Below are 847,644 nucleotides of genomic sequence, written 5' to 3'. Positions count from 1 at the left end.
ACGGAGCAGAGGGAAAAAAATTGACAGTCTCCAAGGGGAAAAAGAATATGGTATATAGAGACTCTGCCAGAGACTATTACGATGCCTCCGGTGCTATCTGGCGAATTTTTTTTCCTACGCTAGCTTTGTTTTTTACTTTTTTTTGCTTTCCATTATCTCGAGTTGTCCAATTTTTCCATTCATTGAACCCGGAATGGCATCCCAGCGCCGATCATTTCGCGCTGAGATTTGGAGTATCGCGTCCGCCCAGGGCCAAAGAGCATGGTCGGGCTCTATATACTACTCATTTGTGTTGAGGTTAATCTTTCCGAACAACCGTGTCTTTGGGAAAGCCTTTTGCTGACAAAAAACTTGTACTCTTAGTAACTTTGGCATTGTCATTGGATTTCTCATTTTCTTTATGACAGCCTACATATTGGTGGCCGAATGCATTACCGCCGACCCTAGATTGGGTGAAATTCTTCTATTTCGATGCAAGCATCTGTCTACCACACGAAATAAACAGTCAAGAACGGACGACGAATCTTCAGCACAAAACTTTCCTCGTGCCCTCTCCCTGCGTAGAAACATTGAGCAAGGTAGTGCCGATGGAGATAAAACTGTTGGCATTCAAGAGCAAACAAACGTTCCACACAAGGGTGATGTTTGCTATAAAGCCAAAGTGGACTATTTACTGTAAGATCTTCCTTTGGCAATTCTTTTGAACTCCGAGTCTTTTTTATCATCTTTGTGTGTTTTTGACTCTCATGAAATGGAAGATGAGAAAATTCACAAAGCTTCACTATGAAATCCCCAGATGTACAGAAGTCTTCCAAAAACAAAAGAAGAACAGATGGCATTCTTCCACTATGCACAAGCCCATATCTAACTTAATCATCAGATCATCTTCTCAATATAAAATCAAAAACGAAACGAAATTCCAAATAGCTTGGCCGCCGTCGAAACCAAGTCAACGACTCCGGCTCGGTCCCAAACTGCTCCTTCAAATCCAACAACTACCTCCAAATCACCGGCCAGTTCCTGTGCTAGAAATCTGGCAGCCATCACTCCTCAAATCAAAATCAACAAGAGGTTTCCTGCAACCCCTAAAGCTCGGACCGAAAGACTTATACGCCACTCTACATCAGCCGTATATCACCAAGAATGAACCGCCACAGAAACAGGGGCATTCCCAAGAACGAGATGCACATCAAAATAGCGGCGGTCATGCCCAAAAAAAGGAGACCGTCGCCGCAATGTGCCATCCGCCAAGCAATGAAAACACCACATCAGAAATTCACTTCCGCGACGCACGATGCATCTGGCTGGCTAGTACTTGCTCAACTGAGAAAAGTACGCCCTGTTACAGATTTGCTATGCAGGATGAAGAAAGTATGACCGACTCCAAGCAGTGCCAGATGATCCTACAATGGGAGAAACGGACTCCCTCTATGAATGGAGATGGGGCACCGCGGTCTCGAGATACCGAAAATTTTGTTCTCGTGGCGATTGATCGCAAGACACACCGGAAGAATAAAATTGCGACCATGAACCGGAGTGGCTTTGAGATTACTATTCGGGAGAGATTGATCTTTGATCATCCTCGCACTTGTTTGGCATTCCCGGATCCTGTTTCTGCTGGCGCTGCGAGTCCGGATTCTTGTGCGGATTTAGAGACTTGGTTATATACTCATGTATTGACGTTTGGCATTTGGGTGGCTTCTCAAGAGAGATGGTTGGCTTAACTGCTTTCTCTCAAATCTTTGATATAATTAGCCATTTTCCTCACTCTCTTCACATTCTTCATTTTCCCATTCGTAGTCCACAGTAGCAGAATATCATTACCACTGCGATAGACTATAGACTACATCGTTGTGCATACCATACAGAAAGAGTTGCAACTACCGGTACATGACTTATAGATTGTAATCAATGTGTAATATCAAAGATGGATTATTGAGGGTGAGATCCTAAGGGGGGGGGGGGGGGGGGGGGGGGGGATATGCTGCCTAACTCACTTGGCTTCCGGAAGAACGAGCGAGGCGTTTACCAGCGCGCCCGGAGTGCGGGAATATGCTTACTGTGTACCAGTTGGATGTAGGAAATGGTAGTTTGGGCTAAGATACAGTTGACAATAAGAAAGAAAACGAGAATAATTAATAATCAAATTTCTTGACATACATAAACATCAGTGCAGGGGTACGAGAAACAAGAAATCTCTAGCTACCACTCAATCTATGAATACCCATTGGAATCGTACATATCTGTCTCTCACTGCGCTTTCTTCCATGACAGGTGCTTGGAAGCTTTTTGGACCCAAGAAACCACATGCGACAGGCCCGGGCTACCACGGACCCGTACGTACCAGTATAGGATCAATGTAGCAGCCACATTGAAAGCCACATACGCCCAAATCAAGCCAAAGTTCCTCCAGCGGTCGGTGTAGGAAGACGAAACCGATTCCAAAAACACATTGGAGTCGGCTATGGTGCAGAATTGACAATCAGATGTGGCATTAGGATTGTATATCGCACCTCCAGCAATCTGCAGGTATGCCCCCAGATAGCTTCCACAGGTCTCCCCGCTGGGTGGCTGAACTAGGGTAGTCTCTATGTCTGAACAGTGCACATCGATATTGGCGAGTCCAGTGGACATCATTCCGCTAATGATGTAGGTCAGGGGAGACACACGGTACATGAAGATCCAGAAGCCAGGTAAGCTAGCTGGGGTTGCCATGACTCCGCAGAAGATTAAGCAAAATACAAACAGAAGGAGTGCCAGAATTGCACCGATCTCTGCTGTGGCGGCACTTGCGACTACCATGGTGGTAAATGTACCGCAGTGCATGAGGAAGCCCCAGATGAGGAGGAACATCAAGCCGCCCCTCTCGGTAGTTTGATGAGTCGGTGCGGCATTATGGTTCATGCCAATCAGGTAGTAGAACGGAATGAAAGTAATCAATGCAGCCAGCGAGTTCCATGGTATCTCGACGATCACCTGGGCCAGTATGAAGGTTATCCAGGAGTAAGTCTTGGATGGACGCTCCCGGACTTCATAAAGATCACGCTGGAGGATGTAATTCGGCATCTGTTGATATGCCAGGAAGGGGAAGATAACAAGAAGCATGAAAACAGCGAACATTTGGTGCTGCAGTCCGAGCTCGGTAACTTTTGTCTGTAGGAAAGAAAGTCCAATGAACAAAGCCTGAACCAACGACAGCAGATTAGCATCCTGATTTTCATGGAGAGTGAAAACGCATTGGACATACAGTGACAAAACACATAGTCAATTTCGAATAGAGGTAAGAAGGAGTTCGCCAGTATTGCTCGAAAACCCGCTTTGTGCAGGCCCACAGCTGGACATGGAAGGGACTGGCAAACTGGAGGGAGGGATCGGCAGAAGAATTAGTCTCCACACCATCTTTGCGCTCTAGCGAGATCAGTTCCTCTTTCACATCGGCGTATTCCTGACTACCAAGCCAGGTGGCTGGCCAATCAATCTTTGTTGCGCTCCCTGGGGCGGCACCAATAACACGGAGCATCCATTCTGCTGGATTATCATTTTCGTCGCAATGATCTGCTCCGTGACGCTCGAAATACCCCGTCATAGTCTTTGAGTTCTCGCCGATATCGCCGAAATAAACCGTGCGACCACCGGCTGCAAGAAGGAGCAGTCGATCAAACTGTTGGAAGAGCATTGACGAGGGCTGATGGATCGTGCAGAGAATGGCTTGCCCATGGTCTGTGAGTTTCCGCAGAAGGAGTAAGATTGACCATGCAGTCTGACTGTCTAGTCCGGACGTTGGTTCGTCAAGGAAAAACAAAAGATCGGGCTTCGCTGCAAGCTCCACGCCAATAGTCAGTCGCTTCCTCTGCTCAACATTCAACCCTTCACCTGGAACGCCAACGACAGCGTCGGCATAAGATCTCATTTCAAGCAGATCCAGAATTTCCTCGACACTTTGAAGCTTCTCAGCCTTGCTGACATGTGCAGGCTGTCTCAAGAAAGCACTGAATTCCAATGCCTCTCTAATGGTGGCAGTCTCCAAATGCAGATCTTGCTGCTGAACATAACCAATTCGACGTTGAAAGGAGGCATCTCGTGGAAGGCCGTTGTTGTAAATTCCACCCGTCACAACTCCCATGGTCACTCGATTGGCTAGCACATCTAGTAGTGTGGTTTTGCCGGCTCCCGACGCACCCTGCACTTCATCAGCCTTCACTTCAATTGGGTTGTCATTCGAATATAATAGCCGCACTTACCATCAGAGCCGTGAGTTTGCCTGGCTTGACCCAGCCGTTGACATGATCGGTGATTCTTCTCGTTTTACCCTTGATTGACACCTCATAGCACAGATCTCGCCAATGGAAAATATTTTTTTGTGCCGTGATACCAGTCGATGCTTCTCCGTTTGTTTCATCTTGCCTGTATTTCTCGTGCAAACCTGAAGATCCAACCTCCTCATCTGCTTTTTGCGTCTTTTTAATAGCAGAGAAATGACTGCGTTGGAAAAGAAGAATTTCTCCTTTGCCTACGTCAGAGCTGATGTACTCGGCTGACAGTAGATAACCAATCATGAAGCATATTATGAAGGCAATAAGGATGCCGAAGTTCCTGTATAGCGCATGTCAGAGAAATTCTAACTCGAAAAAAGAAAAAAAAAACGTACCTCCACACATGTGAGTAATAATACCCATAGCTCATAGCAATATAGAGGTCTCCGCTAACCACAGATGATCCAGCCGAAGCACCAACCACTGAACATGTGCGGTCCGCAGCTGTTATGTTTTGATACATAGGTCCAGCTGGTATAAAACCGGCACATTCGAAGTTGCGACCATGGAATTCGTTCGCGACCAACGCCTCGTAGGAATAGGCAAGAGGGTTAATATAATGAAGCCATCGCAACCAACCTTGCATGTTGCGGATGGGTAAAATGAAGCCCGTGTATAGAACCATGGCAATGACCATCAGTGCCGCTGGCGTCAAGGCTTCCGCAATTGTTCGAGTTGATTGGCCGATCGTGCGAAAGATCATTGACATGACAAGGGTTGAGGAGAAAACAATTAACAAGTATGTGATAACGTGTCCCGATTCTGTTCGCAAATTTGCCATGTAATACAGTGGGATGTTAAATGCGATCGTAGAGAGTATTTTGGAGGGAATGTCACAGATCATAGATGCCACTGCTTCGGACAATGGATGGTAGAAAGCATAGGTGGCATGCTTTTCAACGATTGAGCGCTGTGCGTAAAGTGATAAAATCTGCCAAGCTCTGTCAGTTTGACTGTTTCAATTTTTAATTGAACCAAAATTGACGTACCTCCAAGGAACTGTTGAGGGCATTGAATAGCAGCGCAAAAAATAATAGAATGCAACGACTCTGGAAACTGGCACTTGTATCCTCTAGCATGTAGAAGACACTACCCAAAAGCAATGAAATTACCAAGTTTCCACCGATCGTGATGCTAAAGAAGGTCATATCGCCTTGAATTCGGCGGAATCCCCTGCGGATGCAGAGAAGTACTTGCAATGGGACTGAAATTGTATATGGCGAGTTTGGTGTCCTGAACCTGTCAGTTTCTTCGCGCGTATAGTTTTCACAAATCAAAAGAAAGAACTTACATCCAAGAAGCCTTTTCAGCTTGCCGGGATTTTTTGAAACTGTCAACTGCCGGGCCTCCCACTGGGTGTTCCTTTTCGAACTCCACAATATCCTGCATTAGCTCCTTGTGAAGTGAACTTTCTTCCCAAGCCTTCGCGAAGTCATCTGGAGATCGGGGCACTTTGGCTTCAAATCCAGATCTCGCTACTCGTTCAACCGGATTCGTGAGGGAAGTCAGGAAGTCAGGAGTTGTCTGTCGATCTGGGCAGTGATAGCCAAGATTCACGAAGTAATTTTTGGCCAATTCGACAGGCCCATAGTATATCTGTCGACCCTCGTATAGCACGGCAACTTTGTCAAAAGTCTGCCCATGTGAAATCAGTGTAAATTCGCTAGAACAATAGAGCAAGCCATGATAATTCATACCTCATAAGATTGTTGAGAAGCCTGGTATAAAGCTACAACTGTTGCCATGCTCGTGATGTCTGCGGACAGGCGTAGAGTCTGGACAAACTTCAATGCAGTGGCACTGTCCAATCCTCGCGTGCTATTATCCCAGCATTGGATTGGACTTTGTGCCAGGCAAACCTCAGCTATGCTGACTCTCTTGCGCTCACCACCACTAACACCACGGATAAAGTCGTTTCCAACCTTCGTGTTCATTGTGTGCGTCAGACCAAAGACTGCCATGGTGACATCTCGGATGTGTCTGGCATATTCGTCCCGAGATACACCTGAAAGTCGGTTTTGAGGAGTCTTCGCTAAAGCCGCATACAGAAGCGTCTGGCCGACAGTCAAATTAGGAAAATGAGTGTCAGTCTCAGCCTGGTAAATAACATCTCCACGAAATTCTCCTCGGATCTTTTTGCGGGGAATGCCTTTGATAACACGTAAGCATTGAATGCGACCGAAGAGGCAATGCACATACCTTGATAGTTGAATTCTGAGGCTTCGTCCAAATAAAGACCTTTAGTTTGCCCTGCGATTGTCTTGAGGAAGGTTGACACTCCACTATAACAAGTCTCCAGTCAGCAGGCTTTCTCATGGCCAAGAGTTAATCGAACCCCTAGGTCTTACCTGCCTGGCCGCCCCAGGACAAGAAGCATCTCGCCATTTCGGAGTAGACCATTGTGGTTCCGGAGGATTTGGATTTTCTGGTCTTTACTATTGATGAGACCAGTGACCATATCCGCCACCTGTAGGAAAATGTTTAGGAAGTCCTTCTGGTAGCTGACTGGGCTGCCAAATCCGTGAACACTGAGATTGCGGAAAGAAAACCCTGCCTTTCGGGGTAGATAGCGCTCGGGGTTTTGGGAATTCAGATGAAGGACGGTTTCCACCCATTTTTTAGGGTTAAATTCTTTGGAAAATGGGTCAAGTCTGGGATCGTTGGAGCCCTTGAAGGGATTGGACACTGCTCCTTGTACCCCCGTCTTGGTTGAGGCAGTTGTTAACTGCCTAGCAAGAATGCCAATCTGTGCCCTGTCCCTCTCCGAGATATCTGTAGAGTCCCCCTCCTTCTCGAAGACTGGGTCGAGTTGATTTGTTGTGCCTGACCATGGTCGTTCATCCGCAGAGTCTGTGGACCAAGCCTCAGTGCTGATCGTTTCAGCTTGAGGGGACATTTGAAGTGAAATTCACAACAAGAAAATGAAGCTGATGACAAAATTAAGAAAAATAGATTATTGCAATGAAGACGTTATTAGGAGGTTCTGGCACCAAAGGAGCACAGGCAGATATGACTACAAAACCTTACAATGACCTCCAGCAGACTTTATATTTAAATTTCTTCCTCCCATGTCAACAGGTATAAACTGATCTAGGTAGTTCCATAACTCCGCTCAATTCTGCTTCGGCGCCGAAGTGGGTCAACAACGAGGTTTTAATCCAACTTTCTCCACCACCTGAACGGCGCCGAAGTGGGTCAACTATTGGATAGCAGAGATGCGTGATTGGATCATTGGGTCTCTCCTTAGGCGCCCTGCTTCTTCAGTCTCCCTACCACGGCTTGATTAGTCGCCGGTCCCGATAATAACGGAGCTGCTAACCTCTTTGGTGAACAACCGTCTGAACCTAACATTTTGTTTTTCTAGGGTTTGCTCTATTATCCAACGACTGGGACAGTAGACCAATAAGAGATTGTCCTTCATACGATGCGAATTCCCTGAAGGACTCATTGCGAGTCCCTGCATATTAGCTCACGAACATCAGGGTTTAAGATAATGCACCAAGTTGTTGGCCTGGCTTCACAGTGCCGAATCTGGTCTCTTGCAGCTCTAGTGACCGACCGACCGAATCATATCTGAGCACATGTGTTACACGTTGCATTGACGCTAAGGAACCAAGTACTTATAGTTATCATAAGGGAGCTAGTTTTCGTGGTGCAATGAAACCTATTTTTAACGAATGTGAATAAAACAAAGAACTGATTTTAACGACTTGAAATTAGTGCTTCGTTTAATCCGCTACAGTCATAACGAATTTTGGCTGTTTCTACGAACCTCGTAAGTCTATCATTCCTCCCTTGTAAAATTCCTTGTGTGTTTTGTGCCGCCATTTTTAACGGATTTTAACGAATCAAGTGCTTGACAACCGACCACGTGACCTTCGACAATGCCTCACCGATCCTCACCTCCTAGAAAGGCGACGAGTTCAACCTACTTTCTACCTTTCTCTTCCTACCACCCCTATAGGGTCCAGATTCTCCACCAGAAAAATGATGGTAAAGCAGTGCCATCAGCGTGAACCCTGGAGATAAAAATCCGAACCTTCACTGGAATTCTTGCAATGAAAGAGGTCGTGCCGCAATTGTGGATTTTACAAACTCCCAAACTTGGGCGAGCCTGCCATACTGAGGGGAAGCTCCAGCCACCCAAATTTGAGAAAGAGCTGGGAAGGCCTTCGTCAAGTCGATTTGAGAAAGTCTAGATTAATCCATAAGATTATCCAGAATAAAAAGGGCCGTGGTGGGACTGCCATAATCGATTGACAGGCCCGAAGCAAGAAGTTGACTATTGACAAGCCAGATAGAGAGGAAATGCTACTTATGGATTTGTATTCTTCATGGGACGAAAAGAAGCCAGAACCGGAGCCGGAAAAGAGCTAAGATGCTGCAGCCCAAGATTCCTTGAGATCTCTGTCAGCATGAACTGGCTTCATGCAGCTATTCACAAGATGTCTTGATAAAAAAAAATTTCTCCTTCAGTGTCTGAACCCGCTTTTAACGCTGTAAAGTGATGGATTGAGAAGAATGTCAGGGGCATTCAGCGGTGAGACTTGACTAGGATACGCGCAGCAGCAGGGATATCTACTCGTTAAGATCTCTCGTAGGGCACATGACCATCCATGGCACTAGACTGCTGTTTACGTTCATCGCATCTGTTTTCTACATAGTTCAAGAACTTGTACAATCACGGTACGACCTAGCAAAATCCAGACCCACGGTCTATGCGATATCAATGCCAGATTCCAGACCGCAGGGCTTTCCCTTTCCACCTTATCTCTCATCCGTTGCCGCTTTTTTAATCACCAAGTAAAGCTGAGCATTGCCGAGTCATTCACCGGGCGCCGTGAGATCGACCGGTCCAGTCGGGAGATATTCTCTGAGAAATACCCGGATCACAAGCAAGGGCATCCCGTGAAGAAAGTAGGCCTAGTAGGGCACTGCCCGACCTCCATAGAAGCGGTGCGCTAGAATGGTACCATTGGGTCTAGGCGTTTTAATCCAGAGAGCCGATATCCAAGTTATCCTGTGCGTCCACACCTGCTACCAGGCCACATAGTCGACCCCGAGAGAGTTGGACCAAATCTTGTGCATTATTGCGCGAATCTATTCATACGGCAGTGTTAGCTTCGTGCTGAGCACATATCAGCGTCGGTGCTAGTGTGCTGCGTAGCAGCTCACGCCCAAGATAGATTTCATAGAAAAGCCGATTCTTGTAGTCAATTCTGCGTTTAACGCAAAATTGGCAGATCGCACCCGTTCAGCCCTGGGAAACATGCCAGGGTTCGGACAATGGCTAACTCAGCAGGGGTTGACGTGGAAGTAATAAAACGGATCGGTTCATGGTTCTCATTCTAGAGGCCGAGCTCATCTACCTCGGACGCAGGGAGCTACTTGCAGTCCGATAGCAGTTGTCAGGGCATCGTTGATTTCTCACTGTCGATGCTCGGGTATTTCTTAATCTCAACGGACGACATAGACTACTGATTAGCCTACCATAAGCCTACATGTTCACCTGGGCACTGACTGAGCACTATTTAAACAGCCCTGGGGCAATCCCAGGGGCGTGGGCGTCCACTGGGTAATCATTCTGTGCTGTGAATTACTCAGTGAACCCTGGAAGTCTAGGGCTAGGCAATTTAGGGAGCTCGGGGGCTCATTTTCATTTTGAGATCAAAAAGCTGCAAGAGGTGAGCGCTAAAAACGAACGAACTTGGGCATTCATCGTACTTATAGAGATGTTAACGACGCTAGGCCCGAAATAGATAAGAGCGCTTCCTTAAATCTTTAGAGGCAGGCGGTAGAGGGTGGCTTATCGTCGATAAGACATGCCGTTCAGCCAAGCCAGCTCTGGAGATCCGAAAGTTTGAACATCTTCTCCACCTGGAGATGGTATCGTGAACAAGGGTCACCGACAGCCACTGACAATGGTGCTTCAACAACGTTAGTGATGCTATCTCGAGGCTTCTGAATTGTTATGCTGACAATTATGCAGATGAGCCCGCGCCATTTGCGCCTCAATCCTCGTGCGCGCTCTACCCGTGAAGTGAACTATGGGATCTTGCTAACAATTTCTTAGCTTGTCCTTTACCCAAGGATTTCTTCTTGGTCAACTCTCAGTAGCACTCTTGATTGGCGCTTTCATCAAGTTTTTCATTTTTGGTGAAGCGCCACCCCCTCCGTCCCGGGGCATGTCAAACCGCACAACACACCGCCGTTACAGCTCGGTCTACAACCCGCCTCAAGATGGTCAAAAGTCATTACGAGAAAAACCGTCCACTTCAAATGTCCTTCGTCCTGTACCTTCCACTTCTACAAACACCCGCTCCATCCTCCGCAAAACCTACTACAGTGCCATTCCTACCAACCCGACTGGCAAACATGGCCGACACCGCATGCACCACTCGTCGCACCAGCCCGAGTCGCTGGACTGGTTCAATGTGCTCATTGCACAAACAATTGCGCAGTATAGAGAGACAGCATATTCCCTCAAAGACTCGCCCACTTCATCAATCTTAAGCTCCCTAACGGCGGCCATGAACAACCCAGAGAAGAAACCATCTTTCATTGACAATATAAATGTCACTGATATCTCACTGGGAGAAGAGTTTCCCATTTTCAGCAACTGCCGCATTATCGCCGTTGACGACCCCATGTCAGATGGTGGGCGGCTGCAGGCGCTACTGGATGTTGACCTCAGCGACGACAACCTTTCTATTGCCGTTGAGACATCTATGGTTCTGAACTACCCCAAACCACGCTCTGCCATCATTCCAGTAGCGTTATCAGTCTCGGTCGTGAGGTTTTCAGGAACACTCTGTATATCCTTGATTCCAGCATCGACCGAACCGCCAGAACCACTTCAAACGCCCGACGGATCACCAGCACCCCCCACATCAGACCCAAGGGACAACGCCGGGAATCAACCCTCTGGTCCCGGAGAACACAAAACCTCGCAAGACCACCTCCCACCGAAAAGCAGCCCGAAAAGCAACGTCGCATTTTCTTTCCTCCCAGATTACCGCCTAGACCTCTCTGTGCGCTCACTTATCGGATCTCGCAGCAGATTGCAGGATGTACCGAAAATAGCCCAGCTTATTGAAGCGCGAGTCCACTCGTGGTTCGAGGAGCGCGTTGTCGAGCCTCGAGTGCAAGTTGTCGGACTTCCAGACCTGTGGCCGCGCATGGGTAGAACAGGCGTCCGACCCGGTGAGGAGTCGGATGCTGGGTCAACAGCACCAACACGCAGCGCGGCTTCTACCGAAGCACCAGGGCTGCCCCGGTTCTCTGGCGATCACGGTAGGGAGCCGGAGGGGCTGCGGTTCCGTGGAGGCCTGGAGGCACGGTTAGGCTCGCGCGCGAATAGTTTCAATGTAGATATGGGTGGCTTGCGGAGTTCGAGTATGACAAGGCAACAAAGTGGTGGTGCTACGAGTGACCATTTTGATATGCCTGGTACCATGCCGGCGAGTACACCAGTGGGGACGCCTGGCATAGCAGATAATTGATGTACGTAGAAAGTTCCCTTCGACCATTACTACCCACCTAGGCATGGGTTCAGTTGGTTTACTGTGGGTTTGCTGTCTCCCTGTACATTGAAATGCTCTCTGCAACTGAAGTAATGTAAGACAATGTCAAAAATTTCCAATTTCCAATGTTCAGTTCAGTAATATGTATGCAAAGAATTCAGTCATAAGGCATTTCAACATCAAATCAACCCATGCTAAACAGTCGCAGTAGGACTGATAACAGTTTCCAGGTAATTCTTGCGGTGCGGGTTAACATCAACATCGGCACCACGGTTCAGCGGCGTCCACTTAGGCTCGTCTTGGAAAAGACGCATAGCCTTAACGTACTGCAAACAAAGTTAGTCTCATAATCCGCAACTACAAAAAAGTTCCGAAAAAAAAACAAACATTCTGCTCATTGGTAGTGAACCGATGATAAATTCCCGCAGGAAGTATAATCATATCTTCTTTAACAAGATCGATACGAATCCACTCGTCCTCTTGTCCACGCACATCAAAGTATCCCTCCCCATCGAGAATGTATCTAATCTCCTCATCCTCATGCAGATGCTCCGAGAAGAAAGACTTAACCTTCTCCTCGTAGATGTCGCCCATAGTCGCAGGCGAAACGCAGATCTCGTCACGGTTGCGGTATCCGCGCTCTGTGGCGATGGTGTCCACCGCCTCGATCGTCGGGCAGTGCTTGTATAGCACGCCTAGGGAGGCGAGCTTCTCTTTTGACACGGCACGACCGGAGTCGTGCGGCTCACGCTGGTCACCCTGTAAACAAATGACATCAGCGATTGTTCCGATGTAAGGTGGCTGTACCTGGAAATGTTTGGAAAGCTGGGGATAGCCAATTGGTATATGTTTACCTCAACGTTGTCGTACCAATATGCCTTCATTTTGTGAGTTTTTCTTGCCGATTTAGCTGGTAATTTTGAAAATGTAGAGAGGGGTCAGTCGTAGCAAAAATGTCCAGATCAGCTTACATCCGAACATCAGCAATTGGCCATGGATGGCGCAAGCGCTTATGTCATTTGTGTGACCGCCCTCGGGGTTAACGGCTATTAAATAGTCACGTGATAATACACAAAATTCCTTATCGATTTGATTTGATCTTCAAGTTTGTACCTGGTTGTTTTTGGGTAATATTTGCATTGCATCCCACTATGGCTTTTCGAGCACGGTCGGTGGCGCTGCTGCGTCAGGGCTACGGACTCCGCTCATCTCTGGGCAGGAGTCGTGGTTTCGCGACTGTGACGGATAATACACGGTTTGTGATTTCTTCCCTATTGTTATCTCGAAGATTCTTGCTAATTGATTTGATTTAAGACCATATGACGTTATTGTTATTGGTGGCGGTCATGCTGGATCTGAGGCATGTGCTGCTGCTGCTCGTTCTGGCGCGCGCACTGCGCTGGTCACGCCCTCGCTGGAGAACATCGGTGTTTGTTCGTGCAATCCCAGTTTCGGCGGCATTGGAAAGGGAACAATGATTCGTGAGGTGGATGCAATGGATGGTGTTGCGGGTCGAATAATTGATAAGGCCGGTGTCATGTTTCGAGTGTTGAACCGTTCCAAAGGGCCGGCTGTTTGGGGACCGCGTGCGCAGATCGATCGCGATCTCTACAAGCGGTACATGTCCGAGGAGCTGGCTGGTACGGAAAATCTCAGCATTTTGGAGGGCAAGGTGGCCGATATCGTGCTCTCCACCGAAGGCACTGAGAACACCCCCGGTGCTCAGGGCAAGATTGTTGGCGTGCGGTTGGAATCTGGGGAGGTCATTGCTACTGGTCGTGTGGTCATTACAACCGGCACTTTCCTCGGTGGTGAGATTCATATTGGAATGGATGTGTTTCCTTCGGGACGCATGGGTGAGGCCCCCACATACGGTCTCAGCAAATCCCTCCGAGAAGCTGGCTTCCAACTAGGACGCTTGAAGACGGGTACGCCACCTCGATTGGATAGGAAGACCATTGATTTTACCGCGCTTGAAGTGCAAAAGGGCGACTCGCCGCCTCACCCTTTCTCCTATCTTAACAAAACTGTCGAAGTGGGCGACGAAGGCCAGCTTACCTGCTGGATGACCCATACTAATGAAGCTGCCCATGAAATTATCCGCGCTAATCTGGACAAATCCATCCATATCCGTGAGACTGTGCGCGGGCCACGATATTGCCCCTCCCTGGAGTCGAAGATCATCCGATTCAAGGATAAGACACAGCACCAGATCTGGCTCGAGCCAGAAGGCTTCGCACCGAATGATGTCATCTACCCAAATGGCATCTCAATGACCGTTCCCGCAGATGCTCAATACGCTATGTTGCGAGTCATCCGCGGTCTTGAAAACGTAACCATGCTCCAGCCCGGCTACGGCGTCGAATACGACTACATTGACCCGCGCAACTTGCGACCAACCCTAGAGACAAAACTGATCAGCGGCCTCTACCTCGCCGGTCAAATCAACGGCACAACGGGTTACGAAGAAGCAACCGGACAAGGCATCATCGCAGGCACGAACGCCGGCCTGGAGTCGCAGAACCGATCACCACTCACCTTGTCCCGGTCAGACGGTTTCATCGGAATCATGATCGACGACCTCATCACTAAAGGGGTCTCAGAGCCCTACCGCATGTTCACGACGCGAAGCGAGTACCGTATCTCCACCCGCTCCGACAACGCCGACCTACGTCTGACTCGCATGGCCCGCGATGCCGGCGTTGTCTCCGACAAGCGTTGGACACACTTCCGCGACACCGAAGCTCAAATCCTGGAACTGCAAACCCTCCTTAGTAACACGAAGCTCTCGTCATCTGCTTGGTCTCGTAAGGGCTTCAAGGTGCGCTCCGATACCTCAATCCGCTCGGCACTTGACATCTTGTGTCTTGACGGTACCGATATCAACACCCTCATTCCTACCATCGAATCTCCTACGGGGACAGATTATACCCCGTCTTCGTTTGCACCCGAGATCCTCACCCGCGTCGCGATCGAAGGCCGCTATGCGCCGTACCTGAAGCGACAGGAGAAGATGGCTGAGCGGTTCCAACAGGATGAGAATTTGCTGCTGCCGGCAGATCTGGATTACACCCAGGTACACGGCATCAGCAATGAGGAGCGACAGGTCCTTCAGCGCGTGCGGCCTGTCAGCGTTGGCATGGCAAAGCGCATTGAGGGTGTGACGCCTGTTGGTGCATTGCGTTTGCTGATGCATGTGCGGAAGGGCAGTGGGTTTTCCAAGGAAATCGATGGGGAAGACCCTGCTGTTGCCGACGTGCTCCGTTCATCGCCTTAATGCTTACAATATCTAGGCACGACTGTATCTCTCTTTTCTTTGATTTGTTGGCATAGCGGGAACGACTCGGCGCTGGATGTGCTTTGACTGTACAATATCGACATGTATACTATTTTGATCTCTAATGTGCATCTTAGCATCTTTAGGCCCAAACATATGGAAAATTCACAATTCTTCAATTGATCAATTTCATCTACTGAACTCGAGTAACACTAAAGTACCAAAGTACCAATTGTTCAAATTGAGGCAAACGGTCTCAAAACAACCTCATAGCTAAAACCTAAACCCTAAGCCTAAAGCAACCAAATACATGCATCCAAACCCTATAAACCATCCCAACAACCATTATCCTTACAAAAGCAGACCTAGCCCAACGCAGGAACTAGTATACTGTACATCACCCCTCCCCCAGCCCAAAAACACGCGAGAAAAAAGCAAAAACAAAGGATGATCACAGCCACGCACCTTCGAGCCCCGAACCTGATCCAACCATATTTGGAGACCAAGCAAGGGGTACTTTGTAGACACCGAATAATTTCTTGCGACAGGGGGATGTTCAAAGACTGAGAATAAGATTACCCAAAGACCGAATAAGGACACGACAGCATACCTAGACCCAGAACTAGCGATCCTCCCTTATCCCATCCAAGGCGAATTAGAGCACTCAGAAAAAAAAGCCTCGGGTCCTTAGTTGCCCACTTCAACCCCACCGGCGCAGCGCACAAACCCCTTCACCATCTGGTGATCCCGATTGTAGCATACATCCGAGCATTCCAACCATTTCCAGCATCTGACGTGACGAACGACACCTACCGAATCGAGTCTTGTACATGACGGCCTCTGCAAGCCCATCAAATTCACAAGATCCTGGTAACTTTGCTTAATGGAAATGGAAAGGGTGGTGGCGTGCATAAGCCGTTGGCCACGATCTGATCTCAGCTCCTTTTTGTTCCTCTAAGAAAACGGCTGCGTGAATCGCTTACCGGGGCGCTTTTGATTGGTCTTCTGCTCCTCCGAGGGCTGCGATGTATGGACGGAGTACTTTGTATACGATATCATAAATCACCTCTCCGCTAATCGGGAAAGGGCGGGGCTTGTGATGTGGATAGCTGAATGGGTGGATGGTGGATCGGTGAGGGCGTTCGATCTATCGATTTGATGCATCTGGGCTCTTTTGTAACTGCTGTGCTCCGTCCTCCGTACATCGTTCTCTTTTTCTTTTTCTTTTTTGTTTCCCCTCGGAGTACCTCGGTCTTGGGGGAGTTGGTGTTTATCGGCTAAACGGTTAGAGAGGGTTTTGTAAGGGGCTACATCCTTGCTTCCTAGCGCGCTTCTTTGGTAGATCGTGTAAGCATGTGCAGGTTTGCGCCGTTACAGGGTTCGAACTAGTGCTCCGTTCATCGCATAGGGCAAGATGTTGCAGTGGGTGCTCTGTAAGTTGTCTGGATTCGTGTGGTCTGCATGAGAGAAAGGGCAAGTTTGGAGTTTGTGATGCGCCCATGGCATGCACCTGGACTCGAACACGATCTCTCCGGGACAGCTTGGCAGCCGAGTAGAAAAGGCGTCTTCTCCTGCACGGCGAAGAGTTCACATAGCAGGTTGGAAGATGAGATGTCAGAAGTGACCTTCTAGAATGTTGGGGTGTTATCTTGCGAACTGGGACGAACACGTTCCAGCTGAGCTGGAACACCTAGTGGCGAAGCTCCATTCATGTGCATAAGATCCCTATTTCTAGTCTCCACATGTCCGTCTGTAAACTGTGGTAGCAGTACAACATAGCGCGCGGCGCTAGAGCACCGATGTACGCTGTTATGCCTGGGTAGGCATCATGTCGAAGTCCAACATAACATGGAGTACGGAGTATTTTGTGGTGCATGTAATCTGCAATGTAGTTTGCCTTCCTGTTTTGTCAGATCGGTGAACAAAAAGTTGTTCAGTGGATCCTGATGTTGTGATCTACGAATTTACTCCATATGCTACCCTGCATGCACGCCTTCTTTGTTCCTTTGTGGGTTAAATGGTGATCTCCAAACTTTCTGGTTAGAATCAATCACAAACTCAGACAGAAGTCGCCGGCTAGTGGGATAGGGGTTCCTAGAGGCTTCGATGTATATCTTCTGGAGTACGGAGTAGTTCCTCTCTGATTCTGCCATAAAGTGATACTCAACAGCGTCGTTGAAGATCATGTAAATTTCACATTGGTGATTTTGTTCGACTAGTTGCATAGATTCAAACGATTTTTATGCCCTATGCACCTATATGCATAGCGACGATTCTCAGGGTTGCAGGCTCATCGGGGCACATTAAGCAGCAAGACAAATTGTATATGAGTAAAGTCTTACAATGCAGAGGGCCTAGCGTCTTTACAGTCCCTACCCCCAGTGTGTTCATAAATTGATGCCCGGCAATCCTTGGGCTATAATTTGAAACAGGCTATAGAAAAGTACAATTGTAGTGACTCTTGTTGTTCAAGGCTATCATCACACGACTCTTAAAGGGTGTCGTCGTCTTTTCTAAGGTTCTTCTGTTTGGAAGTCTCCAGCTTCTTTTCTATCCAGCTAAATTTAGTCGTCATCGTGATCTCTATCTAGCTTTAATAGTGGGTCATTCGGTATTTTGATGTATCTTGATCAAATCGTGAAGTCTGATCAGATCGTGAAGTTTGATCCCCATAACTACAGTAACCTACTACCTGATCTCTGGTAGTTAAAACCTTAACGTGAATAGCTTCTGGTAAGGTCGGCATTCTTCTACCACCATATGCCGGATGCGGGAGTCTCGCTTCTCTTATAGGGGGAAAAAGCGGAGAACGGGATGTTGAGAAAGTGAGGTCCATACAACATCATAACACAATAATCCACACAGTGACCTACAAGTTGGTCTTCTTAGAAAATGGGCTGGTGTTGTTTTGTTTATAGTGGCTGAAATTTAAGATCAAAGGCAAACCCTCTATACAGACGGAAGAATTGATGTCTTGTTTCATGTTCGACCCGAAAGAGTGGAAATAACAGAAACAAAGACGTCCAAAGAGTCAACCTGTATTATTTCATTATTTTTCTATCGGCCTTGTCGTGATGATGTATTGTATATGTTGTAGAGCCTTAAAGGCATGGGTAGAGTCTGCTGAGAGTGAGTCAGTTAATAGGGGAAGTTACGTATCTCATAATACCCACATTGTACGATGTACATCGTTCCATGTACAATTCTAGAATCCAATAGCCCCTGCAAAAAAATAAAAAGGAGTCGGGTTAGACAAGTAGAAACGAGCCGTAGTGCTGGGATTTTCAATTATCCTTGCTGAACAGTCCGTCTGACCACATGGGCATGGCCGATCCTTTGTGATACGCCAACATGAACGAAAACTGGGAAATAGCAGATTGGCCCTATTGGACTTGTTCATTTTTGGTCGGTTCCACCCGATCGGCTGGTTAGACATGAGGATCACGGGGTCTGTTGATATACGAGGTGGAGGCGATGCTTAGTACGGAGTACTCCATAGGAATTAACGATGCAAATGACGCGATATCAGTTCATCTACTCCGTACTCCCTACTCCGTATGGATGTCTTGGATTTATTCGCCTCTTGCCTCTAGTCTATTGTCTTTCCCCTCCGGTTGCCTCCGTCCGGTGTACTCCGCAAGTACGTACCTGACTGAAAACTAGTCCATTGTTCGACCACCGATAATTGTGATCAGATAGAGCGCACTAATTAACTTCCCACCAAAATGGAAGAAATAGACGATCACCTTCGTCCTGATCTCACCCTCTGGAGACTGACAACGGATTCAAACGATTTTTGTATTTACTCTCCACACGCGGTGGGCATGGCATCCAAAATTATTAAAACCAGCATAACTTAAGCATAATCGCCCTGACAGGGTTGTTGGGCTTGTCACTGCTGTCCTACAGAGACACACCCTGGTCTCAAAAAAATCTAACCAATGGCGCATTGACTTCCACCGATGGAATTCTTGTGGAGAACTGGGGAATCTGACAATAAAAGTAATCTATCAAGATAGCCAATAGGCAATCGGCAACCGGAATCAGGGGGCAAGGACCCGAGGACTCCGTACTTCGGTGGGAGGGAACCAGGTCCCCAAAACAGTCTTCGGGGTTGTGGACGAATTCGGGAGGTAGCACCATTGCTGTTGTCCGTTGTTCTCCCCATGATCTCTGTGCGAGGCTATATGTAGGGACTTGTGTATGTGGCACAGTGCAGAGTGATACTTGGGTGTCTATATTTGGTGCAGGTGTGGATGCACATGCACTGCACGTCTCGCTTGATTCTACTCCGTACGTCTTGATTGTATAGCAACTATGGAGTACTCCGTACAGGTGTTGGATGTAGATGATACTGTTTCACGCTACGGAGTACGCCGTCAGAATGCATAAGAATTAATATTAATAAATTTGGAGATGAAGACACTACAAAGTTTCTCCGAGCCTCCCTCCGAAGACAGAGCCACAATCCCCCGAAACCACTATGCAGTCGGTGATCTAAACTGGATCTTCATTGACGCCAAGCGCTCTAATGATGATCGCCCCTAGTGCTAGACCCTTGAGAGTTGCGGCATTTCTTAATTGTTCCTAAGGAAGCATATAGTGCGGACGCCACCGGGACTAGTAAGAGTTGGATGGATTATTTCGGAGTGAGATTTTTCTACTTCAAGATGCGTGCATTGGCCTATCATTACCTCCTGGCCTCCAGTGCCTTGTTTGAAGCGATCTTCGCACTGCTGCTAATTCTATCCAGATGGGTCTAGAGCTGATTTCTGAGGAGCATAGAATACTCCGTACTTGACGGAGAATAAGGTGGGTACCAAAAGTGAAAAAAAATAACGCCATCTTTTTCACTGTCAGTGAAACTCTCCCCGACAGACCTGCAATTGCTTATTACAATACCTACTTGGTATTCAACCCGTTTAAGCGGCTAGCCGGTCTGACCCCACTCAGGGTACTTCATTCTCTGTAAAACATAGTGTGATCTAAAGCGCCGAGTGTCTGGGTTCGGGTGCACTATCTTTGAATGTGGGTTTCTCCGAACAATTCACAGCGAAGAGATGAATGGAAAAGTCCACGGATGAGCTGCTCATTGAGAGAATGTCATCAACCGAGATGGCCCGTTGCTGAAATTACTGAAACGTCTGTGGTAAAGAGCCAAGCCATGGAGTATACGTCTCCCTCCTCAGAGGTTATGATGTGATTTGCTAAAAAAGCATTTGTGGGGTAATTAGATTGCAATGCCAAGCTACTCCGTACAGAGTTCTCTCGACATTGGGTACCTTTGTCAGCCTAACCGACCACGCTAACCTCTTTTCTCCCCGTAATCGGAGTCTCGTGAACTCCACGCGCTTATAGGAATCCTTGGCTTGTGATGGGCTGTGCAGAATATCGATGATCTCAGATTTCGGTCCAGATCTTTCTACTCCGTGCTCCGTATTTTATTTTCTTTATTTAAAAAAAAAAAAATTTCTGGCATTAATTCGAAGATGTTCGAATCAATCTCTTTGGATCTTGGCCCGGTGTGCTCCTTCCTGATTCTTCTGTCTAGACTTGGCTCTCTCGGATCTCGGCGATGATACTGTTCTTGATACGTCACATTCACATTCTTACGTATTCACGCCTATTATTTTGATAAGAGAAAATAACGTTATCTCCTTTATCGCGCCTGTCTTTAGTTTCTCTACGATGGCTACTTTTATTGAGATCCTGACATCTGTCATTCGCGTCAATTAGGTTTCCAGAAGCGTGGCCAACCACTCCTCTGGGACCTAGTTGTGACTCTAAAATCAACGGAACACAGTCCTCCGACCATTATCTACCGTGCTATGGAGCACGGAGTACCAATCTATCAAGTCCCCTTCTCAGCACTTTATGCAACCCGTAAAATGGGAAGTCCCATGTTCTCGTGATTCGCTCATCCTCCCTCTATCTCAAACCACAAAACTGCCGATCCTGAATCCTTAGCTCCATGGCTTGACCGGGGTGCATCGCCCGACCACGTGTCAATGGGTGGTGGCTGAGACCCAATGTGTCTGGTATGGGCCAGGCTGAGACTCAGCGTGGCAGTGTGCCCAGGTGGCCTGGATCTGCTGAGGATCTCCCGTGAAAGTTTTGGCCACCCAATCGAACCCCAGTCGTCTTTTCTTGATCTGACGGTATTAGCTGATAAGTTAGGTACGGGTCCCTCTTCCCCTCCTAAGTTTCGAGAACCTAGCCCTGGAGAGCCCGAGAAGGAAAAGAAGTTACCGAAAACTTTCTCTCAACCCGGAAGCCTAACCTTCTTTTTTGTTTTGTTTCTTATCTGAGTGCCATTCTGCACATCGATTTCTTCTCCATATTAGGATTCTGCGCACTGGCTGAGGTCTCTGCCCGTTTTTTGGTCTATTAATATAGAGGGCAAATATGTAGATTGTATACCAAATTAATCAGCCAAGGCGGAGATCTACCTTGAACTGGACACGCTCAGTCCGCTTTCAACTTCTTGGGAAACTCCATGCCGTCAAAAAGGAAGGCCAGTTATGGAGCAGCAAATCCCCAAGTCACCGATGCCCGGACCCGGAGGGGAAAAAAAAGGAAAGAAAAAAAGGAATATAATAATCATGACAAGAGAGTGGAATTGGACTCGCATTTGACTGGCTGCGCCAAACCGTGGAGGATCTTATCCTTGACTGCCGTTGGATGATCACGACCCATCCGGAATTCTAGGTGGAGTTCAAATTTTCAATAGCTTGGTATAGCGCGCACTGTCCATTCTCTAGGAGAGATTAGTGGCATTGCCCCATTGTGAGAAGACATGACGCCCTTCGGAGGATTAGGATCCTCTTGAGGTTCCTAAGGTTAAACCAGTTAAACCAGTTAAAACCACTGTCTGAGACAAAAGTCGATCATTTCTCTTATGGGGCGTGAGATGCGAAAAGTGGGGGAGTGGGGATGAGTAAACCAATGAAAGGCACTAGGTGACTTTCGAGGGCCACTGGTCGGCAGTCCTGTACTTTAGACAACTGCCCTCGAGAAAGACCGGCACATGCGACGATCGGCTTCTATTCTGTCTCCCTTTTTGATCTTCCCAAAAAGGCAGGTGTGTGCTGACTCAGAATGGACCTGCAAATGAAGTCGACTGTGGTAAATTGCGGTTTCTGTGTCAAAAAACACTACTCCGTACTTGGCGCTACCTTGGCTTTTGGCATACGATGTCACGGATCCGATCTCAATCCACGGCTCCACCTGGGTGATGACATCCATGGCACGGGAGGTGATTATATCTTGACTTGCTCATTTCTTCTCCTTTATGGACTCAATTCAGTATGAAATAACATGAGTGTATAGGTATCTCTTGTTGTCGAGGATTACCTCTTGATGATAGGATCTGGTGATGTAGTGATCTACTTGAGAGTAAACCCGTACCTGCTTTTCGCGGAGGGTTTGGTGAAATCATGACTCTTGATGTTTCATTCTCCGTATTTCTCCGCTCCCCCGAATTTCATCGTCTCCTTTTTTTTCCATTTTCTTCCATTTTTAATTTATTCCTTTCCCATTTTCCATTTCCTGGGTCAGCTAAACCAAATCCAGAAAATTTAAAAAAAAAAAAAAAGAAAGCCGAAAATTCAAAGGTAAAAAATGAAATATAAAATCACATTAAAAATAACGCTCCAAACATAATGTCGCATGTCATATCTGTCATTGATACTCCAGGCCTCAGTATTCTACCATCCCAAGTACTCTCCGGGTTCAACCCTCCGAGGTTTTATCATTAACATTAACATTAAGCCATTAGACTCCCGTCTATACCATCTTTTTCTACAGGGGCCGAACTCGGTATAAAATTGACAGACTATAACAACGGAAGAGCATCTCATATTGGATCATTCAATAATGTAAAATCCTCCAAATAATCTAAATAATCTTAATAATCTTAATAATCTAAATTATCGAATGACTATCACACTGTGCCATGATTTTTTCCTGTGGAGTTATCACCACTCAGACCTTCTCTTTTTCCCCCCTTCTTTTCTTACTTCCCCTCTCTTACACTTAATTAGCCAGGGTCCCCATTTAGGTACATAGTTATTCCCTTCCTTTTCCTCTCTCAGTGGAGCCAAATCAAAAAAGAAAGCTTGGGAATTGCCGCAACTCAAACCGTGGACCGGGTTTCTAGTAGATCCCCATCTTTTTTTTTTCTGATCGAATCGGTGCAACCTGTTGACTCGCTGACTTGAACTGGAAAGGCCCGTGCTTCTGGCCGATCACGATCCCTGGGAATTTCTCCAACTGAGGGGTCCCAACTCAAAAACCTCCTCTTCTTCTCCATACCCTGGTCGATCTCTTAGCTTAATTCTTTTTCCTTTCTTTTTTTTCCCTTTTAGCACCCTTTGGTCAATTTGATCGGGGAACATATCACTCGCAAAAGCCCGGGGATTGCTGGGATTGTATCTCTTTCACACTTTACATCATGGTAAACGGGACCGCCGCCGTGTTGGAGCCCACATTTACCGGGTATGTCGCAACCACTCAAGACGCCTTGATCCTCTTCGAGGCCTGCTTGACCGGCGTATTGCATCACGTCCCCCGCCGCCCTCATGACAGAGAACGGAGTCATCTCGTGCGCAGCGGCAGCGTCTTCATCTATGAGGAGAACGCATCCGGCATCAAACGCTGGACCGATGGAGTTACCTGGAGTCCGAGTCGCATCCTGGGGAATTTCCTCGTTTACCGTGAGCTGGACAAGCCTTTTCCTCCTGGGGAGAAGAAGCGCGCCATGAAGAAGGCCACACGACGGCCAGTGCCGGCTGGCCGGCCCGGCGAACCTTATCCACGACACGATAATAGCCAAAGCTATTCTCCCACGTCTCCCAGTTCGGCCCCCTTCGCAGATCGTTCGTCCCATCAATCGGAGCTCGAACGGGCATTGGTTGGGTCCCTGGTAGATTCATACGGCTTCAAGGACTCCGGGTTAGTCAAGAAGACTATGAGCGTGACGGTTTTGGGCGTGACCCACCATTTGGTCTCATACTACAGCGTAGAGGACGTGATGCGCGGCATCCTCAGCCCACCATCCATGGTGGATTCCCTACGCTTTATCCGACCCCGCACAGAACTCACCCAGAAACAAAGCTTCCGTTCCCCAATCGACGAACTAGAAGCCAATGCCGTAGAAAGCCAAGAGCCTCCCCACGCCGCTTTATATGGATATCGCCCGCAGATGATGGCCCCACCCACTTACGCCATGCCGAATCCCTCAAACGACTTCTACATGCACCCCAGCCCTTATGCCGCCACACATCCCCCGCAGCAAGGCCCGATCCAGGGATACTCGATGGGCGCACCGATGGCAGGCCAATCTGCGCCAAATCCGTACCTGCCAAACCCCGGCCATAATGCCATTCCCCCAAAACAGGAAGACTACCACTCCTTCCGCGCAGGCCCTTACGGCAGCAGCATGGACTCAATGAGCGCCCACAGCATGGCCTCCATCCCAGGCGGAATCAACGCAGGACTCCCCAGTTCGCTCAACGAACGCAGATCCACCTCGGAACACAGCCCTTCGGCCTACCGCAACTCCTCCATCTCTTCGCGCAGCCAAGCAACGGACGCCACTTCCCCCATGGATCCATCCACCCCGGCCACCTACTCCCGCGGCAGCTTCAGCATGTCCGGTCAACTGGAAACCCAACACCAAGCACTTGATCGCAATATGCCTGGTCTCGATCCTAATGTTCCTCGTCGCGAATCCAATCCCATCCATCCGTCTTACTACGCTACGGATCGCTCCCAGTACTACGTACCCGCGCCTTACGCTGCCACGCAACCCATATCAACCTGGACAACTACGGCGGCGACACAACCTCAAATGGCGCAACCTCAAATCTAATCTCTTGATACCTTTCCATGTCTTTGGTGTTACTCATGGCCATGGAGCGTGGGAGTCGGGGTGGAATTTTTGCTTGTTTTTTTTTTGTTTGTTCTTTTATATTTGCTTTGGCCTGGAGATAGACCTCACGCTTCTGTTCTGTTATGTTTGGGAGGAAAACGCCGTTTTATTGCTACAATATGTACCTGACAGCGGCTGTGCTCGTCTCTTGTCTATATGGTTATGGTCTGTTTGCTTGATGGTCTCTTACGGCGGTGGCTTTTTGTGCTTTTTCTATGCTTTAACTTTACCCCTTTTTGTTTTTCTTTCTTCCCTTCCGGTGGCTCTCTGATATTGATTCTGTTCTGGGAACCAGGGTGGGTGGCGTTCTTTTATTATTTACGATGTCATGCAACAACCCGATAACCTCAAAACGGTTCTACTTTTATTTTACTACTCCTTTACTTCTTACCTTGGGACTCTGACTCCTACATTTCACTTTCCTCCATGATCTCTATGCTCGATCTATGTTTATTCGCTACTAAGACTGCTCCCTGTATGTTTGTCTAGTGCGATCACAAACGATGTCACTGGTTTTTTTTTCCAACGTCTGGTCTGGGCGGATTCCAGTTCTTGATTCTTGATTCTTGATTCTTTGTTCTATCCAGTTCCACCGGGACAGGGTTTAGTGATTCCAATCTCACCCCATGCCCACTGGTCAAAAATTGCTTCTACATGTCCCTCTCTTCCTTTCTTGGTTCTGGGACTGGGACTTGTTCTGGCTATCATCAACATCTGCATGTACTTCAAACTCGATTCCCCGTATTCGATAGTATGGATTATAGGCTCTGTGCATTAATGGTGGTTGATATGTATCATTCCCTAATTAGCTGCTTCTACCTGGCTCTAAATCTTTCTAACTACTGTACTCTTTACTTTACCATCTCTCTCTATCCTCCCTGCTCTGTGTGCATGTATTAGCATGATAGATACGGTATGAGTTACAAGACCACGACAGATGTCGTCAAAGAATCGCTTGGGCATATTCCGCGGGTCCCTTTTTTATGCTTTTTTAAGGTTAATATTAGCTTGCATTAGATATATTCTCTTTGGAGCTTGTTTGCTGTGTTAAATAGTTAATCTTATTGCTTTACTGGCATTTGGCCCTGTTCTACGCCCCATTTGATTTTTACATCAAGGTGCAGCTTCACTTTTCTGCTGCGGCGCTCTTCGGCCACAATTAATAGTCCATTTGGAAAGCATAGTGCTTGAAATCAAGTAGAAATACCCGGTTATATCAGCTGTCCATGTACATTCCTCACTATGATTACAGCTTCCTACCATTTCTAACAAATGCATAGTCAAAGGTCTTTACATTATAACCAAGTGTTATTTATGCACCATAATCTCCTCAAATAGTAACAGAACTGACCTACCACGAATTCGTGTATCGACAATGTGTTTATCAAATAAACAGTTCCACAAATTGATATACTAGAACACAAACACGTATCCACATGGACTATGATCGACAGTAAGACCAAAGTACGAAGGACAATACACACCTTATACACACCTTATAAGCAAAAAAAAAAATTCAAAAAAATCAAGACTTGTCAAAGAAGAAGAATGATGAGCATCCGACACAGCACATCTCACCCGGACTAAAGACCAGACGAAAGAAAATGAAGGAAGGAAGAAAGAAAGAAAGAAAGAAAGAAAGGAAAAAACTTCCTACCTGCTATTCAGTTCGACAAAAGACCTTAACCGACTCCTTTCCCGCACCGCGCCTCGAAGTCCCAGATGTATGAATCGGCGTCCTCCACCGCCGCAGCATCTAATACTCCTCTTCATCACCCTCCCCCTCCACAAATTCCGAAAGAGTGCGGCCCCACCACTGCGAGTGCATGTCCGTATGCGGAATCATCGATTCTGTCAAGCTGGGCGAGGTGTTCATGAAGGTGGCGTTTGATGCTCCGCTCGCCGCGCGCGCGGGGAACTGCCGCACCTGTGTACGCCGTAGGCTTGATGTATGACGTGGGGGACGGGGGGAATGGCCTGGGCTTGTTCGCGCCAGGTTGGTGAGGTGGGTGGTTGTGGGATCGAGGTGGAGGTGGAGATTGAGGGGGATTGTTATGTTGGCAGTTTGGGGGAGGGTGGAGGGGGATTTTGGTGCTGGGTGAGAGTGAGGATGGGGGGAAGAGTGGCCTTGGCCTTGTTTTTGGTTCTGGAGAGATACCTGCTTGCGGGATTGAGGGGTTTCCTTCGGCTGGGTTGTCCAGAGGGTTTTTAGGGTTGTCTGTAGGAGGTTGTTCTGCCGGGAGAAATTGCTGTTTTGGAGAGCCAGGTTGTGGGTCTGCAGCTGTTGTTGGTACGGGATTGGGTTGGGAGGCCCGTACTGGCCTACGCAGGTGCCCTGAAAGTGATTGTCAGGGGTGCCGGTCTCGGCTGGAATTTGGATCTGAGAGAAGTGCCTCTTAGTTTCGACTCACGTTGTGCTCATTCGGTGATTCAGTTGTCTCTTGGTTGGAGAACATACCTGACGGCTGAACTTCCCTCCTGGCATGGCGATGTATTCATCGAACATGCCCCCGAGTTCTGCAAAGTTGAATCCGCGCACCGGATCCGCGGGCTCAAATCGCTGTCCGACTTCTTGTTGGAAATCGACGCCCCGACACGGCAAAGGTTGGTACTCGGGCAGTTTCAGCAGCAAGGATGGATAATTGCCAATCATAGCGTCGATGACGGGGTCGACATCGATGGACAGCGAAATGTTGCTGTTTGTCGTGAGTTTCTGAATCAACATGACAAAGGTGAACTCGCGCGGCAGACCAGATCGCTGAAAATTGTTCTCTTCCATGGACCAGACGATTTTGCCAGCTTCGACATCGAATTCGCGACCAGCTGGGCTCTTCAAAGTACGTGCGGAGCCTTGGATGCGCATCATCTCGTACCGCTTGTACCGTCCACTGAGGCTCCCCGAGGGAACAACGCTTGCGCTGACAGGTAGTTCCGAGATTCCGAGGGACCCAGCCAGGCTGAATTTCCACTCCATGGTCTCCGGGGAAACAATGCCGTAGAGCAGGTGCGGCGCGTGCATAAGGAAGCGTGGGTTACCGGGCGCATGACAAGGGCAAGACTTCGAACTTGTAAGATCACAGTTTCCCCGAACTGATACACTAATATTGGCGGACCTGATACGGTGCGTGATGGTGTGCGGCGAATGAAAGGTGAATGCAATGGCAAGAAAATCTACACATTCAGCGCCCTGGTCCGAGACGACGGCGCTGGAGTAATAGCCATGCTGAAGTCGTTGAACGTGTGCAGTAATATACGCATCGCCAGGCAGTCGGCGCTCATATATGAGAGCACGGTTGATAGTAAGGCGTGGATTCGCTATATTTGGATCTGATGGTTCCTTTTCTTTGACTGACGGTACACTGTGGATTGGAATCAACAAGCGTGAGTCTGAGACACACCCGTTTTGGACAGAAGTAAACGACATCGTGAAGATCGCAAAGCGACAAGACCGCAGTTTCGTTCTTGCAGGCTTGTCTTGTTCTCCATCTGACTCTAGGGCTCCTTCTAGACGCGGACACGGGTAATTTGTCTAGACCTGCGTAGCATATTGTCCTGTCTGATCTTTCGGCTAACAAAACTAGATATAAGGAAATATTTCCGATCGATGATGATTTTAATCACCTGGGGTTCTAGGTCACAGGGGTAGTATAGGCTATCAGGTGAGCATAGGCCTGGTCACCATGATCATCATGATCATCGTGGCACGACTGCTGAAAAGGAGAACCCAAAGGTGATGATGTCATTTTTCATAATATTCATTTCGTCAGATGCACAAACAATATCACTTTATTTCATATACAAAAATGAAAAAAATTATCGGAAGGATAGGTTGTTGAAGGTGGAGGATATAGAAACGGGCGGATAAAATATTTATCCGACCAGAAACTCATCGCGAGGTGCAATCTCCAATGTTCATCCAACCTCAGGCGACCGTGATCTAGAGCTTTTTGTTCTAGCTCATTGAAAGCCTGGTAGAAGTGACCTCTTTATTTCTGATTTACTTATATGTATGTCCCACTCAGTCAAGTTGCCCCGAATTCCGAACATCCAGCTAACAATCCCTAGATTGTGTTTGTACTATATAACAGTCTGTCCTTTTATTAACATTCTTTGCGCTATCGGCTTGTTTGGTTGTATTATATTGAGTTGGAGGTTCGAACTTGCCCGTTCAAGAGCAATTGTGCGACGCGACAGCTTCCGTTGGTCTATCCCCTGGCTTATCACTTCCAAGGTTAGACCGAATCACCATTCCATAAACCGACAACGTCCGGTTTTGCACATCTGAAGCTCGCAATTAAAAATTTGGGATCATCGGTGCCACTCGTCAATTTTGGCTTTCTCCCAACGCCTGCCGTTGTCACCATGATTGGCTCATTCGTGGCCCAGTTGTCCCTTCGGGCGAGCCGGCAGGGATTCCAAGTGCTATCCAAGAATGCACGTCTTTCTGGTCGGTCCAATGTGTTCAAGACTGAAGCTCTTCGGAGGGACGAATTCCGGTGTCTGTCTACATCAGGACAGTCGATGTTGAGCCGATTACAAACCGGGTATGGTCGTTTGTCGTGTCTTCATTTATTCAATTCTGACTGTCCACCAGAGGATTGAAACCTAGCTGCTTGCAGGCCAATCTGATTTCACCATCATTCTTCACCCAGCAAAGATGGTCCGGGTCAAAATCGCCAGAAAACAACACCCCTGAACAGTAAGTCTACAGCCTTCAAGCCGACATACCCAATATCCAAATGGGATAATGGTCATCCAAACTAGTGACTAACCCGGCGTAGACCTGAGGGATCCAAGAAAACCCCTATTCTATCACGGATTCCCCTGCCAACCTCTCACGAGAATATCTACACCGTGCCCAACATTCTCACGCTATCCCGGCTGCTCGCCGCCCCCGTGGTCGGGTATCTCCTAGTCCACAACTACCACACGGCAGCGTTATCCCTGTTTGCCTATGCCGGTATCACTGATCTCGTCGATGGGTACATCGCCCGGCGGTATAACCTCCAAACCGTGGTTGGAACCATCATCGATCCCATGGCCGACAAGCTATTGATGACCATTAGTGTCGCATGTCTGGCCGTGAATGGCTCCCTTCCGAGTAAGTATACTCCTGTTGATCACTTGGTGGTATGTGGACATGGACCTGGATTGACGCTCTGAGTAGTTTGGCTGGCTGTGATCATCCTCGGTCGCGATGTCGGTCTGAGTACCTCGGCTATCTACTACCGTTGGATTTCGCTGCCTGAGCCTAAGACTATGGCCCGGTACTGGGACTTTTCGCTTCCCTCAGCGGAGGTCAAACCTACTGGGATCTCAAAGATCAATACTGCCTTGCAGTTGGTGTTGGTGGGTAGTGCAATTGCACTGCCTGTGGTCCCTGAGGCGTTTGTCAGTGCCTGGCAGTTGAGCGAGGCGATGACTGGTTTCCAGTAAGTTTGATTTTTTCTTGTTTTATATATCCCCACTTTAATTCCTTTTTCACTTCTTTATTTTTCTTCAATCTGGAAGGCCGATCTCTGGTGCTCCACCCTAAGGCACCTTGGAGCTATGCCTACCACATACGACCACAGGGTGTGGAAAACAGGGCTTCCCGTCCGCTCAGCCGTACTTAAGCCACACGCCGGTGAGTTAGTAGTTGGGTGGGTGACCACCAGCGAATCCTCACTGTTGTATGTTTTTTTTTGATTTTTTTTTTCTGGTTTCTAAATTCTACTTTCCACTGATTGCTGTTTCGTTTCATTGGTTCTTTTTTGCTGACCAATGCTAGGTACCTCGTTGCCGGTACCACCCTTTGGTCTGGACTCAGCTACGTCTTCTCCAACAGCGCTGTAAAGATCCTCTCCAAGGAAGAAATCCAAAAGCGAATTGTTCGAGCAGCTGCTAAACGTAAGTAGTGATCACAATCACTAGGCCGAGTCCGTGTTTACTTGTATATTATTCCAATGTTGGCTTTTTCAACACGAGTCAGACCGTCTCTTTGCAATGAGAATTGCACATATGTAGTAATATCCGACATGCATGTGATTTCTATGGATTTCCATCGGATTTAAAACAAACCACATAGATGCCCAACGGTAGGTGAAGCATGCATGACATGTGATCTATCTTCCACGACAACGTGGACATGTATGGGTTTGATCAGGGCTTCAAATGTTACCCGGGAATCCTGGAAATCAGTTCTGGAAATCAGATATGTGTAAGGGTTGGCATTTAAAAATGGCAATTGTACAAGATGCCATGGAGTGCTGACATTGTACTATTTATTAAGTCTACGTGATATGGAGAATAATACAGAACCCAGACCGTGCAGTGCTGAGCTCTCGGCGTGAATTTAGGCCCTGGTTCCGATATATTTCCAAGCTTAACTAAAATGTAGATCCCAGCCCAATTACGGGGATCCCTCTAATGTACACTTTGGGCCGAGTGGATCAGTGAGATCCGGGAAAGTCGCCGAACTACAGAAGCTCAAGGCAAGCGTGCCGATGGAATTTTGCAACATAGGGAGTTCAATCTTCCACACTTATTGTATTCCCTACCGGGTTTGACCTTATTAGATTTGTGAGCAAGATTGTTAATTCGTATTCTACATTAGAACTCAGAAAAAAAACAAATCTACAAAACCGGACTATATTTCCCAGCCCCACGTGCTTGCATAAGCCTCACGGCTGATAGGAAAGGATATTCTGATGACGAGTGATGTCAAACCAATGAAGTATCAGTATCTCAGCTAGTTCCTGGTCGACTTTATCTCCGTAAAGGCCCAAACCTGATTCACTTTTGAGTCATGTACTCCACTGCTCCAATGTAGCTCATTACAACTTTGGCTCATGATACCGTTCATTCATTCATGTTTGATTCTTAGGGAATATCCTTTTTTTTAGCGACTGACAAATGCCACCTAGGGTGCAGTGAATGCTGAGAGTTTCCGAGATAAAAAGGTCGAAATATCTTCTTTGCTCTTCTCCTTGATGTTTCATTAATAGTCCTGTTTCTTCCATTTCAATTTCCTTTTTTTTTTCCATTCTCTTCAAATCCCATCCTCTGAGTAGGCTGGCTATAACATAATACATTGATCTGCTATTTGCCAGGGTTACCGGAAAATAGAACCCATCAGAATCCTAACATGGAGAAGCATTCTGAACAGTCACATCCCGTCTTGGGTTCCCAAGCCTATACTCAGTCTCTCAGGCAGCAATCCAGCTCAACTGGTGAGACCTATCACCATGATGCAAGCTTCGAACAACAAACCACGGAACAATTCCACAAGATTGCCGAAGCTCCCATCGACCCAACTTTAACCGACAGCTCGACTGTCAGCTCGACCATCAGTGAAGGTGATGGCCGCTGGGGAGAGAAGGAGGCTGGAAATGGCGTCTCTCGCAGTGGCGCCATGGAGGACATGGAAGAGATGCGCCGCGAACTCACCCGTCTCAGCTTGAACCGCACCCGTTCTGTCATCAAGAGCAATCGCCGTCGAAAATCGCCAGCCAACCACCGCGATGAAGAAAAGGTCACGGACGAAGAAGAGACCGAGGATGAAGCGGACGACAGCTTCAATCTGGGGGAGTTTTTGACTGGTGGTCATTTGGAGCGTCGCACGACCGCTGGCGAACCGGCCAAGAAGGTCGGCGTCGTCTTCAAGAACCTTACCGTGCAGGGGGTAGAGACTGGCGCCTCTTTCGTGCGCACTCTTCCCCAGGCTGTCATCGGTACTTTTGGCCCAGATTTGTATCATCTCGTCTGCACATTCGTGCCGCAGCTGCGGTTCGGCAAGCAACCGCCTGTTCGCGATCTGATCCATGATTTCAGCGGTGCTGTGCGCGAAGGTGAGATGATGCTAGTGCTAGGCCGTCCCGGTGCTGGTTGTACCACCTTCCTCAAGGCGATTGCGAACGACCGTGGTGCTTTTGTTGGTGTCCGTGGGGAGGTCAGCTATGGTGGTCTGTCATCTGAGGACCAGAATAAGCACTTCCGTGGAGAAGTCAACTATAACCCCGAAGATGACCAGCACTTCCCATCGCTCACCGTCTGGCAAACTCTCAAATTCTCCCTGATCAACAAAACTCGCAAGCAGGACCGGGAAAGCATCCCCATTATTGTTGACGCCCTGCTGAAAATGTTCGGTATCACTCACACCAGGAATACCCTCGTTGGTAACGAGTATGTCCGCGGTGTTTCTGGAGGTGAGCGCAAGCGTGTGAGTATCGCAGAGACCCTGGCCACCAAGTCTACAGTTGTCTGCTGGGATAACTCGACTCGCGGTCTAGATGCGAGCACTGCACTGGACTACGCCAAGTCCCTCCGCATCATGACCGATGTCAGCAAGCGCACTACCTTCGTCACCCTCTACCAAGCTGGAGAGAGCATCTACGAGCTCATGGACAAGGTGATGGTTATTGACGAGGGCCGTATGCTCTACCAAGGTCCAGCCCGGGAAGCACGACAATACTTCATCGATCTGGGCTTCTACTGCCCCGCGCAATCGACGACAGCCGACTTCCTCACTTCGCTCTGCGACCCCAACGCCCGCGAGTTCCAGCCTGGCCGTGAAGCATCCACTCCCAAAACCGCCGAGGTACTCGAAAACACCTTCAAGAATAGTCAGGCCCACAACCGTATCTTGAAGGATGTCTCCAGGTATGAGAAACTTCTCCAAGATACGCAGCAGGAGGACACGCGTCGCTTCCAATCCACGGTTGCACAGTCCAAGTCGAAGTCCGTTTCCAAGATGTCGCCATACACCGTCTCATTCGTCCGTCAGGTCATGGCCTGTGTACAGCGCGAGTTCTGGCTACTCCGGGGCGACAAAACCTCCCTGTGTACAAAGTACTTTATTGTCATTTCCAACGCCCTCATCGTTTCCTCCTTGTTCTATGGAGAGTCCCTCGATACCAGCGGCGCTTTCTCGCGGGGAGGTGCTCTGTTCTTCTCGATTTTGTTCCTTGGCTGGATGCAATTGACCGAGCTAATGCCGGCTGTCACTGGACGCGGCATCGTCGCCCGTCACAAGGATTACGCTTTCTACCGTCCCTCTGCGGTTTCTATTGCCCGCGTTATTGTCGACTTCCCTGCTATCCTCAGCATGGTCGTTCCATTCACGATTATCGTCTATTTCTTGAGTGGTCTCGATATCACAGCTTCCAAGTTCTTCATCTATTTCCTGTTCGTGTACATGACTACCTTCTGCCTCACCTCCCTCTACCGCATGTTCGCTGCGCTGTCACCGTCGATCGATGATGCGGTGCGTTTTGGTGGTATTGCTCTGAATCTGCTTGTGTTGTATGTCGGTTATGTCATTCCCAAGCAGACTCTTATCAAGGAGTCCATCTGGTTCGGTTGGCTGTTCTATGTCAACCCCATCGCGTACAGTTACGAGGCCGTCTTGACAAACGAGTTTTCCGATCGTGACATGGACTGCAATCCCTCCCAGCTTATCCCACAAGGTCCCGGCATGGATCCCCGATACCAGGGATGTGCTTTGACTGGGTCGTCATTGGGCGAAACATCTGTTACTGGAGTTCAGTACTTGACTGCCAACTTTGAGTTCACGCGCAGCCATCTATGGCGCAACTTTGGTGTTGTCATTGCCTTCACCGTGCTTTACATTCTGGTGACTGTCCTTGCTGCTGAGACTCTCTCATTCGTTGGTAGTGGGGGCGGTGCTCTAGTCTTCAGAAAGTCCAAGCGCACTAAGAAGGCCGCTGCACTGTCCACCAACGATGAAGAGAAGGTCGCCAACGCAAATGACAACGCCGCTCTTGCTCGTGGCCAGATCACTGCCAATGATGATGCTTCTTTCAATCGCCTGACCTCAAGTGAGCGTTGCTTCACCTGGCAGAATGTAGAATACACTGTCCCCTATGGCAACGGAACACGCAAGATCCTCAACGGTGTCAATGGTTATGCCAAACCCGGCGTCATGATCGCCCTGATGGGTGCCTCCGGTGCTGGAAAGACGACTCTACTCAATACCGTGGCCCAGCGCCAGAAGACAGGTGTGGTTACCGGCGATATGCTCGTCGATGGCCATGAGCTGGGTGCTGATTTCCAGCGTGGCACAGGTTTCTGTGAGCAAATGGATCTGCACGACAACACTTCTACTATCCGCGAAGCCTTCGAGTTCTCAGCTATCCTCCGCCAACCCCGCGATGTCTCACACAAGGAGAAAATTGACTACGTGGACCGCATTATCGACCTTCTCGAACTCGAGCATATCCAGGACGCCATCATCGGCTCTCTCAACGTCGAGCAGAAGAAGCGGGTCACCATTGGCGTCGAGCTCGCTGCAAAGCCCAATCTACTTCTTTTCCTGGATGAACCCACCTCTGGTCTCGACAGCCAAGCTGCATTCTCCATCGTCCGCTTCCTCAAGAAACTCTCTCAAGCCGGTCAAGCCATCGTCTGCACGATCCACCAGCCCTCCTCCATGATCATCCAGCAATTTGACATGATCCTCGCCCTCAATCCGGGAGGCAATACCCTCTACTTCGGCCCCGTCGGCAAAGATGGCACTTGCGTAGTCAAGTACTTCAGCGACCGTGGCTTCGACTGCCCACCCTCAAAGAACGTCGCCGAATTCATTCTCGAAACAGCTGCGAAAGCAACCCACCGCAACGGAAAACTCGTCGACTGGAATGCCGAATGGCGCAAATCAGACCAAAACCGCGAAATGCTCGCTGAAATCGAACGCATCCGCACAGAGCGAAGCCAACTTCCCATCGAGGAATCCGTCTCCGCCAATTACGAGTTCGCAGCCCCAACCTCAACCCAAACTCTCCAGCTAACAAAACGTCTCTTCAACAACTACTGGCGCGACCCATCCTACTACTACGGCAAACTCTTCGTCTCAGTCATCATCGGTATCTTCAACGGCTTCACTTTCTACATACTCTCAAACACAGTAGCCTCAATGCAAGACCGAATGTTCTCCGTTTTCCTAATCATCCTCATCCCGCCCATCGTCCTCAACTCCATTGTGCCCAAATTCTACGTAAACCGCGCCCTTTGGGAAGCACGAGAATACCCATCCCGCATCTACGGCTGGGTCGCCTTCTGCACAGCAAACGTCGTCTGCGAGATCCCTGCTGCTATTATTTCAGGCCTGATCTACTGGCTGCTGTGGTACTACCCAGTCGGATTCCCAACCGACTCTTCAAACGCAGGATACGTCTTCCTGATGACTGTCCTATTCTTCCTATTTCAGGCATCGTGGGGCCAGTGGATCTGCGCATTTGCGCCTTCTTACACTGTCATCTCGAACGTTCTCCCCTTCTTCTTCGTCATGGTCAATCTCTTCAACGGTATTGTCCGCCCTTACTCGGATTACCCCGTCTTCTGGAAATACTGGATGTACTACGTCAACCCGGTGACCTGGTGGTTGCGCGGTGTGCTCTCGGCTGTTTTGCCAGATGTCCAGGTTGAATGTTCATCGCTGGAAGCTACGCACTTCAACCCCCCGCCTGGAAAAACTTGCGATGCTTATGCTGCTGACTTCGTCAATTCTATTGCCAAGGCTGGGTACTTGGTTAACCCCCAGGCTACGGCGGATTGCCAGTACTGTCCCTACAAGGATGGCGAGCAGTATATGGCGAATTTAAATGTTCATGTTGGGGATAAGTGGCGCTGTTTTGGAATTTTCCTCGCTTTTGTGATGATTAACTGGGCTTTGGTTTATTTCTTTATCTACACCGTTCGTGTGAGAGGTTGGAGCTTTGGTATTGGGTCGCTGTTTGGTGTGGCTGGGTTGCTGAATGATCGTGTCAAGGGGTTGTTTAAGGGGGAGAAGAGTGAAGTCTAAGGCTTCAAAAATATGGTGATTCTCATATCTTGGGACCTTTTGCAGGACCAATTGCATTTACAAAAAGTGAGATATCATTTATAATAGAGCAGGCGATGCTTACGAGCACCAATTTAGGCGTCATAGCTGGATTTGTGTTTCATAAGTTCCAGTCAAATCACATTGCTTTTAGAATTTTTACTCTTTTTTCGACTGTATTGGTTTGACCATCACAGCATAATGCTATGGAGTTAATACATACAATGTTAATATCACTCCATTCATTCGTTTCCCATTGAACTAACCGAACCAAGCAACCCAGACAGCTCCTCCTACCCCGGATACCCATGACACGGATAGCGAAAATCTAGACTTTCACTGGACGTTGCAGACCTAGAGATATGTCTGACTTTGACGTAGAGGCCAAATAAAGCCAAGTACCAAGTTTCAAGGTCAAATCAAACCCCAAAGAAGAAGGGCCTCCGGCTCTCCGACAAGGGGACAGCGGGCACTCTCATCGGGACAGGAACGGTATCCCTAAATACCTCAACTGGTAGAGGAGCGGAAGGGATAGTTTCATTTGTTTCTGGTCCCTTGTCTTTCTTTTCAGCCTTCTTCTCATTGATGATAGGCACGACCACGCCGCATTCCCAGTTGCGACAGTTCATTTTCAGCTGTTTCGTCTTGGGGTCCTTAACGATCCGACCCCTATTTCAGGTTAGTTTCATCATTATGAAAATTGGGATCTAGGGATGTGCTCACCATGCACTCTCCGACAAATTCGCACTCCCCACATAAGCCCAACCCCGGCACTCCTTGTTATCAGGCATCTCGATCGGGGTGGAAGGATGAACGAAGGCAAGCTTTATGCCGAGAACATGTATTAGCATTGATGCAATCTAGCCATCCCATAATCGGAAATGCGTACCTTGTTGTGCATCAAGACTCCACGGTCACTGACACAATCTCTAAGCGTGTCTCGCGGGAAATTGGCACCCGACCACCAAACTGGATTGAAGCATATCGTGCCAATAACGCTTTTGGCATTCCTGTGCACTTCTCGTGCGGTCTTTTCTGATGGGAAGTAAACACGGAAGTGATCGAGACACTCCTGGTTATGCGCTTCCACTTCCGTGCAGGGTTCCTTTTTCTTGTTTGCGGTTCGGAGCTCATAGTCTAGTAGAGCGTTGTCACCTATGAGTTGGAGAGTTGATTAGGTTAACTGGTATTGGGGTTTGAATAATAGTGGCGTACCTTTACAAGCGAGGTAGATTGAGCGCAGGAATGGTGTATTGATATTTCCCAGCGACGAGGCCTGAGGGTGCTGTTAGTATGCCTAGTTTTGTGTTATATGCGGATGTATCGCAATTGAAGAAACTTACGACGTAGTTGACATTGATGGGTGCGTTTGTCTCTAGACCGAGGGCTTTGATAGCACGACCCAAGCCGCTGAATCCAGTGCGCTGCCATTTGTCTTCAGTGTTGGATCCGCCACTTTTATTGTCAGCTGGTGGCTAGTGTTTTGATAGGGGAATTGGCCAGGGAAAAAAATTACATACACTGTATGAACAAATGCATAGCGCTTCGTCTCGCTGAAGTCAAACTCATCTAGCTTTTTGATGATGTTGTGGTGGAGTTCGGACGCCTGGAGGAAGTAGACTAGTTCTTCATAGAACGGGGTCCTTCCGGCATCAGGAACATCGAGTTTGGGAAGATCGATAAGGAATACAGTCTGTAGAATATTAGAAAATCCAAGAATTTGAAGTCAAATGTGGTGACTTGCGTTTTCCATAAGCCCATCCTCTCCCCAGTCAGTGGGTGTGAGATTTGCAGAGGGGACTGCGATGCGAAGGTATCCAGGGTGGAACAGCAAAAGCAGTTTAGAATGCATGCAGATTACCTGGGGCTCCATGGGTGGGAAACACAAGCGAAAATTGGGCATGTTGCTAACGTCCTGACGATATTGCTTTCGCTGTAAACGCAGTCAAGTTAGTTCGTGTCATTCAAGGTCATAGTGTGTTGCTAACCGTTTCTTCGTCATTTGCTTGCATCACAAATAAGATACGTGTGGCTGAATTGTTAAACTTCGAATAAAGCCACGGCATGTCCCACATAAATGAGCTAAATACGCCCAGTTGCAAGTCATCTCGCTGGATGACTTCTTCAATAGTGATTTCATTCCCATTACGAGGGAAACCAGTGATGTGGGTTTTCTTGACAGCCCCAAGAGGCCATTGGGCCACCGAGCGGGAGGTCGGTTGGATGTTAATATTCGGGGCATTCGATGCAAGCTGTCGACAGACCTCGGTGCAAGATCTCACTCGAAGTGTGCTCATTTGAGGGGCAGATTGGAACGGATTAGGCAGAGCAATGGAGTGACGGACTGATGAAGGCTCGGTCCTCGGAAGCTTCCGGCTTGCTTGAGATGGTGGAGTAGACGAGCTGTCGTCAGCCTTGCGCTTGGCGAGACGTGCAAGACGCTCCACCTCCATCTGCTTTCGGTTCATGCCCATTATTGAACCAGCCGAAACTACAGACTCCTCATGCGGGCCAGTTGCATGGCTGATAGGCGGTACATGCTCCGGGATTTCGGTCTTGTCATTAGGCTCCATCGACATAGCAAGAGCACGTTGTAGCTGCTCATGCTCGTGGTCATCCTCAGTCTCGGAACTCACCACAGACTTTGACTTGGGAAACACCTCTTCAATGTCCGAGTCGTTGCCCGAATCATTGGTTAGATCCACAAAATTGGACGCCTGGGATGACACAAATCTGTTCTGCTGGCGATACATGTCTCGGCGAGAAGCCTCAACGGCAGCAGCTAACTCAGGATCCACTAGTGGCTCCATCATGCAGAATTCCACAAACCCCGAAATGCAGGTTTTCTTTTGGGAAAGGAAGGGAGATAAAGATGAAGGGATTTAGAAAGATGCGGATGGGAGATGCTAAAGTAATGTTTGATGTGTGGAGTATGTGACCGAAGGAAGATTTTAAAATGCGAGAATGCGAGAATTTACCTGCGGACTGGCACTGACTGGACTCGCATTGACTAACAAATTCATATGTTCAAAGGTTTAGAGGTTTGTGATTGTACCAACCCACAAATCTGACTCTGTTCACGTTCTTCCTACCGGTGTCGTCCCCGTATGGAACCCCTGTTTGTTCAATGTTCACCACGTGACTGGTCATGCCGCAATATCAAGAGTGAATCTCCACTTGCTACTCCGTCTGTGTCGTACTTTTTGTCCCATGTCTAAATGCTTGGTGGTATCTAGTTCCTCTGGTATCTTATATAATAATTGAAATGGTGCAAAGCTCCTTGAGGATTTAATACAATGACCAGGCTATGCTTGGCCAGTAGCTAAAAAAAAGATCGTCAAGGTCAAAGTATACCATGCACGGCCTGCTCAATTCCTTCATAGGGGAATCCTCACGATTTTGTATTCAACAAAATGTCGTCTTCCTTGTTTTAAGGTCGGTGCACGGTGGTTACTCCTGATATGTAGCCTTGAGTTGTTCCCATTCACACGAAAAAGACATACATTGCACACGAATGCCCACCATTGCCTACTAAAAACATTGAGATAGACCCAACTCCGAACCGATAAATTATCTCTGGAGGATTTTCAGACGAAAGAAGCCGTAGCATCTGTAAATACTGAAGACACAAGATTGTAGGAATATATGTGGATAAATCTGTTGGGGCAGCGCTGAGACGCCTGGCTCGGCGACGACAACATTGTCCCTCACGATCCTTAATCCCCTCAGGACCCTTCATCTCATCTCACACCTTCATCACGCATGACCATCACTTAATGGAGAGAATTAAGAAAACTGTTCTTCGCATCAAAGCGGGTGTTCCAGCCACGCGTGAGCGTATCCGAGGAAGAATTTTGACTATGCGCAAGCTTAATAAAGCGACAGCTTCCAAGGTCCTGGCTTCCGAAATCATGACCGAAGAGGTCCTGGTATCCGAAGTCTTGGTTGAAGATGTGATTGAAGAGACCCCTTATGCATCCAACCAAGTCGTAAATTCAACTTCGGAAGTACCAGCCTCGGAGGCCCCGGATTTGCCAGCTTCAGCTATCCCACGCGCGTCCGACCAGGTAGTGGATGCTGTCCGAACATCCAAGAAAACGTCGCACGCATAGTAAGTTATGAAACCATGGCCGCGATGCCACCACAAAGTCCATTTGATCTGACAAAGTGCCAGTTCCGATACTCCACTTTTCTACATTTGCAAACTTGCTGAGGATACCTTCAAAGACATGCTCTGGTTGCAGTTTGGCAAAAAATGGGAATCGTTCGAGATCAGATTCCTAGCAGACATAGCAAAATACCCCCCGGACGTGATGGTTGACAGAAACAGCCCATGCCCACTCGAGTGGCTGCCAGTGGAGGTTCGCGCGACAATTTGGAAGTACGTTTTTGACGACGGCAATGAGGCCATCTTCGTCAAGAAGGATGGGATGACCCCAAAGCTTCCAACTTCCATGCGATTTGTATCGTTCGACTGGGCTTCAGAGGCCTGGTTTGGATACATAACTTCGCTGAGAAATCGGACTCTGGTTGTAATGGATTTCCCCCAGCACGGCTACCTTGCCCCACATTTCCCAATCTTCCAAGAACTGTCCACGGTCCGAATTCGAGCGATTAAATTCGCACTGGGTGACAATGACCCTGAGAAGGCTAAGGAACGCACTCGCGATTTTATCAGGTTCATGTTAAAACACAAAAACTGTGGATTTCTCGCTCTTCACACTCTGATTGTCGAATTGAGAAGCAACTGGGAAACTGAGGACTTCACCGAGATGACTCTCGCCGAACTGTTGGTATGCGGCGCATTTGTTGAGATCGAAAGAATCCGGATCCATGGACATGTCACAGATGAGAAACTGAACCGGCTTCTGGAGCGAGCCCGAGAGATCGCGCAGGTCTCGTTCTGATGGCCACCTTACTCTCAGTCAGAGATCAGACTCTGATGATTTCATAGGCATTGCAAAGCCAGATCAACAATTGCAAAAAATGAATCTCTATCAGCAATTGACTTTCCAAGGCCAAGGCCAACAAGTAGTAATCTCTTTTCACTAGGTGTTTTCATTGCAATAGCCGTAGCAATCTGACGAGCAAGTAGTTGACCGGATGTATCTTGTCCTGGAGAGTAGCCACCTAGTAAGGTAGTGGTGGTTAGGCTTTTGAGGGGTAAGAGAGTGTCGTCGCCCTCAGCGAGGGTGTGCATGCCCTCAGTGCCTGGGTTCTGGTTCTCCATCGGCACATGCAACTATAAACCGTTAGTGAACTTTTTCTGAAGCAAAATTCAATATTACACACCCAATGTGCTAATCGTCCTGCCTGTGAGATTGTGACCATGATTTTATCGCTAAAGCTCATAATCACCACGTCTGTTTGTATGCCATTGACCAACCCCGCGATCTGCTTCGTGGTAGCAGGAAAAGGTAGGTTAAGGGAATTCTCCAGAGGGCTTGTGTCAAAGGATTCAGCCATGGTGATTTGAAGTAAGAGTCTTTGTTAGAATACTGAAAATAAAAAGAAGAACATGGGTTAGGTTAGCTACAAAGGTATATCGGAGTTCACATCCATCCGTAGGCGGCTAGTTTCACCGCCTCAAGCCAAGCCGGCAATATCCGACCGCCCTAATTTTTTTTTTGATGAAGAAACAGTTGGATTGCCGAGGATACATGCTCAGTCAAATATCTTATCTTCTCAGCTAGAAGGGGCTGCAGTAATCCAAGATGCCTCCCAAATTTACACCACGTCTGAGAAAACAAAGGCACCGGCAAAACCCAGACGGCGAGTCGACAGATACCAATGTCGCTCAGCTCCAGCCCGTCTCCAAGGACGAGAAAGAGGCCCGGCGACAGAAGCTGAGGGGAGAGCTACAAGAGCAGCATCCCCAGATGTCTTCAAAGAAGCAGAAGCGCTTGGACAAATACATTGTACGTGGATAGCCGCAGTAGAAAGATATGGCCCTAACATTCCCGCAGGAAAACAAACTCAAGAAGGAAGAAAATGTCGAATTGTTGAAAAAGCTAGCGCAGTCTTCTGTCGATACTTCATCTTTAAAGAGCTCCCGAGATCTTTCTAAGCGCAAGAGACAGGGTGACGACATATCTGCACCAACCATTTCCACGCCGAAACACAATGCTCCTGCAGACATCTCGGGATATGATACCGACGATTCGGATATCCACCTGAAAGTGTCCAATCCTGCAACAGATCCCGATGAACAAAAGTTACGAGAAGAGGCGGCTGCTGGAAGTGGACTTAAACGACCATTGGAATTAGGAGCTGATGGATTCCCTGTTCTAAAGAAGCGGAAGCGCGCACCGAAGAAGAAACCCGCACCTGCACCAGTAAAAGCAGAGGTTGCATGGGAGGGCTTTGATTCGGATGAGGAGGAGGGAGATGTAGAAGAAGAAGAAGAAGAAGATGATGATGATGAAGACGGTATGGACGAGGAGTCCGAAAGTGAAATTGAAGAGGACTCGGAAGAAGAAGATACTTCGTCCTCTGAAGACAATTCCCCAGATGAGGATGAGGAAGACTCAGAAGAATCAGAAGATGATGACGAAATGGACGAGGATAAGCCAACGCTCAAGACCCGCCAGTCGGCCTTCAAATCTTGGGCGGTACAACAGATCAACGAAGCCGCAGGGTTTAAACCCACCGAGGGAGCGGTGACCCAGGAAGAGCAGGTTTTCGATCCATCTAAGTTGCCAGCAACGCACAATACCACCCAAGAAGAACCTCTCCCCCGGGAGCTTCAGGTGACTCATGGCGATCCTAATCGCAAGGCCTACAGTGTTGCGGTTGACCGTACGGAGGAAATCCAAGCTGCTCGTCTTGGACTCCCTGTTGTTGGTGAGGAACAGAAAATCATGGAGGCAATCCACAACAACTCAGTTGTCGTTATTTGGGGTGCTACCGGAAGTGGAAAGACAACCCAGCTTCCCCAGTTCCTCTTCGAATCCGGCTTCGGCTCCCCAGGCAGCCCTAATCCGGGTCTTATTGGTGTCACTCAGCCTCGCCGAGTCGCGGCCGTGAGTATGGCGAACCGCGTTTCTCAAGAGTTGGGTCAACATGCCGAGAAGGTTTCTTATCAAATCCGATTTGAGTCTACGGCATCCAAGAAGACAGCCATCAAGTTCATGACTGATGGTATTCTTCTACGAGAGATCGCAGATGACTTTGCCCTTCGCAAATACTCTATCATTCTTATTGATGAGGCTCACGAGCGCAGCGTCAACACCGACATCCTGATTGGAATGGTCAGCCGTATTGTGGGCCTACGCAAGTCTTTGAGCGAGGAGGACCCGTCTGTCAAGCCTTTGAAGGTCGTCATCATGTCAGCCACTCTCCGTATTTCGGATTTCACCGAAAACCCAAGTCTTTTCCGTGATGGTGCTCCTCCCCTGGTTCAAGCTGAGGGTCGCCAATACCCTGTTGCAGTTCATTTCTCCCGCCGCACACAGCGTGACTATGTTGAAGATGCTTTCCGCAAGGTTTCACGTGGACACCGCAAACTACCCGCCGGTGGAATGCTTGTGTTCTTGACTGGCCAGAATGAGATCCGGCAGCTTTCTAAGCGTCTGAAGCAGGCATTCAAACCTACTCAGCGGGAAGACACGACACAGGCAAAGGTGCAGCTTTCAGCTACTGAGGCACCTCTGGAAGCAGAGGACCTGGAGTTGGGCGGCACCGAGATGGATAACCCAGGACATGATGATTACGACAGTGACATGGAGATCACCGGACTGGATGACGCAGAGGAAGATGAAGGCTTCGAACTTGCTGAAGGGGAAGAGGCCATGGACTCGTCAACTCGCGTTCACGTCTTGCCTCTATACTCCCAACTTCCTACGAAAGAACAGATGAAGGTTTTTGAGCCAGCCCCTGAAAACTCCCGACTGATCATCCTCGCAACCAACGTCGCCGAGACATCTCTCACCATCCCCGGTATCAAGTATGTCTTTGACTGCGGTCGCGCCAAGGAGAAGCAGTTCGATCTCTTCACGGGGGTCCAGAGCTTCCAGGTCGGCTGGATCAGCAAGGCAAGCGCAAACCAGAGAGCTGGCCGAGCTGGCCGAACAGGGCCTGGTCACTGTTACCGAATGTACTCATCTGCAGTCTATGAAAGCGAGTTCGCCGAATACACCGACCCAGAGATCCTCCGCACTCCCATCGAAGGTGTTGTCCTCCAGATGAAGAGCATGGGTCTTCACAACGTGATCAACTTCCCATTCCCCACACCCCCGAGCCGCCAGGGTCTTGCAAAGGCAGAGAAACTGCTCAAGAACCTCGGTGCCCTCACAGCCGACGGCCAGGTAACCCCCATCGGCCGTCGTCTCTCGACATACCCCCTCTCCCCCCGGTTCAGCAAAATGCTCCACATCGGCCATCAACACGGCTGCATGCCCTACGTGATTGCCCTAGTTGCGGCCCTAGCAGTCGGCGACCTCTTCGTCCCAGAGAACCAGCTCGACCCGAACCAACCCCTGCCCACCACAGCCAAGAAGCAAGTCGACGACGACAGCGACAGCGACAGCGACAGACGCAAGGTCTACACAAACGCAGACCGACTCAAAGACGACGAGCGTGCCCAACGCAACAAAGCATACGCCCGCGCCCAACGCCTCTTCAGCAAACACGACGACACCTCCGACGCTCTAAAGTCCCTCTCTGCAATTTGCGCCTACGGCTACGCCTCCGACGGTGACTCCTTCAGTGAGAAAATGTTCCTCCGCGCAAAGGCCTTCAAAGAAGCAACCCAGCTCCGTCGCCAACTAACCGACATCGTGCGCTCAAACAACCCAGGCCTAGTCCCCGCCTACGAAGCCCGTCTACCAGAGCCCTCTTCTAAGCAAATCAAGGCCCTCAAGCAGATCGTCACGGCAGGTTTCATCGACCACGTCGCTATCCGCGCTGATCAAGCACCCGTCCCGCCGGAGAACCCGCGCACCCCCCGTCGCGCCATTGACGTACCTTACCTGACGCTCTTCCGTTCCCGGGACGGCAAGGGTGAGGATCTACAGGAACGTGCTGTTTACGTGCATCCATCTTCGCTGCTTGCTAAGCTCTCGCCGAAGGAAATGCCAAAGTATATCACCTATTCGCATCTCCAGCAGTCTTCGGCTTCTCTGGTCTCGGACCAGGTGCCTAGGATTAGAATGTTCCCGCTTGTTGTACCTAGTGGGTTGCAGCTTTCGGCGATTGCGCACGATACACCGCTTATTGAGTATGGAAAGCCAATTGGTAAGGCTGATGCTATTGAGGGTGTACCGCCGCGCAGATCTTGCTGGGTTATTCCTTCTTTGGTTGGCGATGAAGGTGGTGTGGGTTGGCCGATGCCTGCTAAGAAGGTTGTGCAGAAGAAGGATGCGAAGCAGGGTTGGGTCATAGAAAAGTTTGTGGCATAGGTACTGGTTTTGGTGTATTATAGATGAGGTTATGATATCCAATTGTTCACTTCTTTGCATTGAAGAAGATTACACAACACAATATGGACAAATATGAAATGAAAGATACTTGTTCATGTCTCCCAATTTGCATGATAATCCCACAAACCCCCCAACACCGATCAACGCCATTACTTGAGAAGAAAGACGATTGGAGAAAAAAAAACAAGTCAAGACGTGATCTAATCCCTCCTCTTCTCCCGATAATCCCTTGAACTAGAAATCTCCCCCGTCTCCCGATCCTCCCTCAACCCAAAAGCCCTCCGTAACCTCTCCGTCTCCTCAATCTTCGCCTCAGCAAGCTCATGAACCTGATAAGACTTGAGATTGCGTCTATCCCTCCCTGCCGCAGCCCCAGCCCCAGCCCCAGATCCAGCGAACGGTTTCTTGAATCCCGACTCTGAGCGCTTCAAATCCTCCTCGAGCTTCACCAACAAGAGCTGTCGAAGAGCATCACACCGCTCATCAATCTCCTCTTCACTAAGCACCTTCTCCCCCTCATCCGCTTCGCCATCCTGCTCCTTCTTGCCCTCGCTCTTCCCTTTATTCTTCTTATCTGCCTCTTCTTCAATCCGCTCATTCTCCTCTTCCAGGCGCTCCCGCTCCTCCATCACCTTCACCTCGATCGCACGCTTGCGGTCGTGCTCGAGGATCTGCTTGTCCGGCACTCGCTGCTTGAACGGTCGGTCCATGGTGCCGCTGCCGTTCGCGCCGCTGATGGGTGGATAGGGAGCACCGTAGCCTGTGTTGCGGGGTTTGAGGAGAGCGGAGTTGCGCTGCACATAGCCTGATGTGCCGCTGCCGCGCGGGGTTGTGAGGCCGACGTTGGAGGACATTTGTGGTTATTGGTGTAGCGTCTTTCAATTTTTCTTTTTGGATGATTGTATGTGGGTTTTGTGGTAGTGATATTGCTGGACAGTCGTGGGGGTTGGTTTGGCGGGATTGAGAGAGAGCTCGGAGCTTGCCTGAATGCCGACTCTAGACGTAGAATCTTTCGAGCTCGGATTGGGAGTTCAGCGAAAACGGTTGTTTTTGTCAACACCGCGAGCCTTGGTCCGTTGACGCGTAGAGAAACAATGCTGCTCACAGAGTCGAAGTAGAAGTGGAAGTGTAGACGCCCTCTACTAAAATGCGCCATCTTATCGGACATCACGGGACTATAGTCACGTGTGATATGGTGTGAGGTCATGTGTCTGGATCCTTGGAGCGATATAATTCCGTAGTTAAATCAGGCCACTAGTTAACATTGATAATCTGGTACCGACCCTTCAATAACATGACTCCTAACGTATTTCACTACCGAGCTAGACACCCCCACTAAACCATATCAATTACTTTAAACCCTACTTCTTCAACCACCCACTATGCTAGACTTCGGCATAACCCACTCTAACCCGGACCTAACCCAACCTAACCTATCCTAAAATGGGGTTTAGGTCTACTGCTTCGACCTAACGATAGGTAACCTATTAGGGCCCTAACATAGTGTAAACTAGATAAATAGACTTTTAGCGTATAACTATATAGTTAACATATTTTTTACTTGTAATATTAAGTATTTTACTTATAGCTAGGCCTTGACAAGTCCCGCAGCACCAGTGCTACGGCAGCACTAGGCCTTTGGTTCGGTGCTGCAGCACCAAGGCTTGGCAGCACCAGACACTTAGTTCGGTGCTGCAGCACTGTAAACAGTGCAAACACGACTAACCTCGTGATATAGATAAGTTATGTAGAATGTCACGGTGTGAACCGTAATGCTTAGTAAAAGGAAGATCACGACACGTGATCTCCGACCTGTTTATCTTGAACTTCAGTTCTAGATCCTGTTGTAGCTCTTCGAGCTACGTCTTGTATATTAGCCTGCCCCTGCCTGTGCCTGTACCTGTCAATGAGAATCTGATCTGTTACGACCTGTCCCTGCCAGTCATCTCCTATCATACCGTCCTGCCAGCCCGCACCCTGACATAGAAAAGCCAGTAATTTTAAGGGTATTTTGTTTAGAGTAAACAGGGAATCTAGAAAATTTCATTATTATATTTATTTAATTATTTGCGCTTTATTTAGTCCTCTTAGTGTATTCAATATTATCACTCCTAGACTTCCGCAAAGCTCGAAAAGCTCCAAAAGCTCCAAAAGCCCGAAACCCGACCCGACTCGACCCTCAAAAGGTTCGGGTTTCGGGCTTTTGGAGCTTTCGAGCTTTTCGAGCTTTGCGGAAGTCTAGCTCTACGTAGATCTATAGAGAGGATCTATTTCTAAAGAGATTCCTCTTCAGTATCGGTCAATTTGTGAGAGTTAGCGTAAGAAATCGCGCGGTGTTATATACCATTTAGGCGGGTAGAAAGGGTGGATCTTGGGACGTTAAAACGGCGCGCTACGTCACGAATTGAAGAGATTTCTTGATTCTTAAAAGCCTGGATAGCTAGTAAGATCCTACCCTCCTACTCTATTGAATTTCGAGAGTATTGAGTACAAATTGGTGGCATGGTGGGTGATTGAACTAACTAAGATCTAATTCATGGACGCGTTTTGGTTGGGGTGGCCAGCTCGCTTGCCGAATACGTTAGTTACTCCTGATGGATTATTTAAGACCACTTAACCGCGAGGCCAAAAGATCAAAAGGATAAACAGAACAATTGTTTGTCTTTGCAGTGGCATATAAATTAGGCCCTAACACCCGTTAGGGACTATAGCGACTGCTTGGCCTGTGCGATGTCTTGATATCTCTTCAAGTGTGTTGAAATGTTTTTTTTGATGTTATCAACTGAAGCCCAAGTGGCCGAAATGCACTTCAATTCTGCCCATTGAGGCATTTTCTAAAGGGCGCTAAACATACTACGACATTCACAATGACACCGGAGCAATGTTAAGAGTCAAGTCATAATGCATTGATAATACAGCCACTAGCAAGGGGAAGAAAAGAGAAAGCACTAAATTATCAGCCGGCATAGCAACCCGAAAACAAGTACGAAGTCCACAAGAGGCTAGAAGCTGTGTCTAGCTCCTCAAAGCCAAGCGAAATCTCCATGCGGACTTCGAAGCACAGAAGCAGGAACACCTTTGATTAAAATACCTTGATGAGAGCGAAAATCCGCGGAGCTCAGGATCAGGAATGATAGCCATGGCTTGAAATATGTTGACTTGACCAGAGAGTGGCAAAAGACATGTGTGAAAGAGATAAGTGGAAGGTAGTTCTGAGTAGATCATGCAGATACCATGGCACAAGGTAACTGCTGTGCAAAGTGGTTGATTTGATTCTTTTCCTCGTATTTTCTGTTGAATCGAATGTGAATGTGGAGGGTCCGGCTCCATGCTATGGGCATTTGCGCTCGGAAAATCATGAAGAGCGAAAGATCAGATCCGTTCCCCCCTTTCCAAGCCGATTGCCAATTTTTTTTAACCCTCCTCCCCCCTCCCCCATCACATCCTAAACCCCATGACAAATAAAATGAAATGAAAGAACTGGTGAGAACAAAGACGCCGGAGCCACTTCGATTCTCGGACCTGGATCTCGTAGCGAGAAGCGTTGACAATGATTCACAGGCACAATCGTAAGAATAAATGAACATGTCAAGAGAAGAAGCAAGGACAAATAAGGTAAGACAGGAAATAAGTCGGCGGTCCGAGATCGGTATCGAAATCAACACAAGAAAGAAAAAGAAATAAAGGAATAAAAACATCCCAGGCCCTCAATGTTGCGCCGTCAAAGCCATGGTCAAATAGGGGAGAGTCACATAGACGTTGGTGGCATATATCCCGTCTGGTTCCCCTGTATGTATACGCCCCATAGTAGATAGAGAAGTAGAAGTCACTCGGCTCAGGTCAAATCAGGATTAGAAAGATTATGTTGGGCAATCAAGACAAAGTGTGCAACGAATTAGTGAGCACTGGTGACATCGACCGGGACGGTAACACCGGTGTTGCCTGTCTCGGGACTCGAAACCGAGGTCACAGTGCTCTTAGCGAGGGCTTTCGACTCGAGGGTGGTGTCGACGGTGGGCTGGGCATCCGTCGGGGGAGGTGTGGGTGGAGCGTTGCCGACAAAAGGGGCCCGGGGCTGTTCAGTGGGGATTGAGCGCTTGGCAGGTTGCGGGGAGGATTTGTGAGAGTGAGGGGGAGTAGTCGAAGTGGCGTGAGGCAGTGGACCGGTCGCAGAAGAAGTGGGGTCGAAGATGAGCTTCTCGATTGCGACAATCTGCTTGCCATAGCTGAACTTCTTCAGCTGGCCAAGAAGGGGCTTGATCTGATCGATGAGAGCTTCACGCTCGACATGTTTCAGTTGGCCAAGCACTTTCTCTGTTGATGGTAAGCATAATACACTCTGAATGGTAGGGTTAAACTTACGAATGACATAGTTGCCATATTGGTCACGCATGAGGCCAAGGAGAGGACTCTCACCGCGATCGTTCGCAGAGGTGAGGGTGCTGATGATGTGGATACGTTCATGTTCAGCACCGAACTCAATGCTCTTTTCAACCACGTTGCTAGCAAACTTGTGCTTGGAGTAAGCGAGGAGCTGTCCCATGACAATGTCGATCATGCGAGTGCGATCCTTCTCGTCGCCGTTCTCAATAACGTGCTGGATCACATAGTTGCCAAACTGGTCAGGAATCAGATTGGAAGTGCAGGCATGAAGCTCAGCCAGAATGGACTGGCGATCGACCTCCTCACAGTGCTCAAGCATTCTTTGGATGACGCGGCAGCCATAAGGATGGGCGGCGAGCCTGTTCACCTGGCCGCGGAAGGCGTTGATAATGAACTGCACGTGTTGCGAAGGAACACGCTCAATGGCCTTCTGGATGACATGGTTGCCATTCTGATCACGAACACACTTGAGGACATGGTTCTCCAGTTCTTTGACCATCGCAGCTTGCTGGTCAGTTAGGATGTGCTCCAGGGCCTTCTGGACCACTCGGCATCCATACATCTGAGTCGACAGGGCCAATACATGACCGCGCATCTGGTTGGCCAATATCTTCTTCTGGGTCTGGTTGCCGTGTTCAAACAACTTCTGGACGACGTAGTTGCCAAAAACATCAGTCATCAACTGAAGACAGTTGGGCTGGATCTCCCGGAACACCTGCTCCTTCTCGTCGCTATTTGCGGTCTCAAGCTTCTGTTGAATGAAGCGAGAGCCGTGCTGATCACCACTGAACTCCACCACATGATTGTATATGTCCTTCAACTCGTATCGCTTGTTCCCCTTGCTGTTGGCCCTGAACTCTTCGAGAAGGGGGCTGCGGACAACCTGGGTGGGATCATGCTCGCGCTGGGCGCGTGAAATCAGAGCAGCAGCACCAAGTCCACTCAGATTGCCTACTGGGTAAAATCCGGAGATAGCATTCAAACGAGAAGCCTGGTAGGCTTGGAAATCGTAAGAAGGTGGGTACTGCATCCGCGCTGCACCTTGGGCAAGCTCCTGCTCTTGGAAACTTCGCAGCCTGCGCTCAAAGGCAGCCACTTGGCTTTCACTCACACTCGCGTTGCGGTATTGAGCGGCGGCCGCGTCCACGCCGGCGTAGATAGGGCTATCCATGCGGACATAGTCCGAAGGTGAGATAGAGCCGGTGTTCGCAGCTCTGGACCGTGCGTGGTAGGCAAGCTGCAGCTCCTGTACGGCTTCTGCGGTGTATCCAAGTGCCTGGTAAGTGTCTTCATTGTTCTGATACTTTCCACGCTGGAAGGAGCCATCAAAAGATGCATGAGGAATGAACGAAGGTCGCGGAGTTACTTGGGAGGGGTAATTAGCTTCATTGAGCTGCAACTTGTTAAACCCTGCGCTGAGGTCCATCGAGCCACTGCTGTAGCGGCCATCAACGCTATGATTGTCGGAGTAGAAAGAAGGATGGGCAGAGTGAGCGGGACGTTGGGTAGTGTACGAGGCGGAGTTGTGAGAGGCGTGCGATAATGCGCTGCGACCCTGGGGCGGAGACACATGCTCGACGATTCCAGATCCCAATGAGCTCATCCCCATTGAAGCACCCATGCTATCTCCGCTCGTACCATCGAGAGGGCTGGCGAAACCAGGCTTCACGGGGAACGTGGCCCCCACAGGGCTGCCACCGAGACCTGCATTGTTCATCGGACGTCGACCAGCAAACCCACCAAAGGTGATGCCTTCTCCGGACGGGGACACACCTTCCGATCCAGCGTTGAGGTAGGGTCGGTGGCTTGCGGTGCCAACGGTGGTGTTAATGCCAGTGGTGCGGGGTAGTGCAAAGTAAGAGCTCTCACTGGTTTCATTGATAGCAGGAGCGCTGCGGTCATTCGCACGAGTCTGAGTGGGGGATGTCGCGAGGCCTCTATTCTGGAAGGAGGGGTTGGTGTTGACAGTGCTCCATGGCAGATTGGCACGTCCCGACCAGCCATCTGACTCCGATGTGGAGAGAAGGGAACCTGAACCTGACTTCCCTTCGAAGGCAGTCTCGCTCAGGTGTTGCTCTGCAAGCCGCGTCAGCATCGTCTCAGTGGCAATTCATGCAAGATCACTCACCATCACCGAATCCTCCAAGGTTGGAGTCGCCCCAGATGTTGTTCTTCCAGCTAGCCTTACTAGCACCGAAACCCTTGCCAACACCGTTGCCTTGTGATCCGCGGTTGCGGTCGTTCATCCCGGATGAAGTCATGTTGGAAGCCCGGTTAGATCGTGCCTAGATTCGGTGTTATTATTGGCATTTCCATTGCTCGACATGGATAGTGCCACTCACGTTGTGTACGCTCGTTGCATTTGCGGCCATGGTAGAAGCCATCCCAGGAAAATTTCCGATCGGCAGAACAGTTATTCGATATGTACTCGAACGGCGACGATGATTTGCAAGTGGTTCAGAGTTTTGTCTCGTGGTACTAAATCACAGAGCTGAGACGATCGGTCGATGCTGTGTCGACTTGTATTTGCAAACGGGCACCAGGCACCAGAGACGGCGTACACGAAGGAATATAAGACTGTGATGAGAAAAGGCACTTGTTAGCAGGGTTACGGCCACATTGGATCACGTTGCAACGGGATGCCAGGTTTGGAAAAAGGTACAAGGGCACCTAGGACATCCCAGTGTCTGAAAGGGACGGCTCACCAAAGGAGGGGATAGAGGGAATCACCAGAAAGAGCGAAATGAAGAAAACGAACGTTGTCCTCTGTATTCCTCAACGGTGAACCCAGGACATTTACAGATTATACAGGAGCCAGAGAGGAAGGGAGATGGAAGGGAGGGAGACCGACAAGCTCTGAATGAGGCAAGAAATGCTGACGGTGGCAGGAAGGTCGATCGAGCCTGACAGTGATAGAAGATGCAAGGTGACAAAGAATTGGAACGATAATTATCACCCTTTCGTTTGCTGCAGCTGTGGGGTTTCAAGTTTGTAGCCGGAGGGTTCAGAATTGAGGAGGCGCCGCGACTTTACTCTGCTCCGTGCATGCTCCAAGAATCTCCCAGTGTGCAGATCGTCCTCATGTGTCTTGTGGAGAGGCGATCACCGAGAATAACAATCAGAACGTTGGGGGACCCTAGATTGATTGGCGTAGGCAAGGGGTGGTTTGGGATGTCTGAGGGGGGGGGGGGGGAAGATTTTGGAGGAACTAAGAGAGGATAATGGAATGCGCTCGCGCAAGTAGGATGAGAATCTGGGATTCAGTAAATCGATGAAAGGGAATGTGGACAAGAGACAAGGCACGGCATTAATGTAGTCCAGCTGTCACACAGGCGCCAGCATGACAGCCTAAGGGTATTTTTTTTTGTGTGGCTGTTCTGGGGGGTGGGTTGGTTACTTGAGGCGGTGATGGAAGAGGAAAAAAAAAAGGAAAAGGTCAAAAAAAAAACGAGGAAACGGTTGAAATAAAAGGAAGACAATTCAAAAGAGTCACACGAAAAAAGAAGGAAAAGAAAAGAAAAAAAAGAACAGTACCGAGTCAATTGGATAGATAACAAGAAGAACCTGAATGATTTCTCAGGCAGATCAGCCGCTGTATTGCCGCGTAATACCATAACCATGTGAGTAGGTCCGGCCCAGGAGATAGTGGTACTTAGGTTTAGGTTATAGTTTAACGGTAAGCCCATGTATCTTTTCAGCCAGTCGTTTATGGCGCACGTATCTGACCGTCACCGCGATCTACCTCCCGGCGCTTCTTTTTTAGCCTGGCCCCATCTCTTTGTCTTGTTTTTACATCCGTGACTGAGAGTATGTACAGATCTACTTTGGTTATACATCTTTTTACTATTTATTCCATAATGTCTATTGTGATTCGATTCTTTTCTCTACACGTGGCCCGTCTCTCTACTATCCTATTAGGCAACTAGTCATCTAATCTCCCATGGTCCAGCTTGATACATCAACAAATGGTCCCCGAAACAGAGTCGAAGGGGTCATATCATAGGGATGAACGAGCAAACCTGAGGTCACTATTGGAAAAATGTAACATTTCGGTCAAAAGTTCCTATCCACTCCACTCAAGAACTGCCTGGCATCGGTGTTGACCATGGAACCCCTATCGAGACAGAAACACACTCCCGCATAAAGCCGGTACCCAACATAAACATCGGGGAGAAAGTTTGTCTCCCAAAAGAATTAGGGAGAAAGGAAGTCAGCGTCAACGCCGATACTCCACCTCATACGAAATGAAGCTTTACTGCAATTCTCGGCAACAGCTTATCTTCAAGATTGAAGGTTTTGGGAGGTCCGATCGGGCCCACTAAGCCCCTCCCACTTTACTCTTAACCACAAGTAAGGTACACTCTATATGTACCCATATCCTATCTTGGGAAACTATCTTCCAAGGCTAGATCTCAAATTCAATGCTCTCCAAACATCTTAAAAACATCTCATTTAACGTCTGGTTGGATCCGGAAACATTCTTCACAGAAAAGAGCCAAGGGCCGCCACCTTTCTAACTGTGGATTGCCTGCGGATTACCTGCCATTCCAGGATTGGCAGGGCGTCTCTTGTGGGCTTACTTTCTCTGCCTGGTCAAGAACTCAATAGGTTGACGGGGATTTGTTTCGCTCTTGTGTACTGCCTGTGTTCTCGATTTTTTTTTTTATTTTTTTTTTCTGTTTTTCTTCCGGCTTTTCTTCCGGCTTTTCTTTTCTGTTTTTCTTTTTTGTTCATGTGCTGTCTGTTTTTCACCCATGTGGTCGTGTACGGGTATTGGTATTGCCCTCCAATCCCTTGAGTCTAGCTCTCAATAGATCGTTGATCAAGTCAAATCCCAACTGTGAGTTGTGCATAGTCTCGCGCGCAGCCATCGATAGAACTACGCTTCGGGCCATGAGGGGTCCCAGATTCCGACAAATGATCCGCAGAACAAAACGGTCTTGACTGGGTAGACTTCTGTAGACTTGGCCAAGCCCCTTACTTCGGCGCATCGTCACACTGACCCTTGGATGGAGATGTGGGTAAAAGTGTGGGATGCAGCTTGTTAAATGACGAGACCAAAGTAACTGTCCGGGTTAGAAGCCCATAGAAACCTTGACAAGAAAAAAAATAAAGAACGGGTGTCATTCAGCAGGTGTTGAACAGTTGCCGTCAATGTTGCGGTGTCCAGTCATCGCGGTGTAATCCCTCCCAGTGAGATTGGAAAAAGGCCGAGACATTGACTGGCAAAGGGAGAGAGAGTCTGGGAGTCTGACAAGGATACTCGCCTTTGGATCCTTGCACAGGGGTTGCACAGCTCAAGTGTCAGGCCATCACTCGCAGAAACTTTCCCCAGATTTGATTCCTGAGGGACATTGCCTGCCTTGCGTTCAACTCCCGTAGGCCTAGGCACACTCAATGATCCCGAGCGCGACGGCCGGCTTACAGAGGCTATTAGGCGTTGGCCGTGTGACCTGTTTCCGGGTACTGGGTTGTTGATGATCGTCCTTTCTCCGAGTTTGTGAGGGATCAAATTGTGTGTTGGCGGCCCCTGACCGCATTGGAAAAGGTGCAGAGTCTGTCCACTACGATGTACGCCAAAATCGCGTAGGAAACTTCAGTCGGTGCAATGGACAAACTTTGATAGCGGCGTGGTGTTCGTTGTTTTCTTGATCTCGACTGTTGGGTCTTGACAGTGTCAATGGATGCGTCGGGTGAGCTTGATTGTAAAGCGTCAAATCAACACTAGAACATCCACATTGGCCCTGTGCCATTTAGAATTGATCAACTTCCGTCGGCTGGAGGAAGTGACTTCCAAGGTGAGCTTTAATGATATCCCCGAGGCCCGGATAAATGCTTCGATTCGTGCCTCTCGTGTCAGCACACTTGTGTACTTAAAGTCAATGCCACTAATCTAAGAGAAATTTTGCAACTCAGGATGCAAGATGTGCTACCAACAGACAGAAGCTATCAGCTGTCGCCCTAAGATTATACCCCGAGCCCAATTTATGTGAAGGAGTGGCTCTCTTGGCACTATCCTGCCGGCAATTAAGTAGAGAACTGAAAGAACTGAAATACCATATATACCAAGCACTCGTGTAAAGCCAAAGACATTATATGTGGCACTGTGACCGCGTATCTCCAATGTAGCAACAAAATCCGTGTAAGAAGGATGCATGCATTTCAAGCGATTGATATATCCATGGTGTGGCAAACGGTGACTAAAATTATCTTACACTTCAGATATCTGAAAACTTCTTCTGTTTTTTCCTTGCCAGCACGTAAATGGAGTTGGAGAGTTTCTTTAAACATAGCCTGTTCATTTGTGACATATATTTTTACTGTGCGATTGCTTTTTTGGACATGTCTACATCCGCAGCCATGCAAGCCCGACACGGTACTTCATTCTAAACCAATTCAATGGAAATTTGAAGTTGAGATTGATGATGGTGTTCATTTTAGATCCGAACAAATTAAAAGGCACAATAAATGGCGAAGTCATGGTTGATTTTTTAGTTTTTTTTCCATGTAGCTCAGTATATTCCAACTACTAAATCAACATCGCTTATATGATACCCGAAACTAACTGTCTCAAATTCCAACCTCTATTCCTTTTTTAATTTTACTTCTTTCCCAACGAAATATGGTTTCTTTTTACTCAGACTAACTGCGTTGGTTGACGTGTACTGGGGCTTTGTTTATATGTCTCGAAGATCAGGTGCATGAAATCTAATTTCCCTCCACAGATATGTGAAACACTCATTTCCTGACAACATAGTTCCGCACAAGCATCGGCCTCAAGAGAGCACAACTCGAGCCACTATGCAGACAACTAGCTTCGTTTTATTTTACCGTAAATTAAAAATTGAGTGATTCACGTTTGTGGTACTAGATTAAGCGCTCGCCATGATCTCTTAAATTTTTTTTTACAAAACATCACATTGACGATGCCGATGTAAATCTAAACTATAAAGGATGTGCATACTCCGGATTTCAGTAGATTGCAAGTTTATGAGCGTGGGCCTCAGGGGAACCAAAATAAACAGGAATAGTTCGGTGGAGCTGACTGGCGAATAAGAGGGTGCAAATTGTCCCCGAAGGATCCGTTCTCCAGGCACTAACAGACTGTGATTGGCTGTTCCCTGTGGCCAAGAGGCCCCGGCCAACCTTGGAACAACGAACAACGCTAAGCTCTGAATAGCTTAGCTCCACACCAACAATAGCAAAGAGTTCTAGGCTTACAACCCATTTCCTCTTCTTCCCCTTCCTCCCTTTTCCATTTTCCCTTCATTCTCATCCATCCCATTCTCATTCATCCCCTCCATTCTTTTCCTTCGCAGGTGCCAGCTTCACTCTTTCAGCGGTTTACCTTGCTGTCCATTCTTTTGTTTCAAACTCACCCACTCTCGTTTTCAATTGTTCGCCTTTTTTCGACACGATCCCGTGACCGATAATTTGCACGCACATTCCATTACACTTCACTGTTCACTTCCCCGGATTGATTCTGTGACCTTCCTGGGAATCTGAACTCGACGATCACAAGCATATCTGTCGATTTCCAATTACACACCTCTCAAACTCGGTATCGAAAAGCCAACCGTCGACTACCGACAATCAACAAGATGAACAACCTATTCCCCCGCCTCTTTGCTCGTGACGACAGCAACAGCGATGACAGCGACAGTGGACTTTCAGATGCTATGCTCGACCTACTCATCGCCCTCCTGGTTCTTGTTCTGCTCTCCCTCGTTCTGATCGGTGGTCTGCTCATCCTCCGCCGCAAGCGTCAGTTTAGGAACAAGAACTTGCTCCCAGTCTACAATGGGGAGTCTCCAAACAGACGCCACTTAACCATTTCCACCAACAAAAACAACTCTGTGCTTGTCTATGACGAGAAACGCCGCCTCATGGAGAACTCCTACAGTCCTCCACCCAGCCCTGTGCCTGAGATCCGTATCACCTTCCCAGAAGAGGAGGATGCTAGCGGCAAACGCACCTCCCGCATGGTCGTTGTCCGAATCAGTGACGCGGGCAGCATTGGCTTGGAGCCCTGCCATGAGGAGCTTCCGCCCTACCAGAGTACTGACACCGGTCGCTTCCAGTCCCTGGACATCGAGCGGATGGGTGGATTGAAGGAGAAAGCCGAGACGAAGACATATCATTAAAGGCGTGTGATCAAACTATCTCGCCCAATTGTCTGGCCGCGTATCCGGCCCGCATAGCGCTCAATTTCTCTTCAATCTTCGACGACTTCTCAAAACATGACGAGTACCCTGGCAAATCTTTTTTTTACAAATCTAACTCTTACATACCCTTCCTTCCCTCATTTGGCCTACATGGCTTGCACATATGCCGTTCAGTTTCCGTTTTGGTCTAGAGCATATCGTCGGAACACCCGGTTTCTGTACAGATCCATGGGTACTCCACACCGCTTGTATTCCAATCATCATCGAAGCTGAATCGTTAAAGCGAGGGCCTGCCGGTTTTTTTTTTTCTCTTTGCTTTCTGGCGATTTATTTCTTAGGCCTGGTTCCTCATGTCTCTTTCGTCCCTGTTACGTTCCTAGGGTCCGATATACATGTGACAGTATCCCTGCTTTCGATTTCTCTTCTTCTCTCCACTTTTATGGGGTCCTATCTTTAAGTTTTTAGGGGCCCCTCTATTTTACTTCCTTTCTCATGTGCCTTTGTTACCCGGTAATCGGCAGCTGGATATTGTATGTACTTAGTCCTCCTATTTTACGCTGTGTAGGCAAATCTGAAATCGATGCTTCTCTCAGATGTCTGTCTGCGTTTAGTGAGTGTACCTCTGCTTTTAGTGCTTCTTAGGTCTTGCTGTTTTTTGCCCATTCAGTGCAACTGACCATGTCCCCGAGCGCTTTTACTCGCTCGCTGTGTTTGAGTTGAACATGCGTTGAAGATAAGACGAGGTGACCGAAAGGGGAAAACCGAGCCTCATGTGGGCAATTTGGGCTTGATTACCAACTTTTCAACATGATCTCGGACAAGACCAATCGGCCGTATTTACGGCCTCTGCCCTTGCCGACCTAATGGTTAAAGAATAGATGACCTCGTCTCCCTTCTCCAACTATCTGGCGGCCTAGCACGTAGGTTCGCCTTCGCTAAGTAGTCCACATTTCCAAAAGTGGGGCCTATTGCGGAGAACAGTTAATCCGGGCCAAAATACACGGCGGAGAACTAGTTTTCCGGGGGAAGCTTTGGCTCCAGTCATCGTTTCAAAGGTTGTGACCACTTCAGTTTTCATGTTCAGGTCTTGTCAAAATTGCCCTGGGATAATATGACCGAGCATTCGTACCATGCGCAAGCATTCCAAAATCTCTCTCGGCGTCAGGCTCTCAACGTCTGTCTTGGTCCACTTCTTCCACGTTTTGCCAGCTGACAAGAGTTAGGCTTGTGATGTCTGTCGAAAGAGAAAAACAAAATGCAGCGAGGATAGACCAGCATGTAGTCGCTGCATACGGCTGAGACTGGACTGCAGTTATACTGAAACCGTTGCGGCAAAGTACATTATACCTTTGAAACCCGTTTTGGGGGATCTGTGGCTGACAAAAACAAGGAAGAACCTTTCAGTCATGGAGTTGGAAGCAACACTAAAGCGTATGGATGAGAAACTCGACAACTTGTCGTCAATCTTTCAAAAGAACGACCGATCATTTAGACAGTTTAGTGGTCAAGCCATCCATGACACTCAGGGGATAACGTCAAGCCCAAGTAACAGTCACCCGGTTGCTTTCAGCCCAACATTCGTCAGTGAAACAGAAAACCCATACGCAATTGCAACCCCGTATCTTGATACAGGTCGGATCATGGGAGAACTTTCCCTCTCTGAACGCCATTCAACGGCGCCGCAGCATCTCTTGTCCTGGCCTTGCTCTTCTCTGCAGATGAGCGAGCTCGAGTTGCAATATCCGGTGAATCTTGAGATTAATCGGTCAAAGCATTCAAGGTCGACAACACCTCTCCTGTTCCTTCAGTCGTCTTTGATGGGGGACACTTGGCCATCTCGCCTGTCACTATCTCAAATGAGTCTTCTCACGCAGTCTTACTTCCAACACTTCCACCCGTCTTGCCTGGTCCTAGATGAAGCCGTATTTTACCGTAACACTCTACGACAGGCAATGAAAACAAACTTTGCCAAGGACTTTGATACCTGTACTGTACTGTTGGTCTGCGCTCTTGGTTCTATTACCGCGTACCATTCCGGACAAACGGAGTGGTCTTCGGGCTTTGAGCAAGACGTCGGTATCGAGTTTTTCAATTTGGCAAATCAAATGTTTCGTGACCTGGAAGGTGCAAACTGGCACAGCGTTCAGTGTCTACTTCTAATGGGGTAAGCAGAATTCTCCCCGATATGACCATGACCCATCACGTTCTCTAACATGATCGCATTAGCATGTTCTATTCCGCAACGGTAAGAGTATATGATGCATGGCAAGTGATACACCGGGCTTGCTCCACCATCTCAATTTTGGTACCCTTGTAAGACAAACTCAGTCTTCCGATACACATCTCCTTGGCTGACCAAACATAGACAGGGGGCCTTACAGGCTCAAGAGTGCCAACTATTCTGGATTGCATATTTACATGAAAGGTACTCCAAGAATACTTCTTCAGCCGGAATCAATGTTGCTGACACCACCGTCAGCCAAATACTTGCCGAATTCGACTTTCCGGCCAGCGGGCTCGGGAAGCTTGCAAGCAGGATACCACTGCCGCTGGTTCCTGGAATTGGAGCTGATCCTTCTTACGCACAATATCAATTCTTCTTTCTAGCACTGATCTCAATGAGGAAGCTTTTGAACCGCATCATCTTTCACCTCTACAGTAGAGGTACGTCTCCCTATCAATGCCCTTTACGCAGTTACTTATGCGGCCATCAGATTACAGCGATGATAACCAAAGAGACGTCTTGCAATCAGCTGATAGTCCTAGAAGGCCCTTGTCAGCACCTCAATATATCATTGACGAACTAGATCGTCAACTAGAAGAATGGCGAACGTGTTTACCACATGGTTTGGAATTCTCAGGTTATTCTGAGACACAGGTAGAAATCCCGGAGCTGTATAAATGTCGGACAACTGACCAAAGGTTACGTGGCCATCTAATGGCTCGGTATTACTCCGCCAAATCGAGCATCCACCGCCCTTTCATTTACAGGACTCTTCACTGCGACAAAGTTGCCTTTCTTTCCGAGACAGACAAGAGCGGTTCCAAAACTGGCGTTGAGTGTGGATTCATGTCTGTCATTCACAGCGGAATCCTGAATGAGCCTCTGCCACTATTACTGCACCCAATTAATTCATGCAGAAGGTATGAACCCCCGTAGTTGACATGTAAAACAACTCACCTGATTCATCTCTAGTCTCTTCGCCGTGGAATTGCAAGTAGCTTTTTTGCTTCACATCGACACTTTGCACTTTGCACTGCCGAAAGAATGGAGGCTGTTAGAGGAGGCAAGGAACCAGGTCGCGACATCAATCGCTCAGACATCCCCTACTGTTGCGCGAGATGGCGAGATATTACGACTTTTAAACTAAAGCGGAAATTATCATGTCACGTTCTCTAGACCCCCCCAAAAAATGAATAGGAAAATTCTTATACACACATGTATAGTACTATTCTAGTTCGCCCATTGATACTCGCTTCCAGAACGGAACGTTGCCACAACACCGTCATCTCTCGAATGCTTGGCAGCCGCAACACAGAATTCTGCATTTCCCTCCATCACCCACTTGTTCACGCTGTCATCCCAGTATGACACGCTGATCTTGTCCAGAACTGCGCGAGCCGTGACAGTCTCACCAGGTTGCACAAGGACCTTGTCCCATCCCTTCAGCTCTTTAGGAGGTCGGCTTAACCTGGGGTTGACCTGACTGACATAAAACTGCACAACTTCTTTTCCTTCCCGTAGTCCAGTATTAGTAACGTCCACCTGGACTTCGATCTGTCCGTCTCCGGATATCTTGTCAGAGTTGAGGCGAATATTGCCATACTCAAAGGTCGTATACGACAGACCCAGGCCGAAGGGGAACAGAGGCTCGATCTTGCGGTGATCATAGAATCGATAGCCTGCGTAAATCCCTTCTCCATAGTGAACCACATCGTTGTCTCCAGGATAGTTATCAAACGAAGGCGAGTCTTCTATTCTTGTGGGGAAAGTGATGGGCAGTTTGCCGCTTGGGTTCACGGCTCCCAGAATTACATCCGCGAGACAATTTCCCTGTTCCTGTCCTTGGTACCATGCCTGCACAATGACGGGAACTTGCTCTATCCAGGGCATGGTAATTGGACTGCCAGTTTGATTGACAACAATGGTGTTGGGGTTCACTTTGGCGACGGCGGCAATGAAATCGTTCGATCGTCCGGGCAAGTCCATCGAGACCATATCGCTTGTTTCAGTCTCCCAATCCTGGTCCTTGCCAACCACGATAATCGCAATGTCGCTGTCGCGAGCTATTTCAACACCCTCCTGGAAAAATGCATCCAGGTTGCCGGGGTTCTCAAGGAACCCAATTCGCCCGCCATCTTGCACCTCTTCGCGCTCCAGCTCGGCGGACATGTAGTCCAGCTCGGATGGCTTGTGCTCGCGACTGATGGACTCCAGCAAGAGCTCGTACTCTTGACCTGCCTTCATGTGCACTCGGACGAGCTCTTCAGGGGATCCGTAGCTCATGAAGAGTGCAGACTTGGGAGACCACCAATGTCGCTCAATATCAACGAGGACTTTCCCGTCTAGGAAGAGTTTGCCTGGACCGCAAGAGGAAAGAGAAAAGACATGCTCGCCTGTTGTTTTCGGAATGATGGTTGTTCGAGCTCGGTAGGAATACCTCTCCCCAGTGGTCAACTCAGGGGGGAGTCCATCGTAGCAAACCAAGTTTGAACTTGGACGATTCTCAATTTGGAAAGGCTCGCCTTCGTGTGTCAAGTTCCTCCAGAGATACAATGCAACGCCACTTTTGCCAGTTTCTGGATTTTTCATGACGTCTGGATCGACAAGAGGAAGATAGCGATGTGTCATGATACCCGCATGCGTTTGGATCTTGGCAGTAGGGAACTTAGACGTGATTTCCGTCTTCAGAGAATCATATGGAGTTGTTCTATAATGAGGAGCAAGGTTTGAACTACCACCACCAGTGGCGATGGATCGATTAGCGTTGGGACCAAGCACTGCAATTTTCTTCCCATTCAATTCAGAAAGAGGGAGGATGTTGGCCGAGTTCTTGAGTAAAACGATTCCTGCGAAGATGTCAACCGGGTTAAACTTCTTCGATTCTGCCTTGGCGAGAAGAACGTACCATCGCCACCCGCCCGACGAAGAATCGCGCGGTGCTCAGGGAGGTCAACAGCCTTTTCTGGCCCTTCTTGCCAGTCAGGAATATCGCTTTTACCCGTCTTGTGTACCAGCTCCAACACCCGTAAGGCTGAGGTGTCGATGAACGACAAGTCCACGAGACCTTGCCGATGAGCGTTTATCAGGTGCTGACCTCTCCTCCTAATAGGACCTGGCATTTCGAGATCCATGCTATGTGTTATCAGTTGGATGTCCCATGTGCAGTACGTGTCGAGAACAACTCACCCAGCTTTGAGCGAAGGAACAACACTGTTTGTGCCGAACCAATCACTCATCACAAGACCATCCCATTTCCACTCATCTCGGAGGACCTTTTGCAATAGGAACTCATGGGCCGAGCAAAATGTTCCGTTCACTTTGTTATACGCCGTCATCAAGGTCCATGGGTCACTGTCCCGAATGGCAATCTGGAAAGGCTGGAGGGCGATTTCGCGAAGGGCTCGATCAGGGATCTTTTCATCAATGAAGAAGCGTCTTGTCTCTTGATCGTTGGCAACAAAGTGCTTAATGCATGCTCCGATGCCTGCGCCTTGAATCGAATTGATGAACTCTCCGGCGAGCTTGCCCGTTAGAAAGGGGTCTTCGCTATAGGCTTCGAAATTGCGACCACCGAGAGGAGTTCTGGGAATGCAAACTGAAAGCTGGATTAGATGAAGTGTCGTATCTCAAAGATAGGGCATTTTGATTTACCTGTAGGACCGAGAAGGACATCAGCTTCTTTACTCTTGGCTTCCGCGATCAACACCTGACAAACATCTCTCATGACGGTTTTATCCCAAGTAGCAGCCAAGGATACACTGCGATATGTCAGTAATCACACTTCGGAGTGGTCCCAGTTGACAGAAAGGTCACTCATCACTTACCCCGTTGGTAGTGAGGCTGCGCTCACTCCATCTGTGAAAATCCCGCCACGAACACCCACAGGTCCATCCGACGTCTTGATCCTGGAAACACCTAAACGAGGAATCGGGTTCGTTCTCCAGAGATCTTGTCCACAGAGTAACAGAACCTTTTCTTCCAAAGTCATCTGCGACAACTTGTCCTGTGCCCATTCTTTCGCACACATGGTGTCATCTTTGCCCGACATGTTGCAGGTTGAATCAGACTTCAGAAAAGTACCCATTTACGGAGTAATGTCGGTCTTTATAAAACCGGTCTTTATGAAAAAAACCCCCCTTCTGCCCAGATCATAAGTTGGCACGTTCTTCCCCCTCCCCCCCCCCCTCCCCCCCGCACCGGGGGAAAACGGACTTGACGCCGCTCGAAGTGAGACCTCCGTGATCCAACTCTCCCCGCATTGACATTGAATTGACTACAACTACTCCGTAGTTGAGTAGTCTATTAACAACTGCCGATGGAGAGGTGGTTGACTTTTACTAAAACGTGAGCGAATTCAACAAACCAGTCTGTTCCAAGAGTTCCAAGAGTTTCGTTATACATCTGGGATCCTAATGCCTATCTCTACAACGAAAATTGCGGTCCACAACTCCCTCTCTCGAGATGATGAAAGAGAACCTATTCTTAACAACACCAGATGTATCTCCGTATTTCTCAAACTAGACGTCCTTGACCCTACATTTTCAGTATCCGAGTTCCTTCGATCAAGTCAAATCGACGCTTCCTCAACCGAAGATCATGCGTCAATCGTCAAAAGCAAGTTCCAATTGCCATTCAACTGATCGCGGTCCTTTCTGGAGCATTTATGGCGTCGACGCTCGCTGCGTACTCAGCTGGTGCATATGCACTAGCCTCGGGCCCATTGAGACGCCAATGGCAGATCAGCGACACACAGTTTAATGCTGGTATCACTATCTTCACGGCCGGCTTCGGCTGTGCGCCTATGATTCTTGCCCCGATCTCTGAGATCCATGGTCGTTATTGGGTTTTTATCGGATCGGGGGTTGTATTCTTTCCCGGTACTCTGGGATGCGCCATCACGGAAAGTTACGCTGGTATCATGGTATCGAGATTCGTCACCGGGAGCGGTGCGGCTGTTTTTGCGACGCTTACGGGAGGCGTTGTCAGTGATTTATATCACAAAAAGGATCGCAATACACCAATGGCTTTGTATTCCCTCTCGATCATGGTCGGCACAGGTCTGGGACCACTGATCAGTGGAATCGTGGTTGATCGTCTAAGCGTGAAATGGATATTTTTTCTCCAGCTCATCACGATAGGAAGTACCACTGCGATGCTATCTCTCCTGTTTGACGAAACATCAGCACCGTGTCATTTGAGGAGAAAGTGCCACGCTTTGAACAAAATGCGGTTCCAGACTGCGTCTGGGGAAACAGTCATCTTCTCCTCATTGCTGGGAGAGACTCTGAAACTGGACATCAGCATCATCTGGGCGCAGCTTTGCTTTCCCTCTCAAGCTACTTGTGACTGAGTCTGTTGTGTTCTGGTTCTCAGTGTGGGTATCATTCGCATGGGCGATTCTATACATGCAGTTCAGCAGCATTAGCATTGTTTTCAGCATCGTGTATGGCTTCAATCGCACTCAGATCGGTGCCGTCTACACAGCCGTGATTGTTGGATCGATACTCAGCATTGTCCTTGCCATTTCCGAAGAAGCAATAGTTCGGAGATTCCTCTTGAACCGTTCCACATCGAGTACGCCAGAGCAGCGTCTCCTCTCTCCTTGCATTCAGTCTATTCTCTTGCCTATTGGTTTGTTCTGGTTTATGCTGAGTGCAAGGCACAAGGTTCCCTGGATCTCGCCTGCAATGGCAGTTGAATCCTGCACGATGGGCATTTTCAAGATTAGATCACGTAGTCCGCTTGCAAAAGAGATACAGTAGTCATAGTCTAGCTACATTGAGACCGCCGGAAACTTTCCTCACGATTCTTTGCTTTGCTCTACCTCGTCCTTTCAATGCATCATTCCAAAGTAATACTCACCTCCAAACAAGACGAAAATCTGCTCTAGCTATCTGCCTTTCATAATTTTACTACATGTACTCCGTACAACGACATTCTTTCCAACGTTACCCACTCCATAGGTATCCTTGGGACAGTATGTAATTCGAGGTTAAGTATGATAACTTGTACTATATTCTCTAATTTGACCTCTCTGCTTTTTTTTTCCAAAAAAATTGACCAAAAAATTAGATAAAAAATCAGTGTGCACATGACTCCTGAGCCACGAACTCTACCAGGTGACCTGGATGACCCATGAAAAGGCCTGCGGAGTCAGTCCGTCTCTCCCCTCGACCCTCCAAGGTTCCCCCTCCAGGGATCCTCCCAGAGCCGTTCAGGGTCACCTTTGCGGGACCCCAGTTTCGTGTAAAAATCTGGGGGCTTGTTGGAGTGAGCACTAGATCAACTGGGCGTACTTTTGGAGAAAGTAAATTCATCGTGATCACCATGACTGGAACCCTATTCTCATCTCTGAACTTGCACATCCGCGACACAGGGTCTTTTTCGGCTCTCTCTACAACACCAGCTTCTCCTGGTAATTTGCGTTGAGAGGAGTAGATAGCGTGAGCAATCCATGTTTCCGAAAAGTAGATTGTTCTTCTGGCACAGAGTTGCAGTTCACCATCCACAATGATGAGATTAAATGCAGTCTGTTCCTCAGAGGGATCAATACAATAGACTAATACGTACACACTTTTCCGTCCCGCACGTTACGTGGGGCAGAGACGTACTGGATGCACATACTTAGACCAACTGCCAGTCTCTGAGAGATCACACACCTAAAACTGACAAGCTTGTTGCTCACTCTTCCTCTTGAAATGCAGCTAGAGGTGCTATCCTACAGTTTGAACCGAGAGATCGACATCTGCAACGTCACGCCATGTATCAAATATAAATGGGAGATGCGGCATTTGACAAATGGCTGTTTTGCTACGGCCCCACCTAGGTCATTTCTTACGCTGAATCGAACGTCGCGATCGGGTATCTGATCGTGATATCTACCCAGAGAAAGACAACTAACCTAACTTGAGCGGCAAGGATTTAGGCCTCGTCCGGGTTGTGGTTGGGAAGGCTGGATTCACGAGCTCCAAAGGTGCTAAACATGCTTATGTAGCAACCTGCAGTTAAGATAGATTTGACGAAGATAAGAGGTCAGAATGGTCCAGAATGTTATTTCTAGAGAATTTCTAACAGAATTAGAGACTGAAGAGACTGAAGAGACTGAAATACCCGTTTAACTGCACCCAACAATTCCGGACAAGACGAGGTATTTGTGGGTTGGCGAGATTGAAGATACCAATTGGCATCTTTAAAAGTCCTTTTGAAGGCCGAGAGCTCAGAGATGAGCTCAGAGATGAGCACAAAGCAACGATATCTCTGATTCTACCGAAATACCGCGACTTTCCTTATCACATTATGGGACGTTCAATTCAACGAAACACGTATGTCAATTGAGGAAAACCGTAAGGATAGTGACCCTGGAGGAACTCCCGCAAATGTATCCGCAGCCGGCCAATGAGAAACGCCGAGTTCCCCAGCCCGTGGGTTCCGCGACTGTCACGAATTATTTTTCTCCTAAACAGATTTTTCCCTAATTGGGATTGGGATACAATACTTCTTCAAACCATGTCCATGCTATAGCTTCTTTATATATAGGGAAGCCATCAGACAGCGCATAGAAAGGGGTACAGACCTTCGCAATCTCCCCCGACCCCCCGCCTATACTTTCTAACCGACTTCGATGGATCTCGCTTGAACCGGTTAAATCGGCTCAAGTGTGAGTGCTCTCGGCTTCCCTACCCCTGAAATACACACCGTGTTCATCGTTCACGGTTCCTTCGGTGCCCCTCCGGCCTCCAGCAGCCAGATCTGCGACCTGGCGCGCCAGCTTGCCCCAATATCGACCTTCGACCATACATTAGACCTTGGAAATGGTAGTCACAGCACCTACAGGGACTACGGGGCCTAACCCCAATGGCCCTCACAACGATCTTCCAGCTGCCACAACTCGCAGCTCCGATGAATCGGCTAGCGGGCAGTCCAAGCGGAAGCAAGCAGCTCTATTGGATAAGAAGGCATTGGAGCTTGAGCATGAGTTCAAGTCTAAGCATTTTGGTGTGATGGGTGTTCTGGCGTGGATGTTGTGAGTGGTTCTTTTCTCAAGACAAGCAGAGCTTGAGGTTCAAGGCCCGTTCCGTTGCTGGATTGACGCGTTGAAATCCCCCCCCCCCCCCCCCCCCCCCCCCCCCCCCAAAACAATTTGAACTGACGTTGGATTTATAACAGACTCTTGCATGCCGCCGGAATTTATCTGTTCACAAAAGGGTTTCTTCTCACGCGTATGGTCCTTGAGAACAAGTCATCGTGCGACGTATTGCCGTTCGAGGACATCTTGGCCCAACCACACACAGTCCTGGGGAGCAAACAGCAAAACGGCTGCTGGCACGAGAAAACCTTTGACAAGGCCGTTGTTATTATAATCGACGCCCTCCGCTATGACTTCACGGTACCATTCGCTCCGAAGGGAGAGAGTGACGTGGTCCACCTCTTCCACAACAACATCCCTGTCCTCTACGAGACCGCGGTGCAAAACCCTGCCAATGCCTTCCTCCTGCCATTCATCGCGGATCCACCGACAACCACCCTGAACCGCCTGAAAGGCCTGACCACCGGAACCCTGCCCACCTTCCTGGAGGCAGGCTCCAACTTTGCTGGAACCGCCATCGATGAGGACAATCTTGTCGCACAGTTGCATAGCGCCGGGAAGAACCTGGTTCACCTCGGCGACGACACCTGGCAGGCGCTGTTCCCAGGCTACTTTGATACCAATCTCACGCATGCGTATGACTCGTTCAATGTTTGGGACTTGCACACCGTCGACAATGGCGTCAACGAGCATCTCTTCCCACTGCTCCGACCGGAGAACAGCAAGAAATGGGATGTCATCTTTGGCCACTATCTCGGCGTAGATCATGCAGGTCATAGATATGGTCCTAACCATGCTGCCATGGCATCCAAGCTTCAGGAAATGGACCGCGTCATCCGCGATATTATTGCTGCGCTCGATGATAAGACCCTTCTGGTCGTCATGGGAGATCATGGGATGGATATCAAGGGCGATCACGGTGGCGAGTCTGATGACGAAGTTGAGGCCGCATTGTGGATGTACTCTAAGCGTGGCATCTTCGGACGCACAAGCAAAGACACGCTCCTCCCGCCCCAATTCGCGCGCGACAGATCCGTGCCTCAGATCGACCTCGTTCCGACGCTGTCTTTGCTCCTTGGAATGCCCATCCCGTTCAATAATCTAGGCTCACCTATTGAAGAGGTTTTCTCCGGCCCACGTGGAAACAATTGGGCAAACCTGGCAGCTGTCAACCGTTTGACTGCAGCCCAGGTCAAGAGATATCAGCATGAATATGCGATTGCTAGAGGGACTGGTGATGACGAAGAGTCGGATTTGCTTTGGACTGCTGCAGAAGAGGAATGGAAGTCTGCTTCCAAGGGATTCTCATCCAAGTCGACCGCTGCTCGCGCTAGTAATGAACTCTACCGCAAGTACCAGCGTCACACTCTTGACATCTGCCGTGGATTGTGGGCGCGCTTCGATGTGCCAAGCATGATTCAAGGTGTTGTGATTCTCCTTGCTAGTATTGTCTTGTTGATTATCTATGCCCGAGGCTTGAAGACAGATCGAACCCAACTCACATCGCGTCTGCTTCAATTGGCAAGCGTGGGCGCTGGCGTTGGTGCCGTGGCCGGCTCAGGGTTCGGCTTGACTGGCCTGACAGAGATGTCTACAGTCGATGGAACCGTGCTGCTGGCTGCTGTTGGAAGCATCCTTGGCGCTACACCGGCTCTTGCCACGAAGCCTGCGAAGCTGACTCTGCCTCTTCCGAACGGCATTTGGGGATGGCTTGCGCTTTTCTTAACCGTTTCTCAGTCTATTGGATTTGCCTCAAACTCGTACACGATCTGGGAGGACGAAATTCTTCTGTTCTTCCTCACCACGTTCGGCGTGTGCGCAGGTGTCTCGTCCATGCGACAGAAGCAAGCTACGGACCGAATTTTGGGTGTGTACCATTCCATTCTGTTCGTGATCCTCGGTCGAATCGCGTCTTTTTCCCGCCTCTGCCGTGAAGAACAAATGCCCTTCTGCCGCTCCACGTATTATGCTTCATCGACTTCATCCACCTCTGCCCCTTGGCAGCTTGCCATTCCTTTTTTGGTCACACTCTGTCTGCCCAGCGTCGTACGGTCCTTCTACGCCGGCTCCAAATCCTACGAAGGCGCTGCATCCCTATGGATCGGCCTTGCCTTCCGCTTCGGTCTCTTCGTTACCTCCCTCTTCTGGATTCTCGAAGGTGCCGATGACGGCGAGTGGCTACCCGTAAGCAATGAAACTCTCAAGTTCGTCCGCGTCTTCCTAGCCCAGTTCGTCCTCGCCCTCGCGTTGGCAGCAGGTACTGCGGCATACTTCTACTCCAAGCCCTGCGTCAGTGTAAACGTGAGCAAGCCCACCGAAGACCCCAACAGTCCACCGACCCCTACCGTCGCCGGCCAACAACAAGGCCCACGAACAACGGTCACAATCCTCGGCTTCGGCAACGTCTACGGAACCCACTTCTGCTTCCTCCTCATCAACTTCGCCCTCGCCATCATCCTCATGCAAAAGCCAATGGGCCAAGGCGCCATCGCCCTCCTCCTCTGGCAAATCCTCTCTCTCCTCGAAATCCTCGACACAAACAACCTAACCATGTCAAACTCCCCCATCGGCCCCACCATCCTCGGTGTCCTCGGCTCGTTCTACTACTTCAAAACAGGCCACCAGGCCACTCTCTCCAGCATCCAGTGGGAAACGGCCTTCATCCCCCTCACAACAATCCAATACCCCTGGTCCCCACTACTCGTCATCCTCAATACCTTCGGCGCACAGATCCTCGCCGCCATCGCCGTCCCCCTCACCGTTCTCTGGAAACGTCCCCTTCAGACTCACGACCGTGTCCCAGCCTCCAACCCCAACAAGAACCCAGCTACACGCATCCTCTCCGATGTCGTACAAGCCGCTGGAACACATATCCTCTACTTTGCGACTATCAATCTCGCCACGACTATGTGGGCCGGCCATCTCCGTCGCCATCTCATGCTCTATCGCATCTTCAGCCCTCGCTTCATGATGGGATCGGTGGTCCTGGCTGTTGTTGATGTCGTCTTGATGGTTGTTGCTGTTGGCGGTGTGCGTTGGAGTACTCTCAGTGTTGGGGAGATCTTTGGTTGGTGATGGCGTCAGAATTTGCAGGCTTGGAGATGCGAAGTTTGGTCTTGTCTCCGGATCTCTCTTCCTCGCCTCCAATCTCCTTCTTTTTCCTACGGGTACAGGCTTGTATACACCAAAACCCTTGCATCTTTCCCTTTCTCTGCATTGCCTCGCTCTCACGTTTGTAAATGTGCTCTACATCACCTTTCCCTCCTTTTGCTTCCTCAAAATCTTTTTTTTTTTTTTTTTTTTTTTTTTTTGGTTCGCCTATCTATCTATGTTGATAGTTTGGATACTTAATAATAATCGTGACTACGGTCTATCAAACCAACCAATTATACATAATGCAATCTGGTATCCCATTTGATGATCTATATCTTCACGACGGGGGATGCCCCCCACCGGGCATGCTACACTGTGTACTGAGATATATGAATAGACACAGGGAGCTTTGGAAACTGGAAATCAAAATCATCACGGCCCCCAACGGACTATGGCTTGAAGGATGTAATAAAGCAGAGAAGAAAGTCAAGGTCCCCAAACACACAACCACACAACAAGTCCACACGACAAGAGCCGCAGGCACTCTATACATGAGCACACGAGCGGCAGGTTGTGACGGTCCACGTTCAGGAAAGGGGACGAATCCACCCCAAGCAGGGACTGGGTGTAGAGATTCGGGGAGATCTGCTTGTGGCTCAACAGGTACCATTGTGATTGAAACATTCAGGCAGACAGATCTGGAATGTCTCGGATAGACATGCGTGATTCCCTTCCCTTTGAGAGAACGATGATTTAAAAAAAAAAAACAAAGGCAGAGATAGAGCCCCTTGATGAATTAAAACGAGGAAAAGATGGAGATGACGGAGAAAAAGAGAAGTGGAGAAGTGGAGGCGGGCGATCGAAAGAAAGCACGGAGTTACGGGATGTGACTTCAAACACCCGTGGACCTTCCTAATGAGGAATGGTGGGATTTTCTAGATCTACAATTGTTTAGAGACGATTCCAATCAAGGAACCTTGAAAGAAGCAAAGATCATAACGGTAAAAAAAGTCCAAATCATAGACCATCTTTCAACTGTCAAGGGCAGTAGATATATAGATACAATCCAATATCAGGTAACTAATCTACACGAAAAGGAACCCAGAGAGGGCGGCCAAGAGAGACAAGATACTCAAGCTGCCAGCGCTCAAGTTTGAAGCCGCGTTAAAGGCCGGAGAGGCGGAGGGGGAAGTGGAGCTAGAAGAAGCCGAGCCAGAGCCGGCGCCGGCGCCGGCGCTGGAGCTGGGGCCGACGGCAGCGCTAGACGGCGTGGCAGTGCTGGCAGCAGCGATGTGACTTCTATAGGATCATGGCGGTTAGCTATCGTACCAGGAGAGAAAAAGAAAAAGAAAAACAAAACAAAAAAAAAAAAAAAAAAACATCACAACGAGCAGGAAGTCTCAACTTACCCCGAAGTAGCAGCGGAAGAGGTCTTCAAAGTGGCGGAGGCAGTCGAGACAATCGAGGCAGTCGAAGCAATCGAGGCAGTCTCAGAAGTGGATGAAGTGGACAAAGTCGACGCCGACGAAGTCGAGTTAATAGGACCCGTGAGCTTGATGCTCTCGTAAGAGCCGGTCTGGTCAGCCCAGGTGTAAGAGTCCGCCGGGTTGTAGTTGACGATAGTAACGTCCTTGATGTACATGGTGAAGGGACCTTTGCTGTAATCAGTCTTGCCGCCGGCCCATTCAATGGTGCCGGGCGCATTGGATGAGTCACCGCCGGCCCAGATCCCGATGCGAACGTTCATGGGGGTCTGGGGGAATCTGGTGCCGGATTTCGCGTCGTTGTAGGAGAGAGTGCGGAGGTTTTTCCCATCAACGGACCAGATAATGGATTCTTTGGTCCAGACAACTTTGTAGGTGTGGAAGGCATCCTGTGGGACCGAGACAGGATGCCAGATTGCGCGGTCATAGGTCGAGGTATCTCCCTTTCCAAAGTAGTTGGATTCGACTTGGGTGGTGTCGCCTCCAACGGCTTCCTGATATGGAAATTAGGGTTCCATGTTCGTAGTAGAGGGAGTAGGAGATGGACTTACCCAGTCAACCTCGTCGAGATCATCTGACTCAAGCACGATACTGCTGACAATGCCAGTACCAGGGGCCGCTTTCATGGTAACCGACACTTCACCGAAGAAGATGTAGAAGTCGGTCTGGATGGTGGGAGCATCGAATTCTTTGCTGACGGTGAACTCGGCTCCGTTTGGACCTGTCTTGACGGTGCCGGCAGTGGTTGTCCACTGATTCAATCCCGAGCTCTGGGTGAAGTCGAAGCTGTGGTGAGACTCGGTGGTACTAGCATCGGCCGGGCAAGTTTCTATCCAAGTATCAGAGGGGGGGGGGGGGGTCCTTTTTGTTTTTCCATTGGTGAAGGGGAGACATACTTTTCATTGGGTTGCAGTTGGTGTACGTTTGGCCTGAGACCAGAGTCGCAGCGGCCAAGCCTGCAGCGGCATACTTCAAGTAGCGCAGCATTTTGGAAAGATCGAATTAAAATACGAATGCAGATATGTAAATCTCCAACAAAAAAAAGAATGAAAAAGAAGGTCAGGGACAGAATGTAGAGACAGACAGTCAGAAAAGACAGTATGATAGAGATAGATGCCCAGGGGGGAAGAAAGTGTTTTATAATATCTCACGGCCATCTACCCCGTACTCCTGTAATATTGGCTGGGAAAGTTCTGCCTAGTAATTCATCTAACTAAATTATCCGGACGGAGTCTTTTGAGACATGCTCTTTGGCGGTTATTTATAGACTCCTATTTCCGATGAAATGGGGGGGGGGGATTCTGTCCCTAGGGAATCGGAATTGACTAGAGTCACTTTTCGACCAAAGATCCGAGTCTTGGAGGCGTAACTCGCGTTCGTCTTCGCTCCATTGCGTGGAATTTCACCGTGTGGGTGTAGCCCATGTCATCTAACTTGGAACCACTTTAAAGTGGGACCATCGCAATTTCACCTTTTATATTAGCGCGTTTTGCTCGAGCAAAACACAAGTACGACCATTGTATTTTAATCTGCCAATGGGGAAATGACATAGATTCAATGTAGAGAATCTGAGACTGGAGAACTCAGAAGCTTCATGTCTCCCGTCGGGGACATACTCGCTCAAAGGGTGAAAATGGGCTCCAAACTAAAGAAATTGGATCAGTCCCCGGGAGAAAGTAGACCAGACAAATCTGGGCAAATTCATGGGACTCGTCAAACCCTTCGACTGAATCGCCTGTCAGAGTCCAAGGGAAGGGCTGGGTTTAAGATGTGATCAGTTCAGTGTCGATTCTAGTGTTGATGGTGGCATGACACACACGCTGGTAAGCAGGTCATGGGGAGATCTGGTCCTGTGAAGGCGAGTCCCATCGACAGGAGTGGTTCTTCGAAGATGTACTCCATACCGAAATCCCGTAACCAAGAACCCAAACCTCACCTCCTTGCTGTCGAGTGAAATAGCATGCGAAGTCGCATGTCTCACTGAGAACCCAGGAAGAGACGAGGATACCTTCCAACCAGGGTAAGAGATCAAAAGGGGCTTAATTTGTTCTTCGGTGATAGGTCACGAACGGACACAGGATCCTCAAAGTTTGCCGAGAGGTGACCCACCAGCCGTTCGGGTGCAAATGAAGCGTGCACGCTGAGAAAAGTATCTTTGCAGGGGACACAGTCAACTACGGAGTAGATTGGTTATAGACGAGCCACTGTCTTTCATATCATATCGCTAGGATAGAGACACGCTGTTTCCACAATTCAGACCAAGTGGTAGGAGGCGGTAGCGATGTGCTTCCCTATTATCTGATACAAAACAAAGAAGCATCATCTGAAGTCCAGTATAAGATACTGATTTATTTCACCAAATAAGACCTTAATCCTCATCGCGACAGTCGCTCACAGGCACAATATTGTAAAGAAAAAAAAACTTTTGGGGCGGGAAGGGGGTATTTACAAATGCAACAAGTGTCTTGCATCACGAAAAAAAAAAAATCAACACAAGATTATGTACATGAAAGTCGTTTATAGGGGTCATTGGTCATTGAGAGGGGAAAAAAAAGAACTCGGCTATTTCTCGGCAGGAGAAGTGGTGTAAGATAAGGAGAGAATAAGATAGTAATGAAAGGAGAGGGTTTTTTGGTAGATACGGGCAGTAAAAAGAAGACGAGAGGCCATAGAAGTCGTCTCGTTCAAGATGGTCATCAGCAAGACTCTCGGAAAAAAAAAAGATCAGCGGGCCCAGCGGGAGAAATCCAAATTCTGGAGAATGTTCGTGTCGGCTGCTGCATTCCATTCTGCCGCGAAATCGGTCTGCACTTGAGGGACACGAGAGGGTAGTTCCTCGGAGAAGATGTTGGCTTTGGTGTTCCGCCGTAGACCTGGATAAGCCCCTTCGGTGGCCTCAGAGCCGTGGCTGTGGGCTGCAAGAGCCCGCTCGCGAACTTTCTTGATCTCCCGCAGGCGGGTGGCCCAGGATGAGGTGTGCTCGCCACCCTTGTTGTTCCAGACAAGCGAGAAGACGGATGCATTGAGGGCAAGAATGCGAACGAAGGCTGCCAGGTTCTTGCCGGAGATGACCTTTGGTGCCGCAGCAGGTGAGACTTCTGGGAATCCGGGCTTGCTCAGGACCTGCACGCTGTAGTGGAGCTTTTGCGGGTCTGTCTCACCATCAGCATTGCCACTTTCGTCGTAGGCAATCCGGGAGGACGGGGTGATGACAATATTAATAGAGTTGAACTCGGATGGAATGGTGTCAAAGTTGAAGGGCAAGTTGGACCGGTTGAACACGATGGTGACATGGTTATTGCCAAGATTTCGTTTCTTATTGACGCAGGCTGGGTCACGGTCAAAGTCCGTGGGCATCATCGTGGCAACATGATACACAATTTCAGTCACCCGATCCCGCCAAGCGTAAGTGTATTCTCCATCAGTATCGGCATACAATCCTTGTGGATTGAACTGGGGGTTCCGCAGCGATACCTTGGTTCCCAATCCTGACAGCAGATGTTCATAATCCACAGAGCCACCAGTGTTGGCTAATATATCAGCCTCCTTTGTCTGGCCATTGTCAATATAAACAATGCCGATCCGGTGACCGTCCACAATATCGGTGCGATCGAAGTTACTGATGGCACGTCGAGTGATGTCGTCTTCTGGGACCGGGATGGGTTGCATGACAGAAGGCGTAGGGAAGGCAGTGGTAGTCAGCTGAAGCATGATATGACTCGGAAGAATTGCCGTGCGCATGGAGTCGGAATGCAAATGAGCATCTGGAGTTGGAGGAGCTTGATGCGGCAAAACTGGGGCCGTCCGCTGTTGATAGACGGAGTAGGTGGTACCTGATGCCTGGCGCTTCGTTATCTGAGACAATCCAGACAATCCGGCGCTCTCGACAGTGACGATACTCATGCCGACAATCCAGGATTTCTTTGCAACCGGGCCATCCTCAGGCGAGGGAGGGAAGGTTTCGAAAGGGATGGTCTCTCCGAGATCCGAATAAGCAACTCGCTGCATCAAATCAATAAAAACTTGGCTTTGTTCTTCCACCACCTCTTTTCCATGTTCATCGTGATAGATGAGCCTGCTGGTAATCCAATTCACATGTTTGGATCGATCTTGGAGTTTCATAGACAAGAACCAGAAGACCATGACATGGTAGGTGAGATTCGAGATGTACTTCGACATTCCATCTTGCGAGGTCTCGACAGCCTCAGCTGCATGGGCGGCGATTTCCTTTGCCCCCGTAATCAGCTTAGACTGAGGGGATTGGGCCGACAAAGAGGCCCTAGCTGCCAACTCAGCGGCTTTGTACCGATGCTCTCGAGAGGTCTGCAAAAACCGAATGCAGATGCCGAACACAGTGCGGATCTCCTCCTCACGCAAGTTGACGTAAACATCGGGCAATCGGGCAAGCAGGGCTAGGAATTCTAAAATATGGACGGCAATGTTTGACATGGTGATCACCTTTGACATCCTATCAAGAATGCTATTCAAGGATTTCGTGACTGACATTGGGATTTCATGGCAACAGAGTGACAGTGCTTGAATGCACCCACGGGATGTGCCGCCCCATGATCCGATGATACCCTGCATGAAAGCTCGGACGAGATCATCCTCTTCACTCTTGGCAAAGTGTTCGTGATAGCTGACGAGCATGCAAAGCGCGTCGAAGATGCAGGCAGCAACATCGCTCTTTTTCAATCCGGTACTCTCAGGAGGCTCGTGGAAAGTTCCGTTCTTGACCTGATCGCACAGAATGCTGCGAAGGAGCGTGATCTGAGGGATGGCATCGCTAAAAAAGTCTTTGTTGCCAAGCTGAGGTCCGATATGAGTGAGGATATAGCTGTAAACGTCCCAGTCGGCTTCTCGCTGTAACAAGGTGATCACAACTTCGAGCCACATCTTGACCTTCAATAGCCCCGTGGTTCTTGTTTCTCTTGTTGGTGATTCAGCGGGGGTCGATTCCTCCAGGTGGGCGTAGGCAAACACCACAGGGCTAGATTCTCCAGGTGGCTGCTCTGGAAGCACCTGTGGTAGCGCATATGTCCACACTGGGGCCATCAATTTTGATCCACGGGCAGAGATTGAGCCGCGCCCTGGGGCCGACTTTGAAATAGGGGTTGAGGCAGAGTCTCTCGGTGGATTCTTTCCGGTTGGTGAGACTGGTGAATTCTCTTGCTGAGGAATCTCGCGGGCGGAGCTATCGCCGGGGGCTTGTAACATAGAGCCAGCGTCGAGATTGCGGCCCAGCACGTTCATCAAGAAGTCACTCTCCGATGTTGATATGACCGTGACTGAACCGGCCGAGTCACATCGCAGTCGGAATAGTAGCTTTAAGACCGTCAAACGAGAATCTATTGGTCGGCTTGGAGATTGAGCAATGTCTAGAAGTGCCTCGAAAATCATCACAGCTTTGGCCGAGGAGAAGTTCAAGGCACGCAGCATCATCTTTACGAGACTCACAGCACAGACGTTTGACAAGCTTAACTCCAAGACGCTCGTGGTGGACGTACGACGTTGAGACCCATGGCTTGGAGGATGCTCGCGCGGTTCGTCTCGATTGAGCTCCGTCTGCATCGGCGCTCCGATGGTGCTTATCAGCAAATTGAACGTATCATCATCACTATGTTGTATGGCAGGGTCGGTTAACAAAGACACCAGGGACTCTAAGAAAAGATAGTCATGCTCTGCCGAGAAATCCTTCAATAGAAACCCGAGAAGGCCATGCTCCTGGGAGAACAGCAAATCCTCATGGCCGGAAAGAGCTTCTTTCAACGTGTCCAAAGCTAGGATACGGATGTCCGAACTTTGTTTTCGTGGTTGAACGTAACACTCGATTAGCTCACGGCAATGCTGAGCCCAATTTGAGTTACTGGAAGGATCACAAAATTTGTCTTCTCTCATCGAGTGGAGAATGAGTTCAGCTTGTGGAGGCTCAATGTGCTGGTATATGTTTGTGAGGAACCGGACCGCATGTTGTTTTTGCTCTCTGTTGAGTTGTTCCCACTGTGATTCAAGCACAGAAGCAATGCGGATGAGATTTGCCAGGATGTAGGACTTGGTTTCGTCGTAAGTAGGTTTGAGCTGAGGGCTAGTCGCAGAAGTGGGGGACGGCACTGACTCGTCTACGAGCCTGCGAGAACAGAGTTTGAGAAGATTAGCAAATGCCATCCAATCCCGTTCTAATGCGACTCGAACATAGTCTCCTTCCAGAATGTTGAGACACAGATCCAAAAGGTCGGCATCCACTCTGCTATCGTCTTTTTGGGCAATCACATGCAATGACTCCATCAGTTGGTCAAATGGAAGCTCGGGAATGCCATCTTGTCCATAAGCACGAACAAAATCCGAGAACACATAAAGCGTGCCACGGAGGACATTCAAGTTCCGACTTTGCTCGATGGCGCACGAATCTCTCAGGAATTTATGAAGCGTGTTCACCATCTCAGCCTGTCTTCGTGATTTGGCCAGATTGCGCACTACTCGCGAGGTGGGCCCAGAGAGAGGTTTGACTGATGCATGGATGCTGCAAAGGACATCCAGGAGAGTTGGGAAGCTTATGTCAGGCACATCGGCATACATAATGACAGCGTCGAACACGGCCAAGGAGTTTTTAAGATCCGCTGCAACACTGGTTCTCTTGCAAACCGCAAAGATTTCTGCAAGAAGCATTTCGATCTCATCCTGGGTTGGCTGTTTTCTCTGCAAAGTGATCAGGTCAACTGCAAATTGGAAGAGATCTCCAAACACTGCTTCATCGTGACTGGGTCCATGTGGTTTAACCACTTTTCCCTTTTTCGCCTTTGATCGCGCAGATGCGATTGTCTCATAGAAGGGAACAATCCACAAGGAGATGATAAGGAGAATTGAGGAGCCCGCGAAATCCAATTTCCTGCCATGATCTGATAGAGAGATCAACGACTGTACGCGCGCAGAAATCACATCCGGCTCGGCTGGAGAAGTTATCGATTCAAAAACCAGCCGTCTAGCTGACGGAGACAGATCTTGACGGGCCGCGATCGTTTCTAATAATCTGGCACCACTTTGCCGAGCATCCAACGAGCTTTCATGATGAAAGAGGTACTCAGCAGCCTCCCACAGCAACACGGACTGCTCGGAGCCAAACCATGAAAGACCTTTTAGTAATATCTCCGCCTCCTCAATCGCTTGGGTTAAGTTTTGCCCTTGTGATAGATTGTGGAGTGACGTCTCGAAATCCAGGCCACTGGGAGTGTCCGAGGAACTCGACACAACGCTGCCACGATGCATTGATTCGGATCCGTATGCACGCCGATTCGTTCCGCGACTTTCCGTGTGGGACAATGAGTCACTGCTGCTTTCCTGTAATGAGACTGGGGAATGCGATTTGGGTCGACCGACACCTAGAGTTTTGAATACATCTGCAAAGCTTGTTGACGAGGGTTTGTGTTGCGAGAAGTGTGGAACATCATCGGAAGACATCCGCTCAGTGGCTGAAAGAGAGTGGAGTCAGGAGAAGCGCAGTTTGTGAACTAGTTGACATCCAAGTTAGTCCAGGAATTGCACCATCCATGATAGGCAACATCGAAGGGCAGATAGGGTATTTTTACTCTTTATAGGTAACAGACAAGAGCTCTTGACTACATAGGTAGCTTGTATGATAAGAAAATGCACATATAGGGACACATATGATGCCTAGCAATCTGCGACAGTGGGTATATGGTGATCAGTGTCGGTGCGCAAAACGACCCTGATCGGCAGCGGATAGTGACTTGGGCCAGGATCACAAGATCCGATGATGAATATCAATGGAACCAGTACCCCACTAGGTTGATGACACAACAAGCAAGTGATGTGATGTGGATTGAGGGGGTTAGCAATCGCGTACCGGAGATGAAGATATTCCAGCCCAATCACCTGATGTACTTGGCACTTGTGTTGCACACCGCCCATTTATGTGGCAGAAAGGGCGGTGGATAAGGTTAAGTTCAGATCTGTTACTTGTACTTTTGTTAGAGATGAGTGTGAAAGGCTTGAGGCTACACATAGAGGTAGGGGCAGGCTGTTTAAATGTTGTTTTCTCAAGAGATTCTCCTTCCACAGAGTACAAACTATCATAGCACATCGCCTCTCTCCGCAATTTTTTTCCCGTCCAAATCACATGACTCATACTTATCGGAGGGCAGAAAAGTCAATCAAGGTGGGGGGCGGTGACCTTGGAGAGGCGGTTTTTTTGCGGCTTCAAAAATTATTTCATTCTTTCTTCCCCCTTGGCAGAAGCCAGGAACGGCACCCTACATTTCTTTTTGAGGGTCTTTGGTTACACTGGTCATTCTTTGCTAAAACTCAATATCCAATTTGAAATTTTTTGTTTCAGTCGGGTTTTTCATCCTCATCGTCGCCAGGATGAAGTACGTCGTGGTTTCTGGAGGTATTTATTCCGGGTCGATCTATATTGTGAAAAACTAGCAACTGACTCTTGGATAACAGGTGTTATCAGTGGCATCGGGAAGGGTGTAATTGGTACACCTCTCTATAAATCAAGCTAGAAAAAGTCCGCTCGGTCTAACTTTCTCCAGCCTCGAGTACCGGATTGCTGCTGAAGACTCAGGGTGCCCGAGTCACCTCCATCAAGATCGACCCTTATATGAACGTCGATGCGGGAACAATGGCTCCTACCGAGTATGCGGTTAATCAATCCTTATTTTTGAGTGCTGTCTGTTACTAATGATAGTTTCATAGGCACGGAGAGGTTTTCGTGTTGAACGACGGTGGTGAAGCGGATCTTGATCTCGGAAACTATGAGCGGTACGTTCTTATCTCCCTGGGGTTTATTTGAAGTCAAAGTATCCGAGACTAATTGAAATCCTGCGGTTTAGCTACCTTGGAGTTACCCTTGGAAGGGATAACAACATCACAACCGGAAAGGTCTACAAGCATGTGATCGAGAAGGAGCGCCGCGGCGATTACCTTGGACGCACGGTGCAAATTGTGCCCCACTTGACAGACGCTATCCAGGAATGGATCGAGCGTGTGGCTAGAACCCCCGCCGACGACACCAACGAGGAGCCGGATGTTTGTGTTATCGAGCTTGGTGGCACACTTGGTGACATTGAAAGTGCTCCTTTCGTTGAGGCTCTGCGTCAGCTGCGTCGTCGGGCTGGCAAAAACAATTTCGTCCAGATCGTATGTTCAGCCAACAGACCATCTGATTTTAGACAATCCTGACCCGTTTCTAGCACGTTTCGCTGGTTCCCGTAATTCACGATGAATTAAAGACTAAGCCTACCCAGCAGGCTATCCGGGACGCTCGCTCAGCTGGATTGAGCCCGGATCTCATTGCCTGCCGTTGTGAGAGACCCCTTGACAAGGCCACCACTGATAAGATTGCCATGTTCTGCCAGGTTGAGACCGAGCAGGTGATTGGCGTGCATAATGTCAGCTCTACCTACCATGTCCCTCTACTTCTTGAGCAGCAAGGTTTCCTTGGTGTTCTTGGCGACCTTCTCAACATGAAGAATCTTGAGATCACTCAGACTCAGTTGCTTAAGGGTCAGTCCACTTGGAAACAGTGGAAGACTCTTACGACTGCGCAGGAGCACACATTTGAAACTGTCAACATTGCTCTGGTTGGCAAGTATGTCACTCTCCACGACTCTTACTTGTCTGTCATCAAGTCCCTGGAGCACGCAGCCATGGCTTCTCGCCGAAAGCTTAACATCATTTGGGTCGATGCCTCGCATCTTGAAACCGAGTGGGAGGAGGCCAATTCCAAGGAGTACCACAAGGCCTGGTACGATGTCCACACCGCCCATGGAATTTTGGTTCCAGGAGGCTTCGGCACCAGAGGCACCAACGGTATGATTCGTGCTGCCCACCACGCCCGTACCAAGAACAAGCCTTACCTTGGTATCTGCTTGGGCATGCAGATTGCCGTGATTGAATACGCTCGTAATGTATGTGGCCTCGAGGGTGCCAACTCGGTTGAACTTGATGAGCGTACTACCCATCCCATTGTGGTGTACATGCCTGAGATCGACCAAGTGAACCTTGGCGGTACTATGCGTCTTGGTTCCCGTCCTACTCTCTTCCAGGAGAATTCCGAATGGTCTAAGCTCCGTTCTCTCTACGGATTGGACCGCACTTCTATCGATGAGCGCCACCGCCACCGCTATGAAGTTAACCCCCAGTATATTGATCAGCTACAGGCTGCCGGTCTCCACTTCATTGGCAAGGATGACAAGGGTGAGCGCATGGAGATCGTCGAGCTGAAGGACCACCCCTGGTTCGTGGGTGTTCAGTTCCACCCCGAGTACATTTCTCGTGTGTTGGCACCTAGCAAACCATTCCTCGGATTCCTTTCTGCTGCAGCCGGCTGTTTCGATCAGGTTAAGGCTTTGTCTCAGGCCAAGGAGACAGATTTAGCTAACGGCGTTAGCAACATTGTTCTCTAAGCATTAATTGTTCCCAACGATGGTTCCACAGGAGTTTGTAATTGTCACGAAAAGCATATGAATATAGAGAATCAAACAACTATTTACAATATAACGCCACTTGTACCTTTTTAAAGTACGCAGAGAGCTCTCATTTAGAAGATCAAGCGTCATGCCTGAGGCATTGCGAGGCTCAAGCATGTGACATGCTAACCACGTTGGGCTTAGCGTACTTCCAGTGTTTATGTGGGTTGTTACAATTTATTGAGCGCTCGCTGTATTAACTTTGAGCCTTGGATCTTCTATCTTTTTCCTTCTGTGATTGTCAACACACCTACTTTCCCTTTGAGCCCCTAAATACTTAACTCCCATCTGTGCCCATCTGTTCTTTTCTCTTTCACTTTCTTCATCTATTCCCCTCGCTTGTGTTGATACCCCACGTAGCAAGATGGCGGAGGGTCTTGGAGCTCTGTTAGAGGCAAGCTTGGACCCCAGGCAAAACAAGGCTGGTAAGTTATAAAAGTTGAGCTTGAATCCTGAAAGTATTGTTGACGGGAGGTATTTTCCAGCCGAGATCACTCTTCGTCAGGAAGAACAGAAACCCGGTTTCTCGCTACAGCTTCTGCACATCACCGCATCAGAGACTACACCTTACAACACACGTCTTGCTAGTGCTCTGTGCTTCAAGAACTTCATCAAGCGCAACTGGACGGACGAAGATGGAAATTACAAGCTGCAACAGGATGAAGTCACAACTCTCAAGCGCGAGCTGATCTCCTTGATGATCTCGGTTCCATCAGGAATTCAAAGCCAGTTGGGTGAGGCCGTTAGCGTTATCGCCGACAGTGACTTCTGGGAGCGGTGGGATACACTAGTTGATGTAAGTCACAATTCAACAAGGCGTTGTTATGAGATCTCTGACGATGGGTTTTTCTTTTCAGGACCTCGTCTCAAAGCTGTCACCGGGCAACCCCACCGTCAACATTGGTGTGTTGCAAGTTGCGCACTCAATTTTCAAGAGATGGAGACCTTTGTTCCAGTCCGATGCGCTCTATACTGAGATCAACCACGTTCTCGGCAAGTTCGGCACTCCATTCCTGGCCCTGTTTGAGGTATCTTCAATTTTCTCAATTTTGCTTCGGTGGGTCGAATGCTAACCGATTCCAGGCACTGGACAGCTATCTTGAGCAAAACAAGACAAACAAAGAGAATTTGGCCCAAGGGTTCACTCAGCTCAACCTGATGGTGAAGCTGTTCTACGACCTCTCCTCCCACGATCTCCCTCCCATGTTCGAAGACAATATCTCCGGAATCACAACAATCTTTCTCAAATACTTGACCTATGATAACCAATTACTCCACACCGACGATGAGACGGAGGCTGGTCTGTTGGAATATGTTCGCGCCGGAATCTTTGAGGCTTTGACTCTCTACGTGCAGAAGTACATGGATGTGTTCCAGCCTCACGTTGGACAGTTCATTGGAAGCTCATGGAACTTCCTCACAACCATCGGCCAGGAGACCAAGTATGATATTTTGGTCAGCCGAGCACTCCACTTCTTGACATCCGTCGCGGGCATGCCCGAGCATGCCGCTTCTTTCCAAGCCGAAGAAACCTTGGGTCAGATTGTTGAAAAGGTCATTTTGCCGAATGTGAGCCTACGCGAGTCAGACGAAGAGCTCTTCGAGGATGAGCCAATTGAGTTCATTCGACGGGACCTGGAAGGGTCTGACAGCGAGACCAGACGCCGAGCTGCCACTGATTTCCTCCGCAAACTTGCAGAGAAATTCGAAGAGCCAGTAACCCAGGTTGTCCTCAAGTACACTCAGCACTATCTGGCTGAGTATTCCAAGGACTCGTCTAACTGGAAGGCCAAGGACACAGCGACGTACCTTTACTCCGCTATCGCCGCCAAGGGCACTGCAACCTCCTCGCACGGTGTTACTGCCACCAACCAGTTGATCAGCATCACGGACTACTTCCAGCAAAACCTCGCCGCGGATCTGATCAATGAGGATGGCGTTCACCCTATCCTGAAGGTCGACGCTATCAAGTATTTGTACACTTTCCGCAGCATCATCACCAAGGAGCAGTGGCAGCAGGTTCTCCCTGTGCTGGTGAAGCACTTGGCTTCGTCGAATTTTGTCGTCTACACCTACGCTGCCATTGCCTTGGAGCGAGTTCTTTTCCTCACCGACAGCCAAGGACAAGCGGTCATCCCATCAACTGAAATCACACCGCTTGCTAAGGATCTTCTCGAGCACATCTTCCAGCTGATCCAGAGTGACCCAGCACCTGAAAAGGTGCAAGAGAATGAGTTTTTGATGCGTTGCGTGATGCGTGTTTTGGTTGTTATCAAGGAGGGTGTGGTGCCTTTCACCGATGTCGTGCTCCAGCGCTTCATTAATATTACCAATATCATCAGCGCGAATCCAAGTAACCCCCGATTCTATTACTTCCACTTTGAAGCCCTGGGTGCCTTCATCCGGTACGTTCCTACACGTTTTGCTTTCGAGGTGCTAAAAGCTAACTTTGCAACAGATTTGCTGCACCCGCTAATCCCGACAAGCTCGAGCAGGCTCTTTATGCGCCCTTCGCAGCTATTCTCCAGAATGATGTGCAGGGTGAGTCAAACTAGCAAAGTAGACATCTTTATCAAAACCACTTTTTACTAACAAATTTCAGAATTCATGCCCTACGTTTTCCAGCTTTTCGCGGCGTTGCTCGAGGCCAACCCATCCGGCACCCTTCCCACCTACTACCAGGAGCTTATTGGCCCTATCTTGATGCCCGTTATGTGGGAATCGAAGGGAAACATTCCTGCCTTAGTTCGGCTGCTTTCCTCGATCATTCCTCGTGGTTCGCAGTTCATCATTGAACACAACCAGATCGAGCCCATCCTTGGTATCTTCCAGAAACTAGTTTCTACCAAGGCCAATGAGAGCTTTGGCTTTGATCTCCTGGAGACGGTTGTTGCCAACTTCCCACCGTATGTATCCAATTTCCCAGGCGCCAAATTGACGGTTACCTGACTTCACTTTCCTTAGAACTGCCCTTGAGAATTACTTTGTCATGATTATGCAGATCATTCTACAACGTCTGCAGAACTCCAAGACAGAGAATTTGACTCTTCGCTTTGTCCGCTTCTTCCATTTCATCTCGGCACAGGACAACAAGGGCTATAGCGCGGACTTTGTCATCCAGGTCACCGACAAGGTGCAGGAGGGGTGTGTATCCCCGCTTTGTTTAAACTACTCACATACTAATTAATGCCTAGACTTTTCACCCCTATCTATGTTAATGTCATCCTGCCTGAAACTCAGAAGCTTGCTCGGCCCTTGGATCGGAAGACAGCTATCGTCTCCTTTACCAAGACCCTTGCCAGCTCGGAGGCCTTTGCCACTCGTTACAGCCAGAAGGGATGGGGCTTCACCTGCACTGCCTTGCTGAAGCTCCTTGAGCTTCCCCCGCTGCCCGCAAGCAGGGATGATATCATTAATGATGCAGATATCGAAGACATGTCCTTTGGTGTTGGGTTTACCCCTCTGAACACCATCCGTGCCCAGCAGAAGGACCCGTGGCCCGAGACTGGTGCCGACCTCAAGGCTTGGGTGGGCTCATACCTGAAGGAAGCCGACAAGAAGCAGAATGGCCGTATTTCACAATTCGCCCAGGAGCGCCTTGACGACCAGTCGAAGACTGTGCTGGGAAGTTACATTTCTTAGTGGCTTTGCAATGACTCCTTTCCCTTCCAAGAAACTAAAAAGTTCAAAATCCGCGTTTTTGCTTTCTCCTTCAGAGCAATGCGATCCTTTTCCCGAACTCCCCCTACTACACCATATGCATGTTGCGATGAGACCCTAGATCCATGAAATAAATGTTTGTTTGATTTTCCGATAGATGAACGTCCATGAGAACTTTGATTTCTCACAAGTAAACGCTCAAACTCCAATGCAATAGATCTACTGTACATGACTCGTGACACCCAACAAGATAAAGCTCGCATCAAACACTCTTTCCGAACTCCCCAGGGGACCTGGACTCATCTCCAACCTCCGATGTAGCCTCCTTATTCTCTCCCTCCTTTACATCATCATCCCATATTATCTCAATCTCATCTTCTTCTTCCTTCTCCCCAACAATTTCTCCCTTCTTTGCCCCCTCTCCAAGCTCACGATACTTCCTCCTCGTCTTTTTCAACTTGCTAGCCTTCTTCTTCTTCGCCGCCGCAGCCTTAATCGCAATCCGACTATTATCCCCCTTCTCCCGCGCTTCGACTCTATCAGCAAGTAGCGAGCGCGCAATCTTCGCATTCTGCGATTGGGAGCGCGTTGCCTGGCATTTGATTACCACCCCGCTGGGCTTGTGAATGATTTGGACGGCTGAGTTGGTTTTATTCTAGATTGTATTAGTGTTTTTGTTTTGCTGGTGAAGATGGCATGGGGCTCAGGAAGAAAGAGGAGAGGGGGGGCGTGGACTAGGGATATGCTTGGGACTTGAGACGTACAATCTTTTGTCCGCCAGGCCCGGTGCCTTTTAGGTAAGATATTGATATGTCGGCATCATTGATCTTGAGGCGTGGGGGAAGGGGTTTTGCGGGGACGATGGGGGTTTGACTGAAGAGTCGAGCAGGGGCTGCTAGTGTTCGGGACGATGCCCGCCAGTTTAGGTGAGAGAACATTACTTTGGTCTTCGTGGTGTGGTTTGTTCAAGGTTGAGGTTATTGCCGCCGACGTTGGCGATAAGATAAGCTTGAAGTATGCGTTTTTTTTGACTTGACTTTTTGGCTCCTTTAGGTTGTGAGCTGGTTGACTTGAAAGTATAAGCTTGGTATTTAACATCAATGGGAGATTTAGGCCATTAGATGTGTTTGCGCTGGCTGTTTATAAGGACTGTATTCACTAGGGCAGACTTCTAAGCTATCTTCACTTCAACCAGATAGAATAAGAGGACTTGAAAGGTGGCCATAAATAGTAGAACACTTATCTAAGGACTCTGAGTCGGATACTGGGTCTCTTTTAGATGGGCTAATCAACTTGATTATCAAACAGACTTAAAACTGCTGGTAGTACATCTATGAATTTTGTTAGCCTTCAAACCGAGGTATGGACAAGTACAATTGAGACCAATGATGGAAATAAGTAGATCTACAGAGTACAGAGAAATGATAGATAAAGGATGCGCTATGAATATAGATGTTAATACTATATAAAGTCATGATATCTTATTTGTACAAATTTGCACAAACTCCGAAAGACAAAGTACCGAGTACCTGAGATTTCAGCGTGAAGTGGCGGCAAAGGGAGGTACTGGGTACAAACCCTTGCGGCAAACATGAATAGGGGAAGTTTGCAATTCCCCCAGCTTCGCGGCTCTTATCCGCATTCTCTTCCTTCCTCCTATCACCAATCCACCTCAACGTCTCCATGTCAATACGCTCTTCCTGATTGTAACGAACATCCCGCAACTGCCTACGTCCGCACGATATCCGACGACCTCACGTCAACACTTGCCCGAGCCGAGTTGATTTGAAACACCATCCCTCAATTTTCCATTTCGCAACACCACGCCCCGTCCGGGCAAATAGTGCCCGTGTCTGATACGACTGTCTTCAGCATCTGATTCCCACGTGTATTTTCGGTGATACTTGGTGGAAACGGAATAATCAAACGAACGGCACCGCAAGCCGCAAGACGTGACAAAAATCCAGAGCATCCTATAATCATTTGAATACCCCGCAGCAATGGACTTCATTGTCTGGGTCGTGTCTAGCATCCTCCGCTGGATGCGATTGAAGGTCTACCAGTATGAGGTGACCTTCTCCCTATATATGCTTACGCCGATTGAGAAGCTCATCTTCAGTATGTTGCGCTTGTCTTCCATCCATAATGCTCGTGGCACGTCATGCTGATAATCACTTCCTATTCAGACACGCTGCTCCTTGGTCTTGTCACCATGATCGCTATGGGCACTTACATTTACCTCCCCGACCACCTCCGCGCCATCTACGGCCGCCTCTACTACTACTGGGCCGGTGAGCGCTTGTTCAACTCGGTCTTTGGCGAAAATGGCGTTGCCACACAAATTGGGGACATGGTGTACGAGACGGCAAAGAATGCCGCTGCCACCACGACCAAGCGCATTGCTGAACTGTGAATAAAAGCCCGACACGAATAATTGTTGCACTTGCATTCTCCACTGCCAAAAGAGAGGACTTGCTTAATGCCCTTGGCTTGTTATATCCAACGCACCTCGTATCCACTCTTCCTGTCAGCCGGCGCTTGTTTGGAGTTATGTTCTGGGAACTTGCGGCATCCCTATGACTTGCATTGTCGCACTGCGGCGGATTACATTTTTATTAATTCCTGTCTTTTTTTTCTTAGGTCATCCACACCACACTGTGTATAAATGTGCCTCTTTCCCGACAGAGTCCTGTGGTCGATTGATACCTCTGTATGTGTTATCGTTGGAACGTGATCATGATTGAAGTTGATTTTTGCAAACTTTTCCAGAATGATGTACAGCTACATAGGTAGTAGATGGTAGAATAAAGCAATATGATGTTGAATAATGCAACACTTAAAATAGAAACCCCAGAACGCCCTCGATGCCCAGAGCAGAGTGTTGTACAAGTAAACCCACCATCAGCATGTGTAACTCACAAGCGCAATGCCAAGCTTGTCCTCAGTAACTATCAAGCCCCCAAACGAGAGGGAAGAAGAATATCAGCGGCTCCTTTCGGAACGCCCTTTTCCCCCCGGCGACTTATACATTGGGCGTGTGTCATATTTCAGACTACGCCACCAGCTCCCCTCAATCACACCCACTAGCTACAGCTTCATTGCTGACTCGGCGTGGCTTGGATCTGTGCCTGTGTCTCCGCCGCTTGTCTCTGCTCCCGCTTCATGGCATCCACCATGCGCATACGTGTCAATTCCTGGTCAATCTCCTCCTTATCCAACGGGATCTTGTGCGATTGCTCGGCAGTGGGCCAGAATCCCTTTGTGGAGAAGCGGTTGTCGAGGTTGGTACCGAAATAGTACATCCAGCCGATGGGGAAGAGGACGTACATGCCAAACTACATGGACTTCATTAGTCACAAGGACAAGCGATGGAAGACCGGAACTGGCGTTTCCTGCTCGAGAGAATCGATTGTGAACTACGCACCTTGAAGACCTCGAGGTTGCCTCCCTGCAACTTGCGCAAGATTTGCGACGACATTGTATGGGTTTGATATGTTGCCCTTTTTTTTTTCTCAGGGTGTTTTGGCTTCAGATACTGCTAAGAGTGTGGATTGAGGATCGATGATATTGTTGGTATGTGCTCAATTGATAATACCGCTTGGTTCCAGTAGACAGACAACAGCGATAATGTGCAGGTTGATCTTCAATCTTCAATCTTCAATCGCCGAGTGGTGCCATGGCCCGTGAACCAGTCACGGGCTTGACTACTCGGGTTTGAACAAACGAGACAAACACACTGGCTCATTCTGCCTCAGGCAAAGAATTGGGCTCACCGCGGGCCTCGGCTCCTCGGAAACTCAAGGTGTACCCAGATACCCTACATAGAGACTATTGATATACCATTGCAATCCGTGTTTGTTTTCAAATCCCATTGAACAATCTCTCTCTGCAATATCCAGTAACAATGACAAATGAGAATCTCATTACCCTTACCTACCAAGATCGCGTAGCGATCGTTACACTCAACCAGCCTGACAAGCTAAATGCTCTCAATGCCGACCTATACTATCTTCTAGCCGAGCGTTTACGTGAAATTAACTCGAGAGAGGACATATTCATCACAGTGTTGACTGGAACAGGTCGTTTCTTCTCTGCGTATGTCATCCAAGCTTGACAAAACCTACTGTTCATATCTAACACTGATATCATGTCTAGCGGAGCCGACATAACAAGCGTACGTCCTGGCAGCCACGATCTGGGCTCAAAAGTCCACCGCGAGCTCCTGAAAGGGTTTGTAGCTAATAATGTTTACGTTACACGCACCTTCTACAACCACTCCAAGATCCTTGTTGCCGCCTTGAACGGGCCCGCTGTCGGTCTTTCAGCAGCGCTGGTTGCCCACGCTGACTTCATCTATGCTGCCCCGCACACTTTCATCCTGGCTCCCTTCTCCTCGCTCGGCCTCGTCGCCGAAGGCGGCGCAAGCCGTGCCTTCGTCGAGCGTCTTGGCATCGCCAAAGCGAACGAGGCGCTCATCATGAGCAAGCGAATTACCTGTGACGAGCTCGTTTCGACTGGCTTTGTAAATAAGGTTATTACGCCAGAGTCCGGGAAGAAGGAGGACTCCGATGGGTTCTTGAAGAAGGTGCTTGAGGAGCTTCGTGATCATCTTGGTGAGCACTTGAACCAGACTAGTATGTTGAAGATCAAGGAGCTAGTAAGACGGCCTGAGAGGGAACTTCTAGATCGCCAGAATGGCATTGAGGCATTTGAGGGCCTTGAGCGCTTTTTAAAGGGAATTCCGCAAGAAGAGTTCCGGAAATTGGCATCTGGTGAGAAGCGACATAAACTTTGAATACTGAAGGGGATTTTTCTACTTAGCCGTCAGAAGTTGTGGCTGCCCGTTCTGTTTTCTCAACTCAGTACATACTTTTCGGGATTCTTTTTCGGTATCACCGTTCAACAGATTGACTGTCTCTTTATACACTAACTTGATCCCTTTCAGAAGGATGCAAAGAGGAACTTTATCAAACCTCCCTGTTTGCTGGGCGTGATAAACATTCAACCTTTGTTTTTACATACCCTGATAGAGGTCCATCTAGGTAGACGATTACAACTACTCGTGACCATCATCGACAACTGTAAATTGATATTTAATCATAGAGAATGCGTGGATTGATTTGTATTCCACGTTCCGACTTTGGAACTCCCAGATGTTCATCTCCCTGCTATAGTTAACGCCACGAGGCCAAGAATCCATGCTTTTATCTCGCTCAGTGTTCTGAGTCGAGGTTGTTTTATTCAGAGTCACTGCCAGCAGTCCGATCCTCTTGCTCCTGCTTCTTCAAGATGTCTTGCCACTGGCCCATGAATTCACTCATGCCGCCAGGCCCCTCAAGCGAAGCATCGACCAGCTCCCGTGGCACCTTGTGAGCCGAATACTGAGTGGAGCTGAATGCGTATGCTTCCGGATCATCCTTCTTGATGAGACGGAATTCTGGGAGGAAGGGAGCCTGTTCGTCATCTCCTTCGGCGCCTTGATGTTCTTCCTCCGAATCGGAAGAACCCGAATCATCTTCTTTTTCAAGGTCTTCCGCCGTGCCAGAAGTGACGATTTTACCATCTTGAAGTGAAATTCTTACAAACCCATCCGCCACATCATCTTCTTCCTCTTGCACACCAATCGGATCCTTCATCTGGAGAATCTCCAACCAACTGTACAGCAATGGGTCGGTCCGTTGCGCCCACGGGTTGATATCAATCAACCAGACACGCTGGTGTGGTGCGGGGATATAGACGTCGAATACAAAGTTGGATTCGGGGAAGGTGTTCTTGAGCTTCTCATCAAAAAATGACTGGATCCGAGATCGGAGCAAATCGCGCATAGGGAAGAGGAAGTCGAAGTGATTTTGATCGCGCTGGGTCAGGCATAGCAAGACGCGGTTGCGCACAAAGCAACGGAATTCGAGCGAAGGGTTGAAGTTGACGTATTTGCGGAGAACCAGAGAATATGGCACATCCGGCAGCGATGAGTCAACGGTGGATGGCGTGGGTTCGTCACTAGTTGCATCCGGTACACAGTCGTCGAAGGGATGATCTAGATCATGGGTGATGAAGTCGCTGCTTTTCAGGAGCAAGTAGATGTCATTCGGAGAACGACATTGGGTGTCGTTTGTGGCAGCCATGAATGTTGCATCTTTGGGAGCACTCCAGTTTAATTTCGGTGTGACAATGCCGCCGAGATCCGAGATGGTATTCTTGATTTGAGTATGGATCTCCTGCCACTCCGTAGATGGATCGGCCTCCTCTTCGCCCGAATCAGAGAATGTGTCCAGGTTATCGTCGTCGGTTGGGGCAACGGCCTCTGGTGGAAGCACAATGCCGTCGGCGCGGAGGTATTCAACGAAAGGAGCGGTCAATGGAATGACGCGCGACTTGGGAGCAAGTGTGCGGTACCTATAATTTCGTTATTATGTGTTGGGTATTGAGTCATACTTGGAAGCTTACCGCGGATGCCAGTCATGATAGGAGCAGTGCAAGATGTGTGAGTAGGTGGTTGGCGGAAATGGGAGACGATCTGGGATATTGTTGGATGGCATTTCTGCCGTAGTAGCGTCTGATTGAATCTTTGGCATATTGGATAATTGATAGTGTAAATTCTAAGACGATTTGATGACAATCGGCTTCCCCTCGGTGGCGGGGGACTTTTTCTGCCATCACGTGCTGATAATGATAAGGCCTAGTGCATAGGGGTCTCAGGCGCTCAGGCATCCATGTCGCATGGACTACTTGTTCTCTGTAAACCAACAGTCTCACCACGTATCCCATCAGCATGGCTCCTGAGGCCCCTGATCCTCAAAGCCTGAAGTCATGGAATGATGCATTCCAATACCCGATTCCCACGGTCCGCCGTGTGGAACAGGAGCTGCGCCGGGACATCGCGAGCAATAAGGAGAAACTCCGAGCTCTCGTGGGGTAGGTGAATGATTTGCCATAGTAGCTGTTCCTTCGCTAATCTTGATATATGCTTTGGTTATAGGGTGCGATATCGTGACTTAATTGGAACTGCTGAGACAATTGTGGCCATGAACCGAGACATTCAAGACGTGGAATCCATTCTGACCGATGTTGGACACCAGTGCAATCCTCGACTTATCGAAAGGAAGCACATTCACGTCCGGCAAATCAAGGCTGGCGATGCTGAGAAAGGTATGGAACTCACACTGGAAAAAATCAAATATCAGTAGCTGATAGTGTGAGCATAGACGCAAAGAAGCACGCATTCGGAGCACAGCTTTCTCTCCTTCACCGCTGTACATCCTCTATCAGCCGGCTTTTGCGACGTCGCAGTTCGTTCCTGTTGGTTGCGAAGATTCTAGTTGTTTCCAGGTCACTCCACAACACAATATCGAAACATGAATCACTCCCTCCATTCCTTGATGATCTCTGGAAGCAGGTAGCATCCCTCCGACAAACACTTCTCAAACGAATTAATAAACGCCTTGCCTCTGCAAGCGCTACAGAAGAAACTATCATTGAATCGTTGGCCGCCTATTGCCTCGTAGAAAGCCCTTCTTCCGATGATGCGATTCGTCATTTTTACCGAGTGCGCCTGGACCTCATTGTTAGCCAGCTAGATACATCTCGTGAGAATATTCCCAGAGCTCTTCAGCTGTTTGTTCGGACAATTCAGACCTCAAAGGTTTTGCGATCCCATCGATTCTCAGATGTGCTCTTGAAACTTAAAGCTCGACCCCTCCTCGCCGACCCAGAGATTCAGAGCATAGATGGACTGGAGGTGGAATTTCTTGGTCGCTGGGTGGCTCCAGATGTGAAAAATTTCACCCCCTGGATTAAGCTCAGCGAATTAAACAGAACCCAGGGTGTGGAATCGATCAAGGAATGGTCACTCGAGGCCTTTAAGAAATTCTCCGAAGGCTGCCAAAAGAGCCTGGCCCACAGCACCGATTTCTCCGAGCTCCTCTCTCTCCGTGCAGAGACTGTGGAATTGTGGCTATCATCATGGGGCTCAACCATCATGCACGGCTCAGTAAATGTCCTCGAAAATCTCCGAAATATCTTCAATGACCACCTTGCCAGAATCCTGAATCTGCAAGCACAAAGCCTAGGCGAAGTCGGCACTCAAGTTTTATCGATAATATCAGACTGGGAGAACACCAATCACAAACCCGTCGGATCTCTCTGGGATGCCGATCTCAGTACCGCAGAATACATGAATGGCGCGCAGGCATTCAAACAAACCGTCGCAGATAGATTATTGGGTCGTGACGAAGACGTCTCTACCGTTCTTGCAAATTATCAGGCATGGCTCGCATCAATCCAAAAATTCAACGAATCCATCGACTCTCTACGCCGCACAAGATGGTCCGACATTCTGGTCGGGGCTGAAGTCGATGATGAAGATGTGGACATCTCACCTCGACTCAACGAAGATGACCCCCGACATCTATCCGATTCTCTTCATTCTGCCGTTCGCGACGCATTTACCAGTCTCCAGACTTCATTCAGCAACGCTTTCAAGTCGCTCAACCCCTCGCATTCAAGCGAAAAAGCTACTTTCCTACTGAGACTTATACGACTCGTCCGGCGAGATATGCCCGCCGGCTTCATATCTGGAGAATTTGTCTTCTCGAGCGAAACAGTTCCTGATCTACAGAAGTTGCTTGCAAGAGAGGTAGTCGCCAAGGCTGGCTCGCTGAGCTTGATTCCGTCCCCGAAGAGCAACCCCCAGACAGGTAAGATCAAGATCGTACCCGGCCGATCGCTCTGGGAAGGCAAGCCTGCCATACCGGTTCAGCCTTCGGCTTCGAGCTTCAAGCTCCTCCGTCAGCTTACCTCCTCGATGGATACCTGCGGATTGGATCTGTGGGATCCGTCCACGGTGCATGCATTGAAGCAAGAATTGAAAACGAAGCTTGAGGCAGCTATCTCATCTGCTTTGGATGATCTCGACAGCGAAAATGTTCTCAGCAAGGCTGACAAGCCCACTACCAGCGGAGATAAGGAAAAGGAAGATAATTCCACGGAGAAATTGGAGACCCAAAGCCCGGATCCAGATCAAGCCGAGGGCCTGCGCGACTTGAAGGTTCAGCTCTTCTTCGACTCTCTGTACCTGTCTCAGATGCTCGGCGAGCAAAATAAGCTGGCTGGTGTTGTCGAGCGTGCTCAGAGGTGTTCCGGTGCCAGTGCAGAGACTGTTGGGGCTATCAAGAAGCTTGCAACTGAGTACTGGACTCGGACGGAGCTGCTGTTTGGTCTCTTGGCAAAATTCTGAGGAATTATCAGGAGAGTGCTGCATCTCGCCAAATGCTCATTCATGCCTCACAGTATCATTTTAAGAAGCAGGGGATACACACTGTACTTGAATTTATTTTTGAACAGGAGATACATTGCTTGCATAGCATGCGGACAAGAGTTCATTACAGAGCGTGTAGACAAGATAGCATACATTTCATTTCATACAATCTTATCTTGTCCAGCCATAAGATGATCATGTGCCAGATATTCACAAATTTCCCTCGTTCCACACAGATCACCAACTGTTTACTTTTTAGGTTGACAACTTTCAATTTCAAATGTTTTTGCGGTTTCTTTTGGTTGTCGAGCTTTCGCTTGTCAATCGGGGAAGGGATAATAGCCCTTCTCAGTTAGCAGCACTCTTGGCAATGATCTCAACCTGGCATCGAATGATTTCAATCTCGCGCTGAACAGCCCAGAGGGCGCGCTGGGCCTCACGTGCTGAGCTACCGAGGTCCTGAGCCGGAACGGTCATCATGCCCTCCTCGATGCCCTTGGGAGACCAGTGCTCAGTGATATACTCAAGCTGGCCATCGATCGGGAGAATGCGTCCCCGAATGACAGAAAGCTCCTCTAGCTTTGCGGTGGACCAATTGCTGTCGAATTGTTGTCTCCACCGCCCCTTCAGCTGTCGGAAGCTGTCTAAAACATTATCAAGAGCTATGGCGATCTTCACACCGTCGGTAAATATCACCCTGCGCATGTGTATTCTATCCCGAGTCGACCAAGAGGCTGCGGGTAGAATGCTCATGCGTCTTGTGCACACCTCGTGGAAGTGCTGGACAAGTTTACCCTCGCGGGTTTGTTCCCTACAGCGGTTATTTTCAAGGACCTTCATCACCTGTCTCCAGCGTCGCTGAAGATTTATGATCATGTCAAGCTCGTAGCCGGTATATTCGTCAATTTGCCAGTCTTCCTCTAGGCCCATGCATAGTGGATTCTCGGCGATGCGCGACACTTGCAGGATATCGCTTAACTGAGCAAATTTCGCGTTGCCTTGTGTGAAAGAACGCAGGAAGAGAGGGGCGGATTTTCTATCATCAAGCGTAATGACGCAAAGCTCATCTTTATGGTTGTAGGCTGCATACTCGCGGATGCAACTTTGCCGGAACCTATCACTATTGGAAAACTCCAGTGTCATTCCCGGTGGAATAAGGGTTGATCGAAGTGTCTAGTTTGTTTTAGTAAAACTAGTCAAGCTCATTCTGGGAAAGAGTGCTAGAAGCAAAGACACATACCTTGTTGACCACTTTCTCCATCTCCTTAAAGCCGATTGGCTGCTTGGGCCAATGGTTTAAGTTGAGATTCACGGTCGTTAGAAGCTCAGTGCAGCGTCGTTTCACAATAGGGATTGGAAGATTACTGCGTCCCAGTCCTTGGAACCTCAGAATGCCGTTAGTGAGGGCACTTTCGACCTGTTCCATAAGGCTGCAGAAGCTGGTGACAATTTTCATCAAATCGGTTGTTTGCACTCGGATTTCTCTGTCCTTGAAACCGTAGTCTTTGGCGGGAGATTGCATAATTGTCGAAAGATGCTGCAAGGCCCAGGACCAGGGAATTACGATGCCCCTTCCCGGATTGGCGATACAAAGCTGCACAGTATCAGTAACCTAGTGTATCATCGTCGATGTTTGAAAAAAGACAACATACAATGTATGTAGCTGCAAATTCGAGCACAGAAAGGACAGCATGGAGGGACCCAAGGGAGGATTTGGGTGTTTTCTCGAGACATTGAACAAAGGCGCTGACGCCGTTGTGCTATACAAAGGTTAGTATAGTTCGATGAACAATGTAGATTATGTCTCACAAAGTCTTGAGCATGGCGTCTTGCAACCGCGGACCGAATTCTCTCAGCAGCATTCAATGCTGTCAAAGGCAACGCCAGCGGATGGCCAGATCGCTTAGGGCGCGGTGGCATGCTGCGATCCATGTTCATAACGAGTGCTCGCTGAAATCGCGTGGCCGGGTGGGGACCTGCGAATTTAGATCAGCTATTAGAGCTAGTCTTTAGCCTTTCCAAAAAAAACAACCATCATACCGAGAATTTGAGCTTCTTGGACCTTCTCTAGAGAAGAACTCAGACTGCCCATCGAGCTCCATTCCTTGTTCATACGATAAAATAGTAAATCTTCGAGGCAGTATGCGGTTGCAGCAAACTCTGGATTGCTTTGCAAGTTGGAACGCAAATTTGCAATTGCAGTAGAGGACTGCTCCAATGAACTGACAATTACCAGCTCCTCTTGGATACTTTGGATCCAAGTTCTCCCTATACTATGTCAGATCTGAAACGCACGACAAAATTGGACCGACCACTTACTGCGACCCAGAAATGTTTTGCTGAAAGCCTCGCCCATTACTCTTTGATAGTAAATAGGCGTAAGTCGCGCAAAAACTTCAGCAACAGCTAGAAGGCACTGCGGCAGTCAACTGTTAGTTGATATGTTCTCCCTTCTCTGTGATTTACTAACATTCAACTTCGAAATAGCGAATTCTGCAGTAGGCTTATCATGACCCCAGAAGCATTCGGTGGCCTTGAGCTTTGAACAAAATCCTAATCGAAATGTTTAGAAATTTTTAAACGACAGTGTCAACGAATATAGCTTACCTTTGTAAAGCTGATGGAAACATGTTGGCGGAAAATCCTTCTTCACAAGACTGGATGCATTTTCATGGAATTGAGTAAGCACTGCCGCAAACTTGTCTTGAATGAAGTCTTTCGCAATGTCGAGCAAGTTCTCGGATGAAGATCCATCAATAGGCGTTGCTGTGTAAGTCCTCAATGGAGACCAGTGAAGCAGGATTGTCTGGTTCTCTTGCTTTGGGTTGGTAAAAATGCCACAACTCATGGCCAGGCAAGTAAGGGAATACTGGTTCCGGGCATAAAATTCCTGCAACAGCTCTCCAACTCGGATGACAATATCCATTGGAAGGTGCTCGATTTTCTGCCTGGTGAGTACTGTTGGCTCGAAAGCGATCACCTGAAAATGGTTAGCTCACCACCCACAAATGATGTCAAGATTGAAACCCTACAAATAGACAGAAAATGTCCTTTAAAAGTCCTTTATCCAGATGTTTAACTGAAGCTGGTAGATCGATATCGTCAAAATCATCGATCAACAGCAACAGCGTTTTCCACTGAGCGCCGAGTTTTTCGAGATAGGTTGATTTGACTGATTTGAGCAGCCCATCTCGCTCAGGCTTGCCCGGAATCAGATCTCTATGGGCATGCAGGATTTCGACCATGGAATAATTGAAGAGCTTTTCGACCACTGGCTTGTCGACCACTGGCATCAATTTGTGGACCAGCAATGTGCTCATCGCCACAGGGATGTCACCAACAGCCACTGATAGATCGTAATACTCAAACCATCTGGACTTTGATGAATAGAGCGCACGCAACTGGTCCCATATTTCAAACTCTTTGAAGAAAGCGATCTTGCACACATCCGACCCAAGCATGTTGATGGTTATCGCCCTCAGACGGGCAGAGACACGTCCCTGCTTAAGCAAGATATTGCATAGTCTCGAGTAACGAAGCAAGGTGGGCTCGCTGAGGTACTCACGGTTCCTATGCAAGGTCAAATTGTGTATTCAAAGCATAGAGAAATCGGTGTAAGAACCTGTTGGCATAGGTGACCAATTCATCGAACTGGTCTCCGCGGCGCAGGACCTCGATTGCCGCCTCGTGTTGACCACAATAATGATAACACTCCGAAGCTTCGGTGAACAAGTTGCCTTTCTCATAGAAACTTGCAGCTTTCTGATATTGTTCATGATCCTTCCAGATTTCTAGAAAAGAGGTAAGCATTACTCAGTCTCGAGGTGATTGAAAAAACAAACCTGCAACTTTGCCGAACTGCCCAAGTCCTTCGTAACACATTGCCGCTTCTGCAATGAGGCCGATTTCTAGGAAAAGAGCAATGGCTTTCTCGTAGCATGCGGTAAATTTTTCAGTATCGCCGGCCGCTCGGTGGGATCTTCCTTCTTGCTCATGCAAACACGCCTGCGAGTGTGTCATTCCTCGAGAATCATTGGCTTTCTTGTAGCAAAACATTGCCTGTTCAAATTTTATTAGCAAAACGCTCTTCTCCACCCGGTGGACAGTATATTACCTCCGCAAAGCTCTTCCGATGGAGTAGATGTGCTGCTCTCTTAAGCCACCTCTCTGGGTCCACCGAGCCACCGGCCCGCAGAACCATAACCTTTGACGCAACCTGAGAGAGATGAGACAAGGATAATAGTTATGTTGATCAGAAGGATACTTACATTAGGGTCTTTCTGCTTCACAAATTCAGCAAGCTCGAGGCTATTACTCTGGGAGAGCGTTTTAAGAATTGGATCGATGCTGTTCTCTTGGGGCTCCATGAACCACAGTTGCTTTCTGGCTCGAGTAACAGCGACATAAAGTGACTTGTCATCAATGTTAGCAAGATAGATCGGTAGCGAAGGAAGAGATGTACCTTGAGTTCTGAGCACAAAGCCTAGTTGAATATGTTAGCAACCACAGCAGGCTGGTTATCTCGTAGAGTACTCGCCGCATGTTTTTGAGAATCAAACTGCACTCGCGCTGCTTGAACAAGCATGTGAAGGCACCGGTAGTTGCTGCCAAGCCCACTGCTCCCGAAGAAGTCATACACCAAGACATCATCAAATTCCATGCCCTTGCTTTCTAGGATTGTCAAGACAAGGGCAATCTCGCCAATTTGAGTTTGTAATTTGTCCTTTGACATATTGTCTCGAACAAGGATGACTTGCTCGGCGCCAAAGTCGGCGACCTTGTCGTTAAGCTTGACAAGGCCAATCATTTTGGCAGAAAGAATCGAGGAGTCAAATCCAGCTATGTGACAATTCTTAGTGATTGAATGCTAATGAACCGGTGCGACATACCAAAGAGAATTGGCTTCGGCCCTCCAATATATCCAATCTCTGGGTCCAACTTGTCAATGGTTTCCGGGAATCCTATGCATGGAAGGTTAGATGGAGATAAGCCTGGCATTCACAATTCCCATACCGTGCCAGAGTAGCTGCATCACCCACGACGCAAAGCTTAGAATACCCTGATGCGAGCGATAATTCTTAGCCAGAGAGAATTGAACAGGCTTAGCAAGTGACGGCTGATTCAGTTCCTTGGCAATGACTTCGTAATACTCGTAGAACAAAGCCTTGATCTCAGGGAACCGGAACACCGAATCCTTTGAGATGCATTGGGCAGTGTCGCCAGCTAGATTATGTTATTCAATAAGGCTCGTGGATCAAATTTGGAGGATCTTACCAAGGTGAATCCCACGGGCGTCACTAAGGCAGCCCAAAAGCAAGACAATATCAAGACAACGCAAGTCTTGAATTTCTAAACACGCAGTTAGCACTTTACTCTCAGATATTTAAAGTGGGACCCACCATCAACGTAGATTTCCTCAAAACAGCGCTGTATCTGCGTTGCTAGGCCTCTGTTATCTCTCAGTGACTTCAGCATGGCACTAACACGGTCCAGCTCGTCGATCTCCTCGCGAAGCCTTTTTTGTTTTTCATAGCGCTCAAATGCTCCAAAAACTTTTTCACGCTCTACTTCAGATGTAAAGGCCGGAGAAGCTTTCGCATTCTTCTTCACATATTCCGCACGGCACAACGGCTTCAGGCTTTTTGCTGTGTTGCTAGAGCCCTTGATGACGCCCATGATCTCTGCGAAGAGGAGCTCTGGGGAGCATGATGGTGGAGCTAATCCACTTAATGAACCCCAATATTCTGTTTTAAAAATGCTGAAATCAATCACTCGTGGCATATCTCCCACTTGCGGGTCTAGAATCTTTGTCCTGCTGGGATTGATGTCTCTTAGGAAGTCTTTTCGATCAGCCATCCTACTTCAAGTTAGCAAGAAACATTGACAAGCTTGGAATTGGAGATATTCGAACCTGATTGTACTCTCCAGAAGCCCAAGAAATTCGTCGTAAGTGCAGACGACTGGAAAGTGCGAGTTCTTCAGGGCGAAGAACGAGATTGGTTTCAGATCTGAGTCTATATCCTCTTCGGTTGATGGAGACTTTGATTGAGCATCTATCAGACTTTTGGCATATGTTTGGAGCTTCGAGGCCAGATAGGAGGAACGAGTCAAGAGGAGCTGTTCATGTCAATTTTTCACCTGCCATAGTGAGAAGAAAGAGACATACCTGTCGAGCTTGCTGCCCATCCGAAGCTGATTGTCTTGCTTTATGCTTAGCGAGCATCTTGAACAACAGACAGGTGGTTTTTCCCGTGCCACTCCGTCCTAGAATAAGGCTTGAGGTGCTGAAATGTCTCACAATTTCTAGTTCTTCGGGGGAGAGATCAAATGGAAACTCCTCAGCGTCATTTTCATCAACGATGGACTTCAAAAACGGTTCAGTGAGATTGTAAAACTTGTCTTGAAAGTTATGGTTAGCTCCAATTCCCCAGGGGCTGGGATATGCTTTAATGGGATAAGCTCATACTTGACATCTCAACTAGAACTGGGCTTGCTTTGGAGGAAGCGATGGATCTCATTTGAGAAGACCCGGTCTCTCTCACGTTGTCGAATTGCCGTGGCGTCCAGGTTCCATCGTATTGCTGAACAGGACGTTCCAGACAGAGCTGAGCAAGCTCAACGGTGTAGGATTCCTGGATTAAAAGGATTTGTTCAATGGCAATTTCCAACTGTGAAACTAAATTAGCTAATTTCTCTCTTTGAGCAATTCCAAAACACACCTCCTCTTCCGATGTCACAATTTGCCAAACTGGCCAAGTTAGCATAGCTCCGCAAGTCTCGATAATATGGTATGAAGGTACCTACCTTTGACAATCTGCTGCTGCACCCATGGAAGCTCATCGTAAAAGCCGACATCGACCTGCCACAGGATTGACACAGTTGCAGAGGCACTCGCTTCCAAAATCGGAACCTGCATTCTTTTCTTCTGTTGCTTAGATCCCACACGATGAGAGAGATCTTTGCCTTTCCATTCGCCGCTTGCCAAATCTCTGAGCTTCTGTTCTACCTCGCCAAACTCGCCTATATACTGTTGGAAACAACCAAAATACATCGACTGGGGTGATTAGACTTACCTTCGCGGACTAGTTTCTTCAAATTCTTGAAAGCGATGTCAGATAGCAGGACTTTCCACAGACCGACTCGTTGTCCGAAAATGTCTAGGCCACCACCAGGTGCTATGGTTCGATCTGACGGTTGGTCTGTCGAGCTGGCCAGAGTGCCTGTAAGTCTTCCGGAAGTAAGTCTATCCAAACATATTCTGCATGGGAAACTCTCTAGGGCAGTGCGCATGAGTGCTGGTATTATCTCGGTTTTGAGATTCTCCGCTGCATGGGTGAGTCCTCGAGCAGACATAGGTGGTTGGATACTGAAGTGGCTCATCCGCTGAACGATGTCGCCAGAGACCTTGAATTCCTTTTTAGATTCTTTTTCGGGGTCTTGCTGAGATAGGGTTAATTTCTTCTCGTCCCGGTCCAGTACCCTCATTGATTCTAACGGAGGCAGATTCTCCACATGTGTTTGTTTCAATTCCTCTTCGTAAGACGTGTCAATGAGCGAGTTGATGGATTCCATCAGTTTTTGAGCAATATCCCAGCTCTCCTCAATGGCTTCCGTGCCATGATCAGCAGAACAGGCTTTGCACATGGTAATCAGCCTGTCTCCAACCTGCCTAGAGAGAACAAGGGGAAGATGGTTTCTTTTCGCCAATAGCCAATCCTTCAGAACCACTGTGTAATTTTCGTTGGCCACTAGGTGATCAAACAAGTCCTGTGATGAGAGGAGGGTTTTTGTGAGGTCCCGAAGAAATTGAGAAGGTTTTTTTGTGATGAGCGGTAGTGCAGATCCGATGAGTTGGGTCATTTGCGTTGGTGAAAAGACGTTCTCGTGAAGAAATGGAAGGACCATAGCCTTGAAGATCTCCTCAGCAACAGGACCGGGCAGCTGCTTGGCTCGCAAGATTTTAAAAGATGTCAGCAAGCGTGAGTGTGTCTGGTCCTGTTTGAGCACCAGCTGATCATGGATCGAGCCATCTTGCATGGCTTTCTCCAAGCGAGTGTAGTACTTTTCCACATTTGACAGAACATGATTGTATTCGTGCAGCCCGGGTTTCTCTTGAAGTAGGATTGAGGTCCACGGGGTCTTTGAAGACGCCATTTTCGTGTGACAAGACTCAATGCTTGCTTTTAACGGGTTGAGAAGCTGGTCGACACGGATGGAGATTGATAGGCGCGTTTGGCGCCTGACGAAAGACGTTTATTTTTGGAGTTTTTCTTGTTGGGTATTCTGGTAATCAGATCTAGGATGGGAAACAGTATGGTTGGACAAGATAGGCTAGGAGGAGACAGTGGGTTCGTTAATCGATAGTATGAAGTGACTGTGTGTCGATGTAGGAAGAGAGAGGTGGAAGAGAGAGGTGGAAGAGAGAGGTGGAAGAGGAGAGAGGACGGGCCACACAAATCCCAGACGTGTGCCTTCCAGAGATATCCCTCAGGCGTGAAGTCGCTCTTTCCCTAAATCGTTGTCCAAAACACAAACACAAACATCCACAGTCGAGAGATGCATGGCACGGCAAACAGATCTCATGTGACTTTGGCTGTTTGATATCTGAATGTGTTGACTTGAGATCCAAGGTTCTCGTAGACCTGTATAGGACTCTTTTGTGTGTCTATAAAAGCCGCCCAATTGGCCTGTATAGTAACCTACAGAATGGTTACCAAAAACTAACAAGCCAAGTGGCATGTGAAAGCACAATCCTTCTCAAGATATCAACCTTGGAAGCTGAGTTGAACTCAGAACGGGTATATCTCGAAATACAGATGCATCTTTATACCCATGCGATGTCTATGATTAACCAATCAGTATATCGCAGCTAGAGAAGCTCGGGGTGCATTGTCCAGATCAAGGATTTTTCTGTGCCGATAGGGTTTACTTGTTTATTACCGGCAGTGTATAGTCGGATAACTAGTTAAAGATATCAAGGGCATGTATGTTTAAAACATTCATACTCTATTATCCATGGCTAGCATCCACCATACAGGTCGATGATATTTCATGATCTTATTACTGCTTGGGTTATGTTATGACATCGCACGTCTTTTCTTACAGCCTTTCCCTCCTTTTTGCTCTCACACGGCTCACATCGACTCTGATCTTCGCAGCAAGCATGGGCTGCTGGCTTAGAAAGAGAATCTGGGTCATTGAGCCATTCTTGATACGCCAGGAGACTAAGCTAGAAGTGACCGCTTCGCAGTCCCGAGATTCAAGATTATGGGATGCTGCACAAGTTCTACGCAGCTCATAATCGTCATTTTGGAAGATTACATTTCCTCGCTGGCAAAAGTTTGGGCACACAAAATGATCGAGCGAGATATCCAAGTACGTGAGTCCATTTAACGAGAGACTTTCCTTTTAGATTCATCTTCCTAGCCTCTTTGTATGTCACCCAGTCTGGTTCATCACTTGGCGCCGAGTTGTCTACCGCAGAGGCTGCATTCGGTGGTGGTACCAAATCCTGGCATTTTACTCTGTGAATCCTATTAACGTAATTCCCAAGCGAGCTGGCCACCCAAGCGAGCTGGCCACCCAAGCGAGCTGGCCACCCCAACCAAAACACGTCCATGAATGAGATCTTAGTTAGTTCAACCACCCACCATGCCACCAATTCGTACTCAATCCTCTCAAAATTCAATAGAGCGGGACGGTAGGATCTTATTAGCTTTCCGGGCTTTTAAGAATCAAGAAGTCTCTTCAATTTGTGAAGTGGCGCGCCGTTTTAACGTCCCAAGATCCACCCTTTCTACCCGCCTGAATGGTATACAACACCGCGCGATTTCTCGCGCCAACTCTCATAAATTGACCGACACTGAAGAGGAATCTCTTCAGAAATGGATATTCTCTATGGACGCTCGTGGTTCAGCTCCACGACCTTCAATGGTGCAAGAAATGGCGAATGTTCTACTTTCGCATCGCGGAATCAACCCATCATCTACAGTCGGCAAGAATTGGGTCACTAATTACATTAAACGATATCCCAATCTATCCTCGAAATTCTCCAGACGTTACAATTACGAACGTGCTAAATTTGAAGATCCAAAAATCATTGGTGAATGGTTTACACTTGTTCAAAAAACGATTCTTCATACGGCACTGACAACGATGACATTTATAACTTCGATGAGACTGGTTTTGCAATGGGATTGACCGCAACTGCTAAAGTCATTACGAGATCTGAATACTACGGTCGGCGATCACTTTTACAACCTGGAAATCGCGAATGGGTGACTGCAATTGAATGTACAGATGCTTCAGGTTGGGCACTACCTCCATGCATTATTTTCAAAGGCAAAGTATTGATTGAATCTTGGTTCGACAATCTTCCAAATGATTGGCGCTTTGAAGTCAGTCCTAATGGATGGACCTCTGATGAAATTGGCCTTCGATGGCTTGAAAAACTATTCATTCCATCGACTTATTCACGGACAAAAGGTCAATATCGACTTTCTAGTCGAGGTAGTGAATGGGAGCCAAAAACACCAACAAATCACATTCAATTATTGAAACAAGCATCCTCAATCAAAGCATTACTTCGTCAAAGATCCCGAAGCCCGCCAAGTCCACTCAATTCAGCGATAAACCAGGTTTTGAAAGCTTGCCAAATGACGATGCAATCAGCAGCGATTCTTGAGAAAGAAGTTCACGATCTACGATCGGAAAATGAGAAAAAGAAGCAGAAAAAAACTCGATCTCGAAAGCAGATACCTGCTACAGAGGGCTTATCAGTTCAGGAAGCTACTGCTTTAATTGTGCAGCCAGAGGAAGTGATTGAACCTCCCCGCCCCCAGGTCCGCGCGCACAGGGAAGCACCTTTATTACCAAGAACAAGGGCATTACCGAAATGCGGTGCATGTGGAAATCAGGGCCATAGAAGAGATGCATGTCCAGATAGACCTAGAATTTAGCTGATTGAATTTAATGGAGTTTTGGTTGAAATAAATGCGTTTAAAATTAATAGGCTGGGTGGGGTGTATCTCGCTTGGGAATTACGTTAATTGTCTAGACTATTCAATGCCTTCAAGATCGATAAGATCAACCCCTTAAAAAAGGGGCCCTAAACATGACGCTATTCAAAACTATCTCAATCCTAGGAGCCACTTACTTCTAAGCGTTGAACCCTTCCCACTGCATAATTATTCCCTTCTCTTCTTCACCACTATCGCACGCTTGCTCTAGCTGCAGCTCGAAGCTTCCCTCGCGGTAAACCCCATATCCCTATATCTATGGCGGTGCACTCGGTCGGAAGAGACTTCAACGCCTGGAAACGAGTGAATACGGATATTTATGTGGTGGGAATAGCTTTAAATTATAGGAACTTCAGTTACGATCTAATTAGAGCGGTGTGCGGTATAAAATCAGGCATCTTTAGGCACCAATACTACATGAAACCGCATCCGACCCTGACACCTGCGTAGACGTTGATTATTCCCCGCGGGAAAAAAAAAAAATAGCTTCTACTCACTTGGTCACCACCATGTCCACACCGCGGCTGCCCTTCCTGTATCCGAATTTGATGCGCGCGGTGCGATCATGCGAACCGATAACATACCGCTCACTTAGAATCCCATATCGGCCCAGTCAACGCTTCCATACGAGTCAGCAACGGGAGCGCGATTCCTACCAGCGGCGATATGGTCCAGCTGTCGAACCGAATACCACTCCTTCATTGCGTCCAAAAAATGGCTCTCATGTTCAGGTCCAGGAGGTGCCAGGGGATCCATCGGTTGAACCTGAGGCTGTAAATGCATCCGAGCAGGAGGAAGCTTCCCCGGAAGGGGTACAGTCGGAACCGCCACCACAGGAAGCCGAACCGGACATCCCAGCTTTAGATCAACAAGCTGAAATTGAAACTGAAACGAAGGAAGACAACCCCTCGACGGACCGGGAACCGCACGAGGAGCAGGAAGAGGGTATAGACGGCGTTGAACAGGAGCAGGCTTCGGCTTCTTCCCCCCCTCCTTCCGAAGGCGCAGCGGAAGAAAGTACAGACACCTCTTCATTTACAAGCCAAACTCCGTTCGATGACGTTCTCCACATGCCCTCGCCGTCGGTTTACCTTACTCCAACCGGGGAACCTTTCTCGTCCGAGGACCGCCCGCCACATTTGTCCCCAGCACCGTATGTGCACCCGTTCGACACATACTCTCTGGTACAGGATCTGTCCAAAGGAGGATACAGCGAAGAGCAGTCCACCACCATCATGAAGGCCGTGCGGGCTATCCTGCAGAATAACCTCTCCCTGGCCAGGGAGAGCCTCACTTCCAAATCCGATGTCGAGAATGAAGAATACCTGTTCAAAGCAGCCTGTTCCGAGCTTCAGTCATCGCTTCAGACAGCTCGCAACTCGGAAATACAGCACCAGCGCTCATCGCGTACGCAATTGCAGCACGAAACGGATATCATCTCGCAACGTATCAGCCAGGAACTTGCAGGCATGAAAGATGACATCAAGGGCATGTTCAATGATCACAAGATGACTACGCGAGAGCAGCAGCGGAGCATCGATACCTCGGTTCAAGAATTAAACTACAAGATCACCGTGTCGCTGAACAGCGATGGAAAGAGTGAGATTGAGGGTCTTCGATGGATTCTGACCAGACGCGCTGCTTTGACCATTGCCATTTGTGCTTGTAAGTGCCCAATTCTCCCATGGTTTCCTTCTTGCTTCTAACTCCATTGCCAGTCATGATCATCGTGTTCTTGAAGTATGCTTCCACGCGCAAAGTGCCTGAGCCCAAGCAAACCAAGCAAGCGAAGAAGCCGACCGTCACCAAAGAAGCCGCCACTGAAACTCGACTGGTCCAAGATGGTGGCATTCAGATAGACGGTCCGTCTGTTGAAATGCATCTCGGCGAATCTCTCGGTTGAAATCTTGAACATAAATCCTCGCCTGATGCAACACCCTCTTTGGTTATGCACTTGGCACTTTCCACTCCTCGTTTTTTTTAGAGCCATCAGCCACGTACTCTTTTCTTTCATTTGTCTCAGGTGTTGTGTATTCATCCACCTGGCCTGGCTCCTTTACGCTTCTTGTGTCATCAAAAGCCGATGTATACTGTTTTAACGGAACATGGGAAACCCACCTACCCAGGTCGGTATGTACAGAATCAAATCACACCACATCTCTATTTTCACATATTCAAGTTAGCCCCTAGAATCTCTCGGCTATTCCCTGACCCAAGGCACCTCATCAGGGCGATACTTGTAAGCCCGACACCCACATCACCTTTGATGGATGCTCATAGATATACTTCAGCATGCTGCCTCGGCCACTCGTCGAAATGATACAGGCATAACGAGACGCAGCGGCAGATCGTCGACGATACCTTTATGGGCGTCTGCGTTCCGATTGTGTTTATTCAGAGCCCTGGTGCGGCGTTGTATGCAGGTACTATGACCAATGCGGCGTGGAGGGAGGCGCACACGGCTTCTTCGATTGGGGGGTTGCTGAGAATAGCAATGATGCCGGGTTGGAAAGATTTGGGATGGTTCTTGCGGGATTGATCTTGATTCCGGTGAGAGTTGACAAGTCCGCCAGTTGGTCCGAACTGGCCAGTTTGCGGGTACTCGGTTGATTTTCGAAGCAAAGTCTATAGAATGATCTAACAAATCTCACTAATGTCTGCAGAATATATCAGTTACTTGGCTGCACAACAGCCGACGGTGTGCGATGGATAATTTCCGTAGCTGAAAAAGATTTGGCGTTTAACTATATATCATAAAGTGTTTCATCTGATTTGATAGCGTAAAAATTTTCTAGAAATCCATGCGCAATGCTATACTCGGCACAGCCTGGGGGGCATTGTCTGCCACATCAGCAGCCTTCGAAGCAACAGCTCCGACTCCGACACTACGAAGTACTTCCTCTAGAAGGGACTTCTGGTCTGCGTTCATGGTAGCTACTAGCGTCCGGAAAGTAAGCTGATCGGCCTTGGCAAGCTCGAGGAGATGGCCCGCGGATTCCTGGTGCACAGACTCGCCTTCACGCTTGGCGCGCGCTAAGAGTGCCGAAATGATGAGGGATGTAGCGGCGGGCAGTTCAGAAGGGGAGAAAGTGGCATTGGAGATGCACGACACGAGCGTGCGAGCAACCACTGTGCGGGAGTTTTCGGGGTCGCTGGGGATTTCGCCGTTGTCCAGAGGGCAGGCAACCATGAAGGCGATCAGCCGAGGAGTCAGGTATCGGCCAATAACCTCATCTGTGACGGAACGAGAGCCCGGCTTCACGAGGATTGAACGGAGACAGCTGGCGGCCACGGTAGCAAGACCGACGTCTTGAAGACAGTCGAGGAACTCATCCAGAATCCGGATCAGGACTGGCTCCTGGGGCGGAATGACGTGTGCGCCGGCAGTCAGGAGGAAAGTGATCGCGAGGAGTGTGTTCTTGGCGCATGGGATGGAGATATCCGACTCTCGTCGCTGAGCGATGGTGAGAATGGTCAGGAAGCGGGTGAGACATCCTCGAAGCTGGAATGACACGATCTCAAGGTCTTCGAGTGATTCCGATGTGTGGGCAATGCCGTGAACGAACTGCCTGAAGATGGGAAGAGCTTGCGGAACCACGCCCGCTTGGCAGATCCCAGTCGCGAGGATAGTTGTGAAGATATGTAGGATACAAGCATGGAGGTCATTTCGAATGATGGATGGGAACACGGATGCAACATCGACGAGGGAATGAAGTGCTAAACGAATGAGAGTCAAAGACTCATCTGAAGTGACGTTGAACCGTGCAAGTTGGGTCGATTCACGGAGATTGGGAAGCATTCCAGCGAGAACGAGAATTATGCTTCTTGTGAGCTCGAACAGTTGCTCGATGTCATCAGAAAGATGATCGCTGCGTTCTAGATCGCCCTTTGCTGCGGGGTGATCTAGGGACAAGTTTTGGGCAATCTCGACAATGACAGTCTGGATAGGGGTAGCTTCTGTTAACACCAGACGGTCGAAACTGTCCATGGTCTCTGTGAAAATTGCATCTTGATAAATGGCATTTCCAGAGATGACTGGCTTGAGGATTCGCTTTAGAGCCTGAAGAATGTCCAATCGTTGCGACGCCGAAGTTCCTTGATCAACCAGAGATTCGAAAGCCAGTCCAAACAAGACAAAGAAGAATGCGACTGGCTCTTCGCGGTAATTAATATCATCTCCTTTCCCTTCATCTTTCTTGGGGGCTGTTTCTTGTTTCTCTTCGCTCTCAGCCCCGCTAGGCTCCTCGGGCACCTGCAACTTGCCATCCAAAGCATCGAAAACAAAGTCGATATCTTTCTCGACGAGCCCGGCAATTGCATCAACCAAGTATAACCACGTGTCTTGATAGAACTGCATATATTATGATTAGCGTCCGCCGGATACAATAAGCATGTCGCGGCCTACCTCTAACAGGGTCTCACGATTCAACGCAGCATACACCTCATCCAGGTCACTGCTCGAGGTTGTCCCCAAGCTACCGGAAATGTCTGGCTCAAAGCGCAATCGAGCATATTCTTGAAGAGAAGAAAGCCATAGAGGTGTAAGTCTAGCAATATAAGGTTGGACCACCTGGGTCAAGTACTCTTGGTCGATACTTGCGATCTGGAGCCGGGCCCAAGCCGAGAACAGTGCGAGTTTCACCATAACTCGAGCATTTGAGTTGAGACCCTTGAGATCACCGATTTCAGTAGTCTCCGGGTTCTTCGCAAAGTTCTCCAAGCCTAGCACCAAAAGCTTTAGAATTCGCCCCATGCGGTCGACATTGGTTACAATTCCTGTAGCGATAAAAGTCGCAGACACATTGATAGCCTCCGAGGCCAGCTCCGCGGAGGAATCAGCAGCAAAGGCAGGTGTAAGCGCTGACCCAATCTGAGCTTGATATTGCTCCAGGAGCGAGGCTTCGGCAAAGTCAGGATCCGGTGTCTTGCCGAACATGGTAAGAACCTGGTCGATGATCTTCAATCCCCATACGCGCAGTTCAATGACATTGGCGGTAGATGCTGAAAAGGCCATTCTAACAACATCTCCCACGTTTTTCTGGAGAGCCAACTCCGCTGGGATGGCAGAGTCTGGGAGGATAGCCTCTTGGACAGTAGCCAGAAGTTCGGAGAGACAGCTCATGGCAAAGTTGCGGGTCTGCCACTTCAACAATTCTTGGCCAGAGATACCTTCGTTCGCAGTGTCACCTTGCCCTTCCCCAGCTGCCGAGGCGAAACCGGCAACTTCGTCATCAGGGAGATCAGCAGCTGTAGTTTGAACAGCTGTGGTAGGCACAGGTTCCTGTTTGTGGCGTGTCTTGGTCATGATGTTCTGACAACGCTGAATCCAAATTTCAGTTTCTGTCAAAGCAGTCTGCTGGAGCCAGTCCTGGATCATTGACTTGAGCGACTTGTTATTCGGTGCTTCATCGAAGGCGAGCCAGATATCATCTTCCAAAGACTGACCCACCGTCTGCATCACAGACGATGCGTCTCGTTTCATCAGGTTGTTCAGTCCCCGAACTGCCACATCTCGCATCAGGAAATTGCTTGCTCGAAGCTCTTTCTGCAGTCGCTTCACGTATGCCGCAATGTCAACAAAACTGGAGGCATACATCGAGAAGTGATCCAAACATTTGGAACTCTCCGTCACTAGTGCTGGGTTTTCCTCCAACTGAAATTGGCGAAGTAGGGTCAAAATGAGGTTTCTGGTCTTCGTAATGTCTTGCAGATCCGGTCCGAGAACGTTGATAAGAGAGTCCACGCATCGACTGAGCACGACGGGTGTCGAGAATGACATTTCAAGATTGGAGGTCGCCAACGCGGCTGCCTCCTCGTTGTGGGTATCAGCGTTGTAGAGTTGGGCAAGCATCCCCAAAGAGCCGGAAACAAAAGGCGAGAATGTCAAACCAGCGGAGTTGGCAACTCTCTCCAGGCCTCCAAGAGCCCAGAAATGGACAACAGGGTGAGGGTCATTGCACAGGGACATTAAAACGCCAACAATTGTTTTGAGGTGCAAACCAGCTGCCATTCCGCCAATCTGAGCGTGGATACATCCTAGGGCGGCAGCACAGCCAGCTCTAGCGTTAGGCTCTCTGTTCTCGACAATGGTATCTACAAGCCAATTGACCTGTGTGTTGGTGCATGCGTTTCCAGCACTGTCGCAAAGTCGTCCAAGTGCTTCAACTCCGATTGTGCGAACAACTGGATCAGCATCTATGACGAATTTTTGGAGGAGCTCTTGCAAAATCTTATCAGTGGACGGATTTAGCTTGCCAGGCATGAAGTCTGTCTCCTTCACAGCAACTTTCAGAGCATGCAAAAGGGCGACCGAGATGTTGACAACTAACGCTGCTTTCCTGCCGGGGTTTCTTTGCAGGCCAGGAGAAGTGAGGAATGTAGCGATCTGCTCAACACTGCTTTCCTGGATTTTGGGCGAATGAAGAGCGAGAGCTACAGAGAACAAATCGATTGCCGAGTTGATAACTCCTGTCGTTGGGGGATCAACAGCAAGCATATCTCCATCTCGCAAACTGTATAAAAGAATCGCGTCATGCTCGCTGGCTTGACAAATAGGGAAAGCTAAGGTTTCGTCCACAAGTTGGTCCACGGAGTCAATCGCAGACCAGCCGGGACTCTTGTCATCTTCCTGAGTGCCGGACAGTGTAGCCCGAATATATTCTCGGGATAGTCCAGTGACACCAAATCCATAATTATCACATAGGTCCCATAGACCATCGAACTGTCCAGCAGAACCGGAAATAGAGCTTTCTAGCTGCTTGTACTGAGCATCTGGGTCTGCAAATGAGGAGATAGCCAGACTGAGAAGACTAGATTGAGAGATTATGTCCCCATGACTAGTTGGATGGACATGCACAAGCTTCGTGAAACACTGCAAGACACGTCGCCGCACCAAAGTTGAATAATCTTGCAATTGCATTGCTGGGTGCAGCCGCTGTGAAAGATCTTCCATAGCCTTCGGCTTAGGCAAGTTATCCAAGAATTCGACAGTATTTTGCAACATCGCAGCGATTCTCTTTGCACCATCTGATGTGATCAATTTGCTGTTGAACTCCATGAACACCAGCAGCGAGCCCAATGCACACTCCCGCACGTGGGTCAGGAAACTGGTCTCGACGGCACCTGGCTGGGCAGCATTCTCCTTGCCGAGGTGTTTGGGCAGTGCGTTTTTCCAGAGAAGCATCAGTTGGGACAAATGGGTCTTGACAAAGCTGGGGCCGAGAGGCATCAGACCTCCAATCAGAATCCACGCCACCTGGATCTGAATGCTCGCAACCCGAAGCTCGGAAGTGCTGCTTGTCTTGAGAAGATCGGTTGCCTGGGTAAAAGCGCGCGCAAACACATCCACTGATCCATACAGTGGTTGTAAACGAGAAGTGCTGAGCATGGCAGATAATCCATTGGCATAACCAATACACCGGCGAGGCGACTGGCGCGATGTGCCTAGCAGTCCTATCTCCCTATTCAGACTATTCATGCAGATTGTCACACACGACAGCAGCTGATGTGGAGAGGCTAGAACGAAGTTTCGTAGACAATGAGCAACGTGAACTTGAACAGTATAGCTAGGATGAGTAAGTACTTGAAGCAGAGCTTCTCGGCAGCTATCGGCTTGAACGCTGAAGGCGGAGCCCAGAGATGAAATCAACGAGGACAGAGCACTGACTGCACTCGTCAGTGTGTACTTGCTTGGTTCACGACGTTCCTGGATAACTTGGGGGTAGTCCTTGAGGATATCGTTGATGAGCCAGGTTGTAGCATTGAGTTGGCTGTTCTCGCGCAACAATTCCTGGCCAATAGTGTCTTCAAGGATACTCTTGACAAACCTCCTGGTCATAAGTAGGCGGAAGCGGTTGTATGTTACGGTCGGATGGTTCAACAATTCGACGAGCAAGTTGTTGGCGATCTGACTATAGCAATCTTCGACAATCTTGTCTCCCAGATTGCGCAAAACATATTTGTAGCATATACAGATCCCAGCGCGTGAGCGATTCGAAGTAGTGCTCTTCAGATATTGGGACGAAAGCTGTCTCAACAAGTCCGGGAGAAGGAAGTACAGGCGCGAGTCAGTTTTCTTAGGGACAGACGACTCTGACATCTCCGCCTCGTCCTCATCTCCCAGTCCCACGCCAGGTTTCTTCGACGTACGTTTCGATTTCTTCGATTTCGATTTCGGGGTGGTCGTGATGTGTGTATCCGTAGCATGTAGATTAATCAGTGCCCGACCGAGAAGTGCAGCTACGGCGTGCCGCACCGGCGCAGCGGGGCTGTCGATCACCTTCCATACAAGGGTTTTGAGGTGTTCGAAGTCATGTGTGTTATCAAAGAATGGTGTTGTGGCAACCAACTGCTCCAGGCAGCGGCAAGCATGGACTTGGACGAAAATGGACTTGTCGCCGATAGCAGCGTTTCGGGCCTGTTTCCAAATGTCACGGGCGGCTCCTTCATCAATCGGAACCCCAATTCCAGCAACAATCTTGCGCATCACTGCAAAGAGAACTCCCCTGAGACCAGTGTGATTGCTTGCTGATTTCAGCAGTTTAAGCGCGCTCGATGTGGCAACATTGGACTGCATAAACGCACTCTCGCCGGCTGTCGCAAAGACCTCCCCTAGACAATGCGCCGCAGCGAGTTTAGTCTTCAATTCGGCTTCACTTTTACCGGCATTCAGAATTGCCAGCAGGTCAGCGATTGTTTCGAAGAGGATCCCGCGATCCCCTTTGCTGAGTACTGCGCCGAAACATCGCCCTAGATTGTTGCGGAGGACTCGAGTGATAGTCGGTGAAGGGAGGTTTAATATCTTGAACAATTCCTTTTTCAGATCCTTTTGTTGAGATATGACTTCCGCCGCTTCCAATCCAGATATGTATTGTACGAGGCTGGAGGTGAACGTAAGCATGTACAGTTCTTGCTGCTCGGAGGGGAGGGCGTGTAGTTTAGGGATATCGAGCTCAGGAATCCCATTTTGTGAAGGGGACGATGCTGGGACTGTATCGGAGGCAGACATTAGATAGATTTAGGGCAAGCGTAGCTCCATAAGAAAGAGACAGAGAGAAAAAAAAAAAGGTGGAAATATCTAGTTCACAGTAGTTGCGTCAACCCCATGTTCGCTCCTTATCGTGTGGCCTCACTTTCCGCGGAGATCGGATAAACAGCCGCCCGAGGGAATCTTCATAGAGATCAGATCTTCGTCTCCAATATGCAATATGCAATTTGCAGAGTATGAAAAGCATGATGGCTCTCAGGCTTTGCAGACTACCGCAGCAGCCCCGGTTGGTTGATTCTGCCTGTCATGAGTGTCGCTATTTCAGCACATCATTGGCCATCCTCTCCGGTCACAACAAATGGTCCACAATTAAGCATGACAAGGCCAAAAACGACAAGGCCAAGAGCAGGGAGCGCCAAATAATGGGAAAGGAAATCGCAAATGCTACACAGAGTAAGTAGGGTCATTCAATCGTGCGTATCTCGGATCCTGATACTCTATTCTAGTGTGGGGACCCGACACGAAGTACAATCCTCGTCTAGCCCTGGCGCTGTCGAATGCGAAACGAGCCTCCGTTCCGAAAACCATTATCGAGGCAGCAATTGCTCGGGGACAAGGACTCAGTATGTCGGGTCAAGCACTAGAATCTGTGACAATTGAAGCCATGCTGCCTGGTTCGGTAGCTGCGGTTGTGGAGTGTCAAACGGATCAGAAGGCGCGTGTGCTACAGGACGTTCGCTACATGATTAAAGACAATGGAGGAATCGTCACCCCAACTACATTCCTCTTTGAGAGAAAGGGGAGAGTTGTTATGGAGAAGAAAGATGATGCGAATGTAGACGACTACTTGGACCAGGCGATCGAAGCAGGAGCGGCCGATATCACCACGGATGATAAGGGTCGCCTCGTCATCTTGACTGATCCGTCGGAGACGAAAACCGTGGGCGAGACGTTTGCGAAACTGTCAGGTCTCAGCGTAGAGGAATTGGAGATCTTCTGGGATCCCAACAAAGATAGCATGGTCGAGGTCAAGGACGAGGAACAGGTGAAAGATCTTGAGGACCTCTTGAGTGCTCTTCGAGAAGACCCCAGTGTTCAAGATATATATCTTAACTCGATAGAGAAGTACTGATCTCTTCAACGCTTTGCTGCGGTCTGTCTGAAACCAAGACTGTCTCCTATCGAGAGCCGGGCATGTACAAATATGTATTATACCGATATCAAGCATGTCAATGGCGTTTTGAGAACGTTTGTTTCTAGAACTAGTGTCCATCTCACCCGGTTATTATGGTTACTCTTTGCGCAAAGCCTTCATTGTGCTTCTCATCAGAATGCCAGTACCCCGGCACCCAATCGCATCCAACCAGTCCAGCATATGCACACGGTACTCCTGCCATGTAATCTTAGCACCACCATCTTTCTCCAGTGCCTGTAGCACTTTCTGGGTGACCGGCTTTCTCAATTTCGGGCAGTGGTCCGCAACATGCTGGTCCTCTTCCAGATCCGCAAAGCAAGCTGCAGACAGGTTGCAGAATGCAGCGTGATGACTGAGAGAGAATATGGACGCAAGATTAATATGGAATGCACTTTCGCGGTCATAATGTTTGGCCGCCTCAGACAAATCCTTGATATAGTTTGTCAGAGCAGTGGTAGTCGGTGTTGGGACGAGGCAGCCTAGCGCATTCGGGTCTTCGGTATTCAGTGCACGATTGCGCCATAGCACATTGCACATATCCATGACATACCCGTTGAAGCGACCAACAAGATCTGTTCCATAAGCCGGGGAGTTTTGTGCTTGGAGAACATGGGAATTCAGAGAGGCCTCGAATGCAGACTTGTAGACGGCCAAGATGGAATTAAGGGTTGAGATCGCAACGACACTGGGTGTGAAGGCGAGCGTGTATACTGTTTGCGCGTGCGGAAGTGTGAGGCGGAATCGGGCATCTTGAGGTGCGTGCGAGAAAAGTTCCGAAAGGCTTCTGTAGAAGCCGAGAACGGAGATTGTAGCTGGCTTGGACTTTTTATCCTCGTCCTCCACTGAGAACTCCAGAATTGAAGAAGCTAAAAGCTCGGCGTGAACGATAATTTGACTCAGGTGGATTGATTTTTCTTTTTCATCTGGCTGTGATCGAAGTTTGACCCCCCATTGGCCGATCAACGTCGAGTAGAACCCCAGCAATGCTGTTCTGGAACGAAGACTCTCGTCTAACACTGCTGATTCCAATGGTGACAAGAATTCACTCCGGAGCGACGCGAAAGGTTCGATTGAGATATACTTGAGAAGTCGGAAGACGCGGTCACGATTATCCTTGCCATTCCATGTTTGCAGATAAGACTTCAAAAAGGAACGGATCGAGGATGGGAGGTCCTACCGTTTTGTCAGTTTCTGAGTTGACGGTGATCTATTTGAAGAACTCACCTTGGTATAGGATACATATTCCACAACAAAATCCAACACGTAGGATAATGTTTCGGGCTCATCATTTTCATCACCACGAAGCATCTCCAACCTATCCTCAAGAAAATTTCTCAACCATGCATTTAGACGGTGATGTGCAAGTTCGGACTGGACCAGATGAAGATACTTCTGAGCCATTGCGTCGCCCAAAGTTGAGATAATCTGATTTGGTAACTCGATCTTGTCAAGGGTGTCGACAAAATGGCCAACGTCACGAAGCTCCTCCAAAGATGTGTGCTTGTGAGAGACTCGTGAAGTCTGTAGAGTCGGAATCACCACTTCAATCCTACTTCTTTTCACAGTTCCCCGATGAACAACTTGAAAACTCGACTCCTGGCCAGCCTGTACTCTTTCCATATTCTGATCTTGAAGCTCCTTTACATGGCTTGACCACTCGGGGTCTGGGTGTTTGAAGAAGAGGGAATTCCTTCTCGATCCTCCAAACTCCCCGAGAATAATCTCGGGGTAAAAATTCTTGAAAATCCTCAGAAGGCTGATAAGCTCTTTGTCTTCACCACCTGCAGTCTGGATCAATCCCATCAAGGCTTGAATCCGGAATGGCTTGACGTGCTTTCGTCTTGTGAGAAGCGAGAGAAGGTGACAAAGCGGTTTGCGCAAACTAATCATATCCAAATAGTTGAAAAGAACAGCATAGAGTTTGGCAAGATGCGTCCTATCTTCGAATAGATCATACGTAAGAATCAACCAGCGCAATAGCAGAGCCTGTGTAGCAGGGCTCGGTTTGTTCTTGCTGGGCCCAAGACAGCACACCACTTGAGTGACATTCTTAGACACGATTCTTTCCTGAGGGTATAGGTTTTTGATCAGCGTGGTAACTGTACCCTGATCCAAGTTATTTTTCGTGGTCAGAATCTTCAAGAGACGGGACAGCACGGGTTGCGGGATGCCGCTCTCGTACGCGTTTGAAGCTATTGTTTTGGCTAGTAAGCTGGCATCTGTGTATCTCTGCTTGGGCGGGACAAATGCAACTACCGCATCATTAGTAACATATTTCCGTCTTAAGAAGCTTTTTGGCCATACCAGCTTCCAAGTGCTCGATCGCATCAAGCAGGCCGCTTGGTTGGTTGCTACCTGAAGAATTGTTAGCATAGTTAAATTGAAGGGATGCAAACAAAACTTGCCTATATCACTATCCATCTACACAAGCTTAGTTGCAAAAGTTCCCACAATTGGGGTGTCGTCAATAATGATTAAATGTAGTTTGATTTGGGGTGGTGGTATGGGCGCGTAATTGCGCGATGCCGCGCTTCGTCTGAAATTGCACGTGTTGAAAAAGCAAGAATTTTCGTCAAGTGGAATTCTTTGTGGTTGGTTTTAAACTAATAGAGCCAAAGAAAGAATGGTTTTTGGTGTAAATCCACTGGCAGTTGCATAGAAGAACAAGTGGGCGCGAAGATGTGAAAATGGCCTTAAACCCAATCGGGTAACCATCAACAATGGCTGCTATCTTCATCCATTATGATTGGTTTGATCACGCGGTCATATAACTTGGTCTAATCTACTCTCATGACACTGGAAAAGCAAAGCTCAGAATTCTCAAGTGAGTATCTTGAGGGATCCATTATTAGAAGAACCGTAAGTAAACATGGCTTGCTGCAGTATCGTAATGATTATGATCCAATGCTCGCCAGCATCATGCCAAAAGTAGTAAAATCAAGTGATTTACTACGTGTGCAGAAGCGTTGATCCTAGGTTCATCGGCCCATCGGCGGGTAAGACCTGCCTCTAAACTGTCATTCACTTTCTCTTACGAGCGGGCGACTTGGAAGTAGCTTTGGAAGAGGATTGAGTAGCCACATCCTCCTTGTCGCCCTCAATAGCAGAAGTAGGCTCCTCTTCGTCGTCACTATCACCTCCCTGGCCGAACTCGTTCACGCGCTTGTAGTCCACCTTATACTTCCAGCCCTGGTAGAGCCATACGAAGAAGATGACATCGTCACGAAGAGTAGCCAGGCGGTGGAGCCAAGGCATCTTGACGGTAAAAGCGAAGAGATCGTCGATGAAGGTGTTCAGGAACTTGTAGGTCAACGCCTTTCCAGGCATGTGGGCAACAGACTTCAACCGATAGTTGATGTAGAGACTGGGGACCATCATGAGGAATCCGTAGGCGTAGACACTGCCCACTAGGGTCTGGATAACGTAGGAGTACCATGACTTGTGAGTGTTGTATACCAGGCTGTACGCGGCGTACGCGAGTAGAAGGGGAACAGCCAAAATGTACAAGTAGCGGAAGGCAATTTCATCATACTCCTTGGTCTTTTCCTCAGTCTCGCTAAGCTTGTGCTTGTCCTCGAAGACAATCACATAGGGCAAGAACGACAGCCGAGAGGTGGCTGGCGGCGGGCGCAAGCGAACGTCGACAGTCTTGGTGATCTTCCAGAATTCTAGAAGAATACCAAATCCTTGGCTACCCAGGATCATCCAAGAGGTATTCTCGCTGTTGTCCATGAGGTAGAGGAAAATGACAGCCTGCATGAAGACATTGGCCAGGATTGTCCGAACTGAGGTACCAACAACATCCTTCTTCTTACGCCAGTGGGCCTGGAAAGTCATAGTGTTAGCGATACTCGACACCACGACTTTTGATGGCGAAATTTCACTTACAATATCATTCTTGAAGGCCAAAGTCTCAAACAACATGTGGAAGACAGTGACCACACCCGTGGTGCAGAGGAGCCAAATGTTCGTATCCAAAAGAATCTCTTTCACCATCTCCCACTCATTTCCATCTCCACCACCGGGAGGAGGCTTACCATAGGCAGCCTGGCGAGAACTTTGCTTCGAGCCTTCATCAACACTACTGAGGATGTTGAACTTCCAGTTCGCCATGTTGTTGAGGGTAATATGCAATGGCACGGTCTCGACGGTAGAATTCAACTCGGTCATGTGGGTCTTCAGTTGCCAAAAAGTGTTAACGAAAGCGATCGGGTAGTACCACCCATTCTTTCCAGTGGCATCGCGGGCACCAGTCCGCTCCAGCTGCACATACTGGCGAACCGCGGGGTTCATCTGCACAAAATTCTGGATTCCGGAATCTGGGATCATAGACAAGGTAAAATTGGGGTGGTAGTATGACATAGTTGAGACATCCGGGGTGTTATCTTCCTCCTGGTCCTGTTCATCCTCGGGGCCCGACAGAAGATTCTTCAGCTTCTTGACCTTCTTCTTGGGAAGGTACTGGTTCAGAGGTCGGGGGAAGTGGAGTGCATCGGCCGTGTTGTAATCCTTAGCGGCGGGGTCTAACGGGTATCCGGTGCGAGCCAAAAAGAAGTGAGCCCAGAGAGTTCCATTCTGTTGGACCTGCTTTGGGACCTTGATGGTGGTGTCGATTTCGCGAGTGTCACTGTAGTTTCCAAGTGTGAAGTTCTTCTCGTCCAGCACAAGAATACTGTCTGATGACTTGAATTTCGGCACAATGATAGACGGGGTTACATAAACGCGGAGATCTACTGCGCTGTCGGAAGGCCAGATCGGAGCGATGACCTCGGGGAGAGCACTGCGTTCTGCAATTTCGCTGGGATCGGGACGATCGGCAAAAGCGGGGATGCCACCAGAATTCACGCTCGGAGTGTCTGTCTTGTCTTTATATCCCATGTACTGGTTGATGGCAAATTGGGCCAACAAGAAGATTCCAAGACCCTGAAGGGCCCCCTTGAAGCCCGACTAAAGGGGGTCAGCAAATTCAACGCAACATCCTCGAATAAGCGATACATACGTTGGACTCCTCCTGTCTGCGTGGCCTCTGTTCCGACATGATGGATGAGGAAAAGGAATGAGGAAGCCAAGAGGCCAGCTAACGTGGGCGATTAGCACGCGATTAGATCGAAGCCCGGCGCGGTCTTGGCATTTGTGTTCCGACCCTCCGGGCATCTTCCATTCTTATACTTGTTTTCTATTGAGCAGCTTTGAAATTGCGATAGCGTAATGGATAGCGCGCTCGGCTGTTGGCGCTGACCCTCATGGACAATAACCCCCCCTTTGATGCCCGCGTGCAATTCCCATCGCATAATGAGCCTCGAGTATGGCTGATCACCGCGGGGGATTCGCCTATAGGCCTCTCAGTCGCGCGGCAGGTTCTTGCACATGGAGATTATGCATTTCTTGGACTAGCACATTCAGCTTTGGAACGCGATGAATGTCGCCGTGATGAATTTGATGCTTTTCTCGCTGAGGTGGAGCACCATGGTGATGACTGGGCACAGCGCATGAAGACAGTTCCACTAGATATCCGGTGCGCGACATCAAGGCAGTCAATTTTATCATGGGGTTTGATCTTAATGACTGACGGTTTCTGATACAGAATGATGGGGCAGTGCCAGGCAGTCGTGGCAGATGCAGTCGCAACATTTGGAAGAGTGGACATACTTCTATGCTGTACAAGTCAAGGTATCCCTCCATGCTTCAAGGGATCCTTGTAAAGCTTACTGACCTGCTTCTAAGCCCTTATTGGAACAGTTGAGGAACTTTCTGCTTCAACCCAAACCATGAATCTCGTACGTGATCAATTCGAGGTGAACTATTTCGGCCCTCTCAACATCATCAAGGCCACGCTCCCCCATATGAGGAAAGAGCGAGCAGGGCATGTGATGATTATATCAGGGATCAGTAAGAAACACATCCCGCCCAGCGCTTGAATTTTAATCTGACGATGTACAGCGGCGCATATCGGTACACCCGGACTAGGAATGTACTGCGCGGCAGGTTGGGCCCTCGAAGGATTCTGTGATGTCAGTCTCTATATGCGTATTTGATAATTTGATACTGTTGCAGAAACTAACCGTCTTGATAGAGTCTGGCTTATGAAATTGCTCCATTCAACGTCAAACTCACCATCTTCCAATGCAGCATCGAAATTGGCATCCTCACCAACCTAGTAATCAGCGTCCCCCCAATCTTTCCGGCCTATTCGCCCGCCGACAATCAAGCACCTCTCTTCCGCGGGATCCTAAACCACCTTGTCCCCCAACTTCCCGATGCATCCTTTTCGTCTGACAGCCCAGTCACACCCAGTCGAGCAAACGATGAAAATGCCCGAGTCAGCTCCATAGAAAATGGCCCATTCTCCGCTCCAGAGGTTGTCTCCATGCACCCACCATTAAGCTCCGCACACCTTGAGGTGCTGGTCTCTGAAACAGTCTATGCCATAACATCAATTGCTGGCCATGAAAATCCTCCTTCACGACACATTGTTGGACAAGAAGGTGTTGCAAGTGTTAAGGAGAAGCTCAAGACTGTGAGTGAAGAACTCGAAGACTTTGTACAGGCCAGTTTTGCTGTTGACGTTGCTGCGGATTCGGATCATACGCCCGCTGTATCTGAAATGAACGACGGGCCTTAGTGGGAAGGAAGGGTCAGCCTGCTATCATATTTAGATCTCGATTAAAGACAAGCTCGAGTTTTTGGTAGGCCGTGTAATTTTCACTCTACCTCGCTGACAACAACTTCCATAACCCCAAAACTCAAGAGTTCTCTTTGTATAACCGCCCCCTGGTTAGAGAAGAAAGACGAGATGTGAATAGTTGCCAAGGAGCAAGACTAACAAATACTAATTCAAGATCGTGGAGGCACAAGGGGGAAAACCGCAAAAAAATCGTCAAGGTCATTTTGGGTATCGGATAGAACATATTCCATGGTATGTGATTGTGGTCAATCTCCTAGGATTCAGGTCAGACTAAAAGACTACTTCTTACATAACTATCCTCATTAGAATTCGAGTGCATGAGGTCGGTCTTATAGTTCCCGACTTCTTTACCTCAGTGATGTCACATTCTTAAATCCTCCTGCCATATACGCTTGGCAGACTGTCCTGGCCGTAGCCCTAGGCTACCAGCTGCCTTACATCCATACCAGATTCTACTTTTCACTTTTGATCTATACGAAATAGCTAGACCTTGGGTTCCATTTTCTACTAGAAAGCTAGCGACCTTGGTAAAACTAAAGACCAAACTCCATTCCGATCTTCACATGATATCAAGGGTAGTGTAGGTGAAAATTAAATGGTCTGGTGAGTCAATATTTCCATGCTAGAAGTGGAAGGCGGCTACTCAAGTCGTCCATGCTGGAGGAACCAAGCCTCTCGCACATCAAAGAGACTACCCATATCTTGGTTGTTTCGGTAGCACCGAATTTCCTTCCAGGCATTCGCTGTACGGCCGTTCGGCATGCGACCGTCGATTTGTAAAATCTTATGGACAAGTGCTTGTGGAGAGGGGAGATTGGGGACGATAATCTCATCAAACTCACTGGCAGTAGTTTGAGATGGAGCTGGGACTGGGTCTTTCTGTTGTTCAGTGCCTGGGGGGTTGTTGATTTCGTCCTGTTCAACCTTAGCGGGCGCCTTGACGGGTGCCTCGACGCTTTCCGCAGGTGTATCGAACTGAGCCGTGGACACTTCCAAGAATCCTACTTTGTCACCCTTGCCGTTGGTATTAGCAATAGACGACTCCTCTACCGACGTAGATGACTCTGGCGCAAGGAGCTCTGGGAGGGCAGGGGTTGAAGAAAACACCGAAAAAGGGGATTCTGGCTGCGAGGGCTTTGGGTGGGAGGCTTCTGCTGCACCTTTGTGGTTTTCTTGAATTTTGGCAGCCACGATGTCCATGAAGGAGAGAGTAGCGGTGGGACTTTGTTCATCGCCTTGGGACACTGCTATCTCCTGGGGCACCTCCGGCTCTCGAGGCGGCTCCGGTTTGGGTTGCTTTGATAGGTTTTTACGTGGTCGTCCTCGCTTTCGTTTCATTGGGGGCTGAGGTTCAGGCTCAGGAATTGTGCGCTTGGGTTTATTATTTTGCGTACCACTGGGGCTGAAAATAACAACGCTGAAAGGAGTTTCTTTTTGGCTCTCTTCCACAGTTGATGGTGAAATGACTGGCTTTGTGACGGTGACACTGTCGGTATCGATCTTCATCTCGTCAGTGGAAGATTTAGGGATCTCGTGTGGCGCTTGACCATTATGGAGCTTCATTTCCTCGCTGCTGGAAGAAGCATGGTTCTCCTGTGGCTCTTGGTCGATTTCGAGATTGATCTCGTCATTGGAAGGTGGAGAAACCTCCTGTAACACTTGATCGGTGCCGAGCTTCATCTCGTCGCCATTGGAAGTTGTATTGGTAACCTGTGACTCTGGGTCCTCGTGTTTCAACTGTTTATCACTCCAAGAGGATTTCACTGGATCTGGCTGTGTCTCGATATCGATTTTCACATCTTCATTCCCTTTTTGTGGCGTTGAAACTGGCTCTGCATTGTAAAAATTGCTGCGAAGAAAGACTCGTTCACCAGGTGGGATTGCAAAAGTCAATTTAACCCCATTGCGGTCAAGAACCTGTAACAGTCAGCAAATTGCGAGGCTGCATGCGGAGCAAATAGATCTTGACTTACCCTGACTTCCTTTTCAATAACAATCCTGCCAGGGCCTCTACCGTAAACGTAGTAGAATTTCCAGATGTCGCCCAGCTGAATAACGCCTTCATCGATAAGAGTTCCCATCTTCACGCGCGCACTTTCTCCGGCTGGTGCTCTCCAGGCCGCTTTTTGTTTTTGTCCCCAGAACTGCTCATATTCGCGCTCTTTGAAGTCATCAAAGTCGCCCTTTTCACGCTGCTCCCTGGCTTCCTGCGCCTGGCGTAGCCATTCGGGGTCGTAGCGGCCGTTTTGGAGGTCGAGCTGGAACTGTCGAACGCCGTCGCGCCAGTTGTTTGAATAGCGGATAAAAGAGTCTGGAATGGGTGGTATTTTTGCGTCTGGGTCATCTGATGTAGCCTGTGCCTCCGGGTGAACGTCTGGGGGGAGGAGAGCGAGTATTTCGCGCTTATCGCTTTCCTCGAGGAAATTCCATGCTTCAGGTCGTGCCAGAAGTTTCTAGGCGTTTTTAGGTTATCGTTAGCTTGGAAAACACGGTACACATTTTAAAATGATCGGATCATACCACTAGATCCAAGTCGATGAGGAGGGACTTGTCGCTCGTCAATAGCTGCTCCTCACTCCATTTCCCTCTAGCGGCAGGCCTTCTTGGGGTTCGAGCTCGTGAGCTCGTTTCGGATTTGGGGGTCGACATTGCGAGACCCAAATGTTCTGCTACATTGGCAGAACTAGCAGCAGCACGACTAGGGCATCTTTATGATTTTTTAGTTAAAAAAGGGAAGCAAAAGCAAATGCGAAGCTCACCCCGAACGTCGTGGTTCTGCCGCACGGGACCTCGCTACCGCCTTCGTGTCTCTCTTCCTCGGAGCCATTCTTACGGCAAAACAGAGAAAGCGCTGTCCTTCAGAATAAGGAAGCAACGTTTTCAGGATGGTCAGGTCAACACAGATTGCAAGGCTCGATGGTAAGGAACTCTCTAGGGGGTTGCGAGCGGGTGGAGTGCTGATTTCAAAGTGAAATAGGCCTCATGCTGGCCGCTTCAGTCGACGACGAGCAGGTACGTGACAATGATGATTTGAGCGGAGAGTGAGCTCACAATATCTGTAGGCTGAATCGGAGCTCTCTGAGATTAAGGGTCAGGCTAAAATGATATTTCGGCGCTTAAATCGCAATTCCGCACCCCAAGCCAGTATTGAATCTGGCCAATACAGCCTACAGTAAGTTGCACCCACCAGTCAACAAACGTTATCAATGGACAACTTCTCACATGGGTTGCAGCTACACAATCCAGGATAACGTCTGCTTCCTATGCATTTGCGACAAGTCCTACCCCCGCAAGCTCGCATTCACTTATCTCGCTGATCTGGCCTCCGAATTCACGACCACATACACGTCCTCACAATACCTCTCACCAACCCTCCGTCCATATGCTTTCGTCGAGTTTGATACCTTCATTCAGCGCACAAAAAAACTGTACCAAGACAGTCGTGCATCTCAGAACCTCGACAAGCTGAACGATGAGCTCCGTGATGTCACCAAGGTGATGACGAAGAATATTGAGGACCTCTTGTATCGAGGCGATAGCTTGGAGCGGATGGGTGAACTCTCAGGGCGGCTGCGTGAGGACAGCAAGAAGTACAGAAAGGCAGCTGTACGCATCAACTGGGAATTGTTGCTGAAGCAGGTAGGTCTAAACATTGCGACAGTATTCCCTGCACGATCGGCTAACCATCTCACAGTACGGACCTTTCGCTGGCGTCGGGCTTGTCATTTTCATTCTTCTTTTCTGGCGATTCTTCTGATTCCTTGCTCTCCATGTCCATGCTCAGGGGCCTGGCTGTAGGAATGTACGCATAGTTAATACCTCGGTGATTGCGGGTTACAATCCGCCGATTCTAGAATATGAAGAACTGCGTGTGAACATATATCGTATTTGATGATGTCTAAATTTCATCCTCTTCTTCGTCGAAATCATCTTCTTCTCCCATGTCGTAAAGAATCCGGCCTCCTTCGCCGGGGCCATCGTTGTGCTGTGCGTCGAAGTACGGCAACACAACGCCCTCTCTTTCGCGTCTCTGTCGGTCGGTGAGACCCAACTCGAATGTTGATGTCGGTTCCTCATCACCGGCGCCTAGATCTCGCTCTAAGGGAGGGTTGTACAAGATATTATCGTCAAGCAACGTCACAATCTCTTTCAGATGCTGTGGCGAATACCGCGACGCAGGCGGGAGAAGGTACCATTCCAGTACACCACGACCACTCTTCCGCCTGTGCTCCAGCTCAATGACAATTCCCTCTGCTTTGCCAGTACCGGCCAATCTGTCCAGTCGGCCGAGGAGAACACCTTCTTGCTCTTCCTCAAGCCCAAAGACTGGGGGAGCTAGACTGCGGTCGCGAGCGGCCTTCTGTGCTAGAATGTGCGAGAATGAATGGAGTGTGATGATACTCGTAGCGAGGTACATCAATGTAGAAATAGGTGGCGGTGAATAGGGACTTTGCTGTGGAAGTTCGGGAACATCTTGGTGATATGTTACCACAAGTGACGCTTCAACTTTGGCCGATGGCGACGTGGGAGCAATAAACGAGCCAAGGAAAGAGGGCAGGTGAAACCCAGGGTGAACTTTTTTTGAGTTTAGAAGAGGGTTGATTGAATCGATGAGGATAAGACGCCCTGCAAAGACAGTAAGCACGAATCCACCAGCGGGGTAAATGAACCATTCTTACTGCGTGAGGGGTTGGAAGCTGCAACAGACTGATAAACAGCGCTCACTTCTTTAACTATATCGCCAGGACTCTTGCGGCGTGTTGATACGAAAGCATCAACTCCATCGGGTTTCTTCAGGGTTTCAAAAGCGATGAGCGTAACATGGACTTTGGACAGCTGGCGAACTAGTCAGCATGGGAACCCACTCCCGTATATGGCAATGCAAGTTTCTGAACCCACGTACCTTTGCACGTCTGATATATTCTTTCAGGAGTGGCGTAGCCGGTTGCTCCAAGGAATCCAAAATAAGTGTGAGGGGCGACGCAGTGTCGCGCAAGCTCAAGAGTTTCGAAATCAAGAGCAAATTGTGCGTCCGCCTGTGTGAAAGGTGAATTGGCGCCATCCTTTTTCGTTTAATGATCTGTCTTGGTCCAGTTGCTTTCTGGGGACGCAGGTTGACAGGAAGCGGGGTTGTGCTGCGAAAATTTCGTGGTGAAATTTAAAGTTGGGGCTCGACGGGCCGGCCCGCGAGCTGCAGCACTTCAACTAGGCAGTGAGTGCCCTTCCTCTCTTTAGGGGCCTTTTTGTTTTCTTTTGTTTTCTTTTGGGGGGGGGAAGTCAATGTATACACAACAATTTTATAGACCAATTGTCGCATGTTTATTTTTGAAGAAACCATTCTTAAGGAGTCTTGGTTGTTCCAAATATCCCCGCATGGAAGCGGAAGTGGAGTAACAAGTAGTGTTGAAGTGGTATCTGTAAGCACCTCTACCAGACAAAATTTGGCCTAAAAAAATATACAACGGGTTGAGAAAAACTGATTTTTTGAAGTTGTGTTAATTGTACCTTTTGTATAGGCAAACTACAAACTATCCAAAAGGTACATAATTTCAAAAATTTTCGTTGACTGAGAATTATTGTCGACTGGGGCACACCACTATCCGAAGGTGTGTTGAGCTGAGCGCTTGGCACAATTAGTGGGGTTATCTACCTCTACATGTGGAATATAGAATGGTTTCAAGAAAGCAGTTCCTATCAAGCCGCTGCTCCGGCTCTGATGCTCTTTTTTTCAGCCTTTTTGTGGAAATTTGGAATATTGAAATCTCATTCCATAACTAAAATGTCACTTCCTACTTGATAGATTGGAAAGCGAACACTTGATTTCGCTGCATAGTAGTCCCTGGTGAATACCTATTCAAGAACGACCTTACAAAACGACCAATTCCAAGGAAGATGGAATAAGAACTGAGAGATGCTTTTTTTTGGGATCAAAGACTATGATGTAGATTGTGTCTAAGCTACCACCTGCAAGACTTCAATCCGACCCTTTCTCCATTTTTCCACTACCATCACACCTCACATTGCCCATTCGGACCACACAAGTCTAGCTCTAGCGCTGATGATACGCAAATTTCCTGCTGAATTTATTCCATTTCCTGTTGTTTTCCAGAAAAAAAATTCTTGGGAGGCCTCAGCTGCCGACATCGGTTTCCAGGCAGCTCCGCCTAAAACCGACTAGGCGTCTTCTCTGCCTAGAACTAGCCCGTTTCTGCCTGGACCCCATCAAAACCGCACAAGTACAAAAACCACGCATGGACGCGAATTATTAAAAAAACCACCATACTAGCTTTCTACATCAAGATGTCTGTAAATCCTAACCCACGGCTTCGAATGCCAGGCTTCAATGTTAAGCTAAACTGCCAGCCCGATGTGAGAACCCGGACCTTCCTTCTGCAAATGCCATATGCTAACAAACTAGCAAAATGTGATGCATACCTGGCATTGCGGCTTCCCTAATGCATTGGACAATGACAAGCTGCAAGAAGACTACTTGAAGTACGATTCCATGCTGCTGTTGGCAGGATCTCAAGTTGACCTTGCTCCCAGTGACTTAGTGACTCACCGAGAAGTTCTAATGATGCGGGTGGTTAACACCATTACCGATAAACCCCAATGGGATCAGAAGGTGTGTGCAGGTTTATTCGTTTGTCCTTTGGCCTTGGCAGTTGTTTCTAACCGCCTATAGGTCTTTGACAAGGACATCACGACGAAATGGCATGACGAGATCGCCCAAAGTGGTCAAGATGTGACCTCTAAGATGATGGAATGGATTCTCAAAGAACTCCAATGGAAAGCTAAAATTTTTAAAGAAACGGGCTATGTCCGTGTCTTTGATGTGGGCGTGATCAAGTCCGATACCGCTGTGTCAAAAGAGATACAACGGTCACTCAAAGTGGCTGTGAAACCTCTCGAGAATGTTGCGGAAAAGGATTTCCACCCCGGCTCGGATAGTAAAGTAGTTGATCTAGTGCATCCGTCACTGTTCCCCGTGATCTACGGCCAAACTCGCGTGCTTCCGGACAGAATTATTGGCCTTGATGACTGTTTAGGAAGCGTGGGACAAGGAGATCTTGTACCCGTTCCTTCGAGTCAAAATTGTGGCCCAGTTTTGAATGGCAGGCATCAATACCATCGCGAAGATCAAATGTTTGTCTTCAGTGATAAGTTTCAATGGCTCCCGTGCGACGTGGAAATCGTTGATGACGCTAGCTGTCGAATCTTGTCATACATCAACAACGCCCATCCTGTTCACCACAAGCCTCTCTATGATGTCATTGAGAAAATTATCGCTCGGACAATCCCGCTCTGGAATCGCAGTTTGTCCGTAATCTTTGATCCAAGAATTAAGTACACCGGGGTCGAATATGGTGAACATTCAGATCCTGAGCCTGTCCAGCCAGAGGGCGATGATTATGACGTAGATGAGTTTTGGGAACTTCATTATCAGTGGGAGAGTACCCGTCCTATCATTCCCCCTGAGCCAGCCAGCTTTGAACCGCGAAAAGAAATGGTTAGAGTTGATTTGCGAAAGCAATTTCCCGACACAAAGCTGCAGATTATCATAAAGCTGGCGAACATTGAATTGAGCCCAGACAAGCCGGAGTATGAAGGAGGTTCTTGGCACATTGAGGGACAGTTGGTGAGAGTTTCGCGCCCTTTTTAACGAAACATCCTAACCTTTGACAGAACGAGCGCATCTGTGCTACCGCAATCTACTACTATGACAGCGAAAACATAACTGATAACTCCTTGGCATTTCGTCAACGTGGCATGATGGACATGCAAGATATTGGATACGAACAAGGGCAGTTCGCATTCTTGCAGGCCGTCTTTGGCTTTGGTGAGGATGTCGACGGCAACGGGTATAATCGCGATATCACACAAGACCTTGGAGCTGTCGCTTGCAAAGAAGGTCGGCTACTTACTTTCCCGAACACTGTTCAGCACCGGGTTTCCCCATTCTCGCTCGTCGACCAATCTAAGCCCGGCCATCGTAAGATCCTCGCGCTATTCCTGGTTGATCCCCACCGTCGGATTATCTCCTCAGCCAATGTGCCCCCGCAGCAGGAGGATTGGGGTTTCGAGAGACAAAATGCTGTGAAACAGGCTTTAGCACGTCTACCAGTGGAGCTACAGAATATCGTTCAAGATGACTTGGACCCCGTTTTGACCTTGGAGAAGGCCAAAGAGTATCGGTTAGAACTCATGAAAGAGCGCGGATACAGATCAGGAAAAAACTATCAGCAGTTTGAGGCCGGTGACTTCTATCTGTGTGAGCATTAAATGGGAACTCTGATAACTACTCGGATTTAAGGCCATGTTTTTAACGGTCGATGGCATCAATCTTACATAGTTTCTCATTGTGAAATGAGGGTTATGTGATTTTCAGTTTTTTTCAAACTTGTCACGGTATGAGACGGAGGAAAGGAAGAAACTCGAAAAACAACTCTGTTGGAAGCATGTGAATATTTACATGCTACCACATGCTCCTAGTATTTAGTTTCCCATCTTGTAGATGGTTTCTCTCTCTCTTCACGCACAACAGAGATTTTCCAGTCACATCTACACTTCATAGTAGAAACTGTAATACATCTCTATCAGGTAATGAGCGCCGTTGCTTTCGAGGCTATTGTGTAACGCAACCCTCGAACCCCTGGTTAACCCTTTTTGGTGCCTGCGTCGCACCACGGTGGAGATTTTTGACCCCACAAATCTGAATTTTCACCAATCCAATTTGACGAGACTAACACCTTGTCTAACCCCCAGGATACCTGTTAGAGATACTAGAGATCTACGATGAATGTAGATGTAACTGGAAATCTCTTGATGCGTTGAGAGAGAGAGAGAAACTATCTACATGCTATGACTGAGACTAAGTACTGGGAGCAAACAGTGGTGGTCACGTGACCTTCCAACAATACCATCTATCGAACGGTGGGTCTTGTCAGGCCGAAACCTGACCCACCCTCAGCGAGTCAGTTTCCCCTCCAGAGATCCTTGCCAGATGCCTTCCAGATGGACCACTTTACTGATTTCCGACAGAAGGGAAGATCCAAAGGACTTGAAGCAAACTGAAGGGTGAAAGAGATAAACTGAACTCCTAGGATGGATTCTTCGCTTCCTCAACTAACAAAACATGAAGGGTAAGAACATATAATATAGTCCTGGCCCGACGGCAATACTGACCGCCTCCGGGAGGCGGTCATTAAACTCCGTCCTAATTGCTATTTCATACATGATGATGAGAAGGACTATTCCCCCTAAAAAAAATCTTTACTTCCAACAGGTCTAACCTCGTCGCCGACTAAACCTCACGTCGCCGATCTCTCCCTCGCTGTCGTCACGATGCCGATGGAACAAACCTACGAGATCGAGGACTTTATTCTCAGTCCAAACGAGATTGATATCTCGGCCTCTGTCCCAAAACTGAAGGGACAATCTAACTTCAGTGACTAGTAAACTGCTCTCTACCTTGCCCTCACTACCAACAACCGGTATTATTCGTATATGATTGCTTAGGGTATTCCACAGCCTAAAACACCGGATTTTTAAGATACCGATCCTGAAGTAGTTTGACAATTACTTATTGAAGAAGCGCAACAATTTTCTAGTGACGATACCACGATAATTCTTATTACACCTACTTAACTTCGTGCTCGAATCAAGGAGGTTGTCGAATCCAATAATTCACTCCGAAGAGCCTATAATATAAAGTGCACGAACTGGGAATCGTGCAATTCGAGGGCTATCATACTACTAAAGGGAACTCTCGGTCTAGAACCTTTTTCTCATATATCTCAGTACATAGATATCCGAGAAACATCCAAAAAGCTTTACTCGATGTACGCTATTATATCTTATTAACATTTATTTGCTCGCTAGACTAGGTGGATTAATCTCCGCTTTAAAAATGGTTCAGCAAGCGATTTTGTACGCAAATTTCAAGAAGCTCTCCGTGATCTTAGATCTTACTGCTATCACTGCTAAGATACACCCCACGATTGTCCTTCATCAATTCAAGAGAGCTATCAGTGAGAATGCTAAGTGTTATGCCTTCCTATAAAACCTCAAGGTTGACGAGAAAAATGTGAACCTTATGGACCAGGTCTATGTCGAATTCCTCGAGGTAGATATTCATAACCGGTTTATGAACCCCTCGCATACTTCTGCAAATGCAACCGTAGTTCAATCCTCGTCGTCGTCGTCGAACCAAGATAAGAAGAAAGACACAAGGAAAGGAAGCAATGACAAGCAAAACATTTCAAACAAAAACAAGGATAGATCCTCAAAAAAGAAGATTAACTTTGTTAGAGAGGATAACGTCATTTTCTGCTCCTATCACGGTGTACTAGGCAAACCACTTCACTAGCAAATGTCCTCTATTGAAAAACTCAATAAATACTACAATGCGTGCTCAGCCACAGCACCAACCTTAAATTCAATAAGTTACTATCCCTTAACCAGGCTATATCATTGGCTAGGTAGATAGTCAAGGTCGAGTCCATGCTCTACTATCTCAATAACCTCAATAGTAGCCCCGGCAGGGTGCTAATGCAATCTTTGCGCCAGCCTCCTATACTACTACACCGCAGCAAGGCCCTCCAACAGGTGATCCTCTTACTCGACACAATAACTTCCTTTAAATACTCTCTTCTAGGCAAATAAAGTCAATTCACACATTGTGTTATAGGAAGGACAGATAGCCAATAACAACAATGATACCACACGCTAGATAATCGATTTAGGTACCAGCACACATATAAATCCCTAAAGATCTATCTTTGCTAACTTTAGATAGTGTGTTTTGCCAGCATCAACTACCACTAGGGATGTTTTCTACACTGAAGGTTACGGCGATGTTATCCTATATCTACTAAACCATGACTCCATAGAGCAAATCGCTACACCTTTAATCCTTAATAAGGTGTGGTTAGCGCTAGATCTTCGTGCCAGTTTGATCTCTATATCTACCCTCGATAAGGTAGATATTGGCACATAGGCTAAAAATGGTATAATGATATTCAAATATCAGGATCGGTATATCCCTAAATCTACCATTGGCTTTGCTACCTAGGAAGGGGAGTATTACTGGTTAAACTGTGCCGGCATTAATAAGGTTGACTATATACTAGAATTTATCCTTGTTACTGGATCGCCAAACGCTGTTTTCGCTCTCTCTCCAATTTCAATTGATCTTACTCATTGTCGTGCGTGTCACGCCAGCGAGGATCGTGTGTGAAAGATGGAGACTTTTGCTAATAGCGTTAAGCTAAAGAAAGGCGCCGGTGTCACCTTTTCTTGTGTTCTATGCGTTAAGGGTAAGGGTTATGCACTATCTTTTGGTAAGGAGAGATCTATTAAATCGAAACCTAGTGAATTCATTTATCTAGACGTCTAGGGACCAATTTCTATTGCTTCTTATGGTGGTGAGCATTACTTCGTGACATTTACGGATGATGCCACTAGATTTATAGCTTTATCTCTTGAAATCGTGCTCTCAAGTCACTGAGGTTTGCATCCAGTTAGAAACTTATCTCAAGACATAGTTTGACTACACTGTCAAAAATCACGGCGATGATGCGATAGAGTATAAACCACTGGCTACTTACCTTGCTAGCAAGGGGACGGTGTGGGATCCAACACCACATTACACTAAGCAGCTTAATGGTGTCGCAGAGATCAAAAATCGTCATCTTGTTGAACCGCTGGTAGCGATCATAAGTGAATACCAACTGCCGAAATACCTTTGGGGCTTGCTTCTTGGCGGTATCAATTACACCATGAATCGGCTTTATGCTTCGAAAATTGGTGTGTCTCCATACGAAGCTCTCTTCGGGAAGAAGCCTGATCTTTCTAACCTTCGAGCTCTTGGCTGCCTCTTTTTGCTCATATTTAATTTTTGTTCTATCTCGCTGACCAAGGGCCTATAGGCTCTCAAAATATTGTTTCTAACTCCCGGCTCTATCTTTTGATCCTATTTTATAGGCATTGAAAGATAGCTGTCGCCGGTGAAAACCGAATTCGCCCCCTAAAACTGAGTTTTCAATAGACTTCCGCAAAGCTCGAAAAGCCCGAAACCCGACCCTTTTGAGGGTCGAGTCGGGTCGGGTTTCGGGCTTTTCGAGCTTTGCGGAAGTCTAGAGAGGAAGAGAGAGCATGTACTTACAAGAGAAGGGGATGTGAACGGTAAACACCTTAGTCCTATAGTCAAGTAGGTAGATCAAAAGGTATAAGCTATAATGTTATATGATTGGCTATATAGGCTCTTTTTAAATGGGTCTAACCCAAGAGAACCCAATAGGACCTACTTCTTAAGAAAGAAGCAAGCGAATTACGCGCTACTAACGAGAAGTAGAAGTAAAAGTGTACTAGATCCCGGAGTTAGATTCATACTAAAGAAGGCCTCTTAGTTCTTAAAGCTTCTTAATTAATTATTAAGCCGGTTAAATCGGTTAAAGCACCTCCCCCCCCCCCCCCCCCCCACTAGTAGAGAAGGCCTTCGCTACCTTTATAGCCCCGAACGAGAGTATTACTAATATATGGGTTATATAAAATTCAGGGTCATAAAAGAAATATATATCTAGAGAATAGATCATTTTAGTGTATTTAATTTAATGGAGTTTTGGTTAAGTTATATGTATTTGAAATTAGTAGGTTTGGTTGGGGTGGCCGGCTCGCTTGGGTGGCTGGCTCGCTTGTGAAATACGTTACAGCATGTAATTTATATAGACTGCGCTATTCTGGCGGTCTGACTTTATCCGGGGTTCCTACCCTATTTTCTACTATATCTTGTAAAATGGTGTTCGACATAAGGTTTAAAAATTGAACTAAAAAGTTGTACAAGTTCATGTTATTAATAGGTCGGTCATTTGCCAAGTTACAAAGTGCGCAACTGGTCTCTTCCTGTAGCCGGAATAAACTTCTCTTTGGTCCTGAGATGTTCAGCCCAACACCCATTGCGACATCTTGATACCCTCTGCATTTCTATCTCTATGAACATTCACTTTTCTAGTCCCTAATTCTATTCTAATCGCTCAAGCTTCTCAAATTTGAGCAACGCCATCCTCACCTCCCCAGCAGTAACAAACTCCCACGCCATACAGGGCGACGCCCATAACCGACCAGTCCTTTTTGTACAATGGCGGAGCCACCTGTAAAACGTGCTCGACGAGTTGACAGCTCGATCATGTGGGATTCGATCGATAAAAGGCCTCGAGCAGCAGAACAAGAGTCAGACCGCGACCGCAGACGTTCACCAGTTCCACGAGATGACCGACACGACGGCCGGTATCGCTCTCGCTCGCGAGAACGCAAGGATGGAAGGCGAGAACGGAGCTGGTCTCGAGATCGCCGCGACCGTGATCGACGAGATGGTGTCAGAGATGGCCGTGGGGCTCAGGATCGAAAGAGAAGCACCAGTCGTGAGCGCAACCAAGATAGACGAGGTTGGTGAAACGCCAAAACCGGATTTTGCCCTGCTAAAAAACTAATTCAGGATATCCACCCAAAAGCGTGAAGTTCCACGAACGTTCGCGCTCCCGATCTCCGCATCGCAATGGCACAATGGCCCGGTCGCCCCCTCAAGGCCCCAAGAGTGACCGAAAAGACCCTCGATCTCGAGATGATTGGCGGAAGGCAATTGGTGCTCACCCAGGACCGAATCGTCATGAGGATGAGATGGACGTAGACTTCAACGAAGATGCGGACGAAGACCAATTGGAAGCACAAATGCGAAAGACCATGGGTTTCAGCAGGTTCCGGACTACAAAGAACACCAAAATCCCCGGTAACAATATTTATGGTGTGCGGAAGGAGAAGAAGATCGAGTACCGACAGTACATGAACCGCCAAGGCGGTTTCAACCGGCCTCTCAGTCCCTCACGATAACTCGTCAAATCCTTACTACTCCTACGGTCTCACACCTCTTTTTTATTCAAATGCACTGGAAAATTTTCTGCCCTCTTTTGACACGACATGCATTTGTGGAGCATTGTTTTGTTGGATTGATATTTTACCTTGCCATTCAACGGCCCAAGCCTTTGTGCGCTACCATTAGTTCAAATATTAGTGAACCCAAAAATCTCTACATGATTCATAGTCAAATCCGTAGAAATCCCGGTCTTGGTGGACTTGGTTGCGGATGCGACATGTGACTGGACATTACTACCTAGGAAGATCTCTGGTGACGTAGAATCTCTGTACACAAGCTTACCTGCAGCCCAAACCTATCAGTTACAACTCCCTACACGGTAGCTTCGTTACAATCACTAGCGCCCAAAATACCACCGAAATTCAAGATGTCAGCGACTGGAGGCCGGCGTGAGATTGTCATTGTTGGTAAGAATAGATTGTTTGCGTACCCCGTGCGCTGTGTTCGGAACTTGCTGACCAAAATACTCACAGGTGGTGGCATCATTGGATGCTGCTCTGCATACTACCTCACTAGACACCCACTTTATGACCCTGCCCGCCACAAAATTACACTTGTTGAGGCCTCTGAAATCGCCGGCGGGGCATCAGGAAAAGCGGGTGGTATGCTAGCGCAATGGGCTTTTCCGAGCAACCTCGTCGGTCTCAGCTATAAGCTGCACGCTGAACTTGCAGAAGAGCACGATGGGATCAACCGATGGGGATACAGAGAGGTCAATTGTGGCCAACTCGTCGTGAGGGGTCGTGCTCTTGCTGAGAACACTGTAGGGAAAGCTGGGGGTAGAAATACTGAATCCCTCCAGAAACGCAGTGCAGCGGCTATGTCTAAGCTGAGGTCTGCCAATATTCCTAAAGATTTGGATTGGATAGAGCCAGAGCTTCTGAGGGCCTATGAAAGTATGAGTGGACCTGGCGAAACCGCCCAAGTGCACCCATACCTCTTTACGACGTCCATTGCAAAGCTCGCCCAGGAGAAGGGCGCAAGCATCATTCTTGGACAGGTTACAGGTATTACTCGGTCTAAGAGCTCTGTCGAATCAGTGACATACACTAATAAAACATCTGGGGAAACGCAAATCATCCCCGCGACCGATGTACTCGTTGCTGCTGGTCCCTGGACGAATTCCATCCTCCCAGAGGTCCCAATCTCAGCCATGCGGGCGCACAGCGTGGTGATCCAGCCAAAGAAACCAGTCAGTGCATACTGCTTGTTTACAAACATCGAAATTCCGGCAGATTTTAATCCCGAAAAGAAGTCGCGTCCAACCGTGGCTGCACCAGAGATCTACGCGCGTCCTGATGCAACTGTCTATGCATGTGGCGATGGAGATAGAACAGTTCCACTACCAAAGACTACTGCAGATGTCGAGGTTGACCACGAACGCTGCCAGGAAATCATTGACCATGTGGGCAGTATTTCTGACGAGCTGCGCGATGGAGAGGTTCTCACTCGTCAGGCTTGCTATCTTCCAAACTGTGATTCTGGTGCTGGGCCACTAGTTGGCCTGACTGACGTGAAGGGACTGTATATTGCAGCTGGACATACCTGCTGGGGTATCCAGAATGCGCCGGGTACTGGGAAGCTTATGAGTGAATTTGTATTTGATGGCAAGGCGAAGAGCGCGAACATTGGATCGTTAGATCCACGCGAGTTCATGTGATTACATACTTGATACCACGGTGTCTATAGCAAGAAATTTCCGAAATTTTTTTGGACGTTGAACACAATTTTTTGAGACATAGTATGCTCGTGTACAGTTACATTGTCCACGAGAAGAGCTGTAAGCTGAAAATGAAAGGCAAGTGACGTCCGTGGGCTTTGTTCGGTACGCATATGAGGCTAGACTTGATTAAGCAGGCGGTAAGTGGATGTACATACATACACCTATAGCTTAATGCTGTGGAGAGGACAGCAGTCAATTGTCTGAGGCTACATAATGCGTCACCTCAGAATTTGTGCGTTATTGACGTCGCTACTTTGCGCAACTGGGATTGTTGCAAGCGATGACCCCAATGATTTGTCCATCTTAATACGAGAGGCTGGACGTGCCAGTAACGAGTCCCTGCTGTGGGGTCCCTACAAGTCGAATCTCTACTTTGGAGTGCGTCCTCGCATTCCAAAGAGTCTCACAGCTGGATTGATCTGGGGAAAGGTTGACGACTACGCTGGCGCTCAGCAAAGTATGTGATTCTTGTTATCCCGGTTGCACTGGTGAACTATGAAGCTAACATCTACCGAAGACTTCAGACACACTTGCGAACAAAATGAAGGAATGGCTGGGTATGGATGGGACGAGTATGATATTCGGAAGGGTGGACGCGAAACCATTCATGATGCTGGGAATAGCTTGGACTTGACAATCGATTTCATAAAAGTTCCCGGTGGCCAGCACGGAGGTAGCTGGGGATTCCGAGTCAAAGGCACGCCCACAGAGGGCGCAGATCCTTACCAGCCGATCTCGATGATCTTTTATTCCACTCTCGAGGGATTCGGCCACCTGGGAACCGATTCTTCATCCTCTGATTCCACTGGCGTGGAAGGCAATGTCAAACTTGAGGGATACTCCACAGAACTTGGTGATTTTACTATCGATGTCACCACTGGACCGGAAACCAACTCGTACCCCCGTTACAACCATCCTAGCTCCACAGACAAGCCATTGGATCGCAGCATTGTGGCTAGCGTGGCCTTCCCAGAGGAGCAGCTTTGGCAAGCAAAGGGAATCTTCTTCGCCCAAATGAAGGCGGGGGTTGATCAAGCCCTTGAAGAGTATGGAAAAGAGAACGTCCCCCCCCCAGCCCAGCTTTTTACTATCAATCACAAACCTGGCCAGGGCAATGCTCATCTTGTGCAGAAAGTTTTCGCTGGTGCATTCGAATATGATGTCCTGTTCTCCTCTGGCTCTGCTCCAGAACCCTTGACTTCGGAAACCCTCACTAAGGAAATTGATGATGCTTCGGCTTCATTTTCGGAAACTTTTGAGCAGCTTCTCCCGCCACAGGCGCCATTTGACTCGCCGAAGTACTTGAGCTTCTCCAAGGCAATGTTGTCTAACCTTATTGGTGGCATCGGGTTCTTCCACGGTGATGACGTCGTGGATCGGTCCGCAAACCCTGCGTATGAAGAGGAGAATGAAGGCTTCTGGGAAGAGACCGCCGAGGCCAGGGCTGCCGTTCAGCCTGTTATGGAAGGCCCGAAGGAACTTTTCACTTGTGTTCCCTCCCGGCCGTTCTTTCCTAGAGGATTCCTTTGGGATGAAGGTTTCCATTTGATGCCCGTGATCGAATACGATACCGATCTTGCGTACGTTCACACCTACTTTCGTTCACTTGCTGGTTTTGGTTGATTGGAATACTGACTTTAAAAGGCTCGAAATTATCAAAAGTTGGTTCCACCTGATGGACGAGGATGGGTGGATTGCCCGTGAACAAATTCTCGGTCAAGAGGCACGCAGCAAGGTTCCCCCGGAGTTTACAATCCAATATCCCCATTACGCAAACCCGCCTACTCTATTCATGGCCCTGGAAGCATTCATGGATAAAGTCAAGACCAGCAGCAACAAGAGCACCGATTTCGCATCCCTGGACAGCCAAGATGCGACTGCGACCCTGCGCTCTGCCACTGTCCGACAGCCGGAACTGTCTGAAGCCTATCTTCGATCATTCTACCCGCTCTTGAAGAAGCACTACAACTGGTACAGAAACACCCAGCGCGGTGACATCACGTCGTATGACCGTGAAGCGTTCTCGACCAAGGAAGGTTACCGCTGGCGCGGACGTTCTGTGCAGCATATCCTCACTTCTGGCATCGATGACTACCCCAGAGCTCAGCCGCCGCACCCCGGTGAGCTGCACGTCGATCTGATCAGTTGGATGGGAATGATGACTCGCGCTATGCGTCGCATTGCCGAGAACCTCGGTGAGGACGAAGATGCCGAGCAATTCGCCTACTACGAGACCGCTATTACTCGTAATATTGATGATTTGCATTGGGACGAGAAGGAGCAAACCTTCTGCGATGCGACTATCGATGAATATGAAGAGAGTGTCCATGTCTGTCACAAGGGCTACATCTCCATTTTCCCATTCCTGACTGGTATGCTGGGTCCTGACAGCCCGCGCCTTAAAGCTGTGTTGGACTTGATTGGCAATCCCGAGGAGCTGTGGAGTGACTACGGTATCCGCAGTTTGAGCAAGAAGGATGAGTTCTACGAGACCGATGAGAACTATTGGAGAAGCCCTATCTGGATTAACATCAACTACTTGGTGTTGAAGAATCTCTATGTAAGTGCTTCCATCTTTTGATTAGATTGCGCAAGATTTAACGGAACCTTCACAGAACACTGCAATAGTTTCTGGACCTCACCAGGAACAGGCACGGGAGATGTACTCCGACTTGCGGAAGAATTTGGTCGATAATGTCTTCCGCGAGTGGAAGAAGACTGGGTTCGCTTGGGAACAGTACAACCCTGACTCAGGCAGTGGCCAGCGGACACAGCACTTTACCGGCTGGACCAGTATGGTGGTGAATATGATGTCCATGCCTGATTTGGCCGGATTAGAAAAAACCATTCATGACGAGTTGTAAGCTATTGAACCTCGATGTGAAAAAGTTCGTCACGTAGATTAGATAGTGGTCTTTCTGATAGTGGTGCGAAATCATTAATCCGAGATTTGAATCGATTCCTCCAACGCCAAGCTAATTTATCAATTCATATCTCTGGTTTGTAGCTCAGTGGCGGCGGTCATGGTCATCTCGGTCTCGTCTGCGTTCGGGGTGTCGCCGACGTTCAGCCGGCGAGTAGCTGCGCTCCATCCGGCGTCGTTTCTGGTGTTCCTCATCTTTGCGATTAGGTCTACTCCTAGAACGGGAGACTGAGCGTCGTCTGTAGTGATCTCGACCACGAGATCGTGAGCGGGATCTGTGACGATGGCTGCGGTGATGGCGCTCTCGGTCTTCATGGTGTCTGCGATGTCTCCGGTCCTTTTCACGTGTAGGATCGTCGCCTCGGTCATGTCGCCTTTCCCGCCGCGGGCTTCGGGTTCGCTCGCGTCTGTGTCGGTGACTTGAACGGTGGTCTTTTTCTCTTGTTCCAGCATCTGGCATCTCTTCTTCTTTTGGCACTAAGTTGGCACTACTGGGACCTCCTAAAGGAACCATATTGGCATTTTGAGATGCTTTTGGGGGTACTGGGAGGCCCAGAGCGACGGCCATTGCTTCCTCCTCGGCCTCCTTCACACGTTGAAGTTCCTCTCGCTCTTTGCGGGTTCGTTCTTCTTCATCTTCGTCACCCTTGGCATACCAGCTGAGATCACGATTCTGTTGCCATCTGCCAACTGGGGCCATCACGGAGTGGCCTAGGTAGTTCTCGCGATGGGCGGAACTTTGGACGTCGGACCACTTGAACTCATTGCGGCCGCCGCTGAGACAAAAATCAGCGAGCTTGGACATATATAGAACGATGATAACCAGTAATTCAACTTACCGGCTGCCTTCTTTGCGTACACCAGCAACCAAATCCATCATGCAATAGAAAAGCGTTCAGAAATCCTAAGTTGTAAGAAGAAGGAAGACTAAGCCCTCGAAGCTCTAGGTTCGCACTTAGTGGTGGTCCGTGCGTAGGCGGTCAGTCATTCCATCACCGGATGATTGCATCTCCCCGCAGCCATGGAAGTGTTCGCGACCAGCTTGACCATGATCTGTTTACAAAGTTCCCGCCCTTCTGTCTCTTGTGGCTTGGACTTTCCACCCTTTGAAATGACATATCAAGCTTCATCTATTACTATTCACAACTCTCTGCTCAGACCCAAGAAAGTCTTCTTTGCGCTTCGCCAGTGGAAACAAGCACCCTTGTCCTACGGCAATGTCTTCTCGTCCTCCTCTCGCTAAGGAGACTGGCCTGATGGATGCTGAGAGAGAGCCTTCACGATATCGACCTCAGGTACACAGCTTGAATGTTGAAACAGAAGAGGAGCGGGTATGTTTGTCTTCAGGTTACCTCACGTGAGAACTATAAACTGACTTGCGCTAGTTTCCTAGGTGGGTATTTGCGCTTGTACTACCCAATTCATTGACACTGACTATCTTTGGGCTATAGTGATGTTTCTAAACCAACTGCGTCTGCTTGGAGGTGTAACTTGGTGAGTACCTGCTGAACTAGTTGCCGTTTTGACCGGATAATTTTTCCTCGGTTCTGACCTTTATCTTGAAAGGCGGCCCTCTCACAGCGTCGAAATTTACTCTTTACAGCTCAAGTTGACAACATTTACGTATGGATTCCCAGTGGACCCCGCCAGCTCCTTGGCTCCCAACCTGAAATGATCATCCGCCCAGTGATGAAGGAACCCAATGCGCCTGGATACATCGATCGTTCTAGACCTCATACAATCAATCACATAATTGTGGATGATTTGGGGGTTGATGAGGTTTTGCTGTTAGCGACAGACTCTGGAAACGTCACTGGCTACAATGTTGAGGCCATTTTCTCAGCAATCAACAGGAGTGCTAAACATGGAGGCAATCGACCATTCGATGCGCATGAAGTAAAATCTTTCTTTGCTGAACATGTTCAATTAAGTGCCTGGGGCTTGGCCACTCACAAATTTGCTCGGATGATTGCTGTGAGCTCGAATACGGGCGTCATCACAGTCTTTGCTTTCGCGTTAGTGGATGTTGTGTCTGAGAGTGACGGTACCAGTCTCAGTTCCTCTAAGACCTCAAGCGTGGCAGGCTCTGATGTATTGGAAAACACGTGGGTATCAATAGACAGTGCGCCCTCGATGGAAGTGCTGAAGAAGGACATGCCCCATCATCGAACACGCAACCTGCGGCTCAGCTATAGGGGTCATTTCGACAACATCCCATGCGTGTCTTTTGCCAACTTTGAACTGGACCCTAACGGTCTATGGATGGTCAGCACGGATATCCTCAACCGAGTCTTTGTATGGAGAGTCTGGGACAGCCTGACTCCTGTCAACACCTCCAGTTACGATTGTCCAAGGAGTGGCCAAGAGCAAAGGGGATGGTTTGTCTTGCCTTTGAATCCTCGTCAAGTCCAGCAACACCGTTTCAAGTTTGATGCCTGTGGATGCGAACCAAAGCCAAGGATGATAAATGGTCGGATGATTTTTGACGTGTCACGTGCGGCTGATTATGTCGAGACCAGATCGATCGTCGCTTCTGAGGGAGTTGCTATTGAAGAACGCGCAACAAACTCGAGGCTATTTCTACCAGACGAGATTTTCCCCCTTGGCAATGGCGTTCATATTGAATCACGACCTCAATCATCAATCACACCACATAATCACACCATCTCAGAAGGCGCAGAAACTGCTTCTCCTATAACCATTCGTGACTGCTTTGTTATCAGCACCGATTCACCACAAGATCGTGAGGTAAATCATGAGGTGACTCCACATCGTCAATCAATCCGCGTGAGACGTGGTATTGCCAATTTGATCGAAGAAGAAAATGAACAGTGGGGCACGGATCGTGCTGTCGACGTGGATATCTTGAGGGGATTTGTACGCCATCGTAAGTGAGCGATGTGATTCGATATATTGGATTAGTACACTAACCTCAAGGTCAGCTTGTAACCCTCGGTTTTTCCCTATTCTTCACTTCTCCGGAGATAACATCACTTTAGATCCTTATCCATTGGACCATGGATTGCGGACGCTCTGTCGGTCTCCACTAGAATCAATGGTAGGAGATACCATGTTCTCTTCCTGTGATCGCTTAAATTTGGTCAAATACCTCCCCGAACTTGGGATGGTAATTGCCGCCTCCCAGGCCGGTGGAGTTGCCATCATCACTCTTACATGGCAGGAGGAAATTGGACATACCTTTCGCCTAGACTGGCTTCTTCCTTTCCCCAACCAGGATAGGGACGATGAATGCCCGACGCCACCGTTTATGGGTATTGCTGCAAGCCCCATGCCTGGATTTGAGATACCACCGGATGTCCCATGTATTCCTCGGGGTGTTAACCCCAAAGATCGGTTGAGATTCAACCACCGTCTGCTCAACCCAGATATAGATGAGCCTGCAGCAAACTCGCCCGAATTCGGAGCTTCCAGTCTGTCTGAACCAGATTTTAGCTCTGGCTCCGAAGACCCAAATCTCACAATTCCTGAAACCCACGCCTATGCGTCGGACATCTACCAACCTCATGAGACCTGGCATGGTTACCACCCTTCCCGGCATTACAGATTGATTTTACTATTCTGCGATCTCACGGTCATGAGCTATGAGTTCTGGCACGACTGGAGAGGTTGATCACAAATACCAAATACGGTCGCGCTTTTTGAATCATGGGTGCAAGAGGCATGTTCAAACGAACAGACCTACCCGTGCTAGTTAGTATCTAATTGTAAAAATGCGTCTCAAATCAACTTGATTAAGCAACACAAAACATCTATCCCATTACTACAAATTGAATTTAGTAGACTCAGTCGGTAAATATCATGATGGATTTAGTCATCGTCCAATGTGACTAATATGTACAGCAGTGACTTGAGGCTTTAACTGAGCACAGCAGATTTTGGAGTCTATCGCGCGAGCCCAAATACTTGCCTGCAGATAAGCTTTCACATACAGATCTAGCAAGATCATATCTAGAAGAAGTAAAACAATAAGTGTCACCAAAGATATAGGCTATATTCGAACATCTTAGCAAGGCTTAATTTATTCGTGCACTAGTAGTAAACCTGCCTTGAGGCACTGATTCAAACCTTCTCTTTAAAAGTCCTTTCAATGGTCAATTTTGACACTCTTCTCAACTCTTTATTGCTCTTTCTGGCACCGTTCTCATCATGTAAATTAAACAGAAGCAATGCGGCAAGAAGGGCAATAACTCAATTGTATGGGGTTGGCGCTAAAGCCTGCCGTGACCGCGGTGATCCTGATTGGTTATATGCAAAATAAGCTTAAATGCGACGTTTAGTCACCTGAGACCTTTTTTCTTCCAAGGTTTTTTCAGGGTCTGTATTTCGATATAAACCTTGAATGTTGGAAGATGATTTCCCTAAGCCTTCATGCACAGCCTTCGCCCCCCTGTTCTGTATCGTTTATCTCTTGCGAACTCGAAGCCACAGTCAAAATATCACTGAGCCCAGTGACAACTTCAGGCCGTCTGATAACAACCAGTAAAGATGGGCTTGAAATCGTAGAAGTCACCACTTGTCTACCAGCACAATGCATGAGTTCTATTAGATAAGGAGCCGACTCCTCTATCCTATGAAGTCTGTTCCCCATGTCCCAATACCGAATGACCTCGACAATGCACTTTACAAGTTACCTGAACCCTGTGGTCTGGACATAGGTTACGACTAGAACTAAGTCGTCTCATGTGAATGTTCGGTCGAACGAAAGTCGAGTTTCTCCAGCAATGCGTCTTCCGATCCAAATCCGAGGAATTTTTCACCTGCAGTCCCATACTACATGCCTCTATGTTTGGTGTGGGGTTTTCGGAGTGGAAAGTGAGGGATAAGCGGTCAGTCAAAATGGGTCACTCATTTACGATTCATCTATTATGATGTACGGAGTACTAGTTAGCTAAATGAGGTTATTGGCTTCCACTTATCGGCCACTGGCTCACCTTGGCACTGGCCTTGGCATTGACATCGGAAGACATTTGCATGATATTATAAACCTACGGCATGTATTTAGTTGAGCCCCTGCTTTTATTTAGACTGTTACGACCTTAACACCTTATGTCTCCGTTCTTGACGACATATCCGCAGCTTGGAAAATTCGAGGCTTCTTGCCTAAATGACAAATTTTCGGGCGAGGAATCATCACCGAAGAACTCTTAAAATCTTCATTGATGATGGAAAACCAAATGCCTTGCCAAACAGACAGGACGAAGATCAGATATTAGGGGAGTTGTAGGCGGTAATCCATGGTCAACTGATGCCTACTGCGTGGAAGACTACCTCGCAGAATGCCGGTGCTTGTCCTGTTATCCTGTAAGGTGACTCAATTCCTCATTTAAGAAAACGGCACTAACCAGGCTACCAACTGCAGAAAGATGGAATTCTTGTGTGCCAATGAGGTTGCTCAGATACCTGGGATCAGAGACTATGTCATTATGACTGACGTAGACTCCACCAACACACACGCATGCTGGAGGGAGAAGCCAATTTCCCTTGTGAATACTAATGAGTAGGGCTTTTTCAATATAGACCACTTCACACCACTACCCAGTGTAGATAGCAGCAACGTCTTTGGAGTTAAAAATGGGAAGGTATCCCCATTTATAAAGTTGTTGCAAGTGCAATGACCGAAATTGAGAACGCAGGCCACAAAAACGGCGGGTACGGATGAAATTGAACGATCAATGTGGGAAACGAACCCGTAATCCTGGCTTCTTTGATGTCACTGTGTATGAGGGCCTGAAGCAAGCTATTGTTTCAATCACTACGCAAAGTTTCCATCTCAGCCTTGCGACTCACCTGGGAACTTCAACAACGCAGGAACTAATGTCCAGTCTGTCTTTACCTTTCCAAATATGAGACCAGGTATCAATCCTGTGTAGCGTTTGAATAAGGAATGCACTACCGCTATTGGCGATACATCTGTTTGCGATACGTTCGGTAAGCGGTTGCACCAAAGTTGGATTTAAATGCAGGCTTACAGCATGATCACGGAGAGTAGGGAATAGCTTTATATCCAACTAGAGAGGGATTCCTCGGACTACCTAGGTAGTAAAGACAGTTTCTTCTTAAATTTGAGGTGGTATTCATAAGTAAAATGTCGTTTTATACTATGCGTGATGCAAAGCTGATTTACGCTGTTAAATCATTGTGAAATCACTAAGAAGGACAGTAAATCCATAGGCCATATTTTACATTCAAAAGCATATTAGAACAGTTGGCCGCTTATACTGCATTGCGTCTGTAAGGCATCTATTTGGGCTCAAATGATATACGGAGGTTATATGTAGGATTAAACCAAAATTTTAGGCTTGCACTTTTCAGATGCTTTTTTAAAGCTCATCTTGGTTGACAAAGCGGCAAAACGCAGTTTCCATGCAATAATTCTCTTTACATATTCAGGAAAGAAAATGGAATGACGAACCTTGATTTCATCATGAATCTATCAAATCAAAAAGGTGAATATCAAATAGAAGAGGCGCTAGCAACACACGCTATATGAATGGGTAAGTATGTATGAATATTGCCTACGCTTTGCCAGAGAAGAAAGACCCAGGAAACGAAAGTCAAAAGCAATTGGGAACAAAAGAAAAAAAAAAGCCGAAAACGCAGGAGGGAAACAAAACGTGGTGGGATAGAAGACAAGGGAGAAATTTATAAAAGACAAAAATCAGGAAATAAAGAAAGGCAAAAAAAGAAAACATGAATTCGTTGTATGCATCAATGTCGTTGAGACGCGTTTTGAATGGGAAGAAAATCTTGTGTGCGGTTGAGTGTTGAGTTGGACAAATAAAACCTCGATCTAGAAGTCGTCATCCATCTCATCACTATCCCATTCGTCTTCACGGTCGTTCTGTACTAGGCCCAAAAATCGCTGAAGACCAGGATGTGCCTGTGCTCTACCTGGTCGGATTGCAATAGCCTCCCATCGGATGGGGCCCTCTTCGTCTGCCAATGGTTCTTCGGGAATCTCCGCCCACTGAACAGGACGTCTGGGATCACCTGCTTGCGGGGGGAGACGTTGGGGAGGGGCTTCTGCCCATCGAACAGGGCGTCTAGCCTGTCGCCTCGCATTTCGGTTTCGTACCTCGGCCATGGCGCGAGCTTGGGCTTGACGTTCAGCGGCAGCTGCGCGGACAGCTGCGTGATCACGCTGGTCAGGTCTGCCACCACCACGGTTGACTTGAGGTGGAACAGGGGCGGGAGGAGGAGGGTGTCGGTGGAGGCCATCTTCATCAATATCAAAGTCAAATGCGGGACGGTCGTCATCACTTTCCTCGGTTTCTTCGTGAATGGCTATCAATGCCGGGTCATCGTCAAAGTCTAGAAGTGCGTCTGGGATGCGGTGGAGTGCTTCGGCTCCATCAGGGTTGATGCCATCACCACCTTCTAAATCCCAAAGACGATTGAAGCATTCGCCTTTCTCGTCGTTGAAATGCCTATATGGGTTGTCTGCACACAGCCAGGCCGAGCAAAGGTAGCAGAAGTGCGTGTCACACTGGAAACAGCGCATGTGATTGCATCCCATTTGCTTTTGGCAGGGCACGTTGCAAGTAGGGCAAGGGGTAGTGTACAGACGCAAGTACTCTTCGGTTGCCTTTTCCTCCTCCGTTGGCTCGCCTTCGCGGCGTGGAAAACAGCGTACCAACTCGCCATGCCAGCCTTTCTTGCAGACGCAGCAAAATGCATAGTTACAGTCTTCGCAGATAGAAACACGTTCCGCCATGGGAGGAAGCTCTCCATCGTGCACTTCGCTGCGGGACTCGGATCCATCTTCTTCATCCGAACTGTCCGAGCTATCCAAGTCATCCAACGTGAGATCTTCTAGCTTGGGGTGTCGCTTAGATCGTGCAGCTCCCTGGCACCATTGCCGTGGACAGTAGACTGTGGTCTTGTCGGCTTCAATCTTTTTCTTTCTCTTGAGAAATACATATCGTTGCACCATTTCAGTGGTCAGAGGAATTTGAAGTAACTCGCTTGGTCCCAGGGTGCGATCACGCTTCTTGCGGGGCGGGGTCTGGCTGTCGCGTGGTGTAGCTGCAGGTCGCTTATTGTGCTCGCAACCCGGCGCCATGCATTTCACATTGTCAACATCACCCTCAGTAATACAGGAGTTGTAGAAATCCTGCAAGCATTTGATGCAGAATACGTGGGAGCAGCGAAGTAATCGATAGCAAACGGTGCCCTTCTTGGGTTCAAGGCATACCCCACATTCAAAAGTCCCCTGTTCAAACTTTCCCCGCTCGGCCTTTTTGTTATAGTCCAGTAGTCTGATCTTCAAGTCCCGCGACAAACATACTTCTCCAGACGAATCTTGAATATTGAAAGTTGCTTCTGCAAGCTGCTGGAGGTGGTCGATGTAGGTAAAGACGACCAGATCCTTTCCACATTCTTCCCAGAGTCGGTGGCAATCGTTGGTTAATCGATCGATGACCAAGAGTGGTAACCATGAGGGGTTTGTTTTCAGATGAACGATAGGCGGTTTTTCGGTTGGATAGCCCTCTGGCAACTCAATCTCGAGATTAAGCGGAGGCAAGTGCGAGAGAAGATGGACATCTTTAATGGGCGGCTGTTCAAGTTCTCCCTTAGACTCGTCTACTGATGTTGGAGGCGTGATAGCAGCAGCAGCGACATCGAGCGGTTGCTGAAAATATATTGAGGTTGGGGCAGAAGGTGCGACTGGAAGATCGAGAACGGCTTTGAACGGAGATGAGGGATCGATTTGTATTTCCGGAAAGATCGCAGCAATCGATGAAAGCTCGACCGAGCGGTCATCCTCCGGGAAGTTGAGTTCGGTCATGGCGGGATGAATCCGAGTGCGATCACTTGTGAAGATTTCTCAGGTGGGGGTGGTTATATTTGCCTCCGATATGATTCCAGTGGATCGCAGTTTGGGGACGAGTTTGTCTCCTGCATAAAAATCCTAGCAACGCTAGCTCATGACTGTCGTAAAAAAACCCCCCTCGAAAGGTAATAATGATGACCGATCCCAAGTGAACTGTCACTAAGGACGATCGGGCACGAAAGGGGGGGTTCTATCCTGCAGGAAGATCACTTCGAATCAGCGTTGCGACTGAGCCCCGGGTAAAAGATTTAGACCAACCAAATATGAAGATGTTCCGAGTATTCCTTCTATGGGCCAATGTTCGGCTGAAAGTCGGGAGGGGTCCAAAAGATGATGCAATAGAGAGTCTGGAGTTTGGAGAGAAAACAGCGGCGTCATTGTTTGAAAGTGAGGTAGTATACGAGGAAGACAGAAGAAAGGAAAAAAAACGAAAGAGAGAAGCCAAATATCAAGATCCCGAAAAAAATGGCAAATCCCCTCGGGTGCCTAAAAATGGAGGAAACGACTTGAAAGTTGAGAGGTCCCCGCTGCCCAACATCCTTATCGCCGATAAGAGAAAGGTCTTGGCATTGGTCTTGGCCCGGATGTCCCTGAAAAAGGGAATCTCCAAGTTTAGAGGACATTTGGATCTTTTGACTTCCCTTGTTCACTCCCTTCATCCATTATGGGAGACACTCCGCTGGCGTCGTTGTCTCTGACTCATGTTCACTACGTCAGTCACATCATGATGTTGTTGTTGTACTTCCCACTAACTTGATTCCAGAACCCCGAGGACCAACTGTCCTTTGCCTCAGCATGGCTGGCCCTGATCCCACAGGCACTATGTGTTTCTTATGCAACCTTGGTCTGGTCAACAAGGGAGGTGGAAGTCATTTTGATGTTTGTAGGACAGCTGGGCTGTGAAGCAGTGAACTTTGTCCTCAAACGTTTGATCAAGGAAGAGCGACCGAAGGGTAAGTTATCGATGTCGATGGTCTCGTGGGTACTTTCCCAGACTGACACTTGTACACAGAAATGTTTGGCAAGGGATATGGAATGCCATCTTCACACGCCCAATTCATGACCTTTTTCTCCGTCTACCTTACCTTCTTCCTTCTCTTCCGTCACAGCCAAGCTTCCGCCAGCTCCTACCCCAATGTCGCCGTTCTTCTACGAGTCCTGGTCATGCTGGCTCTTTGCATTGGGGCTGCCTGTGTCGCCGCCAGCCGGGTCTACCTAAACTACCACACCTCGAGACAAGTCCTTGCTGGCTGTGCCGCTGGATTCGTATGTGCTTGTGGCTGGTTCGTGGTCACCAGCCTGCTCCGAAGCTCTGGCTTAATTGAATGGGCCATGGAGACTACTGTATCTCGCTTGGTCAGAATCCGTGATCTGGTCGTAAGTGAAGACTTGGCTGAGGCTGGCTGGCAACGTTGGGAGTCTCAGAGGTTGAAGCGTCGCAGTCTTCGTAAAAAGTCGAAGTAAGGGATGTTTCATTTCAATATATATCTACCATAGTAGCGAGCGAAAACCTGTTGATAAACTGCTTGACATCGATTCTACTCAATCTCTTCCCACTCAAATCATTGTCACAAATCTCGAAATCAGCACACGCTTGTAGTCTAGTCACGTGCCAGATGGCCTCCCGCATCAACACCGCAGCTACCAACAACCCCTTGTACACTGCGAATACTTACAAAATGCGTAGTGGTCCATTTGCTTGAGTCTCTATCCGAATTCTTGCTCCTTTATTTTAGCTTTTTTGCCTCATGTATGGAGCGTTGGTACTCTGGTGATCCACCGAACAACTTTCAGCCAGGAACACAACAATTCAACAAGTCCAAGTCCCCTGTGATGGACGTGCCTTCAGATTCACCCGAAGTCATTATGCAGGAGCATCATATTGTGAGGGCGGATGAGGTCGACCAAACAGGGACCGATATCTCGCCAGTTTCAGATGACCAACTCATGGAGGAGGTGGCTGAAGGGCTCCGCCAGGAACAGGCCGAACAGGCCGCGCCCACTCATGAGACGGCGCCCTCTGCGCCCGAAAAATTTATGAAACGACCGGAGCTTCGTCATGAAGGCTCTGCTCCACCTCCTCCGATGCAACCGCCCCCTGCAGCTCCCATCCAGGAGAATACGGATCGAGGTGCGAGCTCTCTGAGCTTGTCAGAGTTGCGGAAGCTTGTGGGTGAAATGCCCAAGATTGAGCAACCAGCCTATGCGTTTGAATATGCCGACGCCCAGTCTTTTCCCGATGAGCTCGATGAGTGGTTCCAATATAATGCCTTTGATCGTGTCATGTTGATGGGCACGAAAGCGACTTTCAACAAGAAGTGGCTCACTTTTTACCAGCGACGCCAGCGAGACATGCCCGGGGCATCGTGGCTTGACACGTCCAGGGATTTACGTCGCTCATTTGTTGCTCGAATACTTGAGGACCTGCAGCTTGCTGAAGCCCCCGCGCGATTGGAAGCCCTAGAAACTATTTGCTATGTTGTCACTGGCGTATGGGGTCTCAGCGGTGGGAGAGTGGCGCCCGACTATCCTTCCGATGGAAATTCTAAGTCAACAGCCGAAACATCACTGTTTAAGTCATTGCAGATTCAGTGCATCGAGGAGAATGTTTCCCTTCTTCAGGAATGTTCGGGCGTTACCGCCTTGATACAGTACATGTGCCGCCTTTTTGACAAGACCCGCTCAGCGTTCGGATCGGACTCCGGTGACATTGATTACGAGCGAATTAACCCTGGTGATATTGCGGCACCAGAGCGTGAGGCCAACCTGGTCCTTACAAGCTTGTACTTTGCCGTGGAAGTGGGTCGCAGGCAACAGGCGCGCGACCCTCAATGCAGCTCGGTCCGGGATGCACTGGCAAACTCAAATCCTAGTTTGTTGGTCTCCATTGTTGAAATCATCGCTCGACTACGCTGGGACGAATCTGCCAATATCCCGCTGACCCGGATCCTTCTGTTGTTATGGAAGTCGCTGCTTCTCGTCTTTGGCGGAACCGATGATTTAAAACGTGCAAAGGAGGTATTAGAGCCTTCTGTTTTCTCTGAAAAGGATGATTCCAAACGCAGGACACCATTTCTACACGCCTCCCCTCTGGACTACCATCTCTTCCGCCAGGAAATCACTTCCAAATACCCAGCTTACAACCCTCCGCCCCTCGTTGTTCCACTGGAATTGGAAAACAATTCCATTCTACCCCCTCTTCCACACAATACAGCTAAATTCAACTCATCCAGTGGTATCTTCTGTGGTGTTTCCCCCTCGATTTCCGGTGGAAACGGCTCTATCCTTCAACAGGCCGTTCATATTGCAACCCCGGCCCCTTCTCCCCCGCCATCCCCCGCCGGTCCAGGAGGGAAATCTGGGAAGAAACAGAACTATCAGACCAACCAAAATTTCCCTTTCATGTACCCTCCCCTAGATGATTCTAGCAACCGTATTGGCGGGAAGGGCACAACAGAACGCCAGGACGCCCTGGTTGGAAAGAAATGGGAAGGCAGTGATGTACCTGCGTCCATTATTGAAGCCGGAAAACTATTTTCAACCCATGTGAAAATGACTCGTGCGATGCGACAGCTTTGGCAGGAGCGTGAGCATTTTATGCAGTACGACCGTGGCTGGAACTCTGAGGACGCTGCTCACTTCCCTGATAACATCTCGGATGATTTACCGGATGATTTTGAACATCTAGATCTGTCGGGTGACGAGAAGGCCGAACCTAAGCCCAAAGTAGTGGAGAAAGAAACAGATGATCCTGATATCCAGCGGCGTCTGGATGCGGTTGACTCGTTTTATGTGAGTGCACGCTTTCGAGACCCAACTTCGACATTGGCTAACTGTTTACCAGACCAGCACTTTATCTCATCTTCAGTCCATCACTATCGTATTCTTAAAAATCATTCTGACAAATGTCAGCGCAGTGGTCAACCAGGCTACTAGCCAGACTACGCAGGGCATGAGGTGAGCCCAAACACTGGGGGAAAAAAAACAAGGAGTCCGTTCTAACACAGGTTTTAGTGACAATCTTTCCGATGCATCTATCGATGAGCTAGACAATGTTCGACTCCGCGAGATCACCGGGAAAGCCGTGTCTGGAACTCTGTTGCTTCTCCTGAAGTGGTTCAAACGATCTCGTAAGTCTGCATTACAATTCCTTTTTTCCGAATTGCGGTGTGCTAATCAATCAAGATATTTTGAAATTTGAATACATGACACAGCTGTTACTTGACTCCAACTACATCCCCTTGATCCTCAAAATGTTCGCTCACCAAGACATTGACCAAACGGTGGCACATAAGAATGACCGCGAAGACTTATCGTATGTTGCTCGACTTCGTTCTCTAAACTAGCTCACCACTAACACAATACATAGCTTCTTCCACTTCTGTCAAAGCAACACCGACTTCCCCCGGGAAACCGAAGAAGGCTCCTGCGGTGACACTGAAAGCGAAGATGAAGCCATGCCACGCCCAATTTCGCGCCACCGCTCAGATCCAACGGCAAACGGCAGTATGCCAGGTCTCTCCGAAGAGGAAGCGCTAACGGATCTCATCAACGGACCAGCACGCCCCGAAGTTGACGAACTAGGCTACCCAACCGCCCCCCTCCCCAAAGAACCAGTCAAAGTATTCTCCTTTCGCAACTTCTTCTCCGCCATCAACTATCTACACGTCATGCAAAAGATCACGCGCAACAAAGCCCACCGTTGCCTCCTACTAGTGCAGTACAAATCAAGCAACATCCTCCGCAAGGGCCTCAAGATACCAGACCCACACCTCCGCTTCTACACCCTCAAACTCTTCAAATCCCAAGTCCCCTACTGCGGCCGCAAATGGCGCCAAAGTAACATGCGCGTCATCACTGCTATCTACCTGTACTGCCGCCCCGAGCTGCGCGATGACTGGCTCGCTGGCTCTGACGTCGATGCCGAGGTCGAAGAGGCCTTGCCGTTGGAACAGGCGCTTCGTGGTCTTACGCATTGGTGGCATCTGCGCCAGTACAGGGATGTCATGGGCGGTGATGAGGGTGCGTCTCTGATGGAGGAAGAGCGTGATTTCTTTGTTCGAGAACTTGAGTCTATGGGCTGGGGTGCTGCTGAGGAGATACCCAGTGGGACTTGTGAGGAGGAAGTCAGTGCTCCTGTGTCGCAGGGAAATGAATGGGATGGTGTGCCGCCGCCTATGGAGGGGTGGTCGTAAGATCTCTCTCTTGTGAGGCAATGAGATCAATGAAGATACTTTCTATACCCGCTGTGGTTTTTCTGTTCGGTTTTGGTTATGTAGTCAATTTTATGCAGTTTTTTGGTTCATTTTCGGTTTTAATTTTTGAGTCTACTTTCTCTCTGTATAGTTTATCTTGTGGAATTCGGGCATCACTAATTCCTGGTGTTCCTGCTATCTTTGAGGCTCTTCTTGTCATTTTATCCGCCCTTCGAAGGTTTTCTGATGTAGATGTTTGAGCTCTAGGGGGGAACTGACATTTGGTCTACGTATAGTTAAGGCCTTTGATTCACGACAGGAGAAATGAAAGGAAACGTCAGTCTCGCCAAAGAGCCATATCTTCAAATCCCGAAATGACGAATAACTCGGCTGCGCAGCTAGTTAGGAGATACCTTTCGAGTGAAAAAGAAAGAAAGAAATTTGCCGATTAAGACATTCACCACTGTAACAACCAAGATGGAACTTCAGGTCCCCATTCAGCTAGAGAGATATCATCTGCCAGTCCATATTCGATGTCTGATTATTCACCAAATCCCCATCCGCATAATGCTCAATCCTATTTCCCCGTCTTGTCCCACCAGTAGTCGAAATTTGCGATCCGAGAATGTGTCGACCAATACCCCCACACAGACCTATACCCTTTCTTAGCAAGCCATTGGTGGCCGAGCTTCTAATGTCATATTCATGGACCTCGAGTGAGCAGTGGTGGACGTGACCTTATGGATTGGAACTCATGAAGAAGGTGTGATGGTTGACATGATTTTCATCACAATCTATGTGGGTATACAGAGACGATTTCTGCTTGATTTTTTTTTCTTTTGAGATGGAGTTTGATATAGAAGTAGTCCGTTGCGACTAAATAGAAGTTTTGGCAAAAGATTCGACAAGTGCTTCGAAATTTGTTGTACAAACATCATAGTGACTTGGCTTTGGGGGGTGATCATTTTGTTTGGAATGGCGAGTGTATGGGTGGGAGTTGTGTGTTTTTGGTCTGACTGTGTCGATTTGACAAAAATTCAACATCAAAAAAAAAGGGATGGGACGAGCCGGGATCGAACCAGCGACCTTGCGAACTTCAATCGCACGCTCTCCCAACTGAGCTATCGTCCCATTTGGGATGAATGAGACTTTCTTATTTAGTTTAATCTTCTTGAAAAACAGTTACGCAGCAGAGTCGCATTGTCATCAGGTTAGAATGGATGGTAAGAACTAGAGCTTAAGTTTAAGGAGAAGGGTTATAAATGGGCCTAAAATGATAACAACTCGGAGAACCGAGTTAGCAATGCTAAGAATGGACCTAAAAAGACATCAAAAGGCCGCGTACAACATAAGCGGCCAACTGGTCTTGTCTATAACTTATGTACTGTTTACTAGGGGAACGTTCGTATAATGAATGGGGTGAGCCAGGAATAAACCGGCGATCATGTAGAGGGGTGATTCAACTGATTCCAACTAATGTATCGCCTATGATGGTTTATGGCACTCAATACCTAAATGTCTTGTTTCCACTTTGATCCCAGCTTCATTGGACTATTCTTGAGCCCCCGCAACAATGTACCGTTAACCCACAAAAATGAAGGTTTTGCAATTCCGTGCAAATCAGTACACTAATTTCAGTATCATCTCTTTCGGGCTTGAGAACTACCGAAAAAGATGGTGATCCAAAAATTTGTTTTGTGTTCCAACAAAGCCTTCGTTTTCTTTCCTGCCTCGGGCTATCAGAACAGGGTGTGTCTGATTAAGGGTCTGTAACTTAATTTTTCTGCCAGGCCCGGGTAGGGTACCCAGGCATTAGACATACAACATAGGCAAGCATTCGGCACTAAGTGTGACGATCTGACCTTTTCTGCTGAATAGTTTCTACTATTAACTACCGCTTATAAGGATTTCTGCCGGATATCTATCTCTATCTTGGTGGAGTTTACATTATTTATTGTTAAGATAGGACCCTATAAAGGTCCTACTAAGCAGGTTTCCTTTCTTCTTCCTTTCTCTCCTGATACTTGATATTCTATTTAAAATGTACTCTTTCGTTTGAAGAACTGGCTGGTCATACTGAGCACTGTAGTTGGTTAACCCGTCGTTATCGTCCATCCCATTTGGTGATCTCCTTCCTTTATAGAAAGGAACAGGAAAAATTCAAAAAAGAATGGGACGAGCCGGGATCGAACCAGCGACCTTGCGAACTTCAATCGCACGCTCTCCCAACTGAGCTATCGTCCCACTTGGGGTGTAAGAATGTTCCAAGAGAAAAACTATATATAATTTTTGCAAATTGAAGTCCCACTATTAATAGATCTATTTTTACAGCTCCAACTTCCTCGCTTGTGGAAACCTTTTGCAGTTTGCTTTACCTAAGGCGTAATAGTTGACTGGTTTTCGCCCCGAGAGAAAGGCCTGGGGACTCTCGGAGAGCGACCTTCCGAGGGATGGACCGCTTCCACTTGGACAAAGTAGCGATCGATCGGCAAAATAGTTTTAACTAGTCGCCATATAACGAGTTTTGTATGGGAGGGACGGCAAATTAACGAGATTAGTATCCGGTGTTTTCAAGTCCCGCAATAGACCCTACATTTCCCAGCCACTTCAATTTCACGGTTTTTCTTCTTGAAAAGGGTCCCCTGCCAATAAATGCATAGGACAACGCGTGTATACATACCGCTGGAATGGTGAGAGGGTGGCTTAAGGAACATGAGATCGATATCGGGGATTAGCCTCTATTATTTATTGCCCGATACGAGCCCTATTGAGTGCTAACAATGTTTATTGAGAGTTAACCTTTTAAAGCCATACCCTAGGTCGGTTGGACTGAGTAGGAGTGAGGCGTATTCGGCCTGTTCAAGCGAGCGACATGCACTATTTAGGATACACTAGATCAAGATCTAATTGGCCACATCTATCTACCCCTGGGAGATTGCTTGCTACGCATAATTAAAAGACCCTATGCGAAATTATAAAATCATTGCACTGCGAACCCATCTATATCATATAATTGTTTACTGCAACATGTACCGGTGGTGTCGAAACCCACCATCGCAGGACCTAGCATCGCGGAGTATTGTCTGTGCTTAGGCAGTGGGAGAGGAACGTTGCTATGAAAGCCGGGTATCCATCGAATGCGGTCCGGTCATGATCTCTATATATTAGATTGGACAGGCAAAATGCAAAAAAAGAATGGGACGAGCCGGGATCGAACCAGCGACCTTGCGAACTTCAATCGCACGCTCTCCCAACTGAGCTATCGTCCCATTTGGGATGCAAAGTTTCATCAAGTGTAATAATTAAGGACGGACATTATCATTAAGTCGTTTTCCCCATATGCGGAGTTTAAAATGGCATCCACGAATGCAGGAGATAACCATGTAAGACCTTGAGGGCATAGATGACTTTAAGAGATGCAGCCCATAAATATTTACATTTGACGGCCTACTATGCCAACCATAGTTCAGGTGGTCTCTTTTGAGGCTGAGGGAACGTTGACTTCTTCCCGATTGTATCTGCAAATCGGAACTAATGAGGCGAGGTACTACGTCCTTGTATGGTATAGTTACTATAAGCCCTTGATAAAAAAAAATATGATAAAATTGGCGGAAAAGCTGCGCTATCACTTCATAGCTGAAATAAGCTGATGTAACTACCAAAAATGTGACTATGGACCTTGTGGTGCACTAACAACTGTGTGTTCTCTCTATTTCCCACCGTTTGCTTGGGACGCTATTGCCGCTTGTGTGGCCTATGGACACTATTGATCGGTAGATAAGTAATTGTTGCCGTGGGTTTTAATTCTCTACGTGTTTGTGTGTCCCCATGTGAACTGACAAGTCAACTATATATTTCGACATGTGAATTTGAGGACAAGCCCTAAGCATGGGTAAAACACAAGCAATCTCGTAACTATTCAATATTTCGCTTATACAGACACAAATAGTCAACACGCATAATATGATACGAATGAAAACAACACAGAATCTAGAATGGACTGTAAAAGATTCAATGCGTTGTACCCGGCAAGCTTGAAAACCGGAAGCGACAATATTTGCAATAAGAACGTAAAACACCTGGGTTCAAGTTCTCAGGAGAAGAACTATATAAGGCACCCATGGTGTTATTTTGTTCAATTGTTGGGTTTTCTTAAGACTCCAACCATCGTAAAAGCTCTAAATTATTCGTAGGCTTCGACTGCAAGGACAGATTCAGGGCTATATTCTTTCATAGTGAGTGTGACATCATCCCAAATGGGACGATAGCTCAGTTGGGAGAGCGTGCGATTGAAGTTCGCAAGGTCGCTGGTTCGATCCCGGCTCGTCCCATTCTTTTTGCATTTTCTTTTGCAACTCGGACTGTCACTGCACGGTGTTGGGGTAACACAAATCCCGATACAGTTGTGTACCCTTTTCTGTGTCAGACTAACCTATAATAGAAAGGGACGTACGGTGTCCACAATCAGTGCAATTCATATCTCTTAACTATAAGATCAAATACACCGGAGATAAGTAAAGACCGAGGATCCAAGCAACTCCAAAATTGAAAGAGGCCGATCGGTTCTATTAGAAGATCCTACATTGATGTATGTAGTAGATTAAAAAGCTGCACCTCTGAGGCCCTTCTCAACTATATCATATGCCATAAGAGGAGCCCGATAAAGAATGAAACTCTGATGTTATATCGTATTCTGCTGCCACATTCATCCCCATAAGGGTCAATGCAGAATCTAGGGATGTAGGATTTAGACTACATTGAAGGCGCAAACCCGATTCCGTAGCGGAAGACACTATTCTTAGCAAGCCAGAATGTATGGTAAGGTTAGGGTTAAAGTTATAGTTCATGAAAACTAACTGGGACCCTCAAACAGAAGCGGGAGAGAAGACGTCTAAAAGACAACTAAAGAGACACGACAAGGCCGACTATTCTTGTCATTTCTTAAGGTTGGTGCTGGGTATATAATTTCCTTTTTTTAGAAAATGCGATCATCGATACCTTTATAATTCCCCGATCAGTGCAATATGATAGTAAAAGGTACATACTGATCTGAAGGAATTTGTAGTAGACTAGAATTGCATGGACTGTGCGATCTAACTGATCATCTACATAGATTGTGCTGGTGTGAACGCAAGAAATAGAATTTAATTTATGTTGTCAATTTCTGGTTCGACCTGCATCCCAAATGGGACGATAGCTCAGTTGGGAGAGCGTGCGATTGAAGTTCGCAAGGTCGCCGGTTCGATCCCGGCTCGTCCCATTCCTTTTTTTGCATTTTTCGCTGCCTAATCCTTGCTTGGAACATCACCCATCAAGTGGGGGGGGGGGGACGGCTCAGTTGCGAAGTGCCCTGGCGATTGAAGTTCACCCCAATCACATCCTTGCCGGTTCGCCGAGGCGTGCCCCTTTGTCTTATTTTGTGCCTTTTCGTATCAGACAGACCGTCTTCCATCATACCTGGTGATAGTCACGGTTGGCGGAGACTGCGTTTCTTTATTTACCCCCAGTTTATATAGTAGTACAATTAGCTCTAGACGCAAGGTGCTGAATACATTTAGTCCCTAACTTTGCGGGCCGTAAAAAAAACCTTCTTTCTGTAGTGGTGAGAGACCGCTTTGAACGTCTTAAGCGCTTTGTACAAGAATAACTATCTGATCGGAGAGAAAACCCCGGACAGCTGTGTTTATGCCATTATAGTAGGAGTCGAAGAAGAGGGAGTAAAGAAGATAACATTAGTTCGGCAGGAAGTCTAGTATCCGGAATCTTAGCAAGACCGCATCCTCATAGCTATATGGATGCAACCCCGGAAGATGCCCTTGGAAGGAGCAACTCTACCAGGAGCATTTTCGAGCGAAGTTGCACAGAGCAAGTTTCGGGCAGTAGCTTCACTGATGGCTTCATCTACCGGTGTGTGCTCCGGGCCTATCTCCTGTGTTGTATGACCGGCTGATGACCCCCCCACGTGCGAATATCAATGTGTCTCTATCAACCTTCGTGCGATAGGTGGATTTAGTGAAACGAGGCCGTGTATCACTGAATGGCTCGATATGTGAATATAAGCTGTGGTTAGGAGTGAGCCAACTGGAAGTAATAATTAAAACCTCATGTTGAGAGCGCGCAGGTCGAGATAATGCATTCGCAGCAAACTAAGCTGATATTTAGGTATTCGAGTTCTCTAAGGCCTGTGATTGCTTCTGACTGAAATGAGGGGGGGGGGTAACCTAGTCTTGCGGGTGAGACTGAGGGCCTGCGAATAGAAGACAACCCACTTTGGCCAGTCCCCTCTTGAGATGTCCCTGGATCAACACTTCCATGTTGGAGCTGAAGGTGGCAGTGGATCGGAAGAAGAAAGGAGCTCTGATCCAACAATTGTTACACCTGGGCAGCAGACTTTAAATGACGCGAGTTGTGCTCGACATGCGGGTGGCTCGTGGCCTCAAACACCAAATTAATAACCGAATGATGGGACTTGTTTGTGAAGATCGTTCTTCTGATGTGACACATCACTCATTCAATTGCCTGAGGCAGATGGAATCCTGGATGAAAGATGAGATTTTGTACGCCTCAACAAAGAGCTGCTTATAATTTAGTCAGTGCTGCATTGGTTGATTTTCTGCGTGAAACCCTGTACTGGTGACTGGAAAACTTTATGCACAAGGTACATACGAATGGCTGTTCCTGGTACACGTTTTAGCAAAACTCATCAGGCGAATAAGGGGTCCCCAAACCCAGTGAACATTCGCAAATCAATTCGCATTTCAGAAGCCCAACCCGGCTTAGTTTGTGGTTTGGCAAGTAGGTGAGACTGGAGAGAAAATCTAATGATATCCGTGGCCCAGGGGGTTGGGGCTAATTTGTTTTGACTTCTTTTGGTTGATTAGGAGCTAATTTTACTCGGGGGCCCGATAGTTTTGGTCACAAGGCAATGGCAGATTATTCCAAGGTGACTATCGAATCCGATCGTCCATCCGTGGATGCAATTGGCCCCTTCGATCGTATATCATCCAGCCACAATGTACATATGCTGATTTTATGGTGATATCTAGTGCAGCGCTTAGTCAATGTGGAGAAACCAACACAGGATCGATTTGAGCGCTTTCTTGATTGGATTCCTTGAAAAAGCAAAATTTATCGAGTGTAACTGATCAGATTCTTGCTGACCGGCCATCCCCTCATTTTGCTCTTCGTGGCCTCCCTACTTTCTTAGAAACACTTTCACCACAGCTTTCCAAATATTTCATTTCGACATACTATACCACAGCCCCTCAATTAGCCGCTATGGCACCCCGTTTGTTGAACAAGATATGTCTCATCACCGGTACAGGCGGTAGCATGGGACGTGCAGCAGCCCTCAAGTTTGCTCAAGAAGGTGCTAAAATCGTCGGCTGTGATATAAATACCGTTACCGATGCAGCAACTATCGAAGCCGTACGGGGGCTAGGTGGTGAAATGATATCCATGTCTTCATGCGATCTTACAAAACGTGAAAACTGCGAGCAACTTGTCGATCTAGCCATAAGAACCTATGGACGCATCGATGTGCTGTACAATAATGCGGGAATAGTTCATATGAGCTGGCTCGACGACGGCAAGGATGATGACTGGTACAAAACAATTGACCAGGAGTTAAGCCTCGTCTACCTGTTGACTCGTGTTGCATGGCCGTACCTGAAGGAGTCCGGTGCCTCCATTATCAACGTTGGCTCTGCCAACGGTTGGATTGCGATTCGTTCAGTGCCTGGTATCGCCCACACAGCTGCGAAAGCTGGGGTTATTTCCATGACACGCCAATTGGCCATGGAAGGGCGTGCGCACGGTATCCGGGCCAATTCGATCTCACCAGGTCTTATCCAGACTCTGCAAACCACGTCTTTGCTTGAGAACCCTGAATGGGCCTCAGAAATGACACAGAAGATCATGGTTGGCCGCATCGGTCAGCCAGAAGAGATTGCGGCTGTTGCTAGCTTTCTTGCTTCAGATGAGAGCTCCTATATCACTGCTGCAGACATTCGGGTCGATGGTGGTATGACAGCCTGGTAGTGGAGTTATGCACACAGAACATAGGCACTTATAATTTGGTAACTGGCGATTGAGATCAATGCATATCATATCAAATGGTGTTCATCTTTGTGTTGGCCCCGATCTATACTTTCTTAGAGTTGACCCGGAAGGTTTCTCTATTGGCTACAACATCCCCACTGGGACAAGCGCTTGGAACACAGCTCATCTGTTCTTATGCTGTGTATGCCTATGTGTGCAGCTCTTTCCGATGTTCTTGAGCTTCGCGAGTTGTTCGAGTCTCCCGAGCGGGCCGCGATCTCACTCAGAAACCTCATCACCGGTGTGGGTTAGCGACTTCACCTGGCCCGGGGGTAACAGTGCCTCTGATTTGTAATCTGTCAAAAACCTCAAATACGGCCTCCCTAGGCCATAAACAGGAACCTTGGTTTTTGTTATGGTCTAGTGGAAAGTACGCTGTATTTCGTTCAACATAATCCAACCACAACTGGGCCGTACAACGTACTCAATTTGACCACCTCATCGTGCGCCTATGAAAGGTGTGCATATAGCCTTGCAGATTGATGCAAAGAATTCTCTTTTTCGCTGTTAAATATCTCCCAAGATGAATATATCCGGAAGATAGTTAAGCCGACATAGTTCCCTGCAATCTGGCAGCACAAGGTGCTCTTATGCTAGACAGTCGTTGTATAGAATGTCAGACCCCATCAAGTTCATGAGACTTGCAAGTCAGTAAAGCTCCTTTTTTGAATTACCTTAGTCGGGCTAACCAGAAGCCAGGTCCCAATGAACGCCGTACGATTAGTCGCGAAGATGTTGGCTATTACAACGCGCTCGTCATAGCAGCAGTCTATGAAATTGCGAGCGAACATGTAGACGTTAGCACCACCCAGTCATTTCTTGCACCTTTGAGACAATGCATCGGGAAGTACCCATACTTAAACGTGGTCGTCAAGGACAAGCATACCGAGAAGCCAGCATATGAAGCGGTTTCTAGCATTGATCTCCACGATCATGTGTTTATAATCCACGAAGACGAAGCCAGTAACAATGGCGAGACAGCAAAAATGGAGAAGATTCTGCCAGCCATACTCGACCGGCCATGGCCTGCTGATATCCCACCTTGGCGAATTGTGGTCCTCCCTTTGGTGTCACCACAAGACTCCACAGCGAAGCGATGCTTTGTCGCTTTCGCGTTTTCCCATGCTCTCGGCGACGGCATGGTGGGAGTTGCATTCCACCGCACCTTCCTAGATGCATGGCGCCAGACTACTAGCGTGGACAAGAATGCCTCTTTCTTAGTGACACCGCCAAGTCAAACGCTCCCGGAACCCTTTGACACACCTGAAAGGCTCCCCATATCCTGGAAATTCCTCCTTGAGCCACTGATAGCAGTTTACTTGCCAAAGTTTGTGGCCAAACTTTTTGGGCTCCGTGCATCTGCCAGCACCCTAGATGCCGGTACTTGGATTGGGTCACCCATGTTCTTCGATCCGGCAGCTGCCCTCCAGAGTAGAGTAAGGCTCCTTGAGATTGAGGCCCCGCTAGTCCAAAAGGCCCTGCAAACGTCAAGAAGCCATGGCTCCAAGCTCACGGCAACGGTGCATCAGATGGTCGTTCGCGCGCTAAGCAGAGCCATTCACAGCACCGACGTCACCAATTTTGTCTCGGGGACACCTGTTGATATGCGAGCGTCCATTGGGACGCCAGGTCTCACATGGGGTCTTTTCGTATCTGGCTATTACGACGTACATCCACGGGTACCGAATGCGAAAGAGCCTGGTTTGTCCGAGGAGAGGTGGACAGCCGCGAGTTTGATGACGCAAAAGCTCGCTGAATGTGGTGCGAGGCTGCAAGATCAAGCCATTGGCCTGCTGAGATATGTCCCCAGCATCCGGAATTGGACATTGAGTAAAATTGGACAGAAACGGGACTCTTCATACGAACTGAGCAACTTGCTTGCTTTCGACAACACGGGTGACGGTACAGATCAAAAGTGCAAGGTCAGCAAGATGGTGTTCTCGCAGCCTGGCAATGTTACTAGCGCACCACTGGTTTTCAATATCATCAGTGTCAAAGGGGGTAGCTTGATGTGCACAGTGAGTTGGCAAGCTGGAGCCTTAGGTGTGCCGGTAGAGGAGGAAATGTCCTTGGTTGATGATATATGCTCATCAATTCGTGCGGACTTTGAAGCCCTGACTGATTAATGTTCCACCCAGCCAACCCACGGCCCTTTGTTCATATTCTTAAACTTGTTCAATGTAAACAGTTGTTGATAATTCTGCCTCAGGCTGAAAGAATCTCCGCTTCTTCATGACTGATCTATGGTCCTTTTCTCTCACCAGCTTAGTCTGATCCAGAATCTTAATTGCCTCTCACCTGTTCTCGAGATCCTGAGCCATTTGGTCGTATCCACTCGATCTTCTGAGCACATTTGTGTTGAATAGCTAAGCAGGGGGAATAAGCTGCTGGGGCTCGTTACCATGGGGGGAAGATCTCGTCGTATCGCGAGCATCACTTTATGCAAAACTTCAACTTCAATGCGATACCACATGCAAACTTCGGCCAAGCATCTGACGAGCTTGCTGTCTTCCCCCACAATTTCGACCTCTCTCGTCGTTACACGAAGACTAATACACACACACTCGTGAACGGACACGCGTAGGTTTCCAGGCAGAATAGCGGTTAATAACAGCCCTATCACAGGAGTTATATTGTGACGCAGTTAGGACGAGACGCCAGCAACGTTTGGTGCGCGTCATTCCCTTGGCCACACACCGTGCATAGAAAGACCAATCGGTTACTTCTAGCACCACGCGCACAAGGGGCGAGGATGGACAACCAAAAAAAATTCAGAAAATCTATTACGTGCGACGTTTCCTTTCATCACCGGACTTTATGCGGGAGGGCTGAGAAGAATAACGCAAGGGCTAGTTCATTTGAGGTTGAACAGCTAACAAGACACATTCGGCATCACTATTCTTCGTACCGAGATGACGAAAGCTTTCTGAGACATCTGATAGATCAAAATCTTTTGAATAATGGCCGTAAGGCTACAATTTGACCCTGTCCTCTCACAGCCGGACCCTCCTGCTTTCCCTCGAACCCATCTTGTTTCAATAGACACAACCAAATCATTGGGAGATCTTGTGCGCAGTAAAACTTCTACATATGGTTGTGCTCCGGAAGGAAAGTTTATGGCCCTGTGCCATCTCGCACACTCAGTGATAGTTTACATTCAGGGAGGTCAGCCAATTTTTATGCTGAGGATGATGGATCCCAACCTTCCCAAGAGATGACCGCGCGACCACCCGATATGGCTAAATCATTCAGGAAGGAATGGTTGGCTCTGTTATTTGGGACCTCCATTCATGTAAATCCCTTCTAGCAGTTGTTTCCAAACTTTGGTCACGACATACGAATGCGTAGATGTCCTACAGCAAAGTCCCCTAATCGAACAAGTCGGTCATGATATCCTACACCTACTAGATTTCTAGGTTTTTCGTCCTAGTCATCTGCTAATTCAAGAGTCTGTGTAAGTGACCGACCATCCAGCTTTTGTACAGATAACCGACCCGCTATGAGTCTATAGAAACTCTTCCCAGGGGTTGATGTAAGGATCAAAGCATTCCGGAGTGCAAGGTGACGAAAAATTGAGCGGTGACGCATCGGTGAATCCACCAAACCAATTGAAGTCATGTCCCATGGACTAAGCTCCTAGCATACTTCCCTTCGTATGTCTGACGTATTAACAAGACGTGTGGTTTCAAAGCAGGCGAAGAGCGGAGTGACCGACATGAATGAGATCATCTCCCGCAGCTGTTGCAGGGTTATTGACTTGTTTATCTTTAGGTCTGGAACGGGCCGAGGCCCGAGGCCCAACGGCATGCCGTTGGCTTTTAAACATCTTCAGTAGGACTTTTACTTGCATGCAACGTAGAGTGCACCGTGTACCCGTAGATATGCAACGGGTGACGTTTTTCAAGTGAACCGCTACCCAATGGCAATGCTAATCCACAGTTGGGTAACGAGTCAGAATTGTGACACGTCGGATGGATCAATCCTATCTTATATCATACCGAAGAAAGAGTGTCAAGCGAATCACTTGTCTTCGCCAACTACACCGCTCCATGGGTAGCTACTGACCCAATGTGATACATCGAGATCCCCTCACTTCAGCACCTTTACGCATTGCATTGTTCACTGATGCGGGGCTACCATCAGTTGTGCAAGTTTGACGACCGTGGAGCTGCTCAATTGTCCAGTAATGTCAGAGGTCATGGGAATACCCACACATTTGTTTCGAAACTTCATCCGAGACAGTGAGATATTTAAGTCAAGTCTGAGCTGCTCCAGAGTCGTCAATCTCTGCTTTCACTGGAAAACAGACCAAAAGGAGAGACCCAAAAAACCTCTCCAACAAAGAACTTTTCCTTATCAAAAATTGTCATGTCTAATGAACTTCAAGAAGCATTTGACGAACTGGTCTTGGGGACCAGCGCTCTAGAGGCTTTCCCCTTTGATGACTTTGCGAACCGACTGCATAACAAAGTCCGAGCATGTATTGGAACAGAAAATAACAGCGATGCAGTACAGAAATATATCGAAAGGGCGCCAAATTATCCCCCCGAAGACTCTGATTCCGACAGTTCTCGTCTCGATGGATTCGAGGCATACGATCTTCTTTACCGACTGTCGTTGCCAGCGGCGAGTCACGGAATTGCCAGTGTTGATGGTAGTCTCGACTCCGACAACTTGAGGCGTTTTATTAGCGCAGTAAGCTTATCCTTCCTTTCCAAATTCTACCAGAGAAAGCGGCTAATGGGAGCAGGACAACTCAAAGCTTCGCTATCTCGAGTCTTTGACAAATCTGATGAGCTTCTGTCTTGGGGAACATGTCGACTTTCAGCTCAGGTCTCAGGGTAAACGTGACCTGAACGAACTCTATCATATAGATGGGTTCAAAGAGTATGTGCTGGAACAAATCGTAACCGACGAGTTTATCACCAATGAGATACGAAGAGATATTGCGAGGGGTAATCATCTTTTCAGCATTGTGTGGCTCCTGCTCGCGGATTACTTTGAAAATAGGGAATTTGCCTTTCGCAATTCCCCTGCCTCGGGACCTGACTTTGAAAACAAAGCGAGTCACAAAACTCTCAGTCGATGGTCTTATACTCTGTGGGCTACGGAGGGCAAAGGAAACCCTGACAGAATGGATGAGGTGGTGACGTTCTGTGGGAAAGTGGCCACGATCAGCATTTGTCCTCCAAACTCCACAACTGGCTTGCAGCGCCCGACATCTGTCACAACAGTAATGAAGTCGTTTTATAGCCAGGGTATGAAGGCCCCCAGAGATGATGCATATACAAAGGAATTGCAAAACAGCTTGGATCGACTCTCGGACAATGAAGAGATCATCAACGAGTGGAAGTCTTATTGTGACACCCTTGCAAGTAGCTGGGAGATTCAAGTTCGACACTACTGGAACAAAGCATTCTTCCACCTCTTCCAGGAGGGGCAGTCTCGTGAAGTCAAGTTTTGGATAGCTACCGGTAAGTTGCGCCTGAGCGCAGTGCTGCGTGTTGCGTTTGCGTTTGCGCCTGTGAGAGTGTAGACTTCTAACTGTCGATATAGCATCCGATGCCCAGTGGAATTTGTATTTGTGGGATAGTTATCTGCCTGTGCTGGGCAATCCATATGACAAGCGGAGTATTAGAACCCCGGGTTGTCATATTCTTCCGGGGACTCTAATTACGTTCTCCGATGGTGAATCGCGAATGGTGGAGGATGTCTCTCCCGCTCATCGAATCTTGACCCAAGTAAATCCGAACAAGTCTGCTACAGCCGTTGCTTATCCTGTTGATCAGCCAGTGAAGACAAAATTGATGAGACTCAGTGAGTTTTTTTCACCCAAAAGAGGAAACATGGAAAACTTTCACTGACTCAAATTTATCCAGACGGAGAGGGCTCCTTCTTTCCAAGCTCGCAGGTTTTTCATACGCCTACTGGGCTGCGGGCAGCAGATCCCGAGGCTGCGCAGATTTTGAATCCATTCCAACGAATCGGTCAACTGGATGTGGGACATATCGTCTTCCGTCTTCAAGGGGAGAAGTATGAAGCTGTGGAGGTCAAGGCAATTGAGCAAACAAAAGAAACCACCTTGGATCGTGTCTATACTCTCGCATTACCTGGAGACGAACAGACGCTTCATGTCCACGGCTATCTGGTCGAAACAAATGCTCCAGGCCACACTTTGAGGCAAACCATCAATGCGCTGCGCAAAGTGCCAGGTAGCAGAAGACTAGGAGTTTTGTCCCATTGCAAAGAGATGTGGCCGATGTTCAAGAAATTTGACAGTCAATGCATTAACCAACGGCTGAACTGGGAGTTATTTGGTCAGTACAAGTCACCAGATGGCAAGAGTCCCAAGGTGAAGAGGTCAGTCTCGTTTAGAGATCAACTCAAGACAGAGAAAGCGCTATCGCGGCCAACAGGTGTTGCCATTGACGGTATTGCGAGAGGGTTCGCTCTTACGGCCCACCATCCCAGCAACCTTCCAGCTGGGTATGAACTTCCAACTCTGAGCCTAGTCGATGGGTATCTCCTGGTCCAGGGCGAAGTGCAGCTACGGAGCACCTACGACTCCCAAGACCGGAGCTTCCACTGGACGCGGGAGCTGAAGCAGCAAAATCTGTTCGAACATGGGTCGGTCCAGATTGACTCTCGAGCAATTTCCGGGAACGGGGTTATTTATGTATCCTCGGAATCAGAGGCCCAAGCTATGCCTGACCGGCATCAGCTTCACCCATTTGTGGCGCATGCACAAAGCTTGGAGTCCCTGCACACCGCTCAGCAGGCATCGGATGAAACCTGGAAATATCTAAGCACCTACAATGTAACTCTTGATCAGAGTCCCTGGCCTGCAGACACCGAGCGAACTGAACCAGTGGACCCAGTCGACGGAGGTACCTTCGAAGATGGTTATCTGGTCAGTTCAGCAAACGTGAAAACACGTGCGTTGCGTCTGCCACTGGTTGAGCAGCTTCGGGAGCAAATCAACCAAAAGTTCAATCAGAAGCTGGGAACGTTCTACAAGGCCATTTCGCAGTTCAACACTGATGGATTGGAGACATTCAAGGTGGTATTCAGCCGTGCACCATTGGTTCCTTTTGTTTCTGACGCTGGGCTCGATCTGAAAAGGAAATTCAGCGTCGGGTTCGAGTCAGACCTGGATATTGATGTGACCCTCCCGACACTGTTTCAGCAGATGAATATCACGTTTGACGTCAGATACAAAACATTCACCGGATACTTCTTTGAATACGACCCGACCAAGCGTGGATACAAGGGTGACCGGTAAGCCTTTGTGACGTTATACGGCCAGTGATCAAGGAAGCTAAGTTGAAAATAGGCATCTTGTCACAGGGACTGCAAAACCCTCATCTGCGGCGGATACAATTAGATCCAGGGTCTCCCAAGCCTATGCATCCGTATACAAGCCGGGTGTGACTGCCTCATTGGATGAGACCTTTCAGCCTGCACCAGTCACCAAGAGCTTGCTGAAAGCCAAACAGACAACCATCGATGACTTGATGGAGCTGAGTGGCTACCAGGAAACTTCGGTAAGTTCTTGTATCACAGATTTGAAAAGAAGACAAGTATAACTAAGTGGGACAGTTACATAACGGCACGCAGCAATACATCCAACAGATGATGTACTACCACATGGACGATGAACAAAGGGAAAAGATCCTCCGGGAGCCAAAGCCCATTATCGGCCAAGACATCCCAGCCAGTCTAGCGGATAACTTACCATCCAAGTTGAAGACCTTCTTCAAAGAAAAATACGCCCCGGCCTTTATATGTCGCTACGTTGGTCGGACACAAAAGTACTCCGGATCTTTCACAGACCAAGAAATCAAGAATCTCTGGTACTGGTGGGAAGGTAATGGTCCCAACAGTCTCTCCCACAGCGAAGAGTATAATGATATCAACCGACTGAGCTCACGAGCGTCCATGTTGGAGAAATATGCTAGTCAACTTGAACCATACTTGAATGACAACCCCGAGAAGTGGGCTAAAGACCTACACACTGAGCTCATCGACAACAAGCATCTGATGGAAATCTGGATTGACAAGCCAATACAGAATGTGAGTATACCAATTCCTCATACCCCCAATTTTATACACCCATCTTCAAGGCTCTAAGCTAAACGACGCTGCCACTTCACCAGGGCAACAACGTGATCAACAAGCAATGTAACATTCTGGATGCGCTGGATCCGGGCCCAGACTGGGCAAATCAATTTTTCACCGAGTTTATGGCAGTGGCATTGGAAGAAGGCGGCGCAGCCGCAAATATCGATGATAGTGACCAGGACAGCCAGTATAAATGGGTCTATGATTCCATGAGCGATCTCATACAGGCCATTCTCAACGGCGACCAGTGGGTTTCCGAGGATGTTCGCGCAGCATTGCTGCAGGACATTAATGACTTCGAAGAGGCAAATGGCTTGAACCAGCAAGCCGACGCGGAGCAAAGAGCCGCTGCTATATTGGAGAAAAGCACGGTGTTCATGAGAGAACTGACGACTTGGATGTCATATATCGGCAAAGGATTGCAGGCTGCTTTTGGAGGATCTGCTTTGTTCAAATGGGCCGGGGAAGCTTTTGACAATGTCTCCTCCAAGTTTCTTTCCAAGCTTCCGGGAGTTGCTAAGCTGAAGGGGATTTCCAGCATTTGCATGGTTAGTCACACCCCACACCCTTGCGTTGCCAGATTTTCAAGCTGACGTACATATTTTCCTAGGCTGGGGTCAGTCTGGCCTCAGCCGCCGTGAGTCTATGGGGCTTAGTGGAGAATTGGGACTCCATGTCCGATGCTGCGAAGGCAACAGTGATTATCGAAGTCATTGGCATGGTGACTGATGCAGCTGGCAACGCAATCGATGCATTCAAGTCCTTCACTTCCAAGCCTGCTACGACGGCCACAGACCAGATAAACATGGAGGCTCTCAATGAAAGTCTCTCTAGCGAGATACGGGGCAGCAACGAGAAGCTAGGTAGTGTGGCCCAGGAGATCTCAGGACCAGAGGATTTCCGTACCGCAATAGGCGATGGCATTCACGGTGAGGGACTTCCCATGGAGGGTGGAACCAACGAAAGCTGGGACCAAGATGTTTCGAGCATCGCCGAAGATATCCCTCCGGGGTATGAAGACGCGGCTAAGAAGTTCAACATCTCGGGAAACCTACTACGAATTCTCAATATCATTCTTGGCATTGGACTGGTTGTAGCCATGTCATTCTCGCTGGCGAATGACTGGAATTCCATGTCCGATACGGGCAAGGTCCTTGGCGTGTTGAACGCCATTGTCCAGGGTCTGACTGTGCTGCTGGATATCATTGACTTCGCCGCCGAGGCCGGAGTTATTGCTGTTACTGGAACGATGAGTGTGGCTCTGCCAATTCTTGGAGCTGTTCTAGCGGTCATTGGAATAGTCCTCATGCTTGTTCAGCTCTTCATCAACCTCTTCGTTGCCAGGCAACCTCCCCCCGATCCAATTCAGGAGTTCATCGACAAAGTTGGGCATGCGCTGATCAAAACCTTTGATCAGGCGCCCGAGCCAAAGCTCACATATTCCATTTCCAGTACCAGTGTCAGCGCAGATAGTGTCAACACACTCACGATCGAGGGGGTCAATGAGACCAAGAGCGACGTTACCCTGTCGCGCACAACCATCACTCTTTACTCCGGGGATGACGACGTCTGTCTGTTCCGAAACGGCGCAGATTACATCCAGCTGGTGCCTGATGACGATCCTAACCGCGAAACGAGCGGCCATACCTACGTCGCGCCTCAAAAGATCACAGCTGGCCAGTTGCCCACGCCGGCTAAACTAGGAACTACTTCCAATTACTACCAGTATAATCTTCAGGCTGCTGGTCCCCCGAAGGAAAATTCTACCAATCTCACAAGCTTGATACTCAAACATGGGGAGAAACTCAAATCGGTATGGACAGCGGTGGCCAACAAAATAGGCGATGACAAGGAAAAGTCGACGAGCTGGATTGAAGTTATTGAGGCTGGGCTCAAGGACAAGACCCAGCATCAGTTCAAAATCACCCGTGTTTGATCATTTCGGATTTCTTTTAGGTAAATTGAGTCTGAGTTTGGCAAGGCGCATTCATGGCCAAGCGATTCCATCCAAACGGACTTCAAGTTTCATCATTGATCGAACTCATCAAGTTCAGATCTAGCTCATTGCGTTCCTTCCCTTTTAACACTTCTCTGTCTCCTTTTTCATCCCAGATCAACACTATTTATCCGAAGGCTTCTAGGAACTGCTGTGAATGATTTAATGATCTGCACTAAATAGCCTAAGCTGTCATGCACTAGTTCTGCTTAGCAATGGAGAAATTTCAGATTCGAATAAGCAACATAATTCATCAAGGGGGAGCTATGGTGTGATTTTGAGATGTCTGATCTTAGAACAGGTAGATGACAGACCTTGTGCGCATCATTTTGTGGCGTTTGGGGTATTTCAAACGTGAGAAAATCTACTTCCTTCCATGTGCGGCATTGCATCATGGTTCTGATAATCGGAGTGCGCAGTCTTCATACCCCTTTGCTACCTCTGTTTTGATCTTGAAATGTAGAAGCTATCGAGCTGCATTGTTCTCGATTGGGATATGAACCCCCATTCACTGTTTTACCAGCTATCGCCACTGTTTCGAGGCCGAGACCGGACTTGTGTGCACCTGTGCTAGTATTGGCAACAATCTTGCAGTCCTTCACGGGGACGACTCGTGCATTACATCTACTGACTGATGATATCAATGAGAGAGGTCGACGGCTATACACATCTTCCTATTCGTGTTGTAGGCCGTTTAATTCAAGCCGGTCAATGCCGTTGTGGCACTTTTTAGGTATTCAAATCTTTGTCGATACGTCCTCGGATTTTTCTTGGGGTCTCCGTTTGGCTCGAGGTCGAAGATTATCCCAGGGAGCTTAGGGTAATCGGCCAAGTCGCAGCGTGCGTCCAAAAAGCCCTGGTAGGTTTTCCGTAAGCTTGTCAAAGAAGCCATTTCAATTCTCTTGTCAACGGGCTCGAAGTAATGGTCTTTCTTCCCTTCATCGCAATCGCATTTGAGCCGAGGTTGAACGAGGCGAGCGGGGGAGTGAATCGTCCACTCTGGTGTGTTGTAGTCTCTTTCGCGCCCACATTCTCTTTTCTGGCTACCTTGACCATAACCTCTGCAGCGGACACGAACAGTCTCGGCACAGCCACCCCGATCCTTGCCCGTGCGGCACAGAGGTGCCTTCCAGTTTGACTTGCGGCGTTTAGTCTGGGCAATGGCCCTCGTTTCCATACGAGTATGATCCTGCACCATGTGGTTAGCCGGGACGAGACCTGGCTTGCCTTTGCAGCCATTCTGCCCACAGCCATTGCCACCATTTTGAGCACTTCGAACAACTTCGATCAGGTAACAACTTGGCAATTCCGCAACAAAGAAAGGGAACGCGTCGTCCAGAACTGGCCTTTGACAAGCCCTACATTTCCGATGAATCAATTTGCCTGGCTCCCCGGGAATCGCTTGAAATTTCTTGAATCCGGACTCAGTTCTGGTGATTTTGCGAATGTACATGATTCCGACCATATAGGCGAGATATTCAGTCGAGAATTGATTTGGGTGGGATCTGCGGCCCTTATCAAGAAGGGAAAATGCCACATCCAAAGTCTCTCGATTTGTTATTGGTACGCCATGAATTTTAAGTCCGTCTTGGGACCGGAGCCATAAGCCAAGTGGAGTCGGAATGTCCCCAAAGTCGAAAATCTCAGACTCGACGTAATCATCGCTCGTTTCATTTTGAAAAGGATCCATATCCTTGACAACTCTTTCAAATGATGCGATGACAGATTGCAATTCGTTGTTTCTCGCATTCAAGCGGAAAATCTACTGACTGATTAGACCAAAGCTTTGAAGCTCGGAGAACACTACTCACCTGTTCTTGCTCAGAAATGGGACCATTGGGATGGGTGTACATAGGCACAAGAGATCTAGAGGAGATATCTCCGAGTCCTCTTAATAGTTCCTCCTCTTCTCTTCTGCGAGATTGTTTGAGCTTGAACTCCTTGAACCTTTTCGGAAATGCCACCTGGAAGGCATTCAGAGCCTCTCGTAAATGCTCTTGCCTCTCCATGTTCTGCCTGGCACTTAACCGAGAATATTGGCCTCGGACAAACTGAAATTCAAAAAACCCGGGCTTAATCTGGATATGATGCTGTAGTCCAGCAAGCTGGGTAGCCATCAAAATCGCCAAATCCTGTGGTCTTCCATAGGTCGCAAAAAACTCAGAACTAGCCTTATTGAAACGTCCAGGCCGAGAGAAAACTTGAGGGTGATAGGCTTGAATGATGAACCTCTTCATAGAATTTGAATTCGGCTCACCGAGCTCGAGCCAAAGTCTTACAGACTGAAAGGTTCCCCCTAGAGGCAAACGAGCCAGACGAGCAGTTTTTTGTAGTTCTTTGAAAACTTCCTCTCCGAAACAGATTTCCACAACTGCGGCCATATTATTTCGGACCTTTCGAATGAAGTGTCGATGGGGGTGCCGTAGATCCTCCGTGTAGAAAAGAAGACAATCATCAGTCCGTTCTCGGCGACAAATTTCATCGAACATAAAGCAGTGGCCAGATGATAGACCACATTCATTTAATAAGCGAATTGTCGGGTTTGTGAGGTCATCAGTCACCATGCTTTGTGAATCTGCGACGAAAAAGGTTGGATTGAAAAGATGGATGGCAAGGGGTGAGCTGATGGAGCCGCTGGGATGAACGAAATGAGGGGATCGATCTACTCCCAAACCCTTCCAAACCATAGTATCTTGCTTAACTAGCTCCTCAAATGCAGTCCCCAAGTTCCACGGCTCTTTCACCCCTATATCTACGTCAGCTTTAATCTAAGAAGTGAGGGTTTCGAGGGAAAAAATAGCATACGAGTCTTGAGCGATGCATCAAAGGCTCTTAAGAGTGGTAGATGGTGTGATATCTTGTCGAGCTCTTCCGCGGTTGGGGTCTCGATTGAACAACTCCCAAATAAGAGAAACCCCAGTTGGGAGAAAAGATTGAAGAATCCACGGACAAGACACCGGGAAGATCATGGAGAAGTTGTAGAAGAGAATAGACAAATAGAGAACAAAGAGTTGGAGCACGAAGAACAGAGAATGAAAGCTGGAAGCCACAAGAAAGAAAAAAAAAAACACTTGAGGAGAGACAAGCAGAAGACATCAAGCCCTCTTGAAAGTAGCAAACTTGCGCTGCAGCTAGAATCCAAACTAGCCGGAAACAGCTTGAGGGAGCGAGCCTGTTCCCTTGCAACCTCCCAAGAGGTATCCAAACGTGCGATGGAATTATGTAAATTGATGGCGCGACCACATACAGCATTTCCATGTAGTGTAAGAGAAATTCTCCTGTATAAACTGCATCATAGCTGTTCAAACAAAAGCTCCCGTAAGATGAGAATAGAAAAGCATGACTCGGAAGATACAGAATGGGGTGGATAACGACATACAAAGATCAATTCATCACAAGGTCATACGACGACCGAGGTAGTCCTTTGCTGGAGAAAGAATAAGAGCACCGGCAATGGCTCCAAGCGGTATACCGGCGTTGACGAGACTGTTGTCTGCCGAGGACAGACCCGGGTCAATAGGGAGGTAGAGGTTTGCACCATTGATAAGTGACTGGTCAATTCCAGACAGTACACCTCCCATGGATGTGAAAGCAACAAGGACATAGGTAAACCTAATAGGATTGAACAGATTCATAACAAAGCGGGAATTTGCCAGACCGGACAACTGCTCTCCAAACTGCTGCAGTTCGACGTCCATGGTGGCTTCGCTCCTCTCATCTTGGGGCTTTTGGTCCACCACGTCGTCCATCTTGAAGGCGATGGCGCCCTTGTCTTCTTTGTGCTTGTTTGTAGGCGCCTCGACATATTTGAGGCTGGCCATGATGAATGAGGACCTTCTTTCAAGAGATGGTTCGTGTGGAGAGTCTACTAAAGTATGTAAAGTATGACAGTGGAGTGGAACTATCACTTCAGGCTCTGCTAGGGCAGGGAGAACAGTGTATATAGAGGATGAATAGTAATATATGGAAGAAGCGAGGACACCAGCTGGCAGAGCCAAGGAGGAAACGCAAGACTACTAAAGGCCGTCCATTTTGCAATCACGGCGATCCCGACGATCCCGACGATCCCGACGAAGGTTTGGTGGGCGTTCGAAAAAAAATGGGAGGCAAAAAAAAAAAAAACAGCTGGGAGATGCACTATGTCGCAGAGAATGGCCGAATCGTGACGAAGGCCCTGAAGTATATACACTTAGTACTTTCCCATGTGTGGAGAGACGTGGGGGACCAGGCCCGTCCAGGGAGATCAGGTTGAGGAGAAGATGAAAACCCAAGACGGGGTCTAATCGGGTAGCAAAAGTAGGACCAAACTGAGAATATGCAGCGTACAGCAGGTGTACAGCAGGGATTGGAATCTGGAGGAACATGGGGAATTCATTTCGGGACTCTCGACGAATCGTGGGCCATCCACGCCTATGTCGTCCGTTCTAGGGAACACAGCAGCCAACGCGTAGAATTTAAACCTCAGATCGACGGTCTGGTGTGGCATCGTCCACAAGTACTTCTGGAATCATCCCGGTCTGTCATTGTATCGGCATATATCACAGCCCGGGTTGTGTTGGGGAAAATCCTGCGTAAGAAGACAAGACACTCAATGCAGCAAAAGAGTGCCATGTCACATGTATGTCTCGGACATTATCCGGGACAGGACGCTAGCGGCATGCAACTAGGGTTGGGGTCCCCGTCGGAATTTTCCCCAGCATAAGCTGAGATGGTTATTCGCTAACTGTTTACTTGGCTTTGGTGGCTGCCGCTAAGCAATGCTCGGTTGTATCCACAAGGGGCTAAGGGATTCGGTCTGATATCCCTAAAGTGTGATGAAAAAGGTCAAATCTATGAATGGGTCCGCGTGAATTCTCGCTTATATCCGGCTATCACATCTTAGATACACAGCTAGGAATTAACTAACCATCATTAGATTAAATTTGTCCTATAGATATGTTGTCGATAAACATTGGAAATGAAACAACTCCCTACGCCATGCTCTCTGCCATGCAATGCAAGCCTCAATCTCACCGTCTTCCAGACAATCCAATAGGCTTCCGAGCACTGGGGTCAACATTGGGACTAGGGGATCTTCCTCCCTGTAATCTGGCTCGCAGTCGGTCCTGAGCTGAGCCACCACCCGATCCAACACGGTCGAGATTAGGACGACTCTGGGCAGACTGAGTCGACCCAACGCGCTGGCTGGGCAATGGCCGCGCTCCAGCTGGACTATGGGAGCCCGATCCAGCAGGCGAATGGGACTGAGAAAGTGGGAGGGCACCCGGAGGTGCGCTGTTGGCCGAGCCGAGCGGTGGTGCTGTGCCACCACGCCCGCGACGAAGACTAGCTGTCTGTGGGGCCGATCCTTGGGATGAGGGCGAATCTCCCCATAGATCACCTAGACCGCCGCTCCGGCTGGAGTTGGCGGAACCTTGGTTGTAGCCGCCGGAGGGTAGCTGTGAAGTCGCAATCTGGCGGGAGGGGGACGGAGCTGGACCCTTGGGGTCTTGGGGGAGCCATAATGGAAATTGGCGGCCGTTTTCGATGTAATAGGCGCGAAGGGCGTTGGAAATGTGGGAGCAATCTTCATTGTCGGGGTCGTCTCCCTCGTCGCCTAGGGTAATGGCACGGCGAAGGCTGGTGAGCCGCGAGCCCAGGCCAGAGATGGCCGAAGAGCTAGCCAGCGATGTGAAATATGAACTCATCTTGTGGCAGCCGAGTATCGTGGTTGAGTAAAGCGTGGTCTGCAGAATGGCAGCTTCGATGCGGGGTGCTTGGTGCGGAGCTGGAGGTTTACTCGCGATGGCCCAATGCAAGAGATTAGGGTCAAAAGGTTAGACAAGAGATGAAGATAATTGCATTGGATTATTAATTGGGGTATTAACAGAAGAACCGGCTCCTGGGGTGAGGTGAAGTCTTTCAAGTGGTTAAAGATGAATGAAAGGAAACAACAGCGGAGGGCATTCATCGGGCCACGTGATCACGTGTTTCACCTAAACAAAGCAGCGGTCAGGTCTTGTCTTAATTAAATTATATTCAGACATCTCAGGAGTAAAAGGGCCATCGAGCGGTACAGTCGAAGATAAGATAGACATTGGAAGATCTAGGATCGTGAGTTGTAGTGGATGCAATACAGCAGGGTATGATGCCCGACCACTAGCACAGAATAAGATATAGAACAAAAGAATTGACAGCCCAAACGCCCATGCAAGATCAGGTAAACTTTTCCCAAATCCCCTAACATCAACAAAATCATGCCATGATCTGGTCCTTGCCAGCACCCTCGGTCTCGTATTCGATCTCGATGCGAGGTCCCTTCTTGCGAGGCTTCGATTGGGGAGCAACGTGCTTCCTCTTAGCACTGGGCTTGGGCTTCTTCTCATCCTCGCTAGCCTCCTCATCGTCCTCGCTGTCATAATCATCACTCTCATCGTCATCGTAGTCGCTGGAGTCGGCTGAGTCGACACCCAGCCAGTCTTCCATATCCTCGAGGTCCTCCTCCTCATCGAGATCGCTGACGTACTCGACCTCACCAACACCCTCTTCCTCCTCCTCAAGCTCCTCACCATCATCCATATCCACATCACGCTCGCCGTCACCAGCCCGCTCAAGTCCACGGAGGACCTTCTTCCAGATACCCTCCTCGACATTGAGTGGCCGATCACCATAAGCGCCGCTGCGCAGACGCTCAATAAGCTCACGCTCAATGGCTCTCTCGACTTTAGCCGCAGACTCGGCCTTCCGCTCACGAGTCTCCTCACGACGGCGGACCTTTGGCGCCAGCTTGGGCACAACCTTCTCCCCAAGACGCTCGTCCTCCTTAGCAATGTTCTTCATGCGGATGCTGACCTGCGTGAGGCGGGTAAGACGCTGCTTGCACTTGTGGGTCAAGAACTTGGGCCAGTAGATAAGACGCTCATCGACTTGTTCAAGAGCCTTGGCATAGTTGGAAGATAGGCGCACTCGCTCCCACCATTTGCTGGGCATGTGGGCTCGTTCGACGGTCTTCATGTATAGGTACATAACGCCCGTTTCGGGATCGCTTCGCACCGTCGCATATCGCGAGTTGGCCAGTGGGCAGGACTGGCGATTGCACAGACCGCTGACGTTGTATTCATTGCGGCAGAAGTTTTGATCTTTGGTCGTCCTACAGACAAGGTTGAAATGGTTAGTGGAAGATTCTTGTTTTTCAGTCAATGTAGAATGGAGATGAAGATTCTGCGGACTAAATAGCTGGCAAGTGAAGACCAAGACTCACTTCAGTTTGTAGGAGCAGAATTGCTGGTTGATAACCTGCCAGACAATTTCGTCGGACATTATGAACGAGTTATTGGCAACCGAAAAAGTGGATGGTTCTAGAGTCTATGCAGCAGATGTTTGACCCCGAAGAAAAAAAAAAGATTCGATATGAATTGACCGCCTACCCGAGTAGGACGGTCATGTGACTGCTTATCGATTGTGCGAAACGTCATTGGATGGCCCGGGGATCCGCCTTCCAAGGTTAGCATCCACTACAATATAGAATAGCATATATCTTACTAGTACAACTTGAAAGACCTTCACCTAACAACTGATAGAGGAGAGATTTTCAAAATCTGACATCATGATAATAGTCCACACCCCTGTATTATGTGTAGAATTGGAAGTCCATTATAATACGTGCAGACATATATCATCACGGAAGGATTGATAGAGACGTTCTCAACACTACGTGAAATCGACACCAAGTAGTACCTAAATGGTCCTAAGAAGGAGCAGAAGTGAATGGCTATTTTAATAATATGGGAGTAGCCCGATGCTAGATACGCTCAACAAGACAACATGCTTAAGATTGATGTACAGAGAGCCACATGATACCAGATCGGTGGTAGTTGGGGCGATGAAAGAAGAGAGAGATGGAGAATCCAAGCGAGAGAGTGACCATGGTACACCGAAGCCATGAGTAGTACCAAATCTATCCACGGACCTTTCGGTAACTTGGCGGGTGCCACGACTGTTTGATCATTTTTCCAGCCCAGACCGGAACCAGAGACACAGCTAGTACAGCCAAAACTCGCCACAGCCAGTCAAGAGTGATCACGTAACCAAGGTCGAAGTAATCCCCCAGGAAGGGAACACTGCCTACGTATACAAGCAGTGTACCAATCAGACAGAAGATCATAACCGGGTGCCAGGTTGTGATTGAAGTGGCGACCATACCAAGCTCGTTGAGGACGAGGGCGGTAAATGAGAGACTAATGAGGCGCGGTCCTGAGATGGTATCCAACAATATCTGAGACAAACCCTGGATTACTGCACCCTGATAGATAGAAATGAGGACCCAACCGAAAAACGAGCGGTAGCTTAGACTCTTCCCTGTCTTGAGCTCTTTGTAAAGCTCTGGGTAGAGATTGGCGAGACGCTCGTCGACATCCCGATCAAGGGCAAGAGAGAAGACCGGTGCGTTGGTGTAGACAGTTGCATAGCCGACCATGAGCCAGTTGATGAACAAGCCCTTGGGATCGAAGTGGCTGGCGATGCTGTACATAGTCTGGCAAACACTGATGATCAACCCACGGTGCATGATGAACTGTGCCAGTTTAGCAGACCGCTTGTATGAGTTGCGGCCATGCCAGACTAGAAGCTTGGTGATGTGGTGGAACTGAGTAATACTGAAATCAGCGGCTAAAGATGCTTGGCGGCCTTCCTTGCCCACGATACCAATTCCAACATCGGCCGCTTGAATCATCGAGACATCGTTGCCGCCATCTCCAATGCAACAAACGCGTTTCTTTGTGCATTGGCGAATCAGGTCCGCAATCTCAGCTTTCTGAGTGGGGGAGCATCGGCATGCGACCACGGCGGGTAATAGCACTGCGACAGAGATGAAAGCTGTTCTGAATTGGCCGAGCATGAGGTTCAAGGACTCGCCATCAATCAGCAGGCAGCAATCAGTCTTGTTGCGCAAGAAGTCAAGAGCTTCTTGGGCAGTCGACCTGTCTGTGACTTTGGTGACTGTGTGAATGTATTGGCCCCGGGAGACTAATTTGGCCGAAATCGCGACACAACGCGCAGTCTCCACTTTGTCTCCCGTCAGCATCCAGATCTTAACACCAGCATTGCGTAACAGCTCGAGAGAGGATTTGACGTCGCGCTGCAGCCGATCTTCCACACCGGTCACACCGGAAAGCTCTAAATTTTGTTCGAGGTATTCGCTCACAACCTTGGCCATCCCTGCATCTCGCCCCTGAAAAGACAGTGACGCTTGTTTGTGTTTGGTAGAGAATTCCTGGTATTGCTGTGCGGAGATTCGTTTGCGTCCAACCACGAGAGTTCGCAACCCTTCCCGAGCCATGTTGTTAGTCTCCTCGTCAAGCCAGTCATTCGCTGCAACAATGGTTGTCATGACAGTGTCTGCACCCTTCTGATAGAACCAAATTTCACCATCATCTTTGCCGGATTCAAGTATGTTTTCATCGTGCTGGAATTGGACGATAATCCCCATTCGCTTGGAGTCGGATGTGAATGGGAAGATATCGAGAATTCGAGCTCGAACCACAACCTGCTTGGAGTCGGTGGATTCCAGGACAATATTTTGTCTGTCTCGATATGCTAGTTTTAATCCAACTTCTTCGGTATATCGGATAATGGCAATTTCATCAGGTGACGACGCTTGGTAGCTCGTCACCTTCCGGCCGTCTTCCTCCTCCGTAGTCGGTGTGACGTTATGGCAGAGAGCAAGCGCTAAAATGATATCCCGGACGCGGGAACCAATCTCTCTTCTTATCCGTGGCGCTGTGGCATGGCCAGCCTGAGTTCCAAAGACAGTTGAAGGGGTGATTAGGGTATTGCCCGAAAACGCAAAAGCTTGACGAATAAACGAGGCAACTTCGTCCATTGCCTCATTGGCGTATGATACCGTGCCAACGTGTATTTTTTTGAGCTCCATCTCATTTTGGGTCAACGTTCCCGTCTTATCTGAAAGTAAATATTCGATTCTTCCCAGATCTTCTGGAATTGTACTGGTGCGGACGACCGTTCCTGGAATGTCTTTGTCTCGTTCAATGAACCGTCCGTAAATCGACTTCGCCATGTCCAGATTGACTCGCAGACTCATGGGAATGATCGTGGAGAAGAGAATGAGATAGATCATGATCGCAACGTACCATTTCTTGTCATTGGTTGGTTGGAATCTTTCCAAGCCGACAAGGATGATCGAGAGAGTAACTGTGAGGACGCAGAGAATTTTGGTAAGGTTGTTGATCTCGAGTTCTAAAAGGCCGATCTTCGACCGGGAAGCAGACGTTGAAAGCGAAGCCCGGGTTTGAGATCCAGTATAGATGATGACGGCGTAGGTGATGGTATTAGACGCAAGAACAGTGTTGGCCCAGGCAGTATTGTCGATTGTCAAGGGAGCTGAATGGTTATCCACAGGCCCAGGCGTTCCTTCGTTGTTTGTGGGCCCGGACGATTTGTCGACATGAGCATCATATAATCTAGTGGGTGGTCCCAGCTTTATAGTCCCCACAAATTCGTTGACTCTCTTGTCAGGTGCGCTAGCAGTGATTTGCAGCCGACCTAAATCGCTCAGGGGGAGCGATTGAGACATCATCGAAGGAAGACGAAGCTTCCAGTCAGTCTCGCCATCCAGTTGATCAGTCCGGATGAAAGTATCACCGGCAGGTGAATTTTCAACAATTTGACCATTCTTTGACGTGGTGTCGGTTGTGGGTTCGGATGATCTCTGACGTGGTTCGAGCAAGTCGGAAGATGGCCCATGGGCAGGTTCTTCAGTTAATGAATGGCGAGGGGTACCGGAATCATTTGAAATGCTCTTCAGAATCACTACATCGGCAGGAAGGCGTTGGTTCTTGCGAACTTTGAGCACATCACCAACTTTCAAGTCCCGCGACTTTTTTGTGACCTCTCTTGCGTTAGATCTTCCTAATGCTATAGTGCAGTATTCTTCTGCATTGGCTTCGGAATCTCGTCGCCGACGACCAATATCATCAAGCGCTTCCTTTCCCAATGATATTGAAACCACAAAGGCCAAAGGCGCAATGTACGACGACATATAACCAATCCGTAGCACCGGGATGACCTGTGATAAGGCCACCAAAAGGAAGTATATGTTGAAAAAGAAGGAGAATTCGTTGTAGAGTGTTCTCGGTAGGAAACTCCAGGGTGTGTATTTTGCGTTTGAGACCACATTGGCCGGGTACTTGGCAGCTTGATACTGCCCGACAAGTACTTCACGGGGAGGTTGGTCCTCAGGGTCATTGCCATTTGAGTCAAATCGAATCGATGTAGCCTGTAGGAATGCTGGAGTCTTGAATACTGGGAGGCGCAAGCGGCTGCCTTTCTTGGGAGGCTCCTCGTTGAAATCGCGAGTCAAGGCTCTGCGATTAAGAAGAGGTGCATCATCATCTTCTAGGTTTCGGGAGCTTGCATGTGAGTCCCGCAAGGGCTGGTCATCTCCATTTTCTAAAAGCGCCTCGGTATCATCCTCCAAGTCTGCACGTCCAGACGCGCTGCGTCTCCATCGACTTGCCGCTCCGACGCGCAGGTTGCGCAGCGCGATACCCGGCCCATAGCTTCTTTTGCGACCAGTATAGTCCCGAGACTCACTAGGCTGCTGAGGAGATGTTGTGCTGGGATCTAACTCTTCTAGATCCAGGTCGTCGTCCGAGTCTGAGAAGGCGTCTGGCGCATCGGGGTGGTCTAGGGGGTGCAGGTATTCGGACGAGGAAGGCATTATGGGAAATATAGTAGGGTTCAAGTCAAGTCGACTGCTAGCTTCATGGAAGGTAGTGCTTTGAGGCCTTGCATCAAAGGGAGGTTCATCTCAAGTATATGTTGTCATGTGCGGTGCATGTGCAGCATAATGAAAGAGGGGAGAGATGCTGCCAGTGTCGAAAAAAAAAAAATCAAGTTTTTCGTTGGGTAAAGTGCGATCAGCGCCACGATCATATAGAACAGTGAAATGTATAAAATGGAGCACCGCTTTTGAATCTCATCAAAGGACGGTCGATGACTGCCTGTCGGAGCCACGCAGTCACATGAGTGCATAACTTGCAGTGATAGCTGGCTGACGTAATAATGCACTTTTAAGGTTGTGCATAAGGCAGCCGGACTATCAGTTGCTCCGAATCATGGGCTTGTGTTGTTCCTCTTCAGGACATTCTGATGACTCAGCGCGCTCATTTGGCCCTCGGGGGAATCATAGGCGGAGATCGCCCGTCGCTGTCGCAATATCCCAGTACACTCCGACTGCTTGTTTTTTTTTTTTTTGCCAACAGCTGATGCATTCATGATCGATTGATTTCGTTGAATTATTTTTGGTCGCTTTTATATCTACACCGTTTAATGGATTCTTAAGTTGACACCTTTGACCCACGTTTTCCTTCACGATTGTTGGTCTCCTGAGGCGTCATTGGAGACGTGTCAGGTTGGTCACCCCGGACTGCACCCCCCATCTCCAGTCACGTTGGAAATCGAGACCAACTTTGCACATATGGCGCACCAAGCGACCGACAATAATTCGGAGTCATGGAATCCAGCATTACGGCCTGAGAACAATAACTCTTCTGCTACGATGAGCTTGATCCAGGGTGGTTTGTCGGATCTGATTGCGGCGGACGAGCCAAAGGACGAGTCCTTAGAAGATATTGTGTCCCCGCAGAGTGAGGACTTCTCTGCCTGGGATATTTCAGATGAGGTAGACGCGATTCAGCCTCAACACACGAGCTTGGACGTGCTAGTGAACAATGCATCACCAGTGATAGACCAGGTTGTGTACCTAGACACTGATTCCATCGAGAAGAAGAGTCAAACCCCCGATCGGACTGTTGAAGCGATTCATACAAAAATAGCGCCATCTATCGAGAATGCAGATACCGTCTTAAGCCCGACCCCACCGGAAACGCAACCCGCGCAGCCTGTTCAGACCCAAGCACCTTCAGTCCAATCCGGTGCAGAGGCTAGTAATGGGGGTTTCACCACTGTTGAAGGGTCGGCCCCCGTGCAAACCGAAACCTTTGATATTTTCGTTCCCACTGTCGCACCTGAACAAGAATATTTGGAGCCGACATTTGTGCGAGATGCGACTCCTTCGGGGGAGGAGCGAACCATGGCACCTGAACCCATGTTGGACACTCTCAAACATGAATTTAGCCCTCAGTCCACTCCCAGTGAAAAAGCTTCTCTACAAACAGACGAGGGGAACACTGATTCCGAGGATCCGTCGGCCACTTTCGAGAAGGACCTTGGAAATGCACCGCCCCCCACCGAAGAGGCTACCCCTCATAGCAAAATTTCCCATAATTTCTCAGAGTTTGCCTCAACACCTAATCTAATCCAGGATAGGGAGGAGCCAAAGTTCGTCGAAGAAGCTGTGCGTCCATCACCCGAGGAAACAGCATTTACGGGTGCGACATTTGACGAGAAGAGTGCTGACATCTTCAACTACACTGAAAAGGTCATCGCTACGACCGAAATTGAGCAAGCTGATCTTTTGTCTCGCTCGATAAATGTTGAATCTGAGAATGCCGATTCATCAGTTCCTATGGAGGCCTTCGCATCCACCAACGAGGCCTACCCAGATCCGGCCGCAGCGGATGAGGATACAGCCCCTCAGGACCAACCTTTCTGGACAAACGAGGCGAGCGGTAAAGTCGACTCCGATGAGGACGACTTTTTCAATCAACTCAACAGCCAGACAAAGCCAATCTTTGCACCACCAGAAGCCGAGCCTGGGTCACCAGAAGCCGAGCCTATGTTCGAGGAAGGGGCCCCTTTGTTAGATAAGCCTACAACGGCTTCACCTCAACGCCGACTGGAAGAAGATAAATCTATTGACAGCGTGTTTACCAACGACGAGGATGATGCAGATAGGTTCTTTAGCTCGGCTCCAAAGTTAGAGGACAAGAACGGCGATGAGAATTTCTTGGGCTCTACCTCGAAGGAAGACGCCGAGGAGCAACCTGTCGATCATTTCGCCCGAAATAGCACATCTCAGGTCTTGGAATCGGCTGGATTTGTTCTGGATTCCCCTGTTAGTGACTCTTCGGCTGCGGCGCAGTTTGATGATGCTCTGAAGGTTGCGTTGCTGGAGCCCCAAACAACAGTTGATCCCTCAGAGGAAGAGCTAGCCGCACGGTGGGAAGCTGAGCTAGCAGATTCACCGGATGATGATCTGGCGGCTCGCTGGGAGGCGGCATTGGATGATGACGATATACTGCTGGAAGCTGAAGCCGCTCAGTCTGTCTCTGCACAGGAGCAAATTAATCAAACACCTATTCAGTCCACGCACAATGGTCTATCGGCTGGCTTGAACAGTCCGTTCCAGACCCCTCAGGCCTTTCCCCAGCCAAGACCTGTTCCCAACATATACACACCCCATCAACCATCCACTGGTGATCTATTGCAGGGTGTTCCTCTTGCAGGAACTCTGCCGCCAGCCACCGGAGCGATGTCATCATACTTCTCGCAGGCACCGCATAATCCTGTGGCAATAAGGGGAGAGAGCTTTGCTGAACGGTCAAAACAGGGTTATAAATCTCCTTATGACCTTCCAGATGAAATCTCCCGACCCCGAAAGCCGGTCACTACCCATAAGCCTGTTCCTCCAACAGTGACTAGTTTGCCCCCACCTCCTCCCCGAGGTCTTTCTGGCGTACCGATTCCTGCTGCTGCTGGCTTCCTCACTCCGGCAGCTCCCCCATCATCTGTGTCTGCTCCCCCTGCGCCAAAGAATTTCTACGAGGAACTTCCTTTGGGGCCACCAAGGTCTAGGCCTGCCAGCTCAGGTCGGTATACCCCTAATCCGCAGGCGGTGCCAACGATGACCGGGTCATCTCTTTCCCTCCCCCAGGTCCAGTATGCTGCTGCCGCACCACCAGTTCCACAGCACATGGCGCTCCCAATTCAATCCACATTCCAGCCCCCTGAGCAGCTGGATCCGTATGCTAGTCTAGCATCGAGTGCCCTGACTGGACCTTCTGCCGATGCAAGGTATTCTCCTCAGCCTCCTGGCTTGCAAGCACCCCCAAAGCCACCTTCGCTACCGAGATACTCCCCTGCTCCCCCTCCTACCTCTTCCACTCCCAATCGGTATGCCTCACAGCCACTCAATGTTCCTGGCCAAAATTTGCCTTTCCAGCCACGGACTTCAAGTCCGCTTGCACACCATGAAAAGGTTTCCTACCAGCCTGATCAATCACACAAGCTACCATCTCTCGACCCTGCGATCAATTTATCTCCGACGCGCGGGCAAGGAGCTGGCTTTGGACAAATCCCGCCTAGTGCTCCGCAATATCTTAATGGTCCCGACAGCCTACCACGAAGAGAAGGTGCAGGCTCACCTGTACAATCATCTCCGCCTCAAAGTCGCTATGCCCCCCAGGAATATCTTAATGAATTTGCCCAGCGTCTCGCACCGGCCCCGGAACACGCCCTCCCTGTTCCCGCGACGAATGTATACATGTCCCCGCCGCCGAACGATATCCAGATTGGTCCACTTCGCAGGTCCCAGACACAGTCACCTAGCCGGGACTTGACGAGCCCGCGTTCCTACGGACAGAACATCGATATCCTTCAACGGCCGGCTTCCGTGCAACTTTCAGGCTCGCCAACTAGAACTGTGAATCCATATGCTTCTGTGCAGGCTGTCTCTCAAACCCGCGCTCCAACGAAGCACCTGGAATTCATCGTTCCCAATGATGGACATCAGCATGATCCCCTGGAGCGATGGAAGGGTGCTCCTATCTTCAAATTCGGGTTCGGTGGATCCATAGCATCTTGTTTCCCTAGGTACATTCCTCGCTACTCCGCTGGCCAAGTGGCGCCAATGATCCAGCCTACTCTTGGTGAACCGAAAATTTCCCAGCTGAACGAATGGCTGCCCTCTGGTAATAACATTGTCCAGCACCCTGGGCCCCTAAAGGCAAAATCAAAGAAGAAGGACTTGATTGCTTGGCTTTCTAACAAGATTTCGGCATTCGAAGCTTCAGATCTTCCAAGCTACGAACAGGTTCAGTCCGATACGCGCAAACGCCAGGAGGAAAAAATTCTTCTGTGGAAGGTTGTCAAGCTGCTGGTGGAGAATGACGGCAATCTGGAGAGTTCCCCAGAAATTCAAAATTCTCTACGCCAGATCATCTTCCCTAACTTACCCAACCCCGACGCAGACGGATCATACACTAATAGCTTAGCCGCCTCGGGAGGATTTGCCCCTTCCGAAATGCCTTCGCAGCCTGATGCTGTTGATCCACAGTGGTTGGAGGAGCTCCGCTTACACTTGATCTATGGCGATCGGGAGAAGGCTGTCTGGAGTGCTGTCGATCGACGTCTTTGGGGACACGCGATGATCATCTCATCGACCATGGACAGGTCGATTTCGAAACAGGTCGCGCAGGAATTTGTCCGCCGGGAGGTCAGATCCAAATCCACAAACACCGAGTCACTTGCAGCCCTCTACGAGATCTTCGCTGGCAATATCGAAGAAAGTATCGATGAACTGGTTCCCCCGTCTGCCCGAGCAGGTCTGCAACTTATTAGCAAGGCTGATGGCCAGGGATCCACTAAGAATGCGCTCGAAGGGTTAGACAAGTGGAGGGATACCTTGGGACTGGTTTTGAGCAATCGGAGTTCCGAGGATCATCTGGCCCTATTTTCCCTTGGTCACCTCCTCAATTCTTATGGACGGACAGATGCGGCTCACGTTTGTTACATCTTCTCGCGTGCTGCAGTTTTCGGTGGCCCCGATGATCCGAAGGCCAACATCACTCTCCTTGGTGCTGACCATCAGCGTTGCCCTTCTTCCCTAATGGAAGGAGACGCTGTCTTGCTGACTGAGGCCTATGAATATGCTACGTCTGTTCTCAGCAACTCTCCAACAGCCCATCTGCCACATCTCTTGGCTTTCAAGATTCTGAATGCCAGGCGCCTTGTTGATCAGGGTCGCAATTTAGAGGCGCAAGGCTATTGCGACGCAGTGGCAGCAGCATTGAAGGCAACCACTCGTCCCTCGCCATACTATCACCAACACCTTTTTGCGGAAGTTGAAGAGCTGTCTGCACGTCTGCGTCAAACAACCAGTGACAGCGGCTCTTGGATCTCGAGGCCCAGCATGGAGAAGGTCTCGGGGTCTATGTGGGCTCGCTTCAATAGTTTTGTGGTAGGTGATGATAATGATGCTGCATCGACTGGGTCTGGTAAAGGTGGCGAGCATGCCGAAGTTGGTCCTTTTGCAAACGTGGCCGGCACCCCGACAATTAGCCGTTCACCTTCTGTATCTGACATCTACGGTTCTTATCCTGGAGCAACTGCAGGAGCGCAGCCTATTCCTACCAGCGGCGTGTCCAAGTATCACCCATCCGGCCAATATGCCCCCAATGCTTCGCCTGAGCAGTTCAAGGGCCGATCTTCGATGGATTCTCAGAGATCTGCTTCCTACTTCCCGCCTGTTGGACAGCGTCGAAGCTCACAAGAACTCTCGCCCTCGATTGATCAACAGATGTCCTATGGAGCTTCACTATACGGGTCACCAAACGCGGGTGGATATCAAGCAACACCGCCCCAGTCTTCTTACATTCCTCTTGCTCCGGTAGAAGAAGCCATGTCACCCTCAGAAGCTCTTACAGCTGCACAGCCCATGGTGAACGGTCTCTTTTACCAGCCCCCAGGACAGGCCGCTACATCTAGCGAATCTCCATATTACCAAGGCCCCCCTGGTATGCCAGCTGGTGTACCAGACTCAGACTCACCCTACGCGCCCCCAGTTGCCAGCTCTTCTTACGAACCAGTTTCTTACGAGCCTGTTTCGGCTGGTGTTGACACGGGCGATGTTGCCCAGGAGGATGATGTCCCACCTGTCGCAGAGCAATCGAAGAAGCAGGCAATAATGGATGATGACGACGACGACCTTGCTGCCCGGGCAGCGGCTATCCAAAGAGCGGAGAACGATCGCAAAGCAAATGAAGCGTTCGCGAAAGCCGCCGAGGAAGACGGTATGTATCAACAACGCTTGTCGCTTAAATCACCTGTTAATCTAACTTCTGCTGCAGCTAAGAAGGATGCCCAACAATCTGGCAAGAAGGGCTGGTTTGGTGGTTGGTTCGGCGGAGCCAAGAAAGAGGAAAACAACTCCGGTGGCGGTCCCATCAGAGCCAAACTTGGCGAAAAGAGCTCGTTTTACTACGACAAGGATCTAAAGAAATGGGTCAACAAGAAAGACCCCGGTAGTGGTGCGCCGGTCCATTCCACCCCACCCCCTCCTCGAGGATCCGCTCCACCCAGTCGAACTGCGAGCTCGGGCAGCATACCACCCAACGGAGCACCTCCGATGCCCCCAATGTCGGTCTCTGGCAGCCGGCCACAATCTTCCTTAACCGCCGCTCCACCTTCCTTGTCCTCTAGCCCAGGCTTCTCTGGTCTCGCGCCTCGGTCTGTTTCTACGGGAGCGGCCATGCCAACACCGCCGGGTATTTCCAGCGGCCCGCCGCCACGGCCTTCTTCGTCCTTGACTCATGCTAACTCAATCGACGATTTGATCGGTGCGCCCCAGGCGCGCAAGGGCAATACTGTTCGCGGCAAGAAGAAGGGCCGTTACGTTGACGTGATGGCCCAATGATCATCGTATTTTATGTAAATGGCCCATGGTATAGTGTTTAGCAGTCTCCCGACTAGCTAAGCGACATAATGTCCTTTTCTTTCTATAATGTTTGTTTCTTTGTTATGACTTTTATCTGTTATCACCTAATTTCTTTGATGAAGCGCATCCCCCTACCCTTCAATAGTAAAACCCCCTGTTGCTAGATTTTTCATTGCCCCAGCATCCTACATGTGTCTTGTTTCTTGCCGTGGCAGACACACCATCTCTCTGCATTCTCGCTTGTTGAATGTCATCCAATATCTTGCTTTTGCACATAACTTGATCTTTGCTGTTCTTGGCGCGACCTCATCCATGAAATCAAGGGCTCGTACTCCTGGCTTTTTGTATAAAACCCCGTCCCCTTGCTGTTCTATTCGGGTCTGGCATTTTGCCACTTGCCGGAACTTTTGGGAACTGGAAGTTTCTTCTTGCATGGCTTCTGACATGCACCTGTCTTAATAACGATATCTACTAATCATTCCCACCTTTGAGCACCTGAAAATTTGAAGGACAAATATTAGGCAAATTTTACCACATCACAATATGGTGAAAGAATTGATGTAATACTGAAACGCGAGTGTTAGAAGGCTTGGCTGCTAGAGGAATGCAATGTTGGGACATAGCCCACTCACCGTTAAACAAGATTCCTCTCCATCCCGATTGCTTGGCAGATAAACGTATAGAACCAAGGCCATCTCATTTACGAAGCCTAACCACGACGAATGAGAACTTGAGTCAGCACTTGCACCAGTGACCGGAAATTCCAAATACAACATCCACTAGAAACTTACAGGCAACAACCTTCGGACTGAGTCTCCCTATACTGAGCACTCGACTCCAATCCTTTCCATCAATCCGCACCTTGGCCCAACCAGAATCGAAACCCTCACTCGCCTCCCGTTTCCGATTAAGCTCACTGGGCAGCTGGCTCATCTGCTCCTGGCTCATCTGCGCGGGGTCCAACGGCGGGTTTATGAGACCAGACCAGACACTCGCAATGCGCAGCTCATCCGTAGCAATAGCCAACCGTAGTGAGCCATGCATATTAGCAGATAATTCAAGCTTGGGAGACGAGTTGGTGGATAGTGCTGTGGCGGTTGTGTTAGCGCCCGACCCACTGAAAGCAACAGCGTGCATCCCCGGCGCTTCGGGCGCCATCACGCCCGGTTGGCGGCTTTTGCTATCTGTGGATGCGAGTTTCGTGAAGCGATCGGAAATGCTCTTCAACTGCGCCAGATTGGGTAGAATGATGTGCACTTCGGGGTCTGGGCAGTGCGGCTCGTGTAGGCCTTCGATGGCTGACTCGTGGAGGATCTTGATGGGAATTTCTTGTGTAATCCATGTCTGGCGCTCGCGTGGTCCTCGATCACCTGTCGTGTCGGCTGGAGCTTCTGAGATTGAGTCGTCGCCAAAGCCATCTGCGTTATGGTTGGTGGCCAAGGCCATGTTTCCCTCTGTCCATTCTGATGCAAGGACTGTTAGTGCTAAGAGAGGAATTTTGTCTTTTTTAGTTAGGCGGAGCTGTGTATGTGTTGAGCCCCAGGCGGAGCGCAGCGCTCGGTTTAGGACGCCGATGTTGACTTCGATGTTTATGGCATCGGAATTAGATTCTAGCTCGTAGGTCGTGTCATCGAAGATCGTTCCCTGAAAATTTGTCAGCACACAGATTACATGAGTGATAAGATTCATGTTATAATGCATACGACTGGTATTGATGCCCATACTTGTGTGCCTTGGTCGGGTATGATGGTAAAGCGGATGACTTCGTACTCCAGGCGCATCCAACATACTTTGCCCAGCGAGGACAACGATGCGGTGAGCTCTGAGTCCGTTAGCTCAAATCCTTAATTCGAACGATTAGGCTTACTGGAAAAGGTCCTGCTGTCTCTTAATTGTGTTCGGAACCGCATTGTGTGAGTTGATCATGAAGGGAGGAGGATCCACACCAACTCATGTGCTTATCGGCTATCGTTTTTTTTTGTGGGCAGAGATGACGATTTTTACGTCTACAACTCTCCGCTCACAACTTCGGAATAGCTGGATGGTATTCAAAATTAGATATCCTCCGTGTTACAATCTTCTAGTTCACTCGGGTCAAGAGTCAAACTCGCAACCAAAGCTGCTCCTACTCCAGACCCATCCTCTGCCGAGTTCAGAGCAATCTTGTCCAACCTGTTTTCGCCCCAATCAAATATATCACGAAGACCCTGAGTTGCCCGTCCCTTCAACAAACTATATCTACTGAACACTGATCCGTCAACTCCAACGTGGCATTGACGGATCCCTTTCTTTTTGCAGATGGCCGCAATTCCACACGCGTAGAGACGCGCTGCACGCATCGCGATAAGGCCGATAAGAAGACGACACGCCTTCAGCTCCGCCAGCGAAAGTTCCAGATTGAGGCTCACTTTGAACTCCTCTTTCATGTCGGTCAGACTTTCTGACATGTCCATCTCGACATTAGACAGAAAGGACGTCTCCAATGAGTTCGCAGTCCGAAGACGTGAGACATCTTGCCCCTTGAAGAGTAAACCTCCCTTGTGCATTTCCAGCAATACCAGGCGCAGCATCTCTCCTATGTACAACCCAGCCACCATCTTCTCATAGATCTGCCTACCGGGATGGGCGGACTCGTCGTCGATCTGGCGGTCAAATGGAGTCAAGGGCAGTACTTTACGCTCGTTATCAAAGGAACCGTACTCGGTGTTGATGATTACAGTTGCATCTTCGGGCAGTCCTGAATCATGCAGCTTCGGGATCAATCGACATTCTTCCATGTACGCTGCATTACAGCCAGTACTGAAAATGCTACCAATCTTCACCTGCGGATCCCGGTAACGTGATGCGACAAGGGTCCCCGCTGTGTCGTTGACGAGGGCGACCAGTTTCACTGGGACGTTCTAGTTTGATCAGTCTTGACTCTCATGGTATTTAAAGTGAACGAAACCTTCTTTGCAAGTGCCTCTTCCAGCTGAGGTACCACATCGTGCCCTACCACTCCGGAAACGTTGAAGTTCTTGGTCCAGTGCTGCAGAATGCCGCTGCGGATAGACTTTTGGTCCACTGGGAATGAGAATGTGAACGCCATAGGTAGTGGGTTCGAAGCAGAAGCGCTGGTAGCAGCCTGACTTTCATGAAGAAACGATTCAATGCGGTCCGCAATAAACCCCCACAGAGCATCTTTCGTGGCTGTCTTGACTTCCTCTGGAAGCTTATATTTTCGTTGACGTTGCTCGAAGTCTCTCTTTCCCGCGGAGAGACAGACATCACACACACGGATATTGGTTCCTCCCAGGTCAACGGTGAGAATGCGTCCTTTCTCCTGGCCCGTCGGATAATTCATGATCCATGTCACGTTCATAGGCTTCATTTCACGCCAATATTCCAGTCAGCACCTGCTCAATATTCACACCTTCCTGGCCAATTTTTACTGACAATAGACCCACCCTCGACGGTAAGACCTTTCTCCAGCTCCTGAGCAAAGTGATCCGAGATCATCTTCAACCTGGGCGGATCGAGGCAAAACCAATTCTCATATTTCTTGAGCTCTTTGGTGAGCTCTTCGGGAAGACCTTCCACAAGTTCTGGGCGGTAGCGAAATCCTTGCATGATGATCGATGGCTTGGCAGAGGATCTTTCTGCAGCTCTGCAACCCTGCATCTCTGCAACTGTGAAGATTCTCGGGGATATTCCTTGGCCATCGGCTAGCAGGTGCGCCATCACTCCCGACAACGCCATCATGACCGCATAGTGATAGTAGATGTTGACCAAATTGGTAGTTTGTTTTGATTGTACTATATCAATATTCACTACAGAGACTAACGAGACTACAGAGTAAAGAGGAAATTATTGGACGCAAGTGTTCAAATTTTTTCCTCCTTGCGTCCCTGATTGAAGCTATTTTCAAATAGTCTTGTTTCCCCTTCCAGGAAATTTCGTTCTATCTTCATTCCTCACTGATTCAACATTGAAAATTGCGTTTGGTTTAACCCTCCGATATGCTGTACTGTTCCAAGTTGTAGATGAAATTGAAGCATTGTAGGAATTTCCCCCATAGTACGGCGGATCACCCGGCGATGGTTCCTTTCGGCAACTCCACTCAAGACCTTAGGGCCTTTCCCCTGATCAGATCTCCACTTCGAATGGTCCAAAATAAGTTCAACTTCAGAAAATCTTCCGAAAACTGTTATTTTGGTATCGTTGTGATCAGAAAGCCGGTCTTTCTCTCCTTGTCGCTCATTTGTGCCCACTTTGGCACCATCCACTCTCTCCGCAATCCCTCACTTCTCGTCTCTCACTTTTGTACTTTGACCTTCCGTGTCACCCTCCAATCGTTTTTCTATTTCTTTATCTTTCTGTTTCGAAGAGCTTATTGCTTGCTAAGTTCTGCACTTTCTTAAGACGCGCGTCTCAGCATGCGGGCTCGACAGTCCTCTTTCCCGCCCTCGTTCCGACGTCCGTCACTTACATGCCATCCTCGAGCCAGTCGAGGCTCCCTGTGACTTTACTCTCCCGACTTCGACCTAGCATCTATTCGGTATGGCGACCAATCGAATAAATCCGAATCGTCCTTCCATCCACCTCTCCCCATCCCACTCCCGAAGCAACTCGCGCTCAACCTCACATGACAAAGTCCCTGGCTCCATCTACCAACAACTCGACCCTCTCCTCAGCAATCTCTCCCCCGAATCAACTCTTCAAGCGCTCACATCAACCGATGCAGTCCCTTCGAACGAACAAGCCGCTCATGATATCCTCTCGCGAAGCATCTCCCAGGTGTCGCCATCCGAACGCGCCCTAGGGATACGCGCCGCGGTAGCCGCCCAAAACTTGAATCTGTGGCACAAAGAGGTCCAATCATGGGATTGGCCAAATCAGCGCGATGCGAAGGTTGGGATGGGTTTTATTCCTCCATCTGAGTCGCACCTTGGGGGGAATTTTATCCCTTCCGGGCTCTCGGCTTCCCCCAGCAATACTCAGGGACGCTACTACGGGAGCTTGTTAGCCTCCGTGGTCGAGGGATACGAGAGGAGAGCCGACGAAATCCGGGACGGAATGGAAGATCTGAACGTGGAAGAATTGAAGGAGCACGTTTTGAATGCCCACATTCCATCCAGGTCTCGTCCCTCGTCCGCCACAAGCTGCGCATCCGTGCCTCCGCCGCTCAGCTATGTTCAACTGAGTGACTTCACAGCTGTCATTACCGCGACCATCCTGCGAGCTCTCCCATACCTATCGCGACTGAACGCTCTACTTGCCACTTGGGAAGTTCGCATTTTTGTCTTGCGCCAAATTCCTGGTCTGCTGAGAGAGCTGAGCTTGACCCGCTCCGCCCTTGACTCCTCCCTCGAAGCCTTGCGAACCCCGCATTCTAGTGCCTCCAACCCGAGCGAATCCTCCGATGCATTCCTAGCTGCCGATCATGCTAAACTTGAGACTGCAGTCGTGGCTGTAGGGAGGCGGATGGACCGAGTTCTCGACGCGTTGGAGGGTCGTCCGGACTCTTTGCCCGAACAGTGGATTGATTACCTAGAAGCCATTGAGTCCGATTTTGCCATCTGGGTGGTAGAGGCTGGTAAATACAAGGTTCACAACGCGTGGCTGCGGTCAAAAGCCGAGGCTCAAATGGCCGAGATGCGCGCACCCGACCTCCAGCGCGCAGAGTCATCGAAGGAAACACGGCAGGACCCAACATCCGATACAGTAGTACCGGAACCTTCAGATGATCTCACTTTCAATCAGGAGCAAATCGTCGAAAATGCACCTGAACTTCAGTATGCTCTTGAACAATCAACGGTGCCTCTTGAAGAGACACCACTTCCTGCGGACTGTGTGGAAGGGGACACCTCGCCAAACCTACGACTCTCGACGTCTCTGTCAACATGTCAATTTGAAGAGAAGCAGGAAGACCTCACACCTGTGGTCGTGGCAGATGACCTAGACACACCAACACAGTCCCACTTTCCACCAGCTCCTGCCCATACGCCTGACGCAATTGATTGCACGTTGCAAAACAGTGAAGATTTTTCTCCGCCCGGCTTCCAGCAGCTCGACGGAGCAGTGCCATTTCTCAGCCATGCCTCGACAAGACCAATGCTATTGCCAGAGTGTAGTGCTCTGGCTGAGGAATCTTTCGCTCAAGTATCCACTGTGCCTGAAATCGAGGCCCCACTTACTGAGGTTGTCGTTTCTGCTGGTGTGTCTACCGCGGAAGAGCCGAATGACTCCGCTAGTCGCAAAGACTTGCCTTGTGAAACTGTAGCTGATCAAAAAGAAACAAACGTTGATGAGGATGAGAATCAACCTGCTCCACCCTCCAAATCTACCAAACTTAATCCTGAGCCTCAAACCGTCAGCTCTCCTGTTGCCCAAGATGCCGAATCCAGAATCGGGCCGAGGGAACAGAACCAGTGTGATACGCCGGTAGCAGCAACTATTTCTCCGGTTCTGACACCAAACAGGTCAGAAATACGAGTGCCGAAATCGAGGCTGTCTGGCCGAGTTTCTCAAATACCCATGCCTGTGGCGTCACCCAAGTCAGGCCCAAATCCTTTGCCTATGAAGTCTCACCACCCGCGGAACGAAGGAAAGCCAGAACCTTATCAGCGGGCTGATCGCAAGCCGTTACAGAGCCCTATTAAACTTTCCAAATACCGCCCAGGGATTCCTGATCTCGACAAAGATGGCACAGTGGCGCACAAATCTACGCATCGTCGTCGGACATCTACTGGGTCTGTGGGGTCTTTGCTTTCATACCACTCTTCCCTCATATCCAGCCCTGAAGTACCTGAGTCCCACACTGACTCCACTGACATAACGCCCCTTGGGACATCATCTCACCCCGGATCTATACACACTCCTTCGCATGGGGACCATACCCTGAGAGAGGATCGTTTGCGTCGCTTGGAAAATCAGAAGCCTGGTCGACGAATCTCTTTCCAGCAAAGTCGCGCTGTCAGCCTGCCCCTCGAGCGGTTTATCAACGAACGCTTGGGGTTGGACCTGGGAAGCGAGCCGGCGCCAGGTGTGACTGGCGTGAACACGTCTAGGACCAGGACATCCTCTGTAACATCTGCCGACTTCCCCAAACCACCAGAAGTATGTGAACGCATTATCCATTGACAATCTACTCATAACTAATTGATCATCATAGACACGAAACAAAATCACATTCCAGGATCCGTCTGCTGCATCCATTCCACCGACTCCACGTCTCCCTACTGGCCATCATCAACTGTCTCGAGGCAAGTCTGCAAGTGACTTGAGCTCTCAGAATGAGATGGCGAAAATTGCAGAACGAAATAAGAAGACTTTCGGGATGAATTCCGCCCGAAGAGCCATGGAGCACCTTCTTCAGCCCAAATCTGCCCGATGGCGACAGCGACTGACTGCTCATCCTAGTCTCGAAAGCCTGGGTGTGAAGAGACAAGAGTTGTCATATGTAGAAGAGCATGAATCTGAACTCACCGATTTCGGATTCCGTCCTCCCTCGCCAACCAAACACAGCAAGCAACCGCGAGACCAGCTCGATGAGAAAATCAACTCTATTCTCAACTCGCTGCCTGGCCATATCCATTTGGTGGATTCTAACAACGAAGCAGAGATATCCTCGTTATCGTCATCGTTGGACAGACGAATGCAGTATAGATCCGAATCCCCGACTGGCCCTACTCGCAGCAATACTCCCGCGCCTTCTCTGACTTTGATGCCCGCTTCTCGGAGACGGTACTCTCATGCCTACAAGACAGAGGACAGCTGTGTCAAACTTTATCACCTTCATCACGGGGGCCAGAACGCACCAACTAAACTTTTTGTTCGCACCGTTGGGGAAGAAGGGCAGCGAGTGATGGTTCGTGTTGGCGGTGGATGGGCTGACCTTGGCGAATACCTTCGCGAATATGTTATTCATCACGGCCGTCGTAAAGTGTCTGAAACCCCTCGTGTGGAGGTGCAGGGCATCAAACAACGTTCATCACCATCTTACGCTTCTCCTAGTTCTATGTTGACCCCGACTGCTTCGTATCTTGCCTCCGACCGGACTGCCCCCTCCCAGCTACCACCCGTGCTCAGTGCCCAGCCGCCTTCCTCCATTACCGTTCACAAGAAACGACGAGACTCAATCACGTCTGATGTAATGGGCACCAGGTCGGTATCAACAAGCCACCTATCCTCCTACACCTCATCTTCGCCGATCGTCGCCCCTCTCCCTTCCGCTACCGGCAGACGCCTTTCAGTGTCTTCGGGCTGTTCAGTTGGCGACACTAACTCCCCCAACAACAACAACAACAACAACAACAACAACAACAACAACAACAACAACAACAACAACAACAACAACAACAACAACAACAACAACACCACTACTACCTCCACGGCCACTGAAACCCGCTCAACTCCACTGGGATTAGCTGGTCCCAACCCACGTGCTCGGCACGAATCCATGAGCCCGGAGGGTGAAGCCTGGGTTGCAAATGTTCTCCAAAAGACCCGCCGCTCTAGTTCCAATAACCCACCTCAGTTCGCACTAAACGTGCCGCCCAGCCACGATGCCGATGACCGATTTGAGATTGTCGACGGCACTGTGAGTGGACACTCCTTGCCCAAAGTCCGCAGCATTGGCGATATCGGATTTAATGGCACAGGCAAGCGGGTCGCGCTGAAAGGTCTACGGTCTCGCAGGCCGTAATCTTTGACAAAAGTGATCCTTCGCACATTATTTCTCATCATCTTCTTCTTTTTCTTCCCACATTTTTCCCTGTTCTTACATATTTTCCAGCTGTGGTGGGTCTGCAGTTATTTTCCTTCGCGTTATCCTGGGCTTCTTCCAGGCTCTGGGCTTTTGGACATTTGGACATTTGGCTGTACATGTTTGGCACCGTCCTTTCACATCTCGGGGGTTTCTTTTCTCTTCTACTTGCATCAGCGTGGCGAATCTGTGCTCACTTGTTTTTGTGTTTGATTCGGGATTTGGTGTGGTGTTAGAGCTCAACAATACCCTACCGTTTTTTTTTTGGTGATCGTGGTTTTTTGAATTTACAGATAGTTCAGACTTTGGATTCGTTTTTTCTCCAAACTACGCCTAGTGGACTCTAAAATCACTTTCTCGACAACCTTTAGAAAGGGATTCCCAAATTGATTCAAGTCTAGCAGACAGGAAAGATCGACGGATACGCCTCAGAGACATCTCTTCATGTGAATGTCTCCCTGAAGACTAACTACCCTTTACTGTTGCCACCATGAAATCTCTCTCAACTCTCGCATTGGATCTCTCAGTTCTCGCTTCAGAAGATGGTGGTTAGTTCGATGTTATTGGTATACTTGAAAGAATCAAGATTCGAGATTACCCTTCCTCATGTGCCGCGGTTTCAGCTTCATCCCCTTCCCGTAGTAACGCGGCAGCTCTTTCAGCGCCCAGAGTGGCCGTAGCCTCTACTACAGCCAACGTGTTCCACTCTCCGTCCCTTTTCTTTCTGACCCCTCCTAAGGACCCGACTTCGGCTCCTCGTGGTCCGCTTCTACGCTTCGGGCTCTATCAGTCCAAGTTCCCGATTTGGGAGGCTCTCTCGTGCAATAAGACCACCACATCTCTAGTGGCCATGGTGTCTTCCAGCGCACTGTGACAACCTTTCCCGACTTGAGTTTGATAAAGGTGCGCCGGAAGGGCCGTGTGAGGGGGTCTGTAGACCGTCGCAGCACGCAGAATCACGCACTCGATGCCTGTCGAGTGTATGAAGCCCATGGCACTCGCATGAGCACATTTTTCACCCGCTATGACAACCTTCTTTTCCCTTTCTGTTCGGAGGCCTTGCATCGTTCCTTCTTATCTACGCTGCCTTGAAAAGCCTCACGGGGGGACTCGGTTCTCAGAGTGTCTTTGACGGTCTCCATTTTTGCACAGCTCGTCTGCTTCAGTGGCATGGCGTGGCACAGAGGATGAAACGATGTTCCGAGGTATCCTGCGCACATCTCCTGACTGTGGTCGATGGGTCTCCTCGGTTTGGGATCCTCGCATGGCGCGTAAATATCTAGTGGAAGCATCATCCCTTGCTCAAGCAGACGAACTAGCGATTTTATCCCCAGGTGTGAAAGCTCGCTACTCTCTCAATTTGCGGGGGAAACACAAATCTGCCGGTAGCATGGCACGAGCCAATCCAACGCCCAGAAACCCTTTTGATGCTGGATCTCGCTATCTCGTATCTGGTGTGTTTCTCGCGAGTTCGCGAGAAGTAGTCCCCTCCTGTTTGTGTCAATCTTAGGGCACTGGGTTTCATTCATGAAGACTCCGTGTTGGAAGGCATCTTGGTCCGGGCTGTTGACCATGTTGAAGACCTCAAATAAAAAACACCGAGGAAAAAAAGGACAAATTGAGGGGTGGATAAAGAAGCAAATAGAAAGGAAAGGAGAAGGAGAGATATGCCATTCAAGATAGTAAATGCGTAAATTTGTCATTTGCAAGTTATTCGTAGGGTTTTTTTAGGAAAATAAACCGGTCAACAATCAAAGTGCAGGTGCCAAATGGAGAAATGAGGATCAAGACCTAGAACAAATAGGTAAAGCCTTTCACTTGCATTATAGTCATGGCTAAGAGAACTTGAGATGTGATCGTTTCACTCTCAGAAAATAAGGATCAGGTCGTGGTTATTGTCTGAATTCTAATAGACTCTAATCTCAGCAGGAAGATAAATCAGATGCCATCAAAGTGCAGCTTTAAGCTGTTTAAATCTACAGAGCGTGTTGGATTCAGGATATGAGCGTGGAGGACCTGATGCATTCACTGTGCTGCAAGCTCATATCCCCCAAGAGCGAAAAGAAACCACGATCGAAGCGATGGACAGGCGAGGAATTCGCGCAGATGGTATTTGGTGAGCAAGTAGTGAGGGCACTGGAATGAAGCCGGCTTCTATAAGAGACTCCTTTTTTTTTCTCCAAAGAAACTATAGGCGTCTTGACCGTTTGGGCTGTACAAGGGTGTTTGTTAATCCATTCCTCGATGGCGCACACGAGCACCTCACAGTCATTAAAGGAGGTCTGCGAAGCAAGGGCTGGCCGAGCCGCTTGCTAGACTCTGCTGGGGGCTGTTCCATAGGAACGCAATTCTGCTCTCCTTTCGTATAGTTGGCCCATTTCTGGCGCTCTGCGGGTATCTGGCACCGTTTTTCAGCCAAAGACTGCATTGCTGGCAGGGTGGCCACCTGCACAGTGGAGGCAGGCGCCCAGCCGAAAGGTAGTGCCGTGGGCCGAGGGCACCAGCGCCCATCTCAATAAACCAGAACGAGAGCGAAGGCTCGCAAGGGCCTTCAATTTTAGGACAATACAGTTTAGCGATGTCAACCAGGGTTGATTGCCACTTTATAACTGACATCTCCCGCTCAATAGGAGTTGTGACGAGCCAGTTCGGTTGCGTAAAGCCTGGTGCATTTATGCAAGGCCCAAAAGAAGATCATAGGGGTTCGCATTGATGATGTAACATTGCACAAAAAAGCACGCACTTCTGCAATATTCACTAGCAGATGTACTTACCGTTTTAGAATAGTGGTATGATTGTCCGCTAGACTAATTCCCTTGCCGTTGTCGGTGTAGATATTCGAGACAATCAAACAGATCTCATCAGTGACTCTCGAGATCAATTCCACTAGCGATCCTCCGTCAAGCAGGGTTCGTGGGATCTTTTTCCAACACCACAGGCGGTATCTGTATCCCTTGCTTGTCAATCTTGGAATCGGAGACAAAGTGCGTGGACTCAAATAAGGCATATATGGATTGACTGATAGAAATGGTGGTGGGAACAGTGTGATGGTAATATTTCAGCATGACGTTGTTGGTTGATGGTTCACGTAACTGACAGTTTATGAATAAGACAAGATGAAGAAGAGGGAGAAAGAAGGAAAGAAAGCACACGGGGACAGCGATCATTAAATAGAGGACACGTGAGATTATTGGAGATTATGAGTCAGGTGTTTGCCGTATTGGGAAAGCCTGATATCTCTCAGTTGACCTTTCACTTCTTCCAGATCAAGACCGATTGACCATCCTTCACAATTTCCATTTGTATAAGAAAGCAATTTGACTCTCATGGACTTTAATTGTATCTTAAGAGAGCAAAGAAAGGGTTTACAATTGTCAGTAATCTAACAAATGAATGAGCTGAAACTGAAAGACTATGCAGAATACTACCTTCAGTCAGATCATATCAGATCATATCCACACATATGGGAGCAAAGAACTCCACTAGGTAGATGAATCTAGAGGGGTTCTTTGTTAAAGATCTAGTTCATCTCCGGAAGATCGGCTTGGGTCGAGTGGACACAAAAACAAATGACACTACGCTTGGAAGGGGGAAAAACACCTGGTTGAAAGACGTTTTTTTTTCCATTTTGAACCTTCTCGGTACATTGGATCTGTACTAGGTGTAGTTCTACTACATCCGACTATTGTAGACATCTACAGTTGCAACGAAAGCCCATGATGCAAAATCATCGATTGTATTCAAATGCTGGTAAGTAAAAACGTTGCATAATTCATTTCCAAGGAAAAAGTGCGATCTGAAAACACCCTGATCCAGTCAGTACCCTTCGTTACCACTCAAAGACCATTTCGTTAAAAAAAAAAAAAAAAGCAACGGAGAGTGTAGATGAGAAAATCGTAAATCATGAAAAGCCAGGATTTGAGAATATTGCAAGGAAAGCAATGACTCAGTCCGAGGGGCAGGAAACCCATATCAAAAGAGACATCCAATCACAACATCATAGCACCTGTTCCAATCATGGAGCCTGATGGCGTTTCCAGGGGATGTCTTTTCGAAGTAAGACACGTAGCTCTGGGGAAACCACTTTCGGCTTGCCAGCATCGATTGCCTTTTGAAGATTAGAGGGGCCAGCATTGACCCCGCTGCTTGATCCAACAACAGTTGGAGACGCCTTTCCGGTTGCGCCTGGACGACGCTGGTGGGCGATTGGAGCTGTGGGGAAGTTTTCTTTCTTGTCAATGGCTTGTACAGAACGCTCAAACCGGTGGAAGAGCGATTCTGCGCGGGTGAGAAGAGGTACAAGATCCATAGTGTTGGAGAGTTCGTTGACTGGAGATCGCAGCGTTAGTAATTTGGAATCAAGTTGACGTCCAGATGTCAACTTACTGTATTTCAGGACTTCATCAAAGTGCTTCAGATGATCCATGATTGCATCTCGGTGTTTCTCGAGAATGGCAAGCGCAATGAACAGGTGGAAGCTGCTAGAGAGATAGTCGGTCCACAGTGTCTCCCATAGACGCAGGACATCGCTCCAGTCAAACTCCCGTTTGTACCACACCAGCAGCATGCGGAAGAAAAAGAAGAAATTGGTACACTCGGCGGACTGCAGGTGCAAGTAAAGCTGTGGGTCCATGAGCTGGACGAGGTTATCCAGTGCTACTAGTTGGCCACGCATTCCAGACTGGTCACGGAGGAAATTATATTCCTATGCGGAGACATTAGTAAGACGTTTCTGCTTTTTTGGCATCGTCGAAACCATACCATTCGATCCATGAATCCGACAAATCCCCAGAAAGCTACGGCGTCATCTTGCATCACCGCATAGATTGGTGCCAGGAGATCACTCATTCCTTGGACGTATCCAAGATCAGGGTTGAATTCATTATATGTCAACAGCATATCCTTCAACTGCTCCAGGTGCACGTTGGTGCCCGTCTCGGCAAACGGAGAATCAGGGTCCGGATGAGGGATGTCTTCGCCCGCAAACAAAGGAACTGCACGGTCTGTGCGGTGAACGTCCTTCTCTGTATCCATGGGTTAGTGGCCACCATGTCAAAAGTCAATGTGTAGTCTCACCTATCCGATTCTTCTGCTCTTTCCAATGATCAAACTGCTCGATCGTTGAGTTCCCCTCGACCATTCGCTCCCACCAGCCTGCCTTCAGCCGGATATACTCATCGCGCCTGGAGTTCATCATCGCTTGGCGCTCTTCGCGGCTGCTATCCCACGAATACACACCGAGGAGGAAAAGCCACGCCTCCTTTCTGACGCCATCATTGGGATCCAAGCCACCATGGAAGATCCGCTCCTTCACTTCCTCCGTCGTGACTTGAAGTCGACCTGAGATTGGGTCGAAGAAGCCCTCCCATTCGTTCAGTTGGAGAACCCGGCGTCGCTCCTGGAGAGCCAGGTTCCCGGTCTCCAGCTCTAAGATCTCAAAGTCGCCAACCGAGCTATTCTCCATTTCCAGCATATCCTGCGCAGTCCATATGCGCTGGTTTCGCTCTTTCTCACTCTGCTCGGCAATAGTCATCGCCCACCGAGCCAGATAGACCCTAGCGCTGTCAAACTCGTTTTGCAACGTCTGGATCTCTGGATTCTTCATTAGGCGGCGCATCTGTGGCGGGATGCGAGGATTGTCTGCTATGTCATTGGCAGTCCGACGGGTAAAAGTGGTGATTTTGCTGAGCTGCTCCAGCACTTTCCACCGTGTTTCCTTGAGAGTCTTCATAAATGGATCCATGCTGGCATCTGGCGGTTCGGCTCGGGATCCGGCAGCGGCGGCTTCGGGCTGTGCCGTTGCTGATATTGCTTTCTCCTGACTCACCGGCCGGCCAAAAGACAGCTGATCCTCATCCGAAGGGTTGACGAGGTAGACGTTGCTGTCGACGGCAGAGCGCTGCACCTCCACATACCTCCGCAACCAGCGCAGCACTTCATCACCGCCCCAAAACAATCCGCCTTCTTTGCCAAATGGATCGAAGGTTTCTTTGACCCTCTTCCTCTTTTGCAGGATGGTTGACTCGCATTCGTCGTCATGGAAAAATAACGCGGGGAAGCCATCGCCCGCTCGGGTATTGAGCACCAAACTCCCATACCACCATCCTAGGCTTGGCGGTCGTACTAGTAGGGAGAATATCTCTGATAGCGGAACTGCAAAAGAATACAATCCGATGGGATCTTTGTAGGTGGTGGTGGTCGGAAGCGGCGGAACCAGGTACTTCTGGCGCGGCGGAGAGTCACCTTCAGAAAGGTCGACTTTCACATATGTGTCATATGCTTCTCCGAGGGAGGACTCTGGAACCCAGGCGAGGAGATATGAGGGTATGTCGGGTTTTTTGGTTTGGGATGCGGATGCATGTGATGCGGGGAGAGGTTTTTGCTGGATGAGGGCGATGAAGCCAGGGATATTATCTTTGGAGGAGGAAGTTGGATGGACATAGACCTTGATTACCCTGTTAGTCGGGTCTTTCTCTTTGATGGAAATTGTCTCACTTTGCTTTTTGAGAAGAGCAGCTTCACCCCTCTACTTGAGGCTGCCTGGGTGATGGTGTTGTATTCATCTTCGTCGTCGTCGCTCATATCGTAACAAGATGCTGGAGGTGACGGTGTAGGAGGAGGCGTGTATTTGATCGGGGCCATGATGGACACTTGGGAACTTGAGAATTTGCTTGGAAGGCCCAACCTTTCCAGTTGGAAGAAAGTTGGAAATTGGAGACGACGTAATTGCTCCCGATAAGATAGGGACCGTCTGATTTCCCTTCCAAGGGTATATACACCTTCAGGTGGTGTGAGATATGTGGGTGATTATTCTCTGTCTTTCTCTGGCAGATCTTGAGATGAGTTCTTTACAAGTCTTGAATCTTTCGTTCTTGTTCCTTTTGCTCTTTCGCCTCCGGTCGCCACTCTCGGATCCTCCAGGCAGCCAAATTCATCAACCCACAGAAGAAGAAACCGGAATCACTTGCTAGCTCTACGACAAGTGTGCGATGCAAATATCATTTCGTTCCTTGTGTGGAGGTGTTCAAGGTGTAATTCCGACCTCCATCTGTAGGTTACCCAGATCACACACTACGGAAGAATATAGTCGACCACTTATACGGCCGCTGTGAGAATCGGCTCCATGTCTTTGGGGCCAGATAATATTCTGAACAATATATCTAAGAACATCACAAAAGGAATCTCTGTACTTCTTCTCCAGCCCTTTCTACAATGTCGATGGCATTTGTAGATGGTCTTCAATGCATAAAATGGCTGCATAAACCCCGCAGTGGATTTATGTATCATCGGGGATTGAAAGCACAGGGCGTAATTAAAGGATTGAAGCAACTCGGGAAATCATATAGGAAACACTGGTTTGGGGACTTTGATCTTCATTGTCCAATGCTAACTTGAGCATGGACATACTAAGCCCCATTCATCTTAAGATACCGATCTATGCCTCACCCTTTCTTTCTGATCCGCCTCTGAATCGAAGAACGTTATGTTCGCTGATGATCTGTTCGTCTACGCCGTCAATAAACCAGACAGCAAGAAACGGTGGGAAGCACTTCAGAGCACGACAGGAACTTTGGATGCCGAGATTCAACTTGAAGATCCATATCTCTTGACCAAGCAAGGGTGAGTAATACATGATCTTTCAAGTCAAGACCGATTGCTGAACTATGTTGTAGATCTCCGAGCGAGTGGACTAACTCACATTTGATCCGGAAACATCAGGGTCGTTTTTAAGGGTCTAATTCCATTCAACAGATCAACGTCAAATCAGAGAGTCCAGCTTGGGAGTAGACAACGCTCGGGCGGATCGAAGGGGGGCAGTTCCTCCCAGCCACGCACAAGCCAGAAGGAAGTACTCGATTCCAGAGAGCAGATCAAGATTTTTGCCGACTCCCATCTCTGTTTTGGGTCAACCTGCTCATTTATCTATGAGCGTGGGGACCAGAGATAGATTAGCTGCGAGAAGACCGGTCGTACAATATACACTGCTCTGTTTGTTTCTCGAGCAATTTCAACACACAGAATCCGCAAAAGAACGATACCATTGTGGATGGGAAATTCGGCAATAAATGTGAAAACTAAGGACAAAATGACGACAATCCAACAGACACGAACAAATCCAAAAAGAGGTATATGCAGGAGGCCCACTCCCCGGCTTCACACAACACAGAAACGCCAGTCTCTCTACTAGCACCGGGCCGAGACAACCTCTCAGCTTCGGCGATTCGAGCCCCCCCTTCGCACAGCCTTCGTGATCAAATTGCTAGAATCCCGGACAGGACCAAGAATTTGTCTGCCTCCACTCCGGCCAGTAATACGACTTGGCCTATTCCTCCTCATAGCCTCTGCACGAGCCGCAGACGTCCCAGCACCATCTTCATGCATCCGCAGCACATCAAGCTCAGACAGTCTGCGTAACTGAGGGCTTTGGGGGTAGCGTCCACTACGGCGGGGGCGCGAGGTATCCCGCGAGCTGCTCCGAAGCCGCCGCGTCCCTGTTCCGATGCTGTGTCTGAGGACACTCAGATCGCTATCACGGATGAACGCTTCCAGCGCCAGATGCCATTCGCTTCCCGGCCAGAAACGAGAAAGGCGACGGACGAGCGCTTGCATCTTGCGCACGGCGAGAAGCTCCATCACATTCTGCGTAGGATCGGTGGCTCGGCCATCGGCGAGCATGCGTTTGTGCGATGCTAGCCCTTCGGCGATCTCGGTGCCGAAGATCTTGCCGCGTTCGTTATCAAAGAGCCTGTCCGGTAGATGGGAGAGGATGATGGAGAATATCTCGCCGCTGTGAAGGGATGAGCTTCGAGCTGCGCAGATCAAGGCATCCCCCTGTGGGCCTCCATCCAGTCTGGGCTGCGTGGGATCGCACTTCTGGCATAGCCAATCGATTGCGGCTGGTTCATCGAAGCATGCGGCGTACATCAGCGGGTTCATGTTTTCTGCGTTCCGGACCTCTGCGTTGAGCATGGAGAATTTATCAAGCCAGTCCATGAAGTCGGCTCCTGCCGGGTTGAAAGCTGCTGCGATGTGCCAGGAGGACTCTAGCTGTCCGCCGAGTTCGTGGTACTGGTGCTCGACATTGCCAATGTTAATTCCGTGTTGGTAGAGTGCTTCTGCCACGGGCACAGGTGCGACAGCGCAAAACTCGTGCATCGCGGCTTCGTGGAAGATCGTGCGAAGTTCCTCGATCGGCACAAGTCGTGCCTGGCGTAACCTGTTCAGGGCAATCACAAATTGCGGAAATGCGCCTACTCCAACAAGGGAAAGAAGAATGTGGTTCTCGCAGGGTTCTCTGATGTCTCTGGGTTTGACCAGATGTGGAGGATCCGCATTGCTGACAATGTAAGTGAGCAAATCCAGATTGGGACCATTCAATCCTGCCTCAAGCCAGCTTCTCCCAGATAAGTCATAGCCATTGGGGGTGACAATCCCGAACTTGACCAGGAACTCTAAGCAAGCAGAGCATTGCAGTGCGGCATTGTATGCAGGGTGAGTCTTGAATGGATGGTTATCGGTTTCTCTTGGGAACGTGGTGCAATCCGACAAATGGCCCATTGCATCCTCATAATTCGCGTAGGATCGAATCAACTCCTTCCATTTTTCAACGGTCCCAGCTCGTCTTAACCATTTTTCCACACTCGCTTTGAGAGGTCCATTGTGTCCCACAAGTCCATGTAACGCGTGGATCTTCTTTTCCTCCATATATCGAACTCCCACTGAAAACCCAACCATTCTGTCGAATATGATCTCGAGTGCCTTCTGAGGAAGCTGGGCAAGAGGCAACTTGGTGGCCCATCGAATTTGCTGTGCTGCGGTTTTGTTGTCGACTTTGCTTGGCCAGGCAACCTGAAGCACACCACCTTTGACGTTTCCACTTTGCAATCGGTCGAAGATGACTCCCCAAACCGCTGGACCCCAAGACTCCAACCATTTTTCGTTAAACCCGACCATAATGGATAAATTTGGGAGGGTGTGTTTTGAAAATTTGTGAAAAATCCTCCAAGCTGTTGACAGGTAGGGGATTTAAATCTTTTTCACCCCCCCCCAAGCCCTGGAACGTCGGGATATGACAAGGTTCTGCATGTTCCTTTCATAGAAGGATCTAAGGAGAATAAGAAGAGATTTGTCCGCCGTGATTGGACAAGAGGTAATTGAATTTTCTCCTAAAATGGCTTATAGGGACGGTTCTACGAGCACACATGAACAAAGAGTTGACGAACCACCCTCTTTTTCTGCAGCAATTTAGCCTACTAAGCTCGTATTCATCCGATTTAGATATTTAAAGTGGAAAATTGAGTCCAGTTTTAAAGGTCGAGTCTTTGGTGAGCCCTGTGTGCATTGATTCTAAAGGCCGAACAGAGAGTGGAGGTCGTCAAGTTCATATCTGTGGCCTCAAGTCCACATTTTCATGTTCAATCTGAATGCTTTAAAAGCATCATTCACGAGTAATACATAGTCATCAAAGAGAATTGAGGTCTCGAAGGTGGTGGGAAACGGGACTTCAATCGAGTTCTTTAAGAACAAAGAGGTCCTTTCACCACCGAAAAGTGACATCGCAATATTTCGCAATTTCTCGACCCAAATTGAAGTGAAATAGGAAATTCTACTCATTAGTCCAGCTAAACTCAAATCGCTAGGCTCAGTTTTGCTTGCTCGAGCCCTGCAATCTACATTACAAGTTCGCTAGTAGCGGATCTAGATACTCAATTGGAAACAGGAAGATGAAGATCAGTATCGACTTTGGAAGCGATTTGCCCAATGCTAGCTTCGACAAAGCAATGGGAATATGCAAGATGAACTAAGAAACCAGTTGGGGTGATACCCAGAATACTATCGACATAGACCTGTAGGTGAGATGCCTGACCCTTGGAAATATGACAAGAATTAGAATCGATCTATTTATAGTGTTATCCTCTACAGACTGGGTGGAGGCTCTGGACACAACTAGAAAGATTCCTTAAGATTTCTGCAAGACAACGAATCTTCGTCGCCACTTAAAAGCAACCTAGTGGTCTTTCCTTTGACTGCTCCCGTAGGTGAAGGCAAGTAGAGTCATCATTGACTCCCCATAAATCGAACACCCTTGTAAAGTGAGATACAGTGCTATTAAAACGTTGAAAGATGGCGTACAACAAATACATGTAGCAGATATGGTTATGAGATCTAGCTTACCAGCCGTGAAGATCTATATTTTCAGGTACATTTTGTCTAGCGTGCCCATACAAAAGGTACCAATACTTTAAAATTCACCCCGTTTGTTTTACTCGACCCGCACTATCATTTTAGGCATCCTTTTAGATATAACAGAGTTCTAATTAATTTCGTTTCTATATACATATAACAGTGGTAGATAAGCTATCATTAAAGTAGTATGTTATAGAATATTGAAGACGTATACTCCCTATGTGATCTGTTCAAATACCCACAGTAGACTCTGACCAAGCTCATGCAATTCTGCCCCCACCATTATTCAAACATTACCGGAAGGGATACAGGAACACTAATAGATCATCAAAATGTCTATACAACGAACGATACAGAGTACTAGGACTACCAGCCGGGTTTTAACATGGCGTGCTGACTGTGGTGTCTAGGGTGTACGTACGGAGCACAGACCAATTTATCACAAGTTTATCTTATTCACGGTTATAGTGAGGGGCTAGAATGCACCGGGCAATAGGGCAATCATAACGATCGCCTTACATCTATTTCATAGGATTACTATCGCATATCATTGGCCCAAGTTAGCTATTCGTATCCATCTTACTACTCACTTCCCCTGACAGTTCGTATCAAACACGAGACTTAGAATACCATTCACACCTATCAGAGCACAAGAGGACACAACGTTTGATACAATTGTGACTATCGAAATGGCCATTCAAGTAGAGATCAGAAAATCCCCCTTGGACATCAACACGATTACTCCGTATCTAACGACGTACTTAATTGGGAATTGGGGGGGGGGGGGGTTGGTCCCAGGGGATCGCTGTTTAGCTGCAGCACAATGACCCTATAATTGACAGAATTATAAGTGATGGTCAGATGTTTGGTTAGAAGATCATCTTGAGAAACGACATACTACAGACGGAATGTTGGAGGACCACCTGCTCACTTGGGGGGGCCGTTAAAGACGAGATCAACCGGACCGGGCCTATCCTACGCGGAGTTAGACCTACCTAAGATCCTTCCCACTCCGAGATTCTTTTCGGTTTCATCTTTGCCAACTTCCATACTTGCAAGAGAAAAACCGAATACAAAAAAAAAGTCGTTGGTGGGTTCCTTGGTCTTTACTCTATGCAGCCACAGCCAGAACGAACTATTTTCAACAAAGAAACCCTTAGACTTCGCCTCCACAAGTCGGCTTTCACTGAGACTCCAATCCATAGTATGTTCGAGGGTAGGGAAATGTGATTGGGGACTTTGGGCAACATCATGACATGCTAACAAAAAGCACGGACAGCCTAAACCGGTCAACAATGCCCCACGAAGAAGAAGACAGAACGAGAGATGAATTATTGGCTGCTGCTGTCGCCTTTTGGGCCTCGTGACTCTTCAAACAAGAAGACCAAGACTTCAAGTCAAAAGAAACTAGCTTTTCGTCGTCCGTCGCTGAAGTGTCTAAGGAAACCCTTCAGTCTGGAAACCAAAGTCACAGCTATCCGAGGCAGTGTTTCACGTCAATCGAGTCCCACAGTCAATAAAGACCTACAGACAATGCCGACATACGTGGACATCCATGGCCTGTCTGGGGCGGTCCCAGGGGCCCCTGCTGAACACATGGCAGCCGACAGTAAGAAGACTCCAGGCCAATCACATCACATGGGTCTCAAAGAAGACGATATCGCAGGCAGGGGCGCCGGGGACACTCGTTCGACCTCCCCGCAGAAATCTCTGTACACTAAGATTGACTTGGAATCACCTCGAGACTCTGAAGATGATTCCGAGATTTCTTCGTTGTCGGACTGTCCCCATCCACTGCCTTCAGCTTCCCGCTTGGTCCGCTTCTTTCCAGAGTTATCCTCGCACTTCGCCATTTTCTCCCCGGTCAGCGCTGATTCCAAAATGGACCACTCGACCGGGCCCTCTCTTTTCGAACGAGAACTAGAAGAACGCGTGCAGGCCTTATACCGAGGCTCTGCAGACGTCGCCCCCGATGCACATGAGTTCGCCAACCAAATACAGATCACCCTCTCGTCTTCTGTATCTGATGAGACTTTGGATTATGCTTCATCGTGCTACAGTCATCGGAGCTCGGTGACTAGTGTCGGCAGCACGTTCTGGGGAGACGATGGACAACACCCTTACAAAACGGCTGATGCATACTCGATATATTCCCCTGTCGCCGCCGGTGTCTTTGACGATGATCGCTCCATCTCTTCCTCACGGCCTTCCCCAATAGTGGCGCCCTGCCACCTCCATGTGTCTACCCTCACCCGTCCAATCCCCATCACCAAAAAGGTATCTACAAATGATCTCAAGAACAAGCCCTTACCACTGGAACCATCCTTCGGCCCCAGTTTAGCCCTAAGTCATCCATGTTACTCTCCCCTTTCCACAGTGTCGCCACGCGTTAAGCCACAGTGGTCAACACAATTCTCTAAGAGAGACTCGCTGCGCTCGCTGCAACACCCCGCGACGGTAAGCCACAGCAACTGGAAGCATTCCATGTTACACCAGTTTGAAGGCGAGCGAGAATCAAAATATCCGTGCCATACATGCGGACACAGTCAGCGCCAGGGCCGACAACGGTCAGAACTGGTGCGAGCTGGTCATCGAGCTCGCCATGTCCCAACGTTGTCGCAGGCCTCCGAAGAACTCGAGGATGCCCTCGTGAGCTTGGCTGATCAGGACTTGTCGCCCAATACCGATGGGCCGTTACAAATCAGCCGCCACAATGGGGACCTGATTGCTACTCGGCCCGCACCCCTCCCTCCTTCCATGAAGCCTCACTCGCAAGCTCCGAAAGTGAAGGCAATGCTTAAGAACAGTCGGGTCAGCACAATCAAATCAAGAGCCCCAAGTCCAGCCAACGAAACAAGCCACAAACTCAGCAAGAGGGAGGCGAAACACAAGCGATTGAGCAGGTATAAAGAGAAGGAGATGGTTGAAGAGACCGACGCCAGAAATCCTTCAACTTTCAAAGAAACTGCCAAAAAGGCAAAGTCAAAGAAATCTTTCCTAGCCTTTCGAAAGCAAAACTCAGTGTCGCGCGATGCAATGAGCGTCAGCTCCCAGTCGGAGGATTCTTTGTACACGACATTAGAAGCGCAATCTTCTGATCCCCTCGATCTGGCCCCCATGCGCAACAGCCTGTTACTTCGATTGCCTCGTCTACAAACTATTGATCCCCGAAATCCCTTGGATCACTTTGCGGAACAAGCAGCGTTGTCAGGTAACCTCGGCCAAGTCGCCATGGAGAACGTGAAACTCAAGGAGAAGCCCATCACCTCTAACATCCGTCAGAGCTGGGCTTTGGTCTCGACGGCTCAAGCAAGCAGCGTCCAACTCACTGAACAGATCTACGAACTTCCCGCTACTTCGCCTTCACCTTCACCTGCGCTTCCTTCTGAGGTCGAGCGCAGTTTCCCAGTCAACATCCCCCTCCCCGAAGATATGCCGGTGGATTTGATTCTATCAATCATGCAGAGCATCGATTCTCTAGATGACCTTTTCAACTTTGCCCTCATTAACAAAAAGATCTACAGCGCGTTCAAAGGTCGCGAGCTGTTCATGCTGAAAAATGCCCTGTTCAAAATGTCCCCGCCGGCTTGGGAAATGCGCGAGATGAGTCCGCCATGGGAAATGGAGTGGCAGCTACTTGTAGATCCCGACTCCCAGGTTCCGGAATACACGCCCACACTGTATCTGCAGAGGTACGCGCAGGATATCTACACCCTCGCCAAGCTAAAGGCGTTGGTCCTTGCGCGATGTGCCCCGTTCCTCCGTCGTGATACCATTCGTGGTCTGGCGGGTGTGGATAACATCCGCGCCGAGGAAGTAGACGATGCCTTTTGGCGACTCTGGACCTTCTGTCGAATTTTTGGATGTGGTAAGGGCCGGGAAAACGATCTCACTGGCCAAATGGACTGGTTAAAGGGGGGGATCCAGGCGAAGAATTATTTCACCTCTGCCTCGACAATGACACAGCCTTTTGGCATCAATAATGTTCTGTTTGAACCGCCCGAGGGATTCGGTCGTGGAAATCTTTCCGGTCTATCGCAGAAGCAGATGTACGATCTGACGGAGATCTGGACGTGTATGGGTGTTCTATTGCAGCCGTTGCATGGAAAGTGCATTGAAGCTCGCAAGATCGGCATTTTTAATGGCATGAACGTCCCAGAAGGTGACCTGGCTCGCGAAGAGACCGTTCTCGGTAAGTGAAGTCATCACATCTGTACATTGGATCACAGCTGACTCGAAAATGCAGAAGAGTGGACTTCCTACATTCTCACGCTCGGTCTAGGCGCAGTGTTAACACTCAGCGCAGTCTGCCCAGCCGATCCCACTGCCGCCACATTCACCAAAGCAAAGGAAATCGGTCTCGCCAAATGGGAATTAACCGAAACCGAAGCGAGTCGATCCGCATTCTTGAAAGAAGCAGTCTCACGCGCCTACGATCTTCAAGAACGCACCTTCGACAGCCCGACCGATCTCAGCCTGCGAAGAACGCGCCCGGCCGAAAATGACCGGGAGATCCGTGAACGCCAAGCTGGATTCGCTCACGAGCTTCGTCGTCGTCGCCGTAAACGCGGTCTCGATCCAGATCCCAAAGGTCGCCTTTCCTTCTCCGCCGAACGCCCTATGTCGGGATTCAGCACTATTGTTTATAATCTCAATGCTTCGCTTCAAGATCACCGGCCCATTCCATCTGTGCCTGCGCTGGTTCTTGACAGGTCCTCGACTTCGACTGCTGGAACGGCTCCTCAGACCCCGACTCGCCTGTCCGACCCTGTCGGTCTCTTTGCTTCGTCGTATGCTCCCCCACCGGTTATGATGCCTCTGCCTCTGTCTCAGAGGCCGCAGTTTCTGGACCCTGTTGACCGCGCCATCAACATGATGGTTAATGAGCTTGGTTTTAGCACGCAAGATGCTAAGTGGGCTCTGAAGATCACGGATACCGGTGAAGGAATTGACGCTGCCGCTGCTGTGCAGCTGCTTCAACGTCAGCGGGAAAAGAATGAGCGCAATCCCCTTGGTCAAGCTGATACCTTGCTGTCGGATAGTATCAAGCGTGAAAAGTCACGAGAGTCTGGCTGGCGCTGGGCTTGATTGTGCTTTGGTGACATCCTTTCTTTGTTTTTCTTGTCCTGTCTTCCTTTTCCCCTGGCGTCACTTGTCTATGATTCACTGCCACCACGGTCATGATGTGCTAGATACCCTTGCTATTTTTCTTTGAATTTCGAAATTTACATCATCTCACTCCAACCACTCTGGATTGTCGATATTAGGCCTCGTGATCCAGTCTCGAATTGTGCTTATTGCAGTGTGATTTAATTCTAATCTCGTCTTGTTAATTTCGGTATAAACCCTGTTTAGCGAAGAAATTGCATTCCTTGATGAACTACGATAGTAGAGGTGGCGAAGGCATTTAAAGCTGAAAGGGAGGTGAGAATTGGACATGGGTCTTCACTCGGCTGTTTTACATCCAAAAATTATATTGGCATCTCTAGAAATCCCAATAGTTGAAAAGTATTCTTTCTCAGGCCCATGGTAACAACTCCATAGAGAAGTCTATCAGGCTCAAGGTTGAATCAAACACCCAAATTTGCCTCAGCAGAGAAGGCAACAGCAATAATCTATCTTGGAGAAAAGGAGCTTGTGTATATATAAATACAAAAAAAAAAGGCTGGAGCAAAAGCATTAACTCGTCACATCGTCATGTCGGCACGGTTTATAGGGTGTTCTCTAATCAAACACCCGTCGGATCGTCGTCATCCGACTTGTCTCCGTCCTCACTGTCCTCGCCCCAGCCCTCTGCTTCGAGTGAACGACCGCGGATGCCGAAGCTCATGATGAATCCAATAAAGGAGACGGCACCAAAGACACCGAATGTCAGGGCCTCTCCCTTGGGCTGGATCTTGGCCGTGAGGGAGAAGAGTCCTCCGGAGAGGAATGGACCCACTGCACGTCCCGCTGCGGAGAGAGTCTGTGCAAGACCATTCAAAGCGCCGAGGACGGCATGGTTAGGTGCCGAATTTGTGACCTAGGAATGTTGTCAGTTTCAGGGGATTTCACGGAAAGACCATGTCGGAATGATGTACCAGAAGCAGAGCGCTGGTCAATCCACCCACGGAGGCAATGGTCTTGATCAGCAACACGAGGCAAAGTTCGATAGCCATGATGGCCGACTTGCCAGTCAGACCCTTGGTGGTCTTGCTCTTGTACCCAATGAAGGGCATCAATATAAATGAAACTACAAAGCCAAATAGGCCTGCGCGGTAAGACCAGCGATTGCCCATCTTGTCTCGCAGACGGTTGAAGATGCAGATCTGGAAAATGATCGTCACAATTCCAGCAAACCCTTGAGCGAGGCCGATCTCGGACGGGGTGAGCGACCGTCCGGCTGGGGGCTCAGCTTGCGCGAAAATTGGGAACAGCGAGTTGAAAGAAACGTTGCAAAACGCAAAGATTAGGTAGGTCAAAAGAAGAAGTAGTGTATCTCGAGTGAAGATCTCATCCCAAGAGAGTTCTTCGTGGTGGCCAGGGATGCTTGACACCTCAGACGCGGAGTCTAGATCACTGTCGTGATCCTCAGTCTCTAAATCGCGGCGGCTGTGAGGCACGGCTTGCGGGACTTCTAGATAGGTCGGATGGCGGGCGTTGCCGGTGAACTGCCACAGCCATGTGAAGAGGCTACGCACTTTTTTTCTGATCTTGGGAAGACTGTCTGCGTCTTCGAGGCTCTCTTCCAGGAACAGAGCTGTGAAAACGAAATCCATCAGAAGGACAACAGCGGACAGTATGTTTGGTGCGAGATAGGGGTACGGGTTTTGGTTTCCAGTAAAAGGGTTCGTATCAAAAACAAGGAGTCCTCCTAAGAGGGGTCCCGTTATACCTCCGATTCCGTATATTACTGGGAGGTAGGTAAAAGCCTGAGACTGGTTGCTTCGGTCGGTGATTTCTCCGAGGCAGGTGGACACCAAACCCTGGTTGCCATTCACCACACCCATCAACGCCTGCACAACTATAGCTTGCACAAGAGTCTTGCAAAATCCGAATGCAACGAAGCACAGCGCAGTCAGAAAGGTGCCAAGCAGGATCACCGGCTTGCGACCAACACGATCCGATAACCAGCCCCAAAAATAGTTGGTGCTGAATTGAGCCAGCGCGAAGGCCGATGCAATGCTGCCCACGTAAACACCCACCTGGGTCGGTTCTACTTCGGGGAATGTCGAAGCCATATCCGGGAGGTATGGACTGATTGAGTTCAACGCCGTTTGCTCCGCCAGTGCAATCATCGCAAGCACTGCCATTTGCCTTTTTGGCAGCGGCGATGACATCCCCGTGGTATCAACTATGTCATGGTGGGGATCGTGTGAGCCGTCAGCAGAGGACTCGGACTGGCCCGAGTTAGGTCGCCCGCGCGACTTGGGCGGTGGAGTATCGAAGGTCTGGTAATGCTGCGTGGAGGAGCGACGATTGAGCGAAGCCCGGTCTGGACCCGTCATTCTGGCGACACACCAACAAGATCAAGACTGAATGAAGCCTTGTCCCAACTAACCATACGATTGGGGTGGAGACGCAATGCGGTCGTTTGAGAGCTGGATGGCACGGTTGCAACCCGCGCTGGTTGAAGTTTTGCCCAGTCAATAGAAATAAGGTGTAAGTTCAAATCTAACTAGATGTTTCAGAAACAAAACGTGTCGAGAAGCTTAGGATGGTTGACGTTGACTGCAAAATACCGCCGGAACAGGGAACACAATGATGATGTAAGCGATGCCAACCTGTGCTGAGTCATTGTTCTAGCCGGACCTGGAGCCCTGGAGCCCTAAAAGCACTTGTGCAGTGGTGCATTTCTTTCTTGGGATTTATCTGTATGTTGCTAGTTCCTTATTTGGTCGAAGATTCATAGCCCTTGCATGTGTTGATCTTGTGTTAGCCTTCTTAGTGGCTGCGAGGCTTAACTGATCATTCCAAGCTAGGCAGACCATGGAGCTGGTAACTTGGTTTCCTTCAAAATCCGAAATCAAATCGCTATGATCTTAGGATCCTTGCGGCAAAAGGTGACAAAAAGTCTGGTATATGTCAAGACATTACGTTAAATGACTTTTCACTTGTTCACAGCTTAAGACTATGCAGGCATCATGCTGATATGTCTTGCAGGGTTGGTCGTAGGTCGTCAAAATACATAGCCAAGGGAGTTTACCACCTGGGTGCATAAATCCCGATGGCATACGTTCAGTGATCTTTGGCTTTTTGCACACTCAAGGGATTGAAGTATATCAACAGCCGAGTCATGCGACTGTAATCATATAGGCAAATCAGGCCGCTACTCCTAGTCGATTACATGAGAGCATTTAATCAGGCCCAAAAGATCGAAAAGACAACAAAAGCAATGCCGAGCCCTCTCAACGAAAATTTTGTTTCAGCATTTGAAGCAATTTACTGATAAGGATAATACTGTGCTAGTGTTTACAAGGAGGTTTGTGGGTCATATGTTAGAAGCAGAGACTCTCTCTGGTCATCATTTTTGCATTTTATTTAAGCCTCACGACAGCGGTGTCTGCACATTACAGGAGACATTTCCTAATGCAATGATCTCTAGACCGTAAGTGAAATCCTTGGTACATCGCCCTTTTTTCTCGGTTAACTAGCTACATGCAGCTTGCGGTATTGCCCGCACGGGTAAATTTAATAATATGTTCCTTACATGTCTACGGGCAAATGAACAGGTATTTCACCCTAGGATGTCTTAATGGGAATCGATCAATTTAAACACGGGATCAACCGCGGTAGGAGGCGAGCACTAGAAAGCAAGGGGAAAAGGTCTCAAGTGCCAGACAGTATCCTGTGCACTTGTGAATTAGTATTGCAGTCACACATATCGAGTCTGGAGTATATCGTGACACTTTCCAATCTTACAAATCGTTCATATTTGAAAATTGGCTCTCCTTGCCTTATCATGGATTATCACCCTGTACGAAGTACATAATACCACAACACCAATTAATGGTAGGCTGGGCGCCAAAAAGAGCCACCTTTGACGCCATTTCAAGCGTCCTACAGATAGATGTACGTGGGCACTTAATACCTACCATGAGGGTGGCCTTTTCGCCTGTACCCGAAACACTGTTAAGTCAGAGCTGTAGATCAAGACACGCGGCCAATTAAGCATTCATCGAGGATCGTGGTTTATGAACAAAAGTGCCTGGGTGGGCATCCTGCACAGAATGGCCTCCAGTTCACGGACGACTGGACAATACCCAAGAACGTGGAGCAAGCGGGCGAGTCCAACAACATCTCCTGCTGACCTATTTGGCTGCAGAATAATAGGGTATATACCTAGGTAGTATACACACAGCTGTTTTCCTCGGTCAATCCCTCTTTTTCCGTTTGACCCCAGAATTGGGCGGAAGGGAAGGTACCGAGAACGGCATCCCCTGCTCTTCTCCAGACCATGATATCGACATCCTCGGCATGATCCTTTAAACCCAGCTCCATCCGTTGTCCTTAGTTATGTATTGCCAAGTTTCGAATGCTGCCCGATCCTTGGCGGCGGCTATCAGCGTTCTGAGTTGATTCGGGTCTTCTTCAAAAGGCACACTTGTCTGAACACCTTTGCAATGTTCACACTACTCACCGACGTACCACGATGCCTACATGGCCATCTTGGTGTTTGGCCTTAAAGAATTACACAAATGATGGGAGATCTTTTGGAAAACAAATTACTGGATTTGAGAAAAACTGCCGAAATAAAGATTCATATAGCAATCACTTGTCAGAATAGGTGTTGATCCACTTTCCAATTCTATCATTCATCAACCAGCCAAGTGGCCGAGCAGCAACTCGACCATTACATCTTCCTTGGTCTAGTGGTGATGATTTCCGCTTGTCATTAACACCGATAAGCGCGGGAGACCGGGGTTCGATTCCCCGAGGGAGAGGTTTCTTTTTGCCTTTGTTTGGTCCGTCTTGCTATATGGGTCTCTTATTTTTTCGGCTCCTCACTTTTCGGTGGCTTAAGTTTCCTAAAAAAAAAAATCAAAAAGAGATCGTTCAAACTGATCTGACGTGGTGAGAATGGCATTTGAACATAGCAGGCAAATCACCATGCGAACATTTAAGTGGGGCAATGCCCTAAAAAATTCTGCAGCCTCATATATCAAAACCAGGTCGAAACTTTCCATGGCCGGCTGGCCCAATGGCAAGGCGCTTGACTACGAATCAAGAGATTGCAGGTTCGATCCCTGCGTCGGTCACGACTTTTTTGCTCCCTGGTATTCTTTTTGCTCAATTGGTGTATGTTGTAGATGTGGTCGGCCTGTCGGTTGGTAATGAGTAGGGTGGGTGATGTAGCGATTTTGGTTTTTGGGGGTGGTTGCTCACTTTGCGGCGAAAAACAAAATCTAATCATGGGATCTGAGATCATATTGTCCAAATATGTAGGATACACGCGCAAGATCATAGACATCGTCCAACATGATGATGCTGGGCTGGCACAGGGAACTGCTGGTAGATAGGGACAGTGCACCATTATGGAAGCATAATTAAGAAATCTCGCTACAACACCAGTATGAGACAGCTGTACCGATACATGCAAACCTGAGAGACTGGGAGTCCACCAGCTATACACGTCAGCGGCGGTGGTGGATGTTTTAGGCCAAATAGACACCTGGTTACGGCTGGATACCAAGTAAAGCACATGTCTGTCCATGAATGACCTCGACAAGGCTATGAGGGATTAGTTGTCTTGAATTAGTGCTCGCAATGGGATGTGTGGCAGATAAATGAAGTCCTCATTGTAAACAGGGAGTCCGTCATACGAGACTACGGCTCCTTAACTACAAGTGACAAAGTAGATAGCAAAATATTCATACCAAATGCACATGGCTAAGAAAGATTCAATTAAGACATCAAGTTGTCCCTACTTCATCAATAGACTAACTGCCCAGGGAACACTCAGCCCTCGCAGATCTCCGTAGTGTTGTCCAACGCCCAAAAACACAATGGGGATTCCCGTGGCATGGACCATGCTAACCAGGGTTCCCACCATGTCACCGACGGTGTCACACTTACTGATTATGAAGCCGTCCAAATTCCTGCCCGTGCCAAATGCCTGGTTGAAGTTGCGGGCCTGCATGACGCTGTCCGTGCCAACCAGAGCCTCACCGACCATGAAAATCTTGTCTGGATTAGCAAACTTGGCGAATTTCTCAAGCGAGGACATTAGCCGCTGGTCATTATGCCGACGGCCGGCAGTATCGATCAAAACAACATCAAATTTGTTGGCCGCAGCGTAGTCAACTGCATCCTTGGCAACGTTGGCTGCGTCCTTGCCGTAACCCTTTTGGTAGATCTCTACGTCGCCTGTATTCTCGCGGACGCTCAATTCCTTCAAGCGATCAGCGTGCACGCGGAGCTGCTCCACGGCACCGGAACGGAAGGTATCGCATGCTGCAATAAGAACGCGGTATTTGTTTTGAAGTAAGAAGTAACAGATCTTACTCAGGTTGGTCGACTTTCCAACGCCGTTGACACCAACGATAGACATGACGTATGGACGAGGCGCCTGCTGTTTGGTGGTGGGAGCAACCACGGCGTTGATCTCCCGCAGCAAATCCAAAGAAGAAGTCGGCGTCAGGATCTTCCGCAGAGAGGATTCCATGGCCACATGCAATGCGGCATCAGTACTCTGGAAGTTGCCAGTCTTTTTGCCAATCATCTCACGTTTGACACCCTCGCAGAGCCGAACAGCAGCTTCGCGGGCGACGTTCTTCTTCAAAAGGTGTTCTTCCATCGCCTTGAGAGGCTTCTCGAGATCAGATTCTGTCAGAACCTTTCCTCCAACAATGTTACGGAAGAAGCCACCAATTGCATTGAACCCGGAGCCAACGACACCCGACGAAACAGTGGCCTTGGACTTCTCCGCATCAGCTTGGTCCAAGATGGATTGAACTTCCTCGCCTAACTCCTTCAGCACGAATTGGCCCTTGCCAGTTCGACGTCCCCAATCATCCTCGGAGACAGCTTCCACTGCAGGAGCGGCAGCCTCTCCTTCTTCCGCAGGGGCAGAATAATCAAGGATCTCTCCATCATCTTCATCTGCCATCCCACTGGCATCCCATCTGCGCATCTTCTTCACAGGGGTCTTGGCAGGCTTTCCCTTCCGGACTTCATCGCCAGACGATGCGTTGGCGCTTGAGTTGGCAGCCTTGCGGGAACGCCGGGAACCGCGACCTCCAGGCCCGGCTTTCGCTGTAAGAAGATGACCCTGAGGGGTCGAAGATCTAGAAATTTCTGGTGTACCTGGTGGCGTACCCTCATCAGAGGTTGCCCCGGCTAGCGCAGCTCTAGGCTGCGCTTTGGAATGGTCAGCATGCGCTTGAGACCGAGAGTTGTCATTCCATACCTTTCACCAGGCCAGGTACCGGTGGCGGCGGTGGGCCTCCATTGTCCGACGAAACAAGCGGGTCTTTCTTGTCACCCATCTCTGGCACATGCTCCTCTACAAAGCCACCAGTGTTGTCTTCAAGCTCCCGAACTTGCTGTTCAAAGTATTGGTCGAAGCGATAGGTCTGGATTCTCACGCGGTTTCCCTTCACCTGGTCCTTGTAGAGATCGATAAAGATCGTCGAAATGTTCTCAAGAAGTTTGTCGATCCAGCCAAGGTGGAGTAGAGATTGGTAGACGGCCTGCATCAGATCAGGGTTAGTCGAAGCAGCGAGGCGCATGCGCATGCGACAGACTTACCACGAAGATCAAATCGAATTCCTTGACTCTCTTCCATTTCAGTGTGTATTTCTCCTTCTTGAATGCCGGCGAGATTCCATCAGCTGTCACATTCTGTGGCACAACCTTCTCCTCGATAAAGACATCGTTGATCAGGCTGTTAATGACATGTGCGCCGACTGGAGCGTACGCCTTAGACCAGAGCACCACGCCCGATGTCGTCAAAATTTCAAAAGTCTCCAACATTCTGAGTATCTCCGGCAATCGATCGTAAAGTGTGAGAAGCAGCTATTCAATGTGGGAGGGAAAAAAGGCCCGGTGTGACTTGTTGGTGGCGGAACGGGGCGAGTGAGCTCGGAAACGGATTGGCACTTCAGCCACGTTTAAACACTTTCCTCCGCTCTATCAACCTCGCTTCTTCCCCAAACCCCCGTCACACAATCCGGACGACACGTTCACCACCAAAGTTCCACGCTCCTTTTCCTTCTATCTTCGTTTTTCTATTTAGTGCATTATGTATCGGGGCTCTTTCGCTCCCCCGCCCGCGCAATCGCCGCCCCTTCACCACCCCGTCCCGCAACATGTCTCGACCGTCCCGATGATGCGTTCACCTCCACCACAAGCTCCCCAACAACACCCAAGTGCTGGATATGGCGGCAACCCTTACCAGCCGTCGCTATCCCAGGGTGGCAGTGGAAGCTATGCCCCGGGTGCTCCTGCATTCGGTGGGTTCATGAACGAACCCACGGCGCAGATGGGCTTCCAGGTTGGCAAAAGTGCAATGGCGGCTGGACAGGAGTATATGGAGAATAACGTATGCTCCATTGATAGATCTCCATTGACCACTTATAGCTAACCTAGAGTTAATTCACAGTTCAATCGCTATGTCTCTATACCCGCTCTCAAGCACTACTTTAACGTTTCCAACTCCTACGTCCTGAACAAGCTGATCCTTGTCCTCTTCCCCTGGCGACACAAACCCTGGTCCAGACAGCAAACTCGAATGGCTCCAACCACCGGTGCAAGTGGTCAAATCCTGCAGCAACAATATTCGTCAATTTTCCTGCCTCCTCGGGACGACCTGAACTCGCCGGACCTGTATATTCCTGTCATGGCCTTGGTCACATATATTCTGTTGTCGGTGTTGCTGGCTGGATTTCGGGGCGATTTCCACCCTGAGCTTCTGGGGTCGATCACCACCACGGCCATTGCAGTGATCGCCTTCGAGATTTTATGCTTAAAGCTGGCGACGTACATTTTGAGCATCAATAATGATTCGCAGCTGCTGGACTTGGTGGCGTACTCGGGCTACAAGTTCGTTGGAATCATCATCACCATGGTGGCGTCTCAGATCTTCAACCCCGGACAAGGGACAAGGGGCTGGGTCGGGTGGACGGTGTTTGCATACACGTTTTTGGCCAATGCGTTCTTCATGGTGAGTGACGAATTCTATTATCTCTCAAGTGCCTTCCGCGGTTGCTAATATTAAACTCTAGCTTCGCTCGCTGAAATATGTATTGCTTCCCGATTCGACTGACTCAGCCATGCATGCCGGTTCGATGCAGGCCGTGGCTCGTTCCCAGCGCAATCGACGCGGTCAGTTCTTGTTCGTATACTCCTACGCGGTTCAGTTCATCTTCATGTGGGTGCTCAGTCGCGGGAGACCGTCCTCCGCGGCATCTGCCGGCTCTGCATCGTCATAATCAAGTGCGCAAAGGGGCAAGGAATGGTTTGCTTTTTGCTATTTGGAAGAGATAGACTGGGTTTATATGAAAGCATAGCATGAAGGGACAAGTGGCTTGCTCTAGGTCTTTGGGCATTGCACGGCCGAGGTAACGATATAGCACGACTTTTGTAATCAAAACTATTTGCATGCGTATCGAGGTGTTGTGTAGATGTTTAACATGGGTGGGTCACGGAAAGTCAAGCTGAGCTTCGAAGACACACGAGTGCCACCATGTAATATAAGCTACTGAAGAGAAAAAAGTCTGCTGTAATACAAGTGGCATTTCATTGGCTATATAAGAGGGCGACTTGCCAATCTGACGCAGGAGATCCTTAAATCTTTTCGAAGGTTAGCGACTAGTCACAACCAACATAGCAAGCAACAATAATGGCAAGGTGATAAGGTTCTCAGAGATCTTGGTAGTTAGGTAATTTCATAGCGAGAAGCTCAATTACTATCTAGGCGTGATAAAAGTTTCTAATCATCGGACCTGGGAGGTATCGTGGTGGAGGATTGTGTAAACATACCCTGTGAAAAGGCAAGCTGCAATGTTGTCGATAGAGGTCTCGAAGTAATCACTGTATCCTAAAATCTTCAAAACCGTTAGCGCAAGGTCTCTCGGAAGCATTGACAGCTTGGTATTAGGGTTATAGTCCATATCAGAATATGTAAGAAAATTGAATATCATCCGACAGTGCTGTATAGAGTGCCCCGGCGAGGGCCTCACAGACACTGGGTCAATCGCAAATTACGGCATCATATGAGGAACAAGGGGAAAAAAGATCCGAAGTCTGGCGGTAAATTGAGGAAGATGGGCATACCTTAATAAACGCTACATTTGAGCAGTTGTCAAAATGAAAGCAAATGCAGACTCATCATTAAAGTCTTTAAGCTCATGAAGCTGAGAAGCTTGAAGGAATCAACTAAGGCCCTGCACCAAAAAAAACGAGATAAATGCACGGTCTCGGGTAAAGGTTAATGCGGGTGCTGAGATAATCAGAGCCCTAGACCTGCAAGTGGCCGGTTAAGCGAGAATGTTGCGAGTGTGGGCACATCCGAATTTCGAGACAATTCTTGGACAATTGAACTCTTTCGACAACCCCTTCTCGACTCATACCCCCTGTCGACCGTGAGTGTGCAATCTACAAATATTACAGAACCGCGACGCTGAATTTTTCGTCTCGCAGAATTTCGCCATGGCCGATATCGATGTCAAGGTCGCTTCGTGGAAGCTGGTTGAGGTTGGCCGCCTAGTGCTGATCCGCAGCGGACCCTTCGAGGGCAAGCTTGCTGTCATCGTTGAGATCGTGGACCACCGCCGTGTATGTGGAATCGCCCTGTGAATCCGGAAATCGTGTCGAATTTGGATAATCGGATTCTTGGAGATCTTGGAGTCGGAATGTGTATTGACTTGCGATTTTTTTTGTTCAGGTCCTGGTCGACGGTCCCTCCACCGAGGAGCAGAAGATCGTGCCCCGTCACGTTCTCCCCCTCGCTCACGCTACCCTCACTCACTTCACCATCCCCAAGCTTCCCCGTGCTGCCGGTACCGGCCCCGTCAAGAAGCTGTGGGCTAAGAACGAGATTGATGGCAAATGGGCCAAGAGCTCCTTCGCTCAGCGCACCGAACGCTCCGAGCGCCGCAAGAACCTGTCCGACTTCGAGCGTTTCAAGGTTCTGCGCCTCCGCAAGCAGGTACGTGGACAACGTGTCAAATTGGGGATTGTTCTGGCATAATGCGCCTGGTCCCAACCGATCCGATAATCTGGGGCATTAGGAACAGTTGAACTAACAGAACTCCAGGCTCGCTACGAGGTCCAGAAGTCCCACGCTAAGGCTCGTGCTGCCAACAAGTCATAGATGATTACGAGGTTTCGGTGCATGGGTTTGAAGGAGGTGTCCTGGAAGGGTTTCCATTGCTGGTAATACTCTGGCAAAATCGCTGTATGCATATCAATGAACAGCAAAAATGATTCAAAATCCTTGATATCCCGGCAAAGGGGCCTTTTATCACTTGGTTTTCCTCCGGCTTTGGACTCATTTTATATCCCCCAATCTACGGGAATATTGAATATCTGGCTCTACAAAAAAAGAATAGAATGAGCAGATGCGTAAATAATGACCTGGAAACTGTATTAACTGTAACGCCTATATACATCTGTATTTGATCTAGATGAGATCTCTAAGTTATTAGCCAATCTAGTTCAGATTTGGTGATGTAGTTCCATATAGGGCAATGTGTGCAGGGCGGGCAGTCTGGGGGTGGGCGCTCGCTAATGATTTTCGGGTTCGGTCTGGCGCACAGCTACGCACCTTCAACTTCAACAAAATCCAACCCCACTCACAACAGCTTGATATCTACCTCTCAGGTATGTATGAGTACTTAATCGGCTGAATTCTCGCCTTTTCAATATCAAATCCCGCCCTTTCCCGAGTGTTGTGCGATTCGTGGGGTGTGGTTGACCAATCCCTCCAATCTCTCCCACTATGCCCGCTCTCTCACCATTCAATCAGCCCTGACACCCCTTGCCGAACGAAATAATCCAACTAATCAACTTTGTTTTTTTTCGGATTCTTCTTAGGCCTCTTTACACCGCAAAAATGGCTGATCCCCGCGTTGAAGAAATCCACGATGACGAAGTCTCCAAGACCGTCGAGGAGAGCTCCTCTGAGTCTGGCTCCGAGGCTGGCGATGAGCCCAACATTCCCGCCGGTGCCTCCGTCGCTATCCACTCCCGTGGTGAGAAGAAGGCTCGCAAGGCCATCGGCAAGCTCGGCTTGAAGCTTGTCCCTGGCATCACCCGTGTCACTCTCCGCCGTCCCAAGAACGTATGTGATCCCGATGCGACCGTCATGAGAATTTCTACCCCGCCAAGTACAATGTGATTGCGACCATAAACTTCAACACTGGCTACCAAGGGGATGAAGTGCTTTGATCTTCGATATGGAGATGCTAATCGTTAGAATTAAAGATTCTCTTCGTTGTTAACCAGCCCGAGGTTTACCGTTCCCCCAACAGCAACTGCTGGATGTATGTGAAACCAAGTTGGAGTTATTCATGTGTGCATCCCGTTTACTGACAAACTTCTAGCATCTTCGGTGAGGCCAAGATTGAGGACCTGAACTCCCAGGCCCAGGCTTCCGCCGCCCAGCAGCTCGCTGCCTCCGAGGCCGCCGGTGACCACGCCGGTCACGACCACGAGGAGATTCTCGGCAAGGCCAAGGCCCCCGAGACCGAGGATAAGAAGGAGGATGAGGAGGATGATGGTGAGGAGGTTGATGAGTCCAACCTTGAGTCCAAGGATATCGAGCTGGTTATGGCACAAGCAAACGTTTCCCGCAAGAAGGCCGTCAAGGCTCTCCGGGAGAACGACAACGATATCGTTAACTCCATCATGGCTCTCAGCATATAATGAGTGACCGTATTTAAGGTTCTCTGAGGAACTTGGGTTATAATTCCGGATGGAAGATATCTGGCATGTTGTCGCCCATAGTGTACACAAATTAGCCCAAAAAACAATTGAACCCATGATTGTGTCAATCAATCACTCTGTAGATTTTATAATGATCAAAATCAAAACCTGACCTAGATTCTTCGTAATAATCAGCATGATCGCTCTATAATTTGCCCTTTCTAGTACAATACGCGGTGGATTTCGGAATCAGTGTCACGTGACTCGAACAATCCAAACCTTCCGGGTCGCTCCTCGTTCGGCATCTCCCTGCACAGTGAACTCCTCCTCTCTTTTCCCCACCCCCAACCTCTATCGTACTCGTCACAATGGCTGCTGTATGTTTTAATCCTGCTCCTCAACATGGCAAACCCCTTGTCAATCGGTCCGGATGACTCCCGCTAACTCCATTCACCCGAAAACAGCGCAGCGCCGCTCTCAAGATCGACTGGGCCAAGGTGACGACCTCCCTCGGCCTCCGCGGCCAGACCGCCATCTCTCTCCAAGCTTTCAAGAAGCGCAACGACGAGGCTCGCCGCAAGGTCCAGGTCCTGTCTGAGCAGCCCCAGACCGTTGACTTCAGCTACTACCGCGGCATCCTGAAGAACCAGGCTATCATCGACGAGCTCGAGAACCACTTCAAGACCTTCAAGCCCGCCACCTACGATGTCAACCGTCAGTTGAAGGCGATTGATGCCTTCGAGTCTCAGGCTGTTAAGAACGCCGAGGCTACCAAGGGCAAGGTTGAGGCCGAGCTGCAAAACCTGCAGAAGACCCTGGAGAACATCGAGACCGCCCGTCCCTTCGAAGATCTCACAGTCGTACGTATCATCTGCAGACCGCGAAGTCGGAATCAATACTTACATGTCTACTTTTTTAGGACGAGGTTGCCGCCGCCCAGCCCGAGATTGACGAGAAGACCGCCTCCCTCGTCTCCAAGGGCAAGTGGATGCCCCCTGGCTACAAGGTATGTTTTAGCTGTCTTTCTAAGAGCAATTCGTCTGTTTTGATACCAATACGTTTTTTTTTTTCGCAGGAGCGCTTCGGCGATCTGTCCGCTGTTTAAGCGTGGACTCTTGTGGCCTCAAACCAGCCTTTTTATTCCTTGCTTCATCACGCTATTTGATCATAACTTTTGGAGCCAAGAAGATGGCCATTCAGCCAGTGTGTGGTCAGATACCTCCGATAGCATGGTGGGGCAGTTGGGATGTGTATAGAAACAATACATTTGTCGTTTCTGCGTTCATTTATGGATTCTACCGTAATCTAGTACGATTTCAACTACATTGTTATTCGAATGGCTAGAATTGGTTGAAACATATATACATGGTAGAAAGTTAGTCAACGTCAGAAATATATGATCAATTTACCTGCAAGCCCCTTTGGACGTGGGGATTGAGCCTGAATATATAGCGAAGTTCTCACATGAAAACGATTTCTTTTTGGAACCCGAAGAAGAACTTCCAATCTATTTAGACGCAGCTGACAATCACGTCACATGCATAAACGCACTTGAGGAGCTTCCAAGATGGCCTTGCCAAGACACGCAACTCATCTCAGTTTACCCACTTTACCTACCCCTCTCCCAGCTATGGGTCGGGCTTTTACCTTTCAACCATCTTCACTGGAGACTGCGCTAGAAGCGCCGTCAAGTGCATATCTCACAAGTCACAAGGAGCTATAGGGACACCACTATGCGAAGTCTGCAGTTGGTAATGTTTGGGCTGCGTTTCCATTGAGATCCGTTTCTACTCTTCCTCCTCCCTGGCCACTTACAGCTACATAATTACCGTGTGATTTACCAGTGAACATCGTCTCACCGCGAGCAAGCCATTAAAGCTCAATAAGAACGCATTGCACCTAGACCCACCGTCGCAAATGGGCCCAGGCCCCTCCGATCCGTTGGCCGACCACCGGTGCTCGCGACTTGAGTCACTGCCCGTGGAAATCCTGCAGTTGATCTTTCTTTACAGCCTTGAGGTGAACTTCCCTCGCGCCTCACCAAGTCTCAGCCAAGCACTGTCTACCCCATTGCTCTATACATGGCTCATTCGGCTTGCATTTAGCAGTCCCAATTCAGGATCGCGAGAGGGCTTCTTTACCCCGGATTTCCTACCCCCGCCTTTGGATTTCTGGGCCTTGTCCTGGAAAGAGCGCCAAAAATTACAGACCGACCTGCTGGCATGTCGGTGGTGCACATTTCCTCTGCTCCGGAAATGCCAGCGTGAGTATGTTGCCCATGCCATCCGACGCAAATGTACCGGCCTGGTCTTCCACCCGGACGACCAAGAAGTGCTGTCAAATCTGGACCCACTATTCGAGAACCTAGAAGCCTGTGACTGGGCCCTACTCGGCCGGCGTGGGAAAGGGGATCTTGTAATCCCCGCACAGCTGGAGGAGACCTCGCGGACCCCGTCATCCCGCACCGTCGACCGCAAAGTGGCCATATGGTTCCATTTTGGCGCTGTTCAGATTCGTAAGCCCTACGAGATATACCACGAGAACGACCTCTTCCGGCTGCCGTGCTCAGGGGTTATTGGACCTGGTCGTATTCCAGACAAGGTCTTGCGTTCGCCCTGGTCAGATGCACAGTTTGAGTTCTTACAGCTGCTCTCTTCGGACTTCTACCTGGACGAGGATGAGGCCAGGCCGGACCGATCTTCCGAAATTACGTATCGTCTTGTTCGAACACGCATGATAGAGCCCTTTCGTCGCTTACTGCGTATATCGTTCCGCGCTGCAAATTGTCGTGTCCCTGTGCGCTGGCCGCTACAGCATTCACATTATTCCCTTGTCCGGCGCTGTGGGAGTGGACCCGGGGATCCGTTTGCAAACGTTATTTTGAATGAGCGTTGGCATGATATGCCCACAGACGCAAAGCAGGAATTGTTGCGATATGTTGAGTCGTCCTCACCAAACGATGGACATTAACATTACTGCCCCATAAACAAGGACTTACACTTACCAATGTATAGTCAACCATACACCTACACCTCAGGCCCATGCCTCAAACGCTTGCCATGTGTCTATGCACACTTCTACAATTTTATGCCCATCATCTTTAGAAGACACTCAACATACGTGGATGCAAAGAATTTCAAATTGTAGAATTCAATTTGCGATTCACAAATAAGAACGGCAGGCATCGCAGGGTATATTCCAACAAGACAGAATGGCAAAAGAAAATCTGCACCGGCATAACAATCATAGAGCCCGTAGCTAGCCATTTCATTTCCATGGCCTCAAAAGGGTTGTGCAGACATGGTAGTTGTTTCTCATCAAACTGCTGATCGACGACCTCGCCGGCGTTTTCCACAGTAGCCGCAGGTCAGGCAGGAGATGATAACATCGATCACTGTGACGACACCGCTGATAATGGCGTGGCAGATGGAACCGATTGCATTAACAATAGCCATGAGGCAGCTACCGATTGCGCGGAAGACGCTTTGGATCTAGAGGCAGGTAAGTTGTAAGTTAGTTGAATTTTCTTGGAGAACAGATGCGCGTTCACATACACAAGAGACGACGGCACCCATCTTGAAGACGAAGAGCTTTCTTGTTGATTTATCTCGGTTTAGGTGTGAGAATCGACTCTGAGCTGGAGGAAGCGTGTGTATGGACGGTTGGATCACTGAAAGGGTGCATGTTGAGGATATTGAGGCAGATGGAGAGGTGGTTTAAATAAAGAGTCGTAGTGAGGATGTCCCAGGCAGAATGTCTCAGGCCGGGACAAACAGTTTTCGTCCAGGTACGTAAGTGGTGTCTAAAAAAGGTGATTGATAGACAAGTTCGTGCAGTGAAGCTTGTCTTACGATGCGTCAGAAATTACAAGTGCAGACGCCAGTGACGTCGTTGGAGTAGCCACGACAAAATTCCAAGGTTTGATGAAAAATGAAAGAGAAAGATTGAAGCTCAGAAGTAGTAGATGTTTAATGGAGCCACTCAGGGTTTCAGGGGTGTTGTCCAATAGATCATTCCGTCATCTCGACACACTGACATTCCTTGATTTCAGGTTTGTTCAAAAGTAATATGAACTTCAACTTTACCCATATTGAACCCTTTTTGAAAGATCTTGATGATATTCTTGTGGCTCTGCAATGACTCTCTTGCAGATAGTCCTTGACGTCATTTGATAACAGGCTTAACCCAATTAGATATCATGTGACCTGAATGCCCTCCAATGCCAAGCCCTAACGCCAAGCCACTGCCTGTCGGGCTCTTTTCCGCCAATCAGACAAGGGTAGGGCTCGGACTTGGCCTGCAACGTTCCAAGGTTGTATACTATTTGAGGTTGATAGTGGTGCAAAGCACATACTACAACACCGAATGGCCATTATACCATCATACCAGATTCACCCTCACAGATCCAGGTACCCCAGATAGTGAAGGTTCGATTGCTCCATGAGCCCCCCAAAAGGCGAAGATGAATTCGTGACGCGGCCAAAGTTTGCTCCGCCTGAGCCCGCAAGCAGCATCCATCCTTCCGCGATCCCCAAATCGAAGCGCCGACCAGGTCGCACCTTCAAGAAACCGATTCGAAGCAGCTTAGCTCGATCCTCTCGGTACTCTCGGTCCTCTCGGTCAAGGTCGAGCCCTTACGAACGTCCTTCTAATTCGCCCAAGCCTAGAATCTCGCGCCCGCATACTCCCCGCCGGATGTTGTCCCTCCTCGAGGCTCTCCCGGTCGAGATCATCGAGCAGATCTTCCTGCACTCACTCAATTTAAACTTCCCCCGAGCTTCGCCATTCCTATGCCGCGCCCTCTCCGGCGAACACATCTACCGCGCTCTCATACTCCTTGCGTTTTGGAACGATGCACTCGACAACCCCCGTAGCAAGGCCATCGACCGCATGATGGTCCCGCTCGAATATGTCCCTCTCAAACTGGAAGAACGTGCCCGATTACAGGAAGACATTTTCAAGTGCAGGTGGTGTACCGCGGATCGCGTGCGTGAACAGATCCCGACAATGCAGATCCTGACTATCTACCGTCGCTGGATCGACGCCGGTATCGTGACGGAGAAAGACGAGCAGATTGCTTTTGAAAAACTACTAGCACGCAAGGATGACAGCGTCCGCATCTTCCACGGCAAGGGCGGGCCAATGAAGGAATTTGCTAGCATGCCCCCAGAGTTCTTCCGGATGGCCCCGAACGCGATGAAAGGCATTCACGAATACAAGCTCCACATCTTGCCAATGGTCACCACAGAGTTCCAATGTGTGGATGTGGGATTGACTGTCAATCTCCCTGCACTGGACCTGTGCAAATTCCCATCCCATCTCCTCCGAGGCCGCAGAAATGGTTTCCTTCCAGAAGACGTTGCTTTCCTGGAAATGCTGCGCATAACCTCGTGCAATTGGACCCCTGAAAAGAGCTCCTTGTCACTATCGACCTTGACAAAAATCGACCGCAAAGCTCTGAACGAAGGAATCCAGAATGCTATCCGTCACCAGAACTTCAACGCTATGCTCTCCCTCCTCAAGATAGACGAGTTCCTCTTCCGCTATAAAGCAGAGAACCAAGGCCGCAGCGTCTACTATACGATCCCATCCGAGCACTTCCTCGCTGTTACCCGCATCGGCCGCAACAACCCACATCTAAACTTGGCTTTCTTCGAGGCTCTCCTACGTGCTAGTGCGGAATCTTTGCCTAGCTGGTCGTCTGAGATCACGAAGTGGACTGTCGACAATATGGAACTCGCGAAGAAGAATCCGAGTACGTACAACCAGATTAATGGCAAGTTTGCGCGCTGGTTGTCGAATTTCCTGCTGCGTCTCCCTGCGCAGGTTGCGTATGCCCATGATTTCCCGACTGGCCAGCTGTTCTGTAATGGCCAGTTGGATGTCATGGATCTCGAGGGTTGCCGCTTTGTCGATGAGGTTCTTGATCCCTTACGTGAACCAATGGGAAATTGGATGACAGAAAGTTCATTCCGGACTGAGGATCATTGGCTGAAGAAATCCAGTCCTCTTCCTCCATGAGATTGTTGCGAGTAGTCTTATCATGCCTTTGTTGTTAGCGCTATACCCGGATTTAGATTTCATGACATGTACCATAGAGTCCCCCATAAGGATCATAAAGAATCAATTATTATGAATTGAATCTTCCCACAGCCAGAGGCAACACCCATAGCAAGATGGACTATGTATAGTACAAAATATCGACATTAAACATGAATTCGAACCGATTTTCGGAAGAGCAAACCCATCATAGATTTCTCAACAACCGCAGAATACCAGCAAGACGCCCATCCAGCGTCAACTGATATCCCGTCTCAACGATGCCCTTACACATCTCCCAAGCTGCAACACCACCCTTAGCGTCCGCCGCGTTGTCTCGATTCTGAATAGGATAGTCCACACGCGGCGGGATGCCAGTACCAATCAAAGTAGGGAACCGATCAGCGCAAACAGCCTTGAGATTGCACAGACCGCGCAGTCCCTCCTCACCCGCGAACCGGCCATATCCAGATCCGCGAACACCGCCGAACGGCAGCTGCACAGCGTAAAAGGCACCGAAGTCGTTGATCGCTACCATCCCGGCGGAGATTTTCGACACGCAAGCTTGCACGTCCGCTTGTCGGTGCCCGAAGACGCTGGCGCCTAGTGCGTAGGGAGTTGAGTTTGAGATAGCGATTGCGTCGGATACGGACTCGGCACGCATCATGAGGAACACGGGGGCGAAGAGCTCTGTCTGCGCGATACGCATGTCGCGTGTCACGTCAACTAGCAGGGTTGGTGTAAAGTAGTGGCCGTGTTGGTGGACTGGGTGTTTATGTTCGGTGCCGCCGGCAAGGAGACGTGCGCCTTGTTGCACCGCTTCGTTGATTAGTGTCTCAAGATTGGCAAAGGAGACAGGTGAGATCATCGCACCAACGTCTGGGGTTGCGGTATCGAGCAGGACAGAGCCGAGGTGTAGATTTTGAATGCGTGGGGTTACAATTTCGATGAGGCGTTCATATGCGCTGGGAAGAGCGATAATACGCTCGATACCGATGCAGTTCTGGCCAGAAGATTGGAAGACGCCGCGCATGAGGAGAGACGCGATGGAAGAGAGGTTTCGGAGAGTGCGGGAGTCGTCCAAGATCACAGCTGGGTCTTTGCCCCCCAGCTCGACACATACGGGGATTAGTGACTTTGCTGCTGATGTGCAGACATGGTGGGCAACAGGTCGTGATCCGATGAAGGTTAGATGCGCAATATCAGGGTGCGATGTGAATGCATCGGCAACATTGGGTAGACAGACTAGCGTCTGGACCAGATCGCGTGAGTGGCCACAGCTAGAGAGCGCACCACGCACCATATCGAGGAAGTAGATCGCAGACCATGCGGTCTGCTCGGACGGTTTGACAACAACTGCGTTACCGGTAAAAAGCGCGCTGATGATCGGACCGATGAAGTTGTGTAACGGGTAGTTCCAGGACACACAGGCACCCACTACGCCTAGGGGTTCGTACGTGACTGTGTTTTTCTTGTACATCATCAGGAAGTTGGTCGGCCTCTGCTCTGGTAGCAGTGCCTTCTCGCCATGGTCGATTGTCCACTTGAGCTTCTCCACCGTCACAAGGATCTCGCCGAATGAGCCGTCAACTTTTGTTTTACCCGAATCGAGACAGCATGCGGTAACGAGGTCTTCTTGGTGGTCTAGGACATATCTGTGAGATGTTAGTGGACAAGCTTTATGGGGCGCCGTAGGCAAGGCGCAATGGTTTCATAGGACGGAGCAAATATTCCAATCCACATACTTCAACAGTGTCCGGAGAACTTTTCTGCGCTCCGCAAACGTAGTCTTTGCCCACTCCGGCTGAGCAGCTTTCGCAACCCGAACGACCTCGTTGATATCTTCGACGGTGGCGGGCTTGATTCCATCACCGAGCACCCTCCCATCAGCAGGACAGTAGCTCATAATCAGTTGATGGCTCCATTTCTGCGCAGTTAAATAGCAGTTAGCTCAAGCATAAGGGAGCGAACACGCATTGAAAGGATCCTGAGCCAAAGACTAGGCTTGTTGACTCACTCCGCGAGCTTGATCCTGCAACACCAGTTTCGGCTGGCCCTGAACCTCATCCCATGCCTTGATCGATCCGTTCTTGCGCACTTCGAATGGGATGGGAACATTGAAAACGACCGCTGCCTCTCTCCAGCTCTGAAGGTAGAGGTACCCCACGTATACGGCGACAAAGGAGGTCAACGCGACTCCGATGTGCGGGGCGTACTCTACCGAACCGGGAGGCGCGTAGGCCTCTAGAAGAATACGCAGCGAGCCTGGAATGTGGGAGACCAGACAACCCATGGCGGGAATGGTGCAATTGGACAACTGGAAAGTGTAGTTGGGAGAGTACAGGGAGTTCGTGGTGACTTGGGTTTGCGATAAGACGATAAGTGTCCACACGGCGCCGGGGCTACCTACAACTACAAGATAGACTGGCGATCATCTAGGAAACATCGCGAATCCTGGTTAAGGAAATTGATGTTTGTGTTTAGCAATAAGAGCATGAGCAACACGGCAAATATTTCTTAATACAGAGTACAAATATTGGGTAAAAAGTCAATGCGATCAATCCTCGTTTCGTAAAGATTCCACCTTCGGTTCACATAATTTCGTTGTCATTAATACGTTCACTCGTCACTCGTTTCATCAGAAATCGAACCCTCGCTTTCCTCAGTCTCCTCTTCGGAGTCATTGTTCATTCTCTTACGCTTACCAACTGCTCTCTTAGCAGCTGACTTCTTCTTGATATCCATAGTCCGGCCGCTGCATTTGCGCTTCCCGTCGCGAGCTAAAAGATGATCAATGACACAGCCGTCCTCCCATCCAGCACTAGACTCGCCGGTAGCAGCTCGGCACCGGGGGCAGGTCTTTCCATGCCGGATGAAGAGCTGGTGGAGCGAGTACTTCAAGTAGTCCGGGACGCGCACTTCTAGGTGACTGAAGGCAGTGACTTCGTTTGCATGGGCAGGAATCCATCCGAGCCAGCGGCAGAGCCTGAAGATATGCGTGTCGACGGCGAAACAAGGCCGCTGGAGGCAGAACAGGATCACGCAGGCGGCTGTCTTAGGCCCGATTCCGGGGTACTTGATCAGATTGGTCATGGCTTCTTCAGTGCTGAGATTGTGGAGGTGGTTGAGGGAGAGGAAGTTCTGATCTGCGCAGGCAATCTCGTATTGCTTATCCGTTTCTGCCTTTTCGGGGACCAGCTTGGACAATGAGTCTATCTTGGACTCAGAATCTAGCAATGTAGCTCGGCGTGCCTGGTTGTCCTCGTGGACTATGTCAAGAATCGCCTTGAGGTTCTTGCTTTTGACGTCGGCCAAACCACCACTTTTGATCGCTTCAAACACGTCTTTCACAGTGGCTTGTCGTACGGCATCCCAATTGACACTTCCCTTGCCAATGCCTTCTGAAAGAATGCCGAATCGTTGCACAAGCCCGCCAAAGGCCTTGGCAGCATTGTTGCCTGTGGTAGCACCGCTGAGAAGAGTGCGGATTAAAGCATCCAGAACGGATGGGACCTCACCACACCCGGTGACTGACAGGGAGGGCTCAGGTATGGTTTCTGGAGCATTACATACGCCATGAATGCTGGACAACAACTGATTGACATCTTCACACTCCCCAGCAGTTGGTCGAGCCAGTTCCGGGAAAGGTGAGATACCAGGCGTCAAGCCATAGGTATTTTTTTTTGGCTTGCGGCCGATTGGGGTAGTTTGAATCTTGGAATCTTTCTTCAACTTCGTCGGTGCTTTGTTCACAGTGTCTTCAAGTTCTATAGCCAGATTAAAAACCGGATTTTCCCTTACAGTTTGGTTTTCCTTGTCAGATCCAGCAATTGAGGCTGTGGGCCCTATTGCTTTAGACAATGGTGTCGGGACAGGTCCTAGGTTGTGAGGGAGTTCATCAAACATGCCTGGGGGCAACACTGGCTTCTCTTGCTTAATTGTTGGATTTGAATCTTTGGAGGATTTCGACTCAGTGGTTGGCTCGGTTTTGGATGTATACTGAGTATTGGGGTCATTGAAATTGCCAGTGGGATTGAGACGTTTCCGTTTGTTCACTTTAGTGGTGTTTTGTGCCCGAGCGATAGAAGGGCTGTTCTCTTCTCCTTCAAACAATGTAGCGGCAGCTCGTGTTGCAGAGCGAGTGATGCGGCGTTCCATAATAGAGAAAGTCAGGCCAGACGGCCTCCAACATACATCAATTTCGTTTGCACAGGCAGCCACGTGTACAAGAACCGAGAACAGATAACCGTTATATCAAGGTGCATCAATTGATCTTAACCATTGACGGAGGATTCAAGTTTAAAAAATTAAACCTGTTCAACGCAGATGATCGCATTGTGGGTCTGCCGATGATGCTACTGGCCAATGACATAGACACGTGACCTGCCTCTTTGGCACAATGGCCAAAATGAAAAACAGCATAACTTCAACAGCATAGGAATGTTGCATTAAATTTAGCTTCATCCAGAGTTATTGACAAGTGTATCTAGAGACACCGGAAGTTGGCATTTTCAAATCATTTCCACATCATGTAGCGGCAAATCAGCCACTCGGCATATATGCTCCCTCAAACAAACGCCCAGACACCCAATGCAAAATACCAAAATGGCGGAGAGAAAAAAATTTAAAAAAAAGGAAAAATCAGATGTCTCGTTATCATGCCTCATGGTCAGCCTGGTTGTGGATGCTAATGTCCATGCGGTCGGAGACCTTCGGGTTATGTTGCTCTTCAGTGTGGCTAGCCTGCTTGGCAGCACCAATCGCCGAAGATTCGTTATCAATGGCAGGGATGATCTTGCCGTTTGTGTCCATAGTGACTCCGTGGGCAGCGATCTGGAAGTCGGTCATGTTGGCAAAGCCATTGGTGACAGCCTCCTTTGCCTTGTTAATAGCCTTGACCTTGCGGCCTTCGCCACGGACGGACTCCAAATGTTCGAAGTAACCGGATGAAACGGGAGTAATGTAGCTACCACAGAAGACACCGACCTCGAAGTTTGTAGGCTCTTCCTGGCCATTCTCACGAGCAACCTCAGCACAGGCGTCCTTGAGATCAGATAGAGTTTGGAAGACAACCGCCTCCGCGCCAATGTGCTTGGCGATGGCCTCCGAGTTCCGATTGTGCGCAACCAGCTCTTGAGGAGAGGCAAGATCGATACCGTAGATGTGAGCATGCGTGATCTCCGGTGCACAACTGGCAAGGTAGACCTTCTTGGCACCAGCTTCCCGGGCCATGTTGACGATTTCGCGACTTGTTGTGCCACGCACAATACTGTCATCGACCAGCAGGACGTTGCGGTCCTTGAACTCAGCCTTCATGGCATTGAGCTTGCGGCGGACGCCTCGTTGCCGTGTCTTTTGCTCCGGCATGATGAAAGTACGGAAGACGTAACGGTTCTTAACGAAACCGTGGCAGTAAGGTTTATTCAGGTATAGTGCGACATTGGACGCAGAAGTAGTAGCCGTTTCAGGAATTGGAATGACCACGTCAATGTCTTTGACAACCTCAGGACCCAGGACATCAAGAATCCGTGCACCGAGACGGTCACCCATGCGTTGCCGGCTACGGTAAACACTGATGCCATCCATGATGGAGTCAGGGCGAGCGAAGTAGACATACTCGAAAATATCCGGGGCATAGGCCTTCTTGGGAGCCACCTGGCGGAAGACCGGCTCACCACCCTTGGCAATGATAACCGCCTCGCCTGGCTGAATGTCACGGTGGTTGGTGAACCCCAGCTGGTCCAGAGCTACTGACTCAGAGGACATCATGTAGTCCATTCCAGGTCCATCAGCGGACTGACGAGAGCCCAAAATGAGAGGACGGATGCCGTATGAGTCACGGAAACCCAATATACCGAAGCCTGGATCGCGAGTTAGCACCATAAGACTGGAGCATACCACGGATAATTGGTAACTTACCAGCAAGCATAGCAGTGCAAGCCCATCCACCCTCGCAACGCTTGTACATGCGAGTCAAGCTGGCAAAGAGGTCCTCGTGGTTGACACGGGCCTTCTTGGTCTCGCTTAACTCATCAGCAAAGACGTTGAGCATCAGCTCGCTGTCACTGTCGGTATTGATATGACGGTGGGCCTCAAGGTCGAGGTGCTTCTTGAGGTCTCCGGCATTGATCAAGTTACCATTGTGCGCAAAGCAGATACCGTAGGGGCTGTTCACGTAGAACGGCTGGGCCTCGGCGTTGGCACTGGATCCCGCGGTCGGATACCGCAGATGGCCAATACCCATAGAGCCGGGGAGGTTGGCTACCTTAGCACCTTCCTGAAAGACCTTGGCAGCCATGCCGTTGGCCTTGAGTTGGTAGATCCGACCACCGGACGCGCATGTTGCAATACCGGCTGCATCCTGACCACGATCTATGGTACCAAAACCTTTTAGTCTCACGGTCGCAGGTGTATAAATTCTGGCCGGAACTCACGTTGGAGAAGGTAAAGGGCCTCGTGGAGATCCACAGCGGCCGCAGATGAGGGGTTCGCCTGGATCAGCGCAATGATACCACACATCCTGATGGAGGGTAGGGTTTCTGGGAAGGACGAAGACAATTAGTGCCAGTGTTCATCCATTGCATTCACAGTGTTTAGCAAGATTGCAGTGTCTCAAATCAGTTCAGGTGTTTCTCCGCAACAATTGTTTAGGAAGTCTAACATCTATAAAAAAAACCATAATTCATCACAAGAGACAGGGAGGGGAAAATTTTTATCAAAGCTGAAAGCTGAAAATGATAGAACCATGCAACTTACCAAACCGGATCACTTAAAAAAAGGAGTGAAGTTTAGAGAATGGTCATCACTAGAAATGAACACCACCCCAAGAAGACAAAGAGAGGGAGAGAAATATTCCATGGCAGTTATGTTCCTTCGGTCGTTGTGCTGCCCCACAAAATTAAATTTTTTTCATCTCTCATCCGGGCCGACCTGAGCCGACCACGGGGCTATGTCATGAGTAAGCAATGCCCCATATCCCCGGGGCCCATGCCCTACTATCCAGAACGGGACAAGCGTCTATAGAGTTGATCGTTGATATACAACCATGAAGGGATGTACAAACCAGCTCGGAAGAATCACCTTCAATGCGATACCGTGGATACCGTAGCTTTATTCCAGTCTTTGATGCTTCACAGAACTATATGTCATCTCTGCTTTGTTGACCAAATAGAAATACATAGACGAACCCGTATGAATAGCTTCAGTTGACTTGTTATGTAAAGAAGATCCGGCAAAGCATCTTGTCAAAGCCTTCTGCCACTTATCTTTACATTACATCTCTCTGAGCCAAAATTGCGTCTATTGGCGCAAGGCTGGCTTCGAGCCCCCGGCTATAGCAGTAGGAGCATTTCTGAAGGCCATCTGAACCTGAGACTCTGCCAGACCCTAATATCATCCATCGGATTGATATTGAAATTTGTTTAATTCACCCAGTTTTCAAACCTAGATTCGTATCCTCGCACAAACCGAGTATGAAACACTTTTATCAGTCAACCATCACACCAATGGCTGTTGTCAGTGATCGATCCCGTATCTCGGTGTCTCCCTTTGGAGACCCAATTTCAGTCAGCACGGCGGAGTTCCGAGCAGTAACTCATGAGCCAACAATGGCTGACGACGACATCGTCATGTCGGACTCGTCGGCGATCTTCAATGATTCACCCATGCAGGAGGCCAGTCATACCTCCTTCCGCCCCGCCGAGAACTTGCAGTCCGTGATTGACCTGACATGTGACGATGAAAGCGATCAAGCCATGGAGGAATTGACCTCTAACATGGCAAATGTTGCGGCTCCCTCCGCCATCGCCCCCGGCGACGACTCAGCGAGTGACCGGTCTTCCTCCGGCCATTCTTCTTTCGTCAGTAACCAGTCCGTCAGCTGCAGCCCAACGCCACAGACAGCGCAGCAAGGAATAAAAATTGGGGGTATCGTTTTAAAAGCCGGAATATCCTTGGAGCTTGATGATGGCTCTTTCATGCGTGTCGAGGATGTGATTCCTCAGCCTCATGACCTACGGTTTTTCGGCCGGCGTCTTTACCGGACGACTCATCCAGAAGCGAAGACGTATTTGCCAAAACTCAATGATGAGTTGGTCTGGCTCACCCAGAACACAGACCACGTCAGCGTTAAGAAAGTCAGGCGGGTTGTGCCCATTCGATTCACCAACTATCGCACGGACTTCAACCACCTCGCACCGGGAGAAGTCCTGACTTGCCGATTGAAGCTCACCATTCGCCAGAACGGAGTCGTCATCATTCCTGGTAATGCACCTTTGAGTGCAGAGCAGTGTGCAATTGAATGGCTGACATGTGCCGAATCAGACCTAGGACTTGGCAAGCCTGCGAACCAGCTACGTGCCGAATGGAGAGGCCAGACTGTGCCTTTCGGTGAGGCTAGGGCGTCTTCTATGGCTAGAGATCTTGAACGAGAGGGCGTCATTGATCTGACTACTCCTGAACGTGCATACACCTTTGGTGATGCTTACTGTGGTGCTGGTGGTGTGTCTTGCGGGGCCAAGCAGGCCGGCGTGAAGCTCCAATGGGCCGTTGATATCGACAAGCATGCCCTGGAAACCTACCAACTGAACTTTCATGAGGTCGAGGTCGAGCATTCCGACTTTTTCAGTTTTCTGACCAACGATTCGAAATTTTTGAGAGTTGACATTGCACACTGCTCACCCCCTTGTCAAACCTGGTCACCAGCTCATACTGTACCCTGCCCTCGCGATGACGCCAACTCCGCGTGCGTATTTTCGGCTGGCAGTCTGATTCGAGAGTCACGCCCCCGGGTGTTGACTATGGAGGAAACCATGGGGTTGCCGCAGCGATTTCCTGTTATCTTCAACCGAGTTGTACTGGACATGGTTGAATTTGGATATTCTGTTCGCTGGTCAGTGTTGGGGTGTGACGAATATGGTGTGCCTCAGGAGCGGAAGAGGCTACTTCTCATTGCTGCGGGGTAAGTGATGTGAAAGACGAAGCTTTTTTTTTTTTCCCACAATACATCTTTTAACCACGTGCTCATAGACCCGGCGAAGTTCTGCCACATTACGCCCAACCCACCCATGGCGTGCCTGGTCACGGTCTACTTCCTCGAGAGACCATTTCATCCACCATAGACAATATACCTCCTGATGCTGACGATCACAATGTTGAAGGGGCACTGGCTCGGTGGGCTCTGAGCCACCGACCATCGTTTAATCGCCATTCTCTAGCTAGGACCATAACTTGCGGAGGCGGGGAATATAACTACCACCCCTCGGGCACCCGGCCCTATACCAGTCGTGAGATGGCCCTCTTGCAGACATTTCCTCTAGACTTCCAATTTACCGGGAGATTCATGCGCAAGCAAATTGGGAATGCCGTGCCCCCGCTTTTCGCCAAGGCTATTTATGGAGAGATCGTCAAGTCTCTGCGTGAGACTGACACAGAGGAGGCCATGGGAATCCTCCACTGACTCATCAGCGAGGGGGATGGCGAGGGAGATGATGAGAAAAAGCAGATGAATGCGCAGATAACAGGGGGTTGGGGACTGGAGACTGGGGATGGGGGTGCTGATTAGCCGAGGGCCAAGGGGCTGTGAGCTCGGTGTGAGCTCCATCTAAGTACAAAGGCTTTTTGCACCTCAATTGCTCTTTCTTGCATATTCGGACCGAAGTGTATTCCGATTTCGCTACAACTTGCAGCTATTGTCTCTTGCAGTTTTGTTTACATCCGAAATTCGGATTTCCCCTGTTCTAAGGAGCTCAACAGACGGTATCGTAGCTGTACATTCGACTTTTGGAGAACGTACGAGTACAATTTGGACTTGCCGACCTATACTAATCCTATGAACATAGGCGGTGTTCATGGGTGGAGTGAAGTGATACCCGACTGTAACCGACCCTCGCCAGGATGAAGTCAGCTTGGAACTCTTCCCCGGTCATTTTCTCCCTTTCTGCCCCAACAATTGTCCTTTCGTCCATTGGTTTTCAAATAAATTACTACCTTCCCCTCTCTTTCTCTCAATTGTGTCAATTGTTGGGTGCTCGTTTTCGATCAAATTACCAACTCTTCTTTCACAATGTCCCTGCCAGCAGTGAGACGCCTGACCCACACGTCTCCCCGCACTTTGGCCCGCATCTCCAGAATTCCCACTTTGGCTTCTTCCTTCTCCATTACTCCTCGTATATCTGTTCCTCGAACTCCCCGTTTCTCTACAATGGCCGCTCGTCAATCTAATGCCCCGGCGGTTCATACCGAAAAATCCTATGATCCTGAAATTCAGGATATGGCTAGTTACATCCATGACTATAAAGTGGATTCCGACTTGGCAGTAAGTTGGCCCCAGCTCGGTAAGATGGAGCACCGGCTAACTCTAAAATTTGATGTTCGCAGTTTGACACTGCCCGTCTGGTGTTCCTAGACACCCTTGGCTGTGGATTGGAGGCTTTGAAGTTCAAGGAGTGCGCGAAGCTCCTTGGTCCCGTTGTGGACGGTACTGTGGTCCCCAATGGTACCCGTGTGCCCGGTACACCTTACCAGCTGGATCCCGTCAATGGCGCTTTCAACATCGGTGCTATGATCCGCTGGCTCGACTACAATGACTGCTGGCTCGCTGCCGAGTGGGGTCACCCCTCGGACAACCTAGGTGGTATCTTGGCTGTGGCCGACTGGATCTCGCGCACCAACCGCGCCGGTGGAAACCTTGGTAACGGCAAAATTCTGAAGATCCATGATGTTTTGGAGGCCATGATCAAGGCTCACGAGATCCAGGGTGTCCTGGCTCTGGAGAACTCCTACAACAAGGTCGGCCTCGACCACGTTGTTCTCGTCAAGGTCGCGACCGCCGCTGTCGTCTCCAAGCTGCTGGGTCTTACTGAGAGGCAGACCGCCGATGCTATCACCCAGGCTTGGGTGGACGGCCAGTCTCTTCGTACCTACCGCCACTCGCCTAACACCATGTCGCGTAAGTCGTGGGCTGCTGGTGACGCCTGCCAGCGCGCTGTCAACCTGGTGCTCAAGGTCCAGAAGGGTGAGGGTGGTCTCCGCACCGTTCTATCTGCTCCTACCTGGGGCTTCTACGATGTCCTGTTCAAGGGCAAGAAGTTCCAGTTCCAGCGCCCCTACGGCAGTTACGTCATGGAGAACGTTCTGTTCAAGGTTTCCTATCCTGGTGAGTGCAAGAAGCTTTTGCCAAAAACTACACTGTATGGGGGGTTGACAACAGCTAACTCCTGTTTTGAACAGCCGAGTTCCACTCGCAGACTGCCATTGAGGCCGCTGAAAAGGTCAATGCCAAGCTTGAGGCTATGGGCAAGAGTGCCAAGGATATTAAGGAGATCACTAACCGCACACACGAGGCGTGCATCCGCATCATCGACAAGCAGTTCAAGGAGATGGACAACTTTGCCGACCGCGACCACTGTGTTCAGTATATGGTTGCCACTATGCTCGTTTTCGGCCGCCTGACTGCTAGCGACTACGCTGACGGCTCTGAGGCCGCCACCTCCCCTCTGTTGGAGGAGCTCCGCAAGAAGATCCGCTGTGTCGAGGACACCAAGTTCACTACCGACTACCACGACCCCAGCAAGCGCACCATCCCCAATGCACTGACTGTCACCCTTAACGATGGCACTGTCCTCGAAGAGGTCGTTGTCGAGGCTCCTCTGGGCCACCGTCTCCGCCGTGAGGAGGCCAAGCCTGAGATTCTGGCCAAGTACAAGCGTCACCTAGAGGCGCACTTTGACCAGGCTCGCGTTGATGAGCTGCTGGAGTTGGGCTGGAACCGCTCTCAGCTGGAAAACCATGATGTCGACAAATATGTCGACCTCTACGTAAAGGATAAGACGATTGCTTCCTCGTAAACATGAACGAACGGGTTTGGGTGTCCTGCTCTAGAATTTGTACTTGCATGACGACAATATATCTATATACCGCAAAATTGCATAGAGCTTTTTTTTTCCGTGTTCAGCATTCTAATTCGCATATCCACATAATTATCCGCATAGAATACACACAACTATACACAGATCTTCTCCACTTTCAGCTCGAGGTACCGGAAGTGCACATTACCCCCAATTTCGACGGGGTATTGGCACACTGCACCTCACTTCCCCCAATGGGTGCCACAACAGTGTAACCATCAACCTCAATATCACAGACCCCACGAGATCCACACAACAGACTGCCTGTAACAGCTTGATACTTTCCACTTGTCTTCCCACTAACATTCCGAAAGACAATGCCTGTCAAATCCGAATCCCCAGGATTCTTCACACAGTTATCTGCATCCTCTCCATAGCAACTCTGGATCTGAATCGCATAGTCACACCCATCGACAATAATATCCGAGAAGGTAATGTTGCTCACTGTCGACTTGGCATGACCGTTACCAGAGGGATACGTCTTGATGCCCACTGCCTTGGTCGACTTACTCATCCTCGCGCCAGATACCTGCACATTCTTCACGAAGTCCTTATTATTCTTGCCCAGCGATCCCACCGACAGTCCATGGCTTCCAATACAGGTAAGGTCCTTGACAATGACGCCATCTGCGCCGGGCTTGAATGCCACGCAGTCATCGTTGTTCGTCACGCTCACGTTGCTGATGGTTACGTCTGTGCTGGCCCCGATGTCAAAGCCGTCTGTATTCTTGGGCTTATTGTCGCTGCTGGAGGTGGCTTCTATGTGCAGATTGAAGAAAATCGCCGTCTTGGTGTTGCCTTGAATGGAATTGAAGACATTGGGGGAGTTCGTTTGGCGGAGGTTGGAGACCTCGATGTCAGAGCCGCCGGTGATGTAGAGCAGGGTTGGGCGACGGTAGCTGCTGTCTTTGGCGAAAAGGTCCCATCTATACATAATATTAATGAACCGAGCCCGGCGAAATCAAAACTCAGAAGGAAAGCAATGCATACGACGCTTGCCCATTTCCGTCAATGACTCCTTGGCCTTCCAGGGACCGGATTTTAAGTCCCTGGATGTTCTTGATGTTGATCATTGCTGTCTGTCCCTTCCAGATCTCTGTCGACGCGCTGAAATTCAAGGTGCCTTCCAGCTGGAAGTCACAGCCCACACATCCCGCAAAATCCAATGGGCTGTTCAAGTTGTAGGTTTTGCCAGCGGGGATGACGATGATGCCTCCCTTTCCGCATTTGGCAATTGCCGATGTGATAGCAGGAACATCGTCAATTGAGGCTGATCCACCTGCTACTGGTGTGCAAGCTGAAGCACGAGCAGGATGATGATGTCTTGTTTTGTCCTGAGCAAGAGATGCGCCGAGGAGCGCAAAGACTGGGAGGACCTTTGTAATCAACATCGTGCCAGAGATTACAGGTACAGCTCTAGCCTGAGAATCGAACTATGTCTCTAGTAGATTGTTGATTTTACACGTTTTCTTGTCTCGATTTCCTGTTCCGATCATGCTCTTGGCTGTTTTTGCACTTGGACGATTTTCGTGAACGAGTCAACAAAACAGCCTGAAACATCCCTATCTTAGTCCCCGGCCTGCCATTCGAGGAATAATTCTTTGAAGGAAGATCTTCATTTTCCATTCGCGGGAGGGTCTAGAATCTCTTTTTGGGTACCCCATGAGTAATCCTCCGATGAGTTTTTGGCATTGATTTTCCCCGATCTACATTAAGAGGATTAAGACAATTTATCTTCGGGGTACTGCGGATGTATTGGGTCAAATATATATTAACCCCCTTAACGAAGGCCAAGAAGATCTTGCCGCTTGTGGGAAGGTTTCGGGGAAATTGTCTCATTTTGTCTCTTACGCAGCTCCCGTGGGCTCACGTGAAGTTTCACCTTGAAAACACCGGTACTAGTGATATCTTTGAAATCAGATGTATTTAAATCAATAGTCTTTGCATATCTGCTTGGTAGAACCATTTCCAACCAAATGCATCCACAAAACCTCCTCGTCGCAGCCCTATCCCTGGGCGCGGCTGTCCTGGCCGCACCCACCGACCTAGCTGCTCGCACAGCTAGAACCAGTGCGCCCGCAGGCTGCCTGACCGTCGGCTCCAATGGGAAGTACTCGACTATTGGCGCTGCCCTGACTGCCCTCGGCACTTCCTCTGCACCGGCTTGTATCTATGTCGCAAGCGGCACCTACAAGGAGCAGCTCGTTGTCAACTATCCCGGTGCTCTGACGATGTATGGCCAGACTACCGATGTGGATACGTACAAGGAGAATACCGTGACGATCACCCACACGATCTCTTCGCCCGTAGCTGGTTCGTTGGATAAGAGTGCAACTGTGAATGTTGTCACCTCTCTGTTCAAGATGCACAACATCAATGTGGCGAACGAGTTCGGAAAGGGTGCACAGGCTGTTGCGTGAGTATCTCTTTCTTGCTATGGGATTGAAATCACTAGCTGACTCCACCAGAATCGTCGCCAATGCCGATAAACTCAGCTTCTACGCATGCCAGTTTGTTGGTTACCAGGATACCGTGTATGCTAAGGCGGGAACACAGTACTATGCCAACTCCAAGATTGAGGGTAAATAAGCTTCTGCCTCCGTCTATCTCACTATCAATTCTAACAGTTCCTAGGAGCCGTGGACTACATCTTCGGTGATGCCTCTGCCTGGTTCAATAACTGCGACATCATCTCCAATGGCCCGGGCGTTGTCACTGCCAGTTCGCGTGAAGTAGCCAGCGACGAGACCTGGTTTGTATTTGAGGACTGCAATGTCAAGGCTGCGTCTCTTGCTGTCGCCGATGGCACGGTATACCTTGGCCGTCCTTGGAGAGTCCTTGCTCGCGTCATCTACCAGAACTCCAACCTGGGCAGTTTGATCAATGCCAAGGGGTGGACCACAATGGCGCAGGGTGCTACACCGGCTTACTATGAGTACAACAACTCTGGTGCTGGATCGAGTACTTCTGCACGCCAGTTCTTGTCTCCTATCTCGGCGCCAGTCACCAAGGAGACCGTTTTGGGAAGTGATTACGCTTCTTGGATTTGATTCGAGTTGGTGAACTACAAACTCAGATCAAGGTCTGGTTTTGTTGAAGTATAATTTAGGGAGACCGTTTAGGGACTGTTTAGATTGGCTCGAGTAATCAGTGAACTGCTCCACTGGAGTCAGTTCAGGATCTTTATAATTTGTTGTAATATATTTTTAGATTGAGCTGACTGTTGCTATTCTCACGGCATGTTACTTGGGTGTACATTCTTATGCACATAACAATATTGCATGTTACTGTCAAGGTTAGATGATGATGATGATGATGATGATGAATTCATTGACCCGATTTAGCTCGCTTTACATACATGCTGCTATGCGGGGGTTGCGTCCCAGAGCCCGCTCCCGACGATAAATGGTGGTGCATTCCCAGTATGCAGATCCACCCTGTGAGCAGGACTCGATTTCTCGAGGTCCTGCCACCTGAAAAGTAAGGCCACAAACCGGCCGGCGTAATGCAAACAAGACAAAAGAAATGTAAAGAAAGTCAATCCATCTGCCCGGTGTAGATGGTTTCCCGTAGTCCCCGCGGGCGCAGAGTGTCCCCTTCTTTCTCTGCAATGCACCTTCCACTTCTTCACTTCTCTACCTCCACTTCTTCATCCAGCTCCCCGAGTCACCGAGTCCCTGTATCCCCAGGACTGCCAGGTCTACTTGCTGCATCACTCCGGCAGGTCGAACACGAATAGGTTCGGGTCATGGCGCCATGCTTCTTCGTCTTCATCGGCAGCGTGCGTTGTTCTCCATGTGCGTTGGTGTGAGGTGACCTCGGCGGACCTGGCGCCCGGCCACTGTGATGTGTTCCCTGTTTCTCCAACATTCGCAGTGTCTTGGGTTGGTTTCGGTTTTGAATCCTCCTCCCCCTGCTCCTTACCCATGGCGACCGAGTCCACTGACTGAAACTGTCCCAAGAGTCCCGATGCGATCATGAACTTCGCCACGATCGGCGCTGCCTTCACTTCTGTCAACATTGCTTGTTCTCCAAGCGTTGTCGACACCCCCTCCATAAACAATTCCTCCACCATCTCCGACCGCAGTTCCTTCAGAAGCGGGCACTCCAGCAAGACATGCTTCACACTCTGGTTTCCCAGGTCACATTGACAGCGCGGTGAGTCGCTTCGCTTGATTTTGGACAGATATTCAGCAAGTCCGATGATACCTGTGCGGAGTTGGATCAAAACTGATGTTGTCGCTTTCCGCAGGCCCTTCCAATAAGTCAAATTTGACTTGCTTGGCACCTCGATCATCCTCCTCGTCCTCCTCGCTGTCCTCTTTGATCCTCCCTTTGTCCATGCCTTCTCCCACGCGATCGTCGATTCTCGCTTCACACTCTTGCTCGCTGCGGCGGCAAGCCGGATAGATCGGTTGTGGTTGACATTGGTGTTGACATTGGTGTTGTCATTGGTGTTGGCATTGGTGTTGGCATTGGCATTGGTATCATGAATGTTGGTCTCGGTGGTGGTAGCTGCTTCTTTTGCATACATGTCTGCAGCCTCATTCCCCGGAATGCCTTCATGTGCGGGGACCCAGCGTAGTTCCACCTGGATTTTATCATTGCACCATTCCAACAGCCGGAGACATCCTTCAAGATATACCTGGCCAGATGGCATTCGTGGGTTTTGGATGGCTCTGAGCGTCGCCTGGTTATCTGTAAAGATGACCACTCCACTCTTAGCCAGACAGTCCCGCCATTCGTTGTCATCATTGAACCTTTCTTTGATGACTTCCAATGCCATCTCGATAGCACGTAGCTCGGCAGCGTACACAGTGGCGTCGTCGTCGGTCCCCATATTACACAGCCTGGCTTCATTCCGCCTGTATGGGTATGCCGGGTACACTGCGGCCCCAATGCCGCCTTGATACCCGCTCCCATCGGTATAGAGCCTTGCTGGTGCATAGAGTTGTTCGGTGGTTCGCTTGTGTGTGTTTATTGCTCGCTCTCTCTCCTCAATGTATACCCTTGGTGGCTTGGTCCATGGTGCCTGGATGTATGCCTTCCTGCTCTCCCAAGTACTCGCCAATGGCCCCAAGGGTGTAGTGAGGCAGCCACCCTTCTTCCAGGTTTGGGCCTCCATCGGTGTATACCCCCCCCTTTGCTTTTGCATGTGTCCTCTCTCCACTAGCATTGTTTTCGGCACTGCGTATGCCGGGCCTGTACGTATACGAATAGCAGCCAACTGGACTAGCCGGTCAAGCTGCTGCTGCATAGGTAGCAAATGCAGTTCAATATCCAGTGCCTCCCTAGCAGTTGTTTTGAAGGCACCGCTCATTAAACAGGCTGCCCTTGACTGGATGTTTGCAAATTGTTTCACGTAGCTTCGTTCTCTTAGTGTGCTGGTCAGCGGTGAGTGCCAGGCAGCTGCTCCGAAGAGCATCTGTGGGATCATCACTGCTTGGTAGATAGCACGCATAGCGGAGAGAGATGCTCCCCATGTGGAGCCAGTCAGTCCTCTTAGTGCTTGTAAACTGACGCCGGCCTTAGCAAGCATTTGCTGCCGGTGGTGCTGGAAAGTTAACCCTGGGTCTAGCCAGACCCCGAGGTACCGCTCCGCTGTTGTGGTGGCCTGTACTGTGGTGCCCTGCAGTACTAGTGGTGTGTGCTCTTCCCCCCCAGATTCCGGGTTAACGAAGTGGATAAGGGCATACTTCTTAGGATCGAACACCGAGGCATGCCTAGCTGCCCAGGCGTCGGCATATTGGCATGCCTTTTGCAGCTTTGAGATGGTTTCATGCTCATCCTTCCCGATGACAATGAAGGCAACGTCGTCTACCCATCCACTTGTCTTCACACCCTCACAGCCCTCTACCAGATCTGCATTGTAGATTAGGTAAAGGATTGGAGAGAGAGGTGACCCCTGTGGGATACCAGTTGGTGTTGGGATACTCTCTGACACCCCTTCTGGTATACGGATTCTAGTACTTCGGGATGTAAGGAATGCTTTCACCCAAGGTGCGAGCTGACCGAGTCCCCTTTTGCGGAGGTTGTAGAGTAACCTTTCGTGAGAAACGTTATCGTACGCTCCGGATACATCAAGTAGTAGCATGCTTGCTATCTTGCCTTTCCCCCAAGCTCTTCGTATCCGGCCGATGATCGACTGGATAGCATGGTCGACTGAGATTCCCTTCCTCCCGCCGAAATGGGTATCCGGAAGCAATTTGTATGTTTCCACTGCGTAGCTAATTCGTCGGGCAACCACTGCCTCGAGGAACTTGCCGAGTGTATTAAGAAGCGCAACTGGCCGGTATGACTTCGCAAGCTGGTAGTCACGCTTACCAGCCTTACGTAGTACCACTGTAATCGATTTCTGGAAGTGTGTTGGGTTGGTACCAAGCCGTATGCACGCGTTGTAAATTCGAGAGATGGTGTCGAGTACTGTCGGTATCTCAATAAGCTTATGCCATAGGGAGTTCGGAAGGCCGTCCTCTCCTGGCGCTTTGTCTGGTGGCGATGCTTTGACTGCCTGTTTGATCTCTTGGTGTGTGATCTCTGGGAAGCGGATTGGCCCTCGATTGATCTCCGTCGGATCATGGTTGATCACCTTCGAATCGATGTCAGAGAGATCTGCCGGTGGCGGTACTGGGAAGAAAGCTTGCTGGAAAGCAGCTGCTTTCTCTTCGACTGTCTCGGCTAGTCCCCCTGGTATCTTGATTGACGGCGTGACCCCCTGGTCATATGCCCCCTGCCGATTTCTTGCCCATTTGCTCATCCTCCACATACCGCCAGGACCCTCGATAACCTCCTGTACCTTACGGCGGTGGTATCGACGGAGCGCGATCTTGATCAGCCGGGTCTTCCGGTTTCGTGCTGCTTTGTATAGCTCTTTGTCGTAAGGGTCCCCTGTCCGTTCGTGTCGACGGCGGAGCTGTCGAACTTCTTTGACTGCTTCCTGACACTCTGGTGTGAAGCTGGGATTTGCCCACTGCGAAGGGATCGCCCATGGTGTAGAGATATCGACTGCGTCGTTGATGATTTGGATGAATGCTTGGCACTCAGCCTCCACATCGTCGGCTGTTGTGAGGTTTTGGGGGTTGGTGGTGGTATTGGTGGTGGTGGTATTATTCGTGTTGGTGGTGGTGTTGGTGAGTTGTCGCTCGATGAATTCTATCAGCTTCTTGTCGTCTGTGGCCTTCCAGTTTCTCCTCTTTGGTGGTTCGTATGGCGGGGTACCGATGTCGATTGTTGTCACTACTGGGTAGTGATCCGACCCATGATCGGTACCGACCTGGCATTCAACCACCCTCTCTGCTAGTGTGTTACTGACAAAGGTGAGATCTAGGACCGATGCCTGCTCGTTTCTTCGCCATGTCGGTGATCCAGTCTCTGTCGTCAGTGACAGATTATGAATCCCCGCGATATCTAAAAGTCTCTCTGCTGCTGCGGTCGCTTTCGCTTTGGAACCTATTCCACTCCACGTTGGGTGGTGTAGGTTCATGTCCCCGATCAGGATATGTTCTGCGTATGGTCTCTGGGCAAGCTCTCTATTGAGCTTTTCCACCGTTTCACCATCGTCGTTGTTATATATGTTATGCATAAAGAGGTCTGTCCACCCATCTAGATGGTTCCTCCGCAGTTTCAGCAGCTGGTATCCTTTCGACACCGTCTTGCATGACCAGGAACCTGGATCGATCCGTTTCGACACGAACAGACAGACCCTGGCTCGTTCACCTTCCAACTCCTTCGGGAAGACTAGTTGGTGGGTGGCCTTGTTTGGGTAGTGGGTTGTTGTTGATTGAGAGTTGATCCAGGGTTCCTGAACCGCAATCACATCCGCTTTCTGGACTGCTTTGTCTGACAGAAATGAGGCCATGACTGGATGGGCGTTGTGTGCATTGTATTGAATTATTTGGAAGTAATTCATTGAGATGTGGTGGTGTTGTTGGTGTCTGTTCCTGGATCATCACTGTGCTCCGACGCATCATGGAACTCCTCTTCCGCATCTTCGTCGATTTCAGCAACTTTGTGTCGTACCAGTTGGTATCGCCGAGTCGTTCGGGGTTGTTCATCCATAACGTAGTCCTCCGCCATATCATCAGCTGGTGCTGTCATCCTCCTCTTCTTATATGACGTCTGGAGCTGTTTCTCCGGATCTGTCATGAACTGCATAGTCTCTTGGTTCTGTGACCTCAAAGAGCGAGCCGACTGGCTTACTGCTGAGGCAGTTTCAGCGAGCTCCTCTGGTATGATAGGTAGATCGTCATCCTCCGACGTTCTCGATCTAGTTCGCATCACATGGCTGGGCTCCTTTCTTCGTTGGGGCTTCTCCACCCCAACCTTTGTATACATCCTCCGAATTTCTTTTGTCGGATGCGATGCGTTCTCTGTCGGATGAGGTGCGTTCTCTGTCGGATGCGATGCGATCACCGTCCGATTCGATGTAGGTGCTGCCCGATATATCGTCGTGCGCTGTGCAGTTTGCTGCGGCGCGTGGATTGGGGTATCGAGTCCCTGTTGGGACTGGGAGGTAGTGGTACTACCCTTCGTAGTCTCCCTTTGCCGGAAGTGGAGTGGCACACGATGGAATAGAGGGCTGTTAGCCAGTGCTAGTCTTGCCCCTTCTTTCGCTGCTGTTCTTACTTCGCATGCGTCGCTCGTTGGCCTATGGCCTCCGCCACAATTGGCGCATTTCACTTCGACGTCCCCTTGCTTAGCACACTCCCAGGTCGGGTGTTGCTTCGCACAGTGGCCGCACTGGTATTCGTTTAGACACTGTGAGTGTACATGTCCTGGTTTCTGACATTTCAGGCATAATTTCGAACGGCCTTCTCGGCAGAAGCGGGTAGTCTGGTGCACTTGGTGCTGCCAGAGCGTACCCTGCGTGATCGCCTGGTTTGCAACCACCGGGTCGGTGAATTCAATGATGATAGAGCCTTCACGACGCTTGCCAGGTTTTACTAGCCAGCCAAGGTGGAGGATTTCAACCTGGGTATCACCCCATGAGTGGCTGTTTTGGCGTACCAGCTCCTTCGCCATCCCCGCCATCGACTCCTGTGTCAACAGCATCGTCTTCGTATCGATACCGCGCGCTACTACCCCCCATGTCGGCTTCCTAACATGTGCTGCTGGGCCGAATGATTTCAACCAGCCGTCAGCATGCTTTCGTAGCAACTCCGCACCGGAAGCGCTATTCGCCGTCATCTTCACATCCCCAGAGGGGAGAACCTTCGCCGCTAAGAAGTGGCAGCCACCACCAAGGGGGGCACTGGCTTTCCTCCGGGCGGCTTGCTCCCGTGTCCTCTCAGCCTGCTCGACGATCTCCCTTGGTGTCCGCCGGCGGAGGGTTTCGCGGGTGTCGCTGTCACGAATCTTGACGATAATCTCTCGATCTTCGCGGAGCTCAGCTGGCGAAACTCCGATCGAGGATGATCCATTGCTTGTCGGGAGAGATGGGGGGGGGCCGGAGCCGGTCCCTTGTCCCCATTTCTGGAGCCGTGCCCAGAAGGCTGCCGAGTCGTTCGAATTGCTTGTTTGTGTGGACGGTGTCGTTGCTGTTGCTTTGATCGCCGTCGTAGCTTTTTCGATGCTATCCATACGCTGGTCGAGTCGGTTGAGTGCCTGTTGCACCTTTTCCATGACCTGAACCTGCGGTTTGTCCCCCTTCAGGGAGTTCAGTGCGTATTGCTCGACGGATTTCACAAAGTTGATAATATATATCTCACCTCTTCCGTCATTTTCCATTGTGTTCAGCACCTCTCTAGCACTCTGAGCGAGCTCCTCCATGGTACTAAAGTGGTTCCGTGGTTTCTTGGGGGGTGCCTTTGAAAACTCTGTTTCAGGGGGCGAATTTGGTTTTCTTCCACCACCGGCGACAGCCATCCTTCAATTCCTATAAAATAGGATCAAAAGATAGAGCCGGAAGTTAGAAAGAATTTGAACTAATTTTGAGAGCCTGTAGGCCCTTGGTTGGCGAGATAGAACAAAAATTGAATCTGGGCAAAAAGAGTTGTTTTCCTGTCAAGGTTAGACCTCCCCACATCTCCGCGCCATAGCCCAAATCCCAGGATGTAATTCATGCAACATCTGCCGGCATCAACAATAGGGATTGATAATAACTCCCTCGGCGCCGTCTTCTCCAATAGCAACAATATGCGAAATACGAGGAATCCCTGCACCCGCGGCTACACCGAGAACCACCGGCTTGGCACAGGGCCTGCCGGTGAAAATTTGGTCGTTGTGTGAGAGGGCTGCGCTGGCTACGCTGGCTACGCTGTGGGTACTGGATCTGAGGATTGCATTGATTGATGTTCTTGCGATCTCGAAGAAGTTGGTAACTTTCAGGAGTTGAGTCCATGGTGACGGATGAAGGGATCTGATGCTCGGTCTCGATGGATGTATCTGTGGCACGGTGTGGATTCTCAAGTAGAGGAGTCTACATGAATATACAGAGAATCGGTATATCTTCGGGGGAAATTTGAAAAGGGGACCAACCTAAATGTTGTCTCCATAGCAGGCGGGGAATGTGAAATCCCGGGATATTTTCCTATTCCCGTGCCTAATTGCCCAGAGTTGATTGTTGTAGAAGATGAAAATGATTGGAAGTGTCAAATGATGATAGTGGAGAGCATAAGTTCCTGATACACGGATGTAGTGTGAAAAGAGGGCTTAGAGGAATGTCTTGAGCAGGTCATTCTTTGAGGGAGTCATACTACGCCATGAAGGTGCCTATTCTATTCGGATAGACTCCTGTTTGTCCCAATTGTAGCGACTATGGTTTCCTTTATTATGCTTGTGCAGGGATACATAAAACAGAGTCTGTTCTCGAGGCCTATTTGGACATATGGAGAATGGATCCATAAATGTGGATCAAAGAGCTGAACGAACACGCTTCGTGTGACATTAATGGATATCTCAAAGCAAATGTGAAAAAAGGAAGCAAGGCGAAAGCAAAGTTAGAAAAGCAAGTAACGAACAAAGACACAATAAGTTGCGTTGATCCCACTGGGCGAACTCTGGAGGGAATCACCACCGACAACATAAGTGCAAAATAACAAGCACCCCCACAAGATAGTCCACGCAGCAAGTCAATTATGGTCAGAAACTATCTTCGTATTTCTTCCTCTGGCGAATACGAAGCTTGGCAGATCGGGCACTTGTAGCGACGGTATTCAAACCAGGATTTCAGGCATTCTAAATGGAAGGCATGATTGCAGCGGTTCAGTACGAGTATCTCGCTATCGGGTGGGGAATGCTTTGCCTCGCAGCTGTAGCGGGGGTCTGGGTGTGTGATTGGGTTATGACTGTGGCCGTGTGCTAAAACGGCTGGGTCGGGACAGGCAAGGTAAGGGGATGACGACAGTGCCGAGAGACAGATGGGACTGGGCGAGTCAGCTTGATTCTAGAAGATCCAGGCGATATGTGCAGGGTCATTTGCGTGGTCTGCCATCGTAGCCATGACCACGTGGGCTTATCCAGGAACGAGGCGAATTGACACTGGGGCGAATACACAGGCAAAAAGCCAAGCCCAGAAGCATGAACCTGGCCCAACGAGAACTCGCCGATCCCCGATAGGGCAGCGGGACCGAGTGCCCAGCCCTACTGCCCCCGCACTACATCATCGAGCCGCAGGGCCAAGAGGTTCGCTGAGAGGGCCGGAATCAGACACCGGTGGAATTCTAAGAAATCACACTTACCAAGTCTCTTGGCCGTATTGCTGGGCATTGGCAGGCACGTTTTGCTCCTCTAACCATCGATCCACGGACACAGGTTGGCCCAACACGTCCTGCAACTGTACCTGATAGACCGGTGGGCGAGTCCGGGTTTCGGCCATTGCCCACATGGCTGTGCGTCGTGGGGGACGCCACAAGATCAGTCTGAATGGAAAACCATGCAAATTAGTGCCTGGGAAACCAGATGTTGGCGAACAATTTGTATGCATGAAGCGCGGGTGGTTGCCAAGACTATCGTGCCTCGGTACTCACACGGAGATCATGCTGATCAGGGAAAACAGCGCAACGGCCCCAATCACAACCCCAATGATATCCCCTCGCGGCATAGAATGTTCCGCCATGAGTGGAGGGTCACGTGGAATCTGGGTCCAAGCGAAGAAGACACGAGAAGAAAATCAAAATAAAGAATTGGAGTATTGCCCAATAACCCAGTAGAAATGGAGGAATAGAGCAACGTGAGACTGTGCAACCTGGATCGGATCACTCGGGACAATCATGTATTCAGGCACCGTGTCCCCAACAATCTTTGATGGCCCATTATTTGAGGCAACAAAACAAGTGTAAATCGGAGTTTTTGCCATACAGGAGTAGAAAACTTTCCCCGGAGAAGTAGGTGACTATGAAGCGGAGGAAATCTCGAGCCCCGTAATGCCAAGAGGTTCCAAGAGCCAAGAGCCAAGACGCCTAGAGGTGGAAAAAGAGACAGAAAGTGACGACCGGTCCAGCCAAGGCATGCCAAGACTCTTCCGTACCAATCAGATCCAGAGAATTATTGCATGGAGACCGGGCGAGACGTGCCCAGAGTCGTTTGCGTCATCGTCTGAGTAGGGCAAGTCAGTATGATGCGCCAAGAAGTGTCCGGTTAATACCGAGATCTGGTAGATCAAGTTGATTGGCGATCAGAATATCAGTTCCCCGGATGTCGGACACGGTTTCCATCAGACTACTTCCGGTCTAAATAGCCGCTTATCTTTCGCCATCGACTGATCCTATTTATACGTTGAGAAATCTCCCCAGAAGCAAAGAAAGAAGGTTATTTCATATAGAAGTGTGCTTATTATTCTAAGTAATTACGGTGTATGAACTCTCATTTTCCTACAGATACCTTCTACAAGTTACCCCCCTAAGAGTCTCATAGAAGTCCATCTTTCACTCAGTTCATCTAACTCGCTCAACTGGAGAAACACTCTTATCATTCGCGAAATCGCGAAATGTCGCAGGCAGCTCAAAAAGGCTCTGGTCCTGAGAGCCCTACTGACAGTACACAGCAACCTCTCTCCCAACCCGCCCATAGTCTCTCATTCGAAGATGTCATCGGCGAACTCCAAACAAACTCCGACGATGGTCTGACAACTGCAGCGGTCAAGCAGCGCCTTGAAAAATATGGCGAGAACACACTCGAAGGAGACGAAGGTGTCTCCTTGGCGAAGATCGTCATTCGACAGATCGCCAATGCCATGATGCTGGTAAGTTAGAAGCTGGAGAGATCCGCCAAACGTTGATTGCTAAAATGTTGTAGGTCCTCATTATCGCCATGGCCGTTAGTTTTGGTATCCAGTCCTGGATCGAAGGAGGTTTCATCGCTGCCGTCATCGCTCTTAACATCGTAGTCGGTGTCTACCAAGACTACGCCGCAGAGAAGACCATGGATTCGCTACGCTCACTCAGCTCGCCTACAGGTGTTGTCTCTCGCGATGGCAAGACTGCAACCGTCCCAGCCAATGAGATTGTCCCCGGCGATATGGTCGAATTGAAAGTAGGAGACACTGTTCCTGCTGATGTCAGGTAAGCACCACAACACCCGCACAAATTACGCCACAACCCAATCTAACAGCTTCACAGGCTTGTCGAAGCATTTAACTTTGAAACCGACGAAGCGCTGCTAACTGGCGAGTCCCTCCCGGTACAGAAGGAGGCGGAGGCGATCTTCGAGGTCGACACTGGCCCAGGCGACAGGCTGAACATTGCCTACAGTTCGTCGACCGTAACCCGAGGACGAGCACGTGGTGTCGTGGTTGGAACCGGAATGAAAACCGAGATTGGAGCTATCGCCCTAGCCCTCCGCGGAACTGGCTCGAAGCGTCGTCCTGTTAAGCGTGGACCCGAAGGCGAAACAAAGAAGAGATGGTATATCCAGGCCTGGACATTGACGACCACTGATGCTATTGGTCGGTTCCTGGGCACCAATGTTGGCACTCCTTTGCAGCGGAAACTGTCCAAGCTGGCACTTCTGCTGTTTGCCATTGCTGTCGTTTTTGCGATTGTCGTTGCTGCGTCGAACAACTGGCGTGGTGATAACGAGGTCATCATTTATGCGGTCGCAACTGGTCTGGCTATGATTCCGGCCTGTTTAGTGGTTGTCTTGACTATCACCATGGCCGTCGGAACAAAACAGATGGTCCAACGTCACGTAATTGTTCGGAAGCTGGATTCCTTGGAGGCACTCGGTGCTGTTACCAATATCTGCTCAGACAAGACTGGTACTCTGACCCAAGGCCGTATGGTTGCAAAGAGGGCTTGGCTTCCATCCCTGGGAACTTACTCAGTTGGTGCCTCGAGTGAGCCTCTCAACCCCCAAGACGGTGAGCTGAGCTTGATGGCCGAGCCCCCAGTCAAACTGGGTGCGGAGAATCTGGGTAGTCCAGCATCATCAGATGATTTGTTGAAAGACAATGACACACTCAAGGACTTCCTCAACGTCACTGCCATGGCCAACCTGGCCCATCTCCACCAAAGTGCCACTGAGGGGTGGCAGGCTCGCGGAGAACCTACCGACATTGCCATTCAGGTTTTTGCCTCTCGATTCAATTGGGGTCTAGATCGCTGGACCAAGGGCGACAAGCCGATCTGGCAACAACAGGCCGAGTACCCATTTGACTCAAGCGTCAAGAAGATGTCCGTCATTTTCACTAAGCACGACGACAACTCCGAGAAGAGCCGCGAAATGATCTTCACCAAGGGCGCTGTGGAGCGAGTTCTCGAGGCATGCACCACTATCAAATGGAAGCCTGACTCCCAGCCTGTTCCTATCAACGGTGAAATGCGCAGTGAAATCTTGCAGAACATGGAGGCTTTGGCTAAAGAGGGTCTTCGTGTGCTTGCTATGGCCGGCCGTGAGAACTTCTCTCCAGCAAAAGAAGGTGATCCTCTTCCCCGTGAGGAGGTTGAGAAGGATTTGTCTTTCTATGGATTGATCGGTCTCTATGATCCTCCTCGCCCGGAGACGGCAGGAGCTATTGCTTTGTGCTACAAGGCTGGAATCTCCGTGCACATGGTTACTGGTGACCACCCCGGTACTGCGCGTGCGATCGCTGCTCAAGTCGGAATCATTCCCGCGAATATGGATTTGATCGCTAAGGATGTTGCTGATGCTATGGTTATGACGGCTTCCCAGTTTGATAAATTGACCGAAGACGAGATTGATGAACTTCCCACCCTTCCATTAGTTATTGCTCGGTGTGCGCCTAATACCAAAGTCCGTATGATTGATGCACTGCACCGTCGTGGGCGCTTTGTGGCTATGACCGGTGACGGAGTCAATGACTCTCCCTCGCTTAAGCGGGCTGATGTCGGCATTGCCATGGGTCAGAATGGATCCGATGTGGCCAAAGATGCTTCCGAACTTGTGTTGTCTGATGATAACTTCGCCTCTATAATCAACGGTATTGAGGAAGGTCGTCGGATTTTCGACAACATCCAGAAATTCGTTCTGCATCTTCTTGCGGAAAATGTTGCCTTGGCTTTGACCCTGCTGATTGGATTGGCCTTCAAGGACGACAGCAGCCAGTCTGTCTTCCCTATCTCCCCGGTCGAGATCATCTGGATAATCATGGTTACCTCTGGTCTCCCTGACATGGGCCTCGGAATGGAGATCGCTGCCCCAGAAGTGATGGACCGGCCACCGCAAAGCGTAAGTCCTGAAAGCCCAATTCCCTACAACTACATTTTACTAAAAAAAAAAAAACCACAGAAACAAGGCATCTTCACCTGGGAAATCATTATCGACACCCTCGTCTACGGAGTCTGGATGGCTGCCCTCTGTCTGTCGGCATTCTCTCTCGTCATGTTCCGATGGGGCAATGGCGATCTCGCCCAGGGCTGCAACACACATTACAACGACCCTAGCAAACCCTACGACTGCGATACAGTTTTCCGTGCCCGCGCTACTACCTTTACTTGCATGACATGGTTCGCCCTCTTCCTCGCCTGGGAGATGATGCACCTACGCCGCAGCTTCTTCCAGATGCAGCCCAACTCAACGAAACTCTTTACCCAGTGGATGCATGATATCTGGCGCAACAAGGTCCTCTTCTTTGGCATCATGACTGGTTTCGTTCTTGCCTTCCCTATTATCTACATCCCCGTCATAAATCACAGGGTCTTCAAGCACAGCAATATCTCCTGGGAGTGGGCTATAGTTTTTGTTGAGACGGTGCTTTTCTTCCTTGGCATTGAGAGCTGGAAGTGGTGTAAGCGTGTTTACTTCCGTCGCCAGGACCGAAAGGCTGTAGATCGAGGTGATGGTGATCGTCGGGATCTGAGCGATTTCAGTCGATTTACTACCATGGACCGCTCGGATACTCGGGCTAGTGAAATCAAGGTAGAGCAATCTATGGTCTAGATGTTCAATAAACAAGTAAACTTCAGATGCAAATTAACCAGCCGTTAGCAGATTAGCCGCCTTAGAGAAGAGCGATTGGCGATTAATATTATCCGTCAAGATCGTCGTTGCATCTGGTCTCGGCTGTAAAGAATTGGCAACATTGCTCCTCCACATAGTGTTACGGCCGATCAAATGCGTACCCTCCCGCAACAGTGGGCAAGATTGACCGTAATCGAGGGCTTGTTAGTTAACCACATTCTTCGTGATCTGGCAAAGGACCACCCGGTAGATTTGCTGTGCTGCCAGCCAGACAAGCAACAGAATATTTTGATGCTTTCCGTGGAATGTCACGGCATCACAAATTCCTGGACCTCCCTTAAAGAGCGCCAAACGTGAATACTATAGCTACCCCAGCGCGGTTCCGTAGGCAGCACCGAAACAAGTGAAGAGAAGGAGAGTAGATCGAGGGGCCTGGGCATGGCTGATTCGCCCCGTTCCCCTTTGAAAGGAGTTGCTAACAGCGGATTGAACCCGGAGGGAAAAATTGAAATTGAATCGAAAAGAGATGGACAACCTTCCAAAATGATCTCGTGCGAGTCTCACAACCTAGAAGAAATCCCCAAGTACATTCCAACAAGAAAAGGTGTTGGTTAACAAACAGCCTTCAAGGAGCCAGGTAACTATGCAGGTATCATGTTACAATTAGTCCGAATTGACAACTGTGAGATAATAAAAATAACAGGAATCCAAATCCAATCGGGCCAAAATCCAACTCGAGTTAAGCACTTTGCACTAAGCATTGCTAGGAGACCATCTCCACGGAAAGACAAAGCCCAAAGAACCTCCCAATTTCATAATTTTGACGCATTTCTATAACTTTGATCGAGCCACGACTGGATCATTCGCGTCAAACCATCGATCTCACTCTCGGTGTTTCCCGCATGTAAACACACGCGCACCCGTTCCCTTCCCTCGGGTATCGTCGGTGGCATAATCGCTCGCACAATGAATCCGTTTTCCTGGCAGCGACTCGCCAGTTGTCGTGGCTGCGATGTGCGAAGGGAGATGATGGGAGACGTGGGGAAATGGTCGACTTCGAACATGACCGATTGATGTGTACGGAGGCCGTCAAGCCGCTGTCGGAGATGGCGGATCAACTCCTGAAGCCGGCATTGTAACTGTGATCCAGTTAGCTATTGGTAGTGGGAGAGTCTAGAGAGGGGGATCGATTCACTGATTCAGTTTCACCGGATGATAAGAGCTCATATGCCGCGCGAATCGATGCCAGAAATGGGAATCCTAGAGCAGTGGTGTAGATCAGACTCCGGGCGTAGTTGATCAGGTAATCCCTTGTCTCTGGTCCACAGAGAACCATGGCTAGACACAGGTCAGCCGGAAATTTCATGGGCCGATCAATCTAGACAAGACAACCTACCTCCATGACTCGCTAGTGCCTTGCCGAATGTGTGCACTCGGATGAAAATGCGATCCTGAATGCCGAGTTCCTGAACCACCCCAGCACCCCGCGGTCCAAATACACCAGTTGCATGCGCTTCGTCGACATAGAAATATCCATTACCGTGAGGTAGCAGCTCATCAACAACCGCGATAAACTCCTTGATAGGAGCAACGTCACCGTCCATGCTGTAGATAGACTCTATGACCACGAAGACATTGCGCGTGCCTTCTGCGATTGCAGGGTCTTCGGCTATTTGAGATTGCAGAGCCTCTTTCAAGCCAGTTGGCGAACTGTGAGCAAACATCTTCCGCGGACCGGCCCGCGACAGTCGCATACCCTCATGAACACTGGCGTGGATGAGCTCGTCGTACAAAATCACATCACCTGGCTGGGGAATGCTGGACAGTACGCCGACATTGGCATCATATCCGGAGTTGAATAGAAGTGCTGTTGGGGCTTGATGGAATGCCGCGACAAAGTTCTCGAGCTCTTCCGCGTAAGCCGAATTCCCATCTAGTAGCCGAGAACCTCCGCTGGCTAGAGGGAATGATGGTGATATATTATTCAAAAGTGCCAGAAACCGTTCTCGGTATGCAGGAGACGTTGACAGTGACAGGAAGTCATTGGAAGAAAAATCCACAGCTGTCCGGGGTAAAACGGTCAGCCTCCGACGGGCTGATTTAGCTTCTCGGCGCAACAACGCGGCAGATAGTGAGGCAACAAGGGGTTTGGGCGAGGCTGCGCTCGATGACCCGGGTTGAGGAGCAGCCATTGGATCTTTTTTTTTTTATGATCACTGACGTCAATTGTCCTGATCTTGATTCTTGTCCCCAAGGGGTGAGCCACGAATGATCCACTTCTTTTTTTTTTTTGTTTGGAATTATGTTGATTGTTGAGATTGGTAATAGAACAGATCCAATTCCCCAGAGCCAAAAGGTCCAAGTCGTTGAGGCGCCCAACAAGAGAGTCCGGTGAAATGCAGAAAATGTGGGGATTTTGGCGTGGAGTCGGAAACTCAACTGTACCGAGGTCTGTTTTGAGCTTCATCGTGACTCACTTCACTTCATCCCATCATGCCTCCAGTTGGCGCAGCGCTTTGGCGCAGTTTACGAGCCCACCAAGTCTACGGGGCTAACACAGACGTGGGGAAGACGATTATCTCCACGGTGTTGTGTAATGCTGTTCAACGGCAGAAACAGCGGGCCGCATTCCTCAAGCCTGTGTCAACAGGGGCATTGGATGATGCCGACGATAGGTAGGGCTTTGAAGTAATTCAACTGGATTTAATTCAGTTCACTCGCTGATGGTTGCAGGCACTTACAACGTTACGGGGCTGGGACACTCACCAAGTGTCTCCACCAATTCGATGACCCAGTGAGCCCGCATTTGGCAGCCAAGGACAAATTCGTAAGTGCTCATTTGTGTGAATAAGAATACACGAAGCTCATCGGGCAGATTCCGCGAGACGATGATCTCCTCGCATCCATACATACCACGCTGTCCGACTGGGCGCGGTCGGACATTGATTTCGCCCTTGTTGAGACCGCCGGGGGTGTGCACTCCCCGGGCCCCAATGGCAACTCACAGGCAGACTTGTATCGACCACTCCGGCTGCCAATCGTGCTAGTGGCAGACTCTCGCCTAGGGGGGATCTCTTCTTCGATCTCTGCCTACGAGTCGTTGCTCGTCCGTGGCTATGATGTTTCGTCGGTTCTCTTGTTCCGAGATGAGTACTACCAAAATCACGAATACCTTCGTGATTATTTCCAGAAAAAAAGCATTCCATTAGTTTCACTACCGGCACCTCCTTCCAGACCATCACATCTGGATGCTGACTCCCGATTAAGGGACGAAGAGGCCATGCTCAACTATTACAAAAAGTCCGCAGAGCAGTCGGAGATCCTCCGACTGCTTGACGAGATGTCCGCCAACAATACCGAGCGCGTCCAGCGCCTGGAAGAGATGACCGACCGCGCGCAAGAGGTGATATGGTATCCCTTTACTCAACATCAAGGCATGAAGGCCAAGGACATTACCGTCATCGACTCAGCGCATGACGATTACTTCCAAACCTTCGGCTCCAACACACCGAAAGATTCCCAAAGCGAACTGCGCCCAACTTTTGACGGATCTGCGTCTTGGTGGACGCAAGGCTTGGGCCACGGTAATCCCGAGCTGTCACTATCTGCTGCGTATGCCGCCGGTCGGTACGGACATGTCATGTTCGCAGGAGCTGTCCATGAGCCAGCACTTTCGCTTGCGGACAAGTTACTGAAATCCATCGAAAATCCAAGACTCACCAAGGTCTTCTACACAGATAATGGCAGCACAGGAATGGAAGTTGCTGTCAAGATGGGTCTACGCGCTTCTTGCGACCGGTACGGCTGGGACGCCAGCCAGGAGCAGATTGGTATTCTTGGACTCAAGGGGAGCTACCACGGTGACACCATCGGTGTGATGGATTGTTCGGAGCCTTCAACATTCAATAAGAAGGTTGAGTGGTATCGCGGTCGTGGCTATTGGTTCGATTTCCCTCTTGTCAAGATGGTTGGCAGATCGTGGAAAGTTGAGATACCCGGTGAGCTGCAGACAGAACTCGGCGACGATGTTGATTTCGCTTCATTGGGGTCGATCTTTGACCTCAGCCAGCGTCTTGAGTCGGTCACTGCCCAGCGTTACAAGAACTACATCCGTCGCACAATTGAGGATCTAGTCCAGCGTCAAGGGCTAAAGTTTGGTGCATTAATTCTGGAACCAGTCATCCTCGGTGCGGGTGGAATGCTTTTCTGGTAAGAATGCAGAAGTAGAATCTTTCATGCAGAGATGATCTAACCATCTCCTTCTAGTGATCCACTCTTCCAAAGATGTCTGACTGATGTGGTCCGCGACTATCCGGAGCTATTCTCCACCAACGCTCCCCCTCCCACGCAAGCTCCGTCGTGGTCCGGACTGCCAATCATCTTCGATGAAGTCTTTACCGGATTGTACCGTCTCGGCCGTCGCACATCCGCGTCTTTCTTAGGTGTACACCCCGACGTCGCCGTCAACGCTAAACTTCTCACGGGTGGGCTGGTACCGCTATGTACGACTATCGCTAGCGAGGAAATTTTCAGTGCTTTCTCAAGTCCTGAGAAGAGCGATGCCCTCCTCCATGGCCACAGTTACACCGCCCATGCCGTTGGATGCACGGTTGCTGTTGATTCCTTGAAGGCCATGGCTGAGCTTGATGCTAATGGAACGTGGGATGCATACCGCGCTGACTGGCGTAGCAGCTCGCCTGCTGCTGCCGAAGCTTCAACTCCAGATGTGTGGAGTGTCTGGTCGCACGGTCTTCTCCAGGACCTATCTTCCACGAACTCGGTGGAGAGCGTGTTTGCTATTGGAACCGTGCTTAGTATTTCACTTCGGGATGAAGCTGGTGGAGGTACGTTCTTCAGGTCTGAAACATTAATGAAGCTAACCAAATCGCAGGCTACAACTCCAATGCTGCTAAGGGACTGCAGCAGAGGCTGGCTGTTGGCGGTGATCAGTTCAATTGTCACTCGCGCGTCCTTGGCAATGTTCTTTACCTGATGTCCAGTGTGACTTCCAAGCCCGAGTCGCTCCGAGAGATGGAGCGTCTCCTCCGATCAGCATTAATGTAGGTATTAGATCATAATACCTTGATACTGACTAGGCAATTGCATATTTCAATGCATCCTCTTGCGCACAATATTTGCAACCATCATAGATTAGGAAATTGCGCTCTCATTTAATAATTAAATTGTAGGACCTAGGTTCAATGTTTTCAGGTCTTAGGGCCGTGATGTCTTATAGATCTGCCCTGATAAATGAACCTTGTGATGCACACTTCAAGTTCTCTATCAGCAGCCACTCCATGACTGGCGTGAACGACCTACTGCCTTTTCACCTGTGCCAGACACATTGCTCAGTGTGGCTTGCTGTCGGCAAGCCCATCTTACTCTGGATTAGATGCATGCAGTCGAGTAAGATTAACAATACAAGCTATCGACACCTCTCTGGTTGGTTTGTTACTGTTTTCTGGACGTCTGATTCTTAAAAAATCGATACTCAACCACCATCTTCCATGCCCTTCGGCGTTAACTACCTAAAATTAGTTAAATACAATTTTGTTCTGTTGGCGTGTGCTAAGTCTGTTCATCGGTCTCGGCCGTGATCAATTTTTTTCTACGATATTATCATCAAACCAGACCAAGTCTCCATGCTAGGAATTCTTCACTCGATGCCATTACCCCGAATACCTGCTCAAACCACATAAACGTCGAGGAATTTGTATACCACAACGTCTACCCTAAACACCCTCCAAGACATATTATACCTCCACTGATAAATACTACGATGAGAGAATGATCAGACAACCAAAATTAGCGAAACATCCTCAAACCCTCTTTCCGACGCCTCATAGCGAAAAAAAACTAACGGTAGCCTCGACGGGCGGAGTGTCAACTAGCCCTATGAACCTTGGACTACTCAGGCCAAGCCCTTCTAGGCCACTACCAATGAGCCAATTTGAGTGACTTCATTGACGTTTCCTACTTGATCGTTGCGTTCACGGATGCTTCCGGCCTTTGACTCATGAAATGTCACTTTGGATAGCATAATTTGGATTAGGGAATTGGGTGCAGCAGGTGTGGTGAGATCAACACCTTCATTGACTACGTTGTGTGACAGACCCAGAGAGGTGGAGTGCTTTTGAGGAGTCAGTGAGTGTGGAGACGAATCATTCGTGCATAAAACTTTGATTACGTTCGAATTGCTTACAACCCGGGGTCATCCGGGGGAAGTTGGGAAATGCAAGCCCCAACATGTGGAGGGTGCTACGGAGTACAAGATGCATGTAACATGAGGACGGAGACTCCAATTTCTGTTTCGGTAGGTATACAACGAATTCCCGATCACAAAGGGATGATCCAATCTTTTGAACAGTAGATTGTTGCACTGGTAGCCAAGGGACTGTTTAGGAATTATATACCCGAGCCAAGGCATGGGCAGAATATGCCCTAATAGCTCTGCATTGATTAGCTTTCGGATGCGCTTGTTAAAATAGTCGAACCATAAATCTCTGCCTAGGCGGAGTTGGCAAGGCTTGACTGAAATTAAATTTTTGTTGGTGGCAAACCTTGAAAAGAGCTTTACTCGGACCCACGGTTCTTTGTGTATTAGAATTTTTGGCTACTGGACCATAATTTGCCATCTCTCGGGTACAGAGGATATAACCTACAATGCAATGGATTACAATTCACTTGATATTTCCAAGATTGCTAGCAGACGACAACCCGATAATAAGCGTCTATCTTGGCATTTAGTAACAGCTTGAAGCATTGAGACTCGAGGTGGGCCCAGCATCGGAGTCAGCGGCTATCGTCGGCCAGCCACGCGAGTCCGGTGATTCTTATTAGATAATAGAATGCCGAACCGAGGTCGTAATTGGCCAGTGTTTGTAAAAAGTGGATTAGCACAACCCCACTCCCCCTGTCCGGAAGTGGACCCACCTACGCTTAATTTCTATGGATGCAACTTGGCATCAAAGCTGTGCCATTTTTTTTTTTTTTTTTTTCTGAGCTTTCTTTCTGAGCCGCAACAGGATTCAAAACATAATGTGAATAGGCAATAGAAATCGATTTTCCACCGATAAGCCCTGATCTATACCCCTGTCAGTAGATCCGGGCCCCAGAATTCTGCCAACTTTCCATACAAGTTAAGCCGGGGTTGTCTCGGTTGACGATGAGGAAAGCTCCACATCTTGGCTAGAGATTTTTTTTTTCCTTTGCTCATAGAAGTGGCTCAGTTCTCCTCTTCCTTTCTTTTCTCTATTCCCGTTTTGACTCCTTCCCTGTCGGTCTATACGCGTCGACATCATGGCTCGCGATGTAGTGACAGCCTACCAGGAGCCGACTGACTCGGAGTCGGGATATAATGAAAAGAAAGTGTTGGAGGATCAGAGCCCACAGTATCAGGATGCCTTTGGAGATGAGGAGGGTGCCGAGGTTAAGTATAAAACTATGAAGTGGTGGTAAGTTCACACAACGAAGGAACCTCCCAGAGAGTATGGGGCTAATCCGGCGATAGGCAAACGGGAATGTGTAAGTGCTAGCACACGCGCAGGCTCGCGGCTATTGATCAGTTGATCAGTTGTCATGGACCCATTCTGACCACAATCTAGTCATGATCGCCGAATCCGTCTCTCTGGGTGTCTTGTCCCTACCCAAGACCCTCGCCCAGCTAGGCCTCGCCCCAGCTCTCGTCCTCATCATCGGACTGGGCATTCTCGCGACCTATACCGGATACACGATCCACCAATTCCGCGCTCGATACCCCCATATCCAGAACTTGGCCGACGCTGGCGAGGTCCTGTTCGGTGCTTTCGGACGCGAGCTGTTCGGCCTCGGACAGCTGCTCTTTTCGATTTTCATCATGGGTTCTCACATCCTGACTTTCAGTGTTATGATGAATACCGTCACCAACCACGGAACTTGTACAATGGTTTTCACAGCTGTCGGATTCGCCATCTGTTTTGTCTGTTCTCTGCCCCGTACCATGAAGAACATGACCTACATCTCGTGCATGTGTATGTACCTCCGAACTCCGCCGGGAACCGGAAGAATCATCGCTGATTATCATCTACAGCTTTCGCTAGTATCGTGACGGCTGTCATCGTCACCATGGTTGCAGTCGGTGTGCAGAACCAGGGTGGTCAGAACCTCAAGGCGACGATCGACACCGATCTGGTCCAGGCCTTTAGCGCTGTCACCAACATCGTCTTTGCTTACTGCGCCCACGTGGCTTTCTTCGGGTTGATTGCTGAGATGGAGCAACCTCAGGATTTCCCCAAGGCTCTGGTCATGCTGCAGACCTTTGAAATTATCTTCTACACCGTCGCCGCAGTCGTGATCTACTACTATGTTGGCCAGGAAGTTACATCCCCCGCCCTTGGGTCCGCGGGTCCTGTTCTGAAGAAGGTTGCTTACGGAATTGCCATCCCAACTGTACGTGGTCTTGTCAATCTTTCCCCCCTTCGATCCCATCTTCGGCTGCTGACGCTCGCACAGATTATCGGAGCTGGTGTCGTCAACGGCCACATCGGTCTGAAGTATATCTACGTCCGCCTGTTCCGCGGCACGGACCGCATGCAGAAGCGTGACTTGATTGCCGTTGGCTCCTGGGTCGGCATTGGCCTTGCTTGCTGGGTTATTGCTTGGATCATTGCCGATGCCATTCCCGTCTTCAGTGATTTGCTGAGTCTGATCAGTTCGCTGTTCGCTAGTTGGTTCAGTTACGGTCTTGGTGGTGTGTACTGGTTGCACATCAACAAGGGCAAGTGGTTCTCTTCGCCCCGCAAGATTGCACTGACTATTTTGAACGTGTGCATTATCCTGATTGGTGGTTGCATGTGTGGTCTTGGTCTTTACGTTTCCGGCAAAGCCATTCATGACGACTCCTCCAACAACAGCTTCTCGTGCGCTAGTAATGCCGTGGTTTAAGCTTGTTGTTTGTGTATTTAATGCTTTGATGTTATACCATGTTGCTGGCCGATATTGTTTGATTTGGTTCTACCGGCTCCTGCACTCCTATATTCCGTATTGGGCTATTTTCATCAGCGCATCGTTGTTTTTAGTGCACGAAGCTTTGAAGACAATCTCTTTTAGAGCTTTGGGTGAAAAGGCAGATGCCCCTCCGCCCGATGCGGTGGAGCCACAGGGGCTTCTGCGGCATCGACGGCGGCTAGCCTAGGCGAACGCGCGGCTCTCTTCCAGAAGCGCCCTATCCCTGGGGGAAATGCAAGCGAGGAGATTGCACTACGCTCTCGCGGAGTGAATGGGCCTCTTATCGACGAAACTCTCGTAGTGAACCCCGGACGGCGACTTGGTTGGCATCCAACTGCTCCGTGGCGAAGAGAACACGACAATATTTCTGAACTGTACGGTCTCAACACGGTCACTGCAAACCCGACCATGGTCCTGATTGATGCCCGCCCGCTGACATCGATCATGTCCTTATGTTGGCTCTATCATACGTGGAGTTACGCTCTCCACTCCCCGGACTATGCTTTCAGTCACCAATGGTCGGTAAAATGATGTGATAGGCTTCGTGCGTCTTGTATATTAGACCAATCCTTTTGACATCGGTGGGGACACACAAAGAATAAGGGCGCGAGAATTTTACGCTGATCCAGAGCAATCGGACCTGCAAACTAAACGTCCAAGTGAGCAAGTCCCATTGCAATTATCGAATACTAAACCGCCAACAACGTCTTGGACGATGATAAATCGGATAAATTGCTGGAAGCTTGCAGATCAAAAGCCCTTCCCCACTTTCTCTTGTTGTGGAGACGGCCATCAAACCACCTTGGACCATGACGGTTGTCTCGGAATTTCCAAAAATGGCCTTTTCTGAGACGCCGAATTGATCCCAATGGACGAGGCCACGTAGTTGACCTTTGGTTGATTAGCACCGTGATTGGGGTATTCCACACGATCCTTCGGGACAATGCGGGGTGCTCCCAGATGAAGGGGCTTTTTGTTGACACAACCATGTGATCCGTCTCAACGCGAAGGCCCCAGAGGACTCCGAACGATTCTCATCACCTCGTTGATTTGCTCCGGCATATATTTCATTAGGCGAAATAGGTGTACCTAGTAAAAAGACGTAAGAAGACTTCGAAGATGGTGAACAGAGGGGATAAAAGAGATCTAGAAATGGTGGAAATTCAAACCTGGTTGACTCGATTCATGCGATCTTAATACAGTCTTCGTCGTATATCCATCCTCACGGGCTACGTGGGAAAGGCTCTGCCTGTTGACAATCATTTTGGTTACAGTACAGCTGAAGAGTAGATGGGGAAGGTCCTTAGTGTGTCTTAGCATGTAGATGAGCCATGATCTGTGTCCGTTGTGTCCGTTTTATACTACTTGACCATTTGACACGCCATGCGTGGAATCTGCTTCATTTCTATTCGCTAATTCCACAATTGCAATTCGACTGTAGATCAGACCAACCAGAAAGTGCTCGGATGATTCCCCTGGGAGCTTCCCAATGCCCGGGTTGAATAGGACATCTCAAGTATAAGTTGTCTGTTTCTGTCGACCGAACTATTCATTGACTCCGTCCATCCTCCCACCTTCCTTCGAAAATTCGAACAGGTCCTAAATTAATCGAAATTTCTTCTACGCAAATGCCGTGGTAGGAGACAAACCCTCTCCTAGAATGTATTGCTAATAGCGCCGAGACCAGTAGATGCCTTGGTCGCATTGAAGATGTTTGAAAAGTTGGGCGAGGCGATCACCTCGGTCGTAACACTTATACCAGCAGTCCTATAATTGACTCATGCGTAGTGAGTTGGTGCAAAAATACCAGAATCATAACCGAACCAAAGGCTACCCGTTACAGCAAATGTTGCCAGGCATATTGCGGAGAATTTACCCACGGTGATCAATGAATTAGATCGACGTTGAAGAGGCTATGGAATCAATGGTCTTTAAAATTGTGATGTTTTATACATCCTGGTAAGTGTCGCTATTAAATTAGCAGAGCCGGACGGCTAAAAAGGGTACATTAAAAGACATCACACTTGAACTTAGATCGTTCGTTCCTAGTGGGATTGAGGGTCCGAGCACTTAGAGCATAGAGAAGGTAAGGGCCAAAGACTTATTGGATACGCTGGTAGTTTGGCAGTCATATAGACCTCACTAGATAGCTTTTTCGGTGCCCAGAGGGGTTCCCCAAGGCCCGCCAGCAACTCATGATCGAGGATTTATGTGTGGATGCTCAAACCAATCTTTTTTGATTGATTTGTATCAGGTATGGTGACATCTATACAGACCAGCATTGGGATCTCTCCAATAAGCCCCTGCAAGTCTAGGACAAGTGAGATAGTGAGGGACGATAGGGTGTACGTGCACATGTTCGATCTATTGAAGCCGAGAACGAGAAGTGCTACCGTACTTTGAATACCTTGATTCCTCAAGGCCAAAGCAAGCCGGATAAAGAGCAAAATAAAGGACAGGGATGACAACACCCGACTCGACCGCTTTAAGCCTGTCAGTTAGCTAAAAGCCAGTGTTGTAATCTCGGAATGATGAGAGGCGGCCTCTCTCAGACGGCCACCAGCTGGTATCTTATTTCTAAGTTCCAGGGCAGATCAACCGGAGAAAGAAATCATTGGAACAATGTCTTTGACCTGTATTGCTAGCATGTTGACAGTGGTGTCCATGTGCTCATTTTTGGTAGTGAAACCAACTAGTCCGATCACTGCTGCGACGCCAGGTGCCTTTCTGCAGCCAAGGACCAAATGTGGTTATGTGGGCATACGCAATAACATTGCCGACCAATCATCCATCAGATCAGGAAGGAGAGAAACAAGCTCTGACAAGGCATTCCGAGAGGCGCTCTCACTTGTGTGATACTTGCCAGCTACTTAGAAGGAAAGGCTCCCTTTCACAACATTTTGTGGAACGGGTTGTTTCTTCACAACAAGCTCCATCACCACTCCATATGGACCCCCGCCCCAACCACCAACGGCTCAAAGGAGATCTTTATGATACACACTCCGCGTTATGAGAAATTGGTCATCGGGGGTGACCGCCGTGAGTGGATATACTTGATCAGGCAAAGCCTCGCCACCTCGAGACTAGTGTCTCTTGTCCAGTAACAGGTCTTCTCAACTTGGGCGACAACGCAATTTGAATCATTGATATTACAAGCTGGTACCAAATTCGGTAAGTTCTGGGTGCTCGTTCCGGATGGACCGTCTCCATCTATTGAAGTCAGCCATCTTAAACTGGGCGTTGAACTCAGAACCCTTCGTTCGGATTGACAGATAGCACTGAGAAAAGCCGTTTTCCGTCAACGCATGCTCATGATCTAATCAAATTAGATAATATATACATCATTAAAAAAACTAAGCCAGGAATGGTGTATCGTTATCTTACATCACGACGTGAAATTTAATCTACTCCAGCCTTAAGCTCGAGCAAGCTTAAGCGCGACACATCCGCCCCGACTCAGACACAGACCAGACATCACTGCCAACAGCCTTGAGGGCATAGAAAAGCGAGGATGGATCCCACTTGCGCTTGACAGCGAGCAGACGGGGATAGTTGCTTCCGAAGAAGGTCTGCTTCCAGTTCGGCTGGCGGAAATCAGCTTCATTCTGGTAACAACCGCTGTCGGGCGTGACAGCTTCGAGCTGAGGCACGTATTCGGTCGTCATCTTGTGTTGCTCCGCAAGCATCTTGGACCAAGGTGCAGTCTCATTCCAGGGGGTGCCGATTTGCATCGTCACTGCTGCGTTGCGCAGGGCTGGGAATACAGCGTTCGAGACATTGCCCGGGGCTGAGACGTTCATTCCGACTCCAACAGCGACTACACCCGCCTGAGTGAGGTTGCGCAATGCCGAAGCCATGCCGCTGGGGTTCTGCTCCAGGATCTGGCGGGGGATCAGACGACCGCCGTACTGGTAGGAGCTCACGGCGAGGTTGCCCCAGGGAAGAGGGCCCATGTACTTGTTGTAGTGATCATAGTACGTGGCGTGCTGGCTGAAGCTAGCTTGGTACTGAATGTGAAGTTTGGTAAGTTCCGAGGTGAAGGGTGCGAGGATCGCTTGAACATCATCAGCGGTCTGATTGTAGGCTGTGATGGGGTTGATGAGGAAGATGCTCGAGGTCATCTGGTAGATGACAGTGACACCCCGGTCGACCATGGCGGGCAAAAGCGAGTGGAACTTCGAAACGGCCTCGTAGAAGGTATCGGTGGTGATGTTGGCCGCAGTGAACTCTAGAGAAGCACCGGCAATGGGCGCGTCTTTGTGTGCCTGGACCACCACTGACATCACAACACCGTAGTTGCCGGCACCACCACCGCTCAGTGCCCAGAAGAGATCGGCATTCTCGGAGCGCGAGGCTGTGACCAAATTTCCAGCAGCGGTAACAACCTCGAACTCCAAGGTGTTATCGGCCCCAAGACCGAAGTTGGTGCTGAGAGCGGAGTGGCCGCCGCCTTGGGTGTACCCACCTGCGAGACCGACCGTAGGGCACTCCCCCGTGACAACGACGAGGCCCTTGGCAGATGCGGCCTCGAGGATCTGGTAACCAACCACCCCGGCACCGATCTTGAATGCAGGACCCTGGTAGGTCGGGCCAGACCAGTCCGTGTACTCGATATCACTCAAGTGGTGAGTCCACACGGAGAGGGCACCAGCACCGGTTGAACGGCCGAGATAACTATGACAGATTAGCTTTGATCTGTAGAAAGACTGTTGCGGCGACTGACTCATGGCCGGTATTCCGGATAACGAAGCGGATATTGTGCTCACGGGCAAAGTTCACCGCCGCAATAACCTGATCGCTGGAAGAGACATTCACGGCGTAGTTCACGTAATTACCGAGGCGGCATGGCTGGGACTTGGCGGTAAATGGGTCACAAGTTTGGTTGGCAAAGTACGTCTGCATGACCGACGAAGAGGAGTCCAAACTGGCGGGCGATTAGCGATGTCGATTAGGTCATTTGCAACCCAAGTACCACTTACTGGGGCTCGGGGGTGGTCCAGCTCTTCTTGAGCACCGCGCAGGCGACAGCATCGTAGTTGGGTTCATGACAGGGGCTCCCAATTGGTATGGTCGCAACAAGACGACCACCAACTGTGCCGTTCAGGGAGGCCCAAACCGACGGCGCAGGCCAACAGCTATCACTGGGCAAACAGTGACAGTCCAATGCAAGGGCCGGCGCAGCAAGAGTCACGAGGGAAGCCAATGTCCACTTCATGGTGGAGGATCTGGATGGGATAAGGTTGTCGAAGAATGGAGGCGCAGGTGCCGATCCCTGTCCTTTATTTACATCGATTTCACCTTTCTCGAGAGCACATGGATCCCCAACTTCGGAGATGTTCCCTAGTCCGTCTAGTTCGATTCATTGTGAATAACGTTTTTTACCGTGGTGGAGCCGAGACGTTCCCTACTCCATTCCCACCAACGTTATACGGAGTCCTCCGTCGTGATGCCTGGATTGAGGAATGGTCGAAGGCAGGTACCTGACTAGTCAGCCGCGCGCGATCGACTGCAGATGTGATCTACACTCAGAGCTTCACTTGCCCTGTGATTGTGATTGTTCCAGGCATCTCACAATGTTCCATCTCAATCTTATCTCGGCTCGCGGCGGAAGCCCCCGGACCAGCTGAGAAAAGCCGAGAGATCCAATTTCCCCAGTGTAACCTGAATGAAATTCATCCAATCGGCGGGTTAGGTTCAGCGCCACTACGCCCCGCAAACCGTATTCCACTTCAAGTGCTTACATCCATATACATCAGCAACACGCCTTTTAATGTTGGATGCTTTGGTGGCTTGGAACTGGCATCCAAACGTGTTCAGGGATCAGGGGCCATAGGAAACCATTGCTCGGGACCAGATTCAAGTGTATTGTGTTTTTTGATAGGACGGAGGAGACAGGACACGAACAGCTCCATAGTCTCGACCAACCAAGGGGGTAGGATATTCCCCCCCCCCGGTGACTTGGGACAGAACCATTTTCACCACGAAACCTTGGAAGGTGCTTGAGTTGCAAAGTAGAAATGATCGTTGGAATCAAAACGGATGGAGAACGGAGGTAAGTTTGCTCCATCCAACTGCATTGACCAATCTATGGCTAAAACCATTGATCATCGTCGAGGGTTAGACTTTCGGGGCAGAGCACGACATAGGCAGCACCCGCGATGAATCCAATTCACCAAGGTTCCAGAAATGAAGGTTGTCCGGGGTTGATGCCCGAGGCCACCCGTGGGTTTGGCAAACTCTTTCTTCTTCCGGACTTATTTATACTCGGTGACTTTTCCGACTGCGCATTTACATACATAGGAGGGACCGCCGGACTGACAATGCTATCAAGGTAGATCAAGGTAGACCTGTTTGGATCTCAATCATGTCAGAACCGAATCTTGGCCCGGCCCTAGAGAAGGGGGTTTGGGCCGCGGTTGTCATTGCCGCGGTGATCGTCGTGTTGCGCGTTTTCGGTAAAGTCAAGATCAATCGAGTTCGTATCGATGATGGCCTGATGATTTTCGCTGAGGTAGATCCCCCTGACGAGTTAATGGATCGCCTTGACTGACTTCAACGGGTGCTAGATTCTGGCAATCGTCTCAACAACGTTGTTGACCCTGTCGGTGAAACACGGGTTCGGCAAGGATCTCGATGACATAGCATCAAATGACAAGCAAAAGGTCTTGAAGATCACTGCAATCCAAGTGCCAATCGTCACCATCAGCACCACCATCGCCCGGTCCGCATTTATTCTCTACATCCTGCCCCTCCTCGGAACCAACAAGTACTACCAGGCCGCGCTGTGGGCTGTTTTGGCGATTCAATTCTCGGGGAATGTTGTGTCGGCCGTGCTGCCACTTAGCATCTGTCGCAACGCGGCCGCTTTATGGAATCCCGAAGTCGCCATTACGACGACCTGCGGTGATTCGCAAGCGGTGATAAAATTCGCCTACTACTCCAATACCTTCAACTCGGCCACCGATCTGTTTTTGGCCGTCTTCCCCACCGTGGTATTCTGGAACTTGAACTTGAAAGTCAGCATCAAGATTGGTTTGATCAGCCTGCTGAGCTTGGGTATCGTGTGAGTCCCTCCACTTCAAAATGGATAGCCCTAACATACGCTAAAATCCAGTGCTACAGTGCAATGATCGCATCCATCATCAAAACAACCAAACTAGAGTCCGTCCCCAGCATCACGAATACCGGAGCCGGCGGCGGTATCGAACTGATCCGCTGGGGATACATCGAAAACATCATTATCATCATCACCTCCTCAATCCCCTGCATCCGCCCCTTGATCATCTCCTCCGTGCGGAAGATCTCCAGCGGCAAATACTCCCATTCCTATGAACTCAGCATGCCCTTTGGGCGCAAATCGGGTGGTGTCCCCAATGAAACGAACCACTCACGCCGCATGCGCAGGTTCAAGTCGGATGTCGAGAATAATAGCGTCGATCGCATTCTGGATCATAACCAGAGTGTGCATACTAGCACCTCGATAGGCGGGCCACCAGATTCTCCTACTTTCTCGACTCCCGGGATCACAAAGCAGGTGGACATTTCGGTGATTTCAGATACTCGGAAGCCTGCGAAAGAGCATGTGAGGGATCTGTCATTAGGGGGTTAATTTATCTTTAGGTTGTTCTAGAACCAACCCTTTAATTTGATCACCACGTGGTCACAACGATGTAAAACCCAAAAAAAAAAAAAAAAAAGGAAGAGAACGTTTTAATCGAACCCTTGGCACTTGGAGAGTTTGCTAAGCCTACTTGTAGGTAAAACTGGCCCCACACTAAACCATGCTCTCGACCTAAAAGGGAAATACGTCCACTCGACGGATATGCCATACTCCGTAGACCCGAAGCAGACTTTCGGTTTTTCTTGCCCAACATGGTCGCGCGTACTCCGTACAAACAGTGGCCCATCTCGCTCCATTTGACTTCTGTCATTGGATCCAAATTCTGACTCGGAATGCTTGGTCAGCCACCTACTCCGTAGATTGAATTTCTTTCCTCGGACAAATCCCTACTGGCGAGTGGTAGTATCGAGAGCCATTTTCCTATGGTCGTCACATCGTGATAGTCTCGCTCTCTGAGAAAAAAAAACAAAAATCCAAAACTTGAAAAACGCCGCCGGGGCCACAGAGTCAAAAACGTCAGTGGGCTGTAGAATGTTCCACGCGGACACAAATGGCCAGTTGGAGCCAAGACGATGAAGGTGGAATTGAAGAAGATGAAGAGAGAGCCCCCATGAAGACAGGCTTAGAGAGGATGGTTTGGTAGTGGGAGTGGAAGGGTAGGACGAAGAGAACGGAAGAGAAAGCAGACAGAACACAGGATCGATGGGTTTAATGGCCTCTCAGATTACTTCCAGTGTACCCTGAACTTGGGGTTCAAATCCTTGCTATAATGCATTAAAGAGCGAGATATACACAAGACAAATAAACAATGTGAGTATCCTACCATTCCAGTTTGCCATTCCAGTTTGCCATCATTCACACGACAAACAACCACCTCACCCCTAAAAGTGAAGGCATGCTCGCCGTGTTCTTCTCATCCAAATTTCTCTCTCTAGACTCCATGCGCTCCATGCAAAGTCCCCCAAACCCAGATGATGATGATGATGATGATGATGATGAATTCATTGACCCGATTTAGCTCGCTTTACATACATGCTGCTATGCGGGGGTTGCGTCCCAGAGCCCGCTCCCGACGATAAATGGTGGTGCATTCCCAGTATGCAGATCCACCCTGTGAGCAGGACTCGATTTCTCGAGGTCCTGCCACCTGAAAAGTAAGGCCACAAACCGGCCGGCGTAATGCAAACAAGACAAAAGAAATGTAAAGAAAGTCAATCCATCTGCCCGGTGTAGATGGTTTCCCGTAGTCCCCGCGGGCGCAGAGTGTCCCCTTCTTTCTCTGCAATGCACCTTCCACTTCTTCACTTCTCTACCTCCACTTCTTCATCCAGCTCCCCGAGTCACCGAGTCCCTGTATCCCCAGGACTGCCAGGTCTACTTGCTGCATCACTCCGGCAGGTCGAACACGAATAGGTTCGGGTCATGGCGCCATGCTTCTTCGTCTTCATCGGCAGCGTGCGTTGTTCTCCATGTGCGTTGGTGTGAGGTGACCTCGGCGGACCTGGCGCCCGGCCACTGTGATGTGTTCCCTGTTTCTCCAACATTCGCAGTGTCTTGGGTTGGTTTCGGTTTTGAATCCTCCTCCCCCTGCTCCTTACCCATGGCGACCGAGTCCACTGACTGAAACTGTCCCAAGAGTCCCGATGCGATCATGAACTTCGCCACGATCGGCGCTGCCTTCACTTCTGTCAACATTGCTTGTTCTCCAAGCGTTGTCGACACCCCCTCCATAAACAATTCCTCCACCATCTCCGACCGCAGTTCCTTCAGAAGCGGGCACTCCAGCAAGACATGCTTCACACTCTGGTTTCCCAGGTCACATTGACAGCGCGGTGAGTCGCTTCGCTTGATTTTGGACAGATATTCAGCAAGTCCGATGATACCTGTGCGGAGTTGGATCAAAACTGATGTTGTCGCTTTCCGCAGGCCCTTCCAATAAGTCAAATTTGACTTGCTTGGCACCTCGATCATCCTCCTCGTCCTCCTCGCTGTCCTCTTTGATCCTCCCTTTGTCCATGCCTTCTCCCACGCGATCGTCGATTCTCGCTTCACACTCTTGCTCGCTGCGGCGGCAAGCCGGATAGATCGGTTGTGGTTGACATTGGTGTTGACATTGGTGTTGTCATTGGTGTTGGCATTGGTGTTGGCATTGGCATTGGTATCATGAATGTTGGTCTCGGTGGTGGTAGCTGCTTCTTTTGCATACATGTCTGCAGCCTCATTCCCCGGAATGCCTTCATGTGCGGGGACCCAGCGTAGTTCCACCTGGATTTTATCATTGCACCATTCCAACAGCCGGAGACATCCTTCAAGATATACCTGGCCAGATGGCATTCGTGGGTTTTGGATGGCTCTGAGCGTCGCCTGGTTATCTGTAAAGATGACCACTCCACTCTTAGCCAGACAGTCCCGCCATTCGTTGTCATCATTGAACCTTTCTTTGATGACTTCCAATGCCATCTCGATAGCACGTAGCTCGGCAGCGTACACAGTGGCGTCGTCGTCGGTCCCCATATTACACAGCCTGGCTTCATTCCGCCTGTATGGGTATGCCGGGTACACTGCGGCCCCAATGCCGCCTTGATACCCGCTCCCATCGGTATAGAGCCTTGCTGGTGCATAGAGTTGTTCGGTGGTTCGCTTGTGTGTGTTTATTGCTCGCTCTCTCTCCTCAATGTATACCCTTGGTGGCTTGGTCCATGGTGCCTGGATGTATGCCTTCCTGCTCTCCCAAGTACTCGCCAATGGCCCCAAGGGTGTAGTGAGGCAGCCACCCTTCTTCCAGGTTTGGGCCTCCATCGGTGTATACCCCCCCCTTTGCTTTTGCATGTGTCCTCTCTCCACTAGCATTGTTTTCGGCACTGCGTATGCCGGGCCTGTACGTATACGAATAGCAGCCAACTGGACTAGCCGGTCAAGCTGCTGCTGCATAGGTAGCAAATGCAGTTCAATATCCAGTGCCTCCCTAGCAGTTGTTTTGAAGGCACCGCTCATTAAACAGGCTGCCCTTGACTGGATGTTTGCAAATTGTTTCACGTAGCTTCGTTCTCTTAGTGTGCTGGTCAGCGGTGAGTGCCAGGCAGCTGCTCCGAAGAGCATCTGTGGGATCATCACTGCTTGGTAGATAGCACGCATAGCGGAGAGAGATGCTCCCCATGTGGAGCCAGTCAGTCCTCTTAGTGCTTGTAAACTGACGCCGGCCTTAGCAAGCATTTGCTGCCGGTGGTGCTGGAAAGTTAACCCTGGGTCTAGCCAGACCCCGAGGTACCGCTCCGCTGTTGTGGTGGCCTGTACTGTGGTGCCCTGCAGTACTAGTGGTGTGTGCTCTTCCCCCCCAGATTCCGGGTTAACGAAGTGGATAAGGGCATACTTCTTAGGATCGAACACCGAGGCATGCCTAGCTGCCCAGGCGTCGGCATATTGGCATGCCTTTTGCAGCTTTGAGATGGTTTCATGCTCATCCTTCCCGATGACAATGAAGGCAACGTCGTCTACCCATCCACTTGTCTTCACACCCTCACAGCCCTCTACCAGATCTGCATTGTAGATTAGGTAAAGGATTGGAGAGAGAGGTGACCCCTGTGGGATACCAGTTGGTGTTGGGATACTCTCTGACACCCCTTCTGGTATACGGATTCTAGTACTTCGGGATGTAAGGAATGCTTTCACCCAAGGTGCGAGCTGACCGAGTCCCCTTTTGCGGAGGTTGTAGAGTAACCTTTCGTGAGAAACGTTATCGTACGCTCCGGATACATCAAGTAGTAGCATGCTTGCTATCTTGCCTTTCCCCCAAGCTCTTCGTATCCGGCCGATGATCGACTGGATAGCATGGTCGACTGAGATTCCCTTCCTCCCGCCGAAATGGGTATCCGGAAGCAATTTGTATGTTTCCACTGCGTAGCTAATTCGTCGGGCAACCACTGCCTCGAGGAACTTGCCGAGTGTATTAAGAAGCGCAACTGGCCGGTATGACTTCGCAAGCTGGTAGTCACGCTTACCAGCCTTACGTAGTACCACTGTAATCGATTTCTGGAAGTGTGTTGGGTTGGTACCAAGCCGTATGCACGCGTTGTAAATTCGAGAGATGGTGTCGAGTACTGTCGGTATCTCAATAAGCTTATGCCATAGGGAGTTCGGAAGGCCGTCCTCTCCTGGCGCTTTGTCTGGTGGCGATGCTTTGACTGCCTGTTTGATCTCTTGGTGTGTGATCTCTGGGAAGCGGATTGGCCCTCGATTGATCTCCGTCGGATCATGGTTGATCACCTTCGAATCGATGTCAGAGAGATCTGCCGGTGGCGGTACTGGGAAGAAAGCTTGCTGGAAAGCAGCTGCTTTCTCTTCGACTGTCTCGGCTAGTCCCCCTGGTATCTTGATTGACGGCGTGACCCCCTGGTCATATGCCCCCTGCCGATTTCTTGCCCATTTGCTCATCCTCCACATACCGCCAGGACCCTCGATAACCTCCTGTACCTTACGGCGGTGGTATCGACGGAGCGCGATCTTGATCAGCCGGGTCTTCCGGTTTCGTGCTGCTTTGTATAGCTCTTTGTCGTAAGGGTCCCCTGTCCGTTCGTGTCGACGGCGGAGCTGTCGAACTTCTTTGACTGCTTCCTGACACTCTGGTGTGAAGCTGGGATTTGCCCACTGCGAAGGGATCGCCCATGGTGTAGAGATATCGACTGCGTCGTTGATGATTTGGATGAATGCTTGGCACTCAGCCTCCACATCGTCGGCTGTTGTGAGGTTTTGGGGGTTGGTGGTGGTATTGGTGGTGGTGGTATTATTCGTGTTGGTGGTGGTGTTGGTGAGTTGTCGCTCGATGAATTCTATCAGCTTCTTGTCGTCTGTGGCCTTCCAGTTTCTCCTCTTTGGTGGTTCGTATGGCGGGGTACCGATGTCGATTGTTGTCACTACTGGGTAGTGATCCGACCCATGATCGGTACCGACCTGGCATTCAACCACCCTCTCTGCTAGTGTGTTACTGACAAAGGTGAGATCTAGGACCGATGCCTGCTCGTTTCTTCGCCATGTCGGTGATCCAGTCTCTGTCGTCAGTGACAGATTATGAATCCCCGCGATATCTAAAAGTCTCTCTGCTGCTGCGGTCGCTTTCGCTTTGGAACCTATTCCACTCCACGTTGGGTGGTGTAGGTTCATGTCCCCGATCAGGATATGTTCTGCGTATGGTCTCTGGGCAAGCTCTCTATTGAGCTTTTCCACCGTTTCACCATCGTCGTTGTTATATATGTTATGCATAAAGAGGTCTGTCCACCCATCTAGATGGTTCCTCCGCAGTTTCAGCAGCTGGTATCCTTTCGACACCGTCTTGCATGACCAGGAACCTGGATCGATCCGTTTCGACACGAACAGACAGACCCTGGCTCGTTCACCTTCCAACTCCTTCGGGAAGACTAGTTGGTGGGTGGCCTTGTTTGGGTAGTGGGTTGTTGTTGATTGAGAGTTGATCCAGGGTTCCTGAACCGCAATCACATCCGCTTTCTGGACTGCTTTGTCTGACAGAAATGAGGCCATGACTGGATGGGCGTTGTGTGCATTGTATTGAATTATTTGGAAGTAATTCATTGAGATGTGGTGGTGTTGTTGGTGTCTGTTCCTGGATCATCACTGTGCTCCGACGCATCATGGAACTCCTCTTCCGCATCTTCGTCGATTTCAGCAACTTTGTGTCGTACCAGTTGGTATCGCCGAGTCGTTCGGGGTTGTTCATCCATAACGTAGTCCTCCGCCATATCATCAGCTGGTGCTGTCATCCTCCTCTTCTTATATGACGTCTGGAGCTGTTTCTCCGGATCTGTCATGAACTGCATAGTCTCTTGGTTCTGTGACCTCAAAGAGCGAGCCGACTGGCTTACTGCTGAGGCAGTTTCAGCGAGCTCCTCTGGTATGATAGGTAGATCGTCATCCTCCGACGTTCTCGATCTAGTTCGCATCACATGGCTGGGCTCCTTTCTTCGTTGGGGCTTCTCCACCCCAACCTTTGTATACATCCTCCGAATTTCTTTTGTCGGATGCGATGCGTTCTCTGTCGGATGAGGTGCGTTCTCTGTCGGATGCGATGCGATCACCGTCCGATTCGATGTAGGTGCTGCCCGATATATCGTCGTGCGCTGTGCAGTTTGCTGCGGCGCGTGGATTGGGGTATCGAGTCCCTGTTGGGACTGGGAGGTAGTGGTACTACCCTTCGTAGTCTCCCTTTGCCGGAAGTGGAGTGGCACACGATGGAATAGAGGGCTGTTAGCCAGTGCTAGTCTTGCCCCTTCTTTCGCTGCTGTTCTTACTTCGCATGCGTCGCTCGTTGGCCTATGGCCTCCGCCACAATTGGCGCATTTCACTTCGACGTCCCCTTGCTTAGCACACTCCCAGGTCGGGTGTTGCTTCGCACAGTGGCCGCACTGGTATTCGTTTAGACACTGTGAGTGTACATGTCCTGGTTTCTGACATTTCAGGCATAATTTCGAACGGCCTTCTCGGCAGAAGCGGGTAGTCTGGTGCACTTGGTGCTGCCAGAGCGTACCCTGCGTGATCGCCTGGTTTGCAACCACCGGGTCGGTGAATTCAATGATGATAGAGCCTTCACGACGCTTGCCAGGTTTTACTAGCCAGCCAAGGTGGAGGATTTCAACCTGGGTATCACCCCATGAGTGGCTGTTTTGGCGTACCAGCTCCTTCGCCATCCCCGCCATCGACTCCTGTGTCAACAGCATCGTCTTCGTATCGATACCGCGCGCTACTACCCCCCATGTCGGCTTCCTAACATGTGCTGCTGGGCCGAATGATTTCAACCAGCCGTCAGCATGCTTTCGTAGCAACTCCGCACCGGAAGCGCTATTCGCCGTCATCTTCACATCCCCAGAGGGGAGAACCTTCGCCGCTAAGAAGTGGCAGCCACCACCAAGGGGGGCACTGGCTTTCCTCCGGGCGGCTTGCTCCCGTGTCCTCTCAGCCTGCTCGACGATCTCCCTTGGTGTCCGCCGGCGGAGGGTTTCGCGGGTGTCGCTGTCACGAATCTTGACGATAATCTCTCGATCTTCGCGGAGCTCAGCTGGCGAAACTCCGATCGAGGATGATCCATTGCTTGTCGGGAGAGATGGGGGGGGGCCGGAGCCGGTCCCTTGTCCCCATTTCTGGAGCCGTGCCCAGAAGGCTGCCGAGTCGTTCGAATTGCTTGTTTGTGTGGACGGTGTCGTTGCTGTTGCTTTGATCGCCGTCGTAGCTTTTTCGATGCTATCCATACGCTGGTCGAGTCGGTTGAGTGCCTGTTGCACCTTTTCCATGACCTGAACCTGCGGTTTGTCCCCCTTCAGGGAGTTCAGTGCGTATTGCTCGACGGATTTCACAAAGTTGATAATATATATCTCACCTCTTCCGTCATTTTCCATTGTGTTCAGCACCTCTCTAGCACTCTGAGCGAGCTCCTCCATGGTACTAAAGTGGTTCCGTGGTTTCTTGGGGGGTGCCTTTGAAAACTCTGTTTCAGGGGGCGAATTTGGTTTTCTTCCACCACCGGCGACAGCCATCCTTCAATTCCTATAAAATAGGATCAAAAGATAGAGCCGGAAGTTAGAAAGAATTTGAACTAATTTTGAGAGCCTGTAGGCCCTTGGTTGGCGAGATAGAACAAAAATTGAATCTGGGCAAAAAGAGTTGTTTTTTTTAACCCAGACCCCACAGGTTGGTCTGCCTACCATGGTTACAACTCTTCCACCAACACGTCCAATGATACAAATCATCGTCCTCGAAGATCGTATCTGCACTAGAAAAATCTGTAGCGGCCAGATTAGCGTCGACGGTGCCCCCAAGTGCATCCATAGTTCACTTGGGCCAAAGACCTCCGCAAGCGCAACCGGTTCAGGACAAATTCACCACTCGAAGAACCCCCTCCCCCTCGGCAATCCAACCAGTTTCACACTAAGTATGTCATCCCTGGCACGCTGAATAAATACATCGAAGAATTCCTACTTGTGGTCCGCGTATGCGGCGAGCAGCGGGTTCGGGTGTTTGGTCAGATGGCGTGCTCGACGGCAATATCCATTAAATGGCCCATGTCATGCACCGGCCAGTTAGAATCAGTAGAATCAGAACGCGAAGAAGAGGCCGTATCGACCGATTTCGACCGGAAGCCAGGTTCAGCACATCTGCCAGGGAAGAGGGAGGACAGGGTAGAAGAGTACCCAGCGGTGGAGATACCACTGGGAATGTATGGCACGTGCATCGAATCCTTAGACCGTGAGTTAGAATCCATGATAGATTCTTGGCTTTTGATGTTGGGGCCATCCATTATGGCGATGATCAATGTTTTTATGGCATTCACAGGAGGGCATTGGTCGTCGTCAACACCCATGTAGACTCTCCAAAAAAGGTGGCGTTGGGGAGGGTGGGCAAACCTCGAATTCGGGAATTAAAGAGAGTTAATGGGGATCATCATGGAAACGATGAGGGAAACCATGGGGATCCGATGTCAAGATTATCTCGGTCGAATCAGCGAACAGGATGTAGGTTAAGATGTTGGGGTCGACCCCGTGCGCTCGGCATGAGCTTCGTGATTTGAGCGTTTCACTGTGAAGAGTGGAGTACCAATCGATTTCGATTGGCTCTGTCTTCACTGAAGTCATCAAGGTCCGAGACAATGGGACGCGGGGCAAATCCCGGGGAACGTGTTGATTGTCCAACATGGATTCGCAGATATGGTACGAACCTTGTGGATATTTGGCATTGAGTCCACCTTCCCTGAAGTTGGTGGCCTCGATAATCTGTGAAAGCTGGATTCTCCTATCTGGGTGCCGATGGGGGTTCACCTTATCAGTGGAAGGGGGCGATTGACCAGATACATTATTACATCGCCCTGGCTCGATGGACACCTCTATGACTAGGAGTAAGTGTGGAACTCATGGAACTCTCATTAAGCTGTATCATTGAAAATGGTGTTTTGCAGGATCATTTCGATCCCAACTGTTGACGCAATTTTGTGGAGGCAAACATAACTACAAGTCTAAGCGCTCGCTGCGACCGGCGTAGAAGTAACCTCGGCGTTCACAGGAGGTGGAGTAGCCGTGGCATCAACCTGGAGCGCAGGCTTCTCAAAACTCTTCATGGGGTAGTATCCCCAGCGTTCGAACATGACCCGGTCCTCATCCCAGCCATTGCAGTCGGTAGTGAGCATCTTCTCACCAGTGAAGACAGCGTTGGCGCCGGCTTGGAAACAGGCAATCTGCTGCTCTTCCGAGAGCGCGATACGACCGGCAGCCAAGCGGACGATGGTACTGGGCATGACAATACGGGCAGTGGCGACGGTGCGCAGCAGGCGGTCGAAGGGGATCATCTTGCGGTCGCCCAGCGGAGTTCCGGGGATGGGAACGAGAGCATTGACGGGGAAGGACTCGGGGTGGGCGGGCAGGCTGGAAACGGTGTGCAGGAGACCAATGCGGTCGGCGTCAGTCTCACCCAGCCCGAGGATGCCGCCAGAGCAGACGTTGATGCCGGCATCGCGCACGTGCGAGAGCGTCTTGAGGCGCTCATCGTAGGAGCGAGTGGTGATGATGGTGGGGTAGAATTCACGCGAGGTATCAAGGTTGTGGTTGTATGCGGTCAGGCCGGCCTCCTTCAGCTCCTTGGCCTGTTGTTCGTCGATCATGCCTAGGGTCACACAGACCTCCATATTCATCTCGCGGATTCCGGTGATCATCTGCTTTACGTTCTTGAGACTGGTCTTGCGGCCCCGCATGTCGCGCCAAGCGGCGCCCATGCAGAACCGAGTGCTGCCATTGGCCTTGGCATTGCGAGCCTTGGCGAGGACCTCGTCGACGGGGCTCATTTTAGTGGCCTTCAGACCTGTATCGTGTTTAGATGATTGGGCGCAGTACGAGCAATCTTCGCTGCATCCGCCGGTCTTGATATTCATGAGGGTGCACATCTGGATAGCTGCGGGGTCATGAAAGCGACGGTGGACAGAGGCCTAGAGGGTCAATTTAGCCGAAGGTCGACATTGGGCCTTTTTGCTTAGTTTCACTCACTGCCGCATATGTGAGTTGGCTCAATGGCGTTTCGTAGATCTGCTTGACCTCATCTCGGGTCCAGTTGGTCCGGGGAGCGGTAGCGCCCGTGGCATCGGTTAGGGTGAGGGGGATGCTGGACAATGAAGCAGTACTGGGTGAGCCCTGGACAGTGCCGTAGCACCGTACTAACGTTCGAGACAAGGAGCGAACGGGGAGCGACATGATGATGGGGTGAGGAGAGAAGGTAGAGGAGAGGGTATAGCAGGATGACTCGAGAGAGGGGTAGAGGTCCCCCGTGATTCACCGGGACAATCGTGTGGAGAAGAAATGCAGTCAGCTTATTGGAGTAGGAGGTTGCAGGGGAAGTTCAATTGATAATTGGCTTCTTCGGAGAGGGGACCTGGTTGAAAACTCCGTTGAGTCCCAACATGTGAATTTGCCGATTGGAATCGACTCGACTCTCATTTGTCCTCCCCCGCCTTTGCTAAATTCCACCTTTTTCAGGTTAAAGCACATCTAAGCACAGACTAGCTGAAATTAAAACGACATCAACCAGATAAGACGTGCAATTGTCTTCCAATCCAAGATTTACACAACCCAAGTCATGGCCCAAGCAAAAAGAGACGTCGAAAGGAACCCCCCCCCCCCGTGTGAAAAACACTCCTATCAATGGCCACCGAATGCATAATTTAAAACTTGGAGCGGACTTTTTGAACCCGTTTTCACATTTCCTGCGGTCGCAAAGTTGAGTGGGATCAAATTGAGCAATACTGATCCCATCTTGGAGGACGACAAGATGATGGGGATGTATCCCTCACGAGGCCCGGTTTGAACCAACATGCAGTTACGAATTTCTGTTGGGGGGATATTTTTTGGGATCGGGCAGAGGGGAATCAATCATGTCTGCTTGGTTGATTTGATTCTCTGATTTAGTCGCAAAATGAAGCAAACGATAGTTAGTTACGTTACATCAACAGGCTGCCTGGGTTGTCAGGCATGAAAATCTGAGCTTGTTGCCAATGACAAGGCCACTCCTTTCGAAGACAGAAACGAGAAGCAAGCGGAAGCGATAGAACAGAATGAGGCCAAGGCAGTCTAGAAGATATGAGCTCTGCTTACCAGCTAGTCTAGCTCTACACGACGTGAGAAACCATCACAGGCTTTTCAATCTTGCAAGTGTTGCTATGCATTCACCCCCACTTGACAGTCACACGATGTGGTGAAAGATAGGTACAAGAAACAAGGGAATGCTGAAGATTCGTGATGGATACAGGAAATAGAGAGCAAAGACAGGCTATAAAGTTGAAGGAATCTACGACTACTTCTCTAGAGAAATTACCTAAGAAGACAACCTATAACTAACCAACTAACTAGGTCGCATACTTGATAGGGTAGGAGTTACTTCCTCCCCCCCCCCCCCCGTACCATCAACCCAGATACCTATGTAGAGACCTATTGTCGACCTAAGAAACAGTCCCCTTAGGCTATAATTCAGAGACCATGGTTTTGGATGTGGCCTAGTGGAAAAATGGCTAATTTTTTTCCCACGCCCGTAGCACAAGGCTGTCTACAAAGTGGCCGCTTCAAAGATCCTAAGACTAAGTCCTAAGAGGCGCTGTTCGACACAACTCAACCAACTATGATAGCGTTTATGTTAATTAAATGGCACTCAGTACACGAGTTTAAGAAGTTTTACATATACATCACTGAGGTTGCTTCGTAGGGTGGGGTTGTGTTTGTATAGTAGTTCGGCCCAGATGACAAATGGTCTCACTGTGTGCGTGCATATTTAAACAGATCATCTTTTTAGTGAGCTTTCCTTTCACCCAATTCTTAGAGTCCGTGAAACTGTGAAATCGCTGTCAAACAGAAGTCCTGCTCCTTGGAGTTACTGGCGAGATGGGCGCTTCCATAATAGATCGGTCTTTGGGAGTCTGGCACCTTTGTGAGTTACAATAACCTTCTACAAGTTCCTACGACTGATGGTCTTTCTTTTCCTTTCATAGGATATTGAAATCCTAGTGCGGCCAGCGTCTGTGAATAAACCATCGGTCCAAAAGATTCAAGAGCAAGACATCAAGATCTGGTGCATAGATCTCAACGAATCGAGCGATCTCATATTTGCGTTCTCTAGTATTGATGTTCTTATCAACGCCACTGGCCCCCAGGACGTAATTTAGCAAAATAAGCTACTTCAAGCTCCAAAGTTGGCCGGTATCAAGCGAATAGTTCCATGCGCTTTCATTCCGGTCGCACCCCCACACGGCGCTATGTTGCTTCGTGACGAGGTAGGCACAGTGGAAACTTATGAGTGCGACATGAGTTCAACTGATCAAGCAAACAGAAAAAAGAACTTTACAGCGATATCAGATTCCTTGGTGTTCCTTATACTATTACAAACGTCGGTGATTGGTCTCGAATTTCCGTTCCTGTCGTCCCATCCGGCAGAGTGGATTATACATCGGTGTTCCTAAACGATCCTATCCATGGTGATGGCATAGCCCCCAATCTTCTAACCGACCTAGGTGATATCGGCCGATTTGTCGCGCATATAATATGCGAAGGTCGAACTCTGAACATCTATGTCTACACATTTGGGGATGTTTTGAACGAGAGCGAAATTTATCAAAATGCCGAAGAACTCTCTGGAGAGAAACCCGAAGCGACTCCGGTATGCTGACTCCCTCTAAACATGTAATTCTTGGCTAAGGAAGTTTTGTAAACTGGACGCTCAGATGTCAACCGAACAGATCGAAGATGGCGTTGCACAAGCTAAAGCTGCCTTCTCTCAGGATCCTTAGGATCCAGTGAAGCGTATTTCCCTTTATTACGCCTAATCTTAGCATGGTAAATATGTACACGCGGATGTCCGAGCCAGCTTATGCTAACCGATTTGAGTTATCTCAATGCCAGAAGCCTCTATCCAGAGTAGACACCTACTTCCGGTCGAGAAGTCTTTGCAGAGGCACTCGCGGGGAAGGTGAACAAGGTGTACGCTAGTTCAGAGGTCTACCTTGGTCCATTGGCCTCTCGGTTTACTGTCACATTCACAGAAAGAACAACTGAGATTGAATCCTAAATGGATTTTATTTCCTAAATCGGGCTGTGTGCCTAAATTTCGAAAAGTTGCAACCTGGTCCACAAAACTAAATTGCCAAGCATGCTTTGGCCATCGTGATGCTGGGTAGGTGCTCGAGCTATGATCGTTCTCGGTGTGTGAAAAGAATTCCTCGGCAGGACAACTCCTATACTGTTAGCTGATTGCCTATCTCCTCCGTATAGAATTCCCGGAAGGCGGAAGTCTCTCAGACAGCGGGAGAGCGGAAATTAGAATGCTTTGCCCAAGGTTGGGAACCTTGGAACTGCCAAGATTGAAGTCTCCTTACTCTTCGCGAGTAATGAAACTCTTTCTTCCTGTGCATGCCCTAAGAAAAGTTCATGTTTGGCCTGGTCGGCCGTCGGAGCCGATACCCGCATTCTTCACCGCGAAGAAAGCACACGACATTTCGTCAGATACATCCCGAAGATCCCCCATTTGGGATAGTGTTCACGCCCCGTCGAACTCTCCCCGAAACCCTCAATGGCGGTGACGTTATGCTATGAGCTGATGTGGGAGAGCAGTGGAGTAGGGGAGTGAATATAAATATTCGATTCCCTGGTCACAACCCTACATGATTAGGCAAGTCCGTTGCAAATCCAAGATTTGAATTTTAAAAAAAAACGTGGCCTATACTGCAACATGGGTTTCGCTGGCATTTGCCTTGCTGTCGTGACAGCAGTATCCGCTGTACATGCGAGACATGTTCCGCAACAATCATCTGCCTGTAATGGTCTCCTCGGCACGGATCTTAGCCCGGGTCATACCGTGTCTGATGCAGCAGTCTTTCCATCTGGCAGCTTGAACTCTTCGGGTATCATCAACGCATTCACCCTCTGCCGAGTTCGAGGAACCGTCAGTTATGATACAGACGATACACCCATCCTCAACGGCCCGAACACTCTCACCTGGGAGTTATATCTGCCAGTAGCCTCTGACTATAATCACCGATTTATCGTCGTCGGTAAGAATTTCCTGACACCCGAAGCAAAGATTGCTAGACTAATATCATGGACTGACAGGAAACGGTGGATATGCCGGTAACATCGATGAGGCGTCGATGATGACCCAACTCAATCATGGATACGCAGTTGCCGCGGGTGACAGTGGTCATTCCCTCGCTGCCAGCGGAAACGGTACATACGCCTCGTTCTTAGCCAACAAGGGAGAAGTGAACGCCTGGATCCACAACTCCATTGCAATGGTTACCAAGGTCACTCGAGCCTTGGCCACTGAATACTACACCAAGTGCCCTGAATTCAGCTACTACCACGGATGTTCAACCGGGGGTGCACAGGGGTATTCACTCGCCCAGTTTCACCCAGAACTGTTTGATGGGATCTACGCCGGAAGCCCGGGAAATTGGTACAGCCATCTAATTCTCAGTTTCCTTTGGGCCGGACAGAAAACACAAGGAAGCGGATTCATGAATCAGGACGTCTTGAACTTTGTCACCGATCGCGTTCTTTCTGCATGCGATTCTCTCGATGGGGTCGTCGACGGACTGATTGAGAATCCACTGGTCTGTGATTTCAAGATCACTCAACTTGAATGTCCTTCCGATCGTAGTCCAACAACTGCCAGCGGGGAAGTGGTGTGTCTCACTTCGGACCAAGTTGCAGCAGCCCAAGCGATGTACGCCGGACCTAAGAACACTGTCACTGGTGAAGAGGTCTACCCGGGAATGGACTTGGGCTCAGAAAACGGTTGGCTGAGTCTGGAGACGACTTTGTATAAGAGCTATTCCGAGCTCATCCTGAAGGAGCTCGTCTTTGGGGATCTGACCTATAACATCTCCAACTTCAACTGGGGCTCTGATGTTTCCAGAGTCGACCAGACCGCATCACCTGTGATCACTGCAACCTCCCCAGACCTTTCCAACTTCCGGAACCGAGGAGGCAAGTTGATTACCACGCAGGGCTGGGCAGATCAGTACAACGCAGGTCTTTGGCCCATCCAACACCTTCATCAGATTGAAGCCGCTATGGGTAGGGCTAATGTTGCCGATTTCATGGAGGTTTTCATGGTCCCCGGAGGTGGACATTGCGGGGCGAACCCTGCATATTCCCACGTGCCAGGGAAATACCAGGTTCTGGATGTCCTGGTGCCGTGGGTAGAGCAAGGCATCCGTCCGACTGAGATGTTGAGCACAACTCCCCCTGACGGAACCAATACTACCCGCAAACTTTGCCCATGGCCGGAAAATGCGCGATACACGCAGGGTGACATCGATGATTGGACGTCTTACATTTGCGTCTAGCTGCACAGCCTTTTTTTTTTCTAAAAAAAAATTGTTTAATAACCTGGAACAAGGATAGTCGGCCGCTGAAGTGCCCTGGCAAGGTCTTTTCTGGTAGTCGTATTCAACACATTTTCCATGTCTTTCATAAATCGTTCTCCTTGTGTCCGCATTGTAGATAAAACATAGGTGAAAATGGCTTTTGAACGTACAAGTTGGCGTTTCTAGGCGCAACCAGTGATTCTCAATAATCGTAGCCATTGTAAAATTCTCCTTTCACCACTGACCATGCCAAGCGCCCAAGACACACACCGCTGTGTATATTAAGCGCTTGGCACGGTTACTGGGTGGATTCGGACGAAGTCGTACGTTATGGGTCTCATCTCCGTGTCGGGCCAAGACATCCGACACATCGGACTGGGGCCCCGAAGAGCAGTCAGCGCCAACCCGAGGAGCTTGTACCCTGTCGCTTGAGCCGACAAAGTCCGATCATGTTCAATGATGTTTAAAGAAAGGGAAATGCCTTGAGGTCTTTAGCTTGTTTGGATTTTTTCCTGTCTTCACCTTCCACAAAGTCAATCAGGGACATGATGCTTTCCAAACGCGATATCCGCATCGGAAATGTTTCAGGTGCAACGGGTGACAGTCCGCACGCCATGCTGCGGATGGCACAAGATGGCAACGTCGATGTAATCGTTGGCGATTGGCTTTCAGAAATGAACATTGCATGGAATGCCATTACCAAAGACCAAGATCCATCGTTGGGCTACGAACCGGGCTTTTTGACGCAATTAACTGAGTCCATCGACACGATCGCGAAGAAAGGTATCAAGGTCATCACCAATGCGGGTGCTTTAAATACACAAGCACTAGCTGCTCAGGTACAGGAGATGTGTCGTGCGCGGGGCCACAAGGACTTGGTGATTGCCATGGTGCTGGGAGACGATATCTCTCAAGCCGTAACCGATCCCGCCAAATGTGAGAATCTCCTGCATCTCGACCATCCAGAGTGGGCACTCAGGGACTGGCTGTTGGAGCCGTATTGCGGGGTGGCGTATATTGGAGCTTGGGGGATCGTCGAAGGAATGAAAGCAGGAGCGGATATCATTATTTGTGGACGAGTCACGGATGCATCTCCAGTAATCGGAGCTGCCGCATGGTGGCATGATTGGGCCCGAGATGATTGGGATCGACTTGCAGGTGGCTTAGTTGCAGGTCGTAAGTATTCCTTGACGATGACAGGAGAGTGATTGAATTGACTGACCTGTGTGTAGATTTGATCGAGTGCGGGCCCTATGTGACAGGAGCCAACTTCTCCGGATTTAAATCGATTCTCCCTCAGTTGGTGGATCTGGCATTCCCTATTGCAGAGATCAGCAAAGAAGGAACCTGCACCATCACAAAGCCTGAAGCCCATGCCGGAGCCGTGACAAAACACAACACAATCTCTCAATTCCTGTACGAACTTCAGGGAGAACAATATCTGAACCCGGACGTTGTTGCCAACCTCCATAATGTGTGCATTGAACAGGTCGCTCCGAATAGAGTACACGTACATGGCATCACCGGATCTCCTCCACCGGCAACGACCAAGGCAATGATTGCAGCCAAGGGCGGATACCAGGCCGAGGCTACATTCTACATCAACGGGCTCGACGTGTCAGAGAAAGTCGAGATGATGCGCAACCAGCTCTTGCACATCTTCCGCGACCACAACTTCAGCAAATTTTCAATCGAGTTGTATGGATCCGCTGCATCGAATCCTACGAGCCAGCAAGCCGGTACAGTCTTCCTGCGCGTATTCGCGCAGGCTAAAAAGAAGGAAGATATCTCTGCCGACAAGTTCAAAATTCCAATCTATGCTTTAAGAATGCAAAGTTATCCCGGATACCACATGAATCTCGACTTCCGGACAATGGACCCAAAGCCCTTCATGGAAATATTCCCAGTCGTGATCGCAATGGCCTCCCTCGACCACCAAACTCATGTTTTAGGAAGCACCATTTCAACCTCGATTTTGATTGATCCCCCTCAGATAACCTCCAAATATCCCGATCCCCGAAGGTCCTACGAGACTGCAAGTCCAGTCGATCTGGCGAGCTTCGGACCTGCCCAACTAGCTCCCTTAGGCCACATTGTCCACGCGCGGTCTGGAGACAAGGCAGACAACTCGAATATTGGCTTCTTCGTCAGAAATCACGACGAATATCCCTGGCTACAGTCATTCCTGACAGTACATCAGATAAAGAGCCTCTTTGGGGACGACTGGACAAAGGGTGAGAACCACGCCGAAAGAAGGGTGGAAAGGTGTGAGTTTCCCAAGGTTTTGGCCGTCCATTTCCGGGTACTGGACTTCTTGGATGGAGGGATTGCGAGCTCCAGCAGGATCGACGGCTTGGGCAAGGGGATTGGGGAATACTTAAGAAGTAAGGTCGTTCCTATCCCAGTACAGTTTTTAGAAAGAGGGTGTATTTAGAGCGTCCTAAGACTGGAATATGATATGGTGTGTTTTGTTATGTTCTCTATCGCCTCATACACGGTCTCGGATAGCTACACCCCGCCGATCTGGCCAAGCCAATCCTGTGATAGTTGACCAATGGGGTCTTCACCGAATGCAGACTCATGAAAATGTTGTAGATCGTCAAAACAATCCCGAAAAACGTCATCGACGGCAAGCAGAGACGATAGCATTGGATCCTGGAAAGACCATCCCCCGGATGGCAACGTATCCATTGTGTAATTTGAGGCGGCGACATTTGGAGCGACACTATTGCACAAGGCAGGAGGGAGAGGAGGAGCCGGCTGCGGCAAGCCAGCAACCCGAGGTGATGTATGATATTCGACCGCGTCCGATAATACAGCGTCACTCAGACGATCGAAAACACGGTGGCAATGACGAGCGATGTTCCCACGCTCTGACACTGCCACCAAAACACTAGAGCAAGAGCGGCAGATGTTGACTATTTCCAGAATTGACGGATCAGAGCTGAGCACCGGTGATCCCTGTCCACGACGCTGGTTTTTCTTGGTACGAAAATGCTGCCCAGCAGCATAGACAAAGGAAAGACCAGCCATGAAGACGCTATGCAATGTAATCCAAGTATAATTGATACGCTGCAATTCATGAAGCTGTGCGTAGAAGCCAATCGCCCGTTTTGCAGAATCATAGATGATTGGCACTGCCACAGTTGCTCTGGATGAGTTCAATGGTAGCGCAGGAGAGGGCCGGTACAACATGAGCATAGCATTGTGATATATCATCTCGTACCACTCGACTGTCAGAAAGCTGGAGACTTTGGCCCCGTCTGACGCACCACTTTCGAGGTTTAACGTACTTGTCTTGGCGTGCCACTCTTCCAGGTCATTTGAAAGCTGGGATTGTGCAGCCAAGGCGGAACGTTCATTGTTAGTGTATCGGCCTCGGTGCAGAGATGACATGATCCTACCACAAAGTATACGGTAGCGAATGATGTGAGCAAAGGCCGCTTGCCGGTACTGCTCGTTAGTTGGACGTATCTCATGTCCTTCTGGTGTGTTGGTAGTTTGTGTGATTTCGTAAGTGGGAAGCGCAAGGTCCACATCTTCTAGATGTATTGCGAATGGTCGACCTAGCGTAATACTGACTACACTGATCACAGAAGACAAGTTAGATTCACATCTTTGTCGAATAACCACAACAAACTCACCGGTCCATTGCTAATACACACCAAAGCCACCGCCGATGAATCGTGAAAGTGGAGGCTGGTGTGATGGGGTTTCCTCGATGATCGTAAGCTTCTTCCCGGTGGAGGCCCATTTCAAAACACATTCGTGCCGCCATCCCAACCATGTGCCATAGACTTGCAGATGTTCCTTGTGTGGAGTTTGTCAATTGATATTGACAGAGGAGTAGAATTGCCTGGAGCGCTTCGATGCCCCCCGAACCTAGTATAGCATTCAATCTGGACATAGCTTCTGCGTGGTATGTTTCCGCTTCGGGCAGTGATTGCCAATGAAGCTTTTGAACATTTGATGCGGAGATAGCCAATACCATGTAGAAGCAGAATGCCTCGTACGGTTTCTTTTCACATGTAGACGCTTCCGCATAGAATTTGCTTAAATTGTCGATTGCTGATTGCTGGCAGAGAATTGGAAAGCACAGGTGATCATGTTCGAAGTATGCGCGGTGGAGGTCACGTGCTGCACTCTCCGGCAAAGGTGGTGGTCCTTCTCTGACTGCTGGGGACACTTGGGCAGCCCTAGTGGATAGCCCAGATGCCGACGTGGGGCCTGATCCCTGCACATGCAGCTGTGTATGGGAGGATGCATCGGCTTTTATGGCAGATATAATTAAATCCGCGAAAGGAACACCGCTCGTGGACCCAAGAAACCGCCGCTCGCCCCCTGCATTGAGAGACAAAAATGAAACTTCATCGGAGACCTCGTGTCTGCTTTCTTCCGCTTGAGGGCTCTTCGTTGTAGAAGGAGTGATCTCATTGTTGGAGGAAGAATTGAAAGCAGCCAATCTCGCCGTCAATGCCCGATTTGTTGCTTCAGTCTGACGTAGTCGTCGTTCAAGCCTTTCGATCACATCTCGTCGGATTGGCTCTTTTGTTCTGTCTGTGTATACACAGGCCACACCTGCTTTGTCACATAATCCACAGGATGGCTGCACTTTGTCACATCCGGATTTTCGCCTCCGACATCGATCGCAGGCCTGCATATTTTCTAGGACTCTCTTCTGCTGGGGTAGGGTGGAAAGATAGGCATCGGAGGGCGGACGCGAGGACCCGACGGGTGTACATCCGATGTCGCAATTCTCCCCCGCACTTTGTGGGGCTCGGGACTCTGGTAGCGTCTGAGTCGCCTACAGGCGTTTAGCCATCGGAGGCGGCCTCCTACTCCGAAAGAACAATAGGGCTACGGTTGGGAATGTATATCTTGAAACTTCTTTCCCCGGATTTTGGCTACCCCAGATTCCTGCGGTCCTGAAATTACTGCCTCAAATCTCTCAACACACCGTAGCGATGCAAGAGAACCACAAGAGTCAAACGGATATGGTGGAAGATGTGGAGGTAGGGACCAGCGTATGCACCACATGCTTGCCCCTGATGGTGCCATCTAACAACTAATCGTGAGCGTAGAAGGAAAGTCCTTCCTCAGGGGAGATCGAGGTCGATGTCGAACAAGAAAAGCGCCTCATTCGCAAGCAAGATCTTCGAATTCTACCTTTATGTGCAGGGATTTATCTGCTTTGTTATCTCGACCGTTCCAACGTTGGTATGAGTTAAATCTTTTATGCTGCTTAGCTAGCACCAGGGCTAACAAGTGGATCGATACAGGAAATGCAAAGACCCTAAACTCCGGGACAGGCAATGATTTGCTTGAAGAGACGAATATGACAGAACACCAATATATGTGAGGAGATGGAAATTCTCATGTTTTGTGGTAATACTGACTAAAATTAGAATAACTTTGATGGTCTTCTTGATTGCCTACGGCCTCTTTGAGGTTCCTTCCAACTATTTTCTCAAGAAGTTGAAACCAAGTGTCAGTTACTATCTCATCCAAATGTACAAGCTGTTATGCTGATTGTAATATATAGCGCTGGATAGCTTTTCTCATGTTTTCTTGGGGTGCAATCACCATGGGCCTTGGAGGTGCCCATAACTTTGCCCAAGTCGCAGGAGTTCGTTTTCTCCTCGGGGCGATTGAAGCTGGCCTATTTCCTGGTCTAGTGTTCTATCTTACCTTCTGGTACAAAGTGTCAGAGCGGTCATTGAGAGTCGCGTTAATCTTGGCCTCTGCCACTTTGGCTGGTGCATTTGGAGGAGCCATTGCATACGGAGTCGGCCATATGAATGGTGTAAAAGGCCTTTCTGCCTGGAGGTGGCTCTTCATCATTGAAGGTGCACCGTCGTGCGCATCTGCAATTTTTGTTTGGTTCCTTCTCCCAGATTACCCGGAGACTTGCGGTTTCTTAACATCAGAGGACAAGGCACTAGCAAAGCAGCGACTCGCCGTGGAAGGAGGCCAGGGTACGGCAAAAGCAATGACCTGGAGTGACGCCAAGGCAGTGTTGACAGAATGGCGGCTTTATGCCCACTATCTGGTATGTGGAAAGTGCCTTGGGGCAAACAGCTCTATTCATGTGTTGACTGACAATGGTAGGTATATTTTTCTATCTCTGTGCCATTCTCTAGTCTGTCACTCTTCACCCCAACCATCACCGCCGGCTTGGGTTATGAAAGTCTACAGGCTCAATTAATGACGGTTCCTCCATATGCCGTTGCCTATGTGGTAACTCTTGCAGTCTCATGGTCTGCAGACTACTTCAATGCGTTTGTCTCCCCTTAGATCCTCCCTGAAGTCATGGGCAACTGGCATCGCTAATCCAAGGATACAGTCGCGGTGTGCACTCTGCTATCTTCTCGTTGATTGGTGCCATAGGCTTTTTGGCTTCCGCGGTTCTCCCTGCGGACGCATATTTGGTGAGTAGTCTTCTGGTCTACGCATAACATTGTATGCGTGAACGAATAGATACTAATGTGAGCTCCCCCCCCTAGCACCGCTACGGATGCTTAATTATAGCCACCTCTGGTGCATTCTCATGCATTCCACCACTCTTAGGCTGGCTATCTTCCAATCTCCGCTCAACCGCTGGAATTGGGTTGGCTATTGCGATGAACATTTCCTTTGGGGCGCCTGGGCAAATCGTCGGTGTCTGGATCTACAAGTCCGATCAAGCCAAGAGAGGCTTTCCAACGGGCCATTGGACTAACGCAGCGCTTCTTCTGCTTGCTTCTGTTGTATGTGTTGCTTTGAGACTATACTACGGGTGGTTGAATCGGCGATTCCCCCAACGCGAAATCAGATATGTCTACTGAGAGAAATATGAAATTCATTTTTATTTTAGGATCTTTCTATATTGTAGTTAAATGAAACGAAATGCAGGGATGCCTTGTTTTCCGAGTTGCCTCGCCCTCGAATGTCCCTACAACAGTCGGCAGTTCAACTACAATATGGAGCGATCAATTTCAGAGCGGTCGCCAATGCATGAAATTAAGGGACGATAGTGCATTTGAGAAAAAAAAAAAAAAACATACAACTAACAACTAACAATTCCTGATCCTGTAGTATGCGCCCGCGCCCCAATCCAGAACGGCAACAGCAGAGTCATCTTGATCTCTCTCCTTGTAAATATGACCTGTTTGACCCTCACGGACAGTTAGCGGCAAAGGTCAAATGACGAGGCCAGGATTATTAGCGTCCCCCGGATTGGGTTCGTGGGGCAACCCCGCCGATTTGACCAACCAATTCGAGCTTATCACTGGCTAAACGGTCTAATAGTCCCTTTCTGGCGAATAGCCGAGAGGGCGGAGATCAATTTGTGCCGAGGTTGGCGTGCTCACCGGGACCCCCTCATTTCTATGCTAAGACTGTCATATTATTATCTTCCTGCTGCAGACCGTGAACACATATCCCAATAAAGCCGGGCTTACGAGAAACCCAAAATTCGACCAGAGATATCCAAGACCAAGCCTGCCAATATGCTCATTTCTACTTATCACAGGGCGTGAATCAAGTCAACCTAGTTGCCCTTTATCCCCAGAACAGCAACAAGTAGGATGGGTAGTTGGGCGCTTGGCACGGTTATAGTCGCGGGTCGAATCGTCGTATGTGCCATAAACTTAATTTTCAATTTCCCGATTAGGCAGAGACTCAGGGTGGGACAAGAAGCGCATCCATGGATCCTTGGATGTATGTTTGAGGAAGAACCATGGAACCCATAATCACCATCGCCAGATTTGGCCACATCTGCGACGCAGTGACGGGAACAGTGTGTTGTTTGATGAACTTTCCCATTAAAAGAGTCCACGATGGCGATGTATAACCCAGATGCACATAGTGTGCGCAGCGTGATCTCCACGCACCAGTTTGATTCTACTTTCTATTTCCCTAGTCAGCTAGGTTCTAGTGTCATGATTGAAACTGCAGACCAACTATCCCTATCTGCCAGCGGATAATGTACACTACAACATAGTAGTGAGCACTCCATGTACGTATGGCGTCCCTTCTCTCCTTTTTTTTAAAAAAAGAATTGTTCAATCCATGAATGTCGTGGAACCATGATCAAGACTCGGGTAAGCTCGACCTACAAGATCTCCATCATTCACGAGAATCTCACAGTAAACACTAGTCAGGCAGCATTAGCATCTGTCGTTTCACAGATGATGTGAATTGACGCGCAATAATTGCGGTTAGTCTAACTAGGTGGACCTAGGTTGATCTTTGTATAGTAGCAACATGGAGATTGGTTATCTTGTGGACATGGTAAGCCTTCCTGACTTGGGTGTTGCCTATACCAGTCGGCATTCTTATCTTCCTGGCACATTTTCTTGCGGGCACGTATTCTTGCGCTGCGTCTGTTTCTTGCTGGGCATGGCTATAACCGCTGCCGTCTCCTGCACATTACACTTCTTTCCGGTTCATGGGAGTGGAGATTTCCTGACAACGGTCCCTTCAGCAAAACTCCCAGGTGGATGGCAGGGAGATCATGGTACAATCCAAGTTACAGAGACTATGAATGTCTAAAAAAAATTGTCATAGAACCTGACATGGGTGACAGCGGTCTGGAAGTGTTGAAAACCTTGCAGAGGGTCGCGTAAATCGGCCGGCTCCGAATTAAAATCTGATTGATCAGACTTTCGCAAACGGAAACTTGAAAACAGTCTATGGATGCAATTCTGGCAAATCAAACGAGATAGCGAGGATATCGAAAGTCAACGCAGCTTCTTCAGGCAAAGCCGGGACAGAAATCAAAAAGCAGGAAAGCTCGCTTCACATCAGATTCATCATTTGAACCGTCAAGGCTCAAGAGGTGTGTTTTGGATCAGACAAATAAAGGGGCATCATTTCTTGAGCAGGCCTAAGAGGTTGATGCTCTTGGGGCGCTCAATAGGCATGCCAAGAACACGGTCCCAGATCAGCTGGGTCAGGGGACCAAGAGCACGGCTCACGCCGAACGCGACAGTGTAGTATAGTGGCTGTTGGAAGCCAAAGTGATGGAAAAGGACGCCGCTGGCGGCATCAACGTTGGGGTATGGGTTCTTGGTCTGGACAAAAGTTAAAAGGCCATTAGTTGAGGAAGGGCTTTGTGATGTTAGGTTGCTAGTGGACATACCTTTCCGTGCTCCATAAGAACACCAGGAGCAATCTCCGAGTTCTTCTTGACCAACTGGAAGACCGGATTGGCAAGAACATCCGGGCGGTTGGCCGCAAAGTCCATCAGAGCCTCGAAACGAGGGTCGGGTTTACGTAAAACGCCATGACCATATCCAGGAACCACACGGCCCGACTTCAGAGTATCCCAGAGATAGGTGCGAACATCTTCGTCGGTGAAGTTGGTTCCAATCTTTTCCTGCATGGCATTCACCCAGCGGAGAACCTCCTGGGCAGCCAGGCCGTGGAGTGGACCAGCCAGGCCCATGAGACCAGCGCTGTAACTCAGGAATGGATCACTCAGAGCGCTTCCAACAAGATGGGTTGCATGGGCTGACACATTGCCGCCTTCGTGATCGCCGTGCAGAGCTAGGTACAGACGGAGGAGGTCATGGAAGTCAGCATGCTCGGAGCCACCCTTGCCCAGTAGCTCTGCGAAGTTGTGTGACCAATCCTGAGTGGCGTCGAGCTTCTGGGCACCGACGTCATCAATTTCAGTAGGGCGGAATACAAGTGCCGCCACACGAGGAATCTTGGCAAGAAGGGAGATGCTGTCATCAAAGGTGGGCTCCCAGTAGTCCGCCTTATTGATGCCATTCTCGTAGGCCTTGGCGAACTTGGATTCGGTGTTGAGGGCTGCTACGGCAATTGACAACTGAGTCATAGGGTGCATTGAGGCGGGGAAAGTCTTGATTAGGTCGAGAATATAGGAGGGAAGTTCGGACTTCTCGGCTAACTCGCGCGAAAGGGTACGAACCTGCCCTGTGGAGGGCACCTGACCAGTCAGTAACAGCCAGAACATGGCCTCGGGTAGCATTTCTGTGCCAGTGATGCCTTTGGGCAGTTCCTTCTGGCAGTCTTTGATTGTCTTGCCGTGAAAGCGGATTCCCTCATCTGCGTCGAGGACGGAGCCCTCCCAGAGCATGGCCTTGAGACCACGCATACCACCAATGACACTTCCAACCTTCACATCGCTGACCACATCCTCACTCTGGGCCTTGACCTTTTTCAGGAGCTCCCGCTTAGCCGGGATAACCTCCTTCAAGGTGGTCTTTAGGTCGGGCTCGACAGTCGCATAGTGACGCGCTGAGAGAGCAGGTCGTGCTGTCTAAGAAGAGTCAGAGAAGTTATAACGCCAAAAGATTTAAGATTCAAACTCACCTGGGTAAGCTTAAAGACATGACGAGCCGATCTCCAGCTGAGAGCCATTTTGTGTTGTTGATGCTATGGAATCCGGGGTGGATTTTGCGGGGGCGGAATTAAATTGCGGGGACCAAAGAGGATGAGAAAAGATCAAGCTGAACAAACAGCAATTGAGTGAATCTTGTGGACTTTAAGACAAGAAGTATAAAAGAAGGGAAAATTAGAATCTGACAGATCGACTTCTCCGAATGCAGGTCGGTTGGACGCGGGGCACAAGGGGGGGCGGCTACCGAGGCCCGGGGCCATGCGGCCGAGATCAGCTCACTTGGATGTTCCAAGCTTGGACAGGGATGAAATAAAGAGGGGTATCATCAGTTATTTGACAGTTCACCGTAGCCTGCAGAGTAGTCGTAGGAACCATTGTTGTCGGCATTCCCAGTAAACAACATCAACATCTACTAACATGCTTATTGAAGGCTGGCATCGGACCTGCAATTCGGATCGATGGGGATAATCCTAAGGGGACTTTGTTCCTGTGAAGTTGACCTGGGACAGGGTAAAGAAGATGTTATCCATTTACCCGCCAAATCATTGGTCTACGGGTGATTGTGGTGACGTGGAAATTGAACGCCTCAGGCAGAATGTACTAACTAGTTAATGTCATATTCTGCCTCAGGCATGAAAAAAAACCTAGGTTTTCAGGCACCATGGCGGCGATGTCACTGATCATACCAGACATATCCGGTTAGACTCCTTTTTGTCTCATGGCGCCGCCTGGCCCGCTGATTGGATGAGTAAGCAAAAAAAAAAATTCGGTCGCCGGTCGGTCAGCAATCGACGATGGCGAAGATTGTTTTAAACTTCTTTTTAGACCACTCTCCCCTCTTTGTGTTTCTTTTTTTGTTGTGTTTCGGGTCTTCTGGGTTTTTAAGAATCGTCTTGTAATTACTCTACGATTCAACCCGATCCTATCTCTTCTGTTTGTGTGCGCGACTTGCGCTGTGGACAGTTTCTTAATCTTCCGTTGGGTCGAATTGCCCCTCTCTTACCAAGGGCTTCATTTCTCTGTCGTTTTTTCGATCTCTTTGATATCGACTCTCGATCCTCGACTCTTTGGTTCTCTAGAAAATGCCACACACTGTCTCCCCTTCTGAGACTCCCAACATGCCGACCATCGTCGCAAAGGGGCCCTCCGGCGTGCCCCCCACATCCGAGGAGATTTCCTCCCTCCTGAACACCATCTTCACATCCGACACCTCGCAGAAGTCCCTTGATGGCGCATATGCCTTGACTAACCTGCTCATGCAGGGTGCTGGCTGTGCCGGCCTACTGAACTACAATGTTCTCGCTGATGTACGCAAGGCTGCCGCCGATAAGAAGAATGGTGCCAAGCGCGAGAGTGCCATGCTCATCATTGGTGCTTTGTTCGAGCGCTTCCCCCGAGAGTTTCCTCTCAGTGAAGCCGTTTTCCTTTTGCACGACGGAGGCATCTTTGACATTGCTCTGGACGCCCTGTCCGACAAGGGTGCCGTTGTGCGTGATGCTGCCCAGTATGCCATCGATGCGCTCTTCGGATGCCTCAGTCCCGAGGCCATGGTCAACGGTCTGATCCCTGCCCTCGAGCGCTACCTGGCCAAGGGCTCTGGTAAGTGGCAAGGATTTGTCGGCGCCTATTCGCTTATCGAAAAGATGGCGGTCAAGGCACAGTTGGGCAAGGGTAACAAGGAGGAGGAACGCCAGAAGGACTTGTTGCGCGATGCTATGGGCAAGACTCTGAAGGAGCTTATCCCCATCGTTGAGTCCGGCATGCACGATTTAAAGAGCGAAGTGAGCAAGCAGTCTTGCAAGACCATGACTGCCCTCACCACCCTTCTGTCCAACGACGACGTTGCCCCCCGCATTCCCCTTCTGATCAAGACCATGGAGAACCCCTCTGCTCAGACTCTCCAGAAGGCGATCCACGCTTTGTCTCAGACCACCTTCGTTGCCATCGTCACATCCCCCGTGTTGGCCATGCTCACCCCTCTGCTCGCCCGATCCCTCAATACCCCGGCCACTCCCCAAGAAACCCTTCGTCAGACCGTGGTCGTTGTGGAGAACTTGACCAAGCTGGTCCACGATCCCGCCGAGGCTCGTACTTTCCTTCCCAAGCTCCAGCCCGGTGTGAAGTCGGTTAAGGAGACTGCCTCCCTGCCCGAGGTCCGTGAACTCGCCACTCGTGCTCTCGATGTTATCGAGACCGCCATGGGAGACAGTCATCTTGCTTCTGGTTCCATCTCCAAGACGACCCCCGAGGACGTCCTGGCCGTGCTGAATGTAAAGATTCAGGAGCACGGTGGTCTGGGTGGCTTTGGTGACTCCAAGCTGCAGGAGTTGGCCAAGAATTTCATTGCCGGTATGGTCCGCGAGGATGTCAACTGCCGCATGCACGACCGTATCCCTGGCCGCATTGATCCATACCTCCGCGGTCTGCTTGCGGATGGCAACACAGAGGCTGTTGCCACTGCTGTCCAGTCTCACTACATTGCGGAGGATGAGATCAAGTTCGGCAAGCCCATCCCAGAAGACCCCAATGACATTGAGATTGTCAACGCCGACTTCTCTCTCGCTTATGGAGGCATGCTCTTGCTGTCCCACACCAACCTGCGTCTCCTCAAGGGCCACCGATACGGTCTCTGCGGTCGCAATGGTGCGGGCAAGTCTACGCTGATGCGCAGTATCGCCAATGAGAAGCTGGAAGGCTTCCCGCCCCAGGACGTGGTCCGCACTTGCTTCGTGGAGCACAACCAGGGTGAAGATGCCAACCTGACGATCTTTGAGTACGTTGCCAAGGACCCCAAGATTGTTGCTCAGGGCGAGGACCACATTCGCGAAGTTCTCCTCGAGTTCGGCTTCACTGATGGCCCCGAGGGCCGCCAGTCCCAGCCCGTGGGCTCGCTGTCCGGTGGTTGGAAGATGAAGCTGGCTTTGGCCCGTGCTATGCTCCAAAAGGCTGATGTGCTCCTGCTGGACGAACCTACTAACCACTTGGATGTGGCAAACGTCAAGTGGCTGCAGGAGTACCTTAAGTCGCACACTGAGATCACCAGTCTGATCGTCAGTCACGACTCTGGCTTCCTTGATGAAGTCTGCACTGATATCTACCACTACGAGGGCAAGAAGCTTGTCTGCTACAAGGGTAACCTTGCTGAATTCGTCCGGCAGAAGCCCGAGGGCAAGAGTTACTACACTCTGTCCGCATCCAATGTGCAGTTCAAGTTCCCTCCCCCCGGAATCTTGTCCGGTATCAAGTCTATGACTCGTGCCATTATGCGCATGAGCAACGTCTCATACACCTATCCGGGCGCTCCCCGACCCTCGCTGCACGATGCCTCGCTGTCGCTTACCCTCTCCTCCCGTGTCGCTATCATTGGTGGAAACGGTGCTGGCAAGTCTACTTTCATCAAGATTCTGACTGGTGAGACCATTCCTCAGACCGGAAAGGTCGAGAAGCACCCCAACTTGCGTATCGGTTACATCAAGCAGCACGCTCTGGAGCACGTGGAGATGCATTTGGAGAAGACTCCCAGCCAGTATCTCCAGTGGCGTTACGCCAACGGTGACGATCGTGAAGTGTTCATGAAACAGACCCGTATTCTTACTGAGGAGGACAAGATCCAGCTGGAGAAGCCAGTTGACCTGGGTGACGGCCGCGGTGCCCGTCGCATCGAGACCTTGATTGGTCGTCAAAAGTGGAAGAAGTCCTTCCAGTATGAGGTCAAGTGGGTTGGCCTTCTCCCCAAGTACAACACCATGATCTCGCGTGAGACTCTGCTCGAGCTCGGTTTCTTCAAGCTGGTTCAGGAGTTCGACGATCACGAGGCTTCCCGTGAAGGTCTGGGCTTCCGTGTTCTCGACCCCAAGACCATCACCAAGCACTTCGAGGACATCGGTATGGACCCCGAGATCGCCAACCACAACGAGATCTCTGGTCTTTCCGGTGGTCAGAAGGTCAAGGTCGTGCTTGCTGGTGCCATGTGGAACAACCCCCATCTGCTGGTCCTGGACGAGCCGACCAACTTCTTGGATCGTGACTCGCTCGGTGGTCTCGCTGTTGCCATCCGTGACTTCAAGGGTGGTGTTGTCATGATCTCTCACAACGAGGAGTTCGTGGGCGCTCTCTGCCCTGAGCAACTGCACATTGCGGACGGTCGTGTTGTCAGCCGTACCAACAACGCCGTCAGTCTCGACCGCTTCGAGGACAGCGCTACCAACTCACCTTCCGGCCCTGGCACCCCCGCTACTGGCTCGGCCGCTACCAGTGCCGCCCCTTCTGCCGTTAACTCTGGCGATGAAGGCGACCTCAAGTTCCGCGCCAAGAAGAAGAAGAAGATGACCCGTGCTCAGCAGAAGGAGCGTGAGACCCGCCGTCGTCTGCGCTACATTGAATGGGTGAGTTTCTCATGTTCATGTCTTTACTTTTCACAGTATACTAACTTAATTTCCAGTTGAACTCCCCCAAGGGTACCCCCAAGCCCGTGGACTCCGACGACGAATAGACGTGCTTCCACGTGCTCCAACAATATGATTCGTAATCGCGGAGCGAATGATTTCGACTATATCCTCGCATCATGAGCACCATGTTAATGTTTTGGGTCTGCATTGGTTCTGATAGACGGTGTTTCGGCGTTCTGTTCTCTTTTTTTTCGGTATAGATTTTGTTAAATGCCGTTTTCGCCAGTATTGTGCATGTTTCCGATAGATACCTTAGTGCATCTACCATGTCAAAGCAAAAGCAAAAGTTTATACGTTATTTGACTTCGTTGCACTTTGCAAGCCCTACATGGCCCTGCTCGTTAGAATAATCATTTACCACGGTCCATTTGTTCCAGCTACTTCGTTACTTTCTTTAATCGCCTAGACACAGAGGAAATCGCGAATCCTGCCTCAAATGGTGGCATCTAGAGGAGACCTCCAGCACCATAACCCGAGCGATGTCGATACGTACAACAGTATTCCAAGTCCCTGCAAAGAATCAAAACTCGACCACGAGTGGTAGATCCCTAGAACTACGCCCAGCCCAGATACGGAATTTACCTTCAGTAGGCAACACCCAGTTCTGCGCGCGAACACTCCAAAAGCTGAGGTCCTTCCGAGTCAGTGTCATCTTGACATTTCTGGTCTCACCCGGTTCCAGGAGGACTTTGGAAAAATTCCGCAGGACCCGCTCAGGGAACTCAATCGACTGGCGCGACCAGCCCAGTCCACGGTGCTCGGCGACATCTTCTGGGAAGGAGACATAGACCTGGATCACATCTTGTCCTGTGCGTGTGCCGGTGTTTGTCACTTGAATGGTGAGCTCGAGCATAGCCTCGTATAGGGAGGGATTCCCGCCCAGCCCGCCACCTGCGGCGGATGGTTTCTGCTGTTTCTTGTATCCTTCCGGGTATGGGTATGGGCCGGGTTCGGTTCCGTCCAAGGTCCCGAGGTATGGATAGATATATTTGCGGAGTGCACGGAAACCGGGGGGGAATAAACTGCTAGTAGGGTCACTCTGTTTGTCATCGTATGTGGGAGGGTCGGCTTCGTTTTTGGGCCGTTTGGAAGGCCATTGGGACTTCTTCTGCAGTTTTTCTATGCTCAGTGCAGTATAGTCGAAGGTTGTGTAGGACAGACCGAAGCCGAACTCGAATCGGGGAGTGATGTTGAACTTGTCGAAATAGCGGTAATCAACGTACAGGCCCTGGTCAAGATTGACCTGTGGAACGGATGGGTCTGTGTGCTTATACAGGACTTGCGCCCCTGGGCCGTAGTCTTGTAGGCTTCGTCCGATGGTATATGGTAGTCGTCCACTGGCATCGACATCTCCAAACAGAACGTCCTTTAATGCATTCCCGCTTTCTTGCCCCGGTAGATTTGCATACAGTACAGCGTGCACACCAGGAAGGTTAATCCAAGACTCCATTACAACAGGACCAATGGAGTGTACAATCACCACGGTTCTCCCTTGGCCACCGCCGCAGTGTTTGGCCGCCGCTTCTACCAACTGAGTGCCGTTCTTTTGCAGAAAGAGGTCATTTCTGTCTGCGTCAATGCCGTCACTGCGGATAAATCCTTCGCCTCCATCTGCGTTGACAAAAACCAAACAGAGGTCCTGCGCTCCGAGGTCTTGAGGTGCAACGTTGTTCGTCAAGTAAGCCTTCACATCCACAGAGTCTTTCGGCCACGCATTTTGCAGTGCTTCCCACGGACTGATCAAGTAAGGGAAGTCTACAGCCCCGCTACCCCAACCAGAGGCCAAGGTGCCTTGATTACATCCTCGGTCAGCGCAAGCGTTCGGTCCTTGGCCGGGACCAGCGTCTTCACCGTATACACCGACCCGGTATTTGCCATCGGATGCGGACTGTGTACGCAAGAGTGGAAGTGTATTGTTGACATTTTTCAAAAGCACAGTGCCTTCTGCGGCGATACGGCGAGCAACGATGGAATGAGCGTGCTCGCCGGTTCCTTGTGCGTCGACAAATTTGTTGACCACGCCTGTTGCGTCATTATCCGGTGAGCCTTCGTGTAAGTGTCCGACTCGCTCTTTCGTCCAGGAGGAGAAGTTCGGACCGCCATCCCCCTCGGGTGATGGGGGTTCCCAAGAGTCCTGTTGGAAATGGTACCAGGCGGCCACGATACGAGTGACCATATCGTTCAAACGCTCCATGGGAACAGACGTGTTCAACGCTGCACGGGTCAGTTCACTTCCCCAGAGCGGGACACCGTCGACCCAATGGAGGCCATCACCGGGCATGCTCATATCAAGGCCTCCAATGGCGCTGTGAACGCCTGAGCGCTGAGCCAGCCAGTCCGACTGCACGAATCCCTGAAAGCCGAGCTCATCTTTCAGAATACCATTAATGAGCTTACTATTCTCGCAAGCATAGCTGTTGTTGACCATTTGGTAGGAGCACATGACACTAGCCACGTCGGCACGTACACTCTCCGCGAAGGGCCAGGCAAAGACCTCGTGCAGGGCACGATCATCAATATTCGACGAGAGTGCAGTTGGAGTACCCCATTCAAACGACTGGCGGAAGTGTTCTTGTTCATTCCCAATAAAATGTTTCGCCGTCGCCATGACCCCGTTCCGCTGGATACCGCGAATGGTCTCTGCCGCAGCCACGCCTTGCAAAACCGGATCTGAACCAAATGCCTCCCAATTACGACCACCAGCAGGCATCATGCCGAGCGGCCCCATGGATGGACCGAGAATGATGTTCACGCCTTTCAGCCGCGCTTCCTTTCCAAGAGCATAGCCCCTCTTCTGCATAAGCTCACGGTTCCATGTCGCACCCGTGGTGATTCCTGCGGGGAAGGCTGTAATGTTTTGCACGAATCGGAGTCCAAGTGGGCCGTCTTGTAGGCAAAGAGAAGGGAATTTGACGTGTTCAGCAGGTCCTAGACCACATAGTTCGCGTCAGTGTTTGCATAACCATCGTACTGAGGAGATACCAAGGGCCTACCAGTATTTCCAACACAGAGTCCCATTTGCCATCCTGTTCCGGTTGTGACGTTCACTTTTTCGGCAAGAGTCATTTCTTTGACCATGTGTTGGGCCTTGATATAACTTTCCTTCCATTGTTCACTCGTTCCGCCAAGGGGAGTAGGGTACCAGGGAACCGCTTGCTGTGATGTATGAGTGGCTGATTTCTAGATGTTCGAAGGATTAATTTTAAAAAAAAAAGGCCTACATATTCATCAAAGGCAGCTCCGGCAGAGGACCAGGGTAGTCCCTTGATCGAAAGCCAGACTACCAGAAGGGCGATTGTCAACGCGCCGACAATATTCCACCACGAATGCAGACGGAACAGTGACCTCCAGTCCATGCCTTTCTTCTCATATTCGTTCTCTTTGTCTTTTAGCAACCAGCCCTTGTCCGGTGGGATGCCATGGTCGTCACTATCTCGATCACTAAGAACCAGATAGTCTCTGCCCGAGTATCCCTCCTCCAAATCTGTGGCGAGTGAGTCCGACAGCGCAGTGTGATCCACCTCGAGAAGCTTGTTAATGTGCTTTGAAATATCACGCTCGTCATCGGGGACATTGATGGAAGTCAGAATCCGGTCATTTGCTTTGGAATCCGAGGGTCGTGGATCTCGCGCCTTATCGTGTTTTAAAGGTAGAAGTTTTGTATAAACCTGCTCAGAGCATTCATCTCCACTTGAAGGAGTATCCAATTCATCCTTTTGTTCCCGATTGCTCTCTGAGGTTGAGTGTTCGATCGTTGGATTCTGCAGTGACGTATAGCCGCGATGCGTGGGGTTGGAGGATTTGGCCGAGCGCGAGGCTCCGACCTTGGCACGTGGGGAAACCATTCAGTCTTGGATACCCATAATCTTGCAGTCTCTCTGAAATCAATCACGGACAAAACATGTCGATAGTTTTTTTATGTCCTAATCGCCAACGCGTCGGGACGAAAAAGGTGGGTCACCTGACATCACATCACACATCACCTCCAAAGTGTTCCCGGTCAGGAAACATCGTCGATTGTTAGATTGGAAGATTATCCAATCCTATCTTCTGTTATCATTTCGCTACAAAAGTACTTCGTCCAACATCTACAACCCCTGTACTTTACAGAATAAGATACCTTGATATTGTCCTACAACATGTTCTAGACTATCGACCCCACATTCACAGGTGAGACAAGTACAATTTGTGGCAAGACGGTGGCAATGCTAGTAGGTTCTAGCGGATGGCTATATTAATTCTGTCTCGGTAGAAAACTAGCCCAGTACTCCGTGTGGAAATCGATGCATGGAGAACTCCGTACGCATACAACATAAGAAATATTAACGTTGGTGGCGTCGAATTGATTGTCAGTCTTTCGACCTTGGGGTGTATATTTCATCTCCGGAGCAGATTAAGAGAAATTCGAGAACTTCCATCTTAAAAATATATTACAGCCCACAAGGTGCTCCCAACAGATCATGCCCAAAGGCACTAGGCAATGATGTCAAGGTCACTGAGACAGTGTGGATATCGTGGATCCTCATAGAGCGCATCTAAGAGGTTGGCGCCTTGTTATTCTTAGGCAAAATCTGTCGGACGTCCGATAAATGTCGATCATTAGTTGTTGAACGTTCATCGCGTCTCTGAAACAGGTCTTTGGGGTTTTCTTTAAAGGATCTTCAGAGTGTGTGTTTTCAACACACTGGGATATCTACTCATTCGATCTGCTTGTCTGTTGGACATGAACAATATGTACAGCGGCGTAACCGAAACAGGCCCATTCAGTCGGATGTTCAGTGGATCCTACCGATTGAATTATTGAATGCAAATTCATTAATGGACTAAAAAGTGGACAGAAACATTCTATCGCGCTGTTGTGCTAATATCTCACTACTACCCAACTCGGTTTTCTTCCCATTTTGGGTCTCACGGCTACCTATACTCCTTGCACACACACACACTCTCTCTCTCTCTCTCTCCATATCGTGTTTAAAGGAATGATAGGAGATTGCCTCTTCCTTTCCATTCGGCTCTACCGGATTTAAATGTCGATCTCAACATTCGTCAGAGGGATCCATTTGTGGAGTTGCCTAAGCACGTCCCTTTCTCTGTCCATCTTATATATGACCGTGATGGGTTCCCTCGAATCTCTTTCTTCGTAGATAAATCTCTCTCAGTATCAAGTATCTCTTTTCTCCCTCATCATGAAGTTCTCTGCCCTTCTCGCTCTCGCCCCTCTGGTGGCTGCCGTTTCCGGCTCCAAGCAGTCCAACAGCTCTGACGCTGCCTTCGGCGTTCTCTCTGCTCGTTCGGCTTCTCCCATCCACCTGCTGCCTCTCAATGCCGGTGGTACCTACTTCTGGCTCGGTGGGAACGCCCATACCTACTCTCCTATCCCCGGAATTCCCGATACCAACCAGACCATCATTACCGATGGTCACTTCTTGGTTAGTAATACTGGTCCTTGTATCGTGCCACTATTCACATTTTCTAACGTGACATCCAGAACGTCGAGGTCCCCGGTGGCCAAGCCATCTACGTCGATAACAAGGGTGCTCTGCGCTTCACCTCTCCCCACTCCGCCTACGAGCCGGCCGGTTCCTCCAATGGTCCCTTCGAGTACACTCCTGGCACCTCTTTCGGCCACTGGAACTTCAAGGGCCGGGGTGCACATGGCTTCATGGCTTGCCCGACGACCAATAGTACCACCAGTGCCAACAGTACCACGAGCTACCGCCGTTCCCGTCGGGGCGCTGCTACCCCCCGGTGGCAGGTCTTCGCTGCTCTGAAGAATGCTACTGTTCCCTCTGGTAAGGTCCAGGACTGCCTTGGCTTCGATGCTCTGGCTGTTCCTGTCGACACTACCACCGCTGTTGCTTGGGAATACATCTAAAGTGCTTGAGCCTGGAGCTTCGCATTTGCATTGTACAGTTTAATTTTTGGGTGTCAGCCCCTGAGAAAGACGGGGGGATAAAGTTTAATGCTTCTAATGCTGGTTGTGTATTCGTTTGGCGATTTCGCCTATATCACTCCTTAATGAACACATTCTATGACCATTCAGCGATTTATAGACAGAGAAGATATGTAGACAGTTAAGTACTTTATTGGCCGGCACGCTGGCCTTTGAGATGGTTGGGATGTTTAAATACTCAACGTTAAATTCAATAGAGAAATGAAGGTGAATTTTCAGAGGGAGTATATAGAATAGATGATCTGTGGTATTGGCTTGTTGGAAGCAAAGCCCAGGTAGATTTTAGGTGATCAATAAATGCCCGATTGAGCATCTTAAGAGACCCAAAGGTATTTTACATCGTCGCGAAATTGCGAATCGAGTTCCAAAAACTTCTCTTCTGGCAAGTCATAGGATATCCTATCCGCGATTTTCAAAAATCCAGAGGGGTTTCACTTATAGCTGCATCAGATGCCGACAGAGAGGCTGAAGATTCGAGGGACGGTGATTGATACCCAAGACCGAAGAAATTCACACCTCTCATTGACGCTATTTCCACTCACAGGGTGCATATTAAACCACAGATTATCCAGCCCTACACCGATAAGAAGATTATCGAACGATTAAAAGTTTTAAATACAACGATGCTAACTGCAGATGGTAGTTCAGGTCATATTCAAGTCAAGGCCAGGCAAAAGAATCAAAGGGTATTCATCATCATAAAAAATCACTGCCACGCTCAAAGTTTAGCAGCACTACCAGCAGAGGAGATCTCATTGTACAGCAAGCTGGTCAAGAAATCTGCGTAATCCTCACCAGTAACCTGGCCAGCAAAGTACTGAGCAGCAAGCTGGTATTTATTTCCCGAGCCAGCCTTAGCCGCCAAACCATCAGCCTGCTCCTGCAGCAGACGTAGCGCAAACTCCTTATCCACGCGCTTGCCCTCGGCGGTGGTGACGTTATGTCGGGTCCACTGCCAAAGCTGGCTGCGGGAAACCTCGGCTGTAGCGGCGTCCTCCATGAGGAAGTTGATGGGCACACAGCCGACGCCGCGGAGCCAGCCTTCCATATAGCTGAGACCGATGTTCAGGTTCTTGCGGATGCCTTCCTCGGTGATCTTGCCGGGGACGTGGGTGTTGAGGAGGTCGGTAGCGGTAATGTTCACTTCCTCGCGGCGGACGAACAGCTGGTTGGGAGTAGGCATGTACTTGTTGAAGATGTCAGAGGCGATCGAGGCCAGTGCAGGGTGGGCAACCCAGGTGCCATCGTGGCCGGCGCGCACCTCGCGCAGCTTGTCGGCACGAACACTCTCCATGGCCTTGTCGTTGGCGGCGGGGTCGTTCTTGATGGGGATCTGTGCGGCCATACCACCCATGGCGTGAACGCCACGCCGGTGGCAGGTCTTGATGAGGAGCTTCACGTAGGAATCCATGAAAGGCACGGTCATGGTTACATCGGAACGATCGGGGAGGACGAAGGTGGGGTGGTTGCGGAACTTCTTGATGAAGGAGAAGATGTAATCCCAGCGGCCGCAGTTGAGACCGGAGCTGTGATCGCGGAGCTCGTAGATAATCTCGTCCATCTCAAATGCGGCGGTGATGGTCTCAATCAGAACGGTTCCACGGATGGTTCCACGAGGCAGACCAATGTAATCCTGGGACAGGTTGAAGACGTCGTTCCAGAGACGAGCCTCCAAGTGTGACTCCATCTTGGGGAGGTAGAAGTAAGGACCGGCACCGCGGGCGACCAGCTCCTTGGCGTTGTGGAAGAAGTACAGACCGAAATCAAACAGACCGCCGGAGATGGCTTCGCCGTTCACGGTGAAGTGTTTCTCCTCCAAGTGCCAGCCCCGAGCACGAGCAATCAGAGTGGGCAAGGTGCGGTCAGTTCGCAACTTGTACTCCTTATCACCCTGCTTGAAATCGATCTGCCGGCGAATAGCATCGTACAGGTTAACCTGGCCGTTCACCATGTTGTCCCAAGTCGGGGCGCTCGAATCCTCGAAATCAGCCATATAAGTCCAGACATCAGAGTTCAGCGCGTTCACCACCATCTTCCGGTCGGTTGGACCAGTGATCTCGACACGACGGTCTACGAGACCTGGAGCAGGAGGAGCACCCTTCCAAGCATCATTCTCACGGATGTGCTTAGTCTGGGGGAGGAAGTCGAGAAGGTGGCCCTTATCGATCTCGGCCTGGCGATCGATACGGCGCTGGAGAAGAGCTTTGCGGGTGGGGTTAAAGGTGCGGTGCAACAGAGCCAAAAAGGCACACGCCTCTTTGGTTAGAATCTTGCGAGCATCATTGTTAATGGTGCCCAGGATAGCGACATCCTTGAGCTGTGTGTCGATAAGAGACATGATATCTGTGAGGGTATAGAAGATGTAGAGGTATGGAATAGAATAGAAAACTATGGGTATTCCATGTACAGAAGCAGTATCAAATATAATTTGTAGAAATTAGAGAACAGAGGAAAGCGAATCCTAATATTGTTTCTATAGCCCATCTGCCCGAGGATATCAAATACGTCAGAGTCACAGAAGTTACCGCGGTTGTTCTGGACCCGCAGCGATAAGCCGAACCCCCATTTGACCGTGTCTCTTTAACGTTGCCCTTGTTGCCCTTGATTCACATTTTTTCCCATGTTGAACCTGTTGACTTCAGGAGTTTCCCACGGGAAACTCTTCCTCTCGGCCGACATTCCCCGCTCCCCGTCCTTTTAAGCTTATCTTGGTTGATGTTCGGCACCCTCAATCTCACTTGCAACGGCATATGCCGCACACCGAGTCTTTATCAGGCTCTTAATTTCAGTCTTGGGGGAGGGAATCTGACAGTTATATGGCTCCTTGTTTAAGAACGATAATGACCAATTCCTGAATCTAATGTCCCAAACCATGAGCATCTTTCATCCCATCTTTCACCTCCCCTGCTTCACCCGAAGGTGGCCGTAAAAATACTCTCCGTATGCACCGGAAACTCCAATCAGCCGCGGCTGACTCTGATCATCCATATCTCGTAGGGTTCTCAAGAGTCATATCCGGACCGAGTTGTCCCGGAGGTTTTCTGCGTCACATGGTGTTCATCGGCATGTGATCGCAGATGTTGCTCGGGAGCGAAATCGTGTACATTCATCCGAACGCGAGTATTTCGATGACGTCGTATTTAAGAGCGAACGTTATTTGGTATATATACAGGGTAGTATCCCTGCTACTGTTGTGCCCTCGCACGCCCTTACAATCCCATCTCTAGGCCAGTGCAACTATGTACAATTCTTCACCCAATGCCTTCCGGATCCTGCGCCTCTCTGTAAATCGGAACCTCAAGCTGAACAAGAAAGAATTTACACGGTCTCGATGTACCGCCTCATCTCCCTGTGAACAGGTCAAGTCAGCATCCAAAAGAATATCGCAGTTGATAATACAACATACCAATCAGTGACGGCCTCTTCCCACAAGCGCACCTCGTGTTCCCGAGTTCCGGCAAAGTGGTCGACGAATGAGTCGCCAAAGACTTCCCGTGCGACACTCTCCGGCCGTGTAAATGTAACAATAGCCTCCTTCAAGGATTTGGCCAGACGCACACCCTTATCACTAGCACCGCCCATGTCCTCGCCACGGGCAAGAGGCGGCAACGGGATCTCGAGCTTCTTCTCGACTCCGCGCCATCCCAATGCCAGTATCGCCGCTAAGACAAGATGCGCATTGGTATCTGCACCTGGCACGCGCACCTCGAAACGAGTCGCTTTCGGACTAGCTGTCGGTGGGGTGATCAGACGGATTGACGCGGCCCGGTGTTCTAGTCCCCAAGAAACAGTGACCGGTGCCCAAAAGTTCTCCACCAGGCGTTTGTAGGAGTTGATCGTCGGTGCCAAAATTGGCATGATATCGGGCAGGCCGACGAGAAGGCCAGCGAGAAAATGTCGACCCAAGTCGGACAGATGAGTGATATCAGGGTAGAGGGGGGATGGATCCGGAGCATCGCGAATGAAGGCATTCTTTCCGTCGGCTGTGACGAGCGAGATGTGCATGTGCCCGCTGTTTCCTGGTAGGCCTTGTCGGGGTTTCGCCATGAAGCATGGGGTGATGCCATGCTTAATTCCGAATGCTTTTACGACGTATCTATGCGAGCGTCCTGGTTAGCGATGACCCATCATGAAAGAACAACCCGAACCACTGGCAAAAGAACGCTCTCACTTGAATAACCCGGCCTTGTCAGCCATGTCTTTCGCTTCGCCAAATTGCAATGCCTATCACGATGTTCAGCCCCAATTCTCAATGTGATCCATTCACTCGTATGCCACTGACAGCTTCATAGACTCCTGGTCCACTTTCAGTATGCCACCCTTCAATATCGCATCGGAACTGCTCGCAGGCGTCGAAGATGCCATAGTAGTAATCTTGGTTATGGAGAGGCCGAGTGATTGAATAACCAAACATGCCGTCTGTGACAGATGGCAACGATTCGACTGGATTCGACTGGAGAAAGGCCGCCGTTGCAGATGCGCCTTGCTCGGGGGTGGAGTGATTGCCTGGCGTGCGAAATTGGTAGAATTCGTATTCGGCTGAAGAGAAATCAGCCTGATCAGTCATTAAATCCCACATGCCCTGGTCTTCGATCGGACATACCTCCTGCCATCGCCCGATACCCTGCCGCCTCGACTTTAGCGGCCGCAGTCTTTATCAATCCTCGCGGGCAGGCGCACACCGGCTTCCTGGTTTCTGGATCCAAGAAGCTGATGAGGAAAAAGGGCACATTGTTTTCCCATGGAATGCGACGGAAACTGCGTAAATCTGGGACTGCGACAAGATCGCGATATCCATTCTCCTTGTTGCTGATGGCCAGCTCCTTATAGTACGTCGCATCGTGTTGATCCCAGCCGAAGATGACAGAGCAGAAGCCGAAACCCTCGGTGATGATAGATAAGAACTTGTCTTTCTTCATGAGTTTGCCACGCAGAATGCCATCCACATCCACTCCTGCCACCTTGACTTTTGTGTCATTCTGGAGGATCTCAGCAACATTCTCGGCTGTGACCTCGAGGTCCGCGGGGCTCGACATGATGGATCGGGGCCAAAGAGTGAGATTAGGAGTTTGGGAATCCAAACTCTTGTAGCGAGAATGGGGGTGAGGGGAAGATAAAGAGGGAATAGAACGATAAGAGTCACGTTTCGGGCCAGGCAAATCAGGCAAATCAACTAAATCAACTAAATCAAGTCCAGGGATTCCGGGCAAGTGGCCAACGCACCTGGACATCTTGGAAGCTTATCAGCGAGATATCGGCGACGCTTTACCGCTTCTGGCCCACGTCACCGCTTATTTAATGGGATCCACGCCCCAAGACTGCCCCGCGTAATACCTTCGGTGCAACACACTTGGACATTAGCAACCCTTTTGTTGACTCGATTTTTCTCGGTTTAGGTGAGTCTCCTCTTCTCTACCGTTTTCTCATGAATGTATCATGGTATTGTGATTGTTGCGGTTGAGTCATTGCTAACCTAGATTCCATTTGTACAAACAGAGCTTCAAGATAAGGTCATAATGGCTGCCACTACTCCCCAAGGACGTCTCCAAGGCAAGAATGCCATCATCACAGGTGCAGGCGGGTATGTCTATTGATTTATTCCCAAAAAGTACAGCACCGTCGCAAAAGTTCTAACCGATCTCGGAATTGGCTAGTGGCATCGGTCTCGAAACCAGTATTCTCTTCGCCCGCGAGGGTGCCAATGTCCTGATGGCCGACGTCTCTGAGCCCGCCCTTGAAAAGGCATTGGCTAAAGTGAAGGAAGTAGTTCCCTCCGCTCCTCGAGTCGAGTCTATCCGATGTGACGTGTCCAAAGAGTCGGATGTCCAGGCAATGGTTGAGTACCAGGACAGCTGGGGAGGCACTGACGTGATCTTCAACAATGCCGGAATCATGCACGCCAACGATGCAGATGCCATCGATACCCCCGAGAAGATCTGGGACCTCACACACAATATCAATGTCAAGGGTGTCTGGTTCGGCAGCAAGCACGCCGTCCTCAGTCTTCGTCGTCACAAGAAGTCCCGGGGCAGTATTATCAACACAGCTAGTGTGGTCGCCTTGGTCGGCGCTGCTACTCCTCAGCTCGCGTATACGGCGAGCAAGGGTGCGGTCTTGGCGATGACTCGGGAATTGGCCATCGTTCACGCCCGTGAGGGATTCCGTTTCAACGCTCTGTGCCCCGCACCCCTGAAGTAAGTTTTTCCAATTTTATTTGCCTGGACACTAGCTCATGCCGGTGTAGCACTCCTCTTTTACAAGACTGGCTGGGTGATGACAAGGCCAAGCGGCTCCGTCGGGAGGTGCACTTCCCCACTGGCCGGTTTGGTGAACCCATCGAGCAGGCTCACGCAGTGGTTTTCCTGGCCAGCGATGAGAGCAGCTTCGTGAATGGAACGGACTTTGTGGTCGATGGTGGAATGACTAAAGTAGGTGTGACGTGTGGGCTAATTTTTTAAAGACTGCGCTGACCAATTATGCCAGGCTTATGTGACCCCGGAGGGTCCAGCAACCCCTGCGCCGCAGAACAACGGCAATTAAGGCGCTTGCATGGTCAAATTTCAGGTCTCAAATCTCAGGTCTCATATTAATTATGCCTCTGGGAAATCAATGCATTTTTTGGAAGTTAACCGTTGAAAATTAATTAGAGATTATGACGACGAGGTTTTGATCTTTTCCTAATGTGGATCAAGCGCGACACGGTGATTCAATTATGATCTCAATGTAACACGCTAAAAAATTGGACAACACCACGCAATTGTATGATGCCGGATGAATGTGGCCTGATCACTGCCTCAGATATAAGACCTCGGGAGCGATCCTCGGAAGCGATCCTCGGACCTTTCACGTCACGATTCCCCGCATTTCGCTTTTTCTAGTTACTACTTCTTAACTTCTTCACTATTTTTTTTACTTTTCCATTCCAAACCTCCGATTTACTCAAACTACACTCTCCACGGTCACTAGCCAACACACATGCACAGCGTGATGTCTCAATTTACTCTCCCAGATGCCAAAAAACCATACAGAAACCCCCCAACCCCTAGCGCCAAGCCCCGGAATGTGCGGCTGTAAGTTGTGCCGCCCCTACTTTTTTGGTTGATAAACTAACTCTGTTTGCATTAGACTGCTTCCTCTAGTAGCTACAATTGGTCTCGGTATGTTTAATCTCCGCGTAGTCTTCCCACAACAATGTGGTAAGGATTGTACTGATTCTGTCACGTGCAGGGTTTGGCATCTATAACTACTATGTCGCAGTCAAGTCACGTCGGGAACTATCTATGCTGGAAGAACAGGAACGCCTGGTGCGAAATCAACAGCTGATGGACGCATACGGTGACAAGAACAGTCTGCGTGATGTCCAGCAAGCACTTGACACCTACAATGTTCATTGAACATCGGATCCGGGCCTTAAGATGCTGGTAGTCTTGAGGCAAAGGATGGATTTTTCTGTTCGATTTGCGATTTGCGGTTAGAAGGAGTTCAAAGGAGTTGGGATTTGGTGGATCCCAAGGCATCATATAGCATGCCCTGGGAATGTGCATTTCATGGGGAGTTAATGCTGTATGTACTAGCTGGATCAAGTACATTTATTGGTTTCAATCTGAAGCAAATTTGCCATCACCAAATATCAGTCCGATATGTAAGTTGCGTATTACATCTTTCCAAGCGAAACTGATCCCTAGAATCCATGTAGGGCTTTAACTCGCGTATTTCATTAACGAGTGATCCACCAAATTTCGTGCACTACATTCAAATTCATCTTATCACCACCATAACTCCATTAAATTAATTCTCGTAGAGTGTCACCCTCTCTCTGGGCCTTTAGCAATTCTATGTCCTGAATTCTTACACCCACAAAATAATTGGGGGGCCCGTACAACTGGGTGCAAAGCTAACGAAGGGCTGCTTCGCCCGAGGGAGGCGCTCTCTAACTGCTCCCACCGGCTCAATACTTAATCGAGAAGCTTCTTATACACTAAGGCCTACTTCGGCTAGTATCTGCTTTCGGGATCTAGTACGCTTTTGCTTCTGCTTCTTATTTACAGCGCTGAAATCATCAACTTCTCTCTTAAGAAGAGCGGTGGTTTTATTTAATGATCGAGCATAGCTTTGAAACCTAGTCAATAGCGGTATTTAGCGAGCTTAGTGGGCTTCTTAGTCTTAAACGAAGCTGTTCTTTAATAGAGAAAGCTTACCTAGAATAGGCATAGTTTTGTAACGGATATTGTCACGGTGCGAACCGTGATGCTTAGTTAGAGGAAGATCACGGCACGTGATCTCTGACCTGTTTATCTGAACTTCAGTTCTAGATCCTGTTGTAGCTCTTCGAGCTACGTCTTGTATATTAGCCTGCCCCTGCCCGTGCCTGTCAATGGGAATCTGATCTGTTACGACCTGTTCCTACCAGTCCTCTCCTATCATACCGTCCTGCCAGCCCGCACCCTGACAGATATGGTATGTACAGGGATCAACTGATCAATGTCGTATCAGACTAACTATAGGATCGAACCGAGTGGGGTTCGTTTTATAATCGATTACCGAGCGTATTGATAATTTTCCTTATAGTCTAGGAACCCCCAGGTCCTTCTTAATTCTGGCAAGAATTAGTCTTGGCTTCTCCTCTCTCAACGTTGTATCTTTACCGGTTAATAGGCCTTACACTTAAATACTGTATACTCTTACAGGGTCCTAGGTTTTCAAGAACTAGGCCAAGTGGTTTGCCGCTTTTGCTACGTGGATCACAGATAAACTACGTGCGCTACTGTATATGTTGGTCCTGGGCATGTCAGAGCAAGAGCTCTGATATGATGGTCTTTTGGCCGAGCGGAAGGGAGTGCGCCCAGGCATAACCTTTTACAACGTGAGGGTGAGAAATTATAGTTAGGTAGAGAATAGAGCTAAACTTTTTCTAGTTCTTAAAGATCTACTCGGTACTTATATTTCTAATAAATTTCGTTATACAGTTTATAGGGAGTAGGGGTTTAGACTTACACCTCTATATATAAGTTAGTCTATTCTATAGAAGCCATGGACGAATTTTCGTAAAGCTAGAGCCTGCACTTCTAGGTATCTCGGAGAATTCAGATTCCTAGAAACCAAGCTACTTCTCCTATCTTACGAAGCCCCTAATACTACTCCAGTTCTTATCGTAACTAGAGAGTGCGGATTTGAGCCGCTAGGACTTCCCGACATTGCTGCCTGGACCGAGCACGTTTATCGATGCTTGTGAGTGTCATTCAAGTTCCCTCCTGACAGATGATCATTGTTTATAAGAAAGCCTGGACTGCCTGCATATCTATTTCTACATTTGAATAATGTTGCTTATTGTCAAGACCCCTGTACTGGAAGTTTCTTTCAATCATCTAGCACGAAACTCATAACCATCTCTGTTTAAATTCCAGAATAATCACATTGGTCGTCGCCACAGCCCAACGCTAGGCGAGTTGAGATTTGAACTCTCCCGCATTTCTGTTATATAGCCCCATGGACATTCATGGATCGTTGTTGGATCGTCCTCGTGGTTGTAGGGGTGATTCTCCCCGTAGCCAGATTTGACTGTTTTGGTACACAATTAAAAAATTCCATTAGGGAAAATGTACTATGTTACTATGTTGCAGAGCCCAGAAAAGTTTGACCCTCTTTCCGTCACTCATTCAAATCGAATGGCAAGGAGATGCAGATTCAGGCTTTCTAGTGTTCCAACTACACACATAATTTATCAACGCCCGGGGGCTAAGCCCAAAGGGCAACTGTCCAATAAACGTCTTGTTATATATGTGCCGTGTCTCTTTGGAGCCTATATATTGTTACTTTCAGTCTATGTCATCTCAGCTGTCAAATCATAGCGGGTCCTCGTGAGGTCAGTAATTTTGTTAGTAGACTGACTTGAAGGCGCTTCTTCGAGTATTCAACATCCTATCCTCGGCAGTTGAAGCCCGTCTACTGTCTCTGGCACAAGGTGTTTGGTGTAGGTTAGCTTGGGGGAAGGGTGTCATTGTGTTGGTTGACCTGGTTAAGCGGCGTCGAGTCGGCCCGTGGCGATTGCGAATCGTATTGAGGCCCGGGATATTTCTGGCCCATGCAGGATATGCTTCCACCGCATGATTTGTAGTAGGCCTTACCTCCCCTTGCGCAATGGTTGTTCACGCAGGTTGAGGAGTTCATATCTACATACACATCGCAGGTCACGAGGCCTTTCGGACTGGCGCGAAAGATAACTCGAAATACCCGGTTTCTATAGCGAGCGATACAGAAGAAAAGGCTACTAAAGATGACAGCGCACGGGATGAGACGCGCATGCTAATTGGTTCCTTTTTTTTGGCGTGATCTACAATTTTTGTTGTCTCCTCAACATCGTGTGCCTGGAAAAAGCACTGACTATTTTTAAGCTACGCCAGGGCGCTATGGGGCTTGAGCCACAGGGTTCACGTGGAATATTAGTGCTGCCATGTGGCTTAAACAGGTCCAATTAGATCTAAAGAGATAATTTGCACTTAACAATCTATCCTCTTTACCTGTTTTGGGGTCAGATCTGTTTCTTTGTCTAAGATTCTTCCATGTAAACGAAGTGGGAAATGCCAGATTGGAGGGCTGCCAAACCCAAACGGATCTTGTCAGTGCTCACTCTGTTCCTGTAGCTTATTGCGGTAATTCCGAAGCCAATAGATAGCTTGTTTGGTCCGATTCTAATATACACGAGGGTCTACGAAGGCTTCTTAGGAGTGGATCTGGGTCCCTTGCTTTCGGAATTTCTAGCTCACATATACTTCATGGATAGGACCATTTCATTTTTGCTGTTTGCTCGGCTTGGCTGTTTGTTCTCAGTTTGTGCTAAATTGCTGGAATTCCCCTATGAAACACAAACGATTTGCTAAACATGCATCTCATTGAACAGCCGATACGCAACTCACGATGGCATTTATAACCCCCTGTTCGACTTGCTCATTTGGACGCAGAGATTCATTCTCACTCCAAAATGCGAGGGAAATCTATTTCTGGCCCAGAGGCTCCTGCTCTTGGCCCACCTACCACCAAGATAGTCAAGATGAGTGAGTACGATTTGCAGAAGACACTAGCTCGATATGATGTGGAGCGCAAGAAACGCCTGCGCCCTGATGGACAAACTCAATATGTGGGCTTGACTGATGAATCCACGGACAATCTCCATTCGAACGGAAATGTTGCGATCGACAACAACCTGCTCGAGCAGAAGAAGACCCGAGTGCTCATTGTGGGCGCTGGATTTGGAGGACTGCTGTTCGCAGTGCGATTGCTCCAGTCGGGGTTTCTTCGTGCAACCGAGATCCTCTTCGTGGATACCGCAGGTGGGTTTGGAGGAACGTGGTGGTGGAACAGGTATCCCGGCTTGGCCTGTGATGTCGAAAGTTACACGTATATGCCCTTGCTAGAGGAAACAAAGTACATGCCGTCGCAGAAATATGTCACCGGGCCTGAGTTGAGAGAACACGCCAATCGCATTGCTGGTCAATGGAGACTCCGTGATCAGGCTTTGTTCCAGACCACCGTCAACAACTTAGCTTGGAATGACCGGAATTGTCAATGGACAGTCCACGTCACCCCACATGGCCAGTCACCCTCTGCCATACATTCCGATTTCGTGATCCTGGCGACCGGGTTGCTGAATTCCCCGAAGATCCCAAAGTTGAACGGACTTGAGACCTACAAGGGGAAGGTTTTCCACACCTCACGCTGGGACTATGAGTATACTGGAGGAAGCCCAAGCTGCCCAATCCTGCATGGACTACAAGACAAGACCATTGGATTTGTCGGAACGGGTGCATCTGCCATCCAAGCGATCCCACACCTTGCGCAGTGGGCAAAGAAAGTGATTGTCTTTCAGCGCACACCGTCTGCCGTTGATTGGCGTCACAATCACTTCACCGACCGCACCTGGTGGGCGAAAATGGTTCAAGAAGGCGGCTCCGGGTGGCAACGAGAGCGCATGGAGAATTTCAACGCCTTTCTCTCGAGTGAGGACCCCCTCCCAGAAATAGATCTTGTCGATGATGGTTGGACCAAGATGCAATCTTTCAGTGTCCTCATCGGGAGTCCCTCTGGTCTTGACCCGAACCATCTGACGCGGATGCATCCATTGGACTTGCACCGCCAAGAAGCGATCCGCCGTCGCGTGGAAGCCACAGTGACCGATCAAGCAACGGCCCGGGGGTTGAAACCCTGGTATCCCGGGTGGTGCAAACGACCATGCTTTAGTGACAATTTTCTCCCAGCATTCAACCGGCCCAATGTTTCCCTAGTGGACACTCATGGAAAAGGGGTCCGGACTGTGACCGATCGAGGGATCTTGACAGATGGCCAAGAATATGGTCTGGATGCCATCATTTTTGGGACTGGCTACAATCTTGGAGGTAGTGCCGATCGTGGGGATCTGACTGTCACCGGACGTGACAACCAGGTCCTCCAGGAAAAATGGCACAAAGGGCCGAATTCACTCCATGGAGTAATGACCAACGGATTTCCTAACCTCTTCTTTCCGGGTCCGTATCAAACGGGAGCGTCAGCCAACCAAGTCTATGTTCTCGATCAACTTGCCGTTCATGTTGCCCACATCATTTCGGAAGCCGGCCAGTTAACCTCGGAGCGAAACCCAAATGTCACCGTTACTCGGTTTACTGTCGAGCCAAGCTCTGGCTCCGAAAGAGAATGGACTTCCAAGGTTTTGATGAGAGCGCGAGCCCTCGGGGGTATGATGAATTGCACTCCGGGGTACTTGAATCGGGAGGGGCTACAATTTGACGAAGGTGAAGCCTTACTAGCCGCACACTTCAGTATCTGGGGAGAGGGGATTAGGAGTTATGTGAAAGAGATTGAGGATTGGCGACAGACAGGCGGGCTGGTCGGACTTGATCTTCATCGACAAGACGTGTAGTTTCTGAGTCACCTGTCTCTACACACACACCAATTTTATGACTTTGGGTTATCATGTTGATTTTGGAAAATAGAAAAACACAACATAGCGGTGTAGCAAGGAGCCATGGAGGGGAATCTTGAGGTGCAACCGAACACTCAGGTCCCTGACTCGAGACCCCCTGCCCGGAGTACAACGTAGGACGGTCAAGATCCAATCCACTCTCCTCAAACGATGTGTCAGAGTATGTTGTGAGAGTGAACCAAAAGGAACGCCACGAATCACACTCGAGTCCAGTTAAAATCCAGAGGAACTTGATTAAGACAATAATCCAAATCTGTCCCGCTGAAAGTTCCGGGGTAGTTTTTATCCCCCCAAAGGCTCTAATTTACGGCCGAGAAATCCGGCGACTTCTCCATGTTTTCAAGGCCTTGTGAGCATGGAGTAGCATGCAAGTATATCTTAGGAACTACCGAGTCAGATCTCAGATCCTGTACATCGATCAACATTGTCCCCCTCACAAAGGAACAAAAACCTCTTCTTCTAACGGAAAGTGTTCACCGGCATCGGAAATGCTTCCCTCGGCTCACTCCATTCTCTTCGTTTTTTTTTTTTTTCGGTCGGGGAAATCTCAGTTCCTCAGTTCCCCAGTTTCCCAATTTCGGTCCCCATACGGTCTATGTGGGGTCACTCTGGGTCACTCTGGATCACTCATGCCACCATTTCAGCCTTTCAGCCGAAAAGACATGGCACCTTTCCCATGGATCCCTTTGTGCTTCGTCAGCCGAGCGTAGACCTGTGGATGGAACACGGGGTAGCATTTGCTGTTTTTGGTCACTCTAGAGTTGGGTAGGAAACAGGACAAGTTCCGATGTTGGATAGAATCCCATTTTTTACATCGAATAGCATCAACTTGAGCGCTCTGTCCAGCCAGCGCCAAAGCAGTCAAGACAACAAGCACCCCAATCTTCCGAAAATTACCCGGTGATTCATTTTGTGGCGGTCTTTGGCACGGGACAGACTGTGAAAACCTTGACTTCACGTGATAGCCAAGATAAAACGCGGAGATGAAAAGTGAAGGGATTTCGGGTCCCCAGGGTGTAACTGGCTGGTTTCCCCGTGGGAAAATGCCGGAAATCTTATGTTCGGACCCACTCACTGGCTTAGCAAGAACTGCATGCCCTGTTGGCAGTATTGAACTTCGTCTTTGGATCTTTTGGCGGAGGGGACTCCGCACACAAACACTTGATAGAGTAAAAGTAGTGACCAGTCATAACCCTGGTTTACTGAGAGTACGTTTCCTCCACTCCATATCCCCTGTCCATACTCATAGTCAGTGTGTCTTCTGCCAAGACTGGTCTTTTTCGTCAAAAGTAAAAGGGGAGAGTGGGATTTTGTGGCGTCCTTACGGTCTGTGCTTTGGACGGCTTGCCCTCAACGTGACATTGATGTGAACATCCAACGGAAAATGGAGTCATCATTTTTAGGAAGGGTTGAATTGTGAACTACAGTCCCTTCAGGTCACCAGACTCGTCCCGAAGCCACTTTTTTTTTCATTGCCTCAGAAGTTAACCCAAGAGATGACTTAGGCATAGATAACATAAAAAATAAAGGTACGATATTCTTAGGGTGGACTGTGGGAGTCACAGGAAAAACCCAAAAAAATGTTTATATTTGCGGGGCACGTGGTAGACTCGCCAATCAGAACTGGGTTCCCCGCGGACGCTCTATCCCAAAGTGGACATCTCCGGTTTCTGACCCCCGAGGCTCTGTTTTGGCTTGAGAGGTTCCCTTGGCTAGTCTTTCTTTCACCTTTAGTAGATAGTGGATTATGTCTGGGGATTATAGCCAATCAGATCATGTGAAGCCCACAGTTTTACGGCTTGGGCCGTGCAGCACTTCCCCGGCTTTCTATACTTGCCGTTTCTATCGCGTGGTCATGTTTCTAGAGCCGACTTGGCTACACAGTCATTCCAGCCGATTTCTAGGTTTGCGATATGTTATGCCGACAGTGTCCAAGCCCAATATGGATTAGAGGAGAGATTTTTTTTTAAATTTTTTTTTTCTTCCTGGTAGTTTTGCTTTTGTTTTCCCCCGGGACATGGGGAAGATCTGGGGATGACCCAGGAAAGAGAATATAAATATTCTCTTTCCCCCCCCCTAGTCCCTTCCTCTTCGACTCTTCCATCTCCATCTCTCACTCTACCAAACGTTGCTTGGAGACTTCTCATTTCGTCTCTCTCCTGGTTTCTTTAAACACTTCTACCCTCATCGAGTCGCTACCATGGCTGGTGGAGCGGTCATCTCTGGGCCGGTCGATGCAACCCGCGTCGAGGCCCCGGTCACATTCAAGGCCTACTTGATGTGTGCCTTTGCTGCCTTTGGTGGTATCTTCTTCGGTTATGACTCTGGTTACATCAACGGTGTGATTGGCATGGAATACTTCATCGAACACTTCGAGCATCTGGTGGGTTGCTTATGTCTCTTACTAGTTCCTAAAATCCCACTAACCATATCTAGGACCCCGCCACAACCCCATCAAATCTTTTCGTCGTACCGTCCTCCCGCAAGTCACTCATTGTCTCCATCCTCTCAGCTGGAACCTTCTTTGGTTCCCTCATCGCCGGTGATCTGGCTGATTGGTTCGGTCGTCGGATCACTATCATCGCTGGCTGTGCTATTTTTATCGTTGGTGTCGCTTTGCAGACCGCTTCTTCCAGCATCGGACTTCTCGTTGCCGGTCGTGTCGTTGCCGGTTTCGGTATTGGATTTGTCTCCGCCATCATCATTCTCTACATGTCTGAGATTGCGCCGCGCAAGGTCCGCGGTGCCATCGTCTCGGGGTACCAGTTCTGCATCACCATTGGACTGATGCTGGCCTCGTGCGTCAACTATGGTACCCAGGACCGTAAAGACAGTGGGTCGTACCGTATCCCCGTTGGCCTTCAGATGCTCTGGGCTGTCATTCTGGCAATCGGGTTGTTCATGCTGCCTGAGTCCCCCCGATTCTTCATCCGCAAGGGCCAGAAGGATAAGGCTCGCACTGTGCTAGCCCGTGTCCGTGGACAGCCCGAGGATTCACACTTTGTCGAGGAGGAGTTGAATGAAATCGATGCCAACAACCAATACGAACAAATGGCAATCCCCCAGGGTGGATACTTCAGCACCTGGCTCAGCTGCTTTAGCGGAAGTCTCTGGCACCCTAACAGCAACCTTCGTCGTACCGTCCTGGGCACCTCGCTGCAGATGATGCAACAGTATGTCTCACTTCCCTCGCCCTACTAGTGAACATGAACTAATGAGCCATAGGTGGACTGGTGTGAACTTCATTTTCTACTTCGGTACCACTTTCTTCAAGGAACTTGGCACAATCAATGACCCCTTCCTGATGAGCATGATCACCACGATTGTCAATGTCTTCTCTACTCCAGTCTCCTTCTACACCATTGAGAGATACGGACGTCGGCCTTTGCTCCTTTGGGGTGCCCTGGGGATGGTTATCTGCCAATTCATTGTCGCCATTGTTGGTGTCACCGATGGGAAGAATCACCAGGCCGTCAGTGCAATGATTGCTTTCATTTGCATCTACATCTTCTTCTTTGCCAGCACCTGGGGCCCCGGCGCTTGGGTCGTGATCGGTGAAATCTTCCCTCTGCCCATCCGGTCCCGCGGCGTTGCCCTCTCCACCGCCTCCAACTGGCTCTGGAACTGCATCATCGCGGTCATCACTCCGTACATGACGGATGCCGACAAGGGTAACCTTGGCGCTAAGGTGTTCTTCATCTGGGGTTCTCTGTGCTCCTGCGCCTTTGTCTACACCTACTTCCTCATTCCCGAGACCAAGGGCCTGACCCTTGAGCAGGTTGACAAGATGATGGAAGAGTCTACTCCTCGCACTTCCTCCAAGTGGAAGCCTCACAGCACCTATGCTGCCGATGTTGGAATGGACGAGAAGACTGATCATGCGCCCAGCGTGACCCAGCAAGAGGTCTAATTCATCGGACTAATTTTGGTCATGGTGCATCTCTTGTTCTCTGCCTTTCACGTAGCTCTATCCCACTTTCAGCGGCTTTTGCTTCAATAATTGCCTCTTTTTATGTGTTAACGGTTTCCATGCGACATTGCCTCCGGTATCCACGAATATCCACGACCATGCATGTATCCCAATCAATTTTATTCTAATGGCTTTCTGCTGCTATTCTTCTCTTTAGCTCTCTTAAGCAACCAATCAACCATCATGATGCTTCTACATTAAGGTCTTCACATAGATTATGGGCATGCTCTCAATCATATTGACAAGTACTCTCCTCGGTAGAAGAATGAGAAGAATGCCGCAGATTTGTGATGAATACAGTGTACACATCTCAAGACCCCCCCCTCCCCCCCCCCCCCCCCCCAGCTGTAGTATCTTCTACCTAGGAGAGTATGTGTCAATATGATTGAGAGCATGCCCTCAGCCCGATTGCTCTGACAGGCATGGTGTTCGTTTTTTTCAGGACATGGCGTTTGAGCCGAAGCTGCTGAGCTTCCCCATTTCCGTTTTGAGATTCAATGGTACTGAGGTGGCTTAGATGTCACGGGTGAACTGGTTCGTGAAGACTTGGCAGATTCTCAAGAGGGATTTTCTCTCTAGATGGACATCCAGAGGAGAGTGGCGTCGAGAATGAGAGCTCCGGTCATGATTCGAGTGGTGGCAGTTCTCCCCCAGGCGGTTCCTCCAGCGGTGATCTCCCAACTGCCTCATCCATGTTCCTCTTGATGAGACAATGTATGCTTGTTTCTCATCTGCACTAGATGTAGGGATTACGCGGACGTTGAATGCCATGTCTTTTGCTAGTTGCTTTGTCTTCGTTGCAGTCGTTGAAGAAACTTTCTAATGGGTTGCGCCTTGCTTCTCATACCGAGCTTATAGTCACAGTTTCTTGCTCGTGAAGAACTCCTTGTCCACCATGAACAGGGTCGGAGGAAATCTAGTTCTTCACGATTGAACGTCGCTCCTTGATTATGTAGATTAAACCATGTCGGTGTGTTACTGCAAGAGATCGATTTTAATTGAGGGCCTAGTAGTACAGAGTAACTAGTTCGAGACCAAGTACCCCGGAGCTTTTGATACACACTTAGCTAGACGTGTTCAGGTTGGAATGGCTTACAATAGTGAAAAGGTGTATGTGTTGAAAAGAAACACAAGCGGATTAAAAGGTCCCGGTTACATAGTCATCACTCATCCTCGGGAGATGCAAAATATTGATACAATGCCCCCCCCCCCCCCCTAAAACGCCCCTAAAAATGGCCCAAGGAGACCTCCAATTTGGTGATAAATTTTACAGACCCGCTCTTCTTTTTCAAATCCTCATCAGTTTAGATGACCCACAATCTTCTCGTTCATGTGATCTTTTCCCACCGCGCTCATCGCCGTCATCCACATCATCTGAGACATTTGAAAGAACGTGGGAAGGCAAGGGGCTGGTTTCCCCCAACTCTGTTATGATTCGGCTAGCAAACGTATCATAGGGCTAATAGGGGATTTTTTTTCCGCTGTATTGTAGGCCATTGGACGGGGACTGTTGTACCCATCCAATTCCCGAGCGCACTAAGGAGCTCGGTAGTGATTTGAGCCTCATAGAGTAGGATACATTCCCGTTCTAATAGCTTGGTAACGAGAAGACACGACTAAGAGCGGATCAGCTGGGATGCGATACACCGTTAAAAATGCAAGCAGACAAAGAACTTACGGTGTAAATGATTGGTTTTGGTGAATTGAGCTTGCGCTCTTGAAGCTGCGCGAGAGCTAACAAGTGACACACGAAATATGGATCTTCGGTCCATTCCTCTGGGGTTGTTTGAGCTAGTCGCTTTCGATGAATACTTCAACCAACTTTGTTCGTAGCTCCCCTTGGACCTGGACAAGGATAAAATTGCCGATGGCGAGCTCCATTGATCGTTGTGTAGTGTACATAGCCTAATAACGAGGGTGAGAGATTGTTGGCATGATCGATCGATTCCTTATGGTGATAAAACACGATATATTCCGGTCGATGAACAGACCGACGGTCGAAAAAAAAATGAAGGTCCTTTGCTGCTCGGTAGAGTGGTCAGTCACCCTTGTAGATATCATGGCTATACTACCAAAATGTAGTTCTTACCTGAAATGTGTAAATGGGCAATCCTCACCTACCAGAATTTTGATGAGACGACGACGCGTTGTCTCAGGAAACCAATCTGTAGCAAAGACTTCAGCATCGCTCCGTACAAGTGGCTTCGGATTAGGCCCTTCGTCCTTCTTGTTTGTGTCATTTTTAGTCAACTCTGTAGAGGCAGGCGTGGGCTTTTGATCATCATTGTTCCTGTCATTATGAGTCGATTTTGCGTAGACAGGTGTTGAACGAAATACAGCGTACTTTTCCACTAGACCATAACAAAAACCAAGGTTCCTGTTTATGGCCTAGGGAGGCCGTATTTGAGGTTTGACAACAGGGATAGTTGCGACATCTTTGAATCAACACCCCCACCACATCAAGATGGCGTAAGGTCCGTTGGAGAGGACTGACAAGAAAACGACTGTAGTTACGCGCAATTTCACGGAGAGACTTTGGCCCAGCATCAGCCGCCATTACTTGGATTGACTACAAGGGACGATGGTTCTGTCCAGATGATAGACAAATAATGCCAGCAGATGGGTTTCACCGCCTAGTGGATTCACAATTGACCGCCTCGACTATGTAAGCATGGACAGGTTGGGCACAAGGCTCCCTGGGCTGCTAGGCATTAGGTGGGAGCAACTGTGAGGCCTTTTTTTCTTCATCTAGAAGGGGGGGGAGGATGGCAACCTTTTCCAACCTCTGATTGAAACATAGATAAATATGCATACGACTCCATATTTCAGTAGTGTCACCTCTGACTCCGCCTTCAGGACTCGTTTCCAAGCCGAAGGTGCAAAGACGTTTTTCGGAGCTAGAAACTGTATCTGCCAGTTCCTGGGGTTGAGCTCATTTGCTCGGATATCGTGTGGTCAGGCGAGAGCCATTACACAATCTGCTTCCCATCCTATCGCAATACGCACCCTTTGAGATGCAACCTTTGTCGAATGAAATCACATCATTCTTGCAAGGACCCGACTTGGCATTTATGGCTGAAAGTAAACACAGCTGGGTGCGAAATTCTAGTTATGGAATCTCTCTGGCACAAATCTGGGCAGCAATGGCTATGTTTAAAGGGAGCCATGACCGCCGCGCGCGAGACCTACCCTTAATTCAGGGAGAAGACGATGGCGAGCTTGACAATGATACCGCGGGAAGGCAGTCCACGCGTATCAGACGACAAGTAGTCCAGCCAGACTTCATCGATTCAGAACCGGCAGATAGTTGCCATTGACGATGGTGGCCTTTGTTTGCGACGCCAAAAGCCAGGTGGAGGTTTCATGCTTGCAGACAATCATGTAGCAGTCTTGGAAGCGAAGACGCAATTTCAGAGTTTTCAAAATAGGCGACCTATTATCTCCGATAGGAGCCTTGCACAGATGGTCTGCGAAGGGCTGGCGACCAGATTGTTCAAGGAAACAGGAGATACACAGCAAAGGTGAGATCAGTTGCCGTCGGATTTTCCAGACATCGAAGGTCTAAATGTCATCGCTGGCAACGTGTTTCATTTGAACTACAAACTGACAACCTTGGCAGTATTATAGTCATTCATGCCACACAGCGTTATGTGTGTTTCCTCCAAATGGACATGAGTGATGACTATATGCAGGATTTCGATAGTCCCACGCCTACACATATGTTATATGTGAGCTCCACGCACTGGTTTGATTTAAGCCAAAGAAGCGGAAGAGAGAACGCCTTGGCTAATTTGTGTGGGATGATGTATCGGGCGATATCCGAACAGTAACCGTTTTAGTGGTTTATTCTTTTGGGAGATTTTGAGTATGTTGTAATAGGAAATCATATAGCCTCAGGGTAGTTTCGTTTCCTTTTCTCCATACTTCCAGGAGACAGTATCCTACAGAACGAACCAATTTGCATAGTTTAATTCTATCAACAACCTTTGGCTGTAGACCGTAGACATAGAACCAGAATAGAAGAAAGAATTGGCATTTTGCATTATGGTCGAGGAAAACTGAACTAATTTTTCAACCAAGACAAGCTTAGAGTGGTCATCATTGACAGCTGGCCTGATGTTTGTCCTATATAGTAAGATGTGGAGTATCTGTTGAACATTACATTATGTGAAGCTTTTTTCTAAAAAAATTCTTCAATCCCTACAGATCATTGCTATATTAAGGAACTTTTCCAGGTCTGATTTCGGGACAGTTTTACTTATCACAAGAGACCAGAGACTGCTGGCATTGGCACGTAGCATACTATACAATACACAGCCCCTTTCCAGTCCCAGCGACATGGGTGGTGTACATTCATTCATTCCATCAACGGCCTCTGCCTCTGCCTCGCGTTCGTCGCATCGGGCGAGGTACAGATTCAGGTTGTGAGTCTTCGCCCTGGCCATTATCCACCTCGTCATCTGAGCCTGAGGAGATAGACACAGGCGGGGAGTCCACGGCAGGAGATTCAGATTCAAATGGCTCGTTATCATCGGGGAGATCAGCATCAGTGTGAGACGGACCCGCATGACTCCGCTGCTGATCATGGTGCTCGACAATCAACCCATCGTCCGCATCATCTTCCTGGCCAGGAAGAAGAAAGCCACCGCCATGATCGATCACGTTATATGACGAGTCCCGACCAAGAGGTTCTTCATCAAGACCATCATCCGATCTCCCTTCTGGTTTCTTCTTCTGCACGGCGAAAGGATTATGCGAATCGCGCTCCCAGTCGGCAGCTGGATCCTCCCCGCCTCCTCCATACTCATCCCTCACCCGCTCCATAATCCGTAGCCCAAACAAAAACTTCCTCCACGTCTGCAGAATCTTCTTCTCGGCCTTAAGCTCCTCCTTCTTCTGCTTCTCCGCGGCCTCAACCTTCCAAGCATCCCTAAGTAAATCCTCATGCTCAGCTGCAACAACAACCCCCTGAATAACCGGCACAGCCATCTTCGACCCAAACTCAAACCCCGTCACTGCCTCCGCATAGTCAATGCCGAGCTTCTTACACACCCGCACGGTACCAGGTAAGGGAACATGCGCTGCACCCACGGGGACCATGCTGGGCACGAAACAATCGATATTGCCATATTCGTTCTTGGGGATGCGGCCATCCTGAATAGGCGGCGGGATGATAAACTCCGTCTGGTCGCGCGAGTACAACCCCTGAAGTGGTTTTTCGCCGGTCTGGCGGTGTAGTTCGTCGACTTCGCGTTTCCGTGTGAGTGTCACGGCGCGGATGGGCACACGCTTGAGGGCTACCGCGCCCGGTTTCGTCTGGCGGCCTTCTTTGTGCCAGCTTTCGGCGGAAAGGCACTTTAGCACATCTGCTCGCAGGAAGACGGGTTCTTCTTTAGCCCGGGCGCCTTTCCCAGCGATGAAGGTTCGAACGGGTTCGGCACCGGGACGGAGGGCTTCTTCGCGGCGGAGGAAGCGTTCTAGGACGAATTCGGGGGAGGTTCGGAGGCTTTGGAGAGTGTCGACGGTTTGGGTTATTTTCTTCTTTTCGGGTTGGTGTGGTTGCAGATCTCGGCTTTCTTCTAGCTTGTCGACGGCTGTTTTACTCTTGTGGGCTCGTTGGTACCCACGCATTACCATCCCGAACCAGTCGAAAGCGATGTCGTGCCCGCGTGGACCTACGGGTACTTTTTCCAGAGGCATTCGGAAGCCCTTCGTTTTCCCGGGCCAAGTCCGTCGTCGAAGGTATCTTGTTGTAACCTCTTTAGCAGTACCATCTGAAGAGTGGGCGACAACATAGCATATGACTTGTTTCGCTCTGTCTGCTTTTGCACCACGAGGCTCGAAGTTTGCTTGTAAATCTGTATCTGCAAATGGCGCCACGGGGTTAGAAAGTACAAGCGGGTCAACAGATATGATCTGATTCGTAACGGGGGAGGCAACTTCGGTCCAGTAGATAGGGAATGGCAGATCCTTGTCAAACGGTTTTTGCTTTTTGTTCGCTGGTAATTTACTTTCAGTTGCATCAGTTTCAGTCTCGGATTCTTCCGAGTCCCCTTTACTGTCGAAATCCTTATCTAGCTTGGAAGGTGTGTAGGTCTCTCCCTTGGTCCAGCCGAAGCCCAACGGCTGTAGGCTACCCACGAGTCTGGCCTCAATGCCTAGAGCACGGACAAGAGCCGTGAAAAGCTGTGCGCCAACATCCCGTGAGCCCTGCAAACGCTCGGCGGTCTTGCGGAACTCGTCGAGGTTGGCGATACGCTCACCATGGCGCTCTGGATCATGTTCTTCGTCGCGAAAGTCGGTGATTGCAGCCTCGAGAGCAGATACTGGTCGGTATCCATACTTTCGCAGTCCTGGCGCCGTTATGTGGAATTGCTTTCTCCAGTATGCGACCAGCACCTTGATCAATGTAATGATTGGATCACCACGGCTCATGTCTGGCTGGCCTGGTTCCAGTCGCTCTGACTCAGCATTCCAGTCTTTATTTTTCCGGGCCTTTTTGCCCTTCTTCTTACTCTTAGGCGGTTCGGGTTTTGATTCTGGGAGTTCTAGACCCGATGCTATGCGCCATTTCTTGACTTCCTTGTGGATCCCTTCCGGTAGCTTGTTGCGCAGGATCTCATGGACCTTGGAATCGTTGCTCCAGGCATTGCGGATAGCGTTGTGGAAAAGCAAGCATTGGACATGCATACAGTGTGTCTGGATCCGAATTTGGCGTTCGATCTTACTAGGCCCTTTCTTACCATCCAGAAGATCAGACACGTGTGTCTCATTTTGATCCAGTGTCAATTCTAGGTCCTGTAGCTCTAGGGCTGCGACAGTAGGTGTGATGACACTGGTCTTTGTGTCTATCGCATCCTCCCAGTCGACATCCTCCTCTTCATCTTCAGATTTCTCATTCTCCTTGTTGAGAAGACCTTCAGGTGCGTCGCTCAAAGATGAGTTGGAATCAGAGTCGGAGTCAGAGAGGTGAAACGGAGCTTGGGGAGGGGGAGCTTGAAGACTATCGGGCCGGGCCTGGCGCTTGGCCGGGGGCGGGTCCTCGGAGGATATGCGCTTGCGGGGGAGGAAGGGTGGCATGCGAATGAATGTGAAGATGTGAAATGAGGAAGATCGCCGAATGTCGGAGATGGGAGATGAAGGCAGAAAGTCGTCATCGGCCGAGGTTGCGCTTCACTTTAATTTTTAAATTTTTTTTTTTTTTTCGCATTGCACCTTTTTTTTGGCTATTACCTATTTGACTACCACTTGTAAATTGAAAGACTACTTGACTCTTTGAGATAAATCAGTTCCATCATAATTATTCAAACTACCATGGCAGCAGTCAAACGATTCTTCTCTTCCCCTCGCTTTGCGGTGGCGGGGGCCAGCAATGACACTCACAAATTTGGATACAAGAGTGGGGAACACACTCTGTTGGCATCTTGTTGTAGAGAACTAAAAAATTATCACAGTCCTCGCCTGGTATCATCAGCACTCCTTACCAGTGACACCTCTCAATCCCCGAGCAGTGCAGATCACCCTTCCCTCGCGTTCTTACGACACAGTCCCCTCACCCGCCAAATTGCCATCGCCGGCGCAGACATCCCTCTCAGTGGTGACTCCCCCGGCTGTGACCCTCCAGGTGCTGCGGGAAGCGCACTCGGTGGGGATCCCTGCAGTTTGGTTACAGCCTGGTACCTTTGACGATCAAGTGCTGGAATACGCTCATAATCACTTTGAGGCGGTGATTGCGGGAGATGGAGGGCAGGGCTACGAGGGATGGTGTGTGTTAGTTGATGGTGATGAGGGATTGGAGGCAGCTGGAGTACAATGGACCAGTCAACGATTGTAATTCCAATCCATTTATCCGTATACAACATAGAATAGTGATATGAGAATGTCATGTAGGGGACCTAAATAGTATGATAGCGTGAGACAAAGAAGTGACTTGTAGGCTGACATGGCCACTATCCAACCACTCGCTTTTTTCTTTTTTTTTTTTGATCAGAGTTTCTTCTCTTTTTTTTTTTTCTCCGATTTTGATCTTTTGTTGTCTTACTTCTCTGATTTCCTTCCAAAATGCCCGACATGCACGCGGTCTTCAACTCTGCTTCGTCACCGAAGCTCGACCTCTCAAATGCGCCTTCTCAGCTATTCCAAGTCCCAGCCTCCACGGCTTCTACGTCGCTCTTTTCTCTCTCGCTCAGTCGCAAGCGACCACGTCGTACCACAGAGAAACTTTCACCGCATTTTGAGTGCAATTTCACCGAGTCCCCGATGATCCACCCCAGCTACCGCTCAGTAAGCGTAAGTGGGGACAACGATTTCCTCGCGTCAGCCGAGCTAGACTACCGTCCGAACCGATATCGCGAATCCTTCCTCCCACCTTCCTTCGATTCCAGCGACGAGTCTGCGAACCTAGCAGACTACAATGGCAGTCGCAAGCGTAGCCGCCGCGACTCTGACATCATAGCCGCAAGCCCCGATGGCTCCAATCCCACCACACCCACAGGCTGGGGTCGGACCGTGATCAAAGCCGTGAGCAAAGTTATCGATCTATGCTGGAGTGGTGCATTCCGAGGGTTCTATGCAGGAGGAGGTCAGGGCTACGACATGTCCTCCAGCCCAGCAACACCTCTCGAATCCAGCTGTTTGTCCTCAGCCAGTCCATCCTCTGAGAAGGACATGTCCAGCCCAAACTCATTCTGTTCGACACCCATCCCCGGCCAATATCCAGACGACCAGGTTGATCGGAGCTGGGTCGTGGTCCCGGAGAGCTCTGATGCAATCATGGGCGGCGAGCTTGCTAGCCCGTCACTCCGCACACGACGCGCTTTCCAGGCATCGAGCACTCGTCGCAAATCCGCCGTGATGCCCCGGCTTGCTAAACGGGTCGCTCATTCTTCTGTTGGATCCCACTCGCAGGGAGGTCTGCCACCCCCTCGGGTGAGGGATACTCCTGCATCTGCTGATATGCAGCGACAGGCTGCTAAGATGCGCCGGAAGGAACGAGAAGAAGATGCCAGTATCCAGCGATTGAATATGCAGTTGCAGGCCATGATCCGCGAAGGGAAAGAAGCGTTGGGAACGACGGTAGTAGTGGACGATATGGACATGTATGATGACTCTGATTAGGCTGCTCCTTGCCTTTCGGAGCATCTTGTTCCGTCTTGAGTGGTGGTAGTGCTGTATTTGATTTCATCGCGTGTAACGACCTGATACCCCCCAAGAGCGCTCTTTAACTGGGTGGTCCGGACCGGAAAAGCCGGTTTTGATTTGACTACGATTAACGATGTCTATGTTTTGCCTTTTTGCGTGCGCTCCTTGCAGCTTCGTCTGCCTGTCTCATTACATGCAGGGTTTTCATGCAGGCTTGTGTCCAAAGTTCAAAATTGCCTGTGTTTGACACACTGAAGCTTCGGTTTATTGTTGACTCAAGAAAGCATTTCACATTGTTTAGAAAAGTAAATAACAACTCATCAATACCACATAACCCAACTACGCATTCTTAATCCTTCTCGGCTAATCTAACTGTTTCCATTCCAATCCTGATCACAATCTGTTCGACTGAGAGAAGTAGATAAAACACAAGGCAAATATCCCACTTGTGCCTTACTCAGAAGCAGCGCCGGAGGCCTTCTGCTGCTCAGCAGCGAGGCCAGGGCCAGAGTGAGGACCAGCACCAGACGCAGGGTCAGGAGGACCCGAAGTGGAACCGTCGCCCATGTTAGTGGGGGAGCTGGAACCGGGCTTGGGCATAGCACCTCCAGAAAGCGCATTAGTGATCTTTCCCAAAGCACCACCCTCAAGAAGAACGCCGGTGAGAGTGGAGCCCTGGATAGGAGCTTGTCGAGCCTCAAGTTCCTTGGCGTCACGGCGCATCTGAACGAATGTGAGCTTGGTGGCTTCCTTCTTTGTCGGTGGGAGACACTTACTGGGAAAAGGCCAACGCCGTGATGGCCATTGCCCTTAATAACACCACCAAGACCATCCTTGCCCATCAATCCACCAAGGAGGCCGCCAGAGCTCTCACTCGCCTTGTCTTCCTGGCTCTTGCCTCCCTTTTGGTTACCATGCTGCGCCTCGTTGGCCTTTGGTGCAGCTGATTCTTCACGGCGCACCTGTGAAGTGGGATTATCATCATGTACTAGCTGGGATTATTCTCTCGCGTGTTCTTCTGGCATATGGATCCATACCTGCATGGCAGAAGACTCGCCTCCTTCAAGGACGCCGTCCGTTGGTTTCATTTGTTGTGACTCCACTGCGCGCTTGTGACTCTTGCTGTCGGGCTATTGGATTGTTAGCACTTGTGTACAAACCAGTGAGATCTGGGAAGAACCCACACCACCGCTAGTCAGGGACTGCAGGATACCGAAGACACCCTTTGAATGCCCTGCCTGGCGGGTATCGAGGTACTTCGCAGGAGTTTCAGTCTGCTGGTGAGAGGGTTTACCATGGCCCTGTCTCGTATCAGCTTTCTTATCCTCAACAAATGGATTGTTGCAATTGCTGAGAATGCGCATCGCACCTTTCCAAAAATCTCTCCGACAATAGGGATACTGCTGAGACTGCTCTCCAGGTCACGCTCCAGCTCGTTGGATCCGTTTTGGCCTGCATTTTGACCAGCGTTTTGACCAGCGTTTTGGCCTGCATTTTGGCCATGGTTCTGACCGAAGCTTTGTCTTTTGTTCATTCCATTTTCACCTCCAGTGTGCGTGTGCTAGGTTTTCATCAATATCCTGGCTCTTAATGACTGTTGTTCATAAGTACACACCTTTCCAAACAGTCCCCCAATAATGGGCAGGCCACTAATACCATCTCTCCCGAAATCTCCACGCTTGCGTTGCCTGTTCTATTTTTGGGCCTGGGTTAGTCCTCCCCGATTGGTATTCAAAACAAAAAGATAAACCTACGTTGCCAAGAATCTCTCCGATGATTGGTAGGTCATCGATGAGGTCGTGATGCTGACCTTCATCGCGCTTCACATCCTGCTTCTGTTGGTCGATCCGGATTAGTCTTTTGTCTCCCTAAGGTCTCATCTATCTCTGATGCTAAACAAAGAAACTTACCCCCGCAAGCATAGGTCCAATGATCGGAATATCCTCAATGAGGTTCTTGTGCTCAACTGAAACCTGCTTCTTGGCACGGCTATCCAGCTGAGCAACAGGAGCCGCCAAGCTGACAGCCGCAAAAAGCGTCAGGGCGTAGGTAGTCTTGACCATTATCTCGGCTATGTGAACCACTGTCGTAAGTACCAAACTAAAAGAAAGGAACTGTCGGCGGGCGACAAAGTTGGACGTGGGAAATTATAAAAAAACAAGAAGGGATGCAAAGGAGCGTCTGGGAGAATGCGAATCCCCTGAGAGGAATCCAGTCTTTCTTTAGTAATTTTCATGACGGGTCGTCTTGGTGGCATTCTGCCATAACTGGGATACGAAGGGGCGTCGTCGCGTTCTGCTCCTCAGCTGCCCGTGCGGCGACATCAACACCCCTCGCGGGAAATTCTCGTAGTTCTCTCGCTACTCTGGCAGGGTGGCTGAATGTTTTCTCCTCCGAAAGGAATGCATCAATGCTTGATCTCAACAAATTTCCGCGTCGATCCTGGGTTCACCTCCCTGCTATGCAAGGGACGCTCCTGGCTCGTCGTGTGAGATCATCTAGGATCCGGGACCTGCACATTCAATTCTATTAGCTTTTCCTGGGGAAATTATTGGTGGTGGGCAAAAAAACACGGCTCAAGGGGTTGCTTGCTTGTTCCTACGAGACATCCTGTGTCTTGGGGGTTTCGTCCCCTTTGGGATCTCATCGATTGGCTTACTGATGCTCACAGTACTCGCTCCAAATTCGCGTGTACATGTATCTCTCTCCTAGGTGCTGAAGTGGTACCTACAGACCCAAAACACAGGTGCGTAGCGGTGATGCCCTAACTACATGGAAGTTGATAGGTTGAACCGCCATTCCTCTGTTGATCAAAGTGTCTTTGTTTGGATTTCATTATACACAAGGCGGCCAATTGGCCTAGTGGTAAGGCATCCGTTTCCGGTGCGGGAGATCGTAGGTTCGAATCCTGCATTGGTCGTTATCTTTTTTACTCTTTCTCCTTATAGTCAAAGGGATGCTTTTTTACATTCTTGTCACTTCTTGTTACGTTGTAGGTTTTTTTTGGGGTTATTATAATCGACTTTACTGGCGATGGGGTGGGTGGATGGATGGTAGGGGCAGAATGGAGGTCATCACCCATCCACGTAGAGAGGTGGCGAGGTGGCGAGGCTCAAACAGATATATTAAATACGTGCGTGACAGAAACAGAAACATAGAGATTAAACCGAGTTATGTAAAGGAGAAAATCTTATGATCCAACTAGCCCGATGTTCAATCTACCTGGCAACACAAGCATACGTCCGACAGAACAAGCTGCCTTAATGGCAAAGGCTCGAGCACTTGAAACAATTCGAAATAAACTTGTACATTAGTCGCCGGCCAAAGTTCTATTTTCATTGTTTGTTGTGACACTCGTACCTCGATTCCGGGTTCGACAAACAATGGATGGGTCTAAAGAAACCTTCACTTTGGTCAATGAGGAGATTGGAGAAGAAATTTTTTCTTGACCGTATGTTGATGGACGGGTTTCGAGATATAAACAAAGTCTTTTGTTGTATCAGGATGATGGAGTTAGTAGGTAACGAAAAGCCCAGGGCAGTCAGTAACAAAAAGGGGATCCTTGTTTTGGCTAGACAAACAAGGAACAAACACCAAAAAGATAACGACCAATGCAGGATTCGAACCTACGATCTCCCGCACCGGAAACGGATGCCTTACCACTAGGCCAATTGGCCAACCACACTGAGTTGGGATGAAAGTATGCAGTGGCGAACAGTTATAAAGCATGTGATTTTGTGCCAGATTGGGTGCATGTATGGGATTTCGTGCACATGGTGGGTTTGCACATTTCTGGGATTATTGAGTGTATTGAAAACGATGTCAGGCAGCGATCTTTCTCACCTTAGCTCAGTATATACTGTAGTAGTAAAGAATAATGGAAGGAGGTACTGGACTCTGTCCATGTGCACGGACGTGTTCGTGTTTTTGAGTTATATACATTTCCTGCTGAATGACTCTAGCTCTAACATTTGTTTAAACCAATTTTTTAGTTGCCATTTTTTTTTTCAATACAGCCGAAGCCCTAAACTATCGGATGGAAGGTAACCAAAGGATGCACATCGATAGAGATACCGAAATAGTTGGAAGCGCAAGCTATGCATTCGGTAGTCGATGCGAGGGCATTTATTACACATCGTACTCCGGAGAAATGGATAAAAAAATATTAGGAACTTTATGGACTTCGGGTACCAGACCCAAAATCTATAGTTCAATCCAAATAAGCCACACGGTTGTCAATATAAACCCCCTTCAGGTCTGCCGCACGGGTGATCTATCAAGTCTTGTCGAACCCCGCGATGAATGAATCTCCCAATGTGAGGTAACCTGAATACCACCCGGAGTAAAATAGCCTATCTTGGCCACGAGCGGCTGCGTAAGAGTGACCAGAGGTATCTCTGGTTCCTCTACCCCCCTACATGAAAGGACCGTCGCCTTCCAATAATTCGCCAAGTTTGGATCATATACAGACGTAGGGGATGAAGCTGGATGCGTTGATATCCTGAAGATCCTTTGAATGGCTGGCTCCAGAGTTGGGAGACAAGCCACAATTATTCCCAGAAGAGGCACGATGCATGAAATCATTGATTGCCCGGCAGAGCCATAGGGTGGGCCTTCAGGATCGAGGTCGGACTTGAATTTCGCGCGGATAGGGATAAGGGCAATGATGCTAAGGCGTCGGTCAGTCATCAGGTCTGTAATATTTATTCGTTGCGTACCACCACGGATAACTCACGCCAGCCCTAACACTTGGATGCACACCAGTGCAGTCTTCCTAGTCCTAGACAAGGGCAAATTCCACATCAAGGGTATGGGAAGAATAACCACAAAGAAGCTGAGAATTATCTCACTCGCATTGACACCCGTATTCAACATTTTCCGATCACCGCAATGACCTGGATTATCGGCAAGCCATATTTTCTTCGGCGGGGTGCAGAAAAACGCCGTTGCAAAGAAGCTTGCAAACCAAAGCGCAACGCATAGACCCATGATGACAGCTGCCAGCAAGGTCATAGTGCGCCGACCAAAGGTGTGCACATAATAGTCGAGAATTGACAACTGGATCACGGCGATCGCCGTCACCCAGAGAAGATCACCCGCGTATGTAAGCTGATGGTAGTGTTGGTTTAATAGACTTAATCGACATGAATCAAACCGAGGCTCCTGACGACTTACCTCGTTGAATTGGACCCAAACCTCCAACCCTCCGACCTGGGCTAGTTCGGTGGAATGCAGGCCCAGTCCACACAGCACGACCATGATGATTTCCACCGCATAGCGACCAACCACAAAGAACTAGGATCTTATAGTCAGCCTTGTCGAGAGATTGCGGAGAACTGACGGTGCCACATATTGAGAAGAAGTAATGAAATAGACAACCATACAGTCGCAACTAGGATCAGTATATCATTCCATTGCAGCGAAAGACACTGCAATCGTCGCGACCATACCCGCAGCCCGACGAAAACCAAAACCAAAGCTAAAAGGACCGACTGAACAGCGATATCTGCCTTTCCCACGGTATTATGACCCAGGGAGTAAAGGAATGCGGTCGAGGGAGGCGCCATGAAGGAGCAGGTGACGCCAAAGAACCTCTTGCTAAGGAAAGACTGTGTTTCTCAAAATTTTCTAGGACAACATGCCCAACATGTGAGCCCTCCGATGTGAAAACATTGGGGCCGAAGTAGCGCACGATGGCGGGGACAACTATCTCGTGACCACTGCCCTACATCTTCCGACAAGTAAGATCGTTAGATTCCGAGCAAGGGCCTGGAGACTTGGTTCTCTGTCACACTGGCGAAACAGGACGATGTTTCTGGGATGATCTTGATTTCGATTGGTGTAGATTTTCCTTTTCCTCGGTTTGTAGAATACAACAGTACTGTGCTATCTCAACCCCCTTGACTTGTCTATCGATTTCCATGTTTTATCTGCATATAATAAAAAATCCACATGGGGACTTGTAAGGATTCGACGTAGATCTTGAACCCGAGGTCCTCAATTTATCTCCAACAGCCGTGTTTCATGTTCAGAGACCAACGCAGCCATGGCATCATGCCTCCTCCGTACCCCTCCCCACTCGATCTTCCCGAGCGGCACGTGCGGGTCATCGTTCATCGTCTCGTTCCTTCTTGTTGAGAAGTAGAGAGCTCAGAACTGCAGGATACCATGTCCATCAAGGTCCATTACCATCGCTTCCTCGGTGGAACCATGAGAATTACAAACAGACCAACTGATGAGGGTTATGCAGGTCACTGAAAAATAATGCAGGCCCATCTCCATTGACCGCCAGGATCCAGGCAGCCTGATTTACCTATGCCTCACACCACCTATGCCCTATGGAATTCCTCTTCGTTTCAGATATCCAATATCAGAGATTCCACGCTTCATACTGTGTGCTTCTGCGCACTGAAATCCCTGCCCAGGCACTGGTAACTATTTTTTTTAGGATCATGTTGTTCTTAGTAAAGCCGGTAAAAATCCCAAAAAAAAAAAAAAAATTGCATGATGTCTGAGAGGTAGTTCGGGGTGGTTCTAGACTGTTCTAGTGCTATGGAAGCTCCTGTTTTCAATATCCGTTTCCTCCTTCGGAACGGGTACCTCGGAGCTTATACGACCTTTTGAGAGAATGTTTCTACCGTACTCAAAAGGGACTCTATGAAGTATCCCTGAACGAATCACGATCTGGATCTGGATAGTCAGATGCACAGTACATTACGATTCCAAGCGAGCTTCATGTTAAACCCCCATGAAGACTTCAGAGTAGTCGTAAGAACATCAATACAGCACAGCAAGAAAGCACATGGACAAGAGCCAAGAAGCTCCTAGGCAGAAATAGTGACAGAAGAGCGGTGAGGTCTTTGCATAACTATCGAGGAGAGACAGATGGAGGTAGATGTGAATAAATATGACCACGAGTTATGCATGTGAAAGGAGAGTGGTAAGCCTGAGGCCAGAAAGGGTTCCGCCAGAAGCTGAGCAGTCGTGGACCTGCCATATTCGTTCCATGATCGAATTCGTAAGTTTTAGCCCCGTGCTTTCAGGCAAGACCGTCAAGCAAGAACGTCCACGTCCTTCGGAGATTTGGAAGCCGCAAATTGTGGCCGTAAAGATATTTTTAGAGTCAGTGTTGTTGTATCGGGGTCCCGCACTGGTCTTGATATTCTGGTAGCCGCTGCCAGAGTTGTTGAATAAAAGCCTGCGATTGACCCTCTGGCACATATGTAGGCATCGCCGGTAATAAGTTTCAAGCGTCATCGATCCTCTTAATTTCCACTTCCCTCACACTCGAAAGTTGCGTGGTCTTCGACACTGTAATCGCATGCGTGAGAATTTTATGGGATCTTCCAATCGGTCTCCTTTTGTCACTCTCCGGTACTGATCTGCCATGTTTGAGCTTCTGTCCATCTCTGAGAAGGCCACCTTCACCCGGGTAGCATGTTCCTTGCAAAATCTCTCTACTGTGAATGGCTAGTAGGAAGGCGTTTTCTCCATCGTACTTGTAAGATGTTGCTTGCACTTTTCGAAGTATACTAGGAGACACGGGTTCGTTGGGCTGTTTCACTAAAGATAACAGGGGGTGTTTCTCAACTTTTAGCCACCACCGCTTTTCCCAGAAATTGCAAGGGCTTTGATATTGTGACTCAAATGGAGGAAGAGCTTAGGGTTGAGATTGGGATTAGCGAATGGCATGGTGGAAGCTTTTCCAATCGGCAATTTTGTAGTGCAAAGTCCCGAGGCAAAGAGGGGGATAAAAGACACAATGCACTGTGTTACATGTTATAAAAGCACCAATTTTATAAAAATCCCAAGTATTCAAGACATAACGGGAGATGTCAATACCAAGAGTGGTGAGGGGAACCCTTGGTGAGATGAATCTAGCAGCGCCCTGAAGGCCGCTGCAGCAATGAGAGGCGCTAAAATGGTACGACTGCTACTCGACACCGGGGCTGATATCAATCCCCAGTGTGGTAGATACGGCAACGCGCTGCCGGCCTCTGCATGGGCAGGGGGCACCGAGGTAGCGCGGATACTGCTCAACACCGGGGAGCTGACAGCTGCCCCTAAAAAGAAGCGGCCTATGGTTAAATCAAACCGGTTTCCGGAATTTGATTTACCCATAGGTTTCCGGAACGGATATTTGTCGGTTGATGAATGGCTGAAGCATCGAAACTTGTGATAGGATCAGAGGAGACAGGTATTTGCTTCTTTCCTGTCTCCTGTCCGCCCGCTCCCGAGGTGAAAACATGTAGCTGTCTTTTTCTTTTCTCAAGATTGATGCTGTACATGATTAACCGACAACTTGTTGAAGTGGGTGTCAAAACTAGAGGCTTGGATATCTTCGTCGACAGACAGTTTGACAGTCATCCTCTGTCGGGGATAGTTGGAAAAAAAGCATTGCGGCTGATGGAGCGGAGAGAATCAGGTTCTGCATCATCCACTTCCACCGAGAGAACACCTATATCGAACGCGATCGAAAAATTACGTCCATCACCTAACACTCAGGCATTACCCCGACCAGGAAAAAAGAAACTAGAGATATATCACGGGATTTACCCTCAGTGGGACCAAGATCCTGTTCATCTAATGTGTGTCATCACATGGGATCTTAAGTGTCCCCTCCTGCTACTAGTCAAGATTGCCAACTTCACTATTTTAGATATACATCATCCACGAACAAGGACATCTTTATGATCCGCACATGATACACTGTCCGTCCACTATAGCCTACGCTATATCATGAAAGGAATGGAATTCCCCGCTTTTTCCCACGCCCGATACATCGTTATCACGCAGTGTCTCAGGAACATTGTAGAGTGCTCCAAAAGATAAGGAGAGGAGTAACGCTGTCAACGTATGAAGAGTCACGGTAAATTGAAAAGGAAAACGGAGCATCAGTCATTCTGGACTTGAACCCGAGCATGATCATAATTCTGAACGTGTGCTAACATCTACTCAATCTGTCTAAGCTTGAGCCAGAGCACCCCCATAAAAAGGAGCAGCACGAAGAAAAAAAAGCCCCTCCCTACAGCCCCACAAGGAAAATTCGGGTGCGGATAGGGGCAGGTGCATACTTTGACAACCTAGCCCCTCAATCGCGGAGCAGCCAAAGGCGAATTGACATCCCCCCACTCACAATCGTCGCTCTCATCCCAATCCCTATAATCCAATTCAAAATGGTCTTCCTCAAAGGAGGGACTGACATGCACAGCCGGTGACGAGATAGGACTGAGCGCCACACGCGGCCGCGACTTGAAGACACTTGCGTACTCAGCATCTTCCTCGAATAGCTTATCCTGCGGCGTCGAAGCACGTATGATCTCATCTCTTGAGCGAGCGGAGTGTGCAGAGGTATTATGTGGCGTCACAAACTGGTTGACCGGGAAGGACGGGCGAGGTTTGCGGCGTGGCCGTGGCGTTTCGTGGACCACGGGTGGTAGGAGAGACATTGACTTACGCGTGCGCTCGGTTAAGGTGTGGGTGCGCTCGATGGGTTCAGGGACTGGTGCCTCATCGAACGAGGGGAGGTCTGAGGGTAGCCGGACAATTGGGGGGGAAGATTGACTTTGCTCTGATTCTGGATGTGGGTTGGGTTTGGACCTCGGCTCGAGCTCGAGCTCGAGCTCGGGCTCTGGAAATAGCTCTGGAGTTTCCAAATCTGGTAGATGGCCTGGGAAGTGATAGTCTTCTGCCACTGTTGATGGTGAGCTAGTAATCTCCGATGAGCTTCTGCGATGTAGATTGCTGCTCGTTTCAACTTCCGGCGTGGAAGCTGCAGGCCTCACACGGGATTTGCCATTGATACGGGATAGGGCCTCATTCACAGACGATAGGAGATATTTCTCTGGCCCTTTCAGATTCCGCCCGCGATCTCCGGGCTGGCGAACGGCTTTTGATATACTAGCAACTGTGAGGGACTGGTGATCCCGGAACAACACACGCGGTTCGTTAGGCGAAAATGTGCACATTTCGTCGGTGCCTCTTTCCCTTGCGAGGGACTTGTTGTATTCATGCCACTTGCGCAATCGACTTCGTTGGAGTAGAACACGAGCCTCCAAATCAAGGACCAGGTCCTGCTTCAATCCACCGCCGAGACTGTCTACATTCGAGTTCTTCACCCGCATCCACGCCGCCGAGAAAGGAAGTTCCAGAAAAGCATCAGTGCTGCTTTGTGATCCGCCTTCGAGCAGTGCAGTGGCCCACTCCTCACTGCCCAGCCAATTTGTTTGCAACTCACGCACCAAGCTCTCGGGATTTCTCTGCATATCATTAATGCCGCCTCCTGATGGCTGACTTGCAAATTCAGCCAGTTCTATCTGTTTTTCATTCAGCAGCTGTGAGAACCGATCAGATGCTTCTCGAACTCGGGCTTGGCGTTCTCCTGCAGAACCGAGAGATACTTGGTGGGCAAGAATAAGTGGTAGGATATTCTGATAGTCGGTTAAAGTCATGGCTGTCGCAGTCGAAAGCTTCATGGCAGGGTTCAAAAACATGTCGTCTGCGGACACCGCCACAACTTTACGGAGAACGGCGGTGGAGAAGCCAGCGAGCAGCTCCTCGAATTTCTCGCCCTTGCAATCATCCAGCATGGTTTTGCGGAGAATGATCTCCTTTCCCAGATCACCATTCTTCTTCAATTCGCCCAGGCACCGAAACAAGGCCGCGCGGAGGTTGGCAGATTGTAGAAGTTCTAACGGGGGGAAGAAGGGCCGGAGTTTCTACAGGGAATGTCAGCAAGATTCACAATTTTGAAATCTAGTTATTGAGTAACTGTACATTTTGGGCGGTCTCCGGATCCCAAATGGTATAGAGGTGATACAAGGCCCATTCTATTAGTCGGGTTCGGCGTCGTTGGTTTTGTGATGTCGGAGTCAAGGCGCGGAGAGATATACCGGGCCAGTCCTCGCGTTGATCCAAATGCAACAGCTTCAGGTTACTAATAAAAACATCCAAATGCGAAGGACCCGGCCAGTCCAGGGGTTTCGGCCGAACAAGCCTTGTTGCAGCCATCCTGTGTCGAAGGGGACTTTGGTAAACCGGCGGCGGATAGATAGTAAACATAGATAACAAACATTTGCACTGTTTGCAGCAAATTTCGGTCCTCCGCTCGTTGTAGTTTGTATTTTTCCTCTCCTCAAGTGCCCTCTTCGGTAGTGTTTCTTCCTTTCTGCCAGTCAGGATCTCTCTTCACCGGCATCTGCAATGGCTTCCGATACTTCTACATGGACCCCCGAGACTGGTAATCCTGAAATTCCTCTTTTCGGACCATGCAAAGCTGATATCCATAGTGCTCTCTACCCTCCCCTACCGCCCAGAGGAGAACTCCGAGTCACCTGTCCCTTTCTTCCATTTGATCGAGCGCCTTAAGACCACCAAGCGCGAGGGTTGGCGCCGCTTCGGCATCGATAATGGCGAGTCTATCTCTGACCACATGTACCGCATGTCGATCATGACGATGATGGCTCCGCCGTCCCTGGCAGCCAAGATCAACATCCCGCGTTGCATTAAGATGGCCTTGATCCATGACATGGCCGAGGCGCTTGTAGGCGATATCACTCCAGTTGACGGCATCACTAAGGCCGAGAAGGCTCGTCGCGAGGCCTCCGTTATGGATTATATCACCACTACCCTCCTCGGCAAGGTCCCCGGAGGCGCCTTGTCGGGCGGGGAAATCAAGGAAATCTTTGAGGAATACGAGGCAGACAAGAGCGATGAAGCCCACTTTGTGCATGATATCGACAAGATGGAGCTACTTTTGCAGATGGTTGAGTATGAGCGCTTGCACAAGATTGATCTCACCGAGTTCATGCACGTCAAGGATCGGATTCAGTTGACCCCAATTAAGGAATGGGCTGATGAAGTCATTCGGGGGAGACCGAAGAAGGCATAGATATGCATGCGCTCTATGCGCAATCGCAGGCAATGGATGATGGGCATGCATGCACTGAGACCCACTGCGTTTTCGGCGTTTGTTTCTTCATTTTCATCTTTGCGTTTCTTTTTTCAGGTACTTTAGATACCATAAAGGATGGGTTACGAGAATACATGATTTCCAACAAGCTCTAGGAGTGGCATTTCATTCTCAATATCTCCGTTATCTGATAAGTTCGTGTTGCTCTGCGGCAGCTTCCAAATTCGCAGCTTTTCCAAAGACAAAGAGCGGGCGGACGATGAATGCCATTGATAACTTGTTCTCATGCCACATTCGATCCAACTCTTGAAGATCGCTCATTATCAAAAGACCGCAGCTTAGCTCTACGATGATTTAGCCACGGTGGAGTGGCGGATACCAAGACAGCAGCACGGCCATCTCGAAAGGCTTATCCAAACAGAATCATGAAACCAAAGCTAAGCCGAAATCAAGTTAACTCTTCTATCTTCGAAAATTTGAAAAAATTCCCGAAGAGAACGACCCCACCCGGGGATTTCATGTCAGACGGTGTCCAAAGAATACTTCCGTGAGCCATTGAAGCTTTGGTTGAGAGAGTAACGCGACGTCAGATGAACCCCAATCCGTATACGGCAACGAGCCCATTCGCCGTTTCAAACTAGACGTGGTCGAGGGACATGATACCCCAGCCGAGACATCTGACAGTTCAGAGCCCGCGTTAGAGCTCAATTTTTAGCCCTATAATGACATGGTGGTGAGGATGAAGAATTCGGCTTGTGGCCTCCCGCTTGTAACTCGGCCTGTTTGGTGTTCAGCGAGGCAACTATATCGATGATCACCGACCTCCTTCTTCCCGAGGATTGGGCCAGCTAGTGCTCAAGAACAAGACTCTTTATTGGACTCGGATGCATACAATTTCCCCAGATCTTGAGATCCAAGGCACAGACCCAATTAATCAAGAGGCTCATTCTCCATCTCCCGTGCCAATTTCTCAGCCTCGGCCCTCATGTCCTCTGAATCACGAGGCTTGCGCGAATCATTGTCCACAACCGGGAACCTAGACTTTTTCCCCGAATTCCCAGCATTTTCATTCCCAACCTCAGTTGACTGATCATCCTCTTCCGCAGGAACGGCATTCTTAAACGCCTTTGTCAAATTCCCCTCATCCCCATCAAGCATTTCATAAACCGCATCCGTGCCACCGGCATGATCCAGATCCCCCGCCTTGCGCGGAATGATGTGCGCATGGACATGCGGCACGCTCTGGCCAGCATGTACGCCGTCCTGAATGGCAATGTTCAAGCTTGTAGCACCGTATACACGCTCGATCATGCGGCCCACGCGCTGCACTGTTAGGAAGAAGTCGCTTGTTTCAGCGGGGGTGAGATCCGTGACGCGGGGGACGACACGCAGTGGGGAGACTAGGACATGGCCGGGAAGGATTGGTTTCAAGTTCACCAGGGCAAAGCTTAGGGGGGTTGTGTGGAAGACCTGTTGGTATATTGGGGTTAGTTCGGTTTGCAAGTGTTATAATGCGGTTGGTGTTGGTTGAAGGGACTGGGGGTTGCTTGGGTCATGTGAGACTTGCCTGCGGTGTCACAACGAAGGAGCCAAAGTAGATTGGCGCTGTGGCACCTTTGAGAGCTGACATTTCGGGACTTAATTTGGGAAATTGAGGAGAATTGGGGGTTGTTTTGTTGATTTTCCGTGAAGTCGGGCGATGTGTTTATAAGCGGATATCAAATATACCCCTTAATAATCCCCACCTGGGCATGGACTAGCCCACGTGTGCTCCATCCGTGCTATGCAACACACACTAGTTAGTTACCTACCTACCCTACTCCGTACAACGGTCTATCCTTGTGGGAATCTATCTCCACCCAGGTTTTTAAAACTCCTAAATAGTGTAGTATTTAATTCTGTATTTTATACAGATTCTGGCAAATTTAAGTTTTTATCAATAGGGCTCTTAACCCCTCAATCTAACAGATAGCAGCCCCCCCTCCCCCTCGCGCCTTATCATCTGGCTGACAGACTATGAATTAGTATACCCATGCACTTGTTCAAGATAGAAGAGAGCAATTCGAGGAACTTGACCAGTTCGATATAATCCCAAAAGCAGGTTCAATACTAATGAATAAGCTTTACAAGGGAAAATTAGGCAGATCCCTGCGCCACAAGAGAGAGTGGGTAGGTGAATCCCACAGGTATACGGAGTAGACTGTTATATGGACATGTGTACCCCATATGCTAGGCATCGATGGAGCTACATAGGTCAGATACCGGAAATACATTCTTGGTTTTGTCTATGAATAGATCAAGTAAGCACAGGAGAATGGGTATCATTGACATTGGCCACAAACAATATCCTGAACTATATTACAAAAAGAGTATCTGATAGCTAAAGAATTACGAGTCATCGCTGACCGCAAGGATAAAAAAAAAGGTAACAAAAGGTAAAAAAAAAGAAAGATGAATAATACACACAAACAGTCGATTTTCATCAGTGTGAGGTTGGTGTGAAAGGTTCAAGACTGTGTTGATGTCAAGATGGCTTGTATTAGGCTTCAGGGGCAACGAAAGGCTCTTGTACCGCCTCAATCTCCGCTTTAATACCCATTTTGGGCTCTTCATCTGGAGTTGCCTCTTCATAGGAAATTGTATTTCCATCGTCTTCTGTAGCATATTTCTGGACGGGGGATTCTGTGTTTGTAGCCGGCTCTTTGGAAAAGGGCTCCTTGGACTTCTCAATCTTTTCCTGGTCTTCGGGGGGTTCAGATGGCTGCTCATAGGGATCTTGCGGTGGCTGTTCCTGAGATTCTTCAACCGGCTTTTCGGAGGGGGTTACCACATCAATTGGTGGCTCATGCACGGCTGTAGGCTCCTCTCTAGTCCGTATTTCCAAGACAGAGACAGGCCGCAATTCGGGCGATTGCCTCAGGGGCTCGCGCAGTGGCAATAACATAGTCTCGTCCAAATCCTCCGCATCCTCCGCATCCTCCGCATCCTCCGCGATAGGTGTAACACGCGATCCGGTAGAAGGACTATGCTTGTGGCGACGGGTGGTTGCGATAGTAGTAATGAGTGCCGGGTCGTCACTCTCCACAGCGGTACCAAATAGATTTTCACCTTCTTTGCGTAGAATAGTGAAACGGTTGCTACGGTTGGCGGGTTTTTCCTTGGGTGCTTTTCCCTCGGTCTCCTCCTTCCTTTTCTCGGCCTCTTCGATTCTCTGGGCTGCTGCGACTTCATCAGGTCCGCCGGCCTTAAGGGGAATCGTGTAGCCCTTGACAAGGTTGTAGTGAACACAAACGGTCTTAAAAAAGACGTACAGACCGCCATGCTTTTCCACCTTCGAAAACACACCAGGATGCCGAAACCATGCGTGCGCGAAGAAGCGGTAAAGGCGGCGGAAGATATCTTCCAAAGGTTTCTTGATTTTGTCATCATCTGCCAATATAAGTCGGTCGTCGAAAGTGCCCGAGGTGAGAATGTTCATGGCCCAGTCCAAAGTATGGCAGCAATAGTCAATCGCGCAGCAGTATTTGGCACCCGAGTGCCCCGCGCCCGCGCAAATATACTGCCAATCGTTGACTCGCATCTCGGGACAAGTTTGCAACGAGCAGGGCGGGTTCTCAGTAAGAAAGCCCTCGACGAGACGATTAGCTTCTATAGTGAAGAAGCGGCACAATTCGTACTTCCAAGCCAGTTCCTTGAATCCATTCGGGGGTTTTGTCAGCTCATTAACAACCTCGCTCCCAGGTTTTCTTGGCTCTTGAGCAATGTCAATCTCCGAGTGTTCTGTCGACTCTAGCTCTTTCGCAACCTCGCTTGTCCGATCCACCTTGTCAAATTCTTCGGGGTTCTGCTGATTGTATTCCTCCAAAAGCACATTATACTCCTCCATAAGCACACCGTACTTCGGGTCTGCTATGTCAGATGCTTTGAGTTTCTGCTCATGGTACGCCTTCATGAGCACATCGTACTTCTCCATAAGCACATCGTACTTCTCCACAAGTTTAGTGTACTGGGGCGCAAGCTTCTGGTACTGGGCTTTGAGGTGTTCCTGGAGCTGGAATGGAGAATCGATCTGCATTTATCAGTAATGCCCAAGATAGATAGCGGGGAAGAGGAGGGGGGGGGCAACTGACCTGCTCTAGGGAAATCGCCGGCAGGCCCATGTTGGCGGACTTCGTCCCTGGCCGGATTCTGCGCGCCGAGCCATCGTTCTGTCCCATCGCACCACCGAGCAGGTCTGTATCTTTACCAAAGGATTCGCCAACCAACGGCGACTGAGGCCCAATTTGAACCTCAGTAAATGGAGGAGGGCTGGGAAGCCGCGGAGAGCTTGACGGAGAGACTCCCGCAGCAGTCATGCCGGTGGTGTAACGAGTGCGCTAGCTGAAACGAGAGAAACCGAGAAAACAAAAAAAAGAGTGAAAGGTCCCTAGACGCCCCGTTAAACTGTGTTTATGAAAGCAAAGGTCGAGTGTTGAGAGCAAGCATAGACGCTGAGGATAACAGCCATCAACATAGCAACGGCTGACCGCCCGAGCCCTATGCCCTATCGTCTATTTTGGGAAACAACGTCATCCGCCGCATCTACGAGCTTTCTGTTTCTTCGGACTCCGTGTTCTTCTGAGATACTTACACAACATTCAAAGACTAGGACAGTATGTCTGCCAATTTTGAAGACGAGGATACTCCCCCGGAGCTAATTGATGTGACTGCAATACCAGCAGACCAAACATCGGTTGATGAAGAACCAACAGCTCGAGTGCCCATCACGCTGGTTACTGGTATGAATGAGTGCATTTTAATTCAAGTGATAAAAGAGACTAATGTAGTTATCAGGTTACCTGGGAGCAGGGAAAACAACCCTGTTAAACCATATCTTGACAGAAAAACACGGCAAGAAAATTGCCGTGATCATGAACGGTTCGTCTGTCAAACCTGACTGTGAGATATGATACACATAGCTAATGCATTTGCAGAATTTGGTGACTGTAAGTTGTCCAGCCGTAAGGACCAAAAACTTCTCTTCTAACAATTTATCATAAAGCAATGGACATTGAAAAACCAATGACAGTAAATCAGGGTGGCCAAGAAGTGACCGAATGGATGGAAGTCGGCAATGGCTGCATCTGCTGCTCCGTTAAAGACTCAGGCGTAATGGCTATCGAGTCATTGATGGAGCGCCGCGGCACCTTTGATTATATCCTTCTAGAAACAACCGGTCTTGCCGACCCAGGTAACATCGCCCCGATTTTCTGGATGGACGAAGGGCTCGGCAGTTCTATTTATCTCGATGGAATTGTCACTCTAGTTGACGCAAAGAACATCATGCGCTTGCTGGACGAACCGGCCCCTGAAGAGAAGGCTGAGTCGCATGACGTGAACCATGACCACGGCTCTGGCCCTGTTCTGTCTATGGCGCATATGCAGATCTCGCATGCAGATGTGGTAATCCTCAACAAAACGGATCTGGTTACGGACCAGGAGCTAGAGGCTGTGCGAGATCGGATCGCTTCCATCAACAGCGTGGCTATGATTCATGTGACGAATCATAGCCGGACGCCACAGATTGAGGGTGTTGTGCTGGACCTGCATGCCTATGATCACTTGGCGGATTTGGACTTTAGCAAGAAGGGACATAGCCATATCGACCCGGTATGTTAATATTGTCTACTGTCTTTTGCTTCTTGCAAACATTCAATGCTCCTGTTGTTCTAACTATGACCAGGCAATTTCTACCACTGCGATCGTTACGCCTTCAATCCCGGCAGATAAGGTTAGCCGCGTGGATGCCTGGCTGCGCTCTGTTTTGTGGGAAACAAAGTTTCCTGCGCCTGTGATATCAGTTTCATCCGAGCCACACCCCGTAGACTTCGAGGTTCATCGGTTGAAGGGTATACTGAACCTGAATGATGGGACAAGCAGGATCATCCAAGCTGTGCGGGATGTATTCGAGATTCGAGATGCGGAGCCTATAGACATCAAGGATAAGTCCAAATCACTTCAGTGCAAAATTGTGCTGATTGGACGAGGACTAGGATTAAGCGCAGAACCTTGGCAGGAAAGTTTTGAATCTTACTTGGCTGCAAAATGAGGAGAACTCATTGTCTATGATCACGCAAAAAGAAGTCATTGCTCCATAGAAGGAGACAGCAGGGCCTCTCTACGGTTAAAATGCGAAAGCCAGTTCTAGCCAAGAACTGCATTGCCAAATTAGCGAAAAAGGAAGAAAAAAAATACAGCCCTGTCAGACAAGAAAAGGTGCGAAAAATCCCATGAATATACATCGACTTCCGGGCGAGAACACCAGAACGCAGAACGGGGCCTCCGCCGAAGAAAAAACAGATAAAACAAAACAAGAAAGACATCACTAAAGAGATAGAGAAAACAAAAGAAAGACTACCAGAACAAAATCTAATCAAAATCCGCCAATATGCAAAGAAAAGGAAAACAAGACTTTTAAGGACTCCAGGATTTCACCCACCATCGGTATAATTGCTTCCAAAAGCTGACACGAGACAAAAGATGAGGCATAAACTGTACAAGCAGAGCAAATCAAAAGGGTATCGAGTGCTCGGCCCCGAATATGGGGCTCGTTGAGAGAAAGGGGTCGTGGCGTCGTGGGTGGCGGCCAACGTAGCAAGATTGTTTTGTAGAAATATTAGTGATCTTGCGTTGGTTCGAGGTGTGAATTCACCAAAAAGGGCTAATTTTGTTCGTGGAGGATAAAATGGTGACTAGATTCAATTCGAAGAAAACCGTGAAATGCTCGGTTTAGCTTGACTTGAAGGTGGGCCCTGAACAGCGCGTGCCATCTCAACCTCGGCATAAGTGGAACCAGCCTTCGAATTTGAATGAGCAGGGCTGATGGGCAACTTCGAACGCAGCAAACTCGAGTTGGAGTTTAGTAGATTTGCTTGTGTATGGTTGATGCCGGCCATCGTTGAGCTGGATTGGCCGCAAGGTTCATTCCTCTGCGATTCTATGGGGTGTGTTTTGGCCGGCAAAATGGCATTCTCTGGCTTCCTTAAAGTCTGAGAGTTCCCGATAGATGAGGCTGATCCTGGTGACATTGTCGATGCGGATTTCAGGTCTGGATAATTTGCAGACGGTTTTTCCCATGGCCGTCTTAGCAGTCCAATTCTAAAAACAGACGGACTTGCTGCAAATGGCGTACCCAGAGAACCGATGGAAGCCCCGGTGTGACGGAGGCTCGAGATGTGCATTGAAGGAAATCGAGATGATTTTGGCGATGAAGTGGGTGTGATGTCGTTCTCACGTGGCATTACCGCATGATCTGGCTTTGGCGTTTCAATGGGAGAAGGACCCTGTGATGAAGGGGCGCTTGAAATGTTGATGGAGGTCTCGGAAGAACGGAAGGTTGGGTTGATAGGCAATTCGGAAGAGGCCAGAGTAGATGTTGAGGGCGATGGCTCAGTAAATTTAGGTTTAACGCCCGTGTTTGCGTATGGTGAACTTGGATGAGTCTGCTTTGGTGGCTCAATAGGAGAAGATTCCACTACTCGAGGGGCGCTCGGAAGCTCGAGCGAAGGCCCAGAGCGAGCTAGGGTTGGATTGATAGGCGACGACGGGAAAGGCTGGGAATTTTTTGAGCCTTGTGGTGTTGTGAGTGTGGGCTTGACATAGGTGGTGGCATCTGTACGTGGCTGATCCACGCCATTCTGTGTTGACAGTTGAACAGGCAAAGAGTTCGGCGATGAAGTGGTACCCAGTGCACCGATAGAAGCTCCAGAAGAACGGAAAGTAGGGTTGATAGGTAGTTCCGAGAGGGACAGAGATGATGATGTGGGCAATGGCTCAGAAAATTTAGGTTTAATTTCGATTTTTGCGCATGGCAAATCGGCACACTTCTGCTTTGGGGGTTCCTTGGGAGAGGAATTCACCAATTTAGGGGCGTTTTGTTGAAGGCCGATCAAACTTGCAGGATCACGGAAAGTAGGGCCGAGGGGCAAATGTGAGGATTCAAGGTCACACTTGTCAGTGGTAGCCCTAGCACATGGCTGATCGCCTTCCTGATTTGTATGCTTAATTGAAGATGGACCGGTCGAAAAATGTATGGCCTGGTTGTCACTTGATGTACCGTAGTCACGAAAAGTAGGGCTAATGGGCAAAGCTGAGGTTTCGAGGTCAACCTCGTCGTTGGCAGGCTTTGGAAATGGTCGATTCAGAGCCTCCTGATCCTGTGACTCAACAAGAGATATGCTGACCTCGGGGAGTGGAGGCGCAGTAATTTCAGTGCTGACTAAAGCACGGGAATCGTTATAGATCGGTTGGTCAGGTGTCTCTTGCTGATTGTTCATGGGGGCAGTTTCGAGAGAGTTAGATTTATTCGAGAAAACTGGTGGTTCCAATGTGTGGCTGTGAAAGCCATTGCCCATTGATCTTATCTGAGAAACTAGAGTATCTTCCGGTCTCTGACTGTCAGAGTGGTAGGGCGACGAGCCATCATCAAAGTGGCGGGGAAACTCAATGTACTCGTAATGGTTGTGAGATTCGTGGTGATTCAAAGTAGAGGAAGAAGATGGCTTAGATGAGAATCCCATGTCTCCATTGAGTTCTGCTAGAGTTATTGTTGATTGCTTGACGAGGTCGTGGCTTTCAGAGAAAATGGGGTGTGCCATCTCATCATGGGAATTTCCCGAAAACTCCTTTTGAGGGTAATCGTGGTTATCTTGTTGCATCATACCCTTTGGAAATGTCTGGCCAAGTTCAGAAGGCTGAGGCAGAGCCCAGTTGCTAAATGGCAAATGCCTAGAATCATTGGCAATGGTCTCCAGTGACTGAATAGGTGTTGATACCCGTGCCTCCGGTAGTGGGGGGAACTTAGAGAGAAGATCCTTCGCTGAGAGCCTATGTCGCGGAGTCGGGCTTAAACAGATGGCCACTATCTGTCGGTAATATTCTGGAATTTTCACGTCATCGCCTAGTCGAAGAGGTCGCGGTTGTCGTTCAGGTTCGTCCTCCTCCATCGCCAATGCCCACAGCGTCATACCCAGTTGGAAGAGATCAGTTTTGACTCCAATGTACATGGAGATGCGCTGGTTGCTTTCAATCATAGCGGCAATTTCCGGGGGCTCCCACCCCACTGGGCACCCTCTGCGGTTGATGTCAATAATTTTGGCATTGTCGTCTGCGTCGACCACAATATTCGCGAGTGTGAAATCGCCCTGCACGTAGCCCGATTCGTGAATCTCGCAGAGGCCCTGGACAATCTGCTTTGCCCATCGCTCGCGTCGTGCAAAGCTCGTTCTTCCGCGTTGCTCGTAGAGAATGTCAACCAGTGCGCCCTTTTCTGCATAGGTAATTAGCAAGCCCTTGACGACACCTCGCCATTCATCTACCACGATTCCTTCCACCTGGATCACGCTTGGGCGGTCTTTCAGCGCATGCAAAGCGTTAATCTCATAGAGGAACTCGTCCACGGTATCGGGACCAGGTATCTCTTTCTTGATATAGAAACGCCCATCCATGTTTATTTTGTAAACAAATCCGGATAAATGAGATTCGAAGTGCAACGAGTCTTCGGGGATGATAGGAGCGTTGACCAAATGCCTGATACAGGAGATGGGCGGGTATGGGATTGTTTCGTTTACGTCCTCCGTCACATGAACGTGTAAGCGGCCATCGCTCGTCTCTAGCCTGAGATTCGTGACACCTTCATAGAATTGGATCGCAAGAAGGGACTCGCGAATGGATTCGTAGATCCGCGCACACTTGTCGCGCTGGTACCGCAGTTCCTTCAGTTCCCGCTCTAGTGAATACGGTTGTGCGTCGTGATAATCGCAGGAAATCGTCACTCGGCGCCATCGGTTCGGTGTCTCTGCGTACGTCACGAAGAATTTCTCCCGCTCCGACCCATCTCGGAAGTGCATGCTTAGGTTCAAAATCCATCGTTGTTCCAGCTCCATATCCAAATCCATTGAGTAATCATCATCCTCCGTTACGTCGAAATTATCCGTCGTTATTTCGGAATGGGGGTTCGAGCTTTCAGAAATATCGTTGATCTCGTGGGCATCGTTCGGTTCGGATTCTGGTTCGGGGGCGTCATCGACCGTGGTTGTAGGTGTCGGGCCGAGCCACTGAACCTCGGGCGCGGACTTTCTGGGGCCCACGGTTGGTGGTGGAGACCTGCTTTTCGGGGAACTTAAAGGGCGACGGTCGGCGGAGAGGGCACGGCGGATATCTGGTTCCCGAGGAGTCAGTCGCTCGAGATCAGAGCTCTGCCGATTAAAGTGAGTAGTTCGTGGTAGACCGACGCCAACTTTTCGCGAGAGTCGACGGGTCAAGTTGTCTTGCTTAGCGCGCGAGTTGTCAGAAGAAGGGCGGGGAGAAATTTCGTCTTGACTCTCCCCGGAAGTCGTGTCTCGGTGATCATCGCGGCCCTGCCATAATTTTCGCAAACCCAACCGGTGCCACATGCTCTGCCTTGGCGGATTGTCGTCTTTGTCGTCTAGAAAAGCCGGCCGCGTCGGGCTACAGGATTTGGGAACAGAGATGGCCATACGGCAAGCCGCTCTGTCGTGCAAGGAACGACTCGAACACCCTGCTGACCGGATCTCCGATGTCCATAAGAAATGAGACAGGGAATTTTGGCGTCGCACTGACACACTGACACTATATTCGTCCCACCAGTTTCAGGTAGTCTCCTTTCGAGTTTGAAGAGTTGAATTGTTCACGTCGAGGTCCAACGTACAAGTGTCGCACAACGTCAGGCTGCAATGGGCGAGGCTGGGAGACCGGCCCAGCACAAGCTCATAAAGTAAAAGGGCGGGTGCAAAAGAAGGAGAAAGATGTCGGTCAAGATGAAATTTTTTAGGTATAAGTTTTCTTTTTTTTTTTTTTTTTTTCCTCTCTAAATTTCTCTTCTAAGGAATCGCCTGCAGCTGCTTGATAGCGGTGATCAGATGCTTCCGCTGCAAGGCTTCAAATGTCTGGAGGCAAAAGGACCTTGCAGGAGATCAATCAAAAGCCCTTCTAAGGGACACAAGGGTGAGGCAGAAAAAATAGAGAACAAAGATATGATTCATCGAACGGCGCACAGATCAAAATTCGAGGACGCGTTGCGGCCTGACCCATATGCCTGATAGGGGGCTCCGTTCACGCCCTGTTTATTTGGCGTCAATCTTTATGACACGACAGCAGCCCTAAAATTTGATACATTAATGTTACTCGATATACGAATTACCTGTGAGTCTTTGCATAATCTTTGCGTAGTCGTTCGCAATATAATTATATGCTATACATGCGCCTTACTAAAAACAGCTCCTGTTTTGAGTGGAGTAATCTTTTTTTTGGCTCTTGCTCTAGTCCATACATCTGGCATGGGAACAAAAAGGTCTACTAACAGTCCTTCAACTCCAACCATGCATTCCGTGTCGGAAGACAAAGACGCCATTGTAACAATAAATCACACAAAAACTATACAACGTTAAACAAAACAGGTATATACGACATTACCCAAAGACCCAAAGGGGACCCCCAAACCAAAAAGGTATCAGCATGTTACTCTTCATCAGCCTCCTGACTACCCTTATTGGGCTTGGCCAGTGCCTTTTGCCAGATTGTACGCGCAGCCTCCTGGTCAAGACTGGGGAAGAGAAGGTCAAACACCTCGGAGTACCAGTTCACCGGGTGGCCTTCAATACCCTCCTTGATGTTCTAGACACAACAGTCAGCCAAGATAAACACACACTAGGATTGGATGAATTGATGACTCACCTCAGGTAGCTCAAGCCAGTCGGATGTGTTGTCCGCAGGGAAGAGGATCTTTGTGGCACCAGCTCGACGAGCAGCCACAGTCTTCTCTCTCAAGCCTCCAATACGCAGAACCTTACCAGTCACAGTCAACTCTCCAGTCATGGCAACGGTTGGCTCAAGTGAGTGATTAAGAGCTAAAGATAACAAGGCGCTAGCCATGGTGATACCGGCAGAGGGTCCTGCAGGAATTGTTAGCCGCCGATTTGTTGTTTACCAACGCATATAAGTTTCACGTACCATCCTTTGGAACAGCGCCTTCAGGGCAGTGCAAGTGGACCTTCGCTTTTTCGAAGAACTGATTCTCGGGGAATTGCCGCGCCATAACAGACTTAGCGAAGGAGTACGCAATGTGAGTAGACTCCTTCATGACGTTTTGCAGGTTGCCGGTGATTTCAAGTCCCGGGCGCGAGTTGTGATTCAATGCATTCTCCAGAATACATTCAACGTACAGAGCCGCTCCACCCATGCTAGTCCATGCAAGACCCATGGTGACACCAGGAGGGAACTGGTCGTACAGGCGGTCGGCGGTAAAAACAGGAGGTCCAACATAGTCCTTCAAAGTTTCCTTGCCGATGCTGAGATGCACACTGTCGGGGACCTTGAGAGCTAGTCGAGGTATCTCTGTGGTTGACTTCTCTGGCTCAATCGGAACTTGTGCAGGATCCGCTGGCTCTTTCTCCTTTGACTCTTCCTGAGCAACTTTGCCTGCTTCGGTCAGTGCCGCCTCTTCAGACATCACATCTTCGCCTAGGTCTTGAACAATCTTGAATGCTGCCTTCCGGTAGACCTTTTCGATTTGCTTCTTCAGGTTACGGACACCGCTCTCACGGCAGTACGACTTGATCAGCTCCTCGATAGCATCCCGTTCAAGGTTCACATCCACATCTTTCAAGCCAGTCAGCTCCCGAGCGGCGGGGGCGAGGTACCTCTCAGCAATGGCCATCTTCTCGTCTGCCACGTAGCCAGACAATTCGATGAGTTCCATACGATCCAGCAAGGGCCGAGGAATAGTGTCGGTCACGTTGGCTGTACAGACGAAGAGGACCTTGGAAAGATCCACAGGAACATCCATGTAGTGGTCTAAGAACGAGCTGTTTTGTTCGGGATCGAGAAGTTCGAGCAAAGCAGAGGACGGATCGCCCTGGTGGCCACGCCCTATTTTGTCAACCTCGTCGATCAAGATTAGAGGGTTCTCGGTTTGACACTTCTTGAGAGCTTGGATAATGCGTCCAGGGAGGGCACCGACGTAAGTCCGTCGGTGGCCCTTGATCTCTGCCACGTCGGTCAAACCACCAACGGAGAATCGGTAATATTGTCTGTTCAGAGCGCGAGCTATCGATTTGCCGATACTGGTCTTTCCAACACCGGGTGGGCCAACGAGGCAAAGAATTTTTCCTTCGACTGTTCCACGAAGCTTGCCGACAGCGATGAATTCAAGAATCCGATCCTTGACATCTTTCAACCCGTAATGGTCCTCGTCGAGGACACTGACTGCGTTTTTGACGCCAAAGTTTTCCACGCTCTTCTGGCCCCAAGGAATTTGGGTTAGCCAGTCCAGATAGTTACGAGTGACATTGAACTCGGATGCAGCAGGCTCGAGATGTGCTAGCTTGTTTATCTCCTCGTCGAAAACCTTCTTGACGACCTCAGGCATGGCAAGTTTTTCAGCCTTCTCCTTGAACTTCTCGACAAGCTTGTCTTTCCCATCAGACTCGATGCCAAGTTCTCTCTTGATGCCCTTCATTTGCTCCATCAACCAGTACTCCCGCTGGCGTTTCTGGATCTTGGCCTCGACATCTTTGGTGATCTTGGATTGCAGTTGAGCGTTCATCAATTCCTTCTTCAGCACGACAAGCGACTTAGGGAGACGCTCCTCGATGTTCATTGTCTCTAGAACTTCTTGCATCTCGTGGAGCTCACCGGCAGATACAGCGGCAGCGAAATCAGCCAATTTGGCCGGTTCGTCGCTGAGGTTTCCTGGGAATTGATCTGTATAAAACGCCGAGATTTGATCGCGGAACAAAGGATTTAACGTGGCAATCTCTTTGCACACATTGACAATTTCACTGGTAACCGCGCGAATGATTGGGTTTTTCTTATCGAATGGCTCTTCGATCAAGTTCTCCACGTTGACAAGGCTGACAGGGTGTTTTTTCAAGAAGGATGTCGGTTCGTAATGGTCTTTGGCAGCTAACTCGGGTACGTTTTCTTCAAAGCTGGCCACTACATCGCCTCGCTTTTCAGTCGTTTTGTCTTCTGGTATAGGTGCGGGTGGAGGTGTAGCGGTCTTGGTGCTCTCTCCAGGGGGCAGCAGCGATGAGATCTTGATACGCCGGTGGGGGTAGAGAACCGCCGTTACACCACCAGCCTCCCCACGGAGAGGGTATGCAGCGGTAATTTGAGCGAAAACTCCAGTGTCGTAAACGTCGTCCAATTTCTCAATCACGTCACCATCGGCGTTGTCATCCTTGAATAAGAACGCTCCGACATAGGGTTGACCCCGTTTCATCATATCTTGGATCGCAACGGCGACATTCGGGTCGCGAATTGTGATTGCTTTGTAAAAACCAGGGAACAACGGGCGTTTCGCGATGGGAATTGCCATCACCTGGGGGTACACGTCCGGAACTGCTGGCTTTTGTAAGGCCTTTTCTCCTGAGACCTTCTTGCCCTTCTTCCCACTATCGTCATTGCCGCTATTACCACCGCTGCTTGCGCCGCTGGGTTTGGAGTCGGCTGGGCCATCATTTGGTGGGATGGGCGAAGGCGCATCATTCGAGTTCCCCTTGCCATCGGATGCGTTGGCTTCTTTATTTACTTCCTCTTCCACTCCACGCTCTTTATCGGACGATCGGTCTTTTCTCCGCGCAGGAGCTACCTGATCTGCGGAAGGGACATTTTTCCCTGAGTCGATTCCCTTCCTCCGTGATTCAGGAGCTCTTTCCGTCAGCTTATCATCGTGACTGGTTTCGCGCTTTTCCTTCTCTTCCGATTCTTCTTTGGAGTCCTCTGGTGGGGGTTTCTCTCTCCGCCGAATGGAGCTCACAGAGAAGGCACGGGAAGACGAGGGAAAAGAGTCACAACGGTGGACCGAAGTTAGTGTTGATCGAAAAGCGGCATTATATCTCGGCGAAGCAAGAAGCGGCCGCCGGAGAAGTGGTCTGGGCGTTTGATGGAGTACAGCTCTCCAGGGGAGGGTTTGGCCGCGGAGCATGCTCCTTAAGTATGAAATGGACGCCCAGGCAATGGGGTGAAGGAGATAAGAGAGGATACAGTAAAAAACCGTGACAGCCCGTGGTACAGCTCCAAAAAGACAGCAACAAGTATTAGATACAAATGGGTAGAGTAGAAGCTAGAATTCCGTAGTCGGAGCATGGATCCCATTATTGCTTCGGTAAGCAACTCTTTCATCATCGTCCGGCCACACGTTTTTCCGATAAACTTCTCTCAGCCAAAAGAACTCGAAGCTTCTGTGATCCGGCGAGTAGCTTACCTTATTTTGGAGCATCTGGTTCTCTAAAACCATTCTTTCCCTTGTTCGAGTTGTCATTCTTTTTCTTGATTATTTCCCATCGCATCTCTATCTCCATTTAGTGTAGCAACCACGACCGCCGTTCAACCGTTGTTCGGCTACTGCTATCCATGAATCCATCCACGGCATTTCCCAAGGCCGCGGCTCTCCCCGCGCGTCTGTTGCGCACCCAGCGACAATGCTCTAAGCAAACTTCTAGCAACAGCGCTCACTCATCCACTCAAATAAGAAACTACCATGCAACTGTCTCTGATTCTCCGGCTAGGCGTCTCCGGGAGGGCGGTTGCAAGAGAAAGGAATCTTTGGTGATGTCGGCTAGGGTACGTCACCTCTATGGGCTATCAGAGTTTGGCTTGCTAAGAATCATCTGTTTTTTTTATTGACAGGCCTTCCACACTACATCTCCTCTTGCGGCTATTTCCGATCCTTACAAGGTCCTTGGTGTGGATAAGAAGGCATCCGCCGGCGACATAAAGAAGGCCTACTACGGGTTGGCCAAGAAGTACCACCCGGATACCAACAAGGACGCCCAGGCCAAAGACAAGTTTGCAGAAGCCCAGACAGCCTACGAATTGTTGTCTGACGCCCAGAAGCGAGAGAACTACGACCGGTATGGCTCGGCCGCTTTCGACCAGAATGGCGGGTTCAATCCAAACGCTGGCGGCAGCCCATTTTCTGGTGCGGGAGGATTTCATGGCTTTGGTGGCGGTTTCGGCGGTGGTGGTGGTGGCTTTGGCGGGGGCTTTTCCGGCGACATCAACTTTGAGGATCTTTTTGGTGCCTTTACCGGAGGAGCGCGCCGTGGACCCCGGGGTGGGCGGAACCCTTTCCAGGAACAGATTTTGGTCGGCGAAGACATTGAGGTACAAACAAACATCTCGTTCATGGACGCTGCGAAGGGCACGTCTCAGGAAATCGTCATCACGCCGTTGACCAAATGCGGAACCTGCAAAGGTGACGGATTGAAACCTGGTGCCAAGCGATCCCAATGTCGCCAGTGCAATGGCACAGGTACCCGCGTTCATCTCATGCAGGGGGGATTCCAAGTCGCCGCCACGTGCGACGCTTGTGGAGGTGCCGGCATGTCTGTTCCCCGAGGGTCAGAATGCAGCTCCTGCAACGGAAATGGCGTGATCCGCGAGCGCAAGACTATCAAGGTAGACATCCCTGGCGGTGTAGAAGATGGCATGCGCCTGCGAGTTACCGGTGAGGGTGATTCCCCACCCACTGGAACGGCTGTTCCGCCGGGTGCTCGCACCCAGCCTGGTGATCTATACGTCTCTATTCGAGTCGCTCCAGACCATCGCTTCAGTCGCTCCGGGTCCGATATCCTTTATACAGCCTCGATTCCTCTCACCACTGCCATTCTTGGTGGTGAGGTGACCATCCCAACTCTTGACAATCAAGTAAAGGTCAAAGTGGCCACCGGTACGGGCACTGGTGACCGGATTACTTTGTCAGGAATGGGCATGAAGAAGCTTAGTGGCCGTACTCGCGGTTTCACTCCTAATGGCGATCTCAAGGTTGAATTTAAGGTTGCTATGCCCAAGTACTTGACAGGCAACCAGCGCACCATTTTAGAGGTCCTCGCAGACGAGATGAATGATAAGACAGCCAAGCGAACAATGAATTTTAGCAAGGATAGGTGAGATGCACGGTTCATCGTGTATATTGGCTCTTTCGCTAACCTAGTTACACTGATAGCTCCTCGGCTTCTAGTGGCACCGATGATGCCGCCAAAAATGAAGGTTTCCTGAAGTCTGTATGGCATCGACTGACAGAAAAGCATGGAGATTCTTCCAAGCTATCACAGGCTGACAAGGAAGACTCCCAAGATGTCAAAAAGGACACGGAAAACAGGGATGCTGGCAGCGATGCCAGCAAGGATAGCTCGAAGAAGTCGAGCTGAAAAATGTAAATAATCATGTATTCTATATCCGTTTGTATTTACCTCACCCATGTCATAGCGCTGGCGATATTGGGGCCTGTTCTGCCCGGGTCTTGGGGGGCAGATTACTGTATAACTATTATCGAGTGATAGATGTCTAAGAAGCTCTCTACTTCAGACTGTACTATGATCATCCTCATCTATGAATTATCTTACATGACACAAAAATTCTTGAATTTTCTTCAATGGCTGTGGTCTATGTGCGTTTCTGGTTGCTTGGTTGTTTTGGGGTTTGGCGCTCATCGAGGCACTGTCACAGACATCACATCCCACTTCTCCCTCCTCCCAACACTTCAAGCCTTCAACGCACTAGGCAACTCTTTTTTTTTTTCTTGAAAATTCTCGCATCATCTCATCATCTTCCACACCGCTTGCATCGAAGAATATCTCATCGGCCGACGTCGTCATTGACACACTAGGAACTATCAGGCGCTGACGTTACGCCTCCCTTACCCCACAGCCTCGACTCCGATCCCCTCAGACACGACACGGAGCTTCTGACCATTCCTGCCCCGCGTCCCTTTTTTTTCTCTCACATACTTTTTGTTTTGTTGGATGGGAGCATATCGCTCCTGTTAATCATCCGACAATGGCTCAGTCGCCGATGCTCTCATGTCCGTTGAAGCAGACCAACGAGATTGATTGGATCCAGCCCCTCAAGGATTACATTCGACAGGGCCATGGCGAGGACCCCGAACAATACAATCATGAATGCGCGACCCTCAACCGTCTTCGTCAGGATATGAGAGGTGTAGGGAAAGACAGCGCTATCGGTCGTGATCTATTGTATCGATACTACGGTCAGCTGGAGCTGCTGGACCTCAGGTTCCCCATCGATGACAACCACGTCAAGATCCCTTTCACATGGTAGGGGCATTTTCTCCTTGTTTATTCCTCTTGTACTTACGTATTTGACCTTTTAGGTACGATGCTTTCACTCATACATCTACCTCGCAATTCTCCTTGGCCTTCGAAAAGGCATCCGTTATCTTCAACATCTCCGCCATTCTATCGTGCCATGCTGCCAACCAGAGCCGGGCCGACGATACCGGCCTCAAGACCGCCTATCACTCTTTCCAGGCATCCGCGGGGATGTTTACATATATTAATCAGAACTTCCTTCACCCGCCATCAACCGACCTGAAAGAGGACACCATCAAGACACTAATAAATGTCACACTAGCTCAAGCCCAAGAGGTGTTTTTTGAGAAACAAGTGGCCGATCAAAGAAAGCCTGGGCTCTTGGCCAAGCTGGCTGGACAGGCAGCGTACCTTTACTCGCAGAGTGCGGAGATAATGCAAAATTTCCTCGACAAGAATGTGTTTGACAAGGTCTGGACGATTGTCGTGCAGGCAAAGGCAGCACATATGGGATCAGTGGCATCATATTATCAGGCGATTGCGGACAGTGAGAGCGGGTCTCATGGGATTGCTATTGCTCGTTTACAGGTGGCTGATAAGCAGTCCGCTGTTGCTCTAAGCTGGGCAAAGACATTCCCCTCGTCACCTCCAGCTGACACCAACCTGACTGCGGAGTCGGGCCCCAATCTCTTGGACCTCATCAAGCATAATCAAACAAACGTGCAAGCTTCACTTGCCACTATGGTTAAAGACAATGATTTCATCTACCACCAACCAGTCCCCAATGAGGCTGGTCTTTCACCAGTTGCCAGGGTTACTGCTGCCAAGGCGATTCCGGTTAGCGAATTGTACCAAGGACAAGATATCAATGAAATTATTGGACCGGACTTATTCAAAAAGCTGAGGCCTATGTGGGTCACTGAGGCCGCCAGTTGTTACGAGGAAGAGAAGGCCGAGTTACGTCGAGTCGAGACTGGAAAGGCCGAGAGTGCCAATCGGGATATAGCCGGTAAATTGGGCTCGCTTGAATTGCCAGATACCCTCGAAATCTTGAAGGGAGGCATAAACCACAAGATGTCAGTGGACGAAGATTTCCGTCGCTGGTGTTCGGAGCTTGCTGGCCACAGTCCCTTCCGCAAGGCATTTGACGAGTTGCAGGATCGCAAGGCAGAAGTGCTATCCCAATTAGACCAGTGCTCAAAGCAGCTAGATCTGGAAGAGAGTGTGTGTGAAAAGATGCGCTCAAAGTATGGAGCAGACTGGAGCCAGCAGCCCAGCTCTCGACTCAATACCACACTTCGAGGGGATGTTCGATCGTATCGAGATACTATCAATGAGGCCAGCGTAAGTGATTCTCAGTTGTCGTCCACACTTCGGCAGCATGAAAGCGACTTTGATGAGATGCGGTCTGCTGGCGAAACAGATGAGGCCGATGTTCTTTTCCAGAGAGCCTTAATCAAAGCCCGTTCAAAGTATGGCAAGAGCAAGGACGGCGTGACCAGTTCAGCGGAAGGTACTCTGCTAGATGATGTGTATGATGAGGACGGCGCCTCTGTTGCAGAGCAGATTGCCAAGGTGGAGGGGTTGTTAAAGAAACTGAACCTCGTGGAGCGAGAGAAGTCCCAGCTGCTTGCAGATCTCAAAGTGGAGGTGAGTGTTCTAGCTTATCTGTCCACGACGACTGTCTAACTTTATATGCTCTAGACCCACAAAGACGACATCACGGAACGCTTAATTCTAAACAAAAAGTCATTTGTCGGGCGAGAAAAGGAATTCTTCCAGCAAGAACTGCTAAAGTTCCTGCCATATCAGAACATACTTGTGCAGGCAAATCACAAACAATCATCTTTAATGAACGAGCTCACAAAGATACACGATAACCTTGTTCAAGACAAAAGGGTTCAATCCGAGAAGTCGAAGTACGAGAACATAAAGAGACAACGCAATTCCGTGATAGCTCGATACAAGAAAGTTTATGAAGCATTCCATGGCCTCTCATCGGGTATCAAGCAAGCACGAACTTTCTACAAAGACATGGGTGAAAATGTGGACAGTCTCCGCAAGAATGTTGAAACCTTTATCAACAACCGCCGATCAGAAGGTGCGCAGCTTCTCAGCCAGATCGAGCGTGACAAGGGTATGGGCAAAAACATCGACAGTCCCCGCAGGAATGCCGAATCTTTAGCCAACAACCGCGAGCAATCCAGCGGTGTCTCAGAGCAAGAGGATCGCGAGCGAGAAAAGCTGCGCCAGCTAATGGAGCGCCTATCAACGGAACCCAAGAGCTCGTCGACTTTATCCTCCACAGGGTCAGCAAAGCCGCCCTCAAAAGTCAAGTCACCACCACCGCCCGTTCAAACGCCGGCATATGGAACTACGGGTCCATCCCCAAAGCCGTCACCCCGCTACCCGCCCGCCATTCCAGGCGTGTCCCTCTCGCACTCTCCAGCGCCCTATGGGCAGTACATGGGAGGTGCTCCGGGAGCTTACCAAGCCCAGCATTTCCAGCAAGGAGCCGCAGCTCCCTTATCTGAGGGCTACAACCCCATGGCATATCCTTACCAGACCCCCGTATCCCCACCCCCAAACCAGCCATTTTTCTCTCAAACCCCGGTCCCGTACGGCGGCTACTCAAACTCCAGCACGCCGGCTCCTGGTGTTGGCCCTCAGTCCTCGCACTCCTCGCACTATATGGCTCCCCAGGGCTACATCCCGCCTCCACCCCCGCCGCGCCCCCAACAGACAGCCTACCCTCCTACAACAGGTGGCATATACCCCTCTGGTCCTGGTGGCTATGCGCAGAGCAGACAGTACGGGCACCACAAGACCCCCTCGCAGTCGCAGTCTCAATCTGGTTCCTCCACCGATCCATGGGCTGGTCTCAACGCCTGGAAATAAGCCTGGCTTCCACGCATCTGAGAGATTGCTATTAATGACTACACGGTGGGGTGGAATGGGCTAGATTCGACTGCACCCAGTTGGTAAAATGGACCATGGAACATGTACCGTGAAGGGAGACACATACCTCGGCGTCTATGAACTTTCACACCTGTTGCTTTGAGGTTGCCGTCGATTGGTTCTTTGTTATTTCGCGGGTTATCATTATGTTGTCTGAACTGCTTCGCTTTGTTTACGGAAAATTTGTCACGTTCTCACGCTCGACTTGGATTGCTCTGTCTTTCTGTCCTCTTTTCTTAATGGAGAGGACATGCATGCTCTTATGTAACTGATTAATGAAATATACTAGCAAAAAGGGACCTGAGTTCTCGAATTAAAGTTTTCTCGGCGTGGTGCTTTGCATCTTCCCGACTCTGAATGGCGTATGGTTGTAACGTACAACATATATAGTTATCATGTGTGAGTGGTCGACTATAGTAAAGTGCTTGATTGGGCAAATTTAATTAAGATGCAGTCATCGGCGTTGTTGTTAATTTGCGACGCCTGAAGTCCGATGTATTTTTCCTTGAGAGACGCACACACACTCGACGATTCCATGTCAGAGTATTCTGTGTGGGTTAATTGGCCGTAAAATTTTAGATTGTTCTCCATGCGTAAGGAGATAAGAAAGCAGTGCAGCCGAGTCTTGCACAATTATACAATTATATGATATGTAAATATACACGGTAGAAGAGAGAGTCCGCAACACGCAAAACAAGAAATAGAGATAAAAACAACCAAGACCAACACACTGAACGCCAATGGGTATCTTAAAATGTCAAAAGAGAACATGCCGCCGGATTCTCGAAGCAGGGCAACCCAGTAAGCCACACACGTGCTGTATGCCCACCGCACCGAACCGAGCGCACCCTCAGCCAGGACGGGATAGCACCAAAACGGCGGGATAGTGATAACAGCCGTAACTAAATCCAAGGCCCTGTATAAATCTGTTTCCCCGGCTACCAGGGGAAAGAAAAGAGCAAGAGACCAAAGCAGGACACTCGCCCCTCATCTTACGGCTGAAACCGCAATCGGAACTGTCGCCCTCCCCTATCTTCACGGATAGTGTACAAGAACCGTGCAATGGTTTCTTGCTCCGAGAGACCAGCGCTGTTAAAGTGTTTCCGGACAACAAGCGCGAACTGATCTTTGCTCACGCGGTCCTGGCCGACGGTGCGACGCAGCGTTGAGTCGGAGAGTGAGTCCGACGATGTGGTAGTTCGGTGAGAGTGAGAGTGGTTCTGGAGTGAAGAGAATTGAGCGCGGCGGGCGGCAAGGGTGGTTGGCGAGCGAAGACCGATGCCTTGCGAAAGGATCAGGCGAGAGTAGTCGCTTGAAAAGGCGGAGGGCGTGGGGAGTTTGTGGACGTGGCGGTAGGAGTGGAGGATTTCGAGAGGAATATCTGACCAAGGGAGCTGTACAAAGAAACAAAGGATTAGTTTACGGTCTCTTGGCTGTGTTGTGGGTGGAGTTGCGATTGATCGATCTCTTTCAGGATGAAACATACTCGGGGCTGTTCCTCGGCGTGCTGGTTATCCACGACGGGCGCGCTGGTGACCGAAACTTTCTCTTTTGCAGCAGCTGGTCTGCGAGACTTGGTAGCTTTGTGATATTCTCTCGTGCCACTCGACGCTTCGGACCTGGAGTCATCCACGATAGCTGTGGTGCGCTGGCGCGGGGGTGCCATTGCGTCCCTGAGCTCGAGGCCGGAGGTATGTTGAAAAGGGGGTATTTTCCAATTTCTAGGATTTGGATTGAGAGGTTGCTGATAGGATCAGATCATAAAGGGACTTGCTGTATTAAGTGGATTGGGTGGATGGCGCTCTTTGTCTGGACTTGACACTTGAGATTCTCGTTTCCCCGGGCGGCCGGGTGTGGCAGAAACGTCATTTCTGCTTCTAGTTAGTGCCTAAGGTGAACCATGGAAAGAAAGCAGGCAGAGTAGTAATCACGGAAGAAATTTTCCTAATTGGGCAGAACTGCTCGCAGGTGTGATCGCAATATCGAAGTCAGTTGAGAGCTCACCTGAATCGAAGCCTTCAAGGACCTTTCTTCACATTGCACTCGCTTAATTCATTTTTTCTTTCCACACTGCCTACCCCATCTCTGCCACGGAGGAGCCCCGTAGCAGCTTGTCGTATTCTGCTGTATTTCCTCGTCTCCATTCGTTTGTCAACCCATCTTAACAATATACTCACTGACATCTCCAGCCCTACCTGGGTAATGCAAAGCAGTACTCTCGTCTACATCCTTAGCTCCAACATTGATACCTCTCTATTTAACAAAAGCTGAATAGTCACATTTGCGCCTGTTCTTGGGACTCTGTCAACGGCTGTCGTTTTTGTAAGCCCTTTCTCTCCGGGGTTGGCAACTGCATATGCAGCAGACTGGCACTATATTGGATAGCCAACTAAATTCAGTTGTGCGGGTGCGATGTATACTGTTTGCAACCACTGGCTCGTAAGCTACAATTTGATTAGTAGGCAGTGAAAGGCAGCAAAGCAACATGAAGCAACACATGGTATAGAACCGTTGTTCTGCATTACTGAGCCCATCGGGGCTGAACCCCGTCAGCTATTAAAGGAGACAGGGATGATGTGTGGTTGCAAGGTGGAGGGCATTCCAGCAGGGCGAAAGTTTCGCGTCGATTTACGTTTAGAAAGGTTATCGCCTCTGCGCTCTTTGTGCGGCAGTCTTCATCTCTGTCCATTTTCGACTGTCCACTCGCTTCAGTGATTTGGGTAGTTGACAAGCTGTACCATCTTTACAAGGTGAAGTATACGAGATCGCTGTAAAGACCAACACATGCTAAAAATCTAGAAATAAAAGGGACACTAGCCTCTTCGCCCGAACACCGATCTCAGAGCCTGGAAACAGCACAAGTACGAGTAGATCTGGATCTTTGCAGTGATCTCGCATCCCTTTCCTTTTTAAGGCGGCAGAGCACTCCAAATATCTAGCTAGGGGCATTATCCGCAATGTGTACCATCCTGGTGGAAGTTTTGACCATTATTTCAAGGGAGTATATGAGATATCGTTGTATGACCGCCATTTTCACTTCATAGCGTTAGAGAATCGAGTCACGTAGCACAAAACACATGGTAGTATCAATTAGACGAGAAACGAGCGGGCCGTTTATTTTTTTATGAGCGAGGCGAAGAACTAAAGAAACACCTTCACATAGTCTATGAAATACGCAGGTAAATATCTAGTCGTATTTACCTGCGTATTTCATAGACTATGATGGATCTGAATCTTAATTTACAACCTGTGGAAAAGGAACCGTCAATACCAAATTAGGGTTGGCTCTATCTTGTCGCGCATTTTCATAGAGGGGAAATGGTAAAAGTACTGATCTAAGTGATCGAAGCTACAGAAAACATTCACATGCCGCATTTTATAGAGCTCAAAAAGCAACGAACCATAGATAAGATTGGATTGATAAATTCGCATTATGAATAGCCCTGGAGAGTGCGCGATTAAGAAATCCTTCTACCTCTTTCGTCAAAATTCAAGCGATCATTCGTGATTTCTGTTGAAATGGGTGACAAGATTCACACGGCTGTTGTACTGAAATTCTTTAATCGTTTAGAGAGCAGGAGGGATTCAAGACGATACATTGTTGACTAAGACACTTTGATGGCTTTCTCTTTTGATACCCTCGATTTTGATTTCAAAATTAAGTAATTACTATCCTCAGAATTGTGTGTGTCCTTTAAAATCTTTGAAGTTCAAGGGGTTCACATTCTTTTCCTCGAAGAGGCAAAATCTAGGGTTTGAAAAGAGACGAGTCAAATCGCACACCGAATCCAGACGACAAATTTAAGTCAGATCTCCACAACTTGCCTATGTTATAGACATGCTTGAAAAACTTCGTAGGGTCTCACCGCTGCATGCGGAATAGACTGGGTATACTCCGTGCGAACCCCAGAGAAGAAGCAGGATATGTAGTCATGTCCCAAACATTGCCTAATAGCTGTTTCCGAGGAACATCCGTTATCCCGAGGCTCTTCCATTCCGTGGCTTGCAATAGTTGACATTAACAGTATATAGACAAGCATAATATACGGAGTACAGCACTACAGCACTATTAGACGGGAAGTAGGTCCGCGAATCCAGATCATCCCACGGCTCACCCCAGACTCCCAACTTCCGGGCCTCGGAGGAACTTCGGTGTGGAACGGCAGTCAGGAGGATTTTTTTCTCCCAAAAGAAAACCAGCACAGGCACATACGGTTTGGAATGATAACAATAAGTGCGGGCAGTGTGGAGAGTACCAAACTAATACAAGTCTCGCCTGAAAGAAAAAAACCGGCACGGTGACTTGTGGAGAGAGAGAGAGCCCGAGTCGGCACGGCAATGCCGAGAGAATTTTGTCCGAGTTGCAAATCGGGAAGATCCAGAGACGGGAACTGACACAGGGGCGAGAGGGAAATTTTCATTCAAGGCTCACCGAGCCCCTTTTTGAATTAATGACACGGATTACGGAGTACGGAGTATTCGACTCTTTATTGCTTGCTCCGTAAAAAAAATTATTATTCAATTCCTTAATTTTGCCATCGAATGGTGCTTATAGTGTCCAAAACTACTCCGCACGAAGTCGATCTCTCCGTCTATATTACAATTCAGACGAAAATGGATAGTCACAACGGCATACCTTCCTCTTCCTACCTTTCATTAAATAAAATAGACGCCCCCTGATCTTCGTGGAGTTTCGGCAGACTCCCATATCGGCACTAAGCCCCGCAACTAGACAAAAAATGTCATCAGCATGTGCGAGAATGTCACAATGTCGTCCTCCGAAATCACCCGAGGGTTGTTCCCCCTCCGACCAGCCCTATGGGCTGATGTCGTGGTCTGGTACCTGCAGCAGAATGGTCTAGGTTATGAGCTCAGTCGTCATCTTTCGCAATAGTTGCTCTAACATACCACATAAAAATATACAACATGGTTAGGTAAGAGATGTGCCTATATCCGGATCAATGTAACGACGTGCCCAATACGTCTCGTATCTGAATCTCTTATCAATGTGGGCAATCTGGAGAAAACACATGGCCCCCCTTCAATGACGCCATTTTCTCGCCCCTCCCCAAGGTCCTTCGTACCTACTCCGTACACCACGTACACAATGCAAGGCATGCACGGGGAAATCGCGCCACGCACATATGGGCGCATTCCAGCAACTCTTATCAGAACCTTCACATCCCAGGCTCAATCAAAGCAAACAAGATAAACACATGATTTATGCATGTCAACATGTGAAAATCACAAGCTATCACGCCCGTGGAGATCTGGACCCCCGCTTTATGATACCCCTCCCAATGGGGAAGACAGAGTCCGGAGCTCCCGCAGTGCTTTTGTGTCAGTTTCCAATAGTTCAATTCAAGAATCCAATAAATACCCAGGAAATCACAACACACGTGCTAGCGAGAGCGCGGTTGGTCCGGAGCGGACTCCTCCCGCGCGCGAAATCAAAAATACCCCCTAGCTCGATCTCGGGGATTCGATTGGTGTGTGTTTAGGGCGAAATAGTTTAAGCCACGGATCCCACTGTGATTGAAAGATGAAGAGGGCTTAGCACTTCGTACCAAATTTTTTTTTTTTTTCCTTTGTCTACCCCCTGTTTCTCTAGTGGGTTAATGGGTTAGGTGGGTTGGTTTATCCCCAACCGTCATTGGAGATACGAGCCAAAGATAGAATCAGCTTCATCCCAGACTAAGCGATCTACTGTACTCCGTATGTGGTACCTGGTTGTACTTTGTAGGGTCCAAGACTTAAATTTCGTAAGAACTGTTAGCAGTGTGGATCTCAGCGACAGGGGCGTCATGTTGCAAAAGTTGATTCCGGCTTCCGTGGGTTGAATAGTGGTATTCAGGCAAATATGGGGTAGGAGAAGAGATAAATCGCTCAGTGGAGTTGAAAAGAGAGCAATTTCCCCCCCCCCCCATCTACGTATGTAGGTGCCTAGGTGGAACGGGGGTGTCGGGGCTTCACCGAAAACTGGACACGGTAATGGACCATCTTCCCCGCCTCGACTTCCGTTTTCTCCTTTTTTTTTTTTCTATTTTGTCAACGCTATCTATTCCCCAGAATATCACATGCTCTCCAAATACATAATCTATACGGAGTACGGAGTATATAGATTGTAGCAAGATAGGGTGTAATCTCCCGGACAAAGACCATAATTCCACCAATGGCCTGATTGCGGACTCCGGAATAGCGGCCCCGCGTAGGGGTGATATCAATGTGAGGCCATTTGGCGCCGTTAATTGGGTGCAGGGGGGACATCTGTTCCAGAAGGTGCGGATCGCTGATCACTCGCCTTGGCGGCATTTGGCAATAACCAAAGTGAGTGTCCATAAGATATCTCGATTGGGATCCTTATGTAATCAATTATAAATCCCCGAGCTGACAAGGGCACTATAATTCTTCAAAGACTGTAGGTCTTTTAAAGAAACATACGAAGGACCCCTACGTAGACTGAACCCCCACGCTGTACAGTGTAGCTACACCAAACAGCTGAAAGAACATCCCATCATTCCTGAAGTCTTGTGGAATGTTGCGCCAACGCCAAACCTACCCCGGATTCTCCCTCACTGAAACACTCCCCCGCATCAAGTTCTGCCAAGCATGAACGAATGTCACCTCGAGGAACAATGGAACATATTACTCCGTACATACAATTGTACTCCACAAGTTAGATGCTAAAAGCATACGAAATTACCATGTTCCTCCTTGTGCGGCCCACACCACCCGGGGTAAATTACGTCTTCATGCTGACGGGTGGCGCCTCGCTCGGTAAGATGAGTTTCAGTCTCCAGGCAGACAGGAGATAGAGCCCAGCGCCAGCAGGGCGATTGGAAAGGGAGCGCAAAAGACGAGCTCATCCCCGGTTTTGAATTGGCCTATCAAAAAGAATATTCCTTTTTAGTTTTCTATCAGGCGCTTTCAGCTTGGATATTCCTCGATCTGAAACGTGAGAACGTCACAACTCACTCCGTGTTGGATGTAGTACAGCCAGTAGTAACTACTGAGTCCCATGTAGCAAGAGGGTGTGGGCTGAAAGGGACGGTCGAGTCCAGACCCGGGCTCATGCACGACTGGCTTGCCCTAGAAAATCCCTACAGGATTAATCTTTTGTAACAGGATGTAAATACTTATATATAGAAAATTCAAATTCACAAATTAGGCCTTTTCCCACCATCTATCTATGACACTAGGAAAAGTGGCAAAATGTCTGTGGAAAAGGGTTTTTTTAAAAAAAAAACACCCAACAAGACGACACAAGGCCGCAAATTCCCGATGTCCACATCGTTGTCTCTCAAGCCCCCTCGACGCTATCGTGCGTGACGATCTGGGGATGCGTGGGGGTGTTGAAAGTGAACCGTCAAGTACGCCGTACGGAGTGCTAGAAATAGATATCACTGGTTGCCAACGATGTCATGACTAATAAGAGAGACACGGTCGATGGCTGAATCCCAATTATCAAAGAGCTCGGAGGAATTCCACATGGAGCACAAGGAAGCTCTGGACTGATGTCGGAGGGAGAGGATCTCCCCGCTCCCAATCGAGTAATTTTGCGTTCACGCTTTCCCTTTTTTTTTTTTCTTTTCCATTTCTGTTTCCTTGCGGTTTTTGTTGCTTCTGTTTTGCATTTCGTCTTTGTCCTGGCTCTTTTTTTTTTTGGCCCTCGGGACAGGTTATTGCTTTTTCCCTCCATCCAGGATCGACGTACCCGCCCTGTGCGCGGGTCTGCATGCCAGAATAATGAGATTGATTGGCAATGTCGGAGTGAAAAGTGGGAATAGGAATGCTGAGAGTGACGAATCCCAATCCAGTTATCGTGGGATTGGCGGTAAATTTAGGTTCACATGCTTGCAAAAGCTCTAGGTTAGGTAAGCTCATGTATAATGTACCCGTGGCCACTGCTTCGTACGTTGCGAGCTTTCCCCGGATGACGTGATAGAACCTAATGTAGAGGACAGCTGCGATATCGGAGAATCGCATTCTCGGGGCGATCGCGACGATCTAGCAGATTTGGTACGAAGATTGAGATGTCAGTCGTAGATCGCTTTCTGCGGGTGCGGTTCCGGGTCTCTCCTCAAGGCGTATCGCTGGAGGATTGTGGGGCATGGGTGAGAAATGGAGTGTTTACCAAATTTTTATGTTTTGGAGATGGGTGATCACTGGCTGCATCGGCTCGATAAATTAGGTAGATCATTTCAAAAAGAAGCAGACTGAATTTTCTGGGGCGTGCACCGGCTTGTTGGATGAGCCTCTGTAGCCGTGATCTTGCGATTTGATTTCCCCCACCTTTGACTATCTCCGTACTTCGAAAAACAGTATGGGGTATTTTTGTGGAGCTTTCGATTGTGAGGACCTAGTTAGGAAGGTGAGTCGAGTTCTGGGGAAGAAATGTGTTGGGACTGTGAAGTCGATAAGCCTGCTGTTCTGTAAATATTAACCAGTTCTTACTATTCCGCACAAAGCACATAAGGAGTAATAGATCTTAGTGAAATCGTCACCTCAACAGAAATACCTCAAATTCTGGTTTCATGATCCCTAGCAAATATTCCATGTACACGGCGCAAAAATCAACAAAAGGCGGGTAATTGCTTATAGACCCGTACCTGCTTCTCGGACCAAAGCAATAAATAATATTAATAATAAAAATACATTTGACTACGGATTACGGAGTAGATCGCTACTCCGAGTCCGGTATTTATCTGGAATGGTGCCATATTCCCCATGAAGAAAAATGGAAAAGACGGAGAACTCCAGGTTTTGGCAGTGTACCGTCCGGTATCTTTGTGAGTTCAATCTTTGTTCTAAAGTCTAGGAGAATAGGGATTCGTGCGATTTCTTTCCAGATCCCCGTTAAGCTCAAAAGTACGAACTCGGTAGTCGGGCCGGTATAGGAACCTGGGACCTGTGATCTTTCGTTTTTGCTTTTTGTCTGCTAAATGATCCTGATTTGCCGAGGTGACATTAGCCAATATGCCCAGGAACTGTGGGGATCGGCTGAATTTGCTGTTCCGGGGGTAAAACTTCCAAGATCTGTCACTAAAGGGACCCTTCACTAGACTTTGGACTCCGTGCTCCCGTTTAGCTGCATACTGTGTTGTATTTCGTTTAATGCAATGTGAACAAAGCAGAGCCGACATACAGTTGACATTGCGCTGTAACGGAGTACTCCCGGACCACAAAGATAACGCCCTATTATCTAAATGGTAAATCGGACCCCCGGCGAGACGGCCTTGCCGAGTGGGCGTTTCTTTTCCCCGTCCCGTTTGTCCCGCACCTCGGCCCTTTGGTTGCCTTCCATTAAGCCGGGGGAACTTCGGGTGAAAGGTAGTCTGTAAGCGTATTCGTAGTTCCTTTCCACATAAAACACATCCTTTGTATGGAGTAGTAGGTGGAATATGTGCCACCGATCACTGATAGGGAGGGAAAAAAAAACAAAATACATGCATATCTTATTGAACAGTCAATATTTGTGTGGGAACCGGGGCCCCAGAACTCCGGCTAATACCCTGGCAAGATTCAGCCGGCCAAGAAAAGGAAATCTACGCCTCCTGGTTAGTTTTTATACTTGCACGCCTTGGCAGTCGGGGATACCACTGTCTTCTTGCGCAAAGAATGCAGCCAAGTGCTCATCGTGCAGGGGCTGACACTGGCACCTCTGGTCCCTTTGTCGAGATACGCGGATTTGCGGCTGCATGGCAGGTGCATCAGGGCTATCAATAATTGGACAATCCGCGCCTATCAGCGCTGTTGGTTCGTTTCGTTGTTCCACAATCAATCAGGAGTCTATTTTTTTAAAAGAAAAATGAGAGGGAAAATTGATATTCATTTTTTATCCCCAAAATCCGGGGGATTGTCGGCGAACCTGAATGGAGGATTTCAGGGTTTTGTACGGAGTACGGAGCACGGAGTACCTTCAAATACAACATATTTTAGGACTGAGAGTTCCGGAGGGATGATTCCTCCGGATGATGAAGCCGCAGAGCAGTTAGTGACCCGAGTCATTTTCGTGGCCTCATCTTTGGATGACCTGATTGTGTTTTCGCGTGACTAAATGATTACCCAAATTTAACCTTGTGAGATCTCACTTTCAACATCATCGATGATCCTCGTTATTATCACTCCGTGACAGGATCAGATGGTCCCCAGGATCTCCGTACATGGGTCTGGACTGGTCCGGCCTAGAATGACCGTAACCCCCAGACTTTGACCCTTGTGGAGTGTATCTCAAGAACAATATGTACTCTGGAGTACATTTAGATAATTTTATAACATGGAGTGCTGGAGACCCCAGGTTCTGCTCGTCATCGGCTCTCCGCATGCCATCAATTTTTTTAAATACACTCTCTGTCTTGTCATCCGGAGATAGACCAAATCAGAAGCCAGTAGAAATTCCTAAATTCTTGTTGATAAGAAATTCTCCAGAGGCGCGACAGCCGGATAGGAACACGCACCCTCACGCCACACAGTTCTTCAGGAAAAATGCGAGTCCCCACATTTTTGCTCTATGCAGTTACGTAGTTTCTTGATTTCTTTTTTGGTTTAACATTTATTCTAAGTATCTTTAACGTACTAGAGTGATTGAATACCATGTTCTCAATCGTTCAGTTAATTCTATCTATACCCGTAGACTTTGCAAATGTGTAGGATACCCACTCGAGTAAGGGTACGTCCTTTTTTTTTTTTACCTTTCTGTTTTTTTTTCCATTTTTGGTTTTTTTTTGAATTTCCCCTTTTGGAACTCTCAATTTTGAAATTTTTCTTTTTTCAAAATTTCCCACTTTTCCTATTTTGCCCCAGTGTCCCCTTCTTCTCCCCCACACTTGGCCTTCCAACTTTGAGAATCTCTTCGAAATTTTCATTTTATTTTATTTCTAATTTTTTTTTTTAACTCAATTTCAATTTTTTTGCTTTTTGCACTTGAATTTTTCAGAATTTTCTTTTCTCCAAGTCCGATTCCGACACTGCCCCTTCTCCCCCGATTTCTCCCTTCCCCCTCCATTCCCTATATTACTTGTGACTCCCCAGATCGTCATCTCCAGGTTTCTTTTTTCCTTCTTCCCTCTTGCTTCATTGCTCCCCACAAATCAACTCGACTACTTGTTTTTACCAAACGAGCTATCAGTATTGTCTGCGCATCTTTTCCCGACCTCCCCATCTCAATTCGGGTGTTTGACCTTAGTTCGGGATTCCTGCGTTAAACCGTCCTCGGATCCTTCATATATCCGCCCCAGGGATTTCACATGCCACCGCCGGCTTCTTCAGTAGGATTTTCAAATCTACTCAATCCTCACGACATCTCGCCCGACTCGACATCCCCGAATCCAGGAGACTCTTCAATGGCTTCTTCAGTTAGCTTGTTACCGCCTCTCATGAAGGGTGTGCGCCCCTCTACCGAGGAGGTCCGCCAGGATCTGCCTCGGCCGTACAAGTGTCCTCTTTGTGACCGTGCCTTCCACCGCTTGGAGCACCAAACGAGACACATTCGCACGCACACTGGCGAGAAGCCACACGCCTGCCAGTTCCCCGGTTGCACGAAACGCTTCAGTCGATCAGACGAACTAACTCGCCATTCGCGCATCCACAACAACCCTAACTCGCGCCGCAGTAACAAGGCTCAGCACCTAGCAGCGGCCGCGGCTGCCGCAGGTCAGGATTCTGGCATGGTCAACGCTGCCAGCATGATGCCACCTCCTAGCAAGCCCATCACTCGCTCCGCTCCAGTCTCGCAGATCGGATCTCCGGATATTTCGCCCCCCCACTCCTTCTCCAACTACGCCAACCACATGCGCTCAAATCTGGGTCCTTACTCTCGTACTACTGATCGTGCTTCCTCCGGAATGGATATCAATCTTCTAGCTACAGCTGCGTCGCAAGTAGAGCGAGACGACCACATAAGCTTCCATGGCACACGAGGCCACCAGATTTTTGGCTCCCGTCATCACGGTATTAGCCGGGGCCTCCCTTCGCTTTCCGCGTATGCAATTTCTCAGAATATGACTCGTTCGCATTCCAATGATGAGGATGATGGCTATGGCCATCGTGTCAAGCGCTCTCGTCCTAACTCACCCAACTCCACTGCTCCTTCTTCTCCTACTTTCTCTCACGACTCTCTGTCTCCTACTCCCGACCACACCCCTTTGGCTACTCCTGCACACTCGCCCCGTCTGCGTCCTCTCGGTGCCAGCGAGTTGCATCTGCCTTCTATTCGCCACCTGTCCCTCCAGCACACTCCTGCGCTGGCGCCTATGGAGCCTCAACCAGAAGGTCCCAATTACTACAGCCCAAACCAGGGTCACATGGGCCCAACCATTTCCGACATCATGTCCAAACCTGATGGCACGCAGCGCAAGTTGCCCGTGCCCCAGATTCCCAAGGTTGCGGTGCAGGACATGCTCAACCCCGCGGCCGGATTTTCTTCCATGAACTCGTCCGCCAACAATTCCGTTGCTGGCGGTGACTTGGCAGACCGGTTCTAGCTCTCTTCTTTGCAACCTTCTTTATGCCTTGAAAACTTATGTTATGCGCGCCACGAAACGATATAGACTTGTGCATTTTTACTCTAGCTTGCGGGCATCGACGGTGTCGGATTGGTTTTGATTTTTCTTATCACTGGCGCTACCACCAACTAGACGGATTGGGATCTTGTTTTTCTTCACCTTTGGCTGTTTGCTCCTTTCTGGAGACTTTTCCTTTTTACTTCAAGTTTAAAATTTCGTGTCGAAAGACCTGCTTCCTCTTCTTTATGTCATTCTCCTCTCTGGGGCCTGCGGTCCCATTCAATTCTGATCAATCCCTGTTCCTTTACTTCTCTTCTCTTACTTAATTTCTCACACTTGAGCAAAACCAAGAAATTTTACCCGTAAAAAAATTTTTTTTTCCCTTCAAAGCACTTTGCTTGATTTGCATGTGATATATCTCCACAAATCTGCATATTTGCACTTGGCCTTAGATTGGCAGGGTACTTGACTCGGTGCATCTACAGCATACGTTACTTACCATACATAGCCTTTGATCCTTGATTATGTCTTTGCGATGTCGATTTTGAAACATTCTTGCAGCTCTATTCCATTTAAGAGTAAGATCGCCCAACAAAAAAGAGACATTCACATGTCAAGTGAAAGCACTTCGTCTGGAACACGTCCAACGATCGAGAGTCCCATTCACAGTCCTGTTATGTACGAAGAATCTACTGATGTAGGCTGTGGAATCCTTCGGATGTCTATAATCTATTATGTGTATATTGCACTCCACAAACGGAGATATCCCGATGTTTTTGTCATTTTAATTAAAGCTTGCTCCACCAAGTTCACACTATGAACATGTTTTTAATTTACATTCCTTTGATACATCCACATATGACGAATATTGAGTATACATCGCATTTCAGAGTATTATTAGAGTCAAACTGCCCTATCCGACGAAAATCTGCAGATACCCGTGTCCGTGCATTGTACTCAGACCATAAATCCTCAACAAAGAGAAGAAGTTCCTCTCAGAAAAGGACATGTACATAATTCCGAGTTGAAAGGTAACTTCTAATCCAGCTAGGTCCCTTGTATCCCTTGTATAATCCAAATATCCCCCCATGCCCCGCCCTAATGTTTGAAGAATCGGGACATTCGAAAACTCCTGAGCACCCCCCACTTCAGCCCATTGCTACAACATAGATGGCATAGCCTTACCGACATCGTATGCGCAAAACGGCCCATAAATGTCATGCCTGCTGACAAAAAGGCGCAGATCTGAAGGTGTTTAGTTGATCTGATATCGGACCGCTGGGGTGTATGTATTTTCCGCTCTATCCCGTTCCCCTCATCTGTTTTACTTCCTCTTTTACCTTTTACTCCTATACCTATACTCTACCAGGGTGCTACTACTATTGCTATGTAAGCCCAGGCGGGTAATGCGACTCTGACGCGATCCAGCCGTATCCATATCGCGCAATAGACCTCCCTCATCTTTCGCATCGCGGAGCATGTCGGAGCGCAAGCCCACAAGCCCCGATGACCGCCGACGAGGCGACATCGATCAGCCTCTCGTTTCACGCTCGAATAGAGACCGACATAGAGATCGAGACCATCGCCGATCGTCGTCTGCTCGCAGCGTCAGCATCAGCGCGAGTTCGACTGCCAGCAACAGCACGGCCTCAAGTAGGAACCCCGCTCTGTCGCAAAAGCATCCCAATAAGATTAGGCAGCCAGGTGTCGTCGTGACTGCCATGTCGTCTTCGCCTGCCATGCCAGGCTTGTCCAGCGCATCGCCGTCACCGTCGATCTCATCTGTGGATTCTAGACTCGGTACCGGTCTTGAAACGGCACAGGGAGATAGCAGCACAGGTGGGATCTACATTTACGGTGACATGACACCTTTGATCACAACCGACAGCGACCAAGAGCCTACTCCATCGCGCGCTTCGATCTCGTCCTGGAACACGACCGCAGCAGCTTCTATCTCATCCGCGACGCCATCAATACCCATGTCTCTAATAGCCAGCACGGAGCAGCGCACATACGCATGCCTATTCCACATGCTGGACTGCCATGAGTCCTTCGATGACGGCGCAGAGTGGCGCACTCACGTCTTCAGCCACTTTCGCTCTCATCCGACGCCGCCGTCAGCGCGGTGTCCGCTGTGTCCGAATACTAAATTCGTCGATGGCATCTTGGACCCCGTGTCATCGCCTGCTCTCGAGGACGGCGAGTACGCCCGCTCTATCGACGACACTCTTCAAGCTCCGTTGAAAGACTTCCCCTCCGCTTGGGATCGTATGCTCGACCACGTCGCTGCGAACCACTACTGTCTTGGCCAGACACTTGCTGGGAGTCGGCCTGATTTTGAGCTTATGCGGTATCTTTATGGAATGCGGGTTATCACGGATGCGCAATTTAAGGCTATGCAGTTGCCACCTGCGCCGTCGAGTCCAGCTTATCATCGCTCGCAGGATGGTGTGAGGGCTAGTATTGGCTCTGCTGATGAGCCGTACTGTGCGCCGTATAGTAAGCGGCGGGAGGAGAGAATGAGGGGGCAACACAGGGGTCTCGGAGTGTTGTAGCGCTTTCTGTTGGCTTCTGGGTTGAGGTATTGGTTTATGGTTTCGGACATTCCCCCCTTTCGCTTTTGCATTGCATTTACTTTTCTTGAGACCTTTAGAAAGCGATGTAGTTCTTAATCTTAAAGAGTGATTGTGTCTCTTCTGAGAGTAGGATATCCGATCAAACAAGACAAACTCACCGCCCTTGATGACGGCCTTTGCGACCTCGATCCTCCATCGCGATGTTAGAAAGAAATGGAATGAGAACCTCCACATCGAATTCCTGAATCTCTTTGCATCAGTGTCTTCCCCCCGCCCCCTCACCCCCTACCTACCCCTCCCCACCGCTTTCCGATTTTCTCTCTTCGCCAATCCAAAAACCACAGTGATTACACCATGGAGCGCCTATCTCTAAACGAAAGCCCTGCCCTGGCCCATCGAACCCCGCAGCAAAACCAACAGTTCTCCCAGAATGCCCTTGGCCCAGCAGGCGGCCCACCGCAATTACCTCCGCAGATGTTCACGACCGCCGCACAGCTGCTCGATCTAACAGATAGTATGTCCAAAATCGACGCGCTCAAAGCGATCCAATAGCAGAAAGAACGAGAAAGGGATAAAGCGCAAAGAAAACAGCTGACGCAATCGCAGAGAAACTCGTCCTCATCCTCCGCGACGGCCGCAAACTCATCGGCGTCCTCCGAAGCTGGGACCAGTTCGGTACGCCAACCACACCACCTTCACCCCAAATCTCTCGCCCTTCATCTGACATTCAATCCTCGCAGCAAACCTTGTTTTCCAGGATACCGTAGAGCGCGTTTACGCAGGACATTTGTTCGCAGATGTCCCGCGCGGGATCTTCATCGTTCGTGGAGAGAATGTGCTCCTACTAGGTGAAGTGGTATGATCGATTCCTCCGTCCACGTTCCTCAATTCCACAATCCTCTGTTGCAATCTGCGGGGTTTGCTCTGCGCAATCAAATAAAGTACCCTGGAAAAGAACCTCGCTTACACATTTGATACGCAGGACCTCGACCGCGAAGACGACATCCCACCGACGCTGACCAGAGCCTCATTTGAGGAAGTCTTCGAGCTGAAGAAGAAGGAAGACGCGAAGCGGAAAAAGGGCGATAAGAAGCGGTACGATGAGCTGCAGGCGCTCGGTTTCGAGCCAGAGCACAGTGGGGAGATTTTGTTCTAGTTATTGTCCTTCACCTGCTTGTTGTGTGTTTTGTTCTGTTGGGATCAGTGCATGATATACCAGACTTTGGTGTCTGGCTTGTCTGCTCTGTGGACTTTTCGCTTGCCTGATTCCCGGGGTCCGGGTATTTGATATTTTTGATACCTGCATTGAAGACTGAGTGTTGAAAAGGAACGAAGGAGCGTCAGTATCAACCCAGTCGATGACCTCCGGATGAGTTGACGGGGTCGATTTCTATGCCGGGCGGATTGTGATTTGTTTGAAATTGCATCGGCGACGGAGTTTTGGCTGGATTCGGATGCTCGGCGGAGCGGCGGGTTACTACTGTCCTGCTGTATGTATACTGTGAGGAAGCTGTAAACGCTATGATCTTTGATGGATACGATGCCGTCTGGTCTAGACTTCGCGAGCTTCTTGGTCGTTTGCCCCATTTGCGTCGCACTCTAAATCTACTTCTCTGAGCGAGCGATGGGGGCTGTGGGAAATGCTGCTGAGCTGCCTGGTTGGCTGGCTCACGTTCATGAAATTCTGATTGACATGTTCGATACACTTTTTTTGCAGGATGAACTGCTTTGCAAATGAGAATATGATAACATCACACTGCATTTGGGATTTCGGGTTTTTGGTAAGGTTGTAGTCGAAGTATACTTGACCAGTAGTAGCCTTTCATCAGCGCCATGGTATATCGGATAATTCGTATACTAGATATAAGTGAAAGACTGCGAGATGCGTGTTGTGAAATAAACAAAAATGGGCTACTCATCTAGGAGGTAAATAGCCTGTAGGCTACATATACATAGATCCTACATCGATGAGAACAAAACAATATCTATGTCCATTGACCTAATAGAAACTTTTGAACAGAATCGTAATCATATCATGAAAAAAACACGGAGTCGAATAACTCTGCATCAAAACAGAAAAAAGCCCAGAGTCAACGGAATCACCACAGCGGAGGGTATTATGAGAACGTCAACACTAACCAAGCATGACAGGGACCGAAGACCAGATGGCAGAAACAAAAGAAACAAGAATTCAAAAACATGAAACTCAGAACGATAACTCCGGAATCTGCTAGATGCCACCTTCCTCCCCTCTCCAGCTCAGTACCCAAGCCCCGACAGAGAAGGCAAAAAAAAAGAGATATGACTTGTTTGCAAAGCAAAGATTTTTATCTCTTCTTGCCCCATCCCGAGCGGTTGCCACCCCGAGGAGCGTTGCCAGGATTGCGACGCTTCTCAATGCGACCGCCGCCAGGCGCCCCAGAAGTCTTGGGGGCTCCAAGACCACGACGACCAGAGCTGTGACCGGATCCAGAAGCGCGCAGGTCCTTCTTCAGATCGTCCTCATCGACATCCATGCTATCGCCAGCATTCTTCTTTGACGACTGGCCCATCTTGACCTTACCTCTCTGGCCACGACGGACAGCGTCGGGTCCACTAACAGCAGCGAGGTAGGCGTTCACGCCACCGTCGCCTGCGCCGGACATCTCGACGTCATCGGCGACGACATCACCATCATCGCCGAGGACAAGACGGCCATCAGCGTCGACCTTAGCGGAGCGCTGCTTCCTCTTCGAGCCGGGGCCTGTGTTGAGGAAGCGCTGGCTGGGCTTGGTGGTGGAGATGCTGGCCAGGGCATTGGAGCCGAGCAGATCGAGGGGATTATCCTCGGGAGACAGCTCACGGATGTACTGGGTGCTTTGGCCTGCTCTTTTCTTGGAATTACGGCCCTTGATTTGGGCGACGTTGTCGACGTCGACATCGCTGTCACCGTCGTCCGAGTCGTCGGAGGAGTCGGAGTCAGAGCCGTACACGGCCCTGTCGAAGGCGTTACCAGATTGGGGCTTGGAGGCCTTCTCCTCTTCGTCTTCATCTTCGCCATCAGCACCCTCCTTCTTCTTGCGCTTGCTGCGCTCACGGGCTTTGCGGATGTTGACGATGAGTTTACGGTCTTCCTCGCCAACGATAGCCTCCAGGAGGGGAGCACCGAATCGGCGCACAAGTCGGTCGATGATGCCCTTCACCTTGCTACGGAGACGGCCTTTGTGCTCCTTGTTCCAAGCCATGAGGCTGGGAACCATGGTGTTGAGACGGGGGCGCAGGGTCTCCTCAGGGAGAACGACGACTGCAACCTTGACGAAGCCAAGGACAGAACGGACGATTTCACGGTTGTTGGAGGTAAGGAAGAGCTCAACGGTCTCGACAAGTTCCTTGAGCATCTCAGGCTGAAGTTGGGTCTGGAAGTCAAAGAACAGACGCGAAAGCGCGGTGACGGTGGCACCCACCATGTGAGGAGCAGAGCCAGCCAGACCGGCTGAGACCATTGTGAAGAACTCCTCAAGGGTAGCCGGTGCATCGGGGGAATCATCCGCCACGCCTGGAACAAGCGATCTGCGGATCACAGTGCCGGGAGGGTTACGCTCTGAATCGATTGTGCGCTTGGCCAAGAGAATCAGCAAGTCAAAGGCCGCTGTGCGTGCCTTCTCGTTGCTTTCCTTGCAGCCCAGAACCACCTCCGACAGGATTGCCGGGATGAAGTGCAGATCTGAAGTAGGCAGGTGGTTGATCATCTCGGTGATAGCGAGCATACGGTCGCGGCGGCCAGACGCAGGGGTCGTATCTGTGGTGGCAAGCATGAGAGCCTGCAACTCTCCACTACGCTCCTGGAGAGCGGCGCGGCCAGTTTCAGTTGTTCCAAGGCGGGGAATCAACTTGTAGGCCTTCTTGATGAGTTGCTGATCCGGGTTGGGGGATGAGCTGTTGAGGATAGCTGCCGCCATGGCAAACAAGCCACTGAAGCTGGAGCGAGGAAGGTAGATTGACATAGCGATGACAAGGTCAATCAAAGTGTGGGAGGTCGGTGGCATCTTGTCGGACGAGTTTTGAGCCTGAGCACTCTGCTTGGTTGCTGCCTCTTGCTCGGTGACCAAAGAAGACTCAAGCATGGAAGTAACGCGGTTGAAAGTATCGTTTAGCTCCTAAGAAGGGAGTTAGTCGGTGTTGAGTTATTTACAAAATTGAGGAGAGAAACTCACATTTTCGGGGGTAATGCTCAAATAGGCATTGATACACTGTAGGATGTAGCCGCGGTAGTGGGGAAGGGTCTGGCTGTAAACGTTGAACAACACAGCCAGCAAATTGCTCGCAAGACTGCTGAGATGAGTGAGGTTCGTCTGTGCAGTGACCTTGGTGATACGTCGTTGCAAGATCAGATCATCCTCATCGTTTTCGACAGACAAGATAGCCTGGTTAGACTCAACCAGGTTCTGCAAGGCACGGCAGACATCGACACGCAATTCGGTCTGCTTATACAGAACGTTAGACAGAAGCTCAGCGAATGACTGGTCAAAAGCCTCTTCAAGATCAAGCGGCAGCTCGCAGTAGCCAGGAAGGGTACCCCAAGTCTGTTGGACGAGGGTTTCGAAAATTTTCACTTCCACGGACTTCTCGGCGGCACCGAAGTTCACCACCTTCTGGTAAAGTGCCTCACTCAGGGGAACAAGTTCGGTACGGAAGTGACGGAGGTTCGTGTTGGTCACGCTGTCGCGCATAATGGGCAGCATCCAGACACGACCGGGTTGACCAGCCTTTTGTTCGATGATGTTGAGGGGAAGAATTTCCAATACTGCCTCGGGGCCCATTGCCTCGATGGCACTACCAAGAACGGCATCGGCTTCCTTTTTGCCGTGGAAGCCGCCATTGCTGCGCAGTTCACCGATGGTGGAGACAATCTTGACAAGATACGGGCTTGATCGCCACTTGAAGCAATCGAACAGGGCAGAGCAAACATTGAACACCTCTTTCCAAGCAGCCTGGTACTTCACTGACAAAAGGTCAACGGCAGCACGAGACAACTTCTCCAAAGTCTTCTCATCATAGACTGATGGCTCCACAATAACACTGTTGGGAATACAGTTGTGTAGGAATGAGATCAGACACTCAGATGCAGAAACACGGATGTTGCTGGAAGGGGAAGCCATGAAGCCAGAAATCAAGGTGAATAGATCCGGCAACTTCTCGAAAGTGTCCTCGGGAGTGATCTGTGCGGCCACGTCGTAACCGCGGGAAAGCACTGCAATCCAAGGTGGGAGAAGCTGGGAGTCGTTCTGCGCAGGCTTGAGTTCGGAGATAGCATCCAAAAGACGGGGCAGCTTCGATGACGAAAACTCATCAGCCATTCCTTCGAAAATGACCTCAAATACCTCAAAGGCACCCATGGTGATGTACTCGTTGCTAGAGCGGGAAGCGTTCATCAGAAGTTCGCTCAGCGGTTCGATCTTCTTGCTCGGCCAGCCACCTGACGCCGAGGCAATAGTTTTGATCAGCTGCAACGAGTGAATGACAAGGGGTTCGTGACTGTTGGCCTGAGCATCGTGACGACCCTTCTTTTGCTTATGAGCAGATGTGATGCTGTCGCCCAGAGTTTTCATCGCAGACTGAGCGCACATATCCGCACCTGGGTGGTCCAGAGACGGGCTCGGCGGGGGCGCCTTGAGAACCTTGACAAGAGCCTCCTGGGCACGCTTCCGCACCTTGGGGCGGTGGTCAACCGAGAGACTCAGCAGACCTGCCATCGCACGTCGCGGGCCGACCTGTGTGTGGGGGATATTCCATGATGCAGCATCCTGGGCAATAAGCAGGGACTCAAGACAGCCAATGGAAGGACGCAGGAGTGGGGCTTCGACCTCGGGGAGAGAAAGCGCGGGTGCAAGACCTTCGAGGATCTGAGAAAATTTGGAGCAAAGGATCGGCGCGGGGACGTAAACGGTTGTGATGTCGAGAAGATAGACAACGGATGTCGCTAGGTCCTTGTTCACAATGCCCTGGGAGGCGGACAGTGACTGCGAGAGCAGTGCAAGAAGAGCGGCAAAATATGCGGTAGGTGAGAAGTCTGCCTTTTGATCACGGAGAGTATCCTCAACTGCAGAGAGCACCACAGCGGTCTGTTCATGGGTCAGAATGTTAGTGCCATTTGATTGGGTGTGCAGCAGTAAAACTAACGTGATGCTGGTTCTGCAGCTTGGGAGACTTAATCTTCTCAAGCTTCTCCGCCAGAGTCGCCATGATGATTGAGGACGACGAGGTGGAGAAGAGTCAAAGAAAGCAATGTATTGGGATGAGAAAGAGGGCTGTTTGGCGGTGATAAAAATCGTAAAGGAAAAAAAGTAAAGTCCGGCAAATTTGGAGGCGGTCAGACAGGCGGCGGGGCGGTGCTCTGACTAAGAGTGTTTTTCAGTCCGGTGAATTTTCCAAGAAACTACTTGCTTAAAATCTCAATGTCTTCTTGATATACATTGCTGGCTTATGAACACGTCAGAAGAGTTTGTCTAGGCCAGTTTTAGTCTGGTGATGGCTTCTGGTTGCTTCACTTGATCTGATCCTTCCCTGGTTTCAAGTGCTCGTTTCCATCACAGTCATGTCTAACAAAACTCCAAGATCAGTAGCCGAATAGAAATTTCGAGCGAGGTTGCATAGGTCATTCTAGCATTCTTGTGAAGCTTTTGATTCTATGACATGTTGCTGCTTCATAAAACAGCAGCCCTAAGATTACACTTTGACTGCTAGGAAATACCACATCCTACTTAACGTGTGAAATAGATGAGAGCGACGTTTTTTTTTTCGTTCTGGGACTTTTTGATGTTTCCTTCCTTTTATAGTCGGAAGATCAAAAGCAATTGCCCTGCATCGCAAACCGTGGGGATATATAGCAACATTTCATGTTAGGTGAAAGTCAACATGCTTTGACCCACCTATCTAGACATCCCCCATGTGAATCAGAAGCCCACATCTCGTTTAAATTAAAGTTATGTGGGTTGCTCGTTTGCAGCCAACTCAAGGCCTCAAAATGCCAAGACAAAGTTTCAGGCAACAGCATGGGTGCCTTGACTATTCCCTTTTGGGTGAGAAGAAGCCGTAGTTTATATAAACCTCCCTTTTCGCATTGATGGAGTGTATATCACAATCATGTCATTTCTCAGTTTGCCCCTCGAGATTCACCAGCGAGTCATCTCATACCTTCTATCAAACCGTGACGTGGCCGCCCTATCAGCACAATGTCGAACTCTCCACTCTCTATGCGACATGGCAACTCGCAAGAAGTATCACCGAGTTAGTGTCTCCTCAAATGACGAAGATAATATCGAGATTTCTTTCGCCTTGCTTATGGAAATCTTGAAACGACCTAGCCTGGGTGACTACGTGCGCCATATCGAATGCCGCACAGCAACATCCAGGCATCTGGACTACAAGCAAGTCAACTCTCAGCGGGATTTGAGCAACGAGGAAATGACTCTTGTGCGAGAAGCGGTCAAAAAGGGTGGGTTTAGAAACAGGGAACACATCACAGTGGCCGGGCGCCAGGTCCGCCGAGGTCACCTCACACCAACGCACATGGAGAACAACGCACGCTGCCGATGAAGACGAAGAAGCATGGCGCCATGACCCGAACCTATTCGTGTTCGACCTGCCGGAGTGATGCAGCAAGTAGACCTGGCAGTCCTGGGGATACAGGGACTCGGTGACTCGGGGAGCTGGATGAAGAAGTGGAGGTAGAGAAGTGAAGAAGTGGAAGGTGCATTGCAGAGAAAGAAGGGGACACTCTGCGCCCGCGGGGACTACGGGAAACCATCTACACCGGGCAGATGGATTGACTTTCTTTACATTTCTTTTGTCTTGTTTGCATTACGCCGGCCGGTTTGTGGCCTTACTTTTCAGGTGGCAGGACCTCGAGAAATCGAGTCCTGCTCACAGGGTGGATCTGCATACTGGGAATGCACCACCATTTATCGTCGGGAGCGGGCTCTGGGACGCAACCCCCGCATAGCAGCATGTATGTAAAGCGAGCTAAATCGGGTCAATGAATTCATCATCATCATCATCATCAAAGGGTGGGTTTACAGGACTCCACGAGAGTAGAGTGGTCAATATGCTTATGCAGAGGATGGAAAAGACGGCCACGTTTGGCAACTATCGGTGAGAATTCTATCTGATCTTGATCTCCAAAACAGATATCTAACTAGATAAAAAGATACCGCGAGAGCCTCGGGACATTCATCACCCAAGCCTTGACTGCAATTTTGATTGTGGTATCCCCGAATGTCGTGACAATGGCCTTGACGCATCCCTCTGGCTCGAGTTGCAACCACGCGATCGACTTCCCACTTGCGCAGCTCCTACGCCAAGCCAACGCCAGTCCTGAAAACAAGCCATTTCTTCGCAACCTCCGCAACGTTTATGTGATCAACAAAAACGATAGCACCTGGTCCGATGGTCGTTTTTATCTCCCAATGGACCTTTCTGGTTGCTTGAGGCTATTTAACAATCTCCTGTCAATTGAATCTGTCGGAGCTGATTTAATGGAGGAGGATCCGAATGGAAAATTCGAGTTCAAAGAGAAGTGTTCCAACATCAGGAAGCTTTCCATCCATCACTCGTCGGTTAATTCTCTCTACCTTGCGAATCTGATATGGTCGTGCAGGATTCTCAAGGAATTCCAGTACTCAATCGGAGGTAGAGCGAGCAGGGATGGGGGCTTTCCTATCTTCAACCCTAAAGCATTTATCAAAGCGCTTTGCGCACACAAGAAAACGCTGGAAATCCTCGATATCGATGCGGAAAATGAAATATCTACATTTGAGATCGATGACGAAGAAGAGAGAGATCAAGAATTCAATCACCACGGGAGCCCCTCTGAATCCGGTATCGGCGACGAAACTTATACATTCTACAAATCGATATGGACATACGGTGGGTCACTGAAAGAATTTGTGGCCCTGAAGCGGTTGAGCTTGGGGATAAACTTTCTGCTATACTTTGCAGCTGGTGTTAGCGGGGAACCCTACCAGAAAAGGGGAGAGCTCGCTCTGGTGGACTGTCTACCAGTCGGGCTAGAATATTTGTGTATTAGGGGATACCAGAAAGGCGAGAAGGAGGAGCATGACCGGCAAATGGATGCACTGATGAAATTTTGCAAATCTGGATCGTCCCAGCTGAAAGAAATCAAGGGAATCGATGAATTGATTCCCAATGCCGAGTCGGTTAAGGACCCAGATAACGACGATCATTTGTTGTGGTCGTTGGAGGAGATTGGGTATGAGAGTGATTAGAAGGTAGTGTCCAATGTACTATTGACAATACTGGTTTCCAGTGCATCTACTTCCTTGACACTGCGCATTTCCACTGCAGAAAATCGAAGCTTTGGTTAGAATCCTTTCTGAATTATGGCTCATCCATGTTCAGATTCTAAGTCGATGCCTCGAAACTAATTCCTCAGTGAGGGAAAAGACGCCTGCGGACCTGGCGGTAGGTAAGTTGTGCTTCTACTTGCCTCGACCCCGTTGGCCGTTTTTGCTGCAAAAAATAGGACAAACTCTGATATATACCGTCTGGTAGATGTGATCTGCGGAGATCCTCAATAACAAGAATGCACCTCGACACGAGAATCTGCGTGACATTGAAGCTGTTGATTTATCATGGTACCCCCGGCGCCACCCGTTCCCGACACAGATCGGGACTCATCATTCAACTAGACTAGCCTCTGTCAGTGCGTGCGAAGGCTCATTAGCGCGAAGGAGAGCTGAAGCCAAGCCCTTGGAAGAATTCTGCGGTCCTGTCTACAGCCCTGCATTGGAGTAAGCTGACTGTTCACTCTCTTTTAGCTTTGTGGGTATTCCACCTAACCGAATACAAGACTCCCCTTGCAACAGTCATCCCTAGAGTGGTGTTTGGGAAGATTTCTCCATAGGGCTTTCATCTTCTTACCAAAATGAAACCATATTCATGCTGCAATCTTGTACGACTAGAAGCCCTTGAACAGAAAGGAAACTATTGTTGGAAGATCAGTGAGTGTAGATGTTCTACAGCGTTGGAGTTGAGAGAGCACCGAGCGGCCAGACCATAGGTAGTGACACTGAAGAGTTCCACATTGACGGATTTAGAAAAATTACCAAAAATTGAGACGAACCCTTTTTCGTTGTCTTTTTCTTTGATCAGACATTGTGTTTTGTTCTTTCGATATCATGATCCCTCCATTGGAATATCTGCAAAAAGACGGTCTTGTCATACTGCGCCTGGATGACAATGTGGGTGCAAAAATATCGAGGCGGGGTGCGATGAAAAAAAAAAGGATAGAGGCTTGAGATACAGGAACATACAGGAACAACATCATCCTTGTCCAGAGTCTTGATTTGCCCAACTAATGGAAATTACAGCTTCAGTGTGTAGCTATCATACTCCCGGTGAATACAGGTTAGCCTAGACTAGACAGAGACCTACCTATGCAACCACACGCCTGATTACCACCAGATGCTTGCTTATTTGCTTCTACGAGCATAACGCAAATCGATCTTCCTATAACCTCTTCTAAATATACCCAATTGGGAGTTTACAGTACCTATAGGCTTTACGCATGTTTCTGCGGAGAAAAAGAGAAGAGACCTGGTGGGTCGATCTGAACGCTTGAGGGCCCCATACCCTAGGCGAACTTGAAGCAACTGTAGCCATGTTGCCAATAAATATACGTATTATAAAAGGAGTAGAAAAATTTGAAAAAAAAACAGAGCCGATGGACAGAGAGATACAAAGGCAAGAGAAGTCAACGGAGGAAGGAGCAATGAGGGAATTTGCCCGTCAAGCAAAATTATACTAGCAACCAATAATAGACCACAGTTTAAGTGGATTCTCGAGAAATGAATGGTCAGGTCTAAGTTGCCCTAATAATGACCATGCGCCTGGTGGTAACAGGCAACGACTAGAGTGATACTTTCTTTTAATTGACCTAGTGACCTGGTGAATGGGCCACCTCCTTACTCCGAGAATTTTCTTACCTGTGGGAAAGAAAGCCCGAGAAATTACTTATTAATGCCACATCGTATAACTTTCTCATTCTTATGTGGAGAGGCGTGGGGAGTTGCTTGTAGCTTCACGCATTTTCCCTGTCTCTACCACACGTACCTAATAATGTGTCTAACAATCTCAATCTAAAATTCATTCTGAAACCATGTAATTTTTCAGTCCAAGGAAGGGCTTGTTAGGTTACTTAGTCCCTCCCGAGACCCTTGCTATATACTCGTCCACCCTAGAACAGGACCTTGGAAAGATCCTTGTTATTCTGAACTTTGATGTTTTTCATCATAAGCACCCAGGCAATTGAAAGCCCCATCACCGCGGTACCGGCAATCATCATGTTTCGCTGGCTAAATGCATATGCATCCTGGATAGCAATGCGAGCAGGTGTGCCAACTGCATAACTGAGTTGGACATCCAACGACTCATATATGTCTTCCCACTGGTCTTTCAAGTCCGCTGGCAGATTCGCACGTAGCTTGGAGGGAAGGGTGTTTGTCCAGATAGCACCGGAAACACTGCTGCCCACTGCGCCACCCAGGTACCCGAAAGTGCTGAGAAGTGCCAACATGGCAGCATAGTCTTCATGCGAGGCCGCAGCAAGAACAGCAACTTGCTCGATCAGAATAAAGGTTCCACCACCCACTGCCAGGAAGATCTGGCACATGCACATGTATCCAACGTTGTGACCCGGTTGACGGAAGTAGATCATCAGACCACTTGCTAGGAGGTAGAGGGGCACGGCGGCACAGAGAAGCCACTTGAAGCGCCCAGTTGCTCTGATGAGGAAGCCACAGCCAATTAGCCAAATTGGATCCATGAAATCAAAGATGGCGCTGATATAACCGGCCTGCGTCAGACTGGTGTTGTAGACGACCTGAAGGTAGGAGGTGAAATAACTGGCCCAGCAATAATAAGAAATCTGGTAGGTTACATCCAAAAGACATGCGCCAATGACCGTTCGATCGGTGATCAGATGGAAAGGGATGAAAGGCTTCGGGGCCAGCCATCGCTCGTAACTGACGAATACCACGAGAACACAGAATCCCACAACCATCATCGCAATGATCTTGGCCGATCGCCATTGGCCCTCGGTGTTGCCTGCGATATTGAAAGATGTCAGGAAAAGGATTGTGCCGCCTATCATAAGGAAAATTCCGATAGCTGTGTGTCGCAAAAACCAGGGGTTAGTCAAGATGTCCGAAATGGATTTGAGAGCGTGCCTGACCATCAAATTCCATGGTGTAGTGCCAAATGGCTCCTCCCCAGGTTCGTGTAGTCCTCTCCTTGTATTGCAATTGACCGTTTTTGTCGGCCTTTCGTTTAGCCATTTCCCAGGTCACAATCAAAGGGAGCGCAGCGATAGGGAGAATGATGCAGATTGTCCCGTAGGCCCATCGCCAGTTGGTTTCATGGAATTGATTTGACAACGGCGAGCCCGCAAAGGCAGTGATCATACTAGGAGAAGAGGTGAGGGCATAAGCAAGGCCTCGATCACGAAGCGAGGAGGTGTCTGAAGTGATCACGTCAATGCAGAAAATGGCACCGGTGAATCCAACAGTATAAAACGCCTATTGAGTCATGAGCGATTTTAAACCCAGGGCCGTGGAGGATATGGGTGATCGAAACAGACCTGTGCAGCACAGTAGGTAGTGATATTGTTACAAGCAGCCATCATGATCAACCCCATAATTGCAATCACCAGCATCATCACGAATCCAACAGTTCGATCAAAGATATTGAGGATTTTAGCGACAGGCATCAAACAAGCAGCACCCATAACGCTAGTGATGACTGAAATAACGGTCAACAGCGAGTGTTCCGAAAAGTCACTCGTAATGTAAGCCGAGAGGTTTGCGGTGAGACTGCTGTTGAGATTGTTGACAAAATACACCAGCCACATACTATATTCGCTTTAAACCTGACATGCAGGATAGAGGTCTTCTCCGTAGGTTACTCACCTAGTATAAGCAACAATCAGATGCTTGCGAGTCCACGTAGTTGTAACTGCGTCGGCGATTTGCACACCATCTTGCTGAATCTCCTCTGGTACCTCCGAGTCCTTTGTATTCAATGACTGCGGGCGCTCCGCCGTGGCTCCTTTGATGGCGTCTGTATCCATGGAGGGCAGAGAAGTCTGGGATCGACAACCCAGAATGAATGGTGTGAAGGGCAGAGATGATTTTAACCTCTTTCTCAGTGTCTGTTCAAATTTTAGACCGGTTCAGTCCGTGTAAGCGAGGGTGGCGTTGCCCATTTTGCGTGGGTCCGTCAACACAAGCAGTGTCTAATCTCTTCAGTAGTATTCCGGCGACAGGAAATTACGGTCAAGTCTCAGATGGCTCTCCTCAGTACCCCATTCGGACTTGGGGTGGGTACCCGGTTCCAAGGTTTCCACCGGAGTGGCGTGATCAGATAACTTCATGATCAGATAACTTTTACGATCAGATAACTTTTACGATCAGATAACTTTTGAAAATCAGATAATTGATAAATTCCGAATCTAGCTCCCGTGGTTTCCATTAAGGGAAACACACGGACTACATGCTCCATGCAAGGTTTCGATAACTAGCTTGGAATTCCGAATGCTCGGAATATCGGTTGGATTTGATTTAGTCTTAACCCTGTTTGTTAAGTGGCTTGGCTTTTGACTCATTTGAAGATGTAGCTTGTGCTTCTCTATATTCTAAAGATTGGGGACCTGATGAGCGAGTGCTTTTGGTTCACGTCTATAAGCTTTTCATCAATGCAGATATTGCAGATGAGATGTCTCGACTTAGTCTTGTAGGAGCTTTTCCTTGGGTTTCAACTTCCTGGTGAAGCGCGGTAGGATTGGAATGTAGCAGTTATGGCAGCAAGGTCCTCCGCTATTTGTCCAAATAATTGGGTAGCGCTATAGAAAGTTAGGGCCAGAAAGTTGGGGCCCGTGAAAATTTGATTTACTTGGCAAAAGCTTTCCTCCCTAGTGGTTAGGAAAGCGAATTTATTCTCCACAACATGGCCAAGGCCTGAAAGTCTAAACAGTAGCCAAGTGATTGCCGACCATTCACAGAGGGGAGGAACTCCCAGGCCTCGTAACTTCGCAGCTTGGCGGGCACGGCGGGCACATAATTGAAAATGTATACGGGGGGAGCCGGGTAACCCGGCTCGAATGTTCAATAGAACAATTTATAATTCCTGGCTGTCATGCGAATAATGGTGTATTGTGCGGATCGTGCTTGCTACCGTTGTTGTCTACAAAGGTGGCCCCGAAGAACTCGATGTACGAGTCTGAGAGCACATAACCCAACCTTGGAATTTTTTGATCCTACAGCAAAAGGTGTTTAATCTAAGGGGCAAGGACTAGGGACAATTGCAAAAAAAAAATTCGTAAAATTGTGTATACCAAGGTCAATTCTGAACAGGCGTCAGAGCAACCTTTGTCCCATTAGCATTTGACAACGTCGACCGCAAATCCTCTGTCCAGGGATCAGGATCTCGAGTTTCAATTTTCTCGAAATTTTGCATAATCCTGGTAATAGTGTATCCAGCCTCCGTCAGCGCGAACTGCTGGCCTATACAAATCCGAGGACCTCCACTGAAAGGAAGGTACGCCCAACCAGGCCTGATATTTTCCCATCTCTCTGGTCGGAACTCATCCGCATCAGATCCATAGATTTCTGCATTGCGGTGCATTGTGTATACGCTGAAGATAATCTCGTGGCCCTTGGGTATATGAACGGGGGACTTTCCATCTGGGCCCCCGCCGACGGGAATATAAGTGTCTCTATTGGCCTGGCGTATATTGAAGGGGACGAGTGGGTACATGCGCAGAGCTATAGATTGTTTAGCAGATTACATAGCCAGAGCTAGGAGTAGTGATGCTTACTCTCGTTGAGAACCCAGGTCAGATAACTCATAGATTTCAGATCGTCGAATGATGGCTTTCGTCCATCCAATGCGAGCACTTCTTTTCGCAGTTTGGTCCACACATCCGGCTCTCTAGCCAAGATGAAGAATACAATGCTTAGTAGGCTAGCAGTGGTGTCGCGACCAGCAAACATAATGCTCAATAGCTGATCTGATATGTTGGTTTTGTCAAGTGTCTGCTTCGACAGCTCGTAGGAAAACACATATCGACTTTCGGTCAACCGCTTGATATCTTGATCAACTTCTCGACCGCTGTTGGCTGCAACCCGGTAGTCGATGGTCTGTTGTACAAATCTCTCTGTATAGGCGCGAATAAATTGAATGGATTTGATGTATTCATTCCTGCGGTAAAACTTCCCCAAAAACCCAAATCGAAAGCGTATGGCAGCCACGTATCCGGCTATGTCAAAGGCTTTCGCAAATTCCGCACCTGCAGAGGATCGTTCTTCGCGCAGCGAGTGAGCAGACTCTCCAAACAGAAACTCGGTGGTGGTGTCAAGAGTCTGCCTCCAGTCAGTTATGTATTCCAAGAAATCAAGCATGATAACGTACTCCTTTGAGAAACAGCGGGCACAAATCGATGGTTGACCCATCTTGCGGGATTTGCCTGATGAGCTCGGCAGCATAGTTCTCATATAACTCAGTGTTGTTAATCTGAGTGCGCGAGAAATTAGGCCTGAGGAGAGCCCGTGCATGTTCCCACTCGCTACCGTCTACGCCGAAGATGCCTCTGCCCATTATTGGACGGAGTGCGTCTATTCGAGACGAACCTATCCCGAAGTCTTTGAATTTCAAGGACAGGATTGTTTGGATGTTCTGTGGTTCGACTGTGAAAATGAAATTTCGATTGACGATTCTCGCCTTGAATGTCGGACCGTAGCTTCGATGCCAGCCGCGTACAAGTTCGAGAAACCTATGCTCGGGGCCGGCTTTGGCTACTTCCACGGCCATGCCAAGACCAAACAAACCGTGGGATACAGAGTGTGCTGGGGGTTGACAGCCGTTTTCACGAGCGTATTTCCATCCTGAACGAGTTTTTAGTCTGAGTGTCGACCCAATGTCAACGAGGAAGGAGTACATACTGCGAAAGGCTTGTATAGTCTTCGCTAACAACCAAGTAACCACGACAGCCCCAGCAACAAGACTGAAAAGGGGAATCTGCAAGAGGCCAAAATACGCTAGTGTCATAGCTAAGCTAGTTTGCAGCGAAGAGTTTGCTTTGAGATTGTTAACATGGCGAGACGGGTTTCATTTGAATGATATGTGTGCTTCCGCCTGCACCTCGTGCGAAGGGTCATGACGCAGCGCCTCACTTGTCTTGAACTAGCGGGGTAGAGAGGTTGATTGGTGCTCACATTCTCCTTTCACCACACCTGATAAATGCAGTGCCCGTGGATGATCGATAGCTCAGTTCATTGGACTTTCGACTTCGGAGCTAGAGCTTAATTTAGGTATGATGATAATGATGATCTCATTAACCCACTATAGCTCGCTATCACATACATGCTATTTCATTCGGGTACGATAGCCTGCCGAGGGGCATGAATCGACCTTGAATTGTTTCATCTCACGTGAGACTTTAAGATGAGCGAACAAGTGTGACCATTCATCGCTGCTACAAGCTAGATGCATAACGCGGAGAAAGCATACAATCTGGTGATCTGGATATCTGCAGAAATTGCCGTGTTTCTCGCTTGCGTTATTAAAAACGTGAATCCCAATGCGTATGGCTCAATTCCTATTGGTTTGGAATTCTGAGCATCGATACATGTGGGGAATCTTATAGCGTATTCTCGATCCGAGAGGACGACAAATGCGGCGTACGCATCATTTTCTGCAACCGTGGTATTTGACGCTGCAAAGATGAAACTGGGTGGGGTGCATTAGGTTGACAATATATGACAATCGATAGATGGGTGTCTATTTTTAACAGGCAGTCTTGTTGACTTTTGGTGCATGTAGAGGAGGAGATGAGAACCCCGAGATTCCCGCGAGAGGTGATTCTGTTTTCAATCCGCTGCATGATATAACGTAACACAACATGATGCCTGGAATGAGAATGCAAAGCAAAGAGCAAAACTCATAATCACCTATTAGAACCATGTGGAGGTTAATGCGGGTACTTCTGTTCGTCACCCCCCTCGGCCATTTAATTGGTTTCACAGCAAGGCGCTGTAGCGGGGTAGGAATCGTAAATGGTATTAGATCGAGAGCGGCATATATACACGAAAGAATCTAGATCCCAATTCTATCCCTTCACCGAGATTCGCGATCAGGTCATCTCTGCTCAATATTTACTCGTTCATGATGAGACTGACCAGCACGTTGTCAAGCCCGTAGTGACGATCTGGGCCAGCATTGTCGCTTGTATCCTATTTGGAGTAGAGTTGATAGTGCCGGGCTCGACTGGTGTCTCATCAAATCACCTCTCGCCATGAAACCTTGAATTTCTTAGAATTGAGTGATCGGGATGCTTGCCATGATAACTGGATCAAACACTCCGCAGATCATTTCCCAAAGACCGGGCACAGTGAGAGTTGGATATGGAAAAGTGCGGCTCCAGGCGGAAAAACAGGCGGTGCTGAAATTAACCGGAGGGAAACTCGTTTCACTCGAGGATCAGGTTGGCGTGCAGCGCAGCCTGAAGTGTGATGGCATGCATATCATGCACACCACTAGATTTAGACCGAATGAGGGGCCCGAGCGGATGGCTCAGGGCTAGATGAGTCTTTTTTCTTCTTTATCATGGCTTGTGTTTATCTTAGGAATTTCGGCGGTATGTACTTGGCGTTCGCGTCCATCAACTCTGATATATCGACTTTCCCCTCAGTTGACGCGTATATAGCCTTTCGGCTATGTCCGCCACATGTCATGAGTCATACCCCGAAGTCCAGCACTCAGACAGTATATCCCCGTATTTGTGCATCAGCTCCTTGAGGGCCACACCACAGGTCTGTGACCCGCCAATAGTGACATCAAGCGACATGAGTCCTTTCATGAGGATATCGATTTTTCGATCCCAGATCCCGTCTGGTATCAAAAACTGTGTGTCATCCTTTGATGAATGATCATCGGAGCAAGAGTGAAGCTGCAGGTCTATAACACTCTCAATGGCCCTTTGAAGGGCTGTGATAGCTAAGCTGGGAGTGACATGATAAGCGGTGAGTGGGACTTCGGCACCGAGTCCATTTTGGAGGTTGAAGGCCTCCTCGGCGGGTAAGCTGAGTACGCATTCAACTACCTGTGCCACGCATGAGGCTGCGTCGCGCTGATATTCCCAGACAGCGGGCCCTATTTCTTGTTCGATAGAAGCATCAAGGTCTTTGGTCACCCTTTCGAAGACTTCGGCGAGAAGAAAAACCCCAAGACTCCAGAACATCACGAGGGAAACTAATGCACAAATTGTCAGTAGGATACCGATGATAGAATTGTGGGGGAAAGGACGAATAAGCGAATTCATCAGAGTGTAGCTTACCAAGGGATATCCTAGGACACGTGGAGAGGCAATGGAAATTTCTGATGCACTGAAGAATGAAAGGTTGGAATGATTCACTGAACTCACGAACAGCTGCCATGCTCAAGTTTGTTGCTTCAATTGTTGACGAGCACCGTTCCTTGGCGGTGCCATGCTCCTGGTTAGCAGCGGTTTTGATTTTTATAATCTGCCTCCACAGAATGAATGTTTCTGCACTAGCTTTCCGGCAGATGGGTTGAACATTGATGTTCAACTCAAGGATATTTTGAGAGACTGCTAATGCTGCTACGGCCTCTTTGCCAGAAAAAACTGTGCGGCTTTAGTTCAGTTGCCACAAAGTCTAGATTTCTCATTCAAAGAACACTAACCTTTTGTAGTACGCCATAGATCTGGAAGTTTGCATTGCCAATCCATCGCTAACGCTGCGCCTGTGTCACGGATATACGCAGTCCACCGGACGATGTTTAAACTTCCTTCAGCTAAAGCGCTATATGTGGATGATGGTCCCAGGTTCGCACAGTATTGAGTGACGAGTCCATCCAAGTAGAATAACTTTTGTAAAGCTATGTCTAGGAAGTGGTTTGGTACAAGATCCTCTCTGTCCATTATTTTAGTAGGTGTAACAATACCAACAAACAGGAGTGTTGCCAATACAACTCGAAATGACCGAATATCTTTTGCGTCGCTGAGAAGTGATCTTGCTCGTACCCAAGCATCAATGAAAGCGTTCAAGGAAAAGTCATCTCCTGCCTCTCCAGACTTTGGATTTCGAGAAAAGTCATCATGAGCCAAGCTTGCTTCAAAGGAAGACGAGCTTGGCAACCATTGCATTGAGAATGCGCGAAGAACCGCATTGAAAGTCTCATCTGATTTCTTCCGCGCGGCCGAATTCAGTCGATTGCCATAGAGGCCACCCAGATGATCAAGGAACCGAACACTTCCCAACAAGGAAATCTCATAAGGGATTGCTTTTGACGATACCGGAAGAGAAAATCGGGGTGTGATAGGGATTGGATCCATTGCTGAAGTTGCCGATCCATTTGAGCTCCCTGAGTCACTGTTCTTCAACCGGTAGCGACTCATAGTCGCGTAAAGATTGCAGTCATAGTCCAAAACCCTCAACGCACTGGCTGTAGCTATTGCTTCGTAAATCCGAGCGAGACGATCACCCAATATATTTGCATCTATTCCAGAATTCAGCAGGTTGATAGGACTATTGAATGAAAGGCCAATTGTTGGTCGGTGACGATTTGATTCGAGTTTTTGTCCCCCGTGCAAGCAAGTCAGATGAGACGTGAGATCTGTACGTTGACCCTCAAGCTGGCTCTCCTCCAGCGCTTTGTCCTCCGAACGAAGCGCAGTGAATGAGTTGGAAGGCCCAAAGTTTGTTGAAAACAAGTTGACGCTATCCGCGACGATCTCATCATAGTCGAGATTCAACCAAGCCGCTAGAACATCTTGGTCAGCGATGGAGGTAGCATCAAATCGATTGCTCGGGCTGCCAACGACTTCCTCGGGTGTTGCATCAAAGTCGTTATATTCATTTTGCCTCGTTGATATTATAGGTTCCCCGCAGTTTCGCTTTGGTCGTTTGCGAGAGAAGGGACTGGACTGGGCTATAGCGAATTCGAATGTACATTGGCGTCTCAGACGTTTGCAATTTTGGCAGATCGCATCGGGAATTCCGTCTGGACCCGACTGCACCACACAGCGTCGCTTCGAACGTCTGCATTGGTCACAACTTGTGTTTTGGCGCCGCGGTGGATTCGCGGGAGATGTTGATGCCTTTGAAGAATTGAGATCACCCGGCATTCCGTATCTACATGATAGCTACAAGACAAGGGAGTGTCCGCTGAATTGTGTTATTCCCGAGGGACGGCGCGGCTGAATTGATTCTCCGTTCCGCGCCTGCGAAGGTTCACAGCATCAGGTCAAATAATTTCGGTGGATGCTGCCTGAATGTGCCTGATTCCAGGCCGGCAAAAAAAATTATGAATGAGCCCGTGGTAAAGAGCGGTGTCGACAACGGTGTAGAACATGGATTCAGGCATCTTCAGGCAAATCCAAGCAGCAACCACCCGGCCCCCTTTATATAATTCCAAAATGGCCCATGCACTTTCGCGCACACCTCCACTCCTTTAATGACGTCTGAAGTTGGAGGCAACAATTTTAAACATTAATCAAAACCAAAATATGATATACCTACCAGGCCCGGTGCTACTATTGAATAACCGATAGAAAACTAGGTTTACAACTATGGTATGCACCGGTATGATGAAGCTTGGAATGAATGTGCATGGCTCTAACTTGACCTGGAATAATATTGGATAATCTGGCTAATCTTTATACATCATACGCAGTTATCTACCATTTGATCTGTATATTTCCCGGGGTTCAACCCCTTATTTTCAACCACGAAATGCAACACAGTATTCGATGGGCACACAGAAAGGGCGACAAGGCTTAGTCGACATGCTTAGACCTTCTCTCCGGCTGCCCTACGAACACAATCGACAATAAAGCCCGGGTTACTCAAAAATGGGGAATGGCCCTCCTCGCATTCCTCAACCTCAAAACAGCCCTCGCCTTGCGCAATCATCCTTCGCTGATACGCTTCCTCCACTGCGTGGTCGTTTTTGCAGACAATGTATGTGCTTGGAATTTCACGGTACGCGGTGTATGTGACAGGAACGGTAAACGGGCCCACGGGGAATGTTCCCAGGAGCCCCACAGCCCTTTCGACATCCTTCTGGTCGCAACGGTTATAAAGCATGAGGTGGACGAGGTCCTTCGGGAGTGTGATTACTCCATCCTGTCGATAGATTAGCTTTGAGGATATGAAAGGGAAGATTCACGTCCATACCGCTGATACATCCGGTCCACCGAACTTTTCTTCGAACTCCTTGCGCTGACGCTGGATCTCTTCTTCCTCGGGCGTCTGCGGGACCAACTGACCGAAATGGGTCTGGCCTTCCGGCAACGCCATCGCGCACATGTAGACCAGCTTGATTATACCGCCTTTCAAGCCCTGTGCATCTCGTTCCTTCTTTCCTAGACCCTTCGCTGCCTCCGACATGGCGACGCCGCCAAACGAATGTGCCAGGACAATTACATCCTTTCCGGCATCCAGTCTGGTCAGAATCACTTGTCGCACAGCCTGCGCGTCCTTCTCCCAGCTGGGCAGTGGAGGGTTGGAGTTCACCGAAGGCATTGTCACAGCCTCTGCATCGTAGTTGACCTTTGCAAGGTCATGGATGAGGCCTTCGAAGTGTGCAGGTTGGTGCCATGCACCTGGCACAATGACAATTGAAGGGTTAACCATTCTGAGGTTTTATTATAGTCAAAGAGGGATCAAATGTGGTGATTTGGGATTGATGTTGAATTGAGGGAAGAAGACAGAGATCCAGCCGTTTATATATCTAGATAAAGATTTGGTGCTCCTGCATGTCCCCACATCGGAGCCGCCCTGGTGGATCTCTTGGTGGGAGCCGCCCCAAACCTTTGGCCGCTGATTGGTCAAATCTCGCCAGCGGCTCTCCCGTTTCATCTTACAGGGTCGATGAGACTTGTCCCTACCTGGTTCCATAATCGTCCATGGATGTATCTGGAAGTGTGTAGGAGACTTACTAATTTGTCCACGTAATGCTTATGTGAGCTAATTATTGGCGTCAACAATTCGACCTAAGCCGTGGATGTTAATGATTACTGCTATTGCGACCCTTGAGCAAAGGCCCATCGGCCATAGTGTTTGGCCAGTGCCTGTATCTTGAGGTCAGATAAAAATCTAGCTTTCCCTATCTTTCAGCTGGGAAGGATGGGAGTTACTGCTAGGAATGTCCGAAATTTTGATTCTTCAAAAGACAAAATAAATGCACTTCATTCGTCAGACATCAAGATTATGGTCTCATGACTTTCTAAGCCCCCTGCTTCTCGGCTTGAAGAATGTAAATCTTCACAGCAAATATCTTATAGCTGTGATAGGTTACGATCCTTTGAACTTCGAACATAATCTCCACTTTGGTAGACACACATGGACAAGCAGTCTCGTGCAATTCTTAATAGAAAGATAAGAATAACCGACGAAGTAAATGATAGGCCCGCTGAGCATGAAGATGTGGAAGCATGAAACGGAACTTTAAGAAAATGAATGTCCTTAGAAGACTGCTTGGCCAACTGAGAGCTATCTCTGTGGAAAGGCTCCAAAATTGATGTTGAAGAAATTGAGAACAGACCCCCTTCCTACATTAGTTCAGCTTCAGGCAGTCAGTGGGAGTATCCAGACAGTCCAGATATGTACAGTCTGTTTCTGCAGATGTGTATTAGGAGTTTGTCAGTCGAAGCTACTGACTGATACCCTCTGAGACATGCCACGTGCCATCGACAGTCTAGCTTGGGCCGCTTATAGAAAACCCTCTAGAGCCCTTCAAGATTGCACTGATCGCTGAACAACAGCATCCATAAGCTTGATATGAATCTAACTCTGAAATCACAGTCAAATAGTTGAAAGGTACTCAACAGGAACCACCTTGTGCAGTGGGGAACTGAGGCACGGAGGATTTGGGCAAAGAAGAGAGAGAATTAGGAGGAGCCAGGTTCTTGTACTTGGTAGCTTTAAGACAATGGTAGGTGGGTGAACCAAAAAAGGAAGGCAAGTGGAGGCTTCACGTCTACAGGTGACACCTTTTATTGGCATCAAACCCATCTCTCCATTAGGACAATAGCATTGGATTTGAATTTTGATCTCGGTCACCCATATCTTCAATTAACATGACCACATACTCTAAATGCATGAAATTTCCCACAGCCATACACTTCGCTGTGTATGTGATGATAAAATACACCTCTGGGACCGTTTCTTTGTTTTAAACGGTGCTTACACTATCCCCGCATTTCTTTTTGTTCTTTCATTTTATTTCGTTGAAGGTATACATGAACTTAAATAAAACGTGGCCAAGTACTCTCTAGGTGACCTTGTAGTTCATTGTCCTCACTCGAACGGCGCATAATCGAGTTTGTTATTCCAAAAACGCAGACAAAGATGGGATGAAGTGGAAATTCCCCTCTGCGTTTAAGCACCACAAACGGTCACTCTTTCAACTTCACCTTCTTTCATCCTCGTCACCTTTCATCCTTGGCAACCTGTTGACGGGCTTATCCATCTTGATTATCCCGTTATTCTTGGATTTTTTTTTAACATCCAATCACGGAGATGGTACTCGACCGAGTACGCGTTTCTACGCGGCACACGCTTAACTGCGCCAATGAGGCGACAGTCCCCGCACTCGAGTCCTCTTTTAGTCTAGGGCCAATGGATCACACTGTGCCCGCTAAGTTGACTATTGAAGCCATACTGGTCTACAGAAAGCCTAAAACACTATCAGAAGCCAACTTCCTCCCGGTTGAACGCTTGAAGGTGGCTGCATCCCACCTCCTCGACTATTACCCGCATTTAACCGGCCGTCTGCAGCAGAATCCAGCCAGCCAAGCTCCGGAGATTGGTAGACTGGGTACTGGCGCTGAACTTTGGGAGGCACAGTGCGCGAGAAGACTCGCTAGCATCGCGCTGTCTGCTCTTTCAGCCCGTGTCTTGGTATTTAATCTGCCAGACTCTGGGAATGCACTTCTTCCAATTTTTTATTCAACAACGGGATCTGTCTCACAAAATCCCATCTTTGCCATCCAACACACCCGGTTCGGCTGTGGAGGGGTCGCACTAGGGATTCGAGTTCATCATCAGGTCTGCGATGCCACTGGGTTCATGCAGCTCGTGCGCGATCTCGCTGAGATCTACAAACAATTACGCGATTCCTCTCCACCAACACTCATCGCCCCCCCGGAGATATACTCACAATTTCGGGGAACGAACAGCCCATCGGCCAGCCAGAAGGAGAAAGCCCTTGCGTTCAACCCTTTGAATTTTTGCCTGGATCAAAACACCACGGTTATGCCAGAGACTTCTACACCCTCCTCCGTATACACTTGTCCTCTGCGTTTCCACGGTTCAGATTTGATTTCACTCCAAGGTGCTGCAAGCAACCCCAACGCCCAGGGACAGAGTCCACTCACCAGATTCGAGCTCGTCTCAGCCTATCTGTACCAAAAAATTTACCAAGCCAGAATTCAAGTTCTACGTGACAAGGGACTCGAACCAGACCCCGACGCGCTGCAGTCACTTCGCGATTTCTGGACGACTATGGACATGCGTGACCCCACCCGTCTGAAGCTCCCCGCACGCTACTTTCCAAACGCCGTGCACTGCCCCTCGACTTCTGCCTCCCACGAATTGCTCGAAAGGGGTCCGCTCTGGCAGATTGCACAGATTATTCACGATGCAATCCACTCTGTTAATATGGAGGAAGTCAAAAAGCAGTTTGAATGGATAGCCGCACAGCCGAACAAAAGTCACGTCAGGTTCAAAAAGATGGTTCCAGATGGTTGCCTTGTCGCGACCCAGTGGAGTAGGGGTAAGACATACGTTGGGGTTGACTTTGACATCGCCCCCAATGGCAAGCGCATTGCGCCTTCCCTGGTATCACCAGCTTTTAGCGAAGGTTACCGGGTCGATGGATTGGCAATCATCTTGTCTACCGAGGAGGAGGTGCCTCGACGTCAGAGCTATAGAGGTCCTTGGGATTGTGCCAATCTTCCGTGTGCTGTTGATGTCAATTTGAGTCTGGATAGGTCTGTATGGAATGTTCTTAACAGTGACCTCGACTTCTTGGCTCTTCATTCTTAATTGATGGGTTTCTCACTAACCTCGCTTTGGCGCGAGTGGCCTGGATTAGATCAATTTGTTTAAAAGGGTGTCCATATTTGGAATTTTCTGAAGCTGTCATTCTACAGGTCATTTTTTTCCAGAGAAAAGAATGGAACTGAAAACGATTAAAAAGTGGAAAACTCTCCTTAAAACAAAGCACAAATCTGCAATTTCTAAGCTGAAGGTCCACAAAAGAGAGCCTATCTCTGTTGTTGATGGAGCTTGGTCTGTATTCAGAACTGTGCACGAAACATCTTCAGATAGGTTCATACAGCCACATTTTCACGAGGTCCTCTTAATCACACGCCATTACAATCAATTTCGGGTTTGCCGCTCTCCTTTTGAAATTTGACGTCGGCACCGGCCTGTAGAAGCGGAATCCTCAACGTCTTTTTTCCGCCTAGACTGCAAAATGTCCCCGATGGACACCCCAGCGACGCCAACCAAGATGTTTGCTGTGGCCAGACACCATCCATATTCTCAATTGCCGACGCGAAGCCCGGGCATATGTCACTCGCATTTGATTTACACAGCAAACGAGCCAAGTCATCACACCATCTTGACTCAATCTATACCACCGGTGCCGTGAGCGCAGCCTGCTCCGCCAAAGCCTTTAGCGATCTCTTCTCTTTTTCAACACCATTCCGTCGCTGAGCCGTGTCACACAGCTCCAGATTCCCACATTCACATTCCCCATCCCTGAGCCAGCGATAAGTGATACTCCAGCGCTTCCCGCGCGGCCTCGCCGTCCCATCCGGGAGAGGATCATTCTTTCGCTTCCTAATACCATGCGTCCAATGCAACCTTGACTCGCCGCTCATCTGTATCATGCTCCGCGGGGTCAAGTCAACTTCGACGCGTTCCTCGCCCCGGCGGAATATCATAATCGCCGGTGCACCAAGAGATAGCGCGTAGAGCTGATCATATGGCTTGTGTGCATCTACATGGGGCGGAATGCCCGCGCCTGGAGGATAGTACTGCAGACAGACCTGGTCTGGAGGCCGGTCCTCGGTTGTCGGGATGAGAGGCAGGAGCCATTCTGGGAATTCCTTGTATGGAATCTCAGGGTCTATTCCGAATGTTTTATAGTCGAAGCTGTAGCCATAGTGGAGCGATATTCGGCCAGGGCGGTCGGGCCATTCTAGCTCGTTGGAAAAGACCGAGATGAGTCGTTGCTCGTGTTCGGCATCAACAAAATTGTCTTGCCAAAAGATCCCGTGTGGCTCGGTGGGCAACTCTTGAAAGTGGCTCCGATCTCTCATGATTTTGCAGCGTCGATCTCGGCCCTTGAACGTGGAAACCAAGTGGATGGAAGCTATGCGCATGATATCCTTCAAACTCTGATGTTGGGTGTATTAATTACTGGTATCAATACAATGCTCCTCGAATACCTCGTTCGTGATCTTAGAAATGTCTCCCCATGAATGGTTTTGTGCTGTATTGCAAAATTACCGACCATCAGTAAACCGCCCAGGCGATGTGTTTCTTCAGCTCCACGATAGTCCATGCATGTCAAGTATGTCTGTATTCTCCAAAAGACATAAAATTTCAACCACCGACTGCTACTTTCGTAGAGAATCTCTTGATATCCGTACCACCAGTTAATAGATGATGCCCCATCGAAGAGTTTTCAACATTGACTTGCAAGCCATCTTCTGCAACCTTTAAAAAGACGTACGGTTCTGGTTGGTACCTATCCGGTGACTCGTCGATATTGTTTCCACGACCTCAAAGAATGACCCAGAAGGCATCTTGGATCGCGCGCGTCTTTGGATATTGATACCTACAAGAGCTAGGCTCTTTGGCAACCTCCTTCACAGGCCCTGGAAATCAGGCCACGATCTACCGCAGCGCCTCTCAGAAACCAGAACTCTACGGTCACGACTTTCATTTTGAAGAGTATCTCTCCGCGAATGGTGTATTGTCCGCTGCTGTTGTGCATCTCCTCACCAAATTTCTTCTCGTTTTCTTTTCTCTTCCATTTATCCGTGAGCTCACACGAAAACTCGCATCGCGCATGGCGACGACTCCCGACCTTAAACAGTTGCGACATCTAGAGTGGGCAGAGTTATGTACTGTTGAACGTGAGAATGGAGGGGAAAAGCCTCGAGTTTGAGCATCCTTTGCCCGAGAAGGGACGTTGTATGGAGTAGAGGGGTCGTCAGGTTCTCAGGTGGTATTTTAATAACCGGCCCCTGTCAGGCCGAAACCTGACTCACCCTCTGCGAGTCAGCTTCTCCTCCAGAGATTCTTGCTTGGTGCCTTCCAGTTGGACCACTCCACTGATTCTGACAGAAGGAAATTTCCAAAGGATACTGTTGAAAGCATGTGAATATTCACATGCTACCACATGCTCCTAGTACTTAGTTTCCCATCTTATAGATAGTTTCTCTCTCTCTCTTCACGCACAACAGAGATTTTCCAGTTATATCTACACTTCATAGTAGAAACTGTAATACATCTCAGGTCATGAGCGCCGTTGCTTTCGAGGCTATTGTAACGTAACCCTCGAAACCCTGGTTAACCCCTTTTGGGTGCCTGCGTCGCACCACGGTGGAGATTTTTGACCCCACAAATCTGAATTTTCACCAATCCCATTTGACGAGACTCACACCTCGCCAACCCATTTTAGACAAGATCAACGCCTTGTCTAACCCCCAGGATACCATCTTTCGAACGTGTCACGTCACGGTGCGAACCGTGATGCTTAGTAAGAGGAAGATCATGGCACGTGATCTCCGACCTGTTTATCTTGAACTTCAGTTCTAGATCCTGTTGTAGCTCTGGGAGCTACATCTTGTATAATAGCCTGCCCCTGTCTGTACCTGTCAAGTGGAATCTGATCTGTTATGACCTGTTCCTACCAGTCATCTTCTATCATACCGTCCTGCCAGCCCGCACCCTGACACCCTCACTGCTAACAACCGGCATTATTCGTATATAATTGCTTAGGGTACTCTACAGCCTAAAACACCGGATTTTCAAGATACCTATCCTAAAGTAGTTTGACAATTACTTATCAAAGAAGCGCAATAATTTTCTGGTGACGATACCACGACAATTTGTCAGGGTGCGGGCTGGCAGGACGGTATGATATGAGGTGACTGGTAGGAACAGGTCATAACAGATCAGATTCCACTTGACAGGTATGTTACGGACCTACCCGTCACCAATCAGTGGTGACCCACCGGGTACACAGATGGGCCACCGAGAGCCAATCAAGCAATCACGTGATCACAGGAGGAGTATATCCCTGCACGGGGTAGGATATACTCAGAGGGGTCGATCTACCCCGGGGTGTAGGATATACCCCAGGAGCACTGGCGACCCCAGGAAGCGAAGGATATATAAGGACACTCTCTCATGTACTTAGTTTAGTTCTTCGTCTTCAATCATACATTGTTACTTGTGTTTACCTTTGGAACCACGTTGACTCATTAACTATATTATCACTTGACAACACCTACGAGCAGACCAATACTGCGGTATAGATCTACTCGGCGCTCTACCTGGCATCGTTCCTCGATACCCTCAAAAGGACTTAGGCTGGAATAAGACTGTGCGCAGCAACAGCTCGGTTGAGAGGCAGATCGTTGACGTTGGAGGATCAGCACAGGCAAGTATAATCAGGGAAGCTCCAACATAACTGTGACCAGTTAGGCAGTGCGTAACAACAGGTACAGGCAGGGGCAGGCTATTATACAAGACGTAGCTCGAAGAGCTACAACAGGATCTAGAACTGAAGTTCAGACAAACAGGTCGGAGATCACGTGCCGTGATCTTCCTCTGACTAAGCATCACGGTTCGCACCGTGACATAAGGTCTTTATATAATTATCCCGAGGGCTTTGAATTCCTTGTTCGATTTGTGACTTTAACGCTGTACTCCCTTCCCCCACGTATCACGACTGATCTAAGGTGTAGACGTAACGTTAACTAACGCAGTGGTCTATGGGTCTGAGGGCCGTCATGAGCAGACAGCAGTTGAGCTGGACAAGAGCTTTTTTCTACTTTTCCCCACCCCGACGCGATGGCTATGCCGCATGTTGCCAAAGGTTGGTTCAAGAGCCCGAGGGCACTTCAACCATTTCACTTCCTCCAGGTCAATAACAAACAAGCGAGCACCTAGGTCATCCCACAGCATATTGCGCCACTCACTGTCGCCGTGGATAACTCCATGCGACCGGAGCACGGTCAGAGCTTTGTCGCGCTCCTGGTGAAAGAATCTGGAATTCTCATCGTTGATAATATACTGAAGCCGTTTTCCAGACCAGCTCAGTATCATCATCTGCGCCATTAATTCGCCATGGTACCAATATAAGACTTGTGGCGTAAATGTGCCAAGACAGACGGGGATTTGATTTCCTTGTAAGCTCCTGAGGTGACGATAATTGTTCGCCTCCGCTTGAAGGCGATGCTGCTTCTCCATTGTGGTAGCTTTAATGACCACAGTGTACCCGTGTGATAGAAGGGTAGCTTTGACGAGGTAACCTGTCCGACCACAGACGTGAAGCTGTTCAAACCCATGGTTTCGGTTTTGGGTAAGTTGGCGGTGAAGCCGGCGTGTGAACTCCTGCGGTCCTATAGAGTGTCTCTGGCCGCCGTGGAGTTTCCAGTTAGGGCATTCTTGATCCAGAGGTTCTCGGTTAACGATGCCGCGGATACAGGCAATTGTGCAGTAGGGTCGTGTAGATTGCCCATCTTTTCGAGAGGTCTGTTTATTATTCTGACCGGCTCGTTTGCTTTCGCTTTCCTTAGTTGATTGGCGGTTATTGCCTCGGCCACGGCTCGACCCGCTACGAGCCGCTGCAGCGATAGATGGCGAGTGCGATTCTTCATCACTACCGCTGCCTTCGGTCGACGAATGCTTTGGAGTAGAGATATCTGGTTTGCAGCGAGCGCGGGATCGTGTATTGTGCGTCTTCGGCTCTAGTTTCCAGTGCGATGGTCGATAATTGGAGGCTCGCGGGTCTTTACGGAGAGTCTCGGGGATTTTTCTCAACACATCTAGGTATTCGACATCCCAGGTCTCTAGCTTGTCGTATGCCGCATCATGCCATTCTTGAGACGGAGCTTTGGCGGCTAGCGCTTGAAGGGTGAATGCAAGCACCTGGCCGATAGCGGTCCGGTGGAGGCGTAGTTCATCGTCCGCCTGCACGTCCTGGTTTGGGATACACAAAAAATATTGAACAACTGTGGGATCATCCTCCGGGATATAGAGAAAAACAAAAGCTTCTCCTGTGCAGATATAGCCGTATTGAACCCCAATATCGATCATGTATGAGAATATCTGAGTGACCACAGCGGCGACGAGGTAGGTGGCATGAAACTCAAACGTATCGCCTTCCTGGTTAATGACATCGCGAGCTAGATTTATCTGGTGTAGACCCGCCACCAATTCGGGGATTGTCACCTTATGCGGCGCTTTGAACTCCACCGCATATATTGGTATTTGTCGTTCATCAGCCATAAGGTGCACGCAGAACTGGTCGGCACGACGATTACGTCTTCGTGTAGTGCCATCCCTATTGTTTCCCTGTATCGCGCCTCTTCCCCTTCCTCTGCGTCTCCCAGGCCTAGTGTTCGCGAATCGTTGGGGTGTTCGCACGTCCTGAAGATTCATTTGCTCTAAACTGTTCTGTAGCGAAGTTTCCGATAGGTTCATGCGGTCGTAAAAGGTGACTTGACCTTGGATTCCAAACTCATGTCGAAAGACTTCATCATCTCGCAACGCCTTGATAACCATTTCAACAAAATTATCCACCGTGTCTCGCTCGAAATTTCGAAGGGACGCCTCCGAATAAATCGGTCTGTTCTGGATATTCGCAAAGACATAATCGATTTGGGTATCAGAAGGGAAGAGAGGGCGCGAGGTTAAGGCAGCCGTGCGGTCGAGTTTCCTCCAGACTTGCTCCTGGAGCTGAGGGAAATCAAGCCAAGGGACTATGCGCTTGGGGTAAAGTCTGTTCACCGGGTTGGTCGCATCGCCCTGAGTCGTGAGGGTTGCATCCGTCTCGACTCTGATCGCTTGAGACAGATAGTTGTGGCAGCGATCGAGAAGGGTGAATAGTGTGTTGGACTGCACATGTCGTTCCGCCTCTCCCTGGCGTCGTTCCGCCTCTCCCTGGCGTCGTTCCGCCTCTCCCTGGCGTCGTTCCGCCTCTCCCTGGAGTCGTTCCGCCTCTCCCTGGCGTCTCTCCGCCTCTTCTCGCGCCTGTCTCTCCTCCTCAAGCTGACGCCGTAGCTCGGCGATCGTTTCTTCCATGCCTTGTCAAAAGCAGTTTTATCAGAAAATTGATTAAAACAAATTCGAGGCAAATACAGCAAGGAGCCTGCAATCTGAGACAGGGGAACAAAGGGGATTACGCACCAGGATGCAGCTTACCCAACCTACTCACCCCGTGACTCACTTCGATGCCTAAGGCATAAACCCGTTTGATCTTTCAGGCAAACTTTCAGGATGGATACAACGCGTCGACTCCACGTTTGCGCGATACCTGAATTGGTCTCGTTAGTACTTGAAGATCCAGACCCTCTCCAAATCATTCGATAAGTACAGTCACAGTGTAGAGGATCATTGTCTCAGGTTCTTCACTCGCGAAGCCCCTCTTCCTTAAACCAATCAAACTGTCACGGTGCGAACCGTGATGCTTAGTTAGAGGAAGATCACGGCACGTGATCTCCGACCTGTTTATCTTGAACTTCAGTTCTAGATCCTGTTGTAGCTCTTCGAGCTACGTCTTGTATATTAGCCTGCCCCTGCCTGTACCTGCCTGTCAATGAGAATCTGATCTGTTACGACCTGTCCCTGCCAGTCATCTCCTATCATACCGTCCTGCCAGCCCGCACCCTGACACAAACCGCCCGCTGTTCAAGGTATCTATCTACTATTTGCAAGGTCCAGTATTGCCAGACCAATCACCATGTTCCGTTCCGCCAAGCACCAATCAAAATGCAGAGTTACTCTTTGGCACACTTACCGCTTTTGGCCGAGCACCAATCAAAATGTAGAGTTACTCTTTGGCGCACTTACCGCTTTTGGCCGAGCACCAATCAAAATGCAGAGTTACTCTCTGGCACACTTACCGCTTTTTGCGCCGTGGAAAATTGCAAAATTTTAAATGACAAAGGGCCGTTTCGAACATCCAACCATTGTATGTGTGTTTAACTACTAGGCCACGTGGGCATTTTCTTGACATCATCACCTCAAAAGTGGTGTATGTATAATTTTTCTGGACTGATTCCAAGTCACATAATCTTTACTACTTATTCTTTACTACTCATGTATACCCTTCTTCACCTATAAACCCTTCTTCACCTATATTTATATGCATAATTAACTCCATTTCTTTGCAAATTGGATTTTATATCCTTTACACTGCTATATAATTTGTATATTGACCCCATTGTCTGAATATATATATCTAAAAAAAAATTAATATCCTGCATATATGTTACACATTTGTACACTGCAATATTCCAATGTATAATACATATACCTTATCCACTGATTTTATCCTCTCATTTATTTAGTGTAGTGCCTTTCGCTCCACCTATACAGCCGAGGGCTAGGGCTTGCCTACTATATATAATTGCCCACGACTCACTTACTTCCTCTATCAATATACCTTCCCTGATACTTCACTTTATCCCATCCTTGGAATCCTTGGAATAGACAATGCCAACCGTCTCAAGTATCTTTTGTACCCGCTGTGGTTCTTCTACTCCCTTCGCTGGGTTACCAGATGAGCGTCGTCGGGTCCAATCGGCCAGATGTCCACCATGTACTACTGCCGTCCGCCGCGGCGAAGACAAGTGGATCACCAGAAACGGTGAAACCCGTCACTGTGCCAGTTGTGGCATTGGCTTTCCTGCCCGTTCGAAATATGCGAGGTGCCAGCCATGTCGTACGCAGGATCAGACTACTCTGCCAGCTCTGTTCACTATCTCTTCTACTCCTCGAGTATGTGATACATGTTCCAATGTCCTCCCACAGTATGAACAATCCCGTCGTGTCTGCCACCGTTGCCGCCGTCGGCAAGTATCCCAACGTTCAACTGCCAATACCCCTCTACCTACTCCTATCGAGACGCCTCTGCCAATGTTAATACACGCTCCCTCTTCGCCATTCCGGCCCATTGTCCCATCCCCAAGTTCAAGACCACCGGCGACGCCTATGACACCCGGGCGTCAGACATTTCCCTCTCCCCGGACTGGAATACTTGGAACACCAGTGCCGCCCCCTACGCTACGTTGTTGCAACTCATGTGGCGTTCGCCTTCCACTGTCCCTTCGAAGGTACCGGTTCTGTGGTCCCTGTAGGGCAGTTAACCAGCGTGTACGTCGACGGGCGGGGGTCCCACGTGGCTTTCAGTCCAGTTTAGAGATACCTGATGCGTTAGATATTGGGGACTTGGTCGTGGAATGTTGTAAGTGCCATGCCCTTTTTTTCAAGAATGAGGTTCAAGTTACAATTGATGGCATTGAAAAATGCTGTATGCGGGGTTCGATTTTTGATGAATTGGATCCCCTATCGCTACCGGGCACTGTTTCTGATGATATTAAGCGCCTGTTCAGTACAAATGACACTGATGCTGTTCATTTTCGGAAGCACATTATGCAGCTGAACCAAGCATTGACCTTCACTTCGGTTTCTGCAACCCGTGATAGCCGTCTTAGTAGAAGTGAGGCCGTTTTGACGTATTCCATTGAGGGCACGAATCGTCATTTCTCGGGACCTTTACGTGGTATAGTTGATATCTTTTCCCGATTACCAATGATTCCTACTAATATTCTTCCAAGGTGAGAGCCCGTCATACGCTGGACTGTATATGATTGATCCTAATACCGCGGATGATATTCGCTCGAACATGAATCCAAACCTCCAGACCGCAGGGCGCCGTGTTATGTCAAAGATTAGCCGCTGGGTCGAGGCGAATAACGACTTTGTGCCTCTTTTTCGACGTGCACGGATAGCCTTAGAGGAGTCTCGCTTGCCCCAGTTACGTTTGAATGCCCAGCTACGACTTATACCAAATCCACAGGGTGGGCGCCAGTATGATCTACCGGTATCTACCCATGAAATTGGTGCTTTCCTTCCTGAATCAAATCGCCTTCGATACATTGACGCTGAATGGAGTCGCGAAAGTGGCCGTGATATATGTCTATATCTCCACGAACGACCAGATAGTCGCATAGATGCAGACTTCCCTAGGATTTCTGACTTGGTGCACGAAGTCGACGAAGTGTTAGGAATAAATGGACGGCCTCAATACCTTGCTTTGATTCACCAATCCCACCCTTTATACCTTCCCCTTCACTATGTGCTTTTTTGGCCAGAGGGTGGTGTAGGACATCACCGTGCGCTACGTCTTCGGAATACAACACAGTCTGGTGCGAGAAGAGTCCGTGATAAAATCACTCCGCAGATGTGGGCAAGGTTCCTACTCTATACCCGGTCAAATTCTTTCAATATCGTTCATCGAGGTGGGGCTCTCTTCCAGCAGTTCTTGGTTGACCTTTACCTTATGGTAGAGAAGGGACGTTTGGAGTTCTATTCTGCCCCGAGGAACCAGAAGAAGTTCCGTGCTGAACAATACACAAAGTAAGTATACTTTGCTTTACCTGAAACTATATACTAACCACTATATATAGGATTATCCAGTACCGCCGCAATGCTATGGAGCAAGGCATTCCAGCGAAGGACCTTGGGCGCCCAGTCATTTTACCCTCTTCATATAAAGGTGGCCCCCGCGATAGGACAAACTCATTCCGTAACTCTATTGCAATCATACAGCAGTATGGAACACCGTCTCTATTCGTTACATTCACAGCGAATCCCAATTGGCCAGAGGTCCAACGCAATCTATACAAAGATACAAATGGTGTCCCATCACAACGACACTGGGACCGCGCAGACCTGATTGCCCGGGTTTTTGAAATGAAGCGTAAGCAGTTGATGGATGACTTTCTTAAGCACAAGATATTCAGTCATTGCCAGGCATATGTGTTTGTTATCGAGTATCAGAAGCGAGGCCTGCCTCACTCTCATATCCTTTTTTGGATCTCAAATTTCGACCATCATAACCCACGTGTTATTGATGACTTTGTCTGTGCAGAACTCCCGGACCCTGATGAAGATCCTATGCTTTTCGATTTGGTAACGTCTTACATGATGCACGGCCCCTGCGGAGACCTTCACCCCAATGCCGTCTGTATGGTCGAAAAGAATGGGCGGAAGGTATGCTCAAAAGGCTTTCCGAAGCCTTTTACCAATGAGACAATTCCACCAGATAACGCATACCCCATTTACCAACGCCGTCAAGGGTTCAGTCACACAGTGAAGCACCCATTATATCGTGATCAAGATATCCAGATTGGTAACGAATGGGTGGTTCCTTTTAATCCATTCCTTCTCCGCAAATACCGCGCACATATCAATGTTGAGGTCTGTGCTGGGATGTTCGCTGTGAAGTACTTGCATAAGTATTTACACAAGGGCCCTGATCGGGCTACTGCGGAATTGACGCTAAATGAGGCAAAGGACTTGATCTCCGGCCGATACATTGGATCATCTGAGGCTGTCTGGCGTTTACTGGAATTTGATATTGAGTGTATTAAACCTTCTGTCTTACCTTTGGTTGTCCACCTTGAGGACCGGCAATCTGTTATCTTTGATGAAACCTTAGGTGACAATGAGCTTGAACAGCTCTTGAATAGTTCGAAGACCCCATTGACCGAGTTCTTCCGTTGGTATATAGAGAATCCCGATTCTCCACGATATATCTACCAAGAATTCCCACGTCATTTTGTCTACCGCCAGAAGAAATGGCACCCTCGACAACCCTCCAGTGAGATGCAAATTGGCCGTGTTCATCCACTACGTCCTAACCTAGGAGATGTCTATTTCCTACGCTATCTCTTGATGTCTGTGCCAGGACCGTCAGGTTACGAAGACCTTCGTACATATAATGGGGTTATATATCCTACTTTCAAGGAATCATGTGAGGCCCGTGGTCTCCTTCGACAAAATGATGAGTGGATTAAATGTTTCGAAGATGCCATTCACTTTCAGGTATACAAAATATTTAATCCACCTCCCTCCCTTGAGCTATCTAAGACTAACCTTTTTTTAGACTGGCAGAGTTCTCCGTATGATGTTTATATCCGCTATCCTAAATGCTCCTTTGGATAGTTCTTTAGCAAGTCAAATCTGGGATAAGTTCAAGGAGCATTTCGGCGATGATCTTCCTCCTCGCATTCGCCGGTTAACCAACCAGTTCGACCCACCTAACGATAAATCAAATGAGGACTTGGCTCTTTGGTATATCCAGCAGGATCTCGCATTCTCTGATAAGACGTTAGAGGAATATGATCTCCCTTACCCTATCAATGATTGGGCCTCTATCCTTACTGTTCAATATGAGGAGGTTCAGGAGGAATTATCCTACGATCTGGATAAGCAACGCAGTGATTTTGAACAACGATATCACCTTATGACAGAAGGTCAGAAGGCTGCCTTTGATAGTATTGTCCGGCAGGTCGAGGGAGACCCAAACAATGCCCGTTTCTTCCTACATGGTCCTGGTGGGACAGGGAAAACTTTTATTTACCACGCGCTAGCTTCGTATTTCCGATGGCGCTCCCCTGGTGCTGCGGTACTATGTGTGGCGTCTACCGGCGTTGCATCACTACTCCTTGAAGGTGGTCGTACCGCACATAAACGCTTCCGTGTCCCAGTGCCATGTGATGAGGCCAGTACCTGTTCCATTGCAAAACATACTGCGGCGGCAAAGTTGATTTCTCTGACACGATTGATCATCTGGGATGAAACTCCTATGACACATCGGGATGTTTTTGATGCGGTGGATAGGATGCTTCGTGATATTCGCGAAACTGACTACCCTGGGGCAAGCCAGCTACCCTTTGGTGGTATTCCGACAGTCTTTGGCGGTGACTTCCAACAAACGCTACCAATTGGTCCTCAGGGTAGTAATACCCGCGCCTCGATTGTTCAATCCACTCTACAGTTTGCCTATGTCTGGGATTCTTCAATCCAAATTCTCTCATTGGTTGAAAATATGCGCCTTCGCTCAATAAATCCTGCCAATGTCTCCCTCGCCCAATGGCTTTCCCAGCTTTGTACGGATGAAGCGATGGAGGGGTTGATTCCGGTACCAGATTGTCTCCTCCCAAATACAGGCTATGAGGTAGATAAATTTGTGGACTCAATTTATCCCGAAGATGACTTGCATCGGTTAGCTAATGTGGCCGATCCTACAACTCTCTCACGTTCCTGTCGGTTCTTTGCGGAGCGCGCTATTCTAACAACAAAGAATACTGATGTTGATGCCTTTAATGAGTCTATTCTTCCGTTTCTCCCAACCGAAGAATGGAGTTTAAAGTTATCAGACTCATGTGACCTTGGTGCCGGTCTCAATTCTGAAATTGATCTACGGGAAGATTTAACACCGCAATATCTACGCACTCTATCTCCGAATGGTTTCCCATTAAGTGATATTCGCGTAAAGAAGGGCGCTCCGGTAATGCTGCTTCGGAATATCGATCCGCGTAACGGCCTTTGAAATGGTACCCGTATGATTGTGACCAATATCCGTCCTCGATGTCTTGAGGTATCAATTATGAGTGGTTCATGCCTTGGGGAAACGCGCCTGATCTTCCCTATCACCTTGACCTCAAAGGACAATGACTATGCATTTATAGTTAATCGTGTGCAGTTCCCAATACGGCTAGCCTTTGCTATGACTATCAATAAATCACAAGGTCAATCGCTTGCTAGGGTAGGCCTCGATCTCCGTATATCTCCTTTTGCGCACGGCCAGCTCTATATTGCATTCTCCCGCTCATCGGACGCAAGTCAGGTATAGGTCCTTTTACATCCCGAGAATATTGAAAAGGTTATGAACAATGTGGTTTACCGTGAGGTTTTTTGCCCCCTTTTTACAACTACCAGGTTCTCAGGATATCAGGGTCCCCCTCTCTCGCACATTAGCAAGCCGTCGGCGAGCTTTAACTTTAGGTAGAAGAGTATAGTATACTACATTTATTGAGTACATATATCTCTTACTCGACATTGTGTTTTATGATAAAGGATGATCTTTAAATTCCGTACTTTCTTTTTTCCGGTCTCCGGAATAAACTGAACAATTCTTCTTTTATATTTATATTTATAAAACCTCTATTGTCCCCTACTTTCTATCTTCAACCTATCTTTCTTTCTCATTTACTTTATCATTCAATATATCGAGTACCTCAGGCCCTCTTTCTTCAGCTACTACGTAGAATACACATTGTTTCTTTGCGGGGATTGTTATGATTGGTAGCTCCCCTGCAGACCCAAAGGCTATCAGGATGAGTTGTCTGACTTCATCTCAAGGGCCGACATACCCTCATCTTCGGATATGATTAATCCCTTAGATGGCCTCCCTCTCACAGTCGATTACTGTAACCGGTGGAAGATGATGCGGTAGCAATTGTTTAGGGTATACCATCTATCCGTACACCCGATAACGGCGCCCCGTGTGTCTCTGTGCGTGCAGACCAGTTCGTTCCGTATATATCAATCTCTCTCCGCTCTATAAATTTCCACTTATATTATTGTAGTATTCCTGGTGACCCTAATGATTCGGAATACGATAGATACGCACCTGCTATGGCCAATGGTTCGTTATCTTTCATTGGTACTTTTACCAGTGGGACAACTGATCCTAGCGGTAACCGTATCTTCGTTCTTAGTACCACTGTGTACAATAACGAGAGGTCCCGTGCCCTGGATAATAAGCCTGAGATGTTGACTTCTTTCAATGTTGTCTGTGCCTTGCCGAAAACCGAACGCTGGCAGAATTTCCCCACACCAGCTCCTAGGAGGCAGCTCCAGGCCTCAGGTGATTGGGTTAGATATAGTACCTACCAGAACCAGCAATATCTCTGTATGGTAGTTTCATCTCTCTCTTTTCTGTCTAGGGCACTGTCCACAGCGAAGGCCGCTATACCTTCCGTTTCGACTATACCAGGCCGACGTCGTCGCCGTGCGCTCGGTGAAGGCATGTCCGAGGCTCCAATGCCAGATAAGCCCTCAACCCCTAGGACTACCATATCACGTAATGAATACCCCACTACTAGCCCTTCCCCTCGCCAGGATACACCTTCACCACAAATCCGAGCGGCTTCTATACCTTCTTCTCCAGGTGAATCTTCCGTTTATAATGATTATGATCCTACGTCAATAGACGGGTCTCCACCTCCGGAGTCCCCGAAACGGCGGCGTTCTCCTTCTCCAGTCCCAGAACCGGAGAGGAAGAAGAAGAAGTCCCGGAAGTCAAGGAAATCCACGGCCACTGCAGATAATGATGGTCATGCTGACCGTTAGATTGCAGTTGAAACCGAGACCGACGACACGTCTAAGAGGCGTAAGCGCCGTTAGCGAGGTTGGGATATGTATAGGGTATTCATTGCGTGGATGTAGACTTACGTTGGTCCTTATCATGGTATGTAGCTGTAGGTCTTTGCTCATCGTTAAGGCGTCGGGATCCCTATTCCCAATGACTTAACGCCGAGTAGCATGTAATGTAGCCAACTGCAGAACAATATGCTTACATTACCCTCTATACTTTTAAAAAAATACCGACATTTGACCTATGCCTACCTTTTCTTCATTGACATGTATCTGTGCTATATACAAATTGACTGGGTTACACAATTACCTTCTTAAGAAGACGGAGGATATACCTGACATTGCATGTACAAGGGCTATAAAGTCCCTATAGAATTAGGTCTCCAAGCTCCAAAAGAGAAGACTATAATGGATAGACCATGAGAAAGGAGATAACTTACTAAAAATGGCAGAATTGTGGTTGTTCTTTCTCTAATATATGTTGTTAGCTTAATTTTCCATGTACAAGGGCTTAGCAAGGGAGGGAGGCCGCGCTATGCGCGGCCCAAAACCTTGTGTTGGTGATCTTCCTGTAAATAGCGTGTACAAAGCTAGCAGTCAGCTAAGATCCTTGTTGGAGTCACATGACTTCCATGTTTGCTCCTAGTAACGTATTTTGACTGAGATCGTTGGGTTCAATGGAAGTGGTATGAAAAATACTCTAAATTCTCTAACTGAAGAATGACAAGATCCGCGCCTTTTTAAACAATCTATGCGGACAAGGCTGACTAAACGGTGTATACAATTTGTCTGTCTCAGGGTGGTATCATTGAGACATCCTAGTCCTTTTACGTAGGTGACACCTCACATTTCGATATACCCCCTAGTTTTTGAAGCTATTCAGAGCTTTAAGAACTGCTTCTTCTGTCAGGGTGCGGGCTGGCAGGACGGTATGATAGGAGATGACTGGCAGGGACAGGTCGTAACAGATCAGATTCTCATTGACAGGTACAGGCACAGGCAGGGGCAGGCTAATATACAAGACGTAGCTCGAAGAGCTACAACAGGATCTAGAACTGAAGTTCAAGATAAACAGGTCGGAGATCACGTGCCGTGATCTTCCTTTTACTAAGCATTACGGTTCACACCGTGACAGTACCCCCTCCCTTAGAGCCGAGCTCCGTCGAGGCGAGGCTTGTGCGGGTATCTTCGGTGGAAGTTCCGTATGGTTTCGCGGGCGTGGTCCAGGTATTCAACAGGCTCTTCAGTGGGTTCGTCGTAACCAATCCATTTGACGGTGTACTTCAGACGCGGGCCTCCTCGGCCTCGTCGTTCCCAGCGGGAATCTAAGATGTCTTCAACTTCCCATTCTTCCAGTCCTTCGACTTCGACAGGCGGTGCGGGTTCAGTAACTTGTCCATTTACCGGGTTCGTGGCGGCAGGCTGTAGCAGGCTGACGTTAAACACAGGGTGGATCTTCATACTAGCAGGCAGTTCGAGCTTGTAAGCGTGTGCACTTATAGCTTCTAGGACCTTAAAGGGGCCTAGGTTCTTCCAGTCCAGTTTCTTCTGCGGGCGGAGGGTTCGGATATTCCTGGCGTTCAGCCAGACCAGTTGTCCAGGACGGTATCGGCGGGCAGGGGCGCGGTGACGGTTCGTTTGTTCTTCGTATCGGGCTTGTGCGGACAGTATCTCGGCGCGGACGTACTCAGTCAGTTCTTGCATTCGTGTAGCGAACTTTTCCGCGTCTCGGGTCGCAGGGTGACTGGCAGGCTGGGATGGTTCGAACCCGATGCGGGGGTGGAACCCATAGTTCGCGTAGAACGGAGAAACTCGGGTGCTCTCGGGGTAATGAGAGTTTGCAGTGAATTCGGCAAGCGGGAGCCATTCAGACCAGTCATCCTGTAAGTAGGACACATACGCTCGGAGGTATTGTTCCAGTACGGCGTTCGCGCGTTCAGTCTGGCCATCAGTTTCCGGGTGATAAGCGGTTGACAGCAGGTTGGTGATTCGCAGGCGCTTTGTCAGGTGTTTCCAGAATTGGGCCACGAACTGGGGTCCTCTGTCAGATACAACGGTATTCGGCAGGCCGTGCAGTTTCCAGACATGACGGGTGTACAGGCGGGCGACTTCTTCAGCGTTGCAGGTTCCCTTGCAGTGTATGAAGTGCTTCATCTTGGTCAGACGGTCTACCACGACTAGGATGGCGTCGTAACCGTAGCTCAGGGGCAGGTGCGTGATGAAGTCCATGCTGACATCTTGCCAGGCTCTCTCAGGTACGGGCAGTTGTCTCAGGATCCCTTGACGGACTTCTCGGGCGGGGGTGATACGGCGGCAGGTATGGCAGTTCTTGGTCCAGTCGCTCACGTACTGGTATACTCTAGGCCAGTAGTATTCTCGGGACAGCAGTTCATAGGTCTTCGACCGGCCAGGGTGTCCCACGGTGGGCTTGTCATGACACAGGCGCAGTATTTCAGCTTTCAGTTCATCGTTGTCAGGGACGTACAAGCGGTTCCGGTAGTAGAGGTAGTTGCCTCTTCGTTCGCAGTCGGCAAGTGTAATCTCAGGGTGACGGCTAGCGTTCTTGTCTAACGCTTCCAGGATAGATTGTACTACTTTATCTTGGTTGTAGGCTTCCAGCAGTAAATCCTTGATCGTAGATGGTGGTTCGGGCAGGTCTGGCAGTTCAGGTGGAGTGGTTGTAGTGACTCCGTTTCTCTGTCGTGTTGTGACGTTTATCTGTAGGTTTTCTTTCTTCAGAACAGTCTGGCTCTGATGCGCTAAGCGCTCATCCCCCTCTTTAGGGATATCCTCTGACCTCCTGGTCAGGGCGTCGGGCTTTGCACCTTGTTTTCCGGGACGGTACGTGATCTTGAAGTTAAACCGGGACAGGAATTCAGACCATCGGGCTTGGCGGCGGTTCAGGAGTTTCGTTGTCGTGAAATATTCCAGATTGCGGTGGTCAGTTATGACCTTCACGGGCGAGGGTGTGCCCTCCAGTTCGGGACGCCACTCTTCGAAGCAGCGGATTATGGCTAGCAGTTCTTTATCGTATATCTCATAGTTACACTCGGCGGCGGAGTGTTTTTTCGAGAAAAATGCGATAGGGTGCAGTATTCCAGCGTCATCGTACTGAGACAGTACACCGGCAGAGACAAAATCAGACGCGTCTGTTTCCAGGACTATCTCCTTGGACCAGTCAAACGCTTTCAGAACCGGGGCAGATGTAAACGCCTTCTTCAAGGCTTCGAAGCTCAGCTGGCAGACAGGTGTCCATTCGAAACGGACGTCTTTCTTCGTGAGTCTCACGAGCGGGGCGATGACTTTCGAGAAGTCTCTGATAAAGCGGCGGTAGAAGTTGCCGAAACCAATAAAGGGGATACCATCTTCACCGATGATAATACCAAGGAACTTTGTCTCGGACACACAGAATTCGCATTTCGATAGTTTTGCGAACAGGCCTGCCTCTCGGAGGCGCTGGAGGACTTTTCGTACATGTTCTATGTGTTCCGCACGCGTGCGGCTGTAAATCAGGATATCGTCCAGGTAAGCAGTACAGAAACAGTCCAGGTACTCTCGTAACGTGTCGTTGATAAATCGTTGGAAGGATGCGGGGGCTCCAGTTAAACCAAATGGCATCACCAATGATTCGAACAGTCATAATCTCGTACGGAAGGCAGTCAGGTATTCTTGTCCCTTCGCAATTCGCAGATTGTTGAAGGCGGAGATGATATCAATCTTCGTAAAGAACTTCATCCCTTTCAGGTTATTCAGGGTTTCCTTGGTCAGCGGCAACGGGTAACGGTCCTTAACAGTGATTGCGTTCAGTGCACGGTAATCCACGCAGAAGCGGAGACCTCCGCCGGGTTTCTTCACGAACAGAACAGGCGAGGCAGCGGGCGAGGAGCTGGGCCGAATGAACCCTTTCCTCGGGTTATCTTCGATCCAGTCTTTCAGGACCTCGAGCTCATTTCGGGACATGGGATAGAGGGGCCCAAAAGGTAAGGGTTTGTCCTCTTGTAAGACCATCTTGTGGTCGTATGATCGGTGAGGTGGCAAGCGCTCGGCTTCCTTGGGTGAGAACACTTCGGCGAAGTCTCTAAACTCTTCAGGCAGTGCAGACACGGGGTCAGGTTCAGTGTCGGTCTTGGGGTTCAGTGCAGTCTCGATGTCCGCGGTTGTAATTGCGAACATGCTGTATTTCTTTCTTGCATACGCAGCACACGCAGCTAGCGATACGGCTGCAATGTCTCGTTTCTCGAGACCAGTTGGTCGTGCAGGCAGGTTCCTCGGACGGGACTTTACAGGTAGCAGGCGGTTCTTCAGCGGTAGCAGGCGGTTCTTCAGTGGTAGCAGGCGGTTCTTCAGCGGTAGCAGGCGGTTCTTCAGTGGTAGCAGGCGGTTCTTCAGTGGTAGCAGGCGGATCTTCAGCGGTAGCAGGCGGTTCTTCAGCGGTAGCAGGCGGTTCTTCAGTGGTAGCAGGCGGTTCTTCAGTGGTAGCAGGCGGTTCTTCAGCGGTAGCAGGCGGTTCTTCAGCGGTAGCAGGCGGTTCTTCAGCGGTAGCAGGCGGTTCTTCAGTGGTAGCAGGCGGTTCTTCAGTGGTAGCAGGCGGATCTTCAGTGGTAGCAGGCGGATCTTCAGCGGTAGCAGGCGGTTCTTCAGCGGTAGCAGGCGGTTCTTCAGTGGTAGCAGGCGGTTCTTCAGCGGTAGCAGGCGGATCTTCAGCGGTAGCAGGCGGTTCTTCAGCGGTAGCAGGCGGTTCTTCAGCGGTAGCAGGCGGTTCTTCAGCGGTAGCAGGCGGTTCTTCAGCGGTAGCAGGCGGTTCTTCAGTGGTAGCAGGCGGTTCTTCAGTGGTAGCAGGCGGTTCTTCGGTGGTAGCGGGCGGATCTTCAGTGGTAGCAGGCGGATCTTCAGCGGTAGCAGGCGGTACTTCAGCGGTAGCAGGCGGTTCTTCAGTGGTAGCAGGCGGTTCTTCAGCGGTAGCAGGCGGTTCTTCAGCGGTAGCAGGCGGTTCTTCAGTGGTAGCAGGCGGTTCTTCAGCGGTAGCAGGCGGTTCTTCAGTGGTAGCAGGCGGTTCTTCAGTGGTAGCAGGCGGTTCTTCAGCGGTAGCAGGCGGTTCTTCGGTGGTAGCGGTCTGCTCAGGACCGGGTCTACCAGAGTTCAGTTCGGGGGCTTTCGGGGCGGTTCAGACATTTTCAGACAGTCAACTCCTAGGGGTAGGAGCTACGTAGTGTCAGGGTGCGGGCTGGCAGGACGGTATGATAGGAGATGACTGGCAGGGACAGGTCGTAACAGATCAGATTCTCATTGACAGGTACAGGCACAGGCAGGGGCAGGCTAATATACAAGACGTAGCTCGAAGAGCTACAACAGGATCTAGAACTGAAGTTCAAGATAAACAGGTCGGAGATCACGTGCCGTGATCTTCCTTTTACTAAGCATTACGGTTCACACCGTGACATCTTCTATCACTTTCTCGGATAATTTTATCGCAAATTTCACGTATACTAAGTAGCTCCCGAAACACTCACTACTTCTGCTTTAGTAGCACCTTAGTAAGATAGAATAGAAAGTAGGTGATCTAGTTCGAATCCTAAAATATAGAGGACTCGGCGCCACTATTAGATAGTTTTTCCTACTTCTATAAGGGTAAGAAGTTCTACTTCGGCAGTCGATATCGCAATAGTCTTTTATTTCGACGCTTTCTAGTTAATAGGGCCCCTATATAGCTTATAAAGGTAACTGTCACGGTGCGAACCGTGATGCTTAGCTAGAGGAAGATCACGGCACGTGATCTACGACCTGTTTATCTGAACTTCAGTTCTAGATCCTGTTGTAGCTCTTCGAGCTACGTCTTGTATAATAGCCTGCCCCTGCCTGTACCTGTAAATGGGAATCTGATCTGTTATGACCTGTTCCTACCAGTCATCTCCTATCATACCGTCCTGCCAGCCCGCACCCTGACACTTAGGCTGGAATAAGACTGTGCGCAGCAACAGCTCGGCTGAGAGGCAGATCGTTGACGTTGGAGTATCAGCACAGGCAAGCATAATCAGGAAAGCTTCTAACATAACTGTGACCAGTTAGGCAGTGCGTAACATGATACACTTCACGAACCCAAAAACAATAATGCTGTTAGAGATACTAGAGATCTACGATGAATGTAGATGTAACTGGAAATCTCTTGATGCGTTGAGAGAGAGAGAAACTATCTACATGCTATGACTGAGACTAAGTACTGGGAGCAAACAGTGGGTGGTCACGTGACCTTCCAACACCCCCCACGACTAGCACTATTAGTCGAAAGCATAGTTTAAACAACCCCAATTCTCCATGTAAAAAACCAGTTTTTGACCTTCATTAACCCCCCATTTGTAGTATGCAAACCGTAAATTATCCATTCAGCGCGTTTTTATAGACCGTGAGGCCCATTTGGATGATCCAGCGCTTGAATAGCGTTTTGCCAAGGGGTTTTGTCAGTCCATCCGCTGCCATATCAGCAGTCGGGATCTTGACGAATTTAACGTTGCCGGCGGCAACCTCTTCGCGTAGCCTGTGAAAGCGGATCGCGATGTGTTTCGTCGCAGCATGAAATTCCGGGTTGGAAGCGAGAGCAATAGCTCCGTTATTATCCGCATAAATCGGGATTGGCTTCCTAAGAAACCCTTCAATTCCAAGTTCCGTAAGCAGCTGTGTTAACCAGATCGCCTCTTGTACTGCGAGGGATTCGGCAATGTACTCTGACTCTGTCGTAGAGAGAGCGACACAGGGTTGCTTTTTTGACGTCCAAGAAATAGCTCCACCAGCCATTTTGAACAAGAAGCCGGATGTGGAAAGTCCTTTCTCACTGTGTGGGCCAGCCCAATCGGCGTCACAGTATCCACATACAGCTGCATCTTGCATGCTGGGGTGAAAAGAGATCGTGAGTAACTTGGTGCCGGTGAGGTAGCGAAAAACACGTTTCAGGGCTTGAAAATGTACGTCGCTAGGATTCTTGGCATGTTTAGCCAGCTTAATAACAGCAAATGAGATATCTGGCCTGGTAGAGACCATTAACCAGATCAGGGTGCCGATTTTCGTCTGGTATTCATGTATCTGTCCCTTCGTTGCAGTGCCTTCGAAAGGGATCAAAGCTTGCTTCTCATCCATAGGCGTAACAACTGGCTTACAGTTTTCAAGACCAAAGCGGACGAGAATCTTCTCAACATAGTCGGCTTGCGACAAATGTATGATGCCATTGGCATAGTGAACGTTGATTGCGAGATATCGTTGAAGCTTGCCCTTGTCGGAAGTGTCAAAATGCTTTGAAATAGCGCTTTTGAACTGTTGGATAGCGTCTTCCGATGGAGAGAGGACTAGCAAGTCATCCACATACACCATGACATAGAGTGGTGAACCACCATGTTGTCTTTTGACGAAGATAGAATGATCTGACTGGGTACGGTCAAAACCCATAGATACTAGGACATCATGGAGTAGTGAATACCACTCCCGGGGGCTCTGTTTCAATCCGTAGATCGTCTTCATAAGCAGCCCAATATGATCAGGATACTCTTCTCTTTGAATCTCAGGCAGTTCAATCTCAATTGGTTCCTTCAATTTAGCGTAGAGGAAGGCAGTGACAATATCTACATGGTGTAGATACCATCCTTTTGCCGCAGCGACTGCAGCAAAAACCTTGAAAGACATCGGCTTAGCGACAACGGCATAGACTTCGTAGAAATCTAGATCTTTGACTTGACGAAAGCCACGAGCAACAAGCCGTGCCTTGTAGGTACCGTCATGCTTAACTTTGAACACCCATCGGAGGGTAAGAGGTTTCTTCTTGCTCTTAGTCCTGGACATCACTCTCCAGGTGCCGTTAACAAGATGACGATGTAGTTCTTTGTGAGCAGCGACTAGCCATTTGTCTTTCTCGACACAGGACATAGCTTGTTCCCAACTGTTAGGTTCAAAGCCTATGTCTTTAGGCGTCAGTTTGGATACAGCGTACTGCTCATTCGAGGTAGCATTTGCGAAAAGACTGATTAGGATCTCTGGCTGAATGGGCTGAATGGGTTGAACATAGCTTTGATCTCGACTCCTGTCATCCGGTACCGGATCTAGGCGAGAGAAATTATGTTCAAAAGTTACTTGACCATGCTGTAATGGTGATTGATCATGATACTCGTCATCTTGCAGAGGATCTTCCTGAGATAGATCAATGGTTGTTTCCAGGGGAATGTCCATATTAACAACCTGTCGGGAAACAGGCTGTGGTTCGACGAGAACCCCTCGCCCACCTGCTTCAAAGTGGGCACCAGTATCCACCCTTTGTTCCACCACACACCTGCCAAAACTGCCCGCCATTTCATCATTTGACCACGCAAGATCTTCTTCAAAGAGCGCGGGATTCGACGGGTCGAGAGCATTCGGAGCCCTCGTTTGATCCTCGGGATCATCTTCGACCGTAGGAGAGGGTGGGGAGGTAGATCGTATGTTAAACGGATTCTCGAGGTGAGGCCGTAGGAAATCGATTGGGATATGACGATCCTGCGAATCATGTTCATGTTCTTGGTTCATGCCTGTAATATTAAGATCATAGGCAGGGTCAGGCAGACTTGCCGGAGAAGGATTCTCATTGAAAATGACGTTCCGTGAACGTTCAATCTTCTTGGTACGGACGTTGTAGACCACATAGTTGTCTCCTTCGTCGTACGCGAGCAGCCTTGCCTCCTCCATGTGAGGATCTAGCTTTGTATTTCGCTTCTCTTTTGGGATGAGAAACCAGCATTGACAACCGAGAGCACGAAGGTTTGAGAGATTTGGCTTCTTGCCGAACAAGGCTTCGTAAGGAGACATGCCAATCTTCGACGCGTAGAGGCGATTCATGGTGTAATTGATTCCACCAAGAAGAAGTCCCCAAAGATATTTTGGAAGCTGATACTCGGCCATAACAGCGACTAACGGCTCAACAAGATGACGATTTTTGATCTCGGCGACACCATTCAGTTGCTTGGTGTAGGGAGGAGTTGGATCCCATACCGTTCCCTTGCTAGCAAGGTAAGCAGCAAGTGGTTTATGCTCTGGAGCATCATCGCCGTGGACCTTCTTGATGACGTAGTTAAACTGAGTCTTCAAATAGGTCTCCAATTGTATGTAGACCTCAGTGACTTGAGATCGTGATTTTAGTAGAAACAGCCATGTAAATCGGGTCGCATCATCCGTAAACGTCACGAAATAATGCTCACCTCCGTGAGACGCGATAGAGATCGGTCCCCAGACGTCTAGATGAATGAACTCGCCAGGCTTTGATCTAATAGATCGTTCTTTGCCAAAAGGTAATGCGTGGCCCTTACCCTTAATGCAAGGAGCACAAGGAAAGGTGACGCCGGCGCCTTTCTTTAGCTTGACGCCGTCAGCAAATTTCTCCATCTTTCGTACACGCTCCTCGCCGGCGTGACAAGCTCGACGATGTGCCAGATCGATGGAGATAGGTATGATCTCTCTCTGTGTAGCAAAGACAGAGTTTGGAGAGCCAGTAACAAGATTACAGTCAATCATATGATCAATCTTGTCAATGCCAGCGCAGTTCAACCAGTAATGTTCTCCTTCACAGGTAGCAAAACCAATGGTAGACTCTGGGCCATAGAAATCTTGATGTTTGAATGTCATCATGCCATTCTTTGTCCATGTGCCAATGTCTGCCTTGTCGAGAGCAGACATAGAGATCAAGCTGGAGCGAAGATCTGGCGCAAGCCACACTTTCTGGAGAGTGAGAGGGGCAATTTGTCCTGATGAATATTGATCCAGCAGGTGTAGGATTACATCTCCATATCCCTCAGTGTAGAAGACATCCCCAGTGGCTGTCGAAACAGGCAATACACACCGTCTAAAGTTGACAAAGACAGATCTGTGGGGAGTCATATGTGTGCTAGTACCGGAATCGATCATCCAGCGGGTAACATCATTGTTGTCGTTAGCCAATAGGCCTTCCTTCGACACAATATGGGAACCATGAACTGCATTTGCCTGGATACCGGCAAAGAGCACATTCGTAAAGAGATTGTTATACCGCGCTAGGGGATCCCCCGATGGAGGGCCTTTTTGCGGTACGGTGGGGTAGGATGCTGGCGCAAAGATTGCATTCGCTCCCTGGCGAGGCTGTTGTTGCGGTAGAGAAAGGATCCGACCTTGGTTGTCAACCTGGCCTATGATTTGGCCTGGTTGAGGGACTGCAACCTGTTGAAAAAGAGGTTGCTGCTGAGGTTGTTGAATGGTAGTGGCGTTTGCCGAATTCTTTAGCAAGGGACACTTGTTGGAGTAATGATTTCCAAGAGTCCCATGATGTCTGCAAAGGATGACGTTCTCTTCTTTGACGAAGTCGGTCTTCTTCTTCGAGGGTTTGTCCTTGTTGTTATTATTATTCGATGAGTTATTCGAATTGGATTGCTTGTCATTGCCTCCTTTCTTTGTGTCTTTCTTCTTGTCATTGTGCGACGACGACGATGTTTGAACAGTAGTCGAGTTTGCGTTGTAGGAAGGGTTCATAGACCGGTTATGGATGTCTACCTCGAGGAATTCGGCGTAGACTTGGTCCATGAGATTGACATCCTTCTCATCAACCCTAAGGTTCTGGAGAAAGGCATAACACTTGGGGTTTTCATTAATGGCTTTCTTGAACTGGCATAGTACATATACCGAGTTTATCTTGCCATCAATAGATGTGAGATCACGAAGAGTTTCCTGGAACTTGCGTACAAACTCGCTAGCAGTTCCATTCTTAAAGCGAAGATCAGTCCACTTGGTATAGCGGGCGAATGAATGTTGATGGGATGTAACAGCGTACGTCGCACGCAGTTTCTTAAATGAGTCCCGTACATCAGTGTTTTGAGCGATATGAGAAAAAGGCTCTGGAGAGAGAGTGCCTCTTAGTAAGAGATTCGCTCTCGAATTGCACAGATCCCAGTTTGTACATTTCAAGTTATACTCTTTTCGGAGTACAATGTTTGACTCGATGACTTGCTTCACACGATCACGAATTTCAGCAACAGAGATGACAACTGTTGTAGTATGATCACCTGCAAGATCCTGAGCTTCTTCAATAAGAAGATTGCGAACAGCTTCAGGACTGGAGTCCTGATACTCGGGGATCTTTGGGATTGGGATCCCATTAGAAATCATGTATGTGTAGTAACGGTTGTTAGCTGCAAGAGCTATGTAGAGAGCGGTTTCCCAGTCTCTGAAGTTGGATTGTCCCTTCAATTTTGGGACGGCAGATGAGATGTCAATCTCATGGCTGTTGATGGTAAAGTCCTCAATATTGTATGAGGCCTGCATGACGTCTTCTTCCGCACCGATGTGCTCGTCAAGAGAGGTATGTGATTGGCTCGCTACAGCGGGTAGCGAGTGGAATGTGGGGTTCGACGGTCCGATTTTCGGGTTGTCGAGGGTTGTCGGCGACGTGATTTGACAGCGACGAGGTAGGATCCACCTACAATGGATGAAGATCCCAAGGGGTAGGCGAGGTGTTAATCTCGTCCAATAGGGTGATGAAAACTCTGGTTTGTGGGGTCAAAACGAGACCACAGAGGTTCCACAGTGGGGTGGTGCGACGCAGTACACCAAATGGGAGGAAAACCAGGGTTTCGAGTCTGTACAGTTATGTAGAGGACTCGAAAGCGCGAGGCTCATAACCTGTTAGAGATACTAGAGATCTACGATGAATGTAGATGTAACTGGAAATCTCTTGATGCGTTGAGAGAGAGAGAAACTATCTACATGCTATGACTGAGACTAAGTACTGGGAGCAAACAGTGGGTGGTCACGTGACCTTCCAACAAATGCGATATGACCTGTCCCTACTAGCCATCTCCTATCATACCGTCCTGCCAGCCCGCACCTTGATAATCTATATAGATATAAAGATTAGTTATTATGCTAATGTGTTGAACGAAATACAGCGTACTTTTCCACTAGACCATAACAAAAACCAAGGTTCCTGTTTATGGCCTAGGGAGGCCGTATTTGATGTTTGACATTATGGTCTAGTGGAAAATTACGCTGTATTTCGATCAACGTTATGGTCTAGTGGAAAGTACGCTGTATTTCGTTCAACAACATTGTATGATTGAAGACGAAGAACTGAACTAAGTACATGAGGGAGTGTCCTTAGTAGTCTTCCGCACGACCCAGTAAAACCCAGACCCAACCCAGACCCAACCCAGTCTGGGTTGGGTTTTGGGTCGAACCCTTCGACCCAGTAATGGGTCTGGGTCGGAGGGTTCGACCCAGTACTGGGTCTGGGGCCCCAAACTGGGTTACAAACTAAACAAACATGCCAAGGATTCTAAATGTATAACTTATGCATTTATTCGCGGTAATTTTGAGTATTTGCTTTACTTGATTATATCTAATTTTATTTGTAAAAAGGGTAAAAGAGATGCGTATAATTGAGGATTCTTTGTCAAGCAAGCTAATGGTATTCAAATAAATCATCTTCCCTGCTTTTACGTTTTCTCCCTGATGCTCGTGTCTGTGTACAGGTTGGTGGTAATGATGGCGAGCAAGGACGACCATATTCACTTGTAGGTAAGGGCCTCTCCTCCGGTATATCCTCTGGTCTATCCTCAATTACAACCTCAATTGCATCCCCTGGTTTATCTTCCAGTTCATCCTCCTGCTCCTCTGTATCACTAATTGGATCAACCTCAATCTCACTGAGCTTCTCTTCCCTCTCCTCTTTTGCCGCCTCAAGCTCATCCTGGGAGAAAAATTTCTCAAGAAGTGTTGCTTCCTGCTCCTCCATATCAAATTTCGTTGTACAAAGAAACATCATTAATGCCTCGACAGTCTCACTCTTCATTCTACCACGACGATAGTGACAAATATCTCGAGCGGTATTAAAGAGGCGTTCAACTCCTGCGCCAGTTGCTGGAAATGAGAGTGTATCTCGCGCAAGGGCAGCAATGGCCGGAAAGCGAGCCTGGTGCTCTTTCCAGAAAGTAAGCGGCCTAACAGAAACAGTATCTATATATATAGTAGTATTATTATCACACATACTCTTTGTATTTACTTACCGCTGTCAAGATATTGACTGATTTCATCAGTAATGGCTCGTGGTTGTATATCTCTTCCACCAAGCATCTCCTCTAGCCTTGAGCTTGGATGGGCTATCGTTAGAGAGCTTTGTAGATCACGACTGCTTATTCTAACTTGTGCTTGATATGGAACAAGGGCTTGTTCAAAAGCAAGTCGATAGGTATCTCGCCATTTCTGATCCCAATCACTGGAGAGGAAGAATTTGAATTTGTTCACCGGTGCAAGCATTGTACTGATTGCATAGATATTCCCTCGAAGATCATCAGCTTGGGAGTAATACTCATCAAGCTTAGACCGACCAGCTTCAAGGGCCTCTAGCATCTGTTTTTTCCATGGGACACGCTTTCGGCGTAGCTGTGCCTGTGATCGCTCAAGATGATCAAACAGTTTGTTGTAGATCTTAAACACATAGTGGGCAGTGACATCTCGAGTCTTTGATAGCTGTGTTGTATAATCAAAGAAGGGCTCGGTGATACAAAGAAGATAGTCGATCTGACGCCACTCTTGCTCGCTGAGTAGCATCTCCTCACAATCATACTCTGTACAGAATAAAGAGAAGATAGCACGTAGCCTCTTTGCCCGGCGAAGCATGAGGAACGTAGAATTCCATCGTGTCTTTACATCTTGGATTGGAACGATCTTGATATTAGTTGTCTGAAGATTGTAAAAGGTCTCTCTGCGCTGGGGACTTGCATTGACGTAAATCGCAAGATAACGGACTTTGTTCAGTGTGGAGGAGATCTGACTTTGCTTCGCATTTTCTTGGGCTAGCCTTGACTGCTTCTCTGTCCACCTTGTCTCGGCTGATTCATTTAATGGAACTGCCTTGATCCGAGCAAGAAGCTGATTGAGGCTGAGCTGGATAACGTGGGCAAGACATGGTATTCGGGTGATAATAGTATCATCTGACAAAGCCTGTTGGAGAGCAGTAGCTAATGTCTTGTTGTTTGATGCATTATCTGTTGTCAACCCGAATACTTTATCTTCAATGTTGTGCTCCACTAGGGTTTCTATAAGAACACTACTCAGGTAAGAGCCGGTATGTGTACCATGAAGCGGCTTAAACCCAAGTAGTACCTCACGATATACCCAATCACTGTCAATGAAATAGCCAGTAATAGCCATAAATGCCTGCGAGAATGGAGATGTCCAGCAGTCAAGCGCAATGGATATCTTTGAGCCAGAAGGCAGCGTACGAAGGATACGCTGCTGCCGGTCTTTGACTAGACTGCCCAATCGGCGACGGATGGTATCGGCAGATGGGATCACTGGAGGGGATGGGGCGGAACGAGCTTTATTGATGATGCGTTTGAATGATGGATGCTCGATCAGATGGAATGGGAGCCGGTTGAGAGTAAGAAATTGGAGGAGATCCTCCTCCCAATCTTCTTGTAAGAAGGGTATGCTTGCTGAAACTTCTCCCTAGAATAATAATAAATTAGTATAGTTACTTGATTTTATGATAGAAAATATACCTCTCGTTGTAGGAAGTTTGTAATCTCCGCTTTCTTCCCCTTTTCCGACCGTAAACAACCAGCCGTTTTCCGATGTTTCTGGATGGTTGATGTGCCATGATACTGCGCTTTGCCTGTGCTGTTCGGGCTTAGTGTATAAGGATGCTCTAGGATCTTCCCACAGCGCTTGCACATAACCTTTGGTGCGCCATCAATACCCTGAGCTACCTGATGGTAGCTATTCCAGATCTCTGTATGGCGGTTCGAATCCCATTTAAGCTTGCTTTTCCTCCCGTAGTCAGTCTCTAACCACCAGTCCACAAAATCGTTATATGACATTGTATCGTATAGAATAAACCCTTTCCTACGGTCGGGTCCAACGCGTTTCAATAAAGGGGGGATTGGGAGGGGATCATCTGGTCCTCGGAAGTTTGAGTCGATTGTGTGTTGACTTGCGGATGGTGTGACTTGTCCAGTTGAAATATATGAGAGATCGTCAAGATCACCACCATAGAGCGACGATGCAAAGTCGGAAAGTTGGCTTTGAGACATAACATGAGAATGACATATAATATATACAAATGGATGTAAGGGGAGAAATTCTTTAACGTACAAAGGTAGAAATGCACTAAAGTTGTAGAAGTGTCTAGGAATATTGATATATCAAATATAGTAAATCATCCTACTCTTGTTGATTGGTCTATTATACTAAAATTATATGGGTCTAAAGAAATACCCCTGAGATAACCCAGTCAAGACCCAGTCAAGACCCAGTCATAACCCATTTAACCCAGTAAGAACCCAGTAAGAACCCATTTAACCCAGTAAGAACCCAGTGAACCCAGTAAAACCCCAGTCAAACCCCAATTCCCACCCCAGTTCCATTAATCCTTCTCAAAATATTTCTTCCTACCCTCCCTTCAAGTCGCATATACCAAGTAGATTAAGAGGTAGTAAGTAGTTTTGAATATAAAAGTTTACTAGATATCTATCCATAGTTATATAAGCTCTAGAATTAAACAGAAGAAGAGAAATAAATGAATTCAAAAATTATTTTACTCTGTAGATGAAAATATATATTATGTTGATGTGTGTTGAATATATATATCTGCAACTTGGGGTATACTTTGTATTTTAAATGGAATGCAATCCTACGCCTGAGAAAACCAGCAGCCAACACATACCACCTTTCCATATGAAATAAAGCATTTGAAGAAGTAATTAATCTTGAACCAGATATATTACTTTGGAGAACGAGGTTATTTCTTAAAATTTCCTTTGCCTTGTTGGTAGAGTGTAGCATTTCGATGTAGAAACCATAACAGGGGAAAATGACAGTATGTTATTTAAATATTTATGCCATAATTTATGCAGAAACTGGGTCGAACTGGGGCTATACTGGGTTTTCTGGGGCCCCAGTCACTGGGTCTGGGTTGGGTCTGGGTTATGAGGTTTCGACCCAGACCCAGACTGGGTTGGGTTCTGGGTCGAGACCTTCGACCCAAACTGGGTCGTGCGGAAGTCTAGTCCTTAGATATCCTTCGTTCCTACTCCCTGAGTTATACTCCCTGGAGTATATCTACTGGAGTCACGGTGACTCCCTACTCCTGCTTGGCATCGGTAGGGGGGGTCACGGTCACGTGATCTGGGCGGTCAAGGGTACTCCAAGTTCTCATCGAGTAGAATTGCCATTTGCTTGTCGCAGGCCGAAAGTGGCTGCCTTCCTGCAGTCCTTCCCTTTCTGCCGGTCGTACCGCACGTGAGTGCTGACTGATTGATTGGTTGGCTCTCGGTGGCCCATCGGTGTGCCTTGTAGGTCACTACTGGTTGGTGACGGATAGGTCCGTAACACCTGAGTACTATTGTTGGAAGGTCGCGTGACCACCACTGTTTGCTCCCAGTACTTAGTCTCAGTCATAGCATGTAGATAGTTTCTCTCTCTCTCAACGTATCAAGAGATTTCCAGTTACATCTACATTCATCGTAGATCTCTAGCATCTCCAACAATTGTATATCCTTGTTCCCTTCGGGGCAAGAGGGAGAGCAAGATGGTCTGGTTTCCGCTCGACGTTGACAAAGCTGTACCCACTTGGAGCTTTGATATCGTCGGTTAACTGGCGGTAATCGGAGGTTCGTCAATCGAGAAATATGCATATGCTATCACAGGTTCACGAATTGGGGCCTTTCCCCGTCTCTTGCCTGCCCCCGAGACCATGTTAAACATCAAGCGGCCGTCCGAGCTGCCCTCGTCCCCAGACGCCACCGTCATGAATCTTATGTCGGGCATAAAAATGGATGAACTCCCTTTTTTTGCTGATGTGGTTCATGATATCGACTCATTGAAGTCTTTTGAGGTCCAGACCTTCAAAATAGCCCACAAGACACCCGATGCTTCAGTTCGCCGACCGGAGGACATACAAAACATCACTCTGCGCATATTTGGCCCCTGAATTTAGTAACACTGGCCTCGGTTTTGGTAACAATTGCACTGTTTGTCTTGGTTGGTGTGGAGCACGATGCTATCGCTCTGCTTGGCCTGGGAAATATGTGCACATCAACCAGCACTGCCTGTATGTCCGCCCTTATAATGGCCAAAACTTGTTGGCAAGTACATGTGGCACGGAAATGATCGCCTATGCCGTGTCCTCATCAAAACGCGGACTGGGTCATATATTTCCGTCGAATGCACTGAAGAAGTTGCACGAGAGCTATACTTTTTTGAAACCCGCCTGCGACTATGTCTTCCACGGCCTCGCCCACGAAGCTCTTCTCACAACCAGCACAACTTCCGCTGTCGATACAGTCTACAACCTTGGTCTTCTCTAATACGACCAGGGCAAGCTGAAGGAGGCAGAGGAGATGTACCAGCGAGCACTGGCAGGCAGAGAGAAGGCCCTGGGTCCAGACGGTACATCCATTCTCAATACCGTGAACAGCCTTGGCATCCTCTACTCTGTCAGGAATCGATGTTTCCAACCATTTAGCAAGGCATTGGGTGATGCAGTCACCAGATTGGAAGGAGGGTGAACGAGCGACCCCATGGTGAATGGGGTAAATATTTTTGTATATGGATCAAGGGTTGTTGACAAACTGGGGGGTGATATTTTACTACCAAGGACATGGTTATTCATCAAGTACCCATTCTCTCTTTGTCTTGGTATGGTAAATGGGGAATACTCGGAATACCAGCGTTGTAACACGCTAGGAACGACTCCTGAGATCTAACAACGCTTTAACAGCGAGATCCAGAATAGTACGCATCTCATGGGAATACCCCAATACTAGCACATACCAGTATCCGTCAATCCGTCAGTTGTTTTCGGACATTTAGCGGTACATAACTATACAGTTTTATACTTTCATCCTTGTTACTGTGTAAACCTGGAACAAGTCTTTAAATACGGACCTTTCTATATAAGGTTTAGCGTATCATGTGATTAGGATTTGAAAGAGCATATCTCTGTTTCCAGATATAGAAGGCAATAACGGTCGGCACTGTATGAAGCTAGCCAGGTATGTCTCATACAGATAATGTCTGTAATTGAAATCAGTACACACATTTATGATGCCATTTGGCGAAAAGCGCATACATTGGCAATTCGATCACCAACTAAGTAACAACGGGCCCAACTCCTACACAATCGTGGGAGGCAACGAAAAGACAAGGTGAAGAAGGAAGAAGAAGAGGATGAGTGGATAGACATACTCACCAAAAATTTTGTTGGTAGGAAACGTCTAATTCCAACGTGTGATCAATGTTTGCTTAAAGGAAAAACGTATCACAAAGATGCGTGTAACGTGCTGCTCTTCTGAATCTCTTGCATAATCACTCTTTTGGTGTCTTCACCTGCAGATTGAATGACTGTTTGGCCCCCGTAGTTTTTAATGTTCACGTTTGCTCCTTTGTGAATCAGATAACGAATAACGTCATGTCTTTTGAGAGCCACTGCCGTGTGTAGGGGAGTTTCCCTCATAAAGGGAAACATGTTCCAAGAATATAGATGGTCGTGGTACATAAGGGAATCAAGAGAAGCACCCCGATCAATGAGGATTTCAACAACTTGGAGGGTGTCGAACTCTCTATAAATCGCATTATGCACAAGCTGGCCTATTCTGACATCACCACCACGGCGTAGGAGAAGATCAATGATTGGCAAATCGGCATATTTGACAGCATAGGAGAGCGGGGTAACATCGATATGACATCGCGTATTCGGATCTGCGCCACGATCAAGGAGCCATGTTGTCATATCCAGGTCCTCGAGAGCGTTGCTAGAATGAAACAAATTTTATTTAGCAGGGAACTTTTAGAAGAAGACAGGTTTTCTCACGCAAGAATTGGGGGGTCCATGCCACCCATTGGCGCGTTAATATCCCAGCCGTTATCGAAGAATGCTGTCAGGATATCTTTCGCCTTTCCCTTGACAGCTTCGAGTACATAGATTGACGATATAGGTATATTACATCGGAGTAGCTCCTTCACGAGATATACCTTGTTTGACCAGATAGCATCAATCATAACCTCGTAGAAATGACGAATATCACAACCATCACGGACACTGCGATCAAGAAATTCTCGCAACTGTTGCTCGCCAAGCTCGGGTACCTGGTGAACTAACAGGAGCGTCTTTGCTGGGATCGAAGGGGGGGTTCCAAACCGACTGATATGTCCAGCAGGGGTTTGATGAGCAGACATCGTCGAATACTTGGGTGCAGGGAGTGAGCAGCCTCTGAAGAGCGATATAACAGAGAATGGACTGGCTGTCGAAGGGGGTGGAAGCATTCCACTCGCTCTGCACACCGCCTTCCTCTTGCCACCTGCCAAGCCCCACACTTAGGATCCATAAACTCCGCACAAATTGCGACGATCGGCCACGCAATATTTCATTGGATACTAACCATATCCGCTAATTTTATTTTATAGTATAACACTCGAATGAAATCATCTAGTTTCATGTAGGTAAAAAGTCTATTTACACCTCATTTGTTTAGGTTAGCAGATCATAAATTCACGTGACGATCCTCCACCAGGATCTTTGGCTTCACATAATCACGCTTTTTAATCACAATGACTGTCCCCTTCCCCACAATTGTAGAGTTTCCGGGCACCTCGTAGGAAATTATTTTAGTGGTCAGCCCAAGTCCAATTAGACTCATTTGCATGATATCGAGCTGGCTTGGCAGGGCAACTTGTCCTTGGAATACTGCACATATAACGATCGTTTCGGCAGAAGGGAAAAATTGTCGTTTATCCCGATATAGCGTGCCGACCTGGTTCATCATAAGTTGAACATTGGCATCACCACTTGTTGGGTTAATCGTTGCTTGTGGATGTGGAGGAATGTGTGCGAGTATTGCACCATGCGCAGATGCAATGACCACGACAGAGCATGACCCAAGATCTTTGGTCCCAATAGCGTCTTTTTCTCGGAAATCAAGGAACTGGGCTTGACCCATTGCGACATTCTTAACAGCTCCAGCGGTATCCCATAATTGAAAATGTCCGGGGTTGGATCTGGACATATTGAATCGAGACTGGGTTCAGCAGAATTGGGGCGAAAATGGAGCTACGCGTGACTTATTAGATCTCTCACGGTTGGAACGAATTGCAGATTAGATTATTGGAGTTCGTACAAAGCAAATCCCTCCCCCCCTCTTTATTTCTCTTTATGCACTAGTTGTCTGTTGGGTGGTGGTTTATTCGAGATGTTGAGCATCTACCGCTTTCGTGTTAAGATGAAAAGGTTTTCGCAAAGAGCGTGGCACATCTCACTCCTATAAATACAGGGGAATCAACAGCGCGGCGCACGCCAAAGTGTCCGTGCGTACGTAGTGATAGGTTCTAATTGCTCGCTGTTAAAGGCACTGGTCTCGCACTAACGCATGACCAGGGCGAGCGAAGACTGCGGGCATGAAGATCACACTATTTTTAAGCGCTCGTGAAATCTACCCGTAAAAAAGGGCCCTACAGGTCACATTTTGGAACCACGTATAGCTGAAACCATTCCTTTGGTTGACTAGTCTATCATAGCAAGCACGATACAAGTTTTCGGCATCGTGCTTGGGGCAAGTTGACTTAAGCGGAGCAAATGTTTATGTGGGCGGGAATTGGATAATGAAGTGTTACTATATATATAGCGAAATATCTCCATTTACTGAATGATTCTTGCAATGTCCTTCATCCACTACAAGTACCCACGACCCAAGCCCAGTTACACGTCACTGTTCGCCTGTCGACCCCATCTTTACGCAGCCAAAGGACTTGGTACATTCCTTCAAGGGCGAGTCGGCGGCGGCTCAGTCTTTCTTTCGCGACCAGATAATGAGGACTCAAACAGGCGAAGGTAGATGAGAAGGGAGAAGAAGCAGTGGAGACAGGAAAGAGAATAGAGCAAAAGAGAAAGCCGTGCAGATGACAGTGCTCGAAGCCACGCTACTGGTACAGGCGTCTCTTCTCGTGAAATAGCTCCCCCTCATGGAGCTGGCCCCACGCATGGAACCGGGCCCGCTCGTGGAACCGCCCCGCCTGGTGCAACTCAAGGGAGTTGTCCTAGGATGAGGATAGTGTTTCGCTCCTGGCAGGCTGGCACTAGTGGCTCTACTGGTAGTGATATGGATTGACTGGAATATTGTTTGTCCGTGGCACAGGATGTTATGAACTCGAGACACAGTAGCATGCAGCTTTACAGGCTCAAGACTGGATTTCAATTGTCCGATTCTTCAATAGTCAAGCCTGCGTGCCGAAAATGGCCTCTAGCGTTAGCTTCTCACCAACGTGATTGATACACCGCTCGAGAAAGGAGGCGAATTCACGATCCGGATCTTCTGCGTAGTAGCTCCAATTGCGTCGTATAAAGCCTTTGAGTTCAGCAAAAAACTCTTCAATTGGGTATAGGTCCGGCGAGTACGGAGGCAAATAAACCAATTTGACTCCCGCATCAGCACACATTTGTGAAATCCGCTCGGAGTGATGGAACGATGCATTATCCATAACCAGAACAGACTTCGGCTCCGGTCATCTCCCGCTATGACAAAGGAGTTCATCGACGAAGTCTTCAAACACAGCGGCATCCGTCGAGCCGCGAAAGACCCGAGTCATCAAAATACCATTTTGGGTATACGCAGGCAGGATTTGATAACGCTCGTCACGGTGAAATTAAGACACTTGTCGAGGTGCTACACCGAGTGGTGACCAGCCTGTTCGTCGGAACCCGATGCGTTTATCGCATCCAGACTCATCAACATAAACAAGGTGGTACGACTCAAATTCGGAGAGTTTATGAAGGTAAATTTCTCGTAATTCGGCATTCTGCTCTTTAGCCTTCTGTCGGACAGTCTTTTTGGACCATCCTTTGGATACGAGGGCCCTCCTAATGCTAGAGGTTGATGCTAGCATCCGGAATTCATCCCGTAGGAATATAGCCATCTCCTCAAGGTATCGGCCTGGCTTTTCCAACAGATGGTCACAGAGTGCTTCTAGCATTGGTGGTGTTATACTTCGTCTCCGACCGATACGAGTTGAAGGGGCATGGACGTGTCCAAACAGTCGTAGGTTTCTGCAGATATTTTTGATCGTCTGTTCGCTGCATTCTGCAGCCTCTGCCATTTGAAAACTGGTTAGTGATTGGCTTTGTATCAAATTGTTAATAAGGTGTAGTTTTGAGGTTGGTAGTCTCGGTGCCATATTGCGCAAAGATTCTAGCAGTTTTCAGATACATGTGGTGCTGAGAAGGATGGATGTCAGGGTATGGAGGGGCACATCAGGTACGAGTGTATAGAAGTTTCTGTTGAACGAAATACAGCGTACTTTCCACTAGACCATAACAAAAACCAAGGTTCCTGTTTATGGTCTAGGTAGGCCGTATTTGAGGTTTGACACCATGCTTTACACGAAACTGTCAAAACTCAAATACGGCCTACCTAGACCATAAACAGGAACCTTGGTTTTTGTTATGGTCTAGTGGAAAGTACGCTGTATTTCGTTCAACACTCAGTCTTAGCATGTAGATAGTTTCTCTCTCTCTCCACGCATCAAGAGATTTCCAGTTACATCTACATTCATCGTAGATCTCTAGTATCTCTAACAGCTGGGTTGCCTGTGGCAGCAACAATTCCAAGGAGGGAGACAGTCAAGGGCAAAGCAGCAATGCGATACGTGCCGTTCGTGGTGGGTGGTGCAGATATCAGCTTTGAAGTTATTTGTTCTGTGGAAATATGAAAGCAGATAATAATTGAAGGCAGATTTTGTATAAATAAGTTATGGTGCTGAGGGCCAACTGTTCAAAGCACCTGATGTAATATTACGGAGGAGTAAATAACACCATACACGGCGCATTTTACAACGGCCCTCAGCTAAGCACGGCCCGATCAATAAATGACGTGCGTTACGGCCTTGGCAGTGGGACCCGAGAGAAGATAAACAGTCGGTTGGGAGGAAGCTGATTTCGCTATAGACCGATATCGAACGGAGGAAGACGCAGTCCCAACAAATGAAGGTGCCAATCGAGCAAGAAGAACGTATCTCGGCAACTTCGGGCGACTCCTCGGCTGAGGATGGGAACCCGAACATCGCCAGAATCGTAAAGGAGCTGGTAAAACTCAGGAGAGAGATCAGACAACGAGACGAATCGTACAAGGAAGAACTTCGGAAAGTCAAAGAAGAGTTTAGTGCCGGTCCGTAACACCTCGTATGCTTCTATAAATACAACCGCTATTCAACCCTCGTCGTCGTCGAACCAAGACAAAAGGAAAGACACGAGAAAGTGAGGTAATAATAACTTAGAAAAACAATATGATATTGTTCTTCTCATAAAATTGTATAAATTGGCGTGTTAAATGTGATCCAAAACGGTTATATAAAACAAGCCTTTTTGTACCAATTGTACGGCCAATTGTCCACTTATGGAATAGCTGAATCCATTGATATGCTAAAGTATCATTGATATAACCGGTATCGGTTATAGCTAGATGCTCATCGCTATCAATAGCGTTAAACCAGCGTAGTAATACCTGCCTAGCGCTTAGAACTATAAGCGGCGGGCAGACAAAACCATCTGCTGAAACAGCCTCCAAAACTGTAACAGAATCTCGATTGGTAACTGAGCCGTTAAATAGCTTCTTTTTTGGGTGTCTTGTAATGATAAATTGGTCTCGTCCAACACCAATTTAAAAGCCGGTTTCGTCGAAATTGTAGATATCTTGTTGGCAAATCCCAAACTCAGTGATGACTTGCTTGTAGTCTTTAAACCACCTTTCAACCACTTATTTATCAAGTGCAGTAGCTCTTTCGATATCAAGAGCTCGCCGGCGTCGTACATAGTACTCAGGGTGTCTTTTCAGGAAACGTGGTAGCCAGTGGGCACCAATTTGTGGAGTAGGCGTAGTGGGATCGGTGTGGTCATTCTCAAGAATTGAATCGGCAGCAATAGCAATTTGGCGTCGGTTTATCGATACTCCGACCGTGTCAAAGTAATCAATATAATCACATAAAGCCTGCTCTTGTTCAGGATGGAGCTTCCTACCATTAGGTGCTCGTTGAAAAAGGGATTTTCCACCTTTCCATCGCCGGCGTAGTCGGTGCATAGGAACCGCGAATTCTCGCGCAGTTTTCGTGATATTGGGCTTTGTCTGCTCAGATAGAGAATCAAGAGCAAGCTGAAGCTGTTTCTCTATGTCTTTATTGGTTTTAGGCATTCTTGGTAGTGTGGTTGACGACCAAAGTAAAAAAGAAAAATGTAAAAAAAAACTTGCATTTGGGTGGTGTATTGCAAATGGGTGGCAGAGCTTGCGAGGGTCTGTAATTTTTGTATAAAATGTAAGGGCCGGTTAGTTCTCCGAGGAGCAGGGAATCCCAAATCATAGTACGGATATCGGTTGAACTATTTATCCGCTTTGCCGGCTGCTCGGCACCTGCCATTCCATGGTCTCCACTCATTGATCATTGGTCAATAAATCAACCACTTCTCAAATATCCACTCCTCATCACGGTCATGTCGGATCCGGTTGATTACAAGGCTTTGTTTCTGAAAGCCGAGGAGGAAAGGAGGCAGGAGAAGACATTGCGAGAGCAAGCAGAAGAGGAGAGAAGGCAGGAGAAGACACTGCGAGAGAAAGCAGAAGAGGAGAGAAGGCAGGAGAAGACACTGCGAGAGAAAGCAGAAGAGGAGAGAAAACAAGAGCAGGAACGAAATCGTCAGACTACCTTCGAAGAATTTATCCAGTGCTGTCATAATCTTCTTTCGAAGCCCTTGAAAGCTGCCAATACCGCCCAGTCTACCACTGGCAAGATTCCACCACCTACTGGCAAGTTCTGCCCACTACGGCTGGAACCCTGGACGGATTGCGCTATCAGGCAACAGGAAATCTACAACTTGGTTTGTCATTACTTAAAACCATGGGGTAAAGTTGCGCCACGCCTGTTCGCACCAGTAATTGAGCTGGAGGGGCTGGGACACCGTTTCGCCCGTCGGCCTTTGAGCAGCGAGAAGGACCTTGAGAGCTACGAGCGTTTTGCTGTTGAAGACCACGTCCATGATATTATCGCTGCGCTTTGTCAAATCCCAGAAGCTCGAGAGGAGTTTCAGCTCGGAAATGGGGTTTGGTTCGATAGCCATGCCAATGCCCTCAAGGAAAATCCGCCAGACGAGCCACGCCCCGACAAACAACCTGCGTACCCCGACCAGTTTGGTATTCACCGCATTGATGGCAATGCGAAAGCTTTGTTAACTACAGTCGAGTACAAACCGCCGCATAAACTTTCCAACGAGAATCTTCGGGCGGGACTTCGACCGATGAACTTTTACCACGAGATCGTCGAATCAGAAACCGTTCCTACAGATGGGCCCGACAAGTTAAAGTATAATGCTGCTCGTCTTGCAGGCTCGGCGATCGTCCAGGAATACCACGTGATGATTCAGGAAGGGCTGGAGTACTCATATTTGACCACTGGGCTTGGGATTGTGCTCTTACGGGTACCCGACGACTGCTCGACTTTGTACTACTATTTTTGCGAGCCAAATCTCGACATCGAGAATGGTAGTGAAGGTCCTCGGACAGCCATCGAGAGGGTGCTTTGTCTCTGCCTAATGAGCTTTCGTTCGGCCTGTCGGGACCAAACCTGGCGGAACGCTGCTCGGTCACAACTACCAATCTGGGAAACCAGTTTCAGCCATATGCGATCCCAGATTCCACCAGGAGAGTTGCGGCAGAAGCCTCCAGGATCCGATTATAGCAGTCCGGAATGTACCAGTTCGGAGATGATGTCGTCTGAGTACCAGCCATCATCGCCTTCTGAATCGACTGTGTCCAAGGGACGCCGCCCACCCACCCGTTCCACCCGCTGTGCACCTGCCAGTGCCGCTCGTCAAGGAGACCCTTCAGATTCCGACGACGGTCCGGCTCCTTCTGCACAACGAAAGCGGAGTTTCAGTCAAATTGCGTCCTCGCCACCCGCACCGAGTTTCACGCCGACCACCCCAAAGAAATCCTCAAATTCCTCCCATCCCTATACTAGTCAATCTCGTCCACACAATCATGAGTTCTGTACACAAAAGTGTTTGTTAGGCTTACAGCGAGGCGATATGTTGGACCCAAAATGTCCCAATGTGGACCTTCATCGGGTTGGACAAAAGACCAACCGTCATTCAATTCGGGCCGCCGAATTACTATCCTTGGTCAAGCGACAATTGGACAATAATCTGGACGAATACTGCAGTCCAATCGGGCAATGTGGATCATATGGCGCACCATTCAAAGTGACCTCTGCGGCATACGGCTACACGGTGGTAGGAAAGGGCACAACTTCAGGACTATGGCACGAGGTATCGCAGGAAGCAGATATTTATCACATCCTACAAAGCATTCAAGGCTCTGCGGTGCCGGTGTTTCTGGGTCCTATTGATTTGGCCCAGATCTACTTCCTCCACGGCGCGGGTGAGATTCGCCACATGCTACTGATGAGTTGGGGGGGGGAGAACCTCCGCCATATAAAGATCGATGCCACCATGAAGCATGCAATCTCGCGGTCAGAGCGGAAAGTTCTCTCCTTAGGTGTGGTGCACGACGACCTCCGCCCCGAGAACATCTTGTGGAGTGATGAGTTGCAACGAGCCTTGATCATTGATTTCCACCGGTGTCACTTGAATCATCGACTGCTACAAACAAAACCACCTCAAGTAGAGCGGGGCACACAAAGAGAATGATGGATCATGCCACTGACGAGCTTAGAACCAAGCGGATGCATGCCAACTAACAGCATGCAACAGTAAAGAAGACGGCGTGTGATTCGGAGAGTTACAATTCATATTTACCCGCTTGCTAATAAGTCCTTGTTCATTGAGACAGCCTGCTTGCTTAGCCTGACTATCCTCTATTTGTCGAGGCCTCTCGCTTCTAGAAACTCCCTTCGACCTCAAAATCGCCCATCACAGGGAAGCACCGACCATGCAAAAAGCTTTGGAAGTAAGACTCACTTGCACGCCGAGATTCTGGTCTGAAAGTGTAGTGATTTTGCATTTTCGATACCAATACGGAATAAGGTCAACTCAGAATACAGTGACGAGACAATCACGATCAGCCAGCAAGGAAAAGCTGGATTCAATAAATTTTATGAGGTACGCGAATGGTGAACTGGGAAAGTTCGCTGGCTTCGCGAACGAGCGCTTAAGGAACATTGGCCTGTGATGAGGCCAAGGACGTGGCATAGGATCCCACAAAGGATCCTTCTATCTTATTTCTTTCATTATTTCTTTCCTTTTGTGGACCGGAAACACTGTTGTTCCGTACCAGCATACCGGTGTCCTCGGTCAATTCTAGGATCTACTTCTTTCACACTGCTCTGCAATCCCACGAAGTAGGTTAAATGTCACGGTGTGAACCGTAATGCTTAGTAAAAGGAAGATCACGGCACGTGATCTCCGACCTGTTTATCTGAACTTCAGTTCTAGATCCTGTTGTAGCTCTTCGAGCTACGTCTTGTATATTAGCCTGCCCCTGCCTGTACCTGCCTGTCAATGTGAATCTGATCTGTTACGACCTGTCTCTGCCAGTCATCTCCTATCATACCGTCCTGCCAGCCCGCACCCTGACACTACGTAGCTCCTACCCCTAGGAGTTGACTGTCTGAAAATGTCTGAACCGCCCCGAAAGCCCCCGAACTGAACTCTGGTAGACCCGGTCCTGAGCAGACCGCTACCACTGAAGAACCGCCTGCTACCACTGAAGAACCGCCTGCTACCACCGAAGAACCGCCTGCTACCGCTGAAGAACCGCCTGCTACCACTGAAGATCCGCCTGCTACCACTGAAGATCCGCCTGCTACCACCGAAGAACCGCCTGCTACCGCTGAAGAACCGCCTGCTACCACTGAAGATCCGCCTGCTACCACCGAAGATCCGCCTGCTACCGCTGAAGAACCGCCTGCTACCACTGAAGATCCGCCTGCTACCACTGAAGAACCGCCTGCTACCGCTGAAGAACCGCCTGCTACCACTGAAGAACCGCCTGCTACCGCTGAAGAACCGCCTGCTACCACCGAAGAATCGCCTGCTACCTGTAAAGTCCCGTCCGAGGAACCTGCCTGCACGACCAACTGGTCTCGAGAAACGAGACATTGCAGCCGTATCGCTAGCTGCGTGTGCTGCGTATGCAAGAAAGAAATACAGCATGTTCGCAATTACAACCGCGGACATCGAGACTGCACTGAACCCCAAGACCGACACTGAACCTGACCCCGTGTCTGCACTGCCTGAAGAGTTTAGAGACTTCGCCGAAGTGTTCTCACCCAAGGAAGCCGAGCGCTTGCCACCCCACCGATCATACGACCACAAGATGGTCTTACAAGAGGACAAACCCTTACCTTTTGGGCCCCTCTATCCCATGTCCCGAAATGAGCTCGAGGTCCTGAAAGACTGGATCGAAGATAACCTGAGGAAAGGGTTCATTCGGCCCAGCTCCTCGCCCGCTGCCTCGCCTGTTCTGTTCGTGAAGAAACCCGGCGGAGGTCTCCGCTTCTGCGTGGATTACCGTGCACCGAACGCAATCACTGTTAAGGACCGTTACCCGTTGCCGCTGACCAAGGAAACCCTGAATAACCTGAAAGGGATGAAGTTCTTTACGAAGATTGATATCATCTCCGCCTTCAACAATCTGCGAATTGCGAAGGGACAAGAATACCTGACTGCCTTCCGTACGAGATTAGGACTGTTCGAATCTTTGGTGATGCCATTTGGTTTAACTGGAGCCCCCGCATCCTTCCAACGATTTATCAACGACACGTTACGAGAGTACCTGGACTGTTTCTGTACTGCTTACCTGGACGATATCCTGATTTACAGCCGCACGCGTGCGGAACACATAGAACATGTACGAAAAGTCCTCCAGCGCCTCCGAGAGGCAGGCCTGTTCGCAAAACTATCGAAATGCGAATTCTGTGTGTCCGAGACAAAGTTCCTTGGTATTATCATCGGTGAAGATGGTATCCCCTTTATTGGTTTCGGCAACTTCTACCGCCGCTTTATCAGAGACTTCTCGAAAGTCATCGCCCCGCTCGTGAGACTCACGAAGAAAGACGTCCGTTTCGAATGGACACCTGTCTGCCAGCTGAGCTTCGAAGCCTTGAAGAAGGCGTTTACATCTGCCCCGGTTCTGAAAGCGTTTGACTGGTCCAAGGAGATAGTCCTGGAAACAGACGCGTCTGATTTTGTCTCTGCCGGTGTACTGTCTCAGTACGATGACGCTGGAATACTGCACCCTATCGCATTTTTCTCGAAAAAACACTCCGCCGCCGAGTGTAACTATGAGATATACGATAAAGAACTGCTAGCCATAATCCGCTGCTTCGAAGAGTGGCGTCCCGAACTGGAGGGCACACCCTCGCCCGTGAAGGTCATAACTGACCACCGCAATCTGGAATATTTCACGACAACGAAACTCCTGAACCGCCGCCAAGCCCGATGGTCTGAATTCCTGTCCCGGTTTAACTTCAAGATCACGTACCGTCCCGGAAAACAAGGTGCAAAGCCCGACGCCCTGACCAGGAGGTCAGAGGATATCCCTAAAGAGGGGGATGAGCGCTTAGCGCATCAGAGCCAGACTGTTCTGAAGAAAGAAAACCTACAGATAAACGTCACAACACGACAGAGAAACGGAGTCACTACAACCACTCCACCTGAACTGCCAGACCTGCCCGAACCACCATCTACGATCAAGGATTTACTGCTGGAAGCCTACAACCAAGATAAAGTAGTACAATCTATCCTGGAAGCGTTAGACAAGAACGCTAGCCGTCACCCTGAGATTACACTTGCCGACTGCGAACGAAGAGGCAACTACCTCTACTACCGGAACCGCTTGTACGTCCCTGACAACGATGAACTGAAAGCTGAAATACTGCGCCTGTGTCATGACAAGCCCACCGTGGGACACCCTGGCCGGTCGAAGACCTATGAACTGCTGTCCCGAGAATACTACTGGCCTAGAGTATACCAGTACGTGAGCGACTGGACCAAGAACTGCCATACCTGCCGCCGTATCACCCCCGCCCGAGAAGTCCGTCAAGGGATCCTGAGACAACTGCCCGTACCTGAGAGAGCCTGGCAAGATGTCAGCATGGACTTCATCACGCACCTGCCCCTGAGCTACGGTTACGACGCCATCCTAGTCGTGGTAGACCGTCTGACCAAGATGAAGCACTTCATACACTGCAAGGGAACCTGCAACGCTGAAGAAGTCGCCCGCCTGTACACCCGTCATGTCTGGAAACTGCACGGCCTGCCGAATACCGTTGTATCTGACAGAGGACCCCAGTTCGTGGCCCAATTCTGGAAACACCTGACAAAGCGCCTGCGAATCACCAACCTGCTGTCAACCGCTTATCACCCGGAAACTGATGGCCAGACTGAACGCGCGAACGCCGTACTGGAACAATACCTCCGAGCGTATGTGTCCTACTTACAGGACGACTGGTCTGAATGGCTCCTGCTGGCCGAATTCACTGCAAACTCTCATTACTCCGAGAGCACCCGAGTTTCTCCGTTCTACGCGAACTATGGGTTCCACCCCCGCATCGGGTTCGAACCATCCCAGCCTGCCAGTCACCCTGCGACCCGAGACGCGGAAAAGTTCGCTACACGAATGCAAGAACTGACTGAGTACGTCCGCGCCGAGATACTGTCCGCACAAGCCCGATACGAAGAACAAACGAACCGTCACCGCGCCCCTGCCCGCCGATACCGTCCTGGACAACTGGTCTGGCTGAACGCCAGGAATATCCGAACCCTCCGCCCGCAGAAGAAACTGGACTGGAAGAACCTAGGCCCCTTTAAGGTCCTAGAAGCTATAAGTGCACACGCTTACAAGCTCGAACTGCCTGCTAGTATGAAGATCCACCCTGTGTTTAACGTCAGCCTGCTACAGCCTGCCGCCACGAACCCGGTAAATGGACAAGTTACTGAACCCGCACCGCCTGTCGAAGTCGAAGGACTGGAAGAATGGGAAGTTGAAGAAATCCTAGATTCCCGCTGGGAACGACGAGGCCGAGGAGGCCCGCGTCTGAAGTACACCGTCAAATGGATTGGTTACGACGAACCCACTGAAGAGCCTGCTGAATACCTGGACCACGCCCGCGAGATCGTACGGAACTTCCACCGAAGATACCCGCACAAGCCTCGCCTCGACGGAGCTCGGCTCTAAGGGAGGGGGTACTGTCACGGTGCGAACCGTGATGCTTAGTTAGAGGAAGATCACGGCACGTGATCTCTGACCTGTTTATCTTGAACTTCAGTTCTAGATCCTGTTGTAGCTCTTCGAGCTACGTCTTGTATAATAGCCTGCCCCTGCCTGTACCTGTCAATGGGAATCTGATCTGTTATGACCTGTTCCTACCAGTCATCTTCTATCATACCGTCCTGCCAGCCCGCACCCTGACATATCGTAATACTTTCGGTTAGCACACGACAGTCTTAGCTAGGTATTGAAATTAAATGAACCTTTGCGATGGCATTCATATTGGTATATCATCGGAAAAAGCCTCAAGTTCAGAAGCCCAGCTCGCATCATGATTCGGTGGTGTCGAAACATATACTCAAGCGCATTTCACCTCGAGATAAATGGATGACGACAGAAATGTAGGTGTCAAGAATAAGATCGCTAGTCTAACAGGTAGAAAATGGATTTTCTTCTCACGACACACGAAGAAGATTTGCGTCACCTGTCTCAGCCCGACATGGTCGTCGTTTTGCTGCCCCAGGTGGCTGCAGAGTCGGTCGATATTTCAAAGTAGAGCGGTGAAAGTTGATGATCAAAGCACGCCCAAGCTCTTCACTCAGGACATTGTCTCGCCTAAGGTCTTTATATAATTATCCCGAGGGCTTTGAATTCCTTGTTCGATTTGTGACTTTAACGCTGTACTCCCTTCCCCCACGTATCACGACTGATCTAAGGTGTAGACGTAACGTTAACTAACGCAGTGGTCTATGGGTCTGAGGGCCGTCATGAGCAGACAGCAGTTGAGCTGGACAAGAGCTTTTTCTACTTTTCCCCACCCCGACGCGATGGCTATGCCGCATGTTGCCAAAGGTTGGTTCAAGAGCCCGAGGGCACTTCAACCATTTCACTTCCTCCAGGTCAATAACAAACAAGCGAGCACCTAGGTCATCCCACAGCATATTGCGCCACTCACTGTCGCCGTGGATAACTCCATGCGACCGGAGCACGGTCAGAGCTTTGTCGCGCTCCTGGTGAAAGAATCTGGAATTCTCATCGTTGATAATATACTGAAGCCGTTTTCCAGACCAGCTCAGTATCATCATCTGCGCCATTAATTCGCCATGGTACCAATATAAGACTTGTGGCGTAAATGTGCCAAGACAGACGGGGATTTGATTTCCTTGTAAGCTCCTGAGGTGACGATAATTGTTCGCCTCCGCTTGAAGGCGATGCTGCTTCTCCATTGTGGTAGCTTTAATGACCACAGTGTACCCGTGTGATAGAAGGGTAGCTTTGACGAGGTAACCTGTCCGACCACAGACGTGAAGCTGTTCAAACCCATGGTTTCGGTTTTGGGTAAGTTGGCGGTGAAGCCGGCGTGTGAACTCCTGCGGTCCTATAGAGTGTCTCTGGCCGCCGTGGAGTTTCCAGTTAGGGCATTCTTGATCCAGAGGTTCTCGGTTAACGATGCCGCGGATACAGGCAATTGTGCAGTAGGGTCGTGTAGATTGCCCATCTTTTCGAGAGGTCTGTTTATTATTCTGACCGGCTCGTTTGCTTTCGCTTTCCTTAGTTGATTGGCGGTTATTGCCTCGGCCACGGCTCGACCCGCTACGAGCCGCTGCAGCGATAGATGGCGAGTGCGATTCTTCATCACTACCGCTGCCTTCGGTCGACGAATGCTTTGGAGTAGAGATATCTGGTTTGCAGCGAGCGCGGGATCGTGTATTGTGCGTCTTCGGCTCTAGTTTCCAGTGCGATGGTCGATAATTGGAGGCTCGCGGGTCTTTACGGAGAGTCTCGGGGATTTTTCTCAACACATCTAGGTATTCGACATCCCAGGTCTCTAGCTTGTCGTATGCCGCATCATGCCATTCTTGAGACGGAGCTTTGGCGGCTAGCGCTTGAAGGGTGAATGCAAGCACCTGGCCGATAGCGGTCCGGTGGAGGCGTAGTTCATCGTCCGCCTGCACGTCCTGGTTTGGGATACACAAAAAATATTGAACAACTGTGGGATCATCCTCCGGGATATAGAGAAAAACAAAAGCTTCTCCTGTGCAGATATAGCCGTATTGAACCCCAATATCGATCATGTATGAGAATATCTGAGTGACCACAGCGGCGACGAGGTAGGTGGCATGAAACTCAAACGTATCGCCTTCCTGGTTAATGACATCGCGAGCTAGACTTATCTGGTGTAGACCCGCCACCAATTCGGGGATTGTCACCTTATGCGGCGCTTTGAACTCCACCGCATATATTGGTATTTGTCGTTCATCAGCCATAAGGTGCACGCAGAACTGGTCGGCACGACGATTACGTCTTCGTGTAGTGCCATCCCTATTGTTTCCCTGCATCGCTCCTCTTCCCCTTCCTCTGCGTCTCCCAGGCCTAGTGTTCGCGAATCGTTGGGGTGTTCGCACGTCCTGAAGATTCATTTGCTCTAAGCTGTTCTGTAGCGAAGTTTCCGATAGGTTCATGCGGTCGTAAAAGGTGACTTGACCTTGGATTCCAAACTCATGTCGAAAGACTTCATCATCTCGCAACGCCTTGATAACCATTTCAACAAAATTATCCACCGTGTCTCGCTCGAAATTTCGAAGGGACGCCTCCGAATAAATCGGTCTGTTCTGGATATTCGCAAAGACATAATCGATTTGGGTATCAGAAGGGAAGAGAGGGCGCGAGGTTAAGGCAGCCGTGCGGTCGAGTTTCCTCCAGACTTGCTCCTGGAGCTGAGGGAAATCAAGCCAAGGGACTATGCGCTTGGGGTAAAGTCTGTTCACCGGGTTGGTCGCATCGCCCTGAGTCGTGAGGGTTGCATCCGTCTCGACTCTGATCGCTTGAGACAGATAGTTGTGGCAGCGATCGAGAAGGGTGAATAGTGTGTTGGGCTGCACATGTCGTTCCGCCTCTTCTCGCGCCTGTCTCTCCTCCTCAAGCTGACGCCGTAGCTCGGCGATCGTTTCTTCCATGCCTTGTCAAAAGCAGTTTTATCAGAAAATTGATTAAAACAAATTCGAGGCAAATACAGCAAGGAGCCTGCAATCTGAGACAGGGGAACAAAGGGGATTACGCACCAGGATGCAGCTTACCCAACCTACTCACCCCGTGACTCACTTCAATGCCTAAGGCATAAACCCGTTTGATCTTTCAGGCAAACTTTCAGGATGGATACAACGCGTCGACTCCACGTTTGCGCGATACCTGAATTGGTCTCGTTAGTACTTGAAGATCCAGACCCTCTCCAAATCATTCGATACGTACAGTCACAGTGTAGAGGATCATTGTCTCAGGTTCTTCACTCGCGAAGCCCCTCTTCCTTAAACCAATCAAACCGCCCGCTGTTCAAGGTATGTTGCGTGATCTTCCTGTAAATAGCGTGTACAAAGCTAGCAGTCAGCTAAGATCCTTGTTGGAGTCACAGGACTTCCATGTTTGCTCCTAGTAACGTATTTTGACTGAGATCGTTGGGTTCAATGGAAGTGGTATGAAAAATACTCTAAATTCTCTAACTGAAGAATGACAAGATCCGCGCCTTTTTAAACAATCTATGCGGACAAGGCTGACTAAACGATGTATACAATTTGTCTGTCTCAGGGTGGTATCATTGAGACATCCTAGTCCTTTTACGTAGGTGACACCTCACATTTCGATATACCCCCTAGTTTTTGAAGCTATTCAGAGCTTTAAGAACTGCTTCTTCTATCACTTTCTCGGATAATTTTATCGCGAATTTCACGTATACTAAGTAGCTCCCGAAACACTCACTACTTCTGCTTTAGTAGCACCTTGGTAAGATATAATAGAAAGTAGGTGATCTAGTTCGAATCCTAATATATAGAGGACTCGGCGCCACTATTAGATAGTTTTTCCTACTTCTATAAGGGTAAGAAGTTCTACTTCGGCAGTCGATATCGTAATAGTCTTTTATTTCGACGCTTTCTAGTTAATAGAGCCCCTATATAGCTTATAAAGGTAACCTTCTAAACTCTTCCGGTTGTCAGGGTGCGGGCTGGCAGGACGGTATGATAGGAGATGGCTGGTAGGAACAGGTCATAACAGATCAGATTCCCATTGACAGGTACAGGCAGGGGCAGGCTATTATACAAGACGTAGCTCCCAGAGCTACAACAGGATCTAGAACTGAAGTTCAGATAAACAGGTCGGAGATCACGTGCCGTGATCTTCCTCTAACTAAGCATCACGGTTCGCACCGTGACATAAGGTCTTTATATATTCAGCCATTTTTTGAACGCCAAGACTATGTTTTATGCAATTTCGAGCCCAGGGGGGGGGGGCTCGACGAGCCCGGACCTTGGACCCAAAGTTGGGCTTTGCGGAATTCTAGGTGGGGTGTGTAGCTCGGTTGTGTGCGTAGCTCGCATGTGAAATACGTTAATTCATTTTTACTACTTCCTACTAGTATTATCTGTTGAACGAAATACAGCGTACTTTTCCACTAGACCATAACCAAAACCAAGGTTCCTGTTTATGGCCTAGGGAGGCCGTATTTGAGGTTTGTCATTATCTACCTTCTACTAGAAGCAACCCTAATACTACTAGGAGCGACTAGTAAAATACCACCTGACAACCTGATAACCTGACGACCACCGCGCCGCGTTGTATGAGCTCACTGCACATTTCACCTCTATCTGAGCAAGGGTACTGCTTGATCACAAGATTAGTGCCGATATGGCAAGAAAGGACACTTGTGGATATGGTGGGGTAGTTGCAACATTATTTCTGGGGATGGAATATGTCGATCAACTCAAAGATGCTGGGATTAAGATTGAAGTAGGATTTAGGTAAAGGAAGATTCGAAATTGCCGAGCACCCACTCGTCGGTGTTTGGATTGCTTATGTATAGTTCTGCATTTAGGATTAGGCATTCAGTCTTGTTTTGTTCAGTTCATAGTGGATTATAGACCTTTTTCATGGAATCTCGAGAGTTTTGGCTTCCCATTGTATGCCAAGTTCCTAGGATCCTATCAGATAGGGCTGAATTGAAACCCTGGGCCTTCATTGTTTTGGCTACCATGTTGCCTGGAATAGAGTTAGCCTCTAGCCATATCTAATCCAAGCGATGCGTTTAATTCCAACTTAGAACGCCAGCTGGTAGAATTGATCCACGGCTTCGTGGCCTGACTTGCCTGTCCCCAATCGGCTGCAGAAGATAAAATGATCGCAGTAGTGTGTGCTTAGTAGAGGAAGCCCAAAAGAAAACTTGATTGACTGTCATTTTCCTGAAATTGACTCAAACGTGAAAACGAGTTCGCAGACAATTTATGTGGTCTATTATATGCTTCCAACCGTTCCAATGTCCACCCGGACCCCACTCAACAAGCAACCCGGAGTTCCGAGTTAAAGTGAACTTCATTTTAATCAACACCCACCTCCCTTTACTCCAAGAGTAACTAAGCCCCGCAATTAAAATGCAATCCACCGAAAAGAACTCTGACTGTCCGTTCTGTGCTACTCACTTCAGCCATCGTATGCTTGAATCCTTCCTTGTTGGAGCTGGAACTAAAACCTCGACAGGATCCTCGCTTATCCGCCACCTAAAGAACAATTGTAATAGATCTCAACCGCAAACTCGGAGACGCAAGTCATGCCATCAGTGTGTCGCAGATAAAACCAGGTGCAACCTTAAACGTCCGAGTTGTTCTCGTTGTTCTGTGCGAAGCATACCTTGTCAATACACCAGCGCAGATGCAACTGACACCCCGGGAGTCGAGCACAACGACGTCAGAGTCACGAATCATTCCTCAAGTGTTGTACCCGAAACATCTTTCACGACCCAGCCATCTGAGTTACAATCAATCTTCGATCCTACTTTGTTCGACTCTTTTTTCTCGTGTCTAGATTCTTGGAATCCGACACAGGCCACGAGTGTTGCTCTACGTTCTCCGCAAGCAGCCAGCGCGGAGCTCTTGTCTGTAAATAACAGCAATGAATGTGAGACGCCAGGGCTAAACCGAGCTACCCTACCTCCAAATCCTCGATCTGGTTCGCCAGCGGACACGAATTCAACATCCCTGGCGAAGCATAGCATGGAGCTTATCTTCCGAGTTCTTCGGACTTGGCCAATAATGCTCGCCGAAGAATTTCAACATCCTCCTTTATTTCACTTAACCCACCTTACACCAAATAAGACACTGCCACTGCCACTGCCACTAGCGAACTGTATAACCTTGACAAAAATGTGGCATGGGCAATGTCAAGGCGCAGAAGAGATGGTGCGGGAAACGATTTTAAAAGAACTATACAGCATTGTAGATCAGGTCAGTTTCTTCTCTTTTCCTCTTCCTTGTCCTTGTTGTGCTGAAGAACCCAAAACCGGGTTGTAGCCCGAGCAACTCGACGAGACAACCCTGCTAGCAGCCTTACAAGCAGTGGTCATATATACGATCATTCTGATATCCCCATCAGCACGGTTACCCCGCCCTCTTATCGATTACTCCATCCTCTTTCGCAAAGTGGAACTCCTGGTTTATTATGTCGTCCACGGGGGCCTATTCCTTGTGGAAGAAAGATTGCAAATGAGACCATCCTGGGATGCTTGGATACAAGTAACCTCGAAGCGCCGTGCAATTCTTGTCTTGTATCTCCTCCACTGGGCAAACTCGGTCTTGCACAAGGTACCGTGTTTCGACTGCAAGGACCTCGGGTTCATGCCCGCGCCAGCGGCAAAGGTGCTTTGGCAGGCTCAAACAGAACAAGAGTGGAACATACGTTATATCCATTGGTTATCGCGGTGGAGTGGCAGGGGTTATCTGCAAGCGGAATTTGGTAAGATTAGACCAGGTGTCGTCATGGATTCGCGGGCGGAAAGGTGGCTGGGAGAAGCTGATGAATTTGGGCTCATGATGATGTCGATTGGTACGTGGGGACTCGAGTCTTAGTGAGGAATGAATGTATGCTGACCTGTGCAGTCAACGCTAGTGATTTTGATCCGCCGTCGCCCAAACAATTAGCTCGTTGAGCTATGAGGAAGATAGCACAATGGCCTAATCAATTCTTGGGGAAAGGAATCAATTCTTGGGGAAAGGATCACGGAAATTCTTAGCTCTCATAAGGCTTCTTCTTGTTTGAATCCTTTCATCGTTTCTTTGCATTCATGCGGATAGCTGGAAAATGGACGTAAATGTTAGGAGCCTTGCAGTCTAGAAAAAAACCCTTGTTTCTCATTAACCTGCCTGTTCAGTAGATACCACCTCTTCTCCACAGCGAGAAAAAAAAAATAATCATCGTCGTTCCTCTCATTCCGTTCTTACTCTTAGTTGTGATATCGTGGAAGTTGATAAATGTTAGCTTGATAGGGGGCCGGGCGGTTCGGTTCAAAAATGAATCTCGCTGCATGCTACACGTTGTCAAGTAGATTTTGCCACAGAGAACAGGCCTAAGAAACCCTCTCCCGGCCTCAAATGATGTCTCAAGAAAACCGTCTAGACTTCTACTGATATCTAATCTTGATGTAAAAGATTGCAAACCTGGCCTTTGGCTAGACGGGTGTGGATTCTTAGAGGCAAAAGAAAGGTGATTTGAAACACTACTTGAGCCTCCAGTGCAGACGGGCACTGAAGCTTGCTTAAAGTATCGATCCGCATTCGTCAGAATTCAGTGGGAAAGGGATAGTTGTGGAGGATTTGGTTGTCCTCAGGCTGAAGTGCGAAATCCTGGGATCGAATGCTTCAGGGGTCGTTTCGATGAGAAGGGCTTAAACCCAGATATCCTGTATGGCTTTTGAGCACTGATCTGATCAGTGAAACAGCCGTCTAAAAGGATATGAAAGAATCTCTCAAAGATTGATCATTGACCACTTGTTCATGAATCTCTAGAAACCGCACGTATACCAAGCTAAGCGTTATAAATTAGTTCAAAATTATTTCAACCCAAAGTCCCAAGGGCCATGGTATAGACGACATTATACAGGGTCAATCTATTGTATGCGGGAGACTCTATGTGGCATTACCTAAATGTGCTAGTCTAATCCTGTGGTGTATGAATCTCCAACAGCTTTGTGGAATCAGAATGAACCAGGCTCATTTTTTAAAAAAAATTGCAATATCGTATCCCGTACCAATGATGGTAAAATGTTAACCCCCCCCCCACTCCATTGATGGGCAATCCATAGTGCGGAGGTACGACATGGGGCACGACGATACATCTTGACCCCTTGCATCCTCTCGTCAACTCATAAATTGCAACCCCCCTTCCGTCCTATATTGTACGCAACTTCTCATTCAAACCCAACCACTAACAATCACCAGCACCAAACTGGCTTTGAACCTCGTTCAGATTCACGACTTCGAATTCAACATGTATTCCCCCAAGGTCGGCGACAGGGTCGAGTCCCTCGACACACCATCCATGATCGTAGATCTGGATCTCGTCGAAGCCAACGTTAAAAAGCTAATGGACAAGCTATTACCAACCGGTCTCGACATCCGCCCCCATCTGAAAACGACCAAGAGCGCGATCCTAGCCAACAAAATGGTCAAAGCGGGCGCGAAGGGGGGCTGTGTGGCCAAAGTAAGCGAGGCCGAAGTCATTGCCGCAGCCGGATTCGACGACCTGTTTATCACCTGCGAGATCATCGGCCCCACGAAAGTACAACGGCTGGCGGAACTATACCGCAAGCATCGTAAGATCAGGATAGTTGTTGACAGCGAAGCTGGCGCAACGGCGATTGACGAGGCTTTGGCGAAAGCCGGTATTGACGAGCCAATCTCGGTTTTGATTGACCTCGATGTTGGGCTTCATCGTACTGGTGTCCTGCCGGGTGACCCAGCCATGACTCTAGCACGGCATGTGCAGGGTCTGACGCAATTGAAACTGATTGGGCTTCATGGCTATGAGGGTCATTTGCAGCATTTGCATGATAAAGAAGATCGGAAGAGTCAATGTCTGCAATCCATGGAGACCCTCACCAGCACTGCGGACGTGCTGCGGAAGGCGGGCTTCAACATTGAGGTGGTTACTACAGGAGGAACTGGAACCGCTGAGTTCTGCGCCACTGTACCGGGTGTCACCGAGCTCCAGCCTGGATCGTTTATTTTCATGGATACGGATTACCGAAATGCCGTGGGCACATTCTATTCGAACAGTCTTACCATTCTGTCGACTGTTCTGAGCAAACAAGGACCTCGGTCGGTCACAATCGACAGTGGGTTGAAATCTTTGACGACGGATAGTGGATTAGCAGAGTGCAGGGATCCGAGATACACTTATGGTGTTCTTGGTGACGAACATGGCTCACTTATTTGGGAGGATGGTACTCCAGCGCTTTCGGTTGGGGATCGGGTCGAGATGGTGCCGAGTCACATTGACCCCACGGTAAACTTGCATGATTTCTATTACGCCCATCGAGGGGGAACCATTGAAGAAATCTGGCCAGTCGACTCGAGAGGCAAGGTCCAATGATTCACCTGTCGACTTGTTGATCTCTGGAGACTTCGAAGAACAAAGGATGATTTCGAATGTAGGGCTTGTGGTCAGGTTTCCTATAACGAAATTTCAAAAAATTGATAGAATGGTAGTTTCTGTTCACCATTGATGTAACGGTCTGCAAGCCAGTTGGACAGCCTAACCTAATACCTCCGCTCTTCACATGAAATTCACGACCCAAACGCCTTGGCAGTGATGAAATCCACGTCTTCAGAAATTCAGATTCACATTATGTTGCGAAGACAATTCGACAAATCACGAGGTCTGATAGACCTTAAAGCCACCAAACTCCCAGTACGCTGTCCTAAAACTAGTCGCGTTGTCCCGCACGAATGTGGCGCAGTTGCCAGGACAACTACTTTGTGTCTTGTAATACTTGTTCGCTCCGGCCCAGTCCCCACACAGGGAGATATTGATGATAATGCTCTGGTTCTTAAAATGAGAACCGATATCGCAATGCGTGCTAGGGAAGTCTGCGAATGCCTGGCCCCAGGTAGATGGGTCGGGACTGCCCGAGGTGACGTCGGACGGGATCTGTGAGCGGGCCCATTGCCATACGCGAATACCGGCCTCACGGAGTTCCATTGCATAAACCTGAAGTTAATGCTTATTAGTTACCTCATTTCAATGGAAGAACCATGGATAGTTGGGGTCAACATCGGAAAACCATCACTTACTCCGCCACCCTTGCTATTGAACTCAGGACCATAAGAACTCTTAGTGCCTTTCACACCACATCCCGAGTTATCATTGGCCTCATTATAGCAGTCCTTTTGATCCACACTGCCACTTTCTTTCCGCTTAACGCCCATGGAGCAGCCTTTCGACGTGTGAAGCGTCGACTGAGTTCCAAACGTTCCAGCGTTGGCAGCTTCCACGACATCAATTTCTCCGTGCTCCGGCCAGTTGCTCGGGTCTGTTAGCCACAGGGCTGGCCATGTACCACATCCATACGGGGTGTGGATAACATCGAAAATGAACAGCCCATCAGCATAGGTGTTTTTGGACGTAACTCGAACAGATTGGCGTCCACTAGCCGCCTCCGAACCACTAAATGTCGTGTCCACCTTGAGCACCGCGGAGGTATCCGTGGCGGATGTTAGATTCAGCCATGTGGCTGCAGCTCGGTCTATATACCTGGATCACATGTTAGTTGAGTTGCGTGGCATGAGAGACTTGGCCTCTAAAAGTTCGTACTGAACGAATCCATGAGTAGGGTCGGCGCCAGTAAAATATTCAAAGTTGTCAAAAAAGGACGGTCCCGAAAATTCATCTTTCAAACTGTAGTTCAGTTTTGAGTACTTGGGGTACCGATTGGCTCGCACTCCTAGAACCGCCCCAACGACGACTGCCACAATCACAACGATAATGCCAACCGCTAGGAAAACCTTCTTCATCAAGGACCATCCCCGTGGGTCCCATCTAGAGTATTGATCTGTAGGGTAATCATCATCGTGCATCTTGAATGGATGCCTAATTAATGTTGTATGCGCCAAGCAACGCGAAACAACAATCACCCTGGGTTAAACAAGTGAAGAGCCAGTGAAGAGCGCCGAAAGGAAAAAGGAAGATAGAGTAAGAAGACTGCACACTGAGAAGGAACGAACTCGAAAAAGCAGAGAAAAAGCAAGTCAACAAAATTCACCTTGAAAACAGGCCGCGCATTAGATAAGCTGTCGAAACCAATGGTATAACCCAAGATTGAAAACAGGATAGAATTCCCCGGAAAATCTACGGACCGCCATGATGGTATGGCCTACATAAATTAAATGTTATGGTTATTCAGTTTTATCCGCATAGATTAGAAAAAGAGCGGATTTGGTTATTTTAGTTAGAGAACTCAAGAGCATTTTTCATCCCCTATCTATTGGTAGTTTCATACAGTGTTGAAACCATAGATCTCTATCATAAGCGGTTCCAAGGTTGGCCCGGGGCTTTGCAGAAGCGGTAGGCAGGTGGGTCTAGGAGTGTCCCCACTTGGTCGATGAATAAATCACGTGACACTGCACAAAGCACGTGATTGCATGTCATGCAACATGGAGAGGAATTACAACATAGGAAAATAAAAGATTTATGTGTACGGTGTATATCGGCCAGGGGTCGGAATCGACTATTGGTCAAATGGATGCCTACAGATGCAAGATACCTAATATTACTACAACATAGCCCTTGATCAAGCATGGCGAAACCCATGGTCCAAGACATGAAAACACGGTGGATTACCCGGAAAATATACGGACCGCCATGGTAGCGCAGTCTGTACGAGGTGGATGTATGTTAAGTTAGCGTTGTCCGGATAGATTGGAAAAGGGATGTGATCATTTTAGTTAGAGACCTTAGAGAATTGTTTACTTATGCCTCTCTATTGCCGCACTCCCCAAAGGGAGATGTTCTATATGAACCTTTTTTTTTGGTATTTGAGCTTCGCTATTCATAGGCCTAAACGATACCGGTATTTCAGTTCAAGATGCATCTCAACGATAAGTCCCGAAGCCGGCCGATCCAAACTCTTTGGAACAAGCAGAGCCCAATCCAAACGGGACTGATTTGTGGCGCTCGAAGAAGTGATCAGGAAGATGTTCCAGGAGCCTAGCGGGATGAGAAATGAGCATAATTCGCCTTCGTGCAGTACTCGACAGCCAACCTCCGTGCCTCTCTAGAGCAGAGAAGCACAAAAAAGAGCCCCTGGAGGATGTGAGACAATGTGAAACTTGACCTGGATCGTAAGAGACTTCACCGTCATGTCAATTATAGGATGTTGCCCAAGAATGAGAAAGCCATGGCGCTCCTAGATGGAACGACCCTACCCAACGTGTGCAACGGGATGCACATGTGGCGCTCGATGATGTGATTAGGAAGCTTATTCTAGAGTGAAACCAAATCGAAAATGAGATTGAGATTTTCCGTCAGCGTGCCGTCCTCGACCAAATTGCACGTCTCTCCACCACGGACGAGAATATCCAGGGCGTGCAGAAAATGTGGGAAAATACGGCAACTGGGTTTGGACTAGCTTCAACGAAGTAAAATGTTGACTCGTTAAGTCCAATTTAGAATCAGGTTAAACAAATGAAAACTGGCGCAGCAAGAACAAATCAGCAAGCGAGTGAACAGCCTTCTTTCAAGCGTTTGCGATCATTCAACAGCTGATACGAAATCAAACCCACACTGACAACACGAATCTTGAGTGATCGGGTCCAGGTACACATTCGGCACGAAGGAAGACTACGAACTTTGACTAGACGTCGAAATTCCTCTCAAAAAGCTCAAGCTAAAGTTGGCTTCTACTTGGCCCCAGCTCTGACCAAATCTCCAAACCTCGTCCCTGTCTGTCCGGCCAGTACTGCAGGATTTCCAACCTCCACAATCTCTCCCGTTTCCATAACAACAACCCTATCAAAGTCCATAATCATATCCAGCCGATGACTAACCGCTATGACTGTGTAGTCCTTGAACTCCACCCTGATGATGTCCTGCATAACACGTTCCGTCTCGTGGTCAACACTTGAGCTCACCTCATCCAACAACAACACACCACAGTTCGAGCCATTCCGTGTGCGGATAAAACGTCTCAGTAGCGCACGCCCAAGTGACATGAGTTGCCGTTGTCCTGCACTGAGTGTCCCCGCGCTCATTCCTGCATCCAGACCACCCCGTTCCTGCACAAACTCCCACAGGTCCACGGCAACAAGTACAACTGCGCATTCCTCAGGTGTTGAAGCGTCGGAGGGATCCAGGTTTGCTCGGAAGGTGGACCCGTCTGGTAGGAATACGGCTTCCTGGGGTACTGCGATTATGCGCTCACGGAGTGCAGCCCGGTCAATGCGGTTGAGGGGCGTGTTGTCGATGATTGCGTTCCCGGCTGTCTCCGGGAGAGGATCTAAGATCTTAAGGAGCAAGGCCATGAGACTGGACTTGCCACTGCCGGTACGACCGCAGATGGCAACTCTTTCGCCTTTGTTGATGGTGAGGTTGATGTTGCGGAGGGCTGTTTTGGACGCGTTGTCGAGTTGATCTTCTGCGCTGCTCCGTAGATTAGCACATAGTGTAATTAAGGTAGCATCTTTAAAGACATATCTCTCTTACCCGTAACTCGCAGATACGCCCTTTAATTCCACCACACCGTTCTGCGGCCACTGTATAGGAGGAACTATATCCTCTTCATCTCTGTCCTCGGGCTTGACGTTCTCATTGAACAATTTGAGACGGGCGATTGCCCCGATAGAGGTTTCTAGCTTGGTGTAGAATACGACAATGCCTGAAATGCTCTCACCGAAACTCATGAGGGAGAACAAGGAGGCACCGGCGAAAGCAGAGTTGGAATGGAGCTGAACGGCAAGAGTCGTCATGACCACTGCAATCACCATGACTACAAGATCAAGGACGAGGTTCAGCCACTGTTGAATCATGAGGAGAAGATACGCGGGTCGTTGACTGGCATTAATTAGGCGAGTATTCTTGTCGATATCATCAGAAATGAAACCTGGGTATCTCTAGTGTCAGCGAAGCCATGTTATAGCTCAGGGGGTTCCAAGGCGTCTTAATAGATTTGTGCTCGGTTTTGGGTTTCGATTCGTATGCCACTCACCGAAAGCTCTCAAGGTTGTGATTCCCTTGACGGTGTCAATGAAATGTGTGCTAAAGAGATGCAGATTAGTTTCAATAAGGAATAATGCCCAGCATGTGGCAGAGAGAGTGATGGACTTACTACAAAGGGCTTTTAGCCTCAAGGTCCAACAGCCTCAGCTGCCTGGATGTCCGAAGGTAGAACATTTGTAAGGTCCAGAGCAGGGCGACGAGGAATGGGTAGCTTATGGCCAAGTACACAGACGATGTAAGCATAACAGCTGCTTGTCCGAGTGCTTGAAATGCCTAAAATCTGTGTCAGATATTTGGACAGACTTTGAGGACACATTATGTGCGAGTAGCAGCCACCGCAGGGTTTCGATCGGCGTGTGTTTTTTTATTAACGTACGGAAATAATAGTGTTCATTGTTGCATTTGGCAGCTCTGTGTCTATAAGGTTGAGATCTTGTGAGAACAGATTTGTGACAACCCCAGTATCCGTATTGGTGAAAAAGGATAGCGGTGCTTGAAAAAGGGTCCGTAAGGCCTCTTGGTGGAGACTAGCACCTGCCCTTTCCACAGAGATGATCAAGATCAACACGCCAAGGACAAGCAGCGAGATCAAGCCGCAAACTTGAAACAAGGCAAAAACCCCTGCGTAGTAAGCGTACGAGTGTGTTGGATATTCCGAGTAGATGTCATCGGTCCAGTAGGTAAGCCCTGCGATATGTCAAGTTAGATACAACACTTCTAGTTTCATGATAGGCTGTATTTCTCTTAGCTGAAAGGCCACGATGGCCGTGGTTCTACTATCTGAAGCCAGAGTTGACTCACAAACTGTTGGGAAGTTCGTGAAAAACCCGAAAAGAACACCGACGAGCAAACTGCTTGCTGCCAGAAGCCATCCCATGCTCTTGAAATAATGCTTGTACACCGTCTTGTCGCCAATTTGACGCGATTCATCCGCATGTGGTGCAGTTGACGATTTATTTGTCGTTGTAGAATGAAGAATTTCCGCCTTTGATTCCTGTGGGGCTTTCTTTGAAGTCGCTTTCTCGGAAGAGGCAGCGTCATCGGAAGAGCTCTTCAATCCCAGACGTTGAACATATCCTTGACTGGCCATCAGTTTTTGAAAGCTACCCTGCTCAATAATGGTCCCATTGCCGAGTGCTATTACATGATCAGCCGCGGGGAGGTGCCTGATGCTGTGGGTACACAGTAAAACAGTAGAGCCCCGTTGCTTGAGTAGTCCATCTGGCCCAAATACCTGCTGAAAGACCTTCTCCTCGGTATCCGCATCCAGACCACTGAAGATATCGTCTAGCACTAGAAGGTCGGAGTGCAAATATAGAGCTCGTGCAAGGGAAACCCGTTGTTTCTGGCCCCCTGATAGGACGATTCCATCCGAGCCGATATTAGTTTGATCTCCCTGTGGTAGTGTAGCAAAGTCAAAGTCCAGGGAGGTAGCCTTAATAATTTCGGCATACCTCTCATTATTGCGTGGAGAGAATCCCACAATATTGTCTTTGATCGACCCGTTTGAGAGGAATGCCGTTTGTTCGCAAAATCCAAGGTGAGGAAATCTAGTACCTAAGACCACGCTGCCTTCGCTGAAAGGGATTTCACCAAGCAGTGCCTTGCATAGCGTGGTCTTCCCAGAACCAACAGGTCCTATGACAATGGTGAGTGAGGACTTGGGTACTCGAGTGCTGACATTCCTCAAAACGAACTTGTCTGCTTCCCAACCAAAGTTTCCTTTCTTGATGACGAGAGGATCCACTGAGTCTGGTTCGGAATCCGATAATGTTCCGGTCTCAGCTCGAGACTTTTCGGTATTTTGCCTCACGTCATCTAGAACTTGGCGAAAGTCATGGCGAGTCTCGCACTCCAAGAAGGCCTGAATTCGGCCTAAACACGCCAACCCGGAGACAAGTTGTGGGATTGATTGGAAGACCTGAGACAACGGGTTGGTCAAGAGGGTAAGGAAAGAAAGACTGGTGAAAATCGTCGATGCATTGAAGTTTTTCTGTGTGAATGCAAATGTCAAAGGCGGGCTGATTAACAGCGGAATAAAGCCCAAGAGTGCCGCAATGATGGTAATTTTGCGGAACCGGGATCCAGCAGCTAGTTCCCGCACACGGAGATCCTGTACGAAGTCGCCCATAGCAGCCGAGAGGCCAGATAGCTTCAAGTTCTTCATGCTAGCAATGACTGTGGCAGTGAGGCCCACCCGCTTCTGGACTCCTGCCATCCAGGACCTCTGCGAATCCCCCGTGAATTGTATCAGGATCCCTAAGCCGATGAAACAGACTATGACAATTGCCACCGGTGCGACGAATGCCACACCAATTCGGTTATACAACATCCACCCGGCGAGAGCTGCTTGAACTAAGCTCGCCCAAATCTCATGGAGATTTCTGAAACCCATGTCGATTCGCTCCATGTCCGTGCTCATCAAAGTCAGCGCAGCACTTTCATCTCCAGTCCCAATACGAGCTTTTGTGGCTTTGATAAAAATCTCAGTAGCTAGCATTGACTTGGCCATGGTGCGCATTCTGTGATGGAAGTACCTGTGTTTTTGTATCAGCAGCGGACCTTCCAACGTGGCTAATCGTCCTCTCATAGGCATTTAGATACCAGTAAAAGCCCATTGATATAGCCAGTCCCGAATAGATGAGTAGGCTAGCACCGATGAAGCCATATCCGATGTTTTTGTCGAGTTCCGGCTGGGATAAGTAATCCAATAGCTTTTCAAGGAAGAGCGGTTGGCAAAATGTGAAGCAAAGAAGTGCCAGGCGTGCAGGTATAGGAACAAGAAGAGGAACTTTCAGTGTGCAGATCAGCACCTTCACCAGACCAAACTTGTCACTCTTCAAATTAGAGTACTCAATGTTCTTCAAGAACTCGTCATGGAGCGCTCTGGCGTTAAAAGAGCTATCTAGTGGGTAAAGGTCTCCAATCGTCAAGAGCTTGCTGTAGCCATCCAGGAATATCTTGTTGAGCCAGAAGAACACTCCTAAGGAAAAGATGCCACTCGTCTCCTCTGGACTATGGTCCTTTTCGTCCCAGCGCACCCATCTGGACTTTTGCTGAGCTTCCAATAACAAGATGCCGGTCTTCAGAGCTAGAGCAGTGACAAAGATGCTGCTATAGGTGAGTTCTGGACTGTCATCTGATGACAGAAACAGCGTTCTTGCCTGGGCCACGTCCAGAAAAAGAGTCAAAAACAGATAGGTGCTGAGCAGTACAGACGGTCTTGGGCTCCTGCTGTGATCCACAACACTCAGTGTGATCATGAGTAGGGCAGAGACAAGATTGAGAACCGAGGAAGCTATGAAAATGTTGGTCACACGGAAGGAACCAGCCGCAACCAAGATGAGAAGTGAAAGCTCAAGTCCCACATATGATGTGATAGCGCCCTATTGCAGGTTAATTAGCACATCGACGGTCTGTACGAGAAAAAGAGCATACCAATTTTATCAATTGGAAAACCGGCGCATTGACCACGGCAGGTTTCCGTGCCTGATAAAGTGTCCGCCATACTGATGTTATGATGAATAAAGCGGACGGAATGATGGAGAAGAACAATTGCTCAAATTGAATGTTGAAGTCAAAGGTCTCTTGGTTTAGCCGAAGCAAATTCTCTTGTCCGGTAGTGAAGGGCATTGTTGATGCCCAAACAGGTAGAACGCTTTGTAGGCCTACTTCATCGACGCAGAAAACCGGGTCTTCGTCCTGTGGCTTTGGGAACCCGGTAATGGTTTAGAGGATATGTCGCAACTGAGTCAACCACACCATGAATGAGGAAAGGTGGGAGAGGGTGAAGAGTCTTGTTCGAAGGTAACTGGGTAACCATTAAAGTTGACCTTGTAAATGTCAGGTGACCCCAATCTCAACCCTTGTGGCTGATGCTCGTAGATGAGGCTAAACCGAACACGGTAATCGTGGGAACCTGTCGAAAGCAAACAAGCCCCTGGTACGGAGTAGTGCATATCAGCATATGGGCTTGCGTCATACGTCGACCTGTGAGTCACTTCGAGAAAAGACCGTTTTCTACGATACGGCTTGGCAGCCAATGCGAGCTCAGAGGATTTGAGCTCCGAGATAAGGGCTCAATTTTCCAGGACGGACCTTTGGGGTCTGTACTTTGGTTACAACAATGCAGGGGTTAGTGTCGATAGATTTTCGGTAACCTCTTTGCCATCAATTAGCGTTTGTAGTATAGATAAGCTACTATAAGCATCATCCTGTTGTGGTATATTGTACGTTCTAGTTATTAGCACCTCGATCATCAACATAAAATAACAGATCGATGTTTCGATCCGAGGTCACAAGCAAAGTAGCAAGGACTTTTTGCAAATCAACGAAATTTGAGTCTTCGTAGCCAGTCAGAAGGCTTGTAGATCTGGGGCTCCACACACACTGACCTCACATGGCGTAGAGATGGAATGAATACAGGAATATGCATGTAGATCTCACCCCTCCTACCTGCATCTAAATGACCTCTCGTACGTGATGGGCACTCGATTGAGTGCAGGACATGTCTCCTGCAATACTACCTTCTCACAATCTCCGAAGACCAATCAATTTTTACCACTCATTTTGCGCGTATTTGTGTGTATACAAGCCCCTCATCAAGATGTTTAAGAAGCAGTCTTACCCAGCAAAAGTACATGCTCCCCTCTCTTAACATCATCTTTCGAAATTACACCTTTAACATCAACTTCAATTTCAACATCAATTCCAACATCAACATGTTTTTAACGCTATGGTTGTGTCCTCTCATTGCCTTTGGATATTTGGTTGCCACGACCCTTACCGGCCGCAAAAGATACCCCCTGCCTCTTCCTCCGGGTCCTAAACAAAAACCCATCATCGGAAATCTGAAGGATCTTCCAAGCCCAGATCAACAAGACTGGATGCATTGGCTGAAATTTAAGGAGCTCTACGGTAAGGCTGAATTCATGTAGAATATACCCAGCTTGAGATGTTGACCCCCCGAATTAGGACCTATTAGCTCACTCACTGTACTGGGGAAACATATCATCATCCTTAACGATGCTAAATTAGCGATGCAGCTTCTAGAAAGACGTTCCGCTATACACTCTGGACGTCCACAAAACACGTTTTCTGACATGTAAGTGAAGGTATCTTCGGGATGACACCAGGGCGACTGATCTCGACAGGTCGGGCTGGAATAATATCCTTGGGGCGCTCAATAACCCGGGCCGGGTAAGAAAAACAAAGAAACACTTGTATCAACAGATGGGTTCAAAAAATTCCGTTGCCCGTTTCAACGATGTTCAGACAAAGGAGGTTGGTCGTTTTCTGTTGAGGGTATTGGATGAGCCAGACAAGCTCCAAAAGCACATACAAAAGTCAGTCGATGACTCCATTTAGAAGCATTCAATTTTTATAAACAAATGCTAATTGTGAGCAGAGATGCTGGAGCGATTGTCTTGAAAATTGGTTACGGCTATACCGTTGAGCCCCATGCTCAGGACCCTCTTGTGAATCTGGCCAATAAGGCGATGGAGGGCTTTTCATCTGCCTTTCTTCCAGCAACCTGGGCAGTGGACTTCGTTCCAATATGTAGGTAAAGCATGATGATTTTTACGTGGACACACTGAATTATGTAATTTTTTCTGACTCGCTTGGTTAGTGAGATATCTCCCGTCCTGGTTCCCTGGGGCAGGGTTCGTGAAGGTTGCTCAAAGCTACAAGTCGGAAGCAGAGTCGTTTTCTGATGTTCCATACGAATTCACCAAGCAGCAAATAAGCGATTGTCACTTCGTGCCATCCTTCCTGTCCAATCTTCTTCAAAACAATCCTGTAGAGTCTGGGACTGAAGAAGAAAACATCGTCAAGTGGTCAGTTGGGTCTTTATACGCCGGAGGCGCAGATACAGTGAGATCAAATCCAAGCTGTGCACATCATATTAGACTAACAATCATGAGACTGTCTCATCTATTGAGAGTTTCTTTCTCGCAATGGCCCTTTTCCCGGAGGCGCAACGCAAGGCTCAACAGGAACTAGACACAGTGCTTGGGGGCAATCGACTACCCCAGTTTCAAGATCGAGAAAACCTTCCATATGTGGATGCACTAGTCAAGGAAGTTTTCCGATGGCATCCAGTTGCACCCATGGCTGGTGCACACACGTCAACCCAGGATGATATATTCGATGGTTACTTCATCCCCAAGGGATCCACTATTCTTGCAAATATCTGGTAGGTTGCTCTTGTCCACTGTAGGAGAGGGTAGTTTCTGATGCAGTTATCAATCTCCTAGGGGGTTTACGCACGATCCAACCGTCTATCACGACCCAATGACATTCAGTCCGGAGCGCTTTTTGATCTCCCCCGACGGCAAACTCCCAGAGCGCGATCCCCACATGCTTGTGTTCGGGTTTGGTCGCCGAGCCTGTCCTGGACGTACCCTGGCAGACGCACATGTCTTTCTCACTGTTGCTCAGGCTCTGGCTGTCTTCAGTATCTCGAAACCGGTACAAAACGGGGTTACCGAATATTTCCTACCCAAGTTTCTCCCCGGTGTGATTAGCCATCCGGCTCCGTTCAAGGTGTCAATTCGGCCGCGAAGTGCGGTGCACGAAAAGCTCATCCGGGAAATCGAACAGCATCATCCTTGGGAGAAGAGTGATTCCAAATCTCTCCCAAGTATGTAGATGATTTTCTGAGTATACACTCGAGTGACTCCATCTAGTTATCCGGGTGTGAGAAGCTCTCGTTTAGCATGTGGTTTCATTTCCATTATAATCCATAGCCAAAGCAGAGAATTCATGTCATTAGCTGTGATTATCTTAGGTTTCTTTCGGTTGCTATGAGTCCAATATCCAATGTTGTCTAACTTCCATCTCAGACTTCAGAATTCCTTGTACCACTGTTGAAATTACAATAGTCTAATAATCAAACAGCTCAACTCTATTCTCATTTTATAACCCCATCACGAAGCGCATCAGGCAGATCTAAAGTGGCTGAACTGACAGATTGAGGACATTTCGCACTCGGGGCCTCATCGCAAAGTTGTCGTGTTTACTCATTTCTGTCTAGCCACCAATGATATAGTTGCATTTTAATTGTGACTTCTAAGACTTAACGACTAGGAAAAAAGTAACAACAAATCAAAGGGTTTTATTACTTTTCCCAATCTAAAAGGATTTAATTATAAAAAAGTAAAGGGCTTCTCCTAGAATATGATTCTTTTAAAAGAATTTTCAATCCAAAAATTATATGTCCCGCTTTATAAATGATTTTTCACTAGGAGGCGATACTCTATAGTTAACGGGAGTTGATCGTCCAAGGCAAGCGTAATATCGGTAGTTTTATCAGGCAAGGCAAAGAAGTCTTTAAAAGTCCCATAGCACATCAGATTTCCGATAAAGCGAGACCGCAAGCTCATCATTAATGTGTAGGTGTTTAAATGCTATTGGGACTTCTTAAGTATCCGAGTGTGGGCAACCCGAGCTTTGGTTGCAGGGTAGAGAGATCCTCTTGTTATCGGGGAAGCTCTTGTCTTGCGCTGTGAATAACAAGGCGGTGACACCCGAATGCCTTTTTCAGCCTGGTATTTCAGGCTCCATCCCAACACGGCAGAATCTGGTAGAATCTCGGCTTGGCCAGTTTCATTCCCTCTTCAGATCAATTATCAATTCACTCAACGTTTTTGTCGAACCGGCTTAAGTTGAACAAGATAATTCCCACATTAAAGACTGCCTCATCGATTAAATATCACTGGCACATTGACCCATAGGCTCCCGCAGCGGTCACCGGCAAAGTGCCACATCTACCAATCCCTACTCCCCACGTTTGGGCTCGATTAGGCAAGACATACACATATTGCTTCTTCCATAATAGATCTCTGTACAGCCAATTCGCGACAAATTTGGAAAACAACGCGTCAGTTTCTCTTCTATCTATCATGGCTTCACCTACAACAGCCGTTGACAAATTGTTCGTCTGCCCTGGATGTCAGAGGGGTGGCTTCAAGAGCACTGTTGCCGTCAAGGCTCATTTTGAGTCCAAAGGCCACAAACTTGCTTGCAGCCCCTGCGACAGATCTTTTGGAAATGTAACGGCGTTACTCAAGCACTCCCAGAAGCATGAAAAGCCCCTAGATGCTTCCGATCTCAAACCTCTCAAGTCGGCAAAGCCAGCGCCAAAGAACACAAAGCAGCAGAAGCCCCAAGATCTTTCCGAGCTCTTGTCCACCAACCCTGCGAACCCGAATCCAAAGCCTCTGAAATCTACGAAGTACCCCGAACTGTCCGAGTCTTTTGTCAAGCCTGCAAAGCCATCACCAAAGACCAAGTCACACGATCACCCCGGTCCGTTGTCTTCCAACCCTACCAACCCTACAAAATCTACCACAAAGAAAACAAAGCTTGAAAAGTCTCAGGATCTGTTTGAGTCTTTGTCTGTCAAAGCTGCGAACCCCACTTCAAAGAAACCAAAGACTGAGAAGTCCCTGGATCGCTCTGAGATTTTGCCTGCCAAGCCTGCAAAGCCAAATAAGAAGCGCGCATCAAACCAGACCCCAGCCCATGCTCCAGTGAGGACAAAGGCTCTTGAAGACCTATGGAACAACTCCTCTGAACCTGATCACCCGAATGCATCATCACCTGCCATCCAAAATGCAAACTATCATGTTATCCTCGAGCCGCTCGAGCAAAATTTGATTTTTCGCTACTTGTCGGCACGATGTCACTCGGACACTCGTCTGATTACCCGAGGCTTTACCTTTCGGGCTGGCTTGGCAGATGTTAGCAGACGCCCGTCAAAGAAGCCCCCTCCAAAGACAGGACATTTCCGCCAAGTTCCTCGCTCCTCAGACAGCTTACCGAAAAGGAAAGCAATCGTTCTTGACTGCGAGATGGTGCAAGTCGAAGCCGGGCGTCGAGAGCTTGCTTTTTTGAGCGCAATTGACTTTTTGACTGGCGAGGTTCTCATCGACAATTATGTGCAGCCGAAATCGAGAGTCGTGAATTGGGATTCTCGGTTCAGTGGGGTGACTCCTGGCGCCATGAACAAAGCTGTGAAGAAAGGGACGGCGTTGTTTGGCTGGGAAGGAGCGCGCTCGAAATTATGGGAGTTCATGGATAGCGAAACTGTCCTCATTGGTCATTCTCTCAACAATGATCTTGACGTCTTGGGTATCATCCACTGGAACATTGTTGACTCCTCTATCATTACCAGCGAAGCGGTGTTTTACACTGTACACGCCGGTGAACCACTCAACCGCACATGGAGTCTGAAGACTCTTACCAATGAGTTGGTAAACTATGAGATACAAGTCGGGAAACAGGGGCACAGTGCACTGGAGGATGCACATGCAACACGGGACATTGTGATCTGGTGTCTAAGATATCCGGAGCACCTGAAGGTTTGGGCAGACAATGCCCGGGACCAAGAGGAGCAGCGCATGTATGAGAGGGAGTTGAAGAGGACGACAGAGGAGGAGGTGAAGGAACAAAAGAGAAAACATGATATGGAGATAAAGATCCAGATGTTGTCTCGTGGTGTTACTGGTTTGGATGTGCATGACATTGGCCTTTCTGATGATGATGCTAATGGCCCTGACCATTCTTTTGTCAACCACGATGGGGATGACGTTGACTACGAACCGGTAACTATTGAAGCAGCTGCAGCTTCATTCTTTTGATACTCCCCTGTCTATAATAATCTGCCAATTGTGATTTTAAATGACAATTCAAATACAAGTGTTCGACCGTGCAATCATTGAGCTATTTACTGTTGCTCCCCTTGTCTTATAATCGACAAGGGATATGCCCTGGCAATGCAACATGACAGGAGCGAATTCCGTCCACAAAGTTGATGCTTATCAAATTCAAAAAGCTGTTTGTATTAACAAACACAACCTCACAATCTAGAGGTGCTGTTGTACACAGTGACAACAGTCGTCATCAACACATTTTGTGTCTCCCCGGCAGTAGTGAGAGAAGTCTGCCATATTATCGATTGACTCAGCCTAGTGTTGAAAGTGACATAACTAGGCTGCAACACGCCGAAGCACCCTCCCAATATCGACCGGTGTATCACTCAGTCCAGCAAAGGTTACAATAGGATCCTTGAGCTACTCAAACGCCTTCTCCGGGCCCAAATGCTGAACAAACACGTGCTCATCATTAGGAATTCTAAAAAGACCATCCTCACTCGGTTTGAGAACAATCTCAACTTTCGAAAGAAGACTCATCTTAACCGCAGTGACATCGACCTGTTGTACAACATCCCAAATAGCACGATTACTCCCATCCCGCTGCAGTATAACCCTAAGAATAAGCGGAATCGGCGACGAATTGTCAAGTTGAATAGCAATCGGCACACTCATCGCAACCTCGAAGCTGAATCCAGGAACAGAAGACAATCCAAGAATCTTCTGCGTCTTCTGCGTCAAGGACAAATCCACATTCCGCATCGCCGGAAGTAATCGCTGGCTGCGCACCCGGCCCACGATACTGCACCGCTGCAGCGCGAAACGGATCCCACCCGTGTCTACCGTCGGATAGCCCAGTGTGATAGGCGCTGTCGCACGTTGGACATGCCACGGGCCATCGCGCACATACCGCAGCTGCGCGTGGAAATAATGCTCGATGCAAGCCTTTGCTCCGGTTCATTCAATATAGAAAGTTCCGGTACTGTGTGATGCAGTGCACTTCTAAGGGAATGGAGTTCTCTGATTGTGCGTGGTCGCGGACTGCTGACAGCGAAGCTGCTTCGGGGATGTCAATTGAGAAGGGGACGATTATCCAGTCGGTTGGGGTGCTGGGCGAGGGTATGCGTATAGTTCCACGTAACAAGGCTTGAGATGGAAGCTCGAAAAGCTTCCCGTCTCTGTAGCCTGTGGCTTTTGATGGATAGACTTCTGTTGTCGGGCGAGCTTTTGTGCGTCCAATCAATGTAAGAGAGATCTTGGCATCTGGGGCCACGATATGCGAGTGGCGGTTCACGCTGCCGATTAAGGTGTCTCATGCGACTACTGTCCACATTGGAGGTGCTGCAATGGAGACATTGAGGTTAGGAATTACAAAATGTGGAGTCGTCTCTACAAGGATAATCCTATGGGGTAGGGTGATTCAGCGAAGGCAAGGTCATAGTGAGGGGAGACTCCAGTATGGATACTATGTGAGTGATGATAGGGAAGTATATGCACAATGATGCCAATTGAATGCTACACATTTTGCTACTTTGTTTTTGTCAGTTCATGTCGACCTCGACTTGGGTTGTGCACTTGCCAGACCTACGTCCGACCTACTGGGCAAATATCATTCACATATATCCAATTGCATTGTAGTTTTTTCCACGGAGCAAAAGCTTACTATTCTTGTGCATACCTACCTAGGGTACGTTGGAAGGCATAAGACGATCACCTGAAGCGATGAGCCCCCTTCAACTGCACATACTTGTCGTTACCTATCCGGCAATGACCGAGTGATCAAAGACAGAATCCTATAGTTTTAACTTCAAGCAAATACCTATAATCAATAGCCAAAAAACCCGGGTATCAAATTCGCGCTCGAGAGCAGTGCATAAACACAACCTCCTCCCGCAGGCAAGTTTCATACATACAAGTACGAATCCAAGGCAGGTCGAGAGTCCCTCACCAGCTCAACAGAAAAGACAGGGTCGAAAATCTCGAGTTGAGCAAGGGGAGAGACCAACCACGCCCTGATAATCTGCATGACACGATCACAAGAAGGAAGCACGTCGAAAGAAATCCGTTTTCATTATGCGCCCATATAGACGCCGTGTAAAAATAAAAGCCAATACCAGACGCCGCGTGCACCTACTATGCAGAATGTGTATAGTCATAGCCACAAAGATGAGGGTAATATCAGCACGTGAAGGGTTGAGGGAAAGCAAAGTGAGGTCTTTCCACAAGTTCCCAGTGACGCCCACGTACCGAGAGGGAAGGGTAGGGTATCAGGCAGTACGGGACGATGTTTCAAGTTAAAGGGGCAGGAACGGATGCAGCTTTCATGAAGCTGGCGGTGACATGTGTCACTGATTGGCCTGCTTGATTCTAACAGGCTCGCGTTGGGTGTCGCTATGATTTCCGGGCTTTGCAAAGCCATGACCGCCACCATTTGCAGACTCCCAGAACGGCGGTGCGGCCATCGTCCTTCCGCTCGGTACCATCCGGATTTCCCAGGACCTTGGAGAAGACCCAGAAAAACGCGGTGATCCATGCGAAAAGAAGGATCACAATGCTAAATAACGGGGATAAGACCAGGACGAGAATTGAAGTAGTCACCGCGTAGCCTTCGCTGGGCTTGGATGTGACTGACGGTAGGTCTGAATCTCGCTTTGAATGAATCCATTGGGTTGATTGGGTCGAAGAGGATCGGTCATCCACTGTTGGTGGTTGCAAGCAGACGAGTCGTTCATGAATATGGAGGGCAGGAGAGAAGAGATCGCAAAGTTGTGATACGAACGTTGTTGCACAGAGGTATGAGGAAAATGGGCAGAGACGGAAAGGTGAAACAAGGAGTGCGAATACAAGAGCAAAGATAGCGTATAGAGAAGCGCCGAATGAGTAGAGTGGGACGATTGTGAGACGGAACTACCAGCTTTGATTAGCGTATGAAACAATGGACCGCTGTGTTCAACACTTACCAGCATCAGGAGAGCATCTTGGCCCTCGGCGTTGACTAGTTCTTCATCCGGAATAGCTCGTTTCCGGACACGGATTACGCTCGGGCTGGGGTGTTCCCCAGACATCAATGACGGCCGGTCTGTCCAGCTGCTGGGGGACCGCTCTTCCTTGTATGCACCACTTATTGATGAGCCGCTAGCCGGGACTGAGTCGGTATCTCGAAGGTCTGAACCAGGCCAGGAAGCTCCTCTCGTTGTCTGGTTATGGTATGCACGGTGTGCCCGTGGGCCTGAAGTGTGGGGACTGACGTCGCAGCTTGGTGTGGGGGAGGAGGGTCGAGATTCGCCTACGGGGTGACCCAAGACGGAGGATTGTTCCTGAGATCGACGGGCAGCTGATGGAGGGGTGACGATCGAGCTGCGAGAATCTGTTGTTTCATGAGGTCCTTGGTCCTGAAAGTAGGCGGGACTATATGACATCTCCGGTGACCGCATGCCGGGCGAGTAAATGAAGGCTGGAGGTAAAGACGAAGCAAAAAGTCGTACAAGATTGGCGCACAGAGGGCGACTATTGCATGTAGAATTCACCGCATGATTTCCGTAGTCGTAAACTTTCGGGCATAGGGGGGCTGTCTATTGACGAGTCGAAGGGGGAAGGGGGCGGGCAGGGAGGGCGGAAGAGAGATTTATAAGATATCACGGAGAGCCGCAGCTTGAAAGAGCGGAAAAGCCAGGAAAGCCCAAGAAATGCCGTGCCAGACAGCGGAGGAGCATTTCCTGCTGTTTGCAGTCCCTCTCGCCAAGACGCCCAGATGCCGAGATCTTGGCATTGAGTCGAGCCTTGTACGGGGTACAAGAATCATTGATTGGTATCCTGCTGATCCTTTTATCTCAGATCCCGATCATGGCTGTCAATAGCGTACTCGATAGCAGGGCAGGGTTGTGTCGGACAAGATGTGCAGTTGTCCTACCGTGAAACAAAGACGCTAAGTGGTCTAGGGGTCAAAGGTGCAGACGAATTACGAGATTTTACCACCTGCCAAGACGCCAAGCAGCCACCGGGGACGACTAGTCAATGTTTTACGGTCTCTGATTGGTCAACTGCGATGAGATGATCCGCGCTGAGACGAATCCTGGAATCTTGGCGGTATCTGCCTTACGCACGTGATGACATGTATTGCTCCTATTGCCCAATCTATATAGTCTTATCCTCCAAAAATACGTGGAAAAGCTGTATGCATATGAATTATATGTGGTTTAGTACTCACAACAGTGGACCTCACAGAACCGCATAAGGCTACCATAAATGTGGGAGCCTGCAAAATTAGGGGTCACAGCATCCCCAAGGAGGGTCAGCGCCCAGACGCCGAGAGGTTGGCATTCGATTTCGGAGAAAAGGTCTTCAGATTGTTCATCTCACACCTAACTTTTGCCAAAGACTCTCTCGAGTTTTGCCCAGGTACCCACAGAGTAGTAACAGCCAAAATAGATACTCCGTGCCAATCTTGATTCCTCTTGCCAGATACCTCCAGCTCTGGGCAGGAAGATTCCTGGAAGTCTTGGCTTTCTGGCCCTTATATTATGCTGCCTCATCGAGATGATTCTCATCGTCTTGGGGAGTCGACGCCTCCAACAACTGCTTCAGATCCAGAATTTGCCATCTCTTCGACGGAGCTCAACTCTTGGCTTATTCGGTTTTTCTGTCTGGATGCCTGGGCACCGAATACAAACCCAAATTCTCTGCTTGGCTGCCCAGGTGAGCGGTCAGGAGCGAATGATTGCGTGTTCAGTGCTCGGCAACCGTAACATTGCCGCACTTCCGGTCTAATCTTCTGTTTTTCCTTTATTTGTAGCTGCACGCTGTTTTACAAACCCCCCCTTGGCTATCAGTCTTTGCTCCATTTACACGAGAATAATGTGCTCTTCCTTAAACTATGGCCGTGATCAACCATACAACTACAATTAGCCAAGCACGCAACGGCAGGGGATGACAGTGGCAGATGGCGAGTGTAGATCAATCATATCCCCCCAAATGTGGGTGCTGGTTGTTCTCAAGCACCCAACATGAGGAGTCGCGGTCTGCTTATGTGCTGGCTATGGATCATCATCGAAAATGATCGACTCTTTCATCTCTCTTGAATCTCACAGCTATTTGGTCGACCAAACTACTTACCTGTCAGAATGGATCGACTGGTCAGCCATTCGTCGCAAATTCCTTGGGAAATGGCAGGTACAACACTATACATGAAGGCACCATTCCCTCTCAACTGTTCGCAGCCCTGAGGTCGCTATCTCCAAACATAATCCCATATGGGCAGCTCTTCTTCCCGGATCTTCGCCCATGAGGCACTAACCGCGATAATGCACATGTATCTAGCTTCTCTTCCAAGTTGGCTGATTCTCACTAATGCTTCCAGCACGGTATCCACTGACTGCAAGCTCATCGAACCCTACGACTAATTTCCACCGGCACTGTCGAATCGCATGGTGGAATGTAGATTTGGAATACAAAGGCTTGGAGACAAAGTTACTAAAGCTACCACTCAGATTCTGATTATCAGTACGCTGATCTTCGCCAATCTTGACCATGTAGTACAAAGGTTAAGAGGTTTTGCGCATGCTCAGATTCTCGAACCTCAGTTCTCACAATTGTTATACCGGCCTCTCCAGGGCCATTGGCTGCCTAAATGCTTTTTTGGGCCCCTCCCATCGTCTCATGGTTCCTTTGATTAACTTTTAACCTCTATATCTCTGCCAAACTGCAAAACTGCCAATTTTCTGGCTTGGATGATTGCCTTCTTACGTCGTAGCATGGTCGATTACCATGATTAATCAACGCAATTGGAACCTATTCTTTCGATGGAGCATCATGGCTCGAACGTCTGAGCGCCTTTGGTATCCACAGGTATCTTTTCTTTGTTGTAGTGCATACTACAGTCTAGATTGTTTGTATGCTTGTTCTTGATTGGATCCAATAGGCCGCGCCTTTTTCTTGTCTAAACAATTGCCCGGAAAAATCAAAGTTTCCTACTCCAGACATCTAGCCTTGGTGTGGTCCCTAGAGGGTCTTAGGGCCTAATACAAATATACCGCTGCAGCAAGAATCGGATGTTCCGATTCTTCCAACAATCTTTTAGCCTAGCGCCCAGGCAATTAATTGATATTCTGTAAGCAGCTATGAGCTGCGTTGAAAGATGATTGCGATCACGTGGTCATTCATTGGGAAGGCATATGGGATAGTTGCAGAAAATTTTGTGTGCGTATCCAGATGGTTTGTTTGTTTCGCATCTGTCTTTTTAGTGTTGTCCTCTGTCAAACTGTTGTATATAGTCGTGTAAAAGAATTAATCAATCCAAATTCTGATTTGAACATCGGGCGTGTGGCAAGACATATAATGCTGTGCCTACTTCGAATGCAACGAGCGATGCGGGAAAAAGGAGTTTGAATTTGAAGGTATTTTACTTACTTACTTCAATAGTTTAGCTCGAGAAGCATTCCCTCGGAACATCAGTACTTATGTATCCCTATCAACAGATCTTTTAAAAACCAAGTTCCTTTGTTGATGGCTGACAGGGGCTTACAGCCACAAGTGATCAAGATGCGACGGGCTAAGTCAGCTAGCCCACATCAATAAGTGCTTGGTATCATTGACTTAGCAGTACCTGAAACGGACCCTCAGGGCCGCGTTCAAGGCTTGAGCCCACCTGGGGGAACCTATGCAACCATGAGGCCACAACACAGGCTCTCCTGATCTCTTGAAACCATCCATTGTCACGTGATAAGCATGACAACTAGACACCATATATGACTAGACTTAAATTCTCTCTTGTCCCATCGCCAACACATAGCAGCACAGACATGTTACCCAACAGAAAGCACCTGACACAAGAAGCACCTGTGTCCCCCCCACGTCCTTGAACCACGCATCTGCATCACCGAGCCCGGTTGGAAATGGCACACTCCCAGGCCGATCTCCCCACGATCCCTATCTTATCAGTGATCGTGGAGGGCACAGAATTGGACACATCCATTTTGGATTTTGATCTTTTTCGAAGTCACCCAAATCGAACATCTGTGTCCCAACTGGACTGGGCTTCAATCCCTGCACTTTGCACCATCAAGTCTTGGCAAGACAAGACTTGAAACTTTTATGGTTTCTTTTTTTTGGGGGGCTTTGATCTGCCTTGCTTTTTTGATTTATTTTACTCATCCTATAATCAGGCGAGTATCAGTAATGAGGTGTATGATGTCCATCGCGGGCAAAGGGTAGGGAGTCTACTCCGTGCCGTAGGGCCCTACAGGCCAGCCACGTTCGAGAAGAACTCGATTTGACTCGAAAAACAATCTGCGCATGGCATTGCCTGACCATTCTTTCCAACTGGTCAACTCAAATGTGCCAGTGATTCCTGCAATGTCAAAGTCTAGCCTTAATTCCCTGGCCCACATTCCCCCTGCCTCGATTCTAACTCTGGAATCATGTCGCACGGTCATACCCACCGCCTCGGAGCATGGCATCTGCAAAATCCCGTCGCAGGGGGTTGGTTCTAACTATTTATTTATGGTCTCAGGAGAAATGATGGGCGTTCTCCACAGTGGACGTAATGATGGGACCGCAGTGCAGAGGCATGCGCGCGGCTGATCTGTCGCTGATCGGGCTATTGCTGTGACTCCCGGGGTGCTTTTGCTTTTGACAAACTTCTGAAATTTGTAGTTGCAGCGAAGTTGTTCCTCACTTTTTCATTTTTGTAAAATCAATGTCTTCTGTACTGATTGATCCACGCTCAGCGAGGACACCCTTCCCATCCAAGACAGATAATGAAAGGAAAAGGAAAAAAAGGCTAAAAGGCCAAACTATGTCAATTAGCGCGATCAATAGGGGTTTGACTCGGTCGGCAAGTTAAGATAACAAGCGGCTGAATAACCTACAAAATCTCTTGGAACCATAGAAATAAGACAGTTGTCGACTGAGGCTGTTTGAAAAACCCCCTCTCTGTTTCACACCCAACGGCAGAGACGGCGGCTCGGCTAGCAAACCCTGAAGGAAAATTGAGGCGTACCCACGCACAAGTGGAGCCCTATCATTGGGAGAAAATATAAGGTACACATGAGCTCGTGGCCACGTAGGTCGTATTCCAAGTTACCGTATACTGCGTAATTATTTTTGTAAGTAGGGAGACGGTATGTGAGCACTCCGCAGGGGCTGCAATGACGGAAATGAAATTGCGTTCTCACGGTTGTCATATCCGGGAGTTTCCCGAGGTCCACTGAAAATGTAATCAAGATCATCGCACCCACAGGTATGCACCAGCCACAAGCACAGAGCCATCTTGCCTGTGGCTAGGGAAATTTTAAAATGAAATAACCTGTGGGCACCTGGGCACTTGGGCACGCTAATCCGCTTAAAGCGGGTACAACAATGACGGAAGGGGCGAATATGCAAGTCGAGGTACCCTGCATGGTACTTTGGTACTTTACCACACAAATTCATGGACTTTAAGAGTCAAGGGGGGTACTACTTGCAATTGTATACATTGCGTTATATAGTCCGGAGAAAAAAATGGATGGGGGAAAAAAGGAGAGGGGACACAGGGTCACTCGACAGCTGCATCCTGCACAGTTCCGGGTTTGGTCTGTCTGTGCTGGTCTTGCAGCCAATTGACGTAGGTACATTATGATATCTATATATTATATAAACACAGATAGGTCAACGAAAATAGCAAGAAGACTACGGAGTAGATAAAGAAAACCACGTAGATTAATTATTCCCGGAGGTGGTCTCCGTTCCCATTTGACGGAAGATTAAGTACGGACAGACCCTAAAAGTGCTGGGCAAAAGGGGGGGGGAACAGGGATCTGAGAAAGCCAATGCGGCTGCACGGCCCTGTGGGCTAAATAGCACCACGGAGCACAGTTGCACTAACGCACCTTAGAGGCAACCACGGGGGGAGTCCCCACTCGGCGTCCTTTGCCGAGGGTTTGAGGGTTTGTGTGTTCGTGTTAGAAGGGAGATTTGGGATTGTGGAATTCTTAAAGCAGCACAGAAGTTACATTCGGATGAATTCTGACACTTAGACAACATAGAAGCTATGGATAGTGTGAAGAATTCCAAAATGTTTGGTTTGTTTAATTCTTTCATGAGATCATGGGTGGGGTTCGAAGATACCTAGGTCAAGTCCGAAAAAAGAAAAAGAGAAAAAGAAAAGAAGCGAAAAAGGAAAAAAAAGAAGAGAAAAAAATAAAAAAGGTCAGAAAAAGTCAGAAAAAGACAAAACGGAAAAGAAAATTATTAAAAATAAAAATAAAACGAGCATAACCGCCTCCAGATCTTTCTCCACAACGCTAAGCCGTTCCTGAGTGTCAGCTTGGATTAGATAATCAGTCGTGACGGACGGGAGCTACCTAACCACTAGCGTATCTTGGCGAATTTCACCTTTCCTGCCAGCCCCTCGACTCTTCCCTCTCTCTTCCCCTTAGGCTTTCGGATCACCTTCAATTCTGACTTCCCCTTTCCCCACCGTATCGCCTTGTATCTTCGCCTATTTCTCCAAGATTTTATTTCTTCTCTTCTACCTTCGCGCGTCAAGCTCTACATACCCGAGATTGTGTCACTGCCATCTCGCGCCACTCATTTATCTTCGGGACAGCGCCAAGATCTAGTCGATTTTGGAAAACTGCCGTCACTACTGGATAGTGTCGCGTGAGAGACCTTTACTTCTTTCGCGTCCGGTCCCTCTTTTTCCTCTTTTTTCGCTCGTGCACATCAGAGATTGCGCCTCAGGATTGGCGTGCGACATTACAAGAGTACACTTGATCAGTGTCTAGTAGTGGTGTAAAGTTGGACTGCATCATCGTGTCGCCATACTACTCCGAGAGTTCGATCGCGACGCAGTTCAACGCAAATCACATTCACGATTCTCGGGAACAATGTCTCATACTCAGCCATCACCCACCGCAGGCGTGGCTCCTCACCATGCGGCAGCGCATCTCGCAGCGCATGCGCAGGCGCAGGCCAATGGTCATATGTCAGCAATTCCTGTTCAAGGTCAAAAGGGCGTTCCTTCTCTCACCACGGCACAGAAGATCGCCACACTCAACGAACAAGTCTGGCTTCAGATAGGTAAGGATTGCCCGGTAATGTACTTGAATTAGTCAATGCTGACAGTGTTTCGTTTTTAGGAAGCTTGACCGAATTGATGGGCGACCTCGAAGGTGCGATGAACGCCTATGAGCAGGCCCTGCGTCACAACCAGTGGTCTATCTCAGCCATGAATGCCATTTCCTGCATTCTTAGAACAAAGGAGCAGTTCCCAAAAGCAATTGAGTACTTGCAAAATATTTTGAAGTTGGATCCGAGTAATGGAGAGACTTGGGGCAGCTTGGGCCACTGCCACCTCATGATGGATAATTTGCAAGAGGCATACACCTCATACCAGCAAGCCCTTTACCACTTGCGAGACCCCAAGGTAAGCGAATTTCCCTCACATCCTTCTTAAAGCATTAGTCGCTGATTCCAATCCCCCTTATTAGGAGCCCAAGCTGTGGTATGGAATCGGTATCTTGTATGATCGCTATGGTTCTCTGGATCATGCGGAAGAGGCTTTCTCGCAAGTGATGCGCATGGCACCTGATTTCGAGAAGGCCAATGAGATCTACTTCCGCCTGGGAATCATATACAAGCAGCAGCAGAAGTTCAACCAGAGTTTGGAGGTTTGTGAAATCCCTCGGCCTTGAGTCTCGAGAGCCGTGACTAATTTATTTCAGTGCTTTAAATACATTGTTAGCGACCCCCCACGCCCTCTGACCGAAGAAGACATCTGGTTCCAGATTGGCCATGTTCACGAGCAGCAGAAAGACGTAAGTCGTGCTTGCATTTACTCTTGGTTCTTACCTTGTGCTCATGGATCACTTAGTTTGAATCTGCTCAATCCGCTTACCAGCGTGTCCTTGAACGGGATCCAAACCACGCCAAAGTCCTCCAGCAACTTGGATGGCTCTACCACCAGCAGAGCAATGCCTTCCAAAGCCAGGAGAAGGCCATTCAGTTTTTGGAAAAGTCGGTCAATGCTGGTAAGCACACTTTCAATCCCCCATCCGGATTTCTTGCATCGAAACTAACCATTTTTTTTTTCAAGACAACAATGACGCTCAAAGCTGGTATCTCCTCGGTCGTTGCTACATGTCCATGGCGAAATATCCCAAGGCTTATGAAGCCTATCAGCAAGCCGTCTATCGCGATGGCCGCAACCCTACCTTCTGGTGCTCTATTGGTGTTCTTTACTACCAGATCAACCAATACCGCGATGCTCTCGACGCCTACTCTCGTGCGATCCGCCTGAACCCTTACATTTCGGAGGTTTGGTATGACCTAGGTACTTTGTACGAGTCATGTAACAACCAGATTGCCGATGCCCTGGATGCCTACGGACGCGCCGCAGATCTTGACCCGAGCAACGTCCACATCAAGGCTCGTCTGCAGCTGCTCCAAAGTCAGTTATCTGCTGGCACGGCTGGACAGCAACCACCCACTGCTCCAGCGCCTCAGCCGCAGGATGTACATCCTCAGGCTTATCAAGCACCAGGCGTTGGTGCACCTCCTGCTCCCCAGTGGGGAGCCCCAGCCCCCATTGGCCCCCCTTCACAAGCTCCTGCTCCCCCGAGGCAGATTCCTGACTGGAACCGTGGTATTAACGAGCTACAATCTCAAAACCAAGCTCCCCCGTCTAACGGTCTTGACCAGCGCGACGCCCGGATCCCCGGTGCTCCCGCTCAAAGCCCTCGACAGGAGCCTGGTCGGGCGTTCCCGGATCCCCGTGGCACGGCTCGGTCGCCAAAGATGGGTGATCCCAATGCTTACCCGCCGCCTCATACCCTACCTCAACTTGGAAATGCTCCTGGTCCAGGCCACGAGCGCGCTCCTAGTGGCGGCAATGCCTTCAATGCCCCACGAGGTACTTTGCCGAGTGGTCTGTCCGTTGCTCCTCCTGGCCCCCCTGGACCTCCTGGGCCCAATGGCGGTGCTCCTCCCCCTCCTTATCAGAATCGTCCTTTCAGTCCTGCTCCTGAAATCCGCCCTATTCGCGACGAGCGTCCCTCTTCGCCAGGGTCGGGATATCCTCTCCAACAATTTCACCCAGGTCCTACACTCCCCCCACAGGTTCCAGGCGGTAACTCCATCGCCACCGGTGCTCCGGCCCCTGCTTCAGCTGCTACTGCTGCTGAGGCTGCCGCCCGTGATCGCGAAGATCGTCCCCCATCTGCAATGAAGCGCGGCCGCGAATGGGAGGCCGAGGCTGGTCCAGTCAAGAAGCATGCAAATGAGGAAAGTCGCGCTCGTTTGGATGACCAGAACAACCGCCGCCCGAGCCCACCTGCTCGTTTGCCTTCTCCTGGTGAAATGCAACGACGAAACTCCTCAGAGGCTCGCCGCGAAGACGCCCGTCGTGCCAATGAGAACTATCACCCCTCAGATGCCGCTCACCACCCCCCTACTCTGCCTTCAATCCAAGACATGCCTGCCCGGCCTTCTGCTGGCCCTAGTCTTCCCCCGATGGCTGAGACCTCTGCAAGCGCATCCAACGCTCCCCCCTCTGGACCTCCTCCTTCCGCCAACACCCCGGTCAAGGAAGAAGTTCCTCGCTCCGAGGCTCCCCCGGCTCACGAGCCCCCCGCGCGCAAGATGGATGTGGATGAAGACTACGATGACGAAGTTGAGGAAGAGAAGAAGGCTGCTGCTGCTTCCAAGGGCAGCCCCAACGGCAGCACTGCTGGCAACCCCGCTAATGGCGCTGGCAATGCCCGTGCCAGTACTCCATCGAAGGCCGAGCCCACAGCATAAAAAGTCTTTCTTTTCCCGATCAGACAAGTTTGATCTGGTCAAACCTGGCAAATCCTATATCTCTCGCTTCCTTCCTCCTCCCTGTCCTTTCTATCTTTCAGTGTGTGTGATGTACGGTATGAATGTGCGAGCTACGACGACTACCTAGTTTTAAGTGCGTGCGCTGAAAACTCGTCTTGTCTGTTAGTTCTCTTTTTTTATGATTTCCTATTCTCCTTTCACTGTGAATTCTTTTTTTTAAATGGTGCAATAGGCATCCTTGAAGCAAATCATTTGTTTGATACTCCGGAAATTGGTAGAGTAACTTCATAACATTGCCTTTTTTTTCGTAAAGTTGTATCACTGTCTTAATAATTACTGCTAGTCTGTAGTATTCTGTATTGTATTTCGGTCTATATTTCATTCCAGCCCACAATGTGGATGTCCTGAAACCATATTGCTGGCCGTTTGCCTTGGCAGCAGGAAGACCCATAAAAAATCATCTCAGGCCCGGAAAATCTGGACGACACGTGACAAGACGAGGGCTGAGTTGGATAATTTGGGTTATTGTGGGGTGCCTCAGGCTTGCACACGCCAAGCGTCTCGCTTAGGTTAGCCCACACACCAAAGCGTGCAAAATCAACTTGAACATTTCCAGATCGTCCTCCCACCACCTCGACGACTAACGATAACAGGGTCAAGATGTAAGTGTATCCCGATTGAAGGATCATATACAATCGCTATTGAATACAATTGCTGATCTGCTTTCGCTATTTAGGAGTCACCGGAAGTTCGAAGCGCCTCGTCACGGTTCGTGATTACCTTTTTCCTCGATATCGAAATTTCGAAATACCGCCTCTGTGTGTTTGCAATATACTGATTATATCTTCAGGCTCCCTTGCCTACCTCCCGCGCAAGCGCGCTGCCCGTCACCGTGGTAAGGTCAAGAGGTCAGTACTTTCTGAATGAGTTCGTGATTTGTGGATTTGTGTGCTCAGACTTTTTTTTGCGACAGCTTCCCCAAGGATGACGCCAAGAAGCCCGTCCACCTTACTGCCTCTATGGGCTACAAGGCTGGTATGACCACCGTCGTCCGTGACCTTGACCGTCCTGGTGCCAAGATGCACAAGAAGGAGATTGTCGAGGCCGTCACCGTCATCGAGACTCCTCCTGTACGTTTTCCCCGTTGTGTGCTAAAATGAAGGAAAGGAGGGAGTAGCGACCAGGCCCTAACATCTTTTCTTTCCAGCTCGTTGCCGTCGGTGTCGTCGGTTACATCGAGACTCCCCGTGGTCTCCGCTCTCTCACCACCGTCTGGGCTGAGCACCTGAGCGATGAGGTCAAGCGTCGCTTCTACAAGAACTGGTACAAGTCCAAGAAGAAGGCCTTCACCAAGTACGCCAAGTCCCACGCCGAGAGCTCCGGTGCCTCCATCACCCGTGAGCTTGAGCGCATCCAGAAGTACTGCACTGTCGTCCGTGTGCTCGCCCACACCCAGATTCGCCAGACTCCTATCAAGCAGAAGAAGGCCCACCTTATGGAGATCCAGGTCAACGGTGGCTCCGTCTCCGACAAGGTCGAATTCGCCCGCAACCTCTTCGAGAAGACCATCGACATCGATTCCATCTTCGAGAAGGACGAGATGATTGATGTCATCGCCGTCACCAAGGGTCACGGTTTCTCCGGTGTTACCTCCCGTTGGGGTACCACCAAGCTGCCCCGCAAGACTCACAAGGGTCTGCGCAAGGTCGCCTGTATTGGTGCTTGGCACCCTAACCACGTCCAGTGGACTGTTGCCCGTGCCGGTCAAGACGGATACCACCACCGTACCTCTTGCAACCACAAGATCTTCCGCATTGGAAAGGGCTCTGATGAGGGTAACGCCTCCACCGAGTTCGACATCTCCAAGAAGCAGATCACCCCGTATGTTCCTCCTTGATTTTTTCGGTGCTTGATTAATTTCTAACTTTGCTCTAGCATGGGTGGCTTCGTCCACTACGGTGAGGTCAAGAACGACTTCGTCATGGTCAAGGGCTCCGTTCCCGGTGTCAAGAAGCGTGTTATGACTCTGCGCAAGACTCTGTACCCCCAGACTTCCCGCAGGGCCACTGAGAAGGTCGAGCTCAAGTGGATCGATACCTCCTCCAAGTTCGGTCACGGTGCTTTCCAGACCTTCGAGGAGAAGAAGGCCTTCATGGGTACCCTCAAGAAGGACCTTGTGGAGTCTGTTTAAGATGTTTAAGCCTATGGTTGGTGGCAGTGCAACGTTTCATATTCAATAAAAAAGCGAATATCCTTCACGATTTGCATGTAGCTGTATACCGTCTAAAAATTTAAAATTATATCCAACATGTATTCGTCTAGGAGAACTTCCTGCAATCAATTTTTATCCGTTTCTCAACTTGTTTCTTGTGTTTACCAATCGTTCCCCAACACTTCAAAATATATATATCTCTGGTTTGGGTGTATTGCACATGCACCCGAAATGCTAAACTTCATTTTTTCCTTCCTTGACTCCTCCTAATTCTTAATTTCTCTATGGCTCTAGCTACATTCTCAAAACCCCTTCAAAATTTTGATTTGGCCCAAAAAACCATCTGCCCATCTTAGCAGGCCGGGGGTGAACAAAATGTGCCAGCCCAAGGTCCATTGCGTCATTCCACACTTTTTCCTGCCAGCCCCAGCAAGAAAACGGACTTTGCCAATCTCATCTTTTTCTCCAGGATCGAAATTTCAAAGCAAATATTCTCCACCTCAACACCGTCTCCTACACTGTCAACACTATCAAACGAGCCCAAGAACCTACACCTCAAACACAGAGCACCAAACCAGCCTCTTCCCCGCAACCTCAAGACCACAACCGCAAATAAGATCTTCCCTCTCCATTCAGTCCCCCTTCTCAACTTCAACACAGACTATGTCCTCTGACGACGCCTACATGTCCTTCCTGGACAAAGCCAATGCAGATGTGAGCGGCAGCGCCCCGCAGAAAGGGTCCGGCACCGTCAAAACCGAGACCGTGCACAGCTCCCTGTCAGTCCCAAAGCCGCTGCAGTCCGTCGAAGCATACTACATCTCCGATACAGACGAGCCCTTCGAGCCCGTGGCATTGAAATGGGATGGCGCTGCCGAGGGAGCGTGGCCTAGTGCTGGTATGTCCTCATCCTGATCCATTTCCACCCCCTAGCTCCGCATCCTCCTTCATGGATCTGCTCCCTTGAACCCCCCAAGATAAAACATTGTAAAACCGCCCTGCTAACCCATCCCCTTCACTGCAGACCAGCTCTCCTCCCTGATATCCCCAGATACCGACCTGTCCCAGTCCATCTCCATCCTATCCCCCTCTTCCTTCGACCCGAAGAATCAATACTCCGCCGCCCTAGATGCTATCCGCGCCGCGGCTGTCGAGAAGGATTCTGGTGCCGATCAGTCGGCTGTCGGGCTGAAGGTCTACCGTGTTGAACAAACTAGCACCAAGATCGAGTACTGGGTCCTGGCGCTCCATGCGCCTCAGAGCCGTCTTGTCGGTTTGCGCGCCAAGGCCGTTGAGTCTTAGGTGTTCTAGTTGTTTGTATCCATAATGAGGTCTTGGGAGGTAGTTTAGGATATAGGCTTAGTTTAGCTGTTTGATGTGTCACTGTTCATTCTACGAAAACATGATATTGATACTCTATGAGAAAGCGTCAAGGTATATCGGCACGAATTTCTTTTTTGCCTTGGGGGTTTTTTTTTCAAATTCATTACATTGGTATGGAATGTATAATCAGAGGCTTCATCGCAATATGTCCTTGGTATAAGGTGGTCTTGACTACTTTTGGTTCGGAATTTGTCGCATTCTCAAGCCCTGATGTTTGAGGTTTGGCAGAACGCGTGTCAATGGCTGTGCAAAACAGGTTCAATTGGGGGACTAGCCTTGAATAGAACAAAGCTGTCGCAATCACTTTTCTCTCTCTCACCATTGAGCTCGTGATTGCTCGTTTAAAAAAAAAAAGAATCGTCAGCCGTATTTGCGGCTTTTGTGACGTCTTTTGGTTATATCTCACTAGACATCTTATTTTCACAGATGTTTTGTCCTCGTCAATTTAATAGAAAGCCAGCTGGAAAATGTGGAAAGAGATTTAATTTGTGAATTGGACTTTTCTGTGTAAAACCTTGGTTTACATGTATATCTCCATGTTCGATGTTGCGCTGGTAGAATGGGGTCTCGGGCCGTGTTTCTCAATCTTCCCGACTGATTCGCCCTTCTCTTCAACAGCTCCCCCCCGTATATCCACACAGAGCAACCTCTAACTGCTAATATTGCTTCATCTGAATCTCCCCAGGTTTGTGGCCATGTCGATCCCCAAATTCCGGCCAGCATTCAGGGCATGCCATTCCTCGGGCCCTGGGAACAACGGGAATGCCGCACACCCTAGAATAGCCCTACGTAGGGCGTGATAGCCAGGACAGAGCCTCAAAACCACCAGTCGACTTCAATAAATTGAACCAGGCAGTCGATGATACACCAGGTATGGCTCTAGGTCTATGAGCCGAGTGTTGAACAATACTCTACTATCATCCACAGTACATCCCAAATACTCTGGGGGAGAAAACCATAGACATACCACTGGTTGCCCCCTTGGATTTCTGTCATTCCTGTCTCCTCGTGAGCCCAAACAAGATCCCTCGGGCCATCTAGGCTCTTCTTTTCTTCCGTGGTTTTGGCATTTTTTCTCCATTTAGACTCTGTTTGTCTCTTTAATCGTGTCGGCGACGGACATTCGATGCTGTGCGACCTGCCGTGTCCGTTCTTTCGCTAAACATCGCACTCATCAACTGTGCAGTCTACCGACTTAGTTCCTCAGTACTTACCGTTTAGCTGTATAGCAAAATCGTTGCGTGAGGAACCGGAGGAAGAAGAAGAAGAAGAAGAAGAAGAAGAAGAAGAAAAAGAAGAAAAAGAAGCAAGACAGCTCTTCGTCACACCAACCTGGCCCACGAATTGTATCTACGACTGATGCAAAAGAGCTATTATTGCGGCTACGATTGAAGGTAGAGAGCAAGGTCTCGCTAGCACAGAGCGAAGGAGCGTGTCGGAATTATCCAGGAACCAGAGGATCACCAGAAAAATGTCGGACCACAGCTCTGATAGCTCGGAAGGAAAGGTTACGCCTCATATCCGACTCAACTCGGGGCGGCAGGATCCTTTCCTCCAGACCAGTGAAGGCTACGCGCCTCTCACATCGCGGACATTTCCCCGACCCTTGACGCCACAGGGCCCCGAAACGCTCACAGCAGCGGGCGCTCTAGGGATGGCAGTGTCACCATACCGCACATCAAACGTCCCCGAGTCCTCGGAATTTCTCTTGCCCCCAAAGTTGAGACCTACGCAGGGACAAGGTGTGAGCAAGACTGATCGCCCCCGGTCTCCTGACCGGTGGTCTGCGGCTCGCTCGAGTACCAGCTCTATCAGTCGTGAGAGCACTTTCCCTTTGGATCCGTTCCACGATTCGAGGGCACCCTCGAACGCTGGTAGTGAGGAGCGTGACGTCAATACACAGACCGTGTCAGGGAAGTTCAACATAATGCCTACTGATGGGCTGCTGTTGTTCCCCGAGGACGTGGAGAAGGATGATTACTTGCATAATCCGGACCCAGCAGACAAGGACCGAGACTGTGACATCTGGAATCAACGAGGTATTTTGAATGTCGGTGGCTTGGCTGTCTTCACGATTGGCCTTCTGGTGCTTTTCATTGGTTACCCTCTCATGTAAGAAGTTATTGGCTTAGTTGACAATCGCGCTCCTTAGCTAACCACTAATCGCAGAACTTGGCTGGCCGGCTTCACAAAACATCATGATGGTCTATGCCACCCGGAAGACACGTTGTGTTTGGATGTTGGGGAGCGCCCATTGTTGGAAAACTTGCGCATGGGCTTGATTGACCCAGACACGCCGAAAGAGGCATACACCAAGAAAAATGTTAACGGAAAGGAGATGAAGCTGGTGGTAAGTTGTTTGAAAGGGAAATATCTACGACAATCGACTGAATTTTTGATTGCAGTTCTCCGACGAGTTTAACATGCCCGGTCGAACGTTCTTCGAGGATGATGACCCGTTCTTCCAAGCCGTCGATCTTTGGTACGGAGTAACACAGGACAAAGAGGTTAGTTTCAACAGAATTGAAAATCACCGCTCAAGTGCTAACACTGTCTAGTGGTATGATCCTGACGCAGTAACCACGGCAGAAGGCACCCTTCAGCTTCGATTTGATCATTTCGAAAACCACGGTCTCGAGTACCGATCTGGCATGGTACAGAGTTGGAACAAGCTCTGCTTTAAGGGGGGCCGTCTCGAAGCTAGCATGTCCCTCCCTGGGGATGGACACATCCAAGGGTTCTGGCCCGGATTTTGGGCCATGGGAAATTTGGCTCGTCCCGGCTATGCTGCAACCACTGATGGTTTGTGGCCATACAGCTACCATGATGGCTGCGATGCTGGCATCACCCCGAACCAGAGTTCTCCTGATGGTATCAACTGGCTGCCTGGTATGCGGCTACCTGGATGTGCCTGTCCTGGCTCTGACCACCCGACGCCTGGTATTGCGCGCAGTGCTCCTGAAATCGATGTGATTGAAGGCAGCACTGCCCCACTGTACGGTGACAGCGGTCCATTTGTCGGCAGTGCGTCGCAGAGTCTGCAGACTGCACCCTTCGACCTGTGGTATATGCCCGACTATGGTGAGTATTTCTCGATCTTTTCACTCTGCCATAAATCCACTCACCAAAAAAACACCAGACTTTGCCGCCGTTTACGACCCACGCGTCACCCAAATCAACGCCTACCGAGGCGGTGTCTACCAACAAGCTATGTCGGGCCTAACCAATCTAAACCACCGCTGGTACAACGGCACCGAATACCAAACTTACTCCTTCGAGTACACACCCGGTGCAGAAGGCGAAGTGACCTGGTTTGTCGGCGCCGAAAAGACTTGGACTCTGGACGGTCGCGCCATCGGCCCAAACGGCAATATTGGACAGCGCATGATTCCACTCGAGCCCATGGCGCTGATTATGAACATGGGTATGGCGGACAACTTCGCGCCGCAGAACAAGAGCATCATTGATTTCATGCCTGCTATCCTGCGCTTCGACTACGTCCGCATCTACCAGGACCCCGATGACGAGAGCGTTACTTGTGACCCACCGGGTTATGAGACGACTAGCTATATTGAACAACATCGCAAGGCGTACGATAATGCAAACTTTACGACTTGGTATGTTTATATCGCTGGTTTTATCTTCTTGTTCATGCTTTACTAACGATTGATCTTTCAGGGACGACGCCGGTTATCAATGGCCAAAAAATTCTTACATGCACGACTGTCCAGCTAAATAAACCTCATTTCCTCTTTCCCACATGATCTCCCGAGCTGTTGGTCGTTTAGCGGCATTTTTTCCTGGCGTTATTGGGTTTTTGACATCGCACTATATTTACTTCCGTCACTCATCACTGATTCAATCAAATCATTCAGCTCTTTTCACATCTTCCTTGCAGAGCCCATCTAAGATTTTGCTTAAAAGAGCACTACATTGGACGAATCACCATCTCCCGAATAGTGATGCTAGTTATCCACTAAGCCTAATTGGGGGGGGGACAACCCCGGCTATTTGAACAAATTGCCATTTTGTGTCATCACCGCCTGCTTTATCTGGCCACAATACGGGGGACCCACACCAATAGGGAACGAGGTTATCGCGTCAACAAGCTGAATCGTCTATATCTTAACTTCGATCTGAAGTGCCGTCAACATGTATGTTTGAACCTCCTTATTGAGGCAAAATTCCACCGCTGTCAACCCCCCTCCAGGCGATGACCAGTCTCTCTTGCGTTTACCGCCAACGTCTCTTTACCATCCACTGACACTGGCTATAGATAAATCCCGGGGTCATAGATTCAGATATGCATGGAATATTCTATCGATCACAGACGTGAAGCAAAGTCTACCACAGAGATCTTTCATTACTCCCACTCTCACTAGTCATTGGTTGCGCTTCGCCATCTAATCCCCGACTCTGCACCACTTAAAGATCCCGTCTCGGTCTGCTCTTCACTTGCCGCTGACTTAAACCTACTTCATCTCATTATTTTCAAAATGTCTGGCCAACACATACACGTCATCTCAGACACTGATACTGAATCTGAATCTGATGGCGGCATGCAACTCGACGACCTGGACCGCGTCGACGGCATACCAATGTACGACATCAGTGAACTTCCAAACGTGGATGGTATGCCAATGACCCGCCACCAATCAGACGATGATGTTTGGGGCGTGAACACGTCAAATGGATCAGACACGGGCATGTATCCCTCTTCCCTTCCTCGTTGTCAAGTCCAATTACGACTTATCTCTGTCTTTCCCGAACCTCATGAATCCTTGCTTGTGTGCACCTATTACACCTCAATAACCAGTCTCCACAATATGATACAACCACGTTCCAGCCTACAAACTAACCTCCAAAAAGGAAGATTTAATGGCCGCGCCCAAAACCCCCTCACAGCATCGTACAACCGGGCCGGCCCAAACGGCATAACAGAGCCCCAAACCGCCTTCGAAAAGGATGCCCGCACGCGCTCGCATCTCCGCGACGAAAAACATGCAGCACTGGCCGTCCTCATGGACAGTGAGCTGCTAGTTACATATGCGCTTGCCTCACGAGAAGTACGTCACTACCTAACGACCAAACTACCCCTGCCCTTGACTTCAACCCCACTCCCAGCTCCAGGTCCCATCCCTATTCCGGCTACATTCGCAGTCACGATCAAACCCAAACTAACACTGCCAAGACAATTCCTCAAACCCGCCGGCGGTTTCTGACAAAATATCTCGCACCAAACGACCCGGAAAAAGCAGAAGAGCTCTACGACCCGCGGTTCCATATCGCGCCCGATGGAAAGGGCGGGGAAGGGTCGCTTATTCGTGGTCGATATCGGGAGGTTATTGGGGATATTAATGATCATAACTGGCATAAGCCGGCGCATTTGAGGGCGATGGATGCGAAGAAAGCTAAGGGTGGTGGTTCGCGCTCTGTTGAGGCTTCGGGGTCTTATTCGGGTGCGAATTTGCCGAGGAGGGTTTCTGAAGGTGTCAGAGAGGGAGGGGCTTCATTGGCGGGGAGGAGTTCCGGGAGGGGTCCGGGTCGGGGAGTGGAGGATGAGGATGAGGATCTATGAGTTGTGAAATGACGCGAGTGGTTCTTAGCGTGCTACTTCTTGCATGGTCTTCTAAGGCTTTTTGAGACATTGAATTTCATTGTAGCGGATGCTTGACCACACTATTAGAGACAGAAATGATACTATAATGTTTGTATTCGCTAAAATCGATTAAATTTAAATAATTATACAGAGACTCCAGATCAGTGACAGAACCACCAGCTCAGAGAGGAAGAGGAAGAGAACAAAAGAAAGAGAAAAGGGGTATCATCGAGATCCAGAAAAGAGAATAGCTTCTCTGGTGGTTTGTTAATGTTCGTTCTCTCCCTCTGTCCATCTATTGAGATATTACCCGAGAGTCTTAGGCAAAGCAGGGGCACTGTGGTGCGCCTTGCGAACTCATCTTCGTATGCTGGTGAAGCAGCTGACCGCAGATGCAGCAGCTATCCAAATGGGAGGAACAGATTAAACAAGCAAGAGACCAGACGGGAGATATGGAAGAGCCAGTTATAAGACGGAGATTAGCCAAGACCAAAGCCAAGGCTAAGCCAAAGCCCGTCTTACATCTCTTCCTCGTCTCTCCTCCGCTTCTCCGAGTGGAACAGACTCTCCATGTCTCCTACTTGTTTACGCTCCGAAACCTCTCGGCTGAGCATGCGAGCGTAGTGGGCCTGGGCATTCATCAGTGTCAGTCCTCGAGACGGCGTGGGTTTGTATTCCGGATCATTGTAAATTGGGTGCAGGCGATGCGAAGTGGTGATCCGGATCCGACCGTCTCTCGTGACGGGTGATTGTCATTGCAGGGGTTCTGAGCTGGAAGAGAGGCGGTTAAGATGGAGGTAGACGTCGGTTCCGTAGCTGCGGGGGTCAATTAGTGAGGGTTTGACAAAAAGTGAAAGCAGAGAAAGAACACACCCCTCCATACTGATCAATTTCAAATCACCGCCAAAGTACCGTGCGTAGAGTCGGCTTATTGGTAGGCCATATCCAAATCCAGCCATTGGCGCTTTGAAGTCACTCTTATCAAAATCAGGTTCCAGGTTGGGCGTTTTCTCCACGGTAGTGTACATGTAGGTCCATACAAGGGGGATCGACGACCGAGGAATACCTCCGCCCTCGTCGGAAATTTTGATCGTGATGTCCTCTTTGCCTTCGGCAACGATGACCTTGGTCACGGGGAATTCATCCTTATCGGTACCGTGATGTTCAACGACCGCCCGAAGCGAGTTCTTGAGGGTTTCGAAGAGCATGTGTGATAGGTGCCCGGGAACATACATAAAGTTCAAGTCCTCCTTGCAGACCAGCTGCACCTTAGGCGACTCGAAGAGACCGTAGTAGTCCTCGCAGACAAAGCGGGCGTTTTCAATGGCCTCGAGCGCGATGTCGCGAACATTGGTCTTGGTACAAATTATTCCGACATAGTTGGGGTGTTTGACATGCGTTTGTTCCGTGAGTGCGATGTGTTGGCCAATTAGCATTCGTATACCAATTCTTGACATGTAAAACCGGTCGAGGAAGGACTGAATCGTGGAGTCGATCTGCATGCGCTGCCGCGCACGTTTCCATTCCAGAATGCCTTGCGCGACAGTGGTCACGACTCCGTCGTGACGTCGCTTGATCTGTTGGAGGGTCTTGGCAAACCGTTGGTTGTAGTCGTTGAGTTCCGGAGGCCAGTCCCCACAGCCTTCCGCAGCAAAAAAGTACCGTCGGCCTGCCGCGGCGTGCGCTTTTGCAACACCATTTCCATTGGTTGCGGTCACGGATGACCGGTACTGTCCTTCACGCACGCTGGGATTTTGAGTTGTCTCGGAGAGGATTTTCGAAGGGCCACCGTTTATCCGGCCTGGTCGCAAAAGGCGTGCTTTCACTTCTTGAGTCAGAGTGGGCCGAGGCAGAGCAGTGATTTCCTAGTATTCGGGTCAGTACATGGATCCGAAATTAATTGCCAATGGATGAGTCACATACCTCAAATGACTGCGCATACCAATCCTGGACTTTTTTGATCGATGGCATCTCACTCAGCCCATCTGGCAGCTCACCCAGATCCTGCACGCGATGTGCGAGACGAATTGGGAGCTCCTCGGAGAGAAATTGAGAGGCGCGGAACAGTGTACCTAAATGAGAGTTAGACCTTTACTGGGATACAGTGCCAAATCAGTTCGTAGTTCATACCTGTTGAGGGACGGTCACCGAATTGGACCATCTGCCTCAATGAGACACCTGTTGCGGGGAAGCTGGCATAGTGTCTGATGGTTTCCATCAGCCTTTCTGAAGGCTTCCACATGGTGGATATCTATTGGCCAAATGGCCTTGTAGGATATGGATGTTCAGAAAGAGTGTTTTCTGGAGAGAAGTGTCAAGGAGAAAGAGTAGTGCGAGTCATCGGAACGTTTTCACTGCCGAGGTTGAGTGGTCCCCTCCGCTTGCGCTCTCCGGGAGCCGGATGAAGATCACACGACTGGAAATAAGCAACGTATGATTTACAGAGCGATTTATTTGAGTGAATTTACTTAATGTCTCTTTCTTCTAATCGAACCTTCTAACAGAGAGGGGTATAATAATCCCTAAGGTACAACATATACAACTCCGTTCACCCGCAACGTTCAAGTTGACCTATGACATAACGTTGTGGCCTAAGGCACCCAAGTCACATGCGAGATATCAGATGGATGTTTCGAGGATATACATGTGAGCCAAGTACATCCCCAGCATATTTCTTAGGTGTCCTTTCTAGTTTAGCATACCGAATCACTGCTACCTTGTCCATAGGTCTGGCAATAAATCTACAAATCCCTTACCCGTGATATTCAATCGAATCATTTCGGTCTGGGCCAGGAACACCAACTGAGTCATTGTCACGCAAGAAGAGTAGAATGAGAACAATGGGAGAATTTAGGCTAATCAGATGTACAACATGGTGTACGAGACTCTATACTTGACATGGCCCGGTCTTATGTACCATGCGATAACTATGCTGATTTTCCCTCTCAAAGGCCTTTTGGTTGCTTTTATAGAAAAGTATATAGATTGTACCTTGAATTGGTAGATCGGATTTACAACATAACTATGTAACTATGCACCATATGACTCAGTCTATGTTATATAGTACCGTGCATACACAATCTGTTGGTACTTTTGTTAATTTTCCCCCATAATACCCCCCCTTTTTTAGCCTTTCAATAGCCATCGCTAAAGAAAATGACAGTCGTTGAGTGCCGCGTCTATCTCGCATTTCCCGGCGCCATCACTCTTTGTTCACCTTGATTGAACGATCATTCAGCTCCTCAGCTTGGAGAATCTTCGTTTAACATCCTACATACGTTATATCCCACAGAGAAGAAAGAAAAGAGAGAGAAAAAGCCATAAGATGATGATGCAACGGGCCACGTTCCCACCGCTACCCATTCGCCCGTTCAAAAGATCCGCTTTCTGGAGACTCAATATTCCCTTTTTGAGCTCTTGCGGTTGTCTAGCAATTATTGTCTCTGACTGGCTATTCTTCGGCCCCTCCTCCTTTTTTGTGTGCGTTGGCAGAATAAACCAATCTCCCTGAAGGAAAAAAAAGAAAAAAATCCCCCCCATCAATTGTGCCCTAAAAACCAGTCAAACTTCAAATCTTTCTTCTCTCCAATTCCTTGACAACCAGTGCACCGGTGATGATACTTTAACCCTCTCCCGGCATAGACATTGGGAGAGACCCGTCACCCCCTCCGAAAAATATACCCTCCGGTATCTATCCACACAAATGTCTCGCCGTCGAATATCCCACAGCGAAATGAACGCGGCCACCGCCTACCCCTTCATGCAGTCCAACGGTCAATCTGACGGCCAACACAACGGTCAATCAAACGGCCAACCCCCTCGCCGAGGTCCCATCGAAGGTCCCAATGGCCGTCGCCTCATCCGTCGCGTCACATGGCGCTCCTCCACATACAAGCTCATGGCCACCCTATGGGTGCTTGCCGTCCTCTATATCGTCTGGCTAGTCCGCGACCTCTTCTTACCCTCCGAATCCGAATCAAAACCAACCCCTCCCGTTCAACCCGAACAAAATTAAAGGCGTCGTGTGTGTGGGGGGACGGATTGCGTTTTGGATTGGGTGTTTTCTTTCCCGGAGTGGGGGGTTTATCCTTTGCGGGCGTTTGCGCGACCAAATCGGCTTCTTTTTGCTTCTGTGGATATTCGGGTCTGAGAAGGGTAGAGGTCTTGGGCATGGATGCATTGCGCTTAGGGGGAACACGGGTTTTGGCCTCCCCCGTGAGAGATTGCGCCGAGGAGAACACATCCACATGGCGGGCTTCAATTACCCTCGGTGGCTCCGGAGATACTCCGGGTTGTTCCACGGTAAGGGCGCCGCCGGGCAGTTCGGAGTGACATTATGCTGTCAGCTTTGTGACGTGCTGGAGTGGATTTGACGTTGTCGGTCTCGACGGACTATATCTGCTGTTCGGCACTCAATTGACCCAAAACCCAAACAGCTGTGTTTTTTCCCCCTCCCCTTCATTCTTTTTATTCGCATTACTTTCTTCATGATTGCATGTTCACAGCGTTCTATTGCATCTAGTTATGATTTCCATGCAGGCTGATAGCCGGAGCATTTCCATCTTCTCTCTTATTCATGTTTGGGCGGTTCAATTGCCAGGGGGGTTTTTTTTTTTTTGCAGCAAAATCTTTGAATTTCCTACATCATTTCCCCTTTCTAGAATGATGTTTTTTTTCTCATCATTCAAAGTGTGACACTCAAACATTGACCCTTCTCCTAAGCCCCTCGAAGATTTGCGCGGGGCATCGGGGAAGCAGGGAAGTGGGGTGGGAATTTTCCCTCTGGAGATATCCACAAGTGGAACGTCATGCCTTGCATTTCAATTTGTATACACATTCCCTTCTCTTTTCAGATATAGGAAATTCCCATATCTGCCCATCTCCATCTTTGGATATAACCTTTCACTAATAGATGCACAGAATACGATTGTACTAAGGTACCTTAAACATACAGGGCAGAGGTCTCGCCCTTGGCAATGGTGCTCGCGTAGGGCTTGATGGCGGCGGCCACCTCGGTGCTGGTGAACTTCTCGACCTGCTGAGGGGCACGACCGACGAATGTGCTGGCGTCCAGAAGAGTGTCCAGCTGGGGGATGATGGGGGTGAAAAAGGCGGTGCGGCGGATACGCTCGATCAGGTCGTTATCCTTACCCTGCTTCTTGACGTTGTCGGCGGCTTGGTGGGAGAGGACACCTGGGTAAATTAGAGTTTTGGTTCGGATGGGAAGATTTGAGGGGCACAGAAACTTACGGATCTCCTCGTGGGCGTCTTGGCGGGAGAGACCCTTGGCGACACAGGCCATGATAATGTTCTCGCTGTGATATGGGGTTAGTGATATTCCGTTAGGTTTGTTGAGCGTATACTCACGTGGCCATGAAGGGGAGCTCGTCGTTGACGCGGCGCTTGATGACCTCGGGGTAGACAACAAAGCCGGAGGAGACGTTGTCTAGTGGTGGTCAGCTATAATCCAAGCTTTTAGTGATTCCAAAACTCACTCAGAAGGATGAGACATGCGTCAGCAGTCAGGTACAGCTCCGGGATGCTGATCCGGCGGATGGCACTGTCATCCTAGTAAAAGTTAATCAGATGTTCTCAATGAACCCAGGGGTATACTCACGAGAGAGCGCTCGAACCACTGAGCGGAGTAGGTATCCAAGCAGTCCTTGGGGAGGTTCTGCAGGTGGCGTCCGAGAGAGCACAGACGCTCCGAGCGCATGGGGTTGCGCTTGTAGGCCTAGGGATTATCAGCCAGCAGGTTCCAAAGAACACAACGGTCAAGCGAACTCACCATGGCACTGCTGCCAATCTGGTCTTTCTCGAAAGGCTCCTCAACCTCCTTGAGCATGGCGAGGTGACGAATGTCAATGCCAATGCGCTCGCAGGTAGCACCGAAAGAACCAAGAGCGTTGGCGACGTCAACATCGATCTTACGCGAGTATGTCTGGCTGGAGATGATGAAAGCGGAGCTGAAGCCAGCCTTCTCAGTAACAAGCTCATCCAGGCTCTCGACCTTGGCGTGGTCGCCGTTGAAAATCTGCAGGAAAGAGGCTTGAGTACCGGTGGTACCCTTGACACCACGGAAACGCAGGTCATCACGGGCACGCTCGAGGTTGCGCAGGTCCATGAGCAGATCCTGGATCCAGAGACAGGCACGCTTGCCAACGGTTACCAGCTGGGCGGGCTGACCGTGAGTGAAGCCCAGGCAAGGAAGGTCCTTGTACTGCTGAGCGAACTGGGACAGCTTGTCGATGACAACAGCCAGCTTGGGGATGAGGATGTCGAGACCGTCGCGGAGCAGGATCAGATCGGCGTTGTCAGTGCAGTAGCACGAGGTGGCACCCCAGTGAATGATACCGGCGGCGGCGGGGGCAACCAGGCCAAAGGCGTGGACGTGGGCCATGACATCGTGTCTGCGGCGCTTCTCCTCCTCGGCGGCAACGGCGAACTCGTCATCCTGGATAATCTCGTGGGCCTTCATCTGCTCGATAGCCTCGGCGGTGATAGGAAGTCCGAGCTCTGTGGCCATGATTCAGTCAATTTGGATGATCTTGCTTCAACTACCTCCGACCTCGGTTGAGGCTCCACCTTCCCGTACCTTTTTGAGCCTCCGCGAGCCAGGTCCAAAGCTGCCTCCATGTGGAGAAGCGCTTCCGGGGAGAGAAGAGATACTTCATCTCATTGCCTGATCAATTGAGTTTGATTAATTCCAAAATATCAATTTCCGGGGTTACCCCTCCATGGGAGGGGCAGTTGGGATCAACTTACTCGCATAGCGCGAATTGAGGGGGGTCTGGTAGATATCGTTACTTCCGGACATTTTGTCGGTGTTAAGTTGAGACGCTCAAACGAAGGATTGAGCAACAGGATGGAGAATAAGACAAGGCAGCAGGGAATTTTGCTGAAGTCCGATTTTGGCGGGGCTTATCAGTCACGTTATCGGAGATGATCCATTTCTCACATGATACCAGATATTCCTTAATCGGGTAACATAATCGCAAAGTAGACTACGCACTGCACTGGATTTGTCTCAATTCATGAAGACTCACTAGTTACCTCATAGAAGCTTTTCGCAAGCCAACGAGCGAAACTGTGGATCTAATCAGAAGAGAAGAACTGAAATGGGGATTGGAATGAAAATGAAATGGACGGGTGAGATGTGATTTTGTTCTGGTTCTCAAACCTCGGGTTTGCCAAGAAAAGGTGGATGATTCTATTACCCTCTTCAAAACCAGTCCATGCTGCATCTGAGGCGATGAATCTTGACCCGTCGGGCAGAAGTAAAAACCGGACGATCACCCTTGTTAAAACGAGAAAGTCAAATCCGAAGAGAAGAATTGAGACAGGAATTGGAAGGAAAACAGTCGGATGAACGGGGTCCTAGGGTGTAGTAAATCAACCAGGCCTTACGCGCAAGGGTCACTAACCCACATGAACCAATAAGAAACCTCGAAACAAACAAAACATTAGGTATATTGACGTTTAAATGGCGGGCAATGAGCCACCTGGGGAAAAAAGATGTAGTGGTTGCATGCATTATTATGGTATTAGCTGGTATAAGGGACAGTCCTCCGCGATTGCAATCTTCGCTAAGGAAACTCAAGACAACTGCGCCAGCTGTACTGATAGGCTTGCCTTGTCGTACTTGATGTATTTGCCACGGCCTTTATCGATCTCCACATATCGATCGTAAAAGCGCGCATACAAGGGCTCGAGAACAGTCTGCAACTCACGAGTCAGCGCAGTGCGCACCTCGCGCTCCATGTGAAGGGTTTTGTGTCGAGACACCATATCATCGAAGCCTGCGTTGAACGCTTTGAACTTGTCCTTAATCGCATCTTTATCCTTGGACGACAGAGCCTTAACGATAGCGCTTGAATCGACGCTGCCACTAGAATTGCGCTGCGCCCCACGAGAGGTATATTGCACATCAAGAAGATACTGGGATATTTCCTTCCATGCATCGAGATAGGTAGATGCCGCACGCTTGCGGAAAGTGTCGATCCGGGCGATACTGTCGGGGGTACCCAAATAACGTGCCAGCTCGGAGCTCTGTCGGATCGACCGGTCGACCACGCAGAACACGTTGGACAAGAATACACCAAGCGCTGCCTTCGATCGATGGAAAGCCCGACCTCGAGCTTCCAGGGAGGTCATCAAGGCTTCGATCATATCTAGAATGAAATGCGACAAAAGTGTGCCACTGTCTGGACCTACATCCAGAGGAGCCGAGCCGGCGGCGTTGGACTTGGCACGCCAGTTTCCATCTCCCAGAGAAGTTAGGATAGAAGCCAAAGGACCCGAGTATCCTGTTAAAGTGGCCAATGAGCTCATCACTTCCTCCACAAGAGGCACTGACGCACCGTCCGGTGAGAGTGGCGCGGTAGCAGCTTTGCGCTTCGTTTCCTCGAGTAGTTCGGAAAGTGACGACTTTGCAGTCTCGCGTACAGGCCGAAGTGCTTCTATCAAGAGGCTCTTCAGTTCCGCGGCCTTGGAATCAATCCGATAGGACATTGCAGTCACAATTTCGATGATCTCAAAAGCCAAGAAACAGTCCGTCATCAGATTGGCCTTTATGTACTGGTTGAGCTCACGGAGCGTTTTGGAGTATTCGCCCATAGCTGGGTAGAAGGTAGCCTGCAACGCCAGACCCTGCTGATCTCCGGTGAAAATCTGCACGATAATACCGTGCTCAGCATTTACGAAAGCCTCCAGCGCATTGGAATAGACACCAATACCATTTGTACCCTGTCTGTAAGGGCCATCGGTAGGTCGCCGTTTGACGGTATTGAGGGATGCAATGGCAAGATTTTGCAAGCTCGATGCAATGTATGGCCCTCGTACTTCCCCATACACCTTCAACGCGGGGTTATCACCATTGCCGCGCTGAGATCCATGGATGAATGCGGAGCTGACCGCAGAGCACAAGGGCGTCATATGGGAGATAGTTTCTTCGGGCAAGGATGGAAAGGGGAGATCTAGTTATGTCGGGCATCAGTTTTGTTCTAGCTCGTTTGGTCATGATGCGCGTACCTTTGGTCAGATAGTGTAGGGGCTCAACCGGAGTGGCATGCTGGCTCAGTTCTCCCCTTAGCAGTTCTTGAAGTTTTGTGCTTCCGGTGTTTAGGAGAGAATTAAAGTCGGTGATCGCATTCTGATTTGATCGTAGATTTGTTGTGTTGAGGTCGACCAGCGCCTTTTCAACACGTTTCATCGCCGACAAATACTGGGTGAGGCCGGAGCTCTGTGGTCTGAAGAACGATCAGCAAATGACTCGGGGCAGCATATCGAGAGAGAGTATAAAGGCGCATACCCTGCGCGAATGATGCCATCTTCTCGGTTCTTTGCATCGAGAGGCTGGCGGAGGCGATCGATGGCGTCGTTGATCTTGTCGATGTTGCTATTGGTGATTTGAAGGGATTGGGTGTTACTATAGATGGGACCAATGGCTTCTTTGACAACTTTTCCTCCTGTCTCCAGGCGTACCATGGAGCCTTGAATCTTCTTCGTGAGTCGGTTGAGTTTCTCGAGGTTGGCATACAGGACCTCGACTTCCGCGCTCTCCTCGGCGTAGGCAGTATTCCTTGGCGCCACCATGGTTAGTTGTGAAATGCAATGCAGGCAAAATCAATTCAAAGAAATCATATCAGTAATCATCCGGAGCCCTCATGTCCTTTGAGAGCAAATGGATTGATTGCATTGATTGTCCCCTCCAAGCTCCATCCAGTGATAAGGTCCGCAACGCTAGTCCCAAAGAAGCTAGAAGCACATCCCGACAGTATCACGTGGTTGTAGTCACGTGTGTGTACGACGTCATGCACCGGGGGCTGTGGCCTCCAAGAGAAGGCCGGGCAGGGGTTTGAAAGTCCTTCAATAGATCCCACTAGATGCAGCGGGCCTCTTACTTTTCTCGAAGCTTCCCGCCTAAAATGGGCGCTGCCAGGGTCACTCGTCTGTGGACGGTACCCCCCGTTGCGCTAGCTGCATACACTGCAAGGGAATGGTCTCAACCCAGACAATTTAGAGCTCAATTCACTACTTCTCGAACACTACGCAACAATGATTCAGAGTCTAGCAATTCAAATACGAGCTCAGATAGAATTGGTGAGGAGGGCAAGGATGAGAGATCCATCTGGGACAAAATCGGCCAAAAGCTCGATGAGGTTAAACAAACTGTTGGCTCCGGCGATTGGGTAGACGTGGGTAGTCTTACAGACTATATTATCCCAGACTGGACGCGATTTTTACCAGCTACTGTCCAAAAGCTGCAGCGAGAGCTTTCCTTGTCACCAGGCTCCCTGGCAGACGATATCTGGAAGGAGGCGCAGGACCCTAACATCAATCCAGAAATACTCCGCGACGCCGAGGTACGAGTAGGTGGGGACCTCTGCGACGAAGAGCGGGCATTTAGACAGCATCGACAACAGAAGGTTGTCAAAGCACTGTCATCCTACCTCAACATACCGGAGGAGGATATCCACCCCGAAGATGTACCAGTCATTGCGATGTGTGGCTCAGGAGGTGGTCTGCGCGCTCTAGTTGCAGGCACCGGATCTTACCTGGCTGCACAGGAAGCAGGGCTGTGGGACTGTATAACCTACACAGCCGGTGTCAGTGGCAGTTGCTGGCTGCAGACCCTGTATCATTCGTCCGTTGCGCAGCAAGACTTTGAGAAGCTTGTCGACCATTTAAAGAATCGTCTTGGTGTTCATATTGCATTCCCGCCGGCAGCTCTCGATCTCCTCACTACTGCGCCGACAAACAAGTACCTTCTCAGTGGTTTTGTGGAAAAGCTTAAAGGCGACCCTGGAGCGGACTTTGGATTGGTAGATATTTACGGAATGCTGCTTGCAGCGAGACTCTTGGTCCCGCGAGGAGAACTCGGAGTCTCCGATGTGGATTTCAAGTTGTCGAACCAGCGAGCCAATTTGATAAATGGGGCGCATCCGCTACCCATCTACACGGCGGTGCGACATGAGATTCCTGTCGAAGCCATCGACCACCCAAACGAAAAAACCAAGAAGCATCCAACGCCCGAAGATTTGGTGAAAGAGGCACGGAAAGAAGCATGGTTCCAGTGGTTTGAGTTCACTCCCTACGAATTCTTCTGTGAAGAACTCAATGCCGGTATTCCCACCTGGGCTTTGGGACGTCACTTCAACGCAGGTCGCTCTGAGGTTTCTGCTGAAAACCTCCCCCTCCCGGAGATGAGAATTACTGGGCTCATGGGTGTTTGGGGTAGCGCTTTCTGCGCGACTTTGTCTCACTATTACAAGGAGGTCCGGCCTGTGATCAGAGGCTTGGCTGGATTTGGTGGAATCGACTCTCTCATCCAAGGCAAGAACCAAGATTTGATCAAGGTGCATCCCATCGACCCTGCGGGTATACCCAACTACGTTATGGGCATGAAAGACCAGCTGCCCAACTCCTGTCCAGAGTCGATTTTTCGAAACGAGCACTTGCGTCTTATGGATGCGGGAATGAGCAACAATCTGCCAATCTACCCACTCATTCGACCTGGGCGTGATGTTGACGTGATCATCGCATTTGATGCATCTGCAGACGTTAAACAGGAGAACTGGCTTTCTGTGGTCGATGGATACGCCAAACAACGTGGTATTAAGGGTTGGCCTATCGGTACCGGATGGCCTAAAATTTCGAGCCTCAAGGATACTGAAAATGCCCTCCGCGAGCCAGAGAATATCACCAAGGAGCAAATAACAGAGAAACTTACCAACGCCAAGAATCAGTTTGGAACCCAGCCCGCTAATCAAAAGCCCACATCTAGCACAGACCTGGGCTATTGCAATGTTTGGGTCGGCACCACGGAAGAGCGAACCTCGAACAACAAGCCTCCACCATCCAAACGCCTATTTGATACTTCCCACAGTGAAGATCATTCCGAGTCCGACTTCCACCTGATGCGACCAGATGCCGGAATCGCGGTTATCTACTTCCCTTTGATTCCCAATCCTTCCGCACCACAGATCCCTCCCAAAGCCAAAACTCGTTCGCGCGTGGCTGCTCAGTCCATGCGACAGGATAGCTCTCAAACCAAGGACCCGGAATTGCCCCTCGCTCCACAACCCAACTCGATCGACCCTGCCGTTGATGATTTCCTGTCCACTTGGAACTTCATCTACACGCCCGAGCAAATTGATTCCGTCATTGGTCTTGCGAAGGCAAACTTCTCCGAGGGCGAAGAACAGACTCGCCGTGTTGTCCGTGCTGTCTATGAGCGCAAGAAATCCGATCGACTGCAGAAGGAGGCGGCAGAGATTCGGAAGAAGATGGAAGGCTTTGTGCCTCTGTGATTCTGGGCTCTTTTATCCCAGTCAGCTGTCGCCGGACCAAACTTGATTCTGGTTGAAGCTGTGTTTGATACCACGCCGTGAATATAGATGGTGCTCTTTGAAATGTTTTAATTCGCATGCTCCTATCATTTCTCTCATTTTCCGTTTCATTTTTCCTACTGGTTTCAGTTGGTAAAAACCTAGATTCCACACCCATCACGTTCCTAGCAAGCTGCGATAACCCTTCAACTATGTATGTGTAGTACTGGGTAAACGATCGGTTGTAGTAATTAAATATACAACGTAGTCGATTTAATGATATCTTCATAAAGGTCCTATGCACTACGTATTGCTTATGTATGTGTACAAGTCTTGGCTAACACTATTTCCCCCCATCCCTCACATCATTCGTTTTCACACCCTCAAGCTCTTCACAGTGCACTGGCTTGACTTTGACCTTCCGGTCTTCATCATCAGCAGTAGTCGTCGTCGTCATCTCATCATCACTTTCAGCAAGACTGACATCCCGACTAGCACTCATCTGCTTCCGTAGTCCAAGTTCCTTCTCAAGCGCATGCCCCAGTTCCTTAGCCTTGTCCGATATACTAGCAGCAGTGCTTCTCTGTGACGAACTCCTACAAGGACGCACATTCTCCTTCTTATCTCCCTGAGGCAGTCCATGCCAGTCAGGCGGCTCGCTTTCATGGATGGGATCACCAGGTTTGGGCTCGCTGATCGGCCTCCCCGCTGCTGGCACACTTTCCTCAATCTTCTTCCCTTTGCCCTTGGCTTTGCTAGCAATACTGGCTTCCACGGTCTCTGCCGCCGGATACCGCCATACAACCTTCAGCTTATCCAACGCCCGAATCCCCTTCCTTGCGCTCCCCTTGATCCCATCCATCGCATCCCAGTCTGTCTCGAAAACACCCGAATCATACTCGGCTCCGCCCTCGAAGTAGGAATTGAACCAGACGTGCGCGATCGAGGTTACCATCGCGAAGCCTGTGTAGGATGCCTTACTGCGGCGCTCAAAGTCGATGTTCACATCCGAGCTGGGAACAATGACTGGCTTGTTGGGTTTGAAAATTATTGCCGAGACACAGTGGCCTTGTGGGGACGATGAGCCGGAGATGTCAGATCCCGAAATCGGGGACCAGGTCGGAGATGAAGGAAGTGGCCTCTCGATCTTGGGGTTGGAGATGGAATTTGTCATGGTGATACCGTGCCCTTTGCCAGCATCTTGATCCTCAGATGTCGAGCCCCCATCTTCAACGATGGTACGTTCATTCCGATGGAACAGATGAAAACACTTAATCTTCTTCCCCTCATCCACATACCCCTCTACCGCAACCTTAACCCCATCTCTCAAACCCCAGATGTGGATCTCCAGGATCTCCACCGGCCGCTCTATATACTGCTTCCCCATCTCGTTGGCCCATTTCTCGATGTATCCGACATACCGCAACTGGCTGGGGATGCTGACACCGTTTCCAAAGCCGACCCGCATACGTCGATCCGTAAACCGCTGTAGCGCGTCTTCCTTCTTCCACCCCTCCTGACTGATCAGGTATGCGCACGCGATTGTCCCGCTGCGCCCCTTGCCTGCTTTGCAGTGTACGACGGCGACTCGTTCGTTTTTGTCTGTGTCTGGTGAGTTTGACTTTTGTTCCTCGTCTAATCGTTGTAGCCAGTTTCGCATGCTGCCCATTATGTTCGGAATATGTGCGAATGGTGGTGGGTGGTGGTCTGGCCAGGGGAAGTGGTGGATGCGTCCGTAGACTTCTGAGTCTGGGTATCCTGTGCCTTCGGCGCGGAACTCCCAGATGCACCAGTTTGTGCCATGTTTCGTGTCGAGAAAGTTGACCAGCGCGTCTAGTGGGTTGCGGTAGGCGCGCTGTGGGTATGTTGCTGATGGACCGGAGGTTGCGATGACTGTGTATTGCGTTAGAAGGGGTGTGTTCATTGGTGCTGAATTGATGGATATGCTACCCTTGTCTGTCACGTAGCAGAGATCTAGCCCTGCTTCTGGGTGTTGTTGTCTTGGACCTGCGACTATTTGGCGGAGAATTGATGACTGGGGACATGCCAATGTTAGTAGTTGGAAGGTTGTTGAGATGGAGCTGACGTACCATTTGCAGAGTGTTTTGGTACTTTGTAATTGCTTATTCCACCGGGATTGCTATGTGGTGGAAAAGACAACATGCAATTCAAGACAAGAAAAGCACAGCAAGCACGGGCTATTTTTGAGGCGTAGCGGATGATGTCACCGGGTCAATTAAGCACTCTCCACACGTTCTACTGTCTACAACAAAATATTGACCTACTCTATACTACTCTATCATAGCAACAAGTTCAATTCCTTTGTACATCGTACAGTCCCAGACTAAGTACACAGAAGAATTCCACCTGAAAATCCCGGAAATTTCCAATTGAACCACAGGTCGCATGCTTACCAAAACAAATTCAGACCCTCCGTAACATTAAGAAAACCCCCTCAGATCCCCCCCTTCCCCCCGATTCAAAAGAATTCAAGGTCAAGATATGTGGCAGTTTAGGCAATACCGTACTCCTGAGTAGGCTTCATAACAAACTGAATCGGGTTGTGGTCAGGAACTGTAACATTCTTCGCGCCATGTTGGAACCAGGTCGCGAGCGTACTATCGCTGAGCCGAGATCTCCAGGTATGGGTTATATCGACATTCCAGTCCGGGTTTGCAGCAGGGGAGACGATGGTCGTGATGTTCTTGTCATCGCAAGCGACCTTCTTGCCTGTGATGCCGCTGCAGTGGGTGCGGAACTTGGGGGTCATTGCGTTCTCGCGGCCGACAATGTCATATCTGTAGACGCAACCGCCTTGGGAACAGCCAATAGTAAAGTTGGATACGCTCCAGATGATATCGTCGGTGATTGTCTGAGTCTGTAGGACGGCCGGGCGTGCGGTGGCTAGGCCTGCCAGGACGATTGGGAGGATGGTAGTGAGTTGCATTTTGGATTATGAGGTTTGTTTATTTATAAATTTTTTGGGGGGTAGAGATGGGGGCGTATAAAATAAACAAGTGAGTGGATGTTTAGATCAACATGGGAGAGGGAGGGAATTATATAGTTGAAGAGATGGCAGACGCCTTACCCTTCCCCGACGGCTGCTCTTGGCACCCGGAAATGCACGCCGGTCACTTTCAGGGGAATGTTGTTAATGACCATTCAATGATTCAATCCTGTAGCGAACTTGCGATTTCCTGATAGATTTCGAATCTTCGAATAAACCGTTGTTTGAGATCCATCGAGGTCTTGCTTTCCGACAGTTACCCCATAATCGTCATCGAGGTCTTTCAGTCCGACTATTTTTAGTACAGGGATCCAGCCGCAGGGAACAGCGTGAGAACAGAGCAGGGAATTAAAATCACTATGATGCTGGGGCAAAATGTGAGTAACACAAGCACTAAGAGGCTATAGCACAAGATGTGTACACACTGGCCCAGGTCGAAAGTTGTGTGACATGCCCAGAAAGGGAATTGGTGCTCTGTTCCTGCAGGATTGTGTCGCTTTCACAAGCTGCATTTTCCAGGCAACATGCAGTGAAGGAAATGAAACATTCGATCGAGATTGAAACTCGCCCTCGAAGGACATCGAAAACATTCAACCAGTTTCACTCAGACTTGGCAGAGCCATTGTCGGTACCACCAGCTTCCCATTCATCCCAACCTTCCTCTCTCATGGTTTGCTCAATGGCAAGGCGACGTCGTTTTTTCTTTCGACGCTCTTTGTTATAATCACGTCGCTGCTCATCTGACATATTCAGCCGACGAACCGCCGGGGGTACAGGGTGGCGACCGGCTTTTTCGTTCACTTCCCTTTGCTTCTGTTTTTGCTGTAGCTCATCATCTAGCTTTCGCACATCGTCGCGAATGAAGGGGTGATACTGCAGTCGCATCGCAAACTCGTCCACAGACCCGGAACAGATCTCACGGATTTCCGCCTGTGTTTCAGGGCTGAGTCTAGCGTCCCGCTTCATGAGGTCCTGGAAGTACATGAAACCGGATCGGAAATTCCCCGCATCCAGACACATCAGAATGATAGATTCGAAGGTAACACCGTTTGGTACCACTCCAAGTGACGCCATCTCTTTCACCAGGAACATCCCCGATTCGCGGTTGCGGGCCGTTCGGCACATCCGAATTAGCGCGTTGTACACTCGCACGTCGGCGCCTTCGGGACATAACGTGTAGAGCTCTTTGTAGAATCCAACGCCGTCATCTACCACGGATGGATCGTCAAGGGCATCATGTTCACAGAGATCCGCGATGACACGCACAGAGTCGATGGGAATACTCCGTTTCGCATTCTTCAACCGCTTGAGAATTTGCCACGCCTCCCGACGATCAACTTTACTCTGGATCATGTGTGCAAGAACAGGCTCCGTGGAGCTATCTGCCAGAGAAATCTGTGCTTCGTGCATGGTGCACAGCGCTTCAAATGCAGCAGGCAGATCGCCTGCTGCCACGTGTGTCTCGACAAGTCCTTCATACTGTGTGCGCTCGAGCGGGATCCCGCTCTCACGAAGGTAACGGAACACAGAGTTTGCCATCTCTGTATCACCAGCCTTTGCTGCCATTTTCAACACGTCATCACAGACTTCAATCAACGGATGCATGTAGCCCAGTTCTACCATCCGTCGCCACACGTAGTGTGCCATGGGGTAGTGGCCCTGTTTCCCTGCCTCGGTCAGCACGTGCATCCAAAGCCGATGGGTCATGTCGTGGCCCTGGTTAACACGCGCACGCATCACGCTGTACACCTCATCTAATTCTCGGTGGTCACAGAGCGTGTAGACGATTATACTGTGTAGCCAATTTTCCACAAATATATCCTTGCGCTCCATCAATGCAACATGCTCGAGCGCGAGCTCAATTTGGTTCTCGCGGAGAAGACCAGCCGCCACAAAATGCCATCCCGCCGGACTCAGCGTGAGCCACCGATCTCGGAGCTTGTTGAGGATTTCCTGTCGAAGGAGGTAGTCTGGATGTACAGCGAGGACCTATAATGGAAATGGAATCGTTAGCTTTGCTTTGCATAGAGTTTAATTCAACTGCATAACCCACCTGCAATGCACCGTGGAGTGTACCAGAATCCGCGGTGATGCCATTACTCTCCATTTCGTCCAGAAGACCGCGCACAAGCTGCGGCGAGCCCCTCTCGTTATCGGTGTTTGCGAGAATCAGCGCCTTGTAGTGGCGAGCATTCGGCTGGACATGACGGTCCCGAATGAGCAGTCGCAGGATCTGCGTTATGTGTCGAATGTTCGGCTTGTTGTCCATTGCATATTGCAATCGGGACTCTAGCCCTTCATTCGTCTTTCCTAGGAGGTCGTCTTGTACCTTATGCGTTCGTGTGTATGCCGGACTTTTACGTCGTGTGGGGGGCCGGGCGTATGTTGGATCTGCAGACAGGCGAACGTCGCGGTACTCATTCTCGCATGGCTCTCGTGGTTCACCCTCACCCTTATTATATGCTGCATTATTATATGAGACCTTGAAACCATCGCAACCTGAAGTGTTGTAGCATCGGTGCGAACCGGAGCTCGGGCTGGAAATCAAAGGTAGTGGATTTAGTCTCGAAATTCGCTCCTTGTATTTGAGAAATACTGTAGATCGACTGGAGTTCAGAGTTGTAAATGATGGACACAGGGAGTACCATAGCCCATCGAGGACCAATGCCCGCCGCGACATTTCCGCTTGTGGCTAACTGATCAGAAGCTTAGCCTCCGCGGATTTGATCTGGAATTTGATATCACGTGATAACAACCAGCATTCACTTCTTAAGTTGCATGAGGTTTACAGGAAAGTACGCAAGCCCGGTTTGATTTTTTGAAACATAACATTCAGAGGTAGTTTTAAATCGACCAAGTGACCCAGATGCCGCGAAAATACAGAGCCAGATACGCCACGGCCATGCTTGATCAAACCGTTTTCACTGGACCTTCCGAGCGACCTCACCACCGTCTCCTCCGGGGGTATCTCGATTGCCGTCTTCTTAAAATCATTGTTGCAGAACAAGCTTATGTCTAATTGGGGCCGCCTCGTCCCCGGCCACGTCCACCGCGGCCACCACCACCCCCCCGACCACGGCCACGGCCGCGATCACCGTCTCGCCCGCCGCGACGGCCTTGTGCTTGGTTCTGTTGCTGCTCTTTGACAATTTCGACAATCTCCTCGGGAACTCGTAGATATTTAATCTGATGGGTTGTTAGCACAAAGTCCGAAGAGCGGGGCTCTGAATTGATTGCTGGTCAGATGGCTTACGTTGTTGCCCCGGATATAGACTTCGGGTAGTCTGAAGAAGCGGTCGCCCTCTGGACTTGTCTGCACTACCTCGCGCAGAATGAGGTTCATGAAGTTATCGCACGTAACCAGGTGGCCATTCAGAGTTTCGCCGTTCTTGAGTTCTACCAGCATGGGATGGCCCTGTGCGGCCGTAAGAAGACCGAGAGGCAGCTGAGCAGAGATGGACTTAGTATAGATCTTGGATAGAGCAGTTGGGTAAAGCTAGAGCTTACCATTCTGATATGCGATCGAAGAGGGGTGAAGGTGGGAGAGTCAGTTGGCGCACAGAGTTGAAGGTGCGCGGCAGGTCCAAAGTCTGTGGCTTATGGATTGGATACCGGAATTAAACCCTAATTAAAGAGATCTGTTGGTTTATTTGTGGATGTTCGAAGTGTACAAAGTAGCAGTGGATTCCAGCTCCAAGAGATGCGATGAGGAAGCCCGGAAAAAGGGAAGTGCCGAGCCCAAATGTGGCCTGGGTTCCAGATGCAAGGAAATTCAAATGCGTTTTTTCCGTGTTCTTCATTTACATCTACTGTTCCACATATCAAATCCTCATAAATCTACTCGGTCAGAGCTTTCATTAACATAAATTAGTGGGTATCAACAAGAATTGAGCTTTCTCCACTTGCAACATCTATTGCCCAGACGAAGAACGTACACAAGCATAATCTTTTGAATGATCCGAAAATGACATTCTTGTGTGCATTACATAGACATCAGAGAGCTCACCGCCGCAAGGCTTTTAAACCCTTGATCGCTTCGCTAGCTCTGTCCCGTCCTTCTCCTCATCATCGTCCTCCATGACCGTGAGCTTGCGCTTGACATGTCGGTCTCGGCTACCGGCAAGAGCTTTACTAGCCTGTTCGTTTGCCTCTGCCTCTTCATCTGATTCACCTTCTGGCAAGCGGCCCTCGAGCGCATCAAGTGTGATTTCGTAGCCTTCCTCCACATTCTGGACCGTAGCATCAAGTTTCTCTACCCGGTCTAGAAGCTCCAGTTCGTTCAGAAGTTCTTTGTGTTTTTTATAGAGACGTTGCTTGGTTAGCATACGCCACCAGTAGTAGCGTCTGTCATCCTCATTGTCGGCTTTGAACTTCTTGATCAACAGTCGAGCGAGGTTTGTGCCACCAGCTAGGCGGTGGCTTTGTGGAATCTGGCCAAGAAGGTACATCTCTAGAATGTGTGCGAACTGTGTAGGTTCAATCTTGAACGATTTGCGTATGTCGTGGAGAAGCTTGGTGGGAATGAGGGCGGAAGTGGGCACATTGCGAGGACGTTTCTTTTGAGAATATGCTCCAAGGGGGTCGGGGTTGAGATTCACGTTGTGTTTCAGGAACTCCGGCCGCAGCAGGCAATAATCGGCTGTGTCCCGCAGCGCGTCAAATTGTTCATTGGGGTCTTCAATGGTCAATTCTAGAATGGTTGGGTCTGCGATGCAGGCCGCGTGGATTGTGGTGTATAGGTGTGTGCCATGGCCGGCGCGGTGGTGTGAAGGGAGAATAAGGAACTGGGCAATGCGGATCCGTGCAGGAAGCTCAGAAATGTCGACTTCTGGTGGCGGGAACTCGTCGTTCTTGACTGTGAGCGTTTGTGATTTATGCCGCTGGTAGTACCAATAGCGGTATGTTGTGGCATATCCAACGATAGAATATGATGATCCTGTTGCTGTTGGAGGGGCCACCTTCTCATATCTATAATTTTGATTAGCGTCAGGTCGCGAATACCAACACAGCAAGGAAAACCCACACAAAATATACCCTCCACCGGTCGAGCGTCCACTCCGGGTCATCTGTCTCTAGGGGAGTTCCGGCTTCTATGAAGAGGGATACGAGAATCTGCATGCGATCCAAAATTTTCCGCACTTTTGCGTCTGCAAGTGATCCAGCCCAGACCTCATATTTTCTGTCATTGACCTCATAGCTGATGACAAATTCGCCCGGGGGCTTGAAATCTTTCGCATCTGGGTCGTTTTGAACAGCTTTCTCATATTCTTGGAGATTGGCAAATGCCTCTGCCCAAAATCGTGGTTAGCTTATATCGCACCAAATTTCCAGAGCTTGAACTTACCTTGCTGGACAAAAGGTTTCAAAGTGTCGAGAAGATCTACAGCAGCTGTGTCACCGATCGACTTGAACTTCTCGTCGTAGGAAATGTGAATATGAGGGCGTAAATCATGGGCCGCAAAGCGCAAGCGGATAATTAAGCCTTTGTAACCGAAGATTTGCTCATCATCGCCAAAGATAGGATAGGTAAATTGGGGATGAAAGGTCGAAATTTTTTGAGGCTTCTTCTCGCCGGGTTGAATGACAGTAACATGGACCGCATCGTTGGCGTTGCAAGACCCTAATGTGAATTTTTTTAATCAGCCTATATCTTGGCAGCATAGCATAGCGGGAGGCTACGAGCTTACATCCAGCTTCGCTCGCCATTTTGACAGGAGATGTGGAGTTTGGAAATAAGACAATGGAAGGTCGTGGTTCAAAGAGAGACGCGACTATACGCGCCCTGGCGCACGCATCAGCATTACCTAATCTGGATCCATGGCCCGTAGCCAACTAACATGTGAGCTGGACACTTCAAAACACATACTCAATGCGATATGAACTACAGCTTGATCTCTCAAGAACGGTAGTCTACAGGGAGCTCCCCCAATACTTTAATGCTCTTGGGTAATATATTGCTTCTCTACGGAGTTTACGAAACTATTGTGACAATGTGACAAGGACATACACATCTGCTTTAAACAACACAATTTTCAATATCATGACATTGCAACCCTTTGATCTTCTTAACATTAATGTACAGTGATAGAAGGCCTTATCAATGGCTATCGACTAGACCTCAAACAAGACCTAACCGATAGCCCCAATGGACAAATTCCTCTCCAGTAGGAAGTAGCGGTAATTCTCTGAGGTTAACACATTGATCTTTCTTCTTCATTGACCGCAATTTTTTCTTTAGAAATAACGAAGGTAAGATTATTACGATGCTGTGCCAGCTGAGGCTCGTCGTCACAACATGTGTCGCATTAGCTTCACTGGTTATGGCTGGTTTCCAGCTCTATGTCTATAATTATGGAGACACTTTGTTAGCATCATATGGGGTGGCAACCTCATGTCTTGATGCATTATAAGTGCAAAAACTCAGTATCAGTGAGATTTTTTCTTTGCTAAAGATTCACAAAACTTTTTTCTCTCATTGACTCATAATGCCGAGATTGCTTGTGCGGCTATTATCCGCAGATGTAAAGAGTAGGAATGACGGCACATCCCTGCCTTGGCCTTCCGCGTTAAATATCTGACGCGCTGGGAATGCTTCCTTGTCGTGCGGAACCTCCAGGCCGGGGCGATTAGCTTAAAACGTGGAGTCCTCACTCAGGTCAGAGAAGAGCGAATGAAGCACTCCTTTGGCACTTAAACAGCATCGAGCTCTGCATTGGTAAAAAATTGGTGCGTCCCGGGATATTGACAAAAGAAACTGCATGCGTGATTCGATCACATCCGTATAGCGGTCCATCGCAGCAACTGTGTGCTATCGATCTGAGCAGCGCAGCCTGCGTGCCAACACCATGATCTAATCTGATGTCGCCAATTCGCTTCTTCCACGGCCAAGTTTCTCTGGTTCCGTGGATCGGCCGTGATTTTTCCCATTCGGAGCATATGGGTCCATTGGGTAAGAATCGTCTCTAGAGGAAACCACATATCCCAATATTCAGCAACAGGCTCGATGCTGTCTCAATTCTCGATGGCTAATGGGGATGAGGTACGATGGTTCAGCTGGTTGTAGAGAACACCAAGACAGTGGGAGCCTAGATCGAGAATAGTGTCGTGAGCGATCATAAACCGCTCTTTATCCTCGAAATCGTTCTCTTCGAAGGGGAAAGACTCGTCGGCAAGTTCCATTCGAAGCCTGCTCGCTCAGTAGAAGAATCCCGGCGTGGAATAATAGATCGAATCAAGGAATGAGAGTCATGTACGAACGGGCGTCAATATTCTCGTTCGTCCGGTTGAAGAATCATGACTCGCGGGCTAGGGCGTCGAGATCGGGTGTATTTGTGCCATTGCGGACCATGTAGGCGTAGGCGTTCAGGAAGTTGTGTAATCTGCCACAGCGTTGAAAATCGAGGTTATCTCTTCATCGCGCGCTGGATTCTCGTCTGGAAACAGAGCATCTTCAATGTCAAGGATCTGTTCAGGCGTGGTGTGGTGTTCACGATGAGGGGCAAGAAAACAGACTGTGACAGTCGAGTGTAGATGGAGGAGTGGCTTTATAATTAAGCATACTACGCAGACGGATAGCGCTCAGGGTTCAAACCCCCCTTTAGGAAGGAGTTTGATGCCCAAATGCCTCAGATAGCACCGCTTTTTACATCGCGCTAAATGGTGTACTGTAAATGATCTATGTATAAAATGAAGCTCCAAGGCACCATACACATATTTGCATCTCAATTTTTGGAGGTGGTTAGCACGCTCACTCTCCCTGGAAATGAAAATAAAGCTTCATATTATGCATTGCCAGTAGAACCACTGTACTTTGATTATTTAGGCATACGAAATAGCAATTCAGGTACTTGGGTTTTTCTGACGTTCTAAAGCGAGGCATCAAGGCATCAGGCCTTTAACTAACTATATCATGAAGTCAAAAATCCAACGTATTCTCTCAAATCACTTTTAATTTACCTTATAAGAAAATTCAAGTCAACCCTTCTTAGTCAATTTGCATTTGGATCTTTTCAACGCTAAACCCTTTTTTGATTTTATATATGCCAAGCTCCTACGGGATCGAGATTCGCGGCGTTGACATAGTTTGACACCTCTATTACATCTTCCGCCATACAAATTCGAGCATCCTGTATCATAGGATGGCATTTCACTTTGGGTTATATTCAGTCAATGAAATATGAGAGAGTCCAGTACTCAGTACTCACACCGCTCTTTGAAGAAGCTTCTTCTCTGCCTGCCCGCCCGTCTATGGACAATATCGTAATCCAATAAGATATGGTATAGATCACTGATATGTATGACTCCAACTAACCAAAATGATAGAATCTGCTCTTTCTTTAATCTATGTGGATAAAGCGAACTAAACATGATATGTAAAGTGTATAAGAGCACGCCATCATAGCGGTCTGAGCATTTTCAGAGGGTTTCAATGCCCTATATTCAACCATGCATTGCAAGATAGTATTCGACAGCACCGTAAAACGGCCTATCGATACAAGAACATGCCTTCGATGCATCACCACTCTCACCGCTCCTAAGTCGCTCAGTCCTGATACTTATTGGCCTCGATGGGAATGTCGCAGCCAGCAGGCATGCGTTCATTCACATAGTCATCGATCCACGGACCCTCCCCTTGCCTTTAATTATAGGAAGAGAGAGATAGTGTAAGGAAGGAGCATAGTTAAGTAAAAGATGTTGTAGTATTGGTGATGTGTAGATGTCGGGTGTAGTTTATTGTGGTGGGTTTATGACTAAAAGGCTGAATGCCTCGATTTATAACAGTAGGAGATGCTCGGGGAGCTCTACTACATGTTAAGTTGAGAGATTGGAGTCTTATTGTTCAAATTTAAATTGGATTGAGTCTGTACAAAATACTGAGTTGTGTTGTATACACTACGCTATCTGTGAGCTAAAAAATCAAGGTGGAGGTTGGTGAGCCCCACAGGTATCTCCCGTACAACATACTCCGTAGACTTATGTATGTTGTAGTCGGTCTGTATCAACAAGGGAACTATCAATGTGGTTATTGGCCTATACAAGGGTTGGTATTATGGCTTGGTGATCTAGTGACTGACTAGGGCTCCCGTGGCGCTGAGAGGCTCTCACAAATCCCTCTTTTTCTATACATCTTTGTAAGGCCGTAGATATATGCTACAATGACCCACATCCTGCATATTTCAAATCCACCAAAAATGCCATATCTAGGCAGGCTGATCGTAGTATTATTTTGCTCATTTGAAAGCGTTGGTGGTATTTTTTAAGCGTATGTTGTACAGTCAAACATACCTACGGAACCCGACTTGCCTGGCCACAGTGGACATTTGTTTCTTATTCCCCCCCCCCCACAAAATCATGATTATATAATTAACGGAGTACGGAGCACTGCCTGTCAATAACCTATGTTGTACATGAATTCAAATGCAGTGAGGCGCTCGCCGCTAGCTGAAATTAGGCAGTTCAAATCTATAGTGGCGGTGAGTTAGGTGGGGCTTAAATGTCCACTGACTTTATTGTATACAGCAACATAACGATATACGGAGTACACTACGTAGCAGGGATCACCGGAAACTGCTATCTTAGGCCTAGCGTTGTGGAACCCAAGGTGGCCAAGCCACGGAGTTGCCGTCAGTGCCGCATCCGCGGCTTGGCCTCCGCCAGGGTCGCCCTACAACATTAGCCTCCTGTACTTTTCAAGCCAAAACATCACGCAATCTATCTGCAAGGTTACTCAAAAGTGTCAAAATTGAGATACTTGGTTTAAGGCATTTGGATGGTCCTTTTCATGGGGAAAACCATGGGACCAACAGAACACTACGCAGTGGCGCAGTATACTATGTGCTATACTCCCTAACTACAACATGACCAGGAAGTAAATCATGTGTGCGCGATCGGTGGAACCGTAATGTTACTTATCTCTATCCTCCTTGGCCAATGGTATAACAGATTGCATAGAGCTTAGAAAATAAGCCCGGCTGGCTCTGCAAAGCTTTTTGGGCTGCTTTCCTCCCCATTTTTTCCAGGCCTTGCTTTTCAACTCTGTCTCCGTGATCCGTCCTAGACAATCTTCTTCCATATTTTTGCGCCTTTTGTTCCATCCACCTTTCATTCCTTACCAAACCTGACGTTGTCTAATTATGATCGAGCCTATGACCATGGAGGGAGACACTTCATTTCCCTCAAAATCCTCCAAGTCACCCTCGAATCGGAATTCATTCTTCAACGCGTACCTCATCTGCTCCTCCTTCTGCGCAGTAGCCGGTCTCATCACTGGTGCAGTCTCGCTCCACAAAGTGAAAGAGCTGAAAGCCTTTGAGTTCTCCCAAACTATCATGGACTTGAACCGCACCTTTAATAGCACCGTTTACGCAATTGCAGATAATGGCACGTTCAATCCAGCGTGCAATGAGGCTCCTATAGAGCTGATCACCGGCCAAACGTCTATCCCAGGTCAATGTGTCACTGTCACTGCCAGCTATACGATGTGGGTGGCAAGGCTGGCCATTAATTGTGTACCCATTGCCTATGAGAGCGCAAACTGCACGGGAACTCAGAGAAAAGTTGGTGGTGTTACTGCTCCAGATTGTGTGGTTGCAGCAGGCGCAGGCGAATTGAGTGGGAAGTCCAATTCAATGTTCGAGAGTTTCAAATTGTATTGTTTTTGAATATTGAATATTTGACCATTGGGTCCTTGCAGAATATGGAAATCATCAAACTATTTCCAGACTGTGGCATCAGCACCGAACTAGGATGTTAAGAAGTTTGACCTGAGATAATTTAGGAAAACGGCGCTTTGGAGATAAATATGTGGTGAGACAGTTCCTGTCTCGAACTACCTTGTTCCCCACCTGGTCTGATCTTCCCTCTCTCTCTTCCCATTAACATGATATGAATTTTAAAAAGGTAATTGAAGTTTCCCAAGAAAATTCTGGCTTTTCAAACTGTTGTACTATGAAAGCATTACAAGGTGGATGAACACTGCACACAACCAGAAATCAAGGACGGAAAATAGTAAATTGCCTCAAAGGTTGAATTACAAAATGTGCAGACTAATATGTTGCAGTATGAATAAATGGGGCACTCGCTACGCTTAGTATAAGGGGACACCATAATAATAGTATCGCACACAATTAGAGTGACAGGGGTTTCAAGCCCTGGAGCAACTAGTTTTCAGGCAGTGCACCTTTCTGGCTTTATAACATACAACCAACATAGGTGCTTCTTGACTGTAACCAGTTTGGTAGATGTGGTCCAGTTTTACTGCACTTACAATGGAGGAAGCTGCGAGTACTTGGGTTTCGATTTGGGTAAAACCTTAGGAGGGAGCTGGATTAAAACTTGTCGCACCTTGTGGAATATAAAAAAAATTTTCCCAATGCGCTTCATTCTCAATGATGATTTACACGCGAAGTTGCGAATGTCGGCCACTGCACCTAACAGATCGGAAGTTTCGACATAACTATTTGCCTGGCATTTGTACCTTACTACATCCCATCCATCCAGCATGCCAAAACATTTCTGAACACACCTTTGTGCGATCCACTACGAAAAGCTGATGCCCGGAATGAGGTATGAATGCTGTCTATGTTTCCAACTTCTATTTTTACCCATGTATGATGTTCCACAGCTTCTGGTCTAGTTTCCATTTCCCGACTGATTTCTTCAGTTGAGGTATCATTTCAAAAGCTCGCCGGATCCCCATCGTACATCCTATTCGCTCAAGCGTTCCAACAACCCAATCATGAACTTCATCGGGGATCCCGGCCGTGCCTCCGGCTACTCCTAGTGGGAAAAGCAGCATAAAGGTACCATTCAACAATGGTATATGTGAGGGGTCTTCGGCAACTCCTTGCGCGGAGATAGCTTCCTGACTTGCAGCTCCGGCACATATGTCAGTTGCCATGACAGAAATAGTGTCCAATGATTGCTGCCGTTGAATCACATCATTTGCTGTGGGTCGTGCCATTTTGGAAATTTGGCATACGATGGTCTCGTTGACCAGCAGTCGCGCCCAACGGTAGTGGTTGAATATTCTCGAAATCCACAGATCTTTGTAGATGTGATACCGGCCATTGAAAGTGTATTCGCATGTATTGGATTCTTTCACAATAAATGACCAGTCTCTTGGGAGGTGCGTTTCCCACTCGTGGAGTTCATCTTCAAACAAGAGTGCTGAGTCCACTACTGCTCTAGCATCGGGCTTGTGGTGATGCACATATGCATCGAACTTCGTGAATCTTACCAGTATGTCAACGAGATCGACGCCCGGGAAGATCTCTGGTGGGGCAGATGGTATGAGATCAAGAGACCAGCTCAGTAGATCCGGGGAGACAACTTTCTTCGAAAAATATTTGACAATTGCAACAAGGTAGAATTGTAAGTGGGCCCGGGGGTCCAACTTTGTGAGTGATGACTGAAAGATGGATTGCTTAAGCAAGGCAGCAGCACCATCCAGATGCACTATCCAAGAGTTGAGCTGACTTGGGGTACAGCTGACCATCTGTGCGGGTCAGTTTTTTGTAACGATTAAAAAAGAAAACACTCTTTAACTTAAAAGAACGTACTTCGTATAGACTCAGCATTACGATCAGGTGGAACGTTTTGTCGGGATTGGCCTGAGCGGGATTCTCCACTACTTCTCGCACGGCCTTGATGACCATCGCGTGTTTCTCTCGAGACAAAATCCGCAGTGCTCTGTCATTATTGACATTGGACAAAGCAGCCAGGCCAACCGAGACGACAGCATCTCGACTCGACTGATCGCGAGCAACTACTCCAAAATGAGGAGACGGCTGTACAATAGCTACCGATGGAGAGCGATCTGTCCTGGTGGCCATCCTTGTCACAAAACGGTTCACAAAGAACCTTAACCCCTGATCCTCCAATGAGATGGATAGCGGGGCAGAAATCCTCGGAGGGGTCAGAATCAATGGGCCCCTGCTCCTGCAGAATAGTTCATCTGACGGTGAACGATCGGATCGCGAACTGGGAGTGGATATATCAGATTCTAGTGCTGCACTATCCTCCAGTTTTCGACGGGCCTCGGTCTTGGCTTTTGCCTCTGCACTTCGTCGAGCCGCCTTGTCATTCTCGTCTCGGAACATGAAAGACGGCACGTCCCGATAACCGCCACACGGCTTGCCCGCTCTCCTGCATTGAGAACACACGGGCTCAAGCCGATCACACTAAACCATGTTAGCCCAACACTGGTCTAGTAGGCCACGCCACTTACCTTTATCCGTCTTTCCCGACAACTGCAGCAAGCTTTACTGGGACGACCGTAGAAAGGCATTTTTTTCCGAGCAGATGCGGATGTGTCATATTCAATTCTAAATAGGCAAAGAATTCGTGAGAATCGGAGATGGGTCAATGACTAGTGGCTTAGATTCTCCACTTTGGTAGCTTGGCATCGCCCTTTCCTAATAGGGTATCTGTTTCATCACGTAGTCTAACACAGATGTTGTACATAAACATAGTATTTTAACCATTGTCTTGATTTGCGGCTATTTCATCCAGGAGTTTACCATGACACCTGGATACTTCCCATTCCATCCCCAGACTGGAGATGTTTCACAACGAAATCCCACACTGTTTGGTTGTCGGTCAGGACACCCACAGTCATCGCCGAAGCGACAAGGCACAACTCTTGAAAAATGTTATGCTCCAACGGCTCTTCATAGTTTATCCATCCGCAGTGTATCGGGATGAAGAGATTACTAGCCATCTCTTTGACGCCTGGAAAGACATCGTTCGCCACGAGCTGGTTGTCACGGAGGAGTTCAGCTACATTTGCGAGTTTGTACCCCTGCAGGCCAGCTGTCAGGTACCGGCCGTCACCACCGTCGAGTGCGGTGAGAGTGGTCGCTCATGCATGCAGGATTTTGCTAGCGGCATCGGCGGAGCTTGTGCTTCTGGAAATTTTCCAGCTTAGGTGGACAGCAAAGACCTAGATTGAATGCTGTCGCAAGAAAAAGGCGACCATTGCAAAGCGAAAGGTGATATAAATGAAGATCAGTTTGTCACGAGAAAGGAGTGAGCGAGGTTAAAACTGAAGCCAAGCAATATCAATGAAGGAGCGTAGTTTCTCTGATTAAAAAGGAGACTTATTCGAGATCTACAACATATCTACTTGCTCCGCTCTTCACCTAAAACAACTAGGATCCATCTGACAAGAAACACCGATGATTTGCCGAGAAATACCATAACCCTCTCTGGAAAAGGTACGATTGCTAATGTATTGAGAGCTACATATGCTTGATTGTACAAGCGAATAGTTTTGCACTTTTTGAGCCATCTACGGCCAAGTCTTCTAATTCTTCTAATTATAATACTAACGAAGAGAACAGACATTATTTTTTTTGCTTCTTTTAAAAACAAGAGACACCCCTAAGAATGGGATTCATTTGCAATCATCCAGGACGTGAGGTTCTAGAATCGAACACAATCCCCCACCGGAGGTCCTACGCACATCGTTTTGACCTTGGGACTGTAAACAGGTACCAACAATGTATCTAAGTAGATGCCAGTATGTGAGAATCGGCCACTGGGGAGATTGACTGCCGATGACTGGGGCTCAGACTCTCTAAACGACAAAATTTTGGTAGAGACTTGGCACCGCCTTGCCTAATTGGGTATCATTTTCATCGCCTACTCTATAACCAAAGTACCATAATGTTTAAACTGGCCATTGCTTTTCATGGGAGCCTGGTTATTCGAAAAAAAATTTAGAGCGTCAGACGTCAGTGCATATCATTCATGGTGCCGAGAGCCATGCGATTGACAGGTCCAGCACTTGCCAGAAAAGCCTCCCCCGTTGGAAAGTCTATCAACTTTCACTTTGACTTTGCTACTTTCTAACAATTCACTTGTTCTCTTACAGCTTTCTCACAGTCATTTCAAACACAGATATCACATTGAGAGATCGAAGATTTCACTTTCAATCATCCCAGACGTGGGTGTTTTCTACAATGTCTATCATTAAACGTGTGACGCACAACGAGACAACAACTCCCTTTTATCTTTATGATCCCTCCCTGGCAGTGGCAATTGTTGCCGCTGTCTTGTACACCATTGCTTTTCTGTTGACAACTATCCAATGGATCCGGTACAGGGCCTGGGTCTGGAGCATCATGGTGCTATCGGCTGCCAGTACGTTCGCATTTGGTCTGTCATTCAATCAAGCTAACCTACCACTCAGTGGAAGCAGTCGGTTACATTGGCCGATGCGTCTCGGTCCAAAATACGTCAGAGAGGCCCGTTTACGTGCTTCAATTTGCCCTCATCATCCTTGCACCCGTCCTCATGGCAGCGTGTTGCTATGTCATCTTCGGTCGTATTTTATTTCTTATCGTTCCCCAAGAGGCACGCACGCTTCGACTATGCTGGGTACCCCCCCGATTTATTACACCCATCTTCGTCGGGTGTGACATCATTGCTCTCCTTCTTCAGCTTGGCGGTGCGGTGATGATCTCTGCGGTTGATGCCAAAGACAAGGATGCAAAAAGTAAACTTACCACCGGAAAACATGTTGCACAAGTCGGTGTCATCATTCAGCTGGTTGCCTTTGGCTTGTTCGCAGTCGCAGCTGTCCGTTTCAACTTCACATCCAAGCGTTTCAGCGGGTCTCTGAGTGAGAGGTATGAGAATGTGGGAGAAAAGAAGTGTATCGTTGGTGGCATCGTCAAAGATAAGAACTGGCCTGCTCTCTTGCGGGTAGTCAACCTTACCACGATTTTGATTCTTGTCAGTCCTTCACCTTCTACCACTGTTCACTCGCTAACTTGCACCAGGTTCGATCTATCTACCGACTTATAGAGTTCACAGAAGGCACGAAGGGATATCTGAGCACAAATGAGTGGCCCTTGTATGTCTTTGATGCCCTGTGCATCTATCCGTGTGTTGCCCTTTTCGTCTACTGGCACCCAGGAAGATACTTGCCGTACTTGGGCTTTCGACTACCAAAGGGTTCACAAAGTAGCCGTGACTCGGAGATTCAGATGCCATGAGGATCGCGGGGCAGATCAGCCTTCGATCTGTGATACGTGATCTTCGCAAATTCTAGTGGAGCATGTGCTGCTGTGCTCTTTTATTTCAACATGAAGTATTACTGTGATTCATATATTTGGATCAAAGCTCGACGATTATTGGCTATAGCATAAAAAGAAAAAATAGGGACATGTGCAAATCAATTTAAGCAAGGATGGTTGCACTCGGCCCTGTATAGTCCAGTAAGGCCAGCTGTGTGGCTGGGGAACATACATAAGCTTGACATGTTTTATGATCCGCCCAAAGCCCTTTATGTAAATGCTTTAAATGGCCTTGTCGAGTAAATCCCTTCTAAATACCCGTTGGTTGTCCTGCGCATCCTGCATACTTCCCCCTAGTATGTTTTGAAAGCGGTTCCTGAACTACGTGGGTCCCGGCCTGGATCCTTCCACCACTACCTTGGCCTCTTACGCAACCACCCACTCTGCCCAGACTCTCTCTGGACCTTCTCTTCAATTCCCCTCACCATGCTAGACAGTCTATAGAGTGAACTGCGAGATCACCATGGAGGGACTATTCACTCTGCTCGCCCTGAGCATTGTGATGGCAATTACGTGAGCTGCCTGTGTTTGGAAATTGGATTCAAGCTAATGATCCAAATTATTGGCAGATCTTTTGTCGTCGGCTCATTACCTCTGGCTTTTACGCTGTCCCCCTCTCAACTCCGCTTAATATCATCCATTGGCATGGGAGTTTTAGTGGGGACATCGTTGATCGTCATCATCCCCGAGGGTATTGAAACTCTCTACAGCGCAAACTCCCTCACTCGTAAGCAACACAACACACGGGCTATCGCTATCGAATGGGAGCATCAGGCCCCGGCCGTGGCAGCCACCTTTGGCCCCAACGGAGACAGCGCCTCAAACCGACCGTCCGATGCCCCTGCCGCAAATCTCCTTTCGAAAAGAGATCAACTGTTCGAGTCGCAAACACTTTATGTCCGAGGCGAGGATTCGGCGGATGAAACAACGGGTAAGGAAACAACTCACGGAGAGGAAGAGAGCTCGCCACATGCATGGGTCGGAGTCGCCCTCGTCAGTGGTTTCATTCTCATGTACCTGGTCGATAAACTGCCCGAATTCGCAGCGCCGACCAAGAACGAACGAATCCCTTACCACATCTCCTTGGACAACCTTGGATCCGGGCTGCGACGGGGTTCTTCCCCCTCTCGCGAAGGGGGACTCCTTGATGCGAACCACGCGTCCAGACGTGGCCACAGCTTTGCGACTACGACTGGCCTAGTGATCCACGCCGCGGCGGACGGTATTGCTTTAGGTGCCTCTAGCTCGGATGCCGGGCTCAGTTTCATCATCTTCTTGGCGATCATGGTGCATAAGGCTCCAGCGTCCTTCGGATTGACGTCCATCCTACTCAAGCAAGGATTGTCAAGTCGCACCGCCAGGGCGCACTTGCTGGTCTTCAGTCTGGCAGCTCCTTTCGGTGCCTTGGCCACTTTCCTCTTTGTACAGATGATGGGATCTTCCAGTGCCGATGGGGCAGGCACTCACTGGCGCACTGGAATGCTACTGCTTTTCTCTGGGGGTACCTTTTTGTAAGTCTCCTTTCACCGAGGATATTGACCTTGATTTATTAATCTGTGTAGGTATGTTGCGATGCACACCATGCAAGAAAACGGCCCGGGCTCATCCCCACGTGAACTTCCCATCAACGGATATGGTGACCGAGACCAGAATGCCTCGGATAAGTCTATGAGAGACTTGATTGCATCTGTTTTGGGCATGATCCTGCCGCTGTTCTTGCAGATTGGACATGCTCATTGAGCAAGCACCTTGTGTATTCCTTGGGGAGGGGGGATGATACAGTGCTTTTACATTTTTGCTTTTCAACTAGACTTTGGAGGGCTTATACTCATTTCAAAATACAGTTTGAAGATGAATTGCTGTAGCTGAGACAAATTGAGATCAGGGAGGATATGTTTGAATAGATTTCCTTGTATAACTGCTGGGTGTTATTTTGGTCATAATTGCATGGTATTTCACTATCTCACGATCACATCTACGTAGCGTCACTGTGCCATATTTAAAGCCTGACAGGTCCTCCCTCCCGACGCCTTAGCTTCCCCAGGGGGTCGTTGATCTTTTTCAGAATGTCGGTGATGACATGATTCGTCAGTTTCGTCAGTCTGAATCATCCCGTTGTTCACAAGTTCCATGGTCCATTTCCGATAGCCGCATGCCAATCCAAAGCCTTGGGTCTATATTGTTTTAGGTATCGTGAGCATCGTGAGTATCATGTGCATCGTGAACACCAGGTTGCCTTTCACAGTTCACGATATTCGGCCCTAGAAATCAATGACACGGTCTTGGGCCAAACCAGCTTTGAGTTCAGGTTCTCGACGCCTCCCCATTGCCTCTTTTGCCATGAACCCCCAGAAAAAAAATATCAGGCAAATCAGAAGGCAAAAAAGATGCTGAGAGAAGAGGTGACCTATGCCGGATGCATAAGATCCATATTATTCTCATCTGATTAGTCCCGGACAGGCCATGCTTTGTCAGATCACGACACCTCCGCTTCAAAGGTCCCTTTTCCTCATCGCCTTTTTTCATTGGAAGTTGACTTCGAACTTTGATTGAATGAAAAGAAACGGGAAAAAGTGATTCATTTGAAAAAGAAAAAACAAACGTGCGGCCTCGATACCCCCGGAGGATTATTGCTCTCACCTCCCTCCTTCCCTCGGCCGTTCGCCAGCCTCTCCTCATACCCCCGAATCTCAATATCTCCAACTTCTGACTCGCTCATAACCATATGCCGGCCGTGAAATCTAGGGGGATTAGGGTGTCGTATCAATAAATACAAAACGGACAAGTGGGAGGATCATCCTCAACTGTGGCGGTCTCCCCCCTGTTCTGTCGCCATGGACTCCCATCGGGCATCATTCAGTGACATGGAAGATGGGTCGAATGCGCATATATCAGACCAGTTGGGCTCTCATAACCAACCGTCCCACGACCCAGTCACCAATTTTGCTAGCACCCCATCCAGATCACTCAGCACTAAGACAACCGTCACTCCTTTACCCGTCAGCCTACTTCCCTCGGCGCCCGCATCACCTCCGACACCCGCGCCCAGCCCTACCCCCCATCAACGACCACCAACTTGGCACTCGACCGATGATGAACAAACAGGCTTTTTGCTGAATCTTCGCATTCACTTCAGTACCCTATCCAACGCCCGAAAACAGAAACTTCTGGAGGGCCTTCTGGACGCATGCGACAGCCAGCAGCTGAGCTTTGTCTCGAGTTACGTCGGTCCTCGGTTGAGGAAAGATCCATTTCAAGTTTTCCCTAATGAGCTATGTTTAAGAGTGAGTCGTTTGGTCGGGTCTTTTACTACCTCAGTACTAATGTTGAGTCTGCTCAGGTTCTCTCCTTCATCGACGACCCCAAGACACTCGCCCGAGCTTCGCAAGCATCACGGCGTTGGCGAGAATTACTAAACGATGATATCACTTGGAAAAATCTATGCGAGAAACATGCATACTCGGTGCGGCGGGTTTTGGAAGATGAAGGGGATCTCATCGACCCTTTCACTGCCCATCCGGTAGACTCGGCTTCCAGCGCCCGCACCTCCGGTAGGCTACAGCGGCGCTTGACAGGGTCAAATAGCCACGCCACCGAGAGCGCGCCAGATCTTGCGCGCACATTTTCCGGGGAATGGTTGCCTCCGACAAGCTTCTCCCGAAGACGTCGAACCCGACCTGTCTCATATCGTTCACAGTTCAAGCAAAAATACATGGTTGAGTCAGCATGGAATAAAGGTGGTCGCTGCACTCAGCGCCACATCACTCCTGACCAGGGTGTGGTGACAAGTCTTCATCTCACTCCGAAGTACATAGTCGTTGCGCTGGATAATGCGAAGATCCACGTCTATGATACCAACGGCGACAACCAGAAGACGCTTCAAGGTCATGTGATGGGAGTGTGGGCGATGGTCCCGTGGGATGACATTTTGGTTAGTGGAGGCTGTGATCGCGAAGTTCGAGTATGGAACATGGCTACTGGGTAGGACAGGCCCTCCACGACTTGCGCAAACGGAAACTAACGCATGATAGGGCGGGAATTCATCTCCTTCGGGGCCACACATCAACAGTCCGTTGTCTAAAGATGTCGGATCGGAACACAGCAATCTCGGGATCCAGAGACACTACACTTCGTATATGGGACTTGGCTACAGGGACATGTCGCAACGTCCTCGTCGGGCACCAAGCTAGCGTGCGGTGTCTGGCCATTCACGGTGATCTAGTCGTGTCGGGCAGTTATGATACGACTGCGCGGATATGGAGCATTTCCCAGGGACGCTGTCTTCGCACCCTTTCAGGGCATTTCAGTCAAATATACGCTATTGCCTTCGACGGCCGGCGGATCGCGACGGGAAGTTTGGATACTAGCGTCCGGATCTGGGACCCGCATTCTGGGCAGTGCCATGCAATTCTACAGGGCCACACGTCTCTGGTCGGTCAGTTGCAAATGCGGGACGACACGCTAGTCACAGGTGGCTCCGATGGCTCTGTCCGTGTTTGGTCGTTAACCAAGATGGCACCTATTCACCGTCTCGCGGCCCACGATAACAGTGTCACCAGTCTTCAGTTTGACAAGACCCGCATTGTCAGTGGTGGCAGCGATGGCCGCGTCAAGGTTTGGAATCTAGAGACTGGCCAGTTGTTGCGGGAGCTTTCTACTCCGGCCGAAGCGGTTTGGAGGGTTGCTTTTGAAGATGAAAAGGCTGTAATTATGGCAAGCCGCTCAAGCCGCACGGTTATGGAGGTGTGTGCTATGTTCCATTTTGTGGAGATATGTTTTCTAATCTGGATCGCAGGTCTGGTCTTTCTCTCCACCACCAGAAGACTACGAGGACACAGCGATTGAGAGTGCTTTAAGCACTCCAGGCCTAAGCTCTGCTGATGACCGCGAGCTGGCCGTTCCAACTCGACGTCGTACACTTTGCTCCGTCCCCCTACCATTAATTCCATTAGGCACTGATAGCGATGCACTTATGCCAGATGCACCCTCCTAATTCCCAAGCATCTACTGGTCTGAATTGATCTAAATGTGCTTTGACATCCTACCATCTAACGATTACGCATCTCCCTTTATTCTGTCATGTTTATCTCCCCATCTTTTTTGAGCGCGGTGTGTTTTTTGGTCAACAGTGGGTGCTTTGCCTTCAGAATGAGCTGCCGGCGTTCCTCCCTAGGTGTGTCTAGAGCACCAAGCGGTTGCATATTTGGAGTTGCAAATCTGTTTGGTTAAGTGTGTCTTGATTCCTTGCCAAGACTGGAGAAGTTGCCACATTGGAGTTGTTTGTGTGTTGATCTTTTTCACTTGTTTTTTTTTATCTCATATCGGCCATTTCGGTGTTTTGTGGTTGAGTACATGATACCTTTTTTTTTTGAAAGAGCTGGAATGTTATTTATACACCATCTAGTCCGATGAGATCTATATCACGTACATTCCCAAATCTCCCTTGGACAGTCATCGTTTTTGGCCTTCGCAAAACCTCACCTCGGCAGACCTGGAGAATGACTAAGCGGCTTACTCCGGGGCTTGGGAAATGGAACTTGACGACCTTGACGCGAACTCTCCTACATTATTTAATTTTGCTCTTGAAATGCCATTTGTACATGCTTGAAAATGTGCATGTGCGTTGCCCGGACTAGGCAGCCGAGTTGATCGTTTACAGCCGATGACACAGCCGTCCTGAACCTTTGTGAAACCCAGATCGAGTCCGACCTGTCTGCAACCCGTAGCTACCTTTGCGGTTTCCGTCAAAACACCCGCAAGCCTTAAAAGTTCGTTAGACGACTGCCTGCGGGTGAACAATGGTCTATGGGGGCAAACCAAGTACCGGATGTTACCTGTGTCGCAAGCGGAAGATAAAGGTATGCCCCAAGCTTCAACCTTTCTTTTTTGTTTTTTGAATTACCCCGCCAATGAAGCTACATTGTGTCTATACTATGTAGTCCTGTCTGTATTCTCTGAAAGATCGAATGCTAAATGTCCTCCTTTCAAGTGCGATGAAGCACACCCGGAATGCCGGAACTGCATTATCTATGGCCGACCATGTCCAGGGTACCGGCCGGATGCTGTCTTTCGCAACGAGACCAGGAAGGTTGAGCGGCTCGTAAAGAGCAGTGCCAGCGTAAATGCCCACGGCAATTCCGACAGCCAAGACAGCTCCTCAAATCCGAGCTCAGCTATGTCAGCCATCTCGCACCGCCAACGCGCAAGCTCACATGGGAAACTCCATGGCAAGACTGCACTGACGCTATACTCGCCCGCTGACTCCAGCTGGGAACAACGAGCACTGTGCTACTTCTTTGATCAGTACACCATCAAAGCCGATTCCGAGGACGGCGGACATCTCGAATATCTGCCCCCGCTGTACGCACGCGAGCTAGGTCGCCAGAGCGGCGAATCGCCGTCTACCTGTTTGCGCTGGGCAGTCGAGGCTACGGCGCTGATGACCCTTGCTAATGCGAAGAATGCGCCACCTCTTATGAATAAGGCGCGGCAGGGCTATGGGCGGGCACTGCGGGGTTTGCAGGAGGCGCTGGCGTCGCCGGTTAATGCGGTCAAAGACGAGACGTTTGCTTCGGTTGTTTTGCTTACGCTGTATGAGGATATCTCGGGTGAGCGTAATGGGCTGTTTAGCTCGCATACGGCCGGGTTTGAGTTCCTGACGAAACTCCGTGGAAACACCCTGATAGATCACCCGCGTGGACGAGATATGCTTACTTTTGCTTATGCCCACACGGTAGGTTTGATGTGAGGCTCTGACATCGGGACCTGGCATCTGTGACTTAAAATCGGTCCTAGACTGACCGTTGTACAGTATGTTGAAATCCTCGCGCTGGGAGATACGCTTCGCTTCGACATCGACTTGGTCCTCGGCATGCTAGACATTAGCAGGCCAACCGAGCGCCTCATACTCTCTGCATCAAAGCTCTGTCAGTTATTCCTATACATAAGCTCTTCGCCAAAACCCCCCGATCAAGCTACCGTCGAATCATGGATCACAGCCGGCCGCGAGTGCGACATCGAACTCTCTCAGTGGACACAAACCCTCCCAGACCGCTGGCTCCCACTAGTCGTCTACTCACCACAGGGCGAGCCTCTCCTAACCTACAAGCGCCTCTCCAACGCCGTTGTCTGGAACTACTACCGCGCAGTGCGCGTGATGGTACAGCAGCTTCTCCTCGGTTTAAACAGCACACTCACCTCCATCAAAGCGGCCAACAAGCAAGTCTCTGATCCCCGGAATATCAGCAGTTCCGAGGCAGAGATGGATTCCGTTCTCGACGAGCCGGCCCTGAAAGCCCTCATCTGCGAAATGACCACAGACGTCTGTCGCAGCATCCCATTCGCGCTTGCCGACGTCGATTCCCTCGGTCGCCCGAATAAGTCAGATAGCCCGTTGCAAATGCGCGCTGCGCAGGGTTACGGCTTGGTTTGGCCCCTCTGGTATATTCTGTCCTCGGGCATGCCGACTCCGGCGCAGATAGAGCTGATCCGCACTGTGCTGTCGCGTGTCGGGTCCACGCTGGGAATTAAATTGGCGCTGGTCCTTGCTCGTGAGCTGGAGCGGAGATTAGGATGACACGCAAGGCGAGATTCTTTCGAGGTTTACCGCGCGGTGCCTGCAACTCGCTAACCAACCTCGACGCAAGCATTTTACTGATGCAAATTGCGGGAGATCCGAGGACTCTGCTGTAAACTGTCATCGTGCCAATGTCACTTGGCATCGATGAGTGGATCAATGGGCTGCTGGTAGGATTCTAGGTAAAGAAAACGATTTATTTTGGACAGTTCCAGTCATTATAGGCTATGATAGACGAAGGCAGATTGGCGTCAGACCAGACCCCAGACCGTCTACAACACGGCTGGGTAGACTTCGAGTCAATCTGTGGATATTTCAGAATCAAATTCAAAAAACTTGTGAATATCCGAGTGCGCTCAATAAACAGCAAACACATTCTCCTCGTCTGACTGCTCGTCATCCGACTCCGGCAAGAACCCTTTTTAAAGCAGTGCTGCCTTCATACGACCGTCCACAGTGGGCGGTGGGCTATTTAGATTTTCGAGTGTCCGTCCATAACGCCCACGGCCCACGGGCATGCCCATCCCGGGTATGCCTACTGTGCCCACCATTGCATAAAGTCACCTAAAATAGACGTATAACTCGCTAACTTTTTATAATAAATAACTGTTATCTATACCTATTTTGCTTACTCTATGTAAAATCGCGGTTTAAATCTGCAGTTTCTATAAATTTTACTATATAAAATAATATATTTCGATTCAAAATGTCACGGTGCGAACCGTGACACCTCCGAGCTCCCAACTGTCAGGGTGCGGGCTGGCAGGACGGTATGATAGGAGATGACTGGCAGGGACAGGTCGTAACAGATCAGATTCACATTGACAGGCAGGTACAGGCAGGGGCAGGCTAATATACAAGACGTAGCTCGAAGAGCTACAACAGGATCTAGAACTGAAGTTCAGATAAACAGGTCGGAGATCACGTGCCGTGATCTTCCTCTAACTAAGCATCACGGTTCGCACCGTGACAGTACCTCCTCCCTTAGAGCCGAGCTCCGTCGAGGCGAGGCTTGTGCGGGTATCTTCGGTGGAAGTTCCGTACGATCTCGCGGGCGTGGTCCAGGTATTCAGCAGGCTCTTCAGTGGGTTCGTCGTAACCAATCCATTTGACGGTGTACTTCAGACGCGGGCCTCCTCGGCCTCGTCGTTCCCAGCGGGAATCTAAGATGTCTTCAACTTCCCATTCTTCCAGTCCTTCGACTTCGACAGGTGGCGCGGGTTCAGTAACTTGTCCATTTACCGGGTTCGTGGCGGCAGGCTGTAGCAGGCTGACGTTAAACACAGGGTGGATCTTCATACTAGCAGGCAGTTCGAGCTTGTAAGCGTGTGCACTTATAGCTTCTAGGACCTTAAAGGGGCCTAGGTTCTTCCAGTCCAGTTTCTTCTGCGGGCGGAGGGTTCGGATATTCCTGGCGTTCAGCCAGACCAGTTGTCCAGGACGGTATCGGCGGGCAGGGGCGCGGTGACGGTTCGTTTGTTCTTCGTATCGGGCTTGTGCGGACAGTATCTCGGCGCGGACGTACTCAGTCAGTTCTTGCATTCGTGTAGCGAACTTTTCCGCGTCTCGGGTCGCAGGGTGACTGGCAGGCTGGGATGGTTCGAACCCGATGCGGGGGTGGAACCCATAGTTCGCGTAGAATGGAGAAACTCGGGTGCTCTCGGAGTAATGAGAGTTTGCAGTGAATTCGGCCAGCGGGAGCCATTCAGACCAGTCATCCTGTAAGTAGGACACATACGCTCGGAGGTATTGTTCCAGTACGGCGTTCGCGCGTTCAGTCTGGCCATCAGTTTCCGGGTGATAAGCGGTTGACAGCAGGTTGGTGATTCGCAGGCGCTTTGTCAGGTGTTTCCAGAATTGGGCCACGAACTGGGGTCCTCGGTCAGATACAACGGTATTCGGCAGGCCGTGCAGTTTCCAGACATGACGGGTGTACAGGCGGGCGACTTCTTCAGCGTTGCAGGTTCCCTTGCAGTGTATGAAGTGCTTCATCTTGGTCAGACGGTCTACCACGACTAGGATGGCGTCGTAACCGTAGCTCAGGGGCAGGTGCGTGATGAAGTCCATGCTGATATCTTGCCAGGCTCTCTCAGGTACGGGCAGTTGTCTCAGGATCCCTTGACGGACTTCTCGGGCGGGGGTGATACGGCGGCAGGTGTGGCAGTTCTTGGTCCAGTCGCTCACGTACTGGTATACTCTAGGCCAGTAGTATTCTCGGGACAGCAGTTCATAGGTCTTCGACCGGCCAGGGTGTCCCACGGTGGGCTTGTCATGACACAGGCGCAGTATTTCAGCTTTCAGTTCATCGTTGTCAGGGACGTACAAGCGGTTCCGGTAGTAGAGGTAGTTGCCTCTTCGTTCGCAGTCGGCAAGTGTAATCTCAGGGTGACGGCTAGCGTTCTTGTCTAACGCTTCCAGGATAGATTGTACTACTTTATCTTGGTTGTAGGCTTCCAGCAGTAAATCCTTGATCGTAGATGGTGGTTCGGGCAGGTTGTTCTCGATGAATCGGACTCTTGTTTCAGGAGCAGCGGTGATGGGCGGATCGGCAATGTCGGGCGGAACAGTGATAGTAGGCGGGACTTCAGCGGTAGCAGGCGGTTCTTCTGGCAGGTCTGGCAGTTCAGGTGGAGTGGTTGTAGTGACTCCGTTTCTCTGTCGTGTTGTGACGTTTATCTGTAGGTTTTCTTTCTTCAGAACAGTCTGGCTCTGATGCGCTAAGCGCTCATCCCTAGTCTTCCGCACGACCCAGTAAAACCCAGACCCAACCCAGACCCAACCCAGTCTGGGTTGGGTTTTGGGTCGAACCCTTCGACCCAGTAATGGGTCTGGGTCGAAGGGTTCGACCCAGTACTGGGTCTGGGGCCCCAAACTGGGTTACAAACTAAACAAACATGCTAAGGATTCTAAATGTATAACTTATGCATTTATTCGCGGTAATTTTGAGTATTTGCTTTACTTGATTATATCTAATTTTATTTGTAAAAAGGGTAAAAGAGATGCGTATAATTGAGGATTCTTTGTCAAGCAAGCTAATGGTATTCAAATAAATCATCTTCCCTGCTTTTACGTTTTCTCCCTGATGCTCGTGTCTGTGTACAGGTTGGTGGTAATGATGGCGAGCAAGGACGACCATATTCACTTGTAGGTAAGGGCGTCTCCTCCGGTATATCCTCTGGTCTATCCTCAATTACAACCTCAATTGCATCCCCTGGTTTATCTTCCAGTTCATCCTCCTGCTCCTCTGTATCACTAATTGGATCAACCTCAATCTCACTGAGCTTCTCTTCCCTCTCCTCTTTTGCCGCCTCAAGCTCATCCTGGGAGAAAATTTTCTCAAGAAGTGTTGCTTCCTGCTCCTCCATATCAAATTTCGTTGTACAAAGAAACATCATTAATGCCTCGACAGTCTCACTCTTCATTCTACCACGACGATAGTGACAAATATCTCGAGCGGTATTAAAGAGGCGTTCAACTCCTGCGCCAGTTGCTGGAAATGAGAGTGTATCTCGCGCAAGGGCAGCAATGGCCGGAAAGCGAGCCTGGTGCTCTTTCCAGAAAGTAAGCGGCCTAACAGAAACAGTATCTATATATATATTAGTATTATTATCACACATACTCTTTGTATTTACTTACCGCTGTCAAGATATTGACTGATTTCATCAGTAATGGCTCGTGGTTGTATATCCCTTCCATCAAGCATCTCCTCTAGCCTTGAGCTTGGATGGGCTATCGTTAGAGAGCTTTGTAGATCACGACTGCTTATTCTAACTTGTGCTTGATATGGAACAAGGGCTTGTTCAAAAGCAAGTCGATAGGTATCTCGCCATTTCTGATCCCAATCACTGGAGAGGAAGAATTTGAATTTGTTCACCGGTGCAAGCATTGTACTGATTGCATAGATGTTCCCTCGAAGATCATCAGCTTGGGAGTAATACTCATCAAGCTTAGACCGACCAGCTTCAAGGGCCTCTAGCATCTGTTTTTTCCATGGGACACGCTTTCGGCGTAGCTGTGCCTGTGATCGCTCAAGATGATCAAACAGTTTGTTGTAGATCTTAAACACATAGTGGGCAGTGACATCTCGAGTCTTTGATAGCTGTGTTGTATAATCAAAGAAGGGCTCGGTGATACAAAGAAGATAGTCGATCTGACGCCACTCTTGCTCGCTGAGTAGCATCTCCTCACAATCATACTCTGTACAGAATAAAGAGAAGATAGCACGTAGCCTCTTTGCCCGGCGAAGCATGAGGAACGTAGAATTCCATCGTGTCTTTACATCTTGGATTGGAACGATCTTGATATTAGTTGTCTGAAGATTGTAAAAGGTCTCTCTGCGCTGGGGACTTGCATTGACGTAAATCGCAAGATAACGGACTTTGTTCAGTGTGGAGGAGATCTGACTTTGCTTCGCATTTTCTTGGGCTAGCCTTGACTGCTTCTCTGTCCACCTTGTCTCGGCTGATTCATTTAATGGAACTGCCTTGATCCGAGCAAGAAGCTGATTGAGGCTGAGCTGGATAACGTGGGCAAGACATGGTATTCGGGTGATAATAGTATCATCTGACAAAGCCTGTTGGAGAGCAGTAGCTAATGTCTTGTTGTTTGATGCATTATCTGTTGTCAACCCGAATACTTTATCTTCAATGTTGTGCTCCACTAGGGTTTCTATAAGAACACTACTCAGGTAAGAGCCGGTATGTGTACCATGAAGCGGCTTAAACCCAAGTAGTACCTCACGATATACCCAATCACTGTCAATGAAATAGCCAGTAATAGCCATAAATGCCTGCGAGAATGGAGATGTCCAGCAGTCAAGCGCAATGGATATCTTTGAGCCAGAAGGCAGCGTACGAAGGATACGCTGCTGCCGGTCTTTGACTAGACTGCCCAATCGGCGACGGATGGTATCGGCAGATGGGATCACTGGAGGGGATGGGGCGGAACGAGCTTTATTGATGATGCGTTTGAATGATGGATGCTCGATCAGATGGAATGGGAGCCGGTTGAGAGTAAGAAATTGGAGGAGATCCTCCTCCCAATCTTCTTGTAAGAAGGGTATGCTTGCTGAAACTTCTCCCTAGAATAATAATAAATTAGTATAGTTACTTGATTTTATGATAGAAAATATACCTCTCGTTGTAGGAAGTTTGTAATCTCCGCTTTCTTCCCCTTTTCCGACCGTAAACAACCAGCCGTTTTCCGATGTTTCTGGATGGTTGATGTGCCATGATACTGCGCTTTGCCTGTGCTGTTCGGGCTTAGTGTATAAGGATGCTCTAGGATCTTCCCACAGCGCTTGCACATAACCTTTGGTGCGCCATCAATACCCTGAGCTACCTGATGGTAGCTATTCCAGATCTCTGTATGGCGGTTCGAATCCCATTTAAGCTTGCTTTTCCTCCCGTAGTCAGTCTCTAACCACCAGTCCACAAAATCGTTATATGACATTGTATCGTATAGAATAAACCCTTTCCTACGGTCGGGTCCAACGCGTTTCAATAAAGGGGGGATTGGGAGGGGATCATCTGGTCCTCGGAAGTTTGAGTCGATTGTGTGTTGACTTGCGGATGGTGTGACTTGTCCAGTTGAAATATATGAGAGATCGTCAAGATCACCACCATAGAGCGACGATGCAAAGTCGGAAAGTTGGCTTTGAGACATAACATGAGAATGACATATAATATATACAAATGGATGTAAGGGGAGAAATTCTTTAACGTACAAAGGTAGAAATGCACTAAAGTTGTAGAAGTGTCTAGGAATATTGATATATCAAATATAGTAAATCATCCTACTCTTGTTGATTGGTCTATTATACTAAAATTATATGGGTCTAAAGAAATACCCCTGAGATAACCCAGTCATAACCCATTTAACCCAGTAAGAACCCAGTAAGAACCCATTTAACCCAGTAAGAACCCAGTAAACCCAGTCAAACCCCAATTCCCACCCCAGTTCCATTAATCCTTCTCAAAATTTCTCTTCCTACCCTCCCTTCAAGTCGCATATACCAAGTAGATTAAGAGGTAGTAAGTAGTTTTGAATATAAAAGTTTACTAGATATCTATCCATAGTTATATAAGCTCTAGAATTAAACAGAAGAAGAGAAATAAATGAATTCAAAAATTATTTTACTCTGTAGATGAAAATATATATTATGTTGATGTGTGTTGAATATATATATCTGCAACTTGGGGTATACTTTGTATTTTAAATGGAATGCAATCCTACGCCTGAGAAAACCAGCAGCCAACACATACCACCTTTCCTTATGAAATAAAGCATTTGAAGAAGTAATTAATCTTGAACCAGATATATTACTTTGGAGAACGAGGTTATTTCTTAAAATTTCCTTTGCCTTGTTGGTAGAGAGTGTAGCATTTCGATGTAGAAACCATAACAGGGGAAAATGACAGTATGTTATTTAAATATTTATGCCATAATTTATGCAGAAACTGGGTCGAACTGGGGCTATACTGGGTTTTCTGGGGCCCCAGTCACTGGGTCTGGGTTGGGTTCTGGGTCGAGACCTTCGACCCAAACTGGGTCGTGCGGAAGTCTACTCATCCCCCTCTTTAGGGATATCCTCTGACCTCCTGGTCAGGGCGTCGGGCTTTGCACCTTGTTTTCCGGGACGGTACGTGATCTTGAAGTTAAACCGGGACAGGAATTCAGACCATCGGGCTTGGCGGCGGTTCAGGAGTTTCGTTGTCGTGAAATATTCCAGATTGCGGTGGTCAGTTATGACCTTCACGGGCGAGGGTGTGCCCTCCAGTTCGGGACGCCACTCTTCGAAGCAGCGGATTATGGCTAGCAGTTCTTTATCGTATATCTCATAGTTACACTCGGCGGCGGAGTGTTTTTTCGAGAAAAATGCGATAGGGTGCAGTATTCCAGCGTCATCGTACTGAGACAGTACACCGGCAGAGACAAAATCAGACGCGTCTGTTTCCAGGACTATCTCCTTGGACCAGTCAAACGCTTTCAGAACCGGGGCAGATGTAAACGCCTTCTTCAAGGCTTCGAAGCTCAGCTGGCAGACAGGTGTCCATTCGAAACGGACGTCTTTCTTCGTGAGTCTCACGAGCGGGGCGATGACTTTCGAGAAGTCTCTGATAAAGCGGCGGTAGAAGTTGCCGAAACCAATAAAGGCTTGCACATCAGTCAGACAGGTCGGTGTTTTCCAGTTCACGATCGTTTCGATCTTGTCGGGGTCCATACGGATACCATCTTCACCGATGATAATACCAAGGAACTTCGTCTCGGACACACAGAATTCGCATTTCGATAGTTTTGCGAACAGGCCTGCCTCTCGGAGGCGCTGGAGGACTTTTCGTACATGTTCTATGTGTTCCGCACGCGTGCGGCTGTAAATCAGGATATCGTCCAGGTAAGCAGTACAGAAACAGTCCAGGTACTCTCGTAACGTGTCGTTGATAAATCGTTGGAAGGATGCGGGGGCTCCAGTTAAACCAAATGGCATCACCAATGATTCGAACAGTCCTAATCTCGTACGGAAGGCAGTCAGGTATTCTTGTCCCTTCGCAATTCGCAGATTGTTGAAGGCGGAGATGATATCAATCTTCGTAAAGAACTTCATCCCTTTCAGGTTATTCAGGGTTTCCTTGGTCAGCGGCAACGGGTAACGGTCCTTAACAGTGATTGCGTTCAGTGCACGGTAATCCACGCAGAAGCGGAGACCTCCGCCGGGTTTCTTCACGAACAGAACAGGCGAGGCAGCGGGCGAGGAGCTGGGCCGAATGAACCCTTTCCTCAGGTTATCTTCGATCCAGTCTTTCAGGACCTCGAGCTCATTTCGGGACATGGGATAGAGGGGCCCAAAAGGTAAGGGTTTGTCCTCTTGTAAGACCATCTTGTGGTCGTATGATCGGTGGGGTGGCAAGCGCTCGGCTTCCTTGGGTGAGAACACTTCGGCGAAGTCTCTAAACTCTTCAGGCAGTGCAGACACGGGGTCAGGTTCAGTGTCGGTCTTGGGGTTCAGTGCAGTCTCGATGTCCGCGGTTGTAATTGCGAACATGCTGTATTTCTTTCTTGCATACGCAGCACACGCAGCTAGCGATACGGCTGCAATGTCTCGTTTCTCGAGACCAGTTGGTCGTGCAGGCAGGTTCCTCGGACGGGACTTTACAGGTAGCAGGCGGTTCTTCAGTGGTAGCAGGCGGTTCTTCAGCGGTAGCAGGCGGTTCTTCAGTGGTAGCAGGCGGTTCTTCAGCGGTAGCAGGCGGTTCTTCAGTGGTAGCAGGCGGTTCTTCAGTGGTAGCAGGCGGTTCTTCAGTGGTAGCAGGCGGTTCTTCAGTGGTAGCAGGCGGTTCTTCAGCGGTAGCAGGCGGTTCTTCAGCGGTAGCAGGCGGTTCTTCAGTGGTAGCAGGCGGTTCTTCAGCGGTAGCAGGCGGTTCTTCAGCGGTAGCAGGCGGTTCTTCAGTGGTAGCAGGCGGTTCTTCAGTGGTAGCAGGCGGATCTTCAGTGGTAGCAGGCGGTTCTTCAGCGGTAGCAGGCGGTTCTTCGGTGGTAGCGGTCTGCTCAGGACCGGGTCTACCAGAGTTCAGTTCGGGGGCTTTCGGGGCGGTTCAGACATTTTCAGACAGTCAACTCCTAGGGGTAGGAGCTACGTAGTGTCAGGGTGCGGGCTGGCAGGACGGTATGATAGGAGATGACTGGCAGGGACAGGTCGTAACAGATCAGATTCTCATTGACAGGTACAGGCACAGGCAGGGGCAGGCTAATATACAAGACGTAGCTCGAAGAGCTACAACAGGATCTAGAACTGAAGTTCAAGATAAACAGGTCGGAGATCACGTGTCGTGATCTTCCTTTTACTAAGCATTACGGTTCACACCGTGACAATAGAAGTAGGAAAAACTATCTAATAGTGGCGCCGAGTCCTCTATATATTAGGATTCGAACTAGATCACCTACTTTCTATTATATCTTACTAAGGTGCTACTAAAGCAGAAGTAGTGAGTGTTTCGGGAGCTACTTAGTATACGTGAAATTCGCGATAAAATTATCCGAGAAAGTGATAGAAGAAGCAGTTCTTAAAGCTCTGAATAGCTTCAAAAACTAGGGGGTATATCGAAATGTGAGGTGTCACCTACGTAAAAGGACTAGGATGTCTCAATGATACCACCCTGAGACAGACAAATTGTATACATCGTTTAGTCAGCCTTGTCCGCATAGATTGTTTAAAAAGGCGCGGATCTTGTCATTCTTCAGTTAGAGAATTTAGAGTAGAATTGCGATTTGCTGGCCCGCCGCCCGTTTCGGCCGCCCCCTCCTTCGGGTTTAGCGCCTATGGGACCGACGCCCGATTGGGGATCGCGTCCGTCCACTTCGGGTTTAGCCCGTCCGCAACGGGTTTGGCGCCTTACGCTAGCCCCGATCGGGATCTGCCGTCTCCCACCGCCCGTCTCGCGACGTCCGCCATCTATATAACCCGCGGTGCGTCGCTCGACGATGATTCTCTTCTTTCCCACGCCTATTCCCCCCTTTCCCCCTCCATTATGTTTCGCCGGCATCATTCCCTGATCCGCTGACGTGGCCCTGCCAGCTGAAAACTCTGCGCCCCGAACACAGCCTGCTTCCCCACTCACGGAAATTCGAACGGGTCGCTCTGGCCATGCGAGTCACCCGGATCGCCCTTGATTTCCCAGTTCTACATGGCTCAATACATTATTGGTTTCATAATTTACGCTACACAGGGTCGCTGTTTCAACTGTTGTAGACATCACCCTCGGTCTGCTTGATAACTGGACATTTGAAGTGGAATGTAAGAGGACTACTGGCCGCTCTTTGTCTCAGGCTTCGGTTTGCGAATGCCACGCAGCACACCGCAGAACGGCCACCTTTGCTCTTTCAGACGACGCCTAATTGAATAGCCGGTGAGTCGCTCGCTGGACCCGCTTCCGCTCTCTATCCAACCGCAAAATTGCCTCAAGGAGCTCTGACGCTGAGCTGAGACATCGCAAACATCCATGAAATTGATGGCTTGTATGATCGGCTTGCGTGATCGGCGAATTGTAGGCTGCCGCTCGGATTGAGGGATTTTTTCTTATCAATATCTTCCCAATCCATCAATTGTCAGCTGAGGTGTCCTGGAGGCTGCAACGTTACACGGTGGCTACTACGAACCCAAGGCGCCCTTTGACGAGGCCGGTTGGTTAGATTAGTCCGGAGTACTCTCAAGTGATCGCCCGACGCAAGCAGCGAATAGTATCAACGAGGCAGTGCTGTCGCAGTTCTCGGTTGTGTGGGGTCCGCAAGGCGATATACTGCATGATTCCTCAGCTAGTAATGCCCTGGCGGCGCCTGGGTATTAAAAAGGATAACTGATCTCCTTTTCCCATTCTTTAGATATGATTCAAAACGGACGTAGACACACCAGCCTACCAGTGACCGCTGCACTCTTATTCAAGCTTACTTCATTATCTGTTGGTTTCTACCTCCGCTGTGTCTCCGCTGTGTCTTATCACTTTCTGGGAAATGAGGGTGGATCTTGATCAAATCGAGTTCTACCATGGCCCAAGTCGCCCGCCGCTTTCTACCAGTGCAAAAAGCGTGCCCCCCAACCACGCCCTAGCTCATGTGCCACGATACCTCCAGCAGTCTTTTCCCACTAGGTTCGGCTTCTGTCCAGGACCGTGTGAGGTACCCCTAGGACAGTCACCGCCACTGACCGGTACAACTTATGAGTGGAACATATTTGACTTCGAGATCAATCATAGACCCACTCAGACTGAAATGACGAAAGATGTCGGACCCTCAGTGACAACAGATATACCAGCTGCCTGTGACATTCTGTTGGATCGTGGAAGTTCCGCGCTGGCTTTCTCAGAGCCAGTGCTATCGACACACTCCGCGAGAACAATCCCGTGTACTGCAGGGCCAAATCACCTAGACCCTATTCCTCCTGATATACGAGGAGATGATCTACCGGGTAAGCTGACACAACACATTGAAATTCGGCCATAATCCTCTCATTATCTGACTTTTTTCTATTGTAGACACTGTTCCTGATACCCAAGAAATGGAGACTTCTCAACTATCGTGCACACCCTGTGTGACCGCACCCGTGTCTGCACCAGAACCTACACCCGAACAAGCGAACTGTGTCTCTAGCAACCTATCTGTGGTGGGTGATTTTCAGCAAGAATTAGCCAAGCGGAAGTTATCTACCATGGAGCCCTCAGACATTTCAGACAGTGGGGACTACGAAAATGATTCGGAGCCGAGTCAGACATCTAACCTAGGTGAAAATCCATGCTCAAGGGCAAACAAGGCTTCTGAGCGGGCTGAAGATCCCAGCACTATTGAAGACACGCCAGCCACATCTAGGCCGTCCTCCCCGCCGACGGCTCGCTCTACATTAAAATGTTCTCGAGCTCGAACGACACTAAGTTCTAAACCCCCGGTGCGCTACCCGTCGATAGCTGTGGTTATACCATCAACGTCCGGGAAACAAGGAGCCGCCAGGACAAGCACAAGGGCCGCTGCGGCAGTATGCAAGAAGCGACTCCGCTTAGGTCGAGGCACCGGCGACCACCAAGACGAGAACACCCCCTATGACACAGCACAGCCGTGTCAAAAGAGGAAGAAAAGGAGACCTTCAATTAGGCCACTTTCCGACCCTTCGAAATCTTCCGTTCCTATTTCATCTCATCGCTCTGGTGCTATCCAGCGTTTACATGGGAGTGCTATCCTCACGGTCGAGTCTAATACTGGTCTGAAACCGGCATATTTCTTTACTTTCGTACCCGACCCTAGCCCGATGCTGCCTCCAGCCCACACGGCGGTTATCCCCCCATCGAAACAGACGTACACGTCGGACGAGAATGCGCTGCTCGTGCGGCTGAAGGAAAAAGAGGCAATGTCATGGTCTGAGATTACGACTCACTTCCCAGGTCGAAACATGTCATCCCTTCAAGTTCACTATTCAACCAAATTACGCCACAAGGCCAGCTCTCGGTCTGGAAGACCGAAGAAACGCCAATGAGAGAGGCTATGCTGTCGCGATATTTCTTGGTTCGCGCCTGTCGACCTTGCGCAGTATACAACATCCTCCGTAGCCATCTGTTTCAATACAAGCATTGTTCCCAACTACTTCACCTAGGGTTTGGATCTTTCAAACCGCAGTATCCTCTATTGTTGCGAACATTTCCTGGAAAAAATCATCCGATAGCATAGTTGCACATTCCTCTCTTTTCTGGCACGCTCCGTTGACAGTTTTAATCACAATATTCTCTGGCAGAGTCTGGTCTGCTTTCCACTTTACTGCTGGGTTTCGTAGAATGATTTCTAGCATTTCCGCGCTTCTGTTAACTGCATTTCCTGCCGCGACAAGTGCAGCTTCACTCAAGTCCTGGTGGTTTTCAGTATGGCGCATAATCCAGCTCGCCCCAAGAATGCAATTGTGTGCTGCGGCGAACCGCATTTTACCAGTGTCTAATCTTCCCCATTAAGCATAGTTTATTCGCATCAAAAGTTAGATATCCCCCGGAGGCATGCTGTTATCCTCATCGTCCTTATACGGCCAGTTTTGCCAACACAACTCCCGCTGGTCCACTTCTGCTTGCCGAACCATTTCCATACGAAACTCTCGATTGCCCTCCACCGCCCTCTCAAAGTTGTCTGACTCGGTACCGCCTTCCATATCTATATCGAGGTGTTCTCTAACCTGGGACAATAGCTGTTCAGACTCATTCCATTCTTGCGATTCCACCATGGCAGCCTCTCGTTCTTCATCGCTGAACACAACTGGACAAGCGGCCGAGGAGATGCTGCTCCATACCGATGGAGTCGTGATACCTACTAAAGCAGCACGTAAGTTGATTACGTCTGCGTCCCAGGGATACCCTGTCTGGCGAAGGAGATACTGCCGCATTCCGAGATGAGGAAGTCTCAACAAATCCATATGTTCCTCATTGTGTACGCCTGTCGCGGCTGTGTAGTAAATGTTGGCCTCTTCCAAGCGAAAGACGGCTCTGCATTGTCTCTGTTGTTCGATTCCCATCTCATCAAAATCATCGGGAAGAGATGGAATATGCATACTTTGAGGTTGGGAGGAATCGTGCTCACAGAATGCGGGATAACCCACTTGCATGAAGCGGGGTAATATCACAGCATCCTGCCAATCGATGATACTGATGATTTTGGTTGATCCAGGTGCCAACAAAATGTTGCTCAGACTCAAATCGGGGTGTCTCAGCGTCGGAACGCTGTAAGAACCCGGTCGGATTATATGAGGCGCCAATTGTAGGAATCGCGAAAGTAACGAGGTGTGCTCAGAGGGAAGAATGTCATGGTTAGTCGGTAAAAGAAAAGTTTGGCGAGGCTGAGCTTTGGCGTGGTGCTGAATGACAGCCATCTCTCGGCGAGCCGCGGACGTAACACAGTCCTCGGGTGAAAGCCCTGACAATAATCAGTCCCGGTCATGGGGATTACTTTTCTAAAACTCAAGGACAGAGGGGGAAGAGGGAAAGGGAGGAACGTACAGGGTCCACGGTCAATTTCGAGTTTGCTTCGTTCACCATGCCAAAACTGCCGAGCAGACGCAGGGCCGATACAGAAATCCTCCACGATTGGTATCTGGGTTTCCCCGTCAAGGTCCTTCTTGTGATATAAGCTTCCATACGCAGGAAAATGGAAATCAAAAATCTTCCTCTCCATATCTGCGATTTGTGTCATGATATCTTTCGTCTCGTCGGTAGTGAGAGATAACCACCGTGAAGAAAGACTCTCTCCCTTCACTCGCTCCATCAGAATATACTCTGCGCCGATGGGATTGTCCGATGATGCTGAATAAGCCAAGACCTCCGGTACCGGAAGTTTGAGGATAGATCGCAAAAAGTTCATGGTAGCCACCTCACTGGCGGTTGTATAATGAGGAGGCCCGGCAATAGGAGTCGGAATTCGCGCGATCACTTCACGGCCATTCTTTGCTCGCAGAAGAAACACTTTGTTGAAGCCTCCCTCTGCAAACTTAGTAATATGAGGGCAATAGTCTTGTTGTACTGCTTCGCCGGCGATCCGTTGGAGCTCTGTTGGTCGAAACTTGACGTATCGTTCGTTCAAACGGTCGGTCTCGTTGAATCTAGCTGGGATTTAGTGGTTACGATCAAAGCAATAATAAGCTTCACATACATCCATCGTCGTGAGGTATTTTGAAAGAATTCCTCACGGAATGCTGGTGGACTGGTGGATAGGTGATTGCGGGAGGAAGCAGACATGGCAGGCTGCCTGGAACAGACCAACGGTTTCCGCAGACAGGGAGCGGATGATATACTTCGAGTAATGGCGTGTCTCTGGAAGGAATTCACCATTGTTTAAAAACAATAGTAGTAAAAAACCATTCAGTCACGGAGATGTTGCCTGATGCAGGTTCACTTTATCAGTTGACGCCGTGGAAGCTTGCTAGGAATCGAGGTAAGCTCCATATGCTAACTACATTCACGTGATCCGATACTGGTCTGGGGCCTCGCCCATGGGTTTACCCACCAACCGCTGAGCACCCATGCACCAGTATATTATTACAGCATTATATCGGTAATTTACTCAGTAACACATATAACAAACAGTATGTCATATTGTATATTCTACTGTTATTTAATTTCTGGCGGAATCGAAAATTGCGCTACAGTATATCGCGACAAGTTACGAACTAGGAGATGCTGTGTCGATATTGCGCAAAGACTTTTGGCCACGCGTCTGGCGCAACTGTTACCTAAGTGACCCTCGGTGAAAATATTATCGACCGGAGCACCATCTCCCTGGGAATACTGTCAAATGATATGCGGGACCCACATGGCCCATCTGGGTTCCGTTCTCCTGAACGAGAGAAAGGCTCTTTCTTTTCCTTCGTGTCAGGGTGCGGGCTGGCAGGACGGTATGATAGGAGATGACTGGCAGGGACAGGTCGTAACAGATCAGATTCTCATTGACAGGTACAGGCACAGGCAGGGGCAGGCTAATATACAAGACGTAGCTCGAAGAGCTACAACAGGATCTAGAACTGAAGTTCAAGATAAACAGGTCGGAGATCACGTGCCGTGATCTTCCTTTTACTAAGCATTACGGTTCACACCGTGACAGTACCCCCTCCCTTAGAGCCGAGCTCCGTCGAGGCGAGGCTTGTGCGGGTATCTTCGGTGGAAGTTCCGTATGATTTCGCGGGCGTGGTCCAGGTATTCAACAGGCTCTTCAGTGGGTTCGTCGTAACCAATCCATTTGACGGTGTACTTCAGACGCGGGCCTCCTCGGCCTCGTCGTTCCCAGCGGGAATCTAAGATGTCTTCAACTTCCCATTCTTCCAGTCCTTCGACTTCGACAGGCGGTGCGGGTTCAGTAACTTGTCCATTTACCGGGTTCGTGGCGGCAGGCTGTAGCAGGCTGACGTTAAACACAGGGTGGATCTTCATACTAGCAGGCAGTTCGAGCTTGTAAGCGTGTGCGCTTATAGCTTCTAGGACCTTAAAGGGGCCTAGGTTCTTCCAGTCCAGTTTCTTCTGCGGGCGGAGGGTTCGGATATTCCTGGCGTTCAGCCAGACCAGTTGTCCAGGACGGTATCGGCGGGCAGGGGCACGGTGACGGTTCGTTTGTTCTTCGTATCGGGCTTGTGCGGACAGTATCTCGGCGCGGACGTACTCAGTCAGTTCTTGCATTCGTGTAGCAAACTTTTCCGCGTCTCGGGTCGCAGGGTGACTGGCAGGCTGGGATGGTTCGAACCCGATGCGGGGGTGGAACCCATAGTTCGCGTAGAACGGAGAAACTCGGGTGCTCTCGGAGTAATGAGAGTTTGCAGTGAATTCGGCCAGCAGGAGCCATTCAGACCAGTCGTCCTGTAAGTAGGACACATACGCTCGGAGGTATTGTTCCAGTACGGCGTTCGCGCGTTCAGTCTGGCCATCAGTTTCCGGGTGATAAGCGGTTGACAGCAGGTTGGTGATTCGCAGGCGCTTTGTCAGGTGTTTCCAGAATTGGGCCACGAACTGGGGTCCTCGGTCAGATACAACGGTATTCGGCAGGCCGTGCAGTTTCCAGACATGACGGGTGTACAGGCGGGCGACTTCTTCAGCGTTGCAGGTTCCCTTGCAGTGTATGAAGTGCTTCATCTTGGTCAGACGGTCTACCACGACTAGGATGGCGTCGTAACCGTAGCTCAGGGGCAGGTGCGTGATGAAGTCCATGCTGATATCTTGCCAGGCTCTCTCAGGTACGGGCAGTTGTCTCAGGATCCCTTGACGGACTTCTCGGGCGGGGGTGATACGGCGGCAGGTGTGGCAGTTCTTGGTCCAGTCGCTCACGTACTGGTATACTCTAGGCCAGTAGTATTCTCGGGACAGCAGTTCATAGGTCTTCGACCGGCCAGGGTGTCCCACGGTGGGCTTGTCATGACACAGGCGCAGTATTTCAGCTTTCAGTTCATCGTTGTCAGGGACGTACAAGCGGTTCCGGTAGTAGAGGTAGTTGCCTCTTCGTTCGCAGTCGGCAAGTGTAATCTCAGGGTGACGGCTAGCGTTCTTGTCTAACGCTTCCAGGATAGATTGTACTACTTTATCTTGGTTGTAGGCTTCCAGCAGTAAATCCTTGATCGTAGATGGTGGTTCGGGCAGGTTGTTCCCGATGAATCGGACTCTTGTTTCAGGAGCAGCGGTGATGGGCGGATCGGTGATAATAGGCGGGACTTCAGCGGTAGCAGGCGGTTCTTCTGGCAGGTCTGGCAGTTCAGGTGGAGTGGTTGTAGTGACTCCGTTTCTCTGTCGTGTTGTGACGTTTATCTGTAGGTTTTCTTTCTTCAGAACAGTCTGGCTCTGATGCGCTAAGCGCTCATCCCCCTCTTTAGGGATATCCTCTGACCTCCTGGTCAGGGCGTCGGGCTTTGCACCTTGTTTTCCGGGACGGTACGTGATCTTGAAGTTAAACCGGGACAGGAATTCAGACCATCGGGCTTGGCGGCGGTTCAGGAGTTTCGTTGTCGTGAAATATTCCAGATTGCGGTGGTCAGTTATGACCTTCACGGGCGAGGGTGTGCCCTCCAGTTCGGGACGCCACTCTTCGAAGCAGCGGATTATGGCTAGCAGTTCTTTATCGTATATCTCATAGTTACACTCGGCGGCGGAGTGTTTTTTCGAGAAAAATGCGATAGGGTGCAGTATTCCAGCGTCATCGTACTGAGACAGTACACCGGCAGAGACAAAATCAGACGCGTCTGTTTCCAGGACTATCTCCTTGGACCAGTCAAACGCTTTCAGAACCGGGGCAGATGTAAACGCCTTCTTCAAGGCTTCGAAGCTCAGCTGGCAGACAGGTGTCCATTCGAAACGGACGTCTTTCTTCGTGAGTCTCACGAGCGGGGCGATGACTTTCGAGAAGTCTCTGATAAAGCGGCGGTAGAAGTTGCCGAAACCAATAAAGGCTTGCACATCAGTCAGACATAGACTTCCGCACGACCCAGTTTGGGTCGAAGGTCTCGACCCAGAACCCAACCCAGTCTGGGTCTGGGTCGAAACCTCATAACCCAGACCCAACCCAGACCCAGTGACTGGGGCCCCAGAAAACCCAGTATAGCCCCAGTTCGACCCAGTTTCTGCATAAATTATGGCATAAATATTTAAATAACATACTGTCATTTTCCCCTGTTATGGTTTCTACATCGAAATGCTACACTCTCTACCAACAAGGCAAAGGAAATTTTAAGAAATAACCTCGTTCTCCAAAGTAATATATCTGGTTCAAGATTAATTACTTCTTCAAATGCTTTATTTCATAAGGAAAGGTGGTATGTGTTGGCTGCTGGTTTTCTCAGGCGTAGGATTGCATTCCATTTAAAATACAAAGTATACCCCAAGTTGCAGATATATATATTCAACACACATCAACATAATATATATTTTCATCTACAGAGTAAAATAATTTTTGAATTCATTTATTTCTCTTCTTCTGTTTAATTCTAGAGCTTATATAACTATGGATAGATATCTAGTAAACTTTTATATTCAAAACTACTTACTACCTCTTAATCTACTTGGTATATGCGACTTGAAGGGAGGGTAGGAAGAAATATTTTGAGAAGGATTAATGGAACTGGGGTGGGAATTGGGGTTTGACTGGGGTTTTACTGGGGTTTTACTGGGTTTACTGGGTTCTTACTGGGTTAAATGGGTTCTTACTGGGTTCTTACTGGGTTAAATGGGTTATGACTGGGTCTTGACTGGGTCTTGACTGGGTTATCTCAGGGGTATTTCTTTAGACCCATATAATTTTAGTATAATAGACCAATCAACAAGAGTAGGATGATTTACTATATTTGATATATCAATATTCCTAGACACTTCTACAACTTTAGTGCATTTCTACCTTTGTACGTTAAAGAATTTCTCCCCTTACATCCATTTGTATATATTATATGTCATTCTCATGTTATGTCTCAAAGCCAACTTTCCGACTTTGCATCGTCGCTCTATGGTGGTGATCTTGACGATCTCTCATATATTTCAACTGGACAAGTCACACCATCCGCAAGTCAACACACAATCGACTCAAACTTCCGAGGACCAGATGATCCCCTCCCAATCCCCCCTTTATTGAAACGCGTTGGACCCGACCGTAGGAAAGGGTTTATTCTATACGATACAATGTCATATAACGATTTTGTGGACTGGTGGTTAGAGACTGACTACGGGAGGAAAAGCAAGCTTAAATGGGATTCGAACCGCCATACAGAGATCTGGAATAGCTACCATCAGGTAGCTCAGGGTATTGATGGCGCACCAAAGGTTATGTGCAAGCGCTGTGGGAAGATCCTAGAGCATCCTTATACACTAAGCCCGAACAGCACAGGCAAAGCGCAGTATCATGGCACATCAACCATCCAGAAACATCGGAAAACGGCTGGTTGTTTACGGTCGGAAAAGGGGAAGAAAGCGGAGATTACAAACTTCCTACAACGAGAGGTATATTTTCTATCATAAAATCAAGTAACTATACTAATTTATTATTATTCTAGGGAGAAGTTTCAGCAAGCATACCCTTCTTACAAGAAGATTGGGAGGAGGATCTCCTCCAATTTCTTACTCTCAACCGGCTCCCATTCCATCTGATCGAGCATCCATCATTCAAACGCATCATCAATAAAGCTCGTTCCGCCCCATCCCCTCCAGTGATCCCATCTGCCGATACCATCCGTCGCCGATTGGGCAGTCTAGTCAAAGACCGGCAGCAGCGTATCCTTCGTACGCTGCCTTCTGGCTCAAAGATATCCATTGCGCTTGACTGCTGGACATCTCCATTCTCGCAGGCATTTATGGCTATTACTGGCTATTTCATTGACAGTGATTGGGTATATCGTGAGGTACTACTTGGGTTTAAGCCGCTTCATGGTACACATACCGGCTCTTACCTGAGTAGTGTTCTTATAGAAACCCTAGTGGAGCACAACATTGAAGATAAAGTATTCGGGTTGACAACAGATAATGCATCAAACAACAAGACATTAGCTACTGCTCTCCAACAGGCTTTGTCAGATGATACTATTATCACCCGAATACCATGTCTTGCCCACGTTATCCAGCTCAGCCTCAATCAGCTTCTTGCTCGGATCAAGGCAGTTCCATTAAATGAATCAGCCGAGACAAGGTGGACAGAGAAGCAGTCAAGGCTAGCCCAAGAAAATGCGAAGCAAAGTCAGATCTCCTCCACACTGAACAAAGTCCGTTATCTTGCGATTTACGTCAATGCAAGTCCCCAGCGCAGAGAGACCTTTTACAATCTTCAGACAACTAATATCAAGATCGTTCCAATCCAAGATGTAAAGACACGATGGAATTCTACGTTCCTCATGCTTCGCCGGGCAAAGAGGCTACGTGCTATCTTCTCTTTATTCTGTACAGAGTATGATTGTGAGGAGATGCTACTCAGCGAGCAAGAGTGGCGTCAGATCGACTATCTTCTTTGTATCACCGAGCCCTTCTTTGATTATACAACACAGCTATCAAAGACTCGAGATGTCACTGCCCACTATGTGTTTAAGATCTACAACAAACTGTTTGATCATCTTGAGCGATCACAGGCACAGCTACGCCGAAAGCGTGTCCCATGGAAAAAACAGATGCTAGAGGCCCTTGAAGCTGGTCGGTCTAAGCTTGATGAGTATTACTCCCAAGCTGATGATCTTCGAGGGAATATCTATGCAATCAGTACAATGCTTGCACCGGTGAACAAATTCAAATTCTTCCTCTCCAGTGATTGGGATCAGAAATGGCGAGATACCTATCGACTTGCTTTTGAACAAGCCCTTGTTCCATATCAAGCACAAGTTAGAATAAGCAGTCGTGATCTACAAAGCTCTCTAACGATAGCCCATCCAAGCTCAAGGCTAGAGGAGATGCTTGATGGAAGGGATATACAACCACGAGCCATTACTGATGAAATCAGTCAATATCTTGACAGCGGTAAGTAAATACAAAGAGTATGTGTGATAATAATACTACTATATATATAGATACTGTTTCTGTTAGGCCGCTTACTTTCTGGAAAGAGCACCAGGCTCGCTTTCCGGCCATTGCTGCCCTTGCGCGAGATACACTCTCATTTCCAGCAACTGGCGCAGGAGTTGAACGCCTCTTTAATACCGCTCGAGATATTTGTCACTATCGTCGTGGTAGAATGAAGAGTGAGACTGTCGAGGCATTAATGATGTTTCTTTGTACAACGAAATTTGATATGGAGGAGCAGGAAGCAACACTTCTTGAGAAATTTTTCTCCCAGGATGAGCTTGAGGCGGCAAAAGAGGAGAGGGAAGAGAAGCTCAGTGAGATTGAGGTTGATCCAATTAGTGATACAGAGGAGCAGGAGGATGAACTGGAAGATAAACCAGGGGATGCAATTGAGGTTGTAATTGAGGATAGACCAGAGGATATACCGGAGGAGACGCCCTTACCTACAAGTGAATATGGTCGTCCTTGCTCGCCATCATTACCACCAACCTGTACACAGACACAAGCATCAGGGAGAAAACGTAAAAGCAGGGAAGATGATTTATTTGAATACCATTAGCTTGCTTGACAAAGAATCCTCAATTATACGCATCTCTTTTACCCTTTTTACAAATAAAATTAGATATAATCAAGTAAAGCAAATACTCAAAATTACCGCGAATAAATGCATAAGTTATACATTTAGAATCCTTAGCATGTTTGTTTAGTTTGTAACCCAGTTTGGGGCCCCAGACCCAGTACTGGGTCGAACCCTCCGACCCAGACCCATTACTGGGTCGAAGGGTTCGACCCAAAACCCAACCCAGACTGGGTTGGGTCTGGGTTGGGTCTGGGTTTTACTGGGTCGTGCGGAAGACTAGTCAGACAGGTCGGTGTTTTCCAGTTCACGATCGTTTCGATCTTGTCGGGGTCCATACGGATACCATCTTCACCGATGATAATACCAAGGAACTTCGTCTCGGACACACAGAATTCGCATTTCGATAGTTTTGCGAACAGGCCTGCCTCTCGGAGGCGCTGGAGGACTTTTCGTACATGTTCTATGTGTTCCGCACGCGTGCGGCTGTAAATCAGGATATCGTCCAGGTAAGCAGTACAGAAACAGTCCAGGTACTCTCGTAACGTGTCGTTGATAAATCGTTGGAAGGATGCGGGGGCTCCAGTTAAACCAAATGGCATCACCAATGATTCGAACAGTCCTAATCTCGTACGGAAGGCAGTCAGGTATTCTTGTCCCTTCGCAATTCGCAGATTGTTGAAGGCGGAGATGATATCAATCTTCGTAAAGAACTTCATCCCTTTCAGGTTATTCAGGGTTTCCTTGGTCAGCGGCAACGGGTAACGGTCCTTAACAGTGATTGCGTTCAGTGCACGGTAATCCACGCAGAAGCGGAGACCTCCGCCGGGTTTCTTCACGAACAGAACAGGCGAGGCAGCGGGCGAGGAGCTGGGCCGAATGAACCCTTTCCTCAGGTTATCTTCGATCCAGTCTTTCAGGACCTCGAGCTCATTTCGGGACATGGGATAGAGGGGCCCAAAAGGTAAGGGTTTGTCCTCTTGTAAGACCATCTTGTGGTCGTATGATCGGTGGGGTGGCAAGCGCTCGGCTTCCTTGGGTGAGAACACTTCGGCGAAGTCTCTAAACTCTTCAGGCAGTGCAGACACGGGGTCAGGTTCAGTGTCGGTCTTGGGGTTCAGTGCAGTCTCGATGTCCGCGGTTGTAATTGCGAACATGCTGTATTTCTTTCTTGCATACGCAGCACACGCAGCTAGCGATACGGCTGCAATGTCTCGTTTCTCGAGACCAGTTGGTCGTGCAGGCAGGTTCCTCGGACGGGACTTTACAGGTAGCAGGCGGTTCTTCAGTGGTAGCAGGCGGATCTTCAGTGGTAGCAGGCGGATCTTCAGTGGTAGCAGGCGGTTCTTCAGCGGTAGCAGGCGGTTCTTCGGTGGTAGCAGGCGGTTCTTCAGCGGTAGCAGGCGGTTCTTCAGTGGTAGCGGTCTGCTCAGGACCGGGTCTACCAGAGTTCAGTTCGGGGGCTTTCGGGGCGGTTCAGACATTTTCAGACAGTCAACTCCTAGGGGTAGGAGCTACGTAGTGTCAGGGTGCGGGCTGGCAGGACGGTATGATAGGAGATGACTGGCAGGGACAGGTCGTAACAGATCAGATTCACATTGACAGGCAGGTACAGGCAGGGGCAGGCTAATATACAAGACGTAGCTCGAAGAGCTACAACAGGATCTAGAACTGAAGTTCAAGATAAACAGGTCGGAGATCACGTGCCGTGATCTTCCTTTTACTAAGCATTACGGTTCACACCGTGACAGCTATTTTTCAACATGATAATGCGCCTACACATACTGCATACGTTGTCCGGGATGCTTTACGTGAAATGAATATTGAAGTTATGGAATGGCCTCCGTACTCGCCGGATTTGAACCCAATTGAAAACCTCTGGGCGCTATTGAAAGCTGAAATCTAGAAGCTTCGGCCCGATCTCATTCATATGAGGAACAATGACGAAACTAAGGCTATTTTGGTAGCTACAGCGCAGCTTGCATGGGATCAATTAGATCTAGATCATCTAAAGCATCTCTTTGAGACCATGCCGAACCGGGTGGAGGCTACTATTGAGAGCCAGGGGTGGTATACGCCGTACTAGATAGATGGTTTTAATCCATGGAGTTTTATTCCGGCAGAAAATTACATAATATGTTGGTGTGGGGCCAGGGGTGTTAAAACTTTTGCGGAGTCACTGTAGTTGTACAAACTATTACAGTATGATTTAATAAGTTCATAATAATACTATATAAAATAATATATTTCGATTCAAAATGTCACGGTGCGAACCGTGACACCTCCGAGCTCCCAACAAGTCATTATACAAAGCCTTCCAAAGCTTATTTTTCTAACCTCGGTCAGAAAATTAATAATGGTATTAAGTCATTGTACATATAATCAAATTGCTTAAGAATACAGAGAAAAAATGCACAAATAATGTATATCACGAGGTCAAGAAATTCTGCTTACTAAAAAGGCCCACCGGCGCCCACAACGCCCAAGGCCCGTGGGCCCTAAGTGTCAGGGTGCGGGCTGGCAGGACGGTATGATAGGAGATGACTGGCAGGGACAGGTCGTAACAGATCAGATTCTCATTGACAGGTACAGGCACAGGCAGGGGCAGGCTAATATACAAGACGCAGCTCGAAGAGCTACAACAGGATCTAGAACTGAAGTTCAAGATAAACAGGTCGGAGATCACGTGTCGTGATCTTCCTTTTACTAAGCATTACGGTTCACACCGTGACACTAAGGGTAGGGCCCGTCCATGGGCGATGTCGCAGTCTACCGGCGACAGCTATCTTTTAATGCCTATAAAAATAGGATCAAAAGATAGAGCCGGGAGTTGGAAAGAATGTTAACCAATTTAAGAGCCTATAGGCCCTTGGTTAGCGAGATAGAATAAAAATTTAATCTGGGCAAAAAGAGTTGTCCCTCGACTCCATATGTGTCAGGGTGCAGGCTGGCAGGACGGTATGATAGAAGATGACTGGTAGGAACAGGTCATAACAGATCAGATTCCCACTGACAGGTACAGGCAGGGGCAGGCTATTATACAAGACGTAGCTCGAAGAGCTACAACAGGATCTAGAACTGAAGTTCAGACAAACAGGTCGGAGATCACGTGCCGTGATCTTCCTCTAACTAAGCATCACGGTTCGCACCGTGACATAAGGTCTTTACATAATTATCCCGAGGGCTTTGAATTCCTTGTTCGATTTGTGACTTTAACGCTGTACTCCCTTCCCCCACGTATCACGACTGATCTAAGGTGTAGACGTAACGTTAACTAACGCAGTGGTCTATGGGTCTGAGGGCCGTCATGAGCAGACAGCAGTTGAGCTGGACAAGAGCTTTTTTCTACTTTTCCCCACCCCGACGCGATGGCTATGCCGCATGTTGCCAAAGGTTGGTTCAAGAGCCCGAGGGCACTTCAACCATTTCACTTCCTCCAGGTCAATAACAAACAAGCGAGCACCTAGGTCATCCCACAGCATATTGCGCCACTCACTGTCGCCGTGGATAACTCCATGCGACCGGAGCACGGTCAGAGCTTTGTCGCGCTCCTGGTGAAAGAATCTGGAATTCTCATCGTTGATAATATACTGAAGCCGTTTTCCAGACCAGCTCAGTATCATCATCTGCGCCATTAATTCGCCATGGTACCAATATAAGACTTGTGGCGTAAATGTGCCAAGACAGACGGGGATTTGATTTCCTTGTAAGCTCCTGAGGTGACGATAATTGTTCGCCTCCGCTTGAAGGCGATGCTGCTTCTCCATTGTGGTAGCTTTAATGACCACAGTGTACCCGTGTGATAGAAGGGTAGCTTTGACGAGGTAACCTGTCCGACCACAGACGTGAAGCTGTTCAAACCCATGGTTTCGGTTTTGGGTAAGTTGGCGGTGAAGCCGGCGTGTGAACTCCTGCGGTCCTATAGAGTGTCTCTGGCCGCCGTGGAGTTTCCAGTTAGGGCATTCTTGATCCAGAGGTTCTCGGTTAACGATGCCGCGGATACAGGCAATTGTGCAGTAGGGTCGTGTAGATTGCCCATCTTTTCGAGAGGTCTGTTTATTATTCTGACCGGCTCGTTTGCTTTCGCTTTCCTTAGTTGATTGGCGGTTATTGCCTCGGCCACGGCTCGACCCGCTACGAGCCGCTGCAGCGATAGATGGCGAGTGCGATTCTTCATCACTACCGCTGCCTTCGGTCGACGAATGCTTTGGAGTAGAGATATCTGGTTTGCAGCGAGCACGGGATCGTGTATTGTGCGTCTTCGGCTCTAGTTTCCAGTGCGATGGTCGATAATTGGAGGCTCGCGGGTCTTTACGGAGAGTCTCGGGGATTTTTCTCAACACATCTAGGTATTCGACATCCCAGGTCTCTAGCTTATCGTATGCCGCATCATGCCATTCTTGAGACGGAGCTTTGGCGGCTAGCGCTTGAAGGGTGAATGCAAGCACCTGGCCGATAGCGGTCCGGTGGAGGCGTAGTTCATCGTCCGCCTGCACGTCCTGGTTTGGGATACACAAAAAATATTGAACAACTGTGGGATCATCCTCCGGGATATAGAGAAAAACAAAAGCTTCTCCTGTGCAGATATAGCCGTATTGAACCCCAATATCGATCATGTATGAGAATATCTGAGTGACCACAGCGGCGACGAGGTAGGTGGCATGAAACTCAAACGTATCGCCTTCCTGGTTAATGACATCGCGAGCTAGATTTATCTGGTGTAGACCCGCCACCAATTCGGGGATTGTCACCTTATGCGGCGCTTTGAACTCCACCGCATATATTGGTATTTGTCGTTCATCAGCCATAAGGTGCACGCAGAACTGGTCGGCACGACGATTACGTCTTCGTGTAGTGCCATCCCTATTGTTTCCCTGCATCGCTCCTCTTCCCCTTCCTCTGCGTCTCCCAGGCCTAGTGTTCGCGAATCGTTGGGGTGTTCGCACGTCCTGAAGATTCATTTGCTCTAAGCTGTTCTGTAGCGAAGTTTCCGATAGGTTCATGCGGTCGTAAAAGGTGACTTGACCTTGGATTCCAAACTCATGTCGAAAGACTTCATCATCTCGCAACGCCTTGATAACCATTTCAACAAAATTATCCACCGTGTCTCGCTCGAAATTTCGAAGGGACGCCTCCGAATAAATCGGTCTATTCTGGATATTCGCAAAGACATAATCGATTTGGGTATCAGAAGGGAAGAGAGGGCGCGAGGTTAAGGCAGCCGTGCGGTCGAGTTTCCTCCAGACTTGCTCCTGGAGCTGAGGGAAATCAAGCCAAGGGACTATGCGCTTGGGGTAAAGTCTGTTCACCGGGTTGGTCGCATCGCCCTGAGTCGTGAGGGTTGCATCCGTCTCGACTCTGATCGCTTGAGACAGATAGTTGTGGCAGCGATCGAGAAGGGTGAATAGTGTGTTGGGCTGCACATGTCGTTCCGCCTCTCCCTGGCGTCGTTCCGCCTCTCCCTGGCGTCGTTCCGCCTCTCCCTGGCGTCGTTCCGCCTCTCCCTGGCGTCGTTCCGCCTCCTCAAGCTGACGCCGTAGCTCGGCGATTGTTTCTTCCATGCCTTGTCAAAAGCAGTTTTATCAGAAAATTGATTAAAACAAATTCGAGGCAAATACAGCAAGGAGCCTGCAATCTGAGACAGGGGAACAAAGGGGATTACGCACCAGGATGCAGCTTACCCAACCTACTCACCCCGTGACTCACTTCAATGCCTAAGGCATAAACCCGTTTGATCTTTCAGGCAAACTTTCAGGATGGATACAACGCGTCGACTCCACGTTTGCGCGATACCTGAATTGGTCTCGTTAGTACTTGAAGATCCAGACCCTCTCCAAATCATTCGATAAGTACAGTCACAGTGTAGAGGATCATTGTCTCAGGTTCTTCACTCGCGAATAGACTGCGGCATATCCGCTCCAATGGATATCAGATCGATCCTTATATCCGCAATTTGCGGATATTGGATATGAGTTGATATCCACATCCGCACTGCGGATATGAGTTTATATCCATATCCGCACTAGCATAACTCTCGCTTACTTTCCCCCTTATAGCCTGTCACATGATCTTAATGCAGCTTACCAATATTTCCTTACCACTGAAATAAACGCATGTTTGATCCTGACAGAACCAACCCCTTCAATCGACAGTCGGCCCTTTGAAATTTTAGGAAATAGACACGTATCGAAGGTCTCCTTATACAGTATTTGTAGGTGGTGTCGTAGTTTTCTTAGTCCAACGTTTTCATGTAAAGGTGGCCGTAGATTAACGATTTTGTGGTAAATTACATGTAGAAATATATGTTTAACTACTGTTAACTATGATAAACTTCGTAGGAGATAGAACATGGAAAATCAAAACCTTTATTATTGGATAAGTTCGTTCGATTTTAGGCTCAAATAAAAGCTAAGAGTCCCAGCTGTCTACTGATTATTTTCTCAATCCGTTTTGACTACTAGAACTTGAGAAACCCGAGATAAAAGTTCTCAAAATGCGGACTTTGCGAGTTTCGATGTCTTGCGGATATCTTGTGGATATCCACAAAATATCCACAAAATATCCGCAAGATATCCTCAAGATATCCTTAAGATCCGCAGGATATCCTCCAATTATCCGCACTAATATACAATACAGCCAATCATTTAGGTAAACCATATCGAAAGTAAGTCTAAGTCAGAATATCCTAGTACGTTTACTTTACCCCTGATTCAGGGGCCCTGAAAACCTCTACTAGTTTAGATGTAAGCTTCTCTGTTCTTTTAAGCACCCTACTACACTATATATTATAATTGTTAACTTCTCAATGTCTCAATCACAGTTCTCATTCACCAATTCGGATGTGGATTTAGCTTCTGATCAGATTTATCCTGACAACTTCTCTGATTTTTTGGGTATCCAAACACCGGTCCCATCGATATCGCCGACTCGTTTAACTCGTTCAACTTTTGCGCCCTTATCCCTTACTCGTGTTGGACCTCCCCTTCAAAAGCACTGGGTTTTATATCCATCTGATTCTATATGTGATGACATGGAGGACGTACGCAATAAATTCGTTAGTTGGTGGCTTACAACTGAGTATGGATCTCAGTCTGATATTAAGAATACAATTCGATGGGAATCAAAAAGCAAATCGGATATCTGGGACAGCTTCTACCAGGTTGCGAATGACAAAAATGGAAAGCCGAAGGTTATGTGCAAGGCATGTCTCTGTACAATTGGCCATCCAAGATTCCGGCGTGCTGGTTCTTCGCCTATGACAGCGCACCTCAAAACTGGCGCATGTTCCAAAAAAAGTGGCCTAAGAATCGACCAGCTTATCAAAAGAATGGTATGTCAACCAGGGTACTTAACTGGCGTTACTACAGTGGTTAAGTTCTTTACAATTTAGCAGCTAACATTGAGTACTTTAATCTAGCCAGGTACCACTAGTATATCATTTACCCAAGACCGTCTTTCCGATGCTATTCTGAGATTCATTTCGACTGCACATCTACCCTTTCGAGTGATCGAACACCCCCAATTCCACCGCATGTTAGAGGTTGCTCAACAATCATCCACTAAACTTACAATTCCATCAGCACGAACCATTCGACGTCATCTCGATATAACAATCCAGAATAACCAGAAGGGGATTCTACAGAGGCTTCCAGAGGGGTGTCGGCTATCAATAGCCTTGGATTGCTGGACTTCTCCTTTCCAGCAGGCCTTTATGGCTATCACTGGTTACTTTATCGATCATAACTGGGATTATTGTGAGATTCTTCTAGGCTTTGAGCCTCTTCATGGCTCCCATACTGGTGAAAATCTCAGTAAAACCGTGACCCAGATCCTAACAGAGCATGGTATCTCGGATCGTGTCCTATCAGTGACTACAGACAACGCAACCAACAACAATACTTTGATGCAGAGTGTCCAGGACCACCTTCAGTCTCAGCATTCATCAGATCTCTCAATCTTCCGCGTTCCATGCATCGCGCATGTGATCCAGCTGAGTCTGAATGAGCTTCTTGGGAAGCTTAAGGCAGTGCCAAGCAATAAGGAGATCGAGTTAGAGTGGTCCGAAAAAAAAACCCACTCTTTCCAGAATAAGCGCAATACCTCCGGCAGTATCCAGATCACATATACATTGAAAAAGGTATATCTTCTACCCCTAGATCCTTATAATGGCTAGACTAATAAAAGTATGGAAGATCCGAGGACTAGCAGTCTTTATTAATGCAAGCCCACAACGTCGGGAGGCATTTATAGCCCTTCAGCCGGAGCCTGCATTGATTCCAATCCAAGATGTTCGGACACGATGGAATTCAACATTTCTGATGCTCAACCGTGCCAAGAAGCTCCAGCCATTCTATGATCAGTATTGTACTGATCATCAATATCTTTATTTCAAGCTCGATCAAGAAGAGTGGCGTCAAGTCGAGTATCTTCTTCTTCTGACAAAGCCCTTCTTTGATTTCACAATGATGCTATCAAAGACAAAGGATATTACCGCACACAATATCTACAGTATCTACAATAAGCTTTTCTCTCATCTCGATGCAGCCGAGGCGAAGCTTAAGAATAAAGGTGTGATCTGGAAGAAACGGATGTTATGGGCACTCCAAACAGCAAAGAAAAAGCTCTCCAAGTACTACACTGCCACCGAATACGAGCCTTATGGTGACATCTACGCTCTAGCAACAATCTTCTCTCCATCAAAGAAGCTCCGGTACTTTTCCTCGACTGATTGGCAGGGCGATATTGATTATGCGAATCGTTATCAAGAGGTCCTGAGCCGAGAGTTCGATCGATATAGGAAGATGCTTACGCATGATACTAATGACCCAGCGGTACTGGAGACTTCTGGAGTAGCCATCGATGAGAATGATGACTGTGATCTTGATGCTGCTTGTGCATCCCAGAACCAGCCATTGGAAGAGCTTACAAAACCAGATGACGACGAGATTGCACGATATCTTGCTCGTGGAATTGAGCGACAGAAACCTCGACTTTTCTGGAAGGAATATGAGAAGAGCTTCCCGACCCTAGCTAGGATAGCAAGGGACATTCTATCTATCCCTGCTAGTGGTGCTGGTGTTGAACGACTATTCAATTGTGCTCGTGATATCTGTCATTACCGTCGTGGTCAATTGAAGCCGAGTACAATCCGTGGCCTGATGCTGCATCAGTTTGCTACCAACTTTGATCTTCGGCAAGAGGAGCTGGAGATTATCAAAGAGCATCTATCTCAAAGTGAAGCTGCTTTGCTAGATCAAACTCGGAGATCATTACCACAGCTTGAGGTCTTAGAGCCTATCAGGGCGGATTCGAAAACAGCCAAGGTTACCAGATGGCTTCCAGTTAGATCTGTAAATAGCAAATAGGTCCTAGAAGATTCAAATTCATAAAACCCCCCAAAAAAGCATAGACTGAATTTCTGACCGTGGTCAAAGACTAGATTTGCGACCGTGGTCAGAGATTCCAATTGTATACTACTATAAGTAGAGCAGTGCTTAACCGTCTACCCATAATTTCTGACCTCGGTCAGAATTTCCAATTGTATACTACTATAAGTAGAGCAGTGCTTGACCTTCCACCCATAATTTCTGACCGAGGTCAGAAATTATACTTACCTGGTGATATTCAACAACCTCGAGTACCAAGTATTACACGAAAAATACGTAGGAATGTATAATAATAATGCATACCCCTTGAGGTCACGAGTCTAGGCATGTTTGTATTGTTTGATATCCATTGGATATCCGCAGATATCCAATGGATATGAGGTCCATATCCAAATCCTCAAGGCTGCGGATATTGGATATCAAAAAATATCCAAATCCGCACTTTGCGGATATGGATTGCGGATATCCGCGGATATTGCGGATCGTGCGGCAGTCTAGTTGTAGCTCTTCGAGCTACGTCTTGTATAATAGCCTGCCCCTGCCTGTACCTGTCAATGGGAATCTGATCTGTTATGACCTGTTCCTACCAGCTATCTCCTATCATATCGTCCTGCCAGCCCGCACCCTGACACAAAACTTATTCTAAGTCGTGTTGTATATATTAGTTTCTTATATACTTAGATATTTTAGTATTTTTCATACCACTTCCATTGAACCCAACGATCTCAGTCAAAATACGTTACTAGGAGCAAACATGGAAGTCCTGTGACTCCAACAAGGATCTTAGCTGACTGCTAGCTTTGTACACGCTATTTACAGGAAGATCACGCAACATACCTTGAACAGCGGGCGGTTTGATTGGTTTAAGGAAGAGGGGCTTCGCGAGTGAAGAACCTGAGACAGTGATCCTCTACACTGTGACTGTACGTATCGAATGATTTGGAGAGGGTCTGGATCTTCAAGTACTAACGAGACCAATTCAGGTATCGCGCAAACGTGGAGTCGACGCGTTGTATCCATCCTGAAAGTTTGCCTGAAAGATCAAACGGGGTTATGCCTTAGGCATTGAAGTGAGTCACGGGGTGAGTAGGTTGGGTAAGCTGCATCCTGGTGCGTAATCTGTCGAGATGTGTGGTGCCACCCTGAGACATGAACAAATGCCTCAATGGCGTCATGCCGAGACAGATAAACTATATGTGATGTTTAGTCAGCATTGTCCGCACAGATTGCTTAAAAGGCGCGGACCTTGTCATTATTTAGAAGAAATTCAGAGTATTTTTTCATACCATTTCAAGTGTTCTACAATCTCTTTCATAATCCCCTTTGTTCCCCTGTCTCAGATTGCAGGCTCCTTGCTGTATTTGCCTCGAATTTGTTTTAATCAATTTTCTGATAAAACTGCTTTTGACAAGGCATGGAAGAAACAATCGCCGAGCTACGGCGTCAGCTTGAGGAGGCGGAACGACGCCAGGGAGAGGCGGAACGACGCCAGGGAGAGGCGGAACGACATGTGCAGCCCAACACACTATTCACCCTTCTCGATCGCTGCCACAACTATCTGTCTCAAGCGATCAGAGTCGAGACGGATGCAACCCTCACGACTCAGGGCGATGCGACCAACCCGGTGAACAGACTTTACCCCAAGCGCATAGTCCCTTGGCTTGATTTCCCTCAGCTCCAGGAGCAAGTCTGGAGGAAACTCGACCGCACGGCTGCCTTAACCTCGCGCCCTCTCTTCCCTTCTGATACCCAAATCGATTATGTCTTTGCGAATATCCAGAATAGACCGATTTATTCGGAGGCGTCCCTTCGAAATTTCGAGCGAGACACGGTGGATAATTTTGTTGAAATGGTTATCAAGGCGTTGCGAGATGATGAAGTCTTTCGACATGAGTTTGGAATCCAAGGTCAAGTCACCTTTTACGACCGCATGAACCTATCGGAAACTTCGCTACAGAACAGCTTAGAGCAAATGAATCTTCAGGACGTGCGAACACCCCAACGATTCGCGAACACTAGGCCTGGGAGACGCAGAGGAAGGGGAAGAGGAGCGATGCAGGGAAACAATAGGGATGGCACTACACGAAGACGTAATCGTCGTGCCGACCAGTTCTGCGTGCACCTTATGGCTGATGAACGACAAATACCAATATATGCGGTGGAGTTCAAAGCGCCGCATAAGGTGACAATCCCCGAATTGGTGGCGGGTCTACACCAGATAAATCTAGCTCGCGATGTCATTAACCAGGAAGGCGATACGTTTGAGTTTCATGCCACCTACCTCGTCGCCGCTGTGGTCACTCAGATATTCTCATACATGATCGATATTGGGGTTCAATACGGCTATATCTGCACAGGAGAAGCTTTTGTTTTTCTCTATATCCCGGAGGATGATCCCACAGTTGTTCAATATTTTTTGTGTATCCCAAACCAGGACGTGCAGGCGGACGATGAACTACGCCTCCACCGGACCGCTATCGGCCAGGTGCTTGCATTCACCCTTCAAGCGCTAGCCGCCAAAGCTCCGTCTCAAGAATGGCATGATGCGGCATACGATAAGCTAGAGACCTGGGATGTCGAATACCTAGATGTGTTGAGAAAAATCCCCGAGACTCTCCGTAAAGACCCGCGAGCCTCCAATTATCGACCATCGCACTGGAAACTAGAGCCGAAGACGCACAATACACGATCCCGTGCTCGCTGCAAACCAGATATCTCTACTCCAAAGCATTCGTCGACCGAAGGCAGCGGTAGTGATGAAGAATCGCACTCGCCATCTATCGCTGCAGCGGCTCGTAGCGGGTCGAGCCGTGGCCGAGGCAATAACCGCCAATCAACTAAGGAAAGCGAAAGCAAACGAGCCGGTCAGAATAATAAACAGACCTCTCGAAAAGATGGGCAATCTACACGACCCTACTGCACAATTGCCTGTATCCGCGGCATCGTTAACCGAGAACCTCTGGATCAAGAATGCCCTAACTGGAAACTCCACGGCGGCCAGAGACACTCTATAGGACCGCAGGAGTTCACACGCCGGCTTCACCGCCAACTTACCCAAAACCGAAACCATGGGTTTGAACAGCTTCACGTCTGTGGTCGGACAGGTTACCTCGTCAAAGCTACCCTTCTATCACACGGGTACACTGTGGTCATTAAAGCTACCACAATGGAGAAGCAGCATCGCCTTCAAGCGGAGGCGAACAATTATCGTCACCTCAGGAGCTTACAAGGAAATCAAATCCCCGTCTGTCTTGGCACATTTACGCCACAAGTCTTATATTGGTACCATGGCGAATTAATGGCGCAGATGATGATACTGAGCTGGTCTGGAAAACGGCTTCAGTATATTATCAACGATGAGAATTCCAGATTCTTTCACCAGGAGCGCGACAAAGCTCTGACCGTGCTCCGGTCGCATGGAGTTATCCACGGCGACAGTGAGTGGCGCAATATGCTGTGGGATGACCTAGGTGCTCGCTTGTTTGTTATTGACCTGGAGGAAGTGAAATGGTTGAAGTGCCCTCGGGCTCTTGAACCAACCTTTGGCAACATGCGGCATAGCCATCGCGTCGGGGTGGGGAAAAGTAGAAAAAAGCTCTTGTCCAGCTCAACTGCTGTCTGCTCATGACGGCCCTCAGACCCATAGACCACTGCGTTAGTTAACGTTACGTCTACACCTTAGATCAGTCGTGATACGTGGGGGAAGGGAGTACAGCGTTAAAGTCACAAATCGAACAAGGAATTCAAAGCCCTCGGGATAATTATGTAAAGACCTTATGTCACGGTGCGAACCGTGATGCTTAGTTAGAGGAAGATCACGGCACGTGATCTCCGACCTGTTTGTCTGAACTTCAGTTCTAGATCCTGTTGTAGCTCTTCGAGCTACGTCTTGTATAATAGCCTGCCCCTGCCTGTACCTGTCAGTGGGAATCTGATCTGTTATGACCTGTTCCTACCAGTCATCTTCTATCATACCGTCCTGCCAGCCTGCACCCTGACACATATGGAGTCGAGGGACAACTCTTTTTGCCCAGATTAAATTTTTATTCTATCTCGCTAACCAAGGGCCTATAGGCTCTTAAATTGGTTAACATTCTTTCCAACTCCCGGCTCTATCTTTTGATCCTATTTTTATAGGCATTAAAAGATAGCTGTCGCCGGTAGACTGCGACATCGCCCATGGACGGGCCCTACCCTTAGTGTCACGGTGTGAACCGTAATGCTTAGTAAAAGGAAGATCACGACACGTGATCTCCGACCTGTTTATCTTGAACTTCAGTTCTAGATCCTGTTGTAGCTCTTCGAGCTGCGTCTTGTATATTAGCCTGCCCCTGCCTGTGCCTGTACCTGTCAATGAGAATCTGATCTGTTACGACCTGTCCCTGCCAGTCATCTCCTATCATACCGTCCTGCCAGCCCGCACCCTGACACTTAGGGCCCACGGGCCTTGGGCGTTGTGGGCGCCGGTGGGCCTTTTTAGTAAGCAGAATTTCTTGACCTCGTGATATACATTATTTGTGCATTTTTTCTCTGTATTCTTAAGCAATTTGATTATATGTACAATGACTTAATACCATTATTAATTTTCTGACCGAGGTTAGAAAAATAAGCTTTGGAAGGCTTTGTATAATGACTTGTTGGGAGCTCGGAGGTGTCACGGTTCGCACCGTGACATTTTGAATCGAAATATATTATTTTATATAGTATTATTATGAACTTATTAAATCATACTGTAATAGTTTGTACAACTACAGTGACTCCGCAAAAGTTTTAACACCCCTGGCCCCACACCAACATATTATGTAATTTTCTGCCGGAATAAAACTCCATGGATTAAAACCATCTATCTAGTACGGCGTATACCACCCCTGGCTCTCAATAGTAGCCTCCACCCGGTTCGGCATGGTCTCAAAGAGATGCTTTAGATGATCTAGATCTAATTGATCCCATGCAAGCTGCGCTGTAGCTACCAAAATAGCCTTAGTTTCGTCATTGTTCCTCATATGAATGAGATCGGGCCGAAGCTTCTAGATTTCAGCTTTCAATAGCGCCCAGAGGTTTTCAATTGGGTTCAAATCCGGCGAGTACGGAGGCCATTCCATAACTTCAATATTCATTTCACGTAAAGCATCCCGGACAACGTATGCAGTATGTGTAGGCGCATTATCATGTTGAAAAATAGCTGTCACGGTGTGAACCGTAATGCTTAGTAAAAGGAAGATCACGGCACGTGATCTCCGACCTGTTTATCTTGAACTTCAGTTCTAGATCCTGTTGTAGCTCTTCGAGCTACGTCTTGTATATTAGCCTGCCCCTGCCTGTGCCTGTACCTGTCAATGAGAATCTGATCTGTTACGACCTGTCCCTGCCAGTCATCTCCTATCATACCGTCCTGCCAGCCCGCACCCTGACAAGATCCATCACAGAGAGTCTATAGGAGGAATCAACCACAGGGAGTGGGGGTCAGATTCCGGCCTGTCGGAAACCATAATCGTGCCAAGCGCCCAACACACCTTCGTGTATTGGTGCGCCCCACTCAAGGATAATTCTTACTCAAGGATAATTCTCACTCAAGGATAATTTTCGAGGTAATAAATGCATTCAAGTCCATATTTACATATAACCACCATAACTATCTACATACCAATTTCCACCATTGCTATCTCTTACCGCCATTAAAGCTTCATGTTCAGTATCAGCTAAATCCCTAGCCTTTTGGGCCTGTTGTGTAGCTTCTAAATCCTTGGTATGTTTTGCATGTATGCGCTTCAACTTTTTAGAATCAGCCTCTCGCCTAGCCACCATCTTCCTATTTGCGTATATAGGTGATAGTACCGAGGCCCTAGATCCAAAAATAGATCCACCATTTCTCGGGGCATTTGCAGTAGAAATGGCTATACGAGCCTTCTTTAATTCGGCCCTTAGTAATTCATTTTCTTGGGACAAAAGAGTATTTGCATCCATCAATACCAGTAATTGATTCCTTTAGACCACCAGTTGGGTTGGTATAGTTAGCAAAAGGTGCTAGCACCTTTTACAGTTTACCTTGGCCAATTTGGTAGCCAGTTTTATCCCAATTAAAAGATCTCATAGGGTCAGAATTGATGCTTTTCAAATAGCACACAGAGGCTGTTAAACCAAAGAAACATTGGGCCGTACTGCTCACCCTCACTTTTTCGGCCATTTTTGGGTTGATATAGGGTATCTCAGGTGGTAATCTTTGCACATAGCGGTATACCCACATTGGGCCTACTACCTGATCGTTGCCGGCGCGTTGTAGAATTGCATTTGCAGTCTTTTCAATGAGGGATGGGGGTATCCCTATTTTAGACATATGTAGGGTATCGATCCAGGTTTTGAATGCCCTCTCCTGGATAGGATTTAAGGTCTTTTGGCGCTTGTAGCATTGGTTTTACTACCGCGCCCGTGGATACGGGCGCGTAGTAGCTGGTACGGAACCCTGAATTCCCGCGCCAACGGGGCGATTTTAGGATTTTTGGCTTGACGAAATGCATTAATACCCTTTGAAATTCGATCCTCGAGAGTTTCAATTTGATCGGCCATCGTGGTAGAGTGTGAAACGCTAAGAAAGTTGATGTGAACTTGAAAAATTATCGTTTAGTGGGGCGCACCAATACACGAAGGTGTGTTGGGCGCTTGGCACGATTAGATCTCTGTCACTCTCCTCTCTCAACATTGTATTTCACCCGTTTGACAAGCCTTACACCTGAAAACATGCATGGTGTTACAAAAATTCCGTTATTTGCTTCGCTTTGTTTAGCAAAATGATCTATACAAATCGTATAATAGTTAGCTTTGTCCGCGCAGATTGTTAACAAGGCGGATTTTCTCGTTTAGTTAGTTACAGAATTCAGAGTCTTTTTTTCATACTTGATCCATTGGTCGTCCATAAATTGTTGAAACTATAGATTTCTGTCAGCTTCCTGTGTACTATTTAAGGGAACTCCGGCTAAGTCGGCTTTCGTAGTATATTTCCTCAGTACCGAGCTAGCCGGATATCAAGGTCATCGATATAAGATCATGGTGAATTGAATCTCAGTTGAGTTACAAAAATATGTAATATGGATGAACATAGTCAAAGTATAGAAACCCATGACACGGTAGATTGTATGAATTTTTGTTGGTTCAAAAGGTTCGGGGAGTGATGCGGAGAGCAGTGCGGAGAGATAAGCCCAGTGACGACATAGGTCTCTCTTCCAAGGTACAATCTTGGTATCTCGTGCTCTTTTTCTTGATCACCTTACAACTCTCCCCTCTTTCAAGTAATTGCAAAGATCTGTACCATGCCTACACAGGAACGCAAGCTTCCTCTGGGGACGATCGGGCCCAACTCCCTCAAGTACTTCCTCAGCTGTGGTTTCGGCGGAATCATTGGTATGTCCAAGCTCCTCATCTTAAAAGGCAAGCGCTAACAATTTTATAAAGCTTGTGGTAAGTAAAAGTTCACCAATATACAACTAACACATTCAACTGACACCCAATTTACACAGGACCAACCCACACAGCCGTAACGCCTCTAGACCTCGTGAAATGCCGTCGCCAGGTTGATCCAAAGATCTACACCTCCAACGTACAAGCATGGCGAACAATCTTCTCCAAAGAAGGCCTGCGTGGCGTCTTCTTCGGCTGGTCTCCCACCTTCTTGGGCTACTCCTTCCAGGGTGCCGGAAAGTACGGTCTGTACGAGTACTTCAAGCACTTGTATGGAAACCAGCTGTTCCCGGAATCCAACCGCACATTAGTCTTCCTTGGTGCTAGTGCTTCTGCTGAGTTCTTTGCTGATGTGGCCCTGTGCCCTATGGAGGCTATCAAGGTCCGTATGCAGACAACGCTGCCGCCATATGCTTCCAGTATGCGTGAGGGCTGGGGAAAGATCGTAGCCAAGGAGGGCTTCGGTGGTTTGTATAAGGGATTATATCCTCTGTGGGCTAGACAGATCCCTTATACCATGACCAAGTTTGCTACCTTTGAGGAGACGGTCAAGCTCATCTACCGCACTATGGGAAACCCCAAGGAGGAGTATGGCCAATTGACACAGACTGGTGTTAGCTTCTTGGGTGGTTACATTGCTGGAGTCTTATGTGCTATTGTTAGCCATCCAGCAGATTTCATGGTTAGCAAACTAAATGCTGATCGCAAAAGTGGGGTTCTCTCTATTGGCTGCAGTCTTGATGCATGCTAACTGCCCGTTTGTAGCTGGCGAAGGTGCGATGACGGCTGTGTCCCGCATCTACGGGAACATTGGCTTCTCTGGCCTATGGAATGGGTTGCCTGTTCGTATTGTGATGCTGGGCACTTTGACCGGTTTCCAATGGCTCATGTAAGTGCTTGTTCCGTCCTGATTTGCACGTACAGTGACGCTAACGTTCCCCAGTTACGACTCTTTCAAGGTATTCCTTGGTCTTCCCACCACTGGAGGCCACTAGATATTCATGGTTCATAGGGGTTTCTTGCTTTCCTGGCGCTATATAGTATATAGCAGGGAGTTGAGTTAATAAATACTTGTTAAATAACACAACATGTGTAGACCGCCTTTGATATCGGGGCAGAATAATGTTGGAGATCATCGCATTGTTGCCGACGACCTTGGGCACTTCTCAATAGGGTCCACCATTTCCGTCAATCGACTCACTCGCGTCACCAACGACTAATCCACCACAAATCAGGGCTAAATATAATATATTCCACTGTCTACCGTCTGGTTCTTTCCTCCTCCTTCTTCCTTCATATCTCACTTCACCCCTTCGCCTCAGTCAGCTCCGACCAAGCATCCCAAACCAAATACCGCTGTGTCCACAGTCTAGTCTCATTATCTCTATACACCAATACCGATCACCTCCCCCTTCATCATAATGGAAGCTTCCCGCCAACCCACCTCCATCCCACCAGCCAATCCCCCAAGTGTGGAGATCGCCTACAAGCGCAAATGCATAGCACTGAAGAAGCGCCTCGCAGAAGTCGAGGCCGAAAATGAAATCATGCGCACCCGCAACCGGCGCGGCTCCCAATACATTCAGAAAATGCGCCTGGAAACCTGCATGCTTCTCGAACGTCTTAAAAAGGTTACCGGCATGGCTGATGAGGCAAAGACCGGCGCCGCGAACCCTGAACTGCGTGCCCGCGCCGCGGCTATGATGAATCCTGTACAGGGTGGTGCTGGTGTGCTTCTGGAAGATGATACCGAGGGTAGCTCTGATGAGCAGCCGCGCACAGTACGTACTCCTCTCTCAACTTATCCGATTGTCTGTTTGGTCCAAGCTAACGTGTTTTGTTTTTTATGTTGAATAGCCCGAGGAACGTCCACTACGCGTTAAGCGCTCCCGCAAGTCCAACGCCACCGGTATAGATGGCCAGGATGATGATCTCCCCGCTCAAGATGGACACACCGAATCTGCAGATCCGGCTGGGGCAGCTCTGCCCCGTCTTGCGCCGGCTCCGACACAGGAGTCTCTTACTCATTCCTTCCGTGTGCAGACGGGTAGTGGTGGCTCTGCTGACCAGACTTCTGCTGCTGCTGAGGCTGGCCCTGAGTCTGGGACTACGCCGATGGATGTGGATAAGGAGGAGGCTAAGGTCGAGCAGTCTTAGTTGCTGGGGCTGTGCTTTTGCCGTGTTTCTTTCTTTGCTATTTGAACTTTGCAGGGTCGTGGCTAAACCTTTCTGCTCTAGAGCTATTCTGCTCGGTTTGTTTTGTTCGAGGGTTTTATGCATCGGGTTCGGATGCGGTGCTGGTCTACTTTCTAGATTATGATTTTTGTTGCTTTTGGTGGGCCTCATTTAGGCCTTTCCGCTGCCTACTCTACGGTTCCCTGGCGTCTATGTCTGATATGAAGCTTATCTGAGAAACCTCATGCGAAAAGCATGGTTGAAGTAACTGGCTCCTCCCTATAGCTTTTCAATTCCCCTCATCTAGACTCTGTTATCGATGGTTATGCATTAAAAGGTCCCTTTTTCACCAACTAGGCCTTTTTGGCCGCCTATGCTCTAGCTAAAACACCAATGAAGGAGAATTTTTTAACTTGAATACCAAGAGGACCGTCGAAACGACTACCAAAAAGATGAGATGGGGCTGCAAACGCAGCCGACCATTGTAGTTATTACTTGCCAACGCAGGGGGGTAAAAGCAGAGTAGGGGGAAGAGAGAAAAGGTTGATGACAAGGGGATATAGGGGGATTTTTGTCGGTTTGGGGAGGAGAGTTTATGGGTTTCGAGGCACAGCTTAATGGCGCTATCTTTTGACTCTAGCGTCTGTTCAATATTTCAAGAAGCTTCAATCACTGTATTGGGTTGGTAGGACGTATGGGCTTCGAACACTTGATTCCATTCGAAAGAAAGCATTTGCAGGGTCATTCCACAAGACAGACTACATCAGAGCAATAGCATTTTGATTTGATTGACACCATCTGAACAGACTCCCAACGCCATTTCCTCAAGAAAGAGCACACGTCAACTCCAACATCAGTTACAAAGACAACATTGGAAACAAGAATGGAATATGATCGTCTGGGCATGAATGTCTTCTGTCATGTATAGGTGAAGACATGACAGGTTTGGAAAGATGGTACAGATAGCAGAGGGTGATGGTGACATAGGAAGATTGAACGCAGTGGGTGTATTTGAAGTCCCTATTCGGTTGGGATATTGGGCGAGTTCTGTAGGGTGTTTGCTGGCATGATGTATTCCTTGTGCGGTTGTCAATGCAGAATTGGAATGCATTGTATGACAAGGTAGATAAGCAATATTCTGGCAATACATGGTACGAATGACAAGTATTCACAGCACAGTTGATTAGTCGAGACGAGCGTGGACTGGTTGATGAGTAAATTCTGTCACTCTAGTCCACTCCAGCGTAGAGATCAACGACAATATTGATTCCAGCCACGAGAATCTCTGCGGCGATCAAGACAATGACTGGTATTCGTTAGATGGGTCGTTAATAGAAATCATAATTGTGGGTGAGACTTACCAATCCATTCGAGATACTCGCCATGGCGATGTGTCAATTGATCCTTTAGGACTGCAAGAAGATCCGCAATGACATCCAACCGTTCCGTCAGCAAACCAACACGTTGGTCCATCTCCAGGTAGCTTCGGACTGCCTGGTAGACAGGTTCCAACTGCGGCTCTGCCCAGAAGAGTTCCGGGCTATCGAGGACAGATCCTTGCAAGTGAATATTGATGCGGAGAATGAATAGCTCTCCAATCTGCATGTTGATTTGCCGACGAGTGAGATTGACGCTACCAGTTTGTGCAATCTGGGCAGGTAGCGGTGCAGTGTCGGTGATCGTTTCTGACACAAGATCTTCGAAAAGCGAGGTCTTAACCGATTGGGACAAAGCATGAGAAATTGCCATCTTGACCATATTGTTGCGCGGATCGCGAAGAGAAATGAAGTCGTTGTAGATCCTGGCCTGGTACTCACGCGCATAGTAGAAATTGAAGTTCTCAATCTGCGTGTCATCGGGACTTAATATGGAGGTCGCAAATTTGGAGATATCAGACAAGAATCTTGATTCTTGCGCGGGCGTCATTCCCCAAATTACGACTGTTCCGTAGTCGAAGAGGAATACCTCAGGTGTGTGGATTGTGGTGTCGATATCAGGAGTGTCGTTGACGACTGCTTGTTCGTTATCATTTGAGTGACTGCGCTCGTCGTGCAGATCAATCAAGTCCTCTCTCCTGGTCTTCTTATTGTCTTCAACCTCCACCACACTATCCGAGTATCTTCTTTCACTGGGTCGTCTCTCATGGGATCCATTGCCGTTTGGGTCTTGAAATAGTCGTGCATTCTGCTTTTCCTCGTACTGATAATCAAAAGGAGAGTAGACACATTCATCATAGAGCTTGGGGTTGGCTCCGCGAGTCTTGCTCCGCGACTTGAGGAACTTGATAACGCCCTCGAGTCGATATGAGTTGGCTGTGCAATAAGCTGTTACTCGAGGTATGCGATCACGGTCGGCTTTACCAAGTCGTGCAGCATGGCTTCGTGCGGCAGGATCCTTGATGCGAGTGATTTGTGAATAGACATCCCGAGGGAAATCTCCATCAGAGCCCTCTTCCTCTTCCGTCACGGGATCCGGCAGCAGTTTTAGTTTTTGCGCTTTCTTGGTTGTTCGCTGCGGTCCAATCTTAGATACTGCATGCGGCTGATTCGATAAAGGGTTGAAGGGAGCCCCATGGCTATTGCGACGACGAAGCTTGCTGTTCAATGCCGAGAGCATGGGCTGGCTGCCAGGACGGGGCTGGCCTCCCTGGGCGTTGACATTCTGCACAGGAGGTGAGCCTGCTTGCAACGGTCGGAATGTAGGATCGGATGTAGAGGCTGTGCTGCCATATGTGCTGATTTGAGTGAGCGGATTGAAAGATACCGACCGCGGTGTCCGGTTTGTACGTGGTGACGTATTGGAGGCCGAGTTCTGATACTGTGGCAGCAGAGGAGAATTCTCTGCGTCAGGCGCCATGGCAAAAGGATTGAAATGTAAAGAGTTAGGGAACAAACACCATTGGCGAATGGGATTGGAGGTAGAAGAAAAGCAAAGAGTGAAGTGGAAAAAAGTCGAGAATGCTGGCAAGCTTTCGCAGATGTCCGCCTTAATAATCTGAGAATCTGACTGGGTCCGGTCCTTGGCGCTTTTGAATCAGTTCACTTTTTGACTCTTCTCTTCTTTATATATTGAGAGATTCCTACATTTAAATGATTTTGATTGAAGTTATTGTCAGACAGTATTGGAAATAATTGACTGAATCCTATTTGCATAACTCCCCCACAGTTGAATTACAGACCAGGTTCTACTCCCATTGAACACCATGCAACCCTAATGGCACTTGGACAAAAATCTTTTCTTTCAATGACCGATCATAAATAGGCTGCAGTGGACACAGGTTTGGTTGCATGTCCATTCGACACCGACATTCCGTTTGCGCCAATGGGGCATCAAACCCCCACGAGAAGGAACATCAGTCGATGCAAGTGAGCGTGTTCCCCGTCGACAATTGGCAGGTCGTAGATGTAACTTCCAGCTTTGTTTGCAGATATTTGACACTGAACATAAATCGCTTTTCTTAATGACCGCACAACGTTTTCCAGTTCACCGGCGAACAAATCCAGAAGGACCGCCCGCCTTCTGTCGGAGCCCATTGCCCTGAGCTATGGTACGGGTCTTCTGAAGCATGCTACTCTTGAGGTTCCGTCCAGCCTTGGAAATCTTAGGGGCCAGTGCGGGCTTTGAGGACTTCTTTGAGGATGGCGCATCCAGCACCCGGATAGAGACGTCCCCCATGTTGACATCCTTGGGAAGCTTGTCCTGCTTATCCAGGAATCGCAACTTATTTGACTTCTTCGGCACGGCAAGTTGATCTTCAGCTGGGGGTGTGGGAGGGCGAATAGCAAACTCGGCGTTCAAAATGTCATCGGGAAGTAAAGCAGGGAGAGCAGCTCGTCGTGCATCTTGAGTAGTTGTGCCTTGGAGAGTAGCCGTGCTTTCAGAAAGCATGTCATCAGTAGGAGCCTCCTTGGGCTTGACAACCGATTTAGCCTGCAACTTGCGACGCTCATCGAGTTTCCGTCGCTTCTCTCTCTTCAGTTGCTCTTCTCTGTACAAACTAGTGGTCAAAATTGACTTCACCAAAAGTAAGAAATTACACGTACAATTGCTTGGCTGCTTCTTGCTTCTTGGCCTGCTCCTTCATTTTCAATAGCTGGGCAGAGTTATCAATGGTCTCTGGCGCATCATCGTCGCTGTCATCTTCGTCGTCTTCGTGAGTTGGTGCTTCCGAAATTTCTTCTGGTTGTGCTTCAACTGTTTCTGGTTCTTCGCTATCGAATCGAATCTTCTTGGCCGCAGGTGCTTTATCCCCAATTACGTTGGATTTCTCTGCTGGGGTAGGTTTCGTAGCATCTTCATCGGTTCCAGTGGCCTTCGGATCGCTTCTTCTTCTCCGCTTGGTTTGCTGATTCTCGGTCTTACTAGCACTAGCTGAGTGTGACTTGCGCTTTCCACTCGCGGTTTCGGGCGCATCATTTCCTCGTCGGATAGCTGGGGCCATACTGGAATTGGTGGCAGAAGTGCCAGCGGATTGGAACTCTTGTTCTTCGGGCTGTCGCGTAAATAATCCCTTGGCTGCAGTGACCAAGTGAGCAAACATAGGGTGAAAAGGGAATTGAGAGATAGATTAATGAAACCCAAAATGGGGAAACAGTTCCTCGTGTTGATCAAGAGGTGAAGCAGAAATAAAAAAATCTCTCGGCGAAGAGGATTTCCCGAGAGCGGAGTCGATAAGAAACTCTCCCGAGGTCCATTCACCTTCATTCTGTGAGCAAGTACAACATAGAGTCTATCTTCTTTTAAAGTGATCAAGTCGGCTTCTTCTGTTGCTGAAAATTAAATTTCCACCTTGGTGATATATCCTCTGGTGCCTGATACCTGCGCAAACAACCATTTTGTTTTTCTTGGGTCAAATATTAAAAAAAAAAGAGCTGTGCCAGTCACCAACAAGCAACGAAGCAAATTCTTGCGCAATATGACACCGAAATTGCCTGAAAATTAAAATTGAGTTGAATCGATAGATTTACGGGTAGCTGCGGAGTCAAATAGTATATATAATATGAAGTGCACTCTCTTCATACTGATTGTATGAAAAGTCTGCTGGGATAAAACTTGGGACAAAAGTGATTTTTTAGCCCCCTTGAAGGGTCTAAGACGAGTCATAATCAACATAGCAAGTTTGGGAATTGAAAGTTGAAAACGTTGAATACTCAGTCATGTGGCATGACCCTTGAATATTGTGCAATTAGATGCAAGTGATACTACGCTGTGCATAGACACCGTAAAAGACCAGAACGCCGCAGAGTTCCAAGTAAACGCCTAGACCGGAAATAAAATCCTGGAAACCACAATGCAAAGCATAACAAGCAATATGCCTACCGAATCATTGCTCCTTGATACCGTGTAGGTTTTTATAGAACTCCTCGTGCTTACGAACACACTCGGCGCGTTCCAGGGCTTCCTCGCGAGACCTGATAAAGTCATCTTCCCCAATGGGGCTTAGCTCTTCCCACATTTGATTATATTCGTCGAGATCATTTCCAGTCATGGCCCACATGCTTTCGCGCTGACGCTTGTTGCGCTCACGGTCCTCCTCAATGCGCTGCTCGATCTGCCTCTTGTCAAGGCGCAGTTGAGGCTTCTCAGACTTCAACTTGCTGCCTCCTTCGGGGACTTCGTCTTGTTCAAGATCCAGGTGCGAGGGGTGGGAATCGCGGTCTTTCAAAGCGGCGTCGATCTCCGCCACGGTTTCGGCGCTGAGGACTTCCTTCGCCTGGAGACCACTCAGCACGTGGCGGACATGCTTAACATTGGCTGCGCCAGTGCCATCGGGGGGAACGACCGAGTCTACCACGCGCAGGATATCTCGCTGCATCATGCGCACGTATGGAAGGTAGTTTTCCTTGATGGCCATTTCGCAGAGCTGTTCAATAAAGTACATGATGTTCGCGCGATTGTTCATGTTATTCTACCACACACAAAGTCAGAATGGATCAACACAATCGAAAATGAAACTCTAACCCGCTCAAGCTGCTCGAGGATGCATGAGTGAAGATCTTCATCGAGGTCACGGTACTTCAACGCATAATGGGCGGCCTTCTGCGATGATGTGACAGCCGCACTGAGGTGCTGCAGCTGCGTAGTGAAGCGCATTCGCACCTCAAAAGGATCGATCATCATTTTTTCTTCCGTTTTCTTGGCTTTCTCAAGGGCAGGAAGATCGGCAGCTGTAAATATGAGGGCGGTCAGTTTTAAAAATCGACAGAAATATGTGGGGTTGGACAGGGCGGTGGGGCAAAGCCACAATTTTATCTCAATACTGACCTACATCACGCTCCGCACGCATGAACGTAATGTAAAAGCTTCTCTGGCATTTGCCTGGAGTGGATTTCCTTAAATCTTTTAACATAGTCGGATTGTACAGAAAAACATAGCAGCAAAAATCATCTAAAGAGAATCCCGCCTCAACGAACTACCAAGACTGGATGTATCATTCCCATCAAGCAAACCAACCTCTTCTGCCTCATTACGATTTTCAAAATTATGGAATGCGTCGTCTTGAAGTGCTTCGTATCGGCGAAACTCCACGCCATTCAGCACCGACCAGACATCTTTCTTGGTCAGTATTCCTTGTAGAATGCCCTTATTGGCAAATAGCACATAACGCAAGCCAAGGCGTTGGAACATTCGCAAAACAATCAAGAAAGTGATGTTACTGTTCAAGGTAATCGGTGTTTGGTCCATCCATGGCCGTAGATCAAGGGTATCAATAGGGTCAGCAAAAGGTTGATGCGAAAAGAAGACCTGTGTGTCGTCGGAGAGGTTGCGGGTGGTAGGAGAGGTTGAGTATTTCAGAGCAAAAGAAAGCTCATTGCGAGTGATGTAGCCTAGCAGGATCGGACTCGACGTGTCTGAGACTATGGGAAACCCGCGATATGTAGTGTTAGCTAGGAGGCTGCGGATCGAGGCAATAGTATGACCGGTGGCAGTTATGATGTTGATATCGTCCACGGTTGTCATGACCCGGTGGGCAGATACGTCTGGCGGAGTGGTGTCATCGCGGTGGTCGAGGAAAAGATATTCGTTTAGTCGAATCCATGATTCGTAGATGCCTCGTTTTCCAAAGATATCACCACACCACTTGGACAACATAACGGCAATCATGATCGGAATCACATATGTCAACGCGCCAGTCAATTCAAACATGATAACGACAATTGACAAGGTCATTCGAGTAGCACCACCAAGAGCAGCAGCAGCCCCAATGATTGCATATAAGCCAGGCGTGACACATGGTATGTCTTGCTCGCATTTGACAAACGGGAATGCTTTCGGATAAGATTCTTGCCACAAGCGGACTATGATGCCTAGAGCCCGCCCGAAAAGAGCACCGATAGCGACCGAAGGGAGGATAATGCCCGCAGGAATTTCGAGTCCAAATGTTAAGGAAGCTAAGAAAAAGGCCAATAAAGCAGCTACGACCAGGTAGATTGCCACGCCGATTGAGGCAGACCCCGTGGCGCAGAGGCCAAATCGATCATAAGTCACACTGTTGCACTCAGCGAACAGCGATTGAACAAGCTCCGAGTTCTGAGCTCGCATGAAGTGATTCGGATAGTTGACCAAAGCTGTAATGAGAGCTACGACAACCACTTCAATGATTGGCCGAGATGAAGTTCGAGCTCGCCTCCACATGGCTATTCTCGTATTCAGGCGGATGAGGAATGCACCGTAGAGACCTCCAATGATGCCAAGAAAAATAAATGGGATAATCTCGAAGCGGTGCCAGCCTCGAGTGTAGGTGACTTGATACAGCACAATTTTACCCGTCCGGAAAGGATTCAAGGCTTGCAAAGTAACAGCTGCGACCATGGCACAGACAAAGCTTTGCCACATTGTTTTGTCGGGGAAATAATATGACAGTTGCTGGGAAAATAAGCAAAGGAGATAGATAGCACGAAGTTGACGATGGCCCTCACCTCCAAACTAAACAGAACGCCCCCGATGGGTGCCCCGAATGCGACTGAGATACCTGCGGCAGCCGCCGCAGAAAAGACCTCTCTTTTGCGTGCTGTAAAATAAGTAAACGTGCGTTGAGTGACAGCGAATTAGTGACATACCTTCATTACTTCTGAGGCTTTCGAAAGGTTTCATCAGGATATTCGCGCAGCAGCATGCAACATGCACAAGTGGACCTTCTTTACCTAACCATAGACCGGATGCAACAGAGAGACACTGATAGTTGTTAGCAAATAAGCCTCCCAACAAGAAGAAGCTTGACTCACTAGACCCAGTGATTTAATAGCAAGCGTCCATGGCCCCATGAAATGTCGGATGACAGTTCCACCGAGGATCGTTTTGATTTCGGGGATTCCACTGTGTCGAGCATACGCGGCATAATTTCGCACCAGAAAGCAAGCACACGCAGCAAAGAAAACCTAGATATTGTTAGTAGATCCCTAAAGGTAAGAAACAGAGATGCCATTACCGAAGACACAATATAGAAGGCGTAGCCGATCGTAAATATTCCTCCACTGGAGTTCGCTCCTAATGCATTCCCCCAAGGTGTCCAGTCCAGACACTTGGAGTGATCTATACCAAGCCCAAATTCAGCAGTGAGATTTATAGAGACTTGACGCCACCGGCTTACCATCTAGACCCCAGCAGCAAAAGCTCTTGTTGAGATAGAACTTTCCACCTCCACTACCATTTTTGCAATATCCGGACTTCAGATCGCCCAGCCAATCCGTTGCAATATCGATAGAAGCAGCGATTATTCCTACAGCAATGCCTGTCGCAATCAACACCAACCAGACATTACTTGCGTCAAGAAGTCGACGAGCATGGCCTAATAAACCCTGTCCACTCGAGTAAAGAAGCCGCTTCCTTTGCCGCTCCTTCGTATACTCGTAGATCCAATCGATGGCGGTAAAGTCATCGTAACCCACGCGTCGTCCAGGGCCTTCCACATACCAGTCCAACGGCGCACCATCTTTTGATGCTTCAGCACCACTATTGAATCCTATCGGAACGTAAGGATCGAGGGGCGACGCATCACCGTTCTGACCAACTTGTGGCGCCGGAGAGCCAAAGCCAGTATCCGATCCACTGGCGCGAGAGGAGAGAAGGCTAGACAAACTGAACCGTGATCTTTGCTTTTGTTTTCGCTTGAAGGAGATACTAAATGCAGAACATGGTTAGTTCCATCACGAACGGTGGAATCTCCAAGGCATACGGCTCATGTAACCCCTCGGCTTCCCAGTTCACTTCTTGAGGCTGAAGGATGTCCTGATCAGCTCTTAGATGCGTCCCGGATTGGCCCTCACCACCCGAGCCCTGACAACTTATTGGCATCATGCAACATAAACGAACCACGATATTGCGAAATTAGCATCTCCTCGTAAAAACCGCCTTGTTTCAAGGATAGCTTTGTCGGACGCGCAAGTGTGGCGCAAGCTCCGCGATCGAAAGCGGTGTGACCGATACCTAGGCGGGGCTGCGCCACAGGCGGCAGAAAGGAAAAAAAAGTTGGAGCGAAAGCCGATGGAGCGGGATTTCTTCTCTTAATTTAAACTTCACAGTTTCTCTTACGACCGGGTTAAACATGGATCGGAGGCCGGTCTATGAGAGGACTTTTACTGAGTCTCAACTGCTCGAGCAGCTTCCGAGTGGAATCTCGACTTTTATTCGGACTGCATCGGGGACTCAACACCTCCACGCGCTTGCGCTTGGCGCATTAAGCAACGAATTTACGGAGAGCATTTTCAGACTCTACGAACCGATTTTTGTCGATCTTGCAGCTCGATGGCTTCAATCGGATTTACATGCCGACTACATTCATGTATTAGCGGCATTTGCGCAGATTTTACCATTTGCGCCGCATCTGCGGTCGCTTGCCAGTCAATATGCCTCATCACAGACTGGACCTTTGGCGGCTTTGGCCGTGTCAAAGGAACTAACACTGCTACAGTTGGACCAACCTAGCATTAGACTTCTACTCCTCGCACTCTTCCGACTTCTTTCGTTTGATCTTGAAACCTTCACTCCTATCGTTTCACCGCTTCAACTTCAGTCCCTCTTCCAATCCCAAGACCGAGTAACACGATACCTTGCTGTGCGATGCTTTGCCTTATACATGCATGCAGCGGATGCGGCAACCGAAAAGATGGTCCGCGTCAATACTGGGACTGAACCTATAGAAGGAGAGTGGGAAGGTATTCTGATCGATTTCCGTGTGTTAGGATTGTGGGAAGAACGGCGATGGGAGACTCTTGGAAGAATTATCCGGACCGAAAGGTCTTCCAGGACGGAAACCCACACTCTGGCGTTGATCGAGAGGACACGGGAATCTTTCACAACCAAGACCGCAGAGATTTGCGGAGTGTTGATTCCCAGGTTGAAAGATACGCCTCCAGCTCCTTCGTCTGTTGTCAAGACCTCGACCACAGTTGAGAACCTGCGCCGGATTGCAGGGTCATTACTCGGGTACAAACCCATCCTGCTGGTCGGTCTGCCTAATTCCGGGAAGACCTCACTGATTAATGACATTGCTGCCACTATGGGCCAAGCTGAAACTATGGTCACGCTTCACCTGAACGAGCAGACAGATGCAAAGAGTCTGCTTGGAATGTATGCTACTTCATCTGCCTCTGGATCCTTCTCTTGGCAGCCCGGTGTATTGACCAAGGCTGCACGCGAAGGTCGCTGGGTGTTGATTGAAGACCTTGATCGTGCCCCATCTGAAGTAATGGGCCTCATTCTCCCGATTATTGAGAGGGGGGAACTCACCATCCCAAGCCGGAGGGAGCGGGTCAAGTGTGCCGAGGGCTTCAGAATCATCGCAACCATGAAGTCATCGTATAACATTGCCGGTGAGGAGATCGCACCGAGCACTTCAATGCTTGGAAGCAGACTTTGGGAGAGAGTGCAAGTCAAGTCTCTTCCCGTGGATGAGATGCGTGATGTCATCCTGCAAAAGTTCTCCCTGCTGGAGTCTCGCGTGCCAACTCTCATGAACGTATACGGACGAGTTTGCTCTGCCTTCCATGGAAGTCTTGCAATCAAGGGCTCTCAAGGTCGTACCCCGGGCTTCCGCGATTTGATCAAGTTGTGTAGTCGTCTGCACAACCGTCTACACCGCATGGGTGCGAAGACTGGCTATGAGCCCACGTCAGAAGGTAATGAAGATGAAATATTCCTCGACATTGTTGACGTGTTCCTCAAATATCTGCCTGAGAAGTCAATGCAGAACAATCTTGCCGCCGTTGTGGCCGAAGCGCTTCAGATCTCTCCCCAGCGAGCCCAATACTGTCTCAATGAACGTACGCCCTCTTATACTGACAAGAACAACAGCCTTGTACTTGGCAGAGAAATCTGTAACAAGATCAAGGTACCAAGCGGATCTGCACTAAAGCTTGCCGCAGCAGCTTCACGATTTGCTCCCACTCGAGCGGCGTTGACCCTCATGGAACAGGTAGCTGCCTCAATTCAGATGGCAGAGCCTGTTTTACTTGTGGGAGAAACTGGTATCGGGAAGACTACAGTCATCCAGCATCTTGCATCGTTGATGCGCCAGAAACTCACAGTGGTGAATTTGTCACAACAGAGTGAAAGCTCTGATCTGCTGGGCGGTTTCAAACCGGTCAACATCCGTACGATGGCAGTTCCAATGCTGGATGAATTCATTCAGCTCTTTGAACTAACTTTCTCCGCCAAAAAAAACCAGAAGTTCTTGTCTTCGATATCGAAGAGCGCGGCATCTTCCAATTGGGTACGATTGGTGACTTTGTGGCATGAAGCTGTTCGTCTTGCAAATGGCGTTTTCAATACCCCGAATGCAGCAGCGGAGAATGGCGATGAGCAGCCAGCCAAAAAGCGAAAGTTGGATTCTCCTAAATACCAGCATTTGCGGCAAAGATGGGAGAGCTTCGCAACCCAGCTCGGAGATTTTGAGGCTCAGGTCTCCCAAGGTGATGCCAAATTTGCCTTTGCTTTTGTCCAAGGTAAGATTGTAAGAGCTCTTCGAAACGGCGAATGGGTTCTCCTGGATGAAGTAAACTTGGCTTCCCCTGATACCCTTGAGAATATTGCAAGTCTTCTGCACCATGGCAGCGAGGGGACACCGTCTGTTCTTCTATCCGAGGCTGGTGATGTTGAGAGAGTTTTCGGCCACCCGGAATTCCGTATCTTCGGTGCTATGAACCCTGCAACAGATGCTGGAAAGAGAGATCTACCCCCAGGTCTGCGTTCTCGGTTCACCGAATTCTACGTGCACTCGCCTGATAGCGATTTGGATGATTTGTTGGCCTTGATTCAGAAATACCTCGGTGATTTGACAATCAGTGACCAGCGTGCTGTGCCAGACCTTGCACAGCTTTACATGGTGACTAAGAAGCTCAGTAACGAGAACAAGCTTACGGACGGGGCTGGACAGCGACCCCATTTCAGTATACGTACTCTTGTGCGTGCTTTGATCTATGTTATCGACCACGCACATGTATATGGGCTACGTAGGGCAATGTTTGAGGGTTTCAGTATGAGTTTCTTGACTGTGCTGAGCTTGGTCTCAGAACAAGCTTTAATCCCTCTGGCAGAGCTTCATATATTCGGAAACGCGAAGAACGCCAGATCTCTTCTTGGACAGACCCCTCGCCCACCAACAGATGGCAATGATTATGTGCAATTCAAGCATTACTGGATGCGCCGTGGTCCTATGGTTGAGGAAGAGCAACCCCACTACATTATCACCCCATTTATCGAGAAGAATCTCAAGAACTTGGTCAGGGCCAGTTCAACCCGACGATTCCCCGTTTTGCTCCAAGGTCCAACATCAGCCGGAAAGACGAGTATGATCGAGTATCTGGCAAAGGTGTCTGGAAACAAATTTGTGCGGATCAATAACCACGAGCATACGGATCTGCAAGAGTACCTGGGGTCTTATATCTCCTCGGATGATGGAAGCCTGCGTTATCAAGAGGGTGTGTTGGTGGAGGCGCTGCGGAACGGTTATTGGATTGTGCTGGATGAGCTGAATCTGGCGCCTTCTGATGTTCTTGAAGCCCTTAACAGACTCCTCGACGATAACCGCGAGCTTTTCATCCCCGAGACTCAAGAAGTCGTTCACCCGCACCCTAACTTTATGCTATTCGCCACGCAAAATCCCGCTGGTCTGTATGGTGGTCGAAAGGTCCTGTCCCGTGCCTTCAGGAACCGTTTCCTCGAGCTGCACTTCGATGACATTCCAGAAAGCGAGCTGGAATTCATCCTCAAGGAACGTTCTCAAATTGCCCCTTCATTCTGTACGCGGATCGTTGCTGTCTACCGGAAACTGTCCTTGTTGCGCCAGTCTAATCGACTCTTCGAGCAAAAGAACAGTTTTGCCACTCTGCGTGATCTTTTCCGATGGGCTCTTCGTGATGCCGATGATCGCGAGCAGCTAGCAGTCAACGGTTATATGCTTCTCGGCGAACGTGTTCGCAATCCCCAAGAGAAAGCTGCTGTCAAGGCAGTGATCGAGGAAGTGATGAAGGTGAAATTGGACGATGATAGTTTGTATAGTTCTACAGAGCTGGAAAAGACCGCTCCCGAGATGAGCGAGCTTCCGGCCGGTATTGTGTGGACCAAAGCCATGAGACGTCTATTCGTTCTCGTTTCGAAGGCCATCAAGCACAATGAGCCGGTCCTTCTTGTCGGAGAAACCGGCTGCGGTAAAACCCAGCTTTGCCAGGCCGTCGCTGAAGCTTTCCGACGTGAGTTGTTTATAGTCAATGCTCATGTGAATTTGGAGACCGGTGACTTGATTGGTGCTCAACGACCTATCCGAAACCGGGCTGCAATCGAGAAACAGCTCGTAGATGACCTTCAGGTTCTCCTCCACGGGAAGCTGAGCGGCGCGTCTTTCGATGACTTGAAGCAGCAATTCACAGCGTTGACTGCGGAGCAGCGTCAAGCCAAGGATCAACTTCTTTTGCAGAAGATTGAGAAGAACGCTGTTCGTTGCAACGCCCTGTTTGAGTGGTCTGATGGAAGCCTGATTACCGCCATGAAGACTGGTCAATTCTTCCTTCTTGATGAAATCTCCCTCGCAGACGACTCCGTTCTTGAGAGACTTAACAGTGTTCTGGAACCTGCTCGGTCGATTCTTCTCGCCGAGAAGGGCCCCGTTGATTCAATGGTTGTGGCAGATGGTGGATTCCAATTCTTGTCCACCATGAACCCCGGAGGTGATTATGGAAAACGTGAGCTTTCGGCTGCTCTTCGCAACCGTATGACAGAAATTTGGGCACCTCAGCTGTCTGAGGATGAGGATATCCTGCCAATTCTCTCACAGAGACTAAACCTGAAGAAGGAGAGCGTGGCAAAGGCTATGCTGCAGTTCGCCAAGTGGTTCAAAGTAACCTTCCAAAATACCTCTGCCACATCGCTCTCCATTCGTGATCTTCTTGCCTGGGTTGACTTTGTTAACACCTGCCAAAGTGCAGACACCGAATTCGCTATCGTGCAAGGTGCCGCGATGGTCTTCGTCGACACCTTGGGTGCCAACCCTGCTGCAATGCTTGCTATCTCTTTCAATAATCTCGAGGGTAACCGCAAGTCATGTCTCGAGAAGCTGAGTGAACTGTTCAATGTCGATGCTTCCATGATTTACAGGGAATCGACCACTGTCTCCGCGGAACCTGGCGTTCTGCGCGTCGGACCATTCGCTCTCCCAACGGCGGGCACAGCCGACCCGGACCCTCAGTTCACAATGGATGCCCAGACCACAATTGCCAACTCCGTGAGAATTGCCCGTGGTTTGCAGTCCTCGAAGCCCATCCTTATGGAAGGAAGCCCAGGTGTGGGTAAGACTACACTTGTGACAGCTCTGGCCAGAGCCCTCGGCAAACCTCTCACTCGAATCAACCTTTCGGAGCAGACGGATCTTACAGATCTGTTTGGTTCAGACGTTCCGGTGGAAGGAGGAGATGTCGGGCAATTCACTTGGCGCGACGCGCCATTCCTTCGAGCCATGCAGCGTGGTGACTGGGTCCTGTTGGATGAAATGAACCTGGCCTCGCAATCTGTCCTTGAAGGCCTTAACTCTTGTCTGGATCATCGTCAGCAAGTTTATATTGCTGAGCTAGACCAAACCTTCAAGAGACATCCAGATTTCGTTCTCTTTGCCGCTCAGAACCCTCACCATCAGGGTGGTGGCAGAAAGGGTCTTCCTGCATCTTTCGTCAACCGATTCACGGTGGTCTATGCAGACAGCTTCACTGATGATGACTTGAAAACAATATGTTCCAGGCTTTTCCCTGGCAGTCCCTCTGTGCAGACCGAGAGACTAGTTGATTTCATTTCTCTCTTGAACCAAGCCATCACCCGAGATCGTCGACTGGGAGCTGTTGGAGGGCCGTGGGAAGTCAATTTGCGTGATATCCAGCGATGGCTTCAACTTGCCGACCGAGGAAACCTCCAGATCCAGACTAAGCACTTCCTTGATGTCGTTATCAGCCAGCGATTCAGAAGTCAAGAGGATCGTAACGTGGTCTCTCAGATTTATGACCGTGTTTTCACAGACTCTGACACTGTTTCGAAGAGTTACTTCCACAATCTGACGCCTGAGTACTTGCAGGTCGGTTTGGGAATTTTGACCCGTGACCCTCTTCTGCAGCGCTTGGCCGAACCAAACATGAGGATTCTACCAAACGATCTCCCCATTGTCGAGTCGCTCATCTTGTGTATCGATAATTCCTGGCCAAGCATCCTAGTTGGTCCTGCTGGGTGCGGCAAAACTACTCTCATCAGAAAGCTGGCAGCGGTTAACGGTGCAAACCTTGTCGAGCTGGCTCTGAGTGCTGACACTGATACTATGGATCTCATTGGTGGGTTCGAACAAATCGATCATCGCAGAGAGGTTTCAGGCTTTGTCCATGACATTGAGATGTTCTTGCGAAACCAGCTCATCCATTGCTTTGCTTCAGGAGATGTATCAGATCTTGTGATTTCTGCACTTCACATCTGCGAACATTTCCAATCTGCAGATATCTCGCTGGAAAACGTCATCCCCTCGCTTTCCAGCCTTTGCCAGTCTTCTTCTGACCCGACCTACCAACAATTCCTTAAGAGAGCCCAGAACTTGTTGAGTGCCATTCAAAAATCTGATAAAATGAAGGTTGGATTTGAATGGACTGAAGGTGTCCTAACACAAGCTGTTCAAAATGGAAATTGGGTCATTCTTGACAACGCCAACCTGTGCAACCCATCCGTCCTCGATCGATTGAATTCTTTGACGGAGCCAAATGGCACGCTCATTCTCAATGAGCAACGGACAGAGGATGGATCTGCCAAGGTCATCACGCCCCATCCCAATTTCAGAATTTTCTTGACCATGGACCCCCGCAATGGCGAGCTGTCTCGTGCCATGAGGAACCGCTGTACAGAAATCTGTTTCTTGCCCAGCGAGTTGCAAGACATCCAACCTACCATAGGCCCATCTTACACTTGTGAGTCGTTCTTATATCGACTTCGCCATATTTGGAATTTGGATACCTCCTTGTCGTCATCTGCTTTTGAAGACGCTCTAGAGGTATGCTTGGATCATCTTTCACCAGCGGATCTGGCCTACCTTCAACAGTCGCCAAGCAACCGTGTGGCTATGAATTTCGCGAAAAATGGAGAAGAGAAGTCATCCAATCTTCTGCAGCGTTATGCCTCTCTGTTCCATGACAACAACCAATGGAAGCCGCTTGAGATCGCCAACAGCGAGATTGCGCTTGGAGGAGCTCGCTTCGGTCTCCGAGGAGTTTTGCAGCCTCTACACCCTCTCACCAACGAGCCTCTGATTGCCATTGCAGGAACTAGTGATTTCCGGTCTAGTTTGATTGTCTTGGCTTATCTCCAGGAGTTGAGGCTTGATATTCATCGACTTAGGGAATGCTTGATTCAAGCCGACGTATCTGGCAAAGAGCTCAAGCCTAGCCAAATGACACGTTTGGAGCGGTCACTGGCATCTGAGCGGATCCCTGCGTTGATGAAAGACACGACGCAGCCTGTTGCCTCGTTCTTGTCTGTTTGTGGTCAAGCTCTATATGATTACATCCAGTCGTTGGATCAAATATCTCTCCAAGGCCCTGTAACAATCGCAGCCCTTCGGACCGTGATCTGTCTATGCTGGGACATTTACAGAGCCACAGAGGTGAGCCAGGTTGATGAAGGAGAATTCCAAGTCTACCTCCAGATGGGCCGGAAGATTTGCGGGTCATTGCTCGATTCGTCACCTCTCCTCGAACCGCTTCAAGTTGCTTTGTCACAGGCTCTGGATCGATTCCAGGAAGGCTGGGCTTTGACGACTGGCCTTAGCATGCAAAGAATCTGGGATTCTTGGAGACATGTCACTCCTATCACTAAAGACAAGTTGGATTCTTTGACCGAGTTGGAGTCAACAGTCTTTGAATTCACAACTTTGGCTTTGCAGACCCGTGTGGAATTATCTCAACTGAGTCGTGTACGCGATTCATTGATTGATGCTCAGCGATTCATCCTTCTGGATGGCGCTGATGGCGACGTACTTGTCCAGGGTATCAAACAAACCGTGGCTGAGCTATCTCTTGCAGTCAGACGCTCAGAGTCAACCGAATATCCATACTTCGCCAACGAGTTTGAAGCTCTTTGCCAGTACCATGACATCTCCTTCCGGAACCCAGTCAACGATACAGTCATTCAGACAGTAGTGCCCCTTCTCGCTGGTCGTACGGCTCGTCCGTTGGACACATCAAATTTCCAAAGCGACGTGCCAAATCTTCTCCATAGAATCTCGCTATTTGCAGGATCTTCAAGCAAATCCGGGTCTGCGCTTGCTACTGGTGGCATAGTCTCTCTGTCTCTTTTAGATAGACTGACAGCTATCAGCTATACAAAATTGGGACAGATGGACATGCTGGAGGCAGAGAAAAAAGCTCTCTCCAAGGCTATTTCCCTGAGCAGTCAACAGATCACGACAGATCAGTCCATGGAGCTCAGACGTACTATCGCCAAGCTAACAGCCGAGCTGGTGGCTTGTCATCGGGAGTTCTTTGACCCTCGCTCAGCTGAGCATCTCATCTCGGTTCTGCAGGCAATCCAAAATGGCGATATTTGCGTTGAACAGCCATTTATCAAGATTCGACTGGACCAAAGCTTGCCAAATGCTCACTTCCTCAAGCCCCTCGCCGAGAAGGCTCTACCAACCCTGATTTCGTCCCTGCGAGTGCAGCCATCAAGCCAACAGCAGAGCATTCGAACCACTGGACTGGCAGCAGTACAGCTGGCAGTCATTCTGCTGCGTCTGTTTGTGCCCGACAAGACATTTGACCCTTCTCTCGGTCTCGTTGTCCAGCGCAAACGGCACTCTCAACGTCTGCAAGAATACACCACCAAGTCTGCAGCAATTCTTGCCTTTGAGAAGTCTTTCACCAGCCAGGTTTCCAACCTCCGTTCTGAGCTTTTGCACAACGAGATTCGTGATTTGGGTTCCGCTCCGCCTCCTTCACTGGTCAACCGGCCTCAGCAGTCCCAACTGAGTCTCTTGCAAGGTGAATTCGTCAACTTGATCAACTCTGTACTGAAGAGAGACCCAGAGAAAATGGTCTGCTCTGCTGAATCTTCACAATCTCAAGATATGATCCAGCTTCTGCGCAATAATATCAAACAATTGAGCAGTCGTCTCAGCACTCACTACAGGTCTTATGATGATATCACAGTGCCTGTGGTTCGCTTCTTGCAGCTTTTGGACCTTGGTGTATTTCTGGCCTCTAGCCAACCGGAGCAGTCTAAAGATATTCCTGACATACAGTCTCTGAGCGAGCGAACACCCTTCCTAGGAGGTATTCAACACCCTGTTCTGGCTCAAAATGATCAAAAAACCTCTGGCACTCTGAAGAACGCAAACGAAATGCGCCTTCATGAACTATCGGCCCTTTGGGCTGCCAAGGATGCGGATTCCACAGTCCTGAATACAAAGGCTGGACGAGAGATCATTCGCCGTGTTTTCGCTGATTTCCATCAACTGTGGAAGGCTAAGCTTGAAGAAGATCGGGAACAGGAGGCTGAAAAGGGAGAATTATACCGCTTCAAGGGATCCTGGGAAGAGGAAGAAGAAGTCAACGAAGCCGAGCTACACGCACTATTCCCCACATTCGATGAAGGATATGTCGAAGACACACAAACAACCGATGGCCTTGGCCGCATTGATCCCAGGAGCATCGCTCTCCGGCTTGCTTCGCTTCATGCAAAAATTGTCTCGAATGAGTGCAGTGGAACTGCATTGACTGCCTTTGTCAAGCAATCAGGCCATCTTTTGGGCTCTATCTGGTCTGATAACAAGACCTCATTCTCGCCGATGTTACCTCAAACCCATCTTCCTGCAGTCCTTCTGCTTCTCGATGATGCCATAGGTGTGGGAGCTGAAACTAAACAGACAAATTACAATTTCTATACCGACCCGAATCTCGGAGAGGCAAGGAATCTGGTCGCTCTCGCGCTCTCTGTTCAAGCCCGCTTCGCCCAAATCCAAACCGCCTGGCCTGAGCATGCTGTCCTCGCTGATGTCATTCAATGCTGCGTGGAAATCCTCCAGTTCAAGCACACTGAACCTGTTGCCAAGTTCATGACCAAGGTTGAAAAGCTTCACTCGTTCGTACATGAGTGGCAGACCGTGGCCAGCAGAGAATATTCAGCTGCCATTGTCTACGATGAGATTACAAGTACCCTTATTAGCTGGCGCCGTCTTGAGCTGTCGACCTGGGCTAAGCTCCTGGATATCGAGAAAGAGCGCTGCGAGGACGAGGTGAGTGCTTGGTGGTTCATCGCCTACGAAGCACTTATTGGCGCTCCCATCATGATGGTCGAGGCAGGCGAACAGGACATGACCGAACACACCCAAAACTTGGTTTTGACCCTGGAGCAATTCTTCAAGTCTACAACTACAGGCCAATTTGCTCGCCGTCTACAACTTGTTGCCAACTTCCAAGCACTGCTTGAAGTGTTTGCCACAGATTATCCCTGCCTCAAAAAGCTTGTCTCTGCCTTGGACAACTTCCTCCACCATTATGGACCCTTCCAGCCCGGAGTGGACAAGTATCTAACGGAGAAGCGGTCCGTTCTTGAGAAGGATATCAAGGAGCAGATTCAGCTTGCAAGCTGGAAAGATGTCAATATCGTGGCTTTGAGGGAAAGCGCCAGAAGGTCGCATGTCAAGCTATTCAAGCTGGTTCGAAAGTACCGTGCAGCCCTTGCACAGCCGGTTCAATCAATCCTTGAAGCTGGCCTTCCAGAAAGTACCGAGGAGATCACTTCCATATCCCAAGCAGAGCCAGTTCGCCCCACTGCCACATTCCCTGAGGCAATAGCCATTTGCCAAAATGACAAGAAGATGTGGTCCACTCGAGCGCTCAGATTCCAGAAGCCGGATGGAACAGCCAACAACATGATGAACCTGTATTCGTCAATTCCAGCCGAATTTGACATTGCGAATGATCTCGACAGCTTCATTGTCTCGGTGATTGAAAGCATGAATGAGTTTAAGTCCAAGACACCCAAGGTCCTGAACGAAGACAACAAGGACGACGTGCAGCACCTCAAATCCCAAAAACGCCGTCTCTATGCCGAGACACTCAAGCAGCTCTATGAGATGGGCGTGAAACGTAATGCTGGATCGAGCGTGATCGAAACACAAGAAACAGTTCCGCAGGTTCTCGCTACAGCTGCCGCCTTTGAAGCTGGCGCTGCAACCTCGACTGCAGTTCAGAGTGCCGACTGGTATTTCCACAGACTTCTCGATCTTCTGCCTAAGACTCGTCTAGCATCTCGCAACTATTCCGAGGAGCTAAGCAATGTCGAGGTCCACAGAAGTATGGGGTCTATTGAGCATCTCATTTTCACTGTCCGTCGCCAGAGAGGTGTAATTTCGCCTGCCCTCACAGGCTTAGGCAAGTTGAATTCTACGCTTGACAAGGTGCAGAACCTTTGGACAGCGGCTTCGAACTCTCTGTCGCAAGACCATGTGTCTGCATCAGAAGAGCGAACCAACCTGGCCAGAATTGTGGCTTGGCTGGCTCCTATTCTTGGACTAGCTGCATCAATTATAGGCGTGCATTCCAAATTCTCAGGAATTGATGCATCCAAGATCGTGGAGCAGCTCCGTGCCAAAAAGACAACTTTCGATAGCCTACGCAAGTCGCACGAGACCCTTCCCATGCTTCCCACCAGGATTGCGTCCAACGCGAACTACGAGATCGCGCAGCAGGCACAATCATCGCTCGATGAATTGGCTGCTGACTTGAAGCAATGGAGCCAAGTTCGCCCTGATCTTTCCTTCGCGCTTGATCAGATCAAACCTTGGGCCAAGACAAACATCGCTGCTCTCCCTGAGGTCATTGATGAGAACAGCCTATCCATCCAAGCCTTCGATAGCAGCCTCCTGACGGCCATTGACAAAATGCTCATCGGCTTGCAGAAGCTCAAGGACGTGCCTTCTGCTATCACCTTTGATGGACTTCTGTCGAGGAGTGACGAGTTCTTCTCTCGCGGCATTAAGGCCGTCCGTCTCACTGAGATCACCACAGCATTGGACAACGTCTTAGATCAATTGCACCACCTGCAAGACCACTCCGCTGCTGGCCTCTCCATTGCTGCCGCACTAATCACCAGTGTCCTGCCTATCGCCAACAGATACTACCAAATCTGCCGGGATCTGATTGATCGGTTCATCGCTGTTCATCGCGAGATCTGTAAAACATCGTACATCCTGACCAAGACCTTCAAGCAGGTCGCCTCCGAAGGCTTCTGTAGTCCAGCGGAAGCATCCCAAGATCAGGGCAAGGAAGGTCAGATGCAAAGTGGAACAGGTCTCGGTGAAGGCGAAGGCGCGGAAGATATCAGCAAAGATGTTGGAGATGACGAAGATCTGACCGAGTTGGCGCAACAAGAGAACAGGAAAGAGGATGGGGACGATGAGATGGATGATTCTAAGGATGCCGTCAACATGGATCAGGAAGATTTGGAAGGCGATGCCGAGGATCGCAAGGACGATGAGGAGGAGAACGACGACAGTGCTGACGAAGGAGATGACGATATCGACGAAGAGACAGGAAGCGTCGATGACCTTGACCCAGGTGCTGTGGACGAAAAGCTCTGGGACGGTGGTAATGACGAGCAGCAAAAGGATACTGAGAACGAAGAAGGAAAAGGCCAATCGGAGGCCGAACAACAGGCTGCTGCTCAGGAAGAGAAGGGTGACAAAGATGGCGAAAAGAGTGAAGAAAAGCAAAAGGAAGGTGAGGAAGAGGAAGAAGAAACGGAAGACGAGGAGGCCCCCGAAGAAGAGGGCGAGGCAGTTGGCCGTGAGGAAATGGACGTCACCGACCCTCAAGCGAAGGAAGAAGAAACACTTGAACTTCCCGAGGAAATGCAGCTCGATGATGGTGAGGGCAAGGACGACAATGGCGAGGATGACGATGATATGGGTGATCTTGACGATGATTTCGGCCCTGCCCCCGAGGAAGAAGGGAAGGTCGAAGACGCCGATGACCATGCTGGCGAAGAAGACGCCGAGGCAGCCCCAGAGGATCAAGTGCCAGGTGAGGAAGATGAAGAGATGGCCGATGATGCAGAGGAAACCAACGAAGGCGAAGCCGGAGAAGAGGAGGAAAAGGAAGCTGGTGGAGAAGATCCAGAGGAACCTGAACAAGACGACTTCCTCGCCCAGCGTGATGACAATGATGCCGCAGGTGACAACGTCGCTCCCAGTGAAGCTGTCACTGGTGGCCTCGGAGCCGAGCAAGACCAAAATGAAGAAAAGGGTGCTTCAGGTGACGCTCAGCAGGAAAGCGGCTCGACTGATCCCAGTGCCAATGTCGACCAACAGACAGGTGCTGCCAAGGATAGCGAGGAGAGCCAGCCCAGCCGAGACGCTGCCGGTGGCGAAGATCACGGTCCAGATGAACCTCAGATGCAGGCATTCAAGAAGCTCGGTGACATCCTTGAGCAATGGCATCGACGACAAAAGGAAATCCTCAATCCGTCCCAAGAGGAGGAGGAATCCCAGCCTATGCCCCAAGACACCGATATGGCCGATGCGGACTTCGAGCACCTGAAGGATGACGAAGACGCTGCAGACACCCAGGCCCTTGGACAAGCAAACGACGACCAAACCCAAGCCCTCGACCAAAGTAAGGGCGTGGAGTCCGATATCAAGCCTGGCGAGAATGATGTTCTCCCAGACGTGTCGGACGAGCAGCAAGATGCCGTGGACAACCAGCTTGAGGATAAGATGCAAATCGACCGCGAGACCGTTCCAACCGATGGCGAGTCCGCCGGCGCCTTCATTCCTGGCGGTCAATCATCCCACGATCGTGCAGACGGAGCACAGAGCACTGAAGAAGTGGACGAGGAGCTTGACGAAGTTGACTCGCAACTCGCAGCGATCCACCTCTCCTCTTCGCTCCCCCCATTGACCCCACAAGACGAAGCTCGCCGCCTCTGGTCGCACTACGAGTCCGCCACAAATGATCTCTCCCTCTCCCTGACCGAACAACTCCGCCTCATCCTCGCCCCTACAATGGCCACCAAGCTCCGCGGTGACTTCCGCACCGGAAAGCGGCTGAACATCAAGCGTATCATCCCCTATATCGCATCCCAGTACAAGCGCGACAAGATCTGGATGCGCCGCTCTATCCCCTCAAAGCGCAACTACCAGATCATGCTGGCCGTCGACGACAGCAAGTCGATGCTGGAAAGTGGCAGTGGCCAGCTCGCCTTCGAGACCCTCGCCCTTGTTGCGAAGAGTCTGAGCATGCTAGAAGCTGGCGACCTCTGTGTCCTCGGCTTCGGTAACGAAGACCATGTTCGTGTCGCCCATGAGTTCGGGAAGCCCTTCTCCTCCGAGGCCGGCTCCCAGGTCTTCCAGCACTTCAGTTACCAGCAAACTGGTACTAATGTGCGCAAACTGATCGCCGACTCCATCGCTCTCTTCCGCGAGGCTCGCTGGAAGCGCTCGCCTGGCTCTGGCTCTGCCGATCTCTGGCAGCTTCAGTTGATTATCTCTGATGGTATCTGTGAAGACCATGATACGATTCGCCGTCTTGTCAGACAGGCGCTTGAGGAGCGCATCATGGTTGTCTTTATTATCGTCGACGCTGTCAAGGGCAGCTCTATCCTTGACCTCTCGCAGGCCAGCTTTGAGGCCGATCCTGGTTCTGGTGGTGAGATGAAGCTCAAGATGAAGCGATACCTCGAGGACTTCCCATTCCCTTACTATCTTGTTGTTCGCGATGTGAGGGAGTTGCCCTCTGTTTTGGCTACTGCACTCAAGCAGTGGTTCGCCGAGGTTGTGGATGTGTCGTCTTGATTCCTTACAGCGTGGTTTAGAATCGCTCTCTACAATACTCTACATAGTGTGATTTGAATTATTGACACAGTTTTGACGCCATAGAAATCAAATCATTGCATCTCCATATTTTTGGAGGGTTCACGATGGGTTCCAGTACTGCAGTCTCTAGGTTCCAGGGCACCATTGCTTATTTTGCCTGCAATACACTTCACTATCTTTGTATCTTATATATCTTGACCTACTACTGCCACACTAATTACAAAATTGCAATCTAGCTGGAAATGTCAATTCGGACGTGGTCTAAATCTTGGATGTTCAAAAGCTTGTTAATGTTTACTAGTAGCCAATCATCTGCCGGTAGGATCCCTGGAGTAATGGACTCTTCAATCCTGCTATACATATTACATTTTGGAAGATTTGACAACCAGGATTGTGTTATTGAGGAAGAGCGCTATTGAGGATAGGAGCACGAGGCGTAAAACTGATTCAACCCCTTATGCTTCAGGATCAGTTGACTTATAGGCCTTGCTCCATCCGGACGCCGTATGAGATTTCCTCCAACAGATCAAGTGATATTTCAAAGTCAGGCTCTGAACTGGTTGGCGACAAAGCAGATCTTCAAACTGGATGGTTAAAGGTACTGCTGGGCTGATCATGATCTGTGTGCTGGACTGTTTTGACTGGGATGCCGTAACTGCCGTACAGTTGGTACGTAGCTGTCACTGAACCCGGTACGAGGAAGAAGGGATAATTCCCCTCAAGAGGATAAAGACATTTCCGGAATAGTTGAGATGATGATGTAGGGGGTTTAAAGGGTTGATAATCACGCCAGCATGCAATTCAAGTAGAGCCATCCGGTGGCGATCTTCAGTAATCGTTTGGCGGCAAGCCTTCGCATGGTTGGACCATTTTCCTTTATTCTGTATCTATATTCCTGTCACTGGCGTCTTCTTTCCTACTACAACACTTGTCAACGTTCGAACCTCATGTCTTCCGACATGGTGGGGCTGGAGATAAGATGACTAAGGCACGTTATCTCCGTTGCTTTGGCTCATTTGCTTTCTTGACCACTTGGTGCTTCACTCAACAACACCAAAAACAATGAGATCCGATTAGAGCTGCTCCATCGACTGAAGCAAATCTGAAGATGGAATACTCCAAATCCATCCCGACTGAGGAGTCAGGGGCATCCCACAGCTCCAACTCTCCAAACGAACACACCCGCGCAGGTCACAGCCGGGCATTTCGTTTCAAAGATGGCAGTCGTCCCCATCGAAAACGAACACACCGTCATAGATCACGGACAAGAGACGACGAATCCTCCAAGAGGCGCCATCGCGAGGAGAAGCGACCCGACCCTACAGTTGAAAATCCCTTCGGTTCAACCAGAGACACCTTCCGAGAATCTCTCTTCGATGCTCTCGGCGACGACGAAGGCGCAGCATACTGGGAATCCGTCTACGGGCAACCTATACATAATTACCGCGTGCCCGATGTTCAACGGGGCCCGGAAGGCGAGCTGGAACAAATGACCGAGGACGAATACGTTGATTACGTCCGTCGACGGATGTGGGAGCGGACACGGGAAGGTATGCTGGCTGAGCAGGAGCGTCTGCGTGCTGAGCGGCAGCAGAAAAGGAAAGAGGAGGCTCGGAGGAATGCGCAGGCTGGGAGGGAGGAGTTCGAACGTGCAATGGATGACAGTCTGCGGCGAGGCGCAGAGCGCAAGAGAGCCAAGATTGAGTGGGGTACGCCCTGGGCTGAGTATTTGGAACGGTGGGAGAACATCGGGAAGGCTGCGGAGGGGTCTGCTCCCAAGCCATTACGCAATCTGATTTTCTGGCCTGTTCGCTCTGGGAAGAGAGGCGATGTTCGCCCCCAGGCTGTTGAGGAGTTCATGCGTCATGTTCCGGCACCTGCCGAGTTGATTGGTACGCTTAAGGTGGAGCGCATTCGTTGGCATCCTGATAAGATCCAGCATCGGTATGGCGCATTGGGCATTGATGATGTTGTTATGCGCGGTGTCACAGAGGTTTTCCAGATTGTGGACCGCTTGTGGAATGAGGAGAGAGAACGGCAGAAGTGATGAGGTAGGAGCTTACATTGGGCGGCATTCTTGATTTGTTACTTGTACTATTTATACCCATGATACCCTAAACATCCTATTGCATCTCAGAGCTTTTTTTTTTGATCATGACTTTATTTTACTTCAGAAATGAAGATGAAAGATAACAAGAACTGGAGTAAGAGCTGAACGGTAAATCAGAGCAATAAGAGTTTCAAACGGGCTATGTATGCAAGAACCATTTCATCAAAAAGAAGCTGGGAAACCCCAGAGACCAACTTGAATCGCACAGAAACAAGGCTTAAGTTCTGTGCCTTGCCAAATGTCCATACAACATGAATTTAGAAACGCGATGACCGGGCCTTGGTCCGGTAGACCGTCCAGCCAAAGTAACCACCAACGATCACGGCGAAGAACAGGATGGTCTTGAAGAAGAACCAAGACCAGCTGCTCTTCTCCCCGACAGGCTTGGGGGAGGAGCGAACACGTCCCTGGGGCCGGTCTTCCGTCGTCTTGTCTTTGTTGTTATTGTTACGGTTAGGGGAGTATAGATTATCGACCTTGAGGGAGATGATGTCGTGGTTGTCGCTCAGCTCGCCGGTCTCGGCGGAGAGGCCCAAGTATGTGACGGAGGGGATGGCGATGTTGGATTTCTCAGCAGAAAGATTGAAGCACTCGATCCAGACATCTTCACTCTTGTACTGCAGCTCCAGGACCAGGGATTTGTCCTGGAAGTAGGTAAGGCGGGCTTTGGTGGGGACGGGGGCACCGCGGAGACCCCGAGCCTGTAGACAATTAGATATATATCCAAGGTAGCGACGAATCATTGTTTACTCACAGAGCAACCGGCCAGCTCATTCGCTTTGCCATCATGCGCCTGGTCGTAGGTGGTCTGCCCATCGCCCATCATGGCCATGACGTAAGGGAACGACACACCGGGGCGGTTGTTCTTATAAGTGTCGAAGAAAATACCAAGACCCTCGAATCTGTCTGCTGAACCGAAGACTGGGCCCTGCGTGGCGCGCTCCTTGGTGAGCCAGAGCGCAAATCCATCACCATGCAAGTTGCCGGAGCCGTGGATTTCGAATTCGAGCTCAATCTAGCAGGTGATATACGTGAGATTTTGGCTCATGTTCTGATTCGCGGGGACCGTGTATTTACCTGCCAATTGGTTGCGGTTAGAGGCACGCGGGAGGAGATCCATCCTTGCTGCGATGGCCGGTCAGACGTGAGGCGGACGTATCTGAACACCAAGACGAACGTCAGCACTGGCGCTCATGAGAATTTCCCTCTGAATATCTGGAACATCCTTACTTGTCAGCGCGGATTACTGTATCCCCTCCGAAGTCGAACCAGCGGCTTTGGAAATCCGAATCGAGGTATGGCTGTCAATGGCGGTCAATACTATTGTTCCTCCTCAGGGCACGAGCTATGCGCAGCTTGTTTTCGGAAGTCGTAGAAAAGCTGGGCTCGGAATATAATCATACCGGAGAGAGGCTGTGGGTGCGAAGCTAACAGACGTCCAAAGTCAGTACCGCGGCATGAAGTCAAGTCAACATCGAGCACATACGGGGATGCTTTTGATATTTGGGTCGTCGTAGGCATTCGCAGGCAAGGCAACTAGGCCCGCGAAGCAGAGGAGCGAGGAAAGAGACAGAAGACGCATTGTAGATTTATGAAAGGGCTCAATGGAGGGGGAGCTCAGAATGTTTCAAGGATAGACGGGAGGTGGGATGGACGGGAAACGGTGTCACCAGGACCCGAAAACCCAGCGAGCAGAAAAGAAGAGAAGAGGCCGTGAGAATTTTGAGGAAAGGCAATAACAAAGAGTGATCATGCGAAGTTCTTGAGACACGGAGACAAGGAGGTGAAGTATACAGCTTGTTATGCTAAGGTGTCCACATCGAAAGTGGCGCAGTTGGAACACCAGCCACAGTCCTGCCCTCAGATCCTGAAGCCCGCCGACTTTCTTCGATTCGATCCAATTCAACCACATCGCATCCACAACTATTCCCCCTATTTCACTTTCTCATAATGTCGTCGCTGTTCGGTTCCGGCTCCGCCGCTCCCATTCAGACCTCCGAAGAGATCAAGGCAGCTGTCATGCGCCAGCTCCAGCAGGAGGCCGCCATGTCGAACGCCCGGTCCCTGATCGGAGTACGTCACCACCCTTGACATCCAAGTCCGGCAACGAACTGACAATAGGTCCAGAAAATTAACAAGCATTGCTTCAAAGCCTGCGTCCCCACTCCCGGTACCTCGCTCTCGGCCAAGGAGAACACCTGCCTGTCTAGCTGCATGGAGAAGTACATCGCCATGTGGAACACCACAAGTAAGACCTACATCGCCCGTGTCGGCGTGGAAACCAAGCGTATGGGTGGTCAGGATGCTGCTGCCATTGCCTCCATGGCTACCGGCATGCCCGAGGGCGGCAGCGGAATCCTGGGCTAAACTCAATCAATCATCGAACCGGAAGAAAGCAAGGAAGATGAAGGACGAAGCAAGAAGCAAAAGACACGCACCTCTGTGAATGAACTACTGTACGATAGAAGCGGCCTGGTAGCCCGTGTATAAAATGGGCGTGGCCTTAAGTGGTTGGGGAGATTAGGAAGAGAACAGGGTTCACGGCGAATCCATTTTTACATCGAGCAGGCAATTTAAAAGGGAAAAAACACAAAAGTTCGTTTGTAGTTGCTGAGAAAATTGGTGTGCATATAGAAAAGTATGGATTTTCATATATTGGCTCCTAGGTTTTCACGACTCCTCCCGGGGTCAATCAGTTCCGGCCCTCCCCCAGAGGACTTTTCGTCGCGTCATAAATCATACAAGCACCTTAGAAGTCGGGGAAAAGGTGGCCATATCTGGAACGAGTTAGTCAGGTACGTGGGTGGCAGAGAAAGAAGTACATACGGGTCTTCTCCTTCTTGGCCATAGTGCTCTGTTTCTTCCGGATACTTGTCGTATTGGCTTGCATCGCCTTGTCCACCGCGGATGGGTGGGATATACGGCGCGTCAATATCCTTACGAGCTAGTCGGTCCCAAGTGACCTCGGCGAACCAGGCATGATTCTTGACATCACTCGGGCCACCGTGCAAGTTGCCGAGGCGCTTGGTGAGGTCGGATGTGATCAACTGAGAGAGCAGATCAACGGCGTCGGCGTGCAAGTATGGAGGATACTTGACTTTGCCGCGCAGGATATTCTCATAGATCTTGACTGGAGACCCGCTGTCCCAGAAGGGAGTGAATCCACACAGCATTTCAAAGATTAGGATTCCCAATGACCACCTTAGGACAGTCAGAACAATTGGACGAAAGGAATGAAGCAGACTTACCAGTCAACTGATTTGTTATATCCCTTGGAAGAGACGACCTCGGGTGCCAGGTAGTCGGGAGTACCACAGAGTGTCCAAGTAATATCCGGCACGTCTTTGGCAAATCCAAAATCCGTGATCTTCAGATGACCATGACGGTCCAGCAGAAGGTTTTCGGGCTTCAAATCACGATAGATTATCTGGTGTGAGTGCAAATACTCCAGCGCTAGGGTGACCTCCGCGGCATAGAATTTGGCCACGGGGTTCGGGAATCGCTAATGACAGATGAGTTCTTTGTTTCACATACACAAGACCGAAGAAAGTGGTTGTGGATCACTCACTTGTGACTTGCGCAGGAGACTGAACAATTCGCCTCCCTCCACAAAGTCCATGACCATGTAGAGGTTTCGGGAATCCTGCCAAGTTCCCCACAATGTAATGAGGAATGGATGGCGGACACGATTTAACATGCGGCGCTCGTCATTTGTGTGCTCGATTTGCTTCATCTTGACCACCTGGGCCTTCTTCAACACTTTCATCGCATAGAAGCGATGATTGTGGTTAGACTGCACCAGGTGGACACGACCGAAGCTCCCCGTTCCCAAGGTGCGCTGAAGCTCGAAGTCCTCCTGAGAGTACTTCCCCTTTGTAACACGCTCCTGTTTGGGCTGCTCCTGGTTTATGATGTTGTCGATACTGGCGGCATTTTCGTGTGTACCCGTACCCGTGTGCTGGGGCGAAGCGTGTGAAGCGGGTTGCATGGATGCGCGTGAACCGTCGTGGTTCTGTGTATCTGACTTCCCTAGATCTTGCGAATCCTTCGTTCGCCTCTTCTTCAGTAAACCTCCTAGACTCGGCATGGAGAAAAGATTAGACAGGCTTTGGGGCCATTGGGGGGGGGATGGGGGGAAAGAAAGCTGGAATGGGAGGTCCGGATTAAGTGGGGAGGGGCAGCGGCCAGAATGACGCATTGATCTTTCATTAGCATTTTACACTTGAACCCTTGAACCCTTGAACCCTTTCGATGAAGCTAATCTGTCTAATTGGGAGACTGTAATTCGGTCTAATCGCTTGATTTGATCGGTGCTAGAATCCCATTCATCTGAATTTATGATCGCGTATTTTTCCCTATTATTCCAAGATTTCTTCGAGTCCCTCCTATTTTCTATCTACAGACATCCATCAACTACGATGAACATCAGAGATCAACCTTAGGGGTCAATTCAGATGGTTCAAATTTTTTTTTAAATATGAATATATGAATATCTATGAACACCATTGTCCAATGTATGATCCTATTAACCTCTAGAGAAGCGGAGAACCCGGGAAGCGATGACGTTACAAAGTGATGCGATCATCCCTGCTGTTTCAAGTAAGTTTTAGTTTGTGTTTTCGGACATTTTTCTCTTCGGTCCATTCCATCCCGTCCCCTAGTCCACTACGCAATGTCTTCTCCTTTTCCCTTCGAGATTCGATTGAAGTGCTTATGTAATTTTGGTTGGTGCCTGAAGGATCGGGCATACATAATTTGATTCAAGTGATTCAAATGTCAACTCCGATCTCCCAAGTTACAAGGAAACTACAACCCCAACATAAATTTCCCACCATGGTGTTAGTAGGCTACTCTGACTCCGAAGGCTCAGACGCCGAGACAAATACTACACCCGCACCCCAGATTAGCAAGACCAAAACGGTCGGCTCCAAAACTGGGTTTCAAATCGACCGCAGCAACTCGGGTAAGATCCGTGTCGCGATTCCAGAAATCAAATCTGAGCACCCATCCGGCGAAGAGACTGAAGATGGCCCGCGTAAAAAAGCTCGGTTGGGTGGAGGAGGAGGCCTTTCGGGATTCAACGCGTTCCTTCCAGCGCCGAAACGAACACTTGAAACGAAAGCACCAGTGGCGACAACACGAAAGGTGTTTAGTCTCAAAACAGGAGCGGGCCCTGGGTTTGATCGCACAGCTGATGCGGAGATGAAGAACGATAACGCATTTGAAGATCTAGCGGGAGAGGCGGAGGGCACCACATCTACACCTGGCAGCTCAAAAGCCGATACTGGATCAAATGCCTTGGTGAAGACTAGAGAAACCCCAGCGGAGATCAAATTACAAGGGAATCCAATGATGTTCAGACCTTTATCCGTCGGCCGGCCTCAAAAGAAGAGGAAGACCGCCAAGATCACCGAGCAACCAACACCTTCCTCATCGACAGCGCCAAAGCCTGCTCAACCTCTAAAGCAAGCCCTTACCCCTGTCCCTGCAGCTGCAGCTGCAGCTGCAGCTCCACCACCAAAGCCCAAAATCAGTCTCTTCTCTCTATCTACGGACGAGGTCACTTTCCAGCCAGCCCCGGCACCTGGGCCATCGGGAACCTATCAGCCGCTGGTATACAACGCCGAAGGCGAAGAAGTATCAGAAGCTGATCCAGTACTCGCCGAACCCGTACCTATCGCCATGGAGCGTTCAACTGCAGCAGTATCAACCAACCCAACATCATCCTTGGACCGCATTGCCAACGATCTGAACTTGTCCAAGGCCGACCGACGTCAGCTCTTCGGTCGGAATGTCATGCCATCGCAGTCACAGGTGCGTACCTTCAACACAGACGAGGAGTACGCGTCAAACCAGATTTTGGCACAAGGCGAGCTGGCCGGAGCACAGCACAACCCTGTGCGCGCTATTGCGCCGGGCAAGCATACCCTCCAGCAATTGCTCAACGTTGCAAGCTCACAGAAGGAGGCATTGGAGGAAAGCTTTGCAACGGGTCGGAGAAACAAGAAGGAAGCTGGATCCAAGTACGGATGGTAGTTTCAGCATATATGAGGGCATTCTGGGGGTGCATTTTTGTCAAGCGAATTAGCATTGAGATACCATACCATTTTGTTCAAAAATTACATAGGTGAAATTTGAACAAACAAGAAATTAATCAGCTGAAGCCCATCAACAATTGATGTTAAACGTGAGTCCGGACATAGTGGCATTGGGAATTTTTTGAGTGAAGCACTATGCTACTGAACGAGAATTTACTTGAAAAGGTATATCTGTTGGTTTTAAAATCCGATGAAAGTCTTAAATGGACCCCATCTTTCATGCGCATTTTTCCTTTTCAAAAAAAAAAAATTACAATGGCAAAGCCGTGGATCATCAACTTCGTCATTTTTCTATTTGGCGAATTGTATGACGTAGAAATACACAACAGCTTTTAACCACTTTTTATCAGTGAAATTGCTTCCAGTGTTCCTCGGAGATCTCAGAGCTTCGACCACTCGTGCCCGATTACCCTATACCGTGAAGTGATATTCAAAGTCTTAAGAGTAAGTATCAGTTTCTTCAAGACTGAAGATAGTCGACGAAAGAAGAAAGATGATGAAGGCCACAAAAGTTGTGTAGTCCATGCCATTTGTTTGCCATACTTCACCCCTTAAACTTTGCGTATAACCCACAGGGCTATTTATTGTTACTTGCTTATCGTCATTGTTACCATCTAGGGTGAAGTTTGGTAGACATGAGTAGCCTTGCATTCATATCTATCTTGAAAAGTCGAGTGGCACATTTTCCACATGTTTTTTTTGGGGGGGCTTATATTCTGTGTGTTGCGGCTAACACTAGCGAGGATGGAACATGTCCAAAAGGATCGCCAAGGGAGATGACTAAAACGACATGACAAGGACTTCTCTTGTAGAGTATCCATACAGCATGGATCTCAACCTTAGAAGTCTCGATTGAGATAAGGTTATATAGCAAGTGGGCCACTTCAAGTGGGTCTGGATTCACGTGAGACAAGATATTGTTGAAATGCGCACTACCTCACCTGGGGAGCCATCTGAACTTCTCAAACATACCCGCTTGATTGATCAACTTTGAAATCCAAAAGGTGACTCCAGAGCTGGATTGAATGTTGAAAGTTCATTGAAAGCTGCAATATGCCTGTATAACAAACGCATTTTCCCACCCCGAAATCTAAGCCCCCGCCCCAAACGCAATTCCATGTCTGGAAGGGCAGAGACTCAAATGCGATAATGTGCCATATTCTTCTTGATCTCGTCCACAATTTCCATTGCCTCACTGGTACTTCTTGCCTCAAAGTCATAGCGCTTCTGCTCGGTGGCATCATTACCGCGCACAATCATCACCCGGAAGCTCTTGGGGTGCCGTCGGCTGACCTTGGATCCAATCACGTCGCTGAAGCTGATTGATCGGGTCTTACCACCGGACGCTGTTTTGCCAGTATCACCGGGCACGATGTGCATGTAATCATTTTCAAACGTGAGGATCCGATGGTTAGATGCTGTGAAAGACATGGGTTGTTTGCGGAACACGTGGTACCGGCGGTAATATCCGCCTAGGTGGTCTTGTTTCTGGGAAGATGAAGGCAACATGCGCTGAGCGCCCTTCTTGGCATCCTTTTTGCTCTTCTTGGAGGTTGTCGGGTCGGCGGTTTCTACCATCAAAGGCGCGTTTGGTGATGAGCTGCCTGGTGAGGTTCCGAGTGCTAGGGGACCGCCACCGAAGCGGCGACGCACCAGATCAAGTTCTGTGATATTGCCCAATGCCTCGACTGTGCGGTCAAGTGGTGCAATCGTGTTCGACCCCATCACCTTCAAGAGGTAGTTGCCCTTATCCTGGCCCCATCGTTTACATACCGAGTCCAGGATCTCGGCTATATAGCTATCGGTAAATGTGTTGATGGTCATGACATGTGCAGCAGCCTCCATATTGACGAAGCGAATCTTCAACGTCTTGGAAACCCCAAGACGGGGAGTTGCATGCGAGATAGGTACCACGGGGCGATCAGCAGGAGTAAGGGTGCTGTGGTTAAGCGCAGACGAGAACGGCTGGCCTAGGATGGGGTTTGCTCGAGCTGGTGTGGTGTGAGGGGTCTGTTTCTGTGCAGCGGGTTGAGTCCCTGGTACTGCAAGACTCGCCGGTTGATCCGCCTCTTCCGACCCAACGCTTGAACTGAATTGTGGATATAGCCGTTCATTCTCCTCAAACTCCGTTTCCGATGCTTCAACCAGTGCGAATTCATCGTACGGTTTGCCCCTTGACCGTCCTCGGGACTTGGCAGATTGATTATTGTTTGAGGTGAAATCCGACATTGGAAGTGTCCGCCCAAGCGCTGGGAAGTCATATTCGACTTCACCATCATCGACCATCCGTAGCGTCCATCGGTTCACGGTCAGATTTTCGCGATTGATTGGTGGACCACGAGCGTCCGCGGAGTATTTCCATAGGGCAAGGCCAATCGTTTCAGCAACGGTCACCTGAGCGGGCTGTTCTGCAAGCTTAGACTCGCGTGTAAGTGGCAGATCCAGCGGGTCTTCGGGGTTGCTTGAAAAAGGAACGTAGATCTTCAAGTACAGCGAGTCCTCTTGACCTCGCCCAGAGAGCACCACGAATTTGTCCACTGGATTGCTTGGCGCTCGCTTCCGAGATGTCAGCTGGCTGGTTAGCAAACTGACCGGCTGTACCATGCTGATGGGCCGTGGCGGGGGAAGATCTTGGAGTGCAGGAGCCGGAGTGCGATGCTTGCGCGGTGAGTTGTTCTGCGGCCCTGTGCCAGAAGATAAATTGTTCATCATAGCCACGGGCGATGACAAATTCAAACCGCCAGGCACGCCTGCCAGCAGCAAAGAGCCAGACCCAGCCGTATTGTCAAAATCAGAAGAAATTGCAGACCCAACAGACTCAGCACCGGAGTCCTCGTCCTCATCCTCTTCGTGGAGTTCTCCGAGGGCTAGGCTCTCTGCGCCTCGACTGCCAGTTCGCTCGCGCCGGTGGCGCGAATATTCGACGACCTGATCAGTCGCGGAGAATTGAACTTGTCCTTGTTTGTAGCCTCTAAGGTCGGTTTCGTTATCCGTCGACACATCACTGCTAGTAGTCGTATCTCGACGGGGGCGTGGCTTTACTTGGCGGTATTGATTTGCAAGGTTTTGTGTTGGCGCAGATGTGATCATGACTTCTGGCTGCTCCGTCTGTTCTCCCGAGCGCATTGGAGAAGAGTCAGCTCGATCTCGGCGGATGGGCATTTTGTCGAATTTGATCTGATCAACAGCACTGTTCTTTGTCAGACAGGGAAGTATAATACCCCACAATAATTCACAAACCTGCCAACGTTGTCTCCATCCTCGTCGCTGTCATCACTTAGGTCGCTGCTATCGTCATCCTCTGCCTCCACTTGTCTCTGTACCTCTTGTTGCCTTTCCCGTCGTGTTTTCTTCTTTCCGCCGCGAGTGTGATTTCGCCGCACGGTCATGTCCGTTTGGCTCTTGCCGGTCACCATGCCACCATCATCCTCGCCGTCTTCCAGGCCGAGGCCTTGCAATTCATGGCGCTGGGGTTTTGCATTTCGTTCCGCTAGTCTGTAGTATTCGGATGAAACATTCGCTGTTGTCGGAATCGGTGGGGAATAAGAACGCTTCAGGTGGGAGGAGTTGTGTGTGTTGGGGTACGCGGCGGCGGTTGACCAGCCCGCCGCGCGGAAGCCAGGTGTATTCAGAATAGAGTCATTGACGTTGATAAGTCGGTCCCCGATTCCATCTTTGATCGTTGAGAGATATGAGGAGCGTAATTGCCAGATTGTGAAGCTATACTCGGGTTAGTGCTTGGACACCTTTCCGTGACAACCTGAGGGGTGGCCGGTCTGCATTTCCGGGCGTGACTTACTCTTCGTTATGAAGAAGAGACATCTTACTGGCTTTCACTGAAACATATGCCTATAGTAACCTAGGTGTGTGCTGTGCAGTAGCGACTGAGGTCTGGATGATCACAGCAACTCGAGCTAAGAGCGCATGCTCGGGGGAACAAAGAGAGGGATGAAAACGAACGAGAGGAGCTCATACAGGACCAGCCTGGAAAAACAGATCAAAAAGATAAAGATGTCAAGAAAGGAGTGAAGAGAGGGAAAGGAGAGTTGGATGCCAGAAGCAAGAAGAGGGAAATTCGGTGTTCTCCGCAGATCATTCCCCCGCCAAGGGGGTCCCCTGCCAATTCTCAACTACATCAATGTGCATGCAACACTTGACGAATCAGTTATTGCTGCACAGGTGGCTATGCTCTCGATGTCGAGAAAAACCATATAGTAAACTACTATATGCAACTCCACCTAAATGACACCCAAGGAAGGGTAGCTTGTGTAAAATTGTATCATTCGTTGAGGAAGCAAAGTGAGCTAACTGAGCTAGAATATATTGTGCAAGACCGAGGGGATTGTGCTCCAGGATCAGCCGAACTAGAGGCCTTGTAGGCTCCAGATGGCGCGTGAGATCTCTTCCAAATGAGCAAGCGAGATTGTGATGTCGTGCTCGGGGTTGACTGACGACAAAGCAAGTCCTCAAACCCGATGACCAAAGCTCTTGGTGGGCTAATGTGGATCACTGTGCCTGGCCTATTCAGTTCATGGGATGTCATGATTGACTGTCGTATAGTTAGTTGGCACGTAACGAGATGGCTGGCGCCCAAAGAAGTTCGCATCCAGAGCCACCGTTTCAAACGTGATCATCGGGATTTCGCGGCTGACGGAAATGATAACCGCAAGCTTCACATTGCCCTTCGAGTTTTTGGGCCACCATTCTGCGTCTGCGATCAGCTTTGCATACGCCTCGGACACACCAACTTCAACTACGACGGTCGGCTATTTTTTATCGCGTCCTGGAGCAGGTTGCATAGGGACCCACGACTCGTCGGGCTCCTTAATCACATCTTCCGAGTGGAACACGAAGAAAGCTTCTCCGCAATTTGGGGTGGCACAATAGTAAAAAAAGGTATTTCGCCACCTTCACATGAAGTCGCCGGTGTTCTCTTGTCATTCTCAGGATAATGCTTTCTGATGACCCGATGGCCTTGAATGTGTCAAGGGGCAGTGCCTCGAAGCACTTGGTATCGGGGGAGTTCGAGACATCGGACATGGCTGGATGTCGGCTCGCAGAGACCGGTATGGAACCAACGTAGACAGAAAGTACGTACATTCCGGTGTATCAAACTAGTCTTGGCAAGGTTCGTATAAGGTTTCGAGGATTGAGTCATCCTTACTTTGTTGATCGGATGAAAGTTAGAGATGCTGGCACACCGTGCCTGGCAAGAGACGATGGCGGCAGTGGGTGTTCCTTTCAGTGATGGAGAGGGGGGAAGGGGAGTATATTAGGGAAAGAGAGGTCAGATGAGGGAGGTGCCTAGGTGACATCTCCTGCCTAGTGAAATAAGGAAGGAACAGGAGACCCCACGAGAAGTCCCTCCCAAGAGAGAAGGAGTTTTCTGCACGGGAGTTTAGACGCTGCGTGTCCGGGGAATCTATACAAAGACAGTAGAGTGTGTGCACATCCACGATGAGCCTGACTTTTGGCCATAGTCAGTGTGATATCCTCAGAGCTATCAAGTTCATAGACAGCAGTCATCTTGGCTGCAGGAGCAGGTCAACACAGAGCAAGAGTCAGAATAGAAAGATTTGAGAGAGAAGAGATATAAAAGGTTTAGCATAAGAGCGCGAGGGGCAGGTTTAGTAGGAAAAGAGTGAGAGAAGAAAAGAAGTCCGAAGACATGTCAAGACGTAAAGTGGACAAGACAACACTTAAATTGGTGTGCTTAGAGATATCAGATTGAAATGCACCAACACCTTTGAACGGCACGCTTGTTAGGAAAAGGACAACATGTTACAAAAATGAAGATCTTTCAAGCCTTGGCCTTGGCCCTGCTCTTACGAGCCTTTTTCGGCTTTTCCTCATCAGCATCAACATCATCATCGGCCTTCTTCGTTTTCTTGCCCTTGGCCGGCGCTTTCTTTTTCTTAGGCAAGCTCACATACTTGTCCTTCTTCAGATCAAGTTCTTCCTCATCCTCGTTCTTAATCTCTTCGACAACCTCTTCTTCATCAGATGCTTCAATGGCATCTTCAATATCGGGCCTCTCCTTCTTTGCCTGCTTAGGTGCCACAACATTGCTGGCCTTAATGAATGGCATGGGGTGCGAACGCGAATTGTACAGACGCGTGAAGGTAGCTTTGGTCTGTGTCTCAAGTTTGATCTTAGACTCGTCCATTGGGCCGAGTCCTAGTTCAACCATGGAATCGAAATCCTCGCGAGTGAGATAGTACTCATCCATGAGATCAATGACCGAGTCAACACAATCCTTGCCTTCGTCCATCATTCGGCGTATCATCTTCTCCTGGAGCAAGGGCATGTACTGCTGACGGATCTCGTCGCGGTTACCTGAGGTACGAAGACGCATGTGGCCCTGTATCTCCTTGACAAATCGAGATAGTTTGCCTGAAGAATAAGTTAGTGAGAAAGTGTATACGGAAATTGAGTGAACACCCAAGACGTACCGTGTTTGCTGTTGTTGCCCAGCCAGCTAGTAAATGCAGGTCGCTCATTCAAGTTTCCATACTGGAAGCTGGCTGGCCGCACAAAGCTGAAGATCGCATGGGTGGGCATAAGACTCCACTGCTGCTGGGTCCCGTGGATCATGCGGTCGACAAGGTCACCGTCGCTGATACTCGAGGCAGCATTATCCAGCAATTCAAGCGATTTCAGTCGTTGTTCCTGGCCATGGTATTTGCCCGCAAGAGCGGGTTTGGTCTTGAGGTAGTTCTCCTGAAGCATGAGGTAGCTGAACTCATGGTCGTTGAAGTAAAGCTCGACCTTGTCGTTTAGAGTAGAAGTGGAACTTGGGGAAAACATCTGGGCGCTGAGGATTTTGCCGACAATATCCCATGGCTTGAGGATGATATTCTTTTCCCACGACTTCGACATCTGTTTGCCTTCATCGTAATTGAGACCCTTTTGATCTAGTCTTGCCGTGGAGAGCATGTTGATGACCTGGCGAATATCGGCATGTGTTCCTTCAATGAGGCCGTCGAGTACAGGAGGCGGAATCTTGAGACCTTCCCGGAAACAAATAGTGGACAGTCTTGCCCGAATTTGCTCAGCTGTCGGGCGTCTGAATGGCACGTCGTAGGTGATGAAATCGAAAGGTTTCATCTTTTGAAGCTTTCGCTCATTGCAGATAAGGATTATTGGAATTTTGGTCTTCTTGACAATGGCTGCGACAGCTCCCACACCTCCACGATCACCGGCAGACATGCCATCAACCTCATCCATGATGAGGACGAGCTTTTTCTTTTCACTCTCCACTTGCTTGCCTTGTCCGGCAAAATATCCTTGCAATGATGTTGTGTCTAGCACGCCTAGAGTAGAGCTCTCGACAAGCTTCTTACTTCTGGTATCACTGGCGTTGGTTTCCACGACATCGAATCCTTCAAGCTTCGCCACAAGATGGGCTGCTGTAGTTTTGCCGATTCCTGGGGGACCATGAATAATGACGGCACGGTATGTCCCCGAGCCGTCTTTGCCACCCTTTTTGAAATCGGCCTGGGCACTGGCATGCCAGTTCCGCAGCCAGCTCTGAACCTTTTCTACAGCACCTTTGTTGCCACAGATCATACTGGTCGATGTTGGGGCATATTTCGTGGTCCAGAGATCGCCAGATGATGCGGGCTGTGAGCTTGGTGGCGTCTGAGACGTGGTAGCGGCAGTCTTGGGTCCTTGAGCCGTGGCCATCTTTCGCTTTTTTTCTTCTCTTTTCCTCTCTTCTGCATCAATTTCGGCCGCCATGGCACGGACTTTAGCCTCGTCGGCTTTGAGTTTCTCGGCGTACTTCTCGGCTGCCTTTCCATCGCCGCCATTGGCAGGCAGTCGTCTAATCAATTCAAAGAGACCGTCCTCGTTGATGGTCTTGATCTTGTGCTTCGCAATGATCTCGAGCTTCTTTGGGCCGGCATCAGATCCGAGGACAACATAGTTCGTTTTAGAACTGGGAGCCCCCACAACTTTGCCTCCATACTTCTTCACCAATTGCGCACCCTCTTCGCGACCGAGGGATTCCAGAACACCGGTGAAAACAAAAGCCAAACCAGCAAGACAGTTTTCTTCGCCAACGGGCATTTCCTTAGTCCCAGTCATTGCCGGGTCCCGGCTTTGTTGTGCTCCAAATTTAAATTTCTTTGGCTCTCCCTTAGGAGGTTCTGGGGCGTCAATTGTTGGAATGCTGTCGAAGATATCACGGAGCTCTTTGCTTTCTATTTTGTCCTCTTTTTTGGCCTTTTTAGGGCTAGCCTTTTGCTTCTTCGCAGCCGGTGATGCCATGGTCTTGGACTTGGAGGCTACCTTTTTTGTTTCCTTTTTGGGTTCTTGGTAGTCCCCATTTTCATCCTCGTCGATTAGAGCTTCCGATTTGCGCTTGCGGCCAGGTCGAGCCTTCGAGGCAGGAATCTTTGGGAGATCTTCCATGACCATGTCATCCTCGTCATCGCGAGAAAATTGCTTGTTCTGTGTCCTATTCGATGCTGCAGCGGCTGGCTTTACTTCAAGCATTTCGAGGTCACTGTCCTCGTCGCTATCACCTCCAGCCACATAAGCGTCGTCTCCTTTGCTGGTCTTTCCGTATTCGGTTGCAAAAATGTCATCGGCGCCGATATTCTCATCCTCGAGAACCTTTGTGACTTTCTTTGTTGATCCCCGGGCAGAAGTTCGTCCCTTGTTTGGTGGCTCTTCAGCGGTCTTCTTTAGTTTAGGGCTTTCGGTAATGATCATGACTTTATCGGGCTGAGCTTGCTCGTTCGTTTTGGCAGGTCGTGGCTTCTTCTTATTGGAAGCGAAATAGTCTGAGGAAGTTGTAGGTTCCTCTTTGGTGTCCTCAGGTTTTCTATGAAGATAGTTCATCAGTCCCAGGGCATGAAACACTTCACTCCAGGAATGGACATACGGTTGACTCTTAGACCTCGGTTTGGTAGCGGGCAATTTGGCGGGAGCTACATCTTCTTCGTCATCACTGTCATCCACAACTTTCCTGCTGCCTGTTCTCGCGTTAGATTGGTGGTGCGGTAGTGTGGATTGTAGAGAGCATACGTCTCTTTCTCGTGGCGGAAGAGTCCTGCATTGTCGGACTAGAGGTTAGAACATAATCTTGAGCGGTTCAAGGGCTTTTGGCCACATCTAAAATGACGAGGGCCTCCCCTCGTGAGCAAGGCACTAGCTTACCTCTTTCTTGGCCGTGGGCTTCACGGCGGCATCCCTGGAGCCTTGACTTGGCTTGCCGCCAAAGAAATTCCGGATATCCATAAGGCACTTCGATCAGTCACACAGACTTCGGTACAGAGCAGTTACTGGGGACTCGTTTCAGGACCAATCGAGCTCTTGCTGCAGCGTTTGGTAGATCGCGAACGACGCGCCACACTCCCGGGAGACGTGACTGGCTGACGTAATGCGGCCACTTTCATCCTTTTAGGTCTAGCGTATGTAAGTCAAGGTACAGCTAAATATGACTACGTAAAACTAGTACAATATGGGAACATTGGAACTATAATAATCATGAGAGAGCACAATGTTTGTTCAACTCATCCAACAACTCCGGCCTGTACACTGCATATAAATACTAGGTGCTTCTAAGTACTCTTGCAAAATTCTAGGAAATAGTAAGAAAATTACTAGCCAGACTGAACACAACGCTATATCATCATGGACTGTATATATGCATGGTTTGAAATATTACACCACACACCGCAGTTACTATGTTAGTACAAATTTACATGTAAGATCAATAAGGTGCTGTTTAGAGCTACTCTGGAATGTATAGTTAGTTAGTTATGCTGTGACTGAGCGCGGGTCTGGTTTTCAAGGCATTGGCACAGAGGCAGGAACAGTGTCACGTGCATAGAGTCTTTCTACTTCTGGACTAGTGCCAATCATCGAAAAGTGCCGGAGTAACGAAGCCTCTCGCAACATTGGTATATCTCGCCGCTTCTCTCCTCACAATGGGTCCACAGATCAAGATGTTTGCTGGACCGCTCTCCGCCTGCACGCGGCCAACTCGTACGAGCGATTTGATTCCCAGAAAATCCATTGGGCCGAAAACTAATAGTGCAACACAGTCTCGGTACCGCTGGCCACCTTTTCTCTGTCACGATGCTTCTCTACCACCTCGCCCACCCTTGATTGGCTGACCCCAAAATTCCAAGAAAAGTCAAAATCCCCCAAAGGTCGCCCTCATGTCGCTACTGGCGGATCCACCCGAGGAACAACAGTCGTGTGGGGAGACTTTGGTCTGCGCATGAAAGACCACGACCGCCGTATGCCCGCATCGGCGTTGAAGATCGCCGAGGAGACTATCAAGCGGCGGCTGCGAGGAATGAATTATAAGCTGTACAAGCGTGTCAGCGCCAACATTGGTGTCTACACCAAGGGTAACGAGCAGCGTATGGGTAAGGGTAAAGGTAAGTTCGACTACTGGACTGTCCGACTGCCCGTAAGCCGAATCGTCTTTGAGTTGAAGGGAGATGTCCACGAAAAGATTGCCCGTGAGGCTTTCAGATTGGCGGGCCACAAATTGCCAGGTGGGTTATGCATTCTCTACATGAACTATTTCAGATACAAAAGATGCTCATTCTCATTCATTAGGTCTCTGGGAATTCGTCCACAAGGATGACCCGCCCGTTGTCGGTATCACAAAGCTCGGAAATGGTGTCACTCTCGAGTCTCTCAAGCGGGCGCGCAGAAACCCGCCTCTTGGTACTAATGACCTTGCTTCGCCTCCGAAGAGCGCCTCCTCCAACTCCGGCCCAACCCAATAAACTGTCGCTTCCTGCATGATACCGTTTTCTCTTTTTTTATCGGTCATGTCTCTTGCTTTTGTCGTCTGCACCGACTAAGCCCCGACACCAGATCCAGGCCCATACCCCTGCTGTCTGCGGGCCTTGGCCACGGCATCGTCCTCGTCCCGTTTCATATCTTTTGTACATTATCGTCAGCTGTTTGCGTCTTTTTAGGAGCCATCGAGGCAAGGCCTCCTCTGTTGGATCTTCTGTCTTGATACTAGGAGTTTAGACAAGGAAAATATACTCAGCATTACCTTTACCAGAGTCAGCGACTGCTCCCATGCCCAGCTTCTGTGTCTGGAAATCCTCGTCATTGTTGGGCGCCGGGCTATGCGTTCCTAGACCAGGGCTCAGTTCGCTTATTGTGTGCTTACCGCCGCCTTGGATAAGGTCAGTCATTGATGTAGTGCACTCGGAATCATCTTCAAGGAAGCGACACACTCCCCAGTTGTCCAGTCTGCTTTGAAGGGCTTTTAGTGAATAGAGTGATAGACTCATATCTGTAACTTCTATATCAGCGAACGGCAATTGCAAGAGGTCATCTTGAATTAGTCCATACTGAGTGCTCTCTCCGCCGGGTTCCATATCAACAAGTCTGGAGTCGGACATTTTGCTTATTTTCGCGTGGGATGGGAGTATTATGACGAAACTAATGGAGAAATTGTTTTGAAAGTAGAGCAGAAAATCCGGATCAACAGTTGAAAGCTACTCCGAAGTTCCCTGTTGGCGGTCCAGTTTATGGATGACGGAGTTGTGATGACGTATGATAATAGGGCAGCTCGGGATTTGGCATCAAATGAGTTGCTCAGAATCGACTACTGCTAAAAGACGGACACAGCTTCACAGTTGAAGTACATTTGTAGCTGAGAGTCTGAGAGGTTGATGTATGCAAAGATCTTTTCAATGCCTCCGAAGATAGTACACAACCACAGATGATACAACGCCAGAATCCTTCTCAGCAAATGCCTCCATGCGCCCGTGAAAAGTGAAAAGTGAAAATTTATCAGATACAAGGGGATTTCGAAAAGAGTGATTCTGCCTAATAGCAGGCCGTAACTTCTTAGATCCCATGCTCACTGAGAACCACCACCTTGGTGTACTACAAATCGTCATTCGTCCATTGTCTTGGGTAGTTGGTAGTGAGTAATTAAAAGTCCATACCCATCAGGTAACTAATATGTTATTAGTTATGTGTCTCTAATGACCTCGGAAATTATACAGGGAAAGCATACCTTTCATATATGCGCATGAACTTGGCCACGAAGGCTTCAAGATGGAATATTACTTTCTGCATTGAATTTCTTATTAGCACTTGAATTGATGGCAATGACAATCATCAATGACTTACACTTCCCAGCTTGATGCGGTGCTCATAGAAGGCAGACCACTTAATAACCTCTGGTTTTAGTGCATCGTCAACCCGCGCGACGAGCTTGAATGTCAACGTCTAGTGCCAAAATTAGCATCTGGGACATGTTCGTTGGGAATTTGGATACACACTTTCAAAATGGTCGTTGGTGGAATGCAATGAGTTAAAAGATCATAGAGGCGTGCGCGAACGTGCAACAGCCGAGCCGGTGAGCGCTCAGCAAGAATCTCATCAGCTGTGAGGGCAACAAGGGCTTCCCAGTCCGGAGGCGGGATCATTGTCTTGTCCGTAACTTTCTCACTGGAATTCTCAAATGTAAGCCTCTAAATGCAAGCCATTAGGGATCGAAATGGAAACTCACTTTTGTGCATAAATCGACTCGAACATGAGCAGCGCACGACGCAGATTGCGTCCACTCTCCTTTGCAATCCTCTTGTTAAGCACCTCGGACTCAGTCCATCCTTCTTTTTTCCCTGCAAGATGGAGTGCAGAGCAAATGTCGTTTTCAGTAGGCGCTGCAACCCTGACCAGCAGGGTTCGAGACCGAATCGGCGCAATGATGTTGGACGTACTGTTGGCCAGAAGAATCAATCGCAGATTGGGACTGTATTTCTCCATTGTCCGTCTGAGAGCTGCTTGGGCATCGCGTGAGAGGTGGTCGGCTTCGTTGATCACGACGACCTTGAACCGTTGCTTCGCGCCGAGATCCACCTGTTGCGTCTGCGCAACCTCTTTGAGTAGTTCCTGGACGACTACTCGGTCATAGTTTCCTACATCCGCAGGGGTAATCTCAAGATGGTACACGGACGAGACAATGTTGAATTCTAACTTTCGATTGCTTGTTGTTTGAAAGACTCTGGCGTCGATCTTGATCTTCTCAACACCGGGGCCGTACAGTTCTTTTAATGTCGCAATTATCCGTGTTTTCTTGCCAGCACCAGAGGGCCCATAGACGAGTAAGTGAGGGAAATCTCCGCTTCGTGCCTATAAAGGGTAGAATTTGTCAAAATGGTGTTCACGTTCCGCAGGTTGGATTTCTTACCAGTGATCGCAGACGATCAGAAAGCTCCGGGTGATACGAGAGAGCATCGAGGTTGCGTGGCCGCAGCTTGTCCACAAGAAGAGCCATTTAGAAAAAGCCTCGTAGAACCGCTGAGAGAATTGAGGAACTGAAGTGCTTGTGTTTTTTCGACAAATGATGCGGACCGGAGAACGCGTTCAGACACGCGCCTAATTAATCACTGGTCCGTGCACGCTCCCACTATGTCAAGAGATGCAGCCAAGGGCATTAAGAAACTTATTTCAATGCAGATTGTACATTTACAAGCATAATCGACTGCTCATACGGCCTTTTGGTATTAAATTTTTTGGATATGTTGCTCGATCTCTTCAAATTCATACACAGACGGCAGAAGAAGGCAAGAAAAGGCCTAATTTGTGAAATAGACTTTTCTGTGCATAACCTTTGACAAATGAATGAATTCAATGAAATATACAGCTAGATAGTTTTCTAGGCATTTGGCAGTCTTCCACCAAGATGCAGGATGTGTAGTATATATAGTACATGCGAAATTTTGCTTCGAGAGGTGAGATGAATACGAAAAAGCGGGACACGGTACCACGCATGTTTCTTTGTTCACTGTTGAATGTCCAATTTCATGCAAATCCACACAGTAAAAAGATAGTACCCCAGTGCGCCCTTGGTATGAGCTTCTTATGAGGAGATTGGCGTCAGAACACCATTGTCATCATATTTCGCTTCTGCTTTGGGTTAGATCAGGTTAAGAAAACAACGCATTGACACATAACTTACTGAAGAAGGTATATGACAGAGTAATCGTATCGATACCCTGCATGGTAGGATCGGTAGCAAAGTCAGGATCAATGAAGAAGAAAACAGGCATGTCCACCGACTCTCCAGCATTGAGCTTCTGCTCTTCAAAACAGAAGCACTGGATCTTGCTAAAGTATGGCGCAACCTGACCTGGCGTGACACTGTATGTTGCAACTCCAATAATGTCTTGCGGGCCCTTATTTGTTGCGGTATAGAATGCCAGCGCCGTCTCGCCCGGTAGCACCCGGACCTCGCGCTGTTGAGGAGTGAACTTCCAAGGGAGGACATCCGATACCGAGCCATTGAATGTGATGCGTAGACGACGAGAGTCTGTCACTGGCGTTACACGTGCAGAGGTATCACCGTCGCCGATCCGGTGGGTGAGGATGGGCTGACCACCCCAACCGGTCTGTTGGCAGATCTGCAGTTGAAACCGGAATGAGAATCTGATTGGTTTTTTACTCAAGATTGAGTTAGAGCTTGTCATACCATTTTGTAAAGAGGGACAGATCCATATGCAAGGGCAACCGTTCCGAGGATCAGGCTGATGGTATAGTACCTGATCGGGAACTTTGTTAGCAGAATAATTCCCTCAAGTGCGAATTTGATGGCAGCTCACATTGTAGATGTATTACGTTTTTGCGATTCTGGGGTATTAAAAGGCGCTGCAGACGAATGGCGTTGTTCATGAAGCTGGAAATTCCTTGAGAAATACCTCCGCTCTACCTCAAAGACACTCTTCTGGAGATAGATTGAGCGCTGGGGAATCATCACCGTCAGCCCAGAGCGCCCCATTGAGGGGAGTAATCGCGAAAACATGGTTATAAGACTCCCAATGGAATTAGATGTTGAGTTGCACGAGATCCAGCGTAACCCAACACGTGATAACTCCGATTCGGCGGCTTATCGATTAATCCAACCTAGGTAAGCATCGGGGTCACGTTACATCAAAACGGCGAGCAACATTGAGACAACGAGGTTGGGTATGTGTATCTCGAAGTGATTCTTGATTTGATGATAAAGATTAGATGGGATTATAATTGTCTCAAATTGAAAGATGCGACCGCACCCTCCCAGCTGCCCAGCCTGCAGAGGATAAGCTAGTTACTCGTTAACCAGCATAGAAGTAGTAGACCACGATGGTATTAGTGTACAAAGAGTATTTGCCTTGTATTAGTAAATAAATTAATAGTGCCATCAGGCTGTGAACACTTGAATGCATAAATATGCACGCGAGGATGCAAAATTCACAAAAATAATACAGGGTAACGTAAATAATGTCACCCAAAAGTCAGAGTCGAAGTCTAAGATAACCAAAAACTATGACAGCCATTTGGTACTTTCCAAGGTTCCAAGCATCTCACTTACTCGAAGTCTATTTCAACACACTCGATGTGATGCGACCAAAAACCCCTCGTACTATGCTAGGTCGCTCGCGCAGACAAGTGATGAGAATAGCGGCGCTAACAGCAAATGCAACGCGCTCTCGGTATTGGTACTAGGCAACATCAACATGCGTAAGCAACTCGTGATTGTTTTGGAGCCTGCCACAGGCTAATTTGGAGACATTGAGAAGGGGGATGTGGATGTACCCTTATTGCGGATAAAGGATTTTAGGGTCCGGTACATACCTTTTTATCATACAACCGTGGCAAAACCGTGGCAGCAGCCCGGGGTGCAACAAATAGCGCCAGCTCTTGCCTCTTCCGTGTCTTTTCAACCAATATGCTCCAGCCACACATGAGGCATCCCGCACCGACACAAAGCCCAGAGTCCCACATCATCGGAGTAACAGTCTTCGCATCAAAGATCTTGGGGCCAAGTCGTGTCCGAGCGAGACAGACGCTGTAGTAAAATAGGGTCACAAAAGATGCGAGGAATGCAGATGATTGTGTTGCATCAGAAAGGGCCCGATGGAGGGCAGTTGCAGATTTCATACTGCGCAGACGCAAAACAATCTGTAGGGGTATATAGGTTGCACAGGCAAATTTAAAGGTTTTGGCAAATCGATACAATGCGTGTTTCTCACAATTAGGACCACAGCCCATGTGAACCATTTCGCAGGGAATCGGAGCCACTTTTGCTGGGTCTCCCCACATTTCTGGCCATTTGTAGTCTTTGCACATCGACTGGAGAAGAGGCGCCTGTCCTGTATCCTTTCCATAAACGAAGACTCCTCGTCGAACACGACGCAAGGCTTCAATTAAACGTGAATCGACTTGAGCAACTTCTCCAATCCACTTCTCATAGGTTCTGGGCAGTCTTCCGGGGACATAAAACCAAGCCCACATGACCACAGCGGCACTCATGGCAAAAACAGTTGCGTCGGCGAAGCCGGGGACAAGAGATTCGGCAACCGTCCAGCGATTCTGGGCCCGCCGGCGATGGGACCAGCGGTCCCACGCAGCACACGCGACTGCATCTACGGCTCTTGTGACCATGTAGATGGTAAGGTCCACTGTCCTCCCTGCTAACTCAGGGCGGTGATGCTCCAGCGGAATTGTCATGGCTTGACCAGGGTCTCTCCCCTGATCTGTGCAGTTCTGGGTATCTCTGACATCTTCTATTGGCAGGCAGACGCGATTTCTGTTCAGCAGTTGGAAACTGAACCACCCAGATAGAAAATTGATGACAAATCTAATTAAGCGGTCGAGCCCTTGTGAGATCTGAAAGTCACGTTTGGAAAGCCCTGCCGTGACCAGTGCACACAGACGATAAAATCCTATTGGTAGTAGGGTTGAGCCACCAACTAGGGAGGCACATCCTGTTGGGAAACTGTTCAGACGCAAAGGACCAGTCAAGACTCTAGCTAGCTATTCAAATCGAGGTCAGCCATAGCACGTAATTTGCGCGATAGATCAGTGAAAACGGTGACAAGATGAGTCGCGATAACAGGGCTATACATAGGTGATGTCACCGCGTACCTCTTGAAGTTTCTGTTGCGCAGTCCAGTCCTTATTGCGCAGTCGGCGTACATAAGATATTAATTTCGGGGTGACAGAAGACAGGTACCCGAGCGCGTAGGCGTGAAGGAGGCTACAGTCACAATCAGCAAGAGATCTTCAGATCACACAGTTGCACTAAGCCACAAGGGTAACAGATCGCATGGACTCACGGCTTGATAACCCGGACGTTGTCTCTTCTATGGCGTCTCCAAAGTGCAGGTTCCATGCTGCCGGAAACCTTCATGTCATGATCCGTCGGGGGGTTGTCAACATCACAGTTCCCCGAACTAATCGGTGACGAGGAGTAAGCCAACTGTAAACTCTGATGGGGTTCACAAGATTCTCTTCGCCAATCAGAAAATCAGGAGGTGCAAGAGCTCCATATGTTTTATCCGCGGGTGACCTACAACCGCACCTCCCGAAAATTGGGTAGGATTCTCCGAGAAAGGGAAATTGAAACTTGTACGATCGTTTACTGGAAAGTGAATCGACTATGGATACCGTGTAATGAACGATCCTGTTTGAGAGACTTGGTGTACCTCGGTCCCTGCCCAGGTGAGAAATTCAGAAAAGCCTCCTTAAACAAGATCCAATCGGGGAAGGACCAGTTCAGAGAAGACAGAGGACGATCATCCGAAGCAATGGGCCCTCCGAAGCAGTATGATCGGGATTGCGGGGCTAGACAAGGCGAAAATTTTGATCAAAAACTCGCAAATGGAGGACGATCCCAGGAGAACAATTCAAATCGGGAAGATAAACCGACTGACCCAATTCTGTATTTTCCTTTGCAAAATGGGAGTGGTAGAGAAATGTATTAAAAGTGCAATTACTCCGAATGTGCATCAGAATCAATCCGTAACAAAAAGTTCTTGCAGTGTACTTGCAGCATTGGAGACAACTTGGTCCAGATGTCTCTGTAAAGGACGTCGGAAAGTGTTCTCCGAGAGTCAACAGCTCTCCCCCAGAAAGGTATTAAATACCGGGGGGACTTTGTAAGCCACAGTGGAGCGGCTGTAATATCTGTAATATTTGTATTGTTATGTCACGCGCTCAAATTTTTGCATGTGATCAGATCGCGGTCGAAGAGGACGATTGCTTATGATGCGATTCTCTCCACGTCTTCTTCTACAGGACGGAACTCTCTTGCTTTTGGATATTCTCTTGATCATCTTCTACTTCTTCCTCTATTTAAACTTCTAACTGACCATCTCGTTCTTAATCCCATTGCGCCGAACCGAACCGGCTCCTTATCGAGTCGATTATCAACCCTGGAGAATCCCAAAGCCTTGATCCCCCCCCCCCCCCCCCCCCCGCGTTCCTCTTTTGTGGAGTAAACTTTCGCCATCGCCTTGATCGCATACGGTTTGCACCTGGGTCCAAGGCATGACAGTATTTGCTTGGTCCGCGCTACTCTTAGCATCAGAGTAGCAACCCGTTTCTTGACCTAAACTCTGGCATACAATCCCATCTGAGATTGGACTACTCTTCACTATGAATGGACATGCGACTGAAGTTCAGACTGGACGCACATCCCCTCCAGCTGCTCCATTCGGATGTGAGTTGCCCCAGGCATCATTTTTTGTATTGTTAGCTCTCTAACCCGATTCCAGACTCCTTTCTCTCTCCGATGGACACCCCCTTTGAACAGGCACCTGCTCTCCCTCCAGGGCCTTCTCTTCTTGATGATAATGAATCCAACATGCTCGATAACTTTTTTACTACCATGAACGCAAACCACTTCACAAATGATTTTTGGATGCGACAAGAACATAAATCCGGGGCACCCATCCTTGACTGGCCCGGTGAGCTGCCACCCAACTTCGAAGGGTCAACCACGTCCCTATCACAGCCTTCATTTCAGCAGCATGGACTAGGCAAAACAGCCAGTGGAATGATGACAGACAACCCCACAAGCTCAGATATATTCGCCGCAGCTTCCATGCTCTATCACAGCGGCCTAAGCGGATCGGAGTTGGGATCTACGTTAGCACATCAGAATTTTGTGGGACAATCTCTCCCCGCCCCTGGGATTCAACAAAAGAACAATTCACATGCTGGCAGTGCTGCACATTGTTCAACTTTATCTCCACCCCGAGCTGATGTACCGATTGGATATCATACTTCGGAGATGTTTTTTGACGTCCGTGACCCCATTCCTGCAGATCAACATCCGTCAAATAATACTCGCAGTTTGCGATGGGGCTCAGATGCCGGTTTCATGGACCAAGGCTATCTTCGCCCCCCTGACCAGCCGGACGAGGAACAGCGGACAAATGACCTGCTCAATCATCTCGGGTGTTTTGAACCACAAAGCAGTGCAGCAAACACAAGAGGACCTAGTCCAGAGCGCATTACTGGGGCTCCTCCTCAAGGTCCCGCCTTCCAAAGCGGAGCTGTCCTGGACGAGGGCTTACATCCCCGGAAACGAACAAGAGCCCTGAAAGAGGAGGGCGATGAATGCTCCGATGACGCTGATGCACGACCTCACTTGAGAAAACATAAAGGGTCTATCGGCAAAGGCCGACGGGTATCAACAGACATGTATCGCAAAGCCCGATTGCAGCCGGGGTCTAAAGCTGCACGAGAGAATCTTACTGAAGAGCAAAAGCGGACCAACCACATTCTTTCAGAGCAGAAACGCCGAAATCTCATTCGCCAAGGCTTCGAAGACTTGTGCACACTAGTCCCTGCGCTTAGAGGCGGTGGGTTCAGTAAAAGCGCAATGCTCACTGGAGCCGCTGACTGGCTTGAAGACCTTCTCCATGGGAATGACATACTGCAAAGCCAATTGCATGAGTTGAAGGGCATCAATGGGATGGTGATGCCGCGTTGATATTCTTTGTGACAAAATCACAAGATTTTAGATCTCATGGGATAGCCCCTACCTCTTTTCTTGGCGGGATTGCAAGCGTTTCAGCGGGTGGACAGTTTTGTGTATGCACGCCGGCGAGTTCGCATTTCGTCTTCGGATATCCCGGCGACACAATACCTTTCTTTCTTTTCGTTTTTCTGCCTACTCTTTCTTCGTCTCTTTTTTTTTATCTAGCCGCTGTAGGTGATTCAAGTCACCTTTTGACTGGTTCTCAGCAAATATCGATACCCTTGTGCATAATTCGAAAAGCCTGCATTGGCAGAACATAGTTTGAGTTTTCAAATTGTTACATTTCTTGAAAATTTTAATACTTTAGTTCATGTATTAAGATGGTTATAGATTTCTACTTAGGTCATTAATTTAGAGAATGTATGAGGCATTGGCCTGTGAAAGCTGCGATAGTGTGCTGTCACTCTCTTCACACGATTAGTTTTATAGCTGACGTATATGTATTGCAATTTGACTTCTTGAATGTAGATTTGGGTTCTATTTTAGTCTTCAATTTGAAAACACTAGTGCATATGAATATACGAATGTGATAAAGGCCAAGGCTATGTTGTACTGAGACCTGTGGAAATATTGCTGCTAGTGTGTCTCCGTGTTTTGTCCCCACCGCTCTGTTTCACCTGCACGTGAAGACGCGTCGATGTAAGCTTAATTTTGGGCTTCAACAGACCCAACACTCTCAACTTACCATGCCTCCGAAACGAAAACACACAGGCGACAGTGCCCCACAGGATGACGATTCCAAGCGCTATGCTTATCTTAAACCTCACGTCCGCCGCGTCCCAGAGAAGACCATCAAATCGAAATGGGCCCCTCTGCCGGAACCCGTCCAGGAAAAGGTCAAGGACATGTTCCACTCCCTCGAGCGACCGGTAATAATGCGGAATCAAAATGAACGCAAGCGCATCGAGGCGCAGGGTGCCGTGCAAGCGGTCGTGCGAAAGTAGGGTGTCATGCTTAGTCTGGTAGCTTCCGCAGAGCTAACAGTGTCTTGGGATATGATGATATTGACTGTATTCTCCGCGTTGCTTTAGTCTAGGCAAACGACTCCCGCGAATGCCATTTCCATCCATGACGAAGGAATCAAACTTCGACTACGAATCTGCGCTAAATGAGCACGTATGTGACCCTCTATGATTGTCGACAACAAGTCCACACTGATTGAATTGTTAGCGCTCACTTGAGGCCCACTTAGCTACGATGAATGACAGTGTTGATCTACTAAAAGCTGAAATTGCCAAAGAAGAAGCACTCCTTGCTAGGGAGACAAAGTCGCTCCACGAAATGGACAAGAATGCCAAACGGGCCGAGGCTGAAAGGAAACGACAGGCTAAGAATGTGTGCAGCGAACAGATACTACTTCCAAACGTGACTGGCTAATATTTACGACCGTAGGAACACCCCGTGCTCCGGCAGTTAGATGCACTTCCTCAAATCGAGGTCTCTGGGTCCGCTGAGTTCATGCTTCTTGGCGCGAAAGATAGCCAAGTGACACTAGATGAGGTATGCACTGCTTGTGAACCACACGTGCTCGCTCTGCCAACTTACCATTGTGTTTGACTTTAGTTGGAGACCGACCCTGAAGTCCAAGGACTTATGAAGCAACTACGTGGCCACCTTCAATCCATACAAAGCAACACGGCCCCCTTCGCAGGAATTGGAGATGCTATCACTCGTTCACAAGCTGCCTTGCATCTATACTCGATGTCCAACGACTGATCGTCCCACTGGACAATACCACACCACACCATACAAGCCACCAATCCCGGCATTTCAAGGCTTTTGATTTACGCATGAAGGGCCTCGGGCGCAGGGTATGCGCGCTTGTCAAAAACGCAAACCAAATATAGACCGGTCTGGGCGACCAGGAATCAGATCGGCAATCCTTGTGGCGTGCTCGAATTCCAAAGCAGTCACTGAATAGCTGCATACAGTGGAACCGAGCACGATTGAACACACCTCTCTTCAACAGGGGATATCCCACTGCAGGGGTCAAGTTCGAACCACACTAAATTAGGAGAAGAGTAATTCGAATATCATGCGCATTCAGTCCAATATGGGGGAGTCCTGCTCCAAGGATGATGAGACCACCCGAGGCCCCATCACATGAGAAGGGGGAAGAAAACAGACAGTTGAGAATCAATAATACAGTAGTCTGCAACTTGTGCACAATGTGGTTTCAATACAAATCCAATTGCCAAAATAGAAAACGTAATTCTTCGACCGAGGTCTCGCCCCGAAAGTGGCGGGTGCCCAAGCAGCCAACCCCATGCGGAGCAGTTCGGAGGGGTGACTCCGCTTTCTCCATCCCCAAGAACTTTTTGACGTTTACCAACTGCCACCAACTGGTCTGCAGGCAGCCATTTAGCTCCGGCCCTGGTGGTTCTCCCTGAACTTTTGCGCAATGCCCGAAAAGAATGCGCCGCTGGGCGCTTCCAATGCGACAAAATCCAGATCTGATGCAGGGAAGGATACGAGCATCAAGAACTCGCAAACATCTGCGGCCAAGGCCGAAACGACCGGCTCTGGGAGTCACTCCAGCCCCAAGAAGCGCCGGAAGGTGAATCACGGTAAGGTGCTGTTGCGCAGCATGCGACAGGGATCTGGGCGCGGCCGATTCTGTTGCGCAAAAAAAATAAGAGCATCTTCGCTGACGATGGTTTCTCGCAATTCTAGCTTGTGTATATTGTCGCCGCTCGGTAAGTCTACTTGTTGAGGATGCCGTTATGCTTGGTTACCAGACGCGATAGGTTATGCCATTAGTGCTGCACAGAGGAACTGGCTTTGCTAACGGGGTTTTGTTCGCGTGGGACAGCATATGACCTGTGACTCGGTACGACGCCTCTGTCTCCCCTTTCCCCAATCGCGATCCGTGACATCTAAACCCTGAACGCATACATGCGGGAAATGAATTACACCAGCTGACCTGTCTGAATCTGTGAAGGAACGGCCCTGCACACGCTGTATAAAGCGAAATATCGGCCACCTGTGCCACGATGAGCCGAGGGAAACTGCGAAACGAGGACGTGGCGAACACGAAAACTCTGCTGCAGACGACGAGGGATCGTCTAACAATGAAGTGGGCTCCGTTCAAGGCATGCCTAGGAGTGTCGATGTCGCCGATGCTGCTGGTCAGCAACCATTCCCTGATACCACGATCGGAATTACACCCTCGGCTGTGAACCCGCCTTCCACGGTGCCGCCTGGAAACCTCTCTGCATCTAGTCAGGGCCTCGAGGCTAATTCTCAGCGTGAGCTCGCAACTGCACCTATTTTGCCTCCAGACTCAGCTGACGTGGCATGACAGTCATGCAATACAACGACTGGGTAGGTGGTCAGAATCAGTTCCAGGACATGCATTCTCTCCACCCGTCGTACATGTTCAATGCACATGAGGTGACCAACGAGTATAATCTGCTCGGAGATTTTCTCAGTAACAGCCTCTTGGACGACGGGGCGATGTTCCAAAATCAAGATATGCAGGGAATCTACACCGATTCATCATTGATGAATTCCGTGAACGGTATGGCGCTGCCGAACGGGTTGCCTCCTCCAGCACAACTTCCACCGCCAGCCAAAAACCAAGTACCGCAAGGAGAATCGATTCAACCACCAAACTCCACGGTTGGAAATGACAAAGCCCGGGAAACATACTACATGACCGCCGCAGACCCAGCAGGAACTGACCCACCAGAAGAGCGGATGAACAAGCTTCTCAAAGCAAAATATGACGCCGGATTACTGAAACCGTTCAACTATGTCAAGGGATATGCGCGATTAAATCAGTACATGGAAAAGAACATGCAACAAATATCTCGGCAGAAGATTCTGCGACAGCTCGACAAGTTCCGGCCTAAGTTCCGAGAACGCATGCAGAGCTTAACTGATATCGAACTGATTCTTGTGGAGATGTGGTTCGAGCGGAGTCTTATGGAGTACGACCGCGTCTTTGCCAGTATGGCCATACCGGCCTGCTGCTGGCGCCGAACGGGCGAAATCTTTCGAGGGAATAATGAGATGGCACAGCTGATTGATGTCCCGGTCGAGGGTCTGCGAGATGTAAGTTTCAAACCTGGAGACGCTGCACGTCATATCACAACCAGCTCACATCTTCACTCTCTGTAGGGCAAACTTGCTATTCATGAGATCATCGTCGAAGATCAGCTGGTCAGCTATTGGGAAAAGTTCGGTGCTATCGCCTTCGACAATACTCAAAAGGCCATGCTCACAAGTTGCACTCTGAAGAGTCCTAATCCTAAGTCAACGAATGACGGTATTACCTGCTGCTTTTCGTTTACAATCAGACGAGACAATCACAACATGTAAGTGTTCACGGCTCACTGTCCACTATGTACTGACGTGCCGGAATTAACAATGTGCAGCCCGTCTCTCATCGTTGGAAACTTCCTCCCCATCGATAAATAGTATTTTTTGGCACACAATTGTCTATTTTATGTGACGCAAGGATTTAGATTTGGGGTCTCACCTTTTGGCTTAATGATTCCCCAAGTTTTGGCTGTGTTTTTTACGGGAAAAAGTATCTTGCATGATTTATGTGTACAACATGGAGTAGCGTGTTTTGAGACAAACGATATCTAGGAAGTGAAGTAATCCTCTGAGTAGTGTTTATGTTCGGTTTGCTATGGTCAAGAGACAGCTTACACACCTGATGTTTTCATCGTAGCCTTCACGAGGCAGTTGTCTCTTTCGTCCCTCCACGCTCTTCCAACTCCTACCATCTTCCCTCTCACTTTCTTTCTCTTTTCATCATCTTTTCATCATCTTTTATTATCTCCCCTTGTCCTTTTTTCGTCATCTTCCTCCCTTGGCCCCCGATTCCTAAGTTTTCTCCATGGCGCAACCTTCTGGGCCACGCCAGGCTCTAGCAGGCACGAGCCTCACAATATATATCCCCCTCTGGGTGCAACCGCTAACCTCCCACTTGTTATGCTTTAGACTTTGCTTGCACTTTGCATGCAACTTTATCCACATTCGATGCTTCAACAACTTCGCTTCTCTCGCCCAATACCATTTTCAGACTGGACAGCGACCTTAACAGTAACCCATTCTGTCTTGTGACGAATACAGCTAATCACCAGCAGCTGGATGCGATTGGGACATTGCTTTGGAATGACTGCACCGATCTGATGATTTCGCGCGGTCACAATCCAGAGGACGTGCTCTTGCTCGGTAAAGTAAGGGCTCTCGCGTTTGCTATCTTGAACCAGGCTGTCTTGCCTGATCTCCTAGGTTTGTTATGGCCTTTAGTATACGTTGAAATGTGCTTATCTGAATTTTCACAGGCAATATCAGGGCTCTAGATCTGGCCCTCAAGGCGGCGCGTATCTGCATCGGTATACCGGCCTAAATCTCACTTGATGACTTGATCCGATCTAACAACAAGAATAGTGAACCAGCAACGCGAAATTGCACTGAATATCTTGTCAGTAGCCGCTCTAAGGCTGGCAAGTGTTCAGCCTGTTCATCTTGGGCTTGATCCTGCGATTAATCGCACTCTCACCACCCGATACTTCTTGCTCCGTATTCGACTGGTGAGTCGTATTGTCTGAACACTTTTTGGTGCGTCAACCCCAAACCTAACATGGTATCCCAGGCCTGGTTGCAGGATCGAGTAGATATCGCCGAACATTTCTTCGCCAAACTCCCTAGGCCAGTTGTGTTGAACGATGAAGAGTTGATTTTCGAAACTTGTTTTATCATTGGTGACTCTGCACTAGCACGGCGCCTGCCTGACGTCGCAATCACATGGCTACAGAGAGCGAAGGATCACTTGGAGCCCTTATCTATAATGGCTGAGATGAATTTTGCAGACTACCATAAGTGGAACTTGCTTGTTCGACATTCCCTCGGTGAGTAGATTGATCTAGGTTGATCTAGCTGATGCCCTGGACTGACATGGTGCAGTTGTGGCTTGTGCACAAGTCAAAAGCCCTCAGGCAATCTTCATCTACGATGTTGAAATGAGGGTCTTGAGAGATGTACGTCTGCTGTGATTGTGATAGACTTGAAGCCGACCTTTTTAGGATTACCCAAAGCACCCTGCTATGGTCCTTTTTAATCTCTTTGTGGGACAGAACAATCCCAGCAATGAAGAACTCCTACAAGGTACGACAAATCTATATCTTAATGCGATTGAACTAATCATTTTGTTGTAGGTCTGAAGAGTCTGGTTGAGGAAACACTTCTCACGGACATGAACATGCCGATGTGAATTATCTCAAAGTATTGACCCACTGTTTTTTTTTATAGATGCTAACAGCAGATCTAGAATTTTCCAGTTTGCTCGATCTCTGGGCCATACAGGGTAACTTGGTACAGCCCATTTGATGAGACCTTGCTAATAGTTGTTATAGTGGCTCGGATCATGGAATGGAAGCATTTCGAATTTTGCTTATGCGTCCTCTGCCAACAAGGGAATGGACAGAGAAATGCTTTGTCGCTTTCCTTCTACTTCTGAGCAGATCGGATATCTCTGATTCCAAGCGTATTCGGAACCTCCGGTGTGTGATCGACACGCTAGAGAAACGAGGATATCCATCAATTGGCGCCAAGGCAGCTCACGCCACCGTGATTGTAGGGTAAACTCTCGCCATCGTTAATAAAAAAGAGCTGACTTATAATACACAGTGCCTCTGGAAAATGACTGGCAATGCACTTCTCAAGAAGGACTACTGGACTGCACACCTATGGCTTCAGATGTGCAGTGATCCAAAGATCTTTCAAAATTGCTCCATGACCATCCAGATTGCGATACAAAAGTCAGTTGAACAAAAATTTATGGTTTGCTTGCATTGCTGGCTAATCAATCTTCAGGAAGCTGGTAGCTTGCTACCTACAGACTGGGGATACTACTGCTGCTCGCCGGTTGATCGATCGGGGTCTAGTCCAAAGCCAGGTGGATTGCCAAAGGATGTACTTGTCTTATAAGTTGTGCTTACTTGAGGGGAAAGAAGGCTCTGGTATGAATAATGCATGGAACTTTCACTCTGCTGATTTGCTCTAACGAACTTGAAGGGTGTTTCTATCTCGGTTTTCCTTTACACCCGGTGCCACACAAGCAAGCAAGTCTACTATCATGCGCTATGGAAGCCCAGAGACAGCACAAACCAGAAGAAGTACTAAATTGTCTTGATCAACTCATGAAATGTTTGGCTTCAGATGACATTTATCATCACGATTTTCCCGCCGCGGAACATTACATGTGAGAATGTTTCTATTTTATGAGTTTGTCTCCAAAGCTAACTAGGTTACCCCGAGCAGATTTGCAATCACCCTTCTTTCTCAAGAGCTCTCCAAAGGCTTTAGCCAGAGGCTTGGAAACAGTATCGAGACTGTAACTCAGAGTGGTACGTTTTTCCCTCACGCTACGGCGATATTCTAATGCTGACCGCTCAACAGCCCTGTCTTTTGCTAAAGAGAATAGCATGTTTGAAGGTGGTGACCAGGAGGTCTCAGTCACCCAACTGCAATGGCTATATTTTTCAGCTTACAAACTTGCTTTGGAACTTGTCAACTCTTCCGGGGTTCTGTGGGCTACTTCTGTCTTAGACCACTCCAGAGATGTCTGTTTTGAATTCAGGTGAGATCTCTTTCTGACTGCATTCACTAACATGCTTATAGTTTGCGATTCAATATCGTCAGATTGCATACCCCGAGATGGGTTCCAGAGCACCTAGGCCACATTTCTTTGCGGTTGCTTATCTCCGTATCCTTGTTACCTCTCTCAAGGCCCGCTGCGAGGACGATCCGGCTGAAAGGGTTGGTATTATCAGTCTATGTTTATCACACATTATCTCCCGGAAGAGTCACAGTATCATAGACTGATGACTGTACTGACCATATGCAGACATCGCACTATGAGAGTGTACGCGCTTGTTTCCAGGAACTCGATGAATTGCACGGTTGGGAAGACGAAGAAGAGGAGACAGATGATGACGCGAATTACAAAGAAGACAGGCGTTATGATATTGCACAGTTCTTCGATCTTGAGGCTGCTATGTACCTCAAACAGTGGGATGATGTCGCCAACATGTGTGCATCCGACGACGCATTCCCGGATCTGGAATTTTACGCACCTGTCATGGATCTGACTCTTCAATTGAACCTGCCACCCACACTGGCAATTCAGATCATCAAGGTACACTCTATCCTTCTGAATGAGAGACGACTAAACTCTCTGAGCAATTACTGAAATTCACACAATAGCGGGTGGTGTCAAAACTCAGCGAGCTACAGGACGATCCCCCATCCACATGGCAGCGCGATTTCCGGGTTTCCCTGCCTCGCTACCTCCATTGTTTATTCATTCTAGCCACTGCACCGGCGCAAGGCCCAAACAGTCATGAAATTGCCTTGCTCGATGTCAACATGGCCGACCCCAAGGTAGCCGAAGAAGTGCTTGACAAAGTCCTCGCAATGGCAGACAAAGAGGGAGCCGTTAAGGAGGGGGGACACAATGCACTGCACGATCCGAATATCATCCAGGCCGGATCTGAGCTCTGTGAGGTGTTTACATATCCAGCTGCGGAGTTGATCAAGATTGCTACTGTGGCTTTCAATAAAGCTACCGACTTTTACCGTGCTACTCAGGATGATGACTGTCAGCGTTGGGCGAACAAGGCAATTAGTATTGCTCAGCTTGTTCCTGGTGCTCAGGGCAAACAGCTCGTCAAGACTCTTCAGGCTAGGCTGGGGAGCTTGATTGGAGTTTGAGGCCTTGAGTTTTAAGGCTGATTTGATCTGGAGGTTTCTAGTTGGCGTGTGGTGAGAATACGTGCGGTGAACAAGAAGCGTTTATCAAGACACTCCTGGTCTGGATTACGTTGAGGATTGGATTGAGGTGTTCGATGATATTTCGATATGGGTTATGACAAGGTGGAGGAATGTATGTGTGTGTGTGTAAAGTGCGATATTTTTGAGATGAAATTGAAAACTCGAATGAGGTGTGTCTTGGTATGCTTTTCCAACCAAAAGAAAAACTTGAAAGGAAAGAACGGATCATCGTGAGATGGCCTACAGCCTCTCAAAAAATAGGGGTAAATATGGGTATCATCAGAAGGGAAATGATTTCTAAGAAACCAGGAAGTAGGAAGGGAAATCGCCCAAGCCGCCGAAAATCCAGTAGATGACGCAAAAATGCACGGAATAAGAAAAGACAAAAAAACCAAGAGAGTGCACGAGCCAAAATGCCAGTAAATGAGAAAAAGGAGACAAAGACAGGATCTAGGAAAGGCGTGAGATAAAAAGTCCACATTCCACAACCGAGGCCATAAAACACCGGAAATGCCCTCTCCCCAAAGCAAGATGAAAATTTTCAATGAGAGAACGAACTTCTTTCCTCCTAATTAGGATCGCAAGAACGGCTCCGCGAAACCTGTCGCACCCCCTTCAGCCGCAAAGACGGGGTAGACGGCATACGGCGAGGAACATGTGGCGACTTTGGCATAACCGCGTAGCTCTGTTTCCGCTCGCGCTCCGTATCCTTACCGCTGCTATCCGTCTCTGTTTCGCCGCTCTCGTCGCTACTCTGTTCACGACCACCCACGATGCGCAGTGTGAGACTGAGCTCGCGCTCGAGCTCCTTTTGCGCTTGCATGCGTTGATTCGAGCCGTTGAGTTTCTTTCGATACGCTCGCAGGCTTCGGCACAGCTGCTCGGTGGACATTTCTAGACTTCCGAAGTCACCGCATGGGGTTGTTTTGCTGCGGTTGCGGAATTCGATGGATGTGCGGCGATTCGTTGTTCTTACGCTATGTGGTTTTCGGGCTGTTGATGTCCTTGATTTCGGGCTTACGGGGGATGGGGACCGGCGGCGTCGGCCTTGCGGTATGCCTGATCCTGATGTTGGGGATAGGCGGTTTGGCGGGGAGGATTTTTCTGACACGGCGTGGTTTTTCAATGATGATGGTGCTAGAGATAGTCGAGACAACTTGCGGGGTAGGGTTGGAGATTGCTCGCGTATAGGGGTCGGTGTTGTAGGATTGGGGCTATCCGGTCGTTGAAATCCGGCGAGCTCGCTGCGGGAAAGGACTTTTCGGAGAGGGGGCCTCGCAGCTGCCATTTCTTTCACGGGGGTTTCATCCTCCTCACGCACATTCCCGACAAGGTCTGGTGAGACCTGTTGCTGGACAGAGACAGATAGGTCCCAAATCATCAATATACCATCCATCCCAGCACTGACAACCGTGCGCTTTGTTTGGGACCCATCGGATAGATCACGCTCCTCCAGGAGTAACATGTCGCTAACACCTTCTGTGTGGCCGAATTCGCCAGTGAGCAGCTGGTCTCGCTCTAGATCATAGACGCGAATTGATTTGTCCGTGCTCGAAACACCTATAAGAACCTTCGGAGTCTGGCCTAAGATTTCGGATGCAACTGTCAACGAGCTCAGAACCACCGCATCGGCTGTCTCCGAATCAGTTGCCTTAAAACAGTGAAGTTGATGTCCAGAGGAGATATCGAATTTTGAAACACAGCGATCCATGGTAGAGAGGTATAGAATGTTCGAGTCATCTGGACAAAGGGTCATCGACACGGGAGAGGACTTCTGAGTAATGACCCTTGAGATGAGGTAGGCAACAGATGTGCCACCATCTACCTCACGAGTGGCACGATCTCGTATGACAACTGTGCGATCTGCGGAGCACGAAAGAAGCTTCTCGCCCTCGTTGATGAACATCAATTGTCCAACAGCCCCCACATGATCGTCCATGGTTTGAATCAACTTTAACTCGGTGTCTCGTCTCTCGAAGAGTTGCACCATCCGATCACGCCCAGAACTAGCTATCAGCCAGGTATCGTCCATTCCTTGTATGGCCACATCCGTGATCTCTCCGCCATGAGCGCGCGCCTCGTTGAGGCAAGTCCAGTCAGAGTTTGAAAAGATTCTATATCAGAGTCAGCTAAAAGAGCTTGGCCACTATCTTGTGTTTGCACATACCTCAAGACACCAAATTTGTCAGCAGAGACGAACCAGCCCGCATTTTCAGCGGTCCGCAAAACTTTGAGTTCATTTGCTGAATCTTCTTCCTTTCCTGAAAATTGATCAAGATCGATTTTTTTAGAACCTCGACACTTCCCTTGGACATCCCAAAAGTTCACTGAACCATCGCGAGACCACGTGAAAAAGTCCGAAGACAAGTCGTTAGGAAAATCCATGCGGCAAATACCGAGAATTGGGTCGCAATGGGCCGGCATGGAAGCCTCACCTCTCTCCTGTTCACCATCATCACTTAAAGTTTTGATCGGATATAGATGAATCGCGCAGGTGGACTCAACAGTGACTAAATGAGAATTAAGAGACCCCATGCATGTAATCGCTGGTGTCTTGCTTTTCTTGTCAAATGCATTCTTGTCAAGGCGAGCAGAAGACACCGGCGGGGATAAGCCGGATGATCTTAAAACTTCAAACGGCACCCGCTGCATTTGCCTTCCTCGTCCACCTAGCCATATGGACTCCGAGTCATAGTCCACGGCTAGCGAGGTGATGCTGAATCCAACTTGCTTTACGGTGATCATCTTCTGCGACCCTTCGCGGTCATCGAAAAAGCAAACTGCGCCTGAATCTGTGCCGATTACAGCCTCGTTGTAGGAAATGCTGTTCACACAGGTGAAGATGTTGTCGCCCAATGCACCCAATAAACAATTTCTGCCAGATAGTGCTTTGGGGATTGGATTTGGCGAGGGGCCAGTTCCCTCTAAATTTAAACGCGCCTTGGCTGGGGAAACAGGCCGAATAACCGTTGGAAGACGCCAGACCTTGACATGTCGCAGACCGGTACTGAAGAAAGGCATTAGTTAACTGCTGTTAATGACCATCCGAATCAAACATACGTGACCAAGCTCTGGCCAACCCAGCACATATCCTTGATGACCGCGGTGCATTTATTCACGGAGTGTAGCTTGGCCGACCCATTCTTGAGATTGATTGTCCAGATAAAGAGAAATCCATCGTTCGGATTGCCGAGCGTTGCCAAATACTGAGAGTCGGCGCTAAAGGCCAGGCTGCGAACACCAAATGTATGCTCGTTCAGAATAGATAGAGGAACATCCGGCAATGCATCTCTCGCTGTCGAAAATATTAAAACACGAGGATTATAACCAGTCTTAACCTTGTTAGCGGCTATTTTTGCCATTGATATTTCCCAAATTTCCCACTTACCTCTCCCACTGCGAGAAATCTGCCATTCGGGCTGATCGAAACACTTGTCACCGCTTTGATTCTTTCTCTTGAAGACCATCCACGCGGACTGGTGTCGATAACTTCGCTTGACGGAGACCCGTTGAGTAGATTTAGGTGTGGACTAGACCGGATATGGGAAACGGATCGGGACCTTGGATCTGGGGTGGCCGGGGGAGTCGAGTGATTATAAAAAGAAGTTGATGGGTTGACACTTGTCGCGGAGGGGCGAGCTCGGAAGAAGCGCTGTGTCATGTTGTCATTCTCATCTAACTCTGCAAGAACCGCTGCTGATCCAGCGCATAGTGCAAAGCTTCTGCTCTGGTCATGACTTGAAAAGCCATTAGGGGTGGTTGCTGTTGTGCCGATAACGGTTTGGAGGGATAAGAATGACTGATGGGAGGTTTTGCTCGGGGATCTAATGCCTGGTCGGAGGATTGGAGAGTTCGAAGGAGTGATTTTCAAGGATCCTCCGGGCCCAGTAAGCTTGCTTTTCGCACTGAGGGGGGCGGTGGTGGCCATCCTCGGGGAGGGGGCAGTCTATGATTCAAGGTCCGCTGAGAGCGCGGGATATTTGCATTTCATGCCAAGTTCATGAGGAAGGTTGGTGGATGCCAGTCGGTCAAGCTAAAGCAGGCGTCGAAATTTTTTTATGTCGTGGAGTGGTCAGGAGAATGTGTGGTGGGATGGTAGAATTAGTGGGGGCAAACTGAAATGAAGCTCTGATCAGCCAAGTCCAATCTCCATGCACACACAACTCTAGAACTCACCAGAGAGAGCGTATTGGAAGAGAAAAGGAAACCAAAACGAAGCTCATTCCGCATTAAAGTAGATCATTCCAACTGATCTGAGGAATTTAAACCTTTTGGATGCCCCTAGCTTCATGGGTTGCATGGGCTTCTGCTTGGCTTTTGATTGGCCTCCTGGCTTTGAGGATTTACCGGGTTCCCACTTGTCGAGAGCTTAGCATTTCTGGATGCCCTTCGATCTGCGAAAAGCTTGAGATGAACGGTGGGTCGTGTACGCACAGGTCGCCGCACTAACCCGGGCCTTCGGCTCAACGTAAGCTCTGATAGTTGTATGCTGTACGTTGTTGAACGCGGTTATAAGATAACAGCATCAGGCCAGAGAGCCAAGGGAGGCCCACGGGAAGTTCCACTGAAGATTTGCTCGTAGTCTGAGAGTAACCTTGGAATGTCTCACGTGCCTCGAATACGATCTCGTGGCCCCAATGCCCTAAACTCACCACAATTCGACCAGTCCGTTACGATATCTCTCCAGCTCCGGTATTGGCCTCCGTGGCACCCTTACGTGCTCATTTCTACCAATCATGTGGATCACTTACAAGTGTCATGCAGCTGTTCTCTGGGAGCACTAAATCCTAGCATCTCGTGTTTATTATGCCAGACTACGAAGTACGGGGTTCTAAATATCATGCGGGATAATAGTCGTGCTCTGGTAATGGTATCATCTTGCTGCCGTTAAAAGAAACAATAAGGAACCGTCAATTTCCAACTCCGGCACTCACGGTTGATGCAGGCCGTCGGTGCGTCCATGCAGCCACTATCACATCCATGTGATATTCCGTTGGGTAGGCTATCAGGCAAAAGGCGTGAATGAACACATCATTACTTCTTCCACTGAGGAGAAAGAAAGTTCAATTCCGGGAAAGAAACGATGAAAGCCAGCCAGTTGGCCGAGGGGTGCTTAAGCTGGCTGTCTGAAGGTGGAAACACTCGACTATGCGAGCTGTCATCATCTTGATATTTGCCAGCGCTAAAGATCGCTCAACGCAGTTTTTGGGCCAAATAAAAAAAAACCTGCATATATTGATTTATAGGTTGTAGTTGAGCACCCCTTGTCGTATTGATTTTGGGTGCTTTCGAGTCGGATCGGTCAATTTATCTCTCTGGCATAACTTGTTCTACATCAGCGCCCATATATAATTCACTCGGTTGATGGCTCTTGAGACAATGACGATGTAGGTGCCGGCTTGGATGAGAAGCCCACTGGTTTACAGCATAGGTATTACAGATAACCTTGCGCAAAGCCAATGCAAAAGTAGGGAAAAGATGATAAATTCATGCCCAGAACAGGGAACTCACCGTGATTTTGAACCTATATGAAAGCTACTAAGCGAAGATGCTTCAATTTGAGGGATTGACATGCCGAGTAACTACGGATGTTTAAATTACTCACAATCTGGGGAGCATTCTCTTCTTGTGTATGTATAAATCCAGGACCAGTTGCTGATTTCTTCTATACTCTATGTTAGAGGCTAAGAACGATGGTACACAAGTAGTATAAATAACCTACATCGGGTATGTGAGATTAAAAAGATAAAGCTTGGTAAAAATAAAGTGTATACTAAATATCATAATCTTTCCTCTTCGACTTTTAACCCAATTCTAGTCTCCTGACCAACGCTCCACGGCCTAAAACACGAGCACTCGGCTGGACCATCCAACGCCATCTCTCACTTTACTGCATCCTCCCACTTGATCACCTCATGTTAGATCCATCAAGACACCGCTTCTTCAAGATTCTCTTACGCAGGCTCAACTGTTCTTATTTTTGGAGACAGAAATTTTATCAACCTATTACATTTGAACAACAAATCCCACTTCGTCGAGCGTTCCTACGAAAGATGGCCCTTGAAAGCCAAGAAAAGGTTCAGAGCCCCACACCTTTTTCATTGACCGCCTAATTCGCACCACAGGCAACTAAATCCACAACATGCCCCACCACCCGCCTCTCCAAATCGCCGTGCCTTACTTATGAAGAAGCTCTAAGCTGAAATTTCCCTCGCCGCAAGAAACTTCTATCCACGAACTCCTTGCTTTTCGGACAGAGAATACGCTGGCTGTTGTTATCGGTAACGTCAGGTTTACTACTATGGATTAGGAACCAGGTTTTCTGGAATGCTGACTTCAGGGAATGGAGATGCTCTGGGACACGGGCACTCTCCATGGCACAATTATCACAAGAAATCTCCTTAACAACTGCTTTCAAACGCACCTGTCTGATCCTATCGAGGAGCTATACGGAATGCGCGCGGTCGGATATCACATTGGGAACTGAAGGCCATGTTGATGCACTCCGATACAGATCCATTCCATGCTCAATTCTTCAGGCCACAGGAGAGTTGATTGAACAAAGGCACTGGGGAAAGTTAATCCAGAAACGCTACGTTAATTTTGAGGGGGATTTAAAAGGAGATTCTCACGGGTTGCACCCCGCATGTGTATGTTGTACAATATTTAATACGTTCCCTGAGGATTCTACATAAACAAAGTTGGCTTGTGGTTTTTTTTTTTGCGACTTGGTACACGTCTAAAAAGACCTCTAGATGATGATCTAGAAAGATCTGATAAAACAAACAAATAGATTGCTTACTGGTATGGTATTACATATGCCATCCCTGCCATCCGTAATGTCATCTCAGACCAAATGGATCGAATGATTAGAGTCTTACAGAGGTCATTTAAGCGTCCACATATCAAAGTCCAAGCTGATGAGAGACGTACCAAGTGTCTTGTGTAATCCAGTAGAAAAACCAGGCCGTTAGTTACTCCTGATGGATTACAAAAGCCCATTAACCTGCTTGGCCAAAAGATCATAAGGACAAACAGAACATCTGTTTGTCATCTGTTTGTCATTGCAGCGGCAAATCTCTTGGGCCCTAACATCCGTTGGGACCACACATGCCAGACGTGCCTGTCACATGATAATATTAGTCATTCGATGAACCGAGCTGTCGTCTGATGCCAGACTATCCAGGCCACCAACAGTTAACTAGTTAGTTAACTAACTAACGTAATTCCCAAGCGAGCTGGCCACCCAAGCGAGCTGGCCACCCCAACCAAAACACGTCCATGAATTAGATCTTAGTTGGTTCAACCACCCACCATGCCACCAATTCGTACTCAATCCTCTCTAAACTCAATAGAGCAGGAGGGTAGGATCTTACTAGCTATCCAGGCTTTTAAGAATCAAGAAATCTCTTCAATTCGTGAAGTGGCGCGCCGTTTTAACGTCCCAAGATCCACCCTTTCTACCCGCCTGAATGGTATACAACACCGCGCGATTTCTCGCGCCAACTCTCATAAATTGACCGATACTGAAGAGGAATCTCTTCAGAAATGGATATTCTCTATGGACTCTCGTGGTTCAGCTCCACGACCTTCAATGGTGCAAGAAATGGCGAATGTTCTACGTTCGCATCGCGGAATCAACCCACCATCTACAGTCGGCAAAAATTGGGTCACTAATTACATTAAACGACATCCCAATCTATCCTCGAGATTCTCCAGACGTTAGAATTACGAACGTGCTAAATGTGAAGATCCAAAAATCATTGGTGAATGGTTTACACTTGTTCAAAAAACGATTCTTCAATACGGCATTGACAACGATGACATTTATAACTTCGATGAGACTGGTTTTGCAATGGGATTAACCGCAACTGCTAAAGTCATTAAGAGATCTGAATACTACGGTCGGCGATCACTTTTACAACCTGGAAATCGCGAATGGGTGACTGCAATTGAATGTACAAATGCTTCAGGTTGGGCACTACTTCCATGCATTATTTTCAAAGGCAAAGTATTCATTGAATCTTGGTTCGACAATCTTCCAAATGATTGGCGCTTTGAAGTCAGTCCTAATGGATGGACCTCTGATGAAATTGGCCTTCGATGGCTTGAAAAACTATGCATTCCATCGACTCATTCACGGACAAAAGGTCAATATCGACTTTTGATACTTGACGGACATGGAAATCATTTGACCCCGAAATTCGATGAACTTTGCGAAAAAAAAACAACATCATTCCAATCTGTATGCCTGCACATTCATCTCATCTTTTACAGCCACTTGATATTGGTTGTTTTGCGGTATTAAAACGCTCTTACGGCAAACTTGTTGAAAAGAAAATGCGTCTTGGCGTCAACCATATCGACAAACTTGATTTTCTTGAAGCATATCCAGTTGCACGACTTGAAGCTTTCAAATCAGAAACTATTCAAAACAGCTTTACAGCTGCTGGTTTAGTTCCTCTTTGTCCAGATCGAGTGTTATCTAAGCTCAATATTCAACTTCGAACTCCGACTCCCCCATCTAGTCGAGGTAGTGAATGGGAGCCAAAAACACCAACAAATCACATTCATATTGAAACAAGCATCCTCAATCAAAGCATTACTTCGTCAAAGATCCCGAAGCCCGCCAAGTCCACTCAATTCAGCGATAAACCAGGTTTTGAAAGCTTGCCAAATGACGATGCAATCAGCAGCGATTCTTGAGAAAGAAGTTCACGATCTACGATCGGAAAACGAGAAAAAGAAGCAGAAAAAAACTCGATCTCGAAAGCAGATACCTGCTACAGAGGGCTTATCAGTTCAGGAAGCTACTGCTTTAATTGTGCAACCAGAGGAAGTGATTGAACCTCCCCGCCCCCAGGTCCGCGCGCACAGGGAAGCACCTTTATTACCAAGAACAAGGGCATTACCGAAATGCGGTGCATGTGGAAATCAGGGCCATAGAAGAGATGCATGTCCAGATAGACCTAGAATTTAGCTGATTGAATTTGATGGAGTTTTGGTTGAAATAAATGCGTTCAAAATTAATAGGCTGGTTGGGGTGTCCAGCTCGCTTGGGTGGCCAGCTCGCTTGGGAATTACGTTAGTTATCTTATCGGCACCGGATATTTTCCCTTTGCTGAGTAAACTTCCAGATATCTTACATTTATCCTCTGTCAACTTTGCTTCTATTCCATCTTCACGCAATTCCTAAGATGGCCACCAAATGTGCTGCCTCGTCGAGGCCGGCTCTGCCTGCTGTTCTGCGCAATGTTTTCCGCTCTCAGTTCTTCAATGATTCGGGCGCTTCTTCAGTAATCCCACATCACCGACCTCTTGCCTTTGGTCGTCTTTTCATTTCGAATATCCAGCTCCAACAATCATTCAGTTCAATGGCGCGCTTGTGCGATCCTTCTAGTGAATCAGCGCTCGCAGCCCCTGAAACTCCGGCTGTCGCCGATGACATCGTGTCTTTACAAGACAAAATACCGAAAAAGAGAGATTACGATTCAGATGGCAAAAAAGGTGTATTGAACAATCATAAGCGTCACCCCAAGGACCAGCGAAGGGACCCAGATAACACCGGAAGAACCGACAGAGAGCGCAGAGCTTTCCGCAACGAGACTCGCAGGGAGGCCAAAAAGCACCCTCGCAAGGATTGGCAAGACAGGGCCGAAAAAGTGAAACAAATTTCAGAGAACAAGGGGAAAAGAAAACCCGAGACCTGGCAAGTGCAAAAAGCGGCTTTAAAGGAGAAGTTCGCCGGTGGTTGGAACCCACCTAAGAAGCTTTCACCTGATGCGCTCGATGGAATTCGTCATCTTCATGCGAAGGCCCCCGAACAATTCACGACCGCTGTCCTTGCGGAAGAGTTTGAAATGTCCCCGGAGGCTATTCGCCGAATTTTGAAGAGCAAATGGCGCCCGTCAGAGGATGAGATGGAGAGTCGGCGCAAGCGATGGGAGAACCGGCATGATAGAATCTGGAGTCGTATGGCTGAGCTTGGTCTTCGCCCTTCGACCAACCGCACGCGAACACTTTCAGACTTCCATGTCCTGTATGATGACAACAATCGCGAGCGAAGATAAGAATCTGTGTACTTCATACCATGTAATTTAGAGTCTCTGTACAACGAATGATATCACCCGTGCCCTTTCCCTGGTTTTATTTTGGGAATAAACAATACATTTACTATAGTAGTTGGTTGCAGCGTGAGGTGGGTATCATATGTCATTTGGCCCGTAGGTTCGGGGTGGAGCTAGGAGCAAGGATATCATCGCCACGCAACTCCCCCGGCAACACATCTTCAACTCTACAACCAGCATGGCTCATTCGGGTTGACAGAATGCTAGTGGCGGCACATTTCACCAAGCTTCAACCAAATTTCAGCTCATCGTGCCGGCAATTCCCCCCAGGCATTGGCCCCTCACGAACTGCAGCCCACATGCTGACACAACCGCCATGCCATCCAACATTCAAGTCTTCGTGAAATGGAAGGACCAGACTATATTTGCAGGAGAGAATGTGGAATGTACTATAACATTCAAGAACGTGGCCGATAAAGTTGCCGATGCCAATAATGGGGGCGAAGGTGGTCAACATTCACGGAAGATCTCTCGAGTCGCGAACCACACACCGAACTCGAACACGGAATCTTTCTTTGGATTTAAATCTCCCAAGACTCTCTTTTCTGGTCGCCGGTCATATTCTACCAGCTCGCAACGAAGGCCTAATCACCGGGCAGCCTCATCCCTGAGCTCTCCGCTGGTCGGCTCCCATAGCTTTCCTCCGAACAACGGCCCCGCTACACCGCGAGCATGGCAACCAGGTCACAACCATAAACGATCCGTTTCCATTTTCTCCATTGATAGCGAAGGCCAACTCGATCCGACACCTTCTCCACATCATTACAATAGACATCAGTCAGCCAACAGAGGTCATGGGCGCTCGGCGAGTCTCCAGGTTCTGCCGCGCAGGAACACTAGCTATGAGGATTCTTACAAAAAAGGTAGATGATGGACCGTGTAAATGTGTGCTTAGGGGCTCTTCAACTAATGACTGTCTCTTATTAGCGAGATCCCCCTCCCATGCCTTTCCATTTCCATTGACCGAGGCTGCTAGTGAGCATTTCAATGGCAGCCTGAGAGTTGATACCTCCCACTCGGAGCGAATCAGCCGCTCTAACTCTCTAGCGACTAGTCCAATAGGCTCAGTAGAGCCATTACGTGCATATTCGCGACGGTTCCAACCACCGCCCCTCGATTTCAAGTTTCCAGCGACGCCTTCGACCGATTCTACTAATACTCGCGCCGTGCGCACCCCATCACCGAAGTCGGCGACTACGAATGGTACATCATCAACCGGCGGAAGGCCCACCGTCAGAGACGCACAGGGTCTGACTGGGCCGTCGCACCAGCAACTAACCCGGATTATATCAACCACAAGCGTGAATGGGAGCAGCCGGAGCAGCGGGGAGTTCTACTCCGTCAGCGACCACTCTACCGAAACCCTTGGTTCCGAGTACACAAACTATTCAGCGCAGGGTGCGCGAGCCCCCCCTTCCGTGCGGCACGTGCGGCATCATTCGAGTGTAGTTGCATCTCCCGCCAAAGCCTCCAACAGCCAGGCGCTGCTGATGGGCTATGCCCAGGTCAATGCATCTTTTACGGTCGATGGATCATTAGTTAACCAGTCAGCCTTCGACGAAGTCAAGCGAAAGGGAGTCGTTGGTGGCCAACCGGGTTCAGACGGACTTCCGGGCCGCCCAACGCCAGCAGCCGAGCGACCACGTAAAAACGGTGGGTTCTGGGGCGCTTTAAAATGGAACACTATTGAGGAATCTATCAATGGCCTTCTTTCAAACAACGAATTGGATGGTCTACGAGAAATGCGTGGTGTTACATCGTCGAGATCAATTCCATTGTTGTCCACCTCACAGTCACTGCTTTTCGTTGACCTCCGACTGGCACCAGGGGAGGAACAGTCATATTCCTTCTCATTCTCCCTTCCCAAAGGACTTCCGGCGAGTCACAAAGGGAAAGCAATCAAGATCTCGTATAATTTGGTTATTGGAACCCAGCGGCCTAGCGGGCCTAGCGAGCCCCAAAAGGTAAACCGCATCAATATACCCTTCCGCGTTTTTAGCGGCGTGAATGGTAGGTTCCATACTTTACTTTGCTTTCCATCCAAAATTCTCACGTTTTGATAGAGAAGGGAGACATTCTTGGGCATGACTTGATGTCACCTTATGTTCTTCTACGGGATGAAGCGAAGGTGCAAAAGGTCGGGCCAGTTATGCCTGAGATAACGAAAAACCAAAATATTAACAAATCTCACCATTCCGCGGCTGATTTCCTTGGGTTTGTGGATGAAATTTTGGAACAACGTGCACGTTCCAACACGTTGTTCCCACCTGGTGCAATGCAGTCGAGACGACCTAGCGTGGAAGGATTACCCCAGATGCTTACTACCAAGGATGTCATCGACTTTGCTATTCTTCGCAGCAATCAGGCCGTGAACTCTCGCCGCAGCCCCAATCGCTTTGAAATTGCCCGCGAAGGTAAACGTATCGCAGTGGTCGTCTTGAACCGACCAGTTCACCGACTTGGAGAGACCATTATTGCCACTATGGATTTTGGAGATGCCTCAATTCCATGCTACGCTGTGCGAGCCTCGTTAGAGACTTCCGAAAAAGTCACCCCTACTTTGGCGATCCGGTCCAATGCCAGCATCCACCGAACCACACGGCGCATCCATGCTTCTCTGTTCGAGAACACACTCCATGCCACCCGAGTGGCTTTCAGCCCTGCTATCCCCATCGCAGCCACGCCTTCAATCTTGACGAGCGGTGTGACTCTCGAATGGGAATTGCGGTTTGAGTTTGTGACATCTAGTGTTCGAGGCGAGCAAGGGGCTCAACCCTCGGGCACTCGTTTACTTGAGGCCTTGTCCTTGGATGATCGCGGCACGGTGTTGTCTGCTATAGAGCATTTGAACTGTGAATCATTCGAGATCGCTATCCCACTGACGGTTTATGGAGAGACTGTTCGAGAACGAATGCCTGAGGAAAATGAAGGCTACCCAATCTAGAATACTAGACTTTCAGGAGATGTGCACATGTGTTTGTTTGCCGTGCAGGTTATGCTTGATTTTGTTTCATTTGATCACACATTCCCCTTGTGCCATCGAGGGAGAACCTCCTGCGAATATAGGCCCCCGCCAGCCTTTGGATTCCCATATATAACTCATAGCGAAAATTGAATCCAAAAAAAAACCATGTGTATAGTTCTCCTAGTATGTGTAAAATATATCCCTATGGTCAGTGACGTAGACAGGGTAACTAGGGCAACGCGGCCAGTGAACGGATCAGATCTCACTCTATCGCCTTTAGAGCTGAAACCCGATAACAAATTTCCCCTTGCGCCTTTCTCTCAGTCATATCATCCATAATCATTGTCAGGTATGGTTCATTGGTACTGTCTGCACGCCAGCAAATCTGCACATCTGATGACATTCCTCAAATTCTTTGACAACAACTAGTGTCTGACATCGGAATGTAGGCACATCGCGGTCAGCGCAAGCCCCGCCGAAATACACCGCATACCAAAAGTGATTACATTTTTCTCAAGCCTGAAAGAATATGGCTTCGTTTATCACCACCATGTCTGTCCCCACTACCCCTCCTGTTGCCCATCGCCCTTCCCGTGGGGAGCCTACCTCTCATTCCCCGCAATCCCACACCCCTTCCGTTATCAGCCCTTTCGCCCTGTATCAAACTACTCGCACTTCTCATGTTCCTCTCTCGGAACCTCCATCTTACCTGTCGCCAGTGGTGTGCGCACTCAAACAAGGCTGCTTTGGACTAACACCTCCTAGCAATGCACGCACACGCGCCCCCTTCAAGCCCCGATCGGCCGCCAAGGGCACAAGCAGTTATCAGCTACGACAGTTCGCTGAAGCCACACTTGGAAGTGGTAGCTTGCGCAAAGCCGTGAAGCTGCCCGAAGGCGAAGATCAGAATGAATGGCTTGCCGTCAATAGTTAGACATACTTGTCGAGTTGTATTGAGTGTTATGTGCTAATGTTTTGGTGATTTAGTTGTCGACTTCTACAACCAGATCAACCTTCTCTACGGCTCAATAACCGAGTTTTGCTCACCGCAGACGTGTCCCGAGATGAAGGCTACAGATGAGTACGGTGTCTCCTCGGCAAGTCGCTGACTCCCGGCTTACAAGTTCGGATAGGTTCGAGTACCTCTGGCAAGACTCGGAGAATTTCAAGCGGCCAACCAAGATGTCTGCACCGGAATACATTGAACACTTGATGGCCTGGGTTCAGAGCAACATCGACAACGAACAAATGTTCCCTAGCCGGATCGGTAGGTCTCCGCAGTCATCCAGTAGATAGTAGATCTAGTGCTCATCCGTGTGTTTCTCCCAGGTGTCCCATTCCCCAAGACCTTCCCCAGTCTTCTCCGCCAGATCTTCAAGCGTCTATACCGTGTCTATGCCCACATCTACTGCCACCATTATCCAGTGGTAGTGCATCTCGGCCTTGAGCCTCACCTCAACACCAGCTTCAAGCACTATGTCCTATTCATTGACGAGCACAAGCTGGCTAGTGGGAAGGACTTTTGGGGACCGCTGGGTGATTTGGTGGATAGCATGTTGCGCAGCGACTAAGGATTGAATCGGGAAACTGGGTAGTAATTGTGCTTTGCATCTGGTCTCCGCAGTCAGCGATACTGGCTGGTTCACGGAAAGGATATTCTAACGGCGTTTCGGGTGCGGTGCATGCATTGTAGTATTTTAGCTTGGACTTTTTGGCGTTTGAGGCTTGACCTGACGCGAAAACCGAAACGATGAATCCATGGATGTTTCTTATGTCCCGGAATTTTTGAAAGACAATGGTTCAATAGTGATCATTATGGGGGGCTATAATAGCCTACGCAGTCAGTGTCTAGACTGGTTTTATACTTCCATGGTCCTATAACCAGCACAGAAAATGAATCAAGACGCGAAACCAACCAGCAATGGTATTCTGGTGATCACCAATGGGCATGATTCACCGCTTGACCACTAAATGTGCCAACATCAGCATACTAATGCCCTACAACACAGGCCTCCACTGGGTTGGACTCTACCCTCGTATTTCCGTCTGAGTGATTGACCTCCAAAACTCGTGCGGAATCCCAATGTCATAGAATCATAATTTGGATCTGATGAGTACCACTTTGTGTTTCAGATAGTTAAGTCTACCATAGTTGCACAAGCCACCTACCTACGCCTTCCAGTAGAATCATTTTCGAAGCAGTAGAGATTTGGCCGGGTTCAACGCACTAAAAATTATAGCTTTGTAGACGGAACCAACGAGTGATGAAATCAACAAGACACCACCAGCGTAGAATTTCCGCAAGCTATTTTTCACCACCCTCAAAGATGTCGGAAGGTATGTTGTACGTCGCAGCCGCCAAGCAGAGTTAATTTCACGTGACTTGCACCTTATGTGCGCACGTGATGACGGGAACATTCGGCCCGGAGGTCTCAACCTTGCATCCTTGACTGAAGCAAGCACTCCGAACGTCGATATCACCTTCCCATTCAACCCTCTACGTCTCTCCTCCCTCCTCGAGGCCACTCCTCCAGCCAATTGCACTATGATGTCCGCTCGCTTCGCCCGCGCTGGCCTGCGTGCCACCCAGTTCTCCGTTCCTCGCACCGCTGCCGTTAACGGCATCAGGTCCTATGCCACCCCGGCCCAGGAGACCCGCGCCCCCGTCGCCCTGTTCGGCGTTGATGGCACCTACGCCTCTGCTCTGGTATGCACCTCCATTGCTCCGGTCTTGTCGCGACCGGGTTTTGGACTTTTCGCGACAAACATCCCCGTCTTTCCCCGACCCCTCCCACAATTCTGTTCCAACTCTTCAAAAGCAATCTTCCAATCCTCATCAAATCACCCGAAAGCAAATTCCCGGATTGAATTCCCGCCTCTAACAATGCTTGTCAATAGTACACCGCTTCCGCCAAGTCCGCTGCTCTCGACCAGACTGCCCGTGCTATCGCCAGCCTCGGCGAGACCCTCAAGACTGACAAGAAGCTCGGCGCCATCCTCAGCGCTCCCATGCTCACCATCGCCGACAAGAAGTCCATCGTCGAGGAGCTCGCTAAGGTCGCCGGTGCCGACAAGGCTGGTATCCTCAAGAACTTCCTCGAGACTCTCGCCGAGAACAACCGTCTCGGTTCCCTCGAGGGTGTCTGTGAGAAGTTCGCTACTCTGATGGGTGCTCACCGCGGCGAGATCGACCTCAACATTACCAGTGCTCAGGTACGCGCTCTTGAAGCTGTGTTTCGGTCGCAGCAAAAAAAAAATTAAAATGGGGATAAGCTAAAACTTCGTCCGCAGGAGCTCGATGCCAAGACCCTCTCCCGTCTTGAAAAGGCTGTTTCCAAGTCTCAGTTCAGCCAGGGCAAGAAGCTCAAGGTTGTTGCCAAGGTGCGTCATAAACGATGGGGGTTTTTTTCGTTGTGTGACGGTTTGCTAACAAGTTGACTAGGTCAACCCCGACCTCATTGGTGGACTCGTCGTTGAGATTGGCGACCGTACCGTTGACCTCAGCGTTTCTTCCAAGATCGCCAAGATGAACAAGGCTCTTTCCGATGCTTTGTAGATGTAAATTAGCCTCTGCGTTTGAGGGGATGGTTAGATTATAGCATATCGTCCCGGATGAACGGTAGCGTTCGTAAGGGAAAGGGAGGTTCCAAGGTTCCTTTTTCTACCTTTTATTGATTTCATTACTTGTCAATTGCACAAGTTCATCTATCATTGATGTTTTATTGTTTTTGCCTAGCCCTTCAAGGTACGGTGGATATCTTGTTCTAGCGGGCTGATGGTTTGCAGTGTATTTTCCCACAATCTGCTTGGCTCGGTGTTTGCCTGCCTTGCGCATCGCATGAACCCGATGTGCCGTTCTGATCGCCGGTCAGACCACATGATGATTCTTTTGTTTATATCCCTCCCCTAAAGGTGTGTGAGAACATTTTGTGAAACGCCCAGGCGCAGGGGCAAGTGAGTCCCTAATCATATTATCGACATTTACTTCGGTATCGAATGCATTAGAGATCATGACTTCGAAAAAAAGATAAAAGGGTTGAAAATGATGGACAGCAGATGCAACACGTGTAAAAAAAGGAAATAGAAAAGGAACGGGACAGAAACTACAAAAAAGATCGTTTTTAATCGCGACCAGCCAAAGGAAATGACTGGGAGAGAAGATAGAAGAAGAGGAGAGAGAGGAGGAAGGGATGCCCAAGTGGAAGACGCATCATCACATGGAAGACAAGCGGAATGCAAAAGATGGACAGCAACTATCCAAAGCCGAATTAAGACCGTCCATTCTGCTCATTCTCCTTATCAGCCTTCGTCTCAAACTCATCCTCATACGCAGCAATCGAAGCCGAGCTGCGAACCCGCTGCAGCTGACTCTCCACATAGTGGTCAACATGATCCTGGTTGTCAGGGGCCGCAGTGCTACCCCTGCGACTGACAGCACGACTAGGACCACGACTTTCATCGTCATCATCCAAGACCGTTGATGCAGCAGGCGTAGCATCACCAGGATAGAAGTCACTCCGATTACCAATGGAACGTGTAGTCGACGAGCGGCGGATAGACGGACGGCCAGTGCCGCGCGGCCGTCCAGAACGGGAGAAGATGTCGTCAAAGTAGTGCGATGCAGCGGCGAAGGGCGACCGCGGTGTCTGCGGTAGACGGCAACTGATACCGGTGTCGTGGATGATCTTTGCGATCAATCCCGTCCATCCACACTGGTGCGATGTTCCCAGTCCACGCCCGCTGTCGCCATCGAAGAACTCGTGGAACCAGAGATTGTCTTTCCAGTGCTCGTCGAAATCGAGGAGGTCTGAGCCAGCGTTTACAGCGCGGCGGCCTTCTTCGTTGCGGGCGAAGAGGTGCTGCATGCGGTGTTGGAGTTCTTCCGCTACATGTCCTAGGTGCATGTAGTCGCCCGAGCCCTTGGGACACTCGACTTGCAGGGTGTCGCCGTAGAACATGTAAAAGCGGAGGAGGGACTCGACGAGAAGGAAGTTGACGCAAAGCCAGATAGGACCGCGCCAGTTGCTGTTGCCGCCAAAGAGGGAGGAGTCGGAGTCGCCGGGGACGTAGCCGACTTTGAAGGTTTGACCATTGACATCCATGGAGTAAGGGTGGTCTTTGTGGAACTTTGACATGGAGCGGATTCCGTGCTTGGATAGAAACTCTGTTTCATCGAGCATTCGCTCAAGGATCTTGACGAGACGGTCTTTGCTGACCAGGGCTAGCAAGAGTCGGTCATCTTTGCCGCGGCGCTTCATGCTGGCGATGTTCCGCTCGGCTATATCTGGCTTGTTCTCGATGAACCAGTCCACTCGCCGCTTAAACGAGGGGAACTTGTTAACAAGCTCGGGCTCTAGGGTGAGAACCGCATACAGCGGGATTAGACCGACGAGGGACCTAATGGGTAGCTGCTGGGTCCATGGTCCGCCGTAGGAGATGGCATCATAGTAGAAATTGTCTTCTTCGTTCCAGAGTGACTGTACAGTGTCATCGCCCGAACGGTAGGTCATTGCATCACTGATGAGCAGGAAGTGTTCGAAGAACTTGGATGCAATGTCCTCGTAGATGCGACGGTGCTTGGCCAGCTCCAGGGCTATGTTGAGCATGGTTAGAGAGTAGAAGGCCATCCAACCAGTGCTGTCAGCTTGCTCAAGCACGCCGCCAGTGGGCAATGGCTCCGAGCGATTGAAAAGACCGATGTTATCCAGTCCCAAAAAGCCGCCCTCAAACACATTCTTGCCACCGGAATCCTTACGATTCACCCACCAGGTAAAATTAAGCAGCAACTTTTGGAATACACGTTCCAGGAAGTCCAAATCCTGTCGTCCGTACATCTTCCGCTCAATCTTGAACGTGCGGAACACTGCCCATGCGTGCACGGGAGGGTTCACATCGCCGAAGTTCCACTCGTACGCAGGTAGCTGACCGTTCGGATGCATGTACCACTCACGGGTGAGAAGGTCAAGTTGCTTCTTTGCGAAATCGGGATCCATCATGGCCAGTGGGATACAGTGAAATGCCGTGTCCCATGCAGCGAAGAATGGGTACTCCCAAGAGTCGGGCATCGACAAGATGTCGTCGATGTACAGATGACGCCACTGCTCATTCCGAATGCCCTTTCGGCCCGGCGGAGGCGATATTTCAGCTGGGTCGCCGTTGCTCCATTGATCCCAGATGAAGTTGTAGTACTGCTTGCACCACATCATTCCAGAAAAGGCTTGACGCTGGATGTTGCGGAGATCCTCGCTCACTGGGAGAGGGTTGAGATGGTAGTAGAAATCATCTGCCTCGGCGCGGCGCTGTTCAATCACATCATCCAGGACTTCTTCATTCAGAACTTCTTCTTTCTTACGGGACACTCTAAACCGGACAACAGCGCATTCGCCCGGAGGAATTCCCTCGCCGTTGTTGAAGGCATACCAAGCAGCAAACTTAGTACCTTCATTGTCTGGGTTGATAGCGCCCTTCTCTTCTTCAACGATGTGGCGATGGAATGCGTCTTTGACATAGGGTGTGTCATTCTCGGTACCCCATAGGAATTTGTTGTTACTCTCGTTCTCGGTGAACATCATCTGAGGCTGGATATCGTCATCATTCGATCCAACTGGAGGTGATGGCGCAAAAGAAACATATCGCTCGCCGATTGTGCTGTGCTCTGATTTGGCCACCATCGGCCCCTCTTTTTTGATGGATGGTCTTTCCTTTTTCTTCTCGTCACCCCAGGACCATGTGTTTCGGAACCAGACATGAGGGATGATGTGTAGATGAGCAGGCTCCGGTCCACGGTTGTAGGCAATGACACGGAAGAGCAATTCTTCCTCATCGTCTGCCTCCTTGGCCGTCTCAATGTAGATATCCCAGTAGCGGTTATCCTCAAAGATGCCGGTATCAAGAATGTGATACTCTTTCTCCAAACGTGAGCGCTTTGCGTTCTCATCAATGAGGTCTTGGTACGGGAACTTTCTCTGGGGGTATTTGTAGAGGAATTTCATGTAGGAATGCTATGCTCCGAGGTCAGCATTGTCTGAGGCAGACTGAATTATCTTTATCGATCAGTTTACCGTTGGGGTGTTGTCCACATGGAAATGTGCCTCCTTGACACTCTCGCCATGATTACCCTGAGGGTTCGACAAACCGAACAGGCGTTCCTTCAGGAAGTCGCTGTACTCCAGTCAGGTTCCATGTGGGGGATCGGACCCACAGTGTTCAAACTGAGTCTGGACTTACTCTTCACCATTCCAAAATGCAAACGCAATGTTCTGTATCCCGTGTGTATCAGATACACCGGCAATTCCATCTTCGCCCCAGCGAAAAGTTCTCGATCTTGCGTGATCGTGGGTGAAGTAGTTCCAGGCGTCGCCATCCTCGCTGTAATCCTCTCTGACTATACGATGACAGATCGGAAATTAGCCTGCGGTTTTCAAGATTTGACACGATCTGCAAGCTCCCACCTGTGGCCCACTGTCTCTCCGCCTATACCAATCCAAGAGATTTTAGCACTGCCAATTTGTGTGTTTCCGCTATCCGAAGCCTCAACTTACCACATAAGGTCCCCAGCGCTGTTTCGATCGGTTAGAAGACATTCTTGAAGCTGATTCAAAAGTCGGAAAGATCTTACCTTCCAATACTTGGTTCTCTCGCGATCTTCCTTTAGACGCTTCTCTTCCTCTGTGATGACTTCTTTCCCATCGATTAAAACCATGATGACTATTGCGCAAACGCAACCCAGTTGTCAAAGAGAGAAAAAAAAAACAAACTGAAGAGGAAGAGGGGAGGGGGAAGAAAGAAGATTAAAGATAAAAATGGAGGGGAATCTTGTTCCCCAACCTGCCCTGGAGAAATGACGTGAATCAGGGTTCCACGGGCCCACAGGTCGAGATTCGGTGGATGATTAAGGGAGACTTCTGATTGGCTGCCTATATCCGGTTCGGGCCCTACAACAGTCATGGTCCTTGATTTTGCCAGTTAGCCCTGGAAGTGATATACTTGCCTAGGTGTATTTCAATTCATGTTGTACTCTTTTTATCACTCATCAAGACTATCTGGGTGAAAAGAAAACAGAATATCAGCTATTTCCGCCCATTAGAAAGCGGGGAATAAAAAGAAGATGACGAACTCTTTGATCAAATCCTTTATTTTAGCTTGAATCATCATACTCAGAGCTTCGGTCTCATTTCGGCGGTTGTACCCAAAGATCGGCTTCTGCCCGAACATTGCGAGTTGGTATTGGGAATGAATGCTTGTTTTCGTGCCCGCCGTGGTAGCGCTAGTGCTGTTGCAACCAGCTTTGTGAGACGACATTTAGCTTGACCCCACAGGTCTACAATAAGATATCGTATTACATAGAAGATGAGAAGGAAATCGAGAGAAATCCAGATTTTGCAGTCAAATGGATTATGATCAAATTATATGCGATCTCCTCAAGTGGGGTATCCTCGCATCACTTTTCATACATCGACATCTACCCATCTCTGACAAGCACGTCGTCCACGTTCGTGCAGGGAACTCTCTCAAAAATCGGTGAAATTTCCGGTGCGACGGAGCCATAGGAAGAGGAATAAAAAAATAGACAGGGACACAAATGCAGCCCAAATATTTGGTTGAATTTCTAGCAAGCTGCAACGGCCATCGGAAAAAAATGTCCCTGACCAAAACGAAACTTCAAGCAGATCACTCGGAAAGGAATGGGGTCCTGTTGCCATCCAGATGGATTTTCAACTGAATTATCAGCAAGAGAAATCAAATGAAAGCCCCAAGATGGTATGCCCCGCAGCTCTCCAGCTGATAGCTCGGCAGCATTTGAAGCCCGTGCCCTCTAGGTTCTTCGTCACCAGGGAAAGAGGAACTATGCCGGAATCAAGTGGATTGTTGAGTGTGTTGTACTCAATTTAGGGCTGCAGGCCCGTGAGTGGACACTATTGTAAGCTCAGTAGCAACTCTACTTATCGGCTCAAGCCTCAAAAAGGGACAAAAAAACTGGAACGATATCTTCAGTTACTCCATACGAAAAGAGTCATCCAATGCTCTGAGGGTATAAATGTAGCATAGTTGAAGAGAAAAAAAAAACTTTATTTCAGGCTCAAAAGGCAAAAAAAAAAACTTGGGTGAATCGCAGCGCCGTGGCACTGCAAACGAGGGATGGCCTTGGGAATAGAGATTCCGCGACCAAATTCATACAATAGGATTTCTCAAAGGATGCTAAAAAAAGAAAAGAGAAGCAAAAAAAAAACCCCCCATTTCCAAAAAATAACCACGCCGACTGGAACATGTTGCGTCTATCAGACGCGGCGCGGGTCCAGTATTACGGATCATAGAGTGTTCCGCCTTCATGCGCTTGTCCCAGCTTGAATCTAGTTCCGACTTCAGAATCGGATGGTCTTCTTTTGACCTTCCAGATCTTGAAATTTGCATATGGTGGGACTTCAAATGTTCCCCCGCTGCTCCGACTGCTCCGGCTGCTGCTCGTTGTGGGATCCTCCTTGAGAAGCTGTGACACAGTCAGATCCCGCTACAGCGCAACCCTGGCCAGCTAAATCAATCGGCCGCAAAATGATCAGATTGAGCGCTCACCAGCTGACTGGCCTCGTTCCCGGCTGGTTTGAGACGAAGTGTTGTCACCTCCAAAAGACTGGGACTGGAGGCGTCTCTCGGCCTCGCGGATGCGATTCTGCAGCTCTTCCAATTCCCATGCCTGGATCAACATCTGCTGCTTCCTGTGGGGTTGAGGTTACCAACATGAAAATAAGGGTTAGGATAATAGCGAGCGTTACGCGCGATATCGATGGTCAAGGAATTATTAAGCACCACTTACTTCTGATCGATGGTTTGTGAAAGGTTGTCGACGTCAGAGTCTAGCATAAAGGCGCTGTCCAAGGCCGACGAGAATGCTTGCGCCATGGTCCTGAAGTCACGGTTAATGCAACTATTTGGAGATCTGACGAGACAGGGAAACGAACGACTGCGGCCGTGCCTTCGGCTTCCACTCGCGGTCCATGTCAGACATATTGTGTGATGATTAGAGCTCTCTGGTTTCTGGGATTACAGAACGGGTCCTGACAATTGAAGGACGACAGAGGGTGTACGACCTTGAGACAGGCGGGGCAAGATCAAGTCGTAGAATTAAGGTATGAGGCGATTTAGGTATCGTCGAGACCAGGACCAGCCAAGAATCAAGCAAAGATGAAGCTGAAAACGAGGATTCTGATGCTGTAGGGAAAGGGACAAACCAGTGTCAGTGCTTTATACTTCTCTACAGATAAGCCACAATCTGGTGGAGAGGTAAAAAAAAAAAAAAGACCGGATATCAACAGGAGTCGCGATGAACAAGATAGAAGAGTGATAAGCAAACAACTTTGGAGACCTGCCAGGAAGCTAAAGGGGAGGAAAAAAGAAAGGGAGAAGTGCGAAATTAAGAGATGATCATAACCCACTGTGTTACTAGTCACGGTAATTGGAGGTCCCATATATCTCCACCGGCAAGGAGAGAGCTCGTAAGTGTTACAACTGTATTACAGGGGTTGTACGCCATTATGTGTCGCAGTTGGTTAATTAGTATGGAGTTTAGGGGGGGGGGGGGGGGGGTGTTTCAGGGGTTGACCTTTTTATACTTCCATGGTTATATTCTATACCAAAATAGAGAAATAGGGGTTAATTGTACATAGTTCACATCTACAACTTGATACATATATCACTTTGCAAACGGGAAATTAAGAAAATAAGACATTAAGACAGTACTAGGAGAAGCTTTGGCTTTCTTTCTTTCATATGAGAAGTAAAAAAAACCTCCCCGATATGAGTTTCAAGGCAGTTAGGGGAGATTATTCATTATAGGCACTACAGCACCACAGTACATGGGCTCAATTTTACCGGAATATGAGGATATAAGGTTGAAAACGTCTATGCTTGCAGATACCATAGCAAACATTCAGATTTATAGATTCATATCGATAGTTTATACTCCGTACAGATAAACTAATATCGACGAAGTACTCCGTCCATCGTATGTTGCACAACTTACATTCTGGCAGATTCCTCCCTGGCAACTGGTCACATGACCCGTACCATACGGTACGGTAGCATCGTGAACTCTCCAGACGTCCTCAATTCCAACCTCCATTTCCATTTCCATCGTCTTTTCAATTCTAGAGTGGCACTTTCATCCCTTGAATTCTTCTAATCCTAAAATTGACGCGTTCCTTTTTTTTTCTGACCCGGTGTGGTCGCCGTTCATTTTTTTTCCCGCTCAATTTTTTCGCGCGGAAAGATTGCAGGGCTATGCGTATTGCGTCTCTAGCTTGTCGCGTTCACTATCTCTAAATACCAGCCAATCTAGCCAACCTAGTCCTCGAAGCTCACAGGTCAGCACTTTCCGTGACCACCCTGATCGCCGACCGACCACCGTGGCCCCCATCCTCAACGCCTTCTCCCCCAGTGGCCGACCGGACGGGCAATGGGGGATGCCTCCTTTGTCGGCATACACTTCGTTTGAGTCCCTCTTGTTTTTCCAGTCTCTAGCGACTTCCGATTCCCGACCGACAAGCTTCGGCTCAATTTCAACCCTTTTGCGCAATAATCACCTCGTGCGCGAAAATGTCGATTTCGATGCCGATCGCCTGACCCCAGAGGCGCTGGAAGATCTCTATGCGACATTAATGCACGATGGATTCAATCGTGATGGTGCGCTCTCGGTCAACGGACGATCTGCAGATACCTCTATTCCGCCCAATCCAAAGAAACGAAAGATCTCTAGTCCGCGACCAGATGGACTGACCGGCGGTTTCACTCATGCCACGCTCATCCCAGAACTAGTGACACAACTTTATGCCAAATTCAGAGACCTAGTCACCAGGGAAATTAGGGATGATGAGAAAAAATACACAGAAATCAGGGCTGAGCTGGAACGGCTACAGCAGGAGGGCGAGAAACCCGTCGTTGCGGCAGCTACAGCATACACACCGGTGAAGGCGGTGCCAATCGAAGGAAATGATGCTGTTACGAAGGAAGAGGTACCGCGCCCACATGTACAAGATCAGATAGGTCAACCTGTTCCGACGGCCATCCCTCTCGCCGAGGACAAGGCAAAGCTCAAACTACAACACATCGCGATAAATGTGCCACCTACGACAAACGACCATCCGAAAACACACCCCATCCCTCCTGTGACCCAAATTCAAGCTCCACATCCCCAAGTGCAAGCCCCGACACCCGAAACGCCAGACATAGCTGGGCAAGCACCTCAAATGCAGCCGATCGCCACTCATCCCCAACCGAAACCATTCATCCATCCTACACTTGCTCCGTCTATCCAGAAAGTCCCCCCAACCACACCAGCCGGGCCGCGAGTGACCCCAGCACATCCATCGCAAATCGCACCTCGTGCCAATCCTGTCCCACCTGCGCCTATTGTTACGGGCAAGGCTGGCCCGTTGGCGCCGGCATCCCAACGAACCCCTGCCCAGCCGAGTTTCCAGCAGTGGCAGCTGGATCCTTCTCCCCACTCACCATACCCGGTCGCCTCAGTTGCTGCTACACCTCAAGCAGCCCAGGCCACTACCAAGCGACCTATTCCACCACCTCTCACCAACCCGCCTTTGCCAGGGTCACAAGCCCAGACCCCCCATCGACCTTCTGTTCCACAAACACCCAGCGCCATCCCGTCCACAGTTCACACGCCAGTCCCAATTGGCCGCCCGCGTGTTTCCCAAACCCCAAGTGCCACATTCCCCTCTTTCTCTGAATCGCGCGCCTCTCATCCACGCCTATCAATTGACACACAAGGCTCCTCCACACCGTGGAAGAGAACACCTCGCCCGAAGGTTTCGCTCTCTCCTAGCTCACCACCACGGCCACGGCCGGAGGATGTCAGTCCCATCAGTGAACGCGGCCAATCACCCATTGATGCGATGGAAATGTCACCTCCTCCGAGAATCAATCTGGGCCAACGAGCTCCATCTGCGGAAGATAAGAAACCCCGACGCGGCCAGCCTGACGTCAAACCCGCCCCCATCATCAAGACCGAGAAACTAGCTTCAATTCGGAGGACGCGAGCCGTAAGTTCGGCCTCTTCCCGGAGTCGCGGGCGATCCATGGCTTCACGCGATGGGTCTGCTGCGCCATCGGAAGACACTCTACGTGAATCACGAGCAACGGGTCGCCGTAAAGGTGCAGCTGCTACCGCGGATGAAGGGACTCCTAGACCGCGGACAAAACGCAAACGCGGTGCAAGTGAAGCAGTGGATCTTGAACCCCACCCGGCGGATATTCCAAGATTTGACACGACTCAGTATGTCATGGCCACGCGCAACTTCCATCGGACGGCGGCACCGATCATGAATGATGTAGCTACCCACAAGCTTGCCTCCATCTTTGCCAAGCCAATTAACGAACGTGACGCCCCCGGCTACCACGATCTCATCTACCGGCCATCTGACCTCAAGTCGATCAAATCTGCTATACACCAGGGAAGCAAAGCCGTCGCCACTGCAGGAGAATCAGCCAGCACCCCAGCCGGGGATGGAGAGTCTCCCGTTCCTGGTGGCACACCGTCCAAAAGCGGCGTGCTGATGTTACAGAAAAATGAGGACTTCATCCCACCCAAGGGAGTTGTGAACTCTGCACAACTGGAGAAAGAGTTAATTCGCATGTTTGCCAATGCCATCATGTTCAACCCAATTCCTCAGCGAGGATTTGGACCTGCTTTCCCCATGTCTACTGACCGTGGTTCCCGTGAGAGTACCCAGCTGGGTGATTCTGGCGAGGGTGGCATCATCCATGATTCGTTGGAGATGTTTGAGGATGTTCAGCAAGCTGTGACTCGCTGGCGGGCTGCTGAACGCACTGCTGATGAATTGGCTAATAAGAATATCCTCTCACTTCGGCGTGGAAGTGCTAGTGATTTTAACACTGACAGTACTGATGATGTGAAAGGGTGATTTATTGCGAACGCCATCCTGTATTATGAACTTTGTATTTGATTAGGATCGGTTTAATTGGACTTGGAAATGAAATGCCATGATGTCTTTCGTCGGTGCCTTCGATAGCCCGACAGCTATTAATACTCTCTCCCAAGGCTTGCATACATACAATAGTAGTTGGTGCGACTTTGTCACGTCTTATTTTCGCTGTGCTTAAATGTGGGTTTCAACGTCTTTCGCTATCTCTTTTTTTAAATACCATTTTACCTTCCTTCTCGGTTTCATGGATAGACTGCAGAAGAAGATGAGAAGGCTTAGACAGTCGACGTTTTAATTCAGAACAAGTACATGTTCTCCTGTGTTCTCTACTTGTGACAACACAAACGAAGGCATATCAACGTATATTTCATTGTCATCACCTTTCAGCCAGAGCCAGTCCCGCTGCCCTGAGTCTGTTTTGGGGGTATAGATTTCGTCAATTTTTCGAGAGCCGAACTTTAAACCTGCTCCGGTCTCGTCCGACCAAGCCCCTCCTTCGCATAGAAGTCCATCGGATACACTCCCTTATTCCCTGTATCCCAACTCTCCCGCACCCCTAGCGCAACAAGCGCCTCATACGGCGTCAGCAATGGCCGCGTGAACGCGTATCCCCAATCAATGCTCAACCGCGGACAAGCAATCTGCACCCAGCACTCCACATCCGCCATAGACGCCAGCTTACCAGGGAAGATCTCACTGAGCAGCAAGTTGACGATTGGAATGCCGCGCTCGCGCAGGTGTCGCTCGATCATCGCCATCGTGTGCGGGTTACCCTGTCGGCCAAGCGAGCCGAGGATGATGCCCCACTTTTTCGCGGTTTTGGCCGTAGCGATCGCGTCTCGGCGGATCGAGTGCATTTCCTCGTGCTCGTAGCTCTCGCGTGTCAACGTTCGCGAGTATGGATCGTACCGGTAGGCTGGGATGGAGGGGTTGTGGATCATGGCGGATTCGAGGTGGAAGCGGCCATCACCGAGGTAGAGGATGGCGTCAATTTCGGTTTCGGAGAGTTGCGGTGATGTACAGCCGAGAATCTCGCCTTTAGAGAGAGGTGTGATTTGTGGGATTATGACGCGGAAGCCGGCGCGTTCTAGGACAGGTTTCAGTCCATGTAATGTCGCATTGAATTGGATCGTGCCGACGGTGGCAATCGATTGGCCGGGCTTGAAGTTGCGTTCTAGTGTTGCGAGAAGGTGGCTTGTGTCGATGCTGATGTCTACGAAGATGTAGAGCGTTTTGATCTGGGTAACGTCGACTGGGATCAGACAGCTGTGCGCGTAGTGTACTAGCAGATCGCAGCCTAGAGCGCGCGCAGTGTAGTCGTCGATACAGCAAGCACCGTAGGTGACGTCGCCCATTATGAGAGTTTCGATTCCAGGGCAGAACTGGGTTAGGATGTCGGAGATGGTTGTAGCGAAGATAAGGAGTCCCTCCGGAAATTGAAGGGCTACTCGCTTAGCTCCTGATGTGCGGACCCGGTGGATTGTCTTAGGGATCTCAAATGAGTAGTTTTTAGGGAGAAGTTCGATTGCTTCTTGGATCTCGGGATCGTTCAGAATCTCTGGTGGCACCTGGTTGAGGGTGCGGGGAGTACGCCTGGGAGCGGCTAGAGAAAGTGGAAATCAGTATACGTATTTGAGTTGAGACAGAGGACAGTATGTACCTGTTTGCACCGCTGTCGACTCAACATCTTTCTGACTAGTCGCATCCTTCTGGGCTTGGGCATCTGCTGTTCGTCGTCCGACAAATCTCTTCTTTGGCTGCCGCATTTGGCTAGCGGCTTGAGAGCCATCCTCAGTAGGGGATGTAGGAGTATATGGCTCCATGATGATTAGCTGTTGTAAGAGTCAAAAATTCCAAAAATTGGATTTTCCACTGATCTTGATAACCGGAGATTGAAATCGATATCATCCCACTTCTTTTTTTCTGCCGACTGACTCAGCAGGAGGTGGGGTGATCAACTAGTCTGGAAGAGGTAAAGCGCTCTCCGCATTCTCGGCTTCTTACTGTTCCATTCTCCAAAGCTCGCCCTCTTACCTGCAATTTCTCCTACTGTTTTGGTTGGTCTGATTATTGAAGTTGTCCTCGAATCTACCATGATGACAGCTCGTCCCCGATTGAGTTTGTTCTCAGCCCTGCGGTCTCCACACTCTGCACGCCGTTTCGCGACCGAGTCGCGGTTAACCTCGGACCATGTCCGCATCGTGGAGGTCGGCGCTCGAGATGGACTGCAAAATGAGAAGAAATCCATTTCAATGCAAACAAAGCTTGGTTTAATTGAGCGACTGGCTAAGACAGGTGTTACTACCATTGAAGCCGGTTCATTTGTGCCTGCAAAATGGGTACCCCAGGTATGATCTTGCCGAACGTCATAGCTGCAGTACGGCGATTTCAGGCGCAGAAAACTGACACTTTGGTTGCATTTTGACAGATGGAAAGCACAGCTGAGATCTGCGAGCATCTTCTCACAAAACCTCCACAAGCACAATCCACAATCGCCTACAATTATCTTGTCCCCAACATCAGAGGACTGGAGAGCCTGGTCAAGATACTTGATGATACAGGAGTTCCTGCAGACGCAACTGGAGAGACATCAAAGGCAGCAACCACTACAGAGGTGTCTCTTTTTGCAGCAGCAACGGAAGCTTTCTCGAAGGCTAACACAAACTGCTCTATTGCGGAGTCCATTGAGCGCATCAAGCCGATTGTTTCATTAGCAAAGACGAAGAATATCCGGGTACGCGGATATGTCTCTGTCGCACTTGGATGCCCCTACGAAGGACCTAATGTGGATCCCGTCAAGGTGGCTGATATTACCGCCACACTGCTGGAGATGGGAGCGGATGAGGTCTCAGTAGCGGATACAACGGGTATGGGCACCGCACCCCGGACTATGGAGCTTCTACAAGCGCTCAAGGCTGCTGGCATCGCTAATACAGACTTGGCGTTGCACTTCCATGATACCTATGGACAGGCATTGGTGAACACAATCGTCGGCCTGGAGCATGGTGTCCGTATTTTCGACAGCAGCGTGGGCGGGCTTGGTGGTTGCCCGTATTCCAAGGGTGCGACAGGGAATGTGGCGACAGAGGACCTCGTGCACACTATTCACAGCCTGGGGATGCACACAGGAATCAGCCTGGATGAAATGTCGAAGATTGGAGGTTGGATTAGTGGAGAGTTGGGCCGAGCTAATGGCAGCCGCGCTGGAAAAGCGACTCTCGCTCGTCTCGCGGGAGAAAAAGCGTCACTTTGATTGATTTTGCAGTATATCCTGTGCTTGTCGTCGTTCAGAGTATTTATTAGTTCCCAACCGAATTCACATATTTGCCAGCATCGCACGTAAACCTACTTTGCATTGTCAGTCCACACAATTTTATTATATACACTGTAGATGTGGTCAACCATAATCACACACCCTTTTCTCTATATCCGATTATGGAGACACCATATCCCTGGGCAAGAAACACCAACGCCAACATGATGTATATTTCTGTGGTCAAGCCGAGGTCACTCAAAAATCAGTGACACGACCACCATAGCTCCAATCACCACCTGCACCCCATCGCAGAGGCTCGTTCTTTGGTCCACCAACTTCTCCGGTCTTCGGGTTCTTCTCGCCCTCAAACTCAGGCTTGAGGCCCTTTGGCGCATCGGGGTGAAGCTTGCCACCTTTGCCATCCGCCTGAATCTCGATCTGTGGGGACTGGTTGACCTTAGGTGTACTAAATGCCCCAGTAGAGCGCTTCTGGAGCTGTTCAAAGATCTCCTGTTCTTCCTTCGGGAGGCGTGGGGGAGCTGGGGAATCTGAGAAAGGCATGGGCTTGTCGTCGCCGCTCTGGCGCAGGACTCGAGTTGTGGAGAGTGGCCGGATTGCGCCGCGGGCTGTGGCAGCCGAGAAAATTGAACGGCGAATTGCGAGAGAGTGCATCATCGCGTTTGCGTATGAGGGCATAATATGTCCAATGAGGTAAGTTTGAAGTTGCACACGATTTACGGGGAGATCTCGGGACCTCGCCTGTGTCAGTGAGTCACTCCACCGATGTGACTAAGACCGCCGGTCCCGATATCGCCTTTTTAATTTCTAGCAGCAGATCGCTGATCCGATCGGTCGCTTCCCTTGAGATTTTCAGCTTTCATTTGCTGTAGTTTGGCTCTTTGTCTTTTTTTTAAAAACAACACAACTTTTTTAAATTCAAAAGTTTGCCATGTCTGCCCTCCGCGTGGCCGCGCGCCGTCTGCCTCGCGCATCCAGATTCGTCCCTGCTCTCGAGTTACCAGTACAGCGCCGATTCGCGACCACATCCATTGCCCCTCAACATGTGAAGTCCCAGGCCACTGTATGTGTGGCCCGAATGGCCAAGGTCAGCGTTCAATTTGGGAACTAACAATCGCATAGAAGGATTCAACTCTGCCCAACCCCGATCCTTCTGCGGACTCAGTCACGGCGTCCTTCATTAATGAGCGGGCTCCTTTCATGGTCCCGACTTACGTTCGCCCGGCCCCGATGATGATGAAGGGACAGGGTTGCTACTTGTGGGATATGGAGAACCGACGTTATCTGGACTTTACTGCGGGAATTGCTGTTAACTCTCTTGGTCACTGTGACCAAGAGATCGCGAATATCATTGCGGAGCAGGTGCGAAGTACTTTTGTGGACTGGATAGCGATTAATTGCTAACAAAAGACCCTCAAATATAGGCTGAGACCCTGATCCACGCTTCGAACCTTTATCACAACGTTTGGACCGGTGCTCTGAGTAAATTATTGATTGATTTGACTCAGAATTCCGGTGCTATGCGCGATGCCTCGCAGGTCTTCATCTCCAACTCCGGAACTGAGGCCAATGAGGCAGCCATCAAGTTCGCTCGTAAGACCGGCCGCACTCTGGACCCTTCGGGTGATAAGCACGAGTTCGTGTCCTTCAAGAACTCGTTCCACGGTCGCACAATGGGCGCCCTCTCGGCCACCCCTAACCCCAAGTACCAGACTCCGTTCTCGCCCATGATCCCCGGATTCAAGTACGGAGATTACAACCAGATCGACCAGCTTCAGACTCTCATCAATGACAAGACATGTGGTGTCATCGTTGAGCCCATTCAAGGCGAGGGCGGTGTCAACGTCGCTACCCCCGAATTCCTTGCCGCTCTTCGCAAGCGCTGTGATGAGACTGGTGCCGTCTTGATCTTTGACGAGATCCAGTGCGGTCTGTCCCGTACCGGTACTTTCTGGGCCCACGCTCACCCATCTCTTGCCCCAGCCTCTGGCGAGGCTGCCCACCCCGACATCCTGACTACCGCCAAGGCTCTTGGCAACGGTATTCCTATCGGTGCCACTATTGTTTCTGGCAAGACGGTCGGCCAACACATTAAGACCGGTGATCACGGCACCACCTTCGGCGGTAACCCATTGGCTTGCCGTGTCGCTCATCACATCGTCGAGCGTCTCGCTGAGCCGGAGCTCCAGCAGTCCGTCCAGGCCAAGTCCGATCTCTTTGTTTCGGGTTTCAAGACCATTCAGCAGAAGTTCCCAGGTGTGATCTCTGAGATCCGCGGGCGCGGCCTGATCCTGGGTCTTCAACTCGCCCCGGAGTACACCGCCAAGGCTGGTGATATTATCACTGCTGCCCGTGAGCGTGGCATGTTGATCATCACTGCTGGCGATGGTTGCCTCCGGTTTGTCCCTGCTCTGACGATCACTGAAGATCAAATTCAGACTGGTCTGCAGATTTTGGAGCAGGCTGTGGAGTCGGTCGTGGCCAAGTCATGAGTGTCTTGTGCTGAATGCCGGTTATGATTTTGTTTTCCCTTGATACCATCTTGTATTGCGTTGGATATGACAAGACAAATTTTCATCATAGAAACTAGAGCAATAAAGGAACAGTGTCGTGTGTCCCTTTTAATGTGGAGAAGACCACTCGAAGCCACGTGTAGGGAAGGCGGTGGATCGCGCAGGGTGCGGCAGGTTGTAGTGCCCATCGCCAGGTTTTTTTACCAGCAGATGAATAGCACAACATATGAGTAGCTACTATGACTTACTTACAGCCTTCACAAGGCTGTAGAAGAGTTAAACACAAATATTATCAAAGAGATGTAGGCTACATTCGAAAGTCTGAGGACTCAACCTACTACGCTGGTAAGTCTCCCCCTTTTAAGCACTTAGTTATGCACTCTTCTTAACGGTAGGGTTGTGGATCAAGAGAAATGTGGGCAAGGCGGTGACCTAAATTACATGGGGTTAGCGCGATGGACTTTAAGCCTGCTGCAGTGGAGAAAAGGAGTCGTCACTCTTCGCGCTTGATTCGACAGCCCCCCCCCCCCGTATTTTCTCCCAATTAGAATAAGTTATGAACTGAATCCCTTCTTACTCTTTGCTGTAGCTTTTTGTCAACCCCCACACGCAACAACCGAATGCCTCTCACAGCATCCGAGGATGCTGCAACGCTTTCCTCCCAAGAGGAACATTATTCCATCTGGAAACGTTTCGGCGCCCGTGTCAGTGGTGCCTTTACCGGCGCAGACCCTCGAATCTGTGTTGCTTTCTGGCTCTTTGGTGCATACCCTTAATTGGCCCGGTTGATTAGAGTAGCTAACACCCATACCCGGCAGGCCTCATCAACAATGTCCTATATGTGATCATCCTGTCGGCAGCTGTAGATCTAGTTGGACCCGATGTGCCCAAAGGCGTTGTTCTCCTCGCGGACGTGGTGCCGTCATTCGCGACCAAACTCGTCGCCCCGTACGTTATCCACCTGGTCCCATATTGGATGCGTATCCTTGTCTTTGCCTTCCTGTCGTCCATGGGCATGCTGGTCGTCGCCATGAGCCCAGGTTATATTGATGGGGGAACAGTGTCGTCCAAGGTCGCGGGAATTATCCTGGCCAGCTTTTCTTGCGGTGCTGGGGAGCTGAGTTTTGTGGGTCTCACGCACTTCTTTGGCCCGTTTAGTCTGGCTGCATGGGGAAGTGGTACTGGCGCTGCTGGGTTGATCGGAGCTGGTGCCTATGCGCTCGCAACCTCAGCACTGGGCTTCTCCGTTCATGTCACGTTGTTGGGTTCGGCCTGCTTACCGGCCATAATGGTTCTGAGTTTCTTTGTCGTGCTACCCATGTCACCGCTCAGATCTGATGAATCCGACAGTGATCGATATCGTGTTGTTGAGGGTGGGGGCCAAGAGCAGGAAGATGAAATGAATGGCGGCGCTGGTGGAGAACGCGAGGGGCTCTTGGGAGTGTCGCACAATTCCTCCACCCGAAAGTCTATCCATATCAACGAGGGTGGTTCCTGGCAGGACCAGACTCGCATGAATCTATATCGAATCAAAGGACTTTTCATTCCTTTGTAAGTGTCCGAGTCTTTCGATTCTCCCAAAACTAGGCTGACAGATATCTAGCATGGTTCCGATGCTACTGGTCTACATTGCTGAATACGTAATTAACCAAGGGGTGGCTCCAACCTTGCTTTTTCCCCTGCGTGAATCGCCCTTTGAGCACTTCCGCTCGTTCTACCCCACCTATAATGCTATCTACCAGATCGGCGTCTTCATATCCCGATCCTCGACCCCCTTCTACCGCATTCACAATCTGTACTTGCCGTCACTCCTGCAGGTGGTCAATCTTGCGTTGCTGACCCTCCATGCTCTGTTTAATTTTATCCCCAGTGTATGGCTTGTGTTCATCATTGTCTTCTGGGAGGGCCTCCTCGGTGGAGTGGTATATGTCAATACCTTTTCTGAGATTGCTGATCGTGTCCCTAACGAGGATCGTGAGTTTTCATTGGGAGCTACCACAGTCAGTGACTCGGCTGGTATCTGCATTGCGGGTTTCCTCAGTGTGGGGTGGGAGGTTTGGTTATGCAGTTGGCAGGTTGGACATGGACGTGATTATTGCCGGCAAATATAGAATCCCGCTGGAGAAATGCAATGCAAATCCATCGTCTAAAACTGAAATCAACCCCGGCCTAGAAAGTCAGCTGGTGTCGTCACTGGCATGTGGATGTGGGACTTGGTTGACATGTGATTTTTCCGACTGTTCCTCCAATGACAAGGTTGCATTACTTGCACCACGATGCTGATTGATGGTAATGTGTCCTTGTTCATTCTGGCTGACTCGTCTCCGTATGTCTTTGGTTCTGTTTGACTATCATTGTTCTTTAGACTCAACCCTCCATGGATTCTTATCCTGGCTTCACATAGACTACATCTTGCAGCCTGAGCTGGTGAGACTAACTAGACTCAATCATTAAATTTGAGAAATGATAGGTTTGCAACACCTGTCTCTCTTTAAAAACTCACCAACCTAATCGGTGTTCAGACCATGTCTTGGGGAGACCTTCGACTCGCTTCCGCAAGATCCAAGTATTTGCAGTTGTCTCATTCTGGTCGATTTACTTATTAAGGTACGACATTTCAATACCCAGTTAGTTTGAGTAATTACACCCGCTGAACATCCAACAGAGCAGATAAACATGGCCCACCGTTTATTCGATCCCTCTCATCCCGCTTCACGGGAAAGTTGACAACATGGCAGACAACAGTTATCATATTCCTCTGGCTCTACCTCAGCCGGAACTTTGCCAAGATCGTCGGGCTTGAATGCCCTGAACCGCTTGCAAATATGTACTCGCGGTCCTTCTTTCGAGCAACATGGATTACCACTGGTCTGGATGCGGGATTTTGGACCGCTATGAACATAAAGCCGAAATGGCTACGAGATATAGCTTCACTAGTCTTTACGGCTTACTATCTAATTGCTGCTGAACAGGCCGACGAGAAGGTTCGCCGGGTCCGTGCCACTCTGACACTAGAGCACCTGCGCGTGTCTTGGAACAAAGCCACCAGTCCCTACCTGTGGTCATTGGCGAAATTGCTACGGCCGCGAATGACTCAATTCCCGGCTCGAGCGATTCGAATTCCTCGCCCAGCGAATTCTGTTTACACCGAGCCGGTACACGCGTGGCTGTATTTCGATGGCCCGTTAAGTGCGCTCCGAGATCAGAGCCTGATCGTGCTGGATGTACCCGGTGGTGGGTTTGTGGCTATGAGTCCTAGAAATGCAGAAGACAAGCTACTGTCTTGGGCCGGAAGACTAAAGGTTCCCATCCTGAGCATTGATTACAAGAAGGCACCGGAATTTGCCTACCCGTATGCACTGCATGAATGCTATGATGTATACCATAGCATCATTGCTACGAACGGTCATTGTATGGGTCTGAGTGGTAAGACCTGTCCTCGGATTCTTGTCACTGGCGAGAGTGCCGGTGGCAACCTCGCAGTGGGCATGGTCTTGATGGTGTTACAGTCTGCGATGTCTGAGGGTTTGCGAGGAGAGGATGTGCTCCCAGCCCCGGATGGTGTGATTTTGGCATACCCTGCGTTGAATATGAGGGTTGAGAGCTGGATGAGTGATGAGCAGATGTCATTGATCCAGGAGAAGAGCACTCGTCAAACAAACCGCAGTGTTCTGCAACGAAAACAGGATCAATATCGTAAACTCACGCCATTCACATCGCCAGGTAGCTCGGTAGAGGATCTAACTGCTGTCTCACCACCAGAGACGGAACAGAAAAGCAAGGAAATCAATGCGGCCACCCAAGCTGCCAAATCGCTAGAGGATCAACTCCAAAAGAATGAGAACTTAGCCCCAAAGCATGTTGTTATTGCAGAAAACGAAATCACACCAATCAAGACCCGACTAGCTGTCTCTTCCATGATCACCTATGTCCACGACCGCATCCTCACACCTGAAATGACGCGTGCGATGATCATCTTGTACATCGGACCCCACCATCGCCCCGACTTCAACACCGATTTCTTCCTTTCTCCCGTCCTGGCCCCAGATGCATTACTCGCCCGCTTCCCGAAAACATATATCATGACCGGAGAGCGAGATCCTCTGGTTGATGACACGGTCATATTTGCAGGAAGACTGCGTCAAGCAAAACTGCATCAGTACCGTGAGCGCCAGGACCTGGGGTTGGAGAGGGCAACCCGCCCTTTCAACGAGAGAAACTACATTGAGGTCTCTCTCATCCCAGGTATTTCACATGGATTTATGCAGATGGCTGGCTTCTTCCCCGACGCGTGGAAGTATATCCATCGCAGCGCGGACTGGCTGGAGACTCTAGCCCAGAAGAACAACGCCGACAGCTTCGAGGCCAATTTATTTAAAACTGACCGGATTGTGAGTGGATTGAATGCCGACAAATCCCTCAACTTCCCTGGCCCTGCAAATAATCAAACAAATTCTGCGTACCAGGGACGCAACCACCATCGCAAGTTTACTGGCGAGTCCTCCGGTGACGATGACAGACCATTGGAAATGAGCGTGAGCAAAATCACGTCAGCTGCTGGTAGTAGGGATGCACTTACATCAAAATCTGAACACCGCACACGTCAAAGAAGATCACGATCCTCTTTTGCTTCCTCGCGAGTTCCCGGGCTTAGATCGTTGGGAGATGATCGCAACGCTAAGGACGACTTGCTCGCTAAGCTCCAATGTCTGGAGAGAGCGGGTCATTCTGACCGTTTCGATCCTGATGAGACAAATAGTGCTCCTGAGAGCCCGGGTACAGTCCGTCCGAGGGGACGGAGTATCGCTTCTCTTGATAGTGAAGAAGATTTGCTGGATCGTCGGATGAAGGGGCTCGCTGGTGGGTTGATGGGGATCGGGGAAGGGGCGCAGACTCCTGGGTTGTAAGACGACATGAAATTTCATGATGTACGACTGACGTTGGGAATTCCTTTCGGTTTTAGAGTGAGACCTAGCAATAATGCTCTCGAAATGTATACCTTCCACTGGGCCGGAAGATGTATATCTAGGTATTTAGGTACAAATGTAGATCTCGCCTGGCAATTTGATCTTCGTAGATATGGGTGAGATGGAGATGGGGAATCTTGGAAGGCTACAAGAAATCGCTGCGACAAGTAGAGATGGAAAACGTGCAAGTCAAGGAGATTCAGAGGCGCAAGTGTCGTGACTTATTCCCAGTGAGCCCCTTTGCTTTCAAGAGCGTAGCCCAATTGTCCAGAAATGCTTCGTATGGCGGATTGGGGACAGTCATCTCTTCGTCCTCCTATCTTTTATATTCAACTTCCTCCCACACTTGATGTTGACAAGTAAGATTCCGGCTTGGTTTGACTCTTGGCGACGATGATCGTTGGGGAGTGTGAGATAACAAGGCCACAGTGGATCAAACTCGCCTCCGGCTTATCACCCTTAATGAGTTCCTCATTGATTGGTAAGGGTGTCAATGAGGAAAGAACCTGGGATGCCATTTGGTCGATAAATTCGCAGGCATCACTTTAATGGATAAGAAGGTCTTGTGTTGGCGAGTCTGCACTGAACCCGGATGATGCTCTAGAACTGCCCGTCTTGAGATACTGTTCCACCATACCCATCGGTCATCAGCAAGAGAAACAATTGCTTTGATTTGATTTTCTTGAAGCATCTCGTGATTCCAGAAGGACTGGACATTTCCAAGAATGAGACTAGAAACATTATGCCTCATCCGAGGCGTGGAAACCATCTCTCATTTTTAGATGTCCCTTTTCTACAATGCTTTCACTCATAAATTACTGTGCTCTCCGTGAAAGGCGACAAAGAATTGCTGAGAGTGCTTGCGGGGGTTATTCCGCTTCCAAGGTTCTGGGCTCATTTATAAGCTTCACAGTTCCATGGTGTCGTTTTATTCATCCATGGATCCTGGATGTACTTCCTATCATCCCCTCCCATCATCTCTCCTAATCGGGCAATTTAGAAAACATTTATGGAAGGCACGAAGTCCCCAGTGACTATAAACCCCCCCCCCCCCCCCCCCCTCTCGTCTCCCCTGATCTCCTCAAAGTTTCCCAGCTAACCAGACTTCACCATTCAACGCCAGTTCTGACCACCTATTTGACATTGGTAATTTCGTCCACACCTACCATGATGTGAGTAAAGCGACATGCCCATACCAAAAGATGCCAAAGGTTCTTGGGATTGATTTTGATATTTCATGCACATATCGATTTCAACAGATGAAAGACATCACAAAAACATTAGATGGCGAAGGTGGTCTTCTTGATTTGTTCGAGGATGAATTGACTCGTCATTGTGTGGGTTCATAGATATGAGATCGGCAAAAACTGCGAGCACAATGCACAGTCGGATGCATCGAAGGCGTTCATAATTCAGGATAACCCAAGGTGAGAGAGAGGCGAGGTATGGATCGTTGTAATATCAATGGCCCTACTCCATTTGTTGCTTGAAGCATTAGATTGTGAATGAACTATCAGCATAGATCAACCTGATAGGAGACGAAAAATCATTCGATTCACTCGCTTGATGATGGTAAATTGTGCTAATGTAGAGTCTGCGGCATTGGGCAGGGCAGGTTTTTTCACTCTCTGTGTGGGAAGAAGACTGTTCACATTAACCACTTTATTCTACGCCCTGCTGCAGCATCAAGGGTAAGGGTAGCTTCAAGTCGTGCCCAACCCACAGCCAACGTTGCCACGAATAGCAATACACCGACCATGATGCTGGTATTCTCATAACTTCGTGGACTTACGCTCTTCTCGTGGTTTCCGCGGATCAGTGCACCCGCAACTGGGGTTCCAACTAATGTTGCAAAGCCTCGCACCATATACAGCAAGCCATTTACACTGACAAAGTTTTGCACGCCGAACAACTCTACCAAGCTCGTCGGGAAGAGAGCGACATATGCCGATGCAAAGATGCCGTAGAAGATTGTAAAGGCAATGAACAGTGCACTCCCGGTGGATTGTGCGGCAGATGTGCAGGAAGGAAGCCACAATGCAAGGACTGAAACGGCTGAAATGAGGGTCGTTATCACCAGTGTATTGAGTCTTCCCATCCGGTCAGCTGCGTAGCCGATGGCGACCTTGCCTAGCGCATTTGCAGCATTTGAGATAGCAATAAAGTTCGCTGATGTTGCCTGTGAGTAACCTAGTGTACGGGCAAAAGACGCGAAAAAGAACACCGGTGTGTAGTATGCTGCAGACTGCAACGCTGCCCCCAGAGCATGGGCGATGAATTTGCGGCTTCGGACGACGCGCCAGTTGACCAACGGAAGGCGGAAAATGGTCGAGGAACGGGAAGAAGCGGCATTCTCGGCTTGAATGCGAGTGATCTGACTAGCCGGCCAGCGTATAAAGGTCCCCGAGCCGCATATCAGTACAAAGGAGATCCCCGCAGTTACGCGGAGTGTGTTGCGGAATCCGACCGATTGAATGAGGTATCGAAAGGCGAGTGGCCACGCGACACCGCCGATTCCAGTTCCAGCAAGAATCATCCCCATTGCTAGTCCGCGGTGCAATGTAAACCAGGTCGGTGCCACGGTAACAGACGGCATGTACGTCAGACAGGTGGCCATCCCGAGAAGAATGCCCTGGGTGAGGATGAATTGCCACAGGTGTTGACTGAAGCTGGCACACAGCAGAGCGCTTGCGTGAATGACTCCACTCGCCCAGATGACATATCGAGGGGGGTATTGCTTTGTCCACGCTGTGGCAAATGGAGCACCGATTGTCATCAATGCAATTGAGAGCGTGCCGATCAGGTCAATCTGTGCGGGTGTTGCGCTAGTGAACGGTGTGTTTGGCTCCTTTGACATGGAGTCGTAGAGTTCTTGGAAGACACCGAACGCGAAGTTTATTCCGCATCCTGTAAATACAAGTGTCGTTGAGGCGACGATGATGGCGGATTGTCTGCAGCTGTGTTAGTCCAGTTCTCATGGTGGCAACTGCGGTATATACAGATGAGTCCGTGAGGTTTCCGGACTGCCTTCATCAACGTGCAGTGGCGCTAAAGTACGCTCCATCTTTGATGGCCGTCTAGGGGGGGCTTAATGGTAGCGAGGGTGAATGCGTGGTTTTGAAATTCTGTGCTTGAAGATGTACGTGAAGGCTGACGTGTAGTGTAAACGAAGTGAATGAAAGAGAACATTCTGTTCCTTGAAAATGAAATTGCTTGCCCTTGACTTTTAAGCTTACCTTAACCTTTAACCTGGTTTAGCCCTAACCTTCTGAGTCATCGCGGGGTGGATGACCGAGGTCTTTGTATTCAATCATGTGTAGAGGAAGAGTATTGCTGGTGTTGTGAAGCCTTCTATGCAACTCCATGACAAGAAAAGAATAACGGCCGCAGGTTATCCACGGGTCTGATAACTGTCTATGCAAGCAAGCAATGCCTGTCTGCATGGTTGAATTTCCATTGAATTGGAAGCTTGAATTTTTGGCCTGGGTTAACTATGTAGACGAGTTTCTATAGAATGCAAACTTACCAGTTATTAATCTTGTTCTTTGTCTTGCTATGAATGACAAATGATAGTGAGCTTTCTCGCTGATCCATGGAAGACACGATTTGTTCTTCTAGTATCAAGACACGGCCTGGTATATCTTTTCATTAGCACTTCGTTGAGACCGATGGCGGGTAATATCAAATGATCAAAAGCATACTCTCAGGAGACAACAAAAGGTCGGCAGTAGGACAGCAAGAATAACCGACACCAAGCCCTGGGTCAAACTGACCTCGCTAAAGCCATCCTTCGACAGGGATAGAGAAGGAAGACACTAAGTTTTGGCCCCATGGTTTGCTGCCCTATTCCCATCTTCCCGGGAAATTGTACCATTTGAACCCCAGATGTACCGCGCCGGTGGATCCCGGGATAACCGAGAACGGATAACTCATCCTTCTTGAACTGGTCACTATCGGTCTTGTCCGTCTCCACTTGGAAGCACGGTTTCTCAGCCGGCCTGGCGGGTAAAGACGGCTCCCCACTTCGAAAATTGTAAGAGCTCCATAGTTGGCAATCTCTACGACTACGAGATATTACTGATCAGGCCTAGACCATGGACCTGATTCCCAGGAGAACGAGAAAACTCAGACGCCTCGTGAAAAAGTCTCCGAGCTTACCCGGACGCATCTTTTGAGTGGAGCACCGATGAACGCGACGGAAGGGGAATTCGAACCCGGAAATTATAGGTCACCGATCTGATGGACAATTACCGGAAATTCGAGCAACGATTTGAAGAACAAGAGATATTCTTTTCTAAGAACACCTCGGTATTCGATTCACGTTGTAAGTGTACTCTTGGGGAACGACTTGAACAGGGATTTGAACGGCGGACCTGAATATCGGATATCATAGCAAGTGTATCCCCACCTAGTGAGGTCGGTGGTGCCATATCAGAGAGCGGAGACCCCACGAAGAATGACCATTCGTTCCCATCTTGTCGAGGTTATATCCGACAACCAACTCTAGATCGAACGTATGATGTGCGGGAGATCAACCCGTGGCACCGCCGAGTCATTACCGAATACTGAAATTGCTATGAGGCTCTGGATATGGTTGATAGTAGGTGTGATATCTGGGGGGGGGGATCCGCCAGAGCTTAGATGAAAAGTTGTGCAATTTGATCTTTGTTGGAATGGCACATTTCAAGTGATATAGTTGGCTCGTCTCATTCAGATCGAATGATAGAATAGCATACAACATAGCACGGAGTACTACATGAGAATTGGATCTATCATTTGCTGGTTTTCATGCTACTATTTTTGTCATTCCATTTAAAAAAAAAAAAAAAAAAAAAAAACGTACGATCTTCCACCAAGATCCATCCTATATTGACTTTTTGACAGCAATTTGGATCTAGACTCGAAAAGGTACGGCGATTCCCACAAAATCGATCCCTGTCAGTTCAAACGACCAGTGAACAGCAGGGAGAGTGTACCTGAAAAGTTTTTCACATCAACCAAAAGAGGAATGAACGATATCATTTGTCTTTCAGTTCAATCTCACCTGTCAAGTGCCTGAAATGGTGGCAAACTGGTTCGTTGAGATCCACCTATAGATCACTCTGATGGCTTTCAGAGTCTATGGATCGACTAACTATTTCCTTCAGGTTTATTTTGATTGGGTGAAAAATCTGCGCATCTATTTGCCTCGTGGGTTGAGACTGCGAACACAACAGCTTTTGCACATCCATGAAGCTTTTGAGTGTTCCATCATCTTCGCCCTGTCACTTGATGTCTACCCTATGACTCAACCCTGACAGTCTCATGCTCAGCACAAACTTCACGGCAGGGAACTCGACATGAAGAGCCCTTCAATTGATCCTTCGGGATATATCGCGACCTCGGGAGATGCCCTAGCCCCACAATCAACCTTGGGACTGACTGTCAGATTAGCCCGATGAGGGTCTACAATTTGAGATCAAAATGCATAAGTAGGTCCACAAGATCCCGGGATTTCGCACGGGAATCTTGGAGGGTCACAATCCCTCCGTGGTTGTGGTGTGTTCACTCCCATGGAAGCCACTGGGGATTTTGGGCCTGCGCCTTCAGGCATTGACCTCGCCGAGAACCAGCAAACCCAGATGCTGAGTGCAGTCATTACTCTGATGATAGTTGGAACCGTAGCGGTTCTTTGGCGCATGGGTATACGCACAAAGACATCTCCAACGAATTTCGGTCTTGATGACTTTTTGATCTGTGCTGCTTTGGTAAGGGGGCATATAGTGGGTTACAATGGTCCCTTGGTCTGATGGCTGACCTATCCTTTTAGTGGTTCGCCTATGGCACGGGTATATGCGTAATCATCAGTGAGTACACTCGAATCTTGATCCACTGCATCATCACAACCTTCTTGACTGATCCCTTTCTCTGCAAAGGTATCAAATACAAAAATGGGTGGCACCAGCAAGCCCTCACTGACTCCGAATTCGTCTCTCTTTGGAAGCTCCTTTTCGCACATGTTTTCATCTACTCGACAACGGTCACTCTGACCAAATCCTCAATCACTCTTTTCTATCGTCGCATCTTTAACCTTCGTTGGTCGTTTTACTTCGCCATAGTCATCATCCTAGCCTATTTCGTCGCTGTCGTGGTCACTTTTGCGGCCGCTTGTCGCCCCACATCATATTTCTGGGAGCAATACCTAAGCCCTACGGCTGAAGGGGCATGTATAGACGTTCCTCAATTCTTCTTGGTCAATGGCATTGCTGCTGTCGTGATTGATATCATCATTCTGATTGTTCCGGCTCCTGTCATCTGGAAATTGCAAATGCCAAAGTCCCAACGCGTTGCGGTTACGAGTATCTTGCTGCTCGGTGGTGGGTAAGTTGATCTGTCATAGAATCACAGAGCTGCTTGACATTGGGCTGATCAAAATTGCCATAGCGTCTGCATCGCCGGTATCGTTCGTGTTGTTTTCTTATACAAAAACACACATTCCAACGATCAATCGTGGACGATTGCCCCCGTGTTCATGTGGTCTTGCGTTGAACCTTTCATTGGAATTGTCTGCGCCTGTCTGCCAACCTTTTTGCCCATGTTCCGCCGCTGGTGGGCGATTTTGGGAATCAGGAAGGGTTCCAATAAACAGGAGGACTACTATGGTGCAGTGGGCTCTCAGACACGTCGCTCAAGACAACACATGTCTGAAGATGAAGAAGATGGCCCTCACGGGGACGAGGTTCAGTTAACCAGCTTCCCTGGTTGGCCATTGAACTTCTTACGGGGAAAGGGTAGCAGAGATGATGTACGATTGTCCAGGTCGAAGATTCAGATCAAAGACGAGGTTACAATCTCGTATTCTATAGAACGAGCGGTGTGAGTTCCTCACCGAAGCTATAGTAATCGGGGCACATCTAAATCAACTTGAAATAGTACATTGTCTCCACAATTCTAAATCGACATTGCGCACATAATAGCATGGTGAAATTCTGGCATCGGGCGACGATGCAGCATGATCGACCATTCGTTTAACGTAGGTTCATCGTCCAAATGAATCCAGCAGCCCCTTCAGGAAGACAGGTTGATAAGCCTACAAAAGCTGAGTATCCAGCATGAGTTGAATGTCCACCAAACGCTGGTTCTTCACTCACAAGAACCAAACAGCCTTTAGGAAATCGTCATGTCTCGCATTCTCAACATCAACTCAAGTTCCCCTCTGTTCAATGTGGGAGGAGTGGGATACCTAAGATCTTGGACTCCCATGAGGTACTCCACGAGCCTAGTATACTGTTAAAATGTATGCGAAGCTCACGCAAATTACTTGTATCGTACCTATTGTGAAACTTGGTTGGAAAGTAACATTTGAATTCTCCTTCTCGAGTCTCTTCCATGTGCAGCCACCCTTTCGTGAGGCATGATAGCATAGCCTCACTTTGCGGGTCGAACAGCAAGCCTTGGCCGCAGGCTTCTTGAGCGTGGCGAAGAACTTCAAACTCCTGTTCAGGGGGGAAGAAGGTTTCGGGCGAAAGCGGGAGACCCGCAAAGTTTACAAACACTGCGATGATTCCTTCCAGGATGCCACGAACTTGAAAGAGTTGAAGAATTTCGCAGTCATCATGGCTGATTATGTCCAGATCATCATCCTTGTAGAAAGCCTCATACAACTGGCATTGTGTTAACATAGTAAAAGAAGACTGGAAATGCTTGATGATCACATACCATGTCACAAAGATGCATGAGTGCATCCATCAATTCAGGCTGGCCGCCGGTTAAACCATAGATTGTATCTCTCAGGATCTCGCAGACTTCGTAATCGGAACCTCGACCCTGGAAATGCATTTCCATGTAGAGATGAAACTCTTCCTGGGTGTAGAAAATAGAAATATCCTCGTCAAACCGCTCGGACAAGACAAGACGTTGACGCTCATTGAATACCAGCAAGTCACTTCCCATATTATGTGGCATAACACCCCTATCAGGGGTACCAAATGCACTGAACATACAAAAACTGGCGCCTGTTACGTTCGCGAGGCGATCTTGGTTCATCGAATTCAGAACCAACCATAACTCGGAGTTATTGTAGGTCGTGTGGGCGTCATCGATGAGGAATACAAAGTTGTCGCGCAAGAAGCTGTGTCCAAGTGCCGCAAACCCTTGGATGTGGCAGGCCTCGAGCAGATAATGCAACGCGGAGGGACCACCCTCTAAACTAGGGGGGAAGCTTCTAATGTAAATTGACTTGACTCCCTGTCCACGGAGGTAGGTATGTAGAGATCGGGCGAGAAAAGTCTTTCCCGAAGAGGGGGTCCCACGAGCAAGGACCACTCTTTGTTCGAGGATGCGATTGGCAAGCTTTCTCACGGTTTGATGTCTTGGTAAGAAGACCTGGCTAGCACTATTCTCACTTGGGAGGACTAGAGAAACGTTAAAATCAAATCAACAGACTGAAAGAATCACTTACACCCAACTCTGAAATGATTTCTCAGTGGATGTCCGCACTCCAGGCACGAGGTCGACGAGGATTCGGCCACATCGGGCTGTCCCTGACCATGACAAGGACAGCAGTAAGAGCTGTATCCACTCCAGTAGCAGGCTCCAACTGTCATGTTGTCTTTCAAGGATCAGCCGAATGGAGTTAACATTAAAGCTGAAAAAAGCGTGGATGCGTTGCGGAAGCTCATCCAAGCCGTGTGTAGGTGGGGAGGACTAAGATAATGAGACTGTGTTGTGGAGTGAAAAGACAACAGGGAGAAGGGCAAGCAGCAGGGCAGAAATGTGGAAAGACAAGTAGACAAATTTGGGTGCGGCAATGGACGGTGCTCTTTCTCCGGCTGAGATGTCAAGTGGCGATTAGATGGTCTTCTCTATTTCCCCTGCCCTTGTTATTCTTACCCATCTACCATCATCGCCATTTCATCTATATTCTTTTCGACGATACCATCATAGTCTTCGAACTAGGCAGCCTTGAGGATTGATATACTCCGCTTATGAGTGGCCACTGTTTCCGAAAGAATCAAATACATCTTCGACCCCGATGCTCAGCCACAGTCACCAGCCCGAAACCGAGCTGCTAGCGATGCAGATTACATCTCGCCTATTTAAATCTCCGCGGAGAATAAGCGTGTTGATAAGATGGTATGAGCTGGGGGTTATTTCAACCACGGCCTTTTTTGGTCGCCACCATTTTATCTCTTAGTGATATGCTAATTGCATTACTGGCGTGCAGACTGTCTAGGCTCGTTTTCATGCTCGTGACTTCACCCAGTTGGAGAAGCTTCATAGCCTTCTCTCTATTGATCAAAATCCTCCACCTGGTACTGGTATGAATTCGCTGATTATTAGCTTCGTCATTCCTTTTCTAAAGCATGTGCTTTGCCTACCAAACTGCAGCAACTTTCAACCTAACTTGCGACTTGTTCTTGCTTTCGGCTACCCTAACTCTCTTGTCAATAATCATTGCTAGTCCTACAGTCTTAGGCTGGAGCTTTAATTGATGAGTTTATAAATGGTTTCCTATACGGCTTCTTCATCTTCACCAGAAATGAAATCCCCGTTAACTACTCGCTTGGGCGCGCCCAGAGCGCCATGGCTTAGAGTGGGATAGGGGTGGAAATGCTGACTGCAAGTGAAGAGTGAGGTTCCACAGTCAAATGTTGAATTTTGTGTCTCCTATGACCTTTGAACGCCTCTAATTGGTTCCCTTTTTTTTTTGTGTGTATTATCTTTGAATTTAGTTCTTCGATATCTCATCAGATTTATTTGAACAAGTGTGTTCGGTTGAAGAGGGTAGAGGTTAAATATAGATTGACATGTACCCGAAGCCCGTAAGAGAGCCATGCAATAGAATAATCAAATTTTACGCCCAAACAAGGTCATCTTAGCATCTTTTTCCTGCATATGCAAGTCTCCAAATAGGTCTAGCACTTATCCCAGGACATAAGGAACAGGTAATACAAGGCATAAACTCCAGGATTTGAAAGAATAGATTTGTGGATTGGGCATAAATCCTGAACGTTATTAAAAGGAAGAGAATTTTTTTGGAATGTAACTCTTGGAAATCTACTCCGTACTCCGTATGTCTCTCTTCTTTCTATTTAATTAATGTCAAATGTATCCACATCTATATACCGAAATGTACACAATCCCCGCATGCAAGAAAAAAGGTCTTGGCTCTGAGGCCCACGCTAAAGACACCGTCATCGCTTCACCGTTTTTTCTCCGTTTCCCCCCAACTTTAGGAAATTTCGCTAAAAGTGGGATCTTCGCGAATTGTTGATTGTTGACACATGTCCACACATTTCCGCCTAAACGCCCTATTTCTGCACGTTCCCATTGTGCTTTCATCCGGGTCGCGCGATCAACCGCTGATCCTGCAGCTCTGGCCCATTTCCATTTCCATTTTCTCTTTTCTTCTGCATTTCACTGTTCCACCACCATTCTATTCTCTAATACTTTTCTTTCTTTCTCGATCTCACCCTAGTTGCTGCTAAACACTGTTTTGGACATGGACTACCGACGCCTACAGCACTCATACCCGCCACGGCCCTCGCCTTTAGGGGCCTCGCAAGAACCTCGCGATCCACAGTTCGCTGCACCTTTTGCCGAGTCTCGTCAAGAGACTGACAAGTCTCACCCATACCCTTCTACCTCCTCTAACACCACACCCTCTCCTGCACAGCTTTACCAGTCAACCACTTCACGGACCTCGAATACTTCTCGAGGAGATCCTTCCAGCGCATACTTTTCGAGAAATGGTCCAACACAAGCACACCGTCGACATGGGAGTCTCGAGAGAAGGAATCATGAACAAACGCATCGGAGGAATGTTTCACAACCTCAGGCTGTTCGACATCGTGAAGGTAGGCAATCTCTTTAGTTTGTGTGTTTGTTTTCCCTCTGTCCAGATGGTTCCAAAGCCCCAGATTGAGAATTCCAAGGATCGGACTTGCGCCGTGGTTGGCTTCCACTTCATCAGCCTGTTGCAGTCCCCTTTCTGGGTATGCGCGACCGAAGAGATGGGGCTCTGTAGCCATCTGATACAGATGGTTAAAGATGCTATTCCCTCCAACAATTCCATCCCCCCCCCCCGTTCTCTTGCCCCAACACACTGCCCCTGATGGATTTTCCCCGGTGGCGCAGATCGACTGGACGACAGCTCGGGAGCGCTAGTTCAGATTGGGTCTAGCGTGTCAAGAGGAGCCCCCTACCCTTTTGAGACTAGCGTGAGAGCTTTCGGAGTCACGGGTTCTCCTCGATCTGGCCCTTGCTTTCCCTTTTGAACTGTTACTCACTCGCTCACAGGGCTCTTAGGTGCATCAGTTATGAATCATACCCCAGCACAACAGGGAACAGCGCGTCGGACTTCACAGGGCAGCAGTGGGAGTGCAGGATTTTCTGGTTAGTACCCGACTTGGGCCCGAGAGCCCCGTGCAACCGTTTTTTTTTGGTCGCGATGCATGGATTTCGTCACTCATCCGATCGGGACTTGCGCGACCATTCTGGAATCCCCTCGCTGTATCAACAAGCATTCACTAACACAAACGCGTCTGATAGGCCCAAACGAACAGTCCGCACCACCCGCGTTTGGGAATCGCCAAATGCCACCCCCATCCCCTCCACACGCATATTCCTCGCGAGTCCAACAAACCCACACGCCTGGAATGTCTTTGATGTCGCGCGATGGACCTGGCGTTCAGGCACATCGACAGGGCAGCAGCATGTCAATTTCTGCTATGTTGGGCTCGGACCCAGATCGGGCTGCGCGAGAACCTGCACGAGAATCAGCGCCGTTTTTTTCGCGACCACCTGCCTCGTCGATATTCGGGAATGCACCCCCATCATCATCTTCCGCCGCCATGTCCCCACCCTCCGCTCCGGCAAGACCCTCGCCGCTCGACAATTCTTTCTTCCGTCGTTCACAAACACCGGAGAAGCCATTTTCCAAGCCCCAAGGCGCCCGTACATACCGGTCTGAGTCCGGTGGGGGTGGTTCGAGTCTGGGAGGAGAGCAGTCAGTGCTCGGGGGCTTGACGCGCTCGTCGCTCTCACAGTATCCCGAGAAGCCACACTCGACGCACCCTTCGCCTCGAATCTCCACGGCAGAGCCACCGCACTCCGAACCTCGCCGCATGAGTCTCAACGGTCCGATCACTCGGCCCAGTAGCCAACCGCCCCATGCAGACGCGCCCACAAGACCCCCCGGCTACAGTCCGATCTCCCAGCCAGGAGGGGTCGCGGATCGCCCCTTCGAGTCCGGTTCTCGGGCTATATCTGGGTCGTACGGAAGTCATGATCCACAGCATGGTCGGTTTGCAAACATATTGGGCGAGCGGCGCTCGGAGGGAATTGCACAGCGGGAACGAGAACGAGCTCCAATCCATGGATCAGATGCCAAGTTGAACCAGCCTGGATCACATCGGTATGGCTCCCACTACGGTGAACGCGAGCCGCTCGATCGTCACCAGAGCGGCTCCACATGGGACCAAGGTCGCTCTCACCCTCCATCACCGGAGAACAAGCGCTTCCCTGCACCCGAGCACGGCTCAGGCTTCGGGTTTGGAGCCATTCAGAGCTACACTAAATCACTGGGATCGCAACCAGGAGGAAGTAGACAGCCTCAGATCTCCCTTCAGTCTCGAACCAATCAACCCACTCCTCCTCCGCCTTATGATCCATATCTCAGGCATCAAGGGCAGCCTCCACGGATAGGATCAACCCCTACTGTGACCGCATCGACAGCTGTCGCATCATCGGGTCTAGCAGCCCTGGCTGATGAGGGTCGACGCAAAGGAAGCGATGAGCTGCTCCATCATCGCAGTCTACTAGCCGTTGGCGTTGATGGGAAACGCGGTGGCCGGGCATCACCCCTTCCCCAAGCTGTACAGGGCGCTCAAGCTCCATACATTGGCACCGCTGGAGAACCGGCCATAAAAAATGAACTAGGGCGAGTGTTCTCCGGCATTGGCAGTGGGGTTGGCGGTGTCACCGCAGCCACTGGTGGCAGCGGACCATCAACACCGTTGGGCACTAGTCCTTTCAAGCGCGATAGCGTCACAGGTCGCTCGATGAACGGAGAAGGGATGGATGAAGCGTCCAAGCTTGCCCGGCCATCTTCAGCAGCCGGCAAACGGTCGAGAAAGTCTCGTGACGAAGAACAGATGGAAATTGAGGCTAATGACGCCCGAGGTTTACTTTCGGCACGCAACGCCCGCCGCTCTCGGCATTCCCACCACCATCATCATCAGTATGCTCTACCAGATAAAGTACACTTCATAACATCCATATACTAACATACTAACACTCCTCTAGCCACCACCACCATCGCCACAAGGCAGACGAAGAGGCGGCTACCCTGAGCTCCCTTCAACGTCCCAGCTTCTTCCATCGAACATCTCCAGCGGATCCTCCTGCTGCACACCATCACCACCAACATCACCATCACCGTCATCACCATGCTTCTCGACCAGCCACCATTCCAGCTGCATCTCCTATCCGCGAGCCTCGAACTACCGTGAACCTGGAACCGTTGCTTTCGAGTGTGGCCCATCTTCCTCGGCACCACCTTGGCTCAACGCTCTACACGCCTCGCATCAGTACGCCCACTGCCAAGTCCTCTTTGGACAGCTCCAAGTTTGGATATACCACAACCCCCCAGCCCCTTCCCCGCTTTGAACAGCGAGAGAACTGCACCTTTACCGTCCGAGTCCCCCGGTTCCGAATCAATCAATCTCACCGGGAGGAAATCTGCGCCCGGCGCGCCCTCTGGGGCACCGGCGTTTATACAGATGACTCGGACCCTGTCGCCGCTGCCATCCACTCCGGCTTCATTCGTGGTGCGTGGGGCGACGACGTGGACGAGGCAATGCTCGATCTCGAAATCAAAGATACCTACCAGCATGCACCGGCACCCGAAGCCACCACTGACGGTGCCTCCCCGACCAAGGGCCCACGCCTCCCACCGATACCCCCAACTGACAAGGACTTGCACATCACCCTGCTAGTTCTTCCCCGTGTGGCCCAGTATGATAGCGCCCTCATGTTCGGGCTGAAGTCCCGCAAATGGGACGGTCGCCACGATGGAATGAGCTTTAAGGTCCATGCCGTGGACTGGGTCGATGAGGGCGTGGCTCGTGGCGAAGAGCGCAGCGGCGAGGCCCGTCGGAAACGTCTCCGCGCTCTTATGCAAACCGGTCGTATCTGCACGGGGCCTGCCATGGCTAAATTGGATGAGTTACGTCGCAGCGGAGTGCAGGTACCTCGAGCTATCGATGGCCAGGATCAACCGGCAGCTGTGCAGCCAGTCTCATGATGGCGTGTCTGGGCTTGACCTACACTGTACTCAACATCGGCTCCAGATGCATTGTATGACCTTTCCCCCGTGGACCCTAGTCTGTGTAATTTTTGGGGACTCCATGGCGTTGGCTGGCTTTTTCATTCTTGTCATTTTCCTATTCAAATCTGTTCTGTCTTTTTGGCCGGGTCAATGGGATCGGATGAAAGGGAGATTTTCCTTGATTTATTTTTTTTTCCCCATCTATACATAATCTAGCGCCATCTTTATGTTTCTTCTTTCTATTACGTATATACTCCGTATCTGCATTGAGACTGTCCAAGATCCCGTGTTTATACATTTACGCTAGAAGCTCTCCCCGCAATGTGATCGCCCGGAAAACCGGAGTATTGACGTTCGGGGTTTTGTGGGTTATGATGTTTTTTGCAGGTCATACTCCGTTTCCAGACACACTCAATGCTACTGACATAGATTCACAGTCTAAGATTCTGAGGTGGAGACTAATATCTCTTCCCTGTGACTGTGAGAATCAACAAGAAAATGGACCGAGGCTCGGTGGAGGAGGTATTGGTATTTCCCGTATTCTTTTGCAGGGGCTGATGAGCCGAGTTCAGACGGATACAACACAAGTCAACACAATGGGAACATTGAATCTAGATAAAAGACACTGACCAACTACAAGCCAACTACTTATTAGATTATTTAAATTCTCATCTTCTCACTATTACACTTCCTTTCCATGGGGAAAGATAGCTCGAACGAGACTGACTGAAATACATCGAGTACTACAAACGTACGGTGCCCCCTCTCCCCCGGTACCGCGTTTACCGGCTTCCCCGCCAGCCGAGGCTCTCTGGGCGTCACTCGGCCAACTCTTCTTATTCTCCCTTTGAGCTTCACGTTCGCGTTCACTTCTCTTCATATCCGTAACCCGATTTTTTTCATTTAACCAGAGGGATGTTCACTGCTTCTGCCCGAAACCGCCTTTCTACCCTATCAAGGCAACGCCTACCAAACTCCCTCCTCACCCGCTCGGTAGGTCCTCTTCTAATTACAGATGCTGTCGTTTAAAAATGCTGTGAAATATCCCTGGAATCAATCCATTGACTCGCATATAGACCCTTACAATGACCCCCCGACGAACGGTATATTCCGTCCCTGAGGGTAAGCAACACTTGCGTCCGGCGCAATGCGGGCTATCCCCAAATAAGAATCGGACTTGTTAACAGAAGAATAGGATACATGGAGGACCTCTCCAAGGGCAAGATGCTTCGTTTTGAAGACTCTCTCCCCCAGCTTCCTGTTCCCTCTTTAGAAGAGACCGGCCGTCGGTACCTCAAGTCCGTTCACGCCGTCGTCTCCGAGTCCGAGTATGAGCGCACCAAGAATGCCGTAGAGGAATTCGTCCGCCCCGGTGGCCAGGGCGAATCTCTACAGAAGCGTCTCTTGGCTCGCGCCGCCGATCCCAAGATCAATAACTGGCTCGCCGAGTGGTGGAACCAGGCCGCCTACCTCGCTTACCGCGAGCCCGTTATCCCTTACGTCTCCTACTTCTACTCCTACCGGGACGACCGCGAGCGTCGCAACCCAGCTAAGCGCGCTGCCGCTATCACCACCGCTGCGCTTGAGTTCAAGGCTAAGGTCGATGATGGCTCTTTGGAGCCCGAGTACCTCCGCAAGGAGCCCCAGGCCATGAGCTCGTATCAGTACATGTTCAACTGCTGCCGCATCCCCGCCGAGGGCTCGGATTTCCCTCGCAAGTATCCCGCCGCCGAAAACCAGCACATCGTCGTGGTGCGCAAGAACCAGTTCTTCAAGATTCCCCTCATCGTAGACGGTCAGCAGCTTAATGTCTCTGAATTGGAGAAGCAGTTTGAGCGCATCTACGAGGTTGCACAGCCCGCGCCGCCCGTTGGGGTGCTGACTGTTGCCGACCGTGATCACTGGACGGCTGCTCGCAAAACCCTCGTTTCTCTTGACCCCGCTAATGAGCTGGCCTTGCGAGATATTGAGTCTGCTGGCTTCGTAGTCTGTTTGGACGATGCCCGCCCCGTCACTCTGCCTGAGCGCTGCTCGCAATACTGGCACGGTGATGGCTCAAACCGCTGGTTCGACAAGCCGTTGCAGTTCATTATCAATGACAATGGTACTGCTGGTTTCACGGGCGAGCACAGCATGATGGACGGCACTCCCACCCACCGCCTGAACGACTATATCAACAATGTCATCTTCAACAAAAAGATCGACCTCTCCGCCCAGTCCGTGCGGTCCCAGCTCGCCGACCCCAAGCCTATCAACTTCAAGCTGGACGACGCCGCCAACGAGGCCATCAACGTCGCAGCCGTATACCACCGCAAGCAGATTGGTTCCCATGAGCTGGTCGTCCAGGCCTACCAGGGTTACGGCAAGGGTTTGATAAAAAAGTTCAAGTGCAGCCCCGACGCCTTCGTCCAGATGACCATCCAGCTGGCCTACTTCAAGATGTACGGCAAGAACCGTCCCACCTACGAATCTGCCTCCACCCGCAAGTACGCCGAAGGTCGAACAGAGACTACACGCAGTGTCTCTGACGAGAGCGTCGCCTTCTGCAAGGCCCATGAGGACCACACCACCCCCCGCGAAGAGACCGTTAGGCTGTTCCGCGCTGCCCTTGCCCAGCACACTAAGTATACCCAGGAGGCTAGCTCCGGCCACGGTGTCGACCGTCATCTGTTCGGTTTGAAGAAGCTTCTCCAGCCCGGCGAGAGGCTGCCCGAGATCTACCAGGATCCCGCATACGCCTACTCTTCCTCTTGGTACCTCTCCACCTCCCAACTGAGCTCCGAGTACTTCAACGGATACGGGTGGAGCCAGGTTATTGATGATGGTTTCGGAATTGCATACATGATCAACGAGAACAGGTAAGCACCAAGCATCCCCTGTCCTTGTTTTGTATTTGTGCCTATCACTAACTCATCCTTCCCAGCCTCAACTTCAACATCGTCTGCAAACGTCTCGGTGCTGAGCGTATGAGCCACTACCTCAATGAGGCTGCCACTGAGCTTCGTGACCTCCTCATGCCCGACTTGGTTGCCGAGGCTGCGAAGCCGAAGCTATAGACTTGTTTAACGTATACCCAAGTTTTGTTGATTTTGGCGCTTTCGAGTTGTTGTTTTCTTCCTCCCAGCGCGCGATAGAGAAAATCTTTTTATTTCTGTTTTCAACTTGGAATTTCTTGTATCTTCACATTGCTATTGTGCAAAAGATGATTTGCATCTAGCATTACATTCCTGTTCTTCGAGAGGATAGATTGGATCGAAGAATGCTTTTTTTTTTCATGGTTTCTCTCACAATCGCACTTTCACAACCGCAATAAATTCCCAGTTCTGTAATCTCAAGACACATCCAAGCTTGAAAATAGAAGCCTACGCAGCTCCAAGAGTGTAGTAGAAGCCACCCACATTGGGGAATCAAGGCCATGACTACATCTCTACCATTTTCATCTTCAATCACTACGAATCAAGACACAACTCCACCATATCAACCTTTCGCGACTACGACTCACCTATCCGCCTTCCCCTTGTCAAGGTCACATAGGAAACGCACTTCTACCATGGCACACGACCCCGGGCTTTTGTCAGAATGAGTTTGTTCTTGCTTCTGCTCCTGTCATCTCTCGAATCTGTGATTCGTTGACTTTGGGGCTGTGAGAAGAGAGGATCCGGATGGGATTGTGGCGAGTTTGAAGAAGCGTGTTTCTTTTTTTGGGCTGGACCACTTTAGACTTGGATAGAACATAGGAATTGCTCTCTAGACCCCGAGAGATTACCTTGGCAACATGGCTAAGTCTGTGTGAGAAGACGCAGTAGTCCACGAGTCTAAATTAGAACCTCCAAGTTTTTACTTCCAGAATAGTGAATAAAGACCACATAACACGTATTGTCATGGATTTCTATATTTAATTTCGGGTTTTTCCATAGTGAGACCCCCACACTTCCAACGGGAAGGGTTGCTAGTAACAGCAACAGGCCATACATCCTGCATGCATAAGATAAATCACACTGCAACTTCGACACAAAGCACATAAAGTCACACTGCGCATTTTCACAAAAGAAATGGAAACACCGCCTGTCCTGGAAAATTGGAACGTCGGCCAGAACTCAAAAGATTCGACCCTTCGCGAAAACCTTTGTGCCAGGATTACATAAGGGTGCAACATTCGTTGCATGGGGGCCAAGGGGTTTTCTTTTATTCTCCGTCAAGCCATTACTGGGTAGAGTGGTGAACATGGTTTTAGGCTGACATCCGGGGAATCGCCGGTATCAATCAGAATCTGTGGGGTCGACTCAAGACACGCGCCAAGTGCGAGTTTCAGTCTTTGCCGTCTCGCGTCGAACCCACGGCAGGCGGGTCCGCGGTTTCGGTCCCCGCCTGTCCGGACGCAATTCCCGAAGTAGTTGTCGCAGATGACGCGCTCTGGGAAGTCGTCAGACCACCGATTTGTCTCTCTGTGAACCAAATTAGTAAATGCGCTTAAATCGAGATCTGCATCCCGGAGCGGGTTTACTCCGCGCAATTGGCTTAAAAACGCCATCCCGGGATTTTCATACCTAGTTCCCGGATCCGTTGCCTAAGGAGCACATTTTCTCGGGCTAGCGAGCTCGCTTCGGCTTGGTAAAAGGCACTCTCATCCCGGCTCCCGCGCCGACTTTGGCTATCCCGCAAGCCCGAGAATGGCTCCATGCTCTCCGGTCCACGCGAGTCTAATGGTCGCAGATTCGGCGACGTCGCTTGACTTGAAGGTCGTGAGTTTCGGCGGGTTGAAAATGAAGAAGACACAGATAACCTATTGCTTGCTGGAGGTGCTGCTGGGCCAGGGGGGAAGAAGGCCGACCGTTCCGATGCCGGGGTTGTATCATCGATTGCAGCGGTTGATTGCGGGTTATGTTGCTGCTGATATTGCTGCAATTGGGCTTGCTGGCTGCGGATCATCTGAAGAAGACGGTTCTTTATTCCATCATGGTTGCCGAGTTAGCTTACCATCAATTTAGCTTTCGGGGATGTAAATGAACCCACCACTTGTGCTTCCTGTTCTTGCTCTAACTCTTGGTGTAGCTCTCCCAATGAGGGTGCTCGATGATGATGGGGATCGGCTGTCGCGAAGATGGGACTTCCACCGTGGCTGGATGGGCTGGCTGTGCGAAATGCATGTCCGATCGAGCTGCGATGGTCGCGATAATCTGATGCAGGTAACTCACTGCTAGCTCCTGGACTAGTGCCCTGTATCTCGTTCAAATTCATTCCCGCAGCGGACCGACGTCGTTCGGATACCGACGGTCGGCGTATGCTTGAGCCATGGGAAGGCCTTGGTGAGGCGGTGTTCAGGTTGAGGGGCGCTGGACCAGTTGCAGGAGGGGGCATATTACGTTGCGGAATTGAGGAGGAGGTTGAAGATGAGCGGGATGGGGCAAGGGAGTTCAGATCCGGTGACATCTTCAAGCAATAATTGCCTAGGGGTTGAATGATAATCGTTGAAGCTCTAATCTGTGGGTAACGTCAGACTTCCTCCCCACCCCCCCCCCCCCCCCCCCCCCCCCCCCCAAGCCAACTAGAGGGCCTGCTGACTCATTCTCTTCTTCGCGGGGTATGTCACGTGGTGCTAGAACCGTTTGTGGAACCCAATGCCTGAGGCTTCAGGGTCTAAGGAGAACTGTGGAATGCTCTAGCCCTGGGGGAGCCCATGACCGTCAGATTGAGGTCTCTTTCCACCCACTTCCCCCCCTTCCCCCAACAGAATGAACATGTACAACTCGGATTCATTCTCTCGGGGCTTACAGGCATCTTCCGGAACATGGGCCAGGCCAGGCGTCCACAGGTACTAAGGTCGGGCCACAACAAATCACATCTTGGCCCTTGGTTGCGCGCAGAGCAACAGAGCAATACGCCGGTTTTTCCGAGTGGCGCACAAACTTACAATTTCTAAGAGTCATGATTCTATACACAGATTACATGTAAACAAATTCCGGCTGTGGGATCGCCGCAAAGATCATCAAAGCGTCGCGTGGCGCTCTAGATTTGATGTTGTCGATTGCAGCAATTCGATTTGCCATGTGCAGGAATGTACCAGACTCCGGGCTCGGGGGACGTGCGATACCCTGTTGTGGTTGTTTCCGGACAACCATAAATCCCCCTCCCCTCCCTTGGGCGCCCAAGGGCGATGTGACTTGATCAAACCTTCTTTCTGGTCTTTTACCCCAGTGGGCAATGGCGGATGAGGATCCGTATTCATGGTGAAATGTAACAGTGAGAGGGCTAGGTGCCCTGCAAGGGATTCCGATTAGGCCGTGTAGTTATGTGTTGCGTGGTTCACAGATACGTAATTGACAGCCTTCGATACAGTTTTCTGGAACGTTATGCCGGTAGACCGCCGAGTAATTTCTTTTTGTAGGATATGATAGTCGGGCCGGCATATAGGAGAGAAAAGAACAAGAGAAAATAAAACTCCCAATTGGTCAGCCGATCACAAGGTAAGCGTACTACTAGAGTCAGAACAAGAGTTGTGGCCCTCCAGCCTTGATGACAATCAACGCCAAGCCCGTAATATGGACCATGGCAATTCTTGGTGCCCTTTAGCTGCAGTACCTGTCCTGGATGTGATTGACGAATGACTTGGTCTCTTGTGGTGACCTGACGTCACAAACGGCGAAGGCAAGTAATGGGCGACTTGGCAATATCTTGTTTTCACTAAAACTCGAGTTTGCTGGCTTGATGGAAGCAACCCGTGGACGCATTTTTCCCTGGGCGGTTTTTTTCGGCCCCCATTTGTCATTTTCATAGACATTGCAAACGCAGAACGTCCATCTTAAATGGGGTTCCATGCGGTCGGGCACGGTCGGCAGTAATCCGGGCTCCTTACCTCGCGGGGCACATGAGAGTTTGATATCCCTATCTTCTGTAGTGTTTGTTGTATAGATTTGATGCTGCATGTTAAAGGCGTTGAACAGACTCGAAGCGGACATTCTCCCGGCCCAGAGCGGCAACGGGGAAGTTGGCTGGAGATGGCCGTAGTTCTCTCCAATGTGGGTCCGACTACCCCAAATGCAAACTTCCTATTCCGGCTAGTTGGCCCTGAAAGTGCCAGAAAGAATCAACTGTTCTCACCTGCCAAAATCTTTGATAGTTTAGGCGATGGGTAAAAAAATGCTGCAGTTCATTCAAAGAGGTAAAAAAGGGCAAAAATCTCCGGAGAGTGATAGTCTGGAGAGATGAAGAAGTGGGGTTCCATGGGGGGACATCGGCATCCCGCCTGGAGTGTTTATTAGTGTATAGTAAGTACCAAGTAATCAGGTACATGTAACTTATTGAAAGAATTAGTGTCCAAGTCAATCCCTAAAATGTGGGAAGTGACATAATGGAAAATCTGTACTAGGACTGTACTGGAAATGTACTGACAGGGTGAACCCTGGAAAGATTGGCTCTTTCCTGCATTTGGCTCTTGCCCTTTTCTCTCCGTTTCTGTATTTAACTCCTCTTTTTTCCTCTTTCTTGTTCATTCCTTTGTTCTCTTTCTCTCTTTCTCACTGTTGATCTTCTCCAGACTTATTGTGTCCTCATTTCCTGGAGTTTCTTCTACTGCTACTGGTCTTGATACCAGTTTTCCTTATACTACCACTTCTACGTCACAGGGTAGAATCAACAATGGCATTCAATTTCGAAAAACCCGCAAGGGATACCGTGCAGGCAGCAGAAGCTGCCCACGCCCAAGCCGTTGTCAATGCCGCTACTGAAAAGTTAGAGGAGGAGGATCAGCTCGAGGAGGCCTCGCCTACACCCGACGGAGTAGTCGAGCTCACTGAGGACATGTGCTACGATCGACTGGGATACTCATTCAGCGAAAAGAAAAAGTGGACCATTATCGCCGTGATTTTCCTCGTGCAGACATCGATGAACTTCAATACATCGCTTTATTCGAACGCCACCACAGGAATTTCAGAGGAGTTTGGTGTCTCCATGCAGGCTGCGCGCTGCGGTGCCATGATCTTCTTGGTTCTTTATGCCTTCGGTTGTGAACTCTGGGCTCCGTGGAGTGAGGAGCTGGGTCGCAAACCCATTCTCCAGGCATCTCTATTCCTTGTCAATGTTTTCCAGCTACCTGTGGCTCTGGCCCCCAACTTTGCCTCCATCATGGTTGGTCGTGCCCTTGGTGGTCTCTCGTCCGCCGGTGGCTCTGTTACCCTGGGAATGATTGCTGATCTGTGGGAACCGGATGCGCAACAATACGCCGTAGCTGCTGTCGTTTTCTCATCTGTTGGTGGATCTGTGCTTGGTCCAGTCGTTGGTGGCTTCGTCGAAGCATTCCTGCCGTGGCGGTGGAACATCTGGATTCAGTTGATCTTTGGTGGTTTCGTGCAGGTTGCTCATTACCTGTTCGTCCCTGAAACTAGAACTACCGTTATGATGGATCGTATCGCCAAAAAAATGCGCAAGTCTGGCGAAAACCCCAACATTTACGGTCCCACAGAGGGCATATCGTTCCGGCAGCGCTTCCCGCCTCATGAGCTTATGGCTACCTGGATTCGCCCCTTCAAGATGTTCCTGACTGAGCCCATTGTGTTGGTTCTTTCTCTGCTGAGTGGTTTCAGCGACGCCCTTATTTTCATGTTCATCCAGTCGCTTTCTCTTGTTTACGGTCAGTGGGGCTTCAACACCTGGCAGAAGGGTCTGGCCTTCATCCCAATTGTGGTTGGCTACTTCATCGCTTGGTTCTCCTTCTTCCCGATTATCAAACGCAATATTAAAGAGCGCCACAACAATCCAGAGAGCGAACGGGCTCAGTATGAATCTCGCTTGTGGTGGCTGCTGTATACTGCCCCCTGCCTACCAATAGGTCTGATCGGATTCGCCTGGACCAGTTTACCTCAGTGTCACTGGATTGGATCTATGATCTTTGCCGCCATCATCGGTATTGCAAATTATGCCATTTACATGGCCACGATTGATTACATGATCTGCGCCTATGGACCATACTCTGCATCTGCGACAGGTGGAAATGGCTGGTCGCGAGACTTCCTTGCTGGTGTGCTCACTATTCCGGCCACGCCTTTCTTCACAAGTAAATTGTTCCATGCAAAAAATTACCCGCATTCTCATACTGACGATTTTTGACAGATATCGGTGGTGAGCACCATCTTGAATATGCCTCAACCATTCTCTGTCTGTCTAGCCTACCCTATCTTTCTACATGAGCCATCGGTCTAACATTCTTCTAGTCTGTATTTCCGTCCCGCTTGTCGTTGCGGTATATATCATTTACTGGAAGGGCCCCACATTGCGCAAGCGTTCTCCATTCGCCCAGCAGCTGGAGGATGCCCGACACCACATACAAGTCCAGAGCCGTCGAGGATCCAAGATCCCTCCGGCATCTCGCGCCAGTTCGTATGCGCGCTCCCAGCAAGACCTCCGCATCCGCCCAACGCTAGGCAGCCGAGGCAACTCCCGGGTCAATTCTCAAGTGAACTCTCGTGTCAACTCTCGCGCCAACTCTCGCGCCAATTCGCGCCGCAACAGCATCAACCTCAATCCTTGATCGCTGTTTTTTTTGTCTAATTTTTGCTATGAATTCTCATGTTCGGTGGGAGTAGTGAGGGGACTGAAATCACTGTTATAGGACTCTATGAGCTTTTTACATTTCTTCTCCGTGCATGTTTTCATCGGCGTCAATCCTACGCTGTGCGTGGCTGGCTCATAATTCTTGCACCCGACACCCGATGGATATTACACTCCTAATCTAGGGGTTTTTGGCCTTGTGCTCTTGAGTATAAGGCTAATCGAACTGGACGAGGAACAAGCGCGGGTTTCTAAAATAATTGTCTTTTGTTTTCTGTGCTTGCTTTGACGCAAAAGACAAGAAATGCGATCTGGGGGTTTTGTCATGTATGCTATGGGTTTTCGCGACTGAGCGATACCAGTCATGAATTATACCATTCCTATTGGCCGAAAACAAATTGCTTTGTGTTTGTTTATTAGTACGTGAATAGACAATGTAGTAAGATGTCTGTCAACTTCCAGGAAGATTAATGGATTAGACTTCGCCAAAAATCGCAAAACCGCCCCGACCGAAACCGCCATTGGGGCGGATATTGGGGCGAGGTCTAGGAACCGCAATGGTTTATAGGGCCCCAAATAGTTAATTAATTACAGAGCTTGTAATTTTGGTAAATTCTATACACATACACATCGAGAGCTTGTGGCTGGTTTCTCGGAACATTCGGGGCCAGACAACTCGGGACTGATCGGGACTAGTGCTAAATGTTAAATTTAGGTTAAAATTACCGTATTATTTTTCAAGCTTCCTTAATTACGTGCGTGCAGATTTCTTCCCAATGAGATGTTCCCATATCTAGAATTTTGTTTGGATTTGTTTCCCTGGCTTCTTTTGGCGATCTATCGACACCGGTGGTTTACTGACCCTGGTAAGTTGAGATGCTTCTACATCTACCGATCTGTTTCCCTCGACTCTCGATTTTTCACCTGAGCTCGGACCTAAATCCTTCCCGAATGGACTTATGTTTGATATCCCATCTGGGTTTACGCCAGGAGAACATCTGGATGTTTTAAACTCATCTATAGAGCCTACTGCCTCGCCCTCGGCGAGTTTATCACCGAGCGAATCATTCAAGTATTCATCTTACCGAGTATCGAAGATAAGGCTCAACACGCCCCCCCCCCCCCCCCCCCCCCCCCCCCGCGGTACCGCCAATAGTGTATTGATCGTACCCATGAATTGGAAGCAAAACAGCTGTCAAGAGTGGGATGAGTTGAAAGTTTGCATCTCCAAATTTGAGGAAGAGATTGTTGTGCTGAAAGATTAACCGGAGTTGCAAATTTCGATGTGATCACATTCCAGCGAAGATGAGTTGTCGCTTCTCTTGGCTTTGTGTCTGTTTCAGCCTCACAAATATATCGAAAAAGATGCTTAGTATTTGTACAGAAATTCCATTCGTTCTTTGGAAATCCACGATATAGGTGATGCTTGGATCATAGTCTGCGGCTGATAGTCTCCTCATGTACTAGATCGAGGTTTTTCTTTGCTATAAGAAATCCTCCTAGCTCGCCACTTTATAACCAGACTTTTCAAGCAGTCCATGGCTATCCTACAAGCTCTTGCCATCGAAATAGCTTGGCTTCTCAACGAACAAGTGATTCTCCAAGATCTCCTAGCCCCTCGAACCAGGGATTAAACTAACGGAAGTATTTTCCAGTGACCGACTCAAACGTGGTAAGGATACATCCATGGGTGTAGCTGTTGTCGACTTTATAGATAGATTTGGTAATTTCTTGACTATGTGGGACAAATTGAAGTACAGAGCATTGGAATTTAAGTCTAGAGGTCGCTTGGTCTCTCCGGGGCTCTTTCCACTAATGAAGCCTGCAAGAGCTTCGACTTGCCACAAAGTCGGAGTTCAGGATTTCTTGTTTTCTAAGCGCTAGTATTGTATAAGTGATGTCGTGATACTATTCTAAGAATAGTTGAACTGGTTCACTACTGTACTAATTTACGGGATCTCAATTTCAAGCTGTCCCATTAGTCAACGGTTGCTCCTCTTGTTGGCCATCCGTTGGATTTACTCAGCTTGGGACCCAAATCCCGAAAGCACATACCTCAGGTCACATTTGATTTTCGGTATGTCGGCTCTTCTTTCAAATGGTTCATTGCTACTTGATAGACTTCTGCGATTTTAATTCAATGGGCCACCAGTCTCAGTTATCGTCATGCATCCTGTGCAATTCCGCTGCTATCTTCCAAAATGCGTGTAAAGTTTCCAAATCTCCCATCAGGGGTGTCTACAGTGTTCAGGTACGCACTTTCCCGCTCCATTGAGAAAACTACTTAGCCCAGCTAGCCCTCCATAGGTAGCAACTGGTAACGACGCGCTGGAGGGGTCTCAAGGAACCCAAGGAAAAGCATTCCTTGATGAGTCACTACATGAGAAGGTCCAGTTCTTCGTGTACAGCGCTGCTGATCGAGGAGGAGATGCCTCTTATACAACCCCGACTAAGGTCCCGTCATTTACCTATCAGCACAAAACTGAGCACTACCTCGTCGAGCGAGGCAAGAACACCGAAAGGCTAGTGGACAATTCGTCAGCCGGCTGCGTTTTATTGAGAGCCTCGTTCCGGGATTCTTCGGCGCGGTTTTTGGAACTCGCTTCAAGATGTTGTTGAAGGGGAAGCCTTTACAGATGGTAGCGACGAAAGACATTGGATTCTTCGAGGACCAAGCTTTCCTGCACTCAGAGCCATATCAAAACAAAGTTGTTTCCTTGGCAAGAGATGAGTTGACATTTAACCCACATGGCGTTGATTCCGACAACTTTCGAATTCCTCCGCTCAATCTTCATGGTATCGATGAAGGATATGGTTCATATGTTCAAGTGATTCTATGATGCGGGCTACAGGGCTGATATCCCCGAGCAGTAGAGAATCAATCCAGGTCTCAAAGACTTTGGGACGTGCTTGGAACGTGACAGCGAATTCAGGCATCAAGTTTCATCATCAGCATGACGCTTCTGTGTGTTTCTTTGTCTAAATATGTAAAATACCAGACGAACTAATTCCAGTTATTCGGCTGTTATGCAACTAGTGACTCGCGCGGTACGGAGTACCTCTCATTGGTTTAACGCAATACGGCCTGGGGCTCAGGAACTATACAATAGATCTGGAATGATGGTCAACTTTGGCAGGTCTATGGCAAATCCTCCAGGAAACAAACAGACAGATGTATATCCATGTCAGATATATGTAGGTATGGATATCAAGAATAGCATTGTGGTCTCGGCCAAATAATCCGATCCCCTTGGCCCGTGCGCCCTCAACATTTGGACTCTCTTTCCACCCCCCCTCCGAATTTGTACAAAGTACCTTTCAAGATGAATTGTCTTACTTCCATGCGTCTCTGTGTGAGGAACATCTCAAATATCCGGCCTCTCACCAGAATCTCCAGCCTGTATGCACCCGCATTTCCCCTCTCGCGACCTTTCCCGAGAATGGCATCCAGCGCGTTTCAGTTCGCCGAGGGCGAGGATGCGCAGCAACTTGCCCGAGACGCCGATGCTTTATTGCAGCAGGGCTGGGCACAGGATGGAGATGGGATGGGGGTAACGAAGACGTTCCATTTTAAGAGCTATTTCAAGGCTGTGGTAGGTGAATTTTTTTCTTTTTTTTTTTTTTCATCGTCTGGTCTGGTTTTTTAGGACTGCTTCTGCTTCTGCAGGAACCAACTGACATCCTATAGGCGTTTGTTAATATGATTGCAGCCGAGAGTGCATCCAAAAAACATCATCCCACTATGACAGTGGTAAGTGGGACGTTTTAAATCGTCGGTGCCTGGGTAAAAAAAGAAATTAAGGCTGACGCCCCCCATCAGCGGATTGGCTCGGTCGATGTGCACTGGACAACCCATCGCCCACGCGGATTCACACAAAAGGATGTTGCAATGGCACAGCATTGTGATCAGGGCGCTAATCTGATAGGTGCTGTTGATCCTGGTCAGGGACTGAAATGTGGTCCGGCTATCTAGATGATCTCAAAAGCTCAGATTTGCACCAATTGTTCTTTGACTCCCCGGTCTGGCCGCACACTATCGCCAGTAGATCCCCCCCACTGCCGCTTGGAACTAGTCTGAATGCGAATTTCCCCTTGAAATCCTGCTAAAGAGGTGTTTTTTTTTTCTCTGGATGTCTTCTTCTCTCTCGAAAGGGTCGTTCCTCGATTATAATTACAATTTGGATTCCAATTTCTCTTCATTGCTTTTTTTTTCTTCTAATATTCAACAGCTATTCCTCGTCGGATATGCCATGACGTTGAACCACTCCATACCCACGTTCCCTTTCGATGATCATTGCCTTAATTAAACCTTGTCGCTCCTTTTTTCTCTAAATACGCTCAACTTCCTGAAATTCTGCAATCTGGAAATATCTGGAGCTGTGTGAAACTGTGTGAAACTGTGTGGAACTGTCGTGGGCACGCCCGTCAACAATGAATCCGGATCAGTCACCAATTGGCGAACGCAGAGGTCGTCTACTTGCACCCCTACAGACCAATTTCAGCCGACCAGCTGCTCAAAAACGGTCCCAACGCCCTCGGCCAACTGAATATCCCAGCATCAATGGATCAGAGGGTCCCATTCCGCTCCAGGGCCCGGTTAAAAGGCAATCCTCCAAGACCAGTCTGCGCAGTCTCTTTGGTCACAAGCCTTTGCGCGCAGATTCCAAATTAGAGGAGATTGTAGAGGCACAGCCAGAACCTCAAACTGCCATTCTCTTGGAAACTACCCTGTCGCCCTCTATTTTAAGCCCTCAAATTATAGACTCCAATCTCACCAATACCTCCCCAACAGAACGATCACGCACAACATCAAGATCCTCCCGTTTGAAAACGGCCCCCAAACATACGAACCAGGAACAGTATGGCTGGAAGTCTCCCCCACTGTTCCAGGCCTATCCCCAATCTATCAAGCATGCCTGCCTCCCGGCACCTGCTCTCACTGCGGATTCCATCTTGCGTCTGCACGTCACCAGTGCAAGGAGTTCTACCGACGATAATCCTGCCAATCTCTTAGAGCAGAGCGAGGCCGCTGATGCTGCTCGTAAAAAGCGAGAACAAAAGCAACGGAAGCACCTCCGGACGGTATCTGGTACTATCAACAAGGTGGAGTGGACTCAGAAAATATATGTCCTATCAACTACTGGATGCATCCTCCAATATGCAGGCGAAGGGAAACACGACCGTCTTCCAGAGAGAATGCTGCTGCTAGGGCCCAAGTCTGTCGCATTTGCTAGTGATGCTATTCCTGGAAAACATTGGGTAGTCCAGGTCTCTCACAATCCGACAGCCGATGGTTCCGCCGTGCCGGAGCCCCCAAGGCCTCGATTCTCGCGCTTTGGCTTCCACAGGCCTAATGCCCGGCGGTTTTCGCACAATTTTCTTTTGGTGCTCGAAAACCCCGATGATATGATCGGCTGGTTGGTGGCCGTTAGGGCTGAGATCGAAAAACGGGGAGGACGCAAATTTACGCAAGAGAAGCAGTTGGATGAAGACACGATGCCTCAGCTACAATCCAAATCAAGCGTTCGACAAATGGTAAAGAAAGATCCCCATCGTATTTCCAGTCTTTTCCTTCAACCCCAGACTCTCCTATCGCCCACTGAGGAAGAAGATGGTCAATCTGTCGGTGCTACATCATGGCAATCTCGCCGCAGTTCATGTGTCTCGGTAAATCGTCGCTCGGTGATTGATTCTCGGTCCGGATCAGTGTCAACTGTAAGAACTGAGGCCACAAATGCTACCAACAGGTCTGCTTCTATCGGGTCTGACATGCGTTCTTCGTCATTCACTTCTTCCAATATACCCCACTCGCCACCAATAGGCACCGGTGCTTTCAGGCCCGGTGAGCCTGTGCCGGAAGAGCTTGACCGTATCTACACTCGCAGCCCGCCTGTTTCCAGTTTGCATACGCCTCTGCCACCTCAGCCTCCCCCCATTACCGAATTTATAGAGGAGCCACAAGTGGATCACTCATTGTCCGTTGCCGAAGCTCTCATTCGATGTACTTCACCTCCAGCACCTAATTTCAGTGTCCCCTCGTTCAGCAAGAAATTCGTTCCGAGATCTGGGACAACCCCGATCCCCCATGCCTCTCCTCCTTCATCAATTAACGGCTTCGCACGCCGCACCGAGACCGACCCAAATATGTCCACCTTAGCATCCCCTTCTCAAACTCCGACATTCAGCGTAGCTAGTTTGCGCCATGCGGACTCAACAGAAGCCAGGCGCAGACTACGACCGTCAAATTCAGAGGATGCCCTGACCAAAACCGTCCGTTCAACACAGAATATCCAACTTTTCTACCGGCCGCCCATAACGGCGCCTCCTACAGGTCCTCTGCCTGATCCCAGAGCATCTTCCCGTCCACTCAGCCTGATGGACGGCTCTAGCATGAGTCGGAAACCCATCAATATAACCCAGGTCCAACCTGCTCCTCCACCGAAAGACCCAATACCGCGCCAGAGAGTCTCCGCTGTGTATCCGGACAATCAAGCTGCTCAGAGCATGTTGCGCCGCAAGAGCATGCCAGGTCTGGGTTTAATCGGACCTCCATCTGCACCACCCCCCAACTGCCCACTCCCTAAGCTGCCCTCACCCGCCCCTTCTATCGCAAACACCAGTACACCTGCTTCTTCAACCGACACGACCGCATCACATATGCTATCCGCATGGTCTGTGACATCTCCAATGCAACGGTTCTACGGATCCGAGCCAGTGCGGGATCACCTCGAAGATCGGAAGAGCGGTGCTCATTCTGCAAGCAATGACCCAGCAAGGGATGCCCCACAAAATGCTCGACATTCAAAGCTGATCAAGAGTCCCCTGGTCTAAATCCACCCTCCTCTGCTATGGCCCAACATTAAATCTATGACATTTTACCATCATCTAACAAGATAACTCAAATAAGCTCTCACATTTTCAACGTTGACCGTTGCAACGATCTTCTTCTCACGACAATTGAGATGCATTCCGTGTATCCTCTTCCCTTTCTCGCATCTGTCATTACTGTCTCTGACATTTCGACCTCGGCTTTCATCAACGTCAAATACCCCTTTTGCACCTATTGCATCTCTGGGGGCCTCTCATTTCCATTCTCTTATCTGGGCACATTGGTGATACCAACGCTTGTATGCATGCGTCAGTTCCTTTGTTTGTCTATATAATGTATGAATTACTTCTCTTCATTTCGATTGTGTTTCTATTGGCATTTGTTCTTGGATATACCCTGTTTAATGCTATGTTCTTAATTTTTGATCAGAAGCAAATCTGTTCTCTCTTCTGAGCTCGGATTTTTTGTCTTCTGTTTTTTGCTGGGGATTCTATAAACCACGGAGGATGCATTTACATTGGGCATAGAGCATAGAGCCGAGCATTTACACTACCAGGTATTTTTTTGTCTACCATATCCTGTCACCAATAGTCGAATACAGAAAACCTCACATCGATTTGATGCTAAAAGCAACCCAAACAAAAGTTATGCAATGAAATAAAGACAGAAACCGAGGAGGGAAAAGACATTCCCAATGATTTCAATTCTTAGGAGCAAGGCCCAAAACGCCAGACTGAACATGGAATAGGGATCTTGAAAATACAAATCTCAAATGATTTAAAATAAGCACCCGCATGATACCGCGTTCGACCAATTCAGATCGATCAGCTTCGAATGTCTTTCAGAACGTAGCAGCACTACTCCTCCCCCTCTTCCACACTTGCGGTCAGACCGCGTCGCGCGGCGACTACGGACGGAGTAGAAGTAGGCTCGGCGGAGGCTGTGGTTGCCGAGGGGGCGTTTGCTGAGGGAGCAGCTGCGGTTACTTGGGCGGAAGCAGAGGTTGAGACCTTGGATTTTCCAGACTTTTTGCTCTTTTTTGTCTGTAGGATTAAATGGTCAGCTTTACTATTTCCAAGAGTATAAGAAGAAGGTGAGGAGTGTATACCTCTTGCCAGCCCCATAGAGGCTTGAAGCTGTCAAAGAACCCGACATCCTCGAACAGATTGGGGAATAGCCAGAGACCCGGGGGCACGGTGAAGACAGTAATGCAGAATAGAATCAAGCGGAAGATAGCCATGGCGAAGAAGAGACCCAACAGTCCCATCAAGCCAACACTCAGATACCACACTCCCTGACGCATAATCATAGGCCACAACGGGAACAGAACAACGGCGAAGATACCCACGACCACAGCGGCAGCCATGGCCTTTTGCTTCCACTGTGGGCCATCATACAACCAAACATAATGCATCATGGGGTCGGTCTCCTGGTGCTGTTCGATCTTCACGGTCCATAGACCCTTGGTGCGGTTCTTAGGCTTGGCATGGTTGTGTCCTTCATGGGGATCAACCTTGCTCACTCGGAGAGCCAAAAGGGAAAGCGGAAGAAGCTTAAAAACATTCTCGGCAGAGGCGCGGTCGGTCACTGGGGGGAGAAGGGAGTTTTTCTTGGAGGCGGCTTTGGCATAGGCGGGGGATTCAATGGCCCGGATTGCGCGCTTGACTGTATTTAAAAAAGTCCTGTTAGATTGTAATTCCTTGTAATGAATTTAGATACTAGTCGCTGCTCACCCTTGAACATGTCCTTGCGCTGTCCGTCCATGATACATGTGCGAGGCTTGAGATTTTGCGACCGTAACCAGTTGGCCACTGCCAATGCCTTTGGGTCCGGTGGATTGTTGGGATTCACAGGGACCTGTTGTGTGGTTGTGTGTTGGTGCTGCTGGGGTGCGGGCGACGGAGCTTGTTGTCCTTCTGGTGCTGCTTGACCCTGTTGTTCGGCCAGAATCCTCTGTTGCTGCTGATGAGCTTGCATTGCTCGCATGCGCAACTGCGCAACATACTGTTCAGTAGTTAGACCGAGCTTTGCAGCATCGGCAGTTAGTTGTTCACGTTGCATTGCGGCGAATTGCTGGGGCGTCAGCCCTCGTTTGGCGGCTTCGGCGGCAAACTGCTGTTGCATGGCCGCCATCTGCTCAGGGCTGGGCTGGCCAGGAGTGGCCATTTTGAAATTAAATTTGGGAATGAAAAGCAGAAGAGAAGAAGAAAGTCCAAGGCAGAGGAAGTTGTGAAAGAAAAGAAAGAGAAGTGGCCAGATTGACTCAGCTGATCTGTCCGCCCTCCCGACTTCCCCAGCCAAGCTTAACCTCCTTCCCCTTCTATATTCAACGTCAGAACATCGCGCTAAACATGAGCTTCAAAGCTATTTTCCTGTCGATACTCAATGTCTGTCCAATATGACTCCACGGAAACTCTGTTAAACGCTACATGGGTGGCTGTTCTGCTGGTATGTGTCTCAGTTCGCAATTAGTGCCCCCCCCCACACTCATATGAACATCTTGATCCAGAGCGAACGAGATGTGGCTGGTCAAATTCCACTTAACTATGTGACGAACCCGGCTGTGTCACTATCAGCTGCCTGCTTTGGAAACCGCATTTATGATCTAGAAGACGCTGCAAAATGTTTTTCTAACCTTCTCGCAATCGGGTACCGACGTTTCGCCGTTGATCTATATTGGTCGGTCAACCGTAGGACTTGGTCTTTCTGTCCGGTATCTGTTCCAGTTGTATCTGGAGTGACTGTGACCTCAGAGACATCCACAACCACGGCAACAGCTAGTTCGGACTCTGCGACTGTCACCGGTTATGCCGATTCCCATGGACACACTCTTTATGAACTAGGCTCATACAAGTGCACCGACGGCCTCGATCCCTACGCCTTGGCGGAAGTGCTTGTGGGTTATTTCCGAGATACAAACTCACGTTTGACGGTGTACACAACGTATCTCGTTCTCAATCTCCATGTCGCTGCAAGTGACTCCACGCCAGATGAGCTGGCTTCTGCCATATCAGGAGATCAACTGCCATCGGGAACTGAGCTAGCCGGCTCAATTCTTGGGATGGCTCTTGAGGACTTTATCTATAGCCCGGCTCAGCTTGCCTCGGACCGAAGCAATTTAAACCAGTCGTGGTATAAGGTCGAGCAGGGCTATTTGCCCATCACAGAGTACTTCACCGTCCATGAAAATAAAGCGGGTGAGCAGAGCACCCCAGATGGCTGGCCATCATCAAAGTATATTCAGCTCGCAAAACGTGACCGAGTGCTCATCGAATACGGCTCTATTGATTCCCAACTGGTGAAATGCAATCTGTCTACTGAAGAAAATTTGGTCTTTCCTCCTGGTTATCTGACTTCCAATGTGAAGATCTCCGCAGCCACCAACGGCAGTGTTACTTCAAACTGTCTGTATGAGTCTGGGCTCACACGCGTGCCCCAAACTTACTCATCATGGGCTATATCTAGCCCCCTCCCTGTCCCCGATGGTCTTTCCACAGATGAGACGATGGGCTCACTATCAAACTTTCTCTCTAGCATTACAGCTTGTGGTCTCTCGCCAATGCTCAACACCACCCTCTTCGATCAAACTGCAGACCAACAAGTTGAATATTACCGTAATGTCTCCCTCTCCTCTTCCTGGGCTTGGGCCGTTGGCCAGCCACACGATGCAAAATATGGCGGTGGCGACGGTGATCCCAAGTATGATCGCTGTGCGGTCATGGACCTAACGCTGAACGGCCGCTGGCGATCCACGAACTGCACTGAACAGCGGTATGGCGCCTGTCGAATCGGCAATTCGCCTTTCTCTTGGGTCCTGTCAGACACGGCCGAACATTTCTCCAACTTGTCGAACACCTGTCCTCCAGGATCGAGCTTCGCTGTACCCCGCACTGGTCTCGAAAACACGCATCTCTACAGACATATTCTCTCTCTGCCAGAGACAAAAATCGACCTGAGTTCCACAGATCCCGCCCTTCGAGAGGTCTTTGTAGACTTTAACTCAATAGATGTTACATCCTGCTGGGTATCCGGTGGCTATAAGGCCAGGTGTCCTTATGCCTCCGATCCGCAGCAACTCGAGCGCAAAACTGTGCTTGTAGCCGCGATTGCGGGTATCATCGTTCTTCTTATCACAGCCCTGACTTTCTTTGTCAAGTGCAACGCCAACCGCCGAAATTCCCGGCGCAGAAGGCGTGTCATCGAAGGATGGGAATATGAAGGTATTCCCTCCTGAGACACTTTATCTCGGTGATGGCTCCCTCCACCCCGAAGGTGCTGCCTCGGCCTTTTGGGTGTGATATCAAGACTGGATATCTTATATACTATGTACATTGCCTCTTTTTTCACTTCGCATCTATAATTGTGAGACCCCTGCCCTCTCCACCATCGGACCTATCTGAGCGCACTCCCCGCAACACCCCTGAGCTCGAGCCCAGTGGCAAGCTATCAGGATCGACAGCAGGGGGATGGTTTCTTCCAGAATACTATTTTTCGTTGATTATACTAGCTAATGAAACATGAACACCATTGCCGACTTCCTGAAACAGGTTGTTCTTCGGCGACAATTGTCTATAACACAAAATTCCAATCGACTGGTGGGTTTCTGTTGCTCAATTTCTGCCACTCAGTCACAGTACAGCCTGTCATTTTGTAGACGGAGTCAACTTCATTGGGGAAACCGTAGACATTTATCAACGGATTTTTACCAAAAACCTACCACCTCGAAGCCCCGGCTGGCGGTTCTAGTGCCAGAGTTGCCAGCATCAACGGCGCAGCTGATGACGATCAACGGGCTTCTCTGCACCCTGGTCGTAAAGGCTACATATAACCCCACCAACGCCAATAGGTCACTGCTACGATATAATTGGAACAAGATCATTCGTGGAAGGAAACAGTTTACGACAAGGTGCATAGCTATCATGCTCGATTCAAATGTTCAGTGAGGTCAGAACTACATACAACAAAAGAGGCATCCATAATACACCAAAGCGATTCCAATCAATACATGATTCCACGAAAAACAAACCCAATGGAAACAGGATATCAGGGTTCCAAACAAAATCAAGTCGCTACATGTCATTCATGAAGACAAACCATTAACTCATAAGGGAAAAAAAGACGATGGATATCACATTCAAAGTCCGGCGAACCGAGCCCATCCTGCAGCCCGATTTTGCGAAGAGCTCGGAATCCTGTTGTGGCTTTCGTTCTGGTTGTGGGCAGGTTGCTCATCGAGAACTTTTTCACTGCGCCCTTCTTCGGCGACCTTGCCGCTCACATCGCGGCGGCGTCCAACACCTAGACCGGCGATATAACTTCCATATGAGGATAAGGATGCACCAACTCCGTCTGCATTGCCAGGCCGAGCGGCGTCGGCACCGGTGTTGCTCACGACACGGCCCTTGCGGTCGCTTTCGGCGGCACGAGGCGAAATAGGCATCCTGGTTGAGAGGTATTTATTTTCTTCGTCGTTGTCGTTGTCGTTCTTCTTGAGAGCCTCATAAGCTGACATCTTGCTGCTGCGTTTCTTTGTAAGCTTGGTAGGCTTGCGGACAATCTGTTCGCTTGGCTCGCGAGATACAGCCAATCCAGGCTTGCCATCTACATCCAGATCGCCATAGAATCGGGTCTTGGGCGAAGTGGGCTTGGGGCTCTCGTGTGAAACCGAAACCGGCTGTGCCTGTGCATTATATGATAGATTGGGGCTATCACCTAAGATAACGTGCTGCGCGGGGTCGTTGTTCTCGGGCTTTTCTATCGGAAAAGGCTGCGGGGTGGGTGGGTTAAGCATGAGCGGATTGAATGGGATGTAACCATCACGTTCGTCATCGAAGTCGTCTCTGTGATCTTCTGGATCTGGGAACATATCCATGCGCTGATCGCCCACATCTTGTTCACGGCGGCCATCATCAAGGCCATAGAATTCATGCATGGCGAGCGACGTATATTCACCGCGCACATCTTCCGGGATAGCGCTTCCAATCCTTGGCTCCGGCTTGTAGCCATAAACAAACCAGTCTCGGATGCCACTACTAGTGGTCGGGCTGGTCTTGTAGGTGTTTTGGCTGTAGACAGAGGAAGAGTGACGAAGAGCAGCTGGACTCTCGTCCTGTGTCTCACCCATTGGCGATATAGACCGCTCAGAGTATGCCACCCAATTGTCGGAAAACGGGCTGACGGTTTCCGATCGATCGGCAGTACGTGATGACAGACGACGCATTTGAGCAGTGGCATCGATGATTTCGGGGGCGTGGGAGGCAACTTTTCGATATTCCGGGGCAGCTGTCTGTGAAGTGAAGTCATAGGGCTGGCTTGCGGTTTGTTGGAATAGTGTCTCCGGGCTGGAGGGATCCATGCAAGGTACTGTTGGAGATTCCAAGTGGGATAGGCGGTCTTGATAAACGGAAGGATGTGACTGCGGCTGCTCTTCAAGCATACCCATTGACTCACTGTTCGAATTACCACCGGAAGACTGCTCTCGTGTGTGCATGAAAGGCACGCTGCGAGGGGATCCAATGAGCGGATCCTCAAAATTGGAATCCACGGTAAAATGGCTGAGATGTTTCTCCTCTATTTGAGTCTCCTGATGGCTCTTACGGGGACGTGCGGTCAAATTGTCTTCAAGCGGATTCATATCAGGCGGCAGGCGGGAGATTTTCCGGAATGTGACAGCCAAGAATACCGATATGGCGAGGGAGACGAGGTGCAACGCGCCATTTGCGACAGCCAGTACGAAGGTGGCCTCGGACAGTTTGAAAGTCAAGTCCCTCTCGTTGAAGAGTGTTCTCCAATGGTATACGTTGGAATTCCATTCGCCATACGCCATAAACGCAGTAAACACGCAGAATGGGATGAGTCCCAAGTCGAGTATCGCAGCGAATAGTCCATAGCTCGCTTGAGAACCTGCAGGGCGGTTAAGAACAGATCGTGAATGATGGTAGATGGCATATGTCGTGTGGAGAACCGCAACTATGGGCTACAACAGGTCAGTAAGAGGAAGTTTCTTTCGGTGTACTGTACTCACGCCGGCGCGAATGATCCAGATGACAGCCACTGCAGCTCCCTTTATAACGACAGAGCAGAACAGGGACCCGAGAGCCCCCAAAAGAGTGAGGAAACGAAGTGCAAGCTGAGTTAATCGTGCATACTTGACCCGATTCTTTGTTTTGTGGCTCATCGGTGTAAACGAGCTGACCGTGTTGAAGAAACCCCACTACATCTGCCATTAGCAGAATCCACTATAAGTTTGCAAAAGATCGCACACACCGTGTCAGGATGGCGGTTCAAATTCACTAGCGGTTCTTCTTTCGTGGAATTGCATGCTGGACGAGTCCAGCTCGCCTCTGTCGCGGCCCTTGGGTTAAAGCCGCGGTCGGTCGGACCTTTAAAGCTGTAGGCAGACGGACGCTCATAAAGGAATGGTGGTGACGATCTCCCCATGGTCGCGACTAAAGGCCACTCGTGGCACCCACGCGAAGCAAAGAGAATGTTGACGATGAACCTTGGGAATGTGGAATGCGACCGTTAGCTCTGGGATGTGCCAGGTCTGAGGATGTTGTACATCTGCAAACATGTGATAGTCACCCCGGGCAACCGATAAGGTCATGTGATATTTTCCTAATCTCAGATCGTCTCGGCGATTTCTGGAATTCATGCACCATGCGTGTAAAGCAGGCCTTCGTAGGTGCTCAATGCACTGTGCAGCTCAATTGTCGGCCTCTTCTACAGTATCGGGAGATTTTTTCTCAATTTACATCCCAACGCTTCAACAGTCATGTTGCTCAAACCGATCGACGCGTCCGTGTGGCCATCGTGGGCTCCGGCCCAGCGGGATTCTATGCAGCCTATCGTCTTTTGACTAAACAGAAAGATGCAATAGTTGATATGTATGAGAAGCTACCTGTGCCATTCGGCTTGGCTAGGTACGGTGTTGCCCCGGACCATCCCGAAGTCAAGGTGAGTCACAGTAAACCGTGATTCAGTGATGAGTCGTTGAGCATTATATGTAGACATAAGCTCATGGTTCTATGGAAACTAGAATTGTGAAGATAAGTTCACAGAGGTGGCTAAGTCCACGCGCTTCAATTTTGTCGGTAATATCGACCTCGGACATGATCTCCCGCTCGCTGCCCTCAAACCACACTACGATGCCATCATATTCGCCTACGGTGCCACCAAAGATAAGGAACTGGGGATCCCCGGAGAAGAAGCTCTGCATAACGTGCACTCAGCCCGTGCCTTTGTGGGGTGGTACAATGGTCTTCCAGAGCACAGAGATCTCGATCCAGACCTAAGCGGAGAGAACGCCGTTATTGTGGGACAAGGCAACGTTGCACTAGACGTTGCCCGGATTCTTCTTTCAGATGTCGCTACCCTCCAAAAGACGGACATCGCAGATTACGCTGTGGAAAAACTCTCCAAAAGTCGCATCAAGCGAGTACGAGTTGTTGGGCGCCGCGGACCCTTACAGGTGAGATGTCATGAATCCACTGTTGATAATCGCGTCGCTAACTACCTACATTAGGCTTCATTTACTATCAAAGAGCTCCGTGAAATGCTACAGCTACCAGGTGTATCCTTTGATCCCATTCCAGAAGATATCTTTCCGCCGGAAGAAGTGGTGTCGGCACTGCCCCGAGCGCAGAAGCGTCTAATGCAACTCTTGGCTAAAGGATCAGCCAATGATCCTCTGACAGCCCCAAAGTCTTGGTCTCTGGATTTCTTACTTGCGCCCGATTCTCTTCACTGGTCGCCTGATTACCCATACCATCTTTCCCATGTAAAGTTCTCTCGCAACGAGCTCGACCCATCCGACCCCCACAGCCCCAGCACCAAGGTGTTTCCAAAGCACTTATCGAGCGGAAAGCGTGCACAGGTCAATCTTCCAACTAGCATCTTCTTCCGCAGTGTGGGCTACAAATCCCTCCCTCTTCCAGGGCTAGAAGATCTTGGTATCGACTTCGATACGCGACGCGGTATCATCCCTAATGATGGATTTGGCCGCATAATAAGCTTTTCTAGCAAGGGCGAGCCTGAAAGTTTACCTGGTGGTTCTCTTATCTCCTACCTACCCGGTCTGTACTGTGCTGGCTGGGTGAAGCGAGGCCCGACGGGTGTAATTGCTTCGACGATGACCGATGCATTCACTACTGCAGACACCATTGTGCAAGATCTGACAAAACGTGCCGACTCAACGTCCTTGCTTCATGCACCCGATCACAGTAGCGGTCTAGGCTGGGACGGAGTGAAAATCGAGGCCCAGCGCCGTGGTCTACGTCCCACGTCGTGGAAAGACTGGCAGCGAATCGACGCAGCAGAGCGAGAGGGTGGCCAGCTCAGGGGCAAGCCTCGAGATAAATTTGGGCGTGTAGAAGAAATGTTGAGGGTGCTTGATTGAACCTTTATGTATATAAATGAACTATCTGCATACATAGTTTGACAAATCTAATCACAAACTCGGCCCAACACTCTCATCTCAGTTCACACATTATCCAGGCACTTTCATGTCATCCTGTTTCTTCGTTATTACATCCCATTCATCTTGTCTACCCCTCACAGCCCGCACGCGCTGGGTTCCACTTCAACGTAAGTGGCGTCAACACGACCGAGCTGCTCCGCCAGACCGTTGGTCAATGCGTTCATGGCTTGCAAGCCAATGTTGAAGCCACCCGGAGCGGCGTCGACAGCTATGACGTTGATTGTCTTGTCAATCTTGCCGTTCGAGTAGTGCAACGCGTAGCATTTGCCGCAGTTAGGGCTGTTCCAGCCTGCGATGGTGATCGCACCGCCAATGTTTGGGAAGCTTGGCAGCGATGCGAAGTCGGTGTAGCCTCGACTGACCAGGCCATTGACGCCGTCGGAGCAAGCGACGGTGTTCAGGGAGGATGTTCCAACATCATAACTTGCGTCGTAGGAGACGGATACTGTTTCCGCCGCTGCCAGGGCTGGAGCCGGAGCCGGAGCCGGAGCCGGAGCAGCAGCAACAAGGCTGAGGGTTGCCAGGAAGGCAGAGGTGAAGGTGATGGAGGATTTCATGTTGGAGGATTTAAGTGGTTCTTCGAGGTGGAGTAGAATGGGTTAGATTCTTGATGTCTTTCCGTTCCCCCTCTGCGGCGAGGTTTATATATCTCTCCATCCTTCAGGCCTCCCATCCAAGATTTATCTCTTTGCTGGCAGGCTGCACCCGGTGCAGGTCTTGGAAGAAGGTCTAAGACTCACAGGTGACACAGCCCAAATAGGATGCCTTACGCCTAGGTCCATGATCAGCCGATACTCCCGTCATGAGGAGCCCCCAGAAACCGGTGCAATAAGGCCGAGGACGATTGTGGGGTTTACGAGGAAACACGCAGGTAGACTGAGACATGGCGTGCCTTGGCTGCTATTTTCATCCGATCTGCAAAAGCACTGCACAGTCGATCCACATACAGCTCACACGAGACTCTTTCTATGCTACTGTATAGGGCGACTGCATTCGAGGTTACATCACGCAACACGGATAGAATGCCATGGCCACATTTTATCATCATCTGAGTTTGAAACCTTTTTTTTTTAGAAAAAAAATTTAAATCTATGCTCTGAATTCTTTACAGAAATAACCAAAAAGAAACGAGAGAAGGAATTGGGTGTTGGCAAGCAGACAAGGAAAAAAAAAATAAAAAATAAAAAAAATAAAACCAAAAAAGAACCGTCCCCGGGAAGGCTTGAACTTCCAACCTCCCGATTAACAGTCGGACGCGCTAACCAATTGCGCCACGGAGACTTGCTGTGGTGGAGTTTGATAGGGAAAAAAGCTATGATGTAATTTCAGCTAAGGCTGAAATTGCTAAACAACGTATTCGGTAAGCGAGCTGGCCACCCTACCCAAGCTACTAATTTCAAATACATATAACTCAACCAAAACTCCATTAAATTAAATACAATTAAATGATCTATTCTCTGGATATGTATTTCTTCTATGACCCTGATTTTTATATAGCCCGTATGTTGGTAATGCTCTCGTTCGGGGCTATAAAGGCGACGAAGGCCTTCTCTGCCGGCGGGGGGGGGGGAGGCGCTTAAACCGCTTTAACCGGCTCAGTAATCAATTAAGAAGCTTTAAGAACTGAGAAGCCTTCTTCAGTAGGTATCTGCCTCCTGGATCTAGTACGCTTTTGCTTCTGCTTCTCGTCAGCGGCGCGTAAATCCTTGTTTTCTTTGGCGAGTAAGATGGCACCTTATATTGTAAGACGGAAGCCTTTTATAAGCTAGTTTAATGCACGGTCTGATAGGATATGCGGGCTTCGAGATATTATACGAAGTAAAGCTTTGATTGATGAAGCTTAACGACGTAGTTCTTTCTCCGTGAAGGGGGTTTTGTCAGGGTGCGGGCTGGCAGGACGGTATGATAGGAGATGACTGGCAGGGACAGGTCGTAACAGATCAGATTCTCATTGACAGGTACAGGCACAGGCAGGGGCAGGCTAATATACAAGACGTAGCTCGAAGAGCTACAACAGGATCTAGAACTGAAGTTCAAGATAAACAGGTCGGAGATCACGTGCCGTGATCTTCCTTTTACTAAGCATTACGGTTCACACCGTGACAGGTTTTTAGGGTAAAATTCCGGCTTAATTCACTCCCCCGGCTAGCTGGGGGGGTAGGTTCGAAGCCGAATATTAAGCTTTAAAATCACTCGGTCGGGTGTAAATGGTACTAAACTAGCTACTCCGAAGCTATTTTTAATAGTCTTGTCACGGTGCGAAGCGTGATGCTTAGTAAGAGGAAGATCACGGCACGTGATCTTCGACCTGTTTACCTGAACTTCAGTTCTAGATCCTGTTGTAGCTCTGGGAGCTACGTCTTGTATAATAGCCTGCCCCTGTCTGTACCTGTCAATGGGAATCTGATCTGTTACGACCTGTCCCTGCCAGTCATCTCCTATCATACCGTCCTGCCAGCCCGCACCCTGACAAGTCTCCGATTTAAAAGCTTTAATTCGTGCGAGTGGGTATACTTCGTGTTACCAGCCAGTTCTTTAAGTAAAAGAGTGCATTTCAACGAGAATACTAAGTACAGAGAAAGAAGAAGAAAGAAAGAAAGAAACCTGCGAGACAGGATCCTTTGTGGGGTCCTGTCACAACCAAACAATCAAACAATGCAAACCCACCCAAGTTGAGGGAAAGAAACCTGCGAATTCCTTAGGCAGGCGGTCAACGACGGCAGAAAGATCGACATCTCAACCTAGATCGTCACACTTCGAGGAAGTTAAGTTTGTTAATATGGTTGATCCCGTTCCGTATCTTAGTTTTAACCATCCGACTGTACGCACGGTTTAATACCGCAAACTAACTAATTTCTAAAGTTAATAAAAGATAAGATCATGGTGGGTGGTTGAACTAACTAAGATCTAATTTATGGACGCGTTTTGGTTGGGTGGCCAGCTCGGTAGTGAAATACGTTATATTGACGGAAGTTTGAAGATATGTTAATTTATTTATTATTTACATGGTTCTGAGTAATAATTAGCCTAATCTGCTATTCAACATACAAGTCTCCGTGGCGCAATTGGTTAGCGCGTCCGACTGTTAATCGGGAGGTTGGAAGTTCAAGCCTTCCCGGGGACGCTTCTTTTTCTGTTCCTATTACTTTTTTTTTCCTTGCCTGCTTGCCAACACCCAATTACTTCTCTTGTTTCTTTTTGGTTATTTCTGATTTCTGTCGGACATTGACTTGATGACCCAGGGGAGATCCCTGTTTGAAGCAAGCTTCTTAATTTTAACTAAACCCAAATTATGTCTTTAGGACTACTCCGCGGAGTACTCTGCGGTGACGGCGAATTACCGGTTTCGGGTTAGCGTGCCTCTTTGGGTCTAGCTCTCCACGTGACTAACATCGCCGTGCGTGTCTCTATAAAGTCGCCTTCATCGCCCCGACTGTTGCTCGCCGAACGTTTCGCCCGTTACGGCCCCTTTCTTGCTATCTGCGTCCTGTGTGCGTCCTGCCAGTGAGGCATTTTTGCCATTGATCTAGCTCGCCGAGTCCCACCGCCCCTCGGTCACCGGCGCGAACTAACCAGCCCTTTTCTCTCGTTCGGCCTCTCGAGCGCTCTGTGCGCAGCTTTGCCTCACCCATATCCTTTTCTACGCAGAATCGCCGAACATGCTCGACATGAGGCATTTTTGCCTTTGGTCCGCCACGCCGAACCACGCCTCTGCCTCACGGACACGTTAGCCGGCCGGTCCATCGTCGATCCATTGCGCCCTTTTGGTTTTAGTCGCCCTAGACCCTCTGTGGACAATCGCCTGTGTGAAGCGGGTCCGTGGATCTGCCTTGGCGCCCTGTACGAGAGTGAGAGCCTTGTGGCTGATGGTGTCCAATCAATTTCGGAGTGAGGGGAAGTTGGTTAAAACGCATCAATTGCATATTCGACCGGACGCTCCTCCCTGCAACTCGCGCAAGCCAACGATACAAGCGTCTGCGAGAGCTGGATAACATGATCCTCTCCTTTCCCTGCTCTTCATGATGTGAAGCTTCCACAGCGGCCATGTAGGAACGAAGCCTTCGAACCCGGCGTCGCTAACGCTAACCGCGGAGGCGAAATTGCACAATGGTAGACTGCGGCACGATCCGCAATATCCGCGGATATCCGCAATCCATATCCGCAAAGTGCGGATTTGGATATTTTTTGATATCCAATATCCGCAGCCTTGAGGATTTGGATATGGACCTCATATCCAATGGATATCAAACAATACAAACATGCCTAGACTCGTGACCTCAAGGGGTATGCATTATTATTATACATTCCTATGTATTTTTCGTGTAATACTTGGTACTCGAGGTTGTTGAATATCACCAGGTAAGTATAATTTCTGACCTCGGTCAGAAATTATGGGTGGAAGGTCAAGCACTGCTCTACTTATAGTAGTATACAATTGGAAATTCTGACCGAGGTCAGAAATTATGGGTAGACGGTTAAGCACTGCTCTACTTATAGTAGTATACAATTGGAATCTCTGACCACGGTCGCAAATCTAGTCTTTGACCACGGTCAGAAATTCAGTCTATGCTTTTTTGGGGGGTTTTATGAATTTGAATCTTCTAGGACCTATTTGCTATTTACAGATCTAACTGGAAGCCATCTGGTAACCTTGGCTGTTTTCGAATCCGCCCTGAACGACTTGGAATACTCCCATCGACCAGCATCTCTGGAAGCTCATCATCCTCTTCAACAGCCTCGCATGGTCGTTTTTGAGGTTGTTTTCCTTTTGCCCGTCTACATCGCTCAGCCCTATCATCATCCGAGTCATTATCACCGCTCTCAGTGTGCTGGGTAGCCTCGAGTCCAGTCTCTTGATCCTCCTCCTCGTTATCACTGATAGGCTCTAAGACCTCAAGCTGTGGTAATGATCTCCGAGTTTGATCTAGCAAAGCAGCTTCACTTTGAGATAGATGCTCTTTGATAATCTCCAGCTCCTCTTGCCGAAGATCAAAGTTGGTAGCAAACTGATGCAGCATCAGGCCACGGATTGTACTCGGCTTCAATTGACCACGACGGTAATGACAGATATCACGAGCACAATTGAATAGTCGTTCAACACCAGCACCACTAGCAGGGATAGATAGAATGTCCCTTGCTATCCTAGCTAGGGTCGGGAAGCTCTTCTCATATTCCTTCCAGAAAAGTCGAGGTTTCTGTCGCTCAATTCCACGAGCAAGATATCGTGCAATCTCGTCGTCATCTGGTTTTGTAAGCTCTTCCAATGGCTGGTTCTGGGATGCACAAGCAGCATCAAGATCACAGTCATCATTCTCATCGATGGCTACTCCAGAAGTCTCCAGTACCGCTGGGTCATTAGTATCATGCGTAAGCATCTTCCTATATCGATCGAACTCTCGGCTCAGGACCTCTTGATAACGATTCGCATAATCAACATCGCCCTGCCAATCAGTCGAGGAAAAGTACCGGAGCTTCTTTGATGGAGAGAAGATTGTTGCTAGAGCGTAGATGTCACCATAAGGCTCGTATTCGGTGGCAGTGTAGTACTTGGAGAGCTTTTTCTTTGCTGTTTGGAGTGCCCATAACATCCGTTTCTTCCAGATCACACCTTTATTCTTAAGCTTCGCCTCGGCTGCATCGAGATGAGAGAAAAGCTTATTGTAGATACTGTAGATATTGTGTGCGGTAATATCCTTTGTCTTTGATAGCATCATTGTGAAATCAAAGAAGGGCTTTGTCAGAAGAAGAAGATACTCGACTTGACGCCACTCTTCTTGATCGAGCTTGAAATAAAGATATTGATGATCAGTACAATACTGATCATAGAATGGCTGGAGCTTCTTGGCACGGTTGAGCATCAGAAATGTTGAATTCCATCGTGTCCGAACATCTTGGATTGGAATCAATGCAGGCTCCGGCTGAAGGGCTATAAATGCCTCCCGACGTTGTGGGCTTGCATTAATAAAGACTGCTAGTCCTCGGATCTTCCATACTTTTATTAGTCTAGCCATTATAAGGATCTAGGGGTAGAAGATATACCTTTTTCAATGTATATGTGATCTGGATACTGCCGGAGGTATTGCGCTTATTCTGGAAAGAGTGGGTTTTTTCCTCGGACCACTCTAACTCGATCTCCTTATTGCTTGGCACTGCCTTAAGCTTCCCAAGAAGCTCATTCAGACTCAGCTGGATCACATGCGCGATGCATGGAACGCGGAAGATTGAGAGATCTGATGAATGCTGAGACTGAAGGTGGTCCTGGACACTCTGCATCAAAGTATTGTTGTTGGTTGCGTTGTCTGTAGTCACTGATAGGACACGATCCGAGATACCATGCTCTGTTAGGATCTGGGTCACGGTTTTACTGAGATTTTCACCAGTATGGGAGCCATGAAGAGGCTCAAAGCCTAGAAGAATCTCACAATAATCCCAGTTATGATCGATAAAGTAACCAGTGATAGCCACAAAGGCCTGCTGGAAAGGAGAAGTCCAGCAATCCAAGGCTATTGATAGCCGACACCCCTCTGGAAGCCTCTGTAGAATCCCCTTCTGGTTATTCTGGATTGTTATATCGAGATGACGTCGAATGGTTCGTGCTGATGGAATTGTAAGTTTAGTGGATGATTGTTGAGCAACCTCTAACATGCGGTGGAATTGGGGGTGTTCGATCACTCGAAAGGGTAGATGTGCAGTCGAAATGAATCTCAGAATAGCATCGGAGAGACGGTCTTGGGTAAATGATATACTAGTGGTACCTGGCTAGATTAAAGTACTCAATGTTAGCTGTTAAATTGTAAAGAACTTAACCACTGTAGTAACGCCAGTTAAGTACCCTGGTTGACATACCATTCTTTTGATAAGCTGGTCGATTCTTAGGCCACTTTTTTTTGAACATGCGCCAGTTTTGAGGTGCGCTGTCATAGGCGAAGAACCAGCACGCCGGAATCTTGGATGGCCAATTGTACAGAGACATGCCTTGCACATAACCTTCGGCTTTCCATTTTTGTCATTCGCAACCTGGTAGAAGCTGTCCCAGATATCCGATTTGCTTTTTGATTCCCATCGAATTGTATTCTTAATATCAGACTGAGATCCATACTCAGTTGTAAGCCACCAACTAACGAATTTATTGCGTACGTCCTCCATGTCATCACATACAGAATCAGATGGATATAAAACCCAGTGCTTTTGAAGGGGAGGTCCAACACGAGTAAGGGATAAGGGCGCAAAAGTTGAACGAGTTAAACGAGTCGGCGATATCGATGGGACCGGTGTTTGGATACCCAAAAAATCAGAGAAGTTGTCAGGATAAATCTGATCAGAAGCTAAATCCACATCCGAATTGGTGAATGAGAACTGTGATTGAGACATTGAGAAGTTAACAATTATAATATATAGTGTAGTAGGGTGCTTAAAAGAACAGAGAAGCTTACATCTAAACTAGTAGAGGTTTTCAGGGCCCCTGAATCAGGGGTAAAGTAAACGTACTAGGATATTCTGACTTAGACTTACTTTCGATATGGTTTACCTAAATGATTGGCTGTATTGTATATTAGTGCGGATAATTGGAGGATATCCTGCGGATCTTAAGGATATCTTGAGGATATCTTGAGGATATCTTGCGGATATTTTGTGGATATTTTGTGGATATCCACAAGATATCCGCAAGACATCGAAACTCGCAAAGTCCGCATTTTGAGAACTTTTATCTCGGGTTTCTCAAGTTCTAGTGGTCAAAACGGATTAAGAAAATAATCAGTAGACAGCTGGGACTCTTAGCTTTTATTTGAGCCTAAAATCGAACGAACTTATCCAATAATAAAGGTTTTGATTTTCCATGTTCTATCTCCTACGAAGTTTATCATAGTTAACAGTAGTTAAATATATATTTCTACATGTAATTTACCACAAAATCGTTAATCTACGGCCACCTTTACAACAAAACGTTGGACTAAGAAAACTACGACACCACCTACAAATACTGTATAAGGAGACCTTCGATACATGTCTATTTCCTAAAATTTCAAAGGGCCGACTGTCGATTTGTTGGAAGGTCACGTGACCACCACTGTTTGCTCCCAGTACTTAGTCTCAGTCATAGCATGTAGATAGTTTCTCTCTCTCTCAACGCATCAAGAGATTTCCAGTTACATCTACATTCATCGTAGATCTCTAGTATCTCTAACAGGTTATGAGCCTCGCGCTTTCGAGTCCTCTACATAACTGTACAGACTCGAAACCCTGGTTTTCCTCCCATTGGTGTACTGCGTCGCACCACCCCACTGTGGAACCTATGTGGTCTCGTTTTGACCCCACAAACCAGAGTTTTCATCACCCTATTGGACGAGATTAACACCTCGCCTACCCCTTGGGATCTTCATCCATTGTAGGTGGATCCTATCTCGTCGCCGTCAAATCACGTCGCCGACAACCCTCGACAACCCGAAAATCGGACCGTCGAACCCCACATTCCACTCGCTACCCGCTGTAGCGAGCCAATCACATACCTCTCTTGACGAGCACATCGGTGCGGAAGAAGACGTCATGCAGGCCTCATACAATATTGAGGACTTTACCATCAACAGCCATGAGATTGACATCTCATCTGCCGTCCCAAAATTGAAGGGACAATCCAACTTCAGAGACTGGGAAACCGCTCTCTACATAGCTCTTGCAGCTAACAACCGTTACTACACATACATGATTTCTAATGGGATCCCAATCCCAAAGATCCCCGAGTATCAGGACTCCAGTCCTGAAGCTGTTCGCAATCTTCTTATTGAAGAAGCTCAGGATCTTGCAGGTGATCATACTACAACAGTTGTCATCTCTGTTGCTGAAATTCGTGATCGTGTGAAGCAAGTCATCGAGTCAAACATTGTACTCCGAAAAGAGTATAACTTGAAATGTACAAACTGGGATCTGTGCAATTCGAGAGCGAATCTCTTACTAAGAGGCACTCTCTCTCCAGAGCCTTTTTCTCATATCGCTCAAAACACTGATGTACGGGACTCATTTAAGAAACTGCGTGCGACGTACGCTGTTACATCCCATCAACATTCATTCGCCCGCTATACCAAGTGGACTGATCTTCGCTTTAAGAATGGAACTGCTAGCGAGTTTGTACGCAAGTTCCAGGAAACTCTTCGTGATCTCACATCTATTGATGGCAAGATAAACTCGGTATATGTACTATGCCAGTTCAAGAAAGCCATTAATGAAAACCCCAAGTGTTATGCCTTTCTCCAGAACCTTAGGGTTGATGAGAAGGATGTCAATCTCATGGACCAAGTCTACGCCGAATTCCTCGAGGTAGACATCCATAACCGGTCTATGAACCCTTCCTACAACGCAAACTCGACTACTGTTCAAACCTCGTCGTCGTCGCACAATGACAAGAAGAAAGACACAAAGAAAGGAGGCAATGACAAGCAATCCAATTCGAATAACTCATCGAGTAATAATAACAACAAGGACAAACCCTCGAAGAAGAAGACCGACTTCGTCAGAGAAGAGAACGTCATCCTTTGCAGACATCATGGGACTCTTGGAAATCATTACTCCAACAAGTGTCCCTTGCTAAAGAATTCGGCAAACGCCACTACCATTCAACAACCTCAGCAGCAACCTCTTTTTCAACAGGTTGCAGTCCCTCAACCAGGCCAAATCATAGGCCAGGTTGACAACCAAGGTCGGATCCTTTCTCTACCGCAACAACAGCCTCGCCAGGGAGCGAATGCAATCTTTGCGCCAGCATCCTACCCCACCGTACCGCAAAAAGGCCCTCCATCGGGGGATCCCCTAGCGCGGTATAACAATCTCTTTACGAATGTGCTCTTTGCCGGTATCCAGGCAAATGCAGTTCATGGTTCCCATATTGTGTCGAAGGAAGGCCTATTGGCTAACGACAACAATGATGTTACCCGCTGGATGATCGATTCCGGTACTAGCACACATATGACTCCCCACAGATCTGTCTTTGTCAACTTTAGACGGTGTGTATTGCCTGTTTCGACAGCCACTGGGGATGTCTTCTACACTGAGGGATATGGAGATGTAATCCTACACCTGCTGGATCAAGATTCATCAGGAAAAATGGCCCCTCTCACTCTCCAGAAAGTGTGGCTTGCGCCAGATCTTCGCTCCAGCTTGATCTCTATGTCTGCTCTCGACAAGGCAGACATTGGCACATGGACAAAGAATGGCATGATGACATTCAAACATCAAGATTTCTATGGCCCAGAGTCTACCATTGGTTTTGCTACCTGTGAAGGAGAACATTACTGGTTGAACTGCGCTGGCATTGACAAGATTGATCATATGATTGACTGTAATCTTGTTACTGGCTCTCCAAACTCTGTCTTTGCTACACAGAGAGAGATCATACCTATCTCCATCGATCTGGCACATCGTCGAGCTTGTCACGCCGGCGAGGAGCGTGTACGAAAGATGGAGATATTTGCTGACGGCGTCAAGCTAAAGAAAGGCGCCGGCGTCACCTTTCCTTGTGCTCCTTGCATTAAGGGTAAGGGCCACGCATTACCTTTTGGCAAAGAACGATCTATTAGATCAAAGCCTGGCGAGTTCATTCATCTAGACGTCTGGGGACCGATCTCTATCGCGTCTCACGGAGGTGAGCATTATTTCGTGACGTTTACGGATGATGCAACCCGATTTACATGGCTGTTTCTACTAAAATCACGATCTCAAGTCACCGAGGTCTACATACAATTGGAGACCTATTTGAAGACTCAGTTTAACTACGTCATCAAGAAGGTCCACGGCGATGATGCTCCAGAGCATAAACCACTTGCTGCTTACCTTGCTAGCAAGGGAACGGTATGGGATCCAACTCCTCCCTACACCAAGCAACTGAATGGTGTCGCCGAGATCAAAAATCGTCATCTTGTTGAGCCGTTAGTCGCTGTTATGGCCGAGTATCAGCTTCCAAAATATCTTTGGGGACTTCTTCTTGGTGGAATCAATTACACCATGAATCGCCTCTACGCGTCGAAGATTGGCATGTCTCCTTACGAAGCCTTTTTCGGCAAGAAGCCAAATCTCTCAAACCTTCGTGCTCTCGGTTGTCAATGCTGGTTTCTCATCCCAAAAGAGAAGCGAAATACAAAGCTAGATCCTCACATGGAGGAGGCAAGGCTGCTCGCGTACGACGAAGGAGACAACTATGTGGTCTACAACGTCCGTACCAAGAAGATTGAACGTTCACGGAACGTCATTTTCAATGAGAATCCTTCTCCGGCAAGTCTGCCTGACCCTGCCTATGATCTTAATATTACAGGCATGAACCAAGAACATGAACATGATTCGCAGGATCGTCATATCCCAATCGATTTCCTACGGCCTCACCTCGAGAATCCGTTTAACATACGATCTACCTCCCCACCCTCTCCTACGGTCGAAGATGATCCCGAGGATCAAACGAGGGCTCCGAATGCTCTCGACCCGTCGAATCCCGCGCTCTTTGAAGAAGATCTTGCATGGTCAAATGATGAAATGGCGGGCAGTTTTGGCAGGTGTGTGGTGGAACAAAGGGTGGATACTGGTGCCCACTTTGAAGCAGGTGGGCGAGGGGTTCTCGTCGAACCACAGCCTGTTTCCCGACAGGTTGTTAATATGGACATTCCCCTGGAAACAACCATTGATCTATCTCAGGAAGATCCTCTGCAAGATGACGAGGATCATGATCAATCACCATTACAGCATGATCAAGTAACTTTTGAACATAATTTCTCTCGCCTAGATCCGGTACCGGATGACAGGAGTCGAGATCAAAGCTATGTTCAACCCATTCAGCCCATTCAGCCAGAAACTGGCCAGTTACGACGATCAACACGGATCAAGAATCCTAGCAGAGCTTACATTGAAAGCCTGGCTAGCAAGTCATTCTTTGATTCCAATGTTCTTCGGTTGCTCGCTGAACAGCCAGAGATCCTAGTCAGTCTTTTCGCAAATGCTACCTCGAATGAGCAGTACGCTGTATCCAAACTGACGCCTAAAGACATAGGCTTTGAACCTAACAGTTGGGAACAAGCTATGTCCTGTGTCGAGAAAGACAAATGGCTAGTCGCTGCTCACAAAGAACTACATCGTCATCTTGTTAACGGCACCTGGAGAGTGATGTCCAGGACTAAGAGCAAGAAGAAACCTCTTACCCTCCGATGGGTGTTCAAAGTTAAGCATGACGGTACCTACAAGGCACGGCTTGTTGCTCGTGGCTTTCGTCAAGATCCCGACTGCTGATATGGCAGCGGATGGACTGACAAAACCCCTTGGCAAAACGCTATTCAAGCGCTGGATCATCCAAATGGGCCTCACGGTCTATAAAAACGCGCTGAATGGATAATTTACGGTTTGCATACTACAAATGGGGGGTTAATGAAGGTCAAAAACTGGTTTTTTACATGGAGAATTGGGGTTGTTTAAACTATGCTGTCGACTAATAGTGCTAGTCGTGGGGGGTGTTGGAAGGTCACGTGACCACCACTGTTTGCTCCCAGTACTTAGTCTCAGTCATAGCATGTAGATAGTTTCTCTCTCTCTCAACGCATCAAGAGATTTCCAGTTACATCTACATTCATCGTAGATCTCTAGTATCTCTAACACGATTGAAGGGGTTGGTTCTGTCAGGACCAAACATGCGTTTATTTCAGTGGTAAGGAAATATTGGTAAGCTGCATTAAGATCATGTGACAGGCTATAAGGGGGAAAGTAAGCGAGAGTTATGCTAGTGCGGATGTGGATATCAACTCATATCCGCAGTGCGGATGTGGATATCAACTCATATCCAATATCCGCAAATTGCGGATATAAGGATCGATCTGATATCCATTGGAGCGGATATGCCGCAGTCTACCCACAGATATCTGCGTCTTCTCAGATGGCTCCGAGCAGTGGCAGGAGGGCATCAAGTACGTAGGCTATGGCTTCGTACTTATGGTAAACGGCACCCAAATCGACACTGGCGCTGGCGCTTAGTCTTCCGCACGACCCAGTAAAACCCAGACCCAACCCAGACCCAACCCAGTCTGGGTTGGGTTTTGGGTCGAACCCTTCGACCCAGTAATGGGTCTGGGTCGGAGGGTTCGACCCAGTACTGGGTCTGGGGCCCCAAACTGGGTTACAAACTAAACAAACATGCTAAGGATTCTAAATGTATAACTTATGCATTTATTCGCGGTAATTTTGAGTATTTGCTTTACTTGATTATATCTAATTTTATTTGTAAAAAGGGTAAAAGAGATGCGTATAATTGAGGATTCTTTGTCAAGCAAGCTAATGGTATTCAAATAAATCATCTTCCCTGCTTTTACGTTTTCTCCCTGATGCTCGTGTCTGTGTACAGGTTGGTGGTAATGATGGCGAGCAAGGACGACCATATTCACTTGTAGGTAAGGGCCTCTCCTCCGGTATATCCTCTGGTCTATCCTCAATTACAACCTCAATTGCATCCCCTGGTTTATCTTCCAGTTCATCCTCCTGCTCCTCTGTATCACTAATTGGATCAACCTCAATCTCACTGAGCTTCTCTTCCCTCTCCTCTTTTGCCGCCTCAAGCTCATCCTGGGAGAAAATTTTCTCAAGAAGTGTTGCTTCCTGCTCCTCCATATCAAATTTCGTTGTACAAAGAAACATCATTAATGCCTCGACAGTCTCACTCTTCATTCTACCACGACGATAGTGACAAATATCTCGAGCGGTATTAAAGAGGCGTTCAACTCCTGCGCCAGTTGCTGGAAATGAGAGTGTATCTCGCGCAAGGGCAGCAATGGCCGGAAAGCGAGCCTGGTGCTCTTTCCAGAAAGTAAGCGGCCTAACAGAAACAGTATCTATATCTATATTAGTATTATTATCACACATACTCTTTGTATTTACTTACCGCTGTCAAGATATTGACTGATTTCATCAGTAATGGCTCGTGGTTGTATATCCCTTCCATCAAGCATCTCCTCTAGCCTTGAGCTTGGATGGGCTATCGTTAGAGAGCTTTGTAGATCACGACTGCTTATTCTAACTTGTGCTTGATATGGAACAAGGGCTTGTTCAAAAGCAAGTCGATAGGTATCTCGCCATTTCTGATCCCAATCACTGGAGAGGAAGAATTTGAATTTGTTCACCGGTGCAAGCATTGTACTGATTGCATAGATATTCCCTCGAAGATCATCAGCTTGGGAGTAATACTCATCAAGCTTAGACCGACCAGCTTCAAGGGCCTCTAGCATCTGTTTTTTCCATGGGACACGCTTTCGGCGTAGCTGTGCCTGTGATCGCTCAAGATGATCAAACAGTTTGTTGTAGATCTTAAACACATAGTGGGCAGTGACATCTCGAGTCTTTGATAGCTGTGTTGTATAATCAAAGAAGGGCTCGGTGATACAAAGAAGATAGTCGATCTGACGCCACTCTTGCTCGCTGAGTAGCATCTCCTCACAATCATACTCTGTACAGAATAAAGAGAAGATAGCACGTAGCCTCTTTGCCCGGCGAAGCATGAGGAACGTAGAATTCCATCGTGTCTTTACATCTTGGATTGGAACGATCTTGATATTAGTTGTCTGAAGATTGTAAAAGGTCTCTCTGCGCTGGGGACTTGCATTGACGTAAATCGCAAGGTAACGGACTTTGTTCAGTGTGGAGGAGATCTGACTTTGCTTCGCATTTTCTTGGGCTAGCCTTGACTGCTTCTCTGTCCACCTTGTCTCGGCTGATTCATTTAATGGAACTGCCTTGATCCGAGCAAGAAGCTGATTGAGGCTGAGCTGGATAACGTGGGCAAGACATGGTATTCGGGTGATAATAGTATCATCTGACAAAGCCTGTTGGAGAGCAGTAGCTAATGTCTTGTTGTTTGATGCATTATCTGTTGTCAACCCGAATACTTTATCTTCAATGTTGTGCTCCACTAGGGTTTCTATAAGAACACTACTCAGGTAAGAGCCGGTATGTGTACCATGAAGCGGCTTAAACCCAAGTAGTACCTCACGATATACCCAATCACTGTCAATGAAATAGCCAGTAATAGCCATAAATGCCTGCGAGAATGGAGATGTCCAGCAGTCAAGCGCAATGGATATCTTTGAGCCAGAAGGCAGCGTACGAAGGATACGCTGCTGCCGGTCTTTGACTAGACTGCCCAATCGGCGACGGATGGTATCGGCAGATGGGATCACTGGAGGGGATGGGGCGGAACGAGCTTTATTGATGATGCGTTTGAATGATGGATGCTCGATCAGATGGAATGGGAGCCGGTTGAGAGTAAGAAATTGGAGGAGATCCTCCTCCCAATCTTCTTGTAAGAAGGGTATGCTTGCTGAAACTTCTCCCTAGAATAATAATAAATTAGTATAGTTACTTGATTTTATGATAGAAAATATACCTCTCGTTGTAGGAAGTTTGTAATCTCCGCTTTCTTCCCCTTTTCCGACCGTAAACAACCAGCCGTTTTCCGATGTTTCTGGATGGTTGATGTGCCATGATACTGCGCTTTGCCTGTGCTGTTCGGGCTTAGTGTATAAGGATGCTCTAGGATCTTCCCACAGCGCTTGCACATAACCTTTGGTGCGCCATCAATACCCTGAGCTACCTGATGGTAGCTATTCCAGATCTCTGTATGGCGGTTCGAATCCCATTTAAGCTTGCTTTTCCTCCCGTAGTCAGTCTCTAACCACCAGTCCACAAAATCGTTATGTGACATTGTATCGTATAGAATAAACCCTTTCCTACGGTCGGGTCCAACGCGTTTCAATAAAGGGGGGATTGGGAGGGGATCATCTGGTCTTCGGAAGTTTGAGTCGATTGTGTGTTGACTTGCGGATGGTGTGACTTGTCCAGTTGAAATATATGAGAGATCGTCAAGATCACCACCATAGAGCGACGATGCAAAGTCGGAAAGTTGGCTTTGAGACATAACATGAGAATGACATATAATATATACAAATGGATGTAAGGGGAGAAATTCTTTAACGTACAAAGGTAGAAATGCACTAAAGTTGTAGAAGTGTCTAGGAATATTGATATATCAAATATAGTAAATCATCCTACTCTTGTTGATTGGTCTATTATACTAAAATTATATGGGTCTAAAGAAATACCCCTGAGATAACCCAGTCAAGACCCAGTCAAGACCCAGTCATAACCCATTTAACCCAGTAAGAACCCAGTAAACCCAGTAAAACCCCAGTCAAACCCCAATTCCCACCCCAGTTCCATTAATCCTTCTCAAAATATTTCTTCCTACCCTCCCTTCAAGTCGCATATACCAAGTAGATTAAGAGGTAGTAAGTAGTTTTGAATATAAAAGTTTACTAGATATCTATCCATAGTTATATAAGCTCTAGAATTAAACAGAAGAAGAGAAATAAATGAATTCAAAAATTATTTTACTCTGTAGATGAAAATATATATTACGTTGATGTGTGTTGAATATATATATCTGCAACTTGGGGTATACTTTGTATTTTAAATGGAATGCAATCCTACGCCTGAGAAAACCAGCAGCCAACACATACCACCTTTCCATATGAAATAAAGCATTTGAAGAAGTAATTAATCTTGAACCAGATATATTACTTTGGAGAACGAGGTTATTTCTTAAAATTTCCTTTGCCTTGTTGGTAGAGAGTGTAGCATTTCGATGTAGAAACCATAACAGGGGAAAATGACAGTATGTTATTTAAATATTTATGCCATAATTTATGCAGAAACTGGGTCGAACTGGGGCTATACTGGGTTTTCTGGGGCCCCAGTCACTGGGTCTGGGTTGGGTCTGGGTTATGAGGTTTCGACCCAGACCCAGACTGGGTTGGGTTCTGGGTCGAGACCTTCGACCCAAACTGGGTCGTGCGGAAGTCTACTGGCGCTATCAACTCACGCTCTCATGTTTTCGACGCCGAAGCAATCGGAGCCTGGCGAGGGCTCGAACGGGCAATCGCGGTAGCTCCGCCTAGGTCGAAAATCTGGCTCTGTATTGACAGCACATCCGTTATCTGGTGTATTAGGGGGAATGCCTCTAACTCCTCGCAATGGGCATTTTTAGCCTGCCACCGGGCTATGGAACAGCACAATATCAGTCTCCGATGGGCCCCTGGGCACACTGGGATCGAAGGGAACGAAGCTGCTGACACCTTAGCCGGTGAAGGCGCGCTACGCGGTAGTGCTATAGGGATGGAAGCCGAACCCACGATTAGCGGGATCCGATCTATCTTCCGGGAACTTCGGAACGAGGCTCGCTTGCGCTGGTGGGACACGGTCTCTCAAAAACTCTCCCAGTGGTACCGACGCTGGTCAGACACCTACGAGATTGATTCACTGCCGGAACTCGAACTCCGACGACCAGCGCTCCACCGCTGGCTTGCCCTCCGCTCGTCGCATGGCGACTTCGACTGGTACCACCGCAAGTTCAACCACGAAGACGCCAAACTCGACTGCTCATGCGGCCGCCGAAAGTCACCAGAGCACCTCGCTCTCTGCCACAAAACCCAGAGGTCTTTCCGACACTGGCCAAAACGCCCCCCGACACCTCCAACCGACAGGACAGAGGCAGTCGCCTACCTTCGCAGCCTGGACCCCAAGCAGTTTGTTGAACTACTGGAGCTCACAAGCTTCTACTCGCGGGTCTGCACGAGGTAACTCCTTCATTTGTTTCCTCAACAAAGTCTTTTGGCACCCGCCAATCACCACACACCTGGACCCCCCGGTGTTACGCACTGCCTAACTGGTCACAGTTATGTTAGAAGCTTTCCTGGTTATACTTGCCTGTGCTGGTCCTCCAACGTCAATGATCTGTCTCTCAACCGAGCTGTTGCTGCGCACAGTCTTATCCAGCCTAAGTCCTTTTGAGGGTATCAGGGAACGATGCCAGGTAGAGCGCCGAGTAGATCTATACCGCAGTATTGGTCTGTTCGTTGGTGTTGTCAAGTGATAATATAGTAAGTGAGTCAACAAGGTCGTAAGGTAAACACAAGTAACAATGTATGATTGAAGACGAAGAACTAAACTAAGTACATGAGAGAGTGTCCTTATATATCCTTCGCTTCCTGGGGTCGCCAGTGCTCCTGGGGTATATCCTACCCCCCGGGGTAGATCGACCCCTCTGAGTATATCCTACCCCGTGCAGGGATATACTCCTCCTGTGATCACGTGGTTGCTTGATTGGCTCTCGGTGGCCCATCTGTGTACCCGGTGGGTCACCACTGATTGGTGACGGGTAGGTCCGTAACACCCGGGACCCCCCGGGACCCTCATCCCCATGATGGCCGGCTCACACGTCGGAGACAGCCGTCATCAACTGGCTACTCAGCCCTCGCATTTACGAATGCATGAACTGCAATCTGTGGAGAAAGATCTTTGTATTATAGAAACCATAGCACTGCACGTCCCAATACCCCATGGGAGGTCGCGGGAGCAAGCGAAAGCTTGCTCCCTGCCGGACGTTAATTAAATCTACTACTACTACTACAGCTACCATATTATTGACTTCCTTGACGTAGACCATTATCAGGCTGGCATTTCCTGGCCCCACGGTGAGAAGTAGCAAAGGATCTCACTTTGGCTCCTAATTCCATAATAGTGAGAACAACGTTGGTGTCAAGGCAAATGGTAAGTCTGGTCGAACCCTTCTCTGGTTGACCTTTGCGCTGAGATCAGGTGGAATTCAACATTCAGATTGATGAATAATTTAGAAGGTTCCCATTTCCTTCACTATGATAGAGGGCACATTCTAGATACCTCTCAGTTCCAATATCTGAGGTTTACAGGACCCGCCGGAGCCAGCAGCTATCCAGCGTTGTCACTTCAGGCTGAGTTCCGGCTCCTTCATTTCGGCAAGCAGCCGATATCCACTTTGGGGGGTTACCTCTTAGTTTGGGTATAACAGAAAGGGACATTCTGCACATTGGAAATCCTGGAGGATTCAAAAAAAAAAGTTAAGAAAGGCCCGAACCGCGATTTGAACGCGGGACCTCGCACAGGTTCACCCGAAGCGCGAATCATACCTAATTAAGAATTAGTTGAGATTCGCAGGACAGCATATCAATCATGGAACATACCACTAGACCATCCGGGCGGTTGCGTGTTGGTGAATCACGATTCACAAAAGATCTACATCAAGAGCTGATCTACACACATCGTCTTCCAGTGTTGACCAATTTCTCCAATCCAAGGTTGATATAATTGAAAGTTAGGATAATTTTTATTGCGGTAGCTTAAAGGAAAAAAAAAAACAAGGGCAACACATAATAAGCATCGTTGGACGTGTGTATGGATGATGTTTATCGAAGGTCGAGAATATATCCACTCCGCCATCTAGGGGCATAAGTATACTACCGATCACGACGCAGAGATACCACATAGAAACGAAAAAACATCCACGGATGTTATTAGACCCCTCTGACATGATTCAAAGGGTCAATTTCGCTAATCAAGGTGCACTATCGTGAGGACCTCATGAGCCTTGAAGCTCTTGGCCTTATGGCGGGGACCTTCAAGCCCCCCCAAGTTGTACTACGTTCACTGAGTCACGACAACCCCAGATCCAAAGATAGCAGAGCCCAGAATGAAGGATCCCAAGTCAGTCGCTGTTATTGGAGGTGTGAGAAACATCCGGGTGTACGGTCTTTGGAGAGTGCTAACAACCCCTGGATGGAAGCCGGCATATTTGGCTTTTCACTGGCGATTGCCCTGCGAGATAGAAGTAAGTAAGGCATCTGCCTGAAGTCAGATTACCAATATCTCATGGCCCACAGACTATGAAGTGACCGTCTTTGATCGAAGTCAGTACGATGAAAATGGATACGACCCCACAGCTGATGATGTGCAAGCTGCATCCGCCGATCACAACAAAATTGCAAGGCACTTCCACTGTCACAGACCCATTTCCATGCTTAACCAAACAACATCAGTTCCGCGCATCATATGGAAAAGAGATTCACTACCAGCGTCTCGCCCTGGAAAGCCGAAAGGCGTGGGTTTCGGAGGACGAAAAGCGCGAATCAACGGAACAAGACGACGACAGAAATGTCGGACTGTTTGTTAATAGCAGAATGCTTCGTATACAGCCGTCCGACCAATTGGACGCCCTAGAGAAGGAAACTCTAGCCAACATGCAGCGTGCTGGTCTACGGGATACACAGTTTGTCAAGAGTGACCCCGCAGACTGCAAACGGGCTGAGAAGCTGGGTTGGAAAGATAAGATACTCAATTTCCATATTCCGGAGTCCGAAAGCACTTATGAGGCGGTACTTGACTCTCTGGCGGGATTCGTGAGGTGCAGCAATGCATGTGCGCAGTATCAAAAAGTGGCAGCCAACAAGGGCGTGAAGTTTCATCTCGGGCCACGGCAGGGAGCTGTTGATTACTTGGTCAAAGTGAAAAGCGACCGCGAGCCGACTAAAGATAAAGTTACAGGACTAAAGACCAAGGATGGTGTTATTCATGATGCGGATGCCGTTGTTGTGGCTGGTAAGTCATGAGAATCTTCCCTATCCCCATCCCCTTTTTTTTTACTCACAAACTCGAAGCTGGATCATTTTCGACGCAAATTCTCCCCGAATTAAGCTATCATCTCGAGTCTTCAGCTGGTAGTCTCGGAACCTTTAAGATAGACAAGAGCAACTCTGAGCTATGGGACAAGTACTCACCGGAACGATTTCCCGTGATGACCTGGAAGAGCACACCACGAGACACTTCTGGAAAAGACACAGGGAGCATTTACGTTCTACCAAGAACTCCAGAGGGCCTTTTAAAAATTGGATATCGTGGAATCAAGGTAGGTACGGTGAGTTAATTCTTCTCGATATCTGCTGACTGCGTTGTTTCCAGTGGACCAATTTCCAGCCAGCACCGCAAGATTCTCCATTCACCCAGGACGGTCAATGGTCGGTGCCTCTTCCAGCGAAGGAGTGCTCAATAATCCCAGAGCCTGCCTTGTATGCGATCAAGCAGTTTGTGTCTATCTTCTTGCCTGAGTTTGAGAATACGCCCCTTTTCTCTACCAAGCTATGTTGGTACACTGACTCGTTGGACAATTCATCTGTGGTGAGCATCGAGTCTATTCTTATCCCCGAAATCGCTACTGATCTGAATTTCAACCAGATTGATCATGTACCAACTTACGCAGAGAGATCTGTCTTCGTTTGCACAGGTGGTAGTGGTCATGGTGCAAAATTCCTGCCGGTCCTGGGAAAGGTAGGAAAGCCAAATGATGCGGCAAGATAATATCCAACTGACATCTCACAGCATGCGGCGGACATATTCGAGAATGGTGATCAAAGTTCATCTTGTATGCGCTCATTCTGGCGCTGGCGCCCTGACGCACCTAGGAGAAACGGGTTGGAAGAGGGCCCCGGTGGACCACGAGATCTTTCGCACCAGTAACAATTTGACATTGCAACTTCATACATAGAACTCCTAATCTGACCCTCAATTAGCCTAGAATACAACTAATTGCGCTTGGACTCACGCAGGATACATCATTGGCCCTGTGTCAGTTCTCACGGCAATGTCCAGCCAATCGTAAGATGCAATACCGGCACTAGGTCCTGATGAAGAACCACCGGGGCTTTGATAGCCATCCCCCTAAGACGACGATGACTTCATTTCTACAGCACCGATTCCAATGGTTGAACTTACTCGAAGATTGAAAGGACCGTGGAAGTCAACCCAATCAGCCGTGGGATTATCTCCATTCGCAAATTGCACATGGCCACCCGCATCTATGAGTCTTTGGAGCGCGGGGTCGGTAGAGTTTCGCAGAGGATACAAATCGTAAAGGCCTGATTGCCGCCGCTAGTCTGTAGTCCCTTCAAATCAATAGTATCTTTCACTCCGAAACGTAACTGCATATTGTGAATCCAAATTTGAATCAAGTCGGACTGCATCGTTGAACGTACCCCTGCAAGTAGCTTTGTTGATGATGGCGTATAGTAGAGCCTTGATGGCACCGCAACGCTCTTTGTCCTTGCACTGAATCGAAATTCGAGATGACCATGGTCGGGACCGCACCACCACTATAGTAGTTCATGCCATTGACCCTACATAGTTTGCCATAATCAACACTTGAAGTGGCAGAGATGGCCGAGGCAGCCAAGAAGAAAAGAGAAGTAGAGACCTGTCAAAGGCAGGAACCAAGGCCATAATGATTTGGAGCCATGACTTTGAAAGCCAATCCGTTCGGCATCAACCCCGTTGCAAGCCCAGAGATCCTGCCTCCGACAATTGCAATTGAGGTGTTCTTTGGTGAGCATTTTTGAAGCAACTCCTCCGCCGCTGTCTAACTCGTCTTGGATTTTGGCCGCTCCGTCGAACCAGGCTCATTGCGTCAGATTTGAGCCTGTGGGTGAATGGATTCCCCTACCTTTGCTGGAATCGGTCAGAACTTTACACCGTTATCTCACTGCAGAAGAAGAAATTGGCAGAAGAAGAGGATAGTAGCATAAGTTGGGATATTGAGCTACAATATAATACAGAGACACGTGGAAGTTGCGAACATCTTCCTGATCTGGACCGATTTTAGTTGCAGCTTGGACTCTCGGAGCAACCCTGGACCACTGCAGGTATAATGCTGTCTTTTGCATTCTCTGCGACCTGCTTGAAAGAGCCTAGGGGTTCCCAGCCATTAAAGCTGACCAAAAATGAATAAGTCTGCCCTGCTTACGGTGGATTGACAATACCGACTATGCCAGTCTGAATGGCCAATCTGATCATCGTAGTACCAAATTAGATTTGTGTCATCGACGAGAGTAACCACAGCGTTTGATGAAAATATTCATGGTCTTTGTGGTTATGCTTACGGATTCTGCAATTGGGACAAAGCCGCTAGAGGATTGCAGGGGTTGCAAAGAACGGCCTGGGACACTTGATAGATTGAATGATTCGGTCAAAATAAACCTCGAGATTTTCTTTCGTGGGGGGGGGGGGGGGGGGGGGATTCAAGGATAATACCGTCATCAACGGTAGTTGTAGTTGTTATACTATGTAGCATTCGATTTTTCATTGGCGTTGGGGAGAAGTTCTAAAAGAGTAAAAAACCCCAGCTATCTTCTTCACTGTAATTGAAGATGTCCGCATGCGACAGGTTGTTGGGCAGTCAATGAGATGCCTATACTACTCTCTTCTTTCCCCCTTTTCTTGAAAAGTCCTGGACCTGATATAAACACAGAAGCAACCTTGAAACTATGCATAACCCTATGTCCCCATAATCAGCATCGATGTGATATGCCACAAGCTTAGACACACCGGAGTTGTGTAGACCTTGACTTCGGGCTATCTTCCAGTTCTGACTGTCGACTGACCACTCATATTTCCTCCCAGTTGGAACCCATTGGGACTTGCAGTTGCCTTGATATTGGATGCGGCTGAATCGACACTTAATCAAGGTCTGACAGGCGCAGCAAAGTTGTATTACCTTGGACTTGAGTAGCTTCAGACACAAACCGACAAAATGAGATGGTACGTTTAAGTTACTCCAATAGGCATCTTGTAAGATTAAATCTCAATTCTTTGACAAGTCTGCCAAAAATATGTGAGTGGGAAATTCAAAAGCCACGGCCACAAAGACTTGGCTTGACGTAGCCCAGTTGGCATGTCAACCGTGCAACAAAGAGATGGGAAGGTATTTATTGGGATGACTCCCTTGTTAGATCGGAGTGGTCAATCTCAATCTCAATTTTTTGTTTTTTCAATGATTCGCCACAATTTTGCTTGGCTCTGGGCGATTCCTGCCCTGGCTCAAGTTCAAGTTCATAGCATTCATCCTCAAGGCCACAATGAGATCACCTATAGCTTCAATGTTCCCGATAATACTGCTAAGTCGGGCTCCGGTCCCATATACTTCCAGATGAATTCCACTCGCCAAGTGCAGTGGTTTGCCTTGGGCCAAGGAATGCAAATGGCAGGTGCTAACATGTTTATCGTGTACACGTCTGGCAACACTGTCACCGTTTCTCCGCGCTCGGGTGTCGGAGAAATTGAGCCATTGTACAACAAGGACGCCCAGATCAAAATCTTACATGGCAGTGGTGTGTACGACGGGGTCATCACTGCCAGTGTCCGATGTGATACCTGCCTGAAATGGAATGGAGGAATAGAAAACGTGACCAGCTCCTCAAGTCCATGGATTTGGGCCGTTAAATATGGAGAGGCCTTGAATTCGGTCAGTGTATCTGAGGGTATCACCCAACATGATGATCATGGCGTCACGACCATCGACCTTAAAAAAGCGACGGGCGGCAACTCAGTGAATCCCTTCGCCCAAATGGCCCGAGCATCCATTTCCCCCAGCGAAGAAGATCCGGGCTTTGCCGCCTTCCGAAGTACAGTCAAGAGGAAAAAGACGGCACATGCTGTGCTCATGGTTCTGGCTTTTGTGGTCATGTTCCCCTTTTTCGCGCTCGGACTTCACATTTTCCCGTCGAAATGGACGGTGAACGTTCACGGAACATTTCAGCTCCTCACTTTGGCCGTGGTTATGGCAGGCTTTGGACTAGGTATTTCTCTGGCACGGCAGATTGAATTAATCGATTCTTACCATACCATCCTGGGGATGATTATTGTGCCATGCCTTGTTCTTTTCCAGCCTGCTATGGGCATGCTGCAGCACACATTCTTCAGGAAAACAGGCAGAAAAGGACCTTTTGCTTATATGCACCGCTGGTTTGGACGGTTGATGATGATTTTGGGTATCATCAATGTTGGGCTTGGGTTCAAGCTTGCGCAAGCACCACGTGGGGCGGTCATTGCAACTAGCGTTGTTGCTGGTATAATTGCAATGGTTTATATTGTGATTGTTAGTTGGATTGGAAGACCGAGGAGACGCAATTTGTAACAAGATGGAGGTTAAGAGGTGGCCTAGATATGTGGGGTAAGAGATCGGAGGTTGGAATGTTCGCACCGCAGATCCCGAGATTTCTCCGATGACATCATCCTCCCCCTGTCCCTTTTCTGTCTCTTTGTTTTCACCGAGTCAACTCATTGGATATCCTTCTTTCAATCGCTTTTCGCTCCTTTTATGACGTCGGCCCAATTCGCGACCGGACCTTCACTTCTGTCTTTCGTTTAATTCTCATCATTGGTTTTGGTTCTTTTGGGTTTCTTGGATTTTGCGACAGCCAGCATACTTCTACTTTCTTCCTTACGAACAGAATCATTATGCCATTAAATACAGTCGCACTAGGTGTGGCATTGACTCCCACTGTTCTTCAAACTCTCATCAGTCATGTAAGTCGCAGAGGAATACCCTGATAGGGTCAGGATTGTCTGGCTGATAGCGCATGCTCCATAGTACCTGCATCGCAAATTGCTCCATAACAAACCCACCGTTCATGTTACCTACGATGAGGGTATCCAAATTATTCGACAATTTCTATTCTATGCATCTAAACACCCCGTCGAAGACCTTCAGGCGTTCACTCGCCAATGGGTCCCGAGCCCACATTGGGTGAGAACTGAGACCATCACAATCCCCGACGAATTCTTGTCCTCTGCTGCAGACGCTGTCACAAAGCAGCTGGGTCCTAAGGGTGTCACACGAGTTGGAGGAGAGAAATGGTGGCAATGGCGCGGGCCGTCTGGAGAGCTGAAGGGAGAGTGGATTGAGATGCGGAACCACTACAATCAAACGGAGGGGGCCGACAGGCATTGTAACCGGGTGATGCTATATGTCCACGGTGGGGCCTATTTCTTTGGAAGTGTCGACACCCACCGGTATATGATGCAGCGTCATGCGCGCAAACTGAAAGGACGTGTATTTGCGCCGGAGTATCGACTATCGCCGCAATTCCCTTTCCCATGTGGCCTTCATGACTGCATGGCGGCTTATCTCTGGCTGCTCAAGTCCCACGAACCAAAAGAAATTATACTTGCTGGTGACTCTGCGGGTGGCGGCCTGGCTCTATCGATGCTGGTCATCATGAGAGACCAGGGCATTCCCTTGCCGGCAGGCGCCATCTTGATCTCACCCTGGGTTGATTTAACACACTCTTTCCCAAGCATTATTGAGGATAACCCGGGCGATTATATCCCGGCCTATGGCTTCCGCCATAAACCCTCGCCTGCTTGGCCTCCTCCCAATGCCGATGATATCCTGGAAATGAAAAACCTTTCGCGCCAACCAACAGTGACAGCTGAGAATGTTAAAAAAGCCATTCCACAACCAAACAGCACTGCCGAAGAGACTGCTATCCGTGGTTATGCTATCCATGAGAATACCCCACCCGCAGCCGAGCGTGCCTACCCGGGCCAGCAGCAAGCCCCGAATCCTGCTAGTCTGCATGCCGAACCCGACAATATTCATGTTGTCTTGGACGGGAAGACAGTGGAACTGAAGGACCAAATCCAGTTGTATACGACGAACCAACTCATGTCCCACCCTCTTGTTTCACCAGTCCTCCAACCCTCGCTGGGTGGCCTGCCTCCTCTACAAATATTGACCGGCGGCGGTGAGATGCTTCGTGACGAGCAATTCTACATCGCCCACAAAGCAGCTAATCCGACAGCATATCCACCCAGTGACGTATATCTTGATGAATATGATCCCACCCGTGAGATTTTGAACAAGTATGAACCAACCTATGTACAGCTTCAGGTCTGGGACAACTTATGCCATGTTGCTCCCACTCTGAGCTTTACGCGACCAGCCAAGTATATGTTCCGCGCCATTTCCCAGTTTGGCTCTTGGGCGTTGGCGCGTGCACAAAATGGCGAGGTCGAGACTGTAGATGATAGTGCTCTATCGGCCGCTTCGTCAAATAGCTCGGAGGATGAAGATGTCCCGGGGCCTGAAACCGCGTTGAACAGTCCGCCTGGCACACCTGGGGCTTCCTGTGTCGGCAAGGCCGGGGATCCTCTTCCAGCGTTCCATCAATACATGATACGCCAACGAATTGATAAACGAGGGCATGTGTTCCCGCTAGATCCTCCCTCTTTCTATCCAGTGCTAAAGATACCACCTGCTCAAATTGGGGCAATCAATCCCTTGCTCATCCGAATGTGGTTGGACGCGAAGAAGGAATGGGATATCAGATTTGCTAAGGAGAAACTTCGAGTTCAGAGCCAACGCCTGAAAGAGCTGGCGCATGGCTTCCAAGACTTTGATGGCGAATGCCCCCCCCCGAGCTCCTTGGCCGCTCGGCGAGCTGCTCCTGGCGTACTACCAAAACGACATGCCAAGAAAAATCACGGCATGATGATGTGGAGCGGCTGGGGAAGCAGGCATGATGAGCGCAGGATGGAAATGGAGACGCGGGCCGAGGAATCAGGCAGACGTTCCACCCGTGTCAGCACTGATGCTGGGCAGGCTGGAGCATGGCCCAGCACTCCGGCGACGAATCCCCAAATCGAGAAAACCTCAGACCAATACCTTACCAACAACAAATCACAATCTAATGGCTACACAGCAGTAAGCCCGGACAAAAAGGAAGAGTTCAGTAATGGTGATTCTTCTACTGAACGCACGTCCACAGATCTAGAGACCGTCTCTCGAACTCTCTCGCAGAAAAGCGCTGGCCCAATCCTCATCTTGCCCGAGGTAAACAACAACAAATTCACAGATGAGAACGCCAGCACAAGGGCCCTTGTTCATGCAGCAGGCTCTCTACCTATGAAATCCGATCTCTCCTTAGCTCAAAGCAAATACCGACCAGCATCTGCCACAGGATCAGCCACCAGCCGAAGCGAGATGCTGTCGGACACTACTAGTACTGTTGGCGGCGACAAGGACTCAGTTGCCTATATGAACATGGCATCCGATACCGCTAGCACCCAAGCTGTGATTGGCGCGCGGGGTATCATTGCCCCAGTAACTGCTGGCGAGAATGGCTGTCGCTCTACAGAGACTCCATCTGTGTTCTCTGCGGCTGGTCAGGACTCCATGTCGCACCGATCTGAAATCTCAGAAAGAGAAGGCTTCAAAACCGCCGACTAAGCCTTGTAGAATTTTCATTGATGAACAGATCCCACTATATGTTATCATTTTTGATTGTCGTTCCAAATCGTTCCACCTTCTTTCTTCGATTTTTTTTTGGCTCTTTCAACGAAGCGCCATGCAGCGACCATTTCCTTTTGTTACTTTTGAGTATTGTGTTGGATAGAACCAATTTTGGCAGCCAACTGCGAGGTCTCGGCAGTCGACCATTATTTGCAGATGGAAGTAGTTCCGAGAATGAACAAAGTCTACCTCAAATGCCGAAGAACATGAATAGCCAGTAGCCAGCCACCGGATGATGCAAGTCTAACTTAATATTACACAATGTTTACAACTACATCCGAGCAAGATGTTTTGATGCCTTAATGCCAATTAAGACCAATCTTCCGAGCCACCTGCTCAGCAACACCAAGGAAAGCATCCCGTCTCGCACTGCGCTCAACGCTCTCCTCTGCAACAACAGTCGGCATCCCACGATCAGCATCCTCGCACACCCGAGCATCAAGAGGGATGTCACCAAGGAAGTCTACTCCAAGCCGCTTACACTCAGCCACGACACCGTGGTTCTCACCGTGCGCGTGATGGTGGCTATCACCATGCGAGAATATGCGAGTCTGAGTCCCACACTGTGGACACGCGAAATAGGCCATGTTGCGCACCATCCCGAGCACGGGAACTTCCATGCGCTGGAACATCCCGATACCGCGCACGGCGTCGCGGAGTGCAATATCTTGCGGCGTTGATACGATCACTGCCCCGTCGATGATGACTTCTTGATTGATTGTGAGTTGCACGTCGCCGGTTCCGGGGGGTAGGTCGAGGACTAGAACGTCTAGTGGACCCCATGAGACTGAGTGAAGGAGTTGGTGCATGGCTTTGGTTACCATCAGTCCGCGCCATGAGATTGGCGTGGTGTCCATGGGTAGTTCGCCTGTTGTGCTGTCGGCTTGTGCTTGGGGGAGGAGGTAACCCATTGACATAGATTTGAGGCCATAGTTTGTTAGAGGGACGAGGCAGTTGTCTGGAATGTTCATTAGCATCTTGATTATGGTTGCGATGGCAGTGAGATTAGAAAAGGAGACCCACTTTCGTCGAGGCGAGGTTCGCCGGAGAGATTTAGGAGGGTAGGGATTGAAGGGCCGAAGATATCGGTGTCAAGGATTCCAGTCTTGATACCACGGCGCGCAAATGATAGCGCGAGATTAACTGGTTAGATCTCTTTAGCGACTGTTCGTTCCGGCTCACAGGTCTTGCGCTGTGGCGACCCGGCTTGAGACACAGACAGTGACAAAAAATACCAACATACCTGCTATTGTAGACTTTCCCACACCTCCTTTTGCTGAAGAAACTGCGACAATTTTCTTGACATCGCGAATCTTGCGCTTTTCGGGCATTCCTCGGCGCGAACGGAAAGTTGGCGGGGTACCAGAGCGTGGTAGTCCCTGTTCATAATTAGTCAATGCAAGTCAAGCTAGCCAATCTAGCATTTGGACTGGTTCTTGAAGTCAATCGGTGAGCCAAGAGGTTATCACTGGAGCTTCAAACTGTAGATCAACCACTGACCAAAGGATTGTCATGCTGAAGAGCTCGACAGGTGGAAAAAAGCCTTGTGCCCCTGGCAATGGTACCAGATGGAGAAACCAACATACTGGCAGGCCAAACAAAGCAGGTGAGAAAGAGAAATGGAAGACCAAATAATTTGTGAGCAGCAGAAGTAGTTCCAATGCAAGATATCCGCTACGATACTGCCAGTTAAAAGGGCCGACCGCCTTTCATAGTTGAAGCTCCCACGCTTTGCATCGCCCATGTGAGCCTATACCGCCCACGGGCGCTAAACCTAGATAGGAATAATAATCCGTTATCCGGAAAAACACAAAAAAAAGTTGCTCGCCTGCCTCTCTTCTCTCCCCATTCCAAACACCATGGGCAAACCACGCGCAGGTCGTTCGCTATCTGATCAGCTCGCTGATTTTGAAGATCCAACTCCTAAGGGTATGTAAGAATGATGCATCAGCATATTCTCTTGGGTACTGGACATTCAATGCTTACTTCGCGCTTTTAGATTTCGATCCCGAAGACATTGATAATGGCCAACAATCAAGCGATGATGAAAGTGAAGATAGAGAAGAAGTGACCACAGGCAGGGAGCATTATCAGATTGTTGGGTGTGTAAAAATAGGGTGGATTTAGTATCAACAACTCGCTAATAATCAAACAGGAAAGCAAAGCTCCGAAAAGATGACCCCCTCCCCCTGGGGAAACAATATGATGGTGCCCGGGTCAGCCGGGCAGCGCTAGGTGCTGAAAGTGATGAAGATGACGATGACGATGACGAGGACTCAGACATTTCATCCGGCTCTGAAGAACTTGCCAGCGGCGACGATGCCCAGGCCCAGCAGAGTTCTGATGAGGACACTGAGGGAGGCGAGGAGGATGAAGAAGATGATGATGATGATGAAGAGAGCGAAGAGGATGACGAGGATGAAAGTGAGGATGCCGACGAGGTAGTGCACAAGCGCTCCAAGAAGACCCACCAAGATGTCCGACATGGCAAAACAAGCAGACCGTCCAGTGACCGCGAGGAGATTCGGAAACTAATGGCAACGGATCAGAAAACTATTGCTGCGACAATCTCCTCGGCAGCTAAGGCCGATGCTACAAAGGGAAAGGCCGTCAAGCAACAACGTATGACTTTTGATGCGCTCCTCAACGCGCGGATGAAGCTTCAGAGTGGACTAACATCTATCAATGGTATTGCTGCTGTCTTGGGCTCGAAGAATGAAGCAGATGGAAAAGAGGTGATGGACGACGAGGAGGAAGTTGTTGACGAGGAAGCAATCAAGTCAGCAGAGTCAGCTGCGCTCGCATTGTGGTCAACTCTCGAGGATTTACGTACTGTCCTGGCGGATGCTACCGCCAAAGAAGACAGCAAAAAGCGCAAGCGACCCTCCCCTGTCTCGCCTACTACTAGCTCCGCCTCGCTATGGGAACGCATGGCTGAACTGGAGTCTGAGTCCATTTCGCACCGTCGCACCATTCTCGACAAGTGGTCCTCGAAAGTTCGTGGTGTTTCTGCGTCTCTCCCCAATGCCAGAGGTAAACTACTCGGTTCTACCTCCGGTCGCCAACAGACCATCACAGCCGTTCTCGATGCGCAAGTCGCCACGGAGATTGGCGAACGATCTTCCAAGCGTTCGCGCACATCTGACAAAGAACCTCTCTACGATGACGGTGCTTTTTACCAGTCCCTTTTGCGCGATCTCGTCGAGCAGCGTATGTCCTCGACCGATGCCATGACTAGTGGCTTTGACAACTTGCACCAGCTGCCCTCCCGTCTGCCCATTCACCCCATCACCGGTATGCGCAACGATAAGGTCAAACGAGACATTGATACCCGTGCTTCAAAGGGCCGCAAGATGAAGTACAACGTGCATGAAAAGCTTCAGAACTTCATGGCTCCTGATGACCGTGGTTCCTGGTCTACGCGCGCACGAGATGAGTTCTTTGCTTCTCTGCTCGGTAAAACGGCCAGCGGGTTGCTCGGTGAAGGCGATGAGGATGCCAGCGACGAAGAGGATGATGCTGATCGGGAGGAAGGTGGCTTGAGACTGTTCCGAAACTAGAATCGTATCCATCTACGCGTAATCTTGCACAGAGAGTGGATACAGCCATATAATTTAAAAAAAGGCAAACCTTTGGTGCATAATCATACTAAAATCCCCCTCCTGCAGTCTTTTATAGAGTATACTGCAGTTGATTCCCGGCCCACTAGTACAGGCTCAGCTCATGCACACGTAGGGAATCCAAGGCTCTGTCAACATTGCAAATTGAAACTGCACTTGACATGATTTCCTTTCTCATCTTCTCAGGGTGTATACAGCGGTAATGGTGGTTCCTCGTTCAATGTTGCTGTAATTCCCGACATCTCCAATGTTCCCTGGTGCCATTCAAACTTTGTCGTTCGTGGTAACCCTAACATCTTCTCGCGCACTGCTTGCTGCAGTCGATGTTGTCGTTCTACCTCTTCCTCTGGTGACAGAAATTGATGTTTGCCCTCTTGGTTTATGATAACGGCGCCGCTAACATCATTATAGGAAGGTGGGAATTCGCTTGAAAGTAGCTTTGATGTGCTCTTGTGCTCTTGGGTTGCGCTCATGGGGAGAGATGAGCTTTGCATGATGGGTATATAGTAGTGTCTCGATCCATCGGAATTTGAGAACTCGAATTTCAGCAGACTTCCTGGGACCAGCCCGAGGACTAGCCCGAGAATTGTATTCATGTTGGAAGGAAAAAAAATGACGATCGGAGGCAAGATCAAAAAGCCTCGTGTGTCGACTCTGTTGCCACTGTTCGAGGCAATGCAGGCGGATCCGCTTTTCACTAGCGCGAGGTTGAATTTGCGGGGGTGAGACACGGCGAACTTGTGTGTTTCAGAGGCTCTTTGAGTAAAGTGAGAAATATAAGAATGGTATAGATCGTAAAACAAGGAAAACAAGGTGCAACGGTGACTTAAATGACTTCTCTGGAGAAAGGGGTGGGGTGCAACCACGTACGACAATTGTCCCCCTGAGAGGTCTTCCCCTTGACACACATCCCTTTGGTATACAACCAGTCCTGGAGCCCTGGAGGACATTCTGAAAAGGTCACTTTCGGGTGTTTTCACTGAAGAAATTCCCTTCTCATGGGTCTGCAGCGGCTGAAACCCCCTTTTTGTTTTCTTTGATTGTGCTGTATCTTCTTTCTTCATGTTCTCGTCAACCTCTTGCCACTGTGCGCGCAATGTCAGAATGAGCGAGTTCATATTTCAACCGGTCCTTGCATGGATGGATTGCAATGGTGATTCCGCAGCCCTTTGGTCGAGGGGATGTCGAAGAACGCAACCCCCTGTCAAGTCAGTTCCATCCCCCCCCCCCCCCCCCCCCCCCCCAAAACTAAATACTTGTGACTCACAGGTGACTAGATTGTGACCTGCAGTCGATCATCGTGTTCTCGGCCTTTGCGTTGAAATGTGCCCACCCGAGAACCGTGAGCAACTTCTCCGTAGTGGCGTACATTCTACATCCATTGCGATCGCGACCGAAAGATGTTGGTGTTTCAACGAACCTCCACTGTTTGAGAATGCTGTACACTCTCGGTGGAAGATGCCCGTGAAGACTCGGAAATTGTCCAAACAATCTTGGCAATCTAGGAGGGTTGGATTCCACTGGCAAGTACTCGAGCCAATGTCAGTCTCAAGTCTGCTAATGCACACACACGTTCTGGGGAATAGTCCTTAGGGACGGATAGCAGCACCCACATGACAGTGAGTCTTTAATCTGACTGGGTCGAAAGTGTGCGGTTTTAGTGGTATAGCAACTCTGCACTCCTCGATTGGAGGATTTTAGCAAGTCGAAAACCCACTCTGGACCCTGGACAGTCGGTATGTCTTTTGAACCACATTTGACTGGTCGAAGCTTTGTAGGCTGGTCCACAGAGGCCTTTGGTTAGCGAGATCTAGATGTCCGGCCGCAAATAATGCCAAGCAGCAGCTTCACCTAGGCCATCCGAAGAGCCCAAGGTTGACACTGCATTCCGAATTTGAGTTGTGCCAATGAGATGAAACTCTTGTGTCCTCCCCTGAATCGTGTGAATAATCATTTGACGCATGCTACTTTGTCCGCATCGATGACCGACTATTCATATCCTCATGTACACGAAGTATAGCGACTGCAGCTAGTATTTCCTCCATATTCTACTGTTGGACACCCAGTCTCGGTTTGAGGATTGACGCCATTTAGACACAGCACTACGCAAAAATAAATGGGCCTGACATCAGTCTGGAGCTATGATATGTGGCTAATTTATTTCTACTCCACAGTTGACACAGTACTGTGGGGTTTCCGCCAATCTGCAGGAAGATCGGCAAGGGGTTTGTGATGCACTTCCACTTCTGACTTCCCTTGGGCATTGATCCAGCTAATGGTGACATCCAGTATAGATGTTCGCGCTTGGTCACACACTTCAACCTCCGACACATGCACGGATGGCCTCACCAATGTCAGCCTCCTGAATATAGAGCGCTGTGAAGATCAACTTGCACTAGTATCCTCTGTACTTGATACTACTGTAGCTAGCGATTTCGCCTCTGATGGCCGATCACTGCTCCTATGTCAAATTATAAGAAGAAGCGTCTCTACCAAAAAAAAAAAAAAAAAAACTAGTACAAATAACCGTTTAACTACTAAGTGCTCTGGATTTCCCGAGTACTATTTATTCACGATTTCTATTTCTAAACTTCAACTCTCTCATCAATCACCAACATATCAAACGGATCCGAGATGGACGTCTGATTTAGCTCGTTGGACATAAGTTTTGTATGTCAGTCCCTGGGTACTTCCCTTCCAGCTATTTACCAAGGTCAGTGATTCTAGGGGAAGAATCGACAATACTGCTGAACGAGAAGACTACCCATCGGTTTCAGATCAGACTTTCAATTGACGACAGAGCTTTTTCACTGGGAAATATTCTTCAAAGGACTTCGGAATGTCACTTTGAAATTTGTCTTTGATGTACCTGGTTGGCAATTCAAGCGTAGTCGGGTTTGATGGCCGGCTGCGCAATGACTTCCCACTATCAGCTTGCAAGACAGTTTATACGACTCAGGCCACGCTAAGGCTCAAGTGAGCCTCAGCGGAACCGCTGCCACTGAGTCTCCACATACGAGTCAAACTGACTGGACAAGCATTGATTTCGTCTTCATTTTACAGGAGGAGCTTCTACCATCCGCAACAGTCTATGGGTGCTTGTTCAAGGCTTACCTTAGAGCGTTTAGTTGCCACAATACCTTTCATTGGAATGCACCGGAGAAAAAGACAGACATTTTCAGATAGGATGCCAATCTCTCGGACTGTCTTCTCACCCGATTTTCTCATAGTTTGCTTCTCTTCTACTTTGCTCATGCCAGTCAAGGGTTCTCACCAGTACATTAATCCGACCTTTCTTGTCACATCTTCCACGTTTGCACCTTGGAAATATGACTGAAGGTGCACGTTGCTCCTTCAATGGACATAGTGATTCCATTACAAATATCGTCTTGCGAAGATGGACCCATTCTGCCTCCATATAGCGAGCCACGATTACACCGAGAAAATAGGGGCCTAGGGTCCCTTCAGCTCTAGAATCTGTGATTGAATTTGGATTGATCAAAAAGAAATTTCTTTTCAGACGCCGCTAAGGATGTAGCATGTAAATACGACTGTCAAGATTTCCTGTTAGGTTACATGAAATGCAACCTCTCATCTGGGAAGCGAGGTGTTTATGGCCAGCCCACTTCATTATTTCGGTAAACAATTGGTCATAGATGCTCGGGTTTCTGTCTTTATGGGCACGTATTCACATTCCCAGAAAACCCCCCAAACTGCCATACTGAATATCGTCCAGGTACTGCTGCACCGTTGCGCGACTCGCGGTATGGGTGATGCGCTTAGATTTAGGGGAGAGGGGGGTTGTCAAAGTGCCTAGCAATTAATTAGAAACTGCAGGATTGCAGCATACCATGATTAAAATGCGATTCCAACTGAGCAAGAGTCCAATATGTATGTTGTACTGTCTGCAATGGATCATCGCATACAATTCAAGACGGGGTGCCCAGGGGCGGCTTACCTAATCTTCATGTCAACCTGCTTCATCGATGAGAAAGTGAATCTTCAACATCTTTTTCCACTCGACACCACCTTCATACTTTTCCTTCCTTTCCCGTCTTTCTCCCCTCCTTCATCTTCACCACACTCTCCATTTCATCCCGTCAAATTCAATTTTATTTTAAAACCCCGATGGCTTCTGTAGGTGGCTCCCAAACATTGCCTCACCTCGCATTTGCGTACCCCAGCTTCTAATCGCGCAAGATGAATGCTTTGTCTTCGGATCTTGGAGAGCTTGGCTAATCTAATCACTTTCTTCTCATAAAAAGCCCCGCCCCAACTTCGGTGCTCAAGGCTACCCTATTCCGAATGGTGCGGCTGCGGGCCCTGTCCCCGGTGCCACGCCGCTTCTACCCAACAATGGCCGTGTGATCCAGAGCGGTCCGACACGAATCTTGTGTATTGCAGACGTGCGAGGTAAATTTTTACTCTGGCAAATTTTTTTTTCTCTTGGCAAAGTGACACGGTATTAATGGGACTCATATAACAGGCAACTTGAAGTCTCTTAACGAGCTTGCGAAGCAGGCCCGCGCTGACCATATCATTCACACTGGTGACTTTGGTTTCTATGATGACACTTCCCTCGAGCGGATTGCAGACAAGTGAGTACTCTTTCCGCGCTTTTTGGCGCGGGTATTTGCTGCCCAACACATTCCCCTCACCAGACGCCGAAAATTGCTGGGCCGCATCAGCTAATACCGGATCCACGAACAGAACATTGAAACATGTGGCACAATATTCCCCCCTTCTCCCTGAGAATGTGAAACGGTCCATCGCACAGGTATCTCCCCAGCAGTCAATTAAACAGCGCTTCCCGCCCGAGCAACTGCCCCTCTCCGAGCTCTCCATGCTTCTGGACAAACGCATCACCCTTGATGTCCCGGTTTACACAGTTTGGGGTGCCTGCGAAGATGTGCGCGTATTGGAGAAGTTCCGTTCGGGCGAGTACAAGGTAGATAAACTTCACATTATCGACGAGGCCAACTCGCGCCTTCTCGATATCGGTGGCGTGAAGCTCCGTTTGCTGGGTTTGGGAGGTGCCGTTGTAATGCATAAGCTTTTCGATAACGGCGAGGGAAAAACGACTATTGCCGGCGGCCAAGGTACCATGTGGACAACACTCTTGCAGATGGGCGAACTCATTGACACCGCTAATCGGGTCTACGACCCCTCCGAGACCCGTGTCTTCGTCACTCACGCTTCCCCCGCCCGCGAGGGCATGCTGAACCAGCTTTCTGTTACCCTCAAGGCCGATTTTTCCATTTCGGCTGGTCTGCATTTCCGCTACGGTTCTTCGTACAATGAGTTCTCCGTGAACCCGTCTTTGGACCACTATCGCGGCAAGCTTGCTGCCTCTAAGGCATCATTCAATGATGTCTGGGAGACGGTCAAAATCGAGGTCGAGGCAGCTATCTCCTCTAACGACGGACAGAAGACCCTCCTAGAGAATGCCCTGGATGTTGTTCACAAGATGCCGTCCATTGCCAATGGCGGCAATCCATTCGGTGGCCCCGTTGCCGCTGGTAATGCTGCCGGACAGGTTGACGAGAGTGCCTTCAAAAATATGTGGAACTTCAACTTGGCGGATGCCGCATTCGGATATCTCGTACTGGAGGTTGAAGGTGGACGCATCGCGACAGAGATGCGGGCTCAGGGATTCAACTTCGCCCACCGCACTGGCAAACCCCAGACAGGTGGTGCCCCTCAACCAGTATCCAGCAGTCTCCCAGCGACCACTGCCTCACCTGCCCCGACCGGCGCTGCCCGGACCCCCGTCGTGGCTCCTCAATTCGGCCAAGCCCCTCCCGCGCGTGCACCCATTCCTCAGGGTCAGAAGGGACCGAGAGCCTCCCCAGTTCCTGTGATTCCTAAATCCATTAGCCCGCAGCCACCTGTTCTCGCCTCTGCTCAGCCAGCCGGGGAAGAGAAGACCGCTGCTGCCGACACTAATGGTGCCGCCCTGCACGAAAAACCAAGTGAATCACCTGCACCTCGGGGTGAAAAGAAGCCCACAAATGCTCTTTTCGTAACAAGCGCCGAAAGCGAGCAGGCTGTCCGTGACCTCATCTCTGAGGAAGACAGATCAAAGATTACCAAGATCGAAAAGCTCGGCAAGTACAACCACGTCGTGACATTCGCGGGCGCCGAAGAGGCCAAGGCGGCGTTGGACCACCTGCCTATTGAGCTGAAGAAGCCTGGCCCCACTCCCCATGGCCAGCAACGTAAGCCCAACTTCAAGTTCTTCGAGGACCGCAGCACCCGAACTGCTGTGGGCAATGCCGGAACTTGGCAATCCAGCACCCGGGGTGGCATCACTACCGCCCAGCGTGGGTATCAGAGCGCCAGTGACAGCGATGGTAGTCGCCGTGGTGGATTCAGTGGCCGTGGCCGCGGAGGTCGCGGCAGTGGCGAGCGAGGGCGTGGTGGTCGGGGTGGAAGTCGGGGTGGCTTCAAGAGCGGCCCCAATGACTCTCCTACTCCCTCAGGCGACAAGCCTGTTGTATCCGGTGACGCCTGATCGAGGACATTGAAGATTCTTTGTCTCATATTTTTCCCTCGGCCATCGACATTGCCTCGATCTTACACCCTTGATACTTTAATTCTTTTGTGTCTTTTTTTTTTCTCGTCCCATTTGCAAATCTTCCTTTTGCCTTTTTGACTCTGATAGCGCTCAATATCTCTGTTCTTTGTTCTCAAGTCTGGTCGGAGGCAACAGAGCATGAATGCGAATTGCAGCATTGATCCGGACTCCGAAGTGAGCCCTTCGGTGAGCTCCAGACCGCGTTCTTTTTTTTTGTTTGCAGAGGGAGGAGTGGATGCAGAAAACATCATCAGAAAAAAAAAGAAAAAAAAAACAGAATACACCATTTCACCTCTTTTTCTCTCTGTACTTTAGTTTTATGTTCGTGGACCACATCGATACCCTTGCAGCTCTGCTTCATTTGGAGTCTGTCGATCTACGAGATTGATGCTCCGTGCTCATTCTCGCGTACAAACCTTACTATTACCGCACTAGCTGGACCAGCAGAAACGAGTCGATTGACAGAGTAGAGATCCATTGAGGAAAAATCTTGTGTACAAAAAGATAAGTTCATTGAACATCGTAAAGCAAACCTATCCTATCCGAGCTACCAAGGAATGTAGTGTACCAAGTTCGCCATATTCCCTTTGCGCATGACAGGCATTGGAAATGCCATTCCCTATTTGTGGAAAACTCATGGCCAGTGTGAGACGGTGTCCGCACATTCGCCAATCTCAACAATGCCAATTAAAACCGGCAAGAATTGAAAATCAGATAGCAATTACGGTAGCCAAAAAAAAGAGGATCAACCGGCAAATGTGGGGGTGACAACAAAGGAATGTGTTTTAACCCCTTCAGATGGGGGGACACTGATAGATTCCCAACTATGGGCATCGACATAAGAAAGTTGTCTTCAAAATCAAGATATCCGTTGAATTGGATGTTAATTCTCCCCTCCTACGAATTTTCCTCCTTTATCAAGTGTTGTATTCATGACGCCGAGCAGGATTCCTCCCATAAATGACAATCGATGATGGGTATGCGTAGAAATCAAAAGAACGCGAGTATCAGTGAGTTGGTGTTGGTCCGTGAATCGTGAATTAAGCCCGAGTATGAGTGGTGCGGGCGGCGGTGATGGTGAGCGTCCTGGAAACAAGCCACTACTTGGCCCGTCCCATAATGGCGTCAACGTCATTCTGGTTCACGACTACACCACCCTCAGAACATCGTGCCTTGGTGCGAAGCTCGGAGCAGAGGTTGTCAACATCGATCTCGCCATTGCGGAATCTTTCCATAGATTGAAGGCGATCCCTGGAGAAAAGAATCAAGTCAGTAGTCTGGAGCCAGGTAGATTAATGAATATGGATGTGAGCATAGACTTACCAAATCTTCGTGCATGACAGCATCTGCGACTGGTCTTCGCCTGGAACGACCTCATCTTCATCAAGCCTGCTATCAATCTGGGCAACGAGATTCTTCTTGTGTTGGGCCGCGTCAAGGGCGACATCGGACAAGTTGTGGGAGGGACTACCCAGGTCCGGCAGAGGGAACGCTTCATTGAAGAAGGAGCCGAAATCCTGAGACAGCACAGCATCTTGAGGCTCTCGCCAGTCCCCAAAGAGCACTGGATCGAACTGGCCGCCATTCTGATGAGCCAACCAATCGATTCCAAGATCCTGAGTATCTTCGCCCTCGGTTGGGCCATCAATTGGGGTTGGTTGGCTGCTTGAAACACTCCGGGATTTGGATCTGCTGTTATCCCGGACCGCTGGGATGGGATTTCTGATGTTGCCGCATGCCATACCCAGTTGTGCACAGAAGGATTTCTCGCCATCGGTAGTGACATGTCCGCCGCAAGAATCACCTGGTCCCAGCTCGCGGTACTGCCCATCCAAAGGAGAGTTCTGGCTTGGTTCCGGGGAAGTCCCATTTGACGACAGTATCTGGCTCTGATGCGAGTCGGACGAAGATGATGGAGAATTCTCCGAAGTAGAGGTACTATTTGCGGAGGACTTGAAGCCAGAGTAGAATGCTTTGGCAGAAGTAGCGCTGCTGGGGGTTCCGTTGGACTTCGATTTGTTCAACTGGGCAAGAGAATTCGATCGAGACGAAGGACTGTGCAGATTGTCACGACCCAACACACCAGGTGCCTGGGGGACGTTGCCACTGGACTTGGATTGGTCGCTCTTGTTAGTTTGTCCGTTGAAGAGATGACCACCAGGCAAATCGCCAAATTTGGGAAAATCAAAGAGAAATTCATTATTCTGGAGGCCGTAGGCCCCCTTGGAATGAGCACTCGGAATGGAATTCGAGCTCATGGCCGAAATGGCGCTTCCTGATCCCGAGGCCATCCAGGAAAGGCGCTTTCGGTACTCACGGAGCTCGACCTGCAACCGCTCGACCTGGGCACGCAGTAAGCCGTTCTCCTGGTTTGTCATGTCCGATGTCTTCCGTAGTCTTTCCACCGAATCCTCCAGATCCTTCAAGTGCTTCTCCTTGCGTTCGCGGAAGGCTCGCTGGGCAGCCCGATTTTGGGCCTTGCGCTTCTGCTCAATTACGTCAGTTCACGACTCAGATCCAAGCAACTTCCGCATGCAGCAAGAGTGGCATACCGTAGTAGGCTCAGAAGTCAGTGGCTTCCTACCAGGCTTCTTAGCCTCGCTTTCCCTACGCTTCTTTCCAGAGTCTTCCCCTTCAATGTCCGACTTTCCATCGAGGGACTTTCGCTTCTCGCCAATATCGTAGTCGGCCGATCCCGGTAGGTCACCGATCAAATCGGCGGAGCCGGGAAAATCGAAGTCAACATCCGGAGGAAAGTCTAAGAAAGGGCTTTCGTCATCCCCGAATCCGAAATTGCTCGCATGGGAATTTTCAAACCCGCCCGAGGGAGGGGCGCTGAGTCCATTTGAGGAATTTTCGTCGGGACTCTGAGAAGACTTGATTTGGGGAGAGCCACTTTGAGGCTTTTGACTGGGGTTGTTGGAAGATAGAGCGGCGAGCAAAAGATCTTGCTGGTTTGGAGAAAGGTAAAGACCTTGCTGGAATCGTTCGTAATCACCCATGGTGACGGTTTACTACCGATAGATAGAGGGGTTGACAATAAACAAGAGAATGGTGACGGTGGAAATTGAGTGGATTTCAATACAGAGTCCAGCCGGGCCTCCCGCCCGTAACAGATATTGATGGATGCCGTAAAACGACGTGGGTTGAAGGATGATTCAGTCCTCGCAATCTAGCTTCACCGCTTGGCCGTGTTTTTGTAAGTCTAGACAATCTCCACAATCCGATTGTATATTGAATCGTTATCAGTCGCAAACAAGAACAGTATAATTCCAAATTTGGAGGCGACGATATGGGGGGGGGGGGGGGGGGGGATAGTTGAATATGGAGGGGGAAAGAAGAAGAAGAGTTTCTAGCGGCTTGCAAGGGGCCTGAGGCGAGGACAGATTCCCCGCTAGTCAAATTCCGGTAGAAAGTGTGGCTCGGACAAATACGAGGCTGATGTGGAAAGATTGAAAGCAAATGAAATTGGAATATGAAACTTGCAGAATCGAAGTGATGAAACAGAGAGTATGACTGGAGGACGGTAATTTGTTTATAGAATCTGATTGGTTATTGATGTGTCTGCTTTGAAATCAGTTTCTCCTTTTTTTTTTTTTTTTTTTTTCATGTCCACTTTCGAGCAGCTTCTTTCTAGATTGAATCTATATTGGGTAGTGTGGTACTCCGTACGGCATTCTACGGAGATAATACGGAGTACAAGGGTTATATCCTCCTATCTGACTCATCTCATGGACTTAAGGTATCTCGATATCAAAAATTGCAATCTGCTACCCATGTCTCATGGGTCTGGCCCCACGGGTCTTCCAATCCCCGATCCGGTATGTTTGAATACATCCCGAGGTCAGACCATTTGATGACGTTGCCACTTTTTCTTTTACTCCATAGGAAAACCGGTTTATGTGATATGCACGTCTTCTACTCCGTACTATAACATATGGTACTCCATAGCCCTACAGCAACGGAGACTTTAGAATGCATTTCTCCATCGATCTGCAGAAAGTGGAGTATCGAACTTGCTTATCAGGTCTCTGATAGTTATACAACAGGTGTAATGCTACAAGGTAAAGGAAGACATGGTCCTATTCACATATCCCAACATGCTCAACTAAAAAGAAGGCCTACTGATCTACGTAGAATACTAGCATTTGCTTTACCCAGTCTTCTCAAAATCAAAATCTGGACCCCATCTCAAGGTTCCCTACTACCATTTCCATATTATGTAAGGAACATTATGGCAAACCGTACAACATACAACATATATCAAGGCGGAGAACCAGGCAGAAAACAGAGTGCACGTGATCAGACCGGGATGAAATTGCCATGAGATAGGTATGGCTCCGCAATGCACTCTCTTCCTCACCGAGATTCGTGTCAAACAGAATAAGTTCTTAAGATCACTGGTTTGCACTTTAATTTGTATCAGAGTCTCATCATGGCTGATATCGCTTCCTTGGAGACGGATTTGACGGAGTGCAAATCTCAGGTTAGTTGCTACAACTCCCCCAAACGGTTCAGCACGCACGGGGACCGGCGAGTGACCCATCACTAACTTGAACCCAACAGATTGAAACCGTCACATTAGGCTTGGAGGTAGACCCCGATAATGTGGAACTAAACAGCCTCAAAAGTGAACTCGAAGAATACATTACCGTTCTCCAAACTCAAATCGCCGAACTCAAGCCAGCTGCGCCTGCCAAACCGGCTTCCAAGGGTGGTCGATTCAAGGATCATGGTTTCCAAAAGCCTACCGAGAATCCAGAGGAGGCCCTTGCTGTAACTACTACTCCCGTATCGTTCTCGGTGAATGACATTGTTCTTGCGCGCTGGGTCTCCGGCGATCACGGTTTCTACCCGGCCAAAATTAACTCCATCACTGGCTCCTCGACCAATCCAGTATACCTTGTCACATTCAAGTCATATGCAACTGTGGAAAATTTGACAGCCAAGGATATCCGACCCATCTCTGGCACTGATTCGCGAAAGCGCAAGGCTGATGGAACCCCAGGCAGTTCGGTACCTCCCTCGCCCGCTCTCCCTCACCCCAGTGTGATCTCCGCGGCGGCAGATATCAACCCCGCACTAGCTACCCAGGCTCGTAATGAACCCAACAAGGCCGGTGATGGACTGGTTCGTCCCGCTAAGATGCCCCGCAAGGTCAAAGCGGAGAAGGAGCTCGAAGAAGGCAAGAATAAATGGAAGGATTTCGCTGCGAAAACCAAGGGCAAGGGCAAGGGTGCGTTCGGCAAAAAGGAGAGCATGTTCCGCACTGGTGAAGGTGTCAATGCACGAGGTATGGATTTTTTTCTGAAAGATTTTTCTTGACTCTGTGAATGCTAATTGGTCCCATCGTTTAGTGGGATTCATAGGTTCTGGACAAACCATGCGCAAGGACCCGACCCGAACCCGCCACGTTTATCAACAGACCGATGAGGACGGCTATTAGGGTGCATGTTTTTCTGTTGCCAGGCCTGCATTGTGATGATACCCCCTTGGGCAAATGGTTTTGCCTTGCTTAATTTTTTTTTTCACTTGTGATATCCCATGATATCTCTCTGGGTTCTTCTCATATTTGTTCTCATCGCTAACGGAATTACTGGCGATGCAGACACAGTCATCTTGTCTCTTCCAATTTGAGACTCGGAGTTCCTGTTCATGGGATGCGGTTCAGCTCGGAGTCGGCCAGTTCGATGTTTGTATTTTTTTTTCTGAAATGAAACCATGAGCAGTTCAAAGGGGCTTACAACGTAGACCCGGAATCTCCCTACAATATGCACGTTCCAAGTTTTTCCTTGAGCGATGACAACGAAACTGTAAATTTTAAAATCACTTGGAAATGTTTTCTTGAGACAATCACAGTCTTGTTCTAAACCCCAAGAAGCGAGAGGTCAGAGAGGGGTCAGTTCTACACTGCGGCTCGAGCTATGAGATACAACATAGCCAAAACAATCATAGTGATGGACGTTAGCGCCAACTGGAAGAGTACTTGGGTTTGTTGCATGATCCGTGCGGGGGATCAATGTGTCTACCGGGGGTCTCCGCCTTCACGTCACTCATTCTGAAAGCTTGCTTTGCACTCTGCTTGCTTTACTCTCCTCTTGCTTACTCTATCGCATCTTCAATCATAGCTACCATCGAGCTTGATATTTCTATCTGAATTTGATCCTTTAATTGAACTCCATCGTCAAATTGTGTTTAAAATTCGCATTCCCTCCTTGCACCAGCTCCTGAGTTCGGCCTGCAACCTTCCCCACACGGACCGACCAGTGTATGGCCAACCTCCAGTGTTGAAAGTGTCGCCTTAGGCATCTTGATTGGTGATTAGTAGAAAGGATCCTTTCTCACCACACCCATCCTCCCCCACAAGATGCGGTTACCCAGGGCTATCGCTGCGATTGTAGGGCTGGGCTCTTTTGCGCCCGTGCTTGTCGGTGCACAGGGCGAAACCAAAATCCACGAAACGGGCCGTTGTGCTATTCGAGGTCACTGTGGAAAGCAGTCTATTTTCGGGGGAGAACTACCCTGTCCCGATAATGATCTGGCACACCAACCAGAAGACACAGTCCGCCAGAAGTTGGTAAATCTGTGTGGCAGCAAGTGGAGCGAAGGCCCGGTCTGTTGTCTAGATGAACAGGTGAGCGATCCCGGCCTCTGGTTTCAATGAACTTGTCATGCCTGTGTATGATATCCCATCATGCTGATAAATCATAGATCGATGCGCTTTCAAGCAACCTCAAACTAGCAGAGGGAATTATCGCATCCTGCCCCGCCTGCCGAGACAACTTCTTCAACATCTTCTGTACCTTTACATGCTCTCCCGACCAGTCGCTTTTCGTCAATATCACCAAAACAGAAGAAAATAGCTCTGGTAAAAGACTTGTGACCGAGTTGGACAATATTTGGTCCAAGGAGTACCAGAGCGGCTTCTTTGATAGCTGCAAGAACGTGAAGAACGGTGCATCGGGCGGAAAAGCCATCGACTTCATCGGCGGTGGCGCGAAAGACGATACCCATTTCATGAAATTTTTAGGTGACAAGAAGTTTCTTGGAAGCCCGTTCCAGATCAACTATCACACCGAGCCCAGTGGGTCTGACACACAAGGAATGGAGGCTTTATCAATAAAGCCAAAGGCCTGCAATGACGAGGACAAATCATTCCGATGCTCTTGTGTGGACTGCCCGGATGTGTGTCCGGAGTTGCCCGTCATCTCTCCCCACAATATATGTCATGTAGGACTTCTACCATGTCTGTCTTTTGCCGTCATCCTCGTTTATTCCATCTTTCTGTTGTTTGTTATCGCTCTTGCGAGCTATGTCACATACAAGGAACGCCGGTTCCGCAAACCAGAGCGGGTTCGCTTGCTGCAAGATCCCACGCCCAGCGATGACGAAGATGAAGGGGAAGTCATGCACCGTGGAGGATATATGGAACGGTCACAGGGAGTGTACAAGCTCAATTCTGTGCTGTCAACCTTGTTCCATCGAATTGGTGGTACTTGTGCGCGATTCCCCGCAATAACAATATCCTCCAGCGTTATTGGAGTGGCGCTGCTGAGCCTAGGGTGGCTGAACTTCGACGTTGAAACGGATCCGGTGCGACTCTGGGTGAGTCCTTCATCTGCAGCCGCCCAGGAGAAGGATTTCTTTGATCAGAACTTTGGCCCATTTTACCGAGCTGAGCAGGCCTTCTTGGTGAACAACCGTCCAGAGAACGACTCACGCCCGCTCTTAGACTACGAAACCCTCACTTGGTGGTTTGACGTCGAATCTCGTGTGCGACGCGTGATCTCGTTGGACCGGGCTCTCAACTTCAACGACGTTTGTTTCAAGCCGACCGGAGAAGCCTGTGTCGTGCAATCGGTCACTGGGTATTTCGGCGGTGCTGTCTCTAATCTTGACCCAGATACATGGATGGACAGGTTAGGCCACTGCACAGAGTCGCCTGGAGACCCTAGCTGTCTCCCCGATTTCTCGCAGCCCCTCAAGCCCGAAATGGTTCTTGGTGGATTTGAAGACACAGGGAACGTTCTGGATGCCCAGGCACTCATTGTGACCTGGGTGGTAAACAACTACGCACAGGGAACAGAAGAAGAAGCAAAGGCCATCGATTGGGAGAATACTTTTCAGGCTGTTCTCGAGGTAGTCCAAGAAGAAGCTGCCGAGCGAGGTCTTCGCGTGTCTTTCAATTCCGAGGTCAGTTTGGAGCAGGAACTGAATAAGTCTACCAACACAGATGCGAAGATCGTTGTCATCAGTTATCTGATCATGTTCTTCTATGCCTCGATTGCCCTGGGTTCGGTCACAGTTACCTGGAGGTCTCTGCTGATCAACCCGTCCAATGCTCTTGTCCAGTCTAAATTTACCCTGGGGATCGTCGGCATCGTTATTGTTTTGATGTCTGTTTCTGCATCTGTCGGACTATTCTCGGCAGCGGGCGTCAAGGTGACCTTGATCATTGCCGAGGTTATTCCATTCTTGGTTTTGGCAGTAGGAGTAGACAACATCTTCTTAATTGTCCACGAATTCGAGCGAGTCAATATCAGCCATCCCGATGAAGAAATCGACGAGCGAGTTGCCCGAGCGGTTAGTCGAATTGGACCTAGCATCTTCCTGTCTGCTTTGACAGAGACATTGGCCTTTGCCCTGGGCGTCTTTGTTGGTATGCCTGCTGTCAAAAACTTTGCCGCATACGCCGCCGGTGCTGTCTTCATCAATGCCATTCTGCAAATTACTATGTTCATCTCCGTTTTGGCTCTGAACCAGAGACGGGTGCAGAGTCTCCGGGCGGACTGTGTCCCTTGTCTTACTGTCCGAAAAGCAAACTCGCTCGGCTTGCCCGGGGAAAACTACGACGGACAAGAGGAAGAGAGTGCTTTGCAGATTTTCATCCGTCGAGTCTACGCTCCTTTCCTCCTAGATCGTCGCGTGAAAGTTGGCGTTGTTATCGCATTCTTGGGTCTTTTGACAGCTGGTCTAGCCTTAATTCCAGAGGTTCCTCTTGGGCTAGATCAACGGATTGCGCTTCCTAGCGACTCGTACCTGATTTCATACTTCAACGACTTGGATTCATACTTTGGCGCAGGACCTCCAGTCTACTTCGTGACCCGAAACGTGAATGTCACTGAACGAGATCACCAAAAACAGCTCTGTGGACGGTTCACCACTTGCGAGGAATATTCACTGCCCTTTGTTCTTGAGCAAGAGTCTAAGCGTCCGAACGTTTCTTATCTTGCAGGCTCTGCCGCCAGCTGGATTGATGATTTCTTCTATTGGTTGAACCCCCAGCAAGACTGTTGCAAAGAAAACGGCAAGCTTTGTTTCGAGGATCGCGTTCCTGCCTGGAACATCTCTCTCTCGGGGATGCCAGAAGGACCTGAATTTATCCATTATGCCAAAAAATGGATCGATGCATCAACCGATGCCTCTTGCCCCCTTGGTGGCAAAGCACCCTACAGCAATGCGTTGGTTATTGACGAGAAGCATACGACAATCAATGCCAGTCATTTCCGTACTAGTCATGTGCCTCTTCGGAGTCAGAATGAATTCATTGAGGCATATATCGCAGCTCGCCGGATTGCAGATGGCATCTCACGGGATCATCATATCGACCTCTTCCCGTACTCTAAGTTCTACATCTTCTTTGATCAATACGTTTCCATTGTGCGACTCACTGGTACCCTTCTTGGGTCGGCTGTGGCCATCATCTTCGTCTTGACCTCTGTGATACTGGGGTCGATAGCCACGGGCGCTGTCGTTACAACCACTGTGATTATGACAGTAGTCGATATCATTGGCACCATGGCTATCGCTGGTGTCTCCTTGAACGCCGTGTCTCTTGTCAATTTGATCATTTGTGTCGGTATTGGTGTTGAGTTCTGTGCTCACATTGCTCGATCATTCATGTTCCCCGCTCGATCCATCATGGAGAAGGTGCCCGCCGAATTTCGTGGTAAGGATGCTCGAGCATGGGCGGCCTTGGTCAACGTCGGTGGAAGTGTCTTCAGTGGTATCACCGTAACCAAACTTTTAGGGGTTTGCGTCCTAGCGTTTACTCGGAGCAAGATCTTCGAGATCTACTACTTCCGTGTGTGGTTAGCCTTGGTGATTTTTGCTGCTACGCATGCTCTCATCTTTTTACCAGTAGCTCTCAGCTACTTTGGTGGCGGCGGTATGTACAAACTGACCCATGACTATTGAATAATGTGAACTCTGCTGACTGATTTAGGCTACTTTGACCCTGCGTCTGACGGTGGTCTAGAGGCTAATCTCGCTTCACGTAGCTACCGCTCATCACTAATCCATGATGATTATGACTCTGATGAATATTAAGCGCTCCCTCGGTTGTATGGGGCTTCAATGGTGTGGGTCTCCAGAAATTCACCGGATGCACGGCTGCCAGTAAACAACGAAGCACTTGCCAACTGGTGTCGTTGTTGTTGCTGAGGCACAGTTTGCTCTCCATCGAACAAGATTGACGAAAGAGAAGTTTTAGGGCAAAGGATTCTTTGAGAACTCTCTGTTTCAATAGTTTTCTACCTTTGACGTTGGAAATTTCTACACTCTGCTGAGGCATGGAGGCTACAGTGACTTGGGGTTTAGCTAGTACACTAAAGATCATGTCCCAATCGCACCCTCTCCAATAAGAACCAACTGTGTGAAAGATCAACATAAAAAGATAGTACTCCGTAATGTACTCCATATGTTGTGATACAATCTAGCTAACAAAACTCAATATACAACATAAATGAGGTCGAAAGAAATCTCTGCCCAAATTCCCGCGTGTTGACATATGTTCTCACGCTAAACCCAATCAGGCACCAGCCCACTCTCCAAATTTTTTTTTTCTTGTTCTTTTTTCTTCTCTCCCCCCCACCACTCTCCTTTTTCTTCTTCATCTTCTTCTCTCTTTCCTTTTTTTTCTTCTTCCTGTCAATAATTGCTTTGTGATACCCCCTTTTGAGTTGTTTGTCTGAGACAGACTGCTCAATCTTTGTTCCTGTGGCCTAAGTCTCTGATAGAGAGACCTGGGGCAACTGAAACCGTTATAGGAAGAGAGAAAAACCAATCACTTGAGGATCTTCCACAATTCCCCTTCCATAATGGATCAACAGCGATTCTTGCAGCAATTGCAGATTATCCTGGATCGTGAGTTCATCTTGCAACTTTGAACCCCATATTCCTCTCGCTAACCCCTTCGTGCAGCCTCCCAGGGAAACCTTAAGGAAGCCACCGGAGTCTTGCAAAAGGAGTTTTACAACAAGTCCGAATCTCTTGTCTTCCTCATCCAGATTTGCACTAGCCACGATGACCAAAATCTGCGCCAGCTCGCTTCTGTTGAGTCCCGTTCGCTCGTTTCCAAGCACTGGTTGAAGGTTCCCGCGGACCAGAAGCCCCAGATCCGCGAGCAGCTGCTTCGCTCGACCATGGCTGAGAGTTCCTCTCTAGTCCAGCACTCCATTTCTCAAATCATCTCCGCTATTGCAAAGATTGATTTGAACGACGGCGAGTGGGCTGACCTACCCAACCTGCTGTTGCAGGCTGGTAATAATGGCAACGCCGCTGAGCGTGCTGTGGCCATCTACATTCTCTTCACCATCTTGGACACTCTTGGTGAAGGCTTTGAGGAAAAGTTCCAGGACCTCTTCAACCTCTTCAACAAGACTATCCGGGACCCCGAAAGTGCCGAAGTCCGCATCAACACTCTTATGTCTTTAAGCAAGCTTGCGATGCACCTTGACTCGGAGGAGGATGAGGCTCCTGTCAAGGCTTTCCAAGAGATGGTTCCTGCTATGGTCGCTGTCCTCAAAGACTCAATCGAAAAGGAAGAGGAGGAACACATCATGCAGGCGTTCGAAGTCTTCCAGACTCTGCTTGGTTGTGACCCTGCTCTGCTCACCGTCCATCTCAAGGACCTTGTCATTTTGATGAATCAGATCTCTGCCAACACCGAGGTGGATGAGGATGTCCGCACTCAGGCTATCAGCTTCCTGATGCAGACCATCCAGTACCGCAAGCTCAAGGTTCAGGGCATGCGCATTGGCGAAGAGCTTACCCGCACCGCTCTCCAGATTGTGACTGAGCTGGGCGATGCCGCTCCTGGTGATGATGACATCACTCCTGCCCGTTCCGCTCTCGGCCTTCTGGATATGCTCTCCCAGAGCCTGCCTCCTAGCCAAGTAGTTGTTCCCTTGCTCAATGCGCTGGGTCAGTACTTCAACAACCCCGACCCAGACTACCGTCGCGCTGGTATCATGGCCCTTGGCATGTGTGTTGAGGGTGCCCCCGACTTCATCAGTACCCAGATGAAGGAGATATTCCCGATGGTCCTCCAGCTCCTTGCTGATCAGGACCCTAAGGTGCGCCAAGCTTCGTTGCATGCTGTCGCTCGTCTTGCAGAGGATCTCGCTGAAGACCTCAGCTCTGAGCACGCGCGCCTCATGCCCTTGCTCTTCCAGAACCTGGCCAGCGCCATGCAAGAGTACAAGGGCGAAGAGGAAGGTCCCACACTCGACATCATCAAGGCTGGTATCAGTGCCATCGATGCTGTCGTTGATGGCTTGGATGAGAAGGATGTTTCTCCCTACCAGACTGAGCTTGTTCCTATCCTGCACAACCTCTTCAAGCACCCTGATTTCAAGATCAAGGCCCTTGCTGCCGGTGCTCTTGGCTCTCTTGCCTCCTCTGCCGGAGACTCCTTCCTCCCATTCTTCGATGAGTCGATGCACCTCCTCCAAGAATTTGCTGCTGTGAAGGACAGTGAGGACGAACTCGACCTCCGTGCCAGTGTCACCGACTCGATGGGTGAGATGGCTGCTGCCGCTGGCCCCGAGCGTTATCAACCATACGTTGAGCCCCTCATGCGCACCACCGAGGAAGCTTTGCACCTCGGTCACTCCCGTCTCAAGGAGAGCACATACATCTTCTGGGGTGCCATGGCTAAGGTTTACGGCGAGCACTTCGCTCCTTTCCTTGACGGTGTTGTGAAGGGCCTGTATGACTGTATTGAGCAGGACGAAAACGACCTTGATGTCGACCTCGGCAGTGCTGCCAAGGACCTCGTTGGCCAGGAAGTTACCTTCAACGGCCGAAAGGTCAAGGTCGCAAGTGCCGACGATGAAGATGATGGTGACATCGAGGATGTGGATCTTGAGGATGAGGACGAATGGGACGATATCACCGCTACTACTCCCCTTTCTCTCGAAAAGGAAATCGCTGTTGAGGTCATCGGTGACCTTGTCACCCACACCCGCAGCGCCTTCTTGCCCTACTTTGAGAAGACCATTGAGCACATAATGCCATTGTGTGAGCACCCTTACGAGGGTGTTCGCAAGAGCACAATCAGCACTCTGCACCGCTCATACGCCATGCTCTTTGCTATCGCTGAGGAGAATGGTCAGATGCCTAAGTGGCAGCCTGGTCTCCCCCTTCAGGTTCAGCCTGCAAAGGAGGTACAGAAGTTCGGTGAGATTCTCATGACGGCCACTGTGAAGATGTGGACCGAAGAAGATGACCGGTATGTTCCACCCATGTTTTTTTTCTTTCTTCCCATGCCCACCCATTTCTATGATGATGTTTTTCCGCTTAACCCAGCTCACTTTGATACGCCAAAGGCGTACTTGATGTAAACGGCGAAGTCTACACTCTGAGATCTACTTCTATCAATGCCTCATTGTTTATCACTATCGATTAAATGACTTGATTGCTGACTGACGATGAATAGTTCTACCGTTGCCGATATCAACCGCAACATGGCTGAGAACCTGCGGTTCTGCGGTCCCGCCCTCATTGCCAGCGAGACCATGCTTCACAACGTGATTCAAATGGTCACTGATATCATCACCAAGCAGCACATCTGCCAGGTGGAGTTTGGCCCTGAAGAGGAGACCCTTGAGGCTGGTGAGGAATCATCCGAGTTTGACTGGATTGTCGTCGACACTGCCCTAGACGTTGTGTCTGGTATGGCCGCTGCCATGGGTCAGAGCTTCGCGGAGCTTTGGAAGGTGTTCGAGAAGACCATTCTGCGCTACGCCGGTAGCACTGAGTCTCTTGAGCGCGCAACTGCTGTCGGTGTTCTCGCTGAGTGCATTAACGGCATGGGCTCTGCCGTTACTCCTTTCACCTCTGTCTTCTTGAAGCTTCTCCTTCACCGCCTCGCTGATGAGGACTCTCAAACCAAGTCCAACGCTGCCTACGCTGTTGGCCGCTTGATTCAGCACTCCAACGCTGAAGCTGAGATCATCAAGGAGATTCCCGCTATCCTTGCCCGCCTTGAGGCGTGCCTTCAAATGGATGTCTCGCGTCTCCAGGATAATGCCACTGGCTGTGTGAGCCGCATGATCTTGCGTTACCGCGACAATGTTCCCACTAAGGATGTTCTTCCTGCTCTTGTTAACATTCTCCCCCTCAAGAACGACTACGAGGAAAACGAGCCTCTTTACCGCATGATTTGCCAGATGTACAAGTGGGAAGATGTCACCATCCGCGAACTAACTCCCAGCCTCCTTCCTGTCTTCCAGTCAGTTCTTACCGGCGATGAGGATCAGTTGGAGGATGAGCGTCGGGCCGAGCTCATTGAGCTTGTCAAGTGGCTGAACCAGATGCAGCCCGGTGCCGCTCCCTGGGTAGAGCAGCTGTGAGTCGGCTGCTCTATTATGGATTGATGAACACAAAAAGATTTATTTAATGGATAGACGGATGGCTTGGAAGCCCGAGATGACTAGACGATACCCCAGTCACTGCGGCGATGATTGATGAAACCCCTCAAAAGTTGCTGCTGTATATACTGTCAATGACTGCATGCTTTGATCTTCAACTGTGAATTTTTGTGCACAATGTCTACTTGCTTGTGCTGCTGAACCCCCTCTGTCGTCCTGTCCTGTCGTAGATCGTAACAATTCACATCCGGTGACTGAGCTTGACCTTGATACCCGTCTGCCGCACACAGAAGCCATTACGAGTCATTCAATCCTTCTCCGGTTGAATCCACTTGCACTCCGTACACCTCCAGCAGACCAAAAAGTTTCTCGATATAACTACGGCATCCAACGCCAAAAGTGAGGTCGACCTTGTTCATTGATGGCAAAGGTTCATGGAATGCATCTTCGGTCTCCCGTGTCTCATCGCGGAGCCAGGTTTCCGGATGGAATTCTTCGGTATCTTCACCCCGGACAGACGTCTTACGCCCCACATTGTTGGGTTTCATACCAACTATACACCCTGCAGGAACGAGGCTTTCTTCTGGGAGAGCAAGTCCACCTTTGGGTATGTATCGCTTCAGGAGCATGGCGACATCGGGATGACATATTATTGATACTCGCACCACGGCATCTAGTAATTGGAGCTGCTTGGCAGATGTGTATGATACCACCGTCATTCCAGAGATATGGTCATAGGCGGGGTTCTCGGTTCTTTAAGACGCGCCCAGGTATCTGGATGATACATAAGCCCTAGGAAGAATGGATGTACAGGGTTTGTCCTTGAACGCAATTCATTCATCTGGGTCGCAGATCTCAGTTGTGTCGAAATCATCGATGAATTTCTCCTCCGGGCATTGACACGAATAAGAAATCATCTCGTTGATCTGGGTCAGGAAATTATGTTTCGATATGGGCCGCTTCTGCTGTGCATGCAGTTTAGCACTGCACTCGCCAGGGGGATTATAAATGACTTTACCTTTAATTTAAGCACTACAGCCATGATAAAACCTCCGTCTGTCACAGTTAACTATCTGAATGGGATGATGACGTTGTTACAGAAACAAGTCATGCCTGGAGAGCAAAATTTTTGAGCTATTCGATTTGTTCTCAAATCTGCATTGGAATACTCATAACTCCTATCTGGACGCTTGGCACTAAAATAAGTCCAAGGGAAGCATCCAACATGAATCCTGTCTTTGTACCCTAAGTAAATATAGTTGATGTAAATGATTGTTCTAAGGCTTGATATTATACTGTTTTCCTGTGGCATGGACCATTTTGAGATGGAGAACTTAAGAACATTCCCCCATTTTGACCAACGATTTAATCATTGGGCTATCTCGTGGGAGTGATGAAAATTCAACTGGGAACAAATTATATATGGCTGCCTACTTAGACCTACTTTTCTCACTTTTCCCTTCATTCCCCCCAATCTCCACTGCTTTCAGCCCTATACCCCCCTTGTTTTATCTTGGCCTGAAGGTATGCCGTTCTCTGGTTTCCAAAACCAATCTCTCTCTCTTTCGGACTTGACTGACTCTCTCCAATAGACCTAAGCCTCTGCTCTCCGCCATGGCCGTCACCTCTCTTCCAACCCCTTTCAATGGCATCCTTCCTTCCAGCAGCTCCGGTAGCTCTATAAAAAAAACCTATCAAAGCAGTCTCCAAGCCATGCTTTGGCTGTGACTGCGGTGATGAAGAGTGCGATTGCTGCGTATGCACTGTGATGTGAGCTGGCTGTCCTTCATCTCAATCGTCCTCAATACTCTTTCCCGGTTGGGAGTTCCGGTGGTGGATGGTCCGATAACATGTGGAGACAAGGAATATTGACGGGGAATCAGTGTGAATCAGGGTCCAAGAGGATTGGGAATACTGCGCTTGATTTCATTCCCGTTTCTGATGGTCGAGTACGCGTGCGATATCCTGAGTACACCAGTGCGTTATAATTTAATGACTCTGTTTTAACTTGCTGTCTCATTGATCTCAGTAATCCTAGGTATATTCTATCAAATGATAGATAAAATCTCTCTATCAACGTCTCACTCATAGATGTGCCTGAGGCAGTGTGTGGCTGAGTCAGCGGTCACTTTGTCAGCGGCTCTCGGGGCCAGCCATCGGCAATCTTTTGAGCTTAATTTCCAGATTCCCTGAAGACATAGCAAATATACAATGTATCCTGCATCTAGTACTTCGGATGATCAGCCGCGGACACGGACTGCCCGTGCCTGTGATTCCTGTTACAAAAGAAAGGTAGATTTGTTCTTCATCAGCCCTCGATCCCGTCGCTAAACTGGTCTCAGATCAAATGCGATGCTGCGCTTCCGCAGTGTAATTGGTGCAGTCATCATAATATTCCCTGCACATTCGACAGAGTGGTACAGAGGAAACGAAAAATTGCCAGTGAGGAGGGGTGAGTCTGTGCCTCGAGCTGATTCCTCTACGTGTCTAACGTTGAAGATTAGACGCCCTAAAGTTTCACGACTATCGGAGCGAATTAGTCGCATCGAGCAGCTTCTGGCAGAGAACTATATGGGTGATCAAATCTCTGGTATAGTGTCTTTTCAAAACGCAGACCTAGGAGCATCCCGAGACTAATTGGCAAAAGTGCCTGAAGACTCGCCTCGGTCCTTTGAAGCCAACACGACGGCCAGCAGCTCCCCAAGCAACACTCAGCTTCCAGACTCATCGTCGGTGCGAGTTCACTTTGCGGGTAAAGAGCTGGGGGTTATCAGTTTACTCACAGGCACCCCGTTCCTCTTTCCCGAGGGACGGGAATGGATTAAAGCTCGCACCGGAGAGCACGTAGCTATTGACAAACTTAGTCCAACTCGAGCACCTTGGGATAAAGAACGCGGACAAAACTTCAACGCTGCCCTGATGAACATGAACGTGAACGCTTGCAATCCCTATGAACTTCCCGACTGGAGAACCGTGAATTTATACTTCCAGGCATATAGGAGCTCCAAGGTGATGCGGCGCATCTTTCCTGTGATAGACCCAGAGCTATTTGAGGAGACCCTCAATACAGCTTATAGTCAATCGCAATATACCCTCAAATATGGCCAAGCTAGCGCCAGAGTTTGTGTCGTTGCATTTCTTACCTTTGTTTCTCGCCTACCTCATGTCAAGGACATTGTCAACTCGGCTACTACTACTACAGTCAGTCCAATCGACTACGATATGCTTGCCACCAAGGCACAGTTCTTTATGCCTCAAGTATTACAAGAGCCTGCCAGTCTGGATGCAGCGCAGGCTATTACCATGTTGGTAAGTGAGCCTCTCCGGTGTGTACGTCCGGTAACTGACCATGAATACATCAGATTCTCTTCGAGCTATCTTGTGGAAACATGCGGGCAACAAACTACTATGCGGCAGTTGCCGCACGACTCATTTTCATGCTTGGTGGCAATCTTTTTAGCGGTCACGGCATCATTTCGACGGATGAGCGCAGCCAGCAAAAGCATTCACAACTACGGAATCTATTCTGGATTTGCTACACGCTTGATAAAGACCTTGCCCTGCGTACGGGTCAGCCGCCTACTATCACCGACGAAAACTGTGAGTTGACACTTCCACCGGGCTATCTCGATCGAGCATTCTTGGACGTGGAAAACGAGGAGGCCCCATGGTACGGTCCAGTATTTCCATTCGACTTGCGCCTGAGTCTGATAAAAGCCCGAGCGCACCGAGAGCTATATTCAGTCAGCTGTCTCCAAAAATCAGATGCCGAGCTGCTCAAGTCAATCCGGGAACTCGATGACTCGCTAGAAGAATGGCGGCTATCGATCCCTCCTAGATGGCGTCCAACTATGTCTTTTTCTTCCGAGACCTCCGATCCACACATGGGTATGCACTCTGTCATGCTGCGTCTGAACTATCACTTATGCATGACCATCATCCATCAAGCAAGTGGAAGATGCAAGGCATGGATGCAAGGACAAAGTGGTATGGTGGATGGGGTGAGTTCCAGTATGGCACTTTCCGTGGAGGCCAGTCGATCAAGTCTATGTTACCTCGAGGCGGCAGAGCATGTGGTGGTTGACGGTGTTTTTTGGTATGTGATTCTTGTCCTGCTATCTGGAACCCAAGCTAATGCGTCTCAGGACTTTGATCTTCTATCCTATGTCTGCACTGCTCACCATCTTCTGCAGCATACTCCAGAACCCACTGGACCCACATTCGCGCGAAGACTTGGGCCGATTGAAAGTCGCAACGGTCATGATTGAGCGAATCTTTTCACGGAAACTGAATGTAAATGAGCTCGTGCACTTCAAATTGGTCGCCGATTTCATTATGGAATTGAAGCGATTGGCCGAGTGTGCCATTGACAAGGCCTGGGCGGAGCAGCGCGCAGCCTCTAATTGAATTGTACATTGCCTTCTTCCTATTGTTTGATGGGTCGATATCATTGGCTGCAATTTAGCGGGAGGGGTTTATTGGCTACGGTACTTAGAGTTCACGAAGATATTTTAATTTTGATAGAAGACCAGTCGGTCATTTGGATTGCATTGGGTTGCGATAGTCAGAGCAGTGTTCAATATAATGACATCTCACATCTGCAGTCTGTTGTGGCAAGCAAGAATTTCCGGCAGAGATTCACGCACAATTGGCATGTTGCTGGTTTCGGGAGTGAATATAATGAGGGTTTGAGGCAGCCGGTTTCGGCTCGTTTAACGTTCCGAAACGACGTGTCATTCGTGGTAGCAGCTCGTGAGAACATCAGAGAATGTCTTCCAGATATTGATGTGATCCACAAGCTGCCTCGGGATGATGCGAAGCGCGCCATGCTTCAATCGACTCATCAGGGCGTCATCTTTAGCATCCTAGTGAGCGTGCGTGTCTATGATCCGCCTGGGATAGAGAAACCGAGAGAGATATTGTTGGATGTTGATGAATCCTCGAGTTGAGATTCTTCCACGTTGGGCGATTCAAGAACGAGTTTGACCTTTGAATCCAGTGTGACAGTTGAACACATAGCGCAGGGAAATTCCAGTTATTCGACTCAGGGAAGGCAGTGCCGTTCAATTTCAGACAAGCCAGCCCGTTGTTGGATTCAAATTTCTTTGTCCAGTAAGTCCCAGATCAACCGAGAGTGCTCATCGGCCTTTTCTTTCAGCGCTTTGGCCTGGTCGGTTTCGTCTTCTGACCCAATGGCACTCACGCGGCTGCCCTCCGCTTGCAGTTGCTCCAGTATACTTTCAACCTCCGCTTTTACTTTGTCCATTTGTTTCATTTCCTCTTGGCTGTGGTTGAGCTGCTCTTCCATCATCATGATGAGTGATTCGCGGGCTTGGTGGGGACGGTAGAGGTTGAGAAGGTGATGCGCATTGATGAACAAGTTGCGCAGGTCTTCGACCTTGGATTCAAATTGTTCCGGTGAGACCGACAAGATACCGGTAAATTCTAGGAAATTAAGGAGCAGAGACTTGCTGATCTTGAGAAGGTAGTATGCGTGATTGAGAGGGGGCGAGGGTTGCAAGTTCTGATCGATACCGGCTGCGGGGGGTTCTGGGTAGAGCTGTTCGATCCCTTGCTCTTGTAATGATGGCAATGCTGTCGACAGCTGTTTCAGAGTCAGCCTTGTCAGTCTTGTCAGGCGCAGAGCTCAGATGTAGGGGAACGAACAGTTTGCAATTCGCCAAAGACGCTGTATTGTCCCTTAGGGATGTCCGGTGGCACCAGGTACCGAAGTTCTGAGGGGAGCTGCAGAGCGCGCAGTTTGGCTGCGGACCATTGCTTGTTCCTATTCGACGGTGAATCTTCGCCCTTGGAAGCTTCAGCTTTGATCTGCTCCACTCTGTCGATATTCTCGCGCGTAAAGTGTTTCCATAAGGGCGGCGGGGGTGCAAATGCTGTGTTCACGGCTCGTTGTTGGCTCTCGTCGGCCATATCGACCAACACGGAGACAATCGAAGTGAGAAAACCAAGAGAAAAAGGTGAGCAAAAGCAAAGTGGAAAGTTCCTCTTCGTGAAAAACCGGGGAGAGGCGGGAACGTGGTCTGTGCTTCGGCCATGTGTCGAATGTCAACTTGACCCTTTTCAATCTCGACCTGCTCCTGGTGAAGATCTGAAGACCTTTCTGAAGTCCTCGGCAGTTGTGCAGGATGCCTCACAATGGTTCGGGGAACGGGTCTCCGATTCTACAACGCGTTGGACTCGCTGGTGCTGCAGCCCGCTTTGCGCAACGCACCTATGCCGCCGACTACATCGCATTGGGGTTTCTCGTGGCAGGATGGCTACTAGTAAGTCGTCAAATACGATTAATGATGGATATCTAAGGGGGAAATGATTTTGTTTTTGACGCCTGAATAGATCCAAATATTCGTGAACCCGTTCCATCGCATGTTTTCGCTGGATAACAAAGCCATTCAGTACCCGTTCGCGGTCCACGAACGAGTTCCTGTTTGTATGTCAATTGCAAATGATACAGTCGGTCTGTCTTGATTCTAACGGGGAAGTTTAGTGTGGTCGGTCATCTTCGCTGGACTGATTCCTTTCCTCGTGATTCTCGCTTGGTCCGCAATCTTTCGCGTCGGTGTGCAAAAGACGCAAGTGACAGTACTTGGGCTATTCGTGGCTTTGATGTTGACATCGTTCCTGACGGACGTAATCAAAAATGCGGCGGGGAGACCACGTCCGGACTTGTTATCGCGCTGCAAACCATCCCGAGGTACAGCGAACAATGCGCTGGTCGCATGGACCGTCTGCACTGAATCCAACCAGCACGTTCTACAAGAGGGGTGGAGGAGCTTTCCTAGTGGACATAGCAGCTTTTCCTTTGGTGGTCTGGGCTATCTATATCTGTAAGTGAATCTTCAAACGTACCGTTCTCAGGCACTCAATCTAACAATGACCAGCTTCTTGTGTGGTCAAATGCATGTCTTCCGTCCTCGAACGGATCTTGGACGCTGTTTACTTGCGTTTTCCCCATTACTATGTGCTTTAATGGTTGCCCTCTCTCGCTTAGCCGATTATCGACATGATGTATATGATGTGACGTGTGGGGGACTCTTGGGCATGCTAATAGCTTGGTTCTCGTACCGCCGCTACTATCCACCGCTGCGGTCGGTCATATGTGACGTTCCCTATGACAAAGCTGATCTTGCGGGACCGAATGGCTTTGCTCAATTGGATGATGAGGAGGCTCTTGCGCATCCCTTCATTTCACGCGGTAGTCAGGGAAACTATCAGCTTCAGGACATAGAGCCATCTCGATGAGTCTAGTGTTTACTTCTAGATATCCCATCTTATCTCTATGGAGTATTCCCCCGCATTGTGCGTGGCTTTCGCGGCGGGACCTGGGTTTAGTCCTACTGCTCTCACACGCACCGTAGATAACTTTTTCCGTAAAACGTTGATCACCCTTGTCCACTATCTCGTATACGCATGATCATGGTAACTAGTATTCCAGGATCCATGGAGCATGTCCAAGTTCCCTCGGACGAAAGCCGTCGACGAAGATCCCTCAACGCCTCTGATTCATAACGCAAACCGATTGCACCATCGCCTGGATTGAGCCTTGACCAGTGGCATGCTCCCAACGCTTCAATGGCTTTTTGAATAGCGTAGGAGAAGCCGATAGACAGAAGGGAAGACCCACGGCGGGCAACCGGCGAAGCGAATGAGGAGCTGGCAGTTGTGCAAGGGCACCCTTGTTGAAGATAGTCATCAAGGAGCTCTCCGGTCCCGGATTTGGACAGCTCTGGAAACAGTGCAAGAGATAGCGGAAGACTTCGATTCAGATTGGGATCAAGTTCTCTGAGATGTGAAAAGTGGCGAGTTAGAGCTTTGAGCAATTGAACCCACTGCATTCAACTCGAAGTCAACGGTCACTTTGGGTGTTCGAATGTTGACGCGCCGCTGTGAATCAAGCGCCATGGACTCAATAGTTGGCACGGGACACCACTCAGTTTTGTTCCAAACACCTGCACTTCACGACTATCGAATTCCGATTCCCATCTTAACCCCAGATTCTTCATGCATAGAACTCTGAGTCGCGAGGGTCTTTAAGCCCCGCCAAATCTAATTCTCGCATGCCATGTACTGATGGATATCGATTTGATGCAAGTCAACCCATTCGATCGAATCGATCGAATCGAACGAATCGAATTCTAATCTTGATTCTTCTTCCATTCTGCCGCACAATCGCCAAATGTCACAAATTCAACCTCATCTCCCTGCTCTTTCAGCCACGAAATCATTCGATCAATCATTCCAACCACATGAGCCATTCCACTAGTATCTGGGTGTAGGACCAAAGGAAAGACAAAACCTGGCTCAGAATCTGCCTCAAGGGATTTTTCGACAGCCTCATTGAAGAGGAACTCAAACCTCGCCCTCCAATTTTGTTCAATGATGATCGGACTGACGAAGCCATGCGAATTCGGACTGCCGGGTAGGAACTGAAGTGGGGTCATGTCCTCCATATACCAATTGCACGGAATTTCAACCAAAGTCTGGGAAGTTCTGGCTGCAGGGGCAGGGAGGGGCTTCATCCACGCAGAAGCGGACTTGGAAGGCGAAAAATCAATGGCCGTAGGCTCTGACATGCGAGGGACGAAGTACAACGACGAATCATGATGCGTCAGAGATGAATCTGGTCTGATTTTAGTTATTTTTGTTTCTGGGGAGACACATATGAACCAAGTAAGCAGACCGTATAAAAATCCAAACTCTTCCAAGACTTGAATGGTGTGAGTTCGCAACTGATACAATGGCGCCCTCCATCCTCGAGGTTTCTTTCCGGTCAAGGCGGTTGCCAACTGTACACATTTGGCAATCACTTCTCTCTCCTGACATTCGGTCATTTGACTGGTGCCCTCGTGCGCATATCCATGGCAACCGATTTCGGCGCCCGACTGAACAATGGCTGTGGTCTCTTGTGGGAATGATTCCATTGAATGACCGGGCACAAACCAAGTCACCGAGGAACTAATTCCATGTTTCTTAAAGAGGCGCAATAAGCGTGGCACGCCCACTTGAGCTGCGAAAAAGCCACTGCTGTAATCGGCCAGATTCGTTGTATCCGAAGCACCAGTGCCTAGAAAGCCCGAGACGGCATCGAAATCCACGGAGAGGAGAACTTGGACTTTGGGTTTCTGGGAAGGCATTGCTCATCTGTGATCCTGTGGAGTGGTGAATCTGAACGAGGTACATTCAGAAACAAGACGTTCGAGTCAACTCTGGAAAACCCGACCCTTTGGATCCACCCCGCCATGGAGAGATATTGCCTTGACAACCTCAACTTTTTGTCTTGGTCAATCTTGAAATTCACATTATAGAAACAGGTGCTGACCTGGAGCTCAACCAGTCTGTTCGTATCCATTTTGCTTTCTACATCCTGTGATAGGGTATTATTTTCCAATCGATCTGATCGATACAAGACACTGTATGTGACTCTCCCCCAAAGTCCGAATCCTAGTCCGAGTCCGAGTCACTTCGAGTCACTTCGAGTCACATTTGTATGTGACCGGCTGAGTACATGTCTGTAGGGTGGCATCGACGTCCTCAGACAGAGAAATAAACGACATGGACGGAGCGGGATCGGGAACATGCATGTTGTCGGTCATATCTTCATAGAACGTAAATGTGGTAAGAGAAGTACGAAGATCGGCAGAGTTCTGCTCTCTAGTTCATTGTTTCTATCGTCAAATCTTGTCGGATAGATCCTGACCATGCTAGTCCGCTCAGACTGGTCGTTCATGCCAGTGGCATCAGCTCACCGTTCCTTGTGCCTATCAAAAGAACCTGCATCGAATTGCATCGAATTTTCAGTCTGTATTGTTCTAGGATGTGTCCACAAAAGCGGATATCGCCCTCCATTCAACTAGTCTACTGGCCCATAAAAACCCTCAAAAGTTCGGGATAGTTAGGGGTACCCAATCCGGTCACTGGATCCCAACCCTCGGTCGCAGAGAAGCCATCGGTCTTGCATCCTTCGTTTGTGCCCTTGGTCACGTCAAAGAACGCCTCCGGATGAGCATATAGGACAGGGTTGACAAAGCCAACAGTGGACTTGCCAGCCGTCAGTCGCTCCTCGTTGATACGAGTGAGGATTCCAGCAAATACAGGCGCAGAAGCTGATGTCCCACCAATCGACACGGCCATTCCTTTATTGTAGATGACGATTTTGTCTCCAATGGCAGAAACATCTGGATAGGCACGTCCGATCCGGTTGTAGATACCGTTATTCTCACCGAAGCTGCTGTTGTCCACACTCTGATAGTATGGATAAGGGGGCTTGGCCCTGTCAAAGTAATCGGCAACAGCCTGGGCCTGATAATCCGGCGCCTTGTAAATGTTGCTGAAGCCGCCCCCCGAGGGGAACCTAGTCACGGCTTGCTCCTTGTGATCTCTTGGCGAGGAACCTGTAGGGATTTCAGTAGCTCCCACCGCAGTAAGGTATGGGCAGGAGGCAGGGAAATCTGGAGCAAAGATTCTGCCATTTGGGCCAAGACAGTTGCTGGGGGTTGGGTCGCCCCCACGTCCGGCAACACCAGAATCACCCGACGCGACTACTACTGAAACTCCCATGGTACCCAGCTTCATAAATTCAGCACATTGTCGCCGCTGATAGGAAATGGGGAGGTCTGCTTCGGCGGATCCATAGGAAATCGAGATGACCTTCGGCGGGTCGTACACGCCACATTGCAAGGAGCCCTTGTAGCCTCCGTCTGCCAGATCGGGGTATGGAGGGTCCAAAGGCGAGAGGGCACTGCAATACGAGCCGTCAATCGCATCCAAGAAAGTGTTGAGGAAGCCACTGAAGGTGTAATTATCCTCGTAGTGCATATCATCGGTTTGGAAAAGAATGGAGTTCTGTGGCCAGATAATCGGGTAGGAGATTTGGAAGTCCAGATCGGATTCAGCCCCAGCATTGGAAAGGTCTGTAGGAGCTTTACCACCATCAACTGACTTGAGAGTTGGGTGTGTACCGTAGGGGATTTTCCTGCAGGAAAGTCAGTTCAAACCTCCAATCAACTTGACGAACGGTGATCTAGAAGGCGACATACCTGTACAGGTTCGAGAAGAACAGGTTTAAATCTTCTTGAGCGTAGACATCTCCGATGCTTTCAAAGATTCCTAATTCGTTTCCTTTGGTGGCAGAGTGGCCCTCACTGATGTTATACATCTCTGTAGGCTTGTCAGCATATTAAGTAGGGGGGGGGGGGGGTAATTTGTTCGGATCACTGACGTTTAATGCATTGGGGTGTAATTGCTTGGGAGCAAAATGATGAAGCCTCGCTCACCAGTTTCTCAATGGGTTGGGGGATCGGCTCCAGGATAGGGGGAATTCCACCCACGAAGCGTTTCTGCTTACCGGCCGATCTCCGGACACCAGTCACCTCCCGCAGAGAAATTCCAGGGGTGATGTAGTCGATGTGCTCACGCACGGAGGTCGGCAGGTAGTATCTGTGGTCAGAGGTCAGCGAGACTGTAGATCCAATCCAAATGACAGCCTTACTGGCGACAAGCCACGTGCGATCGGCCCGTTCCAGAATGTGAGTAGACATAGTACTTTGTGTGCAGCAAATTCTCGAGCTCCTCGGCATCGGCGTCAAGTTGGATCCATTGCTTGTTGGTTGACTGCGTGATGCGGTCTTTTGATATACCAGCCGACTCCAACCAAGAACGCACATCATGCACAGCCTTTTCAGTCGGAGCAAACAGGTCGTACACTTGATCGGTAGACAAGTGCTGTCCATAGCGGCTCGAGTTGGGATTGGACCTGGACAAATCCATGTCAGTATCAGACGGTTGGGTATCCATTGCGTGAGTTCATACAAATCCATAAGTAGCTCATGGCCATAGTCCAGGTTAGACTGGGTCAACCCGATTCGCACAGGTAGTGACACATTCCCATCGAGCTTCTTGCCTTCCACCCACGATTTTGGGATTGAATCACGGCGCTCGTGCAATTGAAATTCGTGAGCCGTTGGTATCCCCATCACACTGGCCGCTAGGGCATAAAGAATGATGAAGGATTTCATGGTAATGGTATTCGCAAGAGTTTGCCAGTTCAGCTTCCCTCTTTCGAACTTGCGAATCAAGTCAAAACGACCCACGGCGGACAAGGCATACTTTTATAGCATCTCCATTCCTGTAGGGTGGGCCTGGATAGGGCTTTTAGGGTCGAAATTAATTCGATTGGACTGAAATCACCCAAGAGGAAAGTCTGCCAGTCGAATGATGCTAAGGACCCCAGCAAACCAAACGGGGTAAGGACAGAGCTTATCTTGCGTCTCATGGAATTGTCTGAGCCTGCGAATATCTTGGTGAGGATTGAACATCGGGGTGAAGTTCCTCGGAGCCATTCATCCAACAAGATCAAACCCAATCGATATCCCTCGGAAGGTGAAGGCAGGTCACACGGGGTCCGTATGAGAATCATTGACACGGATAGTATAACTTCTCCCTAATGGGGGTTGCGTTCTTCGGCGACTTTTCGAAAATGGCGTTGCTACAACCCCTCAAGTCAACGACATTCAAGACATTTTGAAACATGTATCTTTGTCGTCCGTCGGAGTCCACAGGCCATTGGCGTTGAACCTCCGAACGGGGGTCTGAGCAATTACAGTCCGAGATAACAAAAAGGCTGTATTGGAAGAAAATGCATGACCTCATGCGAAAATAAAACATTCTCAGCGTTGTACCTCGGGAGAAAAGTACCCCTGAAGGATTGACTCGCAACTAGACGATGAAAATGCAACCATCGGATGATTCAACGCAGAAGGCTTGAGCAACAAGACGTCGAGGACTGTCTGGTGGAAGTGTGGAGAGACAATTTCTTGAAAAAAAATTATCATAAAATAAAACAACATAGAAAAAAAAAATAACGCTTCCGTCGAATCGTTGTCACAGGTTCTTCTCGTCATGATTTGATGCCAAAATCAGCTCGACGATCCTGATTCACCACGTAACACTTCCCGCATGTGTTGGACGAAGTTATGAAATGCCGTGAAAAACAAGAATTGAGGAATTGGATTGGTTTGAGATCAAGCCCCAGCTTAAAGCCGTACTGTGAATGTAAAGCATTATCTTTTTCTTGAAATCCAGACAGCGAAACTAGCGGGGATACTTGCCCAGATAGGAAAAAATGGTCAAAGTCCAGTCTTATGCAATCTGCATACTTTGGATCCATTTACGATTAAAAACGATTGGTTGCTATTCCAACGCCACGGACACTACGGGGGATGATTCTTGCATCGATTCTTGCATCGATTCTTGCATGGCACCTGTTATCCACCCACTACGCGACTGCCTAAACTCCACAGATGGAGGATGATTCCATGAGTGGCATTAAAGGGTTGATTCAGAAGACCACCCAAGGCTGCATGAGTGTAACGTCGGTAGCAGAAGCACAGTTTTATGTGTCTTCTCCAGGCGTAAATCATGCAAGCCATAAGAATAGGGTAGCTCTTGGGGCATATCGTGTGAGCGGAACTTTATTATGTCGGATGGCATTGCCGTCAATATTCGGGTGCGGATAATTAGCGGATAAACGAGAACGGGGAACGGGGAAACGGATATCTCAATGTAGAAGAAGTCGTGACCGTCCCAGAAATCAAAAACATTGCAAGGACGTGGTTGTCAAATGTCCTTTTGGCGGACTGTTGTCCAAAGGGTTCAAGGGAAAATGGCGACACTTCTGCTGCATCGATCAGAACACGTGGTTGGAAATTCTCAACCTGACAGTTCAACCACACAATCTCTCGTCCATGACGCTGACACGGGTCTATTTCAGTTGCCGTGCCTTGATCACATCGAAAGACGGCTTCATAAAGGCGATTTGATATTCGGGGGCACCGTTCCCTCTCAGTTTGCGAACAACCAATCAGGGTCCGCACCATTTCCATAATAAATCCACTAGCTGCTGCCGATGCAAGGGCTTAGCGATGTAATCGTTCATCCCCTTGGCCAGATACGCCTCTGCATCTCCCTTGAGCGCATTGCCTGTTAATGCGAGGATGGGCACATCAAGTTTCATCCGTCGAATGTGCTCTGTGGCGGTCAATCCGTCCATGACGGGCATGCTGATGTCCATCAAAATCACACTATAGGTCAAAGGCTTCTGCTTGACCATACGCACTGCTTCCGCTCCGTCCCAGGCAGCATCAACACGCTTGAAACCCAAGTTGCTGAGAAGTTTTAACATTACAAGTTGATTGACTTTGTTGTCTTCAACGAGAAGAATGTGTTTATGGGGCGCGATCTTCTGGAGCGATGCGGAATTATCCAACGCCTCAGGCGTGCCCGATCGCAAGCTCTGCTTCACTGGAGACACTGGCGAGGTGAGGCGAGCCATCTTAGCGGTCATCCAGAACACGCTACCAGGACCGTCGGGGTTGGCGTGGAATCCAACCGCTCCATCCATCAATTCAGCCAAGCTCTTGCATATTGAAAGACCAAGACCAGTACCCTGGTATCTTTTTGCGGCCGTGTCTGCGAATCGCGTGAAGGGGGTGAAAAGGGTGCTCGTGGCATCTTCAGGTACGCCGATACCAGTGTCCACTACCTGCGTGGAAATCACATACATATCAGGGTCCTTTTCATCAATGGCATAAGCGGCATGAACTCGAACATAGCCACTCTCAGTGAACTTGACTGCGTTGGTGACCATGTTTTGGAGAACTTGACGGAATCGCAGCGGGTCCCCTTTCAGATTTGAAGGAAATCCCTCGCTAACACCGCCCATGATTTGCACACCAGGCTTGAGCGCCGATTGACAATTGCGAACCACAGCAGAGATCACGTTGGGGATGTTGACAACGTCGGGGTTTAAGGGGAAGGTTCCCGATGATAGCTTAGAATAATCTAGCACATCATTAATGACCTGCAGCAAGATCGAAGTTGAGTCTTCAAGTATGCACCCAAATTCCCGCTGGTCATCAGTTAATTCGGTCCTCAGTAGCATGGTCAAAGCCAATAGCATTCCGTTCATCGGGGTGCGCAATTCGTGGGACATGTTGGCCAAGAAGTCAGACTTTAGCTTGGCAGATTCCTCAAACGCGTCAATCAAACGGGCCTCTGTGGCTCGGCGTTCGGTCATGTCGCGGGTAACTTTCACGAATCCCACATGGCTGCCATTCTGATAGATGGCGGTGATCATGACATTGGCCCAAAACCGGGTGCCATCCTTGCGGTAACGCCAGCCCTCATCCTCAACTTTTCCTTCTTGTAAACAGACCTCCAGCTCGCGGGTGGGCTTTTTCATTTCGCAGTCAGCGCGACCGTAAAAGACGGAGAAATGTTGGCCGATGATCTCGGATGATGTGTACCCCTTCAAGATGGCGGCGCCAGAATTCCATGTTCCAATATGACCGCGCGTGTCCAGCATGAAAATGGCATAATCCCTCACCGTGTCGACCAAGATTTTGTAGGTTTCGTTGAGATAGGTCTGTTCGCTCATGGAATTCGATCTGTTCGGTCGGTGTTCGGTCCGCTGGGCTTCAAGGAGCACGTAAATCAGGGAGTCTTCTTCAAAGATGGGTGTCACATTGAGTGAAAAGAAGGCGTCGATTAATTCCACATGAACACGCTTGATGACCTGCACTTCGCGAGTTGATATGGCAGTGCCGAGGGCACCACTCAGGGAGGCGATGTCGGGGGCTGGGAGGATGGAGAGAGGAAGATCGTATACATTCGTTGCCAACAGTTGGTCTCGTGGGCACTTGAAGATTTCCACATGACTGTTGGACACTTCGACAATTCGTAGGGCGCCGTCTAATACGAGAGTGGGTTTACTGCGGAGGTTACAGAGGTTAATGGAATAATTTTGGGAGGGGGGATAATCCTTCCCAAGATCTCACAGGGGTTCTCACGGTGTAAATCGATAGATGCGACTTAGAGATTCAGACGCAATGGGCTGTTTCAGGTCTTTACTCTCAATATTCACGTCACCCTCAGCCGGAGGAGTGATCACCATAGCGACATTGTTCATAGGATAGTCGATACTCAGGTGGAGCATCTGATCCACAGGCATATTGCTAACAGCCTGGGAGGAAGTGAGGATGTCATTCAAAAAGATTTGTCCGATTTTGAAATGATGTAGGGATAAGAATAAGGATGATGAATCCTTTTTGAAACCGGGATTTGAAGAAAAGCTGAGGAAGAGTCAAGGAAGAAGTTGAGTGGACGGGAGAGATGACCGGCTGTCCATTAATTCCAGTAATTCCAGTAATTCCAGTAATTCCAATAATTTCCAATAATTCCAGGCCAAGGTGGATTACAGAAGAAAACAAGATGCATTAAATCATTGAAACTATTAAACCTGTGATAACAATTTGAAGAAACAATAATGCCATGTTGGATACTCTATCCCTCACACTTTCTAAACTTCTCTCCTCTCTATCCAAGGGTATCTTGTATACTCCCCGGGAGATGCACAGATGCACGTAGATATGTAGATATGTATATATAAAATATACGTAGTGATCTGTGGACATACGTACATCTCTACGTGCTTTGTAATGCTCTGTTTCATCCAAAAATACAATGAGGGGCAACCTTAGAACGGCAATAACTCGGGTCCTTTGCGTGTACTCCGTACTAGATACTTATATGTACATGGATGAATGTTGTGCGTCAGTTTTAGTCTTAACAAGTCCACTAGACGGATACACATCAGTGAAGAGAATCGGCTTCTATCTACAAGATCACATTTTCACGCTCAGTCCTCTCCACCATCTTGACCAGCGCAGCTGCAACCCCATAGGAAAAGGTATACCCACCACCCCCAAACCCATAGGCTGACAGCACTACCCGGCTACCCTTTTGCTCCGAGTCGAGACGGAAAACCTCCTTTTCGGGATGGTCGGATTCCAATGATGTAACTCACCTTATCTGCAGCCGGGTGTTCGGGAACAATTTCAGGAGCCAACCGATGCGCGCGTGCAATCTCATCCCTTGCAATTTTCATGTCGACTTCAGGTGACCTGGAGAGGTCAGCTTCAAACGAATTACCCAGAGGTTTGGGATTTTCATAGGATTTTCATAGGATTTTCATACAGGTTGCCTTGTTGCTTCACTCCACCGAGGACCACCCCGTTTGACAGAGGCCGAGGAATCACATAGGTATATTCCGTGCCATTTCGGAAGTGGAGTGTGTTGCATTGATCAGTGGCTAGAAACACATTCTGCCCTCGCTCCGGGAAACAGTTGTCATCTTGCACATCCGTCAGGGTTTTACTGCCCCATCCGCTTGCATTAATAAATATTCGTGATTCCGGAAACATCTCATACAACTCCTGGAGAGATTCAACCCTTTGGCGGATAAAGCGACTCCCAAGAGACTCAACCTGTCTCCTCAGATAAGGCATGTGTCTCGTGGGATCTGTGACAAGCGTTTCATATGCCCAGGCACAATTGAAATTGGGTGCAAATTCATCAGCACTCATCTCACGGAACTAGACAATACGGATAATGTTAGAGTCGATCAAGCTGCAATTCTATGGAGTACAAGGTACCTTGGAGAGTACCGTCTTACCCCAGATCGCCGAGTCAGGGGTAGGTTTTTGTTCGAGGTACTCTCGTGCGTGGACAATGCTCACTCCTGCCTCGGGACTATCTTGTGCCATCTTGAGGAGGATACGATGTGTGACAGCTTGAAGGTACCGTTAATCGGGAGTAATGCCCCCAGCGGCATGCCACGCCGCTCCTGCCCACGCCGATGCATAGTAAATATGCCTGTCTCCCGGTAGATATTCGGCCACCAATACCACGGGGAATCCATTCAACAGCAATTGCCGGGCAATCGCACAACCAATGATCCCCGCGCCAAGAATTACAATGAGTCTTTGGGAGAAAGGCACCTCATTGGTATTAGATCGGCCGTATTCACCCATCGTGCGGGGAGGGGAGTACAAGGTTCGGGTGAGATGTGAGATCACCACTTCGCCTGAGGTCCTACGTAAGTTTCCCAAAACTGGACCACCCTTTTAGGATAACTCCAAGGCAATCGAATCAACCAATATGGGGTGGCTTAGAGTAAAGAGTAAATATATCTTCAAATTTCCCGGAAACACAGAGGAAAGGGGGGGGGGGGGAGAGAAAACCCTCAGCCTCTTAGGGTTTCGAGCTTTTAAGCCTCCAACGTGGCATTTCTACTTTGTATGTTTCAAACGTTTTTTTTTTCGAGTTTTTCGATTTAATGCGACGATTTCAGATAAAGGAACGAATTTCACACAAATTCGAAGCTGTACCTTACTTTGGCAATTATAAAGTGGGTCGACAACGGCTTCTTCCGACGTCGCATCCTTCGTCAAGTCACTTTTTCTCCTTCCAACATCCATTTACCCCATTCCTATCCAATAGAACGGAATCTGGGGAGATAGTGATGTGATAGATGCCCATATGCCCCTTCTCTATTGGTGATTTTGTTAGCTCACCCGTGGACATCCCTGTATAGAGTACTCCGTACTCCGTATCTGGAAACACTTCATGCAGCCATCGGTACCCAATCGGTCTAATATTCGGCTCAAGCCGACTCAACATTAATTTGGGGGCTAATTGGGTTCTTCTCCCTTGCTTCAGGGGAAGCCTAGGGGCAAGGATCCTGCAGAGGACCGGGTTCATGATGGAAAGGGCTGAGAAGAGCCAGGTGGGTGTCCGTTTTGAGATTGATCCTCCCCACATATCTTGGTAATTTGACAAAGCGTTTCATATCTCAGACCGCCCTCTCGGATCAAGATGGAATTTACACTCTTCACGATCGGGATGCCGAGAAGATCCTGCCCTATGAAGCCGATGATTCGCCTTTCCCGGAGGTGCGGGCTGTAATCCAGCCAGTCAATGACTTGACGCTACCTGTCAACACGGTTCGCATGTGGACCATTGGTATTGTGTTTACTATCGTATGTTTTTATCATTAATGTGACTGAAGGATTGGCAACAAAACACTGACCACCGGCACAGGTCGGTAGTGGACTGAACCAGTTCTTCAGCTTATGACAGCCCAGTGTGAATATCAGTGCGCTCGTAGCACAATTGCTAGCCTTCCCTCTGGGATGTGCCTGGGCGAAATGGATTCCCCTCGGAGTGCTGAATCCCGACCGGCAATTCAATATCAAGGCTTTGATCACAATCATGGCCAACGTCTCCATTGGCTCTGCTGCTGCAACTCAAGTTATTGAAGCGCTTGTCAAGTTCTATAACATGCCATCGCATGGTGGATTTGAAGTTCTACTGTGTATTACTACGCAATTGTTTGGATTTGGCTTAGCCGGCATGGCCTCGCGCTGGCTAGTTGGCCCAGCATCGATGGTTTGGCCGCAGGTGTTGTCAAATGCAGCACTTTTGACCACCCTCCACTCTCAATCCGATACTATCGCAGATGGCTGGCGGATCACACGTCTTCGCTTCTTTCTCTATGTTTTCATCTGTGGCGCCATCTGGTACCTCGTCCCGGGTTATCTCTTTACGGGTCTCAGCACCTTTGCCTTCATCTGCTGGATCGTGCCATCCGATGTAGTGGTGAATCAACTCTTTGGACAAAGACCACCGGACTGGGGATGTCGGTCTTGACCTTCGACTGGGCCCAGGTGGTCTATGCCAATCAGAGCCCCCTACTTGTTCCCTTCTGGGCTGGCCTTAATGTGATGGGATCATTTACGCTCTTTTTTTGGCTAGTGTGCCCACTCGTTTATTATACCAACACGTGGTGTTCCGCACACCTGCCACTGCTCAGCTCCAACACCTTCGATAACACAGGAATTCCTTATAACACCAGTCGCATCATGGGCGCGGGCGGGAGTTTTGACCAAAGCGCTTATCGGAACTATTCTCCCATGTTTTTACCGGCTGGCTACGCAATCACATTCGGTGTAGCCTTTGCTAATTTGACGGGCATCTTCTTCCACGTCGCGTTGTACCATGGCAAAGACTTGTGGCAACAATGGAAGGGCACCAGTAAACACGATGTCCATAGTCGGCTGATGTCGTCATATCGGGTCGTACCTTGGTGGTGGTTTGCTGCAGTAACTGTCCTGATGTTTGTCTTGAGCATTGTGACCAACGAAATGTGGCACACAGGCTTACCGGCATGGGGTGTGCTGGTGGCATTCGTGTTGCCAGTCGTCTACTTTATCCCTGTAGGAGTCTTCAAAGCTCTCACTAATATCAGCAGTAATCAACTCAACCTGCTCACGGAGTTCGTTGGCGGATATACCTTTCTCGGACAGCCAGTGGCCAACATGGCTTTCAAATTCGATGGCTACGTCGCCGTCCAGCAAGGACTCGAGTGAGTTGCATAATGTTCCAAAACACAATTGACACGAATTAACAGCGCATTAGATTTGTCGCTGATATGAAGTTGGCTCATTATATGCACATCGCCCCACAGCTTTCAGTTGTAACCCAAGGCCTTGCCACCCTCATCGGAGCTATCGTTCAATGTGGTGTGACAGTGTTCATGATCACCAGAATTGATGGCGTGTGCGCCCCTGAGGCCGAGGGAAACTTCATCTGTCCTCACGGAAAGGTTACATACTCTTCGTCTCTCATTTGGGGTGAGTTCTATTAGATTGTCGATGCGCTACTCGGTTATACAGCTGACCATTCTTCCAGGTGCTGTTGGCCCAGGCCGATTGTTTTCTTCCGGGCAGATATATAGCAATTTGCTTTGGTTTTTCCTAGTTGGACCTGCGGTGGTCATTACTACCTATCTTCTAGGTCGTCGTTGGAAAGCTGCCAACTATGTATCCTGGCCTGTCGCTTTCGGTGCAATGAGCCAAGTCCCACCTGCTACAGGTATCAGCTTCTCCTCGTGGTGGATAGTCAACTTGATATTCAACGCTATCCTCCGTCGCCACAAGCCCGCATGGTGGTCGAAATATAGTTTGTTAATCATTTCTCCTTCATCCTCGCTTATTTTACTGATTGTCTGCAGATTATGTGTTATCCGCCGCACTAGACTGCGGCGTTGCAGTCGCGACCGTAATCATATTCTTCTGCACCACTCTCCCAGCTGGTTCGTTGAGCTGGCGGGGAAATACTGTATCGAAAACCACAGCCGACGGCAAAGGCACGCCCTACATGGGCTTGCCAGCGTGTGGCTACTTTGGCCCCCCGAAGGGAACTTGGGAGTGACTAGCGTCTTTCTACCTCCATCTATTGCCGTAATTAATAGGTGTTGTGTGCACGTGGCCTCTTTTATATATCCAGATAAATACACAACACCTAGAGTATACAGGAGTTGAACACAGTCCTTCAGATACCCCTGCCAACTGGGCTAGGGGGGAGGGGATTGGCGTTTATTCTCAGAGTGTAATTCATAGATGTATCACCTCTCCTCATAACCTGAGGCTGATCATCACACTTTGACCGATCGACCGCTCACATAGACTTTGACAATATTTCGATCATCCCCCGTCATCAAAAACTTCTCAAATATCTCCTGGATGGTATCTTCATCTTCGACTGGGCTCATCACTCCCGGTTGGTCAAGATCAGTGGTATGAACTTCGAGTGCATCAAACTCTTTGCCAACTGCAAAGTTACCGACTCGGTCATCAAGACCACACACTTGCGCACCACCCATAGTGGCGAGAAAGAAACCCTCGCGCAAAGAAAGTGCAGAGTCCCGTCCTTGTGTCAACATCTGCTGCGCATTCGATACAATGAAAGCCTGTTTCATGGCATCCAGTATGGATGACGAGTAGCCACCACCACTATCGGTACCCAGGCCCACCTTAATACCGCGGCGTAGATACTCTCGCACAGGTGCTACCATGAAATCCTGCATGGTGGTGTTAGAAATTGGGCAGTGGGCAACCCCACAGCCAAGCTGCTGGATGCGGCGCATCTCTCCTTCTTGTAGAAAGATACAGTGGGCAAGAATGGATCGATCATTCAACAGACCATATCGCTGATAGAGATCAGCTTCCGTATCAAAATCTGGAAAGAGCTGACGCGTGAACTCGATCTCCTGTTTTGCTTCATTGAAATGGGTTTGTATTGGAAGATCGGGATGTTCACGGGCGATGGCACCAATCCCGTCCAACAATTCCGGCTCACAAGATATCGCAAAGCGTGGCGTTAGGATTGGTCTAATCAAATGGTATGCTGGATCAAGTTTCTGAATATGGTGAATGAGCTCACGTGTTTCGTGTAGTGAGTCGGACACCGATGGATCCCGATACCAGTCCGGGGCATTCCGATTCATGTTGCACTTGCCCACCAGAGCGCGCTGTCCTTTTTCAAAGCAGACATCAGCCAAAATTCGAGATGCCTGTCCATGATTTGAGCCGTAATATGATGCGGTGGTAATGCCCTGTTGCAAGAATCCCGTCACGCAAGAGGCGTACATGCGTTTGGCATATTCCGGATCTTGGAACTTGGCCTCATGTGCAAAAGTGACCTTATTCAACCAGTCGAGCAAGGAAATCCCTCTTCCGACACCACGCTGTGCCCACTGAGGTGCATGGTTGTGCGTATCAACAAAGCCGGGGCAAAGGAATTCCCCACGCTTGAGATATTTCACTGGGAAGACATCGGGCACATGGCCATTTTCTGAGACAACGGAATTGATCTGATCCAATTCCACATTTGCTTGTAATTTTTGGATTTTGCCATCGGTTCCCACAATCAAAATGCAATTCTCTAAGATCTCAAGCTCGTCCAGACTTCGAGAATGGATTACCGTGCCGTGAAAGGCGAGGGGCAGCCCAGAAGCCGGGTTGGTGTTCTTGTCTAGTTCTTTCATGATACACAAGACGGTGAAGCAACGATAATCGATAATTATTTATAGTTCTGTAGAATTTAGAATGGTGATGAAGTTGGAAGAGCGCTGGAGTTGAGAGGGGCATTAATAATCGGCATTTGCTGTCCACTTGCACAGAGCCTGAACGTCCAGAAACAACCTGTGATTGTGACAGTCCTTAGTATTCTAGCAGACATCCACGAATCAGCGTCCTATGCCTCAAATTTAAAGACTTTATTTCTCTCGATTAACTGGGAGCCATAATTGTTGGTTCAGATCCATCTTCATCTCTGTCTTAGATGTCTGACCATGAACTCTATAACTAAAGATTAGATCACAGATACCGAAATGTTTCTTAATCTGATGAGTCTAGTCTGTGCTGGATTGTGACAAAACTCGCAAAGTTTGAACATGGAAAAAAAAAAAAAAAGCCTGACCCGATAGAAAACTCCGTCTACCTTCGAGAGAAGCACGGTTTGAATACAGAGAAAGATATTCGTTCAAAGAGTATAGTAGGATGCCATCTCCTCTTGGAACCAATTATAGGAGTAGAAGAGTTGTTCCGCCATCTGTGGATCGATAATCGGGACAGTCCCACTACCATCCACGAGTAACACGTCGTCGAGAACGGGAGCGAGTGGGACTGGAAGCGGAGGGGGTGCGGCCAAAGACAGTGGATGTGGTGGAAGGAGTGCAGGTGGTGGAGGCGGTGGGTGTAGTTGCGGTTGATGTCGTGGGTAATGGTGATGTGGCTGCTGTTCTAATTGCTGTTGCTGATAAGCCATTTGGCTGAAGATCACGGTGGTCTGGTGTCGGAATGTCTCTGCCAACCGGTCCACCCCAGGCCGGCGCTTGCCGAATTCATCCAGGAGTACAACAACAGCCTGAATACCACGTCGTATCTTCTGTTCTTCGGGGTGCCAAGGCGCAGGCTGAGACTCGCGTGACGAGCGCGCATTCTGCTCAAGGCACCACAGAATGGTGATACCCGCGAAGTAAACTTGACTCAGTGTTAACCAGATCCATTTCAGCTTGCCGGCCGAATAGCTGTCCCAATATGATAGAATGACTTGGATACTAGATTCGCCACAGCTAATGATACTGGTTGTGTCAGGAGTCGGATTACGAGGGCTGGGGCGGTACATCAAGAGAAGGGTTGTGTAATAGAGATAATCGTAATAAGAGGTCGAGTAGAGAAGTGCGGATGGATATACTGGGGCCGTCATGCGCCAGTCATCAACCTCATGGCGGAATCGATCCAGCGTGGCGGTCGCTTCTTGGGGTGATAGTCGTGGCAGGCTGCTATATACTACAGGCGAAACAGTCAAAGGAAAAGAAAACGTAGACGAGAGGCAAGATTCTACTTACAGTATTGATAGATGCGCGAAAAAATCCGCCGCAGACGCGTCACCTGCAAGGGAATCGTCATCGTGCTGGCGCCAGGTGCTTCGGTTTCATCGTCATTGAGTTCCCGCAGAAGACCCACGCTAATATCGTCGTCGGCAATCCCAAGTGGCCGACCCAAGGTGCTAGCGATGAGGCGATCCAGGTTGTAAAGACTCCAAAAAGCACGCTTGGCCATCTCTTCCTCGGCAATGCTAGGATACGAACGTGTTTTGTGCAAACCCATACTAATCGACAATCTCATTGCCGCACCCAATACGTGCCAAATGCTGGGGCCAGCCGTCGCAAACATGGTATACAAGGCCAATCCCAGCAGTGCCCGCACTGCCGGCAAGTCTTCATTTTGCAGTGCCAGTGGGAGCGTCTCCTGGCTGGCATGGTAAAATTCAGCTGCCTGGTTCGGGTTCGCAGACCCAATCAGAAGCGAAATGGCGATGATGATGTGATAAGAGTAATGCATTTCTGGCGACGGAACACCACCAGTATAGATATGTCGCAGGTTGGCCATAAACTCCGGTCGAGACAAGAAGGGGTATTGGTATCCCACACTATCGAAATATTGTCCGGCTAGCCTTTCCGCTTCCTCTAACGACGACAATCGCATGATTCTCGGCGCGGAGGAAGGTCGTGCGACCGACGGCCGGCGATGCTCCAGCTGATCGCGAAAGATCTCGCCGATGTTAGGGAGTTCGGTGCCTACTCCCGTTGATGCCTGCGAGGGTCCTGCCGTCACAGAAGAACCACCACTGTCGGCAGGGCTCGGCATTGAGGTAGGACGATTACCCACGGTCGCAATCATAGCGGGTACCTGATACCACCAATCCGGATCTCCCTCGCTGTCGACTGGTGTCCCCGTCGGCAATTCCGCCACAGAGAGGCCGGACTTGCGGCGTACGACCTCCTCTAGCCATCTTACTCGTTTCTGCAGATTCTCCAGTTGATCTCGGGGAACAGAGGCGCTAGCGATTTGAGGACCGGGTGGGGGTATGGTGCATCGGACTCCGGCACGGGTGCAGGCGGAACAATTGGGGTATCGAAAGTCACATTTCTTCTTCCTTTTGCGACAAAAGTCACAGGCTGTTGATACTCGTTTACTGCGAGTATGGCTCGAGACATCTATAGACTCATGATGAACAGGAGGTGCTTGAGGCCAGGTTGGGGTATAAGTATTAATCGAATCCAAGCGGAATTTTCCCAGCTGATCGCGGAAATCCTTATTTCCAGATGTGCTCATGGTCGGGGGTCACTTGAGCTATCCATTTCCCACATCCACCGATGGTCATTGAAGCAAGCACATATACATCGTACTGTACTTTTGTATTGTTGAAGAAAGAAAGATGTGAAAAGTGGGGGAGGAAGAGCTTAACCCATCCCCGGGGTTACTTTCGCTTACATAGGCGAAGCGCTGATGGCCGAAAGAGTTGTCATTCTGCGTACGTTTCTTTTCTATCAAACCGAGTATTTTTCTATACTATCTCAATCTTGACACACTTGATGTATTCCTACTTGATTATCCTTGTTTCCTCGGGCTTATCTTGAGGCTCTTAGGGTTTACTTTGCATTTCCTCGGCAGTCGATTATATCGGCAAGTAACGATTTACAGTGAGGTCTCTCACCCGATGGAAAGTGTTTAATAAAGGCTCAAATTTCAATCGCCCAATCTCCAATCAATCTGATAGGTTCGATTCCTCTCCTCTTCCACAGAGCAAGTTCCCCTGAGCCGCGGGAAGCATCGAAACATGGAAAATAACAGGAACTGATCTATGAGCACTGATCTATAAGCACTGATCTATAAGCACTGATCTACATTGTATAGGCCTGAAGCAGAATGAGAGAAATCGGCCCTCATTTTTTCACTAGTTATACAACGTCACTACTGTATGATGTCCTCGAGGTTGCAACTACATGAAGCTCAGGAAATGCATAAACAGACTCTCAGTTCCCCTCCAAAAATCTTGATCACTGACATAGACCGAAAACACTCTCCACTTGGTCTTCTAATCTCTCTCTCACCAAAAGAATGATCATTTCCAACTTCTTATAAATCGAAGAGGGTTGATGTTGTAAATGGTACATGGTCGGGGAACCCGGGGTACTAAAGAGGATTAGTGTCCCTTGACTCACTCTTTATAACATACATCGTCTTCGAGCCTCCATATGACCTCTAGGTAATCTCTGTGTCCTCCACTTTCCGTGTGTTCCTCTAATCTCTTGAAAAGAACCATGAGGCTCATCGAATATGCCACCGAGGTCGATGGACCAGGACTTGCCAAAGTCAACGTCCAAAGCTTCCAAGGCCGCCGTCTCCTCGAAGAACTTTTCCCGGAGGCCAGCTTCACCAGGATGCAGGAATACAAAATTCTCGTGGGAATGAAACATCTTGCCAACCCCAATATGCATGTCCTCAAAATCCATGATCCAGTCAGTGGGGAGCTGGCGACCTACAGCCGTTGGCATTTTCCAGCATCATTTGGCCCGAGCCTGGTTACTTTAAGTGAAAAGGCGGCCTCTTTGGCCAAGGACCCCATTCCACATGCACCCCGACCAATGAATGAGGAGGTTTTGAATGCCTTTAAGAAGCTCCTAGGGGATGGTCGGAAGCGATACACTACAGAGCACGACATCAGTTAGTGGCCCTCACATTCCCGACAGGAAATTTTTGCTCAAATGGTTCATCAGTCCTCGATCTGCTAGCAACCCTACCAAAACATCAAGGGAGAGGTTTTGGCTCCGCTGTCTTGAAATGGGGCATGGAAAAGGCAGATGCCTCCCAGTCGCGCATCTTCCTCGAAGGTACCCCGGAAGGAGTCCCCATCTACCTCAAGCACGGGTGGAAGGTAAAAGAGGAGGTGACTATGGATTATACACGATTCGGTGGTGTTGGGAAAGAGTCCTTTTTCCTGATGATGAGGGATCCAGTTTCACCATAAGGAATACGCGCTTCACACATGTCTGGTTACTTTTTTTTATAAAGCAAGATAACAATGAATAGCTATATAAGGCACATTTGCTAAATCGGGATAGGTTTGAAGTCCGGATAGGTTTCCAATAGGTATGTTTTTATTTGGCATCTCTAGTCTGTCAATGTACTGTTGAGTGGATAACCGGACTGCCGGGCATGTCAGTTCCCCAGAGGAATTGATCACTTCCCCACTGGGCTGTCTTTCCCCTCCCTGTTTCACAGGTATTGATCAAAGTCATCTTTAACAATGACTGACCTCAAGTTTGCAATTCTTGATGATTACCAGGGCATTGCACCTGCCTATTTCACTCACCTCGCGTCGCGAGTTGACATTTTTAGTTTTCCCGAAACCCTCGATCCCCGCGATCCTGCACAACACGATGCTCTTGTCCAACGACTCCTTCCCTTCGATATTATCTTGGCGATGCGCGAGCGAACTCCTTTTGCAGCTAAGACAATTGCGGCGCTCCCAAATCTGAAACTTCTTTTGACCACGGGTACCCGCAACCTGGCGCTGGATCTAGAGGCATTCACGCGTTCCAATGTGGCCGTCGTAGGCACTGAGGGCCGCCCCCCTGGCGTTAATTCGACGGTTCAGCATACCTGGGCTTTGATCTTGGGACTTGCTCGACATATAGCGCGCGACGATGTAGCTGTCAAACGTGGCGCATGGCAAGGTTCCCTTGGGATCAACTTGTCTGGGAAGACCCTGGGGTTGCTTGGCTTGGGAAAACTCGGGTCACAAGTAGGAAATATTGGCGCTCTAGCTTTTGGGATGAAGGTTCTTGCATGGTCAACAAACTTGACACAGGAACAGGCCGATGAGCAAGCGCACGCTCAGGGTCTACCAGCGGGCACATTTGCCGTCGCTGCGTCCAAAGAGGAATTCTTCACACACGCCGATATTGTCAGTGTACACAGTGTGTTATCGGATCGAAGCCGTGGAATTGTGGGCGTAACTGAAATCGCAAACATGCGATCATCTGCATTTATCATCAATACTTCACGTGGGCCGTTGATTGAGGAGCAGGCCCTCCTCGATGCCTTGAATGCGGGCCGGATTCTTGGCGCCGCGTTAGATGTCTTTGATCTGGAACCATTACCTCTTGATAGCCCATGGCGGACTACTCCTTGGGGACAAGATGGACGTAGTGAAGTTCTGCTTTCCCCCCACATGGGATATGGAGAGGAGGAACTATTGCGGGGGTGGTATCGTGAAACAGCCGAGAATTTGGAACGCTGGTTGAATGGACAAGAGTTACTCCGTAAGATGAACTGATCTAAAATAGACAATGGACATACAAATTAAAGATCTATAGAGAGGGATACTAAGTTCAATGTAAGGGAGGGGGGAAAAAAAGAATCTTGCACCAGTATGCAGTATACAGATCAGGAACATGCCGAGAGTGTCGGGATTCCCGAGAAGAGTGTGTGTATGTGTGGGCTAGCATTTCCAGCTTCTTAAATCGTCGACGTGCGTAAACGGTGCAGGGTACTCCGTACTTTTTACCCCAATTCCCCTTTCGAGTATGAAGCCGAGAATGTGGTCATGTTGTGCATGTTCTCACCGAATGACGAATACGTGTCACCGGCTAACTGTTCACGCGAATCTGAATGTCTCAACTTCGACTCCGTACAAGAAAGACTCTTAGAGACAACAAATTGTGGTTCAGGCCTGTGCCTCGGTCCTCCGAGCGGAAAGACCTCGGTTGAAGGGAGCAATGTGGGATGCTCTCTACAGCATCTTTACTTTGAATAAAACCTCACGGATTTCACTTTCATCTCATTTGTCTCCAATAGATTTCCTATTCTCCTATCCCCTTATCGTCGTATCCTCTTATACCCTCTCCCCTTCTCACTCCATACTTCCGTTAGTATGGCCCCATCCGCTGATCCCATTTCCGTGACGACCTTTGCCAACTTCTCTCCTCCGACCCATCCGGAATGCCTGCGCGTGGAACGCAGTACGAAAGCATTTGCAAGCGGGGCTTATTCACTGATCGATCTTCCTGCGGGTGCCGTCTTCGCCAAGATCACTACGGCAACTCCGGGAAAGAAAGCCTACACGAGCGTGCAAACCGGCCCCGATACCCACATCGAACTCAACTCCGATCTAGTCTACTGCAATCACTCATGTGCACCATCTTTGGTCTTCGACATGAGTCGCATGGAGGTGCGGGTTGTAGACGGCCAGCCTTTGAAGGCAGGTGATGCCCTCACTTTCTTCTACCCCAGCACCGAGTGGGATATGGGCCAGGCATTCCAGTGTACCTGCGGGGCAGGTGCCAAAATCTGCAAAGGCTGGATCTCTGGGGCCAAGACCATGCCCACCGACAAGTTGAATGGGTACTGGCTCAATGGCCACATTTCTGCATTGTTGAATGAGCGCAAGGCCAATTGAGGGGCTGGCGCCCCAAGCAATTGGAAGACTTGTGCTTTTGAAGCATCGAAAAAAAAAAAACCAACAAGACATCCAAAAGATGCGAGAGAAAGTAGATGCTAGTCTTGAGATAACTATACATAGACGCTCTATGCTTTCATAAATCTCAACTGCCACCAGCTCCCGCGATCAATCCCCTTCGTTATTATCAAACACGTTGCAACAACTGTCTCGTCCAGTTCAAGGGATTGTAATGCTGCTTTATCAATCTGCAATTCGCCCCCCCCCCCCCCCCCCCCCCCCCCCTTGCTCGCAGAAGACCGCGACGTGCCGGGTGTCCGAGAAACCTCTCCGCCAACTAGCCGTACAGATTTATGGCCCAGAGCCTCTTTGGTCTTTTCCTTCTCTTCGTCCACTGCACTAAACACAATCAAGTTGTCTTTCTGCCCGTCTGCTCTTTTCGCTGGCAAATTCCAAACCCGACAGTTTACCTCCCGGCGCATCCAAAACGCGCATGATGCGGGAGATCCATTTCCCAGCGACAATCACTTCCCCAGGAATGTCACAAGAAGTGGGAGACGAAAAGCGCGAAAACCGATGCAATCATGGTTAATATGCGTTACGGGAAAAAAGAGGATGGACTCTCGATGGATGTTCTCTTATTACTGTTGGATCTTATGGACAAGGAAGGGAAGTGAACCTCCATTTCCTTTAGGATTGAGAATGGTGGTAGTGGTCATTGTCAGTCTGATTTGGTTTTGGATGACCCTGACTGAACTACACTACGTATAGATAATTTAGATGGGGCCTCTCACTGCCAGTTTAGTCGGCTTAACAATGAATCTCTCGGGCTCACAATCCCGATCAGCAAGCCCTTTCACCCCAATGCCTTCCGTGTCGAAGAAACAGCCCATGCCACGAATACAGAAGACTACTATAGATCCCCTTGTCAACGAAACAGCTTACGCCTTGAGTGCAGGAACTACGGACTGCGGTGGCTTCGATCTCCAATCTGTTGATGCCGACCCTCTTCCTAATGAGATGTTCCAGTCAAGCCGGATCCATTCTTTGTAGCACTGGCACTTCCAAGTTAAATCCCAGCCCTTTGTTGTTTCCAAAAGGATCATAAACAACTTGAAGAACAGGTTTGTCATCAAAATGGGCTTGTGGTTTAGTGGTATAATACTCCCTTAGCATGGGAGTGGTCCGGGGTTCGATTCCCCGCGAGTCCAATTTTTTGGCCTTGCCTCGAATGTTGTAGAGAGAGGCCTCTCTACGAGGCATCCTCCATTGCATCAATCTTCGTGATTGGTGTAGGGTTTCTTTTTTGTTCAGTCCATAATCATCATATATGTTGACAGGGTCTCATGATCTATACATCATGAAGTCTAATGTCTACATCAGCTGATACCAAATGCCGCTATGTCGAGATTTTAATCATACTGAGACCCAGATCTCTTGAGCAGTCAGCAGTGTGCTCAATACCATGGTCGATCCAACCACCACATCCCCGGTGGGCATCCAGCCCAGAAGCTCCAGCGGGATGAGCGAATCACAGCCATCCACCACGATCTGCTTGGCCCAGGCAGAGGCAGCCGTTGGTTGGACCGAGGTAGCCTTCTCAGAAGTGGTCTTCTGGTTCTCTCTCTTGCCATTCTTCTTGGAAAGCTGCTCCGCAGGACCGACGAGCAGCGCCCAAATTGCTCCAGCAACGGAGAAAAAGAGCGCATAGAACCAGAAAGTATTGGCCTGGTCCATAACACGGTCATGCCAGCGCACTGTGTAGACACCCATTGCATGAAGCTAGCCTTCGTCAGTCCAGTTGAACGAGAGAAAAAACCGGCAGTTTAAATCATACCATGGTCAGGTCTTCCAGGACTAAGTAAAGGCCAAAGCAAGCGCATTTAGCTAGTTCGAGCATCCCAGCCACAGAATTGAATCCATCTTTGCCCAACAACATAGACATGCGCTGGAACGAGTCAATAAACCCAAAGAAGCGAAAATATCTCCGCGCTGCGCAACAGCTCCAGTATCAGCACATGACAGTCAAGCGGGGGGTATAGCTGTTCGTGGATGGAGATCAACTTACTCAATGCCAATTGCAGTTTGACCGTGGTCAATTGCATGGCCAGGGCACTGCTCATAGTGAGTGCAGCAACAACCTGCGACGTGCATTGAATCAGACGAAGGGTCTTTTCAAGACCAGCGCCCGATTTGACAAAGCGACAAAATTGTTGGATCATCGTTACAACACTGCTACAAGCTCTGAGGACAATTTACTCTTAAGGGATAGGGGTGAGACTCGTGTGTCGAGGGCTTGGAAGCCGGCTAATCTCACCTGCACTAGTAATTTTGCTTATTAAGCCTAGCCTTTGCATGCTCGAAAAGGAATTCATGAGTGTATCTGTATTACTTTTCGTGTAATCAGATCTCAATTTTCGGCCAGAGTGGTTCATTCAGGGTACCCGGCGCATCATTGAAGTTGGCTGGTAGTTGTATGTCGGAGATTTATATAGAGCGGCAGGTCCAGCGCCGCTTTAAAAAAAAAAAAGCTATATAGGATACTATCTTCGCAAACCATGAAAATGAAAAATTTGACACGCAAAATGAGACAATGCTTGCAAAATAGTAGGGATAGGTCAGTCCACCAGCTATTCACCGCGAGCGGGTTCATTAGACCGCCCACTCGACAAGATTTCCGAGTCTGGTCTAACGCCCTTTGCCGCCCGAGATATCCTGTCCTAGACGATATCCACCGACCTTCTCCCATTCCACTTTCTGTCGCGTAATGGGAAGCTGCCTCCGGAGGCCCTTGAACACGCCCTCGGATGTTTGAACGAAGGCCCGGTTCAGCGTTTCCTGGTAATCGCGCTCCGCCGCAGCAACCCGCGAGACAATCGACTCGGCCGACACGGAGGGGATGGAAATGTTGATGGGCTTAGTAGCGTTGAGGGCCACGTTGCCATCTTCGTAGTAGTGCACGTCAACGTGGATGTTACCAGTCAGGGTAGAGGACGAGGAGGAGACGGGAAATTGGTAAATTGCGCGGAAACGACCGTTCCTATTGTGATAGAACAGACAATCCTCTCCAGATGGAGAAGCGCCCACAAAGATGAGTTTCCATCCAAGGTGTTGTTTGAAGAAATTGTAATCACCCACCAGAAGTTGTTCGGGGAGTATCGGTTAGCGACCAAGACGATGGCGACAGCAGAGTCATTTTCAATGGGATAGACACCGTACGAGGAGTTGGGATAGTGTTCACGGGCATGAACACCGAACGACTTGAGCAGCGATTTGCTAAATGCGGTAAGCGGAATACCACTAGGACTTGAACCGAGATCATCTCTTACATCAATTCCGCGTGCTCTGACTCCAATGCGTATGATTGTGCCTCAGACGCAGTCTATTGACACGGTGCAAGCCCGTAAGCCTTCAATATACCGCCCCAGTTGGTCAGATGAAACCTACCTGTGTGGTGTGGTCGACCTCGAACGAGGTTTGGCTTTCCGGGTCAAAGTAGCGATTGTCTTCGAGCTCGTTAAATCCACTAACAACGACCTTCCCAGTGAAAATGTTAGCTTTACCACAGGCAGAGGCCACACTCGAGAGAACCCCACCTCCTGACTTGATCCCGGCAGTTTCACTGTTGCAAGCTGCGTCTCGTTGTACCGTTTGAATGCAGGAAGAAGAGAGGGAATAATATCTTCGCCCTCGGAAGTTAGGGCTTGCACATCTAATCAAGTAGTAGAGGTCAGCATCACCGTTCGTGCAAGGATCGGAGTTGCGGGGACTGGGATATGCAGCGTAGCGCTAAGAGGACAAGTTACCGGCGACAACATCTGCGAGCTGAAGAGAAACGTATTAGCAATCAAACATCAAGCTTTAGGAGGACGATGACCAGGGGAGTGGGGGATCCTGGATCATTGTTGACGTGCATACCTCTCCGGGCGGGGCACCCTCGATGAAGGAGGATGCCAGTTCAACGGTGGAAGCCATAGCGTAGAAAAAGATCCGGGTATTCAATATTGAAGAAGAGGTTCAGACGCAGTCAAAGTCCTTGAGAGAAGTACTGGAGGTAGCTTGGAAGTGGTAATTGTCTGGAGTCTCTGCGGAGAGAAAGAGAGCTGTCGGAGGCGGAGAGCGATAGGCACGTGGCCTGCAACACATCCAGGGACAACGTACGCATACAACATAGACATCAACTAACATTCCGTAAAGTGAAATCATGCATTAAATGATGTGCTATGAGGTATCCGAGGAACGCTAGAACAACGAATGTATATCTTGCTTGAAATATCCATATCCAAATAACACCATGCTCTTCAAAACCCCCACAGAGAAAACAAAATGCCCGTGACCCCGAGAGCGCATAAGAATGTCAAAATTCCGCTTCGCAAATTCAAAAGCTCCTTTCAATCAATGCTCATATTCATGAAGCCATCGCTGGCTTCGGTCATCCCTTGCAGGCCGACGCGTTTGACACCTCCGGCATGAGAGATCGTTCGATTGCCTGATTCAGAACTCAGTCGTTCAGAGAACGGTGCACCGAGACCCGGCTTTGGCGGCGGACCCCAAAGGTTTGGACCCATATCATTGAAATTGTGGGAGTGAGTCATCACGGGACTGCTCTGAACGCTCACACTGGGCGAGACAGCCCGACGCTTGAAAAGATTGGGATCGAAGTCATCGTCACGACGCCGCTTGCGACAAATCTCCCCTATGTTAGGCATACCCGGGGCATGGGGAGTGGAAGAGCGGGAACGCTGCTTTAAGGATTCCGCGGTAACAGAGCCGATGGTCGTGGACGGAGTCAAATCCATAAACATATCCTCATCTGCTACAGACGAGGGACCCCCCTGGCGAATCGGGGGTGGGGTTCGGTATCGTCCATCAAACAAGTTCCAAAACTCGACGCCACCCGAGTTACGACTGACTTGTTTGCCAAAAGTATCCGTAGTTGCTGTGTCCATTCCCGCTTTGACCGCGGGTTCTTCTGTCGCCGTCGAATCAAACGAGGTCGAGCGCTGTAACGATGGAAATTCCCCGAGTGCAGGGGCTGATTCAGGCTCAGTATCGCGGACTTGCCGAACCACTTCTGCTTCCCGTTTCATGTCGCTATCAATTGGAGCACCCTCCTCCATCAAAGCGGCACGAATGCGCGCAAAGGTCTTGGTTTTGGGCTGTCACTGGTGTTAGCTTCTGGATCGCTGAATCAGAAAGGCACCAACTTACAAGTAAGCTCCCACGTCGGGTAACAGCGCGACGGATTACTCCCAGTGGACCGCCACCTTCCGGGTGTGGAGCGAGAATTGGGCTTCCGCTCCGCGTCGCGCGACTCTCACTATCGTCACTCATATCGGACAAACGCAGGTCGCGTGTACCAAAGCTGAGGCTCTCTCTGCGTGAGTACACAGTCTGTCGTGGGGCAAAATAACCACCGGAGTGTTCCACACTCTTCATGATGGGCGGGGAGTGAGGAGTAGGACTAGGCTTCGTACTGTTTCCACTCGCACTGCTGGAGCTGTGACGACTACGGCCTTTGCGGAAGCGCGCGCGTCGGAAACTCATCAAGCTGGCAGCGGCTTGTGAATACCCTCCCATCCACTCGTTGCCCGGGCTCTGCATGTTGCTAGCAAATGGACTCGGCCCACTAAGGCGAGTCGCCTGCGGCGTATTGACCATAATATCGTCGCGATCAGCCATCGACTCGTCTTCCTCCTCGCTACTACTTGTGTCCGACTCCATCATATTCACACTCGACATGGAACTTGAGATTGTTGTGCGGTCTGCCGGACCCGATGTTGAAAAGGGTGGGACGGATGTCGCTCCAAGTGATCCGCGTCGCAGGGGTATTGCCATACCCCGCCCTCCAACGGTGGGAGACGAATCCGGGGAAGACTCGGCTAGGGTGGAATGGTGGAGGTTCGTACATGCGCGTGAAAAGTCGAGGCCTCGAGATCGTCGAGGGAGAACAGATCCTGGAGATCCGTAGATGTGTGATGGGTCAAGTTTAGGAGAAAGAGGGACGAGGTTCACAAGTGATGGCGATACAGCGGGTTTGGAAGGCAAGTTTAGCGAGAGGTTCGAATGAGATGCACTTGATCTTCGAGGGGTTGCAGGGAGCGCGGGTATTGCATTATCGTCTTTTCTTGGTGCCCGACTGAGATCACCAGTGGATGGTTGAGTGGATAGTTGACCGGAGGATGTAGGTCTGGACGCATCAGATAACGAACGCGACTTGGGAGAGCGTGACGGTTCAGGTTGGTGCTCCAGATCGGTTTGGTGAGGCTGAGCTAATTGTTGACTGAGCTTGCTTTCAAAGCCATGGGCTGATGTACTGCGCCCTGGCGCTGGAGGTCGCACCTGCGCCATATTCAAGTAACTTTGGTCTGATTTATCGACACAGAGCAAGGGCGCACAGTGAAGGACATCATTCGTCGACGACGAGGCAAGAAATGAGTTCAACACCACAATTGATGCCCATCGACCATACACGCTGAGGTTTATAACAAGATAAAAACAGAATCCGGGTCGATGTGCGGTCTACATTGGAATACAGGTCGCTGGCTCTGAGCGGTTAACGGGATCAGATGACAGCGCGCTAACCAGATCCGGACAGGCCCCTCTAATTATCGTGTACAACGCATGAGTGATTCAGTTGTGACGAACTAACCAACTGGTTATGTAACTATCGTGTAAATGTTTGAAAATTTAAAATGCATCATGATTCCATATAGTAATGGCAAATTATTCCATGCTTGTTAGTTGATCACGTTGGCAAGCTCGGTTCTACAATATGGTCCACTGTCAAGATGTAGCGTAGCACACAAGCTCAGAGTTCAATTAACCTGTTGCAGTATGACTGGTTGTGTATGACTATATAGAGACAATTCTTCCAACCGAAGCAAGAACTCGAGTCTAGAACGCCGAGCTAGGACCACATAACTAGTGCATCCCATGGAGCATTTAGATACTGCGGATCGTGAAGAGTGTAGAATCAGCCTTTGCCTGTAAACCGTGATATCTATAAAGCTAATCCTATATCTATCTATCAGAAATGAATAGGCGATTGTTATAGAGTGTGCCCTCAATCTTCCAACTCCTACTTTACTCTCTCTATACCCTCCCCTACCTTAGTTTTACTTGATAGTATGGTTTGTCTAGCTCGTTAATTAGTAAAGTTATCGACTCTAGGAAGTTTTTACATTATCGTACCGTGTGTACTATCAGCTAGTGCCTATTCTTTTATCCCTAGATCCAAAATCGGAAGGCCTATCGGTTTATCATAATTGTCCTTGGGCATTTTATGCTAAAACTATTAGAGCTGACTTATTCAGTATGTAAATTTTTACTAAATAGTGGTAGCCTACGGATTACTTATAATCTCAACATAGTCTATCTCTATAATTCTAATCCTAATTTTGTCTAGTTTGTTTGTTGTAAAATTAATCGTAGGTACTACACTAAGATATCTTTTGGAGTCGATAAGCCCCCACCATTTATATACACTGGTCTATCTCGGCTACCTTTATCTTGAATAGGAAATATTGAAGCCTGACCCTCATCGTACGTATCTTAGTCAGGATTGCACATTGTGGCTTCGACAGCCCTTCGTGCAACCGGTGGGTCTTCTTGTTCGGCGCTTGCATCAAGCGCTTTGTAGATATAGAAGTCTGTGTCATCACCTTGAAAGAGCCACCAAGGCAGAAGATAATAACATTCTTGGAGGGAGAACATCTTGAGCAGCCCCCGGTGATCGTTCGTGGTTGCTCGGGGCCAAATGAACGCACCGAGCTTCTGGTTGATCTGGACCGGAGTGCTGTCGTTCAATATTAGATACTTATGGAGAAACCCTGTTTGGCAGATGAGAGGATAAAAAACGAAATCAGAAAGTTGAGGCTACCTCCAGGGGCTCGGTCGTTCGACTGCGAAATTGCACCATATATTCTCGGCACACGGAGCGATCGCACCAATAGAGCCGATCCCCTGCACAAGGGATTTGATGCCCAATATCCCAACGATATGTCAGATGGAGTATGACCTGAAAAAAGTGCGAAAGTCATCTAAATATGCAAAAGAAATACCAAAAGAAAAAGATAGCCAAAAGAGTAAAAAAATGACATCATACCCCGCGGGGGTTAGGGTCTTCTTTTGTATAGAAGGGTGTTGCACATTATAACCTAGAACCCTTTCGTAGGAGATATATCAGTAACCGGCGAATTTCTAATTCTAGATAGTGAAAATGAATGTAAATGACCGTGTATGAACGGGACTGACTTTCTAATTTTCTGATTCCTTTTATTTATCCGCCTTGTACGGAGAAATAATGTCTTGCCGGTGGAGTCTACTCCGAGAGGGGCATGGGTTGGACAGTTTAGAAACCCCCCCCCTCCTCCCCCCTTCCCCCACCGGGGACCCGAGGAGTTAAAAGGTTGGGGATGTCCACGTCTCGTTCCTCTTTTTCCATTTCATCCATTCTTCAGTCTCTTAAAATCATGTCTCTCGGCAAGAAAGTCACACTCAACTCCGGCCACCAAATCCCGTGCGTATATTCTGTAGAAAATACTGAGAGGCTTCATCGCTGACCCCAAGTTTTTTAGCCAGCTGGGCTTTGGTACTTGGCAGTCTGCCCCTGGCCAGGTTGGCGAGGCTGTCTACGAGGCCTTGAAGGCTGGTTACCGTCACCTTGTATGTGAATGTACATCTATCATCTCTTCAGTCTGTTCGCTAACCCCCCCCACCCCTCTCAGGATTTGGCAACTATGTATGCAGCACCAATTCCCTGATCGTGAAACATCACCCAGCACAATGGCGCTATACTTACTACTAATTCATAGCTACGAGAATCAGCGTGAGGTTGCCGAGGGCATCAAGCGTGCTTTTAAAGATGTTCCCGGTCTGAAGCGCGAGGATCTCTTCATTGTAAGTCCATCCGTGCTTGGAAAGTTGCACGATTTCGGCAACTGACATCTCATTCTACAGACCTCCAAGCTATGGAACAGGTACTGATACCCTGACCTACATAAAATATTGCAGCACAAAGTTATTGACTCTACATGTAGCCAGCACCGCCCGGAGGTTGTCGAGGCCTCTTTGGATGCTTGCCTTGCTGAACTTGAGTTGGATTATCTTGACGTATGGTTATTTCATTCAGCAGATCGCGAGCTATTGCTGACAGACCAAGCTTTACCTTGTTCACTGGCCTGTTGCCTTCCAAAAGGGCGATTCGTACTTCCCACTCGTTGCCAATAGCACCGTTGAGGGTGGTGATGTGATCATTGACGACGGCGTCTCTATTGTCGACACCTGGAAGGGTAAGTGGATGAATTGTGCGAATGAGAAAATCACACACAGCTAACTCCTATTAGCCATGACCCAGCTCCCCAAGAGCAAGGCTCGCTCCGTCGGTGTCTCCAACCACAAGATTGAGCATGTTCGTGTCCTCCCTGCCTCAGGAATGGCCAAGCATTAGCTGACAAACTCTGCAGCTCGAGGCTCTCATTAATGGCACAGGTGTTGTCCCTGCCGCCAACCAAATCGAGCGCCACCCCGTGCTTCAGAGTAATGACCTAATTGAGTACTGCCAACAGAAGGGAATACATATCACTGCTTACTCTGTACGTATCTAAAATTTTGTGGGGTTAATGGTGGAGAAACTCAATGCTGACCAAAGCTCTAGGCATTTGGTAACAACATGCTCGATATTCCCCTGCTCATCACTCGCCCCGAGATTAAAGAAGTTGCCGAGTCTGTTGCAAAGCGCACCGGCCAGGAAGTCAGCCCTGCACACGTTATGTAAGATTATGCACGCCTTTCCTGTCGTTTCTCCCAGTGAAAACTAATCGTTTTCAAGTCTCGCCTGGTCTCAGGTCGGTGGACACAGTGTCATCCCTAAGTCGGTCACGCCTTCGCGTATTCGTGACAACTTCAAGGAAATAGAACTCACCCCCGAGGAGGTTCAGAAGGTCAGCGCTTTGGGCCAGGACCGGAAGCGCTACAACACCCCTTATACTGCCAACAAGCCTCGTTGGAATGTTGACATCTTCGGCGAGCCCGAGGAGAAGGCTGCTGGCCACAAGGTTATTCTGAGTGTTTGATTTCGCTGATCGCCCTAGCGTCAACGCAATGAAAGAGATGTAGAAATCTGTTTGTTTTATAGAGTGTCAATAGGTTTGCACCAGTGCCAATATCTCTAGACAAATTTCACAACAACAAACCGATCAAGATCAATTTTTGTAAACATGCCCAGGCTGATGCTTGTTAAGTTCCTGATTCTCGAGGCGCTTACAGTGCGTTGCTAGCCCTGGAGTTCTAGCACAAGCCCTCACTGTAGACTGTGTTCCTCGGAGCGTGGCCACACAGGCGGCTGGTGGTGTTGACATGCATATCAAATGCGAAGATTCTACAGACTATACAAGCCCATACAGATACAATGTTGTAGGCCAGATTCAGTCGGCCATATACTGTTGCCTTCTTTGGACTTCGGCAATGACGGCAAAACTCATCTGGACTTGTTGCATCTAAGAAAATGGTCCAAGGATACCTGTGTGATTGCGAGAAAGCGGCCTGTCATGCGGCTTATACCATCTCATGGCTGTTTAATTCCTTGTCAAATGATCCCGCCAATTCCAACAATTCTTCAACTTTTTCCAAGTCTTGGAACCCCAATGTTTTCAGGTTCGGATTCCCCGTGATGATCATGCTTCAAGACACTTGTGATAGCGCGCCCATGGTTATAATTGAGAGTGGCTTGAGATTACTCAGTGTGATAGCTCCCCACACACGGATTAAATCAGGGGCAAAAGGATTTGTGAGCTTTGAAGCACCATCGGCAATTAGTGCGCCCTCGATTTCCTCGACATTATTGATGGTGATCACTCCACTGGTAGAAGAGGATATTGCAAAGGTTCCGTCAAATGTGTCGCAGCTGCTCAGCATGTCCGCATTGCTTTGACTCGAGATGGTCCCACCGGTTGAACCTATAGGGAGCGAGCTACCTAGTTGGCGAGACAAACGAGCAATACATTTCCTACAGGCATCGGACTTGGCGAAAGCTCTTTGCCATGCACTGGCAATCCTCATTACGATGAGCTCTGCAAAGCCCCAGTTACAGATTCGACACGACAAACTCTTCATGATAGTTGTGCTGAGGCATTAGGTATTTGCAGTTTTGAAAGGAAACAATCTAGAAGGAGGCGGTGTTGAAATTTCCCGGCCTTGGCCGATAGTACTTTGTTTGTCGATTGAGCATCAAGACTGGGCGTTTCATCTTGATCCCCGCTTCTAGTTCAAGCTGGTCCACCACGTCGACCGGAAGATGGTGCCACTGCCCTATTGGAGCTAGGTTGGGATGAAGAACCACTTTGGGTTGACATATCATAGTCTGGTAGGAGTCCAGAACCTATGATTTTGGTCACATGCTACTGATCTTGTCCAGTGACACTCGTCCTTGAGGTGAATGATGTATCGGATCGAGACAAGCATAGTACCCTAGAACACTACAACACGCCATTACCCGAATTGGTTGACGTGGAATGTAGTGCTCTAGAATAAAACACTCCAATACCAGAGCGGGTATCCTGTGGTCGCAATGGATGGACTCAAGGTCTTCATTCGGAGAACACATACCAGGCTCAATATCGCAGTGAAGAATTGCAAAAACTAGAGACTGATGATAAGCTGACATTTGCATTCTTTTTACCCGGGTCTTTGGCACAAGTGTCTAGGTCTCTGGAGGCTTGTCCATCCATACGTGGCCAAGGTGATCGATCGATTCAGAAATAACAGTTGAGCTGGAAAAAAAAATCCACTGAAGGGTCCAGAGCCTTCGGCCAGATAAGCCAGACTAGATGTCATATGACTTTGGGACTATATTGAGCTTGATGAGTAGATTAGGTTGCAGCTGCTATCCAAGATGTAGTGAGATTCTATAACTGCTTTTAGATTCCGAATAAGACTCATGGAAGGAGTACCAGGATTTGAGAAATAGCTACATATGTAGATCTAAATTTCAAAAAGTGAGGTCAAGTTGAGTCATTCGCTTGAATCCTGTTTTGCCATGTTTGATGCGGTTCGGTGCTGCAGCTTTCAATATGAAGACTTCTATCCTCGCACATTCTTTCTCTTCCTCTTCACACCGCATCAGTGACTTGATCATCATTTGCTCACTTGATCCCCTTTCTTCTTATTCTTTTCTCAACATCCAACAATCATATACCGTCAGAGATGGAGGCTGAATCCTGGGAAGTGCTTGTGCACAAGAAGCAACTTGAGAATGATGCTAAAATCCCAACTGCATGGCGAATTTCGGAAGAACTAACCAAGATATCTCAGACATCTGATATGAATGTGCTAGATGTTCCGCGTCGATCAGGAATTCTGTCAGCAAGACAACTCGAGATAACCGAGAACTATGATGCGACTGATCTGCTCGCCAAGATTCATGGTCAAGAGATATCTGCCTATGAGGTAACGGAAGCATTTTGCATTCGCGCTGCGATCGCACAGCAAGTGGTATGTGTTGACATGACCTCTCTCTTCTAAATCCATTTCATCCTGAACCACCGGCTTACAATGAACTTGCAGACTCGGTGCCTCACTGAAACCTTCTTTCAGCGTGCGTTGCAGCGAGCAAAGGATTTGGATGAGATACTAGCCCAAACAGGGACCCCAGTTGGGCCTTTGCACGGCTTGCCCATCAGTTTCAAGGTACGCCGACAACTTTGGACCGCAAAATTTGGGCCTACTGATGTACTATAAAGGATTGCTTCAACGTTGATGGTGTTCCGTCCACGATTGGATTTACCTCATTTATCAAAAATGGCCCTGTGAATTCAACCTCTCCCGTGATTCAGATTTTGATTAACTTAGGAGCCATCCCGTATGTGAAGACAAATGTTCCCCAGACAATGATGGTGAGTGCTCTTATAATCATAAACGTGTCAAAATTGCTCAAATTACAAGGCCGCTGACTCGCACAATTACGTGTTCGGACGGACCCTCAATCCTCACCGATCGAATCTTACCGCTGGGGGGTCGACTGGGGGAGAAGGGGCATTGATTGCTATGAGAGGATCGGTGCTGGGTGTTGGTACAGATATTGCTGGCTCCATTCGAATTCCAGCTATTTGTAACGGGATTTACGCATTGCGACCTTCCGCGGACCGCATTCCGTATGGGGGACAGACTAGCTCTGCTCGCGGAGGTCTGGCCGGAATCAAGGCTTGTGCAGGACCCTTGGCAACATCAGTCAGAGATCTGGAGCTATTCATGAGGCTGGTGACGAATGAAGATCCATGGCAATTGGATTCTTCCGCTTTGTTTTCACCTTGGCGCACCGTTTCCCCCAAGTCTGCCCTGCGAATCGGCTTCATTCAGGAGGATCCCCATTTCCCTCTGCATCCACCAGTTTTGCGAACCCTGAAAAGTGCAACTGAAAAGCTTCAAGCAGCTGGGAATGAGATCGTTCCCCTAAAAACACTGCTCATTCGAGATGCCTGTGCGTTGGCATTTCGCATGTACTCGATGGATCCAGCTCGCACTCCACTCAAGCACATCGCTGCCAGTGGGGAACCCACCATCCCTGCTTTGGCATCGACATCTCTGCACCATAACTACATGCCATGTGGATATGCCCCAATGACACTCGAAGGATTGTACGACCTCAACGAGGAGCGCAATTACATCAAGGAGGAGTTCCGCAATCTCATTGTGCAGGCAAAAGTCGACGCCATTGTCATGCCGGGCTATCAAGGCACCGCACAACCCCATGATCGATTTGGCTTTGTCCCCTATACCACCCTTTGGAATGTGATGGATGTACGTTTACCTCTTCTCATCACACGATGTGAGGCTAATTCTTTCAAGTACCCAAGCTGCATCATTCCGCATGGCAAGGCGAACAAGAGTGCCGACAAGGCATTCATTCGGAGTGTGAACTACAAACCTCCCTGTAGGTGTTTTACTTTTCGCTTACTATTAAGTGATGTGTTTCTTGCTAATTTTGGAATTTGAGATCTGGCTGATGACATCGAGGGGGCTCCATGCTGTGTGCAACTTATTGACAGAAACATGCACGACGAGGAACTGGTTAAGGTGGCGGAGCTTGTCTCCAAGGTTCTAAACCTTTGAGCGAAGGTGGGACTGGTAGAATGGAGGTAGTCTAAGAAAGTCAATTCATGAACTGAAGAAACGCGCATACAATTTTGCGAAGCTGCCTTGGAAAGGCTGCTCAGAATGCCAACAATCTTGGTGGATGCTGCAGCATGGTCTATATTCGGAGCTGCAAGGCTAACGAATCTTGAACTGGGAAGTACCAAATAACACTGATTTGCGGTTCGAGGAGATTCTACTGTGTAAATGTGCAAACCAAAATTGAATCAACTTCTTCTCATCCTTGGCCCACGGGTACCTTCGGGAAATTCGGCCGCGAGAAGTTGGAATATCGTTTCACTTTCCTACAAGGGATTTCCACCAATAGGAGAAATCAGTCTATCCTCCCGACATCGGAGTGCTATAAGTTCATTTCCAATTCGTCTTTTGTACGGAGGACATGATTCCCTATGACTTAAACGAAAATACAGGAACAGAATGATGAGCACGATCCTAAAAGCAACCGGAGTGGCTCTCCTCAGCATCCTATCTTATGTTCAGGCAGATCCTTCCGGTGCCTTCAAACGCTCGCAAAAGACTCCATTCTTTGTTCTGGTGGGTGATAGCACCACAGCTACTCAATCCTCGAACGGTGGAGGATGGGGGGATGGCTTTCTCAACACCACCCTTTGGAAAGGAGCCTCGGGTCGCAATTTCGGCCATAATGGTGCAACAACTGTCAGCTTTCGAGAAAGAGGTGACTGGGATGAGGTTTTAGCGACCGTGAGACAAGTTCGAGACGACTATCACCCATTTGTGACGATCCAATTTGGACACAACGACCAAAAGCCGGCTGCAAACATATCATTGGCACAATACACCAGCAACCTTGAAAGATTCGTGACTGAGGCTTCTGATGCTGGCGCTACACCGATTCTCGTCACTCCTCTGTCTCGGCGCAACTACCATAACTCAACAGGGACACCGCGGATTGTCATGAGTCTCGCCAATGAGACCATATCCACCATCATTGCTGCTCATCGCTCACATGCTGCCTATATTGACCTGAACAAAGCGAGCACCCAGTACCTCAATGCAATTGGACCAGAAAACGCTTTTACATACAACCTCAAGCCAACAGACTATACCCATTTAAACTTGCCTGGGAGTACTCTGTTTGGGGGAATTGTGGGCGAACTGATTATCCGGAAATTTGACCATTTGGAAAGGCTTGGATATCTGCGCGTTGATGATAAACTCAAGAAGGATATTGATCGTGGGATTTACTACTGGCCTTAGCTCAGCCAAAGATTGTGATCGCGGAGCACTACTCATACTCCCAGAGAAAAGGGACAATTTTAAGATTGAAGACTCTGTTCTGTTCTTGTAGACAGGCTGGTTCAAAGCCAGACCTAAAACTAGGTGTCCAAAGTCCCATGTTTGCCAGGTTTCGTAAGCCCTGATCAAACTACAGATCAAGGACATATGGCTACATCCCTTCCTCATGAGCATGCCTTAGCAAGAACAAAGCTTTCATCGAAGGATAGGTGCGCACTTCGAGATCCTCGGATGAACCAGAAGTTGCCTCTGTGTTACCAAATATCATACCAGATTGACAGTAGTGTCCTGCTGTCCTGAGCCCGTTGAGCAAACCAAACTGCATGGACCCAGTCAATAGAAACCTCGAAGCCATCTCCTTGGTCATGGATCAAAATTGTTGCACCATCTTCACTGTCGAAGCGATGGTCAATGTTGATCCGTTCCTCCTCACCCCATCATCCGCCGAACTTGGCTTTGAAATCGATTTGACCTTGAGCTCAGCGAATAGATAAATGGAAGATAGTGTCAGTCTCTGCATCGATAATCGAAATTTGGGTCATGTCAATGCCATCGTCAGGTTTGACTAGATCCACGCTTGACGACTCGAGGAGAATGACCCTGTCGGACGTGAGAGCTTGCTGGAATCAAGAGTGACATGAAGTGGTAGATTCGCTCTTGGTCGTTTTGGTCTGATTTTGAGTTGGTGGCCATGATTTCACGTGTATCTCTTCCTTTTGTAGGACTGGGAGCCCACCGAGCAGGTGGCGGGTCAATCTTCGCTTGCTTCAGCTCTAGATCCGGCGCTCCATCAGTACCTCCAGTGATATTTGGCTCTTCCTTGACATTCACAAAGGCTGGCAGAGTAGCGGGGTCTGTGATGTGTTTCGTGTCATTGCCGCCGCCAATGATTTCTAACTTCAGTTGCTCAACCTCGTAGCGAGGCAATTGTTTTCGTTCTACGAAAGATCAGTGGTTATCATAAAATGGGAGTGAGAGTCAATAGTTAGATGTGCTTGCCTCGAATACCCGCTAGTATGCGCACTTTCTCATGTACGCCAAACCCTCGTCGCGAGTCAAGGACATCAGGTTCCGTCCACCCCTGCGAAGCTGGTGGAGAACCGGGGTAATTGGGATGTAAGCGGTTGACTTTATGCGCGAGTTTGGTCCTTTTGTGCAGTGCCCACAGACTGAAGAACGATCTAACTCGGGCTTTTGGCTGAAGTTATACACTTCGGTGACCATGTCTGACCGTCAATTGCCTCAACGCCCTCTGGGGTTGGAGCTTTGGGGTTCAAAAATTCCCCTCAGCACCACGTCGAAATGGCTAAAGAGGCGTCTTTCCATTCACGGGGTGCTCTTTGCCAAATAAGTTACGGATTGTAGCATTGTCGGCAGTGATCTTATCCATGCACTTGTCAAAGTTAAGAGCTTGCCGACTGGCAACAAGTCGGTCGATTTTGCTTCAAGAAGTTTCAAATCAGAGGATCGTGTCTAGCTGGTCGAAAATGGTACTCTTACCAGCGATGCAAGAAGAATAGCGTGTCAAAAGAGGCAACCGGCACATTTCCGAAACGTCCTGCTAAGGCTGTCCAGCCGTAACTTTGAAAGAACCTTGTTAGTGCTTGAAGCGACTGAAATATCGTACAGCAGACATTGACAGAAAAATTCCTCTGGCATGACGCTTTGGGAGTGATGAAAAACTTCCACATTGTTTAGGATCCACTGAGGTAAAATTCCGGTCAGTTCCTGTGCTGTGATGTATCAAATTTATATACTCACGGATTCTATATTCAAGTCCTCATCAACATTTTGGTCTTTCGAGATTGGATTTGTGCTTGCAAAGACAGTGTAGTCCATAGGCACAGTAGGCGGTCGATATACCAGTTTAGCTGTAGGACCATGATTCTTGTCGTTGTATCCTTCGTGAGAGTTAAAAGGCATCGACCACTTTGCGGTTATTGACTGCACCGTGCCACTTGCCATCGCTGCTTGAATTCTGGTCCTCTTTACCCGGCCAACGGTTAGTTCCGATTGCATTGCCGAACTTATGGAGTCAGACTGTTCGTTACTTATCTGTGGGCGTCCAAAACTGAGATTAAGGATTGTTGATTCGAACCGATCCGTCCTCGGGCCTAAAAAAAGTGATAGTAGGATGTTTTGTCAAGTTAGGGATACGGCCATTTCGTGCCCAGTTCTGGAAGGGAAGACGGCACGATTCAGATTGATCACGCAATGAAACTTCATGGATTTACAAGAATTGAGTGATAGCCTCCTTGATCATGATATCGCACACGACTTGCTAGAAGACAATCAGCACCCAATTTGTCTCCGATAAGAGGGCTTCCTACCTCAAAAATAAGCACATATGGCCGGTGCCAAATTGGAAAAATCACATGAGAGTGGAAGCAGTAGCCATTTCTCATGGGCTCTGGGCTAGAACATCCCATCGCATAAAGGGTTGTCCATGGATGGCTGATCAAATGTACGTCAAACACTATAAAACAGAAGCTCATGACTGGAGACATATCAGCAAGTTGAAAGTAAGACAGTCTTTCTTCGGAGTCCAGCTTCAAGAAATCATCCAGAGCTAGAATTAAAAGATCCAGTTGCTTTATGTTTGACTAGTTGCCGCTCTATTCGTCGATCTCCTGCAGGAAAAGGACCTTGCGGTTGATACCATCATTAGGATTAGATAGTTTAGCTGGAAACTGGGCTTGATCTGGTAGTACTCGTGCGTAGATGATTCAGATTTCATCTTTTCTAGTGTTGAAAATAATGAAATTTTTGAAGCAATTTTTCGTTTGGGGTATCTTTTTCTTAATCGCCCGAAGGAGTGCATTCGTAATTATCAGGGAAATTTCCACTTAGAGCACCGCGCCGAAGCGAGTGTTTTTTTCTTATTTCTCGAGACTTGCGATGGTAGGACAGTGGTCAAAGCTGGCCACACAGCAATTATAAATCCACGTCGAATGAGACTTGGGGCACCAGAGTGCAACTCTCAGCTCCACGAATGACAACGCCTATTACAATCAGTCGTGTAGTGTGAGGAAACTATTGGCGACCAAAACAATACAGGTATTCGTCCCCAGCCAAAATTCGCTGATGCAGTCAACTTCAAATTTACCACTTATAGCTACAGGCAGCTGTGACGTCGACCTAGAGAGAGATGGGGGGGGGACTTGATCGGGCTCGGAGATCACTGATCAACTGTTGCACGGGATTTACATCTGGCCTGCATGCTGGCTTGGCAATTGACAGTAACTAGGATTCGTTGAATTGTCTCAGCTCTCTCAACTAGCCACAAGTAGTGTATTTAGAAACCTCAGCCGCGCCTTCTACTGGCCGCTACCCAACTAGTGGAAAATGGTAGGACTCTGATTGAACCAAATGGATCTTCCTTGTTATTGTGCCAGCCACTCAATGCTGCTGGGTGAATTCTCGAGGTTGAATTTTCTGTTTGATTCACCTTTTTCCTTTTGCCCCTTTCTGAAAATTTGCAGAATAAGGGACAAGGGCAACTCCAATTCATTTGGTTTGATCAGCCACCTAGCACAATCGTACTTGAATCTAACTGAAGATGACCTGATGGGGTCTACAGCTGGATAATGCTAGAATAAGGCGAGAAAATTAAAAACATGCAGGGCCAGCACCAGTATCACGTTGAAACATGTATATGAGCCACCAAGGAAAGCTAATTTGATATCACAATGCCAAATTCTGTGCAAAGCGTTGGCTTCTTGCCAATATTAGGATTCTAAAGTGTTCCAGAGCTAATAATCGTTACACAATAGCCTGTTCTTGCTTCGCGCCTATGACTTTTGGTGAGGCTATCCTATCCTACCAACCGTGGAACTCATATGCTCCCCTAGACTTGGCGACGATCATAGAATTTGAGGATTGGTCTTACTAAACTTGACAGAGGCTCTTGAATTATCGCCAGTGTCAGCATATGCAGAGTCAAGCCCTCATAAGGAACAAACCCAGTAGTCTGATCTGCCCTGATACTGACACTTCGTGAGTAAGACTGGAGATTATATCTCTAGCAGAGGGTTTTCGGTGCGTCGACACTAGGTTGGTGGCCTTCAATAAGGGACATCCTCTGAGAAGAGGTCTGAGTTTTTCTGTCGTTCTAAATCAGAGCATTCAGGAATCGAGTGCCTCCTTAAACGGGATTTGAAAACTGATGGCTATACCGCATCGCAGTCTGGAGTCTACACCCCCGTTTGAATCTCAACGTCGCTAAAATACTACGATGTTGTTTTATTTCTGACACTTCTGCACGGTTCTTCTATTTGTAGAAATCCCGAGAACGTCTACCTGCAGGTCTAACAATGTGCAGCTTTATAATGGTCAGCTACGTCGGCCACCATAATATTGATGGGCCTGGCAACGAGGTTTCTGCTCACTTTCGCTGATGTCTTTTAATTAACTACACTTGCCATGTCTATGAATTTTCGGCTAATAGTGTGAATCTAATAATACATGCCGGCTGTTTCAAGCCTCTTTATCGATACTCATCATCCTCGCTCACTACCGAACCAGAACACCGCGGTATCTCATTTTTCCATCACGCAGTGTCTGCATAGCAGCCTCGACACCATCTTTGGTCAAGGGGAAGGTCATGGTAGTCGGGGTAATCTTCTTATCGGCAACAAATTGAACCAATGTGCGCAGACTCTTACGCGACGCAACAAGAGAACCCTGGATACGGATGCCCTTGTTATTCATGAACAGAAGGGGAACGGGAGAGGGGGTCAAGTCGACCGTTAGGGGGTAGATCGAGCCATGCACATCCATCAGCGGGATGAGGCTCGTGTAGTCGACGTTGGCGCTGCCACAGAGCAGCAGGTGGTTCACAGGCTTGAAGTCCTTCAGTTCCTCACCCTTGCGGAATACGTGGTACTCCGACGCGCCGAACCCAAAGGCCTCTTCACGCTTCGCATCCGAGCTAGATAAAACAACGACGTTGCAACCCATCGCCGAGGCGATCTTGATGGCCAGGTGGCCCAGGCCACCGATGCCCATGATGGCCACACGGTCTGTCGGCTTGACGCCGTACTCCGTCAAACAGGTCCAGACGGTAGCACCGGCGCACATCAAGGGCGCGGCGTCGGCAGAGTCATAGCCATCCGGGATAGGGACAACACATCCGGCGTCCCAAACGACGCCGCCGCTGAAGGAGCCCAAGTCGTGGTCGTGTGAGCCGTATTCTTTCTTATGCTCACAGTATTGGTCCCAGCCTGGTTGATTATTGGTTTAGTACGATGTTGATCTTGTTTTGGAGTTGGAATCCGTACCCGTCAAGCACTTGTCACAGTTTCCACACACGTAATGCGTATATCCGTATCCGACGCGCGCTCCAACCTTGACATTAGTGACGTCACAGCCGAGCTGGCGAACGATACCGACACCCTCGTGACCGAGAGCCATGCCGGATGAGAGGAAGTGCTCATCTGTGCCGCAGAGACCGGAGTGTGTTGTCTCGATGTAGACCTCATTAGGCTGTAGGGTGCGGGTGGTCTTGTCGGCCACGATCTTGCCCTCCTTGGAGCCGCGGAAAACCTCAAACGTGACGCTCATAATGCCGGTGTTGTTAATGTGATTTTGCGTCAAAACAAGATGGTGTGAAAGAGCACAAGACAGATGGCACCCTTTTTAAATCAAATAGCTTCTCCAATTTTCAAATTTTACCTGTCCAGGATTTATCAGCGTCTGGTACCTGAGCTGTGCCGTTACCCGTCCGTTGTCAACACGGCAGTGCCAGTGAAGTTTCTGCTTGGTGTGGATCAAACGATTATCAAACGCATTAAAGTTGTGACCAGAGAATTCTGCAGCACGTAGATCGGCAAGTAGCCATCGAGCCTTATCACTAGCATTGCCGAGCCATCCGGCTATCTTCTGGAAGGTCCGTGGAACTCTGGAATTTCCTGTTCAGCTAGACTACGGAGGATGCTCCTCCGAGCCAAGTCTCCACTAAACCAGATTTTTGAGATGGTGCAAGTGGTGGAATTCCTCCGAAGTTAAAGCTTGTCGGAGACTTTTGACCTTTGGTCGGATTTTCGTCGGAATAGATATTATACTTTGTTCAATCTGTTCAATCTGTTCAATCTGTTAAATCTGTTGATCTAAAGTTCTAATGCCAAAAATATCAGATACCTTGGTGGAATGACAGTGAATTTCGTTAACCTTAAAATCGCCCCGACGGAAAAACTTGGTGCTTAACTTAATTTCTCCAGTGACGTCATCTAAGGCCTCTAGCACTTTTTTTCCCGATGGAGTAGAACGGGGGGTTTTGGCGGTGGTCAAAACTAGGCATACGTGGTGAATGTTCGTCGGGCGCGCTAGAAAGATTTAGACCCTCTTTTGCTTGACAGATACATCATACGATCCATCTCCGATAATCGCCCTTGGTGGATGATTTCCACTCCTGCACTTAGCGCTGATGTTGTTGAAGGTGAGCGCTTTTTTCCCTTGTGGGTAAGAGGCGGAAAGGGTACGTTTCTCCTGGGCTTGCCGGATCCTTGGCCGGCCGGTTTTTTTGTGTTGTTCTTGTTGTTATCACGACGTCCAATTAGCTAGTGATGATAAAGCGCAATCCCCTTCGCTTGGACTCGGTGGCCGGGTGTATTATGGCGTGCATGATCAGGAGGGGTTTTTTAATTACTACTGAACTTTTTTAGATTGCCTTCAAAGCTGACATACTTTCTATCACAACTGATTTTGGCGGATGTTGAATCCTCAATTATCGTTTGGTCCTTGATGTATAGACTCGGAAATTAAGCCAAGGGTGTTGGAAATGTTGACAAGCTCAACTACCTCAACAGATCACCGATCCAGCGATCCCTCCTGGATTAGTCGAATGTCGATCATCTACAGGACGTCGTCGAGAACGAAAAGAGCGGTGCCCAAGTGGACCATATGTCCGGATGTATTCCGGCATCCGCGTACATACACGACAGCGTCGGACTTCGACCGTACAGCCCCGGCCCGCCTCTTGCCACTTCTCGGTCCGAGCCGATCTCGACCTCACTGAACGCCTCCTGTCATCATGGTTGGAGTGCTGCCAAATCAATCGTCTTCAGCTCAGCTAGCCTTTCTAGATTCGTGGTCTCCGGGGCCTCTGCGAAGGGATGCTGCGAGTAGGACCTGAAATCGGTCTTGCGTATCTAGCAAACATTGAGTATCAACTCCCATTTCGACCCTTTTTGAGCTCAGATCTGGTTGTTTGGCGGTCAGTTTGCTCTCTGCAGGATATCCGACTTCGCTTAAATATCTTACGTATTGTAATGTTCCAGCCGAGGGCCCAGCTCCGATGGCCAATTTTTGAGCATACACATCTTCTTTACTTTCAATCAGACGACAGCTAATCAACTCCCGTCACTCGTGTTTCAGATAAACAAGTTTCATCGAACCAAAAGAGGAATAGTAGGCGTCTCTTAGGCTTAAGGCAAAGTTAGCTAGATTTTTTTTAATTGCATTTTGTGGAAGTAAGCGCAGACCACAACTGATTGTTATATGTGGGGGCGAAGGGTCAGATCAATCCCTTCAACTACAAGTGGATTGTGTATGTTGTACTGCATAGGGGCTTCTCGGAGTGTCAACTTGTTGGTCTTGTCACTAACATGTTTGTTAGACGGCGAAGCATCTTCCATTCCATTTGTACAAATATTTGACATTATCTTGAGTTATCAAGATGTCTTGCTCTCACAGCTCGTATGGTCAAAGAAGGCACACGCATCGATGAAAATTATGCGCATGGAGTTGATAGCTTTCCACCATTGGTACACATTTTCAGGAGCAATGCAGGCGTCATGAACAAAATTGGAAGTGCAGGGAAACTGGGGTAAACTTGTAACGGTTAGACTTCGGCATTACAACGAAGAGCATCATGTCAAAAAGTAAGTTGCATCCGACACTGGACAGCCGCTTTTGTATCCACCGGCTTAAATGCACATGAACAAGAAAGTAGGAAACTACGACAGCCAGCTCATCAGGCCAGCTTGGCCCGGCCCCTGATTTCCGCACCAATCGCTGGCGAGCCTAAAGCACCTTTTGGTTTGTTAATGCAGTCTATGGTGTAGACTCTGTCGCGCTGAAATAACTTTACCAACCAAGTGCGATGGGGGATCGTTATTGAACGTCATCTGCCTCGTTCATGGATGTCGTGACGGCCTTTGATGCCACAAGGGCTTTGAAACCGCGGTGTGCTCCTGTGAGGATTGCAGGGTTTGCATACTCCCGGTTCTTGAGGCAACCATACTTCGGCCACATGGCCAAGTGCTTGGCCACACCAGAGTTTTCAGTGATTCCCAACAGCCTTCTGCTACCGCCTTCCTGATTGATTATACCGCCTCTCTAAACTGACATACCGCCCTTTCTCCCTTACCGGTACTTGGCCGGCAGAATTTGGGGTGTTGACAATATTGCGTAGGGACTGTACGTTGCCAACTGCCAGGGCTTTGTAAGCCCACAGAGAAAAGGGTTCATCTAGCTAGCTAGGAGCGGATGCTACCCAATAGAAACCCTGCGATCCTTACAGAATCTCAAGTAGCCGTAAACCAGCTAGGGAATTGATAGAGATGTATTACAGTTTCTACCATGAAGTGTAGATGTAACTGGAAAATCTCTGTTGTGCGTGAAGAGAGAGAGAGAAATTATCTACAAGATGGGAAACTAAGTACTAGGAGCATGTGGTAGCATGAGAATATTCACATGCTTCCAACTGGAAAATAAGTCTTTTATCCTTCCCCTCAGCTTTCAGGCTCATAGTATAACTATCTGTTGAACGAAATACAGCGTACTTTTCCACTAGACCATAACAAAAACCAAGGTTCCTGTTTATGGCCTAGGGAGGCCGTATTTGAGGTTTGACACTATCTGTCGTGTGCATTGTTTCGATACATGGTTGAAAAAAAGGGTATTTAACACCGGGAAATGCTTGGACCTCCATGATGGCGCAGTCCATCCAAATTGGATGTTGTGTTTAGCCAGCCTTATCCGCACAGATCGAAAAAGGAGCGGATTTTGTCATTTTAGTTGGACTGATCGTCCCATACCCTATTGTACCATGAATTTTTTTGTCACTATCTACTGATGCACTCGGCCATCTGTGCAGCAAGACAATGAATGAGACTTGCGTATTTTCTGTAGTAGTCGGATTTTTTGTCGCCATGGAGCTATTTAGAGAGCTCCATGGTAGTTATCAGATCTAACAACAACCCTACATCTCTATGCTTCTTCTCTTGCACGGTGTAGACACGTAAATCTGCATGTATCAATTACTCTTGATGCCGTGACTATTTCCGATGAAAGCAGAAACCATGCTCAATTACTAAAGAACCGAGAATCGCTTCTCTTTGGGATTTAGATGACATTCTTGCACTCCATCCTTCTGCGAAATAGCTCTTGGCTAATCCTTCGGTCGTAGGCCGCAAAATCTACATCGAAGAAGATTATCTCAGGCGGCCCAAAATACACGGTGGCTCTACTATGGTCTTCGAAGAGAATCGCCTAAAATACCCTCGCCTGTGTGTTGTTGCTCGGCTCTTTTGCGAGCATCGAACTCACTTCTTTGCATGATACGGCAATTTTCTACCAGTGAAGCAAGATTTTGGGCTACCGTGGAGTGGAGATGCTTTCAAAAAAAATCTTTACGGAAGAAGTCCTCTTACGGCATGGGGACACAACGCAATTACGGCCCTGATTCGCATCCACTGCAGGAGGGATAAATTTCTAAAGACAACGATGAAAATTTTTCCATGGTCCTTATCGCTGAGGAAATCACTAACCTGTGATAAAATCCCTATTAGAGCGAGAGGTGGTCCACACTCACTCGAGAAGCGCCTCTCGTGTTACACCGTCAGCATTGGCAGCTGAACGAAGGACATCAAGGAGCTGTGATCTGCCTATTTCAGCACCACGACGTAGAGGTTGAATTGATTGAAAACGACGATTGTACACTTCTCTCGCGAGCCACGGCGATAGGATCTGAAAATATAGTCCGCATGCTCCTTGGCCAACTAGACGTAGAAGTAAAGGTGGAAGAAAAAGACGGATCTATGACCCTGGCATGGGCTACTCTGGTGCAAAGAGGCCAGAGCGCAGTTATGCAAGTGTCAGTTGAACGAGATGAACTGGAAATTGAGTAGATGGATGATGATGGGCACACAGCTCTTATGCTCGGAATATATGAAGGTAAGGAGATTGTACAAATTCTGGACCAATCAAGTCGAGGCCGCAGATTTGCAACACAGTAGTCACCTTTGATGGTCCAGATGGACCACTCATGACAACCATAGCAAGTACCACGGATGCGAGCGGGGTCGTCGTGTCCATTACCAACAGCAGCTACGTCGGTTTTCTTGGCATTGCCGCTGGACAGGGTTTCCGATATAGGGACTGGATTCTCATCTAGCGCTGCGGATTCTGCACAAGCCAGCTCTTTGCTACTACTGCAGATCAACTTCTATTCACTCCTTCTTGTTGCTGTTGAATTGACTGGTGGGTTATGATAAAATACAAGTAGATTTGGTCGTGGGTTAGTTTCGGGTCCATCTGAAGCTCACTCCAGAGAGTACCCTTTCTACAATCATTGGAGCACAGGCACTTCAACAGAATCACCGATGAGCCCTCCGAGAGACCTATCCAGTCTCTCAAATGAGCTAGCCAACGAATCTCTAGCGACGGGACTGCCATCAGGATGTCACCATCAATCAACGTCATGGCACTTGTACCTTTACATCAACATAGGCCAGGTGCTGTTTGCAGGTGCATACAACATGTGAGGGCAGTACTAAGGGTAGAGTTGGTGTAGACTTGAAAGTGTTCTTCGCTTACTATTGACATGGCGATCCTGCCGTTGAAGATCTGAACTCGTCAGATGGTAGCTTAATCTCTATGATGAATTCAAAACCAGTTCTACATGAAACCAATGAACGTAGCCAAAATGTACGGAGTAGAAGGTGAGGGATGAGACAGATGATATCAGGACTTCTACATGGCCCAACGAGAGCTGCCCGAGTGGAGTTGGTGGCTCAACTCTAAATGCACTAATTACTCCCCATTGGGGTTTAGCCTCAAACCCTCCACAGCGATCGTTCAAAACTCGCCCCGTTCTCCTACCCCTGCCTCCATTCTTCCCAATCGGAGATTCAGTCCAAGTTCAACTAGCATGCTCACTTTCCTATGAACGGCTTCGGCCCGTTGCGCAGCTCATCATTTCGAGCCTCTCCAACTCAAGCGTCGTTTTGCGATTATTGCTGGCTCGATCATCATCAATCATCAATCATCAATGATGACAGGTGAAACCAATATGACAGGTGAATCGGGACCTGTCGAGGTTTCTCGAGCGGTTGCAATGGTAATTGCTGCTCTCTTCGCCCTGGCATGTTGGAACGTCCTTCAAATCCTGGTTTCCATTTTCAACACCTTCCAACGCCGTCGTGGCCTTTACTTCTGGAGCATGGTGATCGCCACCTTGGGAATCCTTCTCCACGCTCTTTCGACATTTCTTCGCTACTTCGCTCTCGCCCCCAATCTCCCTATGTGTGTTTTGATCTGTATCGGCTGGTATGCTATGGTCACTGGCCAGTCCGTGGTGTTGTACTCACGACTGCATCTGGTCACGAACTATGATTGCTACTCCCGCTGGGTGCTGGGTATGATCATTTTCAACTTTTGTGCTTTGCACATTCCCACCACCGTTCTCTTCCTTGGGATGAATCTTGATATCGAAAGCTTTGTCGGTCCGTTTGCCATCTACGAGCGAATTCAATTGGCCGGATTCGCCGCTCAGGAGACGATTATCAGTGGTTTATACATCTGGGAGACCATGACAAGTTTGAGGCCTGTGTTGGCGTTAAAAGGACGTCGCGGTCAGAGAGTTGTTGTCAACCTCATTATTGTCAACGCTCTCGCAGTTTTGTTGGATGCAGCTCTCCTGACGACAGAGTATACGAATCACTTTGACGTACAAACCACCTTCAAGCCAGTGGCCTATAGTATCAAGTTGATGCTAGAGTTCACGGTACTAAACAGTCTTCTTGTTGTGATCCGCACAAATCCATCGGCCGACGTCATTCAAGACGTTGAACAACTGCATAGTGATCTTCACATAGACCCATGCTGGAGTGGGAAGCACCCTGACAATACTGCCGCTTACGACATCGATCCAGAAAGGTCTGATCAAAGTGATCGGGGGCTCCAAGTATCGCCCCCTGTAAGATCACATTCTTCCTGGGCTTCGTTGGACCATCACGTCGGGCCAGCTTGAGAGATCTCTGTACTATCATTTGTTACAATATCTTGCTTTTAACTATCAACTTTTAGATTCCACTAGATTGCTTTGGCTTAGCCGTAGTAACCCTTGTATCTGCAAAGGAGATCATCTTTATAAAATCACCCGTCAGTAGTCTTCTAGTTTCCATGAAGTAGCTGATTTTGGAGTTTCGAGGTTTCTGTATCAAAACATTTGAGTTGCATCCCTAAAACTCAGGTCCTGAAATGGCGATCACTTCTCATTCAAAGATATCTCACAGGATTTGGATAGATACCCGGCCATCGATTGACTTTCCAGGGTATGTGCCAACCGATATATTCCAAAGGATCTTTTTAGAAGAAGAGATGCTCCTGGGTTAATCCTCACCTGATATCGAAAAATTAAACTTGCCTAGCGTGGATGTTCCAAGGTTGAAATCAGTCAAACAACAAAAGATCTCTTACGAAGGAGCTGGAGGGGTGCATTCCATCTCATGCGTTGTTGGTGTCTTGTGTATAGGTTTATGAGCTATGACAACATAGGCTGTGGGTCTACCGGAAAAGACTGATTCAACACTCTTTGATAAATCAGCATCTGCATGCTCTTTGGGATCAATCCCAACTCGACCTTAGGTTTCGAGTTCTTTCTGCGCAGCACCTATTTAGTTTTTACGCAACTAGCTAGAATGGAACAGGTTAGTTGAAAATGGATTAATTGAAGTACCTCAGCTAGTCTAATTAATAATAGAAGGTACAGTAAGATACAGGATCAACACAATCTTGGACGGAAGACAACATTGAAAAATTCATGTCTTCTTCAGTCATCCTAAAACCCTGCTAATCCATGTTCACTTAAACGTCCATTTGGGATGAGGTAGCCCACGGCAGTAATAGAGAGGCATTAAGTGTAAAAGGGATTCTTCAAAATCTCAGCCAGTGAGAGTCTTCATGCTGGGAAGATCTAGATAGCAAGGTTACTACCTATTGTAGTGGGGGATGTGGTCCTCCACTGCACTACGTATTGGCTTGGCCTTTTTCCATTGCGCAGTTTGATTTTGTAATTATTGCAGCACGGAGGACCCAAGTAACAGAGACCTACTGTTGTTACAATATATGGTTGAAAACAGGGTACGAAGATATTTGGAGAAATTCAAAATTTTGGGATACAACCCAGCAGTCGAAGCTCGGACGGTATTCACACCTCAAGACGGCGAACGCGTCCGTACTAACTCAAAGCATCCTGAGAATCCGCGCCCGGAAACGGCCGAGAAGCTCAAAGCACGCATGTCAGAAAATGGGATCGATCGGAGCCTGTGGAAAAATCCACAGACTTGTCGCCACATGAGGGGAACCACGCAGGAGAATCAATTACCAAGGTTTGAAGTTGTGGTCGAATGGGAACGAGCGTGGGAAGAGACTGAGCATAGGATAAAGAACATGATCAATTCCAGACTGACCATTCAGGTTGAAACGAAGCTACCCTATTTGTTAACGTCAAAATGAACTCAATGGTTTGAAATCCAATGGGGATGATGATGTCGAAGCTGCAGCGGGTAAGGGACTTTCGAAAGGTTTCGATGGTTGAGGGAAGAGAGGAGAATACTTTTTTTTATACTACACGACTGTAGGGAAGCGGTACTTGGAGAGGAGATTTCTCACGAAATCTCTGGAGAGCAAATTGCAGGCCTCAGGCAGGGATGCAAAAGAATGTCTTGTTGATTTTCTTTCTACAGTATATATGGTAGTCTACCTAAGGAGCCAGCGTTCAATGTAACATAGTCCTTGTCAAATGTGTTCCTTTCCACGTTCCTCACCATATTCAAATTCCGAATTGCCAAACTCCGTAACCACCTCTCTGCCAAACTCCACACCTTCTAAGTACATGGAAGAATCATCATGCATTTCACTTTTTTTCGATCACAAATTGGCAAATCTGATGCCGGAATTCTGAGCCGTAAATGTGGAGATCAAATCCATCAACAATGGTGACAGCACGTCGTATGTCTGTAGGCCAACGGCCTTGAATTTGGCTCTCACTTCATCCATTTCTTTGGGGTGGGAACCCTGTTCAATGATGGATGAGACAAAACCGGCGAATTGGGGTTCTTGCCAGCCATTTTCATCGGACAATTCTACGTGCACAAAGTCGAGACCCTTGAAAGGATGATTCTTCTCGATACGCCCGAAGAGGTGCACCCCGCAATCCTTGCAGGCATTGCGTTGAATGGTAGCTTCCTTGTCCACAATGAAAAGTTTCGAGGCATTTGCAGTCACCGAGAGGGCATCTCGGGGAACAACGCCAACAATGGAGAAGAGAGAACCGGATGGCTTCCAACACTTGGAGCAGCCACAGGCGTGGTTATGGGCAATATTGCTACTCAAAGTGATCTCGACCTGGTCGGAGGCGCAGCGACAGTGGAGCTTCCCACCGGAGAAGCTACTAGAGCCTGGTGTGATGCCATTGTCGATGAGAGGGTGGAGAGAGCGCGCCATGATGAGAACTGTAAACCGAACGGGTATTAACTGGGGTCAAAGGAGGAATTTCGAGCAACTGTCGACCCCATTTATATTTAATTCAAGCTCCGACATTAATACGAGATTCCCCTCACATCTCCTCACGAGGGGTAACCGGGCTGTTATCCCGCAACATATAGGGACGGTGGTGTAGATTGCCAATTGTGGAGGATTTCGGATCCTGAATGAGGAAATAATTTCCTATCGCCTTGTTGCTCTCGGGATCTATACCGATCTTTTTTTTTTTTTTTGTGGGGAAAAACAAATTCGTCATCAGGGGTGTTGAATTCTCTTATTCTTATAACTTTGTATCTTGTTTTAAAATCTGCGATGGTCGAATAACCGAGAAGATTTAGCAGACATGTTGAAGATGGTGATGTTTTGCTTGGGTCACTGTAAATCGAGGGCTGACAAAGATAACCTTTCCCTGTCTACGAGCATGGACCTGGCACACCTGTCCCTGTATGGCGCACCACACCAACTCCCTCGCTCTTTAGGGATGCGGGAATCCCGTCTGGATACGCCACACTTGAAGAGGCGAAACTACGGTTCGCTCTAAGGCTTAACACCATCCACAAAGGTCACACCCTTGTCCGTCGCATTCGACCCCCGATGATCACCCGAGGCCGCGGCACCGGCACCCGCCAACCGGCAAAGACAATTATCCAGAGACTTGGGAGCATCCTCCCGGAAGTCCCAAGACCGACCCTCTCCCCCCCGCACTACTCACCGGGCTGCAGAATAGATCCTACAGGGGGTATAGATAAGGCGACCGCGTCTAAAGCTTTCCAAGTCTGGCAGGAATCACTCCCACCCACAGATATCTGCGTCTTCTCAGATGGCTCCGAGCAGTGGCAGGAGGGCATCAAGTACGTAGGCTATGGCTTCGTACTTATGGTAAACGGCACCCAAATCGACACTGGCGCTGGCGCTATCAACTCACGCTCTCATGTTTTCGACGCCGAAGCAATCGGAGCCTGGCGAGGGCTCGAACGGGCAATCGCGGTAGCTCCGCCTAGGTCGAAAATCTGGCTCTGTATTGATAGCACATCCGTTATCTGGTGTATTAGGGGGAATGCCTCGAACTCCTCGCAATGGGCATTTTTAGCCTGCCACCGGGCTATGGAACAGCACAATATCAGTCTCCGATGGGCCCCTGGGCACACTGGGATCGAAGGGAACGAAGCTGCTGACACCTTAGCCGGTGAAGGCGCGCTACGCGGTAGTGCTATAGGGATGGAAGCCGAACCCACGATTAGCGGGATCCGATCCATCTTCCGGGAACTTCGGAACGAGGCTCGCTTGCGCTGGTGGGACACGGTCTCTCAAAAACTCTCCCAGTGGTACCGACGCTGGTCAGACACCTACGAGATTGATTCACTGCCGGAACTCGAACTCCGACGACCAGCGCTCCACCGCTGGCTTGCCCTCCGCTCGTCGCATGGCGACTTCGACTGGTACCACCGCAAGTTCAACCACGAAGACGCCAAACTCGACTGCTCATGCGGCCGCCGAAAGTCACCAGAGCACCTCGCTCTCTGCCACAAAACCCAGAGGTCTTTCCGACACTGGCCAAAACGCCCCCCGACACCTCCAACCGACAGGACAGAGGCAGTCGCCTACCTTCGCAGCCTGGACCCCAAGCAGTTTGTTGAACTACTGGAGCTCACAAGCTTCTACTCGCGGGTCTGCACGAGGTAACTCCTTCATTTGTTTCCTCAACAAAGTCTTTTGGCACCCGCCAATCACCACACACCTGGACCCCCCGGGACCCCCCGGGACCCTCACCCCCATGATGGCCGGCTCACACGTCGGAGACAGCTGTCATCAACTGGCTACTCAGCCCTCGCATTTACGAATGCATGAACTGCAATCTGTGGAGAAAGATCTTTGTATTATAGAAACCATAGCACTGCACGTCCCAATACCCCATGGGAGGTCGCAGGAGCAAGTTTTCGCTTGCTCCCTGCCGGACGTTAAATATATCTACCTACCTACCTACCTACCTGGTACACCTGGACTTTGATGAATCACACATTTGTTGACTTCTTGACTTTTCAATTCTTTTCAACCTACAACTTCTTCATGACCGAACTCTTGGAAACCTGGACTCGTTCTGATGTCATCGATAAGGAACAGGCCGCGCGGACGGTTCAGGTTCGGCTACCACATCCTGGGAATGTTTATTTTCGCTGACCGATATTAGAGAGTTTTTTGTCGTTACCGATCGCGACGAGAGCTGTGCGGACTTGGGTTGGCTGCTTCTATTCGATGGGTTAAGGTAAGTGTGTCTCTTGCGAGAAACCGACCGAATCTAATCACGTTCCTCCCCCTTCTAGGCCTTTTGAGAAACCCATTGACACTCACTCCATAAACCCCCGAGCCTTGCGTGGCAGCCAGCAATGATAGTTTCCATCAATCTCGTCGAGACTGGCAACGAGCGATAAGTGTCGTTAGGCGTGTCGGCGGTGACGATCGTTTTGGAAACTGGACCATCACGGGTACTCGATCAGAACACAGACACAGAGATCGCATCGGGAGCTACGGCAAAGATCATTGGTCTTCAACCCTTTTTTGAAATGATTGATCTCAAACATCGACACGGAAGCGATCTGCGTGTTGACGGAGTTCATTACCAAACGCAAACTTCTTCTGTTGGTTGGACTAACTAAGGTGGCGAAAAAAACACAGAGCTCTCACAATTTTGAGAAGAAAGAACCAAGAAAGAACAAATCCGCTATCTCAGTTGCAAGGAACGTTCTAATTATATGGTGACGGTAGATGAGACTGCGCTCTTCCGCTGGGCCAAAAACATTGAACGAATCTGGACTAAAGCTGCACATATTAAAGATAGTCTCGAGGGAATTGTGAGAAAGGAGGATAGTGTACCTCAGTTTAGTGGAAAATCCATAGTGCACCCAGATTCCATCTGGAACTTATCACCATCAAGATCATCTTCATCATTATCGACATCAACAACATCTGCAAAACATAGCCCTGATGACGTCCTCTCAAATAAAGACCCAAAGCATTTCACCGATAAGGAGCACAAAGCTGCGAATATGATAAAGGTTGTGCACGCAAGCCCTGCAGCTACATTTAAGCGACTTTGGGGCAAATCCGTAGAGAAAGAAGACATGTGGCTATTTGGACCAACTCTAGGCTGCAGATACCTCTTTTCGTTTGTACATTGGCATATACAACTCCGGTGGCTTTCAGCCCTCATCTTTATATGTGAGGAGCCCGTATGGCAGTAGCGAGAATGATCAAGATGAAACAATTTCGAAGCCCAACACCCATCAGGTGGGTTCAGTTCAAATTTTCATTTATCAACTTCCATCATTGCTGGAAAGGACAGGCTCGCCTGTTGAGTGGTCAGTATCGCCCTCCAGCTGCTGATTCCAGAGCACTCTGTCACGCCCTGCAGCAAAAAGGCGTTGACATATCCCATGTTTCAATGAGTAAGTCTTATACTCTGCTTGCTGGAATTGAAGATAACACCAAAACCAAACCAAAGGCGCGTATACAAAGGGGCAGAGCAGAATTTATACCAAGGGGGCCTATCTGATATCTCACTTTAGTCCCATGTGACAGAAATCTATGGTTTTCAACAATGTGCAGGACGACCAATAGATGGGTATAAAAAATACTCTGAATTCTCTAACTAACTCAAATGACAAAATTCATTCCTTTTCCAATATATACGGACAAAGCCGACTAAATCTAATATGCAATTTATATAGACCGCGCTATTATAGCGGTCCTTGGATTTTTCTAGGTACTCGACCATATTTTTAAACTGTATACAAAGCTACTAGGTTCGCTATTCCCCCTAGTTTTTGAAGCTATTCCGAGCTTTAAGAATTACAAATTCTCTTACTTTCTTAGATAATCTTCTCACTAATTTCTCTTATCCTAAGTAGTTCTAAATACTTACTACTTCTACAAAGTTTATGCCTGGGCGCACTCCCTTCCGCTCGGCCAAAAGACCGTAACATCAGAGTTTTCGCTCAGTTATGCCCAGGACCAACATATGTAGTGGCGCACCAAATTTATCTGTGACACCTCCTTTATTAATAGGCCAACGGTTTACGATTAATTATTTATAATAGAGACTAGGTAATCTAGTTCGAAGCCGAATAGATAGAGGATTTGGCTGTAACGGATTAAGATCCTTACAGCATGTTTACAGGGATCAACTAATCAATGACGACTGATACGTCACGTATCAGACTGACTATGTTGTACGGGATCGAACTGAGCGGGGTTCGTCACATGATCAGTAACCGAGCGTGCCGATCGTTTTCCCTACAACACTGTGGAGGTGGTGAATCTTTATAGGGTAGACTGTTGTAGATGTTGCAGATAAAGATAAAAGAGTAGTAGTAACCGGCCCTTACAATTTTTTACAAATAGGTGGCAGACCCTCGCTTGCGAGGGTCCGTATTTTTTGAAAAAAAAAAATTTCTGGGGCTGGTTAGATTAAATACCGTCAATCAAAGCTCAATTAACCTATTGCAATCTAACAAGTTGTGTATAACTTTGCAGGGGTTTCTTCCATCCAAAGGGTCTGCAACACTGAATCAAGATCACATATTGTATGTCTCGAAGAGTGCTGATCGTAAAGGGTGTGGAATTAGCCCATTCCTGTAAACCATAAAAAACCCACAACCCAATCCCATACAAAAGAAATATAAAACCATCATGGAGTACACCCTCCACTTCACACACACACACTATCTCTCTCTCTCTTTGTATTCCCCCCCCCCCCTGACCTCAGTTTCAATTGATGTTGTGGTTTCACGGGCCAGTTGATTGGCATAGTAGTCGACTCTGGCTAATGCCTATCGTCTTCCACACCTAGGTCCATTGCCGTAAGGCCTATTGGTTCGTCGTCGTCGTTGTCCCCAGGAAATATATACTGGAACTATTGGAGGAGACCTGTGCGGTGCATGAAGTTGGCCACGTAGCGGGTGACCTGCGGGTTAGGCATGATTTTATTATCATAGACTGGGCAATTAACGCTACATGATGTACCCGTTGCTCTATTAAGATGCTCAGTGTCATGAGTTCAAGCAAACGTTGATGCGCAAGGGATGGTTTTCAGTCATTCTAGCAATTCTCATTGCGATCTTCAAACAGGTACATACCTTGGCACACCTGAGAGCTCTCATTTAGACCATTAAAATGGCGAAAGGCCAATTCTACACAACTCGTATCTAGATCATCACTCCTCGGAAGGCTTCACATCATACTCTACGTCGGTCCGAATGATATATTTTGCCCCCTTCCTGACCCCTGTGCCTTCATGCAACAAGGCTCCATTCGACTCCCCATGTGGGAATATAGCAACAGCTCCCATCACAGGTCGCACCGGGTATCCATTTAACGTTCCCTCCCGCGGGGCTGGCATGAAGAATGTCGTCTCTCCACCCTCAAAGTCATCATTGAGATATAGTAGGAAGGTGTACATCGAGCTCTGCTTTTTTTCCTCGGGCGAAGCGTCATACACATATGTGTCATCCGGGAGAATGCCAGACGGTGGCCAGGCTCCGTCAATGTGGCAGCGATATTCGGCTCCGGGGACGTACCTGTACACACGGAAGCGACGATTGATGCCTCGGACCTTGCGCCCGTTGATGGAGGGTGGCACATACGGGGAAATTCGCGCCCAAAGCGTGTCGTGGAATGTGGTGTCGATGATCCAATAAAAGTTGTGGGCTAGAATGCTGATGTCTCCATCTTCGCGGAGGGGCGCGTCCGGCAAGAAATTGACAGATTCACCGGCAGCGATGATCGCCTTGCACTCAGCAGCGGATAGCACATTGAGAGCGAGGCCGAGGCCTCGCACAGCAGGATGTTTGTGGTATGTTATGTGAGGGCCGACCGGAGCCAGTGGGACGGCGTTCGGGGCGGTGGTATAGAGGATGGCGGGATGGTGGTTTGGGGGTTTGCGGAGCGGGCCAGGGGTTTGTTCGATAATGCGGAGGGCGGAAGGAGACTTCGGCGCCTCTTCCAAAATTGATTTGTCGAGGACTGAGGCGTAGACCGGGAGTGGTGTTGTCGAGGGGCGGAGGTCCCAGGTAGACTGGAAGGCGATGGGATTGGTCGAGTCAACGGCGTTCGTGTTGGTATCAACCGGGGTGCTGACGCGCAGGATAGCATCAAGCACACCCAAGATTTCCATTTCTTTCACACTGCGCCGAGGGTTGTCATGAACCTGCCCCTTGGACTGTGTCGAGAGGCCGCTGACAACATCCAGATCTCGTACCCAGCGACACAAGGCTCCGATCTTGGGTTCTTCCCCCCGAATCCTCATCTCTGCAAGCAAGATCCTAGCTTCAACATATTTCTCATCCGCCAATGCTCCGGTTATTCGGGCTGTCAAGTTGGCGCCCTCTATCGTAGACGTGATTAGTTTTAGTCTTTGGGCAGGCACAACGCGACATACCAGCGGTGTTGACGCCTGTAGTGCATTTCTGGCGGAAGTCATAGACTGCGACTCGGAGGTTCTTGCACGCCTTCGACTTTGTGAGGCTGGGATATTGTGCAAGCGCCATCAGCGTCTCGATTGTGATGTCGAGTTCTTCATCTGAGACGACGGCATTGAGATGTGTGGACTCGAGATGGACGCTGTCGGGAGGCGGTGTTAGATTTGGGACTGACTTGGGAAGCTTTTGTGGAAGGTCAACTTGTGCGTTGCGCTTGCGCTTGTGTGCTTTGGACTTGGCCATTGTTTTTTATATCGGTTGGACAATTCAGGTGTTCTCGAGTCTACGGAGTTTTTGCCCGAAGATTCCGACAGAAACTCTGGGGCGAGGTCTGTGACTCGGATTTGTTGGATCATGTGACTACGGCAGCCGATTTGGACCAAATTTGACAATGCTTATTAATTTTTTTAGGGCTTAGGGCTTAGGGCTTAGGGCTTAGGGCTTAGGGCTTAGGGCTTAGGGCTTAGGGCTTAGGGCTTAGGGCTTAGGGCTTAGGGCTTAGGGCTTAGGGCTTAGGGCTTAGGGCTTAGGGCTTAGGGCTTAGGGCTTAGGGCTTAGGGCTT

The 847,644-nt window shown here is 49.0% G+C and overlaps 276 protein-coding genes and 13 non-coding genes across 289 annotated transcripts; 150 read left to right on the top strand and 139 right to left on the bottom strand.

Moving 5' to 3' along the window:
* Nucleotides 1-2,250: 2,250 nt before the first annotated feature.
* On the bottom strand, nucleotides 2,251-7,209 carry Pdw03_0276 (ATP binding cassette transporter; the record flags this gene model as incomplete). The annotated part of the gene is made up of 9 exons (XM_014681977.1): nucleotides 2,251-3,183; nucleotides 3,248-4,180; nucleotides 4,242-4,593; nucleotides 4,649-5,244; nucleotides 5,303-5,546; nucleotides 5,605-5,948; nucleotides 6,011-6,462; nucleotides 6,513-6,595; nucleotides 6,662-7,209. The coding sequence occupies 9 exons, from the start codon at nucleotides 7,207-7,209 to the stop codon at nucleotides 2,251-2,253; spliced, it is 4,485 nt and encodes a 1,494-aa protein (XP_014537463.1).
* A 3,025-nt stretch (nucleotides 7,210-10,234) lies between these two features.
* On the top strand, nucleotides 10,235-11,815 carry Pdw03_0275 (Maintenance of mitochondrial morphology protein 1; the record flags this gene model as incomplete). The annotated part of the gene is made up of 3 exons (XM_014681976.1): nucleotides 10,235-10,250; nucleotides 10,303-10,333; nucleotides 10,387-11,815. 3 exons carry the CDS (start codon nucleotides 10,235-10,237, stop codon nucleotides 11,813-11,815), a joined length of 1,476 nt encoding a protein of 491 aa, XP_014537462.1.
* A 215-nt stretch (nucleotides 11,816-12,030) lies between these two features.
* On the bottom strand, nucleotides 12,031-12,720 carry Pdw03_0274 (ARD/ARD family protein, putative; the record flags this gene model as incomplete). Its single annotated transcript, XM_014681975.1, has 3 exons — nucleotides 12,031-12,162; nucleotides 12,224-12,595; nucleotides 12,691-12,720. The coding sequence occupies 3 exons, from the start codon at nucleotides 12,718-12,720 to the stop codon at nucleotides 12,031-12,033; spliced, it is 534 nt and encodes a 177-aa protein (XP_014537461.1).
* Nucleotides 12,721-12,987: 267 nt separating this feature from the next.
* On the top strand, nucleotides 12,988-15,113 carry Pdw03_0273 (Mitochondrial translation optimization protein (Mto1), putative; the record flags this gene model as incomplete). The annotated part of the gene is made up of 2 exons (XM_014681974.1): nucleotides 12,988-13,091; nucleotides 13,151-15,113. 2 exons carry the CDS (start codon nucleotides 12,988-12,990, stop codon nucleotides 15,111-15,113), a joined length of 2,067 nt encoding a protein of 688 aa, XP_014537460.1.
* Nucleotides 15,114-23,565: 8,452 nt separating this feature from the next.
* Pdw03_0272 (Camp independent regulatory protein) lies at nucleotides 23,566-24,984 on the top strand (the record flags this gene model as incomplete). The annotated part of the gene is made up of 1 exon (XM_014681973.1): nucleotides 23,566-24,984. The coding sequence occupies one exon, from the start codon at nucleotides 23,566-23,568 to the stop codon at nucleotides 24,982-24,984; it is 1,419 nt and encodes a 472-aa protein (XP_014537459.1).
* Nucleotides 24,985-27,096: 2,112 nt separating this feature from the next.
* Nucleotides 27,097-28,468, bottom strand: Pdw03_0271 (GCN5-related N-acetyltransferase protein; the record flags this gene model as incomplete). Its single annotated transcript, XM_066099554.1, has 3 exons — nucleotides 27,097-27,138; nucleotides 27,203-27,424; nucleotides 27,503-28,468. 3 exons carry the CDS (start codon nucleotides 28,466-28,468, stop codon nucleotides 27,097-27,099), a joined length of 1,230 nt encoding a protein of 409 aa, XP_065957281.1.
* Nucleotides 28,469-28,724: 256 nt separating this feature from the next.
* Pdw03_0270 (CDP-alcohol phosphatidyltransferase) lies at nucleotides 28,725-30,941 on the top strand (the record flags this gene model as incomplete). The annotated part of the gene is made up of 9 exons (XM_014681971.2): nucleotides 28,725-28,774; nucleotides 29,012-29,051; nucleotides 29,110-29,114; nucleotides 29,197-29,224; nucleotides 29,281-29,588; nucleotides 29,639-29,743; nucleotides 29,826-30,145; nucleotides 30,212-30,476; nucleotides 30,815-30,941. 9 exons carry the CDS (start codon nucleotides 28,725-28,727, stop codon nucleotides 30,939-30,941), a joined length of 1,248 nt encoding a protein of 415 aa, XP_014537457.2.
* Nucleotides 30,942-32,170: 1,229 nt separating this feature from the next.
* Nucleotides 32,171-36,844, top strand: Pdw03_0269 (ABC drug exporter AtrF; the record flags this gene model as incomplete). The annotated part of the gene is made up of 1 exon (XM_014681970.1): nucleotides 32,171-36,844. One exon carries the CDS (start codon nucleotides 32,171-32,173, stop codon nucleotides 36,842-36,844), a length of 4,674 nt encoding a protein of 1,557 aa, XP_014537456.1.
* A 437-nt stretch (nucleotides 36,845-37,281) lies between these two features.
* Nucleotides 37,282-39,672, bottom strand: Pdw03_0268 (Tyrosyl-DNA phosphodiesterase; the record flags this gene model as incomplete). Its single annotated transcript, XM_066099553.1, has 8 exons — nucleotides 37,282-37,531; nucleotides 37,586-37,686; nucleotides 37,752-38,017; nucleotides 38,078-38,138; nucleotides 38,206-38,317; nucleotides 38,383-38,555; nucleotides 38,607-38,795; nucleotides 38,851-39,672. 8 exons carry the CDS (start codon nucleotides 39,670-39,672, stop codon nucleotides 37,282-37,284), a joined length of 1,974 nt encoding a protein of 657 aa, XP_065957280.1.
* A 966-nt stretch (nucleotides 39,673-40,638) lies between these two features.
* Nucleotides 40,639-41,769, top strand: Pdw03_0267 (uncharacterized protein; the record flags this gene model as incomplete). The annotated part of the gene is made up of 2 exons (XM_014681968.1): nucleotides 40,639-40,973; nucleotides 41,037-41,769. 2 exons carry the CDS (start codon nucleotides 40,639-40,641, stop codon nucleotides 41,767-41,769), a joined length of 1,068 nt encoding a protein of 355 aa, XP_014537454.1.
* Nucleotides 41,770-41,810: 41 nt separating this feature from the next.
* Pdw03_0266 (proteasome assembly chaperone 3) lies at nucleotides 41,811-42,328 on the bottom strand (the record flags this gene model as incomplete). The annotated part of the gene is made up of 2 exons (XM_014681967.1): nucleotides 41,811-42,104; nucleotides 42,155-42,328. The coding sequence occupies 2 exons, from the start codon at nucleotides 42,326-42,328 to the stop codon at nucleotides 41,811-41,813; spliced, it is 468 nt and encodes a 155-aa protein (XP_014537453.1).
* Nucleotides 42,329-42,576: 248 nt separating this feature from the next.
* Nucleotides 42,577-46,260, top strand: Pdw03_0265 (DEAH-box RNA helicase (Dhr1), putative; the record flags this gene model as incomplete). The annotated part of the gene is made up of 2 exons (XM_014681966.1): nucleotides 42,577-42,780; nucleotides 42,829-46,260. The coding sequence occupies 2 exons, from the start codon at nucleotides 42,577-42,579 to the stop codon at nucleotides 46,258-46,260; spliced, it is 3,636 nt and encodes a 1,211-aa protein (XP_014537452.1).
* A 221-nt stretch (nucleotides 46,261-46,481) lies between these two features.
* Nucleotides 46,482-47,135, bottom strand: Pdw03_0264 (Pre-mRNA-splicing factor cwc21; the record flags this gene model as incomplete). Its single annotated transcript, XM_014681965.1, has 1 exon — nucleotides 46,482-47,135. The coding sequence occupies one exon, from the start codon at nucleotides 47,133-47,135 to the stop codon at nucleotides 46,482-46,484; it is 654 nt and encodes a 217-aa protein (XP_014537451.1).
* A 3,041-nt stretch (nucleotides 47,136-50,176) lies between these two features.
* Nucleotides 50,177-53,036, bottom strand: Pdw03_0263 (mRNA binding protein Pumilio 2, putative; the record flags this gene model as incomplete). Its single annotated transcript, XM_014681964.2, has 4 exons — nucleotides 50,177-50,595; nucleotides 50,644-52,740; nucleotides 52,793-52,949; nucleotides 53,007-53,036. The coding sequence occupies 4 exons, from the start codon at nucleotides 53,034-53,036 to the stop codon at nucleotides 50,177-50,179; spliced, it is 2,703 nt and encodes a 900-aa protein (XP_014537450.2).
* Nucleotides 53,037-53,077: 41 nt separating this feature from the next.
* Pdw03_0262 (uncharacterized protein) lies at nucleotides 53,078-53,711 on the bottom strand (the record flags this gene model as incomplete). The annotated part of the gene is made up of 4 exons (XM_066099552.1): nucleotides 53,078-53,241; nucleotides 53,370-53,430; nucleotides 53,516-53,567; nucleotides 53,698-53,711. 4 exons carry the CDS (start codon nucleotides 53,709-53,711, stop codon nucleotides 53,078-53,080), a joined length of 291 nt encoding a protein of 96 aa, XP_065957279.1.
* Nucleotides 53,712-58,265: 4,554 nt separating this feature from the next.
* Pdw03_0261 (type I phosphodiesterase/nucleotide pyrophosphatase) lies at nucleotides 58,266-58,808 on the top strand (the record flags this gene model as incomplete). Its single annotated transcript, XM_014681963.1, has 1 exon — nucleotides 58,266-58,808. One exon carries the CDS (start codon nucleotides 58,266-58,268, stop codon nucleotides 58,806-58,808), a length of 543 nt encoding a protein of 180 aa, XP_014537449.1.
* A 1,151-nt stretch (nucleotides 58,809-59,959) lies between these two features.
* On the top strand, nucleotides 59,960-62,200 carry Pdw03_0260 (Oleate-activated transcription factor 1; the record flags this gene model as incomplete). The annotated part of the gene is made up of 9 exons (XM_066099551.1): nucleotides 59,960-60,003; nucleotides 60,053-60,061; nucleotides 60,142-60,165; nucleotides 60,220-60,993; nucleotides 61,056-61,142; nucleotides 61,195-61,254; nucleotides 61,309-61,493; nucleotides 61,544-61,973; nucleotides 62,026-62,200. 9 exons carry the CDS (start codon nucleotides 59,960-59,962, stop codon nucleotides 62,198-62,200), a joined length of 1,788 nt encoding a protein of 595 aa, XP_065957278.1.
* Nucleotides 62,201-62,283: 83 nt separating this feature from the next.
* Nucleotides 62,284-65,101, bottom strand: Pdw03_0259 (Beta-glucosidase B; the record flags this gene model as incomplete). The annotated part of the gene is made up of 5 exons (XM_014681962.1): nucleotides 62,284-63,899; nucleotides 63,959-64,185; nucleotides 64,240-64,648; nucleotides 64,705-64,811; nucleotides 64,878-65,101. 5 exons carry the CDS (start codon nucleotides 65,099-65,101, stop codon nucleotides 62,284-62,286), a joined length of 2,583 nt encoding a protein of 860 aa, XP_014537448.1.
* A 615-nt stretch (nucleotides 65,102-65,716) lies between these two features.
* Nucleotides 65,717-66,403, top strand: Pdw03_0258 (drug proton antiporter yhk8; the record flags this gene model as incomplete). Its single annotated transcript, XM_014681961.1, has 1 exon — nucleotides 65,717-66,403. The coding sequence occupies one exon, from the start codon at nucleotides 65,717-65,719 to the stop codon at nucleotides 66,401-66,403; it is 687 nt and encodes a 228-aa protein (XP_014537447.1).
* Nucleotides 66,404-67,751: 1,348 nt separating this feature from the next.
* Nucleotides 67,752-68,171, top strand: Pdw03_0257 (uncharacterized protein; the record flags this gene model as incomplete). The annotated part of the gene is made up of 4 exons (XM_066099550.1): nucleotides 67,752-67,914; nucleotides 67,972-67,995; nucleotides 68,058-68,084; nucleotides 68,134-68,171. 4 exons carry the CDS (start codon nucleotides 67,752-67,754, stop codon nucleotides 68,169-68,171), a joined length of 252 nt encoding a protein of 83 aa, XP_065957277.1.
* A 693-nt stretch (nucleotides 68,172-68,864) lies between these two features.
* Nucleotides 68,865-72,214, top strand: Pdw03_0256 (Phosphoethanolamine N-methyltransferase, putative; the record flags this gene model as incomplete). Its single annotated transcript, XM_014681960.1, has 2 exons — nucleotides 68,865-69,076; nucleotides 69,220-72,214. The coding sequence occupies 2 exons, from the start codon at nucleotides 68,865-68,867 to the stop codon at nucleotides 72,212-72,214; spliced, it is 3,207 nt and encodes a 1,068-aa protein (XP_014537446.1).
* Nucleotides 72,215-73,317: 1,103 nt separating this feature from the next.
* On the bottom strand, nucleotides 73,318-74,703 carry Pdw03_0255 (putative glycosidase crf1; the record flags this gene model as incomplete). The annotated part of the gene is made up of 4 exons (XM_014681959.1): nucleotides 73,318-73,531; nucleotides 73,642-74,210; nucleotides 74,268-74,545; nucleotides 74,613-74,703. The coding sequence occupies 4 exons, from the start codon at nucleotides 74,701-74,703 to the stop codon at nucleotides 73,318-73,320; spliced, it is 1,152 nt and encodes a 383-aa protein (XP_014537445.1).
* A 1,737-nt stretch (nucleotides 74,704-76,440) lies between these two features.
* Nucleotides 76,441-81,171, bottom strand: Pdw03_0254 (GTPase activating protein (Tsc2), putative; the record flags this gene model as incomplete). The annotated part of the gene is made up of 1 exon (XM_014681958.2): nucleotides 76,441-81,171. The coding sequence occupies one exon, from the start codon at nucleotides 81,169-81,171 to the stop codon at nucleotides 76,441-76,443; it is 4,731 nt and encodes a 1,576-aa protein (XP_014537444.2).
* Nucleotides 81,172-82,095: 924 nt separating this feature from the next.
* Pdw03_0253 (CTP synthase) lies at nucleotides 82,096-84,143 on the top strand (the record flags this gene model as incomplete). Its single annotated transcript, XM_014681957.1, has 6 exons — nucleotides 82,096-82,120; nucleotides 82,180-82,212; nucleotides 82,269-82,371; nucleotides 82,432-82,497; nucleotides 82,569-82,875; nucleotides 82,929-84,143. The coding sequence occupies 6 exons, from the start codon at nucleotides 82,096-82,098 to the stop codon at nucleotides 84,141-84,143; spliced, it is 1,749 nt and encodes a 582-aa protein (XP_014537443.1).
* A 427-nt stretch (nucleotides 84,144-84,570) lies between these two features.
* On the top strand, nucleotides 84,571-87,848 carry Pdw03_0252 (Chromosome segregation protein Cse1, putative; the record flags this gene model as incomplete). The annotated part of the gene is made up of 8 exons (XM_014681956.1): nucleotides 84,571-84,631; nucleotides 84,692-85,002; nucleotides 85,064-85,234; nucleotides 85,290-86,611; nucleotides 86,665-86,747; nucleotides 86,809-87,112; nucleotides 87,171-87,350; nucleotides 87,401-87,848. 8 exons carry the CDS (start codon nucleotides 84,571-84,573, stop codon nucleotides 87,846-87,848), a joined length of 2,880 nt encoding a protein of 959 aa, XP_014537442.1.
* Nucleotides 87,849-88,128: 280 nt separating this feature from the next.
* Pdw03_0251 (Peptide chain release factor class I/class II) lies at nucleotides 88,129-88,804 on the bottom strand (the record flags this gene model as incomplete). The annotated part of the gene is made up of 2 exons (XM_014681955.1): nucleotides 88,129-88,521; nucleotides 88,631-88,804. 2 exons carry the CDS (start codon nucleotides 88,802-88,804, stop codon nucleotides 88,129-88,131), a joined length of 567 nt encoding a protein of 188 aa, XP_014537441.1.
* A 1,062-nt stretch (nucleotides 88,805-89,866) lies between these two features.
* On the top strand, nucleotides 89,867-90,279 carry Pdw03_0250 (Small subunit of serine palmitoyltransferase-like; the record flags this gene model as incomplete). Its single annotated transcript, XM_014681954.1, has 2 exons — nucleotides 89,867-89,984; nucleotides 90,053-90,279. The coding sequence occupies 2 exons, from the start codon at nucleotides 89,867-89,869 to the stop codon at nucleotides 90,277-90,279; spliced, it is 345 nt and encodes a 114-aa protein (XP_014537440.1).
* Nucleotides 90,280-90,961: 682 nt separating this feature from the next.
* Pdw03_0249 (Putative Mitochondrial cytochrome c oxidase assembly factor) lies at nucleotides 90,962-91,344 on the bottom strand (the record flags this gene model as incomplete). Its single annotated transcript, XM_014681953.1, has 2 exons — nucleotides 90,962-91,201; nucleotides 91,291-91,344. 2 exons carry the CDS (start codon nucleotides 91,342-91,344, stop codon nucleotides 90,962-90,964), a joined length of 294 nt encoding a protein of 97 aa, XP_014537439.1.
* A 426-nt stretch (nucleotides 91,345-91,770) lies between these two features.
* Nucleotides 91,771-92,661, top strand: Pdw03_0248 (Peroxisomal D3,D2-enoyl-CoA isomerase; the record flags this gene model as incomplete). Its single annotated transcript, XM_014681952.1, has 2 exons — nucleotides 91,771-91,961; nucleotides 92,022-92,661. 2 exons carry the CDS (start codon nucleotides 91,771-91,773, stop codon nucleotides 92,659-92,661), a joined length of 831 nt encoding a protein of 276 aa, XP_014537438.1.
* A 442-nt stretch (nucleotides 92,662-93,103) lies between these two features.
* On the bottom strand, nucleotides 93,104-94,441 carry Pdw03_0247 (Cell cycle control protein Cdc123; the record flags this gene model as incomplete). Its single annotated transcript, XM_014681951.1, has 2 exons — nucleotides 93,104-94,262; nucleotides 94,314-94,441. The coding sequence occupies 2 exons, from the start codon at nucleotides 94,439-94,441 to the stop codon at nucleotides 93,104-93,106; spliced, it is 1,287 nt and encodes a 428-aa protein (XP_014537437.1).
* Nucleotides 94,442-94,638: 197 nt separating this feature from the next.
* Pdw03_0246 (Vacuolar protein sorting-associated protein 51) lies at nucleotides 94,639-97,101 on the top strand (the record flags this gene model as incomplete). Its single annotated transcript, XM_014681950.1, has 3 exons — nucleotides 94,639-94,781; nucleotides 94,846-95,015; nucleotides 95,072-97,101. 3 exons carry the CDS (start codon nucleotides 94,639-94,641, stop codon nucleotides 97,099-97,101), a joined length of 2,343 nt encoding a protein of 780 aa, XP_014537436.1.
* A 369-nt stretch (nucleotides 97,102-97,470) lies between these two features.
* Pdw03_0245 (TPR and ankyrin repeat-containing protein 1) lies at nucleotides 97,471-105,276 on the bottom strand (the record flags this gene model as incomplete). Its single annotated transcript, XM_014681949.1, has 24 exons — nucleotides 97,471-98,295; nucleotides 98,363-98,716; nucleotides 98,775-98,882; nucleotides 98,932-99,098; nucleotides 99,163-99,390; nucleotides 99,442-99,538; nucleotides 99,593-99,675; nucleotides 99,730-100,102; nucleotides 100,155-100,692; nucleotides 100,745-100,913; nucleotides 100,965-101,181; nucleotides 101,237-101,338; nucleotides 101,391-101,605; nucleotides 101,656-101,961; nucleotides 102,012-102,083; nucleotides 102,136-102,345; nucleotides 102,397-102,471; nucleotides 102,522-102,979; nucleotides 103,034-103,239; nucleotides 103,289-103,521; nucleotides 103,589-103,790; nucleotides 103,842-103,870; nucleotides 103,927-104,142; nucleotides 104,196-105,276. The coding sequence occupies 24 exons, from the start codon at nucleotides 105,274-105,276 to the stop codon at nucleotides 97,471-97,473; spliced, it is 6,564 nt and encodes a 2,187-aa protein (XP_014537435.1).
* A 3,373-nt stretch (nucleotides 105,277-108,649) lies between these two features.
* Pdw03_0244 (MOZ protein represents a chromatin-associated acetyltransferase) lies at nucleotides 108,650-110,043 on the top strand (the record flags this gene model as incomplete). Its single annotated transcript, XM_014681948.1, has 2 exons — nucleotides 108,650-109,805; nucleotides 109,859-110,043. The coding sequence occupies 2 exons, from the start codon at nucleotides 108,650-108,652 to the stop codon at nucleotides 110,041-110,043; spliced, it is 1,341 nt and encodes a 446-aa protein (XP_014537434.1).
* An 888-nt stretch (nucleotides 110,044-110,931) lies between these two features.
* Pdw03_0243 (Armadillo-like helical) lies at nucleotides 110,932-117,147 on the bottom strand (the record flags this gene model as incomplete). The annotated part of the gene is made up of 2 exons (XM_014681947.1): nucleotides 110,932-112,491; nucleotides 112,546-117,147. The coding sequence occupies 2 exons, from the start codon at nucleotides 117,145-117,147 to the stop codon at nucleotides 110,932-110,934; spliced, it is 6,162 nt and encodes a 2,053-aa protein (XP_014537433.1).
* Nucleotides 117,148-117,346: 199 nt separating this feature from the next.
* Nucleotides 117,347-118,258, top strand: Pdw03_0242 (Transcriptional regulator TACO1-like, domain 2; the record flags this gene model as incomplete). The annotated part of the gene is made up of 3 exons (XM_014681946.2): nucleotides 117,347-117,412; nucleotides 117,501-117,579; nucleotides 117,633-118,258. 3 exons carry the CDS (start codon nucleotides 117,347-117,349, stop codon nucleotides 118,256-118,258), a joined length of 771 nt encoding a protein of 256 aa, XP_014537432.2.
* Nucleotides 118,259-118,417: 159 nt separating this feature from the next.
* On the bottom strand, nucleotides 118,418-120,742 carry Pdw03_0241 (Centromere protein Cenp-I; the record flags this gene model as incomplete). Its single annotated transcript, XM_066099549.1, has 4 exons — nucleotides 118,418-119,494; nucleotides 119,546-120,573; nucleotides 120,626-120,672; nucleotides 120,723-120,742. 4 exons carry the CDS (start codon nucleotides 120,740-120,742, stop codon nucleotides 118,418-118,420), a joined length of 2,172 nt encoding a protein of 723 aa, XP_065957276.1.
* A 600-nt stretch (nucleotides 120,743-121,342) lies between these two features.
* Pdw03_0240 (Cleft lip and palate transmembrane 1) lies at nucleotides 121,343-123,359 on the bottom strand (the record flags this gene model as incomplete). Its single annotated transcript, XM_014681945.2, has 3 exons — nucleotides 121,343-122,146; nucleotides 122,210-123,268; nucleotides 123,321-123,359. 3 exons carry the CDS (start codon nucleotides 123,357-123,359, stop codon nucleotides 121,343-121,345), a joined length of 1,902 nt encoding a protein of 633 aa, XP_014537431.2.
* Nucleotides 123,360-123,564: 205 nt separating this feature from the next.
* On the top strand, nucleotides 123,565-124,943 carry Pdw03_0239 (Short-chain dehydrogenase/reductase SDR; the record flags this gene model as incomplete). Its single annotated transcript, XM_014681944.2, has 5 exons — nucleotides 123,565-123,836; nucleotides 123,906-123,991; nucleotides 124,046-124,210; nucleotides 124,262-124,332; nucleotides 124,395-124,943. 5 exons carry the CDS (start codon nucleotides 123,565-123,567, stop codon nucleotides 124,941-124,943), a joined length of 1,143 nt encoding a protein of 380 aa, XP_014537430.2.
* A 702-nt stretch (nucleotides 124,944-125,645) lies between these two features.
* On the bottom strand, nucleotides 125,646-127,655 carry Pdw03_0238 (uncharacterized protein; the record flags this gene model as incomplete). The annotated part of the gene is made up of 3 exons (XM_014681943.1): nucleotides 125,646-126,923; nucleotides 126,980-127,459; nucleotides 127,527-127,655. The coding sequence occupies 3 exons, from the start codon at nucleotides 127,653-127,655 to the stop codon at nucleotides 125,646-125,648; spliced, it is 1,887 nt and encodes a 628-aa protein (XP_014537429.1).
* Nucleotides 127,656-127,891: 236 nt separating this feature from the next.
* Nucleotides 127,892-128,763, top strand: Pdw03_0237 (Synaptobrevin; the record flags this gene model as incomplete). Its single annotated transcript, XM_014681942.2, has 5 exons — nucleotides 127,892-127,925; nucleotides 127,984-128,018; nucleotides 128,069-128,178; nucleotides 128,240-128,645; nucleotides 128,701-128,763. The coding sequence occupies 5 exons, from the start codon at nucleotides 127,892-127,894 to the stop codon at nucleotides 128,761-128,763; spliced, it is 648 nt and encodes a 215-aa protein (XP_014537428.2).
* Nucleotides 128,764-128,904: 141 nt separating this feature from the next.
* On the bottom strand, nucleotides 128,905-130,068 carry Pdw03_0236 (Killer toxin sensitivity protein (Iki1), putative; the record flags this gene model as incomplete). Its single annotated transcript, XM_014681941.1, has 3 exons — nucleotides 128,905-129,632; nucleotides 129,686-129,842; nucleotides 129,910-130,068. The coding sequence occupies 3 exons, from the start codon at nucleotides 130,066-130,068 to the stop codon at nucleotides 128,905-128,907; spliced, it is 1,044 nt and encodes a 347-aa protein (XP_014537427.1).
* Nucleotides 130,069-131,306: 1,238 nt separating this feature from the next.
* On the top strand, nucleotides 131,307-133,289 carry Pdw03_0235 (Aminotransferase class I and II family protein; the record flags this gene model as incomplete). Its single annotated transcript, XM_066099548.1, has 5 exons — nucleotides 131,307-131,375; nucleotides 131,425-131,501; nucleotides 131,553-131,631; nucleotides 131,692-132,645; nucleotides 132,693-133,289. 5 exons carry the CDS (start codon nucleotides 131,307-131,309, stop codon nucleotides 133,287-133,289), a joined length of 1,776 nt encoding a protein of 591 aa, XP_065957275.1.
* A 4,855-nt stretch (nucleotides 133,290-138,144) lies between these two features.
* Nucleotides 138,145-138,893, top strand: Pdw03_0234 (uncharacterized protein; the record flags this gene model as incomplete). Its single annotated transcript, XM_066099547.1, has 2 exons — nucleotides 138,145-138,451; nucleotides 138,502-138,893. 2 exons carry the CDS (start codon nucleotides 138,145-138,147, stop codon nucleotides 138,891-138,893), a joined length of 699 nt encoding a protein of 232 aa, XP_065957274.1.
* A 410-nt stretch (nucleotides 138,894-139,303) lies between these two features.
* Pdw03_0233 (Mannosyl-oligosaccharide glucosidase, putative) lies at nucleotides 139,304-140,596 on the top strand (the record flags this gene model as incomplete). Its single annotated transcript, XM_066099546.1, has 3 exons — nucleotides 139,304-139,343; nucleotides 139,410-140,128; nucleotides 140,189-140,596. 3 exons carry the CDS (start codon nucleotides 139,304-139,306, stop codon nucleotides 140,594-140,596), a joined length of 1,167 nt encoding a protein of 388 aa, XP_065957273.1.
* A 276-nt stretch (nucleotides 140,597-140,872) lies between these two features.
* On the top strand, nucleotides 140,873-143,523 carry Pdw03_0232 (Mannosyl-oligosaccharide glucosidase, putative; the record flags this gene model as incomplete). The annotated part of the gene is made up of 4 exons (XM_014681938.2): nucleotides 140,873-141,116; nucleotides 141,177-142,239; nucleotides 142,304-143,219; nucleotides 143,275-143,523. The coding sequence occupies 4 exons, from the start codon at nucleotides 140,873-140,875 to the stop codon at nucleotides 143,521-143,523; spliced, it is 2,472 nt and encodes an 823-aa protein (XP_014537424.2).
* A 119-nt stretch (nucleotides 143,524-143,642) lies between these two features.
* Nucleotides 143,643-144,459, bottom strand: Pdw03_0231 (Multiple myeloma tumor-associated protein 2-like protein; the record flags this gene model as incomplete). The annotated part of the gene is made up of 3 exons (XM_014681937.1): nucleotides 143,643-144,059; nucleotides 144,127-144,358; nucleotides 144,422-144,459. 3 exons carry the CDS (start codon nucleotides 144,457-144,459, stop codon nucleotides 143,643-143,645), a joined length of 687 nt encoding a protein of 228 aa, XP_014537423.1.
* Nucleotides 144,460-144,799: 340 nt separating this feature from the next.
* Nucleotides 144,800-147,213, top strand: Pdw03_0230 (Ribonucleotide reductase, transcriptional regulator CRT10; the record flags this gene model as incomplete). The annotated part of the gene is made up of 5 exons (XM_014681936.1): nucleotides 144,800-144,913; nucleotides 144,968-144,975; nucleotides 145,034-145,076; nucleotides 145,149-146,469; nucleotides 146,525-147,213. The coding sequence occupies 5 exons, from the start codon at nucleotides 144,800-144,802 to the stop codon at nucleotides 147,211-147,213; spliced, it is 2,175 nt and encodes a 724-aa protein (XP_014537422.1).
* A 3,180-nt stretch (nucleotides 147,214-150,393) lies between these two features.
* On the bottom strand, nucleotides 150,394-152,391 carry Pdw03_0229 (RING finger protein; the record flags this gene model as incomplete). Its single annotated transcript, XM_014681935.1, has 1 exon — nucleotides 150,394-152,391. The coding sequence occupies one exon, from the start codon at nucleotides 152,389-152,391 to the stop codon at nucleotides 150,394-150,396; it is 1,998 nt and encodes a 665-aa protein (XP_014537421.1).
* A 709-nt stretch (nucleotides 152,392-153,100) lies between these two features.
* Nucleotides 153,101-157,631, top strand: Pdw03_0228 (Pheromone-dependent cell cycle arrest protein Far11, putative; the record flags this gene model as incomplete). Its single annotated transcript, XM_066099545.1, has 8 exons — nucleotides 153,101-153,148; nucleotides 153,200-153,389; nucleotides 153,449-153,896; nucleotides 154,173-156,228; nucleotides 156,281-156,393; nucleotides 156,451-156,566; nucleotides 156,622-156,751; nucleotides 156,806-157,631. 8 exons carry the CDS (start codon nucleotides 153,101-153,103, stop codon nucleotides 157,629-157,631), a joined length of 3,927 nt encoding a protein of 1,308 aa, XP_065957272.1.
* A 1,058-nt stretch (nucleotides 157,632-158,689) lies between these two features.
* Nucleotides 158,690-158,762, bottom strand: Pdw03_tRNA125. The gene has a single exon. It is a non-coding gene; the product is annotated as a tRNA-Phe (tRNA).
* A 1,040-nt stretch (nucleotides 158,763-159,802) lies between these two features.
* Pdw03_tRNA124 lies at nucleotides 159,803-159,875 on the bottom strand. Its single transcript has one exon. It is a non-coding gene; the product is annotated as a tRNA-Phe (tRNA).
* Nucleotides 159,876-160,827: 952 nt separating this feature from the next.
* Nucleotides 160,828-160,900, bottom strand: Pdw03_tRNA123. Its single transcript has one exon. It is a non-coding gene; the product is annotated as a tRNA-Phe (tRNA).
* Nucleotides 160,901-161,889: 989 nt separating this feature from the next.
* On the top strand, nucleotides 161,890-161,962 carry Pdw03_tRNA148. The gene has a single exon. It is a non-coding gene; the product is annotated as a tRNA-Phe (tRNA).
* An 856-nt stretch (nucleotides 161,963-162,818) lies between these two features.
* Nucleotides 162,819-162,891, top strand: Pdw03_tRNA149. The gene has a single exon. It is a non-coding gene; the product is annotated as a tRNA-Phe (tRNA).
* Nucleotides 162,892-164,909: 2,018 nt separating this feature from the next.
* Pdw03_0227 (Short-chain dehydrogenase/reductase SDR) lies at nucleotides 164,910-165,671 on the top strand (the record flags this gene model as incomplete). The annotated part of the gene is made up of 1 exon (XM_014681933.2): nucleotides 164,910-165,671. One exon carries the CDS (start codon nucleotides 164,910-164,912, stop codon nucleotides 165,669-165,671), a length of 762 nt encoding a protein of 253 aa, XP_014537419.2.
* A 673-nt stretch (nucleotides 165,672-166,344) lies between these two features.
* Nucleotides 166,345-167,857, top strand: Pdw03_0226 (Alcohol acetyltransferase; the record flags this gene model as incomplete). The annotated part of the gene is made up of 2 exons (XM_066099544.1): nucleotides 166,345-166,378; nucleotides 166,431-167,857. 2 exons carry the CDS (start codon nucleotides 166,345-166,347, stop codon nucleotides 167,855-167,857), a joined length of 1,461 nt encoding a protein of 486 aa, XP_065957271.1.
* A 2,242-nt stretch (nucleotides 167,858-170,099) lies between these two features.
* Pdw03_0225 (Eukaryotic aspartyl protease family protein) lies at nucleotides 170,100-175,788 on the top strand (the record flags this gene model as incomplete). Its single annotated transcript, XM_014681932.1, has 8 exons — nucleotides 170,100-170,426; nucleotides 170,482-171,205; nucleotides 171,288-171,548; nucleotides 171,611-173,009; nucleotides 173,065-173,275; nucleotides 173,331-173,804; nucleotides 173,888-174,400; nucleotides 174,463-175,788. 8 exons carry the CDS (start codon nucleotides 170,100-170,102, stop codon nucleotides 175,786-175,788), a joined length of 5,235 nt encoding a protein of 1,744 aa, XP_014537418.1.
* Nucleotides 175,789-176,542: 754 nt separating this feature from the next.
* Nucleotides 176,543-177,857, bottom strand: Pdw03_0224 (uncharacterized protein; the record flags this gene model as incomplete). The annotated part of the gene is made up of 2 exons (XM_066099543.1): nucleotides 176,543-177,610; nucleotides 177,660-177,857. The coding sequence occupies 2 exons, from the start codon at nucleotides 177,855-177,857 to the stop codon at nucleotides 176,543-176,545; spliced, it is 1,266 nt and encodes a 421-aa protein (XP_065957270.1).
* Nucleotides 177,858-179,240: 1,383 nt separating this feature from the next.
* Pdw03_0223 (Major facilitator superfamily domain, general substrate transporter) lies at nucleotides 179,241-179,669 on the bottom strand (the record flags this gene model as incomplete). Its single annotated transcript, XM_014681931.1, has 1 exon — nucleotides 179,241-179,669. The coding sequence occupies one exon, from the start codon at nucleotides 179,667-179,669 to the stop codon at nucleotides 179,241-179,243; it is 429 nt and encodes a 142-aa protein (XP_014537417.1).
* A 1,188-nt stretch (nucleotides 179,670-180,857) lies between these two features.
* Pdw03_0222 (MFS sugar transporter) lies at nucleotides 180,858-181,535 on the bottom strand (the record flags this gene model as incomplete). The annotated part of the gene is made up of 1 exon (XM_014681930.1): nucleotides 180,858-181,535. One exon carries the CDS (start codon nucleotides 181,533-181,535, stop codon nucleotides 180,858-180,860), a length of 678 nt encoding a protein of 225 aa, XP_014537416.1.
* Nucleotides 181,536-182,082: 547 nt separating this feature from the next.
* Pdw03_0221 (Ribosomal large subunit biogenesis protein MAK16, putative) lies at nucleotides 182,083-183,147 on the bottom strand (the record flags this gene model as incomplete). Its single annotated transcript, XM_014681929.1, has 2 exons — nucleotides 182,083-182,977; nucleotides 183,089-183,147. 2 exons carry the CDS (start codon nucleotides 183,145-183,147, stop codon nucleotides 182,083-182,085), a joined length of 954 nt encoding a protein of 317 aa, XP_014537415.1.
* Nucleotides 183,148-183,784: 637 nt separating this feature from the next.
* On the bottom strand, nucleotides 183,785-187,564 carry Pdw03_0220 (Phospholipid-translocating P-type ATPase, putative; the record flags this gene model as incomplete). Its single annotated transcript, XM_014681928.1, has 1 exon — nucleotides 183,785-187,564. One exon carries the CDS (start codon nucleotides 187,562-187,564, stop codon nucleotides 183,785-183,787), a length of 3,780 nt encoding a protein of 1,259 aa, XP_014537414.1.
* A 759-nt stretch (nucleotides 187,565-188,323) lies between these two features.
* Pdw03_0219 (COPII vesicle coat protein Sec16, putative) lies at nucleotides 188,324-194,440 on the top strand (the record flags this gene model as incomplete). Its single annotated transcript, XM_014681927.1, has 2 exons — nucleotides 188,324-193,817; nucleotides 193,875-194,440. The coding sequence occupies 2 exons, from the start codon at nucleotides 188,324-188,326 to the stop codon at nucleotides 194,438-194,440; spliced, it is 6,060 nt and encodes a 2,019-aa protein (XP_014537413.1).
* Nucleotides 194,441-194,997: 557 nt separating this feature from the next.
* On the bottom strand, nucleotides 194,998-196,371 carry Pdw03_0218 (Cell cycle checkpoint, Hus1; the record flags this gene model as incomplete). The annotated part of the gene is made up of 5 exons (XM_066099542.1): nucleotides 194,998-195,027; nucleotides 195,094-195,170; nucleotides 195,253-196,105; nucleotides 196,165-196,283; nucleotides 196,329-196,371. 5 exons carry the CDS (start codon nucleotides 196,369-196,371, stop codon nucleotides 194,998-195,000), a joined length of 1,122 nt encoding a protein of 373 aa, XP_065957269.1.
* Nucleotides 196,372-196,515: 144 nt separating this feature from the next.
* Pdw03_0217 (Hexokinase, putative) lies at nucleotides 196,516-198,070 on the bottom strand (the record flags this gene model as incomplete). Its single annotated transcript, XM_066099541.1, has 3 exons — nucleotides 196,516-197,361; nucleotides 197,457-197,825; nucleotides 197,897-198,070. The coding sequence occupies 3 exons, from the start codon at nucleotides 198,068-198,070 to the stop codon at nucleotides 196,516-196,518; spliced, it is 1,389 nt and encodes a 462-aa protein (XP_065957268.1).
* Nucleotides 198,071-199,000: 930 nt separating this feature from the next.
* On the top strand, nucleotides 199,001-203,147 carry Pdw03_0216 (Growth-arrest-specific protein 2 domain; the record flags this gene model as incomplete). Its single annotated transcript, XM_066099540.1, has 3 exons — nucleotides 199,001-201,559; nucleotides 201,615-202,387; nucleotides 202,457-203,147. The coding sequence occupies 3 exons, from the start codon at nucleotides 199,001-199,003 to the stop codon at nucleotides 203,145-203,147; spliced, it is 4,023 nt and encodes a 1,340-aa protein (XP_065957267.1).
* Nucleotides 203,148-203,697: 550 nt separating this feature from the next.
* Pdw03_0215 (uncharacterized protein) lies at nucleotides 203,698-204,081 on the top strand (the record flags this gene model as incomplete). Its single annotated transcript, XM_066099539.1, has 2 exons — nucleotides 203,698-203,755; nucleotides 203,831-204,081. The coding sequence occupies 2 exons, from the start codon at nucleotides 203,698-203,700 to the stop codon at nucleotides 204,079-204,081; spliced, it is 309 nt and encodes a 102-aa protein (XP_065957266.1).
* Nucleotides 204,082-207,222: 3,141 nt separating this feature from the next.
* On the bottom strand, nucleotides 207,223-209,849 carry Pdw03_0214 (RabGAP/TBC; the record flags this gene model as incomplete). Its single annotated transcript, XM_014681922.1, has 5 exons — nucleotides 207,223-207,536; nucleotides 207,594-207,912; nucleotides 207,969-208,231; nucleotides 208,284-209,652; nucleotides 209,703-209,849. 5 exons carry the CDS (start codon nucleotides 209,847-209,849, stop codon nucleotides 207,223-207,225), a joined length of 2,412 nt encoding a protein of 803 aa, XP_014537408.1.
* Nucleotides 209,850-211,415: 1,566 nt separating this feature from the next.
* Pdw03_0213 (uncharacterized protein) lies at nucleotides 211,416-213,161 on the bottom strand (the record flags this gene model as incomplete). The annotated part of the gene is made up of 1 exon (XM_014681921.1): nucleotides 211,416-213,161. The coding sequence occupies one exon, from the start codon at nucleotides 213,159-213,161 to the stop codon at nucleotides 211,416-211,418; it is 1,746 nt and encodes a 581-aa protein (XP_014537407.1).
* A 2,766-nt stretch (nucleotides 213,162-215,927) lies between these two features.
* Pdw03_0212 (F-box domain protein) lies at nucleotides 215,928-219,482 on the top strand (the record flags this gene model as incomplete). The annotated part of the gene is made up of 2 exons (XM_014681920.1): nucleotides 215,928-218,586; nucleotides 218,641-219,482. The coding sequence occupies 2 exons, from the start codon at nucleotides 215,928-215,930 to the stop codon at nucleotides 219,480-219,482; spliced, it is 3,501 nt and encodes a 1,166-aa protein (XP_014537406.1).
* A 640-nt stretch (nucleotides 219,483-220,122) lies between these two features.
* Pdw03_0211 (MFS transporter, putative) lies at nucleotides 220,123-221,881 on the bottom strand (the record flags this gene model as incomplete). Its single annotated transcript, XM_014681919.1, has 2 exons — nucleotides 220,123-220,416; nucleotides 220,475-221,881. The coding sequence occupies 2 exons, from the start codon at nucleotides 221,879-221,881 to the stop codon at nucleotides 220,123-220,125; spliced, it is 1,701 nt and encodes a 566-aa protein (XP_014537405.1).
* A 2,350-nt stretch (nucleotides 221,882-224,231) lies between these two features.
* Pdw03_tRNA150 lies at nucleotides 224,232-224,317 on the top strand. Its single transcript has one exon. It is a non-coding gene; the product is annotated as a tRNA-Asp (tRNA).
* A 243-nt stretch (nucleotides 224,318-224,560) lies between these two features.
* Pdw03_tRNA151 lies at nucleotides 224,561-224,632 on the top strand. Its single transcript has one exon. It is a non-coding gene; the product is annotated as a tRNA-Arg (tRNA).
* Nucleotides 224,633-225,297: 665 nt separating this feature from the next.
* Pdw03_0210 (Signal sequence receptor alpha subunit, putative) lies at nucleotides 225,298-227,348 on the bottom strand (the record flags this gene model as incomplete). Its single annotated transcript, XM_014681918.1, has 3 exons — nucleotides 225,298-226,733; nucleotides 226,783-227,065; nucleotides 227,124-227,348. 3 exons carry the CDS (start codon nucleotides 227,346-227,348, stop codon nucleotides 225,298-225,300), a joined length of 1,944 nt encoding a protein of 647 aa, XP_014537404.1.
* Nucleotides 227,349-227,616: 268 nt separating this feature from the next.
* Nucleotides 227,617-228,805, top strand: Pdw03_0209 (ER to Golgi transport protein Yif1; the record flags this gene model as incomplete). The annotated part of the gene is made up of 3 exons (XM_014681917.1): nucleotides 227,617-227,916; nucleotides 227,977-228,537; nucleotides 228,599-228,805. The coding sequence occupies 3 exons, from the start codon at nucleotides 227,617-227,619 to the stop codon at nucleotides 228,803-228,805; spliced, it is 1,068 nt and encodes a 355-aa protein (XP_014537403.1).
* Nucleotides 228,806-229,015: 210 nt separating this feature from the next.
* Nucleotides 229,016-229,704, bottom strand: Pdw03_0208 (uncharacterized protein; the record flags this gene model as incomplete). Its single annotated transcript, XM_066099538.1, has 4 exons — nucleotides 229,016-229,166; nucleotides 229,356-229,420; nucleotides 229,650-229,660; nucleotides 229,701-229,704. The coding sequence occupies 4 exons, from the start codon at nucleotides 229,702-229,704 to the stop codon at nucleotides 229,016-229,018; spliced, it is 231 nt and encodes a 76-aa protein (XP_065957265.1).
* Nucleotides 229,705-229,782: 78 nt separating this feature from the next.
* Pdw03_0207 (60S ribosomal eL14 domain-containing protein) lies at nucleotides 229,783-230,688 on the top strand (the record flags this gene model as incomplete). Its single annotated transcript, XM_014681916.1, has 5 exons — nucleotides 229,783-229,796; nucleotides 229,837-229,957; nucleotides 230,016-230,150; nucleotides 230,260-230,523; nucleotides 230,632-230,688. 5 exons carry the CDS (start codon nucleotides 229,783-229,785, stop codon nucleotides 230,686-230,688), a joined length of 591 nt encoding a protein of 196 aa, XP_014537402.1.
* A 376-nt stretch (nucleotides 230,689-231,064) lies between these two features.
* Pdw03_0206 (Nascent polypeptide-associated complex (NAC) subunit, putative) lies at nucleotides 231,065-232,241 on the top strand (the record flags this gene model as incomplete). The annotated part of the gene is made up of 5 exons (XM_066099537.1): nucleotides 231,065-231,197; nucleotides 231,411-231,444; nucleotides 231,492-231,657; nucleotides 231,801-231,859; nucleotides 231,920-232,241. The coding sequence occupies 5 exons, from the start codon at nucleotides 231,065-231,067 to the stop codon at nucleotides 232,239-232,241; spliced, it is 714 nt and encodes a 237-aa protein (XP_065957264.1).
* A 368-nt stretch (nucleotides 232,242-232,609) lies between these two features.
* Nucleotides 232,610-233,346, top strand: Pdw03_0205 (ATP synthase D chain, mitochondrial, putative; the record flags this gene model as incomplete). Its single annotated transcript, XM_014681914.1, has 4 exons — nucleotides 232,610-232,618; nucleotides 232,706-233,101; nucleotides 233,161-233,247; nucleotides 233,317-233,346. 4 exons carry the CDS (start codon nucleotides 232,610-232,612, stop codon nucleotides 233,344-233,346), a joined length of 522 nt encoding a protein of 173 aa, XP_014537400.1.
* Nucleotides 233,347-234,158: 812 nt separating this feature from the next.
* Pdw03_0204 (ATPase, F0 complex, subunit D, mitochondrial) lies at nucleotides 234,159-235,211 on the top strand (the record flags this gene model as incomplete). The annotated part of the gene is made up of 1 exon (XM_014681913.1): nucleotides 234,159-235,211. One exon carries the CDS (start codon nucleotides 234,159-234,161, stop codon nucleotides 235,209-235,211), a length of 1,053 nt encoding a protein of 350 aa, XP_014537399.1.
* A 1,470-nt stretch (nucleotides 235,212-236,681) lies between these two features.
* Pdw03_0203 (oxidoreductase (Msc7), putative) lies at nucleotides 236,682-238,262 on the top strand (the record flags this gene model as incomplete). Its single annotated transcript, XM_014681912.2, has 3 exons — nucleotides 236,682-236,725; nucleotides 236,794-236,842; nucleotides 236,904-238,262. 3 exons carry the CDS (start codon nucleotides 236,682-236,684, stop codon nucleotides 238,260-238,262), a joined length of 1,452 nt encoding a protein of 483 aa, XP_014537398.2.
* Nucleotides 238,263-238,488: 226 nt separating this feature from the next.
* Nucleotides 238,489-240,573, bottom strand: Pdw03_0202 (Oxidoreductase (Msc7), putative; the record flags this gene model as incomplete). Its single annotated transcript, XM_066099536.1, has 4 exons — nucleotides 238,489-239,099; nucleotides 239,154-239,935; nucleotides 240,026-240,207; nucleotides 240,298-240,573. 4 exons carry the CDS (start codon nucleotides 240,571-240,573, stop codon nucleotides 238,489-238,491), a joined length of 1,851 nt encoding a protein of 616 aa, XP_065957263.1.
* A 326-nt stretch (nucleotides 240,574-240,899) lies between these two features.
* Nucleotides 240,900-242,438, bottom strand: Pdw03_0201 (HhH-GPD family base excision DNA repair protein; the record flags this gene model as incomplete). The annotated part of the gene is made up of 1 exon (XM_014681910.1): nucleotides 240,900-242,438. One exon carries the CDS (start codon nucleotides 242,436-242,438, stop codon nucleotides 240,900-240,902), a length of 1,539 nt encoding a protein of 512 aa, XP_014537396.1.
* Nucleotides 242,439-242,936: 498 nt separating this feature from the next.
* Pdw03_0200 (Amidophosphoribosyltransferase) lies at nucleotides 242,937-245,138 on the bottom strand (the record flags this gene model as incomplete). Its single annotated transcript, XM_014681909.2, has 5 exons — nucleotides 242,937-244,141; nucleotides 244,200-244,652; nucleotides 244,715-244,819; nucleotides 245,037-245,048; nucleotides 245,114-245,138. The coding sequence occupies 5 exons, from the start codon at nucleotides 245,136-245,138 to the stop codon at nucleotides 242,937-242,939; spliced, it is 1,800 nt and encodes a 599-aa protein (XP_014537395.2).
* Nucleotides 245,139-245,752: 614 nt separating this feature from the next.
* Pdw03_0199 (C-5 cytosine methyltransferase DmtA) lies at nucleotides 245,753-247,737 on the top strand (the record flags this gene model as incomplete). Its single annotated transcript, XM_014681908.2, has 2 exons — nucleotides 245,753-247,239; nucleotides 247,308-247,737. 2 exons carry the CDS (start codon nucleotides 245,753-245,755, stop codon nucleotides 247,735-247,737), a joined length of 1,917 nt encoding a protein of 638 aa, XP_014537394.2.
* A 606-nt stretch (nucleotides 247,738-248,343) lies between these two features.
* On the top strand, nucleotides 248,344-250,126 carry Pdw03_0198 (MmgE/PrpD; the record flags this gene model as incomplete). Its single annotated transcript, XM_014681907.2, has 3 exons — nucleotides 248,344-248,595; nucleotides 248,658-249,435; nucleotides 249,510-250,126. The coding sequence occupies 3 exons, from the start codon at nucleotides 248,344-248,346 to the stop codon at nucleotides 250,124-250,126; spliced, it is 1,647 nt and encodes a 548-aa protein (XP_014537393.2).
* Nucleotides 250,127-250,304: 178 nt separating this feature from the next.
* Pdw03_0197 (Polygalacturonase-2) lies at nucleotides 250,305-251,577 on the bottom strand (the record flags this gene model as incomplete). The annotated part of the gene is made up of 2 exons (XM_014681906.1): nucleotides 250,305-251,112; nucleotides 251,177-251,577. 2 exons carry the CDS (start codon nucleotides 251,575-251,577, stop codon nucleotides 250,305-250,307), a joined length of 1,209 nt encoding a protein of 402 aa, XP_014537392.1.
* A 585-nt stretch (nucleotides 251,578-252,162) lies between these two features.
* Pdw03_0196 (Pectinesterase, catalytic) lies at nucleotides 252,163-253,236 on the top strand (the record flags this gene model as incomplete). The annotated part of the gene is made up of 3 exons (XM_014681905.1): nucleotides 252,163-252,602; nucleotides 252,655-252,767; nucleotides 252,821-253,236. 3 exons carry the CDS (start codon nucleotides 252,163-252,165, stop codon nucleotides 253,234-253,236), a joined length of 969 nt encoding a protein of 322 aa, XP_014537391.1.
* A 662-nt stretch (nucleotides 253,237-253,898) lies between these two features.
* On the bottom strand, nucleotides 253,899-255,725 carry Pdw03_0195 (Reverse transcriptase, putative; the record flags this gene model as incomplete). The annotated part of the gene is made up of 1 exon (XM_066099535.1): nucleotides 253,899-255,725. One exon carries the CDS (start codon nucleotides 255,723-255,725, stop codon nucleotides 253,899-253,901), a length of 1,827 nt encoding a protein of 608 aa, XP_065957262.1.
* A 2,366-nt stretch (nucleotides 255,726-258,091) lies between these two features.
* Nucleotides 258,092-260,050, bottom strand: Pdw03_0194 (Reverse transcriptase, putative; the record flags this gene model as incomplete). The annotated part of the gene is made up of 1 exon (XM_066099534.1): nucleotides 258,092-260,050. The coding sequence occupies one exon, from the start codon at nucleotides 260,048-260,050 to the stop codon at nucleotides 258,092-258,094; it is 1,959 nt and encodes a 652-aa protein (XP_065957261.1).
* A 1,222-nt stretch (nucleotides 260,051-261,272) lies between these two features.
* Pdw03_0193 (Zinc finger, C3HC4 RING-type) lies at nucleotides 261,273-262,010 on the bottom strand (the record flags this gene model as incomplete). The annotated part of the gene is made up of 2 exons (XM_066099533.1): nucleotides 261,273-261,549; nucleotides 261,865-262,010. The coding sequence occupies 2 exons, from the start codon at nucleotides 262,008-262,010 to the stop codon at nucleotides 261,273-261,275; spliced, it is 423 nt and encodes a 140-aa protein (XP_065957260.1).
* Nucleotides 262,011-263,111: 1,101 nt separating this feature from the next.
* On the top strand, nucleotides 263,112-266,521 carry Pdw03_0192 (Sodium P-type ATPase, putative; the record flags this gene model as incomplete). Its single annotated transcript, XM_014681904.1, has 4 exons — nucleotides 263,112-263,366; nucleotides 263,420-263,685; nucleotides 263,743-265,810; nucleotides 265,871-266,521. 4 exons carry the CDS (start codon nucleotides 263,112-263,114, stop codon nucleotides 266,519-266,521), a joined length of 3,240 nt encoding a protein of 1,079 aa, XP_014537390.1.
* An 833-nt stretch (nucleotides 266,522-267,354) lies between these two features.
* Pdw03_0191 (8-amino-7-oxononanoate synthase) lies at nucleotides 267,355-268,734 on the bottom strand (the record flags this gene model as incomplete). The annotated part of the gene is made up of 3 exons (XM_014681903.1): nucleotides 267,355-267,681; nucleotides 267,738-267,880; nucleotides 267,939-268,734. 3 exons carry the CDS (start codon nucleotides 268,732-268,734, stop codon nucleotides 267,355-267,357), a joined length of 1,266 nt encoding a protein of 421 aa, XP_014537389.1.
* Nucleotides 268,735-269,035: 301 nt separating this feature from the next.
* Nucleotides 269,036-271,606, top strand: Pdw03_0190 (Onanonoxo-7-onima-8-eninoihtemlysoneda; the record flags this gene model as incomplete). The annotated part of the gene is made up of 5 exons (XM_014681902.1): nucleotides 269,036-269,217; nucleotides 269,276-269,369; nucleotides 269,418-270,751; nucleotides 270,809-271,386; nucleotides 271,434-271,606. The coding sequence occupies 5 exons, from the start codon at nucleotides 269,036-269,038 to the stop codon at nucleotides 271,604-271,606; spliced, it is 2,361 nt and encodes a 786-aa protein (XP_014537388.1).
* Nucleotides 271,607-273,841: 2,235 nt separating this feature from the next.
* Nucleotides 273,842-275,464, top strand: Pdw03_0189 (Amino acid transporter, transmembrane; the record flags this gene model as incomplete). Its single annotated transcript, XM_014681901.1, has 5 exons — nucleotides 273,842-273,996; nucleotides 274,053-274,066; nucleotides 274,147-274,551; nucleotides 274,611-274,969; nucleotides 275,033-275,464. The coding sequence occupies 5 exons, from the start codon at nucleotides 273,842-273,844 to the stop codon at nucleotides 275,462-275,464; spliced, it is 1,365 nt and encodes a 454-aa protein (XP_014537387.1).
* Nucleotides 275,465-278,958: 3,494 nt separating this feature from the next.
* On the bottom strand, nucleotides 278,959-280,742 carry Pdw03_0188 (Isoamyl alcohol oxidase, putative; the record flags this gene model as incomplete). Its single annotated transcript, XM_014681900.1, has 3 exons — nucleotides 278,959-280,201; nucleotides 280,251-280,451; nucleotides 280,507-280,742. 3 exons carry the CDS (start codon nucleotides 280,740-280,742, stop codon nucleotides 278,959-278,961), a joined length of 1,680 nt encoding a protein of 559 aa, XP_014537386.1.
* Nucleotides 280,743-281,891: 1,149 nt separating this feature from the next.
* On the top strand, nucleotides 281,892-283,136 carry Pdw03_0187 (alpha-galactosidase; the record flags this gene model as incomplete). Its single annotated transcript, XM_014681899.1, has 3 exons — nucleotides 281,892-282,038; nucleotides 282,094-282,590; nucleotides 282,650-283,136. The coding sequence occupies 3 exons, from the start codon at nucleotides 281,892-281,894 to the stop codon at nucleotides 283,134-283,136; spliced, it is 1,131 nt and encodes a 376-aa protein (XP_014537385.1).
* Nucleotides 283,137-284,534: 1,398 nt separating this feature from the next.
* Pdw03_0186 (Reverse transcriptase, putative) lies at nucleotides 284,535-286,361 on the bottom strand (the record flags this gene model as incomplete). The annotated part of the gene is made up of 1 exon (XM_066099532.1): nucleotides 284,535-286,361. The coding sequence occupies one exon, from the start codon at nucleotides 286,359-286,361 to the stop codon at nucleotides 284,535-284,537; it is 1,827 nt and encodes a 608-aa protein (XP_065957259.1).
* Nucleotides 286,362-288,727: 2,366 nt separating this feature from the next.
* Pdw03_0185 (Reverse transcriptase, putative) lies at nucleotides 288,728-290,541 on the bottom strand (the record flags this gene model as incomplete). Its single annotated transcript, XM_066099531.1, has 2 exons — nucleotides 288,728-290,467; nucleotides 290,530-290,541. The coding sequence occupies 2 exons, from the start codon at nucleotides 290,539-290,541 to the stop codon at nucleotides 288,728-288,730; spliced, it is 1,752 nt and encodes a 583-aa protein (XP_065957258.1).
* Nucleotides 290,542-291,171: 630 nt separating this feature from the next.
* Pdw03_0184 (uncharacterized protein) lies at nucleotides 291,172-291,447 on the bottom strand (the record flags this gene model as incomplete). The annotated part of the gene is made up of 1 exon (XM_066099530.1): nucleotides 291,172-291,447. The coding sequence occupies one exon, from the start codon at nucleotides 291,445-291,447 to the stop codon at nucleotides 291,172-291,174; it is 276 nt and encodes a 91-aa protein (XP_065957257.1).
* Nucleotides 291,448-292,158: 711 nt separating this feature from the next.
* Pdw03_0183 (Biotin synthase) lies at nucleotides 292,159-293,383 on the bottom strand (the record flags this gene model as incomplete). The annotated part of the gene is made up of 2 exons (XM_014681897.1): nucleotides 292,159-293,121; nucleotides 293,180-293,383. The coding sequence occupies 2 exons, from the start codon at nucleotides 293,381-293,383 to the stop codon at nucleotides 292,159-292,161; spliced, it is 1,167 nt and encodes a 388-aa protein (XP_014537383.1).
* A 1,417-nt stretch (nucleotides 293,384-294,800) lies between these two features.
* On the top strand, nucleotides 294,801-295,341 carry Pdw03_0182 (Glutathione S-transferase, N-terminal; the record flags this gene model as incomplete). The annotated part of the gene is made up of 3 exons (XM_066099529.1): nucleotides 294,801-294,833; nucleotides 295,080-295,106; nucleotides 295,168-295,341. 3 exons carry the CDS (start codon nucleotides 294,801-294,803, stop codon nucleotides 295,339-295,341), a joined length of 234 nt encoding a protein of 77 aa, XP_065957256.1.
* Nucleotides 295,342-295,431: 90 nt separating this feature from the next.
* Nucleotides 295,432-295,962, top strand: Pdw03_0181 (Glutathione S-transferase, C-terminal; the record flags this gene model as incomplete). Its single annotated transcript, XM_066099528.1, has 3 exons — nucleotides 295,432-295,449; nucleotides 295,506-295,832; nucleotides 295,897-295,962. The coding sequence occupies 3 exons, from the start codon at nucleotides 295,432-295,434 to the stop codon at nucleotides 295,960-295,962; spliced, it is 411 nt and encodes a 136-aa protein (XP_065957255.1).
* Nucleotides 295,963-296,900: 938 nt separating this feature from the next.
* Nucleotides 296,901-298,518, top strand: Pdw03_0180 (Tannase/feruloyl esterase; the record flags this gene model as incomplete). The annotated part of the gene is made up of 2 exons (XM_014681896.1): nucleotides 296,901-297,222; nucleotides 297,281-298,518. The coding sequence occupies 2 exons, from the start codon at nucleotides 296,901-296,903 to the stop codon at nucleotides 298,516-298,518; spliced, it is 1,560 nt and encodes a 519-aa protein (XP_014537382.1).
* Nucleotides 298,519-299,087: 569 nt separating this feature from the next.
* Nucleotides 299,088-300,973, top strand: Pdw03_0179 (DUF1446-domain-containing protein; the record flags this gene model as incomplete). The annotated part of the gene is made up of 2 exons (XM_014681895.2): nucleotides 299,088-299,715; nucleotides 299,772-300,973. 2 exons carry the CDS (start codon nucleotides 299,088-299,090, stop codon nucleotides 300,971-300,973), a joined length of 1,830 nt encoding a protein of 609 aa, XP_014537381.2.
* Nucleotides 300,974-301,047: 74 nt separating this feature from the next.
* Pdw03_0178 (Zn(2)-C6 fungal-type DNA-binding domain) lies at nucleotides 301,048-302,191 on the bottom strand (the record flags this gene model as incomplete). The annotated part of the gene is made up of 2 exons (XM_014681894.2): nucleotides 301,048-302,125; nucleotides 302,184-302,191. The coding sequence occupies 2 exons, from the start codon at nucleotides 302,189-302,191 to the stop codon at nucleotides 301,048-301,050; spliced, it is 1,086 nt and encodes a 361-aa protein (XP_014537380.2).
* A 1,312-nt stretch (nucleotides 302,192-303,503) lies between these two features.
* Pdw03_0177 (Major facilitator superfamily) lies at nucleotides 303,504-305,363 on the top strand (the record flags this gene model as incomplete). Its single annotated transcript, XM_014681893.2, has 8 exons — nucleotides 303,504-303,563; nucleotides 303,621-303,756; nucleotides 303,819-303,894; nucleotides 303,945-304,026; nucleotides 304,082-304,588; nucleotides 304,648-304,817; nucleotides 304,883-304,967; nucleotides 305,043-305,363. The coding sequence occupies 8 exons, from the start codon at nucleotides 303,504-303,506 to the stop codon at nucleotides 305,361-305,363; spliced, it is 1,437 nt and encodes a 478-aa protein (XP_014537379.2).
* A 2,025-nt stretch (nucleotides 305,364-307,388) lies between these two features.
* Pdw03_0176 (Citrate synthase) lies at nucleotides 307,389-308,907 on the bottom strand (the record flags this gene model as incomplete). Its single annotated transcript, XM_014681892.1, has 3 exons — nucleotides 307,389-307,592; nucleotides 307,661-308,806; nucleotides 308,860-308,907. 3 exons carry the CDS (start codon nucleotides 308,905-308,907, stop codon nucleotides 307,389-307,391), a joined length of 1,398 nt encoding a protein of 465 aa, XP_014537378.1.
* Nucleotides 308,908-310,005: 1,098 nt separating this feature from the next.
* Pdw03_0175 (mRNA-nucleus export ATPase (Elf1), putative) lies at nucleotides 310,006-313,379 on the top strand (the record flags this gene model as incomplete). The annotated part of the gene is made up of 2 exons (XM_066099527.1): nucleotides 310,006-313,272; nucleotides 313,329-313,379. The coding sequence occupies 2 exons, from the start codon at nucleotides 310,006-310,008 to the stop codon at nucleotides 313,377-313,379; spliced, it is 3,318 nt and encodes a 1,105-aa protein (XP_065957254.1).
* Nucleotides 313,380-313,855: 476 nt separating this feature from the next.
* Pdw03_0174 (putative beta-glucosidase E) lies at nucleotides 313,856-317,180 on the bottom strand (the record flags this gene model as incomplete). The annotated part of the gene is made up of 3 exons (XM_014681891.1): nucleotides 313,856-316,263; nucleotides 316,329-316,491; nucleotides 316,557-317,180. 3 exons carry the CDS (start codon nucleotides 317,178-317,180, stop codon nucleotides 313,856-313,858), a joined length of 3,195 nt encoding a protein of 1,064 aa, XP_014537377.1.
* Nucleotides 317,181-318,521: 1,341 nt separating this feature from the next.
* On the top strand, nucleotides 318,522-319,210 carry Pdw03_0173 (IgE binding protein, putative; the record flags this gene model as incomplete). The annotated part of the gene is made up of 2 exons (XM_014681890.1): nucleotides 318,522-318,764; nucleotides 318,824-319,210. 2 exons carry the CDS (start codon nucleotides 318,522-318,524, stop codon nucleotides 319,208-319,210), a joined length of 630 nt encoding a protein of 209 aa, XP_014537376.1.
* Nucleotides 319,211-320,006: 796 nt separating this feature from the next.
* Nucleotides 320,007-321,626, bottom strand: Pdw03_0172 (Malate synthase; the record flags this gene model as incomplete). Its single annotated transcript, XM_014681889.1, has 1 exon — nucleotides 320,007-321,626. One exon carries the CDS (start codon nucleotides 321,624-321,626, stop codon nucleotides 320,007-320,009), a length of 1,620 nt encoding a protein of 539 aa, XP_014537375.1.
* A 980-nt stretch (nucleotides 321,627-322,606) lies between these two features.
* On the bottom strand, nucleotides 322,607-324,324 carry Pdw03_0171 (Glutamine synthetase, putative; the record flags this gene model as incomplete). The annotated part of the gene is made up of 5 exons (XM_014681888.1): nucleotides 322,607-322,637; nucleotides 322,695-323,384; nucleotides 323,460-323,512; nucleotides 323,571-323,827; nucleotides 323,892-324,324. The coding sequence occupies 5 exons, from the start codon at nucleotides 324,322-324,324 to the stop codon at nucleotides 322,607-322,609; spliced, it is 1,464 nt and encodes a 487-aa protein (XP_014537374.1).
* A 60-nt stretch (nucleotides 324,325-324,384) lies between these two features.
* Pdw03_0170 (Short-chain dehydrogenase/reductase family protein, putative) lies at nucleotides 324,385-325,828 on the top strand (the record flags this gene model as incomplete). Its single annotated transcript, XM_014681887.2, has 6 exons — nucleotides 324,385-324,390; nucleotides 324,606-324,684; nucleotides 324,785-324,869; nucleotides 324,943-325,482; nucleotides 325,533-325,716; nucleotides 325,772-325,828. The coding sequence occupies 6 exons, from the start codon at nucleotides 324,385-324,387 to the stop codon at nucleotides 325,826-325,828; spliced, it is 951 nt and encodes a 316-aa protein (XP_014537373.2).
* Nucleotides 325,829-326,275: 447 nt separating this feature from the next.
* Pdw03_0169 (Glucose/ribitol dehydrogenase) lies at nucleotides 326,276-327,009 on the top strand (the record flags this gene model as incomplete). Its single annotated transcript, XM_014681886.2, has 5 exons — nucleotides 326,276-326,358; nucleotides 326,414-326,445; nucleotides 326,516-326,673; nucleotides 326,923-326,930; nucleotides 326,985-327,009. The coding sequence occupies 5 exons, from the start codon at nucleotides 326,276-326,278 to the stop codon at nucleotides 327,007-327,009; spliced, it is 306 nt and encodes a 101-aa protein (XP_014537372.2).
* Nucleotides 327,010-330,266: 3,257 nt separating this feature from the next.
* Nucleotides 330,267-332,198, top strand: Pdw03_0168 (Flavin-containing monooxygenase-like; the record flags this gene model as incomplete). The annotated part of the gene is made up of 1 exon (XM_014681885.1): nucleotides 330,267-332,198. One exon carries the CDS (start codon nucleotides 330,267-330,269, stop codon nucleotides 332,196-332,198), a length of 1,932 nt encoding a protein of 643 aa, XP_014537371.1.
* A 2,263-nt stretch (nucleotides 332,199-334,461) lies between these two features.
* Nucleotides 334,462-336,171, top strand: Pdw03_0167 (MFS monosaccharide transporter, putative; the record flags this gene model as incomplete). Its single annotated transcript, XM_014681884.1, has 3 exons — nucleotides 334,462-334,644; nucleotides 334,698-335,434; nucleotides 335,487-336,171. 3 exons carry the CDS (start codon nucleotides 334,462-334,464, stop codon nucleotides 336,169-336,171), a joined length of 1,605 nt encoding a protein of 534 aa, XP_014537370.1.
* A 1,648-nt stretch (nucleotides 336,172-337,819) lies between these two features.
* Nucleotides 337,820-338,788, bottom strand: Pdw03_0166 (uncharacterized protein; the record flags this gene model as incomplete). Its single annotated transcript, XM_066099526.1, has 7 exons — nucleotides 337,820-337,847; nucleotides 337,910-337,965; nucleotides 338,044-338,136; nucleotides 338,223-338,253; nucleotides 338,321-338,521; nucleotides 338,576-338,619; nucleotides 338,726-338,788. The coding sequence occupies 7 exons, from the start codon at nucleotides 338,786-338,788 to the stop codon at nucleotides 337,820-337,822; spliced, it is 516 nt and encodes a 171-aa protein (XP_065957253.1).
* A 1,808-nt stretch (nucleotides 338,789-340,596) lies between these two features.
* Nucleotides 340,597-343,311, bottom strand: Pdw03_0165 (Rad4 family protein; the record flags this gene model as incomplete). The annotated part of the gene is made up of 1 exon (XM_014681883.1): nucleotides 340,597-343,311. The coding sequence occupies one exon, from the start codon at nucleotides 343,309-343,311 to the stop codon at nucleotides 340,597-340,599; it is 2,715 nt and encodes a 904-aa protein (XP_014537369.1).
* Nucleotides 343,312-343,545: 234 nt separating this feature from the next.
* Nucleotides 343,546-344,065, top strand: Pdw03_0164 (CoA-binding; the record flags this gene model as incomplete). The annotated part of the gene is made up of 2 exons (XM_014681882.1): nucleotides 343,546-343,630; nucleotides 343,686-344,065. 2 exons carry the CDS (start codon nucleotides 343,546-343,548, stop codon nucleotides 344,063-344,065), a joined length of 465 nt encoding a protein of 154 aa, XP_014537368.1.
* Nucleotides 344,066-344,292: 227 nt separating this feature from the next.
* Pdw03_0163 (CoA binding domain-containing protein) lies at nucleotides 344,293-345,348 on the top strand (the record flags this gene model as incomplete). Its single annotated transcript, XM_014681881.1, has 1 exon — nucleotides 344,293-345,348. One exon carries the CDS (start codon nucleotides 344,293-344,295, stop codon nucleotides 345,346-345,348), a length of 1,056 nt encoding a protein of 351 aa, XP_014537367.1.
* Nucleotides 345,349-345,825: 477 nt separating this feature from the next.
* On the bottom strand, nucleotides 345,826-347,435 carry Pdw03_0162 (uncharacterized protein; the record flags this gene model as incomplete). Its single annotated transcript, XM_014681880.1, has 8 exons — nucleotides 345,826-346,095; nucleotides 346,149-346,334; nucleotides 346,410-346,502; nucleotides 346,557-346,673; nucleotides 346,742-346,933; nucleotides 346,988-347,065; nucleotides 347,127-347,207; nucleotides 347,283-347,435. 8 exons carry the CDS (start codon nucleotides 347,433-347,435, stop codon nucleotides 345,826-345,828), a joined length of 1,170 nt encoding a protein of 389 aa, XP_014537366.1.
* Nucleotides 347,436-348,220: 785 nt separating this feature from the next.
* On the top strand, nucleotides 348,221-348,292 carry Pdw03_tRNA152. The gene has a single exon. It is a non-coding gene; the product is annotated as a tRNA-Arg (tRNA).
* A 685-nt stretch (nucleotides 348,293-348,977) lies between these two features.
* Pdw03_tRNA122 lies at nucleotides 348,978-349,049 on the bottom strand. The gene has a single exon. It is a non-coding gene; the product is annotated as a tRNA-Arg (tRNA).
* Nucleotides 349,050-349,623: 574 nt separating this feature from the next.
* On the bottom strand, nucleotides 349,624-350,939 carry Pdw03_0161 (putative integral membrane protein; the record flags this gene model as incomplete). The annotated part of the gene is made up of 4 exons (XM_066099525.1): nucleotides 349,624-350,041; nucleotides 350,108-350,481; nucleotides 350,548-350,667; nucleotides 350,757-350,939. The coding sequence occupies 4 exons, from the start codon at nucleotides 350,937-350,939 to the stop codon at nucleotides 349,624-349,626; spliced, it is 1,095 nt and encodes a 364-aa protein (XP_065957252.1).
* Nucleotides 350,940-353,778: 2,839 nt separating this feature from the next.
* Pdw03_0160 (uncharacterized protein) lies at nucleotides 353,779-354,077 on the top strand (the record flags this gene model as incomplete). Its single annotated transcript, XM_066099524.1, has 2 exons — nucleotides 353,779-353,960; nucleotides 354,032-354,077. The coding sequence occupies 2 exons, from the start codon at nucleotides 353,779-353,781 to the stop codon at nucleotides 354,075-354,077; spliced, it is 228 nt and encodes a 75-aa protein (XP_065957251.1).
* A 378-nt stretch (nucleotides 354,078-354,455) lies between these two features.
* Nucleotides 354,456-356,382, bottom strand: Pdw03_0159 (HAUS augmin-like complex subunit 6 N-terminus-domain-containing protein; the record flags this gene model as incomplete). The annotated part of the gene is made up of 2 exons (XM_014681877.1): nucleotides 354,456-356,090; nucleotides 356,149-356,382. The coding sequence occupies 2 exons, from the start codon at nucleotides 356,380-356,382 to the stop codon at nucleotides 354,456-354,458; spliced, it is 1,869 nt and encodes a 622-aa protein (XP_014537363.1).
* Nucleotides 356,383-356,574: 192 nt separating this feature from the next.
* Pdw03_0158 (HD family hydrolase, putative) lies at nucleotides 356,575-357,262 on the top strand (the record flags this gene model as incomplete). Its single annotated transcript, XM_014681876.1, has 2 exons — nucleotides 356,575-356,611; nucleotides 356,661-357,262. The coding sequence occupies 2 exons, from the start codon at nucleotides 356,575-356,577 to the stop codon at nucleotides 357,260-357,262; spliced, it is 639 nt and encodes a 212-aa protein (XP_014537362.1).
* A 951-nt stretch (nucleotides 357,263-358,213) lies between these two features.
* Pdw03_0157 (Histidine triad (HIT) protein) lies at nucleotides 358,214-358,913 on the bottom strand (the record flags this gene model as incomplete). Its single annotated transcript, XM_066099523.1, has 2 exons — nucleotides 358,214-358,753; nucleotides 358,851-358,913. 2 exons carry the CDS (start codon nucleotides 358,911-358,913, stop codon nucleotides 358,214-358,216), a joined length of 603 nt encoding a protein of 200 aa, XP_065957250.1.
* A 909-nt stretch (nucleotides 358,914-359,822) lies between these two features.
* On the bottom strand, nucleotides 359,823-361,638 carry Pdw03_0156 (Mob1 family protein; the record flags this gene model as incomplete). Its single annotated transcript, XM_014681874.1, has 2 exons — nucleotides 359,823-361,352; nucleotides 361,414-361,638. The coding sequence occupies 2 exons, from the start codon at nucleotides 361,636-361,638 to the stop codon at nucleotides 359,823-359,825; spliced, it is 1,755 nt and encodes a 584-aa protein (XP_014537360.1).
* Nucleotides 361,639-361,937: 299 nt separating this feature from the next.
* On the top strand, nucleotides 361,938-363,371 carry Pdw03_0155 (Cobalamin (vitamin B12) biosynthesis CobW; the record flags this gene model as incomplete). The annotated part of the gene is made up of 5 exons (XM_014681873.1): nucleotides 361,938-362,061; nucleotides 362,117-362,200; nucleotides 362,257-362,268; nucleotides 362,325-362,932; nucleotides 363,006-363,371. 5 exons carry the CDS (start codon nucleotides 361,938-361,940, stop codon nucleotides 363,369-363,371), a joined length of 1,194 nt encoding a protein of 397 aa, XP_014537359.1.
* Nucleotides 363,372-364,020: 649 nt separating this feature from the next.
* Pdw03_0154 (Serine/threonine/tyrosine-protein kinase) lies at nucleotides 364,021-367,716 on the bottom strand (the record flags this gene model as incomplete). Its single annotated transcript, XM_014681872.2, has 1 exon — nucleotides 364,021-367,716. The coding sequence occupies one exon, from the start codon at nucleotides 367,714-367,716 to the stop codon at nucleotides 364,021-364,023; it is 3,696 nt and encodes a 1,231-aa protein (XP_014537358.2).
* A 1,084-nt stretch (nucleotides 367,717-368,800) lies between these two features.
* Pdw03_0153 (ATPase, AAA+ type, core) lies at nucleotides 368,801-372,269 on the bottom strand (the record flags this gene model as incomplete). Its single annotated transcript, XM_014681871.1, has 3 exons — nucleotides 368,801-368,956; nucleotides 369,017-369,234; nucleotides 369,293-372,269. The coding sequence occupies 3 exons, from the start codon at nucleotides 372,267-372,269 to the stop codon at nucleotides 368,801-368,803; spliced, it is 3,351 nt and encodes a 1,116-aa protein (XP_014537357.1).
* A 428-nt stretch (nucleotides 372,270-372,697) lies between these two features.
* On the top strand, nucleotides 372,698-374,496 carry Pdw03_0152 (Mitochondrial DnaJ chaperone (Mdj1), putative; the record flags this gene model as incomplete). Its single annotated transcript, XM_014681870.1, has 3 exons — nucleotides 372,698-372,907; nucleotides 372,974-374,232; nucleotides 374,292-374,496. 3 exons carry the CDS (start codon nucleotides 372,698-372,700, stop codon nucleotides 374,494-374,496), a joined length of 1,674 nt encoding a protein of 557 aa, XP_014537356.1.
* Nucleotides 374,497-375,124: 628 nt separating this feature from the next.
* Pdw03_0151 (Vacuolar protein-sorting protein bro1) lies at nucleotides 375,125-378,294 on the top strand (the record flags this gene model as incomplete). The annotated part of the gene is made up of 3 exons (XM_014681869.1): nucleotides 375,125-375,402; nucleotides 375,459-377,046; nucleotides 377,101-378,294. The coding sequence occupies 3 exons, from the start codon at nucleotides 375,125-375,127 to the stop codon at nucleotides 378,292-378,294; spliced, it is 3,060 nt and encodes a 1,019-aa protein (XP_014537355.1).
* A 1,052-nt stretch (nucleotides 378,295-379,346) lies between these two features.
* Nucleotides 379,347-380,020, bottom strand: Pdw03_0150 (Histone deacetylase complex subunit SAP30, Sin3 binding domain; the record flags this gene model as incomplete). The annotated part of the gene is made up of 2 exons (XM_014681868.1): nucleotides 379,347-379,748; nucleotides 379,841-380,020. The coding sequence occupies 2 exons, from the start codon at nucleotides 380,018-380,020 to the stop codon at nucleotides 379,347-379,349; spliced, it is 582 nt and encodes a 193-aa protein (XP_014537354.1).
* A 2,309-nt stretch (nucleotides 380,021-382,329) lies between these two features.
* On the bottom strand, nucleotides 382,330-382,775 carry Pdw03_0149 (uncharacterized protein; the record flags this gene model as incomplete). Its single annotated transcript, XM_066099522.1, has 4 exons — nucleotides 382,330-382,412; nucleotides 382,470-382,501; nucleotides 382,568-382,614; nucleotides 382,689-382,775. The coding sequence occupies 4 exons, from the start codon at nucleotides 382,773-382,775 to the stop codon at nucleotides 382,330-382,332; spliced, it is 249 nt and encodes an 82-aa protein (XP_065957249.1).
* Nucleotides 382,776-389,600: 6,825 nt separating this feature from the next.
* Nucleotides 389,601-390,836, top strand: Pdw03_0148 (C2H2 transcription factor (Crea), putative; the record flags this gene model as incomplete). Its single annotated transcript, XM_014681867.1, has 1 exon — nucleotides 389,601-390,836. The coding sequence occupies one exon, from the start codon at nucleotides 389,601-389,603 to the stop codon at nucleotides 390,834-390,836; it is 1,236 nt and encodes a 411-aa protein (XP_014537353.1).
* A 1,499-nt stretch (nucleotides 390,837-392,335) lies between these two features.
* Nucleotides 392,336-393,412, top strand: Pdw03_0147 (Zinc finger, C2H2; the record flags this gene model as incomplete). The annotated part of the gene is made up of 1 exon (XM_014681866.1): nucleotides 392,336-393,412. One exon carries the CDS (start codon nucleotides 392,336-392,338, stop codon nucleotides 393,410-393,412), a length of 1,077 nt encoding a protein of 358 aa, XP_014537352.1.
* A 375-nt stretch (nucleotides 393,413-393,787) lies between these two features.
* Nucleotides 393,788-394,589, top strand: Pdw03_0146 (Ribonucleoprotein LSM domain, eukaryotic/archaea-type; the record flags this gene model as incomplete). Its single annotated transcript, XM_014681865.1, has 4 exons — nucleotides 393,788-393,947; nucleotides 394,040-394,108; nucleotides 394,174-394,289; nucleotides 394,416-394,589. The coding sequence occupies 4 exons, from the start codon at nucleotides 393,788-393,790 to the stop codon at nucleotides 394,587-394,589; spliced, it is 519 nt and encodes a 172-aa protein (XP_014537351.1).
* Nucleotides 394,590-395,760: 1,171 nt separating this feature from the next.
* Nucleotides 395,761-399,655, bottom strand: Pdw03_0145 (Pre-rRNA processing protein Rrp12, putative; the record flags this gene model as incomplete). The annotated part of the gene is made up of 3 exons (XM_014681864.1): nucleotides 395,761-397,569; nucleotides 397,627-399,534; nucleotides 399,593-399,655. 3 exons carry the CDS (start codon nucleotides 399,653-399,655, stop codon nucleotides 395,761-395,763), a joined length of 3,780 nt encoding a protein of 1,259 aa, XP_014537350.1.
* Nucleotides 399,656-400,555: 900 nt separating this feature from the next.
* Nucleotides 400,556-401,008, top strand: Pdw03_0144 (F-box domain protein; the record flags this gene model as incomplete). Its single annotated transcript, XM_066099521.1, has 1 exon — nucleotides 400,556-401,008. One exon carries the CDS (start codon nucleotides 400,556-400,558, stop codon nucleotides 401,006-401,008), a length of 453 nt encoding a protein of 150 aa, XP_065957248.1.
* Nucleotides 401,009-401,516: 508 nt separating this feature from the next.
* Pdw03_0143 (F-box domain, cyclin-like) lies at nucleotides 401,517-402,795 on the top strand (the record flags this gene model as incomplete). The annotated part of the gene is made up of 3 exons (XM_014681863.2): nucleotides 401,517-401,563; nucleotides 401,619-402,680; nucleotides 402,738-402,795. The coding sequence occupies 3 exons, from the start codon at nucleotides 401,517-401,519 to the stop codon at nucleotides 402,793-402,795; spliced, it is 1,167 nt and encodes a 388-aa protein (XP_014537349.2).
* A 1,871-nt stretch (nucleotides 402,796-404,666) lies between these two features.
* Nucleotides 404,667-406,556, bottom strand: Pdw03_0142 (Major facilitator superfamily domain, general substrate transporter; the record flags this gene model as incomplete). The annotated part of the gene is made up of 4 exons (XM_014681862.1): nucleotides 404,667-405,598; nucleotides 405,663-406,005; nucleotides 406,068-406,338; nucleotides 406,396-406,556. The coding sequence occupies 4 exons, from the start codon at nucleotides 406,554-406,556 to the stop codon at nucleotides 404,667-404,669; spliced, it is 1,707 nt and encodes a 568-aa protein (XP_014537348.1).
* A 1,268-nt stretch (nucleotides 406,557-407,824) lies between these two features.
* Pdw03_0141 (Cytochrome P450, E-class, group I) lies at nucleotides 407,825-409,531 on the bottom strand (the record flags this gene model as incomplete). Its single annotated transcript, XM_014681861.2, has 4 exons — nucleotides 407,825-408,249; nucleotides 408,303-408,846; nucleotides 408,896-409,368; nucleotides 409,426-409,531. The coding sequence occupies 4 exons, from the start codon at nucleotides 409,529-409,531 to the stop codon at nucleotides 407,825-407,827; spliced, it is 1,548 nt and encodes a 515-aa protein (XP_014537347.2).
* A 1,681-nt stretch (nucleotides 409,532-411,212) lies between these two features.
* On the bottom strand, nucleotides 411,213-413,630 carry Pdw03_0140 (Fungal transcriptional regulatory protein, N-terminal; the record flags this gene model as incomplete). The annotated part of the gene is made up of 3 exons (XM_066099520.1): nucleotides 411,213-411,733; nucleotides 411,819-412,127; nucleotides 412,187-413,630. The coding sequence occupies 3 exons, from the start codon at nucleotides 413,628-413,630 to the stop codon at nucleotides 411,213-411,215; spliced, it is 2,274 nt and encodes a 757-aa protein (XP_065957247.1).
* Nucleotides 413,631-414,294: 664 nt separating this feature from the next.
* Pdw03_0139 (alpha/beta-hydrolase) lies at nucleotides 414,295-415,140 on the bottom strand (the record flags this gene model as incomplete). Its single annotated transcript, XM_066099519.1, has 2 exons — nucleotides 414,295-414,630; nucleotides 414,682-415,140. The coding sequence occupies 2 exons, from the start codon at nucleotides 415,138-415,140 to the stop codon at nucleotides 414,295-414,297; spliced, it is 795 nt and encodes a 264-aa protein (XP_065957246.1).
* Nucleotides 415,141-417,027: 1,887 nt separating this feature from the next.
* Pdw03_0138 (Transferase) lies at nucleotides 417,028-418,554 on the top strand (the record flags this gene model as incomplete). The annotated part of the gene is made up of 1 exon (XM_014681859.2): nucleotides 417,028-418,554. One exon carries the CDS (start codon nucleotides 417,028-417,030, stop codon nucleotides 418,552-418,554), a length of 1,527 nt encoding a protein of 508 aa, XP_014537345.2.
* Nucleotides 418,555-419,144: 590 nt separating this feature from the next.
* Nucleotides 419,145-419,837, bottom strand: Pdw03_0137 (2OG-Fe(II) oxygenase family oxidoreductase, putative; the record flags this gene model as incomplete). Its single annotated transcript, XM_014681858.1, has 1 exon — nucleotides 419,145-419,837. The coding sequence occupies one exon, from the start codon at nucleotides 419,835-419,837 to the stop codon at nucleotides 419,145-419,147; it is 693 nt and encodes a 230-aa protein (XP_014537344.1).
* Nucleotides 419,838-422,541: 2,704 nt separating this feature from the next.
* Pdw03_0136 (Protein kinase-like domain) lies at nucleotides 422,542-424,839 on the bottom strand (the record flags this gene model as incomplete). Its single annotated transcript, XM_066099518.1, has 1 exon — nucleotides 422,542-424,839. One exon carries the CDS (start codon nucleotides 424,837-424,839, stop codon nucleotides 422,542-422,544), a length of 2,298 nt encoding a protein of 765 aa, XP_065957245.1.
* Nucleotides 424,840-427,191: 2,352 nt separating this feature from the next.
* Nucleotides 427,192-428,182, top strand: Pdw03_0135 (ATP-dependent DNA helicase pif1; the record flags this gene model as incomplete). Its single annotated transcript, XM_066099517.1, has 2 exons — nucleotides 427,192-427,321; nucleotides 427,377-428,182. 2 exons carry the CDS (start codon nucleotides 427,192-427,194, stop codon nucleotides 428,180-428,182), a joined length of 936 nt encoding a protein of 311 aa, XP_065957244.1.
* Nucleotides 428,183-429,727: 1,545 nt separating this feature from the next.
* On the top strand, nucleotides 429,728-431,158 carry Pdw03_0134 (PIF1 helicase; the record flags this gene model as incomplete). Its single annotated transcript, XM_066099516.1, has 2 exons — nucleotides 429,728-430,231; nucleotides 430,562-431,158. The coding sequence occupies 2 exons, from the start codon at nucleotides 429,728-429,730 to the stop codon at nucleotides 431,156-431,158; spliced, it is 1,101 nt and encodes a 366-aa protein (XP_065957243.1).
* A 1,088-nt stretch (nucleotides 431,159-432,246) lies between these two features.
* On the top strand, nucleotides 432,247-432,963 carry Pdw03_0133 (uncharacterized protein; the record flags this gene model as incomplete). Its single annotated transcript, XM_066099515.1, has 1 exon — nucleotides 432,247-432,963. One exon carries the CDS (start codon nucleotides 432,247-432,249, stop codon nucleotides 432,961-432,963), a length of 717 nt encoding a protein of 238 aa, XP_065957242.1.
* A 4,138-nt stretch (nucleotides 432,964-437,101) lies between these two features.
* Pdw03_0132 (Zinc finger protein 585B) lies at nucleotides 437,102-438,428 on the bottom strand (the record flags this gene model as incomplete). The annotated part of the gene is made up of 2 exons (XM_066099514.1): nucleotides 437,102-438,116; nucleotides 438,421-438,428. 2 exons carry the CDS (start codon nucleotides 438,426-438,428, stop codon nucleotides 437,102-437,104), a joined length of 1,023 nt encoding a protein of 340 aa, XP_065957241.1.
* A 3,804-nt stretch (nucleotides 438,429-442,232) lies between these two features.
* Nucleotides 442,233-444,285, bottom strand: Pdw03_0131 (uncharacterized protein; the record flags this gene model as incomplete). Its single annotated transcript, XM_066099513.1, has 2 exons — nucleotides 442,233-442,261; nucleotides 442,305-444,285. 2 exons carry the CDS (start codon nucleotides 444,283-444,285, stop codon nucleotides 442,233-442,235), a joined length of 2,010 nt encoding a protein of 669 aa, XP_065957240.1.
* Nucleotides 444,286-451,279: 6,994 nt separating this feature from the next.
* Nucleotides 451,280-452,196, bottom strand: Pdw03_0130 (Ankyrin repeat-containing domain; the record flags this gene model as incomplete). The annotated part of the gene is made up of 2 exons (XM_014682556.1): nucleotides 451,280-451,772; nucleotides 451,832-452,196. The coding sequence occupies 2 exons, from the start codon at nucleotides 452,194-452,196 to the stop codon at nucleotides 451,280-451,282; spliced, it is 858 nt and encodes a 285-aa protein (XP_014538042.1).
* Nucleotides 452,197-452,501: 305 nt separating this feature from the next.
* On the bottom strand, nucleotides 452,502-453,023 carry Pdw03_0129 (major facilitator superfamily domain-containing protein; the record flags this gene model as incomplete). Its single annotated transcript, XM_014682557.1, has 1 exon — nucleotides 452,502-453,023. The coding sequence occupies one exon, from the start codon at nucleotides 453,021-453,023 to the stop codon at nucleotides 452,502-452,504; it is 522 nt and encodes a 173-aa protein (XP_014538043.1).
* Nucleotides 453,024-457,489: 4,466 nt separating this feature from the next.
* Nucleotides 457,490-459,700, top strand: Pdw03_0128 (putative mitochondrial chaperone BCS1-B; the record flags this gene model as incomplete). Its single annotated transcript, XM_066099512.1, has 1 exon — nucleotides 457,490-459,700. One exon carries the CDS (start codon nucleotides 457,490-457,492, stop codon nucleotides 459,698-459,700), a length of 2,211 nt encoding a protein of 736 aa, XP_065957239.1.
* Nucleotides 459,701-460,106: 406 nt separating this feature from the next.
* Pdw03_0127 (Allantoate permease) lies at nucleotides 460,107-461,221 on the top strand (the record flags this gene model as incomplete). Its single annotated transcript, XM_066099511.1, has 2 exons — nucleotides 460,107-460,111; nucleotides 460,669-461,221. 2 exons carry the CDS (start codon nucleotides 460,107-460,109, stop codon nucleotides 461,219-461,221), a joined length of 558 nt encoding a protein of 185 aa, XP_065957238.1.
* A 3,735-nt stretch (nucleotides 461,222-464,956) lies between these two features.
* On the bottom strand, nucleotides 464,957-467,179 carry Pdw03_0126 (metalloprotease m41 ftsh; the record flags this gene model as incomplete). The annotated part of the gene is made up of 1 exon (XM_066099510.1): nucleotides 464,957-467,179. The coding sequence occupies one exon, from the start codon at nucleotides 467,177-467,179 to the stop codon at nucleotides 464,957-464,959; it is 2,223 nt and encodes a 740-aa protein (XP_065957237.1).
* Nucleotides 467,180-472,526: 5,347 nt separating this feature from the next.
* Pdw03_0125 (Alanine racemase, N-terminal) lies at nucleotides 472,527-473,630 on the top strand (the record flags this gene model as incomplete). Its single annotated transcript, XM_014680555.1, has 1 exon — nucleotides 472,527-473,630. The coding sequence occupies one exon, from the start codon at nucleotides 472,527-472,529 to the stop codon at nucleotides 473,628-473,630; it is 1,104 nt and encodes a 367-aa protein (XP_014536041.1).
* Nucleotides 473,631-473,909: 279 nt separating this feature from the next.
* On the bottom strand, nucleotides 473,910-475,114 carry Pdw03_0124 (Endo-1,3(4)-beta-glucanase, putative; the record flags this gene model as incomplete). Its single annotated transcript, XM_014680556.1, has 3 exons — nucleotides 473,910-474,248; nucleotides 474,332-474,791; nucleotides 474,852-475,114. The coding sequence occupies 3 exons, from the start codon at nucleotides 475,112-475,114 to the stop codon at nucleotides 473,910-473,912; spliced, it is 1,062 nt and encodes a 353-aa protein (XP_014536042.1).
* A 1,821-nt stretch (nucleotides 475,115-476,935) lies between these two features.
* On the bottom strand, nucleotides 476,936-481,883 carry Pdw03_0123 (ABC multidrug transporter, putative; the record flags this gene model as incomplete). The annotated part of the gene is made up of 8 exons (XM_014680557.1): nucleotides 476,936-477,674; nucleotides 477,738-478,134; nucleotides 478,240-478,289; nucleotides 478,360-478,523; nucleotides 478,627-478,937; nucleotides 479,052-480,787; nucleotides 480,855-481,636; nucleotides 481,689-481,883. The coding sequence occupies 8 exons, from the start codon at nucleotides 481,881-481,883 to the stop codon at nucleotides 476,936-476,938; spliced, it is 4,374 nt and encodes a 1,457-aa protein (XP_014536043.1).
* A 1,088-nt stretch (nucleotides 481,884-482,971) lies between these two features.
* On the top strand, nucleotides 482,972-484,901 carry Pdw03_0122 (Cytochrome P450, E-class, group I; the record flags this gene model as incomplete). Its single annotated transcript, XM_014680558.2, has 8 exons — nucleotides 482,972-483,167; nucleotides 483,225-483,354; nucleotides 483,404-483,449; nucleotides 483,525-483,595; nucleotides 483,658-483,809; nucleotides 483,880-484,124; nucleotides 484,175-484,446; nucleotides 484,508-484,901. 8 exons carry the CDS (start codon nucleotides 482,972-482,974, stop codon nucleotides 484,899-484,901), a joined length of 1,506 nt encoding a protein of 501 aa, XP_014536044.2.
* A 1,253-nt stretch (nucleotides 484,902-486,154) lies between these two features.
* Pdw03_0121 (Exonuclease, RNase T/DNA polymerase III) lies at nucleotides 486,155-487,894 on the top strand (the record flags this gene model as incomplete). Its single annotated transcript, XM_014680559.1, has 1 exon — nucleotides 486,155-487,894. One exon carries the CDS (start codon nucleotides 486,155-486,157, stop codon nucleotides 487,892-487,894), a length of 1,740 nt encoding a protein of 579 aa, XP_014536045.1.
* Nucleotides 487,895-488,326: 432 nt separating this feature from the next.
* Pdw03_0120 (putative MFS transporter) lies at nucleotides 488,327-488,668 on the bottom strand (the record flags this gene model as incomplete). The annotated part of the gene is made up of 1 exon (XM_066099509.1): nucleotides 488,327-488,668. The coding sequence occupies one exon, from the start codon at nucleotides 488,666-488,668 to the stop codon at nucleotides 488,327-488,329; it is 342 nt and encodes a 113-aa protein (XP_065957236.1).
* A 1,629-nt stretch (nucleotides 488,669-490,297) lies between these two features.
* Pdw03_0119 (Acylphosphatase) lies at nucleotides 490,298-491,340 on the bottom strand (the record flags this gene model as incomplete). Its single annotated transcript, XM_014680560.1, has 2 exons — nucleotides 490,298-490,813; nucleotides 490,867-491,340. The coding sequence occupies 2 exons, from the start codon at nucleotides 491,338-491,340 to the stop codon at nucleotides 490,298-490,300; spliced, it is 990 nt and encodes a 329-aa protein (XP_014536046.1).
* Nucleotides 491,341-497,769: 6,429 nt separating this feature from the next.
* Nucleotides 497,770-500,680, top strand: Pdw03_0118 (60S ribosomal uL3 domain-containing protein; the record flags this gene model as incomplete). The annotated part of the gene is made up of 6 exons (XM_014680561.2): nucleotides 497,770-497,962; nucleotides 498,022-498,308; nucleotides 498,373-498,552; nucleotides 498,607-498,699; nucleotides 498,756-498,912; nucleotides 498,978-500,680. The coding sequence occupies 6 exons, from the start codon at nucleotides 497,770-497,772 to the stop codon at nucleotides 500,678-500,680; spliced, it is 2,613 nt and encodes an 870-aa protein (XP_014536047.2).
* Nucleotides 500,681-501,094: 414 nt separating this feature from the next.
* On the top strand, nucleotides 501,095-502,892 carry Pdw03_0117 (Translation elongation/initiation factor/Ribosomal, beta-barrel; the record flags this gene model as incomplete). The annotated part of the gene is made up of 7 exons (XM_066099508.1): nucleotides 501,095-501,102; nucleotides 501,355-501,363; nucleotides 501,438-501,469; nucleotides 501,552-501,609; nucleotides 501,675-501,831; nucleotides 501,909-502,582; nucleotides 502,637-502,892. The coding sequence occupies 7 exons, from the start codon at nucleotides 501,095-501,097 to the stop codon at nucleotides 502,890-502,892; spliced, it is 1,194 nt and encodes a 397-aa protein (XP_065957235.1).
* Nucleotides 502,893-503,576: 684 nt separating this feature from the next.
* Nucleotides 503,577-504,215, top strand: Pdw03_0116 (ribosomal protein L3; the record flags this gene model as incomplete). The annotated part of the gene is made up of 2 exons (XM_014680562.1): nucleotides 503,577-503,811; nucleotides 503,938-504,215. 2 exons carry the CDS (start codon nucleotides 503,577-503,579, stop codon nucleotides 504,213-504,215), a joined length of 513 nt encoding a protein of 170 aa, XP_014536048.1.
* Nucleotides 504,216-505,767: 1,552 nt separating this feature from the next.
* On the top strand, nucleotides 505,768-507,959 carry Pdw03_0115 (Beta-1,6 glucan synthetase (Kre6), putative; the record flags this gene model as incomplete). Its single annotated transcript, XM_014680563.1, has 5 exons — nucleotides 505,768-506,408; nucleotides 506,466-506,646; nucleotides 506,702-506,803; nucleotides 506,855-507,377; nucleotides 507,436-507,959. The coding sequence occupies 5 exons, from the start codon at nucleotides 505,768-505,770 to the stop codon at nucleotides 507,957-507,959; spliced, it is 1,971 nt and encodes a 656-aa protein (XP_014536049.1).
* Nucleotides 507,960-508,792: 833 nt separating this feature from the next.
* Nucleotides 508,793-509,874, top strand: Pdw03_0114 (uncharacterized protein; the record flags this gene model as incomplete). The annotated part of the gene is made up of 2 exons (XM_066099507.1): nucleotides 508,793-509,362; nucleotides 509,488-509,874. The coding sequence occupies 2 exons, from the start codon at nucleotides 508,793-508,795 to the stop codon at nucleotides 509,872-509,874; spliced, it is 957 nt and encodes a 318-aa protein (XP_065957234.1).
* Nucleotides 509,875-510,541: 667 nt separating this feature from the next.
* Nucleotides 510,542-512,137, bottom strand: Pdw03_0113 (Pyruvate dehydrogenase kinase; the record flags this gene model as incomplete). The annotated part of the gene is made up of 4 exons (XM_066099506.1): nucleotides 510,542-510,711; nucleotides 510,779-511,760; nucleotides 511,819-511,967; nucleotides 512,026-512,137. The coding sequence occupies 4 exons, from the start codon at nucleotides 512,135-512,137 to the stop codon at nucleotides 510,542-510,544; spliced, it is 1,413 nt and encodes a 470-aa protein (XP_065957233.1).
* A 1,461-nt stretch (nucleotides 512,138-513,598) lies between these two features.
* Nucleotides 513,599-513,910, top strand: Pdw03_0112 (uncharacterized protein; the record flags this gene model as incomplete). The annotated part of the gene is made up of 1 exon (XM_014680566.1): nucleotides 513,599-513,910. The coding sequence occupies one exon, from the start codon at nucleotides 513,599-513,601 to the stop codon at nucleotides 513,908-513,910; it is 312 nt and encodes a 103-aa protein (XP_014536052.1).
* Nucleotides 513,911-514,837: 927 nt separating this feature from the next.
* Pdw03_0111 (Adenylosuccinate lyase Ade13, putative) lies at nucleotides 514,838-516,712 on the bottom strand (the record flags this gene model as incomplete). Its single annotated transcript, XM_014680567.1, has 8 exons — nucleotides 514,838-515,088; nucleotides 515,146-515,210; nucleotides 515,263-515,341; nucleotides 515,391-515,463; nucleotides 515,513-515,629; nucleotides 515,684-516,411; nucleotides 516,491-516,577; nucleotides 516,661-516,712. The coding sequence occupies 8 exons, from the start codon at nucleotides 516,710-516,712 to the stop codon at nucleotides 514,838-514,840; spliced, it is 1,452 nt and encodes a 483-aa protein (XP_014536053.1).
* A 779-nt stretch (nucleotides 516,713-517,491) lies between these two features.
* On the bottom strand, nucleotides 517,492-519,489 carry Pdw03_0110 (Exocyst complex protein exo70; the record flags this gene model as incomplete). Its single annotated transcript, XM_014680568.1, has 3 exons — nucleotides 517,492-518,870; nucleotides 518,926-519,143; nucleotides 519,206-519,489. The coding sequence occupies 3 exons, from the start codon at nucleotides 519,487-519,489 to the stop codon at nucleotides 517,492-517,494; spliced, it is 1,881 nt and encodes a 626-aa protein (XP_014536054.1).
* A 332-nt stretch (nucleotides 519,490-519,821) lies between these two features.
* On the top strand, nucleotides 519,822-522,206 carry Pdw03_0109 (Phospholipase A2 (PlaA), putative; the record flags this gene model as incomplete). The annotated part of the gene is made up of 1 exon (XM_014680569.1): nucleotides 519,822-522,206. The coding sequence occupies one exon, from the start codon at nucleotides 519,822-519,824 to the stop codon at nucleotides 522,204-522,206; it is 2,385 nt and encodes a 794-aa protein (XP_014536055.1).
* A 361-nt stretch (nucleotides 522,207-522,567) lies between these two features.
* On the bottom strand, nucleotides 522,568-524,148 carry Pdw03_0108 (Phosphoinositide phosphatase Pten/Tep1, putative; the record flags this gene model as incomplete). The annotated part of the gene is made up of 1 exon (XM_014680570.1): nucleotides 522,568-524,148. The coding sequence occupies one exon, from the start codon at nucleotides 524,146-524,148 to the stop codon at nucleotides 522,568-522,570; it is 1,581 nt and encodes a 526-aa protein (XP_014536056.1).
* A 588-nt stretch (nucleotides 524,149-524,736) lies between these two features.
* Nucleotides 524,737-525,171, bottom strand: Pdw03_0107 (dual specificity phosphatase, catalytic domain protein; the record flags this gene model as incomplete). Its single annotated transcript, XM_014680571.1, has 1 exon — nucleotides 524,737-525,171. One exon carries the CDS (start codon nucleotides 525,169-525,171, stop codon nucleotides 524,737-524,739), a length of 435 nt encoding a protein of 144 aa, XP_014536057.1.
* Nucleotides 525,172-525,831: 660 nt separating this feature from the next.
* Pdw03_0106 (Ribonucleoprotein LSM domain, eukaryotic/archaea-type) lies at nucleotides 525,832-528,741 on the bottom strand (the record flags this gene model as incomplete). Its single annotated transcript, XM_014680573.2, has 5 exons — nucleotides 525,832-527,220; nucleotides 527,285-527,730; nucleotides 528,327-528,417; nucleotides 528,485-528,676; nucleotides 528,739-528,741. The coding sequence occupies 5 exons, from the start codon at nucleotides 528,739-528,741 to the stop codon at nucleotides 525,832-525,834; spliced, it is 2,121 nt and encodes a 706-aa protein (XP_014536059.2).
* Nucleotides 528,742-529,250: 509 nt separating this feature from the next.
* Nucleotides 529,251-530,937, bottom strand: Pdw03_0105 (Histone acetyltransferase type B catalytic subunit; the record flags this gene model as incomplete). The annotated part of the gene is made up of 4 exons (XM_014680574.1): nucleotides 529,251-530,199; nucleotides 530,255-530,519; nucleotides 530,576-530,851; nucleotides 530,919-530,937. 4 exons carry the CDS (start codon nucleotides 530,935-530,937, stop codon nucleotides 529,251-529,253), a joined length of 1,509 nt encoding a protein of 502 aa, XP_014536060.1.
* Nucleotides 530,938-535,382: 4,445 nt separating this feature from the next.
* On the top strand, nucleotides 535,383-535,892 carry Pdw03_0104 (uncharacterized protein; the record flags this gene model as incomplete). The annotated part of the gene is made up of 1 exon (XM_066099505.1): nucleotides 535,383-535,892. One exon carries the CDS (start codon nucleotides 535,383-535,385, stop codon nucleotides 535,890-535,892), a length of 510 nt encoding a protein of 169 aa, XP_065957232.1.
* Nucleotides 535,893-536,830: 938 nt separating this feature from the next.
* Pdw03_0103 (Chondroitin AC/alginate lyase) lies at nucleotides 536,831-538,519 on the bottom strand (the record flags this gene model as incomplete). Its single annotated transcript, XM_014680576.2, has 3 exons — nucleotides 536,831-537,727; nucleotides 537,792-538,412; nucleotides 538,460-538,519. 3 exons carry the CDS (start codon nucleotides 538,517-538,519, stop codon nucleotides 536,831-536,833), a joined length of 1,578 nt encoding a protein of 525 aa, XP_014536062.2.
* Nucleotides 538,520-538,792: 273 nt separating this feature from the next.
* Pdw03_0102 (uncharacterized protein) lies at nucleotides 538,793-539,158 on the top strand (the record flags this gene model as incomplete). The annotated part of the gene is made up of 1 exon (XM_066099504.1): nucleotides 538,793-539,158. One exon carries the CDS (start codon nucleotides 538,793-538,795, stop codon nucleotides 539,156-539,158), a length of 366 nt encoding a protein of 121 aa, XP_065957231.1.
* Nucleotides 539,159-540,194: 1,036 nt separating this feature from the next.
* Pdw03_0101 (RTA1 like protein) lies at nucleotides 540,195-541,232 on the top strand (the record flags this gene model as incomplete). The annotated part of the gene is made up of 3 exons (XM_066099503.1): nucleotides 540,195-540,375; nucleotides 540,425-540,969; nucleotides 541,017-541,232. 3 exons carry the CDS (start codon nucleotides 540,195-540,197, stop codon nucleotides 541,230-541,232), a joined length of 942 nt encoding a protein of 313 aa, XP_065957230.1.
* A 544-nt stretch (nucleotides 541,233-541,776) lies between these two features.
* Pdw03_0100 (ZIP metal ion transporter, putative) lies at nucleotides 541,777-543,053 on the top strand (the record flags this gene model as incomplete). The annotated part of the gene is made up of 3 exons (XM_014680578.2): nucleotides 541,777-541,826; nucleotides 541,883-542,824; nucleotides 542,876-543,053. 3 exons carry the CDS (start codon nucleotides 541,777-541,779, stop codon nucleotides 543,051-543,053), a joined length of 1,170 nt encoding a protein of 389 aa, XP_014536064.2.
* Nucleotides 543,054-544,147: 1,094 nt separating this feature from the next.
* Pdw03_0099 (F-box and WD repeat-containing protein) lies at nucleotides 544,148-546,306 on the top strand (the record flags this gene model as incomplete). The annotated part of the gene is made up of 4 exons (XM_066099502.1): nucleotides 544,148-544,597; nucleotides 544,654-545,294; nucleotides 545,345-546,056; nucleotides 546,109-546,306. 4 exons carry the CDS (start codon nucleotides 544,148-544,150, stop codon nucleotides 546,304-546,306), a joined length of 2,001 nt encoding a protein of 666 aa, XP_065957229.1.
* Nucleotides 546,307-547,111: 805 nt separating this feature from the next.
* Pdw03_0098 (C6 transcription factor, putative) lies at nucleotides 547,112-548,889 on the top strand (the record flags this gene model as incomplete). The annotated part of the gene is made up of 3 exons (XM_014680580.2): nucleotides 547,112-547,171; nucleotides 547,303-548,046; nucleotides 548,125-548,889. The coding sequence occupies 3 exons, from the start codon at nucleotides 547,112-547,114 to the stop codon at nucleotides 548,887-548,889; spliced, it is 1,569 nt and encodes a 522-aa protein (XP_014536066.2).
* A 7,982-nt stretch (nucleotides 548,890-556,871) lies between these two features.
* On the bottom strand, nucleotides 556,872-557,737 carry Pdw03_0097 (Allantoate permease; the record flags this gene model as incomplete). Its single annotated transcript, XM_066099501.1, has 2 exons — nucleotides 556,872-557,445; nucleotides 557,679-557,737. 2 exons carry the CDS (start codon nucleotides 557,735-557,737, stop codon nucleotides 556,872-556,874), a joined length of 633 nt encoding a protein of 210 aa, XP_065957228.1.
* Nucleotides 557,738-559,650: 1,913 nt separating this feature from the next.
* On the top strand, nucleotides 559,651-560,902 carry Pdw03_0096 (MYB DNA binding domain protein; the record flags this gene model as incomplete). The annotated part of the gene is made up of 2 exons (XM_066099500.1): nucleotides 559,651-559,846; nucleotides 559,914-560,902. The coding sequence occupies 2 exons, from the start codon at nucleotides 559,651-559,653 to the stop codon at nucleotides 560,900-560,902; spliced, it is 1,185 nt and encodes a 394-aa protein (XP_065957227.1).
* A 489-nt stretch (nucleotides 560,903-561,391) lies between these two features.
* On the bottom strand, nucleotides 561,392-563,135 carry Pdw03_0095 (Mitochondria protein Fmp29, putative; the record flags this gene model as incomplete). Its single annotated transcript, XM_014680582.1, has 3 exons — nucleotides 561,392-562,317; nucleotides 562,401-562,999; nucleotides 563,050-563,135. The coding sequence occupies 3 exons, from the start codon at nucleotides 563,133-563,135 to the stop codon at nucleotides 561,392-561,394; spliced, it is 1,611 nt and encodes a 536-aa protein (XP_014536068.1).
* A 7,939-nt stretch (nucleotides 563,136-571,074) lies between these two features.
* Pdw03_0094 (Allantoate permease) lies at nucleotides 571,075-571,766 on the bottom strand (the record flags this gene model as incomplete). The annotated part of the gene is made up of 2 exons (XM_066099499.1): nucleotides 571,075-571,417; nucleotides 571,762-571,766. 2 exons carry the CDS (start codon nucleotides 571,764-571,766, stop codon nucleotides 571,075-571,077), a joined length of 348 nt encoding a protein of 115 aa, XP_065957226.1.
* A 1,515-nt stretch (nucleotides 571,767-573,281) lies between these two features.
* On the bottom strand, nucleotides 573,282-575,537 carry Pdw03_0093 (Protein kinase-like domain; the record flags this gene model as incomplete). The annotated part of the gene is made up of 1 exon (XM_066099498.1): nucleotides 573,282-575,537. One exon carries the CDS (start codon nucleotides 575,535-575,537, stop codon nucleotides 573,282-573,284), a length of 2,256 nt encoding a protein of 751 aa, XP_065957225.1.
* Nucleotides 575,538-580,776: 5,239 nt separating this feature from the next.
* On the top strand, nucleotides 580,777-582,990 carry Pdw03_0092 (Protein kinase-like domain; the record flags this gene model as incomplete). The annotated part of the gene is made up of 1 exon (XM_066099497.1): nucleotides 580,777-582,990. One exon carries the CDS (start codon nucleotides 580,777-580,779, stop codon nucleotides 582,988-582,990), a length of 2,214 nt encoding a protein of 737 aa, XP_065957224.1.
* A 3,676-nt stretch (nucleotides 582,991-586,666) lies between these two features.
* Nucleotides 586,667-587,809, top strand: Pdw03_0091 (Mitochondrial phosphate transporter Pic2, putative; the record flags this gene model as incomplete). The annotated part of the gene is made up of 5 exons (XM_014674868.1): nucleotides 586,667-586,757; nucleotides 586,809-586,814; nucleotides 586,874-587,524; nucleotides 587,580-587,703; nucleotides 587,758-587,809. The coding sequence occupies 5 exons, from the start codon at nucleotides 586,667-586,669 to the stop codon at nucleotides 587,807-587,809; spliced, it is 924 nt and encodes a 307-aa protein (XP_014530354.1).
* Nucleotides 587,810-588,235: 426 nt separating this feature from the next.
* Pdw03_0090 (mitochondrial carrier domain-containing protein) lies at nucleotides 588,236-588,971 on the top strand (the record flags this gene model as incomplete). Its single annotated transcript, XM_014674867.1, has 2 exons — nucleotides 588,236-588,595; nucleotides 588,672-588,971. 2 exons carry the CDS (start codon nucleotides 588,236-588,238, stop codon nucleotides 588,969-588,971), a joined length of 660 nt encoding a protein of 219 aa, XP_014530353.1.
* A 1,247-nt stretch (nucleotides 588,972-590,218) lies between these two features.
* On the bottom strand, nucleotides 590,219-591,845 carry Pdw03_0089 (YagE family protein; the record flags this gene model as incomplete). The annotated part of the gene is made up of 2 exons (XM_014674866.1): nucleotides 590,219-590,295; nucleotides 590,351-591,845. 2 exons carry the CDS (start codon nucleotides 591,843-591,845, stop codon nucleotides 590,219-590,221), a joined length of 1,572 nt encoding a protein of 523 aa, XP_014530352.1.
* A 627-nt stretch (nucleotides 591,846-592,472) lies between these two features.
* Nucleotides 592,473-593,529, bottom strand: Pdw03_0088 (U3 snoRNA associated; the record flags this gene model as incomplete). The annotated part of the gene is made up of 2 exons (XM_014674864.1): nucleotides 592,473-592,977; nucleotides 593,033-593,529. The coding sequence occupies 2 exons, from the start codon at nucleotides 593,527-593,529 to the stop codon at nucleotides 592,473-592,475; spliced, it is 1,002 nt and encodes a 333-aa protein (XP_014530350.1).
* Nucleotides 593,530-594,312: 783 nt separating this feature from the next.
* Nucleotides 594,313-598,283, bottom strand: Pdw03_0087 (Voltage-gated chloride channel, putative; the record flags this gene model as incomplete). The annotated part of the gene is made up of 9 exons (XM_014674863.2): nucleotides 594,313-594,897; nucleotides 594,951-595,156; nucleotides 595,403-596,855; nucleotides 596,909-597,000; nucleotides 597,050-597,164; nucleotides 597,215-597,367; nucleotides 597,418-597,521; nucleotides 597,580-598,109; nucleotides 598,165-598,283. 9 exons carry the CDS (start codon nucleotides 598,281-598,283, stop codon nucleotides 594,313-594,315), a joined length of 3,357 nt encoding a protein of 1,118 aa, XP_014530349.2.
* Nucleotides 598,284-598,533: 250 nt separating this feature from the next.
* Nucleotides 598,534-613,293, top strand: Pdw03_0086 (Midasin; the record flags this gene model as incomplete). The annotated part of the gene is made up of 1 exon (XM_014674862.1): nucleotides 598,534-613,293. One exon carries the CDS (start codon nucleotides 598,534-598,536, stop codon nucleotides 613,291-613,293), a length of 14,760 nt encoding a protein of 4,919 aa, XP_014530348.1.
* A 1,129-nt stretch (nucleotides 613,294-614,422) lies between these two features.
* Pdw03_0085 (Reticulocyte-binding protein 2 like a) lies at nucleotides 614,423-615,361 on the top strand (the record flags this gene model as incomplete). The annotated part of the gene is made up of 1 exon (XM_014674861.1): nucleotides 614,423-615,361. The coding sequence occupies one exon, from the start codon at nucleotides 614,423-614,425 to the stop codon at nucleotides 615,359-615,361; it is 939 nt and encodes a 312-aa protein (XP_014530347.1).
* Nucleotides 615,362-615,681: 320 nt separating this feature from the next.
* On the bottom strand, nucleotides 615,682-617,006 carry Pdw03_0084 (Lectin family integral membrane protein, putative; the record flags this gene model as incomplete). The annotated part of the gene is made up of 6 exons (XM_014674860.1): nucleotides 615,682-616,125; nucleotides 616,179-616,439; nucleotides 616,502-616,583; nucleotides 616,655-616,725; nucleotides 616,828-616,851; nucleotides 616,911-617,006. 6 exons carry the CDS (start codon nucleotides 617,004-617,006, stop codon nucleotides 615,682-615,684), a joined length of 978 nt encoding a protein of 325 aa, XP_014530346.1.
* Nucleotides 617,007-617,374: 368 nt separating this feature from the next.
* Pdw03_0083 (Mitochondrial inner membrane translocase complex, Tim8/9/10/13-zinc finger-like) lies at nucleotides 617,375-617,791 on the top strand (the record flags this gene model as incomplete). Its single annotated transcript, XM_014674859.1, has 2 exons — nucleotides 617,375-617,497; nucleotides 617,552-617,791. The coding sequence occupies 2 exons, from the start codon at nucleotides 617,375-617,377 to the stop codon at nucleotides 617,789-617,791; spliced, it is 363 nt and encodes a 120-aa protein (XP_014530345.1).
* Nucleotides 617,792-618,173: 382 nt separating this feature from the next.
* On the bottom strand, nucleotides 618,174-619,511 carry Pdw03_0082 (CAMP-dependent protein kinase PKAC catalytic subunit; the record flags this gene model as incomplete). The annotated part of the gene is made up of 4 exons (XM_014674858.1): nucleotides 618,174-618,201; nucleotides 618,251-618,625; nucleotides 618,673-618,926; nucleotides 618,993-619,511. The coding sequence occupies 4 exons, from the start codon at nucleotides 619,509-619,511 to the stop codon at nucleotides 618,174-618,176; spliced, it is 1,176 nt and encodes a 391-aa protein (XP_014530344.1).
* A 746-nt stretch (nucleotides 619,512-620,257) lies between these two features.
* On the top strand, nucleotides 620,258-621,460 carry Pdw03_0081 (Mitotic checkpoint protein PRCC, C-terminal; the record flags this gene model as incomplete). The annotated part of the gene is made up of 1 exon (XM_014674857.1): nucleotides 620,258-621,460. The coding sequence occupies one exon, from the start codon at nucleotides 620,258-620,260 to the stop codon at nucleotides 621,458-621,460; it is 1,203 nt and encodes a 400-aa protein (XP_014530343.1).
* Nucleotides 621,461-622,659: 1,199 nt separating this feature from the next.
* On the bottom strand, nucleotides 622,660-625,344 carry Pdw03_0080 (Stress activated MAP kinase interacting protein, putative; the record flags this gene model as incomplete). The annotated part of the gene is made up of 3 exons (XM_014674856.1): nucleotides 622,660-624,712; nucleotides 624,763-625,242; nucleotides 625,322-625,344. The coding sequence occupies 3 exons, from the start codon at nucleotides 625,342-625,344 to the stop codon at nucleotides 622,660-622,662; spliced, it is 2,556 nt and encodes an 851-aa protein (XP_014530342.1).
* A 1,978-nt stretch (nucleotides 625,345-627,322) lies between these two features.
* Nucleotides 627,323-630,586, bottom strand: Pdw03_0079 (DNA replication factor C subunit Rfc1, putative; the record flags this gene model as incomplete). Its single annotated transcript, XM_014674853.2, has 4 exons — nucleotides 627,323-627,915; nucleotides 627,975-630,352; nucleotides 630,413-630,503; nucleotides 630,556-630,586. 4 exons carry the CDS (start codon nucleotides 630,584-630,586, stop codon nucleotides 627,323-627,325), a joined length of 3,093 nt encoding a protein of 1,030 aa, XP_014530339.2.
* An 874-nt stretch (nucleotides 630,587-631,460) lies between these two features.
* Pdw03_0078 (mitochondrial 54S ribosomal protein uL16m) lies at nucleotides 631,461-632,276 on the top strand (the record flags this gene model as incomplete). The annotated part of the gene is made up of 3 exons (XM_014674852.1): nucleotides 631,461-631,518; nucleotides 631,578-632,039; nucleotides 632,104-632,276. The coding sequence occupies 3 exons, from the start codon at nucleotides 631,461-631,463 to the stop codon at nucleotides 632,274-632,276; spliced, it is 693 nt and encodes a 230-aa protein (XP_014530338.1).
* A 74-nt stretch (nucleotides 632,277-632,350) lies between these two features.
* On the bottom strand, nucleotides 632,351-632,909 carry Pdw03_0077 (replication factor C subunit 5; the record flags this gene model as incomplete). Its single annotated transcript, XM_014674851.1, has 4 exons — nucleotides 632,351-632,433; nucleotides 632,555-632,680; nucleotides 632,742-632,800; nucleotides 632,860-632,909. The coding sequence occupies 4 exons, from the start codon at nucleotides 632,907-632,909 to the stop codon at nucleotides 632,351-632,353; spliced, it is 318 nt and encodes a 105-aa protein (XP_014530337.1).
* A 538-nt stretch (nucleotides 632,910-633,447) lies between these two features.
* Nucleotides 633,448-634,798, bottom strand: Pdw03_0076 (DNA replication factor C subunit Rfc5, putative; the record flags this gene model as incomplete). The annotated part of the gene is made up of 6 exons (XM_014674850.1): nucleotides 633,448-633,472; nucleotides 633,533-633,588; nucleotides 633,649-633,747; nucleotides 633,801-633,969; nucleotides 634,031-634,653; nucleotides 634,712-634,798. 6 exons carry the CDS (start codon nucleotides 634,796-634,798, stop codon nucleotides 633,448-633,450), a joined length of 1,059 nt encoding a protein of 352 aa, XP_014530336.1.
* A 585-nt stretch (nucleotides 634,799-635,383) lies between these two features.
* On the bottom strand, nucleotides 635,384-636,298 carry Pdw03_0075 (Cytochrome c oxidase assembly protein CtaG/Cox11; the record flags this gene model as incomplete). Its single annotated transcript, XM_014674849.2, has 4 exons — nucleotides 635,384-635,430; nucleotides 635,483-635,924; nucleotides 635,993-636,062; nucleotides 636,123-636,298. 4 exons carry the CDS (start codon nucleotides 636,296-636,298, stop codon nucleotides 635,384-635,386), a joined length of 735 nt encoding a protein of 244 aa, XP_014530335.2.
* Nucleotides 636,299-636,878: 580 nt separating this feature from the next.
* On the bottom strand, nucleotides 636,879-638,674 carry Pdw03_0074 (Integral membrane protein; the record flags this gene model as incomplete). The annotated part of the gene is made up of 4 exons (XM_014674848.1): nucleotides 636,879-637,001; nucleotides 637,135-638,316; nucleotides 638,428-638,539; nucleotides 638,619-638,674. The coding sequence occupies 4 exons, from the start codon at nucleotides 638,672-638,674 to the stop codon at nucleotides 636,879-636,881; spliced, it is 1,473 nt and encodes a 490-aa protein (XP_014530334.1).
* A 1,265-nt stretch (nucleotides 638,675-639,939) lies between these two features.
* On the top strand, nucleotides 639,940-641,281 carry Pdw03_0073 (HLH transcription factor, putative; the record flags this gene model as incomplete). The annotated part of the gene is made up of 2 exons (XM_014674847.1): nucleotides 639,940-640,003; nucleotides 640,059-641,281. The coding sequence occupies 2 exons, from the start codon at nucleotides 639,940-639,942 to the stop codon at nucleotides 641,279-641,281; spliced, it is 1,287 nt and encodes a 428-aa protein (XP_014530333.1).
* Nucleotides 641,282-642,015: 734 nt separating this feature from the next.
* Pdw03_0072 (CENP-A-nucleosome distal centromere subunit CENP-Q) lies at nucleotides 642,016-643,045 on the top strand (the record flags this gene model as incomplete). Its single annotated transcript, XM_014674846.1, has 5 exons — nucleotides 642,016-642,269; nucleotides 642,361-642,445; nucleotides 642,500-642,664; nucleotides 642,722-642,829; nucleotides 642,893-643,045. The coding sequence occupies 5 exons, from the start codon at nucleotides 642,016-642,018 to the stop codon at nucleotides 643,043-643,045; spliced, it is 765 nt and encodes a 254-aa protein (XP_014530332.1).
* A 685-nt stretch (nucleotides 643,046-643,730) lies between these two features.
* Nucleotides 643,731-645,751, top strand: Pdw03_0071 (Fungal transcriptional regulatory protein, N-terminal; the record flags this gene model as incomplete). The annotated part of the gene is made up of 7 exons (XM_066099496.1): nucleotides 643,731-643,896; nucleotides 644,003-644,025; nucleotides 644,142-644,159; nucleotides 644,271-644,577; nucleotides 644,634-645,385; nucleotides 645,452-645,648; nucleotides 645,709-645,751. The coding sequence occupies 7 exons, from the start codon at nucleotides 643,731-643,733 to the stop codon at nucleotides 645,749-645,751; spliced, it is 1,506 nt and encodes a 501-aa protein (XP_065957223.1).
* A 427-nt stretch (nucleotides 645,752-646,178) lies between these two features.
* Pdw03_0070 (Meiosis specific protein SPO22) lies at nucleotides 646,179-650,059 on the top strand (the record flags this gene model as incomplete). Its single annotated transcript, XM_066099495.1, has 18 exons — nucleotides 646,179-646,215; nucleotides 646,283-646,576; nucleotides 646,630-646,680; nucleotides 646,736-646,878; nucleotides 646,941-647,196; nucleotides 647,252-647,325; nucleotides 647,371-647,452; nucleotides 647,503-647,554; nucleotides 647,616-647,651; nucleotides 647,701-647,920; nucleotides 647,975-648,105; nucleotides 648,161-648,306; nucleotides 648,362-648,548; nucleotides 648,608-648,693; nucleotides 648,746-648,909; nucleotides 648,968-649,105; nucleotides 649,194-649,484; nucleotides 649,553-650,059. The coding sequence occupies 18 exons, from the start codon at nucleotides 646,179-646,181 to the stop codon at nucleotides 650,057-650,059; spliced, it is 2,895 nt and encodes a 964-aa protein (XP_065957222.1).
* Nucleotides 650,060-650,687: 628 nt separating this feature from the next.
* Nucleotides 650,688-654,047, bottom strand: Pdw03_0069 (Mitogen-activated protein kinase-binding protein; the record flags this gene model as incomplete). The annotated part of the gene is made up of 4 exons (XM_066099494.1): nucleotides 650,688-652,233; nucleotides 652,287-653,126; nucleotides 653,180-653,451; nucleotides 653,508-654,047. The coding sequence occupies 4 exons, from the start codon at nucleotides 654,045-654,047 to the stop codon at nucleotides 650,688-650,690; spliced, it is 3,198 nt and encodes a 1,065-aa protein (XP_065957221.1).
* Nucleotides 654,048-659,316: 5,269 nt separating this feature from the next.
* Pdw03_0068 (Required for respiratory growth protein 9, mitochondrial) lies at nucleotides 659,317-660,189 on the top strand (the record flags this gene model as incomplete). Its single annotated transcript, XM_014674843.1, has 1 exon — nucleotides 659,317-660,189. One exon carries the CDS (start codon nucleotides 659,317-659,319, stop codon nucleotides 660,187-660,189), a length of 873 nt encoding a protein of 290 aa, XP_014530329.1.
* Nucleotides 660,190-660,562: 373 nt separating this feature from the next.
* On the top strand, nucleotides 660,563-664,782 carry Pdw03_0067 (Intracellular protein transport protein (Sat1), putative; the record flags this gene model as incomplete). Its single annotated transcript, XM_014674842.2, has 10 exons — nucleotides 660,563-661,109; nucleotides 661,174-662,256; nucleotides 662,310-663,098; nucleotides 663,536-663,560; nucleotides 663,661-663,670; nucleotides 663,738-663,763; nucleotides 663,977-664,140; nucleotides 664,199-664,292; nucleotides 664,345-664,478; nucleotides 664,541-664,782. 10 exons carry the CDS (start codon nucleotides 660,563-660,565, stop codon nucleotides 664,780-664,782), a joined length of 3,114 nt encoding a protein of 1,037 aa, XP_014530328.2.
* Nucleotides 664,783-665,603: 821 nt separating this feature from the next.
* Pdw03_0066 (ATPase, F1 complex, OSCP/delta subunit) lies at nucleotides 665,604-666,767 on the top strand (the record flags this gene model as incomplete). Its single annotated transcript, XM_014674840.1, has 4 exons — nucleotides 665,604-665,918; nucleotides 666,110-666,424; nucleotides 666,503-666,592; nucleotides 666,654-666,767. 4 exons carry the CDS (start codon nucleotides 665,604-665,606, stop codon nucleotides 666,765-666,767), a joined length of 834 nt encoding a protein of 277 aa, XP_014530326.1.
* Nucleotides 666,768-667,479: 712 nt separating this feature from the next.
* Nucleotides 667,480-670,913, bottom strand: Pdw03_0065 (Glycoside hydrolase, family 63; the record flags this gene model as incomplete). Its single annotated transcript, XM_014674839.1, has 6 exons — nucleotides 667,480-670,212; nucleotides 670,273-670,372; nucleotides 670,439-670,595; nucleotides 670,663-670,684; nucleotides 670,753-670,770; nucleotides 670,830-670,913. 6 exons carry the CDS (start codon nucleotides 670,911-670,913, stop codon nucleotides 667,480-667,482), a joined length of 3,114 nt encoding a protein of 1,037 aa, XP_014530325.1.
* Nucleotides 670,914-672,633: 1,720 nt separating this feature from the next.
* Pdw03_0064 (Retrovirus capsid, N-terminal core) lies at nucleotides 672,634-673,214 on the bottom strand (the record flags this gene model as incomplete). The annotated part of the gene is made up of 4 exons (XM_014674838.1): nucleotides 672,634-672,698; nucleotides 672,782-672,924; nucleotides 673,023-673,112; nucleotides 673,168-673,214. The coding sequence occupies 4 exons, from the start codon at nucleotides 673,212-673,214 to the stop codon at nucleotides 672,634-672,636; spliced, it is 345 nt and encodes a 114-aa protein (XP_014530324.1).
* A 1,047-nt stretch (nucleotides 673,215-674,261) lies between these two features.
* Nucleotides 674,262-677,142, top strand: Pdw03_0063 (Bromodomain; the record flags this gene model as incomplete). The annotated part of the gene is made up of 2 exons (XM_014674837.1): nucleotides 674,262-674,278; nucleotides 674,544-677,142. The coding sequence occupies 2 exons, from the start codon at nucleotides 674,262-674,264 to the stop codon at nucleotides 677,140-677,142; spliced, it is 2,616 nt and encodes an 871-aa protein (XP_014530323.1).
* A 479-nt stretch (nucleotides 677,143-677,621) lies between these two features.
* Pdw03_0062 (Diphthamide biosynthesis protein 1) lies at nucleotides 677,622-678,986 on the bottom strand (the record flags this gene model as incomplete). Its single annotated transcript, XM_014674836.1, has 2 exons — nucleotides 677,622-678,766; nucleotides 678,824-678,986. The coding sequence occupies 2 exons, from the start codon at nucleotides 678,984-678,986 to the stop codon at nucleotides 677,622-677,624; spliced, it is 1,308 nt and encodes a 435-aa protein (XP_014530322.1).
* A 270-nt stretch (nucleotides 678,987-679,256) lies between these two features.
* Pdw03_0061 (Hydroxymethylglutaryl-CoA lyase) lies at nucleotides 679,257-680,416 on the top strand (the record flags this gene model as incomplete). Its single annotated transcript, XM_014674835.1, has 2 exons — nucleotides 679,257-679,511; nucleotides 679,592-680,416. The coding sequence occupies 2 exons, from the start codon at nucleotides 679,257-679,259 to the stop codon at nucleotides 680,414-680,416; spliced, it is 1,080 nt and encodes a 359-aa protein (XP_014530321.1).
* A 258-nt stretch (nucleotides 680,417-680,674) lies between these two features.
* On the bottom strand, nucleotides 680,675-681,094 carry Pdw03_0060 (Protein fmp21, mitochondrial; the record flags this gene model as incomplete). Its single annotated transcript, XM_014674834.2, has 1 exon — nucleotides 680,675-681,094. The coding sequence occupies one exon, from the start codon at nucleotides 681,092-681,094 to the stop codon at nucleotides 680,675-680,677; it is 420 nt and encodes a 139-aa protein (XP_014530320.2).
* A 274-nt stretch (nucleotides 681,095-681,368) lies between these two features.
* Nucleotides 681,369-682,929, top strand: Pdw03_0059 (Acetylornithine aminotransferase; the record flags this gene model as incomplete). The annotated part of the gene is made up of 3 exons (XM_014674833.1): nucleotides 681,369-681,500; nucleotides 681,560-681,799; nucleotides 681,862-682,929. 3 exons carry the CDS (start codon nucleotides 681,369-681,371, stop codon nucleotides 682,927-682,929), a joined length of 1,440 nt encoding a protein of 479 aa, XP_014530319.1.
* Nucleotides 682,930-683,570: 641 nt separating this feature from the next.
* Nucleotides 683,571-685,061, top strand: Pdw03_0058 (Lipase, putative; the record flags this gene model as incomplete). The annotated part of the gene is made up of 3 exons (XM_014674832.2): nucleotides 683,571-683,712; nucleotides 683,769-684,501; nucleotides 684,554-685,061. The coding sequence occupies 3 exons, from the start codon at nucleotides 683,571-683,573 to the stop codon at nucleotides 685,059-685,061; spliced, it is 1,383 nt and encodes a 460-aa protein (XP_014530318.2).
* Nucleotides 685,062-685,413: 352 nt separating this feature from the next.
* On the top strand, nucleotides 685,414-687,857 carry Pdw03_0057 (Lipase, putative; the record flags this gene model as incomplete). Its single annotated transcript, XM_066099493.1, has 3 exons — nucleotides 685,414-685,420; nucleotides 685,473-685,557; nucleotides 685,616-687,857. 3 exons carry the CDS (start codon nucleotides 685,414-685,416, stop codon nucleotides 687,855-687,857), a joined length of 2,334 nt encoding a protein of 777 aa, XP_065957220.1.
* A 1,554-nt stretch (nucleotides 687,858-689,411) lies between these two features.
* Nucleotides 689,412-690,981, bottom strand: Pdw03_0056 (MFS monocarboxylate transporter, putative; the record flags this gene model as incomplete). The annotated part of the gene is made up of 3 exons (XM_014674830.2): nucleotides 689,412-689,561; nucleotides 689,710-690,868; nucleotides 690,917-690,981. The coding sequence occupies 3 exons, from the start codon at nucleotides 690,979-690,981 to the stop codon at nucleotides 689,412-689,414; spliced, it is 1,374 nt and encodes a 457-aa protein (XP_014530316.2).
* A 196-nt stretch (nucleotides 690,982-691,177) lies between these two features.
* On the bottom strand, nucleotides 691,178-692,085 carry Pdw03_0055 (uncharacterized protein; the record flags this gene model as incomplete). The annotated part of the gene is made up of 5 exons (XM_066099492.1): nucleotides 691,178-691,385; nucleotides 691,444-691,549; nucleotides 691,619-691,694; nucleotides 691,789-691,889; nucleotides 692,076-692,085. 5 exons carry the CDS (start codon nucleotides 692,083-692,085, stop codon nucleotides 691,178-691,180), a joined length of 501 nt encoding a protein of 166 aa, XP_065957219.1.
* Nucleotides 692,086-692,156: 71 nt separating this feature from the next.
* Nucleotides 692,157-692,486, top strand: Pdw03_0054 (uncharacterized protein; the record flags this gene model as incomplete). Its single annotated transcript, XM_066099491.1, has 2 exons — nucleotides 692,157-692,241; nucleotides 692,311-692,486. 2 exons carry the CDS (start codon nucleotides 692,157-692,159, stop codon nucleotides 692,484-692,486), a joined length of 261 nt encoding a protein of 86 aa, XP_065957218.1.
* A 983-nt stretch (nucleotides 692,487-693,469) lies between these two features.
* Nucleotides 693,470-694,851, top strand: Pdw03_0053 (integral membrane pth11; the record flags this gene model as incomplete). The annotated part of the gene is made up of 5 exons (XM_066099490.1): nucleotides 693,470-693,664; nucleotides 693,727-693,763; nucleotides 693,833-694,277; nucleotides 694,341-694,772; nucleotides 694,830-694,851. 5 exons carry the CDS (start codon nucleotides 693,470-693,472, stop codon nucleotides 694,849-694,851), a joined length of 1,131 nt encoding a protein of 376 aa, XP_065957217.1.
* A 73-nt stretch (nucleotides 694,852-694,924) lies between these two features.
* On the bottom strand, nucleotides 694,925-696,502 carry Pdw03_0052 (Aldo/keto reductase; the record flags this gene model as incomplete). The annotated part of the gene is made up of 6 exons (XM_014674828.2): nucleotides 694,925-694,995; nucleotides 695,048-695,061; nucleotides 695,140-695,175; nucleotides 695,229-695,560; nucleotides 695,616-696,310; nucleotides 696,358-696,502. The coding sequence occupies 6 exons, from the start codon at nucleotides 696,500-696,502 to the stop codon at nucleotides 694,925-694,927; spliced, it is 1,293 nt and encodes a 430-aa protein (XP_014530314.2).
* Nucleotides 696,503-698,400: 1,898 nt separating this feature from the next.
* Nucleotides 698,401-702,204, top strand: Pdw03_0051 (Histone deacetylation protein Rxt3; the record flags this gene model as incomplete). The annotated part of the gene is made up of 4 exons (XM_014674826.2): nucleotides 698,401-698,755; nucleotides 699,198-699,293; nucleotides 699,450-701,139; nucleotides 701,205-702,204. 4 exons carry the CDS (start codon nucleotides 698,401-698,403, stop codon nucleotides 702,202-702,204), a joined length of 3,141 nt encoding a protein of 1,046 aa, XP_014530312.2.
* Nucleotides 702,205-703,143: 939 nt separating this feature from the next.
* On the top strand, nucleotides 703,144-705,284 carry Pdw03_0050 (Acyltransferase ChoActase/COT/CPT; the record flags this gene model as incomplete). The annotated part of the gene is made up of 4 exons (XM_014674825.2): nucleotides 703,144-703,221; nucleotides 703,305-703,350; nucleotides 703,424-705,086; nucleotides 705,152-705,284. 4 exons carry the CDS (start codon nucleotides 703,144-703,146, stop codon nucleotides 705,282-705,284), a joined length of 1,920 nt encoding a protein of 639 aa, XP_014530311.2.
* A 1,252-nt stretch (nucleotides 705,285-706,536) lies between these two features.
* On the bottom strand, nucleotides 706,537-707,658 carry Pdw03_0049 (RING finger protein ETP1; the record flags this gene model as incomplete). The annotated part of the gene is made up of 4 exons (XM_066099489.1): nucleotides 706,537-706,673; nucleotides 706,776-706,960; nucleotides 707,012-707,172; nucleotides 707,242-707,658. 4 exons carry the CDS (start codon nucleotides 707,656-707,658, stop codon nucleotides 706,537-706,539), a joined length of 900 nt encoding a protein of 299 aa, XP_065957216.1.
* Nucleotides 707,659-709,863: 2,205 nt separating this feature from the next.
* Nucleotides 709,864-711,751, top strand: Pdw03_0048 (MFS multidrug transporter, putative; the record flags this gene model as incomplete). Its single annotated transcript, XM_014674823.1, has 3 exons — nucleotides 709,864-711,277; nucleotides 711,334-711,378; nucleotides 711,435-711,751. 3 exons carry the CDS (start codon nucleotides 709,864-709,866, stop codon nucleotides 711,749-711,751), a joined length of 1,776 nt encoding a protein of 591 aa, XP_014530309.1.
* A 3,460-nt stretch (nucleotides 711,752-715,211) lies between these two features.
* Pdw03_0047 (Pterin-4-alpha-carbinolamine dehydratase family protein) lies at nucleotides 715,212-715,744 on the top strand (the record flags this gene model as incomplete). Its single annotated transcript, XM_014674822.1, has 3 exons — nucleotides 715,212-715,364; nucleotides 715,460-715,522; nucleotides 715,592-715,744. 3 exons carry the CDS (start codon nucleotides 715,212-715,214, stop codon nucleotides 715,742-715,744), a joined length of 369 nt encoding a protein of 122 aa, XP_014530308.1.
* A 458-nt stretch (nucleotides 715,745-716,202) lies between these two features.
* Nucleotides 716,203-718,602, top strand: Pdw03_0046 (Peptidase family M20/M25/M40 protein; the record flags this gene model as incomplete). The annotated part of the gene is made up of 1 exon (XM_014674821.1): nucleotides 716,203-718,602. One exon carries the CDS (start codon nucleotides 716,203-716,205, stop codon nucleotides 718,600-718,602), a length of 2,400 nt encoding a protein of 799 aa, XP_014530307.1.
* An 855-nt stretch (nucleotides 718,603-719,457) lies between these two features.
* Nucleotides 719,458-720,364, bottom strand: Pdw03_0045 (Translocation protein Sec62, putative; the record flags this gene model as incomplete). Its single annotated transcript, XM_014674820.2, has 3 exons — nucleotides 719,458-719,643; nucleotides 719,709-720,265; nucleotides 720,334-720,364. 3 exons carry the CDS (start codon nucleotides 720,362-720,364, stop codon nucleotides 719,458-719,460), a joined length of 774 nt encoding a protein of 257 aa, XP_014530306.2.
* Nucleotides 720,365-720,447: 83 nt separating this feature from the next.
* On the bottom strand, nucleotides 720,448-720,766 carry Pdw03_0044 (Translocation protein Sec62, putative; the record flags this gene model as incomplete). Its single annotated transcript, XM_066099488.1, has 2 exons — nucleotides 720,448-720,553; nucleotides 720,606-720,766. 2 exons carry the CDS (start codon nucleotides 720,764-720,766, stop codon nucleotides 720,448-720,450), a joined length of 267 nt encoding a protein of 88 aa, XP_065957215.1.
* A 219-nt stretch (nucleotides 720,767-720,985) lies between these two features.
* Nucleotides 720,986-722,834, top strand: Pdw03_0043 (Maintenance of telomere capping protein 6; the record flags this gene model as incomplete). The annotated part of the gene is made up of 2 exons (XM_014674819.2): nucleotides 720,986-721,048; nucleotides 721,110-722,834. The coding sequence occupies 2 exons, from the start codon at nucleotides 720,986-720,988 to the stop codon at nucleotides 722,832-722,834; spliced, it is 1,788 nt and encodes a 595-aa protein (XP_014530305.2).
* A 900-nt stretch (nucleotides 722,835-723,734) lies between these two features.
* On the bottom strand, nucleotides 723,735-726,040 carry Pdw03_0042 (uncharacterized protein; the record flags this gene model as incomplete). Its single annotated transcript, XM_014674818.1, has 3 exons — nucleotides 723,735-725,576; nucleotides 725,625-725,813; nucleotides 725,867-726,040. The coding sequence occupies 3 exons, from the start codon at nucleotides 726,038-726,040 to the stop codon at nucleotides 723,735-723,737; spliced, it is 2,205 nt and encodes a 734-aa protein (XP_014530304.1).
* Nucleotides 726,041-726,259: 219 nt separating this feature from the next.
* On the top strand, nucleotides 726,260-727,997 carry Pdw03_0041 (NADPH-adrenodoxin reductase Arh1, putative; the record flags this gene model as incomplete). The annotated part of the gene is made up of 3 exons (XM_014674817.1): nucleotides 726,260-726,556; nucleotides 726,639-727,070; nucleotides 727,125-727,997. 3 exons carry the CDS (start codon nucleotides 726,260-726,262, stop codon nucleotides 727,995-727,997), a joined length of 1,602 nt encoding a protein of 533 aa, XP_014530303.1.
* A 155-nt stretch (nucleotides 727,998-728,152) lies between these two features.
* On the bottom strand, nucleotides 728,153-728,635 carry Pdw03_0040 (Allergen Asp f 15; the record flags this gene model as incomplete). The annotated part of the gene is made up of 1 exon (XM_014674816.1): nucleotides 728,153-728,635. One exon carries the CDS (start codon nucleotides 728,633-728,635, stop codon nucleotides 728,153-728,155), a length of 483 nt encoding a protein of 160 aa, XP_014530302.1.
* Nucleotides 728,636-729,285: 650 nt separating this feature from the next.
* On the bottom strand, nucleotides 729,286-729,359 carry Pdw03_tRNA121. The gene has a single exon. It is a non-coding gene; the product is annotated as a tRNA-Asn (tRNA).
* Nucleotides 729,360-731,128: 1,769 nt separating this feature from the next.
* Pdw03_tRNA153 lies at nucleotides 731,129-731,202 on the top strand. Its single transcript has one exon. It is a non-coding gene; the product is annotated as a tRNA-Asn (tRNA).
* A 5,420-nt stretch (nucleotides 731,203-736,622) lies between these two features.
* Nucleotides 736,623-740,163, top strand: Pdw03_0039 (uncharacterized protein; the record flags this gene model as incomplete). The annotated part of the gene is made up of 4 exons (XM_066099487.1): nucleotides 736,623-738,711; nucleotides 738,790-738,917; nucleotides 739,293-740,033; nucleotides 740,104-740,163. The coding sequence occupies 4 exons, from the start codon at nucleotides 736,623-736,625 to the stop codon at nucleotides 740,161-740,163; spliced, it is 3,018 nt and encodes a 1,005-aa protein (XP_065957214.1).
* Nucleotides 740,164-740,972: 809 nt separating this feature from the next.
* On the bottom strand, nucleotides 740,973-742,042 carry Pdw03_0038 (uncharacterized protein; the record flags this gene model as incomplete). Its single annotated transcript, XM_066099486.1, has 4 exons — nucleotides 740,973-741,223; nucleotides 741,440-741,659; nucleotides 741,915-741,925; nucleotides 741,976-742,042. The coding sequence occupies 4 exons, from the start codon at nucleotides 742,040-742,042 to the stop codon at nucleotides 740,973-740,975; spliced, it is 549 nt and encodes a 182-aa protein (XP_065957213.1).
* A 3,103-nt stretch (nucleotides 742,043-745,145) lies between these two features.
* Pdw03_0037 (putative RNA-directed DNA polymerase from transposon X-element) lies at nucleotides 745,146-745,724 on the top strand (the record flags this gene model as incomplete). The annotated part of the gene is made up of 1 exon (XM_066099485.1): nucleotides 745,146-745,724. The coding sequence occupies one exon, from the start codon at nucleotides 745,146-745,148 to the stop codon at nucleotides 745,722-745,724; it is 579 nt and encodes a 192-aa protein (XP_065957212.1).
* A 1,303-nt stretch (nucleotides 745,725-747,027) lies between these two features.
* On the bottom strand, nucleotides 747,028-747,159 carry Pdw03_tRNA120. Its single transcript has one exon. It is a non-coding gene; the product is annotated as a tRNA-Ile (tRNA).
* A 489-nt stretch (nucleotides 747,160-747,648) lies between these two features.
* On the top strand, nucleotides 747,649-749,468 carry Pdw03_0036 (FAD dependent oxidoreductase; the record flags this gene model as incomplete). The annotated part of the gene is made up of 6 exons (XM_066099484.1): nucleotides 747,649-747,786; nucleotides 747,995-748,553; nucleotides 748,613-748,860; nucleotides 748,914-749,129; nucleotides 749,187-749,279; nucleotides 749,331-749,468. The coding sequence occupies 6 exons, from the start codon at nucleotides 747,649-747,651 to the stop codon at nucleotides 749,466-749,468; spliced, it is 1,392 nt and encodes a 463-aa protein (XP_065957211.1).
* A 2,305-nt stretch (nucleotides 749,469-751,773) lies between these two features.
* Nucleotides 751,774-752,916, top strand: Pdw03_0035 (Lipase/esterase family protein; the record flags this gene model as incomplete). The annotated part of the gene is made up of 1 exon (XM_066099483.1): nucleotides 751,774-752,916. One exon carries the CDS (start codon nucleotides 751,774-751,776, stop codon nucleotides 752,914-752,916), a length of 1,143 nt encoding a protein of 380 aa, XP_065957210.1.
* A 323-nt stretch (nucleotides 752,917-753,239) lies between these two features.
* Nucleotides 753,240-756,012, top strand: Pdw03_0034 (Lipase/esterase family protein; the record flags this gene model as incomplete). Its single annotated transcript, XM_066099482.1, has 2 exons — nucleotides 753,240-753,308; nucleotides 753,373-756,012. 2 exons carry the CDS (start codon nucleotides 753,240-753,242, stop codon nucleotides 756,010-756,012), a joined length of 2,709 nt encoding a protein of 902 aa, XP_065957209.1.
* A 362-nt stretch (nucleotides 756,013-756,374) lies between these two features.
* On the bottom strand, nucleotides 756,375-757,659 carry Pdw03_0033 (ATPase-like, ParA/MinD; the record flags this gene model as incomplete). Its single annotated transcript, XM_014679011.2, has 4 exons — nucleotides 756,375-757,033; nucleotides 757,099-757,218; nucleotides 757,319-757,454; nucleotides 757,576-757,659. The coding sequence occupies 4 exons, from the start codon at nucleotides 757,657-757,659 to the stop codon at nucleotides 756,375-756,377; spliced, it is 999 nt and encodes a 332-aa protein (XP_014534497.2).
* Nucleotides 757,660-757,934: 275 nt separating this feature from the next.
* Nucleotides 757,935-759,635, top strand: Pdw03_0032 (Protein bfr2; the record flags this gene model as incomplete). Its single annotated transcript, XM_014679012.1, has 3 exons — nucleotides 757,935-758,004; nucleotides 758,075-758,177; nucleotides 758,231-759,635. The coding sequence occupies 3 exons, from the start codon at nucleotides 757,935-757,937 to the stop codon at nucleotides 759,633-759,635; spliced, it is 1,578 nt and encodes a 525-aa protein (XP_014534498.1).
* Nucleotides 759,636-759,877: 242 nt separating this feature from the next.
* Pdw03_0031 (uncharacterized protein) lies at nucleotides 759,878-760,189 on the bottom strand (the record flags this gene model as incomplete). The annotated part of the gene is made up of 1 exon (XM_014679013.2): nucleotides 759,878-760,189. The coding sequence occupies one exon, from the start codon at nucleotides 760,187-760,189 to the stop codon at nucleotides 759,878-759,880; it is 312 nt and encodes a 103-aa protein (XP_014534499.2).
* A 3,634-nt stretch (nucleotides 760,190-763,823) lies between these two features.
* Pdw03_0030 (Putative Ser/Thr protein phosphatase family protein) lies at nucleotides 763,824-766,209 on the top strand (the record flags this gene model as incomplete). The annotated part of the gene is made up of 4 exons (XM_014679014.1): nucleotides 763,824-763,832; nucleotides 763,961-764,108; nucleotides 764,182-764,293; nucleotides 764,406-766,209. The coding sequence occupies 4 exons, from the start codon at nucleotides 763,824-763,826 to the stop codon at nucleotides 766,207-766,209; spliced, it is 2,073 nt and encodes a 690-aa protein (XP_014534500.1).
* Nucleotides 766,210-767,372: 1,163 nt separating this feature from the next.
* Pdw03_0029 (BZIP transcription factor AP-1/Yap1, putative) lies at nucleotides 767,373-769,274 on the bottom strand (the record flags this gene model as incomplete). Its single annotated transcript, XM_014679015.1, has 3 exons — nucleotides 767,373-767,523; nucleotides 767,596-768,758; nucleotides 768,825-769,274. The coding sequence occupies 3 exons, from the start codon at nucleotides 769,272-769,274 to the stop codon at nucleotides 767,373-767,375; spliced, it is 1,764 nt and encodes a 587-aa protein (XP_014534501.1).
* A 1,433-nt stretch (nucleotides 769,275-770,707) lies between these two features.
* On the top strand, nucleotides 770,708-771,718 carry Pdw03_0028 (Tudor domain; the record flags this gene model as incomplete). Its single annotated transcript, XM_014679016.1, has 3 exons — nucleotides 770,708-770,758; nucleotides 770,839-771,565; nucleotides 771,630-771,718. 3 exons carry the CDS (start codon nucleotides 770,708-770,710, stop codon nucleotides 771,716-771,718), a joined length of 867 nt encoding a protein of 288 aa, XP_014534502.1.
* A 921-nt stretch (nucleotides 771,719-772,639) lies between these two features.
* Nucleotides 772,640-776,601, top strand: Pdw03_0027 (Patched; the record flags this gene model as incomplete). The annotated part of the gene is made up of 3 exons (XM_066099481.1): nucleotides 772,640-772,906; nucleotides 772,984-776,440; nucleotides 776,498-776,601. 3 exons carry the CDS (start codon nucleotides 772,640-772,642, stop codon nucleotides 776,599-776,601), a joined length of 3,828 nt encoding a protein of 1,275 aa, XP_065957208.1.
* Nucleotides 776,602-777,371: 770 nt separating this feature from the next.
* Nucleotides 777,372-780,908, top strand: Pdw03_0026 (Importin beta-4 subunit, putative; the record flags this gene model as incomplete). The annotated part of the gene is made up of 3 exons (XM_014679018.1): nucleotides 777,372-777,417; nucleotides 777,475-779,785; nucleotides 779,993-780,908. 3 exons carry the CDS (start codon nucleotides 777,372-777,374, stop codon nucleotides 780,906-780,908), a joined length of 3,273 nt encoding a protein of 1,090 aa, XP_014534504.1.
* Nucleotides 780,909-783,137: 2,229 nt separating this feature from the next.
* Nucleotides 783,138-785,333, top strand: Pdw03_0025 (Zn(2)-C6 fungal-type DNA-binding domain; the record flags this gene model as incomplete). Its single annotated transcript, XM_014679020.2, has 6 exons — nucleotides 783,138-783,218; nucleotides 783,269-783,378; nucleotides 783,431-783,516; nucleotides 783,574-784,235; nucleotides 784,289-785,022; nucleotides 785,072-785,333. The coding sequence occupies 6 exons, from the start codon at nucleotides 783,138-783,140 to the stop codon at nucleotides 785,331-785,333; spliced, it is 1,935 nt and encodes a 644-aa protein (XP_014534506.2).
* A 688-nt stretch (nucleotides 785,334-786,021) lies between these two features.
* Pdw03_0024 (Mediator of RNA polymerase II transcription subunit 7) lies at nucleotides 786,022-786,857 on the bottom strand (the record flags this gene model as incomplete). The annotated part of the gene is made up of 2 exons (XM_014679021.1): nucleotides 786,022-786,531; nucleotides 786,594-786,857. The coding sequence occupies 2 exons, from the start codon at nucleotides 786,855-786,857 to the stop codon at nucleotides 786,022-786,024; spliced, it is 774 nt and encodes a 257-aa protein (XP_014534507.1).
* A 215-nt stretch (nucleotides 786,858-787,072) lies between these two features.
* On the top strand, nucleotides 787,073-788,186 carry Pdw03_0023 (Phosphatidic acid phosphatase type 2/haloperoxidase; the record flags this gene model as incomplete). Its single annotated transcript, XM_066099480.1, has 4 exons — nucleotides 787,073-787,210; nucleotides 787,281-787,374; nucleotides 787,432-787,771; nucleotides 787,826-788,186. 4 exons carry the CDS (start codon nucleotides 787,073-787,075, stop codon nucleotides 788,184-788,186), a joined length of 933 nt encoding a protein of 310 aa, XP_065957207.1.
* An 893-nt stretch (nucleotides 788,187-789,079) lies between these two features.
* On the bottom strand, nucleotides 789,080-790,078 carry Pdw03_0022 (Glycoside hydrolase/deacetylase, beta/alpha-barrel; the record flags this gene model as incomplete). The annotated part of the gene is made up of 2 exons (XM_066099479.1): nucleotides 789,080-789,564; nucleotides 789,625-790,078. 2 exons carry the CDS (start codon nucleotides 790,076-790,078, stop codon nucleotides 789,080-789,082), a joined length of 939 nt encoding a protein of 312 aa, XP_065957206.1.
* A 721-nt stretch (nucleotides 790,079-790,799) lies between these two features.
* Nucleotides 790,800-792,958, bottom strand: Pdw03_0021 (Tripeptidyl-peptidase sed1; the record flags this gene model as incomplete). Its single annotated transcript, XM_014679025.1, has 5 exons — nucleotides 790,800-791,916; nucleotides 791,981-792,101; nucleotides 792,163-792,380; nucleotides 792,433-792,696; nucleotides 792,753-792,958. The coding sequence occupies 5 exons, from the start codon at nucleotides 792,956-792,958 to the stop codon at nucleotides 790,800-790,802; spliced, it is 1,926 nt and encodes a 641-aa protein (XP_014534511.1).
* Nucleotides 792,959-794,802: 1,844 nt separating this feature from the next.
* Nucleotides 794,803-796,950, bottom strand: Pdw03_0020 (Sensor histidine kinase/response regulator Fos-1/TcsA; the record flags this gene model as incomplete). The annotated part of the gene is made up of 2 exons (XM_014679026.1): nucleotides 794,803-796,711; nucleotides 796,790-796,950. The coding sequence occupies 2 exons, from the start codon at nucleotides 796,948-796,950 to the stop codon at nucleotides 794,803-794,805; spliced, it is 2,070 nt and encodes a 689-aa protein (XP_014534512.1).
* Nucleotides 796,951-797,615: 665 nt separating this feature from the next.
* Nucleotides 797,616-798,544, bottom strand: Pdw03_0019 (FAD dependent oxidoreductase superfamily; the record flags this gene model as incomplete). The annotated part of the gene is made up of 4 exons (XM_066099478.1): nucleotides 797,616-797,738; nucleotides 797,806-797,902; nucleotides 797,976-798,373; nucleotides 798,434-798,544. 4 exons carry the CDS (start codon nucleotides 798,542-798,544, stop codon nucleotides 797,616-797,618), a joined length of 729 nt encoding a protein of 242 aa, XP_065957205.1.
* Nucleotides 798,545-799,539: 995 nt separating this feature from the next.
* Nucleotides 799,540-802,052, top strand: Pdw03_0018 (Oligopeptide transporter OPT superfamily; the record flags this gene model as incomplete). Its single annotated transcript, XM_066099477.1, has 8 exons — nucleotides 799,540-799,566; nucleotides 799,637-799,819; nucleotides 799,881-799,884; nucleotides 799,948-800,438; nucleotides 800,507-801,204; nucleotides 801,258-801,472; nucleotides 801,531-801,800; nucleotides 801,853-802,052. 8 exons carry the CDS (start codon nucleotides 799,540-799,542, stop codon nucleotides 802,050-802,052), a joined length of 2,088 nt encoding a protein of 695 aa, XP_065957204.1.
* A 223-nt stretch (nucleotides 802,053-802,275) lies between these two features.
* Nucleotides 802,276-803,667, bottom strand: Pdw03_0017 (Guanine deaminase, putative; the record flags this gene model as incomplete). The annotated part of the gene is made up of 1 exon (XM_014679030.1): nucleotides 802,276-803,667. One exon carries the CDS (start codon nucleotides 803,665-803,667, stop codon nucleotides 802,276-802,278), a length of 1,392 nt encoding a protein of 463 aa, XP_014534516.1.
* Nucleotides 803,668-804,164: 497 nt separating this feature from the next.
* On the bottom strand, nucleotides 804,165-806,302 carry Pdw03_0016 (C6 transcription factor, putative; the record flags this gene model as incomplete). Its single annotated transcript, XM_014679031.1, has 2 exons — nucleotides 804,165-804,973; nucleotides 805,033-806,302. The coding sequence occupies 2 exons, from the start codon at nucleotides 806,300-806,302 to the stop codon at nucleotides 804,165-804,167; spliced, it is 2,079 nt and encodes a 692-aa protein (XP_014534517.1).
* Nucleotides 806,303-807,225: 923 nt separating this feature from the next.
* Pdw03_0015 (Acyl-CoA N-acyltransferase) lies at nucleotides 807,226-807,998 on the top strand (the record flags this gene model as incomplete). The annotated part of the gene is made up of 3 exons (XM_014679032.2): nucleotides 807,226-807,236; nucleotides 807,288-807,694; nucleotides 807,748-807,998. 3 exons carry the CDS (start codon nucleotides 807,226-807,228, stop codon nucleotides 807,996-807,998), a joined length of 669 nt encoding a protein of 222 aa, XP_014534518.2.
* A 279-nt stretch (nucleotides 807,999-808,277) lies between these two features.
* Pdw03_0014 (D-isomer specific 2-hydroxyacid dehydrogenase family protein) lies at nucleotides 808,278-809,309 on the top strand (the record flags this gene model as incomplete). Its single annotated transcript, XM_014679033.1, has 1 exon — nucleotides 808,278-809,309. One exon carries the CDS (start codon nucleotides 808,278-808,280, stop codon nucleotides 809,307-809,309), a length of 1,032 nt encoding a protein of 343 aa, XP_014534519.1.
* A 597-nt stretch (nucleotides 809,310-809,906) lies between these two features.
* Pdw03_0013 (galactose-proton symport) lies at nucleotides 809,907-810,431 on the top strand (the record flags this gene model as incomplete). The annotated part of the gene is made up of 1 exon (XM_014679034.1): nucleotides 809,907-810,431. The coding sequence occupies one exon, from the start codon at nucleotides 809,907-809,909 to the stop codon at nucleotides 810,429-810,431; it is 525 nt and encodes a 174-aa protein (XP_014534520.1).
* A 1,139-nt stretch (nucleotides 810,432-811,570) lies between these two features.
* Nucleotides 811,571-811,642, top strand: Pdw03_tRNA154. Its single transcript has one exon. It is a non-coding gene; the product is annotated as a tRNA-Ala (tRNA).
* A 205-nt stretch (nucleotides 811,643-811,847) lies between these two features.
* On the bottom strand, nucleotides 811,848-812,653 carry Pdw03_0012 (Peroxin 11B; the record flags this gene model as incomplete). Its single annotated transcript, XM_014679036.1, has 3 exons — nucleotides 811,848-812,213; nucleotides 812,269-812,423; nucleotides 812,500-812,653. 3 exons carry the CDS (start codon nucleotides 812,651-812,653, stop codon nucleotides 811,848-811,850), a joined length of 675 nt encoding a protein of 224 aa, XP_014534522.1.
* Nucleotides 812,654-813,119: 466 nt separating this feature from the next.
* Nucleotides 813,120-814,406, bottom strand: Pdw03_0011 (F-actin capping protein alpha subunit, putative; the record flags this gene model as incomplete). Its single annotated transcript, XM_014679037.1, has 7 exons — nucleotides 813,120-813,471; nucleotides 813,570-813,707; nucleotides 813,761-813,813; nucleotides 813,879-813,968; nucleotides 814,028-814,143; nucleotides 814,238-814,256; nucleotides 814,350-814,406. The coding sequence occupies 7 exons, from the start codon at nucleotides 814,404-814,406 to the stop codon at nucleotides 813,120-813,122; spliced, it is 825 nt and encodes a 274-aa protein (XP_014534523.1).
* Nucleotides 814,407-814,822: 416 nt separating this feature from the next.
* On the bottom strand, nucleotides 814,823-816,782 carry Pdw03_0010 (F-actin-capping protein subunit alpha; the record flags this gene model as incomplete). Its single annotated transcript, XM_014679038.1, has 2 exons — nucleotides 814,823-815,590; nucleotides 815,643-816,782. The coding sequence occupies 2 exons, from the start codon at nucleotides 816,780-816,782 to the stop codon at nucleotides 814,823-814,825; spliced, it is 1,908 nt and encodes a 635-aa protein (XP_014534524.1).
* Nucleotides 816,783-818,905: 2,123 nt separating this feature from the next.
* Pdw03_0009 (Aldo/keto reductase subgroup) lies at nucleotides 818,906-820,507 on the top strand (the record flags this gene model as incomplete). The annotated part of the gene is made up of 11 exons (XM_014679039.1): nucleotides 818,906-818,952; nucleotides 819,011-819,098; nucleotides 819,161-819,174; nucleotides 819,248-819,332; nucleotides 819,393-819,412; nucleotides 819,473-819,545; nucleotides 819,595-819,724; nucleotides 819,779-819,843; nucleotides 819,899-820,027; nucleotides 820,090-820,205; nucleotides 820,264-820,507. 11 exons carry the CDS (start codon nucleotides 818,906-818,908, stop codon nucleotides 820,505-820,507), a joined length of 1,011 nt encoding a protein of 336 aa, XP_014534525.1.
* A 2,128-nt stretch (nucleotides 820,508-822,635) lies between these two features.
* Nucleotides 822,636-824,540, top strand: Pdw03_0008 (Acetamidase; the record flags this gene model as incomplete). The annotated part of the gene is made up of 6 exons (XM_014679041.1): nucleotides 822,636-822,923; nucleotides 822,996-823,118; nucleotides 823,172-823,324; nucleotides 823,374-824,228; nucleotides 824,277-824,361; nucleotides 824,425-824,540. 6 exons carry the CDS (start codon nucleotides 822,636-822,638, stop codon nucleotides 824,538-824,540), a joined length of 1,620 nt encoding a protein of 539 aa, XP_014534527.1.
* Nucleotides 824,541-824,999: 459 nt separating this feature from the next.
* Nucleotides 825,000-825,800, top strand: Pdw03_0007 (Esterase, putative; the record flags this gene model as incomplete). The annotated part of the gene is made up of 1 exon (XM_014679042.1): nucleotides 825,000-825,800. The coding sequence occupies one exon, from the start codon at nucleotides 825,000-825,002 to the stop codon at nucleotides 825,798-825,800; it is 801 nt and encodes a 266-aa protein (XP_014534528.1).
* Nucleotides 825,801-826,394: 594 nt separating this feature from the next.
* Nucleotides 826,395-827,063, bottom strand: Pdw03_0006 (Concanavalin A-like lectin/glucanases superfamily; the record flags this gene model as incomplete). Its single annotated transcript, XM_014679044.1, has 2 exons — nucleotides 826,395-826,777; nucleotides 826,883-827,063. 2 exons carry the CDS (start codon nucleotides 827,061-827,063, stop codon nucleotides 826,395-826,397), a joined length of 564 nt encoding a protein of 187 aa, XP_014534530.1.
* Nucleotides 827,064-830,351: 3,288 nt separating this feature from the next.
* Nucleotides 830,352-831,401, bottom strand: Pdw03_0005 (Alcohol dehydrogenase, putative; the record flags this gene model as incomplete). Its single annotated transcript, XM_014679047.1, has 2 exons — nucleotides 830,352-831,061; nucleotides 831,119-831,401. 2 exons carry the CDS (start codon nucleotides 831,399-831,401, stop codon nucleotides 830,352-830,354), a joined length of 993 nt encoding a protein of 330 aa, XP_014534533.1.
* Nucleotides 831,402-837,132: 5,731 nt separating this feature from the next.
* On the top strand, nucleotides 837,133-838,092 carry Pdw03_0004 (Integral membrane protein; the record flags this gene model as incomplete). Its single annotated transcript, XM_014682554.2, has 1 exon — nucleotides 837,133-838,092. One exon carries the CDS (start codon nucleotides 837,133-837,135, stop codon nucleotides 838,090-838,092), a length of 960 nt encoding a protein of 319 aa, XP_014538040.2.
* Nucleotides 838,093-839,993: 1,901 nt separating this feature from the next.
* Pdw03_0003 (Putative glutathione-dependent formaldehyde-activating enzyme) lies at nucleotides 839,994-840,569 on the bottom strand (the record flags this gene model as incomplete). Its single annotated transcript, XM_066099476.1, has 1 exon — nucleotides 839,994-840,569. One exon carries the CDS (start codon nucleotides 840,567-840,569, stop codon nucleotides 839,994-839,996), a length of 576 nt encoding a protein of 191 aa, XP_065957203.1.
* A 1,143-nt stretch (nucleotides 840,570-841,712) lies between these two features.
* Nucleotides 841,713-842,291, top strand: Pdw03_0002 (putative RNA-directed DNA polymerase from transposon X-element; the record flags this gene model as incomplete). Its single annotated transcript, XM_066099475.1, has 1 exon — nucleotides 841,713-842,291. One exon carries the CDS (start codon nucleotides 841,713-841,715, stop codon nucleotides 842,289-842,291), a length of 579 nt encoding a protein of 192 aa, XP_065957202.1.
* Nucleotides 842,292-845,817: 3,526 nt separating this feature from the next.
* Pdw03_0001 (Prolyl 4-hydroxylase) lies at nucleotides 845,818-847,437 on the bottom strand (the record flags this gene model as incomplete). Its single annotated transcript, XM_066099474.1, has 4 exons — nucleotides 845,818-846,181; nucleotides 846,248-846,989; nucleotides 847,042-847,223; nucleotides 847,283-847,437. 4 exons carry the CDS (start codon nucleotides 847,435-847,437, stop codon nucleotides 845,818-845,820), a joined length of 1,443 nt encoding a protein of 480 aa, XP_065957201.1.
* Between the last annotated feature and the right edge of the window lie 207 nt (nucleotides 847,438-847,644).

This window comes from Penicillium digitatum, chromosome 4 (genome assembly GCF_016767815.1).
Source record: "Penicillium digitatum chromosome 4, complete sequence".
Taxonomy (NCBI): Eukaryota; Fungi; Ascomycota; class Eurotiomycetes; order Eurotiales; family Aspergillaceae; genus Penicillium; species Penicillium digitatum.
Note: the sequence above shows the minus strand (reverse complement) of the source record. Positions and strands in the feature narration are given on the sequence as shown.